The 1,153,433-nt window shown below is 38.8% G+C and overlaps 23 protein-coding genes, 7 long non-coding RNA genes, 3 other non-coding genes and 3 pseudogenes across 74 annotated transcripts; 14 read left to right on the forward strand and 22 right to left on the reverse strand.

Moving 5' to 3' along the window:
* Positions 1-1,200: 1,200 nt before the first annotated feature.
* On the forward strand, positions 1,201-16,968 carry LOC140695657 (uncharacterized). The gene is made up of 3 exons (XR_012071394.1): positions 1,201-1,235; positions 16,546-16,648; positions 16,914-16,968. It is a non-coding gene; the product is annotated as an uncharacterized lncRNA (long non-coding RNA).
* LOC140695656 (uncharacterized) lies at positions 1,237-1,640 on the reverse strand. Its single transcript, XR_012071393.1, has 2 exons — positions 1,490-1,640; positions 1,237-1,397 (listed from the first exon to the last, which is right to left on the reverse strand). It is a non-coding gene; the product is annotated as an uncharacterized lncRNA (long non-coding RNA).
* PTCD2 (pentatricopeptide repeat domain 2) lies at positions 9,440-38,423 on the reverse strand. The gene is made up of 10 exons (XM_006197565.3): positions 38,283-38,423; positions 36,896-36,988; positions 33,517-33,646; positions 29,577-29,694; positions 26,822-26,900; positions 26,319-26,410; positions 24,037-24,150; positions 20,961-21,035; positions 13,842-13,955; positions 9,440-10,434 (listed from the first exon to the last, which is right to left on the reverse strand). Exons 1-10 carry the CDS (start codon positions 38,395-38,397, stop codon positions 10,210-10,212), a joined length of 1,155 nt encoding a protein of 384 aa, XP_006197627.1. The 5' UTR covers positions 38,398-38,423; the 3' UTR covers positions 9,440-10,209.
* Positions 38,424-38,513: 90 nt separating this feature from the next.
* MRPS27 (mitochondrial ribosomal protein S27) lies at positions 38,514-132,470 on the forward strand. Of its 2 annotated transcripts, none has more exons than XM_072958539.1 (11): positions 38,514-38,593; positions 44,535-44,612; positions 53,913-53,983; positions 55,988-56,046; positions 103,087-103,201; positions 106,634-106,712; positions 109,472-109,587; positions 113,178-113,280; positions 115,363-115,505; positions 117,604-117,774; positions 132,381-132,470. In XM_072958539.1, the coding sequence occupies exons 1-11, from the start codon at positions 38,521-38,523 to the stop codon at positions 132,468-132,470; spliced, it is 1,098 nt and encodes a 365-aa protein (XP_072814640.1). In that variant the 5' UTR covers positions 38,514-38,520. The 2 variants fall into 2 exon arrangements, with proteins under 2 accessions (XP_072814640.1, XP_031530977.1); XM_031675117.2 differs by lacking the exon at positions 132,381-132,470 and adding an exon at positions 120,307-121,560.
* Positions 130,119-223,754, reverse strand: MAP1B (microtubule associated protein 1B). Of its 3 annotated transcripts, XM_006197564.3 has the most exons (7): positions 223,342-223,754; positions 215,153-215,254; positions 154,731-154,813; positions 152,181-152,321; positions 138,785-145,280; positions 135,759-135,997; positions 130,119-134,545 (listed from the first exon to the last, which is right to left on the reverse strand). In XM_006197564.3, exons 1-7 carry the CDS (start codon positions 223,523-223,525, stop codon positions 134,390-134,392), a joined length of 7,401 nt encoding a protein of 2,466 aa, XP_006197626.1. In that variant the 5' UTR covers positions 223,526-223,754; the 3' UTR covers positions 130,119-134,389. The 3 variants fall into 3 exon arrangements, with proteins under 3 accessions (XP_006197626.1, XP_072814639.1, XP_015100932.1); XM_072958538.1 differs by lacking the exons at positions 215,153-215,254; positions 223,342-223,754 and adding an exon at positions 158,165-158,360; XM_015245446.3 differs by lacking the exons at positions 215,153-215,254; positions 223,342-223,754 and adding an exon at positions 157,853-158,063.
* An 8,816-nt stretch (positions 223,755-232,570) lies between these two features.
* LOC140689714 (uncharacterized) lies at positions 232,571-306,762 on the reverse strand. The gene is made up of 4 exons (XR_012064779.1): positions 306,690-306,762; positions 248,778-248,888; positions 245,303-245,402; positions 232,571-232,654 (listed from the first exon to the last, which is right to left on the reverse strand). It is a non-coding gene; the product is annotated as an uncharacterized lncRNA (long non-coding RNA).
* Positions 306,763-363,247: 56,485 nt separating this feature from the next.
* LOC140695665 (uncharacterized) lies at positions 363,248-565,944 on the reverse strand. Of its 2 annotated transcripts, none has more exons than XR_012071414.1 (5): positions 565,696-565,944; positions 390,817-390,952; positions 367,353-367,444; positions 366,397-366,554; positions 363,248-363,456 (listed from the first exon to the last, which is right to left on the reverse strand). It is a non-coding gene; the product is annotated as an uncharacterized lncRNA (long non-coding RNA). The 2 variants fall into 2 exon arrangements; XR_012071415.1 differs by lacking the exon at positions 565,696-565,944 and adding an exon at positions 391,987-392,054.
* On the reverse strand, positions 524,076-526,291 carry CARTPT (CART prepropeptide). The gene is made up of 3 exons (XM_006197563.3): positions 526,007-526,291; positions 525,482-525,565; positions 524,076-524,610 (listed from the first exon to the last, which is right to left on the reverse strand). Exons 1-3 carry the CDS (start codon positions 526,163-526,165, stop codon positions 524,503-524,505), a joined length of 351 nt encoding a protein of 116 aa, XP_006197625.1. The 5' UTR covers positions 526,166-526,291; the 3' UTR covers positions 524,076-524,502.
* On the reverse strand, positions 558,852-558,958 carry LOC116280103 (U6 spliceosomal RNA). Its single transcript, XR_004189438.1, has one exon. It is a non-coding gene; the product is annotated as a U6 spliceosomal RNA (small nuclear RNA).
* Positions 565,945-566,178: 234 nt separating the features above from the next.
* Positions 566,179-625,565, reverse strand: MCCC2 (methylcrotonyl-CoA carboxylase subunit 2). 2 transcript variants are annotated; one of them, XM_006197562.4, is made up of 17 exons: positions 625,306-625,565; positions 622,301-622,367; positions 617,243-617,327; positions 615,393-615,494; positions 608,685-608,812; positions 607,117-607,229; positions 596,444-596,557; positions 590,993-591,057; positions 586,519-586,618; positions 586,313-586,408; positions 582,919-582,991; positions 579,518-579,594; positions 577,574-577,640; positions 574,851-575,007; positions 573,836-573,950; positions 571,904-571,989; positions 566,179-569,002 (listed from the first exon to the last, which is right to left on the reverse strand). In XM_006197562.4, the coding sequence occupies exons 1-17, from the start codon at positions 625,432-625,434 to the stop codon at positions 568,885-568,887; spliced, it is 1,692 nt and encodes a 563-aa protein (XP_006197624.1). In that variant the 5' UTR covers positions 625,435-625,565; the 3' UTR covers positions 566,179-568,884. The 2 variants fall into 2 exon arrangements, with proteins under 2 accessions (XP_006197624.1, XP_072814641.1); XM_072958540.1 differs by having other exon boundaries at positions 625,418-625,551.
* A 2,845-nt stretch (positions 625,566-628,410) lies between these two features.
* On the forward strand, positions 628,411-628,871 carry LOC102537507 (small ribosomal subunit protein eS12-like; annotated as a pseudogene).
* A 2,425-nt stretch (positions 628,872-631,296) lies between these two features.
* Positions 631,297-700,412, reverse strand: BDP1 (BDP1 general transcription factor IIIB subunit). 3 transcript variants are annotated; one of them, XM_072958542.1, is made up of 39 exons: positions 699,954-700,412; positions 697,349-697,628; positions 695,685-695,791; positions 694,763-694,822; positions 693,304-693,432; positions 691,860-691,993; positions 690,604-690,698; positions 687,252-687,306; positions 684,693-684,836; positions 682,182-682,463; positions 681,147-681,294; positions 677,606-677,764; positions 675,015-675,174; positions 673,193-673,284; positions 672,191-672,386; positions 671,265-671,395; positions 669,115-670,150; positions 668,039-668,226; positions 666,137-666,359; positions 664,743-664,921; positions 663,819-664,026; positions 662,501-662,640; positions 659,130-659,331; positions 658,405-658,595; positions 657,194-657,581; positions 654,137-654,259; positions 650,142-650,178; positions 649,335-649,427; positions 648,045-648,270; positions 647,416-647,573; positions 645,363-645,513; positions 644,974-645,154; positions 642,729-642,792; positions 642,183-642,369; positions 641,235-641,436; positions 637,856-637,895; positions 636,954-637,218; positions 635,335-635,581; positions 631,297-634,031 (listed from the first exon to the last, which is right to left on the reverse strand). In XM_072958542.1, the coding sequence occupies exons 1-39, from the start codon at positions 700,163-700,165 to the stop codon at positions 633,900-633,902; spliced, it is 7,245 nt and encodes a 2,414-aa protein (XP_072814643.1). In that variant the 5' UTR covers positions 700,166-700,412; the 3' UTR covers positions 631,297-633,899. The 3 variants fall into 3 exon arrangements, with proteins under 3 accessions (XP_072814643.1, XP_072814642.1, XP_072814644.1); XM_072958541.1 differs by having other exon boundaries at positions 695,685-695,794; XM_072958543.1 differs by lacking the exons at positions 691,860-691,993; positions 695,685-695,791; positions 697,349-697,628; positions 699,954-700,412.
* A 3,057-nt stretch (positions 700,413-703,469) lies between these two features.
* On the forward strand, positions 703,470-707,169 carry SERF1B (small EDRK-rich factor 1B). Its single transcript, XM_006197560.4, has 3 exons — positions 703,470-703,674; positions 704,467-704,575; positions 706,899-707,169. Exons 1-3 carry the CDS (start codon positions 703,668-703,670, stop codon positions 706,969-706,971), a joined length of 189 nt encoding a protein of 62 aa, XP_006197622.1. The 5' UTR covers positions 703,470-703,667; the 3' UTR covers positions 706,972-707,169.
* Positions 707,170-711,208: 4,039 nt separating this feature from the next.
* LOC140695664 (uncharacterized) lies at positions 711,209-719,946 on the reverse strand. Its single transcript, XR_012071413.1, has 3 exons — positions 719,809-719,946; positions 719,589-719,683; positions 711,209-712,437 (listed from the first exon to the last, which is right to left on the reverse strand). It is a non-coding gene; the product is annotated as an uncharacterized lncRNA (long non-coding RNA).
* A 54-nt stretch (positions 719,947-720,000) lies between these two features.
* On the forward strand, positions 720,001-748,420 carry LOC102536767 (survival motor neuron protein). Of its 8 annotated transcripts, XR_012071408.1 has the most exons (11): positions 720,001-720,181; positions 726,793-726,864; positions 728,338-728,457; positions 729,333-729,533; positions 729,684-729,839; positions 730,910-730,999; positions 731,812-731,922; positions 736,700-736,776; positions 739,485-739,535; positions 741,620-741,771; positions 742,475-743,511. XR_012071408.1 is itself a non-coding variant. In XM_015245412.3 (10 exons), the coding sequence occupies exons 1-8, from the start codon at positions 720,098-720,100 to the stop codon at positions 739,530-739,532; spliced, it is 882 nt and encodes a 293-aa protein (XP_015100898.2). In that variant the 5' UTR covers positions 720,001-720,097; the 3' UTR covers positions 739,533-739,535; positions 744,094-744,115; positions 748,145-748,420. The 8 variants fall into 8 exon arrangements, 3 of the variants coding, with proteins under 3 accessions (XP_015100898.2, XP_031531080.2, XP_015100879.2); XR_004188588.2 differs by lacking the exon at positions 736,700-736,776; XR_004188589.2 differs by lacking the exon at positions 736,700-736,776 and having other exon boundaries at positions 741,620-741,701.
* Positions 742,980-788,144, reverse strand: NAIP (NLR family apoptosis inhibitory protein). 5 transcript variants are annotated; one of them, XM_072958550.1, is made up of 17 exons: positions 784,863-788,142; positions 783,525-783,731; positions 782,974-783,042; positions 780,594-781,167; positions 779,513-779,612; positions 776,182-776,263; positions 774,978-775,029; positions 773,040-773,159; positions 771,190-771,289; positions 766,401-766,482; positions 765,143-765,200; positions 762,931-765,033; positions 760,676-760,843; positions 758,824-758,976; positions 758,370-758,456; positions 756,462-756,626; positions 748,370-753,675 (listed from the first exon to the last, which is right to left on the reverse strand). In XM_072958550.1, the coding sequence occupies exons 4-17, from the start codon at positions 781,162-781,164 to the stop codon at positions 753,305-753,307; spliced, it is 4,212 nt and encodes a 1,403-aa protein (XP_072814651.1). In that variant the 5' UTR covers positions 781,165-781,167; positions 782,974-783,042; positions 783,525-783,731; positions 784,863-788,142; the 3' UTR covers positions 748,370-753,304. The 5 variants fall into 5 exon arrangements, with proteins under 5 accessions (XP_072814652.1, XP_072814653.1, XP_072814651.1 ...); XM_072958551.1 differs by lacking the exon at positions 748,370-753,675 and adding an exon at positions 742,980-743,109 and having other exon boundaries at positions 782,974-783,731; positions 784,863-788,144; XM_072958552.1 differs by lacking the exon at positions 748,370-753,675 and adding an exon at positions 746,987-747,290 and having other exon boundaries at positions 782,974-783,731; positions 784,863-788,144.
* A 96-nt stretch (positions 788,145-788,240) lies between these two features.
* Positions 788,241-800,198, forward strand: LOC140695663 (uncharacterized). Of its 2 annotated transcripts, XR_012071412.1 has the most exons (3): positions 788,241-788,342; positions 790,181-790,371; positions 799,956-800,198. It is a non-coding gene; the product is annotated as an uncharacterized lncRNA (long non-coding RNA). The 2 variants fall into 2 exon arrangements; XR_012071411.1 differs by lacking the exons at positions 788,241-788,342; positions 790,181-790,371 and adding an exon at positions 796,594-796,661.
* LOC102539200 (FGGY carbohydrate kinase domain-containing protein pseudogene) lies at positions 788,942-789,999 on the forward strand (annotated as a pseudogene).
* Positions 790,594-811,598, reverse strand: LOC102536530 (general transcription factor IIH subunit 2). The gene is made up of 16 exons (XM_006197558.4): positions 811,547-811,598; positions 808,196-808,277; positions 807,493-807,570; positions 807,132-807,168; positions 806,821-806,907; positions 806,141-806,191; positions 805,764-805,818; positions 801,556-801,661; positions 800,248-800,338; positions 799,995-800,082; positions 799,409-799,516; positions 797,890-797,953; positions 796,591-796,694; positions 796,140-796,242; positions 794,024-794,063; positions 790,594-792,676 (listed from the first exon to the last, which is right to left on the reverse strand). The coding sequence occupies exons 2-16, from the start codon at positions 808,249-808,251 to the stop codon at positions 792,557-792,559; spliced, it is 1,188 nt and encodes a 395-aa protein (XP_006197620.1). The 5' UTR covers positions 808,252-808,277; positions 811,547-811,598; the 3' UTR covers positions 790,594-792,556.
* Positions 811,599-815,214: 3,616 nt separating this feature from the next.
* OCLN (occludin) lies at positions 815,215-861,099 on the reverse strand. Of its 4 annotated transcripts, none has more exons than XM_006197555.4 (9): positions 860,870-861,099; positions 851,953-852,069; positions 847,587-848,268; positions 844,312-844,473; positions 826,410-826,555; positions 823,189-823,404; positions 821,376-821,547; positions 819,033-819,074; positions 815,215-817,504 (listed from the first exon to the last, which is right to left on the reverse strand). In XM_006197555.4, the coding sequence occupies exons 2-9, from the start codon at positions 852,000-852,002 to the stop codon at positions 817,403-817,405; spliced, it is 1,572 nt and encodes a 523-aa protein (XP_006197617.1). In that variant the 5' UTR covers positions 852,003-852,069; positions 860,870-861,099; the 3' UTR covers positions 815,215-817,402. The 4 variants fall into 4 exon arrangements, with proteins under 4 accessions (XP_006197617.1, XP_015100837.1, XP_015100844.1 ...); XM_015245351.3 differs by having other exon boundaries at positions 860,817-861,099; XM_015245358.3 differs by lacking the exon at positions 860,870-861,099 and adding an exon at positions 860,631-860,761.
* LOC116280116 (U6 spliceosomal RNA) lies at positions 829,197-829,301 on the forward strand. Its single transcript, XR_004189450.1, has one exon. It is a non-coding gene; the product is annotated as a U6 spliceosomal RNA (small nuclear RNA).
* TRNAA-CGC (transfer RNA alanine (anticodon CGC)) lies at positions 846,100-846,172 on the reverse strand. Its single transcript has one exon. It is a non-coding gene; the product is annotated as a tRNA-Ala (tRNA).
* A 27,403-nt stretch (positions 861,100-888,502) lies between the features above and the next one.
* On the forward strand, positions 888,503-890,421 carry LOC102535697 (apoptosis inhibitor 5-like). Its single transcript, XM_015244888.3, is given in 4 exon segments — positions 888,503-888,672; positions 888,795-889,764; positions 889,767-890,096; positions 890,099-890,421. Coding segments are annotated over 4 exon segments (1,491 nt in total). The 5' UTR covers positions 888,503-888,597; the 3' UTR covers positions 890,215-890,421.
* A 4,680-nt stretch (positions 890,422-895,101) lies between these two features.
* On the reverse strand, positions 895,102-920,403 carry MARVELD2 (MARVEL domain containing 2). Of its 6 annotated transcripts, none has more exons than XM_006197553.4 (8): positions 920,297-920,383; positions 916,703-917,062; positions 915,137-916,303; positions 913,198-913,233; positions 905,177-905,325; positions 900,997-901,168; positions 897,778-897,828; positions 895,102-897,151 (listed from the first exon to the last, which is right to left on the reverse strand). In XM_006197553.4, the coding sequence occupies exons 3-8, from the start codon at positions 916,286-916,288 to the stop codon at positions 897,029-897,031; spliced, it is 1,683 nt and encodes a 560-aa protein (XP_006197615.1). In that variant the 5' UTR covers positions 916,289-916,303; positions 916,703-917,062; positions 920,297-920,383; the 3' UTR covers positions 895,102-897,028. The 6 variants fall into 6 exon arrangements, with proteins under 6 accessions (XP_006197615.1, XP_072814654.1, XP_072814655.1 ...); XM_072958553.1 differs by lacking the exon at positions 920,297-920,383 and adding an exon at positions 920,091-920,259; XM_072958554.1 differs by lacking the exon at positions 920,297-920,383 and adding an exon at positions 920,091-920,239 and having other exon boundaries at positions 915,137-916,315.
* A 266-nt stretch (positions 920,404-920,669) lies between these two features.
* Positions 920,670-949,731, reverse strand: RAD17 (RAD17 checkpoint clamp loader component). Of its 3 annotated transcripts, none has more exons than XM_031675293.2 (18): positions 949,445-949,731; positions 948,952-948,995; positions 947,982-948,085; positions 945,836-946,093; positions 945,240-945,323; positions 941,697-941,853; positions 940,056-940,192; positions 939,511-939,563; positions 939,297-939,422; positions 939,133-939,202; positions 934,242-934,353; positions 932,332-932,517; positions 931,797-931,882; positions 931,539-931,685; positions 930,107-930,256; positions 928,088-928,208; positions 923,182-923,239; positions 920,670-921,443 (listed from the first exon to the last, which is right to left on the reverse strand). In XM_031675293.2, the coding sequence occupies exons 3-18, from the start codon at positions 948,021-948,023 to the stop codon at positions 921,182-921,184; spliced, it is 2,049 nt and encodes a 682-aa protein (XP_031531153.1). In that variant the 5' UTR covers positions 948,024-948,085; positions 948,952-948,995; positions 949,445-949,731; the 3' UTR covers positions 920,670-921,181. The 3 variants fall into 3 exon arrangements, with proteins under 3 accessions (XP_031531153.1, XP_015100746.1, XP_006197613.1); XM_015245260.3 differs by having other exon boundaries at positions 949,307-949,731; XM_006197551.3 differs by lacking the exon at positions 948,952-948,995 and having other exon boundaries at positions 949,307-949,731.
* Positions 949,474-961,371, forward strand: AK6 (adenylate kinase 6). Of its 2 annotated transcripts, none has more exons than XM_015245326.3 (5): positions 949,474-949,599; positions 951,650-951,742; positions 959,706-959,764; positions 959,854-959,999; positions 960,844-961,371. In XM_015245326.3, exons 1-5 carry the CDS (start codon positions 949,575-949,577, stop codon positions 961,034-961,036), a joined length of 516 nt encoding a protein of 171 aa, XP_015100812.1. In that variant the 5' UTR covers positions 949,474-949,574; the 3' UTR covers positions 961,037-961,371. The 2 variants fall into 2 exon arrangements, with proteins under 2 accessions (XP_015100812.1, XP_006197612.1); XM_006197550.4 differs by lacking the exon at positions 949,474-949,599 and adding an exon at positions 949,708-949,794.
* TAF9 (TATA-box binding protein associated factor 9) lies at positions 949,746-953,568 on the forward strand. The gene is made up of 3 exons (XM_006197548.4): positions 949,746-949,794; positions 951,650-951,742; positions 952,525-953,568. Exon 3 carries the CDS (start codon positions 952,542-952,544, stop codon positions 953,337-953,339), a length of 798 nt encoding a protein of 265 aa, XP_006197610.1. The 5' UTR covers positions 949,746-949,794; positions 951,650-951,742; positions 952,525-952,541; the 3' UTR covers positions 953,340-953,568.
* A 5,514-nt stretch (positions 961,372-966,885) lies between the features above and the next one.
* CCDC125 (coiled-coil domain containing 125) lies at positions 966,886-993,129 on the forward strand. 7 transcript variants are annotated; one of them, XM_072958561.1, is made up of 15 exons: positions 966,886-966,968; positions 967,278-967,371; positions 969,711-969,787; positions 973,189-973,538; positions 976,045-976,103; positions 977,717-977,803; positions 977,941-978,018; positions 978,847-978,932; positions 981,029-981,111; positions 982,605-982,720; positions 984,882-984,989; positions 986,085-986,259; positions 988,785-988,912; positions 989,756-990,057; positions 991,267-993,129. In XM_072958561.1, exons 4-15 carry the CDS (start codon positions 973,229-973,231, stop codon positions 991,340-991,342), a joined length of 1,608 nt encoding a protein of 535 aa, XP_072814662.1. In that variant the 5' UTR covers positions 966,886-966,968; positions 967,278-967,371; positions 969,711-969,787; positions 973,189-973,228; the 3' UTR covers positions 991,343-993,129. The 7 variants fall into 7 exon arrangements, with proteins under 7 accessions (XP_072814662.1, XP_072814661.1, XP_072814658.1 ...); XM_072958560.1 differs by lacking the exon at positions 969,711-969,787 and adding an exon at positions 971,537-971,698; XM_072958557.1 differs by lacking the exon at positions 969,711-969,787.
* On the reverse strand, positions 986,252-1,020,366 carry CDK7 (cyclin dependent kinase 7). Of its 4 annotated transcripts, none has more exons than XM_072958565.1 (13): positions 1,020,179-1,020,354; positions 1,019,771-1,019,830; positions 1,018,561-1,018,615; positions 1,015,203-1,015,236; positions 1,014,223-1,014,290; positions 1,013,422-1,013,490; positions 1,011,584-1,011,694; positions 1,010,385-1,010,503; positions 1,008,661-1,008,760; positions 1,001,751-1,001,837; positions 998,771-998,920; positions 996,884-997,031; positions 986,252-988,657 (listed from the first exon to the last, which is right to left on the reverse strand). In XM_072958565.1, the coding sequence occupies exons 1-13, from the start codon at positions 1,020,208-1,020,210 to the stop codon at positions 988,647-988,649; spliced, it is 1,044 nt and encodes a 347-aa protein (XP_072814666.1). In that variant the 5' UTR covers positions 1,020,211-1,020,354; the 3' UTR covers positions 986,252-988,646. The 4 variants fall into 4 exon arrangements, with proteins under 4 accessions (XP_072814666.1, XP_072814665.1, XP_006197609.1 ...); XM_072958564.1 differs by lacking the exon at positions 986,252-988,657 and adding an exon at positions 996,268-996,468; XM_006197547.3 differs by lacking the exons at positions 986,252-988,657; positions 1,018,561-1,018,615 and adding an exon at positions 996,268-996,468 and having other exon boundaries at positions 1,020,179-1,020,366.
* Positions 1,020,367-1,024,303: 3,937 nt separating this feature from the next.
* Positions 1,024,304-1,036,554, reverse strand: KGD4 (alpha-ketoglutarate dehydrogenase subunit 4). 2 transcript variants are annotated; one of them, XM_072958566.1, is made up of 5 exons: positions 1,036,428-1,036,535; positions 1,029,599-1,029,702; positions 1,026,439-1,026,502; positions 1,025,111-1,025,295; positions 1,024,304-1,024,574 (listed from the first exon to the last, which is right to left on the reverse strand). In XM_072958566.1, exons 2-5 carry the CDS (start codon positions 1,029,602-1,029,604, stop codon positions 1,024,557-1,024,559), a joined length of 273 nt encoding a protein of 90 aa, XP_072814667.1. In that variant the 5' UTR covers positions 1,029,605-1,029,702; positions 1,036,428-1,036,535; the 3' UTR covers positions 1,024,304-1,024,556. The 2 variants fall into 2 exon arrangements, with proteins under 2 accessions (XP_072814667.1, XP_006197608.1); XM_006197546.4 differs by lacking the exon at positions 1,029,599-1,029,702 and having other exon boundaries at positions 1,036,428-1,036,554.
* A 5,955-nt stretch (positions 1,036,555-1,042,509) lies between these two features.
* Positions 1,042,510-1,060,068, reverse strand: CENPH (centromere protein H). Its single transcript, XM_006197545.3, has 9 exons — positions 1,059,847-1,060,068; positions 1,056,679-1,056,734; positions 1,052,448-1,052,496; positions 1,052,023-1,052,097; positions 1,050,523-1,050,579; positions 1,048,159-1,048,222; positions 1,047,770-1,047,821; positions 1,045,882-1,046,045; positions 1,042,510-1,043,987 (listed from the first exon to the last, which is right to left on the reverse strand). Exons 1-9 carry the CDS (start codon positions 1,059,969-1,059,971, stop codon positions 1,043,892-1,043,894), a joined length of 738 nt encoding a protein of 245 aa, XP_006197607.1. The 5' UTR covers positions 1,059,972-1,060,068; the 3' UTR covers positions 1,042,510-1,043,891.
* LOC102537925 (mesoderm-specific transcript homolog protein pseudogene) lies at positions 1,058,089-1,059,050 on the reverse strand (annotated as a pseudogene).
* A 4,951-nt stretch (positions 1,060,069-1,065,019) lies between the features above and the next one.
* Positions 1,065,020-1,071,769, reverse strand: CCNB1 (cyclin B1). Its single transcript, XM_006197544.4, has 9 exons — positions 1,071,471-1,071,769; positions 1,070,717-1,070,887; positions 1,070,413-1,070,625; positions 1,068,665-1,068,847; positions 1,067,114-1,067,272; positions 1,066,674-1,066,910; positions 1,066,254-1,066,394; positions 1,065,507-1,065,617; positions 1,065,020-1,065,240 (listed from the first exon to the last, which is right to left on the reverse strand). Exons 1-9 carry the CDS (start codon positions 1,071,489-1,071,491, stop codon positions 1,065,133-1,065,135), a joined length of 1,344 nt encoding a protein of 447 aa, XP_006197606.1. The 5' UTR covers positions 1,071,492-1,071,769; the 3' UTR covers positions 1,065,020-1,065,132.
* LOC140695658 (uncharacterized) lies at positions 1,071,733-1,078,742 on the forward strand. Of its 2 annotated transcripts, XR_012071395.1 has the most exons (3): positions 1,071,733-1,071,853; positions 1,076,560-1,076,587; positions 1,078,477-1,078,742. It is a non-coding gene; the product is annotated as an uncharacterized lncRNA (long non-coding RNA). The 2 variants fall into 2 exon arrangements; XR_012071396.1 differs by lacking the exon at positions 1,078,477-1,078,742 and having other exon boundaries at positions 1,076,560-1,076,772.
* A 3,103-nt stretch (positions 1,078,743-1,081,845) lies between these two features.
* On the reverse strand, positions 1,081,846-1,108,906 carry SLC30A5 (solute carrier family 30 member 5). The gene is made up of 16 exons (XM_006197543.4): positions 1,108,772-1,108,906; positions 1,100,557-1,100,679; positions 1,099,284-1,099,350; positions 1,097,835-1,097,920; positions 1,094,839-1,094,926; positions 1,092,382-1,092,469; positions 1,091,112-1,091,188; positions 1,090,718-1,090,888; positions 1,089,934-1,090,222; positions 1,089,551-1,089,759; positions 1,088,822-1,088,979; positions 1,087,895-1,088,024; positions 1,085,520-1,085,721; positions 1,084,665-1,084,891; positions 1,083,497-1,083,625; positions 1,081,846-1,082,675 (listed from the first exon to the last, which is right to left on the reverse strand). The coding sequence occupies exons 1-16, from the start codon at positions 1,108,855-1,108,857 to the stop codon at positions 1,082,505-1,082,507; spliced, it is 2,301 nt and encodes a 766-aa protein (XP_006197605.2). The 5' UTR covers positions 1,108,858-1,108,906; the 3' UTR covers positions 1,081,846-1,082,504.
* On the forward strand, positions 1,108,559-1,111,757 carry LOC140695741 (uncharacterized). Its single transcript, XM_072958934.1, has 2 exons — positions 1,108,559-1,109,315; positions 1,111,490-1,111,757. Exon 1 carries the CDS (start codon positions 1,108,559-1,108,561, stop codon positions 1,109,201-1,109,203), a length of 645 nt encoding a protein of 214 aa, XP_072815035.1. The 3' UTR covers positions 1,109,204-1,109,315; positions 1,111,490-1,111,757.
* The last annotated feature ends 41,676 nt before the right edge of the window (positions 1,111,758-1,153,433 follow it).

Consider the following 1,153,433-nt stretch of genomic DNA (forward strand, 5'->3'; position numbering starts at 1 on the left):
CTGCCATTCTCCTCCTCCAGGGCTCTGGTCTCTGTTAGTGATATCTTTCACCAGCCCCTGAGAATCCCAACCCCTGAGCCTGTTACAATAATTAGTACTCTGTGAAGTCTCAGTGTACCTTAAAGTTTCGTGATAATGAAAACTTTATCTTTGACCTATTCCTGGAAATGGGCAGTGATAAATCCCAGGATACCAAAGTCCCCCTCACTTAAATGGAGAAAGTTCCAAGACTTAGTACCTTCCTTGATAGTGTTCGAAGAGGTAGTCAGGTTGCTTAAATTTGATGGATTTGAGTAGGGTAGAAAGACAATAGAAATAATTAAAAGCCGAATTCCTTTTCACTTCTCTCACATACCAATGTGATTTTAGTAAATAAAGGCAAACATTTCGTTGTTTTCCTTCTTAAGAGGAAACTCTTTCCTAAGTGAGACTAGGACCTTCTTTTTTCCTTCATGAGGAGCTGTTCTATGTGTTTCTCATGCACACACACATACTTGCATTGGTTTATTATCTGTAGAGGATCATCCTCACTGTTTTCTCTTTTCTAAAATCATCCTTTCTACACTGGATAATTTTTAATCTGAATGAAGGCAATATTCTGTATCTTCTCTAAAGACTATCTACTGCTACGATTCCTGTCCAGCTTGCAATGTGGACCTCTGTTGTCTCTGAATTCCAGAAATGGAAGATGCTTCTAAAAACTAGCACCTCTTAAAAATGGTGACTCTGGGCGCCCTCTGCTGTTTACTCTTAAGTTCTTCAGCTCTATCCTAATAGAGGAAAGCACAAAGCCGGCCAGGGATCACTGGAGAAAAACCCGAGACCTACACACACACACATTTATGTCTGTGTAAGTGTATTTGTGTGTGTATAAAATATGAGTGCATAACATATGCATATATATGTATATATGTGTAGGCATGTATAGTTTAACTTTTTTGCTCAAAGGCCCCTTTGACGTTCTGCTCAATCAACAGTATAAACCACGTCTCCTAAAAGGGTGGACATGCGCATGCGCGCGCACACGCGCACACACACACACGCGCGCTCGCGCACAGCCACCATTTGGGCAGGGATGTAGAGACGGAGTAAGAAACTTGAGTTCTGGCATCAGACTACCTGTGCTCACCGACTGTTTCTTCATCTGTGAAATGGGGTGACAGTACCACGTGAGGTTTTCCTGAGGACTAAGTGAGATACTGTATATAACGTGCTTGCAGAAAGTCTGACAAATGGTGAGTCTTACTATGCTTTTTTATTTCTTTTATGAACTGAATCATGCAGAGCCCTTTTGTTGCTGTTGTTGAATTCCCTGTCACCTGAGCACCAATGTATCCGAAAAACCCCGATTGTATTCCTGTTGAGTTGCCTGGTTCTCTCCTGGCTTCTCCGTGAGCCTGTCGGTGAAGGGCATTCGTGTTGAATTACCTTTGGACGTGCGTATGGTCATCCTGCATCTGCTACAATCAGAACATACTCCTTAAACTACCTGATATTAATCCAGTAATTTCCAGCCATGAAACTGAAGGTCACTCGAATCCTCTTGAACTTGATGGGCATGTAACATGTCCCCCTGGGGTGCAGTAGGATCCAGACCCACCAGGAGGTTCTGCTGCTTGGTTGCCAGGCATGTGACTCGCACTCATGAATTCAAAGTCGAATCCAGTTGTAGAGCTGTCACTTGGTGGGAGGTTACGCCTTCCTTCTTTGTGATGTCACTTGTAATTTGACAGGATGATCTTGCTGCCTGGGGGTGAGGGAGACTTGGGGGATTAAGAGATGTGGTAACACTGGGCTCTTCTAGGTGAGCAGCTTGGCCTGACTTGGGGCAGGAGAAAGGAATCAGGGAATATGAAGGATGTAACCATCACCAATCTGGCCACGTGTTTCCCAGGAAGGCCTGCAGGTGACATACCAGGATTCCCTGACGCCTTCGGGCTGACGCAGGCTCCTGGTGCATTTTCCTCTCAGAGCCTAGTTAAATGAGGCCTTCTCCAGTCCCAACGCACCCAGCTTTGGAGGATTTCAGCTGCAGGGCAGTGATTAGCAGCCAAGCGTGGGGTTCTTTTTTCCCTCTGAGCCTTCTTTCCCCAACCCCACCTGTGATCACTGGTAACTGTGCCTCTGAGGCCCTTGGAGGCAGCAGCCCTCAGAAGAAGGATCACCTGAGCAAGGTGGGCAGCTGGGTGGGGTATGAGGTTGGAAGTTTCACCTGGAAGTTATGACTTCCTCCTACTCCCCCTGCCCCGTGATCACTCCTGCCTCAGATTAGCTGTGCTTGGAAGTCCAGGGGGTACCTACCCCATGGAAGATACAGGCTTGGGCTGGTGTGTTATTGCACTGGTCGGCCCACGCCCCCTTCCCCAGCATTCCCCTTCTCCAAGCCTGGGCTCTGTCATCTATAAAACTGGGATAGAAAGAGTGACCGGTTTGTCAGAAAGTTGTGAAATACTTAGAGCAAGTCATGGCAGACTGTCCATATTAACTAAAACCTGCCATTAATTAGTTCATTCTTTCAAAGATATTAAGGCCCAGTTATATGTACATGTGTTATGCTACATGGGCACTTTGGGGTCATTCAAGATAAATGTAGAATACCTCATCTTTCAGAAGACACCAGATACACTTTAGAAAGTTGCTTAACAACACAGGGCAGCATACTTGTTGACTGAAAAAAAGCACAACCTAAAAGTTGAGAATTATGTTTTATTCAGTGGACTTTCTGAGGATTTAAGTCTGGGAGGCAGCCTCTCAGATAGGCTTGAGGGACTTCTCCGAAGAGGTAAGGGAGGAGTCAGGATATATAGGAGGTTTTGCAACAAAAAAATCAGGTAGTCAGAACATCAAAAGATTACTGTTAATTAAAGAAAACCAGACACCTCAAGTTAATGGATTTAATGCTTTTCTACTTATGGGAAGGTATAGGAGTCTGGGCTCTTTGAAATCATTTCTTTGCTATGCACCTGAACTATCTAGGGCCAGTATCTTGCTTTTTTCATCCTGAATCCTCTCAGGGTGCACAGTCAGAGGCAGCTGCAGTGGCTGATGGCTTGATGGCCCAACATTCTTTGTTTACTGATATTGTGGGCAACAATCTTCGTACGTATACTTTGTGTGTCAAAATGAGTGATGTAGACAATTGTGCTGTGAAAGACCAAAGTCCTCCTCTTTTGTGTGTGTGTGTATGTGTGTGTGCGTGCATGTGTATGGGTGCACACACCACTTATTATCTATGCCACAGGGTGAAATGAGTATCCCCCCCACCCCTAGACTGATCATTTATGTCAGTTGTGGTCATGTGGTCATTTTTGCAGTTATCCATTTAATGTCTGTTCCTCCGGCAGAATGCAAACTCCTTGAGGACAGAGGACATTTTTAATCCCCTTGTTTTTAACTCCACGTTAATGAATAAAAAGTATTTCAATCAGCATTACACCAATGTCATTCAGTTTTTGTTCAGAAGATATTTTTGAAGCAATGCCATTTAATCCAGCTTAATTCCTTGATTAATTTTCTGTGCAATACAGTCAAATAATTTCCTTCTTAAAAATCTTTTTATTTTTCTTTTCTGAACTATTTCCATTGGGATCCATTCACAATGATTTGGTTCACCACATACTTTTCATGCATAATTCATATCAGACTTTACTAATCATAGCTTCTGCCATTGTGATTTTTTTAAATGGCTATTTTATCTACTGAGTTTTAATTTTCCCAAGTAACTTTTTTCCACAGAAGAAATGTTATAATGTAAATTTGAATCTTTGGTTAGTTTTGTCAAGCCCTGTGTCATTTTGCCACGTGTTGTCCTAGTTTATAAGAATAGATGTTTAATTTGAAAACACTAAGTAGGTATGTTTTTCATTGATCTTAAATCAGAATGGTGCCCTGGGACTCCTGATTCAATGAATACCGTGTAGGGCTTGGGTTGGGGTGGGTCGACATCTGAGTAAGGGTCCTTATGAGCAGAGGCAAATGGCGGAGGCACAGAGCTTAGCGGTGGGTGCCAGCCTGGCCTTAGCAGATACCTGCTCAGGAGTCAGGGACAAGGCTGCACTACCCTGCTCTTCCCTCCTCACAGCAGAGAGCAGAGGACCCAGAGAGTGCATCTGAAGTCTGAGCCTCCCGTGTACATAAAGAAACACAGATTCCTCCAACAACAGTAGTTAAAAGCACAGTCCCCAGACTAGCAACAGCTGCACCTGACAGCTTATTAGAAGTGCGCATTCTTGGGCCCTACTCCAGATCTAAGGATTCGAAAACTTTGGAGGTAGGGCCCAGCAGTCTGGGTTTGAACAAGCTCTCCATGTGACTCTCATGCTTGCTTAAAGTTTAACAGCCACTGCCTTCTCTACTGTCCTCTTGGTTATGAAAAGAGGTAAAAGGAAGATATCCAGAAACAGCAAACATTTACCTAAAAAAATTCAAAGCATAAAAAATATCTTTCAAGCAAGATCAAGTCTCCCATGAATTCCTCTCTTGGGTTCTCCATATAACCAGAGACTGAATAAGAAATTTTTGCTCATTTGCAAAGAAATAGAGAAATCTCCAGTTTTGCCTACTTGAATTGTAGCAGATAAATCCTTACCTCCCCATTATAATTTCCCAGTAATATTCATTATGAATTAGTTCAAATTTGTATTAATTTCTTGGGTCATCATCATCAAAATTGTCAGCAAAGATGGCCCAGGATTGGTCTGTTTCACTACTGAGTCTATTCTTTGGTAGGATTTTGATCAGTCTGTAATGAGTACTGTCTGCAGAAGCAAAGAGCAAATGACTAGGCCAAAAGGTCCTTAAGTTCAGTGCAGCAGGATAAAAATGTTCTGCTTTGGGAAAGCAACCTTGTCAGTCTTTTCCCTGTGTCATGTTAAGGGCCTTTCATAGTGCCTTGTCCATTGTAGTTGCTCAGTATGGATTTTGTGAATGAGTGATTGGAGAATCCCTATGGGTTCTACAGCTCGAGAATGGCTTATGGAAGAGGTGACACATGAGTTGGGTAGGAAAGGGTAGAGAGAGAAAGAGTGAGGGCATTTTAGATGAGAGGAGAAAAGGATACACAATGGACTGGGCAAAAACTTGCAGTCAACTCTAAATGTTAAGTGGGACTGAGTGGATAGCCTGGAGAGAATATGCTGATCACAGGGGGATCATGATGTCAGCCAGCATCGTTATGTAATATAAATGAGATTGTAGACACTTGCACCCCAGTGTTCATAGTAGCACTATTTACAATAGCCAAGACATGGAAACAACCTAAATATCTATTGACAGATGACTGGATAAAGAAGTTGTGGTATATTTATACAATGGAATACTATTCAGCTGTAAAAATGACAACATAATGCCATTTGCAGCAACATGGATGTCCCCGGAGAATGTCATTCTAAGTGAAGTAAGCCAGAAAGAGAAGAAAAATACCATGATATCACCCATATGTGGAATCCAAAAAAAAAAAAAAGGCAAATGAACTTATACATAAAACAGAAACAAACTCACAGACATAGAATACGAATTTGTGGTTGCCAGGGGTTGGGGGTGTTAAGGGACAGACTGAGAGTTTGAGATTGGTAGAAACTGATAGGGACATATAGAATAGATGAACAAGTTTATACTGTTAAAGCACAGGGAAATATATTCAAGATCTTGTAGTAGCTCATGGTGAAATAGAATATGAAAATGAATATATGTACATAGATGTATGACTGAAAAACTGTACTGTACACCAGAAATTGACACAGCATTGTAAAATGACTATGGCTCAATAAAAAAATAAAAAAAACATAGTGAGTTAAGTGAGTACTTATCCTCTGATGTGTTCCCTATTGCACTGAGTACTGGCACAGAGTGGAGAACAGGATAGACATGGCACCTAAATCTAGTGAAAAATGAAAACAGGCAATGACAGGAGTGTGACAAGTGTGTTAAGTGAAGTACAGGGCATGTAGGTAGCTCATCTAGTCTGGGTTTAAGGGGGTAGCTGGCTCCAGAAAGCTTCCCAGATGAAAAGATGTCTGAGTTATGGTCTGAAAGATGAATAAGAGGGAAGGGGTGTGGAGTTGGGCAGAGCTGGATGGGCAGACCCCAGGCCAGATTTTGAAGGGCCTGCTAAGCCATGTTAGAATCTGAGATTTATCCAGAGGGATGTGAGGAGCCCTCAGGCTTTAAATGGGGGGAGGATGAATTTCTTCAGAACCTCACTCTGGCTGCAGTAGGGCGAAGAGCAGAAAGACTGATGACTGATAATGATGATGGCTTTAATAAGGGAAGTAGCAATGGGAGAGGAGGAGTTTAAAGAGCTTCCTGGAAAACACTATCTGTGGTAGTTTAAAATATGTCCACAAATTCTTTGATGTTCCCACTGCTGAAAGGTGAAATGTATATTCTCTCCCTTGAATCTGGGTAGGCCTGTAACTTGAGTGGAAGTAATGCTATGTGACTTTTAAAAAAAATGTTTGTTTACTTATTTTTTATTGAAGTATAGTTGATTTACAATGTTGTATTAGTTTCTAGTATACAGCATAGTGACTCAGTGTTTTATATATATATATATATATATATTTCCAGATTCCAGATTCTTTTTTTATAAGTTATTACAAGATTTTTTTTTCTTTTTTTTAATGGAGATACGGGCGATTGAACCCAGGACCTCGTGCATGCTAAGCATGTACTCTACCATTGAGCTATACCCACCCCCACTACAAGATGTTGAATATAGTTCCCTGTGCTATACAGTAGATCCTTGTTGTTTATTTTGCATATAGTAGGAGGTATCAGTTAATCCCAAACTCCCATTTTATCTCTCTTCCCTTCCTTTTCCCCTTTGGTAACCATAAATTTGTTTTCTGTCTGTGAGTCTGTTTCTGTTTTATAAATGCATTCTTTTTTTTTTTTTTTTTTTTTTTAGATTCTACATGTAAGTGATATATGATCTTTGTCTCTCTCTGACTTACTTCAATTAGTATGATAGTCTCTAGGTCCATGTTACTGCAGATGGCATTATTTCATTCTTTTTTATGGCTGAGTAGTGTTCCATTGTGTGTATATATACCACATCTTCTTTATCCGTTCATCTGTTGATGGACACTTAGTTTGCTTTCCTGTCTTGGCTGTTGTAAACAGGGCTGCATGTATCTTTTGGAATTAGAGTTTTTGTCTTTTCTGGATATATGTCCAGGAGTGGGATTGCTGGGTCATATGGTAACTCTATTTTTAGTTTTTTAAGAAAACACCACACTGTTTTCCATAGTGGCTGCACCAACTTACATTCCCACCAACAGTGGAGGAGAGTTCTCTTTGCTCCAGTATTTATTATTCAGACTTTCTGATGATGCTCATTCTGAATGGTGTTAGATGATAACCTTGTTGTATTTTTTAATTTAATTTCAGACTCGGAGAACATATTTGCTAACAATGTGACTTAATTTCCAAAATACACAAATAGCTCATACAGCTTAGTATAAAAAAAAAAAACCAAAAAACCCTATCAAAAAATGAGCTTAAGACTTAAATAGACATTTCTCCAAAGAAGATATGCAGATGGCCAATAGGCACATGAAAAGGTGCTCAACATTGCTGATTATTAGAGAAATGCGTATCAAAGCTATGTGACTTTTGAGGCTAGGTGATAAAAGGTGACAAAGCTTCTGCCTGATCCTCTTGGAACACTCACTCCCTAGTAACTATGCTGTCAGGGAGCCCAGTGTGGATGGTCAGGCCCCAGCCTCAGCTGAGGTCCTGGTATTAATTGCCAGAACCATGACTGATGTTATTTTAAGCCACTAAGTTCTGAAGTGTTTTTGCCACAGCAATAGATAACCAAACCACTACCCTGATATCATCTAACTAAGGAGCTATCTTTTCATCTCTTTCTCATCCTGTTTTATACTCACCATGATTTGTGGCTTCTGTAGCAACTGACATTTACAGTAAGTGAAAACAATCTACAAAGGCACATGACAGAGTTGGGGAATAAGATAGTCTGTCCATCAGATATTCCCATTAACACAGTACGTTCATGCTTTAGGCAAATTACCGACGAGTATGTAGATGCTTTAGGCAAATTATCGATTGCAAGGAAACACCAGTTTTGAAAGAAACTACCAAGTTTTAAAGAATGAAATGCTCCATATATACTGAGCATACTTTTTCTTTGTTGTTGTTTTTGTTTTAGCCTTTGGAATTGTCTATTATTTCAGGGTAAACATTAAGCACATTCGTACTTCTACTAAGTTGCCCCTCAGTCAAAGATCCCAGTTTGCAGTTAGCAGAGAACCACAGCCACCAGCAGAGCTTGGGAAGGTCATGGCTGCTATTTATTGCTCACAAATTTTTCTTTTTTTTTTTTTTTTTTGCTAATGAATAGTTGTTAGGTAACCACCAAGGCCACGTTGACCCAGGGCATAATAGCCTTTGAACGCTCTTTGTGAATGCTAGAGAAGATAAAAGATAAGTTAGGGGACAGGAAATGTGCCCTATTATTCCCTAAGACTTTGAAGGTAGAAAATTCAAATGTTTTTTTCTCTTTTGCAAAACACCAGACACACATGAGATGCAATTAAGATTCTATGATGGCAGTGAATTTTCTTTAAATGAAGCTAATGCTTCACAGAGCATAGGCTAAAGAAGTTCTTTTGATTCTTTATGAACATGAAGAAGAACTCATTTGTTTTTATAATTCAACCAAGTGCAGACACTCTGAATGCTACTGACGCGGTGGTAACAATAGCTAACGTTTATGTAGCACTTACTGTGCCAGGCACTGTTCTGCTTGCTTTGCATTTATTACCTCATTCCATCCTCACAGCAAGTCTGTGAGGTGGATATTACTATTACCCCTGCTTAACTAATGAGGAGACTGAGGGAGCCTGTGGCCTTGGGCATGGAGCCCCACTGCTCTCTCTGTAGATTCTCCTCTTTCTTCTCTGAGGCGACGTGATGTGGTACAGTGGGAAGGGGATGAGACTAGGAATCTGGGTTTTAATCTTAGCCCCACCTCAAACTAGTTATGCCAATTTGGACCAGTCATTTCCCTGACCTGAAAGATGGGGGAGTTTAAGTAGGAGACTTAGAAGATTCCTCCCACTCTAGAATTTCTGGTTCTATGAACAGTTCTTGCCTCAGAATAAGTAGAAAGTCAGAGTTCCCCGGCTCTTGAAGCAGCGCTGAGTCAGGGGTCTGCAGCACTCCAGGAGCAGCTGAGAGGCTCACCGCCACTCAGGCCCTCAAACACAGCTCCCCACGTGCTGGGCTTCAAACCGTCAAGAGACGGAGACGGATCTGTATGAGGAAGCTCTGACCCACTGTCATGACACATTAATTTTTGCAAAAAAATTAAACATCCAAAGGGAGAAAAGAGAATCATTAACAAATGAGGTGAACTATAGGACCAAAAATTTATGACCTACATAGAAAACTAAGCAGTACAGAGAGCATTATGTGGTTTTTATCAGCATTTATTTTGAAAAGCACATGGTTTACCCGTGACCAGAGTGGTAGTCATTTAAATTTGGCTTATTTATCAGTTCTGAGTTAAATTCTGGTTTTGTTTGCTCTGCTGAGAAAACAAAAAGTTTCCTGAGGAACCATTTCATTTCTCTTATTCTTGATCCTACTGAACCCTGAATGAAAATTTCAAACCAGTATGCAGATTCACACAGGTACTATTATTTTACAGATGGAAAAATGAAAGCTCAAGTACCTAGTTTACTGTTACAGGTAAATGATGACAGAAGCAGTGAGAAAATCCTGGGTTCTTTCCCAGGACGGTAGAACAGGGTCTTAGACCTCCTGAATTCAGCAAGGGTATAATCTGCAAGTAACTACTCCCCCGAATATTAGTCTGAGTTGATCACTTATTGTGAAATTCCTTCCTGCTTGTGCTTCTTGGGTTCTGCTCTGGTCCTGGAAGCTGGACTGGTGGCCATGACTATGTTCCTTCAAGGATCCTCAGCAGTTTACATGGGGAAACCCCCTTTCTTCAGGAGCCGAGCTTTCTGCTTGCTGGTGTCTCGATTTTCACAGTGGCACAAGATATTAACTTCTCAAGTCAGCATGCCAGCTACTCAGTGAACATGGAAATTTAAGGAGGAGAGTGTTAGGTAGTAGTATAGTGTCCACAGGAGTACGATGCCTGATTTCTTAGGAAGCCAAAACTCATTAGAAGCAGGGCCCCTCCGACTTAGACCAGTGGGTGGTTTGAACCCAGCGTTACTCAGCCCACAGGGACTGGCTGAGTGGCTGGAAGGTCCGACGGCTGACTGTCCTCTTGTTTAATAGCACCATGTGGGATTTTCTGTCCCTGGGAGTGTGGCAGAGCAGAGCATCCAGAGTGTAAGTAGTGACCTGGCCATTCATGTGCAGTTTCCTGTAGAGCTCATCAAAGTTCACCAGAAGAGCAGGCACATCCTTCACTTTTTCCCTCACTTTGACCAGCTGGAAAAAAGCAAGAGCAAATCATTCTGTCTCTGCAAGATTTCTTCCTACTATTTTTTCTCCTCCAAGAGAGAGAGACAAATGCATAAAAATGTAGAGTGGACATAAAGTGGTGAAAACCAGGGTACTGGGACACTGTAAAGGATTCCACAAGCTGCACACAACATTCAGAATTAGTACTTGAAAATCATACCTGGTATTTTATAAAACGGGGATTCAAGTAGCATATATTATACAATGAAACATACCAGGGAGAGGAGGTCAAATAGCAATGGAATCAAGTGTGTCCAATTTAAGGTTAAGAGCAGGAGGTGGGACCAAATGATGTAAGGCTTTATAGCTCATGGTTTTTTTGAATTTATTCTAAAAGCCATCAGGGGGTCCAAACTGGGACATGATCTGATTTAGATTTTAAAGGCTGTGTAGAGAACTGGAGGGCACAAGAATTTGGAGACTAATCCAGAGGCCCCCATCATAGGCCAGATGAGAATAGGTGATGGTTTAGATTGCAAAATGTATAGAAAAGATGCAGAAGTAGACTATATAAAGTATATTTTGGAGATTAAACTGTAAGGATTTACTGTTGAAGAGGAAAGGGAAGGGGAGGAATAATCTTCCCAACTTGGGCTTTGGTACCTTGGAGATGGAGGATGTCACTGACTGAGATGGGGAAGATGAGGGGATCAGCTTTGGAGAGGGAAAATTAAGAGGCCCATGCTGGACAAGATTAGTGAAACAGCTAAGCGGACATGTCCAGAGGCTGCTGGATACACAAGTTAGAGGGATGGAGGAGATCTAGACCAGAGGTATACATATTAGAGTCACAAGTATATGACTGGTATTTAACACAAATGGGTGAATTCAAAATTAAAATATGAAACTACTTTCTGATTAAAATCAACATTTTACTTAGTTCAGTCCTTATTAATGATACAATCTAACATTTCTTGATGAAATTTAAATTGATCGGGTTCCTGATGAATCCTTTAGTTATCTTCTAAATATATCACAATCCTATCTGCTACCTGCACAACTTCCTTTCTAACAAGGGTCTCCACTGAACCTTCAGATAGTTTAAATACTTCTAACATTCTTTAAAAAAAAAAAAAAAAAAGCTTGCTTAGTCCCCTTGTTCAAGGTGGAGTGACTGAATGTGGAGCAGCACATGGTTTCCAAAGCAGCAAAGCAGGTGTGCCAAGCTAGAAGTAACCCTGCTCTCACTGCAGACGCTAAGTGATTAAGTTCCCTTAAATCACTACAAAAATATTAAGTGGTATCATTAGGACCATTCTACAATTTAAGCGGAAAAGAGGTGATTGTTAATTGTTAATTTAGGCTTAAAAAAAGAAGTTAATAAAGAAACAGCTCACGTTTGAGTGGTTTCAGTCATGGTATTGCAGAAGGTCAGTGGTTCTTTTCAACATTCCTCTGATAGTATATTAGCACCTTACCTCCACACATAAGACTTTTTCAGTAACTGGTGGTATAAACACTACACCGAGCATTTGTAGAATGCAGTTTTACAATGTAGGACTCCACATGCAGTCTCACAAATAGATTTAGAACTGGCTCAGAAGCTGCTGGAGTTTTATGGATCAATTCACTTCTCAACAAGCAATTCCTTGAGTTGGTCTCACAACTACGGGGGCACACTGAACTAGAGGGTGAGCTTTCTAAGTAAATCAGTCTTTATAGGCTTTAGGGGGAAAAATCAGATAAAAATAATTAGTATTTTTCAATGTGAAGTTTGTTTGGATGCTTTAGCCGTAGAACTGGGCCAACGCATTGATGGGCCGGGTCTAAGGAAGGACTGATTGACATGAGTGCTAGTGAGAAAACTGAAATTGTGTCAGTATCGTGTATGTGCACACACACGGCTGTGTACTTTAAAACCGGTTTACATTTCCAGTTCCTCTACTTTCCAAACACGCTCCAAAAAAGTTTGAATGGGTCACAACCTACACAGAGAAATAGAAAGAGGCTTTAAATTTAATTCTATTCAATTTAAATTTAATCATATCCAATTAGTTTTCCTGACAAGCTCCTTTTGTTAGCCTTTGGCTGGGATTGAGGAGGGGGACAGGGCTGGGAAGGCCACCTGCCCTCTGCTGCCAATCCCACCACCTTAGGTGCAGCCGGGACCCTGCTATAAAAGGCAAGGGAAAGGGGAAAAAGCAGGGAGGGAGGGCCAACCACAGGCCCCTCCATTAGTCAAAATGACAATGCCAGTATCTTTACTAACAGTATGATCGCTGCCAATAATTTATGCTTTCTTTACAGTCTTTTTTACCCCGTTAGGTAATATATAACTAGCAATGTGCAAATGACTAAATTTCAAGTGACTTACAATAATTCCTCTTTGTGTGCTTAGGCCATCAGTGTGACACACGGGTCCAACTGTTCCACAGTGTTTTCAGTTTTTAGAAACTCTTTCTCTTCATTTTTGTTTAATTTTATTATTTTGCAAAGCATTCCATTAGTTAGTCCCTTCAGGAGCTAAAACCACAGTTCTAATTAGAGAAGCCTTAATATGGTTTCATATCTGGCAAGTCTAGCACCTCTTCCTGCTCTTCTTTCTCAGGGTTTTCTCAGCTCTTTTTGCTAGTTTGCCTAAACCTTCACTACAGAAAAAACAAAACAAAACAAAAAAACCCCACCTAATGTAACATCTCAATAAAAATACCATTATCACAGTAACTTGGGAAGAAGCGACTTGATGAGGCAGAGTCTTCCTATTTAAACACCTGGTATTTGTTTAAGTAGGGGAGTTTTTTTGTTTTGTTTTGTTTTGTTTTAAAAGATGAGAGATACTACAGCCTATTGTTGGCTAATGGGATGAGCTACAGGGAAGGCGATAGTGATGATGCAAAGTCCCACTTCTGGACTGATGCCCTGGGGTGGGTCACAGGCTGGGCTCCCAGGCACAGCCGGGCAGCTGGCTCTCTCAAGGTGTGTGCAGTCACCATGGCTTCAGGAGGGAAGGCTCAGCAGAGGGGGACAGGCAAGGAAGCTGTCGGGTGAAGCAGTTCTCCTCTGACTGCCCTATTTCCTCCAGGAAACAGGAGGCAGGGTCATCAACTGAGAGTGATGAGTGGGGAGAAGGAACTGGAGGCTTGAGGAGAAAGGAAAAAGAAAAAAAAGAGAGAGAGAGCACTGACATCCATGGAAACAGTGTGGGGAAAAGAATACGTAAAAGAAAAAAGTTTTCCTAGAATTTCAGAGGATATACTGTGTTAGAGGAAAAGAGTCTTTGTACCCAGACAGAGAAGTCTTACAACAGGAACAAGAGGGAGGCTGCCGCCTCTGACAGTCGCTTTAAGGAGGTGGCCTACTGGATGAAGGCATCACTGGACAGTCAGGGGTGCCCTTGCACCTTTACATGATCTCTGCAGCAGTCCCACACTCACCACTTCCTCTGAGAACACAGGTTTCTTCACAAATCTTGATAAATTTCCCTCTGTAGCATCCGTTAGTATCTCTATTAGGGTTTTCAACATATTTGACTCAATATGGATCATAATCTGAATAAAATGAAGAAACAAGCAAACACAAGACTGAGCCAGTAATCATCCCTGAGAAATGCAGCCTGTTAGGTAAGATAAGCCTACAGTTATAGACATCTACCCTGCTGTCATGCTGTTTCCTCATTCATTTGCTTGCACAAGTTCAAAAGTGCTTCGAATGAATGTCTGCTAGCCAAAACTTGTTTTCCAACAGCTATTCAAACACTGAAACTTCAAAACTTGATATAGGGCAGAAAAGGAGAGAACATGGATTTTGCTGTCCTTAGCTGGCCATTACTAGCTAAGTGACTCTAGCCGGTTATTTAATTGCTCTTTCAATTTCTTTATTTGTAAAATGAGGAAATTACCTTATCTCACATTACTTACATTCACATTACTGTGAACATTAAATAAAATACCAGTACACAGGAGGTATTCAATAAACATTACTATTAGTTTCTTCCTCCCTATTTCCTCTAGACTCAGAGAATATGACAATCAGACAATCTCATAAGGTTGGCTCTGGGGCAAATGATACCTTTACCTTTTTAACTTAATTTAATTTTTTTGGTTAGGAAATTGCAGGCATATAGGTTGTTGCAAGCATAAAGTGGAAGTTGGTTAAAGCCTTAAGGAGGCACTCATATTTACACTGTAGCTATTAAAGAACTTTCAAAACTGGGTACTGTACTTGGCTTTAAAAATGAAACCACTAAACTACCTTCCATCAGATAAAATAAACACAAGGAAAAAAGAACACCCCCCCATTACCAACATTCACTGGTAAAATTTGAAAAATATAGAAAAGTTTTTAAAAAAAGGAGAGTAACTCGAATTCACCAACTAATGTTAACCATTATTTATAATTTCATGTATTATCTTCCAAATATATTTATTTTCCCAAATTTGATTCTGCTTTTTGGTGAATTATTATATAATGAACATTTTTTCATAGCATCCAGAAATTTTAGGAAAAAACTCATTTTTAATGATGAATGCATAGCAATCCATCATATAAATAATGCATCAAATAAAGTAATACCATGCTTTATTTTATCAATAAATGTGCATATATTAAAAAAACAAACAAACAAAATCCCAGCTCATTACTTTCTTAGACTTGATTTCCATAAGTGAAATTACAAAGTCAAAGGGTATAAACATTTTTAGGAAACATTTTAGGGAATACAGTTCTTCCGGAAGAGATACTCACTTTTTTATACCAAACCAGCTAAGTTCTCTCAGTAGTCCACTTATAACATTGTGTGTTTGTTGATTAGGATTGAGGGTTATCTTTGGTCCTGAAGAACAGAATGAAATGATCCCAAGTAGCCTAACTCCAAAGGGCCGGATCTAAGTTCAGTGTTGTAGAGCAGAGGCAAAAACCCTTTGTCAGGAGAGAACACTCCATGGGTCTCTCACAGTCAGCCAGAAGCACTGACTGCCTTTAGTCTGGACTATATTTTCAAGGGTGTTTATAAAACTAACAGCCTAGGAAGACAGACAGTGTCTCAACCAAAGAAAGGGCAGGTATGTTTACTGTCCATTATAAGAGATTTGGGTTCCCCAAGTTCACGGTTCCTCTCTTACTATATACCCTCTGTGTGTGCAAGGGGCATATAGACCTCTTCATGTCACTCTGTAGGAACTGGGCTGAAGGAACTGATGCAAAAATGCTAATCCTCTGGCTACTGCTATTGCTGTGAGTAATAAAATGTCCTTCATCTCTCAGTGTCTAGTGTTCTCCACCAGCATCCATGAAACTGTGGAAGGTTAACTCGTTAGCTTGGCAACTGGGGTAAATCTCCAACTCTTAATAGTTCTTAACACTCTTGTTAATAAAAAACAATCCTGATTTGGTTAGCAATGGTCTATCCTATTAAGAGCAAGGACAAGTCTACCTTGTTGATGCCACACCTGCCATTCTGGCACCCTGCTGAGGAGACCCTCAACAACAGTGAATGAGAAGGGGAACGTAGGTCCCCTAACAACTTACAAGGATAAATCTCCTGGAGCTCTATGCTAGAAACTGTTAATGGTGTGCTTCTGGAAGATTTCAACTTTTCTTCTTAAGTTTTCCCAATTTCTCTCCTGCCTCTAGCAACTATCTCTGATTCAGTAGGGATTTCAAGAGCAAGGTTCAATACCTTGAACTATACTGATGAAGGCAACACAGATAAGGCAGTTACTGATGAAAGGCAAACAGAAAATTTAAAGCTAGGAGCTTGTCTCAAACTGAAGTCTCAGGGTACAATTAAAAAAGTTAAATCTTTTTTAAAGCAAAGAGTGACATTGCTTTAATCTTACAGATTTCAAACAAAAGGCTAGGAATGTTGAATTAACAGGAGCAGAGGGAATATTACTTAAGAAAAAATACTCAATAAACACATACTTCCTGCCTCTCTGATTTTCTGAGACCTCAAGAAATGTTAAGTCACTGGACGCCTCTGACCAAAAAAAGGAACAGAACCCCTGAAGTGGAGAAATTTGCATTTCTTTTTTCTTTTCTTTTTAAGCTGCTGTATTTGAAGAAGAGTATCACAGTGTGGTAGAGACACTAGTGTTCTGACCAATATCCATTTTCACCTTCTTTTTTTTTTTATAACAGAGCTCCCTAACTGGTGCTGTCATATATGGAAATCAAAAACTCTATTTCTCAGGTTTGTCTGCAACTAGATGTGGTCATGGGATGAAGCTCTCGCCAACAACATGTAAGTTCACGTTGTTGGGTTAGATACTTGGTAAAACATTCTTAAAAGGGACCAACTTCCTTGTCCTCCTCCATTCTCCTGCTTCTTGCTGGAACAGAGATGTAGTGGATGGAGGTCATGTGCATTAGGATGGTGGTGTGGAAATACAGAAGGAGGCCAGTTCCCTGATGATATCATGGAATGTCACACCAGACCTAGACTGACCACCTCTGGTTTTCTACATGGAAGAAAAAGAAAGCCTCTAACAGACTTTTGTTTTCTTTAGAGCCTACATTGCTTCCAACCAAATACAGTTCTTGGACATATAGGTGAGATGCCGCCACAAAGGTATTTATGAGAAATAGTAAGTCTCATCTCCTTTCTTACCTCTACAGCCTAGGAGAATTCTCAGCGTGAGCTAGAACTTTAGGGTGGCCTTAGTGAGTAGGCGAAAGGAACATTAAAACAGTCACCTGTGTTAACAAATAAATGATAAAAGCAGTGAAACTAAACACTTGTCAGTCCCCCTGCAAGGTAATTCAATTCCAAAATGGATCCAGACCTCTAGAAAAATGATTAGAATACAAGTAAAATCAGTGGAAAACCACTCTCTGTTGGGCTCTGCTACTTTTAGACATGTTTGGAAGCAGAAGTTAGTCCTTTGATTCTGAGCAGCAGTGGAGGGTGCTGTAGTTCTCTTGCGATGGGTGGGTTTAGACTGAAGGGGCAGGATCAGCATGCATGTGCCTTGATGAGATCATGTGCCCAGTCAGTTCAGTATGGAGCATGCATTAGCCAGGAAATGGGGAACCAGGCCCTCTGGGTCTTATCGGCAGCAAGAGCAATTTTGATGAAAATTAAGTTGAGGCGGAAAAATTGGGTAAGTTCAAATTCCAGCTGGCAGCAGGAAAAGATTTTAGTATAAGGCATTAATTTTTAAAGTAAATCAGAAAGAAAACAAACAACTTCATTTATTTCTGCTAATACTGACGGAACAGACTCTCTACTCAGCTTACTTGTCAGGTTTCCGTTTCTGAATAATTAACAAATTGCCCTTACGGGGTCCAAGTAGATGTTTTGGCCTTGGAGAAGCGAGGGCCTAAATTATTTTTTTAAAACCTGCTCTAGTAACAGAGACCCAGAATCTGAAAGATTATTAAACCTGAGAATGGCAACCATCTCTTTTCACCATCCCTGAGGAAGGAAGATGAAACAGGCTTATATTGAAATATGAGAAATTTATATTGAACTTTTGGAAGAATTGCCTGAGTGAGAATTTTTAAACAATAAAGCTCTCTTTAAGTTTCTGGGCAATGGATAATTCTGTGACCCAGTTCATTGAAGGGGTGATTCATATTCAAGATCAACTCAAGGATCCTTACATAGCACTTGCCCAAAACGTGCCCGTCCCACCTCACGGGTACCGGCTATCTTCCCCCTCCCTCCCAGCTCTCCCGGGTAGGAGCTGTCCTGCTGCTCTTGCTCACGAGTGTACTCACCACACTCTGAATTTCTCCTCCTACTGAGAGTGGACTCTTTAGCTCTCAGCAGGCTCATGTTTGATTTCCACCAGAGCACTTTCACATTTGGATAAATAAAAATCATTACTAGATTCTCATAACAACTGTGAGAGATAGCCAGAGGTTTAATCGATGAGGAATCTAAATTCATGGACATGGAATATGTGCGCTATCAGAAGATTCACTTTCTGACATCCAGTCCCATGTTCTCATCAATTTGGGGGAGCAATTAGTCCTAGTCCTAGATAAAAGAGACCCTTAACTCTGTAGGGCTCAAAGGGTTCGTGAAACCCTGGGCTTTGTAGTCAAGCAGCTTTGTTTGTGTTAAAATGCTGACTCTACTATTTAATTAGCTGCAAGAACTTGGGTAATTTGTTTACCCTTTGAATCTTCATTTTCTGCATGTATAATATGGCGAAATATTGTTCTAACAGTGTCATAAATCGACAAATGTAAGTATCTGGCATGGTACCAGCATTCAGCTAAAATAAACTAAAACCCTACTGATCTAACTCTCTTCCATTTCTCACCACCAATCAATCCTTATTGATTTCCCCATGCTCCCTTCAACTCTAGGAAAAGCTACTGATGATCCATATAAAACTTCTCTCACATGCTCTCCTGTGTTTCTCTCCTACCTGATGCTGTGAACGACCTGGAATCCTATCAATTCTACTTCTGTCCAGTCATGAATTGAGTGCACCTGCAGGCTCCTCTCAGAAGCAGGTATACACTTGGAGACCCAGAGCCGTCCTTATCCAGTGGGAAGCAGAAAAGACACAACACATACACGTCTGCTGGAAGACCAGGCTTCCTACTCTCTTTGGCTTACTGGCCCAAATGACTTGGACTTCTGGCCTCTGGACCTTTGCCACCTCCCGGATCTGCCTCATCCTGAGCGCTTTCCAGGCTGACCTGCAGTTTCTGCTTAGGGGCCTGGTTTTGGGACAGGGGCAGCAGCAGGCCATGACCAGGAGGGCTATCAGCATTCTTGGATTTCGATACACTGGTGCTATTCCTTCCCTGGTTTGTTTTGTTTTGTTTTGTTTTTGATGCTCCCTCTGCCTCACCACTGATGCCTTATAAACTCATTTTTGGGTCCTCTTACTTCTCTTTTCTTGTGCCATTCATCAGGTTATATCAGATCCATTACCAGGTTTTACAGATGCATTCTTAACTGACAGCTTTGATGCTCACTCCCTCTCCAGGCTCATGGCCTTTGCAAACTACAAGATCCCTTTTAGGGTATTTTTCTAATATTTAGTCTCTCTTCTTCCAAACTCATCCCACTTGTTTTGCCCCTCCAGCTGCTTGGCTGTCACCCTCTCCATCTTTCTGGTTCCCTAGGCTCATCTTTCCCTCACATGAAAGCATTCTGAAAAGTAAATATGAGGTCAAATAGAAGGCCTTCTTATCTCAGACTTCTCGCTGGACCTTGTTCTCCAGTGTTTACCATAAAGGCTTATCTAGTGCTTTTCTTGAAAGTCATCTGGGTACTGGTGTGGGAGTGACATTTGAGGATAATCACTATGGGCAGAACTGAAAACCACGGACGCTTGGAGTTATTCTAAGACTTGTTACAGATAAATAATCCTTTTCTTTTTCTTTCTTTTTTTTTTTTTTGGTCCTATTTCATTTCAAATACTACTGGTATTAGCAAGTATTCATTGAACACTGATTACATGCCAGGCACTGACTGTGCTGTGCTACTAACTACTTTATATGCGTTATTCCTTCAATTCTCATAATGAAAGAATGGTACTATTAATACTGCTCTTTCAGATAAATGGAAAATGGGGCCCACAGAGGGTGAGTAACTTTGCCTAAGGACTCAGAGCTAGTAAGAGGTGCTTACAATTAACAGTTTACATTCTTTTATACAGCACCCTCAGCAGAACTAATCCCCCAACAAAGAATGCCCTTTCACTTCCATCCCTCCAATCCCACAGCCCTGTCCTCCTTCAGAACACTGCTCAACAGTTTTCTCCCCAGGTCTCCTCCACTTGCTCCCGCTGGCCAGCCCTTCACTCCCTGTCCTGGAATACTACATTGGCTACAACTGGTTATCCCAGTTCATGTCATGCTGGTGTTTACACATTTCTATTCTTTTGAAATAGATGTTTTCCTCATCTTGACCCCTTGATGCTTCAGGAGACTGTAAGTTCTTGGACATAAGGGGCTTTCTTTTCAATTCCCCACAACACAAATATTCAGCATACAAGCTGGGCCTCAACAGGGAGTGATTGAGTTGGGGATATGATGTCCTTAATGACAGAAGAGTCTCTAAGTCTTTTCATTGCTCCGAGAAGGCACACATGACTCACTGCTCACTATAGATGGACCACAGCAGGCTGGCAACATAGTAAGAATGAAGATAGCTAACATTTATTGAGTGCTTACCACGTTAGACACTATTTTATGCACCACAGGTATCCTGACTCCATGAGTTAATTACCACGAAGAGGATGTAATCAGCACGCAGGCTTTTCTCAGGTCTCAGTGAAGAGACTGCAGAGTCTATCTCCTTTCCTTCTACATCAGCAGCCTTCTGCAGTTGTGTGTTATACCTATAGCATTTAGCCACCTCTTATAGCTGAGCATATCTACACTTCCTACCTATTTATAAACTCCTGGAAGCATGTGTTGACTCCTCTCACAGGGGCTATCCTGTAACTCACACAGTGATCAATAAATAAACAGACTGAATGAAGACCTTGGGAGATCGAGTCATCTGTTGTACACAGACAGAAAAATCTAGACATCATTTTATTACATTTTTGAGCCTCACTTTAAACCATAAAGAAGTCACTTACATTTAAATTAGTGCAGATTATACTTTCTGGCTTCATGATCTGAGAAAAAATGGATACAGCTTTTGCCAGCTGGTTCTAGAAGGAAGAAAAACAACTCATGAACATTACTCTTTTCATAATGGTCGCTTAAAGATGTCAGGATATTCCAATTCATGGTGCCCCAGGGTTTTGAAGTCCACAAAGAAAAAGTTTTTTGGTAATCAAAAATGAACATTCTATAAATGTTTCCTACAGTGGCTTATTACTGAATGTTTTAACAACCTGCCTGAGTTCCAGTTTTTAAGATGGAGGCAAACCCATCTTCAACATCATTAGAACACCACAGAAACCTCAAACCACAGAATAGGTTTGCACTGCCAAAAACACTGGAGATGGAGCGTGGGAGAGTTCCAGGCAAAGCAGTAAGACAGTGCTGCAGATCTCAGAAAGAGTGCAGAGCAGTTCTCAGGGGCACAGCCTGAAGGACTAAATTCCTGTGTACAATGATGGTAACAGAGTTTAGGCCCAGGAATGAGGTCTTTGGTCCCTTTTGGTGGCAGAGGTGAGGCTAATCAAGACTTTGCACAGATTAGCTGTATTTGCAGGAAACAGTATGTCACAGCAGCAGCAGCAGAGAAGAGACTTTTCATTGAAAATCACCTCCATGCCTATTCCCCTTGGCCAGGGAGAAGTAGAGTCTGTGCACACTTCTAGACAAAAACTCACACATAACAGAAATCCCTGCCAGCCTCGAACACAGCAGCATGGCTCTGGTCTCTCTCTGACAGGAATCTTCTGCAAATGGCTGATCAAAGAGAAACAATGTTTTCCCATGGTGAACAACCAAAAAAGAACCAGTACATGATCCACAGAAAGACATTATTAGGGGGAAAAAAAAGAGGAAAAAGGACTATGACAAAACAAAACAAGAAAATAACTGGAAGATGATGAAGTCCCAATAGAAAAATGTTTCCATAGATATAAAGGTCAGAAATGAAAAAAATGAACGAGTCAGGCAAAAGTAGAAAAAATTAGGCAGGCCTCAGATTTCTCCATGGCAATATTCCATCCTGGAAGACAGAAGAGCAGTACCTCAGAAAACCTCAGGTAAAGCAAATATCACCTCAAAATGTTGTATCTGGCCAACCGGTAGTTCAAGTGAAAAAAATAACAGGCAAATAATTTTAAATACCAAGAACTGGAAGGATACTGTTCCCTTGAACAATTTACTAGAAGACAAACTTTAGTCAACAGAGATGACTGGAAAAACAAATAGCAAAGTAACTAGCAGTAAACAATGAACCTGTTTAGATACATATAAAACTAAAACAAATGTGGGGAAAATGGTTACAGAACGGAGCACAAATGTTACACACCCAGTGAAGAAATGATAATACTATCAAAAGTTGGGAAGAGAAGGGGAGAAAGATAAGAGGTAGATAAGGTATGTCCATTTCCTTGTCTTTACTACCTGGGTCAAAAAAGTAACATTGTCAACCAAAATTGCATGGTGGAGGAGGAAAATAAGAGGGGAAAAATAGGGAATACACTAATTTCACCATTACTTACAATAGGGAATTAATAGGTACTGCAAAGGAATTAGAGGACTGTGAAAATTAAAGTTACGGTTTTAAAGTAACCACTAGAGCAAAAATACTAAAACAAAGAAAACTACCAAAGGTATAAGTTACTTTAAAAGTTATAAAACAGAAAGCATAAATGAAATCTAAGATTAAATATATGTCAAGTTGACATAGATTGATAATATTAAAAGAAAGACTAGCAGTGTATTACAAAGCAAAGTTCAGTCTATGCAGTGTACCACAGATGCACGTAAAACAAGTAACAAATCAGAAAGATTGCAAATTAAAGGATAAGAAAACCTAATGAAACCAAAAAGATAAACAAAAACAGAGGTGGAGTTATTAATACTAGACAAGCTTAAATTCAGAGCAAAAGCATTAAACAAGACCAAGAAAGGCACTTTATAATGCTACAGTGAGAGACGCTTTAACAGGTACGGTACAACTGATTTAGACATACATGCACCCAATATATATATGCACACCAAATGGTTTAACTTAAACACACATAAAGGAAAAACTACAAGAGTTACAAAAAGAAACAGAAACATATTCCTGAGGAAAGCCTTTCATTTATCTCCCTCAGCCCATGACAGACTAAAGAGGACAAGGCAAGTCCCCGGCCACAGAGGGAAACTTTGGAAGTGAAGCTGCCAGAAGCTGGTAACTGTATCCTCTTAAGTTTTAGTCTTTCAATGACTTTCTCAGCAGTATATGCAAATGGATCACCCTGATATTTTCATTTCTAATGAATGATAAACAAGAGTTCTCCAATTACATTTTACCAGCCAGGTAAACAATCTGGCTTGGTTGTTATTTTTGCTGCCATAACGTCTCCTTTTACTACATATTAAGCATGTAAAGTATTTCATATGTTCTTAGGCTTAGAAGAGAACATCCTGGGAAGGGCTGTTCAAAACAGGAGGTGTTCCAAGGTCCCAGCTCTAACTGTCCTTTACTGAGATGTGATGGGAGGGAGGTCCTCTCTTCTCTTGGGCCTCAGCTGCCTCCATCTGTCCAGTGAGAGGAGGCTAAAAATCACTGAAGCCTCTTCTAAATAAGAGTATAATGGGTTAAATTGTGAACTATATGATGGACCCCACTTCTACAATGGGCTGACCCAGGAGTCCTCATTCATGTGAGGTGAATTCAGCCTTGGAGAGCATTACACTCTTCTCTGAGCAGGTTATACAGTAAACCAATCATCTGAAATTTTCACTTTCATTGCTGGAAAAATTTCTCTGAGTGTAGCTTCCCTCACTGCTTCTCCACAGGATCCTGGCCAGCCCCGTGTAAACAGCAGTGCGGGTTAGGTCCCCAGCTGTAAATGGAAGCGTTCTTTGGAGACAGAGGTATAGGTCGTTGTAGGTTGCCATGGCACTAAAAGCACTGGTCTCTTAATGGGGACTTTTTCTTTATGACAGAGTCAGATGGAAAAAATAAAAGCAAGAACAAATGAAAGTAGTAAAGTCCTTCCCACTCCACACTCACTTACGCGCACCCCAAAGCCTTACCTGGTTCAGCGCTAGTGCCACTGCAAAACAGGACGCCCTCCTGGAGAGGACTACTCCTTTGATCAGGGCTTCTTCTCTTAATGTAGTACAGATTTTAAAAGATTCAGGGCTATTCTGGGAGAAGACAAGATTGCTCAATAAATAAATGTCATGAAACTTCAAGTTCAATAAAGTGGTTAATAGTGCTCACTGTTTCAGATTTCCTTTTGGAAGAACTTCCTGGAGCCTATCTCAAGCCTCTTAAAAGATTAAGCTACATATGGTGACTGTCTGCAGAGAGACCAAGTTATCTATATATTAGCAGCTCAAATCTAAATTAACTTCATTTTTAGCTCTTTGTTGATTTTCTGACTTGGGGCAGCTTTACCAGCAAGTATACAGGTCTCTTTATCCAGGTAGCTGATTCCAGACACAGGTCCTGTGATGTACACGTGTGAAGAGTCAGCCTGCTGCTACCAGATTAAATAATAAGAGTAAAGCTCAGCAACACCACAGAGCTTCCCCTGAGGCGATTTGCAATCTGAAAATGTCCATGTTAAGTCAGATACCTGAAAACATGAACACTAATTTGTAAATACACAAACTAGCAGACAGCAGTGGTAAAACAGAATCCTCTCCCTTTGTCCCTGTTGTGGGTGGATTACACTTATGAGAGCAGCATCAGCTTTGCGTCTGTGTATCTGTCATGATGTGTTTCACAACTCAAATCCTCAAGGAAAACCTGAATTTGATGAGAGGACAGTTCACAGAATTGGCTTGGAATTTGTAACAGATGACCAATCCAAGTTTTCAATTCCAGTTTCCACTGAGTGAAACAAGTTATTCTTGGATACACACTTGGAGAAAAGTCCTCTGCCCTTCCTAAGTGGAGTTATATTTTCTTCACATCAGTATACACTCAGGGAGGCGTTTCTAAAAGGTCGGGAAACTGGGTATCATAATGCGGAAGAACGGATGCTCAAGGGTTGTGTGATTTGTTGGCCTTCTCTTTCACAGAATCATGAAGTGGCAGCATTGGAAAGGATCATCTAATAATCCAATGGTCAGCAGACCACAACCCTAGGACCAAATCCAGCCTGTGGCCAACCATGTTCCTTATACCTTTAAAGGTTTGTAAAAATAAAAACAAAGAATATGTGACAGGGACCATAAATGGCAGAGACTGTATGTGGCCCCTGATGCCTAAAATATTTATAGTCTGGCTTTTCGTAGAAAAAGTTTGCTGGCTCCTGAATCCAAACACTTCATTTCACAAATGAGGTAAGCAACCACTTCAAAGCCAGTTAATGCTAAAAGTGGAGACTAGACTCCAAATTTCTTAATTTCCAGACTGGTATTCTTTCCACCATAACCCAACTGCCCTTCTTGTTTTAGAAAATTGGTATTGCTACACTTTTCGGGGAAATTTTCAAGTGGCCCATGTTTTTACTTTGCTAGGTGTTCCTTCATTTTCAGCATCAAAAGATTTTATTAAGTTTCCAAAGTTAAAATGGCATGAATGTGTATAGTTACTTACGGAACTTTGGTCATTGCACTGTTTTAGTGATCACTCATTCACTAAATAATAAGTAATGAAGAAACAGTTTCTATGTGCAAAAGACAATCCTGATACAGTAATGAGATAGGGATTTATAAATGGTGCTCTCTGCTCAAAGAATTCATTTTCATGTCACATACATTTATTAAAGATCCGTTGTGCACCAGGCACAGGTAGGGGCTGGCTTATAAAGGTGCCTGAAGGGGTTTACCCTCTGGTGGGGAGGATGGATTATGCATCTACTTGGGACAACATCAGGCAGAGCTACCAGTGCTAAGTATGTGAGCGCAAATACAGTACAATCAAGGGATTCTGGAGGAGGGAGATATCACTTCCAACTCAGGTAATCACAGGAAAATTCACAGATGAGGACAAAGTAGCCCCTAAGTTCCCCACTGAAGGGTGGTAAGATTTCCATGGGAGAGGGCCACAGAGGATACTGGTCTGGGGAAGCCCAGCAGGAGCAAGAGGAATCATTCTAAAGCAGAGTTTGAACCCAGCATACCGTCTTGCTCTCATCATCAACACAACTGGAGAAGATTGAAAGATGATAAAATTGCTTTTCCCATGATAAAACTGTCTGACATGGCTAACTTGGGTTTTCTAAAAATGAACATATTTAAAATGGAAATATCTGCACCAGATGGAACACAGACTTCAGAGGAACTGAATTTTATTTGTAGAGAAAAAAAAAATCCTCTCTCAAACCCAAAATGCTCTAAAAGTTAAGGGAAGACAGTCTTACCAGTTTGTAGCAAATTGCAAAAGCAAGGACATAGGTATCTTTGCTGAACTTCACATCTTGGTTTTCCATCTCTATCAGGACTTCCAGTGCACCTGCCAAAAGCCAGGAGTGGGCCGGCAGTGTTAAATGCATTCAGGTAAGTTCAGAGTCCTCTACTGTTGATCCCACAGTTCAAATCTGTTCAGCACCATCTACTGAAAAGTGTACTTCAGCACAATAAAAACTATCTGTCAAAGACACTTAGCAATTAACTAAATTTCATAATAAATCATCAGGTGTTACAGAAAGAACTAATAATTTAAAACTTATAATTTCAGCATAAGTAAAACCTGGGGTGTTTAGTTTAAGGCATGACATGTGATACAGTGTTTTCACAGTTAAAGAATGAGGTCTCCATAATTTAGCCACTCGTCAGGAATATAAGGATCATTTTTGCTCGGCCCTAACTTCTATACCAGCAGAGACAGCAGACTTTTTAAGCAAACATAAAGGGCAATACTTACTTTTATATTTGCCTTTGATAAATAACATATCCATCAAAATATTGAATGATGTGGAATCTGAGAAGAAACCTCGTAAATGCTAATGAAGAAAAACAATACATTTTGGTTAAAAGTTAAGACTATTAAAGGAGTACTTATCCTTACAATACTGTAACTTACCTATCCAGGACTTATTTTTGTACATACTTTATTTGGCCTCCTGATCTCTAATAAGTCTCTATACCAAGGATTTATTTTTCAAAAAAAAAAAATTCAAATGTCCACTCTCTTGGTGTCATGCCTTTGGTAATGAGCAGAGGGAACAAGAGGTAAGAGGTATGACAGGAGATCTTTGGGTTTTAGAAATGCAGTGAAGAGTATCTTCATGCAGTGTGGCTCCACTAAGCTTAGAAAGGAAACAGACAAATGAACCCTAGTGGAGGTGGTCCTGGAACAGGCCTGGCACATATTAACGTGAAATGGCAGCTGTGATTATGCTTGAGGACTAGGGCAGGAGAGGCTACACAACTATGATCCTCTTTAGGCAAACGAATAATACAGAGTTGATTTTTCACTTTTGGAAGCAATTCACTGAAAAAGAGGTTCTTAACATTTTTAATCCCATGATAATGTGACACATGCTATTCAAATTATGCCATTAAATAGCTTGCTCAAATTTGTTCTTTTTTGAGAGCCAGTGAGGCACACCCTGTTCGAGGCGCTAAAGAGTAAAGAAATGATGAACAAGACAAAATCCCTGCCCTAAACTCTGGTAGGGCTTATAATCTAGGGGAGGAGCTAAATTCTGGCAGGGGAGACAATGAACAAGAGAATAAAATAAGCGAAAAATATATATAATTTCATGTATCAATAAGGGCTGTGAAGAACAGTGAAATGGGATGAAGGGACAGAGAAGATGATGGAAGGCAGTCAAGGAAGGAGACCTCAATGAAGTGAAGGAGAAACTTCAGCGATGCAGGTGCAGAGCATTCCAGTCGGAGGCCACGGGCTTGGCGTGTCTGAGGAAGAACAAGAGGGTCCAGAGTGGAGGGAGAAAGGGTGAGAGGGGCAGGAGATGAAATACCCCAAGGGGCCTCTAGGGCGTGGTCTATTCCAAGTGTGATGAGAAGCCACCAGAGTGGTCCTGTCTAGAGAGATGCTGCAAGCCTCAAGTGTGAGCTATGTATGTGACTCTAAATTTTCAAGTAGCTTCATTAAAAAAGGAAAAAAGTAATATATGAAAATATATTTAGTAAAGAAAAAAACTTCAAAAAAAGGGAAAAGGAAATATATGAAATCAGTTTTAATGTTACTTAACCCACTAAATCCAAAACGTAATTTCAACATGTAATCAATATAAAACATTCTCTTTTTATACCGGATATTTGAAATCCATCATGTACTTTACACTAATAGCACATGTAAATTTGAACATCACAGTCCAAGGGCTCCATGGGTACCCATGGCTAGTGGCCACTATACCGCAAGCACCACAGGGTTCTGGGCAGGGGACACACAAGTAAGGTGGAATCAGGATCAGGCTGTATGTCTCGTGACTCTGATTCACTTTATTTTACTACCCCAGGAAACATGCATACATGACTGTTTCTTACTGAGGTAGGTTAAAAAAAACCCCAGAAACTTTACTTTCATTTTTTTTCTGTTTCTTTTTTTTATCATTATACTCACAGCTATGACTTATTACAGTGAAACTTTCATTTCCTTTTAATTACAACATTAATACATGCTTACTATAAAAGTCAAACAATACAAAAATGTATAAAGTAAAAAGTGAGAATTTCCTGTAAGTCTACCCCCTAAAGATAAGCAGTAGCTTAATGTATATCCTTCCAGATTTTTAAAACATACATACTATAATGTAAATATGCATGTATATTTCTTCTTTTAGAAAAAAATAGGTTCCAAATAATCCATACTGCTCTGAAACCACCTTTTATCTTCTTACTAATAAATGATGGTCATCTTTCTAATACCCAGGTGTCCTTGAAAGAGGGGCAGGCTGGGCGTTAGTCCTACCATGGACACAACACTGTATACGAAAAAGAGTAAGAGGCAGAAGGACAACTTGATTATAGAGGTTCCTAAAAACACCAAAATGTCCTGGGTGGCCAGCCTTGGCCTCAAAATCTAATAAAGATTTCTGACCATGGATGAATTTACAATGTCTCTGAGTCCCAGTTTCCTTACCTTAAAAAGAAAATAACAGTGTCTACCTCACCAGGGCTCTTGTGGGAAGCAAACGAAATGAAACATGCATAGTACTTAAACACAATGTTGAGGACATAGAAAATATTCCATAAATAATTACAAAATACTTATTTTGTTTTTAGGAAAAGAAACTCAGAATATGGGAAAATCAGAAATTTTGAAAGCACAAGAGCACTTTACAATGTAACCTTCAACCAGAAGTAAAAATATGAAAACAGGAGAGAAGCACAGGTGAACAGGAAAGGCAGTCTTAAAATGGCAGCCTGCCTTCAACTCTCCCCTGCGAAAGCTCCTCAAGAGACGGTGTCAGTCCCAGGTGGACACACATCCGAGGTAGGTAGATTCCTTGTGATCTGTGTGTATACATCTTCCACACCTGTTCTACACCTCTGTATAAAGAGACCTACACCTCCTTGTAGGCAGTGACTCCAAGGAAACCTTAATTAAAAATGCAGGCAGGAGCTCATGCCTTTCCTAACGTCACTGAAAACACCCCGTCCGCAGCATAAGGAAAACCCACTGGCAGGGAGCAATCGGGAGACAATACCTGGTCTCTGATGAGCTCCACTGCAGATTCCTCAAGATCCAGCTCGTAGCACAACCTCATGAAAAGTGGTCCAAATTTATACTCTCCCAAAGTGATATTCCTGTTCTCTGCATGGTACCTGGTAATCAAAATGATTCAATGAACCAAACAGTGGGACCTGAAGAAGAGGAGAGATAGGCTATGGCATGCACTCCGCTAGGTGCTGGGGACACAGTAAAGAATGAGGTTCTCTCACTGTCTGGAGGGGAACGTGCAGAATTAAAGATGATCAGAAGAATCCTGGGGTACAGAAGTATATGAGGCATTTAAATAAACAAACGAGGTTTGTTAGAGGCCCACATACTCTGTGAAATAAAAGGAAAAAACGCAGATTTAATCATCTTAATTTGCCAGCAACCTGCTAGGACAGTGTGAGCATATGTCAGAGAATAGCAGGGGTCTTGCATTTGTAAGCCCATCAGAATGGAACTGTCTTTCTGTGTTCCTGAAGAGGAACAAGAAAAGGAGCAGGGTGATGTTCTGTCCCCCTCAAGTATGGCTTTGTCCCCCATGTAGGATAGCAGACAACCAACAGATGCACTTTACAATGTAGACCAATCTCTCTGTTTTTCTCGGCTCAGGAAAAGGCATATGTGAACTACAGTCACCTAGCTAAACAAGTTAAATGCAGTTTTGAAGACAATCTGGTGACCAAACAAGTACCTTATGATTATATGTAAATCAGATTTTAGGAAGAGTCATATGTGAATGAATCCCAGATACCAGGGTTGGGAAGCTCTGATTTTAAAAAATGGTATTTTTTTAACCTTCTGCTGAAATCACTGAGGAAAGTCACAGTAGCATTATGGATAGGCTATTCTAAACATATATACTACTAACTAGAATGATGAGTGTACTTTTAAAGAAACATTTCAAAATCCAATTATAGAAGTTATAAAAAAAAGTTCATTACCTCATTTACAACAGTTATAAAGTAAGTTATATCAAAATATCAAGTTATACACCTTAAATATATACAATTTTTATTTGTCAGTTAAACCTCAATAAAACTGGGGAAAAGAAGAAATAAGTTATTAAAAAGCAATCTAGTGTAGTGATTAAGGATTTTTAGACTGAATCCAAAATGACAGTTTAAGTCCCAGCTGTTTTACCTATTAACTGTGTAGACATGAGCAAATTAATTACCCACTCTGTGCCTCAGTTTCCTCATTTGTAAAATGGAAATAATAAAAGAACTCAAAGAGTTTTTATAAGGATTAAATGAGATGACGTGCCTGGCACACGGTACGTGTTCCATATATGTTACCACTTGTAAAATGTAGGGCATGCTGAGGAAAACATCTTTAAAAATCAATATATTTCAGTAAGTAGTCTCATGAGAAATTTTGTATCAGATTAAACACGTAACAAAGCAAAACCAAAGGTTTTCCCAATTTAAATGTCATTCACACTAATAAAAGTGCTAGAAAGTCAGAGAGATGATGTTTCACCTCTTCTGACAAATGCTCGAGTTCGAGGATCTAAAATCTCTCTAAACCAAACAAAATAGCATGACTAGGAGGAGATGAAGTTGCTCCCCCTTTTTGGCTCATTCTTCCCCAACTGTGGGCTGCCTGTCTCAGGAAGAGAGAGAACAGGCTGGTCAGGCCAAGGACCCCCCTCTTCCCATTTGTCCAGCTGTCCACGAACAGAGGGCGAGGACAGCAACCAGGCAGAGTCGTTAGCATCAATAAAGGGATTAAGAGCCAGACTTTGAATGTTTACGACAGAAGTAAGAGTGGAAAAAGTGTTCAGAATGCTATGCTTTGTCACTCTTGTAAACATCTGATAGCTTTGGGAGATAAAAAGAAGACTGAGAGGAAAACAAGTCAGAGGATCTCAAATGATTCAACTTTATGAAACTGAAACAGCAGAATCAGGTTTGCTGATACAATGTGACTGTGAATTGGCATAATCCCTTCTGGAAAATAATCTGGCAGGCTGTATGGACAAGCTTTGAAAGGCTCATACCCTCTGATCTCAGAAAGAAAACACAAATGAGCTTTATGCATAGAGTTTGATCATCATGGCTTTATTCATACTGGTGAAAAATCAGAAAATTGCAGCCATTCCATAGGGGCACAGTTAGTTCAAATACCTAGCATACAATGGAAAAGTGTATAGCCCTTAAAATACGATTCCTAACAAGCGAAAAATTAATATTATAATACGAATTAGAAAACAACTTGGGGGAGGGTATAGCTCAGTGGTAGAGTGCGTGCTTAGCATGCACGAGGTCCTGGGTTCACTCCCCAGTACTTCCATTAAATTAAAAAAAAAATTTTTTAAGACTAAAAAAAAGAAAAGAAAATATCATTTTATTACACAGTAATAACTACAGCTATGTAAAGTAAACCCTACCAAAACCACAAAATCTTTGCATGAAAAAAATCAGAGAAAATATATCAAGATATTAACAGTGGTTTCCTGGATATGGTAGACAGGCCCCCAAGATAGCCACCATTAGTTCCTCCTCTCCCTGCTCCATCCACCCGGAGGTGGAATTCCTTCCCCTCCCAGTGAATCTGGGCTGGCCTGTAACTTGCCCTGACCAAGAAAATGGGGTGGAAGTGAGGATGCCCCAGTCTGGGCAGCTCTGCAAGGCCTGCAGCCTGTGCTGGGTATTAGTGCTGGACTCAGGCACAGTGAGATACTTCAGGGGGAGACAGGGGCCATGTACAGGGGCACTAAGGCATCAGAAATGCAAAGGAAGCCTTCTTGGGCCTTCCAGCTCAGCCCACTCAGCTGACTGCAGATAAGCAGGTAACATCAGCTAAGATCAGCCTCAATTCCTGACCCTCAGCGGTGTGATAAATAATAATCAGTCGTCATTTTAAGTCATTAAGTTCAGGTGTGATCTGTTATGCAGCAAGAGAACCGAAACAGCAGAATCTGTGGTACATTTCTTCTTTCTACAATAGGTATTTTTGGTGTTTTTCAAATTTTCAATGAAATTTGTGTAACTTTTTTCTTTTTCTTTTTAAAAACAACATTAATTTTTTCACATTATAAAATGAATAATGTCCATTATAGACAGTTTTGAGAAATCAGAAGAGTACACATTTAGACAAACAAAAAATAAAATGTGTAATTCCCAGAGAACCACAGTTAACTTTTAGTATTATTCTACATACAAATACTTCATATTTTTCTCTATAAATGTACAGTATAAATACAGGTCCATGTGTAGAAATACCTCTTTAAAGAATGGCAAAAAGAAGCAATTAATTTAATTTTAGAAATGAAGCCCGTTGACTTGGTGTCATGCTTCTCCCAAGTAAGTGAAACCTTTGCTGGGCTTTGCCGTGATTGCATGAGTTCCTTCTGACGGGGGAAACTCTATAATGGATCAGACACAGTGCACATGATAGACATAAGCCTGGAGGAGGGAGACTAGTTAGGAAGGAGTCCACGGAAGTGATTCCAGTGAGACACTGGACTAAGGCACTCGTTATAGGGACAGAGAGAGGAAGGCTGGAGATGAGAGATACCAGAAGTGGACTCAGTAGGATTTCTTACCCCATCAGGGAGGAGGGCAAATGAGATCAGAGGAAAGAATGACTCGTCATTGTGACAGGAAACACAACAAGAAAAAGAAATCTGTGTAAGGTGAGTGTGAAGACTGAGGGAATGTGTTAAGTGGGGTTAGTGAGGGGCTGGTGATTGCCTGGGGCGTGAATTATCTTTTTCTATCTTCAACACCTGGCATGTAGTAGGACCTCAGTGTTTGCTAAATGAGTGAATATGAATGTGTGGAGCTCAAGGCAGGCATCTGGGCAAGAGATCTGGAAGTCATCATCGTGTAGGTGACAGCGGAAATCTTGGAAACAGATGAGATGGGTCAGGAAAAGGAGTGAGTGAGAAGAGACAAGGCTGGCAGGATTCGCAGGAAGGGCCTCACCTGTAAATGACATTTTTAGCCAGCTCCATATCGTCTCGGGACTCACACAAATGAAGCAAGGTTCTCAACTCCTCTTTCAAGATGAGCTTGTTCTGGGTCAGTTTCTCTTCCAAGTTTCTCAAATAGGTTTCTGAAAGAAAGCACAGTGTGGTGGCCATCACTCAGGCTGACTGGGACTGTCAGGAGTCTGACTTCAGGGAGGAGGGAGGCTAGAACCTGGCACATGGCAACCGGCTGCTGAGAGGGGCTCATGGCCACGTAGTTCCCTCACTGGCTGGTCTCGGGAGCAGAGTGCCAGAGAAGCAATGCATCTGTGTCATAGGGCACTGGCCCAGGCCCCACAAGACTTTCCAGCACAATCTCTGGGAGTAGGAGCACAAAAATATACATTTTTGACTACCTGGGTGATGTTTATGCACACCAAATTTTGAGAACTAATGGCCCAGAGGCTTAGCCCAATGAACTGTATCTACAAGTGACCCATGAGAAAAAAGGAAAAAAAAGAAAATGTAACCAAGATATTCAAATAATCAAGTGGCCAGGTACCTAGCAGGAAACTGAAAGGAAAATATGAACTGAAGATGGGTTAATCCACAATGGATGACTCACTTGATTCAGGAATACTTCACGTCTCTCACTTGGTTCAACTCTACCTCTTTTCCGTTCCTTCTGGCCTCTCTCTGCTCAGTTGTAAGAATGTGTGCACGACATAATGCGCTGGGTAAAAACGTTCTCTAAACAGCAGCAAACCCTCTTTCAGTAACAGAATCACTTCAAAGTGATCACAGTCTATGTCCCTTATCTTGTATTGGTCACCTATGGAGACAGTCAAACACCAAAAGGAAACACTGCTGCTTGGCATTAGGAAGGGACTGTATTCTCGCCAGAATGTGGGGTGAGAGGCAAGGCAGGCACCAAGCAAGCATCTGCTTTGCAGAAGGCAGGGCTGTTCGCAGTATCAGAAGCTGCCAAGAAAAGTCTCCAGGATTTGCTCCAAGGCCCAGAGCCTGGGAGGAATGCTGCCTAAAGGAATGGCGTGATATACATTAAAAACATAAGATCAGGAAGCTGAGGCGGATACTGCTCTCAATTTATGAGAAAAGGGCCACTTGGTTTGAATTAATGCAGTGGACCCTCCATTCTTTATCTGCAGATCCAGATAAAGGTTAAAGGTTATAGAGTTAATGGTTAAAGGTTTTAGAGACGGGAAAACATGGACTGAAATTTAAGCCCTGCCACTTGCATGCTATGGGGAGATGCCCGTCCGTGGGACTTGACTGATGTATAAAATGAGGATGATGATACCTGCCTGAGATAACATAAGCAAAGCAATCAGCACAGGGCCAACTGCCAGGAAATCAGACATTATTGTTCTTAGTTTCATTCCTTCTGTCACTTGTCAGATTTAAGAGGATTTTTTTTTATTAAATATTTCTAAAAAATTTTGAATCTAAAAGATTTTAATGGGGTGGAGACACAAGGAAGGATAAGGTATGGTCCCTGCCCTGAAAGAACTTAAAGTCTATTCAAGAGACAAGATGTATTTATACAAAGCCACCTGAAAACAGTGACAGAGTAGGTGATTCGTCACTGAATATAAACTTAACAGGAGAGAAGAGAAAAATCAGGGCAGCAGAAACAGACTAGGCCTGGTGGAACTAGAGAGGTACCAGAAGGGAAGGAAGGGGCCAGACAGCATTTGAGAAACTGAGGGGAGCAGGGTTTTGTTGGTATGGGAATCGGCATGAGAAACAGCAGAGAACTGGGGGGAAAGGTGGTAAGGGGAAGACTGTGACTAGATTAACAGGAAATCACATCAGATTCCAGAACAGGTGAGGTCCACTATGGAAAAGCTAGGAAGCTGGGGAGGGGGGCAGTTTGAACATGATGTGATCTATAACAGAGTACCACTGTGGGTTCTTCTAATGATGGAACGTGGAAAGCATTTTATAAATACCTGACAATGGAGTAGATTGGCACTCATATTAATTGCCTTTCAGAACATATGCACAACAATTACAGCCTTAGAAAGATTGTAACAATTGGATAAACAACTAGTGACATGAAGCCCTAACTGTAAACTTCGCAGATCTCCAGAAGACCTGGGGTAAAAAGAAAAGACTATAAATTGGGAGTTTGGGATTTGCAGATACTGACTACTATACATAGACTAGATGAGCAACAGGATCCTACTGTGTAGCACAGGGAACTATATTCAATACCTTGTAGTAGCCTATAATGAAAAGGAATATATATATGTACAACTGAATCACTGTGCTGTACACTAGAAATTAACACAACATTGTAAATCGACTATACCTCAATTAAAAAAAAAGACTCAAGTGAAATCTAGATTGAGTCCACCAAAGTGGAGATTGTTCTCCCTCTCTCTTATCCTCCTGCTCTGTAGGTGGTTTTATATAACAGCAACAAGCATAGTGGTGAAAGAAGACTGATTTCTGAAGGGCTGAACTGTGAGAGATGGGAAGCCAGAAGGGTTAATTAAGTGCTCATAATATCTGACAGTGAGAAAAAGGAGAGCAGAAAAAGTCAATAGGGACAAACGAAAGAGTTATGAACAAAGGAGAGTCTTGCTGTGTTTATAAAGGAATTTTGAAGTACTGGGAAAATCTCAATGTGCAGGACAGAGGGAATGAGTGCAACAAGATTTCTCAAATGCTGAAAGGCAATACGACCTAGGGTGGCAGTGCTGTGTTTTTAGTTTTTTATAATAAAAATTTTCAAACATACCTAAAAGTAGAACAGTATAATGACTTCCTATGTGCCCATCACCCAGCCACAATTATCAATGTTTTGCTAATTTTTTAAAGAAACTTTTTAGTCTACTGATTGTTCCAGCAGAGTAGAAAATATGAAAATGCATCATACATATCACTGTTTTGCTTCATTTTATTCATTTATATAGATGTGTGTGTCCTGCAGATGCGATGCAAAATTTATTTTGCACTGAGGGTTGCATTAAAAAGTTTGAAAGCCAGTTCATCTGCAGCAGTTCTCGGACTCTATTGTACATATGCATCATGTGGGGCCGAAGGTTTGGCATTTCTATCAATCTCTCAGTTGCTGCTGACTCTTAAACCTTACTTAGAGAGGCACGGATCTCGAAGACTGATAGTGGCACTAGTTTTAGTATTTCTCTGGGATCCTGGGAGAAGGGATAAGAGGAGAGCTGTAGACTCCACAGTATTAGAGAGTCAGGTGAAAAGGTGCATGTGAGGGTAGACTAGGAAGCTAAGAATAAACAATCTCAATTTTTTCTGAGACATAAGGTCATTGAAGGAGAGCCTGAATAGAGAGAAAGACAGAAGAAAGTTGAATGACAGATCACTGAAAGAATTAACAAAATAGATTTGATTACCTTTGGTACCAGGAAGATTACATCCAACAGCCACCTTCTTATGCTGAAATTCTTTTAATTTCACAATATTATCTGTAAGTAGATATCTTTTAGCTAAAAATTAGAGAAAGAAAAAAGGTAAAATCATTTTGACTGGTTTATACTTTGCAAATGAGTAGAGCCTGATTGCCTCTTTCTAATAAATGATCTCCTCTTCACTTAGTATAAATAATCCATCTAGACAGGTACAAGTATAACAAGTGGGTAAAAAACTTTCCAAACTACCGGACAAGTTGTGTGTGTGTGTGTGTGTGTGTGTGTGTGTGTGTGTGTGTGTGTGTGTGTGAAAGGAGCTATTGATTGTTTATGGGGATGGGTAGACAGGAATCTGGGATCTGAAAGACAAATGGATAGTAAAACAGGTATATCTAGTTTGGGTTTATCTAGGTAGAAGCATACAGGGTAGAGGAAAAAGCTATAGTGTGACCACTGGAATTCCCAATCGTGTTATTGGTGAAACGAGGAGTTACCATCTCTTAGATATGGACTTCTGGTATCCTCTAGACATATCGGGAATCAAGTAGAAATGGTGAGCTTGGGAAACATTACTTCTCTAGGATGCTGGGCTGTGCATGAAGAGGAGCTTGGTCAAAGAATTGTCCACTAAAAGAGCTCTGTGTACTGCAATAACGATGTAACAACAAAAAAACCCCAAAAAGCAAACAAACAAAAACTGCTGCTGATTTTCTAGCAAAGCAGTCCAGAGAAGTGGTTATAGCAGGACTCTATTGTTGGGCTGCCTGTTTTCAAATCCTTCCTCTACGCGTTCCTTCCGACCTTGGGCAAATTACTTAGCCTTGCGGTTTCCTCCTCTGTAAAGGAAGAAAAGAGTAGTACCTTTCTCACTGGATGTTGGGAGAAGAAAAGTAATGAATGTATGTAAAATGCATTAAAGCCTGACATACCTGTTAAATATTTTATTTTCACACACCAGAGTTTTCAAGTTTAATCATTTTCATAAAGATATTAAGGGATAATTTTACAAATAAACATGCTCAAGGTCTTGCAAATAGCTGCAGAGCTGGACTCCAAACTCGGAGTCTTAGACCTCCCCTCCCAAGCTCTGCCGCACAGTACACCTAAGGGGGAGGGAGTGTTCCTGGAGAGCAGCATCCCGCAATCCAGGACAATACTACAAGGTCATGACCCAGCACAGCTTTCCTTTGATTCGCAGGCACACAGGCGTCCACGACCGCTGCACCCACGCGCACAGGGCAGGGTATGCCCGGCTGCTCTAGGCCAGGAAGTGACTGCAGCGCTGTTATTTCTCCAAAGAGACACCCGCTGCGGTGTAAAGCTCCCTTCTGTCCCATCCCTCCCTTCCTTCACGGCCCGAGGCCGCAGATACCTCCGACAGGGCAGCGGCAGCATGCGGAGCCTGAGCCTCCCACCCTGGTATACACCAGATTCCGCAGCGCCTGCAGCAGCAGAACTTCCTTCGCAGGCCGAAAGGCAGCCGCCATGCTGTCCCGGGCCGCACCAACTGCGGGAGGCAGGGGAGGGGGCGGAGCGTCGACTTGCCTGTGACCCCTCCCCTTCCTGTGCCCTCAGGCCCCGGACCGGCATTCCGCTTGGTATGCTCCAAGATGGCGGCACCCATAGTGCGGCGCGGGATCCTCCTGGCGCGGAAAGTGTTGCTGCCTCAGCTCTCCCTGGCAGGTTGGTGGCTGCTACCTTTGTGGGGCTGCTTCATTAGGCCCCTGAGAACTCTGTTCCTTGAGAGAAGGGAGCGTTGGGCTTTCAAGGGGAGAGGAAATGCTTCTGGAATCTAGTTGCTAGAGAGACCATTTGAGGTGCTTGGTAGCCAAGAGGGGAGGTAAGTTCTCTGACCCGTCGTCTCCTTCCCTAAAGTGTCGGCCCGTTCAAAGATGTGAAGAGCAGAGGAAGTCGCGGCGGCATTAGGGCTTTGGCGTGTAATTTGCCAGGTTTGTGTGTTAGAGTGGTCATCTTTTTGCTGCCCATGAAAAGCCCAAATGTGACCACCCCTGGGGCTATGAAACTTTCCTCCCTGTTAAGTTTCCTTGAAGGGACATCATAAACGTTCTCCTCACTACCTCACACGTGGCCAGACACTTGGTTTTCACCTGGTGGAGGAATTTCTCAGTACTAACCTCACTTTACCTCATGACCTTGGGCACAACTTTTGATTGACCTTTCTTTGCTAAAGTTTTCCATGCAGACAATAAATGGTAGTAGTTACTTTTAAAGTACTTTGGTATCTGAGTGAATGAGAGCCCACTCAAAACTTGTTTAAAGAATCTGCTGATGAAGACATTGGAAAAGTTTTTTTCAATTTACAAAAGCTAAATCCTGACAGGTGTATCCGATTATATAATTAAACTAGGATAGTCACAGCTGATTTTTCCAATGCTTGTTATCTCTTACCAACATACCTCCTCTACCCCCTGTTTAAAAGCAGCACACACTTGTTCAGGTTCTTTAGGAACAGTCTTTAAATATCAACTGAAACCTCATAGTTGGCCACCAAAAGTTTGCTAAGGATTAACTGGTTGACCTAGCAAATGAAAATATTTAATGCCACACATTAGATAAAGAGGTGTGCACAGTACTTGGCACCTCAGAATTAACTGTTACAACTATTTAACTGTTGTAACTATTTACCAGCATGTTTAATTATGGTTGTTATTGTTGTTAGTAAATGCTTTTCACTTTAAACTAGACCTTGGATTGTCAAACAGGGAGAGTATCGTTGTTGCTTAGGTTGTTTGGGGGCGATCATTCTAACAAGGGAATGGAAATTAGTTACAAGTGAATTGAGAGAATTTCTAGTTAGCATTTTGGTCTTAGTTTGAACTGGTGAATTTGTGGTCGGTTACACCTGTGCTATTGTAGTAGCTACTAGATATGTGTGGCTATTTAAGTTAGTTAAAATTAAGTAAAATTAAAAATTCAGTTCGTTAGTCATATTAGCTATGTTTTAAGTGCTCAGTAGGCACCTGTGGCTAATACCTACTGTATTGGGCAGCTCAGAATTGAACATTTCCTTTATTACAGAAAGTTATATTGCACAAGCACTGGGTTAGACCATAGATGAAAGAAGTCTTGAAATCAGGAACTGGACGCTATAAGGCGAGTGATATAAGTATGTAGGATAGTACATTATGCACCACTAGGGGGTTGAGAATGCTGATAAGGAACTCTTAAGTCATCAAAACATCTTGAACCATTACAGGATAAAAGAGGAAAAATGTTCTAATTTGTATAAATTCATGACAGATCAATATTGGGAACACTTTGGTGCTTCCATTGATTCACCTTACAACATATTGGAAAAGAGCAACTAAACTGATCAAGAGGATGAAAGGAAATTTTATTGAGATAAACCAAAAAAGTGAAGAGGCTAGAGAAGGAAACTTATTGGGCACTTACTACATATTGGACATTAGGCTGGGCACTTAATATATGTCCTCATTTAAATTGTGATGCAGTATTTCCCTGTTTTACATATGAAGAAAGAGGCTCAGAGGCATGGTGTTACTTGCTGACATTTTCATAGTATTAGCACAGCAAAGGTTCACACTTAGATTTTGTGACTCTAAAGCCTATCTGTGTCCACAATCACACTGCTTCCTTTTGGATGTGAAGCTTGTTTGCAGACATTTTAGCAAAGGCCAGAATAACTATAAAATATACATAGAATAACTATGAAATAAACACATTTTTACTGAACTTTCAAATTCTGGTCCTTGGAGATATCTTTTCAAAATTAAATAGAGGAAATATTTCTTTTTATAGTGGATACTTAGAATATTGTTGTTTCAAAAGTTGACTGTCTGAAGGGTAAGCAGGCTCAAGAAAGAGTTGTGTATACTCTTGAGTGGCATAATCAGAGTAGGATTACATGGTCTCAGAACTCAATATGTGAGACTGATTATCCTATCCCCTTGCTACTTCAGTGTTGTCTGAAGGTCAGCATCATTACCTGGGAACTTTTGGAAATGCAGAATCTCTGTCCCCACCTCAGACCTCCTGAATCAGAATCTGCATTTTATCAGGATTCATATGCACATTAAAGTTTGAAGAGCTGATCTAGATTTTACATTTTGCCATTGTCCACTCAATTTAATGTTCTGTCTGACTTTGTAGAAAGTCTTTGGTTCTGATGTTACATGTACAGACCTTCCAACTATTATACAGAGGTGGAAAGAACTTTAAGTGATGCCATTTAAAAGTATCCTAGAAAGATTAACATCCTGCTTTAAAAGATTTACAGAAAATGGAATGTCTTTCTAAGATGTAGTAATTTCCTATTGCTGCTGTAACAAAATTACCACAAATTTGGTGGCTTAAAACAACACAGGTTTATTACTGTTCTGTAGGTCAGAAGTCTGATACTGGTTCTTACTGTGCTAAAATCAAGGTATTAAAAGGGATGTATTCTCTTCAGAAATCTCTAGGGGAGAATCTGTTTCCTTGCCTTTTTCGTCTTCTAGAGACCACCTGCATTCCTTGGCTGATTCAGACATCTTCTAAGTGCACAGTGGCAAGTCAGGTACTTCTCATCTCGTGCTGTTTTTCATACATCACACTAACAACCTGTCTCCCTCTTTCACTTCTTAAGGATTGTGATTACATTGAGCCCACCTGGATAACCCAGGACTGGCGCCTCATTTTAAGATCAGCTGATGTGCTGATCTTAATTCCATCTGTCACCTTAATTCCCCTTTGCTGTTCACAGGTTCTGACATTCACATGTTCTGGAGTTTGGGCCTGGACATCTTTTGGGGGTACATTATTCTGCTTGCCACACTTGGCAACTCATTCTTATGTTTGTCATTGGTTTCTATTAGGAAAACTTTCCACTTGCCAAATTGAAATTCTTCATCCTTGTACCCATTTATACCCATTTCCTTTTGTTCTATTCTTAATGGAGATAAAAAAATGATTACTGGTTACTTACTTATAAGCAAACATTAAAAAGTTCAACTATATCAAAGTTACTGCGCTTATCCTTTGTAAATTTACTAGTCCTAATTTATTTTATTTTCAGTTCATATGATCCCCTTGAACAACTGCACACAGGGCATTCTGGGACCCCTGGCTTTCCGCACCGCATCACCACCCTTGCTTTTTGTCTCCCAATTTAAAATTCATGAACATTGTTGTAGATAACTGTCTTCTCTGGCTCTAGAATGAGGGCTGATCTCTTGTGCTAGAATGAATATACTAGGAAAGAAATAGAGAATAAGTAAGAAAATGTAATAATAACAAGTAGAGAATATGTAAGTCACTGGTGCCCTGGAGTATATAACTTAAGAGTCCCCTCCTCAGCTCATGCTCGCATAGAAAATTTCCCACAGAAAGATTATTTTGTTTCTGTGTCAGATTGTTAGAGCATGCGGGGACCTTAAATATCCCCCAGTCAGCTCCTTCACATAGCTGCAGGGTCTGAAGTTTTCTACCAGCTGGTGAAACTCAACCTGAATCTCGGGTCTGCTCACTCCTGACCTGGTGTACAGCTATGCACCTAATGTAACGCCATTAGATTTCATCCTTCTGGGCAGATCTAGGAATGTAACTGACAATTTATAACATCGTTTCTCTGGACAGTGTAGTCTAAGTTCCAAACATCTAATCATTTAAAAAATAATCCACTTGAAATGTAGGCACTTATTAATAGTTAACTATTTAGAAAGAAAATCTTCGTTCCTCACTGAGCCAGTTTTTGGAAGCTTTTAATATTATTGCATCATTTTAAGCTTCAGACTTCAAATTTAGACAGATTTTTCTAATAAAGGTCTGACCTTACACCTGCTTAAGACGAGGGAGGGACTGGTTTTGTGTATAAACACATACAGGTGTGTTTGTGTTTGTTTTATTTGGGAGATGGATAAAGAATAACAATAACATGCAAATACTGTGTTTAACCAGCTCCCAGGCCTTCTAGTTGTATTTGGCTTTTGGTCTGCTGTGACCTTCAGGTAATTATCTGCCATTCATTCCTTTTTAATTTTTTTTAAACAGCTTTATTATTTATTCACATACAATTTACCCATTTAAAGTATTCAGCTTAATGGGTTTTTTTGTATATACACACAGGTTTGTGCAGCAACCATCACCACAATCAATTTAGGACATTTTCATCACCTCAAAAAAAACCCCATACTTATTAGTAGTCACTCCCCATTTCCCTCCAAGCTTTCCCCATTATTGCCACCACCCCCCAGATCTAAACAACCAATAAGCTGCTTTTTATCTCTGTAGATTTGCCTATTGTGGACATTTCATATAAATGGAATTATATAATATGTAGTCTTTTTGTGACTGGCTTCTTTCAAAAATGATTTTCGAGGTTCATCTATATTGCAGCATTAATCAGTACTTCATTTCTTTTTGCTGAATAATATTCCTTTATAAGAATATACCACATTTTGTTTATCCATTCATAAATTGATGGATATTTGCATTTTCCACTTTCTGGCTGTCATGAATAATATTGCTGTGAACATTTGTGTATAGTTTTTTGTGTGGATACAGTTCATTTCTCTTGGGTATATACCTAGGAGTGGAATTGCTGGGTTATCCACTAACTCCATGTTAACGTTTTGCAAAACTGCCAAACTTTTCCGACGTGGCTGTACCATTTTACATTCTCACCTGCAGTGTGTGAGGTTTCTAGTTTCTCTACATCCTTGTCAACAGCTGATATTATCTGCCTTTTTGATTATAGCCATCCTAAGTGAGTGTGAAGTTGTGGATTTCAGTGTTGCATTTCCTTAATGGGAAATGATATTAAACATCTTTCCATGTACTTGTTGGCTGTGTGTGTGTGTATTTTAGAAATGTCTGTTCAAATCCTTTGCCTGTTTTTCTGTTGGGTTGCTTTTTAAATGTTGAGTTGTGAGAGTTATTTATATATTCTGGGTACAAGTCCCTGATCAGATTAATGATTTGCAAGTATTTCCTTCCATTCAGAGTTATGCTTTCACTTTCTTGATGGTGTTTTTTGAAGCACAAAAGATTTTAATTTTGATTAAGTTGCCATTCTTTCTCATTCGTTCCTTGAGCTCAAGTTTATTGAGCACTGCCATATGCCAGTCATTGTGCCAGGTGTCATCTTGTGGGCTACCTCAAATTTGGCTTATTAGGTTTCTCTTATTTACCAGTAGTGTGCTGGGTGACTGGGTAAGGTATTACTCTTTGCTTTATGTGAAATAAGGGGAAATATGCTGATCTAAGTCTGATGGAAATTTTAGTCTGATGAATCATTGAATGAGTAAAGCCACCGTTCAGCAAGTATTTGAGATTCTAAGAAGAGGTTTTAAGACCCATCTAGGCTCTAAGTTAGTGGAAACAAATGACTCCTAGTCCTTAAGTTATAGACAAAACTAGCAGCATTTTTACTCATAATCTTATGGTAGAAATTTTAACAGATTTTCTCCATCTTCTGCTTGTTAGAGGTTGAATACATGTTGTCATGAACTGAATTATAAACTGTGCAATATAGGTTACAATTTCGTAGTAGATCTTTAAATAATCTTAAATGGAAAATATGACAAAGGTATGTTTAGTAAAACATAAATAAAGTGAACCTGTTGTGAAACCATGCCTGTGTTTACATAATTGTCTTATTCCTCAGGTAAAAGATGCCTGCTTTCTGCAGCCTATGTGGACAGCCACAAATGGGAAGCAAGAGAAAAAGAAGATTGTCACCTTGGTAGGTGGGCTCTTATATGTGTCATTTCCATTCACTCTGTATGTTTGTCATCATATATTCATATGAGATATATGTGAAATGATGCTTTTATGATAATCTGATTCTGATAAGCACATTTTAAGTCTTAAAAATTAGACTATTGTTTCACACATGGCAAAATCATTTTTTCTATCTTGCAAATTTCTTTTTTGCCTTGATGATCAGTCTCCCTGAATTATATAAACAGTTCTTTTTTGTTCATTTTTATCGTATAGTTAGTACCATGCAGCCTGTCTGTGTTTTATCTACAGAATCAGTCTTTAATATAATGGTTGCAAAATGATGGTTTTCCAGCTTCATGAATACCTCCACAGTTACTAATTAGTACTCAATATTTCCCATAAGCAAGAACCTTCTTTTTCTACCTCCACATTTACTAATTAGTACTCAATATTTCCCATAAGCAAGAACCTTCTTTTTCTCCCATTTCTTTCTTTCTCTGTTTATCTATTTATTATCAGTATGATGTTGTGGAGTCCTCTTTTTTTTCTTTTAATGATTCATTAACAGATTTGACTAGTAGAAGCTCTTTCAAGCTGCCTCCCAATGTTGCATCTCGTACCTTTCCTGCTGTAGCCCGGAAATCAATTACAGATGACCCTTGAACAACCAGGGCTAAAGGCACCCACCCTCAGCGCAGTCAAAAATCCACATATAACTTATAGTCAGCCTTCTGTATAAGTGGATTTCTCCCTAGCCAAGGTTTCACATCCATGGATTCAACCAGCTGTGGATCATGTGTGTAGTCCTATAGTACATACTCAGTGAAAGAAATTCACATGTAAGTGGACCTGCGCAGTTCAAACCTGCTTTATCCAAGAGTCAGCTGAATTTCTCCAAGGAACACTGGTTCTTTTTATTAGGGAGTATTATTAGACACCCAAGATCTGTGTGCTAGTTGTCCTCTTGCTGCTGTGGAAGTTTTGCTTCTTTGCCCATTCATTGGGCAGAGCTAAAAATTATACATATACACATAAACATATATATGTACACATGCATACAAGCTTACATGTACATATTTTACAAATAATGAGTTCATAATGAACCCTCCAATTCCATTTCATCCCTATAGGGTTCTTCCTTGCCATCCTCTAGTCCCTATTTGTATCTCCCTTTCATGCTGAAAATGCTGGCTCCCAACTGGGACAGTGTTTTGAAGTGTGGCTCAGTCTTGGCATTGCAGGTTATCTAATTTTGCTGTCTTCTAGTAAGTGCCCTGTAGTCATTGTAACAGTCAAAAAATACCTCTGTGTGTTCTAAAATGCCCTGGAGAGCCAATAGTACTTTTGGGGGGGGGGGCACTGTTCTCGTGATGAAAGCAGTATGAACTCAGTGAATTATATTGCAAAGCTTGTTCTGATGTGCCATATATGAATGATAAGAAAAGTGCTAAGAAAGTGCAGAAAGAGAATGAAGCATTTTGGCAAAGCTCCTGTTAACACTTTCCCAGGTATGAAGGGAAAATTAGGAAATAAGACCGTTATATTTGGTGCCTTGGTATGAGTTACAGTCAGCTCTGTTATTTGGAGACAAACCTAGGGAATATTGTCATGGATTCCTGAGTAAGCAGATGCTGTTGCCAAAGAATGAGCATAATAATCTGCAATGAATAAATATCACGTGGAGGTAATTGTCTCCTTCTCTCTGTTAATATTAGTGTACTTAGAAAAGCAGTACCAGCTACTATTTACTGAATCCTATCCTGCCAAGAATACTCTCTGTACATCCTGAGTCCCTGTGCAGTCAGAATTGATTTTTCCTCACCCTGTGTTCTTACACAGTGTGATGTGGTGAAGAGTATGCCCTTGGAGGGAAGGTCTGAGTATGAGCCTCAGCTCTGCCAGCCTTCAGAAACTGTCATTTAACCTCGGTTCCTGTACCTATATACTAGGGATGATGATAATGCCTACCCCAGATAATAGCCTCACATATAGTAGGGGCTCCAGAAATATGTGGAGGGAACAAGTGCCTAGGCCCCTTGATCTTACCTCTGTATAAAACATGTGATAAGGTTTTGAAACTCGAACTGCTTGGAAGAAAAAGAGGCTGTTAGAAACAATATTTTTTTCCTGCTGTGTAACTGAATGCAGTTAAAATTTTCGTTTGTATGTGACATAACTGCATGTTTTCCCTAATTCATAATTGAGCCTTTGGGCTGGGATACGGGCTGCATGCCGATGATTGGGCAGTAGGTGGCAGTGTGGCCTCTGCGGAGACCGCGCAGCCTGTGGAGCCGGGGCGGTTGGACCCGGGCTTTTGGGGAAGCCTCCTCGTGCGTGCGTGCGCGGAGGGCTGCCCCCGGCATGTGGAGTGCTGTGATTGGCCGCTGTGTTCTGGTGCGAGCTCGTTGATTGGGGGAGGGAGGAGGGGCGATATGAGGCTTTCACTCCGTGCATCCCCATTGGAGGGCGTGAGATGGGGTGGAGTGGATCGCGGCTGGGGAGGGAAGATGCCTGGGTGTTGGTGTGGGTGTGGGGCATCCATACTCTTAAGTGATTTTGCCTCCAGGCGGAATCTGCGGAGACCTGGGTTCTTTCTGATGGTGGTGCAGCTTTGGTGCCTCCGCTCTTCAGTCTCGTTAGTGGCTTTCCATTAGAGCCTTGGGGGAGAGCTGGTAGGGATCTGTCTAGCTCCCCGTGTGAGGGTAATTTATTACTATGGAGAGCTTGATTAACATCAGGAGTGCTATTTAGTGCAGGTATACCTACATTGCATTCTAGGGAGGAATCAGGCCATGAATGCAAGGCAGGCCCTCTGACATAAAAGCCAAAAGGCAGCCTTTGTCACTTCTGTCTGTATTCCGGGTTCTGTGCTAAGCACTTCTCGTGCACTATTCCATTTAATGCTCACAACAGCCAACTGAAGAGCTGCTGTCATTTTCCTTAGAAATGAGGAAACTGAGTCCAGATTCTGATGTTTGCTTAGGGCCATGCAATAGTCTGTTGCCTCTCTGCTCAAAAATAGCATTGTTAGTGATTGCTGTAGTACCTGCAGTTCTACCATAGTGTCTTCCCTTGCATTGAAGCAGTGAGTCTCTTGCTTTTAAAATAATATTTTCTGATTGCCGTGTAATATATACTGAAAAGTGCGCAATTCATAATACATAGATTGATGAATTATCAAAGTGACCAAACGTGTGTAATAGAACATTCCTGCCACTCCAGAAGCCCTTATTGTGGTTCCCATTTTCTTCAAAGGTAACCATTATCCTGACTTCCAACACCATAGGTTATTATTATTTTTAAAACATTTTATATTGGAAAATGTAAAACAAACAAAAGTAGAGTACATAGTATAGGGAATCCCCTTTGCCCAACACCTGGCTTCAACAGTTGTCAGCTCATATAGCCAGTCTTCATCTCTATTTCTGCTTATTCCTCCATCCTGATCCTTTGGATTATTTTGAGGCAGATCCCAGACAGTGTATCATTTTATTCATAGATATTTCAATATAGACCTCTAAAAGATAAGGATGTTTTAAATATCATTAGCATATGTAAAAATATTAATAATATTTAAATATGCAATATTTAGTCCATGGTCAAATTTCTCTGATACTCATAATTTTTTCTAATGGTTATGCACCATTACAGGTCCATACAGTGCAATTGGTAATGTTCCCCTCTTCTCTTGCCTCTTTTTAAGTCTTTTTTGTAGAAACATACAAAGAGAGAACAGTATAATGCACCCCTGTGTACTGTCACCCAGCTTCAACGGTTATCAGTTCCCTGCCAGTCTTAATTCATCAAACCCCTACCCCATCCCCAGGTTACTTTTTAACAAATCCTTGTTATCAGATCATTTTTTATATATTTTGATACATATCTCTATAGATAAGAATTTTTTAAAAAACCCTAACTATAAACCATTCTCATATCTAAAAATTAGTAATTCCTTAATGTCATTAAATATTTCATCAATGTTCACATTTCCTCAGATGTTTTATGAATCTCTTTTTAATTTGCAATTTGTTGAAATGGGATCCAGATAAGGTCCATACATTGTAATATGTTGAGGTGATTTTTATACGTTTCTTTCTCTCTTGCAGTTTATTTGTTAAAGAAAATGGGTCTTTTGTCTTGTAGTGTCTCACATTCTGGATTTGCTGCTTTTATCCTTATGGTGGTGTTTAACATCCTCCTCTACCTTCCATATGTCCTATAATACTGGCAGTTAGGAAAGAAGCCTTGATCAGATTCAGGGTTTGTTGGGTTTTTGTTGTTGTTGTTTTCCCACTTTTGCCATGAATACTTCATAGGGAGTGTTGCTTACTCTTGTCAGGAGGCACACAGCATTAGGTTGTCCCTCTGATGTTAAAGCCATTTGTGATTATTGCTTACACCCATTATTTCAAGAAGAGCTGCAAAATGTTGCTATTTTAATTCTGTCATTTCTTCCTCATTTGTTACCCAGAAGATTTTTGTTAAAGAATTTCCTTTCATCAACAGTTTAGTTATACTGAGATATGGAAAGATGCAATTTTCAAAATAATGAGTTGACTTCCTACCATCCTCCAAAGATGATCAGTGAGGGTTTAAAAAAATACTCATGAATTTAAGTGTTTCAGACATTTTAATCCATTGCAGTTGATGTTTTTATTGAAAAGGCCTCAGTTCTTCAACTAGGCTCTGTAGGGCCCTAGGCATTCTTGAACTTTCCATCGCAAATCAGATTTCAATTTTAGACTCTTTCTGTACTTGGCTTCCTTTTGGTTAAAATAAACCCTGAATTAAAGCATTGTTTCTGAAATCCCTTCATTAACCATGCAGATCTGCTGGGGAGGTTCAGGGTGAAAGTGATCAGTGTTAGCCAGTTAGCAGCTGTTGAATTATAGACTAGGGTCTGCAGTTAATAAGACTCAGGAGAAAACCATTCTGGGGAACTGAGTAAGTAGGGTGCTGATCGGAGGGCAGGCCTGAACCTACCTGGGTTCCATGAGAAGTTTGCTTGGGTCACTCTGCCTGAGGTAAGGGCCTAGGTGACTTGAACTGAATTGGTTCCTGAGCCCTACTGAATTAAATGTTTTATTTTGGATTTTTCACTCTATAAATAGTCATAAAGTAAGGGATACCTTTTAGTTTCAGTTACTGCTTTTCAGTTTTTGTTTTAAGAACTCCCTCACTACAGGTGTAGCCCTAGGCAGTCTTGGCTTTACCTGAGGATATCTGAACCAGCTTCTCACCTTAAAAAGGCCTTGGTTCTACCCTCTGTTCCCTGTAAGTCATTAAAACCACAGCTCTGTGTCACTGGGGACCTGCAGATGCTCTCAGGTGACTGCTACCCTCAGTACTCCCTTAAACACTCAAGGTTTGTACTTCCATCTCTCCTTTAGCCTCTGGCATTACTTCTGTCTTCTTGAATGCTCAGTCATATATTTTAGATGTTTTTAACACTTTATCTAGGTGTTTTGCTTTTATAATGGGGGGAATTTTTTAAAGGGTACTTAGTCCACCTTATTTGGAAATGGAGTTCAGTTTACTATCATCTTTGAATGTAGGAGCAACAGCCAAGACTTGTTTCAAGGTCCCTCCATGGGTAGTTCTCAAACATAACTCACTTGAGTGCTTGCAAGGCTGCATCACAATCTCCTGGGGCTTTTTTTAAAAATTTTGTATTTCCCTAGTCTCACCTCAGCTGTGGAATTAGAATCCCCCCTTGGGTGTGAAGCTTAGGAATCTGAAGTTTTAAAATTTTAAAGCCTCTTTGGGGTTCTAATCCTTAACCAGGATTACACTCCTGTACTTGGGATAGTGTACTAGGGATTTTTTTGAGGACAGGGTCCTCAATAAAATCATTTATGTCCTTAGATTATCAATGGTATTGTTTTCTTCAAATAAAAAGAACACTCTTATGCTAATGTACATTTCATTTTCTGGACATACTTCCACATTGTCTATCCAGCTTTAAATTTTCTTAAATGAAGAATTGGAATTTCAGACTCATTTCCCCCTATAGTCTTCGTTGACCTCAACCATCCGCTGCAATGCACATTCCTGAGGAGGCTGAGTGCTAAGCAAGAAAGCATCTTCTTTGGCACATCCCTTTGAATAAAACCTGGGCGTCTGCTGGCCAGAATGAAACGTGAAGTGTGGTTTTGACTGTTGAAGCCTCAGTCCAGAAGCCTGTGGCGCTGATCCTCTGCAGGCCACAGCTGCCCAGCTTTCCTGGCCATCCCTGCTCGGTGCGGTTTTCTGCCTCATTCATCACACCAGTGTTACCGTGTGAGGTGATTGGTCACATTATATTTAGCATCAAACCTTTCTCTGACTTACAATATGCAAATGTTATTCATCAGATGCTGGCTCTGCAGCTGTTGCCTTTTTTTGAGGCCCTAGCCGATTTTACTTGCCTGAGGATATCCGGGTGTAAAGGATTAAAGTGGAATCTTGATTTACCACACTATAGGAGGCTACTCAGTCTAGTGTTTATTTATACATTGTGCACTGGGTGAAACCCATGAGGAAACAGAGGCCATTTTAATTAGGCCAGTAGATCCAGATCTTGCATTTTTTTAGTTAAAATATGGCATAAAGGGAGTTGATTCTTTATACTGCTTATCATCTGAACACAAGAGCCTCTATTATGAAGTGATCATAAAGATTTGGTGTCATGGGAATGCTGTTTAGTATCATTCTATGAGCAGCTAGATTTAACAATATTAATTTGCCTTAGTATGAAGAGGTTTTAGGGACTTCTTTGTGAGTGTGTGTGTGTGTGTATGTATGTGTGTTTTAAAATTTTTAAATCACATAGTATCAGTCCCTTTAAGATAGTCGTAAGAAAAGTAATTACTTTCACATCATATCAGGTTTTAGTGGTTTTGCAAAGTTCCTTTCCCCTAGTAGCTATTGAGCCATTGAGAGCATTGCCCCAGGGAAATAAAAAAGAGTGGTTAAGTGCACAGCAATAGGTCTTTAACAAATACTTGTCATTAGATTGCCTGTCCCTTTTTTTCTTCCACTGGGAGGTAAAAAAGCTTGGAAGTCCAATCAGAGTTGACCGTTGAATAACATGGGTTTGACCTTCGCAGGTCCACTTATACATGGATTTTTTTTTTCCAACGCAGTACTGCACAATGCAGTTGGTTGAATCTGGGGATATGGACAGCTGACTGGGGGACTTGAGCATCTGTAGATTTTGGGGTCTGCTGTGGGTACTGGAACTGATCCCGTGAGGATACCAAGGGATAACTGTATTTCTTTTTCCTTCCTTCCTCTCTTTTTTCCCTTCCTCTTTCCCTTCCTTATTTTCTTCCTTTTATTTATTTCTTTAGGTATTTATTGGGTGCCTTTTATAAAACTCTTGTAGAAACTGAGAATGTATCAGTGACTTGAGTCCTTACCTTCATGGAGTTTATTTCTAGGTGTAAAAGACAAAAAAAAAAAAATCACCCCCCAGTACAGACCACTTTATGTAGGCATTTGTAGGTCATAGAAAATATTTTGGATTTTATTCCGAGTATGGTAGGAAGCTGATGGCCGATTGAGAAAAGAAAATGACAGGATCTGGTTTATCTTTTAAAATGCTCACTCAGACTGCTGTGTGGGAGTTAGATTGTAGAGGTGGGGACAATAGTTAAGGTGACCAGAAGGGAAGTGAGAGGTTAGGGGGTAGCGGTGAGATATGTGTGTGTGTATATGTATGTATGTTTCAAATCCAGAGCTTGTATGGTTGCAAAGTATTAAAAAGGATAAGATCAAGGATGATGCCTTAGTTTTTGGCCTGAATAAGCCAGTGAATGTAGTGATCATTTACTGAGATGAGAAAGGCCTAGGAAAAGCAAGTTTGGAGTGGAAGTTTGAATTATTAAGAGGACATGTAATATTAAGATACCTATTAGACACCGGAATGGAGATGTCACCTATGCAATTGGAAGTGTAAGTCTGGAGTTACAGGCAGAAGTCAGGATAGGCATTTATGTGTGGAGCCAGTAGTCTGTAGATGATGATTAAAGCTGTGAGGAAGAGAGAATGAGATACCGAGGACTGAGCAGAGGGTGAAGAGTCTGCTCCTCAGACTTGAGGCATGCCAACATAAAGTCAAGAAGAGGAGATCCTGCAAAGGAACCCAAGATGGAGAGGGAAAAAAGAGCATTTCATGAAGGATAGAATAGTCAGTTGTATTAAATGCTAGTGAGAGGTCAAGTAAGATGAGGCTGAGGAGTTAACCACCGGATTTAACAATATGGAGGTGGTCTTTGGTGTTAGTAGAGCAATGGAAACCAAAATCTGATTTAAGTGAGTTCAGGAGAGAATGGAACTAAGGAGGTAATAACAGTTGTACGGGGGATGACTGTTGAGTCTTGCTGCTGACGGGAGCAGAGCCTAGGAGAAGTAGCCAGAGGGAGATAGGAAGTCAAAGGAAGTCTTTGTCTTTTTTGATTTTTGTTTCTTTAATAAAGTTCATCCTTTGTGGGGGAAAAAAATAGGAGGCAGGATATATGGACACAGATGCTGGTAGCCTGGTAGACCTGATGGTAGGAGGACAAAGTTCTCTTGATTGTTTCTGTTTTGTATTCAAGGAAGTAAGACACAAAATCATGAGCTGAGAGCAAGAGTGAGGAGAGAAGGGGAAAGAGCACACATGTTACAAGTTTGAGAGGCAGTGAGAAGGAGTGAAATAATTATTTTGGAGTGTATGTTTTCTATTATTCCACACTTTTGAGACTCTGAGATAACAGTGTAATCTCAGGAATACCAAATATTCGTGTGAATGTTCTAGTAAAGGGAACCAGAATAAGACTAGTTCAGGCTGAAAGTCATTAATTATAGCCAGGATGCCTTGCCCCTCTGATTTGTTCAGGGAATGTATAAAAGTCATTTAATAAGTTCCAACTGAAAATTTTTTTAAATAGCTAATATATGTACCTGGTTCAAAATGCAAAAGGAATAAATGTGTAAGCAATGAAGAGTTTCCTTTTCTTGGCCCCCTACTACCTAATTTCTTTCCCTCAAGTCTGTCAATAATAGCACTTTCTTGCGTTTCTTTCCAGAGATATTTTATTGATCCACTTTTTAAAAGCTAAATATATACTAAGATTTTTTAAAATTATCCTTTCTCCAATTAAGTAAATACTTTAAAAAATTACACTGATATTTCTCTTTCCTCTTTAATTTATATGAAAATAATTCTAGAAAGAGCATCTGTTTTAATGTTGACTTTGTAGTGTTGACAGCCATCTGGCAGGAGTTGTATCTGTTAGATTTTTTTTCTTGAAGATGTATGGTTAACAAGGTTCTTTTTTCTTTTTTGTCTTCACAGCTGATCTAGCATCTTTAATGGATAAAACATATGAGAGAAAGCTGCCTGTTAGTTCTTTGACAATATCACGGGTAAGAAAACTTAAGTAGATACATATTTTCTAAGAGGAAGGAGAAAGAAAGCAAGAAAGGCTCATTATATAGACTATATATAAATCAATAAAGACTGTCTTTCATAGGAAATATTTTTCCAGAACATGGTATGTTTTTGTAGTTACTAATAGATGTTTTTTGATGAAGTAGCAAATTTCTGTGACTGAAATAAGCGGTAATAAATTTACCAGACTGTTGTGTATCTGATTTATTTTAATTTTTCCAGGATATGATATTCTACTATATGATACATAGTTTTTTTAAGTTGGTATACCCTTCAAAGTGATAGTATTCCCTTGTTAATATTGGAAGCAATTTTGACAGTTGAGACAGTTTATAAAAGAGTAGATATTGATGTTAATGTTGAACTCTGCATAGCAATGGATGGGGGAGTAATATGAGGCTAGGACTTAGGAATAGGAATTGATTGTAACCATCACTGATCACCTTCTATACCAGCTACTGTACTAGTTTCTTAACATTGATTATCTTGCACTTCCCATAGCAGCCATACCAGATACGCATTATTAACTCTGTTTTGCATGTAAGATCCAGAATGTTGATGACTTTCCCACATGGAGAAATTGGACTTCAAACCCAGATTGTTGAAGTTCTTTTCTGTTGCCTCCCTCAAATGGATCTGATCTTGTCTTCATGAATTTGATTTGTGACATTGGGCAACTGGGCCCCCCTCAGTTTCCTCATATTCATTGTGGAGACAATAGTATCTTCCTCACAGGGCTGATGGGATGCTAAATTGAGATCTTAGTTGTGAAAGCTTTGTAGAAATCAATGGCACCATAAAATTCAGGGTATTGTTAGATCTAGAAGAGGGAAAAAATAAACCGTCATTCTTTTTGGTCTGAGTCCTTTCTTTCTACTCCTTGATAGTAGGGAAACCATTTAGCTAGGTCAAAACCTGAATTGCATAGGCTTAGAATTTTCATATTGGAGGGGAGCTGAAAGACCACTGGTTCATCCCTTACACGATGGCTGAAATCTCTTTGTGCCCTAGTACCTGGTGTCGGTTGAGGCAGCACTTTAGAGTTTAAAGAGCTTTCCCGTACCTTTTCTTATGGAGCCTCATACCCTTCAGTGCAGGTGCCTGTATTCTATTTATGCACCTGAAGCAACTTATTCCAGAGAGGCTGTACCATCTGTATATGCCACACAACAAACCATCAGGAGAGCTAGTTCTCAGCTTCAAGTCCTGTGTTTGAACTGTATTTTATCTGCCTCTTAAAGAGAGTTCTAAATCAAATCTGTAAATCCTAAAAAAGGGGGGGAAATTTGTAAGTCTCCGCCTCTTTACTCTCCTCTCTTTCTTCACAAGATTTTAACTGTTCACTACGTGCATTCTCTCTTACTTCATCCCTTTCTCCTCTGAGTCTCTATTTTGGAGTAGATTCATCCTTAGAAGAGTCTTTCCTGTTCTTCCTATGGTTTAGAGTTAAGGAACACACTCAGGGATTTTGTGGTTCAAAGGGAGACTTTGTTGGTAGAAGAATCACAGGTGTACTGGTCCATAGTAGAACCGAATCAGAGTAGGAAAAATGGTAATAAGACTTCTCTAAATTTAGATTTTCCTCTCCTTGGGCCATATGTTTTCAGCCATTAGAAGCTTCATCCTTTCAATTGTATGCTCCCATGTATTTGGAGCTAGGAACACGGAAAATATCAGTGTCTAAAGATAAAGGGAAATAGTGGTGACTAATTATGTACTAAGACTAGCTCTCTCTGGTTCTGAGCAAGGTTCACGTTTAGTTTTCACACAGTTCTAACCAAATTTGTTCTACACATAGGAAAAGAAGCCATTCTATGTTCTTTGTTTACACTAGGATAAGGGGGTTTCAAGGATGGAGCCATTAATGTGAACGCCATTCCAATAAAATGAGTGTTTTGTTTTTAAGGTCAAACTGTGAATTAGGCTCAGTATATGGCATAATCTGTATTCATCCAAAGATTTTTCTTTCTGTCTTTTAGTTTGTGGACAACATTTCATCTCGAGAAGAGATAGACCATGCAGAGTATTACCTTTACAAGTAAGTTTTCTGTTTCACTTGATGATATATTCTCTTATTTCATATCCGTTTTTAACATGAAAGGTGATATGTACTGTACATAATGTTCAATGCCTTGTTTTTTAAGTTTCTGCTTTGGAGATCTTCCCATATCCGTGTATAGAGAACTTCTTCATTTTTTATAACTTTACCATATTGCATACTGTGAATGTATTTTTAAACCAGTTCCCTATGATATGGCCTTTAGGTTGTTCTCTCTTTTTGTATGATGTTCAATGCAATCGTTAATAACCTTGTACATAGATCATTTTGCACCTAGTTCTCATATGTGTGTACATTTGTAATTGCAGCTGCTGTTGCCAAATTGCTTTCTATTGAGGTTTCACCAATTTACCTTCTTACCGGCAGGGTATGAGAGAGGCCTGTCTCTACAGCTTGACCAGAAGTATTTTCACACTTTTGGATTTTTGTTTGTCTGATGGGTGAAAAATTCTATATATATTTATCTCTTCTCTTCCTTTTTTATTAGCTGGAAATACACTCTTTAAGCACTGTTTAGCACCTATTTTCAGTTAACACTGCATTTTAAAACTTATTCTTCATTACCACATTTACTTCATTCTTTCTCACAACTGGGAACAATCCCACTGAACTATAGATACAGTCACCCCTGTGTATGAAGGAGCATATTCATTACAGCATTGTCTATAGCAGCAAAAACTGGAATAACCTAAAGCTTATTAAATAAAGGACTTATCAAATAAATCATGATTTATTCTCATAGTTGATTTTTCATCTACCAGGTATCAAAATGATACCTTGCAACTTTTTATTGTGCTTCCTTATTGTGATTTTAAAAATCTGATTTATGATTTGTTCCAATTCCTAGTCTGCAAAAAGAGATTCAGATTGAAATGTTAAATGTTTCCAGTAAGCATTGCATAGAATTTCCCATTTGATCTTACTTTGTGTTGATCAAGAGAGTATTCAGTTATTTCCATCTTTATGTTAGTGAAAACTTACCCCATTTTCTTTTATGTGACTTTGCTAATTAGTAATGACGCTTCTTTTCTTTCTGAATTGGGTAGATTCTACCATCGTTGTGGTGATTTCTGTTTAAATATAAATCTCTACTACTATAACTATAGTTAATCTAATCTACTCTATAACTACTAGTTAATCTAATCTACTTGAGCATCTGCCGTTAAATCAGGTGCACATCTTAAAAATCTTTTATTTTAAATCTAATATTGCCTTTAACAGTGTCCTAAGTTTAAGTTCTAGGTCCTGAAATTATAATCGTAAGTTCCCTCCTGCCCTTCCTTAAGATAAACATAAATGGATCCCTTGATGAGAGCAAACCTTGCCTTCCTTTCGTGGTTCTTTGGCACTGTAGGCCTCCTCTGGTAGTTATTTTTGCCTATGGTGAAAGATGTATTTGGGCTGGCACCTGCCCAGTTCTCATTCTTTTGCTTTGTTTGTGACAAAAATGCAGAAAATAGATCCAATTTATAAATAGAAACTATTTTTTAGAATTCCATCCTGTAGGACACAGTGCTATAGTCTTAGAAGAAATACGTCCCAAATCTGCATGTACCTCTAGTGTATAATTGATTTCAACAATTCAACATTCAGCACGTACTTACTAAGCACATACTGTGTGCCTAGGCTTTGTTTAAGTTGTGGGCATATAGTGATGAGTAAGTTAGACACTGTCCCTGTCTTCATACATTAAAGTTTAACTGAGAAATTTAAGTCCTACCTAAAGACCTTCCGTATCCAGTTTTGAGACTTGGAGTCTTACTGAAAGTTTCATAAAATCTCTACTTCCTGTTTTTATATAGCTCATATAGAAGACTCTTGGCCATCTTAAGTCTGAGCCATTGTTTAATCTGATATTTCATTCTTTACTGGTGTTCTAGTCATGGCTTATCACTCTTTATTTGTATTCTTTCTCTTCCCTTCCATTACCAAGAAAATTAGCTTTTTCTCAGCTTTTTTTTTTTTTTTAAAGAAAGAAACATTTCTATGACTTCATGAGATTCCTGTTGTGTGTGTGTGAGACTAGGTACAATGCCGTAAAGCCGCATCAGGTATAGATAGTGGAGGTTGGCCAGTGTTCACTCATCAGCCGGGTATCAACTGCTTTCCGGCCTTAGAGGACATGGAAAACATATTTTTTGCTTGTAATTTTTTTTACAAACATATTTTTGTAACCTGAAATTTTGCCTCAGCAAAATTACAAGTTACAGTTATGAACTCTTGGGATTTCTCTCCATTAATTGAAATCAGAAATGTTAATAATCCTGAGGACACCAAGGGCATGCGGGGTTTCCACCAGTTAAGTCTTCAGCATGCGTGGTTGCAATGCCTAACATTTCTATGTGGGATGACTCTAGATAGCTCAGAGTAAACTTAGAATTACAGGTCAAGGTTGCAGAAATACAGGAGCAATTTCTTAATCCTACAACTAACAGCTTCTTGCTGGCCTGCCTTGAGGATTTCTTATTCCCTAAGCATGACCATCTTTGAGGGGAAGGCCCACGACAGGACTTTTGGCTGCCACCACTGTTGCTGGCGCAAATCTTCCCCTGCCTCAGCTTGTGGAGACCAGACCCTGCAAGCGGAGCTTAACTGCCGCATCCTCTCATCTTCTAGTGATCAAATTTCCCCAGTGGTTATGTAAAGGCCATTAGAGCCAGAGAAGTTTGGAAGCCTGTAGTGATCAGTGAAGAGCTGATTGGGCATCTGTCATTGAATCAGGTGCACAAATAAACAGTTCCAAGCCCCGGCGGTTCGGGGAGCTTCCGGCACATGCCAGCTTGTTACCATGCTGTCCTCCCAGGAGAGAATTCCAGCCTTTAACTCTCCTGAAGTACATAGGGGCATCAATGTTAAAGAGTCCCAGGGATCTTTTTAGGAGAGTTAGAGACACTGTTGTTCACATAGCAGGAGGGAGGACAGATATCCAGCCGCTCCTGTTCAGACTGTGGGCTGTTCTCCGGGGGCTGACAACCTTGTGATCAGTCTCCACCCTGCCACTTATAAATTAAAAAATGGGAGCACCAAGGAAAGGGAAATGATACTTTAAACAAAGATACCGTGAGCTAAAGATGATTAAGGCAGCCAATACCAGGAACTATATAGGTTGTCAATAAAATTTTTTAAGAAACTTGATTATACTCCACAACAAACCAAGAGTAAAAGTGATTAGAACAGTCAAGAGTCTAAATGGAATAACCAGAATATGGAAGCTAAGAAAGAAGAGAACAAAGCCTGCTAAGAACTGTTGGACAGTAACAAATTAAAACACAATTAAAATAAGAGAATAAAAAAGTAAGAAATAAAATTAAAAATGAAACGAGAAGAGGGCCGCAAGCTAGGAGCTTCACGAGTGTGCGCAGATGCGGCTGGGAGGGTAGGGAAGCAGGCACCGGCCCGCTCCCACGGAGGCTCTCCGCAGGCTCAGAGTAGATCTCTCTCTCAGCGGTTTGCAAACTGTCTTCCCAGAAGCCCTTGGGCTGGTTCCTCACAGAGGCCTCCGGGGTGTGGGTTGAGTGGGGTACGCTGTGAGGGAGGGGCCAGGCAGTGATGCCATCAGCCCTCTGCTTCTGCTCCAGCCAGAAAAGCCATGCCTCCAGCTGCTTCATGTATCAGGTCTAAGGAGAGAATGCAGGAGGGTCTGTGAACTTAGATGAGAATAAAATTACATTTTTATTTTCAGTAACCTCTCAATAATATTCAGCTTTGCCTTCAATTATGAATATAGGCAACAGATCACAGTATTATTAGCAACATCAGTGTCTTTCTCACCAATAAAAATCATTGATTTTTTATATATCTCATTACATATGTTGCAGATATCTTGACATATTATGCTTATCACTGCATAGAAATTGCATTTATAATTAAACAACTGCTAGCTAGTGTTATTTCCTACGTTGAAGAAGCATGTGTTCTCCAGGATTTTTTTTTAATGTTTTGATCATTCTGTTTCTCTATAATTGATTTCCTTTTTAACCCTGTGCATTTAAAACATTGGAGAAGTTTCATCAGACTATGTGAGAGTTCATCCCACAAAAAAATGTTACGAACCTCACTGTGAAATCATGTTTGAAAAAGACCTTTTGCTTAGGCTTATTCCTGCTTCTTCCCCTAGGCATTTTAAAGTTTTCTAGTTTTTTTTTTTCTTACTAAAAAGGCATTCTTATTTTAGGTTAGACCTCATAGAGTAAGACAAACATATGGCTGATATGTGTTCCGTTATCCAAATGAAAACTTAGGTACAGCTCGTCTATTGTTACCTCACTGGAGCAGGAAGAGTGTGGTGAAAAGTGAGATTTGGACAGGCCCTGGGGTGCTGTCTGTCAGGAAACCAGTGCTAGGATGGGGTTGGGCAGGAGCACTTCTGCTCCATTTTGGTGTCATCACCCCCAGCCCCACCCCACCCCACCCTCGGGCTGGCAAGGGGAGAAGCCCCCGCACTGTAGCAGCAGAGGTTTTGTGGCTGGGAGGAGAAAGCTAAGAGAACAGCACGGCTGACGGCAGCTCAGAGAAAGCAATGCTCCGTGATTGGTGAGCATGAAAAGTTGACTGCTGACTTACGCTTTACCTTTGTTAAAAGGAGGCTTGTATGTCCCATGTTAGTTTTAAAAAGAATTGGGCAAACTAGTTTTTGTCCTTGGGCATAGGATTAATTTCTGCTTCCTACCCATATGCCCTTTCGCTAACATTTGAAGAAAAAGGGTTTCCTACCTTTGTTTTACTATAAACTTACAGTCTGATTTGCATCTTTATTTTACTGATGCAAAGACTAAGGCATGGAGATTCACTGAGTGCACCCCACATAGAGGGTGTGATGTAAGCCACTGTCTGTCCTGGTCTGAGAAGGGAAACCAGGAAGATAAAATGTGAACAGTGGGACAGTGCTAGAAAAACCAAGGCAGTGCTTTCCCAGTGCAAGATGGTATCGATAAGGATTTCAAATGGGGCTATAATTTATTCTTAAGAAAACTAAGGCAGAAGGGGTTCCATGGAGACCAGAGTGTAGAACATGGTAAAGCAGAAGAAAATTTAAATTAAGGGATGAGGAAATCCCTTACATTTCTTGTAATCTGGGAGTTGTTGCTTTTTATTTCCTAAGAGCCATGGTCTTAGCTTTTTCTCCACAAGAGATCCCTTTTGGAATCTGTCAGCTTTAGAACAATCTTATCCTGTAGTGAGCTTACCTAGAATTTTCCTTTATCATTTTCTGGAGAGCATCTGTTTCCTGGGCCACCTGGTCAGTAGTTTTGAGCTCAGGACTCTGCAGGTTGATATGTGCTGTCCACATGCAGACAAGCTAGCCCTGTGGCAGGCTGTTTCCCTTTCAGGAGTTAAGTCTGCATATCATCAGAGAAATGTGGCACCAGTAAAGCTGTTATTTTCATGGTTTAAAATAAGCTTTAACAGTGGCTATATTGGTATTTGATTACTGCATTAATAGAATGCAAACTCATGCCATAAAAATTCCTTCTTTCTGCATGGTATCCTCCTCCTCACCGAGGATGTTTGCAAATCACATTTTTAAAGGCTTATTTAAACTTCCAAATCATTTTGGCACCGTGGCAGTTTAGAGATGCATGAAATTAAACTTGTTCCTTTTGCTATCACCGGTAATAATCAAAACTGATTATTTAATCTGCAAAATAAATGGTCATTTTTGAAGGAAAAGATGTAGAAATTTCTAAAATATATAAAACATTCTCCCTATTTTAAGAATACATATTTTTTAAAAGTATCCTTTTGATTTTTAGCAAAAACGTAGGGAATGCTGAATTAATTGTCTTACAGTAAGATAAGACATTGCAGAGCTCCATGGGAAGGCGTGTTTTTCTTAGAATACAGCTCCCTGCATTGTTGTGGAGAGTGGCGTGCCACCCAGTAACGAGAGGAAGTCGAGGTTGCATGGCAGGCCGTGTGCTACTAACACATTCGTCCATGCTGTACCTTGGCCTCAGGCATCTTTCATCCGTGGCTGAACTGACCTGGCAGATACCAGGCGTCCCTGGTTGGAGACGGATGGCGGGTCAGGAACAGCTGGGGTGAGGCAGATGGCAGCCTGCACGTCTCCAGGTCCTTGGTTGGCAGCCAGCCTTAAAAAGGAAGGACCAAAATAGCTTCATTTTTCAATAAGCACAAATATCCCCATGGTTCCTCAAAGGTGAGTGCATCCCAGGCCTCTGTTGTAAGAATCCATTTCTGCCTGTAGGAAGAGGGCAAGGTGAGAGTTTATTAGGATGAACACTGTTCGTGAATTTAAGCTGTAGTGATTTATCTTTGAGGACAGAGAGATCATTTGTGTTTTACAGCACTAAAAGGGAATTAAAATTTTTTTTGTTAGCATACTGCCTGTTCTCATTATGTTTGAACATTATTAAGGAAAGAGTAAAGAGCCCAAGGGACGATAAATGAGTCATAGAGCCTTTTTTAGAAACACCTTCATACTTGAATATTGTCAAGTGCTTTATTTAGTTCTTATTTGCTGATCCCACAGGCCTGGGAGAGAGTTATTGTCAGTGGCTCTGCATGAGAGGATAGCAGATTGTCAGGAACAGCACCCAAGCCTTGCCAAAGACCCAGGGAGCTTTGTGAAGAGAGTTAGGATGAGAACCCTGTGCCTCCACTCCTTCTGACTTTGCACTTCTCTTTCTACTGGTCTTGTTATTTCAGCCTGGAGCCTGGTCAGAGGAGGAGGAGAGGGATAACCTTAAAGCGTGTTTTCTGGTCTTTGGTTCCGACATTCTACCCAACTTGCCCAGTGTCTTCACACCTTAGATGGTTACTCTCTTACTCCTCTGGTGTAATGACTGGGTCCCCTGGAGGCTCTTACCCTAGGCGTCCAAAGCAGTCCATGCTGTTATAAACATCTACGTTAAAGTCTTTGTAGAGACATATGCTTTCATTTCTTTGGAGTAAATATCACAGAGTGAAATGGCTGGAGCCTATGGTAGGTATGTATTTTCCAAAGTGATCATAACCATTTTATATTCCCAACAGCAGTTCTAGTTCCTCCATATTTTTGCCAGCAGAGTTAGCCATGCTCATAATGGTATCTCACTCTCAGTGCGGTTTTAATTTGTATTCTCCTAATGACTAGTGATGTTGAGCATCTTTTCATGTGTTTATCTGTCATCCATGTCACTCCTTGGTGAAGTATCTGATCAAATCTTTTGCCCTTTTTTTCTTTTATTGAGTTGTTTGTTTTCTTATTACTGAGTTTTGAGAACTTTTTTCTTGTAGTTTTGTTTGTCTTTTTATTCATTTAACAGGATTTTTCAAAGAGCAGGTTTTATTTTTGATGGAAGTCTAGTTTGTTAATTTTTTCTGTTATGAATCATGCTTTTGGTGTCAACTAAGAAATCTTTGCTCAACCCAACCTTGCAAAGATTGTTCTCCCATGTTTTGTTTTAGAAGTTTTTTTTTATAGTTTTAAGTTTCACAGTTAGCTCTGTGATCCATTTTGAAGTTTTGGTTTTTTTTTAATATGGTAGAGGTAAGGGTCCAAGTTAATTTTTTGACATACTTAGTCATGTCAGCACTGTTTGTTGAAAAGACTCTTTCTGCATTGAACTACTTTTGAATCTTTGTCGAAAATCAGTTGTTTTTATATAAGTGAGTCTATTTCTGAGCTCTTTTTTTCCATTGATCTCTATTCCATTGATGTCAATTCTACACTGTCTTTATGGCTTTAGTTTTATTATACCTTAAAACTAGGTAGTGTTAGTCTTCCAACTTGGTTCTTCTTTTTCTGAAGTGTTTTACCTAGTCTAGATCATTTGCATTCCACATCAATTTTAGAATCACCATGTGTGTCTGCATATATAGATACACACCTACATGTATACATATTATTAATGTAGAGAAATCAAGAGCAAGATCAATCCCAGAAATGTGCATTGAATACCTTGTATACATCTAGAAATAAGATGATAAGAGGGAAGTTTATAAGGAATATGAAGGGAGATTGATTTTGTGAAAGTCCCTAATCATTCTTTTTCCATCGAAGACATATTTAAACTGCCCTGACAGAATTTCTAATCTCATGTCTGTAAGACAAATGATTCTCAGCTCTGTTTATAAGGGGAAGTTCTGAAGCCAGTAGAAGGTGTAAGAGAAGTTTTTTTTTTTTAATTTTAGTGAGTTATAGTCATTTTACAATGTGGTGTCAAATTCCAGTGTAGAGCACAGTTTTTCAGTTATACGTGAATATACATATATTCATTGTCTCATTCTTTTTCGCTGTGAGCTACCACAAGATCTTGTATATATTTCCCTGTGCTATACAGTATAATCTTGTTCGTCTATTCTACATATGCCCCTCAGTGTCTACAAATTTCGAACTCCCAGTCTGTCCCTTCCCACCTCCCCTCCCCCTTGGCAACCACAAGTTTGTATTCTATGTCTATGAGAAGAGAAGTATTTTTTAATTTGCCAGAACTGTATGTTCAAAGGAAGGATATGAATCACTACAGTCAAAAAAAGATTATAAATTGGTTGGGGATAACTAGATATGTGAAACAATTCAAAATCAATAGAAATCTAGGATAATAAATAGGTCAGTTGACTATATGTAACAAAGTACGTGTTCCAGAGAAAGCATGCTTTGGGCAGGCTAGAAGAGAGGTTGGCGTTATTACCAGCAAACATTCATAAAAGAGGCAGAACTTGAGACAGCCCTGAAGACTGGATAAGTAGAAGAAATAAGAACGAGTGTTCAAGATGCAACAAGCAGTATAGGTAGGGTTAATAGAGTGGGCTGAGAATTGACTTTAGGGGTTGATGGGGGACTGCCCTGAGCGAGACTGAGGCCTACTGGGGAGTAGTGGGAAATAAGTTAGGCAGATTATCGAGGGAATAGAAAGCTGGCACTGTCATACATACATTGCTAGCAGGCATATAAATTGGCACAACTTCTGTAGAGAGAACTTTGGCAATGTCTATCAAAATTATGAGCGCACATAGCTCTAGGAACTCCTGATACACTTGCATACGTGTAAAATAATATCCATTACAAAAATTAATGTCCATTAATAAAGGTCTTTGTATATTGGTTATTTAAAAACTTTTTCTAAAGATTCACAAGATTGTTAGTCATCAGTAGATTCTTGAAATGTATATCATAATAGAAGTATTTCAGGAAGATTAGTGACAGATTTTGGATTGAAAGAGCTACGTGCTGGAGGGAAATTTATTGTCTCCACTTAAGGTAATAAAAGGCCTGTCCTGTAGTAGTTGACAGTGGAAATGAAGAGAGAAATATTTTGCACATAGGGAAAAATCAATCAATAGAATTAGTGACAGTTGAATATAAAGATAGAAAACACAGAGGATCAAAAATGAACTGAATGTTGAATCTCAGTTAATGAGGAAATGGCTAGTCTGTTTATAGAAGTATTGAGTTGAAAGCAGATTTAGAAGACAGTGAGGGGGTGGGTTTTTCCTTTGCCTTTTTATCGTCCACATACATTTTTCTAACTTTGCTGCATCACATCTTACCCTACTGACCACATTTGGACTGACTGTTGGAGAGGAACTGGCCACAGATCTTTGGAGAAAGAACAGCTGCCAAAATACACCTACATTAGAGGCTACCCGGTGTCGTCATGCCAGCTGGGAAGTTTTAAATTAGGTGATCTCTGAAGTCCTGCTAACTTTCAAAATCTGAAATTGAGGCCTGGGAAGACTAAGCAACTTCCTTAGAGCCATGTGACAAGTCCAGGCTCTAGCTGTGGATGAAGGCCTGACTTCAGGTCCAGAGGCTCATCAGGTAGACCAGTGTGTCTCTGCCAGTTCTTTCTCCTCAGGCAGTCTAGGTAATAAACCAGGAGGTACCGATTCAGTGAGTACTTAAGTACCTCATAACAAAGTGATGTGAAATTAATTAAACCCAGAAATAACCTAGCATATACAGAGGTTCAACAGTAAAAAAAAAAAAAAAAAAAAAAAGACCTAGAAAACAAACTTATGGATACCAAAGGGGAAGGGTAGAGGGAGGGATAAATTGGGAATTTGAGATTAACAAATATACACTACTATATATAAAATAGATAAACAATAAGGACCTACTGTATAGCATAGGGAACTATATTCAGTATCTTGTAGTAACCTATAATGAGTTAAAGAACCTGAAAAAGAAAAATGTATATATATGTATGTATAACTGAATCACTTTGCTATACACCTGAAACATTATGAACCAACTATACTTCAATTAAAAAATAAAAACAGTGAAAAAACATAATCATGGGGGAAAAGGTGCTGAAAAAACCCTGAAAGAATCAGGATGGGAGCGAAGAGTCAAGTGACTTGGATTTTAGGGCCAGTTTGGTTCCCACTTTGATCTCTAACTTGGAACCAGTTAATGAACTTATCTGGACGTCAGCTTCCTAGATGAGCAAATGATCCTGGATGCCTCTCAAGGCACCCTGCACATCTGAAATCTATGTCTGTCCGTCTCACTGATACAGGAGCTAGTCTTTATCACCAGGAGCCTCAGACTTTGAATGCATTAGGTTTTGGTCTTTGTTTAGTTTCTTAGTCAGAACTTTATTTATTTAGATAGTGGAATTGAAGTTTCAACTACCTTAACCATGAATATCAAAAGAACGACTATCAGATATAAAATTAAACAACAGAAAGGATAGAGGATCTCTCAGTCTTTTCTGGATTTGGGTGGAAGGCTTCATTTACTATCTTTAGCAAATTTCTTGGTATGAGAAGTAGGGTATTTTATTTTCTAGGGAACTAATTTTTGTGCTGTATATATCTGACATTTTCCTTTCTGTGAAAGGCCCACAAAGCACCTACTTTTGATGCCTTGCATATATACTGGGATTTTGAAGGAGAGGGCTAAAGTTGATTTATTCCAATAGCTGCAGAATCCTATGCAGATTAAACCTTGAAATTCCTATAGTTTCCTGTAAAAAGATAGATCCCAAGTTGTTTTTTCCACAGTATAGAGTCCTTTGATCCAAAATCTTTTTACTGGTTATATTCATAACTGTGAAGTCATAATCAAGGTACAAGGAATTACAGCTGTAGGGCAGAGAAAAAGCATAACTGAATATATTGTCCTAATTTATTAAACATAGAGACTTCAGTAGGGTTTTGAATGCAAGGAAGTTTTATTTGAAGATAATTAGATCTTTTTAGGAGCTAGTGCATTGTTTAAGGTGTATTAATTTTACATCTGTTTAAACAGCTTCAAGAAGGGATTTGTGGGAGCAGAAGTTTCGTTTGATTGCATCATGAGTTTTGAGGACAGTGGCAAATAGATTCCTGAGTATTTCCAGATGCTGTCTCTAGGCAAGAGGACATTTGATGAGTATTTGATGTGAATTCTCTTTACTGGTCTTGGCTGCTATCATTTCCAGTTATGTTTGTTTGTTTGTTTTTTACCAGGCAAGAGGTTATGTTTTGAGATCTGTTCTGTTCTTTTTAAAATGCTGATTTTAAAACAAATGCATCACCAATTTCATAACTAGTGGTGGGCAAGAGTGGGACTTATACGAGGTCTTCCAACTGCAGGCCATTACAGTACCTCAGGACTGTGTTTATTACATACTGACTGTTTCACAGCTCAGTGATGGGTGCTATCAGGAGGGGAAACTCAAATCGGTCATTAGTCTCTATCGATAAAAGTTCAGGCAGAGTTTTGATAGGAAGAGCACTGAAATTGTTAAAATGAGAGCTTTGTGGATCTTGTCCATATAGATTATGTTAATCCTCTATTTGCTAACTTCATAGCAGGTAGTAGCAGTTAACGTGTATGACACACTTACACACTGCTTTCAGACCCCAGCCAAAATGGACTGCTGTTCTCCAGATGTGCCCTGTACTGTATTCTTTTATCTCTTCAGGGATGCTTACTGAGTTTGTCTTTTGACTAATCAAAAGTGTGTGTTTTTTTTTCTTTACTCAAGAAGCAGTATAGTATAGTAGATAAGAGCATGAAACCAATCTGTCTAAATTTGAATATAGCCATCTGTTAGCTGTGTGGTTTAGTTACTTATATTGTCTGTCTCTCAGTTTTCTCATCCATAAAATGGGGATTAAAATAGTGCCTGTAATTTAGGATAATTATGAGACTTAAAGCAACTAACACATTATAGGGTCCTTAGAACAGTCTTGGGATGGAGAAGGTTGGTGTTCAATAAATTTGGCTTTAGTATTGGTTATACTGGCTTATAATATCTTGAAGAACAAGGACTGTTTCTTCCCCATACTTCTCTCCTTAGGGAAAATACTTTGACTCCAGTTTAGGTTTCTAAGACTAACAGTCCTCAACCATCTTCACAGCTCCCACCTGAAAGGCATCAAGACACAAAGATTATCTTGGCTCAAGGATAGGGAGAAATAGATGTTTATGTACACTAGTAGTTAAACAGCCAGATGGAAAGGACACCACAAATTTTGGAAAGCTGTCTGACCTTGAAAAGGAAGGATATATATATATATCCTTATTGCTAAGCTTACAGCAGCCAACAGCCAGAAGGGGGCAGCAGAAAGTCACCTGCTTCCCATCTGTGGAGAAAGGGAGAAGCCTAAAGAAGGTGATTTCCTATCAGAAAAGACCTTCACCAAAACTGATCTCCGATAAGATGTTATTGAATCAGCAATCAATATGCACATTACTCACAAAAAGAGAAGTCTGTTCTCAGGGGCTGGGAGCGTGACAGGAAAACATTTAAGCAGTTGAAATAGAAACTGAGGGACTGCTTCCAGTGATTTTAGCTCTGATACCTGTAGTGCACAAGAGCAGCTCAGAATGAATAAAGATGCTTAATGTTGTCAGCAATCCCCACTATTTATTTAATTTATTTTTCCTAGCTATAGAAACTAAATAAGAGTTTCTGTTTGTGTAGCCTTTTGTGATATAGAAACAGACTGCTGTGGCCCTGCAGATTAGGTTAGAATGTAAACATTTTTCCAGATTTTAAAAATTATTTTTTGCTTCTGAAAAAAGAAATTACATACTTTTTTAATTTATAAAGGAAAAATCACTTGCAAATTAATGTGTTTCCTGCCAGGCTTTTTACTACGTCTTTGCATTTTATTTGTTTAAAACTGTTTAACACTAACTCTCAGATTTCATATAAATTCAATGCAATTCTAACCAAAATCTAAGCAGAATTTTTTGTGGAACCTGAGACGATGATCTTAAAGTTGAAATGAAAAAGTAAAGGGCCAAAAATAACTAAGACACTTTTAAGAAGACTAGGATAAAATGATTGGTCTACCAGATAGACAACAAAAATTAATAGAAAGCTACAATAAATAGAAATGAGATGTTGGATTAGACTTAGACAGACAGGCTAGTGGAACAGAATAGAACCCAGAAATGTATCTGCACACATGGAAACTTGAGATGTTTTATATAGCAAAGGAGAAAAATGGATTAATTAATGGTGCTTGGACAGTTGGACAATTGATTATCTCCATGGGAGAAATTAATTTATAGCTCAAAACACAAGTACATACACATTTTTTTAGATTAAAAACTTAAATGGAAAAAGCAAAGTATAAAGCTTTTATAAAGGAATATAGAATACTAATATTTGTATGACATTCTGAAGGATTTTTTGAATAAGACAAAAAAACTGATAAAAGATTTATAAATTTGAATGCATTAAAATCTTAATTCTGTATCACAAAAGACTGCATTAACAAATTAAAGGACAAGCCAAAGAGAAAGATTTTCAGTGCATGTAACTAGTGAAAATTAGTATCTAGAATATGTCTATAGATAAGATAAGAAAATAATCCAATGGAGAAATGAATAGAGGATATGAACCAGCAATTCACAAAATGAAAAATCAGAATGGTCATAAATATGTGAAAAGATGCTCACTCATTAGTCATATTTAAGTTGCAGATTAAAATGCTATATTTTCACATTCATCAGATGCAAACATGAAGAGTTTTGACAGTAATAATTGTAGCAGAGTATAGGAGCAACAGGAACTGATTCACCACTAGTGAGAGTTGAAAGTTGTATAGCACCTTAAAGAGCAGGTTGACAAGATAAAGTAAAAGGATGGGCATGGTCTTCTACAAAGCATTTGACTCCTAGGAATATACCTTAAAGAAACTCTGGCATGCACAAGAACTAAATAAGAATATTCATTGTAGCATTGTCCATGATAGTAAAAATCTGGAGGCAACTTCTATGTTCATCAACAAGGAAATAGAGTGGGATAGACTTGTATAAAGGAATAGCATAATTCTCTCAAAAACCTAATGAGTTTTTTTTAAAGTATGTGATGAATCATACATATAATATGATACCATTTATGTAGTTTGAAAACATGTAAAGCAGTGCCATATACATAGTGTGTATATGGATACATGTATAAAGTGTATGAGTATAAAAACATGCCTAAGAATGATTAAGAAAAAAATTCAAGATCCTGTTTACCTGTGAAGGAGGACACTGGGGTAGAAATAGGATCAGAAGATGTATAAAGGGGGTCTTCCACTGTATCTGTAATACTTTGTTTCGTAAAAAAGAAGAAAGTCTGAAGTAAGTCTGACGAGATTTTAGAATTTGATGAAGGTAGGTAGTCAGATACATGAATGCTATATTCTCTATACATTTCTTTTTTTTAACATTTTTATTGATTTATAATCATTTTACAATGTTGTGTCAAATTCCAGTGTTCAGCACAATTTTTCAGTCATTCATGGACATATACACACTCATTGTCACATTTTTTTCTCTGTGATTTATCATAACATTTTGTGTATATTTCCCTGTGCTATACAGTGTAATCTTGTTTATCTATTCTACAGTTTTGAAATCCCAGTCTATCCCTTCCCACCCTCCAACCCCCTGGTAACCACAAGTCTGTATTCTCTGTCCATGAGTCTTTAGATTCCACATATGAGCGATCTCATATGGTATTTTTCTTTCTCTTTCTGGCTTACTTCACTTAGAATGACATTCTCCAGGAGCATCCATGTTGCTGCAAATGGCGTTATGTTGTTGGTTTTTATGGCTGAGTAGTATTCCATCCATTGTATAAATATACCACATCTTTATCCAGTCACCTGTTGATGGACATTTAGGCTGTTTCCATGTTTTGGCTATTGTAAATAGTGCTGCTATGAACATTGGGGTGCAGGTGTCATCCTGAAGTAGATTTCCTTCTGGATACAAGCCCAGGAGTGGGATTCCTGGGTCATATGGCAAGTCTATTCCTAGTCTTTTGAGGAATCTCCACACTGTTTTCCATAGTGGCTGCACCAAACTGCATTCCCACCAGCAGTGTAGGAGGGTTCCCCTTTCTCCACAGCCTCTCCAGCATTTGTCATTTTTGGATTTTTGAATGACGGCCATTCTGACTGGTGTGAGGTGATACCTCATTGTAGTTTTGATTTGCATTTCTCTGATAATTAGTGATATTGAGCATTTTTTCATGTGCTTTTTGATCATTTGTACGTCTTCCTTGGAGAATTGCTTGTTTAGGTCTTCTGCCTATTTTTGGATTGGGTTGTTTATTTTTTTCTTATTGAGTCGTATGAGCTGCTTATATATTTTGGAGATCAAGCCTTTGTCGGTTTCACTTGCAAAAATTTTCTCCCATTCCATAGGTTTTCTTCTTGTTTTATTTCTGGTTTCCTTTGCTGTGCAGAAGCTTGTAAGTTTCATTAGGCCCCATTTGCTTATTCTTGCTTATATTTCTTCTAGGAGAAAATTTTTGAAATGTATGTCAGATAATGTTTTGCCTATGTTTTCCTCTAGGAGGTTTATTGTATCTTGTCTTATGTTTAAGTCTTTAATCCATTTTGAGTTGATTTTTGTATATGGTGTAAGGGTGTGTTCTAGCTTCATTGTTTTACATGCTGCTGTCCAGTTTTCCCAACACCATTTGCTGAAGAGACTGTCTTTATTCCATTGTATATTCTTGCCTCCTTTGTCGAAGATTAGTTGACCAAAGGTTTGTGGGTTCATATCTGGGCTCTCTGTTCTGTTCCATTGGTCCATATGTCTGTTTTGGTACCAATACCATGCTGTCTTGATGACTGTAGCTCTATAGTATTGTCTGAAGTCTGGAAGAGTTATTCCTCCAGCCTCTTTCTTTCTCTTCAGGAATGCTTTAGCAATTCTAGGTCTTTGATGGTTCCATATAAATTTTATTATGATTTGTTCTAGTTCTGTGAAATATGTCCTGGGTAATTGGATAGGGATTGCATTAAATCTGTAGATTGCCTTGGGCAGTGTGACCATTTTAACAATATTGATTCTTCCAATCCAAGAGCATGGAATGTCTTTCCATTTTTTAAAGTCTTCTTTAATTTCCTTCATCAATGGTTTATAGTTTTCTGTGTATAATTCTTTCACCTCCTTGGTTAGATTTATTCCCAGATATTTTATTACTTTGGGTGCTATTTTAAAGGGGATTGTTTCTTTACTTTCTTTTTCTGTTGATTTATCGTTAGTGTAAAGAAATGCAACTGATTTTTGAACATTAATTTTGTAACCTGCTACCTTGCTGAATTCTTCAATCAGCTCTAGTAGCTTTTGTGGACCTTTTGGGGTTTTCTATATATAGTAACATGTCATCAGCATATAATGACACTTTTACTTCTTCTTTTCCAATTTGGATCCCTTTTATTTCTTTCTCTTGCCTGATTGCTGTGGCTAGGACTTCCAGGACTATGTTGAATAGGAGTGGTGATAGTGGGCATCCTTGTCTTGTCCCAGATTTTAGTGGGAAGCTTTTGAGTTTTTCACCGTTGAGAACTATGCTGGCTGTAGGTTTGTCATATATAGCTTTTATTATGTTGAGATATGTTCCCTCTATACCCACTTTGGCAAGAGTTTTTATCATAAATGGGTGTTGAATTTTATCAAATGCTTTTTCTGCATCGATTGAGATGATCATGTGGTTTTTGTCCTTTCTCTTGTTGATGTGATATATTACATTGATTGATTTGCATATGTTGAACCAGCCTTGTGTCCCTGGGATGAACCCCACTTGGTCATGATGTATAATCTTTTTTATGTGTTGTTGGATTCTATTTGCTAAAATTTTGGTGAGGATTTTGGCGTCTATGTTCATCAGTGATATTGGCCTATAATTCTCTTTTTTTGTAGTGTCTTTGCCTGGTTTTGGTATCAGGGTGATGGTGGCTTCATAGAATGAGTTTGGGAGTATTCCCTCCTTTTCAATCGTCTGGAAGAGTTTGAGAAGGACTGGTATGAGTTCTTCTTTGTATGTTTGGTAGAATTCCCCGGTGAAGCTGTCCGGTCCTGGACTTTTATTTGTAGGGAGGTTTTTAATTGCTATTTCTATTTCCTTTCTAGTGATCGGATTGTTCAAGTGTTCAGTTTCTTCCTGATTCAGTTTTGGTGGACAGTATGTTTCCAGAAACTTGTCCATCTCCTCTAGGTTATCCAGTTTGGTTCCATACAGTTTTTCATAATATTCTCATATGATATTCTGTATTTCTATTTTGTTTGTTGTGATTTCTCCATTTTCCTTTCTTATTTTGCTAATTTGAGCTCTCTCTTTTTTCTTCTTTGTGAGTTTGGCCAGAGGTTTGTCGATTTTATTTACTTTTTCAAAAAACCAGCTTTTGGTTTGGTTGATTTTTTTCTATGGTCTTGTTAATCTCTATTGTATTTAATTCCTCTCTGATCTTTATTATTTCCTTCCTTCTGCTGCTTTTTGGGGCTTTTTGTTCTTCTTTTTCTAATTGATTTAGGTGGTGGGTTAACTTGTTTATTTGAGATTGTTCTTTTTTGAGGAAGGCCTGTATCGCTATAAACTTCCCTTTTAGCACTGCCTTTGCTGTGTCCTATAGGTTTTGAGTGGTTGTGCTTTCATTATCATTTGTCTCAAGGTATTTTTTAATTTCAGCTTTGATTTCCTCATTGATCCATTGTTTTTTCTATAACATATTGTTTAATCTCCATGCTTTTCTTTTTTTCTCCTTTGTTTCTCTGTTGTTGATTTCCAGTTTCATGGCATTGTGGTCAGTAAAGATGCTTGAGATAATTTCTATCTTCTTAAATTTGTTGAGGTTTCTTTTGTGTCCAAGTACATGATCGATCCTGGAAAATGTTCCATGTGCACTTGAAAAGAATGTATATTCTATTTTTGGGGGGTGTAATGCTCTGAAAATATCCACCAAATCTAGTTTTTCTATTGTAGTATTTAATTTCTCTGTTGCCTTGTTTATTTTCTGTCTGGAAGATCTGTCTAGTGATGTTAATGCAGTGTTAAAATCTCCAACTATGATTGTATTCCCATCAATATCGCCCTTTATCTCTGTTAGTAATTCTTGTATGTACTTAGGTGCTCCTATATTGGGTGCATATATATTAACGAGTGTAATGTCTTCACTTTACCTTTTCATATACTAGAATTAGATTATCTGTTTCTGCTGAACAGGCCTGCTGAGATTTTGATTGGGATTTTGTTTAATCTATATATCAATTTAAGAATTGATATCTTAATTGGGTCTTTAAATGATACCATAAAATATTGAGTCTTTCAACCCATGAATATGGTTTCTCCCTCTACCCCCACCCCACCATTGTCCCCTTCTTCCCCCGTCTCTTTTTTAGGTCATTGTAGGTCCCTTATAAATCTTTTGTTAAACTTATTTCAAAGTATTTTATGGGTTTTGATGTTATCTTTCTAAATTTTATTTTCCAGTTGTTTGCTACTAGAAATACAGTTGATTTTTGTATCTTGACCCTGTATCTCAAGAACTTGATAAAGTCTCTTATTAACTCTAGTAGTTGTTTGTAGATTTAGTGTGTTCTACATATCTGATCATGTTGCCTGTGAATAGAAATACATTTATGTCTTTCTTACAAATTTTAGGCCTTTTAATTTTTTTCTTACCTTACTATATACTAGCCAGGACTTCCAGTACAATGTTAAATAAAGTGGAAGCTGATATCCTTGCTTTGTTCCTAATCTTGGCAGAAAGTGTTTAATATTTCACCACTAGGAATTAGGTTAGCTATAGGTTTTTCATAGATGCCCTTTTATCAGGTTGAGGAAGTTCACTTTTATTACCAATTTCCTGGCTGTTTTTATCATGAATGGATACCAAATTTTGTTAAGTATTTTTTTCTACAAATATAGAGGCTGTGGGCAGAGCTATCTATCCATTCATTTTTCCTCCATTCTAATATTGAATTACTTTGATTCATTTTCAAGTGTTAATCCTTGCATTCTTGGGAGGAGCTCCTAAGAATGTATTGCCCAGTTGTATTCTTAATTTATGAATATTTGTTAGAGGTATTTCTGTCTATGTTGTCAGTAATACTGGTCTCTAAATTTCTTTGCTTGTAGCATCCTCGTATGGTTTTTGGCATCAGGATTATGTGATGTCATAAAATGTATTGGAATGTGTTCTCTCCTTTTATTATCTAAAATTTTGTATCTGATTTGTATTACTTCTTTCACATTTGATATCATTCACCAGTGAAGTTATCCAGGGCTAGAGTTTTCTTCTTAAGAAGATTTTAAATGACAAATTAATATTTTTGAACAGATACGGCTTCTCAGTATAGTTTTTTTTATTATTATTGTTGAGATTGGCATATCCTTACATGCCTAAGAGTCATTTTTTTGTGAACTTTCTTATGTTTTATCTTGTCTTTCTGCTGAGTTGTTGGTCTTTTTTTATTGATTTGTAGGACCTCTTTTAATGTTTGGGGAATAGCCTTGAATTGATGAATATTTTTCTCATTTCTTTTTTTTTTAATTACTTTGTTTTATGGTAGTTTTTGGTATGTAGTCATTTTAATTTTTTATGTAATTGAATTTATCAGTCTTTTATGATTTACGTCAGACTAAGAGTGACACTTTATCCCAAGAAATTTTCCTGTATTTTCTATCAGTGAATGTATGCCGTTGTTTCTAATCTGCAGATACACAATTCATCTGGAGTTTGTTTTGGTTTAATTATGTAAGGTACAGATTCACATGTACACATACCCCCACACATGCCTTAAACAAATGGCTACCCAGCTATCCTAATGCCATTTATTGAAGAATCCATAGTTTGCCTACTGATATGAAATGCTGCCTTACACTAATTTCTTGTTTGGGTTTGAGTCTGTCTCTAAACTTTCTGTGCTGTTCCACTCATCTTCCTTTTCATCCATTAGCATCATATTTGTTTTAATTATTACGGCTTCTTACTATGTTTTAATATCTGAAGGAAAATCCATAGTTCTGTCCACCTCTTTGCTTAACTTCCAATATTTCCCTTTCTCCTATGTTTAACAACCTTGTTAATTGTTAGAACTATGTTCCAGATACTTTATTTGAGTTTATATTCCATTCTCCCTCTCCCTAGTGGAGAGGCTCAAGTGATAGTTGAGCCTCAGTTATGTGACCAGGACCTCAAAGAGTGCTTCTGGCATCCTTGTGCAAATCAGAAAAAGACTGACTCTTTTAGGCAGATAAATTAGAAAAAAAGCATCTTTTTCTGAAAGATGCAGCCTTATACTTGGTTACACAGTTTCTAGAGCTGATTTTAGTCCTTGTTCACACCTTTGGGCCATTTTACGAAGCAAACCTGTACATAATGATCTTGAATTGCACTGCACCATACACATAATGTAGTCAGTGAAAGAATTACAAAAAACAAAAAACAAAAAAACCACCAAAAAAACAGATGTATATTCCTTATTTCTTCCCTTGCCTCCTCCGTCACATCTGAGCTGCTGGCTCCAGGGCTGGTTGGTTACATCATTCAGTAATGTGCTTCCTTAAGTGGGAGTGCAGGTGGCTGTTCACACTGCCTGCCTTCAGGAATGCTCAATCAGATTAGGATGAGAGTGGACAAACCTCTCAGAAGTCCATTTGGCCCCCCGTCAGTTGGAGTGACATTGTGGGTCGTCAAAATAAAGGCCAGATAATAATAATTACTTGTATCTATACAAAAGTACATTGCCAACTCATTTTTGTTTGTCATCCTGATGAGTGGATCCTGCAAAATTGAAAGGGGATATACTGTTTTTGCCCTTCTTTTGTAGATGAAGGATGTAAGCCGGAGGAGAAACTTTCCCAAACAGCTAGTGAGTGACAGCAGAGGGTCTTGATCCTAGATCTTTTGAAGTTCTGGGTCTTCCTCTAAGCCTGAAAGAACATTTATCCCCCATCATCACCCAATCTCATAAAAGCATTATTTGTCAGTTTCACAAGCATCCAGGCAGGTTAAATTTAAAGTATCATGAAATTGTGGTGATAGGTTTCATTCTTCCGTATGTACACTCTCATATTTCTGGCTAGATGCTCACATCACCTTCCCTAATGGTGCCAAAACACTTTCCTTCCTTTTCAGGAACACTCATATTGTGAAGGGAACAATAAAATCTTTTTCAGGACAAAGGCTAAAGTTGCCTGGTATTTATTTTGATTTGCTAGTCTGTAAGGCTCTGGGCTATTAGAAAATTGAAAGAAAGAATGATTTTGAGAGTAAGGTTAAGTTCTGATAAAGTCCTATGATAAATTGTTTGTCATGCTTATGATTCCAAAATTGTATTATATTTTAAGGAGATGACTTTTGGATCTTTTCTAGGGAGATCTTTCCCCACCATAGAAAGAACTTTCAACTCTGGATAGAATACAGGTTTGAAACCAAGCAGGGAAACTGCTGAGGCTAGATTTGGTGCCCATGTTTGTTGAGGTTGGAGTCACTGTGAAAGTAGTTTTTAATGCCTCTGTGTAATTTATTCCTCTCTCTCTCTCTTTATTTCTAAGTATTACTTTTCCTTGCAGATAGTAATCGTTTGGACTCTACTATTGTTTGGACTCTATTACTATTTTTGGCCAAGTACTTTGTAGTGATTCACATAGTTCACCGGGATTTTTATTTGGAAAGCAGTATCTGAGCACACTTTTTTTTTTAAAGATCTTGAAATCTTATTACTGCAAGCTAGTACAGATTCTTTTTAATTTGTTTTGATATCTGCATCTTTGGCAGCAGTAAATTGGATTTTGACTGCAGAAACATTTTTGACTTCGGACATGTATTTTGGAAAACCACCAATACAAGTGAACTTTTTTCAGGATAATGATTATATATTACTTGACTTTGTATTCCTAGCACGTATTGGTGCATGGAACATAATTGAACCTCAATACATATTTATTGAATGAAATCTATAAGCAAATTAATGTCATTTAAAATCCTGACTACGTACACTTTATCCTCACTTCAAACCCATTGTTTGAGCAAGTAAGGACAGATTTGTAGGCAATTTCAAATAAATTTCATTGTGAAACAGAGTATCAGTGTAGGGAAGTGGTGTGGTTAACTGGACTGCAAGTTCCATTTATGATATTTGTAGTCTGATCCTTGTCACTTAGCCTCGCTGATGTTAGTTTCCTCATCTTTAAAATAAAGATAGAAAGTTGCGTAGGAATCACTTAGCTCATACATGTGGAAATGGTCTGGGAATGTTAACGCATTCTATAGGTACAAAGGGGCACCCACTGCTCTCTGGATGGCTTTCCCTAGAGCTTTGGGAAGGTTTGGGGGCCCCCTTGCCCTAAAATTCAGCATGTTTTCTACTGTGAGAAGTTTGTGAACCAAATGGTAACACAAAATACATTTCTGGCTCCTATGTTGCTGCTTCTCCTGTAGTTCAGTAACATTTTCCTTGTCATTTCTTTGCCTAGAGCTAGGACCTGAGTTGGCAGCAGATACGTAAAACATGAAAAAGCATGTGGCGCCACTTTGGGGACTTCACTCAGTTCCAGTCCAGGCTATGGGAAGTTGCTGTTCAATTCCTTCACCCAGATTAGGAGTCAGGGCAGTTGTGTGTATTCTACATCTAGCAATCCTCAGGGGAAGCTGATAGAGACACCCACTTTTCACCGTGTTAGGAGTGGGTCAGAAAAGGAAGGATCTTAGGAGGAGGAGGCAAAGTGGATATCTGATTTTCTAGCCCTAATATCTTTTCAGTTCTCTGAGAATAATAGGTGGATATGTGTCCTCTCTCATATTGTCACTCCTCTCTATTGTTCTTCATGATTTACTATTAATATCCTAGCATCTGTGGTTCACTTTTTATCTCCTCCACCAAAGCCTCCACATTCTAGATTCTTCCCCTTCTGTCTTGTGGAATATCATCCTGGGTCAAGCTCTAGTGTCTATATTTAAACGGTTCATAGCAAACCTCAAAGAAGAGAAAATATCATTAATAAATTTCAAATCAGTATCCTGCTTTCACTTTATTAGTCTCATCATTATTTAAAATATTTGACCTTAGTGAAATTAATGTCATAGATCTACCTGAAGTCATATTCTTGGTTTTTAATCACAGAATCGGGCTTCTTTTTCATTTAAGACAATAGATAACTACTGTGTTTTACAAGTTATATTGATGACTCCTTGGATTTACAATTCCCAATTGTAGAGATGTGAACATCATCATTCACTTATTTTATAACTCTATGAGACATCTGTCCAAGTAAACTTTCTTTATTAAGGTCGTAAAACTGTGTGACTCATATGCTCTCACAGTCATCAGGAGGTCCACTATTATTTAGCAGATTCAAAATCAGAAGAGGAATAAAATGATTATCCAGCCTTTCCACCCCCTAAGATTCATTCCTGTTTTTGATGCCACGTATTTCAGAGATAGCCCAGACTGCTTATGTAATTTGGTTCCAACCTAATATTCCAGTTAGATACTGCTAATCCCTAACATAAACCCTACATTTATGGAATTATCTTTCCTGGCTCATTCAGTTTTGCTTAACGAGTATTAATTGTATTTCATCTGTAAACTGGACCCTGTCTTGCCGGGGGATTCATTCCTTTCCTTTTAAAAGTCTGTCAGATCTTAAGTGTCCAGACTCCATGATACCATTTCAGATCCCTCCAGCCAGCAATAACCCATGACTTGCCCACTGGTAGAACTTAGCCTGTGTCACTGAGGTTATGGTGGTCACATGTGACCTATCTGTTTGATATTAACAAATTGTGAGATTGCCTGCATTTCAAGTAAACCTTGTCTAATAAAACTTGATAATCAGCAAAGAGCCTTAAAAAGTATTCTATATGCAGTAAATGTTCAGTAATTGCCTGTTAAATAAAGTCTTGTTGCCATCTTAAGCTGCAAGATTAAAATCATTTTTTTCCAGTTCTCCCCATAGAAGTACTCTGAATTTCATGTCTGAGTTCTCCTCACCATCTAGCCTCTGTTCCATCTTATACTTATTTCCTTCTCAAAGGCTACCAACTACCTTGTTTTTTTCCATCGTAATTAGTTTCATAGGACTGCTGTAACAAATTACGACAAACTAGGTTGCTTAAAACAGTGGAAATTTATTCTTTCACAATTCTAGCTGGAAGTGTGAAATCAAGCTGTTAGTAGGGCCATGCTCTCTCTAAAGGTTCTAAGGGAGAATCTGTTCCATGCCTTCCTCTTAGCTTCTGGTGTGTTGCCAGCAATCTCTAGTGTTTCTTGGCATGTAGATGTATCATTCCGATCTCTGCCTTTGTCATTGCGTGGCATTCTCCTTCCCTATGTGTGTGCATGTGTGTCTTGTCCTCTTCACCCAAGGACACCCGTTGTATTGGGTTAGAGCTCTTATAATGACGTCATCTTAACTTGATTACATCTGCAAAGACCCTGTTTCCAAATAAGGTCACATTCACAGGTACAGGAGGTTAGAAATCAACATGTCTTTTTGGGGGGATGCAAATCAACTCATCACACTCCTTTTTTTAAAAAATGAAATTCATGTAACATAAAAGTAACCATTTTAAAGTGAACAATTCAGTAGCATTAAGTACATTCACAGTGCTGTACAATAACCACTACCTCTATCTGGTTTCCAAATATTTTCAGCACCCCAAAAGGAAACCCCATACCCATTAAGCAATTATTCCTCATTACCTCCTCTCCCCAGCCCCTGGCAACTGTAGTCTACATTCTGTTTCTATGGATTTATCTGTTTTGGGCAGTTCATATAAATGGAATCATACAATATGTGACCTTTTGTGTCTGATTTCTTTCACTTAGAATAATGTTTTTGAAGTTCATCCATTTGTAGCATGTATCAATACTTCATTTTTAGGGCTAAACAATATTCCACTATATGTACTTCATACATTAAAGTTTAAAAAAATAAAAAGACTGAGTGAGACCCGTCCACATTGGAGAAGCAATCTGTTTTTCTCAGTCTACTGGTTCAAATGTTAATCTCATCCAGAAGCATTCTCCCAGACACACCAGAATATTGTTTAACCAAATATCTGGGTATCCTATGGCCCATCTAGTTGATAAATAAAATTCACCATCACACAGATTATGAAAGGCAGGCATAAAGAACTGTCACTTGTTTCTGGAAGAATTCCTATGAAGCGTTTATTCTTCTTTCCATCAGTAAGGTGGAACTCTCTTCTCCTTCATCTACTTGCTTTTATCACCCCATTCATTATGGAGAATTGGCTCATTACTGGTGTTCATGACTGTAGTGCAGAGGTTTTCATACGACACTCGTTATCCTCTAATGGAGTTCCCGTGGCAGTCCAAAAGTGGCCTAGAATGTTTATTGTTTGCTGCACTGTTGTTGCTGAACTTTGGAATACTTTTTCTGGGTTTGTTTATGGGGATGTGGGTGGGGGTGAAGGATGCTACAAGAGACCACAAAAATGTCATTGAATAGAGATGACAGGGACAGCAATAGCCTTCCTTTGCATGCTGGCCACATGATCGTATGTTGCTTATTGAGTCTCCATATAACCTTTTCATTGGATATGCTTTATTTCCCTCGTTTTATAAATAAGAAAATTGAGGATCAGAAAAAGCTAAGTAGCTTGCCTAAAAACATAGATAGCTAGGAAGTAGCTGGCAATAGAATCAAACCCAGGTCTGAAAGTCAAGGCCCAATTTTTTAACCATTATGCTATACCACTTTTCCCAAATAGAGGTTAGCATTTATCGTGTATGTGGGTATATGTGTTTGAACTGCTGGCTGGAAAGAGTTTACGAGTATTGCAGGTAACTTACATTTGTCCTACCACAACTGATGTCTGCTCTTGGCAGATGTTCCTCTTTGGTCCTGGACTTATTTCAGCTGTCATGACTCAGCCGTAGAATCCTTCCAATGTAGCAGTATAACGACCATCACCAACGAACTGGAATTGGCCTACAGATGAAATCTCTATGTTACACTTGTCTTAAAGCTCCTGGTGGAATCAGGGTAATGGGCAATGGACAGGAAGTTATGGATAATTATGACTACTCTCTCTGGTTTGCTTCATGGTAGAAACATTGCATTGCAGCAGTTTTTTCTTATGAATACTGTATTAGTATCAGAGCTACTGCTTATTTCAGTTTCAATTTTATTTCAATTTTTTTCCCATTCTACTCTCATGATCTAGTACAAAAATGCAGTACAGCAAACATCTGGAGTACACTCTCAGTTTTCTTTTTTCCGTGAGTCTGTAGCAGGTGGGTACTCTTTAAAATCACAGTTTCCTGAACAGCATTATAATTACACCAGTGTAGTAGCCTTCGGAACCATGTGGAAGGTGCCACTTAAATGTAAATGATTTAGTTAATTATTGCAGAAGGTAATATGAAACTTGGCATTTTGTTGCCTTGGAAACACAGCCCAGCATTCCATGTATATTTTAAACCACCTAATTACTTGTAACAACATCTTGACTACTTGACTGTTAAACTAGATTCTTTAATATCTGATACATATTTTATTATGCAGTGATTTCACATTCTCTGTCAGTGGATACTCATCTCTGTACTATTTTCAGCACAAAAAGAAAAACAGATTTTTTAAAATGTAGGTGTAAGGAAGAGAAGCCTTCTTCCCTTTCTGATTATATCGTAGTATATACTTTTCTCTCCATGATGTATGTTGTAAATGAAGCCTTGTTTGACTCAGAATACAGTAGCCAAAAAGTTTGGGTGATTATTGTCAAATTATGAGTCTGCAGATAGAAAGGAGAAATAAAACAGTAGGGAAAACAAAAATCAGTGCCTGAAAGACTAGATATATTACTTAAAGAAATACATAATGGGAAGAGGTTTTTAAGACATTCTTGTATCTTTATATTAGGATAAATTGCGAGTGATCAAAGATTTAAATTTAAAAAGTAAAACCATATAAGCCTGTGAAAATACAATAGGCAAATGTTTTTGTAATCTTGACAAATGGAGACCTTTCTGAATATGATGTAAATGTTGAAAATCACTTAATAAAAGACAACAGATGTGCCCATATAACAACTTTAAAAGTAAAATATAGGTAGAATACCTTAATCTAGGTAAAATGATGTAAAAATGAGAAATGGTCATTACAACATTCGTTTGTTTATTAAGAACCTTAATAAATTATAAGTTATAAACTATCAATAATAGAAAGATAAGCATTCAATAGAAAAAAATTTTAAAGGCTAGGATTACCTTCTAGAACTGAAACAAGGAACGCAAATAGCCAGTAGGCATAAGAAAAGATGTTCAGCCTTACTAGTGAAGAGAATATGAAAATAAGTAACATAATGAAATGCTTTTTGCTTGTCATATTGAAGAAAATTTTAAATTTACCAATACCCATTCTCACGGCAGCAGATATTTTCAGCAAACTGGTAGGAACTTAAATTGGTACTTTTCGGAAAGAATTTTTTCTAAGGAGAAATTTGTACATAGGTAAGAAAATTAACTGTAGTTTTGTTTACACTAGTGAAATGTGCACATCATGATCCAGATGACTGGAGGATAAATTAAAGAAACAATGGAAAACTGATTCTGGGTGGTGAGAATTCAAGTGATTTTTGTTTCTGTGTCCTTTTCTATAATGCTTAATTTTGCATGAAAATTACTAAATCAGAAATGATAGCTTCTTGCAATTTTTTTTAAAAAGTGTTTTCAAATGAAAGCTTGTAAATAAGCTACTAGATGAGTTAGATTTTTAAATTGGGTAGAACAGAGGCTAACATGTTCAGGAGATCTGATAGTGGAAGTCAGAGCGTGGAGTTTTCTGATTGGTGATCTGAGTGATCTTAAGAGGTCTTAGACCATTGAAGAGCAACAATACAGAAAGTTTAAAAACCATGGTTGAGCGAGATGGGAAGACAGAGTAGATATAATATGCTCAGTTCTGAATATGGTGTTTTTGAAGAACCAGTATGAGGTCTAAAAGAGATATCTGGGAGGCAGTTAGATATATAGATCTTCAGCTGGGAGAGATATTTGGTCTGAAGATGGAGGTTCAGTAGTCACCTACAGCTAAGCTCTTTTATTACCTTCATTTTCATGTAAGGTCTTTAGTCATTGAAATCATGATGACAGAATGGTTCATACTCAGCTTCGATCATCAAAAGCACAAAATTTGTTGTTTACCTTTGCCTTTTAAGCCTCTAGAAACAAGAGAACATGTATGTATATCACACCTTAGACATTAGTGCATTTTGAAACAGCAGCTCCATTCACTTAGGTGCATGGGCTTTCCTCACAGCTCCTCTGGCCAGAGTTCTTTGATGTCATCTCTCTTTGTTTTGGACTTTTGATCTTCTAAGTGCTGTGGTGTCAAGGACTGTCCTAGTCTTGGCCTTCTTGTAAACCAAATCCTTGGATGGATAAGCAGTGCATCCTACTACTGTAAATAATCACAAAATTCCATCTCAGCAGAGACAGCCAATTCTAAAATGTCTTCTCTTCAGTACCACCACTCTAATCCACACTGAATAAATAATAACAGTGGTGAAATACTACTAAGTTTGGAGTGTCACAAAAATCCAATTTTTATTTTTTCTTCCTGGAATTCTAAATTTTGGTCTTCTGAAACAGACTACCCATAAAACCCATGTACATGAATCTCTGTGGGAGTAGTGGAGCTACCATTCAGTTGACTCAGTTGATTCAGAATTGTGGGTGAATGCAGCAGGCGCAGTGGTCAGTTTCTCCCTAGTAGCCCATAGTGAAAGAAGACTTACAGCCAAGGCAAGGAAAGTCTGCAGTCATTTTGGTGTAAGGAGAACAAAATAGTCTAAGCATTTGTGGACCTTCAAAGGCAGGGTTACATTCTGGTTTTATAGTCTGTTTGAGCTGTTCAGGATAATCTAATTTACAATACTGGAAACTATATCAAAAGTAATAAAAGACTTTCCCAAATAGAGCTGGGTGGGAGGTGGAGAATCAAAGTTGAAGCTTAGGTTCCTAGGATATCTTATGGGTGATTTTCCTTCCTGTCAGTGGTATATAAATAACACATAATTGGACATCTCCTGTACTTACTCTTACATTTATATTTCCTTAGGAAATTATCTTACAGACTTCCTTAAATCCTAAGCTTACCAAGAGTGGCATATCTGACTGTCCGGTACAGGAACACACCAGAGCATCTTTTAAGAATAATAATGTCCTCTAGTGATCAATAGATGAATGCTTTAGGCTTTAAGGAGTCTCATGTTTTCATCTTATTCCTGAAGTCAGATAGCATAGCGTGAGTCAGCATAGAGACACTGAGTACAGAACTGGTGGACATTTTATGAGAAAATGAGCATTATAACAGACTCTCTATCTGGAGGTCTCTTAGGTGAATGCCTAAAACCGGAGCACATGGAATAATTCCCTCTCCTCAGCAAGGCTTCTTTCTGAACTCCTTCCACTCTGCCTCACCCATGTATTTCTGCAGTTCCGCCCACTGCAGTGCTAAACGACTTAGCACTGGGGTCGCTGGGAGGAAGAGAGGGCAATACATGAAGGCTTAGTTAACATAATTTATGCAATAAAATTGTCAAAGAGCTCTTAGCCAAGTTTGTGTAATCATCCAAGCTCACTTTGTTTATAATGAAAAAAGTGAAAGGGTTGAATGAATACTTTGAGAGTCCAGTTCCAGCTCTACATTATTCTTAGAATAGGACACCTTGCCACTGAGTTAGCATGGGTCCTTTCTCCTACCTACCACCCCCACTGAAGTTTTATTTTACTCATTATTTCATTTATACCCTTAGGTATTTAAACTTTCAGAATGACTGTAGCTCTGCTTCTAAGTTATAAAGTGCATATTATTCCACTTGATAGTATTTTCTTATATGTGAATATATGTATAAACCTATAAGAGAATAAAACACATAATTCCATAATACACATAGTTCCATAATACATGGAATATATCAGGTATACATGGATATAAATGTCTGTGAGATCATTAGATGCATATAGTCATTGAAGGGATATAATTGCAAATGGTGACATTTGATTGTTATTCGTTTGAGTAACGGTGGAGTTGCTAGGGCTGAGGTGCTTGCGGAACATCTATTTATAATGTTGTATGTTCCAGGATCAGGAGAGGAATGACAACAGCTTTCATTCAATACAATTCAAACCGTATGATTTTATCTCTAACTTCTGAGATGACAAAATTTTCAAGCCAAATGCTCCTTCTAGAGAGTCATCTTAATTTGAACAGCACCTCCTGTTCTGTTGTTGATTCCCTGATTGGGACCTTAAGAAACATCAATTATTGGTATCAAGTGAATAAGAACTTTGCCCCTAAATCACCTAATTATGGTACCAGGCAGTATGCTCAGTTGTCAAGAACTCTGGAGTCAGATTATCTGGGCTTAAATCCTGACCTTGTTTCATATTAACTGTGTGACCTTGGGGAAGTTATTTAACCCTTTGATGTTCAGGTTCCTCATCTGTAAAATGGGGATAATAACATATGTACCTTATATAGGGTTGTTCTAATACATAAATGAAGTAATCTGTAGAAAGCAGTTAGCACTGGAATAATGTAAGAGTTCAAAAAAATGTTGGGTACAAGTTTTATTATTGTTGAATACATTCATCATGTATGTGTTGTCGTCTTGAGTGTGTTAGGAGAAAAGATTTGTGAGGTGTGAGCATTGGGCAGCAGTAAAGTAATATTACTTGATGAGTATTTATATCAGGGCCAGGTATGTAGTGACTTGATATGCAGGCTCTCAGCTCTCTGTCCACGTCTGCCATTCTTACTTCAGATGTATATGGGCATATCTAATGTGTATCAAGAAATGTGTTACAGTTCAGATGTGAAAGACAAGCTCTTCCGTTTAGAACTACTAAATCCTGTGAATTTCTTTGATTCAGTGAATAAAAATGACATTCACATTTCTCAGCAGCAGGTACTTCTCTGAAGAAAAGAAATGGTTAACCAGAAAGCAAAAGATCATTAAAGTAAATCAAAGAACAGTCCTGATTTTTGAGTGACCTAAATTCACTAACTCAACCTTTTGAGTCTTTTTTATCCCTTGAATTGGTACAAAATAAAATGTACCTAAAGACATGGCTGTGTGTAATGTCACATCCCATGTGGCATTTACAAGGAATGAAAAGTTTGAACGTATTTTTTGGAGGAGGAGGTGCTATTATGTGCAACCTTGGGCTGTAATGCAAATGGTTCTCCACAGTGTGCAAAGGAAGGAATCTTTGTTCCTTGTTTTAACAGGGTACTGAGTACATTAATTCTGACATTTTTCTGTCTTTGTTAGACTGTGGCTATTCCTCCATGTAAAGCAATGGAGTCCATGTATAGAGTTCCAGGAAGGGGGAAAAGATGTTTAGCTTTGTGTCAGCCTTAAGGATAATAAGTGGGTGTGGTTATTGTATTTCCCAGGAAACTAGGCTGTAGAGTGATGTATGTTCCCAGTTTCCCAGGCTTTGTGCAAATCAGCTAGCAGGACGTTGTCATATAACCTTGGTGCTCTCCTGGGCTTCAACGTAGGTTAGATATTCCTATTGTGTTGGTTTCATAATCTTGTGGGATCCATTCCCTTGACCCTTAAAATATAAATAAAACATTTCATTAAAAAAAAAATCAGAGCAGACAAGGTACTATGAATGTGGCTGAAGTTTTACCCTTTAAGAAGTTATTTTAGTATTATATAATTTCCTACTTTCCTAAGAGAGAATTTTGCCAAGCTTGATTTAACTATCTTTCATTGCTCAGAGTAATCCTGAATAATGCTATTACGTGTGATTTTCCTTTTTTTCTCCAAACACACAAAAAAGTAATATTTAGGGACCATGTCTTAAGAATACTCTTAACACTTAGATTACCATCCATGTGATATGTTCTTAATGTAGATACACAATTGTTTTCAATAAAATATTTTAGGTTGCACAAATAATTCAAAATACAGTACTGTTGATTTCTTTTTGGCCTTTTTGAAGAATAGTAGAGTTGAAAGGGTTATTAAGAAACAGTTGTAGCCTTTTGTTTCATAATTTATTGAAATTAAAACCCAGAAAGGTTAAATGTCTTACTCAAGGTATTTCCTCCTTCTTTTTTAAACAGAAAATATTATTGCTGAAATATAGTGGAATGTTTTAAGTACATTTTCTTTGTCATCATTACTTTTAGATTATATAATCCATTGATTAGCCATAGAGAGATCAAACAGCTTATAAGTCTTCTAATTAAACATGGTAGATTGAACATATGTTCTTAACTCCATTCCCTACCAACACCTCTACAAATATGACAATAAAAGGTAAAAAAAGACAAAAATCCACAAAATAAAGAGAACAAGAAAGTAGACAACAGGAACAAAATTTTGGAAGCTAGAAAACAGGTGAACAAGAGGTAATGAACTTCTTAGCAGAAAGAGAAAGCTACAACTTAAGCTGGGAGGAGAAGAAATCTGGGCAAGGCTGTACCATAGGACCCTAGAAAGGCTCATAATATGAGTAAAAAGCAATAGGTAATTCTCAAAGAAGAGATGTGGGCAGAACTGAAACAAGAAGATTGACTAGAGATTTTCATTAGAAGTAAAGAAATTCCCAGATTGTTTCTCTCCAACCTTAGAATACTGATGGTTTTCTTTCTGCAGAGATTGAAGCATAAGGACTCTGGAATTTTTAGAGGTGCAAGGCTTACTATGCGTCTCAGGAGACTGGGGGAATCCTCTCTGAGGAAACTGACCAATGTAGGAGGAAAGATCTATGCATTCCTGGGGGCCCCCCAACAAAATAATGCTGCCAGACTATCCTGGCAAAAGCATGCGGTGAGAGAGAAGAACGTGTTGTCTTCATTTCTACATTCCTGCTATGCCGAATTCAAGTTTAGTGCTCAGAGTAGCTCATTTTTTTTTAACATTTTTTATTGATTTATAGTCATTTTACAATGTTGTGTCAAATTCCAGTGTTCAGCACAATTTTTCAGTCATTCATGGACATATACACACTCATTGTCACATTTTTTTCTCTGTGATTTATCATAACATTTTGTGTATATTTCCCTGTGCTATACAGTGTAATCTCATTTATCTATTCTACAGTTTTAAAATCCCAGTCTATCCCTTCCCACCCTCCACTCCCCTGGTAACCACAAGTCTATTCTCTGTCTGTGAGTCTATTTCTGTCCTTTATTTATGCTTTGTTTTTGTTTGCTTCTTTGTTTTTGTTTTTGTTTTTTAGATTCCACATATGAGCGATCTCATATGGTATTTTTCTTTCTCTTTCTGGCTTACTTCACTTAGAATGACATTCTCCAGGAGCATCCATGTTGCTGCAAATGGCGTTATGTTGTCGGTTTTTATGGCTGAGTAGTATTCCATCGTATAAATATACCACATCTTTTTTATCCAGTCACCTGTTGATGGACATTTAGGCTGTTTCCATGTTTTGGCTATTGTAAATAGTGCTGCTATGAACATTGGGGTGCAGGTGTCATCCTGAAGTAGATTTCCTTCTGGATATAAGCCCAGGAGTGGGATTCCTGGGTCATATGGTAAGTCTATTCCTAGTCTTTTGAGGAATCTCCACACTGTTTTCCATAGTGGCTGCACCAAACTGCATCCCCACCAGCAGTGTAGGAGGGTTCCCCTTTCTCCACAGCCTCTCCAGCATTTGTCATTTTTGGATTTTTGAATGACGGCCATTCTGACGGGTGTGAGGTGATACCTCATTGTAGTTTTGATTTGCATTTCTCTGATAATTAGTGATATTGAACATTTTTTCATGTGCTTTTTGATCATCTGTATGTCTTCCTTGGAGAATTGCTTGTTTAGGTCTTCTGCCCATTTTTGGATTGGGTTGTTTATTTTTTTCTTATTGAGTTGTATGAGCTGCTTATATGTTTTGGAGATCAAGCCTTTGTCGGTTTCACTTGCAAAAATTTTCTCCCATTCCGTAGGTTTTCTTCTTGTTTTATTTCTGGTTTCCTTTGCTGTGTAGAAGCTTGTAAGTTTCATTAGGTCCCATTTATTTATTCTTGCTTTTATTTCTTCTAGGAGAAAATTTTTGAAATGTATGTCAGATAATGTTTTGCCTATGTTTTCCTCTAGGAGGTTTATTGTATCTTGTCTTATGTTTAAGTCTTTAATCCATTTTGAGTTGATTTTTGTATATGGTGTAAGGGAGTGTTCTGGCTTCATTGTTTTACATGCTGCTGTCCAGTTTTCCCAACACCATTTGCTGAAGAGACTGTCTTTATTCCATTGTATACTCTTGCCTCCTAGAGTAGCTCATTTTTTATAAAGCAGGCTATCTAAATACAAGGTAACTACTTCTGATGCTTAACAACAACTAGCAGTCTGTTTCAACACTTTGGGGAAAACTACCTGTGCTGGATTCATTACGAGCTCTTAGGCAAGATTTTTATCCTCTGTAGTTCCAATTTCCTATTCTGTAAAAAGGAAAAGTGTGTATAAAGTACTTAGGATAATTCTTAGAACATAGTAAGTGTTTGATACTTTATAATTAGTCATACTGTTATTCATTATCATCTTCTCATCATCATTCTCAGTAATAGTTAAAGATTTTGCACAAACTAATTTGGCAAATAGAAGCTTCCCTTCAGTTTGATTTTTTTTAAACATCTAAATACTCAAAAAAAAAAAAAAAGAAACAAGTGCTTTATTATGTTGTACCCTTTTATAAGTATGCATTCATCCCCTGAAATATGGTTCGTTCAAATATTGCTAATAAATTAGGCTTTCCTAAGGTTGCATGGGATTATGGAAAAATCCTAGGAATAATGCTACTGTTACTGTAGCAACAATTCCACCTGTCTTTCTCTCATTTTTTGAGCCTGTCTTAACACAGGATTCTAAAACACAGTCAGTAGTGGTTAGTTGTATCCACAATTTTTTTTCAACATGAGAAAAACTATTGTATTTGTTTTTCATAGATACTCCCATTAATTCAGTGGCTCTTTACTATCATGTGGCTTCTGTCAGCTGCCATGTTCAGGTTTTTCTGAAAGGGCTGATGGCTCCTCTGGGCTGGGGACAGGAATAGTAGCTTTCAGCCTTAAGCTTTTTGGGGGTTACAGATGATGGAAAAGTGATACAGAAGAGGGTTCTTGGCTGCTTGAGGGGGGCGGAGGCAAAGATTGCAGGTTGGGCAGTGGCTTGCTCAGGGGCAGATGCGTTACCTTATTACTCTTTTCCTTACTTCTTAGGCTTAGATGGGTGGCATGTCCTACATAGATACTCCATCCTTCCTGATTCTGCCCTTCGCACAGATCTGAGCCGTGGGCGTGCTTGGCACTTCTCTTCGAGTGGTTCGGTTTATCTTCAGCAGGTGTCTGTATGCCTTAGTTGTTGGTTTCAGTCACTGGCTGCCAGGCACTGAACGGACAGAGCACCCAAAGCATAAGCCCTATTGTGCTGTAACCCTGCCTGGCCAAGCTTGTAAAAACCCATCCAAGGGCCCAAGAGCACTAACTGGTAAATTAACTCCTCTTTAGGTCCTCCCGACTCCTTCTCCCTGCCTGGACCTTTTTCTATAATAAATAAGATCAGAGACCCTGCTCCCAGTCATTGCACTGACTGGCACACCCTGTGCGGGTTGGCCTTGAACCTTTGGGATTGTGAAAAGCCTCTCTGTTGTCCCCTCTGCTTCGCCTTCCAGCTCCTCCTTTGAGTCTGTGTCTAGAGAAATGAGGAGTGAGGGGCTCTTCCCTCTCTTACTGAGATCGTCCTTCCTCCTCTGCTCCATCCTGGTTGGCTAACGGCAGTCGGGTATTTGCTGCAGATGTGTGCCCAGCACTGCGCAAGCCACATCCCATGCAGAGAGTAGTCCTGAGAGCTCCCGTTTAACTTGTGGCCCTCAGCACATGGCTGCTATTGGCTGCCTTGTGCAGGTCATCTGAAAGCGCCGTTGCGCTAAGCAGTTTGTATGTTTTATCTCTTCCAGCCTCATTTCAATCCAAGATTATACCACATCAAGTAGGTACAACTTTTACTCACATTTTACGAATCAGGGTCCTGAGGTTTTGGAGTCAGTTTCCTGGGGTTATAACAGAGGAATGAGGTCTGCCTGTGGCCAAATCTTGTATCTTAACTACTTCTCTGCTAGCAAAGGCAGCTCTGCCACGGACGTTGGCCTTAGGAAGGACACACTGAAGGCAGGTAGTAAACAGTACCAGACAGAATGCCCTCAAGTGCTGTATCAAGTAGGCAGTGACAATTATATTATTTGTGTGCATATTTCTATTCTACTTGATGCCAAAAAGGATTAAAAGTCGGCAACATACTTAATCTAATTCTCCTTTGATTTTCATAGTAACCCAGTGATAAAGGCATTATTACCTTTATTTTACCAACAACAAAACTGATTCTTAAGTTGATTTAATCAGTAAGTGAGATAGGGCTGGGTTCCAGTCAAACGCAGAGCCTCAGTCTCCTTGTCAGGGATTTTCCTGGTGGCAGTGCTGACTAGTTTCCACAGTAAAAGTGACATCCGAGCCTCCCTCATGTCTGAGATAGCAGAAACTTTGTTGTTTCTGTCCCTACCCTCTGCCCCTGGAGACGCCCACATCACTATGGTTTGGCTCAGTTTTCTATCAGACAGGCCCTTGAATACAGAGTTAAAAAACATATGTACCTTAAAGTACTCAACACAGGTAATAAAAGTATAAAATCATGCATGAGAATAATAGACACCAACTTTCCTCCTCTGGAAAGTAGGAGGAGGAAGGTACAACTTTATATCTACAGCATTTTATTTTTTTAAATTTACCCAAAGAATACAAAAAAAGACAGGTTATTTATTGGGAAGAGGAGAGAAAAGTTGAATTCACTTTTCTCTTGAGAGCTGATTTTTAAAAATTTAGTACGAGGGTGGTATAAAATAATCGATGTTGTGTAAATGAGGAATTGCATTATGCTGCTTGTGAATTACCCTTCTGTTTTAGAAGCTCACAGAATACTTGGTTTTTGATCATCCCAATCTAACTAATTGAAGGCAAAAAGTGTGTTTGCTAATCTTTGTCACTTAGTGCCCAGCAGAATACCCCAATTCACAGTTGGCTGATGAATGATCACATGCAGAAGAGAGCAGCTTTGCCCTCGCCAGATGCTCTATTCTGTTGGAATAAGTGATCCCACATAGGTACAGTAGTGGAACTGTTCTCTCTAGTTTAATGTTCAACTTTTCCTTCATGTTATTCTGTTTAATTTTTTTTTCTTTAACTGGCTCCCTTGCTTTTTTGCCTAAAATTAGTGAAGGAAAAATTGTACCTGTTCACGGAAGGCTGCATGCCTTGTAGCAGCCATGTACATGGGGATAGCCTGTAGCTACTGCAGGTGAAATTCCACTTAATGTGCACTCACTCATCAAAGACTGGCTCCCACCCCTTCCAGCTCACTGTAATTGTTCAGCATATAAGCTAATGATGTTTAGGAAGCTATAGAAGCAAAGGTATCTTCATAGCTTGTTTTTGTCTCCTCTCCCACAAAGCACAGCCACGATCTGACACATGATCAATGGGCCCAACCCTTTTTAGGATGCAGGAGACGCTTCCCTGCGTCTGTGGCTCACAATAGCTAACAATAGAGACTTCTGCAATGATATTTTGCCTCCCTGGTGTTCAAACTTCTTCAGTTAAGCCTGTCTGGAGTCCTTTTAACTATTATCCATCAAAGCTGTTTTTGTTTGTTTGTTTGTTTTTTAATAAAAGGGGAAAGGAGGGTGGAACCAGAGAGCAAAGACTGTATCTTTGCCAAGATGCTCTCTCTCTCTCCTCTCTTATGACTCATCCTTAGAAAAGCAGAGGGACTTTGGAAATCTGCCTGCAGTCACATTGAAACAGCTCTCCTGGCACTTTCAGACATTTAAAAAATCTTTCTCAGGCAATAAAAGATGGTTTTCAAATTGTTCATTCCCCCTTTCTGGGCCAGCCTAAGGTTTTGTTTAGCTATAGCATTGTAGTTGTATAGAAGGTTTGCCAGGCAAGACAGATGAACTCAGACCTTTGTATTTGGTTTATTACTAAAGAACCAAGTATTCCCTGAAAAATTCATAATCATTCTTTCTTAAGATTGTTATCATGTTTAAAGGTATTATCTCTAACCCTTAGCCTTCCTACAGTGTGACGTTTGCATTTGGTCATTCTTAAGAATTTTCTTAGTATATGATGTTTGAACAATTTCAGATACTCAGTTTTTTAAAAATCTGGTTTTAGTACAGGGATGCTAGCTTGAGCTAAATAGAGTAGCTGCTTATTAAATGTGGTCACTCTGACTTTTTACCATTTGGCAGCACAAGAAAGAAAAGTCACCTTAATTCTCCTATGTTCATATATAAATAAAGGTGTTTTGGTAATGGATATATTAAAGCTCCCAGAAAACCAGTTGGACTAACAAATCTAAACCTCAATTTTCAAATTTCTTTCCTTTTTAGCTGCAAATAGTGAATATGTCCTTTTATGGTTCCAGAAATTGGCAAGTAATTCCTTAATATCCCTGTGACCATTCCCATATCACTCCCTCTTTTTTAAAGGGTTCAACCTCTGAGAATTGCCACTTAACAGGGGCTTGATATCAAAAATAATTAAGTTATAGTAGTGAACTGTTTGTATGTTTATGACTGCTTTGCAGTAATTTATTTAAGGAGTAAAAGAAAGTAGCAATGTACAAAACAGTTTGTGTTTTATAGGAAAGTTACTTCGGATGGCTGACTCAGTACAAATTGAATTCAACGAAGCATTTATTTGAGTAGAAAATCCTTTAATAAATGAGGGATCAATTGCTAAAATGTTTATTTCCTACAAAACTTGATCTCTGATTAAAATCTATTTTTAAGGACCTTGAGTTTAATTTAGTGATTGTATCATTTCATCTTGAAATTTTAGATGCCAGTTTGTGAGGTCTGCTATCCCCATAATAATCTATGTAGACTGCCCAAACTGGGTAAAATGATATTTAACCAACGTGAGACTGTTGGAATTGAGTGGAATCAGCTGTGGGCTGAATGGTAGCTTTTATCTTTGAGCCTTTGTTCACTTATTTGTATCACTACCATTTTTTTTCTGGTTTAATAGAGACGTGTAAATGTATGATGTTTTAATGAGTGAATTAGGCTTATTATTCTTTAGAGTCATTAAACATGAGAGCTAGAAGGAATTTCGGGGGTCTGGTCTTGTCGAGTTCTGGTATATTTTGTTTGGCCCATACAGTATGTTTTCAAAAACAGTATAACTAGGAAGCTACTTTGCTTGATAATATAAGTGGCATTGTACCTAGTGTCTTACACAGTTCTTCATGCACTTATATTAACTAGCTCCTGTAGACATTTGAGTTCATGATAGAGATAATCCTGCCTCTTCGTTTTACAGTTATGGGAACTGAAACCCCAAGGATCAAGTGGCTTTCCAAAGTCAGACAGCTAAGTTCATGGTATTTCACAGTCTAAGTATTTTTCTCTGGATTCTGCTTCTAAATTTAGAAGAGATGTTAATTTCTTTGTTTCGTAGGTCAGAGACCTTTGTCAGACTGCAGAGGTGCTTCTTAAAGATGTCTTACAAATAAAAGGATTGAAAGGCATTGGTGAAATAGTAAGAGTAAACAGCCTGCTTTAGGTCCAGTAGTTAACTGCTTTTCTTGGGTAAATCATTTCATCTCATTGGACACCAAGATTCCTCATCTGTAAAGTAAAGGAATTAGACCTGACAATTTTACATCACCTAGTACAGGGCTTCGTAAATAGTGACTTCTCAATAAATAGCTCAGTGAATAATGGATATTGAAGGTCCCTACCAGCGTTAAAACAAACTCTCTAATTCTGTATAAACTTTTCTTCTTTCCCCGTCCCCAGTTTATTTGGCCTAGATGCTTTCAAAGTCTCTTCTAATCTTGAGAGGAGTCTAAGTTTTTGATTTACAACTTGTTAGAGGAGGTCTTTGAACCCATGTACTCTTATCTTCTGTCCTCCTATTTTTGGTTTCATGCTCCCATCAGCTTGTCTGTTCCCTGAACTTACTGTATTGCAGACTCCGTGTATCTTTTTATGTGTGAAGGGCAGGAGACAGCAGAGGGAAGAAGTGAGGAGTAGGTGGCTTTCCAGAATGACCACATATGGTTCCACATTCCCCGCCATCTCTGATCACCTCCTGCCTTGCACACAAAAGGTAGTGTTTCCTTCTGGCTTCATCTGTTAATAGGCAGGATAATACTTCAAAACCAGATGTGGATTATCGTTTCAAATATAAATAATACTCATGAATTTCAACGTACATTATTGGTATTTACACAGTCTTAACTGGCCTAGTCATTATTGCCAAATCATCAAACATCTACTGTTGTAGGACACAAAAAGATAGAGAACTTGTCTCCTGCCTTTTAAGAGCTTAAAGTCTTAATAGGAAAATCATTGGAGTTAGAAATAGAAACTAGCTATGAATTTGGGTTATGTAACTAGAAGTAAATCCAAACTTACCTTTTGCTATAAACAGAGAATTCTTAGGAGATTCAGTTTTTCCATGTGTTAGAGAATCAAAATGTTTAAAACACTGAGATGCTTTTCTTCTTTACTAAAAAAAAAAATCTAAAGAAATCCAAATTACTGCTGAGCTTCTTTTCCATCAAAAATACCCCTAAAGAGATCCATAATCTCACACACAAAAACACACAGAAATCTGCTCAACGCTGGCTTAACTCTTCCTGCTTTTATGTGGGTGTGCTTCGCCCCCTGGGCCGACATCTCTGCCTGCTCATTTCTTTTGTAGCCGACTTAATCCGGACAACTTCACTAAGCCTAGAATACTCCAGAAATTCTGATTTCTATTTCTTTGTTTTCCTCCTTTTTCTTTCGCACTTTCCTCTGTCTCAGAACTACTCAGATATACAGCCTACCCATGATTAATTAATATATGTGATTTTCCTGTCTTAGTCATCGTATTCATGATATTGCAGAAGTCATGTCTGAAGTTCTTAGCCAAAACTTTAGAAGACATCAGGAAATGTTAACGTCTTTTTAAAACCGGCTCATTTATTGCTCATAGATTTCCTACTGAAAGCCAAAAATATTTCCCTTATCTCTGCCCAGACTTAGCCAGTTCCCACAACTTTATGTGCTTTTATAAATAGGAATGGTTCCAAGACCCAGTTTTTCTCAGCTTCCTGCTGTTCCCTCTTCCTTTAGCCTCACCTTGCCCTCCACTGTCTCTCAGCATAAAGCTAACCTGTGTGTCCAGCTTTCAAGTGGATAGAGAAGCCCCACCAGGCACTTTTGAGTGCAATTTCACTGACAGGTCAGTTGTTGGCCACAGAGAGGGACATTTTATACTTTAAGGACCATCGCAAGGAGGGCACCTCAGCAATCACACTGTAAATACTTCTGTCTTCTCCACTTCTTTCCACAACTAATCCTCCCCGACAAATGTAGACTTTGACATCTAACAAGTGCCTCTGTTACCCATCTTCACTTCAAAAATGTGTTATGCTGCATTTATTTAGCACTTCCCATTTTCAAAATTCTGTGCCTGTGTTATTCTCTACTAGAAATCCACTTACTTATCGCCCTTTTTAGAATGGCAAACAGCGATACCAAATGTCTAATGACTGTATATAGGACTCAGAGAAAACTGCTTGTAAACTAGGTTTTAATTTTTTCAAATTCTCTTTTGGAAATTAGCAGAATATAAATTACAAACTAACATAAATGATAGTTTTATTACCTTATTTGCTTTTCCTATTATAAAATTAATTACTGGGGTTAGAAAGAGTCCTGAGGAGGTTATCTATATAAAATTTGCTTAAACTGACCAGCAAACCCTGGAGAGGCTGACTCCAAAGGAGGCATTATGGAAATTTTCAGGGTGAAAGAACTGTTCTTATAACTTGGTTGTGGTGGTGGTTACACAACTGGGTTCATTTGTCAAAACTCATGAACCTAGACACTGAAAATTGAATTTTACTGTTTATACATTGTATTTCTGTAAACTTTTTTTTTTAAGCATTAGAAGTTAAAAAAAAAAAAAGACATTTTTGTCTGCCTCAGAGGTAGATAACGAATTCACTGGAAATGTACAAGCCCAAACCAGTTGAGCCTTTGCAAGGGGAATGTTTTGGATGGGATTCTTGCTGTAGTGCTTTACTTAGTGTACACTTGGGACATGTTGGTTAAAAGTTAAAATTACCTGAAGTTCCCTTCAGGAAAAGTAAGAATAAAAGGAAGAATCTGGGCACTTGAGCAGGAAGGTGGTTTTAGTCTACAATACTGATGTTTTTATTATCAATTCTTCTATTAGGCTCCTATATTAGCCCCCTTTTTAAAACACTAGACAAAGATATAATAGGCATTAGAAAATTATCTCATAAAAATATGGTATTATTTGTGGTAGTTGGGGGGCAACTAGTAATTGATGAGAGCAGAATTTCCAGCAAGATGCAAAAGAAAATAATTATCCTTTTAGAATAAGAAAGTGATGGTGGTGATTAAATCAGATTCTGGTTTGAACAGCCACACGACACCCTCTTCTTTGGTTCTAGTTCAGGGAGGTGCTCAGACCTTCAGTAATTACGCACTTTGCGTCGTTGATAAGATTCCCAGTCCCCACGGCAGCAGGCTTTGGAGCCAGCCGGCTGTATCTTCTTGGCCTGCTTCCTGTCTTCCCTTTACCCTGGCCCCCTCCCCATCTCCATGCCTACCAGCTCAGAGGCTGAGGTTTCCATCTGGAGAGCCTGTTGCCACAGGCTACAGAATCCACTCGGGAGGAGGGAAAGCTGCGTGTGTATATTTGAGGATGGTGGCTCTCATAATCAGATAAATGTTGTGGAAAGCTTGCTCATTCATATGGAAGAGTGAGCGCTGAGCTCCAGGCCCTAGCATCTGCGCATTAGCCCTGCTCAGCCAGGAGCGCTTTCATTTGTGATACAGACAGGCTGAGTGAGGAGCATTGCCGCTTGTTGCCTTCAGCAGTAGCCTTTAGTTGAACCCATGGGAGAAAGGCTGTATCGCACTTTTTTTTTTTAACGTAATGATGAAATTGGTCCCAAATAGGAAATCCCATGTGACTTCTACACACAGTAAAGTACTTTCTATATAATCACAGTAAGTCTCTGGTGTTTTTCTTTTCACTCTTGACTTCCTTTATGTAACTGCTCTTCCCTTCTGAGATATCTCAAAGGTATCAAAGATTTTGGCCCCATGTCATACATCCTGTGCTTCCGCTTTCCTTCCTTCCTGGTGACATCAGTCTTAAAGGAGTGATAGTGCTGGCAAATGCCCTGAAGAGTCCTGACTATAGCCTGGTTTTCAAGGAAAGGAAGCTTCTCAGTTCTCAGGAAGCTGTTTGATTGGCCTGGGCGAGTTCTGCCTTCACCTGGAAACTGCACTTTGCACTGTGGACAGAGAGAGATCTCTTCAACCATGGGATACCAGCTTTGGGAACCAGTAGAGGGAAGTCTGAAAGCACACTTCTTCATTCTCTCCTTTTCCTTCTTGTGCCCTTCTTCCTTCCAAGAAAGTACTCATGTCCTTAGAATCGTCGTAGGTTTGCTTCTTTTTTATAAGCGGAAAACTCGGAATGTCTCTCCCCTTGTTGGGGTTATTGGGGTTGCACTTGTTTATCTTTTCCACACTCACACAGTTTGCCTAGCTTTACAGCCTGCTGGCCTAGACAATAATAAAGCTTCTGTCGAGGTGAGCAAACAGCTGATGGCATGGGGCACAGAGGGGACTCCTACAGTGGCTGCCTGTAATCTGCCAGGCTGGAGGTCAGAGCAGGCAAGAACAAAAGCCAGTCTGTCTGTAGGCAGATTGGAAAATCAGTGTGTTGTGTTCTTGTCTCCTTGCCTGTCTCTTGGCCGAAAGGGAGAATGCTGGTCCAGCAGTTCACAGAATCATTCTAGGCAAGTACCAATGCCAGAGACTTACCTGCCTGTCATATAACCTCTGGCGGTTCTGAAAAGGCTCAAGTTTTTTGCTCCAAACTGCTTAAAAAGTGATTGGCAGAAAATTCTTAAACTCACCGTCCAAAGTTGGACCCTACTATCTCAATGTTTTGAGTTGTTTATACTCTAGTTACTCACATAAGTTGTGTGCTTTTTTTTTTTTTTTTTTTAAAGCTGATGAGGGCTTAAAAAGGAGTTTATTTGCTGCCTGGCTAGGAAATACAGGAATCGTACTTTGAGCAGCTTATTTCATTATATATGTGTAAGTGTTTGCTTCTTATTCCTAAGTTTATTTAATGTTGTCACTTTGTTGAAAATGTCCTAGCCATGGTCGTGTATCATGGTTATTAGGTCTTACAGAGCAGAGATCACACCAAGTAACCCTGTTCCAGGATGGGAGAGGGAGTGTGTCTGTTGACAAACCTTTCAAAGGGCTATTGTGCAGAGATGATTATTAGTTGTGTGAAGTCTTGGGTAACTTTCCCTTAAGGCTTCTAAGAAATAAAGTGTGATAAGGAAAGAAGACTTTTCTGTTCTTCCATCAGTTAAAGTTAGCCTCGATAGGCTAGCAAATAGCTTTAAACAAATTTTCGTTTGAGCTTCAGAGGTCTGGAGGTAGATCCTATCAACCTTTTTATTCTTTTCCAAGCCTAAAATGGTCTGCTGATCATGAATAAGAGAGAAGGGTGTTTGGTGGGATATGATCATGGTGCTCTTACTCTGAAGTCCATCAAAAAAAGTAATAACTTCAGTGGTCATTGGAGACATCCTAAAGCAGAAGATTAGATTTAAATGAGATTTAAATTATTTAAATCTTGGATAAAGGAGGTAATTGACTTTTTTGTTCAGTTTTTCTTTGTTTGTTCATTTTTAAAGGAAAAATGGGCTAAGCCTACTATCAGAAACACATCTAGCATCTAGCAGCTTGCCCTTTGCATCTTTAGCATTTATCATGCCCCACTTTGTGTTATTGTTAAACTTGTTTGTATACCTTGTTTTTATAATGAGATTGTAAGTGCCTCAAACAGGGAATTTAAACCATTCTTCATATATACCATAGCAGTTAATAGCATGATTGGATCAGTACATTATGGCATTTAATACATGTATTGATTGAAGTTTTTTTTTTTAACCAAAAACCTACCGTGGGCCATGAATTGTGTCAGTGTTGAGCAGGTCAGTCACTGCTGCTGCTTACTACCAGGGAGCTTACAGGCCAGAAAGTAAGCATCATTTAGGCAATTTACCTGGTATTTCACTTGACTTTTTTTGTTTTAATGAAACTAGCTTTAAATCTCAGATTTTTCAGAGTAACGAGGAGAAAAGCTCAAGTAGCTCAACTATTGATTTTAAAATGTGACAGAAAGCATGAAATACTAAAAGATATATTTTATTTCATTTCTATTCAGAGAATCTCATTAGACCTAGTATCTAGGACACCTATATGATGCCTTTCTCTTGCCAGGTCACTCTCATCCTGAACATAATTTGACATATTTTTATCTTTCTGTTTTTAAAGGGGTTAATTCTGTGGAGAAAGAGTAAAAGAGACATTTTCCACCAAATCTAAAGTATTTGAAAGTCTGGACAGGGCTAGGTGATTCTAGATCCATAAAACATCTTCAGATTTTATTTTAGCCAAGTCTCTCACCAGATCACTAATAAATAGCCTAAATTAAATACTACATCTCGCTTGCTTTCTTTTTCTCAACTTTTACTTTGGCAGAAAACCTGTTCAGCAGGAACCTTCCTAATAGCAGATGGCAGGAAACAGCAGGTGGCAGATTGAATAACCAGCCTCTGAAAAACACAAGTATTAGCCTGTAGCCCCAACTCTCAAATGTGGCACAACATCCTTTCACTTTAAGTTTTTTGTCTTCTTGCCTTTATGTTTTTGAGAAAACTGTTTGATTTCTGTGGGGCCCAGAGATTAACCTGCTTCCTGAATAGTCAAAGGAAACATGGGGTCTTTAGCTGACATGGCATGCTGTTTGAAAATCTCTTCTGGTCAAAACAGATAAACAAATAGAGGACTGCAGAACCCTTTACAGTCTCCTCACTTCCCGCCTCCCCTCTCACTCAGCCTTGCAGCACAGACCCCCAGGTGCAAGAGAGTCTGCTCCAACCCTGGTGTCATCAGTAAGTGCCAACTCAAGGCAGGAGCAGCTTTGAATTCCTTTCCAAGTTCCGTTCCTTTGGAGGGAATGCTGGTACACCTCAGCTGGGACCACTTAAGTCTTTTAAACCCATGTGAGAAGCAGTAGGAAGCAAGAAAAGATAGACTAAAGGGCTTCAATGAAGCTGTGAGAAAGCCAGCGTGGTGGTCATGGATCCTTGAGGACCCGAATGCTAAATTTTGTTCTTTTTTTTTTTCTTTCATGTTTTCTTTCAATTCAGTGAAAAATGTCCCAGTCTCTCTTAAGTGCCACAAAAAATATCAGTGTAACTCAAAGCTGATTTTCCTCTAGAATTTCTGTGCTGTTCTGTTTTTCATTTTTGCTTTGTCTCTTTTGTTTTAAACTTCTGAACTCAGTTTCAGCTCCACATCTCTCTTCTAATGAAAAGTGTATTCATGTAATACCGTAGTAACTAGAGCATTTCCCCAAAATCATTTTTCATAAATCATATTAAAACAAGATATTGAATTAGGGGGTATTAAATAAGGAATAAAATTTTTAGATTTTTGTCAATTGTTATTATTTTATCTTCTCTTTGGCATTTCAGACTTTATAGTTAATGAGTTTTATCCACAAGTTTTTAATCAACTGTTGACCTTTGTGACTTTCATGATCACATTGACTGCACATCTGTAAATATATAAGAGAAGGACCTGCTGATGGAAGATGGGTTTTGGCATTGACATTTAAGAGTTAACACCAGTTTTCTCTCTCGTGCTTTATTTAGATTCCGACACAGCCCTAACTGCCAGTACCTGAGAGATTGGACTATACACACCTGGATTAGGCAGTGTCTAAAATACGGTGCACAAGACAAAGCCTTATATACCGTTGTAAATAAGGTGAGTGGTTTCCTGGCACTTGCAGCTTATTCTCCTGAGTTTAGGTGACATAGTGTTTATATCATTACAGTATAGCAGAGAATAGTACAAAAAATACCTTAAATTTTTTTGCCCTTAGATATCCTTTTTAGAATGGAGCTGAATATAAATGAATCAGTACATAAACAAAAATTCCTGTAGCTGCTGCTTTTCCAAGCATAATGACTTAAAAATGGACAGGTAAAAGCCAAAAGTGATTCAATCACAAAACTCTACTGGTGGTCATTTCATTCTTGATCTCTAAGTCTTGAATTGTTTGCCTAGTTCCCTTTGATGAAGTTTAGGGGAAAACACATGACCATTTTGCTGGCATGTGATCTCCAGAGTATTCTGATCATCTCACACATTTGTAAAAGACAGAATTTGTAGATTATTGAAAACATGTCTTCCTAAGTCCCTGACTCTGCCCTTTAAGCCTCAGCTCCCCAGCCTACCACTGTTAGGGTCTTTCTGAATGTTACTCCACCCAAGCGTTGAGTCTTCATTCCCTTCGTAGTATGAAATAAATACAAAATAAGCAAAAGTTTAGAATGTTATTATTGTGAGTCTGAAGCTACAATCCTAGTTTGAGCCTTAGCAAGACTTTAACAATATTTCTATGGAATTGTATTATTTCTATAGTGTCACTGGACCTTGTATGTTAGAACTCAAAAAGAAATACTGATTTTGTTTTGGGGAGTTTTTGGTCCTGTGGCCCAATTTAACATTAGGTTCCATTGCAAACAGTTTATGTATGAGACGTTGCCTTGGGTATGGCATTGTCCACAAAAATGAGCAGTAGCCTATCCTTGCCCTCAGGAAGCTTACAGTTTAATAAGGCAGATAAGCAGGTTCACTGATAAATCTAATATTAGGCCCCAAGGGAAGGAAGATTAAATTCTGCTCGTCAGTTCAGAGTTTAATGATCCAGATTATACCCAAAGAAGAAGATTCCTGTGAAAACAAAACAAGAAGGGTCTAGGAAGGCAAAAAAATCTCATTTTTTGCTGTGCCTAGTCTTAGTGGAAAGAACACCAGACAAGGAGTCAAGAAAACCCAGGCTATAACCCCATAAATTTCTACCATTTGCCCGTAACTTCAGGCAAATAGTAACTTTATCCTTCTAGATCTTAGTTTTTCCAAGTCTGAGTCAAGCAAGTTGTACTAATCAGTGATTTCCAACCTAGCTGCCCATTAGAATCACACAAGGAGCTTTTAAAAATTACAGATACTTTTCTCCACCCTCAAGATTCTAATTTAATTGCTCTTCCTGGAGCCCAGGCAGTAGTATTTTTTAAGTGGTTTTCTCAATTTTTTTTAACAAATCGATTTTGTTTTTTAGAGCAATTTCAGGTTTACAGCAAAACTGAGCAGAAGGTACTGAGATTTCCCATATGCCCAGTCCCCAAACCTGCACAGCTCCCCGTACCACCCCTACCCCCCCGCCATTATCAGCATTCCACGTCAGAGTGAGCCATTTGTTACAACTGATAAACCTACATTGACATACGATCACCCAACGTCCATAGTTTACATTAAGGTTCACTCTTGATGTTCATTGTGTGGGCTTGCACAATGTATTATGCCATGTATGTTCCTTTATAGTGTCATACAGGCTAGTTTCACTGCCCTGTGCTCTGTGCTCTGCCTATTCATACCTCAGTGGTGTCTTTTTAAATCTCCCTAGTTGCTTCTAATTTGCAGCCAGTGTTGAGAATCTCTGGCCAGTTGATTTCTAAGGTTTCTTCCAGCTTTAATAATTTATCATTCTGAAGTATTTTGTTTTTACCCTGCCTTAAGGATTTGTGCAGATTTGGATGACTGCTTTGATAAATTTAAACACTACCCGTGAGCTATAACCTTTAAAACAATGGCTTCTAAACTTTTTTTCCATTTCATCATATCTGAGTCATTCTGTACAGCCTACTAGTAACAGTGACCCAGTTCAGCAGTGATTTGCAGCTGGGGTTTAGGATTATTATCAGAATTTCTCAAAGGGATGAGTATAACTAGACATAATTTCTCCAATGTTTCTGGTAGTTGATTGGTTAGGAGATGGGAATAATCCTACTGAAGTAAGAATTTAAAACAAACATGTAACTACAGTCTAGATCATCAGTAGTCAAACTTGATTGTGCATGAAAACCACATGGGAAGCCACCAAAACTTCAGGCTTCTTGATCTTTAAAAACCAGTTTAAGAGACGAGATAACAAGATCTGGTGAGAATGTGGCAAAAAGGGATCCCTTATGCACTGTTAGTGGGAATGTAAACTGGTGCAGCCACTATGGGAAACAGTATGGAGAGTCCTCAAGATGGGTATATATCCAAAGGAAATGAAATCACTGTCTCACTGTATCTGTATCTCTGTGTTCATTATTTGTAGCAGTATTGACAGTAGCCAAGCCATGGAAACAACCTGTGTCCATTTACTGATGAATGAATAAAGAAAATGGAGGGAGGGGTGTATGTATATACATACAATGGAATATTTAGCCATAAAAAAAGGAGATCCTGCCATTTGAGACCACATGGATCAACCTCAAGGGCATTTTGCTAAGTAACATAAGTCAAAGAAAGACAAATACCTCATGATCTCACTTACATGTAAAATCTGAAAGGGCTGAACTTGCAGAAACGGTGTAGGATAGTGGATGCCAGGGGCTGGGGAGTGGGAGAAATGGGGAGATGTTGTTGGTCAAAGGATACAGTTATAAGAGGAGTAAGTTCTGCAGATCTAATGTACAGCATGATGACTGTAGTTAAATACTGTATTGTATACTTGAAAGTTGCTAAGAGAGTAGATCTTAAATGTTCTCACCACCATCACAACCAAGAAATGGTAATTAGGTGAGATGATGGATGTATTAACTAACCTTAGTGTAGTAATCATTTCACAGTATTTATGTGTTAAATCATCATGTTGTGCACCTTAAAGTTATACGTTACATGTCAATTGTATCTTAATAAAGTTGAGGGGGGAAAGCAGTCTAAGGACCAGGAAATGAGCATAATGTGATAATGTCTGCTTTCTCATGGAAATCCATTTTTACATTGAGAATCACACCTTATGAAAAGAATCACTGAACCAGTAGAGTATGGTGGTTTCTTATTGTTGTTTTGGTTTGGTTTGGGTTTTTTTTTTTATAGCTGTGATGAGGTGTTAGAATTGAGCTTTATTTTTCACATATCAATTGTCTTATGTGAGACACACACTCACAACTTTCTCACCCTGACCAACAGTTCCAGTTACCAAACTGCGTGAGTCACAGCTTCTATTTCACTGTCACAGATGTGGTAAAATGATAGTCAGGTATTTTAAAGCTAATGGTGGCAAGTTTTGTCCTGAATAGTACATAAGCGTATATTATAAACTGAATTAGATGGATATTTTTTCTTTTATTTTCGTTACAGGTCCAGTATGGCATTTTTCCTGATAACTATACATTTAATTTACTGATGGATTATTTCATAAAGAAAGAAAACTACAAAGGTAAGGAAGCAAACCCAGGTCCATTTATAATGGACCTTCAGCTCCCAAAGGGAGGTAGATGTAGGCACTTCTCCTTTTTTAAAAACTTTCTTAATGACATCTCTTTACAACATTCTTTCAGTCAGAAATAGATGCATAGTTGATTTACCAGACCAGTTGGCCAGAGAGGAGAATCATATCCAGGTTGTTTTTCTTCTGAGTTTTTCAAGTTTATTTGTTCATGTCTCTGTAGGCAAAGGATAGTGACTTTAGTTAAGTAATAAACCCTGCCTGAGCTTTCATGGCTACTTAAGATTATATTAATTCAATTAGTAGCTTGACTTTTTTTTTAGCACCATTTGCTGACTTTGCTTTATTTAAATCCCAGGTGTTGTAGTATATGAGGTGTTTAACTATAAAATCAGTCGGCTTTTCCTGGGAATAGTAGTATGCTCACTTTGAAGAAAGATCATTTCGCCTCCCCATCTCTAAAATAAGTGGATCGGTGATAAGAGATCTGAGATCTCTTAACCCCCAAAATCCCCCAATCCCATGAAATTAGTTTAAAATGACTGTTAGCTTCAGCTACAATAAAGGAGGCCAAGGGAAGCTGGGGATCGCAGCAGAGCCTGCAGAGCGGTCAGGCGGAACCCTGCTGGCGTCCAGTGGACAGAGAACGGCAGCACGTCAGGCTTGTGCTCCCAGCTGTGCAGACAGTGGAGGAGGAAAGAGAGGGCCCTACCATTGTGTAAAGACACACGCTGCCTTTCCTTCCCACCATTTCATCCTCCAGCTCGGTTCTGAAAGCCGTGAGGGAGCCACACCTGTGTTAGGGTGGTCACTACTTCAAGAACACAGATAGGACTGGTGGTCACTTAGGCATTTATGTCACCTGTGCTTCCTGTCCCTGGGTTCCATCCCCTCATCCCTGCACACCAGCGCCCTGGGCCTTTCCCATTGCATCAGTGCTCAGTGAATAGGCTCCTTTCCCCTCTCTGAATCTCTGCTTTGTCTCGTCTCTCATAAAAGGCTTGCGGTTGTAGACTGCCAAGGAATATTTGTTGTGCATTATTTTTTGAAATGTTAATTATCCTTCGTCCATTTTTTCTGTTTTAAACATGTGGTTTCTGAATTCGACTAAAAGATAATTAGCTTTTGCATGTTTTATAATCTGTTCTTAGCATCAGATGTAAGAATCCTTATCACTGTATCTTTGAAAAATTATGTGGCAGCAGTTTTCTCCCCTCACTCTTTATAGGGTATGTCAAAAAGGGAGAAGGAGTTTTTTTCCTTAAATTCAGTGTAATAATTAATATGGAGGATTCTTTAAAATTTTAAAGATTGCCATCATTTATGGCAAAAATTTAGAGAGTATTATATTTGTATTGTCAGAATAGGAAGTAGCAAAGTACATAAAAATTATGGGAGGAAAAGGAAATTACTTTTGCAGGTCAATCTGATTTCACTTCCCAAACTGACTAAAATGAAGAATATGAATTAAAGATAAAGTAAATTTGATTTATTTTTCATATGTAATTTTGGATTTATTAATGAACAGTTGGCAAAGCTGAGTTTTGTTTTTAAACTGGAATTTTAGCTTTATTTGTGTTTAGTTACTGATTTGTTTGGGGTAGTTGTTGTTGTTGTTGTTTGTTTGTTGCTTTTTAAGTCTCTTCCAAGTTCTTATTTTGCTACTGACTTACTAGGTGACTCCCGGTCTGCCTATCTCAGTTTCCCCATTTGCAAAAACAATATAGAAATTTTTGCCTGTGGCCTCATTTAGAACTGTGACAACACACACAAAACCAGTTGGCTAGCAATAGCTGCAAGTCAGTGCTACCTCTTACGAGTATATGCAAAAATTGGTTAATAGAACAACTCAGTCAGTTAGTCAGAAACATTTGTTGTGCCTGTGTTATGTGCAGGCACCATAGATTAAACCAATATTAACATTCCCTAACTTAACAAATACTAAGGGAAGGAAATTGTTTGAATTTGATTTTCTTGGCTTTCACCTTTGTTGTGGAATATCGAGGGAAAATAAATCAGACCGTGCTCAAAGTCTGGTCTGTGATCAGCTTCATGTGGAAACAAGTATCTTATATGTTAACGCTCAAGGACTTAGAATTTACGAATAAGCATTTCCTTCCCATTCTTTCAAGTGTTTTAAACTAAACCTGATTGTCTTTTTTGTAGTCATCAGTTTTCCATCTTTCAAATAATACTTGGGATTTAGAATTTTCTCTAGCATTTTTCCTCTTTGCCCAAACAAAGAGAAGCTTCCAGAACACATAGTGGGGCAGTCAGCCCAGCTCCCGCCCTACTTGCCAGGGTGTCCTGGAAAATATATTTGCCTCCTTTCTGTATGCCTTAGCTCTTCTAGCTGATGGACACAATCCCTTAAATTTGTTTCACAGTTTATGAGGCATTTTCTGTGTATTATTTTGTTGGGCTGTCCAACAATCTTTTGAAGTATATGGGACAAATGGTATTTTATCATTATCAAGATGATTTTGGGAGAAATTAGGTCCCTTATTCAGTGTCCTTGAGGACAGGAGTGCACCTGATTTAGTACAAAATAATATGTACAATAAAAGCTAAAGACTTGGGAAAGACCTAGTTTGGGGAAGAACTAGGGCCAGAGCCCACATTTTTTAACTTCTTACTTCTGTTTATTTTTCTGTCATGCCCCACTTTAAGGGTGTTTATAGTTAAATACAGATTTGATGATGTTGCCTGAAACTAATTTCCTTTCATTTTTGCTTTGATCTTTTTGCCAGATGCTTTATCCGTGGTTTTTGAGATCATGATGCAAGAAGCCTTTGAAGTTCCTTCCACTCAACTCCTCTCTCTATATATTTTATACCATTGCCTGGCAAAGAAGACAGACTTCAGTGTAAGTGATCTACCTTAAAGCAGAACTGAGCACCTTGGAAGAAGAAAGCAGTGGCCACTCAGTAGGGTGTGAGGGGGCCAGAGGAAACCCCTGTCCTCGGCATCTGGACAGATACCTGATGCGTAGTTCTGTGGCCTGTACAACCGGGAAGGAGTATTCATCCTGTACATCCTGTACTGGATTCTAACAGAGTGGGACTGGACATTCCTCCACTTGGTAGAATTTCAAGTGAAAGTCCTTATGTACATTTGAAACTTGAGCTAGGCTGAGTGCACTGCAGGAATCCAGAAATGGGTGATTGATTATCAGTGAGAGCCAAATGTGGCATGTCAACGAAGCAAGAGGCAGTTGCCTTTGACCACAACCTCAGGTGTTAAATACTAACCATTTAATTTGTGTTGGTATTCTCCTAAGGTTGCTCTGGGTTAGTTTGGAATAACAAGTTTTAGTTTCATGTCTTAGATTAGGGTATTTAGTCATTGTTTATTGCTATGCTAAGAATAATAACAACAATAACTAATACTTAAATAGCACTTACTTTACACCAGGCTGTGTTCTTGGTGTTTTAGATTTATTAATTTAACTCCTCACAACTCCATGCAGATGAGAAAACGGGGACAGAGATGTTGTATAATTGCCACCCACCTAGTAGGTGATGAAGCCACCTGGTGAAACCAGGCAGTCTGGCCCCACAGTCTGCCCTTAACCTCAAATGTAACATCAGAAAATACTACTTTGGGTAGGAACTGAAAAGATGGTCTGATCTAGCCCCTGTTCTGAAAAATGTATGGTGTGTTTTGTTTTTCTAAGATGGGTATTATAGCCTATGGCATACCTCACATTCATTAAATACATTCACTAAATATATACTGAGCAACTACTACATTCCATGCAAACACAGAAATATAAAATTATGACCATAATGAGCACTATGAAGACATCTATGAAAAGCCTCTGTGGGTAGGGATTTTTTGCTTGTTTGTATTTTAAACTTAGGTTAGGAAAGGCTTCCTTGAGGAAATATTTCTCGAGTTAATATTTGAAGCATGAATAGGAATTAACTGACTGAAGAGGGGAGAACAATCCAAAAAGAAGAAATAACATATGCAAAAGCCCTGTGGCAGAACAGACATGGTGAGCAGAAAGGGGCCAGAAGGAGGTATGAAGATACTGTAGCTGCCACAGAGAGAATTGGAGGGCGAGGTAAGGCTGGAGAATGTAGATAATGCTAAGCTATTTTGTCTACATCCTGAAAATAGGTAGAAGCTACTGAAAGACTTTAAGCATGATCAGACTTGTGTATCTGGCTATAATATGGGGAAGAGACTGGATCAGGGCCAGGGTGGCTACGGTCAGAGCACTTCGGAGACTTTCCTGATTGTCTGAGCAAGAGGTGATGGCTGCATGGGGACCAGGACGTGGTGGAGTTAGAGAGCAGCCGTATCTGAGAACAGATAACATGATAGTGGGGACGAGATGTGGAGGCCAGAGGCAGAGGTGAAATCTGACCTCCTCAGTTTTCAACTTGTGTTATCTGGACAAAAGGGTCGTCGCCATGTGTTTGCAAAAGACACTCAGGAAAAAAGACTTCATTTGACAAGGAAAAATATTATTTTGTCTCTGAATGTGTTGCATTTTGAGATACCTTTGAGACAGTCAAGAGATTTCACAAGGGAAATTGGCATCTTAATGGAAAAATCTCAACTAGAGATGTAATTTATACATTCACGTGTAAATGTCTGCAGATGAGCACAGGCCACGACACAATCAGAAACATGTGCGAACAGGCACCGTGGAAAGAGGTGGTCTACATAAGGGACACTCCTGAGAGGGTGGGGACGATGAGGACTTCTACACAGGGCATTGGACTTAGTTGCGTGAGGGCCATAGAATGAGGGAGCAGGAAACCAAATTGGAATGAATTGTAGAGTGAGTCAGGTGCAGAAAGGAGACTGAGCATTGGCAGTGTTTGAGATGTCTAGCTGTGAAGGGGAATGGAAGAGGGTAACGAGGGTTTGCTTTGTATAAGGGGAGAAGCAGAAGCACGAAATGAGAAAACCTCAAGGACATTGGTGGAATAGCACCTGATTTAGTCCATGGTAATGCATACAACAGAAATTAAAGGCTTGGAGGAGACCTAATATTCTGTGTTAACACATAAGTAGCCTTTCATATAAGCAGCAGTGATTGTATTATTCCCAGATAATCACCAAAAAAAAATCTCTACAGTACCCATTTGCTTGTTTGTTTTCACTCATTTTTGTAAAAGTCCTTCTGGAAGAATCACCACTGCAGCCACCATCACTGCCCCTGCTCGGTTCTAGCACAGCAAGATGCTGTTCTTTAGGCTTTTATCCTGATACTGTAGGTCGTGTTTTTCCCTAAAAAAAAGAAAAAAATGTTTTTAAAGCTCCTTACTTATTAGTCACTGGGCCCCATTTCATGCAGTTTATGTAGGAGAAAATCAAACCTTTGAGTGATTTGCTTTTGAAAGTGAAATGACCTGGTTCTTTATTACCAGCTCTTTTAACGTATGTGTGCTGCAGAAGCTCCCGGGGAGGCTTTGTTTTTCTCCCAACGCCTTTGCTTATTTCAAGGGTTTGGAAAAACCTTAAGAAATTACACTTGTATTGCAGAAAGGCCCTTCCTATAAAGAGGTTTGGGTGCCCATTAACACGTAGGGCGCCTCACTCACACTTGGCTGCAGTTGTAGTTTGCACACCTCCTTATTCATTCTCTGACCGGTTCAGGGCCACCTGAGCTTTGCTTTCTGTATTTCCAAGCCAGAACAAAGGCTCGTGTGCTTCTGCGGCACTGAGAAAATCACAGCTCTCCTTGTCTGGGGAGTTGCCAAGGTTCTGCTCGGGCCTGCGTTTGCAGGGAGTCCCCCGTCACTGTGTTGCTAGTCTGCAGCAGCCTAAGCTATGCTTGTGTTTTTATCTCTTTCTTTTCCCATGTCTCAAAAAGCTTCAGTTTTATTGAAGTGTAATTTTGCACTCTGGATTGGAAGAAATGAGCACTAAGTGTTTCTGATTGCCTAATTTATTTTTTAAGATGCATAAATCTATCTGGAAAAGCCTAATAGTTATATTTATTTTAACACTGTGAAGTAGGAGTCTTACTGCTGAATTGCTGAAAATTCAAAAGCTTGCTCCGTCCTGTCATAGCACAGTGAGTGGATACGGGGCTGACAGCTTGGGTAATTCTTACTGATTATCTCCCAGCAATTTGATCCAGAGTGTACTCTTCATTTTCGTTGTGTTTTGCTTTTCTGACTGTAAAAGGAACTCGCACTCACTGCCCAAAGTGCGGGAAATTATGAGAACTTCGAAGAAGAAAACCAGAATTGCTCATAATTTCACTGCCCAGAAGTCTGTTGACATGCAGGGCATTTCTCTTTTATATTTTTCATCAAACATAAATATCTTTAACTTACAAGATTGGAGTTACAATGTGCCTTTAGTTTTGCTACTTTGCTTCTTTTACTTAGTGTTATGTTGTTTTTCCCTCTGTGTCATTAACAATCCCGTTTTTGCATGTAGTATGCATTCCTTGGCTGGACCTGGTGTATCTGGTATGTTCTGTTGCAGTGGGAAGACGAGAAGAACTTTGGTGCATCCCTGTTACTCCCGGGCCTAAAGCAGAAGAACCCAGTGGGGTTGAGCTCCCAGTTGTACGGCTATGCGCTTCTTGGTAAGCTGGTGGTCCTTACGAATGTTGTTCTTCGTGGGTAGAACTGATGCATTCTTCTACTTCATAATAAAATTATAGCTTGATTTAAACTTACCAGTGAAATCCCAATACAGCTTTCATTTTTGACATAAAAATAGACCTTGCTACAGCCTTGCAGTTATGCCCTAAGACAGTAAAGAGGATTCTTAAACCTGTCACCACTGGCAAGGTAAGAGCTAGTTTCTATTTAGTAGTAATCAATGTGAGGAAGGGATAAAGAAAGGAAAGTTCTGGCCCTCTTTTGACTGGCAGGATCTTTCCCATTGTTGAAAAGATCTTTCTGTCACTATAAACCTAAAGTCCAGGAGGTAAGAAATAAAGCGTTGAAGTTGAATACATTTCCTTGGTATTGTTTTCAAGGGAGGGAAGAGAAACTCAGAGAGCACATCCAGTAGCACTTGGAGAGCAGAGAGGTGCTCACCGGTGTGGTGTGACTACCACACAGGGGGGCTGCCAGCTTCACTTTAGAGCCCCAATCGCACGAAAACCAGACAGTCAGGAGGGCAAAGCCTTTTGAGGGGAAGCCTCTGCACTTGGGTTATGTGGAATCTGGGCAAATAGCATTCAACCTAAAAGCATGAAGTATGTCCCGGTTTACAGAGGTTTATTAAATGCATGTTGTCTCATTACCCATCCATTCTCTCTCCTAAGTAGATAGGCGTTTGAGAAAGCACCTTCTCTTGATCATACATTGTGTCTGCTTACGTTTGTTTTCTGAAAATTATCTAAGTTGACTACAGTTTGACACTTTTGAAGCACAATGTAATGTGGCATTTGCGGACACTGAATCTGATTGAAACTGACTCAGAGGGAGGCGTTTCAGAGTTTATCAGACAGACTAACAAAAGAGTTGATCACTCTTTTAAAATAATTTTTTCCTTATTTGCCATCTACTTTTGATACCGATTTATAAGATTTTGCCTTTGCCTTCAGACTAGCACTCAGGACTCTACACCGCATGAATTGTCCAGGAAGTTGTCAGAGCTAAGAAAGCATTCTTAGTTGTTAGTTGTTTTTGAGGAAAGGCCCAGGCGCTTCGGGTCTGGCAACATCAGATCCAAAGCTCTGCTCTCACTGTGTCATGTGCTATGCAGCCTCGCTCACCTCCAACAGAAGCAACTTCCAGAACGTGACTGCAGCCAGCCCCAAGCATCTTAAAGGTCTAAAATTAGCTGTCACCTGATGAGCTTTGTCTGTTTATGTCCCACTACAGCTTTCTCAAATCCTCCTTGCCGGGAAAGATAAGTGAAGGTGGATTTAATACCTGGCAGCTCAAGGTGACTTTGGTCGTAGTGCAGAGAGAACTGTTCCCTGGAAATCCAGAGACAGCCTCTGTCCCCACCAGGACCCTGCTGTCTGCCAGCCACTTCTTAAGCTCCAGCTGTGATGGTTTGAGGTACCAAGAGAAACGTTCATGTCCTGAGACCTAAAAGGATTATGAGGACTGTATGATTTAAGTACTGATGAAGTTCAAATAGTGGAAAGAAGAGCAAAGTGATTTTTTTTTTTTCCATAATGAGCAGTCGGCTGTTTTGGAGCATCTTGAAAAATGTCAGCCATTTCCTAGCAGGGAAAGTTGTCAAACATTGACAAGATTTTCACTGTAAGAAAGTTGCAGAATTTCTTTTTCTGAGGAAGATTTTGTTCTTGAAACAAAAATAATGTTTCAGTCATTTGGCTTGTTCTGTAAGGATAGCTCCTCTCAAAGGCAGGTATCACAACCTCTGAGTTTCCCTCAGCCCCACGGCTCATACCTCCTCATGATAATCTCCAACAGTCCAGGTGAAAAAGGAGAAAAATCAGTTCACACAGCTTTATATTGAAAAGTGTATACATTGATACATTGACTTTTCCCAGATTTTTCATCATCCATCTGAAGTGTCTCCATTCACTGGGTGGATGAGGCGCTTGGTCTGGAATTGAAATGATCCTTCTCTGTTTTTAGACCTGCAGGTGAATATTCACTTGTGCCTTTGAGTCCTCCATCTCAGACATAGTGAGAAGCCACGGCTGAGCCTCCTTCATTGTCCTTTCTGGCCACAGGGAAGGTGGAGTTGCAGCAAGGGCTGTGGGCTGTGTACCATAACATGCCTCTGCTGTGGCGACCAGGCTACCTTGACAGAGCCCTTCAAGTGATGGAGAAGGTGGCCTCCTCCCCAGAAGATGGAAAGCTGTGTAGAGAAGCGGTATGTTCCCCGGCCCTGATTCAGTGGGATTTGCCGTCTCCTGTTCCTTCTAAGTCAGGCTTTGAGTTTGTTGTCACTGTTTTCTCCTTCCCTCCCGCCCCTGTTGTGTCTCTGTAGAATCATGTACTTACGTCAGTTGAAAAGGAATGAAAAACCACGAACATTCTCAATGTTACTGACAAAAAGCACTAGAAAATAAGATTAATGTTGATTTTATAGCTCATTATCTGGGAGGAAAACTGAAATTCAAACTGAGTTCAGTAAAATACTGTCTAACCACCCATCCCAACAAAATAATAAAATCTCATTAGGAGCTCAAGAGAATTTAAGATAACATTTTAAATTCTTTTTGTTTTGTTTGGTGGAGAGGAAATTAGGTTTATTTGTGTATTTATCTTTAATGGAGTTACTGGGGATTGAACCCAGGACCTCCTGCATTCTAAGCACATGCTCTACCACCGGGCTATACCCTCCCCCTCATTTTTAATTTTTGGCGTTTCTATATCCTCATGTAGTCCTGGGAGACTACCTACCTGGCAGTTTCCCCTCCATAAGAGCTCTCAAGAAGTGAATTTAGAGACCAGAGGTGTCATCATTTTTTTTCCCTTTCCTTAAGCCATTCTGTGGTGAATGCATGGTGCTGAGATCTGGACCAGATGTTCCTTTCAAAGTTCTAGGCTTTCACTTTGCCTATACTGGGAAACTCCTCTCCCACTAGTTTCAAAGCTCATGCCTCTTGGTCACCTTGGGCTCTTGACATTACATACGAAGTTATTAGACTCAGGCTACAGAAAGTAGCATCTTACAGCCATGGGACAAGCCTTACACTCAATAGGGAGCCACAATGTTCGCTCCTGTTTAATCAGCTTTTGTAGTCAGAGTGAGGCCTAGAAGGACATTAGTTGTTTCATTAACAGGGTGTAAAAGTTAACTCTGAGCTGCTTATTTGTTTTGCCTTGACCCTGATCATTAGGATTCACCCCTTGACTTTCGTTTCAGTCACAGGATACACAAGTCTGGTCTCTATACTGGCTTTGTATACTGATGTCTGGTGAATCATTATGTTCTTTGCCAGACATTTATAACAAAGCATATACATTTTAAAATATATATTCATGTTTTAACCCTGCTGTAGTCAGTACTGGTGATTGAAAACACAAAATTATACATAAATGCTTTGCCAGGGAAATATGCCTTCCACTTTGAGCCAGATTTGCATTCTTTGTGTTCTGACTTAATAGGAATGTGATTCAGATGTCAGGGGAAATGGGTATGTGTCAGGTTTGGTTATAATGTATTAGTGGCATTAAAAAACCTTGGAGTATTTTCAGGATTTTTGTTCTGATGTGACATGGACAGAATTAATCAGTCTCCTTGCAGGAGCTAATGCCGACCATGAGATTGTTTCTGTCCCATCTCTGATGATTAGGCCCTCTGGTTCGAAGGAGGTTGGCCCAAAGTGAAAGTGGTAGAGGAGAGGGGTCAAAACACAAAGAAACCCTGTTTTATAATTTACTTACTTTCTAAGTCATAGAAATCACCTGTTAACAGGAAACTTCACATACGCCTGTCTAGTCTTTGTCAGCAGCTTGTATAGATGGCGCTGATCCCTAATTTATGGGTACCTTTTCTCTAAAGGAGGCCCTGCCTAGATTCAGAGGCCTTACCGTGCATTCAGAATGGCCCATTGTTGGTTGTGGTCTGTAGTGGTTTTTCTTTCCCTTTCTCCTGATTCTAAACCAATTGAGGAAGAAAGACATGAAAGAGGGAGTACTTTAGTGCCCATCAAGCGTAATTCTTGGCTTCCTACCTGGTCGATTAAAAGTGAAATCAGAAGCCACTGTGCTGATTCACTTATACAAATAATTCTGAGCTTGCTTATTTGTTCCATTTGTTTTGTACCAAGTTTTCCATGCTGTGCAACAGGGTGTAATGTAAAATTATATAACCGTGTCTGTTTCCTATGATGTGATAAGAGAACTCTTCTCGTGATTTTTTTAGATCCCAGTGTTCCCTTCCTTTCCCTTCTCCAGCCTCTCTTCACAGTGCTTTTCAGGCCACAGGATGTTTAGTCCCTGCCCCACTTTCTGCTCCGCAGCTCGACGTGCTAGACAGAGCGCTGAAGGCTCTGACCGCTCCATCCCCTGGGTCTTCAGAGGAGCAACCCCAAGAGGGTGAGGAGGGCCAGCGGCCAGAAGAAGTCCTGGAGCAGTTGGATGTGGAGGAGACTGAACAGTCCAAGCTTCCCCAATACCTGGAACGATTTGAGGTGAGTCGGAGCAGAGTTGAGTCCCCACAGCTGTGCGTTAGACGTGCTTCTCTGCTGTGGTGATGGACAAGCAGTCCTTTTAATGCATCAGTGTCCCACACAGACATAAAAACTGACATCAAAAATCACACTTTTATTGTTCACAGAGGAAGTGGTCTTAAAAGAAACAAATGGAATTTTTATGCTCCTTTTTGTGCTTGAGGAAATCGGTCAGCTTTGTTCCCCAAGGCAACATGTCATTACCGACTCATCCCTGACGTGTGCTCGATGAGCGGGTAATAGCTTGGCTTCTCATAGCAAGCATCTGACTCCAGCCCCGGTGCAGAGGATCTAGGCATTTCTCCATATTGCACTGAACCTTCATGATCACTGGAAACCCAGGTGGAAATCACAAAGCCCCATCTGAGTATGATGGAGGTGAGACGCAGGCGTCATCTCTTACTCGGCTTGGTGGTGTGTGCTAGGGCCATGGGAAACGCGCTCTGTACCACACGGACGATGTAGGTGTGTTTCCACTGTTGGTTTTCGGACAGCCCTGAGCATTCAGGCTGCCTTTGGTAGCTTTCAGCTGTATGTCCCAAAGTGCTCTGTGATCAGAGTCAGGGAGGGGAGCCATGTTCAAATTTTAAACCCTTGGCCTGTTCCTTGCTGCATTTCTCATCTGCTTAGCACAAAGCAAAAACAAACAAACAAAAAAAAAAAAAACAAAGTGCTGCCTGAAGGAGAATTCATTGTATGAAGCAGAAAATGGGAAACCGTCCCGGCTGACCCACTGTGTCATTTTGGGACAGAGGGATGTACACTCTGCCAGACTATTACATTTAAGTCTTTGCAGTAATTATATTCAACCAGCTCTGAGAAACCCAGTTCCCTGTATTCTCATGAGGGTTCCAGTACTTTGAGCAGCTGTTTGTCCTGCTACTTCTGTAAGGTCACTGCTCAACTTCCCTCTTTTATAACTTAAAAACTGAGAAAGGAAGGTTAATCAGTGTTTTCAGGGTACACAGAATTAGCATCTAAGTTAAAAATTTACACACCCTTTCTTTCCTCTTAACTTTGCCTAACTTTGCAGATTTAGAAAAGCTGAGAAACAAAAAATCTGCTTGGCCCATAGATTATCATTCACTATATTCGTCTTGACCAAGGCTGCCCCACCTCTCCTAAAAATTACCTAATTTCTTTCTCTAGTTTCTTACATATTTAATCTTGGAGAATAGAAATCAGTGCCTCCATTAAATTCTCAGGCCTCTCTCTTGCACAGTGCATTTTTATTTTTAATTCAAAAAAGAAGAGAGACCAGTATTTCTTGACTGCCAGCTGTGTGTTAGGTGCTACCACATTTCATTTCTCCTCACCATAGCCCTGGGTGCTAGGTACTGCTCCCCCCATGTTACATGACACCGAGGCTGGCGGAACCTCACCCATAAGTGACTGACTTTGAACACAAGTTTGCTGACTCGGAGGTGAGTCCTTGTTTTGGTGTCCCAAGCTTTGACGTCTCTTTGGCCTCAAACCACATGGAAAATGGTATCAGAAATAATTCTCATTTTATACCTTTTCTTCCTGGTACCTGATTTTTATTAGTCCCAGGTAATCTGGGACTCCTTATTATATGTCTGACCCGTCACACTAGGCTTCTGGCCACTCCTTGAAGCCTATGGACCCTTCCCACCTCCCAGCGCCCCTGCCCCACGCCACTGGAACAGGCCTCATCACTTATGCCAGTGAATTGCGTTTGTTTATGGAACATGGGGCACGTGGTATCTGCTACATCTAGGGCCGTAAGGGGGTCTCTGATGACCTACATCTTGAAGCACTTCAGTAGATTAGTGTTTTTAGTACTTTACTTCTCCAGAAATGCAATACTTACCAGATCGAGCTGCCATTTCAGATGCAGCCATAAGCAGTCAGGATGTCAAGGCTGACCCCCAGTGAAGCTCAGTGGGGGGAAGCTTGTAACGGCGCTTCTGGGAGCTGCTTATTAGCATGATGCTGTTAGTAAGGAAGCCTTGACATGGTTTCCATCTGTTGAACGGAATACTAGTTAGGTAAACATTTCTCTGTTCTTCGAAAGGACAAGCTATGGATGGGCTTCCTCCATTTTATCAGCTGCTTCTGCCATTTCGTTTGCATCTTAGGGTTCTTTGTTCATAGAGTTTGCTGCTTGGTTTGGTGCAAGTCAGAGTGGAAATGTAGGTTTGTTTTCTTGTGCAATCTTTGTGGTTTAAAACCAGGAAATTACACAGGGAATCACAGCATACGGAGTTCCATTTACCGTTTGTGAGTGAACGGGGAAGAAATCCCACGTGGTGCATCTGAGCAGAATTGCTGGGCTGAAAGAAAAGGAGCAAAAGCTAACAGTGCCTGCATGAAAGGCAGCGTGACGGGTTCCCAGCAAAGTACCTTTTCCCGTTAGCAGAATGTGTGCAGATTTTGCAAGAGACTTAGTCTCTTTTTTCTTCTTTGTATTCTTCACCTGCCTACCCCTCCCATGTCTCCCTTTTTTTTTCCCCCCTCATTTATTTCCAACAGACCTTACATTCTAAGCTACAGGCTCTGGGCAAAGTCGAGTCAGAAAGCCTTCTGACCCTGACCACCCAGCTTGTCAAGGAACAGCTCCCCACCTGTGAAGCAGAGGACATCACCGCCTACGAGCAGAAGCTGCAGCAGTGGCATCTGGAACGGGTACACCTGATTCAGAAGGAACAGGAGCATAGGGAGAGGGCAAAGCAGGAGTACGAGGCTCGAAGAGCAGCAAAGGCATCTACCTAACAAGCCCCACAGGGGCCTCAGGAACCTCACTGGACCTGGCTCAGGAGTCACAGATTAATGGTCACCACAACAGCAGCCTCAGCTTCGTCCATCCAACCTGCTCCTTTTCTTCAAACAGACTACCTATGATATAAAAGCCACACTGTTCCACATGTCAGGCCACTGTGACCGCCCACCCAGATGCCAGGGAGGCTGTGGAACCATGAAAGTGGCAGGTGGTCAGACTGAAACCACCAGCCAAATACCTTAAATGAGGACTCTCGAGGCTTATAGTTCCTGGGGGACAGAGATCAATTCTGAGCATTGAAAGCCACTGATACCTAGCGATGGTGGTGGGAGAAGCCATGGATGAAGAGTCGAGTCTCAAGCACAAGCTTTTGAATGGTGTCTGTGTCCCCAGCCGATGTCATCTGCGGTCCCGACACCTTGTCTGCTTAGTCTCCTCTTGGGGATGTGCTCTCAGCTTGAGCCAGGTGTGGGATGCCCACACATCCCCACTTTCCCCTTCGCCTGCATCCCACCCTCCCAGGCCTGAACTGGGAGAAGTTCACTAATGGAGCAAACACCAGACCTGCTGGCTTTTGAATTTCAGGGACCCCTCAGTGGAATTTTCAGAATAAAGGCTTTTGAGGAGAGCTGGCCCAAGCTCTGAAGCCTCCTTGGCTTGGCTTCCACGTCATGTTGGAGTGACTTTTTCACGATGTATTGTCTCAGCTCCTCATCATATAGGTGAAGTGAGCCTTCTCTGTACACTCACATGCGCACGTACAACTTGTGAACACGTTTCAGTTAGAAGTTGGAACATAGGAGAGATGGGCTGGGGCTTGCATGTGGTGATACGAATGATTGTAAAACTGTCGGGAGGTGGACAATTCCTCTCTCAAGTTTCCCTCTGAGATGGATCAGGGGCAGCTCTTGCTTGCTGCGTAATTTTGCCCTAAGTGTAGTGATGTACTTCCATGCAAAATTGTGCTCTTTCGTCAAGAACCCGTGGAAATAAATGTTCTGGGATCATTTTGGTGTTTTCTTCATCTTTGTGGGAAGGGAGGGAGAGGTAGGAAATTTTATGATTACTATGATTTTGAGGAACGTATTTTCAATCCTCCTTCTCTGTGAGACTGTGGCGTTTGTAGTAGTAATAATCACCATCACAACCACTAACATTCGTTGAGGATTCACTATGCACCAGCAGTCCTACAAGGGAGGTACTATTATTCCAGTTTTGAATGAGGAAACTGAAACTAACTCACGTGCGGTCTGGCTCGCCCTGCCTGTCACCCTGCGTGTCACCTCCGTGCATACCTGCAGTCAGCATCCCACACAGGGCCTGAGCCTTGCTTAGGCAGAGGGTCATGACCAAAAGTTGGTTCTGGCATTTTGGTTTATCAGGGGCAGGACTTTTTCAGCCACTCCCTTATTATATCACGAGGATGGTTCAAGATAAGTCAGATGGCATCTTTCATTCAGTAAGTTAACAACCACCACACGTGGGGCATCTGGTTGATACTTCAGCTCACAGTTTTGCCTCCGTCTTCCTCCTCATCTATCCCTGTTGCACTTAATGCCCAGTCTTCACCAAGAGAGACCACTTCGCCCCTGTGTTGCTGCTCAGCAGGAGTTTTCATGCTCCCTTCTCCTCAGATTTCTTCTACACGTATGCCTCCACCTCTCGTGAGCTCTCCCTTTTGTGAGTCTTTCCTCAGTCTCTCGTCTCCTGAGCTAGAGGATACCTTCCCACCTTCCTGGATGATCACAAGAGCTGACCACAGTTGTCCTCTGCTCATTTCAGCAATATCACCATTTCTTACACGTGGATGGAGAAACTGCCATCAGTACCCTGGCCTCTAGGCATGACTTTAGCTATAAGAGATCACCTCTCTAGCTGACCTACCAGAGTCATAGACCTCCAGCCTCATATCACTAATTCAAGATCTTAGAGCCTGAAGTCCATTCTCGCAGTCTTCCTTTCTTTCATCATATGACTCCTGCCAAACCAGCCCTTCCCTGTTACTTCCTGCCTGCAAACCGTTAGCCTTTACCCTGTCACTCAAACCCTCGATCTCCAGGATTCAGACCCTACTTGCCTTCCTTCCAGCCTGGGCCCCACAGTTGGCCATCCTGTTGGTATTCTCATTAGCATTTCTTATTTCTTCTCACTCCCTTTATCTAGGCCCACTTGCCATCTGTGGACCTGTATCCTTGGAGCCACCTGTTATGGGTTGAATTTTATTCCCATCCCCACCAAAAAGTGTTGAAACACTGACCCCAGTGCCTTAGAGTCTGACCTTAGTTGGAAATAGGGTCTTTACCAAGATAAAGTATAAAGAGGTCATTAGGGTGAACCCTGATCCATTATAAGTGGACCCATAATGTCATTAAAAGGAGAAATTTGGACACAAAGATAGTTACAGAAGGAAGACAAGGTGAAGACACAAGGAGAAGATGCCAACATGAGTGGTGCATCTGCAAGCCAACACCAGAAGCCAGAAGCAAGGAAGTGTTGTCTCCTGGAGCAAAGAGAGCATGACCCTGCTGGCACCCTGATTTTGGACTTCTGGCCTCCAGGACTGTTCTATTCTTTTAAGCCACTCAGTTTTTGGTATGAACTTCATTACAGTAGCCCTCGGAAACTAGCACATTGCCGTTTGTTTTCTTCCTCCTTGCTTCTGACCCACTACGTGTGGTGTACAAGGTTGTAATGTCAGGCTGGCTGATTCCTCTACAGGTTTACAGCTGTCCTCTTCAACTCAACAGTTCTTTCCTTTCTCTTTTACTGACTCTCATTTTTACCTCAATAGCTTTTCTACTCTGCTTAAGCCCCAGACCCTGGCCCCCAGAACTGTGAGCAGATGTTCTTGCCTCCTACTTTGTCTCAAAAATGTAGGCCACATAGTCCAACCTCAGTCTCCCTCGTTCCTGCCTTAACAGCTCTCTGTCCTTACCCATTCTCTTCATCTTCCCTTCTGTTTCCAAGTGATAGGTGTCCCCACCCTCCTTTCAAGGTTAGGCTCTTCATTTGTGACCTGGCCTATTCCAGAACCATCTTCCCTTTCCACATTGCATCATCTCTACTGATTTCTTCTTTCAAGTCTACAGTCTTACTCAAGCCTTTATCCTGCCATCAGTCAAGTTCTTACCCTGTCATTCTCCTTCCTTTTGTCTCCAAATTTCTTAAAAGGGTGTCTCCACTCACTGGCTAGTTGCTGGTTCATTAGACCCTGAGACTTGGGCTTTCGCACTGCTGCGTATCAACTGCAATGACCGTTTCCCCTCTGCTCTGTTCAGCACCACTGACCACCCCCTTAGAAGCTCGGTGACTACAGCAGACAGTCTGAGTCTGTTCTGGCACTGCTTTCCTGTGCTCACGAGCATTCATGTGGCACATACTGCGTGCTGGGCACTGTGCACAGTGATTTGGAGGTTACACAGGTGAGTAGCCAAAGACCCTACCCTCAAATAACATTCTAGCAAGGGAGAGGGGGCAGGAACATACACACCTATCGGTGCACAACTAAGAAGTAAGTATCATTAGAAACACGAAGTGATGTGCGTGTTCACAGGAAGAGTACTTCAAGCCCAGAGACGGGAAAAGGTTTAATGAAGGGAAATCGTCATCTGCTTTGTGCTTTAATTAGTCACACAGGTCTGCCTCAAGCTGTCCGGGGGCAAAGATGGTCCTCTTCTTCCCCTTGGAGTTGTGTAAAGTAGATGTTCAAGAGAAATTACCTGAAATTGAAGTGAAATGAACAGCCCACACCCACCCTGCACCCCTCCATCTCCTGAAAAAAAAAAAAAAAGGAAGAAGAAATAGAAGAAAAAGAAAGGCAGAGTGGTAGTAAAAGAAGAAAAAACAGTGATGAGGTACAAATAGCTTACTTTCCTCCTCTTGGGGCTGTGTTGTCTTGGCACCGAACTTTACACTTTTGTTTTCATACCTTCTAGCTGGCTGTGGATATCAGATATGTGTGTGGGAAATTTGTCAATTTCACAAGTAGTCAAAGGTCTTGAAAACTAGTTTATCAATGTCGTTTTTTCACTGTAAATGAAATAGCATCTAATGATTCCAGGGAAGCTGCTAAACCTCTTAGAGTGCACAGGACAGCCCTGCAGCAAAGAACTGTCTGGTCTAAACTCTAAGTAGTGCCAAGTTGAGAAACCCTGGCCTACAGTAAACGAGCAGAGCATCCACAGGAACTTTTGTGGTAATGTAGATGAGACCCAAGAATGATGTTTGTGCATACAGCTCATCTGTAAGTGGTGTTTCTAATGAGGGCTAGAAAAATCACTAACGTTAGTTGTTTCTTGTCTTACTGTGTATGAGTATAAAATATGCAGTGATACAGAGTGGGCCATTATCCTTCCTAAACAAAGACCATATAGAAAGCCCATGTGAGTAAACAGTGATTTGTATGATATTTTTTTAATTGAAGTATAGTTAATTTATAGTCATGTTAGTTTCTAGCATACAGCAGAGCAGTTCAGTTTTGCACATATATATATATTCTTTTTCATATTCTTTTCCATTATAGTTTGTTATAAGATATTAAATATAGTTCCCTGTGCTATACAGTAGGACCTTATTGTTTATCTATTATATACATAGTGGTTTGTATCTGCTAATCCCAAACTCCTAATTTATCCCTCCCCTCCCCCTTTCTTCTTTGGTAACCATCAGTTTGTTTTCTATGTCTGTACGTCTGTTTCTGTTTTGTAAATAAGTTCATGTGTGTCATTTTTTTAGATTCCACATATAAGTGATATCATATATTTGTCTTTCTCTGACCTATTTCACTTAAAATGATAATCTCCAGGTTCATCCATCTTGCTGTAAATGGCATAATTTCGTCCTTTTTATGGCTGAGTAGTATTCCTGTGTGTGTGTGTGTGTGTGTGTGTGGTGTGCATGTATCTTTCTAAATTAGAGTTTTTTCTGGATATATGCTTAGGAGTAGAATTGCTGGATCATACTCATAAGTCTATTTTTAGTGTTTTAAGGAACCTCCACACTGTTTTCCTTAGTGGCTGCACCAGTTTGCATTCCCACCAACAGTGTAGAATGATTCCCCTTTCTCCACACCCTCTCCACCATTTATTATGTATATTTTTAATGATGGCCATTCTGACTAGTGTGAGGTGATACCTCATTGTAGTTTTGATTTGCAATAATTCTAATAATTAACAATGTTGAGCATCTTTTTCATGGGCTTATTGGACTTCTATATGTCTTTTTTGGAGAAATGTCTATTTAGATCTTCTATTTTTTGATTAGGTTGTTTTTCTGATACTAAGCTTTTGTATATTTTGGAAACTAAACCCTTGTTAGTTGCATTGTTTGCATATATTTTCTCCCAGTTCGTAGGTTGTCTGTGGTTTATATGATTTTGCCATCTGGGGGTATGTAGCTGGGATGAGGAGTCTTAGGTTCCAAAATGAAGCTGCGGTGATGTGACCTCACCTGAGTCAGCGGAACCCTACACCATTGCGCCCAGTTGCGTGGCTGAGAAGGGATGAAGCTTGAACTGGGCTCAGAGGGCTTTGGCTTTAGTGAATCATAAAAGCAGAAAATGTGGCGTGATTGTATGTTCATTAAAAGGTTGCTGATAACATTCAGAGCTGAACTTTTTAAACTGAAAATGCTAAATTTTAAAATCTTCAGAAAATGGGGAAAGAGGAGTGCTTTTCAACATACAGTTATGTCAGGAAAATTGCCTTTTATTCTAAATAACAGCTTCTTCACTTGTAAATAACTTTTTCTTTCCCCATTGATTTGGCCTTTTGCTGACATTGCATGCTGCTGTGAGGATGTTATTACCTGTCTGGTAACAAGGAAGTCGAAAAAAGGATGGTGGCAGTGCCCCCAAGAGTGTGGTAGTTACCACTGGATCTTTGTTTAAAACAGAACAATGACACTTACACTGTGTGTTTATTATGCATGAATGTGAGGATTCCAGATGTGAGTGGACATGTTCAGAAAATGGTTTATTCTTCCAAAAAGAATCTAAACATAAATTCCATTGAGGGCTTTAAATGCTAGATTAAGGACTCTGGGGAAGATTTATAAAAGGGACATTATATCTTCTGATGTTTCCAGTGGTAAGAGAGTTTGCTTGCTTTTTTGGTTTCCATGATGCTACATCTCTGCAGAGTTCAGCATTTTAATTCTTCCAATGCCCCTTGAGTAAATACATGGAATCGGATAGGCAAGAATGCCCGTGAAAAGTTTCCTCCAGTGACAGAATGCCAGGCCACTGCTGAGTGTCAGTGTCTTCCAGGCTCTGGCTGAGGAGCAATCAGGTACCCATCTTGATTACACAAATTATACTTAACAACTCCTCTCTGTGAATGCCCATTCCTACCGAATTTAATCGTACCTAATTAAATAAATCCTTTCTAATCCTTGCAACAGCCCTGTGGGGCAGGGTTCCTCATTTTGCACAGGAGAAAACTGAGACTTGTGTGACTTGCCCAAGGCCACACGATAAATGGGATAGTGCTTGAACCCAAGTTTGTATGATTCCAAACCTACTTTCAAACAACTACAGCATATAATCACTGTGTTAACCCAAGACTAATTACGTTCATTCGTTCGTTCAGTCATTCAACAGATATTTATTGAGTATCTACTGTGTGTTAGGAATGGTTAAAATAGTCACTGAGGATGCAGAAGGGAACAAAATATAGGCTAAGATCCCTTCCCTCATGGTGTGTCTAGTCTACGGAAGGAGACAGATAATAGTAAGTATATATATGTCATGCAGTGATATGTGATATGGAGTCAAAGCCAGGAAGAGAAAAAGAGAGGCCTAACAGGGTAGTTAGGGAGGCCTTCCTGAGAAGATGACGGTTGGAAAAAGACCCATGAGAATGAGGTGGAGAATCATGGAGTCACCTGGGGAAAAGCGTTGTTGGCACAAGCGCCAGGGCCCGGTAGGGCAGCGGGAGAGGAGCCCAGGGAGACAAGGGGTAAAGGAAAGGATGGGTGGTGAAGGCCCCTGGCCTGTTAGTAAGGACACTGGCTTTTCCTCTGAGAACCCATTTGAAGGTTTTGAGCACAGAACAGCATGATGTAAGCTAACATTTTCTGAGGATTACTCTAGTCTAGCTGCTGTGTGCAGAGTAAACTTGGAGGGCAAAGATGGAAACAGGAGGCTACTGTGTCATCCAGGGGAAAAATGACTGGCTTGGACAAGGGTAGTAACCGTCAATGTGGAGAGAAAGGATTAGATTGGATGTGTCTTGAAGGTAGAGCCAGCAGATATGCCGACGGGCCAAGATTTTTGACGTTAGCAACTTGAGTGGTGTAGTTGCTATTTACTGAGTTAGAAGAGCCTAGTAGGAGAAGAAGTTTGGGGAGATCAGGAATTTATTCGAGGGCATGTTAAATTTGATTTGGAATATTTTAAAGGTCCCTACTGAACATCCAAATGGAGCTTTTAATGGACAGGTGGATATACAAGTTTGGAGATCAGAGAGAGGTAGACTGAAGATAGAATATGTAAAAGTCATCAGTTTACACATGGCATTTAAATCCATGAAACTGCATGAAGTAACATGCACTATTGGTTTGAGTGGCAGATAGTTGAAACCATGAAATAGAACTGTGCCTATTTTTTACGGGGCGATCACCCCATGGACAAGGCCTCATGATGCTCCAGCATCTGTGAAAAGATTACCAGTAACACCTCCCCACCCCCAGCCCACCCCCACCTCTACCCAGAGAATTAGCCAGAAGAACCACTCCTATTAAAGGAGCCGAGTGTGACCATAACTCAGTCTGCATATATGGCTCCAGTGAATTTCAACGATGTACAATATAAGATCAAAGAGGAAACAGTGGGACCCAAGATTATGCAAGAGACCAAGAATTCATGAGTCAAGAGTGTGTTGAAAGATCATTGTAGGGACACAGAAAGGCATCTTAAAATGAGCAATGCATCTAAAAAGAGAAAGAAAATGTAGTCATAGTATCTCAATGGACCTTTGTTGATTTGCCTGCAAGATAGGACAAAAGAAACTGAAGTAGAGCTACCTTGATGCAGAAAAGGAGCAGCTGGGAGGGGATGACCTCCTGGTCTCTCCTGGGCCTCAGTCTGGAGGGAGTGGGATCGAAACACATGGAGGGGTTCAGGTAGGGTGACCATCTGTGAGGGCTTCCCTGGGACATAGGACTCTCCATACTTAAACCAGGGCAGTCCTGGGCAAACCGGGATGGTTGGTCACTGTAGGTTCAGGCCAGAAAGACTTCCTGGAACTGAGTAGTTGGACAGTGAAATAGAAAACAACTTGTTTAAGTTTAGTCTGATAGATGTTTTTAAACTCTTTTGGTGATGATTTTCCCACCTTGAGTTCTCACATGTTGGACCCTTTAATTTCTGGAGGGATTTCAGAATTCAAGCAAATAGTGACTTCTAATGGGACCCGTCAACCAAGCCCCATGGCTTGGAGGCACAGTATAAGATCAAAAGGAGTGTAGGCGACAAAAGGATATCATTATGACTCAGGACAGGCTGCAGTGGCCTTTAGAGGCCAAAGGACCTCTCTGAAGACAGACAGGAGGTCTGTTGATCGAATGATCAAGGAGGCACATCTGTGACCTGAGTGAACTGTGAATTCTGGGATTTGAGGTGCCGAGGCCTCCCACTCCACACTTCGCCATTCTGAGCAGTCTGGGTGTCCCAGTGTATCTTGAGCCTTCATGTCTGCTGCTGCCTCTGCCTGGAATTTGCTTTGTCTAACACACACACACAGACGTGCGTGCACCGGGTCTCAGTTTAGACATCAGTTGTGCTTTTGCTGTGGTACCTAGACTCACCCTTAGATTTGAGGAGCCCCAGTCACCACATTCAGTTAGGGCAGCACTTAAGTTTTGCTCACCTTTAAACCCCCATGCTCTTACCCACTGCTGGGTATAGAGTAAATGTGCAATAATCTTTGAATGATTGAGGGGAATTCTCCTTTTTTATTACTATTTGTCGATTCTTTTCCTAAACTAGGATGTGAGTCAGATTCCTAGATGTGAATCAGATCCACAGCATATTATGTTAGTTATATAGAGTTTATTCTATAACTGAGCAAAAAATCAAGAGGGTGATGGCTTTGTAGAGCCCCAGAAAGTCAGCTTTGGGAGGGACCATCCAGTTTGACCATCTTGTCAAACACTTTAATTTTATAGGTAAGAAAAGGAACTCCTGATGGATTAAGTGACTGAGGTCACACAGCTGGGTGTGGCAGAGCTAGGATTAAACCTAGTTTTTGGTTTATACTGTGATTTAATAGGAAACCCTCCTGATACCTTCCTTCAACTGCACTGCTCTGTGTACTTTTTCTATTTTAAGCAATAATCTTAACTTGTCTCTGTAGATCCCAAGGTCCTCTAGGGCTTGGCTGTAGACAACAGCTGTAGAAACAGTAGCAGGGCCCTCTCAGCTGCCTGCCAAAAGCCAGGGAGCCCTGAATAGTACACGGTCACCCCTTGTGAATGAATGCCTCGACCCCCAGTGGGTAGAAGACCCCCAGTTCCCAGTGAGCCCAGCTCAGTAACACACAACAAAAGACAGCACAGCACACACACCAACTTTTGCCACTTTTGTATTTTATTGTGGAACTGAGTTTTTTTTCTTTTACATCAAATATCCTCAATGGAAGAGGGGATATTGCACACAAATATCATAAAAGCACTACATATTACTTTCACTGGAAACTAATTTTCTACATTAGATATGACTGGATAGGATAGAAGTGATGCAGGATTATAAGACATAATACCATACACAGCTGCAGACTGACACAAACACCATTCAGAACAAGAGAGAGGAGTGGGAGGTGCTTCTCAGCCGGGCTCAAGACCAGGTCCTTCCAGGCCGGAAGGAGGGCTGCACGCAGCACAGTAAGCGTGACTCGAGGGCTGCAGTGTGTTCTCGAAAGGGCAGCCCGGTCTTGGTGCCTCATCTCCACGGCTCCTTTTTGGGGAGCTCCAAATGAGTGCAGAGAAGCTATTTATCTTTTTCCCTTCCTTTTCAGTTTTTGATGCTGCCTTTTAAATTAATAGTGTCACATATTTTTTTCATAGTAAATAGTTTTAATACCAGGTGAATAACCTAATTGCTTTCAAAGAAATGCTCATCCCTAGGCTGCTTTTGGTGTGTTGTTCAGTTGGTTAAAAGATAAAAGCTTATAGTTCCTTTCAAATGGAAACAGGATCTTTTCTTCTAAATCTGTTAAGTGCAAAAAAAGGTACTAATCTAACTCACAATATCATTACTGAGCAAGAACCTCCTGTGACAGGTGACTAAAGAGAGGCAAGAAAAGCAATTTCAGAATTGTAGAGCAGCTCCTGAGAGCTGCAATTTGGGAACAGAGGGAAAATGGAAAGTGGTAAAATTTCCATTAGCAAATGATTAAATCTTATTAAATGAGTATTGGAAAACTCCTAAACTGTGTAAGCTATTGGAGACACTTAAAACATTCATATACACTGGGGAAACCATTCACTATGATATGTAAGGTTAAGAAAAAAAATTTTTTGAACTCCATGGAAAATGGCATTTAAGGGGGGGAAGGGGTGCAGGGAGGGTCAGTCATTGTATCCAGTCCCACAAGACTGAGAAAGCATGCATAGGGCCTGGGGTTTGAGAAAGAGGGTAGAATTAGTTAAAATCGAAAATGGAGGATCATCTCTAACATTTAGTTTCTGTAGAATTTTGTTTAAGAATACTACCAAAAAGGTCACAATTATGAGTGCTGTCTTGATGGAATCCCATCATTTAAACAGAATGTAAAATTCCTTCCACTCACATATTCAATCTATATAATTGGATTAAGTAATCAGTATGAATAAAGCTCCTAGAAGTCTGTGTCAATCTTTAGCTCTCACCATGAATGTACATGGTACATTGTGATGGCTGTTACTAAACTAATCGTGTATTTATGGAACTAGCAAAATTAGGTTAGTCACACAGGTAGGAAAGGTGTCTGGAAGGACAGGAACAACCTGTAATGTAAATGTTGGTCTTCCTGGTATACTCAGGCTCTGTGGCCATCACTGAGAACAATGGATGGAGAAAGGTACTGATCTGTTTCATAGGAAAAAGAGCCAGCTGACCAGTGACAGCTTTTGTATATTTTTCCCATTAAATTCCATAGCAGAAAAAAAAAGAAGGAAAAAAAAAAGAGTGGGATAGAATGGTTATAATTGAAGACTGGCTATAATTCTCCTAAATGTTTGGTTTTTTCCTTAAAGCAAAATAATGTATATGTTAAATAAATTTAATTTGGGGTATTGGAAAATAATTCCATCTTCTATCAAAGAAAAATCAACCAGAGGTCTGGATTTGGCAAGAAGGCTAGAAATTTGTTTCTCTTCTAATGCATAATGTGGACCAACTTAACAACTAATCATTAAATAATTATCTTGAGTATCTTAGGTTGTCTCATAAAATACATTTGAAGTAGATGAGTTTATACTCACTGAAATCCATTTTTGTCACAATGAGTTTTCCATTGTGTGTTCACTTTTTGTACCCTTAATCAATGTGCTGTTCTTAAGGACTTCAAAGAAATAGGGTAATAAATAAAAACTGCATTTCTAGAGAAGCCTAAAAAAAATAGAATATTAATTTTTTAAAAAAATTAAACATTTGAAAATGTAATTCACAGCATTAAGTAGACTGCATAGGTCCTCAGTGACGGGACCCTGAAGAAGCATTGTTTAAACCCTCATAGTAGTTAGCAGTGCAAAACACACACTTATCAGACAAAAATAAACTAAAATGTTAATTTTGAAATAAATAACTAACATAGAAAATAGAACGAGGTGATTGTTGACTACTCCACAGATCTTAAGAGTCTGCAGGAAACGCATCATAACAGAGCCCAGCGCAGCTGTCACTGAGAAGTTTGCCACATCTGAACACCGACAGCATTGACCTGCAACTTGAAACTTGACGTCAGTTTTTAATCATGATCAGGCTTCTCAGGTTCGTAGTTCAAATGATGACAGTGATGGAAATGATCTCTGAACTCTATGTGATGAACCACAGGAGTTGGGAATTCATTTGCTTTCAATGTATTTTTCTTGTATTTTTAAATTATTTCCAGAAAAGAAAATCCCAAAGCAAATTTTTGCTAGGGTTCTTTGAATTTGTCTTGGCTCTTTTACCTCATGGTTGAAGATCTTGAAAGAAGTACGTAGGGTACCACCGGGTGATATACTTGTAAAGGCTGGAAAAGTAGCCATTCTCCCCCACTCTCAAATAGCACAGTCAGATTTTTGTTATGGGAATCAAGGGGTGGGAGGTATCACTCTTCCTGGTAGTGACAGGCTTTTAACAAATATTATTACTGCAATATCAGACTTCAATCTCACCAGAACTTCAAAAAACATTATTCATTGTTTTTGTCTTACAAAACATTTAAAAAAAAAAAAAAAGACTGTCACTTGAAAATTTTCTTTGCATTTGCCTGTAAATGAAAACATTTGTTAAAAAGTTCATCTATGAAAAGTTCTCACATATCTTAAAAAAAAAATTCTTCTGTACACTTGTTCCATAATTATGCTGAAATTAATGGAAAATTAAAAAAAAAAAGCCAATGTAAGACAATTCTGTACACTTGCTGAGAACCTCTTCCACCATTAAGATTCACTGTTTTCCCAGTTGTGATCATAAAAGCCATTTTAATCTTGAATTTGCAGTAGTAAAGAAGCTATGAAAGGCTCAACTTGTTTGGCTGAGGGGCCTGAGGTGGAATTCAACACGCAATGCTCAGCATCAAACTGTTGCACCAATCAGGTAAGCTTCTAGTACCCCTCCCACACGCGTACACATGCTCCTTGAACTGGAGTATCTATAATCCTACACGGATGTTTTATAAACTTGCTGTCTCACATTAAAAAATAAGTGCATCAAGTATCTTTGTACATTCAAGTCACTTTCTAAGGCAAATTGTCTACCGTATGTACTCCCAACTGCTTTGGTATTTGCTTGTTAATTGGGGTGGACTTGGGTGTCTCTGCATGCAGGTTAATTGACTTAGTGAGCTAACGGTGCACAGATGCTGGGAGCATGCCTTAGATCAGTCTACTCGTGTGTCTGAAGAGTCTGAGAGTTCTGAATGGGGTTCAAACCACTTGCATGTCTAGTCTACACTCACTACATTATGTCAGTGTGCAGCCTTCAAACTGAAGGAGCTTAATTAAGGCGTGAAAAATCTCACATACCCTCATAACAAGTTCTGTTCTGTTTTCTTCCAGCCAACTTGTTTTGGTAAATTAAGACCCTTTTTGATGACTAAGACTGACACAATTTGCGAACTCTGCCTGTGCAGACTAAGAATATGCAGACCTAACTTGGTTGTTTTCTCCTCACCCCACCCTGCCCTCTCTTTCTCTCTGGGTGTCTCACCAGCACTCTCTACCATTACATCTCCTTCTCTTGCATTCTGTTTCCTTCTCATTCTCTCTCTCTCTGTCCTGCATTCCCTCTCTTTTATGTGTGCGCGCTCTCTCTCTCTCTCTCTCTCTCTCTCTCTCTAAGACAAATGCCTCTACCTAGCAGAAGTCAGTTGGGTTTGCTAGTGCATGGTTTCCAAATGTTCAGCAGAGATGAACTGGGGTAGGTGATTTTGCAGTAACTCGAACCCTAGTGTGGGAATACTGTTACTTCCCTTAGCAGTCAGCAAAAACTGAGAAATATTAGTGACTTGTATCACCATGACACAGTAGAGCTTTTGGCAGGTAACAGTTCAGCGACTTATTTAGATGAATTGACTTTTTTAGAAAAGGTGGTTTCAAATTGAATTTCTGGAAACAAAAGTTCAGATCCTGTGGTGTGGCTGGTCTTGGTTTTTACAGTTCAATCTTGCATGCAGGGAAGGATTCATCTTGCATAACCACTGTGCTGCTGCTTGCTAAAACCATGATGTTGAGGTCCTGCTGTTTCTCATGGGTCTCCTGGTACCATTCCCTCATCACTTCTGAGTCATGAGTCGGGATAAGGGTCACCTGCAAGGAGAGCGAAGATAGCTGTTCAAGGGCAAAGCCAGAACTCTGATTAAAAAAACAGAAGAATAAAAGTTTTTTTTTTAAGAACAATAAAGTTTTAGACCACTAGAAAAGGGGCAAGAAAGGAAGATCTCTTTTCTTAAGAAATGCAAAGGACTTTTCAACTTACATCTTCTAGGAGCCAGAATAAAGCTGCAAAAAAATTAGTTTTCTGGGGGTGCTGAAGACTGGAACCAAAAGCAACCAAAGACTAGTCAGTTAATTCATCTATATTAATTAATCTTTGGTTTTTCAATTCTTTAATGAAGGGCTTCAGTTCAAGTAGAATTTCTTATATTTCCTTTAACACAACTGACAAGTTTTACATTAAAGATACTGCAATATTTAATCCAAGGAACTTTAGTTATTATTGCAGCTCAAAGCCCTGTAATTGTGTGTAACTAACATTACATCCTGAGAACAGAGATTTGTATCTTTAATTCGTGGGTGTGATTGGGGACAGAGGAGTGGGGTGGGTGGGTGGGTACTGGGTTAAATAGTAAGAATTCCATCTAGTATTCAGTAAGAGGCCACTGGGTGCTTCTCATTAGATTTCATTTGATTAAATAACAAGTATTTAATGTTACGCAAACACAGTTTACTAGATGACTGTGCAAAACCGTAAGTAAAACTCAGATAAGCAAAAATCACAGCTGAAATAATATGAAGTGGTTTGTGGCCAGTTACGACGTTTGGGAGTTGGGAGTGTCCTGTAAGGGCCCACTTCCAGCAGTGGTCCTCCTGCAGAACCTAAGGTAGACAGTCGCTTTTCTAAATGGCCATATTCCTAGCTCTGAAACACAAAGGAGTAAAGATAGTTCCTGATCAGTTCTCACGTGGAAATATAACCACTTGGTTACACATAGATTCTTGGTATATTAGGGTAAAGGGCAAGTAATCTTGGGCCCATTCTGCAGAGAAATGAATTAAGCTTTAGGGTGGTAAAGTGGCTTTTTTCCTCCAAGTCCAGGGTTGTCAATGATAATAAGAATACTTTTAAACCATCTTCTGTGTGTGAGATCCACTTTGTCCTCAGGATATTTCACATGTGGCAGACCCCCTGGGGCACCTCATGTGGATCCACAATCATAATGGTGCCTCATTAAACCTGATTCCTTCCCTCTGCCTCTGGACATGGCTCCGTGTGCGGCCGACACTGTCCTGGAGCTCTTACCTGCATGTTGCTGCCCCATTGAGCCTTCCCTTCCAACAAGGCATCCAGGACAGCCCGGCTGGGTTCCTCAGCAGCGGGGTCATTCCCACTCACCACGTAGTAGGACGACCTCACTCTCTTGAAAAATTCGACATCGACATTCTTACTGTTACTGTGGTTGGGAATATAGCACAGGTCCAAGTACACAGGGGGGCCTGGAGGCACAGCTGAGGGCTTGGACATCTTGGCAGTTCCTGGTCCTTTGGTAAGTAAACAAAAACAAAGAGAAAGCCAGGGTCACAGGAATGTGCAGCAAGCCATCTGTCCAGTATACCTTCCTACTCATTCCCAAAAAAGACTTCTAGGACCCGAAGCGGGAGACTGGGCATTTGCCTCTCACAGAGGGCATTCAACACTGGCCATTTGAGGAAATATCACCTGGTTGTTTATTTACCATTTCAACAGGCGAAATAAAGAAGGGGATGTTTCCCTTTGCGGACAACCCCTTAAGAAGTCAGAAGAGTTTCAAGGCCTTCTCCAAAGATGGAACTAGATATTAACACTCCTCCTAAAAGAGCTACTAATGTGTATTTTAATTTGAAAAGTCATCTAAGAAACAGATTTTAAAGAACAAAAGAATCTGCATTTGGTAAACCATAGTTTAGCAGTCTTAGTAATCCATGTTAACATCTCATTTGAAATCAGTTTTGCCATAGCTGAATATTATTCCCTAACATTCTACCTAGCCAGTGGTTGGGTCGTAGCACCATATGATTTCCAAGACCCTCAGCACCTGAACCTCATTCATAAACTGATGAAACGCTGTAGTCTCTCCTTAGGACAATACTCTAAAATGTGAGCCAGCTCTCAGACAAGACTGGATACCAACCTTTGGCAAGAGGAAGGTTCAAAAAGACTAAGCCAGTCAGGACATACCAGCGAAGGTAAGGGGCATGTGGCAGCCAAAATTCTCAGTCTAAATCACAAAGCCCGGGTAAGGTAAAGATTAACTCGAAAGCTTCTTGGCACCTTGTTGGGTGAGCTGGCTTTCTGATTTGTTCTAATTAGAAGACTTAAACTTTTTGAAACATTAATAGAAGTAGCATTCTAAGGCAGTGTTTCTTCACCCTGGTTGCATGATTAGAATCATTTAGAATGCTTAATACTAATGCCCGGGGCCCAGGCACCAGGCCCCAGAATCTGGCTTAACTGGGCTGGGGCAGGACCTGGGCACCACCATTTTTTAAAACTATTCCAGATGATGCCAATGTGTATGTGGTTCGAGACCACTGCTGTAAAGCCATTTAAAATGCCAGTCAGATCTTACCTTTCTACAGAGGATGTATAAAGACTGTCATCCCAGAGTCAAAACTAGTAATGAATTCCGTCAGTCGTCTCATTTTATTTTCAGGGGGATGGGGGAGTGGTGAGAATCAGCCAAACTAGTATTTAGACAAACTGACTAATTTTATGAGCAGATTAAACAGCCATTTTAATGAACCTAAGCTCAAACCCCTCAACATATCCATGTGTTAGGTCTCCCAAAGAATTCTGATTTGTAGCAGAAGTTTATGAGTTTCATTTCTCCTCATAATTAAAAAATGTCCAGTTTCCTCTTGCACACTGAATCACTGCCATCAACACCAAAGCAACACCAAAGCTCAGAGAAGCCGAAACAGAGGGAACTGCCAGAAGCCAAACCAGGTTTGTTTTCAAAATCAATCAATAGTGCAATTTGTCTTTTTAGAAATCTGTTGGGAAAGTAAATGCAAATTAACTCAGCCTCAAAATTATCTCTAAATGACAAAAAAAAGTTTAAAAAAGATCTGTTATGTGGGCTAGTGTGTATGTTTGGCAAGTTTGGTAACACATTTCAGTGGGGTTTTATCTGTTTGAATGGATTTTCATGTTTTCTCCTGAGTACAGGTCAGCTGTCAAGGCCTTCAGATGAAGGAGTTAATTATCTGGTGGTTTTCTATTAATTCTAAGCACAAATTCAGTTTGTTTCTACATGCAAGTAAAAAGAGGAAATCTGATTAAGACCTGAGTCTTGAAATTGATGCTCCATGTTGTTTAAAAGTAAAAAAATTGTAGTTGTAACTAACAACAGTACATTTAGTGCCTAAAACGTACTGAATTTGAGTGTCCCGATGTTTCATCCATCAGATTTTCCTTAATAAATCAAGGAAGTGTTGCTTAAATTATTTTTTGCTTTACATGTTTGGGTCAAGTTATGTTACTTTGTGAACTGTCATCTAAAAATTCCTGAATAAATTTGTAAAGCAAATAAAATCTATTAATTCAAATCCCTGTGATTGGTTTGAACAAAGAGGAATTTCCATCTGAAACAGAATTCTGAGTCTGTTAGGCTGTGTGGTCAGAGAGGGAGATAAAAGAGAGCCTTCAATGCTTTTCTCTCAATTTGTACTGGGTACCCACTGGTCAGCTGAATTCGCTGGTTGATAAAACAGAGCATTGCCTTTGATGGGGACGTATCTCCAGCCTGGTGTTTTTATTTTTCTAAGATTTTTAATTTTAAGATGTTATAATTTTATTTAAAATATTTTTTATTTAAAAAAAATGGAACCTAAATCTTGGGTCTACAATGGTTATTCCAGGCTTGGCTTAGAACTCTGGTTCTCCCTAGGCCTTTGGGACCTCCTGGTCCACGTCACCTCAGCTTGATTCTGGGGCCAGTGTAGCCGAAGCAGATGCCAAGAGAATCTTCCAGAGGAGCCTAAAACACACATCCTTGGTTCTAAAGATTTAGAACAATGCTGTGGTTGCTGTGTTGCAAAAGGGAGCAAACCCAGGAGTGACATCTGGGAATGGGAGCTGCTCTGGACCCTATGCTGAGCTCTCCTCAGGCCCATGGGCTACACTGGGCTGAGATCTATGCCTTCTGGCAGAAGACAATAGTAGAGGGAAGGGAGAGTACTACAGTGGTAAACTCTCATCTTCCCAGTAAAAAGTCAAATAGAAATGCAGAGGCTGCAATTGAAAGTAGAATTGTGTCCTGGATCAGGATGCCAGCACCTTCCACCTACCAGCAGTTGCGGTCTTCACCGACTTGGATGTGGAAGCGTTGGCAGCATTCTTGGTCTCCTTGTCTTTCTCTTCCCCACGTGGAGCTTTGACCTCAGGATTGGTGGTAGTTTTTGTTGCTTTTTCCACAGAATCCTTCTTCTTAGGAGAAGCCACTCTGGACACCTTATCTGAAGATTCCTTCAAGGCCCCTGGCTTTGGTGAAGCTGCAGAGGGCTTGGACTTCCCATCACCCTTCTTGACAGGTGAAGATGACTTGGTCTTTGTACCTGGCTTTTTGGTTTTGGTCTTTTCCTTCAGGTCTTTCTTCAGAGCTTTGCCCAGGTTCTGCTCAATGGCCAAGGCCTCAGGATCCATCATGGACACATCAGGGTGGCGTGGAGAAGGGCTGCGGTCCTGCATGGGGGCCGGAGGTGGATCCATGTGTTTGTACGTGACAGTTTTGTCTGTGGGGATGGTTTCTGATTCATCTTCGGAGTCGATATTCGCATCAGCTGTGATAGAGGGGCACTCTTCAGTCTCCGGGGGGACATCAGAGTCGGTCTGGGACGGGGCTGACTCGCTCACTGAGGTGGGAGGGGTTTCATCACACTGTCGCCCCTGGGGCTTTCCTCCTGGAGGCGGTGGGACTCCCCCTGATTGGGTGAGGGGCTTCTCTGACTCTTCAGTTGGCTCTTCACTGGCAAACCACTCGAGAGGATTGGGATTAATGAAGGAGGGTGAAAGCTCCGTCTTGGGATGCTTGTATTCACAGGAGGACACAAGGCATAAGTCAACATCCTGGCGAGCCTCGGAAGGGGACTTCTTTTCTGCAGAGTAGCACTGGTCTGAAGTCTCGTAGGAATATGGAGATGCCTGGGGGGTTCTAGCGATTTTCTCTGTGGTCTCATAACAGTATGCGGAAGTATCAGGGGTTCGTGTAGCTGTTGTCGATGTTGCGTACGAGTAACTTTCAGACTCAGGGAAACTGGCAGTCTTCTCAGTGGTCTCGTAAGAGTAACTGGAATCCCCAGGTACGTGGCCACCCTCTTCAGAGTCATCATAGCCATTGCTGATGTCATCCAGGAGCCTTCTAGACCTCTCAGTCTTTTCGTAGCTGTAACCACTCACTTCCGGGGTCCTTATTGTCTTCTCATGTATCTCAAATGAGTACCCTGACTCTTCAGGGGACTGTGTGGTCTTCTCAGTAATTTCATAGGCATACCCACCGTCTTCAGGAGTCTTGGTGGTTTTCTCAATGGTTTCATAGGAGTAGCCACTGTCACACGGGGATTTGGTGGTGCCCTCTGTCTTCTCATAGTAATAGCCACTCACATCTGGGGTCCGGGTAGTTTTCTCATAAGACTCATAGTCATAACCTTCCTCATCTGGGGACCTAATTGTCTTCTCAGGCTTTTGATAGGCATAGCTGAAGTCACCAGGTGTCTTCCCTCCACTGTCCTCAATGCCAGATGTGGTCAAATCTCTATTCAAGGCTAGATGGTGTTGCATCGTATCAAATAACATGGAGGCACGGAAGCCATAGGGCTCTGCGGATGCCGCATCCATTGGTGGAGGAGAGGAAGTGTGGCCAGCTGCTATGCTCTCTTTGACTGCAGAGGTAGAATCTGAAAAACTAGGTGAATATAAAGGGGAGGACTCTCTTGGGGTGAGTGGAGAGATATCAGATTTTGGTGAGAGCTTCTCTCCTTCCAGACTTTGCACTTTTTCAGAGGTGAGTGAGGCATATAAGGATATATCTCTGGGAGGAACAACATCGGACAGAGTATCTTCTTGGAGAGGAGAAGCTATCTGAGACGGGGTGTGTGCAGAAGAGGTGGATGGCGAGGCCTCAACCTGAGATACTGAGATGAGCTCAGAAAGATCATTATCTTGGGTGTAGGAGGGCTCCTCCGTTGGTGGGATCTTATGTGATAAACTAGAGTCCTGCATGTCAGAAGGACTATAGTCCACCTCAGTTGGCCCATTTTCAGTGATGTGAAGCATACTTGCACCCACTGTAGGGTGATCTGGAGACTGTCGGCTGAAGTCCATAGCAAGGGAGTGCTCAGGGGATTCTTGGCCAAATTCAATACTCATCGAGGATTGTTCAGATCTGTGATCTTGAACTGGTGTCCTAGATTTGGCTGTTTTAGGGGAAAAATCTGGTGGAGAAATTGACATTGGTCTTGGGCATTCTTCTTTAGATGGAGACATTTCTGTTTCCTGGAAAGTGGTAGGCGTTTGCACAACAGACACTGAAAGGGAGTCGTCAACTTCTGTGGAATGCGGGGAACCAACTTCAGCATGAAGCGAAGGAGACACGTCATCTGTTGTTGGCTCTGGAAATGAGCTCGTAGCCACAGAAGCTGTGGAGACAGAGGCCACACCCTCCATATGAGAGTAAGTGTCTTCTGCTACACCCTCATCAACAGGGGTAGCTGACTTGTCTGAGACAGTGCCTTCAGAAATGGACATCTTAGTGTCTTCTTTAAAAGATCCAAACTGACTGACATCTATTTGTGTAGGAGAAACATCTCCTAATTTCCTTTCATCTAAAGCCAGTCCTGACTGAGAACTCATAGCTTCAACATCATCAGTTTTCCTTTCTGGACCAAAATCTTCCTTTATTGGTATAAAGTCTGTGCTCTTCCCTTCCTGTTTGTCTTGGAAAACACCAGTGGAAGTCATGTCAGAAACTGGACTTATTTGGTCTGGAAAGCCTTGTTTTCCATTCTTTCCCTCAAAGGGGCTTTCGGTACATCTACCAGGAGCCTGGTCATCAACACTTAGAAAACTTTCATATGCAGACTCAGATCCAATTAGGGGAGGGCTCCGTAAAGGAGACAAAACTTTTTCAATAGGAGACTCCGAGTCAGGCACAGGTTCATCCATGGGGCTTATAGAAGCCCTTTCACTCTCATCTTTGGCATCACTGAATTCAAAGCTCACTGGGGCTGCTGGTGGTTTTTCAGTGACTTCTGTAGGAAGGTGACTAGATTTCTCCTCAGTAGGAGATTGGTAGTAAGGTGTGTGACCAGCACTGCCAGTCACAGACTGGGATGGAGACACCACTTCCAGGGTCTTATCCTCAGGACTGGCACAAGGTTCTTCAACTACTTCTTGGGTCACCTCAGGAGACACTGGAACTACTTCTGCTTCTGCTGAGACTTGAATTTCATTGGGTGTCAGAGAAAAGTTGACGCTTCGTTCACCCAGGGGGGTCTTTTCTATGGGTGATGGCGGAGATGGACTCAGGGAAGGGCTCTTGGGTGGACTGAGTTTTTCATCTGCAACTGCTGAGACCATGTCTTTGATCTCCAACGTGGCACTGGCTCTCACGTCTTTCTCTTCAGAATAGTAGGCATCACGCAGAGCAGATCTGCTAAATTTGTCTTCCTCCATGGATGAGGGTGGTGAGATGGTGGAGGCTGAAGCATTGTAATCCTTCCCATCAGTGGCATCTGTTTTTGACTCTTCAGACAGTCCGTTGAGTGATGTCACGGCAGGTTTGGGGTATTCCTGAGAATACAGTGCAGACTCGTATTTGGTGATGTTGACAAATTCTTGAGATGGGGACTCTGTCTCTTCATTGTTGGTCTCATCACTCATCACATCTCGAGGAGTGGACATCTCATCCATGGGGGTGGGCTCACTGGATATCTCAATGGTAGACTGAGTGTAGCCAGAGGTTGCAGTGAATTCTTCAGGCTGGTCTTCCCGATTCTCCTCATCAGAAGCCGTGGCCTCGCTCTCTGAACCTCCAGGGAGAGTCTCATCATGAATTGAAGATGCAGGTTCTTGGACAGGAGACTGGGCTCCCAATTGCTTGCTGGATGTGGTAAGGAATCCGTACTGATCCTCGGCACCACCAGCTTCTGCAGCCTTGTCAACCACAGCCATCACATAGTCTTCAGCTTCAGCTTTCTCTGGCTCGTAGTCTTCCTCCCTGGCATCCTCGGCTTTGTCTTCCTCATCTCCCTCCTCCTCAGACAGTTCAGCTTCTCCCTTCTCCAGTGCCTCGTCCATGTCTTCTTCTGCGCGGTCATCACCACTGGCCACAGACGCCCGCTTCTCCCTGATGTGCACGTCCGCCTCAGCCTTGGCGCTTTCCTCCTCCTCCACCGGGCTGTGCTTGGAGGTGCTCTCACACACATTTTCTTCCGCGTCCTCTTCAGGCTCCTCAGCCTCCTCAGTTTCTGCCTTCTCTTCATAGTCTCCAGTCTCCGAGGACTCCTCAAAACCTGCTCCTTCGTCCTCAAATTTTTCTGTGTCCTCCACCCCCTGCTTCTCGACTGGCTCCAGCTCCTCTGGGGTTTGCTCGCACTCACCCTCCCCTTCAGTGGTGGTGATTCCCTCATCGGGGGACTCGGCAGGACCTTTGATGACTTCTGTCTCTTTCTGGATGACGTAGGCTTCGACAGGCTCCGTTTCCTTGAGTTTCTCCTCATCTTCAATTAGCTCCAGCTGAGGCTTGATGTCTTTTGATACATCAACCTCTTCAGCCTTCAGCTCTTCAAAGTCCTTAGTCAGATCCTCAGGGGATGACATAAGGGACCTCTCAGCTTCGAGATCTTTGGCAGGGCCAGTGGTGGCCATTCCAGCTGCTGCTGCCACGGCGGCCACACTGGCAACAGCTGCAGCCTCTGCTGCCTTGCCTTCCTTCTTGACGACTTTAATTTTCCCCTTCTCCTTTGGCTTCCCAGCAGCAACAGAATCTTTCTTGACAGACTCTTCCTTCTTGGGTACTTTTGGTTTTAACGCAGCTGGTTTTTTTGCTTCAGGTACAGGAGTAGATGGTTTCTTTGTGTCTTTAGGAAGCTTCTTAATTTCCTTTTTGGGTTCCTTTTCCTCCTTTTTGATTTCCTTCTTTTCCTCCTTCTTAACTTCCTTCTTGGCTTCCTTCAGTGGGGTTTCCTTCTTAACCTCTTTTTTGGCTTCTTTTTTCTCTTCTTTCTTGACTTCTTTTTTGACCTCCTTCTTCACTTCTTCCTTTTTTGGTTTTTCTTCCTTCTTGATGGGTGTCTTGTCCTCCTTTTTAGCCACTTCTTTCTTTGGCTTTTCCTTTTCCTTCTCCTCTTTCTTTTCTTCAGGTTTTGCCTTTGTTTCTTTTTTCACCGTCTTCTCCTTGGCGACTTTGGGTTTGACGTCTGTGCCTTGTTTCTCAGCCCCCTCAGCTTTGACTGAAGGCAGCTCTTCTTTGCTGGGCACCTCCTTTTCGGCCACGGGAGGCTTGGTCTCTGTTTTTACTGGTTTGTCTTTTTTCACTGTTACCTTTTCTTTGCTTTCCACTTTGGGTGGCTTTTCCACATGATTAGCTTTTGTGACTTCAGCGGTTTCTTCTTTTGACTCCTTTCGCACGGATTTGCTGGGAAGTGGTTTTGCAGCTGGCTTTAGACTCTCCCGGCTGTCAGCCCTCTGCTTCAGTTTTACTTGTTTCATGGCAGGAGTGGCCACCTGGCCAGTTAGCTCTTTCTGGGTGGCCAGGGGCTGTTTCAGGAAGTCTAAATGTTTGAGCTTTTCCAGTCCTTCCAGGATACTGTATTGGGTGCTGTTGCCGGGGAACAGGACTCGGATGATCTTCTCTGCAGGGTTTGCTGGATGCCACACAATCAAAGAGGAGACCGAAGTTAAGTAGGAAATTGGGATATCTATTTCTTGCCCATTAGGCAGGATTAGCTCAGCCTTGTCTTTGTTGGTGCCAGTCCACTGCTGCATAAAATACTGCATTTCCTTGCTGCTCTTGACTGGGTTAAGCACATACATCTCGAGTTTACCAACTCCCATTTTTTGGAAGAGAATGACAGGCTCGATGGTGTTGCCTACACTTCTGAATAGAGGCTCTGGCCTCATGGACAATTTGTTTAGGTACTGGAGAGTGAAGCAGGCTTCTTCTATGCTTCTTTTCATCTTGATGTTTGGCTCGGGATTTTTCAGATTTTCAGGTACATTGAGAAAGACAACTCCTAAGTCAGGGGAAATGAGGTTTTTCATCCAGTCACTATTGGTGGTAGAGCCCTGGGACTGTTCTTCCTCCAGCTCGGCAATTTTCCGCTGGAGCATGCTGTTTATCCCCGGCAAATTGTCATCCCCAATGTGGGTGAGCAGGATGGAGTCTACGCGGTCCAAGTGTCGGATGAGCTTCCAGAAGCAGGATTTTCTTTCTGATCCTCCGTTGATGAGCATATTGAATCCATTCACTGCAAACAATGCAGAATCGCCCCTCCCTCCTGGAAAAATGTAACAGCAGGGCTTGGAGAGCTTTAGAAATCCACCTGATGTGGGAGGTTCTAGAATATCAAAGGGTGATGGGACTTCCACTGATTCTGAGAGATACTCAGTAAACTCGGAAAGTCCTTCCATTTCTGGCAATATAGAAGCAGAGTTGAGTTTGATATTGATGAAGTCTTGGAGATTGTGTCTGTCAAGATTGGAGTTCTTCCAGTCCCCTTCTTCGGGACAGAACAGGGTTAAGCTGGCTTTGTTGGCAGGATGGGTGGTACTCAGTAATTCCCCAATCTGGGATGTAAGAAAATAAGAGAAAAAGAAAGGTTTAAGTGACTGTCATCACTGATCCATCCTCACCAGGTGTTATAAGATCACTGGGTGCACTCAGGGCTGATGTCAGAGATGCTAGTTGGTATTTCCATACTGATAAGTTAACAGCCTATCCCAACTGCTTTTACCATCCCCTTCTGCCTCAACTCCCTGCCCCTGCCCCCACCCCAACTCCAAGCACCTCCCCCTGAGACCACCATCTGCTTTTGCCCAGAGGGGAGCTTCAGAACTCTGCTCCAGTTCTAAGACCAGTGACCATCTGGATGATCAGTGCCTGTGCAGTTGTGAAATACTTTGGATACCACCCCTGGGTACTTGCCATGCAAAAATGCCCTTTAAAAAATATTCAGCTATCACAGGGGAAGGCTAGATGAGTCATTTCACCACTGATATAAAACGTTTTCTTTTACTCCACTGGGCTTGGTGATGGCACATTAAAGGAATTTAGATAAAGTGCACATGTTGTCGATTTTTAGAATTTGGTTGGTAGAGAAGAAAAAAGGTTGGTGGGGGTTTCTGCCCCTTGGAGACAGGAAGTTATAGATTGTACACCACTACAAAAAAGTACTGGCATCGGTTCATACTGTTTAAAATATGAGTGGTTCATCCAGCAGATTCTCTGCAAATGCAGACACTTTGAAACCATGATGATTAGAGCAATTGGGTAATTATGTGAGTAAGTGGCCAAGTTTGTCCCCCATTTGCTCACATTTAAGTCCAGGATGAGATATTGTACTCTTCTGCTACTCCTATTCTTTTCAGAGCAAGCTGGGTTTGAGTGGCTAAGATCAAATTTGATGCAAAACTTTTTCTACATATTGTTTAGTACCACAAGATGGGAAAGAAGAGCTAACTGAGACCAAAACAGAGATTGTGGCTTAATGAAAATGTTGTTTTCTTTCTCACTCTATCTTATGGCCCTATGTCTCATGGTCTTAGCCTAGTAGACAGCAAGAGACAATCATGCCATAAGCTCCACTCTTCCTTCAGTTGCATCAAAGCTCAGAGTTTCCAGTGAAAAGAGCTCCGTGTCCTTGATGGTAAATGATGAAAGGGCAAAGATTTCTCTTGGTCCAGGCATCCCTGATCAAGTGGGTCTAAACTTTTCCCTTCCAATATTAGAGTGGTTTTCTCCATCTCATACCGACATTCCTGGGTACCAACATTCTGAGGCTACTAGTGTGAATGTTTAGAAGGGTGAATTTTCCAATGTTGGATTGCAGTAAAAGAGCCATTTTTTTGTTAGCGTATTGGTCCTGTGTTTTATGCAAAGAGTCACAAAATAGCAAAACAAGTCTTTCTTGGACTTTGCTGTTTTCCTCTCAGTTAATGTGACAACTTCCCATAAAAGGGGTAAGAATCAACTATTTTAGATGCTAAGAAAACTGAAAAAGCAAATGGTAGCCATCTGTGGGGGAATCTCTGCTCAAATTATTTGCTGACCAAAGCAAACATGAGCACCAAACATGATTTCTTGTCCAGTCATTAGCGCAGGCCCTCGTCACCTTTACAGATACAGTTATGCTGCTCTCTATCCTAAGTTTCACAGGGAGCACATGCAAACTACTCATGTCCTATAACACATTTTAGAGAAAGACTCTAGGATATAGCAAACCGCTGAGACTTTAATATTGAAATTTAAAAATTAAGTTTACTTAATTTTAATTTTTGAAATTCCACCTTGAGGAGGGTGGTAGCTAAGGGTACGATCCAGCAGTCAGTCATTAGCTCTTTTTATGTGAAATATGTCATCACCATGATCAAAGAAAAAGTCAAAAGACTTGAGGAATACCTCATCTCTACCCAGAGAGTTTCTGTGCAAGGAAGGAGATGAGCCCCAAAGAAAACAAGGCCACACAGAATTCTGAGGAATTCAGGTATCGACAAACAGCAGAGAGGCTGGTGAATGGAAAACTATGATGTACAAGGAAGAGCAGAAAAGAAAGTCGGCACTGCTGGTCAGGTTTCTTTTCAGTGAGAGAAAACCAGTTCCTTTGGAAAAGCAACAGGGTACAGTGCATGAGACGAGAAGGCCGTCTCAGGCTGCAGAGAGCCTGTCATGAAGCAGACAGATGGAAACCGTCAGGGAGGAGGAGGAGGAACAACTGCTAAGACCTGGGAGCTACAGAGCAGAAACAAAACTTCCACTTCCCCCCAGAGCTGGCTTCCAGACCTGTGCACCAGCACACGCTGTGGAGAGTGAGGGCCTCAAGGGCAAAGAATGGGTCTTCTGCGGGCCTGCTCGGTCAGCGCTTATTCATGGAACACAGAACAGTGAGGCAGAGCCACCAATGTGAGTAGCGGCAGGCAAACTGGGGCTTCCGCTAAAAGACTTTGGAAATCATCTAGTAAATGGTAGCTGGTAGAACCCATTATATTAAAAGTTCCTGAATAGGAGGAAACACATCTTCCATATCTCCATACCATTGCTATCTTTGTTTCCCCAGTACATCATCAGGCTCCAGAGGTGTCTGCTGACCCTCGTTGAATTTGGCCAATTCAATACAAGCTATCCTCCTGCACTGGACACTTGGGAAGCGACCAGGGCCTGCTAATACTTCTCAAGCATACCAACTGCTACCCTCCCTTTGTGCTTACAAAGATGGGTGGGAGGGAGACAGGACTGAAAGAAATACTGCTTGGGGCAAAGAGTCTTTTTTGTTAATTACCTTTCCTAATTAAATGCAGGCATGCTGGAAGAGGAAGGAAGATAGAGGAAATAAGTGACTTTACTGCAGATAATATTAATGAAATAAGATCTGAATTTTTAAACCATAGCCTACTAACTACATTTCCTTTTTTGATTAGGTTATTTGCTTGGCTAATGAGGAAATACAGCAGGCGGACTATCTGGGTTTTAGCAAGACATTTAACAGGCTCTCTGAACAGTGTGATAGCAGAATCGGGGAGGCTTTGTAGCCACCCATGCAAATCCTGCTGCTTAGCATCAACCTAGAGGGAGGTCCAGGGCAGGCTGCCTCAGGGCTCCTTTACGTCCTGTTGAGTACTGACTTGGATACAAGTGGTGAAGGCATGCTTATCAAATCTGTGAATGGCATGAAAATGGAAGGCATAGCAGAATGTGGGATGGCAGAATTAAGACATTTAGGGAAGCTCTTGATATTGGGATAATGATGGCTATACCATCTCTAACGCGAGGCATTCTAAAGGGATAAACGTAAGGTCCAATAAACCAGCTGGGAAAGCAGGATTGGGAGATTGCAGCTTATCAACAATATCCATGGAAAAGACTAGGGGATTTTAGTTGACAGTCAAGTGGATTTACCATAAAGCTAAAGAACCTTAAATGTCAAGGCTCCTCACTGGCCTGGGCCCCCTCCCAAAGTCCTGTACTTAATTGTGTATTAATAATTTAGTTTTCTTTTTGTTAAAGGGAACCTCCCCACCAAACTTTGTAGATCAGAGTTCCTCGGAGCCTACATCCCCTCCTTGCTGACATTTAATTGTGGATAGTGACGATCGAAAGTTACTTTTAGACTTATTGAATAGAAGATTATATTGAAAACTATAGAAGTCACTGGCTCTCACAATCCTAGTCAGTGATCTCTGGAGTATGGTGTCCACTGTGAGTCGTAACATTTTAAAGAAACTGGACCAAAAACAAGTTGAAATTGCTGGCTCCTTCTTCTTGGCCTTAACCGCTAAATGCTACCCCTGGGCCCCTTTCTCTTCTAATGCATTTCTCCCCCTAGGTTACATCATCTATTTTCTGGTGTGCTGATGGCTTCCACATTAGTATCTCCAGCCCACTCTTAGCTCCCCGTGCTCTGGACTCCTCCATCTGTTTGATAACACCAAGGCACTGAGACGTGGCCTAGACTGAGCTCCTGCATTTCCCCCACCCTGTGCCTCCTGCCTGCAATGGAACAGGTTTGAAGGACAGTGACCAGAGAATGTAAAGAACTTTTAACATCTTGTTTTATGAAGAACAGTGGGTAGAACTGAAAAGGTTTAATCTGGAGGGGGAAAAAAAGCTGGCAGGCTCGGTGAAGAGTGTCTAAGACACTGTCAGATGGAAAAGTGATCACGTTCGTTTCTGGAAGATACGATGAGACAAGTAAGGAAAAACTTTCTAACAGAGAGACTAAAAAATGTCCCCAGGAGATGGTGATTTCACCATCCTCAGATTTCGGGGAGGGATGGATTTGCCAGATGACTGTTCTAGCAAAGGGTCTGGTTTTGAATTTGACCTCCAATGACTAAGACTCCCCAAACCTGAAGCTTAAAATGCACTGATAATTCTACTTTTCGGTCCATTTACTTTTAGCTGTTCTTGTTTAAAAATGTGTCATTTTTGTTTTTTCCCAAATTGTGTTTCTAGTTTCTCTGGATTGACTAGCATGTATCAAGGACTAAATAAGAGGAACAAAAGGAGACATCAAACGGCCTTTAAGATCCATCCCTTAGTTACCCTTCCAAAGCAACAATAGGCAATTACAGCTCTAAAGGCCTGGTAACTACTGGCCTAGTCCAGGGATTTCCAATCCACTTTGGCTGTGGCATCCTTTCATCAAAGTCCACAATGTCAAAAAGCTAAAGGCCTAGGTGCTCTGGTTGAGACAAGAGGAATAGAGTGAATTCTACCCAATGTCTTCCCCTTCTCTTCTCTTCTCCCACCAGCCCTGACACCGCTGACCTAGTCTGTAAGGGAAAACTCTAGAGAGCCTTCAGCAGGTGTTGTGCATTACTCTCTCCAAAGCATCTGGGTAGGGGTTACAGGGCTGGCAGAGGAGAACAGGACAGAGCCTCTGGCTTTATGACATCTGCCTGGTGTAATGAAAACACATGCCCTTCCAAACCTGCCCCAGTGATTAGAACACTGGAGAATCTGCCCTTGGGTGGAACACCTATTTTCTAGTTAAGGCAATTGCTTTTTCTTCTGTAATTAGTGGTAAATGCTAATACACGCAGTCCACTGTGCTAAAATTCTGCTTTCATGGACTAGTAAAAATGACTTAAGCGGCAATATTCACAACACTATGCCTTATTAAAAGATAGATATTATTTGGGGTCCTGATGGGTGGATTGTGATAACCTCTGTATTTAAAATTCTGGCAATGACAAACCCTTTCCTTTATGTATGTCCTCTGCTCTATTTTACTGCAAACAAACTAGTGACATGGGGGTAAAAACCAACCACTAGGAACTAACTGTGGAAGTACACAGGAATGTAGCAGAAGCACCCGTGTGCATATAAATGAGCTGAAGGTTCAGGCCTAAAGCAAGTCCATGAACCACCTACCCGTGTTACTAGGCCACGGGGCTATTTCCAGCTCTCTGCAGCTCTCTCCCTTGCCCGAGGCAATAGTGTGTGTGACCTCTGAGCTACCAGACAAATGCCCAACTCTCTCTGGGCACAACATGAATAGGGGGACACAATCTTGCAGAAGAGTCTGATGTTGCCAACTTCAGGGCAGCAGGCAGAGTGAGAATCAGAGCACTGGCTTGGGAATCTCAATGCAGCTAAACAAGGTTGTACCCAGCCTTTCCTGCATGTGGGTGCAATGGCTACAAGGCGAATAAGATATGCAGTGTGAACTCTGGCAGCCTTGGAGGGAAACAGACAATAACCCTGCAGAAAGACAGGGCGAAAGCCCTCACTTTGAAGTGGTCAAGATGGCTTTCTTGCTGTGGGGAGCTAGGGCTGTCTGCCTCAGGACCAGATGACATCACACCTTCTGAAAGCTAGGGTTTCAAACGCTAAGTAAAATGTTCCTTTTTAGTCCCCCCAGTGAGTGAAGACTGAAACGTGGTGATGTCATCTGACCCGTCTTTTTACAGAAAGCCTCCAGGTGAGCCTAACGAAGCTGGGTGATTTATTTATAGCTCCTGCCAGTGAGGGAAAGTACACAGAGACCTCTCTGGGAAGTGCAGGGCTAAGGAGGAGTTAAGTGCAGAAAGACAGATGGCCCCTCCCAACACCCACGAGACTGAGAGGCCACCATCTCGGGAAGTTCTCAGGGAGATGGTTTTAAATTGATACGGTGGTAACCCGTCCTTGTCAGCTCATCCCTCAACCTCTGCATGTGGAAAATCTATCAGGCCCAGTCTGCGGAGGTGACAGCTCTGAATTGTGGCTGTCAACTATAAACGAATAAGCAAAATGAAAGAGGCACGTGATTTTGGAAAGATGTTTCCCAACGGGATCAAGTCTCAAGCAGAAATAACCGAATTAAACATCTCTGCTCTGATTCTATCCAAAGACCACTAACATCACAGAATTTTCATTGCTTCACGTGCATCATCCTTGAATAAACTATTCATTAAAAATATTAAAGATCAGGCTTTGGTTCAGCAACTTTAACTATCTTTTTCTTGGGGCATGGCACATCCCATTTTCCTACATGCCTCCCTTTCTTGGGCTGTTCAAGCAGCCCAGTTCAAACACTGGGACCAGGCATTAAAAGTATGAGAAATCAGAAATAATTAGACCAGAAAAAGTAAGCACGTGTACTGAAAGAGATTAAGGCAGTTAAATCCTAACCCAAATCCAAGAGATCTTGGGAGTATTCTTTCAGACAACAGGAAACCTGGGCTTTCTTTTCGACTTCAAGTTTCTCCAGCATCTTTGCCATCTGTAAATTGCTGGCTGTTCCAACCCCTCCTCCATCTGTGTCTCGGGCACATTCAGAATGGTTCCAATTAATTACAGATGAGTGCTTGAAACCCTCCTGGTGCTGAGCCACAGAACCATGGTACGCTGGGTCACGCAGTTGTGCTATTTCAGTGTGACAGACCCTCCCCTTCTCCGGGCTCCCGCGAGCACTTTCAAAGAGGAGCCTAAGGCCACAACAATAACCAAGCAACTGTGAGGCTTGAATACTACCAGACAGAGCTTACCTCTTGATCGGTAAAAATCTCTATGAAGTTCTGGAAGGAGAAAGAACCGGACTGGAGAATGAGCTCTCCGGTATTTTCAAAGCACTGCCCAGTCAGCACGAGCAGCTTGTGTCGGGCGGCGTCTGTGATCATTAAGCGCACCTAAAACAAAGCAAAGGAGCAGGACATGAGCCGTGGGGAGCCCCGACAGCCCGCCTTCAGCATGGAGCTGGCCCTTGGAGCACTTGAAGTTTCTTACCTGCAAAAATCATCCATTCCCCAGTATTCAAATTTCCCCTGGGATGTTGGACAGAGCCAATGACTGTGGTCATCAGCTGCCCATGAATGCTATCTTCCAAGATGGGCTAGAACCACCATAGTAGCAGGAGTTGACTTTCTCCCCTTAGTTTCTTTGTCTTTTTCAAAGCAGTCTCCACAGCTGGTGATCATTTGTTCCACAGCCGTGTCTGCTAGCAGCATGTGGTCTGGGAGCCACGAAAATCTCACAGGCTGACTCACGAAGTATAGTCCAGGTCCCCCAACTGCTGCCTCAGGAAACAGGGTTCCAACTAGGGTCCAAGTCAGCCCCTCCCACCCAGGACCCCTTTCCTTCCAAACCATACACCAAACACACAGCTCCAAGAGCAGCCTCCAGTGGGATCAGCTAGGTGCCTAACATTGAACTTGAACATAAACAAAAGGCTGTCCTGATTGGGAATCTTTTAAATAGAGTTGTAAATGGCTTGCACAAAAGAGCTCTGTTCTTTAAGTGGCAGAGAGCCAGCCTGTCCTTCAGCAGAAACACCACTCCAAGCACCAAGGTGTTCATTTGGGCCCAGCTCAGTTCAGCACAAACTGACTGCCAGGCACCATGCTAGGCACTAAGGGAGGGATGCACGGTAAACAGGACATTGCCCCTGCCCAAGAACGCCACAGTCTGACCAAGGAAACACACGTGTACCAAAGCAACTGTTCCAGCCCCATATGCTCCACAGGCGAGCCTGGGTTCCTTAAAGAAATTCCTTATTTTTTCCTTCTCCATTTCTCACAGCTGTTCGAGGCAATCTGCCTGCACATGTTTCATCCTTCAGCTTTTCTCAAGTTGTATTTACTTCCTGATTCTGTTGGCCAGAGATCGCTAGCCCACCACTTGCTGCAACCTTGTGCCCTCACGGATAGTCTAAGAGGTCCTGCTGATCCGGAGCAGACAAGTGGGATCAAAACAGGCTACATGATGAGAGCCAAGAAGTGGATGCAACCCCAATGTGTACCAAGCGGCAAATGGATAAACAAAAGTGCACACACACAATGGAACAGTATTCTATAAAAGGGAATGAAGTACTGATACAGGCTACAATGTGGATGACCATTGAAAACATTATGTAAAGTGAAATAAATGAAGCCATATATTGTATTATTCTATTATCTGAAAATATTCAGAACAGGAAAATCCACAGAGGCAAAAAGACTAATGGTTGCCAATGGTTGGGGCAGTGGGGAGAGACCAAATGACTGCTAATGGGCTTGGGGTTTTCAGAGGGTGATGGACATGTTCAGGAATTAAATAATGATGATAGTTACATGATACTGTGAATATACCAAAACCCAATGAATTGCATACTTTAAAAAGGTGGATTTTATGGTGTGTGAAGTCCATCTCAATTTTTAAAAACAAGCTATAGCCAGAGATGCTCAGCATGGGCAGAAGAGATGCTGTGGATAATGGAGGCCCCCGGCCACATGGCTATTCTAATGTCTATTATCCTAAGAAGTAGCTCAATCTCAAAGGTACCAAACAGCAATAAAAACAGTGGGAAATGAAGATGCATCAATGCTTCTGGCCTGGGTGACCAGGGATTCTCAGTGTCAGCCTGGTTCCTAAACAGTAGGCTCTGAAATAACCACTCCCTCTGGCAACAATTTCATATGGTGCTAGTGAAATATTAATAAGAAGAACAGCCAACATTTAGGTTTCAGTTGTCGTGCGCCATGCTCTGTTCTAAGCACTTGACACTTCTAGGCACAATGTTAAATGGAGGCGCTATTATGATCTCCATTTCACAGAGGTGGAAACTGAGAGAGAAGAGACAGTAAATTACCTGCCCAAGGCCACCATCTAAGTGGCAGAACCCAGGCCATGCCTCTGACCCTTTGCTATCCTTTTACAGTGATAAGGGGGTGGGCAGGATGGCTCTGAAGGAGGCTTGCATCTGAGAATCCATTTTTCTCCAAATTTGGGTCATGTATGTCTCAGCCTGAGGGCTCACAGTCTATTTCTCCTGCTCCATCCCAGCCAGACGCCATCCCAGCAACACATTATCCATGTCTATCCAACATTCCACACCCCCTTGCCTCTGCAAAACCCTCCAGTTCTGGCCAGCATCCTCCACTCTGTCCTTATTGAAAGGGACAGTCTAGGGTGGTACGGATGCAGAGAAGCAGCCACTGACCAGGAAGCATCCTGGACCCAGAACATCTCTCTCCCTTGTCCCTCGTGCCACCTGCCCCAGCCCCCTGGGTCTCCTTCCACTGTGTGAGGCTCTGCCTGAGCCCATGGAGCCAGGTGCTTACCTCAGTGCTGACTGCTTCATCTGAGGGGTTGATCAGGACCACTGTTTCTAAAACGTCACTTCGGTGATGCAGGATCTTTTGTCCTGCAGGCACAAAAACACAGACAAAAGAGGAGACCTTTAGCTTTTCCGGATTAAAACCGCCCGCCTGCTTCTGGGACAGCAGAGGCGTTGCCGCCCAGGGCACCAGGACTCTCCACACTGTCCTGGGAAACACAACTGGTGTTACTGAACGAGAGTGGCCGGCCCCAGCGGGCTCCTCCCAGAGCTGGGTCTGTGTGGTCCCGGCCCCGCGGGCTCTCACAACCCTTTGGTTGTCACGGTTGATCGCCAGGCTGCCTCTGAGCGTTAAGGGCGGTTTTCATCTGAGACAAGGGGTGGATGCCAGGAAAACTCGACAGGGCTCTCAACACTTCCTTTCTCATGGTAATTGGGGATGTTTCTCCCTATTGGCCTTTCTTCTGGTGAGGCCGGTGCTCAGATTAATTAGGAGCCCTATTGTGAAATGAATGACATCCAGAAACCCCAGCTAACAATTAGCCCAACAACCAGAATGTGTCTGAGGCGGGCTTACAGTCTGTTGGGGTATTCATTCATTCATTCACTTGCTCACAGAAAAGTGCAGGTCCTGTGAGCAAATGAAGAGGGGGGAACAACTCTCCCTCTGGACACAGTGGCCACATTACCCCCTAAAGGCAAGCACAGTTGATGGAGAACAGGAAAGCAAGGTGCTGCGAGGAGGAAGGAGCCTGTCTAAGGACGGCTGACATTCTGCGGGGCTTTTGGCTCCTCATCCCTGGCTCCCTATACCTGAAAGGAACATCTTATGGCTGAAACAACCTCCAGCCAGAGTCGACTGAGGCCCACGGACGACTTTCTACAAGCTCCTCCCCACTCAGACGAGGTGCAAGTGACCAGGCAGATGTGTGGCCAGAGTGGTGATACGTGCTCTGCCAGTGGGTGAGGGACGGGGCAGCAGGGTGCCCCTCAGACAGGCCGGGGGCCGGGGAGAGACACATGGTTGGAAGGACAATGAAACTCTGGTAACAGGAGGAACTGGAATCTGAGGGAGACAGACACCAAAGGAGAGAATACGAGAGAGAATTCCAAAAAGCAACCGCTTGCCAAGAAAATCGTTCTTCATAAAGCTAAAACAGAAGTTCTGTATGGCCTAGCAATTCCACTTTTAGCTGGGCTGAAAGTGGGGACTGGAAATGATACTTGTATGCCGATGTTCACGGCAGCGGTATTCACAATAGTCAAAAGGTGGGGACAACCCAGGTGTCCACTGATGGGTAAACAAAATATGGTATTATCCATACAACAGAATATTATTCGGCCATAAAAAAGGAGTGAATTCTGCTACATGCATCAACATGAACTTTGAAAACACTATGCCAAGTAAAATAAGCCAGGCACTAAAGGACAACTGCTGTATGATTCCACTTCCATGAACTACCTCAAATAGACTAGTTCATAGAGTCAGAGAGCAGATGAGAGATTACCAGAGGCTGAGGGAGAGAGAATGGGGAGTTACTGCTTAATGGGTACTGACTTCCTCTTTGGGGTGACGAAAAAGTTTTGGAAATACTGGTGATGTTGGAAGACACTGTGAATATAATTAATACCACTGAACTGCGTACATCTAGTAATGGTTGAAATGGCAAATTTTATGGTTCTTATACATATTTTACCAGAAATTTTTTTAAATTAATACTGCAATGTATCAAAAACTATTGAATAGCACACTTTAAATGGGTGAATTGTATGGCATGTGAATTATATCTCAACAAAGATGTTAAGAAAAAAAGAAGGCAGCTTCAGTGAGGGCTTTTTTTTTCTTTATATCATCAAGGACCAGACGTACTACAGAAACAGAATATGCTGAAATACTTAACACCATCACATTGACAAGCCCATTTTCCTTCATTGTCTTATCTTTCTTAGTAGTTACTATGTATCAGTAAAGCTATGAAAGAAGTGGAAGAAACCCAAACTAAACAATAATGGTGTCAGGCACTGTTCCAAGCACCTCAGAAGGAATAACTCACTTAACTCCTAGAACAGCTCTGACGCAGGTACCACAAATGTCCCCTTTTACTGTTGAGGACCATAAAGTGTATAGACAAGAACTGACCAGCCCCAAGTCACACAACTGGAAGTGGTCAAGCCAGGACCTTCACCCAGGCTCTCGAGTCCTCCACTTTACTGCTCTGTGGACCCGGATTTGGCAAAACAGACACGGTACAGACGTTGAATGCCAAAGGAGAGCTTGGGAAAAATCCAAAGGAATAAAATCAGAGATATGCTTATAGAAGCAAGAGGCCAGAAAGCATTAAGAGAAGGATATTGGCCAAAAGAAGAAAACAAAAAAAGCAAAAAGCAAAGTTGGCAGAACACCCACATAAAAGAAGGTAAAATTGAGGGAAAGTATATAATATTTTACTCCAAATGCCTGAAAATGAAGAAACTCCAAATAGAACAATGTCATACAGTTTGCACAGCAGAGGACTCAGCCTCAAGAAAAACAATTCCACTAAGCCATGGGAAAGAACGTTAATTTACTGTGAATGCCGAAGTCTGTAATTTACTGGATGTGGCTTTTTGGCTTAGTCGGTTTTGCTTTTGACAAGCATGTGCATTTCAAGCTTAAGCAAAAGAACATCAAACTGAGTAAGCAAATGATAAAAAGACGATCAGCAAAACGTAGAAAACCATTCCTTTTCCAGGTCCCTCCTTCAGTGGCCCCCTTGAAACAAAGACTTAAGAAGCTTCAAAGCCACTGCGCTGAGACAAAATTAAGCAGAAGCATAAGGCTATGGAGAAATGAATGTTCATTGCCTTGATCGTACTTTTGATGTGACTGTTTTCAACCCACAAAGACTCAGGGAGCACAAGGCCAAGGCAAGACTGTGGTCGTGCTTATCCTCTAGGAACCTCAGAAGTAGACCGAGCAAGGTACACAGAAGTGGCTCCCTCCTCAGAGCTCTTTTCTCTCCTAAGTGACCTACACAGCGCCCAGACCCCACAAGCTGCACCCGTTCAAGCACGGCTGCCCAGCACCCCTCCCCCAGACACGCAGCAAGGATGCCTGCTCTCCAGGCCCCGGAAGCGGATTCTTACCATCCTCGAGAACTTCCTTTCCTCTTTGGCTTCATCACTTGCAAACAAAACAAATGCCATGTGACAGCTGCCGTTTACCTCTACTCCTTCCAAGTCAGTTTTTGGACCTGTTTGCTCAGAAATTCAACCAAAGATGTCTTTTCTCTCCATCTTTGGAAATACTGACAGCAGTGACACAGACGTGCACCCAGATACCATGGCTGCTCCTTGAACAAAAGCCTTTTTATAGGATTGGATTTGAATAAAGGAGGGGATTTAAAGAGAGAGAAGCTTCAAGCTCTTGTCACAGCCAACTATTGGCCAGATTCTCACCCCGAACGATGTAACCAGGGGCCGGGCCTTGCTGGCATCTGGCAAAGCCAGGGCTGCAAGAGGGGCTGGTGTGCCCTGCCCCAACCCCCGCCTCCCGGTGGGATGTCAGCTCTCCTGGCGGCAGGCAGCAGGCGGCAGGCGGCTCCGGGCTCAGGCTGCTGGGACGCTCACAAAGTCGCATATTTGGGGAATGTTTCACACTGGGAAACAGGCCAGGCATTATGAAGGAGAGGCCACCACCCTCGCCTGCAAAGGTCTCATTCAGTTGCTTCAGAAAAGAAGTTCCCAGGAAAGAAAGACAACACAGTCGCAGCCTCTCTCTTCACCACTGTAGCCTGCATTCTCCAGAAACAGCTCACAGGGAACCCGTGAGGCGGCCCTGTTGAATAGCCAAGTCTCCTCAGCACTGGTCTGGGGGAAGCAAACGCAGGGGCTTGAGATGGACCGACTGTGCCCCTCACTCCCTTGGCAAGAAAGAGCCTTGAGGGCTTCCCCACAGAACTCGGGGCAGTTGTGAGGCTCGGTCCTGGGCAGCAGGGAGGGCGCTGCTATGTGACAGAAAGGGGTCTGCTCCACCCTGGAATCAAAAGAGGAAGGTCTGGGGACCCCTGGAGCAGCAGGGCCCGTGCACACAATGAGACTTTTGTGCGTGCACTCCAGAAGGCTGTGCCTGAAACTCACACAAGCCTGTGCTTCCCAGTTGTTGTTGGGCTTTTTTCAATTATTGAAAATCTGACAGATTAACTCAATCTATGTGTTTTTTGAGATTGGACTGTTCTACTAGTTTATGTTTTACTATATCCAGGTGACTTTTAAATCTCTGAAAACAATGTTATTTTCTAGGTATACAATTTTTATGATGCTTAAAAGGTCTCTTCTCCACAGAGTTTAATTTATTATTCATCTAAAGACAGACAGACAGACAGACAGACACACACACACACACACACACACACACACACACACACACACACACACACACACCACACAGGCTGTCTCCTGGTTTTGGAAGGGGCTGACCATGGCTAAACTGAAAAACACTCACTCCTGATGAACAGCTATAACCAAGCCCCATACAACTCAGAGCCTTCTAGCCTGCACACAGCTGGCCCTCCGCTCCCACACACGTCAGCCCCAAGACACAGTGGCCCGGGAGGCGGCAGCATCTCTGCTGGGGTCCCAGCAACACCAACAAGGGTCTCAGCCCAGGCAGGTAGCTGCTTAGTCAGACAGGCAAGTGCAAAGGAGAGAATTCTGGGCCCCAGGTGCAGAAGCATCAAGAGACGGGAGAAGACCCGTGATGAAAAGAATAACTAGTAATGCTAAAAGCTTTTAAATCATCTTTAAAAGGCCGATAACTGCATGTCTTGAAGGTGAATGTGTAATTTCCATTTCCATTAATGACCACAGTCCAGAACTTTATCCCTACCCCTTGTTTTTCTTGAAAAACACACACACACTTGCAAACACAATCTAGAAGTGAATATTGAAAAATAAAGGAAGCTTCCATATCTATTCAGTACAGAACGGTGAAGGTGAAGCGGGTCCTGACTCACTGATACGGATGGAGCGGTAACCAGGACAGAGTCAGAGTCAGACGTCTGTGCACAAGCGCCGTCGGCCCACCTGCCCCCTGGTTCCTGCTGCTGCTCCGTCTTCACCCACCAGGTCCTCTGGCCCCTGCCCTGGTGAAAACCAGAGTGTACTCTTTGGAAGAGTAATTTTATACATGATCCAGCACTAGAAAAATATCCAGTGTGAACAAGCAGAAATCTTAGGGTTACAGAAGATTCTAGAGTTAGAAAGGGAAATGCATGGGGTAAAGAAGGCCTAGACGTAGGGTTTGGCAGGCCACAAGCACAGAATGCCTCAAGGTCAAAGTCTGCTTTCCACAGAGGGAAGGGAAGTAGGGAGGAAAGACAGAAAAATGAAAGCAATCAGAGTTCTCCAACTCTAGCTCTTCACCAAAGCGGATTTTTGAGGAGGAAGCCTCTCTCCTCCAACCCCCATGGGCGAAAAACAGCCCCCAGGAGAAGATTTAGCTCTGAAAGCAAGAAGCAGACGGTACTCAGGGCAGGAACTAGAAGTTCGTTACCAACAGGTCTCCCAGCAGCCTTTAATAGCAGCTTTAATTAGGAATAATGTCCAGGCCTCCTTTCTGCAGGAATCCACATAGTAAAGCAAATGTGCTGAGAGAGGTTTGAAGGGAAAGGCAGCTGGTGGGGGGGGTGGGGGGGGGATGCCTGCGTCAGCCGCCTTCTAGTGACTCTTCCTCCCAGCGGCCTCACAGAAGTCCTTCCATCCCTCTTGACTGACACCAGGGCACAGAGCAGGCCGAGGCCCGGCCTGAGTGGCGGGAAGGTGTCGGCCAGGCTGCCTTCTCAGAGGGAGGAAAAGAGGAGCAAGTCCGGGGGCTGCACAAGCAGCACAGGGTGAGTTCCCAGGAGCCTCTGATGGTCCTCCCTGTGCTCCTGTGCTCCCACCTCGTCGCTGCTAAGAGGGGAAACAGAGAGAGAAAGGGTGGATGTGGGTTCCAGGGTCACAGTGCTTCTGCGAGGACGCAGTGAGCAGAGTCCCTCCCAGGTGCCCCAGCATGAGGGCTCAGAGGACGATCCAGGAGGGCTCAGGAGCCCACCTAACAGAGCCAGAGCCTCCCCTGGTTTCTTGGAGTAAGAAGTCACCTCAGCCCAGAGGGAGAAGGTGAACACGGGGCAGGCAAAGAACTCAGCCCCTAGTCCTGCCCACTGAGGCGCCCTTGAAAAAACAAAGGTGCTGGGAGACTGTATCTCCTGATCCCACAGTCCCCAAGACCAACAGCGTCAGCACAGGACAGAGATGACAGATTCCCTCCCCAGGGAAGTAACCTCCCGCCGCTGGAGGGAGCTGGTTCCCCAGGGCCCTCACACATCAAAATCAACTCCTTATCTTTTGTTTATCTATTTTATATATAGTAGTTAGTATCCACAAATCCCAGACTCCTACTGTACAGCACAGGGAACTATATTCAATACCTTGTAATGGCCTATAATGAAAAAGAATATGAAAAGGAATATATATATATATATATATATATATATGAGTCACTATGCTGTATACCAGAAATTAACACAACATTGTAAATCAACTATACTTGAATTTAAAAAAAAATCAACTCTTTATCTCTCAGCTCTTGCAGCTCTCAGCCTGGGGCTGGGAAGTGGGGACCCTTTCTAGGCTGAGTGTCCCAGAGGCAATGGGGAACACAGGTGGGAAGACGGCAGAAGCGTAACCCAGCCCTGCAGGCTGGTTTTCAGGTCACACACGTGCGGAAGCACCTTCCATACGCTTCATGCTGTCCCACCTGGATCAAAAAATACCTAAATATGAGGCAAATACATGGAAGTGAGAACATCCAACTCTGATCATGGGAGAGCCCATCACAAGAATGCAGCGGTAAGCCCTTTGGCACGTAGAGGGCTTCAGAGTTTCTAAAGCATTTTGTTATTTGGGATAGTGCCTTGTTTAATCGTCACAACACTCCTGTGACATAAACAGTCTTTGCCCCTCTTCATGGACCAAAGTTCCAAGGTCTAGTGACTTGCCCAAGGCCACACAGTATAGGAGCGCAGGACTAGGACCCATGTCACACGCCATGCAGCCACTCATGGCCAAGGCTGTGACATTATTATTTTCTCCTAATCCACCTCATCCAAAATAAAGGTTTTCAAGTTGTGATGCCAAGATTCTCCTTTGTATGAGGTAAACATGCAGCCTGGGTCAGCCACTGGTCAGCCAACGCCTACTCAATCATTCACCCTCTAGCCGGCAAGCTGGCCTCTCACACACACCACAAGGCCAATTCCCTCTTTGTTTCTGCTGAACAATCAGAGCCCAGTTCTCTCCCACCTTTCCCCTGCTATTCCTGGAAATGGCATTTCTTTTCTGTTGGAAATATTTTGTTTGTTTGTTTCTGCATTTGTTTCAACTCTGATGTGTGTTCCGGAATGTTATACCGTTCTCTAAATTGTCAGTGTTCATTTGTTTGTTTTAGAGAACTCAAGTTCCATTATAAATAAGTTCAGGAGACTTCATATTTTTTTTTTAATTTAAGTAAGTTGATCATTGCTTGGGATTTTTTAAAAAAAACTTAAATATCTTTTGTTGTTACAGAGAATTTAGTTATTATACAATCTGAATTTATACCTATTTTTCCTCTACATTTCCTGGACTGAACTGTTTCTTTTTTGTTATCATTTGGTTTGGTTTAGTGTTTCATGTGTCTGCTAGTTCTTCCACCCTATCCTTCTCCTAGGTTCTCTGCCATCTTATGCGTTATGTTTCCCTGACCTTTAGATGCCCAGATAAGCAAACAGCCCAAACCAACCAGACTTCCAAGCTCCCTCCTTGTCCCAAATGTGTTCACGGCACACAGATGCAGGCAAACCCAACCTTCGAGTGCCAGGCAGGTCCTCTCATTCCTGGGGGCAGAAGGAGCCGCCTGCATTTCCATCCCATCCTGCTCTGGCTGCTCACACGAGGAGCTCAGGATGTGGGGAAACGGGATGCCAGTGGGCAACCAGCCTGATTCCTTCTGCAGGGTTCTTAGTGTACCCTCTCTCTGCAGGGCTTTGTCCTACCACTCTTCTCCTAGGTTCTCTTCTTCCCTTCTCCCACTCCCCCTTTTTAAAGGTCTCAAGGCAGAGGAACAAGAAACCAGGCTATCAAGGGTTAGAAGTGGGAGACAGTAGAAGAAAGACATCCCTATTTTAAGCCCTGGCTAAAAGAAGTAGAAATAAATCTCACAGATGGTGTTGCTAGAAGCCTGACTTTCTGGAGGACATCTAAAAAGACACTGTAGCGCCCAAAGTTGGCACCAGCTAAGGGTGATAACCTGAAGGTTGTTTCTTTAAAAATGTCCAGGTGCGACAGACTAAAACAAAAAAGTACACCTAGTGAAAGGCAATGTATTAACCTGTCAGGGGAGCCAACTCCAGGTCTCGTGAAAAACAGAGATCAACATCTACCTAGCACTTTACCATCTGCAAAGCACTTTCCTCTGTGTTCATGCATTTACACTTTGATAAAGGTGTTTCAAGTCTATGAACCTGGTCCTCTGGGCTACAGCAAGGTCGGGGGTTTGAGTACCCTGTTCTGAACAAAACCTGCTGCCAACAAAGAAAAATACATTTGCTCCTCATACACATACACAAGACAGGAGTCCCTTCTGCTTCTAAGATGCAAGGAGTCTAACAGCCAAAGAGGAAACCTCCTACCCATGAGCCTCGAGAAGAACTTGCCAGTCCTGTGGTAGAAGGAACCAGAATTTCCTCATCTCACAGAATGGGGGGACCCAAAGGAGCCCTGGTGACACCCCACCCACCCCCCACGTCCGTCCACAGGAGAGAAAGCCGCAGCGGTCAGTCACAGTTGTGTTTGTAACGGATGCAAAAGGCAATTCCTACGCACATTGTGACAATTCTATCTGGGGATATGTGCTAAAATACTAACATTACCTTTCATTTGTGATGTACTTCATGGTTTATAAAATCTTTTTATTTGCATATTAGAGCATCATAAAGATCAACTGTTACAATTATTCCTTTTTTACAGATGGGGAAATTGAAGCTGATGAAGCAGGTTGTTTAGTAAGAGTTAGCTGTCTAATCCAGCATCACAGAGATAAAATAAGCTGTTGAACTCAGTTTTAAATCAAGCCTAGCTGAATCCTGACTCCTACTCTTGTCACTGCCTCACAGTGCTTCTCAGATTGTTTTAGGAGTTCACAAAGCCCAAATCCTTACTTTTTAAAAATAAGGTTTATCTGAGCTATATTTTCTTCCATATATGATAGAGTACGCCCAGAATTTGGAACCTAGGTTTGGGAATTCTTTGTTTTGAGGGGTACCTGCCATGTGCCAAGTACCCTGCCAAGAATTATGTTAAACCATAAGGTTGCCAATATCAGTTACTTTTTAACTCAGAAATAACATTTTCCTATGGTTCAACAATTAGACCTCACTTTCTTGAGATCAGAGTAAGTTTCAGAGAATGTTTTTTAATCTTACTGGTCTTTTCCTGCCTTTGTAAGAAATGTTACATTCCCTGTTTATTAGGACAACGTGGCTTACTTAGAGAACACAGTTTTCTTAAGTTTAACTTGGGCAAATTAGTGCTACCTTCATAAACTAGCACTGAGATTAAAACATGAATGGGATGCTATCCCTACCCCAAAGGGAAGAGAGTTTAATGGGGACACTGGAGTTTTGACAGCATCTAATTTGGAAGATGTAAGTGAGAAGTGTCTGATACACAGTAGGAGCTCAATCAATATTTGATAAAGGAATGAATAATAAAAATGGCTAAGACAGATTGAACAGCTGCCCGGGGTCAGGCACTGATCTAAGTTATTTATGTGCAGTTATCGCATTTAATCTGCACATCAACCCTATGAGAAAGTCATTACTCCCACTTTACAGAAGAGGAGAATGAGGCAGAGGGCAGTTAAGCAACAGCCCAAGGAAGTATTAATGAAGCTAGGATGGAAACCTGGGTGGTTAGTGTCCAAAGCCGAGGCTCTTAGCCATTAAGTCATTTTAAAAGGGAGGAGGGAAAACCAAAGACAGTTTGATTCAGGGCCTGCTGAGCCTGACGTCTCTCCTATGGGAGAGCCAGGTGGCTCTGTCCAGTGGGCAGGCAGAGACGTGGATCTGATGCTTGGGCCATAGGCGGACCAGAAGCCCAGGTCTGGGAGGCACCAGCATATTTTAAGTAATGCTCTTGGAGAACACAGAAAGAGCCTTTTGCTGAGAACAGTTTTGGGAAAATGCCACTATTTCATGTGTGGCCAAAAGCAGAAAAGAGCTTGTGAAGGTGACAGAGAAAAACATGAGAGAAGTGATGGTGCATGGTCTTCTCTGGTCACCTTCTCCCCCGGCCCAAGGTGACCTGTAACTTCAGTGCTGTCCTGATTTACAAACTTAAACCACCTCCACACAGAGGAGAGTCGAGGTAGAATGTTCCAAAGACATTACATAATCCAGTAATAACTACCATCTGCTTTGCAAATTCAACCCAGAGCATACTCACTTTGACCTATGATTTCACTGCCGCGATACACTGCTTAGCCCATGGGCATGGCTTTATTTTCTGTCTGGGAGACATATGCCTGGTGGGGGGGGAAAGACTGTAGGCTGGCAGTTCTTAAGAGTGTAATATTCCCTACTGTCACCTGAGAAGTTAATAAAAATGCAGATGTGCATGGCCCACCCTCACACGGTCTGATTCAGGAGGGGTGGGTGGGGCTTGGGACTCCACGTTTCTGTGATTTCTCAGGTGATTCTGATGGGTCGGTGCTCCCTTCTTTGAGAAACAAGACAGTATAGATGCTGAACATGCTATCCATCAGCTTAATAAGTTACCTTATTTTAAATCATCCTCACATCATTTTTATGTATTACTATCTTAAGGTCTGAACAGACTCTAGAATTATTTCCTCTGAGAGCAAATGTGATCATTAAAGGTTCAAACAACTTTTCCCAGTAAGGATCAATTCTCAGAATCATTTGACAGTTTTATCTGACATTTAATTTGCGATCAAACTCCTGCCATTGATCAAATCCAGGGAAACGGTTGACCTTTCACCCTCATCTGTTACTACTCAAAACCAAATCATCACACTACTCAACCTCTTTAAGCCAGCTGCCTTAAAAACAAAAATTAAATTGGTCCTCTCTGTATTGGCTGTTAAAAAGGAAATTGAAAAAAAGAAAGAAAAATACAAATAGCTGACATAACATACATCACATCTACTATCTAATCATTACCAGTGCCTTGGGATCTTAGCCCTGCACCAGGGAGAAACAGCATGAGTGGGATTTTTCCCAGTAACGTCCCAAGGGGGCAATGCTACCCGCAGTGACAGTGCCAGGCTGGGCACAGCAACCAGCTTGGTGATCTGACAGGAGGGGCTTAAGGTCAAGATCCTGACCTGGAAGTATGAGGCTCAAGGGACCTGAGAGTTGGTCTCAGCTAAAGTGGTACCTCAGCTGCCACCATCTGTAGCAAGTAATAGAAAGGTGGACACTCCGTCTTATGTTCTAGCTGGTGTGAGTAACCCTGGTCATATCCGTTTTTTTTTTAAATTGAAGTATAGTTGATTTGATTTACAATGTTGTGGTAGTTTCTGGTGTACAGCATAGTGATTCAGTTATACATCTATATATAAATATATAGTTACACATCTATATATATATATATATATATATATATATATATATATAGATATATATATATATTCTTTTTCATTGTCGGTTACTACCAGATATTGAATACAGTTACCTGTGCTATACAGTAGGTTCTTGTTATTTATCTGTTTTACACTGAGTAGTTTGTATCTGCAAATTCCGAACTCCCAGTTTATCCCTCCCCACCCCTTCCCTCTTTGGTAACCGTAAGTTTGTTTTCTATGTCTGTGAGTCTCTTTCTGTTTTATAAATAAGTTCATTTGTCATTTTTCTAGATTCCACATATAAATGATATATGATAATTTGTCTTTCTGTCTGACTTAATTCACTTAGTATGACTGTCTGCAGGTCTATCCATGTTGCTGCAAATGGTATTATTTCATCCTTTTTTTAATGGCTGAGCAGTATTCCATTGTGTGTGTGTGTGTGTGTGTGTGTATCTCACAACTTCAACTTTATTTATATGTAAATAAAAAGGAAATGCCGTCTAGCTCTTTTTGTGTGATTAGGGCCAAAAAATATTCAAAAGTGTCAGGTGTTGTTTTTTCCACAAGTGCACTGTTTTTTGCCTCTGGTCATTTAGCCACCCCTTAAGATTCCTTAAATAATTAAAATAGGGCATCATCAGGAAGATTTCATCTTGATTTTATATTCAACTACAAGGTCTTCACAAGGTCACTGTGAACAGGGTGCCCCTGCATGTTCCCATACCACATCTGACCTTCTGTGGGAGATTGTGGCTGGATGACTACATCTGCAGAATTAGGAAATTTTCATGTAGGAAACAAGGAATAAATTCAGGACCATGTAATTCATGTTTACTTAGCAGAGATTTGTTTTTGACATGATTCAATCAAATCTGGCTAAGGGGCATTTTGAGGCACTGGTAAATGTATTCTGTACCAACAGAGGTAGCTCCCCTAAAAAAAAACAAGCCCAAAACCTATGATGCAGAAGTGATTCCAAAAGGTAGTCAGTCAAGCAAATCCTACCCTCTTCGATCATTTCTTAAGAGACTCTGAAATTCCAGTTTAGGAAAGTTCAAGGAGGAGGGTAGGCAAATCAGGGACTTTGGACTACATTGAGGTATCACCTCATACCAGCCAGAATGGCCTTCACTAAAAAGTCTACAAATAATAAATGCTAGAGAGGGTTTGGAGAAAAGGGAACCCACGTACACTGTTGACAGAAATGTAAATCGGTGCAGTGACTATGAAGGACAGTATGGAGGTTCCTTAAAAAACTAAAAACAGACTTACCATATGATCCAGCAATCCCACTCCTGGGCATATATCTGGAGAGAGCTCTAATTGAAAAAGACACCTGCACCCCAACGTTCACAGCAGCACTATTTACACTAGCCAAGACCTGGAAGCAACCTAAATGTCCATCAACAGGTGACTGGATAAAGGAGATGAGGTATACATATATATAATGGAATACTACTAGGCCATAAGAAAGAATGAAATAATGCCACTTTCAGCAACATGGATGGACCTAGAGATTATCATAGTAAGTGAAGTAAGAGAGAAAGGAAATATAGTATGATATCACTTATATGTAGAATCTAAAAAAAGATACAAATTTTATTTACAAACCAGAAATAGACTCACGGACACAGAAAACAAGCCACAGTTACCAAAGGGGAAAGTGGAGGGAGGGATAAATTAGCAGTTCGGGATTAACAGATACACACTACTATATATGAAATAGATAAACAACAAGGACCTACCATATAGCACAGGGAACAATATTCAATTTCTTATAATAAGCTATAATGGAAAAGAATCTGAAAACACACATATTTATGTATTATATGTATAACTGAATTACTTTGCTGTACATCTGAAACTAAGATTGTAAGTCAACTACACTTCAATTAAAAAAATAAAATTAAAAAAATAAATTGGGGACTTTGCAAAAACTTGCTCTTAAGAAAATCTCTAGATTTTAACTTCTGTGAGAAGTAGCAGGTTCTCATAAGAAAATTAGCATGCATACAATCACTCTCTACATTCCTATGTCGTATTACTCTCTTTTGGTTAATTTTTATGTATTTATACACTTAGAATAGATGCAATTTCCGTACATGTGCTAAGCAAAGTTCTTCCAATGCATTACTCTTTGTTTTTTCACAAATAAAATGGTATAAATTTGTCCCAGTGAAAATACCCACAGGTAAGCCGGCTCTGGAGAAGAATGGATGGAATCGTGCTCCAGAGAGTGTCCTCTGCTGGAGGCACAGAGCAGAACTGAAAGAAAGGACATTAGATTCTGTTCGAGAAAGGAACACACTGAACACATGCCCATTCATTTTGGAGTAGAGGCTGTCACTGGAGAAGGGCACAAAGGTTGTAGCAGTCACTACTGACTCGATTTAAACTCAAAAATCAGGAAAATGCAAGATTTCAAAATTAAGGGTTGGAAAGGCAAGAGCGGAGAACACTGGAGCCCTCCCTCCTCAGCTCAGTGCGTTGGCGGAGCAGCGCAAGCTGGACAGGAGTGGGAGCCAAACAGAGTGAGCAGCAGTCCAACAAGAGGAGGACCTAACCTTGTTCCTGCTGGTTCCAGCTCCTTCAATGACAAAACGACTCCAAAGCCCTGGAAATTGTGATGTGGGTCCTGACTAGGATTTGAAGCTTGGGAATTGTTTCTCAAAGAGACCGGAACACTGGGCTACATTCCTGTGAGGCTGGAGTGCAGGTCAGAGCCGGGAGTGTGCCAGTCACGATCAGGGGCTGCACAAGTGCACTCAGAGGTTCCTGGCTCTTCCCCAGCTCTGGTTTTGTACCTTCGTATAAGGTTATCCTCTATGGAGAGCCAAGGACCAGTGGGTTTACTGCAGTACAGTTATTTTGCAAACCACACTGATGAAAAGGGACCATTGTACATCCTGCCCCCAGGCACATCCAGTGGATCTTCCCTTTAAAGCCTGACTTTTTTTTTTTCAGTGAGGAGGTACCAGGACCCCAGAGACCAGCAATGTATGCCCTCTCTCAGAGGACTATTCTGGATCAGGCTCTGGATGTGGTTCTGGAAGCAGCTTCCTAACCGAAATCGGACCAGAACACCAGCTCCAGATGAAGAGAATGCTCTTCCTCTTACAACTTTAGTCTTTGCAAAAGGAATCTGCTCTCAGACAACCAGGACTTGGGGGAAAATGGGCCAGAAGAGGATTTCAGTATATAAAATAGAGGCCTCCCCACACCAGCACTTGACTACGCATCCAGTATGTTTTGTGCAGTGTGACTAAATGTTTAATCTTGGGACAGAAAGCTTTGTAGGAATCTTAAAACATCTGAAAAATCTTTAATTTATGTCACTTTTTTCTTACAATTCTTAAAGGATATAAGCTGATGCTTTAATGTGTTTTCTATACTGTTCTGGAAAACGTCTACATTGCTTTGCTGTCATACCAACCAAGTTCATTATGAAATTTCCTAAATGTCTCATGTCTACAAAATTGTTTTAAAGAATGTATGACACCTTTTTTTAATTATTAAAAAAATTAAGGGTTATGGGGCAAAGATAAGAAGTTAACTTACCAAGACTTCAGCCCTTGGGATTTTAATGTCAGTGAAAGAAAATATATTTCTCTTCCCTAGCCCATTTTTTTTCAATAAAATGGTGGTGCATTGCGATAAGCTTCATTAGAGAAGGCATTATTTTAATATGTTGGTCTGTTTTTTATTTGATTTAAAGAATGACAGTAGCCCAGGGGTATCTAGTGGAACACTAGTTACATGGTTTGACAGGTAAAAAAATACACCGAGTGAGACTTTTCCTATTAATGGATAATTATTTAAATGAGCTCAATTACATGCCCTCCTCAGTTTGCATCTGAGTCTTACAGTCTACAGAGAGGTGCCCTGGCCAGAGAAGTCAGAGAGAGAGGGAGAACCCGCTAACATTTTCTTATTAACATTTACTGGATGCTACAATAAATCTTCTGGGCTTTCATCTTGCTAACTTTATATTCTTTCCACTGTTTAAAAAAAAAATTTCAGACTATAGGAGAGATGCTGCCAAGAGCATCATCCATAGGAAATCATACCCTCCCACTCACTTATTTTCCATAAGGTTGCATGGAAGAGGGAGGTGCTGATGGAGCAGAACGCTAAGCCATTTTGTAAATTTGAATTCTCTGTTTCCCTTTGTTCCTCCTCTTTTTTGTAATGTCTGCATTTTGGCATTTCGGCATCGCCTCTTTGGTTTCAAAGCTTTCCAACTAAACACTTTCCGTGGAAAAAAAAAAGGAAATATAGTAATTAGCATATATTATGTGGCTGAAGCAAACTAGCATACTCACAAACAAGTCTGTGTGACAGACGAGTCGGCCCTGTTTTGTCTCCCTTCCTGGACGGCCCACTCGCTCGGCTCACAGCCTGCCACTTGCCAACGAGAGATGCCCGCCCCTTCCCCTCCTCCGCTCCCAGCTTCCCGGCCACCGCACAGCCCCGCCAGCCCTACTGGCTCGTTAATGAGTTTCTAATTCAGTTTTGGCTCTGGAAGCCGGCCAGCTGCTGCAGCCTGGGTCTTGCATTTCTCTTTCCACGTTATCAGAGAGCAGTCCACAAAGACAAGTCGTGGCACCGCTGGACTTGCGGGGCCTCATGTTGTCACAAGGCCTTGCTGGCTGCAGACAATAAAGGAGCTAAAGGCAGTCACCCCAGGGAGCCCATGTGTTGTGGGGGGAGAAGGAGGGAGACACCTCTGGGTGCTTGGAAGCAATCTGTAGGGCAGGGACACTGCTCTGCTATCACTGGGCTCTAGTCCAGCAGGAGAGGGAGAGGAACCAGACCACATGGAATACTCTTTGGGTCAAAATTACGTGCTCTTTACACACAGGTGCCCTTCATGTGCCAGGACCCTGGAATGCTCTCCACCACGATTCCAGTGGCCAAGTGTCTCCTCTCAGATGCTGGAAGCGGGTCCATAAGCTGCCCCTGTCCCCGGATTCTCATGAGGATCATGAAATAGCAGTGCTGCTCGGAGGGAGGTTCTATACGAGCCAGAGAACCTACAACTCTGGGAGGAAATGTTGAGAAAATGCTGTGAGACTTAAAGTGCTGGGACATACCTCGTTATCATGCAGTTTTCACACCACAGTTACGGAAATCTGTTCTACCCAGTCTTTCTGGGTTTTTACGTATGTTGTTCCCATTGTCTAGAATACTAGCCTCCTCCTGTTTCCTTGGCTGCTTCCTAGGTTCCTTCGGGTCTTGGAGACACAGCACCACCACTGGGAGTCTTCCCTGAATGGCCCAGGCCCAGAGCAGCTGGTGTTCACTCCTACGGTGGCAAACCCCACACTGAGCTTCCCCACATGGTCAGTGCGGATGCCCACGCTGATGTCAGAAATCGAGTTTCAAGATGGAATCCAAGGCTTTCTTACAGACGGATGCTTGGCATTTATTTATTATTCATCAGGAGAGATGACTATGTGGAAAAAAGCCTCCTTAATGGAAACTGTCATTCAAGGTTTTGAAAAGAGTACAGTACTATTGATCAAATAATGGATATAGGATAATTAAAAGGAGACTTTGCACATGCGGCAGCCAGGAATAGAAATTGATCTAGACTGCAAGTTATAGTCAGAAATTTTTAAATCGCTGCATAAAGGTGTCCCAACAAGCTGTGATCCTACCCAGTCATAAATACTGGAGAACAAGTTGTTAAAAACAGGCACTTGATTTAATCTAGTCATTAAATGAATGACTATCTTCTACCAACAAATATGGGTTTGAGATCCAACCAACTGATAATTTCAAGCATATAAGAGTCAAGGCACATTTCCAGAGACTGGCTGAATAGGGTTAGTTATCTTAGGAGGTAGCAAGGCCCCCATTGTAGAGACGAACATAAAAGCAGGGTTAAGGTTCCACCTGTCAGCAGTTCTAGAATGGTGCATCCTGGTCCTGGCTGACCAACAGAGGCAAACGAGGTTCTTGTGAAATTACACATGGCTGAACCCCATCTAGACCTACTAAACCAAATCTCTAGAGTCAGGGTTGAAATCTGTGGTTTAAAAGCAAAGGGTGATGATTTTGATCACGAGGCAGATTTGGGAACCTCAGTTCTAGAGATTGTTCTATTGCTGGGTGGAGGGCTGATCTCCCTAAAAGCTTTTCTAGGGGCCCCTTTACATCCTACGTTTCAGTGGTTTATAACCACATTTGACACTGTAATAAGCAATTAATAAGCAACTCCTCTGAGAAAGTCCTCCTCTTATCAACATATCAAGATAGTCATCTCTAGGGTTTGAAACATGAGATAACAATAAGGGGCTTTCACAAGTTAGAAACAGGAAAAGAAAGAATGAAAGAAAAAGACCTCCAGCCAGGAGAGTGAAGAGTAAAAGAAGAATGGAAGGAGCTAGAAGCCAGCATGAGAACAAGAACAAATGACTGGGCAGAGACCACGTTTTATTTCATTATCAGATGTAATTCACTCCACCAAATCCTGACAGAGAGCTGACCATGGGCATGGCCCTGGAACTGTGGGGTGGTGGTCTGCAAAAAGAGCAGGATGGCCCCTGCCTTCTGGGCACACACTCTGGCAGGGGAAGGGAAGTGCTCAAGGAAACAGGGGTAACTGGAGGGTTCAGGAAGGCTGCCATGTAAAATGGCATCTAGATGGGACCCAAAAGATGGTGGGGAAAATGAAGCAAGATGGTGTGCAGCAGGGAGTTTCAAGCCCTGGAAACAAGATGTCAGGGCTTGTGAATCTGGACTAATCTATTCCAAATCTCTGTCCTACAGATAGATATAGACATTAAGTTTCAGAAGGGCTAAGTGATTTGTCCAGAGTCACACAGCAAGATAATGGGAGCCAGGAGTCAGTATGCATATCCTGACACCCAAGCTTTTTCCTGTCCTCGAAGGACCACTGCAGTGGCTGAGCATGCTCCCACAGGGCTTCTTGACTCCTCAGCTCTGGGATCCAAACACCTTCCTCCTACACCTGCACTCAATCACACAGCAAATGGAAGCATCCCATTAAGTGATATCACTCACGTGACAAAGTGTCTTTGATTCTTAATCTAGATACTGCTCAGATTCCTTAGTAGTAGCCAAAGATGGGAGATGGGCTGCAAGAGAAGCAACTTAAGCTCAATTCTTAGGTTACCCATTTGGATCAGTGATGGATGAATCTCACCCACTTAGGCTAAAACTGTTGGTCACACATCCTTTCTTCTTTAGAAAAATAACAGATTAGGAAACATATTTACAAAATGATGCAGAATGAAGGCAGAGAATTCTATCCAGTAAGTCTCCTCTCCTTAGGCGTCTTTAGGTTTTGCTTTTACTGTCTTGGGAGACCCCTCGTGGCAAATTCTAAAGGATGGATGAAATGAAAATCCTCACACCCTGCACTGGAAGGCTTTAAGCCAGGTGGCATAATCACCCCCGAGCAACACTCACTGTGTTGTAATTAATATTCCCCGCCACGTGCATTCATAAAACAGAAAGGTCTCAGAGTGAAGTGGGAAGTGTTTTTTAATGATAATGATTCAATATTTGTGAAGTCCCTTCTGTGTTGGGTCCTTCACGATTCACGTAAACAGCAGAGCCTCTGGGCTCCACTGAAGCGATAGCATCTCAGGAGGGAAAATTATGTGATCATCCTTATGTTTCTTTAGAAATATTTCATAATCATGACCATAACATAGTGCAAGTAGCTACAGGGAGTAAGATGGTAAGCTGCTGATAAAGAGCTATTTCCTTTTGGTTTTTTAAACTTTTTTTAAAGAGTATTTTCCTTTTCCTTAGAGCCATTTTATTTTCACCTCTCCTCCAAGGAGTAAGATAAAAGGAGAGAAAAAGAAGATGCTCTCCCCATCACGTCCTGACCCTCACATCAAAGATTTTTCAAGTCAGTCCCTTTGAAAAGATCTCAGAGGAAATGAAAAGGTCTTAAAATTGTCTTCCTGACAATGACTTTCATAAGGAGAAAAAAAATTTCTGCCTTTATTTTTGGTTCTTCCTTTTCTTCCCAGCTGAGACATTCACCTTATCAATCATATGAGTTTTGCCATGAAATGCCACATCCTTGATCACAGAATGTTAGGTCTTAAGCACCACAGAGTGGGTTCAGTGCCTGTTACCTCACACGGAGCGATGCTGCCTGCGGTGCCATCTCAGACGCGAAGGCCTGTAAGGTGTCTGAACTGCCTGTCGGTTCTGATTCTTTCAACACCTTTTTTTTTTTTTTTAGCTGCACCATCAGCAAAGCCAAGTGTGATCTGAGGGTGCAGAAACCTCTGGGGTAGGTAAGAAGGGCAGAGGAACTCAGGACCGTCACCAGCTACACCCACTGCAAATTTCCCCATCCATCCGTTGGACTCCTGCTCACTGGGGGACAAGAGGCCCTTTTAGTTGAAAGAATCTCAGAGCGGAGGCATTTCAGTTCATTCATCCCTTACTGTAGCACCAGCACTAGTACTAATTAAGAAATTTCTTGCAAGTCTTTCTGACGCTGCCTATATACCTGTCTCAAGGAATAGGACTAGCCCTGTTCACTCTACAACAGACTTAAAATAATATATTCTAGAATAAAATGACTGCATTATGAGGCTACTGAATTGATATAAAAGAAAGCACCATGGAACAATCAGCCACAGGGCCATTTACGGACCCTTCTCACCCGAAGAGATGGCCAAAAAAGGGATTTATTTCTAAACAGTGTAATCAGCTCGTCTACTCCCAGCCCACGTTCAATTCCTAGACAATAGTCATGGCTGCTGAAATCACTGCAGCTATTTCTAGCCCCGGCAAAATAAATACAGGCTCGAAGAAAAGTATAACTTGTAGTAAAAGACCTAATACTATTGCTCTTGACTTAAGATGTTATTCTCTTTTCAGTCTTTTCAAAAACAGCTGGGAAATGGCTGCAGGAAGTGTATTTGCTTGGGGTGGGGTTTAGTTCCAAACAGACAACTGCCCACCCCCTTTTCCTCTGCCCCTAATCCACAATAATATCTCTCTCCCTCCTGCTTCCCAAGTCTCATTTGTGCTCAAAGTGAGAATGGAAACACAAGGAAGATAAAAAGAGTCAGTAAAACCATCCCTTCCTCGCTTCAAAAAAACACTTTTGCCCTCCTGTACGAAAACTAAAACAGTCATCACAGTTTGGCTCATGAAAAAACTATAAGTAGATAAGGAAGTAGGAAAGGAGCTCGTTGGGTGTGATTCTGATGGAATCCCATCCTACCCGGTGAAAAGCATTATTTCATGCAGACAGAGGCTGCACGTGCCCCACTTTTCAAGTTCAAAACACCATGAGTAAGGCCTGGATCTCATGCTATTTGTGCAAAATTGTTCCCCTTAAAATTGGACTCAGCCTCAGATAGGAATTTGGTATGAAACTCTAGTTTCTAGACTAGGTCCCCTGAAGTCCCTGTTGAATCTTCATAAATGTTTCTTTCTTCATTTCCATCACTCAGTGACTAGAGGGCTCCCTCAAAAATCCATCAGTGCCAACTTTTAATGAACATTAAGAGAGTCTAGAAGGTACTTCTTCCTCCAGGGTGTAAGCTAAATCACTGATATAATGATGTTTATCAACAATATAACACAACATGTCAACTTAAATAATTTCAAATACACAGCCAGACAGAAGATGGCCTATTGTTAATTACTTACCAGCCCTTAAGAAGTAAACACCTACCAATACTCTTCATTGGGGTAACACATCCTGTCTACTCGGGAGATTCCAGACACTGGATATTTTTGCTCCTTTCCAAGACTCAAGAGTTGTTGCTGCTTTTAAGGATTCTTCAGAAATAAGTGCAAATGTAAGCATAATGGAATATCATATATCAATGTGCCTAATTCCTAAACATCTTTCTTCAAGGAAGGATCACCTCTCTACAGCCTTTTACTGAAGGCGGATTTTTTTTCCCAGTCTTGATGGTATAGGGCTCCTTCTCTCAAGAGAGGCAATGAAAGGAGCTGTGGAGAATATACTTGAGTTCAAATCCCAGTGCTGCAACTTGTTAGCTATGACCTTGAGCAGATTAGTGAATGCCTCTGATGCTCAGGTTCCTCATCATTAAATGGGAATAACAGGATCCACACCTCACAGGGCTGTAATAAGAATTAAATGAGATCTAGTTCCTTAGCAGCCTGGCATGTGGGTGCTCACCATATGGGCATAGCTATAATTACCATAATAATTGGAGTTGGATAAACTACCCAAATCCCTAACTTCCTGCATAAATGAGCCCTTTCAAAATCAAAATACAGACATTTATATAAAACCCTTCTGGACCAAATTCCCTCTCCTCCTCTCCAAGATGCCCAGTTGTCTCCGTTCCATGTCCTCCACCCATCAGCATTTACTCCTGACCTGCTCCACCATGAGTCCTGGAACAGGAACAGCACGGGGCTTTGTACACCCTCAATCTCACCTGCCACGTCCTTCTTCATTTCCACCGAGCACAGGTTTTAGATTTATTAGGAAATCACCAAAAGTCCAAGTTGCCATTGCATTACCAAGCTCTACACTGGTGATCCTCTCCAAATCAGTCATCCTAAAAATCACAGGACTAAAACCCCAGTGACCACATCCCCCATTGAGCCACGTGACATTTCCCTTGTGTATCCACCGCTGCTATCGGGAAGGAAGTCTGGTCCTGTTTTCCAAACACTTCTCTTTCTTCTCGCCAACTGCTCTAGTCACCTAAATAGCTGTGTAAAATTAGGACAAGATTTAAGGTTCATTTTGTTTTGCATCATTTTAGAGTTTCCCACTCGTCCTTATTGTTAATCTGACTATAAGGACTGTAATAAAAATAGATGAAAAAAATAATACCAGCTAGCATTTAGTAGGCGCTTTCTATGTGCAAGCCATTGTTGAAAGTGCTCTGCCTGTCATTTCCCATAGTCCAGAGCAGTTCCAGGAAGATCTAGACTTCTCCAGCAATGACGCATTAGGGGATGGCCATGAATCTTCTCAGGTAGGTATGGGCTGTCTAGTCATTTTTTCCACGTTTACGGAATGAGATCAATAATTCCTTTTAGGTTCTGCCTCCCCTCTTCCCTTAATCAAAGCCACCCTCCCCCGTCAGTCCCCTTGGAGTGCGTGGGAGCCCATGCCAGCTGTCCCCAGGATCCCATCTCCAGCTTGTCCCTTGCCTCCCGCTGCCTTCAGCCTGCAGCTGCAGCTGTTGACCTGTGTTTTGCTGCTATTTGCATTTCAAATAAGTTAATAAAAGCAAGAAACTAAATAATAAATTGGAGATTTGTGCTTAAAACAACAATAACAAAGGCCTTTGATTAACCCACAGTGCCACAGAAAAGCAACTCAGTAATAGCACTGATGGTACTTGATATACATACAGGGCCTCTCAGCTGATTGCCTCGGGATCTTTATAAACATCACTCTCTCAATCCAGAGTGAAAAAAAAAATCACATCTTTGGGTAGGAAAACTAAGTCAAAACAGAGATAAAAGAAATATACTGATTTGCATACAGTTACAACTGAAGTCAGTCAATCATTCATACATCTGTACCACACACATGTACTAAGTATTGACCAAGCGCCAGTCATGGGGCTTAGAATCCATTGCCCGGTACCAAGAAGCCTACAGTGAGCAATGAGGAGCCAGCCAGGAAGAAGGAAGATCTGCTCCACGAGATGCTGCTGCTTCTCCATCTGACTCACAAGGTCTCCCTGGCCTCAGTCTCCTCATCTGTAAAGTGGGAGCAGGTAAGGAGGGAGTTTGCACTGGCTGCTCCAGAGAGTCCTTTTCCCCACCGACACTCCAGAGTAACTTTGGCACTTTGATCTTGCTCTGTGTCCCTGTGTATGTCAGAGAAAACAGTTTCCCATATTGTGCACGGAAATGCAGAGCCACAAAAGTTGGAACCAGAAAAGGCAGAAAGTCCCTACATCTTACCAGGTCCTGGTTTCCTGGTATACAAAATGGGAACAATGACAATCTTATCTTGGGTTGTTCCAAGATTTTAAAAAGGTCACATATGAGAACTGCATTGGAAAGCCTGTACAAATGAGCCTTATCACTCACGGCCCTGAAATGCAACAGTCATCTTCAGGACCAGGAATCAATAGCTCATCTTTCTATACTTAAGCATCTCGGTCACATTTTATGTTTTTACTGTTCAGTTAGCACACAGTGACTTTTACTATGTGGCCGTGCTCTATTCCATGATCAGGTTGCCTTTTGTTTTTAATAAGATGAGATTTTAAAAATTTCCTCTCTTCATCTGTTGTCTCCTTTGCCCGTAAGTAAATGTTTGTTTAGCCAAACAGATTTTTGTCTCCTAAGCTGAATGCTTATCCCCACAGGGGGCATAGGAAATTCCATACTGAAGAAAGTTAGTCTCAGGAGCAGGAAGGGGTGGGTGTCGCTGGCATGGTCTGCACCTCCCAGGCTGGTGCCTTCTCCCTGCTGCCTGCAGACAGCCTGCAATAGCAAACGTGATGGTAAACAAATGCCATAAAGAAAAACTGGAAGCAGAGGGAGTGAAAGCAGGGGTTGGGGGGGTGCAGAGATGACAGCCTGAGGAGCTAGATGTGTGTTCAACATGAAAATCCTTTAACTGCCTCCATACTCCTTCTATCGGATGGTCTACCAGAAGACTACTCAAAAGTGAGGGAGAAACTGTCAAGAAACAAAGTGATTTAGGAAATGCTACAGAAACAGCCACCATAGATTACAGAGCATCACTGCTCTCCTAACTCTACTGATGTTAGGAATATAGAGTGGAGACCCTGAACGTAGCTGTGTGTGCCTGGAAATAATGGTTGTGCAATTCCTTGATGAGGGACATTACCCTTTGCAGATTTAAACATTCTGTCCTATTTGCAGAGATTTTCATTTAATCCACAACATTTTGTTGTTGTTGTTAGCATAACTATCAGAAACATCCAAAGACAGGAATGCACAAAACCACAACCTGTTTTCACATTCTCACTCAATCATATTCTCAATCACTACTTTTATTAAGTCAGTGCACAACTTAAGAACCATCAGTGGCTCCCTAGTACCCTCAGGATTAATCCAAGCTTCTCAGCCTAGAATTTAAGCCCTTTCCCAGGCTGGCTCTTTGCTATACTCTGGGGGGAGCAAGTGGGGTTACCACTCTTGAGCACTTTAAACATTCTAGTCAGTGAGGCCAGATTTTTGTATGTAAAATATTTAGAAAATAATATATGCTGGTGTATAATCAAGAGCCAGGACAGTGAAGGGACACAGTGGGTAAGGCCATGGATTTATCTCTAATTCACCAGACTGTCCAGCCCTCCCTTTCTACTCTCTTTAGAAAAATACCTAATCTACTGTCCAACCTGGAGTCTAGAATAATCTAGGCTTTGGAGCACCCTGATGACATTCAAAAATCTGCAGTGTACTTGGATTTGTCAAGGCAAAAGTTCCCCAGATAAAAGATTCCCAGTTTAGAAGACACTCTCAAGATGTGCAGAAGTTGACAAGAGCAGTTAGGATGCCTCTCACAGTGTGAGAAGGAATACACAAAGGGCAGCACTGAGAAAGCTCCACTCCCACTGGAAATGCCCAGAACCAGTGGACCTGGGGAACAGAGGTCCCGTGAACAAGCAGCAGCTCCCCCGTGCCCCAAGCCTGGCCACAGAGGGCGGTACGACTGTTCACCTGCAGCCTGTGATACATGCACCCTTCCAGCTGCGAGGGGCCCTGTGCTTATCTATTCAGGAAACCCCAGCTGGCAAAGTTCACGAGCTCCCTGGACAGGATGCTGGGCACAGCTGAAACCACGAGGCTCACTGCTCCTTCACGTCCCTCTGACTCTCGCCTGCCCGTGGCCATCTGTATCAGCCACATTAACTACAAATTGTCAAACCTCCCTTCATGTTGTAGAGACACTACCTCTGTGTCTGTTTACAAATAGATAAAGTTGTTAACAGCAAACTGGAATGGGACCAAAACTATTCGATCAGTCCAAAAATACGTCAGCCTAACATACACTTTGGAGGAAAGTCATGCAGTCTGTGTGGCATTCATTACACGTGGGCCCTGAGCGGGGCCATCCCTGTTCCTTGGCCCGAAATCCTGTCCCCTCTGCTCATGAGAACACTCCGTGTACACACAGTTTCTCGAGAACTCCACTGTGACAGATACACCAGAGTGAGTGAGGAATAGGAGACAAGTAATAAAGAAAATGAATCCCACGGTGGAAAATACAAGCAAAATAATAAAAGTAATAATAATTCCACACCAATATGCTTGTTTTGTTTTTGCTTTTGCTCAACATATGAGAGATTTGCCAAGTGTTTTAATCAAGAACTGCTTCCAACTATAGTTCCAACTGCAGGTTTTAGTCAGAATTGGTGTTTTGAACGTCAACTAAGGAAGAGATTTTTTTTAATGGACATCGTAAAAGCAATAGCTTTGGGAGGGAGTCTGGGCGGCGCGCTGCCCACAGCTGACAGCTGGAGATGTTCTGGGCATTTCCATTCTCATTTGTTATTCAAAGTCAACCTGTGGTCTCTAAACCCAGGGTAAAGGATGCCCTCGCTCCCCATGTTTAATGACCAGCAGAAGGGAACCCTAGGAATGAAGATGGGAAAGTAAACTGATTCTGACATTTTCAAGGGTTTATATTCTAGTTCCTATCTTATTTATCCTCCACCACCACCACCACCCAAAGCCACATACCACCCCACTGCGTGTGGTCCCGCCCGGATTCAGTGCCAACCCACCCTCAAATCACCACCACATCAGCTCTAAGGCCTCAATTCTACTTGTCTTCGCTTCACTTTTATGTGAGACTATAATGGAAGATTGGTACCCATAGAAATGGCAAAACACTATTGCTTCTAACAAATACTTCCTGATGTTAGCCAATTAAAAAGCCTCAGACCTTCACATGATTAAATTTCAGTGAGTGATTCTTGTCAAGTCAACTGTGCTCCCTGCATCTCTGGGACAGAGTTTCCAGCGGGGATGATGGTGTGGGTTTGGCACACCCATGCTCCCGGCCCCTCCCTCCCGTGAGACTCGGATGGTGGGCAGCACAGCCCGTTGCCACATAACAAAGAGGACATGTGGCTTCATGTGTGTCAACAGGATGGGAAGAAAGACAAATCGATGCGAGAAATACAAGGAAACTGAGCAAACACTGGTCTATCGTCTGGTCAGAGTGCAGAGAACCAGATTCCAACACAGCCACAGCGCAATATCCTGACTGAATTTTGTTTTCTTATACTCACTCTGGGACCCTAGACAGGCTTTCTTCTCAGACTTCAGATGGCCTGGATTTCCCTGTGGCTCCTTTGGTGGAACCACATTGCTACTTCCTGTCACAGCAAGGCCAGCCAGGGCCTGGGGCCACACTGCAGCCTCACTGCTCTCAAAGGACTACCTGTACACTCTTCTCACTTGAAATGGTATTTTTCAACAAAAGCTGTATTTCTTTTTTTAAAGAACCTCATTTATTTTTCAAGAAACGTCTTCAAAAATTACATGGGGTTTTCCAGACACTTTCTTTTTTTCTGCCATTTTTTCCCTCACAGACCAGCAGGGTGGGAAGAGGAGACAACAGGGTTAGACCCCTGGGTTTTGTAGAAAAAATAAATTCTCATTTTAAGAAGTGAGAGACTGATGGCTTAAATGTGTCACTCCACTCCTGGAGGAAAAAAGAAAATCTGGCTTCTATGTACATAAAACAGATAAGAGAATCTACCACAGATAGGATAACCTACATGCACACCTGCTAGAATGCTGTTCTGATTTGTACCTTTAAAAAGAACCACCCTCTAAATGCACTGTGGAGTTCTGCATTGTGAAAGAACATTGATGGAGAAAGTGGGGAGATTCCAGCACAAGCAGTGGCTCCTTTAACAGCACTCTACCAATGCTAATTCGTTAGTTTTGATAAAGTACCATGGTTACACAACTTGTTAACATTAGGAGAAGCTGGGTGATGGGTTTACAGGGACTCTCTGTACTATCTTTGCATAAATCCAAAATTATTTAAAATTCTGTGTATCTAAAATCTAAAAGTTTTCTGTAAAGCTAAAGTTATTCAAAATAAACATCAGAAGTGATTTAAAATATGCTCAGTCCAGACAGAGTGGTTATTTCCTACCCGAAAACAAGGGGAGGAGTTGTGTCAACCACGGAGGGACAGAGCCAGGAAGGGCCCTGGGGTCGGGCCAGCCCAGCACTGCTGGTCAGGGAGCCCACCTACACAAAAAGCAAGACCACACCCCTTTCAGTCTCAGAGAGATGGTTTTTCTAAACCTTTAACCAATCTTTAAAGTAAATGCATGCCCACTGTGGACAGTCCGGATACCACAAATGAAGCTAGCATTCCCCTATGCTCACCTTCCCCAGAAACAATCATTACTGTTCATCCTTACCTATACTTCCTTTCATTTCTACACACAGTTTTTACATAGTTGAAGGCATACTGGAAACAAAGATTTGTGGCCCTGCTTCCTTCACTTTACTTTCTTTCATAATCAACATCCAACATGAATCCAAAGCTTTGCAAACACAGGTTTAATGGCTGCCCACAAACTTCATTGGGCACCAGCTCCACAGTTCACCTAACCACACGCCCACTGCTGCATCGGGGTGCATCAGAGTGCATAAGAGCTGTGGACGTTCGATTAGTACCATAGGGATGGCTCAAGGGAAAAAAATAATCCTGTACAGTTCTCTCTGGGTTTAAGTTACTCCTCACCGGTAAAATAGGCAGCACAAGTTGTTCCAGAATGTTTGGGTCCATTTTGGTTTTGTGGTCAGTTATTGCTGCTTAGAATAAAATGCCAGTGACCACCAGAGAAAAATCTCAGACCACGAGAAAAGAAAATGCAAATTAAGTACCCTGTGCAGTACTGGTATAAAATCGTAAAAGGATTCTGAATGAGTAATTAGTGAATAATAAGATAAAAATAGCAGGCATCAAGACCTAGAAAACTAGTAGTGTTTCAAATGAGCCAGTCTGCTTGTGTTGCACACTAAGTCAACACACTCATTTTTGTAAAAAACAAAACAAAAAACTAAGAATAAATATTAGCCAAATTTTAAGAAAATGGGTGAAAATCTAGGTATGCAAAAGATGCAAATATGGACGAGGCCGAGCTCCTACTGAAGAAAATGGGATCCCATGTGATATATCCTCTCAGACACACACACGTAGACACAGAGCCAAATCCTAAAATAAACTTAATCCTGCCAAGATCTCCCTCCCCATGGTTCACTCAAGCAGCTACATCGATATTCAGGGAAAAGAACAACATACATCAAGAAGTTGGTTTTGAGGAATAAATTTAAATTCTTATTTTTGAATCTCATGTGTCCCACTTCCTCCCTCCTGGCTACAGGGTATATGTAGAACTGTAAGAGAAAAAAATCTTCCTTTTCCTCCCCACCTCCTGCCCCTACCCCAACCCCACTTTCTCTTCCAACCCACTTGTCTCCATGGTTCTCAATAAAAGTTCAGGGGAGTGACAGAAGAGGACAGAACCATCCCATGAAGCAAACCAATGCTGTCCAGAGGGCGTCCTGGGAGACTTTCAACAATCGTTTTGGAAAATCAAGTTCTCCAATCTTAGGAAGCTGGACTAGAGTCACACTACTGAGCTAACAATCTTTTCCAACAAAGGCAACAAATAACCAAAAACTTCTTGTCAAATGCAGTGTTCATTAGATTTATGTTGAGAGTATACAGAGAAATAAATGTCTATTTTGAAAAAATTAGATTTCTCTGACCACCTCTCCTAAGTCTCAACAGGTTTTACTAGTACATTTTTTCCAAGAAGGGATAAATCATTTGGCTGGAAATAGGAAATTTCTTCCTTGTTAGTCAGGAGGAGTGATGCTTAAGACCTCACAAGTCTTGAGATTCTTACTTTCTAAAGTCTAGACAGAGCGGTAAACTGTTGGAATTTACAAGAGAATATGCATTCAAAAAAACACCTAATGAGTACCTACTATGTGCCACGCACTGTGCTGGATGCTGGTGCAGACAGTGGGAAATCAGACACGGTCTCTGCCCGGATGGAGGTTAAGACGTTAAGCAGATGATCACGTACACAATCACAAGGTGCAGGGTGCTGTGAGGATGCATGTTAGGGGAGCCCAAGGTAATGTGTGTGTCAGGGAAGGCTGGGTCCTGAAGAGTGAGCAGGAGTTCTCAGCCAGGGGGAGATGGGCGGAAGAGCTTCAGTAAATTCAAAGACCAGCCTGGACATTCTAATGTTCCAGTTTGGAGATCACAGGACCAAGGACAGGACAAAGGCACTGTCAGCTCCTGACCCTTGGATCTCAGCACAACACTGGCTGCTGCTTTGTACTCGAGAAGCTCCTTTGGAACACAGTCCAAACCCATGAGCTGGCTGATTTTAAAGAGCACTATGCAGTCTTCCCTCCATCGCTACAAACACCCCTCTCCTCTCTTCTCCCGTTTCCTTTCCCACCTCAACAACTCCTGTGTGTGCGCTCAGTGGATCCCATGTCCTGGAGCAACGGTTCTCGGAGCAACAGAACCATCTGGTGAGCTTGTTCAAAATGCAGATTCCTGGGTCCCCCTCCTGCCCTCCAATTCAGCAGCCCTGGGATGAGACTGGGACTCTGGAGATTCAGTACACACATCCGTTCCCCTGCCAAGTGATCCTGATGAAAGTCTTAGCTCTTCAGGTCTTTATACAATTAATCTGAAAATGAGAATACTCAAAACAAGCAGGGTAACATTGAGGGCAGGTGGCCGATTCCTTAAATGGTGCTGGCAGAGACCACCCTGCATGTGTGCCCTTCTTTTCCAAGTCTCCACTGGTCTCCATGAACAGAGGGGCGGAGGGGGTGTCTTTTGAATCCCCTGGGGACTGGAATGAGACAATGCTTTAAGGAGCCCTGTGCAGCTTGTGCGTGAAATGAAAAATTCCACAGAATAAAGTTTCAGAAGTGTCTTAACTAAGCTGGATATGTTCTTTGGTTCCAGAGGAGCATTGGAAAAAATGTTTTAGGAAATAAGCATCTTATAAGATAATTCCTCTTTTAAAAATCTTCATATCACTCATAACTGCTATGAAATTTATTTATAATTAACAAGGATCATTAAAATTGTTCTTATATTTAGGGTAACTTACCATTTCCCTAACTTGGGTGATTGTCCCTACTCTGTACCCAAAAGAGGTTTTGGAATCCACTGTCCTAAACTTCACTTTGCAGAGACTCCTTTTCATTCTCACATTAACTTTTCATTTGGGTCCAGTGACAAGGCTTTGTCTTTCAGTCCATAAATCTGTCAATGTAGACAGCAAACTGGGTCCTCCTCTGGTCCACTTTGTAGTCAGCAAGGTCTCCCAGGCAACAGTCACCAACCCTAGTCCATCCAATAGTCACCAATCTTCTCCCTTGACATCTCTCCCAAGTCCTCCCCTCCCAGCTGGCCACCCCCACCCACCCCACCACTGATCTTCTGACCGTGGTAGGAGAAGATGGGCAGTCCAGAGAGGGGGGCATGTGAACACTGGCCAATTCATCACTCAACGGGGTGTCTGTCCTCTGTGGGCCTCACCCCGGGCTCTGGGCTTCCACAAACTGAGCCTAGCTCTCCCTCCCAGACTTCTCTTTCTTTTTTAAACACTAAAAGGGATTCTTCCAGCAATTCAACTAACCTGGACTATAAATAGCCGTAGGGCAAGTGAAAATGCACAGGTGTTCTTCAAGCCATAGGGCAAGTGAAAATGCACAGGTGTTCTCCCAGTGACAAAAGACAGGCCTTTCTAATACAGCTTTACTAAGAAAGGTGACAGCAGTGTTGATTCTAGACTTTGCTGATTTTTTTAAAGAGGATTTTAATAAAATATATTCTTCCATCAGCTACGTACGAGAGCATCTTTTTGCAAGTCTGATTACCAGTTAGGCTCTGCTTTTAAAAAAAGGTTTTAGGTGCCCAAGAAAGGGATCAATGCTGCATGTCAAAGGCATGTACTTCCTGTACTTGGAATCTATCTGCCCCAGACTTGTAAGGTGCTCAGAGTCACCGCCTTGGGATGCAGGAGTTCTTTACCTAGAGAACTCTTTCCACTGGTATTCAAAGGTTTTCAGAATTGAGGAGTGGGCCCTGGTATTAGTACTGGAGTTTTAGTCCCATCTTCACTACTCACTGGCTGTGTGACCTTGAGCAGGCTATTTAACCACTCTGTGTCTCTGTTTCCCCACAGTTAAATGAGGATAAATAGTATCTCCCTCTTGGGAAATTGTGGGGATTACATCAGTTAATGGATGTAACATGCTTAGAACCGTGCCTGGCACAGGGTGAGAATTCAGCAAATGTTTGCTATTATTATTATTATTACAAACTCATCAAGAACCAGGAGCAGGGAGGGATAAATTAGAAGTACGATATTAACAGATACACACTACCATATACAAAACAGATAGACAGCAAGATCCTGCTTTATAGCACAGGGAACTATATTCAGTATGTTATAAAAATTATAATGGAAAAGAATGCAAAAAAAGTGTATATGTACCGAATCACTTTGCTGTACACCTAAAACTAACACAATATTGTAAATCAACTGTGTTTCAATTTAAAAAAAAGAATGAAGCACAAAGCAGGCTGGTTTCATGGAGGAAGAACAAACACAGACTGAAAGCCACTAGCTCTGTCTGACAAAGGCAAGGATTCTTCCCTAGAATATGATTCACCACAGAAATCCCTAGAAAGGTGGCCTGCCTCAAATTATTTTTAGATTTAATGAAAAAAGCAATCTAGTCCAAATGAGATGAGCCGGATGACTGTGAGATCCAGCCCTGGGGCACTGTTCAGATTTTTGGTTTTGGTGTCACTCGGGGCTGAAATAAATTGATTTAAATGAATTAATGAAAAATTCAGTCTCCCTCTTTGCAACTGGTATAGCAAGGGTTTCTGAAACAGCTCAACTGAACAAGCTCCCTTCATATAAATGAGACTCCTTCAAAAAGAGTGTACATTTCACTTACATAGCTTTTCCCAAATCACTCCCAGTGAGTCCTTGATTTGATCCATCTCTTTATTCAGATTCTGACTCTCTGTCAGGATGCCTAGCAAACTGCCCACATTTCTGGGTTTAGCTTTACTTCCAAATGGAATTTAAGGGATGTGGCTGGTCGTTCCGTACTGGATCCATGTGGAACAAAATATCATGCTTCATGCATAATAAATAAATGAGATTTCTAAAACAATAGGGAAGAATGTATCTGAGATCTAGAGCAAGACCCTCTAAGTGCCCCCTGGGCATTATCATAGTTAGCCAGTGATTTAAGACAACTCAATTTCTCACCATTACTGCCTTGTGCCTTAAGGAAATCCACCAGCACTTCACTGATTCTTGAAGGAGATGCTTGGAGTCTGAATGGAATATCTGCTTGGAGTCTGAATGGAATATCGTAGGTGAAATTAGGCCACTTCTGAGTTGTGCAACATTCCCCTTCAAAATCTTGCTGATTATGCAAACACTGAATAATTACACTGATTCGTGCATTATACTCCATCAGAATGACAAAGCGTTCACACTGGCACCCCATTTCACTTTGCTAATGAAAAACAGCAAGCTTTTAAGACCACCATCCATCAAGAGAAAAAGAACTCATTCAGAGTAATGACAGGTGCACAATGGAAACAGGATTTTTTTTTTAAGTACGTGGGCTGTTGCCAAAGATTAAAATCATTCTGTGATTAATATCACTCTCTTTCTTTGTGTTCCTCTGAGGTTTAGTATTTTCTTTCAGCAGAGAAAATAAAGAAGTTGGTTGCAAGAGTTCCCTAATTCCCCGGAGGACCTTTCCATAATTTCAGACTGTGCTGATGAACATTTTCCACCAGGGTTGCAATCATTTTCTCTAGAGGCCAATGCCCTCCGCTTCAAGAGTCCAGTGGGTAAATCTCCACAAAGGTAGTTCTCAGCAAATACTAATAAATGGAGCTGAGGAGGGAGTTTGTCCCAGACAGGGTCCCCCACAGCTGTACAGAATGTGAGCTGCACCAACACAGACAGTAATTCACAGGCAGCACCAGAGACAGGCAGGGACGGGGCCCTCCCCTAAAATCACGCACAGGGGCCAACAGTCTTCGGCCACTCAGATGGTCAAGAGGAAAGAGGGATCTGTGTTTCAGTTGTAAGAAGGAATGTATTCTAGGACCTCTCCCACACAGCCTCTTCTCGCTAGACAACTTCCCAGAAGCATTACTTGGCTCATCTGCCCCCAGTACCCTCAAAGGCACCGTCTGAAAGATCCAAGCACGTCATGTGTTCATTTGTTTTTTATCCAGCAGTCTCCACTATCAGATATTCAAGCTAGAATCCAGTAAAAAAGGAAAAAAGAAATAAAGCCCCTAAACAGATACCACTAAGTCAAAGCACCAAAGCTCAAAGACTTTATTCCAGGGAAATCCCTCAAGGTTTATCACATCAGATCAAGTCTTCCTCTCTTTTTCCTCCTTTAGCTGTGAGGTCTAACAGGCTTAGCTGCTGGATTTTTAATCTATTGCAGATTCAAAAGAACAAAGTAGAAGGAAGAAGCTGAGGAGTGTTCTCCCAAAATTCATGTCCACCTGGAACCTCAGAATGTGACCTTATCTGGAAATAGGGTCTTTGCAGATAAAATTAGTTATGATGAGACGGTATCAGTTAGGGTGGGTGGGTCCTAATTCAATGACCGACGTCCTTGTAAGAAGAGAAAACAGAGACAGAGACACAGGGAGAACACACCATGTGCTGACAGAGGCAGAGACTGAAGTGACCTGTCCGCAAGCCCAGGAACTCCCAAGGATGGCCAGCAACCACAAGAAGCTACGAGCAAGCGTGGAACAGGCCCTCCCTGAGAGCCTCCGGAAGCAACCAGCCTAGCCGACGCCTCAATTTCAGACTTCTGGCCTACAGAAGTGTGAAAGAGTAAGTTTCCGTCATTAAAAGCCACCTAGTTGTGATCCTTCATTAGGGCAGCCCTAGCAAACCAACATGGATGGGTAATTACAAACAACTGAAGGTGATTTAGAAAGAAGCAACCTCTAGCACGACACCAAGGGAGGGGACCAAGATGGAGATGTTTTCTAACAGACTACGAACTAAAAAACCATAGCCGGGACCGTTTTGTGTGATGGCAAACCAACAAACAGGTCCTCTCCAATAGGATGCTGAAGGCATAGTGACATAATTCAAGTGTGGACATTCATAATGATCACCTTGACTTGGTTTTTAAACGGCTGGATTCCGTTCATGGTGTTCAAACAAGGCCTCACTGCACTGCCTCACCCCACTGTCCTAAAAAGGAAACGTATTTGTTTGCCCTGAACATTCTCTTTTATATATAGCATCTCAACAAGGCAGGGTATTCTATTACTAAATTCTCAGCACTGATAAATTTCATATTTTCTTTTCTGGGAATCCTGGTCAAACTATACAATTTATTGATAGTAAATATAAAGATTTCCTGAACTTAGTTAATAGTTGTGTCTTTCTACAGAAACTGCACACATGCACACCCCACTTAAGAACACAGCAGAAGGATCCTTTATTAGAACTCCAATATACTGACTCCTAGACAAATTTTTCACTATGGATTTTACACAAGAACATGAACATCTTATTTCTGAAGGGTGAACTGTGCAGTTGAACTTAGAATGATTATATCTTTTCTTCAAATCACTTAAAAACTCTATGCCTCAATCTACCCACCCACCTCAATTTATTAACTAAGAAAAAATAAATAAAAATTGGAAGTTAAAAGTATTTAAATATAGATTACAGCCCATATAAAAGTGGCCCATAACAGTTTTGATTTAGGCTGACTTTTTTGCCCAAACACCATGTGCTGAAGTCAGTTTACTGGGGGTGTTCTGCTTGTTGGTCTGTTTTCATTGAACTTTATGCTGGAAATTTTCTCTTGTCCCACTTGGCGAGTACTTTTTTTTTCTATGAGAAATCTCTTTTCCTTATTTCAAGTCTCTTTGACTTGAAAATCCCTGTCTCCTCAAATCAGCTTTGAAAATTAGAAGTGTACAGCTTTCCTTAACTACTTTTTAAATGACACGTTTAAGGTTGGATATTCTATGTTTCTATGTCATTATTTCTCAATTAGCTCCAACATCCTGGCTTAGAAAGGCCTAGGTATAGTTCCCCACTCTAGGTACAGATGACCCGGCCATCACAGGTTCATACCTGTGTTAAAGGACGTGGAGACGTTTTACAGAAAGCCTGGCCCTGCTTCTCACCTAGTGAAAGGAGGTGGATGTGAAAAGGCAGGCCCCACTGGCCAAGCTCCGTATCACAATCCCATCTGCATCCTAAGCAGCGCCCAGACCCCAATCCTGCAGACAGACCTTAATCACTCCTCTTCACCTTGGCTTTAGGAGAGCTCCGACTGGCTCTGCACCCCCAGTCAACCAAGGGGAGGCAGGAGGGCTGGGGGCCCACGGTGGGCACAGGGAGAGTGGCCCAGCCCCTAAACTGGTCCCCCAGTGCTGTCATTCACTCCTCTGGGCACAGAGCCAGAGTGGAGAGGGTCAGCAAATTGTCGCTGGTTAAGGCCCCACATGTCTCCTTTGCTTTTTGCCCTGTCAGCATTTTAAGATTTAGGACCAGGGGCTGCGTTCCAGAAATAATAAAAACCACCCATTTGCACAAACACGTGGCAGGATTTTATGGCCTCACAGCCTCTCTGCAGCCCGCGATGGGAGGCACGGGCAGACAGTGTCTCATGAGGGAGGGCTTCCTTGGTCTAAAGCATTCAAGATGCGGGGAAGGTCGGCCAGAACCAGTGCAAATGATGGATTTGCTGTCGCCCCCACGGTAATCCAGAATTAGGGTGGAACGGATTGGAAAGGGTATTTTTTCTTCTTTTTTAACCGAGCCTCTTAGTAATATGATATCATTGCCTCGCCGTAGGCTTTTCTTTCTTTTCTCTCTTTCTTTTTTAAAGCTGTGATCCTCTTACAAACCAAACATAAAATAGAGTCTCAGAACCTCTCCATATAAGGAATTTCAGACAGACTGATTCTACACAATGTTTCTTGGGCTCAATGGAGAAAGTCATTCTAGGGCACTTTCAAGCTTTCTGAGTCATACGATACGGGGGACTGAGGGGGTGGCTCACACAGGAAAAGAGCTTAACCTTTCCAAGCTCCAGGCTGGCCACGAGTGGGAAAGGTCACACTGACTACTGGTCCCTGTTCTATGTGTTAATGATTTCAAGAGACTCATTCGGCTCGTAGACAGGGTTGCCCGGCACAAAGGCTCTGAATTCAGGTCTTTTCATCTACTTCTAACTGGGCATCAGAGGTCATTAAAAACCTGCTGAAGAAATTAAAGACTACCAAGTCCTGTTCAAGGACCTCCAACCGCTTAAATCCTGGAGCACTGGATGACAACTGTTCAGCCTTGCCGGCCATGCTCTAAGGTATGTCATGGTCACCAGTGCCACTATCAAGTCAAAGTCAGGAAAGAGGGGAAGAGAGAAAAGATGGGAGAAAACAAGGAAAGAAGCTGGAAGGCAGAAGAGCAAAGTGCAGGAATGCAGCTCAAGGAGCTACACGTTGGTAGTGGAGCTCTGGGGTGCAGGGTGCTCCTCCCTATGCTGGCCTGGGTGATGCTCCAGGAGACACAGACACCAGAAAAAGCACATGATGTCCAAGGCATCCCCAGTAAGCGAGTGGTCCAGAAGGTGGGCGGGAGGCAGACAGTACACCCTTCCCACCCCCAGGAGTTGCTGCCTAGAACTGGTTTATTGTGGGGTCATCTTTTCAATCACAAGGACCCATACACTGAGATTGGGATTGAGACAAAAAGAGAGAAAAGAACCAAATGGACACCAGAAACAAAACCAGGTCCACTTAGATCTTGGCCCTGTTATTTTCCCTAGTTTTCTAAAGTTGATGGTGATTCCATTCCCCTGCATAGGTGGAAAGTGATTACTTTCGTAAGCACAATTTCACCTCTCTTCAGGTGCATTCTCCTTATCTGAAAATTACTGGGCATGTGCAAATCTCCTCTTTAACACGTTCTCCCTACATTATTTGTGTCCCTGTTTCTGTCACAAGGAGCTTAATACAGAAAGAATCTATTTTCCTTCTCTGTTTCTCTGCAAAGAAATTTGTAAGTGATGTTTAATAGTTCCCAAGGATATTTAACAGTTTTTCTCTCCAAAAGGTGTACCTCTTCACAAAGCTCTATAACAGGGTTCTTCAAAATGAAGTTTGCAATACTTCAGTGTGGCAGGGTGGAAATCAAATTAGTCACGACCAATATTTTTTAATGGAATAGAATAAAACAGAAGAGAAAATATCCTAACACGTTGCAGACAGGAAGGACAGGTATTGTCTTGTGAGAATTCTGTTTCAATTTTATACATATGCATGGGTCACGTTTTCTTTTTTATACTGTGGGTTTTAAGATAAAAGAACTTTTTAAAACATTCCTATATAATGTATCTCTGAATAGAAGTTGTCTTTGGGTTAAACAATAAAATTCTCTCAACTGGGCCGTCCTTAGGTATCAGTGTTCTGGATACAAACCCCGCTGCCCCTCAAGTCTCGATTCTAAAACCACCTCTACACTGCTGGGATGAAAATTTAACTTGATGATAATTGTAAACTTGAATTATTATATAACAAAAAAATAAATCATTGAAGTACTCCAGATTTGCTCATATTCTGTGATATATCTCTGCTTTCATTTTGTGATCTGAGGGAGAATTAAACTGCCTTTCTTACCCTCAACGGCAGTCCTTCTCAAGGATTTATATCTTGGTAACTGTTTCAAAAATGACAGGACCAGGATTACATCAGACACATCTGATCCAAGGGTGTGACCCCAAAGGGGCCTCGATCTGCCTCAGCACTGGCCAGACACCACAAAAGACTCACCGCTCATCTTATGAGGCTCAAAACTGTATCAGATGCCAAATTGCAAAAAAAAAAAAAAAAAAAGAAAGAAAGAAAAGAAAAAGAATAAACATCCAGCTCTCAAAGAAAAACTCAAAAGTCCAGAAAGCTTGGCGACTTGCCCAAGGTTAAGTACAAAATGTATTAGCAGTGGAGCCAGCCAGATAGAGAACCCAGGCTTCCAGGTCCCAGCCCCAGGGTGATGCACCTTGATAAAGATTAAATATGGAGACACAGGCTGACCCTGGAGGTTAACAGCACTGGAGATTGGCTGTTTTATGTATTTACTCTAACCTCCTTAACTCAAACTGACATCTGTGGCTTTTCGTACCATGTCATTATTCCACTACATACGAGTTTGAGGTTTCCGAGGTTAGTATCCATAAGAGCTTTCCATCCTCTGACTCAAATGAGCTTTATTTTCCCCAGACATATAACTTACTATTGAATCTCATTTCCATGAGAATCACAAAAGCAATAGGGATTCATGTCTCCAATAAGAGGCTTACCACTTTTGAAAATGCTTATATTTTTCCCTGGCTGTAAAATACTATGTGCCTACCGTGTAAAATGTAAAAAATACAGAAAAAGATAAGGAAGAAACTTAAAATAATGTGTTGACCCACTACTCAGTGATAACCCATATTAAAACGTGGGTGTGTTTTGTCTAGGAATATGCAAAAATTATTTTGGAAAAAAATTGTGATCAAACTGAAAAATATTTTCATGTATCCTACCCTTTCCACTCAACATTACACATCAGTAAAGATTCTTTAAATATATGCTTTATAATCTGGGCCAAACATTGCATCCTACTGATGAATTGTTTTTCACTACACTGTCCACTCTCATTGAGAACTTTGGTGCTTGTTTCCAGTTTTTCACATATATATAAATAATGTGACAGTAAGCTCTTTTCGTATGTGTGTATGCATATCTCTGCTTATTTCCACAGAATAAATTCCCTGTAGGGAATTACTGAGTAAAGGGTGTGAGCATTGTTAAGGCGGCTGATATATATTAAAAAATTCCATTCCAGAAAGGTTACTTATATCCAAATAGCAGAATATGAAGTTGCATCTCTTGTCCTCTTTGCCAATCATGAACAGTATAATTTGTTATAAAGCCTTACAATTTATAGGTAAAATTTTGTATCTCATTGTGTTCACTTGTATTTCTTGAGGTTGAGTGTTATTTATGCTATTATTTTATGTTATGGGACCTTTTTTATCTCTCACTTTTTACCCAACCCCCTCCATTCCCCGTTGTGTGTATGTCTCTGTATGTATGTGTAACTGAATGTTCATATCTACCCATTTCTCTATTGAAATGTTAAGACTTCACTTACTAATGTGTAAATGCTCTTTATATAATAAGGATATTAAACTTTTGAGCTGTTACATTTGGAACAAATACTTTGGGGATCACTTTTAAGTATAAAAAGATTTAAAGTAACAAGACGTACTGGGATTTGTATTGTCACCAACATAGCAATAACTCATGCCACCTGCTGGTAAAAAAAACAAATCAGAGGGCAAGTCTTCATGTTCCTAAGACAGAATACAGAGTTAATACTTTTTCCATGCTGATTATATTGAAGTGTTGGAAACAACAAATGGTTGACTAGAGTTATTTATGACATTTCATTGACGTGGATCCTATGACTAAGAATCTTTGTTCACATTTAAATGTTTATAAGGTTACTTCACTTAAATGGACAAAAAAAAGCTTTGATTCATATCAGATATTATTAAGCAAAGTTTAGTTCTGAACCATCTCAAAGCCATCTCTGTTGCCAATTTTAGATATAGGTATATGCGCCTTGTTTGACAGAATCATGGTAACTGAAAACCCAAATTTAACAATCAGACAAATGGGAGAGAGGTGGTGTCATTTTTGTTTTAAAGAGGCATTTTTAGAAAGAGATATCTTCAAACCAGAGTTTCTCCTACACAATGATATGTTCTAGTTATAGGTCATTTAAAATCATTAGAGGCTTAATTTAGCCAGGCAAATTAAGGGAAGATGCTGCCACGCTGCCACTTAATTTTGGATGAAGATGGGTCGTAACAGTTAAAGATCAGGTTTTCATGTAACTAAGCTGGAAAATATGATTTAATGTGTGGCTTACATGAAGCCACAGTTATGGAACACCTTTGTTGCCTGTGTGCCCCGAGTAAGCTGATCTAGAAAATACAATCCACTCCAAGGTTCTACAGAAACAGGCTGTCAAGATGATGAACTACTACAGCAACAGGGCCAACAAGTCACTGATTTTACTCATATCCATGGAGGTCAACAGCCAAGCTACAGGACCCATCACCAAACGGTCTGACGTCCCTAGGAAGATAAATGGAAAACCTGCTTTGTAAAAAGGCATCCTAATGAATGAGCTGAACTGACCTTGTGGAACTGTGAATTATCACCCGGCCCTTGAGAATGCTGATGTAAACAAAAATGCCAGTCACTCTAAGAGCCACACTGACTTGGTGTCCCACAAACGCAGCCTTCAGTGACAGGGAAGGCACTTGGTCCTTTAGGGGGAAGAAGATGCAGAAATCTGAATCTCTCTACAACCTGTAGTGACTGAATGTAAAATACTCAAAACTGAGTTCATAAAATAAATTTTATACTGTCCTTGTCAAAAGAAAAAAAAAACAAAACAAAGATTCACATATCATTCACTCATCTTAGCAACCTCTAGACAAGATTTTCCTTGTAGGCTGAGTCGGATTCAGCAGACAAATTTACAAGCTTGTAGTTTATATAATCAGGGGAGAACACAAAACAATTCAAGAATATACTCTAATTGGAAGGGAAGGGAGTGGCTGGCCAACAATTAAGTAGAGAGAACAAAACATGAGCCCAGGTCTTATTTGGGGCAACTGAGAATGTTTCCCTTTTCCTACCATCTCAGCTATGAGGTCTGGGGAGGGGTGGGGCAGGTGGAGAACAGATTTTAAATTACCCCAGAGAACCAAACCCACAGATGACAAGCCTAGGATGACAGCACCACACTGAGAGACTGGAGAAGACACAACAAGGCACTGGGAAGACGACCCAAGTGCTCCACCAGCCACCCAGGAAAAGAGCTCTGGCCGTCTACAGAGAGCAATTTCAGCTTCCAGAAGCAACTGCCAACCTCCTGTTTATAATCCGTCTCCTACAAATTCCAGTTACATTCAGGTACCGTGTAGGAAGAGAGCTGTCCTGTATTTCAGCTAATCCCAGCAGTGCTGGAGGTGGGTATGAAGGAAACAACAGCAAACTTCCATAAATTCAGGAGAAGAACTGAAGAGAAACTTGGAGAGAGCACACGTACCCAGGTATGTCTAGTGCAGTAACTGGCACTTTTCATCACAGGTAGGTGCTCAGCCCGAGTCAGTGCCTTCTCCTTTCTCATCTCACGGGAGGGCAACGGGAGAGGTGGTTCACAGGGCCTAGTCCTTTCGAGAACATTCACACAGAGCTTGGAACATCCAGGTTTCCTTCCAACCAGATAACCAAATACACTGACTATGAAGAATTGCAACTGAAGACTTTTGGTCAAATCCCACTGTGCTATACCTCAAAACCAAAGATGGTCCAGAATCTTATTTCTAAAATATCCTTCTAATGAGTAACCATCAGCTAGGTAACAGGACCTGAAAAGTCAGATGAGAAAAGAGAAATAGCTTACCAGCTGCCTTTCAAAGCAACACAGAAATGAAAATGGAAAGGCCCCAGGGCAATGCGGATGGAAAAGTATCACTCGGCAAGAGGGCCTGATCTGGACCAGATTCAGCCTTCTTCACAGGACGACTCTGTTCCAAAGAAACTGGATGCTTAGAAAATTCTGGTGTCCAAATATAGAGAACTAAGAAACATTATAAGGGTTTGAAAATCTCCCAAGAAAAATCTGTGGGAACTTTTCAAAATTCTTCCAATGCTTTGGCAAAATTCAAAACGATGGAAATTCCAGAGCCTGTCTAATCCAGGGACCCGCCATCTCCTCAGTGTCACAGCTCCTAGGTCCACGCTCCAGGGAGGGAATCTAGCCTGGCAGGAATCTAGGTCTGTGTCTGCAAGAGGCAGAGAGAAATGGCGAGACAAACGGAAAGGAGAGGTTGCCTCCTTTACACACTCAGAACACTGTTTTCCGAAAGGAAATTATTTTTGCAGATGAAACACAGCAGCCAAAAGGTTCTAGGCACAGCCCTGAGGCGCAGGCACCACTGCTAGTTAACTCCACTGTACAGACGAACAAACTGAGGTTCAGGCAATTCAGCTGCCCAAGATCACATCACTAAGTGAAAACGAGAGCTTTCTGACACCGAGTCATTGGTAGTTTGCTTCAAAGGAGGGCAGGGCTCCCCTTCTTAAGCCTGATCATGATTTTCTTCCTACGTTTATTTTTGTTGGAGCAGTTGGAAATGATTGATGTAAATTATGTTCTTCCATGGACTCAGTTCTGGGAGCAAAGCATCCTTGACATCAGGCCTCTCTCCCTGATTAATTAGTTGATTTTTTTCCATATGGGAAAGGAACTAAGCTTTCCCCTAAGAAGTAAGGAATGAGACTTTAAGACATACTCGATCAATGCCATCGTGAAAAAGGGAAACGTTTGAGAGGTCGATGGGACCAGTTGCCTGCACACCCTTTCTACCCAGCAGCAGCCACAGTCTTTGCTTGCTTTTTTGAACGTTTTCTGCAGGCCCAGGCCATTGTGGGCTTTGAGAAGAATGATATTCTGCTTTTGTAAGAAAAGGAACAGATTTCCCAGGCATGCTTTGTGTCCCAGACCCTTTCACTAATTGATAGAGGACCGCTCCAGAGCACACTGCCATTCACACAGTCAGCACATGGCTGCTTCTACGTTCAAGTTTTTTTTTATTTTTTTTTCCTTTTTAAAAATTTCTCCTATAAAATAAGACAACAGTTCCTGTTAATGAAATGAAGTAAAACCGAATTCTTCTTAAAGAAAACAAAAATGTCAGTAGGATTTCTCTCTTCATGCTAATCCCCTGTTTGAGAGGCAATGACATCATCCCACAGAAGCTGGGGACGAATGTAATGTCTGCCGTAATTACAGGCTTAAAATGCAGACTGAGGGAGGTGGCTTCGAGGTGCAGGCAAGCCCTTCCCACTGGGCCCTCTCTGAGAATACAATCGGACCCACGGATGCAGTGGAGTCTTGCTGGGACGATACTAAAAGAGGCAAAATCAAAGCACTACCTCGGCCATGGATTCAGGCTTGATTTTCTGATGCAAACTTTATAATCCCCAAGTAACCATCTACATAAAATTGCATTTTCTCATTCACCAAATCAAACTGTAGTGTCACAAAAAACAGCATGTACACACATAAAACTGTCACTCACAAACATGTGGAAACTAAAGATAAAAAAGAAAGCTGTATTTCACAAGTTTTCATGTAGTGACAATAAGAAGGAACATGGTACTTTTGGCAGAAGCTAGAAGTTGCGGGAAAGGATCTTCTACAATACCATCAAGAAGAGAGGGATTTATATAAACTTTTGAAATGTGCAAAGCCCTGATTATATAAAGAGAAATGAAAAAAGTTGGCTCTAGGGGACTTCAAATACAGAGAACTGATAATGTTATAAAGAAATCATAAGCCTGAACAAATTATGCTTGAATAAAATTGTAGATTTTATAGAGTAGCAAATGTTACAGGTCACCTGAACATTATATCAAGATGAATCAGCTTTTCCTGCTAACATTTCTAACTCATTTCCTTGATCAGCAGGTTAAAAGCATTAATCATTCACAAAGATTTTCCTCTTTTTTAAAAGCACTGTAATCTGAAAATCTCTTTTAAAAAAGATAACATTTGGTAAACTATTGGTGTATAATACAAAATATCTGCACATAATTTAAAATAAGGATGGTATGCTGTTTACCATGAAACCAAATTTATCAGAGAATGTGTTTTGCACAAGTGACACGTGTAATTATCTCTTTTTTAATTTTTTGTATTTTTTTTAATTTAAGTATAGTCAGTTTACAATGTTGTGTCAATTTCTGGTTCTAATTCTCTCTTAAAAACACAATTTTGAAAGTGTATCCAAGATGCCAAAATGGTACTACACTCTAAGCATTACAGATTTCCACAAATGAAGATTATATCATTTAATTATTATTTCGAGTGGGAATTAGGGAGGCTGGTGGTAGCTGAAATGCCTAATATCACCTTATCCAAATTCATTAATTTTTGAAATACTCACATAAAATCAGAAAAACTGATCACAGTGATTTTAAAGTAAAGAGACGGCCATATGCTGAAAAGTGGTGGGCAGAGAGGTTCAGCAGGGGGAGAAAGAACTGAAATGAAATACACATTTTTTTGAACACTCTTAAACATACACCCCACCCCAGGAAAACGGTACATATATTAACAATAGCTAACGCTGGTAGAGCACCTAGTATGTTCCAGCCAATCTTTAAATGCTTTACGTGTCCTGATGCCACCAAATTTCCGTAAATCCTTTATAAAGTAGATTTACAGATGAGGAACATCACTCCTCTATAAGATAGGTTTATATGAGGAAACCAGTACAAAGAACATAAGCATGAGATGGAGCTTGTATTTGGACTTGGGCACTCTAGTTCCTGAGTCCCGCCCTTCACTATTTTGCTGGACTCAAGAGACGTTGGAAAGGTTTTGAGTTACTCTTTAAACATCTGCCCCTAAGTCTAGGGCGCAAAGACCAAAAAGAGGTCTCAGTTCCTCACTGCAGGGTGATTGACACCTCCATTCCCACTGCCCCCCCCACCTCTCCTCCAGCTACTCACCTGCAGAACCCAGCAGAGACTAGGCGTAGGGGGAAGAAAAAACTGCTGTCCTGCATTACAACTTGGGCCAAATGGTCTCTGAGAAAAAGTGTTTGTAAGTAGAAGCAGAGAGAGGAAGAACCCAGAGAGGAGTCAATGCTGACACGTGGCTTTCTCCCACCTTACTTGAATGAAGAACTGCAGGTGTCATCTCATTCTTGCTCAGAGGCAGAAGCTCTGACAGTGAAGGCAGACCATCTCTTCCCAGGCCTGCATCCCATGCCACACAAACACCTGCTGGACCACAGACACGGGATGGGGGCCATGCACCTGAACCTGACTTCCAGTGAAGCTGCCAGCACCCAAGTGGGCAGTGAGAATCACTAAGGAGCCTCTACAACCCTATCTGTTAGCAAATGCTGTGCCTCGGCAGACCTTTCTCTGTGCATAACAAGGAGAAAACAAATAGAAAAAATGGGACCACTGAAAAGACTCTGCAGCAAAAAAAAAAAAAAGTATTGCCCTGAGGCTTGGTGGAAAACCCTATCTCTAAAAACAGCTTTCTAAAGGGAAAAAAATAAAATTTTAGAAAATGACAGTACAAAAGATGGCAGACATGGTCTCTGTGAAATGAGAATAAAACTAGAGTGGGCTGAATGAATTCTGGGCAGCGATTTAAAAAGAAGTCAGCAGAATTAATAAAAGAATTCTAGGAAAGACAAAACGCAACTGCAGAATTTAAATTGGCAGTAAAGGGCAGAACAAACCCTGCAGAACACTGACAGTGATGTACAAGACAAGCATGAGGTGTTCTCCTAGGACACGTGGAGGATCAAAGAGAAAATGACGAGACAGAGGATGAGTATAAGAACAAGTTCTATTATAAGAATCTTACATACTGTAAAGGCCGAAATCAGAACCACAGGAACAGAAACAATGACAAGGATGTACAGAAAAGAACTTTACACCTGAAGAAAGACCAAAGTCTGCAGATTGAAAGGGTTCAAAAGAGCATTTCAGAAAAAAAAAATATGAAAAATACTTCTATATCGACATTTCTTTACAACATATTTTCATTTCAGGTAGCGTCAGAAGAGTAGTCAAGATTTAGGAGTGAACAAATGACTGAAAAAGTTAACCTGCATGCAACAGAACTTTTAACACCCTCACATATAGACCAAGAAAGCCTGTTTGTTCTATACTAGGTTTAATGGTAAAGTCAGGTTTTATTTTTTCCAATAAAGGACACCAGTATGGGTTATTTGCTATAGTCATATCCTCCAGGCTAAAGAAAAGGTATTTTTAAATGGAAAAGTTGAGTTTTTAGATATATCTTCAAGTAGGGTAAATGACCAATGCCCAGAGATGTGATGCAAGAAAGCTGCTTATAATTGGTCTGAAAAAAAGAAAACATCAGTAAGAGACACCTGGCCTAACAGCCTGGCAGTTACCAGGGGAGCACCCCTCCGGTGGGCTCAGGGAGACACTGGACAGAAGGCACCACACGACGTCTAAGCACCACGTACGTGCGGGGTGTTCCCGAGGGGCTTGGGAATCATCATTATTTCACAACACAAGCCTGCAAATTATGATACAGAAATTTTGGTGGCTTCACTTCCCTATCATCGGGATTTTTGCAGCCCAGCAAATCTGTAATTAAACCCATGCTTTTAAGAAGCTAATGAATATTCAGATAGTTCTCTTTTCTTTTCATTCTTAACTCAGAGCAAAGTAGTGGAATCCTTACAAGAACGCTAGTATCTTCGCAGAAATATTTCAAAATCATGTCTATTTATTTGATTGTTCCTATTTCCTAAGAAATGTGGGACTGTAACCTCACATTGATCCCTGTGAAAGTCAAGAAGTATTTGTATACTCTAGAACCTATAAAACTAGGCCGAATGGCTAATGTTACATTAAAAGGAAAACATAAATACAGTGTCCAATGTTTAAAAAAAAATAAAAAGCATTCGTCACAAATCTCAGCTCTACAGTTCTCTCACTTTTCCCTTAGAGGTCATCTTCCTCTTTTATATCTTTATATAGCACCATATTCACTTCCCTGGTACTTAGCACAGGCTGTGATGTGTATTTATATGACTATGTGATTATTGTCTAACTACTTACCTTGACTAAGAGCTCCATGGGAGAGCATGTAGGGACTGTGGATTTATTTATTTTGCTTATTATTGTTAACCTTAGTATTTGACACAGTACCAGACCCAGTAAGACAAGCAATATGTGTTTGTGAAATGAATACATTGAGTATACATGTTTTCATTTACTATTCAGCCAAGCAAGTTATTGTATAAAGTTCTCTGGAATTCTTAGAATACAAATAACACATCTTGGCTTTACACATTAGCAATGCATATCAATTTTGCATGCAAACCATTTTTTTAAATACTTGAATGACTTTGTTTTTTTTTTTTTTACTATAGGTTGGTATTATGTCACCGAGTATTAAATATAAAAGGGATTTTAAAGATGATGAAACTGGTACATAAATGCTAACACAAATTTGTCCACAACAGCACAAATCTACTCAGCAGTAAAACTGGGATTGGAACATATTTTCTATCCTCCACCTCCATCCTCCAAGGGTTCTGTCCATTGCTTCTCAAGACACTGGCTCTTAACCATAGCTTTTAGGTTGCCAAGTCTCTGAAAGTAATTGATAGTTTGTAAATAAACATTTTCCCACATTTCAATGTTTAAAGGAAATTTGTAATAAAGACATTGTTTGCATATAAACAATCACTGCAAATTTTCAGATTCCTTATGCAGCTTATTTTTCAAACCTAAGAGCAAATTATGGTTTCTCAAACCCACAACATCTCTACATTCACTGTCATACACAAAGTAAGGCAGTACTATGTGCCAGGCACTGCTCTATGGCTCTTTATTAAGGGACATTAGCCTAAGACCTCCTTAGTTCTACGGTTATGACATAATTGCATTCCTTTTCCCTTAACATTCAGTTGCAACTGGGAAAAAGCCATTTCTGAAGTTAGAATTCTAAAAGATTAAAAATCTAGCTCTACGATTATTTGATTCAAGGTCTCTGGTCTCAGCATTTCTCAAAGTAGGTTTTTGTTCGGTTGTTTTTTTCTTTTCCTTCTTTTTAAGTTGTAAGTTGGAGTTTGGTTTTCTTTGAGCAACTAGTTTCATATTTTTTGAGTCTGCTTACCAAGCATAGAAAATCCATTTGTAGACTAAAGGATTCCAGCAACAGAAATTTCTATCTGATGATGGAATCATTTTTCGAGACAACCCCAGAGCGAGTCAATTTGCCAAATTATTTCATTTATATTTATATGCTGGAATGTTATTCCAAAGACTCCAAAGAGTCTCTCTGTTCTATGTATAAAACAAAGCAAAAATAAGACACAGTATAATAGTGTGCATAACAAATACATAATGTGATGCTTTAAAATAACCCAAACCAGCATTATTTTTAGGAAAGAAGGTTGTGACTGGGGAGTGGGGATGGGCATATTAGGAAAAACAGGAAGAAGAAAAGAGAAATGAAATAGATGACAGGGGATGGGGGGAACGGCATGAGTGATACAGATGACAAAACAATGGAAGGAAAAAGGAGGTAAACCTGCAAGAAATGTCACTTTTTCATCAACAGGTATTACCTGGATGTTCTAATGCTTCGTTAAAAGGCAAAGATGTTTTTGAAATAATATAAAAGCAAACTCATTCACACAAACATATTATTACATATATGCATGTAAATGTTCACACAATTTTAGCCACATGCCTGTCTATTCCTAGAATCTAAAGCTATTCTGGACAATCTTGAAGCACGGGTGATACGCCTTTAATCTTGTTTCTTACTTCCTTTACCACTGAGTTGGGTCTGCACGTTTATTAGCTCAGCAGGAGGAAGATGGCATAATGAAGACAATTACCTACTTTAAAAGGCATTTTTTCATATGCAGGAGACATAGGAAGCAGAAAAGAAAAGTGGTTAGGGCTTAGAATTGGGACGCACTGGTTGTATGTACAACAACGTAAATGCAGTGGGCTCACGCATATTTTGCAAACTCACATTTTTTATGCTACCAGGAAGACTACCATCTTGCCTTTCTCCATACTTCCCTTCTTTCTCTACAGCAGTTCTGATTTCCTTTGCAATATTCAGAACCAATGACTCTTTTCGAAGCAGTATGATAGCCAGGGATATTCACTGTTCCATACAGAAATTACAATCACATTAGTGTTGAGGTGGCCATTTGGCCAACTCAATACAAATGGTTTGCTCACTAATGTTTCAGGAATAAGACCTTGCTTCCAGTTAGCACACCCCTGTGTAGACAGTGTAGTTACCAGTGACCAGTGTTTGTAACAGGGACCCAAAGCACAGGGGACTTTCGTCCTGAATCATCCAAGGAAGACTCAGATTGTTCTGAGTTTGGGTTCCAAGCAAGTGGCAAAGTGTGTTCTCCTGTGTGAGTCCATCTCTTTTGGCCTGTGCTTCAATAAAATGCCAACATTTGCCCAGAAAGTACAATAGCTCTTTATTAAAACCTCCCTTCGAAAATATCACTCCAATTGGGAGGACAAAGGAGTAACAGATTTCTAAGTACATGTTTTCTATAAATGGTTTAAATATATTTCTTTTGGGGCTAAAGAAATTTCATTTATGAAGTCTAAGTCAGTTCTACATAAATACAAGGGCATACAACTGGATTCTAAAGCTTTCAAAAAAATTAATAATCTCACAAGGAATGAAGGCAACTCTCTATCACCTAGAACATTTGATTAACCAGATCATCATTCTTCTCCTCCACAGAGGTAATATGAACAATGTTTTTTGTACATAAATTATTTCACTTGGGTTTCAGAACACTGTAAGGTTTGCTGTAAAAATAATACTACATATAGGTCATAGGGAGTGAATTAAACATTTTGTGTGAACATGACCAAATTAGGGATAGGACAAATTGAAACTGTTAGCTCAAAAATATTAGATATCAAGAGTCAATCACATGATGCATTACCACAAAAATCACTTTTCCTTTTAGACAGTCATGGCTTTCTGATAACGATTACCTGCATGCAAGTTGTAAACCGTCAGTAATAATTTGATTTGAGCATTGCTTCCCCAGGGCATTCATATTTGCATGTACTGACTCGTTAAATTGTGCTGTGCTAATTGACGGTTCACGTGAAAAGATATGCATAGCTGATCATGCTTATTAAAATGCAGACCATTCTCAATTATCCAGAACAAACGAGGTCTGGCACTTTTAACACACTCAACCTACAGATGATCCCCAGAACTCAGGAGGTTCAATCTTAAGCCTTCCAAAGATCTGTGAGTAAGTAACTAATCCGAGGCTCAATGCAATACCAGACATCAATGTGGAAATTCTAATTTCAATGGAAAAAAATGCAGTTATTTCCTATTTGGCATTGAGTAGACGAAACACTCATGAATTTGACTTCTGAAACACTTTCCATGCAGGTGTTTGGCATTGTGCAAACACAATTAAGTTTTGTCTTGTTTGGTCTGTCTGCAAGGTAAAGACAGATGGGAAAAGTCAAGGGCCAAGAATTCCCAAACTGGGAAATCAGCCTGAATATCACAAAGCTGTGCATCTTCCCCTAAAATTAATAATCCTAGCAGATGGGACCGGCAGATTTTCTAAACTAAATTCTTTCACTGACATTTTAAAACCTCGATTAGAAGCCATTTTAAGCTAAACAGAGAACAGGACCAGTTCCCTTCCACATTTCAATGACGAGAAAATTTAGTAAAAATTCATGAATCATGGGATACAAAAACTGGAAGGGACTAAGAGATCATTTAGCTCATCCTTTCCCAAATTGTGTTCTAGAAAAATCTAGACCCCAGAGGGGGAGTAGTGGTGGAAGTGACAGGTCAAATAGGTTAAGGACATTTACAGTTATACAAAATTACATGAGTTTATTTACATGCAGTTACATAATTTACGGCTTCTCAAAATATAAAATCTAGTATGCCACAGTTCCTCGACTTATTTCACCATGGAATTCTTTCTGACTTTCTATTAATGTTTTACAGAACTAATGGCTGGCAAAACAAAGCTTCAGATACCCTAGTCTAGTCTAATCTCTTTGCTTTGCAAGAAGAGGAACAGCCTCACAGTAATTTTTCAGGGGCTCTGTGGGTGACAGTAATTTCAGGTGCGGCCCAGGCCACAGCACCAGGTCAGGCTTGGAGGGCTCTCTGGAGAGGGGAGGGTCCTGGGAAGCAGCTCACAACAGAGGTCCCCTCCTTCTTCCCTGATACAGGAACAGCTGAATCAGCGCTCTTCAAAGTGTCCAGTCTAGCCTCAGGGCAGTAAACCAATTACATCAGATTTATTTCCATAAAACCTTTCACTTTAACAATCTCTCCCAAGTGTCTTCAGAGTCTGCCAATGGATAATTTTCCTGCACTCAAAGATGAAGACAATCTTGAAATCATGCCTTTACATTCAGTTCAGCCGTTCTGCTCTCATACGCTTTTTTTTTTGGTGGGGGTGGGAGAGGGGGAGGGAAAGGAATCCTAAAAATATCAATTCAGTCTTTTCATAATTAAACTAAAGGGCTTAACTTAAAATGTAGCTCCAAACTAGGAAATAATTAATTCAGTTTGGATCCAAAATTCTTGATCACCAAGAGAATCCAGTGCATTGGATCTTTTGTATTTATTATGCCTCAACTTCTATAGATAATATGCTTTTTGTGCATATTTTAATGCATGTATATTTTTTAAAAATAGCTTGAATGAAAAGAATTTATAGAAGGATTCTCCAGCAAAATTCTCATCTGACACTTATTATACACTGACTTGTTATGTTAGTTATCTTATTCCCACGCTTGATTGTAAACAACTCTCAGGGACAGGTTTATGGACACCTCTTACGGCGTGCAGAGCTAGGAACTGTGTCTTGCTGCAGGAGCTACAATATAAATATTTAATGGCAGATTGGCTGATACTTCTAAAAAGATATACCATATAATGTGAAAAGATTATCTCCTTTCTGATGGACTAAAATATGATAAGGTACCCTCCCTCCATCTCCCTCTCCCTCTCTCTCTCATGCACACAAACATGAAAAGGGGAGGAGTTCCATTGAGCAGTTTTCATAGCAGTTTTGCTGGTCTTTCACACAGGTCCAAACTTCCAGATGAAAATTTAGATGGCAGAGAACTGCTCAAAATGGCTGAGGAGCTCTGTACCAAGAGAGTGCTGTCATCCTGAGATGCAGAATTTACTCCATCTTTAGTTCTACTGCTATCAAGTTAACTTCCCCAAATGTGACATTTCCCCTGGCCGACATTTCAAGAACAAAAAAATCAACCTCTACATGGAGTAGGACCTTAGGGGCAAAGTACACCAAAACGCAGTTCTCTTTCAGGGGGATCAGCTGTCCCTGCCCCAGACTATCCATGTGAGATGCAGACAGAGAATCTATGAATTTGGTCCAAAATGCTTCACTGTGCCTCCCTTACTCATAGTTTCCGATGAAAACCAGTTTTATTAAAAAAGAAAGGGCCAGCAAAGAGCAGGTTGAGAGGACTTTCCAAATCAAGGCAGTCCCCAGGATATTCCTATTTTATCTCAACCCTTTCGGCAATTAACTTCATAAGACAATTTTTAGAGGCCATTCAGTTTGTATCTTTAAAATAAGCAAAGCTGCAGCCACAGAAAGGAACCACATCCCAGAGAATGCCACCTACCCAAGGCTTTAGTGCTCCTTTTTAATTGATTTTATTTTTCAATCCTATGTATGTAGACTTTTGTATTTTCTGAAAGCAGTCACCACATCAGTCCTGACTGTAGGCAAGTCTTTACCATGGATTGGAAAAGTCTATTAAAACAACATTATTTCTGTCTTGTGTTTATGTTAATTTCTCCAGTCTCCATGGTCCATTTTTAAGGGCACTTCCCCAGGGGCACTTCTTACTTTCTCACATGTCTCTAGGACCAAGGAAATTTGACTTCACAAGCGATAGAAATTACCCCTAGCCCGCAGCCAAGGAAACAAAAGGCGTAAGCCCTGGAGTATGATGTTTGGAGATACTTGATCGTTGCCTGGGTAGCGTTTAATTAGTCTTGGGTTGTGGCTGGGGTGGGGGTGCTGGTACCTGGGTAACCTTTGTCACTGTGACTAAACCCGTGGTTGAACAATCAAAATGCAATGCTTGTTACAATCACCATTCTCACCCCTTGTCTTCTTTACAAATTTGACTAAATCTGCCCCTGTCCCCTTCATATGTGTCTGTCTCTCATACACACAGTTTTTAAATTAAGGAAACACTCTTTGCTAGTGTTTTTTAAAGCTGTGATTGAATGATTTATTTTCCCAACTAAATTATAAGCAGCGAGGATACCGAATTCTTCCACAGATCCCTTTACAATTCCTTGCTTATTAATAAACACTTAAAAATGCTGACTTTTAAAAAATTGAGGGGGTAATTAGGTGTTTTTTTTTTTAATAGAGATACTGGGGATTGAACCCAGGACCCCATGCATGCTAAACATGTGCTTTACCACTGAACTAAATACCCTCCCCTCCTTAACTGACTTTTTTTTTTTAAGAAATCTATTAGCTTCTGCTTTAGTCTTCATCTTTCACCATCGTTTCCAGCATGTTTTGATAGATGCTGAACAAAATACCCTACAGAGAAAACCCAAAAGCAGGCAGTAAAAAGCGAAGGGCCTGTACCAGCTAGCTGGTGCTTGAGGCATGCTTTAAAAACAAACAAATAAATAAACATACATCCACCACAACAACGAATCCAGCAAACACCCTGGGCTCTCTCTGGTCTCTGGAAATGAAGACAAAAGCACTGCCATTCAGCGTAAGATGCTGTCCTGGGTGGGTGACATTAGCAGCTGTTCTGAGATGCACTTAGCTGGATTTAATGGCGGGGTTATGACATTGCCCCGAATGAACACTGGGCCCAGGCAGCCAATTTACTGCTACCTTCCCTTCCTGCCTATGCCCGCCTGTATTGAGTGGTTCCACAGTGCCCATTAGGAACCGCTTGAGAGCCATTACAGCTGGCAGAGGAAAACATCCTTTTTATTCTAAAAAAAAGTAAGATGAATAGGTATTTCTAGGGTGGTCTGAATGAGCCATCATTAACAACCCTGGGGAATGAAGGCGCCTGCACATGGCAATGAAACTCCATTTTATTCCTCTCCAATGGCCACACCTACCCCAGGAAAAAAAAAAATCACAAGAGCTCTAAGAATCTATGGATATAAAGAACCACCAAATTTCAAAGTTGAGCACGTTATAAACCTCACAGGAAATACGCCTTGTACTGCATACACTACAGAATTCTGGTATTTCTCCTTGGAAAGTTTGGACCTCTCACTGTTTCAAAGGAATGCGAGTGCGGACAACCAAGTAGTCTGCTGCAGCCGGTGAAAGGGAGCACTGGGGTGGGAGCAGGAGGGGCCCCAAAGGCTGAGGGCAGGGGGCAAGTGGAGAAAGGCAGGTGATTTGCATTAAAATGGACGTCCCCTTCCCAGGGAGGCGACAGTGATCTCAATGGATGCTAAATAGGGGTCTGGTTACTTCAACAAAAAATAAGGCTCTTTATTTGCCATTTTCTTCTAATATGAGGATTCCTCCCCTAACCTCGGACGATGATGCAATGAGAAAAGATGAACCCGGTCAGCATGTGGACAAGGGTCTGTACCTGTGCATGTGCACATGAGAGAAAACATGAGGAAAAGTGACTGCTTTCCCTCAGAAATCACAGGTTCCCTGAGGATTAAGTCAGCCTCTCCAATGCAAGGGAACATATATTTGAGCGCTTTATTGTTTAAAGGTTGAGAGCAGGGCTGAAAACATTCATTACTCGCTGTCATAGACCAGCTGATGCATTCTAGGCACATACAATTAAGCTATAATTCTGTACAACGACAGACTAAACATACAAGTCTAGACAGAGAAAGAAGACGACTACAAACATTCTTAGACCTTTTCTAAGAGCATTTTAGTATTTTCTTATCATTCTACTGGCAAATGTTGTAAATCCTTGCCTCATTAATGTCAAAGGGAGGAGAGGATTCACATGACTTAAATTCAAAGGGCTTGATTTTAATTCGCCATCAAAAACCAATCCCAAGGCCAGATATTTTTAGCAGTCACTCCACACAAATCTGTGGTTTATTTATCTTCTAAAGAAAAGGCATACATTCCTAACAGAACCACCCATATACACATTACAAAATCAATCACATTGTACGAAGGTTTTTGGAAATGTGATCTCAGAGTTATAACACTAGTGACAAAATGTAAATATGCCATGGTCTTACTATTTATTCAGTTGACTAAGAAAATAAATCATAAGAAATCTGTTTCTTAAAACTGGCAAAGTCGACAGTCACTTGTTTGGAGAGAATAAAAGAGAACCAAGGGACAGGAGGGAGTGGAAGACTATCCACGGACAGACTATCACAGCAAGAAAGCAGGCTAGCACACTTGCCCGCAGTACCAGCATCCCCCCAGAGGCAGCAACAGGACCATTCTGCAAACGGTCTTCAACCTGCCCTAAAGTCCTGCTATCCCAGCACCTTAAGGCATCACCTGTTTTGCTCTCACAGCCAAAGGATCTTCCTAAAAGCTCAGTCATAATGTTGCTGCCCCCTACACATAACCAGCAACTACGTGCCTTCTGATGATGCTGAAGGCAACTGTTTCTCTGAGAAATAGCTTAAAAACAAATTATTTCAAAAAGGAAGCCAGCCAATATCTAAAGCCATCATTTCCCATAAATAATAATCATCACCAAATATACAAGTCTGATAGATTTTCAACAAGAGAGAGAATTTTAATGCTACCGTACGTTTATTTTTACCATGTGACAAGCACTGTTTCAAGATCTTTACGTGAATTAATTCATTTGATCCTCATGAAATCTCTGTGAGGTGGAATTATCATCCCTGTCTTACAAACAACAAAACAGAAGCATCAAATTGTTAAGCAATTTTTCCAAGATCCTACAGCAAATAATTGTTAGAAGGATCCAGAATCTGTACTCTTAATCATTATACCACATGGCTGGTGAGGATTTGAGTTAACAAAAATGTTTAATTACTTTAACTAACAGAAGTGGAAAAATGATGGAAAAAAGAAGATTGAAATTAGTTTTCATTCTGGTGTCCCTTGTCCTGGGAACAGTTTGTATTTGTTTGTTGTTCTGAAATGATGTCTGTCTAACACAGACAATCATGGGCCACTTTCTATAATCCCTGGTGATACCCATCTCTACTGTTATAGGTAGACAGATCTCAAGTTATGTTAGGGAAAGAAACAAACAGGAACAGAGTGAAATAAATTCCATTCAGCACAGTAAATATAGTACCACTCCTGTGGTAAGATTCATTAAAATAATTCTCATCCAACAAACATACTGTAATATATAAACAAAAAATGTATGATAGTATTTGAATTCGTAAGTATCAGGAAACAAAAGACTATTGCTCTATTTTGAAAAGATTCCATTTTTGATCTTTCACTTGAGCAAAAGGCTGGGAAGTGTTCATGAAAGAATACCTAATATTTTCTTTCAGGATAACTGGTCTCACTTGAGCCCAACTTAGATGCAGCCAGGAGTGGTGTTACATCAAAGCTAATCAGCAGAGACCTGCCCTGGGCACACAGCAAATGTCTGCTGAAGGGTCTTTAGGAAGTCCATCTTGTACCAGGTTTGAGAGAGTAAGATGGCCCTAGATGACCGACTATTCCAAGAATCGAAAAGTATGCCAGAGTTGGGCGAGACCTGGCAATCCCAGAACTCAATTCTGAGGAACTGGGGGACCTACCACCTCGCTATTCAGAGTATATGACCCTCACTTTCTGCAGAGAAAGCATTATATTCCAGCTTCCTGCTCAAAGGATATTTGTTCAAGATGACTAAGCCATTCAGAGTGGTCTCAAATGAGACCTACAATCCTGAAGAAACAGGCCAACGGAATCTCAAAACCATATTTAAAAACTAGTGCAAGGGACAAACTAGCACAAGGGAACAAATCTGGTTGTGCTGCACAATCTATTAGCTGCATCTGAGGCTATCCCCAGTCTTTTATAAGGGATGTCCAATTCTTAAAAACAGAAAAAGAGGTATAATAACATTAAGGTAGAATAGACGTAAGAGCAATCCTAGCTCCTAATCTACAGTTGGCCCTCCATATCTGTGGGTTGCACGTTTGCAGATTCAACCAACTGAGGGTCGAAAATACTATTTTAAAAATTCCAGAAAGTTCCAAAAAGCAAAATTTGAATTTGTCACATGCTGGCAACTATTTACATAGCTTTCAGGTATTATACATTGCATTAAGTATTAGAAGTAATTTAGAGATGATTTAAAGTAATGAGAAGATATGTGTAAGGTGATATGCGAATACTATGCCATTTCATATGTATGCCATTTCATATAAGGGACTTGAGCATTTGCTGAATTTGGTATCTGTGGGGGTCCTGGAACCACCTCTGCAGATACCAGGTGCCAACTACACTTCTGTTAGGGAGGACAAAGAGTATTTTATACCTCTGCTACCTAAAACAAACCAAACACTAGACCTATACAGGGAGCTAGAGTTGATGCTAGCCCATATGTGACTGCTAAATGCCTGCTCTTCTTCACCCAGGAAGACAAGAGTAAACAAAGCAGTGACTGTGTTTTTTGTTCATCACTGTGTGTTCACCCTCCCCCACCCCAGAGTGCTTGGCACATTGTAGGTGCTATTTAGGTATTTTTTAACAGACTGAAGGAACAGCTCTATTTTTTTTTTTTTTAAAGAGACTCCAACCTTCGTCCTGTTCCTTGCCTGTAAGTGAACTTAGACTCTTGAAACTACATGTAGAGGTTCAGCTGAGCGCATTTTAGGAGCCTGAGTCTCTACAGAATTCCAGTGAGTGTGGAAGAGACCACTAGACTTGGACCCATATGAAAACAGATATCAAATTTTCCCCTAAAACCCTTCAGTATGCTCAGGAAAAGCTAAAGGCTTCCTTGGGTACAATCCAGAGATCATCCTATGATCTCTACTCACCCCAATTTTGTATCCTTATCCTCCAAAAAACATCTCTTCTCTCTAAAACACACTTACTTACCTGAAACTGAGTCTGAAGTGTGCTTTTATCATCTACTGTAGTCTTGCTTAGAAACCTTCACCCCACTCTGAGTGCTCCCCACACAGGGGCCTCACTCCCATGGCTGCATTCCAGATGCCCGGTTCTCCGCGGGGAGGCTCAGCCCCGTACAGTGTACTTTTAAGCTTAGAGGGGAAGCACGTAACATCTTCCTGGAGTTGGCAAGAATGGGAGGATGTTGCGTGTCCAGAGGCCACTCTCTGAACAGAGCCTAGCATAGTGCTAATACCACTAGGTAGGCATCCAAACCTTCCTGTAGGTGACGGCAGGAAAAGGAGGGAGAATGAGGTATCTTAGGCTAAAGCAGAGGTCTGGGGGGACCTGACCTTCTGAGTCCACAAGAGTAATACTAGGTCTTTGTTTCAATATAGTTAGTTCTTTACCAATTCTTACAGCCTTTCATTTTGCCATACAGCAGCCGTCACGCTATAAAGTCAATCCAAGTATGAATGAACACAATGAGAATCAAAGGATTCACTTACCAAAAATAAGTAAATAAACAGAATCACAGAACAACCTTACAGAAAAAGAATAAAAGCTTGAATTTTACTTTCTGAAACATACTCGTTGGAAGAGGATACATCCCTTATTTTTCTTTCTGTGAGTTACTAAAGCATGAGAGACATAAAAATGTAACACAACGAGAGAAACAACCATGTACTGTACCTTTCCTTCAGCAAATCATGTGCTGTCTGATAGTCTCTGGATCATTCTCTCTTATTTTCAATGCAAAGTTACTTAAAAGCTGATTTTCACATGGCTTTGCAGCATGTTTACCTTTTCATGAACCAGTTCTTGCTAAGTTTTTAACACATTTACTCAATTCCATGCTTGAAAGCTAAAATTGATTTGATAACTAAAATGTATGAGATTTGATTCTAATAATATCAAACTCCAGTCCCATGGGCATATTGCTGTAGCCAAGTGTGACGCATGAAGGCTGACATTCTGTAAGTGGTTTCAAATCTCAGTATGTACAAGGCTAATGGAATATGATGTAATCGGTCAGAAGGGCTGAATCTCATTTCTGATTTTGTATCGATGCCAAAAGATTTGCAATCAGACAACAAATTCATGTAGACAGAAAAGAGTATTCTCTATTTTATATAAAATTTAGGTGCTATTCAAGAAATAAAATGCAATGCGATGTCTATGACAGATCAACGGCAAACCTTTTGAGAAACACATCCCAGGTTTAGCATCTTTATGGGCCACTAACTCTGCTCATGATCCTCAAATGTAACCAAGGGGGAGAAGTATGGGTCATAGCTCACACAGGACAGGGTGAGTGACTCTGACTACATCCCTAGGTCTAGAGGAATGGGCCAGAATACATCCCCAGGGAGGTGGCTGGTTAGCGATGGCATCTTCACATGACCAAGTTTTGTGTCCTTACCTTTAATTATTCTGTAGTATTCTTTTGCATCTGTGAAAGAAAGGCTATTTGAACAACAGTTGGGAATTTCAGACTCTCTTACCCATACTAAGGGAAGTGGGTGATAATGCAATGATGAAATGATGATGCATGTTTCACTGAGACGGAAAAATGCAGAAATGCAGATGCTCCATTTTCTTGGGAGGGAGCAGGGTTGTGGGATTGTGGGGGCATCCAATTTGTAGTCATAACTTCATTTGAGTAAAATTAACATTTAAATAGTTTGCAATCCCTTAGGCTCAGAGAACAGTGAGATAACATACAAAAATTTAAAAATTTACACCAGAATTTAAAAACTTCTAAGACTCCACAAAATAGAAACCCACACAGTAACAATTTAAGAGCTGGATGACTTTCTTAAAATGTGACTTCTTGCCAACCTGGTTGATGATAACAAACATAAATACTTTAGCAATAAGAGGAAGCCTTTTTGATGCCCCAGGCAAAACTTTCTGGCAAACAGCCTGCTTCCCCATCCTTACAAATTCTAGGTTGACTAATACTGCACCAAAAGCCTCACCTGGAACTTCAGGAGAGAATCTTGCAGAGTGTCGAGATACAAAAAGTTTCAGTTCTTGATCCAAGTTGCATTCAATCAGGTTTGTGTCCCATGATCGGATTCCTAAGAAAGGAAAGGAAGACAGACGACAGGCTTCCAGTTAGTCATTTCAAAGTGGTTTGGCAAGCATCACTGTAGCATTTCTCAGGCTTTAAGGAAGGATGTGGAAACTCCTTTTCTGAAGAGCTCGGTGACTAGCCATGGATACCCACAAAATGGGAGGGCCAGGGAGGTCTCTCCAACGGGCCACAAAGGACAGAAAACTAGCAGTGTGGACTGAACTCCTGCCCCTCATAAAATGTAAGTGCAGCTCTTCTGGAGAGTGAAAGAAAACAGTTATTAGGAAAATGACAGGCTTTACTCTAGGGAGGGCGCAGAAAGGACAGGAAGATGGTGAGCCCTGCAGCAGTTAAGGGACCACCAGGCAATCACTAGTTTTCCCCAGGTCCACTTGCAGGTGGCTGCAAAATGTAGAATGAAGGTGGGGCTGGCATTCAAGTCTAGGCCACCGTTTTTTAAGTGATTTTTTATATGGACACATGCATTTTGTGTGTTTATCTGGTTACCTGTCTTTACCCCTCCCATTTTTTACCTTGATTTCTCAACCCCTGGATAGCAATCAAAATTCATGTGATCTGTGCTAAGAAGTCAGGATCTCAGTCTTAAATACATGGCTTGTCTGCCACACCCCCAGGCATTTCTTTTACCTGACTACCTCGGCAGACAGCTTTCACTCACAATTGTTCATTGTACTGAATTTTCTTAATCCAGAGGCAAGGAAATGTGGCAACTTTTTATACTTTGTAAACTTCTACAGAGTTGAAGGCTGTGATCTATTCCCACAAAACTTCAGGCTTCCGCTGACAAGGCTGGAAGCTGGGGTGAGGGGAACACAATGGTTAGGGGTGCTGATGCCTCCCTAGTCTATTCCTCCTCTCTCCGGCCCTTCCAAAGGAGATGGCTAGAGAGGAACCCAGAGGACAGAAGAGAAGGGAGACCTGGGGAACAAGCCGGGCAAAATTGGGGAACCACAGAACTCTGGACTGTATGTTTTTTATGTATTTTTCATCTTCCCAAATAGATAGAAGAGCCATTATACAGAGCCAACCTTGACTGCACCCCTGCATGGGGCATCCTTAGTTGCCAGGACAAACCTCCAGAGCAACAATCATTTATTGCGTATCTACTAAGGGGCAGGGACTTGAACATTTAGGTGTTGCCGCAGCAGGTGAACTATCTTTAAATAAACACTTGGTCATTTAATCATTTTTGCTGGTTGTTAGTCGTGCATACAGACTTGGGAGTATAAATGGCAGCATGTTATTTAAACACATCTCTTAAATCTTTAAAAGTATATCTGCATCTACCTCCATTTATATCTTGTTCAGTTTTCCTATCTTGCAAAGAATCAAGGTAGATACACACATACAAAACAAACAGAAGTTGACTTCTGAAACAGAGTTGACTATACATTTAAAATACCTTCAGATTATACACCAAACAACTTTTCAACAATGACAAATATCTTCAAATAGATGGATGTCCATTAAATAGAGGTAGAAGTTTCTCACGCAAGCCATGGGAATAATTCAGGTGTGCAAGAGTTAACATTCCTAAAGAGAGGCTAAATTATTATAAGGGGAAATTTTACATGTCTCCCTGGAAACATTAACAGCCTCAGTTTGCATTTGTGCTAATGGAGTATTTAAATTTAACAAGAAAGGCATGTTGAGATTTTGCGGACCTTTTTAGTGCAGAAATGACAAATGGGATCTTTTTTGTTTCACAGAAAGCTTGACAGGTCGAGAGGTCTGAATTCATTAGAATATTTTACTTCCCTGTATATACACTATATACTGTTCTAGTGTGAAAAATCATCAAGCTTCTGTCTGAGCCACTTAATTGGAAATTGTTGACTGGAGTCTCTGTGCTCCAGGTCTGAGCTCCACTTTGTCTTCTGGCTTGTCAAGTTGGGTCAATAAGTTAATAATGAGACATATGTATTTAAATTAAATTCATACAATTTTTCTGCCTTTGTGCTAAGTAACATACTATTTGAATGACTTCATTTCGGGTTATACATAGACTTGATCTTAGGTTGTTTGCCGGTTTTTTCCCTTGGCTTCAATTAACTTGTCATGACACCTGCAATTAAACATTTGCTTTTTATTTCAGAAACTCCTGGTTCCAGTAATTTGTAATGTAGCAATGGAAAAAGTACAAACTAGTAGAAAAACGATTCAGTAATTTTGAAGTTACATTAGCCAACAGCTGATAAAAATAATATTGCTCATTTTTATACTCCCAATGAAATTAAAAAGTTAAGAGTTCCCTTTTCAAGGGAGCACTTTCCAGCCAAATTACATCTTAATGCACAATCACTAATGCCACTTATAAAATAAAGGTTACAATGGCTTTACTGGTTATTTTAGTTGGAAAGGAAAATTTTGGAACCAAGCCACTTTCTATACCAATTTTAGAAAGAAAATACTGTATAATTGCTTTGTACCTTCTACTGGATGATGGTAGTAAAGGGAAATAGTATTTCTCAGTGAAGGTTCATATGGCATTTAGTTGGTTTATATATCTCCCTACTTTGTGCCTAAGAGGAAGCCAGCAGTAGGCCCTTTAACTGGAGGAGATCAAACTTCACTTTATAAACTAGGCCGAGACACCCTCTGCCCCCCCCCCGTCCCCACCCCCACCCCTGGGTGTTGACCTATGGCTAGGCCTCCTGAGAACAGCTCCCTAATCTGGGGCTGTCTTCCAGCCCTCGAAGTGGGAAACATCACTGTAGCCTGACGACCACCGGGTAGCAAAAGACCTTTCCATCTCAGTTCTCTGAATCCAGGGGTAGCAGTGCAGAAAAAGGCTAAAGTACACATCAAGTTTACAGATGGAAAAAGGAGAAAATAAAAGGTTGTGGTGTGTGTAGGGGGCGGTTATTACAGGACAAGTCAGGGTGAAAATGGAGGAAGAGCCAGGTCCCCTGACTTTATACAGGTTAGATCTCACCAAGTTTACTGATCATGCAAGCATTTGGCAGGATTATTTAATAAAACCAACAATTAAAAAAAAATCTCCCATTTAAAGACTAAAACATATATCCTGAAAGAAACAATAGACTGAAGAAAACCAAAAATGACCATGCACTGCGTTTTAAAATGATATACGGGTCCCACACGACTGCTATTTCGGCCTTTAACAAGTTGATTTTCTTCCACAAGCTTTAGTCATTCCCTCTCAGAAACAGGCTTTTGAATATTTCTTGCCCAAGTTTCTAAATTATTAACCTAGAACCATAAGATTCTATCTGCAAAATTAAGCCAAAAAGTGATCTGAAGTCAGATTAGAATCATAAACTAAAGAAACAATTAAAACAAAGGAAATGCTAAATTCAATAAGGTTTTCTTTCTCAGAGAAAAGTTTTCCTTTTTTAACCCTTGACCTAACTTTCAATTTGCTTTTTTGCCTTTTGTTTTAAACCAACAACTTGATGTTTATAATTTATATGATATGTGTAATGCAGACAGTATCTTATATACAAAGTTTATCATTATAAAGTATTGATGATAAATAATTAGGTCTTGGATAGTATCTAACATTAGAAACAAACAAAAGTGATTTATAATAATTTATTTATTAACCTAAAAGTTAAAACTTATTTTAAGAAAAGCCTTTAGAGAAGATTAACAATGACTCATCAATTTGATGGAAATGGGCCAATATTTCAGCAAGGATCATAGAATTCTTAGTACATAATACCAATTAAGCAGTGTAAGCAGAAATCCATCTGCCTTTTGACTTTGAAAAGTATAAAGATGAATATAATAAATTAAACATTCTCCAACATTCCTATTAATTCCCACCATGTTGTTGTTGTTTTCCTGTTGAAACAAAATGGAAACTAAATCCAAATCTTCCCTGGGTTAATTCTCTTAACCATTTTAGACTGAAAACATTCAATAAAATGATAATCAGAAAGCAACAGTGTAATTAGCTACACTTATATCTAAAATCCAGGGCAGTAGATGTTACACACATCTATCTTTCCCTGAACAAATTCTGCTGATTCTCAATGTTAACTAGAGGAAAGTTACACTCTTTAACAGTAATTGAAATCATCAAACTGACACTTAGTATTCCTTGAATGTTTTCACTCCTTAAAAAAATTAAATGAAGCAATGAAAACTCCTTTCACAAGGCTCTAGAATTAGTTTTGCAAGGCATGGATGTATGTAGTTATGTCCTAAAATAAACATGGGGAGTGGAGGCTCTGCTAAAATTGGGGATGATTGTTAAGTCCATGTTGGGGACTAATTAGGTAGGGGCAAAGGAGGTACCAAGGAGTGGCAGTCTGAATCGACAATCGTTTGGCATAGAGTCCTACATAACTAAAGCTAGTCCCAGGAAAGACTATTGTTTCAAACTTGAGAAGCAATGAGCAAACCGTGCACTGTGCATTTTGAATACAGCTGAAGAAATGAGTGACTTTCTCTCTTACTTGTGTAACCAAGCAGGACCCCATGGGGCCTTCCTGGGATGGACCTCTCCCCCATATCCTCTGAGTTAGCTCCTCTCTGAAGTAACTAGATAATGATATCTGATGCCTATTTCCTGAGTTGTTTTTCAGATGCTAAAACCACCACCAAATGGAAGAAATTAACTACTTGATGATCAAGAGCGTATAGCCCCCAGACCTTCTGGCACCTAAGGATTGGTAATGTTAACCCCTGTGACACCACCTTGTTACCTCACCATCAAGCAATCACAGAATTGTGCACAGGCTGATCACATAACCTGGGACTCCCCTCCCTCATCTGGCCTTTAAAAATGCTTTGCTGAAACCCTGTAGGGACTTCAGGGTTTTTGAGCACAAGCTACCCATTCTCCTTGTATAGGCGCCTTACAATAAACACTGCACTTCCTTCACCACAATCCAGTGTCAGTATACTGGCTTCACTGCAAGCGGGTGAGCAGATCGAGTTTGGTTCAGTAACATTTGGTTTCAAGAAGCATTTACTAAGCATCCATACTGGGATGTTCTAGGCCTGTTGATTTACTGTCTTACCGCCATCTTCCTACAGATTTATTTTCTAGGCTTCCCAAAGAGCCCTAAGTCATTAAATGGCAAAAATCCAAGTCACCAGGGTCTCCAAACCCACAGAGCCTTAGTTAAGACGGAAGGGGAAATAGGAAGCAAGAGGAACAGATGAACTGCCTTCCCAGCCTGCAGCACACAACCAGAGCTGAACCCCCTGGAGCATCTCCATCTTGCTTCACACTGTGGGGTCTACAGACACCAGCAACTACAGCTATGGTATCAGAGTGACCTCTGGAGGAGGCCTGGATGGGGCCTGAAAGCTGAGGCTGCAGTATGGCAGGCACAGGGAAACAGCCAGCCTACCCTGTTGCTAAGTCACCTTAGAGTGCTGTGAAAGCTACGGAAGCAGTATTTTCACTTAGAACTGGAAGGCCGTGCACCTGGAGCTGCATCCGAGACTTCAGGACCCAAGAGAGTGCTCTCCAGAAGAAAAGCAGCATCTATTACTATGCATAAGGAAATGGCTCTGCTTACTCACTTGGTTGATTCTTAATGGGATCAATACTGCCTGCAAAAATCTGACTAGATCAGGGAATTAAAAATTAGAAAGGCATGTTGACTGAAAAGGAAACATGAGGGTGCTTCTGGGATTCCAAGAATGTCTTGTTTCTTGATCAGGGTAACACAGATATGCTCATTTTGTGAAAATTCACCAAATGCTCCTCATTCATGATTTGTGACTTTTCCTCTCTATGTAATATAAACAAAATTTCTTTTAAATTTTTTGAAAGTTTGGAAGACAAATCTGAACTTTATTACTAAGTGCTAGTAGTGTAAAGAAGAGGAGACAGAGAGCACTTCATAGCGGTACTTGGATGCATCTAGTTTATCCTCAAACAGAAGCAGCTTGAATAAATCCCCTGAGAAATGGGGCACTAAAAGGATGATAAGCAGCATAACAAAGCAGTAAGATAATTAGGTGGAAGGTGATTGCTGAACCACCTCCCTGCAAGGGGCGCTGCCCGCAAGTGGACAACTGTTGTCTTTGTATAAAGGCAAGCTCTGAAAATTGCTGTTTGATCCCTATCTGACGTTAGCCTGTCCTGTCATGACAGGGCCAGACAACCAGGGAGGCTGCAGTGCTGCCACTTCTGTCACTTATGAGTAGTGTGACCTTGGGCTGCTCCCCTTATCATTCCTACCTTTCTGGGCCCCCATCTCGAAAATGGAGATGGTGGTCCCTTGCCTCGCACCACATCGGGTAGTTATGAACATTTTATAGATAGAAAAACACCTCCTGATGTATCATTTCCCAGCAAAGGTGCTGACAATATATATATTTTTAAACCCTAAGTCATTGATTCACACAGTAGCCACACCCAAAGTCAGTATGTGTGAAATTTTCCAAAGAGAAAACATGCAAATGAACTAAATTAGTACAGATAAGACTAAAGGGCTATAGTATGAAAATGAAGGGTTATTGAGATGCTCAAACGAGGCATTTCACTATTGAAATATCTTATTACTTAATTTTTTAAATAAAATAACACGACTGCTTTCTGCTCACATTATTTTTTCTTTCTTCTTTCTTTTTCTTTTTTCTTTTCTTTTTGGCTGAAAGGAAAATCAGTGCTTTAAAGTTAAACAAAAGAACCAGGTCTGCAACTCCAGTCTCCACCCTGCAGCCTTTTGTTCTGAGGACAGGCGACCATTTCCAAATGCAGAGGCAGATGACTAGCATTTATTTTTTTCATCTAAAACAACGTTTTTCTCCTGTCTTTTATAGGAGGTGGGGGGCGGGAGCGGGGAACGAAGGCTGCGTGAACGCCCTTTGTCCGCCTCGGGCTGCCGTAGAGACCGCAGTGCGGACTGCACCACGCCCACCAGCCGGTGTCTCCGGGCAGAACCGCTTCAGCACCACCCCGGGAGAATAGAGCGCGGAGTGGGCTGCGGAGGCACCCGGCGACCTCTGTCAGGGCGAGGGGAGATGTGGGAAGCCGGGGATAAACGGAAAGGCAGAGGGCAGAACTGTCCACCCGGGGACTTCGAGGGCAACAAAGCCGGGAGAGGTGGGGGCATGCAGCACCCCCAAGCCCCGGCGGAGCGCACGCCCGGCCGGCCGCGCCCAGTGGGGGCGCCGCAGTGCGGGGGGCAGGTGCGGAGGGCGGGGACACTGCGGCAGCCCGGGTGGGGCTGCAGGGCGGGTAGGTCCGCGCGCCCGAGGCTGCGCCTGCCGGACCCTCGCGGCCCCGCCCAGGGCTCCCGGCGAACCGCTATTCGGCCTCTGCAGCGCGCGCTCGAAGTGCGCGCACCGGGCGAGGCGCTGGCCCTACCCGCTGGCCCCCCGCCCTCTCCACACTAAGCCGTCTCTCTCGAGGCTGACTTTTAAAAGAAGCCCCACCCCGCAACTTGGGGGTCCCATTGTCCTTTCTGAAAGCTGCAACCAAAGCCCCAGGGGCAGTAGCGAGGCGGACGCCGTCTGGGAACAACGCGCAGGCGGCTCTCCATCTCTGCGTCCCGGGGGCTGAGGGGGGAAGCGGGCGTGGCCCTAGGACTAGCCTAGTCATTCCGAGGAAAGAAAAGACGGGGAGGTTTTAAGCCAGCAAAGGCACTTCTAGGGGGTGAGGTGGTTGTGATTAAAATGATTCCAACGCGGGTCCTGGCACATGGTACTCCAGCCTCAGGTCTGCCAGCGAGGGGCATTCCCAGCATTTTGGAAGTGTGAGAGGGGGGCTGAAAGGAGTGTTTGCATCAGGTCTTCCCCATCCCCCACCAACACCTTCGGTTTCCGCGATTTCGGCTTTATTGTGGCCCCCGCCCCTCTGACACCTGCATTTCATTTAGCTTGATTGGCGGTAGCCAGCTGGGATCTGCATACCTAGCCTGATGACAGATCCCTCAAGGTTAGGTGAGGCTCTCCCACTGGGTCTCAAATCTAATAATTCGCATTATTCTCCAAAATTAGCCCAGAAAGAGTCCAGACCAAGAGTGGGAAGAGGCGTGGGTGCGGGGCGTGCCGGAGGAAAGAGATAGCCCTGGCGCCCTGGGTGGGGTCGTGTTTGCGCGTCTCCCCGAGCGCGTTCCCTGGGAGCCCAGTGCCTCTTACCCAGCTCGATGTTGCCGATGGCGCGTCGCAGGTGCTCCTCGGTCACGATCTCGCCGACGACCACCAGCAGGTAGAACTTGCTGTCGAGGAAGCGATGCGACAGGCTGGGCGAGGTGGTTGCCGCCGGGTTGGCGATGCTGCCGGACGGCTCAGGCTCGGTGGCTTCCACCACCACGGTCGCCATCCTGCCGGCCTGCTATGCCTCGGCGAAGTGCCTGGCTCCGGCCGCTCCTTTCCACTGCGGCAGGAGAAAGGATTATCACCGAAGGTGCTGTCTCCGCTCCGCCCCCTGCGTCTCTCCTCCTCCTGGCGCTGCGCGCCGCCTCCCCCCTCCGCCCACTCCTAGAGTGCGCGGCGGAGAGGAGCGGGGAGTGAGAGAGGGCGGGGAGGCGGCGCCGCTTTTATATGGAGACTAGGCAGGGAGCCGGGGAGGAGGAGGAAGAGGAGGAGGAAAGGACCACCCGGCACATCCTCACGGGGTGGCTGCCTCCGCTCTTGCAGCCGTTGGCCCAGGGCTGATGTCATCTGCAGCAAATCATCTCGCCCGCGGCCCGGAAGCTGGAGGGACGAGGTGTGCGGACAATGGTCAGGGCAGCGCCGCGAGTCAAGGGGCTGGGGGACCCTAAGGCGAAGAACACTCCCAATTTGCACCCCCCCACACACCCACTGCCCTCTGCAAACCCCCACCCAGCTTGTGCTGAAGAATGGGATGGGTTTCCATTTTCAGAGTGGGAATATTTACCTTGTCTGTGGTGCACAAGTCAGGCCTCTGCCTTGTGTCCCATCTGAGATGAAGCCAGGTTCTCAGGAGCTGTGGTAGCACAGTGGTCGTGGGGCTGAGGGTACCCCGCCCAGGAAGATGGAAACAGTCTTTTCTTTAATGTTGTGGATTTAGGAAGACATATTTTCCAGTATTTACCACCTCCATTTAAAGAATACAACAGAAATGCAAAATATTGTTCAGGCTTTGGACCTTACTCTGCAAGACCCACTGATGAAAAAAAGTACTGCCTTTGTGGTGCTCATGGGAAATGAGAATACAGATGCATTATTCCAAATACAGATTTCTTTTCTCAGTAATATGCTGAACAGATAGTATCAGGAATAACAAAGAATAAAGAGAAGATACTGTTTCTACCCAGCAGGATTATAGTGACTATAATGTGCTTTTCAGTTCCTTGAGGGACACACAAGCAAAATTATTTCATATGACAATGATGTCTTTTACAATACATGTAGCATTAGAAATATTTATTGCATTTGTCTATGTTTAAAGGAACTCATAAAAATGTTGTTTAAAGGCATCCCATCTACAACCATTTCTCACAAACATACTGCATATACTGAATACAGCATCTGTCCCAAGAAGGGAGTGGTGGTAGTGAAGAAGGAATGAAATGTGCAAACATGGTACCATCATAAAAGTCTGGGGAATAAGAGGCTTAGGAAAGAGGAATGAGTGGAGTAATGGATGGAAACTAGAGTAGTCAATATAGTTTTAATACTAGAACACATACCAATTTTTTAAAAATTACTTGGATATGCTAAGATTTCCAGAATAGCCCATTGTCTTAGCTGTTAACCACCCTGACTTACTAGTAATGCACTTTTTGCTCTTAACTCCTTCCTGAAACCTTGATGTGGAAAATATGGTGGCCAGCCAAAAGCTCTGCCCCATTCTGTATGCTAGTCTGATCAATGGGGACTAAAGATACCATTTGGCCTACAGCACTTGGGGTCTCTGACAAGCTTTCTGGTGAGCTGCCTTCACCAGTGAACAGTGACAAAGAGTTTCCAAGTGAGATGGTAAAGATCAACAGAAGGCATTTGATAGCTGTTAGAGAGGTGAGGCCAGCACCAAAGCCCATAGTGGGGTGAGGAGATATGATGAGGAATGCTGTTTTCGAGTTTCAGCCATCAGTGTCAGCTAGTGATTGTCTTCCATTTCTCTGAACTGCCATTATTTTTATTTATGTAATAGTTTTCATTAGCTCTATTTCTTTTACTTAAATTTATTTTAAAATGAAATTCTTTATTGTTGTATAGATGAAAACATTAATATCACTTATAAACAGAAGGTATTCCTAAGAATAAACATAATAAAATAAGATAATATGATTAAATTCCTTCTACATACTGTTATTCGCTCAAGACTCTGACCCTGAGGTCTATTCTAGGTTAAAAATGGGAGTGGAGAAAAAAAAAAATGGGAGTGGAGAGGGTATAGCTCAAGTGGCAGAGGTTTAATCCCCAGCACCTCCTCTAAATAAATAAGTAAAAAAATAAACCTAATTACCTCCCCCCAAAAAAAGCTTTTTTAAAAAAATGGAGCTTAGCAAATGTTAGAGAGGAATTAAAGACAAACACCTGAGTTTAGGGGAAACTGACATCAATGCCTGTGTTATCTATTGCCAACTGATATCACCTGGATGTCCCAAAGGCACCTCAGGCTCAACATGCTCCAAATCAAAATTATCTTTGCCTTCCAAACCTGTTCCTCTCTCACTTTTCCTATTTCAAAGAACAGTATCACCATCTACCCCGTGATCAAGGCAGAAACTTCACAGGCATCTTGGACTCCTTCCTGATTCTTAGCCCTGTGTACAATTAAGCACGGAGTCTAGTCAATTTTATCTCTTAAGTATAGCTTCAGTCCATCTACTTCTTTCCACTATCCCCACCCTGGTCCAAGCTACCATCATCATGAGAGTTAGTACTGTAAAAGTTAGAAATAGGGTTCTGGAGTCAGACTGCCTGTTTTTGAATCTCAGCACCATTTACTAGCTGTGTGACCTTGGGCAAGATGCTTAAACACTCTGTGCCTTGGTTTTCTCATTTACATAGTAGAGATGAGTGCCGACCTCACAGACAGGACGGCAGTTTAAATATGTAAAGTGCTTAAGATAGTGCCTTACATGTAATAAGCACTCAGTAGGGGCTAGTTGTTCCTGCTATTATTATTTAACATTTTACTATGGAAATTTTCAAACATATATAAAAGTAAAATGGTATGAGACCTCCTTGTACCCATTATCCTTAATCAAATGATTTTTACAGTTTGTTTAAATCAAGATCAAAATGAGATCGATATATTTCGATTGATTGATATGCCTTAAATCTCCTAATCTGTGTGTTCCTACTCTTTTTTTTCCTTGAATCTTTCTGTTGAATAGTAGGAACATTTACTCTGCAGAGTTTCACGTTCTAAATTTTACTGACTGCATCCCTGTTGTGTTATGTACATATTCTTCCATCTCTTGAATTATCTTATATTGATAGTTAGATCTAAAAGCTTAATCAGATGCAGGTTTGTTTGTTTTTGTTTTTGTTTTTGTTTTTGCAAGTATACTTTTTGGGTGACACTGTGTTCTTCCGTCAGGAACACATAAAGACTGGTTGACCTTGTCCTAAAATCTTGGCAGCCATTGATGATTACTACTCTGATCTCTTATTTCATTACATGCTGGAAAATAATATTCTAATTTTATTATTCTTTCTTCATTTGACAGCTGGAAGATTTCTGTTAGGAGAAATATCACCCTGTCCCTTGGTTAGCCTGAGGTACACTTTATGTAGGAAATGAAGGATAAACACGTGATTCTTTGTCTTTATTTACTAATTTTGAATATAATGAATTTTTTTCATAATATCATCCAAAGGTGATTAATATTTTTTTGTATCACTAAGAATATAACTTGAAGTCATTATTCATATTGATATTTTAATTTTTCCATCTTTGGGCAGTGATATGATAAGATATTCCCAGCTCACCTTGTGTATACCTGGCCTCAGAACCTGGAATTAGCCACTTCTCTAAGGAACCCTGGTTCCTTATGAGAGAAATGATATTTAGAGACCATAATCTGAATACTAGGATTGACTTGTTACTACTATTTTAGTCATTGTTTTTATATATTTCCAGCGGATAGAAATAAAAAATTTTTTTCAAGATGAAATATGTTATCAGTTCATACCGATATTGCCAATTCAGAATCAAGACTTCAGAGACTTTGCTTAACCTTCAGTTTTACATCTGTGTTTCCTTTGTCTTATGCCAATAATTCCAGTTCTCAAAGACACCAAAGGTGAGTGAATTAGAAGCACAGATAATTTCTCATTTTCTTTATCTGGAAATATATACAAATTATACTCATGGTAGTCTCAGGTCAAAATACAACGCTTCTGCTGACAATGATTATTACTAAAAGCAGTTTAAAATATTCGCAATTATTTTTGTTCTTAGAATATATCACACTAGAGAACAAAAATTCCCAGTTGCCAAAAACACCAAAATGGTCACTTTATTTTGCAATTCATACATAGTACTCTCAGAATGACAATTAAAATGCTACTGGTATCAATAGGATTACTGAAAGCAATTTAGGATTTTTTTTTTGCAGTTTTCTTTGTTATTAGATATTCCCCACAAGGATGCAGTTTTAAAGTCACTTGAATTAATTCCTTTTTATATATTATGCCACTAACTCAATAAATAAGTTCCTTTATTACATTTTGTTCTCAGTTTTTATGAATTGATTTAAAATTTTTTCTTATTATAAGTGATATGGACCATCTTTTCACAGGGTCATCTGCATTTCATCTTCTATGGGTTGTCTGCTTATACATTGTCCATTTTTCTGTCAGATGATTAGTGTCTTTCTTATTGATTTACATGTATTCTTTATATATTAGGGGACTTAGCTTTTTTCTGTAATATGATTTACAAATATCATTTCTTTGTTTGGCTTTTGTTTTTTGACTGTATCATAGATTTGCTGTGGGGAATATTTTCATGTGGTTAAATGTAACTTTTTTTTCATTTATAGTTTCTGATATATTTCTAAATATAGTTATATTTAGAAAGGCCTTTGCCATTCTGAGATTATATAAGACAAATTCTCCCAGGGGTTTTCTAGTACCTTTAAGATCTGTATTTTTAATGTTGTGGATTTTTCCAGATAAAGACTGAGATATGGATCCACTCATTTTTTCTCAGCTCCACAGCACTTTGCTGAGAGAAGATCTTGCAGAATTTTGTAATGGCTTGGTAACCTATCTTTCTCCCCAGTTGATTCTGAATGTGTAAGAGCAGAAACTTTGATTTCATGTGTTTATCCCCTCCTTCACCCTGCCCTTTAATTCACTTAAACCCCAGCCCCAAGCTTCACCTAGTGTCTGGCAATTAAACAGCTCTTCCTTCTGCATTTCTTGATGGCTGGGGAAGGAAGATTCTGCCTGTGCTGAAACAAGGCTGACCCAGGGAGCGGCTGAAAATGAGACTGCGACATTCTTGGCCAGTGCCTTTTCATTAAGCTCGGGCTCTCACCAAGTACAAGTGCCAAGTGAGTCATACCAACACATGTAGAGGATGGTATCCTGAGGGGAAGAGAATTATAGTGGAAATAGCCAAGGCTGCTTGGAGACGTGGCTCCTCAGCTAGTACTGCAGACAAACCACCGCTGCCACAGCAAACAGCAAAGCAATAACAAGCCAGGCTTGCACAAGGTGGGAAGCTGCAGACGCAAATGCAGGCTCTCTCCCCAGGCCATGGGCAGCACCCACCTCCCCAAAAGGATGTAGTCTAAACAGGCTTGATTGTGGAGTCCAGCCAGCTCACGGTCAGGGAAGCCATCCCACCCTAGCAGTCTCAGGACTCTGGGGGAAACATTTGGACGGCCCCAGGCTCAGGGAGAAGGGGCTCACATGTCCTCTGCCGAGCACTAGCAGCCAGAGCCAAGTACCTGAAATCTGCTGCACTGTTCTAGGCCCCAGGAGGGCACGGGGAGTTGGCTGCTGGTTCAGGTTAGCCAGGAAAGGAACACATGCATGCACAAATACGGTGGTAGGCAGCAGAAAGGAATGCCTTGAGAGGGCCCAGAGTTGCTCAAAGGAACATGGAAGAAGAAGCAAGTGACATTGAGCTGGGAGGACCAGAAAAACTCAGGAGGAAGTGGCAGCAGGCCTCCAGCAGCCTGTGAATGTGGAGTGTGCTCAGCCTTGGGAGAGGGGAGGACCTGAAGGCCACTCTATGAGGCTGTTGGGAAGAAAGCAGGTGGGGTGGGGTAGTAGGTAGAATAACAGCCCCCCAAACCTTCACGTCTTAATCCCTGGAATCTGTGAATATACTACTTTACTTGGCAAGAGGGACTTTGCAGATATGACTAAGGATTTGGAGATGAGATTATCCTGAATTATCTGGGTGGGCCCAATATAATCCCAAAGGCCTTTATAAGGGGGAGACAAGTGTCTGAGTCAGAGGAGGAGATGTGGTAATGGAAGAGTGACGTGGTGAGGTAAGAGGGAGAGAGACAGAGACCGACAGAGAGATGCAGGTTTGAAAGTACTCTGCTAGGTTTGAAGATGGGGGAAGAGGCCATGAGCTAAGGAACTTGGGATGCCTCTAGAAGCTGGAAAAGGCAAGGAAGTGGATTTCACCTTGAGCCTCCAAAAGGGACAAACCTCAGCTGACACCTTGCTTTTAGGACTTCCAACCCCTCAAACTGTAAAATAATAAATCTGTGTCATTTTAAGCCACTAAATTTGTGGCGATTTGTTAACACAGGTGAGTTAGACACTTTGGGAACCTAATTCCTTGTGCCATGCCTTCTGGGAAGCTCCCATGTCACCTGGCATTCTGGGTGGCTCTGCCCAGTCCCGCCCCACATTGTGGGCTGGGTCACGGGGAGGATCGGGGCTGCTTGTGAAGCTGCCTGACTCAGCATCTCTCATCTTTGTGCTGCTCCTGGAGCACAGTCAGGGGCCATGGTGTTCACTCTCTAAACAGCTTGGAGCTAGGCAACAACATCTGAAAACCACTGGGATTTAAAATACTGAAACAATCAAAGCTGCCCTTTAGGAAACTGGGGGCCATTTCTCTACAATCCCATGGTCAGCAAGTATCCAATTTCCCATTAGATGGTACTCAAGTTTTGTCATTTCTGAAAGGAGCTTGGTTCTGTTTAGAATTCTATAGTTGCTCATGGATTAGTTACTTTAGAGATGGATTCCTTCTGTGTATATGTGTGAGAAGTTTTTTTAAAGTGACAAGAAAAGGGGGGGAATCATATACAGACAACCAGGTAAAAATAAAGTTTTCTAAGTTGTGATACCAGTTCACCAAGAGACAGTTTTTTCTTAAGTCATTCATACATTAATTGAGACAACATATCTTATAAGCATGTAAGCATCCACCACGCACTAGAGATTGTTGTAGTTCCTGAAGATGCTGTGATGAAGCAAGCTTGGTCCCTACCCTCACAGAGCTTACTTTCCAGAAGGGAAGAAGTACAGATACAGGAAACCACGGAAAGGGAAGAAATGGTATTTTAACATTCTTTAGAGGGTAATAAAGGAAGGTTCACTGGACAAAATGTAGTTGAAAGTATTGTGAAGTGGCACAGAATCAATGTGAAATGAGATGGAGTCTTGAACGCCTTTGAAAAGTGGTTTTTCCATCCACACCAGGGAGTGAGAAGCTGGCCACTGGGGGACATGACGTAAGAAATATTCAGGTAACAGTAAAAAGTGCGGAGAATCTGCTGGAACTAAAGAAGTGTGGGAGGGTGACTAGACTCAGAATAGCCCCCGTGGAACTGGCATTTGTCCTGCCTTCACAGTTTGTAGCAGGCTTTGGAAACATTGTCTTTCCAAATGTCCATGCTTCCATTTTCCAGAACAGAAAACCGACACAGGAAGGTTATTATGACTCTCACTGATAGGTATTATTATAACCTGGAGGCACATGACTGTGTTGTCATTTCTCAACCTTTTAAATCATATACCCTCCTGTGGCAATATAAAAATCGACTGACTTTTAAGCATTCGAAACTTCAAAATATATTAATCATCAGGATTAAAAACAAACCAAAACACAGGGTAAGTGTAAAAGAAGGTTGTGATTTGATCTAGAAAAGCATTTTACCTCAACCATGGCAGCCTCATGGAGTGGCACACGTAGGGGACGTGTTCAAGAGGCTGCCACGTGGGTCATTTTAACATGGAGCCACTGTGCTATTTTTTGAGCCACACATGTTGTCCCCTGAGATTTTCATCCACCACTCCCCTCACTGTCACCAATGAGATGAACCCAATAAGTGACTATTGACAGTGAGGAAGTTAGGCCAATATCTGTGAATCTGACTTGTCATCCTAAAAAAAAAATTATTAAATAGTCAATCAAAATATTTGATGGAAAAATGTCACATTACCTAAATATAAATGATCTCCAAAAACTTCACTAACATTATGTCCAAGTGTGCATAGAGGTTAATCAAGTGAGTTTATAGTCCGGTTGCCTGACTTCAAACTGAATCCTACCTTTTATCAGCTGTGTGTATTATACAAGCTACCTCACCTCATTGTGTCTCAATGTCCTCATTTGAAAACTGTGTACATCTATCATTTCTATGTAATAGATCTCAATCATTTACTCATTCAGCATTTACTAAATACACACTGGGTGCCAAGGCAGTGCTAGCTGCTGGGGATACAGTATGTTTAAATGTCTAATGTATTTTTCAATCTTTTGGAAGACATAGGTGGTATCCATAGTTCCACAATCAATCTTAGTTTTGAATGATTTAGTTGTACTGATTTGACATATTTTTGCTGCTTTTTTGGGTTTGTTTCTTACAATGCCTTAAAATATAATAGACTGTAAAAAATGTCACACTATAATCCACCCATGGTTGTATTATTTTGTCCTTTCAGAGTTCTCAGGAGCCACAAAAGATAGAGACAAATCAGCAAAACATGCACCGAATAATGCAGAAGATACACTGATAAAGCAATGTGTGTGCAGGCTTACAAACATAAGTTGACAGATGTGATCCCTGGCAAAATACTCTCCGGAGTGCCCTATAAACGTTTCTAAATTAAACAGAGCCCTTCAGATAAGGGTTGTGAAGTGCAGCAATACTGTGTCAGCCACTGCATTTTCCTGACAGTGAATCCTAATTCTATAACACATAACAGTAGCCTGCCATCCAAAGATTACAGTGACTTGATTGTGGGTGGCTTTCTGCTCCAAGATACCAGTTATACTGGGCCTACCCTCTAAGCCAGAAATATTTGTTTCTGTTTCTTCTGAACTCCTGCCAAAAAGAAAAATCACCCTCAGAAGCTCTGTTCCAGCTCATGAATAACCATGGGATAGACCAGGGGCTTTGAGTATGAACATGCCCCTTAGAGTTGCTGGTTACCTGGCCTGGTCTTCAGGACACATGCTTACCTTGGCCTCTGCCAGCAGTGCACTCCTGATGGAGTTTTCCAGGGTATTTGACTGAAATGTTTTCTTCAGTGTGGTGGGAAGACACTATTAAAAGAGAACAGGCATGAGAAAACAGGAAACCATGACCATACTGTAAATATGACAAAGAAGCCACCAAAATTTAGAGAAGTCGACATTACAATCTGGGACACGTAGAGAAAAACCACTTTGGATATAACCTGAATTCACGAGATAGCTATCACTGATCTGAGTGGAAATAAGAGTATTTATAAAGAATATAAGGCATTAAACTTAAACATGTAATAGTTCAGATTCAAATCAGACTTTAAATATCTCATTAGAATTCTTTAAAACATGAAAAATATTCCTTAAAAGACAGTCTAAATTTTGGCTTATGTTTAGAGATATCAGGGAATGTAGATTATAACTGCTAATTAAATATTTGTACCAACTTATTAAGGTGGTTCTTATAAACTTTCTATAAATATTTACAGTATATCACAGACCATTTCCACCTTCCCCCCTTTATTAGTAGTACATATACTTGAGACAGAGTTTATTTTTACCCCTTCACTGCACATATACTCTTGTTTTACAGAAATAATAATATAATCAGGACAATCTAGGTTATCACAAACTATTCTTTAGCTATACCAAGTAATTTTTATTTTCATAAATGAGACTTTTGCATAAGCTCCTTCTTCTATCTTGAACATCTTTCCCCTCTTACTATGCTAACTTCTCATCATCAAGTCCTAGCATAGATAACTTCCTCCAGGAAGCTTTCCCTGACTCTCTGAGATGAGGCTAGCTCCCCTTGCCTCCCATGTTATCTTGTGCTTCTTTCTATCAAAGCCCTTATAGTAGTACGTTAGAATTAGTGACTTAGAGTCTGTGTCTTCTTCCTAGACCAGTGGTTCTCAAAGTTTTCAGAATCAGCATCTTTTGTACTCTTAAAAATTATTCAAGACCCTGAAGAGCTTTTGTAAATGTGGGTAATCACTGTTGATATTTACTTTACTAGAAATTAAAATTGGGGAATTCTTAAAATATTTTATATTACATATATTTGATTATTTTAAAAATAAAAATAATAATCTTATTACACATTAACATCTAAGAACATATTTTTATGAAAGGAATTATATTTTTCAAAACAAAAATTCACACAGAAAATGGCATTGCACATTTTTGAAACAGACTCTCATATCTGTCTTTGCATTCAATATGCTGCAATAAATTGTTTTGTGTTGAAGTATATGAGGAAAATCTAGTTTAACACAGTGAAAAAGGAGGGATTTTTTAAAATGTTTTTAGGTAATTGTGGATATTCCTTTTTGATACTATGCTAAAACTCAACAAGAGGTAGATTCTTAGAGTTTACTTTCAATGTGTAGTCTGAAAGCAAATCAATGAACTTTTCGTATTTTGTTACATTAAAATCCATTTGGTCTATTCTTCACTTTGAATGAATTTTTTTTATCCATGCATGATTTTGTAATGCCATACACTTTGGTAATTTGGAAAAGACTGGTTCACTGAGTTATATACATCATTCTATTTTGATGATTTCATTATATAATATCAAAAAGCCAATCTGTTATTATCATTCCCATCAGAGAAGTCTTTCATTATTGGGAAGCTGCAAGCTTTTTCCAAATTTCAAAGTTTCATTTGAAAGTTCATGCTATATTATTGACCACAAACGCAATCGGTTGTTTTCCTTGAAGTGACAGGCCCACTTTGCTCATTTTTGACAAAACATCTGCCAGATAGCCAAGTTTGAACACAGTTTGAATGTCAATCATTCTTTCAAGTGAAAATTGTGTTCCATTTAAGAAGCGGCTAGTTCAGCTTGCAACTCGAGCAATCACACAAGTATTTTTCCTCTAGACAAATCATCATACTTCAACATGCAGCAAAAGTGATTCACGCATACCTCCCATTTTATTACATGGAATATTAAAAATATGTATACTTCAGGTTGGCATTTAATAAAAATTAATCATCTCTCTTGCTTTGTCAAGAACGTTCTGCAGTGAAACTAGCAGGTTTTGTTGTTGTTGTTGTTGTTGTTGTTGTTGTTGTTGTTGTTTCTGTGCGTGAGGGTGAGCAATCCAATGATGACCAGTATGTTTGGTGCCACTGCCTTGATACATGCTAAGAAACCATTACTTTTGCACTTGAAGTGCAAATGCCAATACAGTGGGGGGAAAAGCAAATGCCATCCTGGTATGTATTATTAATAAAATAGCTTTGACCTTGAAGATAGTCTGGAAGGAACTTACTGACCTCCAGGAGCTCCCTGACCACACTTTGAAACTTCTGACTTAGAATGTGAGTTTCTGGAGAGCAGGAACTGCTGTCTCAGTATGACCTGAGCACAATACTTGGCACATAAATAAATATATTCAGTAAATGACTCAGAATAGCTTAATTTTCTGTTTGGCTAAACATTTCTCTCCCCTTGTACACGGAGTGTTTTGATCCTAACCTATCTTTCTTTGATGACTCAGGTTTATCATTGTGAACGTTAGCTGAAACACAGTGACAGTTCTTGGGATGTCCCTGCAATAAGTTGTTGAATATCTACTTCATACAGGGGATTTTACTTGCTGGTTCTTGGTTTGTTTGCCTCCTTCATTGCTGATAAGCTGTCAGCCATCACTTATTGATGATTTTAATGTTATAACCTTGAAGAAATATCTCATAGTTTTTAATCTGTAAATTTAATCTGCAAGTAAGTCAAGTAGGCCAAAACAGATTTTGAGTTGCTACATGTATCAAGTGCATGAGCTTCAGTGCATAGATTTTCTAAGATTTATTTGATTAACCAGAGGCCTCTCTTATTTATTTATTTTTTATTTTTATTTTTTGGTCCTGAGACAACCCCATCTCCCTGAAATTTCAGAATAGCTGAGTTTTGTATAGATGAAGTTTTGCTGTATATGTGATTGAAAAAAGAATCCAAAATACACCAACTTATGATTAAAAGTAAATAAAACCGTATGTCTGTTGTTACAGAGATGAAGGTAGACCTTATTTTGAGACATCTTCAAATTGCCATAATTAAAACAAGTTCAAATTATTAGACTAGGAGAAGAGGAGCTACAATGGGAGTATCAGAAGATTCTGCTTAAATAGAATTTGAACTTCATTGCTTCATCTTTATAATTAAAATGTTTTTATTGAGGTATACTTGATTTATAATGTTGTGTTAGTTTCAGGTGTACAGCAAAGTGATTCCATTTTATGTATATATAGAATATAAATATTCTAAAAGAACAAAAATAAAAAGAATATGTATATTCTGTTTTCAGATTCTTTTCCATTATAGGTTATTACAAAATATCGAATATAGTTCCCTATGCTACACAGGTTCTTGTTTATCTATTTCATATATAGATGTGTATGTTAATCCCAAACTCCTAATTTATCTCTCCCTCATTTCCCCACTGGTAACCATAAGTTTGTTTCCTATGTCTGTGAGTTTCATCACTGAACATTTGATTTCAAACTTGTGAACTCAGGTTCTACTGTATTACTAGTCATATTGTTTTGTAAGGTGGTTACAAAGTAATAGCACTTTAAACTCATTTTAAAATACCACCTTTAAAACTGACGTCAATGTTTTGTGCTAATCCTGTTCTAAAAAATATTTTCAAAGAGGAAGTTGTTGTTGTACAAGATGTATCAGGCCCCAAGAATGTGTTCATGGAATACTGACTGTAACTTCTAAATGTCTGCACAGCAAACAGCAAAAAAAAAAATTTTTTTTTAGATAAAATAAATGTATTTAACTACATTTTCATGGTCAGTGATTATATCACTTCTCACAGGTACTGTATTTAGTCCAGAAATAGAGAAAGAAACTTAACCTGTCACACATCTTCCTTCGCAGTGGGAACCCCAGGATATTATGGAAGAGTAGGGAATTATCCAGGTTTCAGGTTTGAATGAAGAGAAAAGCTCTGAGTGAAGGCTGTAATTAGCTAGTCTGATGAAGACTAGAAGGTAGCCGGGCTCCAGCCTTCGCTTTCCTAGGGAAGGGGTTACTCGTCACTGTGAGGGCTCACTGATTTCCATTTCCTCGAGCTCTGAGGTCTTTGGGAGGGTGAAGAAGGTTGTGAACGTCCTGCCCTTTGCCTTGAGGTCTGCAGTGAACCTGGGCCAACCTAGGGATGAAGGAACTGGTAGAATGGGGTGTGTAGTGCCAGCCAATTCGGGGCTCCACGAGGTAAGGGTTCTAGATGTATACTGGTAGATTCCATTCTTCCCCAGACATTTGCTACTGTAGGAACATGATGTTAAAAATAAAGCTCTTGCTCGCCACCGTTTTTCCAAAGCTCTGGAGATGTGGCATGTCTGTTATTTTTAGGAAGCCAATTGCAAGCAATTAGCCTGATCAGAAACTCACCCAGGTTCTCATCTCCTCCCAGCAAGGCTACACCTGGGAGAACAGGATTGTCTAAAGACAATCAGTGAGCCTCAGGGTACAGAATGCACACGCACCTACTGCTGTTGAAATCAGAATACTTAAAATTGGCTGAAAGATGGGTTCTCAAAAGCTTTCGTGCCCACTTTCAGGCCTCAAATAGTGAGATTTACCAGCTCATCAAACTATTCAATTCCTTTCTAGGGAGGATGTGTCTATTGTATCAGAAGAGTCTCCTAAATATGGGACTGAAAACTCAAACATCATGGCTTTCCACTCCTAAAAAATACTCTTCATCATGGAAACTCAGTGTATAGTGGGCCTGGGTCAGAGCTTCTCTCTTCTGAGAAAATCATACACTACGCTAAAGCTGCTGGCCTCTCTGACAGACATCTCCTCTGCTTCAATGGATTTCCACTGGGCGTAGGAAAATACAGCTATTCACTAAAAATCAAACAGCACAGGAGTGCAAACATATGGTAAACTCTGGAAGAAGCAAGATATATCTAACATGGATAGATTCCTTCTAGATTCACTTTGACCTGCAAGTCAATCAGGTTTCCAAGGGGTGGGGGTAGGGGGGCAATTAGCTGGCGTAAAATGCTCAAACCCTGACTTTAATGTAATCTGACAAAGCATTTGTTACTTGAGCCTCAACATTCCAGGCTGACTCAACAAAAATATTTGTTTACCACAACAGAGTAATAAAGAGATAGTTTTCCCTAGACCAAGACATAGTTCTAGGGCCCCATCCTGCCTGGACCTCTGTGAACCAGAAGCAATTGCAAATTCGTAGTGTACAAATATGAGGCACCCCGGTTTCTGTAAACCCAAATCAAGAAAGCACAGAAGTTTCTACCAGTTCCTTGTCAAAAGTTCAATTTTTAATAGTAGTTGCATCTTAATTTTTACTGAACTCTTACTATGTGCATGGCACTTATGTCAAGTTTACAAGGATTATCTCATTTTAATCTTCAAAACCCCTATGAAGTGGCTGCCATTCATGAACTGAACAAATATTTTTGGGTGCCCTCATGGAATTGTTACAGCGAACAGTGGTGATAAAGTGCCTGCTCTTGTAGTGCCTACTTTCCGGTGGAGAGGGACAGACAGCAAATGGATTCTTCCACTCAGTAAACATTACTGATAACCTACTAGGTGCCAAGTGTTGTGCTAGGCACTTAGGGTACAGCAATGACCCAAACAAACAAATCTGCCTTCACAGAGCTATATTCTAGTTGGGAAAAGACAGACAATAAACTAGAGAAATAAGTAAATTAAATAGTATGTTATAAGTGCCAAGAAGAAGAATAAAGCAGAGAAGACAAATAGGGGAGATATGGGGTACAATTTCAGATAAGGAGGTAAGGGGAGTTCTGAGTTGGTGCAAAATCAATGTGTAAACAACATATTTTCAAAGTGTAGCAAATTTTGTGAAGATAATAGAGCAGAATAAAAGAGGGAACTTGAATTTTGGCAAGAAGTGACTTGAGACTGCCTGGCCAAGGAAGGCCTCTTCAAGGCTGATATTTGAGTGAAACCTGCAGGGTGAGAAGGAACCAGCCAGGGGAAGAATTTTGGGGAGAGCCTTCCAGAAGACCTGAGCTGGGACTGAGTTCAAGGTGTTTGAGAAACAGAAAGAAGGGCAGCATAGCTGTGTGTGATGAACACAGGGGAGGGGACATATGTGAAATAAAGGTGAGGTGGCATGCAGAGCATGCCCACATTAGCCCATCTTCCAGATGAATAAAACAAGGCTCAGAGAGGGCATCAAAATCAAGAGTGTTGGGATGCCACTGGCCCCAGGGCTCATGTTTATGACTGTCCACATGTGCCGGCCCCATCCTGGCAGCAGAGAGCTAGTAAAGAGTTATAGGCTACGGATAGATGTGGATGCAAACATTACATGCCAGTCCAGTTGCCCCATGGGGAATCTAGAACAGAAATGCACCCAGGTTAGTGATTTATAGGCAGGCCCACCCAGGGGAGGGCTGAGGGGAGGCCTGGGTGTCTAGTCTCTCCCCTTGAACAGGGTCCTTCATTTTTAGTCTGGCCTTCCCAACACCTGGAACCCCAATCAGAAGGAAAGATCACTGTAAATCTGGTTGTCTCTACTCCTGGCTGGGAGCCCTTCATTCAATGACTCATGCACATGGTATTAACAGCAGGTACAAGCAGGACACCCTGCAGCCCCCGTACCCTATCTGGCTTCCCCAAGTGGAGCTGCCCTGGGGACGTATATGCTAAGAAGGATGAGCTGAAGGAAGCTGGAGAAATCACCTTTTGCATCCCTGTCTCCGCCCCTCTATGTAAAAGGTCTTTCTATAGACACTGAGTAAATTAAAAAAATTTTTTTTCTCGAAATGGAGGTTTTGTTCCTTGTTTTTGCTCATCTCCCTCGGCCTTACGTCTTTCCACTCACCGTGAAACACTCTGTGACTCCTGAGCTTATGCTTCAGGGGCGATCTGGCTACTGCAGGCAGTTTTGAGTCTTGAAGAGAAGATAGAATTTTCTACCCTTTTACCTAAATCCAGCTCCTCCTGGTGACACTAGTTATCTGGAGGGTCCCCACTCTCCCTGAATCAGGCAATGGGAATTGGCAGAGGTATCAGTCCCGTAGGGAGGCTGTCAGGTGCAGCTGCCCCCGGGAAGGCTGGGCTGTCTCCTCCTGGCTGATATATTTCTTTTGGGCACTGGTCATGCCCAGTCCTTCCCCCTTCATCAGCCTTTGTATCCAGAGGGAGTCCCTGAAGTCCTTTTCTACCTCTTTCTTCCCAACCGTGAGCCCTGAGCAGACTTTCTGGAATGACCTCTTTTCTCAACATTCCCCTGTAGTGTGTGACTCTGAAGTGAGACCCTGTCATCTTCCCCTCCGAACTGCCCTTGGGCCCTAGTGCACTGGGAATTAAGCCAACTGGCCATGCCAATCAAACATCGCTGCCTTCTTAATTCCTGATCACCCCTTTTCTGAGGGTTTCTGCCTGTGCCCAGGTTTTTATCCTTATTTTATTTGGCTTCTGATGAAACTTACTCTGACCCTACACTTACCCAGCTCTATTTCTACTTTGGGAGGGAGAATTGATTCATTTTATTTCATACTGTCTTTCAAATACACTGACAACCTGATCACAGAAAAGTTCACCCTCATAGAGTGAACAGCAGGGTAAATGTTGCATGAGTGTCTCCTTTATGCCACCTGGAAAATGCAGTCTTTAGAAGGGAGCAACCACGCCCCTGCAGGTCAGTGATTACAAACAGAGGCTCTGAGTTCACTCTGGTTCTTGGACTCAATAGCTGAAATGGCCATAGACAAGTTGCTAAACCTCTCTGTTCTTTAATTTTCTTATCTCTCAAATGGGATGATAACAGTATTCATTTCAAATGAGTACTGAATGACATTTAAAAACAACTAAAGTGCTCAGCACAGTGTCCGGCACACAGTAGGTACTCAGTAGGTGTCAACCATAGTTCCAGGAGATGCTGAGAGTATCTCTCCTGTTACCAACTCAGCATCTTCTGCAAGTCTTAGGCAGTAGGGCTTACTTCTCTTCACCTCATTTTCCCTGGACTGGGTACATTTCCTGATGTGACTAGGTCCCCACTATGCTTTGATGATGGGGTCATCATGGAAGTATGAGTGTAGCTTTAGAGTTTCCCTGTCATTTAGCCCATAATTGAAAGTTACTTCCAAACTGTGTATCCCAGCCAGCTGCAGAAAAGAGTAAGCAAAGCACACATTTCCAGGCTTCTGTGTTGGTCACAGTTCAGTAGAGCCTGACCTGTTTGACAAATTTCAAGCCACTTCAGATTTCTTGCAGGTTCTACGTTTGGATCTTTCATTAAGCCCAACACATGTGGTCATTTTCTCCCTGAAATAACCCGGACTTATCCATGCCCCATTTTTCTACATCCCCATTTTTGACCTTCAGTGCTTGTTTTTACTTTCTTGGCACGCTATTAAATAGTACAGGAATTCAGTCCAAAGGATTTGCTATTTTTCAGGGACAGTTTGCACCCCGAAGAAAAGCAAAAAGTATCTTTTGCCTCAAGGGTTTATTTGCATTTTAAATACAATCTGAGTTTTAGAAAATGTCTTCTGCTTGAGCCTATTTATTCTGTTTGTCTGAAATAATCTTACCTATTGCTAATTTCTCTATACTCCTGAAAATAATTTAAAAAGGTATTTTAAAGCCTGTCTGCCTCACTAGTGTATAAGCTTCAGGAGGCTTGGGAATCTGGGAACAGTATGTGGCTGATTCAGTTTGTATCCCTGGAGCTTGTGTACAATCTGGCCCACAGGAGGCTCTCAATAAATGTTTGTTGAATGAATATATGGCAATTTTAAAGACTGATTCTTCTATTAAAAAGAATCCCATACTTGAATATTTTGCATTATTTAGTCCTTTGACAACCCTAAGAACTAAGAGTAGACAGGGAGTTTTTTAGAGGAAGTGGCTGTCCTAAGGACCAGGATGGCCAGAGATAGTCAGTGCTTCTGCCGGGGGTTTCATGCTTGTCTGATTTGTTCAATTCCAGATGCATATTCACTAGGGAAATTATTCAGTGCAGAAGTGTTAGAAGCTATAAATACACAGACTGTAATCAAGTCCAGAGGAATTAAAAATCTAACACCGAATAAGTAAGCCCTCACTGGAAAGCCAATAGGTCATTAGGAAAAAATTTATAAGATACAAGAAAAGGTGATTAAATCTGAACTAATAATACATTTGACAGTTATAGAAATAGTCTGTGTCCGTGGCAAAGGAGTTCACTGGTTTTATTAACCTCATTATTCAGTGTGTTAAGTTTACAAAAATCTGGGAAGTTGATAACGGTAATTAAGTGGGGAAACCAGAGCATCTAGGTAAGCTGCGAGGCCCTGGCCAGGTGCTTTTAACCACCTGGTAGAGATATTTGTTTGGAGAAAAAAGGAAGGGAGGAAGGAAGGGAGGAAGGAAGGGAGAAAGAAAATGAGGGGGGATAATTTGATTTGCTCCCAGCCATGGATTATCTCTTTTCACCCATCTTGTCTCCAACCTAGGCCTTGATAACTGGATTAGTGTGTGTTATATTGAAAGACATCTGGGACAGGCCATTTCCTTGGGCTCAGTGATCAGCGTAGGGGGTGGCTGGAGCATGGCTGGAGCCGTCAGCCTGCTCTGGACACTCCTCTTCAGCTTCACTCTCCAGAGGACCCTCTGGCTCCCTCCATTAGAAAGCAAAGCGGACCAGAGTGGTAGGAATGTGGAAGAGCCAACCCTGGGGTCTGGTTCCATACCTTCCTGCTGTGTATCTTGAAGTGTATCCTAAAGAACGCTCATCACAAAAGGGTCTCCATAAAAGGAAAGACTAAAGACAGCCTATGATCTTGTGCCAAGACACAGACTGGTGTACAAGGTAATAAAAGAACCTCAGAGGAAATACAAAGTGGGGGTTCAGAGATGGGAGAAGATGCAACCTATTGGGAATCTAAGAAAAGACTTCACAGAGGAGGCAGCATTGAGAAGAGCTTTGAAAGGTACACAGATTTCAAAAGATGGTGGGGGGATTGTTGAAGGCAATGGGGCATTTGGAATCAAGAGGCTGCATGTGGCTGGATATAGAAGTTATACAGAGGATGATAAAAGAGAACCCCGGAGAGGTTAGCTGCAGCCCTCGCCCAGCAATGCTTGCATGCCACACTGAGACAGTTGGCTGAATTCCATGAACAGTGGGCAGCCACTGAAGGATTTAAAGTAGGAGAGTGATCTAACGGGAGCCTTGTCTTAGGAATGATGGGAAGCTACATCAGCTAAGACCAGGATATGGCAAAAGAGCTAAAGGGGAAGCAGAAATGCCAAGTAATATTTCATTTGAGCAGGGGAATGGTAATGAGAGCCTAACTTAGCCGGGGAAGTAGAAGACACCAAGAACCTATCAGGGGCTCCCTAGGGCCAACCTTCCCCATGGTCTGTCCCCTGTCTATTCAGCCCAATATCTCACTACACTTATGGTGCCCACAAGTTCCTTTAAACTCCTTGAGCATGCCATGCTGTCACTCTTCCCTCCCAACCTTTGCATTTACTTTCCCTTTTGTCTAAAATAATGATGAAGATGAAGATGATAGCTGCCACTTACATAGCACTTACTGTGTGCCTGTCACCATTCAAAGTGTTTTCTTTTCTGGAAAAGCCCTCAATTCTTGGACTAGTGCCATGTCTTTTCTCATCTTCCATCAGGGCTGGTACTACTATGGAGTACTAAATTGAGACAGCAAGGATGGGGTTTCCTGCCCTACTAATATTTTTGAGGCATAGACCTAATGGTAATTGAATTTTATTAGAAAGGTAAAAGATTACTAGCCTGTATTTTTGGGTGTATGTTGCTGTGTCTATTTTTAGAAAAGTTACAACTGTGCTAAAAATGATCAGGAAATGATCTCACCGTATTGTGAATACCTAAATATAATGTCATTATATATTTCATTTCTCTTTGTCTGTATCCACAGCACTTAAAACAGTTTCTGGCACATAGTACCAACATAATATATGTTTGTTGGGCTCTTGAAAAACTGAATGAGTGAGCAAATTAATAAACGAATGAAATTCTATAGACATACGCTGTGGCCCTGTCTCCTAACCCGCAGCTCTGTCTTTTTTCTCTCCTAATCCAACCCCTCAAGACCACAGTGCGGTCTTTTCTCCTGTGGTCTTCTTCAAGGGTCATGGAGAATATGGCAGGACAAGAGTAACGACCCCAGGACAACGTTAATGTCACTGCCTCCTCCCCATTCCTGTTTGCTGGCTCTTTGTTGCCCAGGATGTGGGGACAGGATCAGGCTCTGGGAGCAAGGGGATGGGAGAGGGAGAAAGAGCAATGCTTGACAAGACATGTCACCAGTTCTAGCTGTTGACAGTAATACTAAGATTCTAATTCTCAGACACTCTAAATGGAGGTTTGAACACAGGGGATGCAGCCTCTGCCATCCTGGGTTTTGTGGACAAAGACCTGAAGGCCACACGTCTCCATTATAGCCCCAGAATTTCAGATTTCAAGTTCCTTACCAGGTAATGGTGAGAGAGTGAGTCAGCATGGCTAAAGACACTTGGCGTTGAAGACAGAGTGTGACCGTGTGGGTGAAGGTACGAGAGAAGCTTAGAGACAGAATCAAGGTGGATGGGAAATAGAAGCTCTTGACTCTTTTATCAACTTCCTGCAAAAACCTGCCAAATAGCAATGCGCATCCTTCCGTGGATATGAAGATTTTAACCTACAGGGAGCCAGGTTCACTCATATACTTTCATTTCATTTCCCCAAGTTAGAGTTTATGATTACAGTGAAAAGAAAATTTCATTCCGAGTGCTGGATGAAGAGAAATATGATATTGCTTGACTGGAAGTAAAAGTTTAGGAAAAGGCTAGTCAGTTCAAAGGAATACTCCTTAACATGAGAAAAACTGTAAGTTTTAACAAAGTACTAATTCACTTGATCATTCCAGTAAAACAGAAAATAGCAAATATATAAATAGTCAATTTCAGAGAAAACCAGTTTGAACATTTTTGATATATACCCTCCCTAACTTGTGGAAGTATTTGTGGGTGTGTTGCATATATATTTGTTATTCTATTTGTAAATAGAATTTTCCATTAAGAATGGAAATAAGAATTTTTCATTTTGAAAAATTAAATTATGTTTTTATGCTATGGAATTATGTTTATATGCTATTTTATACCCAGAGAGAATATAGGCTTCGTGGATCTGAAGCTTATGAAATTTGGGATCTTCTCTAAGAAAACATTTCAGAATGATGGGGACAAATATGTGTACAGAGCCTTGGAAGGAGCCGTGCACGTGAGGAGGTCTGACATTTAAGCTTCATTAGCCTCTTAGTAAATCCTCCTCTCTACATCCTGGTTGGTTGGTTGGTTTTTTTCCCCACGTGACAATACATGGCAAACATCCATAAACTTCTTTAGTCTCTCATGCCCACAGGGAGACCGCTGAAAATAGCTCAGTCAATAAGCACACACTGAGCACCAAGTATGTGTGTGGCACTGAAACTATGAGAAGAAGTTGAGTGCGTGGCCTCAGCTCCCATCTAGGAAGGAATCATGGCAGACACAACATTTGGCCTCCTGGCTAGAGTGTCCCAATATCCCATGCACCATTCAATTACTTAACAGGCTCCCAAGAGTGAGCCCTGAGGGGAGAACCACTCACCCTCTTCTCACTGATAGCCTAACCCAACCATTCATCCAAGTAATTTATATCAAGTCACGCTCTCCAAACTAGCTTTCAGGAAGATAAGTTTTCCCACCTGCTGTCTCTTTCCTCAGCCACATTGTCTTCTTCCCTCCAGCACATGTTCCGGGAGCCTTTGTTCTCACAATATGGCTGATGTAGCATGGTCCTGAGATCTATCAAAAATAGATGTTATTATGTCAGTGATTATAAATTAATGTAGCTCCAAAAAATGGGGGAAATGGATTTGAAGACTATAATTAAATGTAGTTCAAATGTTGTTTAAAGTTAATCACTATAGCTTCAGTTTGAATCTTTAAAGATCCAAATTAGAAGGCAATTAATCCTTTTCTGCTGTATTTGAAATGCACACCAGAAGGCAAAGGGAGTCTTACCCCAGTTAAATGCGATGGCAGAACAGAGCAGATGTCAAATGTTTTCTATTTTAATACAGTAGCTATAGTGCTTTAAAAGCAAATGTTAGGATAACCTTCATTTAAGCACACATGGACTTTTATCTAAGTTATTATCAGACACTATTTATTAATGTGTTGCATTCATTTTTTAAAATGCTATAAAAAGTGGGTGAATCCTTCTTAGCAACCACCCAGTACCTTCTGGCGTGCTGTGGAGGATTCTGGAGTCCAAGATCTCAGGAATCCTCAGCTGACACTATTCAAAAGAAACTGTCTCATGGGTATTACTCAAACTGCCATATGATGAGAACTTATCTCATTTTTAAATACCTCCAAGTGGGTAGATTCTTAATACTCTCAGTAACTAGCCTAGACTTTAATGGCCAAACCATAGGAAATTATTGGCCAACATTAGGGGATGGTATTAAGAAAAAAATAGAACATTCACTTAATGGGCTACTATGTGGCCATGAAAAAGAGAAAGCTCTTTATGTACTGATAGTGAAAGATCTCTGAAATACATTATAAAATGGAAAAAAAAACTACCCTAGGGTGCAGTATACAATCTGTGGGGAAAAGTAACCATATATGTATATATATATTATACTTGTACAGTCGACTCTCTGTATTCGTGTGTTCTGCATCTGCAGATTCAACCAATATCCGATTGAAAATATTTGGAAAAAAATTCCAGAGAGTTTCAAAAAGCAAAACTTGAATTTGCCATCCACAGGCAACTATTTAGATAGCATTTACACTGTATTAGGTATTATAAGCAATCCAGAGATAATTTAAGGTAAACAGGAGGATGTGTGTAGGTTATATGCAAGTACTATGCCATTTAATATAAGGGACTTGGACACCCATGGACTTTGGTATTCTTGGGAGTCTGGAACCAATTCCCCATGGATACTGAGGGATGACTGTAATATGCATAAAATACCTCGAGCAGGATACATAGGAAAGGAGAAAACCCAGTGGCCTAAGGCACAGAGTGGGAGAATTTTCACTACATACAATTTTGAGTTTTAATCCATGTGACTATATAACCTATTCAAAAGTTAAAGTAAACATAAAAGTATGATTAATCATCACCGATGGAACACCTACATTTCTTAAACCATAATTCAAATCTGGTCTCTGGGCTGAAAAGTCAGGGGCTTCCCATGCTCTCTGTGCCTTCACTTAGACAGACCACAGAGGCAGTGTTCCATTCTATTTCCCTCTACAAATATGATCTTTGAGAGGTTTCTCTCTGATAGCAAAATTATCGGGAAGAGAAATTAGGGCATGTGGTCTCTTGATCCTTGCTTTCTGGGTGATTCGTTCGGTTTTCCCTGGAGAGGGGAAGATGGTGACTGCAGGCTTCTCAGGCAGCCACTATAAGGTACAATAAGCAAGAAGAGTCCAGCCAGATCCCAATCATCTTTCTGAATTGCTGCAATGATTAGCAGCGCCCGGCAGGCTACCAGGATGGTAGGGGGAAGAGCTGCCCTCAGGAAGTTGCTCTGTGACTTCCTCTGGCAGGGGCTGGACCTGTGAATGTGGCTGGTCAGCCCGTCTGGGCAGACATCTTTGTCCTCTGGAGGAGACAGGGCGGGAGGCCATACAATTGCAGCAGCTCACATGGCCCTGACGCTGAGCGAAATAGTTCCAAAATGTAAATCTCTACGCAGCAGATGCAAATCACAATTTTTTTTTTAATCTGTGATCTTTGATATTGAAAAGTCCCCCCAAAATCAATCAAAATAGGACTGAAACCATCTGTATTAGTTGAGAAGGGTCTCACTGAGGATAAATAAGTCAAAGAGCTTTATAATTGTTACTGTTCTGTTTAGTGGATGTTGGCAGTGGCGTTTTGTTTTCATGACACCTTATCTACCTAAAATAAATAGCAAAAGATAACAGCATCAATGGAAAATAAGACATTTCAGTTCATCAATAACTGGACAGTGATAAAAATAGGCACTTAGGAAGCCGCAGCTAAAATGTGCACTCAAAGTTCTATGCTTGTGGGAGGAAATGGATTCTTTGGCTGATATCTGAAAACTCCTCAGAGGCTGTTGTTCTTTAAAGAAGCCCCCTCAGACCTCAGGCTCTTCTAGATGTCCCCTTATTGCAACATATCTCAGCATTGCTCAGGAGCTCAAACACAATGCTTCCATGCAGCAAACATACAGAAAAGTCCTGCTCCCTCTTCCCAACACCCCAGAATCAGCTGTTGACTAAGAAAACATCTGGCCCCCAGATGTTGACACAAATGCAGAAACCAAAGGTCACGGTGACTAGTTGTTTGTAATTTCTTTTAGTAAGAATTTATGCACCAGCTCTAAGAAGTTGAAATTGAGAGGGCTGAAGAGCAAGGCAAGGGCCTTGGGGGAGAAAAAGAACTCTGAAGAAGAAAGAAAAAGAAAGAGAAGTACCAACATTCTGCTTCACATGAGCATCAAACCTCTATTTGTATCCCGGCCACTTCTTGAGCAAATTATTTAATCTCTATACCTCAGACTTTTCCTTTGTGAAAAAGGAGATTTTTAAAAAATTCACATCACAGGGCAGTTGTGAGGATTAAATGAGATAATCAATGCCTGTAGCACACACAAACATTGCATAGTACAGAGAAAATGCTCAAAAATTGGGAGCTATTATTAACATGGGGAACTGGAGATAGAAGCAAAGGGTAAAATTTCTAGTAGCCTTGTCTTGGGAGAAGCACAGTTGAATCAGGCCTGGGGTCACATTTTGTTTCCCCAAGAGCAAGCCTGGAAACCAAATGGAAAGGTCAGCAAGAGAATGACTGCACTGCTCCCATCCCGTCCCATCGGTTCTTGGGAAGACAGTCTCCATGCACAGGCCATAACTCCCGTACGATCCCCTACCAACCCCCCATCCAATAACTGAAGCTTCCCTGTTTATCTGCAGCTCCCTGCCATACTGTCACCCAGGTTATTCCAGACTTGATTTATAGCCAACACGACTGTAATCGACACAGTTATCACACCATAAACCCCAAGGTGACGTAAAGGTGAAGATGGGCTAAAGAATCTATTAACATTCAATGAAAATAATATGAATAAATCATCTTGATTTAAAAAAAAGCTGTAGGAAAACACATAAACGCAAGCTACCCATCACCTTTTCATGTGATTTGATGACTTGCTTCCCTTCCTTGAGGTACAGCAGCCATCACTCGTCTGAGGCAGCGATCCTCTTTTGTTGCTTCTGTAATAGTGGAGAGAGCAGTTCCTGGAAAATATTTAGGGACTTATTACATGTATAATGAGAACATGGACGGATTTCAGTTAAATAATTTCTTAAAAGGCACTTCAAGGCAGGAGACTGCTGCTATCAATTTTATGGGCTGCAAGCTTCTCCCCCTGAAAAAGGTGAAGACGGAACTCAACAATGTGGTAGAGGATGGATTTCTCGCCCTTGTCCACGTGCACACGGGCACTGGACCAGAAAGAAGAAGGTTCTCTCTGAACTTTTTAAAGGTCCTTAAAACACCTTGGTAGTAGTTTTAGGTTCAGTAGCTCTTCCACAACTACTTTTCCATCTCTCCTGGAGCTGATGTGATTGATATCCTGCAGACAATACAGAACTCAGAAGCACAGGGTGGGGTAAATACTACAGGGCTCTAGGCGGCCTGGACTATAAAAACAGGCAGTTCAGTTCCAACAGGGTTAACTTGCTTCGCGAGTTTCCGAGACAGAATTACCTCAAACAGTCCAGATTAGGTCACAATCAGCCAGGCAGAGGCCTTTTTTTACCTTTCTGTTACATAGGATGAGTCTATTTGTTCCAGAATTCCCTCCAACCCCAATCTCCCTCACAAGGCTGAGCCTAATGATCTCCTATACGTCACAGTCCCTTTCATTTGTAAATAGCAACAATACAGACAATAATATCTTCTTCTTCTTACATCTTATATAAGATATATTATATATAATATAGATAATATATATACTAACATATACATTATACTATATATTATATATATTATTAGACTTTAATTGTGTACCAAGCACTTTCACATGTATTTGTGACTTTAGAAGCAATTTATAGTCTACCTTGTTATTGCCCTAAATATGTATGTGCATAGCCAGTTTAAAGGGTCTTATAGTTTCTTGAAAAAGCTGTTCTAAATTAATACAGCAGAAGGCCAATATAACAAGATGAACAGATCCTAGTCCACCTCTGGTCAGCTGTGCCCCAGGAAGATGCCAGCTGCATAAATAAATGTCTCACATTGGCATGAGTTCTACCCCTTGTTCCAGCATTGCACAGGGTGGCTTCAGAGTTTGGGCTTTACACAGAACTTTTTGTTGAATAGCTCAGCAAGGAGTTCAGATTTGTGGGCTCCGTTTAAGGGCCAGTATCTGTACAGTCCCCTCGACTCCAGCCTTCCAACTTATGGGGCACTTTGGATAAAAGGTTTCTGATCCTGGGGTAGCCAGATAGTTACACCTTTCCAAATGGTTGGGGATCCATCGTTTGTTGGCTTTGAAAGGATGTTCTTTCTTTCTTTTTTTTTCCCCCTGGTAATGTGTTTCAGGTCCTAGGGATGCCTGTGGTAATAGGAACTTATGGTTCCTCTTTTCCTATTAACAATGTAGGTGAGAAAAATGACACGTGGGGCAGTTTTATCTGGACATCTGACAAAATGTCTCTCTGTGCATTTGCATTTGTGCAGGGATTTTCTTGAAGATGGATTGTCCTTTAGGAGAGACAGAATCCATGGCCTATAATATAGCTATTACTTTTGCATGAATGGCCTCAATTAGCCAAATTTGGTGAAATAGCTCTAATTCTGAGGAGAATATTTGGAAATATTCCAGCAGGAAAAAAATGCAGTAGTTCCTTCCTCCATTTTACTGAGCTTGTCTCCTTGTTTTCCTCACAGCTCTTAAAGGGCTACAGAACATTTTAAGCTTGAGCAAAGAATTGTGCCTCCCAACACTGTTTAGAGAAGGAAGGCTCGGTCTGGACGGAAAATGGCATATGTAGTAAGACCTCCACCTCTGCTCACCGCCAGGAAGGGCCCCCCTGCAGGAGGAGGTGGCAGCAACATTAGGAAGGGAATTCAAGTTTGCCTAAGTTATATTATTTAGTGTAATAGTGTTGAGTCTTCATTGAAGAAAAAGGTGACCAAAAAACAAAAACAAAAAATACAAAAACTGTTCTTGCAAAATATGTAAGCAAATAGTACATAACCAATGTATTTATCATTTTTTGCAAAAGAATTTGGCAATTGAGCCCCTTACAGCACAATGAAAACTGCATTCAATTTTTAAAAGTTGTTTCACACACATGTTGACTAAAGCTTTAAAGATATATATGTGTGGGTATGTGTGTTATATATATATATATATATATATATATATATATATATATATATACATTATGTATATCTTGATAGATGGGATTTTTACTCTTTATGCAAACACTGCATACAAAGCATTACTAGAAATATTTAAACAACATGTAGTTTACCTTCTTTAAAGCTATAGGTGAACAAGACAGAAAAATGTTCCATGTTCCAGTAGGATGTACTGCCTGACATTAGACAAAGTCTACTTAACCTCTAGACCACAACTGACATCCGGATGTATCCGCGATGAGCATTAGTACTCTGCTAACGACATCCTCAAGTGCACGTGGTATCGATCTGCTTGGGTTCCAGCTCACTAACCCCAGCTGCTCCTGGCATCAGGGAGAAGATGCTGAATAAGCAAAGGAAAGAAGGGACAGGCTGAGGAGACCAGTCCTTTCCTGCTTGCTTGGGACTGCTTACGTGACCCCTAACCACAGCAACAACAAAAACTGCACTGCAAGCCTGCCTTGCAGTATTGGAACTGCCTTGGTGGCCACACTGTGGGCCCACGGTACCAGAACCTGACCCAGGCCCTACATTTATCTCTGGCCCCTCCTCTTGCCCTGGGATCTCAAGGGGAAGTTTTCTTGCTTTTGTTCTCTCACAGCCAGAAACTGATGGAAGGTGGGCAATCTAGAGACCTCTATGTGTTCGCTACCATATCCCTACTGGTATCTCAATGTCTTCATCTGTAAAATGGATAGTACCCACCTCACCGAGTGTTGTGATGATTAACTGAAATAATGCCTGCGAAGTGTTGAGTATACTGATCAGCACATTCATTTTACCATTCATAAAATGTTAGCTTCTGCTGCTGTTACCACTGGTCTCTGAGCTGACAACATAGGGCTACATCCAGAGCTGATGGGGGTCCTAAAAAATGGAGAAAATAAGAGCTACTCATACACCCCTTCTGATTTGCCTCAGCTTCTCTGCAAAGGGGTGGGAAAAGGTGGAGGCTCCCTTCCAATTAAATTACAAGCCTCCAAGGGCTGGAGTATCAGTTTTTTCAAGGCTCTGCATTTGCAATCTGCCATATTTCCTGTTTTATGTCTCACAATTTTTTAAAAAAATGTTTTGAGCTGCATATTTGTTCTTCGAACAGTTTAGTGTAGGACAGCATTAAGGGAGAAAAAATGCATACATTCATTTTCTCAAGCAATTAACTTGTGAAAATGGATATGAACAAACCCAGAAACACAGCGCATTTTTCCACTTAAAACAAGAAACCAGTTTCTTGATTTAACATTGCAAATACTGCACTGTTGTCCAGTATCCAGAAGCCTAGAGATGAGCATCTAAAAATAGAACCAAGGTTTATTGGATGATTACTATCTATATCCTATGTAAATATGAAAGTTTTCTCTCCCTCCAAGTGGTTAAATATGGAGAAATGCTGAGACAGAAGAGTTTCATGTCTTATTGATGTGACAGGCTCTGTCTCAAGAGGTGTTTAATGCTGTGATAGATTAAGAGCATATTTTTTAAAATGTACACTGCATCTCCAACAACTGGCTGTCTTCATCCTCCTTAAAAAGAGTGCTAAAGTCCTGAAGGCCAAAGGACCCACGTTCATGTCTCGGCAGGAAGCAGGGCTCGTCTCAGGGTCTCCCCTGGAGCTCCTTCCTCTGCTCGGGGTAGGAGACGTTAGCTCTCTCCATCAGAGTTTAGAGTGGGGGATGCTTCTTCTCTACCAGCTGTGCCTCTTGAACCCATGCCTTCTTCCTACTTCTCTTGATACTTAGAACCCTTCCAGTCCACTCCCTTCTCTGTGGCTCAGATACAGTCATTTTGAAGCCACAATTCAACTTCCCTACAGCAAGAGAGAAGTGGGGCATTATAGGCTCCCGCTGCTTCTTTAGTCAGGCACTGGGTCCAGCGTTTTCCAAACAAGTGTGTGTACCAAGGCCATGGAGTTGTTTGGATGTGTGGTGATGCATTTGGTCATCTCTTGACCATGGCACCTTTAGTGAAAGAAGGCTGGGGTGCCCCAACCCCCTGTAACACATGGACAGTCCATGCAGTGGAGGGCTGTCTGAAAGCCCATAGAATCCTCATTGCTTCTAGACCCTTCTAGACTCTAAGTCACTCTTTTTTTGACCATAGACCTTCCTTCCTTTATCTGTGACCGACCTGTAAAACCACTGACATTTCTTTTTAGAAGCTCCCTCCTAGCCTGTCTCCCTCCTAGCCTAGGTCTCTACCAGAGACCTAGGGGGAGCTATCTGTGTGGTAGTGTTAACTTCATATGAATCCCAGCTTCCAGTTTGGGCAAAATCCAACTATAATACCTGATCTCTCGCTGATGACGTTATCATTTCTGGGCACAGAATGAAAACAGGACTGAGGATGAACGTCTGACTCTAGTATGCAAGCCTCCAAGTCCCTCTTGCTGGTGCACTTCTCTCTAATCCCTGAATTCTGACCTCTAGCCCCAGCCCCACTTCCTGACCAACTACTTGCTTCTTCCTGACTTAGCCAATGGCCTCATCTACTCAGACCTTAGCTTGATCTCCAGTACTGGTCTCTTCTCCCCAATCCTATTGGTGAGGCATCCCTTTTCTCTACCAATGGAGACTTTCCACCTGAACTCCAAATGCACTATTCTGGGTTTGGGTGAGAATTGCTCCCTTAGTTAGGTTACCTCCAAATGGCAAACTATAGATGGTTTTTATTTCCTCCTTGTTACATGATTATAATCTTATGTTTTAATGACAGATACGCATAGTCTTATATTCTCTCCCCCTTGTATTTTATTTATTTTTTTTATTAACATAAGGATTATATGAATACATTTTGTTTAAAAAAATCCAACAACATATTTAGAGTAGAAGACAATCATTCCACCTCCCCCAACCCCCATTTAATTTTTCACTCTCCAGAATTTGTTATCAGTTTGGTGTGTATCATTTCAGAACTTTTCTATGGTTTTACCTATAAATATGTGTATACATCAGTCATAAACTGAGGGAAAAGGTGAAAGGTTAACAAATTGTCATTTCTTGGCAGTCATGTGGTCCACCATCTTGGTTAGTCTCCACCATAATCTGTCTATCCTGAGATTCTTTCTCTCTTGGTGCAAGTTCCTACTCTGACTTCTTAGGGCCTGATTGCCCTTCTCTGGATCCATTCTCCTGGCCACCCTCCATTCTTCAAAGCCACTGCTTCTCTCAACCTCACTTTTCTGCCACATCAGCACATTTGATGGATCTTTTCCTGTTCATGTTGCTACCAGATCCCTTTCTAAGGAGGGGATCAGGAGTCAGATGCTCAAGCATTAGGCAATAACACACAAGTAGGTAGCCACCATCTTCCTCTGAGTGTCTCAGAATTATACCTTATGACATACTTCAAACAAATCACATTTCATCATACACTCTCTGTAGGGTGATGCCTCAGTCTTAACAAGTTTTAGGGAAGATGAAAAACATTTTTACTATAACCTTTTATAGTTTACAAATAACAAAACTCTGTGGTCAGTTTTTCAGCCCCAAGGCAGACACTGTCCCCTTAGACACATAGCTGAACATCTGATATGTGGAAAAATCCAACTGAGAAGCAACAGCTAAAAATAAAACTTAGAGAAGCAATGAGTCATGGCCTAAATGAACAAATACATTAAACGATATATTAAATAGAACCAACTTGCCAAAGGAACATTGAGTCTTGCTTAAGGTAATCTTCCTCATCTCAGAATGTAGATGTTAGAGGGGCTCAGGAATACTGGGGATCAACAAACATTTTTGGTAACTTTATTATTTGTATGGGGTTTTTTTTCTTCCCCTTTTAAAGATGTAATCTGTTCTGCCTCACCTCATGCTTCAACACACACACTTATTTTAGTCCTAAAATAAAGATTGGTTCAGATTGATTTTTTTTTTCTCACTGAAATGACTATAAACCTATCTCAGAAATAGATAAACAAACTAGCTCTGTGGGCTTAGCAGGACAGTAACATCTATGCTAATCCCTGATCAGCCAGGTGCCTGCCCCTTGGGTGACCTTGAAGTAAGACCAGCTTCCCTGCTCTTCCAATTCTCCAGTTACTTCCCCAGACAGTAACATTAGCATGCTCTTCTGCCCTTCCTGGCTGCAGGGTAGGCTAACAAATGCAAAAAGGAAGCCCTTAGTGACACAGGCATGATTAAAAGAGACAGGTTAGTTCAGACAGGAAGCTCTAAATCCTAAGTCTAGCTCCTTCCTCATCACAGAACCTAGTCACCCCAAGTTGGATTTCAGGCTCTGTGCTTGCAGTTGTGGGGAAAACAAAGAGTGAAACAGTCGGTCTGGCTGGGCAGACCTGACTAAACCACGTGAAAAATCAGACAATGGTACTAGAAAATAAGTAGTGCCATCGCCAAGTGTCACAGGATGTGATTTCTGTACTTGGAGTTTAAAATATCTCCTCTGCAAGATTTCCCACCTCCCCAGGCTGTGTGCTTTCTCAGGATTGCAGCTCTTGTTTGCCAAAGTAGCATCTGATTCTGGCCCACCTGGTATTGCTTATTATTTTATATACGCTTGTCTTCCCCATTGGCACGATAACTCCTTATGGGAGAGAATCACATTTGGATTATTTTCACTTGTTGGCAATTGTGGATAATGCTGCTATGAACATTGGTGGCAAGTCTTTGTATAGACACATGTTTTCATTTCTTGGCCAGGAGTAAAACTGCTGGTCAAATAGTAACCCTATGTTTAAACTTTTGAGGAACCATTAGATTATTTTTCAAAGTGGCTACACCATTTTACACTCCAATTAGTTGTGTATAAGAGTTCCGATTTCTCCATAGCCTTGCCAACAATTGTTATTATCTGAATTCTTGATTCTCCTATCCCAGTATGTATGAAGAGGTATCTCACTGTGGTTTTGATTTGCATTTTTCTGATGGCTAATGATGTTGAGCATCTCTTCATGTGCTTGATGGCCATTTGTATATCTTCTTTGGAGAAACGTCAGTTAAGATCCTTGGCTGGTTTTTTAATCGGGTTATGTACCTTTTTATTATTGAGCTGTAAGTGTTCTTTATACACTGTATATGCAAGTCCCCTATCAGATACATGATATGCAAGTATTTTCCACATTCTGGGGGTTGCCTTTTCACTTTCTTGATAGTGTCCTTTGAAGCACAAAAGTTTTTAATTTTGATGATATCCAGTTTATCTATTTTTTCTTTTGTTGTGTGGACTTTTGATGTCATATTGTAAGAAAACATTGCCAAATTCAAGGTCATGAAGATTTACCCTTAGGTTTCGTCTTAAGAGTTTTATAGTTTTAACTCTGACATTTATATCTTTGATCCATTTTGAGTTAATTTTTGTATATGGTCATAAGGCCCTCTTAACACATGACTGTTAACTGTCAATTTATTATATAACTGAAAGAAAGTTCAAGCTGAGTTTTATCATTTATTAATCATTTAACAAATATTTATTGAGGGCCTACTATGTGCTAGGTACTTGGGACACAAGGATGGGCCAAAAAGTTGAATCTTTCTCTTAATCAGTCAGTCCTAAATGTAGTGGGAGAGATAGATAGTAGCATTTCTCACAAACAGCACTGACTACTATGAAGGGAAAGTACACAGTGATTTAGAAGAGTTCAGCCAGGGGACCTGATCCAGTCTGGAAGGCCAGGGAAGGCAGTGATCTGAGCAGAGAGATAAGGGAGACCAGCAAGTATGGAGTGAAGGATGGAAAGAATGTTCTAATCAGAAGAAACAGCACTGAGAGCGAGAGAGGTGGATGACAGGAGACAAAATTAGAGAGGTAGGCAGAGGACAGAGCAGGCAAGACCATGTATTAAATACTTTCTATATGCCAAGCGTAGTAAGCTCTTTTATATGCTGCATTCTCTCAAAGAGTTTTCATTCCAACCCTGGGAGATCTAGATGGTCATTAATGCATTTCTTGAATGAGGAAACCATAGGTCAAAGAGGTTAGGTGACTAGTAAGCCCACCCAGCTAGTCAGTGGCAGAGCTGGGACACAAATCCAGGGCTTTGTAAGTCTGCACTCTGCTCCTGCAGGTCGGCTACACTGCTCTGCTCAGGACTGGAGTCATCCTAATTTATCCCTAACTCAGGGAACCTCTGAGGTTTAGTTTTAGGGAAGAGTGGCCTTCACTGAGATGTCTTAGTAAAGAATCTTGGAAGAATTAGTCTGGGAGAAAGAGACTAGAGCACACATGTAAAGGCCCAGAGTCTCTTGGCCTGTGAAAGTGGGAAAATATCAGCTGCTCTACAGGTCCTTAGGGAAAAGCCTAGTCACCCTCATTGTCAGTCACCCAAGCTTAGTTGTCACTCTTATGCACAGAAGGTACATTCTAAGACAAAGCCCACTAGGATTTTATGGCCTCAGCTTGGAGATCACAATGTTTTTCTAGAGGTATTATATGTGAGGTCATTCTCTGCTCACTCCAAGGACTTCAAAAACTGGACCACCACATTGAACCACCTCATGATGTTCTTGCCTTGACCAAAGTGGCTGATTCTTTTGGTTAAAGAAAACCAATAAATTGCTTAATTGTACTCTCTTCTCCAGAAGATACCTCAGCCTCTTAAAGGGCAGGATGACCTGGGTGGATACATGAGTCTGAACTCTGCCGGAGCCTGGGGAAGACTGATACAGCAGGAAACTCTAGACTCAGATGAAATTTCTCACCTGATTACCCAGAAGCAGGCAGGCTGGTATGGCCATACAGCCTTAGTGGCAGCCAAATGCCCTCCTTCTCTGCAAGTTGCAGGCTTTTAGCTTTCGGATTCTGTCCAACTGGAAGATCACACTGGGATGATAAAGCAGAGCTATGGCAAAGCTTTATGAAAAGCAATCTGTTAAAAGCAGACAAGGAAAGTTGCTTGTCTCAGACTACAATGCTTCTGGAGATTTCTGTGCATCTCTCCTCCACCCTGAACCAGCTTTTCTCTCCTCTGTGAGGGTGAAAATGAAACTAGGGACAAATTGGCTTCACTGATGAGCTTTGCTCTTTGAGCGTGTGACTGAGCGTAAGGACACTTGCTTGTGTAATTGGGCCTTACCATCTCCTTCCTCTATTCAAGCTCTTACTCTTATTTGATGTTTTATTCTAGCTCATATTACAGAAGGCAGTGTAACAATCGCAAATTGCTAACAAGGGCCAGGCAAGTTCCATAAATGATTAAAATGGGCTAGGAGTTAGGCAAGAGGTAGCAGTGTAAACTAAAAAAACATCTCCAGGGAAATTAAAGATACCTTCTCTAGAAGGGACAGCATTTACTCAGCCCCAGTTCATTGTTGCCATGCAAAAAATTGGGCCATTGTTGGCAAATCTTATCATTTTTTCCAATAAAATGAGAAATCCTGAATTTTACTGGACATTTCCATATTCTAAAGTAATGTGGGGACCAGACACGTTGAAGAGCATATCCAGCTTCATAGGCTACCAGCTTGCAAACTCTGCAAAATCACATGGGCCTTGAAGGCACAAACTCAGGATTCAATGAACCAAATTTGCATTCTGTGCTAACTGCAGACCTGGAGTAAATTAATCTTTTATGGTCATCATCAATTTAAAATTTCCCCATTAAGATGTTTTGAGAATTAAATGTGCTCAATTAACACAATGTTTGACCTATAGTAAACTCTCAACAAAGGCTATTTCTATTCTGCCTTGATTTCCTTTGAAAAGACAACCCTTGATCCTTGAAGAGCAGGTTTGCAAAGACTCCTGGTGCTGAAAATTGCCCAGCAACAGACCCTGCTGGGAGTGCTGGAGCTGCAAGCTCAGTGGAGCAGACACTTGTTTTCCTGCAGCTCATCCAAGGCCAGATATCTGGCCCCTCCCCCACCAGGCACTTTCAGAAACTATAGATCCTTCTTTAATTACCAGCAATTAAGCCAGCGTCAGCCTGCAATACAGGATAGGCCCCGCACCTTGGCCTCCTGAGGCTCTTATAGGACTATGGCTCAGCCCTTCCAGAGCCTCTGCCACCCACAGCCATTTATTAAGTCCCTGCCTCCCTCCCCCGAACCCATACAAACCTCCCCACTGTCAGAAAGACACTGATGCAGGGAAGTCTGAAGGCCTGGGCAGGGGTCCACCCCTAGTTGCATTCTAAACTTCTGCATCCAGACAGTTCTCAAGGGCAAACCATAGCTCACAAGATCCTTTTCAGATCATATAATGAAAGATAGAGGCCCCTGTCCTTGCCAGGAAGGAACGAATACATTCACTCAGGTAGCAAAGGAAATTGAGAAAAGAAAAATGAAAGTTCTTCTAGTATGGGAGAAGGCAGAGTAGTAATGGTAAACATGTTTCTTTAGAGGAAGACCCTCTCCACAGAAGTTGAATGAGTCAGTTTTGGGAGTGAGGGATGTAGGGAAAGACTAGCCATCCAGACAGTTCTCCAGACACATCCTCCCTGTCTCAGCTGACAACCATGCAGACTTTAAATAGCATATTGGTGAGAACCTCAGGACTCAGGCTTAGAGGTGGACATTTTGGTAAAAGCACCTTCTGGATCCGAAGTGCTCTTAGACACAAGCAGGTAGGAGGTACTTGGTTAAGGTTGATTTTCCCTTCCTCTTTGAGCGCTGCATTTCTGGCTTAAGCTGAAACAGCTAGGAAAAGTCCTCTTTCCTGGCTTTTGTTTGTGGCATGAGTCTCTAAGCTGCTCTTCCTGGCCCCTAGGGAGACTAGTCATGTGGCCCACACCTGCTTTTGGCTCTGGGGCCCTGAGGCCAGATGAAGCTGGTGTTCAGGGCAGCTGAGCCATCACCGTCTGTGACCCAAGGTTACAGTGAGCCTCTGGGAGGGTGAAGCAGGAACTTCCATGCTGTCCACTGCTACAGATGACTTTGTTCTATTTACAGGTCAGGAGTCAATGGCATTTTGCAATTCACTAGTTCAGTAGTTATTAATGTCAGCCCAGTTTAAAACACACACACTTAATTAGAATTGAACAAAGTTTTAAAGTGAAGATTTAATGTAACTTTCTCAGATATATAAATCTTATCTCTCAGGCATGTCTGTGTTTAATTAGATAATTCAGGCAAGGAAACTCCCATCAGCTTAATGGGTGTGATTACCCATCTCAGCAGACTCTAGCCCTTTCTCTTCTTTTGTAAAAGTTAACCAGATAATGGCACAAGTCCTTACTCACTGAAAGTCTGTGTGACTGACTGGTCACTAGGTGTTCTACTCTTCTGTTCTTTTCCCTATCCTTCAATCTCATTAATTGTATTCAAATGGCGATTACAAATGGCAGATCTACAGCCTCAATGAGCACGAAATCAGTCACACAAAGGACAAAAATAACATGTAAATGCATACCAAGCTCTTTGAGTCTCAGAAATCATGACAGACCAGCTAGAAAGCTTGGGAAATTAATTAAAAGTAGTGGTCATTTGCAGAAGCCTAAGAAGTTGGGATGACACCAACCAGCAGTTCCTTTACATTTACAGACATAAAGTTCAGATTGAGGGTGCCAGGTGTAAACTCACTGCACAGGAAAATTCATGCACAAATCAAAGCACATTTCTGAGTAAGCTTTTTCACTGGGATAGTGAATGGGTCACACAATAAGAGAATTCAACTGGTAGAATGCTCTGTCAGAAGTGTTCAGAACAATCCCACAGGACTAACCCTCTCTTGTTTTATCCTGTCTCAGATTACAGTGGATCCTGGATCCCTACTACTTAGGACCAATTGACTTGCTTTCTATCTCTGTTTCCTCAGTTGCCAAATTAAGGTGTTGGACTAGGTACTTCCTAAAGTCCTTTCCTACTGTTATATACTAAATTTTAAGACGTCATCTTCTTATTTGTTCTCAAACCTCCCCAAACTGTCCCCCAAACTATCCCATGTGATTGCACAAGCCCAGCAGCTTCACCTCCTTGGAGGATGTCACCCAGTTGAGAGAACGCTATCCCTTAACCTCAGTGTTTCAGCACCACGGAGAGCAACACATACTCTAAACTAGCCCCACGCATTACCTTCAAACACTTTGAGGTGAAATGCCTATGTCAAAGTATATATATACACATAATTATTGTAAGCTCCCCTCAAGTACCAATATATTATGTTATATATATTATATATGTTATATATATATATATATTACATAACATACACTACATATACTATATTATATCCAATTATAAATATACATCATATAATTTAATGTATTTTTATATATCACAAATTATAGTAATTCAAGAAAAATCTTCAGAAGAAATGAAGTTATTTTAATAGATATATCCAACTCTGTTTGCTTCCTTAGCCTTAATTCAGTTACCATATTGTAACAGAAACATTTTCTTGTGTAACCAAGCCCCTATGTCACTGTAGAATATTAGGGGTCAGTAGGTGTAAGCTTCTCCCAACATAGAAAACTCTTCTATAGTATCTCTGATGGGTGGCTATCAGGTTTCTTCCTGATTATCTCCAGGCACAGAAAGCCTGGTACTTCTTTGGAGATTACAAAATCTCTAATAGGAAGGTCTTTCTTTATTAAACTGAAAGCTGCTTGTTCATAACAATCTACCACATTTGTACCCAGAATATGACCACTTCTTATCTGTCCACCATTAGCCCTCTGGTCCTAGTCACCATCATGTTTCATCTGGATTGTTGCCATAGCCTCTTAATTGGTCTTTCTGTAGCTGTCTTGACCCCTGTTGGCTCCTGGCAGTCTATCTTCATAAAGCACCCCTTTTAAAAGGAGTAAACCTTTAAAAATCTAAGTCATCCTAATGTCACTTTACTGCTTTATATCCTCCAATGGCTCATCATTTTTGTCAAAGTAAAAGTCAAATTCTTTATAATCATCTAAAAGGTCTTTCATGATTTGCCTTTCATCTCTTCATCTATCTCTGATCTCATCCCCTACCACTCTCTGCTTCACTCACTCTGCTCCAGCCACACTATCCTTCTTAGCTGCCCCTTGAACACCAAGCACAACCCTGCATCAGGTGCTTTGTATCTGCTGCTTCCTGTGACAAGAATGCTCTTCCCCCAGATATCTACTTGATTTATTATTACACTTCTTTCTAGTCTTTGCCCAAATGCCCCCTTAATAGAGAAGTCTTTCCTGACCTCCTATTTAAAGCCCCATACACTCCCTATCACTATTTCACTCTTAGGCAGGTAAACTGGTAAATGCTGGTATACGTTTAACAACCCATGGTGGGGGTGGAGTTGGGGGAATCTCTGATTTGTAACATCTGCAATACTATGATGTAATACTCCATCATGGTTAACTTCAAGTATCAATGTGAAGGCAAAGTTGGGAAAGGCTAACAATCAACTCTCATCATCTGGTACTAGCGAGCTCAGCACACTACTGCAGGTAAAGGAGGGAAGGAGGATGCAGCATACTCCTGGGGCTGAGCGCAATAGTGGCTTTTAAGTTGATTCAGGAGAACTCCAAAAGAAGGAAAAACTCATGGAAAAGGAATTTTGCTATAGTAGCAGGGAGCATTCAGTTTTACTTCTCTCTTCCAGCTGCTTTTGGAACACCTGAACCTGGATGTTCTGCCCACCACTTGAATGTCATATGTTGAAAACCAAACCCTGGACTACCCTCCCAAATCAACGTTTTTTTTTTTTTTTTTTTGCTTCTGTCCAGGGGACCACAATTCTCCCCATCTTTGACCTCTTGTTCTTCTTTGCCCTAACATGTACTCCCAGTAGCACTGACTCTCCAGGATGATAGGGCCATCATGGCCTGGAATAATTTACCATCACAGCCCGTGAAGACATGAGAATACTCATAGATAGATAAGTTTATCAGAAACAGTCCACTTCTCCTTTTTCTGGTTTGCTTCCACTTCATACTCCTGCCTTTGAGGGTTCTGGGAGCTACTGAGTCCATGTCACCCTTGGGCAGTGCAGCTGGACTATTCTGCATTTCCAGGACTGTCTAACAGGGTTGCCAAAGCCCAAGTATAATTCTTCTCATTCATCACTTCTATAGCACATTGATTTCTTAATCTTTTGAGGTTATGAGCTCTCACTCCAGAAAAATATACTTATGTACCTTCCCATAACACTTTGCATATAACTTAAGGGGTAGATAGACCTCCCATGAAGCCAACTCATTGATTCCCTAGATATTCATGGCCTCTAGGTTAAGAGTACTGGACCAGATCATCTCTAAGGTCTTCTGCCAGCTCTAATACAGGATGATTATCTTAATTCTTTTATACTTCCCCAAGCTTTGTCAGCCTCTGTCTTTCTGAATAATGGCTCCAAATAATGGCTAATAATTATCAAATTAATAAAGCATCTTTATGTTATTCATAATATGCTCACAAATAAATGGATATGATCTTGTAAACTGTGTTTCACTGAAGGTATTATAACTAATGAGTTAATACACAAAAACTGAAAATGAATTATAATATTGTTGCAACGTTTCTTCCATTGTTGCAACGTTTCTTCCATCATTCAGAATGTTCCCTGGCAATATCTAATGCAAATAAAAAACAGCCCCAAATAAGATGCTCAGTTTCATTTTTAAACAGAGAAGTGAAGCTGTTGCAGTTGTTTTTAAGCACTGATTTTGGATTTATTTTTCATATTGTGATCTTTATAATGTAAATGTATTATAAAATTCAGCAATTTTGTTAAGAGATTACTTAGCTTGACTAGCTCTTTCACAACCTTCATGTAGAGACTTCAATATTTTCTGCTACTAAAGGCAATTCAGGATTTATTTGAAGAAGTAGAAAAAGAACAACAACAATCACAACCATACAAATAGTTATAAACCCAATGACAAGCTGCCACTGTTTATCTACTTTCAGTTATGGGAAACTGAAGAGTAAAAATACTTGATGCTGTCTGCTCCCTGCCTTCCCCTACCCATGTCCATAGGCTAGCAGGAAATATCGCCCAGGACAAAAGAAAGGGCCATGGACACACAGGCTTATTTATTTGGCAAATATTTATTGAGAACACCTAAGGGACAGGAACTTGAAAAGAAATTGAGATATAGAAGCAGAGAAGAGAAATGTAAATACAGGCTCACATCTGATGGATAAGTAAGTGAGCACAGCTGAGACAGAGCAGGTAGGGAAATATTTAAGTCTAGTAAAATCCACTGCTTCACCTCTCCCCTATGGACAGCTCCCAGCCCCTGTGTATCTGTGTAATCTTTGGAGAATTGAGAGAATGCGCTGCATTCCAGAGTAGGGAGGTTCCAGCATCAGCACTGGTGATGGTCTTTTTTTCTCTCCTTTCAATATGGCACATGGCTAATACATGTATTCGCCTATAATATGGTATCAAGTCCTTATCTTACAAACAAGTTATAGGAGACACAAGTATTTTATGACTGGCTAAGGTAGGGGAGGGGGAGAAAAAGCTTTCACTTTTGGCTTGTCTAAGGAATTAGAAATATATTTGGTCTTTCTTCTCATTGTGATCAACACAGCCAATCTCTATGTACGAATTTGTTTTGTTTTTGGAGCAGTAACAATGCTTAGTTGAATGAGCAAAGAAATGCTACACACATTAGTTTGGATTTGCCATAGAGCAGACACCAAGATGGGATTAGATATGCAAGAGATTTCCTGGAGGAGAGAGGCTGAAAGACAAGGAGCACTTTCAGATTGTAGCAGAGGTCTAACACCTGCAGAGGGAGAGAGGGAAGGAAGGAAGATTGGGTAAGAAGAGTCTCAGACTTGAGGAAAGATTCAAGCCTATGGAGAGTCCTTGAGACAAAGTTATCCTTGAAGGAGTCCTGCATCTCACAGAATGAGTGTGACTTAGACTTAATGCCATTGCCATGGTAGCTGGGAGCAGTTGGGGGTAAGTATGGCCTTAACATGAGTGTCATGGTAGGACAGCATCTGGGATTATCAGTCTCCCATAGCAGGAGATCTGGGTGGTCCATTTTCATGACCACTATACTATGTCATTCTGTGGACCTTGAGGAAGTCTCTTGCCAGCTCCAAACTTCCATTTCTATTGCTGCAAACTCTGTCCTAGGCTGTTTCTGGGAAGCAGTCTCCCCTGAACATTTTGCCAGCAGCCCTGTGTCACATTTGATGCCAAGGAGCACAAATCCTCCTCTCTTCTCCCTACTCAGATTAGATATCCAGAACATTTTTGTTCTTTGTTTCTAGTCACATTTCCTGATATTCTGAGTGGAATAGAAATGCCAACTGCAATGAATGGCTACCATGGTCATTTCCAATCACTAATTTAAAGTCAGTTATGTGGGGGTGGGAAGAGATAAATTTGGGAGTTTGAGATTTGCAAATATTAACCACTACATACAAAAATAGATTAAAAACAAATTTCTTCTGCACAGCACAGGGAACCATGTTTGGTATCTTGTAATAACTTTAATGAAAAAGAATATGAAAATGAATATACATATGTATATATATGCCTGGGACATTATGCTGTACACTAGAGATTGACACATTGTAACTGACTATACTTCAATTAAAAAAAAATCTTCAAAATAAAAAATAGTCAGTTCTGTGACAAAGTCCTATGGATGAAGATATCTGGTGACTGTGTAAGCCAAAGAACCATATGGTTCCCAGAATCCACCTTCCAGGTTTGGTAAAGAATTTATTTTAAAAACACTTTCCCCAGAAGAATGAATACAGCTTTTATCTGATATCACTTCAACTACATTAGAGATTTTGGAGACTGGAATTTAAAAAGCTAAAGCAATCCATTATTCTTAGATGAGCTTATATGAATGACCTACTCAGCCCCAGTTATTTCCAAGGTAACTTTATTCGTATCTGGTTTTAGCTTTGCTTAGATAGCTTTACTGAAAGAATGCTGTTCTGTGTTAACCCTCATTGTGGTTAGACATGTTACTTATGTCTGAATCTCCTTCTAAGCATGATAATAGCAAGGAAGAGTGGGGTTGGAGAAGTTTGAGATGGGCTCCAAACAGTGGTGGTGATTTTCACAGTGATTATGGATGTTCTTCTAGAAAATAATTATTAAAGGACAGACATGGGAGCCCATAGAGAAAACAATTAGTTATCATTCAGAGTCAGGTGAGTTCAGTTTATCAGTCTGTCTGTGAGTTAATCGACAATTACTTATTTTGTCTCTAGTATCGTGACCACAACAAACATGCTTCCTATCATATGGGCTCTTACTAATAAGAGAGACAATAGCACAAACAAGCATTCCAAGCTAACTTCAGTGCCTTTGCCGGACTGCTGGTCTAGGTAAATAGGCTACGCAAGGACTTTACAAAGTATTTGATAAAGTGTCTCATGATAATCTTGAAGGCAAAATAGAATAATGTGAGCTGGCTAATTGTATGGTCCCATTTTACACTTGGGTCCAAAAAATTAGCCATTCAAAAACAAAGATGAGGACATGTGGGCCAAGAGAAGATTTCTTGGAAGAGACTTGGAGAGTGTGGGAAAGAAAAGCCAGTATGACTCAGCACTTCTCCAAAGCTGCTGCATCTGGAGCCTACAGCACGGGACATGAAGGGTTAACAGCAAATCAGCGCTCCGCTGCCAGGGACACTGTGGTCCAGGGGGATGGCTGCTGTCACCTAGCAACTCCATTAGGTGTGGTCTGATCCACTGTAGTAGACTTTTAAAGTCACAGTCCAATTAGAAGGTTGTTATCAAAACACACCACAGAATATTTTTTAAACTGTACTTTCTGGGCAGAACACCAACAGGGAGAGGTCAACGATATAATGCATGCCCAGATTAAAGTACACAATAGCAAACAGGGAGCTCACAAATAATTTGTTATCATTAACAATTAACACTAGAACCAAAATGGTTTTATTTAACTCAGGACAAAACCAAGAAAAATATTGAGCTGGGTAAACAGAAGGTTTACTATGTGCCTGGTAATATGCTGTGTTTAATATGCACTGACTCCTTTAAGACTCTCAGCAGTCTGTCAGGGCAGTGCTATTATCCCCAGTTTGCAGGGAGACACTGACCAAGGCTAGCAAGTGCTAAGTCAGAATATGAATCCAGGTCAGCCTGACTCCATAGCTTACTCTTACTGTCACTAAACAATACTGCCTCTTGCAGGTAAAATTTCTCTTTTTATAAATAATGACATGAACAACATCAACTTTTTAAAAATGAGAAGTGTGTTTTGATCAAATATTTGTATATTATAGGAAAAATATTGTTATATATTCCCATCAGGTAAAGCATCAAGCCTATCCTTTTTGTTTGTTGTTAGCATAATAGGAAAAATTCTGTTTTCAAAGCTATATCGCAGAAAAGTAATGGCAAGTGGCAACTCCATGTTTGGACAGTCTGATACTCAACACAATTTTGTCTAAAAATCATTAATTGCTTTATATTGTATACCTCAGTCTCAATTTTGGGGGGGAATCTAAACCCACAGTTATTTATGTTTTCTTTGTAGAATTCTGGTTTTGTGTTGAGTTGATTCAGAAACCGTTTAAGAATAAAAGCTGGCTTTTCATTTAAGACTTTCTTTTCTCAGAATCTGATCCATGGGAAATGAGTCTTTGTGGTAAACACAGTCAACATGCAACAGATCATTTCACTCCAACACTGGTGTTCACCTAGTGGTCTCCATCCCTGCATTTTTTTGCTTGGGAGAGACAATATGCTTAGCTCCCCTCTATGGATCTCGATTTCTTTAAACCAGTTATAATAACCCCATTCCCTTTTGTCAGACACCTACTTTCCTGACCTCCCTTGCAGCCAGCAGTAGCCATGGAATCCAATGTTTACCAATGAAATATATGGGTGAAGTGTACTAGAGGAGGTTTCAGGAAGGAGTTTATTTTCAGATAAAAGATCAGACACAAGAGGAAAAGCTTATTGGAGTCATGCGTGGTCAACTTTCTAGTCTACTTGCTTCTTACGTGAACACGTTGCCTGAAAAGGCAACCTCCTTTGTGACCATGAGGCAACATGCTGAAGACGCCTGAGCAGAAATTAGAAATGCCTGGATCTTTGGTCTGGTTATGGAGTAGTTGAAACAAGCCTGACACTGCCTACCTCCCAACTACTTAGAAGATAAGAAAACCAAAATTTTAATTGTGCAAGCCACTGTTAACCAAGTTTCCTATTTCTTGGTATTAAAACCCTCTTTAACTATTACACATCATAAACATATGTTGAATTTATAAGACAAAGTATCCCAATGACACATGTCAATACACTGTTTGCTTGGACAGTGCTATTGAGATTACGTCACACGCTCTTGCATTGGTGATTTCTTCACATTCTTGGATGTGACAGGTCACTTCCAAAAGGCTTGTTACCACTTTATAACAGGAACAACTATATAAATACACTTAGCCTTTTTTATCTGTGTTCAACACTAAATACATTTTAAAAGAATACCTATTGCTGGCACTGATTTTTCCTCCAAGGATCACCTGTGACTATCTGACGTCCCCTGAATTGGAAAAGGCTGACCCAGTAAGCTCCTCTCTTCCCACTTACAGCCATCCCCCATGCCTACAGCTTAGCTCCTTGGGTGAATAGACTGTAGCTATCTATGGTGGTGTGCTCCTTAAAGGAACCCAAACACACTCAGAAAGCACAATTCCTGAACGTTGCACTTGAGGAATAAAAGTGAAGCAATCACAGATGTGATGCCTGTGAGTTCTCAACACTCAGTTTGAAGCGACCATGACACCTCAGACTGGTGCTCCAGATCCAGAACTGCGTGGCCCAGAAGGGAATGGGTGGGGGGTGCAGACCTAGGATGATGAAAGACTAGGACACAGGCTGCCTCCTAACTCAACCCTGGGGAAGGTGATTCCCCAGTGAAGAAGGATTAGACGTAATTCAGAGCTGAAGGACTAGCTACTTGCTATTAGACATAATCATGCTGAGTAAACTTTCGATCAAAACTAGTCACTTCCTTTTTCATACTATGGTAATTTACAATTAGTCATCTTTTTTGCCTTTGTAAGCTTTCAAGTGAAAGACACCCTTCAGGGTGATGTGGACTGGATGGACCCAGTTGGTGATTTTAGTCAAAATTCTCATCCCTAGAGTGAGCCCCAGTAGGTGCGTAGAAAGCCCCCCATTCTCCACCCCCTACTCCACTTCATGTGCTAATGCTTATAAAACAACTCAGAGTCTGCTCGTGGTAAACACCCACAGATAACAGCCTTCTCTCCCAGCCCAGACAGAGTTCTCTCTCAGCACAACTTACTATTTCCCATGAATAACGGTCATTGTCACTAATGAGGAGGGTGATGGTCATGCCTTGTTCATGTCCAGTCAGATCATACCTTAAAGTGTGCAGCACACTGTAAAAGAGACAATAATAAAATTCCCCCAGCTAAGACTGAAAATTCACATCTTCTGAGAAATGGCGGATATACTGGGAATGTCCAGCCTAGACTAAAGAAGTCTTAGAAGAAATGTGTTTGATGTCTTCAATTCCATGAAGGGCTCTCATGTTCAAGACGACTTTGACTTGTTCTGTTTGGGCCCCAGAGGATGTGAAATAAGATCAATGAGTAAAAGGACTATAGAAATTATTTTTTATGTCTATCTCCTTTAGCAGTGTGGCTCTCAGGAATCCTGAGCTAACTTAAGGGAGTATTGACACTGTTGGCTTGAAAATTTAGTCAACATGGACAGCAAGCATGCCCTTGTTCTAGCCCAAAACAGACCACAGAGATTTCACCAACAAATTGTAAGCTACCAAATTGAACTCTGCTCATAATCCTGCCCCTTCCTCACTGTGATCTGTAACAGAAGGGACAGGAGACATCTTTAATCCTGGCTTGTCTGGGGCCCTGTCTCAGGCCTTGACAACCAAAGATTTGTAACACCAGCATGAGGCTCAGTGTTATGCTTTGAAGAAGGAAAAAACCCAAATATTGCATATGCTTGGACAGGTTGCTGGAAATGACAATGTTATTCTAAAGCAATTTGTTAGGGGTAATAAGAAAAAAAAAACCTAGGAAAGCCATTATGTAAATAGAGGTTATTTGTGGCAATTCAAAACCACCTGTCTTGAAGAAATAATGTCAGTGGAGGGGATGAGAAAGTTTTCCCTGGTCTGAGTTATTATTCCTCCTTGCCATTAATATCAGGCCTGTATGATTACTGATATTATTTCCCTACAAGGCTGCACATCTTCTCTCCTACCAGAAGGTAGGTACTCTTTCTTAGGCATTATTCACCCTTGAAACTCCAAAATCCCCAACATCTATCACCCCACCAATGCCCCTCTGGGCCCAGAGGGATGGTGATAGGCTCACAGTGAGAGAAGAAGAGGTAGCATTTTTCATGAGGATGCGGTGGTGATAGGGGAGGTGATCCCTCTTCCTAACCTCTGGCCCAAGTGTCCTGAGGTTACCAGTAGAACAGTTGTTCCTCTCTGTTAGCAATATCTGAGCCCAACTCTACCTGCCTAAAAAGATAAACCAGGCAAAACTCACCGCAAGAGAAAGTCAAGGAATTTATTTAAAGCTGTGATAAATATAACTTCATACACAGAGTCCCTGAACACTTAATACTACTACTACTACTAATAATAATGATAAGAAGAAAACAATAGTAATAAAGGACACTGTAGTCAGATGGCAGTTTTTTTTTTATTAACAGCTTTATTGAGGTATAATTTTCATGCCATAAAATCACCCATTTAAAATCTATAATTTAATGATTTTCAGTAAGGTTATAGAGTTGTGCAACCAACAGCACAAACTTACTTTTATATTATTTCCATCATCCCCCAAAGAAATCTCATGTCCACTTACAGTTATACCTCACTTCCACCCTCACCCTTAGTCAACCTCTAATCTACTTACTGTGTCTGTGGGTTTGCCTATTTTGGACATTTCGTACAAATGAAAGCATACAATATGTGTTTTTTTGCTCTGACTTCTTTCACTAAGCATACATTTTTTCAGGTTCATCTATGTTGTAGCATGTATCAGCACTTCATTCCTTTTAATTGCCAAATTATATTCCATGGTATGGATAGATCATATTTGTTTATCCATTCATCAGTTGAGGGACATTTGAGCTGTTTCCATATTTAGCCTGTTGTGAATAATGCTGCTATGAATATTCATATACAATAATTTTGAATTTTAAGGGTTTATCTAAAATCTTATCTCTTCTTTCCAATAGGCTAAAAATTGTTATAAATATCTAGATTCTTCCATCTGAGTGCCGATATTTGGACCTGGTTCCTTCACATCTTTCTTTTTGTCTGCCCTTGCCCATTCTTGTGTAACAGCAACCAGTACCTAACTGCTTGCTCATCCTCCAGAAGGCTTTATAGACTCCACCAACACACCTATTTAAAACATCTTATTTCAGTATGTTTTAATCAACTTCCTTTTGTTCTGTCCCAAGGTTTTCAACTGGACTCCATCCATCCTGGTCTCGTGAGGCATAATATAAGGGATGCTTTCAGGACATGGAGACACAAATAAAAGCCTGGTTCTTGGTAATTTTGGAGTGCAAAACTTAGATTCCAGATAGGGCCAGCCATTAGGTAAAACCAGCCATATCTTCTCTAACAGTTTGCTTTTTAACTAACCATGTAACTTGAATTATCCCAGCACTCATGGTTGGGAGCAGAAGATTCAATTCCACTTTAGAAAGAAAAAAACTCCCTCATTTAAACTCGGAATAAGTTTAAAACTGAGCAATGCTTTTATTAAAAAAACATTTTTATGTTTCCCCTTTTATTCAGATCTCAAAAGACAGTACATATTCAACCTGTATCTCCTACAAAGAAAAGTAAGATGTCCATGTATTCTAATGAAGACTTAGTTCATAATATCCAATTGGTAAACTTCGTGACCTTGATACTTTGGGAAACTGGACTCCAATAGCTAAAGGAGGGATGGGATGGATTTTTATTTCATGCCTTGGCATAAACATGTATGCAAACACAAAAACCCCTCAAGATGATTAAAATTCCTCAAGATGAGTACAATTACTGACTTTTTTTTCCGTAAGGAAGGATTCCTCAAAGTTCTCTAACCCTAACCACCAATTCAGCCTATAACCTCAAGGATAATTCTCCAGGTTTCCCACCTACGGGTAAAAGGAAGAGGTTGGACACATTTATAGACAGAGCTCTAAAAGCTGAGGAATAAAAAGCCTGGGCATAAGCCCCAAGCCTGGTCTGAAAATGTCCCAGGTCATTTTCTCCCAGGTTATCCTTGTCCCCTTCAGATTTCCACTTTCAGTAGTGAGCAGGTATGTTCCAGAAGGTAAGTTTTCCAGCAACTCTCCAGAGTCTTGTCCCTCCCATCAAAAAGGGGTAGTATCCCAAAGCCCTTTTTTCTTTAATCAGTTCATTCAAGGGATAAGGCTTGTTTTTAATGGTCAGTTTCTCCTTTCCAAAATTTCTGGGAGTAGAGACTTTTGTGAGTACGGGAAGGAAGGAACAAAGTCTTATTTTTCTATCTAATCCTGCTCCCCCTTTGTGGCAAGAGGGATTTATTTCTTCACTCAAAATCAAAAGATAGTTTACCAGAGGAATTTAACCTTCCTGTATTACAACCTGAAGAGTGCTATGAAGGAGATCAGGATCACCCTAAAATATGCCAATTTGGCATAAGGATTATTTTAAGCTGAAAATGACTATGAATGAACAGATGCAGAGAGAGTTCTTAGCCTTCATCTTTTTTGCCTCAAAGCAGGGCATAAATTTCCCTTTGTGAAGGTGTCCCCCACTCCCTGGGAAAAGGAGAGCTCTCATATCACTGGAGACGGAGTCAACACCAAAAAAGCAAGTTTGTGTAAATAGGTCTTACTAAAATAAGCCCTCCCAAATATTTCCTAGTCACTTCCCCATAATCTAATCTCCCTTGAAGCCCAAATTCCCTTTCATTTAAAGGGTATATAAGCTCCCAAGTCTAGCCACTTCTTTGAGTTTTACTTCTTTTCTGTGAACTATCATGCATGTAAAACATTAATAAAAATTGTATGCTTTTTAAAATTAATCTGTCTTTTGTTAGTTTAATTCACAGGCATCTGATTACAGAACCTAAGAGGGTAGAGCAAAAGTTTTTCCTCCCCAGAAAATCTCCAGTATAGATACTGAGCATTTGTTAGTTAAACCAAATGTAGCACCTGTACAAAGATGTGTTTAACCTATGTGTTTCTTAAAAGGTCTCCCCTAGTGACTTTTTAATGATATGATCCATATAGTGACCAGAACCCCTCCACAGGGCCCTATATAAGTAAGTCCTTTTAAATTTATATTTGAATGCCACTTATACATTCAGATTCTTCTGCCTCAGTCTGAGTTGACTCTGTCATAATTCAGTACAAACTGCATAGTTTTCAAAATACTCCATACCTGTTTTACTAGTTATGGCTCATTAGGGGTCCTATGGAATAACTTAAAGGAATACAGAAATTACTGTCCCTTTGAGACAGAATGGAAGAGAGCAGGGCACAGCCACTCAAGGAGTGACAGCAATTTAACACCAAAATAGTGGCAGATTCAACTATTTGTTGACCTTGAGGATTAAGAGGTTTGACTTCTGGTAGACCTTGAGCTTCATTATCTGCTCATTGTAACAGCCTGATAAATAACATGCCTGTAGGCACCATGACAGTCCCAAGGCTAACCACAAAAGGTCAAAGAATGGGTGGTGGCCCAATCCCTGGTAATCTCAGCCCCTTCCCCAGGGCAATTGGAATGGTCCCACATAGTGGAGGCATGTGAAGCTTCTGAGCCCATAAAAACTGACACCACCACACCTCGCGGCCTTTTTCACTCACTTCTCTTTGGAGATGGCCCGCACTCTGTCTATGGAGTATGTACCTACTTTTACTTTAACCTGAGCACCCAATTCCCACACCTCTTTCCTTGCCTTTCTCTTGCCTTACACTCTATGCAGTATGTATCTCTCTAAATAAATCTGCCTTTACTCAATGGTGGCTCGCACTTGAATTCTTCCCTGTGCAAAGCCAAGGACCCACACTTGGCAGGGCACATTCCAGGGGCTCAGTCGAGACCTGGGACACAGCCCTCCTCATGCCCCAAATCTGTTTTCCTGCATCATCTCATGGCATGGGAGTCAGAAAATTCCCTTCTAAAAATCTTTATAAAGTGTTAAATTATCATATTTTTTCAAGTCTTACATAATTTTTCCTTCATCCCATCACTGTTATTCTACAGCAATTAGTCTGGACAATACAAAAACAAATAAAAACAAAGAGGATACCATTACACTAATGTGCGGCCAACTCTGATGGCTCGATATTTTTTTGATTTGAAAGAGTAAAGTCAGATGATGAGGGAGGATAGAGTATTTGAGAATTTTTTGCTTGGCTGAGTTATTAACCCTCTTGGAAGGATTATTTGGCTTCTTCATGATTATTAATATTATTCCTCAATAGTTTGGGGTCCAGAAAAATGTGAATCACGTATCAATTAGAGCTGCCCTTTTAACAGAATTGGGTCTTAGGGAACTAGTGAATTTCCCACCAGTAGTGTGGCTAACTGAGGGAATAAATGAACCTCTAGCAGCATCCACTTGAGGTGGTTATGAAGGTGGCCTATGCCCATGCTCAGTGGACACAAAACAGAGGGCAGTGGGAATCACTAATGTCACAGGTATTCTGAAACCCCATGCTTCCATGAGCCTCTGGTTAGCCTCAGGTGGCAAAAAGAAGACAGATATAAGCAATCAATATGTTGATTCTACATTCCACTCACTCTTTTAAGTACTTCGGGGAATTTAATGTGTTCTTCCTCCGTTTCATTGATTGTGCAATTCTGGTTCCTTTAGGAAGCCTCACAATTTATCAAAGCCTCTTGGCAATTTCTTATAAATAAACTGCAATCCCAACAAAAAATATTGATGGAACAATTTCTGTCCAAACCCTCTGATCAGGCTCTGATATAAACCCTGTGTTTTATTCTAGCTTGCTTTTTATTGCCTAATGAGTAGAATTTCCTTTGTGGGAAGACACAGGCTGTCATGCTTTGATTTCATTTCAAGAATTCTGAGGCTGTTTCAGTTCTGGCCCAGGGAGTTGTACTACTTTCTGGCTGAATCATGCTTCAGAAAAGGAGCTCTGTGAATTTATTTTGTAAAGTGTTTTTAACGCTTTCAGGCTATAGTCAATGAATAGCTGAAATTCAGAATAATAGAAATTTATCTCTTATCTCATTCCATTGACCAAAGGCCTGTGTGAGGATTGTCATCTGATTGCTGAGATGAAAACATACTAATTGTCCCCAAACTAAGATTGGGACAGCGCGGTGGATCTGGCAGTCGCTTCTGGGAAGAGAGTATGGAGAGTCCCTGCTTTGTGTCTTTCTCAGTCATCATACAGCACATCGGAATGTTATCCTTTCCCTGGGGGCCGCGCTACTATGGGTCTCTTGGACACATCCCTGGGCTGGCTTGGGCCCAGGATCCAGTCCTCCCAAGCAAGACAATTTCAATGAATATCAGCTTGGATGGTAATAGGCCCAAAGGTTTATTTATTTTGCCCTCAGAGGAGAGCATGGGGGCATCCTAATCCATTTTTAAGTCAAGCACTTGGTTTTTTCTTGTTTTCCCAGAAGATCTGACTAAAGAGGGCCTAAAACAGGAGCGATTTAGATGAAGAATAAGGAAGAACTTTCAGCTAGTAGATGTTGAACTGCCTCCCCCTTGAACTGGAGTTTTCCTAGAAGGGAAGATGAACTATATCACCACTTAAGTTTGCTTCTGGCTGAAGAGCTCTAAAATTTCTTCCTGGATATGGTTTCTATTTTTGTTGCAGCAGAAAGATTTGATTTCAAAGACAGATAGGAAAACTGTGTGTGGGTGAACCTCTGGGGCAGGAATTCTTAACACGAGGTCCCTGGCCTCTAACTGATGAGCACCAGAGGCCTATGAACTCCCAAAATTGTATGTGAAATTGTGTCTCCATGGATACTGGAAGGAGAACATTCACAGCTGCCATCAACTTCAAAAGGGAGTTTATGATTAAAAAACAAAAACAAAAACAGAGCCAGTGAAGAATGACTGCTGTAAGAAGAGTTTGCTTAGGGAGGGTGATTAACTCTGATGCCGGCTGTTCGTTTGTGAGCCTTTGCATGTGGTGGGAAGATGAGGTAGAGGCTGGGGAAGGTGGGACAGAGAAGCCTTCACTAATGGAAGGCTGAGGGACAGGGTGCCTCCACCCTTATTTATTCATTCATTTGCTCATCAAATATTTATTGAGTACCAACTATGTGTCAGGCACTATTGCAGGCACTGCAGATATAGCCATGAACAGAACAGATGAAGATTCCTGCCTTTATGAAATACACACTTGAGGAGGTGGCAGGTAATAAATAATAAACACAACATGAGTATATTACATAGTGGAGCCAGATGAGAGGGACTGACTGTGAGGAGGGGACAAGCAGGATGGTGGGCGGTGGTCCATTTGTACTCTAACACAGGGCAAATCTCAAAGAGAGGGTGTTATTCTATCAAAAACTTGGAGGTCAAAGAGTTTACCTGGAAGATGTTTTGTATCTGGGGGCAGACCATTCTAGGAGAAGAAATAGGCAATATGTCCTTGAGATGGAAGGGAGAGGAATATTTCATGGGAGACCAGTAAGAAGTGATCCAGGTGGGACAATGGTGACGTGGACCAGGGTGGCAACAGTGGAAGTGGTGAGAAGAGGGAGGATTCTGGACATATTTTGAAGGCAGAGCCAATAGCATTTCTTTATGGGGTGGGTGTGGAGTGTATATCAGCACTTCTCAGCTCCTCCTCCTCCAGGCCTCCTCATCATTGGATGCTCTGCCCACTCTCCAACCCAGGTTGGCCCATGGCCTACATCTATACAGTCTAGTCCTCGTGTACAAATGTAGCACTTGTACAAAGATGTGTTTAACCTATATGTCTCTTAAAAAGTCTCCTCCAGTGACTTTTTAATGATATGACCCATATGTGGCTAGTCTGAATTGAGATGGGCTTTAAGTGTAAAATACACATAAAATTTGAAGATTTAGTACAAAAAAGTAAAGTATACTGGTAATTTTAAAAATATTGATTATATGTTGAAATGTTTGGATATACTGGGTTAAATAAAACATTAAAATCAATTTTTATCTTTCTTTGTATTTCCTTAATGCAGCTAACAGAAAAATTAAAATTACATACATAGCTCATATTATTTTTATATTTCAATGGGACAGCACAGGTCTAGAAGTTATTTGAGAGAACAGTGGTTACATTTGAATCAAGAGTCCCTCTGGGTTCATTCTTTCAAGAATGGAGAAGATGATTTGAGTGATAAAGGGCAATACATTTCCAAAATACTTGTTCTGTAGAGACTCACATGCTGCTTTCTTTGAAAGAAATGAGCTATTTGTCCATGTGCAGAAACCCCAAGTTGGCCCATCCATACGTTATCAACAACCAATGACTAAACCCAGCTTGTAGACGCCCCTGAGAAGTCACTGCTCCAGACAATCAGAGATTGATTCCCCTCCATCATCTGCAGCAGCACCCCAAGAAGCCCTGTGGTGGCAATTCCTTAGGTCCAAAACTACAACCTCCAACTTGAAATATATTTCATATCGACCCAATGGCCTTAGGTGAATGTCTAAACCCCTGGTGAGCTGGACAGTGTCTGAGCATCTCTGTTGAAGATGGGTACAGCTGGAGCTGTCCATTTCTGAATTCTTTTCCCCATTCTTCCCTGTTTTATAGAAAGGATAATGCTGAATATCCTGATTAGCAAAAATGGCTTTATACCCATGGGTCAGAACCTTGGAGGAGGGGGACTGGGGACTCACATTTTTATCAAGCTTCACAGGTGATTTTGATGCTCCTTGAAGTTAGAGTTGCTATAGAGAAAGGACAACACACACGTCTGTATATATGTATATATGTGTGTGTACGCGCGTGTGTGTTCATGCTATGAGAGAGTGAGAGAGAGCTAGAGAGAGAGAGAGATCTAACAACATAAGATCAATATGAGTGACCACAACAACAAAAACCTCAACCTATTTTCATTGCTTGGGAGGAAAATTCCACCCTGAGTCACAGGCAGGCAGTTCTAGGCAGCTCCCACTGCACAAGCTCAGAGTCTCCAGCCTCCTCCTCCTCCAGCCTGCCTAGAGCTGCCTAGGGCACAGGGAATGGAAGGCTCTGTTACCACTCCCTAGGTGTCTATTAAAGCTCTTGTCTCCTTCTCTGTTCCTACTCTCTCCCAAATCCTGCCAATTTCTTTCCAATTCTTTGTCTCTGTAGTCCAAAACATCACTGGGGGATAGCAAACTGTTCCCTCTCTGAGTGTGGGCACAGGAAATTTAACCCCAAACTCACTGTCCTCCTACTTGGCAGCTAGGGCCGGGGACCACAGACTATATCATCCACAAAATGTCAACAGTGTCCCCTTGGCCACACCCAAACATTCCCTGTTGCTCCACCATCTCTCTGTTTCCTTCAGATTGTAGCCTTTGAGGGAGACATGACTTGACTTTAGGGGTGAAACTGACTCATGGAGCCATGTTTCCCAAATTGGTTTTTTCACCTGGATTGCATTTTTTAAGAAATCTTGTGATACACAGGCAGCCATGAACATCTTTTTAACTCACAGTGGCCTGAATTGGATTACTGTTCTAACTGCACTGTCTCAGTTCTGTCTCCTGAAAATAGTGGTGTTCCTCTGTGGTCTGGGTGTGACATGAGAGCAGGAACACATCTCCCTGGATCCTAGGAGAGGGAAGGATGCTTCCACTAGTGGTGGGTTGTCGGGGCAACGGTCAGGAATAGGTGGGAAGAGGGTGTGGGAAGAGCCAAGAAAATTCTCCTGAGTTCTACTGACAATTATTCTCTGTACTACGGAAGAAGGGCTCACAGCCTGGAGGGCTCTCAGTGGGGAACAAAGGTTCCTCCTATTCTCAGTGGGGAACCCTTATTCACAAGATGAGGGTTTGTACGTGGGACATGGCTCACACTTTATTTACTTCAATTGTAGCCTTTCCACCAAGCATCTCAAGACCAGTCCATGAAATATCGCACATTTTGTGAGATCATCCTGCTTTTTAATATTTCTGACAGGTGTCCTGCAGGTCCTTCTGGAGTGGCAATCTGTCCCTTTCTTCTGTTATGCAAATGTGCTTATCCTATTTTCGCTGTCTGGGAGAGGATCAGAGATGAAAGATATCCCTCCTCACCAAGCTCTTCTCTCACTGGTGTATTAAAAATACTGGAAGCATCTAAACGCCGCAGACAGACTTCAGAGCCTGCTCTTGATTACAAACCATGCCGTTTCTTTCTTGCTTTTACTTGTACTGTTCAGTGTTTGCATTGCTTTTCCTACAGAGTTCACCTCCTGCCTCTGCTGCTGTGGCGTAGATAGGGTTCATTTATATTTCTGAGCTCTCTGACTTTTATTATTTGACCTTTGCTGAGACAGAAAGCATTTGAGAAAGTTGGACTGTCAGGAGAGGATGGATGACATGGGGGCTGGCGTCAGTACAGAGTGGTTTCTTACCCACAGCATCTGTACTGGGTTATCTTTTAAAGACGATACCAAATTTAAATTGTATAAGATTAGAATATTTCTCAGAGCCAAGCCATAATTTTTTTGCCTTTAAAGGCTAAAATAGGATTTTTAAGACTTGTGGAAGAGCTAGAGGGTTGGAAGGAGAGAAAGATGGTTGGCAGATCACCAGAGCATGGAGTTAATTATGTCTCCTGTACAAACCTGTCAATATTTTTCTTCTCACTTTAAAATCACACTCTCCTGCCACTGTATCGATGATATTAACCCATTGTGACCCTTGACAGAAAGAAGGAGGGCTTTCTTCGGAGAGAGTAATACAAATGCATAACAACAGAGCTAGAATGACAAGCTGGGTTTCACAAATCACTTTGAATAATCTGGCAGAATAGGAGGCTAGTGAGAAGGCAGGAAACTTCTGACTCATTGCTGTTTTCTGTCCTTGAATTGTGGTTTATAGAATCTCAGGGTTGAAGGGGAGCCTTAAGAACTCCCAGTGTAATTCCCTCCACTCCAGTCTTTGCCCTCCCTACACTCTCAGCAAGCATTTTCTCGGCCCTTCTTGGCCACATCCAGGCCTAGGAAGCTCTGTGCTATTAGAGCTAGCCTTCATATCAAGAGGAAATTTGCCTTCCTGTAGCTTCCACTCTTTGGCACTGGTATCTTTGGGCTTTGAGGAGATCAGGGATTACTCATCTCTGGCAGCCTGTGATGACCAGACATCACATCAGGCCAGAATGGATAGCTCCCAGGACATGCTGATTCCTTGGCCCTAGCCCCAAACACACTGCTGTTCACAATGAGGTGGCTGATCTAAAGCCAATGTTAGCATCATTCACACCCCCATCCTTTCCAGTGTGTGCCATGCACCAGCAACATCAGCCTCCCCTGGAGCTTATTAGAAATGATGAGACCAAGCTCCAGACCTACTGAATCAGAATCTGGGTTTTAACGAGATCCATCTGCACATTCATATGCTCATCCTCTCTTGCCCACGTGGTGTATGAAGAACACTGGCTGACTCTGATCTGCGTGTCTGACTTGGGGCCCCAGAATGTTGGTGCACAGCATTGCTGGGAACCAGTAACCCCGGCCAGGAAAACTGGACTTCCACAGAGGAGGTGGTGCTTCCAAGGAGGAAGATGACAAAGACATCAGGTGAGTGCCTTGGGGAGGTCCTCCTGGGGAGGTGACCTTGGGGAGGAGACCTGAGATGTTCCCCCAGTGCTGGGAGATCTGAGCTTCAGGAAGCCTTCCTCCCATCCTCTGGGACAGGCCCTCAGGCCTACTTACTGGGAAGAGATCCAGCTCGATGACTCAGAGAACTGTTAGATTCTGGAGCCTTTGTACACTTCCCAAGTTTGTTGTTATTGTTCTAGTCACTAATAATTTTTTTCCAAAAAGATTAATAGTTTAAAACCACTTTAGAGGCCAACTTCCCAGAGACAGCAGGGGGTTAGGAAGTGGCGAGTCCATCTATCACTCACAGCGAAGCTTGCTGAGACAGGATCTTCCAGAGCAGAAAAAAAAAGCAGCATCAGTGTGTTAGAAAGGAAAAGGGGAGTCAGGAGCTGAAGGAAGGGAACCATGGAGGCCTAGAGGTGGCCACTGTCAACCATCACCTCAGGGTTTAAGGGGCAGGAGGACCATGTGGCTGACTAGTGAGTTAGGGTTAAACCTGCACCATAAGTTATCAGAAGGCTGTGCAATACAGTTGTGGAGATCTTGGTGCTTACTAGCCAGGGAACCCTAGTAGACCACTTAACCTCTCATTGATCATTTTCCCATCTATGAAATGTAGATTGTAATAGCATTTACTTCACAGGATTAATGAAAACATACTTGTGGTGGGCAAGGTGCCCTCTTCCACCCCAGCTGTTTATGGCTTTAAAGAGGTTATAGAACCCCAGCTCTTCCACAGTGATTTTTCAGGGATGGGCAGGCCTGAGCCCTTCTGGGTCTCTCTTAAAGTAAGACAAACTGATCCTCAAGCAGTAGGACAGAAAGACAGAAGGAACCTTAGGTCTCAGCTGATATCATTGAGTCCCTGAATAAACCAGTCCTGAAGGCTGTCAATCTCTGGACTCCAAGTTATATGACCTAACACATTTCCTCACTGTTTAACTCTGTTGGAGTAGAGTTTTATGGTCCTTGCAGCTAGAAGGAACCATATAGATACAAAGGTGTATGCAAAGGGCATCATGCCTGCACATAGTAAGCCCTTGAAACTTGTTAGCTCTTGTTATTATTATTACAGACAGCATACAAGACACATAGAGACCTTTGCTGGAAACAACATCAACCAAGAAGCAGTGCAAAGAATGAGACATCTCTTTAAGAAGCTGAAAAACAGCACAGAGTGATCTACTGTAACCAGGCAACAAGAAAGTTTTTTTTTTCTCTTTTCCTCCTGTCCATCCTCCATTTCAACCTCACTTTTCACTTACAAGAAAAACACTAAGAAAATTAGCAGATTGAAAGGATTTAGTGAACTTTCATCAGCAGTGATTCTCAAGCCATGCCCTCCCCTCCCCCTTGATCTCTGTCCTCACACAACAGCAAGAATAGCATCATGCCAGCCAGAGGACAGGGGCTGGACTGAATGCTACCTTTTTGTTTGTTTCTCTTCATTTTGAGAAGCTTTACAAATATAGGAAAAGACAAAGAACAATATAACACGCACCGATGTTGTTGTATTTATTTTAATAAAAATCACAGAAAATAGTTTGAAGACTCTTTGACCAACTCCTTCTTTCAACTGATTAATATGAATATGAATGGATTGGATTTCTATTTTACAGCCTATTTTTATTCATGAATCCATTAATAGAATATATTATTTTAGCTGTGTTTTAAAATTTACATATGTGGTAGAATATAATACAGTCCTAAAACTTGCTCTTTTCATTGATCATTATGGTTTTAGATTTATCTGTGTTGAAACACATAGACTTACTTTATTATTTTTATTCAGAGTAGTGTTTCAACAGATATATAAGAGTTTATATACCCATTACTTTGTTAATGGACACTTCGTGGTTTTTAATTTTTTGCTGTCAGAAGTATGGTAGCAATGAACATCCTTCTATGTGACCCGTATCTTTAGATCTCTTTCACACTGTAATCTATAGCTCAAAGCCTAATGCATAAAACATTTAACTCATCAACATATATTTATTAAGCTTAAGTTGGTATCAGAGTAAAAACCTGGACCAGAGAATCTTAATTAACAGCTCCAGACTTACACAACAGGGAAATGGTTTATAGCTTAAGGAGATGTCAGTGCAGTTAGGAGTAAATACATATACCCAAGAAAATATAGCTAATAATGCAAAGCAGGAGATGCTAAGTATCAAATGAGAAGTACAGCCAGTGCTGATAGAACTTAGAAGATGTGAGTTTGAAGGTGATCAAGAAGCAGAATATTATTCTATGTCTTGAAGGATTTCAAGTAGAATTTCAACAGGCAAATATATTCAAGTCAAAGTCAATGATATGAGCAAAGGTAAAGAGGTGGGAAGCACTATAAAATCAAGGATCTGGGTAAAGGAAGACATTGGAACTCTAGTTCACTCTCTACACCCCAGGAGGAGTTCCAAATCTGACTGGCCAGATTCAGAACAATGATAGGACCATGCTCTGCTGATGGGCAAGAACATTGGAATTGTTAAAAATTGATGCAAAAAAGTTGTGTGTGGCACTCTTTTCTCCTTTTTCTTCCATGTGACTGGATGGGAAGGCCAGGGATCACTTTGGCCTCAGAGAAGCCATCCTGGCTGCTTTCATTTCTCTTTGGCCGTGAGTATTTGGGTTGTCTTCCTCATTCACATTAGGTAGGGGTTGGTGCTAAGCTCTAAATATGAGCCTGGAAGAGGAAGAGTCCAGTCCCCTTATAGCCCCTGGGCCTTAGTCCATTTCCAGCCCAGTTTGCCAGTTAGTGCTATAGATTAGGTAGACAAGTTGACAGAGAAATTTTGTGTAGAAGATAAATGGATTTGAAAGGGTATGTTTTGAGCCAGATGGTGAAGGACATTGAATGTCAAACTGTGTGGTTTTGACTGATTCCCAAGGACAATTGGGTATCAGTAAAGATTTTTGTACAATAGAGTATGGGATCAAGGGATGACCTGGGACACCAGTCTTAATTAGAGGGAAGTGAGTTAAGAGGCTATGAAAGAAATCCAAATGTGTGATAATCTGAAATTCTGTTTCTGAAAGTGACAATGAACTAGAAAAAAGAAGGTATGCCTGTGAGAATTTTTAAGACTTGTTGAATAATTGGAGATGGAAGAAGATGTAAAGAAGTATTAGAAGTAATGTCTTTAGTCTAGGTAACAGATAATTAGCCCCCCAAAAATCAATAAGGGGATCTGGGATTGATTAATGTTGAATTTGAATTACATTTCAATCAGGTGATAACATCCTTTAGGCTATAAGAACTGTGAGCCTGAATCTCAGAAGAGAGGTGGAGATGTGGGGTAATAATGAATGAAGAAATGTTTGCAGGGTCACCTAAGAATGGCTATACTCATTGAGTGCTGACAGTATGTCTGTCAGCCACCTTTTCAAGTCCTTTCATCTAATCCTTATAGTAACCCTAGAGATAGGTACAATTGTTATTCCAGTTTTGCAGATGAAGAAACTGGAGCTCAGAGAGTTTTTATTACATGGGCAAGGTCCCAAAGCTCTAGGAAAGTGATTGATCTGGTATACAAACCCAGGTAGTCTGATCTGAGAATCTGCTCCTAACCATGCTTCACTTTCTCAATACTCAAACAACCTTGCAAATTGCGCACAACAGTGTTATAACCATTGGGCAATTTCTCTGTTACTGAATATCACTGTTTTTTTCTGGATGATATTTAAAAGTAGGAAAGCAATGATGATAGATGTTTACTAAACCTATCGTGGTAATCATTTCATGATGTACATAAGTCAGGTCATTATGTGGTACACCTTAAACTTACACAGAGCTATATGTCAATTATATCACAATAAAATTGGGGCAGGAGAGTAAGACAGGAAGAAAACTCAGTTATTTTAAGGATTACTCAAAGAAAATGATATCTTTTGATCTGTGCAAGTGATAACTGTTTGAAAGAGTTTAAAGAAGTTATTTTGTAGGTATCATAATTCTTCTTGAAATGGGTATTAAAAGCTCTCTTTCTCCCTTCAAGCTTGGGGTGGGGGAGATGGTACTTTAGTATGTACCCCATATACCTGCATTTTCTGCCAAGATCTGTTTACATGCTCATTAGACTGTGAGGGTTTTTAGGGCTAGGTACTTCCTGGCACCTTTTTAGTAGTTTAATACAATGTTTTATTGAATAAAGGAAAAAATAAATAACTGACCAGTTATTCATGTGCTGTGACATATACCAAACCATGGATATATGCCAGGGAAAGCTTCCTATAGTTGATGGTATCCAAGCTGAGTTTTGTAGGATGAAATGGAGCTAGCTGGGAAGAGCTAGGGGAAAGGGTTTCTGGGTTTAGGCACAAGTGAGCGCAGCATATTGAGAGAGCAGCAGTCAGTGTGGCTGATGGAGAGACAGCAAGGAGTGAGGAAGGACAGGAAAACAAAGAGATAACACAGGGGCCACGCTGCAAAAGCTATCTGTACCATCAGAAAGGAGTTTGGACTTCACCCTGAGGGCAATGGAGAACCACTGAAAACATTTTTTTCTTACTGACTTTTTTCTTTCCAAGATTTATAAAAATTGAGAAATAGCATACTTATGGTAAAGTGTACAAATCTAATGTTAGGGACCAACCATTCTGGTTTCCCCAGGACAGGATTTTTAGTTTTAAAACCAGATCACTTTCAGGTAATTGGGGGCAAGTTGGTCATCATATCTATAGTGTCTACACCATGGATCCTCCCAGATCAAGTCCCAGAAGGCTTCCTCATGCCTCTCAATCAGTCCATTCTCCTCTCCTAAAGTAATCACTATTCCAAAATCTCTCATCATAGATTAGTTTTGCCTTATTCTGAACTTCATATAAATGGAATTACACAGTATGTTCCTTTCTGAGCCTAGCTTTTTCATTCAACTTTGGGAGATTCATCCTTGTTACTGCTATAGGTTGTCCCTTTTCATTGCTGCGCTAATTCTATTATAAGAATATATCTCAATTTGTGTATCCATTCACCTGTTAATAGGTATTTACTTTGAGTCCAGATTTTGGTGATTATGAATCAAGCTGTTGCGAATATTCCTGTTCACATCTTTGGTGGACATATGCACTCATTTCTGTTGGGTAAATACCCAGAAGTGGAGTTGTATGCATAAGTTTGGCTTCAGTAGCAACTGCCAAGCTATCTCCCTAAGTAACTGTGTCATTTTACACTCCCAACAACAACTGAAAATTCTTGTTTATCCACATTCTTATCAACACCTGGTACTATTTGTCCAGTGGATGTGAAGTCACACCTCATGGTTTTAATTTGCATTTCCCTAATGACTAATGATGTTGAGAATATTTTTATTGGCCATTCATATATCTTTTGCTAAGTGTCTGATCAAACCTGATCTTTAAAAAACTGGATTGTCCTTAAAAAACTAAAACTAGAATTACTGTATGATCCAGCAATCCCATTCCTGGGCATATATCAGAAGGAAACTCTTAATTCAAAAAGATACACATACCTCAATGTTCATAGCAGTACTATTTACAATAGGCAAGATATGGAAGTAACCTTAGCACAGAGAACTATATTCAATAGTTTGTAATAACCTATAATGAAAACAATATGAAAAGAACACATACACATATATATATAACTGAATCACCATGCTGTACCAGAGACTAGCACATTGTAAAACAACTATACTCCAATTAAAAAACACAAACAAAAAGTGAATTGTTTGGTTTTTATTGTTATTAAGGAGTTATTTATGTATTTTCGACATAAGTCTTTGGTGAGATATATGTATTGCAGATATTTTCTCCTAATTTCTGACTAGCTTTTTCATTTTCTTAACAGAGTCTTTTGAAGAGTAAAAGTCAGAGTTTTAATTTTGAGATACAGCTTATAATTTTTTTCCTGTGGTGAGTGTTTCTTGCGCCTTATTTAAGAAATTATTGCTTGCATTATTTACAATAGCCAAGATATGGAAATAACCCAAGTATTCATTGACAGATAAATGGATAAAGAAAATGTGAGATATATATACATGAATATCATTTAGCCGTTAAAAAAAAGAATGAAATCTTGCCATTTGCAACAACATGGGTGGACCCTCAGGGCATTATGCTAAGTGAAGTAAGTCAGACAGAGAAAGATAAATACCATATGACTTTACTTTTATGTGGAATCAAAACCAAACCAAACAAAAACAGAAAATCAAGCTCATAGATACAGAGAACAGACTGGTAGTTGTCAGAGGCAGGGGATGGAGGGTGGGCAAAGTCAGTGAAGAAGTTAAAAGGGACAAACTTTTAGTTATAAAATAAACAAGTCATAGGGATATAATATATAGCATGGCAACTATAATTAGTAATACTATATTGCATATTTAAAAGTTGCTAAGAGAGTAAATCTTAAAAGTTCTGATCATAAGAAAAAATTCTGTAAGTCTGTATGGTGACAGATTTGATTAGACTTACTGTGGTGATCATTTTGCAATATATCAAATATCAAATTACTATGCTGTACATCTGAAACTAATATAATGTTTTGTGAATTATACATCAATTAAAAAATTATTGCATAACCCATGGAGGGAAAGATATATATTTTCTTCTAGAAGTTTTGTATTTTCTATTTCTCATGTAGATCTATGATCTAGCTGAAACAAATTTTTGTTATGGTATCAATAGGGATGAGAATCATTTTCCTCCATATAAATATCATTTTGCTTCCACACAATTTGTTGAAATTCCCCAATGAATTATCTTGGTGCTTTTGTTAAAAATCAATTGACCATATATGTGTGGATCTATTTATGGACTCTAATATGTTCCATTGATCTATTTGTCTACCCTTATGCCAATACCACACTGAATTGCTGTAATTTTATAGTGAGTCTTAAAATCAAGTAATGTAAGTCTTTCAGGTTTGTTCCTTTTGTTTTCAAAATTGTTAACTATTCTATATTCTGTGCACATCTATGTAAATTTTTAAATTTTGACCATTTCTATTTTTTTTAAAGCCTACTGGGGGTTTGATTGGGATTGCATCTCATCTGTGGATCAATTTGGGGAAAACTGACATCCTAACAATACTGACTTCCAACCCATAAACCTGGTATAGTCATCCACCCATTTATTGAGGACTTTAAAATTTCTCTCAATAATGTTTTGTAGATTTTGGCATAAAGGTCTTGAATAAATCTCAGATTTATTCCTAGACATTTTATTTTTTATGTTACTGTAAAAAGACATTTTAATTTTTAAAAAATTTCTAATTGCTTTTTGCTAGTATATACAAGTGATTGCTCTATAGTGACCTTGCATAGAGTGATACTGTTAAATTATTTATTAATTTTAATAGTTTTTTATTGATTCTTTTGAATTATTTATTTATACAATTATGTAGTCTGTAAATAATGCTAGGTTTATTTCTTCCTTTTCAATCTTTATACCTCCTTTATGCTAAGTTTACTGTACTGGCTTGGACCTCTAGTATAACATTGAATGGTAATGTTGAAAGTGGACATCTTTGTCTTGTTGCTGAACTCAGTGGGGAGCATATAACATTTTCCTATCAAGTATAATGTATGCTGTAGAACATTTCCTTTTAATCCAAGTTGGCTTAGATTTGTTTTTTGAAATCAAGAGTGGGTTCTTTTTAGTTTTGTCAAACTTTTTCCTACATCTATTGAGAGGATTATATGATTTTTCTCCCCTATTCTATTCACATCCTATTCTCCTCTATCCTATTACACTGATCTATCTTTGAATGTTAAATTGAACTTATGTTCCTGGAATATAGCCATTCTGTATTAATGGATTTAATTTTCTAAATTTTGTTTAGATTTTTTGCATCTATGCTCATAAGTGAGATTTGTCTGTGGTTTTTCTTTCTTGAAATGTCATTCTTAGATATTGGTATCACCTCATGAAAGTAATGCTGATTTATAAAGTGAGTTGGGAATTATTCATTATTTTTCTTCTTTTTCCTGGAAGAGTTTATGTAAGATTAGTATTATTTCTTCCATAAATATTTGGAAGAATTCACTAGTGAAGGCATTAGAGCCTGGTGTTTTCCATGTAGGAATATTTTAAATTAGAAATCCAAATTATTTCATAAATATGGGAAGATTCTACTTATCTTTGTGTTAATTTTAGGAAATTGATCTTTTCAACAATTTGTTCATTTCATCCAAATTGTTAAATTTATTGGCATAAAGATGTACACTTAAAACCAAATATATCAGTACTTAACAGTAATTATAAATAGCATAAACACTGAATTAAAGACAAAGATTTTCAACATTTATGAAAAAGTAAAAACAAACGCTATTTCTAAAAGGCAAACTTTACATATAAGGACTGAAAAAGAAGAAACTCACTATTTCCTCTACAAACTGAACACTTCTGGCCACACAATGCAATGTATGATTTTTTCCCCACACCAATCAGTTCCCCAATAGCAGCTGGATGTCCTATAATCCAATTCAATTCTGACTCTATGTACCTGGAGTTAGCATCAGATGCCACAAATTAAGGGCTCAGTTCCACAAGATTGACCCCACTTCAGATGCCAATCACAATTAGTGGGTCTCCAGGTTACTTTTTTTGTACCTAAATTGGCTACAAATTGGGGGTTCCTACAACCCTCTTCTCAGCTTCAGTAATTTGCTGTAATGGCTCACAGAACTCAGGGAAACACTTACTTACATCTACCAGTTTATTGTATAGTATAAAGGATACAGACAAACACTCACATGAAGACAGATGAAGAGGTACATAGGGTGAGTGCAGGAGTTTCTGTTCCCATGAAGTTGGGGTATGCCACCCTCCCAGCACATGGATATATTCATCAACTCCAGAAATTCTCCAAACCCCATACTTTAGGGATTTTTATTGAGGCTTCATCACATAGGCATGATCAATTATTAACTCAATCACCAATCCCTCTCCCCTCTCATGAGGATGGGGAATGGGGCTGAAAGTTCCAAGGCTTGATTTTTCTGGTGACCACTCCCCATCTAGGAGTCCACCAAGAGTCATCTTATTAAAACAAAACTCTCCTCTCACCCAGGAAATTCCAACGGATTTAGGTTTGTGTCATGGTCTGGAATTAAAGACCAAATATTAGAATAAAAGATGCTCCTAGCACCCCTATTACTCAGAACATTACAAGGGAGCAATGTGTCAGAAACTAGGGGCAGATTTCTCTATTTCACAAGGACATAGAAAGATTGAAAGTAAAAAGATGGAAAAAGATACACTATGTAACCAAAGATTGATATGGGTATATTAATTTCAGATAAAAAAGACTTCAGTCAAGAAGTATTACCAGATATAGATTGCTGAAAAGATTAATTAAATTAATCTCTCTCGTTAGATTAATGCAGCAAAAAAGGAGAGAAAACATAAATTTTCATTATGACAAAAGAATCAATTCAACAGAAAGATTCAAAATTACATAATCTTAATTACAGCTTCAAGATACATAAAAGGAGAAATAAACAAATATATAGTCATAACCAAAAAATTTAATGTAACTCAGTAGCTGATAGAGCAAGTAGACAAAAAAATCATTTAGTAAATAGAAGCTTGAAATATGATTAGATAACTTTACCGAACTGAACATTGCAACAAACAACTTCAGAACATATTCTTTTCAATGACATATGAAACATTTACTAAATACTACCATGTATTGGACAATAAGGTAAAGAGATAATACAGCTCTAACAGACATTAAAAGAAAATGAGGGTGTGTTATGAACAATTTTATGCCAGACTATATGACAATTTAGAGGACTGTTTTTTTAGATGATTGATTATTTATTTATTTATTTATTTAAGCACTGTCAGTTACTATGTGTCAACTTCTGGTGTACAGCACAATGTCCCAGTCATGCATATACATACATATGTTCATTTTCATATTTTTTTCATTAAATGTTATTAAAGATATTGAACATAGTTCCCTGTGCTATACAGCAGAAACCTTTTTTTAAAATCTATTTTTATATATAAGGGCTAACACTTGCAAATCTCAAACTCCCAAATTTATCCCTTCCCACCTCCTTTCCCTGGTAACCGTAGATTGTTTACTATGTCTGCAAGTCTGTCTCTGTTCTGTAGATGAGTACATTGTGTAGAAGACTGATTTTTAAATATGGAGTAATGTGGTCAGACTTTCATTCCAGAAAGATTACTCTGCTTGCAGTGTGGAAAATGGATTTGATTGGGGGCAAGACCAGAGGCAGTGAGGACGTTAGAAGACTACTGCAACAAGCTAGGCAAAGATAATGATGGCCTAGAAAAGGAAGTGGTGGTAGGGAGACTGAGAAGGGATCAAATGAAAGGGCAAGTAGGAAGGAAAGCTGAGGGTCAGTGATCATATGACACTGCAAAACACTGATTCAGAAATATTTACTGAAATCAAAACTACAATGAGCTATCACCTCACACTGCTCAGAATGGCCACTATTAAAATTCCACAATGATAAATACTGGAAAGGTTGTGGAAAAAGGGAACACTCCTACACTGTTGGTGGGAATATAATTTGGTGCAGCCACTATGGAATATAGTATGGTGAGATTCCTTAAAAAAATAGAATTATTATATGACCCAGCAATCTCACTCCTGGGCTTATGTCTGGAGAAAACTCTAATTCAAAAAGATACATGCACCCCAATGTTCATAGCAGCACTATTTACAATAGTCAAGACATAGAAGCAACCTAAATGTCCATTGACAGATGAGTGGATAAAGAAGTTGTAGTAAAAAGAAGAAGAAGTCGTGGTGTATATATATGCATACAATAGAATACTACCCAGCCACAAAAAAGAATGAAATATTGCCATTTACAGCAATATGGATGGGCCTAGAGATTATCATACTAAGTGAAGTAAGTCAGATGGAGAAAGACAAATACCTGATATCACTTAAATGTGGAATCTAAAAAAAGTGACCTAAATGAACTTATTTACAAAACAGAAACAGACTCACAGGCATAGAAAACAAATTTATGGTTACCAAAGGGGAAAAGGTGGGGAGGGATGAATTAGGAGTTTGGGATTAGCAGATACACATTACTATATATAAAATAGATAAACAACAAGGTCTTACTGTATAGCACAGGGAACTATATTCAATATCCTGTAATAAACCATAGTTCTGCTGTACACCAGAAACTAATACAACATTATAAATCAACTATACTTCAATAAAAATTGTTTAAAAATTTATTGAGTGCTTATTGTATTCCAAGCAATAGTCAGCAAGACAGATTTGGTCCTTGCCTTTGTAATGTAGCTTACCTATGATTGGTATCAGACCTGGAAGTTGTACCTAAGCATCTTAACTCTAGTTCCAAGTCTTGTATGCTTTCCACCAGATACAACAGCCCAGTCCTCCCCTCCATCACATCACTCACTTTGTCTATTACAAAGTATAACTATCCTTGTATCTACCTTTTTGAGCTACCACAGTGGACAGATTCTTCCAGGCAGCACTTACTGACTTAAAAACTTTATAAGAATCAGCGGAACCCTCATAAATTTCCTCGATTTGGCTCAAAGTTACATTCTCCAGGCGATGGCTGTTTTGAAAATCAATGTGCTTTCCTTTTGAAATGGAGCTGGGCTCTTTGTCATAATGGCATTTTCTATTTGTTAGGCATTAGTACCTACTTTCTGGGATAGAGCAAGCCTAGGTTAGGTGAAAATAGTTACCTCAAGCCATTTCAATCACCCTTGTCCAAAGCAAAGGATGTGGGAAGCCTGGCACCGTGAATTCATCTGGTTTGCTCTTAGTTTCTCCTCTAACTACAGAACTGTAGAAGGCTGGAGCTGGAAGAAACTGCAGAAACCATTTAATCCAACCCACACATTCTAGAGAGAAAGAAATCAAGGCTCAGAGAAGTAGAGTGACTTGCAAAGTCCCACATCTACTTTGACATGGACCCAGGACTAGAATCCTGGATTCTCCAGTGCTCTTTCCTCTAACACCAAGCATCCGTATCATAGCATTGAGATCCAGGGATCTATTCTTACTCGCTTTATATTTGGGAAAACAAAACTTTAGCTTTTGCTGCAAAGGACCATTTCTAATTCAATTCCCTTTCTTTATTTGTGTCCTGTGATGGTTCTTCCCCATTGTGTCTGGCTGAAAGGAGGCCAGAAACTGTAATAGGTAAAGAAGAAAAAGTGGGTACTATTTGGGGTGACCTCAAGAACTCAGGGAAGGCCTCCTCCTTCTCATCCGCTTTTAGGGGTCTAAAATTTCTACAAGACAAAACTTCATTATACACGGAGAGCTAAGGCCCATGGTGCAAATACCACCGGGAAGGAAAATGTGATGCCTTCAGATGACGTGGAGTAACAGCAAATAACTGACAATGAACTCCTTTCTGAAGCACTTTTTGATACTCAGAATGGAAGATAGTGCAAAAGGGCACTAGGATCCCTAAAAAGGATAGAGGGAAGTTCACAGTACTAGAAGAAAGGAATAGAAGGGGTGTGTATGTGTGTGCGTGCATGTGCACACGTGTATGCATGCAGGTGTTGTGGGGTAGAACCAGGAGCTTCCAAAGACAAACTTTGTCTACAATGACAACTCTACATCACAGCCTGGTCCTGCCTTGACAGTATCTGTCAGTCTGAGGTGCCTGCACCCTAATCCTTGGCCTGCATGTCTGAACACTTCTATCCCAGATGCCAGCAACAAGGCATGTGTGGCAGGGGAACGTCGTCAAGTCTTCAAGTCAGTGAGCACCCAGCCAGCTGTGCACCAGAGCTGAATCCCCAGACTGACAGCAACTAAGCCTTGTGATTGGTTCCTTGTTATAGACGAGTTCCTTGTTGTGAAAATTCTCTGAGCAAGGACTTTTAGTATGTACTCTGTATGATGCTGCAATGGTGGATATATGTCACTATACACTTGTCAAACCCATGAATGTGCACCACCAAGAGTGAGCCTTAATGTAATCTATGGACTTTGGGTGACTATGATGTGTCAGTGCAGGTTCCTCAATTGTCACAAATGGACCACTCTGGTGGAGGTTGTTGATAATGGAGGAAGCTGTGTGTGTGTGTGTGTGTGTGTGTGTGTGTGTAGGGGGAATCTCCATAACTTCTATTCAACTTTGTTGTAAACTTAAAACAGCTCTAAAAAATAATGTCTATTAAAAAAGAATTCTCAGCTCACGGTGCCAGGTGGATGGGCTGGAATTCCTACAGGGGGTATGAAGCAGAGGTAGCAGGGCAGGGGGAATGAGGCTCCGATGGCAACCAAGGACTCTACCATCTCTTCGTCTCACTGTGTGGCCTTGACCTCCGTTTCCTCCATTGTAAAATGAGGAGCATAGGCTTGGCCCACAGCTGCATGCTGATTTTATGGTCTTCATTAAAGATATTTTTCCAGTTGTGCCTTGGGGTAAAGGGATAACTAGGCACATAGAGAGGATCACATTTTCTCAAGTGAGACCCTCAGGGCTCCATATGGTTTTGCTGGCCAAGTCCAGAAGTATTGCCATGATCCGGCTAAGGTTTCGTCCTCATCCAAGGAGGCTTCTGAGCTCTGGGCTATATTCAGAGTAGGTGTTGGGACTGCTCACTGGGGGACAGAATCTCTTCTACACCTCTCACAACAAGCTGGCTTCTTACTCAGAAGGATCAGGATCTCCCTGGGAGGAGCTTCAGCCATCAGTCCAAGCCCAGGAACCCAACAGCGGGATGGGTGTTGACATTCAGGCCAGAAGGTTATTTCTCCTAGGGCCTGTTTGGTTGTTCTTCCGTCCTTCCCTTCTCACGAGGCCTACCCAGGATACCATCCCTGGGCCAGCGGGAGCACCAGAGATGTGTTATTTTCTTTTGCAGCTCCCGGCAGACAGTGAGTCCACCCGAAGCAGAATGTTATTTTTAACATCAGCCGGCAGTTTCCAAGTCTCTCACCCTGGGACTGAGGCTTACACTCCATCCCCTCATCAGATTCCAGGGCTTCAGGGTCTTCAAACCAGCAGTGAGCTCCAGCCCTGCTGCCTGCTGGGTTGGGACTTCAGAACCACATCTCTCTACTCCCTTTAAGTTCAGATTAAATGGAATTCAGATAAGCGTTAGCGCAAGTCTCACCTACCATGCCGGTTTGGTAGCAGCAGGAGTTAAAGAATTCTGGCAGCTTCTAAGTCTTTACTCAGCAAAAGCATTTGATATAATCAAGCAAGTTCTCAAGGTTTCCCTCCTGCTTATCTAGCAAAACACCAAACCCCAGCCCTCCATTCCAGACTGTAGGCAGGCTTGGATGTCTCCACCCTGAGTAGCTGCCTGCTGCCTCGCTACAGGGACAAATCCATCCATTTAGTGCCCCTTGTAATTGGAGGAGTCACTTATTTCCCTCTCTCTCTTTCCATTCAACTCACTGCCCACATCTTTGTTTTCCTTCGAAGTGTTTTTGTACTGTCTTCTCTTCGGAGTTTAGCAACCTTCCCCCAACCCTCTCTGCAATGCCCAAAGCCGGTACCCATGGGCTGGTCCTGGGATATGTGAGTGATGTAGACTCGAGGAGTTCAAGTCAGACCTGAGTATTACAACCCCCAATACATGGTGCTTCCATCCTTCTGCGTTAGCCCTGGCGATGGTCTTGGCAGGGTGGGTACTAGGCCAATGACCGAGTCTTCAAATGAAGGGCTACTCAGGTTTTTTCCTCTCCCTTTGGGAGAATCTCCTGCAGAAGCAGGGAGCCAGGCTGAGGATAGGCTACACAATTTTTCCTGGGTCTTTTCTGGAAATCTGTTGGTGGTTGGATGCTGAAAAGGATCGAATTACATATAAAAGAGCAACCGCATCCAAAATTAGGGGCAGTGGTTTGCTGTATACATAAAAGTGAGAAGAGCGATTCCACAGCAAGGAATCCCTTCCAGGGAGCTGACTCGGCCCCAGCCTACTCCCAGTGCTTGCTCTGTGCTGGGAGCAGCTGGGGCCTGGGCCTTGCTGAGAGTGCTAAGCCCTTGGTGGTCTGGCCCAGGGCTTCCATTTGGTCACTTTCCTCCTAGTCTATTCTGTGTCATGGGAAAGACAAAGCCTGTGGCAAAAAGTCCAAGAGATGAAAATCCATTCAAAAAGGACCCCATAAGTGCCTGTGTGTGTGTGTCGGTGTGTGTGTGTGTGTTGTGTGTTCTGTGCTTATGTGTGCCTGATGGGGGATACTTCTAACACTGGTGGCTTTTATTTCAGGTAATGGAATGTAGCAAAAACATTCTCTCTGCTCTCTCCTCCTACACAGACACATTCATGAGTGGTCACTCATATGTATTCTCTGCAAAGGAAAGCATTATTCTTTCTGCTGTGTGTCTATTCAATGAGGTCCTCCAGTGCCTCCAATTCAATATTTTAATTTTTTAAGATTCAGGAAAAGGCTCTGATATACCCTCCAGAGCACAAGAGGATACAGAGGAGCTGACAGCAGCTTCCTCCCCTCCGTGTCTGCTCCCTCAATGGCTTTCAAGGAGCCATGGACGAGAAGAACACAAAGCAGTCTAGGGAGCTGAGAGATGGATGCAAAGTTCATTGCAGGGTCAGGCCTGGCAGGCTAAGCAGCCCAGGAAGGAGAGGCTGAGTTAAAACTCCAGGGTTAAGGTGGGCGGTGGCTGAGAGAAGGATAGCTGTGGCTGTCACATCTCAGGAGAAAGGCCTGTAGGTGGGACATGTCTTCAGAAATGGTTCTCTGTGTTACCATCATCCACTCTCTGCTCCTACAAGACATTATGAATCTCCCTTCCCCGCTCTGCCAGAGTGCGGCAAAATGGCTGTCAGGAAATCAGTCATTTCCAACCTAGTAAAAATTTAAGCCAATGTATTCTGTCTCCCAGGGTCACTTGCATTGTAAGCCTTTGCTCTGATTGCAAAATAAAAGCCATTTTCACTTTTAAAAGGACTGATACACATCAGCCCACTTATAGGAGAGAAATTTCAAGGGCAGGAGTACCTTCTGGACTTTGGAAATTTAGTTCCTTCCAACCCCAGTCCTGCTCTGGAGAAGAGTAGTAGGCTGTTTCCAAGGTTTGATGTATCAAGTTGGAAACCTCTCCTCCACTTGCCTTCAACAATATCTGAAATGTTCACTAATTGTCTCTTAAAGTTCAAGCACTTCCCTGCAAAGCCATGTTTCCTCAACTGTTACCTAGGACAGGGCCATACAGTGATGGAATAATCATATTCATTTCCACATCATAGTTACATCTCAGACCTGGACATGACACAGAACGGTTCAGTTTGACACCCAGAAATGGAAAGAAGCTCTATGTGGTAGAAAGAGACCTAAATTTAAAGTCAGGACACCTGAGTCCTTTAATAGCTATGTAGTCTTGAACAAATAGCTTATCTTTTATATCCTCATCTGAAAAATAAAATGCCAGCTATTTTTCATGGGATGGTTAGGAGAGTTAAATGAGACAATGTATGTGAAAGAAAGTTTAAAGTTGTAAGTCCTATAAAAATGTAAGTTTTCGTAGTATTTGAATTTGTGAGAAATAACTCCTTCCGTCTGCTGAGTCCCTCCAAGGCACTGGGCCTGCAATTCAGGTTCCTGCCACTAGAGGGACAGTTGTCTGTCAGCCTGCAAAAAGCAAGCATTGTATGCTTCCTTAGGCACTCCAAGCTGATGTCCAACAGCAGTTACCTAGAAATTACTGTGTATGCTGAGACCACAGCCCCTTGGATAACAGCCCCTTCACAATAAGTGTAAACTTCATTTGCTTTATATCAGGACCTGGAACTAAGTCTGTACTTCTTTTTGGAGTCTTCCAGTCCCTGAAAGTAGTAAAGGAGCCCAAGAATAATTGTTTTTTAATAAGTCAAGCCATGGGCTCTGCCTGATGTCATTTTGATGAACTGAGTTTCCTCACAGCCTGAAAATGAGACTACTCATTCTATCTTGCTCTTGGTTTCACAAAGCCAGACTTTTCTATCTTAGGTGAGCATGTAATAGATGAGACTTTCTTTAAGCTTTATTGAGTGTAACCCAAATGGTCCAGTCTGCAGTGGTTAGTCCCAAACTGCAGCGTCACAGGTCACTTCATACTCCATCTACTCAGAAACATGTGCGTCTCATTTAGAAAACTTGTTAATGTGGTACAGGCTGTAAACCCTGAAACCCATCCCTCAGGGAATTTGGCTTTAATGGCAGAATGTGAAGAACAGGTTTCAAGCCAATCACTTGGATGTAGAATTCGTAAAACTTGAGGGTGGCCAGAGTCACCAGGTCAGAGCCCAACACAGAGATACATGCAGGAAGACTTCTGGCTTCTCCTGTCTCTGGCTGCGGCACTAGCCATGGGGACTAGATGACTCACTGACCTTTTACCCCACTCTCCATGTTCCTTCTTTACTTGGCCTCTGTGCTATACTGTCTCCAGAGAGTTGGGGGCAGGGGTGTCAGTTTTCCCATAGTCTCATTCATGCCTGAGTGCTGGAGACCGAAGCATTGGGCTTCTGAAGTCTAAGCAAAGGTTTGACTCATGTTAGAATGGCAACCAGAGGTAAATCTCTTAAGACATGCCCTGTGGGTCAGGAGCTATGTGGAAAGCTGGGTTCTGTGGGGATGAGCCCCTAAGCTGGGAAGGTGCTACCATGCTCCCAGATTTCAAATGCACATCAGTAGGGCATAGGTATGGACCCTTTTCAGAGAGGAAAACCGAGGAGTGCTTTGCTCCCAGTTCTTTTTGGAACAGAGAAGACCCCATATGGCTCCAGGCTGTGCATTGCTTCTTAAGGAACTCCTCAAGTCTCTCTCTATAAACTTTCATCCTTGAAGAATCAGATCGAGAGAGGACATAGCGGTAAGGGAAGGCAAACAGTCCCTAGTATAGAAGCCGCAAAATACAGCCCAGCTGCTCCAGGGTCTGTCTTTCCTGCACAGGTAATCAGCACCAACAACAGATGCTGAAAAAAAAAAGCACCAGAGCCACATTGTACCTTTGTATCTTGAAAAAGTCCTGGAACTAAGATGCTTAAAAGAATGTCACCAGTACTGAAGCATAAGTAAAAACAGAACCAGAGGCTGAGATATAAGAGCTTATAGGAGTTGGAGGGCAAAAGCAACAGAAATCATCTATTTATTTATTTATATATAAATACATTTATATATAAATATAAAAAAAAATTTATTTATATATAAATATATATAAATTTCTATATAAATAAATAAATATTTATTTATATAGAAATCATCTATTTATTTATATATAAATATATAAATTTATATATAAATAAATTTATATATAAATAAAGTATATATGTACTTCCTTGTTCCAAACTGAATTGATTCACTTATTCATTCAAGTACTTACTGAGCACCTTCTATGTTCCAGACATTGTGAGCAAAACCAGACATAATTACTACCCCAGGGGAACTTACAGTCTATTAGGGGAACCAAATATTAACCACAAATAGCCAAACAATTATGAACCGTGGTAAGTTCAATGCAGGAAAAGCAGCAGTGTGCTGGCGTCAGAGCACACTGGCTGGAGAGAGTCGATTGTTAATTTTCAGGAATGTTATGAGCCAGTTGTTGAAGGCAGTCACTATTAAGAACTAAATTATACAAACTTATAATTAAATAACTTAGGTTAAAAACAAGACAATCAATATTTAAAACTCATCACTTTCTAATTATTTTACATTTCACTGTTATTCATATTCTCAAGGTTATTCATGTCTTGTATTTTATGATACTATGGAGGGATGTATTGCTGTGTATCTCTTCCCAACTCTGTCCAGTGACATCATGTCAGTAGCTTGAAATTGGCCATGATGGAGGTATTTAAATCACAGAAATTGGCCATGATGGAGGTATTTAAATCACAGAAATTGGCAAGCACTACAAACCAGTGTCCTTTTTTGTCCAAGATAGCTGGTTGTTAAACATTTTCCAGCAAATCACTGCATGAAGCTATCAGGGAAGGCGCAACAGATGCCGCTAGCTGTTTGCCCATCCTTGTTCTTAGCTTTGCCCTGAAAACACAAGCACTGTTTTGTTCATGGTGACAAACTGTTCAGCTGAAGAACTACACATCCCAGCCTCGCTGGGGGTAGAGCCACATGATCCAGTTCTAGCCAACAAGAAGGAACTAGAAACCTTCCGGGAAAGGTCTAGCTTCTTTATATGGGCACTGCCCCTTCCTCAATTTTTGCTTCTTCTTCATCCTGCCTGGAATGATGACTGGAAGTGGTCCCTCTTATACCATGGAGGGACACATTCCAAGAGTGGCCAGGCGGAGAGACAGAGGGAGCTAGGACGTGGATGACACTGCAGAGCCCTGCAGAAGCCCCCTGAACTGCCCACTTTCAGACTTCTTAGGTGAAGAGCACCCCTATTTGGTTAAACTCCTCTGCTGGGTCTCTTTACACACAGCCAAATGCAATTTTTTACTAGGAAAGGAGACTTTCCTTAAGAAGTGATGTTTGCACTGATTCGATGGGAAGAGGCAGGAACCAAACGTCAGTTAAATGGAGCATTTACGTTGTGTCAGGTTCTCTGTGCTGCACAGCTCTCAGATTCGCACCCCCTGAGCTGCCGTCCTCTCCCTGCTTCTAACGCCTGGAATTTGCCAGGTGAAAGGGAAGACCATGAGGAGGTTGCTAAGGCAATCACAGTTTGTTTTGTCCCTAGGGGTATCATTTCGTGGATTAACTGGCATTGATGGGTTCCTATTTAGCAGGCTGAAGATGAATTCAGGCTGTAACTAGCCAATCTGGCACAGCAAACAGCAACCTCTCTCCCTCTCTCTCCCACCCTGGTCCACCAACAGCCTTAAATCTTATTTCCAAATTCTTAGCCTCCAGGCAAACTAGCCCGCCTTTTCCTGCCTGCCACAAAGCTGCTTTCCCAGGGAGGGGCCTTTTGAATTCAAGTACAGAAAAATCCTCAAGTTAAAAAAAAAGCCTTCAACCGGTTGCTAGGGTTTCCTGCTTACCGAGCTTTCCTGGAAAAGCGACTCGTCACTATGGAAACTGCCGTGTCACAGGGGCGCTGTACAGCAGCTCTGAGACAGGCTGCCTCTTCCAGGACAGGTTCCTATAGGAGCCTCTCTCACTGAAGTGTGTGCCTAGGGGCCGGGGACAGAGAGGACCCTGGAGTCAAAAGCGGCTTTAAAATCAATCCCAATTTTTCTCTCTCTCTTCTTTTTTCCTTCCTTTGTATTGCAAACAGATGGAGGGGGCAATTTCAGTAATAAAGAACATTTCTCTCTGTAGTTCCACTTTTCTTCTGATCCATGGAAAAATTAGGTTCCTACCACACCCACTCACACAAGTATACACACACACACAGTTCCAATTAGATAACTGGCAGCTTAGAGGCAGTGCATTTGATGGAACACTCAGGGATCCCATCTTGTTTATGAAGGCTCAAGGGTAATGCAGGCCCAAGTCCCAAAAATCCTTTGAGTCTACCCAGGACCAGGGAGTTTGGGGTATGGGGGGTCCTCTTCCATATCTTAGGGATAAGGTTATCTAGGTAGACCTATTATCCCCCTACACTAAGATGCCTTATAAATAGAGTGATCATATATTATAGTTTATCATCCAAATCAGGACATCTATGAGAGGAGCTCTTAATAATTATATTAAATATGGGATAACGACCATACACCAGGAGTGTCTGAGCAAACTAGGACTTTGACCAGTCACCTTCATATTTGTAAATATGTGCTTTACAAACAAGAAAATGTCTTCCTGAACCCTGTTCTCTCTAGAAGGCCCCACTGCTCCTAAAAATCGAGAAATTTGGAAAATTGGAAACTTTTGAAGACCATATAGTTCAGAAGTGAAGAAGAGAATGACATTATTGAAGGATTAGAAGCTAGATTTTCAAGAAGGACCACTGTATATATGATATTTTACACATGTGTATCTGAGCAATAAATGAGTGTCTGTTTCCACACACCTTCATCAGCATGTGTCTTCTTAAATCTTTTAAGTCACTATCTCTCCAACGTTCTTTAGAACCAGTCATTCTTCTTATGTCTGGCCCCTCTTTCTGTTCACAGCCAAACTCTGTCTCCTCAAAAATTCCATGCTGACTTGATGAAGATAAATGCAGTGATTGTACATCACTCTGGCCTGTGTGTGAAGAAGGCGCCGGAGCAGCCATATGGGAGGAGCTGGCTTCTTCATATTATGTTATAAAACCATGTCAACATCTACTGCCCTCCTTTTTTGGAAAGTCTGGCCTCATACTTGGTAGTCTTTCTAAACAAACATTAGCATCAGTGAATCACTTGCAATTTTTTTTTCCTTGAAGTATTGTTTTGAATCTTAACATACAAGTCAACTTAGAGGAAAATGACATCTTTATGCTGTTAAGTCTTCCTGTTTTCTTATGCAAGAAATTGCTTTACCTTTGTTTTGTCTTCTTTTCTGTTAGTTTTTTTTTTAAAAATACAAATTCTTGGACAACAACTCTGGATAATCTGATTTAGTGTATTTGGAGCTGGGCCAGTGAAAAAAGCATCAGGGGTACAGGGAAAGAGCCCAAGGGCTCAAAAGACAAACTTAGCATAGTTGATTTCACATCATTAGGTTACAGATCATTTCACATCCTAGAATCTGCCTCCAATTCTGAAATTGAGAGGCAAACATTTTTCATAAATTGCAGTGTTAATAATCATGGGTAAAACAGCCTTTCATATTTTGAACCAGAAACCTGACCAACAGCGTTGATGTAGGACACAAGTTAGAGATCTGGTTCTAATGCCCACAAGCTCCATGAACCTGAAAAGCTTGACTTAGTCTCTCTGTCTCTTTTCCCCCCACTATCGGTAGTGTAGACTAATAATACTTTCCACCCAAAATCGTTGTGAGGATCAAATGAAATCACATATCCTTCACACTTGAACACCTGAACAATATCAAAAAGCTATTAAACATGATTAAAAAGTGAGGTGTCATCATTATAATTTTTTTCTAACTGAAAATTATATTTTAAGCTACAAACATCTGACCTGCAGTTTTGGAAATTCAACATGTCCTTGGATTTGAGATACTCATATAGACTGCAAGAATTCACACCTATGCTTCCCACATGCTTCAGGAAAGAAAACCCATCAAGGGGAAATTATCTTTAAGGATCAGCAAACAGAAGATGACTACCTGGGTGCATGGTGGTAACATCCTGGAAATCTCAGAGTAAGAGACTCTCAACTCTCAACTAACTATCATCAATAGCAATACACATGTAGGGTGTTTTTTTATTTAAATGAAAATCACTAGTGGGAAATTAAAGTTCAGATTCTTCCAAAATTGACACTTGTCCCTTCTCCCATTTATTGAAAGGCTCAATATACGAACCCCAGCATTTGGCAATCCAAAGGTCTACATTTACATTCTGCCAGTTGCTAGCCATGTGAGCTCATCTCACAGTCTTCTGATGAGAAAAGTATCTACCTGCCCAACCAAGGACTCATCACAATGGTTAAAAATAAATGGGAAGTATATAAGGACCAAAGTAACAAAAAGTACCATTAGTAAAACTTCATGGCCAATAGGCTAACTTATGGAATAATTCTGTTGGGTGCCCTGGAAGCTAAAGAAAGAGGCAATAGTCTCTTTTATAGATTAGCCTCCTCCATGGAATCTCCTTTTAAAGGTGAAGAGGTATCCTCCTCTCCCATGTCCCTTCTGGACTCACCTCATAGGTTCCAAGACTATTTATGTCCTATTTGTAAAAGGTCCTTAAAGCTATTTTTCACAGTTCTTTCTCTGTTAATATTTGTCCTATCCTGCATTTTCTCCTCTCAAAAATATAAAATTCTATTTTATTTTCTCTTAAAAAGAATCACCTTCACAGCAGTAAGTTTGCTGACATTTTTTGGAAGTCTTAACAATGTTTTATGAACAAAACCACAAAAGCATTCATACTCTTTGAGCTATTAATCCTAACTTAGGGAAAGGGTCCCAAAATAACATCTCAAAAGAAGAAAAAGAAAAAAACCTACAGATAAAAAGATATTTATAGGAAAATATTGGGAAATGTCCAATGATAGGGTCAAATAAACTTTTGCTGATTTATAAGATAAAATATCATATAACTTTGCAGGAGAAAAGGGAAGACTTTGAGAAAACTTTTTTAAATAGTTTATGATCAGTGAAAAACAAGACTACAAAATAGTATTCATATTACGATTATAATCTCATAGCAATTATGTTCATAAGTGGAAGTAATCATATTAAAAGAAGAGAACAGAGAGGGGAGAACGGGCCGGATTCCTATGGAGCTGCTTTAATAATAGGCACCAAAAAGAAAGATGCTCTCATTGGCTCCCACCGAGCTACTCACTCTGCCTTCCAACCTTCCCAGAATATTGTAAGGAAAAGGGAGGATCTTGGATCAAATAACATTAGTACGTTTATTTGCTAAAGACCAAATATGAGTTTCAGCTTCCCAATTGCCACTCTAACTACCCCAGCAGCCACTAGAAGAGGATCATTCTGTGGCTTCCCATAAACATTGCACACGTGGCAGTAAATAAAGGAATTTTTATAATTTTGAAAAGTGGTGAATTGATTTCCCTAAAGCAGGACCTTTCCTCAGGCTTGAGAGAAGGGCTAGGGGTGGGGAAGTGTGGCATAGCCCTGTTTACATATTTAAAACATTTTTTTTACTAAAGTGCCTTTAACACTGATTCCTAATTTTGGCAAACACAGGGACCCGAGTCACACCATGAATCAAAAGCATAGACAGACTATACCAATTTGCTGGCACTCAAACATAAATATTTTTATGTTTAATATTTGCAAAAATTTATTTGTTGAGCCAGAAACCTAACTTTAAAAAAAATAAGTAAACTATTTTAAATTGGAACAAAACTTACTTAATAATAAAATAGGGCAGAAGCATTAAAATAGTCTATGGAAGTCAAGATAAATTAATCTATTCAAGTTTCTACAATCAAGTCATAATTTATTTTCTAAATACCTTAGATTCACATCTTTACTGTTACAGGTTCAGGGCTGGGACGTTGTACTTACTGCCCAACTGGTAAAGATTTGTGTAAGAACTTTATGTGAATTAACTCATTTAATCATCCCAATAACCCTACAATGTAGGTAGGATATTATCCCCATACTACAGATGTGTAAACAGAGGCCTGCGAAGGCCATACTAGAAAGTTGCTGAGCCAGGAGTCAAACCTGGGCTGTCTAACCCCGGAATGTGGATTCTAATCACCACACAGAGAAGTCAACTGTGTCAAATCAGTGTTCTTAGCTTTGACTCCGTAGCACCTGGCCCAGGTCTCCAAAGAAGGGCTCCAAGAAAGGAGGGGTCACTACCAGGCAGGAAACACGCAAGGTGAGGGGCCAAAAGAAACACAGCTTGGCCATACTGAGTAATATATTTAAGCCTATTTGGGTCTCAGTTTTCTTGTTCTTAAGCAAAATGCTTGCCCACCTGGGCTCACAGTCTGCTTGTGAAGACAAGTTTTGTGAATGTGTTTACTAAATTGCAAACTCTGTAGACATCAAGTATTTTGTCCCAAAGTTACAATTTCCAAATACTTAAATTTCAATGGAAATGTTGCTAAAATGCATCAACAAGCTTGCAGCCTTCTCCAAAGAGTTTAAGGCTTTTTCTCGATGACTCAGTTTCAAGTTGTATATAAAGAACTATTTGCTCTATGCTAAAGGCTCTCAGTTTTTACATCTGACACTATTTTTCTCCTTCATGAGCCCGCGAGAGGATAAATACAGGAGAGCAGAGTTGGGGAGTCACAATTCTTCTCTGCCTGCTGCCTTCCCTTGTTAATCTCCCTGCATTAAAATTTCTATCTCTAATCTACTGTGGCCTGGGAGATAATGAAACCAAGCTTGTCAGAATCATGCCTAAAACAAGAGAGTAATTAGTTTCCAGGGGAGGGCCAGGTCATACCCCATCTGATTAAAGTTCATGAATGCCACTTTAGATACTTATTTGACTGTTCTGAGGCATTTTCTGGTGCACTGCCCTGTGCCAGAGGTTGATACAAGGTACCCAGGTAAGTGATGTGGACTATATGCCTGGTCTAAATCTACACAGAGACACGGATTTTTGCAAGATTATTTTAAAAAGCCCTATAATCAACTCCTGACTTATTTACTGCCTGGGCTACGAATTCTGAATATCAGAAGACAATTCAGGGGTATCACTCCACAACCATATCTCCTTCCGTGAGCACTGCCCCCTCCTTTTCACAGGGGTTGGTCATAGCAGCCATATCTGTCCCCTGTGATTTCCCCTCTGGCCACAGTTGATGGAACCAGGCTTTATCCCCAGGAGAACTCTCCCACATGTGTGCTGGGAGGCATGCACAGTGTTCATTGGAACACTATTTGTAGTAGCAGAAGACTTGAAAATGACCTAAATGTCTATCTCCAGGAGAACAGGTAATAAATTGTGGTATGTTTATTCCTACATTAGAATATTACACAGGAGTTAAAGTGAATGAACTAAATCTCCATGTTTCAACACAGTTAATGTTTCAAAAAACATAAACTGAGCACAAACACAAGTTGTAGAAGAATTTTAAAAGCAAACTAGAATAATACCACTTACCTGGAACTTAAGTGCATGTAAGCAATTATCATATTTTGTTTATAGATATATACATTTGCAGTAAAGGATAAAGAAATGCATGGGGACATAAAACACAATAAACACCAAATTTTGGATACTAGTTAGCACTAGGAGCCACATTGGCTAAATTTCTCACTAAGATGTAAATGGTTGATATATGACTTAGAAACAACTGCAAGGAGAGAAGGGAATGATAGGAGCAAGAGAGCATTGAGTACCTGAAAATATCTTGAGTGTGTGTGCATTGCGGGAGGGTGTGTCGGAATGGGAGGAGATAAGAGCTGAAGTGAAAAGGAAAATTAGAAACAACCGTCGCAGTTAAGAGGAAATTGGAAGCCCCAAAACCAAGTGTGCAGGGCTACACGTGACTGGCAAGCTCAGTGGCTCCCACTCGTCAGGCAGGGCCTTGTGTTCTATGTAACCGTAGAGAATACCAGCCAGGTCCCCAGGATGGGGTCACTTTGCAGTGACGAAATAGAAGTCTGAGTGTGCTAGGATGCTGTCTCTTACCTCCCAAGACAGGCTCGTCCACATCTGAGCTCCTCTTGCTGCCCACCCTGCTGAGGCCTGTGACATCTCACCAGGATCTGCTTCTATGTAATTCTTTGGCATAAGCGGCTGTTTTACCCTGATCACTGTAAAAAGAAGCACTTGACTTTTAATTAATGGAAGCGGATGCATTTCTTAATACACAGAAGTAAGACTAATTTATGTCTTTTGCGAACACATAGGGACGGCTTAATTTAATGGAGCTGAAGGGGGAAGGGGGAGGGTCTTAGCAAGACCCATCTGGTCCAGCTCCGATTTAGCACGGATCACTTCCCACTCACGACAGAGATGCTAATTGTGAGCGCTACTTCCAAACACCATAGGATGCGGTGTAATTGCACTGCTCATAAAAGAATTCCAAACAGGGCTGTTTTGAATTTGATGAAACATAATGAGAAATCTCTGTGGCAGATGACAACATTCTTCTTTCAATTAATGGGATACTTGCTCAGAATCATCCCTAAAACCATTAGGAACTGATTAGAGAGATTTATGACCTCTGAAGGGACCAAACACAAACATTTTTCAAACAGAAAGTGCAGTAAAACTATTTCCTTTGAGGACATCAGGGAGGACATTTGTTTAAGTGAAATGTGAGTAGACAGTATAATTTTCTAGAACATCTTCCACCAGATCTGAATGTCAGATTGCCCAAAGGCAAACCACACTAGACCATTTTATGGAAAGTTTCACTTATTCCTTCCCTCCTTCAGTCATTCATTCATAAAAGTGATCCAACAGATATTATCATGAGGAAGGTGTAGGGCTTGGCTCTGTTAAACTGTAGTGATGAGTCAGAAGGGGGAGTTTTCTATAAGAAGACTCTGCATGTTTGAAAGAAAACAGATGTGAAGTTAGAAATCCCTAATTCAATTCACGCCTTCCCCATTGCTAGGTACATGATTTTGGGCAAATCACTTAACCCCTCTGAGCTTCAACGTCTTCAAAATGAGGATAAGAATATTTGCCTTTTAAACCTCATAGACTTACTCTGAATAAAATGATGTACACAAAATCTGACTATAAAGTGCTTTATAAATACAAGGGTCGAATAATATTAAGATACTGATTGCCCAGGACGGGAGATTTAAAGCACACAGAAACTTATAATACAAGGCAAAAAGCCAATGCTATCTTTGTTTTTTTGTTTGTTTGTTTTGTTTTGTTTTCAGTAGAAGTACTAGAGGTTGAACCCAGGACCTCGCTCTACCACTGAGCTGTTCTCCCCACCCCCAATTCTATTTTGATAGAGGTACAAATTTATTTATCATTTCAGAATATCTATTGAGCCCTAAAATGGGCCAGATGACATTCTCAAATGAAGTGCAAAGGCATTCAGAAGAGGAAGAATCACTGGCTTGTTCTTTGAATGCTCCTTGCCTACTTTACTCCACAGATCTTTCAGGATCCCTAAAGTTATCAGCATGGCTCTTAGTCTTTCCAACAATTGTAAATTTCATGGTGCACGGTTTGATTTCCTTTCATTACAAGGATCTGCCATTGGTCTGAAAACTATTTTCCCCCCTAGCCTCTCTCTGCCTGTCCTTGGTCTATCTCTCCTCTGAAGGTGAGAAGGTGAGAGGATGGACTAGCTTCAGAAACACACAGACCTGGCTGGACTCTGCCTAGTCCAAGCTTCGTGACCTGGGAATGCTCCCTGACATCTCTGAGTCTGGTGATCTCCTGTGTGTGGTGGGGGCAATTATACTGCCCCTGTAGTGTCCTCAGAGGTGAGAGCAGCTTATGGAAAGCTCCCGGCATATTGCACACATGCAGCCATTGCAGCTGTTATCATGGGAACAAAGGCCGTTTTCATCCATTCAAGGAATGACTCCGGCTTTGACAGAGGATTTGATTCAACAGAGTCATAGACATTTTCTTTCTTTATTTAATGATTTGGGAGAGGAAAAATGAGCTTGGTTAAATTTTTTTCAGTTGCTTCAAGCCTTTTATCCAAAAAATATAGACCTGAGAAGTTGGCCTGTTGTAAGCAGAGCACCTGCTACTTCTTTTATAATCACAGAGCTAGAGTCTTCTTCTCCTTCTGATCTACTTCTAGCCTCCATTTTTTTCTCAACGATTTCTCATATAGCCTTGTTTATATTTCTTCTACCAAAGGCAGGGGATATTACCTTTTTGTTTTGCCTCTAGTTTCAACAATTCAGTTGACAATTATATCTTACTTTATAGCACATGACAAGGTGGAAGTGGCAAATCACCCAACTGCTTAAAAAAACAAGGTACTAGCAGAGAGTCTCCTTCACCTGGTGGATGCACAACTGGTAACAAGAAGGTAGGTAAGAAGGTGCTCTCAGTACATCAAGACAAGCTTTAAGGTGCAGTGTATTAATGCTTTTCCACCATTTCCTCTTGGAAGTCAAGAGGAGTGTGGCCTTTGGTGATCTCAGGGAGGCTGGGGAGAGATAAGATTTGGGCCAATCCTTTTCCAATCAAGATTCAGGACCACAAGTTCAATTACTGTCCTTTCGCACTCAGCAGGGACATTTCTAAATCACGGCAGAGAACAAGAATTTGACCTGACAAGTATAAGAACTTTTACACAAGTTAATACAACCTGGAATTAGGGAGATGCTCAAAAATAGCTTTGGACCAAAGATTTTCCCTTTGACAGTTATTCTTGTTTCCTCGAACCTCTGAAAATGTCCAGAAAGTGGACATCTAAATACCCTGCCCAATCACTTTTCCATCCTGCCATGGATGGCTTTATTTTTTAACTTTTTTTTCAGTGGAGGAATTTTATTTACCATTTTCTGAGACCTCCTGTGTCTCTTTGGGCCCTCTGAGAAGCAAATGCCAACCAGAATAAAACATACAGAAGCGACATGTTTGTGAGGAACACAGGGGAGAGGGAGCAGGAGGGGGCTGAGAGTCTTCAGAACCCTCTTCAGGGCAGACAGCTGTGTAAGGGGGTGGGAGGGAGGAGGACCGGGGAGAAGGAGGTTTAGACAGTGAAACACTGATAAAGTCTCAGCCAGGCCAATAGAGAGCCCTGGTTCAATGACTACCCATTAGAGAAGTCCCACATTGGGCAGGGATGGCCCAGTTTAAGTCTCCTTACCATGTTCGGCCACTGGGTAGGAGCAACCTATGGAAAGTAAGGCCTCAACACAATGCCAAGTTAGATCCAAACGGGCACAGCTGGAAGCTGCCCACCAACTACTCTCCCTAGAGCAGCTTCTCTTGACAGGAGACCTCTGTGGCTGCTGTGTCCAGTGCTTGGCTACACAGTTCCATTTCTCTACACGTGTTCAGCAAGCAGCATCTCCCCAATTCTCGTCGGTGTCTCTTCTATAGGAGAAAATTAGAAGAGGTTAGTTGGTGAACTACAGCCTCATCTCTGCAGCTGATCATTGCCTCCCTCCTCCACTATCCATTTCTCTCACCCTCAGTGTCACCTGGGCAGGTTTTGATGGTCTGCCTATTGGTAGAGCGCAATCTCTCATTCGTAAAGGGTCTGAGCCCCCAGTACTACTGAGCAAAGACTACTACAAGGTGCCCAACTGGCTCTACTGTGTTTCACTCATATTCCTCTCTGTCCCTATTGAGTCAGAGTAGCCCTCCGCAGGGGGCAATTACCCCTGCCAAAATGATGACTTCTTTTTTCATCTGCTGATCCTTGGATGCTAGACATCCAAAATGCCCAGGTGGAAACTGTAACTTGTAGTTCAGTGGGACACATGATGTATCCTCTGACAAGAGTGTACTCTCTCTGGAAACTAAAACCTTTAACCCTGCAAAGGCCAGAACTATGGGGATGGGAAGCACAAAGCCCCCATGTAGGCTACTGAGAATGATGGTAAGTGGGGCTACTCTTGCTTTCACCCTCTTGGTTTCTAGATGGCTCAGATTTATTCAAATTACATTAATGACAGTGCGTGGGGAAGTTAACACAGTCCTGGGGCAAAACTAAATAAATATTATTGTGTGCTCAATGTAAATGCAAACTGTTTCTGATCTTTTGGTTTTTTGATTGGAGTAGAAAGACTGCAGATGCCAAATTAATCGCCACATACCCAAGACCTTATTAATCAGCTACAGCAAAGGTACTATGTCTGAAATAGCATTTTATTCAGGGCTTCTATTTGGTTGAGGCTTGTGGTAGTCTACAGCCATTCTCCGTGGTCTGTCTTGTATCTGCAGGGTTCAGACTGGTAAAGCAGATGGAAATATGATAAGAACCACTATCCCTGCATACTTTAGACCTTAAATGGTAGCACTAATCTCTACCATACAGCTCCTTTATAAATAAAAAACCCAAAACACAAAATCTTTTGATGTGATATTGTTTTTACTAACTTTAGAGGCTTCCCTTTGACCTTCTCCATGATGCTAGCTCTTACCCACAGGCCAGGGGTTCAATGTAAGGATTATTCCAACTGCCACATATGGGTCCATGGACCTTTGAACCCACTGTAAACCAGGCTAGTAAGGTCTCCATTCATTAGGGGGTTATTATAACATTGTGGGTCTTTGAATGTCAACTTTAACTCAGACTCTGTGTCCAATACTTCTTGAAATGTCTAGGTATTCCTCTTTCCCAGGGCAGTCACCTAAGCAAATGGCCATAGGTCTCTTTGAAGAAGGACTGAGGGAATCATCACAATGTATACTTGCCATGGTGTTGTAGGGCCCTTCCTCCTGGAGATCTGGTCACCTCTTTAGTCAGTGGATCCCAAATCAGAAAATTGGCTAAAGGCTAGTAATTGAACAAGTGATCATGACCTTTTATTAAAGCAACTGCCTTCAGTCACCTTCTCCTCTATTCTTATCTTCTGATTGTTATTAAACAGAACTTTTGGCTTCTCATCTGTTTGGCCGTATTCCACTGACCACCTCCACAATTTCTTGTGGTCAAGCCCTCCTGGCTGCCCATCTGATATTGCCAGTCATTACGGCAATTGCAGCCCCCTAGCTGCTGGTGGTTAAGTGCTGCCACCTGGCCTCTATTACTCCCAGGTTCCATTTCCCCACTGCTATCAATAAGCCCAGCTCACCGCTGCCACCACTGAACTTCACCGAGTATTCCTGATAGCGTGATGAATGGCGTGTCCTCTGGACTCTCCTATGCAATCCCATCCTCAGGTGGCTGTTCTGATGTCGCATACAATATTGATTCTAACATTTTTTCCTCCCTGGGTCTTTTAACTCTCTACCGTCTGCTAGCGAAATTCACTTTGCTCAGTATTAGCCATCAGTATCTTCAGGCTTCTAAGATCCACCTTAGCCATGAATTTTACTCATATCCCAGGGTTCTTGCCTGTGTCCCAAGAAATGGAGTATATATTTTAATAGTAGGGGGTGGGTTGCCTTAGCAAGTTTTAAAGGTTCAAGGGAGTTTATATAGCTAAATTTCTTGGAGGCATCCACTATGTTCTCATGCAATGTTTCAGGGTCCAAGATTTCCCCAGCCAGGGCCCTGACTTTAGCATAATGGCACTGTCTTGCTTGAGCATTTAAATGTCTCTGAAGCTCTGAGAAACTATTAGATTCTGAGTCATCTCTTCAACTATGATCATTATTCCACTGTAGGAGATGAGACTCTTTGTAAGTGTCCAAAAAGGTTGTCCGGCTCTCATACTTAGTCCTGAATTGTTTGTTAATGGCCCTCATTTTCTAATTATCCCTCCATAGGGTATGAATACAATATAGTAATGACTATCCTTATAGTTATCATTCTCTCATATATTTCAAATGCTTGAACCATTGTATTGGCAAAAGCATTCTCCTCCATCGAGACATTCTTCCAGGTCACCGACCATGCAATCTTCAGCAACTGAGCCACACCATCTTATTCTAGGGACTATCCATGCCCCACATTTCACCTGGGCTGGTATTCTCTTTGCTAGCTGTGTGGTGAATGAGCTAGTCTCCAAAGTCCACTCATATACCAACTATGTAAGTTTGTGTCCTCCAAGAGGGGACACCAAGATGGAATTAGATGCACTTGAGATTTGCTGGGAAAATGTTTGTGAAGAAGGAGTAGGAGTAGGTAGGAATTGCCTTCAGAACATGCAGGTAAAAGGAGAGAGCTTCTAAGAAAGTAGGACAGTCAGGAGAACTCCAGCCAGCAGGGCAGATCTGAGAAGGTCTCAGCTAGGCAGACGAGGAGCCCCAGAGCAAAGATTTCCCATCACAGGAGTCTTGTGTCAAGCAGGTATGGTAGGGCTCTGGGGCCCCTGCTATGCTAAGTCCTGGCTGGTGTCAAACAGGGAAAGCCTCAGTGGGAGCTCTGCTAGAGACCCCAGTTTGCAGCATCTAGAAGATATCTTCCAGCTACCATCCTTGCAGCAGGTTCTCTTGAAACGGTATCTGAGCAGCACAGCTCCATGGCTGACACATCTCCCCAAAGAGGTGGGAGGCCAGATATCTGGATGTAAGACCAATGGCCAACCTCCAGTGGGACAGAAATTTGGAGAACTGAATGAGTTCCCCATTGCTTATGTGAAAGAGTTCAAGCCATGTTTGAGGTCTTCCTTGGGCAATTTTGGGAGAGTAAGTTCTATACCCATGGTATCTTCCGATTTCCTTTAGCCCTGTCAGAATTCTTACCCCTATAGGCTGAACTTCTGTATGCAGAACAAGATCTTCCCTTCTTCTATGCAGCTGTGGCTCAGACACCTCCAGGAATGTGGGGCCAAACCAGGTGGTCTTGGAGACTTAAGAAGGTATTTTTCCTCTGTGCTCAAAGAGAGCTGGATTTAAGTGCATAAGAGGGTTGGTTTATTGTGATCAAATCTAACCAGAATATCTCTTTCTAGACACCTGATCTTGGATTTCACATAATTTTTATATTGAACGTATTATATGTCCTCCCTGATAGTCCTGTCTTCAAAGACTAGAGGTCTAACCTGTTTGAATGAGGAAGCAAACAAATGAAGGCTTAGAAATTGGAAGCAAGTAAATCAACTAAATTCTCCCTCACATGAGGCTGATGAAAGAAACTGTCCCAGCAATTAGCTCTAAATCTTGCTCTATGGGACAATGGATATTTGGGAAGCCAATTTCAAGGGAGTTATAAATAAAACCCTCCAAAGACTAGAGCAAGAGAAAACCGCAGTCCTTAGTGAGGAAGCAAGCAAGTGAGGAATGGAAAGTGCGTAGCCAGGCAGTGCATTACCAGGATGTGTGTGGGCTTCCGAGAGCTGGCTTGGCTCTCCTTCCAGCTAGCTGGAGGGCCGTGGGCAAGTTGTTTGATGCCAATGAGACTTCATTTCCTTATTTATAAAATTAAGTGAGAAAAATGCATCTTGTTTATTATGTAGTTAAAGGAATTAAGAAACAAAACAGAATAGCATAGTAAGAATGAGTTCTGGAGTCAGAAGTCCCAACTCTCCATCAGATTCAACCTTGATGAGTCTCAGTTGCCTCTCTTTAAAATGAAGGCCATGATACCAAGTCATAGAGTTGTGAGTGTTAAGTCAAAAATGACTGGGAAGCATGTAGCACAGTGCTGTGTAGCAGATGCTATTGATAACAACACCAGCTCCACTTCCAACTTTCCAACTGCCACCACCTGCATTTCTTTTCTGAGGGATTTTTCTTGCTGCTGGTCCAGATTTGCTGCCCAATAGGTGGGACTAACGGGCCAGGGAATGAATGTCCTCCCAAGGACAACCCTCAAGCAATGTCTACTGGTAGCTGGATAAATAACCCAGTGACCTTCCCTCTCACATCAGGCAACTCAGGGTCTCATCTCCTGTTCTCCCAGTGGTAACTGGCCCCCCAATGCACCTTTGATTGGCTGACTTTTCCTTCCTGTCTTACTTCCTACTCTCCTACTAGTTTTTCCTCCACCTCCCAAATATAAAAATACTTGCACTTTCCAAAAACAGGCAAATGGATAAAGAAGATGTGGCATACTATGGAAAACAGTGTGGCAATTCCTCAAAAGACTAGGAATAGACTTACTGTATGACCCAGGAATCCCGCTCCTGGGCTTATATCCAGAAGGAACCCTACTTCAGGATGACACCTGCACCCCAATGTTCATAGCAGCACTATTTACAACAGCCAAGACATGGAAACAGCCTAAATGTCCATCAATGGATGACTGGATAAAGAAGATGTGGTATATTTATACAATGGAATACTACTCAGCCATAAAAACCGACAACATAACGCCATTTGCAGCAACATGGATGTCCCTGGAGAATGTCATTCTAAGTGAAGTAAGCCAGAAAGAGAAAGAAGAATACCATATGAGATCGCTCATATGTGGAATCTAAAAAACAAAAACAAAACAAAGCATAAATACAAAACAGAAATAGACTCACAGACATAGAATACAAACTTGTGGTTGCCAAGGGGGTGGAGGGTGGGAAGGGATAGACGGGATTTCAAAATTGTAGAACAGATAAACAAGATTATACTGTATAGCACAGGGAATATATATACAAGATCTTGCGGTAGCTCACAGAGAAAAAAATGTGACAATGAATATATATATGTTCATGTATAACTGAAAAATTGTGCTCTACACTGGAATTTGACACATTGTAAAATGATTATAAATCAATAAAAAATGTTAAACAAAGAAGATATGGCATATATATACAACGGAATATTAGTCATAAGAAAAATGACATTCTGCCATTTTCAGCAATGTGGATGGGCCTAGAGAACATTTTGTTTAGTGAAATAAGTCAGAGAGAGAAGGACAAATACTATATGATATCACAAGTATGTGGAGTCTAAAAAATAACATAAATGAATGTATGTGCAAAACAGAAACAGACTCACAGATACAGAAAACAAACTAGTGGTTACCAAAGGCAGGTTGGTATGGGATTAACAGATACAAACTACTATGTATAAAATAGATAAGCAACAAGGATATACTGTATAGCACAAGGAATTATAGCCATTATCTTGTAATAACTTTTAATGGAGTATAATCTGTAATAATACTGAATCACTACACTGTACACCTAAAACTAAAATAATGTAAATCAACTATACTTCCAAAAAAAAAAAAAACCTACGCTTGAATTCTATCTCCGAGTCTGCATTTAGAAGAAATTGTCTAACAGTCTCAGGTACATATACAAAAAACCAATCAATGAAGCTAGGTGTGGTTATTATAAGAAATGTGCTTTATAAAAAATAAATCATTATAAAAATAAATCATGATATAAATATTAGCAGTGATTAAAAAAAACTGTCAAATTCTCAGCAGATATCCAACAACATCATAGTAAAGAGATCAAGAAATAAACTTGAAAGTCACCTTATTTCTCCAGCAACTGCCCACTCATACCCATCTCAGCGACCCCCCAGTTCAATGTGTATATTCACACTACACTTTGCATCCCTACCCTTAGAATAGTATGTGACTGAGTAGCTTTCTGGGGCAGACTAGAACAGAGAAAGAGATGTCTTCACAACCATTTTTTACCTTCTTGGGTTAACTTTCTACCTTCTCAGCCCAAGGCAGGTTTGGACCTAGCTATTCCAAAGGGAAAACAAAGGACCTAACTACCCACAAGAGGCCGGCTGCCCCTAGGATGGCTGGAGTTGCTGGGACGCTGCTTGGGTTTAAACTCCTGTCCTAGCAGGAGGCCTATTCTCATGTACCCCTTCAAGTGTGCCCGATGTGCTTTGAAAAGCCCTCCTTTAATAGATCAGCATAGGGCCCAGCCTCTGCAAATTGATAAGATCACAGGCTCTGCAGCAGCTTCATTGCTGCCTCCCCTGCACCATCTGCCCAAACCAAGCCTGTCCCCATGAATCCCATCCAAAGCATGTAACTGAATGAATCCTGCTTTACCTAGAAATGAAATACGGCCCAGAGGGGTTTTCTTCTAGGGCTCATTTTCAGTTCAGTTAGCACATCTTGGCCTATGGGAAATACCAAATGCCAACCAACATCCCACTTCCCAACCAGGTGGGCTGGCCATCTCGACATCTTGAGAGCACCTACCACCAAAGCAGCAAGATGGCTAATGGGAAAGGGTGAGGAGGTGTGACACCCCAAGCCACTTTCTACAGGCAGGGGGAAACCTGTGATTCCAGAGGTTCAATTTAGCACATCAGCATTTTATTTATACATTTAGATGTATAATCTGGAATTAACCTTCACAAAGGCAGGAACATTTGTGCCAGTTTATGATCCCTAGCACCTGGAACAATGCCTAGTATATTGCAGATACTCAATATTTTCTTGTTCTTTTCTTTTTAAAAATTAAACTATACTTTACATAGAGAAATGCACAGATCTTAAGTGTATGATGAGTTTTGACAAATGTATAACCCCAACTAATCTAAACCCTCATCAGGACTGAGAACATTTCCATCACTCCAAAATGTTCCATAAGGTCCCTTCCCAGTCAAGCCTCCCAGTCCTTCCCAGAGGCAACTGTTGTTTGGATTTATACCATCATAGATTAGATTGGACTTTATATAAATGAAATCGTAATACAGTCTGAACTCTGTGATGTCTGACTTCTTTTGTTCCACTTAAAATTTTTCAGATTCATCCATTTTCTTGCAGGTTTCAGTAACTTATTTCTTTTTATTGCTGAGCAGATTCCATTTATGAATGTTTGTCTCTTCTCCTGTTGGTAGACACTAGAGTTGATTCTGTTAATGTGCTTACTTACTTTAACTGATTGCCTAATAGTAAACCAACCTTGCCTTCCTGGAACAATCTCTCACTTGGTCTTGATGTAAGAATCCTCTTTGTATCTTGCTTGATTTAATTTGCTAATATTTTTAAGGATTTTTGCGTCTAGGTATAGGAGGGATATGGGTCTCTTTATAGTTAAGAGACTATAGTTATATAGTTAAAACTTTTGTTTATATGGTATCTTGTCAGCTTTCAGTATCAGAGTTATACTGATGTCATAAAGTCAGTTGTGAAGTATCTCCTTTTTTGCTCTATTCTGAAAGACTATGTAGGATTGATATTATTTTCTATTTCAAAATGTTGGATAGAACTCACCAGTGAAACTATCTAGGCTGCAGTTTTCTTTGTGTGAAAATATTTTATTATTAATTCAGTTTTCTTAATAGAGAGGTAGCTATTCAGATTTCATATTTCTTGTATTAGTTTTGTTAAGTTATATCTTTCAATATATTTATCTAGTTCATCTAAATTACCAAATTTATTGGCATTAAAATGCATTCATAATGTCTTCTTATTATCTTTCACTGTCTATAGGAGCTGTAATGACATCCTCTCTCATTCCTGGTGTTGTTTATTTGTGTTTTCTCTCTTTTTCTTTGGCCCTTTTTGCTCTGGATTCATAAATTTCAAAAATCTTTTTTTGGGGGGAGGGTATAGCTCAATGGTAGAGTACATGCCTTAGCATGCATGAGGTCCTCGGTTCAATCCCCACTACCTCCATCAAAAGTAACTAAACAAATAAAAATAATTATCTCCCCACCCCCGCAAAATAAAAACAAATGGAATGAAAAAAATATTTTTTAACTTTTTCAATGAAACTGCTTTTGGCTTTCTGATTGTTGCCAATTATTTGTAGTCTTACTGTGTTACTGATTTCCACTCTTATCTTTATGTTTTTATAGTCTACTTATTTTGGTTTAATTTGCTCTTCTTTTCCTAGCTTTTTAGGCAAAATCCTAGATTGCTGACTTTGTGTCTTTCTTGTTCTCCAACATAAGCATTTAATGCCATAAATTTCTCTCTAAGTGTTTCTATAGCTGCATCCCACAAATTTTGACATGTCATGCTCCCATTTACATTCATTTCAAAATATTTTCTAATTTCTCTTATGATTTCCTCTTTGATCCACAGACTATTTAGAAAATCTATGGCTAATTGTCCAAAAAATTGACAGTTTTTATAGATATATCTTTTTTGTTATTGATTTATAACTTAATTATGTTGTGGTGAAAGAATATACATACAATCAACTGTGTACATGTGTCCATTATTCCAGTTCTGGGCTGGCGATGATGAAGGTTAGCTAATGTCAACTAACTGAATCATTTTGTTTCCTTTATTATTTGGTGGCTCTTCTGTTGGATGCTTTCTGGCAGGTATTAAAGTGTGATGCAAAAATATTCACATATTGTTCCCACTCCCATGTGTCCAGGCACAAGCCTCCACTCCACACAGTTTTGTCTCTCATCTTCCTGTTTTCCTTCCTTGAATGTGAATATATTGCAGCACTGTCAGTTTTCAGCTTGCTTCCACATACTGAGTCAACTCAACTGTTCCTCAAGTTCAGGCTTTTTCCTCCTCCGTCAGCTAATCACATAGGATCCTCCCTATAGCCACAGGCATGAGCTGGGAGATAGGTGCTGCTGCAACTACAGTGAGGGACATGGAAGTGTGGGCAACCTGCCCATGCAGTTAACTGTGCTTTCTGTCTTGCTTACACTTGAATCTAGAACATCTCCATGTTATAACAGGCCAATGCTGGGCCTGTCCAACTTTATGACTTGATAGATCTGATAGACCTCAGATCAGAATGTATAGTCCCAGGTACAGGGTCATTTGGTGGTCCAAGTAACCAAGCATTCTATCTCTACCAGGGCCCAATATCATGCCAAGAGCTGTTTTTCAAAAGAGGTATATTTCTCTCCTGCAATTGTCAGAGCCTTGCCCCAGAATCCCAGAGGCCTGCATAGTCATTCTCTCACAGAGGCTTGCCATGAATTCCACACTATCTTTTCCCATCAGTGATACCTCCAATACCATAGGGCCTGTTAGACTGTGTGACTGACACAGCAGGACTGCTGGGACTTGCTGCAGAGCTCTTTCCTACTCTGGGCCCCACTCAAAGCCAGTGGCCTTCTGTGTATGGGCCAGAGCAATATTCCTAGGTGCAGAATGGGTTGTCTCCAGAACCCAAAGCAGCCTCCCAGGCATTGTGCTTCCTTCTTTGTGGTAGAGAATGCAAGATGCTATCATTTTCTTTTACTTTATTTTTCTTGGTGGAGATATCCTAGCACATCCCTGACCATTACACCCTAAAAACTTTACTGAAGTGTCAGGTTTCTGAATTGTCATAGGCTTTTCTTCCACTTTCTAGACCCTGTGGGTTTTAAATGGACTTCAATGCACTAGCTCTGCCTGCTCATTTTTCCTAATCAGTATGATGTAATAAATCAATGTGATATTCCTCAGGATGTCTAGACAGTCCAGATCTCTTTAGAATATATTAGGACAGAGAGTGGGAAAGTTAACAAAGCCCTAGGGCAAAACTGTAAATGAATATTCATTGTCCATTCCATAAAAATACGAACTCTTTCTAATCTTTTCTGATCAGAATGGAAAAGAACACATTCACAAAAGCTATTGACTTTAAGCCATATGTTTGAGGCCTTCTTAATCTGCTCTAGCAAGGATCCCCTAGTAAAGCACAGAAACTACAATTAAGGTTCCTGCAGTCACAGAAGAACAAAAGAGAAATGAGACAAATAGAAAAGAAATAGCAAAGAAGAACATCTAAATCCAAACATATTAATTATTACATTAATGTGAAAGTACTAATAATACTGTAGTCAAAAGACACAGATTGACAGACTGGATAAGAAAGGGAGATCCAAGAATATATTGTCTAAGTTTTTTTCAGGGTGATAGAAATATTTTAAAGCTTGATAATGATGGCTGTAAAATGTATACATTTTCTCAAAACCAATCAAACTGAACACTTAACATTATAATGAATGTTACCACATACAAATTATACCTCAATAAAGATGTAAAAGAAAACATTAAAAAAGAGGACATGCTCCAACACATTCCATGAGTCTAGAATATCTATGATAACATATCTAGACAAGGAAAGAAAAAAGAAGATAGCAAGCCAGGAGAACTGATCAAAGTAGATGCAAAAATCCTAAACAAAATATTAAAGTGAATTCAGCAATGTGTAAAGAAAGATAAAACACTGCGACCAAGTTGGGTGTATCCCAAGACTATAAGGTTGGTTTAACGTTAAAAAGTTGGTTAAGGTAATCCATCATATTAATAAATTATGAGAAAACACATACGATCATCACAGGGGATGCAGAAAGAGCATTTGATGAAACATAACACTCATTCAGCTTTAACAAGAAATATAACTCTTATTAAACTTGGAATAAAAAGAAATTCCCTAGACATAAGTTACAGTAAACAACATATTTAATGGTAGAATGCCCAAGATCATAAAAATCTGCTTTCACTACTCCTTTTCATCATTGGACTAGAGATCCTATCCATACAGATGGAAAAGAAAAAAAAAAGTATAAAGATTTGAAAAGAATGTACAACTGTCACTGTTTGTAGGTGCTATGTTTGCTCACAAAGAAATCCTGAGAATCTGTACATAAATTATTAGAATCAGTAGCAAAGTTGCTATATATAAAATCAACATTCAAAAATCAATGGCATTTCTATGCATTAGCCAAAATTTAAAATGTAGCTTACTTAGAGATGTTATTTACAATAACAACAGCAAAAAAAGAATTCCTAAAAAGAAATTTAAAAACTGATGTACATGCCCTTTTTGGGAAAAAAATTTTACTTTAAAAAATTTACCGAAAGACAGAGAAGACCTAAATAAAGGAAGCAATATTCCATGTTATTGGATAGAAATATTCAGTGTCATAAAGATATCGTGTTGTATTTTGCTTTCAAACAATATATATTTACTCTAGTTTAATAAAGAGGGCTCTTTACATTCTGGATAGTGTGTGGTAAAGTACATAAAACAATGCCCTTTTGCTAAAACTGGTATTATTTTCTTAACTCTCTTTGCAAAAGCTACATCCTTTTTTCTTTCTTATTGAACATCAAAGAACTTATCAAAGGCTCTAAAGTGTGACCAAATCTCAGTTTTCCCAAAGAAAAATTGTACTTTTCCTAAGGAAAAAAAAATCTAGTAAAGATCATATATATATATATGGCTGTCCATTCTCTTGAAAAATTTATCAATAAAACCAATGCAAGTCCAATCAAACACCTAACTGGGTTCTTCATGAAACTTAACAACCTAATTTAAGAGTGTGTGTGTGTGTGTGTGTGCATATTCAAAGAGCAAAGACTAATGCTTCTGAAGAAGAACAAGGTGGAGCCAGGGGACCAGTATTACCCTCTAGAAAGATTTATTATAAAGGTATTGAAATTAAGACAGTATGGTATAGATGTAGGTATAGATGTAGGAATAGACAAACAGATGGCTTGGACAGACCAGAGAGCCTCAAAACAGACTCACGCATATGTGGAATCTGGATTTATAACAGGCACTGCACATCAGCAGGGAAAGGATGAGCTGTTTAATAAATGGAGTTTAGATGGTTTTTCATTTAAAAAAATGGAATCTGATCCCTACCTCATATCATACACAGAAATCAGTTCCACTTAAATGTACATAGTACAATGAAAAGATTTTTCTAAGACAATATTGGAGAAAGTCCTTATGAACTCAGCATAGAGAATTATTTCTTAAATATGATGTGCAGAGTACAAACCAGAAAGGAAAACACATTCCTCTTAGCGCAGGCCTAGCAGTGCTCTGAGTGGCCTCTGGTGTCAAGGCCAACACCTCCTGCCACTTACCATTCATCAGACCCTAGAGCAGGGTGGTCCCGGCTCTGGGGAGGTTCTGAATGAACAACAGAAAGACAGCTGCTTCCTTCTTCACAATCTCATAACAGGAGATTGGCTCCAGCTTCCCACAGGAAGAAAAAGTGCTCAAGAGGCTGGGAAAAACACCAGTTTAATTTAGAAAGCACCTTAGGAGAAACAAGTAATTAAGCTTTGAAATGCTGCTTCCCTGGTGTAACACCTGCCAGTCAGAGAGCACACTGTCTTTGATTCAGAGCTAATGAAAATCAACAACAGTGTGTTTAGGGGAAGGGAAGGATGATGTGATGATGGATAATGCCCAAAGAAGGCATGTGAAATGGGCAGGAGGGAAGGCCGCCTACAAAAAGGATGCATCATAAGTGATCAAATCTCCATAGTGCAAAAAGGAGATGGGCATCTCACTCTGCACTACCCTGATGCTATAACACAACAGTGGATGCCTCTCCAGCCCACCAGCTGGGAGGATCTGACTATCTTGGCCCACATGGGGCCAATCTTCAGGGAAGGCTCTGGTTCTATCTCCTTCCTGCTTCCCTGTGCTGAGGAAAGCAAGAAAGCTGTGTATAGGAACCAACACATTACAAGGAAAAAGGGGATCAGCTCTGAAAAAGAGAACAATCGGTTATCCTACCACTGCTTCTACCAGACTATTATTTGCCCTTGAAAATCCAGATTTCTGCACTTAAGTAACAAAATAAATCTTTGCTGTTGGACAGACACCAAATTCACTGGGATTATTTTCATCAAACCCTCTCAGTAAACTTTAACATTGCATCTGTTGTCTGGTAGACATTCTGAGCCAGTGTTAAGTCTTGTGGCCATTTTATAGTGCTATCAATTTGCCATCTGTCCCTGTTTTAAGACTAGCATATTTTTACCATGGCTCCAGCTCATCGTAATGAAGTTTTTGGAAGATTAGCAAAGCATTTCAGGCATTTAAACCTGCATGTGTGCTGTGGGGCAACGTATGGGACAACAATTCCAGCAGCTACAAGGGCATGTGCAATGATTATACTTATTCAATAGGTTTTATTTTTCACACTGCCTAGGCCACCCCTGGTGATAAGCTAGACACCTCCACAGGCATTATAAATGCTAAACAGTACTTAGCTATTCTCAGTATGGTCCTTAGGCCCTCGTGCCTTTGTCTACACTGTGACTTCATCAGAACACGCCTCTCTCTGTCTGTTCAAGCTGTCATCCATTAGCTGACTGTATATTTTTCACCTGACATTTATAAAAGAGTGTCAGACTCTTTAAGCATTTAGGCTACACAATATAAAACAAATGTTCTTTGTCATGGAGAACCTGAATGCTTAGTGGAGAAGAATGAAAGACAAACATACATACAGAGTGGTTAAGATACGGACTTTGGCATCAGATGTCATGGGATCAAATCCCATCTCTGACATCTCCTAGTTGTTAGTCTTGAATAAGTCACTTAATCTTTCTAAGCTTCAAAATTTTCATTTGTAAAACAGAGGCTCATTTATCTAACAAACATTTATTGAGGATCCGCTCTGTGCCCAGCAAAGGCTAGGGGCTAAGGCTCTAGCTCTGGACCAGGCAGACAAAATTGCTCCAGGGTGAAGCTGGTATTCAGATATTGACAAACGGATATTAAAAACAGATACATAACATGTCAGAAATGATAAGTGGTATGAAGAAAAATAGGGCAGGATGAGTCAACAGTGAGTGGAGGAGGCTGCTATGTTAGATGGTCTGGGAATACCTGTCTGAGGAGATAGCACTGGGCAGAGATCTGGGTGAGTTTGCAGAGGGCTCACATGACAGTCTGGGAGGAGAGAAGCACGAGGCCCTGAGGTGGGAGCACCCCTAGTGTGGCCAAGCAACAGGAAGGGATCAGGGTGGCTGAGGTGTGAGCGAGGGAACGAGGGAGCAGGTAGGAGAGCTGAGGCTGGAGCCATGTCACACTGGGCTAGTAGACCGAGGGAAGAAAAATGTGAATTGGGGTCCATAATAGCAGTTTCCTTTAGGGTTGTTGTTTGGGTAAAGCAAGGTCATGAGCAGGCATGTGGCACTAAATAAGCACTTAGTATGTGCCAGTCATTACACCCATGGGAGGAGAACATCACAGAACCACGAGGGGAGCATCGGGAAAGCACAGCAGAGGGCTCTGAGGAAAGGCACCAAAATGAAACAAATGGTGCCCTCAAAGAGTTTACAATCTAGTAGGAGAAATCAGATGAGATTTCATATACACAACTGTGACAGATAACACATGGCATGGGCTGGGCCACTGAGAAAGCTCAGTCTTCTATATTTCATAAAAAAGCACCATGGTTTTCTTTTTCCCTGAAGATCTAGGAGAGCAGATGTGGACCTTTCTTCACTGCAATGTCCCTGAAGTCTAGCACAGTGCTTGGCACACAGTAGGTACTCAATCAATATCTGTCGAATGGTTATATATGCTGATTTGATAATAGTAACCATACATGCAGAAACATTTTCAACTTATTGGCACTGACAATATTGTTTCTTAAACCTTCAGACACAAATAAAATGATTTTTTTACATATTCACAAGGCCAATTCACTGAATAGTTAACTACGTCACTGGGATTATTAGAAACTGATGACAAAGAATCTCTTTAAGGCAGTAGACTAGTTATGAGGAAGTATCAGTTGCCCTCCAAAAGAGGATGGCCAGGTTTCTTGTGAAATAATCCACAGTATACCCTATGGTCCCTAGCACTGGTGTCCTGATCTGATTTGCTTTGTTTGAGATCAAGATTCATAGAATAAAAGGATAGCAGAGGCCATCAGAGGTCATTCTGACCAGTACGTTTGTATTGAGAGTAATCAATGTGAAATTTTAAAAAACAAAACCAAAAACTCATCCTATACCATTTCCCAGCCCTACCCTGGCTAAGGACCACTGATCATAGATTAGACGCAGAGCAAGGGATTAGTCTAGCTGCAGCTACAGGGCACAAAATGTCACCAAATCATCCAATAGAGATACTATTCATTTCATTCCTCTATTGGTCAGAAGCAGCCACCAGGAGCCTCTTTGAGTATCCAGTAATGAGGGTCAGCGTACAGGGGGGTTGTGGAACTCAGGGTGAGGCATACTGTAAGTTTTCACATAGCTGGTAAAAACAGTTCTTTCCAAGCTAGGGGAGAAATTTCAGAAGCTAGCGAAAGGGGAGAAAACTAACCCAGTAAAGCCAGCATCAAAATGAGTTGCTAGGAAACAAGAAGATACTGATACAGTGGGATCCTGGGAATCAAGGCTAGGTGAAATAGGAGACAGGAAGGAGAGGAAACAAAACATAAATGATGTCAGAAAAACATAAGAGGAATGCTTAAATTGTCAAGATGCCAAGCTCGTTTAAAAATTAATACCAAATAATTAAATGAAATGGGACATCTGGAAAAAGATGAGAAAACTGAGCAACAGAAATGGATGGAAAGTCAAGTTAAGCTAGTAGAGGCGTCTCCCATTGTACAAACATGCCAATTATCCTCACTTTTTCCTGAGCAGCCTGGCCCCTCCCTCACACCCACAACTAGAGGTCCTGATAGTACTGCCATGGGAATTTTTGTGATAAACCTTAAAACCTTATGAATCTCTGAAATTGGTGTTCAGAAAGAAAAGAATATGATATAACTATTTGAGAGAAGCTGAACTCCAAAGCAAAAGACCAGCCTGAACCTGAAATCTTTCCCACAATACTCCCCAAAGTTTTCTACTATGGAAAATAGCTGCTTACACTGCCTGAAATTCTACTGGTTCAAGTTGCATATGTATCACTATATAACCTCTTTTAAAAAGACATTAAAAAAAAACCCTCAGGATATTATTAGAGATATTAGCTAGTCATTCACCCATTAGTATAAATTACTAATAAGTTACTAATGAAGTTTGTCCATTTGTCTTTCTAACTTCTTTTTGAGATCATTTGCCTAAGGAAAAGGAAGTTTCAATTAAGGATGAAAGTCAGTATATAATTCTATATTTCTTCATGTCTTTTGTTCTACTTTATATTACTGCTACTTCTAAAAAGGATTTGAGGTAGTAAATATTATTGGTTTCTAAGAATTTTATGAAATAAGATAGACTGCTTTTGCTCTCCCCTCTCCCTTTCCCTCCCATACACACATAAAACAGTGATGCTGTCTATCGTTGAAGATATAGTTGGAACATGGTTGGGGTGAGTGGGTTAGAAACATTAAATTCAAGTGATCTCTGATAACATTAAATTGTTTCCTGCTAGTTAAACTACAAAAATCTAATTGTTGGATCACAACAGAGAGAGTGATACGACATCAACTTTAAAGAATCAGAGTGGCTCCCAGTACTACCAATTTTGGCTCTAATCTGCAAGAAGAAATCGCCACAGTTAGAGCAAGAATGTATCTAGCAAAAGACCCAGATGCTTAGGAAAGGGGGAGTGAAAAAAGCAAGCCCTGGATCTTGATTACATGTGCTATAACCAGAGGAGAAAACAGCGGGGCCTAAAGATGTCCTGTCCAGTCTTGTGACAGTTGATGCCCTGATCTAAGTGAGGCTCAGCACATAGCTTTCTGATTGTTCTCTAGGTTCTTTTGCAGATTTGATATCAAGGAGGGAACTGGTAGCAACTTGTGGCACTGGTAGCAACATGCTTATCCAGGGACTTGATAACCAGCAATGTTATTCTGGTTGGTACATCAAGCTGGTATAAGTTTGTTTAATGGGGGTCATACCCTGAATTCTAATCCTTTCTGGCTCTAAGGCCACAAGAGACTGCATGTAGAAGAACTGGTTATTATGAACTATGGACCAGGATTAGAAGTATATTAATAACGGAGGGTGAAAAAAATCTCCCCTCTATTCCCATTTCTCCTCCTATCTCCTCCACCCCACTGTATACCCTCTCCAGTACCACACAGATACTCTGTTCCTAGACCCCTAATTTACATTGTACCTAAGCTTCATGGTGGATAAAATGGCTTCAGGTGGATATCTTGAGCTGCCCCCCACCTCCATCCAACACCACCATTGTATCTATGAGAAAAAAACATTAATTCCAATAGCTGATTCTCAAATGAGTTTTGGACCATGACCCAGCAATAACTTGGGTACATACTGTTCCTGTAAATTGGTCTTTCTAGCCATCGTCTGGAAGCTGGCTGGGAAATGCACTTAGTAAATCACTCCCAGTGGTTTGGGGAAGGACAGAGAAGATTCTAGAAGAGATGAGTCAGGCTAGGGGATGGATAGCATGGGGGGGAAAGGAATAAAGAGCCAAGCAATATTCTGAAAATGGAATTTCTATCCAGGCAGAAATAACTGTCTGATCAGGCCTAGCTAGAGACTTTCTGAAATGATAAAGCAAATATTAACAGAGAAATCTTTTAAAGCCTTTCAATGAAGATTACATTCTTGTTGGTGATCAGCCAGTGGGTTTATAAATAACACGCTCTGCCAGGCAATCTTGATCAGGCCTTATTCTCCCCTCCAGAGCTGCAAATTGAAGTTTTATGTCTCACAAGAATGCAGCATCTGATGCAGTGCCCCACCTAACTGCTCTTGCCCAATGGCTTGAGATGAACATGATGACATCACACTGATTCTAAAAAACTCAAAAGGACAATGGTCAGCTTACTTCCAAGTCTCTAAATGGAAGTGGTGGGCTGGGGTGGGAACAGCCCATACTCAGCAGGCTGCCTCTCACCTAGCTAGTGTGTAACTTTAACTGTATGCGCTTCACTTTGGCAGGTGTGGGAGGGGTCTGAGGTGAAGCCAAAGCTATCAAAAGAGACAGAAGTCAGCACAGTGTAGGTGCCACAATCCTTCTATCCTGAAATTAAGCACATGGCTCCTTCCCAAGGGGTTCAGAACAGCAGTTCTATCAGAGTGCCACGATTCCACATACGGAAAGCTGCATTTATTCAACAAACATATATTGGCTATCCACCATGTTCCAGGTACTACTGGTCTAGGAGAGGCAACAGAAGGTCACGTGCAATCTTGTAGGAAAGGGGAATATGCTCAAGGAGCTTCAAAAGTAAAGAGGACAAGAATAGTAGGGGAGTAGAAACAAGACATGTCTCCAAGCAGGTTCAGCCCCGACTGGCCAATCACTTATAGAGAAAGGAAAGTGCCTCCAAAAAAGGGATGGGGCAGAAAGGATGGATCTGATTCTGTCTGGGGAAAAAAGAAACAAAAACACTCAAAACTGAACCCAAACTAGCCACACCAAAGGAATAGACACAGTATGCATGCAATATGTACGTTGTGGGAAACCAGACAATGGCCCAAAGTGACAGGGGGCCAGAGCTTTCACACAGAGAACAAGGATTAGCCTGACGGGGCAGAACGCACTGCAATTTTGACAGTGCCTGTCAACATCGATTTACTCAAAGTGTCCCCTCCACTTGAAAGAGCGGCTGCAGCTTCCCAAATAATCTGACAACTGAGAAGACAGTGGCCGGGCAGTCACAGAGCAGGAGTGACTGGGTTCATCTTGGGGCCAGGGCAAGCCTTCCAGCTCTGGGGTCAGGGGGTAGTTTTTAGCAGAGCTCTACCACTTCCTTTCCATTATAATTCAGTGTCCTCATCTGTAAAATGGAGAGCTCTAAGAACTGTTTCAGGCAAGGAGGAAATAAAATAATCGCTGTTCTGAATTCAGTAAGTCATAAGTAGCCACATATATTAGCCACCATGGTTGCCAACAGTAAGAGGGGTTACTCCTACTTGGTGTCTGGGAAGACAGTGCTTCCCTGGGTGTCAGTGGGATGCAGAGCTGCAGTTTTTGGACAAGACAGAAACAAGCCTTCCCTCCTCTGAGGCTCCTAACCTGGCCAAGCCCCTTCTCATGGGGCCACGCTCATTAAGCAAGGAATGGTGATCGTTCAGTCCTGGGTCTTGCCTGCCAGTTCCCCAAAGACCCACCCACGCACATGCAGACAAGCTTCAAGGCTGCTGTAGATAGAACTAAGGGAAGGAAGAAGGGGGTGGGGAAGCATCCAGGAGAAAAAGGATTCTTCCTAGTATCAGGGAAAGGGAAGAGGCTGGGATTTAGCAAGGAAAATCCACTGTGTGCCTAACAGCTTCTGGTCTCCACCCCATTCCTGGGAACAGACGTATCACCTCCAGAGCATTGCCAAGACCTGCCCAAGCAGATTACATGTGCTGTATGCACATGTACATGCGACTCTCCTGCTTCCTGGCTGTCCAAACCCCCTGAAGGGAAGGAAGATGGTGTTTGGCTTCTCAAGGCCTTACCAGGCATACCTAAGGGTTAGGACTGAAAACTTTTGGCCCCTCCTCTTATATCTTCTGATAATCCAAAGACCCCATTGGAATCAATCAACCCAGCTGCAGCTGACTCAAATGTCAAGAAGCTGGATGCCCAGAGATGATGGTAGGGTTACAAAAAGAAGACAAATAAGTGCTATGGATGACCCCGATTGGAGTTTTTAATCATCTCTCTCAGTTTCCTAGTTCCTTCATTAATCCAAAGGATGTCAATCAAGGTAAGCATGTTGACATAGAGATTTCTAGAGCAGAAACCTCTTTATCAGGAGACAGCAGTCAAAGTGAAATCGAGTTTAACCCTCCTGTTTCCTTCCCCACCAAAATTCTCATCATAGCTGTTCACAAATATTTACGCCCTCCTCATATTTGTGCAGCTTGGTGCCATGAGAACTTTTCAGGTCCCTTCCCATATACATGCAACTGGGCCAGGAGATGTGTAGGTATGACATAGTCATTGGCTAACTTTTATCAACACAATACAGTACCTGGGCATATCTGGACCACTTGGAATTCCAAGGCACCAGGAGTTGATACAAGTAGAAGAAGCAGTAAGATGCATCTGGAAGGTGAAATCTCCCTCCTATTGTTTTTACCATTATATCAAGATTTTCAGAAATGGTAGAGGGTTGATTGTACATTCAGAATCAACATGTTTCTTGGAAACATCTCTTCTATCTCACACATCTTAAAGTCAAAGGTACACTCTGCACCCTGAAAGAAGGTATTCCCCAAAGCAGCATCTTTGTGATAGGGAATTTAAGACACTCTGGTTATTTTAAACGAGTAAGATGCTTCAAGATCTTCCCAGGGAGGTGCATTATCAGGAAATATTCTGGATCTAGAGCACTCTGCAGAACCCCCCAGAATCCCCCATGTCACGTGCCCACAAACTGAGAGCAATAAGATGTAAATAATTTAAAATTCTTTGATATTATCCTGCCTACTCATCACATACATCTTTAATAATTAATTCAACTCAGTCTTTAAAGAAATTCTCTTCACGTAACTTAAATCACTCTCTCTGTTTCGCCTGTTAACAACAGAAGATTATTTCCTGTTTGGGACTTGTCCCTCCCAAGTGAGGTGCATTTATTTGCACAGGAGACATCTTTCTGCTGCTTCAGTTTCCATGGATGTGTTCTGCACATGCTCAGTGAGCATGATGGTTCTGATCAGAATTCTCATTAAGGTATGCACTATTGTCAGGAACTGTTTTAGTGTTTTATGTGTATTGGCGTTATTTCCACAGCAATCCTATTACTTCTCATTATTTCTCTATTTTACAGATGAAGAAAATGGTTAAATAACTTGACTAAAATGCTTCCATCACAACTGCCTTCCCTCAACGGATAAATCATTACCTGACACATTCACCATGAGAGCAAGGCTGTATATAAATGCATATCACAGTGTTAACTGGGCTTAATTCCGTGTAGAAAAACTTGTCTTGTTTCAAAAGAAGCTGGTCCCTTTAAATATCTGATTACGGAGTCTTGCTAAATCATTCACACACAGAAAGCCTTGGGGGATGGGGAAAGAGAAGTGACAGGGTAATTGAAAATAGCTGAGGAACAATGACATCAAATGCTTCCAAATAAAAGACAGAGGGACACCAGCTGCAGGAGAAGATTTAGAGATGTAGGGAAGGGAACTGGAGCATGTTTATATTTTGTAGAATGCAGTTTGCTCCAAAAATGGAAATTATTCCAGGAAGGTCAGAGAGAACATGCTGCTGTAGATGGAAAGGACAGTTGAGCAGAAACCCCAAGATTCAAAAAACAAATCAGCTAAATTTATGACACTGTAATTCTATGTAATTTATTGACAGCAAAGTGGGATTTACGTAATGTTTATGCCCTGAGGCTTTGCCTCTTAAAAATGGCTGAGAAGGTCAAAGCAGAGGTGTTATAAATTAAGAAACTATACAGTATGTCTTTTTTACTACATACTTTTATTTTCTTGTTTCACCTGCATATGCTACTTATTTGTGGGTTTTTTTACATTTGGGTATAAAATACAAAAAAAAAGGTGAAATATATAAAGCACACAAATCTTACGTGCATAGCACACACACATACATATATATGTAACCAACATCCAGGTCAAAATACAAAATATTTTCGCCATCCCAGAAAGTTCCCAGGCAATATCCACCAACCTCTGCCAGAAGTAAAAACTGTTCTTACTTCTAATACCACAAGTTAGTTTTGCCTGTCCTTGATAAATTACAGAAATGAAATTAGACAGTATATACTCTTTGGGTTCTGACTTTTTCACTCAACATAATGTCATTTAGGTGCATCCACATTATTGTACTTATCAGTGGATTGTTTTTATATTGTAGTTTCATGTTCCATTGTATGACGATACTCCTAATTCATTTATCTTTTCTCCTGTTCATGGACATTTGTGTTGTTTCAAGCTTGGGGCTATTATTAATAAAACTGCTGTGAAAATGTTTATATCTTTCTTTGTTGCTGTTGGACAAATGCACTTATTTCTTTTCCATGTATACCTAAGAGTGGAATGTCTGGGTGATAGGGCAGATACATCTTTAGCTGTAGTTGATACTTTTGTTGGACGGTATAATACACCCTTCAAATTCTCCTTCAAGTCATTCCTCTTAGCTGCTGGGACTGGTGCCAGCCGTCCACCCTCTTTGGGAATTACTTCAGCTAAAGAAAACTTCTCCTTCAGCTCATACCTGGCCACATGGCGGATCGCCTATGACCAGATGACAAAGGAGGAAAAAAAGAGTTCAGTTCAGAGATGGATTGGTGTGGATGTGAGTATAAGCCAAAAACAAATGACAGTTCACACTCATGGGTGAACTTGAAGACAGTGGTGAAGGAAAATCCTCTCAATGAACAGAGCTTGGCAGTGAATCTGGTCATCTACTTTATGTGATGAGAGAAGTGGTCGGGGTTAGAACACACATAGACCCAAGGGCAGTGGCAAATGGCATAGCCAGCTGACTGAAGGTTTGGGAGGAACCAGATAGGAAGGTAAGGGACAAAGAAGAGGTAGTGGGTAAAGGGAAGTGGATGGACATACAGGAATGAGCTTGAAATGTGAAGACTTTAGAATTTCATGTTAATACCCACCCTGGGAGAACTTTAAAAATCCAGATAGATACCGTTAAAAATCCAGTTGACATCAGCTAGCCCCCCAACATTGGCCATGCCGGTGTCAGTACAATGGACGTGTAAACAGAGGAATCATGGCAGGGATGGAGACTGTATGGTACCAACAGCATGCCTCCCACTTACAAAGGCTGATCTTGTCCATGCTGCTGTACAATGTCCAACCTGCTGGCCACAGAGACCAGGAGGAAGTCCCTGATATGGCACCATCCCCCATGCAGGTCAACCAGTTACTTGGTGGCGGGTTGGTTACATCGGGCCCCTGCTATCCTGGAAGGGGAACTACTTCACTTTGCAATAATAGATACATATTCAGATATGGGTTTGTCTTTCCTGTCCAGAGTCTAAGCCAGCACTACTACCTGATGTTTACAGAGTGAGCCACTACTTTGAAGCAAAGCATCTGTGTGAGTAGGATCCACTAGTTATATCAAATGCCACACAACCAGAAGCAGCTAGCCTGACAGAATGATGGAATGACATGCTAAAGGAACAGCGAAAGTGCACATTTGGAAGTGATACCTTGCAAGGATGAGGTGCCATTCTTCAGGACACGATGTACACTGTAAATCAGTGACTTTTATATGGTTCTGTGTCCCCAGGAGATTGAATATATTGGTCCAGGAACCAAGGGCTTGAAGAAGGAAAGTCCTCACATAACACAACTCTCAATAACACACTAAGAGACTTCGTGCTTCCCATCCCAGCAACTCTGGGCTTTGCAGGCTTAGAGGCTCTGATTCTGATTCCTAGAAGGGGCACCCTTTCACTAGGGGACACAGCAAGAATACCTTTGAACTATGGCTGCTGCCTGGGCATTGCCTGCTCCTTCTTCCAAGAGACCCAACTGGCAAGAAAATGAATCACTATTCTGGCAGATAACTGACCCAGGCCATCAGGAGGAGGGCAGACATGCAGGTGACCCATTTGGATGGGTCCCCAGTTTCAATGGTAAAAGAACAAATGTGGTAATCCTCACCTGAGAAAGGGAATGGCAGAAACTCAGCCCTCTCAGGAACGACGGTCTGGATCCTACCATCAGATAAGCTACTGAGGCCAGGAGAGGAGGTCATTGAGAGTAAAGGAAATCCAGGCTGGGTTGTAGGATATGAGGAAGATGAGTATCAGTCCCAGCTGAAATAGCAGAGACTATAGTTTGTCCAAAAAGAAGTCTATCAGAGTTCTGGAGGAGCTACTCTCAAAACTTTATCAAGTGAATCCAGGTAGTACAAGGGTTGGACTGTGGTGGAGTTATGATGTGCCACTCAAATCCCCCCTTCACAAATGAAGGACTATTTCCCTAGCTGTTGGGTGTATGGCTGGAGGACAGCCATCAAAAGTCATCCCTCTTTAGGAATTGCCTTGGCTGAGGAAAGGTGCACCTCCTTCCTCCCAAGGTCCCCCAAGATCCCACCTCCTTCCCAGGCCAGCCCACATCCAATGACTGATCAGTCATCAATGACTGACCAGGTGTATAAAACCAAGCTCCCTTGTCCCAACTCAGAATAACTCTGTATGGCCATCCCAGCTTTAGAGCTTCTTGTGAGGTCTTTCCCAAGGCTGCCTTGTAGCCCAGCTTTCTCCTCTGCCCAAACCTTTCTTCTCTTCCTTTTCTTTTCCTTTCCCAGGTGTACTCCCTAATAAACGCCCTAGATGCTAATCTTCATGATAGAGTTTGCTTCCCAGGGAGCTCAATCTCCAGAGTTTTCCAAAGCGGTGTATCCCATTTATATTCCCATCTGCAATATATGAAATTTCTAATTGCTCCATATGCTCCTTGAACTTGGTATTGTCAGTCTTCTAAATTTTAGCCATTCTGATGGGTATGCAGTGGTATCTTATTGTGGTTTTAATTTCTGTTTTCCTCATACATAATGATGTTGAACACATTTTCAAATAGTCATTGGACATTTGGATATCCTCTTTTGTCCATTTTTTTAATTGAGTTGTCTTTTTCTTATTGATTTGTAGGAATTCTTTACATATTTGGGTATGAGTCCTTTGTCTGAAAAGCATATTGCAAAAAAAATTCCCCAGCTTATGACTTAAATTTCACTTTTTTAATCACAGTATGCTAATTATCTTAAAAATACTTTTTATTTTGAAATAATTATATATTCACAGGACATTGCAGAGAGAGGTCATTCAGTTTCCCCCAATTTTACATCTGATATAACTATAGCACAATATCAAAATGAGGAAACTGACATTAGTACAATATATGTATGGTTCTATTGCCATTTTATCACATGTATAGGCTTGTTTAACTACTACTGCAATCAAGATACAGAACGATTCCATCACTACAAAGATCTCCTTCTTGCTACCCCTTTATAGTCACATCCATCCCCTTCCCAATCTGCCAACCCCCCACTATCTGTAACCTCTGGCAATCACTAATTTGCTCTCCATCTCTGTAATTTAATCACTTTAAGAATGTTATATAAATGGTACTGCACAGAATACAACTTGTTGAAACTGGCATTTTTGTTTGTTCAACATTATGCAATTGAGGTCCATCTAAGCCTTTTTCCAGTTAGAAAATTATATTACCCAGGCTACTTTGCATTATTTGAGTTATCTATTTATATTTGAAAAGTGAATTAACCAGCTTTTGTTATTAAAAATAGATTCTCAAATATAAACTGGAGTGATAATTCCTTGGGTTTTTTATGTCCAGCCCTAGTTGCCAGACACAATTTTCATGGAGGGGACCCATCCACCAGCCATATCAGTGGATCAGGGAGAGGGCTCCACATATCCATACTCATGCCCCAAAGTCATGATTAAGGTCCCCATTATTGCCTATGGTCCACAGGGCCCCCAACTTCATATTAGGTGTGTAGGATTAAAGACATACAATGGAACCACTTGAAACTTCTTTTTATTGTTCAGGGATGGTGAGAAAAACAAATGACTCATTTTGCTTTTAAGAATGATGAAATAGTTTTTTAAATGGGGGCATATTAATAATCTCATTTTTTCTTATCATAGCTTTGAGAAGAAATTAGAATATCCTCTCTGAATGCAAAGGTGTTGGTGATGCTCATTTTACCTCAGGAGACAATATTTCTCTGAAGCCTGGCATCCCCCTCTGCCCTCCACCCCGCTGCAGCTTCCTCCCACAGGCCACCATGTCCTCACACCTTCCCTGAGGTGTCTGCCATGAGCACTGAATTCTAAGCTTGGCTCGGTGATTGTGTATGCTCATCAATAGCCTGCAAATCACCTCTGCCCTTCATTTTGAAGGGGACACACTTGGTGGTGTTTTATTTCAACTGATTCTCTTCACATTTCAACTGTATATTACAGCATCACAGAGGTCATCAAAATAATGCAAGAAGCGTCTGCTGCCTTTCATCTTTCAGTCAGAGCCACAGAGGTGAGGAAGGAGGAAGAACTGAGCGGTTTTCCAGGATGGATGGTGTTTGTAAGGAACAGAATATTTCTAGGTTGGCTTGGGTGAGTGTGAGGCTTGGCTGGGAGATTGCACATGGAGCAATAATGGAGAGAGCATCACAGGAACATCTCAGGAAGTGCCTGGGGGCCAAGCGTCATGGACAATGGAGCTGGAGGCCGTTCTGGACCCAAGGCAGTGTGGGCTCCCCTGCAGGAGGGCTTCAGGGATCTTCACTCTGCAGCTGTCTGGTCATGCCTTAGGGAGACTGTGCCTCTCTCCTGCTTCCACTCTGTTTTTCTCTGCGTTTCTACTTTAACAACCTTGTAAGCTTCTGTACTTCCTAGGTCAAATTTTCGATGGACTTGATTGGCTGAGCTAATCTTTTTTTCAGGCCAATCAGCTGTTCTTGGGTCAGGTGTCTGCTGTTGGGCCAATCATATGTAGCTGGGAGAGACTCAGTTACACACATATGATGTAGAATGTGACTGCTTAAGTCTGTCCATCTACCAGTGGCTGTGATGCATTTTGTTCTACATGGGTCTATAGGTGTGGCAGTCATCACGGTTGTCCAGTCTAACGTTAAAGAAAAAAAGTTGGGGTTGTGGGGAGAGGTAGATATGCAGTTGGTTTTCTCTTTCAAAGAGTAATTTCACTTCAAAGTCTAGCCCCTGGGTCGGGGGGGATGGCTGTTAACTGGAGCTGCAGTGGACTGATCGTTCCTAACTCACAGATAGATATCACCTCTCAACTTGTTACTCTAAGACAGCAACTAAAATTTCCAACCACATTTGTGAGTTTTCAGTCTGTGTTTCCTATGTGGATTCATCAGCTACTTCTATAACAATGCTGCATAGCAACTCCAACAACCTCAGAAACTTAGACAACAAATACTTATTTCTCAGTCATGGATCTGAGCTGTGGCTCAGCTGAACTCAAGTGGAGTCAGCTAGGCCTGCCCTCGGCTGCAGGCTGGAGTTAGGTCTGCTCCCTGTGTCTCTCATTCCGGGACAGGTTGAAGAAGCTTCCAGGGACCTGTTCCTCTCATGGTGGATGGAAGAATTGTGAAAGACCAAAGCAAACTCTGCAAGTACAATTAAGAGTCTCTGCTCACATTGTATCTGCCAATATTTTGGTGGCCAAAGCAGGTGACTTAGCCAAGCCCAACACGGGCAGAGAACTCTTCCCATGGGTCAGGAAAAGATGTAGGGGAGGGTGGATATTTACTGAAAAATAATATAATCTATTGGACCATGTATTTCTCCTTACTGCCCTGAATCACAGTACAGTTGCCAAACAAGACAGTTGATGGCACATTTCCTGACACTGTAGCCTCCTCAAATGAAGAAGCCATAACTTAACTTCTTTTGTGCCTAATTTCAAAGTATCTAATGCTATGTGTCACTATCAGAAGGTGCTCAGTAAAATTCCCTTTAGTTGATCAAAATTACCAGAATTCTGAACTAGGATCAGTACCAACCTACATGTGACTATGGCCAAGTCAACTCATATTTTCTCTGCTTGAAGGGCTCTGTATGTAGAAGATGAAATGGCAAAGTGTAGTAGTTAAGAGCCTGCGTTCTAAAGTCAAAATGCCTGGATTCTAATCCTAATTCACAGCTTCCTAGCTCTGCGAATTTGGGCAAGTTGCTTAGCCTCTCAGTTTCCTCATTTATAGAGTAAGGATGAAAATAGTGACTGCCTTATAAGGTTGTTCTGGGGATTACGTGGTATGATCATGGAAAGCTCATCAAGGAGGGCCTGACCCATGGTAATTATTTCCTTGTCATAAGCAAGCTTCAAAAAATTAAAAAGCAATGTCTGCTTTTTAAGAGAGGCAGGATAATAAAGTGGCATGAGCTAGGATATGGAGTTGAAAAACTGTGTTGAGTCCCAGCTCCTCTACTCATATCACCTATGACCTTGATCCTGTCCCAGTTTCCTCACCTGTGAAATAATGGCTCCCTCCTTCACTGGTGTGAGGATCAGGTGACATGTGTGAAGGCACTTTTGCAAAGCAAAAACCAACAGAAAAATGTGAGCTGCTTTTATCAAATCATTCCAATTTTTTGCACTGCTTTTCTGATTACAGCTAATGGACAGTGAAGAGGTTCTCTGCTGGACATGACTAATTCCATCTTTAGAGACATAAGCCTTTCTCTAAAGCTCTCAGTTGGATAAATCATCACCCTCCCTGATCCAGCAGACACCCAATAAGCTGATCTTTACAGATGCCCATAGACAGAAGTGAGTTCCTCTTTCCCGAGGGAATACTGGGACTTTTCATAATTCCACTACGTTGATGATGACTGCCTTGAGATTTTTGCCGAGTGTTTGCTTTGAGCTACTGTTTGCCCTCTACCTCCTGTCTCCCCCTTCTCTCCTCCCATCCCCTCATGAAGCCCCTGCACTTCCAATATTCCACTGCAGCTGTTCTTGTCAAGGTCACTGTTGACTTCAGTACTGCCAAAGCCAATGGTCATTGCTCAGCAACTCTGACTCAACCTATCAGCAGTTTTGATTTGATGGTTGATTACTGCCTCCCTCTTGAAAGACGTTCTTCAACTGACCTCTGGGACTCCAGCCTCTTGGTTCCCCTCCTCCTGCCCTGGCTGCTCCCTCTTGAGTTCCTCTGATGTTGCCCCCAGATCTCCTTTAATCTCAGTGTACACTCACTCCCTTGGTGATCTCATTCAGCCTAGTGGCCTCAAATGCCAGCTCCATGTTGACAACTACAAAATTTAATTCTGTAGCCCAGACATCACCTTGAACTCCAGAGTCATAAATCCAACTGCCCCCTTGCCACCTCCACTTGGATGCCTAAGTGACATCTCAAATGTGATGTGTCCAAAGCTAAGCTCCTGTAGTTCTGATTTAATCTTTTCTTTAGTCTGCCCCTTCTCAGTAAACAGCAACTCCTTCTTGTTGCTCAGGACAAAAACATCGGAACCATCCTCACTCCTCTCTTATCCTCTACGTGCAATTTATCAGTATTTCTTTAGGCTCTGCCTTTGAGTTATATCCATAATCTAACTCTTTTTTGTTTACCTCCTCTACCACTGGCATCCTCATCTGAGCCAGCATCACCTCCTGACTATTTCTACCCTTGTGCTACTCGCCTCCCCTCTCCCAAGAAGACAGATCCTTTTAGAAGATTAGTCATAGCATGCCCCTTCCTTGATGAATACCTTTCAGTGGCTTCCTATCTCACTCAGAATAACACCCCAAATCCTTGCTCTGACTTGCAAGAACCTGTAAGTTCCGGCCCCCATTTATCTCTCTGACCACCTCTTCTGACATTCTCCTTCCTGCTGTTGGCTTACTCTGCTCCAGCCACACCAGCCTCCTTGCTCTGCCTTGAACACACCAACCTGCTCTCACCACAAGGCCTTTCACTTTCTATCAATTATCGTCTCAGGTTTCAAAATGTTGTAGGTATAAACTCATCAGATAAAGGGATATGTTACCAGTGGGAGTCTATATAGAGGTAGGATTTTGAAACTATTTTCTTCTTTATACTTTCAAAAATTGTTCTAGTTATTTTCTTTTTTTTAATTGAAGTATAGTCAGTTACAATGTGTCAACTTCTGATGTACAGCATAATGTTTCATATATATAATCCTTTTCATATTTTTTTATTATAGGATACTACAAGATATTGAATGTTTTAGTTATTTTCAGTGAATACTGTGTATTTATTTTATACTCAGAAAATAAATATGATTTAAATTAAATCCAAAATTATGAAGGACAGTGCTATGTGTTTAAAGGTTGTTGCTTAAATACATCATAGGATGACTGCCTCATGCAGCCCAGGGGGTGGATCCACAGATGGGCACACACAAAGCCCATGGGTCTCCTCTGGGTCTCACCCTCCTTGTCCTCTTTGCCTCTTCCACATTTCCCCCAGTTAATGAGCTTCACTCCAGGATGATGGTAACTGATCTCTAGGTGACTATTCTGCCTCACCAGATTAAACTGCAATGAAATGCTTTTTAATTTGCAATCTAGGATGATAAATAAATTGTTATTTTCCCCTTGTGAGTGGCATTATCTGTCATTCTAAAAATTAATCTTACTTAAGAGATGCTTAAAATATGGAGCAGGTTCTTGAGACCTGTTAATGAGTAATTTAATCAGTATGAGTTATGAATCTGGGTTCTTTCAATGCTATTTTCCTTTAGAGCCATGAGTGACACAGTTGTTACCAAGATTTACATTCCAATTTTACAGAGTTCTCTCTATAAAGTGGAGAAAACACTCCTGGCCTACTTGAATTTAACATAATTAACAAGAATTTCTTTTGGTATAGTGATTGATCAAGGTCAGGTCAGGACAGCATGGCTGAGGGGTCTCCCTAATGTTTGGTTGGTGGATGTCAAGAGTATACAAAAAGATGACTCTTACTTCCTTTGGAAGAAAAATGACTTGATGCACCAGGCAACACAGATAGCTAGAAGTGTTGGGTGCATCTTCACTTTTAAACTTCACATGTTCCCTGAAAGATAACTGGACAAGGAATCGTGGCATGAGATGAGAGATGGAGTAGATAGGTAGATAGGTCTATTTATCATGGATTTTATTATGTGTTCAAATCTTTTCTGTATCTCTTTAAGGCCCTTCAGAAGTATTAAATTGAAATCTGCTTTTGAATATCAATGGGCCTTATACTACTCTGCAGTTTGTTCTGTTTTTTGGAGAGATCTGCAGAGAAGAGATTTTATAGCCTTGGTTCAGCTCCAAGCCCTGTCCTGTGTTTGGACCTGTGGCTGCCACTGTACTTCTCCACCCAAGGTCTGGGAGCCTCTGATGTAAAAGAAAGCAGTGCTCTTGCTGGAGTTAGCATAACTCAGCTGTCTTGTGCTGAGATGTGGTACTAGCCCTGCGGTTTAAAAAAACTCCATCAGACCTCACCAAAATTTATTGATTCTGCTCCAGATAAACATCAATTTTGGATTGTTTGTCTCCCTTTCTGCAAGGAGTTTGACCTGTCACCCACTAAGGTAGCTTAGAACCTCTACTTTTCCTCCTCATAAGTGGTCTGTGCTCCCACCTCCCCTACCATAACACCTGACAACTGTACCGTTAAAGGACTGTCAACACCTCAGGGACCACATCTGCCTTGTGCAGTGGTGTAACCTAGAGCCCACTACAGAGTGTGGCACATGTCAGCTAATATCTGGTGAATAAATGGACAGGTGAATTGACAGATGAATGCTGTCACATTTCCTAGGCAAGTCCTAACAAACACCTTTTACAATCTTCCCTCCAGGTTGCCAGCAGCTCTACACTGTGTTCATACACAATTCACTTGGAGGAGGAGACTGGAGCCTGCCTGACTGCCCACATTGGCTTCTCATCACTCAGGCTGAATCTCCACATTTGCAAAAATAACTGATCCTCTCACCTCTGCCCAAGCCTAGGAAGCTTTTCATTGTCATTCCCAGTGAAAACTAAGCAAAAGCAAGGGTTTTGTAATTGTATAAGCAAAAAGCTAACTGACTAATGACTCAAAATTTAGACATGTACCCCAGCACTGCCATCATGGTTATTTCTTTTAATTACCATAGGTGGTTATGATGGGGAGGTCCCTCGGCTGGCTTGAGGCAGAGCCACCCAAGAAACTCATATCCTAAGCCACTGCTGGGCTCTATTATTATCACATGTTCCTGAATTTTTATTACATCCTGGACACTGGTGTCTTCCCACTGGTGTTCATTTTGCAACCAGGACTTCACTGTGAACACTCTTCAAATGTGATGGATGCTCCAGCTGTCATCACACTACCACAGTGGTACCCAAGAACCGCTCATTTCAGCAATGTCCTTTATTGCCAAGAGTGCCCCTCAGGCACTTAGACCTGACGTTGGTAGCTCATGGATTACTTTGTCAGCCAGACACTCTTGGGTTGGATACTTTATGTTTATAATTTATAACCAGTACAGATTTTTATTTAGTTCTAAGTATATGCACCAAACAACATAATGACATCAATAATAACGTCAGTACCACATAGCACTTATTATGTGCAGGACACTCAGTGTTTTGTGTATTAACTCATTTATTTCTCGGAACAACCCTGAGTGATGGGTATTATTGTAATCATCCCTGTTTACAAATGAGCAAATCCAGGTACAAAGAGGTAAATAACTTGCTGAACACATCTGGTGTGAGGCAGAGTCAAGATATAAACCCAGACTGCCTTAGTCTGAGTCCAAGCTGAAAAACCCTGCACCTTTCAATACTTCTCTAAAATAATAAGCAGTACTACAGTACCCAACTCTCAGATCTCAATGTCTCTAATCTCTGTACACTCTCATGGCCCACCTAGGTCCCTCCCCACCTTCTCAAACTTATCAATGAACACTAAAACTCACTAATAATTACGGAGCACTCAGCACATGTCAGGCGATGTGGCAAATACTTTACATCCAATACCTCATTTGATTTTCACAATTACTTCTCAATATATACCCTATTGTTGTCCCTCATTTCGCAGAAAAGCAAACTGAAGCCAAGCAAGGTGAAGTAACTTCCGCACTGTCTCAAACCTGGTTAACTGGCTGAGCCAGGATTCCAGCCCAGGTCTGAGCAGCCCCAAGATCACTGCCCTGCATCTTCTGGGAAGCTTTCTGAAGCACATCCTCAGCCCTGGTTGCTGACCTGCAGCTCTGTGACAATCTTCCCTTTTCCAACTCTCTACTAAAGCTATTTCTTTGCAGCCCACTGAGGTCTTTTTTCATTTGGATCTCCAACCCCAGCCCCATTCGCCACACCCAGTCTGTGAGCTACTGGAAAGCAAGTCAACTATCTCATTTTATTTCTTTTGCAGTATTTCTCTCTGGACATCATAGACAGAGCATACCCGCCGCATGTACACTGACTCAGTCATCTGGCCCAGCTAGAGAGGGCCAGCTAGAGAGGGCCAGCTCTTCGGGGATGCACCTTCACTAGATAGCACTGTGGTCCTTTCTTTTTCTTTATTAGCTTTTCTTCTCTTGGCTCAAGGTCTGGCTTTACTGCCTGTCTGCATAGATATCCCCCTCCTTTGCTGCCTGCATAGCTCCACCCAATCGGGCAGCGAGCTCTAGTCAAGGGGACTGTCTATCACCCCAGACCTGAAGACTTTACTGAAAGCATCCAGTATTCTCTTCAAATTTAAGTCAAGCACAGTGGTCAGAGCTGCTCTTCTTCAAGAAGGAAAGTCCCAGAGGAAATCAGCTCTAGGCTCCAGATATGCAGAAGAAAAGAAAGCCAAGTTCCACCACTGGTCCCCACTAATAACTACATAACCAACCAATACACCCTCCAAGCAGATGGTGAGAGTGGACCATCCACACGAGACCTCCCTGGCAGAAGCATTTCCAAACACCCCAAACCACCCCCTTTAGGAAACTTCATACTGCAGATGCCCTAGGCTAGAATTACTGCTGAATTTCAAGTACTTCCATGTAAACAAGGTTGATTTCCTTCCATTGATGCCACCATTACTATGCACAAAGCCATTTATATATAAGAGTCAAACTGCTTTTATATTGGACTTTTATCTTCCGCAGTTCATTTAGCCAAATTGATAAACTTGCCAAGTCTTATAGCCTTGTGCTTTCATTCTGGGGCACATCCCATCATCTCCCTGTAAATAAGCCTTTCAATTGATCAGTGGTTTATATTCTCCTATATTGCTTGTTTAGGGATATGTTTCTGCTATCTTCATAAGAGACTCTTCATCAACCTGGGCTATTCTTAGTGACATACCATAAAAATAGTCACACTCCCTGTCCCTCCTCATGACGTCTACCTCATAAAGATTTTGCTGCTTCAGATGAAACAAGGCACATTGGCTGATATTCTGGGTGCCCTGTGTCTGTCATCAGACTGAGGCCTGGGATGTCCAGAGCATTTAGAAGAAGAATCATTACCCTAGCACAGCCTACTTAGCTTATAAAAATAAATATTTGCCCAACAATATGGCAGATTTATAAGCTGCATTTAATACTGTAATGAAAAGGTCTATCACTGCGTGTGCAAGAGAGAGAAGAAGAGTTAAGGTTGCCATGGGAGACTCTGGCACTTCAGAGTCTTTATGATTATGAACAATAATTAGAGGTAATGCTTTATGGTGGTGAAGCACCTCCTGGGCTCCTGATAATTGTAAAGTGTTTGGCAATTAACTCACGCTCCCTGAGATTCAGGTTGGTGTAATTAACCCCACAAGGAGAAGCAGCCCCAGGGAAAGGGAGTCAAGTGGGGAGAGCCACCCCACTTTGCAGTGGCATAGATAAAGAGGCCTCCCTAGTCCTTGCCCCTCACCACCTCCACCACAAATCTCTGCCAGAGACCCCCTTCTTGGCCCAAGGCCGTTTGCTCAGATGGTTGGTTGGGTTGGGTTCATAGGAATGCTTGCCTGCACTCTGGAGGGGTGGGCAGGATAAAAGCCCAGGTGTCAGTCTGCCAGTGTTCCATTTCACTGGGTGTGGACATGCAGTCCTGAGCAGCTGTGGCAAGAGGAATGCAGAAAGCCACCTGGGGAAAGGGAAGTTGGGGAGATGCTGCTCAGCTGTGATCAGCTAAACCTTCATGAAACCAGTTGTTCTGTCCTCTCTTCTCCAAGCAGCTGCAATCTGCGATTGACCCTTAGTCTGCCAACTTCTCTATTTATTGTCCCATGACACAAACATGCTGTTAGGCATCTATAAGGAGCTGGAGAGAAGGGGGATCATCTTAAAGCAAAGTGTTATTGACAATGTCAGTGTCTCTATTATATGTATGTTATAATGTTATTTTTATGTATTATATAAATATATTACATTGTGTGTGTGTGTGAGTGTACACATACATACATACAGGTAAATCCCTAAAATAAGTGAGTCATATGCTTTGGCTTTGTTATGTCAATCAAAAACTAGATCTCCATTTTCTCCAAAGGAAAATGGCATATAACTTTTGAAAATTTCACCCAATATTCCCTTTTGTTTAAACTTAAATTTCCATAGGCTAATTCAAATAGTTCACTTTCTTGGTTGAAAGCTACTGCCTTGTGTGTGCTGACAGACTCCAACCAGGGAAGATGCTGGATTCCTGCCACTGACAAACTTAACCCTATTTCTCAATCCCTGCCTGCATGACCCACACAGCTCTGAGAGGGTTTGGTGATGGATCACAGCCCTGACTAGAGACAAGGGCGATAGATACATGGAGCTGGCACAGAAGACCATCTTTGCCAGCGCTGTGCTGAGTGGGAAGACAACACAAGCATTTTCCCTTGATGCAGTGGTCTCGTTAATCCCTGCTCCCAGCAAGAATAATACCTGACCCCATTAGTGGGTGCAGCTGCACTGGCAGCTAAGCCAGGGATGGAGGGAACAGATGAGGTAAGCCATGTCTTTTACTTCGCTCCAAGGAAGAATCTGTGCAGCACAAGGCCTCTAGTATATTTTGAAAGAATGTTTTGTACCAGAAAAGCTAACTCACTGTGATTAGTTCCATTACATTTGTGAGACTTTCGCTCTATATTTGGAAGGCAGTTTGGAGTCCCCTTTGGTGATTTTCCTCTATGCACTGAAGGCATTTTCCAAAACTTCTAACAATACAAATCCAAATACAACCATGAATAACACCTCCTGGGTCCTGGGAAACAGGAATGCTCGTGTACCAAGAGAAGAAGTCAGTCACTTGCAAGTTACCCTGATGGGAATTCAGAGGGTAGGGGAGGGAACTGGAGGACCACAGAGAGACCAGGTGTAGGACTGGGGTCTAGGAGAGAGGTGGGTGGGATCGTTCACTTTCCACGGTCCACACTTCTGGGCTGGTTGGAACTCATGCAAGTTTCCTTTTGTTGGTGACAACAACAAATGGAGGTTATTTAGGATTCCTAGTGTTTTTGAAGCAGCTCAGAGGGTACACAATTTGCTGAGCCAGGGATGACAGAGAAGATACAAGCTGAAGGAACTGGGCCTGAGCCAAATACCCAGATCAGACAGGAAGACAAAGAGAAGTCCTCCAGAAAGTTCTGGGTAGTTGACAGGACTTAGAGGAGAGTTAGAGGCTTCATACGAAAGAAATGGAGAGAGAGGGAGAGCCTGTCATTGAACACAAAGAAGTAAGACTGGAGAAAGCAAAAGCCTGATGAGGTTTCCTTCCCTCCCTCTGTCCTTCCTTCCTTCTTTCCTTTCTTCCTCTCTCTCTTTCATGAAATTCTCTGTGCGATGCAGTATAGACCTCACTATAAACCATTAGTAAAATCTACATTTCTCATGAATATCTCTTGGAGTTTCCTTTTTAAGAAATGCAAGAAAATGCTAATTCCTGCTTTGGGGATGGCATGAGGGAGAACCAGGGGACAGCCGCACATGTACTCATTTGATTCCTATAGTCCTAAAGGATGATTCGTGTAATTGACGGGGGTGAGGAAAGAAGACACAAATTTGGATTTCGGACCTCACATTCTTTACACCCACTTGGCAGCCCTGGCCTCTGCCCTTCACATTCTGTAGGCTCCCCCCATAACCTCTCCACCTCCCTTCTCCCAAAGAAAGTCCACCCACAAGGTCATTCTCAGGGGCAGTGCCCAGGATTGGAGGCAAACACCAGACCCACCATGCGAGCCCAGGCTGTCAGGGATCCAAGTGGAGGCAGTTCCATCTGGCCGCATGCTCTCTCCCACACCAGGGACAGCCAGCTAGGCCTGGCCCTTCAGATTCTGCACCAACTCGTTAGATCGGGGCTCAGGTGGGAGCTGGAAATAGAGCGCTGTTCCAAGCACAAGCAACAGCGGTCTGGGCCACCTGGGAGCCTGGGACAGGGGACAAAATGCTCTGAAACCCCTCTTGGGGGTGCAGAGGCAGGTGTCAAAGGAAGTGGCACCTCCTGCATATTCTTAGCACGTCTTTGCACATCTACTCATGGTGCTGATCAAAAGAGCTTTTTTTGAGAGACCAGATAAGAAAAGAAAGAAAAGTGTTCATGCATGCAGTCTTCTTAATTAACACTGCAGGCCCAGAGTGAGAGAGAAATCACAGTGGATCTTTTTTGAAGCAGCTGTTCTCCCAACAGCAGTCTCTTCTCAGGGAAGCTTCAGGCTACTGCTCTCGAAGTCTGTGAATTCAGAGAGGCGTCTGCTCCAGATGAAGGGTCGGCAGACGTCTGGGGCAAAGTAATAATTCCGCGTGGGAAGCTCGAATCATGGAACCTGGTATTCTCAGGGGCCAAGCATAACACAAAGCGTGTGATGCCTGTTTACTCTGTGCCAGGTCCTGTGCACTTGTTTCATCCTCCCAACAATTCCATTTGGTCTTCACTGCCCCCTGTCCACCCCACCCCACTCCACCCAACCCCCACCAGTGCGAAAACATCACTGCCTGTGAAATGATGGCAGAGACACAGCAATTGAGTCAGTAATAATGTGAGAATTCTAGTTTTTAAACCTGACATACTTGGGACAAAATGATTTAAATTTGTCTTTAACACGGGTCAAAAAGCCCCCGGAGGCTTATATGCAAAGGGTTTTGTATTGCAGGAATAGGAGGAAGACTTAAGAACTATGGATGCAGAACCTGGAGAAGAAGAGGCCCAAGCAGAGGATGCCAGGCCTTCACACACATGAGGGTGGCATGAGGACAAGGGATCTGTCTGTGCCCTGTTGGGGGACACAGTGGGACAGGGGCTGGAAGATTTCAGCTATCTGTGGGAAGCACTCAGAAACGATTCCAGTTCGGAGGTAGTGAGCTTCCTGTCCCTGTAAATGTTCAAGTTGAGTCTGGATGGCCACATGGCAGGACTATCACAAACAGGTTCCCATCACATGGAGGGGTCCACATCACGTGAACATGAAGCTTCTCTCTGTCCCTGACATCTGACCAGATTTGCTCAGCCTCATAACTGAGAGAGAGCAATGCTGAGTCCACAGGCAGCTGGGGCGCAGGTGTCTGTCATGGGCCCGGGAGACTTGGTTTTTTTAAATTCTTCCCACGTCTTTATTGTTCACGGCAGATACTTTGGTTCCCAATCCCCTGATATTCAGATGCCATATCTGACTGACCAATGTCCATACTCTAGAGATGCTAAAGAAGTTTTGTTTTATATGACCCTGTCCATAAAGAAGTCTCAGAGGGCCTAGTCGGGTGGACTCAATGATTATTGGACAGCTCCATGGGGACTGGAAGGCCAGAAGGCCTGGCCCTTCCAATAGGGAGAATCCCGCTAGTCATAGCCATCTGCCTACAGTTAATTGCTTGTATCCTTTATTCACAGAAAGTGTATTTGTGTTATTGGTACTTTCCTACCAAACACTATACAACTACATAATGTGTACGAAACAATCTTGACCCCAAGCAGCTTAAAATCTGGGGGATATAAAGTAGCATGTGTGCAGGGAAGAATTAGAGGGCATTCAAACATCAAACTTCATGGAAACAGAACCTAAGAGCTATTGAAATGGAAGGCAGGCATTGGTCAGTAGGGGCAGGCAAACCACAGGCCACAGGCAAAGTTCCAATCTGCTGCATAATAACTGAGTAATTTTGGACAGTTACTTAATCTCTCCAAGCCTCCTTTTCTTTATCTGTAAAATGGGAATAAGAATACTTACCTTTCTGGACTGCTTTAAAGATTATAGATATTATGCATAAATTACTGTTACGGATAATATTCTTCTAGTGTTTATTATCTGCCAAGTACTGTTATGTAGATTAACTCTATGAGGTAGGTACTATTACCATCCCCAATATATAAAGCAGGAGACTGAGAGTTGCTAAGATATAAGTAACTTGCCCAAAGTCAGCAGCTGGTAGGTGACAGAACCAGAATTTATTCCCAAACAGGCTGGCTAGAAGCAGTCTTAAGCACTACATCACACTGGGTGATACAGCAGGTGTTTAATAATCTGACATTGTTCCTACCAGGACCACCATCTTTACCACAACCACCATCACTAGTGTGGGCTGGACGATTGGCAGTTTCCATCAAGAGTAGCACCTGAGCCTAAAGACCGGAGTGTTTTACTAGTTAAATGGGAAGAATAGAGGGCATCCCAGGTAAAGGAACAGTGGGAGCAAAGGTAGGAGCAGCCCTGGCCTTGAGAGGGACAGGGCAGACCTGCCTGGTTGAAGCCTGGCATAGGCTGGGAGCCATAAAAAATGCCTTAGTCCATTGAGGCTGGGGCCAGATCTTGGAAGCTCCTGAAATCCATACAGAAGAGTCTGGACTCAGTAACAGCCACAGGAGGCCAGGCCAGGGCTCAGGCCTGGCAATGTCACATGTGGCAATGGAAGCTGAGTTTTTAGAAAATCAGCTGAACAGCAGAGAGAGCAGCCTTGGCAGGAAGGGCAGCAAGGACACTACTGGTAATCATGAGGACTAAAGTGATGAGACCATAAACTGGAGGAAAGGGCAGATGAGAAGGTCCAAATTTGGTGAAGGAGAGAGAGGAGTGAAAGAAAGGGAATGGGAAGGAAACATTAAAAGACGCCCCCAGTTTTACCAGTGACAACCCTTAAAAGAGCTATGGATGCATTCCTCACTCACTTCTCAGGTGGTCTCCCCGCTGCTCCGCACAGTGCAACAAGCACTAAAAAGCAGGCATAGCCCTTCAGGCCTGCGTGTGATGGGCACCCGGGGGACAAACACTGCGTGGTCCTGAGGTCCCTGACACCAGAGTGGGGGATCCTCTCCTCCTCTGGGAAAGCAGATCGGAACCTCGCAACACGTCTGCAGCTCTCTGAAGCCCTTCCAAGAGATCGGCTGCATATCAGCAACGACAGAGGACACAAGATGCTCTCTGAAAACTCTTTGTTCACAATCCTTTTGTTTAGAAATCATGATAGCTTGCTCCTTTGATTCGACCAACATGCCCACACATTTTTCAAAAGAAAGATGAAAGGCGAGCTTGTCTGTTTGCATCCAAATAAGGTGGAAAGTGATGGAGAGTAAATGTCACAAGGCTCTTAATTCCTGCCCTTGGTGAAACAAGAAACAGGTCAGAACACTTTCTACCCTCAGAACCCAATTGCAGGGTCAATTGTTGCCAACTCAGAGCTTATCTGCAGGCCATTTGTTGCAAACCCCTCTGCAGTCTGTCCCTGTCACCAAGGGAAGCACCAGCTCTGGGGTTTTGAGACTGTTCAGAGGGTTGAATGATGCCATCTTTGGGCAAAGAGCTGAAGCAATGTAGAAAATATCTGACATCAAATAAAAGGGAATAAAGAGTAAGTGGAAACCCTTTGTTCAGATTCAGCTTCTTGGAATCTTCTATCTTGTTTCCCTGTGGCCATCTCCCCTTTGGGCTGGACTCTGTTTCTGGGGATGGGAGAGACTAGGGAAGCTCCCTCCAACCTGGTAGCAAACTCCAGAGACACCTGGGCCAACGATGACAAGGGACTCTCCTCCAGCAGAGAGGCCCTGCCTGGTCCAGCCGAACCCCCACAGTAAGTCTTTTTCCTTCTGAACAGCCAGACCCAGTTCCCAGACCAGGAGAAATTAGATTAGTCTGACAAGATTTGTGCTGTCAGAAAGCAAGTTTTATTTTTACCCTCAAGCTTGTGATCTTCTAGGTGTCTGCAAATTGGGGGATTATTTTCACCCAGATGTAGAAATCAAGTTATTCCACTTTGCCTTTCTGCCTGCACTTCCCGCATGGTGTTGGCTCTGCTGGTTGGAGCTGGCTGACCTCTGCAGAGTCTGAACTGAGCTGGAATCTTGCCTGTGCCACTTTCAAGCTATGTTATTCTGGGCAAGTAATTTTTTAACCCTTTCTAGATCTCAGTCTCCTTATCTGTAAAACACACAGGGTTAGATGGCCTCTATGGTGTGAAAGAATAAAAAGAAAAGGGTTTTAAAAATGCATCTATTTTAAAACAATCTTGGCTTTTCACCTTCCCATTTATAAAAAGGGCAACATCTAATTTCTGTATATCTGAGAATATCTGCCACATTTTGGAAATGTATTATCTTTATCTTTACCAAATGGAAGGAATGAGTAATGGAGGAAAAAATATTAAACAGAGAGTGCAAGATATGAAATGGTCTGGTTTGCAGAGACTGAAAACCCAGCCTGTAGCTTCATAGGCTGAGCTTTGCAGACCCCTCATCTTGGCTCTCTCACTTACAGCCACCTGGTGTACCTCTCAGCCATCAGCCTCCATGGGAAGAACCATTTTAAAGCTCCAACTCTCAGACTCTGCGTCCCCAGTGATTTGACATCTTCAAGGTCAAAAGCAAATGAGTGGAGCTGCACAGGACATGAGATGGCTTTGCTGGACTTTCTGAGGAACACAAGGATGGCGGGACAAGAATTCTGCCCTCCTGACGAGCACGCTGGGATCAACGGCATGATAAAGGGACTTGCAATAAGTCCTGACTTTGTAGGACAATCAGCAGCCCTCTAGCAGTTCAGAGGAGGGAGGCCAGGAGGGCTGGAATAGGTGTGGCACAGGGAACACCAACCATGCACATGCTCCAAGGGCCAAGAAAGAAAAAGTATGTTAACTCCAGCAGCCAAACTAGTGGCCCCATCATTCATTCATGCCTTTCTCCTACCAAGACTCTTTGAGTACTACAGAAAGGAGGATAAGGAGATGAATAAAACAGGACTGCACCCTCCAGATACTTCTTCTCACAGAAAAGCTAACAATTTAATATATGACTAAAGTTCAAGTACTTTACTTGAGGGAAAGTACCTCGGCCCCTCAATCAGCACCTAATTACTCTTTTTTAAAAATTAACTTTATTGAGATATAATTTACATATAAAATTCACCCATTTTATACATATAATTCAGTAAGTTCTAGTAAGTTTATAGAGAGAGGTGTAGCCATCACCATAATCCAGTTTTAGAACATTTTTATCATCTCAACAAAACCTCTCAAGCTCATTTGCAGTTAATCCCTGTTTCCATCCCTAGCCAACCACCTATCTACTTTCTATTCCCGTGTTTGCTTTTTCTGGACATTTTGTATAAATGGAATCATAGAATACATAGCCTTTCATGTCTGGTTTCTTTCACTAAGCATAATGATCGTGAGGTTCACCCATGTTGTAGCATGTGTCAGTACTTCTTCCCCTTTTATGTTGAATAAGGTTCCATTGTATGGATATATCACATTTTATTTATCCACTCACCAATTGATGGACACTTGGGTTGCTTCCACTTTTTATCTGTATGAATAGTGCTGCTATGAACATTTGTGTATAAGTCTTTGTGTGGACATATGCTTTCACTTCTTTTGGGTATAAACCTAGGATTAGAACTGCTGTGCTACATGATAAAATTTGTTTAACTTTTTAAGAAGCCATCAAACTGTTTTCCAAAGTGGCTGTACCATTTTCCATGTTCACAACAACATAGGAGGGTTCCCATTTTTCCATATCTTCACCAGTATTTGTTATCTATCTTTTTGATTATAGCCATTCATTCTAGGGGGTGTGAAATGGTACCACATTGTAGCTCAGATTTGCATTTCCTTAATGACTAATGATGTTGAACATCTTTTCATGTCTTTAGTGATCATTCACATATCTTCTTTCTCCACTGAACTATCTTGCATCTTTGTCAAAATCAATTAATTTTAAGTATAGTGGTTTATTTCTAGACTTCAGTTCTGTTCCATTGATCTATATGCTTATTCTTACGCCAGAACTACATGGTCTTGTTCCTTGTAGCTATATAGTAAGTTTTGAAATTTGGAAGTGAAAGTCCTCCAACTTTGTCCTTTCTTTTTTCTTTCTGCAACATTGTTTTGGTTATTCTAGGTTTTACTTTTCCTTACAAATGTTAGAAATAACCTGTCTGTAAAAAAAAAGGTTAAAATTTTTGTATAAATTTTAGATCAATATGGGAAGAACGGCCATCTTAACACTACTGAGCCTTCCAATCCATGAATGTGAAATGCATCTTCATTTATTTGGATTAGATCTTCTCTAATTTCCCTCAGCAGCATTTTGTAATTTTCAGTGTACAATCTTGCACTTCTTTTGTTAAATTTATTCCTAAGTATTTTACTCTTCTTAATGATATCGTGAGTGGGATTGTTTTCTTTCTTTTTTGATTATTCATTGCTTATATGTAGAAATACAATTGATTTTTGTATCATATCAACTTGCTGAACCTGTTTAATAATTTCAATAGTTTTGTGTGTGTGTGTGTATTCCTTAGGATTTATCTAATCATTCTTACTTTAAATACAATATAACAAGTTAATAAATCCAGTTTGCTAGTTCACAACAAACTAAAAGTTGCAAATTAGGGGAATGAGGCACCCAAGAAACAAGTTTACTGGTATCTCTAACAGATTACATAGCCTAACAATCAATAAGACAGAAGGGGAAAAATAGAAAAGAAAAGGAAAGAAAAAAGGAAAGGAAAGAAAAGAAAAGAAAAAGACAGACACAATTCCAGAGACTCAGAGTCTAGGACCTTTCAGGGGAGGGGTGAGCAGAGCCACACATCTCAAAAGACACTGACCACTCCACAGTATTAACAGCTTGAGATAATTAGCCTCCCAAAAAAGAAAAAAATGAAATTAGGTTCAGTGACTGCTAGTCAAGAAAAATAAAGATATGTGTCTGTCTGTCCATCTAAGATGGTAATATTTTCAGTCTCACAATTCGTTAGAACATATTTTTCTCCCTAGAAGGTTCATTCACTCAGAGATGCTCCCTGAGGCATTGCTGTCTTCTCTTTTCCCTAAATCCAGGATCACCCTGGCTACCACCAGGCTATCAGGCCTTTTCCCATTGGTTCCTGGGTCCTCTGTACCATGGAACCTTCTCAAGTTAATTTGCCTTAGAAAATCATCTCCTGCCAGCATTGAGGAGTTTGCTGACTCTGAGTGGAGGTCTGATGCTGCCCATCTGTGTTCTCAGGACAGTAGCCTGTGAGCCAGGCCCGGGGAGAAAATTATGCAAAAGAAATTAATACTGCGGAAAGGCCTCCTAACTGAAGGGAGAAGGAAGCTGGCTGAAGCCATTAAAGTAAGTTAAGTGCTCAAAGACACAGCATTGCTCCCACGCCTGGGGCTGGCTCTCTCTGTCTGCTAGCCTCCCAGCAGCTCAGAGGGAACAGATGGGCAGAGCCTCAGGGACAAAGAGGCCCAGGGTGTGCAAGAAGCAAATTCCGGGCCAGTCCTTTGCAGAGCTCCTAAGAGACCGCCTGAGAAACAGCCCCTGGGGTAGGGATGGAGAGGAGGGCCAGCTGTTCCACAAGGTCCAGGGACCCTGCAGCTGTGTGCCTTAGAAAGGCAGGTGATTATTGAAGGAATCCCTCCTGTTTCATTGATGACATTCAGGGTATGAATAAGGTGCCGTTCTCTCACTCTGTATTTCAGATCCGAGTGGCAGAGAAACAGAGAACAAGAAAGAGAGGGAGAGAGAGACAGAGACAAAGAGAAGACACACGAGCAGCAAAGATGCCACGTCATCGCTGATCCTCCGGGCAAGACTCAGTTCCTGCTGGCCCCGAGGTCCTGGGAAGATGTTCATGCCTCCTCCCATCTCCTAGTCAGTCTGACCCATGTCTCCCCAGGCCCATTCTTACTGTCATTCCCTCTCTTCGGCTTCTCACAGACATCGCTATAGCAAACCGCCAGAACAAACACCAGGTGGCAATTCACAGCAACGCCTGTGAATCTGAGCCAGACTTTCGTCTCCCACCTCCCTGCAAGGAGCCACTCTGCCTGAGTAGCTCCCTGGCAGCTGCTGAGCCAGGTCCAGGGCAGATCAAACAGTGCTGATTCTGGGCTGCAGGTTCTGGTGCCCAACCCGGGGGCTGGTGAACCACATGCTGCTTTGCCTCTTAGCAGGCAGGAAGAAAAAGCTGGAGGGGAAAGCCACTGTCTCCCAGTGCCCTTCTCCCAGCTAGACCCTGCCCCAGTCCCCATAGGCAGCCTTCCCAGGGCACTGGCTGATCATTTGCTTACTGATTGCCTACCCTCCCAACATCAAACCAGGGTCAGGAAAAGGTGAGAGTGGGTACTGGTGCCCAGGAGAGGAATCAGGGTCATCACAACCAGAAACAGAGACAGTCTAGATTCTCACCCAGAAGACCTAAGAGAAAACCAGAAGCTAAAAACTGTTAGGCCTGCAAATAGGAAACCAAGTTGACAGGTAGAGAGACTTCAAGTTATGGCCACAGTCCTTGGATTCGGGAAGCATAGAAGAAGTGGACTGATGAAAGCATAAAAGATTCGTTCTGGGACATTTGAGAGGCCTGCTGGGGGCAGGGCAAATGAAGCACTAGCCTTGGGCATCTGTGGGAGAGCTAAATATGGGAACAGCACACAGAAGCACAGCTTGTCCCCGGCCAGGCCACCAATCAGAGTTCTCCAAACAGCAGCTGTTTCAATAACAATGCAGGAACCTCTCCTGCTTCCAGCATTGTAAAGGACTAAGTTGTTCCACATGAGTGGGATTTCCCTTCAAATGGCAGAACTTTTTTATGTTAGTAATTTTAAATATCACCCTTCAACTCAACACTTGTGGCTCTTATCATTAAAAAAAAAAAAAAAGATAAATCCCAAAGCCTGTGATCCTTACAACTCTTTTATGAAATCAATGAACATGCACCAGACTCCTCTTACATGATGAGCACCAGACAACCACAAAACATGGTAGACAGCGGCACCTCACAGGAGAGTTCTTATAAGAGAGATCTGAAACAAATGCTATAAGTACATATGAGTTGGTAGACACATATGTATTTCCTAGTTCTGTCCACTGAGGAAGCCTAGAAACAGTGACATCCCAGTAGCCACATCATGCCCAGTGCCCAGATCTTAGTTTCTAAACACCTTTCTTCAATAAAAGAACCCAAGGCTACTTGGGAAAATGGCTGCTTCTAAGGGGGAAGAAAAGGATGGAAGCGGCATACGGGAGCCAACCTGAAAAAGCTCTCAACAGCCAAACCTAGAACAATTTGAGTCACTGAATAAATAATGATAATATTGAGTTATAATGTAAAGAGCAAAATAAATATCCATGAGTCCATTCTGAGATGACCAAATAAATAAATAAATAAATAATAAGAAGGGACAGATCTTCCTTACAGAAGAATTCCAATGAATAAATGTAGAAGGAATGAGCAAAATAGATCATCATCTTTAGAATACCACGGTAGTAATTGATGTAGAGAGGATCCATCGATAAATGCTAAAATTAGTGGGATAAACTTTAAGAGGAAACAAAGTATTGTTCCCCAAATTCACTAATTATTGTGGTGGTTCTAACATATGATCACAAATTCTTTGATAGCCTGCCCTTCAGGAAGTGGTGCTTAATTCCCCTCCCCATGGGTGTGGGCTGGATGTAGAGACTCAGGAATATTTGTGGAAGGAGTAATATAGTTACATTACAGTGGAGAAACCTGGCAAATGTCACCTTAACAAACTGCTCAAGGTTAATATCACCAGTGATAAACCACACTGATATCATATGTCCACTGATATCATGGAATGAAAAGAGTACTTCTCCTCTGTGGTATTTTTCAAAAATCCATAACCTTATCCTATTAATAAGAACACAGCAGATAAACTTAAATTGAGGGGCATTGTGTAAAATACCTAGCTATTACTCTTCAAAAGAATCAAGGTCATGAAAGTCAAAGAAAGAGTAAGGAACTTGTCACAGTTTGGGGGAGGTTAAGAAGACATGATGACTAAATGTAATGTGGTACCTTGGGTTGGATCCCGGAACAGAAAAAAGCTGGGGAAATTCAAATAAAGCCTATAGTTTAGTTAACAGTATTATACCATTGTCATTTTCTTAGTTTTGACTAATATACCATGGTTATGTAAGATGTTAGCATAAATGGTAGCTAAGTAACAGTATACATTTCTAAGTGTGAGCTGACACAAATCCTGAGCTCACAGCCAAGTGTGCATGTGCAGAACATACCCCAAGAAGCATGGAAAATACTTTGAGAAATAAGCCATATAAATCACTGCTCAAATCCCAGACTATCCCTGAATGGTTTATAAAAGAGGCAGCCCCCAAAAGCACAGAAAAGGCTTTGAAAATGGTACAGGCACTAGAACCATCACTCTCAGAAAGCAAGACAAAACTTGCAGTGTAAACTTGATATGATTGCCTGCTAAAACAAAAAGGTCCACATTCTCCAGGGGATTTTAACAGCACCAAGAGTCTCATGACTTAATATACAAACTGTCCTGGATATCATATAAAATTACCCAACATATCAGGAACCAGGAAAATCTGACCAATTCTCAAAGGGAAGAAACAATCAACAGATGCCAACCCCAAGATGACCCAGATGTCAGAACTGTCAGATAAAGACCTTAAAGCATTGTACAAGGTGAAAGTTAACATTGTTGAAATGAATGGGAAGTTCTCAACAGAGAAACAGAAACCATGGTAAGAGAACCAAATGGAACTTTAGAGTGAGAATACATCATCCAAAATAAAAAATTTGCTAGAGAGATTCAAATAATTGGAGTCCATCTTCAATAAAGTAGAGATGACAAGAAAAACCTGTCCATTAACTGGAGGATGGATAAATAGAAATTATCTGACCTAAAGAAAATCCATTGAAAAAGTGAACAGAGCCTCAGGACCTGTGGGACAATATAAAAAGTCTAATTTGTATGTGATTGGAGCCCATGAGGAGAGGAGACAGAGACAGGTATAGAAACATTATCTGACATACATCTCAAAAATTTTCTCCTAGAAGAAATAAAAGCAAAAATAAACAAATGGGACCTAATGAAACTTACAAGCTTCTGCACAGCAAAGGAAACCATAAGTAAAACAAAAAGACAACCTACGGAATGGGAGAAAATCTTTGCAAATGAAACAGACAAAGGCTTGATCTCCAGAATATATAAGAAGCTCATACGACTTAGTAAGATACAACCAAACAACCCAATCCAAGCATGGGCAAAAGACCCGAACAAGCAATTCTCCAAGGAAGACATACAAATGATCAATAAGCACACGAAAAAAAATGCTCAATATCACTAATTATCAGAGAAATGCAAATCAAAACTACAATGAGGTATCACCTCACACCAGTCAGAATGGCCATCATTGAAAAAATCCACAAATGACAAATGCTGGAGAGGCTGTGGAGAAAGGGGAACCCTCCTACACTGCTGGTGGGAATGCAGTTTGGTGCAGCCACTGTGGAAAACTGTATGGAGATTTCTCAAAAGAGTAGGAATAGACCTACTGTATGACCCAGGAATCCCGCTCCTGGGCTTATATCCAGAAGGAACCCTACTTCAGGATGACACCTGCACCCCAATGTTCATAGCAGCACTATTTACAATAGCCAAGACATGGAAACAGCCAAAATGTCCATCAACGGATGACTGGATAAAGAAGATGTGGTATATTTATACAATGGGAATACTATTCAGCCATAAAAACCGACAACATAACGCCGTTTGCAGCAACATGGATGCTCCTGGAGGATGTCATTCTAAGTGAAGTAAGCCAGAAAGAGAAAGAAAAATATCATATGAGATCACTCATATGTGGAATCTAAAAAACAAAAACAAAAAAACAAAGCATAAATACAAAACAGAAATAGACTCATAGACATAGAATACAAACTTGTGGTTGCCAAGGGGGTAGAGGGTGGGAAGGGATAGATGGGATTTTAAAATTGTAGAATAGATAAACAAGATTATAATGTAAAGCACAGAAATATACACAAGATCTTATGGTAGCTCACAGAGAAAAGAAATGTGACAATGAATATATATATGTTCATGTATAACTGAAAAATTGTGCTCTACACTGGAATTTGACACAACATTGTAAAATGATTATAAATCAATAAAAAATGTTAAAAAAAAAAGAAAACACAATTTTGAAGAAACAATAACAAAAAAATTTCCCCAATTCAGTGAAACACATAAACTTACAGATGCAAAGGAGTTTAGGGAACATTAAACATGGTATATTCAAATAAAAGTATCATGCTCAAACTGTGAAAATCAAAGGAAATAAAGAAATTCTTAAAGCAGCCAGAGAAAATGACACATTACAAGTAGAATAAAAATTTGACTGACTGTGGACTTCTCACAGCAATCATAGAGGCCAGAAAGAAAAAAGCTGTCAACTCAGAATTCTACATCCCGTGAAAATATCCTTCAGGTATGAAGGTGAAATAAAGACAATCTCAAGTGAAGGAAAATGAAGAGGTTTCATTGCCAACAGACCTGCTCTGAAACAACATTAAAGGAAGTTCTTCAGATGGAAGGGAAATGATCTAAGAGGGAAAATTAGAACTTGAGAAATGAAGGAAGAGCAACAGAAATATAAACATCTGAGTAAATATAATAAATTAATTTTCTCCATTTATATATTTTAAAAATATGTATGACAATCAAAAGTCAAAATTATAACATTGTTCAGTGGTTAGGGGATACAGAGTGTGTAGACTGTGTGTGTGTGTGCGTGTGTGTATATATACATATATACACACACACACACAACATATATAACATAAAGGGAGAAGGGTAAAGGAACATATATGGTTGTAAGGTTTCTACATTCTATTAGAAGTGGTCAAATATTAAATTTAAACAGATTGTGACAAGCTAGGTATGTATATTATAATCCCTAGAGCAGCTACCAGAAATAAATACAAGGAGATACAGCTGTGAGCAGGGCTGCCTGACCCCTCCCCAAGTCTGGCCTGCCACTCTCTGTATCTGAAGCTCTGGGGAGTGATTGGTCCTCTACAGCTCCCCCAAACCTTCCTTCTGGGGCTCAACTGGAGGCCCCTCCCACGGTTACATGTTCTAACCCCACCCCATAGTGGTAGGGACAGATGTGGCTCATGGCTCAATCCACATCCCAATGTCATACGGCAAGGAAGAGTGAGGAAATTCAGACCCTTTCTGTCCAGTCCTTTGATTTCATAGCTGGGGAGACTGATGGCAGAGAAGCAAAGTTACTATTTGCTTAAGCCCCCATAGCAAGCCATTGTTAGAACCAGGCCTGGAACCCAATCTCCCAACACCACACACCATTAGGGAACAAGGACTCTGGGACTCCTGCCCCAGCTCCTCTGCCCTACCTGTGAGCAGGCTTTTGTGTCTGGCTGTCCTCCAGGACTATTAATAACAGACACATACATACACTATGTGCCAGCACTAAGTTTATCTATCTGTCATCTACCCATTCACCTTTCCTTGTTTCTCTCTATCTTCTCTTCTTCATATCTATTTTTCCTTCTATCCATCATCTATCTATCTATATCTATCTATTTGCTATCCATCTGTTTTTCTATCTATCTACCTATCTATTCACACTAAATCCTCATATTGCCTCAGTTGAGATAGGCACTATTATTCTCTCTGTTTTCTAGATGTAAAAACTAAAGTATTGAGAGGTGAAGAAACTTGCCCAAGATTACACATCTATAAGTGTTGGTTCTGGAATACGAGCCAGATCTGGCTCTATACTTGAGTTCGGAACTATCAAGGTCTTCCTCTCAGGAAGACCAATCCAGAGCAGAACTCTCTAAAACATTCCATGGTCCAGAGCAAAATGTGCCCTGGCTGCCCCTGACCCATATCTTGCACTCTCAGGAGCATTTTTAACCAGAGGAAATTTGGCTAAAAGGCATATGAAAGGCAGTTTTGAAGGAAAAAATGAGGAGGTAGGAGCTGACAAGAGGCTCCAGCAGCCTGGAAGGCACTGTTGCTAGGCAACCTACCTTGGGCCTCCCGTCCTCTCAGGACTAGAGTTTCTTCCCAGGCTCCTCTGTTCCTTCTTAACAACAGCTGATGACACCAGCTCCTTCTCCCCTTCCAGGATGCTGCCCCCTTGAGTCACTGCCATCGCCAGTCACGTGGTGAAATCACTTGGCTCAACCCCAAGACCCCGGTGGGGCCAGATAAGGAGCTTCCAGCCATGCTGGAATCCGACTTTCCTTCCTCCCTGGGAAAGTCCAGCTTCTATGGTTGCCAGGGACGCAGGGGGTGGGGGAGGGGGCAGTTGGGCGTGTGGCGGTGGAGCTCCAGCCAAGAAGGGAGTTTAGTAAAGCATCAGCAAACTGTTTCGCAGCTGAGCTCATGCTGACTGTAGTCAGCGGTTAGCAGCTTGCTGGTAGGGAGAATATGGTTCTCCTTGTCCTGCTTCTCTTTCACCTTCCTCAAGTGTATCTGCTCTGCCACCAGTTCTGTCCTGGGATCAACAAAGTATTGCTGCTGGTGGGGCCTCGCAGATGTGCCCCTTGGATTCACTGGGAAGTCCAAAAGAAGGCAGATTAATCCCACTGCTCTCTAAACTCCTTGCCTAGTTTCACTGTGATTCATTGAAGGTGAAAGGCTATTTTCACAGCCTACTCTAAAAGGCTAAAAAGTGAGATCACTGTGACCCAGCAAAGAGAGGCAGACAATACCCCTTTCCCGGGAAGCCATCGAAAGCTGTCAGGCGCTCCAAGCGCCTTCTCTTCCAACAAGCCCACTCATGTTGGAGTGACTCATAGTCCAGTCTTCTCCCCTAGAGGCCACTCCTTTCACCACTGCCCTGTTCAGCTCACCAACCATTTAGCCATCTTCTGAAACATTGACTTATACCACTTTCAGTAAACAGCCTTGCTGGACGCATTGTGTGGGCCAGATTCTTGACTTTTATAACTTATGTGAGTGATAGCCAGCAACACACTAGAAATCACCCTCTATTAAGTTAGTATCATTAGGAAAGTTGCCAATATTTTGCCCAGGAGGAACTAAGAAGGGGAGCCCAGGGAAAGAGCTCCCACCTGAAATGCATCTTGATGACAAATTGCTCAGATACCACTTTGCTGAGATAAAGGTGTTCAGCTGGGTCTTCATACCAGCCAGGCCCAGAAAGGTACTGAGAACCCCATAACTCCTGTCAGTTGAAGGCTGACAGCATCTTTCAGCTACACTAGAATATTTTCTCCCAGGCCATTTCCAAAAGTGGGCTCCAATGACAGGGTCACTGGGGAATACTGAAGGGGTATCAAGCCCATGTCCCATTCACTTCTTTCGGATCCCAGAGGTCTCCTGTGGGTCTTTCAAAGAAGGAGACACAAAGCTAGAGGAGGAAGAGGCCAAGGCACATGAGGCTTTTATAACTGTAAACTTCTCCCATTTGATGCTGCAGGAAATTGTGTTTCTAGCATATTGTCAGTTGTCCAGAAACCAGCAAATAACTGTCTGCCCTTCCTCTAACCTGGGATCCCGCGTTTGGACACCTATTCTGAGAGTCACGGGGTAACTTTCACCAGGGCATCTGTGGAGCTTCCAGGAGAGACCAGATAGCGCAATATTATTCCATCCTTCTAGTAAAACACAAAAAGGGCTAGTTTGTCTTGGTGAATGAAGCACGAAGTTCTCAGTCGGTCCCCACCCGTCAAGAAGGTATCTTGGGTCTATTAGTCCTGAGGCTCTGAGTGGGTCATACTGGTAACTTTCCATTGGGTGAAAGAAAAGAGATTCTGAACAACTCCTGGGCTGAGGAAGAAGAGCAGGGAAATTCTTTAAATTCTAATTTCAATAGCACCCCCCTACACCCTTCCATCATGCACACAAGCATACATACACACCATAATCAGTATAATAAATTAGCTTGCTTTCCTTAGAAGATAAAAATCTTCCTCAGTTCATCATCAGACCCTGTTCTCTAGCCTCAGATCACATCCTTTGAAACCACAAATGAGGCACGGAGGATCGAATAAACCAGGTAGACAAAAGAGGTCATTCCTGTCTCTCATGCCCATGGCAGACAGCAAGGAAGAAGGAGGGAAAGAATAATACTGCAGCATGTGCTCTCAGGGTGCCTCGTCCACAAGCTTCCAGAAGCCTCTAAGGCCCTAGAATTAATCTGTTCCCAAAAGATGTTTGTCGAATTGTGTCCCCAGATAAAGCCTCAGGTTCCTCAATCTCCATATTTCACATTCACAACTGGTGGTGCCGTTTGTTCATCCTCTCCAGATACCCAGAAGAACCACAGGAGATTTGGGGAGAAGCAGCAACATTTCCTACATCTGGTTTTCTTCTTGGTGTTGAGGTTGAGGCTTAGGAGGTGATGGGGCAGGAGGAAAAAACCCTTTTTTGGAGATTAACAAAAATAATATTGTTCCAATTACCATTGCTAAATAGCGAGCCATCCCCAAACTTAGTGGTTTAAATGACAACAATCATTTATTTTGCTCGTGAATCTGCCATTTGGACATGGTTTAGTGGACCCAACACATTTCTCTCCATTTAGCATCAGCTGGGGCACCTTTGCTTGAACTGGAGGTTCCCTTCTGACAAGAGGCTCGTTCACGTGGTTGGCAAGTTTGTGCTGTCAGTTTCTCCTCAAACAGGCCTCTCCAGGGGTGACTTGGGCCTCCTTACAGCATGGAGGCTTGGTTTCTCTCAATGTCTCAAATATGAAGCAAAAAAGAAGCTGTATCACTTTTTTATGACATATCCTCAGAAGTCATGAGTATCACTCCTCCCACAGCCATATGTCCACCCACATACATGAAAATACAGACCCCACCTCTTGGCAGGTGGAAAATTAGTGTTGCATTGTAAGAAGAGCATGTTGGATGAGAGATGCTGTGACAGCCATTTGGGGTAAATATAATCTGCCATAAGAATTAGCTATAACTAATATATAATGATTACTTACTATATTCTGGACTCTCGGCTAAAGAGTTCAACATGAGTTCTCACCTTAAATCTCACATCAAGCCTATACGGCAGGTATTCACATTGTTCCATTTTACAGATAAGGAAACTGAGGCTTAGAGAGAGATGAAATAATTTGTCAGCTTGAAAGTGGCAGAGGTAAACTTTGAATCCAGATCCACTTGGGCCAAGTGCCAGAGCTCACAACCACTGTGCTACAAGCCTCTCAGACCTGATGTCTAGCCCCAGTCCAGGACTCACTAAAGTGACGCAATGGAAAGAGAACAGAACTTGAGGACAGGAGCCAAGATTTCAGCTCCAGCTCTGCTACACATAATTAGAAGTGCCACTGATTATGTGCCACGTGCTATGTTAAGCACTTTACATGTGTTATCTTACATATTCCTTAAAAGTATTCTGCGAGGAAGTTATTACACGATGTCCATTTAACAAGTTTGAGAATTAAGGCTCCAAGAGGTGAAGTAACTCGCCCAAGTTACACAGATGTTAACTAAGTGAACTGGGATTTAACACTAGTTCTGTCTTACTCCAAGGCTCTTAATCACCTTAATCCAATGCCTGGGTCCCTGGACAAGCCCTTCCCTCACTGAACCCTCAAACCCCTCACCTGTAAGAGGGCCAGGCTATGAATTCTACTATAGGTCTCTTGGCTCTGCTGTAGGTGGGAGGCCCTGGGCACCAGGCACTGATGCCTCCGGCGTGAAATCCCTTAAGGCATGGTTTCTCAACCTTAGCACTATGGCTATTTTGGACTGCACAACTCTTTGTTATGGGGGCTGCCCTGTGCATTATAGGAATTTTAGCAGCATCCCTGGTCTCTACCCAGTAGATGCCAGTCATATCCCCCTCCTCAAGTTGTGACAACAAAAAGTGTTTCCCGACATGGCCAATGTCCTCTGGAGGGCAAAATTGCTCCACCCCTCTCCCCACCCACACTGAGAACCTCTCCATTAAGATAATACTCCAGTGGCCCAATTCTATATCTTCACAGAGGTCCTGTGGTCAGCATCTCCTTCTTTAGAGGTCCCTGTCCTCTGACTGGTAACATCACCAGCTGGGAGGATTACGGAGAGATCTGGGTGGTATAACAAACCCGCTCTTTTCCTTTTGCTGGGCTATTTCCCTGCCTTAGACTCTCATTGGTTCAGAAATTGATGGCACTCAGATGCCAGCAGGTACCAAATGCCAGGCCAAAGCACAGAGGCTGGCCCTTTTCCCCTTCCTCCCCAGTTTTTCTCTCCATCCCTCCTGCTCCCCTGACTCTGTTTCTCTCTCCTCTTCTCCTCTCTTCTCCCCATGTCCCTTTCTTATCAGACATTGGCAGAACAGGGGAGATGCTGTTGCCAGGAAATTGCTTGCATTCTCGGGCACACTGCTTCCCAGCAGGCCCTTCCTCTGAGTGGAGCCTGAGGAGAGCCAAGTATGCGTCCCCCAGCACCAGACAGCCGGGCACCAGGGGTCCAAGCTAAAAACGGACCATGCTAGGCTTTGCCTTCAATAGGTACTTGAGCTGTGAAGGGACTTGACTCCTTTACACACACTCCTGTCCCCACCCCCTCAGGCTCCGGTCATAGCAGCACTCCTGCTGTCAACAAGCAGCACCATGGCGGGGGACACACCCGGACAATTTGTGGGACACCTTGAGACCTCTTTCCTCCAAAGCACAGGGCACTAGAGTGGGGAAGATGCAAGAATGAAACCCCCTCACCAGCAGCCTAAGGCTTCTGCCCTCTGATCCTGGAGTCATGTCAAGTTCTCACTACCTCTCAAGGCATCTGGGAATGCAACCACAGGTCAGTGGTGTTTGGTTTAGAGCCTGAATCTGGGGCAGCTTCTACCCTTGGATCCCACACCTGCCCTCGTGAGAACAAGAGTAGTTCTCCTTCTGCACGAGAGCCCATGAAAACATCTGATGTATTACCATATTTCTCAACCCTTCTCTCCCACAGGTTAAACACTCCCGTTCCTCTGAATAACAGTCCTATATGACCTGCAGACAGCACTAGCCTGGATGTGCTGCTGTTTTGCCAGTGCCATCTCAAAAGAAATATACTCAGAATTAAATCCACACATTATTCATTTTTTACCATTTCCCTATTGCTGGTTCCAGCAGCCTGTATAATAAATAACCTAGACATAGCATGTTTTTTGCAAGCTTCACTGCATTCCTAACTGTTCTGACATAATTACTTCAGGTTTGTGTCATCACTGGGACACTGGGATTTCTTCCCATATCCTTAACCAGTGGGATCGTTACTTCTCTTAAAACTGAATCTGTATTTTTATTAACACAGCTGATGAAGGCATTAGCTTCCTGGAAGCCATGTCACATTAACGACCTACAATAATAGGCCTGTAGTTAATAAAAGCTTTAAGGTGATTTTCTACATTAGCCCTATTAATGTGGTCAGTGGTCACCAGTGCCAGGCATGGGCAGTTGATTTTTTTTAACCTAAGGATTGTACTGTACATTTGTCTCCACTCAGTGTTACCTTTATAGCTATCTATATTTTTGAATCTCAGCTTTACCTTCCAACATATTTGTTCCTGTCCAAGGTCTATATGACTAGCATATTTGAAAATCCAACCTTGTGTCTTCATCCAAGTTGTTAAAAAAATATTAGGTAGGGTAGAATTGGGTTTTTAATTATCTACTGGAGAGATTTACCCATAAAACAGTAGTATTGGGCATGGTTGTCTGAGCAGCTATGAATTCTTCGAAGCACAGCACCAGGGAGCCATGGTTTACATCTTTGATACAGGATCACCTTGGAACTTGGCTGAGAACGTGTTTGTTGGAGCACGACATGGGAGTCCAGAGAGTTACTGTGGTAAGAAGTGAGCAGAGAAAGGTGACTAGGGCATCAGAACATGGACTGGATAAGCAGTGGCAGTGCTGTTTGAGAAGGTGGAGTCAAACAGGGAACTGAAGTTAGAGAGACACTGAATGTCCAGCGCAAACCAAGGAGACAGGACCAATCTCAGCCTCAGGATCTGAAGCCAGATAGAATCCTGTCACCATGGCAACGTGTTTGATGGAATACAAAGAACTGGTGTATGAATAGTATAATAGAGGTTTGGGAAGCAAGAGAAGCTGCCTGGTTGAGCAAGAGGCTGATCTAAATGGTCAGGTTTCTGAACAAGCTTTTTTCTAAAGTGACGGGGGTTGGGGGGTCCCCTCTTTCCTTAAAGTAGCTTATTGGGCAGATGCTCAGGATACAGGATCTGACATTGCTAAACCCCCTTGTCTACAATTTCCCCCCAAGTATCTATGGGACAACATTATATTTTAAAAAGACAAAGCAGAGACTTGGACATAACGTGTCTCTGCAGGACCTGCGCTGTGCCCTGGGGATCACCACTTCTTTTCTAAATTCTGCCAGATTATCTGATTTGTCATCTCTTCTGGGATTTTGCAGTGGATGAACATCGGGGTTTCTGGGAAGGAAAAAAAAATTTAGGAAAAACCAGGAGACTTGTTTGCCTCCAGTCATTTGACACCTCTTTCTCTGGAGGGTTTAGAGATAACCAATAATAACAGGTTTATAACTCCAATGCCAGTTTTTGGTGCTGTGTGATGTAAGTCTTCTGGTCTTGAAAGCTGCACTCATTTTGTGCCATTACCTCTTCTTTCTCACCCCTTCTCCTATCTTTGGGTGACGTTTTCGCTAAGCCATGTTTATTCTGCAAATTTTCAGTTTGGAAGATCCTTCTCCCTGATGGAGTAGGGAAGACAAAACAGGAAATGAGCAGAGCTGCATGCCCTGTCATCTGTCAACATTACATCACCTGCTCCTGGCCTTTATTTCTTCATTGTTTTTGATCCCTGTGCAGCTTCTTAAAAGCTCTTGTCTTTGCCCTTAGCATTTTCTGCAAGCCTCAGCTTATTCTGGGATCCCACTTTGCTGGTATAATTCCTTCAGATTTGTGTCACTCCTTTGAGTTTTTCTTTGACTATTTGCCCATTTTGTTTTCAATGGAATATTAACATACCACTAATATTTTATTTAGCAGCCTCTTCCATTCCTCCTGACTAAGGCATCTTCCCTGTAGAGCCTCTGGCTGTAAGATCTTATAGTCAAATCTTTTTCTGGTTTTAGACTTGAGCCCTCGTAAGTTCAGACCATACACTAGTACTGCAGTCCTAGAGGTGCATGGCTTACAAAAGAAATCCCAACTCCAAGAAGATGTGAGATTTTAAAAACAACAACAACAACAACAACAACAAAACAAAATAAAAAAGGAAAATGAGGGCACTTGCAAACTCAAATTCCCCTGATCACCTGGGATGTTTGTGGAAAGTGCAGATTCTTGGCCTCACCTGGGACTTTCTTAATCCCTAGGGTGCAAGCCAAGGCTTTCATTTTTAAACAGTTTCATCAGTTGTTTCTCATGTAAACCAAAGTCTGACAGTCACTCTATTAGAGGCCAGAGAAAGGAGAACAGAGTAAGCTTTGATGGCTAGGATGGATTGGAAAATTTAAGCCTGCTCATTTTTCTGTACTGCCACATCACTGAACTGAAACCCTACTAATTTCAAAGGAATCTTTCAACCTAGGTCAGAAGGGAGCTGAACATTGAGAGAAACAAGACTCTAACTGAAGTATTAAGAGAGAAAGTTCTAGGGCTTAGTTGTAGAACTAGAATTTCATGCTAACATTAGAATAGTCATTCATGCATTATTTGTCTTCTTAAATCATCCCTATTTATGGGCATACCTCGGAGGTATTGTGGGTTCAGTTCCAGACCAACACAATAAAGTAAATATCGCAACAAAATGAGTCACATGAATTTTTTGGTTTCCAAGCACATGTAAAAGTTATGTTTACACTATACTGTAGTCTATTAAGTGTGCAATAGTATTATGCCTAAAAAAAGTATGTATCTTAATTAAAAAATAGTTTATTGCTAGAGAAAAAACGGTCTCTTCAACAAGTGGTGCTGGGAAAACTGGATAGCCACATGTAAAACAATGAGATTAGACCATTCCCTCACACCAAATACAAAAATAAACTCAGTGGTTTAAAGACCTAAATGTAAGAGCAGAAACCATAAAGCTCCTGGTAGAGAACACAGGCAGAAAACTCTTTGACATAAACTGTAGCAATATTTTCTTGGACCAGTCTCCTAAGGTGAAAGAAATAAAAGCAAAAATAAATAAATGGGATCTAATTAAACTTAAAAACTTTTGCATAGCAAAGGAAACTATCGACAAAATGAAAAGACTAGCTACAGAATGGGAGAAAATATTTGCAAATATTGCAACTGACAAGTGGTTAATACACAAAATATTGATACAACTCAATGTTAAAAAACAAACAACCCAATCAAAATATGAGCAGAAGACCTGAATAGACATTTCTCCAAAGAAAACATATAGATGGCTAACAGGCACATTAAAATATGCTCAGTACTACTCATTGTTAGAGAAATGCAAATCAAAATCACAATGAGGTATCATCTCACACCTGTCAGGATGGTTATCATCAAAAAGAACACAAATAACAAATATTGGTGAGGATGTGGTGAAAACGGAACACTCGGACACTGTTGGTGGGAATGTAAATTGGTGTAGCCACTGTGGCAAACAATATTGAGGCTTCCCAAAAAACCAAAAATAGAACTACCATATGATCTAGTAATTCCACTTCTGGGTATATATCTGTAAAAAAACAAAAACACTAATTCAAAAAGATAATGCACCCAATTTTCACAGCAGCACTATTTACAATAGCCAAGACATGGAACAACCCAAGGGCCCATTAACAGATGATTGGTTTATCTGCAGCAATTTGGTGGACCTGGAGATTGTCATTCTAAGTGAAGGAAGCCAGAAAGAGAAAGAAAGATATCGTATGATATCACTTATATGCGGAATCTAAAAAAAAAAAAAAGACAAGAGACAAATTAACTTATTTACAAAACAGAAATGGACTCAGACATAGAAAACAAACTTATGGTTACCAGGGGGCAAAATGGGTGGGAAGAGATAAATTGGGAGTTCAAGATTTGCAGATACTATCTACTACATATAAAATAGATAAACAACAAGTTTCTACTAAATACACAGGGAACTTTATTCAATATCTTGTAGTAACTGATAATGAAAAAGAATATGAAAATGAATATACATATGTATATACATGACTGGACTATTATGCTGTACACCAGAAATTGACAGACACAACATTGTAAACTGACTATACTTCAGTAAAAAAATTAAAAATTAAAATTAAAAAATATGAAGAGGAATATATGTATGTATATATATGACTGAAATATTATGCTATACACCAGAGATTGACACAATATTGTAAACTGACTATATTTTAACTAAAAAAAAAACTGAAATAAAATTTGAAAAAAATAAAACAAATGATTGGCTTAAGGATATGTGTTTTATATATATAAAGATATAGATATAGATATAGATATAAAGGAATATTACTCAACCATAAAAAGAATGAAGTTCTGCCATTTGTAGCAACATGGATGGACCTAAGGGATATTATGCTTAGTGAAATAAGTCAGACAGAGAAAGACAAATACTGTATGATATCATCTATATGTGGAATCTAAAAAATAATGTAAATGAATGTATATGCAAAATGGAAACAGATTCATAGACATAGAGAACAAACTTGTGGTTACTAAAGAGGAGAGGGGAGGGAGAAGGGACGAATTAGGGCATGGGATTAACAGATACAAACTACTACATATAAAATAAATAAGCAACAATGAAATAGTGTAAAGCACAGGGAATTATACCCATTATCTAGTAATAACCTAAAATGGAGTATAATCTGAAAAAATACTGAATCACTATGCTATCACCTGAAACTAACACAATCTTGAAAATCAACTATACTTCAATAATTTCATTACTTAAAAATACTAATCATCATCTGAGCCTTCAGCGAGGCACAGTAGTGACTCAAAGATCACCACATCAAAGATCACCGATCACAGATCACCATAACAAACATACATAATAATGAAAAGGGTTTGAAATAGTGTGAGAATTACCAAAATGTGACAAAGAGACATAAAATGAGTAAATGCATTTGGAAAAATGGCACTGACAGATTTGCTCAATGCAGAGTTGCCACAAATCTTCAATATGTAAAAAATGCAATATTTACAAAGCACAATAAAGAGAAGCACAATAAAACAAGGTTTGTCTGTACCTGGACAAGAACTCGATATGCACACACTCTGTGATAAATATCAAGGCATGGGACATGTAAATACGTCAGTTTGGGAGCCTGGTAGACCTGCATTAGAGTACTGTGTTTTCCACTTAAGAGCTGAATGACCTTTTTCAAGTTGCTTAACTATATGTACAAAATGGGAATAATAATACTTATCTTGAGTTTTTAGAAAATCAATGAGTAAATAATATATTTGTAAAGCACCTATTGCATATTGGTTGTTCAGCCTACATTCCTTTCCCATCTTCCCTAGGAAAGATGTCAGATACTAACCATTTCCCCATTCCACGGAGAGTTCTTAAGGAAAACTTCACATCCAATTTGGTGAAACTGCTTCATATGAAACTGCTACAAGCAGCCAAAAACTCCAGGACAAGAAGGACTGGATCTGTCCTAAGTGGTGTTCTAATTTAAGGCTTGATTTCAATTAATTATTTATTACCTGTTCAAAGTGATTGTTGCGATGCCATAATTTCAGAGTGAGTTTTCCTAATAAGGATCTAAAAATTAGAAACCTCTCTGTTTTGCAGTATATCTTGGAATTCTCTTCATGAGAAAATGCTTTTGGAATAGAAGGCTATGGAATTTGGGAATTCTCCTTCACACAAATTCCTTTCTTCTGAATAATACTTAATCTTTAATAAATACAATGTGGGGTACTCTGGGAGACTGTATCTATGATTATGGTTCTGTTGGGTTTTTTTAAACTAACAATGCTGACACATTGATAATCCAGGGCTTTATCTATCTACACATTTATTTATGTGTTACACAACATCTAGTTTAATTTGATGGGTCACTGCCCCCAAACTTCAACAACTCCTTAGTATCCTTCCTGAGACTTGTTTTCAGATTGCCAGAACTTGTCTCAGATCTCTTAGGGGGAACCCCGTCTGCATTTAGGTGACCTAATAAGGAGTTTAGGTTTGTGGCCACAACTTATATTTACATAATGATTCCTTTGATGATAAGCCCTAGACTAGAATCCAAGAATGTAACTTACTGCCAAACCCTCTGTATGAGAAACAAGGCCTGGAATGTAATTTCTTCAGCCTCTGTTGCTGGAGGGATAGTTAATGAGGTGACACATAGTTAAGGAAGTATCAAGGTGCTGTCCAAGGGTGGAACTTTTTTTCAGACTCCAAGCAAGAAGAGACATTCTCTTCCAAACTGGAATCTTGAAGCTTCATTCTTATCACTATCGCAAAAAGGGGGCAGCCAGAGGGCCCTGGTAAGTGAGTCAACTCCATTAACAGTCAGCCATTTTTATGAACAGGTAACATTCACAGGTAAGATTCAGTAAGGAAGGAAGGAAGGAAGGAAGGAAGGAAGGAAGGAAGGAAGGAAGGAAGGAAGGAAGGAAGGGAGGGAGGGAGGAAGCAAAGAGAGAAAGGGACCGAGGGAAGGAGGGAGGAAGGCAGGCAGGCAGGCTCTGGCAGAATGATCCGGGGACAACAGCAACTGGACACACGGAAGAGGATGCAGATCACCCCAAAGCAGAGACTCCTTCCTCGACCTCATTTGTGAAGGGTGAGTGACTGTTCAGTAGTGAGAAGGAATTGGAGATTGATGTGAAAATCTACTGTATGTTCTTTAAAGTTCTTGCAGTTAACTGTTTATACCAAATTGTATCCAATTTCTATAAATGATTTAAGTCATTCTCAACTATGATTTTCTTCATTCTCATGAACACTTTTGAGTATGCTCAAATGGATATACATGGCTAGGTGAATCCTATTTGCTGAAGGTGAGGCTTTGATGTTAAGAATAGAAAAATCTGGGTAATCTGAGCCCTTCCACATCCACCTTCAAAATTCTGTCTTAATGAGGCTTAATTCCCAAGATTCCTGGATCTCAGAAAATAAGAAGTAGAAGTGCTGCATAGAATCAACAGGAGCTCCCAGATGTTGATTTTGGTTAAATCGACTCAAAAAAACTTCATATTTTAACCCTCTTTTACTTAATTCAGGAATTTTAAATAGGAAATAGGATGCAAGAAAAGAGTATTAGTTAAGGACAGACGTGATCAAGATGGCACTAGGCATTTGGAACTAGTTGTTGTAACAAACAACAAAACACAGAATGGTTTAAACACAATAGAAACTTATTTAGCGCAATTCAAGGTGGATGTTCCTGCTCAGTGGAAGCTGGCTTGTCCCATCACCCAACTATCATTCAAGGACTTAGGCTGGCAGGGGCTCTGCTATCTTTATCAAATGGTTTCTAAGGTCAACATAATCATCTCCATCACAAAGGAAAAAGCACAGAGTAGTATTTATGGGAGATTTCTACGAGTAATAGAACGATGGAAGGCCTTCAAACGGGACACATGACTTCTGTTCACATTCAGTTGGCTAGAACTTAGTCACATGGCATCATTATTGACTGCAAGGAAATGTGGTCTCAGCTGTATGCCCAGGAATGTGAAGAAACAGATTAATCAATAGTTAGCAGTTTCTCATACAGAAGGAATGTATATTTATTCCCCCGACCCCTCTACAAATCTAGAATATGAATGCTCCATTTTGAGGACCACTACAGAAAGTCAAGAGATGGTTATGCTTATTATACTAAAAGCAAGGTAAGAGCTGCTGTTTCTTGAACACTTAATGTGCTCTAGGACCTGTGTTAAATGCACACATTATCTTATTTGATTCTCATATCAACCCTGATTTTACAGACAAGGAAACTGAGAGAGGATAAGTCACATGCCCACTGTCTCAAAGATAGTCAGAGACAGAGCTGGAATTTGAATCCAGGCTGTCTAACTCTGATGGCCGAGCCCTTTACTGCCTCATTATATAACCGTCAACACATTACAGAAGGACCTAAATGTAAATTGCAGTCTGCTCCAAAGTTAAGCCAGAGTTCTTCTATTTTCAACACCAGGAAAAGGAAGGAATGATCTTCAGATTTTGAAAATCTTCATGTGAATGAACTTGAAATAGAAAATCAGGAAAGCCTTTGGCCAAGTTTAGAAATCCCTCAAACTCCTTCAAGTTTGCCATTGGAACCACACTTGAGCCTTCCTGGTTTATTTTTAGTTCTTACCAGGCACCATATCCTGGATCAGTGAAGCAGGTTTAAACATCCTTCTGAGGGTTTTGGATACAAGCAGGATTTTTTTTAACAGAGTGTGAAAGAAATGCAGCTAAACTATGAGACAAGAAGATCTAAAATAAATAAGGGCCCAACACTTCAGCAGGAAGAGGACACATCTACTACAGTCTGTTGGGCTTTGCTGTGGCTGGACCTCCTGAAGGGTTGATATCACCCAGAAACCTGACTTGTTCCTCATGTCTGCTGTCCCCGGCCTGAGGCTGGAACCTGAAGGACCTGTAATTTACTTAGCACCCTTTCCCAACACAGTCTGAAACCCTAGCAAGGACAACTCAGACCCCTAAACTCTACAAACACTTTTTACTCTTTGTGGTTTGACCTTGATTGACTACTTGTATGGAATATAACATCTAGTTGGTCATACAGGCCAAAATCAGAGATGGAAGTGGAGATACATACCATAAATCTCAAGAAAGCTGGGTTAGTGAGTTCTGCTCACCACTACCTGTAGTTAGCAGTTTTTGGTACCTGTGAGCACTTGGGTTTATATTCAATACGTCATCACAGACAGTGGTCCTAATGCAAGGCCATCTGTCCTCCTACTGGCACTCTGCTCACCTTTTGAGGCTGTTTAGGAAAAACAATCATCCTTCACCTCTCCTGTGAATTTTCCAGGCACCGCCTCTCTAGCTACTTGTGTTAATGTGCACCATGTCATACGTCACACCATGAATCATAACCATGAGAAGAAAAGAAGTAAAGATGAACAAACTTATCCTGTTACCTACTGCGACAAGATCATCCTTTTCTTCCACATAACTGTTTCCTCAAGAAAAGAAAGAGCGAAGTGAAAACATTACTGGAATATGGCAAACTGTTTATAAAGCTAGCTGCTGTATAAGAGTGACCATTATTTAATTCTAGACAATCATGTCATGATTTTTTAAATATTTCATAATAAATTGAATATTAAAGGGAAATAATCTGAAGTGAGTTTTTTGTTTTTATCTCCAGCTCCCTGCTCAGAAGGGGTCCTGGGTCATGAGGAACTGAATCCTGCCAACAACCATGTGAGCTTGGAAGTGGATCCTTCCCCATTCAGGCTTTCAGATGAGACCTCAGCTCTGATTGACACACTGATTACAGACTTATGAGAGATCTTCAAGCAGAGCCCCCAGTTAAGTCATGCCTGCATTCCTGACTCACAAAAACTGTGAAATAATAAATATGTGTTATTTAAGCCACTAAGTTTGTGGTAATATTGTTACATAGTGACAGATAACTGATACAGTATTTATACCTAGAAATAGCAAACCTCTTTTCCTTTTAAGTCATCAGTGTTGGGAAGCTTAAAAGAATACTTTTGTCTGAGTGCCACCCTCAGAGATTCTGATTTAATTGGTCTGAGTTGTAGCCTGGATATTAGAATTTCTTGAAACTACCTAGAGGATTCTAATGTGCTGCAAATTTCGAGAACCACTGCGAAGTTAGTTATCTCATGTTTCCCTTATATTTCAACCATCACCTTTTTGCTATTCTCAGATTCTCTCCAAAAAAAACACGTCATACTCACTTCAGACTCTTTGGTTGGCCTGTGTATGCACAATCCTTCCTTTCCTTGTATATGCTCATTCTTTAATACTTTCTTCCAGTCAAACAGCATTGACAAACCCAGACAGTAATAAAGTGACACTCAGAAAAGGGGTAAGTAGGTCTCTGTGACTCCTGCACTTTGACCCAGTGGTAATGGTAATGGCAATGTGAAGATGTAAGATGGCTGTGTCTGCCAGGAGGAAAGGAGGAGTTGGAAATCTGGGATGAGGTATAATTGTTTTGATCCATTAGTGACACATCTTGATACTGTTTAAGAAGTTGCAAGAAAACATCAAATATTTCAGCTTATAAATGTAACAAGTAATAGAGTGAGAGCCACCAGAGAACATACAGTAATAGAGTAAGAGCCGTCAGAGAACATACAGTAAGTGCTGGATCTGTGTCATCATCATCCAGCAAATGCTGAGTCTGAAATTTTTTTAAGAACCCCATGGCCTTGCTCCTTCCCTTGATAAATCACCATATAACGACTATCTCTTCCTTAGTGCCTGTATTTAAGCACACGTGTCTGCGCATGTCTGGGTGTAACATATAAAAATATCAATTGTTAAGTTATTTTTGCTAGTTAGAATGACTGGTGGATGACTTGTTCTGTTTCTGATTTGTCTTTGCAATACGTTACAGAGGACACTGGGCAGAAATCTGCCCAGAGCGATACAATTATTACATTAATGATTTGGAACTTTGAGGCCCCCAAACCACAAGGGCACAATAACCAACTTGGGGGAGAAAATCCTGTCCTGGCTAGAAGCCAGAGGGACAGCTGACAAGGAGCACAGCTTGCCTGTGTGCAACTGGCTTCCTGCTCTGCTCCCTCACCTCAGACTCTGCTGACCCTCCACCCCAAAAGACCAGCCTTACTGCTAAACATTGCTGCTGACTGTGAATGATCATTGTTTCCTCTCCCCGACCGTAGCTGCTAAACTATGCTAGAGGTTAGACATTGATTTATTGCTTGTTTGCTGTTAATATTGGCCTATATAAAAAAGAAAGCAATTTTAACAGTAACTTGCTGTGAGAGTTTTTAATTTCTTTTTAACCCTTCTCCTGGACAAAAGAACCTTGAGGTTAGGGCAACAGTATACCTCATCCCCACAGAGCTAAACTGCTCTATGCCCCACCCAGAGTGCCATCTCTCAGAAGCAGTAAAGCACAGTAGAGGGGAACATGCACTTTGGCATTAATAAAATAAGGTTTCCCAGCTCTGTCATTTACTAGCTTCATGACCCTTGGGCATGATACTTAACCTCTCTAGGCCTCTGCTTTCTCATCTGCTCAGCACAGTACCTGGCATATGTAGTTGCTCAATGGATGGGAGCTATTATCATTGTTATTTACACTGTTTCACCCAGAGGTGTGATTGATCCAGACGAATATTCACAAGCTGGGTTACAGTCCACCCAGATTGGAATTTATTATCTTTTATCCCCCATTTGTTCTCACGAAGAGGGGGTCAAGCCCAGGATAGTGACTTCACTCATTCCTACCTACCCATCCATACATTTCTATTTATGGAAGTCAAAATCCCCCATAAGATCTTAACAGGTAACATTTGCACGTGCAAAGCATAGTGTCAGGTGCTGGAGGAGACAAAAACATGGAAGATTTGGGAGCTTGGAAATGGATCCTTTCCGATTCAAGCTTTCAAGTGAGACCTCAGCTCTGTTGATATACTGATTACAGTCTCATGGGAGAATCTGAAGCAGAGCCCCAGTTTAGTCATGCCTGGATTCCTGGCCCATAGAAACTCTGAGATAATAAATATATGTTGTCTGGAAATGTAAATTGTCATAGCCACTATGGAAAACAGGATAGAGGTTTCGCAAAAAACTAAAAATAGAACTATCATTTGACCCAGAAATTTCCACTCCTGGATAATTATCTGAAAAAACCAAAAACACTAATTCAAAAAGATACGTGCACCCCAATGTTCACAGCAGAATTATATATGATTGCCAAGATATGGAAGCAACCTAAGTGTCCATTAACAGGTGAATGGATAAAGATGTGGGATATATATACAATGGAATACTACTCAGCCATAGAAAAGAATGAAATTTTGCCATTTACAACAACATGGATGGATTGGGAGAGAATTATGCTAAGTGAAATAAGCCAGAGAAAGACAAATTCTATGTGATATCACTTATATGTGGAATCTAAAAAATAAACTAGTGAATATAACAATAAAGAAACAGACTCACAGAGAGAACAAACTAGTGGTAACCAGTAGGGAGAGGGAAGAGGGAAGGGCACGATAGGAGTAGGGGATTAAGAGGTACAAACTACTATGTATAAAATAAACAAGCTATAAGGATATGTAGAGTACAACACAGGGAATATAGCCAATATTTTATAATAACTATAAATGGAATATAATAAAGAATTGTGAATCACTATGTTGTACATTTGAAACTTGTACAATATTATATGTCAGCTATACCTCAATTTTTTAAAAAAAGTGAAAAATAAACATGTGTTATTTAAGCCACAAAGCCTGTGGTAATATTGTTAACTAGAGGCACCTGCCTTAGTAGCTTATACTCTAGTTGGGGAAATACGACATGCCTACTATATGTTAACCAACAGTAGGAGGTAGTATTTGACAAGTGGTAGAAAAATATGTTTAATTCCCAAAGTGCTCTAATCTACACGTGGAATTCTTGTATTTAACGTTCAGTACTAAACCCTAAAATACAGTATTGGGAGCTTAATTGTGTATGTTTAAATTCAGATGGTAACTGTTAAAATTGTTTTATCCTTTAGTTATCCAATAAACATACAAAAGAAACAGATGCACAAGGTAGGGTTTAAAAATCTGTACCTGTACAAACTTTACTACTGTCATACTGTTAGCTTTGGCTTCCCACTATCTGGGGAAGAGTACAGTTTTGATTTGTTTTGACTCATCAACATTTTTTGGACTAAGAATATGCCTGGGTGGAGTCTGATCCATGCTTTGGGGTCCCCGTGGAGGAATGATGAGGGATGAAGCCCTCTAATTCTAAGCAGCTTAGCCTCGATTTGGGCAAAGCCAAGTGTGAGAACTATAAAGTTTCTTCTGGCTTCCCATAATCCTCTGCTAACTGTATTATGGAAATGATGGTAATTTCTTCAAAGCCCTTGGTGATTCCTGTGTCTCTGGTGCCGCTCATTGTCTATTCAGCTTGGCCAACCAGCTGCCTCACAGACTTGCCCTTGTACCAAACTTTTAATGAAACTGGTATTTGTGTCAATAAACTTTAAGCCCATCCTGCTGAGATAATTATCTGGGTCACTCAAATTTCAGCTACTTCGAATAATTATAGCCTTTTAGCCTCGAATATAAGGTGATGATTAAAGGAGAAGGAATCAGGGATCCCCATGCCGTCAATTAGATGAAAATGCTGGCAGTTCTCAGCTCAGTCCTCTGATTTGAATGCACAAGCCTCTGGGCTATATCAGGTCCTCACAAAGAATAAGTCACTCATAAAATACACATTTGTTTGGCTGAACCATGATATAATTTGTGGACACAACCATTTCATCATATTAGCTGTTAAAAGGGAGAACTCTCTCGTGAACGCCATCGTAAAGAAAGCTTTGTGATACAATGACATTGAGCATCAACAACCAGGGTACAATTTCATTTTCCCAAAAAAGAACAAAGATCATAGCAGAAATCACTGTATAGATTTCAAAACTATCCACATCCAGGGACTAAAGATGAATTTAACAGTCTCACTAGATTTCTTTCCCACGATTTGGTAAAACTTCAAGGGACCAACTTTTAGCCATTTCATGTGTTTGTCCCTATGTTCTTAATTTAACAAAATTCACTAATTACAAAAAAACTCATGGTCTCATTTTGGTCAAAAGCTTGAAGTATTCAGGAGAAAAATACATTTGGCAACTAGGAAATTGTGACACATAAATCCCCTACCTTCTGTGGACTAGAAAGACAAAGCCCTTTATTAATCACCCCCACCCCCACTTCCATCTCCACCTGTCAACATTTAAAACTGGAGACTAATGGTAGACAGGCTTCTCCTGCAGATTGTAATTGCCTTTCCAACAGAGAAGCTATCTCCAAAGCAACCAAGATATGAGCTATGAATTCAAGCTGCGACTCTCTATGTAAATTGCTCTGCAGTGAAATTGAAATTTCCCAAAAGAAAGCTGCATCAATTCAGTCTATTAAATGCATTTCTATCTCAGATGCGAGGATGGACTCTAGCAGCTAGGAAACTGTCCATACTCTGTACACTGTACACAGAGATAAGACCCAAGCACTTCATAACCTGACCTTAAATTTAAAAATAAATCTTGTCATTATTCATAATATAATTCAATAATCGTTGTTCATTATTCAAAAGAGCCTGGCTGTCCACAACTGCCCGCATTAGTCCTAAAATGAAATAATGGTGTTTTATATACCATCATCTCACATTAGCTCTTTTTTCCATATTAGCTTTGTCATGCTTTCGTGCAATGTATTTTTGGTCTTTGGCATGCCTTGACTATTCAGTTTTAAATGTTCCCATAAATTTTCCTGTTTTGTTTTGTTTTGCTTGCTTAATGTTTTTTGTGTCATAAACTCCTCTACTCCAGAAACAATCTGGGGTCAGATAACGTTCTATTGCACCAAGGCAACATTATTATTGTTCAATCAATAAACAATCTCCCTAAACAACCCTGCCAGGAGATGAGATATATGAACCCTTGGGGGCACACAATTTGGTGAGCACTTGACATACACTTCCAGATCACTGAACAACTCACACTTCATTTGGCCCATGTCTGCCTCCATCAGCCATCACTAGCCCTTTTCTCTCTCAGGCCCATCTTACTTCCCCCACCTCCCCACCTCTCTACATACTCAACACCTTCAGGATCCCTCAAACTCTGTTTATGAAAACTAAGGAATAGGAAAATAAACATAAGAGACTCATTCTGTGGCATAGGGTCCCTCAATATTCATTCTCTTCTTCTTCCATTGTAATACAACCCTTGACTGTTAGCTGGGCATATTGCTGCCTGGAATATAGTTAGGGATGAAATAGGACTAGTTCAAGCCAATGGTATATAAACAGAAGTTTCTTTTTGGCAATGTTGGGAAATTCCATTAAAATGTGGCTGGCCTGGACCCTTTGCTCCCTTTCCTCTTCATCTTTTTCTCCATCCTGCTGTATATAAATATGGCTAGAGTTCCAGCCACCACATTGGTGCCAGAAGTCAAGGGCCATACATTATGGCAGACAACTACATTGAACAGAGCCACCATACTACCCCTGGACTGTCTACCTCCGTACCTCCAGACCTTAATGTGAAAGAGAAACACACTTTCCTCTTGTTTAAGCCACAATTACTTGCTGTGCCTGACACTTGCAATGGAACTTGATCTTAACTATAGACAATGTCTGATTTTCATTAGCACCAGAGGCCGATTTTGCTTGTGTCTACATTCAGATCATGAATCTTTTAAGCACCTGGTAAGATCAAGTGCTTGACAAATATTTGACAAACTCATTAAACACTAACCCCATTAGTAAAGAAAAGGCTCATTTAATTTACACATTTAATGCCAAAAACAATCAGAATTTTAACAAATGAGAACAAAAAAGCATGTCTTATTTTTTTGGAAGCAACTTATTATGGAATTCCGGAGTCTAGGTTCAGAAGTCCACTCACTATGGTGTGATTTCACTTTCTGGGACTCACTTTGCTTATCTGTAAGATGGGCCCCTTGTTCTCAGGAGGATGGGACGTGGGGAGGGAGCAGGGTAAAAAGAAAGCCTGGTGAGTGAGCCTCTAGCTCTGCCGCAACTGCTTCACCCCACACAGTTCCACCTTTAAAATTCCACATAAGATTCTGTTTTATAAGGAAATGAGAATCTTAAAAATCACTGGACCACATAATCTGTAAGAACTCTTCCAGTTCTGACATCTGATGATTAGAACGACTCCCAATGGCCAGGATGAGGCAGGTGGTAGCAGTGCTCTGAACTGAGTCAAATTAGGAGTGGCACTATCCTGGACATGCTGCCAGAGGCAAAGCCTGCCGTGGAAGGGGCGGTAGGATGTCCGATCCAGTCGGAAGGCTAGAGGACAGGGTTGTTTTTTCTGCTTGGCTCCAGTTATGCGTTAAACACAAGGGCAAGCAAATGGTAAAGAATAGACATTTGCTTAAAGATGCATATTAAAGACTAAATACTGATAAATCATTATCCAGGTTACAAATGAACAGAGCAGATGCCTTCTGGACTCAGCTCATCTCACTAACTCATGAGACGTTTAGACAGAGGAAAGGAGTGGAAGGCTGAGTGGTGCAGCTCCTGGCACACTGTATTCTACTCACTAGGGGTGGCCTGGCTGGAGAGGTTCTGGCTCCTAGAGCAGTGACCTGGGAACAGCTCTGCTGGCTCCACCCCAGATGGGACACATACACAGGTCTAGGAGCCAGGAGACCCTGGTCTGGTCTCATTTCTGCTACTTCATCAAGTCATCCTCCCTTGCTGAGTTTGCTCCCTCGTGTGTAAATGAGTAGGTTGGGGTAAGAAATTCTGGGGTTTAATGTGTAAAATGTGGGGGCTAGGGGTAGGGGGGTGGAATGCTTCTTCTCTGGATAGAGGAAATTGGCTCAGCAGGACACTTCTGTACTTCACCCCTTGACTCTCACTGCATCTGTGGACATGGGGACTATCTGGTCCACAACTTTGGAGAGAATGAGTGGGCAAATTCAACTCCATCCTTCCTGCTTGGCACCAGGGACTAATGGTTGGCCTCCACTGCCACTGTAGGAGCAGCCTCCTTCTGCAGGCAGACTGCCTCCATCCAGCACTGCCTCAGACAAGGTAGCTGTTCCTCCACACTAGCAGCCCTCTTGGCTTGCTCCTAATGACACATCCTTCAACCTGGTCTAACTGTGACTTCACTTCACAGTCTGAATGTTGAGGTGTTCCTCATACCGCTGTCAAAGGGGGTCCCTCTGTCCTGTTGATTCTATTATAAAACAGTCTTGTGAGGGATGTACAATTATCCCCATTTTATAGATGAAGAAAATGAGGCTCAGAGTTTAACTTGTCCAAAATCTCAGAGCTGGAAAGTCTTGTCTACCTCACAGGGTTTGTATATGAATTGCATGAGCTGTTTGTAAATATGGTTTTTAAGGTTTTATCTTTGAGGCCCAGCTGTCTGACATGAAAGGTGATCATATGATGCAGCCTATCTGGAGAGCAGCCCCCCATCAGCAGTGTGATGGGTAAAGGGAGAAGTCTGTCTTCAAAGTCACCACTCCAAGAACCCTTCATCTACTCCTCACCGAGTTCCTGCTCAGTAGCAGCTAACTGAGCAGAGACGAGAGGTGGGGCCATCAGGTTCCCAAGAAAGCGACTTCTCTCAGTGGATGCCCGTTGCCTGGAGGAGAGGGTTGGAGTGGGCAGGCTTGCAGTCTGGCCAAGTTTCTCTTAGGAGATGCAGCTCACCTGGGAGCCCCCCTCCTGAGGGTGACCTCCAATCCTCCCTGTCAGAAAAGAGAAACTTCCACCTGGCAAAGCCGTCAGCTGCAGTTAGAATGAACAGTCTTCAAGCTCCAGCAGCTCCTAGCTTAAATGTTACCCACTTCCAGAGGTGTCCACAACTGTATAGATCAGCAGTTCTCAATCCTGGGGGCCTAGAGAATCCCCTGGGGGTACTTCAAAAAACAATCATGCCTGAGCCCCATCCCTCCTCAGGGGGAAACAGAATTTGTGGGGTTGGCCACAGAGGCCAGGGTTGGGGACTACTGTTCAGGACAAAGCTCAGGCCCTACCACCCCCAGGCCCACATCCCACTTTGATGTAGTCTAACAAACGCCACAGCCATCCTGTTTACTTGGATGGCCGTGTTATCTGCTACCATGAGACCTCCACAACAGAGGGAGTGCACGGGCCTCCTCCACAGTTCTTGACCTTTGGCAGCAACTCAAATAATGTTTGCTGCATAAAACCAAATAGTAATAACTTGGAATTCAGGACTTTTTCCCCAAAGAAATTCAATAGATTTTTACACTGAAAGTTAAAGACAGGTATAGATGTTTGCATATGTGTGTCTCACAGTTTCATTGTTGAAAAACACATTCACAAACAGCTCACGCAATTCTTAAATAAATTGTATGAGGAAGCTTCTATTGCCCAGCTGTGAGATCTGGGCCAAGTTAATTAAACTGAGCCTCAGTTTCTTCACCTTTAAAGTGAGGATACTAGTATCTCCCTCATAGGGTTGTGAAAAGAATTACATGAAATAACCCCAGCATCTAGCACATGGCCTGGCGCCCAGAGAGGGCTCAAGAAAGCTAGCTACTGTTATTGCTGTTATTGTTATCATTCCCTCCATGTCACGGTAGATAAACTGAGGCTCAAATAGGTAAAGTGACTTGCCCAAGATCCTACAGGGTTAGGACTCACACCAATACCTCTGACTTTCCATCTTGTATTCTTTTATATGCCAGGTTGAGAATATTCCTTTGAGACTGGGAGAAGCCGGTAATATCAGCCTATTTTTCCACATGGTCACAAATGACTGAAAGAGGTGATTTGCCATATGACTAATGGATCAGTGCCACACAGAGGGAAGAGCACTCGATCAGAAGTCAGGGGCTTTCTCCCTGCTCCCACAGGCGCCAGCAGTGGACCTGGAGCATCCCAAATCTTCTCCCCGTGCCTCAGTTTCTGCCCCTAGCCTAGGGGACTGACCAGGCGACCACTAGGTCAGTCCAGGGCTGTGTGAGCTGCATCCAGGGGCCTGTCAGCACAGCAGGTGGCAGGTGTGCGTGTGAACTCCGGCCCCGCCCTCCTGCCGAGCAGTGTATCCATGCTGAGCCCAAGCACAGGAGACGGTAAATCAGATCCCCCCACCCCTCACCGCCAGAATGCCTGGCTCCCCAAGGAGCCAAGGAAAGATGAAGTGAGAGGTGGGGCCACCATCCCACCCCTGGGATTCCCCTCCCCGTCCAGGCTGCTGAATTCATTTTGCACTTCCTAAGCTGGGAAGCTCTGGGAAGCCCGCTCCAGGAGATGACGGTCTCTTCCTCTGGAGCATTCTGCAAGGTGGTGAATAGGCATTAACGTGTCTCTGGCTCCTCCAGGATAGGATGTGCCACAGTGTCTCTCTCACAGGTTTTGCCAGTTGCTGAGCACATTCTTCCAGGAAAACTGGCTCTGGCCTTCCTCTTAGCCCAAGAACAAAAGGAAATTAGGCAGAGAGCATAAGGAAAACCAGGAAGAAGAAGAAAAAAAAAAGACCCTAACACCACACCAAAATATTTCCAATAGTTATTTTGAGTGATTTTTTTTTCTTTTGCTGTCCCATCATCTTTTTCTTAAGTGAGTAAGTATCGGTTTTCCAAAGAGAAAAAGTTCACAATTTTCTATGTTTATCCAGGCAGGAGTTCATGAAGCCATGAATGGCCTCAGCTTCTTGCTTTCATCTTTGCCACTGCCAGGAGACTCTAAGCTGTGGGCAGGGAAGGGCAGCCAGAGAATCCTGGCACCTGTGGATAGGCAGCACCGTCCTCGCTGACCCAGGCCACCGACAGCCACCAGCCCTGAGAATCAGGACACAGCCAGATGCCACTCACTCAGAAGAGATGGTTGGGACAGTCTGTCCCTCTGCACCGAGGCCATGTAGATCAACACATTCCTTGTCCTCCCTGTCTGGTGCCTGGATATGACCATCTGTGACCGGCCTCTGTCAAAGCATGAGCTGCTCTTCAGGGCCCCCTCCCTTAGCCACCCACACATGTCAGGAGCTGAGGTTCAGGCCACGACATCCACTCTATGGCTTATTGCTGATCAGAGTCTCTGGCATTTTTCCTGTTAATTCATTATCTCACCTTCCCAAATCCAGTGACAGACTTCCAAAGGCCCCAGAGCAGTGAGGAAGAATGACTACCCTTTATAGAGGAATTCCAATATGCCAGAATCTTTACCTTCCTTCCTTCCTCCTTCTCTCCCTTCCTACCTACCTTCCTTCCTTCCCTCAGTAAATACCTATTGATTTCTGCTTTGGGCCAGGCATTATGCTATGTCTGGGGCTGGGGATGCAATATTGATTAACATACATAAAATGGGGAGTTAATAGACTTTATCTCAAATCCACTCAAGAAATCTTCACTGTTGATATCATTATTTGTATTTTACAGATGAGAAAATGAGGCTGAGAGAGATTAAATAACTTGCCCAAGATCATACAGCCAGAAAGAAACAGAGCCAAGATTTTAACCCAGATCCATCTGAACTCCAAAGTGTACTTTCTACTACACCACATCCTTTCTTAGCAAACACAGCACAGGTCCCTCAGCTCTGCGCTTGTGGGGCTTCACCAGCTAAACTGTACACAATGGAAAGGATGTCTTAGGTTTCTTTGTGCCCTTATGGTGCCTACTATGGCATGATGCCTAGCAAAACATCTACTGCATAATAGATGCCTAGTAAGTAGGTGCATGGATTAATTAAATAAATTAACTAACTTTGAGCCCCTGGACAACTCACCTACACTTTCCATCTTCTTCTCTAGCCACCACTGTCTCTTCTTCATGGCTAAAACTTAAAAATTTGCCTACAATCTCTAAGTCAACTTCCTCACATGTTATTCACTCCTCACCCCTTTCCAGCTCTACCCACAAGCCAGAAATGCTCTCTGCTAGATAGTCAGTCACTTCTTTGTCATTAGATCCAGTGGGCACCTTCCCTTACCCACCTTACTTATCCTTTCAGCAGGCTGTGACTCTGAAATTATGCTGCCTTGGCTGCCAGGACTCTGGTATTTCTCCTGCTCTGGCTGCTCTTTCCCAGTTCCTTTTTCATTACTCGCCCATTGTTCCTCAATAAATCTGTGGGTGTCTCCCAGGGTTCCAGCCTAGTTCCTCTTCTCTCCTCACTCTCTCCATGCTCCCCAGGCAACCACATTCACACTTTTCTCCCTCAAATCTCTATCTCCTGCCCAGACCTCTCACCCAACATGGAGACAGAGGTCTTCTCCTCAAACTCAGACTGTCTGAACCTGAACTCAATACTCCCCTCCCACACAGCTATCCTCCTTCCTGTGCTGCACACAGGAATTAGCGGCCCCCTGTCACCCAAGACTCTGAAGCCTTCTCCTCCTCTCTCGCCTCCACATTCAATCTGGCACCAAACCCTGTTGATTCTACTCCTCAGTGATGTCTTTAATTGTCCACCTCTTTCTCTCAAGACCACCACCTAATTTCAGAGGCTCCTTGTGTCCTACAATCATTTCAATGGCTATCAAATGATCTCATTTTCCTCAGTGAGTCTTGCCTCCTTCAATTCATCCTCCACTCTGAAGCTGGAAGAAACTTTCAAAAACTGCAAACTTGCTCATCACTTCCCTGCCTTAAATTATTTCAGCAATTCCTCCTTGATTCAAACTGATATCATTAGCTTACAGGACTCCTGATGACCTACATTTCTAGCATCACCTAGCACTCTCCATCCCTATCCTGCATTTGATGCTCTGACTATATTAAAATAAATTGGAGTTCCAGTACTATGCCAAAACTTTCACCCCATATTGGTGAAATATGCCTTTGAACTTGCTGTTTCATTTACTTGGAAAGCCCACCCTGAACTCCTTTAGCCTTCAAGATTCAGTGCAGGTGTAATCTCCTCGAGGAAAACTTCCCTCAACTTTCAGTCCTGGGTTAAAAGTTGTCTTCTGGGCTCCCATCCTTCCCTTACATTCCTTTCTCAGATCATCTCGCTATAACACTACAGTGTACTGTCACCCTAGGAGACTTTAAGGTCCTACGGAGTATGGACTGTCTTTTCCATCTTTGTACTTGCAGTCCCTTACATTGCCATGAAACTTGGTATACAAAAGATGCTCAATGGAAGGATGAGTGGGAAGGTGGGTGGGTGGCTGGGTGGATATAAATAAACAGTTGGATTATTAAAACTTAGGTGGAATTATAGTTAAATAAGTTGTCTGTCTTTCAACTGTCTCTCAGCTCCTCATCCCACAGGAATGGAAAGAGTAACCTTGCAAAATGGTTCCAAAGCCCTGTGCTAAGCAAAGATTTAAAAGCTATGTGGGGAAAACATAATGAAACAAAACAGAGTTTAATAATGAGCCACAGTTAGTTAAATGGGGTATGCCTGGGTTGGCATGAAAAGATATTCAGAAAATGCACTTTTTATTTTAAAGTGATATCCACATGTCCATTCTAAAGGGATGCAAAGCAGAGTTCTCACCAAACCAACAGTCTCAATGTTCCATTGGGTATATACCTCATACCACTCCACACCAAGCCACAAAGATCTTTGAAAAACGGGAATCTCCCCCAAAATATCTAAGCACCTGCTTTTTTCAAGAAAAAGCAAACCCATAATTAATTAGTATGTTGGGAAAAGAAAGATTTTTTTCAAAATCAAAACTGATATCTATAGTTAAGGCCTAGAAATTGACAAAACAACTGACTGCTACCCTAACAATACAGATAATGATCCAAGTCCTTACTGGATGTGGGACACTGTGTCTCTCCCAGAACTCAGCATTTCACACCACAGCCACCTCCACACCTCCTCTTTCATCTGATCCTCATGACAACACTGTGAGGAGGGGGAGGCAGGGTAGAATTTTTATCCTGAGTAAACAGACAAGGAAAATGAATGGAAGGGAAGGATAGGACTATGAGCTTGGGAAGAGCTGATGTCAAGTTCTTTTTCTCAGTTCTAGTTTAGGGCAAGTCAATGGAAAGTTGCCAAGAGTAGCAACCACCAGAGAATACCTGATGGAAACAGATGCTCATGCTTTCTCTGTGTGATAAAGTTGTCCCTCCTGTACTAAACTTGAAAGCTGCCTCCCTTTCCCCATATTCTCTTTTCTTTCCTTCTTTCGTATTCACTCTCCTCACTCATGACATTCCAGCTACTCTCAAAAACTTTATTTCTGATATACATCAAGGTTAATCTTATTTCAAGACCTTGCATCTGCTGTTCTCTATGCTGGAATGCATTCCATGAGAAACTCTTTTCAGCCCTTTGGGTCTCCGTTCAAATATTAGTTCCCTAAAGACACCCTCCTTATACACACTTGCTAATAAGGAGCCAGACACCTCCCATCCCAACTTTCTTCCATCCCAGTACCCTATTTTGTTTCTGCAGGATAAGTCCTGGGTCTAGAAGAGATCAATTAGGCTTCCTGAACATGTAATGTGACCCCTCCATTTCTGGATATAATATCTGCTACAGTGTATTCTCTTAGAGGATTTTCTGTCCTGGAAGCATTCACTGCTGTATGTCCTGAAAAATGATGCTGATCTCTCTGCCATGAGTCCTAACAGGGCAGGCTTCCTTCTCTTATCATTAGATAAGTAAATTCTGTTTGACTTATCCAAGAATTGTCAGAGCCTGGTTTTTCCAGTAATGCAATCATACTATTGACATTTTGAGTACAGTAGTTATACAATTTATCATTGTGCTGAGACGGTTAGTTGTCCCTCTATATCTATTCTCTTGTTCCTTCATTAAAAAAATTTTTTAGCTGGGTACATGTTGTTCAGTGTAAAGACTACACTTCCCAGACTTCCTTGTTATTAGGCATGGTCATATGACTAAGTACTGACCAATGGGATGTGAATTAAGTGATGTGTGTACTCTCTAGGTCACATCCTTAAAAGGAAGGGGAGCGTCCTCACTTTCTCTCCCCATCCCTACTCGCCTGAATGTAACCCAGAGAAGGTGGTAAGCCATCTTCAATCTTGTGGGTGACCACATCTAGTGATGGCAAATCAGCAAGACAAAAGGAACCTGGGTCCCTGACACCACAGGGAGGCTAATTGTCCTAGACATCTCACCACCAGATTGTTACATGAGAAAGAAATGAAATTCCCTCTTGCTCAAACCATTTGGGTCTTTCTGTTATAGCAGCCAACCTATACTCTGGCTAACAGAATCTGAAAGCATCATATTTATTTATTGTATATTGTTCTCTACTGCCCCTAGAAAATAAATTCTAAGAAGACAGAAACCTTTATCCATGATCATCAATTTATCCCTAGAACCTGGAACAGTGCCTGGCAGATAATAAGACCACAGTAGACAATAAGTAAATACTTGCTACATGAATGAATAAGCTAAAGTAGAAATAAGTCACTAGCTTTCATTGGCTGACTGCGTTTTTTTCTGTTCAGGTTTTTGCTTTCCCCATTCCTCTCTGGCCCTCTCTTTTAGCTTGTCTGCCCCTGTTAAAACAGACTTCTCAGTACTGGGGAGCCCCCAAGTCTTCCATATACTCACCTGACCTTAATTGGGAGGAGGAAACTTTCTGACTCTGGGGTCTGAACTTTATCACAGTTCTTTGCAGACCCAAATAAGTTTGGAAAGACATTTTGACACAAGATCACATGTCAGAGAAATTCACATGGGATTATCAGAGAGCATCTGGTCCCTCATTGGGTTACCACCTTCATGCTCTTCCTTTTCATGACGAAATATCAAAACATGGAAAACAGAGAGTTAACTACTATGCAATTTGTTTGGTTTTTCTCTCACCTCCTAGGGGTCCTAGGGTGATTTGAGGCTCTGGGTCTGAAAACACATTAGCCTAGAGCAACATTGTCCAATGGAAACATAATGCAGACCACAAATGTAAGCTTTATGTCTAATTTCAAATGTTATAGTAGCCACATCAGATTTAAAAAGTAAAAAGAAACTGATGCAAATAATTCAAAAATATAATTAACATGTTTAAAATATTATCATTTCAACATGTATAAAAATTATTAAAAGTACAAAAATTAACAAAATATTTTATGTTTTTATGCTAAATCTTTGTGTTTTGCTCTTACAGCACATCTCAGTTCAGACTAACCACATTTCAAGTGCTTAACAGTCACATGTGGCTGATAACTATCACACTGGGTGGCATAGGTCTACAGGAAAAGGTACCGAAGTAGAGTGTGTCCAGGTCTGTCATAGGCTGATCCCCAAGGCAATCTGAATTTCAGTGTACTCATCTATAAAATGGGGCTAGTTATACCTGTTTCAGAATGTTTAGGGGAGGAATGATAGAGCTAATATAAGTGAAAATGAGTGTTGAGTAAGTGTGGGACAGTGTGCCTTTTGTGAAAAATAAAAGCAGTTTCCAGCATGCTCTCCCTCTGCTACTCCTCTCTATTAATGTCAATTACCCAGCAAAACAAAGCAGGAAGAAGAAGAAGGACTCACCTTCCTGGTCAGTGGATGAAACCAGTGTGACCCCTTCTACTGCCACTGTCCATCTCATATCCAGGAGGAGTTTGGGTTGGCAACACTGTCAGGGTTCTCAGAGAAACAGACCAATAGTAGGTACTGATTTATATACCTAGAGAAAGAGAGAGAGAGACATTTATTATCCACTGAGGACCTAAATAGAACAAAAAGGCAGAAGCAGGCAAAACTGCTGTCTGCTAAAGCCAAAATATCTATCTACCTTCTCCTGTCCTCAGACATTGGTGCTCAGGCCCTTGGACTTGGACTGGGATTTACACCATCTGCCCAGACATCCACTCTAATCATCCTGGTTCAGACACACTACACTACATTTGTCCTTAGTCCTGCCTTTACACAGAGAAGACAGATGCTATCCCCTAAGTGGAGTGACTTAGGCTCTAGAAAATGCTTCTGTTTCCAAATGTCTTCCCACTGTGCCTGAAACCCTCCATAATGGTCCGTTCCAAATGGGTTTCAATCATTGTCCTCTGCCCACCCCATCTCCAGTCTTAAAATGTACATACTGCTGAGGTTAAGGACACTTGAGAACACAGTGGTTTCCAAACTTCAGTGTGATCAGCAAGTCTCTATATGGAGCCTGGGAGTCAGCACGCCTGACCCGCACCCAGATGAGATTTGTGGAGCATGCTCTGAGCAACATGGCCCTTAAGCCAGAGTGTGACCTTGTATGTCTAAAGCTTTCCTCCTGTGATGGCTGAGAACGCAGATTGCTGGCAGGTCTGCCTTCCCTGACACTCCTGCCACAGACCAGCTCCTTGGAGCACTGAACAGTACGGGCTCTGAATGTCAATGCACACGTGTGGGCGCACACACACACATACACACAGCTGCTGAACGTAGCATTCCTGCAGCGCCAGGTCTGAACCCAGAACGCCAGCCAGCCTGCCTCATGGGCCTCAAACCTTTCAGAAGTGCTGGGTAGGTCACAGCCTTCTTCCTCCCACAGATAAAAACACAGCTCAGAGGCAGACAGCAAATTCCTGCCTGAGGATGCATATCTCTGGGCTGATTAAATAAACACAGCGTAATTAAATTAAAGTAAGATCAGAATCTGCCTAAACTCTGCTGGCAGCCCAGCAGAGTCCCTCATGAATCTTTCATTTTCATAAATGAATGATTGTTTACCTGCTTTGGGGCTTTCCCTGAAGGGAGAGGAGCCTCTGGTAAAAACGGCTCCCTGTGGTCAGAGGAAGGCAAATATGGGGTATTTTTATTTAGGGAAACAGGAGGCTTTTGAACTTCTTTGTGCTTTTTGGCTGGGGAGTAAGCATCATGCCCTGTTACTGGGCACAGGATGAGTGTGACTGAGGTTGCTCTCCTAAAACCAGAGGGTTGTTAAGAGTCTGAAACAGTAGACCAAATGTGTGGTGGAGAGAGAGAGAGACAGAAACAGAGACAGAGGGAAACAGACAGAAACAGAGACAAGAGATTGAGCACTGGTAAAGCTGCAAACTCACCCAGAGGTGAGGCTAGTATGAATATGCTTAGCAAATTCCAAGAGACAGGCTTTGAACGATATTGGTTGCTGCCAGGAATCAGCAAGGAGAATAAAAAGCACCTGTTCCAGAAAATTTTCTCAAAGCAGGAGCCAGAAGAGATAAAGAAAAGCAACTGTGGTATTCCTTAAACTTATGCAGTGCTATATGTCAACTGTGTCTCAGTAAAACTAGAAAAAACAGAAAGACAGAAACTGTGCAAACCTTATGGAGCAGATAGAATTTTTCTGCTTAGCAGGGCAAAACCCACGTCTGCCCACAAGGCCTGACTTGGGGATCCATGAGAAAGAACGTCTCAGCACGGCTGTGGACCAGCAGGTTCAGGGCGCTCCCCAGGAGCCTAGCTGACTATTGCTGTGTGACCCATCTGTACTGGAGGGGACGAGGAGGGAAGGCATGGACATCACTGCCCAAGGATGTCCAAATGGTGGGCCCAATGCCTGGACCTTGCCTGCACCTTATCTAAAACTTAGATCCGGAGAGGCAGCATGCAAAATATCCGGGCCTCCAACCAGCCAACTTCAGAGTGTCCCTCATCTCTTCCTCTCTCTCTGGGGACTTGCCTCCCCAGTCCCATGGGTCTCTTCTAGCAGGCTGGGAAGGGAAGGACAAAGAGGACAAATGCACATTTTGCAAGTTCCAGCCTTTGGGGAAGGAAGTTGAAACTAATGGGAAAGCCGTGGCTTTCATTCATCTACACCGCTGTCACTTCCATTAGCCGGGAAATGTGAGAAGGGGGCTGTGCAGTCTATCATTGTCCTTTGGGTGTGCTGGTGACACTGCTGATGGCGTTGTTTTCTGGCTTCAAACTTGCCCTCATTAGCAGGACTTTTGCTCAAATTTCTCATAGAGCTGATAGCTTATATCACCTTTCAGATTCTGTAAACTCCGCTTCTGGCTTCTCACTTAGCTCAACTCTCATCTCCCTACTACCAACACAGACTCAGCCATAACTAAGCAGACATTGCTGTTCCTATAACCCTACTCACCTGCTTCCACTTCCAACCCTGAATCTGAGACTTCTCCCAGCCTGGAATATCTCTCCACTAGTTTTCTGACCAGCGGAAGTATCTTTTTGCCATTCTGATCAAGTGTTCCCTACCCAGTGAAGACTTTCAGACTACTTTTTCAGTTCCATTTACTCCAGCCTCTCCAGTGATCCCAGAGTTGTGAGGATCAAATAAGAAATGCACTATAAACTATGGGGCATCCAACCAGACTAGTGGACATTGTCATGCATCATGGCTGGCTCTAAACTTTGAGCACATTAAAGAGCCATTTTAAACCCAAAAGACCTAGGGCTGCTAGTTCAAGGTGACACTCAGTCCACGGATTTGTTTATTTCCTTTCTCTATAAGAATCCAAGAGAGATCCACCAGGACACTAAAGATTTTTAAATCTTTCTGCAACATGAAAAGCAGGGAGAGGAATGTTTAGCAGAAGCCAAGCAGAAGAGGTTGTAGAGAAGATAAAGACAATGGAGAGCAAGAGTGAGAAATGAGGATAGAAACAGGGTCACAAACTGAAAGTCTGCATATAGAATAACACTCCTGATATTTCCCTCTAACACTCTGCTTTCACAACATCTGGCATCCAAATATTTACATACAAGACTGGGACAAAAAAAGCCTAAAATTAAGGCTGAAATTGTGTCTCTACAAGAAATGGGAATGGACTTCCTGGGAAGAACTAGGGCATCCAGTGTGGGATTATGGTGCACTGCAGTGAACCCTTTCATTCTGATATGCAGAGACCTTCAGAAGGGAGTAAGTAGCTGCCTCCCCACTCACTGAAGCTCACCACAGTCAGTAAGACTCACCACCGACACAGGGCTCCTGAGCAGCTTTGCTATACTGTCATTTCTTAAACAGTCAAGACCACAAGACTATTGAGAAAAGCCTACAGTGTGAAATAGAAAGACTAAGATGAATAAAAGAGAAAATGACCTTGGAGGAAAAATAAAGAATAGAAGAAAATTTAAGTGAGAAAAAAACTCTAATTAGTATTTTCAGAGAGAGATGAAAAGATGTTGCAGCCATAAAATATAAATGCATCCATAAAATAAAATATAAAAGACCATCAAAAAAAGAAAAATTCTTAGAAATAAGAATATGACTACTAAAATTTTGTTAAAGTTAATAAGAGTTGAAAGATAAATCCTTGAAAATATCTCAGAATGTAAAATATTAAGACAAAGAGACAAAAAGTGAGAGAAAAGAGAAGAGGTACATAGGAGCAATCCAGCTAACAGGTTTCCCAGAAAGAGAGAAGAAATGAAAGGATGGAGATCATTGGTGAAATAACAAGGGAATTTCCCAAAGCTGAAGAAGGATACAAGTATTAGGTTGAAAGGTCTCACAATGTTCAGAACAGTCCATTTTTAAAAGTCCTTCTTTAAATTACATCATTATGACATTCTGGAACAAAAAGAACAAGAGCAAAATTCTTTTTCCAGAGAAAAGAAAAGAGGTCCTTGGTTGCAACAACAACAACAAAAATGATCAACTGGTTACTTATACAGAACAGAAATGTACTGGAAGGATGCTAACTACCTACTGAGAAACAACTGTAGAAAGACTCAGAAACAAAGGCAGAAACAAAGGGTCAAGGTCATGACACAGAAACAGCCTGATTACAACAGAGCTGCCACTCTTGCTGGGTCCTGCACATGACTCCAAAGATCACCACCACTACCACGGTCACTCACTAAACCCTGAATACTTCCTCCACCAGTGAAATAAATTTTTGCACCATCCACTCCAGATTCAAAGTCCCAGATGGGAGCATCTGATTGGCTAAGCTTAGGCACATGCCAGTACCCTAGTTTTCAGATGTCAGATGTCAAAGAGAAAAACTATCTGGCCTTGTGCATGGATACTGGAACTCTATCTCCTACCAAGACTCACACAAAGGTGGACTCTTCAAGCTTCAGAAGAGGTTCAGATGCCATGCAGTCAACACCAAAATAATAAATGTCCACTACAGCTCACCCCCTGACTCTTCCCCATCTTTATATATACCTCTCTCCATACTTCATCTCCATAAAATTCCAAAACATACTTTAAAATGTTTATAACTACCATATGCAACCATCTTCACCCTCATTCCCTTAACAAAGTCAAAGTCCCATAAGTTGGTGCATTCAGCAAGAATTCAAGACTTTCTAGGTGATGTCCATTTTCCCTCTAGCTCTATCACAATCCCCTATTGATTTGTGCAACTTTGGAGCTAATATACCCTACACACAACAGTGTGATAAGGAGAGAGAAAGGGAAAAAATAATAATTTAAATTTAAATATATATGTATCTGATATTTGGGTGACTATTACAGTCTCATTTCTGCAACCACAACAAGGCTATGGGAACTTTAATTCTCCTCAGGTAGTAATGGTAGTAGACATACTGTAGGTAATAAAAAATATATCTAAATTTAAGAATCTATTCCAGTGAGGACAAATTACTGCCCTCCATATAACAGAAACAATCTAAACCAATCAACTTTCCACACGGTGCCCCGCTGCCTCTCTCTGAGCACCATATTGGAGTTCCAGGATTGTACAGCCAAAGTGCACGCTGAACAGTGGAGGTCAGTAGATCAGCCTTTGTGAATGAAAGTGCTTCTTTTCACTGATTATTAAGAATCCCCTGCAGCAAGGAGTCTTTGGTGAGCAGCCTCATGAAACTCAAATAGTCTCACACTCATTCATTCAGAGAAGCCAATGCATATAACTCTTCTCCAACCCTCCTGGTCTCCTGGCCTCCAGTGTCACTCCCTTTGGATCCCTGACCATGGGTCAAATCATTCTGTGCAGCCCAGGAAGCAGTGCACGTTCTTTCCTCGGGTCATGCTCTTTCCATGCAAATGGGCAGTAACATGGGCTGTTCAAAACTCTGCCCACCAGGAGGATTTCTCTTCCCTGGTGTCCTTCAGGGTGATCCTGAGTGAAGCCGCTACTCCAGCCTACTTCTGTTTGATGCCAAAGCATTGAGCTCCGGTTTGGTTTATGCTCAGTTTCCAATACTTACTAAACATCTTTCACTCTCTCTCACAGCCACAGACACCCAGAGAATGACTTCTATCACTTTCTAGTTTCAGGGCTCAGTCCTGAGCATTAGGAGCAAGATTCCCCTTTATAGATACAAATGTATGTGTAGAAGCTCAGAGAAAGACCTTACAGTTCCTCTGGTCCAGCTACATCCTGACCATAGCTTTTCTTCAGGCCTACTCACAGCCCTCAGTTAAGGGTCATTCATGTAATGGACACTCATGAGTTTGCTGACTGGCTGAACTGAAAAGGCAGATATTTAAGACTCCAGATGTTTGAGGTCCCAGAAGCCCCAGGTGTTTATTATATTATTTAAAAATAAATATATTATAGGTGGTTGGGTTTCCAGGAAGGAGAATCTGAGGTGGGTATTGGTGGACAGAGGGTTCATTTTCGACAACTCTCAGATAAACACTTTTGGAAGGGAAGACAAAGATGCAGGATTGGGCCCGAGGAGCACACAAACTGATAAAGCATCAGGGAAGGTTTCAGTGACCCCACTGGGAGGCCCAGAAGCTGAAATGGTCTTTCGGAATTGTCCTCAGTTGGGTAGAGGGTGCCTGGCCTCCAAACACTAAATTTTCATTGGATATACTTGATCGATATTTAGATTTATAAACATACACTTCAAAAAGTAGATTCATATACTCAAATTGTTCCAAACATACTTAAATGTTTTCCAATAACTAAACTGTATATCAGGTTTTAAATTTAAATTGAGAGTAGGTAAAATTAAAAATTCAGTTCCTCAGTTGCACTAGCCCCAGTTCAAGTACTCAATGGTCACATGTGGTGAGTGGCTGCCATATTGACAGTGCAGGCCTATACAATAAAAATCATATGCGTGTACTCCTTGGGCTAAAAAGGATATGGTCTTAATCCCTAAATTCCCTCATCTTCAACGTGGGGCTCTTAATGTAGAGCACATACACAGGTCATTACCAACTCATCAACAGCCAACTTAGAAAAATAAATGTCTACAGGTGACCATGTCTGCCATGAAGCTTCTAAGAGTCTGTTATTCAGAAATGGAAAAAAGAAACTGAAGAGGAAGGCCAGCCAACAGATTACCATGGCAGATTCCAAGCAGTATCCCATGCAAGACTAGATTGTCTGTAGAGCTTTGCCCTGACCAGAGATCTCAACCACTAATTCCAGTAGGTCAGAATGTTCTACTTTCCCTTTTTATGGTGATCACAGTTCTACCAATTAGAGATTCCTCTGTGTCTATTTTAACAATTCAAACAACTCTTACAGATACAAGATCATTAGTCATTCATATCTTATAGACAGCTTGATCAGAGGACTTTCCTCTTAACACCTGAGTATCAACAGTGAATTCAAGATTTTTCAGTAACTGAAAGGAAATCGGCAATTTGGGAGCATAAAGCATCTCCTGTGGGTGAGTGAACCTGGGTGTGGTGCCCCGTTGGGAATCGTAGAGCAACCTGAAAGCACTGGGAAGTCTGGGATGACAGGGCGCCAGGAAATGGAAGAGGGGCAAAAATACAGGAGAAGCTGCCAGGGAAATGTCAGAGAGCACAGTCCTGAAGTGGAAAAGAAACGATGGGACATCTTTTCCTTCTTTACCTCCTTGCTGGCTTTCTTCTTGCGCTTCTCCTTCCTCTTCTACCTCCTCTTTCCCTGTTCTCTTGTTCCTCCATCTTCTTCACTTGTCGTTGCTTTCTCATCTCCTCCTCTTCTTTGTCTTCCTTCTCTCTGCTTCCCCTACTCAACTCCACTAATAGCCTCCAGCTCCTAGAGACCAGCAATCAGGCTAGTATTTGCAAAAACATACGTCTCAGCTATGTACTAAGTTAAATTTTCTTTTGTGGACCATCTTGGGAACCTACCACTGCATATAGTATTATTTTTGTAAGAAAATGAGTTCCTAATTCCAAGCAACTCTAGCTTAGCTGGTAACTCCCTGTATATAGACTCTGCTATGCAGTGCCTTACCTATAGGGAAGCTCAATAAATATTAGTTTATTAGAAATAAACAAAAGTGTTGATGTTCTTGAGTGTAAGTGTATTTCTTCACAAAGACATAAATCAAATACATCTGGTATGTTGAATGGCCAGGCTTAAACCAGACTCGGATTAAAATATTCATTCATCAACTCAGAAGCCACCTTTTGTTATAACACAAACATCTTCCAATAGCTGGAGGCCATATGTTAAATAAACGTGAAGAAATATTTTCATCAGTAAATGTCAGCTTCTTACATCTAAAGCTGTCAAAATGATGATTTCTAAAATTTAATCTACATTCAGTTCATATTTTAAAATGGAAGGTTATTTTTCTGTTTCTAACAAATGAAAATAAGCAACTGTTACACTCAAATTTGACTGAATTCCCTGGTTAAAATTTCAAATTAGTTAAGAAATGTCTCCACGTAATTTGCATAAAATGCAGGTTTAGTATTTTTTTCTTTTGTCTGAATACATATGCAGTAAAGATCATTCTGTTTGGGAGGAAAGTGCTTTGGTTTGGTTTTATTATTGGGTACATGAACAAAAACATGATAACATTATAAGAAAAGAAAAATTTGCTTATAATTTCACCACCTCTGCAAATCAAAATGTTTTTATTTCTTTAACTTTATAACTGAAACTTCCATTTGGATATAGGTAAGACTCACACTGATGTCATTAATGAATTAATTATGCAAATAAGTCCTCCTCAAATACCAACATGTATATTACCATCCTTATAGCTTTATAGCTGAGAAAATAAGTAATGCAGCTAATGGGGAGCCAGAGCATGATTCTCCACGAGTTCAGACTTGACCCTGCCTCTCACCCACTCAAGCATACTAGGGTCGAAGCAAGCTCTTCCTCTAACTCCCTACAAACTGCCACTTACAGGTGGCAGAGTCAGATATCTAAATCAGGGAGTCACTCTAGCTTTGGAGCAGAGGCCTCCTGGCCATCAGCAGCTCAATTATCTCTGGAAATGTAAGTGTGGCTCAGAATCTGGCATGGACTGGGAAATACTTAAGTAGACTCTGCCAATCAAAGTGACTGAACCTCTGGTCTCAGCCTGATTGGGCCCTACTTTCCCTTCTCAGAATGGACTTGCAGAGCCCGGCTGCACTCATTTTCTGTGCTGTCACTGGAGCCAATTAGTGAGAATGGGCTCCCTCCATAGGGGTGATGCTAACAAAGGGTGAAAGGAAGAGAGAACACAGTGCCCAACACAATCTCACAAATAGACATTCGGTGCTTAACAAATGTTCACTTGCTGATTTATACACGAAAAGTCCACAATTAATAAGCTCAATAAATTACTCCAAAGACGTCCTAGGACCCACAATTCAGATCAAGAAGTAGAACATATAATAGAACAAACAGCAACCCAGAAGCCTCCCCAGACCCCCTGTACTCACTACCCTCTTTTCTCCCCAAAGGCAAACACTATTCTAATATCTAACTTCAGTTTTATAGCCAAGGCACCTCACATATGGAAGACAATAAATGTTCATTCTAATACCATAATTTAGATTTGCCTCTTTTTGAATTTTATGTAAATGCAATTGTACAGTATGTAGGTTTGTGAGATTCATCCATGTTGGGGTATATCATTGCAGTTGATTATTTTGCTCCTGTATTAAACTGCATGCACGTATCATAATATATACATGAAACTTTTCTACTGCTGAAAGATATTTGGGGTGTTTCCAGCTTTCGGCTATTAGAAACAATGCAGCAATGAGCATTCTCGTCCATGTTTTTCAGGGTTCATATGTATAAACTTCTGATGGGTGTAAATGCAGGAGTGAATTCCTAGGTACTAGGGTATATGTAAGTTTAACTTTATTAGAAGTTGCCAGACTTTTCCAAGATGGTTGTATCAATCTACATTCCTACCAGGAATATACGAGAGTTGCAGTGGTTCTACATTTTGACAATACTTGGTATTGCCAGTCTTCTTCAGTGTTAGTCATTCTGCAAGTGCATAGGAGTATTTCATTGTGGTTTTCAATTTAAACATGCCTGACCAGTAAAATGACTGAGCAGCTTTTCATATGTTTAGTGGACACTGAATATCATCATTTGCAAAGTTCCTTTTCAGGTCTTTTGCCATTTTTTTTATTGGATTGTCTGTCTTTTTCTTATTGAAGATATCTTTTCATCTTCTGCAAATGATCCCTTTGCTGTATGTACTGCAGATATCTTCTCTCACTCTGTGACTTGAGTTTCCCACTCTTGATGGTGTCTTTTGACGAACAGAAGATCCTAATGTTAAGGTAGTCCACCTTATGAATCTTTATTTTCTGATTAGTGTTTTTGTGTCCTGTTTATCTTTGTCTTCCCAAGATCATGGAGATACTCTCATATGTAATCTTCCAGAAGATTACTGTTTTACTTTTTACATTCAAACTACAGTCTGCCTGAAATTTCTTTCTTTTATGAAGTAGGGGTTAAGACTTATTTTTTTCCAAATGGATATCTAATTGGTCCAACACCATTTATTCTTAACATTATCTTTTTTCTATTGCTCTAGAATCCCACCTTTGTCATAAATCAATTGTCTATTCACATGTAGGTCTATTTCTGAATTCTAGTCTACTCCATGTGCCTTTTTTTTTAAGGGGTAGAGGGGTTATCTTTGCACAAATACACTACTTTTTAAATTACTGCAACTTTAAAATAAGATTTGATATCCATTAAAGCTAAGCCCTCCTACTTTCTTCTTCAAGATTGTGTTGGTTACTCTTGGCCCTTTACAGTTTCATATAAATTTTAAATCAGCCTGTCAATTTCTACCAGAACAGCTGCTGGGATATTAAATGGGACTACCTTGAATTTATAGGTCAATTTGCAACTAACTGATAACTTTATTGAGTTATTTAGTCCATAAACATAGTCCATCCCTCCATTTATTTAGGTTTTAATTAATTTCTCTCAACAATGGTGTATAGTTTTCATTGTGAAGGTCTTATACACAGTTTTTTATTAGATTACTAGGTATTTGATACAATTTGATATTATTATTAATGACATAATTTTTAAAATTATTTTCTAACTTTTTGTTCCTGAAACAGAGAAATATATTTTACTTTTACATGACCTTTAGCCAGTGATCTTGCTAGATTCACTTATTAATGTCAACAGCTTATCTGCAGATTCTTTCTATTTTCTATATGAACAAATATGTCATCTATAAATAATGATACTTCCAATCTATTTACCATTTCAAACAAATTTTATTGCCTTATTGCACTGCTTAGAACTTCAAAACAATGTTGAATAGGAGTGGTAATAGCATAGCACGCTTGTCTTATTTCCAATTCCTGAAGGAAAACAGTCAATATTTCACCTTAAGTATGATGTTTGCTATGAGTTTTTGTACAAACTTTTTGTCTGACTAAAAATATTTTCTTCGATTCTTAGTTTTCTAAGAAGTTACTATTATCGTTATTATAAATGGATGTTGAATTACATAAGATGTTTTTTATGCCTATGAGATAATTGTACAACTTTTCTCGTTTAGTTAGTTTGATATGAATTACAGTGACTTTTGAATGCAAAAATTTATATCACATTAATAGAATAAATCATAGTCATGATATATTATCCTTATATATCACTGAATTTAATTTGCTAATACACTGTTTAGGATTTTTGCATTTCTGTTCATGAGAGAGACTACTTTGTAATTTTTATTTTTTGTAAAGAACTTGTCAGGTTTTTGGTCTCTTAAAATGTGTTGGAAATTTTTTCTTCTTTCTATTCTCTAGAAGAGTTTGTTTACGAGCAGTGTTTTTTTTTCTTTTACAGTAATTTTGACCTCTGATGAAGCCATATGGGCCTTGAATTTATTTTGTGGGAAGTTTTTCTTTATGGATTCGATTTCTTCTAGACCATAGGACTATTCAGATATTTTATATCTTCTGTGTCACTTTCGGTATGTTGGGTTTTTTCTAAAAATTTATGAATTTCAATTAAGTTCTCTAATGTATTGGTATAAAATAGTTTATCATATCATTATCTTTTGAATGTCGGTGATATTTGTAGTTTTGTCCTCTTTTTCACTCCTGAAATTACTACATTATGCCTTCTCTCTTTGTGATTGCTCTTGCCAAGGGTTTATCAATTTTATCAGTCTTTTTACAGAACTAACTGTTGGCTCTTTTCTGCATGGAAACACAAAAGACCCCAAATACCCAAGACAATCTCGAGAAAGAACAACAAAACTGAAGGCATCATGCTCCCTGACTTTGAACCATACTACAAAGCTACAGTAATTAAAACAGTATGGTACTGGCACAAAAACAACACATAGATCAATGGAATAGAATAGAGAGCCCAGAAATAAACCCATGTTCATATGGTCAATTAATCTATGACAAAGGAAGCAAGAATATACAATGGGGGAAAGACAGCCTCTTCAATAAACAGTGTTGGGAAAACTCAACAGCTACATGTAAAAGAATCAAAACTGGACTATTTTCTCACACCATATACAAAAAAACTCAAAATAGATTAAAGACTTAAATACAAAACTCCTAGAAAAAAACAGACAGTACAGAATTTGACATTGGTTTTAGATTTTTTTTTTTTTTGGATGTATCTCCTCAGGCAAGGGAAACAAAAGCAAAAATAAGCAAATGAGACTATATCAAACTAAAAAGTTTTTGTACAGCAAAGGAAACTATCAATACAATGAAAAGGTAGCCTACAGAGAAGATATTTGCAAATGATATATCTGATAAGGGCCAATATCCAACATATACAAAGAACTAATACAACTCAACATAAGAAAACAAACAACCTGATTTTAAAATGGGCAGAGGACCTGAATAGACATGAATAGAAAGCATACAGATGGTGAACAGACACATGAAAATATGCTCAACATCACTAATTATCAGGGAATTGTAAATCAAAGCTACAGTGAGATACCACCCGACACCTGTCAGAATGGTTATCATCAAAAAGACAACAAGCAGCACTATACACAATAGCCAAGACATGGAAACAATCTAAGTGTCCATCGACAGGTGACAAGATAAAGAAGTTGTGGTATTTTTATACAATGGAATACTACTCAGTGATAAAAAGAATAAAATAATGCCATTTGCAGCAACATGGATGGACCTGGAGATAATCATTGTAAGTGAAGTAAACCAAAAAGAGAAAGAAAAATACCATATAATATCACTCAAATGTGGAATCTAAAAAAAAAAAGAAAAGAAAAAAAGGACACTAATGAACTCATCTACAAAACACAAACAGACTTGCAGACATAGTAAATAATTTTATGGTTATCGAGAGAAAGGGGGTGGGAAAGGATAAATTTGAGTTTGAGGTTTGCAAAGGTTAACCACTATATTTATATCTATATAAAAATAGATAAAAAACAAATATCTCCTGTATAGCACAGGAAACTATATTCAATATCTTGTAATAACCTTTGATGAAAAAGAATATGAAAACAAATATATGTGTGTATACACACACACACACACATACACACACACACACACACATGCATGACTAGGACATTATGCTATACACCAGAAAATGACACATTATAACTGACTATACTTCAATAAAATTTTTTAAAAAGACAACAAATAACAAGTGTTGGCAAGGATGTGGAGAAAAGGAAACCCTCATCATGCACTGTTGGTAGGAAAGCAAATTGGTGTACCTACTATAGAAAACCAAATGGAAGTTCCTCAAAAAAATAAAACTAAAACTGCCATATGATCCAGCAATTCCACTTCTGGATATTTAATCAAAGAAAACAAAAACACTAATTGGAAAAAATCTATGTACTCCAGTGTTCATTGTAGCATTATTTACAAAGCCAAGATATGGAAACAAGAAGATACAGAAACAACATCTTGTCCACTGGTAGATGAATGTATAAAGATGTGGTACATATACACAATAGAACATTACTCAGCCATAAAAAAAGAAATATTACCATTTGTGGCAACATGGATGGACCTAGAAAGTATTATTCTATGTGAAATAAGACAGAGACAAATACCACATGATCTCACTTATATGTGGAATCTGAAAAACAAAAAAAAACAAAACAAACAAAACAAAATGAAATAGACTCAAAGACACAGAGAACAGATGGATAGTTGCCAGAAAGGAACAGGTGGCAGGTGGGCAAAATAGGTAAAGGGGATTAAGAGGTACAAATCTTCAGTTATATATAAATACGTCATGGAGATGTAATATACAGCATAAAGAATATGGTCAATAATATTGTAATAATTTTGTATGGGACCAGTTTGCTAAACTTATTGTGGTGATCATTTCATAATGTACATAATGTACACAAATGTGAAATCATTGTCATACATCTGAAACTAATATAATATTGTAAGTCAACTATATTTTAATTTTTTAAAATTTTAAGTCAAAATCTAGAAGCTAGAAGACCATAATAGAGAAAAAGATTTTATTTACATTAGCAAGAATTACAATAATCAGAAAGATAAATTTCTTAGGAATAAATTCAACAACAAATGTACAAAACACAAAATTTTTAAAATTCATTTTTTAAAAATTCCAGAGGACACAGCAGAATGTATAAAACAAACAGGAAAGCAAATCATATTTTTGGACAAGATGAGACTCAGTGTCATTTTTCTCCTCATATCAAGAGTATGCTGATCTTTCTAAGTTGATTTTAAATTCAGCATTATCTCATTAAACCTGAAAATATGGGTTTTTTTAAGTAGACAAAGGAATTCTACAGTTCATATTGGAAAATAAGCAAATGAAATTTGCAAAGGAAGTTTTGATAAAGAAGGGGGATTACCAGATACAAAAAATATTCTCCAAAGCTCAGTAATTAAAGCAACATAATACTCACTCATGAGTAGATGAAACAATAGACTAGGAAGAAAAGTCCAGAAAAAGAACACAAACACCAAATCAGTGAGAAAAACTGAACTATTGAATAATGGTGGAGCACCTAGGTATCCTAATGTGAAATGTTAATATTGTACTCATGTACCTTTCTGTGTTCCATGATATGTACCCAATAGATCAAATCTTTAAATATAAAAGATAAATGAATAAATGTAGTAAATGAATAAATGGGATAATTTTTTTTAATAATCTCAGAGTGTGGAGAGCTTTTTAACTATGATCCCAAATCTAGAAACCATGGAAAAAATATCAATACATTCAACTACACAAAAATAAAAATTTTTAATCTTGGCCTAGCAAAAGTAAACCCCATCATTAAAAAAAGAAAAAAAAAAAAGACAAACTGGGAAACATAATTATAACTCATCACAGACATAGAAAAATCTTCCTAGTATATAAAAAGCTCTAGAAATTAATTTTAAAAGGCCAATAACTCATTAGAAAAAATGGACAAATATTATAAACAGACAATTCAAAGAACATGCAAATTATTTCAAAATGTATTTTTAAATGCTCAATTTTACTCATAGTAAGAAACATGCAAATTAAAACTTCTCTAAGATACCTTTTTTCCCCACCGTAAAATTGGCCAAAATCCAAAATTTGTTAACATGTTCTGTTGCCAAGGCTGTGAGAAACAGGCACTGTCATAAGCTGCTGGTGGGAGGATAAATTTGCACAACCCAGATGGAAGGCAGTTTTGTAATAGCTATCAAAATGCCAAATGTATGTGCTCCTGAATCCAGCCACTCTACTCTGGGGAGTTTACCCTACAGGTATATTTGCATATCTACAAAATGGCATATATACACCTTATTAATTGCAGCCCTACAGTCAACAGAGAAAGATTAGAGAGAATCTGGATACTCACAAGTGAGGAACTGGTTAAACAAATACAATGAAGTGTTCTGTAACAGTAAAATAAATAAATAAGAAAGCTCGCTATATATTGATAATAAACTCGCTGGGATATGTTTAAGTGAAAAAAGCAAAGTACTGAACAATGCATATAGCATGCAAACATCTATATTACAAAAAAGGAAAATGATATACTTGTTTTATTTATGTTTATTTTCAGAATCTCTGGAAGGGTAAATAAAAGACTAAAAACAGTGATTATCTGGTCACTGTGGCATAGGAATTAGAAACATAAATGATCAATGTGGGAAGGTGGGGTTTTTTTTGTTAGAAAAAATATTTATTTCAACATTTAAAAGTTTTTTGGCTGTGTACTCTTTTTTTTAATTGAAATATAGTTGATTTACAACGTTTCAGGTGTATAGAAAAATGATTCAGTAATATGTATATTTGCATGTATGTTTTTTCAGATTCTTTTCCATTATAGGTTATTACAAGATATTGAATATAGTTCCCTGTGCTATACAGTAGGTTCCTGTTGTTCATCTATTTTATATATAGTAATGTGTATCTGTTAATCCCAAATTCCCAATTTATTACTCCACCCCTCAGGTTTTTTTATGGCAAGACTTCTCATATTTTTAATGCTTTTACCATGTGAGTGTATAACTGTTAGAAAATCTAATAATTTAAAGCAAAGAACCATCTCAACAACACTATCAATGTATATTTAACCCCATACATGGCTTAAATGCACTAACTCTAACGAGGTACAGCTATTAATTCTAGGAAGGCCCCTATGCCGTTACTAGTACATCAGTTAGGATGTTTTTGACTGAAAGTGTTGTGAAAGGCTTAAACAATAAGAATTTATTATCCCAAATAACAAAACCAGACTGTCCCAGGGCTAGAACTGCCTCTGCAATTTCAGGCATCACATAAAGATCTGACCACGAGCAGCCGAAATGGACAATGACCAAGACCTCCTGTGCATTGCCCAGAAGTCCCCAGTAGACTTCCTCTAGGGTCCAGTTGGCCAGTAATGTGTATGCAGTAGGTCCAAATTCAAGCTTCAGGAGAAACTGGGGCATAATAGCAATGATAAAAACAATAATCACTAACATTTATTGAACACTTCTTATATGCCAATCACTGTCATAATCACTTCACATGTATTAACTCATTTACTCTTCAAAGCCACCTGTTAGGGAGGTATGATTATTATACCTATTTTACAGATGAGGAAGCAGATGAGGCACACAGAAGTTAAATAAGGTCACAGTGAGTAAGTGATGGAGGTGAGATTCACACTTTGGCAATCTGGCTCCAAAGTCATTGATCCCCAACTATCATGTATTTACTTGAGAATAAATCTTCAAGAGCAGGAGTTTGATTCCACAGCAAGCAAGAGAGGAGAAGAATGGCTACTGGATATATGACCAGCAGTGTTTCTCCCTAGGAACAAATTACCCAAACTGCAGACCTTGACTGGCACACACTAAGCTCTCAGTAACAAATACTGGCCATTTTATTAACACCTCCCATGTTCTCTAGAACTGTGCCTCCAGTTAACAGACAAGAGGAAACCCTGGGATCTTTCTGGAAGGAACAGTAGTGGCAGCTTGACCTACAGAAATCTCCAAACCAAAAAACACCATGCTTACCAGGGGACATTGGAATGAGCTTTGGGGAATAGAACATGCTTCTTCTCAAGGAGAGAATAGCAATAGGAGGCTGGGGACCCCCATGGAAGACTCTGCGGTGCTCTCATGGGCTGTCACATACCCATAGTTCACCTGCAGCCCAAGTTTTTTACCCAGGCAGGAGGGATGCTGGACTGCAAACCCAGCATTTCACTTGTACCAGCAGAGATGCGTCCCAGGGAACAAGTGAGTTTTGGGTTTGTGAGGAGACCAGCCACGCCTGGGCTTCAAACACAAATCCCCCAGCCAGTTTGTTCGCTGTTAATAAGATCATCACGTGGCACTTCCTCACTGCAGTCTTCACTCCTCTCCCACCACCGCCCCCCCATCTCTGTGCCTCACTTAAACACTGGAGAGCTCTCATTGCTAATACCTCTAAAACATTCAATGCGAAGAGCTCTTTTTTCAAGTAAATGCTTCCATCCTCTAGGGCTTTATAGCAACTAACTCTGCCCTCATGTGCTAAAAATACCAATTTTTTTCCCTGTCATTAATCCAGTAGTTTTTTCATATATTTGTCTTTGCAGAGAGTCAGAGATGCAGTGAGTCAGTTTCCTCACTTCCCAGGCATATCGCCCAGGGAAGGGGGTGGATATATTCTTAGCCTGAGAGCACTTTGCTCTGCCTTATGTAAACCCCCAGGAGCTGGATGTCTCTAGACTCAGATAAAAAGGAGCCCAGGGTGAGCAGAAGAGACAAGAGAATGAAGTCCCCGAACAATGAGCCCATCTTCCCAGGGATCCTGCTTGTCGCCTGCAGATCTGAAATAGAGCTGCTGGCCTGTGGGACGCCCACCTCCCCCTCTCCAGGAGCAGAAGGCAGGAGAAGAATTCTGCTCCAGGTTTCCTCCCCACAAGATTTTAGAACAGTTCACACAGAGAGCCTCACATCTTCTCATCGGCCTGAGAGTTGGTGGCTATGCCAAGAAGGGGCAATGGGGTCTGGCCACCAGGGCACCCAGGATCCCCAAGCAGAAACTGTCAGATTATGAGAATAAGATGGAGTGTGTCTCACTGGCCATCATGACCAAGTATCCTCAGGCTGCAGAGAGGCCACAGTCACATTCACATATGCCTCAGCCATCATGTTATTGATTTGAGCTTTCTAGAGCCAAGAAAGCCACAGTCACTTATCTCTTCAAGGCTGTGTAGTCTGTCTGAACAACCTGTATTTGAAGGTTAAATGCAAAAAGGCCAAAGATCTGAGAGACATGTTCAAATTCTGAAAAGCCCCTATCAAGCCCTGTCAAGCTTTATAACACTTGCTTCAGAATTCTTTGTCTCTGATGTAGCCATGACCTTGGCCAAGTCATGTCACCTCTCTGGGTCTCCATGGCCCCATCCTGAGGGAGAAGGCAGGTTCTGATCCCCACCAGGCTCTCCAGCTCAAAAGTTCTGAGCTTCACAAGAGGACTCGGCTTCCCTTTGGAGGGTGCAAGTGCTTACTTCCACCCCTGCTCTAGCTACAGATCCTTCACTCTATTCAGCCCTGCTCAGCGTCTAGTGAAAACTCTGGTCAGATCCCTTGGCAAAGGTTGCAACATTTTCTCACCCTCGCGCAGCCAGGACAATCAATGAATTATTTACAGAGTATGGTAGGCCAAATAATTCCCCCACCAAGGTGTTCATGCCCTAATCCCTGGAACCTGTGAATATATTATATTAATTACAAAAAGGACTTTGAAAGTGGAATGAAGGTTATTAATCAATGACCTTATAATAGGGAGATTATCCTGGATTATCCAGGTATATTCAATCCAATCATATAAGCCTTAATTTAAAAGCAGAGGATTTTCTCTAGCTGGAAGCTGGAGTGATACTGCAAAAAAGGAAAAAATCAGAACCTTCAAAGCACAAGATGGAAAATGGGCAGGCAGCTTTTTAAGAGCAAAATACCAGCCCCCCACTGGCAGCCATCAAGGAAATCTCATTCCAACAATCACAAGGAACTGAATTCAGCCAACCACCTGAATGAGCATGGCAACAGATTCATTCCCAAAACTTCCAGAAAGGAACCAAGCTCTGCCAACACCTTTGAGAATCTAAGCAGAGAAGCCGCTGAGCAATCCTCTACCCAGACTTGTGACTACAGAACTGTGAGAAAATAAACAGGTGTTGTTTTAAGGCACAACATTTGTGATATATTGTTACAGCTGCAATAGAAAACGAATACATAGATGTCCCTGACAATTCTATTATCTTAACATGGAAAGCTTGTCCTTCCAGAACACCTCCTTCTGTATCTGGAGGCAGGATAGCAAAGCCTGACTGGGCTCTGTCTTGCTTCCAGGAAACGACATATCTCAAAAGCTTGAAAGAAGGGAAGAAGAAGGGATGGAAGAAGGGAGAGAGGGAAGGAAAAAACTGGCTCTGATATTATTACTGTAACTCCCACAGGCATCAAAGTCCCAACAATGTTCTCTTCAAAATTAAGAAATGCGAAGTTGGCTGCAGTAACCATATGGAAGAGGAGGGACCGGGAGTACCCTGGGGATGCCTTGGAATCCAGCAACTTAAATATCTGCAGAGAACATCTTGTGAGCAGCCCTTGGGCTGTGAAAATGCAAATGACCCTGGCTGGCTGCCAAGTGTCACCTTGGGGGGCCCAGTTGACATAGGAGTCAGGGCAGAGCTCCATTCTTGACTCTCCCTCCACAGCGCAGAACACTCAGAGCAAGTCACACCCCACGTCTGCCCAGAGATGCTCAGCCAGGGAGGCAGGGCGCCCCTACCCTCAGTGGCTCTGGGGCTGCCCACCTCACATCTGGAAAGGAGTGTGAGAAAGTGAGCTCCCTCTGTCTCTCACTCTCGCTCTCTCCTTCTCTCTCGCCTCCCTTTCAAGTTCCAAAGTAACAACTGAAAGTTAACCCTGCCCTCTCCAGCTCTCCTTTCTCCTGTATCCTCTCAAATTTATGTAGTGAGATTGTACTATTAATTTCTTTCCTCATCAAAAAGAAAAGGATAAAAAGACAAATTTTAAAAGGTCATTCAAAGATCATCTTTCTCTAGCGCTGGAAAGTCATCCCACCCTTACAAAGAGCATACACATACACTCACACTCACCCTGTATCCCTGATCCCCTTCTAGCAAATTCCTGTTGCCAGCCCAGGCTGTAGGGAAGCAGACAGCTGGAGGGGCAGAGGAAAGGTAACCACAGATAATCTACCACAGGCAGAAAACACTTTGAGATCATCAATAGCATTTAGGCACTGAGAGAGTCCGAGGGTTCTTCCTATCTGGTAAAATAATTATAATGACTAAATCCATTCTTCAAACAGCCCAGTGGGGATCTGTGTTCCATTTTAAAGGTCACCAAGATTGGGAATAAAAATCCATGACCTAAGTCAATGTTTCCTGACCTTCCAGTAGATGATTTGTTCATGAACTCTGTTTATGAACACAGAGGAAAGAGAAATGTGGTAATGACTGGGGAGCAGGAGGAGACTCCCTTCCCTGGATGTTCTCTGTGCAGATAAATACCACCTCATCCACTTGTCCTCCCAACCACTCCTATCACCCTTATGTGCATGTCTGTGCACATCCGTGCGCGCTCATGCACACACACACACAGAGTCAGCTCCCTGCTTTATTCCTCCATGCCCAAACTTCATCTTAGCACCAACTCCAGACTCCCTGGAAATGACACATAAAATACAACTGGGTCTGCAGGGCACCCCTTCTTATACAGGAGTGTGCTTGAATAGAAAAGGAGAAAGTTGCCAACCTCAGAGGCAAAAGCACCCGGCTGAGAGCAGAGCTATGGGTAAGAGAAGACATAAGGGGATCAAAGTGGGTCCTGCCAGCCAGTTTCATCTCCAGGAAGGAAATCCCTAAGCTTCAATGTAACTTTAAGATCTACTGGGGCCTCCCTGACCACACAGAGCTGCTGCCACCCAGCCCCACTGAACCCAGGGGCCCAAACTTCAAATGTGATTTTACTCGTGCGACTCAAGGGCAAAATCTGTCCCTGAATTTGCAAAAGCATGTCCTCTGATTTGATCCTTGTTCTTTCTCCAATACCATCTGCTGATGGCTATTATTCCACTGAAACACAAGCTGTGACAGTACTCATTTCTTTTTCTCTCCTTCTTCCAATCCTCATGATACATACAAATAATTCTTCAAAAAGAGACTTCCAGCATTTGAGTCCCTGCCCTTTGCAAAACAACAGAACACAGTCATTATGAAGTGCCAAGCACTATTCAAAGCATTTTATATAAATTAAGTCACTTAACCCTCACAACAGGACTATAAAGTTGGTTCTATTATTACCCCCATCTTACAGCCGAGGACACTGAGGAAAGAGAAGTGAAATGGACTGTTTGCAGTCATAGAGTTAGTAAATAACAAATCAGGACTCAAATCCAGAGAACACAGCCCCAAAGTCCACAGTCTTAAATATTAACCACTGTGTTTTCAAGATTCCCAAACATTGTATCTAAGGACCTGCCTAGCTCCTGGGAAAAAGATAGTAAGGAAACAACACAGATCAATAATAGTTGTCTATAAGAGAAAAGAAATGTGTCCCTGGCAATACATTATCACATTCTCTCTTTCTTTGTCTCCCTCTATCTCTCTCTCTCTCTCTGTCTCTTTCTCTCTGTCTCTGTCTCTCTCTCTCTCTCTCACACACACACACACACAAACACACACACACACACTTACACATACATTCCTACCATATCTGAATCTGGTACTGAAATACAAAGGGATTTAACCTTGACTCAAGAATTACTGAGTCTGCGTGGACAGACACAGACTCTTTTCCTTACCTTATCTTGGTACTATGATGGTTAATTTTACGTGTCAACTTGGCTGTGCCATAGTGCCCAGATATTTGGTCGAAAGTTATTATTGTTGTATCTATGACTGAGTAACAGAGGCACTGACAGCCCTGAGATGCCACATTTTGCTTTCAAACCAGAACTTGCTTCAAATGCAGAAGGAAGGCAATGGCTTTCTAAGGAATACAAATCACCAAGGAACTCTATCACTTTCTTATTCGGGTTGCTTTCTTGTTTATCTGACCGCTTACTCTAAAAATGATGCCAAATAAGGGGGGAGAAGGGGATAAGCCAGTCCATCCATCATTCCTTTACCTTTCAGACCTTCCTTATTCACCAGTAAGCCAAAGTTAGAGAGTGTTGGTAGAATGTGCACGTATCAAGAAGTGATATGAACATGGTTGACTTAGTTTTATGCAGCATTTCCACTGTGCTGGTAGGAATACAATTCATATGCATATAAGAGCTATAAAATACAATTTGTATGATTTCAGTGACTCTGCATGTGAGTTAAATTCCCTTATATTTGCATTTAAAAGTAGGATTGCACCATGTAAAGATGAACTGTGAAATTCACACTTACAATTTAAATTTTTAATCTTGCTTCACTTAGAATGACATTAAATAGCAAATTAAAAAAAAAACTGTGACAAGACAAGAGAGGGGCCGTGGAAGAAAGGAAAGGTTTTATATTTTAGTAGTTAACAACACTTTTTTCCTGTTTTTTGAACAAAGGACCCCACATTTTTATTTTGTACTGGGACCCTCAAATTACATAGTTGAGAAATAAAGTAAATTCTACTATGTTGTAATAATTGCAATACTTATAATTCTTTAAAACAATATACACAATCAAAAATATGTTATAAAAATAGTTGCTTCAGGGCTCCTTCCATTATGTAAGGACACATCTAGAAGACACTGGCTGTGAACCAGGAAAGAGTTCTCACCAGAAGGTGACTATGCTGGTCCCTTGATCTTAGACTTACCAGCCTCCAGATCTATGAGCAATAAATTTGTTGTTTATTTTTTTAAAAATAGTTGCTTCATTGGAAATAAGAGGCTATAGACTAGAGAATTTCAAACTCATCAAAGACATTTTCCTGTAGAATTTTTACAAATAAAGGAAGGTTTTATACCTGTAAGTGTATGGCCAAAATACCTAAGCAATACTTAGAAAATCCAGTGTATGAATATGTCTACCTTTTACTTAAAAATAATGGCCTTTCTTTTTCTATTGCCGCTAGAATTATCAAGAGCTTCTTTCCTGTTCTCATCAGCTTTTCTAACCATTGTCATGTTAAAAAGAAAGCAAGAAGTTCAAACAAAGTAACTATGTCTCCCCATGGCTTGTTTCCTTTCTCTGTGGGTGCTTCTTCCTTGTTGCTAATCATTCCCTCTCATGAGAACTTTCTCATCTGTCTCTGTAACGCAAACCATGTTCTCAAATAACACACAACTTATATCCAATTCTTATCATGACACACTCAGGAAAAATGTCTATAATTATGATGCTTCAAAATCTTGACAGCCTGAAAAGTAAGAAAACAAAAAATTGAGAACCTAGAAATCAAGGTGCTATCTGGAAAACAGCAATCCGAAAACTCAAAGAAAACTGGTTACTTCATGGGATATCTGGAAAGTGGTTTATCAAATCAAGTCCATTCCTTTCATATTGCAGCTGTAGAACTTGAAGCTGGGGCATTAAACAGCTCCTATAAGATCTTAAACATGGTGGCAGAGTTACAATACACATACAAGTCTCTTGACTCCTGACTGAGTACCACTGTACTCCACATCAAGGAAACACTGTTTGCAGAAAGACTTCCTTGGGTTAACCTTGCCAAAGGGGAGCCCAAATCAATGAGATAAAAATTTTAGAGTCTCTTTCTAATTAAATTTAATTTCAATTGAAGCAGACATTTCCACTGGAAAAGGTTAAAACTCTTAAAACTACCCTAAAAAAGCACTCACTCTGTGTTTTCAGTCAGCACTTTGAGAATGAAAGATAACCTTCATTTTGAGTTTCTTAAAATAAATAAAGTGCACCAGGATCAGTAAATGCCTTTCCTTTGTGTCCTCCTGGTGCCTCAAGTTCAGTTGACAAGGCAGCCGTGAACTCAAACACAGACATATATATTCCTTTGAATGGAAAACTGCCATCTTCTGTGAGCCAAGTAAATAATTATCATTTGCAGTCTGGCTAGCCACGTGTTAAACACTATCCAAGCTCTAAGATTACACACTTACAGATGAAAAAGAAGACCCCTGTCTTGTTTATAACCAAGCAGAGAAAATAGGCACTCAAACAGCTAAGCATGATACAATGGGGTGAGCCACACATTCTTCATAAGCTGACTACAGATGAGGCAGCTTTGAGTCTGTTCGAGGGTTCCTGTCTGAGGGCTCCAGGAAGACATGAAGGATATTTGTAATTTACAGGTATGCAATGATGAGAGAAAGAAAAAAAAAAGGTTTATAAGTTATCTTTTTAAATGTGAACATTCCTTATATTCCTTAGAGGTGTGAAAATTAATAGACAGAAACTACATTTAAAATGGAATTGGGAGGCTAGAGGGGGGTACTTTCATACCCTACCACTTGACATCAATTGTAGACCCAATAGGAAGAGATGTACCTTGCATTTCCAATACGAAGTTTACTGCTTTACTACCCAGCAGGAGGCAGGAAGACTTTCTCCTTGTCCAGCAACAGCCCTGCCAATGAAAGACTGTCACAACTTAGCCAATGAAAAGCAACTTCATTTCAAACTTTCATTTCCTCCAATAGACTCTTTGCTGGTAACAGGCCCTACCAACTCCTCCATCTCCTCTATAAAGGAATGTTCCCCTCCTTTGTTCTCTAGACTTGCATGTGGTTTGCCATAGACTGCATGTCCTGAATTGCAGTTCTTTGGTATTCCCCAAAAAAATCCATTTTGCTGGTAAAATAGCTGGCTGTTTTGTACTTTTATGTCAACAGAGGAATAATACTTGTTTAGTTTATTCATGTAGCCTCCAGACATCTCAGCATCAATCTGAGACAAGAGATGCAGAGCCTTGGGGAAAAAGAAGGAAAGGGGAAAATAGCAGAAAAGGGGCAAAGGGAAGTTGGACCAGTTCTGATAAAATATACTGATACTGTCTCTCTAACAAACCCTCCCCCCTTGACCAAACTTTAGTCAGGGTCCTCTGAGTCCTCTTCTCAACTAGGCTTTGATCTTGGCCCCCCACCCTTGCTAGGCCTGCATAGAACTGTCTTAGTAAGGATCCTGTTAAGTCAGTTTAGCAGGAATCCCCTTACTCTTGATGTCTCTTATTAGTAATTTTCCATCCACTGACACCCTCACTCTTCTTTTTGGCTACAAATCCCCAGCTGTCTTTGTTGTATTTGGAGTTGAGCTCAATCTCTCTCCTCTGTTGCAGTAGTCTTGACACTTACTGCAATAGTTCTGAATGAAGCCTTCTTTCTTGCTTTGACAAGTGTCAGAATAATTTTTTCTTTAACATTACTTTCCAAATCATCAACTTCTAGGTATTTTTTAATCTTTTACCAAAAGTTAAAGCACTGATTCTTCAACCAGAGTAACACAACACACTATCTTGATCAGTCATGAAGTGAGAATCAAATAAAAAATGTAGAGTCACAAGAAAATATTAGCTCCTAATATGATTTCCTGAAAAGCCCCTGTGATCAACAGTCTCTCCTGCCTCCCACTCAGGGCCCATATTTCTTAGATAAGACCCTGTTAGGGCTTAATGAAACCCACTCTTTTGGTATGACCAATTGACCAATCTGGCCCTAGTCTGGGAACCCCAAAGCACTCCACCCATGGACCCTAACACAGGCATGTGGCTCAGGTCCTACCTCTCTCTCTCTGTCTGCATTCTGCCTTGACTTTCCCATATGGTCCCTCGAGACATGCCATGTACTTCCTCCAGGACCTGTGCACAATAAACTCAGTTTCTCTGTGGTCTCTTGTTAAATTGCAGCTCACCATTTGGCACTCTGTGCTCCACTTAACAAAGTCATAACAGTAACATATGACAAGCCCACAGATAACATCATACTCAACAGTGAAAAGCTGAAAGCTTTTCCTATGGAGATCAGAAACAAGACAAGGATACTTACTCTTACTAATTCTATTCAACATAGTCCTGGAAGTCCTAGCTAGAGCAACTAGGCAAGAAAAGACAAAAAAATAGAAGGCATCCAAATCAGAAAGGAAGAAGTAAAATTGTCTCTGTCTGCAGATGGCATCATATCCTATGTAGAAAACTTTAAAGACTCCACCAAAAAACTGTTAGAATCAATAAAGGAATACAGTAAAGTTACAGGATATGAACACAAAAATCAATTGTATTTTTACACACTAACAGTCAACTGTCAGAAAAAGAAACTAAGAAAACAATCCCCTTTACAATAGCATCAAAAAAGAATGAAATGCTTATGAATAAATTACACCAAGGAGGTGAAAGATCTGTACACTATAAACTATGAAACATTGATGAGAACAAATGAAAAGACACAAATAAATTAAAAGATATTCCATGTTTACAGATTATTAGAATTAATGCTGCTAAAATGTCCACACTATCCAAAGTAATCTACAGATTCAGTGCAATCCCTATCAAGATTCCAGTGGCACTTTTCATAGAAATAGAAAAAAAAAATCCTATAATTCTTATGGAACCATAAAGGATCCTGAATAGCCAAAGCAGTCTTAAGAAAGAAGAACAAAGCTGGAGGTATTACACTTCTGATTTCAAAATACATTACAAAGCTATAGCAATCAAAAACAGTTTGGTATTGGCATAAAAACAAATACATAAAAATGTTAAAAACAAACAAACACATAAATCAATGGAACAGAACAGAGAACCAGAAATAACCATGTGTCAATTAATTTTTGACAAAATAACCAAGAATATACGATGCAAAAAGGATAGTCTCTTTAATAAATGGCGTTGGAATAACTGAATATCCACAGGCAAAATAATGAAACTAGCCCTCTACCTTACATCACACACAAAAATCAACTCAAAATGGATTAAAGATTTGGTGAAATACTTGAAACCACAAACTCCTAGAAGAAAGTATAAGGGTAAGTTTATTGACATCAGACTTGGCAATGACTTTTTGGATATGACACCAAAAGCAAAGGGAACAAATGCAAATAAAGAGGGACTACGTTAAACTAAAAAGCTTCTGCACAGCAAGTGAAACCATCAACAAAATGAAAAGGCAACCTATGAAATGGGAGGAAATATTCACAAACCACATTTCTGGTAAGGGGTTAATATCCAAAATACAGGTGCTTCACTTCGTTGTGCTTCACAGATACTGCCTTTTTCACAAATTGAAGGTTTTTGGCAACGCTGCATTGTCAGGTGATGGTTAAAGTACTTTTCAATTAAGGTACATACTTTTTTTAGACATAAAACTATTATACACTTAATAGACTACAGTATAGTGTAAATACAACTTTCATATGCACTAGTAAACAACTTCATATGACTCACTTTATTGCAATATTCACTTTATTGCTATGCTCTGGAATTGAACCTATAATATCTCCAAGGTAAGCCTATATACAAGGAACTCATACAACTCAACAGCAAAAAACAAACAACCCAATTTTTAAATGGGCAAAGGACCTAATAGATACTTTTCCCAAAAAAGACATATAAGTGGTCAACAGGTACATGAAAAGGCTTTCAACATCACTAATCATCAGGGAAGTGCCAATCAAAGCCACCAAGACATATCACTTCACACTTGTTAGGGTGTTTATTATCAAAAAAACAAGAGATAACAAATGTTGGTAAAGATATGGAGAAAAGAGAATACTTGAGCACTCCTGATGGGAATGTATAAAGTGTAGAAAGGTACAACCTCTATGAAAAAGAGTAGGGCATTTCCTCAAAAAATTGAAAACAGAACTACCATATGATTCAGCAATTCCACTTCTGGGTACATATTCAAAGCAAATGAAAATAGGATCTCAAAGAGATATCTGCACTCCCATGTTCAATGCAGTGTTATTCACAACAGCCAAGGTATGGAGACAACTCAAGTGTCCATTTACAGTTGAAGGGGTTTTAAAAATGTGGCATATTTATACACAATGGAATATTATTCAGTCTTAAAAAAGAAGGAAATCTTGCCATTTGTGATAACATGGATGAACCTGAAGATCATTATGCTAAGTGAAATAAGTCACACAGTGAAAGACAAATACTGCATGGTATCACTTATATGTAGTATCTAAATTAAAAAAAAAAGTCAAACTCATAAAGAGCAGAATGGTGGTAACCTGGGGCTATGTGGTGGGGGAAACAGAGTCTAGTAAAGGGATACAGACTTTCAGTTATCAGATGAATAATATCTGAGGATTTAATGTATAACATCATGACTCTAGCTGAAGATATTGTATTATACAATTGAACTTTGTTAAGACAGTAGAACTTAAGTGTTCTCTCCAAAAAAAAGTAAAAGGTAAATACACCAGGTGATTATTGTATAGTTCAATGGTGGGAATCTTTTCACAAATGTATGCATATGGCAAATCATCACATTGTACAATTTTATCTGTGAATTATATTTCAATAAAGTTGGGAGGAAAAAAAAACAGAAAATAGCAAGTGTTGACTGAAGGAATATAACAGATTCAGAAATTCCAAATAATTCATCTGAAGTCCTGAAGTTCACAGATGGAGACAGAGCTGGTGCAGGAACACAAGTTTATCTCAGTCCAAACCCAAAACACTGGGTCACCCTTACCACAAGGCAGAGGCATTAAGCCTTAAAGTTTAATAAACAGGACATGAGAAAAGAATACAAAGGCACACACAATAAGACCTCACAAGACTGCCAGGAAGACTAGAAAAGGATTTGGTAAAAAGCTACTGTTGGGACACTGCAGGTGTATGTCAACCAACCCTCTACTCTGCCCAACAAGATTTCAGCCTGGCATCTAAATGGGAAAGTGGAAATTCGTTAAAATTGCCGCCCTTCCCAGGAGGATCTGCATTTTAAGTAAAGGCACAAAATTTCAGGCACGCAGTCAGTTGGATGATAATTTAGGACTCAGGACTCTGTCCAGACCCTCATTTTACGGGAGGAAGCCATATTTGACTCTTCCTACTCAAAAATGCAGCCAAACTCAGCATTACCATCCTCCTTGAGTTTCTTTCTCCTGCAGGTTTTGCTGAGGGAAGGAATTCCTTGCTCTGGTGTCTGGGGAACAATGGCAGATTAGCACTGCTTTCAAGGCTAACTAATGGCTCTTAAATAAGCTCCTCACTAGGGGAAGTCTGGGCCTACATCTGCTCTGAGATCTGTTTCCACAAGCCCGCTTAGGGAGTGTCATTTAAAATCTGTCCATCTCCAAAGACAGCATCTCATCACATGACAGTTGAGCCTGGGGACGCAGGATGTTACAGACAGAAGTGTCCTTTCTAATGACACATGCGGAACAGCAGGAAGAGCTTTCAGGGGAAGAGGCCACGGAAGTGAGCAGTGAATAACACAGGGGCCTGGAAAGCACAGGCTTGGAGACCAAGTTGCTCTGAGGAACGTTCTCTGATGGGTGTTCAAGAGAAACTGCAGATAATAATTTAATTGTGTTGACTCAGACCTTGTTTCTCAGTGGTCTATTCTATAATTTGTTCAAACTTTTTTTTATAAAAGGAAAGTCATTCTGCATTCAGGAAGCACTATCGATCCTAGCTAATCTGGTCTAGAAGGGGCCATTGAAACAGTCAGGTTGCCATGGTAATGTTCCTGTTTTATTTATAGTAACAAGTTCAAGGTATGAGATGTGAGAGGCAGTGCATCTCACTGCAGTGATTTTCGAGCTGTGCTTTGAGTGGTAGTTTAGGGAAAGACACTAAAAGCTGTGAGATGGGTGGGAGTTCTGGCTCCCATCTCCATTACCCCTAGAGCAGCCTCGCTTTGAACTCTTTTACATTTCAGAATTGCACAGCCTAAAAGAAACAGAGAGAATAGAAAACCAGAGAACTGTCATAAAGCCCTTGTATCCCAGACAGGCAGAGCCTGAAGGCCATGGCATTTCCTAGCTCTAATAGCCATCCCTGTTGCCCTCATGCTTTTGGCCGGAAATTCCACCCATTTAGGAGCACCCCTACCCCTTGCGGGTTGGTCACAAAGGTGTTCCTGTGTCTCACCCTTGCCTTCCCATTCCTCCTGTACCTCCCTATTCCCCAGAGTTGGCAGATGGGCAGCCTGTCCCTTTCTTCAACCCTGGTAGAGACCTCTCTCATGCCATGTACTCCTCCATCCTGTGGTGGCCTTCTCCATGCTTGGGGCCAAAATGACAGATAGGATGCAGAGAGAGAAACAACAAAGGGAAGAACCCAAACTATTATCCCCACTACACAGGCCTGAGTGTAGCATGTATCAAATCAGAGTCTAGGCACAGAGGGCTGTGATAACAACCGCAGCTCCTCTTTCATCAGCCTTAGCTGCTGAGGCTTTCTTTTCTCCACTCCCACCTCTCCTTCTCCTCCTTTCCCCTCCTTTTTTGCCATCAGGAACACCTTGATTCACCTGGATAAACAGCTGAAAGGAAGCAAATTTTATAACAGCTTATCCTGCAGTCTCAAGATCTTCATAAACAGAGACGGCAGGAAAATCTAAACCTTTACCCTGGGGTCTGTTCAAAAACAAGTGAGTCTGACCTCGCTAGGTCGTGTGTCCTCCCACTGTGGGGAAGACAAGGGATAGGACTGGGGCAGACCCACAGGCAGACCTGGAAACCAAGCAGAGTGGTTCCAAAGAGCCTAGAACAGAGATTAAGAATGACACACAGGCCTCTGCCTAGGCCTGCATGAGAGCAACAGAGCAAAGGACTCCATTTGTGGTGTTCACCAATTTCTGTGGTGTAAATATCCCTACCACAATCAGTTTCAAGTTACCAATGTGATGCTACCAAACATGGAGTTGGGAAGAAACGGGCAAATAGCACATCATTACCTCTATCATACAGATACAATAGATAGAAATAACTCCAACAGGGCATAGATAGCAGTAAAAACAGTAAAATACGAAGCAGTGTTTTGTATATTTATTATCTCTGTTTTAACATAATTTAATTAATTTTAAGTCTATATAATTTAATTTTTAATAATAGCAAGATTCCTGAAAATTTAACAATTAGCTCTGATGAGCTGGTTTGAGCCTACCTCTCTCTCTGTCTCTCTGTCTGTCTGTCTCTGTCTGTCTGTCTCTCTCTCTCGTAACAAAGCTACAAGTTCTTTCCAAATCTAAAGAGGTAATCTATTAATTTCTGACCCACTATGTATTGTCCTGAGTTTTGCCTACATTTTGGCTCAAGCATCTCCATTAGGTCTCTTTTAGTATTCACCTTAGACCTGGACAATCCATGCTTGTCCTAGACCCTACACTTTGGAAGGCCCTTCTCTGGCCCTCCTTCATCTTTGCTTCTCCTCACTGGGAGAGGAGTTTATGGGGATAAGGGGACATAACCACAAAGACCTCATGCCTCCCTCTCTTGTCCATATCCCAGGTGTGCAAGATCCCAGAATTCCCTGCCCATGGGCCATTAGCCTGAGTCCAGAACTCTGTGAGCCTCTTCCCTGGATCTGTCCTCCTAAGGGCAAACTCCACTACTACTCATGTGCACACACATAGACCTGAGTGGTGATCAAGGGGAGGCACTTTGTGGCAGGGGCCATGGATGGAGGTTAGACGTTCAGGCTGGGATGCACTCAGCTATGTGTGCAATGCTCCTCATAGTACTAGATGGATCTGGGGATGGCACTAGAATGGGGTCTCTGTTTGCACTCTAGCTGTGGGTCCCCACAGGCAGGCATGGACTCCTTGCTTAAGCCCCCAGCTCCACAGGCCCCATCTTTCTTACTTTTTTCCCCTCTTATGACTACTAGGTCATGCTCCACAAACAGCAGGGAAGGCAACACAGCCAAAAGCTGAACTTGATCATTTCTTTGGTATGAGACTCTTATCTCAACCTTACCAGAGCTAACACGATTGTCCTTGAAGAATAGATGACAAGTCTTACCAATGCTATGACAAGCTGTCATAACCAGGTCTGCAACTCTCATGAACCTGAAAAAGCTTCCCTAAAGGCCCCAGGTCCCATAGTGGGGTGGGAAATCTAAAAATCTATTCACTTCAAACAGCATTTGCTGAGTACCTGTTATGGGCAAGGCACTTTTGTCACAGCTTTATGCCTAATCATGTGAGAAAGACATTAGATTTTGCTGTCAGAGAATTTATCATCTAACATAGTGGAAGAGGTAGGGGCTGATGAAACTTGCACATAAAAAAACTGTAATAGCAGGTAAAATATTTTCAGTATGATAAAAGGGTAAACAGTACATAAGAAAATGCCAAAACCCAAGATGCAACCAAGATGTCCTTCCATGGATGAATGAATAAATAAACCATGATATGTCCATAAAATAAAATATTATTCAGCAAAAAAAAAAGAAATGAACTATCAAGCCACCAAAAAAAGTGGAAGAAACTAGAATTGCTAAGTGTGAGGAACCAATGTAAAAAAGGCTTCATACTGAATGATTCCAAGTATATGACATTCTGGACAAAGCAAAATTATAAAGATCAGTGGTTGCCAGGGTTTCAGAGGGAGAGAGATAAACAGGTGGAGCACAGGGAATTTCTAAAGCTGTAATATTCTGTATGATACTGTAATGATGGATACATGACACTATGCATTTTCCAAAACCCATCACAAAAAGTGAATATTTAAACTATGGACTTTAGTTAGTAATAGTGTATCAATATTTGTACATTAATTGTAACAAATGTACCACAGTAATACAAGATGTTAATAATAGTGGAAACAGAAAATAGTAAGTGTTGGTTAGGATATGGAGAAATTGGAGCACTGTGCAATGAATGCAGATAGTAATGTAAAATTGGGCAGCTACTGTGGAAAACAGAATGGAGGTTCCTCAAAAAACTCAACACAGAATTGCCATATGATCTAGCAATCGAATTCTGGATATATGCCTCTAAGACTGAAAACAGAGACGTGAACAGATGTTGGTATACCCATATTCATTACAGCATTATTCACAAAAGCCAAAAGTTGGAAACAACCCAAATGTCCATTGATGTATGAATGGATAAATAAAATGTTATATCTACATATAATGGAATATTATTCAGCCTTTAAAAGGAATGATATCACAATATCATTCTGCCACAACATGCATGAACCTTGAAGACATTATGCTAAGTAAAATAGGCCAGACACAAAAGAAAAAATGTTGTTTGATTCCACTTATATGAGTTACCTAGAATAAGCAAATTCATAGAGACAGAAAGTAGACTAGAGGTTACCAGGAACTAAGGGAAGGGGGAAAAGGGAAGTTGCTGTTTAATGGGTTCAGAATTTCAGTTTTGGAAGATGAGAAAGCTCTGAAGATGGATGGTGATAATGGATGGACAACAATGTGAATGTACTTAAATGGTATAGAAATCCTACACTTAAAAATTATTAAAATGGTAAATTTTGATATGTATATTTTATCACAATAAATAATAATACTAATAATAAGGGAAACTGTGCAGAGGAGGTGAGTATATGGAAACTCTCTGTACTATCTGCTTAATTTTCTGTAAACTTAAAACTGTTCTAAAAAGTAATTTTTTAAGTGCATGAGAGTACACTTAAAACTAATCTAGTGTTGTATGTCAGTTATATCTCAATTTTTTTAAGTGCATGAAAGATCAAAGCAAGGAGAGATCTACACTGGAATTTGACACAACATTGTAAAATGACTATAACTCAATAAAAAAAAGTTAAAAAAAAAAAAGCAAGGAGAGATCCCATCCAATCAAGGGTATAGGCCAGGAAAGATTTTCTGGAGGGGACAGTTTTTGAGCCTTAAAAGATGCTAGGATTTCAACAAAGGAAGAGGTAAGAGAGGGAAGCCATTACAAAATAAAAGGACAGATGATTAGTGTGGATGTTGCATGATTGGATGTGGTCTGACTGCAGCCTACAGGGATGCAAGTGAACAATGACTAAATATTTAGAAACACAAGTATATTCATTTATTAAACACTAATTATTAAAAATTTGCTATGTGCCAGGCACAGCTATAGGTGATGAGAATGAAACAGTAAAAGTCCTGGTCTGCATGGAGTCCATATTCTAGTGGACTATGCTATGGAGGGCTTGAATGTCAGGTCAGGTGTTTGCATTTAATTCATTAGTCAATGGAGAGACACAAAGGTTTTTGAGCAGAAAAACTACTTGATATTCTTTTCTGTGCAGTGTCTATGGTAATCTAAGAGCAGTGGGGTTAGAAATTATTTTGTTTCACTGTAATGTAACCACATGAAGTGTTCTGGCTCCCAAAAACCGTGACCTTCTCCAAGGAAATCTCATTCTATCTCTCTGTTAAGCATAGTATAAAGTCCAAAATCATTATGCACATGATTCTCAACTGTTGGGGAGAGACAAGGTGTTTCTTAACTAGGACTGAATTCTAGTTTCCAAAAAATACTTCCTATTGTGAGTTGATTGTGTCCCCCAAAAAGATATGTTCAAGTCGTAACTCTGGAACCTATCAATGTGATGTTATTTGGAAAAAGGAGTTTTGCAGATGTAATCAAGTTTAAAAGAGGTCATACCAAATTAGAGTGGGTCCTAATTCAGTGATTAATACCTTTATAAGAAGAAGAAAATTCAGACACAGAGACAGGGGAGAATGCCAAGTGAAGACAGAGGCAGAGATTGGAGTGCTGTATGTACACACCAAGAAATATGAAGGACTGCCAGCGACCACCAGAAGAGGCAAGGAAGGATCCTCCCTTAGAGCCTTCAAAGAGAACATGGCCTTGTTGACACCTTGGTTTCAGACTTTGAGCCTCCAGAACTATAAGACAATGTATTTCTGCTGTTTTAAACTATAAGTATGTGAAAATTTGTACAGCAGTCCTAGGACACTAATACACTATCCCTACACACACATACATATACACACACATTATATACAGCACAGCTGCCCTAGTGAGCTACCATTACAGATAGGAGTGTGCCTGGGAGCAGAAATTGGGAGATGAACAACTACTATTTTGAACGGGGTTACCCTACACCTAGAGGACGGGCATCATTGAAGGAAGCAGGAAGATAACAACCATGCTCCAAAGCCACAGCCCAAACTGGATAGAAGTACCTAATAGATGACTGATTTCACCAGATATGGAAAGTTGGTTACTTCTTTACCCTTGATCATTGCTGAAGGAGCTATATATCTTTGGCACAAATTGGCACACAAAGTATTTTTCATTGATTTACATGGTATACAGCTATACTGATTTTAAAGCAGTTAGAAAATCCATTTCTAAAGTAGGAGGGTTGTCTTCTAAAAGTGTATCTAGCTACCAAGTTCATGATGTTCTTGGACCAAAGTGGTTTAGGAGGGAAAGAAGAGCCTGCCTCTGTTTTTCCGTCTTTCCTTCAAGCTACAGATCCATGAGTCCTTCTGGCCCACTTCTCAGATGACTCCTACCCAAGATATTTCAGCCTATTATTTGCTTCAAGAGTCAACCTTTTCTAAGGCAAGTTTCCCAGAATTAGATGGAAAAATCCTGGTAGTGGGCCGGTTGGCAGAAGGAAGAATGAAGACCTATTTGGCTGTGTCACGTAGGTGGAGGTAAGAAATAAGATGATGCCACAAACCTACAAATACTGTGAGATTTTAAAACCATGTTCTTAAGAAACTCATTTTCCTGGACTTGTATCAAAGAGACAATTTCCTCCACATTTCCCAGGGAAATATTTCTCCAATAGCATAAATCTCAGAAATTACAAAATACAAATAAATAGCAACAACAATCCTAGTCTCGGGAAGTCTGGACTGAGCACTCACTTTTATTTGGCTATCAGGAAAGGTGATTAAGAAATAGAATTGAACTTTGGCCTATATTTGGCCTCATTTGAAAGCAGATTTGCCTAAAGGCAGGACACTGAAGCTACTGACCCCTGGGTTAACTTTCCAGCTGACCAGTGATGTGTGTTGGATAATACTAGTGGTTTCTTCTTTGTCTCTAGCAACAGTTTATACATTTGCTCAGACCGCCTCCTAAGTCACATGGTTAGTCATGTTCAGGGTGTTCCAGGGTAAGCAATCTTATGGCTTTTTCCAATTACATGATGCTTCATGTCACAAAACTCTCGGAGGTGGGGCTTTTAGTGACAAAATTTTCCTACTAAAACCTGGCAAGGCCAAGCACATGCTTTTTTTTTCTTTTTTCCATTCTGACCTATTTCTGGAGGGCTAGCAGGAAAAAGCAGCTCAGCAATGAGCTCTACGACACTGACATGTTCTGCCCTAAGCCACATGTGCTGATACTATAACTCCAGGGTCCATCTTCGCGTGACATTTATCCAGGTCTAAGTCTTGAGTCTCTTCTTTGACACCAGCCCAGGAAAATGTAGAGGCAATAACCAGGCGATGACTGCACATTTGCAGGTTTTGCCCAAAGGTGATTTTTCTTCCTTCATCAGAGTTCATTACCATCAAGACGGTAGGTTTCCTCATTAATAACTATGACAGTGACCAGCCTCCCTCATTTATCAACTTATTGCTCATCCAAAAATGTCAAGTGATCTAGTATGATTAGGTAGCTGTATGCAAGTGTTTCCTATCTCAGTCCCCTTCTAAACACTCTAGAAGACAACTTGGCTTTTTCTCTGTATAAAACTAAATCATTAAATTAAAATCTTTTAAGAGCCTACACAAGACTATGGAATCATAGGGCTCAAAGGAATCTCAAGATGTTAGTCAATTCATTCTCCCTGTCTTTAGACAGAAGTGTATATAAACCATTAAGAAAAGCAGTCGTATCTAATCATTACCCAAAACTATGGAGAATATGTTTTTAAAAATATATATATGTCTTTAGATAGAAGTGTATATAAGCCATTAAGATAGCAGTCGTATCTAATCATCACCCAAAACTATGGAGAATGTGTTTTTAAATATATATATATGTATAGTATATAAAGGTGCATGAGGCACCTGTAAGTACTGTATTAAGTACTTTACATACATTTTAACTACTCTATGAGGTATTATTATTTCTAGTTCATAAGTATATAAATAAAGGTTCAGAGAGATTAAATAACTCATTCAAATCGGTGGCAGAGGTGAGATTTAAACACAGGCACGGGGGGTGGGCAGGTATAGCTCAGTACAGTGCATACACAAGGTCCTAGGTTCAATCCCCAGCACTTCCATTAAAATAAATAAATACATACATACATACATACATATATACATACATACATACATATATACATACATACATACATACATACAAACCTACCTACCCCCCCAAAAAGAACAAAAATAAATTTTAAATTTTAAATTTAAAAAAAAGGAAACTAATGGGGGGAATACTATTTAAAAAAAAATACACAGGCATCATTTTCCCAGAAGGTCCTTATGACCAAAAAAAATGTATTCTTACTGTTGTGGTTGCTCTTTTCACATGAATTCATAGAAAAAGGGAAAAAAAATGTTTCCCTCTACTCCCTTAGGTTTAGTGCCTGGAGCCCTACAGATTAGACTGACAAAAAACAGATTAATGGGAGAAAAGTTTATTGTTACATATGCACATGGAGGACTTCAGAGAAAAGCAAAAAACTAAAAAAAAAACAAAAACAAAAAACAACAGATAGGCCTGAGAGCTGATATACCTTTTTAACAAAGAATGATAAATTGTGGAGACATGACAAGACAAAGGTTAAAGGGGTTTGGTCTGGGGTAGCAAACTGGGGGAAAGTGACTAGGAAATATATGGGCGACACTGGAAGAGAAAGTTTATTTTAACAAGGTTTGTTTGCAGACCCATATCAGTGCCGACTTTCTGTCTTCTTCCTGGCAATAAAACCCTGGGAGAGGGGATTTACGACAGTCCTCATTTCTCAGGAATTTCTGCTTTTAGTCAGATACAGAAAGATCTGAGAAGGTTTCTTTCTGCATCTGTTGTTTCTTACTTGCCTCAAGCCCAAAATAATCATGCCAAAGTGGCATATTTTGGGGAGGAATATTCTAATCCCCTTCAAATCCATGCTGTCTTTCTTTGAATACAATTTAGCAAATATTTAGAGTGTCTACAAGATGCACATTCTTTTCTTCATTTCTTTAATCAACTAGATGCTACAAACTCTCCTCATGTATCCTCTGGTGCTTCTCAATACATCCTATGAGGAAGTTCTTTATAAAGTTTAATTTTCATACTTCCTATTGCAGTGCAAGCCCACCCTCCCTTATTTTGTCTTGAAGGAAAGCAGAACAGATGCTTCTTCTTTTTTTTTTTTTAACATGGTTGACTATTGATGACCGCGTGTGCGTGTGCACGTGCATGTGTGAGTATGATATTTCTAACTACAGAGAGAAATGATTTTTCCATCAGTAATTTGGCAGGGACCTGCCATTTGGCAGATAATCTCCAGCTTCTTTACATATTCAGATTGCTTCAGTTGCATTGTCAACTGTCACAGTCAAAATGGAAGATTTTAGTGTGACATTTATACCACCACCACCACTCTAGTAATCCTCCTCGGAGATTCATAAAAGTGCCAACGACATGCTTGACTTATGAATAAACAATTTCTACTCCTCATGGTCAGCAACCATGGTCCAAACTGACAAAAGTGAAAAAATTTAATGCAACATCCAAGTTTTGAGTAATGAAGACGTAAAGGAATCTCAGAGAAACAATTTGTCTGTGAAAAAGTCTTCCAAACAGTGTGGCGATTCCTCAAAAGACTAGGAATAGACTTACCATATGACCCAGGAATCCCACTCCTGGGCTTGTACCCAGAAGGAAATCTACTTCAGGATGACACCTGCACCCCAATGTTCATAGCAGCACTATTTACAATAGCCAAAACATGGAAACAACCTAAATGTCCATCAACAGGTGACTGGATAAAGAAGATGTGGTATATTTATACAATGGAATACTACTCAGCCATAAAAACCGACAACATAATGCCATTTGCAGCAACATGGATGCTCCTGGAGAACGTCATTCTAAGTGAAGTAAGCCAGAAAGAGAAAGAAAAATACCATATGAGATCGCTCATATGTGGAATCTAAAAAACAAAAACAAACAAACAAACAAATACAAAGCATAAATACAGGACAGAAATAGACTCATGGACAGAGAATACAGACTTGTGGTTACGGGGGGGGCGGGGTAGAGGGTGGGAAGGGATAGACTGGGATTTCAAAATTGTAGAACAGATAAACAAGATTACACTGTATAGCACAGGGAAATATACACAAAATGTTATGATAAATCACAGAGAAAAAAATGTGACAATGAGTGTGTATATGTCCATGTATGACTGAAAAATTGTACTGAACACTGGAATTTGACACAACACTGTAAAATGATTATGAATCAATAAAAATGTAAAATAAATAAATAAATAAATAAATAAATAAATAAATAAATAAATAAAAGAAAAAGTCTTCCAGGAATTAGCAGAATTAATTTTATCAGAAGCAGCAGCAAACCTGGCTTTGTGGGCAGATGCATTATGTTAAAACAGGATGCATTTTTGAACTTCTTTATTTTAAAGTTAGAGACATTTATACCAAGGCAATAGAAACAAAAACAAAAATAAACAAATGGGACCTAATTAAACTTCTAAGCTCTTGCACAGCAAAGGAAACTATAAATAAAATGAAATGACAACCTACAGAATTGGAGAAAATATTTGCAAATGATATGACTGACAAGGGCTTAATTTCTAGAATATATAAACAGCTCATACAACTCATTAACAAAAAAATAAATAAATAAACAACCTAATTTAAAGATGGGTAGAACACCTAAAGAGACATTTTTTTCTCCAATGAAGACATAAAGATGACTAATAGGCACATGAAAAAAAATGCTCAATATCGTTATTAGACAAATGCAAATCAAAACTACAATGAGGTATCAACTCACACCAGTCAGAATGGCCATCATTCAAAAGTCCACAAATGATAAATGATGGAGAGGGTGTGGAGAAAAGGAAACCCCCCTACACTTTGGTGGGAATGTAATTTGGTGCAACCACTATGGAAAACAGTATGGAGATTCCGTAAAAAACTAAAAATAGACTTAGGATATGAGCCAGCAACCCCACTCCTGGGTATATATTCAGAAGAATCTCTAATTCAAAAAGATACATGCACCCCAATGTTCACAGTGGCACTATTTACAATAGCCAAGACATGGAAGCAACCTAAGTGTCCATCAATAGATGACTGGATAAAGAAGACATGGTATACATATACAATGAAATACTACTCATTCATAAAAAAGAATAAAATAATGCCATTTGCAGCAACATGGATGGACCTGGATATTGTCATACTAAGTGAAGTAAGCCAGAAAAAGAAAGAAAAATATCATATGATGTCACTTATAATATGGAATCTTAAAAAATGACACAAATGAACTTACTTACAAAACAGAAACAGACTCATAGACATAGAAAACAAACTTGTGATTATCGGGGGTGAGAGGAAGGGGGTGTGGAGAGATAAATTGGGAGTTCAGGATTTGCAGATACTCACTACTATACACAAAATAGATAAACAACAAAGTCCCACTATATACCACAGGGAAATATACCCAATATCTTATAATGACCTATAATGAAAAAGAATACAGAATATATATATCTGAATCACTATGCTGTACACTAGAAATTAACACAACACTGTAAACTGACTATATGTCAATTTAAAAAATAGCAACATTTGGGGGGAGGTTATAGCTCAGTGGTAAAGTGTATGCCTAGCATGTACAAGGCCCTGGGTTCAATCCCCAGTACTGCCATTAATCAATCAATCAATCAATCAATCTGATTACCACCCCCAAAAAAATAACATTAGAGATATTTAAAAGGGGGAAACATTACCTTAATGACTCTGATTTTTTAAAACTGCTTAAATTGTTTACTTAATTACCTACTTCTATAAAGGCTTCTGAAGGACTCGCTAAATATTATAATTTCTGACAGCTCTGCACCATTTACTGTAGCTATTCACTAAGTACCACCACCAGTTTCAAGTCTCTTTCAAAACGCAAGTATATCATGGAAGGTTTCCCAGACCAAGAACACATTCATTTCAAATACCCAAACGTAAGCCAGGATGGGGTTTTTCAGGTGTCATGGCACTAAAGTACTAAAGTGAACCCTTTGGAACACATGGAAGCAGAAACACAGCTATTCTCTAAGCCAAGAGACCAGTGCTACAGGTCAGTATTTATCTTCAGGGGACCAGATGAACTAAATTCAGTCAGGTTTTAATTTTTTCACTCCCTCCACAACCAGGACTATGACCATTGTGTACTATGATATTTGTTCTCAAACTGCATGAACATCGGCATTACCTGAAGAACTACTAATGCATCTCAAATTGTTAGACTAAGAGTTTGCATTTTGAGAGGAAGTTCATCTAGTAATTTTGATGATCAACCAGGTTTGGGAACCATTGGTCAAGACCAGGGAGTTCCTAAACAGAATTGAGACCTGGGTCAAGGGAGACATGGGGACCAGCAAGGTTGTCTCAAGGAGTTACGAAGGAGTGAGAGAGATGGGTAGGGGGAGGCAAGAGTGGGCTGAAAAGGAAAGGCAGAAAGCCAGTCTTGGCCCAGGTCTCAGTTTAGGAACTGCTCAGCCTAGGAGCAGGCTCAGTGCTTATGGGGATGAATCCACCCACATAGATTCACAGTCTATGGCTCTGTGTGGTGTGGGCAGAGCATGTACTCTGGTGTCAGACAGACTGGCTGTGAACCCAGCTCTGCCACTTGCAAGCTGTGGGACCTCAGGCAAGTTACATAACCTCTCTATGTCTCAGTTTCCTTATTTCCAGAACAGGGATAATACAGTAGCTACCTCATAGGAAATATGAAAGGATTAAAAGAGCTTTTAGTGCTTAGCACAGTGCCTGGTTCCTAGTACTCAGAGGCTACTGTTATTTCTCCCCATTGTGACCAACGTCCCCAGCTGTCGATATTAAGGCTGGATATATGTGTATATAAACTACTTTTAAAGACTAACGAATGTGTGTGGATGGTCACATGCATGGCCTGGACTTCACAAACACCTCCCCCTAATCCATATGTGAAGCAGGTAGATCAAAGTTTGAAAACTGCAGTATTGCCCACATGGCCATTCAGAGATTCCTGAAACATGAGTTTAAAGTTACCAATAAGCAGGCTGTATATCTCCAGCACTTAGTAATCAACACCAGAAAGTAACCAGGAAAGCTTTGTTTTACTTACTTTCGTGTTTGAGGATTTTATTTGTGTTTTGTTTTGTTTTTCAGAAAGGGAAGGGAAGGAGGTGGGAGGTGGGGGAGGAGGGAGACAGGAGAGATCAACTATTCATTGACAGACAACAGGCTTTTCCCAAGAAAGCTATGATGACCAGGGAAGCAGCAAGATAAATGCCCAGATTCCATTTCTGCCTCATTCCTCCTGAGTCTCAGTCCCCTGGGAAGAGTTTAGGCCTTGGGCCAACCTGAGCTACAAGCCAGGCTCACTCAGGACTATTTATAGTGCGAGGCTGTTGGGCAGATCTCTCCCAAAGTGGATATTTCCAGCTCTTCCTAATTCAAAACAGCTCTTAACAGCTCTGGACCATAACAGTGCATATTTAAGTGCTTTTACATGTCAATACCTTGGGTCTTACTGGATGCATGGATTAAAACAATATTAGTCATCCTAGTTTGCCCAGTGAGTGAAATAAATTAATCAGTAGTAGCCATGCACTGTTCTCCTTTGTATTGTAAGAGAAAAATCTAGCTCTTGTTGTCATGGATTTTGTCTCTCCTATTCCTTGGAAAGATAAAACCTAACTGTAACAATGGCTTCAGCTGCACTTGTTTTAAGCAGGTTCATTCCTCTTCCCCCTTAATATTCTGAGATGCAGTGTGTCCTCTCTCCAATTTAGATGGCATTATGAATTATGGATACACCATCCACTATGAGGCCCACCAGTCACTGATATTGAACAGTTCTGATGAAGTACTACAGCCAGCTTAAACTGTTTTTGAGAGACTCAGATTATTGATAAAACAGCTCCAACTGCCAAAGGCAGCCCCAGGTAAGAAGTATGTCTTTATTTGGTGAGAAAGTAGGAGTTTGGTAAGGTAGCCTCATATTATCACCAAAAATAAAGAGGGAATTGGAAGCAGAAAGAAAATGGGACCAAGAATGGGAGGCCCTTAAATCCTATTTCTTGGGATTTAGCTTGCCCTAGAATAAATGGGAGAGGGGTGGCATAGAATGAGAGTTGCCCTCATTTTTCCCCTCTTGACTTCATAATATAAAAATATGCATTAATATCCACTTCGGTGGGTAACTAGTCATCCAATTGACAGCAAAATGAATTTCTGAAGAGTAAGATGTTATATTGAAGAACAACTTTTCGAAAGAGTGACCTAGAATCTCCTGGGGCTTTAAACTCTTCTTTGTTATAGTATCAGATGTTGCCACAGTGTTGGACTACACCAAATACTTGCTATTTTCTTAGTTTTTCTAGAATTTCAGTGTAAACTTGAGACCCAGAACCTGAGGACAGAAGTCTGCTGAATCATGAAGCCCTTAGATTTTTTTTCCCTCATTTTTTCCCTTTCCAATCACAAAACTGATAAAGGTTCAATACAGAACACTTATAAAACATAAAAATTACCATGGAAAAAACTGCCCATTATTGCACTTCCAGAGGTAACTGTTGTTAATGTTAATATGTCCTTCTAGTCTTTTCTCTTTGCACATATATATGTATATGTGCACATTTTTTACAAAACTGATGATATACTACAAACTTATTTTATACATTACTTTTGTCACTTAGCAAATTATTGTAAACATTTTTCTGAGATGGTAACTTTGATTTTTAATGGTTGTATAGTTTTCTTATCACAATCACATGGCTGTACCACAACTTAATAAACCAACTGCATTTGTATATTAGGTTGCTTCACTTCTATAAAAATTCTATGAGGGGCATTTTTTGCATATATATTTGGCTATAACTGCTGATTTCTTCAGGATGGATTCTGTAAGGCATAGTTTTAAAGCTTTTAGTCACAGTATTAAAATTAGCTTCAGAAATGATGCAGCTGTTAACCCTCTCCCAATTAGGTACTGAAAGTGCCTGTTTTGCCAACACCTTCACCATCATTGGATATTATAATTTTTAAGTGATAATTTTTTGATGTAATACCAAAAAGAAGAAAAATGGAAATAGCATCTTATGGCTTTCACTTCCATTTCTTGATTCTTAAACACATTTTCTTGTATGTACTATTAATATTTTTTCCTTTGTGACTTGTTCATTTGTGCTATTCATCATTTTTATACTGAATTCTTTATACCTTTCCCATAAATTTGTAAAAGCTCTTCTTTTTAAAATAAAATCATTGTTTTGTCTATCATTTATTTTATAAATATATTTCCCAAATTTCCATTTTGTCCATGATGTTTTATGACACCAGCAGTTTTTTGTGTATTAGTTTATTTTCTGTATATATATATTTTTTTTTATTGAAGTATAATCAGTTTACAATGTTCTGTCTTTTTGTATATTAAATCTATTATTCTGGTCTGTCCTTTCTTTTCCATGGTACACAGTTCTTTCCCTTCTCCACCCCAACATGATGTAATATTTATATCATTTTATTTTTCTTACGGTTTTGTTTCCATGCTTAATTTTTTACCAGTTAAGAATTTATTTTGGAACTAATGCAATGTTGTAAATCAACTATACTTCAATAAAAAAAATTTTTTTAAGAATTTATTTTGGAGTAAGTCATGAGTTAGGGAAGCTAACTTGATTTTTTCGCAGGTGATTAGCCAGCTGCTGACAAGTCACCTACAGGATAATCTACCTTTTCCTCTCAAATATGAAATGGGAGATTTGTTACACGTGAACTTTGAAATATACGCATAAGATCTATTTACAGACTTTTAGAGCCTATTTTTTTCTTTTTATTTACCTACAGTTAAAATATTTAAAAAATTTAACTTTATAGATATGTTTTGACATCTGGTGGTGATAGATATCCCATTATTCTTATTTTAACACATGTTTTTACTATTCCCATTGCTTATTCTCCCAAACAAATTGGAGAATCATTTTTAAAATAGTCAAAAAATAATTGGAAAAAAATTAGAATTTGATTGGAATTGTGTAATCAATTTATACTTAATTTGGGAAGAATTGACATCTCTACAATAGCTGGAATTATCACCCAGAAACACAGGTCCCTATTTTTCTAGCTGCTTTTAAGGATTTTCAGCTTCCTTTACATAAGTACTGTGACCTCTGTAAGGATCTACTCCCTAATTTTTTCATATTTTGAATGGTTGTTTTGAATGTTTAAAAAAAAAACTATTGATTTGGACCATTTTACTATGCTCTCTCGTTAATTCTGAGAAATTTTTCATTGGTATTCTTGGATTTTTCCTTGTGGTCGAATTTATAACCCATAAATAATAGTAATTTTGTCTCTTTTTCTCCAATATTTGATCTCACTCAATTTTTTGTCTAATTGTTTCTTATCATTTCCAGAATGATGCTGAACAAAAATGGTTAGCATTCTCATGAGTTTTTTTTACTTTAATAAGAATGATAATAGCAAATATTCTGTAAAGGCTTATGATATGTAAGACACTGTTCTAAGCAATATACATGTTAACCCATGATTGAATCCAACCAACAGCCCAAAGGTAAGTACTATTTTATTCCCATTTTACAGGGAGAAAAACTGAGACACAGAGACATCAAGTAATTTGCCCAAGGGTATATACTACAAGAAACTAGCAGAACCAAAATCTGAATCCAGGCATTCTGATGAGTGGGGTTGTGATGACCTACAATGTGCCATAGTATAACATTTAATAGACTCTCTCTTGCCATGAACTTGGATAGGATATAGGATGAAGGGGCTCTACTGGCCTCTGGAGTACCTCTAGCATCTCATAGCCAAAAGAGGACAGTCACCATTGGATTTTCTAGTGTCAGTGAGGATGATGAGATTCCAGAAGAGTAGAGGCTAGGCAATAGAACTTAGACATCAGAGGCAAGCATGGGCCATCATTATCTTTATGGAGACAAGGTCACAGTGGCAGCCAGGGCTGCCATGGTGTTCCCGAGGACAAGACAGATGGCCAGACAACAAGTGTACTGAACTTTCATTCAATTTCCAGACCTGAGCCAATTCTCAGAAGATCTAGAACCAATCAATCAAAGGAATGGCTGGGTCCCCTTGTGGGGAACTCTGTAATGCCACAGCTAGTGTTCACAGAGTGATTCCACCATAACATCCCGTACGGTTGACACTAACATTTAGGGACCCAAAATATCATCAGGGCCCCATGTCATGGAAGGGGCATAGGAGGCCAGGTGATAATTGGGGTCTGGGGTCAAGTCTACCTTATAGTACCAGTGTATTTGTAGACATTTCTTGTGGTCATTTCCCTAGTTTCTGAGTGCATAATCTAGATGAATATTCATTGGTGGGCTCTCATATTGGTGACCTGACCTCTGGAATAAGTGTCCCCTGCTAGTTATTAAGCTGTTGTTGCTCAACTTCAACCCTAATCCGCTTCCTATGTCATGTTCTATGATACTGGGTCTGGGCCTCTGCAAATTACATTTCTGCTTTGCCAGTTGGCTCTATATTCAACTCTACCAAGAGGGGATGCTAGCAGGATAAGGAGACTTGTACTTCCTATTTGCTTCATGTTCCTATCAGCATCACCTTAGTCTCATTCCTCACCCTGGCGTGGGCAGTTTGTTGCAGTTATAGCAACTGAATCCAGTTTGTGGTTTTTCCATCACTTGCAGGACTAGCCTCATAGTGGTCCTCAGAACATCAGCTGGTCAGGCATGCTCAGAGTTCTGACCCACAGCCCCATGAGCCCTTCCTTTGAGCTCAGAGCCATCAGCACCGGCTGAGAAGTGGCCTCTTTCAAAGATCTGAGTTTCAGCTCCTATTTCAAGCTTCTAAGTAACTAATTCCAACTTCCTCCCCTTGCTTGCCTGGCCATAAGAATGGTAGCTGCTACCTGCAGTTTCTGGGATATCTTAATGTTCTCTCTTTGCCTTTCCAGTTTTTCAGTAACTACTTAATCATTCTTCACATTAAATTCTCTTTATAAAATAAGTTGTTTAGTATCCATCTCCTGACTGGACCTCAACTGATACACTGTGATACACTGTGGGAAAAACAGATGAGAACCCTGAAATTGTTCCCGTCTACAAGACAGAAGCAATGCTCCATTATTAGGCAAAATGGCAGAGATCAGGCCTACCCTCACAGACCCTCAAAGACTTCAGGAGGCTAGGAATGGTAGCCATCATATTCCCATTTAGTTTCCTGATCTGTGCCCTAGAAAAAGCCAATAGGATCATGTTGCTGGTGGTAGACTACCATAAACTTAACCAAGCCCTAACCCCAAGCACAGCTGCTACTCCAGATGCTATATCTTTATTTACTACAACAGATCCACATGGCCTCTGGCACTTGGTATAAGGCTACTGAATTGGAAAATGTGTTCTTTTCAACCGCCACTAGAGAGGAGGATCAAAAGCAGTTGCTGTCACTAGGAACAGACAGAAACATACTTTCATTGCCATGTCCTCAGGGCTATGTTAACCTCTCTGCTCTATGTCACAAAAGAACTTAACAGGATCTTGATCACGTGAGCACTCTGTACAAGTCTGGGTGTTTCACTATACCTATAACGTCATTTAATCATGCCTGGGGAGGAGGATGTGCTAAGTACTTTGGATGCAACGTTCAGGCATATGTGGATCGGAAAGATGAGACGAACCTTATAAACATTCAAGGGCTTTGCCTTGATCAGTAAAGTTTTCAGGGATCCAGTGGTCTGGGACCTGCCAGGTCACTCCAAGGAGGAGCAAATTAATGTACTTTGCACCTCCTACCACTCACAAAGTGGCACACTACTTGGTAGAACTTTTCAAATTTTGCAGATTGTATCCCTCACACTCTGGATACTGCTCCAACCCATTTATTACTGAGTCAGAAGGCTGTCAGCTTTGAGTGGGTGTTACGGGCTGCAATGTGTCCCCCCAAATTGATATATAGAAGCCTTAACTTCCAGGACTTCAGAATATGACTGTATTTGCAGATAGGGCCTTTAAAAGGGAGTTGGAGTGAGATCACTAGGGGGGGCTCTAATGCAATCTGAATGATGTCCTTATAAAAAGAGGAAATTTGAACATACAGAGACACCAAGGGTGCATACATACACAGGGGAAAGGCTGTGTGAGGACACAGCAAAAAGGCGGCCATTAGCAAGACGAGGAAAGAGACCCGAGAAGAAACTAAACTTGCCAATACCTTGATCTAGACTTCTTGCCTCCAGAACTATGAGACAATAAATTTCTGTTGCTTTAGCCACTCAGCCTGTGGTATTTGGTTATAGCAGCCCAAGCAAATGAATACAGTGGGCCTGGAGCAAGAGAGAACTCTGCAGCTGGTCCAGGTGTGGTACAAGCAGCCCAAGTGCTTAGGCTTTATGAGCAGAGGATCCTATGGTGCTCAAGTCTATAGAATCTTTGACAAGCCTCAATAGGAGTATCACAACACAGACACCCCAGAGGGCCGTGCCATCCGCAGCATACAGAGCTATTTACTACTCAGAAAGCAGCTGCTGAATGCTTCTGGGCCCATGGGATGACTGAGCACCTGAACATGGGACATCAAGGGACTGTGTAACCAGAACTGCCTTTTATGAGTTGGGTATTATGAGACCCACTAGGTCACAAGGGTTGCACAGAAGAAATCCATCATAACCTGGGACTTAGACCTCTCAGAGATGAAGGTTTGGGTTACTCCACCAGGCAAGCAACCTAAACATGCAGAAATGCTGGTGGAGGAGGGGGGGCCTCTACAAAGAGTGGAAGAGAAGGGAAATGATGGATGAACATCTTGGGACAAACTGTAGAAGCAGACAGTGAGACCTCAGCCATCAATCTTTCTGTTGTAGGTTCTTTTTCTTTTTCTTTGTGACCATGAAGAATCAGTGACGGGGCACAGGGATTGTGAGTGGTACAAAGTCTGGACTGTAGTAGGTGCTGTCGATGACCCGTCCAGACCTCCTCATCCTTGGCACATCAGAGCACATCAACCATCTACCTGTCAGCATCCAGATTTTTTTGCCTAGGGCTTTTCTCTGGCCTACAGAGAAACTCTGCTCCTGTACACAGCACCCAGATATACTAGGGAAATTACACCATGCCCCCAGGAGCCACCTTTAACTAATAACTGATAAGAAAGTGTGCAAAAATATCCCAACTCCCTCATCTCTTAGGTGGGATGACTCTGTGTTCCTTACAGAGATTAAACACCAGACACCTGCAGTGCTAACTTGCTTGATAAGAACTTTTATTTACTGCCGTCTCTTTCCTGTGTCACTAACTCCCCTAACACACTTTCCTATGATCATTTCCAAAGTAAATATTTTGCTTTATTCTCTCAATGTTGGCTTTTGGAGGACCTCAAACTAAAATAAGACAACACACCTATCAAAATATAGACAACCTCTAATCAACAGCACATTCCTAATTCCTTCTCATTGTTGTCCAGGATTGCTTTCTCTTATGTGTGCAGAAAAACAGGACAGTGAGCTGGGAAAGTGATAGGAAAAGAGTACTTTGGGCATTTAATGAATCAACACCAGCAAGGTCAGGGAACTACACTATTTTCTGATGGGTACAATCCCTGGGTCTCTGTCTAAGGCAGTAGAGAATATATTGTCTCCTTATACATACACACACACACAAAATTTTAATGGAGGTACTGAGAATTAAACCTAGGACCTTGTGCATGCTAAGCATGTGCCCTACCACTGAGCTATTTCCCTCCCCGCTCCTTATATATTTTAGTTGTCACTCTTGTATGACCTAAAACCTGGGTGTGCCATAAGGCATCCTTAAATCCATTCCATTTGCCTTTTATATAAAGAGGAGGGATTCCTCCAAGATTCTGGCATTTGTTGTCCATCAGTGTTCCTTTTAGTCATCATTGTAAATTTCCACATTTTCCTTGTCTTTGTTTTCTGTGCTGTCATAGGTATTTTAATGAAAGTTGAATGAGACTGCACAGTGCAGGCTGCTGGCCATATGATATTTTGATCTGAACATCTATAGTATTCTGTGTTAAGAAGCAGTGAAGTGATAAAATGGAAGATGGACTTCCAAAGGTTCATGGATGCCATCTTGTTGGAATAAAACATATAAAACCAAAGTGGAGATATACTGTCACCAACAGTAAACAGCATTAGGTATAGAACTGAAAATTTAAGTCTTCATTAGCATGGTTCCTCAAATGACTCCTAAGAAAATTATTCATGAGCTTAGACAGATAGAGAGAGAAGGGGAAAGAGAGAGAGGTGGGTCTACATGTCAAAGAGGCCTTAAGTCATAATTATTTCTCCAGAGACTTAAACTGGTCATTCAATAATGCTTGGAATATTTAGAGAGGAATTAAAAAACTATTTGATTCTGATATCAGCATTCTCAATTATTTCAGCCTGCAAGTGACATTTTAATGGCCAAACAATCACAATGCTGCAATAAATTCTGGAAGTGTAAAAGTTATTTTCCTTTTGGGCTAGGTCATGATTTGAGTGATTTTTCATTGGTTAAGTTCCTATATTATCTGAGTGACACTTCTTGTAATAATAACCTTGCTTTGTTCCCATCTTGTCATATTTATCTTTCTTGACCAGCTGCTATCCACACTCTGACCCTGTGATAGTAGCTAGTCTGCCCTGACCTTTGCAGCTATTAAACCCAAGGGAGCTAATAAGCTATGAACCCATACCAACCCTAATTAGCTATTTCAACAGCTGTGGAAAGGGGCAGTTCTTAGAGATCTTTCCATCAAAAAAACTGACAGAAAGTTAACCTAAGCTAGAAAGGAAAAAGCAAAAGGAAAGCACCTTGGAATAATCTAAGAACCATCTCAATCATACTGAAATCCATTTTAGCACCTCCAAGCCCTTCCAGTGTGACTCTGAACACTTACTCTGGGGATGATGATATTGGTTTAAAGATTCCAAACACATATACAGTGTGATGAACCCAGAAGGTGCTAGGAGCTGAAGAATCATGAGACCATATAAATGAGCTGGGCTAGCAAATAAGATGCATTACACATTTCAATATAAAACATCTGGATCACCTAGATAATGTATCTTTCTGAACCCTCCATTTACTATTGCCTGGGAATATGCTTGGAAATCATGTCATAATTATACCTTTTATTCAGCAATAAAAATCCTATAGAGCAGTGTTTATTTAGCTTAAATGTGCAGTAAGTCTACCTGGAAAGGTCATCTCAAGCCTCAGATAGACTGAGATAGAACCTAAGAATCTGTATTTTAAACAAATATGGACAAAGTTTATTCTGAATTCTGATTTTAAAAGTTCCAATGAGAGAAAGAAAAATACCATATGAGATCGCTCATATGTGGAATCTAAAAAAACAGAAACAAACAAACAAACAAAAACAAAGCATAAATACAGGACAGAAATGGACTCATGGACAGAGAATACAGACTTGTGGTTACCGGGGGGGGGGGCGGGGTAGAGGGTGGGAAGGGATAGACTGGGATTTCAAAATTGTAGAACAGATAAACAAGATTACACTGTATAGCACAGGGAAATATACACAAAATGTTATGATAAATCACAGAGAAAAAAATGTGACAATGAGTGTGTATATGTCCATGTATGACTGAAAAATTGTACTGAACACTGGAATTTGACACAACACTGTAAAATGATTATGAATCAATAAAAATGTAAAAAATAAATAAATAAATAAATAAAAAACCTAAAAAAAAATAAAAATAAAAATAAAAGTTCCAATGAATAAATATCAAAACAGAATTGTGGTAAAACCCGTATCTTCAGTGTGATTTAATATCTCGCCAGTGGGGAAGAGAAATGCAAACAGAGCATCGGGGATGTCAGAATGAGTCAGATTACTCCAGCCCAGAAGCCCTATGGCTGTTGAAGTTTTTATCACATTTTCAACTGGACTTTTTTCAACCAAACTGTTCTCAAAGTAAAAATTATACCCAGGACAAAAAAAATGCAGACTTACTCATTGAGCACCTAATTTGTCTAGAAGGGTTCTAGTTACTACAGGAAAGTCAGAGGAAGACATGATCCCTGTCCTCAAGGAAATAAGAGAAATTACATCATTCCAATAAAACCAGAAAAGAGCAATGTAATTCTAAATGGGTCCCTGACCTTAAGAATCAAGAGACTGATGCAGGTTATAGTGCCTGGAGAAGGCTTCATGAGGGGAGGTGGGAGTTATACAGGAACTAGACTTGGAAAAAAACTTGGATCGGAAAAAAAAAAGAGCAAAAGAAATTATTCGATATCTGGAATGAACATGCATGTCACAAGCCTAAGCTAAATAAATGCTTCAGATCCCACCAGCTGATTAGATTTATCCATCGGCCTCAGGTCCCATATAGCTTTAGAAGAGAATTCATAGGAGATGGGAGTTCAACCAAAATTACAAGTACTTCAGAGTGATCTCAGAGAAGAAAACACAAGTAAATGTTTGTGATGAACTGAGCTAGCCCCTTGCCTGGGTCTGTTACTGCCTGCTGTGTCACCTGGATCTTACATCTCACCTCTCTGTGGCCTGGCCTCTTGTCTCCCTGTTCCTCCAAGGTAAGCCAACACTGCTTATCTTATCAAGATCTCCTTGAGTTCTGAATAAATGAGAGGCACCTACAAAGACAAAGGGCTGAGGAGTCACTCAGTAAAAGGAAGTTTGAGAGTTTACAAAAACAGAGGAAAATAGACTAACCAGTAATCAGAGGGAAGAGGTCCCTTAGGCAGCGCTGCTGCTGTAGCTGAAAGAGCCTGGGGCAGCCTAAGGGCTGGGATCAGAAGAGAAAGTGCCCTACTCCCTGGGATCAGCTACCTGAGAGGAAGGAGGCCCCTCTAAGAACCGGGAGCACAAGCCCCAGATGTGAGCAGGGCAGTACAAAAGCAACACTTTGTAAACATCTTAAGAAGGGGCCTCATGACAACCGTACAAGTCAAATGGAGAAAAGACAAGCTGTGTTTGATAGCCGGTGGTTAAAGAGACTTCAGGGTTTGCTGCCAGCCTCCAGCAGTCCATGGAGAGATCTTTTCTCCTCCCCTTGTGCATGTATCATTTCCATCAATGGCAAATCAGACTTAATCTCACCCCCAACTCCACTCTTGAATGGGAAAACAGATCCAAAGGTATTTAAGAAGCTAGGACAAAATAGATCACACAAATGTATTTAAAAGAGAAAAGCTTTGTCTCCCAATGTAAATCTCAAAAAGGATGTTTCAGGCCAGAAGCTCTCAGATTTTTCTTTTAATCTTAAACTCATAACATTTTAAATGCTATTTTTCAAAAACAAATCTGAAGGAGAAAGTCACAGGCAGTAACATAGTGACATCTACCATCATTTTAGAGGTTGTTTACTTCCTTTGAGTTGCTATGCTTGCAACTGGTTACTTTAACCAGGTAAGTGGTGGTTAAATACTATATTAAATACTTTGTGGTTTATCCTGAGGGCAATGGGAAATCATTAAAGGATTTCAGGCTGAGGAGTACATTTCTAAGGTCTGCATTTTAGAATTTCATCTGACTGCAGTGTGAACAATAGATGGTGAGAGAGGACTGTCATCTCCCTCCATACTTGAAGAACACGTGGGCAATCCTGGAAGCCTTTTCGGGTGGGGGGAATACCTCCCTCACACAGGTGAGGCCTACATTCCTAATGGGTTCAGATGGTTTCCACACACTGCTATACTTTCCTGTCCTCCTCAGTGTCCTCACATTACACACAGCATCCAAATCCACTAAAGTGGCAGAAGACAAGCAACCTAATTATTGAATGTTGGTTACTCAAATTAGCTCTGTTACAGACTGAATTCTGTCCTCCCAAAATTCGTACGTTGAAGTCCTAACCCCAAAGTGATTCTTTGGAGATTGTGAAAATGAGTCCCCCAAAAACCGAGTTCCCTTATCAAGTTTATGATTAATCTTTCTACCCAAAACTTTATTCTCTTTCTTGTCCCCTTTTACCTCAATCCTGTGCTAACTGAACACTCATCAGAGGCAGATGACTAAAACTGCTGCTGTAGATATCATCACTAAGGTACAAACTCACACTGTTTCTCCAGAGCAAGATGAGCTAACAGGCCCCCAAGCTATGGACCACCTGGCCAGAGAATCGTAAACTGGAGATCTCCTGATTCTCTGAAACTACGAAACTAAGATTAAGAAATGTCACAAAATTAGTATCAACCCAGCTTCTTTGTTCTTCCCCTTTAAAAATGCTCCTAACTCAAAGACCAAGTTGGAGTGGATGTGAGATGTCTCTGCCTCCCTTGCTTGGCGGCCTGCAATAAGCCCTTACTTTGCTGTGAACGCTTTGCTGCCAAGTGCCTGCTGCTATTTCTGTGCCGTGGGCACACAAACCCTTGCTTGGTTACAAGTGGGCCTATCAGGAAGTTATAAAATTAAATGAGGTCCTGAGGGTGCAGCCTCACCCGACAGGGCTGGTGTTCTTGTAAGAACAGACACCAGAGATAACCCTCTCCACACCTGCAAAGAGGAAAGGCCTGGTGAAGACACAGCAAGAAGGCAGTACCTACAAGCCTCACCAGACACCAACCCTGATAGCACCTTGATCTTGGACTTATGGTCTCCAGAACTGTGAGAAAATAAATTTCTATTCTTTAAGCCACCTAGTCTGTGGTATCTTAATATGTAACCATAGCAGACTAATAAAGTTTTAAGCTGAGAACATTATGAAAGCTTTCCATTTCCATTTTCTGTGTTTATAAATACTTCCCCCCAAGTTTCCCTTACGATGAAAGAGAGTGGAAGGGTTGGAGAATGATTTATTTTTCAAGAGCAGTGGGGCTTTTTCTAAACTAGTGAGGAAAGAGGGCGGGAAGGATTTCAAGCTATTACACTGCTAGATGCAGTTGTTTCGATCATTAAAATCTCTTTAATAAGATTACCCATGACTCCACAGAAGCTAAACCCTCTGACGGGAAAGCTTCAGGTATTTGTCGCATCCAGTCAGAGTGAAGAAAATTCAACCATCTACAGAGAATTAAGTAGATGTGCCTGAAATATATTCTCTTTTCTTTTTTTTTTTTTTTGTTTTAAAGTAAGGCCTAGCAGTAGAATATTTACCATCTTCCATTTAGTTCCTGAAAACCCAGGCTTAAATGGAATCAGCAGTGAGCAGTCAGGAATTGGTTATGAGATATCCTAACTTTCAGCTGGAGAAGTCCTAGCTGTGGAAAAGAGTGGGTGCCACAGGGCCAGGAAAGTAGTAGAAGTAAATTAGCAAGTAAGTAGACTGCTGTGTCTGACAGAATAGGCAAGATTCTGGGGCAGTAACAAAAATCTCAGTGATTTCACTGGTCAGATGGCCATCATCAAAAAGTCTACAAATAATAAATGCTGGAGAGAGTGTGGAGGAAAGGGAACCCTCCTACAGTGTTAGTGGGAATGTAAATTGGTACAGTCACTAAGGAGAACAGTATGGAGAGTCCTTAAAAAACTAGAAATAGACTTACCATATGATCCAGCAACTCCACTCCTGGGCATATATCCAGAAAAGATGAAAACTCTAATTTAAAAAGATACATCACCCCAATGTTCACAGTGGCACTATATACAATAGCCAAGACATAGAAGCAACGTAAATGTCCATCGACAGATGAATGGATTAAGATATGGTATCTAGCTAGCTAGCTAGCTAGCTACAATGGAATATTACTCCACCATGAAAAAGAATGAAATAATGCCTTTTGCAGCAACATGGATGGACCTAGAGATTATCATACTAAGTGAAGTAAGTCAGATAGAGAAAGACAAAAATCATATATCGCTTACATGTGAAATCTAAAAAAATGATACAAATAAATTTATTTATAAAACAGAAAAAGACTCAGACATAGAAAACAAACTTATGGTTACCAAAAAGGAAAAGAGAGGGGAGGGATAAATTAGGAGTTTGAGATTAACAGATACACACTACTGTATATAAAATAAATAACAAGATCCTACTGTATAACACAGGGAACTAACTATATTCAGTATCTTGTAATAACCTATAATGGAAAGGACTTGGAAAAGAATACACACACACACACACACACACACACACACACACACATGTATAAGTGAATCACTTTGCTGTACATCTGAACTAACAAAGCATTGTAAATCAACAATACTTCAATTAAAAAAAAATCCCAGTGAGTTAACCCACGGTTTACTTCTCACTCACACAAAGCCCTCTGTGGGTGTCTGTCAGCTCTCGAGAGCAGCTCCCTTCCAAGGCATGACTTGGGGTACTAGACAGATAGAATCCACACTATTTTGTAGCTGCATCATCTGGAATATGAGGCCTCCATAGTCACTATGGCAGAGAAAGAGAAGCTAGAATATCATAAAGGAGTTTTCCACTGCCTCAGCCAGAAGTGACATGTCACATTTCACTGGCCAGAACTAGTTTCAAGGCCCCCTCCAAACTTTAAGGGGGTTGGGAAGTATAATTTCCCATGTGCCTAGAGGAGGCACATGAAAATGGATTTGATGAACACATAGCTTTTTCTCTGCCACAGCTGCCAAACAGTGAAAACTACCAGATGGAAAGAAGCATTCCTGATTATCAGATGCCAGATTGAGGTTTTTTTTTTAACATTTTTTATTGATTTATAATCATTTTACAATGTTGTGTCAAATTCCAGTGTTCAGCACAATTTTTCAGTCATTCATGGACATATACACACTCATTGTCACATTTTTTTCTCTGTGATTTATCATAACATTTTGTGTATATTTCCCTGTGCTATACAGTGTAATCTTGTTTATCTATTCTACAATTTTGAAATCCCAGTCTATCCCTTCCCACCCTCTACCCCTCTGGTAACCACAAGTCTGTATTCTCTGTCCATGAGTCTTTAGATTCCACATATGAGCGATCTCATATGGTATTTTTCTTTCTCTTTCTGGCTTACGTCACTTAGAATGACATTCTCTAGGAGCATCCATGTTGCTGCAAATGGCGTTATGTTGTCAGTTTTTATGGCTGAGTAGTATTCCATTGTATAAATATACCACATCTTCTTTATCCAGTCACCTATTGATGGACATTTAGGCTGTTTCCATGTTTTGGCTATTGTAAATAGTGTTGCTATGAACATTGGAGTGCAGGTGTCATCCTGTAGTAGATTTCCTTCTGGATACAAGCCCAGGAGTGGGATTCCTGGGTCATATGGCAAGTCTATTCCTAGTCTTTTGAGGAATCTCCACACTGTTTTCCATAGTGGCTGCACCAAACTGCATTCTCACCAGCAGTGTAGGAGGGTTCCCCTTTCTCCACAGCCTCTCCAGCATTTGTCATTTGTGGATTTTTGAATGACAGCCATTCTGACTGGTGTGAGGTGATACCTCATTGTAGTTTTGATTTGCATTTCTCTGATAATTAGTGATATTGAACATTTTTTCATGTGCTTTTTGATCATTTGTATGTCTTCCTTGGAGAATTGCTTGTTTAGGTCTTCTGCCCATTTTTGGATTGGGTTGTTTATTTTTTTCTTATTGAGTCGTATGAGCTGCTTATATATTTTGGAGATCAAGCCTTTATCGGTTTCACTTGCAAAAATTTTCTCCCATTCCGTAGGTTTTCTTCTTGTTTTATTTCTGGTTTCCTTTGCTGTGCAGAAGCTTGTAAGTTTCATTAGGTCCCATTTGTTTATTCTTGCTTTTATTTCGTCTAGGAGAAAATTTTTGAAATGTATGTCAGATAATGTTTTGCCTATGTTTTCCTCTAGGAGGTTTATTGTATCTTGTCTTATGTTTAAGTCTTTAATCCATTTTGAGTTGATTTTTGTATATGGTGTAAGGGTGTGTTCTAGCTTCATTGTTTTACATGCTGCTGTCCAGTTTTCCCAACACCATTTGCTGAAGAGACTGTCTTTATTCCATTGTATATTCTTGCCTCCTTTGTCGAAGATGAGTTGACCAAAAGTTTGTGGGTTCATTTCTGGGCTCTCTATTCTGTTCCATTGGTCCATATGTCTGTTTTGGTACCAATACCATGCTGTCTTGATGACTGTAGCTCTATAGTATTGTCTGAAGTCTGGGAGAGTTATTCCTCCAGCCTCTTTCTTTCTCTTCAGGAATGCTTTAGCAATTCTAGGTCTTTGATGGTTCCATATACATTTTATTATGATTTGTTCTAGTTCTGTGAAATATGTCCTGGGTAATTGGATAGGGATTGCATTAAATCTGTAGATTGCCTTGGGCAGTATGACCATTTTAACAATATTGATTCTTCCAATCCAAGAGCATGGAATGTCTTTCCATTTTTTAAAGTCTTCTTTAATTTCCTTCATCAATGGTTTATCGTTTTCTGTGTATAATTCTTTCACCTCCTTGGTTAGATTTATTCCCAGATATTTTATTACTTTGGGTGCTATTTTAAAGGGGATTGTTTCTTTACTTTCTTTTTCTGTTGATTTATCGTTAGTGTAAAGAAAGGCAACTGATTTTTGAACATTAATTTTGTAACCTGCTACCTTGCTGAATTCTTCGATCAGCTCTAGTAGCTTTTTTGTGGACCTTTTAGGGTTTTCTATATATAGTAACATGTCGTCAGCATATAATGACACTTTTACCTCTTCTTTTCCAATTTGGATCCCTTTTATTTCTTTCTCTTGCCTGATTGCTGTGGCTAGGACTTCCAGGACTATGTTGAATAGGAGTGGTGATAGTGGGCATCCTTGTCTTGTCCCAGATTTTAGTGGGAAGCTTTTGAGTTTTTCACCGTTGAGAACTATGCTGGCTATAGGTTTGTCATATATAGCTTTTATTATGTTGAGATATGTTCCCTCTATACCCACTTTGGCGAGAGTTTTTATCATAAATGGGTGTTGAATTTTATCAAATGCTTTTTCTGCATCGATTGAGATGATCATGTGGTTTTTGTCCTTTCTCTTGTTGATGTGATATATTACATTGATTGATTTGCATATGTTGAACCAGCCTTGTGTCCCTGGGATGAACCCCACTTGGTCATGATGTATAATCTTTTTTATGTGTTGTTGGATTCTATTTGCTAAAATTTTGGTGAGGATTTTGGCGTCTATGTTCATCAGTGATATTGGCCTATAATTCTCTTTTTTTGTAGTGTCTTTGCCTAGTTTTGGTATCAGGGTGATGGTGGCTTCATAGAATGAGTTTGGGAGTATTCCCTCCTTTTCAATCATCTGGAAGAGTTTGAGAAGGACTGGTATGATTTCTTCTTTGTATGTTTGGTAGAATTCCCCGGTGAAGCTGTCCGGTCCTGGACTTTTATTTGTAGGGAGGTTTTTTTTAAATTGCTATTTCTATTTCCTTTCTAGTGATCTGACTGTTCAAGTGTTCAGTTCTTCTTGATTCAGTTTTGGTGGACAGTATGTTTCCAGAAACTTGTCCATCTCCTCTAGGTTATCCAGTTTGGTTCCATATAGTTTTTCATAATATTCTTGTATGATATTCTGTATTTCTATTTTGTTTGTTGTAATTTCTCCATTTTCCTTTCTTATTTTGCTAATTTGTGCTTTCTCTTTTTTCTTCTTTGTGAGTTTGGCCAGAGGTTTGTTGATTTTATTTACTTTTTCAAAAAACCAGCTTTTGGTTTGGTTGATTTTTTTCAATGGTCTTGTTAATCTCTATTGTATTTAATTCCTCTCTGATCTTTATTATTTCCTTCCTTCTGCTGCTTTTTGGGGCTTTTTGTTGTTCTTTTTCTAATTGATTTAGGTGGTGGGTTAACTTGTTTATTTGAGATTGTTCTTCTTTTTTGAGGAAGGCCTGTATCACTATAAACTTCCCTCTTAGCACTGCCTTTGCTGTGTCCCATAGGTTTTGAGTGGTTGTGCTTTCATTATCATTTGTCTCAAGGTATTTTTTAATTTCAGCTTTGATTTCCTCATTGATCCATTGTTTTTTCAATAACATATTGTTTAATCTCCATGCTTTTCTTTTTTTCTCCTTTGTTTCTCTGTTGTTGATTTCCAGTTTCATGGCATTGTGGTCAGTAAAGATGCTTGAGATAATTTCTATCTTCTTAAATTTGTTGAGGTTTCTTTTGTGTCCAAGTACATGATCGATCCTGGAAAATGTTCCATGTGCACTTGAAAAGAATGTATATTCTATTTTTGGGGGGTGTAATGCTCTGAAAATATCCACCAAATCTAGTTTTTCTATTGTAGTATTTAATTTCTCTGTTGCCTTGTTTATTTTCTGTCTGGAAGATCTGTCTAGTGATGTTAATGCAGTGTTAAAATCTCCAACTATGATTGTATTCCCATCAATATCGCCCTTTATCTCTGTTAGTAATTCTTGTATGTACTTAGGTGCTCCTATATTGGGTGCATATATATTAACGAGTGTAATGTCTTCATCTTGTATCACTCCTTTAATCATTATAAAATGTCCAGATTGAGTTTTGAATGGAATAGTTCTTAAATGTGTGGTTATAGAACTGGAACTTAGGATGCCACTCACCCTCCTCACCTCTGGGGACTTGGCCGATGAGTTGCCTACACAAATCCCACTAGACAAACAAAAATGGTTATCATTTGGGCAAGCTGTAATACCCCAGCATAAAACTTAGTCATAGCTGCATAGAGAACTCATCTTAAGCTGGAGGCTGAAATGGGCTTCCTTTCTTCTGATCCTTCCTCTCTGAATCTAAATATTGAGAGAGAAAGAGAGAGAATGACCCAACACAACCAGCAGCATGGACAATGGTAGCAGGCCTGGCTCACCCAGCTGGATGAAGGCCCAACAGAAGGCACTGAGAGGATGGCCAGGCACTACACTAGTGGGATATGGTAAGTCCACATGGATAGGAATGGAGCAGAACTTAGAGAGAGAAAAAGAAAGTGTAGAATCTGAACCATGCCTCTAAGGCACAGGAACACCGCCTACAGATAAATATGGCCTGTTGAATATCGCAGACACTGACCAATCAGACTAGTGGCAAGGAAGGAGCATCTAAAGGAAGGGAGTGTTAACTGCATACAGGCACAAGAAAAAGTACATTTATTATATCACTTGACGCTCAAAACAAAGTAATTGCCACTATCCCTATTTTATAGACAAGGAAACAGAGTTAAAACAGTAACTTGTCTAAGTCTATAGTTAGATAGTTAGGGTGAAGCTAAGATTTGAACCCCTAACTGTCTGACTCCAGAGCTCACACTCCTAGCCACTCCACAAATGGAAGGAAACGGAGGTAAGGAAAGATTTCCTGCCCGAAATATTCTTATGTGGTTTTCTCCAATTACAAGGTAGAAAATCAGTTCTCCCAGTTCCATAAGTCAGAGGGAGATGTCCACAAATTTGTGATGGTGAGCCCATGCTGAGTGATGACTATTGATACAGCCTCTTGGCTTAATTTAGCATAAACCTAATCCAGCACCCAGACCACTCAAAAATCAGCCTGAGCCACAGCAACCCACAGAGGGGTGGGTTTCTCATTTCCCCATCTAGCCATCAAGGAAAGTTATGTTTAAAGTCTCAAATCTTTACGGTCAACAGAACTATTATCTGATAGAAACTATGAGGCAAAATATTATTCAGAAAAATAAACAAAAACAGATACCTTGTGTTATTCCCCTGGGTTAATGACTGCTGCTGAGTTCAAAAAAGCCATGGTTTTATCTCCCTTCATATGTATGATTAGCCTGTTTCCTGCTCTTTGATTCACTTGGCCAACATCTCCCATAGTTCATTGGCTGAGAGGCTGAGATGCCAGAGAATGAAGTCGCTGTGGCCCACATCTCTGCTGCAGGGACAAGCACACACTTGTGGGTGATGGATCTAACCCTCCAGTGGGCAGAGCTGCATTTCAGGAGAGCAATTCAATCCAGATGGGAAATAACCATTTCCAGCTGAGGGAGCTGGCTGCCCTGCCTGATCACTTGCACAGCAGAAGCAGGGATGAGACTGACATCACCCTGGGCCACCCCATGGGCCTTGCTAGCCTCCATCACAAACAGGAATGTGAGCTTCCGCCAACTGAATTCAGCCTTTTTTACCCTCCAGAGGCTCCTTCTTGGTGAAACACACAACTGTTTCTACACAACAATGAATATTTGCATGGAGGCTCATTTTCATAACTTACCCACCTGACCCAAAATCAACCAGGCCCAAAACTGCACACGATAATCTGCAGTCACAGGAGGAGAGCCCCGAGTCGCCTCCTGGATTCATTCACACAAGCTGGCCTCTGACCTGCCTTCCAAACGGTTTCCTGGCAAAACCCAATTAGCCCAATATGCATCACGCATCTGGCTAGAAACGTCTATTCAAATAAATCTCAGCCTAAAAATAAAGCTGCTTCTTTTTAAACAAGGTAATAGGGCTGAATTGTCTTGGTTTCCTGAACAATTATCTTTGAAACAGCAAAATCTTCATCTGTATGCTAAAATATAATGGACTTAACCAGTGTGGGCCTGGCGATGACTCAGCCCGTCCAGTCAGATGGGAGACCAGCAGATGAAGCTCACAATTTGTCTTTAGAGGAACTGAGCTCTGAACTGCAGAAAATTCAGTTGTGATTTCATCACAAAGCAAAACGTAATTAGAGGACTTTCATTATCTACTTGTATGCCTAAAGCTGAGAACACCAAGTTATTAATTTTTTCTTCCTTTGGATGTAGCTTTTGGCAGAGTTTCTACCATTATAGCACCTTTCGTTTCAGAACCCAAATGGCTGCTCAGCTTTTCATTAATTATGGGACAGGGGCTATTTATCATGATAGGGAGCTAGGGTCAGACTTTCATTTTTCAAATTAAAAAAAAACCCTAAAACACAATCAAATTCAGTTGCATAGCCAAGGTCACAAAGAATTGCTCTCTGGAAACACTGGAGAAACTCTTCAAGTTTCTCAAATTCCTTGTCTGCAATGTCCTTTTCACCCTCCCTTCCCATCTTCTACCCCCAGCAATTTTCACCTGGTTAACTCCTATCTATTCTTCAGATCTCAGTTTAAACATCTCTTTCCTTATTATATGTTTTTGTACAACTATGCCCCTATTTTTCATAGCACTTGATATAATTTGAAACCATACATTTATTTCTTTTCAAAAAACATACATTTATTTTTGTGTTTCTTTGACTAACGTCTGTTTCCCCAACTGAAGGTAAGCCTGTCAAAGGCTGGGACCAGATCTGTGCTTGCCCATCACTGCATCTCAAAAGCCCAGCACTGTACCCAGTGTAATCCACTCACTGTGTATGGGTTGACTACTTGGATGGATTTGCTGTCCATGCATCATACAGTTTTGCACAGCAGAACTACATATTTAAATGCTACTGTGATACTAATCAAAAGTTATGCACTATTTTCTAACCTTGATGTAAAAATGAAAACAATGATTTCAAAATAAAAGCCAAGGTTGCCTTCCTCAAACAACACCTACTGATTGCTTGTCACTGTGTCATCACTGCCATGAAAGAGCCCTTTGTTAAAGGGAAAAGATCATTCTCTCTCCAAACATGAGTACATGGTATTTATACACCTGGAATAACACTGTAATGTCAAATCTTAGAAAATAATTGGCTAAATTTTCAGTGCCTCAGCGATATCTACAACTGTAATCCTTAGTTACAGAGCAGGTGAGCTGCACCAAGATGTGACAGAATCACCCACGTGACTTCTCAAATAACTGAGCATCTCTAAGATTGCACTATGCCTCTAGAATATTAAATGTGTCTGTTCTTGCATGCAGTTTCTAATTACTTCAAGACCAAAGATCTCTAATGATGATACAGTAAGTCAGCCAGGTAAACAAATGTTCCTGTAGGAAATCTCAATGAAGAATCAGCAATAGAGGCAGCAACTGTCAAAGCACATATTAAGCTTTTGCCTTCCCCTTTTGATGCAGATTTTCCTATGCTAAATACTGAGCAGGCTTAGTCCCTGACAATATTGGGAAGCAGGAATAATTTGCCTTAGATCCTGTCCCACCTCTTTCCAGCAACCCTCCCCCATCTCCTTTTCATGTTCTCTGTATACTCTGTTTCTCTCCCAGCTCAAAACTCAGCATCCCACCCCACAGTTCAGAATTCCCTGTCCGGCCTATTCATCCTCCCACCTAACTTGCACTCTGGCCACTAACTAGGGCTTGCTCTCTCCATCTGTCCATACTGCCCATGTGCTAGGTCTTATCCTCTTCTGTACTGTACCCACTTAACTGGGTCCTAAGGAAACTAAGCCTTAACCAAATATTGATCTTTGACAGCAGGCTTATATGGTATCCATGACTGTATTTTAATTAGGAGCAGTATCACCACCCCCACACACAAAGAGTGGTATTGCTAATGGTGGGATAGCAGGCATCAGTTTTGAGACAGTAATATACCCCAAAATTAGAATAAGCTGAGACCTAATTTTTCTATACATAAGATAACCTCATCAACCCCAGAGGAAGTTCTCTCTGGTGTAGCAAAGGACCCAATAAGCTGGATTTATATCACTTTTTTTTTAATTATATCACTGTTTTACTTCTGAAACTTCCAAGATTCTTTTTTGTAGCTGTAAGATTTCCTAAAAAGATCTATCCCCCCAAAATCAAAAAACAAAAAAACCTGCCTGTGTCTTCAGCAACTCCTTCCATTGCCCCTGACCCTGGTATTTACCAGCTCAAACTATTTAACAGCAAAGTGAGGGCTTTTCATTTTTATCACCTTAATACACCTCTGAGCTGAGAGTACAGCACAACAAAACAAACGTAGTCAATAAGTCACTTTGCAATAAGAATTTCCAGTCAGCACTACGCCCTCTGGAGAAACAGAAGCTCCTCCTGCTATTTTGCCTGAGTGTGGTTCTTTATCTGCTTCTGACATCTTTGAAGATGAAGCCCATTTCACACAATAAAGAACAGAGATCATGCAAGGTCAGATGCACAGTTCTTCTCTAAGCCTGCCAGCAGTGGCAGGACAGGCCGTCCTAATTGTCTCTGTGAGAGAGATATCCAGAGAGTCATCACTCTACTCCTCCATCTGTCTGCTCCCAGTCCAGACTCTCATCTGCAGCAACCTCTTAGCCCGATGCCCTGCCACCAAGCTAGGGACTCTCCCAGCAATCCGCCTCACTCATGACCTAAACAGCAAATGGGCTGAAACAGAAGTTCTACTTGTTGGTTGAATAAATGTCAATACATGTGAATGGATAAAATCTTGCACCAAACTCTCAGAGCTTTCTTTATCTGGGGAGCAATTTAGTTCTATTTTCACATCTCTGAGCTGGTGGGGAAAAGAGTTAGCATTTTGAACTAAATATTCCTAACAACTGCACATTGTTTTTAATCACCAAAATAGTATGCAAAACAGAGTTCCCTCCAGTAAAGGAAGGGCAAGGTTCAGAAAAGCTATTCCGTCTGGAGTAGTATTAGGCATGAGGTAGGCGGACTGAGATGGGATGAAGATATCTGTTGTGCATATTACCTGGACATGTCTTTAACTTAAATAAGCAGTGCATTCTTATGGTTCAAATATATTTTTAAAAAGTTTAAACTCTATAGTGAAAAGTCTCCTCACCACTCCTGACTTCTTTTCTCCTGTTTTCTATTATCTAGGCAACTATTATTGTTTCCTTGTGAATTCCTAGTTTCTCTCTGCATATACCATGAATAAATATTATGTCCCCTCAACCTTTTAAAATCAAAAGTATCATACTACGTACACTGTTCTGCTTATTCTTTTTTATAATTGTAAAGTATTTAGTTGTATGGATATACTATGATTAACTAGACCTCTATTGATGAACATGTGTTGCTTCTAATCTTTTGTTATTACAAATGGTGCTGCAATAAATAAGCTGGTACAAAATTCATCTGGCATCTGTGCAACTATATCTGCAGAATGAATTCACAGAAGCGGAACGGACATGTCCTTTTTCCATCTGCTTTTGGTGGACATCACAATATCCCTGGGTCAAGATGTCTCCATCAAAACAACCACATCAGTGTTGACACAAGATGGGAAAACCATTTGAATAGCACTGGCCAGTGCTGGAAAAGAAGTTGGTCAAATTTCAGCTTCTGCCAATGCCTCTCTTAAAAGTTGTGAGCATTTGTTATTTTCTTGGCCACTCAGAATCAAAATTCTTAAAAAATGGCCTGGTACCAAACTTTAAATAGTGCATCTCCTGTTTACATTTCCCAGAAATAGCGATGACCTTAGGCAAAAATCTACACTGAATCACAGCAAGTGTTTAATGGTTCCTTTAGATTGTCAGAGACTTGGCAGGAGTAACATAAGAGAAGCGGTAAAAAAAGAAGGATGTTGGAGGAAACCTATACAGATGAATACTTCAGACTTAGGCCCAGAGGATGAGACCATTTATGCCCCACGTGCACACGTTTTCACCAATGGGCATCGGTGTACAAGCAGACTTTGATCAACAGGTTGCTCTATAGATATGATAAAACCAAGGGAAGCATATAGAAGAAATCTTCAATAAATGCAGAAACAAATGTCATTATTAGATAAAAAGACTCAATATTGTAACCAGTAACTCAGCCCAGCCTCCCTCTTGAACTACAGATCTATATTCCCAACTACTTACTTAATATCTTCATTTGAATGTCTCATTTGAATCTCTCAAACTTAACACGTCCAAAGCTGAACTACCGAAGTGCCCCTCAAAACTCTGCTCCATGTGCAGTCTTCCCCATCACAATTGAAGGTAATTGCTCAAGCCAAAAAACTTAGAGTCACCTTTTGACTCTTCTTTCTCTTATATACCCCACAACTAGTCCATCAAAAAGCATGTTGGCACTAATGCCAAGAATATTCAGAATCCTCACAGTTCTCACCATCTCTATTGCTACCAGCCTAGTCCAAACCACCATCCTCTCCCACCTAGATTACCATATGAGTCTCCTACTTGGTCTCCCTGATTTTACTCTTGCCCCTCTCAGTCTATTCCTTATACAGCTACTAGAGTAAAGCTTTTAAAATATGAAGTGAGGTTATCTTATGTCTCTAATCAAAACCCTCCAGTGGTCTCTCATTTCACTTGCAATCTGGTCCCCATCTCTGCTCTAATCTCACCATTATCTACTCTCCCCCTACTCACTCTCCCCTAGGCACAGGGGACTTCTGCACTGCCACTGCCTCTGCCAAAACGTCCTACTCATCAATGCCCCAAAAGCTTACTCTCTCACCTCCTCTAAATCTCTGCTCAATTGTCACCTTTTCAAAGGAGACCTATTCCCACCATCCTTTCAGATGAGAACTCTGCCCCTCCCTGCCCCAACTCTATTTCCTCCTTTCCTTGTTCTGATTTTTTCCGTCGCATTTATCACCTTCTAACACAATAGTTGTATACTTTACCTAATGGTTACATTTACTATCTGCCTCCCTTGCTGGAATGTAAGCTCCTCAAGGGCAGCTGGTTTTATCTCTTTTGCTTACTGCTGTATTCCAGGTGCCTAAAACATCGCTGGCATATAGGAAATACTTTTTAAAAAATGTTTGTAGAATAAATGAAGGAATTTCTTTTTTGGAAACGGGATTAGCATGTACCACTCTAATAATTGAAAGATTTTGGGCAGATATATGATTATGTTTCTCACCAATCAACTCTTTTCAATGACTGATTGATCCAAAGGGGGTTCTCTCCTTGAACTTGAACAGAATTAAACCCATGAACCTCCAAACTTAACATTACCCTCTTAAAGCTTATCTGCAGTTCCAGGTCTGCCAGCGATCCTAATAACAAAAGCTGTTTAGCTGATCATTTTTTTAGCCATTGGTGACTTCTCTCCAGCACTAGTCACAAATATTCTCTTCACTCTGCTAAAACTATTAAAGCAATGACAGGGGCAACTTTAATTGGCTTCTTGATTGCCCCCGAACAAGGTACCTGTGTGGTCCCCTCAAAATACTTTGCATATCTTACTCTGTGACAGACACAGAAAATTATTTATATAACAGGAGACAACACCACTGTATGAACTCATTCTCTTGCTTTCCTCTACAACCAGGTTCCCTACTAGCTAGCTCTGATCACCAGTGGACAGCACCTATGCTATTAGCTCATTTCTAGGCAACAGGATTTAAGCTCTTCTCCCTGTTTTCACCACCAGTAGCTCCAGCAGATTCTCAATTTATCGGCAGAGCTGCTTTGGATTCATCTTGCTTTCAGCTATAGACAAAGCTCTCCAGAATAAATATTTGCATCTTGAAACATTCATACAAGTGGCTTGAGAGAAAGAAATTTCCCATGCCCATAATCTCCATCAGCCACCTCAACAAGGGTATTATCTAAGTGGTGGACAGTATCCTTGCAAATGAAAGGCAGGTGGAAATTCTGGAGTAACTTGAGTCCTTTCTTCACCACTTGTCTTTGACCTTGGGTAAGTTAACAGTGTTCCAAATAGAAATCAGAACAGTGAGATTAATAATAGAATATCTGCCATAGGATTGTTTGAAGGTTAAATGAATCATGCCCACTACAAAGTAAGTTTCCAATAAATAACTAGTTTAAATTATTATGCAAGCTCTGCTGCAGAACAGCTCCCCAGCTGCCCACCCAGAACCAGACTGATACTCCTAAGCCTCTTTCATTTAGAAAGTTTGCAGGAACCCCTGATTTAGACAGGATTTGTCAAACCAAGTTCTTGGTTTTTCCATGGTCACCACTCTATCAGCTCTTAAAAGGAGATGTCTATTTGCCCATGTTGTAAGGTTGTCTGCACAGAAACACCCTCCCCCCAATACCTGAACTCAGTAAGCATTCAGCAGAGAACCAAATAACAGAAGAGCACAGGCCACTGAAGGAACACTTATTCTCTTGTCTGGGAGCAATGGTAAGGTTAGCATTTTCAGATGGAATCTGGTACTAAGTAGAAATCAGCCATCCTAGAGTCTAGATTTCCGTGACCACCTCAATCCCACATTTCTGCAACCCCAAATACGGTTCTTCACTGTTGTTGCTAGATGAGACTCACCAATCAAAGTACACAAATGCAATTAAGACTTGAGGCATCTCCCATTTTCCATTTTAGTCAGAGATCTCAATGCCAAGCAAATTCTTGAAAGGTTAGGGTTTCCAGAATTCTATGCCCAAATTTCAAACCAAGAGGTGGGAAATGATGGAAACCACATATAATCCTAACCCCGTACAACCTGTTCAGGTTTCTAACATTTAACTCAAGTGATCTCATCTGAATGAAAAGAAAATTTTATTAACTGCAGAACTGCATTATGTTCTAAATGGATTAAGATAATTTGTTTTATTTGCCATTTAGTCTGGGCTATGAGAGGCCTCCTTGTCTTCCAAGAAGGCATCTCAGGAAGAGAAAGTGGATTGTGAGGCTGAGGTTTTGAGTGTTCTGCTCAAATCCATGAGATAGGGAGGGGCCCTGCAGGCACAAAGAAGCAGTTCTGCTTAGAAATGTCATACTGCAGGATGCCAGTGAAAAGCCTTTATTGAGATGCAGTCAGGCATGGAAGATGTCACGTGTTGTGAGAAGATTCAGAGGCACCTGTGCTGATGGTGGGTGGATTGCTCCCATCGGCTTGGGCGTAGGGTGGTATCCCGGCATCCCCTACAAAGTGAGGGAGGGCGTCCCTGCCAATTACTCTAGGACTGAAAGAAAGAGTGTCCAGAGAATGCAGAACGCCAGCCTAAAACTCGGATTACTATCCTACTACTGATCTGAGCCTCAGTTATCTTCTGCATAGTGAGGGTTTTGAGATGGAGGACCTCCAGGGTCTCTTAACTCTAGCTACAAGAAATGGAAGGCTGATTCTTTTCACAAAGGCTCTTTGTTGTGGAATTCCTTGCTGCTGACCCTCCAGACCCCATGCAAGCACAATCTTTAGAAATTAGCATTTTATTGACTTTGACATGTGCTGTCACTGACGCTTCTGTTTTATGTGTTTTAATTAAATGTTATTATTTGCCACTGTGTCCCGAGGCCATGTGGTGGGAATGGGTGAGATTTCATAAATCAGACCTGGACTTCTACGTTGGGAGTTCATTGATCATTCTTGTGATGTCACTGTAATTATTTCTCTAAGTTCAGTAGAGAAGCTTTGATGTTCTCTTTGTAGCTGAGCAAAGGCTTCTTTCCATTTATCTCCCACCTTGTTGAAAATGCACAAAGCCCTCTTCCAAAACTCACCCTCCTCTGATAAAAAAAAACGAGCATATTGTTTTGCTTTCAAGGTGGTTGCTATTTTTAGATGCTACTATCTCTCTCGGAGGGGCCTCCAAGCCCACTTTACTCTGTGGCCAGACCTGCAACTGTGGCTTCTGTCTGTTCCTCTCTCTGTCCTTATTTTGGTGCCCCCTTTGTTCCCTACACACTGCACTGCAGGCTCTGGACAAACTTTAGTTTGAAACTCCTTCTAGATGCCCATCTTGTCAGGGATGTCATTTTTATTACCTTCTCTACACCCTGCATGCCTGCCTTGCACGACGTTAGGGCTCAATGCACATCGACTGAATTTAATTGAGGGGAGAGAGTGAGGAATCTACATTTCTTCCAAGCAGAATCATCATACCGGCAGCTGAGATTCATTCCACAGCCTGTACCTCAGCTGGGACAAGAAAGACCTTGGCTAGACAGGGAAGAGACTACGGGTCTTTTCCTTAGAGCATCACTGTGTGTGTTAAATCCAAACAATATTACTGTTCTTCCCCCAAGATCCCATTATACATAGTGAATTCCTAAAATATTTGGGAGGACCTAGAAAGGTGGGAGAGATTGTTTATCAACCATTTTTTGCTCATGCTTAACAAATATTTCTTGAATAAACATCTACATAGAAATTAGAGACCTAAGGAAATGTAAGCATCCCCTCAGGCTTCCCTGTCTCCCTCAATCCAATGCAGTCTCCTACAAGAAGCAGGGCTTTCCCCAACACTAGCATTTTCACTTTCCCAAATTTCTAAAGCCACAGGTTTTTATTTGATTACAATTTTATTTATTTAACAAATATTTATAGAGCAGTGTATGCCAGGTACCCTTCTAAGCACACCACATATATTAACTCATTTAGTCCTCATAACAATCTCATGAGGTGTTATTATTATTAATAATGGTATTATTAATCTTCAACTTACTGATGAGGAAAATGAGGCACAAAGGAGCTAAATAACTTGGCCAAGGTTGCACAGCTAGTAGGTACCAGTCAGGATTTAAACCCAGGCAGTTAAGCCCCAGAGTCCATTTTTCTAACCCCTATTCCAGGCTGCCTCCAGCGATGCCATGGACAGATCATTGGTAGTTTGGTGTCAGCCCAGACTCTCTAGCTATACTGCCAGCTTCATGACGTGTGGCACCACAGCTCCTACTACCTTGATTACATCCTACTGCCATGTTCATTTGATAAATATTTATTAAGTACCTCTTCTGTATCTGGAACATTCTAGGTTCTAGGAATATAGCAATGAACCAGACTGTCAGGAACCCTGCCTCACAGAGCTTACATTCTAATGAGAGAAACACACAATATCAGGTAAACAAACCAACCAATTGAGAAGATAATTAGAGATCATCACAAGTGCAACAAAGGGAATGAAAGAAAGCAGTGGGACAAGGAGGACTTGAGGCAAAGAGACTTCATGATATTGTGAAAGAGACTCGCAGAAGAGGTCATGTCTGAATTGATTCCTGAGGGGAAACAGGCAGCTCTGTGAGGATCTGAGGAAAGAGAGCTCCAGTCAGAGGGTCAGCAGGTGCAAAGGCCCTGAGTTAGAAATAGGCTTGCAAGTTCCAGAAAGAGAAAGGTACCTGGAGAAAAACAATCAATGAGGAGATAGAAATAAAGCAGAGCTCAGATAGTGAGGCCTCAGAATTTGGATTATGTTATGTTGCAAGAAACCATGGGAAATGTCCCAGTGCTGAGTCCCCAGAGGACTTTAAATAACTCCCACATCTCTAAGGCTGTGTGCTCTCAGCATAGTGATCTACCTGGGACCACTGAGCACTACCTCCAGGGCACCCAGTTATTCCCTGCAGTTACCATTTCAGTGGGTGCCATGGACAACCGTGTGGACCTGGAGTCAGATTTCCTGGGTTTCAATCCCTGCTCTCCCATTCACTAGCTGAATGACTTTGGGCGAATTATTGGACCCAAGCTTCGGTTTTCTGGCCTGAAAAGTGAGGTCGTAAAGTACATATCCCAGAAAATTACTGAGAAAATTAAATGAGATAATGAGTATCACTTGCTCAGCAAAGCACTAAGATGTAGGAAGCAAACACAAAGGCAGTTTTTATACTGTGGCAGTTATTTTTATAATAATATTGGTAGAAGATCAGCCCTGAAGTTTAACACTGCCTAGTAGAAAGTGCTGGAATCTCTTGGCGTCAGCTCTGTTGGTTACTGGGCTGACAGCAGCAGATCAGTGAAAAGGGTCTGAGAAGAAAAGAAAAAAAACAGAAAAACCACACACACACACACACACACACACAACCAGTATAATCCAAAACATCTACTATTTTTCCAAATATCATGATCTCTACTATTTTTTTTCATGCAACATACTGGAAAGTTCCAATCTGATTCATTCAGCATCCCTCCCCGAGCTCCATTCTGTTTCACATTAGTGTACAGAGACATCAGAAGTGGTGTAAGCCTCTAATGGAGAATTGCTAGCTGACAATGTAGAGCACCATAATAAGAAATACACTTCTTAGCCAGATGAAAAAAGGAAAGAATTTAACCTGAGGAATGCCAAGGTAGGATTCTGTTCAGATTTCCTGAGAAATAGAGTTTCATCAAAAAGCTAAGACTGGAGTTACTCTAAGCACTTTCTTTCCTTTGGTGCTCCAAGTGTCCGTTGAGAACCAAGCCCTGGCGCCATCTCCTGGCAGTCTCCAGATCAGACGTTTAACACAAGGAACCCCTCCCCCTTCCTGACAGAAATTAAGTTCAGGGAAAAAAAACGGTAATTTCACAGTAACTTCTGTGTTTTCAACCTCCTGTTAAATATTTGAATCGAGAAGAGCAGATGGTAATAGTCTCAGCCACTTACAGTCCCCACAAGGGACAGTCCCTGCTATGCCACCACTTCCTTTGTTTCTATAAGCACTTGTCACCAAATAGAGGTACCCAGAGATCAGAGACAGCATATTTATCTTCAATGGGCCAATGCTTGGCCCCACTCCCACCAATGCATTCTTACAAAAGGATAGTCCTCTCTGCCCAATTTACATCCGCAAATACTTCCACTTACAGAAGACAATTTACACAAAGAAATTAGGCATGCAATCTGCCTTCAAAGAGTTGGGCTCCCAGCTCACTACAGAACTGCAAGCCTAAATTCACCTCTGTTCCCAGAATCTCATGATAAGGATCAGTATGGGGTCCGTTCTCCCTGGGGAAAGAAAATATGGCCACCCTTGTCACCATGGCCACTTTCATTTTCCAAGGCTTTGGTGAGAACAGGTGGCTTCCTGGCCTGGGGAACTTCAGTAGTTTGTATCTAGCTCCATATTCACCTTAAAACCGAGTAACTTGGCATCAGCAGACGTACAGCCTGAAATAGCTAGGAAAAATAAATCTACAGGGTTGCTGACCAAAGAGTAAACCAATATCCCAAAGAATTCTAGCTCATTCTTCCAGGGGGGAAAGGCAGGACCATTTTGAAGACAGGAAAGTCACTGGCTGGGCTGGTTCCTCCCTTTTTTACTCAAGGATATATATTTACTTATTTAAAATGCATTATGCCTTTTCTGCTTGCCGGATAAGCACTTCATCTGTAGCTCTTCACTTAATCTCAACAACAATACATGTAACTGGTACCATTTTCATTTCCACTTAACAGAAGAAAACAGGCTTAGAAGAGAGAGTTTAAATAACTTGCCCAGAATCTTAGAATAATCAAGTAGTAGACGCAGTATTCAAACTCATACATCCTCATTCCTCTTAATCACTCACTTCAAGTGTCTCTCAGAGACCCAGGATTTAGAATTTTCACAGGCATTGCTGAAAACACAGTCGCCACTCCTTACATCTGCAGGATGAATGAAATGGGATACTTCTCCATAGATAAAGAAGGTGCTCTCCAAAACCCTGTCGATGTCCGTGTTGTGGGGAGAGGAAGAGGTGCATCAGCCCCAGGAATCACCTAATCTTACCTCTTGAGCAGCACATACTCAGTATAAATCCTTCCCCTTCATCTTCATACACTGATGCAGTTACTGAATTGTAGTCCTCATCCCCAGCCAGTTTCCTAGGATCCTGACAGTAATTTTCTCACACTGTCCATGCCTGATTATTGATTTCTCATGGTTATTTGCAAAGCACAAATACAAATGCTATTAACTGGTAATAAAACTAGCCAGCCGTTTCTAAAACCCAGCACTGGCAACTGCTCTGTGGTCTTTGGGGACCCTTCCTTTGCCAGATTCTGCTAAAGCAAATATTTCTTTTTGATGCAAAAATGCCAAGGGAGGCATTGTCTTTTCTTTTGCTCTTTCTAAAATTTATAGAATGATGAGGTCCGGTTGGGTCCGGAGTAGGGAAATAGTCTTTTAAGAATTACAGAAAGCTTTCAGGATTCCTAATTCCAGAAACTACCCACCAGTTTCAATATACAGATATCATACTTTTTCCCCATATATCATTACTTTTTTTTTTGAAGTAGGAATTTAATAAGCATTCATTAACCATCTGTTGGGTTCCAGGCACTATGCTAGCCACTGCAGATACCAAAGAAACATTACCATACCTGCCCTCAAGGTGCTTATAATCTAGTTATGGAGACATGACCCATACATGAAGCAACTCAAGAATAAGTCTAGGCGGTGCTCAGTCAGGTGTCAGATGGCAAGATACAGGTAATAGGGACTGTTATGCTCAGAAACAGAAATGGTCAGCCTGGTCCAAGCAGTCAAGATGTGAAGCCCCCAGTTCTGCTCCTCACTAGACCCTAATTTCAGGAACTTAATTGGACCTTGGTTATGGGATCTGTAAAATGACAGAGCTCAGCCATTCATACAACACATTTGTTTGGAGTGCTGACCATAAACCAGACTCTATTGTGGTTCTGGTGATACAGTTTTGAACAAGACAATGACCTGCCATATACTCTGGTGAGGGGAAAGGGAAAGGCAGACGATAAACAGATATATGGATAAATATATTACTTGGCAGTAGTGACAAGTAAATCAAAACAAGGAGATAGTGGGTGGCAGGAGACTGTGTCAGGAAGGGTGAGCAGGGGGAATCTCACCAATCAAAGAATATTAGAGTGTGGATGTGGATGACCTGAGCGAGGGACCCAAACTGATGTCTGGGGGATGAGCATTCCTGGAAGAAGAAACAGCAAGGCAAAGGCCCTGAGACAGGAATGGCTTGAAATGTTTGAGGAACAACACAGATGTCACTGTGGCTGGATCACCATGAGTGTGTGGGGACTGGTGGGAAGTGAAGAGCAGCCAGGAGGCAGATCATGAAGAACCCAGTGGATCAAGGTGAGGAGTTTGATGGGAAGCTAGGAAGGCTTAATATGTGCCGGAGTATCCAAACCATCTCTGATTCTAAGAGGGAGGACTTGAGCAAGACAGTCCTGAATGAGTATGATCTCGAATGGAGAAGTCCAAATGCTAAGGAGCCACATGTAAGACGGTCTGGGTTCTCTTTTGCAGTTGGGCAGTAATTTAGAGAAGTAACCAAATGAAAGAAAAAAAAATTAGGGGTAGAATCCTAAAGACCAAGGAGAGTCTCAGGCATTTCATGAGAAAATTGAGAATTACATGGTGCCTTTGATACTCATAGGCAGCCAGTGCCCTGATGCCATTCTCCTTCTGTCCAAAGACTCCCAATGTGGTGCCCTATTAGAGTCATCCAAGATCCCATCCTCCTAGACAACAACTCTCTCCTCAGTGCCTCATGGCCACTGTCATCTCTATAATAGATAACAGGTGGGTGTTAACACTGAATAAATCCAAGCTAATTGGTTGGTGTTCCTCAAATTTCCTACTCTCCGCCATTTCTTCCTCAGAGAGAAGACAGAAAGTACATGGCCCCAGAATGCCTGAATGATGTGCCATGAAACAGTCCAAGCAGGAAATTAATTCAGGATTGATGTTTCACCTTAAAACTCATGTGAATGTTGTATTTTATTCCAGATCTACTTATAAGAACTTAACAGCAATGTTTTATAGTAGTCAAGGAGCAAATATGACTCTCCCTGAAGATATGCCACACTTATCCTGAGACTGATCACACACCTAGCACATTATACCATGTCCCAAGGGCTGGACAAACTCCATTGGAAAAGCATGAAGTTGAAAATTAAACTTAACCCAATTAAAACACTCTTCTCTCCAGAAGGGCCCTACATAGTTGCTGATACTTGGGATTTCAAGGATCATGGACCACCACTGGGGGCAATGTATGAGGCAGAGGGACTCTAAAGCAGATCTGGGAGTTCCTTAAATAAAGCCCCTAATGCTAGGCCTGATCCCACAATTGTTTATTTATGAAAGCACAAGTGATTTCAAATGTGACTTGTGTTACTAGCACAAGTTGGAAGTATTCTGCATCTTAACTATCTCTGAGCATCAGCAGGCAATAATGTGAATAGCACGTGCAATCTCGCAGCTCCACAGCCATTACATAAAATCTCAGTAAATTCTTTCAGTATCACATGCTCTTAGGAAGTGATACTGTGGCCATGAATAAGAAAGCATTCACAAAGAAACTGACACTTCTTCTTGTTTCCTAAATGGTAGCTTACAGCATCTCTAAGGGGCTACGTTGCTCATATTGTGTTTGTTTAATATTTGACAATATCTTGGCTCATACTGTAGTGCATCTGAGATTAAATGATTACTTGTATATGCACAATTGCCCACACAGATGGGAAAATGTGTTTATTTGGGAAAGAAAAATAAATTAGAAGGAAAAAATCCTCCGTGATACATGCATCAGTACTACTATGATTACACAATATTATATTAGCAATATTTTGAGGGACTTACTCTAAATAACAGTCCTTCCTTCCAACTCAGAATCCACATAATTACAGCTTTCTGGCTACCAGGAAAGGAGAGGCTGCCATGTTCAAAGCGACGCATGCTAGGGATTGAGCAGGCTGCTGCTGCCACACCGTGGGCATTGCTGAGATGGCACCCACAGGAAGTTTCACCGGCTCCCAGCCAAAGAAAAAGATATAAAATATTTACTTTCTATGCAATTCCTATTTTCAGTTCTCTCACATTAATGACAATTATCATAAATAATAAACACAGAATGCTTTATGTAATTCCAGCTGCATCGTGCAGCAGAAAATGTACTGAATATATAAATATATATACATTTAATATACATTAAATATATAAGTATATATTTAAATATAAATATATTTCTTGTTATCATTTTATCTTATTCCCTAAATATCTAGTTTATGTTATCATTATACAAAGATGACTTTTTAAAATTTAGGTCTGATATATGATTTTTATGCTTAATAAAAAATGAATATCCCAAATCCAAAAAATTAGCATTTTTGCTTTAGGGTACAAAAATATTTCAGTCTGTTCTCCCTTTTTGATTAAGCTAAGCATTGATTTTATGTAGAACTCTCCTACCTAAAGATTCTAAGAATTCTGATAAATTAAATGGAAACTTTGATGTAACACAGAAATTAGCTATTAAACTGGATATTTAAGCAATATTCTAATGAGGACTTCACAAACAGGAAGAGGCAGATCAGGGGTGGGTTAGCTGGGCAGCTCTCCAGGAAATCAATCAACAAGGAGCACTGAAACTTTAAGGAAATTAATGAAATGGGAAAAACTAAATTTACGAAATCTCTATTTCAGATAGGGTACAGTATCTAATCTTAAGGAATGCTTTATGGGATTTTGGGGGGGCAGGGGGTGGTAATTAGGTTTATTTATTTATTTTTTAATGGAGGTACTGGGAATTGAACCCACATGCTAAGCATGTGTTCTACCACTGAGCCCTACCCTCCCCCTTAAGTAATGCTTTTGATAAGCCTCTTGGATTTGGGAGAAGGACCCCCCAAGTAGAACGATAAAACTGCCTTTAAGACAGCTTAAAATACCTAGTAAACTGGGATTAGAAGGTTACTTTCTTAATTTGATAAAGGGCCAAATTTGTATTGTATTGTATCCATCAATCAGAAAATGGATCAATAAATTATGGTGTTATTTTACAACAGAATACTACATAGCAGTTTAATTAGCCATTTGGATCTACATGGACAGTGCTTGAAAATACAAAATCTCATGGGAAAAAAAGCCTTTTTCAGAATGTTGAGTGCAGTATACTACCATTTACATAAATTTCAAAAATAGATAGATAGCATCATTACATATTGTTCACAGATTCATACAAGTATAAATATATGGACTAGATTCACAACCTAAGTCATGATAGCTTTGCCTCTGGGGAGACTGCAGACTATATAGGTCTTCACCTTTATGTGGAATATTTTATTTCACTTTTTTAAAAAGAGAGAGAGAGAAAAGGAGGAAAAGATATGAAGAAAATATGACCAAAGATAAACTTTTTTTACTTGGCAATGTGGTTACATAAGTGTTTTCATATTATCCTTTCCTTATTTCATTAAAAAGCAAAAGAGGCTAATCTAATTCATGGCCAGATCTTTGTTATACTGAGCATGATGTGCAAGTCCAGGGCCAGGGCTAAACAAACAAGAGGTCTCAAGTGTCCTCTTTCCTCCAGAGAGTACTCAGCCTTCCCTCTCAATAACGTCAGATTATTTCAAAGATTTCAAGAATACTGGTTTGAAGGTTTGTCAGATCATTATTCTGCCCATGGTGCCTTCATGTCTCCTCCAGTCCTTACATTAAAACATTAAGTCTCAAAACTGCAGAGAGCCTTAACCATCAGCTTTTTTGGTCCAGAGTAGCCCTGCTGGTATCCTGTATTCCTGGATTAACAACTGAAAAAATCCCAATGATAAATTTTCAGAGATAAAATAGAGAATAAAATAGAAGGGCAAATGTTTTTAACTAACGTTTATACTACACACACACATACGTGCACATGTATACTCATACATAATCATCCTAGGTAAATAAAAAAGATACCATGAGAATTTGGAGGGGAAAAAAATGTTACTTTCTCTTCCATAGGCATATAAACATTGTCTGAAATTTACTAAATTCCTAAACTCTCACTCTGCCCTCAATGTCTGGTCATAGGGAAAAAACTAGGAAAAAAATCATTGAAAATCTTAAGAGCAGCAAGAGAATGAAGCCAGATGGGATCCCATCGATTTTTATTTTTATTTGAACTACCATTTTAGTAAATAGGAAAATTCCTAATTTGTGCTCTTGTTCTAACTCAATAGAGATGCAACAAAAACAGTTTTATAAACTCCTATCACCCCCAAACACAGCAAATTTATTCGGAATAGGAAATTGGCAGGCACTGATAGAGGAAATTTTAATTAAATTCACTACCATAAATTGCAGAAATGTGTCCATGCATTAGAAGCTCCCTGGAGGGAATATTTCTTTGGAAATAAAAAGAAAATGTGATCTGGAAGAAATATATTTTAGGCTATTATTTCTCTGTGTAAGGAAGCTAAAGCTTGCCCCAAAATAAATTTTGTCGTCTAGACTGCAGTCTAGAAGGAAATGAGACTGTAATCTACTCATTTCTCTTGCTTTCACAATAGAACTACTCATAGTTGTGATGAGAATCATCCCAAATTATAAGGCATAAAAACTGGCATTGCCTCACATGTTATTAGTCTATTTGCAGATGGCACCATAATTTACAACCCAGTCGTATTACAAGAAATGCTGATTCCACAAATACTCTGCTTGTGATCAAGAATAAAACACTCTATGCCATACTCTGTTTAAGCTTTCCAAAATTTACACTAAAGCAGTGCTTAAAAGTTATGGGAAATAACTCTATCCTCTTCAAGCCATTGCAGATCTTTTTGGATCAAATGTGGATATAAACCAATAAATATCTTTGTTGCTCTCTAATTTAATCACAAACAATTACACATATTTCATAGAGTGGGAATTTATAAGGACCTACTATGTTGAACAATTAGCAAACATAGCCAATAAAACTTTAGTTAATTAAGGTCTTCTAACCTAAAATAAAAGATATTGATTATAGAGCTGCCAAATCCAAAATCAAGCAATCTTACTGACAACAGCAAAAATGCTATTGGCAGGTACTACAAAATTCATCTCAAATAAAGACCTATGGTTCCAATTCTTAGGTCTTTTTTCTGACATCCCCTTACATTTATGAACTGCCCTCAGTCTACAGGTTTAATGTAAAAGCCAAAGTAACCAGTCAATTCCTTATATTCATATTTAACATTTGGACAGATGGAAATCCAAATCACCCTCGTGAGGCTGTCATTTTTGATTCAACAAACAGCTACTGAAGATCTGCTGTTTGTACAATGCTCTGTGGTAAGAAATACATCTAGATAGTGGAGAAAGGGGAACCCTCCTACACTGCTGGTGGGAATGCAGTTTGGTGCAGCCACTATGGAAAACAGTGTGGAGATTCCTCAAAAGACTAGGAATAGACTTACTATATGACCCAGGAATCCCACTCCTGGGCTTGTATCCAGAAGGAAATCTACTTCAGGATGACACCTGCACTCCAATGTTCATAGCAGCACTATTTACAATAACCAAAAATGGAAACAGCCTAAATGTCCATCAACAGGTGACTGGATAAAGAAGATGTGGTATATTTATACAATGGAATACTACTCATCCATAAAAACCGACAACGTAACGCCATTTGCAGCAACATGGATGCTCCTAGAGAATGTCATTCTAAGTGAAGTAAGCCAGAAAGAGAAAGAAAAATACCATATAAGATCGCTCATATGTGGAATCTAAAGACTCATGGACAGAGAATACAGATTTGTGGTTACCAGGGGGGTAGAGGGTGGGAAGGGATAGACTGGGATTTCAAAATTGTAGAATAGATAAACAAGATTACACTGTATAGCACAGGGAAATATACACAAAATGTTATGATAAATCACAGAGAAAAAAATGTGACAATGAGTGTGTATATGTCCATGAATGACTGAAAAATTGTGCTGAACACTGGAATTTGACACATTGTAAAATGATTATAAATCAATAAAAAATGTTAAAAAAAATAATAAGGCTAATAAAAAAAAGAAATACATCTAGATAAATCTTATCATAGTTTCATCACCTCCCCCAGGAAGCTTTTGCAGCTGTATTCTTCCATTTTGTCTGATGTTTTAAAATTTATGTTATCATTATTAAATAACATATGCTTATCACAAGAAACTTGAGAAACAGCGTAAGAGGCAAAAGCCATCATTAGTACCACTGGGTAGAAGTAAATATTAAAATCTTCTATGGATTCCCTCACAATATTTCGATGAGAATTTTTATCTGATTTCAGTTATGTATTATGTCTGACTGTACAAGTTAACTTTACAATGTAATATGCAACATTATAAAATAACTAGACCTAACAGAACACTTTACCCAACAACAGCAAATATATAACCTAAAGTACACATGGAACATTTTCCACAACAGACCATATGTTAAGTCATAAAATGAGCCTCAATAATTTGACAAAATTGAAAATAGACAGAGTATACTCTCCAGCCACAGTGGAATAAAATTAGAAGCCAATGACAGAAAGAAATTTGGGGAATTCACAAGTGTGGAAATTAAACGACACACCCTTAAAGAACCAGTAAGTTAAAGAAAAAATTACCACAAAGGAAATTAGAAAATGTTTTAATATGTCTAAAAATAAAAACACAGCATATTAAAACTTCAGGAATAGAACTAAAGCAGTGCTTAGAGAAAAATTTATAGCAACATAAGCCTATATTAAATTTTTTAAAATCTTCTATCAGTAACTTAAACCTCCATCTTAGGAAATGAAAAAAGAAGACCAAACCTAAAACAAGAAAATAAGGAGATAATAACATTAAAGCAGAAATTAATTAAATAGAAAACAGACAATAAAGAAAACCAACAAAACCAAAAACTGCTTCTTTTAAAAGGTCAACAAAATTAACAAATATTTAGCTAGGCTGACTAAGAAAAAAACAAAAAGAAGTTCAAATTACTAAAATCAGGAATGAAACAAGCGACATAAATATCGACCTTACAAAATGAAATGGTTATAAACAAACACAATGAACAATGTACGGAACAAATTACATAACCCAGATGAAATGGACAAATTCCTAGAAAGATACAAATTGCAGAAACTGAATCACAAAATAAAAGACAACTAAAAAGATTGAATTAGTAATTCAAACTACCCACAAAGTAAAGCCCAGGACCAGACGGCTTCAGTGGTAAATCCTACCAACTGTGTTTAAAGAAGAATTAGCATCAATTTTTACAAAAGTTTGCAAAGGAAAGATGTCCCCCAACTCATTTTATGGGGCATCTTAACCCTGATACCAAAACTAGACAAAGACATCCCAAGAAAAAACAAAAAACCAATCTTTTATAAATTTAGATGCAAAAATCTTCAGCAAAATACTAACAAACTGAATCCAGCAACATATAAAAAGGGTTATACACCATGACCAAGTGAGACAACCTAAGAGTGAAAGATTGACTTACTTCTAATAAGCAATCAATGTAATGCACCAAGTTAAAAGAATACAGGATTAAAACCAGATGATTATCTCAAAAGATGCAGGAAAAAACCATTTGACAATGGAAATAATGGATATGTTTATGGCATAGATAGTGGTGATGGTTTCATTGATATATATTTATCTCCAAGTTCATCAAATGATGTGTACATTAAGTATACACAGCTTTTTGTGTGTCCCATCATACCTCAATGGAGTGGCTTTTTTGTTCTTGTTAGTTAACAAAATCCAATACCCTTTCCTGATTTTTAAAAAAAAAACAGTTCACAAACTAGGAATAGAAGGGGATTTTCCCAATAAAAATTATAAAATAAAGAGCATTTTAAAAAACCCTCACTAACATCACACTCAATAGTGAAAGATTGCTTTCCCCCTACAACTGAGAACAAGGCAGATGTCTGCTCTCATCATTTCTATTCAATGTTGTACTAGGTGCAAATAAGCCTAGGCAAAAGAAATAAATGAATGAAGAACATAAAGGAAGAAGTAAAACTACCTCTATTCAGAGATGACATAATCTCATATATAGATAATCCTAAGAAATGCCAAAAAATAAAAGCTGTTAGAATTAAAGCATTCAGTAAGGTTCAGAATACAAGATCAACACACAAAAAACAGTTGTATCTCTACACACTAGCAGTTAACAATCTGAAAATAAAACTAAGAAACAATTCTAGTCACAAAAGCATGAAGAATAATAAAATTTTTAGAAACAATTTATCAGAAAATTATAAGAATTGTACACTGAAAACTACAAAAAAGTCACTGAAAGAAATGTAAGAAGATCTAAATGAGTAGAAAGACACCCCATGTTTATGGATTGGAAGACTTAATATTGTTAAGACGGCAATACTCCCAAAACCGATCTACAGATTCAATGCAATTCCTATCAAAATCCACCAGGTTTCCTTGTAGAAATTGACAAGCTGATTCTAAAATTCTTATGGAGAAGCAAGGGACCCAGAAGAGCCAAATAATCTTGCAAAAGAAAAAGGAAGTTTGAGGACTCACACTTCCCAATTGCAAAACTTACTTCTAAGCTACATTAATAAAGAAAGTGTGATACTAGAATAAGGACAGACAGATAGATCTATGGGGTCTTACTAAAAGTCCAGAAATAAGTTCTTACGTCTATGGCAAACTAACTTTTTAAAAAAATCTTTTAAACTGACTTTTGACAAAGGTGTTAAGATAACTGAATGAAAAAGAATAGCCTTTTCAACAACGGTGCTGGGACAACAGGATACACACGTGCAAAAAACAACAGCTAAACAAAAAACAAACCCAAGTCTGACCCCAATCTCATACCATATACAAAAATTAACTCAAAATAATCATAGACCAAAATGTATGAGCTAAAACAATAAAACTTTTAAAAGAAATACAGGAATAAATCTTTACAACCCTGGATTAGGTGACAGTTTCTTAAATACAATTCAATATCACAAACATAAAAAAGAAAAAAATAGATACATGGATTGCATCAAAATTTAAAACTTTCAAGTGATAACATCAAGAAAATTAAAACAACCCACTTTGAATTTACTGAATGAGAGAAAATATCTGTAAATCACATATTTGCTAAAAGACATCTATCTACAATGTACAAAGAGCTCTTACAACCCAACAATAAAAAGACAAATAACCCAATTTGTTTTAAGGGCAAAGGATCTGGAAAGATATTTATTCAAAAAAGAAATACAAGTGGTCAAAAGACCATTAAAAATACTCAACACCACAAGTCACTAAGGAAAAGTAAATCAAAACCATTTCATACACACAAGGATGGCTAAAATAAACAACAGATAATAATAAGTGGTGTCAAGGGTGTGGAGAAACTAGAATCCTCGTGCACTTCTTATGGTATCATAAAATTGTGCAACTGCTTTGGCAGTTTCCAAAAATGTTAAACATTGAGTTATCATATGACTCAGCAATTCTACCTTAAGTATATACTAAAAAGAGTTGAAAACTATGTTCACACAAAAACTTGTCCATGAGTGTTCAAAGCAGCATTATTCAAAATAGACAAAAAGTGGAAACAATTCAAATATCAACTCATGAAGGGATAAGCAAAAGTGATATGTCCATATAATGAAATACTATTTATCTATAAATGGAATTAAATACTGACATGCTACAACATTAACAAAACTTGAGAACATCACACTAGTTGAAAGAAGCCACATACAAAGTATGTATGATAATTGATATGACATTCCATAATAGGCAAATTCATAAACTGAAGTAGATTAGTCATTACCAGGGGCTGGGAGAGAAGAGAATGGAGAATTACTGCCAACAGGTATGGGGTTTTTTTCTGGAGTAATGAAAATAGTCTATAATTGGATAGTAGTAATGGTTGCACCACTACTTGCAGGCTTTTAAAGGGTGAATTTTGTGGTATGTGAATTATTAAGTTGAAAATCTTCAAGATACAGTAATTTTTAAGAAGAGTTAGCACTGGAAGAGTCATAGATCATATATAGAAAATGATACACAAAGGCATTTTATATCATATCTTTCCCTGGAACCTATATTCATCTTTCCCAATTCAAAAGAAGTCATTCTGGATGAGTTATCTTTAGTATTTAATTTATTGGCTTTTTTTTTTCAAACTAAAAAGCAATACATACTTTACTGTCTTTTATTATAAGCCCACTCCAAAAAACTCCTAAAGGTATCAAAGAGAGATCCAACATATTCCCTTTTCCTATGGCCCTCATTCCCACCACCTCTCCCTGAAGATGATAAATGTTAATAGCTTAACATCCACATTCTTCTCTATGTTCATAGCAATGCACACAAATAAAAATCTTTACACCAATAAAATGTTTTTCTCTGATTTTACAAAAATGGATCATTCCACATACATTTCTCTGCAACTTGCTTTGTTGTGGCCTTTCCCATAGGTCAATGCATATAAATCAAACACTTCCTTTTTAATTGTCATGTAATATTCTAGGTATATGGACATACCATGGCTTATTCACTCTCTATGGATAGCATTCAAGTTGTTTCCTTTGTTTTTTACTTAGTGTATATCTTTATATATACACTTATATTTATTTCTGTAGGATAAAATTGTTCTATCCAAGTTTTAATTCTGATAAAGAAAGTCATTACTTAGCATGGCAATAAAAAAGTCTTTATGTTGCATTAAACAACCTGCTTGGTGAAAATGAGAAAATATATTTATTTCTCAGCTCTTAGTCACAGCCATGGGGCTAGATTAGGCGTTGTTTGCAAATACATAAACAAAATACAAATCACAAGTGCTCACCAAACAAGGTATTAGATTCTACGTGTACAAGGAGGCAAAGGATGTGTCATGACAGACACATTTCCTGGTACAGGAAAATGAGCCACTGAGGAAGGAAGCAGATTAGGGAAGCAGCGCGGAACCCAGCCTCCCTCTTTGACTACAAAATTCCCCTGACAACAAAGACTCCAATGGGATTTCCAGGTTCACAGTTTGGATTAGGTTTGGGGTTAGGCTTAGGTTAGAACCAAGGTTTCTTTCAGATCATGTGTCCCCTTATTTAGCTCTCTACTTTGCTTATTCTCTTGGTTGGCTGGAGCAGTTTTTTCAAGATGGGAATGTGGATGTTATGATCCCTGCGCCCTTACATATCTAAGAAACGCATTCTATTGTGGTCATACCCAAAAAACAACTAGACTTATTTTAAATGCTTGAGTTACAGCCTGTTCTTACTCCAAATTCCACAGATACTGCAATTTTATAAGACTTCTAGCTAGTAGTGATTCTCAAGACAACCCAATTTTGGTTTCTTGGCTGGTGACCTGTGTGTATGCATGTGCATAGAATATAAATAGAGTAAACTGTAAATGCACTCTCTGTCATTAAAATGGCCAACAGCTACACTGTCTGCTCTAATATATTCTCAGCGTATCCAAAACGGTAAGACAAGAAAGGAACTCCACATGAACTATGCCTATGGCAATATAACCATTACATCAGTAATTGTGAGTTTTGAAGGCCTCAAATAGTAAGGCCACAGCAAATTAGCCTGAGGCAATAATTTAGAGATTTAATTTTGTTCTTTTCTTGCTTTTTGTTATTCAATGCCATCCGAAGGAGCCATCTTCCCCTAACGTTCTGGAATGCCTCATACCATTTATTTTAGGGCCTCAGCTATTCAGTTAGTCATAGCACCTCCCTCCAGTGTACCTAGGGAGATCAGAGTACATAGTTTTGCTGGTATACACTGTGGGCAGCTGGGACCTGACATATGAAGGGGAATGTAACGGCTGTCTTCCTCATTCTGGCCAGTTCCCCAGCCCCCTATAATCTGCCTTTCTCTTAGGGTCTCTGGACAACTGAAGCAAAAGTGAAATTTATTGAAAGGATGCAAAGAAATAACCTCAAAATCTAAAAGAAGGACCAACAAGCTTGAAAAGACAGAAACAGAGCCACTCCTGGAATTTCGGCTGCAGAAACTGACAATGGCCATGGTGACACTGTAACTAGGGTAAATGAGCAGAAACAAGTATATTCTGTCTTATTGTTAACTCTGTTAAAATTCTGTTTCCAGAGAGAGACTGTTCGATGAGTCTCAGGTCACATTCCCACTTCGTGGCAGGAAAGGATAAAGTATCTGACAATTCCATTGTACTGACTCAAGTGGGAAGGAAGCAGTTCCCCAAGATAGTATCAGAGTGCTTTTAGCATTAACAACAACAACAAAGCTCAATTTGTCCTTCCAATTTATAGGTAAATTGCCTTTCCCAGTTCATATTTGTAGTTTTTAAACTCATGTAATTCAAAATGTTTTCTTTGGGTTTGTTGAGATGTGGTTCTCTCTCTCTCTATTTATTTATTTTCTTTTTTCTCTGTAATGCAGAGCCCCTTCAGCCTATGTACTTAGTTTTTGTTTCATCCTTTATTATTGTTTCCATTTCATATGTTTTGCTACCTTCCCCAGGAACACAAAATACTCATATGTTAGACCTTTGCTGTGGCTTTTGTTTTCTGTTTCCTTCTGCTTGTGCTTTTTTTCTTCCTGCACCCTGAAAAAGATTTCCAAATTTGTTCTCCAACTGATTTTGATTTACATGCAAACAATCATATACCAATTATGTCATTATGCTCTTATCTTACTTGAAAGTCTTCCATTATCTCAACCTACTGTCTTTTCTCTTCATTCTAATTTCTCCTTGTGGCCTTGTGTTCCTGTTTCACAACATTTGAATTCTATTATTGTGGATTCTAAACTATACCCTACAGTTTTCTTCTGGATCCTTTAGGCTCTTCAGAGATAGGAAATTTCTATGAGGTTCCAGGATACTGATCCCTATCCTCTGTTCTGCAGTCTTTTCAACTGGACCCATACTTTGTTTTGTTTATGTTTACTCATTCTCAAATAAGGCAGCATCTATTCATACTCACTGATAGCTATCAGGAAGGCATCTGCCCTTGACCCTACCCTCTGTCTACTTGGATATGAATCAAAAAATCTACTTAAATCTACAACTAGAAGATAGATCAACATGCCCAGTTCAAAGCTTATTTCCCAAATAGTCATCTTGAGCAACAGCCTGCTGGTGAGATAGCCTCTCTCCCTAACCCTACAGTCCAGTTCTCTGAGAAGCTTCATTGTGATATAAAATCACACTAGGTACCACCCAGTACTTGGGCCCTATGTTTCAGAGAACCCACTCTGGCATTTTTTGGTTATGTACTCTCCACCAAGGAGGAATCTGCAAGACCAAGAGGATGGGCCCACCTAGAGCCCTTCTAGACAACATTGGGGTCAGGACTATGGACTTCTCTGCCCAAACAGCCCAAGCCTGTTTGCAGAGTCTGCACAGGTCATATCCACAGGCCCCCTCTTGAGGGTAACCTGTGCCACAAGTATGCTCACTCCCAGGCCCAACAAATGACCAAGGGCAGCTGCTTGCAGAGGCTCTGGATGCTGTGCCTGGGGTACCATCTATCTGTGCTCAAGGCTGCTTGCAATGCAGGAGACAGTGGTGAGAGAGCAGGGGACCAAGCTGGGAGCTAATGGACTTGGGGCTAGCATTATTCAAATCACCCATATTTCAGCACAGAACTCCAAGGAACTGGAAATTCTAAATTTGAACTTGGCTATCCAGATTACTTTAAGGGTATATTTGTTGAGATAAAATGATAGAATTTATTTTCTTTTATCTTGACATATAATTTTTAATAATTTAGACAGAGGGTGCAAGGGCCTGTATTTCCACTCCTTGTCCCAGTCCTTCAAATATTAGGGGGGCCTAATAAAAAGCTTCCAAGGCTCTTCCTGCCTTCCGGCCATCCACACAGAAACAGCTCTATTTAGAAATAGGTTAGTTCCAGAAGCTCTTCATAAGTCTAGCAGAAAGTCATAAGTAACCAAGAAGGATACAAGATTGCAGCCACTGGATAGACTGCTCTTAAATTAGCATGAGAGTTGGCTCTTAGAAGCTTTAAAACTGACTATACTCTTCATACTTTACCAACATTCTATCAGGTATCTTTTTCTAAAATGGAACTGTTGCATCTACATGGAAAATCTCTTTAGGCAAACGCCACCCTCTCCTCCCAACTCCCTCACTCCTTTGATGGTCTCCAACAGTAATCTAAGGAGTTTTTAGCAACCACAGTTTGCTGCTCCGACCAGAACTCTTTGGATCTCTTTTATCATTTCTGTGCACTCCTCCAGTTTCTGTGTGCTTTTGCCTCTAACAGCTCATATCTGAGACACTTTCAGGGGACTGTCATCAGGCTACTAAAGCCACTTTGCCCCAGTAGGCAGAGAACTGGAAACATTTGGGAATTTACGTGTTTCCAGAGTGATCCTTAGACAATGACCAACTTGTAACAAAATATGAAACCCAGCTTCCCAGCCTGAGTCTGGAAAAACTCTAACGGTAACTTTCTGAAGCTACCCTCCATGAGACCATACCTGAAACTGCATTGCTTCCCCTCATATTCACATGTAGTACTTGTCATTTTCTCACCATTTTGAATTTGTAAAATTATCTTGATTTTCACTTTCATCATAATCACATGCCTCTCCTTACCAGGAAATTTAACACTTTCTTTGCTTTTTGCACTTTCAGACATCATTGTATTAAAAAATTTTTTTTTAATTTATAAAACAACTCCACAATCAGCAAACATGGCCCATGTTACAGGTAATTACATGTCATATATTACCAAAATGTCTGCTCAGGACTTCCTTCTTCTGTTAGAGACTCACAGAATTAAAATGGTTTTCTTTGTGTCTATAAATATTTGTAATATAGCAGAGTAGCAGTCAGTTCCCAGTGCAACTTGGATTTAATGCCACAAAAATCTGATTTCTTTATTTTTGTCAATAATTAACCTGGTCTAAACTTACAAGCTTCTGCACAGCAAAGGAAACCAGAAGTAAAACAAGAAGAAAACCTACGGAATGGGAGAAAATTTTTGCAAGTGAAACCAATAAAGGCTTGATCTCCAAAATATATAAGCAGCTCATACGACTCAATAAGAAAAAAATAAACAACCCAATCCAAAAATGGGCAGAAGACCTAAACAAGCAATTCTCCAAGGAAGACATACAAATGATCAAAAAACACATGAAAAAATGTTCAATATCACTAATTATCAGAGAAATGCAAATCAAAACTACAATGAGGTATCACCTCACACCAGTCAGAATGGCCGTCATTCAAAAATCCACAAATGACAAATGCTGGAGAGGCTGTGGAGAAAGGGGAACCCTCCTACACTGCTGGTGGGAATGCAGTTTGGTGCAGCCACTATGGAAAACAGTGTGGAGATTCCTCAAAAGACTAGGAATAGACTTGCCATATGACCCAGGAATCCCACTCCTGGACTTGTACCCAGAAGGAAATCTACTTCAGGATGACACCTGCACCCCAATGTTCATAGCAGCACTATTTACAATAGCCAAAACATGGAAACAACCTAAATGTCCATCAACAGGTGACTGGATAAAGAAGATGTGGTATATTTATACAATGGAATACTACTCAGCCATAAAAACCGACAACATAATGCCATTTGCAGCAACATGGATGCTCCTAGAGAATGTCATTCTAAGTGAAGTAAGCCAGAAAGAGAAAGAAAAAAACCATATGAGATCACTCATATGTGGAATCTAAAAAACAAAAACAAACAAACAAACAAAAACAAAGCATAAATACAGGACAGAAATAGACTCATGGACAGAGAATACAGACTTGTGGTTACTGGGGGGAGGGGGTGGGGTAGAGGGTGGGAAGGGATAGACTGGGATTTCAAAATTGTAGAATAGATAAACAAGATTACACTGTATAGCACAGGGAAATGTTATGATAAATCACAGAGAAAAAAACATGACAATGAGTGTGTATATGTCCATGAATGACTGAAAAATTGTGCTGAACACTGGAATTTGACACAACATTGTAAAATGATTATAAATCAATAAAAATGTTAAAAAAAAATAATTAATCTGGTCTTCCTATCATAATTTTCCATCACTGGTTAGCAAAGGAAAACTAACTAAATGTCTAATACAATTTAAAGTTTAGTCCAATCCATGACATGATACTATACACAGAAAACCCTAAAGGCTCCACACAAAAACTACTAGAACTGATAAAAGAATTCAGCAAAGGTAACAGGATACAAGATTAATATACAGAGATCAGTTGCATTTTTATTCATTAACAATGAAATATCAGAAAAGGAAAGTAAAGAAACAATCCCTTTTAAAATTGCATCCAAAAAAAATAAAATACTTAGGAATAAATCTGACCAAGGAAGTGAAAGACTTATATGCAGAGGACTACAAAACACTGACTAAGGAAATTAAAGATGACAAAGAAATGGAAAGATATCCCATGTTCTTGGATTGGAAGTATTAATATTGTTAAAATGGCCATACTACCTAAAGCAATCTACAGATTTAATGTGATTCCTATCAAATTAAAAAGGACATTTTTCACAGAACAAGAACAAATAATCCTAAAATTTATATGGAATCACAAAAGACCCAGAATTGCCAAAGCAATACTGAATAAAAAGGATGAAGCTAGAGAAACAACTCTCCCAGACTTCAGACAATACTATCAATCTAAAGTAATGAAAATAGCATGGCTTTGTTACAAAAACAGACATATGGATCAACGGAAGAGAATAGAGAGCCCAGAAATAAGTCCACAAACTTTTGGTCAATTACTCTTTGACAAAGGAGGCAAGAATATACAATGGAGCAAAGATAGTCTCTTCAGTAAGTGGTGTTGGGATAACTGGACAGCAGCATGTAAATCAATGAACTTAGAATACTCCCTCACACGATACACAAAAATAAACTCAAAATGGCTTAAAGACTTAAACATAAGACAAGACATTATAAACCTCTTAGAAGAAAACATAGACAAAACATTTTCTGACATAAATCTTAGCAGTGTTCTCCTAGGGCAGTCTACCCAGGCAATAGGTATAAAAGCAAAAATAAACAAATGAAACCTAATTAAACTTATAAACTTTTGCACAGCAAAGGAAACCATAAGCAAAACAAAAAGACAACCTATGGAATTGGAGAAAATATTTGCAAAAGATGAGACTGATATGGGCTTAATTTTCAGAATATATAAACAGCTCATACAACTTAATAATAAAAAACAAACAACCCGATACAAAAATGGGCAGAAGACCTAAACAAGCAATTCTCCAATGAAGACATATGAATGGCCAACGGGTACATGAAAAAATGCTCAACATTGCTAATTATCAGAGAAATACAAATCAAAACTACAATGAGATATCACATCATACCAGTCAGAATGGCCAAAATTCAAAAGTCCACAAACAATAAATGCTGGAGAGAGTGTGGAGAAAAGGGAACTCTTCTACATTATTGGTGGGAATGTAGTTTGGTGCAGCCATTATGGAAAACAGTATGGAGATTCCTCAAAAGACTAAAAACAGACTTACCTATAACCTAGCAATCCCACTTCTGGGCATATATCCAGAAGGAACCCTAATTCAAAAAGACACCTGCACCCCAATGTTCATAGCAGCACTATTCACAATAGCCAAGACATGGAAACAACCTAAGTGTCCATCGACAGGTGACTGGATAAAGTTGTGGTATATTTATACAATGGAATACTACTCAGCCATAAAAAAGAATAAAATGATGTCATTTGCAGCAACATGGTTGGACCTGGAGATCGTCATTCTAGGTGAAGTAAGCCAGAAAGAGAAAGAAAAATACCATATGGTATCACTTATATGTGGAATCTTAAAAAAAAAAAAGACAATCGAACTTATTTACAAAACAGAAACAGACTCACAGACATAGAAAACAAACTTATGTTTACTAGGGGGAGAAGTGGGTAGGAAGGGATAAATTAAGAGTTTGAGATTTGCAGATACTAACTAATATATATATATATAATATATATATAAAATAGATAAACAATAAGTTCATATTGTATATAGCACAGGGAACTATATTCAATATCTTATAGTAACTTATGGTGAAAAAGAATATGAAAACGAATATATGTGTGTTCGTGTATGACTGAAGCATTATGTTGTACACCAGAAACTGACACAACATTGGTAAACTGACTACACTTCAATTAAAAATATATATATATATACAAAAAAAAGTTTAGTCCAATCCAATAACTTATGTTGTCACTTTAGATCCTCAAATAAAACACTTGGTCTCAGTGGGGTTCATCCCAGGGACACAAGGCTGGTTCAACATACGCAAATCAATCAATGTAATACATCACATCAACAAGAGAAAGGACAAAAACCACATGATCATCTCAATTGATGCAGAAAAAGCATTTGATAAAATTCAACACCCATTTATGATAAAAACTCTCACCAAAGTGGGTATAGAGGGAACATATCTCAACATAATAAAAGCTATATATGACAAACCTATAGCCAGCATAGTTCTCAACGGTGAAAAACTCAAAAGCTTCCCACTAAAATCTGGGACAAGACAAGGATGCCCACTATCACCACTCCTATTCAACATAGTCCTGGAAGTCCTAGCCACAGCAATCAGGCAAGAGAAAGAAATAAAAGGGATCCAAATTGGAAAAGAAGAGGTAAAAGTGTCATTATATGCTGACGACATGTTACTATATATAGAAAACCCTAAAAGGTCCACAAAAAAGCTACTAGAGCTGATCGAAGAATTCAGCAAGGTAGCAGGTTACAAAATTAATGTTCAAAAATCAGTTGCCTTTCTTTACACTAACGATAAATCAACAGAAAAAGAAAGTAAAGAAACAATCCCCTTTAAAATAGCACCCAAAGTAATAAAATATCTGGGAATAAATCTAACCAAGGAGGTGAAAGAATTATACACAGAAAACGATAAACCATTGATGAAGGAAATTAAAGAAGACTTTAAAAAATGGAAAGACATTCCATGCTCTTGGATTGGAAGAATCAATATTGTTAAAATGGTCATACTGCCCAAGGCAATCTACAGATTTAATGCAATCCCTATCCAATTACCCAGGACATATTTCACAGAACTAGAACAAATCATAATAAAATGTATATGGAACCATCAAAGACCTAGAATTGCTAAAGCATTCCTGAAGAGAAAGAAAGAGGCTGGAGGAATAACTCTCCCAGACTTCAGACAATACTATAGAGCTACAGTCATCAAGACAGCATGGTATTGGTACCAAAACAGACATATGGACCAATGGAACAGAATAGAGAGCCCAGAAATGAACCCACAAACTTTTGGTCAACTCATCTTCGACAAAGGAGGCAAGAATATACAATGGAATAAAGACAGTCTCTTCAGCAAATGGTGTTGGGAAAACTGGACAGCAGCATGTAAAACAATGAAGCTAGAACACACCCTTACACCATATACAAAAATCAACTCAAAATGGATTAAAGACTTAAACATAAGACAAGATACAATAAACCTCCTAGAGGAAAACATAGGCAAAACATTATCTGACATACATTTCAAAAATTTTCTCCTAGACGAAATAAAAGCAAGAATAAACAAATGGGACCTAATGAAACTTACAAGCTTCTGCACAGCAAAGGAAACCAGAAATAAAACAAGAAGAAAACCTACGGAATGGGAGAAAATTTTTGCAAGTGAAACCGATAAAGGCTTGATCTCCAAAATATATAAGCAGCTCATACGACTCAATAAGAAAAAAATAAACAACCCAATCCAAAAATGGGCAGAAGACCTAAACAAGCAATTCTCCAAGGAAGACATACAAATGATCAAAAAACACATGAAAAAATGTTCAATATCACTAATTATCAGAGAAATGCAAATCAAAACTACAATGAGGTATCACCTCACACCAGTCAGAATGGCCGTCATTCAAAAATCCACAAATGACAAATGCTGGAGAGGCTGTGGAGAAAGGGGAACCCTCCTACACTGCTGGTGGGAATGCAGTTTGGTGCAGCCACTATGGAAAACAGTGTGGAGATTCCTCAAAAGACTAGGAATAGACTTGCCATATGACCCAGGAATCCCACTCCTGGACTTGTACCCAGAAGGAAATCTACTTCAGGATGACACCTGCACCCCAATGTTCATAGCAGCACTATTTACAATAGCCAAAACATGGAAACAACCTAAATGTCCATCAACAGGTGACTGGATAAAGAAGATGTGGTATATTTATACAATGGAATACTACTCAGCCATAAAAACCGACAACATAATGCCATTTGCAGCAACATGGATGCTCCTAGAGAATGTCATTCTAAGTGAAGTAAGCCAGAAAGAGAAAGAAAAAAACCATATGAGATCACTCATATGTGGAATCTAAAAAACAAAAACAAACAAACAAACAAAAACAAAGCATAAATACAGGACAGAAATAGACTCATGGACAGAGAATACAGACTTGTGGTTACTGGGGGGAGGGGGTGGGGTAGAGGGTGGGAAGGGATAGACTGGGATTTCAAAATTGTAGAATAGATAAACAAGATTACACTGTATAGCACAGGGAAATATACACAAAATGTTATGATAAATCACAGAGAAAAAAATGTGACAATGTGTATATGTCCATGAATGACTGAAAAATTGTGCTGAACACTGGATTTTGACACAACACTGTAAAATGATTATGAATCAATAAAAAAAAAAGTAAAAAAAAAAAACTTGGTCTCTCAAATGGCTTTCCCTCTCCTTGGTTCTCTCTAAGCTGTCATCCAGATATATAGGGAAAGGGATGGGTGGCTTATGGGTCCCCTGAAGTTGGGACAAGTAGGGCTCCCACTCGTGCTGGCCCTTGAATGTGCCCTGTCCAATGTTGGGTGGTCTCAGGTGGTGTTCTTGCCCACTTGAAAGCTGGCACCCTTCCATTTGCTGATGCTGCAGTCAGCAGCTGCTGATCCCTAGACCATTCTTTTGATTCAGACATTCTCCAAGGAAAACTGTCCATCTCCCCTTTGCTGACTCTCCCTTGGCCTCTTGTGAGCCACGTGTTCCTGAGTTTCTGCTTCACCCTCCACCTGCCACCTCCAGTCCCTCCCCCAGTCTGCTATTAGATCACCCCACATCATTGCAGTAGGACCCATGGCAGGCCCATCAGTCCTCACCGAAGCTTGGCAAGCTGAACTTAGAGGATGCCCTCTGCCAAACTGTACTGTGCCACCAAGTTTATTTATTTTGATGTGACTGTATTTAAAATAAGTAGGGGTAGTCTAAGAGGCAGCCCCTCCTGGGGCCCAAACAGGTACAGTCAGGAGCCCCCTACCCTGACTTTCTCTGAATTTATACAAAATACCTCCCCATTTATGGGTCAAAACCCCAAGGGGGCACTTCTGAAAACAAAAATCTCACAGCTTTGTTCTTTGGCTTCACTCAACCTGATCCTACTTTTCAGGGAAAGAACCTACTTTATGTAAAACTCTCTGGTCACACCAAGCACGGGCCTTCTACAAAGAAAATGAAACAATCTTTTCTCAAGATAAATAACTTGCAAGGCAATTACCTTGCTGAAAATTCATGTTTAATGTTAAAAAAAAATAAATGTGACACTGATTTTCTTTCTATATTCTTTCTGCAATATTTCTCACCTTCACCTGGGCACATGGATGCCTTGGGCAATGAGAGTGAAGATATGTACTTCACAAGGTAAAGAGAAGCAGATTGTTTTCAAAACACTATCTGTTGAAATTTCTTACGTGGAGGAGCTCTGTGTGGTTTCATTCATGAGGACTACATCTTGGAAAGGAAATTCACCAACTCTATCTCCCCATCTCCATCACGCCCCCTTCCTATAGTACATGCATGCATGCTTGTGTGTGTGTGTGTGTGTGTGTGTGTGTGTGTGTGTGTGTGTGTTGCTGTCACTGAGAATGAACAGAAATACTATGGAGGGGGAAGGGAAGAAAAGGACTGCCTCAGAAATCAGTACTGTGTAGCAGAGAGATGAATGCTTTATTGTGACAGGCTCTGAGTACCTGATTTGGTACCAAAAAGTGAGGGAAACATCAAACATCTTTCTACTTTTGGGAGTGATTTCTGTTATAATACTTACTGACAATTCTTCTCCAGGTTTTGGTGTTAAGTTTTCCCTTTTAGGTTTCAGTGTTCTTGGGAGCATTCTTCTTTTCCTGTGTCTATACAGGGGTTTTAAATTTAGAGCTTCTACCCAGGAGGCAGCTACAAAATGCCATTTTCATCCAGAAGTCCTAGACCATCACCCATCCTCTGACACATCTACATTGGATGCCTCTTCTCTCTGCTCCCTGAATACTCTTTACATTCCTCTTTCATTGCAGTCATAGGTATAGGTACAAGGATATATTACACAGCTAGTTATTTACTTTTCAGTCTTCTCGGGAAAACTGTAAGCTCCTTTAAAAGAATAGCCATGCTCTACTTTATTTTGAATCTCCAGCCACTAACACAGTGCCTAACACATAGTGGGCATGAAGATAAACACTCTTACAAGCTAGGGGCTTTCACATTCCTCACACAGAAACGCTTCCAACCAGGCACAAATCCATACTCTTTCAGAATTTTCAGAATGAATTAATTTAGCCTCACAAAAGAGAAATGAGGCAACGCTCAAAGGAAAGTAAAGGGGAAAAGAGAAAGAATGTTTTTATGCCTTAGTTTGCTTATTTGCTTACTTAGAATTTAGATACTTATTTTTAATTAATCCAAATTTTCACTAAAACACAAAAAAAATTGCTTTGGGAATTTGAAAGATCTGTGTTTCAACACCCATTAGGCATTGTGCCAGAGCTATCCAAACATCTACACTTGATAATAAAAATCATGGAAGACATTCAAGCTAGGCACCTCCATTACTGGATGGATTTTACATCCCAGTGATGTAAAAATGTTTTGCCTTTAAATGTTTCCTACCATCTTTCTTACCTCGCAGTATACAGTTCCAGCACTGCAAATGTTGACCTTCAGGTTATAAATACTTCCACTGTTATAGTAACAAAAATCCTTGTGATACACAAAGTATCCTGATGCCAGACCAGGAGTGCTTGTTACACCTTGTCCTGATTTCCCATAAAATACCTAACAAAAAGAAAAGGACTGTATTGGTAATAATATAATAACTAATGATAAGAAAAGACTCACAATACTCCATCTGTGTCATCTGTAGGGATGGACTGAGGAATAAAATGCTGGGCTTCAGCAGAGCGACACAGTCTCTCACAGAAAGCAGAAGAGGCTCTGGCTTGCTCTCACTGTCAAGCGTAGAAAGACTCTATTGACCATGAAATAAACAGCCATGCCACCGCTGCACACAAACTGCCCTTTGAGCCAGTAGGTGCCAGGTCCTTCCACTCCTCCTTCAGACATTTACACTGTTACACCTGTTAAACAACTGTAGCTACTACCAAAATGCAAGGAAGGTAGCACTTGTACCCATGCTAAGCCAAGCCAGGTGAATCCATATCAGCACCAGTCCACAACACCAAAACACATCATATACCCTGTATGTACTCAGATGGTCCTAAAATACTTCCCCATGTGTGTAATCAGAGATGAAGAAGATGGAAAATAACCACAGAGATCCAGCTGTCACAGGCATGATACTTATCCTTTCAGAGTCTTTAATGAAGTGATTGTTTTAATTCAGTCTGCCACAACATGTTATCATAGACTGGGTGGCTTATAAACAATAGAAATTTATTTCTCAGAGTTGTGGAGGCTGGAAGTCCGAGATCAGGGTGCCAGCCCACTTCCAGGTTGCAGACTGCCAACTTCTAGTTGTATCCTCACACGGCAAAACGGGGCAAAAGAGCTCACAGGGGCCTCTTTTACAAGGGCACTACTCCCCTTCAAGAGGGCTCTGTGCTCATGACCTAGTTATCTCTCCAAGGCCCCACCTCCTAATACCATCACATTGAGATCAGAGTTTCAATATGTGTATTCTGAGGGATACATTCAGTCCATTGCAACAATCGTGCATTACATACAAAAGAAATCAGAATACCAGAACTAGAGAAAGTAAAGAAGTTTCCAGTAACAAAAATCACCAGCCAAAACATCTGTATGAAAAATTACAAACCACCAAAACCACGTGGCTTTGGTAAATTCTGTTCCTCAGAGCACAGTTGCTGCCTCTTGAAAAGATAAGGCCCCAGACAACTTGCAGGGTCCTCTTTCTGCAGCAGAGGGCAGCAGAGGACTGGTCTGTTCAGTGCCAGCCACAGGGTTTTAAGAGTACATGACTACGCAAACCACACCATTATTTCAGGGCCATAGTCCAACGTGATGAACAGATCCATGGTGAGGTTAAAGACTCCTATGACCCCAAAGAGTGAGTCTGTTTCCCTGTCCTTCCTATATGAGACAGACTTTAAAGAACCACAGCTGGTGAAATAAAGATAATCAAGCTCTGCTAAACTCTGTAATTCTGGAAATGGTAAACTATGAAGGCTCTTGGGGATAGGGGTTGTGGGGATAAATCTGAGAGGATGTTTTTCTGCTGCGTGTCTGTAGCACAACCTTCTTCACATATGAGAGTGATACCTTTATTCATCTCTACACGCAAGATTTTAACTGTAGTCTCTTTCCTTAGAAGATCTCTGAAGGGGTTCCGAGTATGCCACCCAAAATATGCCACTGTGATGTAAGGATTCTTTTGAGCTGAAGGAAATTGAGAAGCAGCAGACACAAGAAAAACTCTCTGCCCCCCCCACTCCCCTTTACCAGAAAAGGCAGGACGATTCTTAATCACCTAAGACAATCCCAGACTCTTATCAGTCCAGAGAATACACCAGAGCCCTCTACATAACAAACCTCATTAAAACAACCCTTATCTTTCATTAGTTTCCCCTATATATTTACCTTCCCTCAATAGGCTGTACCTAAAAGTGCAAAGTCCATTTCCTTTATTTGTCACTTCTATAGAAATTTATTGTTCTTCTGTTAAGATGCTATATAAGCTCAAGTTCTAACTACCAATTTGAGTTGCTCATCACTGAGTTTTTCCCCTGTGCATATTCAGATGCACATATTAATAAACTTCTGATTGTTTTTCTCCTGTTAATCTGTCTTTTGATAGTCTAATTTGCAGAGCCCCAGACAATCAACCTAAGATAGGTAGAGGGAAAGGTTTTTTCCCTCCCTGCATCTTCATGTCCCTCATGCTAAACAAGTTGATTATTATCATCATCTCTCTTAACCTCCCAGGCAAGGAACTGGCAGCCCTGCATCAGGGCAGGCATGTGGCTCCTGAACAGGCCTGGAGGATGTGAGTGGAGGGTGTTGGGGCAGCTGGGTGATCTGTCTAGAGCTGTTTGCACATGTGGAAGCCAGAGTGGAGACCACAGGACTGCCAATTTCTCAAAGTTGGATTTTTTTTAATCCATCTCTCTCATTTTATTTATGTTCCTTTTAAAAACTGTTATTCATTTTTAATTTTACAGGTAAGCACAAATACATTCCCATAGTAAAAATATTAAATGTTACTTACAGTTAACTTTCCCAGAACCCCCAAACCCCAATCTCTCCACAGAGAAAACCATCACTACCAGATTGGCTTGAATACTTACAGGCACATATCTATGCTTGGATTTCATATGGTTAGACTTATGAAAATAGTTTCATTTGGTTGTCTTTGGTAACTATTATTTTATAGAAGTGACATCAAATTATACCTACTGATCTGTGACTTTCCTTTTGTTCACTCATCAATAGATTTCTGACACTGTTCACGCAACTTTATAGACCCACAGATCTACCTCATACTCGGCACCTGCCGTGTAACATTCCCTCTATGTTCACATTTTTCATTAAAGTACTCCCATAATGATGGATATTTAGATTATTTCTAATTTTTAATAAATAATGATACACTGAATAGCTATGTATTTATAAATGTTTTGTTACAATAAATCTGGGAAGTAAAATTGCTGGGCAAAAGATATATACAATTAAAAGTCTTCACGTGGTTTTAAACCTCTCTCAGACTGACCTTGAGAATGATGAGCAAGGGGCAGGAGGAGTGAGATGTCCAAGAAGCCCAGAAGTGACAGGTCTACAACCACTCAGACTGCCTTGAGAATGTCTGAAGTGGGCTACACAATGGGTCTTTGAAAACCCTCAGTGGACAAAGGCTACTCAAACTGATTTGAGGGAGCTATGTATGGTCATGGATCTCATTAGTAAAGCAGCTGCTAGTCAGTGACAACAAAAACACCTCCACTCTGGGATCCATTCTGGCCCCATAACACAGCTCCTTCTCTGAATGATAAAGGCCATCCTCAGGAAGTAGATGTGAAAACCACCTAAGTCCTGCAGAAAAGGGAATAAGGATTTTCTCAGTTTTTCCTTCAAGAAGTAGCTGATTGATGGACAACATGCAATAACCCAAGCTCAGTGAATACAAGCAGCTAAACTCCTTGACCTCACGTACACAGCTTGATGCAGCTCATCCAGTCAATGTCCAGGGCCTGGCTGAATTATTAAAGGTTATGGAACATGCCTTGTAAAACTAATTAAATTATCAAGATGATGCATAGGAAATCAGCTGCATACACAATGGAATGGTAGTTGGTCCCTGATTATGACTCAGATGTGGACATTTTGAGACAGGATGGAAAGGGCTCATGCACCTGTAACTATTTCTTCCAGATACGTGCCCTCCACAACTACTGCTATGTTCTATCCATGGAAGTATGACAACTAGCAAGTGTCATCCAGTCACAAAAAATTATGCAATACCATTCTATTCACACAAAAGCACACGATTTGGACCAAAGGCAAGATTTCATACTAGCCCAGCATGGCCTCTGTCAGAGATCAGTGAGATGGTGAGAGTTGAACCATGACTGAAAGTCCATAGTTAAGGTAAAGAGCATTCAGGGCCATATCTGCCTTTTAGTGTTAGCTGGTCATATTATAAATATTATAGAGTGGACTCAGGAATGTCCTCCAAGTCACCAACAAGAAGGCCATGACACGCAAAAGGCTCTTGGGTCCTCTATTCCTACTTGGCATACCATCATATGTTTTTGAATTATTGCAAATGATATGTGAAAGGATTCCAGCTTCCCAAATTGACCACATATAAACTCAGAAACTTAACACTAGTCCCATGAAGATCTTCTGCCCACCCATTCCTTCCTGTTTAACTGCACCATATAAAAGATCACACAAAGTTCAGAAATCATTGTAAAGAAGACTTTGGTTTGGGTTCCTCAGGTACAATCCTAAAGCTTGCATTCCACCACTTTTCATAATACTATTATTCAGTTTATGATTAAAGGAGAGAGATAGCATCTTCAGGACCCTGGCTATGGTCCGCAGCGTTTCTTGTAAATGTAGATCCTCAGTGTATTTATTAGATCCTGGAGCCCACCACTAGCCAGAATCATCAGCTTGTTATCTTGGCTGCCATAAGAAAAAAACTTAGAGGAAGCCTATGTAACAGGTTGAGAAAGACAACCTCTCTAACCTCTCTTGCTTAGGACAAGGAAGTTGCTCAAGTTATTGAAATTAAAGAAGCTATACTTCTTTTGCCAGAATTCCTTCACTCTACAAATAAGGATGTGGCAGCATGAAGCTATGTTTTTTTCTAAATGTCTGAGAATAAGCCAACTTTCAGTTGAGTTGACTAGCTCCTTCTTTCTTCAGAACTGAGCCAGTAGCTTAGAATGAACCCACTGGTCTTGGACTTCACTGGATATTTTCAAAATGATCCTGGCTAGATGGATTTGGGGACTAACACCAGGAAAAGAATGCACAAGAATGGATCATAAGAGAATTTTTAAAAACTTAGCCTTTGTTCAACAAAATAAAAAATTTTAAATATTTGTAATAGAATTGATTTTGTTTGCTTTGAAGTAGCTCTTTAAATTTTTGTTTTGAATAATGGTTCATTTCTAAAGTTATAGTAAATAGTGTTATAGTAATTTCTAATTTTTAAGAAACAAATAAAAATGTAAGACAAAAACTGGCAAACTAAAGCCCACAGGCCAAATCCAGGCCCCTGCCTGTTTTTGTACAGCCCCTGAGATAAGAATGGTTTTTACTTTTTTTTAATGCTTGCCAGGTGGAGTAGGGAATCAAATGAAGAATGATATATAATGATATGTGAGAATTAAACGAAATTCAGTTTTTCGTGTCCATAAATAAAGTTTTACTGGAACACTACTTCTCACATTAGCCAACAAGTGTTCTAGCCTGCTCTGATAAGATGCTTCAGGAGAAAATGAAATTACAAAAACAGTTCTGAATCAAAATAAAATTTTAATTGACAAAAATGTTAACATATACTGACAAAACTTTCGATACGTATTGATAAATTGCCCTCCAGAATATATTATAATCTACAATCCCACCTGCAGTATATGATATGTCCTCGTATATCTGTTTCCCCACATCCTTGCCAACAGAAATTTTTACCAACCTGGTAAGAAATAATGTCTTTATACTTATAGTTTCTTGCTTACTACTGACAAAGAACATCTTTTTTATGTTTCAGTGTACATATCTTATTCTATTAATTGTCTATTAATATCTTTGGCTTGTTGAAAAATCTATCTTTCTATCTTCTAATTTGTATTTCCCTGACTACTAGAGTGGTTAACTGTTCTTTAGTGTTTACTGGTCATGTTTTATTTTCTATTCTGTGAATTCCCTGTTTATATCTTTGCCAGTTTTTCTAGTGTGCTGCTTGCCTTGTCCTTACTAATTTTGAATTTTTAAGATTTACCATTGTTTAGGGGACCTCAAAGTATAGTCAGTTTTCAGAAAGCAAACATAATCTGATGCAATAATCTAAATTAAACTCTTGTCCCAGTCCAGTCCCAGTTGGCATATTGCCCCTTGTCTCTGTTGTACACCTACAATAAGGCACAGAAAACTGCCAGATGATAAATTCGTTATCTTTTCCAGCAAATGCCACATGCCTCTTCCTTCCTCTTCTAATAAGCTGTTCAAAGAAAGAAGGAAACTGATCATTAAAAATAGTTGCTGGTTTTGCCAGAAGCACTCAGTAATAGTCAATGAGTTTTGGGCTCAGACAGCAACAGCATGTATTGAACATCCTCTGTGTGTGCAGCAATGATGCTGATCCTTAGGAAGATAACAATAGACTTTCTAGACCCTCTTGGTGGAAAGGGGGGTAGGATGGGGAAGGTAGTGCTAAGCAAGAACCAGACCAGCCCAAGGGGGAAGAAGGTCCAAGATGAAGCCCTTAGAGCCTTGTAATGGTCAATCTAGGAAACAAAGATGAGTTGTCAAGACAAGAGGGGAGGAAAGGGGCCAAAGGAAGGACACAAGCTAAAGTTTAGGGCATTGATGACCTGGAAATGAAGGTGAGGAGGGAGTGAAGCAAGGCAAGCCCTGGGAGCTTGCTGTTCAAGCTTGCTGTTCAAGGTCCCCAACCTGCTGCTGTATCAGCCAAGAGACATCTTACAGGAGTCCTCAGGCAGAGTGGCTTAAAGCAAGTTCTCCACTCTCACTGTACAACCCAGACAATCCTTGGCCCCCTCCCCAGAGGTATGGATTCAATGGACTGGAGTGAAGCCCAAGCACCTGCATTTCTTAAAACATGAAGCTAGGGTTGAGAACCACAGGCTTACAGAGTAAATCAGCTGAAGTGGAAGTAAGAGATGTGGCACAGTCTTGTGTTATAGCTGTCCTTCAGTATCCAGGGGGGACTGGTCCCATGACCCTCACAGATACCAAAATTCAAGGATGCTCAAGTCTCATATAAAATTGCATAGCCTTTGCGTATAACCTAACCACATCCTCCTGTATACTTTACGTCATCTCTAGATTACTTATAGTACCCAATGCAATGTGAATGTTATGAAAATAGTTACTGGCATCTGGCAAATTCAAGTTTTGCTCTTTGGAAATTTCTGTAATTTTTTTCTCTATTTTCGATTCATGGTTGGTTGAAGCCATAGATGTGGAAGCTGTGGATGTGGGGGGCTGACTGTATTAACTGCTGTCACAGAAGCCCAGCCCTGGGTGGACAGCTGCTCTGACCCAAAATCAGATCTGAGACAGAAATCGAACCCCAGTACCACAAAGGAAGAATTTATGCCTAGAAGAACTGTGGTGTCATTAGTTAACCTAGGTAATGTGGCAGAAGTGGCTGGTTAGAGCAGAAGATAATGTGTTTTGTGAGATCCCCACAAGTCTGTCAGTTAACTACATCAATTTGTTTCAGTTAAAAACATAGATGAATTGCTTAGGAGAGAACTCTGGGCTAAAAATGTGTGTTAGGAAATCACTAAGAGCTGCTAAGGACTGAATTGTGTTCTCCTCTAAATTCATATGTTGAAGACTTAGCCCACAATGTGATAGTATTTGGAGATGGGGACTTCAGGAGATAAGTAGGTTTAGATGAAGTAACAAGGCTGGGTCCCCCATGATGGGATTAGTGCCCTTATAAGAAGAGACAGCTGAGAGCTTGCTCTCTTTCTCCCTTCCCTCCATGTGAGGGCACATCAAAAAGGCAGCTGTCTACAAGCATGGAAGAGAACCCTTGCCAGAAAATGACCATGCTGGCACCTTGATCTTGGATTTCCAGCCTCAAGGACTGTGAGAATATAAATTTCTACTGTTTAAACCAAATATTTTGCCATGGTAATTTGTTATGGCAGCCCAAGCTGACTAATACAAGAATCATGGAAATGGACCAGATTATACAAAGAGAGATCAGAGAGTGAGATGAGAAATGCATCAAAAATAGAACCTTGGGGAGTCTAATATTTAAGGCAGAGAAGAGTAAAGAGATCCAGAGAAAATTCAATCAAGACACCAGAGAGACAGAAGGAAAAGGAGTCATGGGCTGAGAAAGAAGAGATTTGAAGAGGGCAGGGGTACTGTGTGGAGTTGCTGGAGAGAAGGGCACAGTGTTGGGAAAGCAGAGAAACCCTTCAAAACTTCTGCAGTGAGGTTATTGGTAGCCATCAAGAGAGACAATTTTCAGCAAAGGAGAGAGTTTTTCTCTTCTTCCTCTTGCAGGGCTTGCTGCCTGCTCTGCTCAGCCCAGCTATCGGTCCTGAGGCTTGTGGGCTGTTAAGTACATTAGGAGATCCTTCCACACCAGCTGCTTCATCAGGATGGTGTGCTGCCTGTATCTGGAGTCCACATAAGATGCAAACACTGCTCACCTCATCCCCAAACTGTATGGTCAGACTACTTGATAGGCCTTATGCTCATGTCCCAAGTTACCAGATGAAATCCCACTGAGGCTGGAGCCAACCCCCCTGCCTCATCCTAATGAAATAGGAGCCTTGACTCCCTCAGTTGTCTCCTGCCCAGTCCCTTACTTGGGGCTGGTTCCTGCTTTCCTGTATTAGCTTTGGTAAATCTCTGATTTATACTTTAGACACTTAGGTGCAACCAAGAGCCACAGTCATCTGGAAACTCTGATTTCATGCTACCTTAGCCATGGCTGAGGGCAAGATCAGACATGTCAGTATGCCCCAGTGCTTTGGGGATTTGGTGCCGCCATCCCATTGGTCCTTCTGGTCCCCTTCCTCATTGTACTACTGCCTCATGTCAGTTTAGTCTTCTCACTGCCCCCCTTTTTCTCTGCCCTGGGAGCCCAATCATGCCATGGGGTTAGGGCCAAAGCACTGATAAGCATGCACTCATACTTTGCTTTGAGGCTCGGTCTTAACTGGCCTTTCTGAATGCCTCGATGCCTCTGCCAATATGGGAATACTTTCATCACTTTTTTTAAAATAATGCAAACAGACAATATCAACACATTTGTCTCAATCACAGGTCAACAGAGAAAATTCAAACATTTAACAGAGTAAATATGACAGCTGTCTCCGGGCTGCAATAATCTTCTTGCTGGAACACAGGCAGACATAACAAACCTCCTCTCATCTCCCTCCCACTACATCCTTCACACCAAGCCCATCGCCCATCATTTCTGGACCCTGATGATCCCCACCAATGAATAAGCAATTAGGCTTGAAGCAAGTTTCCGGACCAAAATGAGCCCACGCTGCCTGTGGCCTGATTTGTGATGAATGATCGGGGATCTTGGAAAATGCTGTGCATCATTTATTACCCAGGAAATAATTTCTTTGTGTTAACTTTTTAAAAAGTGATTTCTAAGAGGGCTTTTAAAAAAGCCTACAAGACATCACAATACTCCTTCAGTTTTGCAGAATCCTTTGATATGCTCAGATGAAAGAAACAGTCCTGTGTGATTAATTTAAGCCTGTGGACAGTCCCCTAAAGTCTGATGGGTATTGGACCAAGCCTGATGGATGCAAGGGAGGCAGCATGGAGTATCCTAGCCCTGTTTGCAGCTAGCCCCAAGGATAGTTAGATGAGCCCTGTGTCTCTTGTCACCTTTCTCCCATAAACAGGGCATAAATGAAATTAAACAGGGCCTCTGCTGATGATCTGAACACACAGAAAGGATCTGATTACCTCTGGCCATGGCAAAACTACTAAACTGTCTCAGTTTCTCCACTGGGATTGAGGGTAAATACAACTTGGAGCAGACGTAGGGTTTGTGTGTACTAATATTATTCTGTGCAGAGTGCAACTTTGCTATACCCCAGCCCCTCCCTCCTGTCCTTAGCCACTTCATTTCAGGAGAATAGCTAGAACAGTCAGCCCATCAATCCAAGTATCAGTATCTCCAAGAAATGATGTGGACCTCCTTCCTCAAAACCTGGATGCTGCTAAGTTCCTACAGTGATCAGATTCTATCTGCTTTAGGCCCTAGGTATTGATCTTTTATGGTCTTGTCCATTTTTTCTTGGCCTATTCCATAATCCTTAGGTGGGTAAAGCATATAATATTATACAGAAATATAGATAACATGGCCGAGATGGTCTGCCTTACTAAACCATACAAAACTGTACACATCTCAATGAGTCCAACATTGGGACCAAAGACATGCCAATTACTTTCTGAGTTGCCTGGGCCAAAGGCTCATTAGTGGAGAAATTGATGGAGTAATGGCAGAGAACATGCCGCCCACTGCTCACAGGTACCAGCTGCCAAGCGTCAGAATGGGCGGTAGGAGGCAGTGGGAACATCACGTCCCAGTCCTGATTTTGTCCCAGGGTCACTCTAGGACTTTGTTCTCTCTCTGCCTCACCTCCCTCCTCTGCAGTGTGAGAACACTGGCTGCTGCCCAGGGAGGGCCAGGTTGAGAAGTCCCTAATGAGGGACTTGGCAACAGCTGAGAGCTGGCCTGTGTAGAACAGCACATCCTTGTTAGCCCACGCCCACCCACCCCACTCCCCCACCTCCCCTCAGCGATATCAGCGACTCTCAGCAGGTGGCTCAGAGAATACAGACACCCACAGACCTGTCAGCTCCCTGAGGCCCCCCGGGTGGTCTTATGCTTATGCTTCTACTTCCTCCAATGATAACTCACATAGGATACCTAATAAAAGCCAAACATCATCTTCTCATTGCCAGCTCACCACAGTGGTGTTCATTCCATTCAGACTGCGGAGGTTTTACATGGAATCTGTTTTTGATTTGGGGGCTACAGAGAGGCTCACAGCCAAGGGAAGTGTGTGAAGTGACTGGTCAGTGAAGACTTTTGCCTGCCCAAATGGTGGCCAAAGTACAGCTCTAGGCCAATCTTGTAACTCACTTCTTTCCACTTGTCATCTTGTATTTTGTCACTTAAAATAAACTGTCCCTCTCTTGAGTGAAATTGGACCTTGGATCACAAATAATACTCTTGGGGGTAATCTAAGGAACCTGAATCAAGCATTTAGTAATGGACAGCGTTCTCATCACAAGAGCCTCTCCTCTGGCAGCCCACCAGCTCTCTCCTCCCGGCCCCTGCTCCTTCTCCTTCACAAGCAGCAGTGGCAACAGCTCAGTGCCAGAGACCATAACTGTATGATGAGTTCTTCCCTCAGAATGATTATTAGGAGGAAGGGTGATGTTGTTTTCACTTTATTCGTGGTCATATGGTCAGAGACCCAGGAATGACAAATTCTGCCCTGCAATCACATCTACTCCCTACAGCAAGATTCTAGGAAGGTATACACAAGGTGCAATGTCAGAATGAAAAATTTTAAACAAATGTTAATAGCTCTCAAATGCCTGACATTCTAAAAAGAACTCTGTTAAAAATACTGAGTACATTCAACTTGAGATCGTCACTGGACTTACTTCTTTCCCCTAAACTTGAATCTAGGAACTCACAAGCTCAGATGTGCTATGGAGAAGAACAAAGAGATGGATGACCCTCAAAGCCTCCCAGGGTTCAACCATTCAACTCTGGTCTCAATATGAAAGAGAAAGAAGTGACAGTTTACCAATTTTACAGAATAAGATGAATGAAAAAGACCAAGAAAGAGGCAGGGAACCCAAGAAAGCATCTTTCAAGGCACAACACCCCCAGCCACCAGTAATTTTCTGGGACTCTGTTCCATCATCAGATTAGCACATCTTCAGTCCTTGAGGTGGTGGACAGAGGTCAGTGTTCTTGAGAGAGGTGAAGAGGAAGCAGTGCTCCCTCCCTTACAATTGACATCATCCTTGTTGTTATCATTAGCCTAGACAAACACCCCCATGTCTATGCAGCCATTCTGGGGAATGACTGCTTATTTACCATGCTCCTCTCATGGATTGTGCATGATGCAAGGCCCTCTGCAATCTGAGAAGAGCTCTCTTTAGTGATTATAGCGAAGAAACACTATTAACTTAGATACTACATTTCAGGATGCAACTGAAATTGTAAGGGTATGCTGAAACTGGCTAAAGATGCCCCAAAGACAGACCTAGGGGTTAGGAATAGAGCTCCTCACATAATAGGGCAAGCACTCAGTTTCAGGTTGTGGGGGAAACTCTAGCTAAGAAATTAATTCTGATACTTATAGAGTGAATAGCTTAAAGTCCAGCCAAAAGTAACAGGGGTGTCCTGCCAAGCAGACAGGCAAGCAAAGCCCACCAGGGTTGAAAGAAGGTGGTGAAAAGAGAGGAAAGAAGGCAGAAAGAGTGAGAAAATTTTAAGATAAAAATTTGAGGGTGACTAAGAATCGTTTTTTTTCCAAGTTGTGGATGGGTGGGGAGTTGACCAGGGAAAGACTGTCACAGGAAGATGGAACAGCATATGTGAAAGATGGGAGCTGGCCAGTTGTACATACCAGAAACTAGGGAAAGTAACAGGCATCTGGGGAGGGAAAAAAAGATAAATTTATTTCTCTCTTCAGTAAGACTCCAAAAGTGTACATTCCCGAGTTGATATATCAACCCCACAGAGTCTTCACAGACCTGGACTTCTGTCTTACTATTGCACGTATTATTACCACTGGATCATTGCCTCACAATCCAAGACAGTTACTCGAGCTCCAGGCTTGGTGTCCACATTGAAGGAGAGTGACATGATCAGATCTCCCATTTAGGACAGATGCTATACCTGCGATGTGAAGAATGATTTGGAGGAGATAATGTAATGTTAAGTAGGCCACTGAAGTATTTTAGACAAAAGCGTAGCTCAGGTTGCAATTATCTTTTGCCAGAATCACTTCAATAGAGGACAACACTGATGACATATTAAGTGACAACATGGAATATAAAACTAAATACAGAATTAGGACTTTTACTTTCCCCCATTTGGTAGATTAAGTGTCCTGAGGACCCTCCTAATGGAGAACATCTAGATCCTGGCTTGAACAACTTTTTGATGTTGGTATGAAAAGAAATGTAGAAGGCCCCCAAGGACAGATGGACGGACATACACACACACACACACACACACACACACACACACACACACCATAAATATGAGATCTCTGTGCAGACCTGGGAGTGGTTAGCAGTGACCACCCAGGAGGAGGGCAGCACTGAGGGCTGTTTCCTACAGCAGTGCAGTCATAAGGATTCTGAGCCTTGGGCCAGGACTGAGGTGGGGAAACTGGAAAGTGTTTGAAAATGTATCTGGGATTTGTCTTAGTCAGGTGTGGTAAGAAACATAGACATGGAAATGACTGTCAGGAAGGAAGAGCTGTTATACCCACAGACCTCTAGAAACAGGAGACAGAGAATGCCACACAGGACCACACAGGGAAGCCCTGTGTTGGTTAGAAGGCAGAGGGAGTGAGGGGAAAACATGGGCAAGAGCTTTTATTGTGGTTTCCATGGGAAGGAATGGGCGAGGCAGGGCAAGCAGGCTTAGGACTGGCTACTTTGAGTTATTTCAGCAGGCTCTGGGGTGCAGGAGTTGTCTCTGCTTGTCTGGTACCTGGCTTTGGGGTGACTAGGGCAAGGGGACATTGGTTTCAAGTATGAGAGCTCAATAGAGGAGGTAGTAGGGTGTGTGGGCTCTGGATTGATTAGTTTGCTCATCAAACACATGCTCCTACATGAGTCATTTACGATCTCTAGGAATTGGCTGTCCCTGGCAGGGGCAGTCTCTCCAGGGTCAGCAAATCCCCAAGACATTAAAGCATTAGGAAATAAAAAATAACAAACATGATCAATACACTAACATACATCTAATATGAAATGAGAAGGAAAAAAAAAAGAATACCAAAGATGGAAATGAGACAGAGCTTGAAAAGATAATGACTGGAAAATTTCCAGAACTGATGATAATCATGAATCCACAAATCTAGACAAAGCGTATCCCAAAAAGGAAAAAAAAAAAAAAGAGAAAGAAAGAAATCCACACCTAGATACAATGCAGTGAAACAGAACCTGAAAGACAGGAGAAGATTTGAAAAGTAGCGAGAGAGAACTGATAGATACATTCAAAGTGACAGCAGTTTGAGAGTAAATCTCCCAATGGCAACAATGAGTAGTTAGAAGAGAAAGAAAAATAACTAATAATTAGAGCTGTATTCCCAACAAAATTATCATTCAAAAATGAGAATGGGGTCCTGATTCCAGACAAGATGGAATAAACACATTTGACTCTGTCTGTCATGAAATGCAACTATCAACCATGGACAGGATACATGGAGCAGCTACCTACCTGAGGAATCTAAAAAGTAAGTGATAGACAGCATGAAGATTGGGGAAGGGGGCCAAAATTATAAGAACTGGCAGTGAGTTTCCCACTTTTTTTCCTTTCCAGTTTTAACCAGCCTGGACCCAAACACTGGGTGAAAAGAAAGAATGCCAAGAGAAGCCCTCTTTTTCTGGTCTGAAGAGGAATTCTAAGAGTCATAGAGAGAGTAAGGGGAAAATCTATGTTCTTTTTTTCCTAGGAAATTTCTTCCAACTGAGCCCTCAGGGGTGGCACAGCAGCAGCAAAATGATGGCATCAGTGGCCAGACAGGCACTTACAGTTTCCAGGAAGAAGAATCCTTCTCTCTGACCAGAAGAACATGGAGTAAATTCCTCTGTGTTTTTTTCTTTCTTTTTTTCTTTTTCTTTTTTTTCTTTCTCTCTCTCCTCTTATTCCTTGGACTTACATGGAGGTGTAGGAAAGGGAAAGACACAGAAAAGAGGGGAAACTAAGAACCCAGATTCTGTTTAGAAGACTCAGAATGGGTACTCCAATCAACTGGAATGTGTTAGATCATGGAGAAGAAAGAGCTCGAGAGAGATTCCACCAAGTTGTGTATAAAACCCTAGACACAACTAAACTTAAGGCAAGTAGGAATAATATCAAATGGTTAAATACTGATGCCTTTGTGATCAACACTAGATTCTAAGTACTTTGCAGGGGTCAACTCACTTTCACAACAAACCCTAGGAAGTAGATTTTGTTATTAACTCTACTTTATAAATTAGAAAATGGAGTTACAGAGAGGTTGGTGAGGCCACACAGCTCGTAAGTGGTAGAGTCTAGATTAAACCTAGAGAGCTTAGTCTCAGAGCCCTCTTCCTTAACCACTGTGCGGTAGCCCCTCTAAGGCAGAATGAGTGATTTTGAAAAGAGGGTTGCTTTTATTAAAACAGAAATCCTACAGATTAAATTTAAGTAGTTAGGTTAGCAAAGAGGACATCCACAGGCATAGGACTGAAAAAAATAAAATAAAATAAAACTCTAGACTCAACTCAAAGCTGTACATGCACAGATCTGACTCTAAAGAATATATGAAAAGTTTTGAGAATGCTACCAGAAGGTAGACTGCTGTCAGGGTCCTGGACTGGCTGGGGCACATGAAGGACAGATCCAAGCAAAATTCCATAAGCTTTGCAAACTGACTAACATTGGAAACAGAGTCCACAGAAAATACGTCAAAATCTGAGGCCCAAACCTAACAAGGTCAACTGTCTGCTTTAAAACAAATCAATATTCTTCTTAGGATTTAAATAAGACCCAAAATCTCATAATGGAAAAATTTTACCACAAACAAATCACCACTTTAAAAAATTCTAAAGAATAAACCTTAGCAAGAATGAAAATTTCCATCAAAATGGACTAGGATGCAAGAAGGAAAGATGAAAAAATAAAATGACAAAATATTTGTAAATCTTTTTTTAATTGTATTATGTAGTGGAAGTATTCTGATGGAAACATATAGCTATGACATCTCCATGCATATGTCATGTTTCTGCACAGTCTGGGTCCTCTGAGAGGAGACATTTATGGCTAGTACTTATATAAGTGAGACATTCCAGAATAGTGAAGCTCAGAGACATCTCTCCCCAGAGGCAACCCAGAGTAATAAAGATAAAGACGACTTCTTCCCTGCCTGCAGGATATTTGCTTACATTCCAAGATAAGAGTAATTTCTTTCTGAAGAGGGGGAGATCCCAGCAGCTCTTTATAGGGTCAGAGTTTCTTAATCCAGAGTTCTTCTGAAATGCTCTCCATTGAATATACATACATGTACCATCAGATTCTCATCATTTCACCTGCTTAGAGATTTGTACTTAAGGAATCAGAACTGTGAAGTTACCCTGGATGCTGCTTTTGCCCCTGAATAGTAAATGATGCTTGTCTCTAACCCAGGGGTCTTAAGTCTCCCGTAGGGTGTGTGTGTGTGTGTGTGTGTGTGTGTGTGATATTGTGATTTATAATAAGAAATATACATTTGGTCTCCTCACTGTTTCCAAAACCCTTGGAAATTCCTAAGCAAGAAAAGCAATGGAAGCATATTTAGTTATAATATTTGGTCTTTTGTCCTCAGTTCCTGAAATCACTTTAGAACCATAAAGGTGAAATGGGTGTCTTGTTATTCATAACAAGCCAAGTTTATATTAATGAGGTGACTTACAGCCCCCCTCTAAAGATGGGGCAGGTTAGGGAGCTGGTTGCAGGGGAACCAACCATGAACAGAGGGTTGGAACTTTTAGCCCCACCCTTTAACCTCCAGGAATGTTGAGTTTGATCACCAATGGCCAACAATATAATCAATCACACCTGTATAATGAAGCCTCCATAAAAACCTGGAAGGACAGGTTTCAGAGAGCTTCCAGGTTGGGGAATCAGAATGCTTCCATGTGCCACTGTGCTGGGCCCCAAACTCCATGGGGACAGAAACTCCTTTGTTTAGCATCTCACCCTTTGTATCTGCATGATGAACCAGGAACCTATGAGTAAACTGGCTTCCTGAGTTCTGTGAGCCACTCTAGCAAGTTAATCAAACACAAAAAAGGGATCATGGGAACCTCTGATTTATAGCCAGTAAGCCAGAACCCCAAGTAACAACTTGGCTTGCAATTGGCATCTGAGGTATGGGCAGTCTTGTGGGACTAAGGCCTTAACCTGTGGAATCTGACGCCATGTCCAGGTAGATGCTGTCAGAGTTGAGTTGAATTGGAGGACACCCAGCTGGTGTTGGGAGAATTGTTTGGTGGTGTAACAAAATCACAGACACATTCAAACTGAGAGCAGAATCACAGTGTATCACATTCTTCACCACTTCTGATTTAACAACTGTCTTTAGTGTTTACATTAGAAAATAAAAAGACTAAAAATTTATGAGCTAATAAGCATTCAACACAAGAAGCTAGAAAAGAACAGCAAAATGAATCCAAGCAGAAGAAAGGAAATATTTCATTTAATTTGAGGTGCTATTCATTGTATGCATTGTTATATTATATGTTTATTCTTAGATACAGTTTTTCCACATATCATTCAATTATTTTTCAACTCCAGGTTATCAGTGTCTGTAATTTTCCTGCATAATATTGTTTTCTGTGCTACCAAGAACATAAGTGATGTAGCATTTCTTAGGAGAGTATGCCACTATTGTCTCGGGGGTTTTGTTCCTTTCTGTAAGTTTTGGTGTATATGCAGAGAAATGACAAGTATGTCACAATTGCTACCTGGCAACAACAAATAAAAGCCATATCTACATTTCAGATATGTTATAATTTTTAAAAACTATATATCTTAGAATAAATAAAATATGGAAATAAAGATAAGATGAGAAATTAGTGAAAATTTTTAAATGGTACAATACAAAGCATAAGCAAAGCCAAAATTAGCTCTTTGAAAAGACTCATAACAAACCTCTGGAGAAATGAATTTAAAATAAAGTTAAGGCTCAATGTTAGTAATGAAAAGGTAAATAAACATAACTGCATATACAGCAGAGGTGAAAAAGATAATACTATGAATAACTTTTTAACAATATATTTGAAATTTTAGATGAAATAAACAACTCATAAAAAGAAAACTTTGAACATTGAATCAACAGGAAATGTAAACCCTGAGTATTTCCACAAATACTAAAGCTTTTAAATCAGTAATTAAAATTTATCCCACAAAGAAATCACCAAATTCAGATAATTTATTAAAAAATCCTATCAAATTTCCAAGAAACATTACTGTAATATTTTACAAACTCTTCCAGATACTAAAAAAAGAAAGAATACTCCTCAATTTAAGTTGGCTGGTATAATCCTCATATCAAAACTAGACAAGAATAGTACAAGAAAGGAAATTTTTAAGCCAATTACTCTCATGAACATAAGTGCAAAAATGCCAATCAAAATGTTAGCAAATGGGATCTAGAATTTAAAAAGAGATAATACATCAAACCTAAGCTGTACATAGCCCAGAAGGCAAGAATGTATTAATCATGTTAACAGATTAAATTCAAAAAAAATGTAGGTTCAAGGAAAAAATTCGTCAAAATTCTACATGTATTGATAGTCTTTAAAAAAAAATCCCAACAAACTAGGAATAAAAGAGAACCTTTGAACCTGCTAAAAGATACCTTCATAAAATCTATCACAAGCATCATTTCTAAATTTATTTATTTATTTATTTTGTGGGGGAGGTAATTAGGTTTATTTATTTATGTTTTTTAATGGAGGTACTGGGGATTGAACCCAGGACCTCGTGCATGTTAAGCATGCACTCTGCCACTGAGCTATACCCTCCCCCAGCATCATTTTTAATAGGGAAATATAAGAGGCATTACCGTATTGAAAGGAACAAGACAAGAATGCGCATTATTATCATTTTAATTCAGCATTGTGCAGGTTTTAACCAGCACAGTTAGATAATAAAAACAAATTAAAGGCAAACTACTGAAAAGAAAAAAAGAAAACCATTATTACTTAGAGTAAAATAATTATATCTACATAGAAAACTCAAAGACTCTACAGAAAATATTAGATATAGTAAAATAATTTAGCAAGGAGGCTGGTTAAAAGATCAACCTACAAAAATTAAATACATTTATATACACCAGAAATCAATAACAAAACATAACATTTAAAAAGATACTACCAGCAGCTCATACAACTTAATAAGAAACAACCAAACAACCCAATACAAAAATGGGCAAAAGACCTAAACTAGCAATTCTCCTAGGAAGACATACAAATGATCAATAGGCACATGAAAAAATGCTCAATATCACTAATTATTAGAGAAATGCAAATCAAAACTACAATGAGGTATCACCTCACATCAGTCAGAATGGCCATCATTCAAAAATCCACAAATGACAAATGCTGGAGAGGCTGTGGAGAAAGGGGAACCCTCCTACACTGCTGGTGGGAATGCAGTTTGGTGCAGCCACTGTGGAAAACAGTATGCAGATTCCTCAAAAGACTAGGAATAGACTGACCATATGACCCAGGAATCCCGCTCCTGGGCATATATCCAGAAGGAACCCTACTTCAGGATGACACCTGCACCCCAATATTCATAGCAGCACTATTTACAATAGCCAAGACATGGAGACAGCCTAAATGTCCATCAACAGATGACTGGATAAAGAAGATGTAGTATATTTATACAATGGAATACTACTCAGCCATAAAAACCGACAATAATGCCATTTGCAGCAACGTGGATGCTCCTAGAGAATGTCATTCTAAGTGAAGTAAGCCAGAAAGAGAAAGAAAAATACCATATGAGATTGCTCATTTGTGGAATCTAAAAACAAAAACAAAAACAAAGTATAAATACAAAACAGAAATAGACTCATAGACATAGAATACAAACTTGTGGTTTCCAAGGGGGTGGAGGGTGGGAAGGGATAGATGGGATTTCAAAATTGTAGAATAGATAAACAAGATTACACTGTATAGCACAGGGAAATATACACAAGATCTTATGGTAGCTCACAGAGAAAAAAATGTGACAATGAATATGTGTATGACTGAAAAATTGTGCTCTACACTGGAATTTGACATAACATTGTAAAATGATTATAAATCAATAAAAAATAAAAATAATAATAATAAAATAAAAAGATACCACCCACAAGAGTTACAAACAACAAGATACTGAGAAATAAATCTGAAAGTGATATATGAGACCTATATGAGAAAATTTTTTTATTTCATTGGAAGGCTTTAAAGAAAGCCTAAATAATCAGCGAGATATACCACGTTTAATATATAACTAAATGTCATAAAGATGTCAGTATACTCCAAACTGACTTATAGATTTAATTTAATTGATCAAAATCCCAGGAGAGTATTTTTTTTTCCAGAGAACTTAAAAGGCCAATTTTAAAATGTATCTGAAAGAACAAAGGGTCAAGAACAAGCAAGACACTCATAAAGACAGTAAGACTAGGGGGATCAGACCTGGCCGACACTAAGATTTATTATAAAACTTTAGTTATTGAAACAGCGTGATACTGGCACAGAAATAAATAAACTGACCAACGAAACAAAACAAAGACCACAGAAACAGGTCCATGTCCGTGTACATGTGGAATCTTAAGTAGATTACTAAGGCGGCATTGTAGATCATGAGGAATACCTTCCCTTTGTCTAAAAGGAAGTGAAATAATTGCTTAACCATGAGGGATAAAATGGAATAGCATTTCTACCACTGGAATCTAGCAATTCCACATAGATTATGGACTCAATCTGAAAAGCCAAACTTCAAAACTATTTGAAGAAAATGCAGGCATTTATCTTTCTGACCTGGAGGTATAGAAAATTTTCTCAAATAAGATATAAAAAGCAGTAACAAAAGCAAGAGTGATAAATTTGGCTACATTCAAATTAAGATCTCAATAGCTACATATGGCTATCCTAGTGAACAATCATAGTCTTGTACAGGTGAACACTGGTATATTCTTTGACCCAGTAAATCCACATTCCTAAACAAGTTCCCTACAGCAGTGGTTCTCAATCTTCAAGCATCAGAATATGTTAAAGGTTGGTTAAAACACAGATTGTTGGGCCTCATGCCAGAGTTTCTGATACCGTGGGTCTGAAACAAAGTTCAAGAATTTGCATTTCTAACCATTTTTCAGGCAATAACTTACACTGTCATACATGACATATACACAAAAGCTCACTGCAGCTCTGTAATAGCAGAAAACTAGAAACAACCTACATATTCATCATCAGAAGAATGGATTTTTGTGAAGTATGGTATAAACACACAAGAGAATACTACACAAAACTGAAAATGATGTGTTGTCAAATGAAGCAATATGGACCAAACTACATTGATTTATGGAAAAAGAATGTTGATTTTTAAAAATAAATCAATTCCAAGAAGATTATAGACAATATGATACTTTTTTAATAAAACTCAAAAGCAAACAATATATTACTTGGACATAAATGATAAAACTATTTTTATTTTAAAAGCAAGGAAATGAAAAACACAAAATTTGGGATAGTCATTATCTTGGGAGTGGAAAAAAGGAATAAACATTAGAATTTTTATAGGTGTTCAAATATTATTATGCTTCATAATTACATATATGTCATATTATTTTGATGTATCACATATGTAAAACAATAAAGAAAATAAGATATAAAAATAAAATATTACTATACAGCACATACTCCCAAATATGTTAAAAATATCTGTCTTTATAAATGCAGAGAAAAAATTTGGAAGAAAAAATATCAGAATTTTAAAAATGGTTATTTCAGGATTATGGAGTTTGGATATGTCTTTTATTTTTGTATAATTGGCTGTTTTCCACAATAAATATGCAATGCTTTATAATTAGGCAAGCTTGTTTCTTTTTATTTTCAACGCAACGCTGTATCAGTTAATCCCTAAATCCTCTGTTCAGTTCTTTATCACCTCAGTACACATCTTAAACAAGACCCTTCTATTCTCTGTGTGTCTCAGATGCCTTTTCATGTGATCAGGGATAAAAGCGGCAATGATGGCTGGTATTTATTAAGCACCTACCATATGTTCTTGTGTTCTAAGTATTTAGTGAATAAATTTGGTTAATCTTTACAAAGACCCAAGAACTAGGTACAAATATTTTTCTCACTACAAATGTAGGAAAAGAGATACACTGTATCTTAAGTAGACTGGTTAAATTGCTTTCCCAAGGTCACACCACTGAGAAGGTGGTTTCCCATTAATATCAGCAAAGAAGAATGCAACAGTTTGCATTTCATATTTAAGTACTGTTTTAGGGCCCATTTTCTTGGAAATAACTTGGTGAGATTATTCTACATACCAACAAAAAGTGGGGAGAGGACTCGTGGAAAATGTATTAGATTTCCTGATCTAATAAATTAAAAAAGCAATTGTAATTACTGCAGATGGCAGAACTTCCTGGCCAAAATCAATATCTGTTTCAATGAGCAGTGTTTGGCTAATCTCAGTCTAATCAAGACAAGCAGAAACCTGGATGACATCAGCAGTGGTCAGAGTCAAAGAGCCCTCCGCTTCATCAGGCCCTGGGGACTCCTGCAGTTTAGCTCACCTTCCAAAGAGGTGAGAAGAGCCTAAAAATTCATGAGCTGTGCTACTGACTGCTAAAGAAAGTTTTGGTAACTGTGTCCCTCACTGTCCTTGTACATGAGTTTCATCTTTCATGCTGAGATAATCACTCACCTTACTTGCCAAATAAAATGGAAAACATCATGTTGGAATACTGAGGGCATATCAGTCCACAGATGTTTCCTTTCTACCAAAAGTGGCCTGACTCATCAATAACCAAGCCGCTTATTTAATTTTGTTCTAATAAAATCTCTAAATACATCACTTACTCTACCCAAGCCTAGTACCAAGGCCTCTTGGGAGCTTCATATTTCTGTCTTCTTTTTTCTGTTGCTATCTTCCTCATACCTCAGTGATAACTTAGAGTAACTGAAAGCCCCAATTTCTTCCCTTTTACAAATGTCTATTCAGATTTATTTTAAGAAAATAAGCATGTTGTTGGACAACCCATGATCTCAAATCTATGATGGCAGCAAAATGTGGGGGCCAGGCTAAGCATTCCTGGGTCTGACCAGGCCAAGCATGACTGTGGAGGCTGATGGCTTAGATCAGCTGCCAGATTGGCAGAGCCATACCCAATCTAGCACCTGAGAACAGAGAATAGTCTAGGCAGAGAAAATAACACCCAACGAGCCCAAAGTAAACACAGAGGCCCTTAAAAGTAGAAGGGAACATTGGAAGAGGGCACCAGAGAGATGGCAGCCTCTAGAAGCTGGAAAAGGTGAGGAAATATGTTTTCTGAATTGATTGTTAGACTCTACCCAACAATATTATCCACAACCTCTTCTGAGCCATGCACACAGCCCTTCATACCAAGCATTCCCCACAATTCCATTTCCTGTAATTTTCTTAGTTTCTGTATTTCTCTAAATAGAGCAGAGCACAAAGGCCTTGGTGCATCTGTTGGTACAGGCCATGCCATCCCTCAGGGACCCAGGAAACAAACCATATCCTTGGCTATATGCTTAACTCTAAACCCAGTGCTTCTTCAACTATTTTATTTCTCTGACTTTGAAGAACCTTAAGCCATTTAAAAATATTCTCTCATACAACAAGAATGTGTTGCACGGCTATCACGTTCTGGGCAGCATACTTATCTCTAGGGATCTAATAGTGAGCAAAACAGACATTGTCCTTATCCTTGGGAAGCTATTGACAGAGAGAAGTAGTAAACAATCACATTTAGAAAAATAAAATACTTAAATAAGCACTGTTAGTGCTGAATCCCACTAACATCAGAACTCTCTACCATTAGCAATGGCCTTGACCCAGAGAAGTGTGACTGATCTGCAGACTACAGTTCTGGATGAGCCTGCTCTCGTCTCAAAATGGATCCCTGACTTTAACAAAACCAGAATCCAACTATTACATTATTCTCTCCTAACACAAGAGCCTGGATGTCAGCCTGAGACTTTGCCTACAAGGGAATGCAAATACATTAACTGGATGAGATGGCTAATAAACCTCCCCTCAGCCAAAAACAACTTCCTCTCCTCTCAGAAGTCAAATATGACCATCTCCATGGTGGGCAATGCCCAGCAACATCCAGCTGCAAGTGAGGCTTGAGTGTCCCTGGGAGAGTTAGGCAGGAGGAGCCCCATTATTTGTGTAGGACTTTCCCCCTGAGAATATACCCAGCTTAGTCTGCAGAATATAATAATTTGTGTCTAAGAAGGAAAGAAAGAGAAAACAGTTAATGAGACCCCTAAACTCTCCAGGTATGCCTCTTAAGGCCAAAGAGATCCCAATTAGATCCTTGTAAAAGAAGTGAACATAGAGGAGAAAGCCGAACAGAGCTTTGCCCCCAACCTTCCCTAGGGAACCCTGGTCAGGTAAATTGGACCATATTTTTAAAGGTCTTATTTTTCCTGGTCTAGATTGACCTGAGAAGTCTGATTCAAAAAGCACTTGAGTGGCTCCCTTGTTCCACCGTCTCTAGGCCCACATCCTCTCTTAGTCTTGGAGATCTCACCAGAGTTAGAAGAGACAAGGAAAGGTAAACTTGTGGGAAAACACACCCAAAAAGGGGAGTCTTTCCCCTAAGTTTGCCAGTAGTGGTCTAAAGCTACCTACCTAGGGCAGAGAGGAGGAAAATTTGTTTCATAACAATTTTACTTAATTGCTATGAAAAATAGTAATAAACATAAAAATGAGAAACTAAAAAAAATAATTTTAGAACACAGGACAGCACTTATTATTCACATATTTGCTGGATGAATGCAAACTCCTTTCTCCCCACCCAGAAAAACTGTCAGACTTCCAAAACAGGTTCAGGATCCTGTAACTACACACTGGTTCCAAAAGGCTAGTAAAATTTTGGCACTTTTAACCTCAAGCTTTCCCGCCTGTTTTGATATGGGACAGCCCATCTGGGAGTCTACCTCCAGACAGCTACTGCTCCTTCTTGCCAAGAGGGCAGGAATGCCCTGGCAGCTGCTCAGATGCAATAGTGAAGCTCCTCTGTTATGTCCCACAGTGTCTGAAACAAATCCTATGGAAGACAGTCACAAGTTCAGAGCACAGAAAATGATGTAATTTTCCTTTATTATTTGGAGCACTGAATACTTATTGTGTTCAGATACTATTCATACATTTTAACTCATTTAGTCCCCATTGGATCAACAAGCTTGGATCAAATAGGGGAAAAAAATCTGCCTTCTTAGAGAGCAGGAGTCACAATCTGAACAGGGCATCAGTGACTTTATAAGACTATCTCGTTTTAGAGCGCCATGTCCAGCTCCTGGTGTTACACTGTAAGAAAATTTGCACCTATACTAAGAGGACATCCAGTAAAGGTGACACCAACTACTAGCTGAGAGAATACACAGACTAAGTAACAGCTGTGTTAACAGCACATTGACACTGATATTCAAGCAGAATCTTTACCTGCTTCATTTTATCCTATTATGTCTACTTCCACCTCCTCTATCTCTGCGAAGGAAGAGTTCAAAGGAATTCAAGGCAAAATGCCTAACCCTGACTTATTTATGAAATATGGCCTATCTTCACTGAGTCTGCATTGGAGGGAGAATTATTTTGCCCTTTTCCTGAGGGACATCATTAGCGTAGTGATAATTAATGAAAGGCAGCAGCCAGGGTTTTGGTAAATTATTAAATGGTTTCAGTCATCCAGGGAGCAGACAGCCCCTGTGTGCAGTTGTCCTTGGCGACAGTGTGGAAGTGCTTTAGGGAAACAGGGATGATAGATGGAGAATCAGAACCATGGGTATATAGCTCTGCCTTCCACCGTCTGCACACACAGGTGCAGCCTTTCTCATCTAAACAGGCTGGGTTTTCATGCAGAAGCATTCATGGATTAAGACTGGGAGCAGGTCCCTCTGGCAGATGGTGGATGCTACAGATTATCCTATAGAATGGCTAAGTGAGAACTAGGCTTGGTCCCAGGGACCTGCTGGAATGTTGTGGGGAGGAGGTTGTGGGTCTTCTACAGAAACCGCAGAGATTAGGGGCCAGAGGGTAAAAGTAAGAACTGCATTAGGAAATCAATGCCAAAGTGTAGCTGGAGAGTGTTTCTGACTTGGTTATCAGAGCCAAAGGGTTGGAAACAAATGTCAGGAGCTGAGATACACAGACAAAAGGAATCACAGACAACTTGCAAAAATTAGAAGAGCATAATTTAGAAAAGAAGAGAAGATCTGGACAAACTCCCGGGGAAGAGGGATTCATGGCCATACCAGGACTCTTTCTTCCTCCCTAGGTCCACCTACATGGGTCCCATTTAAACAGAGCCTTCTTGTTACACAAAATCATAAGCTCCTTGAGGGTAGCAATTTGATTGTTTTCTTCTCTGCTCTATCCCTGGAGCCTAGCACAGTGTCTGACAGAGACTAGGTGCTTTAAAATGTTTATTGAAACAGACTCACAGATATAGAGAACAAACTAGTGGTTACCAGTGGGGAGAGGGAGGGGCAAGATAGGGGTAGGGGATTAAGAGATAAAAACTACTACCTATAAAGTAAATGAGCAACAAGGATACATTGTACAGCTCAGGAAAATATAACTAATATTTTGTAATAACTTTAAATGGAGTATAATCTATAAAATATTGAATCACTATGCTGTATAACTGAAACTAATATTATAAATCAACTATACTATAATAAAAATGTTTATTGAATAATGAATAAAGGGATGAATGGATGGATACAGCTATCTTACTATGCTGGATACTGGCTAAAGGAAAGAAAGACTGATAAGCATTTTTTCAACAATATCACATTAACTGTTAGTTTGAGTAACAAAGAATCTACTGAAGAATTCATTGGAGAGCAGGAAGAGAAGTTTCCAATACACACCATCATACAGCAAGTAACAGGGTAAATGCTCATGAGGTATTTATGTTCTTCCCCTAAATTCCTTTTCCAAATGTCTTCTTCAAGCCTTCCCCAACGCAGCACACAAGCATGTGCTCACTCACTCTCTTTCTCTCTCTCTCCCCTTTACTAAGTACAAAATAAAAACAAAAAGTTCTTTCCATATTGCAAGCATTTAAAAAAAAAAACACTCCTCTAATTATGGTGTGATTTGAAGCATGAGAGGTGCCACTCCCACACGCATCTCAGAGCCTTTGGCATTCTTTTCCCTTTGTGGGTGTGTGCTGAGCCTTTGAGATCTCCAGTCAGAGACAGGCTATAGCGAAATATGAAGTAAAGAAAGCTGGTCCCAGTGCCTTCCTACAGGGCACTGATACTTCAGCCTTTCTTTTTCTTTAGTCACCAAAAAGGAGGCTGTGGAAAACCCACCCTAACATAAGCATGAGTAAATGAGTGGTCTGGGAGTATTTGCTTTCAGGAGTATTTGCTTTTTACAAACATCAGAACAACAAGAAAAGGGAGTTGGGGGAAATTGCCTTTGTGGGGACTGATCTAGTGAACAGAAGATTAGTTACTAAATAAAACCAAATCTATGAATTAGAGCAGTCATTATGGAAAACAGTATGGAGATTCCTTTAAAAATTGATAATAGACTAACCCTATGATCCAGCAATCCAACTCCTGGGCATGAATCTGGAGGAAACCCTAATTTGAAAAAATACTTGCACCCCAATGTTCATAGCAGCACTATCTGCAATAGCCAAGACATGGAAGCAACCTAAGTTCCCAACAACAGATGACTGGATAAAGAAATCTTAGTGTCTATATATATATATATATATACACACATACACACACACACACATACATACATACACACACACACACACACACACAATGGAATACTACTCAGCCATAAAAATGAATAAAATAGTGCCATTAACAGCAACATAGTTGGACCTGGAGATTGTCATACTAAGTGAAGTAAGCCAGAAAAAGAAAGAAAAATACCATATGATTTTATTTATATGTGGAATCTAAAAAGTGACACAAGTGAACTTATTTATAAAACAGGAACAGATTCACAGACATAGAAAACAAACTTACAATTACCAGGGAGGGAAAGGGGAGGGTGGAAGTATAAACTGGGAGTTTGGGATTTGCAGATACTAACTACTATATATAAAACAGATAAACAAAAGATCCTACTCTTTAGCACATACAGGGAATTATATTCAATATCTTGTATTAGCCTATAGTGAAAAAGAATATGAAAAGGACTATATATATATATACATATATATATACACACATTATATATATGTATATACACAACTGAATCACAATGCTATACATCAGAAATGAACATAACACTGTAAACCAACTATAATTCAATTTTTAAAAATCTATGAATTAGAGAACCACCTCAAGATTTTTCCCCAGGACTCAGAGGGAAAAGATCAAGATGCAAATAAGAAAAGATACAGTTCACATAAACATAGATATGAGAGATTCTGTATTTATAGAAAAACAATCCCAGAAAGAGAACTAAACATACAGCATAGAAATAATAATCAAAGAAATTAGAAAAATATCTTTCACTTAACAAAAGAAAATCTTGAACCTTTCCATTGAAGGGGCTCAACAAGATTCAGGCAAGATTATGGAGACAGATCTACTCCATTTCTGAAGTTCAAGTACAGGAAATAATCTCTACTCAGAGATTAAGGGAGAGACAAGACTCCTGCAAAAAAAAAAAAAAATTACAGTGAAAGATTTCCCTTACCCCAATGCCAGAAACAAAAGACTAACAACATGAGAGAAAGCTTCTACATCAATGTCTAAAAACTATGTTCCTTGAAAAAGCAAAATAAACACAAATTCGAGTATGCAAGGATTCAGAAACATAATACCCAAGTACCAGTCCCCAAGAAGTCACTTGAAGAAACATTCCTATGACTTGAAATAAATAACTCAAGAATTGAGACAATGTCATAGAAGAACCAATGATAAGCAATACCAATAAAACTTAGAATTACGTCAAGAAAGGTGTTGTTATTGGTTGATAAGTTTAATGCAGATGTTAACATATTACTCCTAACCTGAAAATATAGAAAAATGTAAGTGTTAAAAACCTGGATCTAAAATACCAGATTACTTTAAAAGAGACTAGAAAGTATGGGGGAAGTAATGAGTTTAAGATTCTACTACATATTCCAATAGAGCTGCCATGAGGAGCCAGGAAAATGAGTAGTAGTTAGTAGCAGTGACAGAGGAGGAAAACCTGGAGATGGAGGTAAAGCAAAAGAAGAAAATCTATCAGTAATTAGAAAAGCTATCAATAAATTCACCATGCCAAGCAGACAAGGTGCAGGATCAGGCAGCACAAACAGCAGGTCTAGAACAGCACTGTGGAGGGAAATTCGTGATGAGACAAGAGCAGAAACAGGCATGTGGTTTTCCACCGCATGCTGAGGGTATAGAAGAATCTATACTTAGCCTCTCAGAAAGGGACCTAGGCCCCTGGGCTATGGGAAGCTCACCTGGCAGGATCAGGGACTACGGCTATAGGACATGGCGGAATCTTGGACTCCAGCCCTCATGTCCACCTCGGGACTCCACCAAGATTGACTGCTCAACCACTAGTATGTACCCATGGAGTCTGCTGGAGGCTGACTACCTCTCTAGGATGTAGATTAAGTTAAAAAATATATTAAGTCAGATTATTAATAGATTAAGTAAAATATTGAATTAAGAAATAATGATTGTTTCAATAAATGCAGAAAATAGTTCTATGAAATTCAATACTCATTTTTGTTTGGAAGAAAAAACAACTTACCAAACAAGAGATAGAAGTAAAATTCCTCAATTAAGAAAGGGTACTTATTTTTTAAATCCACACACACAAAAGCAAATTTTCTGTTAAACTTTAGAAGCATTGTCATTGAAGTCAAGCATAAATCAAAATGTCTGCCACCACCTCTATACCACTGACATTAAATGACAGACCTAGTCAATGTAATAAGATAGTAAGTGAAAAAAAAAAAGAATTAGAAAGGAAAACTATCCTTATTTTCAGATAACATGATTGTCTATATAGAAAATCCAAGAGAATATATTTAAAAACTTAAAACTAACTAATAGGAAAGTTCAGGAACATTACAGGATCTCATTAGTATATAAACATGGTATGTAATACAACATTTCTATATACCAATAAGCCAATTATGAAATATGATCAAATTAAAAAGCATACGTATTAGCAACAAAAAATAGATACCAAATAATAAAACTAAAACTTGAAAGAATTCCAAAATCTAATAAATAAAACCTATGGAGAGAAAATTATTAAAGTTATTTTAAAATCCAAACTTAAACTGAGGTGATTTTATGCTTATTCCTTCTTGTTAAAGCCTTGCAGTTCAAGTAAAGTCAAAACCAATTTGGACTGGAGCATATTTGTTTTATTTCCCAGTTGCTCAAACATAAAATATTAGATATGGTCAAATAAAGTAGAATTTAGTCTCAAAGTATCTCAGCTAGAAGCAGAATCTTAGATGTCTGCCTGTCTGAGGCCCTGCAAGGTTACACTGCTAATGAGTGCAGAGCCACGATTGAAAACCAGGCTTCCTGCTTCCACTGCAGTACTGTCCTACGCTTACCTCCCTTCCGGTGAAACCACATATGGATTGGAATCTAGAGCAAATCTAGAGAAGCTCCAGGTCCCTTACATATTCAGAACTTCAGTCCTCTCCCCTTGCAAGCATCTCTCCTGTGTATCCTTCCTCTGGCGTCTACCATCCTCCGAGCCTTTCAGATTCATCATTTCATAATTCTCCATGAGTTCAGTGGTTTCCAGATTTCCAGATTTTCTAAACCAGTCAAATTTTCACTCAAATTCTGGCATCTGAAAACAGAGATGCCAGATTTTATTTTGTTAATGGAAACATTAGAAAAACAACCACCACGTATTTCCATTATCATTTCATAAAAGAAAGAACATTTTAACATGGAAAATGTAGGGAATGTACATCTCAAAAGAATGAGTTTTATTATATATAAATTATACCCAAATAAACCTGACATTTTAAATGCAAGTATGCTAAACTTTGAATTAAAACAATTAGAAATTGGACAGGAGGAGGGGATCGCTCAGTGGTAGGGTGCCTGTCTAGCATGCACATGGTACTAGGTTAAATTCCCAGTACTTCCACTTAAAAAAATAAATAAACAAACCTAATTACTTCCTCCTGAAAGAAAGAAAGAAATAGGACATATCTAGCTTTAGTGTCCCCACCTCCACACCATTTCACAATAGATAAGGGAAAACACATCATCATAGACAGAAGAGTTTCAGGAAACTACTGCTTCAGACTTTTCTTGAGCTATGTCTTCTTTGTTACTCCTGTCCATCCTTACTGCCTTATCCATCCAGAGCCTCATCACTTCTTTTCTGGACTACTGCAATATCCTCTTGCTTTCCCTTTCTGTGCCCATGTCTCCCTCTCTGGTCCCTCCTTTAGTGTACTATCAGAATGAGCTTCCTAAAACACATTTCTCATCATATTCTTCTAAAAGGTATAAAGCTTTGGCTCCTTATCCCACAATCTGAACCACCCTTGTCTCTCTCCTTCACTATTCTACACCACATGGACTCAGCACTCAAGTTATTTCTAACTGCATTCTCCTTTCGCCATGCACTTTCATTCACACTATTTCCCACACCATAAACAAGTTTTCCCAGTCTTCATCTTTGAAATATTACACATTCTTCAAAGAATATTCAAATACCACTTTGTCTACAAGCCTTGATAATTCAACTCTTGTGCCTTCTAAGTTCATTTTTCTGTCTACTACTAGACACATCATGTCTTACGGTGAATCTCTCACCTTATGGTAGAGACGTGGTTATAATCAATTTCTATATTGTGTATATATAATTATTGAATGGATAATTTGCTTCATCTCCTCCTCAATAGATGACTTTATATTCCTACTTCTCTTGGAAAACAGAAGCCATTAAATAACTGCTCTAAATTCCTGCCAACACACATACAAAATTGCCATATCTGTATACATCATATTCTCCCACACTCCCACTCCTCCCCCAAACTAATCTCTTTCCTGGCTTTCAATCCCATCCCCTCATCCCTGACAAGAGTCTTGCTTCATCAATTATCTTCTCTTTCTCCTAAATTTTTAACTTCTTCCTTTCTGCTGATTCTTCTTCTTGGTAGTGCAGGGAACACCAGCTAGAAATATTTACATAAACTATTTTCAAGTGAAAAGAGTTGTGCTGATAGGCCCTCAAGACTTCAGACTCTGGAAAGCACACTCACATTTAGGAAGGTAAAGGAAATAAACCATAAACACATATTAGCCAGGCAAAAGAGAATTATATTCATTCATCGATGAGACAAGGAAGACTGAATGTTGATGCCAAGACAATCACTCTCAGCCCTACTTTTCCATGAGATATTTCTGATCTATGAGCATCTGTTAATTCCACCTGGTACCTGATCAAGGCAACAGTGTACAACCAAGGGGGCCCAAAGAACTATTTACAGGAGTAGCTGCTTGTGCCTCTCCTCATCTGACATTCATTTTCTAAGCATTCTTAGGTCTTCTTTCAATTGTTCAAGCATGTCAACATCTATACTGTCTTTGAACATGCCACACCCTCTGCCTGAAGCCCTCATCCTTTCTTCTCCCTATACCAATCCCATCTTTGACATGACTGGCTCCTCATCCTTTAACTCAGCTCAAATATCTCATTTCCTGAACACCCATTTGATATCACAGTGTCCTTCATAGATTTTATCATGACATAATTTTTATTTAATTGTTTCTTATTATTTTTCTCACCACTAGACTATAAACTCTATGAGAAAAGGAATTGTCTATCTTGTTTACCATTATGTTCTCAGTATCTAGCACATGGAAAGCACTCAAAAAAGTGTGGGACGAGTGAATTATATTGAAAACTAGCTCAGTATTGCAGTGGCTCTAGGATAGGAAACTTAGCAGAATCACCTCAGGATATTATTTAAGCCAAAAATCCCAAACCCCTTCCCTAAATACACTTCACTGTCAAAGAAAAAGACATGGCTGAATAGTAGTTTAAGCCATAAAAACAGATTTTATTCAGGACTACTGCAATATAGGAAAAGAGACCTCAAAGGAGAATGGGGCTCATTTCCCAATATAGCATGGGCAAGTGGGAATTTATGGCCAAGGATCAGGGTGGGGGTCTATAAGTGAAAAATTACTAAGCAGTAAGGGGAAACCCTGGCTAAACTGCCCTAAAAGGATCTTTGCTGAAGACAGGCCTGGGTGGTCAGACAAAACCTGGCGGGGGAGGGTGTGGAGGATGGGGGACCTGATCATATATGGAGGGTGATCAGATGTCCAGGGTGTGTAATTCCTGATAAATTGACTTAGCTGGGTTCTTGCTAAAACTAGATTTTACAAGGAAGTACACAAACAGATCTAGGACAAGGTTCAGGAGCTCAACTAAAGTTTGGTCAAGCAAAAAAATCTTTGCAATACCTGGAGTCAGATGTGCCATTTTCAGGATTGGGAGAGGCTGTAGGTACACAGGTAGACTATGTGTCCCTTGTTGCCCTCCAGATTCTGGAATAGGGTGAGGAGTGTAATATAAATAATCACCATGGGAAGACCAGTGGTTGTGTGTAATTGAGAAAAGTCCTCTAGTAATTTTGATACATCATCTCCAGGCCCTTGTGAAAACCACTGCTCCAGGCATCATTCCTATGCCTTGTAATGTTACTCCCCAAATCTTTAGATGGAGCTGCTTGTCAACTCTCAGACCCCTGGATCTTTCAGCCAATCTCAGAGGGTCTCTAGGGCTCATATATGGGACACTACATATGGGCAACTATTTTTCTCACTTAAGTTTTCTTAATCTTTACATTCTTGTCCTCTACCACAGAGACATTTAATTGTTAAACATACTAAGACATTCTATTTGAAGAGGAGCTCTAATATTGATATAATGAGGAGACAAAGTTACTTTTAACAAGCCACTTAAGATTAAATGCCATCATTAATGTATAATGTCATTAGCACTATGAACCTATAATCTGGGCCCCCAAGCAAATTTTTTTTGAAAAAGCCTTTTCAAACCCAGCCCACAGATTCCCCATCACCAATCCTACATAAGTCTATACTTTTTAGTTACATTAAACAAGAAAGGAGGGATTATATAGTAGGGGTGGGGTGAGGGGGACAAGTTAAAGGGGTTTAGAGTGATGTCCTTATTCTTTTCTTTGAACTACAAATTCCTCCAATAACATTTCTTGCTTTCAGGGGAAACACCCCAGAGTGAAACGGGAAGTAGTTCTAAATGTTATCCCTAAGGGTCCTGTCTATGTAACAATTGATGATTAATGCAACTCCCTGATCTTATTTATTTAGGATTGACATGATTGGGAAGTTAAGGTACTCAAGAAGGTTAGGATTTCAACTGAAATGCTTTCTGGAAATGTGTTGGACTATGAAACTATTAAATAACTCTTTTCAGTTTTTAAAGATTAAAATGCAACACATTCAATCACAACAAAGCCTGCCATAGAAGAATTCAAATGGAAATGTGCCCCCCCCCCCAAAAATACAGTGGCACCCCAATGAGCTTATTAAAGAAAGAAGTGCTTTCTGGGAAATTTGGGAGTCCATAGAGCCTTTTCAGTTGCCCAGAGTGACATGGAGAGGAAAGACAAATCTTTGGAGTCAGAGAGATCAGAGCTGAAATCATGATCTAGGATTCGGTGACTTTAGCTAGTTCTGTTTCCTCCTAAAAAAAAAAAAAAAAGATAATAATATCTTGAAGGATTATTAGGGAGATTAGCCATGCTAACAGTAACAAGAAAAACACTGCAAAAGGCAATGTGTATGAGAATATTTTCTAACAGAATACTCTAGCTTCCCAGGAATCAGTGGAAGGACTTTATTTTTAAATTCTACTACCATGCAGATGCCTCCTCAATTTGCATTAGGAAAAAGCATCAGTTCCTCTCCTGATGCTGCTTCCTAACTGTTACTTAGTTCTGTTTAAAGCCTCAGAAAAGTGACCTCAGTTAAGCACTCAGAAACATTTAAAGGCTACTAAACTTACATTTAAGTTCTTTTATTTCTTGAGTTGAATCTGCCCCCGTTGATTTTCACTTGTTCCCCTCGAAACTATTTACTGAAATGACTATTTTTCCTTTAACTGAGAATATTTCCAAGATTATGTATTAAATAGGGGGAATAATTGGGTCTCACACCTGAAATAGCTATTTCCTTTCCTTTGGACAAATAACCCCTAAAGAGTCCTTTTTTTTTAATCAATGTGTATCTTCTAATAAAGGAGTTGTCAAAACAAAAGTCCTATTTTTTTCTAATTGCTTTTAATGTGGCTAAAGTCTGAAACAATTTATCTAGTATTGGTCTCTCTGTCAGAATTAAGGGTTCTAGCTAAAGGTTTTAATAAACAAAATGTATCAACTCCAGCCATCTTTTTATCACACACACACACACACACACACACGCACACTGCATCACTGCAATCAAAAGAAAATAGTGTACCAAAGCTTGTGTGGCAAACTCCTAATTAATGATGAAAACTCCTTGGAGCCAGGGTGCTGTTCTCCCAATAGACTGCTATTTTTAAAATATTTCTCTTTGAAAACAACAGCATGATTAATCCCACCATTCCTACTTAAATTACTTATGTAGAAACAACAGTGCACTATAAGCAATTATGAAAAACACTTTATTATGTATAATTTGTACATGCTTCAATTTGTGATGCTTGGGGTGATTTACTTTCCAGGTTGTGATGTCATCTACCAAGATTCACCAGATCTAATTTTCACCCTGCCTTGCCACCTACAAAAATACAATTATCAAAGCAAAGTTCTCCTTCTTTACTCTAAATATACACAAAGCTTTTTCAGACAGATAAAATACGAAGAGAATACTTTGCACACATATCAACACCATACAAGGCATTACCCTTCACACTAACATCTAATGTGTTCTTTTATTTGGAAACAGCAGGAAAAGAGACCCCTTTTCCTCAGAGGGAAATGCAAACTTGCTACTAAAGCCAAACTCCAGGGATGAAGGTGTGATCCTCTGGGGAACGAAGCGGGGTGAGCACTTATGGTGAAGGATGGGTGCCTCATAAGCATTTCAGAAGGAAGGAATTGCAGGAGGTTCCTCGGGGACAGTCACACAGCTTCCCAATCCTAGCTCCTTTTCGCACCGCGCACTGCTCTCCCGCGTCACACTGCAAACAACACAATGTGTAGTCACCCTGCAAGAGCATACCCATGCCCCCAACAAACACATCTCCCCATTAACACAATGTCGACCTTGTGGGAGAGGTGGATGGACCCTATTACCATTACCATGGGTCTAAGTGTAGTCAGGCCTGAAAGGCAGGAAGTCTTGTGCTTATAATTTCAATGAGAGAACATAAAAAGAAAGAAGTTTAAATTACTGAACCCCTCCTACTTTCTTTTACCTTTTGTGGAGAAGTACATTTCCTGGCTTCTTTAAATGTTCATCCAAAAGAAAAAAAAAAATCAACCAGGCCTTTTATCTAAGAAGTAAACAATGAACCTATATATTCTCACAACTCCTGCTTCCTGTGTCCACCTCCTCATCCCAAGAAGAACGGTTTAGGTGTGTGTGGGTGTGTGTGGGTGTGTGTGTTCTTCAGGGAAGGTGACCAGACCTGAATCAAGATTTTTGACCCTAGAACTTAAGATTTTAAAAACTGGCAGTGCTCTGGAAAACCAGAAGAAAGCTGGAGGAAAAAGAACTGACTGGATTTAAAGGCTCTTCCAACTCAGAGAATTTTGAGAGGTTAAAAACAAAACAAAATAAACAAACAAACCCCACCACATTTTCGGGAAATACTCCACACAGATCCAAGAGCTGATTCCTGGCACAAACTGTTCAATCCTCCAGTATGGCCAATCTACTCTTTAACCTTAGAGACCAAGGGGCAAGGGAAACAAAGGGGAGCCCACAAAATTCTGCAAACACATTATCTGAATTATTAGCGAAATTCTGGGGAGAAGGTTGTGTATAAGACTCGGGGTGGTATATTTCCTCTTTGAAAAGCATAAGGAGGGGTGACCACAAAGTCTTACCATGGGGACTTGGCCATACTTCTTTTCATAAATCGGAATACGTTTACTCTTGAGCTTCTTCAGGACTTCCTGCAGCGCTTCGATCTGCAACACACCACCCCCGGAGCCCCGAATTGCCACCTTGGCTGCGAGCCCAGCCCAGGTGCTCACTTCCAGCCCTAGTTATAAGGAACCCCGGAACCACACACTCCTCCCCGGACTCCACAAAGAGCGACATTCAAGGGATGGAAACTTGGTGAGTGCTGTCCCACGTAGTGAGCGCTGTCCCACGTACTGACCGCAGGTCCAGGAGCCGCGGAGACTCCTATTGCTCCAAAGAGTCGGGATGAGGGATTCGCTCTAAAGACTGTCTGGAGCCCGTGGGCTCGAGACGTTCTTCAGGTGACAGGGGAAGCCGGGACTTCGCGCCCATCACCCCGAGCCCTGACTCTGGGAACAGTGGTGGGGAGGCGGGTAGAGAAGGACCCGTACAAAAGAAAGGAACTCGCGGCAGCCCAGGGGAGTCTGGGGCGAGGGGATACCGACCAGCTCCTTCTCATGGGAGGCATCCTCCACTGTGGAGTAGATGTCCAGGGCTCGCGGCTGGAGCTCGGCGTCCTCCTGGGCAAGGGCGCCCAGCAGAGGTAGCAGCAGCAGCAGGGTGGCACCCAGGAAGGGAAGAAGCCGCAAGCGGGGGCTCTCCATGGTGCTGAAAAACGGCGCTGCTGGGGCACTCCGCGCTCCCGCCTTTTATAGCGAGCCAGAGTCGGGGCTCAGGAGGAAGGAGGGGGCGCGGAAGGAAGAGGGTGTGGAGGAGGGTCCGGGTCAACCGTCTGTAGGCAGCGCTTCGCCACCGCTTGACGTCAATGCCCGCCGGGCTGCAGGCGCCCCGGAACGAGGCTCTGCGCACAGATGGGCAAGAGCACGGAGAACAGGGACCCCGCGCCCCCAAGTGCTGTCAGCCCCGCGGCAAGGGACGCTCCCAAGAGGCCTGAGCTGAAGCCAAGGGGCGAGAGGTGAGGGATGGAGAGCGGGCGGGGACTCGGAAATGGAAAATGCCTTCGAGTCAAGCCACAGATAGAAGAGTCTCACCACTACCTAGCAGCGGCGGCAGCAGCAAAATCCACCTCACCACCCCTGCACTGCTTCTTATCCCAGCCCCATATGTGGCAGCAAGAAGAGGGTGTTGCCTCCAGGCAGGTATATTTGCTGAACACCTTACTGGGCACTCTGTTGGGGAGGAGAGGCACAGTACATGAAAGAAAGAAAGAAATGGCCTTCCTCACCCTGGGTTCTTTGATGGAGTCTGTGTGGTAACAAGAAAAGAAGTAAAACAGACTAATCCCAATTCAGCAGCAGTGTAGAGAGTGCAGAGAGCCAGATTCTTATTTCAGTCCTGGCTCCACCACTTACAAGCTGTGTGACTTTGGGCAAAATAAAGGATACAGCCTCGTCTTTTGTAAAACCGAAAATTTTAAATGTACCTCACAATGTTATCAGGAAAGTGGAATGAGAGATGAGGTATGTAGAACCCGTGGCCCTTAGCACAATTAGCACCAAACCTCCCTGTCCCTCTCCACTGAACTTTAATGCTACCCAGACAAGTGGCTGTGTGCAGTATCTCAGCTTTTCCTCAGGGCAAATTCAACAATTCTCAGAACCCCTCCTACCCACTACCCCTCCTGATATCTAAGAAGCCTGTCTAGAAAGAAAGTAAAAAGGGTGGAAAAATGCAATTTTCTGGTCATGGAAGTATCTCCAGAGGGCAAAAGTCAACAGTGAGCCAGGTCCTCAGTGACTTGTGAAGACACTGTGTTGTTGTTGTTTTTTTAAAGACTGGAGTTCTTAGAGCCTGAATGCAAATGAAAGTCCCTGTAGGAGAGGCAATGTTTTCCCACTTTGACCCAGAAGCTTATACCACCTGCCTGCCCACCTGGTTTCTTCCTTTACCACAGCCTCTTTCTCTCAACTGCTCCTGGATCCATCCACTCTTGTCTATCCCTGTTACTCCCACCCCATTCCTGGACAGCTGCCCAACCTACTTCATGCCTACTCCCAATCCCCACCAATCTTTTCTTGCTTTCCTCTAATCTATGTCACCTCTAGTCAGAGTGTTTTTCCCCTTAAAATACACTAATGGCTTCCCATTCTAATAAACACTGAATCTAAATTCCTTATCCTGACATACGTGATCTGTACCCCTCTTCAACCTAATGTTCTACCATTCTGCCCCAGGCCTCTCCATTCCAGGCTCAGGAGCCTTCTTTTTGGTCTTCTAAGAGGCCAAGCTCATTCCTACTGCGAGGGCTTTACACCTACCTTGCCTGGAAAGGTCTTACTTCATCTCCAAAAGATTGACTGTTTCCTGTCACTTAAATCTGAGTTTAAATGTCCTTGACCACTCCATCTAAAGTATCCACTGATTTATTCTCCCACAGATTTATTGCTTAGTAGACGATTTGGGTTATTGGGACCGTTAATACATAATATGTGTCTGGTATTTCAATTATCAAGTATTTAACAGTTACTCAAATGCACACTGGGAAGCAATTCAAGAAGTAATTCTTCCTCTAACAAATAGCACACATATTAACAGCATCAAAATATTTTCCTTTGGGGTAAATGCAACTTGAAAATTAATCTAGCACCTCCCCTAGCTCTGCCTTTCACACATACCTTTCAATTCCATACAACAAAACTTCAGTAGCAACACATATCACCATTTAAACCTTACAGACACACATTGGCACTCACTGCAGAAACCATTTCCAGGGATAAAAGTGTACTAAGCTTTAGAAGAAAAATAGTCCCAAATAAAATTTTAGCCCATCCTTCTGTAAAGATTGGGATATTCCCAATGTAATACTTTCTCTCAAACTGTGTTCTATCCAGATACAAGCAACAGCTTTTCCTTGGTGCCACTCCTATTGGAAAAATAGCTCAAAAGTTCAAGTCCTGCTGATGTTAGGTTGATGTTATCGTCTTCATGTGAGGAGGACACCACATTTAGTTGGGTTGGGAAAGGGACCCTTGGACAATCCTGTGAAGCAAGCCAAGGATATCTTGGTAATTTACATGCTGCAATACTTTTTTCACCTATGAACAGAATGACTTGATAAACTGTCTTTAGGAATCACGTGGTACAGAAAGACTCAGGCCATTTTCCAATCAAAGACAACTTAAGTAAGTTATAACAAGGAAGGGCATAAAAGTATGAGATATTCTACAGTCTTTACACCATGCCCTGTCAGGAGAATTTACATATTCTTGCTACTTTATAATGACTGCATTAGGGGAAAAAAGCCCGTCTTTTTAAAAATTGTTTTTATTTGCATTCTTTTTTATTGAAGTATAGTCAATTTATAATGTTGTGTCAATTTCTGGTGTATAGCACAATGTTTCAGTCATACATATACATATATATATTCGTTTTCATATTCTTTTTCATTAGAGGTTACTACAAGTAATTGAATACAGTTCACTGTGCTATACAGTATAAACTTGTTGTTTATCTGTTTTATATATAGTAGCTAGTATCTACAAATCTGGGACCCCCAATTCATCCCTTCCCACCCCCATCCCCCCTGGTAACCACAAGTTTGTTCTCTCTGTCTGTGAGTCTGTTTCTGTTTTGTAAATAAGGTCATTTTTGTCTTTTTTTTTTTCAGATTCCACATATAACCAATATCACATGGTATTTTTCTTTCTCCTTCTGGCTTACTTCACTTAGAATAACAATCTCCAGGTCCATCCACGTTACTGAAAAGGGCATTATTATATTTTTTATGGCTGAGTAGTATTCTAGTGGGTGTGTGTGCACGCACGCACTCATGTATACTACAACTTCTTTATCCATTCATCTGTCGATGGATATTAGCTGTGGCCTTGTCATAAATGGCCTAAAAAAGCACATCTTTCATGCCCCCCAGCAAGGAAAGTCATAATTGGATTTAATCACTATTTCTCATCTTAGAGATAGAAATGGGAGTCATGTTGCCTCGCAAAGAGAAGCAGTGACCAGTATGCGTCTGTGGAGATTTACTACAGACAAATCTGTCTTAAACACTCCTTCTAAGATAGGGTAGGAGTTCTGCTCTTTGGAACAGCTGAATAAAGGAAATCTCATCAGCAGAGAGCTGAGAAACTAGTGCCAGTAACATCTACTTTTAATGCACTGTTATCTGAGAGAAAAATTTAAAAGACTGGAAAAACTTCTTCTGACTGATGTCTATCTCTTGGAGTTCTAGAACTTTCACTATGAAAATTAAACCATTAATTGATTTGTGACTTGGCAAGAGAACAGAGTCTACACTGGTTTTGGCCTTAAAACCCTTAAAATATAGAGGCTGGTCAATATCACTAAATAATAACTCTAGAAGCCCTAAAATTGTTAAATAATGAGAAGACCACAGAGAATCAGATGCAAAAATGATGTTTTTCCCAAACGCCAGTTCCTCTCTCCCTCCTTCTTCAAATTTTGAATAATTTCGTTTCCTATATGGCCCACAATAGCACTGACCTTTTGAATTATCCTATTGCTCAAATGTCAGACTGCTTTGTTGTCCATAATCCCTTCTCATTCCTTACCCAGCCAAGTCTTGTTCAACAGTAAAAACTTCCTCAGTTTCAATTGATTTCTTAAATTCTCAAATATTTGTATTTAAGATTGTTTCTTTTTACATGTATTTGCTGCACTTTCCCCCAAGTTAAACATCACTCTGTTCTCTTTGGTACACATTTGTAATCTCTTAGATGGCACACTTTCATTTCTACATTGTCTGCTCTCCACCCTCCCTGCCTCCAGAAGACAGATTACTTTCCATTGACACTCATCTTCTGTTTACTGACTTTCAGTCCATTGCCTTTCAAAGGAACTGGTGTTCACTCTGTTCTGACTAAACATCTTTACCACTATCTAAAAGAAAATAATCTTTTAGGGAAGGACATTTGGTGTTGGTGCTAAATTGGGAGGTGTTGAAGATGCAGTAGGGAAGAATATGTGCTTTACAGACAGCCTCTGAAGGAGTAAAACAGGGGAAATTAGACAAAGCCTTCCATTATTTTTTTATGCTCTTAATTTAAAGGCTTTCAATTTCAAGGTTTTTGATTTTTAAAAATATGAATACCCAATATGTTGACAGCACTACTAAGTGACAGGAGGACTGCTAAGATAATCGAGACACAGTTTTTGCCATTGATCTTTGGGTCTCGTCATGCCCACAAATACCCATAATACAACAGCTCAGTGAAATGAGGGTCTTAATAGAGAAAAAGAAGCCCAGAGAATCAGAGATTAATTCCCTCTAAAGATAGGAAGCTTCATGAAAAAATGGCGTATGAGCTGCTGGGTCTTAGCAGGTGGTTAGAATTTCAATGATAACAAACATCCCACTCTGGGGCCTTGGGTGCAAGCAGGCTGTGTAAATGAAGTCACAGAGCAAGGACATCTGGGGCAATACTAGCTGCTCTGGGTTGCTGGTAAGTAAGCTACATGGAGAATGAGAGGTGGCAATGTGTAAAGGGAAACAAGACTGAAAAACAACAGTAGAGCAGAAATAAGCAAATCCAGAGCAGCAATAAATAGTTCTAAATTTATAGAATAGATAAATAAGATTATACTGTATAGCACAGGGAAATATATACAAGATCTTGTGGTAGCTCACAGCGAAAAAAAAAAGTGACAATGAATATATGTATGTTCATGTATAACTGAAAAATTGTGCTCTACACTGGAATCTGACACAACATTGTAAAATGACTATAACTCGATAAAAAATGAAAAAAAATAAACAAGGACCTACTTTATAGCACAGGGAACATGTTCAATTTCTCATAATGAGATGTAATGGATATATATATATGTATGTATACGTGTAACTGAATCACTTCACTGTCCACCTGAAACTAACATTGTAAACTGACTACACTTCAATAAAAAATAAGAATTAAAATTTTTAAAAAAGAAATTAATAAGAAAAAAAAAGTTCCAAATTTGAATCCCATGAACAGGAAGCAGGAGAATAGGTGAACCCAATTAATAAAATTTTCCAGTACTAACACTAAAAGCAAGTTTTTTAACCTGAAAGGTCTACCCTAAGAAAACTAGCCCACGTGAGGATATAGAGAAGAATCACTAATGAAGACATAATTGTCTCAGGACAAAGAAATCTTTCTCTGGCTTCTTTTGCACAGCATACCTGGAGTGTAGTAGATGGAGTGCCACACCTAGCCCACACTCCCTATGCCACCTTCATCCCATCTTCTCCTCTAACTTTTCTGGGTCCAGGTCTCCTAAGCTTATAGGAAGTATAGGATTAGCACTAAGGCAGCAGACTAGAGTGCACCAAGAGATGAACTAGATTACTGATACTGAGCAACATGAATCCTTCAATGGCCGCTCATTGCCTATAGTTTCTAGTTAATTTTCACAGCATGGTGTCAACGTTTCGGATAATTTGTTCCTAGCCCATATTTCCAATTTCATTTTCCTCCATTCCCAACAAGTCCTATCAGATATCTCATATTTTATTTTGCAGGCACACCATACTTATTTCTTGATTTTGCACTGAACTAGAGAAATAGACTAGGTTATACTAATAAGCAATCCAAAATCTCAGTGACTTGAAAAAAAAACAGATATATTTCTCACTCATGTCATATGTGCATCAAGGGCAGACAGAGTGGTAAGTTCATCACAGATGCTCAGGGACGCAGGCTGACACAATAGTCACCATGTCTGATGTTACCGGTTGTGTTCCAGAGGGAAAAAAGAGCTCTGGACAGTCTTGAACATACTATTTAAAGCTCTGGGCCAGAAGTGATTTTCATTTTTGTTTCCAACTCACTAGTTTGAACTAGTCACACATCTCTATCAAAGTAAGAAGGACAAAATAAGAAGTGCAGTGTTGACATGTACCTAGAATACATTAATGACTACCATGTGCTTTTTGCACCTATACCTCTGCCTCTGTCCATATCCTTCCCGTGAACCACACCTTGAACATCTAAAAAGCTCATGCTTCAAGATACATCCTACCTGGAGCCTTCCTCATTCACTGCTCCATCACACCACCAGGTTTGCCTTGTTTTGTTTCCACAGATTTTTGTACATACACTTATTAAAACACTTCACCTGCATTATACCATAGTACCCAATGTCTACCTCACTTGCTAGACAAGATCTTTGAGTACAGAGAATATATCTAATCACCTATGTATTCCCTCATCTGACAAATAGACGAGGAGAACATTAGTTGCTATGAAATGAACAATTACCTTTAGACATTAACAAGATGACCATTCAATAAAGTACACAATCTATTACAGAATGGATTCATCCAAGCAGCTCAAAAGCACTAACAATTTACTATCCATAAACACTGTTATTGCCCTTGTACGAGGGGAAAAACTGTGCCAGAGGGGGTAAACTTGTTTCATAGTAGTCAGTTTCAGAAGTAGGATTTCTGGGGTTCGGATTATGGCCTCGCTTAACATTTTTTCCAACAAGGGCATTTCAGTTGCAAAATGGAAAAATTTTCCCTAATGCAAAACTTGCTGTGTCACTAGGAAAAAGGATATTGTCTCCATGCTCTTGTTATAGACTTCCACTTCTTTGCTTTCCCCTCACATTCTCCATGGTGCAATATGGAAAGAAAATTGGAAAAGGATCACATCCTAAAAAAAATCTTGGGAAGTTTAAAACCTGTCCCTAATCACCAATCTCCACATTATAGACATAAAGAAGTGATTCCTGCGCTGGGCAGGGGTTTGGCTTAAATGGCATCTAAGGTCACTTTAAAAACCACTATTCTGAGACTCTTTTTTGCCTCCTTCAAAACTCATCGAAGTGAAGTCTATTTCTTTTGACATAAACTATAACCTCAGGAGAAACAGAATACCATCTGGCATGATCCAAAGAGGCAGGGCCTGAGGGCAAAAGTATATTTTATAGGAAGAAAGATTTTCAGCAAGTTTCTTCTTTACTTTTTAGAAGATCTCTGGCCCTGACATTACTGTGCATCAACAAAAGTTTCATCTGGTTCTAGTTTTAAGAGTACATTCATCATGTTGGCTTGGCTTACCAGCTAAGTTAGACCCCACTTCTCCTGCTCTGCAAGCTAGATGGATTGACATTCAGATCTGTTCTTCCCATCAAAATGCCTCACTAAAGCCGGCCTGGCAAGCCCTCTGAGATAGGCTAGCAATCATTCCTTAAGCTTCTCCAACATTTGTAGGAAGTCCACAGGGAACTGTGCTTACTATACAGGAAGGGGAGATTAGAGTGGGACTTAGAACAGACTGAAATCTAGAGAATGGCATGCTTGCCCAAGGTTATATGTCACGTTTTCCTCTCCTATTAAGTGATTGCTGGAAGACAGTTGTTTGAAAACCCAGTTTAACCTCAATAACAGGATTATGGACAAAGAAGGTTCTTATATTTCTATACAAAAGAAGCTTAGGGAGTTTAAGGAAGGCAATTCAATTAGAAGAGTGGTGCCAGAGGGGCATGCCTTAAAGCTGCATTTGCCAGAGTTCACTTTTTTAGGGGGAATCTTAGGGAGGTGACAATGGCGGTTATGGAGATGATAAAAAAAATCCTCAGCTTTCTTCAGTGCCCCATATTCTCTTAACTTTCCACCCTTCTCAGGAAAAGATAGTTCTTTAACAGTTCTCTCCTCTCTTAGGCTCTGGGGACCCTACACCCATTCATCTGAGGGTGTAAATGTAAGTCACTGAGCTTTGGGGGTCATTTGTTACTGAAGCATAACCTAATACTTCAGGTAGATAGACTACTGTATCCATCAACATATCTCATAGATTGTATTCATTATTTATTGCTGCATAACAAATTACCACAAAACTTAGTGGCTTAAAACAACCTATTCTTTGTTTTAAATTTTTAAAAATTTTTATTTTTCTGAGGGGGAAGGTAATTAGATTTGTTTATTTTTGGTACTGGGGATTGAACCCAGGACCTCATGCTAAACATGCACTCTACCACTTGACCTATACCTGCACCCTAAAACAACCTGTTCTTATTATGTCACCATTTCTGTGAGTCAGGAATGCGGTGTGGATTAGCTAGGTTCTCGGCTTCAGGGTCTGTCATGGGACTATAATCAAGGTATCAGCCCAGGGTCTCTCAAAAGGCTGCAATCACAAGATGTTGTCTAGGGCTGCATTTATCTCCAGGCTCAACCAGGGCAGGATCCACTTCCAAGATAACTCAGTGGTTGTTGGTAAGATTCAGTTCCTCATAGGCTGTTGGACTGAGGCTTCAGTTACTTGCTGGCTCTTGCTCAGAGGACACTGTCAGTTCTATTCAAACAGCCCTCTCCATCCAGAGCAAGCATGAGAGAAGAGCCTGAGAGAGAATGCCAGCAAAACAGCAGTCCTCGGAAAAGGCAAGAAACAGAGTCTCCTTGAGAGTATGCAGAAAGAACACAGTCTTCATTTTAGCCCAGTAAGACCCATCGTGGAATTATGATCCCCAGAACAGTAAGATATTAAATTTGTGTTATTAAAAAAAAAAAGAGCATTCATCTCTCCTAACTTAATCACCAAAGTGACATTCCATCATTTTTGCCAAATTCTATTCACTAGGTCCTGCCCACACTCAAGGGCAGGGAACTGCATAAAGCCGTGACTATCAAGAGGCAGGGATCATTGGGAACCACATTAGATACTGTCTACCACAATGACTTTGTCCAAAAAAAAATTGAATTAACAAGAATCGTGCAAGAGCCTAAGCTTGAGCGGTGAGGTGAAAAAGAGAATTGCAGTTTATAACTGGGTTCTGAAATCCAAACAGTCTAACTAAATACACTGCTTAACATATAGAAGATATAGAAGTCAAGCCAGAACTAAAATTCAAATCAGTATTATTTCCACTAGACAGAGATAAGTAAAGAATTATATAGCAATATAAGACAAATTGCATTCAACTGGAACAGAAGCTAGGTTTTCAACTGCTAATTGAATTGTCAAATAAATCATTTAGACAATGAGTGAATAAGAAGTGTAGGGAAGGCAAGCTTTTTAGGCTGGGGAAATTGAAAAGGTAGGTCATGGTACAAGCCAGGCTTTGAATGATGGAATTGTTGGAGCAGACTAGGGGAAAGTGTTCTTGGCAAGGGACTGGCCAAGCTGAGGCTTCTTCAAGGAATGCTAGTGTCATTGGGAAAAATTGCCCCAAATGATTCTGATATAACCTGACTGACAGATCCTCCCTGGTTGATGAGAACTGCTCAGGGGATCCTTGCATCATCTAGTGAGGGGTCAGGGAGTATGCTTTGCCCTACAAAGATCTCCAAGGCCAAGTCTTTTCAGGATTCCAATACACTGTCCTTATAAAACATGAACAGCTCAATAGCTGAGCCATGAGACTATACCCATTATAGATGGGTAGATTCAAGTTACTTCCATCCAGTTCAGCAGAAACTACCATGACCCCCTCATCTAAGAGGTCATGAGCACACCCCAAGGGGCTTTCCAAGAGTGGCTGATGTGCAGAGATAAACCTCCAAAACATAATAAGTAATTAAACCTTGAAGAAATACTTATTTATATTCATCTTGAGCAAACACTGTGTTCCCAATTCTGTAGGCAATAAAACTGGTAACTTAAGTAACTGGATTCAGGTCCCCAGACAAGTGGGAAGGAAGCTGGACTTAAATCCTCTGAAGAAAACTACTGTTTTCTTTCTTACACCTTCCTTCCATTTTAATATTATCAATTTGATCATTTTTTAAGGAGGTGAAAAAAAGAGGGAGCAAAAAAGAAGGAGAAAATGAAACTCAAATTCTAAAATAATTTTTAAATATGGTAAAAGACATTCCCTAATGACCAAGATCTCCCTTGCTGCCTGAAAACCAAAATTATTTTCCGTGGGAAGCTGCAAAAATGGCATGTTGAGGATCCAAGTGCAAGCTGTGACTTTCCAAATGTGAAATGGGACTGGCTCTGTTATGATGGAGACATTAATGCTGGGTAGATGGGAGAAGCCTTACAGCAAAGACCTCAGAGCAAAGATCTCAGCCTATGCCTGCCTGATGAGGAGGGTCCCTGAAGAGCCACAGTGACAAGCATTTGTAATGCTTTATACCCAAGTGCAAATGTCATTTTCTGCCATTTGCTCTCTTGGCCAGGGCAGCCTTGAATGAAGACATCGCTGATGGATATGGCCTTTGCCTAGCACCCTGCAGCAGGGGTTGGAATGGATGGAAGCTGTAGCTTTGCCCACGGCAGCCACCAGATACGCCCAGAGACCAATGTCCTTCAGTGCTTGCTAATAAAATTTCTCCTGAGGGGATAAAAAAAAGACTTCAAAAAAACCTGTCAAGTTTATTTTTTATTATTATGTTTTATTTCTGAAGCAAAGATGGTCATAAAAGATCAAGTAGCTTCTAACTATCATTATCTGTTTCCTAAGAATCTTAAGATTTGACATAAGATAGTCTTGTTGTTTGAGCATTTCAAGGAAAAACTTTGAAATAATTCTCTCTTCCTTTCTCATCTACTCTCTCCAGAATTTTATGAAATATTAGCTCTGGAGGTGGGAAGATAAAAGTCATAAAGGCCCAATTACATGTGAGTAAGTCAGGATGAGGTGAATGGGGCTAGCCCAGAGGGCTGGGAGACAAAAAATGCGGTGATCTTGATGCAAGACTTCATAAGCCCATTTCTCTGACACAGAGACCTGAAGCTGGAGTGTTACTTATGGGCAAACCTTAAGCAGAGGTTCCTAACTTGGCTGCAGGTTAGAATCACCTGGGGAGTTTTTTAAGCAATTCATCCTCAGAGACTCTGATTCAATCAGCATGGGACAGTATCCAGGTGAAGGCCATTTAAAAGTTCTGCAGGTAGAAGCCAGACTTTTCTCACTCTTTCAATGATCAGATGGCCTTCTTGGTGCCTACACACTGAACTGGCCTTTGGGTCAGTTAGCTTTGTTCTAGCCTTGGGATTGCAAACTCAGATATCTACAGGGGCCAGGAAGTAAGGTAAGGCATGAAGAGGGCCAGATACAAGGCAACAGAGAGTGGCAAAACTTCTGATTTTTTCAAAAGGAGATGGAAATTTGGATTTTTACATGAAACTTTCTGATTTTAAAATGTTGACAACTGATTTAACATGAAACTTTTTGAAGCTGCACAAGGCAGCATCCTTGGTTCCCACTCACAGCACTTCCTAAGGTGGGTCCTCAGGTGACCTGGCTATCTCTTTCTCTCCAGGATAAACTAGCAAAATTAAGGAAAGAGAGAGCAGCTTTACAAAGCTTGATTGTATGACCTGGTAAACAATGGCCCCCATCAGTATGGGGAAGAGAGGCAGGTTCTCATTTATACCCTTGTGTCTTGACATTTAATAAGACGGTGGTTACAGGGAGGGCACAGGAATATCCCCATAACCAAGATGGGGAACTCTGAGCCCAAGAGGCTTCACCAGACCTTAGAGAAGGATGTGCCACTGGGTGGCACAGGACTTCAGAAGAAACCCAACAAAAATAAGAAGGGGAATAACCGAAAGCCAAAAGATCATTGTTGAATCTTTTTGTTAAGATCACTAATCAGAAGGTATGGGATATAGGAAATAGCACAGGCACTGAAGCCAGACACTCACCCACTGCATAGCACTGGACAAACCAAACCATCCTCCAAGCCTCAGATTCCACATCCATAAAATGGGTATAAAAATATCTCCCCCATAGAGTTGCAGTGATGACATAAAATGAATATGGAGCACCCAGCACAGTGCCTGGCATACAGAATTCAGCCCATAAATTCTCAATCAGAAAAGGCAAACATTGTCATTCCTTTGGGACAGAATTAAAGCATCTCAGAACACTCACAGTTGGAGAGCTCTCCCAAACACCTAATTCTATCGAACTCCTTTTGTTTATCTGCAACAGCTGATGAATACAGGTTCCTTCCACATAACTGAACACAGGTAACAAATGCCTTCTCCCTTCGTAGCTCTCTCTTCCTTCCAGCATTTAATTAAGGGTCTAGTGATTCCTGTTGCCCTCTGAATTCCACCTGCCTTTACACGTAGCTCAGGTATATTATGTATTACTATATTACTATATCACCTGCCACTCAGCTCACCAGGGTGTGAAAATGCCAGACCTTAACAGTCTGCATATGGCCACCCGACAGAATTACCCTTAGGAAGAGAACTTTTCATCCTCTTCAGATACAGAAACATCACCCAGGAGACCAAAACGTCACCCAAGGCATTTTCTCCCAAACTCTTTCTGCAAAGCCCTATCTTGCCTCTAGCTTCCACAGCCAGTTCTGAAATCACATTTTCCATCTTGGTGGGCTCTGCATTCCACAAAGCAGCTACAGTCATGGCTCACCATCTTCCACGACATCTGTTTACATTCAATTTAATTTAAAAACATGTAGTGACTTCTATCTCCAGCCACTCTAAGGCCTTGAGGAGGTCAAGCTGAACAATACACAGCCCTTTGCCCGAGCTCCCGCAGTACTAAAATTACAGACCAAATTTGCTTAAGGGGAAGACATCTCATCAGTGGTTAGGCAGCTTTTTATTAATATTTCTCTGCTCTGTATCTCTTCACCAAGACATCCATCTCTGATTCAGATTCCCTGACCCAGAAGTGGAGTGGCTATGACTATTAACTAATATAACTGGTTCTCTTGGTAATTTTTTATTCAGGTAACATTGGTTTATAATATTATATAAGTTTCATGTGTACAACATTATATTTCCACTTCTCTGTACACTGCAGCATGTTCACCACCAAAAATTTAGTTTCCATCCATTACCATACAATTGAAACCCTTTACCTATTCTGCCCCCGTCTCCAACTCCTTCCCCTATGGTGACCACTACTCTGTTTTCCATATCTACACATTTGTTTTTGCTTGGTTTGGCTTACTCATTTATTTTGTTTTTCATATTCCATATATGAGTGAAATCAAATGGTATTTGTCTTTTTCCATCTGACTAATTCCACTAAGCATAATGCCCTCAAGGTCCATCCATGTTGTCACAGATGGCAAGATTTCATCTTTTTATGGCTGAGTAGTATTCTGTTTATAAATATATACCATATCTTCTTTATCCATTCATTCACTGATGGGAATTTAGGTTGTTTCTGTATCTTGTCTATTGTAAATAATGCTGCAATGAACATAGGGGTGCATATACCTTTTTGAATTAGCTGTTACTGATTATTTAAAATTAAGAGCTTTTATGTGCAAATAGATCTTGAAGACAATCATGATATGATACCCCAAATATGCCACTTTATCATAATGATAATTTTGGTAAGAATTGGAGCTGAAGGCAAGTAAGAATCAACAGATGCAGAAAGAGTTCTCTCCCCTCCCCTTATCTGCCTAAAAGCAGAAAATAAATTTTCCTTTGTGAAAGTGTCCCCCTCCCCCATACCAGAAGAGGAGAGTGACCCTTATTAGCGAAGATGGAGAGACAGCACCAAGGTGAGTCTACAGAAACAAAACTTACTAAAATCGCCCTTATCTTTCATTAGTTTCCTGCATATACTTCCTAGTTGCTTCCTCACAATTTACTGTCCCTTGAAGTCCAAACCCTCTTTCTTTTGTTAAGAAAGGTATATAAGCTCCAGAGACTAACTGCTTCATTGAGTTTCACTTCCTTTCTGTGAACTCCTGTGCACATAAATGTTAATTAAAATTGTGTATTTTTTCCTGTTAATCTGTCTAATTACAGTCAAATTTGCAGGCCCCCCAATCATTGAATCTAAGAGGTAGAAGAACAGATTTTCCTCCATAACAATTTCCTTCAAAGCAGATGTTCTTCGAGACAGCATACTTATACTCCAAACCTAAGCCGTGCACCCCCTTCTTGGAAGATTCATTGTAGTTTATTTAATTAACAAACAATTATTAAGCCTGTATGCATGTAGGGCTGCTGGTGGAGAATTACAAACACTTACTTGCCCTTAAGCCATGGCTAGGCTGCTGGGGGTGGGATGAGGGGACATCAAACAATTCCAGCACAGTGTGAGATGAGCTCTAAAAGAGGAAAGCACAGAATGCTCCAAACTGGAACTCGCAAGCTGTGCTTCTCGCTCCTTCAAATCCCATGCTCCAACACAGCAGCCATAGTGATCTTTTTTAAATATAAACTGAGTCTTGTTCTTCCCCTGCTTATTTTCTTTGAAGGCTTACCACTACACTTAGAAGGAATTTCTAAGTCCTTTCATGGCCTACAATATGTATAGTGATCTGGCTCCTGCTGCCCTCTCCGCCCACATTCACTGGTTCTTTGAGCATCTACTAGACTGTTGGCCTCCACTCATGTCATTTCACTCCACTCCCTTCAACCCTCACCTACTCCTGAGTGGTTTCTTCTCATCTCTGTCTTTTGCTCTGTTGTCACCTCAAAGAGTCCTTCTCCAGCCTCTTAAAATAGCTGCCCTGTGTTTTTCTTAATTACAGAATTCTATTTCCTCCAGAGCACTTATCACTATCTGAAACGGATTAACTGTTCCCTTGTTAAATGTTTATCTTCCTCCACAGACTGCAAACTCAATGAGGACGAGGATCTGGTCTGAGTGGAACAGTGCCAGGCACAGAGCATCTCGGGAATGAACAGTCCTGAATGAGGAAACGAGCGGAAGTCCGTCTTCTGGGCCGCCCCCCACCCTCCTCCCCTAACACACAGTCAGCCACCCCTCACCTGGCCATGGCCAGGCAGGTGCAGATGCTACCACACACCTGGTACATCCAGCAATATCTCAGGGCCCCTTTGCAGCTGTGTTCCTGGTTTCCTGCCCCCACACCCACCCCCAGCCCCAGCCCCAGGAAAGTGGACTAAATGAAAACAGAAGCCCTTGTCTCCACCTCCCTCCTCATCCCGCCTCCACCTCCCTCCTCATCCCACTTCCACCTCCCATGCAGATAGTTTCTCTCTCTCTCTCTCTCTCTCACTCTCTCTCCCTCTCTCCGCCTCAGTTTCTCAATCTCTCTCATGCACACACACACACAAACACACACACACACACACACACACACACACACCAGAGAAGCACACGTGCAAAGGGAGACACAAACTGCTCAACAGCATTTCCTGTGAGGTACAATTTTGGCTTTATTCTGAGATCTTAAACTCCTTGTCCCTCACTCCCAAGGTATATCCCAAAGGAGTCTATGCTGTGCCTTTGCTCTGGGGCTCCTGCAGAAACCCACCAAAAGTCAGCCTCAGGGAAGACATTGCCATTGCCACCCAGGATATCTGGTGTGACCAGAGTTTTCAATGGTGCCAGCGAGTGACTGTGAGTGCTGGGTGACATCATATATAACCTGGCACTGGACTTTGAATGTGGTACAGCACAAACTTCATCATAAGAATCAGAAAATATAGATTTGATGCCTCCAGAACAAAATGGCTAAGATCTCTTTTCCTAGGGATCAGACAGACTGAGCTGAAATGGGTGTTGATAATACCCACTGATTGCATCTCAAGGACCTAAACTAAGCCTGGGTCTTGTCGTCAGAAAGCTTATTCCTTTATAGCTGCATCTACTGGGAAAATTTTAGTTCTAAAATATATAGCATTAGAGAAATGGAAAAAACCTTTTACAATTGTATAGTGAAGAGGTGGGGGGATAATAACAATTTTTAGGATAGCATAGAGCTTACTGAAGAGCTCTGAAGAAAAGACACATTAGTGTCTTAAGGGATACACTCAATAGACTGTGACATCAGAACCCCGCCATATATGCTAATAACATGCTAACAGAGCCCTTACTCTGGGCCAGGCACTGAGCAAAGCACCTGACAGGGATTTCTCATGTAAACTGAGGATAAGGAATTATTCTACCATTTCCACAGGAGGAAACTAAGGCTCTGAGAGATTAAATAGTCACACAGCTTGTGAGCAATGAGTCTGAGCCCCTTACCACATGGCTCCACCAGTTCTCTCTGCCACTACCTCTGTGCTTTTGAACTAAGGGTCAGTGAGAAAGCCAGGGGAGGTAACCAGCTTAAAATCCACCATCCATTGCCATGTTGTCCTCTTCGTGCCCCCACCTAGGTGGCCTCATCACCAGCCACCCTAGGCAGATGGCTCTCAAGGCTGCCACTTCACTGAGGAGAGCAAAGGGCCAGAGTGCAAAAGCCTCCAGACCCTCACCTGCCACCTGCTCACACAGCCCCCAACCACCCAGATCCAACGCCCCCGCCACACAAGACACAGATGACGTGGCTTTCAGACAGTAATAGTACTCAGCATTAGTCACCACATTGCTACTGAAACTGAAAGCAATGTGCTTTTAAAAAGCTGCTCTTTCAGTCCCTATAGACAGAGCTGAACCTAATGAGTGCCCCTTAAATATAATCTAGCATATGTTTCTTCCCTGATAATTATATTATAGAATCATGATAATTCTATAATAATAATAAAATAATAATAATAATAATAAATGGCTACTGTTTACTGAGTATCTACTACGACTCATATGCTTCACATAGATATTTCTCTTAAATAACTGTATCAGGAATAATGTACACTATACTAACATTTTAACAGTTATTAATTTAATAGTTAATAGTATCTTAATAGTATAAATATACTAAAGTATTTTATTCATCCATTTTAATTCATTTGTAAAATTAACAATTTCATTCTTTCGGACTTTTTTAGCAATTACAGTTTAGAATATGGCCAGGCTCTGTAAAGATTAACTCAGTTAGTCCTCTTAACAACAGCATATTATTATCCCATTTTTTGAAGATGAGGAAACTGAGGCCCAGAGAGGGTAAGTAATTCACCCAAGGCCACACAGCAAGTAGGTAGCAGAACTGAGATTTGAACCCGAGCAATCTGATTTCAGAGTCAAAGCTTATTGCCTCTATGCTTTGCTGCTACAAATGATCCCAATGGCTAAATTCTTGAGAAAGCAAATGATAACTATGTAAGATTAAAGATTGTGAAAAAAAAAAAAAGATTAGCAGATTCAGGCAAGACTCCATCTTGTGACAGTCAGAATCACATACAATTCATAGAAACACTTTACACACTGAGTTGAGATCAAAATAAACAGTAAGTGCTTAATGTTACATACTTTAGAGATTCTAATTTTTTAAGATTAAGTAAATAAAGACTTAGAAATGCTTACAATAGTTATAAGCATTCCTAACTGTAATTTGTTAGTGTCACCATTTATAAATCACCAGGAATGGTATGTAAGGTGTTCACTGAATACTCATGCTGTCACTGGATGCTCAGCTAAAACCCACATGCAGATGAACGTTGGAGAAATTTACTTGATTAGTTAACAAACAGCAACCTGCAAGGTTTACTGGTGGGAAATAGGTCACTCAGGTAGAATACATAATACGGCCACCATCATATAGCTGGATGAGTGGTGGAGCCAGGATTTGAAGCAGATATGATGCAAAGCCCACATCCTTTCTACTCACTACACTGCCTTTCTGAAAGAATAGGATAAGAAGGGATTTCAGTTATGTTTTCCTATAAAACCTTGAATTTATGTTAAAAGCTATTCATCAAGAGGGGATAAACAAACCTAGCACTCATAAAGTATAATTTCTCTGCCATTCTCTGATCTATTTTCTATCCTCCATAAATTCTGTATCCCCAGGGTCTTTCATAAATCATATTGGTTATCATTAAAAACTATCTATTTAATTGATTGTTTTTAGTTTGAAATTCTGTGAAATAAGTTTGCTATAAGCTTGGAATCCATGTTTTACAGTATTTCCTTTTAGTTTATCATAGACTAATTAATCCTTTCTTCCTTTTTCTAAATGACTTATTTTAACCCAAAATATATAGCAACTGAAACCAAGGAAACATATCTGTGGATTCTGTTATTAATTTGTTGTCTATTGTTACTCATTGAAATCATGATCCTTATCCCAAGGGTGACAGAATAATTCCGGACAAGACACCGTCTACAGAGCAGGTAAGAGAGAAACGAGGGAAATGGTTAGACCTCAACACATTTGGGTCACACTCAAAGAACAAAATGCCTGTAAGCTGTTTTTTCTTTAAACTGTTATATTAAAAAGCACAATTTGGTTTGTTTTTGTTTGTTCGGTTTTAACTTCATCTCTGAGGCAAGTTTCTCCCCTTTCTTTGCTTCAAATAGCTAGCTAAGCCGCAGGTCATTCAAGATAACTTCCCAAATGTCAGGCACACATAGAAAAGGATAATGGCTGTAAGGTTTAAGACTCAGGCTGCTACTGACCAGGACTGACCTTCCTGGAATTGGAAGTCCAGCTGTCCCAAGCCCCCAACAACTCAAAGAAGTAAGCTTCTAGACACACCTTCAGAACTGTCATCATGGTACTCAGAGACCTGAAGAGGAAATGTAGCTAAACCTGAATTTTCAACTTTCTTTTTGAGCCTACTAAAGGCTAAGAAAGGTCTGCTTGAGGGAGAGTGTAGAGCATATCCCTGAAAATGGACTTTACAAGAGAGAATGGACAGTCTTCTCTCCTGGGTATTGAACTTCTTTCCATCAAAGCAGGATGTTCTGCTGTTGCCTCACCCCCACCCCCACAGTGAAGTTCTTTTTTCTTTTCTTCTATCTGCTCCTTTTTTCTCCTTCTCTACAATTCTTCACTAATATGACATTTTGAAATACTCCACTTCTTGTCCAAAACTTAGTCACATCATCCAGTAATTATGTGACCTCCTTGATACACAGACAACTAAATAGTTTTTGGTTCAGTGATAAGGCTTACTATGTCAGACAAAAGAAATAATGTTTTAAAACATCTTGTCCTCACAAATCATCACTCTTTCATGTCTGCAACAAATGTCTACAAAATTAAGTATTGTGTGAATAAATAAAATTAAAATTTAGTTTTCTAATAAACCCTAATTCTTGGAGCAATAAAAACTGTTTATGTTGACAACATCCCTTGAAGACTTTTTTTTTCTGTTGGTCTCATGCGTTCACATTCAGTTAAATGCTCAAATGTGGATTCATTTATGGAACGTGGACACTTGTATATCTCCTTGGCCAAAGGTCCCTCTGGATGACTCCTGCCTCTGCCTCTAGGAGACAGCGTTCAACTCTGGAGAGTTTTTACATTAGACATGGGTCATCACCATCCTCAAAATGCATTAAGTTTGTCTCTACATACAACTCTGTAAGTGAGAGAAACATAACACAGTGCTTTGGCATTAAACAGGCCTGGATTCAATCCCAACCCAACAATTCTGTACTCCCACATGTGTATAACGAGACTTGGACGTGGATAAATATCGCAGCACTGTGTTTAATGGAGAAACATAGGAAACAACCTAAATGTCCATCCCTGAAGAAATGTACTGCTAAGCTAGAATACTACATAAGAGTTAAAAGAAGTAACCTAGATGTTTACAATTGTGTACAATTATCAAGTGCTTACAATGGGTAAGTTTCTGTTCTATGGCTAATGCTTTCAAGTCCACCCCCATGCAGCAATGTTGGCAATGCTTGCTTAGAACACGAGTAGGATTTAGTGGAAATATACCATAGCAACAGAAATAAACAAGTCAACATCTTTGTCTTCGTGATGGACAGCCAGGGGCATCTTTAATAACAGTTACAACGAACAGCAGTTACTGAGCACCTTCTGTGTCAGCCACTGTTCTACATGCTTTCCATGTTTAACTCAATTTATCCTCCAACAACCCAATAAGGTAAAGACTATTAGAATCCACATGTCCCAGATAAAGAAATTAAGGCACATAGAAGACAGGGAATTTGCCCAAGGTCACACACTAGTAATGGTAGGACTGGAATTCAACCCACACAGTCTAACTCCAGATCCTGTGATCCTAACCACTTTGCTGTCTGTGTCTCTATTGGAATCAAAATGGATAGATGTCAAAATAAAATGTGAATCAGGGAAAAAGGAGGCAGAATTTTGTATAAGACATCACTTATGGAAACTTTAAGAGCACATATACATTATAATAATACCGTGTATCAGCAATTAATATATAAACGTATTATGCAAAAGTGTTTTTTATAGGTTTTTTTTTAATTTGAGAGGATGGTAATTAGATTTTTTTTTTTGATGGAGGTACAGGGATTGAACCTAGGACCTTGTGCATGCTAAGCACATGCTCTACCACTGAGCTGTACCTTCCCCTCCTATGTAAAAGTATTTTCATGTGGACTGGAAGAAGATCCACCCAGCTCCTGAGAGAGGTTCATTATGGAAAGAGAGGAAATAAGACATCAGGAGGGGGAGATAAGAAAAGAGACTGAACTGAACTGTATTGCTAATATTTTATCTAATATTTTATCTCCTTAAAAAGATTTCTTTAACTTCAATGAATATATGAAGTCAATGCACTACCCTTTTAGTTTTCCCAATAGTCTTATAAAATGTCTCATTTTCCCCCTAGCATTCATATTTGCAAAGCCCAGAATTCATAAACAGGCTTTACATTTAACCCTATCAATTAGCATTTGTATTATTAGGAGATAGTTTAAATGACATTTACTTAAAAAATTTTTTATTGATTTATGAATTTTAATAGCATGAAAAGATTTTACATAAAAATCAAATAGGTTAAACAAATTTTACTTTCTAAAGATAAAAGTCATGCAGATTCATTTTAGAAACTTTAAAAATTCCAATATGCAAAAAGTTACTTCACTGAAATACCACTGTTTCCAGTCCCATGCATATTGTTCCAGGGTTCTTCTATGATTAAATATACATATATACTTTTTTAATATAAAAATATCATTATACTATATATCCATCTCCATAAACTGCTATTTTCCATTTAATACACAGCAAATGTCTTTAAATATTTCTGCATTAATCTGTTGCATATATTTCATTCCATGGGTGTACGTATTTAACCAATTGTTAGTCCCCTCCCTGAAAAAAAGGTTAAATAAAGACATTTTTGGAAAAATTAAAGCTGAAAGAATTTGTTGCTAGCAAATCTACACTACAAACAAGTGTAAAAAGAAGTTCCTATGGCTGAAGGAAAATTATTCTGGATGGAAACTCAGATCTACACAAAGGAATGAAGAGCATCAGAGAGTAAATATGTGAGTCAACAAACTTTTTTGGGTTTTTTTTACATTTCTATAAAAGATAATTTAAAGTTTAAAGCAAAAAGGTATAAAAGTGCATAATAGGTTTTATAACAGATGTAAAATTAAATGGTATGACAATAATAGCACAAAACATGGCAGAAGAAAATGGAAGCAATCTCTTGTAAGGCTCTTATATTATTCAGGAAGTAATATAATATTATTTGAAGGAAAATGGGATAAGATGCACATTGTAAACCCTAGAGCAACCACTAAATAATTAAAACAAAAAATACAAAATAAGACAGTAATTATATGATTCAAAGCAACAACTGATATTTAAAGAAAGGAAGGACTCACCTAAACTTAAAAGGTTTTGCACAGCAATGAAACCATCAACAAAATGAAAAGACAATCTACTGAATGGGAGAAAATATTTGAAAATAATGTGACTGATAATGGATTAATATCCAATATATATAAACAGCTCATACAACATCAAAAAATCAAACAACTCAATTTAAAAATGGGCAAAAAAACTGAATAGACATTTTTCCAAAGAGGAAATGCAGATGGCCAGCAGGCACATAAGAAGATGCTCAACATCGCTAAAATCAAGGGAATGCAAATCAAAACCACAGTGAGATCTCACCTCATACCTGTCAAAATTGCTATCATCAAAAAGAACACAAATAACCAATGTTGGTGAGGATGTGAAGAAAAGGGGAACCCTCGTACACTGTTGGTGGGAATGTAAATTGGTGCAGCCACCATGAAAAACAATACAGAGGTTTCTCAAAAAACTAAAAATAGAACTACCATGTGACCCAGAAATTCTACTCCTGGGCATATATCCAAAAAAAACCCCAAAACACTAATTCAAAAAGATACATGCACCTCAATATTCACAGAAGCATTATTTACTATTGCCAAGATATGAAAGCAATCTAAGTGTTCATCCCAGATGAATGAATAAAGAAGATGTGGTATATGTATACAATGGAATACTACTCAGTCATAAAAAGAATGAAATTTTGCCATTTACATGCATTTACAGCAACATGGTTGGAAGAGGAGGGCATTATGCTAAGCAAAATAAGATAAAGACAAACAATGTATGTTATCACTTATATGTGGAATCTAAAAAAACCACAACAAACTAGTGAATACAACTACAACAAAAAAGAAGCAGACTAATAGATACAGAGAATAAAAGAGCAGTTACCAGTGGAGAATGTGGAGGGAAGCAATACAGGGGTTGAGGTGAGAGGTACAAACTATTGGGTGTAAGACAGGCTACAAGGATGTATTGTACAACATGGGAAATACAGCCAGTATTTTGTAGTAACTGTAAATGGAGTGTAAACTTTAAAAACTGTAAAAAAAATTAAAATAATTATAAATAAATAAATAATACAAAATAAAAAAAGGAAAGACTCATCATTGAGAGATGCAGGCTGGCTTCACTATTGTCACCTGCTGCTCTTCCAGGAATAAAAATATCCTTTAACAATTTAACTCTGGTCTACTTCCTTAGTCCCACCTTCCAACTCAAAGTATGGAGGCAACAAACTCCTCCAAGCAAACTTTTAAAGACCCACAGTCCAGAGGGGTCCACAGGGAGAACTGAACTAGATGAGATCCAGGTATCTTCGTCATGAGTCCATGACCTCACCAGAGAAGCCTGGGTCCTGAAGCTTTGACATTAATCACCTTTATCTCAATTTTAACAATGTTTATCACTACTGAAGAAATATTTTTAGATTCATTTTTAATACAGTTTGGTATATAATAACCAAAGTGAAACTATGCTGGCATTTTCAATATCAAAGGACCAATTTCTCTGAGGTTCAGTTCCTCTTTGCATCCACATGCCCACAGAGACAAAACACAGTGACTTGGACTTGAATGAGCCCTTCAGGGAACAGCCAGCTGTTGATGCCAAATACGTAGGAGTTTGAATGATGGAAATCAAACAGACTTCTGAATCATCCTGTTTTGTTGCCTGGATCCATGCACAGCTCTAAGTGTCTCTGACAAATCCTTTTGCTCACTGAGGTGCAGCCAGTGCCTGTAGGCTGCTAGCAGCTGGGATTTTTTTTTAATGGTTCATGACTCTCAAAATATAGTTATCACTCTAGACCCATCCCAAACATCTTTGTGGCTATGGGCAAACCACCTGACCCCCTAAAATCTTGCATTAGTCACCTGGTAATTGTTACATTAATAATATCTAACAGTATGTGCTCTGCTTGGGCTCTAAGTGACTATATAATACATATGTATAATAATATAATAAATAACACATTATAAATAAATGATATTCACTTGAACCTTGGAACAGATAATTAAACTGGGACAGAGAGAATTTTAATAACTTGCCCTCAAATTATAAAATGAGGAAGTGACAGAGCTGGGGATTTAAACCCAAGACTCAGCTCCAGCTCCTCACCTCTGGACTACACAGCCTCTGGTAAAGGAATAGTGAAAGACCGAGCATCACAAATTCAACTCATTTTTAGCACCAATTTCAAGGTGACTGTAGACAAACACTGGGACAAAACACAGCAACTTCACTTCTTACTCATGTCCCTGCCACCAAACTGCTGCTCTCCAGCCTTCCCTTGTCTACCCCAAATGTTCACCCTATAAGCACTTCCCCCAAAGGGTAGTTGGAGATAGCTCCCCTGCAGTCACTATGGAGAGCTGATCTTCGTACGAGATCCCATTCTAGGTGCTAACATGTCAAGCCAAGTTGGCCTTCTTACCCATGAGGAATGCATTCACTTGTTCATTCAAGTATTTATCAACCACTTATTATGAGCCAGCCTGGGCACTGTGCCAGGTACTGGGAATACAGTGCTAAAAAAATAGGTACAGCCTTTGCCCTTAAAGAACACATAACCACATAAAGGAGACAGATTGTGAGCTCATAATTACTAACTGCTTAGAGAAGGAAGGAAAACTTAGGGGGAATGAAACAGAAGAGCTGACATTTGAGCAGAAATCTGAGGGTTCAGTGGGAGTGTACCAGTCAAACAAGAATAAAATTCCAAGCAAGGGGAGAGCACGTGCAAAGGCATGAAAGAGGGACACAGATTTGAGGGCTCCATGACCATGGGACTGTGGGCAAATGATGGAAGAATAGGAAATCATGTTAAAGAGATGAGGCAGGCTTTGACTGAAGAAGGCCACAGAAGCAAGGATGTATGTCGCCTCACCCCCTTTACACACTAATAAAATGACAGAAAGGAGCACAAAAGGAATAAGACGACAACAGAGATATAGGAAGGAGGTCGTCAGTGGATGCACAAAAGAATTTACCACGGTGGAAAGCACTAGAAACGGTGTGGACTCATGAAGCAGAGAAGAGGAAGCCACAGTCTATGCACAGAGTGGGTGCAACCAAGGACAGAGCTCTTGACAGACATCCAAACTTGGGTATGCCAAAAGCAGATCCCGAGACAAAGACTTGTATACTGGTAGTTTATTTGGGAGGTGATGCAAAAAAAGCATAATAAAGGAGATGGGGGAGAAAAGGGGAGAAAAAACCAATTAAGTGCATGTAAATTTGAAGGTGACAGTTGTGGGCAATTAGGCCTTGATCTCAGTGGGGATGTAATGCACCTCAGAGCTGGAGTATTTATTCAACAAATTCCATCCCTCAATGGGTGAGGGTTGTCCCTGGAGGCTTAGACCTCCAGCACTTTCAGGCCACTCTGCATGCTGAGCCAAGCTGTCCTGGCCACGGAGAAAGCCTCCAAGTAGAAAAAGGCAGGTACTTGAGGTAGAAAATTGTCAGTATCTACAGGAACTGGGACTTCAGGCCAACTCAGAGGTGGGCAGCAGGGAGGTGGTGCTAGGCATCAACAGTTTCTGCTACGTACAACGGCTCCAAACTCAGAGTGTGTGAAGGACAACAGGAATAGGGCAGGAATTAACTGGAACTTAGCTGAAATTCAGTTCACCAAGCAAATGTTCTCTTACAACACCATGCATGGTAGACTCTGCAACCAGATCATTACCCTTCCCTTGATGTATTATCCATCCAACACTGAAAGGTTACAAACGGTGGAAATACCATACTCAAATGTGTTTCCTCCAAAATCCAAAAAGGCATCCCAGTGTTGTGCCTCGTTTTGGGGGCAGACGATGAAAGATACAGCAACCTGTTTTTCACCTTGCAGGAACTGTCTCAACTGGACCCCTGGAAACTTCACTAAGGAGACAGACTCCTGAATGCTCATAAGCTTTATCTCCCACCCTGTGGTTCATATATGTCTCAATAGGCATCCTAAGTACCTTTTACTTTCTGCTCATCAGATCTAATTAACACAGGCATCAAAATAGTGGTCCATTATAAATGTTGCACAAAATGTCAAAATGTCCAAGGCTTTGGTGGACTATATTATGACAGAGTGCAGGGCAGGACAGGTGGTGTAGACCTGAGGCAAGACTGGGAAAATATACTGTTGTTTCTTTCAGGTAAAAATAAATTGCTTCTAGTGATACCTACAAATTGGAAAGAGAAAAAAGAATTTTCTGGATCACTATCTGAGTACTAGGTGCCCAAGGCTGTATTAATTTGCTCCAGTATATACACCATACCTGCAAGAGCAGATAAAATTGGAATTAAGTATACAATCATCCATGGTCATTCTCCAAGATTCTTCTGATTACTTCAAAGGCCAAACAGACAAGTTAAACAAGGATGCAGTAAGTAGTAGAAGCTCACGTCTTTTACGTATTCAACAGCAGCAAGCACTTCAGTTCTTCTACTATATTAGATATTTCCTCCCACATCAGACTTTGTGCTTGTCTCCCTAATTATGGATGTAATGACAACAAGGAGAGATCTGAGTGGGTCTTGAGGACAACAGGCATCCTCTTCTAAAGCAACTGCCCCAAGTAGAATTATTACAATTGTCAGCCTAGAGAAGGCTAGTCTTCTTGGATGCAGAAGGGTAGCCTGCTTCCACCACCAACAGAAGCTTGCTATGACTTGGGGATCCAAGATTCTAAGCTCTACCTGAGTCCGTAAGATGTCCCCCTTCCAAGTCTTAAGGTCTCATTCCTTCTCAATGTCCTAACTCTTATGAAAAAGACATGGCAAAGCTGTGAATTCAGTTAAATTTTGTGTTTCATTTTCAGCAATACTGGCTCTGTGGCTGTAAGAAATGAGGTTATTTTTAGGGCTGCCTTAGAAGCTCTCTGGTTCTCTATAACTAGAGCTGAGAATTTAAGCTTCTAAGCTTCTCAAGTATCCCAGGCTATATTCTTTGTGGTCATCATTACTGCCACAATGGTCAAGGGCAACAGCCACTTGTTCCCCAGAGATATTTGCTTCTGTAGATGCTTCATCACAATTTACCACACGTGAGATACTTTAGAGACTGGACTTGTCAGCAAACAGGCTTTAACACCAAGCTTTCAAAAAAAAAAAGCTTTCAATTTCATAGCTTTTTGAATTTTAAAACTGTACATAAAAGATTATGAACCTATGATGATATAACAGTACTGAGGAGAGGTGAAAGAGATGGGACAACTGTGTAAGCTAGGCAAAATTTTACTTATTATAGCAAGAATGAAATGGATGATTTCTAAAGTTGAAAAGCAAATAAGAATTAATATAAGCTTTTAGATAGGTATATCACCAAAAGAACAAACTAGAAATGATTAAAAGTGATTGCTTTTCATCCCACTCCTGGGCATATATACATGGAAACAGCCTAGATGTCCATCAACAGATGACTGAATAAAGAAGATGTGGTATATTTATACGATGGAATACTATTCAGCCACAAAAACCGACAACATAACGCCATTTGCAGCAACATGGATGTTCCTGGAGAATGTCACTCTAAGTGAAGTAAGCCCAAAAGAGAAAGAAAAATACCATATAAGATCACTCATATGTGGAATCTAAAAAAAAAAAAAACATAAATACAAAATAGAAACAGACTCACAGACAGAGAGTACAAACTTGTGGTTGCCAAGGGGGCGGGATATGGGAAGGGACAGACTGGGATCTTAAAATGCAGAATAGATAAACAAGATTATACTGTATAGCACAGGAAAATATATACAAGATCTTGTGGTAGCTCATAGCAAAAACAAAATGTGACAATGAATATATGGACGTTCATGTATAACTGAAAAATTGTGCTCTACACTAGAATTTGACACAATATTGTAAAATGACTATTACTCAATAAAAAAAATGTAAAAAAAAAAGAAGACAAATGAACTTAAATATAAAACAGAAACAGACTCAGAGACATAGAATAAAAACTTGTGGTTCCCAGGGTGGAGGGGGTTGGGTAGGGGCAGACTGGGAGTTTGAGATTTATAGATGCTGACAGGTATATACAGAATAGATAAACAAGTTTATATTGTACAGCACAGGAAAATAAAGCCAAGATCTTGTAGTAGCTCACGGTAAAAAAGAATATAAAAATGTATATATGTATATTCATATATGACTGAAAAACTGTGCTGTACACCAGAAATTGACACAACATTGTAAACTGACTATAACTCAATAAAAAAAACTGAAAAAAAGTGGTTGCTTTTCTGAATAAAGGACGGATGAGAAAGGTGGATCAGGGCACTCTTATGAGCCTGCTTGTTCTATTCATTTTTAATCATGTATAAGTATTACCTGATTTTTTTTTTATCTTAAAGAATTTACACCAGGCCCAGGACACTGAGGGACGGTAAGGAAAGACATTTAAATTTTATTCCTAAGTGATAGGGAACCAACAGAAGTATTTAAGCAAGAGAATGGCATGATCAAAAAATGTTCTTAAGAAAGGTCAGAAGGGTCTGCAATGTGAAGAGTGTACTAAATGATCTCACTCACATGTGAAATCTAAAAAAGTCAGACTCACAGAAACAGAAAGTAGAATGGTGGTGGCCAGGGGCTGAGGGGTGGGGGAAATGGGGAGATGTTAGTCAAAGGGCCCACACTTTCAGTTAGAAACAAATGCACTCTGGAGACCTAATGTACAACATTGTGACCGTAGTTAATAATAATGTATTCCTGAAATCAGCTAAGATAGTAGATCTTAAGTGGTAGCTATGTGAGGTGACAGGTATGTTAACTTGATTGTGGTAATTAATTATTTAAACCATGCAAATGTGTATCACAACATCATACTGTACACCTTAAATGTACATAATTTTTATTTGTAACTTGTACTCAATAAAACTGGGGAAAAATAAAGATTTTTTAATGTAAAAAAATTAGTATAAAGAGTATATCAGAAGGCTACAGGAGGGTGGGGCCCAGGATTGTATCAAGACTAGTTAGAGGAGAATCTTTCACACCCAAGGTTCTCATAGTTGAATAGTTCAGGATCTGTTTCACTTGCAATTCCAAGTTCCAGCACTGAGAATACATAAGCTAAATCCTTCATATAGCAGTCGAGTAGTAGGACAGCACAGTAACACAGACTTTTTCCTTTATTCATTATTCTATCAGTTATCATTATTGCCTTGGGGTGTAAAGAGTTATGTGGCCCCCTATTGTACTAAGGCCTGATCTGGATGTTTAGAAGAAAAAAATCTTCCCTAAAAACCAACAAGTCAAGGTGGATGCCTGGGTTTAATGGCCATGGGATAAAGGAGTGGACAGAATGAGGATATGAATGGCACCCTTCTACATGCCTCAGGTACTTCCATGCCCACTTCCCTGCTGGCATGTGTGGATGAAACTTGGAGAGGGAGATAATCAAGAGTTAACATCCTCAGTCTTTGAACTGATCCTGAATTTGCAAATCATATCCGAAAATATTTCCAAACATCAAAAATATCCAATTTTATCCAAATGTTTATGTAGTATGGATGGATGAAGAGAGGAGAGAAGAGCTTCTGTGGCCTGGTGATATAATCAAGGACTCAGATCCTTTAATCCTTCTCTGCCACACTCAGAGTCATGCTTCATCCTCAGATGGGCAGCAAGAAGTCTCCATAGATGCCAGTCACTTCCCCACACGACAAAATCCAAAAGAAGTAAAAGATCAAATTTCTGGCTTTTCCTTGGAGCAAAGAAATATTTCCTAGAACCACCCCTCTACAGACTTCTTCCCATTCCAACTCCTGAACCAATCACTGGGAAAGAGAATGGGGAAACCCTTAAATCAGGCAGGCCCACCTGGAGCTGAAGGCTGACTGGCTTCCATGAGGCACAGGAATGCTTTTATAGGTATGAATAACTGAAGGAAAAAAGAGTTCTATAGGAGAGAAAATAGAGGATTGGACACCAGACAGACATCCACTAGCATCTATTATAACATCTAAATGGAAAAGCTGGCTTATGGGGTCAGGAAATCAAATATTAACTGGTAATTTTGTTCAAAATCTAGTAGATAAAATATCCTGATTTCAGAAGGTGAAGGTAAGAAAATGCCAACAGTAAGGACATGAGACACACAGAAAAGTATTTCCAGTAATCTCACAGAAATCTGAGAGAATGCCCGGCCTCTGAGATTCCTCTGGCACACTCTAAGTGCAGAGCTCTCAAGAATCTGCCAAGAACACAGGAGGAGTAGGAAGGGTAACAATGCAAAGCTGATGCATGTTTAAATGAATAATTAATATAGTAACAGATAGCACCTATCAAGCACTTGCTGTACACTGAGCACCGTACATACATTAACACATGAAATGCTCATAAAAACCCAGTGAGAGATTATCAGAGGTGAAGAAAATGAGGCTCAGATAGGTTGTTACTTGCCCAGCTTCATAATCCTAGTAATGAGGAAGACAAGACACAAACTGAAGTTTACTTGATTCTGAAGCTCATGTTCTTGGGTCACTCATCTACAATACCAAGTTTCTAGAGAAATGGAAAAATTAAACTAAACAAATTAAAATATGGGCCACACCAAAAGTTCTGAAGGACTCCAGTTTTTCCTAAAAACCCATTCTGCCCTGAGACATCATCTAAGTCATCTGGCCAACCAGTAGGCATTCACTACAGCCTTCTGATAAAATGTGGTCCACAGATCAGAAGTACTGGCATCAGGAAACTCTCGTTAGAAATGTAGAATTACAGGCCCTACTCCAAACCTACTAGATTAGAATCTACATTTTAATAAGATCCCTAGGCAATCCATATGCACATTAAAGTTTGAATTATTGCCCTACAGCATCCCTGACATCTGAGCTCCTCTTTAGTCTTTCCTGGGACAGCTTAGTTCATAACCTCACAGCTCTCATTATTAGTAAATTCTTCCCTGATCATTCTATACCTTCCTCTCAGTCTGCTATCTAAAGTTTCAAATGGCAATCCTTCAGATTTTGGAAACACCTATTACATCTCCCCATAGAGCTCTCTCTAAGTTAAGTATCTACTTCCTTCAATATTTTCCAGATCACAGTGTTCACATCCTCCATTTCTGTGGTACCTAACTTAAGATATGCATTAGGATCAATTGCAGGAAACTGTGTTTTTCATATACTCCCCCAAGTTCAATTAAGGCCCAGTTCTACACCTCAGAACCACTGTCCTGCACGTCTTCTATTTGTTAATATTCTTTCTAGAATACAGCTTATAGTTCTGAAGACAATGAACTGCCCAAATTTGAGCAGGCATTATTATGACCCATAATTAATGCAGCCTAAAATGTGACTAGCTCTTGTAAAGGGTCTCTTCACACTATTAACCCATATCAAATTTGCTGATAACCAAACTTTCAAGGTCTTTTTTTCCCATATGAGCTGCTGCAAAGTCAGGTTTCCCCATTTCTATACATAAGCTCTTGATTTTCCTTTCGAATTAGATGTAGGACTCTGTAATTATTACTCTTAAATTTCCTCTTCTTATTTTGACCCCTTGATTTCACCTACCAAGAGCCCTGAATTTTCATCCCATCTTTTACTGAAAAGCAGTAAGTGGACTGGGAAAAGCTGGGCTCTAGAATCATACATGCTTGGGTATAACCAGATTTATTTTATTGAGACAAATGGCTCAAATGGCTATACACAAGACTCTGTAACTTAAGAGGCCAGCTCAGTGCCTGATAAGAAATGTTTGTACAATACTCATTGACTGAATTAATGATGTGATGACGTATGGCAGTGATAACCAGGGAGACCACTTAGAAAGCTCTGGTACTGATCCTAGTGAGAACAGATGGATGTCTGAATTGAGGTTAGTTCAGTGATAAACGAGGATTTAGGGAGCTATTGAGGGGTAGAATCAGTAATATTTATTGGGCAAGAATAAGAATGTCAGGGTAAGGAAGAGGGGAGAATCATGATGACATTCAGGTGTCTGGACTGAGCAACTAGGAGGGCAGGACTAAATGTATACTGCCTCACTCCAACCCAATGGACTGCCTAAAGGCTCCAGGGAAATAGGAGTGTTCTCTATCCTGTGTGTGTTTTTAATTGAAATGAGGCTGATACCTTTAAGGACCTAATTCAATTGTGACATGAGTATAATTGATCAAAAATAATCTCTGGATGAACCTCGAAGACATTATGCTAAGTGAAATAAGCCAGACACAAAAGAACAAGTAGTCTATCATTCCACTTACATAAGGTATATAAAGCAGGCAAATTCACAGAGACAGAAAATAGAATAGCTATTACCAGGGCCTGGGGGAAAGGGAAGAATAGGCAGTTATTTTTTAATGAATACAAAGCTTCAGTCTGGGATGATGAAAAATTTCTGGAGATAGATGGTGGTGATGGTTGCTTAACAATATGAATATACCTAATACCACTGAATCACACACTTAAGAATAGTTAAAATAGAAAAATTTTATGTATCTTTTGCCACAATAAAAATGTTTCAAATGTATTTCAAGTTATCAATCATCCATGTTGATGAATATTCCCCTTTTTATCTAGCTACGGTTGGTTGGGAGAGAGGAACTAACAGAAGTCCTCAGAGACTTAAACCCTCTGCTTAACTCACTAAGATGTTACAACAAGGGCACCGGGGCATAAAGAATTGACTCAGAAAACAATTCTGTGGAAGCAAAATGTCAGCTGCTTTAAGGCCCATTATGTAGACTACTTCTCCTGTTTTGACTTGTTTGTTTTTGCTCTGATCTTATTTCTTTCCATCACCTTGAATAAATCTCACTAGAAACTTTTAGCTATCAGCAACCACTTTCAGCAATTAGCCTAAAATGAGGTACATACAGAAGTCAAAATAAGGCAAATTTTTATCTGGGTTGTGAGTTATACCTTTAAAAAATGTATATACAGTCTAAAATTTAAGATTTATGTCTTGACATGAAGGGCTGCTCCATTTTAAAATCTCCCAATCTAACCTTTTACCCTGTGAAGTGACTCTCAGCCTTGGTTGTACACTGGCGTCACTTGAGGGACCTTTTTTTTTTAAAAAATATGGAACACTTTACGAATTTGCGTGTCATCCTTGTGCAGGGGCCATGCTAATCTTTTCTGTATCATTCCAATTTTACTATATGTGCTGCTGAAGCGAGCACTTGAGGGAGCTTTAAAAAAGCATGAATTAGTTATCTGGAGTCCAGTCTGGGCATCAGAATTTTTTGTAAGCCGAGTTCATCAGGTGATTCTAATGTTCAGCCCAGGCTGTGAATCACTAGCTTAGAAGTTAAGACAAATTCACCCTACCCTGAAAATTTGAGAGGGAGAGAAATGTATCTAACCAAAAACATACAAGAGTGATAATATCACCAAAGCAGAAATTGACCTTAGAATCCTAAAACTTAAGAAGGAACTTCAAGATAATCTTAGAGTGATCAGTGCTTCTCAATCGAGCGAGATCCCCAGAACAGCAGCATCCACATCAGCAGGAAACGTGTTAGAAAGCAGATTCTGGGGCCCAGTCCAGACCTATGGAATCAGAATTTGAGGTGAAACACAGCAATCTGTGTTCTAAGAAGCTCTCCAGGCCATTCTGATATCAGCTGAATTTGAGAACCATAGTTCTAGGCAGTTACGGGGAGCTTTAAAAAGCATTCCATCACTCCCCAGAGGTTCTGATTCAAGGATTTTTTTTAAAAAACCTCCTCACCTGATTGTAGTGTGAAATCAGAGTTGAAACCCACTAATCTAGTCCCACCCCTGCATTAGGAGATAAAGAAAGACCATCCCAGCTAGTTAGTACCACCAGCTAGAAAGAACCCAAATCCCTTGATTCCAAATTGAGCTCTCTGACCAGCAAGCAATTCTAGGTCTCCTACTCAAAATGCTAACTCCATTCTAGTATAGATTTAAATTGTGACCCAGTTTGAAGACTCCATTGTTTCTTTACTTACAGTGCTCAGTTCTAGGAACTTGATCCTCTAGTTACCTTTCCTATGTCCCTTGTGGTAGAAAGAGAAGGTTAGAAGACAGGCCACATTAAAGTCAAGACAAAGTAGGAATAAAATTAAATTAAAATACCAATAGCTCCAAAATAAAAACAGGAGCCTCACAAATACTTGCAAACATCCATATAATAAATGCAAAGTATATAGCATAGGAAACTATATTCAATCTTACAGTAACTGTGAAAAAAATATGAAAATGAATATATGTATGTTCACATGTGACTGAAGCATTATACTGTACACCAGAAATTAACACAACATTGTAAACTGACTACACTTCAATAAAAAAAATATATATATAAGTCAAAAATAAATAAATGCAAAAAAGTTACATTTCAAGAAGAATTATGGACAATCCATTTACCTTTCATATAATACCAGCACTAGTAGTCTTAAGGCTACCCCAAAGGTCACTTAAGGCACCTTAGGAAGTCACTTAGTTCTACCTTCTGTCTCTTGGTATGGTTGTTTTTAAACTATCCCCAATGGAAGACTGTCAGATTCTTAAACCAGATTGCCAATTAAAAGTAACTTAAAATCTTGCTTAGTGATGTATTTCAGTAATCAAAAAGTTGCAATAAATTGAGTTTCCATTGTGGTAATTTGAACACATGATCCAGTCTCACTATTGATTGTGGTGGGAAGTTACATCCCTCCTTTGAATGCTGTGACTTTAAGGGTCAATACCCTCAGTTTACTATTCTGTCTACATTATCTTTTTAACATTTTTTATTGATTTATAATCATTTTACAATGTTGTGTCAAATTCCAGTGTAGAGCACAATTTTTCAGTTATACATGAACATATATATATTCATTGTCACATTTTTTCTCTGTGAGCTACCATAAGATCTTGTGTATATTTCCCTGTGCTTTACAGTATAATCTTGTTTATCTATTCTACGATTTTAAAATCCCATCTATCTCTTTCCACCCTCCGCCCCCTTGACAACCACAAGTTTGTATTCTATGTCTATGAGTCTATTTCTGTTTTGTATTTATGCTTTGTTTTTTTTATTTTGTTTTTTAGATTCCACACATGAGCGATCTCATATGGTATTTTTCTTTCTCTTTCTGGCTTACTTCACTTAGAATGATATTCTCTAGGAGCATCCATGTTGCTGCAAATGGCGTTATGTTGTCGGTTTTTATGGCTGAGTAGTATTCCATTGTATAAATATACCACATCTTCTTTATCCAGTCATCCGTTGATGGACATTTAGGCTGTTTCCATGTCCTGGCTATTGTAAATAGTGCTGCTATGAACATTGGGGTGCAGGTATCATCCTGAAGTAGGGTTCCTTCTGGATATAAGCCTAGGAGCGGGATTCCTGGGTCATACAGTAAGTCTATTCCTACTCTTTCGAGGAATCTTCATACTGTTTTCCATAATGGCTGCACCAAACTGCATTTCCAACAGCAGTGTAGGAGGATTCCCCTTTCTCCACAGCCTCTCCAGCACTTGTCATTTGTGGATTTTTGAATGACGGCCATTCTGACTGGTGTGAGGTGATACCTCATTGTAGTTTTGATTTGCATTTCTCTGATATGTAGTGATATCGAGCATTTTTTCATGTGCTTATTAATCATTTGTATGTCTTCCTTGGAGAATTGCTTGTTCAGGTCTTTTGCCCATCTTTGGATTGGGTTGTTTGGTTGTTTCTTATTAAGTCGTATGAGCTGCTTATATATTCTGGAGATCAAGCCTTTGTCGGTTTCATTTGCAAAGATTTTCTCCCATTCCATAGGCTGTCTTTTTTTTTACTTATGATTTCCTTTGCTGTGCAGAAGCTTGTAAGTTTCATTAGGTCCCATTTGTTTATTCTTGCTTTTATTTCTTCTAGGAGAAAATTTTTGAGATGTATGTCAGATAATGTTTTCCCTATATTTTCTTCTAGGAGCTTTATTGTATCTTGTCTTATGTTTAAGTCTTTGATCCATTCTACATTATTGTTTTGACTTAGTTTCAATGTTACAGTGGTTTCATTTCTGAAAAGTTTTTGTTTGTTTTTTGTTTTTTGTTTTTTACTGTAGGCAGTTAATCTTCCACCAAGCTTGAAAATACAGAGGAATTTATTTTAACCTTTGACTTGCAGAACATGCTACCAATTAGTGCTTGCAGAGCACTGGAGCCTGGCTGGCAAATTTTCTTAAAAGATTGCTGCAAGAATACAGGATGCCCAGATACCCAAGGCTTGCAATGTCCAGTAATCAGGGTAGCACCAGGGAGCCCAGAGCAAGAATGAGCAAGCAGCCTCTTCAAGTCCCCTAGAACAACTCAGGGCCAGTCATCTTCTATCTTTGTCCTCCACTTGACAGTCAGAACACTGGAGAGTCAGTCTCTCCAGCCAAGCCTCGATCATGTGCCCAGATCTCAGCTAGGGACCATGGCTCTTTGCTCAACACACTCACCAAGATCACACAGGAGAGGGGTAGTTCCCAAATGAGAATGTAGGTTGCAGTTAGCAAGAGGACCTGGAGAGGTACTGAACAGGTGTACTGAACTGTACTGTACAGGTGAAAAGACCCTCTCAAGTCACTGACTCACTGCTGCACGAGGACAGGGGCCATGCTGGGCTTATCTTTGTATCCCATCCCAAAGCCAGACACACAGTAAATGTTTGTTCATTTGGATAAAATAAACTGACAAAGCTGAAGAATGCATCATCATCCAGCTAAATGTTTTTCCACCATCACTCTCACCAAGCCATCTAGTGAATACTTATGTGTAGAATTTCAAAAGCTCTTAGCATGCCTTTTTTTAATCTTTTGCTCCAGCTTACTTCTAATAAGTAGTTCTGGTTATGTTTTCTCTTCAAGAAGTTTGCCAGTTAAATCCCCACCTTCTAAGACCTCCCTTCCCTCAAATCCTTGCCCCCTCAGCCCAGTGGCAACTAGGGCAGAAAAAGGGGACATAAGCAGGTGGAAAGAAAACTTGAGCATCTGGAAAAAGAAAGAAAACAACTAGTCCCAGGTCAGAGAGACTGACTTTGGTCCCCTCCCAACTTCCTCAGATACAACTTTTTAGTAGTAGAACTAGGACTAAGCTGGTCTTCTCCCAGTTCTCAGTCTAGTGCTCTTTCCAATCTAGGGTTCTTTCCATGATCATGTTGCCTCCCATGCATTTATTCTGAGCCTTCACAACTTGTGACTGATGTGACACTGTTACCTAGACATAACTTTTAAAAAATTAAAGGAAACATTAGTCTTATAAACAGTTTAATTCTACTGGAAGCTATTTCAGTATCCAAAAGCATCAGGGTCATCATTATATCCAGGAATATTTGTACCATTGTACATTAATAAGGCAGAATTTAGCAACACACCTTAAAATTCTACAAACACTTTGACCCAACAATACCACTTTGAGAAATTTGTACTAACAAAATAATTAGTCACGTAAAGAAACTACAAGGTATGTATTGCAGCATTATCTATTCTAATGGGAAACCAGAAACAAATTGTGTCTAACAATTTAAGGAGTGGTTAAATCAAATAGCACTATACAATGTAATATCATGTAACATCAAAATTATTAGAGGAAATATTAAATAACATGAAAACATGTCAACACATTTACAATATATAAGTGAAAATGTAGATTTCAGAATAACTTTTTGTGTGAAAAAAATTTCCTACAGATAGAAAAAAGAGAACAGTATACAAGAGAATAGTAACAGCAGCAGTTATCTCAAGGTGATGGAATTATGGAGAATTTTCACTTTATTTTCTTCACTGTCTTTCTAAATTTTCTACAAATAATGTTGCTGGATTTTTTTTAGTACAAATAAGTTTTAAACAAAAGCTACTTTTAATTATCCTAAGCTATAGGAATGTGATGAATAGAGCTATGGTTGAAAATGTCAAATACATTTCCTACAGAAACCTCTTAGTATTAGTCTGAGTTCTCCAAAATTCTACTTGTTCACTTCTTACAATTAACTCTTGCAGAATTACACATCAATTTTTTTCCCTAGTTTACTTCTAATAAGCAGTGCTTGTCATGTTTTCCCCACAGTAAGTTCTCTTTTAAGCCTCTACCTTCTAAGCCTCTACCCTGTTTTCCCTGAGTCATTGCTCTACCTTAACATAAGGAGAAGCACACACCTGCGACCTGGGTCCTCTTTGTCAAAGAAAAAGCTGCCAAACATACGAAAATGCTGGCTGCCACAGAAAATCAAATTGCCCCCAGCCTATGGTAAACTCTCTTCATGAGTCAATTAAATGGCTCTTTAGAATGCTAATGCATATCATGTGTTTATCATACTAAAACCTCTATTAAAATTTACAAAGCAGGCAGACGGCCTGTAGAAGCTGAAACAGGCAAGAAATCGGATTTTCTCCTCAAATCCTCAGAAGGAATGCAGCCCTGCCATCTTGGTTTTAGATTTCTGACCTGCAGAACTACAGGTGAACAATTCTGTGTTGTTTTAAGTCACTAAAAAGCCACAAAGTAGCTATCTGGAATATTGGCTTGTAAGAATTATCAACATCTGACATGTAGCATCAGCATTCAGTCCACGATAGCGAGCTACAGACAGAGCAACCACACGTCCCAATCAGCCAGGTCAGTCCTGGCTCACACCCATATCCAGTGTAATTATGAGTAGGACCCTTTCAAAAGCACCCCAGAATGGACAGTCAATTGTAAGTTACCTTGATTATAAGCCTCCTCATTTGGAATGTACGTCTGCCTAGAAAAATCAAAGGCAGACAGAAATTTCACTGAGCTCCGAGAACAATCATGTCTTTAGCCTCCTGATTCCAGATACAAGAGAATTTGAGGCACATTAAATAAAAAATTATTTTTAAGTGTTTTGTGGAAAGGTGTTTTTGTCAAAATAATAAAAGCCTATGACTTCATTAAATATTAGTTGTATCTAATTTGTAACATTTAGAGAGAAATGTTATAAATGACAGGAGGCCATGAGTATCTAGTTCATTTTCTTGCCATTTTTCTAAATACTGAATTTCAGAACCAATCATTAAAAGATCAGTAAAAACCAGCTTTGGCCAAAGCAGTCAACAACCATCCTTCCAGAACACCGTTATCAATACATTTCAGAACAGGAACAATGTGACCTCCTCGCCAAAAAAGTCTTATTAATGAAATCATTCAAAAACATGCTTCTGCCCCTGTAAAGGTAATAAACAGCTTCTCTCTAGTTTTGCCTTGCATGTAAGCATGCACATTTGGTAAGTAATCAATTTTTCACTTGCACATTCAACAGTACCTTTTGCTAGTGCAGAAAAAAATATTTTGACAAATTCTCATTTGAAAACATTTTTCTTGAAAACTAAGAAACAGAAGTAATTTTGTCTATTTTTTATTAAGTGTCCAAAAAGGCTAATAAAGAATTTTAAGAAATATAGTTAGTCTTTAAGTTACTCATATACCCTGACTGAAATTCACATTTATAATAACCAAAATGTTAAAAAAAATTCTCATTACAAAAAAATCAGTTAAGTGATGTGATGGTTGTGTTAAGTAACCATATTGTGGTAACCACTTCACAATATGTAAGTGTATCAAATCATCACATTTTACATCTTAAACTTACACAATGTATGACAATTATATGTAAATAAAGCTGGGAGGGCAGGCAGACAAAAAACGCTGCCTATTTTGGTAGAGCATTATAAATGTTTTTTTATTGGATAAACTATACAAAATAACTTTAATTATTTTAAGTGTGGTGTTATTAATAACCATGACCTTCCTAAACGGAGAAAGGTAAAAATACTCGTAAAATATCCATGAGTCTTTGACGTGTTGATGGCTCCCATCAACGGAAAGCCATCTAGTCTTAATTTTTTTAAAAGTTTTCTGACATGGATGTAAATTTTAACTGAAAATGTAACATAATTTACTATTTTAAAATACTTACTGTCTTCCTTTGTGGGCTGGCAAACTAGCCCCACACACGGAGGACCAGAAGAGACGGAGGAGAGGCGGCCGCTCCAGGTTGTGAGGTGGCAGGTGTAATAAGCGGCAAACTCACATTGGAGGTTAGACGCAGCCGAGAGACGAGGAGGTCACCACATTTGCCCACCAGGCTCTTAAAAGTTTACAGAGAGGCCTTAGTGGGGTTCAGTGACGTATTCAGTCCAGACGGTCCCAACACCTTCCTCCCTCAAGGCGGCGTTCTTCAAGCTACAGCAATAGCCGGCGGTCGGGGAGGGGGAGGAACCAACGACCAGCCGGTTCCGGGTCAGGGGTCAACGGGTGGTCACATCCTCCCCGTGACCTCCTCAAACATTCTTCTCAAAACGCCTCCCCCCTGAACTGTGGTCATCTATCTGTGAACAGCTCAAAAAACTAAACTGACTTTTGATACACAATGCAGCCTAAATTGAACATCACACACACAAATGTTTGAATTATTAATTTTATTAGGAAAGCATTTGATAGTTATATTAAATCATATATCACTTAATTTTAAAATGATGTGGCCTGACGACACAATTAAGACAGGGACTTTTCATTCATTCAACAAATAACTGAGCACCTATAAGTGCCAGGAATTGGAAATTTAGGCCAAACAGGAGGATCCCTGCTCTCACAGAGCTCACATTCTATAGAGCAGGACGACACTATTAAAAAAATGTTTATATTTCTTATAACACAAAAGACAGAGGGAGTGACAGGAAGTAGATGGTGCTCTACAGGAGCACATAGTAAGTGTCTAACCCAGCCCAGGCAAATCACAAAGACAAAGAGATAAGTATTTTAAGAAGGGAGAAAAGAACAGTTCAGGCAGAGGGAAACTGATAGACGCTTGGGTGGGTGGGTGGGACTTTGTAGGTTCAAGGAACTGGAAAAAGTCTCGAACGGGTGCAGTACCAAGTGTGAAAAGAGGAGTCAAGGAGATGAGACTGAAAAGATGATGACCAAGATCCAGGGAGGGCATTAGGGGTTTGCACTTCTACAAGGAACCAAGGAAAGATGTCAGTAAGGGAGCAGCAGGACAGATGTGCACTTCAGAAGGCCATCCTCATTCCAGAGTGATGGAGAGACTGGAATAGGTTAAGACTGGTTGCAGGTAGACCACTTCTAAGGCCTGTGTAAAAGATAAAAATAGAGGGGGAATTTAAGAGATAGCAGGCAAAATCGATAGAACTTGATAACTGAATCTGAGGTTCCTCAGACCTGTTCAATTATGCCGGTCTGATGCTCAGGGGAGAACTATATTAACAACAGTCAATACAGGGATCATCTCCATTTAGATGGCAACTGAAGCCGTAAGAAGGGCTAAATTCAACCAGTGAGAATAAATCAAGCAATGAAAAACACATACATTTAAGAATGAGGAGGCACAGGGAAATATATACAAGATCTTGTGGTAGCTCACAGCGAAAAAGAATGTGACAATGAACATATGTATGTTCACGTATAACTGAAAAATTTTACTCTACACTGGAAATTGACACAACGCTGTAAACTGACTCTAACTCAATTTTTAAAAAGTTTAAAAAAAAAGAATGAGGAGGAATAACATTCAGCCATAAAAAAGAACAGAATCTTGCCATTTGCAACAACAATGGATGGACCTTGAGGTCACTATGCTAAATGAAGTAAGTTAGACAGAGAAAGACAAATATCATAAGATCTCACTTATATTTGGAAACCAAAAAACAAAACAAAGCAAAACAAAAAAAACCAAGCTCATAGACAGATTGGTGATTACCAGAGAAGAGAGGGGTAGGAATGGACAAAATAAGTGAAGGGGGTCAAAAGGTACAAACTTCCAGTTATAAAATAAATAAGTCCTGGGGATGTAATATACAGCATGGTAACTGCAATTAATAATACTGTAGTGCATATTTGAAATTTGCTAGGCAAGAAGACTTTAAGTCTCATCAGAAGAAAAAAAGAAAAAAAAAACTTTGTAACTCTGTATGATGATGGATGGTAACCAGACTTATTTTGGTGATCATTTTGCAGTATATACAAATATTGAATCATTATGTTTATACCTGAAACTAATATTGTGTGATGTTCAATTATATCTCAATTTAAAAAAAAAGGAAGAAAGAAAAAGGAGATGTGCCAGAGCCAGGGAGAGGAGGGAATGAGGAGTTAACTGTTTAATAACAGAGTTTCAGTTTCAGATGATGAAAAGTTCTGGAGATGGATGGTGGTGATGGTTACACAACAATGTTCCGTGTACTTAATGTCACAGAACAGCACAGTTAAAAACGGTTAAAATGGTAAACTTTATGTTATATATATTTTACCACAGTTAAAAGACAATGAATGTGTCTTTTAGAATAAGAAAGTATTCACATACTACCAGTGAAAAATCAAGACAAATGGTGAAGGGAAGGAGGATTCAGCAGAGGATGTGGGGCCTGCAAAGAAAACTGGGAGAGAATGACCAAGGAGGTTGGTAGGAAACCTAGAGCGTTAGTCATGGACGCTAATGACAGCATTTCTAGGAGGAAGTGTCTGATGTGAATGCCCCAGAGAATTAAATCAGATAAAAGTCGGAAAGAAGCCCCCTGGTTTCAGCAACATAGAGGTTAATAGTGACCCTGGAGAGGGCTGTTAGCAGAGGAAGCCAGAAAGCAAGAGGGTGAGGAGAGGACAGGTAGGAAATAGAGCCCACAGTGCAGACAGCAAGAAGTCTGCCAATTATGGAAGCGGAGGACAGTGGCTGGAGGGAAAAGTAACTGATTTTTTTAAAGTACATTTAAAAAATCACCATGCATAATCAGCAAAGCAATCTCTTCAGTGGAAACACAACTTTATGTTAATAATCTCAACAATGCCTGGAATTTACAGATTACAGAACTTTTCATACTACTTATGGTTTTAAAAGGATAACTGTCAAGTTAGTCTCTTTTATGGGTGGTAAAGCTAAGCCACAGAAAAGTTTCTCTGAGAAAATTTACAAGGAATTGAAGGTCATGAAATAAATATCTTCACTGACATTTTTTAAGGTAGAAAAGTACAATGCACTGTGTTAAGAAAACAAGTTTACTGTAATAGCCACATGTTGAAAAAGTTGAAAATTTTAAGGCTACTAATTATTAATTTTTAGTACATGTCCAGCGGAAGATGCTTTACATTCCAATTACATCCTGAAGGTGCCAAAGCTAGTCTTCTGGATTGGTGCGTTGAGGGCTGCGCTAAGACTGAGACCCAGCACCAGTCTGGTGTCCACTGGATCAATAATCCCATCATCCCACAGCCTGATAAAAAAACAAAAAGTGAGTCATTAGGAATTCACCACGAAACCACCAATTACACACGCTATGCCTGAAAGTACCTAGGATGTTTTTCTTCCGGTAATATATGGACCTACTGATTAGCTTCCGTGTACTACAGTCTCACAACAGAGACCATGCTCAAGAGAGGGGTGGGAGAAAGAAAAATAACATGACTTTTGTCTCAGGATCCCACAAAATGTCAAATCAAGTTTATGGCTTTAGGAACAGCTTACTACAAGAAGCCTCAAAATAATCCCTGGTTTTAAAATATTTTTATTTATTTCAGCAAAAACTTTCCAGTCCTTCCTTTGCCCACACAAGCATACAAATCAACTTGATACATTACTGCTGTTATTATGAAGAGCCACATAAACCCAGGTAATACTCTCCCACCAAAGTCCCTACTGGAAAAGGTATATTCCCCCAAACTCCTAAACTCTTAAGAAATTATGAAAATCATTAAATAGATTTCAGTACATTTTATTAATAAAATAAACACCTTCAGAAAACAAATAATAGCTTTAAACTACTTTGAGAAGAAACTTTTAAGTAAAAATCTTTGTTTTTCAAGGACAGCCTCAAATTTATAAAGAAAAATGAGAAGGAAATAATTGTTTTTTAAAGGTCATTAGTAGGTGGCAGTTTTGCTTTCTTTAAACAAACTGCCTTCAGTATCTGGACATAGCATCAATTATTAAACCATACTTGTATCAACAGACCATGAATCAAACCTTTGCTCATAAAACATTCATAATAGGGATCCTGAAGTATCAACAGCCAATAAAAAAAATTACTCTTGTAATTTGTAACCAGGTCAAATGATTACACTCCCTTCTGAAGCCTACAGCAGAGTAATACAGCAAGCATGATGGTGCCGGGGCTGCTCCAGGTAAGAGGCCCTAATCAAACGTCAGATCAAGTTTGGCTATATAAACAACTGGGCAGAAGAAAATTGGCATACTGTAAATGTAACATGAGAATTAAGAAAAACATAGGAGGTTACAGCAGCAGATGATGACAGTGCTCTCTGAAAAGACAGAAAAGTCTAAACAGCCATGTTAAAGCTTAAACAGACCACAGAATTTTATTGGGCTTTTTTATTTATTTTTTGTTTGTTTGTTTATTTGGCTTTTGGGGGGGGGTAATTAGGTCTATTTATTTGATGGAGCTATTGAGGATTGAACCCAGGACCTCATGCATGCTAACAAGCATGTGCTCTACCACTGAGCTATGCCCTCCCCAATCATTGTTAAGCTGAGATTTATTAAACCCAAGGACAGTGCCATAAACTGGCATAAAAATCCTTTCATCTTTGAAAGAAAGCTGGTGTGTCCGTGCTACCAACTGTTTACATAGAAGGGTTAAACATCTCCAAATTAACAGAAAAACCTTACTGTTTTTCGATATTAATTTCCAAAGATAAGTCCATCTGGGTCATTTGCTCTCCTGTCTTGAGTATAATCCATTAAAAAGAATAATAATGTAAGTATGGAAATAATGAAAGATTCAGTCTTAAGCAATGACTTAGCCAGGGCTGAAAAACAAATCAATGGCTCACATAAAATAAGCTATTTTTCAAAGTTTAATATTTCGACTGTCCTTGTGAATTTCAGTCAAAGTCTTACATAAAAACAAACGAAAAACTATCGGTGAAGCTTAAGATGTGTATTTTCTCTTTGACCTTTTATATGGTTTTCTATTTCCCCTTTGCATCTACTGGCTACTATATAAGCCTATCTAAGTGATAGTAAAAACAACATATATTTCTCAAATCAAAGACTATGAAATATTTTGTTCTTAATTTAATAAATCAATGACCAAACACAACAAAATATACCTGTACATTTGCTTGCAAAAGCACATACTAACAAAAAGCAAAACAGGCTTTTTAAAACTCCCAAGTGGTATTATTTGAATTTTGAACCTAATTATGCTCTGGAAAATAAGTATGCTCCATCTTTGCACCCACTTCCACCCCCAACATCAGGAGCAGTGCCTGCCACAAAAGATGCCTTCAAAATGACTGAAATGGATTTTAACTTTTGATTTTCTTTTCTCCCTCCTCTCCAGTTTGCCTTCACCAGTAAATAGCATAAATCACAGCATAACCTAACGTTAAAAGACACAGTTTTTATCTTTTTACCAATCTGCCTGAGGGATAAAAGGAAGACATGAAGTTTAAATCATTCTTCAGAGTGAAGAACATTAAAGTTGTTGAAAAAAGGGGTCTGAAAGCACACATAAGTCTCCAGCAGGAACAGCTGTGATAATTTATCACCTCATTTAAGTGGTGTAAGAAACAGACAGAACAAGAGCTGCAATGGTGTATGAGGTAATCGGGTGGTGTTAACACATGGACCCTGGCTATGACTAATCACCTTCTGAATGCACAAGCACACTTGTTAACAAGTGTCAGTAAGTGTTCAACCAATCTCATGCTTAAAATGGGGTGAAAACAAAATATTCAGAGAGAGGTATGACAGGAATCCATATGTTAAACAAAAATCACTGCAGAATTAATTCCTGAAAGTAACACAGCCTGGATTATAATTCTTAACTTCCCAGCCCCAGCCCCAGTGTGGTCCATCTCTGGCTACAGTGCTCCTCCAGGCCTCGGATACTTCAACTAGGAAGGGAAGGGGTGGAGAGGGGCAGAATCAGACCAATGGTGGTGGATCCGCAGCCCCACCTGGGAGAAGTGGCAGCATTTCAGCAGCACGCATTTCCATTAAAGAGACAAAAGTACAAAATTAAGTGTATCCAAACATTACTCTTTCTTTCTCAGGAAGGCTGGACCATTCCAATTGCTCAGGTCTCTGAAAAGCTGCTGCCCTGACTTCCAGGATGTGCCCATTAAGGAGTTAATTATTCTCTGGCTCCCACCTTGCACTGGAATAGTAAGGGTTTCCTTCCTCTTCAAACTTCTTAATGATGGGCTCTTTTAAAGCTGCTTCATCATCACTGGAGAACTGAAAGAAAAGGGACCATGAGTTAAGTCCACTGCAGTGGAAAAACAGACCCACTCAAGAGAATCTCAAGGAAAGGGGGCAACAGATTTCATGAATGATAATATTACAACCAACATCTGCATAGTGATGTATAGATTACAAGTGATGCTTTAACAAACATCATCTCCCCTGAGACACGAGTTTCAAATTAGTGCACTGTTATATCTCCCTTATCAGAATCAACATCCTGTGGCTGTTTAATGTAAGGTCAAAACCAAGGTTATCACATATCCCAGCAGGGTACAGCAATGGATATGAATTATATGATATAACAAAAGAGCATTAATACATTTAGCAGCTTCTGTCTAAGAAGGTGAAAAAGTAGAGGATTTTCATTCCAAATAGCCAAAATTTTAAACATTTCAAGCTTAAAGCAATAAGCATAAAACACATCAACCACATCTTAAATAACCTCTTCAATTTCCCAGATAGCTGAGAGATATTTTTCCCTAATTAAAAATTAAATGGCTTGCCCATCAGTATTGCCAGAAACAAGCAATAATTAATTCAGACATAAAAATCTTTATGCAAACAAATTTTGAAACCCAGAAAAGCATTTTCAACTTAAAAAATATTCCACAACAAAAATAAATGATTTATTTCAAATAAACCCAACTTTTTTAATGTACTTCCAAGGTTTAATATCATTTATAGATCAAGAATTTGGAAGGAGAACAATTAAAATTTTATACTTCCATATATAAAAATACATGAATTCACGTATCTGTGTAACAAATTAATCAATAAGAGATCACCATGCTGGGCTAGAGTTCAAGACGTATCTTCAAAATACTAGGTAGAATTTCATATCCCCTACTCCCTCACTCCTCCCTATATACACATAAAAGTAAAGCTCTCCTTTTGCTTGGATAGTAGTCAGTACTAAAGTGAATCTGAAACCTCGATTAAAGTCTACAGAGTTACTACTGCTTGAAGAAGATAGCTGGGATGTGAGGCATGGGTGGGATGCATTCAACATTCAAGGAGGCAGGAACCATGCTCTGGCTTTATATTAGCCCGACTCCACCAGATGATCAATCACTAAATGACAGGACTGAGAGCTTGCAAAGGTAGGGCCTCCTCTGTGTTATGCCTTGTTATGATGAGACAGTGCACCTAAGCAACTTCAGGGACATACATCAATCATTTTAAGGCTTGGTGCTTACAAAATAGTTACAAGTTATAATAAAATTTAATGCAAAATTCCAGACAAATATCTAACAGAAACACAAACAAAAGAATTCATTTTAAAAGCAGCCACTTGCAGATTTGCTTTTCACTAAGCTTCCAGTACCCTGTCCACCTTTCTTCATTTTATTTTCACACAGTGTAATATAATAATGGTATTCCATGCTCATTAGATGTCTGGGCCCTCCCACTCAAGGTATCCTTAACAACAATCTAAAAGTAAAATAGAAAACAGAATTCTGCCACTTTAGGGCATAAAATCAAAGATGTAAGTCAGATTTATTTAAATCTCACTAAATGCAAATGACTAAGAATCAAACATCTTTATGCCTCAGGCACCCAAAGACAGTGTTTTGGAAGTGTTTTCTTGGAGAATCTGAAAAATTTGTAAATTACCACGAGAAGGTACTTCAAATGAAATGACTCTAAAAAGAGAGAGGGAGAATGTCTAAGCCTAGGTTGCTAAACAACTTCCAGGTCACCATCTTCTAGGCAAAGCCAAGCTCTGCCTGTTGGAACTCTACCCACAAACCTGGAGGGGTCCTGACTGTGCTGCTCCCTGGCTCCACGGTATTCTGGGCAAAGCCAAACCCAGGGACCAAGGAGAAATGGCATTTACCTGTTTCCCTTCCCGTGCTCTTTGGTCCTTTGCTACTGTCACCAGCACGTTAGCTGCCTGCTCTCCTCCCATCACTGAGACACGAGCATTTGGCCACAGGTAGAGAAATCTTGGGCTATAGCGGGGGAGAAAAAGAATGACCAAATGAATTCACTGTATAGCACAGAAATATTCAGAGGCCCATATTTACCTTTTAAATTAGTGGTTCTTCATTCTAGCTGCACATTACAATTATCTGAAGGTTAAAAAGCAACAACAACAATGCCTAGAACTCAACCTAGACTAATCTCCAGCAGTGGGGCCTGAGCATGGTAGGATTTTTAAGTTCTCCAGGTGATTCTGCTATTCATTTTGATAGACTGTATTTTTCCATTTCACCTAAATTTACTGGGCAAAAAAGTATTCAAAATACCTCTTATTATCTGCAGTCAAGCCCTGTATTTCATTCTTAATATTAGTTACATGCACCTTCTCCTTTTATATTTTTCGTTTTACTGGGGGATTATCAAGTTTGTTAACATTTTTAAACAAAGCAACTTTGGACTTTTCTGATTCTTCTATCTTTATAGTGTTTGCTCTTTATTATGTTCTGTTTCTATTTTTCTTGTGTTTAATATGCCAATCTTCTTTGAACTTCTTGAGGTGGCTACTTGGCTTATTGATTTTCAGCCTTACTTCTTTTCCAGGATATTTAGTTAAGTCCACACACCTTTCTCAAAGCAAGACTTCAGCTGCATCACACAAGTCATGATATGTAGTATTTTCATTATTGGCTATTCCAAAATATTTTCTGATTCCCACTGTGGATTTCTTCCAAGTGGTACCTTTAGCATTAGATTTCATTTCACCCCTCCAAATGATACAAATTATGGTATAATTAAAAAATTATGGTATAATTAATCAAGATTTGTGAATGTCACTCTATATTTCAGATAAACTTGAAATAAACTGAGCATTCATAATTATATTTGAAGTATGATTCATTCTTTCAGAGACAACCATGACAACCACCTACCTATATGCTCTGCCACACATCCCATAGTTTCCAGCCCCATATGATCCCCCAATGATGACAGTTATCTTAGGCACATTGGCACAGGCCACGGCAGTCACCAACTTGGCGCCATCCTTGGCAATTCCTTCAGCTTCATAGTCTCTACCAATCATAAATCCTATGAGAAAGAACAGAAAGAGAGCCTCTGGGTGATGGGATTAATGTGCAGAAGTCATCTTCACCAAGGTACGAGAAGGACATCTTGTCAAACTACATTTTACTACAGACCTCTCACGCTAACAAAATATTTATATGTGAAGTATACCCCCAAGAAAGTTTACCTTCAAGGTAAAATAAAATTTTCCCTAATCATTTTTAAAATGTTTTAAATGATTCATCTGGACACACACAGAAATCCTCAAACAAGCTAAGAATGCAGCTTATCTTTAAGAAATTATCTTAAAACAGCAGCTTGGTGATAAAAGAACATGACACTGTAAGCTAAGAAAAAGTTCTGTACAAGCCCAGCTATGAGGGCTTCGGGATTCACTGACCTGGTTTAAAATACAGACTGTTCCTTCTGAAGTGCTGCTTTAAAACTTTGACAAAATAAAATTAATGTTTCATAGAGACGCTCAGAGTCCCTGTTGGTGACTTGATAGTAAGGTAAAAGAATTCTTATTATAATTAAGGGATCTTTCTACTTCTTCAAGCTCCAGGCTCTGTTGAAACTGGTCTGCAGCTGCACTGGACCTTCCAGGCCTTGGAGTCCCTCTTCTTCACTTTCTAAGCTAAGTCAGGCTTCATCTGTCCCCCTCCCCACCTGCAGACTCATGCCCACTTGATTATTGTTGTTTTTGCTTTGCAATCCCTACCACCAGGTCATCCAACTCAACTCAGCCATTTCTTATGAATCACCTGTACTTGCTAAGGATGCGATAGTACTGACATAAGAGCCTTGCCCTCACCAGACACCATCTGCTTCCTCTGTTTACCTGCACCTCCCCTCACCCAGGCCCTCTGAGCTGGGCCCTCAGAATAGCTCAAAAACCGCTTTATCTATTTTATCTTGATTCCTGTAACATTTCCACAGCAGCTATCTCAAATATCTACTCTCTTTAAGCTCTCACTCCCTACCCACCATCCCACCAACCCACAACCTCACTGCCCCGCTAGACCATGTGAATGATTTTACCTTCAAAAAGAAGTCTGAAGCTATCTCACTTTGCTTTCTCCAACCCTTCTTTTTCCTACTGTAAACAGCAACATATCATGCTGCCTTTCTCCCTTTACTCTCATCTCTGTGGAGGAAATTACAGTTACTCAAAGATTGTCCCTGAGTCCTTTCTCTTCTATCTGGGTGTTGCCTATTTCCACAGCTTTAAATAGCACCTCCATATCCTGATGATGCCTACATTTTCACTTCCAGCTAACATTCCTCTTCTGTGCTCAAGACTTTCCAGCTGCCTACCATTTATCTCCACATGGATGTCACACAGTTCCCTCAAATGCAATGTTACAAAACAAAACTCAAACCCTGCTCTCTGTCTCCAACCCACCTAAAAAATAAAACAAAACAAATATGTAGGAATCTTCCAAGCACACAGTTTGACTTAATGCTGGTTAATAAATCATGAATCATTATTAGAAACCAGGTCTCTGGACTAGTGAAGTTTCACCTGTCCTTTTACAAGGTCTTTGTTACATAGAGCCCTCTCTGGGTGCCATCTTGATATAATTCCTCTCAAAAGTCATCTGACCAAATATCTTAAACTTACGAACAGCACCAGATGAAGATGTTTTAGCACCAGTATTATTTAAAGCCGTGATGATTATCAAGAGCCAAACTGCTTCTCATAAAGGCATGCCTGATCCCAACTACAAATTAAGCATCTCTCTTTCCTCTGAACCTGAGATAACCATGCTTGACTTAGAAGACTGGGGGAACAAAAGTTTTCAGCTAACCAACATATCTGAGGGCCTCATATATGTCAGGTACCATGCAACATACAAAAAAGTATAATATGAGAATCATACAATTCTAGGAAAAAGAGCTGTACAACCATAAAATACCTTAAAAATCATTTCAAACTCCATGTTAAGATCATCTGTGGAACATAAACTCAGAGAGTTGACATTGGTCATACCACTCTCTGGAGTCAAAGCTCAAATCCCAAACTTTGGTTCAGGATGTGCATGTCCATTTTAAAAAGATATTGCTTCAGGTAGAATTAACTACACAATAAAAGATGAGGAAAAGGGAGGAGGGGGTGGGTATAGCTTAATGGTAGACTGCAGGCTTAGCATGCACGAGGTCCCCAGTAGCTTCATTAAAAAAAAAAAGGAAGAAAATGGAAGACCATAGCATGTGCCTGAAATCCTTTAAGGGAAACAAAGGACTAGGAAAGAGACGATAGGTCAGACAACACCTTTCTGCAGCAATCAGAGAGTGTTACCGGCAGAGAACAGCTCTGTTGCTTTCTGGGTGAGTAGGAAGAAAGGGAGGCAACTTAAATGTGATGCACAAAACTCAGAAACTGCTTCACTTAAAAATATGGATAAATTCCCCCAAATGTTTAAAATTATGAAGCATTAACCCTTAAAGGTAATCTAAAAAAAGCATGTCCAATAAAACATTCTGCTATAATGAAAGTGTTCTATAACTGCACTGTCCACTACATGAGCCATACTGGACAATGCAACTTTAGAATAAATGCAACCAACTGGTTAAGCTATTTTCTTACCTGTAATGTTTTGAAGGAACAGCAGAGGGATATTCCTTTGGCAGCATAACTGGATAAAATGAGCCCCCTATAAGCAAATGAGATAAAAATCTTTTTAGAGGGAGGTTAACAAATCTGTAATCGCCATGCATCCTGCAAACACCACACTTGGGTCAAAGACAAGAAAGAGTACCCTTTGCTTGGCTAGTCTGACCTGATAGTAACAGTAACGATACGACACTGCAGACCCATCAATAATGGAACACGTGACTGTGGCTTGCACTGTACTTGTTTTGCACAGTCATCTGTGTGATCACTGGCACATGGCTGTAGGAAAGCTCCTGTGTTCAGGATGAAGTCAATCACTAACATTCCAAACAGCAAGTGAAACTTTAGTAACAGAGAAGACAGAATTGCTTGTCAATGAGAATTTCTAAGCCTCACCGTAAGATAATTCTCTAGCTTTCCACTTAAAAATAGACAATATAAATTCTTCTGGGATATCTACATTTTGATGATCATCTAGAATTCTTTCATGTAGCAAGAGTATGATAAAATATGTCTTTCTTATCAACATACTCCAAATAAATGGGATTTTAGATGACTGCTAGACACCTTTTAGCCTTGAATTTGGAAATTAGGTCTTTAATGACACAAAAATATGACTACTCCTCTCCCTATCTTCTAAACATTATGTGAGTAAGAAAACATTTCAAACTGTTTCCTTTATATTTTACACTCTATTTGCAGATCCCTTTAACTTACGATGAAATGCCTTGGGAAGTACAAGATTGTCAAGCAATTGCTCAACCCTGAATACGAGAATGAGGAAATCACATAGACTTTGAGGGCTTACTTCAATAAATGAAATGTCAGACAGGCCAAACATAACTCTCCTCCCGGGTTTATTCATGCCAAGCCAACAAATAAAACTAGGCAGAGTTTTTTGGCCTCCATGTGATATATCCTCTATTGAAATAAGTGTATTATAGTCATTAAAAGTCATTGTATTAGGAATATTTAATATTTTAAAAAACACTCACAATATGTTATTAAATGAAAACAAGCAAAACCTCTCTGTATAATAACATCAATTTTGTTTATAAAAGGGTGGGTAGCAAAAACTAAAGAACCATAATAACATCTTACTCAAGCTTATTTCTTGTATGAGTGTAGGTGACTTATCTTTTCTTTCTTATTTTCATCTTATAATTGCAACAGGGGAACAACAACGAGTAACAAAATACAGAAACTAACTTTACTGGTAAAACATTCCACCAAAGACAAATTCTTCCTCACTTAGGGTAGGAAAGTGCTCAACTTCCTGATACCTGTATCAGTAAGAAGCCCTTTACCTTGTTACGTACTCTATCATTGGAAGAAGAAAAACAAGGCTAAACATTTTTTATTTTCTTAAGAAAATATTTTATCAAATAAGTACATGAATTACATTTATCAAAGTTTAGGTAAACCTGAGACAATGTCATATGAAACTGAATATTAAGCCAAAAGATATTCATTAACTCCCTCTTTTAAAACCAGAGCTTCTGTAACAAGACATACTCTCTTTCCATTTCCAAAAAGTGAAAACAGATGATAGGATAGAATAGAGTATATCATGTCTCAGAACCATGTGAACAGTATCTTTAAATCCCTCGAGTGCATGAAACACTTTAAAGACAAATATTCCTATATCCTTAGAATATGTACATATCATCCATCAATTATAGTTCAAGTATTAAGAACTTTCCTAAAACATCTGTATTTTTAATAGTGCTCAAGATAGTTCATCATGTTCATGTAATCCTCCCCAAAGCTGTTTCAAACATTAACACACACAGTGTTCTGCTTGCTAAGACATCTACCTAAATATTTTAAAGCTTCTATGCAATAGATTTTCATTCATTGTTTTATAATGTTTAGGTTAAAACAGAAAAATCCTGAAGTATGTTTATCAGTACTTGCCTTTTTTGCAGATTCAGAAAAGAGAACTCCATTGTTTCCAATAATACCAACTGGGTATCCAAATATTCTAGCAAATCCTCAGAAGAAAATTGAAAAAAGATGTTTATGTTTCAGAGGGCTTTTAATTTACAACAAACAGACATATTTATACATTCTTTAATATCAAATCAATGCTTAAAATGTAGACATTTTGTCTATGGTACAAAACAGCTCATGGTACAATTTATTTCTAAGATACTGGAGATTGGGTTCTTTACCTTCTAGAAAGGGGTGGGTTATGTGTAAAGTTATCCACTTGTCTGACCAATTGTTTGGTTAGACGATTGGGTGAGTGTGTCATCCATTAATTCATGTAATATATATGTGAATGCCTATTATGTACCAGCTATGGAGGGTATTCTGAAATAGAACAATCAGAGACATAAATTTAAAGGTCAATGTTCAAGGAGGGATGGAGGGGAGGATAAATTGGGACTTCTAGATTTGCAGATAGTAACTAATATATATAAAATAGATAAACAAGTTCATACTGTATAGCACAGGGAACTATATTCAATATCTTGTAATGAACTATAATGAAAAAATATGCTGTACACCAGAAACTAACACAACATTGTAAATACTTTAATAAAATAAATAAATAAATAAAATGGTCCAATGATAAATAAAGGTCAACACTCAGAGCCATTGGCCAGTTTCAGGTGACCAGCTTGCCTTAAAAAACCTGTGGTAATAACAGGCCCTTGACATAAAGGGGATAAACAAAGGCAAACTTTTTTTTTAAAGTTTTAAAAAGCAGGCACCCAGTCAAGCCTTATGGTAACTGAGTTTAAGGTAAGAAATCCAATTAAGCTTAGAAGAAGAATGAATCATGCCCCTTTCACTTTCTGTGTTAGCATCTTTTTCTTTCTTCTTTCTACAAGTTTTCGTTTCTGTCTCACCATCACTTCCACTACCATTCTAAATACCCACTCTCTGTACACACACACACACACACACACACACACACATACGGGAGAAATAAGGGAGAAGAAAAGGAGGGAAGAAAACCCTGTTATTTTGTGGAGTAAACACTTTAGGTGATTTCAGGAGGCCAATTATTTTGTAAACATTAAAAAATGTGAGACCTTCTCAAGGATGATTTTCAACAAACCTACTTCACTATAAGTAGGTGTCAAATACTTGGAAGCAAGGGTCAACAAACTGTGCTTGTGAGAGTGGGTTAAAGGAAACATCCTACCAAAGTTCCTGGATCAGGATTTGTCTTCAAGATCAAGCTGGACAGACTGCCTCTAAGACACCCAGCATGTGGCACTTAACACAAAACAGGTGCTCAATAAATAAATGGATGAGAATGTTAACCTATTGATAAGCTAGAACACTGAATTATTTTTTATTGAGGTATAGCCGGTTTACAACGTTGTGTCAATTTCTGGTGTACAGAACAATTCTTCAATCACACGTGAATATACATATATTCATTTTCATATTCTTTCTTTTATTTTTCACCATAAGCTACTATAAGATATTGAATATATTTCCCTGTGCTATACACTATAAATTTCAGAACACTGAATTTTTTAAAGACTTGTTTTTGTCCTTTACTCTGGTTTTGTCTTGATTTATGTTTTTTAATCCTTATGTTTATTTCATGTAATGAAACATTCAGATTTGATGATCACCTAGATTTCTCTTGGTCTTTCAGACCTCAAATCCCAGCCAAAAGCCTATGCTGCACACCCTAAAGGGCACTGCCACTTACAAAGGCAATTCAGAGGGGCCAACTTCCCAAAGGTCTAGCAATCCACTCTGAGTCCCCCCTGCCCCACGAAAAGAGCGGGGAATCTGGCATATGTCTCAGCAGTAAAGGTGCTCCCCCTGACGGTATACTGCTCTGTTAGCTACTTGGACTTTCCATCTGTCCTTAGTCCTGCCTGGGATTTCCAGGCACAGAACCTACTGAGTGGGGCATACGTCCCACTACATTGGGTCGCGCGTGGAAGGAACACCTTCTCCAACTTCCTAGGGGCCAAACAAGAAAGCGAGATATCCAAGAAACTACTAGGGCCTACATATGGCAAGTGCAGGGGCAGGAGGAAAGCTGTAAGAACTGCCAGAGATACCTGAGCCTTAGAAAAACTTGTCCTTCTCCCTCCTCACTCCCTCTTATGGCCCCATCCTCTCATGGCCTGCTCCCCATCATTCTCCCTCCTCCCCACCTCATCCCCTCCTTTTACCCTCATCCCCCCATCACCCTCTCGTTCTTCTCTTTTCCTTCTCATCCCTTCCCCTCTCCTCAGTCTTATTTGAATTCCAGTACAGACAAGAGGAGATGGAAGGAAGTGGATCTCTCCCTGGTATTTTGGGGGCAAAGGTAACAAGTCTTTGAGCAAGTCCAGGGCCAATACATAAAAGAGATGACAAAGGCAGCCCATCAATCTTTAAGAAAGCAGCAGAAACAGCTTCAACTGGTTTTAAATTGCTGTACAATGAGGGTTACATCCTGAACTATTTGGTGACAAATCCTGTCTATATATCAGACAAAAAACTCTTAATCACTTAAACACCTAAATACAAACACATAAATTCCACTCCCACTGTGAACCCTTCTCTTGTTCATAAATCAGACCGGGAGAAAGTGTTGTGACTTATCCTTAAGCCTCAATGTATATTTGCAATTTGGATTTCTGCAGCTACTTGTTTTTTTTTCTACTCTGGTATGTTGTCTTTGGTTGTAAGACCAAATAAAATGCCCCAAATTGTTTTGCCATTTGTTCAAGATAATCATTATAGATCCAGTATCTACATTTCAAGTTTTTTCTTCAAAGTCCTACAAACTAAACACTTTAGGTAAATGAATTCACTTTATAAACTTTTTTTTTTTTTTGCAGTCTTGGTACTCTGTCCTGTATTCTCTATCTAGTATTTGTGTGAGTCAACATTAGACCTATACAGAGGCTGTGAGGTTTGACTCAGTCTGCAGCCTTCTGGGAAACTTAAATATCATAGAAAACTTTCTAGTTGAACTGGAGACTAAAGAATGAAGGAGACAGTGTTGAAATTTTTAAAATAATTATAGTTATCCAGAGAAATACAGAACTACAAGTATTTCTGTTAATTTTACTATGATAAGAAACTTTTCATATAGGTAATGTCACAAAGTCACAGCATAAAGGCCCACACCACAGAATCAGGCCATCGTCATTTTAAACTCTGGATCCATGAAGCCGTTCAGCTACACATAAAATTTATAAAACAGCTCCTTCTGAATATTGACTCACACATTTGTACTGCTCTAAATAACAAAGCTCTTGCCAAGTGCATCAGAGATTTGAGACAAGAGATCACTTATTTTCAAAGCATCAGAAAATATTCACATTTTCAATTCTTCATCTTCATACCTGTGACTAATGTGTCTCCATATAAGGCTTTGAATTCATCGAATCTGCTTCCATCCACGATTCTAGCAATGACCTAAGAGTAAAAATAACAACGTCCCTTAACAATTATATTACAGAAGAATTTCTGTATTAAAATTATGTATAAGGAAAAGAAATTTGTAGTGAAGTTGTCACTTTCACAAAATTCCACCCTACTCAGAAAATCTCATTAGAATTTCACTTGACATGCATGGTTAATGCCCTGAAGTCATTCTAGCCCCTGATTTTACACTTCACTATAAAAGCAACAGCACCATGTTGCAAACCAGAGAGGCACAGAGAATACATGGGCTGGCCGTGAGACTCAGATCTTCGGGGGCTGTTCACATGTACTGGCCGAGGGTCAGGGATTCAATCAGAAAGCAAGGTCCAGGCTTAGAGTCAGAAGACTTAGACTCCAACCTAAGCTATCACATCTATCACACAGATATACGTGTCCTGGAGTAAGGCATCTATTTAACTCCTCTGAGTCTGGTTGTCTCTTCTACAAAGATGGGACAAAGTTGTAAAGATGTGATGAACTAGTAGGAAAGGAACCTAAGAAAATAATGCTGAGATGAAGGATCAGCTCTGACTCCAAGCTTCTCTCAGCTCTACCACTGAGAAACTAGAGTCACAGGCTGGTTACCTAAAATCATCAAAGCCTCAGTTTCTTCATCTGCTATAAAAAAAAAAAAAGATAATACGTAAGTGCTAATAACAAAGCCTGGCTCTCATCAAAAGATAGCTATTATTATTAAGACTTCCATAAAGGCCCACTGATTCTGAATTTTTACATATATATATAATTAATCGTAATATATATATATTAATATATAATTAATCTTAACTGAGTAGAGATTACTAAATAGTTTATCCTCAGGCTGGACAGCTGCATGTTAATCAATGAAATTAAAACACTCCCTCACACCATACACAAATATAAACTCAAAATGGCTTAAAGACTCAATCATAAGACACTATAACCTCCTAGAAGAAAACTCAGGCAAAACATTCTCTAACATAAATCTTAATTAGCAATGTTCTCCTAGGGCAGTCTACCAAGGCAAGAGAAATAAAAGCAAAAATAAATAAATGGGACCTAATGGGACCTAATTTCCTTTGCAAAGCAAAGGAAACTGTAAACAAAACAAAAAGACAACCTACAGAATGGGAAAAAATAATTGCAAACAATGCGACTGACAAAGGTTTATCGTCAGGGCTCATCATTCTACATCAGGACTATTTCAAAGCGTTCAAAACATGAAGCATAATTCAAATTTTTTCAGAAACTATTTCAAATAACATGTATCATTTTTTCTACCTAGTTCAAACTTCCTTTTCCTCTTTACCATATCAAAGGCTTCTTTTGTAAGATGCAAAGACTGAAAAAAATAAGTGAACGCTTCCTAATATCTCTTTCCAAAAAGTAAAAGCTTACTTTGAAATGTTTTCGGTTTTTTTCCTAAAAGGTCTAAAAGTGGGGGTATAACAGTTATCTAAGTGCTATGTACCTCCAAAATTGTACCTTTTGAAAACCAATAAACACATGACCGTTCTCCCACATGAAGAGAAAACCATTCAAAAGGGCAGAGCAATCTTGGGCCATTTAATGTGAAGCCCCTTTCTATTTGCTTTATGATGAAGTCCACTCAGCCACATAAAATATACTAACTGATCTTCACAAAGACTCAAACTTCAGGAAGCAGGCATATCATATGGTATTTCCTAGGAGCAGAAATCAATGCTCAGAGAGGTTCAATCCCAGTAACACTGACTAGGGAAACAAGGACTAGAACCTGGGTTTTCCAGTTAATATCCCAAGGCTGCCCCATAGCTCCATATTCTAGTAAGACCCCCAAACAAGAATTATTTGCTATTACGGAAAAATGTAGTAAATTATCATCATAATGATGAACATGAATCAGCAAAATGCAGAAGTCCAGGATATAATTTAATAAGGCAGAAGTCTATCTTTATAAATAGATCTCCATTAAAATGAAATTGAACTACTGTGAAGGCAAGGATTTGCACCTGTTTTGCTCATTTCTCTGCCCCTGGTGCCTGAAACAATACCTTCATGGAACAAGTACTCAATAAATGAAAAAGTGAATATGCTTAAAAGAATGAATTCTTAGCCATCCAGAAAATCTGACTATCCAGAACAAGTCATTTTTCAGGTACATCAGACTGTAAATACTTGAATTTTCTATGCCTATAATTAATTGAAAAGTCAAACTAAAAACCTAATTCTAAAGCTCACAGTTAACTAAGTTACCATGCTAAAGTGAAGTACCCATTGAAGCCCCATTAAAATCCAGGTCTTAAGACTCTCTAAAAATAATAAGAGTATTGCCTAAATAAATAATTGTACACATCCGTAAGTGGGATATCACATTCATCAGTTCATTCAAAAAAATATTTACTGAGTGCCTACTATACTGCCAGGTACTATTATAAGAATTAGGACCTAGCCATGGAAAATGTTTCATAAAGAACTTTTAAATAATGGGAAAATGTTTATAATTTAAACTGGAAAAAGTAGAGTTTAAACAAATACACACACACACACACACACACACACACACACACACACTATCCCCACTACATAAAAATGTGTACAGACACATTAAGCCAAAACACCAAAATACTCTCTGGATAGTGGAATTACAAGTAATTTTATGTTTTCCTGTATTTTTTACATTTTTCACAATTAGTACATAATAGTTGTATAGTCAAGGGGAAACGTAACAAAATATTAAGGCACAGAATCTGGTATTAAGACAACCTTCTAATTTATAAAGTATTCTGCCAGATATGGATACTGAATAAAATAAAAGTCTACATGCTACGTGCAAGCACTAAAAACTGTCAACCTAGACTACAGGAGACTATGTCGACAATCTGTAACCATAGCAACGCACCTTCAACTTTAATCAAGATTCTATCTTTGCTCATATCATATTGATCTAAAAGGGTGCACTTTTCCTGTCAACAACTTACTGACATTTTATCCATTTCCCAAAATAAGAACACTAAAAAACAGCTGGAAATTGTGAAACTGTCCTACATCACTCCTAATGTCCACAGGAATACAGAATCCTAATTATGAACAAAGCAAGCTTTGTCATCATCCAGTGAAAACTTCCCAATAATTAAGAGGGATTTTATTCCCCTCTCTGTCTTTTAGCAAGATATCTTTGTCTCATATGTCACTTCTTACTGAGATCCACAAAAGTCCCTTAGTTTAGGGATGAACATAACTGAAACACCCTTCAGCTATGAAAATACACATAAGCTTATAGTTTACATGAAGTTTAAACACACGTCACAAACTGACAGCACAGCTTGCACCTCACAGTTCCAGTTTACACACCTCTCGGACGTCAAAGCTCCTCTTAAGATTAGTACCAACTATTCCATACAATTCATCAGAAGGAAATAAAGGGTCCTCAGAAGGTTCAACAGTAACCTGCAGAAATATAGAACAATCACATTAGCCTGTTTAAAGACATCATTTCAAGGTGACATAAGCCAAAATGCTTTTCAGGAAAATAAAACATAAAAGAACATTCAACTTACATCCAATTTCTTCTGATAATTTAGATTCCTCACAATCTTCCTAGCTAAGTGAAGGGCATGATTGTCATCCAAAGCGTAGTAGTCACTTACTCCAGACTTTCTACAGAGTAAAGCACACTAAAACAATCAGAACAGGGAAAAGGAAAATAATTAAATATCTTAAACCCCAAAGATCTTCTTCTCATCTAAGGATGACATCTCCTCACTTCCAAAACACTTTAATAAATACTATCTAATTTGATCTTCATAATGTCCCTGACAAAACAGTGCTAACCTTGTTTTACACAGGAAAAACTGAGGTACACATAAGTTAAGTACCTTGCCCTAAGACCACCAGTGGCTGCATAAGAACCCACATCTTCTACTTCTCAATCTTGACCTTCTTCTACTAAACCACAAGGTCCTACTGATGAAGAATTCTATTTAATGCTTATTCCATACACCGCAAAAGAAATTGTAATATGATAAAGTTCAACCACAGATGGCACACTTTCATGATGTAGTCAGTAACAGCAAATGAACTTATTTACCAAACACAAAAAGACTCAGACATAGAAAACAAACTTGTGGTTACCAAAGGGGAAAGAGTGGGAAAGATCAGTAGACACAAACTACTATAAATAAAACATTTAAACAACAAGGTCCTAATATGTAGCATAGGGAACTACATTCAATATATTGCAATAACCTATAATGGAAAAGAATATGAATCACAAATCACTATGCTGCACACCAGAAACTACTGTAACATTGTAAATCAACTATACTTCAATTTAAAAAAAAAAAGTTTGCACCTAACCAAGACCCCAGTGAAGATGCCAGCTGTGGTCTCTCATTTCTGAGAGACTGCTCAGGCCTCCCTTACCACATTACACCCCAAGAGTATACTGTTACAGGTAGCACACACAAAGGCTTGAAGGCATTGTCCTTCAGATTAATGGTAAAAATGGGTATTAATAAAATGGAACTATGATAAGGAAGTTCCTGCTCAATTTCAAGTTCAATGTGAATGAAGCACAGTTGTGTTCTGGTTATTAGCTCCATTCCAATTAGATGGCTTGTTATTTCACTTGTAGGTATACATGACTTTCTAATAAAGTATTTTTAAAAATTGTAAAGTCAGGCAAAAATATATACCTGAAAAAAATGAATTTTAGTTCATTTTATGAGCAAGGACTAAGCTTCCACAATCTAAACTTTGACATCTTGTCTAGGGAAAACACCAAATCCTTGGGAGACATTTCTTAGAATTGGGCTCTCACAGTGGTTTCATGTAACTGTCCAACTCTGGGTTGGGTGTTCCTCAGTAAGAGCAGAGAGCGTGTGTACTCCTCTTTATAGTCCTCCAATACCTTTGTAAATGGTAGATTCTTCAGTTTCTTCAATTTAACATGACATTTTATAACTGACCATATCTTTCAAATGCTTCACACATAATACCAGCTATAATTGCTGACTTCCAGCTATACTGCAGTAATTCAGTAAGCAAAGAGAAGGTGAAGGAACTGCTTCCAAATCAGTAAATATTTAAAATAAAATGTTTTTTAAAAAAAAACTGCCTAGTATTTACAAAAACAGCAGGAAAGGGAAACTTCCGATGAGACACTGTATTACATAAAGCTTTGTGTCAAATAAACTATTAAGGATGACGAATCAGAGAGGTATAAAGATGTATTCATAACGACAGAGAGAAGCCAAAGCAACCTGTGCCGGTAAATTTTATGACACTGTTCCCAAAAAAGCCATCACCATCTAATCACTGTCCCATGATTCTAAGAAGGTTATTATTAACGGTAACAGCTAGCAGTCACAGGGCTCGGTGTGCACCAAACACTCTGCTATGAGACAGGAACGATTCATATCTTCATTTACACATGAGGAAGTGAGGCTCAGGGAAGTTAAGTGGTCTGTCTACTCACAAGGGTAATAAGTGAGGCAAACGGAAGATGAATTCTAGAACCTATGCCTCTAACTTAATATACTGCCTACAGCTTTTATGAGCACCAGATGACTTTTTTAAACAGTCAAAAAAATCTTTTTAAAATTAATGCTCCACAAATACTATCTTCATCTCCATTCCCTGATTAAGTGGCAGCCCACTTTGTCCTGTTCCTATTCTACCTGCTTCCCCTCTCTCTCTCTCCAGGTTGAAACATCTACTCCACTGTCTCCCTGTACAGTCAGCAAACGGCCAGATAAGAGGAATGCTGCATCTGTGCTCACACCGTGGTGTTCGCCTAAATAAACAAGTATTCTGCTCAAACCCGGGCAGAAACTCAAGCTCTCTAAGCTTTTCTCTGACTACCTCAACTCTGCTCCAGCTCTTCCCTTAATTATTCTTCCTTTTGCTTCTAGTTCTAACACTGGAAGCATGCTAGCATCATTTGTTTTGTAATTGTTTTTCAGTTCATTCATTTGTTTCTCTTATCTGCCTAATTAAATTATAAGTCCTTGAGGGCAGGGACAAGGCCTGAAATTCTTCTGTATTACTCGCAAAACTTAGCACAATCAATCTACCCACAAGTAAGTGCTCAATGACAAAGAAATGAATGAAAAACTGAGGCAAGGGTGGGTCCTTCTACCAACTCTTCAAAAGGACGGCACTGTTCTTTGATAGGAGAGTGGAAATGTTGTACCTGTTTTCCTTCTCCCACCTGCTAGACTGTCCCCATAGCCACCTGCCTCCCTGGGCCTGCGATCTGGCAGAGCAAAGAAAGGATTACTGCACCGGCCAGGCCATTGAGCTCAATGATTAGCTCGACCTGCCGTTTTATGGCTGGGTTCTTTAGGGGATAGTCCTGGGCCCTCTTCCTTGTCCATACTCACCTTGAGGCGAGCTCATCAGTCCCATGGTTTAACTGCCATCAGTATGCTGATGGCTCTCCAGCACTGATCTGGGTTCCAGACTCACAGTTAACTGCCTACTCAGCATCTCTATTTGGATGTCTGGAGCATCTCCAAGACAGGGTACAAAAGGAACACTTGATCCCCCTGCCCCATCCACAACTCTGCCTTGCTTCCCATTTTCCCAGTCTCAGGAAATGAAACCTATTCATGTCATCAACTTTGTCACCTCACTTTTCCCTTATATGAAATTCATCAACAAGTCCCTCAATTCCACCTCTAAAACAAAGCTCAAATCTAGTCACTCTCCACCTTCACTGCCACCATAACCACCTAAGCCACCAACATCTCTCACCTATGATACTGACACAACCACCCAATCGGTCCCTCACATAGACTTTTGCCAACTCTAAGCATTCTTCATTTAGCAGCCAGAAAGATTTTCTTTTAATGAAATATCTGATAATGGCACAACTCTCTTTAAAACTCTTCAATGGTTTCCTAATTGCTCATGAAAAAAGAAGAGACCAAAATATTTAACGACTGATTATGATGATAAACAATAATAATGGCAGTTAACATTTATAAGTATTTATTTACAGCAGGTATTGTTCCAAGAAATTTGTGATATCATTTCATTTAATCCTCACAAAATTCTAGAAGGTAAATTGTCTTCTTACCCCTGACCTCTAAACTGAAATGATTAGACCAGCAAGGCGATGGAGCCGGCTCATGCCTAAGAGCTAACTGTGTGCATCTCTTCCTGATTCCATGCTCCATGGTGTCTTGTCCATAGCTTGAAATCAGCCATGGTGGAATGGGTCATATCACAGAAATTAGCAAATGCCACAAGCAGGGTTTTTTCCTCCCCAGAGAACCAGCTGTTAGGCATTCACCTGCTATTGAGAGTTTAGCTGAGCTACTCCGTGACATTGCTGCCTCAGCATCCATTTTGTTGGGCCAAGTGGCCTGCGGGGACCTTAAATTGACACTAGTCCCACACGCTAGCCCTAGAGAGCAGCTCAGTCACAAGCAAATGTAAGTCCTGATACGACTTCCCCAACAGCCGTTATGATCACGTCTCCCCCACCTCCCAGCACCTGTTCACTTAGATAAGATCCCTGTGGGGGATCCAACACTTAAAAAGTGTTAGTTAAACAAAGTCATAACACCTGGACACCACTGGGTTTGCTCCACCTTCTGTATGCTCTCTCTATACTTCTTTTTCTGTAAGCCTTACCATATATACATATTTATGTAATTTCTTGGTGATTATTTATTGCCTACCTCCTTGATTAAGAATATAAGCTTCTTGAGATCAAAAACAATGTCTTTCTTATTATCTCAAACATCTAAACAGTGTCTGTCTGGCACATAACAGGTGCTCAATGGGTGTTTGTTAAACAAATAAGAAATTCATCTCTTCAGACTTCCCAGGCTATAGTGAAAAAGCTGATGTTCTTGCTTAGAAATGCAACTCCAAATAATTGAATCCTAAAACAGCAGATTGGGAACAAATAAACTAGTTTGATCTGGCAATTTTTAACACTTGGAAAAATATAATTTAAAACTTCTTCTAAACAAACAAGTGACAATCAGTCCTAGAAAGAAACAACCACTTCTCTTTCACCTGCAGTGAAGATCAGCACCTCCAAGATCCTCAGCTGACACCTCTTCTCCAGTTGCTGCTTTAACCTACAACAAGGATAAAAGCCGATGGTGAGTTTTGCCCATTGGAGAAAGGAAAATGCTTCCCTACACATCTCCTAACCTGACTATACCTACCATTTTTTCTTCCATAGAGCTAAAGAACATTTTGTTTTTTCATTCTACCCACCTGGCAAACCTAATTAATATTGTCTCTAGTCCACAGATGAAAAATCTGAACCCAGATTCACTAGGGAACTTGCCCACAGCCCCTGAGCAGGAGACAACCCGGAGGAGGGTATAGCTCAGTGGTAGAGCACATGCTTAGCATGCACAAGGTCCTAGGTTCAATCCCCAGTATCTCCATTTAAAAAAAAAGAAAAAAGAAAAAAAAGTCAGTGTCATGAAAGACCAAACAAAAACCAAGGGACAATAAAGGAGACTAAAGAGATAATTTAAAAAAAAAAGAGAGAGAGATGGAACCTGATTTGAAACCAGGCATTCCTGACCTGAAAGCCTGCTCTCTTTGCCTTATGTGATGCTGCTTCACACACATTAAAGTCTTAGATCTGTGCACACGCTGTTCCCACTGTGTGGGTTCCCACCTCCTTCTCAGTCACCTGTTAAGCCCTGCTTATCCAAGCCCTGCCTGCTGTATGTGGCTTTCCCTGACCTGCTTAGGCCTTTTCATTATTAATGACACTTACTGGTATTAATAGAGCAATGCTTGCTCATCTGTGGTCCAAGAGTATTCCACCTACCCTTCCAACATGGCACCTGACAGACTCTATTTCAGTAATTTATACATGACTGTCATCTCCTCTATACTGTTGAGTTTCTTGATGGCATAAACTGTGATTTATGCATCTTTCACCACTCAATAAATGTACTGAAGTAATGCCTTTTTTTCACTGTTGCTGAAAAATTCCAGTAACTATCAAAAACAAACTCTTAAAGGTACAATACCTTTAAGATGGGGGAAAAAAAACACGATTATCTACATCTAAGATTTAGCAGACTATGACCAAAAAGAAAGAAACCTCTCGTAATAAATTAAGAAGGACTTAATTATAGCCTGAGAAATTCTAACAAGAAAAAGAAAGAAAAATCATTTAGTGCTAAATGCCAACCTGATGATCCCTTAGGAATCACTTATTGATCCTACTTCTTTGGGTTGATTTTGTTTTTCTTCAAGTAATAAAAAAAAAGCTTTTATTAGAATAATGAACATTAATCTAAAACACAGCATAGAAATGACTTATTCATTACATCAAAGCTCTGCCTTAAATAAAATATTATTCCACAGAAAGTGGTAATTAAATTTTTCACCTCCAATTATTCCACCCCCAGAGTTAGATTCTTGGTTCTCTTCTTCCCAAAAAATTCAATGTAAAATAGCATTCAGTCCAGGCAATAACTAGTCATAAGAGGTGTCTGGATATTTAAAGTTGTAAAAAGGAATAAACAACCAATATCCTATGTTCATTTTCAGGGAACTGACTGATACCAACTGAAAAAGTAAAGATTTGTCATTCGTTAATATTTATTCAACACTCAAAAATGCGTTTGAAACTGTGATATGTATAATGATGATAAAAGCCCAAGAGAAAATGGAAACAGCTCATTCTATTAATAACAAGTTCAGAAGATAAACAAAAGATAGCACAAAAAGCTCCTTTAAAAACTTGTCTTATTACTATGCATTTTTTTTTCAACCACTTTAAGCTAATGAAAGCTATGGCACCTCAATCCCACATTATGTGTGAAACCTACAAAGCCTTTTCTCAATTTTCCGTAAAACGAGCAACAGAATTTAGAATTCTCAAGCAAATGAAGCTGCTACTGCTTCTTCTACCCGTAAACACGGCCTTTTAAAGGCAGGCTCCTGAACAAGATTCAGTTCTCTAGGAGAACTGCCGACTTCTCCGGCTGCTGTGGTGCTCCTCTCTAAGGTACAGGGTAAATCTGAATCCCCTGAACACTGTCATGCTGATCTTTAGACAAAATCTTCTCTCAAAAAGTTAGCATCATTTTGCTATTATGATACTGCCTATACTCCCAAAAAGATGCTTTAAATTTTTAATCATATCTTTACTCATTCTTTGAAGAAAAATAAACAAGAACTACCCAGGAAAGTTTACACCCTATGATAGCTATCACATGTTGCTAGAGAAATGTTAAAGAATAATAAACCTTTTGAATAATGCCTCGAGACTGATTATGTTTGAAATGGCAGCTCTTCGGGCAGCTCTAAGCCTCAATAAAAGTTATCAAAAATTAACACAGTTGTTTGGAAAATAAATTTATTTAACATCAAAGTATAAGTTCCTTTTAAACATACTCTGTTTAATAAATTTGCGTTACTATTCTAAAACTAAAGATTCTTTGACAGACTTCTGAAGCAATAAACTTACTTTTTAAGATATAATTCATATACCATAAAATTTCACCATTTAAAAGCATACAATTCAGTCTTTTTTATTATAGCGACATGGTTGTGTGACCATTACCACCACTTAATTCCAGAACATTTCACAGCTCTCAAAAGAAACCCCATACTCATTAGCAGTCACTCTCCATTCAATCTGCTTCCTGGTCCTTTGCAACAACTAATCTACTTTCTGTCTGTATGAATTTGCCTACTGTATATATTTCATAGACATGGGACTGTACAGTATTTGTCCTTTTGTGTCTACCACAATGTTTTCAAGGTCCATCCATGTTGAAGGATGTGTCAGAACTTCATTCCTTTTATGGCTGAATAATACTCCACTGTATATATATAACAGTTCTAGAATTTCCTTGACATTCTTCTTTTTACCTAGTTAATATTCTTGGACTTTACTTATGTAATGGAACATTTTGTTGTAAGGTGTGCTAATTACCCATGTCTTTATCCACTCTTTCTCGCTTTGAGGTCTAGGGTCATGTTGTGACATAAGCACTGGAAACTGATGACTGCACTACTGAAAATCACTGAAATGGAGCTGACCAAAGGGGAGGTGAGGAAGACCCAAGGACGACATAATCAACTCCTCAGTGCCTGCATCACGGGAAGGTGGCCAGTGAGGTTGCAAGGGTCTCACTCTCAGAAGTGCCCTGTGCTTGGGAGTTTAATGCTCAGTGGTCACCCTACTGAAATTCTACCTAATTTTATCCTTGAATTTGTGTTCCATAAGTGAAGTTTGATGGGACAGTGGAGGGTGTGTGTTGAGGTTTAGAGCCTCAGCTCTTGCCCGGTCTACTTCCCACCAGCTCCCTGGGATGGGTTCTTGGTTCCCTGCTTCCGAACCAACTAATGCCTGGGTCCTGGGTCCTGCCCTACCTCCCTGTCCAGTGACTGTTACATCTGCTTACGGTGGGGGCCTGGCACAGGCAAAGGGTCAGAGGTCAGCTGTGCACCCTGTGGTGTCTCAGGGAGAAGCGCAGCAGCACCATCCCTGTCCTGGGCTGGCAGCGCTGAGGTGCTTCTCCAATAGGCGGCTCGGTGGGGCCAGAGGGAGCTAAAGCCTAGCCTGCCACCCACTCCCCATCCAGGTACCAAGCACATTCTTGCATGGAGCTGCCCACCCTCTGGGGTCGTGGTGGGCCCACTGGAAGCTGGGACGCATGAGGGGGGAGCATGTCGTTAAATAAATAAAAACACCATGACAGGTAAATGAACCACAGAAGAAAGGAAAATGTTTTGTATTTTAGTACTTTAACAGTACTTTCCTCCTCCTTTCTGAACAAAGGGTCCCATATTTTCATTTTGTACTGGGGTGTGCATATCATGTAGCTGCCATACCAGTGATTCATAAAGCTTGCTAGTATTAAAAATTTAGAGCACCACTCATAGCTATTCTAATTTAGGAAATGGTGAATGTAACCTTTTTTAAAAGATAATGTTTTCACTAGACTCAGAAAGTCAAAAGTCTCTCTTTCATCCTGTCTCATCTCCTCTGCATTTAAATACTTACTGTATCTTTTCCAGAGTTTTTTTCTGCATATACAAATTTACAAACGTATAATTACCTCCATTTTACACAAAAGTTAACACACTATGTGTAAGCACCTTGCTGTTTTCACTAAACAATTTATTGACTTATTACAGACCTTGAGTCAAACAATAATACAGCTGAGGTAGAAGAAAAGATATGTTAAGAGCTAAAACTACAAAACTATTAGAACAAAACAAAGGATTAAATCTTTGTGACCTTGGAATAGGCAATGCCTTCAGATATGACACCAAAAGCACAAGCAAAAAGAGAAAAAATATATAAAAACTGGACTTTATCAAAATTTAAAACTTTCATGCTTCAAAGGAAAATACCATCAAGAGGATGAAAAGACAAACGAATGAACAAAAGTGAATCATTTATCTGATAAGAAAATTCTATCCAGAACATATAAAGAATTCTTAAAACTCAATAAAAAGACAATAAACCAATTAAAAAGTGGGCAAGTATCTGAATAGACAGTTTTTCAGTTGACCAGTTATACAAATGGCCAACAAGCACATGAAAGATGCTCAGTGTAATTAGGAAAATGCAAATCAAAATCATAACAAGGTACCACATCACACCCCACAGGGATGGCTAACATCAAACAGACACCCAATAGCAAGTGTTGGCAAGGATGCAGAGAAATCAGAACCCTCACACACTGCTGGCAAGAATGTAAAATATGTTCTGGACAGCTTGGCTGTTCCTCCAAATGTTAACCTTAGAGTTACCCTAAGACCCAGCAATTATACTCATGGGTTTACATCCAATAGAAATGAAAATATATCCACATAAAAACTTGTACATAAACCTTCATAGCAGCATTATTCATAATACCCAAATAGTGGAATAAACCCCAAATGTCTGTCATCAACCAGTAAATGGATAAATAAAATGCAGCCTATCCATACAATGAAATATTATTCAGCCATAAAAAGGAATGAAGTTACTCCTCAAAAAATTAAACAGAATTACCACATGATTCAGCAATTCCACTTCTGAGTGTAACCAAAAGAAATGAAGCAGGGACTCACATAGATATTTGTATATACTCATGTTCACAGCAGCATTATTCCAAATAGCCGCAAAGTGGAAGCAACCCAAAAGTCCACCTATGGACAAAAAGACAACATGTGGAATGTACACCTCCACTGCCCTGGCAACCACGCTTCATAGACAAAGTAGAACCATGGCTGCCAGGGAAGTGGAGGTGGCGGGGGGTGGGGGGAGGGATAGGGAGTTAGTGTTCAATGGTACAGTTTCAGTTGGGGATGATGAGAAAGTTCTGGAGATGAGTGGTGGTGATGGTTGCACAACAAGCTGAATTTACTTAATGCCAGAGTACTGTATGCTTAAAAGTGGTTAGAATGGTAAATTTTGTGTTATGTAAATTTTACTTCAAGCAAGACTATGTTCTTACATAAAAGAAGGAAAAAAAATTATGATCTTACCAAGGGGGGTCCTCCCAAGAAAATGGTACCTTGCTTGCGTACAATGATGTTTTCATCAGCCATTGCAGGCAAGTAAGCTCCTCCTGCTGTACAGAAGCCCATGACCACTGCTATCTGGAATCCAAGCACACAGGAAACTCATGCAGCACAGCTCAAACAGTGAATTACAGCCTCTGGCTCTATACAGTCCACAAGCACTGCAATACCAGGGGCAACTGCTGGCTTGCCCCTGGATTTCATTTAAAAAATGGAGTCCTCTGAGTGTTTAGAATAACTTCCCAATTCTATATGAAAGCATTTTGAAGGGTTTCTGCTCAATTCTGCTGTGAACCAGAAACTGCTCTAAAAGAATAAAGTCTATTAAAAAAAAAAGCATTTTGAAGAGCTTATGTAACACTTTATAAAGTTTGTGGACAATCTCCCTGTCAAGGAGAAGACTGGTCAGACAGACCATTAGTCCGAGCAACTAATGGAGAGAAGAAACTCAAAATCCCACCACAAATTAGCAAAACTATATTAAAAAGGTAACTTTTAGAAGGGATAGACGGGATTTCAAAATTGTAGAATAGATAAATAAGATTATACTGTATAGCACAGGGAAATATACACAAGATCTTGTGGTAGCTCACAGAGAAAAAAATGTGACAATGAATATATATATGTTCATGTATAACTAGAAAATTGTGCTCTACACTGGAATTTGACACAATATTGTAAAGTGATTATAAATCAATAAAAAATGTTAAAAAAAAAGATACCTTTTAAATCTAATAATGAGTCCTCTAAATAACTGCCACTTAGCTCATAGGAATACTGAAATAATTCTCCAAATGAATGTTGTTAATTTTGTGTTACACTGAATATGATACTTTCTAAATATAAAACTAATGTTAGCATTGCAGCTAAAAATCCTGCTCAAAAGAAAGTAAACTGTGTAGAAATTGGGTGACGTATATATACATGAGGGTTCACAGTACTATTTTCTCTACTTTTGTGTGTGTTTGAAGTTTTCCATAATATAAGCTAAAAAAAATCTTGCTTAGAAATTGGTACGACGCAAAGAATAAATATGGATTTGCCAATTACCCCTTGATAGGAACAAATATCACAAACAAAAATAAGAAAAGTATATACTGAATATTTTCTTAAATTATCATATGAAAGCAGTTTTTGCTACAAATTCCAATATTCTACCAGTTTTCCTTCTAGTCATACAAATAGTTGTTTTGGAAAAAAAAAAAAAACTCACAGTAGTATTCATCCAGGAATGAAAGGCAACATGAGTAAACCTTTTTCCATCTAAATGGCTGTCAGTCACAAAAGCATTTTTCCCTCTTTCATGTAATGTTATTTAAAATGGCTGTAACATTTCTTTTCAATATATTACAGAAATGTTTGTTACTTACTGTTTTACTTATCAATCACCCAGAAGTTTTTTTCTTCCAGTTTTATTGGGATATAATCGCTATACAGCACAATATAAGGTTAAGGTGTACAGCATAATGATGTGACCTACACACATGGTGAAATGATTATCTCAGTAAGTTTAGTTAATATCCATTATCTCATATAGATATAAAATTTTAAAAATAGAAAAAACATATTCTTCTTATGATTAAAAAAAACCTCTTAGGACTTACTCCTAATGACTTTCATATATAACACAGAGCAGTGTTAATTATCATACTAAACATTATATCTCTAGTACTTATTTATCTTACAAATCAAAGTTTGTACCTTTTGACTGCCTTCATCCAATTCTCTTTCCACCCATCCCCTGCCTCTGGTAAGTACAAATTTTATTTCTTTTTCTGTGAGTTTGTTTGTTTGATTGTTTGAAATATAATCAACCTACAACATGATGATAGTTACTATTCTACAACACAGGGGTTTGATATTTCTATACATTTCAAAATGATCACCAGGATAAGTCTAGTTACAGTACGTCACCAAATAAAGATATCACATAGTTACTGACTATATTCCCCACACTGTTCACTTCACACCGTGACTCATTTATTTTGCAAATAGAAGTTTGTACCTCTTAATCTCCCTAACCTATTTCTTCTCCCCTCCTTGTCCTGCCTCCCTGCAGAAGTTTATTTTAAAGATATCTATGGCTAGAAAAACTCTAGCCCATAAGCCAAGGATACACTCACCATAGCAGTCTTTATAATTGCAAAAATATGCAAATAACCAACATGTCCATCAATACAACATTTTGAAATGATAAATGAATTGTGATAAATGAATTTAAAAATTTGAGGCAAAAACATAACAAATGAAAGATTAGTACTTCATAAATCCAAGTGGAGGGTACCTGAGTGTTCTGTTCTATTATTCTCTGTACTTTCTACAAGTTGGAAATATTTTATGGACTTTTCTTTAAATTTCTATTAGGAGCAAAGGGCACAGTTTCACCTTATCACCTTGTTCTCTGTACTAGAACACTAGAAACCACTCTAACTATTTCAGTATCCAAAAAAAGTCAAGGAACTAAAGAAGAGTCACAATGACATGTGTATAAAGGTGGATAATTTTCAAAAATAATCTCTAAAGACCTAAACACACAGAGCAAGGGTCCATGAAAATGACAGTTAAGCAATAGGAGAGAAAAGAATTAGCAACGGCCATCAAGTAGTGTTCCGAGACCAAGGATGGGGGCAGGGATGGGAATGGAGGGGACAAAGAGGAGGAATTATTTTGTCAAGATGTCTTAAGACAAAATGAGGAAAATAAAACTAAACGCCATCACGCCATCCCGCCATCTCAGGGTGGAGAAAAGATGTGCCAATTTCATAGAAAAGGCTCTCAAAATGAACAGCTGACAAATGATTAGCACATCTACATCAGGGAATTTTACTGTATTCCCTAGAACACTACAAATGCAGAACACATTTCTCCACAGAACCTCTGCAGTCAAGGAAATCAGCAATCCACTTCTCTGACACCAGCTAATACATCACAAATGGACAAGACTTTTGCTCAGTAAGGGGTAGGAGACTGTGGCAAGCAGCTTCTAAAACGGCCCTCTTGTAATCCTAGACTCTTGGTATTCACGTCCTGTGTGATCCCGTCCCCTGGAGTGTGAGGTGGACCTGATGACATGCTTCTAATGAACAGAATATGGCAAGAGATAGGATGTAACTGCTGTGCTCAGTTAACTGGCCCCCTCTCTTGCCTACTTGCTTGCTGGCTTCGATACAGCCAGGTGACACGCTGTGACATGCTGTATGGAGAGGCCCACATAGCAGAGAACCCACAACAGCTTGTAAGGAACTGAGGGAAGCCTGCAAAGGACTGAATCCTGCCAATAGCCAAGTGAATGAAGTGTGGGGACGGTGCTGGAGAGGATGACAGCCACGTGACCCAGCTAAGGGCAAAGCTCAAGATCCCTCTAAGCTGTGCTCACAGAAACTGCAAGATAATAAGCGCTATTGTTTTAAACTCTGAAGTTTGGGGGTAATTAGTTCTGCCGCAATGGATAACCAACAGAGATCCAAAACCACCTCCCTTAAGTGACTGCAGCTGAAGCACATCTGAAGCCCTGGGACAGTCCTTGTTCACCAGTACTTTGCTGTTGCTGTTCTTCAATGTATCTACCTGTGAACTGTTCCTCTACCCCAGAGATGGGAGACAGACTATATTAGCATTCCATACCACCCCAGAGAGTGAGGGAAAACCAAGATTAAGACATGGATAAACCATAAAAACCCTCTGCTAAGTGAAAGAAGCCAGACACCAAAGAGCACTTATTGTATGATTCCATTTAAATGAAATGTCCGAAAGAGCAAATCGACAGAGACAGAAATTAGACTAGTGGTTACCAGGGGCTGGAGGGATTGGGTAAATATGAGTAACTGCCAATAGGTAGGGCATTTCCTTCTGGGGTGACAAAAGTGTTCTAAAATTGATTTAACCCTGTAAATATTCTAAAAACCACTGATTTGTACATATTAAGTGAGTAGATTGTATGGTAGGGGAATTATATCTCAATAAATTACATCTCAATAAAACTGTTAAAAATCGTTTAAAAATACACAGGAGCTAAGTAGAGTTACTAAGTACACAGGAATCAAAATCCTCAAATTTTTCATCAGTAAGAGAGGCTATTCGAGTCACAAGTAGCTGACAGACAGAAGACTTAATACTGCTAATATAAATTCTGACAACAGAAATAAAAACTAAATAAAAGAACACAGTTATTAAGTCACCAGTCACACAATCTCCTCTTTATTTAATTCTGAGCCCTTCGCTCACTCACAAAATAGAGTGAATGTGTACCAAGAAGAGATCTGCCACTGTGTCTGCTGCTGCGGCTCACAAAGCACGGGGCTCCCAGGGCCAAAACAGCACCGAGGACTTACCATGTCCCGAAGCAACCGTCTGTGGTACAATGAAGACCTTACATGGGGCCATGCTGGACAAATGATCTGGAGTCCAGAAAGAAAATTCTGCTGCTTTCTCAGGACATAAGGAAGATGTGTGACCCTCAACTGTTCTGACCATTCTCAGGGTATACATTTGGCTGCGCTGGAGGCACAGCCCAGGCACCAGGTCAGAAGAAACATCACGCAGCCCCTCAGTGGCATCAGAATCAAAGAGAATTCACACAAGCTCCACTGAGAGGCCACGGTCCACCCCGTCATCGGTGAGGTTAGCTTGTTCTGGGACATGGACAAACCAAGAGATCCCTCTTGCAGGGTGACAAGACCCATGACGACTCACAGACTTGGATTAAGAGCAAGAAAGCAGCAGATGTGTAACTGACAGCATCAATTTTGTCATCACCACCACGGAAGGCACAGCAGAAGTTTTGAGGAAGAAGAAATGAGAGGCTATAAAATAGAAGTAATAGCCTGAGAAAACTTTGAACAAAATTTCATTACCCTCCAAGTCTTGCCTGCACAAATAGAGACTGGTTCTCATTGCTCCAAAAACAAATTAATACTGCAGGTCAGCAGCCTGCCCTACAGAAAGGGTCTCTGAGACGGAGTCAAGAGGTTTTATACCAAATTCTGAGAAACTATGTGAACTCTCGACCTCCATCTTCCCACTGAAAAATTGCAGAAGACTATCCAGTTCAAAGGTTCACTGTGATAAATGTAACGGAACCTGGCGGAGGTGGGGGTGGTGTTTAGTTGCCTGATGGAAAAGCCACTGAAACTATAATAATACATTTTTAAATCTCTCATTTTACTTCTTTTTTAATTCAAAATAGGGAAAGCAAATACTACCTGTATCATAATTTTTTCTTGTTCTACCTTAGAAGCCACCATTAAAACATAAAAACACACACATATCAATTCAATTGCTGGAGTTCAGAATTTAAGAACATTATCAACCATACCAGCTGATCACATGGCTGATCCTAGAATACTCATGCATATCTGTGCTCACTCGATAGGATGAAATGTACACAGAAAACAAAAAGTCTGTCTTATCCAGAACATTCTATTTCTTCCTCAGTCTTTTCATCAGAGAGCCTCAAAGTAATCAGAGTGGTTTCTTCTAACTTCTGGCCCCAAATGGCTTCATGAGCAGGTTGAAACACATTTTAAATAATAATTTATAGTGTTTATCCTAACTGAGGCCCTCAAAACAATTACCAAGGTCTGAGGCAAAAAAAAAAAAATTTCAAAAATAATAAGCTATGTATAGCACAGGGAACCATATTCAATATCTTATAGTAACCTATAATGAAAAACAATATGAAAACAAATATATATATGTATACGTATGACTGAAACATTACACTGTACACCAGAAATTGACACAACATTGTAAACTGACTATACTTCAATTAAATAAATAGATAAACAAACAAACAGGGAAAAACAAATGAGCTAAGCCAAGGGAGGAAGAGGGAGAAAGTTAGAAAAGAGGAAAAGAGGGACACGAGAATAATCTTAAGTACATCCCCAAAAAGAAGAACAAACAGGCAGAAACACAAAATAGAAAAAAAGAGAAAGGCCTGAGAAGCTGCAACTAAGCATGGCTGGATGAACAGCATTTATTTCAGAACAAATAAACTGTTAGTAAAAGCAAAAACATCTGTTGCTGGTATAGTAAGGGTAACAGTAAAGCAAAAAAGATTTAAAGCATCAGAGCCAAGATCAGTCTAGACTAGACTCTCACTAGACTATAAAAATTAACACAAAGCAACATACTTATCTGTCCTTCTTTCTGATTCTTTCTTATTTAAAATAAAGCTATTCACATTCCTGGGGGGGAAATGCATAGTAATGGAAGACTCAAAGAAAAGAAGCACGAAGATCCCACTTGTGAAGAGAATTTTAAGTCTCACAGTTAAAAAGGTAGCAACGTGGGAACCACATCAGGAAAATAAAAGCAGCACCTCTCCAAGACATCCCGGTATTGGGCAAGGATTTAGAGAAGGAACAGAGAAGGTATCCTCAGCACATGGGCTCAAAGAAAGACCACTGGACACCAATACACCAAGTCTTTAAACTTGAAAAACAAACAAGGGGTCCTAAAATCTACCAGAAAGTAAGGAAACATGAAACAGAAGAGAATACAAAGATAAGTACCTAGTTGACTGTCTTTTCTCAAGTGCAAAAACGAAATCATTTAACCTGGAAGGTCTGTAGGAAGCTAGACACATCTTTACAGCTACACAAATATAGGAAGGAACAGAGATATGACTGTCAAGAGACATACTTCTTAGAAATCAGTGGATAAAGGGATTTACAATGGGCAAGGTTAATAATATTAAATAGAAACCAATCTTGGGGAGGAAAACAGGAACTGAACAAGTAAGGGAACAAGCAGTGCTCACTATCAAAATGCACACACAACATAAATGCTGTTTTAACAGTGACTGCCTATGTAGTAAAATACAAAAAAATTATTTTTAACAGTCCATCTAAGCCAAAATCTTAAATAAATAATAAAATGTACATTATAATAGAGGAAATAGAACTATTCAGCATGTTAGGTATCACTTTAATACTTACAGGGAGTTTCATTCTTAATAAATTATTAAGTAAGTAAATGTGTTAAGACATAAACATTAATTGCTATTGTCTCTAATCTCAAGTAGCTTAGACTCTATTAAGGGAAGTTCGTCAGGATATGTCTAGATGAAAGGGATAAATGCCATTAGTAAGGTATAGCCCCAAAATTATGGGAGTTGGGAGGAGGAAAAGATTACTTCCGGTAAGGGATTCTAGGAAGCTTTCCTGAAAAAGCTGGCCCCAGAGATGTGCCTTGGAAAATAGAGACTTTGACCAACCCGTTTGAATTGCGGAAACTTATAAAGGCATGGTGCATATGAACAGTGAGTGATTCAGACTGACAGCAGTTTACAGTGCACGAGCAATACGGCTAGAAAGTTAGGTTGGAACCAGATCACATGAGGTCTTAAGTACCAGGCTACCAGAAGTCTGAAGTTTGTTTTATTGAAAATATGGTTTGGAATGAGGGAACTAGATAAAGAATAACCTACTAAGTGTGTAGTAATGTGTACAATGGACAGAAAAGGCCTGAACTACCTATGGGGATGGCAGTAGGAAAGGAGGGGAGAGGACCAATCCAAAGGTAAAAACCAGTATGACTTCATTCATCAAAGGGTTCTTAGTGTTTACTACTGCCCAGCATCAAAGGAGCTCCTGGAAATAACAAAAATCAGGAAGAGATATCTTTCTGACCGAAAAGGATTAATTAGAGGAAAAAGCATAAGAGTTGAGGGTAACATCAAAGCTTCAATCCTAGGGAAAAGAACAAGAAGCACCATCAACAGCCAGCAGGAGTGCAGATGAATGAACAAACAAGCAGGATCAGCTAAGTGTGCAATGTCTGATCCAAACCTATGGTACCAGCCGAAAACCCACACAAACAACAGAACCTCTAAGGGTAAGCGAGGTGCGGAGGGAGGCCAGGACCAGAGAAAGATCCTGGAAATGACAGGGATGTCATGAGATTTCAGTGAACCATTAAGGACAAGTTCTTGGGTACAGTTGGGAGGATTAAATAAAGCGAGTAGAAGAACGAAACTAGTGGCATGAAGCCTAAGGTAGAACTTCAGGAAAAGGAAAAAATGACAAAACCAACAGGCTGTGCAAGTGAGAACCTGGTTGGTCTCCAGGAGGTATGTGGGACCCTCTGGGGGAAGCAAGGTTCTAAGGAGAGTGAGTGGTCAGGAAGGAAGGACCTGGTAATTCAGGGAGGAAGAAAACCATCAAGGAGTAGCAGAAGCTAGAAAAGGTCCTTTTCTTTGGGCATCATTTTTGGTACTTTTCCCTTTAAAAAAAAAAAAAAAAGAGGAAGTCAACATGATTATTAGCTCTGAGGAAACACAATTAAGTGGATGCAAAAATATTAAAGTAAAAGAGAGAAAGGGGATAAATGATGAAGCACAAAGGAGGCACCAGTATTAAGATTGTAAGTGACAAGTTCAGCCTTGGAGAAGAGGCACAATTCTTTCCAGGATGAAAAAGACAGAGTAAGCAGTAGTGTTTTCAAGAGAACAGCGCTCACACATATTCTGACTTTTCCAGTAATGTACGAAGCAATCGCTTCAGTGTAGTTAGCAGGTTCAGAGTTCACATACTGGGGAAAAGATGAAAAGAGGCACCACAGAGGACAGAATACAGTAACAATTAGATTTCTTTTTTAAATTCCACAAGGTTCATAAGAATATAGGATGGCAAACCTTAACTATAAACTTATTAGAGTGAAATATAAAAGATAAATGCTAAGAGAAGTGGCTCAGTTAAAGAAATACTGATGTTAAAATCTTTAGTAAATAATAATTAAAGAGGCAAAAGCAAAGGCATTCAGTCAAATGCCCTTTAGACATTTTAGATTTTTTTATCATAAGCATGTACTGCTTATTCAACAATACAAGGACACTTTTAATTTTAAAAAGACCTCATTTTTAAAGCCCTTCAAGCTTCAGGTTGACAGGAGCAGAAACCCTACCTGGTTTTATTCACCAGTACAGTGCCTGGCTTACAGTAGTTCTCCATAATAAATGGGTGATGTTCTATACAGTTTCCATATAAGTTACATGAACAGAAAGAGCAAAGAACAAGCGTGCAAGGTGGCAGAGGTCTACTGTGGACTGAGTGCCCCACCCACTCAAAAAATACGTGCACACCTGAATTTCCAGAATGTGTGAATGTGACCTTATTCAAAAAGTCTTTGCAGATATAATTAAGTTAAGGACCTAGAGATAAGACTGTTCTAGATTACCCAGGTGCATTACCCTAAATCCAGCAGCAAGTGTCCTTAGAAGGGAGAGAAGAGGAGATGACACTGGCACACAGAGGAGAAGGCCATAGGAAGCCTGAGGCAGAGACTGGAGCCACACAGCACAAGCCAACAGGATGTGGGAGCATCAAAAACTCAAAGAGGCAAGGAATGGAACCCTCCTTTGAGCCTTCTGAGGGAGCACGGCCCTGCTGCCGCCTTGATTTCAGACATCTAACCTCCAGAACTTGAGAGAACACATTTCTGTTATTTTAAGCCACAACATTTGCAGTCATTTGTTATGGCAGCCGTGGGAAACTAATGCAAGGTTAGTATAGCCATATAAATTACACTACCAGCTAAAAAGGGCTAATTTTCCCTGTAAAACAAAAGATAATAAGAACTTCCTGCCAGATAACGAATGGAAGGGCCATCTATGCAAAACTGAGCAAAGCTGGCTTCTGTTTACAGAAATAAAGCCCAGAGATAGGCAAGGTCACCACATCACAGTAAAAAAAAAAAATGCAGTAAATAATAACGACTTACTGCACTGATAGAAAATAAAGAAGAGAGATGTAGTAATTGCAAGTGATGACTAATTAATTAGACTAGCAACAAAAATACTACAAATTTAAGAAATTCAATTAACAAAACAAAACCGAAGGATTTGCAACAATATTATGAAGTATTTCAAGCATACAAAAAAGATTACAATAGTAAAATAACTATCCTTTACTTAATACCCAGTCTTAATAAATCTTGACATTTGGCCAAATTTCCTTCAGAATTTTTTTAAAGGAATAAAATGTTTCAGTACAGCTGACACTTCTGTATACCTCCTACCTTGTCTTTTTCTCCTCCCTCTCACCTCAAAGGTAACCACTGATCTAAAGCTGAGTGTATCATTCCCATGAACATGTTTAGACATAAATAATAGATTATTTGATATATTTAACATTTGCATAATAGCAATGGGCTATACATTTATTCTACTATATTTTTTTACTCAACATATTTTTGAGACTTATCTATGTTAATGCATACAATTCTAGTTCATTCATTCTAACAGCTAAATATTGTCTTATAACTCTCCCAGTTAATGGTCATTTAGTTTGTTCCTTAACTTTCACTATAACAAGCAATACTACAACAAACTTTCTTGTACACGTCTCCTCATACATATACTAGGGTTTCTTCAGAGTATAGTCCTAAAAAAGCAATTATTCAAGTGTCCTTTCTTTTTAAAAACTCTTTTTCCTTTGGTAAATAATCTTTATTACAAATGACAGTATTCCCCTAATTAACAGAAGTATCAGACTGGAGATAACCTTAAGACAGAAAGGTTTTTTTTGTGGAAAAAGACTAAATTCTGTATTAAATTCTGTTTTAAATCAACTGAGAGTACCTAGATCAAAGACATTTGAAGCAAAAAGTAACACATCTCATTAACAAGAAATTACCTGCATAATACTTTTAGAAGACATAACTGCCTGATTATAGAATATGCGGCCAAAGTGATCTCGATCTGGAAATACACCTGCTTGTCGAGGTAAGTTTGCCCCTCCTGAGTCAACTGAAGACAAGGAGAATAACAGAAATAAGCACCTTTCTATGAACAAAACAGCTACACACAGGAAGACTTGTCTCAATGACAGAATCAGTTCATAACCACATTCGCAAAAAATTGGCCCCATCCTTCTGAACTATTCTCCAGCCTCTTTCTCCAATCCCCCAATGCAGCCAAAAGAATTTATTGTTTTCCTCAAACACCTGAGGCTCCCCTACCCACTGCAAAATTCCACTTGAAAAGTTTAGGACTTTCTCTCCTTTGAGGATTAGCTAAAGCCTCAGAAGCCCCCAAAATCCTTAACCAGTTCAGCTAATGATGGATCTTTCTCTCTTTTAAAACAATACAAAAATCATCTACAGAGTTCATGTGACCATTTCACCACACACTGCCTTCTGGTGCTATCTTTACTGCAGATTAGAGTGGTGGATAAGAACGTCAGCTGAGTTCAAAACAGAGCTTCATTGCTTCAAGGCTGTGTGATTACAGGTGTGTTTCTTACCCATTCTATGCCTCGGTTTCCCCACCTGTGAAGAGAAGATAATAGTGCCTATCCCACAGAATTACTGAGATGAAACAAAGTAATCTATGTGGAGCACTCAGTTCAGCACATGCTGTGAAAGCACACAGTGAATGTGACAAAGGTAGCTAGTCTTACACCTACCACTCTTGCCTGCAACCGTTAAGTCTTGTATTGTTATTTAATACATTATATTCTGTCTCCAATTCACTACGAGGAAGACAGGGACAAGAACACACCCTTCACTGTACCCCCTACAGTTTGGGCACAGAGCCTGCAAGCAGGAGGGCCTCATTTGCTGTTTTCAATACATGCAAAGCAGTTCACAGGCTGAGTCAGTCAGGTAAATTCACTTTCACAGAAAAAAATATCACATCAGTACCTATTCAAATATCCACATAAATGAACAATATATACTGGCATCTTCACAAATTAAACTAAAATACAGGAAATGCCAATTTTAAACTGCCTTGCTTTTATGTTCTTTTTGAAATGTCTTTAGATTTAAATATAAATGTACTTTCATTGAAAACTAAATTCCTTTAAAGTACATCTGCTCAAATTATGTACATACTCAAGCATTTAACACAGTACCTGGCACTCAGGAGATCCATCAATACTAGCTATTATTTTTCATAGTTTGAACTCATTATGGTGAACAGAAAAACAAAACATATAAGAAGAAAAAACCACACATGTAGAGGAAAAAATGGCAAACAACAAAATATTGTCAGAATTCCCCCTTAGGGATGCTATTATGCGTAGTTCTTGCTTATTTTTTCTCCCAGAGTTTTCAGCAAAGAATATGCATTTCTTTTATAATTATGGGTAAAACCAACAGTTTTTAAAGATACCCACGATGATGTCAAATATATAGCCTTCCAAACAATCTTGTATTTTTCTAGCTAATTATAGTTTATTTTACAATTCTTGTGACTTGCCCAAGTAAATGCAGGGGAGCCTGTTTTGCATCGCAATTTCTTGTGCTCGTAAATGCTTTTTCACAGTCACTGGGTAGTAGGTACCTCCTTTGACGGTGGCATCATTGGCAACAATCATGCATTCTACTCTGAAAGGCAGAAATTTGATTGGAAAGACAGTATGAGAGATTTCTTCAAAGTAAAGAGCAATTTACATCTCATTACAAGACACTCCAATACAACGTGCAACTTCTAGTGACTGCCATTAGTAGACAATCTTATGATATAAAAACTTCAATCACAGTTCACATTTCATTGATATAATATGATATAAAATGAATCACTTTTAACAAGTTTACAAACTCATGTTTATTTTTAAAGAATCATTAGCCCATCTAAGTAGTGAAAAACTAACAACCTAAGCTACATTTCATAATGGCTCTTGAATGAAAGGGTCCTAACAAGGTAATAATACAAAACAAAACAAAATAAAAATCTAAGACTCAGGGACAGAAAAATCCCTCATGATAAACCTTAAAAATTTCCTTTCAGGAATGTAATTTTCAAAAATAAAAACTGATCCATGTATTTATTTTTCATATTTTCAGAAGTTCTTCATGTTACCACCATTCGCTTTTCTATAAAACAAAAAGAAGTTTAAAGTATAACATCCTTCTTGCTTAAAGTAATAATAGGTGTAAACTTCAGAACGGTATACTGAAAACGTATACTATAATGAGTCATCAGTGGTGTCCTTTCTCACCAAAACCACGGCCCACCAGTAACACACAAGGAGCGGGGAAGTGAATGATGAGGATCCTGGGGGCCGATAAGGGAGGCTGCTTCATACTGCCAGGAAACCGAAAGATTAGAGGCTCACTTGAAACTTGAGAGAACAACAGTGTGGTCTTTACACAATTTAATCTTATATTTATGAGGTTTTTGTTACCTCACTTTATATTCTCTGGATATCTAAAAAGTACCTCACTGAATCCTCGCTGAGAATGAAGTAGGGAACAGTATCTGAGCCTGCGGCCACAGGAAGTGCCGTACATTTTATTAGGTATGTAGCCAGCAGCAGTGCTCACCATGAGACACCAGGGCTCCTCTCCTTGGAGCATCAGTTTTATTCACCAGGTCATTTAAAGCCTTTCTCTATATTATAATTAACATTTTACGGAGTGGGATGAAAATTTTTAATGACTTTAACATTAAACAAACTAGGACTTCGAAAGGAATTTAGGCTTACGGCGGGCTGCCAGGCCATAAGCCCACACCTCCAGAGTACGGTCGCACCTCCCTGTCCTGGGGGGGCTGCACCAGAACAGCTCAGGAACCGCCGGTACAGGGAAGAGCCCAGGCTATGAAGCCAGACAAAGCGAGGCTGAAATTCTGGCTCTGTCACTTGCTACATATGTGACCTTCGACCAGAGACACAACCACTTTTATGTGTCTTATTAAAATGTCACAGACATGTTACAGAATGAGAAGTAAAACTAGCCCACAAAAATACTGTATTGAGCTTCTGCTGGTTTTGCCTGCCTAGGATCTATTCTTTTGGCAACAAAACTAAACTTTCTTTCAGAAGATGCCTCTTCTCTATTTTTAATCCATGTGGTTCTAGTGGGACTGTCCCCAAAGCCCATCTTCAAAGGTTAGCACGAGAAGCAGGCCTGTCCACTCCGACCCCAAATGCGGCTCAGCAATGGGCTTCGGTCCCCGTCCGTTCTCTTAGGGGCTCTCCCTCTGCTGCAGAAGCTGAGCCTACAGAACAGAAGCCCAGGATGCCTGGCCAGCTCTGCACTGGGGCTTGAACAGCCCGTCTAGGAACAAAACCAAAACCAGCCAGTGACCCAATAACCCTGTTTGAGCTCCTAGATCCAGCTATGCCCTAACTTACCAGTTAAGAGAGTCAATAAATTCTTTTTTTGTTTAAACTAGTTTTAGTATCAATCATTTGCCAGAGAAGGAGTGCTGGCAGTATTCAATCATACGAATTATGTAAGAAAGGTCCATTTAAATTACAATGAAGGACTACTCTGTACCTTTTAAATGACTGAAGTCTTGTTCAGTCATAATATTCAACACTAGAGCAGCTCTAGTGAAAAGGCAAAATCGGTCTTGCCTTGGCCCTTGCCAAGGAAGGGAGTCTCATGAGCTAAAATGCACATGCAGTACGGAACCCTGGCAACTGATGTTCACGGAGAACAACCTCAGAGAGCGGGTGTCTGTGAGAAGATTTCTAATTACAAAGTTTAAAATTTGCAGTGGAACTACACAAGGCGGTGCTCTGGCCCCTATCTCTCTGTCTCTTCAATATCTCTGTGGAATAAGGAGGACTCCACTCCTACCCCCAGCTAGAGAAAACAACAACACAGCATTGTCCTGTACGTATGATACAATTTCACTATGTCATTCTGAAAATAACCACAACAGATAATTTGGCCTCTAAGTTAATTCCTGTCATCCATTCTTTCACCCAACAAATACTTTTTTTCAGAGCCTTCTATGTGCCACGTCCCATTCTAGGTACTAAGGACACAGGTGAACAAGGAGGGCAAGCTCCCTGATTTCACAGAGTTTCCATTCTACTGGGGAGGATCAGTTAGGGGAAGTAAATAATGAACAACAAATACACAAAGATAATCTGACTGCAAGGGCTATGAAGGAATAATAAAACAAGGTAATACAATTTCTACAATTATTATTATTACTAGTCATAAAATAAGATATAATAAAGCAAGGTGAAAGGAATAATAAAACAAGGTAATTGTGGTGGTGGCTATGTTCGGGTAGCACAGTCAAAGAATAACAACAACAGCAGCAGCAGCCCATACTTGTATGACAGTCTCTAGGTACCAGTCTCTAGGTCTTAGGCTTTCCATAAACCCTCCTTTACAGATGGGAAAACAGGCCGAGAGAAATTAAGCAACCGGCCCACGGTCACCAACTACCAAGCAATATAGCCAGGAGTTGAGTCCATGCAGTCTGGCCTTAGAGTGCATGTTCCAAAGCACTGGGCACGGGAAATCTGAGGGGATAAGAAGCAGCCAGGCACTCCAAGAATCAAATGAAGAACATTTCATGCAGAGAAAGAGCTTGAATACAGTTCCTAGGGTAAAAATGAGTTTAGCACAGGCAAGAAACAGCAAGACCAGGGTGGCTGACAGGTTACACATAAAACGGTAAGGCAAGGAAAGAAGGCAGGGATCAGATCTTATAGGACCTCATAAGCCATGGTGAGGAATCTGAATTTGCCAGAAGGGCTACAGCTCAATTCCTCTTCAGCTAGCTACTACTGGAGGCAAAACTGGTCCCTTGATGCTAAACTGGTCTATAAATAAATTCCATATGACAGGTTTTCTTGGTGTCAATTTCAGAACTTATCATGGAGCCTAAATCAGTATCTCTAACACTACCCAAAAATGTATAAAAGAGCATTAAAGGTATAAAAGAGTTAAATGACTTTTTTAATGGCCTTAGCTGAAAAGTTCCAGGCTGACACTGCCAATGATCATGATCATGCAGTAAAGAACAGGGACTCACCTGCTCATTCACTCACCACTGCCTGTCTACTCTCAATATCAAGAGTACAACTGTACTCTTAGGAATGGATGTTTCTGTGTAGTTGACTCATGATCCTAAAGCAAGAGCAGGGAGGGTAGGGAACATCTAACCTTCTCCAGCCTAGAATAGTCTGACAGGATATTACTCATGTCAAGTCAAGTGAATGACTTGAGAATTGCCAGCAAAATTCTTAGATCTCCAACAGATGTCTTAGATTAATGTTAGTCATCTTAGGAAGAATTATATTATTCCTAGGTTTTGACTCCAGCCTCATTTTTTCTCCTAACTTCAGTCTTATTTTTTATTTATGCCATCTTCTGCTATTTTATGACATTTTGTCAACAGTTGTAACTATTCTTTGGAATTAGGTGGTGTACAAATAAAGCAAAAACAAACAACAACACAAAAAATACCTAGTACACTTACATAAGGTGAATACCAGCAGCAATTAAAACAGCCCATATTTTCAAAAGATTTGTATCAACTACATTAAAATTATTAGTCCATTTAAATATTTCCATTTCTTGGAACTAAAGAAATAATTAAAAGAGGAAAATATTATATGCACCAAGACATCCATTTACTATACTGTGTTTTAAAATAGCAAAAATTGGGGGAAAACAGAAGAGTCTAACAATGTTTCTATGGTTACAAATTGATAGCACAAGACAAACCAATGAAAGTTATAAATGTCAAAAAAACACTTGGTTAATATAGCAAAGCACTAAATTCTCTCTGTGCTGTGATCATAAAATGTACACTGATTTAAGAAATATCTATTGAATGCCTACTACATGCCAGGTATTGGTCTAGACACCAGAGTTGAAAAATACAAAGTCCTGCCCTTCATGAAGTTTGTATTCCATGGAGAGGGAAGATAGTGAAAAAAAAAAATCATACAAATTAAACAAGATCATTAGAGGACAATGAGTACTTCAGGAAATAAATAGGATGTTGTGACAGACTAGTGAACTAGGAGCTTGCTCAGACAGAAACATCTGAGAAAGACTCTGCGAAGGGGATATTTGAGCTGAGAGGTAAAAGAAAAGAAGAAGTCAGCCATTTCACAAGGGAAAGGAAAAGTACAAAAGTCCTGGGCAATATAGAAAGTTGACAAGTTCAAAGAACTATCAGAAACGCAATGAGACTATGAAAAGTGGTAGGAAATAAAGTGAGCTGAAGAGAGAGCAAAAAGCCAGATCATGTAGGGCCTTGGAACCAAAATAACACATAAGATAACTTCAAGAGCAACAAGAAGCAGCTGGAAGGTTTTAAGCAGGGCAGTACTTAAATGATCAGAGCTGCAATTTTTTTTTAAGATCACTTTGGATGCTATGTGGAAAACTGATCACAGGGAAGCAGCAGAAGGAAGCTGGTAGACCAGTTACTCAGTCTAGTCACCATGGTAGACCAGGTGAGAGACAGGATAGCCTGGACTGAAGTAGTAGCAGTGGAAATGAGGAAAGTGGAGGGACCTGAGAGATATTTCTGAGTAGGACCAACAAGATTTCCAGAAGGACTGGAGGATATGGTCAATAAGTTGAGAGAAACAGAAAATAAGATGTTTGATATGTTAGATGATAGGATTTGGGGTGAATGTTTCTCCCCTCTGATTCTGGCTTTTTGTATAACTCTCATCACTCTCTCATCCAATAATTCCTACTATATGCTGGAAATGGTAGTTTTTAACAGGCATCATTTATTAACTTGTTACTACATGCCAGCACTATCCTAAAGATTTCACTTGACTCATTTAATCTTCTCATCTAATCTCAAATCCTCTCCAATAGCTACTATTATTATTCCATTTTACAAAGAATCGTATTTTACAGATGAGGTACTGAGAGGTCAAAGCAATCTGCTAAAGGTCAAAGTGCTACAAAATGCTGGAGCCACGATTCTGAGGATGATGACTCCTGAACCTGTACCATTTTCAAGTGTAATTCAATCTCCTTCCAAATCAAGAACTTGATAACTGAGAATAAAGCATGAAGCCAGAAAATAATAAAAGGTATAAAAGCATAAACAATACTAAAAAATTAGTATATCATAGGAAAAGTAGAAGAGCATGTTCCAACATGTTGACAGTCATTATGCCTGGAGGTATAATTAAGCGTAACTTCCTTCATTATGATCTATAAATTTAGTTTAATTCTGCATTATCATTTTTTTAAAGTTTATTTGTAAGTGTCCTCTAAGATTCCAAGGACAGAAACGTCTCCACACTGGGTGAACGTTACGCAAAGTACACGTGGCAAAGAGCCATGGGGTAGGTTTGGGCGTTAAGGAAGGAAGCAAGCAAGAAGCAACCATGGTGAATGGCTAGAAGTCGTACCTCCTCTGAGGGCACAGACCATGGGGAGAAGGTGGAGGAACATGCATCATAAACTAGACTCTGACTCAAATGCAACTGCATCAGGCTCAGGGTCCACCTGCTTAACCTCAAAGCCGAGTTTTGCCAGTGGTTTGACCTTGGGCAAGTTATTTAACTCTCTAAGCCAGTTTCCTTGTCTGCAGAATGGAGGTGACTATAACAATACCCCTTCTCACAGACCTGTGGAGACGACTGAGACAAGCAGTCAGTGGGAAGTGTTTACTACAGTACCTGGCATGGTAACTGAAAGGTCATACGTACATATATACAAATAAATGCCACATCTAGCAATCTAGAGTCCCTAAGTCTACAGTGGTTCTCGAACATAAGCTTTCGAGAACTTAGAGAGCTTGTTAAAACACTGATTTCGGGGCCCCACACCCAGAATTTGATTCAGTACTTCTTGGGAAGACCTGATAATCGACACTTCTAACAAGTTCTCAGGCGATGCTGATGCTCCCTAGGGACCACATGTAGAAACTACTCCTCTAGCACAATGGTTTTCACTCTAGATGTACAACAGATCACCTGCACAATCTTGGAAAACTACACATACTGATTAAGCATGTCGGTCTGGATTGGGTCCCCCAATCACTGCTGGGGGTTTTCCCTTTAATGTTTGCCCCTAAATCTCCACGGATTAATGTAACACCTGCCTGGTTAGGAAGCCTCAGTCCTAAATAATACCACTAGCATGCTCACACACAAAGCAGTGGGTGCTGGCTGCTCGTGCCTCATCGCCGGCCCTCTTCCTGACCCATGTGGTTGGCCGTAGGCAGAATACTCACCCTGACACTCTCCCAATGCCTGTAATAATGCCACCTGCTGGGACCTCCTCATCACCATACAACTGATAACCTGCAAACTGGGATAATTCCAGGAATGGAGACCTGAAGGGAAGAAACGATGCTGCCTGAATTAATGTCATTTTTAAAAAATCATATTTCAACAGTTACACAAGGATTCAGTGGAACGAATAAAACCTAGTTTATGTGCTTGCGGCAAAAAAAAAAAAAACAGTTACACAAGGAAAAGACACTTTTTCTTTAATGGGGTAAGATTTCAAATACACATGTTGTACATAAAGTCTACAAAAAGAAAAGGATCTAAAACAAAATCCAGCATGACCACTTTGGGGATTTATACAGGATAGCCATACAAAGGCACACTAGGGACTTATTTTTAAAGCTGTTGTACAGATGTGTTTATTAAGATAGAAAGAGAATAGCACCTAACACTTACATGGCACTTATCGCATGTCAGCCCCTATCCTAGGAGCTTCAGAAACACTAACTCAGTTACTCCTCAGAACTACCTTCTGAAATGGATCCTATTATGATCCCCACTGACTGATGAGGAAACTGAAACACAGAGATTAGGTCAGTCGTCTAAGGTCCCACAACTACTAGTAAATGGCAGAACTGGGTTTTAATAAGCTCTTTAATAAGGGACCAGGCTCTTAACCACTTATTCTCTCTCTCTTACTTGAATGTTCAAGATAAATTAAGTGGGGAAAAAGGGGGTTATAAAACACCACATAAGGAGGGGAGGGTATAGCTCAAGGGTAGAGTGAGTGCAGGCTTAGCATGCACGAGGTCCTGGGTTCAATCCCCAGTACCTCCATTTAAATCAATCAATAAACCTAATTACTTCCCCCCTCAACAACAACAACAAAATAAATAAGTCAAAAAAAAACACCACATGTAGTATGACTCCATTTTTCTTTAAAAAAAAATGTGTCTGACACACAGGTGCATAACAAAAGTGTAGAAGGATACACACTTGGTGTTAACAGTGTTTATCTCCAGGCTGGGAGTGTGTGCGCATGTCTTAAGAAACAATGCTTTTGAGTCTTCATTTCTTTCTCTCTGACTGGTCTTGGTGCTTCCACCCTTGCTGCCCACAGTCTACTCACAAGACAGCAGCCAGAATAACTCTTCTAAAACATAAGTCAGATAGATTGTTAACAGTCTCCTGTTTCAAATCCTACAAGGTCTTCCCATTTCTTTCAAAGTAAATGCCAAAACTCTTACACTGGCCCATGAGGCCCTACGAAATTTGCCCCCTTCTTCTGCGACTTCTTCACTCCCTCCTGGCTCCTTGAGCTTATCAGCACGTGTGACACTCTCCCACCTCAGAACCTGTGCACTGGTCACTCCCTCTGCCTGCAACACTCTCTCCCCAGGCACTGACAGGGCCAACGCTCTTCACTCCTTCCAATCACAGCTCAAATGTCACCCCCTCAATGAGGCTGCCTATTCTAACCACTCATTTAAAACTGCAACTTGACCTTCACCTTTCTCTCTCATACCCAGGTCTACCTTCTTTCTCCCCTCATGACATTTATCACCTTTTAACACATATTATGTAACATAAAATTTATGACACTTATCATTTATTTTCTGTCTCCTCTTGCTACAATGTAAACTCCAGCAGGGCAAGGATCTTTGTCTATTTTGTTTGCTGAAGTCTCACTACCACCTAAAACCTCACCTGACACATAGTCGCCTCGCAATAAACATTTGTGGTTGAATTTTACAATACAAACCGGAATTTAAAATCATTTATTTACAAAACTATCTAAGAAAGTACCATGGACTATGGAACACCCTGAGCCAGCACTTAGGTATGTACCAACCCTGGGTCTAGAAGACAGTCGACTCTTTCTCTAGGTAACAGTTTTCCTCTTGATACGTGACGTGCCCGGGCTTTCTCACCACCTCCTGAGAGAAAAAACGTTATTAGATTAAATGGATACACTACAAGGTCTCCATTAACTTGACCCCAGAAAAACATATAACACTTAGTCCAAAATAGACTACTTTGTAAAAGTTAAACACATCCTTGAAAAACAGCTAATTTTTCAGATCATCCAAACCAGCATTTTTTAAAATCAATCTTTCCCTGATCCCATAGTATATCACACATTCTCTAAGTTCAGCAGTAATTACTTAAGGAAATAGTATAGTATTTTCTCTGCATCTCATGCATTGCAAATACATGCCTTGCCACATCTCTACCACGTTTACTGAAGACCTATAAAAATCTAGCACTGTACCATATGCTATGTGAAACTTTAAAAAATTCCTAACTTCATTTGTACCAGGCAACAACATTATTTTAGAAATAACTTCCATGATAATCACAGCAAAACTTAGCTAAAGGTTCCATTTAGCGACCCATAACATTTTAGGCCCTCAAACAGGCAAGAGCTCAACACCTTGCACAGCAATTTAAAAGGCCCTTTTTGTTAGTATCCTGACTCACAGACCGTCTTCAGCGTTTCCTCATGTTGCTCCAGACAATTACAGTAATTGAAAGTCTGCTGAGGAGGCCCGAGGAGGCTGCTTGAGGTGAGAGGTGCACCAAACCTCACCCAGTCTGAGAGCAGCCGGCTCAGTACCTGGAGACTATAACCTGCTCTCAGCAAACCAAGGTAACAGATCAGAAAAGAGGATCAGATTGTACCTTAATACCTTCATCTTCACTGTTGCCCAAGAATTTCACCTTAGTGGACTCCTTACCTACCAAAACGTTCAGCTATTTGAGAAAGCTATTTCTTTGTTTTCTTAGTAAGTTCATACTGATTTCAAACCAGTTACCAAGTGGCACGACCTTATTTTCAAATCAGTACTCTCTCCTGTTATCTAAGGGGATTTTGTTTTTTTTTTCTAAAGAGGTGAAAAGCATATTTTTAAGATTAAATCTGCCTTAAAGTAACCAAGAAAATCATATCATAATCCAATCTTTTAAAATGAAAATAATCCTGGGAGGGAAAGACTTACAAGACAGTGTGAATTAAATCAAACAGCTTTTCTCTTTTCTCCTAACCACAGGGAATTCAGAGTTCCCTACTGAGGTTGCTTAGGGGTTGGAGAGAGGAGAGAGAGGGAGGACGGGAGGGTGACACAGGAGCAGAAGAAACTTCCGAGAGTGACACGTTCATTATCTTGACTGTGGCAACAGTTTCATGGAGGTATACATATGTCAAAGCTCATCAAATTGTACACTTTAAATAATGCAGTTTACTGTATGTCATTTAAACCTTATTAAAGTTGTTTAAATATAACTATTACAGAAAAATGAATGAGGCTTGAATGAAGATCTCTGGAGAATCAGGTGAAATGTGTCCACTAAGGGGCTAGCAGGGAAAAGAGCGGCAGGGGAGGGTGGGATGAAAAAGAAGTGATAAAATATATTTATTTTCTTTTAAGTACTTAGAACAACATTTTTCTTAAATCTGACTAGAGCTTGCTATTTAGAGCACCTGGAAAATTCTGGTTTTATTAGGAAAAATATGATGCAGATTCTCAGATCATGAATTCAGCTCCTCGGCATTTAAACTTGGCCTAGGATATGTGGACCACCACGAAAAGACAGCATGACATGGTGCCTTAGTTTTCCAAGGATTACTCTTAAAGATTTTGCATTAATTTTTTCAACTCCCAGACTCAGAGTCAGACAAGCCTGATGTTTTCCTTCAGTCTCATCTATCATATTGCACTGATTCTGAGACACACACATTTTGTTCACATTTTAACATTCCTGAAAATCAGGGGGCATTTTACAGTTTATAGCGTCTTTCCATTACTGTCGCCAGGGGGCAGTCGAACAACACGGCTGTCTGCCTCGGCATGCACAGCACAAGTGTCCAGCCGTGGTCACTTCAATGGTGCTATATGCATTGCTAGAACTATATGCATGGAGTTTAACATCCATTTTAAAATGCTTTCAAAAACCACATAAGCCTTATCTTAAGGTCATTAAAAGACCCCTGTTCCAACCACCAAAACAATTTGCTTTTCTGTATCAATAAAGTTATTACCCAGTTTTAGAAAAACTGCTGTATCTATCAGCACTGCTGAATCTATCAAAACACTAACAGCCCTTCAATTAACTTGTGTTAAAGTACTCGGTTCTGGCTACCATGAGCAACACAGCTGGGATCATCCTTGTCCAACCTACAGAAATGACTAAACCACTCCTCAAGCAATCTTATATGCTCTAACAGGAACCAGAAGGGAGAGCAAAGACAGTGCCCTCAGAAGAAACCTGAAACAAAAGTAGCAGTGAGGCAGGAAGGAAGGAAAAGACAAAAAGGAGGACAAGCAAGATTCCATCCATCGTCAGTCTTTCTATTTATTGCAAGTTCTCTCAAATGAAAACGACAAGGGTTAACTTCCAAAGCAATCTGAAACAATGCCCCTTCCTCTTTCTGAAAATTACCAGCTCCTGATCAACACAATTACTGAGCTAACCTTACAGGCATTCACAAAATCGAAGAAAATACTCAGGGCGAAGTGCACAAAATCCTCCAAACAAAAACCACACAAACACACATACACACATTTTGTTGTTAATGTTTTTATGAGACTCACTAGAACTGCATCAGAAGTGTATATTTAGAGAGATTACTGATGGGTGATTTTTTTGTTTGTTTCTTCTTTATACTTTACTTTCCAAAATTTCTGTTATTTATATACATATATATTATACAAGTTTATATTACTTTTAAATTACATGTGCTTGTGTAACACCCATTTTCCTGGCATAACAGGACCAATTCTAGGCAACACTGCCAAGAAGGCTGTCCTTTCCTGGTTTCACTCCCCAAGGAGCCCTGCTCAGTCCACTCTTTTCCTTTACCAAACTGTCATCTGAGCAGAACCCACCATCCCCACAGGTGCTCAGTGCTGGAGGACTCTACCACCTCTCTTATTCAAACCCAGTCATCTTAATATCCGAAGGGAATAATCATTTCATCAATACCACTCCCTAACAAAATATACTTTCATTTCAGCAAGGCTTTTGGTTCTTTTTCAGGAGACAATGCCTTATTACAGAATGGCTGCAAGAGTATGATTCTAGTCAACTTTCTGAAAAGACTACCAGCAGAATATTTTGCCTCTCAAATCATACCTAATAGACAAAAACTCATGTCATTTTTTACCACTTCCTCACACTAGAACAGAGCTTCAAGAGGTACCTGGTTGGGGGGAGGAAATAGCTCTAGTGTTAGAGCACATGCATGAGGTCCTGGATTCAACCCCCAGCGCCTCCATAATAAATAAACAAACAAACAAACCTAACAACCTACCCGTTCCCCACCCCGCAAAAAGGTAACTGCTCAAAAAGAATGACAAATTGCCACCACCACTGTTTTCACAAGACATCCTCCTACTTACACAGCCCCTCTCACTAGAGAGAAAACAGGGTGGTCTGGGGACAGCATAATTGACATTCTTTGCCTTTTGACTGCTTGCTTTCCTTTCTTCTTTTCCTGAAAACAGTACTGCCACCATCACGAAGTTCCAGGAGCTGCCAGCCACAGGATCCTCGAGCCCTAGTGCGCATGGGTCAGGTTAAGTACCACACCCTGGACACAGTGACTGGGCCAAGGAGTGAACATGGGACCCAAGTGAGCACATCAAAGTTTTCCAAATTGGAGATGAAAGAATAACTAGATCTTTCCTTCAGATCGTAAACTGTAAGAGTGTATAATCCCTGGACTGTCAACAACCTACTTCCCCACCTCAGAGAAGCCAGAAGAGAATGCGGTCCACACACAGAGGCACATCCTGAGATGAGAGAAGGTGGGCAAAGACAGTGAGTCCTGGAAGGATCGGGGCCCTCGGGTCCAGTAAGCACTGTCTTTCTATGGTTTGGTTACAAAAAGCACCAAATGTCACCTTATGGATTAAACAAGTTTGATACAGATTACTGTGACTTGAAACCATAGAGACCAAATACAGCTATTTTCAAAATAATATTCTTCATTTATTACAAATATCTAAGCTAGAAGGAGCTATATAAAGTGATGGAGGCTTCATTTTTTTTTTCTTTTTTCTCCGTTACACCCTCATAAAACAGGAGCAGTTACTGCCATCTGAATGAGATCTCTGCTTCAACTGGTCCCACACTGAGTTCTATGTTTGTTCAGGTCATGGTAGCTTTCAGAGGATTTAATTGATTTTGACACTAACCAGCTATAGTAAAAAAAAAAAAAAAAAAAGAGAGAGAGATCAAGATACTCCAAACAGGTTTATTTGGGGGTCTTATCAATTAATTTTGATTAATCTATTAAGTCAGAAGAAGACAGAAATGTGCGCTTGATGTAAATAATGCCTATAATTCACAGACCCACTCCTAAGTCTCAAGTTATGAATGAGGTACTGAAAATTTACAAGAAGGATTAAGTAACTAGACCCAAGTTATTTAACTATTAGAGGAACAAATCAGTCCACTCTCAAAATTCTACAAAGCTCAAAATACCAAGCTTACTTCTTCCCTTCTACCTATACAAATGAACAGACAACTTTAGATGCTCTCTCTGTCCATCTGCCATTCTTAAACCAATCGTCCATGGTTGGGCATATGAGTTGTTTCCATGTGTTGGCAATTATAAATAGTGTTATTATGAACATCGGGGTGCATGGTTTTGAATTAGAGCTTTCATCTTTTCTAGATATATGCCAAGGAGTGGGATTGCTGGATCATATGGAAACTCTATTTTTAGTTTTTTAAGGAACTTCCATACCGTTTTCCACAGTGGCTGAGCCAATTTACATTTCCACCAATACTAAATGCACAGTCTTGAAGAGTGAAAAGCTTAATGCTACTGGTTTTTTCTAAAACCAATAATTATAAAGGAACATCTTAACTAAAAGCATAAACTGAAGAATAAATGAGTGCTTACCTAGTCTTATTTTCTGTGCTCGCTCATGGAGTTGATTTACTAGTGCTTTCATCTGTTTGTAGTTTTCCTAAAAGTAAAGAAAGAAAAAAAGAGGGAGATGGTTATTGGAAAGCAATTATCTTTTTACCAAAATAAGGGTTAAGAAGAACATCATTATACGCCAATTCCATGTGGCCTCCACACTGGGCCAACTCCGTTATGTAAAAAAGATTAACTAATTCCTGCCTCTCTATCTCTGCTCAAGCTCTCCCTCATTACCACCATCCCTGTCTGGTCCACCTAGTCAAATCTTACCCCTCTTCTAAAACCTAATTCTTGGTCCAGCTCAACTCTAACACCATGTCTGGCTACTCCTACTCATTTTACAATGTCCTTCCTTACACATCTACTGAACCGAACTGATCTCTGTTCTCCTCTGCAAAGAAAGGTAAGTTCTCTGAGGGTTAGAATGCCACCTTCTGTCCCATCAGTCACTTTCCTGAGAGGATTCCAACCAATGCCAAAATACTAGCTTTTACTTACTGACAAATTACACTTAACAACAAAGCCCAGGGAGAAAATGGATCCTACTTTATGTTTAAAAAGGAACAAAACCCTGTTTGCATATGTTTACAAATCTTCTAGAGAAGTATATAAGCAAATATAAACACTGAGAAGTGGAAAAAGGGTAGAGGGACTAACTTTTCACCTTTGTACTTTAAATTTTATCTGATCAGCACACTGATTTAGAACAATACAGAAGTAGGTAGTTATTTTTGAAAATTCAGAGTTTATCCCACAAACACACTTTCTTCCCCATATGTTACAAACATCTCAGGTGACTTAATTCCTTTTATGTGACATAATGTTAAGCAGCTTTCCAGCTGTTCAAAATTAGATGAATTAACACTCTTTACAGTATAGCTCCATTATTTCCTATTTTCTCCAACTCTGAGCACTCCTGAGGTCATGGTTTCTGCTACACTTTTTTGCTCTGCAAAGTCCAGAAAAAAAAAAAAAAGAAGAGATAAGCAACATACTGTTAGGGAGAGAATCTCTGTCCTGGAATAGGGGGATCCCAACCCCTGGACAACACCTGCCAGCCCTGTGATTATTGCCGTTCTAAGCTCACCAAGCCCTGCATCCTAAGGCAGAGAACCTGCTGGGCACATGGTCAAGAATTTGCTAAGAATAGTGTTTCCCAACCTTGCTAGACATTGGAATCACTGGGAAGCTTTTAAAAATAAAAATAAATACTGATGACTGGTCCTTCCCACCCCACCTCCCCCCGCCCCAGAGAGTCTGATGTCATTGGTTGTGTGTGTAGCCTGGGCATTAAACACACTACAAGCTCCCCAAGTAAACTGGAAGAAATATTGTTAAAATGACCATATTACCCAAGGCAATCTACAGAGTCAATGAAATCCCTATCAAAATACCAATAGCATTTTTCACAGAACAAGGACAAATAATTCTAAAATTTTTATGGGAACACAAAAGACTCCAAATAGCCAAAATAATCTTAAGAAAGAAGAACAAAGCTGGAGGTATCATGCTCCCTAATTTCAAACCATGCTACAAAGCCACAGCCATCAAAATAGTATGGTACTGGCACAAAAACAGACTCATAGATCAGTAAACTCAAAATGGATTAAAGACTTAAACGTAAGACCTGAAACCATACCTTCTAGAAGAAAACATACACAGAATTCTTTCTGACATCAATCTTAGTAATATTTCTCACATGGCTCCTCAGGCAAGGGAAACCAAAGCAAAAATAAACAAATGGGACTACATCAAACTAAAAAGCTTTTGCACAGCAAAGGAAACTATCAACAAAACGAAAGGGCTTCCACTTCTCTATTTAAATGTCTTAGCTGACAGCCTGCAAAATGAAGTCTACATGTGGCTTCTCTCCTCTGCCTGGCCACATTTAGCAATCCATCTAGTCCATGATTTCCACACCCTGGCCATGACTTCCAAGTCCTTCCTAAGTTCTCATAACTCTTTAAGTTTGTGTAGTCTTGTCTCCCATCCTCTTTCCTGAACCTGGCCAGTTCTTACCCAACACAAGATCCAACTCACTTGTTACTTTCTAACTGCAGTTTTCTACAACCACTTTTTTAAGCTTTGGACACCACTTACTACAGTGCACTGCTTTCTTGTCCATCTCCCCGACAAAATTCTGATTCCATTCCTACACATCTATAACAAATACCTAAAATAGTGCCTAGACCACAGTAACCACTCAGTGTTTCTGAATTAAACATTCTCTTCTGATCCCAGAAAATCTATAGACTTTTGGAAGCCTCTCACTGGATATTGTTTCTGCTTCAGCCTGCTGATTTTCTTTCAATCTCCTGTTTTCCCAAAGGCAGGAATTATATAAAATGTTTTTTCTCTGAAAGTCATTTTCACAATTTAAATGTTATTTGCACAAGCTTAGAAACCATGGAACAGACTGAAAATTTCCAGCTCTGATATTTCTCAAACCAGGAGTTGTTCCTTTGACTTTGTGATACTTCACAATTGCAAGAAAGTCCATTTAAAGATAAGTATTTTCTATTAACATTACCAACTATTTAAAGTCTGGTAAGCACAACCCAGGGTTAGCTGTGCTAGGCCAGTGGTTCCCAAAGTTGGCGGCCACCAAGATCCTCCTCTCCTTCCAACTTCATTAACAATGCAAACACCAGGACCCCACCCGAGACTGAAAAGGTGAGGCTGCTAGGCCAGGTTTTGAGAACCAGAGATTTTAAACATACAAAGTAGAGCGCCAGTGCTAAAAGTGAACTAAAATGTATCTGATTTCTAATTGTTTTCTTTTTCAAACCCTCTAGTGCGTCCCAGAATCGTGACTGGGGATCCAGAGAAGAGAGCAGCTGCTGTAAAAGTGTGCCCACCCTCCACCTGCTCCCCAGTCCGGCCAGCGCCTTGTCGCGTCGGTCCGGCACTGGTGGATAGGCGGAAGAGAAATCACTGACTCAGGCTGGGTCCTCCAGGCCCAGGCCGCTCACCCAGCCTACCTGGTAGACGGCAGAGCTCGAGTCCGCCTGGGTGCCCAGCGTGGCCACGGAGTCCCCATGATAGGCGCGCAGCGCGGGGATGGCGGCGCGGGCACACGGACGCAGCGCTAACCTCAGAGCGGCCAACATGGCAGCGGGCACAGAGGGAGGAAGGAGTGCGAGAGAGCGGCCTGTCCCGGTCCCCTCCGACTCCCACGCTTCGGGCTACAACTCAGCAGCTACCGTCCTTGCAGCCCTAACCCGCCCGAAACCTCCCGGATTCTCACGCCAGCCTCGGCACGTGCCTGCTCACGCCGCCCGTGATTGGTCGACCAGCACTACGTCCCTCTGAACTCAGCCAATAAGGGGCAGAGGCGCAGCCCCGCGAGGCCTGTCCCATCGCGAGCCCAGGAAGGTTGCAGGGTCCCCGAGGCGGGGCGACCCTGTGGTCGCCCCGCCTCCCGCGACGCAGCGCAGCGGAGCTGAGGCTAAGTTCCTTTGGGGTCGGTCTTAGTTCTTTTTCTATGTGCTGTTTTCTTCTTCCCCAGCTGATAGAAAGGGTATTCTGGGACTTGAAAAGCTTATCCTCATATGAGAGCTGGACACTGAACAGGCTTATTAAGCTTCCCTAAGAAATTAAACTCTTAAAGGAGATATTTATTCATTCTTTCAACAAATAATTAGTGTTTCATGTCAGGTGCTATTCTGGCTCTGGGGATACAGTGGACAACAGGCAAAGTGCCTTCTTTTGTAACAGATTATAAGCAAGTAAACAAAAACATTCTAATAGTGATAAATTACAATTTAAATGTACTTTTAAAACTTTGCCTATAACAAATCTGAGCTTCCTCATAATCTCTCATCCTCTGGACAATGAGAAAAAAATTAATCTTATTTAGTCCATTCAAGTTTCAGGTTTATTTTGAGTTAATTTTTCGTATATGGTGTTAGATAAAGGTCTGGCTTCATTCTTTTCTATGTAGATATCCAGTTTTCCCAAGGCCATTTGTTGATAAGACTGTCCTTTCCCCACTGAATAGTCTTGACACCCTTGTCAAAAATTATTTCGTATACAATGGTTTATTTCTGGACTTTTTATTCTGTTCTATTGGTCTGTATGTCTCCTTACGCCAGTAGCACAAAGTCTTGGTTACTGTAGCTTTGTCCTAAGCTTTGAAGTCATAAAGTGTGAATTTTCCAGCCATGTTCTTCTTTTTCAAGATTTTCTTGGCTATGTAGGGCCCCTTGAGATTCCATATTAATTTTAAGGCGGGCTTTTTCTATTTCTGCAAAAAGTGTCAGGATTTTAGTAGGGGCTGCACTGAATCTGTTGATCACGTTGGGTACTAGTGATATCTTGACACTATTAAGTCTTCCAATCCATGAACATAGGGTATGTTTCCATTTATTTATATCTTTAATTCCTTTCAGCAATAATTTTTTAGTTTTAATTGTGCAAATCTTTCACCTCCTTGGTTAATTCCTATTTTATTCTTTTTGATGCTATTTAAATGGAATAGTTTTTGTAATTTCCTTTTCAGCTTGTTCATTATTAGTGTGTAGAAATACAACTGATTTTTGTGTGTGAACTTTGTATACTGCTACTTTGCTGAATTCATTTATTAATTCTAAAAAATTGTGTGTGTGTATGTGTGTGTGTGTGTAATCTTTAGGACTTTCTACATGTAATAAATCATCTGTGAACAGAGATAATTTTACTTCTTCCATCCCAATTTAAATGCCTTCTATTTCTCATTCTTACTTAATTGCTCCAGTTAGAACTTGAAGTATTATATTGAATTGAAGTGGTGAAAGTGGAAACTTGTGTTGTTCCTGATCTTACAGGAAAATCTTTCAGTCTTTCAGTAGTGAGTATGACATCTGCTGTGGGTTCTTCATATGTGGCTTTTATGATGTTAAGCCTTCTCTTCGTAGTTTGTTGAGTGTTTTTATCAGGAAAGAGTGTTAAATTTTGTCATCTGCTTTTCTGCATCAGTTGAGATGATCATGCGGGGTTTTCTCCCTTCATTCTATTAATGTTGTGCACTACATTGATCAATTTCATTTTATACCTATTTAATGTTAGACGTACTTAAAATTTTACTTGTCTATATTTATCGTGTTTATCTTATTATAACTGAGTTTCTAAGTCTGTTTGCTTAGAACAAATAGCATTCCTATAGTATTAAAATCTTGCTTTAATAGCTCCAAGGGCTAGTTTGAAAACTTAAGACTGAATGGATGTTATAGAAAATACATTTGTTAAAATCTTTAAAAATGTTTTTTCTTTTAATTTTTTTTGGGGGGGAGGTAATTAGGTTGTTTTGTGTGTGTATACACACATACATAAATATAGATATAGATATACACACATACATATATAAATATATATATATATATATATATTTCTTTTTATTGGCAGTAGTAGGGCTTGAACCCAGGACCTCATGTGTGCTAAGCACATACCCTACCACTGAGCTACACCCTCCCCCTAAAATCTTAATTACAATACGAAAATCAACTGTTTTTCTGTTCCAACAGTAAATATACATGTAAAAATAAGCATTTAAAAACATCCTTTATAAAGATATCAGAGACTATCTTAGAAATAAATCTTAGAAAAGATGTGCCTCTCCTAGGTATTGACACTAGAGAAATAAAAGCATGTCTACAAAAAGATTTATACAAGAATATTTATAGTAGCTTTATTCCAAAGAGCCAAAATTTGGAAACAACCAGTAGAAAAATGGATGGGTAATTATGGTATATTTATATAATGTGGTATACACATAAAATGGAGTACAACTCAGCAACAACTGGAAACTACTAAAATGCTAAAAAAGTGGATGAATCCCCAAAATATGTTGAGCAAAAGTAACCAGATACAAAAGAATATGTAATATAAAGTGTGTCTATATATACACACACACAAACACACACATAGTTCAGGATCAGGCAAAACTAATCTCTGTGGATGACAGTGGGGAAGGGTCTAAAGGAATTTCCAGAGATGCTGGGAATGTATATTTGTTTTGTGGGGTGGTTACACAGGTGTGTGCATTGTCAGTATCCAAACTGAACACTTCAGATCAGTGTACTTTACTCTTTCCCTGCCACCGCGGAGTCCCGCAGAGGCGGAGGCTGGGGTGCATTCAAGATTCTGCTCCATCCGTGACCCACCACCATGGCCGAGGTAGGCACTGCTGCTGCAGGTGTAATGGATGTCATTAGTGCTCTGCAAAGAGCTGCTGAAGACCGCCTTCATCCACGATGGCCTAATACATAGAATTCATGAAGCTCCCAAAGCCTTAGACAAGCGCCAAGCCCATCTTTGTATGCTTGCATCCAACTGTGATGAGCCTTTGTATGTAAAGTTGGTGGAGGCCCTTTGTGCTGAGCAGCAAACCAACCTAATTAAGGTTGATGACAACAAGAAACTATGGGAATGGGTAGGCCTCTGTAAAATTGACAGAGCGGGAAAAAAAAAAACCCATAAAGTGGTTGATTGCAGTTGTGTGGTGGTTAAGGACTATGACAAAGATTCTCAGGCCAAGGATGTCATCAAGTACTTCAAATGTAAGAAATGATCAAATAAAGAAACTTCGCTCTTGAAAAAAAAATATTAGTGTACTTTATTAAATGGAAATTATGCTTTAAAAATGTTCATTGTAGAAAACTGTTGACTCAAGATTATGAATTTAGTCAAAGAATGACATATTCTGTAACTTGATTCTGCAAATTTGTTGTAATTTTCTTCTATGAATTTTGTGACTAACAAAGTCATTTCTAAAAAGGAACGGACATTTGAATTTTCTCCAATAGAAGTAAAAATTGAGACACTCTCTCCCCCTCCCCCCAAAAAAGGGGAACAAAACAAAAAATGAGAATGTAGACAGGAAGGGAAGGAAGAAGTGGAAAAGAGCAAAGATAACTTAGGGAACCAGTAAAGTAGGTTGAAAAATCTGATTAATAGGAATTCCAGATATGAGAACGGTGAAAATGAAAGAGAGGAATTATCAAAGCAATAATGCAAGAACATTTCCCAAAAGTAAATGTTCATACTAAAGGCCCATAAATGCCCGGCAGCGTGAATAGGGGCAGGAAAGTGTGGGGGCACGTTATTATGCAGAATACCACTGATACAGGAAAATGGGCAAGAGAGGATGGTTGTGTCCCAGGTCTTGGTGGAGATCCTAGGATGTGCCTCGCCAAGTCAAGGTCCTTAGCTTCACGAGTTCAAGAACAAGAGTGCAGGTAGATTTATTCAGAGAGATACATACTCCACAGAGTGCAGGCCGTCTCAGAAGGCCAGAGATGTCACGAGGCATGGTGGTGTTTAGTTTAAGGTAAAAGTAGATACACTACATAGAGTGCAGGTCATCTCCAAAGGAAAGAGAGTGACCACGAGGTGTGAGGTGCAGGGGTTAGTTTTTATGGGCTTGGTAACTTCATATGCTAACAGGTGGGAGGATTAGCCCAACTACTTTGGGGAAGAGGATGGGAGTCCCAGGAACTCGGCCATCACCCACCCTTTGAACTTTTATGGTCAGCCTTGAAACTGTTCCGGCACCTGTGAAACTGTTATGGCACCATTTAGCATGCTATTGTATTTTAATGAGTGTGTATTGAAGCTTAAGGTATACTGGGAGTTGAATCTTCCACCATCTTGGTGCTAACTGTTGTCATTCTTTTAATGGTTGTGCCCTGCCACCTTCCCTCCTGTCTCATTTAGTACACAAAATGTGAGATTTAAATAACTTGACCTCGCTACAAGTTGGCAGATTTAACTTTGCATTGCAAGAGAAAACACAAAGACTGACACAGCTCATGTAAAGAAAGTCAGACCATTTAAACAGAAGTCCAATTATTCCTGGCACTGAGGCCAAAGAGAAATATCTCCTGTAGATTTTTGTAAGTAGGATACTGGATGATATAATAAAGTCTACAACATCATTATAGTAAAAACAACTATTTTTTTAGGACTTTGGGACTATTTCACTTAATGTCCCTAAACGTAAGCAGACTAAATAATGTACCCCACATACTAGGCTCTTGGATGAGCTGACAAAATCCAAGACCAAAATTTTTTCTATCCGGAGAAATGGCTAGACTACCATTTAGAAAAATTTCCACAAATATTTCTCTCAGCTGAATTTTTTTATTGAGATTTTGCCAATATCCACTTGAGAAGTCCAGGATCATAGTATATCCGTAACTAAAGTTTCCCATCTGTCTTTCTGTACAGAGAAAACAAAGTGGGAAAAAGAGTGAAAGATTAACTTCTTATGTCTAAAAATTCATTGTATAAGGAGTTAATAAACAAACAAAAAAATAAGCAACTCTACATATGTCCCAAATGTGGGGGAAAGTGTATTCTTTATTCTTGCAAAATCAAAAAATACCCTTCACAGCATGCATATGAGAAAAAAGATTAATTCTTCCAGTTATACAGTATTTTCATTGAAGTGAGACAGGAGGAGAGGGGGCAGGGCACAACCACTGAAGGAATGGCACAGCAACTTAGGACGGGACAAACTGGCTAGAACAAAGACTGTGGAAGATTCAACTTCCAGTAGACCTTGAGCCTTATGGCACACCCACATGACAGGTGCCATGACAGTTCCTAGGCTGATTATAAAAGGTCAGAAAGTGGGTGTGTGGTGGGGAGCTCATTTCTGGATATCCCTGCCCTTTCCCCAAAGTAGCTGGAATAATCCTACTTGTTAGCACATGAAATTACCAAGCCCATAAAAACTAACAACTCTGCACCTCATGGTCGCTCTCCCTCTCCCCTTTAGAGATGGTCTGCACTCTGTCTATGGAATGTCTATCTCCCTGAATAAACTTACTTTCATTTTACTACGCCTCGCTCTTGAATTCTTTCCTGAACGAGACAAGAACCTATTCTCTGGCAACAGAAGGAAGTGTAAGCTGTACTTGTGAAACTATTTTTCATTAACTAAATATTAATATCTTTATTAAGTCATTTGAAAAGAAAAAGGACACAACAGGAAAAATATAAAATAACTTTTATTTACATAATATATATCTATAGAACGTAACTGTTTTCTTTAGAACAAGAAAATTTACAATGACAGATATTGCTTTTTTGTCAAAGACTTCTTCAAGCAAGACAGTATACATGGTCATCCTATTTCAAAGAACATGGTGGTAAACAGTGGATATTCATATTTTCATCTGTGCCTCAACCATTTACCAACAATTAGGCTTTTAAACAAACCATAATGTTGATCACTTGCTAAAATGTAACTGTTCAGGAGGAAAAGTCAAAAAAAAAGTAATAAAGGCCTTTAATTATATCTTCTTTAAGATTTATAAAATACTAATTCTTCACAACATCATCTTTACATGAATTCAATTAAACACAAGTGTGAACAAGTCCATCTTGTAAGGAAAATACATTGATTAAGTTTCTTTTTCCAAGAGTAGTTGTAAGGATGTAATAGTAGAATAACCGAGCTATCTGACTTGATTCTCTAATACAATGAATGTCCAAAGATAAAACTATCCTTTTTACAGTAAGTAACATCTTCCATAAAGTTAACTCATTGTGGATGAACAAGAGACAGATATTAACAGAGTTAATAAGTAATATAATACAGGGAATAAAATAGTTTAATTGTGACAACTTAACACCCAAACTAACATTAACTGAGAGAAGCTTCTCAGAAATTTTTAAAATTTATAAAAACAGGGCATTAAAATAGCAATGAATAATTTATTCCATGATTCTTGTGACATGTTAATCACATGAAATAAATAAATGCACACCTATAGAGAATTTCCACTCAGATTTATAGATCCTCCTTTATGACAAAAAAAGTTAAACTATAAATTTCACTATAAAGCAATGAATAAGAAATGCTCTAATATCAATTGTTTTAATAAATTAGAATTACTGTTATACTTGCCAAACCATATCCTGTTTTACTAATGAACCTGAAAACTGACCATTTTTTTCAATTTACAAACATAATTATCTAAACACTAAAATAGTTTCCCAATTGAAATACTGATTTCATAATGCAATCAACATGGTTTTTAACTGTTAGGCACAACTCACAACTTCAGTACAAATATCTCATAGGTAATGACACCAGCACCTTAAGGTAAGAAAACCGTCTAATGTAGAGGTCAAACTAAAAACCCAATCCATCCATGTGCATCATATTATCTGTAGCCATTTTCATACTGAAATGGCAGAGTTGAGTAGTTGCCACAGAGGGCATCTGGCCTATAAACTTGAAAATATTTTGCAGAAAATGTTTCTGACTCCTGATCCAATGTATTATCAACCCAGGAAGCTTTTTAAATAAGAGGATAAATCTGCTCTTAGAGAAGTTTAATTTAAACCACCAAATGGGTAGATAACAGAATTACCTAAGTAATCACAAAATCTTAAAATTAAAACCAACCCTTAAATTCATACTGATGATATTCACTGACTTAATAAAGTCTTACTGTTATCTTTTTTTCTGTTTTTAACATCACAATTATGTTCAATGCAAAAAGGCCTAGGTGTTCCTTAAGCAGAATTTAATGGGGAAAAAAACTACCAAGAAATTGTTTTTTAAAAAAGGAATGTGTGTGTTTGAGTGTATGTGTGTGTAAAAGAGATTGAGTTTTGTATGGAAATTCGCCTCATAAAGTCAAGGGTTTTTTTTCCCATACAAATCCTGAGATTGTCCAAGAAATAAGAAAAACAAAATTCACAGTACAAAGTCAATATGCTAAACTACAAGGAAAAAATGTATTCAAAACATATACACTATCCAAACACTTTTTGTTATATCACTTTAAATATCTTAAAAATTAAAGAGGGAAAGGAGACAAACAAATTTATTAATGCCTTCTTTACCCATAATCTGAGGGGTAAAAATAAAAATGAATATTCTTTAAAATAAAAAATTTAAAAATAAATAAGCTTTTTGATGTTTTATCTTTATAAATAATAAGTTTAAGTTTAAATACTAGTTCTTCAATTAGGACTAATATTACATCAACATGAATTAGAAAAATACACATTTTTCGGTCAAATAGCTGATAATAGAAAAGCTTTTAACATTTACCATACTAAAGTGAGTTTCACAATTTGCTTTCATATACTTAGAGGCAACTGAAAAGGCTTTCACCATCCAGAACAAACCCAAAAAACAAAAAAACAAAAACAAAAACCCAAAACAAAAAACCCTAAACAAAGAGGAAAAAAACCTTCACAAAAGAAGCCCACCAAATGTTAAATACAATCCACCTCCAAATACATCGGTACTGTGATTTATACAGAGACGTTTATCCATGACATTTCAAGATGTCCATGTATGTTCAGCACAAGAAGAGTCAACATGTAAACAAGAGTTGTTATTTCTGTCTGGGAAAGCAGTCTTAATTGCTTGGTACTTCCAAAATGCTGAATTAATCAGAATGAAAGGAACCTCAGCAATGTCTTTCACTGATTATAAAAGCTTCAAATCAAGCCCATTAAATATCAAAAACAACCTAAAGATAAACAGCCAGTGATGCTTTTTTCTAAATACTGCTTTGTTGATTCTGGAAATCCTAGACTTAAAAAAAAAGGGGGGAAAAAAAAAAGACTTTCATTCTGTTTCATCCACTTCAATAAAGATATCACTAAAGAAATATTCAGAGACTGTGGTTGGCTCCTCTTCAGGTATCCGGTTTTGGCTACTTTTACATTCTTCTTTCGGTAAGGGACTATTACAAGAAACCTGAAAAGGTAAAAAATAAATAAATATGCAATATAACATTTATATATTGATAATGGTATCCCAAATTGATATTTGTTTGAAAAGCAATATAGCAATCAATATTAAGAGCTTTAAATATGTTTATACTCACTGACCCAGTAATTTCATTTCTATGCTGTTAAATAAATAATCCTAAACAGGTAAGTTTTAATAAGTAAGATAAACATTTGTAGCATTGGTTATAATAAAATTAGAATCAACAAACATACTAGACATGATTAGGTTAACTACAGTATACACATGATTACCCTAATTTCCATGAAAAATACATATATAAAAAAATAAGATTATTAAATCTATAATAGAAACATTTTAATGACCAGTATAAGAATACACGGATCCATGAAACAGACCAGTACATAAGGAAACATCACAAATCATATCAATCCTATAAAAAATTAGCATACTTAGGAATACACATACGTATCAACGGAACAGAAGACTAGAAATATCCCCAACACATGCAGATGGAAATTTAGTATCTGATAAAAGCAGTATTTCCGAAAAAAAAAAAAAGTTGGATTAGCCAATAAGCAATGTTGGATAACTGTATAACCATCTCACACACACAAAACAGACCTATTCTTCACCAAAATAAATTCTAGATGGATCAGTCAACTTAGATGTAAAAACATTTTTAAAACTCTACTACAAAATACCATGGGAAAATGGTTTTATAATCCTAGAGTGGAGGAGAGAGTATCTTTTTAAATGACAAGAGAGCCAGAAGGCATAAAAGAAAAGGTCTGCATGGCGAAAACCACCATATACAAAAATTAAAAGATAAATGCTACAGGGAAAAAAAAAAAACTGCAACCTATATCACAAAAGGTTTTCTTTATAAGAGTTTCTAAAAATCAATAATGGAAAAAAACTAATTTTTAAAAAAATCAAATGATATGAACAAATGGTTCACAGAAAAAGCATAAATGACTGAAATACATAAAGAGATGTTCAACCTCACTCATATGTGTCCATTAAATCTATGAAGAATGTCAAACATGAACAAGATCGATAATATGCTAGTGTGAGGATAAAAGTCCCCTCATACACTGCTGATAAGAACAGAAACTGGTATCATCTCTGTGGAGGACAATCAGGCCCTGTCTGTCAAAAGAATAATTATTCCTTTTGACCAGTAATTCTGTTCCTAGGTACTTAACCTATGAATGTGAAAAATGGCCCATTTTTGCCGTATTTCTCCTAGTTGAGTCTAATATCCAACCCATTCTATACAAATAAACAAACAGTAGTTATCACATACCTGAGTTGCTGTACTATCAATATTCATAGATTGAGTATTAACAACACTTGGAGATGGAAGCAGTTCAGAGGATTCTTGAGTTTTTTTCTGGCTTTCATTGAGTGGATTAGATCTTTTCAAATTCTGTCTTGATACAGGTATAAGAGGTTTTAGGCGTTTTTTACTATGAACCTGAGTAGGTTCATCAGACTCCAAACTATTCTTTGAACATATTAAAGACAAAAATCCGAGGGGTCTTCTGCCAGGTCTAGAAACACAAATGTAAAGATATTCAAGACTATCCAGGAAAACATTCTTAATACAAACTTCTTTCCATTAATGCTAAAACGGCACATGTGATAACACTATGCCATGACATATACTTGTGACAAAGATCAAAGCTTACTCTAGAGCATTACTTTCTCAAGCTTAAAAGTACATACAAATCACCTGAGGATCTTATTAAAATGAAGATTCCGAATGAACTGGTCAGGGAGTGGGGCCTGAGTTTCTATATTTCTAGTGAGTTCTCAAATGATGTCCCTTCTGCTGGTCCCAGGACCACACTTTGAGTAGGAAGGCCTTAGAGCAGGGGCAAGCTAGGCTCCATAGGCCAAATGCAAAAACTGATTCTGTAAGTAAGTTTTACTAGAACACAGCATACTTATCTGTTTACATATATGATTGCTTTTGTGCTACAAATGCAGAAAGTAGTTGCAACAGAGACATATGGTCCACATAAGCCTAAAATATTTACTACATGATTTTTAAAAAAAAAAATTTGCTGAACTTGTTCTGGAACACTGTTTCTCAATGTTTAACCCAAACCCCCATGATGCTGCCCTCTATTTTCTATTCTATTTCAGCACATCTCTAAAGTCAGAAAAGATACTGCTGAGCTTTACTCTGTGGTTTATATGGCCTTTTCAAGCTACACATGACTTTCCCCACTTCCCTTTTGTGGAGGCTAGTACATATCCTCCCCTCTCCAACTCACCAACTCCATGTTAATGATCTGCATGCTGCTAATAAGCCACTAATTATCCATAACCTAGAAGACTCACTTGTAGATTATAAGGAAAATAATGTGGGAGAAGCTGACTTTGGGCTTAAATTTCACACTTAATTCTTGCAGGGAGAAAGCCAGGGTTTACCTCCCTGCTATGCCACGAGAGAGAAAAATGCACACATTATTTGGGACTTCAATAAAACAATGTCCAGAGCTACTTCTGATGTCAGATCTATGTTTCAGACCATCTACATCTGAATTGGCAGCTACTGTATGGTAGAATAAATAATTATCAAAATAATAACCATGAACAATCTGGAAAAGAAAGTGTGCAATACCAAATTCTAAACATTTTCTATCTAAAAGTCAAAGATTCAGCACTTAAAGTTAAGTGTCACATAGAACGTATATTTATCTGGAACAGTCCTATGAAAGTGTACGACATTACTGTATTTCCTTTGATGACACTCCATTCCTTCACATTACTGACAGAGGGACACTACTATAAAACACCATCCTTACTACTGGACTTACTCTTTATTCATATATTACACCTGTTCTGTGTAGGTTATATTTATCCACTGAGAGAAATATCGGGAGAGAACATTCAATAAAGATTTTCTTATGATACCTGGATAGTGGGGTTTTGGAAGACGATGTAATGTTATTCATTTGCTCAGACTTAGAAGCAGCACAAGTTCTTTCTTTTTTATCAGACACAATTCTCTCATCCTGAGGTAACTGAGATGTATTCTTTTCTTGTGTATCTGTTATTTTATCAAAAGCTCTAGATCCAGTACTCTGAAAAGTTGGTTCAAGTTGCTCTTTCTGAGGTTCTGGAGTTACGTGTGTACTTCCAGAGGTAGGGAAGTTATCTTGTCCCTTGCAAGCCTCCCCTTCAAAAAAACAAAACAAATGGTAAGCACGCATATTGAAATTAATATATCCAATTAAATTGTAATATTTAAAGAATAAAACCCATAATATTCTATCATAAACCTTACCCTAATAAGGGTAAGCTAAATTATAAATTAGTGGAGTTACCTAGACTATTAGGAATATTATAATGGGTAAAAGCTATAGTAACAGCTTCTGCATTCAGACACAAAATAGTTGTACCAATGTATTTTTTTGTACTAATATATTCTGACTTAGAAAATCTTTCTCCATAAATATTTCTTGAAATAGCAAAATGAAAAAGTGATCACCTTCAAATCTTGGGCTAAAGCTAAGGCCGTATTAAAACTCCTTTATATCCACTTTTCTAATCCCTAAAATGTAGTTGTTGAGTTTTCACAGGAAATTCTATAGCCATGTGGTTTTCTATTAATTACAGGATAACAGTAGCTTTTTCAGGCTACTGAAGTGCCAAATCCAAGATCTCAGCGGGGAAGCAAAATTTCCAACAATAAAAGCATAATTCTTAGAGAAAAGTGAACAAGGCTGCTTCAACCCCAAATTCAAAGAAGATGCATCAAAAATAATTGGGAGTATTTAGCAAAATGCAGTCACATTAAAATTTATTTCACTCACCTGCTTCTTCCAGAACATTTATTGATTCCTTTGAACACATCTGTTAAAAGAAAATTTACAAAAGAAAAAAAAATTAGAACTCTATTTGTCAAATAAAATTGATTTTATGTCCTTCTTTCTTTTTTAAGTAAAGAAAACCTGACTCTTCCAGAAAGCACTAGGGTCAGACATGTTTTATTGGAATTCTACTAAACATTTAGGAAAATACATTGTAACTATTATTTAAGCTATTCCAGAGCACAGCAGAAGAGGGAACGCTTCAAAATGCCTTTTATAAATCAAAATAATATTGATATTAACTAACCAGTTCCACAACAACACAAAAATGCCAAATGAAGTATTTCAAGCATAATTCAGCAGCACATCAAAAGACTAAAACATCACAATCAAATAGAGTTTCTTTCAGGAATGCAAAGATGATTCAATATTATAAAACCTATTAATATAAATCAATAGCTATAAGGAGAAAAATAATATTATCATCTCTCAATTTACACGAAAAGTGTCTCAAAATATACATTCTTGGAAAAAACTTAAGATTTAATAGACAGGCGTTTTCTTTTTGTTTTAATTTGGGGGGGGGGGTGCAGGGAGGATTAGGTTACTTATTTTATTTATTTAGGAAGTACTGGAGATTAAACCCAGGATGTCATGCATGTTAAGCATGCACTCTACCACTTGAACTATACCTTCCCCCAAGATTTATGTTTTCTTAACACCATAAAATATAACTATTGCAATCCAAAAGCCAGCATCCAACTTCATAAACACTGAAAGTATTCCCATTAAAGTCAGGAATAAGAAAAATATTTCACTATCAGGACTACTTTGACTTTTTTTGAGTTATATTAGCCAAAATAACTAGAAATGAGAAAGAAATTAAAGGTATAAACAGTAGAAGAGAAGAATTAAAATTATATTTGCAGATGATATGACTGTTTATGCGGAAAACTCAAGAGAACCAACTGAAAAATTACTATATTCAGGGAGGGGAATTCAATAAAACTCTCTACATTACGAAGAACTCAGTGATAACAACAACAAAGATAAAATTCTTAGGGGTAACCTAACAAGAAATGTACCAGATTTATATGAGGAAGAGATTAAAATGCCACTGAGAGACACAAAATACTGAAACAAAGAGAAAGACATACTGTGTTTCTGGATAGGAAGACTCAACATCATAATTTTTATGTTAATTTTCTCTACGTTAATCTGTCAAGTTAATATGTTCCTAATACAAGTAACAATAGGGTTTTTATTTTTTAAAAAGCTCTGAATAAGCTAATTCTAAAATTTATATATACTTCAGAAGATATAAGCAACTAGGAAAAACCTGAAAAAGAAAGAAAATTCTTAATTTTCTTAAGCCAGGGAGTGGGAGAGACTATTCCTTTAAGCAATTAAAGCACTTAAAAGCTAAAATAATTAAAACAGTATGAAACTGGCCCTAGAACAAATAGGTGAATTGATGCAGAAGAAAGTTCAGGGACACACCCAAATATATGTGGGAATTTAATATCTAACAAAAGTGGGATTTTAAATCAGTGGAGAAAAGATGAATTATTCAATAAATGGTGCTGGGATACATGAATAGGCATCTGTGGAAAATTAAGTTGGTCACACTGCTCTTGAAACCAAAATAAATTCTAAACAAATAGATAATATTCACTATAACAATTTATATTAAATTGAAGGAAGCCTTTCAATGTGTTAACATAATCTCTATAAGCCATACATAAACAGACTGATTAATCTGATTACAGAAAAATAATGTTTGTGTGTCTATCTGAATGAAGTATGTGCACATCCTAGAACTTAAAATTACAACATTGGCTTTTCATAAGCAATTTTTTATTATAAATTGCTGAAAACAAAGTTTAGAAAATAAAAATCACACATAAGCCCGAGACATTATACATATTTCTCATATTTTTAGTCACACTAATGTACATCTATCATTTTTTAAATGGCATATTATAAACTGGTGACCTTGTTTTGAATGTAGTAATTTACTGTGATCTTTTTCCCATATTATTAAATCCTTTCAAAACAAAACAAAACAATCTGCATCAAATGCTGATAAAATGTTGAAACTGGATGCCTGGTACATACGGATACACTCTAATAGCCCGTCTACCTTTTTAAATGTTTGAAAATTTTCGTATTAAAAAAGTTAACCAAGGAGGGAGGGTATAGCAGAGTGGTAGAGTGCGTGCTTAGCATGCACAAGGTCCTGGGTTCTATCCCCAATGCCTCCATTACATAAATGAATAAACCTAGTTACCTCTGCCCCTCCCCCTGCAAAAAAAAAAAAATTACCCCAAAAAATCTGCATGGGAAAGCCACAAAAAGTAGAGTCTAAAGACAACTGAGAAAAAACAGTTGCAATTCATATCAGACATACAAAACAGAGAGTTCCCCCAAATCTGTGAGAAAAAGATCCACAACTCAATTGAAAAATGGGTAAAGAACACAGAGTCCCTTTGCAGGAAAGGAAATACAATTGGCTCTTAACCATATGAAAAAATATTCAACCTTACTCGTAATAAGAGAAATTAATAACTACTCTGGGATACCATTTTTTACCTATCAGATATAGAATACACCACCTCTGTTGTCTGCTATCATCTAAGGACTACTGGTCTTCAGCTGTCACTTTGAGAATACAGATTCTAAATTAACTTCCTCATAGCGTAGTACATTATGATGAGCACCAGAAACAAAAACCTACAACAGTAGCTTGTGGTAGTCTGTCAGGCTTCCCTGAGGTACTAATGATTGAGCTAAAAAAGTCTATGTTTTGCAAGGTAATGTTTCATAAAGGAGAGACAGCAAAAGAAACACTGGGACATGAAGGAATACAGTGCATTCATGAAACTGATAGATGGGCCATATGGCTAGAGAGTGAGGCAGAGATCAGCATAAGATGAGATGAGACAGAGAAAATAGCCTGATAAATACAGGGCCTTACAAGTTCTGGTTTTATTCCTAAGAGCAAGAGGAAGCTTTAAGCATTATGATAATGGTAGTGATGATATCACTATTACCATCGTACACAACAGGGAACTCGTTCAGAAAGGTAAAGTATCTTGCCTAAGATCCCACAGCTGTTAAATGGTACAGCCAAGATCCAGATCCTTATGGTGCTTTCAGCCTTATTTTCAGCCAATGACACTGAGCTGGGAATGCGTTTCCTGGTTAATATTCACCAATTTTCACCTGGAACTGGTTGCAAGTGAAAATTCAAAACCGATTTTATCTGGAATACTCATGGTGAGAAGTATTAGAACTATCTTTATATAAAGAGTCTAAAGGAAAAAAACAGAAATAGATTGGTTGTAATACGGCCATCTCACCTGCTTAACAATTCTCTTACCTCAGAGGTGTATTTCTGACGATCGTCTCTTGAACTGAGCAAACTTTTTTTGGCAGGAGGAACATGGTCACTTTCACCAAGTCTACTATACAATCTCTTCCTAGATACAAGGTCCAAATTAACAGGCTTTTCAGAATCATCTCTTTCGGAATTAGATAAACAAACGGCATTCTGACCAACTGAAGTTACCGGAAAACTCACACTGCAAAGAAAACACAAACATATTGAACCAGTTACTTAATGAGGTTAAAAGGCTGAACTATTCCAATTAAAACTGCTAAAAAACTTCAAAGTGACTTAAAACTAATATATACATAGCCACGGCCCCAAAAATGCTAGTTTTGAGCTCCATTCATATTTAAAGGCTTGTAACTTGCATTCTGTAATCCTGAATTAAATCTGAAGTATAAAAAGTGTTTTCCTTATCAGTAAAGTTAAATTTTAGTCTAAAATGTCTTTTCTTAATATAAAAGGCTTCAATTTCTGACGTTACTCGATAGACAAACATCTTAAACAATGACTATTAAAATACAACTTAAGAATTCTATGGCAAAGAATTAAAATGAGTATCAAAAATATTCAAAAATGTATCCTCTTAGTACTCTTTCCAACTTTCTGCAAATGTATATTTATTTCACAATTTAACATATATACGTTTACAAAGTAATTACACCTTTAATAGATGCCACTTAATGATCCAGACTGCTAAATTTTTGTTAGCTTTCAAAATACTTAAAATACCAAAAAGAGTTCCATATGAAAGTATTATACATTTAAGTGGCATCTATATCAGATATAAAATGAATGATTTCTTCTCTAACTTATCACGTAATTACTAAAAAAATCTCCAAGATAATTACAAATAATGTTGGTGAAGTTTGCTCAATCAATACTATTCAATTCATAAAGCATCTTTATCCCTAGCAAAAAGTTAAGCTCATTCATTACCTCATGTCCTCCTTTTCCTCTGTATTCACTGATTTGACCAATATGGGTGCTGGCAGTAAAGGGTTTGGCATTAACTGCGTAGTGGTATCAGCAAATTCTTCCACTGCATTGGTTGGGATTTCCACCAGAGTTAAAATGAATGCTTGTTCATCCTCACCATCTTGATTTACGTTAGCAACTAGATTCACTATCAAAGTTTAAAAGTTAATAATGAAAACTGAACTATGAAACAACAGAAAATCATTAATTTATTTCATTTCTAAAAAGTCTCATGACAACTCATCCACAAGAATAAAAAACTAAATTATATCCCCCCTCAAGAAATAAATAAAAAGTAATAAAGGATAAAGATGATTCACTATGGAGAAGACTTACAATTCTGAACAACAAAACTTTTACACAAAGTATTTCAAATTTTGGGGTTTTTTTGCGTTTTTTTAAAGGCTATCATGGACCAACAAGAACTGCTTTGTTTTTCCACAGTTAAATGGGGATTACAAACCATACTACTAGGTTCTATGATACTACTGAAGCAGATTATCCTACCTGTTAGGTCTTGAGGATTATTTACATTCTTTTGTTGGACTTCTGGAATACTAGTTGGTGTACACTGCCATAACAAATTAAAATAAAAGAGTGAGGTTGACCAAATCTGTTTTACGAAGTTTTCCTGACAATATATGATGAACAGTTACTGTTTCAAAACTCAAAATCTTACCTAACTATATACAATTTTTCAAGTATTTTAAAACCTTTAGTTGTACCAATAAACTTTTGATTCATAAAATTCATAATAAACATATATATATATACATATCAGAAAAAAATTTAGACTAAATTGTGGAAAATGTGCAGGCTATGAAATACTTCTGAAGTAACAGGAGAGGGAGATGCAAAGCCCTCAACCTTCTCTATCCTCATCACAGCAGCCACTGCACTACTAGCAGGATCATGTGTATGAAAGCAAACTGGTCTCCTTGCCTCCAGCATGGCTCCCTCCAGTCTGTTTTCCACAAAATAGCAAACACTGTTTTCTCTAAAATGCAATTCTGATTGTAATTCTCTACTGCTTAATATCATAAAACTTTGATTTTGCAACCAACAATGTCAGTAATTGATTCACGCAAGAATCATCAATGCATGCTAAATTACTAAGTAGAAAAGATAGTGTTATAATGGAGAAAAATCTGGTAGGCACCATTCTAGCCAAGTGATCAGCCAGGATCATCAATAATGGGACAAAGTGATATTATGTGTCCCTGATATGATGCAAAAGGAAGAACAAAACATCACTTACGTAGTATTCTTGCCCAAAAACGTTTAACCTGCATCTAATAATGAAGAAGCAACAAAAAAAGAAAACCTGGACTGTAAGACTACCTTGGACTCTTCTAAAATGTCAAGTACACAAAAGAGGAAAAAAGGCAGGAGGACTACTCTAGATTAAAAGAGTAAGAATAAATGACAACTAAATGCAATATAAGAGGCTTGACTGGAACTGTATGTTAGGTAATGCGATTACATCAATGGTGGGTAGTATGCAAATATCTAGTACGTAATAGTATTGCTATTTCTTTGTAAGAGAATGTCCTTATACTTATCAAAGACAAGCTGGAGTATTTGTGGGTGAAGGCTCGCATCTGCATCTTAATTTTAAAAAACTGAACCATTGAAGGTTCAGTTTTTTAAAATTATCTATCAGGATTAAGAGCAACACAGAGAAAGAGAATAATGCTTTAGCTAGGTACCCATGCAAATGAAGCAAAATGTTAACATTTGAGAGTTCTATGTAAGATTCTTACAACTTTTCTCTAAATCTGAAATTACTTCAAAATAAAATGTAAACATGAGAAAGCTGGGGGTCAGGGGAAAATCCCCTAAGTCTGGATGTAACCCAAATTCCTTAGCAAGTCATAAATTCCTTTTAAGATCTGTCCTCAGGCTACCTATCTAACTTCATCTCTAACCACTTTCTTCATTTACATTCCATTCATAACTACTTATATAGTCCCTGAGCATGTCATGCTGTTTCACACTTATTCTTTTGTACATCTTCCTCTCCCTTTAACCGGTTAATTCATATTTGTTCTTCCAGATCAAGGATTCTCTCTCTGCTGGGTACACAACAGAATAATCTGGGGTACTTTTTTTTAAAAAAAAAAAAGATGCTAATGCCTGGGCCTTAGTCCCCCCAGAGATTGATTTCATTGGATTGGGTTGACGTCCACTCCTATCGAGTCTTACACAACTCTCTTTCATAGAACCTTCCAGACTGAGATTAACCATTCATTTACTTGTCTGTTTCTCACAACTTTGTATATCCAGTATCTCACAGAGTGCTGGACATGTAACATCTCAATACATGCTCTGAAAACGAACTTCTCTGATCTACGAGCTAAGAAGCAAGAGTTCTCTGTGTACAAAACACTTCCTTTTTCAAAGCTTTTACAACAAAGCTAGGTACTGGTTATTTTATCTCTACGTTTCAGAGACCAAAAACACAATAAAAATTCTATCACAATACATTCTTACAAAGGCAACACTATAAGGAAAGAAAATAGATCAGTGGTTGTCAGGAGCTAGGGGTGGAGAGGAGTGACTGAAAAAGGGCACTGGAAAACTTTGGGAGTTATGGAATTGCTCATGTATTGGTTATATGACTATATATGTTTATCAAAACTTGAAGAACTGTACACTAAAAGGGGTGAAGTTTATTGTGTGTAAATTACAACTTAACTTTTTTAATGAGGAATAAACAGTGAGCCACCCCCTATTATATTTTATATAATACCTCTGGCACATGAAGCATAAGCACACTGTCTCCATTATAGTCCTTTCTCAGGGGCTCTTCAATAGAACTCTCACCAGGACCTGTACCCGAACCAAGCATGTGGGGCGCTGTCTCAGAAGAAACAACTGGAGCAACAGACGATATCTGAACCTCTCCAGATTCCTCTTCTTGACCTTTATTTCTGCAAGACAGATTAGTATGTATCTGAAATTAAGCTGACAACCACAGAATAATGTTTAGAGTTGGGTATGTCAAAGTTTACCTAATTCAATGGTTTTTAAATTTTTAAGATATATTTAATGCAATAGAACAAATTCTTACAGTTATAGCTTATGGCTACAGTTGAAAGAGAACATAAACCAAATCCCAGGACCTCTTTCCTCTTTTACCTTTCAGTTAGGCTTGCTTCTTGTGAAATACTGATTTCTTCAATACTATGTACACATGCCAATTTGCTCTGCTCCTTACTCTCCGCTGTTGTAACTGATTCAAGGTTTTTATCTTCTAATTCAGTTCCTTTAGAAGCATTTTTCTCAGTTTCTTAAATAAAAAACACATTTAAAATATAGCCCAAAACAGTACAATTATAATCGCCATATTAGAAACATAATTCTTTCTTTAAAGATCACTAGGTAGTGGCTCTTCCAAACTCTTAATCTAAAAACCAAGCTTATTCACATGGCAGAAAGGTGGTCTGGGGCACTTACACTTTTTAACATACATGAGGTGATTAATGATTCTGCACTGCACATATTTCACTCCTGATAGCCACAGCAATTCTATCTATACTTTATCATAATAGCAGTATAATCAAAAATCTATACACAAGAGAGATTCAGAGGCAGGAACATATGAGGTCTGGTTGGTTCTGCTTTATGAGAAGTGTTGGGGAGAGAACTCTTCTGCAAAGAATAATATCACAAAGGGGAAGAAAATGACTTCTGTGTAACAGAGATAAAACCTGAGCCTGCACATTAAGAAAGCTTCTCGGTACTGTTCAAGCCAAAGTAATGAATTAACGAACTGAACCACCAGCATTACTGGCTGAAAGGAAATCCCGAAACAGGGAAAAGATGATGCTAACTATCCAGATCTTCTATATATGGGGCTGAAGAGAACCTAGGCAGCCTACTACTTGCACTGCTTTTCCTGTTCTCACTAGTACCCTAAAGGCTGGGCCCTTGGCAGGGAGGGGAGGTAGAAAAGGAAGTGGGACGGGGTTTCAACATGTCCATCACAATACAGTGAGGCCACTGAAAAATAAATTAAGAGCACTCTGCAATCATACAGAAAAATTTTTTCAATATATTAATCTTTAAAAACAGAAAGCACTAATATATATACAGAACTCAAAATAAGAAAAAGACAGATACCCAATTCTAAAATGAGCATAGATCTGAAGATACATTTCTCTAAAGAAGATAAAGAAACACATGAAAAGAGACTCAACATTAGTCAACAGGAAAATGCAAATCAAAACCGCCATGAGATAGCACTTCATACCCTCTAAGAGACCTATAAGCAAAGAGACAAATAATAACAAGTGTCTGGGAAGATGTAGAGAAACTGAAACCCTTACAGATTGTTGGTGAAAATATAAAATGCTGCAGACACTTTTTCAAAAGTCTGGCAGTTCCTCAAAAGGTTAAACACAGAATTACCATTGACCCAGCAATTCCACTTGTAGGTATAAACCCAGAGAAATGAAAACATACGTCCACACAATAACTTACACATCAAGTGTTCTTAACAGCATTATTTATAATACACTAAAGGCAAATATACTAACCATTAAACTGTACACTTTAAATGGGCAAATTCTATGGTGAATTATCTCAACAGAACTGTTATTTTAAAAAGCATTGAACAATATTTATGGTATAGTATGCATATATTTTTGTTCTTTTGAAAGCAATATATATGCGTACACGTGTGTGTGTGTATGTGTGTGCGTGTATGTATATCTGTCTATGTATATACACACACCTTGTTTAGATGCTTACATGTATGAAACATTTCTGGAAGTCTACAACAAAAACTGTTAACAGTAGTTTGCCATCAGAAATGGGATTGGGGGACTGGGAATCAAAGAAGGAGGGAATTTCTAAAATTTCTGCCTTTTCGGTACTGTCTTATTTTTTGCCACATGCATGTACACTTAAAAGAAATATTTGCTTGAGTATTCATGTATAAACACAGACACACAGAAAAAAATATATACAAAGAGAAAATTTCATCAAGTAAATAAAACAAAATGGTAATAATTACTGAAACTAGATGGTGGATTTATGGGTATTTATTTTATAGCTCATTCTACTTTTTGTATGTTTTAACTTTTTAATAGTTAAAATAACTTTAACGACTGAATATTTCATTTGAAATGCTTATGAAATTTCTTGTGTCAAGTAGCTGCGTAACTTTCAAGGGAACAATAAAATTTACCTCTTTGAATTTCCACTTCTTCTCCTTTGGCTATAAACAAACTAGGAAACTCCTGATGAGTACCAAAACTGCTGGTCTCAAAAATCTTCTTCATATTTGGCTTAGGCTTGGCAAATATACTCGTTCTCAAATTATCAGTCACTTCAGAAGTTGTAGTCCTAGAAAGAGATGGGAAGAGAGAGAAATTGATCAACTGTGTAAGAACTCTCTCACACTGAGACATTCTACCTTGAATTGACACAGTTACATGCCACCTTCTCAGGTGCCACGTAAGTGTCATTTCTCAAAGCTAAAATTATGCGGTAGTAACTTACCCAAAACTCTTGAGAAGGGAAAAGAATTTGGACTATGTCTGTCAAACAGGAACTATATTTACATAAAACTATTTCATTAAAGCTCCAAACATGCATTGTGGTAATTTTAATATGCAAACCATTAAACTAAAATCAAAATCACCAATCCTTACTTTAAAGAATAAAAAATTACCACTGCTCACTTTATATTTATACAAATGTTACTCAAAGCTGTTAGCCAAACTGATGGCTGGTTTATGTATATTTATTAATTGAACACTATAATTCTTTTGTAAAATTCAAAAAATAATAGTAGTTTGATAAAGCAAAATAAACCTGGATGACACAGCATTCTCCTTTACTTCCTCCATTAAACCAACTTCTTCTTTAGTACTTTGTTCCTCCAATACAATCTTGTTTTCTTCTAATGATGGAGATGTACTATGGACAGGTGAAGAAGGTTCCTGACATTCCTGAACAGTTTTGTAGTTTATATTATCTGGGCTAAAAGGAATATGACTTTGATCCTCTGAATGAATATCAGGAAGTACACATACTCCTACTGCAAAAAAAAAGCAGAAAATTAAAATTGACCCAATACAAATAAATGTCCAAGTAAAATAAACCCTTCAACGTTCAGTAATTATTAAATACTATATTATTTTTAAAGTTTGCTCTTCTAGTCTCCAAGTTTAAATTTATGATCTCATATTTCATGTCAGAGATTTGACCTAAGTTTAATAATTCTTACAGACTGAAATTTTTTTGTTATAAGTAAAAATAAATATTTTTGTTGCTTTCAGTAACTATATAACCTCAGCTGAATTTCAAGATAGGATTATCTTGATTTACAATTTCTTAAAACCTGTATTTTATGTTCTAGACATTTGTGACAGGCTCCAATGCAATACTCTGCCATTGAAAAAGGAGCCCTTCAGGGAACACAAATCAGAGACTTTTCTGATAAATATATAGTTACGGGTCTAAAATTCTGACACCTAATATAAATGGCAGGCTACTCATTAGCAATTAAAATAATTAACAGGATCATAATTAACATAATTATTCATTTAATGTACTTAAAGTAGAAGATATTTAAAGAGAAGAAGACAGTAAAGTCTTCTCTATATCAATCTAAAATACTAAAAATCTGGGTTGACGTATTTTTTGGCTCAATCCAAACTAACAGAATAGTCTAAAGCATCTCAGTGACTGCAACTGTCCCTTCACACTACATGTGACTGTCAAGTAACTGTGAAGACTATCCAAAGCAGCAGCTCCTTTACTAAAGAAACACGTAGAAAGTGATCAGTGATCAATGAGCTCAGTTAACCAATGATGTTTATGATGATAAAGGTAAAGGATTCACTAGATTAATTATTCCACGAATACAAATTCTTAATAAACCAAGTGCACTATCTGGAAATGGTGGCCATGACATTTAGAGGCCAAGTAAGTAGGATAGATCAATGCACACATATTACCTTTTCTGGAAAAACAACAAAGTGATGCCAATTTCAAATATAAAAGGCAGGTATTCACTTATTACTCAAATATGGACATAATTACTTAAAAGTTGGATTTCAAAGGTTTCTCTTTTTTGTAGGACTTATATTTTATTCTTACCATGACTCTGTTCTGTATTTATCTCTGACTGCAACACCAGATCTCCCATTGTCAGTAAAGTTATGGCAGCTTCGGTGCTTCCATCATTGGTACCTTGTGAGAAAATACCAATATTAAAATAGAAGAATGAACCTAGAAATTTAACTTTGTCTGCTTAGAAAATAATTCTGAAACTAACACAACATTATAAATCAACTATACCTCAGTTTAAAAAAAATTAAAATGGGGGTGTATAGCTCAGTGGCAGAGTGCAGTGCTTAGCAAGCACAGGTCCTGGATTCAATTCCTGTACCTCCATTAAAAAAAACAATAATAACAAAAAATAAATAAACCTAATTACCTCAAAAATTTTTAATTAATTAATTTTAAAAATTAAAATTAAAAAATAATTTTAATTCAGATGTTTGTCCTCTAGTAACAAATTTCAAAACACTCAGTGCCATTAATCCCTTCCTAGGGTATTATTTTGTTCAACTTATATACTACAAACAAAGAAAGCATCAAGTGTTGACATTTACTCATTAAAATGCCTCCCAACCCTTAAATAATTTAGTTTCTTCAAAGGAAATATCACACCTCTGCATACCAGAGGAAAATGAATACTCCTTTATCAAACATTTAATCACTCTCTACAGTAGCCTTGCAAGAACCCAAATTTCCCCTCAAGATAACATTCAGCTGCTGGATCTTTCCATTCAACTCTCCAGCAAACCAACTCATTTACTACCACCACTACTAAATTAAATCACTGTGCTAGTTGTTGTTAACCAAGTATTTTTAGCAGTCTTCTTATTAACAGTTAGTTACCTGTTTCATCTTGGATATGTTCACCTGTGGTCATATCCTAAAAGAGGAAAAGAAAAGTAATATCTTCATGTATTTTCCCAAATAGATGTTCTGAATCTCAAGAAGCCCTGCATTTTACAGGTCTTTCAATGCTTTTGATTACAATGGACTAGAAACTTTTTCTTCCCTAACTTGTATTTATTCATAAAATTTATATAATTATTCATAAAATTTCATAAACAAGAACAGATACAATTTAAAAGCTAAATTCTTTCATCTCTCGCTCTTTATTTTACCTTTTCCTTGTATTTCAGGAAAATTTTAACTGATCATATTGCAGAGTGCATCTGCCTTTCTTTTTCGTGATCCTTCAACTTTAGTCATATCTGCTACTAATTTTGACACAATGGAAACTAAGATCTGAAGAATATCACAAAATTTTTATGCTACTAGGTGGCTTAAAACTTAAACGAATTTTAATTAAGAAGTTACAAGATCTATATCCAGTATGACAGCATGCGGAGCTCTGCTGACCCTCTCCCCAGTGAAACTGGTAAAGTTTATTTTAAAATAACCATTTAAAGCCTCTGGAGATGGTCCAAAGGGCATAAGATGAATATCTATTCAATCAAACTGAAGAAAATTTGGTGACAAAGGCAAAAAGTCTATGATATTTAAGCTAAAACTGCTTCCTCCGTGCTTTCAGCTCAGGGAGGTAGAGACTCCACCTCAGACTGCTGCAGCCAAGAAAACAGGGCCCCTTCTCTCCCTGCAGGGCCTAGCTGGAGGGCTTTCTTCGTAGGAGGAGCATGACTTCAGCTCCTGATAACACAAGAATCTAGTGTCAGATTCATAATAGATAACAGCCCACTATCTATTATAAATACGGACAAAAATCCTCAATAAATAATAGCACACTGAATCTAACAACATATAAAAACTATATGCCATTACCAAGTAGAATTTATCCCAGGGATGCAATTTTTGGTTTAACATTCAAAATCCAATCGATGAAATAAATACATCATATCAACACAATAAAAAACAAATATCACACAATCATCTCAAGAGATACAGAAAAAGCATACAACAAATTCCAATACTCTTTCATGATGAAAACACTCAAACAAACTAGGAATAGAATGAAACTTCTTCAATTTGAAAAAAGGTGTCTGTGAAAAAACCACATTAAACTTAATGGTGAAAGATTGGATGCTTTCTGCTATTTTTATTCAACATTGTGCTGAAAAGTTCTAGCCAGGGTAATTAGGTAAGCAAAAGAAATAAAAGACATCCAGACTAAAAGTGTGGTAAATTGAATTGTGTCCTCTAGAAATATACGTTGAAGTCTTAACCCCTGATACCATGAATGTGGCCTTATTTGGAAATAGGGTCTTCCTAGATGTAATCAAGTTAAGATGAGGTCACAAGGATTAGGGTTAGCCCTAATCCAGTAAGACTTCTTATAAGTGTCCTTATAAGAAGAGAAGAAACACACACACAAACAGGGAGAACATCATGTGGCAATGGAGGCAGAGACTGGAATCGTGCTGCCACAAGCCAAGGAATGACAGACTGCCAGCAAATGCCAGAAGGTAGGAGAAAGGCCTAGGATGATTTCTACCTCAGAGCTACCAAAAGGAACCAGCAGCAGAAGCACTTTCATTTTGGAATTCTAGCCTCTAGGACTATGAGAGAATAACTTTCTGTGGTTTTAAGCTACCCAGTTCATGGTACTTTGTTACAGCAGCCCTGGGGAAGAAAAATAGATGAAAAACTACTCATGTATGCCATGATCTTGTATGTAGAAAAAAATCCTAAGGATTCCACTAAAAACTATTAGAATTAATAATTGAACTCAGCCAAGTAGTAGAATACAAGGCCAATATACAAAAACCAGCTGTATTTTCATACACTTGCAATAAACAATTCAAAAACCAAATTAAGGACCAACTCCATTCGCAACAGCATCAAAGATAACAACATACTTGAAAATGAAGATAAGAAAGTGCAAAGCTCAAACTCTGAAAACTACAAAACATTGCTGAAAGAAATCAAAGAAGAGCTAAGTAAATGGAAGTATGTTCATGGACTAGAAGACAACACTGTTAAGATAGCAACACCTGCTCCTCTAACTGATCTACAGATTCAATGCATCCCAACCAGAATTAAAGCTGATGTCTTCTCTGTAAAAACTGACAAGCTGATTCTAAAATTCATATGAATTGCAAGGGACCCACGATAGCCAAAACAATCTTGAAAACAGAATAAGGCAGGATGACTTACACTTCCCAATTCCAAAACTTATTACAAAGTAACAGTAATCAACAGAGCCTCACCAGCATAAAGATAGACAAATAAATCGAGAAGAGAGTCCAAACATCTACAGCTAACTAATTTTCAACAAGAATACAAGACCATTCAATAGGGAAAGAATAGTTTTTTCAAAGAAATGGTGCAACAACTGGATAGTCATATGCAAAAGAATGAAGAAGGACTCTAACCTTACACCATACAAAAAAATTTACTCAAAATGGAATAGAGGCAAATGTAAAACAGGAGTAAATCTTCAGGACTTAGCTTTGGGAAGGAATTCTTAGATATGACAACAAAAGCATGAGCAACAAAAGAAAAAAATAAATGAAGTCCAATTTACCTACTTTGTGCTCTAAATGAAATCAAGAAAGTGAAAAGACAACTCACAGAATGAAAGAAAACATCTGAAGATCATATATCTGATTCCAAACTTGTATCCAGAATATATAAAAAATTCTTCCAACGTAATAAAAAATAGACAAATAGATCGCATTTTTTTTAAATGGGCTAAGGCTCTGAAGAGGCTTTTTTCCAAAGGTGATATAAAAATGGCCAATAAAAGCACAAGAAAAGATGGTCAACATCACTATTCATTAGTAATGCAAATTAAAACCATAGTAAGGTACCATAGTGAGCCATACATACTAGGATGGCTAGATCCAAGAAGTCAAATAACACATGTTGGTAAGGATGTGAAGAAATTAGAACCCTCATACACTGCTGGTGGGAATATAAAATGGTGCAGCAGCTTTGGAAAACAGTTTGCTAGTTCCTCATATGATTAAACATAGTGTTACCATATGACACAGCAATTCACTCCTAGGAATGTACCCAAGAGAAATGAAAACATATGTCCATAAAGAAACTTGTACACGAATATTTACAGCAGTATTATTTATAATGGTCAAAAGATGGAAACAACCTAAATGTCCATGAAAAGATCAATGAACAAAATGTAGTACATGGCATATTATTTGACTTGACCACAAAAAGGAATGAAATACTGACACATGCTACCACATGAATGAACCTTGAAAACACTAGACTAAGTGAAAGAAACCAGACATAAAAGACCATACTGCACATAAATGTCCAGTTGAGACAAATCTATAGAGATAGAAAGTTGATCACTGGTTGTCTAGACCTGAGAAAGTTGGAAGGAACTGCAACTACCAATGGGCATAAGATTTCTTTCTGAGGTGATAAAAATGTACTAGAATTGACTCTGATGTTTGCATATGTCTGTAAAAAATACTAAAAAACACTGAATTATACACTTTAAGTGGTTGAAGTGAATGGTATGTGAACTGTATCTTAATAAAGTTGTTTAAGAAATTATAAGTCTTCATTTATAAAATCAAAGTAAATACCAACCAAATAAGGAAGAGTCCCAAACAGAATGCAACTAAATATATTTTAAGTAATTTATATTTAGTATATATTTAGTGCATCAGAATTTTAACATAAGTCTATGAGGATATTAACAGCTATCCTGACACGCAAAAAAAATCTATGCTTTTCAAGTCAAATATAAAATCTATGGGTTGTTCACTAATTTCTACTATTCATACTTACAGCTTCTAGAAATTTATCATACTAGCTATGAGCTGCTTGTAAACCTAAAGCTTTCAAAATAAACTTTAAGTCTTTTGAACATAAACAAAAAATTGAAGACAAAATATATTAAAATGGATGCTTACAACTGATAATGCATTCACATTTTCTTCTTGTTTCATTTCCTGAGTAGTCACATCTGTGTTTGAAAGCTGATGTTCAACAACAGCTATGCATGCTACATCTGGGACATTCACGGTTATTTCAAGCTGTCAAAACAAAAAGTTTCATTATTTCACTTTGGCATAATACCAGAGCAAAACAAAAACCAATCATAAACTGAAATATTAAACTGAAGAAATAATTCATATTTATACACAATTAAAAGATAATCTCCTCGATTATAAACAAGGCAGTGTGGCTCCTATTCCCTTCCTAACAGAGACAACTAAGTATAAAAGACTGTGATTCAGTAGTAGCTGAGTAAAGTTTGAAAATCCATCTTTGAGACATTTATTATAGTAACACCTCTGTGCTCTGTGCCTATTTTATCTCTTTTGGGGGAGAGGGGGCATGTAATTAGGTTTTATTTATTTACTTATTTTGACGGAGGTACTGGGGATTGAACCCAGGACCTTGTACATGCTAAGCACGCATTCTACCGCTGAGTTATACCCTCCTGTTCTGTGTCTGTTTTCTCAGATGCAATTAGAGAAAAAGCTCTGCTAATATCCTATAAGCCTGGGATGAATTTAAACGTTTAAATGATTTAAAAAGACAAAATATTTTCTGAAAAGCTGGGATTAGGTGGATAATGGGAATATTCTAGGTAATTGAAAGGTGGTTCTGTAAGTACTACACAGCTTCAAAGCTTTAATTTTTTAAACTTGTATCGAGATTTAATTTACATCCCATACAATTCATCCATTAAAATTGTATAACTCAATGTTTTTTGGAATAAGCACAGATATACACAACCATCACCACAGTTACTTTTATAACATTTTCATCACTTCAGAAAAGAAACCCCATACCCACTTCTTTAATCCCTCATCTCCAAATTCCTAAGCAACCACTAATGTACTTTCTGCCTCTATAGATTTTCCTATTTTAGACATTTCATATGAATGGAATCACATACTAGTGATTTTTTGGTTTCTTTCACTTAGCATAATGTTTTCAAGGTTTCAAGGTTCATAGTGAAGTATATATCAATATTTTAGACCCCTGGATGATTTAACAATATGCCATTGTATTTCAATGCTTTTTAAACGAACATTTCCTAACATATAAACAAATTTCCCTGCCTTAGTAAATTGGCTATTAGGAATATAATTTAACCTTTCCTTGCTCAATTATTATGATTAATGCTATTTAAGAAAGCATTTGGTATTAATTCAGGGATACATCCTGGAACCTGATTTTCAGAACTTAATTTCTGACATTTGTTTTTCCTAGCAGTCTGCCTTTTATCCAAAGAAATTTTTAAAATACAAAATACATAACTAAATTAATTTTCATGTAGTAATCAGCTGTCCTTGAACAAAATTAACTGTCCTTTTACATTCTTTTGGTTTCAACTAAAATTTAAATTCACTATCTTTACTTTAAATTTTAATTATAAGAAACAACCTCATTTTGTGTCACTATAATTTAGCTTCAACCATTCCAACTTAACTGTATAACATCCAGTATATTATTAACAATAAATAAATATAGGTTTGGAATTCCATTCATAAATGTGAACTTACAGACTCTACAATCCATTAATTCTGGGTTAACTTAATATTACTTGAAATGTTTCATATTTCTTACTTCTTTCTGATTCTGTTTCAAATGATTCAGACAGATACTATCATGAATACAAAACAGATGCAGATATAACTCTATCAGCCAATTAAGTTACTGAAAACGGAGGCAGAACAGAGAACTTTGAAGTTAAAAAGCTAGAAAACTAGACCAAGAGGCAAAAGAGTAAGGAGCTTTCACAATAAAGTAAGTTGAAGTAATATAATACGGTCCTCTACTTCATATCCATTAGGATGGCTCTTAACAAAAAAAAACAGAAAACAGAAAAAACAAGTGTTGGTGAGGTTGTGGAAAAATCAGAATCCTTGTACACTATTGATGAGAATGTAAAATGATGCAGCTGCTATGGAAAACAGCATGGTAGTTGCTCAAAAAATTAAAAATAGATTTACAATTTACCATATGACCCAGCAATACCACTTCTACAACTGACAGACAGCAGGGATTAGAAGAGATATTTGTACATCCATGTTCATAGCAGCATTCTAATAGCCAAAAGGCAGAAGCAATTCAACTGTCCAATGACAGATGAATAAATAAAAAGTGGTACTATATATACAGAATGGAATACTATTTGGCCTTTAAAAAGAACATCCTGACATATGCTACAATATATATGAACTTTGAAAACATTATGCTAAGTGAAACAAGCCAGTTACAAAAAAGACAAATACTGTATGATTCTACTTATATGAGGTACCTAGAGTAAGTGGCTGCCATAGGCTAGAGAGGAGGGAATAATGTGGAATTATTATTTAACAGATACAGAGTTTTAGTTTCTAAGATGGAAAAAGTTCTATAGATAGATGCACTTAATGCCACTGAACTGCGTGCTTAAAAATAGCTAAGATGGTAAATTTTATGTTATATATATTTTACCACAATTAAAAAAAAAAAAGATCCAGCCTCAGCTGTAAAGGACATTTGTATCATAATTCATTTGTATCACTTAAAATGATGTCATAATTTTAAAGTAATACATTAAAAAAAAAAGAAATACGTTCCTTTACCTTATCTACCAACCAGAGCTCACTCAGCCTGAGCCTATCACAAAGGCTATTATTAATAGAAAACATCTGCCAAGTTGTGTGTGTGTGCATTTTTTTTTAAATTAACCAGAAAGTAGACTAAGCAGCCTCCAGATACAAGTGAAATCAGATTTCTATCAGTATTGTTATGAACACCTTGTGCTGGGCCCTGGGCTGTAGGAGCTGAGGAAACACAAGAGATAACACAAGCCTACTTCTACTGATTCCTTAGGCTATCCATCAAGCCTCAATCAAATCACTTTAATAATATTCAAATCCTAATAATCACTAAGAGAAGAAATAACAATCCCCTAAAAGAAAAGAACAAATACGATAAAAGTTCTAAGGATTCAAAACTCACACTACCTCTTCCATGGTTTCCTCAATTTGAGCAGAAACAGGTTCAGGAGATCTGAGACCAACAGGAACAAACACTGGAGCTTTGTTTAATTCTTCTGGAGCAAGATGATAGTTTTCTTCTTCATAGTCAGACTCAAAGTCTTCAGCATCATCTTCGTCTTCTTCCTGGGAAGCCCGAAGAGTCACCAGCACAGCCTTGGAAGCTCTAGGTTCCTTCTTAGAGGTCTTACTCCAAATTCGTTTTGACCCACGCCCTTTGGGGACATTTGGTTTCATTTTTCGACGCACTCTCCTTTCACTACGCTCTATCTCACATTCAGAGGCAGAAGAGAGAGCTGTTCTTCGATTTGAAGCAATTTTAGAGTAATTTGATTCTTTGAACTGCTGTGGACAGCTGGATGTTTAATCAAAATAATAATATAATCATTACATGCACAAGGATAATTTTAATGAAAACCCAACTTTTAGAGTGAGATCCCAATTCAAAACATAAATATAAAATGCCCACCACCCATAATGTCAAAAACTTATGCTGTGAAAAGAAGAAAGGAATTTACTGTTAATACTATTGTTTTTCATTCAGAGGTCTTAGTTATCTACTTACAAATTTTTCTAAGTTTTCAACTCTGGGCCATTTTTTCCCTTGCTATTTAAATGGCGATGAAATATGAGACTGGAAATTATTAGAAGAAAAAGCGATAAAGAACACTGGACCAGTGAGTTCAGAATATGAGATCAAAAAGTGATAGCAGTTTATCCTATTGGGTAAACCAATCAGGTTAAAAGAAAAAAGAAGTGGGAAATCTATTAGAACAATGTTTTTAGCACTTAGGCTCCCTTCCACTTTCCCTGAAAACTGTTTAGTAAAAGAGTACCCTTCACCCGTGTTTGCAACTCCATTCGAAATAGTGCCCTAGTTACTTAGGCAATACATACTACTTTTTGGTCAGACTTCTGTTCATGTCTAATATACTCAACACCCAGAAATTTAAAACATAGGAAAGAAGAATCTTCCTGAGAAGATTAGGGAAAAATGTAAATTTTAGTAAATAAAAATCAAAAATCTGGGAAAGAAACAGATGTGTCAATTTAAAAAAATCTACACTTCTGTTAACAAACCAGCTTTTTACTCCATCAATAAGTTAGAGTAGGACATCCATAAAGAACAAGTTATTTTTATTTCCTATTCTGAAAGTATTTGGTAAGTAAAACTTTACCTTGTTGGTTTACTGAAACACTGCTCTTCAACAACTGAACACACAGAATTATCCCCTACAGTTTTTTTTGCAACACTTCCTGATGGTCCAACTTCTGATTGAGCATCTTTTTTTGCCAAACCAGTCTCCTTGGAACCTACACAATCTTTTCTTGCTGAAACCTCCAGAGATGTCAGAAATTCAGCCTTTTCCTTAAATTTAAGAAGAAACAGCTAATATTACCATGGAAACAATCTGTATGGTAATTTGGTTTGGTAGCTTGGCCTAAAGCTCTGAGCTTACATACATATACACAACTGACTGGTTTCTAAATTTTTATAATATTGGGAAGTCAATCAATTTTCATGAAAGTAGTTATTGTACAAATGGCAAAACTGTATTTTTTTAATGTTCTCCTTTATGATACTGATAAACAGAGCGCACTGACAGAAATTACTTTTTGTCAGGGGTAAGGGTGTAGCTCAGTGGTAGAGTGCATGCAAAGCATACGCGAGGTCCTGGGTTTAAGCTCCAGTACCTCTGTTATTTTTTTAATTTTTTAAAAAATTAATTGAATTAAAATTTTTTTTTAAGTTGGGGGGTGGGTATAGCTCAGTGGTAGAGCTCATGCTCAGCATGCATGAGGTCCTGGGTTCAATCCACAGTACCACCATTAAAAAACAAACAAAAAGCCAAACAACTCCCCTCTTCCAAAAAAAGGAGAAATTACTTTTTTTCTAACTTACTTTTTGAAGGAGATGTGTGTCAGATTCTCTATGCTGCAGCAAATTATCTTCTGGCTTTCTTGCCTGAATCTGATCTTCTCTGTCTTTTTCTATGCCTGGTTCCTCTTTCTTACCATGTGCTCTTCCCAAATTTGGCTTAGCCTTTTGGAATTGCCTTCTTATCATTTGTGGTGGACTAGGAACACATGTTTTATGTTCATGTCTAGAATGAAATACAAATCATGTTGAAGAACCAAAATCAGAATTCCTGTTGATATAACTTGTTAAACAATTCTGGGCACAAACCAATTCTATGTTCAAAGGACTATATATAGATAGGTAATAAAACTAAGCATATAAAATGAAACCACACATGCTGATATGAAAGAAAGAACATAAAAGCGTTTATAACTTCCCTTTTCTATATAGCCTGGGGAATAGTTTCACAATAATATTAATCTTTTTTCTTTCACTCATTGATTTTGATGTGTGGTTTGCTACTTTGAGTACATTTTAGATAAATAACTAGATACAAAACAAAAATGCAGTTGAAGATAGACCTCATAATGGCACTTTAAACAAATGCCTTCAACTGGGCTCTGAAGCGTGAACAAATATACAATGGTCACAACAACCTTGGTCCTTCTGGTTCAAGAGCAGGCTTGAAAGCCAGAGTCTATTCTCCCACCACATGCCTGTCAGCTCATAGAAAAGGGTATACCGACAGCCCGTGTCATAAAGATCTCAACATAACCCATTTGTATCTGCAAAATCAGAGAAAAACAAGGTTTTAACATTCAATACAGTAGCCATAGCTCCCAAGGCAACTCAAGCAGCTGTCTCAAGGTTTTCTGGGAAATACTGAGTAACTGGCAAGGATCTGAATTAGGAAGTTTAAAACTAATATAAATCTAGATATTTATATATAACTGAGTATGTAAGTATCTATCATGAGTTCTCTGAAAGATTTGTGTTAAAGACTAATCATAAGTAATTTTTCTAATAAATTACCTAGAAGAGAATGTAATTAGTTACATTTCCAAATGTTTCAACCCCGCTAAGTTCTTCCAGAGTGAAACATCAAGGAAGTTCACAGGAAGTTATAACAAGGTGATGATGCTGGTTAATACATTCCAGTGTAGGCTAATGTACTTGGGAAAACAAGTTATATTTAACTTCAATATAAGCTACTTACAAACAAGTGTGATTCTACAAAGGTACTTAAGAATAAAACATACTGGGTGGTAGAGTGCATGCTTAGCATGCACAAGCTCCTGGGTTCAATCCCCAGTACCCTCATTAAATAAATAAAATTTTAAAAAAAAGCAGGGACCCCCTCCCAAAAAATAAAAAATTAAAAAAATGGAAAAGAATACTATATTAAAAAAAAGAATAAAATAATACTATATATATATATATAAGCTCAATGTACTACTGAGGTTTCTATATAGGAAATCTTGAAAGTTAAATCTCGCTTATTAAAAAATAAAATTGCTTGGAACAACTGTAAGAATTTGCTAGTCTGAAAGTCGTAAAATCCTGAAAATTTCAGTTTAAAAGCTAAATTGCCAATGTTACTTTGAGCAAGCTATTTATGTCCCCTAGATCTATTTAGACAATTATAAATGAGGGCCTTAGAAAGGCTGACCTCAAAGGTCATCAGTCTTAAAGGCTCGTTTAGAGTAAAAATCAAAATCCTTACAATGGTGCTACATAATCTGCACTTCTGCCTACTCAGCCTTTTCTTTTCATGTATCAACACTTTTCCTCTTTCTGTTTCACACTGGTCCCCTCTGCTGTTCCTCAAACATGCCAGACATGCTTTTGCCTTAAGTCCTTTTCAGCTGCTGTTCCCTCTTCCCCTAGACATCCCTTGACTTGCTCCTTCACTTCTTTTAGGTATTCTCTCCAATGAGACCCTTTCAAGGAAGCATTCTCTGATCTCTCTGCTAATTAAAATTAAATTTAAAGACTGATATTTGTCTTAAAATAAAAACAATATGAAAAGACTTTTTCAAGACACCTATACATACACAAAGGGAAACAAAAGAAACAACAGAAGTTCATGCTAAAATAATAAACTTCATAAATAAACGCAGACTGTTTAAAGTTATGCAAAATCAATAGCACCACTTGTTCAGATAGATGACATAATGCCCAAATTCTATTCACAGAGGATGAAAAAAGGATACAATTAACATCTCTTTTGCATTTCCCCACAACCAAATTAATTCTATGTAATTAAAGGAAGGTGGAATATTCAAAGTCAACTTGTAAATGCTAAAGACATTCTAGAGGAAAATCAATAAATACTTCACTGAAACATGTCCTAGTTACAAAGACAGTGTAGTAAATTAAAATTAGATGGACCACAGACTGTATCCAGAAAGGGAAAGATTTTTAAAATTTTCCTTACACACTAAAAAGAAGAAACTAACACATTCTAATTTAGTATCAGTAATAATAAAGCAGATTGTAAGCTTAATAAATAAAAGTTGTGCTAAAATATCTTCAAGCTTCCAGCGTCCCATTTAAAAGATACTATTCTTACAATTTAGCATGGGACACAACTCTAAAATACAGCACATAGGAAGTACTTTACATCACTTCCCATTTATGAATTTTATCAATAGGTTATACATTTCTAAAGATACAAAGAACTTAAGAAGCTCTACTATACTAGTTTTAAAAGAATAATGAGGATGCTTGCCAAACTTCTCAGAGAAATTATAAATTAAGAGAACATCAGTCAAAAAATTATAACAATAATAATAATGACACAAATGAACTAATTATTATTTTGATTTCTTGAGTACCTGTAAGCACATTTGACTGCCCTTTATGATTAGATTACCGTATTCTGTTGATTCTTATTTTGTAGTTGGCTTTATTCCTTCGATAACTATGTAAGTTTAAAAAGCTAAAGATCTAATCAGTTATTAGAAACAATAGTTAGTACATATATGTAAACTAAAAAAAGTGCAGTATACTGTATATATGAATTTACATGCAATATAATCTGTATGAACAGTCGAACTGTAGTAATTCTACCTAATAAAACTGGAAAAGAGGGAAAAAAAAGAGAATATCAGTCATGCAATTATTACAGTATAAGAAGAAACAGATTTAAAATATTCCACATTCATATTTTATCCTTTCATAAAACTTATTAAATGTGAAATTATATAAAATCAATTATTCAAATATCCAAACTTTATCTTTGAAAAGTTTTATACTTTTCTTATTAAAAGCAAACAAACTCACCTCTGACAATGAGTGTGTATATGTCCATGAATGACTGAAAAATTGTGCTGAACACTGGAATTTGACACAACATTGTAAAATGATTATAAATCAATAAAAAATGTTAAAAAAAAAAAAAGCAAACTCACCTCATCTTTTCATCTAAAACTTTTATTCTGTCAACAGGAAGGTTTTCTAAAGGAACCACGTGACTCTGGTTTTCATACATTCTGCCTTCTGAAACTTCGGAGGATAAAATTTCAATTTCAGTTGCAATTTGAGAATTTGGCTGAAACGACAAACCTATATTAGTCTTTTTGTTTTGTTTTGTTTTGTTTTGTTTTGTTTTGTTTTTTACAATGGAACATACCTCTTAAAATATATCAATCATTAAGAAAGGTATTTAGTTTTTTTAAAATGAAGTCTCAAATTTGAGTTATGTAATGTTCAAGTTTTGCTGCCCAAAACAAAATTGCCTAATTCAGAGAGAAAGTTTCAAAGATTATTGCAGCAATATGTTTTTATAATGATTTAAAAACTGTAACAGCTATCTGTTGTGAATCCCCTCAAAAAAGTTCAATGCTTGTAGAACGGATAAACAAGATTACACTGTATAGCACAGGGAAATATACACAAAATGTTATGATAAATCACAGAGAAAAAAATGTGACAATGAGTGTGTATATGTCCATGAATGACTGAAAAATTGTGCTGAACACTGGAATTTGACACAACACTGTAAAATGGTTATAAATCAATAAAAAATGTTAAAAAAAAAAAGTTCAATGCGTTTTTTTTTAAAAAGAATACTTGGGAGGAGGATTTCAAATAAAGATTACAATCATTTTAATTTAAATATAGATTTTCCCTTGGTAAAGAAAGAGAGAAAAATAAGAGCTGTTAAAACAGGCATTAAACTACTTAGATTTGCTTCTAATATCAAAAGATTCATCAATAAGAGATTGGTTAAACTGTCATTCAGAACAGCAGAATGTTATGTAGCAGTTAAAAATGATGTAACTCCAAAAATACTTCTTTACGTGGAAAGCCTCTTAATATAATAAGTTAAAAACAGTTAAATCATAAAGTAATATGTATACAATGATTTTATTATTTAAATTTACACAGGTACACACACATACATGCATGGAGATGTATCCAGTAGGATATGTCAAAAATTTCTCAGTAGTTATCTCAGAGTGATGAGACTCGGGATAGTTATTATATTATTTTGAATTGACTGAACATTTTCACAATGAATAGTCAGTTCATTAGTTAGGGGGAGAAAAACAGTCTATCTTCATTAAAAAGAAAAAATCCACAATGGTAAATCTGAAACAAAACTGGACATGTTATGTACTCATTGAGTAAATATTAGATGCCTATATTCTAAGTCAAGTCTGAGCTACCATTTGATATTTTAATTTGCATTTAAAGGCTTGATTTAATTACACAGCAGTAACTCACCAGAGTTAGAAATTTCTTTTTAGTTTCATCTTTTTGTAATGTTCTTTCTTCTTTAATTGTGTCTTTGGCTTCACATTTTTCTATTATTTGCTTCTGTCCAACCTTTCTTAAGTTTGGTCTTGGTCTCTGAAGTCGGCCCCTTACTGGTCGAGCAGTTTGGATAACACTTTCCTTCATTTCTTGTTGGAAAGTGTTTTTATTCTGAGTCCTAGAAAAGGGGACAGGAAGAAAGAGAGAAAGCTTGACTGTAAAAAAATGAAAACTACTGTAAAAATATAAAATTTGAATCTAATAAACTCTATGTAAAAATATTTTGCACATTAAAGGAAAATTAAGTTACTTTCTGATTATAAGTCTATCTTACATTAAAAAAGTTATTTCCATTCTCAAAAGGTAATGAACTTATATGAGGCACCTACATGTTCAAATTCATAGCAAGAGAAAGCACAATGGTGGCTGCCAGGGACTGGAGGAAGAGGAGAATGGGAAATTATTGTTTAATGAATACAGAGTTTCAGTTTGGGAAGATAAAAATGTTCTAGAGATGGTTGGTGGATTGTGCACAACAATGTGTATGTACTTAATGCCATGGGACTGTACACTTAAAAATGGTTTAAATGGTAAATTTTATGTTTTACATATCTTACTATAATTTTTCAAAGGTAATGAATACATACCTTACATACATATATGCTTAAATATATTGTTCTGTATAAGATCTTAAGCAGTTAACATTGGACATAAGCAGGCAAGTATTAAAATCAATCTGATTTTCTATTTTAGGCAGTCTGCCATAGGAATAAAAGTAAACCAAGTATTCTTGATACTCACTTTTAAAATATGTTAACACATTTTTTTCAAAAATGAAGAAATATTTGAAAGAATTTCCTTATTTAAGATTTTTAAAAAACTACCACTGTTTACCCCATGGAGATAACTAATTTCTTTTCCTGGGCGTGTGTAGACTGAGATTCCTCTTTACGTTCACAAGAACTTGAAGGTGAAAAGTCCTTTTCAGTCTGTAGACATGGTAGTATCACAGCTTCCTCCTGCCTGCAAACTGATTCGTCACTTTCTCTTGATGTCATTAGGGAAGCCACATCCTAGAAGGCAGATAAAAAAAAAATTCATCAAGTTATTTAAAGTATAAGGGAATAGGAACTTTAATAAATTGTTAGAAGAATAAATATAGTCTTTGTAGAGACAACAGGGCAGTATCTATCAAAAATTTTAATTCCCAGCAATTCTACTTCTAGAAATATATCACAAAAACACTCAAATAAATATCTAGAAAATTATATATAAGGATATTTATTATAGCAATAGGCCCCCCCAAAAACTTAAAGAAAAAGAAAAGAAAAACAAAAAATTGAAAACAAGACCAATCAGTAGGGAACTGAATAAATTATAGTATCTGTACTCTTAACAGTACAGTCATTTAAAAGATTAATTTCTATATATTGATCCAAAAAAATGTTCACAATATTGTATTAAGTGAAAAAAATCAGAAGGCAAGCTATGATGCCATTTTTGTAAAGCAATGAAAATACCTGCACACTGTTTCTATAAATAAGTATCTGTACAGAAAAGGTTAGACAGATATATGTAAAACTGCTACAGGATCAACCTGGGAGGGAGAGATGGGCCATTATAAAGGACTCTCATTTTTTAGATGACTTATTTTTTGCAATTTGAAATTTTTATAATCAGTTAAAATAATCAATAAAAAGTTATTTATCTTCTTTAAATATAAGATTAAGAGGAAAAAGTACAAATGTTCAAGCATAGTAAGAACTAAGCTAAGATGTAAAAGAAGAATTTTAATTCAAAAAATACATCTCAAGTTTAGAATACTCAACTTATGAGCATTAACGTTTCATTTCGAGGTTTCTGATGCTGTATCACACATCTTAATCTGTTATAGATCAAGTTAATGTAAGTAAAATAATTTCCTTTAACTCATATCAAGCTTTTAACTTTTTGCCTTCACAACAGAGTGAAATAAAGACGGACTATCATTCTCATTTTCCAGTGAAGAAACTGGTTGCATCACTTGGCTATGGTCAACTATTGAATAAAGGTCAGAACTTGAACTTGAGCCCAGGCCTCTTAAAATCTTTCCCATGACACACTTGCCCATCATCAGAGATCAAGGTTCTCACACAAACCATGTGGAACAATGAGGCACATTAAGTACAGCAATAAAAATATCACACACAGTAAAAATTATATGAGAAAATATTTGCATTATTTCAATTCCAAGTGTTTATTTTAGTAACTATAATAACTAAAACAAATATTCTCGATCTTAAACTCACATGTTGAGAAGGGAGAATATGCGTTTGTTCACTTTTCTGCTGTATCACAACAGTCTCTGTTTTATCAGCTTCAACTTTCTTCCCAGGTGCATATTTTTCTGCTTCTGTAGTCTCTCTCTTTGAAGCTGCTCTTGCTAAGTTTGGTTTTGGTCTTTTGAATCTACTTCTCACAAATGGTCCTGGTTTAACTTCAAATGGCTTCTGTTCTTGAGGAAGAGATTTGCTGTTGGAACAAGGATTATCAAACTTTAGGATGAAACGAAGGGGCAGTGGGAGTGGAATCTTAGGAGAACCTTAGAGACTTGGCAGTAAATATTTAATTCTAATTCTTAACAGGAAAACAAACTGGACTATTTGGTAGATTCTAAAAAACGTGAGTTGTAGAATCCAGGTATAAACCTAGGAATTATAACATCTTTGCACAAAGAAAATACAGGTTTGTCATACTTGTACTGATTTAGGAATATGTGTTACATATAATTTTGTATGTTAGTAATTCTCACAATCTACTGTAGAATGACCTTAAAACTCTCCCAGTCTTGATTTCAAAATTGTAGAATAGATAAACAAGATTACACTGTATAGCACAGGGAAATATACACAAAATGTTATGATAAATCACAGAGAAAAAAATGTGACAATGAGTGTGTATATGTCCATGAATGACTGAAAAATTGTGCTGAACACTGGAATTTGACACAACACTGTAAAATGATTATGAATCAATAAAAAATGTAAAAAAAAAAAAAAAACTATGGACCCCAAGTACAGAAAACAGAACACAGTAGTTATTCCAGGACTCTGGAAGTTCAAGATCAAAGAGTAGAATGGCTAAAACCACAGTGATAGACATAACCATTTGTTCAAGATACCAGGGGACTTCTGGAGTTGATTTCTGGAAGTAGATGTCCACTAAGCATCAGCAAACTTTTGCTTTTCTCCTACTCATTCTTTCAAACAAAAACAAAATCCTGCCTCCTGTCTGAGCAATTTCACAATATTTGATTAATATGAATGTGCGGGTAAACAGTAGTATTGAGCTGTTCAATGAAATTTCTGATCAGTGTAAAACACGGATGCTATTTATTGTCCTTGCTTTATAAGCTAACTTAATACTTTTCAGATTTTACATTTTTTGTCTTAACAATAAGACAAAACTTTTACTAATCATTTGGTATGTTTCTGCCTTTTTTTAATTGAAGTATAGTCAGTTACAATGTGTCAGTTTCTGGTGTACAGCGCAATGTCCCAGTCATGCATGTACATACATATATTCATATTCATAAAAAAAAAATGCTGTTTGTAACCCAAGCTAATGGAAACAAGGAAACGTATAGGCAAGGCCGACTTCCAATACCTGCCCGCACCGGGGTGCCTTCTGAAGCACTGCCCCCGGCGCCCCGCTGAGTTCGTGGCGGGGAGACAGGCTGCAACTGCGAATTTCCTTGATAGCTTCTGTCGTGACCTTAATGCACTTTGAGCAACTTTCTGGTTAGTACATTTAATTTCCTCTCTTTCACAACATAGGTCTGACCCTGACAGGATAAGCTACCACAACTGAGATTCAATTATCGCCAAATGGAGAGATTGCCCCCATCTGAGTCCCAAATGCGGTGGTTTTCCATTACTACCCACTCCCACTGATCACCATACAGGGTCTTTTTTGAAAACTATAACCTCGTAAATTCTTTGGCTAATATTAAAAATTTCTTTTATGAAGTTAATAAAATCTTATACTTAAAAAAAAAAAAAAAACTCTCCCAGTCTTCCCCAAACCCGCTTAAAATCTCTAACACTATGCTACAGGTGATGTGTCTTAAAATGTCATTTAGTTTAACAAAATCTGCAAATATAACTATATGCTTTCTCTTTGAAAGCACACAGATCTATATACACTTTTACCTTAAATTAATATCTGAAAACTGCTCTGGAACATCTGGACTTTGCATCCTCTGTTCTTCTATTTTACCAAGATCAGAAGCCTGCGAAGAAGTCTCCAAATGACTCAGCTGACTTTGTACTTCCTTTTCAGAATTTTTCTTCTCTTCTACAAATGTATGCACCACGGACAGTATTTCACTGCTAATGTCCTGAAAGTAAATCAACACATATACAAGATTCCTTAAGCATTTCACAAATTTCAAACAAAATTGTCTTTTATATGCACACATATATTCTACACATTGTCTTTAAAAAAGCAGAAGTTTGAGGTTTTTTATTTTTACATAAAAATGTTAAAACACAGGAAACTTCTGTTTATATTGCATATTATGATTTTTCCAAACTACAAATGGCATTACTTACTCAAAAAAACTTAGAAAACTAGAAAATGTCAGAATAGCTTGACCTTCAATTAACAAGAAACTTTTAATAGAAGGAACTTTTAAAAGTGGAGTGAAGTGGGGTAGAGCAGAAAATAGGAAAACTGACACAGGTACAGTCAAAAGAAATAATTCCAATGTATGTTCTTATTAGAATTAACACAAATTCAGTCCAATTTCCTATATTCCTTTTATCTATGAGTAACTTTAAAATGACATTAAGAATAGTAACTTTGGGGAAGGGTATAGCTCAGTGGTCCAGTGCTTGTTTAGAATGCATGAGGTCCTGGGTTCAACCCTCAGTATCTCCATTAAAATAAATAAATAAATAAATAGATAGATAAATAAATAAATAAATAAATAAACCTAATTACCCTCCCAAAATTTTAAAAATAAAACAGATTTATTTTTAAAAAAAAGAATGGTAACTTTTCCACAATTAAAAGAAATTTTTAATTATTTTTCAAAATGATTATATAATTTTTTAAAGTCCTGAAACAGAACTGAGGATTGGGAAAGACTTTACATTTTAAGAGACTTTAAATGTTGTTGGATATAAGGGCAATAATCCTAGAATTATTTTGATAATGTTTCTCTGGAAAAGAAATTTTCAAAAATATTCAAAACAATATTTTTAAAGAACAGAAAAATACGTACTTTAGTATTTAGTGAAGGCACAGCACTGCAGTCACCGCTATGGCTCTGCAATGAACATGTCTCAGTTTGTCTTGAGGTCCCAGTCTCCTCTGATTCACTTTTCCTTAGAGAAATGTCTATTCCAGTTTTTTCCAAATCTGTCACCTTTTCCTCAGTAGCACTGATCTCTTCTGCTCTGCTTTTCCTTAAGGAATTTTCTATTTCAGTTTCTTTCAAATTTGCTTCTGCTTTCTCAATGGCAGGTATCTTTTCTGATACTTCTTCCATTAGAGAAATGTCTCTATTTCCAGGTTCTTCCAAATCAGTCTTCCTTTCCCCTGTGGCACAGATCCCCACTTGTACCTTTTCCCTTGGGAAAATTTCTACCCCAGTTTCTTTCAAATCTATTTCCATTTCATCACCTATAGTTTTGACCACTGAGGCCTTTGCTTGTGTAGATACTTCTCTTCTTTCAGTTTCTTCCAAATCTGTCTCCATTTCCTCCGCAGCACCAATCATCTCCAGTGTGTTCTCCCTTGCAGAAATTTCTTTTTCAGTTTCTTTCAAACCTGTCTCCATGTCACCTATAGCACTGACCTCCTCTGCAGCATTTTCCTGTAGGGGTATTTCCCTTCTTTCAGTCTCTTCCAAATCTGCCTCTCTTTCCTCAGTGGCATCAGTCACCTCTGGTACCTCCTCCCTTAGGAAAATCTCTCTTCCTGTTTCTTTTAAATCTGTCTCCATTTCCACAGTGATATCATTCATTTCTGATATTTTCTCCCTGGGAGAGATGGCTTTTCTTATGGTTTCTTTTAAGTCTGACTCCATTTCTTGAGTAGTATTAGTCTCCTCAGGAACCTTCTCCCTTGGTGAGGTTTCTAGTCTTACAGTTTCTCGCAAAGCTGCTGTCATCTCCTTAGGAGCAAGAATTTCCCCTGGTAACTCTTCCTTTGAGAAAATTTCTCTTCTTCCAGCTCTTCCTATATTTGGCTTCGGTTTCTGAAATCGAGTCTTTAGAATTGGGACTTGTTTATTTGCTTTACTATCTTCTTCAACACTATTTTAAAAAAAAAAAAAAGGCATAATCAAGTTTTAAACCAGACTGCCAACTGAAGAGATGATGGTTGAGAAATCACTACTGAAAAGCCAGGAACTCTCAAATAAAAAATTTTTTTTAAATAAAAAAATTAAAAGTAAGGAAGTGTCAGGAATCTCTGAACTAAATTTAAAAACTAAAGGAGAGAAAATTCCATCCTTTGAACTTAGAGTAAATTTAAAAAAACACATTTATTATATACATAGAAATCTTATCAATAAGGTCTTAATTAAAGTAGCAGCTAAGAAAGACTCTCCAGTCCTCTACATTGGAGCTAGGCCAGTTTGTGCCTGCTATTCCTACCTCTTCACCCCTACTATCCTTTACCCAGACACATGTCTTGCTGTTAAGAGTTGAAGAACTCATTTATATGGCCAGATCTGACCAGGATCTTAAATAGCTGGATGGAAGTATAATTTAAAGAAGGTGCAGAATACTTAAACAGGCTCATTCAGCTGTAAGAAGGTACACGACACGCCAGACTTCAAATGTAAAGACTGTAAAATAATAAAAATTACTGTAACTAGACAGTACATACATGGAAGTCCATTATTCTGTTCTCACTACTTTTGTGCCCTGACTATTCCCAAGAGGAAAAAGGTTTTCAAAGCATATTAATTCTGTCAATTTGGTTCAGTATCCTCTGGTGGGGAAGTAACAAACAGAGCTTTGGCTATGTGAAGTATGAGTTTCTACATAAGAGTTTCACATAAAATTTATGTAAACCTTAAACAAAGGTAATATGTGATCAATCTAATCCCAAAGAAACAAATATTAAGAAAATAAGCAGCATTTTCATATTTGGATAGAGACATCTAATTTAATGTCTATGTTAAGTGACAGTACCATCCACATTAGGTCTAATTTGTGATGAGTAAATCAACTCATCAAACCACCAACAACTGAGAAATCATGAAGGCAATGACACAAACTGCCTTGAAAGGTGAATTTATACTTGTAAATATTATGTAACTTGATATACAGATAACAAATTAGTCTGATTTGCTATTGTTTTCTAAAAAATTATTAATAATTTCTAAAATTTTACATATAATCCAAATATGATGAAGCTTACCTTAGACATTCATTAAGAGCCGTGGGCTCATCTGATTGCACATTTTGAAAAGAAGTATCCTTTTCTTCAGATTGTGATGTGATGTCTTCACACTCAAACTTTTCACATGACTGATCTATCTGTTCAGGAGTCTTAATAGCAAATAACATTTTAAAAAATGTTTCCCATGTCACAATGAAACACCCATTTATAAAAGATTTCATCAAAAACTACATACAATTTGAGTTCAAGGAAAACAGTAAACATTTCAAAATATAAAATGATATTCAAGAGGTGCTTTTTAATGTTTTTTCTTTAGATATAGAAAATGTCATAAGCCACACCTTTTACCTCATCTCAAAGCCCCCATTCTTTTTCTCCCAGTCAGAAAATAAGCAACTGCTTCAGTCTCATCTGTTAGAATTATCCCTTGGGTTCTATCTTACTAAGTCCTTTTGATTATTATAATCACATTCTAGACCTTGGGAATTACAACAAAAGAGAATTAAATCTCAAAATATGCTAACTCTTTCGCTTTTCACAAAGACCTGTTATTATGTAAATAATCCAAAATTTTTCATCTTTGTTGTTGGGATTATATTTTAGTAGGGAGCTTTTAATGTTTTATTTTGTTTAAGTTAGTATTAAAATTCATGTACTTAGCTATGTTTTCAGAAGAGAAATGTAATTCAAACACCTGCTGAGTGATGGGGGAAAAGCAAATCCAAACACAAGTAAGGTGAAAGCAGACAATTCATCATGTAAATGCTTCAAATCTAGAAAGCTGAGAGCTAAGTAGCTTTACAATTATCAAAGCTGCTGGCTATGAGACTTAGGCCTTAAATTTAATGAACAGTGTACATAAATGTATAATATTGTTGATTAAAAAGAGGGGTGAAAGTAGGCTTATGTTAAACTAAAACACTAGACGATATCAAAGTACTTACATCTCTGTCAATACAGGATTCAGTTTCATTCTTCTCTACACTGGCCTCAGTTATTTCCCGTGACGTAAGAACTTCTTTTCTTTCAGCAGCTTTACCCACATTCGGTTTGGGCCTTTGCAATAAGCCCCTCATTAGTCGTGAAGGTCTGAAAGCCTTTGGCTGATTATCTTCCTGAAGACAAATTTTTTCACTCAAACTACAACAGTTACAAAGGAATAAAATTAATGGTCATTCTGAAGTCACATAATTAGTTGTATGTCACATAGTTGCTTGTTTTCAGTATTCCACTCTCCCAGGTATAAATAAGTAAATCATCTGAAATACAAAATAATTAAACAGTGGCCTCAAGAACAACCTCAAAGGTATTCATACCTTAACTCACTAGAACACAGTCCTAGAAGCCTGACTATAAAAAAGCATTTTAAAATCAAATTTACATCACAATATTGGAAAAATTTGTATCTGACAAGCATGGAATACTATTCCCCACTGAGAAATAGTATTACCAATATTAGTAATATTATTACTATTAGTAATAGTATTACCACTGTGTATTGTGTATCTCCAGGGCTGGGGCTGGGACACACATTATGGCACAAACATATAGTCCAGAATCCACTGGTTCAGATTTATATTGGAGCAAAGTCTATTCTAGATCTCCATTCCAAGTTCATTATTCCCTTTTAAAATCCCCTGCTATAAGAATACCCAGAAACACCATTAATTTATCTAATAAGACTTTGTTAAAATCTTGTTTTAATAAGCTGGAGAAGGGTAATTGTTAATTCACCAGATCCATACCATAATTTACTTCTACAGTACCAAGCATAAAGAACATTATCCAAATGTTTCAACAATACCTACGGTTAAAAATAGACTTAAAAAAAAAAACAGCCTTATGTACACTAGCTGAAAATAAAATTCAACATTATCAAGTAGAAAACAAGTCATTACAGTCATTCCTAAGAGTTATTATTTTTATTCTACTTCCTAAATACTTACTTAGATACAGTGTCAGCTTCTGGGTTCTCTCTCTCTGAATTCTCCATTCCAGGAATATCAAATGTATTCATTTTATCCTTTTCCATGTGATTCTACAAATATAATTTTTTATATTTAATCTACTTAGTATAAAAAGCACAAATTTTCTAACAAACAAATAAATAGATGGAAATTAAAACAATGAAATTTCACTTTTTTGTACTTCTATTAGAAGGAAGTTTTTAAAATCATAAATGCAAATTCAAATATTTTACACATATTATCTCATACATTACTGATAGAAGCACAAATTGGTAAATCCTTTCTGGAAAGTCTCTGGCAATATGAATCAAGAGCTTTAACAATGTTCATATTCTTTGACACAGTAATAGCATTTCTAAGACTCTATTCTAAAAAAATATTTAGACAAAGATTTAAGTACGAGGATGTTCACTGAAACATTATGCAAAATAGCAAACACTGTAAACAGACAAAATATCCAATAATGAATAAACGGTTAAACAAATCCAGTTACACCCACTGGCAGGATATGATCAAGTCACTTAAAACTATGTCTTCAAAAGACATTTAATGATATGGAAAAATATTTATGGAAAGTGAGAAAACCGAAGAAGGATAAAAAACTGAATAGCACTACTCAATCTTGTAAAAGAAAAGCTGGAAGGATATATTCCAAAAGACTGGTTGCATGTGGATAGTAAAATTAAGTAATTTTTGTTTTAATGTTTACATAAGTCTGTATTTCCCAATTTTCTAGAATTTAAAAACACCTTATAAGATTAAAATAATAGATTATAAAAAGTATGATAAAAAAGAGATCACATAAGAGGAAAAAAGTAGACTAAAATTTTAGAAATTATTTTAGCAAAAATAAGACATTTTTAACAACATAACACTGGCAGGGACATAAGGCAACAGGAACATTCATTTAATGCTTGTAGCAATGTAAATAGACTGATTTTTCTTTTTGACTGACAGTTTGACAATGCATAACAAGAACCATAAAAATATTTAATTTGGCTTATTAATCCCATCACCTCTGGATATGGATTCCTTACCTAGTAACAAAATTGTCTGCTTTTATTTACAAGAGTTAAAAAAATGGAGACAACCTAAACATTAGAAATGGTTAGGTAAACTAATAATATGTTAATAGCTGATGCAGCTATTAAAAAGATCAATTAACCTCAAGAAAGTGTACATGAACAGTTTCAGAGAAGTTTTAAATGCTATATATGTTATGATTAAAACTATAGAAACGTTTACTTACATAAAAAGAGATAAAGTTTATAAAGGACAAACACAGAAATGTATCTATGTTTAGACAAAGGGGTTGTGGATATAATTTTATTATAGCTGGTTTAAGAAATATTTTGAATAAAAATTTTATATATTTATACAAAAGACAAATCTGTCACTACTAAGGATGTTTGAAATGATATGTCCTAGATTCTAAAGAAAATGCATAAACATGAGACTAATAAGACATATTTAATATTAATGTACAAAGTTCTTATATTTTGGTTTTACTATCAGTAACATTTCCTTGTAATTAAAAGCTAAATATTTTTATTCCCAACTGTTCAGAAAAAAATTTTATAATTTTAGTTTTCATCAAGTCTCCAACTCCAGAGGGGAAGGTACAGCCCACTGCCTGGGTTCAACCCGTGTCTCCACTAAAAATAAATTAAAAAATAAATAAACCTAATTACCTATCCCCTTCAATTAAAAAAAAAAAAGATTCCATTCTGACAGAAGTATAAGTTACCAAATGGATGATTCTCTTTAAAAAACAAACAAACAAAAGTCTCTCATTCCATACCTTTTCAACTGAAGTTTCTAGATGCAAACTCTTGCTCTCTGCATCTGTTTTACCTTGTGAAAGAACTGATTTCTTCCCAACTGCCCTTGATAAATTGGGTTTAGGTCTCTGTAATCGTCCTCTCGTCATTGGTTTAATATTTTCTGTTTGATCAGTTTCCCTAGAAAATTAACATTATTTAAACTGCACCAACACGCAGGCATATTCAAAAGGAAAATTTTTTAAAAATCCAGAGACAGAAAAAAACTCCTTTAAGCTTACAACAAAAGTAGCAAAGAAAACTGAACAAGAAGAGCAATGAAGGGGTAACTAATTTGTTTTATCCAATGTTAAAAATATACTATTCAGCATCAATAATCAAAATTCTGTGGTACTGACAGGAATAAACAGATAAATGGAACACAAAAGAAAACTGAGAAAATGACTCCAAAACACATACGATTATAGTATATAATAAAGTTAGCATTTCAAAACAGTTGAGGATAAGATGAAATACAAAATAATGTATTTTAAAAATAAATACTAAATTAAATTAATTATGATGGGGAAACTGATAATACTGTGGAATAAAATAAAATTACCTCCATTCTTTGTACTGTACTCACAATATATTCTAAATGGATCCAAGATTTAAATGAAACCATAGAGAAAACATGAATGCGTTCATAACCCCGAGATAGGATAAGCCTTTTTCAAACTTAATTAAAAGTTCAGGAGCCATAAAACAAAAAAAAGAGAGAAACTTGGTAACATAAAAATCAAAAAATTTACATAGCCAAAACATGACTAAATCAAATGATAAACCAGAAAAGTATGTTTTACAACTCGTACAACAGGCTAACCTCTCTAAAATATAAAGAGCTCCTACAAAACAGTACCAAAAACTCATTAGGGGGAGGGTATAGCTCAGTTGGTAGAGTGCCTGCTTAGTATGCACAAGGTCCTGGGTTCGATCACCAGTACCTTCATTAAAAAATAAACCTAATTACTCCTACCAAAAGGGAAAGAAAAAACTCATTAAAAAACTGGACAAAGGATGCAAACAACTCACAAAAAGAAAACAAAATAAAAATAGATTTTAAATGTGAAAAGATGCTCAACTTCACTTCAAAGTAAAAGCTGATAGAGCAAGTGAGCACAAATGTGACAAAACGTTAAGAATCAGAGAATCTATGGGAAATCATATATAAATGTTCATTGTTCTATTCTTTTGACTTTTCTTAAGGTTAGAAAATTTTTAAATAAGCAACTGAAAAAAAAGAATGAAAGAATTACATTATCACTGTCAAAAAAAGGTGTGGGGTAGAGATATCATACTGAGAGATTATTTTATAATCTATCAAGACCAACAAAAATCCAAGTTTTATAACACTGTTGATAAGGGAGACATTTCTCACGTTGTTGGTGGGAATATAAACTAGAATAATTCCTAGGGAGAGCATTTTTGAAATACCTATCAGAATCATAAATGTATAAATGTACACAAACACATATATATCCTCTGGGCTAGCAATCCCATTTTAAGGAACTTATCCTACAAATACACTTACACAAAGATGAAAGGACAGAGGTGTACGTTTCTAAGCATTTTGTAAAAACAACATATATAGCCATCAACAGGGCCTGATAATAAATACTGTGATTCATCAATACAACAGAACACTATGCAAGTATAAAAAGAATAAGGAAGGTCTTTACATAAAAATATGAAGATATAAGACCAAACAATTGCAAAATGGTATGTATAATATTACCATTAGGTTTTTTAAAAGAGTAAAAAAATATGTGTGTGTGTGTGTGTGTGTGTGTGAGTATTTCTAGTAGCTTTAATGTTGTTTTAAAAAAAAAATCTCTGAAAGAATATAAGAAATAAATAACAGTGGTTACTTGTTAGAGTGAGTTGGGGACATAGTAGGAGGGACACTCCACTCTATACCTTCTCATACTTTTGGATGTTTGAAAGATAGGAATATATTGCTTATTCCAAAGACCAGTTTAAATTTTTATTTAAAAGTTAAGTTCGCTTCTCAATGTACTATGCTTTACTGAAAATAAGAATTCATAAACTAAATAGCTTTTAAGCCCATATGAGGAGCTAGGAAGGAGATAAAAAGGAAGTCTGAATTTTTGAGATACATTTTCAAAGGGAGATCCTTGTGGTGCTTTTATTCTGTTTGTAGTGAAGATAGTCATTTAACCAGTATTTTCCTACTAGAAAATGTAATACATAATCTCTTTAAACACATCAATATCAAAATCTACTACTTTGACAATAGGCATGAAAAATAAACCAAGTAAAAGTTAAATCTCATAGCAAATATTTAGGTTTCCAAATTACTTTAGAATTTTATCATAAGGTATCACTTTGCTATAACTCATATCACTATTATACATCAGATATAAAAGACAATCTTTCTGTAGTGAAACATAAAGTGAAAAACCTTGATATCACTAGGACCACAAAACAATTATATAAAGTGGTCTGCAGTCCCTTCCTAATTCCTAAAGGAAGCAACATTATCATGTCTTAAATAAGAAATTATCAAAATTTTGAAAATAAACTTTAAAATCCTACCATGTAAAATACTTACAGTGATTTATTTTTTAGGTCAACATTTCTTTCTTCTGTGTAACTGTCCTCAGCATTATTCACCTTACACAGTGCTCTCATGCCAACTTCTGAGGAAGGCAAATCTGAAGTACTTGATTCTGAAGTCTCAGTTGCTATTGATAAAGCATCTTGTTGGCTACTAAGGAAATGAAAACATATCAGAGGAAAACAATTCTTAGTAATACATATTTCATCCTAATTATTTAAAAGATTTTTTAAAATATACAAAGCCAAAACTTTGGAAGATGATCCTTCATATCATGGAATAATCAAAATGGATATGGCAAGAAGCACCATGTTATTGAAAAACACTGTACCTCTGAAGATAGTAACAGCCACAAATTTACAGGGAAAGTGCTCAAGAAGTCACAAAATAAAGAACTCTTAATTATATGGGGTTCACAAATCAAACATATGTGTGAAATCATAATAATGTTTAGGAATTAACTTTCATTAAAATGTTATATAGATAATCCTTGCTTTGCATGGTACTGTGTTAACCAAAATGTCATATAAATCTAGGACACAGTTCCAACACACACAAGTTACAGTTAACACTGTATTATGAAAACAGAGGATCACTGTATTATGAAATACTTCAATTAACAATAATATAGGGGGAGGATATAGCTCAAGTGGTAGAGCACATGCCTAGCATGCCTGAGGTCCTGGGTTCAATTCTCAATACCTCCACTGAAAAATCAAATAAATAAATAAACCTAATTACCTCCTCCCTGCAAAAGGAAAAAAATTAAAAAAAAAAAATAACCGATGGCACGTACTAACTAGCACTCAGTATTCAGCACAAATTCATATTTAGTCATGCTTCCTTTTTTTTTTTTTTTGGCAATTTTTTTCTACTAGGTGTTTGTCTTTTCCCAACCGACCTGTCAGAGCTCCTTATATATTTTTTCTTGGTTAGATGTTACACATAAAACCTCCCAAACAGCAGCCTGCCTTTCACTTTCTTCACAGAGCCTTTTGTCAACAGAAGTATTTAATTTTACTGCAGTTGAATTTATCAGTTTTATCCATTAAATGGTTGTGCTTTTTATGTCTTAAGAAATTCTTGGCATCACAAAGATATTTTTTCTACATTTTCTTCAAAAAGTTATAAAGATGTGCTTTATACATGTAGTCTTTATTAAATAGTTCAGAAAGTTAGTGTATAGGGTAAAATAGGGATCTAATATTATCTTTTTCATATCTAAGCACCATTTAATGAATAGTTAGTCCAACCCTTAGCCACTAATTTCTAATGCTACCTCTGCCATATCAGATTCCTAAATTTCTCTTCTTAGATTCTACACCTATTTCCTCTCTACATCCAGTTCCTTTCAATTTGTCCCTCACCAGTACCACACTGCTTTAATCACTCTAGCTTTAGAATAAGTCTCAGTACATTTCTTCTCTACAGTTGTTTTTCAAAATTGTCTTTACCATTCATGACCCTTTACTCTTGTCTACATAACAATTTTAGAATCAGCATACTGTTTTACAAAACCAGCTGGGACTTTTAACAGTCATTACAGGGTTGTTTTTCTCCTAAAAAAAGTCATCAGTATTATTTTGTGCATAATTTAAGAAATTAGTTGTGTTGCTGAGGTTACAATTTAGATGTCTGTCACCCAACAAGTTCAGGACCCGAGGTCTGTGGCATGGCTTCAGAGAAACTATTAATCTTCTGAATTGTATGAATAAATTGGCACATGTCCATATATGTGTATTTTTTCTATATGAGAATAAACGGCTTTCAAATTTTTCAGAAGAGGGACATATAGACCAAGGGAACAGAAGAGACAGACCAGAAATAAACCCACACATATATAGTCAAATGATCTTTGACAAAGTGCCAAAACTACACAATAGGAAATGGATAGTCTCTTCAATAAGTGATGTTGGGAAAGCTGGATATCCAAATGCAAAAAAAAAAAAGAAACTGGACCTTTATTTCATACCATACACAAAAATCAGCTCAAAATAGATTAAAGACTTAAAGATAATACTTAAACTACTAAACTGCTAGAAGAAAACATGGCGGGAAGCTTCACAACACTGGTATTGGCAATGATTTCTTGGATATGACATAAAAGGCACAGGCAACAAAAGCAAAAATAGACAAGTGGGATAGTAACAAACTAAAAAACTTCTGCACAGCAAAATAAACAATCAACAGAGTCAAAAGGCAACCTATGGAATGGAGAAAAGAATCTGCAAACCACATATCTGATAAGGGCTAATAACCAAAATATAAAAGGAACTCCTACAATTCAACAGCAAAAAACCCCAAGTAACTCAATTAAAAAATCGGAAAAGGAATTGAACACACATTTCTCCAAAGAAGACATACAAATGGCCAACAATAACATTTAAACAAACTCAGCATCACAATTATCAGGAAAATGCAAAACAATTTCACCATAGGGTATCACCTCACACCTGTCAGGTCATTATATATTAATTCAAAAAAACAAAACAAAACAGAAAGTAACAAATGCTGGCAATGATATGGAAAAACTGGAATCCTTACGCATGGTGCATAGGAATGTAAAATGCAGCCACGATGAAAAACAGTATGGAAGCCCTTCAAAAATTAAAAACAGAGTTATCTTATCATCTACCAATTCCCCTTCTGGCCATTTATTCCAGAAGAATTGAAAACAAGATCTCAAAGAAATACCTTCACTTCCATGTTTATTGCAGCATTATCCACAATAGCCAAAAGATGAAAACAACCTAAATGTCCCAAAAAAATGAATACAGAAAATGTAATATATACACACAATGGAGTATTATTTGACCAAAGAAAAGGAAATCCTGTCATATGCTAATAACACGGATGACCCTTGAAAACATTATGCTAGATGAAATAAGCCAGTTATAGAAGAACAAATATTACATGATTCCACTTACATGAGGTATCTAAGGTAACCAAACTCATAGAAACAGAAAGTAGAATTGTGGTTGCCAGGGACTGGGGTAAAAAGGAAATATTGAGTTCAATGAAGAGATTTTCAGTCACGCAAGATGGAAATGCTCTAGAGATCTGCTGTACAACACTGTGCTTATAGTTAACAATACTATACATTTTAAAAACTTGTTAGGTGAGTAGGTTTCATGTTATGTGTTTTTTACCGCAAGTAAAAACAAACCAAAAAAATTCAAACAAATAAAAAAAACCCCTCAGCAGGATACATCACAAACTGCTGAAAATCAAAGAGAAAATGATAAACCCATGCAAACACCAACCACAAGAAAGCTGCAGTGGCAAAGTCGGCATCAGAACAAAGAGCAATACTAGAATAATATCACACAAATGATAAAACGGTGATTTCACCAAGAAGACAGAACAATCCTAGGTATGTATGCACTTAACAAGAAAGTTTCAAAAGACATGAAGAAAAACAAACAGAACGATATAGAGAAATAAGCAAATTCACAATTACAGTTGGAGATGTCACACTCCTCCTTCAGTAACTTATAAAAGATGTAGACAAAATCAGTAAAGATATAGAAAATACCTTGATGAAAGAATAGGGTCAATTCTTTTCTCAACATTTTCACTGGAGGATAAACCCACAATGTCGTCTATGTTCTGTACAGACGGAAGTGTCTGCTCCGTATTGCCTTCATCTTCATTTATCTCAGGACTTAAAGATAGGCATTTATCTATTAACATAAAATGCACATTATTATAAAAATGATAGCAAAAACATTTTTTAAAGCACAAAGGAATTTACATATAACACTGGAATGTAATGCAGTGATTAAGAAATTGTCCCAAAGTCCAAAGTCTTAATCACTGAGCTATTCTGCTTTATATGTAATGTTTTTAATAGTAAGCCACAAAAGAGCATTATGATACCTATAAATCACACTATGTTACCTATCAGGACTCACTTATTAAAATCTTACTGGTGAAGCTGAACTACATAAAATTTAAATTCTACAGAAAGGTTGTTCTGGTCTGCTACTACCTTTTCTCCTCTCTTTTCTTGGTTATCTGCTTAAAATAATATACATCAACTCATAAAGAAAGAGACTAAGATTTCTCTAAACTCTAAGCCCTCATTCACTAGTAACTCTTTAGTGTCAAAAATGCCTGCATTCTAGGGAGTTTAAAGAAAGACAAATGAGAGGAATACTTATTCTAGTAGCTCTTTTATAGAAATTAAACAACTTATTGTGGGTTCATAAAGGTGCTCTATAGAGGTAGATCATGAAACCCTGTGCTTTATTAACAGACATAATATATATTTACTACACATATATGTGACTTAGAATCATCATTAATGGGAGTAAATAGGAGGTAACATATCTTAAAGACAAACTTTAGAGAAAAATCTCCCCATTTCACTTTTGTTTTTTAACAATAAATTTTTTTTTCCTTTAAACGAAAAATAAAAGGGTTTAACACAGGACCAAGAATACAGAATCAACTAATAAGCATTATTAGTTGCTACCATCCAGGAGGAAAATATTTCAGTTATACATCGTATTAGTGTACATGTCTTCACAAGTAATATAGGGGCTATTAAAATACATAATAAACTTACTTTTGTGTTTTTCTCCTTTAGAAGAGCCTGGCTGAATAGTGGCATTTCCTGAAAGATGTTTTACTTGTTTACCACCTTCATCCTGATTCTTTCTCCTCTTTTTCTTTTGATTTAGGTCTTGTTCTAATGTCATCTGTTCTGAATTCTGTCCTGATAAAGTCAGAGACTGTTGTTCTTCTTCAACTGTCTGAGTATCCTTTTGAGATCCTCCTGTGTCTGAAACTTTAGTGCTCACAGACTCATCCGGATCATTGTTCACTCTTTCACTGGCAACTTTTTTCACTGAAAATAAGAGAAATTGTTATAAAAACAACCTGCAGAAAAATTCTTAAAGGTGGGCAAGACAAATATTTAGCAATGTCTGAGCAAAGATTTGAAGACAACCTAAAGTGTGCAATAGAGGATGACTGAATAAGTTATAATAAATTTATACTATAAAAATCCATGCAGTAAATAATAATGAGGTTATATGTAACAGTGTAAAAGATCTCAGAAAATACTGTTGCATAAAAAAATCAAGTTGCAGAACAATGTGCATAGTATGATCTCTTTTTTATTTAAGAAAAACAATTACATGTACTTTAAGACACATACATAGGCACAGAAGAGTTTACCAATAATTATACCTAAGAAATCTAAAGAATTTGATTTGAGGGCAGGGTAGGAAAGAGAGTTTGAAAATTTTCTGTATCATTTGTTTTTTAATGAACAATCTTATTAACAAATATTTTTAAGCAATTTCTAGTGCCTTTCCTTGAAGGGATACTAACAGTTAAGTGTATCAAAAGATGAAAGTAATAAATTACTTCTAGAAAAACAAAAAAGAGTATCCAAACCAAAAACAAACTTTACAACAACAGTACATCAGACATGGTCTCTAAAATTAACTAACCTTAAAAAATAATAAAATTCAATGTTATTTACTTTTATTCAAGAAAAGTCAAAATTTTAAAACTAAAAAACAAATACTGGATTTATTCTTTATCAGAATAATAATCAGCAATTTTTAAACTCTGAAACTTATAATAAAATACCTGAAAGGTTCTCACATTAAATAAGATACAGTGACTTACTTATGCTATTACCCATTAACATAATAATCATACAATTACTGACAGATTAATATAATTTAAATTTCTTAGGGTTACATATAGCAAGCAAAAAAAAAATTTCTACACAGAAATAACTTTGAAGTTAGTACTACTTTTAAAAAGATAGAGGCACTGTGCTCTAGAAGAAGTTCTAGACTGGCTCTGTACAGAAAGGACTTAACATAGCAGGCCTCACTGCTCTCCTTTGAAGTGCCTGCTTAAAAGGTTGGCTCTTGGACTGTGTCTGAGAACTTGGGTTTGGGGAGAGTTCCCACTAGCCTGACAAAAGTGGCTCACTAAACCTAAACTGTTAGCACAACTACTGAACAACTGCTTTTCTTCTGGGAATTTTTAATTCTGGTACACACCAGGCAGAAGGTGTCTACATATGTTACCAGCCTCCAACAAAAACCCTGGGTGATGAGTTTCTAACAAGTTTCCTTGGTAGACAGTTTTTTACATATCTCATCACTACTTGTTGCTGGAGAACTAAGCACAACCTGTATGACTCTACTGGGACAGGATTCTTAGAAGCTTGCAACTGTTTTCCCTAGACTTTGACCTATGCGCCTTTTCCCTTTGCTGATTTTGCTCTGTATCCTCTCCTTACAATAAATCTCAGCTGTTAGTACAACTATATGCTGAATCCTGTGAATCTTAGCAAATAATCGAACCTGGGGGTGGTCTTGGGGTCCTCCAACACAGGCTCTCACAGTCCTAGGCTGAGTCCTGCCTCTGTCACCACTAACACTGTGAGACTTTGGGGAAAAAAATGACTTAGGATCTCTGAGGCTATTTCTGAGTCATTAAAACAAAAGGAAAGGGGCTGGGATGTATAACTAATACATAAGGTTTCCTGTAGTTTCAAGATTCTTTAAATTATGTGGTTATAGCTAAACATTACCCTCATAGGTCAGAGTTCAAATAGTTAAGAAAATAAAAGCCTAAAAATAGGAACACCCACATATAAGAATTTCCTACCTGGTACAAGTCAATATTAACCCTCAGAAATAAGCTGTGCTCGCTCAAACAATACAGTTTAGTTACAGGCCTGAAATATTAGAGTTCAATCTTTTTTTTAATATCAGACTTTTGTCTCAGATTTGTTTTATAGAGGAAAATGACAGTAAGTAACCACACATGACATCCCAAAATTCTGATGCTCCTTTATTAGCTACAACTATGTCCTAGATGCAAGAAAGATGTCAAATAGCCCAGTCATGCCAATTACAAAATTTAAAAGGGAGTTGCTGTTTGGGGCCAGATGACTGGGAGACCGAAGAAACATGAATTCCCTCCAGTTGGATGCCCTGATGATCTCAACTACCTGAACTAGATATGAATGCTCTACGATTTGAGGGACAATATTGCAAGTCTATTACTATTAAGTAAAATAAAACACTTTCTTTTAAATAAATACCTTTTACATTTTTCCGTGATTTAGAGGACTTTTTCTCCTTTAAACTCTGATTTTTAACAGATTTTTGTTTTCTTTTCTCTTCTTCAGCAAGAACTTTCTGAAGCAAATGAGCAAAAAAATCGAAGTCAAAAGGGCGCTTTTCCTCTGTTTAAAAAAAAGAGAGAACCTTCAAGTTTTCATTTAAAAAAAGAAAAATAACTTAAATTTTTTTTCCTTAGGTATCATAACATCAAAAGCAAAAGGGCTTATTAGCAGAATAGATAAACAACGCTAATCACTGTAGTATAGTCATAACAGAATACCACTGAGCAATAAAAAGTAATACATTAGTTAAAAAAAAGCAACTACTGATATAAGCAATAATACAGGTGAATCTCACAAATAAGCTGAATGAAAGAAGCTAAACACTAAAAAGCACATACTATTTGATTCTATGAGTAAGATGTTCTAGAACAAGCTAAACTAATCTATCTATGATGACTCAAATGAAAACAGTGGTTGTCTGGGTCGGGATTAGCGGTGGAGACTGATGAGAAAGGGAAACAAGTGGCCATTCTGGAGTGATGAAAATGTCCCCCCCAAAAAAAACTTTAATGAAAAAGAATAAGAAAATGAATATATGTATATATATGCATGATTGGGACACTGTGCTGTACACCAGAAATTGACACTTTGTAACTGACTGTACTTCAATAAAAAATTAAATTAAAATAAAAAAAAAAGTCCCATGTCTTGTTTTATGTGGTGGTTACACAGGCGTATTCTTCACCAAAATTCAAACTACAAATTACACTGTGCATAAATTGTAAATACACTTTTTTAAAAAGCTAGGATGACTAAGAAGTCCTCAAAAACCTATCCATCACTTTATGTCCTCACTTAATTACAACCCTTTCACTATTAACTATGCTCTTTCAAATATTAGCAAAGAGGGAAGTTAATGAGTATTGATCAGGCCCACTCTCACTAAATACCCACTAACAGTATTATATCAGAAAGAGTAATCCATGAACAAACCAGAATGAATCCACTCCAGAAGTCAGATCCTTGCCTAAGCTCTACGTATACAAACAGTGAATGCAGACAAAGTGGTGCTCTATATATGTAAGCCCCAAGATTGTTTGGATTACAAGATAAGACAGCCTTAGAAAACGAGGTATATACCAGATTCAGAAAACTAAGCCCAAACCTGAAATTCTTGAAAGCCCTGTTTTATCATGGACCCAGCTTTTATCTGTTCTGACCGTCCACAAGAATGATTCTGAAAAACAGCACTCAATCCATAAAGATTCTCAGAAAAATTCAAGATATAAATTCCAAGAAACATCATTAGGGTTTTTTTTTTCTTAACAACTTCCACTATAAAACACTGAACAGTGAATTTTAAAGATTCTATTATAATGGTCTTAACAATGGCTCCACACCCCATAAAGACTGTTTATAGATTTATGGATTCTTTTCTTATTATAATGCATTAAACATAATGAAAAGTTTCAGGACCACTTCTCCAAAATGGAAAGGGTTCAGGACTACAGTATTTCAGAGCTTCCAGGAGCCATTCCTGGAAATGGTTTTTCTGAGAACACAATACCACATTGATATGGGATGGGGTCCACTTATCTACCTTTGTGTCTACGCATAAAATAAATGTACCTGCTACACAATCTAAGTACCTCTCTTTAGAATTTTTTTCTAAGATCAGGACTGACTACAGCAAATGAAAAGTGAATATATTTATTAATCATAAAATGTTAGTAATTATCTTCCAAACAAAGAACACAGGAACTACTTTAAACAGTACATTTAATTCTGTTTTTCTTTACAGATCCCTTGATGTCCTTCTCTGGACTTTAAAAAAAAAAAAGCAATGTTAATTTGAATGAGGCTATTAGTTAAAGGTGAAAAGCTATACTTCATTACTTCAATCCATAAATTCCTTCAGATCTAAATTCAAATGTCATCTCTTCAGACAGAACTTCCCTGAACACACAATCTAAATATCCACACACCAACTCCTACTTTCTGCTTCTTCTTAGAAATTAACCACTATTTGAAATTATCCTGAAATTATATTCTTTCTCCACCCAATTAGACTTAAGGCTCTAAAAGCAGTATTCTCATCTGCACTGTTCCCCATTATATCCTCAATGCCCGCAACAGTGACTAGCACATAGCAGGTGGTCTGTATTATTGACTGAGTGACAGACTGACCACGGTAAGGAATCATCTATAGTATAATATCTTCCAGAAATAATTAACTTTTTCAAAACAGTTCTCCCAGAACAAAGAGAGCTTAGAAGTGGTATCTTCAGTCCCTCTATAATTTCCTGGACTCAGACCTCTGCTTACTTCCTTCTTGATGTTTCAGCTACTTCTTTACCTACAGATCTGTATCAAGTGCCAGATTTGAACTGATAAAGAGAAAAACTTCCAGTCCTACTCATCCCATGACAATATAAGGATAAAACAAATCTAAAACACACTGGAACCAAAGACAAAACATTGGTCATTTTGGGGGCTCTCCAAATGATATGTTATAAAAGAAGTCTTAATACTTACGGAATGCTTTGTCTATTCTCCATCCATTTGTTTTCTCCTCTCGTTTAAATTTATTCTGTTAACAAAAGAAAACAAAAAACCTATGGTAATCTTCTCCCATGTAACAAGTGAAAATTATGTTAAAAAAAATATCAAAATGAAATTCTTTTAATAACATATGATTCTCTAATAAATAACATATCTTTGCTAACAGGTGAGTTACTTAAACCTTAAGCTTTTTAAAAATAGAGATGAAAGATTTATATGAGCTCTCTGATTCTCCTTATGATCAACAGCATGAATCAGCAATGGAAGCTAGATTTACAGGACAGGAAAAAAAATAAAGTCAACTAGTGTAGAAACAGATCAAATTGTAATCAATTAAACTAAGCAGTATTAACTCTTTAAAAACTAGTATATTTGTATCATATTAAACCTCTTACACTATGATTTTAATATGTTTTTAATGGCATGGAGGGGAGACGGTAAAGAAACAAGCAAAATTTTGAAGCAGGCCAAGTTAATCTTAAGAATCTTCTTGATATTAAGGAACACCTTCTTATGCTTTTCTGAGGACCAAAGAGTCCATTTCACTCCAGATTATCTCCTTTAAGATAGAAATGGTAAAGGTTTAAGGCTCAATGCATTCTAAGGACATTAGAAAGTCTGAGGGAATATACATACACATACACATCCTAGGAGACGGAACAATCAACCAGTCTCTCCTTTCTTATCAGTTGCCTAAAAGCTTTCATTAAAAATACAAAAATCAAACATTTTATTGAGAAAAAAAGAGTGACATCACACAAAGTAACTGCTTCATGGCCCCCCTCTTCCTTCCAAAAGAACCTAAGCACTAAACTGACTTTTAAAGCAATAACTTTCTTGCATCCTCTTACTGCTTGTCATTCAAGGGTAACTCCTTAAGCTCTGTAGTTTAGCCTTGCTTATTATTTTAAAGCTTCATATGACTAACATCTTTCAATTTACAGATTACCCCTCTTTTTCACTCCTAAGTTCTTTTTTTGTTCGTTTTGTATTGGGGGGAGGGGGCATGGAGATAATTAGATTTATTTATTTTTACAGGAGGTACTGGGGATTAAACCCAAGACCTTGTGTATGCTGAGCATGCACTTTGCCATCTGAGCTATACCCTCCCCCTCCTCTTTTTCTTTCCTTATCTTTCTTCATAATACTTGTTACCAAGTAATACAGAAGTTTTCAAGGATGATCATCTTTCTCCCTTAAGAAATCATATTATTCTTTAAACAGTTGCTCAAAAGTTAACAAAAGTCACCTCCAAAAAAGTGATAGGCTACAATCACTAAATTAAACATCCTAAGAGAAATGCCAATAGGCTTTAGGCATTATTCAATTCTAAAACATGGCTACATCATATTTTACCTAATTGGGAATAGAATTTAGAAAATGTAAAACTTTTATGAAGAATGTATTGGTATTAGTTATTGAATTCATGGACAGGAACCACTGTAGGCCAAATTCCACGATCATAAAATAAATCAAATAATTTCAACCTCTGGTCCTGACAAAGTATCTGGTTATGGGCTTATTCCACACATCCAATCTACCATAAATAACTTTAACACTGAACAAAATAAATGCATCAATTATTTTCAAGCATTGGACAATAGGCAGAGCAAGACTACAATCCTAAAACCCCAGATAGAAAGGAAACAAAAGATGTACCAATGTTCACCCTTCTTTCTGCTTGGGGTAAATTTCCTAACCAATGAAGGAGAGATAAAGACCAGTTAGAGCACAGAGATCCCACTGAGCTGAGGAAGTCGAGAATCTTTAGGGGCAGGGTTCCACAGAGAAGAGAGCTATTTAAAGAAAAGCCTCACAAGCCTGGCAGAAGTATCCCATAGGTTATTGGTCTACATCTGGGTTGCATATGCCCAGAGCATAAGGCGTGGAGAATTACTACTACAGGGACGGGAACAGAAAGAAGATACTAGAAGTCACATAACATAGTGAGATGACAGGGTTCTAGTCCACATGAATGGAAAAACTTTGATAACACTGAGACATTCACTTCAGACCAGAACCACCACCACTTAAAGACAGGGATGACAGCCTAAAGCAGCCTTTCTCAATCGAAGTTCTAGCATGAGAATTAAGCCCTAATGCCCTAAGGCATCTACTCCATGTAATAAATTACCTTCTTTTCCTATGCACCTACAGTGGGACTAATATGACCATCCTTGGAGAAATTAGAAAACAGTAACTGAAATTATTTTCTATAGTTCAGATGAGAAACCTAGAGTAAAGATCAATCTTAATAAAGAGTAAAACTAAGCCTTGACACGAATAAGGAGAGTTGACAATATATCAGCTGCCTTCTAGAACTAAACTCAACCCTCTTTAAGGGAAAAACAAGCAAGCAAACATAATCTAGATATTGTGCAACATATCAGCCACAATGTCCAGCATGCAATAAAAAAAAAAAAAACACCACCACAAGACATGAGAAAAGGTAGGAAAATGAGACACACAATCAGGGAAATGAAATAAAAATATAATATCAGAAATGTAACAATCACTGAACGGGCTTAACAGCAGACTGAAGATAGCAGAAGACAGGGTAGTGAACTTGTAAACACGGTAACAGAAACTAACCAAATTGAAACGAAGAAAAAAGACTTGAGGGAGAAGAAAGACAGAGCTTTAATAATATTTAGTACAATGTCATGCAGACTGACACATGTAAGTGAGGCACCAGAAGTAGAGAACAAAGCAGACAAAAAATATTTTAAAAACCCTTAAGCAAATCATAAACATACTGCTGAACACCAAAGTTAAAAAGAAAAATCTTGAAAACAGTCACAGAAAAACAATTTCACCAAATATGTGACTACATATTAAAGACTACAGTTACAGTTGACTCTTGAACAACATGAGTTTGAACTGTGTGGTTCCACTTACGCATAGGTTTTTTTCAATAATAAATACTATAGTACTACACAATCCGAGGTTGGTTGAATCTGTTTTAGAAGTGGGTAGATATAAACCAGAAAATGTAATACTGAGGGTTAAAGAGATTATACTCAATTTAGAATTGAGAAATATTACATTACTTTTGGAGGGGGTGTAATTAGATAGATTTATTTACTTACCTACTTACTTATTTATAAGAGGTACTAGGGATTGAAACCAGGACCTTGTGCATGCTAAGCACACACTCTACCACTGAGCTATACCCTCCCCTCCTTACACTACTTTATGAGCTGTAAAGGATAGTTGTACCAAAAACACAGTAGTGGAAAAGGATGGAATGAGATTTCAATCAAAGGTTAAAAAGTAATACATTTTGGTCTCTTTTCAGTTAACAAATGTGATGGGTTTACTTTACCTTAATTTCTATCCTGGCTCTATGAGGAAAAAGTTGTCCGATCATAGAAAAGTCAGTTCCCACCATGCTGATGGCTAAAAAAAACATATCTGTTTCTGTAAAAATAAACATTCAGAAAGATTGAGAATTAATCTCCTAAATATTTCAGAGGAAAAAGAAATCTTACATAAGTATATCTTTTGAGGTAAAAATAAATTTGACAGTTAAGTTTTGTTTTTTGTTGTTGTTGTTATTATTTTGGTGGGATGAGGGAATTAGGTTTACTTATTTATTTATTCTTAGAGGAAGTACTGGGAATTGAACCCAGGATCTCATACATGCTAAGCATGTACTCTACCACTTCAGCTATTTCCTCCCCTCTGACAGTAGTTAAGTTTTTTACTAAAGTCCAGTAAACCTTTAGACATAGAAATTTATCTATGTACATGCACACAGACATATTTCAGTTTTCCTGCAAGGAACCTCATGGATATAAAAACATTTTTTTAAACTTATATACAGAAACATGGCTTAAGAAATTTGAATGTTCATACCAAAGTAGCAGGGATTTTTAAAAAGACATTCTGCCTATTTGGTCTTAAAGTGCCTTGAAGAAAACTGTCAGTCATGACGAGTATAATATTACTGCTAATGTAAGCAACTAAGACGTGCTAAGCAGTATGTGAAAGAAAGTAGCTAGAAAACACATAAGAAACTGCTAACAGAAGTAACCTCAAGAGAACAGGACTGGGGAAGTCAGAGAAGGGAATCTTCCTTTTTGTTCTACATTATTCTGTTGTGTTTAAATTTTTCCTTAAAACAAACTATATTATTTTTATAATAAAAAATAAGCAGTAAGCAACAGCATGCAATAAGTAATATATATTTTTTAAACTGTGTACTTACTACCATTAAAAGCTGTATTATACAATACTGAGGTAGAACATTTTTGTGAGCATTAAAAATATTGTTAATTTTTCATTAAAATACTTATTGTACAAAGATTACAAACATGTAAAGTACCTGTTGTACAGAGATTTGACAGAGAGGAATATTTCAGCTAAAATGACCATAATGCTAACTCCTAAAAAGACTTCTAAGATAAAGTCAGACGTGTGGTAGGGAGGATGGGAAAGGTGCCCAAAAAATTAGCTAGAGAGAAACAACACGGCAGTTTGCTAGGGTTTTTTTTAACCTGATTTAATTCAGAAACAGAGAAAATAATTTATTTCATTTCAAATAAATAATACACAAAATTTAAAATGAAAAGCAGTTACCTTTATTTGACCACGGTTTAGAGTAGTAATTTTTCCTAAAACTGGAATATGTAGTTGTAGAACCACGCTCAAATATGGGGTCATTTTCCTCAACAACACAGGGGCCTTTTGTCCTTAAAACTTCTACAGTTAAACTGAAAGAAACATATTTTTAAACAGATCTACACTAAAAACAAGCAAGGAAACAAACAGTAAATGAGATTTTAGTAGTTATATTTTGAAATTTACCATAGCAAAGTCGTATCAAAACCATAATACACATCTGAGGTATGCATATTTTCCAAGAATCTGCTAATTTTCACTTAAACTATGATTTCCATGGAATAAAAATAAATGCCAACTTTCTTTCCCCCAAAATCCTTAATAGCAATATAAAATTTACGAAATGTCTTTGGGCCAGCCACCTAAAACATTCTTTGTTTTTTAACTGATTTCTGCATGTCTCCTATATTTAATATACATTATTTTATCATGCAAAACCCCTGAACACAAAACAGTTAAATAAGCTTTCAACAATTTAATGACCAGTAAAATCATCATCACAAAATAGTGGAACACAATATGCAAAAACAATTATTATTAATAGTATTAAATTTTTGTTTATCATAAAACTTATATGCTATGATTTGTAATTAAACTGTCAGACTTTCCACCCTTCCTTTTTATCTCCTTATTAATTTATTTTCTGTTTTAAAATATACTCATTGGAAAGACAACTAAATTTCACAATGTCAAATTTGAGAAATTTAATGTTATACTAAGAAATTAAGCCAGAAAGGCAATAAAATCTCACCATTAAAACAATCATAAAATATGTTAAAACTACGTTTCATTATATCTTCAATAGTTATCATCACATGCCAGAATACAGTATTAGTTCATAATGTGAAGGTTGAATACCGACATCAAGACTGAGTCAATCTTTGGCGGAGGAGGGTATATAGCTCAGTGGTAGAGTGCCTGCTTAATGTGCCCAAGAGTCCTGGGTTCAATCCCAGTATGTCCACTAAAAAATAAATAAACCTAATTACCTCCTCCCACTAAAAACAAAACAAAAAAAAAGAACAGGAAATAATCTCAAAATTCAGGATGCTTATTAAAGAGAAAAAAGTCTGAGTCAATCTTGAAAATCTATCCGCAGTGGAGGACAACATGTGATTAGGTCAACAGCTCATTTTAATTACCAACAAAGACAGTAAAACAACAGTAGTAGGTTAGTGGGTGGCAGATCAGCAGTACCATCTTCTCATATAAAGGACAGCATTATAAAAATTGCAAAAAAATTATAAATGAATCTAACCTATCTATTTACAACACACATTATACAAATATAAACATCAGAGTCTAAGTGACAATGACAAATACAGAAACTTAATCTCCCTCAGTAGACAGAGCACATTTGTTCTCATAAAACCACAATCTCCCTCTCTTTTTTCAAACTTACCTTTCTTCATCCAAAATAATTGAACCATCTTCTGCCACTTTTACTCGAGGAACCAGCAACGGCCCATCATCCATCTCTTCTTCTACTTCGACATTATCTTCACCATCAGGAGTACTCTTACCTTCCTGCCTACCAAATGTAAAGACAGGTTAGTTCATATAAAAATGTTCCCTCAGGATCATGGACTTGTAAAATAAATTATTGCAAATTCAACCTACTAGCTATTTCTTACCTTCCCTATAACCTAACTGAAAATTTCTGTGTTGTTAAGGACGTAGTTATAAGATTTTCTCTAATTTAATCTAGCAGCATTTAGTAAGAGGCTTTACTCTCTCTGAAAATAAAGAGAAATAAATGTTCATCTTTTCTATCTTAGTAAGGTTATGAGTAAATCATCCAGATATTATGGAATTAACAAAAATAACCCTTATAGTTATACAGCATTAGTTTTCAGATCATTTTATAATCTCTTCAGAATAACCCTTAGGGGTTAGTTTTTCATATCCATTTGAGGCTTGGAGAAGATAAATTAGTCTTGCTCTAGATTACACAACAGCAAAGATAGATTAAGCAGCCAAATACAGTTTTCCAAATATTGACTCCAAATTCCCTACACTTTCCATTCAATTACAGTCTCCTTAAGGTCTTATTTAAGGAAACATAACCTATAAATCTATAAAAACATAACTTACTTCTAAATCTTGAGAGTTCTACTTTAAAACAATGTGGATTCTAAGCAAAACAGTAATCATTAACGATTGTTACTTGTGACAACCAGAAATATCAGATGTGATAAGCAGAAAATTCCAATGTTTCTGCTAATTTTCCACAATTCCCTACTTTGAATTACAAAGCTACAATAACTTCTTAAGAGGTCTCTTGGAGGGATTTCTTGGGAACAGAATAATATATATAAGTGAAGGTTTGCACACAAAAAGACACTCTCTAATGGGATCAAAACTATACCTCTTGCAGGACAGTGTATACAGAATGCTTTAAAAGGGAAAAAAAAGGAATGAAAGAAGAAAGGTAAAAGGGGAAAGGAAAGAAAATGAAAGGGAAAAGAAAAAACGTTTGCTTGGATAGACATAGACTAGAACTAAAACAATACATTAAAAATTTGGTAACATTTGTTGCCTCCAGGGAGAGGTACTAGACAGAATTGGAAGACTTTTCTCAGTACACTTTTGTTCCTTTGTATTTTGTATTTATTCTAAAACAAAACTCTTTCATTCTAAAAGCTTTAACTTAAAATCATAATACTGACTTACATATGTAAGACACAAATAGTGTGGGGCTTTCATATTGACTCAAATCAGGCAGTAACTTCCATTCTTGTCATGATTCTATTTAAAAATTCTATCACATGTAATCTAACTAAAACAGGAAGCATCATTTGATTCCATTAAAAAAAAATGTACCCGTAACAGAATATATTCAAAACAGATGAGATGCTTACTCTCTGGTCTGGACTGGTGTCAATGATTTTTCAGTTTTCTTTTCTTGCTCCAGTGAAGAACTATTAAACACAAGTAACAAAATACTTCTTAATAAATAAGTCATCTACATTTTGTCAATTTTATCTCAGACAATTCTATCTGATGCAAGCAGCAAATAGTTTTAATTTGTAATTTTTTTTTATAACATACTACTACTATTAATGATGTTGGGTCCAACAGTCAATTTTTCATTTAAAAACTTTGGTCATCATTAATAATTTGTTAGGCCCTAAGTAGAGAACACTCTTACTCTCTAATCCCAAGGCATGAAGCAACCTAGGGGGCCTGTTTCCAACTCCTAGATGTCAAACAACTCAAAACCTAAGTTTCTGGTCCTTCCCTCAACTAGGCCAAAGATCTGGTACACCTGATAAAGGCTACCTTGAAAATATGTCACTACTCCTACATTCACTTGCTAAACCACCAACAATACAACAATGAGGAGATTTATTATAAACTCTCTGCCTCCCCAGGCTAAGTCTGATTAAAGAAACTTGAGAGTAGGGGTATAGCTCATTGCTAGAGTGTGTACTTAGCACCACAAGGTCCTGGGTTCAATCCCCAGTACCTCTGTAAAAAAAAATTTTTTAGAGGATTTGTTATTCAAATGCCACCGTATTTAATTAAGAGGTAGGGTATAAAAATTAAATCATCCCTTTAGATCATAATATAGCATGTAAGAAATAAAAATTGCCATCTTGATTTTTAATCTTATTTTTAATCTCAGAGGTAAAGGGCATCACTTACCATCCCAAGAAAGTAGTTACTTGAAACAGCCCTAATTTTTAAAAGGACATCACATGAGCTGTAACTGCACTCTAAAAGTGATACTTAAGTCACTACATACTCAAAGAAAGTAAAATAGAAATAAAGTTTACTTACGTCATTGGATTGTTATCTGGCAAGTAATATATGAAGTCTCTCATAGTCATTTTTGAACGATCTGGTGGCCCCTGACTTTCATTTATGGCGTATTTGTTTTTCCACTGCTTCTAGATACACAAGCACACACAGATACATTTAAATTTTATAACTATAGAAGAATTTTAGATGTATATATTTAAGTATACAGCCCACTGCTGCATTCATTGCAAGTGCTTGAAAATTATTCCTACTACACTTATGTCTAATTTTAGGAAAAATTTTATATACTGAATATTTAAAAATTATAGCACATTAATGAATTTTAAAAACTAAAATGACTGAGACTGCCTAAAAGCTCAATGTATAAAATCAAGCTTGCTGATACTAACTACAATAATTCAGTGAGAATTTATACGTACATAGTTTTTATTTGCCCTGTAGTAAACTGGAATTCCATGTATTTAATTAAATTCTTGAAGCAAATGTTTAATTTTTAATTCCCAAAAATAAATCTAATTAAGCAGATTATATAGAACACTTTTAGAGGCAGATTTTAGGGGCTATGGATTCAAATCCCATATCCTCAACTGCTGTTTGACACAAAGCAAATAACCTCTCTGAGCTTATTTCCTCCTGTGTAAAATAGTGATACCCACTTCACACAGTTCAGATATTTAAATAAGATAATTAATATAAAGCACCAAGTGCCCTCTTCTTAATTAAAAAAGGGGGCATTTTATAATTAATAAGAGCTGACATTTGTTGAGTTCTTATTATTTGCTATACACTAACCTAAATACACTTTACACAAATGAACTCACTCTTCACAATCTTCCAATGAAGTGAATGCTATCATCAGTCTATTTTAGAGACGAGGGAATAGACATAGATGATTAACTAAATTGTTCAAAGTCACATAGTAAGTAAGAGATGAATCTAGAATCCCTTAGTCTAAGATAAAGTATCAAATTCCAGAGCTTGCATGTTTAACTACTGCTACAATACCCTCTTCAGAAAAACAATCTTCAAGATTAAAAAGAATGTAGTGTGGAGGGTATAGCTCAACTGGTAGAGCACATGCTTTAGCATGCATGAGGTCCTGGATTCAATCCCTAATACCTCCTTTAAGAATAAATAAACCTAATTACCTCCCCCCAACGAAAAAAAAGACTAAAAAGAACATAGACTGCACTGTAAGTATACACACATTTTCCCCATTTATTACACTCTATATTGACAATTCAGAAAACATTAGCAATTCATTTTGCACAACTACATTTATGTTAATTCAAATGACTATAACTCATGTCAACAAGATAGCCTCAAAAAAAATCTGAAGGCTAAGTTTATAAATATGCTTGTATGTGTATCCATCCGTGTGTGTGTGAGCAAGCACATAAGATGTCCCTTTTGTGGCTTCCGTCAAAAACAATGAAAGACATTGATGAATCAAATGTATAAAAATTAATACTGTGGAAAAAATAAGGTTATCAACTCCACAGTGCTTCTTAATCATTCTGTTAACAAAAGGTGATATTCTTACTAACATGAGGAATGTTATTTGGTTTTGTTTCCCTCATCAAAATGCTACAGATGCTTATTTTTCCTCCAAATGATCCCTGACTAACATAAAAACAAAAATCTACCAGGCAACAGTCAAAATTCTGAATTTTCTACTGTACCTTCTCTTTTCTCAATTCTTCTTTTAACATTTCTCTCAGTTTCTGGGCTTTATATATTCGGTATCTGTCTGAGCATGGCTGTTTCTCTTTTGTTGGAACAGGGTTTGGCTGTGGAGCTTCTTGATTAACTGTAGATAAAGGATGAGGTTCTGAAGGAACACTGATACCAGGCTTAACCAAACTAGAAGTACTTGATACTCGCTTTCTTCTCTGTGAGACAGTAGAGGAAGATTTACTGGATTCTTCAACATCATTTCCACCATCAGTCTTTTCATCACTGCTGAAATTTTAAAAGGAAAAATAAAAGGACAAGTGGATCTCCTTTTCGATATTCTAGTTTTAAAAACTAGTCTGGCAAAAGTGGATCGATGACTTGAACAGAGGCTACAATAAAATGTTTGTTTAGTAAATTAAAAAATGGAAATTCTAATGAAGACTGATGACCCTTTTCAAACTTTAAATCCTTAAGACATTATATATAGCACATAATTTTATGCTCATGCTAGTTCCTTAAAAAAAAAAAACCCAGAGGGAAATACCCCTAAGTTTCAAAACAAACCTTAATTAGCCTAATTTGAATTACTAGATAACTAACAGGCTTTTTCTTCTGATAGCTTAAAAAAATTTTTTTTATTGACGTATAGTTGATTTACAATATTATATTAGTTTTGGGTGTACAGCCCAGTGATTCAGTATTTTTAAAGGTTGAAAGCCATTAAATGAGAGTTGTTTCTTAAAATTAAGTTTATATTCCACATTGACACCCCCTAAACTGATCTGAATTATTGGCATTATACTTTAATTATCAACTTGGGATCAAACCAAACATACAAAATTTTAAATCTCTGAAATACTTGTATTGCAGTATTTGAAGATAATTCATATGGCTGCATTAATCAAACAAAATTCTGTTTGAGGCAGAAGTCACTTAACTTTTGTCAGATATAACTGTTTATTCACTATCAAAATAAAGTCTTCACTCAAAACAAGTACTCAGTCACTCCAATTACATTTTAGAGATACAGGATTGGATATAAATATTTCAGTAATGGCCTCAAGGCAAATGAAGAAGTTATAAGTCAAGAATTAAAAGTAGTCAAATTTTTTCATGTTGTGATAATTTTACATAAAAGTGGAAAATGCCTAAATCTACAGAATAACCTTTCCAAAAAGTATCCAATTTAAATTCTTATCTCAGCTCTTATATGTGATACATGTGCTATTTACATTTCACCCAATTAATGTGAATGCACAAGGTCAGAATACATACCCTACATTTTTACAATTAACAAAGACCCACCAAAAAAAAAAAAGATAAACAAATGTCAACTATAAAAAAGCCATATCCTTAAGCTTAAATGTCTCAAAACTACAGGCTAATTTATTAATATCAATAATCATGGACTCTTATGTAGTTAACAGGATCTCTGTGAACTTTATTAACAGTAACTGGTATTTGAATCTCCACTGTTGGGAGAAATTTTGAAACAAATTCATGTAACAAACTTAGAAATCACCAAGCATCACTAAGCTATCAAAATACTACTCTAAACCCAGCACTAGTTGAGCCCAACAGGAGAAGTTAAACTAAAAAATAAAGGAATAAGGGGGAGAGGGTATAGCTCAAGGGGTAGAGCGCAAGCTCAGCATGAAGAAGACCGTGAGTTCAATCCCCAGCACCTCAATTAAAAATAAATAAATAAACCTAATTACCTCCCCACCCAAAAAACAAACAAAAACAGAAAGGGATAAAATCCTGTCACAGTGTATGAAGAATTTATGCCATCTCACTGTCATTTAATAGGGTTGGTTTTTCACTGGTTTCCTACATTTATAGTATAAAAACAGAAGTCATTATTAGCTTAACATGTCTTAACTTTCATTACTTTGCTCCATAACCTTTAAACATAAAGGTAATTATTCTGCCCTGTCCTGTACAAGGAGGTTTATATCAGTTATCTCTAACCTTCACAGTAACTCTCCGAAGTAGGTAATATTATCCTCATTTTGCAGATGAGTAAACTCTGCCTGGGCAAAGCCCATAATTGTTAAATTAAGCAAGAGAATCCTGAATCCAAATGTGGAACATGACACATGCTTTTCGGTTCAGAAAACATGGTCACCATACTTAAAGGGGCAAACTCTCAAGTCAAAATAAGTAACCAGACCTCCTTTCCATTGACATAACTCAGCAGAATCCAAGTAACACTGCTCTTCTTTTAAAATTAAACGTTTTTAAGATAAAAAAAAAAACTACTTACCCTCCAAAGTACTCCAAAAGAATGAAAACTGCGGTAATCAAAATTGTCTAATGAATAGTACCACGTGTGGATATTCTTCACTTTCTGACTGTTATACCTGGATTCCTCCCACTACCGCTTGAAGACCCCCTCCCCGAGAATCTACACACTGTAACACATCCACACTTGTCACAACCTGTGGTCAGCGAGACCAACTGTAGTTTGCAACGTGTTCCTCGGCCTCAACTGTCAGGCTTAGTGCAAGCGAGGGAGTACTTCCACGGAAAAGTTCATTTGCTCAGCTTCCAGGTGACATGCCGGGAGAGGCGGGACAGATGAAAATGCTCCCCTCTGCAAACACTTACCTGCTCTTGGGAGTCTTTTCTTGGGGCTCCGCTTCCCCGAAACCCACTGGGGGCACATCTGAGGACTCCGCTGGCTTCGGGGCAGAGGCCGCTGTAGGCTCTGGCGGCCTGGGAGCCTCCTGTTCACGCTGGGGATTGGAGGCGGTGGAGCCTCTGGCGCCAGCTCCAGGCCTGACATTCGGCTTCACGCTTAGGCGTGCCCTGCGGAACATGGCGGAGCCAGGGGGCCCGGGGAGGCGGCCCCACGGCCGCTTTCAGCCCCGAGCCCCGGCCGCTGCCTGGAGAGGGGTTTAGGAACTACGCCCTTTCCACAAAGCCCACACCACCAGCCCAGCCGGCAGCTACCGCAGTTTCACGCCCCCGCCACCACCACCTGCGTCGTCCCGCCGCCGCCTCTTCTTCATGACCCTGCTACAGTAATAGCTAAGTTTCTCGCTATACCTTGCTCCCCCGCCGTCAGAGGGCGCCGGAACTGGTTGCGTCATCCTCCAGCGCCACGGAATGACGTAAGACGCACAGCGCCCGGAGCCATGGTAACTGTAAGCCACGGAGCCTGGGTTACCTGGGAACCGGAAATTGAGATGCAAGGCTGTGTGTTTTCCCTCTCCAGGGGTCCCTAGAAGTTATTCAAAAAAGGAGATAGTCCATTTGCCCAAACTTTTACGAGAACTATTAAAATCGCTTTTGTTTTTAGAGGGTCCTGTAGAGCAGTGCCTGTTTATCAGCACATCCCCAAGACTTACTTAAAAATTCTAAATTGAGTAGAACATAGATTTGAAATTCAGATGTGAAGAAACTGATAATAGTTAACTTCTAAAAGGGGAACTGGGCTTCTGGTAAATATGTCTTAGGAAGAGGAACATTTACTGTATATCCTTGTGTACTTTTTAATGTGAATGTAACACCTGTTCAAAAATTATTGTAGTTAAAATTTTGTGAATTAATTTGAGCATTCTTAATCTGCTTCAGGAGGGAGCAATAGAGCAATAAACAAGGCATTCTGGGTGGGCGAGGAAAAATTCAACAAATGAATTTAATAATTTAAGAATTATTAAATGCCATGAAAGAAATGTAAAGGATAATATAACAGAGATTAATGGGAGGCTGGTTTACTTTATGCAGGATAATTAGGTAAGGCCTCTATGATGAGAGGGAAAATGTCCAGAGATGCAGTTGGCTCTACAGATTATGAGCAAGTGTTTGAACCGGCAATACACGTCCCCTGACTCATGGAAAACAAAGGCCTGACTTCTTCTTGAAAGGGGAAGAAAATTCTACAAGAACATCCTGCTATATTAATAACAAAATGTCAAAGGAATAAAACACTGAATTGATTGAAGAGATTGCTAGGTCATCCAGAAGGAGAAAGAAGAGGAATAGGTATTTTTGAGAGTAGGAAAGCAAGGCTGAAAGCACAGAGGAGAGAAGAGATTCTGTTAAAACTGGGAAGGAAATAGAGGTCTGTGGGCTCCTAGTACTATGGAGAAGCAACAGGACCTCAAAACAAATCTAAAGAAGCTTAAGAACTTGACAAAAATAACCCCTGCTGAAACTATCTCAGAAAACTTGGAGCTACTGCCAGAACCCTGTATCTCTGGACAGCATATTCTGGTATAGACTGAAGACACAAGGCCTTTCCCAAAATGTTTTGTTCCACCTATGAGTCTATGGTGTTCCCACAATTTTGCAGGTAAAGAAGTAAATAATGACTAAGATTTAATTTCCTATTAGTAAAGGGATGAGAACAGAATCAGATTTAATTTTATTATTAAATATAAAATCATGAGATTTTTTTACACGCTCAAGTTTTTAAAGTCTTGATGGTATCATAATTTTTTAAAATTGTTTCTTATGGGGGGAGGTAATTAGATTTGTTTATTCACTTTTAGAGGAGGTACTGTAGATTGAACCCAGGGCCTCATGCATGCTAAGCATGTGCTCTACCTCTTGAGCTATACCCTCCCCTGGCATCATAGTAATTTAAAAAAGTCTCTAGTTTTCTCTGGCAGACACACCCAACATTTCTTGTATACATGGTATACGTCATGTGAATCCCTATAACTTAGAAAGTATATTTTCAGCCATAAAGAAAAAGCTCAATTAGACTCATAAGACCACACATAGAAACAACTCTACCACTTACCTTCAACCCCAAATTGCTTTTCTCCCTTCCTTAGATGGTCTCTTTATAAAGAGCCTGGCCAGAAAGTCAATCTTTTCCCCTGCTCAAGTTACTCCAGAAGAGATTCACTAAGTGGAAACAGACCTGGGCTACAAGTAGTGTTGAGGAATAGGGGTAGGGCATACGGAAAACATGTTGAGTGCTATCCTATTCAGGATACTTAGCACTTCAAATATATTAATTCAGTTAATGAAAGAGGTACAATTACCTCCCCATTTTACTGGTCAGGAAGATTTAATGCAATGAAATAACACTCCCAAGTTCACACACCTACTCATTGGTAGAGCTGGGCTTTCAACCCAGGCATGTCACCTCCAGAACCCTCAAGTAATTTTTATTAGGTAAAAGAATTGTTGAAGGTTGGTTGTATATACTTGGGGATTCATTATAGTATTTTTTACACTTCTGAGTATGTTTGAAATCTTCCAAAGCACAGCCTTAAAAAAATAGGATAATTTTAGGGTGTCCAGACTAACTCTACACATTTCTCAGTTTGTAATATTTAACAGAACAGATGAAGGAAACAAGTACCATGCATCTTCATGCTTCTGTTTCTAGCAATGGTTGATGTTCCACAGCTGTTAAGGTTCTTCTGGGCTATTCTTAGTTTGTGGTAAGACTGCATTCCCTACCCTTCTCTCCCCATCACACAATCCAAACACAGAGCCACAAAACTCGAGTACCTCAAGTACTGTCAACTGTGACAAGGGCACTGGGATGAAATGGGAGTCCACTTTATTTTTTTATTTTTAGTGGAGGAGACAAGTAGGTTTATTTATTTATTTTTAATAAAGATAGTGGGGATTGAACCCAAGACCTCATGCATGCTAAGCATACACTCTACCACTTGAGCTATATCATCCACTCAAGAGTCTGTCTTAAGTGTGAATCTCAGTTCTTATAGTCCCTACTAGTAGTTGCTTCTGGTCTGAGTCTCAGTCGCCTCTTTCGTACAATGAGAACAGTGAAGCCTACCTTGCAGGCCTGGTACGTGAATAAAGGAAAACATGTAAAGGGCCAACGCTGCCTTTCAGAGATAACCCTTAATCTGTTCTGTCCGCCTCCTTCCCTTCCCGCCTCTACAACAGGATGAAAGAAAGCTAACGTTCTTTGTCGAAAAGTTAGATATTGTAGAGTTTAATGTCGTTACCAAAATATGGGGGCTGATCAAGCCCCAGTGCCCTGAACACGGGAGGAAAATCCACACACGCCTACCCCTCTAAGACACGGGACCTGCTTTCTAGACTCTACGCGTGGCAGAAGGACCCCCTGCGCGGGTTAGCTGCAAAGCGAGGGCTAGCAACTGAGGACCGCCCCGCCTCCCAGCCGCACACGCGCAGTTGCTCTCCGGCCACGCCGGCGGCTGTTGTCGGGTCTCCGGGGGCGGGGCCGTCCACCAAGCCCAGAAGTATCTTGCTGGAGGGCCCCACCGGCTCAACCTTCCAGACCTGCGTTAGGGGCGGCCGCTGACCCCTGAAGGAATTCATTGCTTTTCCGAGTCGCTCTCTTCCAGGCTTGGTCAGGTGGTCAGCATGGCCCGTGAGTGTGCGGACCCGGGGGGAAAGCGGCGGGGAGCGCTGGGCGAGGAAGTCTAGCTCCGAGGCGCGGCGGCCGGGGAGGCGGGGGTGCTGGTTGGTGAAACCCCTTCGGTCGGGCGCGGCGGGGACCCGATTTGCAGGCAGCGGAGGGAGAGGGACCGTTGGCTCCGGTCCAGCCTGAAAGGTCGGGCAGGTGCCTGTCCCTCGGGTGCGAGTTTACACCGTAAAAAACACCTCCCCGGGGGTGAGGTTTGTGGAGATGGAAGCCCTGGAAGGGGTCGTGTTCTGGAGGTAGTTTATAGCTGGTAGTTAATACTCAAAGTCCTGAGGCCTAAAGACGGGGAGCTCTAAGTCTCCTCCCTTGTTCTTTTGGCCCTCACAGGTAATGTTTTACGAGCATATGTATTTGCTCGCTTAACAGTTGAATTATGATGGGCCAACTTGTGCAAGGTGTGATCTGCAATTTATCTGTCTTTCTCTCTCCACCCACACCCCTCAAAAGGCAAAACTTGTTTTGGAATATTGGCCCATATAGACAGACAATTGGAATGCCTGTGTTAAAGGACCTGGTATTTACAGCCAGTGAACCCCTTGACTGGTATAATACTCTTAAGACCTTAAGTGTTTACCTTCAAGCTTCCTCCTTGTCATCAGATCAGGGAACACTACTCAGTGCAGCATTCTGCTAGCTTCTCTCTTAAAAAGCAAACTTCAGATGCATTTAAATGTGAGCCTTATAATGGAGTTATCAACTTGGGGGATGGGAAAATAGCATGACTGTTTCTTTTTGTAGGTGGAAATCAACGAGAACTTGCCCGCCGGAAAAACATGAAGAAATCACAGGAAATTAGTAAGGGAAAAAGAAAAGAAGATAGCTTGACTACCTCTCAGAGAAAACAGAGGTAAGTGATACTAAAGAAATTCCCGAGTCACAGAAGTTTTCACTTTGGAAAATAGAAACCATTTTTAAATCCTTAGTAGAACTAGGCCTAACCTACAGAAAGGGGTAACAACTGAGTATCTGTTGTGTGCCTCGCATAGTAAAACTTTGTGACATAGTCGTTATCCCAACTCATGGATGAAGAATTTAAAGCCCTTAAGCTATAATTGGTGTTGCAGAAAATCTCATACCTCTCCACCATAACCATAAGCACTTCATTAACTTCCATGTGCAAAGAAAGCATTGTTAGGTGCAAAGGATAAATATTTTCAAAGCAGATATCCTACCCATTCTAGTCTGGATGACAGGCCACCAATTACATTGATAACTGTCTGAAAGAGACACAAAAAAACATGTATAACTATTGACTTCTGAAGATCCATTTGGTTGGAGGGAATATAGGTGCACAGCCTTGATACATGAGTATATGTGACAAATAATACAAACCTGCTACACAAATACTTTGAGACTGAAGCTCAAGTTAAAAAAAAAAACATTCAGGGGTGGAGGGTTTAGCTCAGTGGTAGAGTGTGCGCTTAGCATGCACGAGGTCCTGGGTTCAATCCCCAGTACCTCTATTAAAATAAATAAATAAACCTAATTACCACCACCCACAAAAAAATTCATGTTTCTAAAAAACAAAGCTAGCCAAATTTAATTTTATTCTAAAATCAAGTTTTGTTGTCACTATAAAAGTTGGTCAGGTAAATAACTGACTGCACGTGCTTCAGTATGGCTTCTCCGTGGCCCTCAAGCCTGGCTGCACATTAGAACCACCTGGGAAACCTTGACATCTGCTCAAGCCTGGGCCCTACACCCAGTCCAGATTTAATTGGTCTAGGGTAGGGGATTAAAAGGTGCACTAAGTAAATTTTATTGCACCTAAGTTAAACCTGACTTAAAAAGCTCCCCAGGTGATTCTGATGTTCAGTCAGAGTTTAATGAGGTTGAAGCCCTTATCACTTCACACTTTTTATGACGTTTATTTTTAAAGTAATAAGCTTTGCTTTGAATTAGTTTACTTTCATTGGAGTAGAAGTGAACAGATCAGTAACCATGAAACAGTATTTTTTACTGGGAAACCTACCGTAGCTTGCCTCAGTAATCATTGTTTAATGAATACCTACTCCTTATAAAGCTCTGTGGTAGATACTGTGTATATATTATCTCTATTCATCACAATCCTAAAAAGTGGTATTAGCCCCAGTGCATACAATAAGAGACTAAGGCTCTGAATTTGAGTAACATTGCTAAGGTCATACAGCAAGCACAGCAGAGTTTGGTTACAAACAGAAAAGTAACTATCACTGTTTTTTTCCGGGATACCTCATTTCTTGGTAGCTGTCGTCTTCTTCCTTTCTTCTCATTCCTTGTTTTTACTGTCAGCTTTGCATAAATGTCTTACTGATACAGACAGAGCTGCTCATCCTGAATTAAAATCTAATACCAAATATACACAATAACAGCATAGGAAAGAGCCTCGACTTTGAAATTAGACAGACCTTGCTTTTTATGTGATGTGTGGCAAATTACTTAGCTCTAAGCCTTTAACTTTTTTTTTTCTAAACTCTTAAACATAGGGACAATAACTCAAAATTATTGTGGGACTTAATCCAGAGCCAGTAAAGTGCCTGGCACATAGAGGGGGTTGAACACATAACCATTTAATTTATTTTTTAATATGGGCTCATGGACCGTCCGGCCCAGGTAGTCTGGTTTGTAGCTCACAGTAAGTGGAGGTTCAGCCAGAGACACAAAAGGTTAAGAAAATGCCCCAAAGATCCTGCTTTTCTTTGGTATAATCCATTTTTCATCACTAAATATTGGGGTTTTGGCTTGTAAGAAACTGAATTGCTTCACAACATCTATGTCCTAATCCTAGGTACCAGTTAGGAGATCTAGACTTCTTAAATGCCCCTTCTTCCAGCAAAAAATTTATAATGAATTAACTTTGTTGACAACCAAGAGTAATTACCATTATTCCAGCATGTATCTACCTAGTGTCAGAACAGCCCTGATACATATTACTCTAATTTTGAAAGGACTTGGAGGTTATTTGCCCAAAGTCATAACAACAGTAGAGCTGGTATTCAAAATAAGATCCGACTTCAAAGCCATTTCATTCTTTGCCTTCCCATTCTATCTCCATCCATGAAAATGAAAAGACATAAAAGTTATATCTTTTCAGTTGTCTTCTGATATACTGAATGGGTTATTATAGAAATCAAGTGGCAACATAAAATCAGTTTTTCTGTAACAACTTACAGCCTTTTCCCCCCTTATAGGGATTCTGAGATCATGCAACAAAAGCAGAAGGCAGCCAATGAGAAGAAGTCTATGCAGACAAGCCAAAAATGATGACTGACTATTTGGAAAACCTGGGTGCTACTGCTAACTAGGTGTATAATAAGCTCTATGATCAAGATTTTGTACAGTGAACAGTCAGTACATATGTTATATCCTTACAAAACTATTTTAAACTTTACCTTTCAGCCTGACTTAGTATGATGTTTCAGAACCATTCTTCAAAGAATAAAACACAAACCATGCATGTGACGTTGGTGAACATTTTCTTTTATCAGCAGTGAGCATTTATATAATTAGGTAATATGATCAGATAACAAGATCTATATAAATCTAGAATCTTTGTCATAAACTTTGTTGAAGTATATCTTTAAATTTAACTTTATTGTATCATTGAATTTAAGACACATTTCTCTAATTTTGCTTTGCAATCAACTGGTTTGCTTGAAGAATTTGCGAAAGGTAGTACAAACCATCTGGAATAGCAACTAAATGAACATAAACTAAATAAGGTCTCAGTAAGAGTTCTACTTACAGCTTTAAAATTTTCTGGAATAAGTGCCTTTTAAAAATAGACTTAATTTTTTTTAGACCATATTAGGGTCACAAAAAAATTTAGATTTCTCAGGTACCCCTGGCCCTACTCATGCATAGCTTCCCCATAATGAAAATGCCCAACCAGAGTGGTACTTTTGTTGTAATTGATGAACCGACATTAACACATCATCACCCCAAAGTACTTAGTTTACATTAGGATTCACTCTATGGGTTCTGAGTGCCTTTTTTCAGATATGTCAATGTTTGGTTTTTTTAATTGAAGTATAATTGACTTACAATATTAGTTTCAGGTGTACCATATAGTGATTTTTTTTTTGATTTGATGTTTTTATACATTACAAAGTGATCACCACAATGTCTAATTACTATGTGTCACCATAAAAAGCTACTGTGATAATATTGACTGATTCCCTTTGCTGTACATTATATGCCTGTGACTTATTACCTTATAGCTAAATTTGTACCTCTTAATCCCATTCCCCTATCTCACCCATTTCCCCACGTCCATCTGGTGACACCAGTGTGTTCTCTGTACCTGTGAGTTTGTTTCTATTTTGTTATGTATGTTCATTTTTTTTTTAGATTCATAGAAGTGTAACTATATAGTATTTGTCCTTCTCTGTCTGGCTTATTTCACTTAGCATAATACCCTCTAGGTCCATTCGTGTTATAACAAATGGTAAGATTTCATTCTTTTTTATTAGTGAGTAATATTCTATTATATATGTGTATATGTACAGCACATTTTCTTTATCCAGTCATCTCTCAAGTGACAGTTAGGTTGCTTCCATATTTTGGCAAGTGATGCAGTGAACATAGGGGTGCATATATATTTTCAAATTAGCGTGTTTTCTTTAGATATTTTTCATTTTTGAGGAGCCTCTATACTGTTTTGCATTGTGACTATACCAATTTACATTCCCACCAACAGTACACAAGGGTTCTCTTTTCAACACATCCTTACCAACACGTGTTACATCATGTCTTTTTCCTAATAGTCATTCTCACAAGTATGCAGTGATATCTCATTGTGGTTTTGATTTGCATTTCCCTGATGATTAGTGATGTTGGGTATCTTCTCTTGTACTTTTTGGCAATCTATATGTCTTCTTTGAGAAAATATCTACTCAGGTCCTCTGCCCATTTTTAATCACATTTTTTTATATTGAGTTGTATAAGTTATTTATATATTTTGTATATTAACTCCTTATTGGACATATCATTTGCAAATTTCTCCCATTCTGGATGCTGTGTTTTAGTTTCATTGATGGTTTCCTTCACCATGCAAAGACTTTTTGGTTTGATGTAGTTCCTTTAAGTTTAGTTTTGCTTTTGTTACCTCTGCCTGTAGTGACAGATCTAAAAAAATATTGCTAAGACCAATATCAAAGAGCATGTGTACTGCCTATGTTTTCTTTTAGGAGTTTTGTGGTTTTAGGTTTTACATTTAAGTCTTTAATCCATTTTGAGTTTATTTTTGTACATGATGGAATAAGGTTGTCAGATTTCATTCTTTAGCATGTAACTGTCCAGTTTTCCCACCACCATTTATTAAAGAGACTGTCTTTTCTCCATTTTATATTCTTGCCTCCTTTGTTGTAGATTAATTGACCATATAAGTGTGAGTTCATTTCTGGGCTCTCTTTTCTGTTTAGTTGATCAATGTGTCTTTTTTTGCCAGTACTGTACTATTTTGATCATTGTAGCTTTTTAGTATAGTTTGAAATCAAGGAGCATGCTACTTTAGCTTTGTTCTTCTTTCTCAAGATTGCTTTGCTATTTGAGGTGTTTTGTGTTTCCATATAAATTTTAAGATTGGTTCTGGTTCTGTGAAAAATGCAGTGGGTATTTTAATAGGGATTGCATTGAATCTGTAGATTGCTTTGGGTAGTATGGAGATTTTGACTATTAATACTTCCAGTCCATGAGCACAGAGTATCTTTCCATTTATTTGAGTTTTCTTCAATTTTGTTCATTAGTATTTTAGAGTTTTCAACGCACCGGTCTTTCACCTCCTTGAACAAATTAATTGCTAGGTATTGAATAAAAGTGGCAACAGTGGGCATCCTTTTCTTGTTTTCTATATTCGAGAAAAAGTTGTCAGCTTTTCACTACTGAGTATGTTTCAGCTATAGGTTTATCACATATGGCCTTAATTATTTTGAGGTATGTTCCCTGTATAACCACTTTGTTGAGAGTTTTTTTTTATCATAAATGGATGTTGAATTTTGTCAAGAGCTTTTTCTGCATTTATTTATATGATATGATTTTTATTCTTTAATTTGTGAATGCAGTGTATCACATTGATGGATTTGTAGATATTGAACCACCCTTGCATCCCTGGAGTAAATCCTACTTGGTTATAGTGTATGATTCTTTTAATATATTGTTGACTTTGGTTTGCTAATATTTTGTTGAGGATTTTTGCATTTTTGTTCATCAGTAATATTGGCCCATAGTTTTTTTGTAGTGTCTTATGTTTGGTTTTGATATCAGGGTAATGCTGGCTTCATGAAATGAGTTTGGAAGTTTTCCCACCTCTTCCATTTTTTGGAAGAGTTTGAAAGGGTAGGTATTACTTAATTATTGTTGAAGTGTTTGGTAGTATTCACCTGTGAAGCTGTCTGATCCTGGACTTTTGTTTGTTAGCAGTTTTTTGGCTACTGATTGAATTTCAATACTAGTAATCAGTCTGTTCAGATTTTCTATTTCTTCCTGATTCATTCTTGGAGGATTGTATGTTTTAGGAATTGATCCATTTCTTCTATGTTATCCAATCTGTTGGCATATAATTGTTTGTGGTGGTCTCATGATTCTTTGTATTTCTGTGATATTGGATGTAAGTTCTCTTCTTTCATTTCTGACTTTATTTGGGCCCTCTCTTTTTTTCTTGAGTCTGGCTAAAGGTTTATCAATTTTGTTTATTGTTTCAGTGAAGCAACTCTTAGTTTCATGGATCTTTTCTGTTGGTTTTTTACTCTCTATTTTATTTATTTCTACTCTGATCTTTTATTATTTCCTTCCTTCTACTAATTTTGGGCTTTGTTCTTACTTTTATAGTTTCTTGGATATAAAGTTACATTGTTGATTTGATGTTTTGCTTTTTTCTTGAGGTAGGCCTGTATTGCTAGAAACTACCCTCTTAGAACTGCTATTTCTGCATTCCATAGATTTTGGAAAATTGTGTTTCCATTTCCATTTGTCTCAAGATATTTTTAAATTTTCTTTTTGATTTCTTCATTGAGCTATTGGTGGTTTAATAACATGCTGTATAGTCTCTGTGTTTTCCAGTTTTCTTCTTAGTGTTGATTTCTGGTTTCATACTGTTGTGGTCAGAAAAGATGCTTAATATGATTTCAGTCTTCTTATATTTATTGAAACTTGTTTTGTGGCCTAACGTGATCTCTCCTAAAGAATGTTCTATGTGCACTTAAGGCATGCTTGCAGTTTTTGCATGGAATGCTCTATATGTATCTTTTAAGTATATTTGATTTAATGTGTCATTTAAGGCCAATGTTTCCTTATTGATTTTCTGTCTGGATAATATATAAGTAGAGTAAGAAAGTTCCTGGCTATTATTGTCTCCCTTTTATGCTTTATGTATTTAGGTGCTCCTATGTTGGGTGCATAAATATTTATGAATGTTATATCCTCTTTATAGATTGACTCCTTTATCATTATGTAATGCCCTTCTTAGTCTCTTATTATAGTTTTATTTAAATTCTGTTTTGTCTTACACAAGCATTGCTACCTTAGCTTTCTTTTTCTTTCCATTTGCATAGAATATCTTTCCCTATACCTTCACTTTCAGTCTATGTGTCTTTAGATCTGAAGTGACCCTCCTGTTGGCAGCATATAGATCAGTGTTTTTGTGTATTTTATTTTTTTTATTGGGGGGGTATAATTGGATTTATTTATTTATTTATTTTTAACATTTTTTATTGATTTATAATCATTTTACAATGTTGTGTCAAATTCCAGTGTTCAGCACAATTTTTCAGTCATTCATGGACATATACACACTCATTGTCACATTTTTTTCTCTGTGATTTATCATAACATTTTGTGTATATTTCCCTGTGCTATACAGTGTAATCTTGTTTATCTGTTCTACAATTTTGAAATCCCAGTCTATCCCTTCCCACCCTCTACCCCCCTGGTAACCACAAGTCTGTATTCTCTGTCCATGAGTCTTTAGATTCCACATATGAGTGATCTCATATGGTATTTTTCTTTCTCTTTCTGGCTTACTTCACTTAGAATGACATTCTCTAGGAGCATCCATGTTGCTGCAAATGGCGTTATGTTGTCGGTTTTTATGGCTGAGTAGTATTCCATTGTATAAATATACCACATCTTCTTTATCCAGTCACCTATTGATGGACATTTAGGCTTTTTCCATGTTTTGGCTATTGTAAATAGTGCTGCTATGAACATTGGAGTGCAGGTGTCATCCTGAAGTAGATTTCCTTCTGGATACAAGCCCAGGAGTGGGATTCCTGGGTCATATGGTAAGTCTATTCCTAGTCTTTTGAGGAATCTCCACACTGTTTTCCATAGTGGCTGCACCAAACTGCATTCCCACCAGCAGTGGGATTTTTGAATATTTGGCCATTCTGACTGGTGTGAGGTGATACCTCATTGTAGTTTTGATTTGCATTTCTCTGATAATTAGTGATATTGAGCATTTTTTCATGTGCTTTTTGATCATTTGTATGTCTTCCTTGGAGAGTTGCTTGTTTAGGTCTTCTGCCCATTTTTGGATTGGGTTGTTTATTTTTTTCTTATTGAGTCGTATGAGCTGCTTATATATTTTGGAGATCAAGCCTTTGTCGGTTTCACTTGCAAAAATTTTCTCCCATTCCGTAGGTTTTCTTCTTGTTTTATTTCTGGTTTCCTTTGCTCTGCAGAAGCTTGTAAGTTTCATTAGGTCCCATTTGTTTCTTCTGGCTTTTATTTCTTCTAGGAGAAAATTTTTGAAATGTATGTCAGATAATGTTTTGCCTATGTTTTCCTCTAGGAGGTTTATTGTATCTTGTCTTATGTTTAAGTCTTTAATCCATTTTGAGTTGATTTTTGTATATAGTGTAAGGGTGTGTTCTAGCTTCATTGTTTTACATGCTGCTGTCCAGTTTTCTAATTGGGTTTATTTATTTATTTATATTTGGAGGAGGTACTGGGGATTGAACCCAGGATCTCATGCATGCCAGACATATGCTCTACCACTTGAGCTATACCCTCCCCCCATGTCAGTGTTCTTTTTTTTTTTAATCCATTCAGCCACCTATATCTTTCAATTGGAGCATTTAGTCCATTTACATTTTAAAAATTTATTTATTTTAATTTGGGGGGGTAATTAGGTTTACTTATTTATTTTTAGAGGAGATTCTGGAGATTGAACCCAGGACTTTATGTATGCTAAGCATGCACTCTACCACTTGAGCTATACCTTCCCCCCTAGTCCATTTACATTTAAAGTAATAATAATAGGTATGTGCTTATTGCCATTTTGTTCTGGTTGTTTCGTAGGTCTTCTCTGTTCCCTTCTTTTTCTCTTGGTCTCTTCCCTTGTGGTGTGATGATTTTCTTCAGTATTATGTTTGGGTTCCTTTTTTTAATTGTTTGTGTATCTATTGTAACTTTTTGGTTTGTGATTAAGTTCAAATCCTTTCTAAAAGCATTACATTTTTACTCCCCCTCTCGTGTTTTATGTTTTTTTTTAATTGTGGTATTGGTGACATACAATATTATATAAGTTTTAGGTATACAACATAGTGAGTCACAATTTTTAAAGATTATGCTCCATTTATAGTTATTATAAAATATTGGCTATATTCCCTGTGCTGTACAATATATCCTTGTCGCTTGTTTGTTTTATACATAGTAGTTTGTACCTCGTAATCACCTACCCTTATCTTGCCCCTCCCTCCTTCCCTCTCCCTGTTGGTTTATTCTTTATATCTGTGAGTCTGTTTCTCTTTTGTTATATTCACTAGTTTACTTTACTTTACTTTTTTTCCACATATAAATGATAACATACAGTATTTGTCTTTCTCTGACTTATTTCAGTAAGCATAATACCCTCCACGCCTATCCATGTTGCAAATGGCAAAATTTTATTCTTTTTTAAGATTGGATATTTCATTGTGTGTGTGTATATGTGTTTGTATCACATTTTCTTTACCCATTCATCTATTGATGGACACTTAGATTGCTTCCATATCTTGGCTTTTGTAAATAATGCTGCTATGACTTTTAGGGTGCATGCATCATTTCAAATTAGTGTTTTTGTTTTCCTCAGATACCCAAGAGTTGAATTGCTGGATCATATGGTAGTTCTATTTTTAGTTTTTTTGAGGACCATCCATGATGTTTTCTGCAGTGGCTACACCAATTTACATACACATCAACAATGTAGAAGTGTTCCCTTTTCTCCACATCCTATGTTTTATGTTTTTGACATTATATTTTACGTTTTTTATTTTGTGTATTTTTTAACTACTAATTGTAGTGATAGTTGATTTTACTACTTTTGTCTTTAACCTTCATACTAGCCTTTTTCTGGTTGATCCACTGCCTTTACTATGTATATTTGCCAATTTTAGTCAGTTCTGAGACTCTTCAAAAACCTAAATAAAGCTGGGAGGAAAAAACATAACCCTAAAGTGAAAACCTAATATAAAATTGACTTCCACAGTCAGATTATGAAATCTGTATATTTTGCCATCTGTGTCAGGCTTTAAGCAGTGATATAAACTAAGCAGACTGTATGTCAACTTCTTTGGTAAATTCTTAGTTGACTTTGCTGATGGATACCTATTAAAAAATACAACTGGAAGAATTATTTCTATAGAATTGTCAATCATGGTTTTCCATTAGATCAAATTGAGTAAAACCATTTATTAAACTGTGTCCTAAAACTTTATCTACTGAAGTACTCCTTGCTATATAGTAATCACACTTCGGAATATATTATCTTTACAGATGGCCAAGTCATGAAAATATCACTGAGAAAAGAAGTGCTCCAGTGCACTTCCCTATAAATTCCAGAAAGATTTAAAACCTACTACAGTCTTTTCCTTATAACCGAACAAAAACCTTTTTAGCCCTAGTGAGCCAATACACATCAAAAGGTCATAGGTAGCCTGCAGTTGGCCCATTTGCCTGGGAAAATTGAGATTTTAAAATTTTACTCTAACTTTTATAGAAATATGTTCTATACCACATACTACTGTTGGTACTTTATCAATTGGATGTGACTTTGTTTACTGGTATATCAGCATAGAAACATTTCTTTACACTATGTTTTGGTGGAGCCTTTCTCTACACTTGTGAGTTTGCAAGAAATTGCCTCCCAATCTGGCTATAATCAAGACACAATCCTACTGAATACTTGTCTTTTATAAACTTGTATTACGTTACAAAGGCTTTTGTCAAGGACTTTCTGAGGGGATAGCATCAAGGCTCATTTGGCCTCATACCACTCAAGGTGACTGATGGGGTGGCTTATGAACGGACATTTAATACAGAGTCAGGTACATTAATGTATGCTTGAAGAAGTGCAACCATGTCTAACCTGTGATTTCATGGTATATTGAAATTTTTGTTTGCAAATAGAATCATTAATTAACTTATTAGTAACTACAGCAGTTATTTGAAAGGATGAGATGCTCCAGGGTCCAAGGAAAAGTTGAAGACTCAAGATCGCAGACTTTCAGAAGATCAAGAGTTAGAACAGTTCCAGGTACTATGAGACAGTTCTTTCCCACAGTGCTGGTAACAGATTGAAATTCTGATGGCCATTTTTAGTATTTAATGTCACTCAGAGTGCCTCCAAATGGACTTGTTTGGGTTACATGCATACTCCTCAGCAAGAGGAGGGCAGGTCACCTAAGCTGACGGTGTAACCAAGTATCCAGTGAGGAATAGGTGGTACCCCAAACAAATCTGGAGTTCTGTTGCAAGAAGGAGGGGGGAATGGATGCTGGGCAGACTAAATAAGAGTCCAATATTCTTACTGCAAGGTTACAACTAAAGTTAGGCTTAAAAATACAGATAAGTGATATGGCAAATCATGAAAGTAGTATGGGAAACAATGATGAAGCTTAAACCATTCTTATCTCTACCAACTTTTAAACCCCCAAAATGCAATGCCTGCTTATTGTAGAAAATTTGAGAAAATATAACAAACGGGCTAAAAAAAATAGCAATAAATTAGGCAGTTTCTTAGAAAATTAAACATACTCTTACTATATGCCAGTAATTTCTCTCCTGGGCATTCATCCAAATGAAACGATAATAAGGAGCATACATCTTAGACGTATATTTTGATTGACCTTTACGTATAAATATTCCACCCAGACGAAGATAGACATTTCCAGCACCCTCACAGGCTCTCTGTGGCCAGTTTAGATAATACCTGCTATCTGACTATCACCATAGACTAGTTTTGCCTGTTTTTGAATTTCGTACAATTGGACCCATCCAGTACGTACTCTTGTGAGTTTGGCTTCATTTGTTCAACAGTTTGTCTATAAGAATCCTTTGTCTTATAGCAGTAATTCAGTCTTTCATTGCTGTGTAGCATTCTGTTATATGAATATACCGTAATTTAGTTATTCGCTCTACTTTCCTTGGACATTCGGATCACTCTTAGTTTGAGGCTATTATGAATAATTCTGCCATAACCTTTATATATATATAAATATATACATATATATATATATCTTTTGGTGGTCGTAAGTACTTACTTCTATCAAGTATATACCTAGGAATCGAATTCTTGGTCATATATAGGATATATAAAATATATTGTATATTTCTCTCAATGCTAATGTAAACATGTATAAATATACATATAATTAAGGAAGTAGGGAGTTTCCTAGGGCTGTCATAGCAAACTGCCACAAACTTGGTGACTTAACGACAACAGAAATTTATTCTCTCACAGTTCTAGAGACCAGAAGTCTAAAGGCCAGGTGTCAGCAGGACTATATACTTCCTCTGAAGATTCTGGGGGAAAATCCTAGCTAGCTTCTTCAATCTTTTAGAGGCTCCAGGCACTACTTGGCTTGTGGCAGTGTAACTCCTGTCTCTGCCTTTGTCTTTATGTGGCCACATTTTCTCTGTCTTCTTCCTGTCTTATCTCTTCTAAGGACATTTGTCATTGGATTTAGGGCCCACTCTAATCTAGGATGACCTCATCTCAAGATCCTTATTACATCAGCAAAACCCTTTTCCCAAATACGGTCACATTCACAGATGTCTGGAAGACATACCATTTGGGACACCACCATTCAACCCAGTACAGGGGAGTTTTTTTAAACAAAAATGGGAAATTTAATTGTAACTTGATCCTTTTTTTTTTTAAATAGCCATGGCTACGGTACATGTATATCTAACCATGGTATGGATGTACAGTACTTTATTATTTTCAAATAGGACACTCAGGATATTTGTAAGCTTCTATCATTATGAACAGTTCTGTAATATACATCATCCTTATCCCCATGTACTTGTGCTTTTATTTCTGTAAGAATAAATTCTTAAAGGTAGGATCCTTAGGGCGAAGGCATACTTGTTTGCAATTTTAAACAGATATTTTTCCAACAAGCAGGTAATACTTCATATCCCCATGTGCGTGATATTAGATATTATTAATTTCTAATAATTTTGCCAACCTGAGTAACAAATGGTATCTTAGTTTTTAATTTGCAATTCCCTGACCACAGAGGTTGAACATCTTTTCATATGTCTATTGGAAATATGGATTTGTGTGTGTGTGTGAAATGTCCATGTTTTCTCTCTGCTTTATGCTTTTTGTTTCACTTAGTCTTCATATGTAGGTATGACTGTTATGCCCATTTTTAAAGATTTTATAAAAATTGAGATTTTGGTTAAGGAATTTCCCCAAGGTCACACAGCTACTAAGTGGCAGGTTAAGGATATGAATCTAAGCAGGCTGAAATGCAGAGCTTCCAGAGTTTAGACATAGTTTCATATTTATTCGCCCTTTGTGTTTTTTTCTATGAACAGCTTATTTTGCTGTTTTTACTTTTGACAAAGCTATTTTAAATTTGTGTAACATAAATCACTATTGTTTGTCCTTTCATTTTATTTATGTTGCTTTTGTCAGACTTCTTAATTACATTATCAAATGTCTAGTTTCTTTGTAAGTGAAGATGCAGACTGACAGCCAGCAGACTTGTCCTGACTCGTTAAAAAAAATTTTTTTTTCCATTGAAGTGTAGTTGGTTTACAATGGTGTATTAGTTTCTGGTGTACAGCATGGTGATTGAGTTATACATTTATGTATTCCTTTTCATATTCTTTATCTTTATAGATTATAAGATACTGCATATAGTTCCTTGTGCTATACAATAGGACATTGTTGTTCATCTATGTTATATATAGTAGTTTGTATTTGCTAGCCCCAAATTCCTAATTTATCTCTCCTCCCCCTAAAAATTAACATGTACTTGAATGCCTTTGGGTGGGGAGTGGGTGGGGTAAGTGTGTGTGGAGAGAGTCTCGAATTAACTTATGGTACCCACCACCCCCTATTTATTCCTCCTTAACTCATTTCCATTACCTGCCTGATCCCCAAATGTATTTAAGTTTTCAATCCTTGTGTGGTTTCTTGTTTCTGTCTTAAGATCTCCCCCATCCCAAATTTATAAAAATCATCTATAATGTATTCTAGTATATGATGTGACAGTAGAGTCCAAACCTCACATACTGGATGACTATGTCATTTATGAATTATACTACCATTTGTCCATTATGTGATTCAAATATTCTTCTAAAACATCTTTTGGAATTTTCCACTGCTACTGTAACAGTTTTGGTGAGCATTTTTGTACACAAATCACTGACTCATCTCTGATCTCCTGACCCTAGGCCTTGAAGGTAAGGTAATACTAAAGAACTAATCGGTTTTGACATTCTCTTTTGTTTATTCAGTATTCTACATGATATTGCCAATATATACTATCCTAATTGGAAACCTGATCACTAGTCATTTGAATACTTATGTGATCATGAGCAAGTTTCAGGAGTCACTGAATGTAAGCTTTTGTTGTGAAAACTTTATATGCACAAAGACTGGTTCAAATTCATGAAGTTAAATTTAATGTTTACATAAATGCCTTCAAATCTGATGAAATGGTTTCCTTTGGAAATTCAGTACATTATGCTTTGAGTGCTTTGTCTATCATACGGATTTGTATGCAGTATAAAATTTGTAGGTACACGTAGTGATTCAAATTTGGATGTCACCATCAGGGGAAAAAAGGGCTTTTTTTTTTTGAGGACAAAAATGCCATAGGTTCATTTTTGTTGAGGAATGAGGTCCTAATAAATAGAAATACCTTTTCAACAAAGAACTTCCCATTTAAAATTCATTAAAACTAATTCCTCCTTGAAAACTATGCTAAGTGAAAAAAGCTAGACACAAAAGGTCACATATGATTCCATTTGTATGAACTATCCAGAGTAAGTAAATCTGTAGAAACAAAGTAGACTAGTGGTTGTGAGGAACTGGAAGGAAGACAGAATGTGGAGTAACCTATAATGGATACAAGGTTTCTTTTAGGGGTGATGAAAATGTTTTGGAATTAGATGGTGGTAGCTGCACAATCTTCTCTGACTATACTAAAACCCACTGAATTGCATGCTTTAAAATGGTGAATTTTATGGTATGTAAACTCCATCTCAAAAAAAAACCTGGTTCCAAATTCTGTTTAAATTTTTGCATCATATGCCATTGTGAGAATCTTTATGATTGAAAAAAAAAATCTTAAGTGAGCTTTTAAACAATACACCTATTTCTGATATCTATAGAAGCCAAAGAGGGCCTTAAACTTCCCTACTAGGCCTTTTTTAAAAAAAGATGTAATAGGTACATGGAAGCCATTTAGCAATCCTAAATGATTAATAAAGAATACTGGAAAAGTAAAGGGTAAGCTCCTACTAAGAACTAAAAACCTGTTTGATCTATGTAAAGACAAACAAGGCTTAAAAAAAAAGCACATCTTTAAACAATACAACAATTGATGCCATTGTTTTTAAGTTGGAAAAGTTACTAGAGAAGATTTGGGAGAAGAGATACTAACCTTAAAGTTAAGGTTGGGAAGTTTTATAGGTGTGCTGGATTCCAAGCAGCTTGTAAACGCTCTGTGCCTCAGTTTCCTCATCTTTAAATGGGCCTCTAATTCATAGGGTCGTTGTGAAAATAAAATATAAGTAAATACATAAAACTCTTAAAAAGAATTTTTTAAATGGTAGCTATATTACAATCGGTTAACAACGGACTGATTTTTACTATTTGCTTACCTATATTTTCTAAACGACCTTCAATGAACTCTTTTTCTAAGAAAATTTATTGTTTAAAACAAAAACACCCTGGCCGAACCACTCTACGAACAGATGAAAAATTGAAATCAAAGAACTGAGAGAATACGGAGAAGAACCACCAAGGCGGCCGCTGCCTGTCAGCTCACGGAGCCCGCCCCGCGGCCGGCAGTCAGGCCGCCATGCTCTTCCGCTCCCAGACGCCCGGCGGCGGAAGTCGTCACTCGTGGAGGGACAGAATCCACGCTGCGCACCAGGCAGCAGGCTCGTCATGGCGATGGGTGGTGGCAGCGGCGGCGGCGGCGGCGTTCCCGAGCCGGAGGACTCGGTGCTGTTCCGGCGTGGCACAGGCCAGGTGAGTTCGCGGCCGGCGCGGTCTCCGACCACCGCACCCTCCCAGCCCCCGCGCTCCTTCCCCAGCCAGTTCGCTAACTGCGGGGCCGTGGTCCGCATGCTTCCGTATCTTTCCTTGCTTGGGAGCCTCAGCCGCGAGCTCCTTCCTTGTGCAGTTTGGGCTCCCCAATGACTGGGACGAGGCCCTTTTGTCACTTGATGGTGCCTAGGCTTGTCCACTGCTCTCTGACTGGGGTTGGGGTGTGTGACAGGGCAGTGAAGCAGGGAAACCAGTTAGGAATCTATTGAAATGATCCAAATGTTAGTGGAGAGCAAAGTACTTGGATTACAGATATATTTTGAAGTCACAGGCAACAGGTTTTGCACATGGATTCGGTATTAGCGGTTTGAGAGAGGAAAGGCAAGGATAACTCCAAGATTGTTCTGAATAGCTGAAGAGATGAAGTTGCCTTTTACTGAAATAGGGAAGACTGAAAGTAGAGCAGGTTTATAAGGGGGAAGATTAGAACTCATTCTTGGGTGAAATGTGATTGAGGCGAGTTCGAGAGTCAGAGGAGAAAAGGCAACATTTGTAAGTAGGTATTTCAAAGAGTTTTATTGTAAGTACTGGAAAATAGAGAATTGGCCAATAAGTGGAGAGGTAAGTGAGGTAAAGAGGATTCTTAATTGTGTTTTTGTTTGTTTTTAAGATGGAGAGATGTTTCATCATGTTTGTGGGCTGATAGAAAAAATCTAGTAAGGACAGAAAAAATGATGATGCAGGCGAGAGAAGAGAATTGCTGAAGCAATGTTCTAGAGTAGGTGGATTTGGCCTTTGTTAGAAATATTGCCAGTAGTGACAGTAATATGGGTACTGATTTGTGTGGATGGGCAGTTATAGTGGCAGGAAATTATGAAAATTTTGTTTTGATTGTTGCTGTTCTCTCAGTAAAAGCAACAAGGTCATCAGCTAGTAGGGGGCAGGGGGCAGGTGCTGGAGGTTAGAGAAGAGAGAAGGTAGGAAGCCTCTAAGAGAGTGGATGAGTGTTGGGCCAGGCCAGAGAAATGTTGCTAGGCAACATTAAAGGCCTACTTCAGACTTGTGGTTATGAGTTTAAAGGGGACTAGATAGTGTGACTGGATTTTTCTCTAGCTAAATTCAAATTCAGATGTGTGAGGGCAGACACAGAGTAAACCAAGAGTTGAAATTAATAGGGTTGTAGTTTTACCAAGTGAGTATCAAGCGACGGGGAGAGGTACAGGGAGTTATCATAATGATAGACCATGGAATTTAAGCTGGCTAAGAAAGGAAGTGAGGACATTAGGACGGTGAGTTTAAAAAGTGGAAGGATCAATATTTTACCAGTCCCAGTGAAGTGGAATGATTGTCATCATCAAACTGCTAGAAAGAGTAAGTTGCAGAGCCTCAAAGGTGGTGTTTGGAGAATAGGATTCTTGCAGTGGAATTTGTGGAGAGGTTGTAGTTAATGTTTATAATAAGTAAAGACCATAGAAATGAGTAGCTGAGATTGGGTGCTATAAGTAAGTAAGATCATTGGTAATGAAGAGTTTAAAGCCCTAACAAGGTATTGGAGTGATCATCTACATGGGTTTTTAAATAACCGAAAGTTATGACAGTAGTACTAGTGGATAGAGGACTAGGAAACAAACCTCATGGAAATGAGGAGGCGTGACCCAGGAGGCTGTAGATGATTGCAATAAGGAGGGATAGTGGACAGAGGAGTATGGTGACAGGACTTTGAAACCTAGGCGTGTTTAGGTAGGAAGGAGGAAAAATAATCTGGTAGTGGAAGTGAGAAGCAAGGAAGATTCCTTCCCCATCTCTGGTACAGTGATTTGAGGAATATGGAGGAGAAAACATTTCATTTTGAAATGTCTACAAGGAAAGAGATGTCCTCAGGGAAAGCTAGATTTTAGTTAGAGCAAGAAGATGAAGGGAATATTCAGAGAAGAGGTTAAAGATATTGTGGGGCAGGGGTTGCTGATTACTCTAGAGAGCACAGCGGAACTATCAGGAGTGAGAAGTGGTAAAAGAAGATAGAACATGAAGACTAACTTGAGAAACCTGGGCTACTATTGGTGACTGAGAAATACATATAATGACAGTCCGGATGGTCTATTTTGGTTGCTGTTGCTTTGTAGCAAAACACTCAAAACTTACTGGCTTGAAACAATAATCATTTTATTATCTCTCCTAGTTTTTGTGGGTCAGGAATCTGTAAAGGCCTTGCTGGGCAGTTCTTCAGACCTTTCATGTGGTTGCATCCACATAGCAGTTGGAGCTGCAATAGCTGGGGACTATGCAGCTAGGGATTGACAGGCCATCTCTTTTCTTCATGTTGTTTCAGGCCTCCTCCACATAGTCCCAATGTGTGGGCTGGTTTGGATTTCCTTATACCTCTTTGTAATCCTTCCCTTTCATCCCTCCTCATTTTCTGTCCCCAGACAACTGCTGCTCCACTTTTTGTCTCCGTAGATTAGTCTGCATCTCCTAGAATTTTATAAACATGGAATCCTTTTTATCTGGCTTTTTACTCATCATAGTTTTTTGAGTTTCATCCATTTTGTTGTGTTTGTTCCTTTTTATTGCTATAGGATCCTGTTGCATGAATATACTACAGGTTGTTTATCCGTTCACTTGTTCAAGAACATTTGGGTTGCTTTCAGTTTGTTATAATTAAATAGCCATGAGTATTAGTGTAGGACACTTCGTATGGACATACACTTTCATTTCTCTTTGAAAACATCTAAATCATGGAGTAAATACATTTGAGATTTATATTTTCATTTGTTTTCTTTTTACGAATCAGTGCCCCATTTTTCAGCTTAAAGAAGTCCCTTTAACATTTTTTGTAGGGCTGGTTTAATGGTGAGGAACTCCTTTAGCTTTTGCTTGTCTGGAAAAACCCTGTCTCTCCCTTAATTGAAAAACAACCTTGCCAGGTTGGATATTCTTGGTTGGAGGTTTTTGTTTGTTTGTTTTTATTTTAGCACTTTAAATATATCAGTCCCTCTGACCTGCAAAAGTTCTGCTGAAAAATCTGCTTATAGTCTTATAGAGGTTCCCTTGTAGTTAAGTTGTTTTTCTCTTACTGCTTTTAAGATTCTCCCTTTGTCTTTAACTTTTGACATTTTAATTATTATGGGTCTTGCTGTGGGCCTCTCTGGGTTCATCTTATTTGTAACCCTGGGCTTTTTGGATTTGGATGTCTGTTTACTTCCCCAGGATGGGAAAATTTTCAGCCATTATTTTTCAGATAAATTTTCTGCCCTTTTCTCTCTTCCTCTGGGACCCCTATAATGCAAATATCGGTCTGCTTGAAGTTCTCCCATAAGTTCTTTAAGCTTTCTTCACTTTTTTTTTTTTGCTGCTCTGTTTGGGTAAATTCCACTGCTCTGTCTTTGAGTTGACTGATCCTTTCTTTGCTTCATCTAGTCTGTTTTTGAATTCCTCTAGTGTATTTTTCTGTTGAGTTATTGTATTCTTCAACTCTGTGATTTTTCCTTGGATTTCCTTGTATTTTTCTTGAAGTTCTCACTGTTCATGTACTCTTCTGAGTTTGGTAAGTGTCTTTATGACTATTTTAACTCTTTGTCAGATAAATTACTTATCTCTGTCACCATTAATTTTTTTTTTGAGGTTTTATCTCATTCTTTCCCTTGAAACATATTTCTCTGTTTCTTCTTTTTGTTTTTGTCTTTTTCACTCTCTCTGTTGGTTTCTATGCATTAGATAAAACAGTCACTTCTCCCAGACTTCAAGGAGTGTCTTTGTGTACAAGATGAATCTTGTTCAACCTTTATTGAACTCCCAAGCCTTTGTGATTGTCAAAGCAGCCTGTTTAAATTTTTAGTGGCTCCCAGTAATTGAGAGTGTGCAAAAACCTGTTAGTGTCCCAAGGGGTGGATCTCAATTCAGCATCTAGATTCAGGCAGATTAGAAGACCCTCAGGCAGCAGGTTTTAAAGTATGCAAATATATACAATTTTGTAGAAACGTAAGTGTAAGCCCCACTGACCAGCAGAGTTAAGCAGTCTGGAGGTGTCCCCTGGGTGCCATTTGCAATAATTGGGTCATCAGAGAAGTGTATATAGTTTTTTATTGGGAGATACCAGTGAGCTGGAGTGAGGCAGAGGAAGAGTGCAGAGTGCCAACCCATGTTCCCCAAGACCACCACCATAGGCTTCTACTTTTTTTTTAATTAATTTTTTTTGCAAGGGGAGGTAATTAGTTTTTACTTATTTATTTATTTTATTGATGGAGGTGCTGGGGATTGAACCCAGGACTTGTGCATGCTAGGCATGTACTCTACTACTGAGCTATACCCTCACCCTTACCATAGGCTTCTAGATGTATGTCAAACATGAAGCCTGCCTCTGAAGTCAAAGCTCCAGACCAAGCAAGTAGGCCTCTTTCCCAGAAAGAATGGGGATGTGTTTCAGTCGGCTGTCTGAGCAGTGTCCTGGGGATGGTAGCCTGCTAAGAACAGTCTCTCTGGGTGTTACAGTTCCATAGGACCCAGGAACATAAAACCCCTTGACCACCAGAGCCATGCAATCAAGGAGCATCTCCTGGGTGGCAGCTGCACAAACTAGGGCACCAGATGCATGCAAAAACTCCCTGCCTGGAGGTACTTGCACTCTGGAGGGCAGCAGAGGTGAAGTTGGAAAATAGCACCCACCCTCTTAAGTCTCTGGAAGGGATTACAATCAGTACATACTTGGATGTATGGCTAATGAGGAGCTTGTCCCTCAGGCTGCATTCCTCCTTCATTGAAGACCTGAACTCCTGGGTCTGCTACCGACTGCTGTGCCCTGGGGGTGGAAGCCATTCAAGAACTCTGTCTTGATTACAGTCTAGTGGGACCTGCAGATGTAAGCCCTGCTGTCCACCAGAACCAGCCAATTTAGAGGTGCCCCCTGGTGGTAGCCACAAACATTGGGGTGCCAGACAAATGTATAAGCTTCTTTCTGGGAAGCACAGGTGAGCTTGAGCCAGGCAGAGAGAGTGCAAGTACTATATCCACCAGCCTCTTGTTCCCTGAGAGCATTTCCATAGGTCCCTAGATAAAACCTGCTTCTCAAGCCTAAGTTCCTAGACAGGCAGACAGGCCTTTTTCGCAGAAAAACTGGGGTATGTTTCAGTCCGCTCTGTGTGCAGTTCCCTAGGTATGATAGCCTACCAAGAACTGTCTCTCTGTTTATTACAGTCCTATGGGACCCAAGAACACAAGCCCTTCCCACCCCTCCCTTTAGTTGCAGCTGTGAAAACCAGGACAGCAGACATTAAAAACTGGGACACTAGGTGCGTGTAAAAGCTCTCCTCTGGGAGACACTAGTCCTGTGGAGCGCAGTAGAGGGAGAGTGCAAAGATGGCCCTTGCGGCTGGAGTAAGGCGGATAGCATAAAGATGTGTTGCTATCCTCTGTCCTTAGGGAGTATCCTGGCAGGCTCCTGGATGTGGGTTAAGTTCGATGCCTGCCCTGAAGGCCAACACTTTAAGATAAGCAAATGAGCCTCTTTGACAGAAAATCTGGCCACCCTCAATCAGCTGCTTCTGCACTAGGTCCTGAGGTGGACCATGCCAAGCATGTGAACCCTTTCAGAGCCATTTTTCAATTCCTGTTCCCCTGTGGGTCTCGTGGACGTGAACCCCCTTGGCTTTCAAAGTTAGATGTTTTGTGGCCTCATCTCTTAGGTATTGGTGTTAAAACCAGGGTGCCCAATGTGGGGTGCAAGCCCTTCACACTCCTCAGGGAGAAGCTTCAGGTTGTGAGTTCCCTTCCAGCTGTGAATCGCCACACAAGGTGTGGGGTTTGTGGCAAGATTGTTTCTAAGCCTCTCCTACCCACTTTTGCATTAAAACACTTTCTATTTGTACTTCACATTTTAATGTTTTATTGTATTTCTTGTATATTATTCTTTTGTGTGACAGTATGCCTTAAATCCCTGATTAGACAATCTCTCTTTTGAACATGATTTCATATACCTCTCAGTGATAAATGTTTAGTAGATAGTGGGTGCTCAAAATTTTTCTTTTTGAGTTGAATTAAACTTAAATTAAAAAAAGTAACAATGATTTTAACTCTTTTGTCAATTATGTAATATCACTCCGATTTAAAATTAAGCTTGATTAATCACTATTAACAGTTTACATTCTTAAATATTTTGAGATTTCTTCTTTGAATAATCTAGACACATTGTAAGGTCAAGAGTGTCTGTGGTCAGAATAGCATTACTGTAGTCTGGATGCAGTCAAGCTTACGGCCAAATGTTTTCCCATTCTGCCAAACTAAACCCTTTATCCACTCTTCGAAGATTGAAACGTGGTTACCCTTGAACAGGTCCACTTATGGTTGGTAGGTGGAAATTAAATTGTGGAGTATTTACTTCATGGCATACCTTTTAGAGCATTTACATATATCTAGCTTTGGGAGTAATGTCATGTAATTGCTAAGTAGGTAGGCTTCTTGTGGTGTTATTTAGGATTTAAAATACCCATTTTTAGTGTAATTTCATTATGTCTGGGTTAAGATGGCTCTTGTTACTATCTAACACATTTTTGATAAAGCCCATCCAGATGTGAATTGGTTTTATTCTTTACCCTTTCCAGAGTGATGATTCTGACATTTGGGATGATACAGCACTGATAAAAGCTTATGATAAAGCTGTGGCTTCATTTAAGGTATGAAATGTTTATTCTTTTCCTTATTTCCTCATGTTACTTATTCAGGAAAAAATGGATAACGTATGTATAGTTAAGTGTTAAAGTACGTATTATTCAGTTCTAATTTTGAAGATTAAAAGATAACAGGTTAGATAAGTTAGTTATCTTCTTGTAGAAGTTGGTAGCCTGTCTATCTTATCCCTTAACAAAGATAATTTAAGCAGAGTTTTAAGCGTTTATTGTTTTTAATATGTTTATACTATATCAAACTATAGAAGTTATTTAATTCAGATTAATGAAAGGACAGTCTGAATTAGAGGTTTTAAACATTTAACAAGCCTTTATTGAAATAATATTGATGATAAATAGCTGTAGTATGGTAATTAATACTTGCAGAGTGTTTATGAAGTTCTAGGCACTGTTCCATGTGCTTTACATACATTACCTTAATTTAATCCTCTTCAAATTTAATACCGTGAGTTAGGTTTCAAGTCAAATGTTCCTGATGGTGATGAATATCAAGGAATATACATTTCTTTTGTGGGATGAAGTCTGGTTTCGTGCCCCAATCTGTACAGTTGCCTTGTATCACTTGCCCTACTGTCTGAGGTATTTAGTCTTATTGAGCACCATGCATGGCCATCAGTAGTCCGGGCACAGAGCATACACTCATACAGAGCACTAAACATGGAGTCTGCTTCCTTCCATAGTCACTCCTGTAGCATGAGGTAAAGAATGAATCAGATTTGTATGTTATCCTTGAAGTTGCAGTCTAAATTTGTCAATAACATGCTTTTCAACATATGTTTAGACTAGAAGTACACTAATGCAGAGTTACCAAGAGAGTTCTGTAAAATGCAGGTTAAAATGAAACTCAGTGGGGGATGGGGTTGGTGATATTTCAGGGAAAGTAGACTGCATAGTGGAACAGAACTGATTTGGGCAAGAGGTGGTTTACTTTTGGTTGTGTTGCATTTCAGGTAAATGTGAAGGTATGAAATTGGTAATTGGAAGTGTTGAACTAAGGAGAGAAGTCAGAGCTGAATAACAGCTTTGGAAGTTTGTTTGCATACAGATTGTAATTGAAATAATAGAAATGGGTCATCACAAGCATGTAAAGAAGGATGGCCAGTTCTTGTTGGGAATGCCCAAGTTTAAAAGTTGATGAGAGAATTAATAAAAGCATTAGGGCCCTACATTGCTATGTCAACAAAAATACCCTAACTATCAAGAAGAAAAATGATAGAGTCTAATGTGGAAAGGTTGAAAGTGAGGAGACTGATTAAAAGGGTCCTTAGAGCTGATAATCAGTTATTTGATATCTTCGAGAGCAGTTTCTATAGCAATGTGAGATGGTGAAAAGAGGAATTAGAGGCTGTCTAAGGTGGTGGAGATGGTTGGTCCTGGAGACCAGTTTGTAGTGACTGAGTTATATTGTGACTTTTTAATATATCACTCTGTAACATGTACATTTCTATTCATGTTTTATAGCACGCGCTAAAGAATGGTGACATTTCTGAAGCTTCAGATAAACCAAAAGGCACACCTAAAAGAAAACCTGCTAAGAAGAATAAAAGCCAAAAAAAGAATAACACAACTCCCTTGAAACAGGTTGTTTTGAAACATTGAGATTTAACTGCAAAGAATTTTTGTTCCTGTCATTATTAAATAGTATAAAATACCTTTAACTTAAATGATTAGTACAGTATTTTCTTCCATTGACATGTAATCATAAAATTTCTAAAGCAACTATTAAACTTTCTATTGTTTGGGAACATGCATGTTAATAAAGTGTAAGGAATTAGGTAGAAACAATAAATACTAAATTCAGGACAGTGTTTATTTTCTGTCAAGGGTGGAGGGGAGGAAGGCAGTGCTATTTGGGAGGAGCACCAGACAGCCTTAAACTGAATTGGCAGTGTTTTACTTTTCTAAAGCTGAGAAGGGTATCTTTTTTTCTTCAAAAATCCTAAAACTATTAATACTGGGGGGCCAGAAGTTCTGGGTAGAGTCATTTCTGCTATTTAGAACAGTCGACCTGGAAGCTAATCATATTGGTGTCTCATTAGTTGCTTTAGTTTTATCATTACCAATGAAGAGAGCTGATGTTTGATAAGCAGTTGCTATATGCTGGATCAGAGTGCTAGACACTTTACACACTTTCCCTCCTTTTCTTCACAAGAAATATGTGAGGCAGATTGTACTATACCCACTTAACAGATGAGGAAAATAAGACTGAAGGAGATTAAGACACTTGCCCATGATTGTATAAATGGTAGAATTATGTTATATTTCTATTATGACTCAGATTTCTGTTTTTTTGTCTCTAAGTGTTTTTCACTGTAACATTCTGTCTCTCAGAACAGTTAACTGGAGACTCTCCCGTTCAGCCCCAACCCCAGTCCACCCAGACAAGAGTATATATAATTTACCCTCTCTTAAAGAAGTACATGTGTGCATGTGTGTATCTTTGGTTTCTTTTATAGTGGAAAGTTGGTGACAAATGTTCTGCCATTTGGTCAGAAGACGGCTGCGTTTATCCAGCTACCATTGCTTCAATTGATTATAAGAGAGAAACCTGTTTTGTGGTTTATACTGGATATGGAAATAGAGAGGAGCAAAATCTGTCTGATATACTTTCCCCAACGTCTGAAGTAATTAATAACACAGAACAGAATGCTCAAGAGGTAAGGACAAAAAAATAGAATTCTTGGAAGGAGAGACTAGATGAGAAACTAAACAGTGTAACTAGTGGTCAGTTTGATCCACTGAGGCATTAAAATTATTTTTGATGACATCTTTGTAAGAAAAATACATTTATTTCTTTCTCTTAAAAGAATGAAAATGAAAGTCAAATTTCAACAGATGAAAGTGAGAACTCCTCCAGGTCTCCTGGAAATAAACCAAATAACATCAAGTCAAAAACTGCTCCATGGAATTCTTTTCTCCCTCCACCACCTCCCATGCCAGGATCAGGTCTGGGACCAGGAAAGGTAAACTTCTACCCAGAAAGGTTTTCCCAGGAAACAGTTAATAGTATTGGAACATTCATCCTCTCCATTAAATGACTCGTAGCTAGCTGTTCTCATGAAACTTTTGTAGCTTTCTATAGGTGTTGTAAATACATACCTGAAAATTTTTTGAAAAGGAAGTTAAGATAATAATATAAAATAGTTCATAGTGAAAGACTTTCTCAATGACTTCTATGGAGTATTAGATATTAGAGTAATAATTCAGCAATCTGACATTTGAAAGTATAATGATATTTTATCATCAGCTGGGTGTTATGGTATAGTTTCTTATGTCACTTGTGTAAGGTATGTAAAAATTGGAATTTTTTTTGGAGCAAAATGTAAATACTGTTTTCACTTAATGATTTTTTTGGTTATCAGTAACAAATCAACTTAAGCAAAAAAGATTTTTACTTTAGGTTATATCATGGAACCCAAGTCCCTGTCCAGTTGTTTTGTATAGTGGTGATTTCTTCAGGCAGTAATAATAATGATATTTTAAAATCAAGCATGACATTAAAACTTTTTCTTAGTATTTTCTGTGAGAGCTTTATTGAGGTTTGTATTATATTACATTTTTCAGAATAATTAAACCTCTTAATTCATATACATAAGGTGCTTCATTGGTCTCAGGGGGCTAGTTTTCTTGTTAAGTGAAAGGTTTACTGATTTTACAATATGTGCTCTAAGTTAGCACATGTAACTAAAAGGACATTGTATAGATTATACAATTTAGTTAATGAAATTGTAAGAGGTATAGTCTTTCATGATTGAAATATGTTGCTAAATATACTACCTGATTAAATTAAGAATCGTTCTCACTTTGGTTTTCCCTGAATAGTATAGATATTATGCTGGGCAATTATTTTGATTCTTCTTTTTTTTAATGGAGGTACCGGGGATAGAAACCAGAACCTCATGCATCCTAAGCACAGGCTCTACCATTGAGCTCTTACCCTCCCTGCTATTTTGGTTCTTTTGACATTGAATCTCTTTTCCTTTTTATGTATTGAAACTGGTAAATTAATCCTCCTTTGAAATATTCTTTATAGCCAGGTCTAAAATTCAGTGGCCCACCACCACCACCACCGCCACCACCCTTCTTGTCATGCTGGCTGCCTCCATTTCCTTCTGGACCACCAGTAAGTGCAAAAGAATTCAGATTAAACCTAGCTTTCATACCTAGTTTGGAATTGAGCAGAGCATAGGTGGTTAGGAAATGTCATTTTACACCATTCCTTGGGTGAGATTTTAATGGGTAAAAATTCAAACTCAACTTCTGGGTTTTTGTTTTTAATGACCTTCTGCCACACAGACTCAATTCTCTTTAACCCCATCTCTGAGTCCTGTTTTTCATGCTTTCTGGCAGAAGTTGTATCTCATTCTAAGGGAGTAGCTTGTATCCAAAAAGATTTAATTACACCATCTATAAGGATTAATGTTTTGCCCTTCCAGATATGCTTCGATGTTACCTTCTGGTCACGTAGACTATCCAGATACCTAATGGGAGACTTTTAGGTATCAACAGTAGGCAAGACACAAAGACATTTTTTGGCAAACTATGTGTTGGTGGGGGACAGTGCAGATGTGCTACCCAAAACCTTTACTTGGAATGCTCTGTGGGTGTTTTTTAAGGAAAACCATGAAAGTATTTATCCTTGGTCTTTTACCAATAGCTTCATAATGAAATAGAAAAATAAGTCTAATCAAAGCAAAATGTTTAAAATACTTTATGTGACCTATTGTCTTTTGAGTCTGTTCAATTTATTGGTCATTTGTTGTTGTTCCTGGCTGGCTTTCTCCAAATGACAGATTTAAAAAATTTTTTAACTAGGAGATGACATGGAATGTAGGGAAAGATACAACTAACATCCAGTATTCTGTATGTAAAATGGATTTCCAGACTTTACATTTTTATCTGTTGCCTTTAAAGTATATCTTTCTCTATTTCCAGATAATTCCCCCACCGCCTCCCATATGTCCAGATTCTTTGGATGATGCTGATGCTTTGGGAAGTATGTTAATCTCTTGGTATATGAGTGGCTATCATACTGGTTACTATATGGTAAGTGATCACTCAGCATTTTTTCTGACACTTACTTTGTGGTTTCGTGACTTTGTTTTGTTTGTGACCAAAAAGTTGCTTGTTACGTAGATCCTAAGGGTTGAAAACTATAGGCATACCTCAGAAATATTGCAGATTTGGTTCCAGACCACTGCAGTAAAGTAAATATCACAATAAAGTGAGTTACATGAATTTTTTGGTTTCCTAGTACATATAAAAGTTATGTTTACACTATACTATATTTCTATTATGTATGTAATAGCATTATATCTAAAAAAAAGTACATACTTTAAAAATACTTTATTGCTCAGAAACGTTATCATCTGACAACACAGGGTTGCCACAAACCTTCAGTTTGTAAAAAAAAAAAAGCAGTATCTGTGAGGTGTAATAAAGCACAAAAAAAATGAGGTATGCCTGTACCCTGTAGTTTAAAAAAATAACATCTGTCTGTCTATGGCTAAAATTACTCTTGTGTTGTCCCCCTAAGTATAGCTGTAGTGCAGTTTAAGTTGGATTATTTTGATTTCAGTTGGCTCTCTGTATCCATGAGTTCTGCATCCACAGATTCAACCAACTGTGAATTGAAGATATTCAAAGAAGAAAATTCCAGAAAGTTTCAAAGAAGCAAAACTTGAATTTGCTATGCATCGACAACTATTTACATAGCAGTTACATAGTATTAGATATTATAAGTAATCTGGAGATGATATAAAGTATATGGGAGGATGTGCATAGGTTAAATGCAAGTACTGTGCCATTTTATATAAGGGACTGGAGCATCCACAAATTTTGGATTTGAAATAAAATGGGTTGTAGGAGATGGAAAAAGAAAGGATAATACTTTGGAAAAAAGAAAAAATGAAGACGAAAGAAAAAAAGTTATTTTTGTGTACAGAGGAAAGTCTGGGGTGATAAATGGCTAAACTAAATCTTAGGGACTGAGGCTTCAAGTTTGTCGTTTTATGTGTCAGTCTTTTGGAGACATGTTCAATTGTAATTTAGTAGGAAATTTTAAAGTTTAAAAAATGAAAACTGGTATGCCATGCCAAGATTACAATATGATATTGTAGGCACTTGAATTTTTAGTTAATTAATATATAGAAAAAATAAACAACTGACTTGAAGGTGTAATTTTATAAGTATATCATCTGTACGTGCCTCCACCAATATTCTTACTTAAAAGTTACTCTTCATCTGTTGTGTAACCCTAGTATATTTGTATGAAGTTCCCCTTTTAATGACTGAAAAGATAATGGAAAGTAAAAGTTCATAGTTTGTAATTTTTTTGAGACTAATCATTTGACTTCCTAAGCTTCCCTCTTCTGCACTTCAATTTCTCCATATTTTTTTAAAAATTATGAAATAAAGTCATTCCTTGGTATCTACAGGGGATTGGTTCCAGGACCCTCATGGGTACCAAAATTCAGGGATGCTCTAATCCCTTATAGACAGTGGCATAGTACTTGCATATAACCTACACACGTCTTAACTTTAAATTATCTTTAGATTGCTTATACTACGTAATAGGATGTAAATGCTATATAAATAGTTGCCAGAGTTTGGCAAATTCAAGTTTTGCTTTTTGGGACTTTCTGGAATTCCTTTTTTCTAATATTTTTGATCTGTAGTTGGTTGAAACTGTAAATATGGAATCCATGAACACAGAGGGCCAACTGTATTTTGAAAAATAATGTATATATAAAGTATTAGCATAATTTATGTTTATTTTTAAATTTCTTAGGGAAAGATAGAGGGGGCAGAATTCATCCATAACTCTGTTACCCAGATGTTTTCAGGTTCACATTACGCATAGGTTCATAGCTTTGGTTGGTTGTTGTTGTTAATGTAAGCTTTTTATTGAAATGTGCATGCAGGAAAGTGCTTATATTAGAAGTCCACAGTTTGATGAATTTTCCCAAAGTGATCACATCTGTATAACTAGCACCAATATCAAAAAAAAAAAAACCACAATCCTACAGTCTACTTTTATCTCCTTTTAGTCATTACCAATCCCTTTCCTCAGGGTGACCTTTTCCCTAACTTTTAATGTCATAGATTAATTTTGCTCTCTTTTGATTTTTATGGATAGAATCACACATATACTCCTTTGTGGCTGGCTTATTTTGCTCAGTATTTTGTGAAATTAATCTACCTTGTTGTGTGAAGTTGTAGCTGTATTTCATTCCATTGTATGCCTATACCATAATCTATTTATTCATTTTAATCATTGTTGGACATTTGATTTGTTTCCAGTTTGGGGCTATTAAAAATAGTGTTACTATGAATCTTTTTTAATAATTAAGTTTTATTAACATATAATCTACATGGAATACAAGTTACCCTTTTAAGTCTGCAAGTCATGGTTTTGGCTTTTATTATATTTACAGTTATGTAGCCATCACAGCAATCAGTTTTCCAGTAATTTCATTATCTACCTCAACCCTAATAAAAACACATACCCTCATTTTCCCCAATCTCACAGTACTGGTCAATGACTAAACTACTTTCTTTCTTTATGGACTTGCCTATTCTGGACATTTTGAATAAATAGGATCATATTATATGTGGACTTTTGTGTCTGGCTTTTTTTACTTAGTATAATGTTTTCTAGATATATGTGTGTCACAGCATGTATCATCAGTACTTCATTTTTTATTGCAGAATAATACTCCACTGTGTATACCACACTTTATCCATTTGGGTTGTTTCCACTTTGGGGCTATAATGAGTAATGCTGCTGTGTATGTTCATGTACAAGTTTTTATGTGGATGTATGTTTTCATTTCTCCTGGGTATATACCTACGAATGGAATTGATAAGTCATAGTTTGTGAAGGTTTGGCTTTGGTAGGTAACCAAACCAAAGTACAAGTGTTTTGTTACTGTTTTTAAAATAATTTCAGACTTCCAGAAAAGTGAAAATAGTTCAAGAGTTTCCATGTACAGGTTCCCCACATGTCAACTTTCTACCACTTCAAGTTTCTTATTCTCATTCATTTCATTTTTCCTTCTCTCTCCCTCTCCTCTTTCTGTCCCTTGTTTTCTCTCTCGCTCTATGTATGTAAATCCCTATTTTCCCCCTGAAACAATTTAGAATCAGTTGCATGTATGATGATGCTTTACATTTAAATACAATATGCATTTCCTAAAAGCAAGAACATACAATTATCAAGTAAGGAATTTAAATCAATATAATACTGTGATCTAATCTACTGGCCTCATTCAGATTTTACCAGTTGTCTTAGGAGTGTCCTTTACAACAAAAGAAAAAGTTGGCTTTTAGACCTGGAATTCAATCCAGGGCCACATGTTACACTTTGCTGTCATATCTCTTTAGTCTTACATGGCTGATTTTTTATATTGTTGTCCTCATACCATTTATATTGCTTTGTATCCTTTAAAAATACCTATTTCCTAACTACAAATAAATAAACACATTACCTGAAAGTTTCAAAAATTAAAGATGAGACAAAAATCCTGGTGGTGATCAATCAAAGCCAGGCCCAGTTTCCACGTTTCTCCAGAAGTCACCATGGATACTAGCCTGCTATATAGCCTATCAGATCTATTTCTCTGTGTTCAGGTACATATGAGCACTCACAAGAAATGTGTTGTTTTTATGTTCATCTTTCTTTATATAAAGACAAACTATAAGAATTTAGGTGAAGTTTGCTTTTCTTATCAGTCTGTTGGTGACCTATTCTGCTAAATTTGGTGACCATTTACTTCAACTACATTCTTTCTGATTTCTCTATTTATCACATGATTTTTCTCCTCCTCTTCACAAACTCCTTAAAAGAGTTACCTCTAGTTTCCTTACCTCACCTTGTCTCTTCAGGCCTATCAGGTAGACTTCTGTCTTCCCTGCTTTGTGATTTTTACCTCCAGATTGCTAACTCAGTGGTCAATACACTGCTTTATCTCTCTTATCTCTCAGCAACATTTTAATATATTTGACTGCACTTTTGAAACACTTTTTTCTCCCGCCTTCAGTAACACCTTGTAATCTGCTGATCTGATATCTTCCTCCTTGGCTGCTCCTTCTAGACTCCTTTAATAGCTTGTCCTAGTATCTAAGGTCTAATACCTCTTCCTAATATCTAAATGGAATTCCTTATGGCCAGCCCACAGCCCCCTCTCTTCTCTAACTATAAACTCTAGGTGACCTCAGCTACTCCAGGACTTAAAATGGCAGGTTAGTACTGGTAGTTCTCAGATACCTAGCTCTGGATTTCAGACTTGTTTATCTAACTGCCTGTTTTCCCTTCACCACATGGATGTCTGTTAGGTAGATCTCAAACCAAATATAGCCAAAACAAAACTGTTAGTGTCATCTCACACTCCTCTGTTCCCACAGTCTTTACATCTCAGTAAGCAGTACATTGGTGCACTAGCAGCAATGGTTTCTCAAACCACAAACAGGGAGTTGACATTGATTCCTCACTTACCTTCACTTTCTATATCCAATTTGTAAGAAAGTTCTGTTGACTATCTCCATACAGATCTTGAGTCAAGACACTTTGCTTTCTCTCCACTGCTATTGCCCCATTTAAGATATTATCTCTTTTTAAATTGAAATATATATAATCACCCTTTTAAAGTGTACTGTTCATTGGTTTTTAAATTATATTCACAGAGTTGTGCAACCACCATCATTATCTAATTCCAGAACATTTTCATCACCCATTAAAAAACCCTATACCCAGTAGCAGTCACTTTGTAATATCCCCTCCTCCCAGCCCATGGAGGCCACTAATCTGCTTTCTCTTTCTAAGGATTGCCTATACTGGATATTTCATATAAATGGAATCATACAATAATGGCTTTTTGTGCTTGGCTTCTTTCACATAGCGTAAGTTTCTCAAGGTTCCTCTATGTTTTAGCATATATTAATACTTCATTTCTTTTAATTGCTGAATAATATTCCATTGTATGGGGTACCACATTTTGTTTGTCCATTCATCAGTTGATGGACATTTGGGTTGTTTCCTCTTTTTGGCTATAATGAGTAATTCTGTTGTAAACGTTTGTATAAAATTTTGTATGGACATATATTTTCCATTTTCTTCGGTCTACATCTGGGATTAGAATTGCTGGCTCAAAAGTTTGCTCTAGTGGAACCACCATACTATTTTCTAAAGTGACTGCACCATTTTACATATACATCAGCAATGTTTGAGGGTCCCTATTTCTCCACATCCTCACCAACGCTTACTGTTGTCTCCTTCTTTGATTTTAGCTATCCTAGTGTGTGCAAAGTGATACTTTATTGTGACTTTGATTTGTATTTCCCTAATGACTAAATGATGTTGAGCATCTTTTCGTGTGATTGTTGGCCGTTTATGTATCTTTTTTGGAGAAATGTCTATTCACACCCTTTGCATAATTTTTTAATTGGGTTGTTTGTCTTTTTGTTGATGAGTTGTAATAGCTCTTTATATATTCTGGGTAAGACATCATTATCTCTTACCTTGCTGTAGTAGATCCCAACTGTTCTTTCTGATTATGAAATCTCACTTCCCACCCTGCCAAATCCATTCTTTCCCTTTAAGACCCTCCAATAGCTTCCAGTCACATTTAGGTTAAAATCCAAAACTCTACTGTGATTTGCAAAGTATCATGTGATGTTTATCTTGTCAAGTTCTTTATCCGCATCATATTCCACACTCTTCCTTACTCACTGCACTCCTGCCACACTGGCCTCTTTTCTTCCTCATATCCAGGTTTATACCTTCTTCTGGGCCTATACATGCATTATTCTTTAGTCTGGAATGTTGTTACCCTATATTTCACTTGCCTGGCTTGTCATTCAGATCTCAACTGAAATTTCGCCTTCCCTGTTTAAGATAGAAGTAATCTGCCATTATTCTCTATTATGTCACTCCACTTAGATTCTTTTTGTGGCATTTATCATTCCTCGTATGATTTTCCTTACCTGTTTATATCTGTCTCCTTCCAGTAGAATGTAAGTTCCATGAGAGCAGGGACCTTGTCTGTGTTGTAACCCTTGGATCTCTAGCTTCTGGAGTAATGCCTGGTTCATAGTAAATCTGGTTCAGAATCAGTTCTTCATTTGCTAAATGTTGAACATCAGCAAGCTTTTCCTTTGATAATTAGATAACCATTTTTATATATAAAGCTTCTTGCAGATTATTTCCTTATGATATCTGGAAATACAGTTATTAGGTCCAAAAATACAAACATTTTAATAGCTTTTGATACTGTTGACTAGTTTTCCACAATTCTTCATGTGTGTATTGCTGCCAGTGCAACTGGAAAATGTCTGCTTTACCACAGCCTTAAACAGTAATGCCCCTTATTGCTTTCTTCTTTTTGATAGTTCTAGCAACAGTTAAAAAATACTAATCTGCTAACATGTTAGAATATATTTGATTTTAAGGGTGACATGGATGAAAATTAGAGTTGGTTAATTGTATTCATAAACATTCATATTTCACAAACTTGATTGTTCTATTACTAAAACCTAGCAGATTTTCAACAAACTTTGAACTCTGGTCCTGACCAACAAAATGCAGGTGTTCCTGTTTCTTTTGTGTGTTCAAGCAGCAGTTCTTGGGAAACCAGCCTTGTCCAATATATTTGCCACAAATTCAGGGTTAACCTATTACTGACTTGTTCCAAAGAAATGATTTTTACTTTTAGCAGTATTATTTGTAGATCTGCATAAATTAAAATACAAACCTATGTTCACATTCAGAAGTGTAAAGAAATTGCCATTTCCTAGCTCTTGCATTTTTGTCTCTCTGAAATTTTTACCATTAAAAAGAAAGCACTTCTTATTGTCACATTTTTCAAAAGCTTATGTGTGTTTTAGACACCGTTGCCTTCAGCTAGCAATTCTTAACCATTGTTCCACAGAAGCATACATGATTGACAGCTTTTCCAATAGTAACCAGTTCCCGTTAAGAGCAGCCAGATAGGATTTGGGTCCAGCTCTTAACCTATACCTTTTTCTTTTTCTAGAACTCCAAGCAGAATGCAAATGAATAAGAGTGGTGTTTACTGAAATAACAGCACAGGTTCTAACTTTGGTGCTTATTAGTAACAAATCACTTTTAATACATCTGTGACCTCTGAAGATTAGTAGTGAAGTGGAAAGCTTGTATATATGTAGGGAAAGATAAAAGACATTGAGGCCAGAAGAGAGGAATAGGACATTTGGGTGAGGTCTGACCAGGAAAAACAGTAAATATTTGAGGATTGATTTTTTTTTTTTTAGTTTAAAAATATTTTTGTCTAGTGAATACTGGTCTTTAATGGTTTTATTTTAATAAATAAGTATGGCATTGTATATTTTATTTGACAGAAATAAGGTGTAATTTGGCTTAGGAGCATCAGACAGTAAAAGAAAAAATTTCTTAATCACAGCATATTTTTTACTTTGGGATCACTTTTAAAGCACATTTGAAGGTTGTAAACTTATTTTCTGGTATTTTGTTGAAGAGAATTAGTGAAATATCTTAATTGAAACAAAATATTTGTTCACCTCTGTATAAAATGTGTATTCAGTTCTTTTAAATTCCTTTATTTTCCTTGCAGGGTTTCAGACAAAATCAAAAAGAAGGAAGGTGCTCACATTTCAATTAAGGAGTAAGTTTGCCATCATTATAAAAGTAAATCTTACTTTTGCATACATTTTATATTTGTGGAAAACATATTTAAAAATTGAAGTATTGAAAAGTAGAAAAGTTAATATAAAATAATATTAAAAACATTTTGATGCCAAATCTGTTTGATATGTTGATCTACATCCTTTCTAGAATTCTCATGATGTCGAAGTATCATCTCAGCAAGTACTTTTTGTTTGATAGTGTGGAAAGGAAAACATACCTTTACAATAAAGAATAGATCCTTAGAATCAGAGATGAAACTTTGCATCACTGTAGTCAGACAGCCAGACTTGCTTTTTGATTTGTGATGCAGTAGGAAATACACTGTGTTACCTGTGAAGTGTTCCGTTCAAAAAAGTTGAACTGGAATGTAAACAAACCTTTAAGATCTACTTTCCAATTTACTGGAAATAACTGGGGTTAGAGCGGTAAATTAAATGACACTACAAAATGACTTCTAAATTTGCATGCGAAAGTATTTAGAAGTGAAATGTTATGGTGTCTCTAATGTATTTTTTTCATGATTTAGCAAAATGCATATATATATGTGTGTGAAGCACATGGCTATTATTGAATCTAAGTGGTGTTCATATGGATGCTCATTGTACTTTTTTTCTATGTTCTGTGTGTATGAAAAGCATATAAGAAAAATGTTCAGCATTTTTAAACTAAATTAGTAAAAGCTAAGTGTCTATTGTATTCTCTTTTCACATATTTTATTACACTTTTGGTTCATATTCATCTATATTTTGATGTTTCAGCATTTTGTGCTTGCGTGTTGCATGCATCCCCACTTAATATCACATTTTAAAATTTTTCTTTGTTCTGTCAGATTGTTTTCATGTATGTTATACCACTTTTCCTTTAGTTCAATAGCTTTCGGCATTCTCAGTAACATTAGTAAATACCTTTTTATATGTGGTACTTGATTCTGTTCTAGCCTTAGGGTAACGTTGTGTTGTGACTATTTGATAAATGGTTGTGGACATTATGATTCTTGGTATATGTTTCCATGTTGCTTTGAAAAGCAAATTTCGAAAAGCATCTTTTTGATTTTCAAAATCAGTGCATTCTTGGGAGGGATATTTTTAAAATTATATAAATCATCATATTTAAAAACATAATTACCTGTATTTCATTCTTTGCTTAAAGTCTTTTTTTTCTTTTTTTTTTTCCTTTTTAAAAAAAAATCTCCATTACGGTATGATTCCTGTATAGTAAATTACATGTATTTCAGATGAACAGTTTGATGAGTTTTGATAGATCTATACACCAAAGAAATCACCACCACAATCAAGATAGCTAACATGATTAAAGTCATTTTTATTCAACTGAAGTTCTTCAGCTAGGTTATTTAGCTAAGTCTAAAAAGGTGAAAAGGAAAAGTAAGCAGGGTTGCTGTTCCAGGCAGAGAATGTATAAGCTGGAAACATTAGGGCAGTGTGTTTCAAGGCCTAAGGTAGCCCAAATGTCATATCACTGTTTCTAATGCCACTCAGCCTTCTTACCCACCCCCATCCATGTAGGTTCCCTTCTTTGAATCTGTTCTCTGCTTATTTCTATTACATAGCTTTTCACAGTATATTCTCTTCATTCTTTATGTACCTGGCTTTCCTCTGTCGTTAGAGTCAAGGCACTGCATCTTGTTCATCATGTCCACAGTATCTGGCACAGTCTCTTGACCTCTAAGATAGGCTTAGAGCATAGACTGGAGGGAATGTCAGAGAAGAGAGAAAACGGTAAATAGAAGAGAGATTTCAGAGTTGTTTTCAGATCAAATCTTTCACCCATCATGAAAGGTTAGGCCTCAGTTGTATGTCTTGCTAGAAGACTTTTCTTCATAAAAAATATTACATTAGGTGAATGGTTTGAAAGTTGAGTTACTTGTAGTGGTGTTTGACATAGGGTAATTTTTAGACACTGTTTTCCTTAACTTAAATATTGAATAATGAAGCCTCTTCCCCCTTCAGTACAGACAAGTACTGCAAAATCAACACATTAAATGTCTAGACTAACCTTAGTAATAAAGTCAAAACAGATCTTGTTTTCTGGCTTTCACTGTAGTAATTGTCCTTGTGGTTGTGAGGAATCCTAGATGGAAAGTTCCATCATCTGTACCTGCATTCAGAAGAGAGGCAAACAGAAGGTGAGGTGCCATATTTGAAGAGTGCCTTCACTAAGGGATCAGCCAGAGATGACTTTATCTCAGTCATGTTGTAAGTTTAGCTTTCTGTATGGTTGCCATTAACAGAAATAAACTACAGGATTAATGGTTTAAGTTATGTGTTGTTTGAAGTTCTTGGTGAATGAAAAAACAGTGAATTCAATTCAGAAATCACATTCTAAAAGTTTAACCAGAGCAACTCCTGCTTCTCCGGAAATCATGTTTATATACAGTAGTCAGCAGAAGAGATTCAGTATTCAGTTATTTCACTAAATACTTGGCGCGTTGTGCCATTTTTATGTATGAAGTGTGGCCTTTCAAGAGGATTCATGAACATTTTTTACACGGCCCTCGTTTTTTCCCCTGGTATTTTTTTGAGGTATAATTTCTGTATAAGTGAAGAGTTTGATCAGTTTTGAGAAGTTACATTGTTACTACATCAAGATGTAGAACATTTCCCTTAATCCAGCAGATTTCTTTGTACCCCTTTCTAGTCATTCACCACACTTTGTACCCCTTTCTAGTCATTCACATTACCTATCCTGGCAGTCACCATCCTTGATTTCTGTGAGCAAAGAGTAGTTTTACTTATTTTAGGACTCCATGTAATGGAATCCTAATGACACGAAAATTTTCTTCCCTTTATATAATAATAGCCATATTTTTTGAGTGATTACTGAGTGTCCTAGACATAGTTATTTCATTTAATCTTTATACCACTCAAGTTAGATACTGTTGTTATTCTCATTTTGCAGATGAGAAAGCAGGCTCACCGAGGTGAAATGACTTGCCTTGGACCATATAGCAAATGGTGGAACTCTATATGACTCCAGAACTCTCTCTCCAGCTCTCAGCCTCCCAGCAGCTGTTTCTTCCAGGCTCCAAGGAGTCTTGTGCTACACGTGCATAATTTAGGATTTGGGCAAGGACCTAAGTAGAAATCCTACACAGATTTCTGGGGCTCCTCGTCAAATCCCTCCTCTCTAGACCTTACCTCTTCAAATTCCAGCTGCCTTATCCCAGGGCCCAGAGTCCAGTGTCTGTTTCTTCCACCCACCCAGGAAGAACAGCACTCTCTGCTCAGGCTCTGCCTTCCATACTGCAGTTTGGAAACTGTGTCCAGCCAAGAGGGTGTAATGCGAAGCTCACCTTAAGTATCTGCCTTTTCCAAGGATCTTGGTCCTGTGCTGTCTGTTGCCCAGTGCCTGGAAACAGTTGTATCGTAAATTGTGCCCAGATTTATAACTTATCACAGGAAAGCAAGTATACTACCAGCTATTCCTCCTACTTTTAAACAAACATCTCATCATTTTCTTCTTGAATACTTGGTTGTTTGACACAATTCATTGCATCACTTTTTCCATTTTGGTTTTCATTTGTTGGATGATTTCTGAAAGATTAATTAGTTGTGAAGATTAGAACATAATGTGCTAAACAATGATGATATATTCTCCATCTCTCAAGTACATAAGATTAACATGTCAAATTTGGAGTTGTTGATGTACATATTTCTACATGACAGTAATACATCTATTTTGGGCTGTTTTGTTAAACATAGTTGCATAGAGTTATTTTTGTGAATTGTTGATTAGTTTCATATATTGGCTCTCAGAATCTAAATAGATCATCAAACGTTGTCATATTGCTTCCCCAGAGTAAGTAGTTAATAATACCCTCGTTCTTTACATTTATCTAATTGTTAGAGTATCTGCTTGTTAAAGTTTATTTTAAAATTATTTCTCCATTGTTATTCATGTTTATAAAATAAAAGCTCTAAAATAATTTGAATCCATTTTTGAACATCATTCAGTTTATTCTTTTTTAAATTAAATTCTTTTTAAAAATATTTTATTTATTTATTATTATTTTATTTTGGTATGGAGGGTAATTAGGTTTATTTGTTTTTAAAGGTGGTACTAGGGATTGAACCTAGGACCTCATGCATGCTAAGCATGCACTTTACCACTGAGCTATACCCTCCCCCTCGGTTTATTCTTTTAATTCTTTTTTGTGGATTTTTTTTAAATGACAGTGCTGCTTGTTACATATAGCAATCTGATGGGAAAATACATTTAAATGAAAAAAGTAAGATGCAGAGCTGTGTGTATTATGCTACCTGCCATTTGTGTAAATACACATTTACATACGTGTGTATGTGCACTGATTCTCCTTTCAGGGTGATACTCATGTTACCTGTGAAGAAGGACTATAAGACAAAGGGTTGTGAGGGAGACTTCACAGTATACCCTTTAGTATTTTTTCTGTTTGTGCTCTGTACATTTACTAACAATAACAATATGTAATTAAAATAAACCTGGTAAGATGTATCTATCATCTTACTCCTTTAAACTTTAAAAAATTTTCATTTCTGTAGGTTATTCAGTGTTCTTTAATAGGTAAGTACTTTTCCCTCATTATTTAAATGTGTGCCATACTTAATTAAGTGAGCTCTTGTGGATGGACGTTTAGGTTGCTTCCAATTGTTTACTATTTAATACCGTAGTTAGCGTTCTTTTACATAATTCTTTTTGTAGATTTATGAATACATCTTTAGGATTATCTAATTCGATTGAATTAGAATCTAGAATTAGATTCTAGAATTAGAACTCCTGGACTGAAGAAGATACACGTTTTTAACTTTAATAGATTTTTGCCAAATTGCTCTCAGTAGAGATTACATTAATTTGTACTTCCACTGACGTTGTTAAAGAGTTCCTGTTTCCCAGTCTAGCCAATAATTTCTCAGACCTTTGAATCTTTGTCACTCTAATAGTTGAAAATGCTTATCATTGTATTTATAATTTTTTATTTATCTTATTGTGAAGTTCAGCACCTCTTCATGTGTTTAAGGGCTATGTATGTTTTCTGAAAACTTTATGAACATCACTTTTTCCCACCTGTCAAGTGGGCTGTATGTTTTTCCCTTTTGATTTGTAAGAGTTCTTTGTGATGAGAGTTGCAAATACTTTTTCCTTGGTTTATCATTTCTTTTGACCTTGCTTATGGTAATAGTGGTTGTTGTCATGTTGACAGAAATATTTGCTTTTCATTTAGGCATACTGCTTAATTTTCATATCCTCAGAATCATCCCCCTTTTTTTTGCTTTTCTTCTAATTCTTCTACTGTTTTAATTTTTTTCAGTATCTATATGGTAATTTTCTCATTATCATTTTAGATATTTGTGTTTACTTGCTCTTAAACTTTTGCTTATAAAATTTTATCTACAGTTTATCTTCATTATTCACAGATTCTGTATTTGCAGATTTGCCAGCTTATTAAAATTTATCTATAATCCCTAAATCAGTATTTGTGGAGCTTTCACCATCATTCATGGACACATGCAGAATGTTGAAAAAATTTGAGTCACCTGATAGGCATTCCCAGATTGAGCAATGCTCTGTTTTCTTGTTTCAGCTCTCATACTATAAACAATAAACAAATGTCCTTTTCGCAATCTATTTAGTGTTACAGTTTTCATAATTTTGTGCCTTTTGATTTCACCCATTAAGATAATGCCCAAGCATTGTGCTGAAGTGATATCTAGTATTCCCAAGTATAAGAAGGCTGTGATGTGCCTAACAGAGAGAATATACGTGTTAGATATGTTCACGCATAAGTTGCAGTGCTGTTGGCTATGAGTTCAGTGTTAATCAATCAACAATATATATGAAATAATGTGTCTTTGAACAGAAATGCACATAAAACAAGGTTATATATCAATCAGTTGATAATGTGACCAGAGGCTTGCAGGAACCTAGCCTTGTATTTCTTCTAAGAGCAGTGGCTCAGTGTTTGTGGCAACTTTTAAAAACATAACTGCCATGAATAATGAGAATTGATTCTATGTATTTCTCTTCAAGGTATTTTACAAACAGTTTACAAAATAAAGAGATAGTGAAAATAACTTTGTTAGCAATTGTAGTGAGAATTAAAATACTGCAAACCCAAATTTTTATTCTGTATTTTTCCAGTTTTGAATGTTTATATATATATCTCCAAATTGGATAACATTCTTTGAATGCAGCTAACTGTTCACTGGCTATTATGTACAGACTTGGAATACATTTATCTTCAAAATATTGATTCTAAATTTCAAATGCATCGCTAGTATGTTCTAGCTTATCATTACTTTGATTCTTTATGCACTTGCTTTATCAAAACATAATACTTTTGAAAGCTTCTGTTTATTGCATAAACAAATGATAGCTATCCTCTTTGTTGCCTAAAAGCATAACATTGCGTTTTTAATAGTACCAGTTAGGATGATCTTATTGTTTCTGCATTATCTGTTACCTTCCAGTTACTTTCTATACACATCTGTCTTCTGTATCTGTTCACACACTGTTATCAAGTAAATTTTGGTGCACAGGCATTAAAAAAGATGAAAGGACACTGTCACATGTCCTTTTTGCAAAATGGAATGGTTCAGGCTTTTATCACAAAATATTATTATATTATACTATGAAATCCTTTCTGTTGAAGGACTAACTGAATATTACCGTATTTCCTTTGTCCTCAGAAATATATCAGATCTTGAGTTTGAGAAAATTCACCTAAGTAGAATATGTCATCTGAAGATTCATCATCTGAGACTTTGCTTATGTGAACAGTCTCACTATTATTGGTCTAGAATAAGGATCAAAAATTTTTTCTTAAAAGGTTAGATTGTAAATATTTTAGGCCATAGTTTTGTAGCCTCTGGTCTAAATGTTACCATCTGTTCCCTTTACATTCATCTAATTGCTTTAATAATTATGGAATGACTTTCTCTGTAGATTTTGTTCTCTTTGCCTTTATGGACAGAAAATGAAAAAATCTGAATTGTGTTCAAGGAAAACTTAAAAAAAAAAAGGAAAAAAGACTACAAGGATGTTGTTTCCAGTCTTCCATTAAAATTTCTTGAAAGATAATCCAATACTTTGGGCAACAGAATAAGAAGACTGAAGGAAGGTGTAATAGTGATACATTAGTTCACTACTGATGATTTATTCCATCATCCTTTTAGGTGATTCTGTACTTCCGTGTTCTTATTTTATTTTAGTTTTTTTTTTTAACATAGCTAGAGGTCATTGGTGTGAGTATATTATCTGTTGCTATATAACAGACTGCCTTAAAATTTAGCACCTTAAAACAGCAAATATTTATTATCTCTAGTTTCTGTGGGTCAGGAATCCAGGAGCAGCTGAGCTGGGTTGTTCTCATAAGGCTTCGAAGCAAGCTGCCAGCCTCAAGTGTTGGTCATCTCAGGGTTCTACTGGGGCTGGAGGGTCTGCTTCCAAGCTCACTAACGTGGTTGTTGTCAAGAGGCTCTCTTGCTACCTTGGCCTTTCCAGAAGTAGCCTGAGAGTTCTATGACATGACAGTTGGCTTCTCCAGAGTGTGTGATCCAGTAGAAAGTGAGCAGCACCACACACACACTTTCATAATTTAGTCTCTGAGTCACACACCATCACCTCCACCTTTTTCTATTCTTTTGAAGTAAGTCCAGGCCACATCCAACTGGAGGGGTCTACACAAGGGCAGGAATCATTGGAGACCATCTTGAAGGCTGGCTACCACAATGAGTTCATCCTAGGATGAAGAATAACTAAATATTTCAATATAAGGGATAATAAAATCACTAAGATTCTGCATTTTGGATTTATAAAAGAGTCCAGTAGAGTTAGTATAATTGTTAAGATAGGAGTTTTGGTTTTTTTAAACAGTAAATTTTCTTTTTGTTCATCAGACCTCTAAGACTGAGTCATGAATCCTTACAAATAGTTAGAACTGCTGAAATAAGAAACTCAAACTGAAATTGAGTCCATTGGACTGAGATAATATAGTAGGAATTAATTTCCACTTTCTGCTTTCCTTATAAGCTTTTTAAATTCCTTCTTATCTGTTGTGCATTAAAATAGATACTTCAGGACCATAAATTTTCCTCTCAACAGTACTTTGGTTGTATTCTGTAGAATTCTTATTTTCTAGGTATTCCAAATTTTTAAATTGTTTTCAACTCTAGATATGTCTAATAAATGTTTAATTTCCATGTAGTTAGGTTTAATTTCTAGTTTTATTGTAGTTATAGGATGTTGTTTGTATTGTTCTAATTATTTTTTTTACATATGATTTTGATCATTGTTTTTAATGTTTTAAATTGTATTGGGACAGATCAAATACCAGTGCTCCTGAAGAATTTTTTTAACTGTTCTTGCTCATTTACTTCTCCAAACGAATTTTGCAATTAATTTGTCTAATTGTTTAACTGTCCCATAAAGATTGAAACTGGTATTATATTTAGTCTTTATATTAGCATATTTTTATTCTAGTTTTATTTACCATGATGAGTGTATTGCTTTCCGTTTTCTCTCTTTATGACTTTATAAGAAAATAGGTGTTTAAATGTCATCATTGTATTTAGACTTTTTATCTTTCAAATTCAGGTGCAGCTGTCTCCCAAGGAGAATGTATTTTGATGTGCTCTGGTCGATGTGAACAAAAGTTTCATCATTTTCTTCATGAATACTTGGATAGGTGCATGTCATCTACATTTCCCCTTGTTGGATGTGTCTCATGCCTAAATAACCAGTTAGGTATTTGGAGAGAATAATTCATTTGAATAATTGAACAATGGAAATGTGAGTGATTGAAAGAAACTCAAGGTCACATATAGTGCAGAAAATTTATTCTGTCAAAATCACAATTAAGCACATTTGTATATTGTAACTTTCTTAGTAAATATGTTAAGCTTTTTATTAATACTTTAAAAATAAATGATCAATCTTTTTTTTTTTTTTAACCATGACCATCTGATTTTTTGGGGTGGGGGTGCAGAACATACATGGTTAAGTTGGAGTCTAATGATGTAGAAAAGCACTCCTCAAGCTTATTTGGTAAAGGATAGTATTGAAAGATGCAAGCACTTGTAAAACAATGTTGCTGATAATTCAAAATTAGGGAACAAAGCCTTGCTGAAGCTGAATGTCATAGTCATGGGACTGGACTGGGCCAATCAGGAACCAAGGCTGTGTCCTGTTGCTTGGAAGTTACACTGTCAGTCTCCTCCTTCACCTTTTCTTATCTGTCTACCTCTTTTCTAGCTTTCTCCACATCCTTGTCATGCACACTACCTTGCAGTTCCATCTGCCATCCCTTTGACTATATGTCTCTCAGTTCAAATTCTATGGAGAGGTAAAAGTCACACTGTTTAGTCTAAGGATTAATGTCCATGTACCAGAGATTCTCCCTAGTCCATTTAGCCATAGGAGAATATGTTAATATGTTAAGTGCTTTCTTTCAGAGGTTTTTGCTTGGACAAACTAAATGTGCCTAACATATTAGTAGCTGCCCAGTATTTGCTGAATAAGTGAATGAATATTCAAGTGCCTGGTAAGTAAGCTTTGCAGAATGGGATGTTCTATGGCTAAAGCTTTTTTGTACAGGGTAAGTGGAATTTTATCTTTTTTCATGACAATCAGCTAATATTTTATACATCTAGTGTATATTAATTGCCTAAGTATGTGCTGGGATAAATTTAGTTATGAACGTAGCTTACTTGCCTTGTAAGATTTTTGAATGTTACCCCCCTTAATACCTAATACAGTTGAAGAGTAGTTGTAGGTTCCTGAAAGTCATTCATTTCAGCAAATATTTAACTTTGTGTTGGACACTCTTCTAGGTGCTTGGGAGACAGTAATGAACATAACAGAGGAAAGTTCTTGCTTAAAATGGTTAAGAACTAACTAGTAAACAAGTATAATTTATAAGGTGGCAGCTAGTGATACATGTCAGAGAGAAAAGTGAAAACAGGAAAGGAGGTTAGGCAGAGTGGGACTGGAAGCAGGGATGCTTTTTAAAAAATGGTCAGGGAACTCCTCATTGAGGTGACATTTGAGCAGAGATTCAAAGGAAATGAGAGACATTCACATAAGTAGAGGGAACCTCCCAGGGAAAGGCGTGAAGGGAATAGCAAATCAGCTTGGCTTGGAGTGGAAGTGAGCAAGGAGGAAAGACTGAAGGAAAGGAGGTAAGAGAGGTAGCCAAGGGTCAGGTCATATGTAGGCCATTGCAAGGTCTTCACCATTTACTTGGAGCTAGGAATCCATTGGAAGATTTTGAACCAAAGGTGTAGCATGATCAGATATATAGAAAGAGCCTTCTGACAGCTATGTTGAAAATACACCATAAGTTTCAAGAGAGAAAGCAGGCTGACTTACTTAGGACCAGTGAGCTTGGATCTGAGTGTATTTTGCAGCTGGAGCTCAGGATTTGCCAATAGAAAGAAAGTAATCCAGACTGACTCCCAAGGTTTTTGGCCTGAGCAAGTGAAAAAATAATGAGATGGAGAAGTCTGCCTCAAGGGTACTTCTGTGGAAAGGAAGGATAGGAGTTGGGTTTGGACATGTGTAATCTGAAATGCCCATTAATAGGACTTGGATATGAAAAAAAAGTTCAAAGGAGAGATCTGGGATAAAGATGAAAATTTAGAAGTTAGCATAGACCTGGAATTTAAAGCCATTCAAATAGGATGAGACAGCCCAGGAAGTGCATTTAAATAGGGAAGTTAGAGGAGAACTCTGGGATATTCCCCATGTTCAGAGATGAGGTATGAGGAGAAGCAGTAAAAGAGACAGCTCTCAATGAGTAAGGAATCCCAAAGGGATGCCCTGGAAGCCAAATGAAGAAAGCGTTTTGAGGAGTAATGGGCGGTATCAAAGGGGCCGATAGGTCAGATGCTGCTAATGAGTCACGTAGGATGAGGACTGAGAAGTATTCACTGAATTTAGCAAGGTGGAGATCATTGGTGACCCTCATAAGAGCTGTTTTGGTGAAACAGGAGGTGGGAGAGAATGTAACAGTTGAAGACAGCACATAAAAACAACTCTTGCAAGGAACTTTGTATTTCTGAATTTTTGTTACATTTGGGTTATTAGTAAAAATCCTATTAGATATAACTTTGAAGTTTTGGTGAAGCTTGTTTAAGTTGTGTGTGTAGTATACTGTATGTGTGTAAATTTTATATAAGAGTTCTTACTGTGGGTCATGGTTTAAAAAAGTTTTGAAAAATACGCAATTAGAACAAGAAAATGCAGGGAATGTTAAGAAAAGATGGAGGATATAGGAGACATTACTTGTGTGAGCACTGGTGAAGGATTTAAGGAGCTGGAGAGGATTAGAATACGTATAAGAAAGGGAGAAGTTTAGAAACATAAGGGTAAGTAAGTGTCCGGGCAATGAGGGATGACCTAGGAGTTCTGTGGAAATTGATGTATACTGGAATAAAGGGCATGGTGACCTTATGATCCAAAAATACTTTTTTGTGGAAATAACTCATTCTCTGTGAAGGGCCAGGGCACATTAGCTTCATAGGCCTCTAAAAATGTAAAGACATTCTTAACTCACAGGCCGTACAGGCTGCAGCTACACTTTGCTGCCCCCTGCTTTATACTGGAAGCCCTTAGCAGATGCTCTGGACAATTAATTTGCCCAGAGTCGTGTTAGTGTTTTTAAAGTATCATTTTTAATAACATATGCAAGTGATATAGAATTCAGGTAATTATATGCAGGTAAAAAAATGTAAACCTCCTGCCCCTGTCCGCTAGCTATCTTGATCCTCTCTGTGGAGTCTGTCATCACCATTTTCTCATGTATTAAAGAATTTTTCTATGAAGGTATGAACATGCATCTAATAGTATGTTAATCTTAAGAAATTTAACTAGGTTCTTTTTTGTTTAGGTCTGAACAATTTAATAAGTAATACTTGTACCATTTATCAGGTTACTGCCTGTCCTGCAGTAATGCATCTGGACCCTGTAAATGCCTCTCCCCTGTCAGCAGGCACAGTGTAAAGCTTTCTCAGTAGAGGTTACTGGTGAGACACTGGATGGGAAAGAGACTTCTTTTCCTGAGTCCAGTGTGCCTCTCTGGCACATGGTTTCCGCAGCCTTGTGCAGTGCCTGGCTTCAGCAGTACCCAGTGGCCAGCAGCACCCCCACATGAATGGTTTCCTGTGACACCCCCAAAAAACTTTCTAAGCAAAGTGTCCCAAGCTTACACTGTCTTGGGCTGTAACTCGCCACCCTCTCTGTTGTCCATGGCTGTACCTTCTCCACCAAGGTCTGGATCTCAGTCCTGGGTTTCTTTTTTTGGTGCTCTGTCTCAGCCTAGGGTGAAGAGCCAGTAGGCTGTTCCCTATACCTGCTTCGAGTTCTCCATTTCATACTACAGTCTCCTGTCACAGTTAATAACTTTTTATAGTAAACTTCCCCCAAATTACTATGTGGTGTCTCTCCTGATCAGACTAATACAATGCTTAAAACCTTTCTGATTACAAAAGAATTAGATATAGAATCAGACCAGCAAGAAGGTAACTCATCTCACCTTCTAATAATCTCATCCTCCAGAGCAATTATTAATGTTGTAATAATGCTAAACTAGTTTTATACTTTATTATTTAAATAAAACAGGTACTTGTAAAACAAAGCAGTACAAAAAGTAAAAAGAATGCCTTCCAGTCCCACTGTTTAACAACTTAGACTAGTTATCCACTGTTAATTACCATTTTGTATATTCTTCCAGAAATTCTTAATGCATCTAGAAACATGAATATATATATATATATATATATATGTATATTTAAACAAATAGAATCATAACATATACACTGTCCCTATGTTTCATTGTAAAAATAAAAAGGCAAAATAAGTTTTCCAACTTATACTAGCATCATGAATTTGCAGTGGCCTCCTAGCCATTCAGAAAACTCTGCTACTTGGTAGGAGTGAAATTCTGGACACAAAGATGTAAACATCCACATCAAATGTAATACCTTGAATCCTATGACGTCACTGACAGTATGTTCTCCCTGAGCAGAGTGGAGTCATAAGAAAATTCTAACACCATTTTAAATGCATATGTTGAACTCTCAAACATGTTATCTAAAAAAGCATTGATACTCAATATTCTTGAAAACAGATTTAGCTCATTTCCAATAAAGCTCAATTCTAAACTGCATTTTTTGCTTAATCAATAAACATTGAATCAAAAGCTTCCAGAATACAAGCATTTTCCCTAAATCTTATTTCTTCACATTGGCAGTAGATAAAGGGAAGGTACAAATAAACCCTACTATACCAAAGTTAATTAAATATGCAAAACAGACCCTACAAGATATACAAGATTAATACCTGTTGTTTCACCTTTGTGTAAAACTGATTTAGTTCTTAAGTTAGCCATTTCGTAATAACTTGAATATTCTTTTGTATTAAGACTTTAAGGTAGATTGGTGCACTTCTTCCCAGCCCCATCCTGTGGCTTTGTGTTCCTGTTTATCGTAGCGAGCCTGATGTTTTCCCAGGGTTATGAAGAGTTAGATGTGTAAACTTGATTGAAGGACTCATCTTTAATTGGGGAGGATCACTTAGGAACTTCAGAGTTACTGGCAATATCTATTTCTAAACTCAGTAATGGGTAAGCAGGATGTTTGGTTTTTTTTTTTATTACATGCCTTAACATTATATTCTTTTGTGTGTAATATTTAATAGTTTTTGGATAATTAGGCTTTTAGAATTATTGATGAAAATTCCCGATATATCATTTTTTAGCTAATTCTGTTTCTGAATGACTGGCAAGAATGGCAGTACCCATTTCCAGAAAAAGGTTAAGTGTTTAGATTGAGGATGCCTTTCTTTCATGGCAGTAAGCAGTGTGATGTCTTCTGCATCCAGGAGCCAACTTAACATGTTAAGTCTGGTGAGGCTTGGCAGTCGTAGCACACACTGACTCAAAGACTTGACTGTTCTGGCCTGAGCTCTTATACATTCTGTGAAATGCCTGTTAATAGTTAGCTCTCGCAAGTTTGGCAGGTTGTCCAGTGCTCGAAAGAAGTTTCTATATCCTTCTTCTGTCATCTTGTGATTAATTGAAAGATCTAGCTTCTCAAGTTTCTGGAAACCTCCATCGACTGCTCCCTTGGCTGTAAAAGCAAAACTATTTACGTAAGTGGAATCATATGGACTTCTTTTCCAGTGCTTAGACTAGGTTATTTGAACCAACCTCCTCTCTCACCATCACTGAAAGTAGAAAATGCCCAATTAAAAAAACAGCTCCTTAAAAATTCCAAAGACCTGACAAGTTAATAAAGAATAAATAAATAGCCAAAACCAAAGGAAAAAGCAGAAACCAGAGAACTAAAGCTAAGCTCTAGAGCACTGAAACCACTTTTACTATGAGTGTATTGCCATTCCAGATAAACAAGAAGTGAGGAAATTAGTTACCAGCCCAGCCACATGGAAGGAAGTACTAAAGAAGTTCTTCAGGCAGAAAGAATATGGTCCCTGACAGATGACTAGAAATCCAGGAGACACAAAGGAGCAATAGAGACAGTAAACATATGGAAACTCTAAATAATGTTTAAAACAGTAATGTTTCATGGAGTTTCCATTTATGCAGAATTAAAATAAATGACAACAACCATGCAGAAGATTTGAGGGAGGTAAATAGAATTAGATGTCCTGGAGTTCCTACCTTGCTCATGACATGGTAAAAATACTAAATTATATTAGCGTCTAATAACTCAGGGATGTAAATTTTAATATATATGATACCACTAAGAGGGTAGGAATGTATAATAAGCCAGAAGATGGGGGAAATGGAATAATAAATGAAGAAAAAAAAGAAAAAATGAATATATCTTATGGGACAAATTTTTTAAATAGCAAATAAAGCATATATATAAATTCAGATATAGTAAGTATATTAAATGGATTAATACTCCAATGAGAAGTAAAAGATTAAGAAATTACATTTTAAAAAACCTAATTGTAGACATCCAGTTATACAGACATAACAAGAGCCATACCTTAAATATAAAGATAGATACAGAAAGATTAAAAGTAAAAGGAAGGAAAAAGACGTGAGACACAATTACCCAAAGAATGCTGGGGTAGCTATATTAATATATGATGAAGTAACTGACTTCAAGGTAAGAAGCATTACTAGAGATGAAGAGGGTTGATCTGCCAAGAAGATTTAACAACTTTCTATGTACCTAGGTTTAAAATACATCAAGCAAAAACAGAACTAGAAGGAAAAGAAGACATCCACGATCATGATGGGTGATTTTAATATACCTTTTCCAGTTACTGATAGAATAAGCAAACAAAACTAAAAACAAGGATTTGAGTACTTTTCACACTTAATATTAACTGTGGAAAGCTCATTTTTTTTCCAAGAGAAAATGGAACATTTACTAAAATTAACCACTTTAGTATGTATTTTGTATTATGCTGGCCCATAATACAAGTCTCGACAAATTTCAAAATTGAAATCATACAATGAATATTCTATGATAACAGGGAAATTAAGCTCAGAAATAGGAACAAAAAGGTTATTAGACAATCCCCAAATATCTAGAAATTAAGCAACACATTTGTAAAAAACTGGTGTGGCATGAAAAAAATGACAACTGAAATTAGTATTCTGAACTGAAGAATGAAAATATGACACTAAAATTTGAGAGGGAGCTAAAGCCAAAGTTAGTGCTATAACTATCCATCTCAAGAAAACTGGACAAAACAAATTATACCCAAAGAAAGCAGAAAGGAATAATAGAGGTGAGAGGAGAACTATTAAAGAAAAGCATATGTAGACAAAAAACTTAAAAATGATCAATCAGGTTAAAAAATAGAGAATGTATAAATTAATATCAGAAATAAAAAGGTGAATATCATCCCAGATCATATATTTTTAATGATTATAAATAAGTATTATGAGCAATTTTAGAAAATTAAAATTCTTAGAAAAATGTAACTTACCCAAACTTGCCAATGATAACATGTAAATGTATACCAATAGAAACTGCACAGTGAGGTGAAACAACTATCGGTAGGACTGTAAGTCGGTACGACTATGGAAAACTAAATATATACCATATGACTCAAAGCCTATCCCTAGAAATATCTCTGTATATATACACATCAAAGGTCATGTATCAGAATGTTCATAGCAGCATTGTTCACAGTAGGCAACTATTGTAAACAACTCAGATAGCCAGTTGAATGGATAAATAAGTTGGGCTATGTACAGTCATACAACGGGATAATATATAACAATGAAAATCAGTCACATGCATCAATGTACATTAATATCACAAGTATAATGTTGAGCCCAAAGAGTCAGACACAAGAGTACACACTGTGTAGGATTCATGAAGTGAATTTTAAAACAGGTAAAACGAATCTATGGTAAAAGAAAGTAGTATAATGGTCACCTTTGGGAAGGAGGGGAACGCAGTATCAGAAGGGACAGAGAGGAGGCTTCTGGGATGTAATACTCTATGTTATAATCTATATTGCTACCCAAGTATGAATAACAGTTTTCAAGTACATTCACTTGAAAATTCGTTGAGCTGTACACGTAGGATTTTGTACTTTTCTGAATGTGTATTAATCTTCAATCAAAAAAAAAACCTATAAAAAGGAGTACATGGAAGGTTTGTGACCAGGTGTCTGAAACACTAGGTGTCAAGAGCATAGACTTGAGAGCTTGAATAGTCTCAAATGGGAGGCTATCGTTTACTTGAGATCTGACCAAAATGAACCTAAACACAGAAAATTAGAGGGAACGATATGATGGTAGAAATGAAGTGGGTTGAACATTTTTAGAGGGGCAAATGTTTCTGAAGATACTTTGCAGCAGAAAGCTTGAGTAATACCACTGGCTTTCATGTGATCTGAAACAGTTTAAGTGAGGGTAGCTCACCAATTTCTATCACGCTGTCGTCATCCAAAGTGTTGAAAAATGAGAAAACTCGGAGATGTTGAAGATGCTGACACTGCTGGATGATTAGTATGGCCACTTGATGAATACCATCCCCAGAAGGAAGCAGCAATTCTTCCAGGTTATTAAAAGAACCTAAAGTATAGGCTATCAGGAGAGACAAAGAAGTTATTTTCTGTACCGTGTTCCCAAACAATGGTAATATTCAAATTCGTGCACATTCCAGGAGGCCCCATCCGGCTAGCATAGAGGCTATTCCTCTTCCTCTCCCATGGCTGAAGAAAGGGGTCGGCCTACACCTTCATTGCTGCCTCTAGACAACCATTCCTCCACCCTTCCCCAACCACTCTCTCCTACACTCAAGACCAGAGTGCCTATCTTGTCTCCATTTCCTCTTAGACTGAAGCTTCTACTGGCTTCCAGGTTACTCTTCTAGCCCCTCAGTGCCTTCAGCCCCCTTTCTTACCATCCTGCTGTCATCCTCAGTGTCTTCTACCTCTGCCTCCTAGCACTAAAGCCTCACCATCCACTGGTCATCATCACTTTCCTTTTCACTCTGATTGCTCCTTAGCATGATACATTATGGATCACTCGATCCCTAGAAAGTTATGTACTTCTGGGGCCTCACACTTGCAACTATTTTGAACACTTCCTAGCATAAAACAATGTTCCAGGCTTATCTTTTCCTTTTCTTGTCCCAGTTATTTTATCAGCCATTTCTCCAAGCACCCCGGTTCCCTTTAGGGAGGCTAGTATTTAGAAGTCAAGATCTGAGGAGTTGGTGTGCTCATTGCTACTAGGATTCTTTATAGTCTCTCAGGGGACTGAGTTGAGAAATATGTATATATGTGTGTGTGTGGTGGGATATAAATAGATCAATACAGATATCCCCATTATCTATGTATATAGGTTAAAAACCACAAGTCCACACCAGTATTTCCAGTTCTAATACCTCAGGTTCTAGCCTCTGCTTTCAGTATTTATAAACTCCTTCTCCAGCTCATTATATTCATTGTACTACTTGGCGTAATCAACCTGTTGTACATGCTAGCCACCATCCTTGGCCCCCAATCCTGCCTCTGTCGCCTCAGCCCTCATGCCCCTCCTCTACCCACACAGCTGCCTCCAAAAGAGGGAAAGAGGAGATCCAGGTGGTCCTTGAGCATGTTCAAGTTTGAAAAACACTACTACTCAACACTGCCTGTCTCCACTGACTCCCCTTTTATTTTCCTGTGTTAAAAACAAGATAAGCTCCATGTCACGAAACCATGATGTAATTATAGTTTTGGGTCTCCCAGAAATGGAATCTTAAACTAGTCCATCAGGAATTGCCTGATCAGCACTAGTTAGGCAGTCTGCCTGATAGCCCTGCCATCCTCTAAAGGAAGGTAACCTTGCAATAACAGCTCGCATCTTTGCCTAGTATAACTTCCTTGTCACTGCTCCCCACTGCCTATAAAAGTCCTTCATTTTGTACAGCTCCTCGGAGCTCTTTTCCATCGCTAGACTGGATGCTGTTGGATTCAAAATCATTTTTGTTCACATAAACTCTTAATTTTTGAGTTTTCGTAACCTTAAAAATAGTTTTACCTATATCGTAGAAACATTTGAAACAATAGGTATTTAACATATTTGGAATGGTAGCTGGCAATGAAATTGCATAGTGCTATAACAGATATGTATTCTAAGAAATGAGTCACTGAGAACATCGTTTTGAATGACATCAAGTGCGATCAACGCATTTGAAGGGTAAAAGTTGAGCAGCACTGTCCCTTCTAATGAGCAAGGGCAGGTAATACATATTATAATTTGCGATATCATGCAAAATAGAAGAATTTTGTAGGGAAAGAGAATAAAGAGTGAGTAAAAGGCACTGTTCTGTAAACATACCAAAAATTTCAGCCGTTTCCTTATCAGAAAATTCTTGGTGCTGAAGATTTAATATCTTCAGAGAAATAAAATTTGGCAGTACAGTGACTATAAAAGGGAAAATAAAAATTTAGTTATGTCAGCTACAGTTCTTATACCAACAAGTAATGTGTTTAAAGAGTATTTTAAAAGTGATAGAAATTAATATAATAATTCATATTGAATTTATTAGTATGACAAGTAGATAAAACAGATCTTTGCTCAGGGAACAATTCTGATAACTAGAAATGTTTAAACTTCCAGAAACAAATATACTACCTTATTTGAATATTTAAGATCAGGTATCTATTGTAATAGCTTTTGTTCTTTGACATCAATTTCATATTTAAAATTTGGCTGTTTTTAAAAAGTGCTTAAAATGACTCTGTGTTCATAGAAGTATCTTAAGCCAAAATTTTACAATTATATCTCTTACCAAATGGGAGGGCATTAAAAAATGGTCCAGAAAATTTAATTTCTTCAAGTTTCTTGCAGGAAGCAAGTACAGTCATGAGAGACTCAAAATCCGAAAAGACATTACATTTCAGATGGAAAACACGAAGGTCTAGAGAATTCTGAATTAATTTGACTGTAAAATATCAAAGATTTCAGAAATCAGAGAAGATTGCAAATTTCTATCAGAATTAGCCATATAATTTAGCATTTTGTTTCAACAGTACGGAATTAAAGCATCATGATGTCATGAATCAGGCTTAGATTCAGGTTCTGCAACTGATTAGTGAGCTATGTAAACACATAGTTACTGACCCTTCTCTGGGAGTTCAGTTTTATCTTCTGTATAATAATGGCATTGAATGAATGGCATCAGTTAAAACCTTCAGCTTTAACATCCTAATGTCTCTTAAGTTTGCACATAACATTTACCCTATAGAAATACTATGCAAAGAAACATAAAGGCAGTGACAACTCTGAAGCAAAATCTAAATTTGATGCAAAAATTTCTGACCAATGTAAGAAAACTACCAGCTTCAATGAATTTTTTTGCATGGAATTCTGCACATCAGTTTGGTAGAGATTAACCTTTTTTTTTAAATTGAAGTATAGTTGATTTACAATGTTGTGTTAGTTTCAGGTGTACAGCAAAGTGTTTCATACACACACACACACACACACACATTCTTTTTCAGATCCTTTTGCATTATAGGTTTTTATGACAAGATACTGAACATAGTTCCCTGTGCTATATAGTAGGTGAGATCAACCTTTCTTCAGTCTGTAGTGTTTAGCCTTCACTAAACTAAGGAATTGATGATATCTAAGTCATTTTGCTAAATGATATATTTAAGAAAGATGGCTGTATAGGTTGTTCATCAACCATGAGAACAGGCTGATGAGAAGCTGGGAAATGCTTCTGACTGCTGCCAGTCTGCAGATTTCTCCATTTCCCCAGCTGTAAAATGAGAATGGTAATAGTACTCTACCTTGTAGAATGGGTATGAAGATTAAGTGAGTTAATATTTATAAAGTGCTTAGAACAGTTCCTAGCATTTAGTAAAAGCTCAATAATTACCAGTAGCTCTCTGTTTTTTTTTAGCAAGAAAGAGTGCTATTCCCACAATTTAACATGGATACAGGCTAAAGCTTCCATAGAACCTTTAACCTTAAATAAATTATTAGCCTTATATCCAGAAGGAACACTACTTCAGGATGATACCTGCACCTCAATGTTCATAGCAGCATTATTTACAATAGCCAAGACATGGAAACAGCCTAAATGTCCATCAACAGCTGACTGGATAAAGAAGATGTGGCATATTTATACAATGGAATACTACTCAGCCATAAAAACCGACAACATAATGCCATTTGCAGCAACATGGATGCTCCTGGAGAATGTCATTCTAAGTGAAGTAAGCCAGAAAGAGAAAGAAAAATACCATATGAGATCACTCATATGTGGAATCTTAAAAAAAAAAAAGCATAAATACAGAACAGAAGTAGACTGACTCATAGACATAGAATACAGACTTGTGGTTGCCAAGAGGGTGAGGGGTGGGAAGAGATAGACTGGGATTTCAAAATTGTAGAACAGATAAACAAGATTATACTGTATAGCACAGGGAAATATATACAAGATCTTATGGTAGCTCACAGAGAAAGGAATGTGATAATGAATATATATATGTTCATGTATAATTGAAAAATTGTGCTCTACACTGAAACTTGACACAACATTGTAAAATGATTATAAATCAATAACAAAAATTATTAGCCAAGTAACTTTTCCAAGTGATGTAAAAACTAGTAAGTCAAAGTGCCATTCTTACCTAGTTTGGAAGGACCATTCTCAGCTAAAATTCGGATAAATAATTTCTCCATATGGTGAAGATTTAGGAATTCTTCAGGAATGACTGAAAAAACATTTTGTTGATCATCCAGATTCACAGACAGTTCTTTCAGGCACAAGAACTTGTCCAAATTAGGAAAGAGTTGATCTAGAAAGCAACACAGTTTCCCATTATTAATCTAAAGAGTTCCAAGAGGAAATTTTGAAACTGTCATTTTGATTCATCAGATTATTTTATTTTCAAATGAAAACCTTTCACATAGCATAAGACATCCTTTTTTAGAAAGGATATATATATGTAGATAAAGCTTTTTGCGTCATTGGTCCTGTATTACACTCTGGATTCACAAAGATGAGACATACTCTCAACAAACGGGGCTAGGATAACTGAATTTCCACATGCAAAAGAAGTTGGACCCCTACCTCCCACCACCATATACAGAATTACCTCAAAATGGAGCAACAATTTAATGTAAGAAGTAAAACCATACCACTCTTAGAAGAAAAACAAGGGTAAATTTTCATGACCTTGGATTTAACAGTGGACTCTTAGATACACTACCAAGAGCAGTAGCAAAAAAGTAAAAAATAGACAAATTGGACCCCATTAAAATTTAAAACTTGTGGACCAAAGGACATTATCTATACAGTGAAAAAGGCAATCTACAAAATAGGACAGAATATTTTAAAACCACATATCCAATAAAAATTTAATTATACAAAGAATTCCTATAACAAAAAGACAGCACAGTTTAAAAACAGGCAAAGAGGATTTAATAGACATGTGTCAAAAAAAGACGCACAGACAGCTAAAAAGTACATGAAAAAGATGCTCAACAGCATTAGTCATCAGGAAAATGCAGATCAAAATCACAGTGAGTTACCATTTCACACCTAGTAGGATAACTGATTTTTACAAAAAAAGCCTCAAGGATGTGAAGAAACTGGAGCCCTTTTACATTGCTGCTAGGAATATAAAATGCTGCAGCCAATGTGGAAAACAGTTTGGAGGTTCCTTGAAAATTAAAACAGGATTACTATCACTAATATGATCCAGCAATTCCACTTCTGGGCACATATCCAAAAGAATTTAAAGTAGGGTCTCAAAGTAATATTTGTACACCCATATTCACAGCAGTGTTAGCCAGAAGAAACAATCCAAGTGTCCATCAAAAGATGAACTGATAAAATATGACATATACATGCAATGGAGTATTACTCAGCTATAAAAGTAGTGAAGTTTTGACACATGCTACAACACGGATGAACCTTAAAAATGTTATGCTAAGTGAAAGAGGCCAGACACAAAAGGACAAAATATTGTATGCTTTCACTTATATGAAATACCTAGAATGGACAAATTAATAGAGACAGAAAGTAGACTAGATACCAGCAGCTGGGGAGAGGAAGGAGTTATTGCTGAATAGGTAGAGTTTGGCATGATGAAAAGGTTCTGGAAGTGGATAGTGATGATGGTTGCACATTATTGTAATTGTACTTAATGCTACTGAGTAGTATACTTCAAAATGGTTTAAAAGCTTTATGTATATTTTACCATAATAAAAAAGTATTTGAAAGAAAATGAGCAAAGTTTTTCTAAATTTGATGATTAAATATCAACCCACAGATCCAAAAAATGTTTAGTGACCCTCAAGGAAGATAGATACAAAGCAAAGCACACCTAGGCATTCAACAGACTGGTGAAAACCAAAGCCACATTAGCAACAACAGGAAATGAAAAAAATTAAAATACCATTCACAGAAGTATCAAAAACAGAAGTACCTAGGAATAAATTTAATGAAAGATAATAAACTTTCAGTCTACACTGAAGACCCTCAAACACTGCTTACAGAAGTGAAAGGAGACACAGGTAACTGGGAGATATTTCCCATGTATTTATTTCCCAAAGAGTACAAGCCCTTTCTTCCGCGAAGCAGGTGGGGTAAGGGTAATTCTCAAGCATCATTTACATATAGAGCATTCTTTCCTAATAACGAGTCATTTGTTTGCTAAAAGCCTTCATTAGTTAACATTGTATTAACTTTATCAGAGTTTGAAAGCCATTCTGTTATTTGGAGGCCTTTCACTAGTTCATATCACTGGCAGAAATAAGTTAGTAAAGGTTTATCTTTATCTGTTCAATCAGCAAGCATTTATGGTCTCATGCTTTCAAAAGTTTTCATCCATCTAAGAGTGAGAAAATACAACTACACATGAAATAGGCTGATGTTTACCTTGTAGCTGGGTTACCTCTGAGACTTCAAGAGACTCCAGGGAAGGCAGAGTGAGAAGTAATTCCTGTTCCGCTGCACTCAGCTCAAATTTGCTTATGGAGCACTTGGTGAAAGAGGCCTTAAACTGCTCAAGAGCCGGGCGGATGCGTTCAATAAAGCCTCTGCTGCCCATTAAGTGGAGTTCGATGTGCTCTGAAGCTGAAAAAACTTCCATTAGAATCCTGAGCATCTCCTGGTCCACAGCATCTGTACCAGTCACATGAACTTCCAGAAGAGGAATCTTGTACTGCTTTGGAGAAAGTTGCCAATAGCCAGTGCTGATGTCTGGTGGTGTACTGAGTCGCATGTTCAGAAAACTCTCAATGTTTTCCTCTTTTTCAGCTAAATTCTGCTCCCATTCATTCATTGGTTCAAAGGCAGAAGCACAGTCTTGATCTACAGTTGGTACCTGAGATTTGTCCAGAATTGTTGCCAGGACTGAGAAATCTGGTCTGAGTAACCTGTCATTTCCTCTTATGGAGAACTGGATGCTCTTCAACAGTAACAGGCTTTCGGGGTGGTCAAAAAAATACGGTAACTGAAGTACATCCAAAGTGAGGGTTCTCCCCTGAAGGAATTGCAAAATAAATGGGGAGCATGTAGCAACAGTGTTGCTTTGATAAGCAATTTTTACAGCCAGAATGAATAAATGTTTTGAAACCAATGAAAAGTAATCTTGTGGACGTAACTGCCACAGCTGCCTAATAATTTGCATCTTCTCGGAAATTTCTGGACGGTGCTTCAGGTAGTCATCATTTTCAGATATATTCTCCAATGACTCTTTATTATCCACCAAAAGAAGCAAATGAGATACAATTTTTGGCCCTGCCTTTGTTGAAGTGTGGCAGGAGATGTAGTTCAAAAAGTTTTCATAGGGACATAGAGCCATCAAGGATGAGTTAATTTGTTTCAAATAATAAAGTCCCAAATCCTGATCTTGCTTATCTGAATCCAGGAGTTCAGTCAGCCTCATCCCAGCAAGAAATTCTTGAAATGCAGGATTTAAAAACTGATAGATTGGCCTTAGTCTCTGGGCTGTGAATTTGCTCATCAGGAACATGGCTAGATCTTCATCAATCCCTGCATCTATGAGATCATCATCACTGAACTCAGAGCAAGATGAAAAAAACCCTCTCAAGGCAAGCTCACCACAGGAGGACACAGTTGCTCTCAGAAGTTCAGCTTCAGTTTTGTTCTTTAAGAAAAGGCATTTCATATAGGACTTGAAAACAGTCACATCATCAAAGGACTCATCAAAAGGATACTGAAGCCAGTTAGCACAGACTGCTGCCACAAAGAGGGGAGTTTTCTGAATTCCCTGCAAATTTTCATTCTTTCTAAAGTGAATCATAAAATTTTGCAGGCGGGTCATGTTGTGTGAAAAGAGTTTCCGTAATACATAGATAGTATTATAGAAGGGGAACACTTTGATCTCTAGAACTGTGTCTAGGTAGCGGCGAATGTTCTTGGCCCTGTTTGTATGGACAGCAATCAATAAACAGGTTCTTGACAAGTGGTTTTTTTGAATCAGTCTCTCTATGACTTGGGGGACTGAGCACATTTCTTTGTAGTCATCCAAAAGGAGTAACACCTGATTCTTCAGCTGCTGGATAGTATTCCTCAGGCCCATTTCAGTAACAGAGCCTTCTGTCTCTGGGAGTTGGTCACTAATGATGTCAGCCAGGCCCTGGTCCAGTCTGGTAGAGCTAAGGGAGAGATAGAAGACCAGCTGGAACCTGTTTAACAAGGGACAGCATCCTGATGCCCAGAGGAGAGCTATTTCCTTCAGGAGGACTGTCTTTCCACTACCAACTTCACCCTCCACACACATGACAGAGTTCAAGGTAGCGAAGACTTCAGGCAACACCACAGGCTCTTGCATAGGACTGCTGATATGTTTTGAAGCCAGAGACAGATCACAACCCAGCAACTGGTCAGTGGCTGGACAGGAAGAGACCTCCAGCAAAGCCATGTGGCAGAAACGAGCATTGGTGTAGGCTTTTCTCAGTCGCTCACTCAGACTCTTTGCTTCCCGAAACCACTGGGCTTCACCCTGAGCCATCTCTGTGGAGAGAGGCAAGGAGGCACAGTTACAAATACTCTTCTAAAATCCCCTGCATACAGATGTATGTACGCATTCATATAACCCCATGTGCTACTTCCAAATCCTTACCTGGCACTACGGAGCTAACTGCTGCTGAATCTTCAAGATTACTTTCACTTGTGGTTTCCTTTGAAAATAAAATCTTCTATTAAATCAAAATTTGTATAGCAGGTGAGACATGTTATAGTTGGTGATCAAACATCTAAACACAGCCCACCCTCAAATATTTATGTCAATTTAAGGGAGGAGTGCTACAAATATGAAACAGCAAGTGATCTACAAATACATGCAAGTGTGTGGTCTCGTGTGGTTCCCAGACAGCACATTCCATGGGCAACTCGAGCAGCGATCACTGTTCAAATGATCAGAATCACAACGTCTAGAGCAAGATGAACCCTCCACAAATCATCAGGTGCAGCTTCTGGCCTTAGTTATCAACATAGTTTTAATTTTACATACCTGGGATGTAGGAAGATTATGTTTCTTCCTTTAAAAATGAGCTATTTAAGGGAGGTGAGGGGATGAGCAAAATAGATGAAAGGGATTAAGAGGTACTCAGTTATAAAATGAGTAAGTCACAGGGATAGGGATTTGTGGTAGTAACTTTGTATGGTGACAAACGGAAACTAGACTTAAGATGGTGATCATTTTGTAATTTATAGAAATAAATCACTGTTATATACCTGAAACTTACTGTAAGTCAGTTATGCATCAACAAAATAAAAATAAGTTGTTTCTCCATCCCCAAGCATTTTTTTCTTCAGTTTCATTTTCAGTTCACAAATATGAAAGATGAATCAAGTGAACATCAATTTACCCTTTTTTCTTTTTGTGGTACAACAAACCAAATATACCTAACATACAGCCTCAAATAAGGGGTATGTGTATACTGAAGTGACAATGGCTGTTATCCTAGATAATTATGTAAGATTTCTCAACCTAAAGGGGTCAGTCTATTATCCTGGTTTATGATCTAGTTGATAATTTGCTTTTGTAAAAGAAACATTTCTTTCCAGCTTTAAGAAAAGCTGGCTAGCAAATCAGACCTTACTGTCCTCCAAATGAAGATCATAGATGGAATCCAGGTAGCCTGCATGCTGATCAACTGTAAGTCTAAAAGAATCTGGGCCCCAAAGTAGAAGGGATTGACGCTACATTTCATGAAACTAGGTATTATGTCTTGTTTATTGTAGTATCGCAATCTGCAAGTAGCATATAGTAGGTGCTAGATAGATATTTGTAGAACTTATTTGTGATATCCTGTTCAAAAACAGTTTTTAATGACATGATTGTGCAGTCTGAAAATAAACAAGGTGGTGTTCAATACCATTAATTCAGAAAGTTCACCATGGCTCTGAAGGTCTGGAATCACTTCTGCAGAGGACTTCATATTTTGGAGAAACTGACAACTAAATACAAAAGTTAAAAGTTATAAAAATAGTTGTATGCAATTAAGCACTTGCATTAGGTCTTAAAAACACTGTTAGAGTTTTAATGGCGAAAATTAAGTATAAAATTAACATTCCCAGTGATTCTTTCTGTGTCATTAACAAGACATGTAGACTCTTGCTCTCAACAATAGAAATATAAATGATTTATAAATTAATGTGGGGATAACCAGCAAATCTAGTGGAATGAGTGCATATTTAACACTCATCCATGAAACCAACTAAAATGAACCTAAAAAAAAATAGAGAAGACAATTCCATCTATGGATTCTGGAGCAATCACAAAAAGGACATTCATTAATAGAAAAATTGATGAAATCCAAATAAAGTCTGGTGTTGATAGTAATGTACCAATGTTGGTTTCTTAATTGTAACAAATGTACTGAGGTACTATAAGATGTTACTACTAGCAGAAAACAGAGTAGGAATATATGAACTGTCTGTATGATCTTTGCACCTTTTCTCTAAACCTAAAATTATTCCCAAATAAAAAAATTTATTTTAAAAAAGTCCATTAATATGAAGACAAGGATGGCTACAAACATACTCTCTAAAAACTATTTGCCAGACATCATGAACCTGGAACATAAATACTCTTTAAATTCAGGTATGATGTCCTCCCGAAGAACCAAGGGAGAACATTCTAAAGAGCTCTACCCACAATCATTAACTTGGATAGATGAGAACTATAAATGTCAGCAGGTAAATGAGAAAACTAGGAACAACTATCTTGGCTCATATTCATGCTGCTGAATTACAGGAAAGCAGAAGATAAAGCAAGAAGACACTTCATTTTTATTTTCCTAGAAGATTGGGAGATGAGACCAGAAAGAGAAGGGTAGCTATGGGAAAAGAGCTAGTAGGACTTTCAATGCTTCTGTCCAAAGTTGCTATGTAGAGAGATCCATCAAGGAAAAGGACTCTGAAGGAAGGTGAAAATAAAGACTTTTCCATACAAATAAAGCCAATACAGTTATTTGCCAGCAGACCTGCACTACAAAAATTGTTCAAGGAAGTTCTTCAGTTAAAAAGAAAATCACAGATGGAAACTTGGTTGCACCCAAAGGAATGAAGAGTGCGAGGGATGGTGACTAAATGGGTAAATATGAAATTATTTTTTCACTTTAAAAAACTATTTAAAAGATAGTTGTTTAAAGCAAATTTATAACACTATATTGTGAGATTTAGAATGTATGTGGACGTAAAGTGCATGACAACAATAGCACAAAGGATAGGAGAGGGAAATAGAAGAAAAATGTTACAGTATTATCTGAAGATGACTGTGATATGTTAAACATGCATTATGTAAATTGTAGAGCAGGCACTAAGAAGACAAAGATGTATAGCTGATAAGCCAACAATAGAGATCCAATGGAATACTAAAAGATGCCCAAATGCAAGTGAGAAAAAAAAGAAACATAAGAATAGATCAGATGAATGGAAAACAAATAGCAAAACAGTTTATTTAAGTCCAGTCATATCAATAATTACATCAAATGTAAATGTTCTAAACACTCCCACTAGAAAGCAGATACTGTTGGACTGTTAAAAAAACAAGACCCAACTGTATTGCCTACAAGAAACTCACTTTAAATATAAAGTCATAGATAAAAGTAAAATGATTTCAAAAAAGATAGTACCATGTAAAACTATTCATAGAAAAGTAGAGTGATATATTAATGTCAAATAAAGACTTAAGAATAAGGAGCACTATGAAGAATAAATGGGGACATTTCATATATTCTCTGCATATGAAAGAGAAAAGGGCAAAGAATAGCCAAGATCTGCTCCTGAAGAAAAAGAACAAAGGAATTTTATGATAAAGTATGAAAATATGCTTAACATTATTAGTAATTAGATTGATAAAATTTCGGCAATGTTAAGTTAGTGAGGAAGCAGGTAGAATGGAAATATCTATGCTAGTGGAAATATAAATTAGTATAATCACTTTGAAGAAAGTTTTGCAAAATCTAGTAAAGTTAAATATGTGTAAACCCTATTACTCTGAAAGTCCATCGTTGGTTATGTATCCTAGAGGAACACACATGAGCACTGGGAATCATGTATAACAGTGTCCACGTGGTATTAATTGAATTGCAACCCTCTGAAAACAATGTAGATGTTGAATCAAGAATAGAATGGATAAATTATATACTCATAAAGTAATATACAATATAGCAGTGAAAAAAGTGAACTACAGCTTTACACATAATTATGAATGAGTCTCAAAAACATTGTGGAGTAAAATAAGCCAATCACAGAAGAACCATGTAGTATGCTTCCATTTATTTGAACTTCAAGAATAGACAAAGTTAAATATGTTTATATATGTAGATGGTAAAACCACTAAGAGAGGAAGGAACAATTAACCCAAAATTCAGGATCATGTTTACCTCTGGATTGGAGGAACAAGGATATAATTAGAATTGGGGATGCTAAGGCCTTGGTAATATTCAATTTCTTTTTTTAAAACAACTTTATTGTGGTATAATTTCTGTACAGTAAACTACACGTATTTCAGATATACAATTTGATGAATTTTGATAGATGTATACACACATGAAACCACCACTATAATCAAGATACCTAGCATTTCCATCACTCCCCAAGAGGTGCAAATTTTTAACTCCAAATTTATCTCTTCCCATTTCCTATACCCCCTGGTAACCATAAGTTTGTTGTCTATTCAATTTCTTAATTTTAGTGGTGGGTTCATTGGTTTCTTTTGTTGATTGTTCTTTAAATCATACCATAAATATTTTAGGTACTCCTTTAACAGCATCCTACTTTGCAGTTTTAAAAAAGGGGCAGAAGAATAAAAAGCCACACAAAAAAGGAGTTTATCAATTCCAGAAAAGGTTCTAAATAAAATAAGACTGCATCCTAGCTTATTTTTCCAAGAATTAAGAATACTCTCTCCACTGTTTAACAATTTACTAAGTATTAAATCCAAGTAAGAAAGAAAAAAAGCAACTACTTTTGTCAAAACCCCTTTAAAACTGTATCCTCTTTAGAATCTTAGAATTAGATAGAAGTATTTAAGATCCATTTGTATTAATATTTATTTTTATAAAGACTCCTACTGCTTACAAAGTGAAAAGAACAAATTTCTTCTTACAGTTGAACATTTCTGAAGAGTTTGGTCATGAAAAATAAGCAAAAAAGAAAGAAAGAAAGAAAAACGATTGAAGTTCCACAGAAAAGAAACATTAAAAAATAACCATTTCTTCATGAAACTTTAGAACACTAGAAACAAACAAAATCCTAAATGTTCCCAAGATGGGAAAAAGTAGTTTGCAATCAAAGAATTAAAAATCAGAAAGGCATGGAACTTCAACAGCAACTTTGGAAGCTATTAGAAAATGTAGCAATGTCTCTACAATTTAGAATTAGAATGACTTCCTAGTTAGAATTCTATACCTAGCTAAACTATCAAAGAATTGTGAGGGGGAAATATACACACACACACACACACACACACATTCAGATATATGCATTAAATGGAAGCTAAAAACATGTATGTCTTTTGCAGTCTTTCCCAGGGAACTGTGGAGGAATGTTCTACCAAGGTGAGTCAATAAACCAAGAAGAGGATGACAATAGAACCAGGAAAGAGAAGCTACAACACAGGAGAGAGGCGATAGAAATCCCTATTGACCATGAAGAATGTTCCCAGGCTTCTAGGTTGACTGTAGGACAAGTAGTTCATATTGAAACAAGTCAGAGACTTCAGGACAGACTCCTTCAAGAAAATAAAAGTACTGGGATATGTTACATGTCTGAATGACTGGAGAGGAGATTTAAACATTTGGGAGAGTTTGAAAATGACATGGTGCTAAATAGATTTTTAAAACTAAGCAAATGGCTGTATTTTTAAAACAGGAAAATAATGTCAAGGAGATGGAGAAACTGACATACATATGTACATACATATATACACATACATATATACATGTATCTCAGCCATAAAAAAAGGATGAAGTACTGATACATGCTACAACATGGATGAACCTCAAAACATTGTGCTAAGTGACGTCAGATATAAATGGAAGCATACAGTATGACCTTTTGTATGAAATATCCAGAAAAGGTAAACCTGTAGAGACAGAAAGATGATGGTTCTAAAAAGCTAGGGTGCAGTGGGGAGATAAGGAGTGAGTGCTTAATGGGTACAGTTTTCTTTTGGGGTCATGAAAATATTTTGTAATTAGATAGAGGGAGTGGTTGAAGAACACTGTGCATGTACTAAATGCCACTGGACTGTGCACTTTAAAATAGTTTATATGTGTGAATTTCACCTCAAAAACCAAAAAACTAAGCAAACATGCTAATAAGCAAGACAATTATTCCTACAAAATACTGGAAGTTGCACAGGGATGGATGATAAATCATAATTTACTACTGAGCTCAGCATTTATGAAGTCATAATAATGTAAACATGTAATGTGAAAATAATGATCTCACCAAAACTGTGCTGTAACTACAGTGAGAGCAAGGTTAGATGGGAAGGGTATCATGAGAGCAAGAGATAAAAGGGATGACAGAGATAAAGAGTCATCCTTCATCACAGGAATCTGAGGGGTGGGTGCAAACTTAGGAAGATAAAATGAGGGGGAAATTGTTCAAGTACATCCAAATTTATAGACACTAAACATTCATTCTACTCACTTGGGAAAACATCTGGTGTGTTGTTCTAATAGGTCATCACCTTCCTCCCACTTCTTCAAACATCCTCCACAGGAAAAACACTGGACAGTGTCCTTTATACCTAAAAGTAAGGAAATTTTATCAGTGCCACTGGCAAGTGTATTTGTCAAATGACACAGATAATAACCACCAGGCCTTTATTAGCAAAACCCTACTTGCTGTTTCAATCAGATTTTGTGACTAAGTCACAAACTGGGTCCCCAGTGAGGCAGTATTCTATACAGGACTCCTCTCACCAATGGGGTAATGAACAAATATCAGTGAATACCCTTATGTACCATGCACATCGATGAACACCCTCTGCCTGTCCCATCCTCATTCTATAGAGCCAGAGACTTGCAAGTCAGAATGTGGTACTGAAGCTCCATGAAGGAAGAGATTTTTGCCTGTTTTGCTCCTAATGACTCTCATGGGCCTAGAAGAGTGCCTAGCACTAATTAGGCACTCAGTAAGTATTTGTTTAATGAACAAATCAGAAATATACTTGGAGCTCAGGAAAATATATATGAGCAAATGTAGCAGCCCTCCTAAGTAAGTTCATGAAGAATCAAATGCCTCTTACTACATTATTGCCAGGTCTCTTCCACTAGAAGTAGGATCAAGTCTTCTCATGAGACTGTTTCTTTGGAAGGAAATTAGCATTTGGATCTACTGAAGGATTGAACTAGAAATGGAAAATCCATCATCTTCCTTCTACCCTTGGACCTCTGTAGACATTGTAAAGCCAGAGCAGAGGAAAACTTCCCTTTGTGTCTGGACAAAAATAGGAGGTCCTGGAGCTTGCAAGACCCCAAAAGCGTCAGATGATCAGGATTTGTGGGGAGAAGTGGAAGTTCAAAAAGAAAGAGGGTGAGGACACTGGACAGAGGGTCCTTGAGGAAGGCTGACAAAAGGAAGACAGAATAGAATGAGTAGGAAGAAAGGGTGGAACAGTGAATTTCCAAATGCTTAAGACTGTGAGGCATTAAGGTTTTTTTGTACCAATGGAATATACCTGTTGGTTAAAGTGAACACTCTGATATCTGTGACTTGACCTCTCAGTAAAAGGTCCACATGGACTTCCACTGTAACTCAGTGTGTTTGGTCTGAAGGCGGCCTGCAGCGTACCCAGGAAGGACATACTTGCTTTATTGTACCTCAGGCAGAGATTTAGCTGAGGCGAACCAGCCCTCCGCTGAATCCACTCTTTGTGGATTACAGAGTGGAACTCCTTGAGGACCAGCAGCTAAAGAGAATACTAGGAACTGACCAAAGATTCTACATGCTTAGGAATCATAAAAAGGAATCTCCTTATTTTCTCTTCCAAGGAGAATGTGGCAAAGACTGTTATCCACAGTCCTGGTATCTCTCATTCTTCCAAAGTAACAGAAACCCCGATTTTTTTCTGGGTACATTGCCACCCAGACAGATTAAACTCCCAGCTCCTCTTATAGTTAGGCATGGCATCTGACTACTAAGTTCCGGTTAGAGATAGAAACCGAAGAATCATGTGACAGTTTCCAGAGGCGTGGGGTGGGAAGAGGTGGTGGAGACTTAAGTGTAGAAACTAAAAGACCTGATAATTACCCCAAACAGAACTCTTGTATTTGTTAGCCCAGATCTTAAGTTTTCAAGTTTGGAGCTTCACTACCTAAGGGAGGTGTGGAAAACTGGGAGAAGATTTATGGAACAGAGAGGAAAAGGGATAGATAAGGAATAATGAAAGGAGTGAAGATTGTTGAGTCCAGCTAAATACAAGTCCGGGATCATGAAGTGCCTGTAGGGTTTGAGTGAGCAGCAAGGCAAAAGCGTGAGGCAAACTGCTGACTCACCTGTGTAGAAAAAACCTGCTTTGGTCAGAGCTGCAGCTCCCACAGGGGATGCCTGGGGCCAGTTCTTAAAAGAGTCCAGTCGGAGTTCTTCATTAGCAAAGATGCTGCCATTGCAATAAGCTTGAATAAAAGGCATATGGTGAAACCAGCAAGCTTTGATATTACAAGTATCAGTGTTCAAGTTATCCCTTCATATTTACAGATAGGATGACAGATGACTTACGGAGTTTACGTCAATATAATTGGAGGAGGGGGTTCAAAAAGAAAGGGGTATAGATGAAGCCAGATTAACCATGTGTTAAATTGCTGAAGCAGAATGGAGGCTACATGGTGGGTATTTACTATTGTCTTATTTCTGTGTGTATTCAAAATTTTCCCTAATATTTTAAAATTATCTTTCCATTATATAGCATCAGAATAAAGCAAGAAAAAGCTAGCTAGAGGAGCTTCCCCTCGTCCCCAAGTTAGTATCAAGATTTGAGAAAGACAAATTTTTCTTGTAGTTCCCTTAAAAGCAGGAAGATTTATTTCTTGCCCTTTGGGTGTCCACTCTTTGGGGGTGGTCTCCATTAGACATTCCATGTTAGGCTGGCTCTGGGGTTTGGTTCCTGTCTTCTGTACCCCATGAGAATTTGAAAATTAAACTGGTATTAATTAAATGTTAATAAATTTATGTACTGCAAATTTCCTAAGATGAAAGCTTGCTTCAATATTCCACTTAACCTCAGCTTCTTTTTAATGTCACTTCATTTAAATGTCACTTCATTTTTAATTTGAGTATTACTTCATGTACTGGAAAAATCTCAGTCTTTTCCTCCTGTGTGTCTACTTTACTCTCACTCACACTGCGATCACATTCACAATACTTGTGGTACCAGATGTGAGGGGGGTTCCCCCACCTAAGCAATTCTCTGTGACACCAGCTGGATGTCCTACAATTTAACTCAATTCTGACACTATCTCCCTGGAGATAGCATCAGATCCTACAGGTTAAGGGTCCAATCCTACAAGACTGCTCCACCCTCCACTTCATTTGTTAAAGTGGCTCGGAGAACTCAGGGAAACACTTACGTTTACCATGATAAAGGGTAGAAATGAACAGCCAGATGAACTGGCTAATAGGGGGAGGTCTGAGGGAAGGTCCAGAGCACAGGGCTTTTGTCCCTATGGAGCTGGGGTGCATCACACTCCAGGTGTCAGTATGTTCACTCACCTGGAGGCTCCTGGAACCCTGTTTCATTGGGATTTGTATGGAAGTCTCCTCACGTAGGCATGATCAATCATTAACTCCACTTACAGCCCCTCTTCTTTCTCTGGAGAATGAGGGTGGGGCTGAAAATTCCAAGCTTCTAATCATGGCTTGGACTCTCTGGTGACCAGCCCCCATCCAGGAGCCCACCCAGAGTCACCTCATTAGGAACCAAAGATGCTCCTAGTGCTTTTATCACTTAGGAGTTTACAAGGACTTTAAGAGCCCTGTGTCAGGGACAGGGTCAAAGACCAAATATTAGAACAGGAGACTCTCCTAGTTTTCTTATCACATAGGATTTACATGGGTTTTATGAGCTCTGTGCCTGGAACCGGGGGCAGAGACCAGTGTATATTTTCTATTATCTCATATTTAATTTCTTAACAGACACTGATCTATTTGTTTTCAAAACCATTTTATCCAGAAACTTTAATTGTTTTAAGAGAAATATCAGTCAAGGACCCAACCCTGCCCTATTTCCTTCTGCTCATTTATGTTAAAAAACTAAGTCACTCCAGGAGACCAGAAATCTCTAATGAAATGTTGTGTTGTTGTTGTTTTGTTTTGTTTTTTTAATTCTGAGGCACGAGGAGGAAAATGGAAGGGTTAAAAAAAAGATTAGGACAAAAAAAAAAAGCAAAAGAAGAAATAAATAAGCAAAGCCTTTTAAAATATTTCTGAGTCTCTACCTGATGCCATTGGTAAAGCTCTCTTGATCCAGGAATTCACAAAATGTTCTCCCTGAAGAAAATTAAAATTCAAGTTACCATACAAACTATTGTATATAAAATAAATAAACTACAAGGATAAATTGTGCAGATAGGGAACATAGCCAATTCTTTATAATAACTAGAAATGGAGTATAACCTTTAAAAATTGTGAATCACTGTGTTATACACCTGAAACTGATATAATATTGTACATCAGCTATATCTCAATTAAAAAAAAAACTCAACTTATCAACTGTTTGACTTGGAGAATACAACTACCTACGTATAAAAATTAAAAGAACTTCCTCCTTCACCCCCTGCCCCAAAATGAAGAGCTTCATTGGATTGAGTGGCAGGGTTGTTAGAGAATCCTTCAATTACTATTTATATCCATGTCGGAATTTTTAAAATGCAGATTAAATGAAAAAAATTATGAATAATTATTTATACTCAACAGGAAGATTTCTTGGGGTCAAGTCACTTTTTCTAGAGATGTAGCTCAAAAGCTGAGTTATATTTAGATATCACAGAGGTACTTTGACTAGTGAGGAAGACAAGATACAGGAAGGAAACTGGATTCAGAGGGTGGTTAGATATTGAGCAATTGTTCCTTCTCTGATAACTGTACCCAGATTTCTTTCTGAGGTAACACTCCTCCCCCACTTTCAAGCAGCCGTATTCTCTGCAGGGTTCTCATCTGAGTCATGTTACCCAACAAATGCCCTTACACCCCGTTTATTTTTTTGTTTTTGTTTTTTTGCATAAACCAATTTAAGTTGGGTTTTCCATCACCTGCCACGAGGGGAGCCTTACTGATGGAGCATAGAGTAACCAGCTCTGAGGCCCGTAGTGGGCAGTCATGCAGTGTTCCGAACGTCTCAGGCAGGCACTCAGATGGGGGCAGCCAAGGGAACTCAAGGGAGGTGGCCTCGGTCAAAGAGGGGAAGACACTCAGGAAGGCAGACAGATAATCAAAGGCAGCCCTGGAAAAAATTCCAAGGGCTCTAGTTTAGCAAGAGAATCTAAATTTCTTCACTCTGCCTCATGAGAGGCAGGGGAAGAAAATAGGGAAAGAAGAAAGAAAAAGAGCCCATGACAAAAGAGGAATGCCACCCCCTTCTCATTCAGATATTAATAGGTAATCAAAAGCCAAATTAAAAAAAAATCTCTTGTTATAAATTACCGTGACGCCAACAAATCCCTTGTAGCTTTGAATATACTGGATGATTTCCTCTGAGGTTTTCTTACATTGAAGAAATTCACATCTATAATTAATAAACAGAATTAAAATTTACCCCAATACTGTGAGAGAAATAGCCTATATTTCCTAATTGCAGTGATGGTTACACCATGAACATTTGTTAAAACTTACTGCATTGTATACTTTAAACTGCTCAATTTTATTTTGATAAAACTGTCAAAAATTTACCCCCAAACTTATGAGAATTATCATTATTCTCATTATTATTTCCATGAATGACAACATGTGTAATAATGTAAAATTAAATCTTCAGATTATCTTTTCTCTTGAAATAAAATATAATACAATCAAAGAGACTGATTTACAATAATATATAGAATGGAGCTTTTTTGTTTGTTAAACTATGGTGACTAAATCTAGTTCCTCTGGTTATATGAAAGTTATTGGCAGTAAGAACAAATAATAGTAAATTTCATCTACTGAACACAATACATCACTACTCCTTAAAAAGAAAATGGAAATTAATAAGTTGAATTTTTTAAAAAGAGCATATTGAATACATTAAAGAAACACAATCCTTTCCTCAAAAGAGAAGCAAGTTTTAAGTTAACTTTTAAAAAATCCCTCTCATTCAAATTTAAGTTTCCTCTCTAGCGGTGTTATATTAACAAGGGGCTGGGAGTCAAGTCCAGAATGTCAGTTCCAGTTCTGCCACTAATGGGGAAGTGATCCATCTTGCCTCTGTTCTCTCGTAGTCCCATGAAAAAATGGGACTCCATCAGATGATTCATACATTTCTCCAGGGCCACCATTCTCAGCAGCTGAGGTCCCGTTTTTGGGTATACAGAGCCCTCCAAAGAGTGCCCTAAATCTGTACATAACCTACCAAGCACATGAGGGATGGGCCTGTGCCCTCCCCACATGCTTCATGTGGACTGAGAAAGCACTCAACATGTACTACTTACTTTCTTTAAAAATTACAACAAAATCAGCATATTTTATTAATTTACAGTTATTTAGTACCTTAGTTGAGTACTACATTTTAGAAAGTATAGGTGTATACAGTTTATAAAAACAGCAACAAAGCCATACTATCAAATTGACATCCAAACAGCTAAGGTTAGATTCTGAGTTCTAATGCCAGCTCTGAAATGTATTGGCTAACCATGCGCTTATGATGACAGACAGACGAAAGGTGGAACAGGCATCTTCTGAGACAGGTGCCCAAGAGCCATGACTATGGAGCCAAGGCTGGTACTCACGTGGTACATACCCATGTGGTACACTGTCAACACTAAGTATACTGGTGTCTATTCTGATTGGTCGAAGAACCAGAATGACATTCAAACTATATAACAAGCTGGCTTCACGCATCCCTAAAATTGTCTCATCTGCTTGTCAGGAAGGACTCCCCTCCTTTTTTTCCTTCCCTCTCCTCCTCTTCCTTCTCTCCTCCTCTGTTCCCTTCCTTTCCCACTCCCCCCCTTTTTTTTTCAACAAGCAAAAGTAAAACTCATTTATTTCTTAAAATTTAAAAAGATAGAAATGAACAAAGTAAAATGTGGAAATCCTTCTCCACCTCATCTCCTGACAGACCCAAATCCAACCCAAAGACATCTATTGTTTGGTTTATATCTTTTCATAACTTTTTCTGTATGTATTTCAAACAAGTCCATATATAGGTTGAGTCATTTTAAACATTTTTCAAGGCTCACACTACACATTATTTTACATATTGCTTTCTTCCCTTATCATAGACATCCTTTCATTTCTGTAGGCATGGCTATCTCTGTGCAAGGTGATTTATAAACATAAATAACAGCCCAGTTGTTTTATGGTTGACCTATGATCCAACCAACAACTTCTTTGCATGTAATAGATGTATGATAAATATTTGTTAAAGAAATAGAACATGAGCCAAAGAACACTGCTAGATCCAAGTATTATTAGGTTATAGGAAATACAGCAAGTAGAAAACATGTTAAATGACACCACAGGAACAATTCAGCCAAACCTAGAGTGTAGGGAATTTTACAAGACAAACTACATGTCTCCTTTAACAACTAAGCGACAAGAAAAAGACAGGGGAGAAGGAAATCTGTAAGTTAAAAATCTTAAGCTATATCAACTAAATTCAAGGTATGGACCTTGTTTGGAACCTGATTCAGATCAACCAATGGTAAAGAGAGAGGGAGGGAGGTGGAGAGATAAGAACGTTTGAACACTGACTCAGATATTTGATGTTATGAGGAATTACTGTTAATCCTTTTTAGGAGAGAGAATGATACTGTGGTTGTTTTTTAAAAAATATTCTGTCTTAAAGTTATATACTAAAGTATCAACCAGTGACATTATATGATATCTGAGATTTGCTTTAAAATTATCTGGTTATTATTCTTTCTGGGGAAAAGTTGGGCGAGTGATGAATGAAATAAGATTTGGCCTTATAAGTGCTTATATACCGTTCTCTATTTTAGTAGGACATTTTCCATAATGAAAGTTTTAAAAATGGCTAAAAGAAGGAATCTGTACTTGGTAGATATGTAGAAAATACTAGTAAATAGAACAATAAAAATAATTAAAATACACTTTATTTTCTAAGCAGGGAACTCAAGGCCATTGCAATAATCAAAACTCTTACTGACCTTTTTTTAAGCAGGATTTCTCAGAGAAACTTAAAAAAATTTTAATTGAAGTATAGTTGATTTACAATGTTGTGTTTGCAAAGAAGATGTGGTATGTATATACAATGGAATATTACTCAGCCATAAAAACAATGAAATAATGCCATTTACAGCAATATGGATGGACCCAGAGATTATCATACCAAGTGAAGTAAGTCAGACAGATAGACATTGTGTGGTATCTCTTATTTGTGATTTAAAATGATACAAATGAACTTATTTACAAGACAGAAATGGTCTGAGTTTTTGAAATAAAATATTTTCATTTGCTATATATTCAGCAGTACATGAAACCATTTGTAATGTTTTAAACATTGTTTTACCTTCCAACTTCCTTTCTATACCATATTACATTATTCCTATGCAAATTATTTATAATGGCAGATTCTGAAACTTCTACTTGGCAAAACAAGTATTTTGGATGATAAAACAACATTCAGGAAACTGTTTTAAAACTATGTAATTAAAAATTTCCACAATGTAAATCAGGGTTTTCTTGCTTGAATAAATTCTGGAGTGTTCCAGTTTAGGATAGGGAAAAGATCAAAACTGAAGTTTCTGCTCTGGCAAGGTGACTTTTGTTTGTCTTAAAAAAAATAACTACAAGCAAAAAATATTTATCTACTTACTTGGGGAACCACTTGGCATGTTCCTTCCAGGGATCATCATCTTCTTCCCAGTTTCCCAAACATCCACCACAGGAAAAGCACCGTACAGTGTCACGCTTACCTACGCATGAAGGAAAACACTTAGCTTGCCCAGTAACAGCACCACAGGATGGTCCAGATCTCCGGAAGCTAGCTGCTCTGGGCATGAATGAGACATGCTCCATCACTTCTGTCCACTCACACTGTCATCCGGCTGAATCCCCATCCACAGCCCCACTGCCCTAAGTGACCATTTTCCAAAACTAAGACTCCACCCCTCAGCCGTAGCCACCCTTCACACTCAGAACTCAAAGCTGTTTAACTCAATATGCTCTCCCTAAGGAGTGAGGAAGCAGAGAGACCCCCACACTCATGAAGTGAAGCACAGTTAGAAGACCTACGCTGTAGTTTTGTTATGAAATTTCTGGAAACTTAGGCACATTTCTTAAACTCTGAGGCTCAATGAACTCAACTGTGAAACAGGGGGAAAGGGCAAGTTTGTTGATTTAGTATTAGTGCTTAATCCATGCCTAGCATCAGGTAGTACTCAGTAAATGATAGCTGTTATTCGATCTGTCGTAACATTTAAGGCATGGCTAGGACAATTCAAAGAATGTGCAATGTTCTGAAATGCAATTTGCCCTATACATTAGAGTCAGCCTTAAGGTTAAAAAAACAAAAAAACCTTTTCAATATTGCAGCAATTAAAAGAATCAAACAATCATTTAAGAGCAGCAAAAGGAAGATGGGAAAGAAGGAGACTGGGGTCAGGCTGACCTCCCAGTTTATTTTCAGGGCCTTAAGAACCCAGTCAGTATTATTTTAGGTCCAGATTTTTTTAAAGTCACTTTCTTAATTTATATATTTGGGGCAAATTAACACACTGTGCTAAACAAAATAAAACTCAAGTAAAAATACTGAAGTTGAATTTTAATAAAATAGACCTTATACCTAATATAGCACATTGACCAAGAGAGGAAAGATTTACAAAATATTCCAACTGAAATATGGACCCTAAAGTTAAAACTCCAGTGCAATACTTCAGAAAATGATTTCACATCACCTGTAAAGACAAAGCCAGCAGCTGAGAGCTCCCTTGGGGATGTCCCTTGGGCATAAAATGGCCAGTTCTTGAAGGATTCCAGTCTGGTCTTCTCTTCTTGGTACCTTGCTTTGTCGTCCCCCCTCAGCTTGTTCTCTGGATTCTTTACTCTTATATCATACTTGGCAATGTTACCAACATCTTTGCCCAAAAGAAATTCACAATCTGGACGTAATTTCTTGTGGTCTTCCATGGGGAGTCTCCGGAGGCTAGTACCAAAGAGGATTAAGCTGCAGCAGAAGCACTGAACCCCAGATTTTACACCAGTGAAATAAAACCCAGCCGCTGCCATCTCCTGGGGTGTCCACGAGCTGTAGGACTCATAGGTCACAAAAGTCTTTAACCTTTTTGCTTCACTGCGCATTTGTGAATTAAAGCCTTTCTGCATTTTTTCTCGGTCTTTCTGCTCCCCTTTTTCTATTTCCTTGGCAAGCTGAAACGCATCTATGCCTAGAAGAGCAGAGAGCTCCTGCAGCAAAGCATAATCAAACTGGGAAATCCTCTCATCGGACGCTTTCTCCTGGGCTGCCATTTTCTGAAAAGGGAAAGATAAGGTTGATGAACATTGCCACCTGGTTTACTGGTCCTGAGATTTGTTTCAACCCTTTTACTCTTCCTGGTTTCTTTCTTCTGAATAATCCTGATCTTCTGCTATCACTTAGCCCAATTCAGAGCAAATAAGCTAGTAGGTCTGTGACAACCTCTCTCTCTCTCTCTCCATCCCATCCTCCCAACAGGTCACACACGGAGTCCAAGCAGTTGGAGGCCCCCTTATCACAGCATCAATCATCATTTAATTTAAAGGCATAAAATAGGGGATACCTATCTCATCATATAACACCCTCAACATTTCAGGAATCTCCAAGGTATTCCATTTAATACCTACAGGAGGAGTTGGATAGTTCCACTATAGGTTTGTTTTCTGTGTCCCACCTTGATCTAGCTCAGCTGATTTGGAATTTTCCCATCTACCCACATTTCTGCAAAGGTTGCAGCTAATTGAAGATCTTGATTAAGCCCAAGCATGACCTTCCTCTGGCAATGCCTAAAACAAGACAGAGCTCCTTTGTCGCTCCTGTGTTGAGCCCACTTCAGTTGCTTGGGAAGCTCTTTCAAGTCACAAGGTTACTGAACTTTTTGACTGCAAAGCTCCTTCCTTTCCGTTGTCTCTGGATGCCCTCTCCCTGTAGAGTCTCGCTAGTGGTTATCTGTCCAATGTGGGTCACTTTCCAACCCAAAGAAGTATCTGCCCAACTCTCCCTCTGGCATAATGTTCCTTCCCTTTACGGAAGGACGTAGTGGGCTTGGCAGCCCAGAGCTCTTTCTGAATTACTTTCATTTTTGCCAAAGCAGCCAAAACCATGAGATGTGGGAGAAAGATTTAGAACCACTGATACTAGGCTGAGTGCTGAGGCCTTCCTGGTTTGCCTCCCTATTCTTTACTGACATACCCCTCCCCATCCGAATTTCTGTTTTAATCCATTCAGCTGTTTCCTCTGGCTCTCCATCTACACCTGTCAATTCCATGGCTGTGCTTTTCCTCCCATAAATAATTATAGTCCTTGAGGATATTCAAACCAGGAAGGCCACAGCAGCCAGCCTGGCATCAGTGGTTCTAGACCTTTCTCCCAAGCAAAGTCTTAGCCGGTATTTAAATTATAAAGTCCAAATTGTTTCAGTGATCCCATTCAAAGTACCACCTTCACTCATTACCCAGGGATGCATCATTGAAAACTCACAGGGCTCTACCTAGTGTACTTACTTCAGACTTTCATGAAGGTAAAGGATATGAAACAAAAAATAAAAACAAAAACCAGGCCAATGTCAGAGAGGTCTCAGAGTCCAGGCCCAGATGCACAGGATGTGCTCCACTGAAGTGGGAAAGCACACTCTCATCTGAGGAGGGGTCTTGTAGGCCCCTCTGGTCACATGCCCAAACTAGGATGCAAGACCAGTCTCAAAAACAGCAACAAGTTGGTACCACCATGACAGCAGGCCTCCCTGGAGAGAAAAATAAGCACAGGGTAGCCACAGACCAGCTGGAATCAATCTGCACTTCTACAGCCAAGTTCAGGGGTCACTTTTGCTGGTCCCAAGGCCATTTCTGGGGAGGAGAGAAGACCTCCAAGGCCCTCTCCAGGCTTCCCGCTCTGTCAGTAAGTGCTAAGAGCAGCAGTGAGGCTGCTGTCTTGGGGACAGGATTTACACCCAAGTCTCTGTGACCCCAGGGCCTGTCCTCTTGCCTCCGAAGAGAGAAAAGCAGCAAGAGTAAGATGAATAAGAGAGCCAAAGTCTAGGTGTGGAAGAAAAACTGCTTTGCCAGAGACGGTAATTTACTCACCTAGAGGTTTATCCTGAGTTCCAGTCAAATGGAAGGAGAAGATGTAGCGTTAAGTACAAATGCTCTGTCCTTGAACAGGAAGCAGTGAGAACATACCTAAGGAACTAATACTCAAAACAAGTTGCAGTCTATTGAGAAATCACCAGTAAAGGCTCTCGGGTGCTGAGTCAGTAGGGCCTAATCAGGAACCGAAAGGACTAACAAGATGGACCAAGTCCCACAACAAGTATTTTATTCTAAACAGTTTAAGCTGGGTGAATGTTCAGGGTGCTAAGTCTGATTTCTTTGGTGGCAGTTACTATCCTTCTGGTTTCTTTTAGGATTTTGTCTTTTATCCTTGGCTTATAAAATTTCGAAGTTACTGCATCTTGGTGTGGGTCTTTCTGCTGTCATTGGATTCAGAGGACTTTTTCAAGCTGAACACGTGACCCTCCCATCAGCCCTGGGAGATGACCACCTACGATTTCTCTGGTGATTTCCTACTGCCGGGTATTGTCACTCTTCCTGACATTCCCATTATTCAGATGGGAACTGACCACCGAAGTCCTTACCTTCTTTTTCCTCACATATTCTGTCAGGGCCTTTGCTCTACTTCCTGGGAGACTTCCTCTTTACCTTCCAACTTTCCGACTGTCATTCTCAATTTTAGCAGTTATACCTGCAGTTTCCCACAGCTCTTTCTTGTTCTCTGTTTCTTGTTTTCATGGGATCTATTTTTTTTTTAACCAATGCAATCTTCTTGAATCTCTCCGAGGATACTGTCAAATGACAAAACTACAACAACTTAATAATGAGCTTGCTATCCTTCAGTCAAGGGAATATGACCCATAGATGGAGGGAACACAGTGCCTCCGGGCATGGGGGTGGGAGGGTGGGCAAGAGCTGGTTTTATAGAGAAGAGGCAATGGGGAACTGGGCGTGATTGGCTAGGAGGCCAGGGATTTCATTGTTAGGCCAGCAGGTCCTGTTTTCCAGGGTCGGGCAAACTAGCCAAAGCTGAGTTGGGGGATCGTGACTGCTGTGTTAGGTTTCTTTGACAGGTGTTGCTCCTAAGTGTAGGCTAACTTGGGTTTAGATTTGTGACTTGGGCCAGGCCACCGAGGTGGCCCCCTGATATCTGGTGGGGCCCAATATACAAATTAGCTTTATCAGTACTCATACTGTCGCCTGAATTATGTTTCCTCCAAAGCTAATGACCATTTACTTTTGTGTTTATTTTTCACATTATCAGCTTTCCTCAAATGTATGTGAGCCTTGGTTTTCAACTCATATTTGAGAACTAGGCAATTTAAAAACTGATTGATCAAAATTATGGTTCAAAAATCTGATTAAAAACCACATGAGTGGGTGAAGGGAGACAGCTCGGTGGTAGAGTGCACGCTTAGCATGCACGAGGTCCTGGGCTCAGTACTTCCACTACAAAATAAATAAAAGAACTTAAAAAAAGTAAAAAAGAAACAAACAAAAGGAGCCACATGAGGGTCACTTAAACCTAAGCCCTTAATTTATGGAGAACAGGTTGGGGAGCCAAGATTCACCCGGGAGAAGCCCTGAATGTCAGAGAAACATCTCAGAAAATGATTTTAAGTTAGCGGTAAAGAAAGAGCTAGCAGTTGAACGCTCACTTGGGATGTCCCTTAAGCATGAAATGGTCAGTTCTTGAAAGATTCTTTGTTTGGGGGTGCCCAGGGCCCACACTAGCTCCTCTAAATCAGTTGAAAAGCTTATTCCTTTTTTTAAAAAAAAAACTGACTCCACCAATTTTTTTTGCCCTAGGGTTAACACCTGAGTTAAATAATCTGGCAGTGAGGCTGGGGGAGCCCACTGTCTCATACAGAGACTTCAGCCCCTTGATTGTCAGTCCTTCCCATCATTCCTGCCCTCCTTACCTGGCCTTGAGTCCCTGGCTGCTCCAGCTTCTGTTATCAGGTACATGGTCCCCCAGGGATTAGATGTGTATTCAGGTTGTGGGTCCTCTGGCCTGCTTCATTGGTTCCTGCTATTCCATTTGAGTTTCCACCTTCCAAAAATTTGTTAAAATATTCTGTATGCTCATGGTCCCCTCGTGCTTTCTTAATATTTCTAGTTTAAAAATCACTTCAATAACCATATGTAATGATTACCAATAATAAGAACTAACATTTGTTCAGAGCCTACTACTTGCCAGGCACAGTTCTAAGCACTTGAGACATTTCCATTTAGTCCCTTTAACAGTCCCAACGAAGTAGGTATTATCTCCACTTTACAGTTGAGGAAACTCAGGCACATAGGGGTTCAGATTAACCAGACAGTGTGGTGACAGAATCTGCACTTGTAACCACTGTGTTAGGCAGCCGTAAAGTCTAGGTTTTAAGGAAAGGAAAACCCAGGTGTCCCAGAAAGTTCATGCCCTCCTCCTTTTGGTAGTTTGGCCAGTTGCTGAGTTAGCAAGCTGCTGTTACCAGCAGCGTCAGCATGTGAACTCCTCTGGACAAGCTCTGGTCCAGTAAGGCCATTTACGCAGCTAAGAAGCAATTATTGTTAATTAGTTGACCAGTTATTCACTGGCCCCTCCTAGCATTTGTATGAACACATACAACATTGCAGGGGCAGTGTGGTTTTGAAGCACTGTCCACGGTACATCCAGCTGCTCATGGACCTAAAAAAATTCTTTTTATAGGAGGTCAGGGAAACTCCTCTACACTGTCGACCCTCTTGCCTGTAAATTTTTCCCCAATCAACCTTACTTTTCACCTATGGTATTGTTATGCACATGTGTCCAATACACATTACATTTTAGTAGCACCTTGTAGATTTTGTTGCCCTTCTGAATTGGATTTTTAAAAATATTCTATTTTCTAAATGTTTATTGATGATGTGTAGAACTCTCCTGGTCTATTTTTTTTCTTTTTTTTTTTTCCCATCCCCATCTCCTAAGAACTAGTTCTCTGCCAGGAAGCCTTCATAGACCCCCTCTGGCACTCAGTTGGTCTTGCTTCAAAAGACCAAGGGAGAGAGTGGTATAATCAATGCCCAACAAATGTTTATTGAATTAATTTCTCTCAAAACACTGCGCCAGATTCCCCAAATATGATAGAACAAAATGTGAAACCTCTCTACCTCAGTTACATCCATCATTATGCAAAAATTCACTGGTCTCACACATCCACGTCCGAAGAATAAACTCACTTAAAACTGGTGGGGAGGGTATAGCTCACGGGTAGAGGGCGTGCTCAGCATGCACAAAGTCCTGGGTTTCAATCCCCAGTACCTCCATTAGAAAATATAATTAATTAATTAATTAATTAATTACTCCCCCCAGGAAAAAAAACAAAAAAATTATTTAAAAAGAATAAAACAACCTAAAAAAAAATTGAACACACACTGAATCACACTCATGTCTACCTCAGCAGTTCACAGAGCTATCAACTACTCACTCCTGATTCTACCAAACTCCTTGTCTAGAAATCTCTCCACACTTAACTCCAAAGCCTGTTTTCATTATGTGTATAACTCTTTCCTGGTCTGTTCTTCACTTTTCTAAGCCCAATCAACTGCTCTGCCTGATGCCTGTTTCCTTCCCTTTTCCCCCACTAAGTTCCAGAAGCCATTTTGTCCAAACTACACAGAAGTGAGTATGAAATGAGATCTTCTTGGGACTTGAAGTGCAATTTCTCTAAGAGAAAACTGAAAACAAATCCAGTAGGAGCCAATCTTCTGTGGAAATAGACAATCTGGCTGCAAAGTAACTCAAACCTAACAAAAGCTACTTACTGTCACTCCTTCAGAAGAGGACTATCCTTATCCCACCACCAGTCTCCAAGCCCATCCCCAAAATCCAAGTAGAGCATCCCCTGTACCATGCTGCTGGTTCTCAAGTCTGAAAGTCCCCTGAGGGCAGGGACTGGGTCTGTCTGGTCCACCACAGCATCCCTAGAGGCTGGTACTATGGGTGGCAGATAAGCGACCCCAAATAACTACCTGCTGAATGAACAAACAAGGAATGTAAGAGTCAGGTTACTCAAAAAACAAACAAACAAACAAACAAAACAAACAAAACAAAACAAAAACAAAAACAAGTCCAGAGATTTATCAGGGTGTACTGGAGCTGGATGAGAGAAAGTACAAAAAAACCTTGCAGCTTAGAAGACCGGGAGTCTCTGGTGATTATAAAGGCTGCAGCGCCTTTTTTTCCCAGATTCTGTCCATGCTGGGATCTGGGTTTGGGGATTTTCAGAACTCCTCTCCTTAAAGTTTTCAAGACCTTGGCTATAAGGAGGAAGTCCACTCCAGGGCAACTGATCACTCTAGCAGATAAAGCAAGGGTGCTCCCAGGTCTGAACACCGCACTCTGCCAACAAATTTAACAATAAAGCAATAGAACCGAACACAATTCCTGAATCTCAGCCAGAAAGTGAGGAAGAACAAAGCGCAGGGAAGAGAAATGAAAGTAGAGTATGTGGGTAAGGAGGGCAGAGGCCAGGCTTTATTGAAATCTAGCCAGGCACCTAGTCAGCAGTTCACACGCAATCCTCCCACCAAGCCAGAGGTGTAAAGTATTACCATCCCTATTTGATGACTAAACTGAATCGCAGTGAGATGCAACCTGCCCCGAGCACACAGCTAGGAAGGGGCAGCGCTGGGACCGATCTGACTCCAGGCTACCCAACTCTTGTAAGCTGCACCAACTATTCTGCTCTGAGGTCTTAAAGCAGGACCGAGGGGGTGTCGTTCATTTATCCAAATAACGAACACTTACTGAGCACCTACTGGGTACATGTCAAGGCCTGGTGCCAGGCGCTGTTGCGCGGATGAAGGGCAGAGGACTGAGGGGTCGGGGGACAGAACGCAACGTCAACCACGAGACTACGGAGCCCGGAGCCTCGGCGCCCGCCGGGCAGAAGGGAAGATAGGGTGCGGCAGAGGAAGGGAAGGGAAGGCGCGGCACGGGAGGAGAGAGCGGAGCCGGGGCGCGCGAGGCGCAGGGCCCGCGGGAGGTGTCGGCGGAGCCCAGGAGTGGTGGGCGGCAACTGCTTCCCTGCGGACGGACGGCTTCTGCCAGGCAGCCAGCCTGGCGCTTCGTGTGTTGAGGCATCCGGCCTCGGCCACCGGCACGGGCGAGACAGGGGCCGGGAAGTGGGCGAGACGAGGAGCGCAACCCTGAGGAGCCGGAAGAGCTGCCCGGAGGAGGCGAGAGCGGCGGCGGGGAGGCCGAGGGCGGGGCGTCGGCCCGACGGGGCTGGAGGAGGCGGGGATGGACTCCGGGCCGCGGGGGCTGCCGGGAGCCCGTTCCCTGGGCGACGGGGCCCGCGCCGCCGGGCCAGAGCGGCAGAGCCTCAAGAGCCCGATTATTTTTAATATACGACTGTAAATCCTCGTGGATTTTCACGGTAGATATTTGTATTATCTGAATATTATAATACTTTTGTCTTTTATGTCATTTCATTTTGTTGTTGAATTGATTATATTAATAGAATGTTGCTTAATAGCAGTGAATAGATATCCTATCTTATTCTTGATTTTAGTCATTTGCAGATGTTTAGTGGATCTCTTTATCAGTTGAAAGAGCTTCCCTTTTACCCCTAGTGACATGGAAAACTTCTGCATGGCCTTAATTGGAAAAAGGTACAAGTATCACCTTTGTATAGCAAGAAGGGGAAAAAAATCCCCAAAGGAAGAGAAAACTTGGGTAGCCAAAACAAACACAAATGTCCACCACACAATCTGAACAGAGGATTTGACGTTTTGAGTCAAATTTTCAATGACTTATCAACCAAAACATACATACACATAGAGAACAGTATTTAAAATTTAAGCCATTCTAGGTCATAGGTATGTATCTTGTGGCTTTAATTTAATGGCCTATTGGCTATTCGTGTATCTTCTTTGGTAAAGAGATCAAATCTTTAGCCCATTTTTAAACTGGGTTGTTTAGTAGGAGGATTCTGGGATGGTGCTCGCCAACACCAGTGTCCTCGGGGTGGAATGAGCTCCCCCAAATGGCTGCCAGCAGCATCTCTGTCCCCAGGGAGTGATTGCAGCAGATTTGAGGGGTCATGGCCACATCTGTGAGGGACAGCCAGTGACATCATGGCTGGCTGTTATCTGTGGAATATCTTTTTGTCACATGGGGATCAGCACAAAACCCTATTTTTCTACCAGGCGTCTGGGACCCTTATTTCTCAGCCATGGTCCCTACTTCTGACTGCATGAATGTGGTCAGAGCATTACCAGAAAACTGATAAGCCCACATGGGACAGAGCCATGCTTCCTTCCCTGAGCTACAAGCCAAGGCCACAGCCAGATGCCAGAGTGTGTATGTATATTTGAACAGTCACCTGGATCTGATAAAGAAACCTCAGCCTGCAGGCTTCCTCAGTGTTGATTTACGTGTTTGGCCAGATTTCCATGGCAACCGGTCTCCTTTAGCAGATCTGATACTAAACAGCATGGTCACTGGATTGAACATTGTCTCAGGACCTTGATGATCCTGCCGTTCTCCACCTGACCACAGCTGCAGCCTTTGCATTCAGGACTCGCTTCAGTACAGAGGCCTTGGAGGCCGGGTGCTCTGTCAGCACTCTTCCTGTGTGGGGACCTGAGCAAGAATCCCCCTTCTGTGCAAACGTGTGCAGATGTTATTGGCAGGCCCGTGGTCCTGTCACAAGAAGTGAAGTCTGTCCTTGTGGGTGCTGCTCATCTCAGAGCCTATGCCTCAAGGGATGTCACTTCTGTACAGGAGGCCATGCAACAATGAGTGAAGCTGGGAAAATTGTTTCCCAGATGTAAGGATAAAAGATACTATATGACAAGAAATATAAAATATTCCTGAAGTTGGCTGAACACAAGAAAGAGTATGCAGCAATCAAGAAAGGGGACCTAACAGAGTATGCAGGTGCTGATGCCAGGTTTCATGTCATTGCATCAGGGACCTCTGTCATTTCACCATATATTCAGGACCCTTAGGCATCATTTCATCATTTCTGTATTGTCTTTTAATAAAAGAAAACTGAGACATGTGCAAATAGGAGAATAAAAATAAGATTAATTGGGTTGTTTACCTTTTTATTATTGAATTGCAAGAATTTTTATATATTTTGTTAGATGATTGCATTGAAACATATTCTCTCAGTCTGTGAACTGTCTTTTTGTTTCTTATTGGTATCTTCTGAAGCTAGATGTTTTAAATTTTGACAAAGTCTGATTTTAATTTTTTCTTTTATGATAGGTGCTTTTTGTGTCCTAAGAAATCACTGTCTACTCGTAAAGTTATGAAGATGTTCTAAAAATTAATATTTGGATTGTGTAATACCAACTGTTGGTTAAGGATGTATGGAGCAGCTGAACTCTCATATATGGCTTGTGAGAGTGTAAAATGGTATAATTCTTTGGAAAAACAGCCTGGCAGTGTCATGTAAAGTTAAGTATACATTTACCATCCAACCTAGCAATCCCATTCCTATGTATTTACCCAAAAAAATGAAAACATATGAATACGTCAAGTCTTATACAGGAATGTTCACAGTAGCTTTATTCATAATAACCAAAAAAACCAGAAACAACCTCAATTTCCAAATGGTGAATAAAGTATCCATGTAATAGAATACTGGTAGATAGTAAAAAGGAACACATTTTTAAAAATTAAATTAAATCAATTTATTTATTTTTATTTGGGGGGAGATAATTAGGTTTTAAAAATTTATCTTTAATGGAGGTACTAGGGATTGAACCCAGGACCTTGTGCATGTTAGGCATGCGCTCTACCACTGAGTTATGCTCTCACCCCTCAGGAACAAATTATTTATATACACAACATGAATGAATCTTAAAAATATGCTAAGCAAAAGAAAAATTATATATATGTACATATATACTACATAACTCAATTTGTAAGAAATTGTATGACAGGAAAAACTAATCTACAGTGATAGAAAACAGATCGGTGGTACCTGGCGCTAGAAGTCTTAGGGAGTACTGATGGTAAAGGCGCCTACTGGGCAAGATGAAAATGCTCTCTCGATTATGGTTGTTGTTGCATGTATTTATTTGTCAAAAGGCTTCAAACTGCCCACTTAAAATGTGAACATTTTATTGTATGTTAATAACTCAAATTTGATTTTTAAAAATTTCTAACTACATAGACAAATACACTATGTTTAAAGAGACTCTAAAGAACTGAATAAGCCATTCTATATCTGGGATCTGTTTTCTGCAAAGCTACCTGAGTTAATTTTTTTTTTTTAAGTTCTGTAGAACTTTATTACCAGGACCTGTTTTAAAGTAACCTATGTACCTCTGTCATATGATTAGAGGCAGTGGTTCTCGTACTTTAGCATTCATCACAGTCACTTAGAGGACTTGTTAAAACAGATTACTAGGCCCATCCCGAGTTTCTGATTCAATAGGTCTGTGACGGGGCCCAAGAATTTGCATTTCTGATGAGTTCCCGGGTGCTACTGATGCTACTGGTCCAGATACCATCCTTAGAATCACTGATCACAGAGATCCTTAAAAGATCCCTCTTCCTCCAAAGAGTCAAAAATCTAAAATCTAAAATGAATTAAATCTAAAATGAATTATCCCCTAAAAGGATTAAATTCCAGGAAAGCCTGACACCTAAAAGTGAAAGATTATCTGTCCTGATAAGGGATAGAGAAGAAACAGTTCAGGCCAATTAGAAGAATAAAAATAAGATTAATTGGGTTATTTACCTTTTCATTATTGAATTGCAAGAATTCTTTATATATTTTAGATATAAAGTCAGGTAGGGGGAGACACAATACTCTGATTATGTTAAAGGCATCTCCTATAAGCCACAGATACCTCTTGCTGACTGAGCAGAAGGAAGGAAGACAGCAGTTAACCTGGTTACCTAGGGCTGAAATCTGTTTACTCACAAAGAACCATTTGAGTCTAGGTGCAGAAAGTATGACTCCTGGGAGAAAGATCTGTACTTTGGTCAAATTATATCTTAGTGTATGTGTGCACACATGTGCTGTTAAAAATGCATATTCCTGGGCTCCCTCCAAGATTAGTGAATAGACTCTCTGGGGTGGGATTACATTCTTTACTGATAGTGTTCTTCACTAAGAATTGTTATTTATAAAATCATGAATATCATAGTGAAACTCAATCTAGTGATTAAAGTTTGTAGATTGAAAATAAACATACCTTTGCTATGGAAAACAAATTTACTCCCAAAAGGGTTTACCCTAAAAAAAGTTCTGCCTATAATGGTACATCTTCATTGAATCTGAAACACAGAACTCATCATACATTCTCACATTTTTCCGATTACCCAGGGTAGGAAAGTTGAAGACGATTAAGTTAAATAGTCCCAGGGTATGAACTTGAGTGAGACTAACAGAGATAGTTCATTAACCTGAACTATAATGTAAGTCAGACACCAAACCACCAAAATGGCAGTATTAGATAGACCCCATTAAATCAATACTTTACCAGTCATTACAAAGGAAGCTTTAAAGCAAGAGGGCTCTTATATCAGACTTTCCTTTCAAATTGTTCTTCATATTTTAATTGGAGTTTCTTCTAAAGAATCATTGTATTTATAGTTGCAAACTTCTGTGTGTACTATATGCTGGAATCAAATACCTGAAGGAGTTGGAATCTTATGAATACAGCCAGGACAACAATGGAGAGAGTCATGAACAAAAACGTCACAGTCCACACAGAAAACATTTTGGCACACAGTGCAAACATAGACCTGTAGTGAAAAGAAGAAAAGTAAATTTAAAAAGTAGTTTCCAAAAGTTAAGTACAGCATAGCTAGATGATATTCAAGTTGCTTTGCTCTTTTATATCTCTATCACTGTTTCCCCTACTTTATTAGTTCCAATGTACTAAATATTCTCAAATTTAAGGCAATTAATTTTTTTCCAAAAAAGTATTCCTTAGAAATGAGGGAATGACTTTGTTTTTGAGTCCTTAAATTCCCTCGAATTATAGAACACCCTCAATTACTTCATTTTAAGTAACTCTTTGGGGAGGACACTTGAGCTTGAAATTAGTGCTTAGTTTTGAATGCTTACAGAGGTCAAGGAAGGATTCAATTAAAAAGAGAAGCACAAAAATTTAACACAAATTCCTAGGGAATAACCTCACAATTGCAAAAGTTATATTCCCCTTTTAAATAATTTAACCAGTAAAGAATAAGGCAAAAGACATATATAAGATAATAAGAATAATCAAATCAAATGAAAGAAAAATAATATCTTTATTTATATCTACATAGATATCAAATAATATCTGTATCTGTAACTATAGTACAGTATAATATCTATCAGTGTTACATATATAAATACTTGTGCTTTGGGGTAAAATTTCCAGGGCAACATCACATACAGTTTCAAAAATCATTAAATCTCAAACAGCACAGAAGAAAAGACGATGTGTTCTTAAAAATTGTCACGATTCAAAAAGTGGTTGTCATGAGAATGCAGCTACTGATGTCAAAGAGATATGGAAAACTTAATAAAATTGTTTTATGAAATGTGATAGAATAAACAAGCAATCCTTCCAACTTAAGATTTTATATAGTTTGTATAGTTTTAGATACGGACATGTAACTAAATTAATAAAAAATTAAAACTAGATGGCGATCTATCTTATTTGCAACTTTACATAAGTTTATTTATTCAAATTTGCCACCTTCAAAATTTTAAAAAATATTTTCTCAGTGGCACAATGGGGGAATAAACTTTTATCTGTGGATGCCTTAAATGGTAACTTCAAAATGAGTTACAACACAACCTAAAGTACAATATGGAGAAAAAAACTTAGTATTTCCAAGCTAAATGCAGTTTAGCTTGCAAACTGAAGACAGTTTAAAGTACTAAAATATCTTTATAACAAAATTAGAATGCAGAATTATAAAACAACTGTCTGTAATAGCTCCCATTTTCTCTCTCCCTTCTGCTATATGAGACTTGTCTTCAACAATCTGTTGAAAACTATAATGCTATTTCTCATACAACATTTAATATTTAGAAAGTACATGAGGGGGTATAGCTCAGGGGTAGAGCATTTGACTGCAGAAAGTACATGAACTTACATGTTGGTCTTTCAATTCCCCCTGACAGCTGTAACAAAATCTGAAAAAGAAAGTTTAGAAATTATTTTGTTAATAATTCACTCATTAAAGTAGCTCAGAAAAAAACCCAATAAGAAGAATCCTTTAATTAATAAGTACAGTTAACCCTTGAACAAGAGGTTAGGTGTGGCGATTCCTGCAGTCGAAAATTTGAGTATAACTTTACAGTTGGCCCTCTGGTCCTCCAACCCTCCGACTCTCCATATCTGTGGTTCCACATCTGAGGATTCAACCAACTGTGGATCACGTAGTACTGTAGTTATGTGTTTACTGAAAAAATCTGCACATAAGTGGACCCTCACCATTCAAACCCATGTTGTTCAAGGGTCAACTGTAGTTATCTTTACACATAACTTAGGAGAAAGACTTAAGAATATCAGTAATTTAAGAAAATTCCACAGTATATCCCAAAGTCATCTGACAGCTTAAAATACTACTTAAATTTTATTTTCATCAAGGTTAAATACAAGTATGAGTATGCTTTCTTAAGTGGGATTCTGCAAGGGGATTAAGCCCTACAGAAAATGATTTAAATGACTATTTTTCAGCTTTCCCAAAGACAGAAGACAGCTGGTACAAATCTAGATGGATAGGAGAGAAGTTAATTTATCACAAGAATGGATGCCTAAGGGCTTAATTTTCAAGTGTTTTAAAGAGTTGAAAGTTCTCAAAACTTATTACAAAAAAGCAGTTCCCTTCCTACCTACACCACTTCATTTCCAGAGGAAACACTAAAATTTTTACTGTCCAACAGCTCCCTATGCTCATAGTGCTACCTTTTTCATAGGCACTGGCTGTGAACTTCCTACTATGCAAGATGAGATTTTAACCCTCTTTCAAACCTCCTGAACCAACAGCACATATAACAAATGTCATTCTCAATTCTTTCTATGTAGTTGAATCATTTTGGATAGAACAATATTAAATGTTTAGCTTATTATGACTATATAGACATATTTGGCTGAGTCATGCCATACAACTTTTCCTCTCTGTAAAACATTTTTTTCCTGGAGTTGATGACTGTATTGTTATTCACGAGCTTAGTTTTCTATGTAATTACCGTTAACTTAGCCCCAACTGTTCTCTGAAAAATCCAAATATCCTCTTGTTATGTTCAGCAACAGCAGGAATTCTATAGTTTCCATGCTCTGGTGACATCTCTCTTAGAGCATTCTGACCTTCTCCAAGCTGGACTGACTTTCTCTGTATCTGACACGCAAGTGTCATTCTGGGATGTCCCCTTACCATCATCCTACAGACTTTTTTAGCCATTTCTGAATTAGGTAAATGTTCCTATTCTCCTTCATTCATTTCTTCTCAGTTCTTTTGAACCATCTCTTCCACAGCTTCCCCAGGAAGTCTCTTTTTGAGATCTCACAAGTCTTGAAAGTATCTTTATTCTAACTACATTTAATTGATAGCTTGGCTGGGTATATAATTTAGGTTGGTGATAATTTTTACTCCAAATTTTGAAGGAAATTGCTTCTTGTCACCAGTCAGTGTTGTTAATGAGAAGCCAAACACTTTTAATTCCAGGTCACATGACCTAATTCTCCTGCTCCAGAAATGCTGAAAGTTAGTATTTTGCTGCATATTCTGAAATTTCACAATGATACACTCTACTGCAGGTTTGTCTGCCTTCAATGTCAGGCACTTGACAGTCCCTTTCAATCTGGAAAGTTCTTTCCTTCAAATATCCTTGAATATTTCTTTTTCACTCTTCATTTAATCTTTTATCTTTCATATTATTTTGATATTAGGCCTTCTGGATAAATCTTCCAGTTTTATATCATGGAAATCAGCAAATGCTATAAATGAGGGCTTTTTTTTTTTTGAGAGCTGAGTTATCAGTATACCAGCAATCTTAACTATATATAGATGGGTTTAGGGAGATTAACAGATTCCTAGAGATCAAGATCTATTTAATGAGTCATTTCAATCATAACCAAGGCATTCTACATCTCTTCTATATTAGCAATAATTGTGCCCCATTGAATATGACTCTTTTCTAATGTAGTAACAATATATTCAAACATTACTACTTATAACAGATATAAATTAGTCAAAATTCATATACCTCTCTCCATTATGTTCTTCTAAGGGAATTTCTTGAAAGGCATCCAAAGGAAATAAATGATGGTAAGACCGTGCCAAATGGGGTGCAGACACCAACGTAAGACCTAACACATAAAGCAGAGAGACATGTTTAAAAGTCCAAACCTCAAAGATGATGGCTAAAATGTCAAATGATATAACTTAGGCTAAGTATTTTCAAGATTTTTTTTTAGGATTGCAGGCATTCATCTCTTTAGTTTGTATGTGGCCATGAAAGGAGATTCCAGGATGGAGTCTAAGTTCTCTCACTATGTGACCTCTCTTGGCCTATTTGCTTACTTATAAATGAAATAAAATTCTACAACAGAAGCTTAAGCAGAGCTTAACGTTTACATTTATTTTAATAGCTATATAGGTTAGAAGTTATTCAAAATCAATTTACTGGATCAGTAAATGAACAGTTGATTTCTTACCACAGATTTTACATTCAACAGGAAGCTCACAGTACTTTGCCCGACATTGTGGGCAGAAATAGCCTCCTAAGGTAAGTCCTGGCTCAGTGTTGCTATCCAGATGCCTGTGGGGGGAAATATTAACTTTTAAAAAGTGATACATAAAGATGTGAACAGTTAAAGCAAAAGAAAGTATGCTACTCTGTTTTGGGTGCTGGATTTTTTTGTATTGTCTTAAATATGTTGGGGCTTTTTCTGGAATATACTTTTAAGTCTGGCAGGCTGTCCAGAACAGCTGCTAGTCTTGGGTTAATCTGGTTTCATTACTGTGGACTCTATTCAATGCCCGTGGCCTTTCCCCACTAACTGGAGGGAACACGAACTATTCCCTGCCCTGTGTGGGCTCTTGGGATAGTTCTTCTGCTCCTCTCCAGTGCTTCTTTCCCCGGCCTCCAGTAGTTTCCTGACAGAAACGTGCAGATCAGTACTGCGCTGATGACTCATGGGGAAGTCTCTGAAGCTCTCGAGAGCTCTCTGTGCGGCTCTTTTTACTCTGTACTCTGTCCTGCAAAACAGTAGCCACCGCCACCCATCCCTACCCAAACTCTGAACTTTGTTTCTGAACTGAGCAAAACCTCCAGGCTCTGTGTGAGTTTTCCCTCCTTGCATAGCAGCCTGGAAATTCTCTCCAGGCAGCAAGCTGCAATCATCTGTTTCCCTTCTTGCAGGGATCATTATGTGCAATTTTCTTGTCCAATGTCTGAAAACTATTGTTTTGTATATTTTGTCTGGTTTTCTGCAAGGAGGCAGAAGTCACTATTACACCTTTATAGCTGGAAACAGTAGTCTTATTTATGAGTTTCAATAATTACTTTCTTAAATTTAATTTTGTTTTATAATTATGTAAAATGTAAAGCTCCAAAGTTAAAACAAGGTATATTCAGAATAGTCTAGAGTCTATCTCTTTGCCTTTCTCCACACACTAAGTAAACATTTTTTTAATTTTTACTTTTTGTTTCCATTACTATTTTTCTTATTATTATAAACAAGTATGTATATCTATTCAAATCTCCACCCTCTTCTTAGATGATCGGTAGCATACTATACACTTTTCCCCACCTTGCTGTTTTACTTAGTAATATTATCCTGAAGATTACTCCACAGGAGTATATAGTCTTCACTCCTTTCTACAGCTACATAGAAAGTAATCTTGTACAAAAGCCATTACATTTAAAGCCCATCTTTTAAATTTATAATTTATAGGAAGGAATTAACAATGTAAAAACATTTATCACTGACAGTTTCAGGGTTTTTACTTACGCCATGCTGAAAGAGGGTTTTGCATCTTGATCAGACAGAGAAGCAATGGTATGCTGAGGAAATCCTTCATGGAAGAAAATGTATTACTTTCTTTTTCTAAGGAAATAGCAAAATTCTAGGACTAGAAACCTAAAAATGTTCCTACCAGAAAGCCCACAAAGTTGTGCAAAAGTTCTCTTTCCTGTCTTTTAGATATGTTTATTACAGCATAGTCAAACTGACAGCAATTCCAGGTCAGAAGAAAAACGAACAGTGGAGGAAACGGGGGGAAGATGCGTCCACACATGGTGGCCCCAGATTCTAAAGTTCATACCTATATTTTCTAATTTAACAACACTTAGCACATATTGCTTTTTAAAAAGAAAATGTGTATAATTTTTAAATAGTTTGACACAACAGAGGAGTCTATTACATAGTGTACTTTCACTTTATATAAGAATATATTTCTATGTTCAAAATTTGAGAATGCCCAAAATCCATGTAGTTTGTATTCCATATATATTTTTAAATTCTGAAAACAAGTCTAAGAAAAGCAGAAACCATTAAAAATAGAAATTTCAATATATAAAAATTTATAATCTACCTACATATCAAAATAAATAAAAGTAAAGGTAAATGACCAGCTGAAAAAATATTTGCATCAGGTGATAGAAAATGGGTTGATACTCCTAAATGGTTCTAACAAGTCAATTTAGAGAATAAATTACTATAAGTTTAAATAATAACTTTAAAATGAGCTAAGGAAATATATCAGTAAATCAAAAAAGATTAGCCAACATAATATCGAAAATGTATTGAGTGTTTATGTCAATTATGTATTCTAAATACTTTGTATTAACTCAATCCTTGCAACACACAATGAGACAGATACTAATATCATTCGAGATGAAGAAACAGGAAGATGTTGACCAGTACTACAAATTGCCAAAAACCATCTCACTGAGCTTAAAAATGCGTATTAAACAAGGAGATGCTTTTTGTGTTGACAAAGTTGGGCTTTTTCAATTATAAATGCAATAAATGTTTACTATAAAATAATTTTTGGAAACTAGAGGAAAATTTAAAAAAATTTAAAATCATGCAAAACCCATCAATTTCCCTCTCCTCCAAAAAATCACTGTGAGCAATCTGATGTACCTCCTTTCAACCTTCTGTCTTTGCACAGTTTGTATCACACAGCTTTGATCAAATAGTACAATGGAATTTCTAAAATTTCTTAATATAAGAATTTTTCTATAAACACAGTATCTTTATATCTTTCTAGCCTTAACAATAAAAGAAAAAACCAGTAGTGTTCTCTGATAGAACTACAAGTAGTTTTAATTTTTTTACTTGTCTGTATTTACCAAAGTTGCTTCAACAGCATAATTTTCTCTAATTATAAAACATTTAAGTTAAATACAAGAAATTCTTAAATGTTAAAATGATAACTTGTGCAAACAAAAACAAAAAGTCTAGTTTGAGTCAAAATACATTTTTTTAAATGTCTATTTTAAAACAACACAAAATAAATACTTACCCATACGAATAAGTGAGCATTCAGAACTTGAGCTAGCAGGAGGGGGACTAACATGGTGTGTTAGCAATTCTTTGTAATGGCTTTCATCTAAAATAACATGGTATGTGCCTAATAAGACAAGAAGTAAAAGAAAAGCAACATCAGCTTTCCACACATAAGAATGATTATAATTTCTATATCATTCTGTAAAAGCTTTACCATCTCCAGGTGTTCATTTTCAGAATAAATATTTAAGTTAAACTATTTAAAAAACCTTATCTGACTTCTCTAGAAATAAGTATAATTACAATTTAATTAAATCCAAGTTATAAGATCTTTACTAAATATTACCTATAGTGAAATTTCTAGCTTTTCAAGGTATAATGCTTCCTCTAAACAATGACGTAAGTACTGAAAATTCCTTGCATTTTGAGACCCATTTTATAGCATTAATGATACATTTAATGTGACTAGCCATATTTTAGACTTCAGGACATGAACTGATTTAAGTTTAGCAGCTTAAAAACAAATGAAAACTTCTTTATTAATAAACTGTTACTTTTTACAGATTAACTATGAGGAAACATTGACGATTCTAGACACATACCACCAGTTTCACGAGCAAGTATGGTGCAAACCCGAACCTCTGCAGACAATCCAATAACAGACACTCTAATTTTAGCCGCCTTTAGGGTCTTTGTAAAATCCAAGTAAATGGAGGGTTTTGAGGGAAGAAAAAAAATCAAATAATTAATGTGTTTGAAAAATAGAATGCTTTGAAGACTAGTAATAAATTCACTACATAACTCTTCTCAGAGTTGTAACTTTGATTTTAAGTATGAAGAAATTATTGGTTCCACCTTGATTAGATCATAGATATTAGATGGATCGCAAGTTGTGAGGCTGCTGAAGATGATTAGGACTTCTCTACTTGTATGTCCAGGCATGTGTCTGAAGAAAGATAAAATACATTCCAATTAGGTATAACAATTACACTAATAAAAAATTTATCCAGAAAGAAGAGCACACATGGTTTACACATTTAGACCACAGAATACCTTATTTGTTTCAAGACTGCAAAGGAATGGATTGTGAGTATACTCTAAACGCCTTAAGGTAAATTTTTCTAAAATTAGTTACACACTTAAAAAAAATTCATCGATTCACTTATTCATTCAATAAATGTTTATTGAATACTCTAAGTTTCAGGGGTAGAGTAATAAACAAGACTAACAAGGTTCCTGACATGAAGCTTATGTTCTAATAGATTTGTTCCACACAAAATCTAAAGTGTACATTGGAGAGTATGACAATACCACACAAATCAGCTTTAGAGTGCACACATGTGCCTTAAAGATAGTAACATACTTCTTTTTTAAACACTATTAATTTAACCTCATGGTGATTCAGAGTCATAGTACTCATAAACATGAAGGTTTATGTACCATTTAATTAAATGATGGCTTATGGGATTTTAAGGTGTGATGAGCTGTTCTCCTCTATACCAAATAAAAGATTTCTATGCTTTTTGGAACAATTTTATCAATGATTTATAGTTATCCTGCTTACACTTTCGTAGGCTCACCTTTCACTTGTGAATTCTGCTAGTGTGGCTACTTTTATTATGTGTGTTACTTCTAATCTACTTCAAAACTAGAAAAATATCTATTATATAAAGGTATAAAAATCTGAGTCAAGACAGACTATCCAGGGATAACATATATAAGCTCTAACTATATTGAATACTTTCCACACAGCTAAACTTGCTGGAAAAGTGTGCTATTAATTTAGACATGTGTTACAAACTAAGCTAATAAAAACCAATAAATGTACAACAAACTCACAGTTATTATACCACATGAAATTCCACACACAATCAGTTTTCAATAGAATATGTTTGTCATCATATTTCTTTTGTACTGCTAATATTGCTACAGTTTTAATTATATTTTTCTAAAACCTTTAAGGATATACCTCAGTAACTAAAATGTAAAATAAAAATTCCTAACCAACACCATACTATACATTATAAATGACACTACATATTTCTCTTAATAACAATTTCATTGTAGCTGGGTTTATGGAGATGCAAATTAACATATTATTGTTTCAACTTAACTCATTCAAAACACTTTGAAATAAATTATAAACAAATGTAAAATACAAACTTTAGAGTTTGCATAGCCATGTTTAAGGAGTTATAAAGAGATGGTTCTCCATGGCAAGTCATGTCTACAGCTTTCTTCAGAGATGTTGTATGTTTCCTCGGGTTTCCTAAAATAGACATGGAATAATCTACTTTTAATAAAAATCTATATATACATTATGGAAATTTGCCTTTCTCCCAAATTTACGTATCTGTGATGTTACACAAAAGAATTCCCTCAATTTATATTTTTAGCAAGTTGCACTTTTATCAGAAATGTTTTGCTATATAGTTCCACTCATACTGATAAACAGAATACAAATAACCTCTTTTTGTCTATTAGCACACATTTTAAATAATATTAACCAAGAGTGCATAACTTTTTACTTTGCGTATTTCCCACTTCATCATTTTTTATATGTTTACATTTTAGCATGTGTGAAATCATGACGTGTGTTACAATCCCTGGCCGCCAGAAGCATGAGTGACACAGCTCTCACTGCTTGCTCATGTACAAACCTGTGAACGCTACTGATGTGCTGCTGCTTCAACTACCTAATGTACATTGTTTGTGCTACTCACGTTGAGTTTAACTGCAATTTAAAGTGTTTTTAGAGCTTTTTTTTTTCCAGTAAGCAGCCTGAAGTGACCTTTGAAAATAGTTCACTGTTCTCTTGACCCAGAAAACCCCACAACATCATACAAATCAAGAGGTTCAAATCTTCATGTTTACTTTAAGAACACTCGTGAAACTGCCCAGGCTGTTAAGGGTATGCATATCCAAAAAGCCACCAGGTATCTGAAGGATGTCACTTGACAGAAGCAATGGGAGCCATTCTGTCATCACAATGGTGGAGCAGGCAGGTATGCCCAGGCAAAACAGGGGGGCTGGGCGCAGGGTGGATGACCCAAAAAGAGAGCTGAATGTTTTTCTGCATATGCTCAAAAATGCAGACAGTAATGCTGAACTTAAGGGCTTAGATGTAGATTCTCTGGTCATTGAGCACATCCAGGTGAACAAAGCCCCCAAGATGCAGCGCAGGACGTTAAGAGCTCAACCCTTATGTGAGCCCTCCCTGCCGCACTGAGATGATCCTTACTGAAAAACAGTTGCTAAACCGGAAGAGAAGGTTGCACAGAAGAAACAGATTTTCCAAAAGAAACTGAAGAAACAAAAATTTACTGCTAAGGAATAAATTCAGCAAAAAAATAAACACAAACCAAAGTAAAAGCAGAGTGTTGGCTGTCTTAATTAGTTTATTTCTAATGTCACCATACACACAAAAAAAGTGTTTTTAGAAAGATTAATACAAAAGGTTATATTTTTATATAGAAAAGAATGGAACAGAACAATGAGGCATAAAATTGCTATCAGTGAAGCTAAATTCATTGATAGAAGAATGCCTGCAATTCAATACTTTCCTTCAGGGGGGAAATAATGAGCTTTATATGAACTAAGGAGGATTTCCACAAATAAGCAAAACTGTGTTATCTTCTGTTACTGAAATAGCATCTGAAAAGACTGTCTATCTCATGTTAAGCAATACAAATGAAAGGAAGAGAAACTGCCAAATTCTTTAGAATAGTTGGCAGCCATGCCAAATCACCAAGAAGCTGGTACGAACAACTCACACATCATTTGACATTGTGTCAGAGGTTAACTGCTAGAGTGTTTCCTTCTTGATGGCTCATAAAATAAAGATACCTTACAAATGGCAGAATCTGAGAGTCAATGAAATATGGTATTCTTCAGATATTTCCTATTTTAACATCGTCCTCTTATTAATTAACAATAATGAAAACATCATTGATTTTATCATATAGCATAATTCATCAAACTATTACACACTGTTGCAAACAGTGTATTTGTACAGTGAGGCTTCTTCTTCTTTCATAACAATTCCTAAGTATAATTCCAAGGAACATTTTCATGGCTCTTTCCCAGAAAATGTTAAATTAACCAGACTATCAGCACTATTAGTGCCAGTTTCTCCATGGTTCAGTGAGGCATATACTATTGAAACTTCATTTTGCTCACTTAAATATATATAAAATAATAAAATGTCATTGAGTGGACTGTTTTTTTTTCTGCTCACTAGTTTGGCTAAATATTCTTTTTAATTACTTAGTTTCTCTTTTTATTCTGGTATATGAATTAGCTGTTGTCTTTGCCCATTCATCTACTTGGAGCTTCTTAGTGTTCTTATTTATCTGCATACATTTTAAAATATTAACCATTTGCCATATTTAATATACAGTGGACCCCTGGACAACAAGAGTTTGAACTATGCAGGTCTACTTATATGCAGGTTTTTTTTTCACTAAGTACATACTACAGTGGTAAACGATCTGTAGCTGGTAATTCACAGATGTGGAAACACAGTCAAGTTATACAGAGATTTTCAAGTGCACAGAGGGTCAGCTGTATATTGCAAGTATTTATTCTTGGAATTACAAAATTTTGCAAATGAAAAGTACCTCAGTAAGTCCAAATCCTTCATTTCATAAGTGAGAAACAAATCTAACAAGTTAAATGACTTGCCCAAAGACATAATATGCCTACCCACAGGCAGGACCAGCACTCAAACCTCGATCTTCTGGTCCTCTGTCCACTTTTCTTTCTACCATATGACACAAAAATTTTTTTCATCTCCTATTGGGTTGTGAGTATAGGGAAAAAGCATACTTATATTACTGTCAGTGTGGTTTATAACTGATTCTAACCAGAGGGAGAGAGGGTACCTTCAAGATGCCTACAAGAATCTCCAGAGGATTTTTCATCTCTGTGCAAATGGCTTCCCTGATACCCACAGAACACTACTATTAATTCGGAGAGGTGGGTGCAAGAGGGTTGGCCCTACATTGTTTCCTTAGGGGAACCATCCTTCCCTCATTGTATAATAATCCAGTTACACCATGTGGTTCTGTGGAACTCACCCTGCTTCCATCCTGCTCCAGGCACATGTAATCCAGGCCTACCAACTAAACACCTTATTCCCTTGCCACTTTGACTGCTCATGGAGGGGTAGATCATTATCAGGGTTAATAAGAGTCCTCTCTGGAACTTGTGCCGAAGCCACAGACTAGGAAGGCTATGTAGATTTGGGGCTATTAATAGACATCTTTTCACCTCTCAGAAAACCTATCAGAGAATAGGAAGCCAGACAGAGCCAGGACCCCTGGAAACAACGATTTGTGAAGTCAGCCCACCTTTCAACATGAGTCAGTAATTTCTCCTTGGCTTTTAAGCTAGCTTGTGATTTTTTTTATTACTCCTAACTGAGTTTGTTGGATCAGCCCAGACTAACACATATTTCCTTACTGCCATAGTGAAATACTACTAATGATGAAAGTAAATCTCCTGTAAGGTGAGGATGAAAGGTTGAGAACCACATTTAAGGAATAGAGTATTTCACAGAAAATAAAATAGAATTAGTGATGTAAACTTGTAACAGCACATATACCAACGCAAATGAAATCCACATTATTATCTTTTATGAGACTAAAATTCAGTTAGCCATGTCATGCAAGCAGAAAATCTAATCATTAACAACAACTACAATTCAATATTTATACTTTGCTCTTTAGAGGTTCAGTTTAGAAAAAATTAATTTTAAGACTAAGTGGATCTTCTGAATGGTTACAATAATTTTATCTTGATACTTTCAGGATAAGAATAAACACATTTACATTCATGTAATATTAGTCACCACAGTGCAAAACTCAATTTAACTCACAGACATAGAAAACAAACTTATGGTTACTGGGGGGGGAGGGAGTGGGAAGGGATTAAACTGGGAGTTCCAGATTTGCAGATACTAACTATTATATATAAAATAGGTAAACAACAAGTTTATACTGTATAGCACCGGTAACTATATTCAATATCTTGTAGCAACCTCTAATGAAAAAATATGAAAACAAATATATATATATGTATGACTGAACTACTGTGCTGTACATCAGAAATTGACACAACATGGTAAACTGACTATACTTCAATTAAAAAAAAAAGCTGAAGAATAGTATTACTGTGAAAAAAAAAAACCCTTAGTTTAAAACAGGTTATCTTAGAGACCAAGAGTTTAATGGGGTTTTTTTTAAGTGTTTTACCTAGAGAGCACGCAGGAAGGCTTCATTTTACTTATTAGGCAACCTTATGAACAGGGTTACAAGCTTGGGTAAATAAAGCCAAGTCCTTGACTGCTATAAAGGTAATTTGATGCATACCTGAGAGTTCCGTCAGTTTTTCAGCTCTTTTACCCTTTGTTACAATGATTCCAATCTCAAAATAAAAGCAAAAATGATTATTACTTTAACAAATTATTTCTTCTTGATAAGAATGTACATAATAAATTAGTAATTACAAAAGGAATAAATAATGTGAGAAATTTTTTTTTTACTGTGAGAAACTTTTGACGTAAATTTAGCAATGGATTCATTGTACTTTAACTTTAGAGTTGTCTTTCTTTTTATTGATAAGTAAACTTGTACACAATTGGATCACTTAATAATTCACAGAATATATGCCCAATGTTTTAAAAATAAATTATACTTGGCAATAACATCAGGATTTGAATTCTAAATTCCATCACTTATCTACATACCTGACTAATAGGATTTTGATCAAAATATTCCTCTACGAAGTATTCCAGCAACTGTTTAAAAAAAAACAATAAGGAAATACTAGATAAGGGCAAAATAACAACTTGTGAAAGTTACTTACGAACCACTGCTTCTCATGATTTTCAAGCTTACCAATTTTTTAAAAATGTTCAGTAGTAAAAATATTAAATAAATAAAAAGGAGAATATTAAATAAACCAGCATTTAAGATGGTAAGTGATGAGATAGGTTTGAGCTAAGCCTTCAAATATGGAACCATTCTGACATGCAAGACAGAAACAATCCAAACAAGGAACAGATCCAATAAAGACAAACAGGAGAATGAGCAGTATTGAGGATGAGTATTAATAAATTAGGAATACTCTGAATGTGTTTGTAAGCTGAGGAGATCGATTCAAGTAAGTCAAAGGAGAATGGAGATTCAATAAAGGAAAAGGATAATTGACAAAGCAAGATCCTAACATAGAGCATAAGGGTAGAAATTCAGGGGATAAATAATGAGCTATTTTGGTATATCATTTCTGTAAATGATTTGGTAGCACATCTACTTGGTTATACTTTGTATTAAGTTAAAAAAAAGATTGCATTCTTTAAAAAAAATTCCTTTTATAATTCAGCATCCTTCCTCACATTTAGCATAAATTAGAATGATTTTAGTATACCTTTAAAGTACATGTCAGTCTATTCGGCTTTAAATCTTGGTCTTCCATTGTTCTTGATCCATCTACTACCACATAAAGATGGCGCATCTACCAAAAAACAAACCAAAAAACCCACACAAATAAGACCAATTTTCAGATACATTGTTGACCAAGAAGTAAAAATAGCATTTAGTATTCATAGTGTACACATGTATTTTTAATATATTCTCTTAAAAACTTTGTTGTTTTACTGTTGTTTATTCCATCAAGCCAGAATGTCTCTCTAATCCAAACTAGTTCTGTACCAGTAAAGGAAGAAAAGAATAACTTACCATTCCAAGTCGAACTTGTCCATGGTGCTCAAATACCCTGTTGAAATTACGCAAACATTTTAATGCAATACCATATACTACCTGAAAAATCATTACAATTTATCAATTACCCTGTATTTTTCTTAGTGAAGTAAATTATTAACTTATGGGATGCACATAATTATAGGCAGTTTGGATAGTCCCTGAAGACCAATTTCCCTGCTGAGACACAGGTTGCTGGTTCCTGCCCCCTGTTTTAGAAAGCTACAGATCAGTTTCCCTGAAACACAGCTAAAATGAAGTACTGAGGAGTGGGCACAGGTGGACAGAAAGGCTGAAAGGAAAATATTTTACCCCTTGTAACAAACAAAAGTTTACATACCTTTTTCTCTTTGCTTTGAAGAGAATGTCTTCTATTGTAGCTTTAAGTGATCCTGATTCATCTTCTTTAAGAATCTCCCTATAAGTAACAATTACTTGTTTGAAAAGATAAGCTAAGAATTCATTAACCCAAGAGAAACAAAAACATGTCCACACAAAGATTTGCACCTGAATGTTCACAGCTGCGTTATTCATAACAGCTAAAAACTGTATACAATCTAAATGTCCATCAACTGGTGAATGGATGAATAAAAACATGGTACAGCCATATAACAGAATACTATTCAGCAGTAAAAAGGAATGAATTACATGTTACAACAGGGATGAACTTGAAAATAGTATGTTTCGTTAAAAAAGTCAGACACAACTGACCACACACTATATGATTACATTTACATGAACCGTCCAGAAAGGGAAAGCCTAGAAACAGTAAGTACATAGATTAATGGTTGCCTAGGGCTGGAGGTGGGAATGGAATTAACGTAAATGGGCATGGGGGATCCTACTGGGGTGCTGAAAATGTTCTAAAACTAATTTATGTTGATGAGTGCACAACTGAGTAAATTTTCTAAAAATCACTGAATTATACATAGGAAACAGGTAAATTTTAACATGTGTAAAACATACTTCAATAAAGTTGTAAAAAAAAATAAAGTTGTAAAAAAATGTCTAAAAGAGAAGGGAGAGTAAAATGCCCTATTTACCATGTTCTTTCATAGCCTCCTTCCCATCGCTTAGTTCTTTCAGGCTCTTCATCCATTTTTTCTTACTGTGTTACTCAATATTCTGCAAAAAATCATTAGATTATGAGTTTACTGAAGATGTTTGTCACCAAATGCATATAACTAAAATTTAAAAGTAAAGAGAAGTAAACATGCAAAGTAAAAAAACCCAGAATGCAGTTATCTTATTCTTTGCAATTTTTTCAATAATTGTAGTTAAATGAAAATACTTTAAAATCCTCAGAAGTTTGAGATTTGCAAATATTAACTAGTATATATAAAATAGATACACAATAAGTTTCTTCTGTATAGCACAGGGACCTATATTCAATATCTTGCAGTAACCTATAATGAAAACGAATGTGAAAACAAATATATGTATGGATATGTATGACTGAAACATTATGCTGTACACCAGAAATTGACACACTGTAAGCTGACTATACTTCAATTAAAATAAATAAATAAAATAAAACCACAATGAGATACTGCTGCTCATCTATTAGGACAGCCAAAATTAAAAAGGCTGACCATATCAAGTGCTTCAGGGATATGGAGCAACTGAACTCTCATACCCTGCTGGTGGGAATGTAAACGGGCACAAGTTTGGAAAACAATTCAGCAGTTTTTCTTAAAACTTTAAACATGTGGCTAGTATATGATCTAGCTATTCTTCTTTTAGGTATTTACTCTAGAAAAATGAAAGTCTATGTCCATACATTTGCCTATGAATATTCTTAGCAACTTTATCTGTAATAGCCCCAAGCTTCAAACAACTCAAATGCCCATCAAGAGTGAATGAATAAAATACTGTGGCATATAATCTATATAATGGAATAACATTCCACAATAAAAGGACTGAGCCTCCGATACATGCAACAATGTGGATGACTCTCAAAAGTTATACTAAGTGAAAGAAGCCGATTTTAAAGAGTACACACTGTGCAAATCTATATATGTAAAATTCTAGAAAATTCAAAATAATCTACAGAGCTAGAAATTAGATTCTTGGTTGCCTGGGGATGGGCATATGGGGACAGAAACACAAGGTGGAGCTGGAGGCCGGCATTAAAAAGGGTCCTGAGCAAACACTGTAAACTAGCTATACTTCAGTTAAAAAAAAAAAAAAAAGAAAGAATGAAAAAGGAAACAGGAGCAAGATAAAATTTTTAAAAAAAGTCCTCATGGAACTCTTTCCCATCCCCAAGAAAGAATATGAATATTTATGCTCAAATTGGGCGCCAAATGAAATAAGCATCTCTTTACAATATTAAAAAAAGCAAAAATGTATTAAGGATGTGTCATAGGACAGGACCATAGAATTATGGGAAGCGGGTACAGGTGCAGATGATGAGATTCAGCACAATTGATTATTATAGTTGAGTGACAGACACAAAGTGACTCATTGTTTTACCTCTCCACCTTTGAGTATGTGTGAATTTTCTCATAATCAAGTTTTTAAATGAAATTTATTATACTCATAAATGACAATGCTTATGACTCATGATTCAAAAAGATAACACAATATTAAACCTACATTATACCCTCAACTATTAAAAGAAAAACGAAATATTTAGTAATTCAATAAATAGGACAAATAGTTTCAACTGGAGAACAGGATTAAGGATGATCGGTTTTTTGCTTCTTTATTCTTTTCTGTATTTTCATATTTTCAATACGAATATGTATTCCTTTAATAGCTGGAGATAAAATTGGGAAGAATCTATTAATCATAACCAAGTAATAAACATCTCCATCACAACCACATTTCCACCCTCTCCAATGGAATCTCTCTCCCCATCCCACATTCTCACTCTCAACTTCTTCCATAAACGAAGGAATCCTAAGTGCCAAAACGTTAAGGACAAAACAAATCCTATCATTGGCAGGGGCAATGATTAATTTTTGTGTTGAGGACTATAACGAAGACTTCAGCCACCACTTATTTCACTGTTTCTATAGAAAAATATATTTAAAAATCCAAATAACCGGCCTATAAATGAACTTCTGGAATTAAAATCTACTGAGAAGTTGGAGACTGCTTTTATGGCATCACAGCTTTCTCTGGCACCTGCGAGAATCAGATATTATTTGCTGAAGTTCTGTGTGTCTCTCACTGAATTAACAAACCACTCCCTGGTGCTGGGAGAGATTCACTTGTTTCAGGAGATCTGGGGACCCATTTTAGTATTCTGAAATAACAAAAACTGATTTAATTCTGAGCTACATCAGCACACTATGTTGGTGCCTTGTAAGTTTAATGATGAGTGCAGCAACATAGCATATAGTCACTAAATTGAATATTTTGATGTTCCTGTGAGTGTTTTTGTATTTATTGTGAATGTCAAGAATCAGAAGCTTACATTATGTTCTCAATGTTTTTAAACTCAAATTCTTAAAAACGTGGCTACTGCTATCCTTCACATCAGTACTTAAGCCATACTGTATGTTTAGTTTATTATTTTTAATTCTCTGAAAGTTCAGAAATAAAGTGAGAACTAATTTGGGCAGAAACTACAAGGGAGAACGCCTCTGGTTCATTGCATATAAGGACTTCTTAATTAGAGCTGCTTGCAGTGGGAAATTACAGAGACAGAGGTATTAAGATTCCCGTAACTGCAGGTGTTCAAAGGGAAGCTGGATGTTTACAATGCAGGCTGTTAACAGAGAAGGGATTTATGTAGCCTGGAGGAAGATGTATTTGGTGACCTCTTTGGTCAGCATCTTCAACTGCCTATGGCTGCCCAATATTCCATCTTCTTACAAATATCACTGATTCGTTTCCTGGGAATCCAACTCCAGAAAAGCCTCTTCCCCCAGGTGAAGCCTGGTGGTGTGATTCCTTCCCCTGAGTTCATACTGCTACATGCAAACAAATGAGATCTGCACCAAACATTGCAATTTACGAAGCTTTCCCTCGCAGCTCATCCTGCCAAGCGCTGTGGACAAGCAAAGGTGATAACAGCCCTGCTTTTCAGGTGTGGCACTCAAGGTCCAAAGGCTGGTAACTCTCTTGAGGCCACAAAGCTGGAGGCTGGTCACAAACTATAATCCAGGACCACAATTCCCCAAACCCGCGCTCTGCTTAGGGAAGGAGAACCACTCGCCAGACTGCAGCCCCAGATGCTTCTATGCAGCTCCCTAAACGGAAATTGTCTTCCTCCCCCTCCACACGTTCCATCACATCCTCGTTCCATCACATTCTCATTCCCTACGACGCCGATCGGGGCCATTCGGCCTCCGATCCTGGCCGCGACAACCCCTCCCGCCGCCATGCTTCCCAGGCAGTGGGTCCCCGTCTTGGCTCCGAGCAGAACTCTACCGCGGACTCACCGGTCCTGCCTGACGCCGCTCTGCCGGAAGTCCCGCTCAAGCTGCTCTTAGAGCTCCGCCGAAGTCCTTCCGCCGCGCGCGGCGGAGACGCAGAAAGGTTCCGGCTGCTGTGCGCAGCAGCTCCGGGAGCCCCCTACCCGGAGGCCGTGGCAACATTGGAACTGATTTAGGGTGCAGGGAAGGACCTCCTGCTGCCTTCCAGCTGTTCACAGAGAGGCGGGAAGAGTGGTAGCCATTCGGTCTTGGAAAGTGAGAGGCCGTCCCTCCGGGATCTGAGGACTTGATTTTATTTTTTCTCAAAGGTTGGCATTAAGGAGTGACCACAGCTGCGGCGTCCTCTGACCCAACTTGCTGTGTTAACAGTTTTCCGAGACTCTTCTGAGGCTCCTGCCATTCATGCGACAAATATTTATTGAGCATCTACTTTGGACTGATACAGTTCTAAGAACTGAGGAAATAGTAATGCAAAACTGACAAAACCCTTGCTCTCATGACAATTATCAAGGAAAAAATACTGTATCAAATGATCGTGCCATAGAGAAAAATTAAGCACCGCAGGGGAGAAGAGTTGCAGTTTAAAATAGCGTGGTCGGAGGAGCCCTCATCTAGGAGACAGGTAAACCCTGACCAGAGTGAGGGAGGGAGTTCATCTTGCTGACAACTATGTAAAGATCTCTCCAGGGATAGGGAGCTGCAAGTGCAAAGGCCCTGGGGTAGAAGCACGTTGGTGTGAGGGATGGCATAGGGAAGCAGGGGATGAGTAGCGGCTGCTGAAATCAGAAGTGGTGGGCTCTAAGCATTGTAAGAACTTTAGAGGCATGATGATAGCTTGGACTAGTGAAGTATGGCAGTGCAGCTAGTGAGAAGTGGTTGAATTCTCAATCTTGTAAATATGCTGCATGTATTTTATGAAAAAAAGTCCAATGACTCCAAAGTTTTTAGCTGAGCAACTGAAAGGTTGAAGTTGCAATTACTGAGAGGATGGGAGGGGGTGGTAAGATCAGTTCAATTTTAGACAAGTTGTTTGAGATGCCTGCTAATACATATGGAATGAGAAATGGAGAGGCAAGTTACCCCCAGATCATCAGAACAGGGTTATGCCCAGGAAAGGAAAAGGAAAAAGGAATTGCAGGAGCTGGCGTCTCTTTGCTTCCCCATCACCATATGTTGTCTATATTACTTTGCTGGTACCAAAATCTTTGCATGTATTCTGCCCCCTTGAAAGCATAAACAGAAACCATTCTACATAGTAGTAGAAAGAGCAGGCTTGAAAGAAAAATCAGGCTCAGCCACACTAGCTTGGTGACCTCAAGCAAGTCACAACCCAAGTCTGATCTATAAAATGAAGATATTCCCACCTATCCTATAGGGCTTACATATTAACTAGTGGCAACTGCATAACCAGCTCTTTTTATTTCCTCCCAGAAGACAAGGTCTTATTGTTTAGTTCTGGTATTGTCTTTAAAAAGAGGCTGGAAAATTAGCATTGCTTATGTCCAGTACTGGTTGGCTTCTGTCTTTGCCACTCCTCCTCGATCTTTGACTGCTTTACCAGGACTCATACACAAACTCCACTTTTTCCTTCTTTCCAAAAACTCCACAATTTTCTCTCCTTCTGTCGTAACTGGCCATACTATTCCAAGATGGGATACATACCTTTAGGACAAATAACCAAAACCCCAAGCCCCACGTTTCTCATTTATATTTACTATACATCTGTCCAGGAAGGCTTTATGAAAAACCAGGAAAAGGACAGAGGACTCTCCAATAAATTTAAATTAAAGCATATTTGTGCTTCAGGAGGCTGAATCATTCAAGCTTTTCCCACCTGTAAAGTTTACTCTCCCTTGAATTTACTTCAGTCACAGATCTTGACTGAAGTAGGAATGGTACTAAGGCAAAACAAAACATGCATAAATCCATGGTAATCTTTTGCCATAATTATGACACAGTATTTTAATTGTGTACAATGATCTAACCTAGCCAAATGTTTCAACTTGTAAAACTAAGGAACAACTATAAAAGAACGGAACAATCTGTTCTCTGCCCATGGGTGGCTGGACACAATCCATGGAGTTCGGAAGTTCATGAACAGCTCAGCCAGTGGAATCAAGCTGAAATTCAAAGTGTACAACTCCAGAGACTGTGTAAGGTGAACCTGCCAATTGTGATAACATTCTCAATCATTCGAGAGACTCATTAAAACCTCCAGAATTGCTTATAACAGTATCTGATAATCTTTATTTTGATATATAAACTCTGTACTATCTCTTAAAGTCCTTGCTCATCATCTCTAAAAAAATCACAATGCCAAGCCTAATGCAGTTATCTGCCTAAAATTCAAAAGAATTTACACAGTAAAGCTGCACCCAGCATACACCGAGCATATAGGATTAGGACACTACATGTACTTTTAGAACCCAATTTGCTTTCTAAAAACTTGTTTAAAGTCTCACTGTTTGGCTCTGGGAAATAGGTGTCACTGGCCAGTTACTGCTTTCTGACAAAACTACCTTCATCACGACCATGAGACGAGGTACAAATATCTTTCTTACATATAAGCAAACTGAGGTACAGGAAGGCTAAGTAATTTGTCCAAGGTCACACAGCAAGTAATTGCTGGAGGGCAAATCAATGGGACAACATGTGCAGGAAAAGCAAGTGGGTCCTGTGGCAGCAACCAGAATTTTGGGGACCTGGTTCCACATTTTGTTGCTGTCACAAAAAAACATGGTTGTGTGTCCATGTTATTTTTCTAACTCCCAAGTCACATTATTTTAACACATTTTCTAAATACTGCCCAAGTTACTTCGGCATTTTTGTGATAACTATCACCACTAGAAGAAATGTTAACATGAAACACGTGAGGGATGATGTAGTCCTCCATTTAACTTACTCGTCTTTTCACATAAGAAGAGACATGGTATAGTGTAGTAGAACCATGAGCTGCCAAGAGACTGAATTCTGATTCTCCCAGATGAGCCTTTGAAAATGTCAGGAGGGGAGACACTTCCATCCCAGTGCTGAAGCTGGGAGAATGTCTGCTTCTACCCCAACTGAAGCTAAGGGCCCTGGAGCCATGATTAAAGTACTCTTCAGCCCTGACCCTTCTTTACACCTGCATACCCATTCAGGCCTTCACAGATACTTCATATATTCCATATGAAGCACTTTATGTTAACCAAAAGTAGTTAGCCCTTGAACAAGGAGAGGGTTAGTGGCACTGACTCTCCTAGCAGTCAAAAATCCACATACAACATTACAGAGGGCACGCTGCACCTGTGGGTCATGTAGTATTATAGTACAAGTTAAGTGAAAAAAAATCCACATCTAAGTAGACTTATGCAGTTTAAACCTAAATTTTTCAAGGGCCCACTGTACTTAAAATGCACTAAAAATTATAATAGGATTATTTTGTTAACAGCAGACAGAGCAATCCCACTTTGTCCAACTCATTAATTTATTAACAAAGTCAGCCTAGAATGGGAGTAGAGACACCGATATTGCAACAGACCATTCCAACCCTAGTTTAGTCACTTGCTAATAAGACAATGGACTAATTAATCTATCAAATCATTAGGTTTCTCATCTGCAAAATGAAAATGAGAAAGTTATGTCAATAGATTGTTGTAGGGATTAAATGAGATTTCATGTACGTGTATGCAATGTAACTTTTACTATACTTACAGACTTAAATTTATTTCAAAAAAATACAAAGCATATATGACAAAATATTAACACCTGTTATTTCTGGGTGGTGAGTTTACATGTTTATAGTTTTTTGTATTTCTTTAAATTTTCAAAATAAGACAAATTAAAATATTGATCTTTCTTACTTTTAATACAGAAATACACGTGTAAGGGAATCACTTTATGCGGCGAACCTTCATCAGATCGACCGCATGCTCTCACAACAAAATCTTTGGAATAATGGTTTATAGCAGAAAGCAGAAAGCAAACATGAGCACAAAAGGTCAGAGATGGGAAGACCTCCCAAATTTAATCTAAACCTTGATTTTCCAGATTAGAAAACTGCCCGAGTGGTTTTTCAAAGTTATATCCTGCTGCTTAACGCCAATCCTAACAAAAACACCCTGATCCTGGTTTCTGCAGTGGTCTTTAGTGTATCATATTTGAAAAATGATTTTTAAAAAAATTTCCAAGTCCAATTTTATGGCACAATTTTACAATGAAAACGTGTGCTATTTGATTTTCTACATTCAGGTGAATGGTTTTACTTTTTTTGGAACACTGGCAAACTTGCCTTCGTAAACTAAGCATGTTGACTTCCAAGAACAAAGAGTTTAAATTTTAACACATATAAAAATCACTTAGGTTGTTCAATAGAATCCTTACCATTTCCTGTGAATCCGAAAGGCATGAAAAGTATAAACTATTTACTACTTTTGTAGTAAGTATGTACAGCCATAGAAAATTAAGAATTTCTTCAACCTAAAGAAATGAATCAGTGTTATAATGGAAACCTGATTTAAGCATTTATCTTTGGAAAATGATTCAGACTTGTATATTAAAAATTATATACTTAAACGTCTGAATTGCATACTAAAGATTAATTTAAAACTTTTTCTTAAAAAATTTTTCAGAAAAAGAGTTCTAAACTGAGGGGATAATCACAATCAACTTGGTTAGCTATATTCCCAGTATTATCAGCTAATTTTACTTGACCAGTAAAAATCTGAATTGAAAAAAATGTGCTCAGATTTAAGGGCACCCTTTGAAATAATTTGGTGTTTTATGATATTGCATTACATTTCCAGACAAATCAGTCTTCTGTTAGCCAAAGGATTTAGGAAACTACCAACCAGCACAGCACCCAAAATAGTTTAAAACAATAACAGATACAACTTCTGAATGTAGTTTTCCACAGCTTAATATTAACAGCACTAATGACGTCAAGAAGGTACATTATGGAAAGAAAACAACAGGTTTAATAATTATAAAATATGTACAGAACTTGAACATTCCCGTAAGATATAATTCAAGTCACAATTGAATTATAAATGTAATGGGATACTTTGACATAATGGAAAAGACTAGTTGGTTTAAAAAAAAAGTATGTAAACCATAAAAGATAAAAAGCATTAAAAAATATACAACAAAATTCTAACCCAGTAGGTTTAAACTTTGATTTTTAAAAAGTAAACATATATTTACAGTCTTCAAATTTCACACATTTGTTACTTTTACATGATCTTTATTACCAGGATAACGTGAAATAAAAAGCTCTTAAGCACTTACACACAGAAAAAAAAAATCACCAAGGAGGCTGGCAGAATGCAGTATCCATAGAAACTAAAATATGAAAAGGCCAAGGACTTTATCCTTGGAGTCATAAAACAGACTTAACCAAAACTGCAAGCCCGGAAACAAGCAGTTTCACTGCAGAGACTTAATTGCAGGGGCCCAGTTTCCTTATCTGAAAAGAAATGATTATAAATAACAGTTATCTAAAGGGGGAATTCTGGGAGGATTAAACTATTGAGACCCAATAAGCACACTTAGGTATTAAGACCTGATTGGCTGGGGTGTGAAAGTTCACAGCACGGTTCACTCTGGGACCTTCCTGAAAGGGTTAAAGACCTCAACATTTTTGTTCTTAATACAAGAACCAATGTTTAAAGTATAAAAATCCTTATTTGGAGTATGCAGCCCAGTTGATTACCAAAAGCTATTTATAGAATGCTTTAATACTGATGATATTAAAGCTACCAAAACTCTGTAATGATCACAAAGGCTTGGCCTCCTGGGTTAGAGTCCAAAGTCACTTGATTCCTGACAACACAGCATAGATGTCAGTTACATACTTCATCTCTCAAACCATGTGGCGTCTGCCTTCTATGTTTTCTGTCGGTCGTAATCTCCAACCATCTTCTTAATGTGTGACAATTTGCTCTTCAGTTGCTTGCAATAATTTCTCTTACTTTTGTAATCCGCAGACTAAAAAGAGAAAAAAAACATTGGGTAAATTTGAAAGTAAAAATGAGTTATGTATTAGCTGCTGGGAAGGCAGAGGTGAACAAAAACACAGGGAGTAATAGTCATAGAGAATTGCTGGGAGTGTTGGATGAAATAACATAATAGGCCTCTGGCAGTATCTCTAACTACATGGGCAGCTGATTCTCTTTGCTCCATCTCACCTCTAACCTGAGTTTTACAAACAATAAACTCAATTTTAATGATGTGTAAAATCACCAAGAAAATTTATTGGCCTTTTTGCTAACACATGACCTAAAAAAAAAAAAATCAGTAAAACAAGAAACTGGTGATCTGGGCTGACTCAAGAAAACTGGGTAAATGGGGAATGAGACAGGAAATTTTACTGTATATGCTTTTAAACTCTTGAACTCAAAATCTTGATGTTTTGCAATTAAAAAAATTAATATAAAATCTTTTAAAAACAAAAATGTTTTAAGTCAACAAAGACTGATGCCCAGTGTTGGCAAGGATATGGAGCAACAGGCATCTACACTGCTTGGTGAAAATGTAAACTGGCACAAACCAGCAATGCTGCTGACAGTCCATACCCAGCGCTGGATCCCTACTCGCTCAACAGCCCTGCGATTTCACTCTTACGTATATACCTAACAAATATGTGCCCATGTGCACAGACACTTAAGAAATGAACCACTGCTTCATGCTAATACATGAATGGATCTCACAAACAGTACTGAGCTAAAGAAATTACACACAAAATACATACTGTATGGTTCTATTTACATAAAGTTCAAAATAGGCAATACTAATCTATGGTGTTAGAACTTAAGGTGGTGGTCACCCCTGGGATGAGGGTAAAAACCGGACAAGCACACAAGGGGTACTAGGAAATGTATTTCTTTAGTGGAGTGTCAGGCACAAAGGGGTTTGGTTGCTTTGTGAAAATTTACCAAGCTGTACACTTCCGATTGGTGCATTTTTCTGTACGTATACTTCAACCTAAAAAAAATTTTTTTTTTTACAATAGTGATAAATAGAATTTATTTTGTACAACTGTTACTGACATACACACGGCCACGGGGGACTTCCAAAATAGGTGTTGGGGCCAGAGGGCTGGCCTTTGGCATGGCGCCTAAAAAGTGTGGACAGACACACACGAGGATGTGGACTCACAGCAGCTGTGCCCGGCAGCCCCTTCCATGGAGGGTGGGGGTGGCGCAAAGGTGAGGCCCGTAACTCTAGGCCAACTGAGATCCCTCGGCCTGGAGTGCCCAGGAGCATGGGATGGCAGGGGTTAAGCTAGGTGCTGAAAAAAAATTTTTTTTTTTTAAATCAGGGTTGGTTGTATCTGCAAACAACTGAATTTAAGGTTCCAACTTCTTACAGTTTTCATCTTGCAATTATAGGGCCTTTTGTCTCTAATCAGTGCATGTACAACAAGGTATTCCTAGGTATTCATTCTAAAGGTTAAATGAAAAACACATTATAGGAAAGTTCTCCCTAAAAGCATCTTACAACCCAGGACACTTACTCCCTTCACTTGCTTCAGTCTATTGTATTCATCAGCAGCAGCCTGTTAATGAGAAACAAAGGAATACGTTTAGTGGGCATTTTCTCTTTCAAAAACAACACTCCTGATGTTATATTTTGGAGTTAAAAATGCCAGCTTATGACAAAAATACAGGGGATTAAAATAATGAATTCTTAAAAGTTCTCAAAACTATTACAGTCAGCAGAAGGGCCTGAAGGAAGCCAGTTCTGGGAAATTTATGACATTAACATACTTCTCACGTCCCATTCACACAGGTAGGTACCTATTTGTTCTGCTGCCTCTCATCTCTCCCCACACCAGTCCACATGCCACATGGACCCCAGAGGGGTTTCTCGTAAAGCACGGCTCTGATCAGGTTACATCCCATTGTAAAACTGGTCTGAGCGCCCCATCAACTTCTCTGCTAATCTAGTCTCCTACCTTTCCAGTCTCAGTGTCCATTATTGGCAATTCCTTAAAAAAATTAAACACATTAATGCCTCCAGATTTCCAACATGTTCCCCATATATCTGTATTTATGATCTCCCCTACTATCTGGAGAATTTCTGATGGTTACCTTTCAATGAAGCTGCCCCTAAACTCTCCAGACCTCCAGCAGACTTTACTCCTTTTCTGAACAGTTACAGGACTTTCTTTACATAATGTAATTATAGCTTTAGTCACATTGTCTAAGTTGCTTAGGTGTCAGTTTCTCTCTGAACAGGAGTTCTTCACGGGCAGAAATGTAATCTGTCGTTCTAATCACAGCATTTCCACATCAAGGACACAGTAACAATGAATAAACATTCACTGAATTGAGAAAGGTTTATGATACCATTCAGAAGCCATAAAAGAAAAAAACAAATCAATCAAACTATGTGAGAAGCAAATACTTCAAAGCTGAAAAGCAGGTCACCCCAATTAAAAATGGCAAAGGTCTTTCATGAAATGAGTATGAAATTCAAATAAATATATAATGTGGTTTTTTTAAAAGTTTAAATACTAGTATCTAAAACATGAGGCAATAATTTTTCAGGCACGAAAATGTTAGTGAGATGTGGTTCAAAGGAGCCCTCTAGAGCATTACTGGTGGGAATACAGCTGATATAATCTTTCTGGAGGGCAGTTTTGCAACAAAAGTTTAAGTGTACATAACCTCTGACTCAGCACCTTCTAATTCTGGATTTTGTTCTATCAGCTAAGCAGGTAAGCGTGCAAGGATGGAGACATTCACCAGTGTATTACCAGCAGGGGCAGAGTGTATGTGTGGTATAAAGGAGACATACCTAAATGTCTATTCATAGAGGATGACCCTTGAGTAAATTATGGTACAACCACAATATTGCAAATTGTGGAGTTATTTTTTTAACACATAAAATATTTTCTCAGTGAGTATATCTTTATTATTGATATGAAACAATTACCATAAACTACTGTTGAATAGAAAAGCAGGCTATAAGCAGTGCCAGGAAGTATTTAAAAAATCCTTCACAAAAATGGGGCTATGTCACAGAAACAAAGGAGGCAACAGAAAGAGTTCCCAACAGTTCAAGCTAAAGCACCTGAAGCAACAAAACTTAAGTAGTGTTGGATTATAACCCAAAGTATAAAACAGACATCCATGGGTCTATACTGATATAAATGATTAAATACATGGGAGGAACTAACAAGTTTCCCATGCAGATGAATGCCGAATAATCTGTGTAAGGTATACTGCCTTTAAAGAGCTGGTGCATAATTCCCAATTCCCTAAGTGTAATCTATGCATAGTGACTTCTTTCCAGAGAGTATAATATAGAAAGGGGGAATACAAAGGAAAAGAGTAACTTTACATGGACCAACACTACCCCAGCCAAAAGATCAAGAAAAACAACAACAAACCATAAACTACTACTGAGTAGAAAAACAGGAAGGATATAAGTAAAACATATAAGATGATTCTTCATCCAAGATTTTGTGTGCCTAGGTGCATGTCTGCATGGAGGGGATATTTTAACAACAATATTTTGATAACAAAACTTAAGGCAATTGATTTTTCTGTATTGTTTGAATTTTTTCTAGAAAGAATGAATTGTGTTTATAAGTAGAAAAAGTAATGTAGCTATTTTCTTTTAAATAGGAAGGGATTTATTTATGTACATAGACTACTGCTTTGTAATTCTTAAGTACATACATTAATACACTCTTCAATTTGAAAAGACTGTAAGACGATTTCAATTGCTCAGTGAACTTAGTTTGATAATAACTAGCAAAATTTGTATCAACATTAGTATAAAGGATACTGTGTCTCCATAGATTAGAATAAAATTCTAAGTCACATAGAATTATCAGGCTTGAATTTACCATGTACTCTTCACTTTCTTCTCTATAGTCATCCAGTTCTTTGTCTAGACGGGAGAGTTCTTTATTGACCTCATCAAGCTCTGCTTGTAAGCTCTTGTACTCCTGCAGGCCAGTGTCAAAATTTCTCTTGTAGAGTTGTCTTTGTTGATCTGAAGTGATAGGTGGATATTCCCTAACAATTGAGTAAGAAAATGATTACTTATGTATCCCCAGCAGACATAAGAGCCAGTGCTTCCTCCTCAGAGATAATAAAGCTGGTAGGATATGCAGAACCACATTCTCTTGGTTTTGTTTTTGTTGTTGCTGCTTACGGGCAGGAGGTGGGATGGAAATAAGTTCTCTTAAGAATGATTATGCTTTTTCCATCACTGCTCAAGTTAAAAAAAAAAAACTATGCCCACTGATTTTAGAAATAAGTTGAAAATCACTTACGAAATTCAAGGGTTGACATAGGAACTCATTTATTTGAATATATACCACCACATGATAATGGATATTTATGTTGAGAGTCTTAAAACTGGAATTTTGGAACACAAGGATGATTTCATCACTGCAATGGCAGAGCAGCAGGCTGACAGCTGGCTGTTTTCTGCTACCACCTATGGTTTTCAGACTGTTTTGAGCATTTTTGTGGGTAGGGGGCATATCTTGTTTTTCCTAAGTGGAAATTTCTTACTTTAAGTCCTTTGATTATAAAAGACATTAAAAGGTATATGTATAACAATGCATGCTAACTGTATAAATAATCTGGCAATGCATTACACTCTGAAAAAAAATTCTATCACTTGTATCTCTCACTATACCAGCTATTCTTTACATATGATGGTGATTACTCTATAATCCACTGAGGAAATATGCTTAAATTGCTTCACAGGACTAAGGGACTTCATAGCAATATGGAATTTCAAAAGTTAGATCTAAGTCAGTCTCAATAGCTTCATTTTACAGAGCAGAGAAATTAAATGATTTGCTCAAAAGGGAAACAAGAATTCAGGATTCCTAATAGTTTTCATTTAAATCTTGCATGATACAAGAGAGGCAAATATTTTCTAGGTACATGGCGGAACTAGGGGGAAGGGGAGAGACGAAGTATGAGACCAGCCAGTGGGGTGGGAACTTCTACCTATACCTGCCCCACCTACCCCTCCTTTGCCTTTAGAAGCAATGCTCTGACTAACCACCATTCACACTGCAAATGTTTCTGATTTATGCCCCATTCATCAGAATCCTTAGGCGAAAAAAAGTCTGCAGGTCATACACAAGTACCGTTGGGGGTGATGGACTAAAATAAAACCACTGAATGCACAACACTAAATTGTTAACTCGGTTGTTTACAAAACACTCTGCCAAAGTCCTTGGATTAAACTTTTAAAGAATCTCTGGTCTCATCGTGAAAGCTTACCTTAAAAGTAAACACCAAAGGAGAGCCATGGCACTGGTCCGGGAATTTTATAATTAGGAAAACAAAATTCCTCTATATTTGTGTTTTATTTATTTGAAAGACTATCTTTGAGTGACCACTGGTAAAAGTAAGAGCACTGGCGACATTTATTAGCCATTTTGTGAGGGGTGTTGCAAGTGTTTTTAAGACATGTTTTTAAGCCAAAGGGTTTTTAAGTCAAATACATCCCCTTTCCTGTCCATCTTTATTACAAAAGAAAAAAATATAACAGAAAACTGTCTCCTGTCCTAGTTGGCAAAGAATGAAGTTATATCACCCACCGCAGTTTAGAAGGCTACATGCCAAAATCTGGTTGGCCCAGGCCAACCATTGTATGTGCACGTGGTTTTACCAAGAAAGGCAACCCAGTACCTGATCCAGTCCTCTTCCAGCTCATCGCAGGACTCGCCACCCGTCGTGTAGTCTGTCTCATAGTGGTCTTGCTCTGATCGCTTAGACTTTCCTGCTCTGCCCTTCATGGGAGCCCTTTTGGAAAGTGTCTCCAAGTTACCACTGCTGCTGTAATGAGGCTGCCTGAAGTCATCCACAGGTGAAGTCACTGGAAGCTCCTGAACCACTTCAGGTACCCTAATAAAACAGCAATCATTTGTCAGTGAGCCCTAGGACTCTTTGCCAGCGGTCTCGGAGGGCAGGGACAGTAAGCACTCACACATCTACACGTGGGAGCATTCACTCAAGCAGCTCACATGCCCTCTGCTGAGCAGATCCCGAGCTTCCTGTGCTCAATTCAGCGCCAGCTCAGCTCCTCTAATACACACGGGCAGCTTTAAGTCTCCCATGTAAGAGGAGCTGATTAGTAACCCTTCTAAGTAAAATGGGTGTAAGATTTCACTTTAGGAAACTCATGCTGATCTGAAAGGTGTTTACCTGACCTATGTCAGGGACTTACTCCACAAAGGCTCTTAGGAAAATAACAATCATGACTCTCTCCTACAGGTTTTTCCAGTTCCATGGAATGCTGAGTGGGGAGAGGAAGGCACACACTAATCTACCTCTGCAGGCGGACTCTCAGACATAAGCTGTAGGTAATATTAATTTTAGACTCATATATATCAAAACTCTTTTCCAGACACAACATTGAAAAACTGAAAATAGTAAAAATTTAAACTAAAAAACTTTATATTATAATAGATTCAAGAGCTCATTGAAACTTTTTAAATTGCAAGTTAAATAATCCTGAAGCTGTGCAGAATGAATGGTTACCATTACACTTATTTTCCTAATGCAATTATTTAATATTGCATCATATTTTTAATTGCACATAATGTTTCTACCCCAAGCAGGAAAACAAAGCTTAACACAGAATAAAAGACCAAGAGCTGTGGCAATTGTAGACTGCTTCTGAATAACAGAAATGCAAAGCTTCACGTTCCCCTGTAGTTGAGCGGGAGAAGGGCAAGAAGAGAAATGGGAGACAAGGTGCCTGAGACTTTCCAACATCAGCCCTGCTATTCAGATCAACTATTAGAAAGTCTGAAGTATTTTTTTCTTATTGCTTTCAACTTACAGAAACTGTCATCTTGAGCTTTGTCTATGAGGTAGACTCTGTTTTCTCGGTGATTCAAAACTGCTTGACTGGGAGGGACTGAGCGGAGGTAGTATAGCTGAGTGGTAGAGTGCACGCTTAGCATGCACAAGGTCCTGGGTTCAATCCCTGTACCTCCATTTAAAAATAGGTAAATAAACAAATAAACCTAATTACCCCCCACAGAAGAAACCCCCCAAATAAGGGGAAAAACCCCCAGAACTGCTTAGTTCTAACTGTTGTCAAAGTCTGAGATTTTTAAGCATACTTATTCATTTCTTGTAGACTCCTAAAGCTTGGGGGGGGGGTGTAGTTGAGGGTGGTGGCGGTATTTATTTCTTCTTTCTAAATTTATCCAGGGTGGCATGGCTTTGTGTGCTTTGTTAATGCTACTTCTAAAGGGAGGAAAATGTGACTTTCTCCATGGGTCAATGATTAACGAGTTCCTAGACACTCTGCCAAAAGTGCCAGGTACTCTGCTTCTAGCTGCAAGGTGGCAAACCAAACATTTAGAATTCAGTGGGTTTGTCTGAGGGGTCAGGGGTCAGAGGCCAGAGGGGGAGGATGTTAAAGGGCAAAAGAAATCAGAAAAACAAACAAACAAACCCCAAAAATAAAACATTAAAGCAGGCCTCCTGGTGGGGAGGGTATGGCTCAGTGGTAGAATACGTGCTTAGCACAAGGTCCCAGTTCAATCCCCAGTACGTCAACTAAAAATAATAAACAAATAAACCTAATTAAAAAAAAAAGCAGGCCTTCTCTTATAATTTTATATTAGATATTAACTCTATAAGTCTTTACCTTAGAAATTTTCCATCTGCCCTCTCCCCACACCCTTTTAAATCCTAAACAGTAACCTGATATAACATGAAAGCTTAAAAACAAAATGCTCGGCAAGAAATATATACATAAATTTCAGAGTTAGGGGATGTGGGCACTCTCAGTAATCTTCAAGCCTACTTTTAGACACAAGTCCAATTAGACCAAAAATCTGCACCGCCCAGAAGTAAACCAGCTGTATACTTTCCTTAGTACCCAACTCCATCTCCTAGGTGCAGAACTTCACCCTTTGGAGCTTTTGACTTCCTTCTTTTATACTCACTTGTTTTATTCTCACACAAGGCACCCCCTCACATACCTTTGCTGCTCCTTGCTCGCCCTGGCAGTGTAGTTACTGTGTACTCTCTTCCACCCCTGATAGATTGCAACCTCCATGGGAAGGCAGACTTTGCATTCTCAGGGGCACTGGGCCTGGTACTGTGACCATGGCAGGGGTTCAAGGTAATTACTGAACTGAAAACACATCCGCAAGAATCCTCTTTCTTAGGACACCCAGTATCGGTGAGGAAAGAGAAACACCACACCATTCCTCCCAGTGTCATGACTGTCAGAATGACATCCACTATGTACCTGTTTTAAAGCTGCCACCATTACTGAGGGGAATTCCTAAGCCTTGCCAATCAGAGACCTCCATCTTCCTGGACTCAAAAAGGGCCAATCAGAATCTTTCCAATAGATATGATATGTAAGTGTGGGGAAAGGAAATTGCATTTTCTGAACCCGGGGCTAGAATATCTGGGCAGCCTGGAGAATATGACCAGGCTGCTACAACAGAAGCTGAACTGAGAGTAAAACCAGTGTAGCAACAAGAGCCCTGGTATCTTTCGAGTCCCTGGTTCATGCTATGCCTGAAGTTAACCCTATCTTTGGGCCTACTGGAAAGATTCTGATCCATGAGCCATCTCTCCCTTCTACGAATGAGACCTAGTATTAGAGGCAGAAGGAGAGACTGAGAACCTCACTTAGCTCTGCTATCAGTCAGTAACACCATTCCACCCTCACCTAAACCTCAAAATCAGAAACAGGAAAGAGGGCCACGTTCCGCCTCCACTTGCAAGGCAAAGATCAGTCTCCAGCCTTGGAGAAAACAGTTGGCTTTTTTTTTTCCCCTAAGGCGAATGACACAAAACAGCAACTGATTTATAAACACGGGCAAATATTCATTCTTTCAGACTCATTCTACCAAAAGAAGGAAGATGCTACTTACGGTGTTGACTTATGGGAAGACTCTGGATACCACCGCTTCTCATTCACTTTACCGTTGGAAGAGTAGGCCACGGGGCTGTCCACTCTCTCCACATAGTCAGAAAGGGGAGGCGGCATGTCTTGTGTGCCAGCAGAAACGTTTTTAACCTAAAGGAACAGTCCCAAGAGACATGGATATTATTATTTAGCTTGTAACTTAAAAAGGGAAGAAATGGAAGGAAATATCATATATAAAGTTATCTAATGTTTAATGGGCTCATTAAATACCATTAATCCATCTGGCTGCCTTGTTGTTACTAGTGTTAACAGTCAAATGAGTCTTTTTACAAACATGGAAATGGTGCTATTATTAGTCTAACAAATCGAGAATGAATGACAAAGTAGAGGGAAAAAAAAAATCTCCATTACCTGATTCTCATCCTGATGTGATTAGGTGGAATAACTCCCCATGGTAATTACTCCACTCCATCTTAGCAAGATCAAGCTCATTTTATCTAGCCTAGGTCTGGGTTAGAGGGAGAATTTTCATTTCTAACAAATTCTCAGGTAATGCTTATGCTGCTGTCTGGGCACCACTCTGGGAAAAACCACTAATCTAGGACAAAGAGCAATGGCTTTTCTTAATCCAGTCACCCTAAATACGGAATGTTAAAACCCCATTAAGAAGCTCAAACTGATTTCTGCTATAGTTCTTTAACAAGTCTTGTTTATTCTCCCTTTACATTCTCAGTGGCTCTGCTGTTACCAGGCTATACAGCACAGTCACAGCCCTCCTCCTCTACCTTCTTTCTCCTTCCATTCTGATGTGTGAATGAGTTTGTTCTAAAAGTAATATGCACTGGAGACTACAACTTGTTAACATGAAAGGTTTCCCAGAGAACCCTGGGGAGAAAAGTTTATAGCCAGTTAGATTCCCTACACTGTCTGTTAGATTTCATGTAGTATATCCAACACCTTTAAGTCTTTACATTGTTAGGTATTATCCTGCAATTGATAAAAAAAATAACTGCTAAGCCCAGACAAGTCATTGAATTGTTTTCAAGTAAAGGAATAGAAATGAGGTATGCGGGGGGGGGGGGGGGCGGGCACTTAGGGGCTTAACTCCAAAAATTGTTTTCTGAAAAAGAGCAACTTTTCAAAAAATAGGGAAGGTGGTACTGCTTTAGCTTGATGTTGAGAATAGTGGCATCCAGTTACCTGGGCTCACTCTAGACCTGCCAACTGCAAGTTCTAGAAAGCCCCAATCTCTTCATCTGCAAGAAATGGGGAAGCTACTTACTTTATAAAGTTGTTTTGGGAATTAAATGAGATTACAAGGTATCAAACTTAGCACAGGGCCTTTTATGAACATAGTAAATACTCAGAAGATGCTGGGTTCTGGAAATTAAAGCTATTGGATCTAAACCAAGAATTTGAAAGTGACAGCAGACTTTTAATTGGATTATTTTGCTATTATAAATCTTCACAGTTAGATTCCAGCATCAATATAGTGTATTTCCCTGCAATACACACACTTTACCATCTTGTTTTCCGTCAGGCATAGCACTAGAACATGACCTGCTCCTTTCCTATCACTGCACTATCACATACCAGAAGATATTTATTTACCCACCTCTCCAAGTACATAGAGGTTATTTATTCTTGATTGTTTAATATTCCCGTGAGTCAGAAAGGAATGGAATCATTTCCTTCTGAAAGTGGAATTTGGCAGCATCTGGGAAAGCAGTGGGTGGTTGCCAGGGAGCGTGCTCAGATCCCACCACAGGGGGGAATGGGTGGGAACCATTCGTGGCGCCCACTGAATTCCTGAGGGCTTGACACCATCACCAAGCTTCACAGGCAAATGCCCTGCCAAGCCAAAGGCCTATTTTTTATTCTTGAGACTTCAGATTTTAAAAGACTTCCTTTTCTTAAGAACCCATTTAACACTTCTCCAGGTTTTCCTCCTTGGCAAAGTTAACAGGAGTTGCAAAGTTCATGGATTTCCTACTGACCCTGGCAAACCGGAAACCAAAACCTTACAAAAGAGGTGTCTGGGTGTCTCTGTAGAGACTTCTTACTGCCCGGAATGGAATGTTCTTCCCCCTTTCTTTGCCAGCTAATCCTTAATTGGACTTCAAGTCTTGGCTCACTTCCAAGGAGTGGTAGTGCCACCAGCTCCCAGGGGCCATCCATACACGTTCCTGCTGGGAGAGGCACCTACCTGTCCCCCTATGTCCCCAGCACCTGTGCACACAAGCTTCCCACAGCTCTCAGTGCAGTAGGCAGAGGACTGCGACTGCCTGCCTGCTTACAACATGCCACATACTGAGCTGAGAGATCATTTAGTAGGAACAACCTTACAGGTAAATAAATACTAGCATTCCCTGTTCAGAGGACACGACGGCTCGGGGCACTAGACAACTTTCCCAAGGACCTGCACCTAGTCGACGGTAACGGGGGATTTATACACAGGGCTCACTCGAAAGCCTTGGCTCCAATCCGCTGCCTCTCTCTGGGCTATCTCCTACCTTCCTTCCTCTTTGGGTTTCCAAAGCCCAGCACAGCACCTGGCACAGTGCAGGAGCCCAGAGTCTGCTGCACAAAGGTCACCTCATTTATTACTGCTCCGCCTCTACACTGTGTCAGTCCAACTGCCTTATCAGGAGAGCTGCTCTGAGCTGACCTTTATCTCTCAGAGTCAGCACAACTGGACTAGCCTGACCTCTGACTTCACCCTCCAGCACAGGGGCACAGGTTTTCCTTATTTGAACCTTTTTCATACACGTGCACAAAAAATTCCAAGGCAGTGCTCGCTTTGGCAGAACATATACTAAAATGAGAACATTACAGAGAAGATTAATGGCTTCTGCACAAGGATGACATGCAAATTTGTGATGTGTTCCATATTTCTGAAAAAAAAAATGCCCAGCCAGACTCAAAGATAAATAGGAAGCAGCCTTTATTCTTGACAGGAGCTTAAGACTTTAAAGGCATAGGCAAAATATACTTGTAAAACAAGGAATAAGGTCATTTTTTCCCTTTAAGCCTTCACTTTTTCCAAAAGAAACTACAATATTACTTTTTCACACAGTATTGATGCAAGTGAGAATAAACCTGCTGCTTTCAAAGGAGAGTGGGAGGAAGCGGGGAAGCTCCAGTGTGGAGGAACTGGTATTAGTAACTTATGTGCATCCTCAACCTGTGTCTCTTACAGTGAGAAAAGGGATTTCTGCGCCTCGCTGTTGCTATCCATACGCTGCCTAGCCAGCCCACAATGCTCGATGATGTAGCTGAAGTCATTATAAAAAACAAAACAAAACACCAAACCTACCATTTTAATAACTACAGTAAATTTTAAAAGATTTAGAACCTGAGAAATACTAGGCTTAATTCTAAGCACCAAATGGTGAACAGGTTCCCTTGGGTAACTTGAGAATAGCTCAAGAAATTAGGGGTAAAAGAAAGCAGAGTGAAAATACAAATTCAGGAAGATGTGTCTTCTACAAAGTACTGAGGGGAAAGAAAAGTTTGAGAGTCAATCATTCCCAAAACCGAAAGTTGGAATTGCTGTTATGAAACAAGAGGAGCCTCGGGTGGCGGGGGCTGGTGCAGCGCCCCCACATCTGCCCCCAGGCCCTCCCCTGGGGAGGGGCCCCGAGAGGGGAGGGCACTGCAGGCAGCAGAGATAACTTGTAGTGCCCACCCAGAGGGCGGCTCTTAACTGGGATCTGCCGGAGGAGTTCCTGGTCCCAGAGGCACCCCTATGGCACACGCAGACTTTATAAAAGGGAAGACCAGACAGCAGAAGGAAAGACAGACATGCTGAGGCTGAGGAGGAAAAAACACCCCTAACCAATCAAAGAATGACTCAGACTCACTCCTGAGACTAAATTCTAAAAGGACAAGCACTCACACAGATCGTGTTTAAGAAATATGAATTATTAATTTAAGGGGATACACAGGAAAGTTTTACTAAGATTCATATTCCAATCAAGAAAGAACTAAAGTGCTTCTGAAATGTCAAAATGAAATAAATTCAAGTGAAATAATTTCGAAAGATCTTCACGAGGGGCACTTATAATGAGGACAAATTTTAATTCAAAATTTAGTTACACTCATTACATGTGTTCTGATTATGTTACTTTGCGGGGGGGGGGGAACTTCGCAACAAATAACATCTAACACAGCTTGGAGAATTAATGAAAATATTCTAAATCCCAGGGGGTGCGAACAGGAAAACAAAGAGGGTGGATGGGCGCAGCCCTCCTCTCAACACCTGTCAGGGCTGAGCCTCCCTCCCTTGGGACCAGGACACCCATGCATATCAGTGCTACTGACCCAGGAGCAGCCGCCCCACCTGGACTCCTTGAGGTCAGAGATGGAATAAAGAAGGTTAAGAACATTTTAAGTCACTTCTCCAAAACAAAGTCTGGGGGAAAAAAACCTTCTCTCAACTGCATACATCATCTGGAATTAGTACAAGCAAAAAGGAGCAATGACAGCCGTGCCCTGTTTTGCTCTCCATCCTGTCTTCATTCCTAGTTCACACAACACAGAAAAGGGTCAGACTAGATCTGCATCCAACCGGTGTAACACTCTGGCAAAAGGCATCTACCTCTAGGAATAAGATGGACTTCATGTGTTGAATATCTAGCACTCCCCAGGCAAAACCTGGCCCTCTTTATTCCTCACCACAGCCTGTGAGTATAGTTATCTCCACTTTCAGATGAGCAAACTGAACCTCTAAGGTTCAATTAATTTGCTCAAGGTCACACAGAAGGTGACATGGTAGAGGGGGGATGTGAAGCCGGTCGACCTGACTCCCAGGCCCACCTGTTTCCGGCGTAACAAACTGCCACCTCAGGAGTCTAACCATGGCTGAGGTACCCGTCTCCTCTGGGCACTGACTAGTCCCTGTAAGAAAAGGAATCCTTCTTCTTGCCTTAACTCCTCAACACACCCGAATGAGACATGATGTGAACCCATTTTGAAGAGTTTTATATGCCTAATGTTCTAGAGTTCTAAGAACAGCTTTTGACACAAAATTACTTCCAGTATGTGCTTCAGTTACCAGATGCCTTCTTTTAGGTCAGAGTGTAGGAACACCATTCTCAAAAGGGAAACAGAAGGGCTTATCTTCTGTTTTTGGTAATTAAAGTGGAGAAATACACTGGATGTTAGTGGGAGGAGTGCCTTAATCTCAAAGTATCATCTCCAGTTTTACAACCTGAGGTCCACCTTCCGGGCCATGTGCCCTTGCATGACAAGTTTTCAAAACACTAAGTGGTCCAACTCGTTTTTCCTGTTTTCTGATATTTTACACTCACAGATGCTCCTCCAACAAGAGCCTCAAAACTGCCTCTGGAAAGTTCCCTCAGACTTTTCTCCACCCTTGGTGGCTTGAAGGCAGATGCTCCAAAGGTACTAATGTCACAAATGAAGAGATCGTGGACCAGGCTTGAGCAAATCTGATTAATTTATGCTGATCAGGTGGCTCTGGGGATGTAGTGAACACAACGTTCCCTATCCAAATGCATGCTGCCCATAGGGAACTACTAACCTAAATCAGCCAAGGTGAATTCTGAAGCTCCTAACAGTCAATGAGTTGTCAGAGCTTTGGGAGGGGTGAGGCGGAGAAGCTTACACTCAGTGAGCGATCCCATTCCAGGCCCCTTGCCCTAGAAGGGGAAACCCTGATGTAGACTGTATTTTAACACTTGTGTGTCTTATGCCAGCCTCCTCAATGGGTGTGCCACAGGCACGGAACATCTTAGTCCTCAGAGCCTACAGCCAGTCACACCTAGGGTTCCAAATCCCCTTCAGTTTACTACAGCGCTCCATACGCCCTCAGCATTTTCTCAGTATGCCATGCCTGGAAGAGGCCTAACTCAAACCTCATTGGGCTTGCAGTATCACAGCTGCAGCCTGGCTCTACAGAACAGTGGTTCTCAAAGTGTCGTCCTCAGACCAGCCAATCAACACTACCTGGGAACGCTGGGAACTCAGAAATGCAAGTTCTCAGGCCTCACTCCAGATCCTCTGCACAAGAACTCTGGGAGTGAGGCCCAGCAAGCTTTTAAACTAGCTTTCCAGGTGATTCTAAAGGTTTGAGAACCACTGATGGAAAACAGTTTTCCTCTGTCACAGACAACTGCCTATTTGGACCACAATACCTATAATTAGAATTAACCCGATTTAGTGCCAAAATATAGGAATCCCTGTTTTCAAAGAGCCACACAGACACTCACCAGCTCTAGCACACATCCTACCTCACTTTTTATTATAACTCTCTACACCAGCTCACCAGGATGCCCTGGCTTCCCCCCACCCCCACCCCCCTTTCCATTCACAGTGGGGTTGGGACAGATAGAGCCTTCTGTACTCCATGCTGCTGGGCTCTGAAAGTCAGTCCACAGATAGGGCACTTTCCCTTTCATTCCATTTCATCCCATCTGAGGCCACAGCTAACAGCAAAACCTTTCCCAGGGCACGAGCCCCATGTACCAATTGTTGGCAGCCCACAGAACTGTTTTCACATTAAAGAATGCTTGTACTTACTGGGTGAAAATAAAAAGCTATGTAAGTTTCTTCAGTTGTCTATGCTGATTACCACCACTGCCCTGTCCCAGTCACCTGCCACACCCGTACCTGTTCCCTCCTGTGTACAAGGAGATGATATGCAGAGTCTGCCTACACCTTTCAGTGAAACATTTGTTCTGATCTGGTGGCAGCCTAAAAGAGGAAGATTAACAGTTTAACAACTCCAACCTACATTAAACGTGTTTATATTTTGGGTACTCTTACCCAAGCTCCCTTATTCAATGTCATCATTGAAAATACTAGCAGCTATTACTCTATCTAAAATTTATCTGACGTAGTAAGTTACATGCTGGCCCTGAACTAAGCTCTTTGTTACAGGATCAGCATATTCTGTAGATGGAACTTTTATTTTCCCCATCTACACATGAGAAACCTATTAAATTAACAAGTAAAGTGATTCTCTTCATCAGAGTCCAAGGAAACCAATAGCTACCCAAGGCTGACCCCAAAGGACGGGGTCCAGGACCCTGCCCTTTCTCTACTCCCAGGCCAGAACCTCACTAGCTCCTACCTTGACAGGTAAACACTGGGAACAATGCTGTATCAATACTATATCACAACGTCAAAGCCTTAGAAACTTCCAGAAATAAGGCTACCTAAATAACAAACTTAGCTTTTAGATCTAAGTATTTCCTACTTAAAAATAGGATCTTGTTTAACCAATTTCATTTACTACTTGGTTACAATGGAGAAACGAGTTTATGGCATGTTCTCTCCAAACTCAGTATATTCTTGTTTCTGACATAAGCCATGTAGTGTAACAAGAAAAGGTGCAAATTAGGAGACAGGCAGAAAGTACTGTTGAGAACTGGCATGCTGATCTGTAGGAGAGACAGGCACTTCACACACGTTATCTCATCTTAATCTTAATATAAACTAAGCACTATTGCCCACAATTCTACCAGCAAAGAAAACTAAGGCTCAGAGTATCTCAGAAGGAAAAACAAACCACACCAAAAAATACAAGTTATAAAAGCAAATATAATTCCTGTCTGGCAGGGATCAGAAAGACTAGTGATTAGTATGTCAGGCTTGAGACAGGTTACTGGAGCCCTCTGCAAACCTCAGTGCTCCCTTCTCTAAGAAGAGGATCCACACTGTGAAGACTGCAGTTAGGGTGATAATATGGATAGAGTGCCAGCCTGTAAGGGCTCCTTAGGAATAATAGTTCCTATTTTTCCTTTATTGTGATTTTTTTTTTAGCTTTGTTGCAAAAATTAAGGCTTAAAGCTCAATCCCAAGTCAGCCTGATGTACTGAAAACAGCACTGAGAACGCAGAGTGGAAACGTGTAGCCCCCACTCATCAAGTCACCACCTACAAGCCTCCTCTTGCTTCTTCTTATTAGTGTCCACCCCACAGGCCTTCAGCTCCCTCCACATCAATTCTCTGAGACAGACTGGGGGACCTCACCCTAAGGTGCCTCCGTACTGCTCTCAGATTCTGTTTTCTTTTACTTACCAGAGCCAAATCGAAAGTTATTCACAGGAGCATGGGATACTGAAGTTCTTAACTTTCTGTTAACTACTTCACCAAAATCCTGCAGGTATCAACAAAAACTAATCTCAAGTACACACATTTGACAATCAGCTCTAATATTTACCATAGGTGTGTGCTTCTCCAAAGCCAGACCTCAGTTATAAGGATTTACTCCAGAGAAAATGGCAATGTGTGTCTTGATATTTTTATTTATGACCTTCTGAAAATGCAGGTGGGGGAAGAGAGATGTTAAGACAATGATTAACATGAAATACTCAAGTTCATGGGCGTTGGGGTATTAGCCCCTTTTAACTCAGCTCTGAACATGGCTGAACAGCCCCTACCAGCATTCTCAGTGTGCTGGCCGGACACAGCTCCTTAGACCACAGTCCCCTGCTCTTGTGTGAGGCCAAGCTCAAAGGGGCAGAGCAGCATGACACTCTCCTGAGAGGAGCCAGCAGAGTACTGGGGTGCACTGGGGTGAGAAGGAGCCAGCAGAGAACTGAGGGGCACTGGGGTGAAGCAGGTACATTCAAAGCTGCTCAGAAACTCAGTCTAAGCTATTGATTCAATAAATTCAAACTGCACCTGAATTTAAACCTGGTCAGATGGCCACCAAAACATAAAAAATAAAAGGGCAATTACGATTAATCCACATAGCGCATATTCATGTAGTACGTATTATACACAGAGCACTGTTTCTCTGGAAACCATCTCCCCACCCCACACAGTAACTGTGCGGATATGCCAGACTCTGTGAGGAGGGCACTGCCCTTGAGCACAATGGGTGAGTGTGAGGATGGTCACCTGACCCCAACCCACCCGGCCAGGCTTAGAAGAAGCACTAATACAAAGGCCTCAAGAGCTCTAAGTGGCTGCTTTCTGCTCGCCTTCTCTGTGAGGAAAGGAAGCCTACATAGGCAGGAGGAAGTCAAGATGGGAAAGCAAATCCCCATGGCCTGTAAGTCCTGATCTTAGATGTTCCTGATACACAGCCACATCCTGCCCTCGGTGGCTAAGTTGTCTCAACTCTTTCCAGGATTTCATAAATCAATAGCCAAAATCTTGCAGACAAGTTTCTCTTTTTACCTACGCTAATTTAACTTCTGTGTCTGTCGACTGTAACTGGATTCATGCAACATCAGAATTCCTTCTTTCCTGCACAGTAAGCTGTTCTCCTTTCACTATCCCTTAAGGCAGACGGCCATACTTCTACCGGTCTTCATTTTCTCATATGCATGCACATTAGTCACGAGAGGGAGACCAAGTAATTCAGTTTGGTTTTATAGATAAGGAAACCGAGGTTCAGAAGGGTTAATCTGTTTACCAAAGCATGCTGGAATCAGGACTCAAATCCAGAGCTTTAGGGTCCTGGGCTGTTGCCCGTCTACCAGGCATTCTCTCCAAACTAGACCTCCCTGACATACTTGTGGGTTAAAAATAACAGAACTGATCTGCCTAAATTCCCAGCAAAAGCAGGGAAGCTAGAATTCAAACCCTGGTATTTCACCTTCTTGATATACTGCTTCTATTAGACAGAAGCAGAAAAGCCAGCACTGTTCATCAAGAGTGGAAGAAAGGGGAAGGCTGCCTACCAGCCCCACTGGGCTGTTCAACTGAGACTGAACCTACAAGAGAAGGTCTCCTCTGGAGCATGCACAAACCCTGCAGAGCCTGGTTTTCCAGGCTGTGCGTAGTAACGTTACTCAGAGCAACGGCGAGGAGGTCTGCTCACATGAGAGCATCCGAGGGCATCTACTCTGATCACAATGGAACCATTAGTTCCATTCCCAGCACTGGGAAGCCCTTCAGTCATGCAATCAAGACAAGGGAAAAGGGAAGGAACACATCATGGTCTTTTCTAATTGAAGTGGGGAAGGCACTTTGGAGACAGGTCACCTCTGGGAGCAGGGAGACGCAGGCGGATGGGACAGTAAAAGACACATGTGGTAACTTAGATCTAGTATTGTAATTCTTGGGTGGGGATGGTAGGTGTTCATTATGGAACAAATCAGTCAATAAAACAAGACTATGAATAGACCAAAGATGACAATGTCATGAACCAAGAATTGGGATTAACCTATTTTTGATTCCAATTAAAGAAAAGAGAGAATCATTAAGGCTTTCCCTAACAGCACGTTGGCACGGAAATGCTCGATTAGGGTTCTAGTTCCGGCTTTGCCTATATGAGAATGTGAATCAAAAATGCTTTTCCATTTACACAACAGCAAAGATACTGCCAACATCAATGTTCTCCATTTAAAAAAAAATTCCCATATGCTTACTGTAAGAAAATGACTTAATAACTTTTTACATAATTATTCTGGCCAAAATGGGTTTGTAAAAGTAAGAATAATCAAAAGGCTTGATTTTCATTAAAAATGTAAAATCTTAAGAGGATAAAACTTCAGGATGACTGGCTGGATATTTGGGAAGGAAATTAAATTAGCTCTTATCCCACACTCTAACAAAAGACAAGTTTCTCAATCTGAATGAAGTATGGGCTTTCATCATTATGTATTGATCCTGGTCCTTAGCTGTGACAAACACACCAAACTAACATGCAGCTTGACTTAATCACAGGGAAAACCAAGTGCAAGGTGTGTGGGAATTCTTCGAGCCATCTCTGCAACTTCTGTGTAAATCTAAAACTATTGTAAAAGAAAATGTTCTTTTAAAAAGCTGGAATGGGGTGATGGCTGCACACCCCACTCCATTTAATCATTTAATTGTACACATTTTAAAAAATGAGTGAATCTTACGTCATACAAATTATACCTCACTGAAGTTGTTTTAAAAGGTTCCAGGGGTCTGAAGATCTAATTTTAAAAATTATAAAGTTAAGAATCATGAGAGGATGGGAGGGTATAACTCAGTGATAGAGTGCCTGCTTAGCATGCACAAGGTCCTGGGTTCAATTCCCAGTATTACCGTTAAATTAAAAAAAAAAAAAAAAGAATCATGAGAGAGGAAATTTACTCCAGTGAAGAACCAGAAAAAGTATTGTGAACTGACAGACACGTTTAACTCAACCCTCTGCACCCAAGTCCAGAGAAGGGAAAAAATGAAATAAAACTTTAAAATACAGAAGTACAGAAGACTATTATTTAAGCCTTGAAGGAGGTGAGTGGAAGGCTTTACATAAATGCAAAGAAATAAAGAAGTCATAAAGAAACAGATGGAAAAATGTCAGTACATAAAAAATGAAAACATTGTAATCAAAGGTAAAAGACCAACAACAATGTGGGAAGAAATGTTAGCAACATATAAGACAAAGTGTTAATATTCATAATATGAAAAACTCGAATAAGAGAGAATAATCCAAAAGAAAACTAAGCCATGCTGCAATAAAGTGACTTAAGAATACAAACAGCAGATACAGATATGCTTAATCACAAAAAATTTAAAGTTAAAATGAAACTCTTCTAAGTGAAGTAAGCCAGAAAGAAAAATACCATATGAGATCACTCATATGTGGAATCTAAAAAATAAATAAATAAATAAATAAATACAAAACAGGAACAGACTCATAGACATAGAATACAAACTTGTGGTTGCCAAAGGGGGGGGGGGGTGGAAAGGGACAGACTGCGATTTTAAAATGTAGAATAGATAAACAAGATTATACTGTATAGCACAGGGAAATATATACAAGATCTTGTGGAAGCTTACAGTGAAAAAAAAAGTGACAATGAATATATGTATGTTCATGTATAACTGAAAAATTGTGCTCTACACTGGAATTTGACACAACATTGTAAGATGACTATAATTCAATAAAAAAAAGTTAAAAAAAAAAAAGAAACTCAATTTTCACTTACCAAATTGACAGAAATTAAAGACTGATAATATCCAGAGTAGGGAAAAGATGCTGGGAAATGTGCACCCTCATATACCATCAGAGAACAGAACCACCTCTAAAAACAAGGCAATTTGGCCATACCTAACAAAATTTTAAATGTGTAAGCTCATGTTGACCACCTGTAGAAATCTATCTTACACAAATACTAACGAGAGTGCATAAAGACATGTACAACAGTGATCACTGCAGTGTTATCTGTAATTGCAAAAAACTGGAAGCAATGAAAATGTCCACACGTAGAAGAAGGAATCATGGTGCAGTTGCACTATGTTATACCATACAGCTGCTAAAAGCAATCAGGTCAATGTCTGTGTGCTCACAGACTTCACAAGGTCAGTTTTTCAAAAAAAGCAAACTACAATATGTACATTTTGATGCCTTTTCTTGGTTAAAAAAAAAATCCCAACACATTCTTAAAAATAATATTATTTACCATGTGCAGGCATTATTCTAAATATTTTACAAATATTAACTTGTAACAACCCTATCAGGTAGGTACAATTATCATACCTACTTTAGAGATAGGGAAGCTGAGGCAGAGTCATGAAAGGCTGGTCTCACAGAAGCAACTGGTGGATTAAACCCTAGGCAGTGAGGCTCTGCTCTGCACTCTTGCATCCTCTCTGCTGTACTGTATGGAATCTGTGTCTCTGACTATACACATGGATGGAGTATAAGATGGAGGGTTTGGAGGTAGGGAGGGTAGTGCCACCCTACACCAATAAGAAGTACCTAATTTCAGAAAAGTTAAACTGGAGTGAAGAGGGAGTGTGTCTTAGAATGTATGAAGTCAATCACTGTATAAGAATAGAAAAAGCCTGGAAGGATATAAACCTGTCTGTTAAAAGTTATTAAGTGGCCCCAATGGGAAACTGAGGGAGAAGAGAGGGAACTTTTGTGTTTCGTTTTTCTATAGTATTTGCATTTTGTCATAATGCACTTGTATTACTTTTATATTAAGAACTTCTTTCAAACCACCACAAACAAAAGCCATTATTTAAAACAGTCAGAAATTCTATAAAACCTAATATGCAACAAAAGGCATCAGCCATATACATTTCTACAACAGAATGTTACTAGAAAAGGTGTGCAGAACCAGAATTTCACACATCGCTGATGGCTGTATAAATTGGTACAACTCCTTGGAAGGCAATTTCTCAATATCTATCACAGTTACAGATGTATGTATATGCCCTTTGACTCAGTAATACTCCTCTGAGAAATTTAGCCTATAGAAGTATATACAGCTGACTGTACTTCAATAAAAAACAGAAGTATATACATGCACAGATGTATATGCAAGGCATACACAGTTTTCTTTTTTAATCCTGCCATAGTAATATTAAACAGTAAATATATCCATCAATGAGAGACTGCTTACATAAACCAGGGATGGCCATACCACCAAAAGGCTATGGCGTGGTGAGGAAAGATCACCAAGACACACTGTAGAGTTAAAGGGCAAGGTACAGACAGAACGGTGTGATCAATTCGCTCACTTTCGTTTAAAAAAGGCAGGAAGTGTATTTTTCCTTGGTTTTATTTTCACAAAATTAAACAATGAAAGGAATCATTAGAAACTAAGAAGAAAATGTACAGAAGTGGAAGAGGGTGGGGGAGGATACCCAGAAGTGGGATGGCAAGATTTCCCTAAAAATCTGTGAGTTTTTTAAAAAAAATTATTGTAATTCTGACTATGGGCTTTTTAAAAAGGGTAATTAGGAAAGCTTTTCCCTTGCCAAAAAAATACAAAAAAAAAAAAAATACCCAAAAAACAAACAAAAAAAGCCACACAACTGTATCACACCAACCAATGCAACAACATAAGTGAATCTCACAGACATCATGCTGAGTGATACAAAGCACACAGTACATAATTCCATTTAAGAACAGGCAAAACTAACCGATGTGATAGAAAGAAAGAGGAATCACCACCCTCTGGGGGTACTGACTGAGAAGAGGCATGAGGGAACCTGGGACACTGGAATGCTCTGTATCTTCATCTGGGTGCTGGTTACAAATCGGCATATATGTGCAAAACTTCACCAAGCCATACCATTAGTGTACTGAATGTACTCTGTGTGTGGAGAAATACATATCACATGTCAGTAACATTTTTTTTTAACAGTATCAAAGGTATTTTTAAGGAATATTTAAGGATGTGATTAAAAAGCCCACAATATCATGTTAAACCAAGAGGTAGAATTTTACACTCATAGAGAATATAATCGTACTTCTGAATTAGAATAGGTAGGAAGTGGAAAGGATTAAAGAAAATACACCAAGAAGGTAACTCAAGATGGCAGAATTTTCTTTATACTTCATTGTATTTTCAAAATTCTTTACAGGTATCAATCAGCCAAAATAATTATATATATATTTATTTTTTAATTCAGAAAAGAACCAATTAGATCTGGGGTTTGAGGACATAATTGAAAAAAAAAAGATACACAAATTTACTTAACAGAGCCTTTAAACATTTAAAACATAATGTTAGTACAAACTTAAGTGAGTGACTGACTACAGAGGACCAAGTTAACATCAAAACAGTGTGCAAACATGGCTTGTTTATTTTACAAAGTACAAGATATCCAAAAAGGGGAGGAAAAACCAACCCTACAAATCCCTAAGAAGGCAGAGAAACCACTGTACTGGAGATTCAGAGACAGGAAACTAGAAAGTTGCATGTTTTCTCACTCCTAATACAAAAGTGCTGAAACTTGCTTAAAACTCTGAAGGTTCAGCTGTTGAGGTGTCTTTGCTCTCTGGGTTCTGATTCTAAAGATTTTAAGCGCCAAGAAAGGCAATAAAATTTACTAATCAATGTGTAGACCTACCCTAATGTGGAGAGGAGTAAGCAAATATTCAGTTGGTAATTGTTCCTTTAGTAAGTTTAGTGAGATTCGTGCCCCCAGCCCCGGTAAACAATCCACGGTTAGCTATATGAGGAGTATCTTGTCTTACTTCTCCACATTAGAATTCAAAGTCTAATTCTCACTTAGTACAATTAATTCTAGATTCTCTTCCGTTATTTCAAGGGAATAATTTTATGATATTAATTTCTAATGGCCAAAAGGAAGAAAAATCACAAAGCCACTCCACTGTCGGACACTTGGATGCAGTGTCAAACATGTCCACTCAGGCAGCTACGTTATCAGAGTGAAACCCACTCAAGCAGAAAAGTGCTTAAGAGCATAGAAAGGGGACCAACCAACTGTATCGGGTTATGGAAGAAAACTGAGACAAGAATGAGAATGTGGGATTGAGTTCAGCAAAGCAAACCTGGGTAGGTGAGGCGAGAATGGAAGGAAAAGCACAATGCCTGTGACTAAAAGCACCTCCCAAGAGCTTATTTCAAATTGCCTTTCTTAGGCATTTCTGTTGGGCAAACAAGGGAAAAGGAAATGAGGAATTTTCAAGTAATTAAGTATTGCATGAAAACTTAGTGTGCTCAAAATCATACGTCTGCCATTCAATCGGTGTTTATTTAGTTTCATATGATGAAACATTTATTACTACAGAGAAACTATGAAGCACGCCTGAAACAACCTATATGCTGGCTACCAAATTTCCAGGGATTCAGTGAGAAAGCATTATAAAAATAATGCCTTTTTAAAAGTTAAGTCCCAGAATCTAAAAAAATAATTCAAATGAACTTATTTACAAAACAGACTCACAGACACAGAAAACAAACTTATGTTTACCAAAGGGGAAAGGCAAGGGGGAGGGGATAAATTAGGAGTGAAGGATTAAGGATACACATTACTATATACAAAATAGATAAATAACAAGGACCTACTGTACAGCACAGGGAACTATCTTCAGTATCTCATAATAACCTATAATGGAAAGGAATCTGAAAAAATATGTATATAACTGAATTACTTCGCTGTACACCTGAAACTAACACAATACTGTAAATCAACTATACTTCAATTTTAAAAAAAGATTACATTGTAGGAAATGGGGGAAAAAAGTCCTTTCAGCTTCACCGTCATCACCTTTGTATGTTATTATGGCTAACATTTGTCAGGTTATCAAAAGCACCTAGAACTGACTAAGCTTTCTTGACGGAAAAATCAGATGAGAAGCCGAAGTTCACTGGGACTCTAATATTACTGGCACTGTCTCTCTTGAGTCGGCTTTTTAGGCTCTTGAAACCTTAAGTAAACAAAACCAACAGCTAATGAAAACTGACACACCCAGAAACTCTCAGTGAAACATTGACTTCATAGGTCACAACAGACTGTCCTATTCCTCTACAGGTGGCCTTGCCTGGAGCAAAAGGTTGGAAAGAAAAAAAAAATCCCCAACCTTCACACTTCATGGGGGAGAAAAATGAGGAGGAAAAAAAGAATAAGCAAGCTTCAAGGAGAGGTCAGGAACACAGGAACTCACATCTCAGTGGTACTCACACCACCTGAGTTTCCTAAGACTGCTTTGTTTTAGCACCTTAACTAGAAAAAAATTTCATCTACCTTTCTAGATGTCTTCAAACATCATATGGATAGGATAGAATGCTGGAGCTAGGAGCCTTCAAGAGGATCAGTATCTTCACCCTTTCCTCACCAGCGGTGCCCATCGTCAGCCCACTCCACTTCCTTCCCAATGGCCAAATCCAACCCACCCTGGAACCAGTGTCCAGGATCCTCAGCTAACCTTCATGGCAAGAAACCAATCTGCTCAAAGACACCTATGAAGGCAATTTCTGAGGGTGCTCTCAACATCATTCTAGCAGAGTGTTTCCAAGAAACAAAATCTCACTCCAAACATCTCTAAAGACAGGGTAGCTACCAGTAAATCCCATCTGGGAGATACTTTTGGTGAGAGGGTCCTTCTGCACTTTCAGCAACTCACACCATTTAGGAAGCTACCTACTGGTAGGATTAACAGTATGTGCAAAAAAGAAAATTGCTCTCACCTCTCTCTGCCTTTACTGTATAGCTCAATGTTAGTGCAGAATCAGTCCCTGTGATTTGCCAGGCTGCCCTCAATGTAAAAAGTTTAAAGACCTGCCACCTGCCACCACCCCAAAAACCCCCTTCCCAGTCTTGACCCAAGACAGCAGGCACCCTGAGCAATGCCATTTCCCTTGAAAAAAAAAAAAATAAGCAGGAAAATAAAAAGGGAGGGGGAAGGAGTTGTTTTCGTCTTGCAAAGACCAAATTTCAAATCACCCCCTGCCCACCCCCGATTCCTTTAGAAACCATTTCTTTTCAGTGCCTAGATTTACTTCTTTTTTTTTTCTTTCATTTTTTTCTTTTTTGGGAGGGGAGAGATAATTACATTTACTTATTTATTTATTTTAGAACAGTTACTGGGGATTGAACCCAGGACCTCGTGCATGCTAAGCATGTGCTCTACCACTTAAGCTATACCCTCCCTGCTCTAGATCTACTTTTTTTTTTTAATTTTATAATTGACTTTATTTGCAATATGGTAAGCATGCACTTTATTTTTTTAATTTTTTTCATTTTTTATTGAGTTATAGTCATTTTACAATGTATCAAATTCCAGTGTACAGCACAATCTTTCAGTTATACATAAACATACATATATTCATTGTCACTTTTTTTTTTTTTTGCTGTGAGCTACCATAAGATCTTGTATATATTTCCCTGTGCTATACAGTATGATCTTGTTTATCTATTCTACATTTTGAAATCCCAGTCTGTCCCTTCCCACCCCCTGCCCCCTTGGCAACCACAATTTTGTATTCTATGTCTTTGAGTCTGTTTCGTTTTGTTTGTTTGTTTAGATCTACTTCTTGAAAATGGACATCTTTTACCTTGTAGTAAAACCATTTCCACTTATCCCACCTTCCTAACATTTTGAGTAAAACTTGAGACCACAACTTTTGCAACATACAGAAGCGATAACTCTAATAAAGTTTCACAAAGCACTAACATGCAAATTTAGAGACAGAAATTTGGAGTTTAATTTAAAAATTGAATGTCTGCTGATTTTTCTAAAACACTTACCCACTCTTCGACATTGGGGGGCTGCTCATCATAAATACGTTCCTTGTCCCACAAAATATTCGACTTGTCATACCGGTCCATCTTTCTTCGGGTTTTCACAGCAAAGAAAATTATTAAAGCAAAAGCCACAATAACCATGAACCCCAGTACAATGGCAATGGCCTAAAAAGAGATTAAAGATATTAACATATTTAGCTTTTAATTGCTTTATTCCAACCCACACTCTACAAATACCTGAGGCCCTACTAAATTATCTGTGGTTTAACTGATATAAAGCTGATACAAATGGTTACATTTTAGAAATCTAAAACCTAGCCCACACCAGTTGGACTAAGGCTAGCAAAACACACACACACACACACACACACACACACACACACCCCTCACTTGACTCAGTCCTCAGAACATGCTTAAATTTAGTTATTATCATTATCCCTGTTAGAATTATAGAAAACTAATTCCAAAGCCTGAGCACCAAGGAAGCGGCCATATTTTTTATAAACAGATGAGAATGGCCGATAAATTAACTGAATCACTGGTATACTTCTAAAGGGCTTGGAAAATGTTAGTCTCAGAAGTAGCTTTAAATATCCAATCATGCTTATAATCTTGTTTATAACACATGCTTGGCAAATTTTTTTACAACTGAAGGTAAATTTTAGTCCACAGAGAATCTGCCTTACTTACCGTAAATTATGCAGACATGATCTAACCAAACTATAAATTAGAGAAAATGGGCTAATGATTCATTTAGTCTGGCAGGATCCTCTGTTGTCGGAGTCTTCTGTGTACTTACTAGAAAGGGGCCTATGACAAGGAAACCCTGCCCCCAGCAGTTTTCCTGGTGTCTGATAGCTAGGTTAAGTGGTACCTGGCCTGGAGGCACTTGGAGTTGAGGCAGGTACCAGGGCTCTGGCCTGAATGTCTGCTAATGGGTAATAGGAGGCTCTCTTTGCAGCTGTCTATGTAACAGTGGTATCATTTTTCAAAGAATCCAGGTTTTGGGCAGTCAGAGGATGAAGAGGGATGGCAGTACGGTAAGATATGGGTACCAACGCTCATCCCTGTTTACCACAGACACATCTGAATGTCAGTGACAAACACTCTGAAACCTACACTTGCAGGGAAAACATTTCAGACTTCAAAATAATGGTGGTTATGGGAGAAGGTCTCACCCCCAAAAAATGACTCACTCAAGTAAGAGAATGAAAATTCCTGGGTCAGTGTAAGGAGAAACAAAAAACAAGGAAAAAAAGATTAGTAACCTAGAAACATTTTCTTAATAAAATTAGGGTGACTCACAGTTACTGAAAGCAGGGTTCTCAACCTCACCTGTACATCCGAATCACCTGATAGATTTTAAAATACTGATTTACACTCTGAAAATTACAAACCACTTTTGAAAAAAATTAAAGACCTTCAAGTAAATGGAAAGACATCCTACATTCTGTGGATCAGAAGACTTGTTGCAAAGATGACAATTTTTCCTAAATTGATGTACGAATTCAATGTAATCCTTCAAAATCCTAGCTGGCTTTTTTGCAGATATTGACAAGCTGATTCTAAAATTTATATGAAAATGCAACAGGTCTAGAATCTAGTCAAAACAATCTTAAAAAGGAAGAACAAAGTTGGAGGATTCCCACTTCCAAATTTCAAAATTTACTACAAATCTATAGCAGTCAAAAGAGTGTGGTACTGACCTAATGACAGAAATACAAATTAATGGAAACAAACTGAGAGTCTAGAAATAAATCCTCACATTTATGGTCAATTCATTTTTTTAAATAGAGGTACTGGGGATTGAACCCAGGACCTCGTGCATGCGAAGCATGTGCTCTCCCACTGAGCTATACCCACCCTTCTCTGGTCAATTCATTTTTGACAAGGCTATGAAAATAACTTAATGGAGAAATAGTCTTTTCAACAAATAATACTAAGAAAGCAGGTTATCCACATGCAATGAATGTAGGACCCCCTTCCTTCCAAAATTAACTCAAAATGGATCATAGACCTAACCATAAAAGCTAAAATTATAAAACTCTCAGAAAAAAACTAGGAGTAAATCTCTGTAATCTTGAATTAGACAAAGTGTTTTTTTAGATATGACACCAAAAGCACAAGAAACAAAGAAAAATTAAATTCAATCTCATCAAAATTAAAAAATTTGGTGCAAAGAACATCATTCAGAAAGTGAAGGAAATGACAAAATAGAGAGAAAATATTTGCAAATCATATAAGGGACTTACATCCAGATATAGAAAAATTCTTACAACTCAATAATAAAAACCCAAGTAGCCCAACTAAAAAATGGGCAAAGAGTTGGAATGACCATTTTGCCAAAGAAGATATACTAATGGACAATAATCACAGGAAAATATCATTAGCTATCAGGGAAATGCAAATCAAACCAAAATGAGATAGCACTTCACACCCATTAGCATGGCTAGAATCAGACAAAAATAATGCTGGTGAAGATGTGGAGAAACTGGAATCCTCATACATTTCTGATAAATGTACAACAGTGCAACCTCTTTGGAGAACAGTCAGACAGTTCCTCAAAAGGTTAAACAAAGTCTCCATAAGATCCAGCAATTCTGCCCCTGGGTATATATTGAACTCCAGAGAAATTCAAACAAAGGTTTCACCAAAAACTTATACACAAATATTCAGGGTATTATTCATAACAGCCAATGTGGAAATAACCCAATGTCTATCAACTGATGAGTATATAAAATGTGGTATATCCACACAATGGAGTACTATTCAGCAATAAAAAGGAATGGAGTACTGGTACATACTACAACATGGATGAATCTCAAAAACATGAATGCTAAATGAAAGAAGCCAATCATTAAAAAAAAAACACACACATATTGTATGATTCCACTTATATGAAATATCCAGAATAGGCAAATTTACAGAATAATTAGCAGCTTCTCAGTCTGGGGATGGTTAGGAAAATGAGGAGTGATCGCTAGTGAGGATGTGGTTTCTTTTTGTGGTAGTGAAAATATTCTAAGATCAACTGTGGTGATGGCTGTGCACTAAAAACAACTGAACTATACTTTAAATGGATGAATTAAATGATGGGTTAATTATACTTTTATGGTGACACCCAGCCCTTCTCCCAGATTCTGATTTAAACAGAAGTGGGGCCTTGACATCGGTATTTTTAAAAATGTTTCCAAAGTGATTCTATTAAGCATCCCAAGATGAGAGCCTCTGACCTAAGGAAAGTGGGAGAGAAAAAAAGACAACAAAACTACCCATACCTCCTGGGGATCCACCACACAGAAGTGATATAAATACTGATCCACGTAGAGTCCCGTAGCTGCAGGTGTATAAAACTGATTGCAGAGGGCATATATTTGTGAACCGTACAGAGACCCAGATGACTGGGCGGTTGGGTTGACTCCCATTATGTAGACAATTGTGGCAATAAACACCATAATGCCCAGGACAGCACTCACTATTATCACAGTCAAATAATATCTTCTTGTTCTGGATATTTCAGATCTTATAACGCTGGTAACAAATATCACCAATGCAGCAATGAAACAAAAGGCAGCCATGGCCAGTAGGAATCCCTTTGCTGCTCTTGGATCTGTATAGCCCGCTCCATAGCCATAACCATAGCCGTAACCATAGCCATAGCCGCTTCCATAGCCACCAAAGCTACTTCCTCCAAAAGGGTAGCCAACACTACCTCCTAGCAAACCAGTTCCATAGGTTCTGTCCCAGGCAAGTGTGGAGGCAACACAGGCAAAAATGGCAATGCACATCACAATAATGAGCATAGACAGAATGCGAATCACTCCTGGCGGAGAGGTCCATTTGTAGAAGTGGAGAATTTCGTCTTCCGGGTAGAAAGAATACGCCGGCTGAGACAGCATTGGTCGAACGTGCATCTCTCCACCATATACGTCATTGCTTGGTGCATAATGATTAGGTTTGCTGAAATGCACATGAAAACAACTTTAAGTTAGCACTTTTTTGGTGGTGAGCAGAAAGAACATATATAGTACTTGGAACAACTGTAACAAACCACTGGAAAATAAAACTATTAATGGTACTGCCCCACTGCACTGGGGCAACCTGTGTCCTCCTCCCCCAGATTCAAATGTCAAAATCCTAGCCCCTAGCGTGATGGTGTTAGGAGGTGAGGCCTTTGGGAAGTAATTAGGTCCTAAGGGTGGAGCCCCCTGAGTGGGCCTAGTGCCCTTATAAAAGAGGCCCCAGAGAGCTCTCTCACCCCTTCCATCATGTGAGGACACAAGGAGTTGGCCGTCTGCAACCCAGAAGGGGGCTTCCGGCCTCCACCAGAACCTGAGCACCCTGATCTCAGACTTACAGCCACTAGAGCAGTGAAAAGTAAATTTCTGTTGGTTATAAGCCACCCAGTCTCCGGTACTTTATTACAGTAGCCTGAACTGGCTCAGACACCCACTGAACAGTAAAGGTATCTGAGCCTCATGCATCAGAATCACCTGGAGGGTTTGTTAAAACCTAGATTGTTGGGCACCCCCAGAGTGGCTGAGCCTGTAGGTCTGGGGTAGGACAAGTTTTTAGATGCCACTGATGCTGCAGCTGGGGAACCATGCACTGAGAATGACTGCTTAGTTTCCATGGAGCAGAGGTTCTCAAAGTTTGCTGCATACTAGAATCAGCTGGGGAGTGTGTAAAATCCCCAGATGCAGCACTCCATACCAGGTAAATCATAATCCCTGGGATGGGACCCAGGCAGTTTAGAACAATGGTGTCAACCCTTCTGCCTTTGCGACCTGAGGCGATTCCTTCAGACATGACACCTGCAGTGGCCTACACAGAGTCAGGTGCAATTCCTGGCAGCCTCACTCTCTTACCTAAGAAAGCAATTTGTTCAGCTATTCATTTGGCGACTATTTACTGGAGCTGCCCGGCTGACGTGTGTGGGGCACTGTGCTAGGCACCAGGCATACAATGAACGGGACAGTCTCAGGCCAGGCCCCTCACAGAGTTAATCTGTCAGTGCAGTAAGACATTAAACAAATCACTACATGAACCATAGTCAGTTATGGCCGGAGCTACAAAGTAGATCAAATATTAATGAGAGCTCATCAGGAAAATGCCTAATTTGATCTTGAATCTCCTTGAGAAAAATACCTTGCAAACCCCAGTAATTTAATTATACACACACAGCTTATAAATGACACACTGATGTGTGGACACACTGAATCTAAACACTGTGGGCCCTGAGGAGGTAAAATTCAATTCCTAAACTAAGCCTCTTTTGTTTTCGACATTATTTCCGGAGAACACCTTCCTTACTCTAAAGGAGACATCTTACTACTGGGTGTCGCTAACCACAGGAATTAGGAGAATTATCTGAGTATATGAGAATGAAAAGGAAATGGAGAAACTGGAGAGAACACTGAAAAATGTCAAGTAAGGAAATTCACGAACACATTCTACTTAGATATTTGGGGTGTCTCCATTTGGGGCTGTCATGAATAGCACAGCTCTGACAACCTCCAACATACATCCGGGTACACACAGGCATTATTTTTCTAGGGTATACATCCAGGAGTAGAAGTTCTCAATTTTTTTTTTTTAATCTTCAGCTCTACTAGACAATGTCAAACTGTTTTCCACAATGACGATATCACTTAAACTCCCATTGACAGTGTAATGTTCACAGACACATTGCTTGTGATAACTCCAAACTGGAAACAGCCCAAATGCCTGCCTACAGTGCAGTGGGGAACTGTGATACAGCCTGATGATGCAATGCTACAGAGCTGTGCTGTCTGATACAGCAGCCACTAGCCACACGTATCAACTGAGCACTGGAAATGTGGCTACTCCAAACTAAGATGCACTGTCAAGTGTAAAATAACAAAGTGGTCATAGTATGAAAAAAAAATGTATCACCAGCAAGATAGAACCCTAATATTAACCATGTGCTCTGGGTGATAATGATGTGTGTCAATGTAGGTTCATCAGCTGTAACCAGTGCACCACTCTGGTGGGAGATATTGTTAAAGGGGGAGGCTATGCAGGAGAAGGGGCAGGTGTACACAGGAAATTTCTATATCTTCCTCTCAATTTTGCTGTGATCCTAGAAATACTCTAAAAAAAAGGCCATATTTAAAAAAGAATATAAACTAATCATATGAATCTGTGTTTTTATCAATCACATGTTTAAAAGATATTATTTTGGATATACTGGGTTAAGTGAAATATTAAAGTTAATTTCTTCTCTTATGTGGTTACAAGAAAACATGAAACTACATACATGGCTTGAGTTATATTTGTTTAGCACTGCTCTGAAGCAAAAAATGAACTACAAATGCACGCAGACATCTTATAATCAAAGCTGAAAGAAGCAAGGCAGAAAAGAATACACACAGTATATTATATTCATAAAAAGTTTAAAAATAAGAAAAACTAAACCATATTGTTTAGGATGTATAAAGTGACGAAATAATAGAGAAAAGCAACGTCCGTATGTCAGAACAAAGATGTCCATGGAAAGAGGGGGACACAGGGAAAGACTCTGCAGTGTTCTGTCTCTTGACTTAGGTGGTGATTTTACTTTGTCTTTATTCATCACCTCATATGCATGTTCTCAGCCCTTTTCTACATGTATATTTAATCATATACAAAATAAGTGTACAAAACTAAGTATGAGGTTAATGGAACACTACTCTGTTACTACTATATCTGCCAGCATGTTTTAAGGATCTCACTTTCATAAACAACCATGTCCCAAGTTCAGGAATTAGTCAGGAGGCTATGTAACAGGAACACACTCCTTACTACGGTTATCAGAGTAAAAGCTACAAATTATTTAAAGAAGGAAATCCCTTTCAATATTTGATAGCAAATTTAAAATTTAAGAATTCATTGTTAAATCTCCAAATGACTAAGGACACCAAGAACCTTCAACTTTGCTTGTTGTTTTAACATAATTAAGGAATTTACAATGTGAAAAACATTACGCTACATGAAAGAAGTCAGTCACAAAAGACCAAATGTTGTATGATTCCATTTATCTGAAATGTCCAGAACAGGCAAATCTAGAAACAGAAAGTGGATTGGTGGGTGCCTAGTACTGGGGAAATGAGGAGTGACTGCCAATGGTTAGTGTTTCATTGGGGAGGAGATGATGAAAATGTTCTAAACTGACTGTGGTGACAGCTGCACGACTGTGAATATACTAAAACCACTGAGATGTCTATTCTAAATGGGTGCTTTGTATGGTGTAGGAATTTTATCTCAATAAAGGTGCTCTTTTAAAAACTGACAATCTTTTGCCACCAGTCATCTAAATAAGGCATTAATATGGAAGCTTCACACCCTTTGTGAGAATCAAAAAGGAATAAATATACACACAAATATAAGCCTAGACTATGTTGAAGCAAACATTAAAAACAAGTGATGGCAGCTCCCACTGCAGGAAAAACTGTCATCCTGGAAGTTAAGGGTAGGAGGGAAACTCACCCTTCACTGTATACAGTTGGTTCAATTTGATTTTGCAAATGCACATAGTATTTTATTTTTAAAAACAAACATAAAATAGATGGAAGTTTCAACTACACATATTTTTACATGTAATAGAGTTGTTAAAAAAAAAAAAAGAATAACATGTTTACTTACAATTCATCAGGTCTGTAAGGAGGTGGACTTTCAAGAGGCCTGGATGACATGGCTGGTGTCAGTGGTCACCTGATCTTCAGGATGAGCGATGCCCGGTAGCTCCCAAGATGAGAAAGTCTAAGCAACGTAAGCAGGGTAATGGCATTACTACTGAGCTCAGAGCTTCCTTGCATCACTAAGAAAACCAATGATACCAATCTCAAGTAGCTTTCACTCCATGGTTATTTCCCTTGTTCTTCTCACCGTCATTTTTACACGATGGACCATTAATTCTCTGAGCATAAGAAATCACCGAGCGAAGGACTCATCCGGCCTGGTAGTTCTCAGAGCACCGAGCACTGTGCTCTGCACATCCCCAGCACAGTAGATTCTTTAAACTTGAAATTCTAAGTTGTAGTCATGAAAATTTCACAAAGATTTACAGCACAAGTAAAAATGGTGTTTTTAAAAATACTCACTTCAAAGAACACAAAGGATGATGTATAAAAGATAAAATTCCTTAAAACATATTTATTCTGCCTCATATTACTTTCAAAAGTTCATATAAAATGAGAATGCACACGAAACTGCGTACACAGCTGTGTCCAGCACATGCCAGCCCCTCATTGTTAACTAAATCATAATCTGGTGAAAAACTAAGCATTTATCATTTTACTTATGAACGATAAGGGTTGTGGACATTTTCCCCTTATCGCCCAGTCTTCAAAATTGAGCCAAATTTTCACAAAAAAAAGGAAAATCATCAAACACATATTGTATTAAAGAGTCCTCTTCACTAAGAGAAAAGGCAGATTGATTTTGTTCTAAAATTCCTCAACGCAAGAATCCCCAAACATCTGAGAGGTAATTTCACTCAATCAACAAGCATCGACACTGAACCATGGAGCCCATGGAAGTTAAGTATGAGACAAAGTTCTCCTGAAGGTCATGCACAAAGGAAACAGCAAGTACAACAGGCATTATTTAAGACCAAACTACATGAGAATGTGCAGCTTGGAGATAACAGGAGACTTAACAAGGAGCTGAAAACTTGAGGGTGGATGAACGGATGGACACAAGCAAGATCTATAATCTGAGTATATTAAAGTGTTCAATATTTTTCCCTTTTTAAATAACGTCTGAGCAATCATATATTACTATGTTATGTTAGGAACAGTAAATAAATTCAAACTCTTTAAACTTTGTTCTTTAAAATCAATAGCAACTACCCTTCTCATCCTTAAGAACAGTCAATTACAAATTTCTCAGAATAGAGCTGCAAGTCAGGCTCCCCAGCCTGCAGGTTGGGCACTGGGAAGAGGAGCCCCCAGAGCATTAGGCTTTGAAGGTCAGCGGGACTTAATTGCAGGAGCTCCACAGGACTGGGGGAAACAGAGACCTCACTCTTAAAAGATGCTCACAAATTCTCCCACTCACAGGGACCAAGGGCAAAAGTAGTAACTTCATAGGAGTCTGGGCCAGACCATCCTGAAGGGTCTCCTGGGGAGGCAGGGGAAACAGGGCAGGGGCATTGTGGCTCACCCTGGGGACATAAAAACTGGCAGCAGACATACTGGGGAGTATTCATCTGCATGAACTCTTCTGGAGGCTGACACTTACTTGGGTCATTAGCACCAAGACCTGGCCCCACCTAATAGCCTGTAGGCCCCACTACGGGGATGTCTTAGGCCAAACAACTAACTGGGCAGGAATACATCCCCATCCATCAGGAAACAGCCTGTCTAAAGACTTCTTGAGCCCACAGCTGCCCCTAGACAGGCTCCTAGACACAGCTCTGCCCACCAGAGAGCAAGGACCCAGCTCCACACACCAATGGACAGGCACCAGAAGCAAGAAAACTAAGATCTCGCAGCCTGTGGGACTGAATCTGCAAATGCAGGCCAGATCCTACCCTGGGACCAGCTGGCCCTGGCCCTTGGGTGACGAGAGGGGAGTGCACTGCTGGGACACATAGGGAGTCTAAAACGAGAGCCACTTCTCCAAAGTTGAGAAAGGTAACTAACCTACCACATACATAAAAATACAAATACAAATTTAGACAAAATGAGGTGGCAAAGGAGTATGTTCCAGACAGAAGAAAAAGGTAAAACCCCAGAAGAACAACTAAGTGAAGAGGAGATAGGCAATCTACCTGAGACAGAGTTCAGAGTAATGATTGTAAAGATGATCAGAGAACTCTAGAGAAGAATGGATGCACAGAGTGAGAAGTTAGACGTTTTTAACAAAGAGTTAGAAAATATATAGAACAACCAAACAGAGCTGAAGAAAACAACTGAAATGAAAAACACACTAGAAGGAATCAATAGTAGAAAAAGTGAGGCAAAAGAACGGATCAGTGAGCTGGAAGACAGTAAAGGACATCACTGCAGCAGAACAGAAGAAAAAAGAATGAAAAGAAATGAGGACAGTTTAAGACAACACCAAGTGTACTAACATTTGCATTACAGAGGTACCAAAAGGAGGAGAGAGAGAGAAAGAGTATGAGAAAGTGTGTGAAGAGATAGTAGCTAAAAACTTCCCTAACCTGAGGAGGGAAACAGTCACCCAAGTACAGGAAGCGCAGAGGCCCATACAGGATTAATCCAACAAGGAACACACCAAGACACATTGTAATCAAAATGACAAAAATTAAAGAGAAAGAAAAATATGAAAAGCAACAAGGGAAAAGCAATAAACAACATACAAGAGAACTCCCGTAATGTATCAGCTTATTTTCAGAGAAATTCTGCAGGCCAGCTGGGAGTGGCATGATCTATCTAGAACGATAAAAGGGAAAAACCTACAACCAAGAATACTCTACCCAGCAAGGCTCACATTCAGATCTGATGGAGAAATGAAAAGCTTTACAGACAAATTTCTCAGAATAAAATATTGCCCAAATGTATGTTAGGTAAAAACTCAAAGATGGAAATGTATTAAATATTAGTAACACCAACACAATTAGCATAATTTTCCAAACACAGTGAGGGAAGACAACTTTCTCCACATTCTTTTATTTCTAAAAACTGCTTTATTGAAGTATAACATACAGAAGATTACACAAATCAAATGTGTATACAGCTCTATAACTGGCACCCAAACACACACACAGATGAGTTATTTAGGCCAAAATGTTATGGTGCTATGATAGAGTAAAAGTCCAGATTAATTGTCATCTTTATTGATGCTCAATAAAAGAACATTAATAAAAACTGAATTGATAAAAAAACAAGGACCTACTGTACAGCACAGAGAACTATATTCAGTATCTTATAATAGCCTATAAGAATCTGAAAAAGAATATATATATAAAAATATAACTGAATCACTTTGCTGTACACCTGAAACCAACACAACATTGTAAATAACCTATACTTCAAAAAATTAATTAATTAAAAAAACTGAATTTAAACCCTAATAAATGCAGGACCCTATTTCTGAAGCTGAATGTCAAATACTGACACACTGACCTTAGAGGAATCTTATTCCTTCTATAGCTAGGTCTCACTCATTCAAGACTATGCCAAAAAATTCCAGGCTCACTGGGAGTTTTTGAAAATTCTAAATTAATCCAGACTCAGGCTGAAGTTTAAGTTTTGTCAAAAATCCAGATAACAAAATCCCTTTCCAAACTTCTATTTTCTGGATTCAGTTTAGTTGTCATGTCTCCTCTAAGAGCTGCGATTTTAAATTGTGAAGCAAATAAATTTAGGAAATTCATTAAGAACAAGTCATGCCATATCAACTTCATATCTCTTTTTGAGAAGGTCATCAGACTGGCAGATGAAGGGAATGCAGAGAGAATCCTGAGAGTGTCGGGCACATCCTTGTGCACAGAGGGCAGGTAGGCAGATTCCAATGGGGCTGAATAATGGAATCTAATTAGGATGAATGAATGAATGGACCATTTATGCCCACCTGGAGGGAGGTTTCTAGTGGTGACCGCAGATAACACAGGCAGGCTTGTCCAGATTTGCAGCTGACAAAACACTGGAAAGGAAACTAACCCACTGACTACGAGTACGTCAACATTGATCAAGGTCTCTGTAAGGCTAGAATGATGGGCTAAAACAAACCTAGTCGTTTTAAAAGCTCACATTCTGAGAAGACAAATTCCTCTTCTCTTTTGAGATCATCGCTACCCTCCTGTGTCAGAGGGGGATAAGCCTGATCTTTGGGCTGCGATAATCAAGTATGATAACGTATTGAGAAAATGAGCAAAAAACATTCACAGCAAGGTGGTTATTCTGAAGGTGAGAAATTTCAGTGTTCATGCATTTAAGTACCTTGTATCCGTTTTCAAATATCAGTGGCAGGAATAAATCATTTCAAATATGTAAAACTCAATTTTTAAAAATTCATAGTATAAATACTAGATAAGGGAAATCTGGCTTAATAACTGTTCGTTTTTAAAAGTACATTTCCTTGGACAGAATTTCAACAAAATCTAACAAGCTATCGCAAACCCTGGCAGTATTTACAGAGATAGTGCTTAGATCATGGAATGATACAGTTATTAAAAAGTAACCCCTGCATAACCTTGAAATTTGAACTAGGTACCTCTCCAGGAGGGAGACTAAAATTGTTAAAAGACCTAGAAAAACCCCTTTTGCAGACAAATGACTGGAAAAACAGGAAATGTTTGGCTTGGGGAACTCAACGTTACAAGGACCATTAAGGCAGCCTTCACACTGAAGAGTTGTCTTTGTAGTCCTAGAAATGGTTCTTTGAAAAAAAACACAAACACTCCACAGGGTCACATTTCATCTCAATGTTAGGAAGTCTCTCCCTTTAGACTCTACACACCCTCCCCAAAATAACAAATAACAATTTGATCTCATGCCATTTGTGCAAAGCTTAACTTGTTTGATATTTGGGGGCTGGGGGTGGGGGAATGGACTGGACTGCAGGACTTCTAAGGTCTCCTTCAAGGCAGCCTGTGATTGTGCTTTAAGGCCACAGCACAAGGAGAGAGAGGACCACTGCCCAATGTCCAGCACAAAAACATTAACAATATCTGGTCAATATGTTGAGAGAAGAGAAAAATAAAAAAGGAGTGAAAAGGCCACGGGGTCTAGCTTAAAGGGCTCCCAGGTCACCTTCACAGAACCTATGTCATAAGAATGATAGGGACTTCAGTCAAACAGCTGAATCAGAATCAGGGCCAAAAGGGAAGCACAGATCCTTACTGAGTATGTTAAGCTGAAAGCCAGCTAATGTTAAAAAAAAAAAAAAAAAAGAAAAAGAAAATATTTACTGGCCAAAAGTTATCTTAATAGAAAACTAACCTAACATGGAAAAGATAAGCCTGAAAATGCTATGCTTCAAAATTATTCTTTAAAGCAAACTGTCAATAAGTAAATAAGGAAGTAAATAAATAAATAAATAAATGTTATTATGTTAAAGGGCAATCTGTTCCTTTCTGATCATATGCCTTTAATTAATTTGCCTAATTTCAACATTTTAGGCAATTTACTAATGATGTGCCTATAATCTAAATAGAATCATTTAATAACCACCACCATTCCTGGGCTCTCAGATGTCTGACATTCTTTACTAGGAGAGTTTCCCCTAACAAACTAATAGCCCCAGATAACACGCATCTTATCAGAGTCAAACCCCACTACTTTCACGGACCCTAAACCTCTTACCTCACCTACAACCAATCAGAGCCTTGTGCACAAGATGATCAGACACCTTGTGACCCGACCTTATAAACTTATAAAACACCCCAACAACCAGCCCTCAGGGCTCATGCAGGCACCACTCGTCTGTGTGGCCCGCTGTTGTCTGTGACAGCGTACCCTGGTAAACTCCTTTCTATTCCCATACTCTGTCTCTAGTAAATTCTTTTACCAACCTGCATGTCACCATGCCACCGACCGGCCGCCCCATTGTGCCCACAACAAGACACTGCACTTTTAATAAGCTCTCCAGATGATTTTTAAGCACACCATGTATTTTGAGAAGCATTGCCTAGAATAAAAGCATCAGTCCAGGGAGGGCCTTGATCTTGAGGGTTTACTGTTTAGAAGGCCCAGAACTTTACATGGCAGGCATCTCCCGTTCTGGTTTCAGCTCAAATGTCACCTCCTCAGAGATGCCCTCACTGTCACTCACTCCAACCACCAAATCTATTTTCAGAGCAAACCTCCCCCAACTAAATTATTATTTCTTTCTTTCTGTTTTTCAACTGCTACATCTCCACTCCAACAGGAATACCAGCTTGCCAAGTGCATAGATTTCTGTCTTGATCATCACTTATTCCCAACCCCTAGAACTAATCCCTGGTACAAAGCAATGCTCAATCAGTATTTGATTTATAAAACCAACAGCCCATATTAGAGTTGGGATTTCAAACCAATAGTGAATGCCTTGAAGTTCTTCACATAACTAACACCCAGGAAAAACAACCCTTCAACTTAAGTTCAACAGAAGTGGTTAAGTGCTTACAGCCTAAATGAAAGAGAAGAGAGTCAAACTCACATCCATATGGGCATCACCTGGGAGCTTGTTAGAAAAGCAGACTCTTAGGCCCCACCTCTGACTATGAATCAGAATCTGTATTTGAATAAGATCCCCAGGTGACTCATTCCACATTCAAGACTGGAAAGCACAAAGTTACAGAACAGCTGCAAGTCTGGAGGCTAAAAAAAAAAGTACAACAAAAATTCACATGGTCTTTTTACTACAGTATTTCCATAAATAGTAACATGGATGAAAAAAGCCCACTAAATAGTCTAATCAAGTAAGTCTTGAAATGCAACTGAAGAAAACTTCCCTCTGGAAGGTTCCTGGGAAGATGAGACATTATATCAGTTAATTTATATGGTTGAAAAAGTAACCTATCATTTTGAAAGAACAGCAGCAATTCCAACATTACCTTTAGAAGAAAACGGGAGAATTTTACCTTTACATCAAGCAAGATGGGGTACACTTACATGAGGCCATCGGGACTAGTCAAAGGTAGAGAATTCCAGAAAATCTCCCCCAAGCTGGTTTTTGTGCTGAATTATCAAGGACCTGCTTTTCTAATATACCTTCCCTGATGAACTAGTTTTCAAGCCAGCCCATTTGTAACATGTTTCCCCTTCCTGGTGTTTATTCACTTTTAAAATGGAGTTCTGCAACACAACATTGTAAACCGACTATACTTCAACTTTTTAAAATGGATCTCTAATAAGATCTAGCTTTTGGAGGTGCTGACGTGATTAAATGGTATATAGTACAAAAGGCTTCTAGCGCGGTGCCTTACACATAGGAAGCAATGCTCATCATCTCCCTGAATTGCCTGGGAAGTTGTGGAAACCTCGCTCTCTTCCTCTCCATCGCCCAGCAAAGGAAGCTCCTAATAAGTAAGTAAACGCAAAACTACAAAAACCAGAAGTGTTGCTTTGTCTGGGGAGATATTACTGTGACGTCACCATTTAAAATGCCTATTTAAAAACACCTGGAAGAGAAAGTAAAGATTCAACATGTATAGTGCAAAAGAAACACTGTTACACATGGGAATGCTTAGTTTGAGAAATCTGTCTCTGTCTAGAAAGAACTAGTTTCAATCACAAAAAGCACACGTGCCTTAATAGGAAGGGTTTCTCTTTTCCAAGGATTTCAGTAATACACCTGTTGTGCGTGAGGGCCACACACTAACCTGGAAGGCTGCCTCCTCCCAGCCCTTGGTCATTTCCCAGGTGGGCAGCCCGGCCAGCCACAAGGCCGACCCAAGGATGCCGTGACTTCTCTTCCGGCTCAGCCGCTTCACCTGGGACACGAGGGGCTCGGAGCTGGTCCCGCAGCCCTAAAGTGCTATGGCCATTTTGGCCCCTTATCCCACCTGGCCCCGCACACTTCCTCCCACGCAGGCAACAGGTGCGCTGCGCGCTGGGCCAGCCCTTCCGCGGGTCGCAATTGCCGGCGGCTCCGCCCGTAGCCGGTCCCGGCGGCCGTGAGGACCCCACGGCGCCAAGAGCACCCCAGGTAGTGCGCGCTAGCGCTGGCCGAGCAGGGACGGCCCCGAGGCAGTTCCGCCCACCTGGCGGCGACCTTTCGGTCACGGGTGAGAATCCGAAGCGTGAGCAGCTTCCTCGAAGTAGTTTCACTCGAAATGAAATCCCCGCCCCCCAGCTTAAATCAAAGCGGGCTCATACAACCCCCACCAATGGGATTTAAACCAGCCTATCAGCCCACCTAGGAATACTGCAGGGTGTAAACCCGACCACTCCCTCTCTCCCTGGGATACGCAAAGTGGAAGGGCGGAGATAAGGTCTCCCCGGGGTCCGAGCCGCCCCGCCCCAGCCAGCACGCGGCCCCCTTCGCTCCAGCCCTCAAGCTCAGGGGCCCTCTCCTCCAGGACCCCTAGAATTGCATCTGGGAGAGGTGGGCACAGGATTCTCGCTGTTCACCAACCTCCCACCGGCCCCCATAAAAGCAAAAAGTTGTCTGCCCCGCCTGGACCCTGGTGGCTTTAAGCGTTTCCGCTGAAGGACTTGATGGGCGGCTGCAAGCCGCCCCTCGCCAGGAGAAGCAGCCTCCAAGTTCGCCCCGCATGGCTGTCTCCGCGGCCCCGTGCCTCTCCGGTTCCCACGAGCCCGGGCCAAGAGGCGAAACCGCCACCGAAACCAGCGCCGAGCGTCCTCTCCCCGCGCCAGCACTCCAGACAGAGGCGTCGCGGTCCCCCCGGCGCCGCGCCCAACTCTCACCTCCTCAGGGCAGCCAGGCCCGACCCTCCAAGGACCGCGAGAGCCAAGAAGCGCGCTCACCCGGAGGGCACACCTGGTGTCGTGCAGACTCCCGCAAGCAGCCCGGGACTGAGCTAGGGACCCACCCCTCCTCCTCCCCCTTTGCCCCCGCCGCCACCCAGCCATTCTGCCCCCGGGCATGCGCACCAACGCCAGGCCTGGGTGCTGGAGGTCCTCTCCCCCGCGGCGCGGAGCCCCACCTGCTTCGCCCTGCGCGGGCTCTTTGACGTCCGGTCTAGTTCTCCTGGGAGTCCGGCCGCCTCCTCCAGAGGAAGGAGAAAGGGGGAGGTGGACGCTGACAAGGAGGTGTGGTGTGGTAGCCTCCTCCCTCGGTGACCCATTCACCTGAAACTCCGATAGGAGGGGGAAGGGAGCGGTGGAGAAGCAGGCGGGAGGAACCCGCCGGTCTCCGCACCCCCTTGCAGCGCGCGGAATTAAAGGAACAGCGGCTCGTTTCAGCTCGAGGGGGCGGGGACCGGGCGCGGAGGGGTGGCGTAAGGTGGGGATTCAGGCTTCCGGAGGGTGTCGGGGGCGGGGGAGTCCTGGACCCCCGGGGACCGCTCGGAGCTTCGCGAGTTTCAGGTAGAACAATGGAGTGTTTGACGAGTGAGGTCTGGAGGGGACTGTTTTCCTTCTGCAGACTGTCCAAGGGCGCTCAGCACTTTGGCAAGAAAGGCACGTCCTCACACAAAACTTTCCTGCTCCAAAAACTTGGTTAAAGTTTTGTTGGAAAGAAGCATCCGGATGTGAGAGATTTTCAAAGTCATGCGTAAATTTAGAAACTGTTTCTGAGTCTCTGGATCCAGATAAAGACCATTCATTATGCAGGGTGGTTCAATGAAGGTGAAGCACTGTGTAAATACCAGTGTCGGTAAATTTGCCATCAAAATTAAATGCATACTACAATATACATTATTACCATTTCAAGGTCCTCTACCCTTCCTCCCTAAATCTAACTATGGTATGATTGAAGTCGGCTGGCTCTTGAGGAGATTTAAACTATTTTAATATTCTCTTTGGCTTTAAAAACAAACAAACCAACCCCAGTTCTGTGTGCTGTGTTCTATTTCTTGATCTGGAGGCTGTTTCTTAAGGAGCGTACAATTAAGAACAGTAGTCTACACTTAACGATGTGTACACTTTTAAGTATGTATGTTGTATTTCGATATTTTTTCATTGTACTCCTGAGTGTGGTAATTCTGGTTATCGCTATTTAACTATTGCATTGAAGGCTAAAATTGAGGTTTCTTAAATCCTGCTTTACTTTTGTATTCCAGTCTGGAATGTCAGCATTGCTGATACATTTCTGTTCAATTCCACCCACACTTCACTCCTCTGATTAAGTGGTTAGAGATGTGACTCTCCCATGCATTACGATCTTTTAACGCACCATTCAATACTTAAGGAAGTAGAAGCATTATGTAAATATAAGGTATTTTAAATGATGACAGCCTGAAATCGGTAATTAATGTAATTGGTATTCCTTTCGTGGAAGTCATTGCTAGAATTACTTTAATATGACTATGTAGTTTTTGAATGATGCCGTTTAAATTGGTTTTGTTAACACTGGGGAAGTCAATTTAATCCTCTTAATGTTCCCTGTCAGATTACTGAAATCTCCAAACATTCCAGTCGGTTTATAATTAGACAAGGGAACATTTCCTAATACTCTCAGAGTTATAAACACATGTCTATTATTTTATAGTGTACTTGGACATCTGGAGAGGAGAACTTTAAGTTCTTTAAAACTGAAATATATTTCACATAACATAAAACTCACCCTTAATTTTGTTTTTTTTTTTTAACACTTTTGTTGTGGTATGGTTCTTGCACAGTAAACTGCACATACTTCAGATGTACACTTTGATGAATTTTGATAGATGTATACACCAAAGAAACCACTACCACAATCATGATAGCTAACAAAATCCATCCTTAATTTAAAAATGTGTATACAATTCAGTGGGTTTTGGTATATTCACAAGGTTCTATAACTACCACCACTATCTAATTCTAGAACAATTTCAACACCCAAAAAGAGACCCTATGTGCATAGCAGTCACTTCTTGATTCCTCTTGCTTCTAGACCCTGGCAATCATTAATCTACTTTCTATTTCTACTGATTTGCCCATTCTGGACATTTTATATGAATTGTTAATACAATATGTGGCTTTTTGTCTGGATTCTTTCCCTTAGGATAATGCTTTCAAGTTTCATTCATGTTGTACTACCCACTGGCACTCCATTCCTTTTTATGGCTTAATAATATTCCATTGCATGGATGTACCACTTTTGTTTAAACCTTCATTGGAAGCACATATGTGTTGTCTCCACTTTTTGGCTGTTATGAATAATGCTGCTGTGAACATTCATGTACAGGTTTTTGTGTGAATATATTTTTTAATTCTCTTAGGCAAATTAGTTAAGTTAAACTTTTTATCATTTCAAGAGACTAACTTATGCATATCATGTTACTTTTCTTATTTCCACTTTACACCTAAATCCAAAGACATGTTAGGATGGAAAGTTAGTGACCATATTTTATTTGCTTCCCTAATTCATTCATTCAACAACCATTAAGTAGTCAACAAAACACCCAAATCCCTGTCTTAGCAAAAATTACACTCTAGGTACTGCTGTATTCATGCATATGGAATAAAGGAATTTTTAACTTAAGCTTAAACTGGTAATAGTTTCAGATCATTTTAAACTGCAAAATGGCAGTTTCATTTGGTTCAGCTTTATACTAAGCTAAATTTCTGTTGGAGTGTTGTCTATCATTTTTGTTCCATCCAGATTAATTTTCCAAACAATGCTAACATTGAGAAATCTAGAAACTGTTCTTTTAACAACTACCTAATAGCATGCATATTAGATAGTAACTGAAAATGTTGAAAAAGAAGATCCAACCTTAAAACCTACACCCATCAGTAGCAAAACAATATTTTTTGGATAAAAGATGATGCCATGCTGAATGTAATCATGTTACATAATCATAACCTTTATCAAAATTTTAATTAGTCAAATATTCCTTCTTGGCAACTTTTAATAGTATTATCCACTATTATCCACTAATGAACATTATTTGATGAAAATCCTCACCAGTCAGAAACAAAGTAAATATTATTCTCAGAGGACCCATGGTTAGAAATTTGTTGACTTTACCTGCAGTCAAATGAGTAAGATTAAAAAAGCAATTCTTTTATTCCTTTTTATATGTAAAGGAGAAAGTTAAGAGCTCAGACTATGGTGTCAGAAATTTGGATTCAAAATCTCAGTGTTGCCACTTATTAGCTGGATGGGAAATTAAACTCCTAAGCTTCATTTTTCTCCACTGTAAATTTAGGATGCTATTACACAGCACTCTCTTCATAAGAGTGTTGGGACTCATGTGGACCATTCACCAAGTCAGACCACATGCTAGCATGAAAACAAGTCTTAATACATTTAATAAGTCATTGCTGTATCCCGTCTGCCTGAGACACTCCCTGTAATGTCACACAGTTATTCTATAAATATTTGTTGAATGAAAGAATGAATATACTCCTGATTCCTGAATCTGACACGCCTGTGGCATCGTGTCCATTGCTCACATAGCCTGCTGCACTGTGAAAACAGCACATTCCTTAATAGCATATCAAGGCTTATAGCTCTAGTACTAGCACTTAGAAGAGAAAAGACAAGGGATGAGAATGTTTCTACTCAGTCTCACCTGCTTAGTGGATGAATTCAATGACCAGTATCTGTGCAAGAGCAACTCAATTTGGAGTTGCTGCGGGCCTGGCCCAAAGGGCGTCCGGGTTCCCCTCCCAGGCATGAGGTGGGAGGCTCCCAGCCCACAGAGGACAGTTTCCTAGGACAGATTTATGGAGGAATTTAAGGGGAAGTCACCAAGAAGGCAATTTCTGAGAGGATGATGACATTTGATGAGTAAAGCTCTATCTCCCCAATTCCTGTGTATTAGGCAAGAGCCTCCCGGAAGAATCTAAGATTAAACAGAGTCAGCATCTGAACTGGAACTTTAAGAGTAGAATAATAATAGTAATCACCATCATTTACTCAGGGTATCCATGTGCCAGGCACTGTACTGTGTGCTTTATGGACTTTTTCCTTTATAGCAGTTTTGTGATGTAGTGTTATTTTCCCTGTTTGTGAAAACCTAAAGATTAGAAAGTTTTGATCATTTACTCAAGATATCTACTAAGCTGTAGAGTCAGGATTCAAAAACAGATTATTTAATTCCAGCACTAATTTTTTTTAACAGTTTTACTATACTTTAGGGCTGCTTTTTGTCTTTAAAAAAAAAAAAAAACACTCCACACTTTTAAAAACTACCAATAGGAAGATTTCAGAATGCAGCTATAGAAAAAAAAATCCTAAAAAAACCCCACAAAAAACTGAGCACAACAGAGTGTTAAGGTTGAGAATGAACCAATCAGAGCTACTCCCAACAGGATGAATCATTCAAACATAAATTTGAATAAAGAAGCTCCTCCCCAGTACAGTATGATTCTATAGATATAATTTCAAAAACAGGCAAAACTGAAGTACATCATTTGGAGATTCATAAATACAAAGAAAAGCAAAAGAATTGTTATCATAAAAGTCAAGAGAGTGGTTCCGTAGGAGAAAGGAGAGGGTAAGCATGGGAAGACAGGGTGCCGGCAACATCTGTTTCTTCGCCTGTGTGCAGTTACACAGCTCTGAGCCTTACAACAATTTATTTAACTATATACATATGCTTGGTGCACTTTTTGGTAGGAATTTTATATTTTATAATTTAAAAAATGTATTTAAAAGAATAGAGTTTAGAAACATTGTTAAAAGGTGGTTGGATACCCACGTGCAGGTGTTCTGTTTTGTGAGTAACATTCCTCAAATAACAGCAGAAGATCACCTTGTAGGATTGGAGGAAATTGAGATTATCATCTGAAGAGGGGGAGGGAAGGTTTCGATCCGGACAGAATATTTCTATAATTATATGGATGATGCAGACAGAGATTTGGAACTGATTTTTTGGTTTTTTAATTGCATCAGTCATCCATTGCAGTGGAAAATTGGCCTTACAGGCTTTTCAGAAACCAGTCGTCCTGAAAATTTTAAGGTCAAAAAAGGAAAGAGGAAAAAGTAAACGTTAACCAAATACTGCGAATGCTGTGTTCTTGTATCTAATTTTAATTTCTCGGGGCTCTTTACCTCTTGTGTCCACAAATGTTAAAAAGTACTAATAGTAAGCTTGTAGCTTAGCACAAGGACTCCTAATCCTAGAAATACCACTTGGATTGGTTTGGTATGAAACTGATATACTCTAAGCAGACTACCTACTTCCTGTGACAGTCTGTGGGTTATAAGACACGGTTTCTTATCCACTACAGGGGCGTCCACATGCCAGCTTTTCTGATGTTATTTGGAATTTCTTCAGGAGAAATTTTAGGAGCCTGTAAAGAGGAACTCACTACAGCTCCTGAAAGGTTGATACTTCACGCATAGGGTGTGGTCTACATGATGCATTCGTCAATTGTATACCTAAAGAAATATTTACTCAGTCAAAAAATATTTATTTAATATCTTCTATGTACTGGATCCTGTTCTACGCCCTAGAAATACAGCAGACTCAAGACAGAGAGGGTCCCCACGGGACCCATGCTCTACGTGGGAGAAAACATGCAACGGTGATGACTCAACTGAAAATGAACAAGATAATGTCAGATAGTAATGAGTGATTTGAGGAAACAAAACAGGCTAAGGGGCTGGGAGAGACAGTGGGGAGGAGCTGCCTCGGGTAGAGTGATCACGGGTCGCTGATCTGAAGGGCTGACATTTGAGCTGAGACTTTAATGATGAGAAGGAACCAGCCATGCAAAGATCTTGGCCAAGAACATCCTAGGGCAAAATCTAGGACCACTTTGGTGATTCAAAGTACAGGAGGCCAGAAGAAGGGGAAAGGGTGGGAGGTGCAATCTGAGGAAGGCAGAGGTCAGATCTTGGCTGCCATGCCATCTGAGTGTGCGTTTTCTCTAACTGTAATGGGAAGACTGGGGGAGATTTTAGGCATTTCATAGTGATGAATCTATGTTTTGTATTTTGTGGGATTTTAAGTGTCAACCTCAGCAGTTTCCTGTTTTTTTTTTAAATAATTTTTTGTAACACTTGAGTACTTCTTTTTAAAGTCTGTATCTTCTAAATAGAAAGGATTAAACCTGAGAGAGCCAGGGTGATCTGAAACCCAACTGATAGGATCTTTGAGAAATGTAAACCACTCCTCTTCATCTTCCTACATGAATCTTAATTAGAACGGTTGGCCTCCGTGCCTGAGAGGTACCAGATGCAGAGGGATAATCACATAATTATTTATTTTTCAGACTTTTTCCATATTTTCTAAAATTTCTCATTGAACAAGTAGGAATTACTTTTGACAATTAGGAAAAAGATATTTCATTTTTTCCTAATTTACTATGTTGGAAAATTTAAACCTATAGAAAAGTTGAGAAAATAACACAATGAATTATATTCTTCACTGAAATTCGCCAGTTGTTAACACTGTCCATGTTTGCTTGCTCTCTCTCTCATACACATATGAAATGTATATATAGTATACATTTTTTGCTCAACCATTTATACTCAAACATTTATACTTTTATTTGCTTCAAAAGTAATTTACAGATATGATGACACTTCACCCTGATGTAGTTCAGCATGTATCTCCTAAGAACCAAGACATTCTCCTGTACAACCACTGTCAGTTTGTGCTGCTTTAACAGAATACCATAGAGTAGGTGGTTTGTCAACAACAGAAATGTAGTTCTCACAGATCTGAAGGATAGAAATCTGAGACCAGGGTGCCAGCGTGGTCAGGTTCTGGTGAGAATCCTCTTCAGACTTGCAGATGGCAGTTTTCTCCTCATATGAAGAGGGCAAGTGAGCTCTCTGGGGTCTGTCTTACAAGATCTTACAAGGGTGCTATTCCTGCTCATATGGGCTCCACCCTCATGACCTTATCACCTCCTCAAAGGCTCCACCTCCTAATACTATCACACTGGGGGTTAGAATTTTAACATATGAATTGGGGTGGGGGTGACACAAACATTCAGTCCATAACATACCCTCCCAAAATGAACATTAATACGTAATCTTATCTAATACATAGGACATATTTTTTTCTAACACTATCAAATATTAGTATCAATGCTATCTAGTACTATGAAGGGGAAAAAAAAGAATTTTTAAGTGTGAGAAAAAGAAGGTAGAAAACATCCTAATTCATTAAAATATTGACCTTACATGAAAAAAAAATTTTTTTGGTGATGCAGTTTCTGTTTTGCCTTTAAGGAGTCAACCCAAACCCTTATCTGCATAATATATGTGTTGCTTGTTTATTTACTAAGGAGGGTAGGTCATGTTAGGCATACTATTGTACAGCACTCTTCCCTCACGTAGTCTAGGAGATGAGGTGTACACTTAAACAAATAAGAAATTATAAAAAGACAGATAACACTGGACGAGTGGTAGAGATAAGAATACTTTCTTTTCTCAGTGGAACTGCTCACCTGGCTGCCCATATGCTCCTCCCACCACTGTCTCTGTGACTTGCCCTTTGCTCACACTAACTCCTCTACCTGGAATGTTCCTGGTCCACCTTTGTGTCTGCAGGTGCAAAATATTGCCAGTACTTCAAGACGGAGCTACCACCTCCTCTTCAAAAAACAAGAACAACAAAACCTACTTTAACTTCTCTTCTTAATTAATGGCTTCTCCCAATTATGCACATATTCCAAATACAATGTGTCTCAATCTATTGCCGATCCAGTGTTAAATCACTGTCTAAGTTGGATTATGTAAGTGTGGGGGCCCTTCTCTTAGACTGTACACTCTATGAGGGTGAGCTCTCCCTGTGATTTACCTGGACTCCCTGGGGCCTCTCCTTCTGGTATTTTGTACTTCTGTTACTTTAATTGAGTCAATGAGCAACAATCAATGCTTCAATGAACTATCCCTAAGTATACTGGAGTTAAATTGTGCTGGTAATAATCTTGATGAGAAACTCCTCTTGCCCTCTGTGCTGATTTTTCTCAAACATGTTCCTTATAGTAGTAGGTTAATAAGGAAGTTTCCTTTACTCCCTTCCTCTAGACAGAGGGAAAAAAATAACAGGAAACCAACCCACAGCAAACAATGAAGATGAATATCAAATATTTGTTCCTTTCTGTACAAGAAGAGCTGTACACGACATTAGGTCATCATAGCAGCACTTGAAAGAATCAAAGTTGCTTTGAGCTTTAAGAATTTCCAGTATAGCAACTTAGCTATTTTGACCTCAATGAAGTAAAGTTAACATGTAGCCTTTTAACATAAATACATAGATATTATTCCAAATACTGCAATCATCATCTGGAAGCTGTACTTGTTATCAAATCTGTGATCCAGAAACCTGGTCTGATGCTATAGGCAGGTAACTTCCTTCCCTCCTGTGCTCCTTTACACTCTCTACATGGTTAAAAGAGAAAGAAAAGAAAGAAAGAAAGGGAACATGCTATTTGTTAAGTAACTTCTTTGTGTCACTAAAACATCACATGTTAAAGATTACCTACATGTTATAGATAAGAAAACTGAGTTTCAAAGATGATAAAAAAAACTTGCTTCAAATTACACAGCTAGAAAAGGATAAAGCTGGGATTTTAAAACATACATCTCTCTGACCCCAGAGGAGGCAGAGCCAAATGAACTAAGGAAAACCAGGAATTGGAGCCCACCCTGGACTCCCAGTTACCTGAGATAATACGTTGCTTTATTATTTAAGCTACATTAAAACTTAGGGTTTTTTCTGCATTGTGCTAAAATCATCCTAATATAAAAAGTATAGTTATTTAGTAAATGTCCACTGAATAATATTTCTTCAGTACCAGGAATAAGGCTAGTCACTTTATATACAACCCTCCAAGTGGGTATGATCATCACCACCATTTTATAGGTAAGGAAATTAAGCCTCAGCTGGTTAAGTGATTTGCTTAAAGCCACAGAATTTTGGAATCAAACTAGAATCTTCTGACACAATGGCTCCCTTACCTCCCATACTAATGAAAGGATGAAGGTCCTCATTTTTGCTTAAGGGAGAACTCACTCACAGAACACTCACCTTATAAAATCATTACTTGGTAAGATTAATTTAGTCTTCCTCTTTTATTAAACACACATTGCCATAAACCTTCACTGACAAAAACCAAAACATCCGTGTCCAAAATGGCGGAGCCAATCATGGCGATTCAGCTGAGAGAGATTAGGTCATGCCGAGGTAACCGAAACCTCAGAAATGTTTGGTGTCTTTAGAACAACAAAGGTTTGTTTTTGCTCATGCTTCATTTCTAAAGAGAGTTGGCCAGGGGCTCTGCTTCACAACTTTCTTACGCTGGGACCCAGGGTGTCAGAGAAACCACCATTTCTCATATTACCAGACATAGTAAAGGAAAAGAAAGTTCTGGAGGGTCTCACATTAGCAATTAAATGCTCTGACTCAGAAGTGATGCAAGTCACTTCCATTAATAACGTACTGCCAGAACTAGACATATGGCTTCACCCAGCCACATTCTTCCATGTGCCTAAAAGGGGAAGAAAACTGGGTATCTTTTCTGTGACCACATGTTAGTTATACAGATAGTAGAGTATACCTGTATTAATGTATGTTCTTAAAATATATAATAATGTAAAATTTATAGCTTACAAATTTCACAGAGCACTTTAGAACACTTTACAAGGGGGAAGGTATAGCTCAATGGTAGACTGCATGCCTGGCATGCATGAATGAGGTCCTGGGTTCAATCCCCAGTACCTCCAATCAAAAAATAAATAAACAAATAAACCTAATTACCTGCCCCCCCCAAAACCAAACAAAAACACTTTACAAAGGTACTTCTACAAACATGACCTTATTTTACCTTCACCAGAACCCTGTGAAGCAGGCATAGTAGACAGATGTTAATAGCACCCTATTTTATAGGAGACTGAGGCTCATGGAGGTTACCTAGCTTGCCCAAGGGTACAAGTAACAGAGCTGGGATTCAAACCTAGCTTGACTCTACATTTTAGAATACTTCCACTACACTACACTACTTTTAAGAACCATCTTAATGACTGAGTGTTAGCACATTAAAGTATTGTCAAACACACAGGCAAATATTAGCCTTAGAAACAAAACAATATGTGAGATTTCCCTTGGCAGATTCCACAACTCAGTGAACTAGTAGTCCAAACGGCGATGACATATACCTATAATTAGTCTGAAAGATAAAGGTAGCCTATTAGTCACCTGCCACCATCATAGCCTTCTAGGGACAAAACCTTAGCAAGCCTTCTGAGAAGTAGTACAAGCATGACCAAAAGCCACTCTCCTCTTTCCTTCCCCTTTGACATCATTCCTGGCAGCAAGAGAGAAGAAAAGAAGGCTACCCAAGGGAAGTGGACTGGAAGCCAGGAGACCCAGTTATGAACTCAGCTCTATCAGAAATCAGCTGTGTAACTTGAGGCAAGTCATTTAATCTGTTGCTACCACTGACAATAAAATGATGTCTGTGGAAATGCTTTGGAAGTATAAAGTGCCATCACGAGTTATTCATTCAATATTTAAAGCTAAGCTGCTTCTGTGTGCTTGGTCTTAGGGAGAATACAAGAATAATTAAGGCATGTTCTGTGCCATGGGTATCTGTCGCTCTTGCATGTCTAGCTGCTGTTAAGAGCACACAGCTCTTCCTTTGAATACTTGTCCCTTCCCCGACTTCATGAGGTCTGACGGGGGGTGGGGGGTGGTTATCAGTCACAATGCCCCCACGGCAGTGGGTACGAGATCCAGGCTGGATGATTAGATGTAATGACCAGTCCAGCAATGGACACATGACTCAAATCAAGTCCTGCCAGAGGCCTCTCAGACATGTGACAGAGGGCTGCTGGGAGGGAGTCTCCTCCTGTGTTCCCTAGATATAATCATGCTGCGTGCGGGAGCTGAGCCATCTTTCTAGTTACCCGGAGGAAGTGCAAATATGAGAACATGAGACTTCCATGCTGTGAGAAGTGGAGGAGAGATGGGCTGAGAGGAAGTCCTGAAGCCAAGGCAATTCCCGGACTTTTCAGTTCTCTAAGTCACTAGATTTCCTCTTATGCATAAATTGGTTTGAGTTCAGTTTCTTTCACTTGCAACCACAGGAGTTCTGACTAACACAGTCTCAGTCCTCAAATAATTCAGACCATATCATCACGTACTTAATAAAGAATAGAGACCATCTAAAAAAATCTAGCTGATTCTGTAACATGCCAGCTCAGTTTAAGCACCTTGGAATGCCTTCAGCACTCTGGAATCTCACAGCTGGAAGGCAGGTTTCCAGTGACCTGTCCTACTTCTCCTCTCAACAGTGGAAAGGGTGGTAGCAACCTTTGTGTTATACCCAGGTCTGTTATTGCCACTTGAACTTGTTATTATATGTATGTGTATGTATATATAATTTAATGAAATATTATACAAACTGATGAAATACAATGGATGCCCTCCCAAAAGAGAGATGTTCCTACGAAAAGCAAGTTAATTATTAAAAGACTCAATAAAGATGTTGCTTAAAATCATTTGTCGTCAAGTTAGACATGGTAGAGACAACTGTAAAAGATTGGAAGGAAAAAAGCACAAAACTCAGAAGGCTTCTATACTCAGATTGCTTCCCAGTTACCTTTATTTTCTCACTCAACTTTAAAGAAACTGAAACTAGAAATCATAGTTTATGAAAATGATGAGATAATATTTGAAAATGATGAGAAACTTGAAAATGGGAAAATGATGAAACTCCATATGCAAAGGAAATGTCTTAATCTTACATCAAACTACTGGCAAATGAATGCACATTATATAGTTCAAACTGAAAGGAATTGTTTAGAAATAGAGTCACAGACATAGAAAACAAACTTATGGTTATCAAAGGGGGGAAGGGGGAGGGGTAATTTAGGAGTTTGGGATTGACAGATACACACTGCTATATATAAAACAGATAAACAACAAGGATCTACTGTATAGCACAGGGAACTATATTCAATATCTTGTAATAACCTATAATGGAAAAGAATCTGAAAAAGAATATATGTATAACTGAATCACTTTGCTGTACACCTGAAACTTAACATTGTAGAGCAACCATCCTTCAACTTCAAATTTTTTAAATTGAAAATAAAAATAAAAGGAACTGTTTAAGGTAACTATATGACACTTTTTGATCCTCTTCTTTAATCTACTTTTTGCAGTTGACACTCGTTACTAGTCCCAACGATGTCAGGTAAGAGAGCAACAGTCTGTTGACTCTGAAACTGTCCTACCTGAATAAGAGGTGGTACAAACTTACTTAGGGGTTGGAGTGTTCATTTCAATCATTATAAATCCATGTAAACTGAAATTTAAAAAATTTTTTTTCAGACAACAAAATTTCAAGATTACTAATACACTAGGTGACAGGGTCCACTTAATACGAAACGTTATTACCTTTATGTTTCATATGTAAGTCATAATTTTGATGTTGTGGACATCTTTGTATTGCTGTGGTTGAGCAGAATGCCTGGCAACTAAGAGGTGAGTGCATTAGCATAAATCTAGCTAGGGTCTAAAAGAGGCATTCTAGAAATGAGTAAGAGCATGTAGAAAAGCCTGCCTCCCCAAAGCGACAGCCCCTCACACCTCCCCACCCTATGCCACTGAGATGAGGTGCAAAGTAGATCATGGAGAGTCCTGTATATGCTGGAATTTCATGGTGTAGGCATGGATGGGGAGCTTTTGAAGGAAGTTACACAAGGGAAACTGTGTTAGGACAAAAGACCCCTAGTGACTGCGGAGAGAAGGAATGGAAGGACACTGAGGTTTGAGACTGATGATGGCTAATGTATATGGTCTTTCCAAAACTTGGCACTTTCCTGACCTCCAAACCCCTCAAGGGGTCTGAGTTCTGAGTAACCTAGAATGTAACTTGCCCCACTCTCTTCCACTTGCATCTGAGCCATCTTTGGAACTCACCTCCAGTTCAGTCAATCTCATCTTCTCAGAGCTTCTAAACACACCCAGTTTCGTAAACCCAGTTTAGGGCTCAATGCCAACCTAACTTCTTTATCCAAACACTTTCTGGCCATGCCAGCCTATTTTGATATCTCCTCAACTCCCTCTCTCCAGAATTCCTGACGCTCTTGGGGTCTGTCAGTGCTGAGATGAGCTCTGTAAAAGGGCTTAAGAAAGAATAAAGGCTGTATAAATGTAAAAGTATAGTATCACTTGAATTGCTACCTAAACATAAACATATCCTCTCATCCTCAGGTTGGCGGAAAATTCCTAAAGGGCCAAAAATGCTTTTCAGACTTCTCTGAAATGTTTACTACCACAGCGCGCTTTGTAATTCTCAGCCGCGCCTTCACATTCTTTTAAGCTTAGCTCAAGAGAGCTCGGCTTTTACTGAGAAAACCTAGGCCACTTTTATCTTTCTCCAAGGGTCTCTGAAGTCAACTCCCTCCCTTCTCCCCATATCACACACCCTTCTCAGGGTTAGCTTTGTTCTCCAAGGGCACCTCCTTAGGGGCTGCTCACTAATCCAAAAAATTGAAAATCTTTTCCTAGGTTTCTACATACAAAATTAAAAAAAAGCAGGAATTCTTTTCTTCTTTTTATGGGCTAAATTTTTATATAACACAAAGGACCATTAATAATTTTCTATAGAAGTTATTAAGGGTAACTCATCTTTGCTATTCATAAACCAGAGTATTGACCCTTAACTCAAGTGTACACAGGAATTAATTCAGCATTGTACTGAGAAGTTGAGTTGCCAGCAACTTTGCAAAGGTCGCACTATGCAAATACCCAGATAGCTGGAATTCCTCGGTTTCTCAGCTAGAAGGCTTTGTCAAGGGTGTGTTATCAATGTTGACTCAGGTTGGTCTTTAGGTATTAGGTTGGCTTAGCCTTTCCTTTAAATGTCAATTATTGTTAGTTTAGGTGCACTAGTATCAATTTAGTGTTTGGCTTTGCTAATCATATGGTTTTTGTGATTCTTGTTTGCATCAGTAGGATTTGTGGACTGTAATTTTCGAGGAACTAGGCTTTAAGATATGTATGGGTTGATATTCTAATAGGAGTCTTTTATAGTCCTATCATGAAATCGGATATTTTTATAATTCCCTAGAAATTTCCTTGCACTGGCACTTCATTGCTTATGTGCTCATGAATCTGTGCTATTTATGTAGCTTGTAACATGGAATCCAGGTTAAATGTAATGAAACAACTGGGTTATTTTAAAATTTATAAAGCATTGTTTCATAATATAAAATCCTATGGGTAAGCTCATATTCTTCCAGATATTGTTTTTTTTTTTGATGGTTTGAAATATTTATTAAAGTTGAAATTTATTTTCTCTTCTATCCCATGAGCATGCACCCAGCTGCCTGTAAACTGGGAAGCTGCGTGACTGCTGCTGTCATAAATGCCCTTGAAATCTTCAGGGTACCAGCATGTCTGTCTCTGCTTAAAACTTCTTGTTCAACGCCTTGAAGCCAACCCATCTCTTCACACCTTTATAGAAAAGGTCTCCAAAATCTGCACCGCAACAAGCCATTCAAAGATTAAAAACGTATACCCAGTGCAAAAAAAAGTTGGTTCGGACCCATCAAAGACTCAAGTCCCCCCCTACAACTTCCAGTTAATTCTGCTTAGTGCCTGTTTGCCCACGGATACAGTGTTAAGCTTGCACTTTAGGATGTGGGAAGAAACAGTTTCCTGTAAACGTAGGTGCAATCTCCATGTTCTCTAAATCACCATTTTGTGTGCCTCAGAATAACGGTGGTAATAACTCTCATCACTATATTCTTCTGTTGTCAAGTAAATATCAAGTGGTTTTATATTATATATCCAGCAATGTATCTATCTCAGTTTGTTTATGAGGAAAAACATATTAATGATATCCCTAGTCTATATTGTGGTATCACATTATGATATATTGACAAATCATGTTTTTTTTTTAATATATTGTTTTTTTAAACAAAAGTGCCAAGACCATTCAATGAGGAAAGGAGTCCTTTTAAAAAATGGTGCAGGGAAAACTAGATATCCATATGCAAGAAAATGAAGGTGGAATCTTTTCTTATACCACATAAAAAAAATGGACTCAAGTGGATCAAAGACCCAAAATAAGAGCTAGAACAATAAAACACTTAGAAGAAACACAAAGGAAAGTTTTCACCACATTGCTTTGGCAGTGATTTCTTGGATATGACATCAAAGGTGCAGGCAACAAAAGGAAAAATAGGTAAGTTGGACTTCATCAAAATTAAAAACTTTTGTGCATTAAAGGATATTGTCAGTAGAGTGAAAAGGCAACCATGGAATAGGAGAAAATATTTGCAAATCATATATCTGATAAGAATTGATACCCAGAATATATAGAGAGAACTCCTAAAATTCAACAACAAAAAAACAAGCAACCCAATTTAAAAATGGGCAAAGGATCTGAATGGACATTTCTCCAAAGATGAGATATAAATGACAATTTAGCACCTGAAAAGATGCTCAGTATCACTAATTGCTAGGTAAATGCAAATCAAATCTATTATGAGACACCTCTTTACACTTATTAGTATGGCTACAATCAAAAAATAGAAAATAAGCATTGGTGATGATGTGGAGAAATCGAACTGCTGTGCAATATTGGTGGGAATGTAAAACGATGCATAAAAAAATTTAAACATAGAATTACCAAATGATTCGGCCTAGGGGAAGAAAAACTTCATCTACCCTCTTAGACTCTGTTTTGGGGGCCTGTGAACTGCAATGACAAATGACATTAACAGGAGAAAAGCATACAACTTTTATTTGGTGTTAATATTTTTATGTGGCATATGGGGCTTAATGGAAAAGAAGTAAAAACCCCAAAGAAGTGATTAGATCTGGGGCTTATATACCATTTTAACAAAGGGCAAAAAATTGTAGAGAAATGACCAGGCAGAAAAAAGGTGGGGGGACTGGGCTTTCAGGGGTTGCAAATTGTGGGAAAATGACTAAGAAATATATGGGGGGAAATAATGGAAGACGAGTTATTTTAGTACGGTTTGTTTGTGCAGACTCACCTTGGTGTCACTTCCCCATCTCCAGTACTGAAAATGTTCTCTCCTTTCTGGTACCAGGAAGATGTCTCTCTCCTCGAAGTGAGAATACTCCAAAGAATGTGTTCATTTTAAATTTTCATGGATACTGATAAATTGCCCTCCACAGACGATGCACCAATTTACACTCCTACTCGTAATATATGTAAGTGATAGTTTCCTAAACTCTGCTCATCAGTGAGTTATCAAATCTTTGGCACTTTGATAGATGATAAAAGAAATGATATTTTGAAATGACTTTAGTTTGCACTAGTGAGATGAGCATCTTTTCAGATGTTTAAGAGCCATTTGTATTCCTTTCAGTGAACGGTCTTAATCCTGTGACATTTTGCTATTGGATTATTCATCCTTTTATTGATTTACAGGGACTCTTCGTATATTAATGAAATTGGCCCTTTGCACTATGAATAACAGATTTTTTTTTTCTTGCTAGTTTGTCACTTGTCTTTTGCTTTTCTGTTTGGTTGTTTTGTAGGGGGGGACATAGGGCATTGTCATGAAGACATATGTTGAAGTACTGTACACTAAAATAAATTTCAGATGGATCGAGTAATTACTTACAAATAGCAAAACCACAAGCATCTAGAAGAAATTATGGAAGAATGTTTTTCATCTCAGAGTAGGGAAGGACTTTCTAAGGATGACTTAAAAACCCCCAAAAGACTGATAAGTTTGACTACACAAAAATTAAAATACCTTCATGCGACTTAGGAAGTACTAACCCTCAGTGTCTCAGAATGTGACTTCATATGGAAATAGGGTCCTTGCAGATATAATTAGTTAAAATGAGGTCATACTGGAGTAGGGCTGGCTCTTAATCCAACATGGTTGGTGTCCTTATAAGAAGAGGTGACAAAGATGTGGGGAAACCGCCGTGTGACGAGGGAGGCAGAGATTACAGCTGTAAGCTAAGTGCCACCAAGAATGGCCACAAACCACCAGAAGCTAGGAGAGGGGAAGGAAAAGATTCTCCCCTCAGGTTTCAGAGGGAACATGGCCCTGCTTACAGGTGAATTTCAGACTTCTAGCCTCCAGAACCCTGAGACATAAATTTCAGTTGTTTGAAGCCACTCAAAGTGTGGTACATTGTTACCACAGGAGTCCCAAGAAAGGAATACACCCAGCTTCCTCTCTTCCCTATTCTCCTAAAAACTAGTGCGACCCGCCTAAAGATTTTGGACAAAGGTATAAACCATGAGATTGTTACCCACTAAAAAGGAAAAGGTTCCAGTCCTTGTCTTACCTGAAAGACAAGATTACAAACAGGAGATGGAGTGCATTGTGCAGCAAAAGATTTTAAAGGATTTATTTTGGAAAAGAAAAGTACACCTCCAAGAACGGGAGGTGGGCTCATCCAAGGGAGGAAAAGCAGTGGTCTCTGTGTACTCCTTCTCTTATACTCTCGCGTAGAGGAGGGCTTTTGATTGATGGACGACTCTTGCCCCTGGAGGGCTTAGTCATATTTGTTTCCTTTGCACATGTCCTTACCTGTGGTATACACAGAAAAACCCATGGCGGGGATTGCTAAACCACAATGTTAATTATATTACAATGAGTACTGGGTCCTTTCGGTCTCTACTGAGCTGTTGTAGCTGTCGGGTTCTAACCAGTTTCTTGGGGCACTCATTGAGAAGTAAAATCACTTTGGTTGGAGGCGGGCATAATGTCATCTTCCAGACCACTCTAGCTCTCCTCCACCTATCTGCCCGGTGCCCCCACTTTTCTAACTACCTAACAAGATAAATTTGTAGAGGTTACAGAGACTTAGAAAGTTGCCCTCCCTGACTACCCAGAGTTATGTAGCCATCCAGCTGCTCTTTGACATAATTCCTATCTGGTGTTTTCTTATTTACTATTTGCCCCTGTCATTAGACTATAAGCTGCATGACAGCAGGGACCTATTCTTTTCTTCTCACCACTATATCCTGAGGACATGCCTGACAGATGGTGGACAACCACCTTTTTGATGATGAATGATTAAAATTCTTAGAGAATTTCAGCTGATCGCCGAATCTGTGACCTAGAGTGTGTTACATAATTGTCCCACCCAGATGAACTGTTTCCATCTATAAAAGGGGAGAAGTGTATGTGCTGAGAGTTAGGAGGGAAAAGTGACAAGTGCTACGGGCGCTGACTTGGTGGTTTGTTTTTTTTTTTGGTTTCGCTTAACTGGGGAGGAATCAAGCAGACTGCAAGCTCCACTGGGTTTTCCATTACAGTTTGGTTTACTGTTATATCCCCAGTAGCTAGCAGAGCCTGCCACATAGTAGATGGTCAGCAAGTTTGTTGAGTAAATGAACGGAAGGCAAGAGTTTTGAGAGATGTTTCGGATGTAAAACCTGGTAACGAACTGGATGTTGGGGAAAGTAAAGGATGTGTACAGGTTTCTGAGAGGAAAACAAATGTTTTATTCACGTGAGTGGGGCTCTCTTGACCTGGTCTTCATACTTTAAAACCTTTTCACTAAGAGGATAATTCTGAAGTCTAGAAGCAAGGTTCTAGAAGAAGAACAATAAATCCGACCCCAGTCCAGTTTTTTCACTTAAGGGAGCAATTAGCTTCTCTGAGACCAATGCAAGTTCCTCTTTCAGGATTCCTTTGCGATTAAGACTGAGTCATTTCCTGGTAAGGGGCATCTCAGAGTGGGCAGGGAAGAGAGAAGGTGAAGTCAGTTACTATAAGCCAGCTGAAAATAAAGCAAAGATTTCATGATGGAGTGTGGTGTCTGGGTTGGCAGGTCATGTCCTTAGAGGTTGAGAGACCTGAATCAGAGCCACAGATTCTTCTCCTTCCCCTCTCTGGGATTAAAAATCATAATGGATTAAAAGTAATAATGAACTTATCTAGGACTTCCAACTGATCTGGTCCTGCCCCCAAAGTTACCAAGAGTAGTGACGCCACATCCTACCCTCACCCTTGGGGACTGGTCTTAGCCGTCCACGGCTTTTAAACTTGTGAGGAAAAGGAAGTAACACCCCTCCGGGTCTTTTGAACTGGTGGACCATCCCCTCCGATTTGCACCCCCTGCCAGCCCCTCAGAAAAGAAAAGGCAGGCTTTCAAAGCTGGCAAAAATAACAGTTTGGTTTTTTAAATGGATACAAAAACAAACATTTACAACCCCTTTTCCACTTCTCAGCCTCCTCCAGGTGAAGATTTAATAAGAAAAGATTTACCTTCTGTTCGCTCCCATTTTTCAACAAAAGAAATCCACACCACTTTTCTTCTCAATTAAATTATATACTTAAATTAAATGTATATTTTATATACACACAAATACATGATTTTTAAATATATGATATGATTTAGGTCTTCCTTTAAAGCTTTTTTTATAGATTAATAAAACCCAGAAATTTAAAAGTTATTTATTTATTCATATTATTTAAAGGGCATATTAATTGGTTTGGTAGTATTTTTAAATAGTTTCCCCCTGTCTTGTTTGGAATATATGTTGAATAATTATAATGAAATGACTAGATAAAAATAATGTTCTATAAATTAGATACAACCAATTTTTGTGATGCTATTCGAAAAGGTCAACTTTTGTTAGCATGGTGCTTCAATTATTTGTAATATTCATGTAATTAACTCAAAAAAACTTCAATCCTTTTGTTTTCGGTCTAAAGGCTTAAACCAAACTACAAACAAGGCAAAGGTTACAGCATGAAAGTAAATATTTAGATTGACTCCTAAAATAACTCTCGTCAGCTACCTGTTAAAATAACTTTATTCCCATAAAATGTTTCTAAAACCACTTCTAGGAGTGAAAAGCTATATAATTTGGTGCTTTGTTTTAATTTTAAAATCTTGGCCCCAGATATTTACTTCTGAACAACTACTTTCACAGTCTCTTATTCAATATATATATCTAAATGGCCATTCTATCAATATCTCTGAAATTGTTTCCCTGTAATGCACTCTTAATTTCATTCCTATGTCTCATAATATTATCAGCAAGTATGTACTCCATTTTCTTCAGAATCTTTTGACCTAAAAGATAACCGAATGATTCATTGGAGCACTTCTTCCTCCACTACAAGCCAGAAACACCTCAGAAAACTGTCCCCTCCATTTCCCACCCAGGCTGGAGTAGAAGGTGGCAGTAGGCTTGGGTACCAAGGGACACAGAAAACACAGGTCTGAAAGGAGTTTTGGCTTTTGTTACTTGATGTTCATTTTTTTTTTTGTGACCTTCCATCCTGAACTAATCTGGTCAGCCCAGACTAGCCAGCACTTTAGTAGTAATGTTTGACCAATTTTTGTGTTGCTAAGTACCATCCACCACTATTAAGCCCCCGTCAGAAATTATTTTATGTATTTTTGCTTCTGAAGATAATCTAGTTGAGAATATTTTCTAAAGTCTATAGTTATAAGTCTTCTGATGAACAGATGATTTAGTACAGTTCAAAATTAAAATCTATAGTATGTAAAGAACTCTTACAACTCAACATCAAAAAACCCACCCAATTGGATATGAGGGTGATCTGGCTGCAACATCTGTCACCCCACTGATCGCCAGGGTTGATTCGGCTGATCTGGCTGGCTAGGCGGGTGTCCCCTTCCTCCCTCACCGCTCCATGTGCGTCCTTCCCGAAGCTGTGCACTCGGTCAAAGAGGACGACCATCCCTGATAGAGGAGGATCATTCTTCTCGGTCAAGGGTATATGGGTAGCTGCGCTCCCCTGCTAGAACCTCCAAACAAGTTCTCAAGGTCCAAAAAACCCACCCAATTAAAAAAGTGGGCAAAGGACTTGAAGAGATATTTCTCCACAGAAGATACACACATGAGCAACATGACCAATAAGCACATGAAAAGATGTTGAATATCCTAATCATTAGAGAACAAATCAAAATCATAATGGGATAATACTTCACATCCATTAGGATGATTATTCTAACAAAGAGAGAAAAAACAACAAGAGATAGTGAGAAAGTGGAGAAATTGGAACCCTCATGTATTGCTGGTGGGAATGTAAAATAGTGTAGCCTCTGGGAAAAATAGTGAGGTGGTTCCTCAAGAAGTTAAATATAGAATCACCATATGATCCAACAATTTCACTCCTAGCTATACAACCCAAATGACTGAAAGTGGGGCTTCAAACAAACATCAGTATTCAAAGAGGCATTATTCACCACAACCAAAAGGTAGAAACAATTCATGTCCATCAACAGATGAATGGATAAGCCAAATGTAATATATATACACAGTGGAATATTATTCAGCCATAAAAAGGCATGAGGTTCTGATACTACAATATGGGTAAATCTTCAAGTATTATGCTAAGAGAACTATAAGCCAGACTCACAAGGACAAATATTGTATGATCCCATTTATATTGGGTATCTAAAACAGGCAAATTCATATATATAATACAGAAAGTAGAATAGAGGCTACCAGGACCTGGGGGAGAGGCAGGAATGAGGAGTTACAGTTTAATGGGTACAGAGTTTCTGTTTTGGATGATGAAAAAATTCTGTAAATGGATAGTTGTGGCAGTTACACAACATATGGCTGTACTTAGTGACACTGAACTGTACATTTAAAAATGGTTAATATTGAGGGAGGGTATAGCTCAGTGGTAGAGTGCCTGCTTAGCATGCACGAGATCCTGGGTTCAATTCCCAGTACCTCCATAAATAAATAAGTAAACTTAATTACCTCCCCCTCTAAAATTTTTTTAAAATAGTAAATTTTAGGTCTGTTTTGCCACAACCAAAAGAAAAAAAAAAAAGAACCAGATGAGACCTATTAGTCATCTCTCCAGATGCCTTAATACATTTCAGATGTGACAGATCCAGTCTCAGACTGATTCTTCACACCAGGGCAGAGCCACAGTTTGTCATTCAACATCACGTCTTTTAGTCTTACTTGAGAAGGTGAAATAACGTGACTGACTTGATTGGTAGGAGAAAATCTGAAACCCCATTTGCAATCTGGTTTTCTGAAGAAATATAAAATTTCTATGATTGGGGAACTGATAAGGGAAGGACAGGAAGATGTCAGGTACCTAGTTTGTAATAGCCAATTCTTGTTAAAACTAAAGGTCATTTTTAAGTTAATTTTTTTCTATTACAAAATAAATGCATATTCAATGTAGAAAAATTGGAAATTATAGAGAAACATAAAGAAGAAAAAGAAAATAATACAGTGTCATCAACTCAAAACAACTGTTATTTTGGTGATTTCCTTAAAATTGTTTTTTCTCTGGTGTGCACATAGATATGTATGTGTATGTACTTAAAATGCATACGTATGTAAACAAGGTATAATCGTATATAGGTCATGCTGCATCTGTAAATATGCTTCCCCTTTTCACTCAATATTATTTCAGGAGCATTTACCAATTGACTTGTCTTTAAAAAAACTTGATTTTTACTCACTTTATAATATTCCACCATTTAGATATGCCATTTTCTATTGTCAGACCCTTCAGGTTGTTTCCAGTTGTAAAAATAAAGGAAGACCACCCAAATGAAAACAAACAGGCTATTTATTCAGAGCTTTCTGTAGCAAGAAAGTCAGCCACCATCACATGCATTTGGCAGAGACTCAAAGGCAGGCAGGCATGCAGGCAGAGGAGTTGAAAGGCTTTACTGAAAGAAAAGAAAAGCTTCAGGTGTGCCCTGATTGGAGGTTGCTGGTCAGGGGGAGCTGGGGGCGGGTTAAGGAGAAACAGGCATCATGCGATTGGTTAGGGGAGCACATTAGGTGTTTTCTAATTGATGCTAAATTGGAAGGAGGGGGAAGGGCAAAAAGTAGGGAAGCTGGCAATTACTGACCAAGTCCTTGCTCTTTGGGGCTGACACAGAGGTTGTGGTTTATATTCCTGGACTCCTTGCTGCCAGGGTGTGGGCCAGAATTCTCTTTTTTATATATGGTCTGACCATTGTTGGTATTAGTCTCTCACAATCAATGTGCATTTGTATGTGTACAATTATAAACAACACCAACATGAACATATATGTCCATAAAGTTGCACATAGCTATGAATTTGTCTTTGGGCTGAACACCTAGAAGTGTGACTGCCAAGTCAGAAGGCATAGCTTTTTCAAAGGATTGTATAAGTTTTTGACATTTTGGCAATGAACATTTGGATGGTTTAACAATTTCTACCCTCAATAGCTGTGAATGAGGATGTTTGTTTTGCTTGCACCTTCAGGCTAGGTGATTTCAATGCTAAAATAGCCCATTTGTTATTCAAGTAATAATAATTAACCAACCAAAACAATTAATATAGATTTGTTGAATATCAGCAATGTGTTCCACTCTGATGGGGAGAGGGTGGTGAAAGAGAAGATGTTAAAGACTTGAGTTCTGCCCTCCTGCAGCTTATAGCCTAGACAGGGAATGAAAAATGAATACCAGGAATAGATCTTAGGCTGCCAGTGATTGTAGAAAATAAGAGAGTTGGAAGAAGGAAAAAAAAAAAAGCAAAGAAACAAATCAAAAAATAATTTAAAAAAGAAAAAGAGAGTTGGATGACACCTCCTTAAACTCTCTGACTCTGACATTCTATATATTTATGAAACCAGGACAATAATGAATTCTGGCCTCTGCAGCTTTGACTATAAATGGTGCAGGAGAGGAAAGGAAGATGAGAAGGGGGAGGTGTGAAACAAGCTGGGCATTTGATGGGAGGCATCCAGGCCATGTGAGCTTCAATGCAGATCCTGTTAAGACTAATGCCTTGCACACAGAATTGAACATGGCTTGTGTGGGAAACTTGAGGGTCTGCCTCTGGGCCTCAGTTTCCTCAACTGTAAAATAGGATAATAGCAATTGTATCATGGAGCTGGTATTGGCTGGGATTCAGTGAGTTAACACGGATGCTGGATGTCTTCCACCACATCCACTTTCCATCCTTCTCCACCCTGACCCAAGGGGCTGACCTGGGCAGCCTACATCATCAGACTCCTTGTCTCTACCTTCTGGTTGGGTCCAGTCAATGGGAGGTACAAGCAGGACACGGGAGGAAGAGAATAGGTTGGAGGTTGTTTCCTGGGTCCCTTCCCTGGGTGTCTCTAATAATACATAATAAACACAAATACGTAACAAATATAAATCCTCGACCTCACTCCGAACTGCTCAGATAATCCCACGGAGGGAACTATAATCTAAATTAATAACAGCATCCTAGATGATTCACTTCAAGGGCCCAAGCAGAGGCACAAAAATGATGGAGTCATGGTCCCGTCTCTCTGGTGGTTTAGAACTCAAGGCAGGGAACTTTGGAGAAAATTAAATAATCCTATTCTGACTTACATCGCTATTGTATTGTTATGCCTGTTTGGAGCTTAACATAAATGGAACTGTGTAGTACATACTCTTGGCTCGCTTTTGTTCAATATTGTGTCATGTTTTGCAGGTAGCAGTGAGTCATTCCTTTTTATTGCTCTGTATTATTCTGTTATATACAATACCACAAAACAGGGAAGGGCTGGTGACTTTCCCACATTACTAACAAACAACATTTTTCTCATCTGTTGTATCCTTCCACCTCCTAGCCTATCACAAGTAACGAGAATTCACTGGCATAAATACCGCAAAGAATAAAGATATATTTTGAGTAACTGCTAATAGTTTGTGAATGTTTGCTATGATATTGTGTGTTATGATACTGTTCAAAGTGCTTTACATGTTTTAGCTCACTTATTCGCCACAAACGGAGGTGATCCATGTATTATTATTCCCATTATACAAGAAGGAACCTGAGGCACAGAGAGGTGAAGTAACTCGCCTAAGGTTACACAGCTAGTAAGTAGCATTGCCAGGATTTGGACCCAGGCAGTCTGGTTTCAGAGCCAGCACTCTTAACACTCTACTATACAGCTTCTAACATAGTTCATGGGCCACCAATGACTTCTATGAAAGAAAAAACCATGGTTAAATCTCATGAGTAGCACTATAAGCAAAGCATCTGCTTTGTACGTGGGAGAAGCTCAATTCATGTTCAACTAACAAAATGGTGATGGGAAGACCAGGTAGGTGGCTATTCCAGCCTAGATGTGAGTTGCTGTGGATCTGAATGTCACAAAGATGAAGAAGAATTTCTATAGTCCCATTGCTGAGTACCAATTTCTAGTCATGAGATTAGGGGAAAATCAAGGAGCAACCTGCAGAAAAACAGTGAAACTAAGAAAGTGACTCATGAAAGTTACTCACTGACACATGGCATGCTGACATTAGACACTTACAATAACACTCCTGCAGCATGTAATCGATCCATATTCTCTGATTTCAAATGCTTCATCACAAGGGTTTCTAAGAAAATCCTGGATATCACCACTAATTATATGAACAGCAACAGGCCGTTTCCACCATCCTGTTGCATCTGGGCGGCTGAACCTCCTGGCAGGCACCTTCCAAATACTTGGATGGTAGTTGGGCATAGCTTTTTCCCACAGTTTAACTTGACTTTGCCCTTCGGCAAAAACAATCTCCAGAATACCCTTGAATATAACAACATTGGCCGGCTTCCTGATCACAAGCAAGTTTAAATAGGGAAGGGCTGCTGTTTTTCACACATTACTAACAAACCATATTTTCCTTACCTGTCACATCTGTCAGCTGCCTGCCCTATGGACAAAGAGAATTAATAGGCAAAATTCAACAATGTTGGAATAAAAGCATTTAAAAAGGTATAAATAATATTCAGGCTTATTCATATGTAGACTATCTGTTTTTGGACTGCTCATAGAGGAAAAGAGAAAGAAAATGGTTATAATCTACCATCTCTGATGTGTGTTTCAAAGTCACAAATACACAATCTTGGGTTTCAAGTGTGACTCATTCAACCAACAGTTGTTGAGACTGTTGTGTTGCCCCAGCCATAACTTTGCAGACATTCTCCAAAGACCACTAGAACACTAGGCAGTTCTCAACTTATGAAAGGACTGTGTTCCAAAATTTACATTGATTGTTTTAAACTGGGAACATACTTCTCTTCAAACATACATATTATTGCTAAAAATTGAGGTATTACATGTGTGTAGTAAAAGGTACTAATTTTAAGTGTTTAGCTTGCTAAATTTTTATGTATGTATATCCCCAGGTAACCAACCACATCAAGGTATAGCACCCGAAGTCTCCCTCATGCCCCATCTCAGCCAACAACTGTCTCTTGGGGGTCATCTCTACTCTGAATTCTACTACCAGGGATTAGATTTTTATAATACAATTGCTTTTTCATTGCTATAGAACAGACATATGTTTAGGATATAAGAATGAACTCAAGGGCAGAGTGAAATAAATATTTAAATACATATACGGCCATGAAACTGTCATCCGGAGCAGTATTTGGGACGTTTTCATACCCTAGAAGATTCCCTCATACTCCTTCCCAGTTAATAACTGGCTCTTCAGAAGTAACCCCTATTCTTAGATTACCACCGCTTAACCTTGCCTGTTTTGGGGCTTTGTATAAATAGAATTGTGCAGTATGCACTCTGGTCTGGCTTTTGTTCAACACTGTGTCTTGTTTTGCATATAACAGCAGTTCATTATTTTTTGAAAATTGCTCTGTAGTATCTACGACTGTACACAATTTCTCATTTCTACTACTCTTCTGTTGATGGACATCTAGATTATTGCCATCCGGGGCTATGAGGAGTAAAGCTGCTATGAACATTCTTGTCGACGTATTTCTTGTCGACGTCTTTTGGTAAATCCTTGTACTCATTTCAGTAAGAGGTACAGGTGTAGAAGAGCATGTAATACGAGGATTTGACCTAATCTGGGAAGGCCAGGAAATTACTGCACTGCAGTGCTTTCTGGGTGATAATGTTTTCTTAATCCCAAACCTGGAGGCCAGGAACACATCTCCTACGTCTAGGACATTTGTGGGGACCCTTCCCGCCTTTTCTCCGCTCTGGAAACGTTAAGGTTAAGGACGTTCTGGCGTTGGCTGTCACGTGTATACTTGGCCTATTCATAAATAAATAAAATAAATCCCTGACTCCACTCACAATTCGCAGAATTACTATTCTGTAGGCGGTGCTGGTTTTCTCCTTGGCGGTCAGCATCCACGTCCCGCCATCCCTTTGGGGAATTCCCCAAGTGACGTAGCTCAGGAGGAGGCTCGGCCCGCCTACGGAAGCTCAAAAGGTCCTTCCTGCCTCTCCCAGTCTTGTTTGCAATCAGAGCATGGCAAGGGATCTAGCTTCTACCGATCCATCTCTCACTGTGAATCATCTGAATCTGAGTCATGAGGGCTTCCAGCCTCCAAGGACGGCACGGTGGGTGGTGCACTTGGCACACTGAGGGCAGCAGGAGCAGGAGAGCTGTTATCACTAGATCGGATTTTGAGGTGTGATTTTGGGCATTGTTCCCGTTGCAGAGCCTCCAACTCAGTACTCCATCTCTGCCAGCAATTCTGTAAGCTAGACAATGGATGGTAATAAATCCCTCTTCTTCAACCAAACACCTTTGGCTTCTAAGAGCACTGACTGCTAAATCCTCCTACCAAAATTCCCCCATAAATAATGATGACAAATATTTACTGTTTTAATTGGTAGCACAAAATGGTGTTTTGTGTGAAAAGAGCAACCTGGTATGCTACTTACAAGTCAAACTGTCTTGATAAACGCCTATTATGGGTCTAACATCTTGCAATAACTTTTGTTCCTCCAAAGCAATTCAATGGTATGGTTATCCATTAAACAAATTATAAGGCGGGCGTAATAGTGCGGGTCGCAGGCTTGGAGAACTTCCGAGGCGGCGGTGGCGCCGGCGACGACGAGGACAGCAGGAGCGGGCCCTGGGCTTTTCGCTCACCATGCCGACCGTGGAGGAGCTTTACCGCAACTATGGCATCTTAGCCGATGCCACGGAGCAAGTGGGCCAAATGAAAGTTCTTGAGAGGTCAAAAATGTCTTTCTCGAGGCGAAAATCTGCAGTTAATTTAGGAAGAGTGCTTGGGAGACGGAAGTTTGTGAAAATGAAGAAAGGCTCTTTCGTCCAGACTTTAGTGAGGACTTACGGTTTCATTATTCACATAAAGATGCCTATCAAGTGATATTGGATGGTGTCAAAGGTGGTACCAAGGAAAAAAGATTAGCAGCTCAGTTTATTCCGAAATTCTTTAAGCATTTTCCAGAATTGGCTGATTCTGCTATCAATGCACAGTTAGACCTCTGTGAGGATGAAGATGTATCAATCCGACGGCAAGCAATTAAAGAGCTGCCTCAATTTGCCACTGGAGAAAATCTTCCCCGAGTGGCAGATATACTAACCCAACTCTTGCAGACAGATGACTCTGCAGAATTTAATTTAGTGAACAACGCCCTATTAAGTATATTTAAGATGGATGCAAAAGGGACTTTAGGTGGCTTGTTCAGCCAAATACTTCAAGGAGAGGACATTGTTAGAGAAAGGGCAATCAAATTTCTTTCCACAAAACTTAAGACTTTACCAGATGAAGTCTTAACAAAGGAAGTAGAGGAACTTATACTAACTGAATCCAAAAAGGTTCTAGAAGATGTGACTGGAGAAGAATTTGTCCTGTTCATGAAGATACTTTCTGGGTTAAAAAGCTTACAGACAGTGAGTGGAAGACAGCAACTTGTAGAGTTGGTGGCTGAGCAGGCTGACCTGGAACAAACCTTCAATCCCTCGGATCCTGACTGTGTGGACAGGCTCTTACAGTGCACTCGGCAGGCATTTCCCCTCTTCTCTAAAAACGTGCATTCCACAAGGTTTGTGACTTACTTCTGTGAGCAAGTTCTCCCTAACCTTGGTTCCTTGACTACCCCAGTGGAGGGTCTTGATATACAGTTGGAGGTATTGAAACTGTTGGCCGAAATGAGTTCATTTTGCGGTGACATGGAAAAGCTAGAAACAAATTTAAGGAAACTGTTTGATAAGTTATTGGAGTACATGCCTCTCCCTCCAGAAGAAGCAGAAAATGGAGAGAATGCTGGTAATGAAGAGCCTAAGCTGCAGTTCAGCTGCAGTACTTTGCACGGGGCCTGCAGGTTTATATCAGACAACTTCGCTTGGCTCTCCAGGGTAAAACGGGTGAGGCTTTAAAAACAGACGAGAACAAGATTAAAGTTGTTGCATTGAAAATAACAAATAATATCAATGTTTTAATCAAGGATCTCTTCCACATTCCTCCTCCTTACAAGAGCACAGTAACATTATCCTGGAAACCTGTACAGAAGGTTGAACTTGGGCAAAAGAGAGCCAGTGAAGATACAACTTCAGGTTCACCACCCAAGAAATCTTCAGCAGGACCAAAAAGGGATGCCAGGCAGATTTATAATCCTCCTAGTGGAAATATAGCAGCAATTTGGGCAACTTTAATTATGAGCAGAGAGGAGCCTTCAGGGGAAGTAGAGGTGGCCGAGGTTGGGGAGCACGAGGAAATCGTAGTCGGGGAAGACTCTACTGAACAAGATGTCACATTCTTCAGCATTGCCATGAGCTTAATATACTAAAATTGTACTTCTCATTGGATTGCCGGGGATATCCCTTTAAAAAGACTGCTGCCTTCAGCTAAAAATTTAATGTTCTTTATACCTTTGTATGTATGATCTACTTTTGTAACAGACCATGGTTGTGTCCAAGGTAAAAACCACAATGATATTTTTGGATGCTTTGTCCGCAGTCTTGACTTGTTTTTGCAGTATCATTATTCAGAGTTCATATTGTGAATCTTTTAAACATCTTGATGATTTGTTATTGAGAGGTATTCAAATCTTAAATGTAATGAAATTCAGTCCGTTTCTGATAACTGGTAAAGTTATCAGTTTTGAAAGATTACTGACTTTCCTGTCCCCTCTTGTCTTTTTTTTTCCCCTCAACATATGGAGAAGAGTAATGGTCAATCATACATTTTATTTTCATTGTTATTTAATAAAGCTAGGCAGTGGTACAGCATTCCTACATTGTGTCAGAAAAGCAAAATACTGATCAGCTTTCTTAAAATGTGGAAATGACATTACATTTTTAGAAGTAAGTAAGTTGCTTTGCACTGCTTACTTAACTCTTCTCCATATGTGTGACACAAACTTTCAGATATGGGATCTTACTATTTGAAATAGAAATGTGTATGTATAATATATATACATACATAAGCATATATGTATGTGTGTGTGTGTATATATATATATGCATGCTGTGAAACTTGACTACACAACATAAATCATTTTTTAAAATTCCAGGAACGGGTAGTCTTTGACACAGTGATTATCCTTTTGAGGCTAAATCCGTTATTCACTTGTTATCTAGGTTTTCCTCCCGGTAGTGAGGGCTTTTGAGTCAGTTGCACTTACATGATTATTGTTATTTAAAGCTAAAAATAAACAAAGGCTGCATTTTCAAAGATAAATATGGAGATCCCTGTTGGAGAAATACAGAATCTGATGTATATATAGGTTTCTACAGGATGAGATAGAATAATTTAGAATTTGGGGATTTAATAACCAGGGCAGCCCAGGAAAAGTGACTTGGTAACATGGTATACCAATAAATAAGGGATGCTCTCTCAGTTTGCTTTTGCCACTTTCAAGATTTTAACTTCTCAGGTTATTAATCAAAGTTATTGTCTAAGTTAGCCAATAGAATCTTTTAGTTAAAACAACAGATGGGGGGTTTGTGGAGTGTTTAATGTCATGGGCATTTTTAGTAGCATAGGCCCTTTGCTCTGCATTTGAATGTTTCATGTATTTTTGTTCCACAGTTAATCTTCCCTCCCCAAGTTTGCTATTCAAATCCAATGCCTGAGTGACAGTTTCTAGCAGTTTGACATATTTTTTGAGGAAGAGTTTGTGATTCCAATGCAGGTGTCTTCATTACTGTTACCTCTACGTTGAGGGGAAAAAGCAAAACCCCTTGTTAGAATTACTGCACATGTTTATGGAAAAAATATTTTTTAAAGACTAGAATGATACAAGTGAGCAAAAGAAGTTGGTCAGCTTGACTATGGAGTGGTGGCAATAATCTCTAAACATTCCAAAAGACTATGAGCTGAACCCAAGCTCCTTGGAATTTGAACAGACATAGGAACATGGAATTGCCATTTGAAAACTGTGACCAGGTAGTCTGGACCTCAGAGGCAGATCAGCCAGTGGCCTAAAGCCATTTCAAGTACAGAAGTTGCATTGGGACTACAGTTATATAAATCTGAACATTAAGTGTAATTTTTCCTCTTGTTCTTTTTAATATTTGTAAACTCAAAGCTGAGCAGAAGTGACTTTACTTTCTCAAGTTTGATATTAAGTTGACTGTGTTCCTTTACCACCTCACTGTTCCCCGTCCCTTTCCTAAGGCAATAGTGCACAACTTGGGTTATTTTTACTTTGAAAATTTGAACGGAAAACTTCATGCCATGGATTTTTTTTTCTTTTGCAAGACACCTGTTTATCACCTTGTTTAAAAGTAAATGTTCCCTTATGCTTTTGAAATAAATTTCCTTTTGTAATTAAAAAAAAATTATAAGGCAAACAGAATTGAGTCTTTAAATAGATACCTGGAGGCGGGGTGCCTGATAAGCTCCTTATATCTGGGGGCATTTGTTCCCTCATTACAGAATAAAGGAAGGTGCCAAATCTGTATCCTATTAATGGGAAAAATACTTCCCCTATTCCCCAACTGCCTCCTCTTTCCTCCTTTCACATTGCCACATGACCTGTGTTAACTGAATGTGTCAAGGCCACTGTGGAGTTTGCCAGCTGGACCAGAACATACAGACCTTAGAAGAAGCCCTGGTTATATAATAAATATACTCAATAATAGCTTGTTATTAATAATGAACTATACTTCTACTAATGGAAAAGTTCTTGTTGATAACATCAGAATAAAAAATGTAAAAATAAATGTTAGGATTTTCAGAGATTTATGGTTTACAAAATTACTTCAGGTACTTTTATCTCATCTGATCCCACTGCTCAGAGGAGTTAAGTGACTTGCCTAAGACCACACAGCTTGAAGCTAGACCTAATTCCCTTTCCTCGCTTTTTCGACCATACAATATGAACATCAATAGCTATAAAACAATGATTAATAACTGCATTGCATTAAAATGAAATAAATAAATAAATAAGTCTAAATTCAGAAAAATTACATGATCTAGTTTTGGTTTTTTCTTTTTTTTTTTGGTGGAGGTACGGGGAATTGAACCCAGGACCTTATGCATGCTAAGCATGTGCTCTACCACTGAGCTATATTCACCCCCTACATGATCTAGTTTTAGTAACTAAAACATAAAACATCACATACTATATAATAAACTGACTTCGTAAATACCAAAACTATTTGCTTATGCATACACCTGCCTATGATGAGAATAGAAGGATATGCTCCAAAGTGTTAACACAATTCTGATCTGACCTCTGGGGATCAGAATTATGGGCAATTTTATTGGTGTGAGCTTGGGAGGAAGAGTATAGCTTATTTTCATTTTCTAAATTTTCTACAATAAAGGCATTATCAATACACTTTCTGAAAAAGCCGTTTTTCATGGTTATTATTAAATAGTCATTTTGATATTCTACTTTTAAAACAGCCAACTCATGATCTAACTCAGTGAAAAGTCCAATTTGAGCATCCAGCCACCACTAATGAGCAACTTCCTGGTATTGTACAAACATCTTTCCACTTAATTTTCACAACAATTTCATATGGTAGTAATGTTATCCCCACATCACTGATAAGGAGGCTGATGCTTAGAGGGGTTCATGGGTCAAGATCACACAGGAAGTAACGGAGTCTTGGCTGTGGCAAGATCAAAGTCCACCTTCCTCTCTGGCTGGGCTCCTCCTAACTTCCTTCCTTCTAAGCCCAGCTTCTCTAACACAGGAGAGCTGCTCTATCACGTGCAGCCTCTCAGATACCTGTCTTTAAAACACACTTATGAGGCGGAGGGTATATAGCTCAATCGGTAGAGCACATGCTTAGCATGCACAAGGTCCTGGCTTCAATTTCCAGTACCTCCTCTAAACATAAATAAATAAACCTAATCCCCCCCCCCCCAAAAAAACAAAACCACGTTTCATCTTTAAATGCACATGAATAAAAAAAATCAATGAAGAAATATTAAAAAATAAATAAAAATAAAGACATACTTACAGTATTCAAGTAGACCATTTTAAAATGATTACATGTATCATAAAAAGACTGGAAGGATATGCTCCGGACAGTATGTATCACCAGAGGGATGGGACTTCCATTTTCCAAGTTTTTATACCTATTAATTTTTTTCTTTTAAAAATTTTTCTATAATTAAAAAAAAGTCAGAAAAGATATAGATTTTTCCCGTATTGTCTATCTCTTGAACATCAGTGCATCTCAGTACCAGGCTAACCACACAAACCATTTCTAGAAACACGCATAACAAAAATGTGTACAGGATCACCAGTCCCTTGTCTTCTCACTCAGCTCTCCTGCTAGACCGTGACCTCAGGGTCTCTACCTGTCTTACTGACCACCGTGCCTTCAGGGCTAGAACATCTGGCCAATGAGGAAGCATTTGGCACATAACTGGCAAATGACTGACTGAATATATACTTTTCTTTTTCCAAGTTTTAAATATGCTGATATATTCTTATATTAAGTTTCAAAACAGAATACATGTTAAAAGTCAGGTAAGAGAAAGAAAATGGACAAGGAACTATCTTTCTGAATCTCAAAACTTGCCAAAGGTGGCTGTTATGGGTTAAACTGTGTCCCTCCCTTCCCAACCCCTCCACCCCCAAAAAAGGATACATTGAAGTCCTAACCTCTGGGACCTCAGAATGTGACATTATTTGGACACAGGGTCTTTGCAGGTGTAATTAGTTCAGATGAGGTCATATTAGAGAGAGTGGGTCCCTGATACAATAGGACTAGTGTCCTTTTAAGAACACAGCTGTGTGAAGACAGAGGCCTGGGGAGACAGCCATGGGAAGACGGAGGATTGGGGTGAGACATATAGAAGCCGAGGAATGTCAAAAATTGCCAACAAAACCCACCAGAAGCTGGGAAGGATTCCTCTACAGGTTTCAAGGGAGCCTGGCCCTGCTGACACCTCAATTCAGACTTCTAGCCTGCAGAACTGTGAGACAATAAATTTGTTGTTTTAAGCTTCTGGTACTTGGTTACGGCAACCTGAGGAAACCAGCAGTGGCCTTGACTTTGAATTCTTGCAAATAATGGGGGAGGAGGAAATAGTCACCTGAACATCATGACCTGTTTTCAATGACTTTCCAGTTTATTTTCTGATAATGGAAAATATTTTCAAGAACGTGTCCAGTCAACTCAGGAATGCCAAAAAAGCAAACAACAAAGGACACACACAAAACAAGAGGTAACTGACATTTTAATATGCCTGGGTATTGGCATAAAAACTGTAAAAATCAGCAGTACAACATTGGTTTTCAAAGATTAACATTTACAACTGTAGTAAAATAAAGTTTCACAAAGTTAAATTTCCTTAACACTTCATTTCAATATTAATCTAACTCTTTACAGTCTACCAAAATGGTATTATTTCATCATTTCTTTAAAGCACTGGAGCTCTTCTTAAGTGAAATGTTAATATGGGGCCCCGATAGGTAAAACAGAAAGTGAAGCTGTCCTAGTCTGGGGGGGGGCGTTCCTAGAGGGGATCTCACACATCCCTAGGTATCACCTCTTAAGACTCGTAGTCTGAGAACTATGCATAGTCTAAGAACCATGGAATTAAAATATTCACAATAAACACTAATAAGATTTCACTGACAAAGAAAAATTAGGAAGTTTGTTCAGTAACCGATACGTTTTATGCCTTTGCTTTTCCACATGCTTTTCTTTGGTTTCATCTCCTTAGAAAGTCTTTTGACCATTAATTGTTTGAATGGCAGCTATATTCAGCAGAAATTTCATCTCTACACCTAGGAAATTATCTCCAAGTCAGATGCTGCTGAATAGGATCCAAAAACAATAATTTATTATTATTATTATTATTATTTTATTTCAAAAGAATATTTCATTCCAATGTTCACATAACAAATAATAAACAAATAATAGTGTTGACATAAGCAAATACGATTTTTCCTTTGAAAGAGGCCTTAAAAGCCACAGGAATGAATTAATGTAAGTTCTTAGAATGTATAATAGAGTCATGGATAATGTGCACAAAAGCAATGATTTTTTAAAAAACTTTTTAAAGGCAGTCAGTCCATTGATCATATTAGTTAAAATAAAACATTTCTCATGAAAAAAGCCCCCAAACCAAGATAATTCTTGGGACAATGAAACATCCCAATAAATCAAAGGGAGATTTTTAAGTAGCTATAACATCACAGGGTCTTAGAATGGATGTTTAAACAGGACAGAAACGGCAACAATATTCACACAAGCCTTCTACTTGAGGTATACAGAAATGGCTGGGCTATGGGGATGTGCAGATCTGTGGTTGGTGATGCCAATTAAAGAGGAGAAAGCGTGCTGGACCCCGGTGGGCACAGGACCACAGGGAATCATCTACTTAAGACTATGTGTGTATAAGAGTTACTTATAGCACAAAAGAAGAAAGTCCTGAGGCACGTGACCTTGGGTTAGCTGCTGGACTTGCTCATTAAGGACCCTTCCTTGTTCTAGGTAGTTTATTCATTCCACACAGATGTCTATATAGTTCACAAACACTAATGCAGTGCTGATAATATGCCAGGCTCTCTTCTAAGTGCTCTGCGAATACTAGCTCATTTCATCCTCAGAACGACCCTATGAGGTAGGTACTATGATTAGCCCCATTTTACAGATGAGGAAATAGGCACAGACAGATTAAGCAACTTGCCCAAGATCATAAGGCTTGAAAATGTTGATTTCTGATTCCAACCCCTTTGCAGGGAAGAAATGACATCTTTGGCTAAAAAGAGAAATTGCTCCTAGAAAAGTCCCAGGAACCAGCCTAAGTGAGAAAGGAAAAGGCAGCACCAGAACTGATACTTCACTGGTTCATCCCGCCACACGGATACAATCTCCAAATCAATTTTAACTTTAACGACATAAATATAAATTGTGCACAGATGCATACAAAATTCCTTCCACTCCTAGTAAAGGCCCTTAGTCAACTTCAATTTGTTTTGAAATGTCTGAAATCACATGCTGTTTTAACGTGGCATACCAGCTAAACCAACTAGAAGCTGATTCAGGAGGCCTCTGCTTCTCTAGCACAGAGACCAGCATAAAAAAGACAGGAAATAAATATGAAGTTTGATATAAAAAATAGTGGTCTCAAATAAGTTTTAAGGATAACCTTGGACATCCCAATTCATTACTTTGTCATATTCTTGAATCCTTTGTTTTATGTGAGAAAGTTTATTTTTCAGATAATCACAGCGTTCTTTTTTTTCCAGAAACGTAGGATCCTGGAAAAGAAACCAAGCTATTATTTCAGCCTCTGGTTTCCTCAGCGAAAAACAGAAACATACATCATCACTCAGAAAATGACCCTTCATAGCAGATTTTCCTGTAGCAGATTTCAACATCTGCCTAACAAGAACAACAGGTAAGTGCTCTACACTTTTTTTAGTGGACTTCATTTTTTTTTTAACCGTTTTTAATTCATAGCACAGTTGAGTTGGAAGTAGAGAGCTGAGTTTAAAATACAGTAAAAAGTAAATAGTGAGTATTGAAAGGATTAATAAAAGCTCTCTCCAGCCTCTCCAGATTTGTGCAATGAAGTTACGGATGGAGTTATGAACATGTAAAACAACTTAATGGTTCTGAATGAAGTGTGGGTGAGCAGCTCTATGTGGGCGCTCATTTCCCTGGGCTCCTGCATCAGGACACAGCACCATGTATTCAGGACAGAGAGAAAAGGCACTCAGCAGCCACCCACGTCCCCTAACAAGTAGCATCTTAAGAAATACAAAAACAAAACAAAACAAAACAAAAACCCCACGACTTTAGCTAAAAGAACCTAAAGTCTATCAGTTGTCACCATTGTACCTGGGCAAGAATATATTCTGAAGAAGAAAATGCTTTTACTCACATTCTTTTTTTTCTTAAACTCTTCATGGATTCTTGAAATTCTCTCACGCTCCTAAAAATAATACATTGAATAAGTGAATGAAAATACATGCAGTTACTCAAATCATATCTCAGGAATGTCTCAGGGTACATTGGGCATGAGAATAGAAAACAATGGTTACCTAAGACTATCATGAAAATGTTCACACACACACACAAATTCAATTCACTGGATAAATATTTGAGGGCTTACTATCAGCCAGGCCTTGGGACCCGGTGGTGAACAAGAAAGGAAGGGCCCTGCCTGCATGAAACCAGGACCGAGACCCAGTGCCACTGCTTGCTGGTGGTATGATCCTGAGCAAGCTCTTTATCTTAAGACTCGGTTTCCCTATCAGTAAATTGGAAATAATAACTAAAACTACCTCCTAACACTGTGAGAAGGCTCACTTACTTGAAACAATTCTTCTAAAGTGCCTGGTACATAATAACCACGTTAGCCATTATCAAGTAGAATTTTCATCCCCTCTGGGAAGTTCTTTGTCAAGTTACTAGGTACTGGGATCAAAAGGTTGAGACTATTTAACTTTTGAAAATAGCTAATACAAGGTTCCTTCTAAATTTATACTGAGTTTCATAATAAATATGAAATTTGTTAAGGGGCTAGAGCAATGCCCTCATTTATCCAAGTAAATTTATGTTTTAGAGATCACTAAACACTGTAAAGCTAATAAATAAATAAATAACAAAATGTAATGATTTATAGTTCTAAAAGCTTCCCCTGAGAACATTTTCTATCACAAACTACATCCTTTTCCTAATATATTTTAACTCTTCAATGTCTTACATACTAAGACGATAAGTATTGTTTGTGATGTGATTGCTTGCCAGCAGCAAGATGAACCTGGTAATTTAGCCGTCATCTATATTAACAGGTCCTGTAAACTGGGACTGGGAGTAAAACTGGTTGTCTAGGGACAGGGATGCTGTGCTGGAGATGGAGGCAGAGATGAGAGCTGTAGGATCTGTCCTAGGGTCAGTCAGAGAAGCTGAATTAAGAGGATGAGGACCAGAGGGATTATCTTGAGCAGCCAGACTCCTATTTTATGGGCTTAGAAAAGTCATGTGATAGTTTAATTTTTCAAGGGTGCACCAGCAGGTCTGTGTGAGACCTGTGCCTCCCAGCAGGCCCCCTGGGCTCAGAAACATCTCCCTGGGGACACGCTGGGAAATGAATGACCCTTGCTAGCAGACTCCCGCTCATGGTAAAGCTCAGCCTGTGGCCGTGCGAAGTTAACTTTAGTGACACAATTAATATCTCTACTTTAGATAAGGACTGCAGGAGACACTGAGACGAAAGGTGTCATTTGGCTACTTACTTGCCATGCCATGCTAAAACCCAGAGGAAATGACTACTGTTGAGACTGTGTGGAAAAACCATGAGAGGACTCAAGTCTCTCGGCACCTGCTGTAATCAGGACCCTCCCATGCCAACTGCAGACCGACATGCCTGAGCCCTTGCCCACTCCCACTCGTACAAAGCCTACAAACCCGAGACCACTAGGCCTAGGCTCAAGGACTACACGTCACAGTCAGGTTTCTTGGCATCATGCCCATCAACCAGCTCGCTCTTCCCAACCTATCCAGATGCCAGAAGCCTGCTCCTTCCTTCCTGCACTCCTTTGAGGGCATCTAAATGTGGTCACCCCTCCTGGACCTGCGGGCCTTGCTTGTTTTCCAAATGGTACTAAATGACCCTGGACCTGCATGCAGTATTTGCTGGATTTCGCCTGCTTCCTGGTACTGGTGTTTCTTAGCCAACACCTTTCCATCACTCCAGGATTGGGAAAATGTCACTACTCTACACATTTGGCTTACAGAACCTGTAATTATAACTCATTTAAATGTACACTTAAAAGTCTGGGCAAAACAAAGATGCCCAACTAACACAGGTCTCAGGAGAAGAATATATATATAAAATATGTACATATATTATATATATATATAGCATGTACATTATATATACATACATTAATTTGATATTTATTTAAAAATGCTGTATGAGTTTTAACAATTTCAAGTACACAACAGTAGATTAGATTACTATATTCTCTTTCAGAAGAATAGGATATTGCACACAAATGTTCATAGCAGCATTATTCATAACAGCCCCGAAGTGGAAACAAACCAAATGTCCATTATCTGATAAACAGATAAAGAAAGTGTGGTATATTCATACAGTGGAATATTATTATTCCACCACAAAAAAGAATGAAGTATTGATTCCCGACACAATATAGACTAACCCTGAAAACGTTCTGCTGAGCCAAAGAAGCCACACACAAAAGCCCACATATTATATCATCGCATTTATATGAAGTGTTCAAAATAAGCAAATCCACACTGACACAAAGTACATTTGTAGCTGTTAGTGGCTGGAGAGAGCGGGAATGGGGAGTAAGTGCTAACGGGTATGGGGATTTTTTGAGGGGTGGATGGTGATGAAAATGTTCTAGAATTAGACAGTGGAAACGGTTATACAACTCTGTGAATATACTAAAACCCAATGAATTGTACACTTAAAAATAGTGAATTTTACGTATGTGAATTATATCTCAATGAAAAAATGTATGTCAGGTAAAAATTGCCCTTGATTATGAGGGCACCCTGATTTCCCAGATATTAAAATGTGGGGGGAAAAAAAGACAGAACGCTACAGAAAACGCTTAGGCCCCCTAGGACTGCCATCTCCACCCTGGTTTTCCTCTCTGCCACAAACCTGGTCATTGGTCTGAAGCATGTGCCCCGCAGCTCACATCTGCAGCTTCAGATCCACTCTCCATCCTTATCCACCATGCTCTCTGCGCCTGGGGTCCTAAGTGCTTGGCTGTGACTGCAGAACGCATGGCCACTGGTGGCTGCTCTACACCCCGTCCACCCCGTTGTGAATAAACCATTCTCAAATTATTTTAGTTCAAGTGTGCTGTCTCCTTTGGGACCCTGACCAACTTAGTATGTATCTTAGGCAAATCTATACTTTCTTTCAATAATAAAATAAAATACTACTTAATAATTGAAGGCAAAAGACAATAAATTATATAATTTGAATTGTCACCCTAAAGATCTCAAATGGCTTTCCTAGACAGCAGATGCAGATGGTTGTGCCTTCTCTACATTTCAGACCAGGTCAGAGTTATCCCTCCTCTGTCAGTGCTCCTCCCCCGCAGCTGCAGACACTGACCTGCTGGTTTTCTGAACGATGTGGCAATCTGCTCATCACTGCATCCAGCTCATCCAACTTCTTCAGGACAGCCTGAACTTCGGCAGAGAGTTCTTTGTACTCTGAAAACTGGTCTTGGAACACAGCTTTATAGCGTTCTCGTTCATCATTTGTCTGAATCATAGGGTATTTCCTGAGAGAAAAAAATAAAGATGAGGTTTGACTCAGATGGTGGAGTAGGAAGACCTTGAACTCACCTCCTCCCACAGGCACACCAAAGCTACAACTATTTACAGAGCAGCTGCTGATGAGAACGACCATAAGACTAGCAGAAGAGATCTTCCACAACTAAAGATATAAAGAAGGAACCACAACAAGATGGAGGGCAGAAACACGGTATAGTTAAGATTCATACGCTAGGGTGGGTGACCCCAAAACAGGAGGATAATTACCATTACAGAGGGTCTCCTCAAGGAGTGAGGTATCTGAGTGCCACATTGGGCTCCCCAGCACCAGGAAGACAAGCTCCCAGAATGTCTGGCTTTGAAGACCAGTGGGGCTTACTTTTGGGAGAGCCAGAGAGCTGTGGGAAATAGAAACTCCACCTTTAAAGGGCACACACAAAATCTCACACACTCCAGGACGTGGGGCAGAAGCAGTAATTTGAAAGGAGCCTGGGTCAGACCCCTCTGCTGATCCTGGAGATCCTCCCCAAGAGGGAGAAGGCTAGGATCTCACCCTGGGGACACTGGCCCTGGCAAGTGCCATTTTGGGGAGCTCGTTCTACCACGAGACACTGGTGCTGGCAAGCCAGAGGGAGGATTCTATTTTGGAACCAGGCCCTGCCCATCACCCTGCCAGCACCAGTCCTGGGATATCTCAGGCCAAGCAGCGAGCCAGGTGGGGACACAGCTCCACCCACCAGCAGGCCAGATGCCTTAAGACCCCCTGACCCCCAGCAGCCGGCCCTGTCCACCAGAGGACCAATACCAGCTCTGGGATTCCTGGGCCCTGAAGCCAGAGACCCCAGGACCTGACTCCATGTACTAGTGGGCAGGGTACGAGCTCCAGGATGCCCTGGGCCCCAGCCCTGCCCACCAGCAGGCTGAAGTCCTGAGAGCCTGGGCCCTGGCACCACCCACCAGAAGGCCAATATCAGCTCCAAGACACTTTGGGTCCCTCAGCCAGCTGCCCTGGGATCTGACCCCACTCACCACAGGACTGACACCAGCTTTGGGACATCTCAGATCCCACAGCCAGCCATATCACAAATTGGTCTCACTCAGCAGGCTGACACTAGATGTGGGATCCCTAGGCCTGCAACTACCAACCCTGGAAACCAGCTCTGCCCATTAGGGGGCCAGCACTAGCTCCAGGAATCCCCTGGGTTCTATGGCCAGCAACCCTGTGACCCGGCTCCACCCAACAGCGGCTGGCAGCCTTCATACAAGGCAGGGCCTAGCAACCAACAGGACTTGGGGCCAGTCACGCCTCCCAGGCCACCCACAGTAGTCAGCCTGCCACAAAAGAAAGACCCACACAGCCCTCACAGGGGGCACCCCTAGAGCACATAGCTCTGGTGACAAGAGGGGAGTGTGCTGCTGGGACCCACAGGATGTCTCCTACAAAAGGCCACTTCTCTAAGGTGGAGAAACAAAATCAACCTACCAAATACATAGAAATAAAAACAGCAAATTAGGCAAAATGAGGTTATAGGCAAATACGTTTCAAACGAAGGAACAAGAGAAAATCCCAGAAGAATCAAGTGAAGTGGAGGCAGGCAATCTATCCGATAATGATCATAAAGATGTACAAAGAACCCGGGGTGAGGGAGTGTGAGGAGGGTATGGCTCAGTGGTAGAGCACATGCTTAGCATGCACGAGGTCTTGGGTTCAATCTCCAGTATCTCCATTAAAACAAACAAACCTAATTACTTCTACCCATCTCCACAAAAAGATGTTCAAAGAACCCTAGATGAGAATGAACTGAGTGAGAAGTTAGAAGTTTTAAACAAAGAGTGAGAAAATAAAAAGAAGAACAAACACAGTTTAAGAATATAATAACGGAAAGGAAAAATATACTAGAAGGAATCAACAGTCGAGTAGATGATACAGAACCAAGAGACAGAGCAGTGGAAGTCACTCAAGCTGAAAAGAAAAAAGAATTAAAAATAAAAATGAGGACAGTTTAAGAGTCCTCTGGGACAATATCAAGCACACTAATGTTCACATTATAGGGATCCCAGAAGGAGAAGAAGGAGAGGAAGGGGGAAGAGAACATATTTGAAGACATAATAGCTGAAAACCTCCCTAACCTGGGCAGCAAAGGAAAACAAGTTATGTACAAAGGAACTCCCATGAGGCTATCTTATGACTTTTCAGCAGAAACTCGGCAGGCCAGAAGGGAATGATATAATATATTTAAAGTGATGAAAAGGAAATATCTACAGCCAAGAATACTTTACCTTACAAGGCTTTCATTCAGATTTGATGGAGAGATCAAAAGTTTAACAGAGAAGAAAAAGCTAAAAGAGTTAGTACCACCAAACCAGCTTTGTAAGAAATGTTAAAGGAACTCCTCTAAGTAGAAAAGGCCACAATTAGAAATATGAAAATTATATTAAAAAAATCTTATTGGTAAAGGAAAATATACAGTAAAGGTAGTCAGCCAGCCCTGTATAAAGCTAGTAGGAAAGTTAAAGGACAAAAGTCATAAAATCATCTATATCAACAGTAAGTAGTGAAGGGATACACAAAACAAAAAGATGTAAAATTTGATGTCAGAAACAGTAAACGTTGGGGATGGACAGCAAAAATGTAAAGCTGTTAAAACATATTCAAATTTAAGAGATCAGCAACTTGAAATAATCACATATATACATAGTTTGCTCATGTATAAGAACCTCATGGTAACCACAAACCAAAAATCTGTAACAGATACACATACAAAAAAGAGAAAGAAACCCAGACATAACACTAATGATAGTCATCAAATCACAAGGGAAGAGAGCGAAAGAAGAATGAAACAAAAAACAACCCAAGGGTAATTAACAAAATGGCAATAAGTACATACCTATCAATAATTAGTTTAAATGTAAATGGAATAAATGTTTGAGATACAGTGACTGAATGGAATACTATTCAGCCATAAAAAGAACAACACCTTGCCATCTGCAGCAACATGGATGAACCTAGAAGGTATTATGCTTAGTGAAATAAGTCAAACAGAGAAAGACAAATACTGTATGGTTTCACTTATATGTGGAGTCTAAAATACAAAACAATTGAACAAACGTTAACAGAACAGAAACAGACTCATAGGTACAGAGAACAAATAGGTGGTTGCCAGAGGGGAAGTAAAGAAATAGGTAAGGGAGATTAAGAGGTACAAACTTACAGTTGCAAAATAAATGAATTCACAGGTACAAAATGTACAGAGTGGGAAATACAGTGTGTAATATCTTGGTATGGTGACATATCATAACTAGACTTTCATGGTGATGATTTTGAAATGTATAGAAATATCAAATCACTGTGTTGTGTACCAGGAACTAACACAGTGTAGTAGGTCAACTATACTTTAAAAACAAACAAACAAACCCACAGAAAAAGAGATCAGATCTAGAGGGTTGGGGGAGAGGGAGTTGGATGAAGGTGGTCAAAAGGTATAAACTTCCAGTTAAAAGATAAATAAGTACTAGGGATGTAATGTACAACATGATGAATATAATTAACAATGCTAATGTTACATATGAAAGTTGCTAAGAGAGTAAATCCGAAGAGTTCTCATCACAAGGAAAAAAATCTTTTTCTGTTTCTTCAATTTTGTATCTGTATGAGATGATGGATGTTCACTAAACCTACTGTGATAATCATTTCGTGATGCATGGAAGTCAAATCATTACGCTTGTACACCTTAAACTTATACAGTGCTGTAGGCCAATTATATCTCAATAAAACTGGAAGGGAAAAAAATAAATCGAAGTTATAACTTTTTCACGAAAACAAGAGGAATGGAAACTCGGCTTATTAGCATTTTCCTTAGTGACCGTATTGTAACTTCAACATACTACCTCTCAGGAAACAAACCATTGTTAAAATATAAATGACTTTAAGCAGAGTATTAACTTGGAGACAAACAGAAAAATGAAAAGCCCGAATGGGACCTATTTTTCCCTTGAAGAAGGATTCAGACACTCACGCCACGTAGTCCGGCATCACGATGGGTTTAGGGATGTGGCCTGGGGGAATGTGTCCACTCAGTAGCTCAGGTTTCATTTTTGTGGCTCTCAGTTCTTTACAATTAACTTCTTGGTCTCTCTGTCTGTCACCACAGGTGGGCATTTCACACTACAGTTAGGGAAGAAAAGAAGAGTTTATTTATAAACAAAGGCAGAAGGAAAAGAAAACAACAACCTAATCTATTCTTAGGAGACAACTGAGGAGTAGGGGCAGGAGGAAGAAAAATGGAGACAGCAATCAACATTTCCCTTCAGAATTACGTATTTAAAGTTGCAAAGTCCTTCTGAATGCTTTTGTGATAGTTAAGGGAACCACACTGAGATGTGAGAATACATAATGGATGAGACACCCTCCAATCTCAATCATGGGATCATCAAAGGTGGATGACAAAATGGTAAATGTGTCTTTAAGTACTTTAAGATTTATACCTCAACAAACTGTAAAAGAATAGAAAATGTAGCTCAAAATAAGAAACGCAGGGATAAAAATGCAACATGGCTACTTAAATGGAAAGAGAAAAACTGATACCAGGAATTTGGGATGAAGCCACTAAGTAGGTCAGAAAGGGAAATGAGTCATGCTGTTTCATCATCTGAAAGGGAGAGCAAGCAAATCCAAGGCAAGGGTGGTGGGTGTCTTTACTCCCCCAGTGCTCTTAACCTGTGCATCCCTGAAGAGGTCCAGGAGAATGCTGGAGGTGGTGGTTTAAGTCACCTGGCTCCTAAACTGGAAAGCTCCTAGAGGTCTCCGTAGTGGGGGGAAAAATGGTGCATTTAAAGGATGGGAAAAGAACACAAGACAAAAAGGCCCAGAGAGGAAGCACTGGAAGACGAGCCTTAAGAGCTGAAATAACCAACAGAAGGGCCGCACGAGAGGAAGACACAGGGGAGTCCACTCCAGAAGGGGCAGGCTGAGATGGATGCTCGGCTTTGAGGCTGGGAAAAGACTGACTGGGGACTCCTCTGGGCAGCACCTAGAACACCAGCCAAGTTGGTGAGGCTGGTGGATGCTGGGGAGAGGGATTTCCATACTACACACAAAGGAGCAAAGTTCAGAGAGGTTAAGTAAATTCTCCAAGGTCTCACAGCTATGAAGTGGAAAAGCCACGACTAAAACCCAGAACTTTTTGGCTTGATAATTCTTTACAAGAGCAACAGGAGGAAACTGGTTTACTTAAATGTATATCGCTCAACCCTAAAGATCTCTGAAGCCCTGTTAGCATGATGGAAATGAGTTTGTGATGGCAGGGTGGACAGCGCCATACTGCTTGGGCCTGTCAATCACATGACGTGGAGGGAAGCTCCCTCCACTCAGCCTGTGGGCCTTCAATCCCTGCTAGCTGAAGTAAACTTGCTGACTAAACTGAGTGGCTTGGGAGGGCCCCCACTTCACTGAAAACAAAATATCAAAAAGGATTTTATTTTTTATTTTTATTTATTTATTTTATTGAGGTATAGTTGATCTACATTGTTCTGTTAGTTTCTGGTGTAAAGCATAGTGATTCAGATATATATATATATATATATATGTATATGTATATATATACACACACACATATATTATTTTTTTTAAATCAGAGATTATTACAAGATATTGAAAGTAGTTTCCTACTTTTAGAACCTTGCTCTTTACCTTGGCAGGCAGCTTTTAAAATCCTGTTTCCTGATTTCTCTATCTCTGAGGCTGCCTCAGAGGTTTGGTTTAACATTAGCTCATTCTAGAAACCACCAGCTGTTAACTCACCACACAGCACAGCTGCGGGTTAGACAGATGAGACAGGGAGGCTGTGGACCCGCCCTGGGGAGGGTTACCAAGAGGAGAAGCCTGTGCCCACCGAACTAGGTGGAAGGGAAACCAGACCATCTGGGAACAGAAAGGACGGCTCTCCATGGGCCCCCAGTGGCAAGAATGTGAGGGGGGAAGCAGAAAATGCAGAGGAAAGCAGATCAAACAAGAGTATTTCAGGAAACTTTGAGGTTACTATCCTATTCTGCTTTGTTCCCTGCTGCTCATGCCATTTCTTCATCCTAATGAGATGTTATGTTTAATCTTGAAAATGAATGATGGCATTAAAATTAGGGGAATCTTTTTTGGCTTAACTAAGTGGATTTCTATTTCACGGCATCCTTTTTTAGCTTCTGAATATTTAACAAGCTGTTTCTCATGCGGCTGCCTGCAGAGCGGCAGGGAGGACCCTGACCCTGCAGAGCAGCAGCCCTGGACGTCCAGCTGGAGTTCCTGGTCTAAACCAGGACCCTCTCCAGGTAGTCACCATGGGCAGAGAGTCCATATGTGACTTTTCCCCGCTAGGTAAAGTTTTTTTTTCCCTCGAGGCAAAGGTTTTTCAAGGAGAAACTCTTCATTTTCCTTACCCGTCCCTAATTTCAAGATTTACCTTTTCATATTAAAAAGGGAGTTACTCTAAGACGTCAAAATATTTCCACAGACTGTTTCATCTGCTTTACATTTTTTATTGTTGTTTTATTTTCTTTTCATGCTCTTAACATTTTCTTTCACTTTTTTTGGGTGAACCTCACTGATCATCAGTTCAGAAAACTCTATTAAGAGAAAAAAAAATCAAGAACTAGATGAGAGAAAAAATTAAAACCTCCTAGGCTTGCAGTTGGCCCGCCTTGGATCACACCACTCTCAAACAGTATTCCTCATTACAAACACACCCAGAATTCACATGACCTCTCTGCATCTAGAAAAACTACCCTGGTCAGCAAATGTCAGAAAAGCTTTACTGTGAGGCAAGAAAAAGTAATTAAGCCATGGGGTAAGTAATGCTATGGATATAATTACTAAGCTTTTCAAATTAAAAATGAGCTGAATGAATATGCTGTCAAGGTAGAAAAATGGGGAGAGCCAGTCCTGTGTTTCCAGTGTGCATTTGTCCAGTTTCTGACTCTCCCCCTTTGAGCATATGCTGTAACGATGCTCAGGCCCCTGATCCCCAACCCACACCATCACCTTTGATGCCCAGATTAGATGCTGACTTTTCAAACTGAGAAAAGAAATTTGCTCAACACTTAGGGACTTATTAGAATGTGTTTCTGTCTCTGATCTTACTTTGTGTCTGTATATTACTTCTTTTTAAAATGATCTTATTTGCTTTTTAAAAATTATATTCATGAATATACAAAACAAGAAGGGACAGCCTAGCAGAGAGTCCCAAACAGGGGACAGGAAACAAGTTCAAAGAGTGTAAGTAACCTCCCCAGACTCACAAAGCCAGTAGCACTCAAGTTCAGATTTGCCTGATTCCAAAGTTTACTTTCTCTTCACCACACCGCACTGCCTCACCTGTGGCAGCCGGCCAATTCCTCCCTTCTGAGAACTGGGAAGGAAGCAGGAGAAAATCATACCCAACGAGAAGCTGGAAAGTCAGTCTCTCCCGTAAGGTTTCTCATTGATAAGTGCAACACGGATTCCTCAATTCAGTCATGAGATGCCCTCTGCCTCTGAATACACCCACATATGTTGGTCCACAGGGACCCCCTTCCCAGGAAAAGAAGGCGTTGAAAGGATGCTCTTTGCATTCAGCTCCCTTATCTTGAAAGAGTAGAAATTAACTGGACTAATATGATTTCAAAGGAGTCTTTGGAATGGGACTGTAACTCCACTAAGGATATTCCTGATTATTCCAGGACCTCTCAGGAGCCGACACCCTGTAACAGTCCCTGGACATATGGGGCACCAGCCTTTTAGGGCAGCCTGAAAGGCGTACCTGGAACTCTCCAGATCTTCCTAATCCCATTCCACCTGTGGAGGCTGCACCAGCCACATTCTCATCAAACAATGTCGCAGACCACCCTATCATTTGGGGCAACCTTCTTTAATTCAGCCAAGTCTTTCAGGTTGATTTTACTCAGCACTTGATCCCATCGGTAAATCCCACTGCCTCAGGGACTGACCAGGAAGCCCAGAAATTCCATCCTGGCCAAGAATGGTCCCATGGCCGTGTCACTGCCACACTGCAGCTCAGTAAGACAGCCCCGTCCAGCTGGTGCTGCGCAGTCAACATCTGCAGTGTGCACAACACCCTTAACCCCCACAAGGCACAGTCTTCCCCTAAGCCCCAGGGATGTTCTGAAACATAGTTCCTGACGTTAACACCTGACTTCAGATTTTGATATCACGTGCTAACAAGAGTGTCAACTTTCAGGAAGTGGATTTCCTTATATGCGAGTTTGTAGGCCTCTTTTCCATTATGAACAATGAACAATCTTTCTAATCCAGATCCATCCTCTAAACCAAAGTTCCATTAAGTTCAATGTTTTCCAAGAAGTGAGTGCTATTTTAGGACTCCTGCAGGGCTATGATGTAGCAATGGCTGTTATTACTGGCCAGGCCAAAATTTAGGAGTTTCCTAGTCAGTCTCTCTGAGGGAGTGGGATTTACTAGTGGGTCATAGCAGTATGGCAATCTTGAATGAGTATCTGCTATGATCTGTCAAAGCCAATGCTATGACGGCTCCCAGAATGGAAGACCACTTCCTCCATTTGGTCAAACTCACATATCCGTACTGACACTGGAAGGCAGCCACAGGGTGAGTTAGGGAATTTGCACTTATATTTCAAACAAAGGGCCAATGTTATTAATTATTTAAACATTAGCCTTATATTGCTAATCTCAGTATTTGAAATGAATATTGACTTTTTTAAAAAATTAAAAAATTTTGAATAGGTAACATAGAGACATGACATATAATTCAAAAGATCCAAAATGGTTCATAATGAAAAATAAGTCTCCTTCTTCACCTGTCCACCTACTATTAGCCAGTTGCCCTCCTAAAGGCAGCTACTTTTTATCAGTTTCAGGGATATTTGATATGTATATTTTAGATAGCTTAAAAGTGAGCATACATTTTGCTTACTCTGGTAATTAGTACCACTGAGTTAGAACAAGTCTAGCTGAAATGTCTATCCTGATGCAATAAATGTTGAATAAATAAATGAACAGTTAAAGCAAACTAAAATATATGGTAATTAGGAATTTAAAACAAAGTACAGGGGGTGGGGTTATAGCTCAGTAGTAGATTATGTGCTTAGCATGCATGAGGTCCTGGGTTTAATCCTCAGTACCTTTATTTAAAAAAAATTAAAAACTAAATAAAACAAAGTACAATAAAAGCAAACAAACAAAAAGCCACACACACACACAAACCAAACCAGTATCATTCTAATTGTATGAACAATGTTTAAAGTGTACAGGTTTGCAGCACTAGGTCTACACTGCCTTGTGAGAGAGACACACCTCAGGATTCTGCAGGGGAGCTAATATCAGCCTCACTTGTTCCATGCCTGGTCAGTCAGGACTGGTCAGATATCTCTTGATTTCTAAAGACTTGTGGATATCCAAGAAAACCACAGCAAAGCTCAGCTGTAATTCAGATGATTTCATATACGGGTCAGAAATCAATGCAACTGACCCTTCAAAAACCGTGGCTCATTACAGATCCCAAGAGATGCTTTGACCAATTAGCAATGATGACTTTGAGACAGTATCACCCATAAATTGATTTCCCAGGAGGTGTCAGGGAAACATAAATCCCTAAGCAAGTTACTTAGTTTAGCTTTGTAGTTCTTGCTCACTTCTCTCTCTCTCACACTCACACACAGTCACACTCTACTCATCTTTTGTCTATGTTTTTCTTTTTCACTGCATTTGTAAGCCCCTGGAAAATGGAGATGATGCTCCTAGTTGTATTCCTATCACTGGCCCACAGCCTAACTGGCACGTTTGTTCAATGATGAATTAATGATGACACCGACGTATTAATCATGATCCCTTAGACAGACTGTTGTTCATCTACTTCATAAATCCCTTACTTCAACAAAACATTTTCAAATAGTATTTGTATGTTACAACATAGAGAATAAAGTTAAAAAGAACCTCATCAAAAGTATTTTCAAAACAAATGCACTTAAAAAAAAGATCTTATACAAATTAGCAATCCAATAAAAAAACTGGGCGGAATCCCACTCCTGGGCTTGTATCCAGAAGGAAATCTACTTCAGGATGACACCTGCACTCCAATGTTCATAGCAGCACTATTTACAATAGCCAAAACATGGAAACAGCCTAAATGTCCATCAACAGGTGACTGGATAAAGAAGATGTGGTATATTTTTACAATGGAATACTACTCAGCCATAAAAACCGACAACATAATGCCATTTGCAGCAACATGGATGCTCCTGGAGAATGTCATTCTAAGTGAAGTAAGCCAGAAAGAGAAAGAAAAATACCATATGAGATCGCTCATATGTGGAATCTAAAAAACAAAAACAAACAAACAAACAAAAACAAAGCATAAATACAGGACAGAAATAGACTCATGGACAGAGAATACAGACTTGTGGTTACCAGGGGGGTAGAGGGTGGAAAGGGATAGACTGGGATTTCAAAATTGTAAAATAGATAAACAAGATTACACTGTATAGCACAGGGAAATGTTATGATAAATCACAGAGAAAAAAACATGACAGTGAGTGTGTATATGTCCATGAATGACTGAAAAATTGTGCTGAACACTGGAATTTGACACAACATTGTAAAATGATTATAAATCAATAAAAAATGTTAAAAAAAAAACTGGGCAAGATGTGAACAGACAGTAGGGAAAGAAATGCAAACATATGAAACATGCTCAACTTCACTCCTGATAAGAGAAATGCAAATTCTAACTACATTAGTACTATTTTTCACATCTCAGGTAGATGTCAACAAATTTCCTAACACTGTGTTGGTCAGGGTGTGAGGAAGCTGATAGTGCTGCTGGGGGTGGAAATTGGTAGAACTTCTACTGGGCAATCTGCAGTCAAAACAGAAATGTACAGCCCTTTGGACCCAGAAATCCACTTCTTGGAATTTATCTTTCAGGTGTACTTGTACATATATGGAAGCAAATACGTTCAAGTATGTACCAGCTTATTCACTGTAGCGTTGTTTTTAATAGTGAGGGACTGAAAACATCCTTCATGTTAATATACGGTTAAATAAATTATGGTACATTCATAAAGTGCAATACTATGTAGTTGTAAACAGAGAGGGCAGTTTTTCATATTCTAGTAAGGAAGCATCTTAGAAACATACTGTTATGTGAAAAAAATAAGGGACATAACAGTATGTATGGTATGCTACTGTTTGTGTAAATGGGGGAATAAAGCAAATATACACTTCTGAGAGGAAACACAAGATACTGGTAACACTGGTCGCCCTCCGGGAGAGAACTGGGAAGCCAAGGGACAGGAGTGAGAGGAGAGTTTGTAACAGAGACCCATTAGAATTGGGAACCAGGGGAATATATTACCTTTTCAAAGAAACAAACAAACACAAAGGGTGTACTCTTAACCTCTTGTTAGAAATAATGCTCAAATCTTAAAAAAGAACTTTTCAGTGAGGTAAAAATTATGATGAAGATATATAAAATATTACATATATGTAAATAATTACAGTAACAGCATCTCATCTAATCCTCTCAAGTAAACTCATGAGGTAGAATTTATTATTCTTCCAACTTTACAGATGAAGAAACCAAAGTGTAGGAAGGTTAAATATCTGCATACTGTCATGCAGCTAGTAAATCTGGAATAGGGATTTCTTCCTGACACAGCAAAATTCATCATCTGAAAGCAAGGTGACAAGGATAGGAAAGAATGGTGAAGAACTTTAAAGAGACTGAAGAAAATTTGGGAGAATCACCTTCATTAAAAAAAAATTTAATTTACATACATAAGGAGAACCAACTATGTTCCCTTGCATAAGCTTCCATCTAACAAAGATAAAAGAAGCTACAAATAGCCTTGTCTAATTTGGTCCTTTCAGCATTAGGAAAAAGCTGATAGTTCTATCAGGAACTCAATGTAATAGATACACATTTATAGACAGATGAGCTACTCTATATTTTACAGACAAGCAGGAAAATCACTTAACAAATCTAGAGACAAAATATAACATGAACTTTATTCTTACCATTTTCCTTTTCAATGGCAACGATGGCTCACTTATCTGGAACAAAAAGAGTTAAAATGATTTTTTCAAAGGTGTGAAGCTACTTTGTAAATTATTTTCGTCCAACTGCATTTATAGCTCAATCTCAATTTTATAGTTGATTCTCTGCTTCACAGATGCTCCTCCTACTCTTTTGGCCACGTTTTGATGGGATGACTGTGATTCCCTGTGAACCAGGAGCAGAGGGCAGAGCTGGCAATAAGGAGATGGTGGCGACTCTTACGTGAGTTACTCTGAATTTCCTAGAGATCGTATTTATTCTCAGCTCTCACTACCTTGCACAATTAAAGAGTTTGGGATGCTAACATTGTAAAATTAATAGAAAAAAGCCACATGCCATCACATCTTATAGTATCTAGGAAGTTACAGAAACACATGAACAGGCATCAGAAGTGATTCAAGTCTAAACAACCATTATGCAAAGTCTTATAGAAACATATTTTTGTTGAGAAAGGGAAAGGAAATAAAAGTATTACGTTGATAATTATAGTCACATTCATGTAGAATTTGAAATGACATTAAGAGCTCTGAGATTAAATTTACATAAAATTCTGAGGAAGTATGTGTTCCACTATTTGGATTTCACACTGATTGGAATTTAAAGTTTCTTACTTTGTATACACAGATGTAAATTTAAGAAATATGCTTACAGTGATGAGATAAATTTTTAGAAACCACTTGAATTTATGTCAAGTTCTAGTAAGATAAATATATTTTATATCACTAGAGCATGGACCCCATTGAAACATGTTAAGGTTCTCTGTAGAACACATAAGTTACCTGTTATAAAATTAGTCAAGTTTTGCTGTTGTTATGCATAAGATTAAAAACAAAATACACAGGTTAGTGAGTAAATACACAGGTTACTGAGTAAATAAGGACTGGATTTCATCCTTAGCTAAAGTTTTGCCCAATATATACCATGTGCTAATGTATTGTATCTAGGAAGTCTTTGGAAAAGTGTGTATGTGTGGGATGGGTAATTTGTATGGTATAGCTGACTTAAGAAAAAATTTAAGGTAATAAATTTTCTGAGGCATAGGAAATTCTAGTACACACTCCTCCTTTGAAGAAGAAAGCAAAATATTGACTTATTTCAGGGTATAATGAAGCTAGCAGAATTTATCCTAACATTTTTGCTAACATTCAAAAATTTTTTTTAAAATAGAACTTTAAATAACTTTATCCTCCAGGTATTATGATCATCATCATTATTATTATTATTAACTTTCCTCCTCCTCCTTTTTATATTTAATTAGTTAAATCCTAGAAATAAAAATAACTGCAAGGCTCCCATTCTAATTTTGGCATATTCATCTCCCCAAAATAAGGCTGAAAAATCAAAATGCCTGGGCAAGTTTTCATGGAGGATGTTCATTATAACTCAACCTCTGAATACTTAAAAAAAAAATCAAATGTGGTTCATTATACTGTTATTCAACTCACTGGAAGAAAGTGGGACGAACTCATAACAGATTTAAACGATCGCTTTCTTCCTGTAACTGAACAATTCTGTTCTGTATTAAGTCTTGCCATACTAAAGCATCAAGATTGTTCTCAAACTTACTTTAATGATGAGACGTTTATTTTACTGAATATGTCATCATTTTTCTTTGTAGAAATTCAGGAGTTGTATTTTCCCCTGAAGTACAGACAACAACACAACCAACAAACTACACATTACATTACACATCTGGTGTCTACTTGCAACGTTATACACCAGTGACACACCAGAGCAGGTTATCCCAGTCAAAGCATGTCTGATACTAAGCGAGGCCGTTTGAACTTCAGATCATTAAAAAAAAAAAAAACAAAAAACAAACTTTGTTTTGAGAACTCTACCTATTTAAGGAGGGAGTAAACAGCAGAAGAAAAGAACTAAGACTGTGACATCCCTTACCTCCTGTTGTTCCAGGTATTCCCTGTGTCTCCGAGCTGCCTCGTGCCTCCATAGCTTTAGGCAGACCAGAGCTCCGATGAGATAAACAATCATGGTGACAAAGAGAAAGATCACGGCTGCTATCTGCCCCCCTTCTACCCTGCAGAACACTGCATTCACAGGCGTGTTAAACAACGGGTAGTAGCACAGGCCACCTCGGTTGGTATCGTTCACGTAGACTATGGCTGCAGCCATATACAAAATAAACAAGGAGACGTTAAGTCCAAACTCAGTGAGGGGCCACCAGTTTGAGTCCAAAAGAATGGTCCGGTAGTACATGGACATGCCAAGAACCAGAATAATAATGGTGGTGATCCAAGCTAATCCGGCGACCACGAGTACAAAAGGGGTCTTGGGGCCACTGTAGTAGTAGCCCCCATACACACTGCCCAGGCCACCGACGCCGCCCATGCCGTAGGGCTGTGAATAGCCAAACATGTTATACCACTCGCTGTCCTTGTGAATGTAAGCCGTGACACAGGCGAAGACGCCGGCCCCCAGGAGCAGCTCCGCCACGCCCAGGATTCTCAGCAGGCCTGCCCACGACTTCATGTAGGAATACTTGAGCTTGTACACCTCCACCTGCTCACTGTATGTCCGGGCTGTCTGTGTGTGTCGGCCCAGAGATCCGCAGGGATCATGGGGAAACATGGCATCAGCCTCCTTCCGGGAATTACAGGTGCCTTCTGACCCTCTTTGAGGATCTTCGTAGGAGCTGGCGGCTGAACGGTGGTTTGGTCTCACAGGAGAGGCTGGAGGTGAACACTCCACTCCATCCGAGATGTATCTGATGTCTGCCACCGGCTTCTCCCATTCGGGGTCCTTTTTCTTCCCTTTGAAGAAGTTCTTCCAGGACTCGGGGACAAAGCGCCTTACCGGCTTGAGATCCGGAGCTATGGCCGGTTCCTCTGTGTCACTTGAGTAGAAGTCTGGACCGAATGGTGGCTGTAATGGGAGAGGGGGTGGTGGCAATGGATCAGCGCTCACGGCCAGCTCGCTGTCGTGAAGAGTCTGCAAGGTTCTTATGGTGTCATCTTGATAGTCCAAGTCCCCTGGGACCTCATCGTAGCGCCTGTCCCGATTCCTGGATCTTCCTCCGTCATTTGAAGACATTTGTGATGTTCACACCTGGGGCCAAGACTAAAGTTATCACTTATGCTTAGTTATTTATCTTTCAATGATGCTGATTTTATGCACTTAGTAGCAAATGATCATATTCAGAAAACCAATATAATTTCGAATTATTATGACATATAAAAATGGTAACATAAATGTGTAGATTTTAAACATAGGTAACAATGTTAGCAAGGGATATAGTCATCAGTCTATGAGATTTTAAGGGCAATCAAAATCTTAGCTCTGGGTGAAAACATTTGTTAAGTCTAATTTATCTATGAGCCCTTTAAACAACAAAATGTAAAAAACCAAAAATGAGACTAAATGTTAACAATACAGGATGCTAACACATTCCAAGTACAGTTCTTTCCTCAAACATCTAAATCAAAATATTTAAGAGTCTGAGCATACCAAAATTTGATGGGTCAGCAAATACTCTTCACTTTCATTAACTCAAGTCTGCTCCGGGATGGCTCAGGAGAAGCAGTCTGATAAACACAGGGAGTGGAGAGCCCGTTTCCTTCCTAACTCGGGAAATCTCTTTAGAGGAGTTGCTTCTTCCACTTTAAAACGGTAACACTTGATACTAGATTTTAAAAATTGAATTCTCAGAAAAAAAAAAATCACCAAAGGTTAAGATTCCCTGAAAGTACAACACAGAGCCACAGCAATGGCCATGGATGCATCACTCTTTCCAGAGCAATTATGTAAAGGTGACTTGCTGTTGCCACAGAGTGACTCAGAAAGTATCTTAGAGGGTATTCAATCCACCTGAAAAATAAAGCATAGGAAAAAAAAACACTTTTTATTAAACCTGTCGATTTCCTTCATGAAATCAATGACCTGAACACCTATACAAAAAGAGGGAATATATTTGCTAATGAACTGCTAGGTTTAAGGTACAATGAATTTCTCTCTCAGACTCCTTTATTTCTGAAAATTATTTACTAGGGGGGAGGTAAGTAGGTTTATTTATTTATTTTTAGTGGAGGTACTGGGGATCGAACCCCGGATGTCGTGCATGCTAAGCATGCACTCTACCACTGAGCTATATCCTCCCCCTTAAGCTGCTTTTAAGTATTTACTGAAGACTTCCTGGGCACATGGCACTGTACCTGGCACTGTGCATGTCTCAAAATTAAAATTGGTAATCCCAACTATATGGTGTTGAACAATTTAGAAATTCCTAAGGAACTTTTCCTTTGTAAAACGGCTAAGTATTTACTGAGTACAGTAAACAAGTATTTACTGATCACCTGCTCTGCACCAGGCTTGCTGAAGATGTGTCAGTGAAAAAAGCTGACTGAAATCCTTGCCTTCATGGAGCTTAAATTCCAGTGGGGGGTGACAGATGACAGATAAGGCAAGTGAAGTATACTGGATGCCAAGGAACAAAGTTAAGAAGGAGGATAAGAAGTGCAGCGTGGACAGGGTATTATACTTTTAAATAGAGTGACCAGGGAAGTCTTCATAGAGAACATGACATCTGAACACAGAATTGGAGATGAAGGAGGGAGCCGGGCAGGTATCAGGGGAAGTGTTCCAGGCAGATGGAACAGCTAGTGCAAAAGCCTTAAGGCAGGAGTGCCTGGCATATTCCAGGACTATTAAGGCATGGAGGCCAGTGTGGCAGCAGCAGAGTGCGTGAGAGGGCGAGTAGTAGAACTGAGGCCATCTGAATCCTGAGGGCTTGAAAATCATTAAAAGGATTTAGGCTTCCATTGGGAGTGAGGGTTCTGAGTGGAGGGCTGACACCATCTGACCTCTTTTAACAGGATCACTCTGGATGTTGTGTTCAGAGTACATTTCAGGAGAAAAGGGCAAAAATAGGGAGACTGGGTAGGAGGCCACCAAAATACAGCTGACCCTTGACTAGTGTGAGAGTTAGGGGCACCAATGCTCCTCGCAGTCAAAAACCCAAGTATAACTTTACAGTCGGTACTCTTCAGTGGCTCCGAATCCACGGATTCAACTAACTGCGGGCTATGTAATACTGTACTGCATATTTACTGAAAAGAACTGCTGATATGTGGACCCCCATAGTTCAAACTTGTGTTGTTCAAGGGTCAATTGTAATCCAATGGACCATGATGGTAGCAATGGAGACAGTGAGGTCAAAGTATAGAAAATTAAAATTTTTTATTATAGAAAATTTCAAACATAATAAAAGTAGAAAGAATAGTATTTTCGGCCCTTATGTACCCATCAACCACCTTCAATAATTATCAACTTATGACCAGTCTTGTTTCAACTATACCCCTGACCTTATTCCTTCTGTCAATAGATAACTTTAAGGCAAATCCCAGACATCAGATCATTTGATTTGCAACATTTCTCCATCCCTCCAGAGCAGACCTGGGAGAAGCAGCCTGAAGAGACTTTGAGATACCTGTTAGAAGTCCAGGTGGAGATATCAAGTAGGCAGTCTACCCACAGATGAGTATATCCTATCACAGACTAGATACAATCACCTGGGTGGAACTGGAGAGGGGGTCAAAATTCTCGGTTCTTCTAATGGGGCACCCCAATTTTACAGAATTAACTGTGAGTGACAGCAGGGTGCCCAATGCAAACTAAGAGGAAAAAAACGAGTATAAAAATTTTCTATAAATGATAACAATTAGCAATTATTTTCATCTTTTCTCTCTTTACCTGTTGATTAAAAAAATTTAAGTTCTAGGAATGCTTAGCATTATTATAGCTCTTGAAATACACTTCCCTAAAAAAAAAGTAGAGGCAAAAGCACAACAAATAACTTCAGCAAGTTTTACATAGCTTTGAATATCTTTTGTATACATGCATTTAAAGGATACCAGTTGCTTACTATAACACATTGGCAAAAGCGCACTTCACTGTAACGGGCTTAATTCATTCTCAACTGTGAAAAGTGGCTTACTTGAATTAGATCTCCTTATCAATGTTTACATGATGGGGGGTATAAGCTCAGTGGCAGAGTGCATGCATGCACGAGGTCCTGGGTTCAATCCCCAGTACTCCATTAAAAATAAACAAACTTATTTACCTCCCCCCCAAAATGAAAAAATGTTTAAATAAAAAGCCAAAATTACGAATTTGAAGAATAGCAAATTATGTGATTTTAGAAGGGAATGGTCAGTGGTATTTTATCACACTTTAGTATCTGAATACCCCTAGTATCTCTCAGGGTATCATTGAGAGTCCACTTAGAATCAGTACGCTGAGGTCGAGCGAGCCTTTGTTCTGTTCACACCCTCGAGTCCTGACTCCATTCTACTGGCACACAATTCTCGGGAAGCCAGAGAGGTGGGAGAAGAAACGGTTCTCCCCAGCCAAGTGTTACAGGAATCCAACTCGGTCACCTTTACACCCACAGAATCACTGCTGAGCGGGCTTTAAAGTTTTTCAGGGCCCGAGCAAGGGGCAGATTTTAGACGTTTCTGGGGTTCCAGGGGATGGGAAAGCCCCTGAGGTTTTAACTTGACCCTCGAGCGAGGACCCCCCGATACCGAACATCTCTCCCGGGGCCTCTCCCGAGGCCGCCGCTCGGGCTTCACCCTCCGCGCCACCTATCTCGTCCAGTCCTCTGCTCTGCCCACCCAGGTGAGTCTTCCGACTGACTGAAAAACCACTCTTCGTCTTTCAAGATTCCGCCCCAAAGTGGCCGGAACTAAGTCGGGCCCGACGTGCCCAGGTCGGGACAACCCGGACCCCAGCGCCCGGAAGGACCGCGGCTTCGCGGCCGGCACCTGTGAACGCGGGATGAAGCCAGGCGGGCCGAGGGGCCCCCCTGCCCCCTCTCTCCCCGGGCCCGCACCCTTACCGCGCCGGCGTCCGGCCTCGGCCGCAGGTAATGGCGGGGCTGAGCGGCGAGCGCGCGGCGCCGGGAGGCTCCGAGGGCCCGGCCGCGCAGAGAGGGGCCAAGAGAGCCCGAGGGCCCCCTCCCCATCGCGCACCAGCCCGGGGTCCTCCCGCCCCTCCCCGCCCGCGTCCCGGTCACGTGGGCCCCACCCCTCGCGCTCCACTCACCTGCGCGGCCGCCGGGAAGAGCGCGCATGCCGCCCGCGACTCTGAAACCCGGCTCCCGCTCCCGGGGCGGGGCCGGGCCGGGCCGAGCTTCGCCCCGCCTGGCTTTGTCAGGCCCCGACTCCTGCCTGGGGCCCGGGCGGGTGGGTTTCCCCTGCCCCAGCTTATAGCTACAGACCAGGCTCTACACAGAGAGCAATGGAAAGGTCCTGGAGGGTGTGATTAACCCCTCTGGGGAGTTCTTTCCCAAGGTTGCCAGCCCCTTCCTTCCCTATTTTTGAAAAAGTTTGGCACTGTATGAAGGTTTGTGTACTATGCCCAGTGACATGGCAGGCCGTGCGTGTTAGGAAATGTTAAAAAATGGGAGAAACAAAAAGAAATTCAATATTTTAATTTTTATATAAATTATGTAAATAGCTTCCAAAAAGTATCTAAAATATTCCACTGTACAACATATAAAAATGGTATCTGAAAAGCTAGAGACCAGAGGAAAACTCCGAATAAGGCACAGTTTATTTACACTCATAATTGCATCCTAAACTGTTTTATAATTCATATTTACAACCTGTAGAGTTTCTGTATTCTGAATTATTCCTTCACATTTTCTGATACTTGGCGTAATGTTCAAACACACTTCATACACACTGACCTCCTCTCCCAGGACCACTCACAAGACTAAATAAATACTACGGAAAAAAATTAAGAGATTATTTGAAGGTTTGATCTATTTACTTCAACATGACAGAAGAGTCAGTCCTTTGTGCTGAAATACAAGAGTGAAGAATTAACAAACTAATTCACCTGAAAAGTGTATTATCTCTGTTCAAGTACCAATGAATAACATGAACATCAGTCTGTCAAGTAGCAGTCTCACGGGTGGGCTGCGTTCTATGTGCTGTCGCTCTCATAGTCTTCTATTATCATATCTTCTTCTATGTCTTCCTGGGCTGAAAATGGGCGAGGCTGGCTGGCTGGGAGTTCACTCCCACTATTTTGACTTAAAGGAAGAGACCAGGTTTCAGGTTCAGCCGTCTGAGTGGGTTCACCCAGTGCTTCCTCTACAGGCTGTCCTCCATTAAGCTGGGCTTCATCTCCACTGTCGGGGTCTATCATTCCATGTTCCCTGTCAGTCAGGGCTTCCATTTTCAATCTGCCAGATTCATAATACAGACATTAATGATAATCAAAGGAGGAGATTCCTTTTAATTACACCATGAGTGTGATGATTAGGAAGCCATCACCTATAGCCTCTCATTTACCTTCCTTGTTCTCACTGTTTAGCCAGGTGCTCTGGATTATTTAACAATATAAACTACAAGGTAAATGACAAGCTGAATAAATTATTACAACTTTACAATTAACAAGTTAATTAACTTAATCTTTAGTAAAGAGTTCTTACAGAAAGAAAAAATTAAATAGAACAGAAAAATAGGCATAAAACATGAAGAGCTTCCAGAAGAATGGTTACTAAATTGTTCAACCTAATTTATAATTTTAAAATGGAAATTAAAATAATACTGTCGTCTTTTGAACTGGCAAAGACCTTTTAAAATAATAAAAGCCAGTGGTGGGAAGAGTTAGGAGAAAACAACATGCTGAAACACTGTAAGTGGGCATAAGATGGCAAAATATTCTTCGACACAACCTGGCAATATAAAGGAAAGTCCCCAAAAGGTATATATCCATTGATGCAGCAATTTTATTTCTAGGAATTCATCCTACATAAATAGTATTTGATGTGCATGATGATTTAGCTTCAAGAAAGGCTGTGATAATAAAACCTGAAAACAAGCTAAATGTATGAAAATAAGGTGTACAAGAAATGTTTGATTACAGGAAACTATGCAGCTATTAAATATTAAGTTAAATATTAACATTTAATATCAATATGTTTCAAAGATAATGTTAAATATGGTCATTATAAATGAACAATAACAGTACTAGTCATTTTAGTAAGTAGCGCTGACAAATCCTGCTTCCCCATTCAGATCAAGTAGTTGAACCAATAATAAAATAGACTCCCATTCTTTTAATTACATCTTTGTAGGAAAAAGACAATAGAAGACAATTGTCTTCCCTTGATTTTGATGTCATACTCTTACAGGGAAAGGAGCCAGTGACCTTCTTTGATTCAGAGGGAGGTCAGGGGAAAAGGAAAGTTTATAAGGTCTGAGCCCTAATGACGTCCCAGTGGGATGATGCTTTAAGACCCATCCATCACTGTCTTTCTGTAAGAGGAAGGATGGGCTCACCATTACCATAGCTAAGTCATTATGCAGAAGAAGCCATTAACAGTACAAGGGCCTTTACTGAGTCTATGAAGGTAGAGAAAAAAAAAAGCCCAGATAAGTTTTCCACTTGGGACAGGAATAGGAGAACTCGTAGGAGTGATATTCACCCAGAAGCCATTTTGCAATAAAAGGAATATTGTATGTAGATTTATCCCTCTATATCTATATATTTTTTCACTAGTCTGAATTTTCTATGATACAGAAATAAAAAAGACAGTGCTATCTTTTGAGGTAGTTCCTGATCATTGTAGTCTACAAATATAAGCTAAGAACACCTCTTGGCAAGAAAGCTGAAAAGGGGTTTTCAGACATGCAAGATTTGTTGAACTTAAGGATTTTAAAGATTCTTCTGCCTCTGTGATTCAATGATTCTATTTAACCTAATATTCCATTCTGAGCTGGTGAAAATACGCTGTTACATGTAATAAATGCAATAGATGGGTCTGCAATGCAATCATACGGTCTTTAATCACCGGTACAGCATGTATGTCTTGGATTTTACAGATGACATTTATTGACTGTATAATGAATAAACAGATAACGTATTCAGTGGACATTTCAATAACAGCTCTTTGAAAATAAAAATGATGAGCTTACCTTCCAAAGTGTTGCTTCAGAGGAAGCCTTCCAATATCTTGGATAAAAGAAATCTGAGCTAAAACAGATTTTTAAAAAGCTTTAAATAGACATTTCTCCGAAGAATGTCCAAAAAGCACATGAAAGGATACTTAAAATCACAAATTGTTAGGAAAATGCAAACTAAAACCATAAGATACTATTTCACACCCCTTAGGATGGCTATTATCAAAAAACAAGGGTGGCAAGGATGTGGAGAAAGCTGAACCCTTGTGTATTGCCAGTGGGAATATAAAGTGTATATCTGCTATGGAAAATGGTAAGGCAGTTCCTCTAAAAATTAAAAATAAAATTAAAAAATTAAAAATTACTGTATGATCTAGCAATTCCACTTCGGAGTATACACTCAAAAGAATTGAAAGCAAGGTCTTGAAAAATTTGCATATCTGTGTTCATAGCAGCATTATTCACGATAGTCAAAAAGTGGAAGCAACTTAAGTGTCCATCAACAAATAGATAAACGTAATGTGGTAAATATATACAATGTATTATTTATGCTATAACGTAGATGAACCCCGATGACACTCTTGAAATAAGCCAGTCACAAAAAGACAAATACTGTATGAGTGCACTTAAGTGGTACCTAGAGAGGTCAAACTCAAAGAGACAGAAAGTAGGTAGTGTTTTCGGGGGGGGGGGGGGAGGGAGGGAGGGAGGTAGTGTTTAATGTGTGTAGTTTAAGTTTTGCAAGATGAAAAGTTCTGGAGATGGGTTGCACAATAGTGAATATGCTTAGCACCACTGAACTGTATACTTAAAAATAATTTAAGATGGTAAATTTTATGTTAAAAGGCAACATTTATTCAAGAAAATCTAGCAGCAAAAGTCTGTGGCATTTGAATCAGGACCTGCTCCTTCCCTTCCTCAGCTTGAGAGACTTCACTCCAGGTGACTGCAGCCAAGAACACAGGGCTTCCCACTACTGAGTGTGGCCAGCTGAGAGTTTGGGGCTCCCTTTCTCCACTCAGCCCCACCTGTAGGATGGAGGCTCTACCCTAGGGCACAGCAGGCTAAGAATACTGCCTCCTCCTTGAAGTGCAATCATCGTTGCCCCAACTCATCTGTAGGGCAGAATTTCCAAACTGGGAGAGGTAAACCAAGGTGATCATAGGCTGCCTCCAGCTGAGCACCTACCCAGAAGAGGGGCTCAGACAATTTGCCAAGGGGAAAGAGGCATTCCATAGGAAGAGAGAGCTCTGAAGCTCTATCCAAAGGAACTGACTTTATTTGAAACAATGTTGGGAAGCTCAAGCCTACAGCTCTCTTGAAACCAGCAGCTCCTCTTAATTAAAGAGCAACAAGCTAAACATAAGCCAGCTAGTTCAACAGAAAGAACTAGAGAAAGAGACAACTAAGAAGAGCTCTCCTGGGGTCAGAACAAACCTCAGAGACTGGACTCACAGTCTACACCTGCCCAAATTTAACTGGATCAGATTGTGGGATAATTTATGCCTCATGGCACTATAAAAAATAATGGAGCAATCCACCAGTAATTAGTGGAGCAGAACAGGCGGGTGTGACACCAAGGGAGTCACAGTCTAACAGAAATAAGGGAAAGAGACCGCTAAAACCACTGTCATCCCAAAATGACAGTGGGCATGCCCAAGACTGAGTTCTCTGAAGAGTGACAGAGGCTTCACATTACAGGGGAAAACAGACTTCATTAAAATAGTTTAGCCAAGTCACTAAACAAACAAAACATAACCCAGGGAGGGTGGAGATGAATCAGTATCAAAAGGTTCTACAATGTATTACCTAAATTGGTACAGTTTTCAACAAAACATTATGAAATTATGCGAAGGAACAAAAAAGTGTGATCCATACACAGAAGAAGGGTATGGAACAGAAACTACCTATGAGAGGGCCCAGATATTAAATTTAACAGAAAAAAGACTTCAAAAGAGCCATTATAAATGTTTTCAAGGAATAAAAGAAAACCATGCTTAAACAAGTAAAGGGAGTTATAATGACAATGTCTCATCATATAGGGAATATCAATAAAGAGACAGAAAATGCAAAAAGAACCAAATGGAAATTCTGGACTTGACAACGTCCAATAACCAAAGTGAAAAATTCACCAGAGGGGCTCAATAGTAGATTTCAACTGGGAGAAGGAATAATCAGTAAGCTTGAACATAGACTGATAGAGATTATGCAATAGAAAACAGAATGATATGTGAGATACCATTAAGCATTCCAACAAACACTAATGGAAGACCAGAAAAGAGAACAGAGAGAAAGGAGTAGAAAAAACATAAAGAGATAATGTCTGAAATGACATAGTGAATAAACTGAAAGAAATGGGATAAAAACTGATAAATAAAAAGAAAAGCCAAAACATCCTATTTTTGCCTAAATTTTACAAATCTTTTAAAGTTCACAAATCCAACAGTATGAGGGCTCTTGCACACTTACCTTTTTAAAAATCCACTACACGATACAATCAGGATTTTTATAAAACAGCTTTTTGATAGGGAAAACGTAAAGAGTTTTGATCCTGGAATCTGAATTTTTAACTAGTGGATACAATGATTCTGATGATTTTTGATAATTACCGTGTAAGTAATCTAAACCAGTACTTCTCAAACACCTCAACCATCTCCTGCATGAGAATCACCTGGAGATTTTGTTAAAATGCAGATTTATTCAGTAGGTCTTGGTTGAGACCTGAGATTCTGCATTTTTCTCAGGCTTCCAGGTGATGTTGATGATTCTGGTCCAAGCAGACTCTTGCTAATCAAACTGACTTACACAGAATTCTTAATAACTTTCCATTGGAGAAACTGAGAGAGATCATCCTACCAAATAAAAGTTAACTGCACCAGCAACATTTGAATGGAGTCTAGTAATTAAATTATAAATTAGTAGTAATGTATCAATGTTAATGTCCTGATTCTGATGTGTATACTATGGTCATGTAAGAGAATGTCCCTGTTTTCAGGAAGTACATGCTGAAGTGTTTAAGAATAATGGGCATCATGTCTGCACTGTATTCAAACATGATTCAGGAAAAAATACATGTCTTTGTGTACATATGTGCATAAAGAAAGAATAAAAGGCAAATATGGTAAAAATGAAATACTGACAAATCTTACTAAAGGATATACAAGAATTTCTTTTGCACCATCCTCATTATCTACGTTGGAAATTATTTCAAGATAAAGTTTAAAAACTAGTATAATCTAAAAATAATAGGCAAGGATAGGGAAATCCATGAATTCTGATGCACAGATTAATTATGCCTATTGCCCAGAAGTCATCCCACTTCTACCTATAAATGTGGAATATTTTAAATCTTTTAAGTATCACTGTTCTTAAGCGATGAGATTTATTGTACGAAGGTAGATATTTACTCTATAATCCTCTCTTCTGATCATTCGTAAGGCAAACCCTATCTTTAAAATTTGTGGGAGCTTTAGTGAGTTATATGGTAGATAATTAATAATTTCAATAATACACAAATTCTCTGTTCTATCTTGAAGATGAGCACTACAGACATGTGACCTAAGACTGTTAATGAAATATGGCCCTTAAGACACACATTAAAAAAGAGAAACAACGACTGTATAGCACAGGGAAACATCCACAAGACCTTGTGGTAGCTCACAGCAAAAAAAATGTGACAATGAATTACATGTTCATGTATAACTGAAAAATTGTGCTCTACACTGGAATTTGACACAATATTGTAAAAAGATTATAAATCAATAAAAAATGTTTAAAAAAGTTAAAAAAATAAAAAAGAAACAACTGATGGAAAATTTGGTAAAGTTCAAAAAAAGACAAACCTCAGTAGATACAAATTGGCAAGTGTGTACTGCCATCGGCACATTAATGATTTTCAACCATTATTTATTATTGGCATAATTTCAAAACTTGGGAAGATAATGTAAATATACTATTAATGGACATTGTTTGTAATACTGAAATCAACTAAAATACCTATCAATGAGGCTGAATAAAATTATAAACTTTGAAAAAGTATGAGTTAAGATTTGAATATACTTTAGCAATGCTGCTGTTATGGACTAAATGTTTCTGTCACATCAAATTCGTATTTTGAAATCCTAACCCCTAAAGTGATGTTTAGGAGATGGAGACTTGGGAGGTGCTTAGGTCCTGATGGTTAAGCCCTCATGAATGGGACTAGTGCCCTTATATAAGAGACCCCCAGAGAGCTCTCTCTTGCTCTGCCGTCCACCACGTGAGAATACAATGAGAAGATGGTCACGTGCAACCTAGGAAGCAGGCCCTCACCAGACACTGGATCTGCTAGCATCTTGATTTTGGACTTCCTAGCCTCCAGAGCCACTTTGCACTAATTTATACAATATTGAGTGCTATCAAGGTAAGTGACAAAAGCAAATTAAAGCTTATATCTAATATTTGTATATGCACAGAAAAAGTCTAGAAGAGTTTACACCAACCTGTCAAAAGGAATTACCTGTGGTTACAAGGGACTTACAATTTTTATTTTATACACTTCTATATTACTTGATTTCTTTCTTTCTTTCTTTTTTACTAAAAAGAAATTCCCTGAGTTAAGAGTAATGAAAGAAAAATATAATTAGAGGGAAATTTCCTTGAAAAAGAACGAGACTTCAGAGAGAAAAATGCCACTGAACATTAGAATTAGATTTGGAAGGAAAAGAGCTGGAATATATAAACCTCCTAGAAATTAATCATAGGAAGGAGGCTGTGTGGGCAGGATGTCTTTTTTTTAATAAATCAAAAACCATTTATTAATTCTGATTCAAAAAATAAAGGGGAAAAAACTTACTCTCACTAGTATATAGTAATGAGCTGACCCACAGAAAGATGTTATAAGATATTACTTCTTGGGGATAATAAAAACTCATGTTATTACCTTGATTTCTCATTGGAATGGTTAACAAAGCAAGGTATGGCAAAAGCTGAGTTTGGAGGCATAAAGCTGGTAAGCAGAAGTCAGAAAAAAGTGCTTTTGCTGCCAGGCAATTTTCCCGATACTGTACAGAAGAAAAAAAAAAAGATATAATGAAAAATAAAATTCTAAATGTGGATATTTATTCCTAGACAAAGTTTGTTATATCACAAAGTATATGGGTTTATATACTACAAATGTACTTTGTTTATCTAATTAATCCTTTATAACTGTCCTAGCATTATCTAATAAAGCATTTTACCTACATAGCTACTTCACATTTAATATAACAGCAATAAGAAGTTTTTAAGAGACTTAAGGTAGAAGAAGAACAAACTTAAAAATTAAAGGAATTCTGTTTATAAGCATACATATACATATCACAAACTATGTGAGGATACTGCTTCTCAATGAAAGACTGTATTTCTTCAGTCTACACAGACACAATGTCAGGGTAATGGGAAGAGAAGCACTATCTCTGCCTTCTAGGAGCTCACGGTCTTAAAAAGATCATTTATAAGTAACAAATGCAAAAATCAATATACATGCTATAAAAAGCAAAGCAAGTCAATAAGGGACATAAATTACTTAAAAGTCATGAAATTCTCCAAGAAATCAATTGAAAAAATGTTCTTAGGTAATGAATGAGAGGCTTATATTTAGCCATATGATTTTAGAACTGGAAGACATCTTAGAGATAACCTAGTCAGAGGCCATAAATCCAGATGCTACAGGAGTCAGGCAGGTAACAGAAATCACTGCACTGGAACAGCTGAAGACAGTGGTACCAGCCACTCCCATCTCCAAGAGGCAGATGCTACTCAGCTTGAACAGATTGCTGGCATGTAAAATATGGACCAGTGTTGCCTTACTTTCCCCGTTTTATCAGGAGATTCCAGAAATTCTGAAGCCAAATATCCTTATCCAAGTTTTAATTATTATACTAGTTTTTAAAGACTGGCAATTCATTAAAAAAAATCTTTTGTGTATGTTTTATTCAACTTGTGGGCCATCTGTTTTTGATCTCTAAATAATTCAATCCTCTACATTCATAGCTGTGGAAACAAAGGACATATTAGGTGAAGTAACTTGTCCAGATGGTTAGAGGTAAAGTCAGGATTTATTTTCAATTAAAACTAAAATATATCTACAGGCATACCTCAACATATTGTGGGTTCAATTCCAGACCACTGCAATAAGGTAAATATTACACAAATTTTGTGGTTTCCCAGTGCATATAAAAGTTACACTTACACTATACTATAGTCTGTTAAGTGTGCAATAGCATCATGTCTAAAAAAGAAAAACAATGTACATACTTTAATTTAAAAATACTTAATTGCTAAAAAATGCTAACCATCACCTGAGCCTGCGTTGAGTCATAATCTTGCTGATGGAGAGTTTGAAATATTGAGAGAGTTATCAAAATGTGACACAGAGTGGGGAAGGATATAGCTCGAGAGTCAGAACACATGCTTAGCATGTACGAGGTCCTAGGTTCCCCAGTACCTCCTCTCAAAAGAAATAGACCTAATTACCCCCTCCACCAAACAACTTAAAAAAGTAAAAATAAAAAATGCGACACAGAAACGTGAAGTGAGCAAATGTTGGTGAGAAAAATGGTGCTGACAGACTCATTTGACACAGGATTGCGACAAAACTTCAATTTGTAAAAACAAAAAAAAGCATCTGTAAAGCACTTTAATAAAGTGCAATAAAATGAGGTAAGCCTCTATACTTGAATCCAATTAAAATCGGTATATGCTTTTTAAATTTTGAGTGTTTTCCTTAAAAAAATGATTGAGCATTTAATAAGACTGTCTTTATGTTTTATCATAATTTAAAGAAAATTGTGGTCCACAGCAACTATCTTATTAAAAATAAAAGATTATTTTTCTTTTTTAACTAAAAAAAAAAAGCTTTATTGAGGTATACCGTAAAAGGTTTACTTATTGAAAATGTATAGTTTTGTTTTTTTTTTACCTTTTTATTTATTAGAAACCACTGGGGTTTGTGCAAGGGTCGAAAACTTGATCCTCCTCCTTGGCAATGAGCAAATCCTCGGGCTTTGTTGGAATGTATTACACCTCTTGTAGCTATAGATGTACTATACTCCCTGAGTAAAGACCGTGTCTAAAAAGGAGACAAGATGTGAAATAAAGAAAATAAGAGATTTACAAAATAGTACTTATTGGTACTACTGACACCAAGAAAAGGCTAACCATATTTAGTTACTGTATGTTCACTTTTTTCAACCTTACTACATTCCTAAAATTAATAGTGCTACAAAATTATTTAAAGCAAATCCAACAGACATAATAATCAAATGCTATGGGTGAATTTTAACTGGATCTTGCATGGGGGTGGTGGAAGCAATTTTAAATACATTTTTGAGACAGCTAGGGAAAACAGAAATAAGGACAGTATGTTACAGAATTAATATTAATTTTCTTAGGTGTGATAATGATATGGTTGTAATAGATCAATGTCCTTAGGCATCCTTAAATATTAAGATGTGATGCTACAATTACTTTTCAATTATTCAGCCAAAACAAGTATACAAATACATAAACATTAAGCAAATGTGGCAAAATGTGAAAAACTAGTGAACAAAAGTTAAAGGTATATAGGTATTCATTGTACTATTCTTTCAATTTGTCAATAGGTTGGAAAATTTCAAGATAAAAAAGCAATATAAAAAATTAAGCAAATGCAACTGCTGAATAATAAAACTCTAAATACAGAAACTATATTATAAATGTTTTTATTGTATTTTTCCTAATTTTAATTATTAATGCTATTTCAATATTTGTAACACAGAAACATTAAAACATCAAAATAGTGTTGTCCAATAGAAATTCCCATTATGAGAATGTTTTGTGTCTGGGCTGCTCAATACAGTAATTATTAGCCACATTTGATTTATCTATCAAATGCTGGTACTGTGGCTAGTGATGGGGAAGTGAATTTTTAACTTAACTTAAGCAGCCACATGTGCCTGGTGACTACTATACCAGTCAGAGCAGTATTAAAATGTTAAGAAAATATACAAACTTTATAGTGAATAATTACAAATTCGTAAAAAAATAAGTAAAAATTTAAATAAACTAGCAGAAAGTACAGGAAAAGGCAGTTCTTTCCCTTCTATCTTCTTTTCAATGCTTGTCAAATTTTCTAACTATACATTAGTTTTGTAATCAGAAAATACCTGTAGAAAAAATTACAACTATATTAATCACAGAAAAATCAGACTCACTACTGAAGCTTCATTACAAACACTGGGTTGGATGAATTAATTCTGTCATAGTTACTAAGAAGTTACTTAAAATAATGTCAAATAATTATGAATAAAAGTAAACTTTCTCAATCCTGAGGAAATATTCATAAACAAAAACATTTAATCAAATGGTCTTACATTCCAGTCACCACTGAGGGTATCTGCAAAACTGAGAAATTCACTGGCTCTCACAAGATCATCCATTTCCATGAAGAAGTCTACGTAGTTTTGGTGAAGATATAAATTAAATAACTCTCCTGGCATGTGTGACATTTCTACGACTTCCTATAAAAAGAAGTATATACAATTTTGGTAAAAATTGAGTGGTCAAATGTATATGGACACAAATGTAAATAATACATATCCAGTAAATAGTACTGTTATTAAAGACTTTACCTCAGGTTGAACAAGCAGCATATCCCGTTCATATTCTGATAAATGAGAAGGCAATCGAGGTAACTCTAATTCTGTTAAAGATGCTCCTACCAAAAAAAGGTCTGCAATTATTAAAAATAACACTATCTTTACAATTATGTAGCACCTTTCATTTGAATATTTTTCAAGTTGGTTTTTATGTTTAATCCCACTCAGAGTCCAAAGATATTCTATCTTAAATACATTTTCCTGCTATGGCTGTAAGCTTTGCCAAACAGTATCCGACCTAGTCAGAGTTCTTTCTTGTAACTGAACCAAATACATGACATCTTTTAAAATGTGGTATTTTGGGAGGGACGGTATAGCTCAGTGGCAGAGTGCCTGCTTAGCATGCACAAGGTCCTAGGTTCAATCCCCGGTACCTCCAATAAAATAAATAAACATAATTACATCCCCACCAAAAAAAAAAAATATATATATGAAAAAAATCAGTATTTTATTTCAATTATAAGACTAATAACATACTTTTTTAAAATGTATAATAAGGTTTTCTTACTTTTACAATATAGTATTTTCCCCAAAGCTCTGAAGAGAAAGAGAGAAACATCTTTGCCACCAATAGCTTGGACTTCTTGATTTTCAAAAATCCTATCAGGTTTTTGTCTTCGTTTTGATTTTGACAGCGCAGCATCTGATTTTAATGAAGACATTCCTTTTTTCCTTGGGCATAAATTGTTCTTTCCTAAATAACATATACCCAAGCAACAATGATTAAAATAAAATTAAAATATGAAAATTAAAACTGAGAGCACTTCAGATATAGCTATACTAAGTATTCTAATTAAAATGTTTTTCCAATAAATAATTACAAAGTATGTGAACTAAGTAAGAGTCCTTTTTCAGTTACTAAACCATTAAAACAAAATAAAATGTCACCTAAAAGTATGTCATGACACAGATTTCAAATTTTCATGTACACAATGACACACTCTCTAATATAGTCACATCACCTTGATTTCTCACAGTGTTATGCACAAGGTACTGTTCTTCGTGCACAGTATGTACTAACTAATTCAGTCCTCATAACAAGTCTTTTAGGGGAGAACTATTACACGGAGTAAAGAAATGAGATATAAGGAGGTTAAGTAACCAGCTAAAGATCATCAGCTAGTAAGTGATTTGAATCCAGGCCGTATGGTTCTGCAATCCATGCTTTAACAACTATGCTATAGTACCTCTTTACTGATTTGGGCAGTCTCCAATTTATGAATATGCCCGTGTTCAAATTTCACTGGGAATCTACTGTTTAAAACTCAGAATGTATGACTTCAGAAAAGCAGCCTGAAATAGCAGAAAAACACAGATCTGGATTTGAATCCTAGCACTATCTATCTCATTAGGCTAGTCTGAGAATTAAATGTAAAAATATATAACTGCTAATACAGTTCCTGACCCACTCAAAAATTATTTTCTTCCCTTTAAAATTTCGGAGCTCAGAGCAATAATGTTATAAATGGTAGTTAGCATCCCAAACTGACCTACTTCAGCCTTCTCGACCCTTAATTTCTGTAGTGAACTGAAGCACCATTTACATTTATGTTTCTGGTTTCAGTTGTGTTATGCTGCCTATCTCTGTACAGTTATTTTGAAAAACAAAGATGTAACTAAAAGAACAGGTTATACTTGTGGGTAGAAACTAGAATTTCAGGTGGATTTTGAGAGCTCCAAAGAGCTTTTAATTTTTAAAAATCAATTTCTCAATGTTAAGCATCAAGTAGGTCACTTGTTAAATGTTCTCTGATGAAGACTGTGTGCAGTAAACTACGATCACTAACAGTAAAAATTAACTCGTTGCCATTAGTGGGGCTCTTTACTGCAGCATGATTGGGCACCCTTTTTACATATTAATAGGTAGAAATGAGTTTTTTAAACATATCATATATAAACAATTATGAAATAAGTTCAAAAGTAAACCTACCCAGCACAATACTATTAAATTCATTAACAACTGGCTGTTTGAGCACTTAATATGTGTCAAGCACTGGAATAAACCCTCTACAAGTATAACCTCACTTAATCTTGACACAACTCGATGAGACAGGTTCTCATATAAAACAACAGAAAATAAAGGCATGGAAAGATTAAGTCACTTGCAAGATTAAGTCACTGAAAAATGGCAGAGAGGGATTTTTTTCCCAGGAAGTCTCATTCCAAATTAACTCTGAAACGTAAAGTGGCAAACTATGAAAATGAATCAGCTGTTGTCTACAGATATATATGGTAACACATTCACAGGGGTGTGTGTACATACATTTTATTACACTGTCTCAATAAAAAAATAGTAAGTGGATATACGTATATATCAATTTTAAGTTAAAGTACGTTTACTTTGATTTCATTTCACGAACAATAAAGAAAAAGTCAGTCACCTATATAATACTGTAAGAGTGTACCTTTCAGAATTACCTGTTGAGGAAGAAAACTGGAGGCTGTTTATTGCACTTCTGATATCACCAGAACATCCTTGACAGAGCAACTCTAGAGCAGCTTTATCAGGGACAATAATTTTTCTTCCATTCTAAAATGAGAAAATATTAAAAAAAAACCATGCCCTAAAACAGAAAACAAACAAAAGCTCCTACTTTCTAAACTTATTGGAAGTACATTAGAATCTTTCAAATTTGAATGCTAAAAAGTCTCCATGTGGTGGGGGAGGGTATAGGTCCAGTGGTAAAGTGCATGCACAAGGTCCCAGGTTTAATCCCCAGTACTTCCGTGAAAGTAAAAATAAATAAATAAACCTAATTACCAACCCCTCCAAAAAAAACTGTGTTAAACACCAGTCTGCTTATGAAGGGCCAAGTGTCGATGACATCACAGGTTAAGGTAAAATTTGAACAGTATGAAATAGTGGACTAGGACTACTGTTTTTTATTTGGACTAGGTTATATTTTCTCTCACTATATGTACATACGTATATACAAATACACACACACACACACAAAGACCTCAAAACACTCTATAATAAAAGCAATAAAATGAAGTACACAAAAAAATTGACAAACATTTGAAATTTACATGAAAATCCATATACTGGATTTTTCAACGTATTAATACAGTCTGCTGAGTATTAAAAAGTGCATCAACTCATATTTAAAGCCTGTTTCATATAGTTATTTAAGGTACATAAACTGTATATTTTTTGGGGGGGTGGATATACCAAGTGGTAGAGCACATGCTTAGTATGCATGAGGTCCTGAGTTCAATCCCCAGTACCTCCATTAAAAACAAACAAATAGATAAGTTTTAAAATGTATGTATATTTTAAAAGATATATATGCAAAATAAACATAATATATACATACATGCATATATATGTAAATATATCACATATCACTCTTGGTAGTTCAAAGGCAAGAAAAATTTATCCTCTCTTCCCCTTTAGAAACGCCTTTATTTAAAAAAATTTTTTTAAATTCATGTATAGTCAGTTTACAATGTTATGTTAATTTCTGGTGTACGGCAGAAACTCCTAATAGTTTACTGACAACATGACTTAAGTTTAATTCATGTGATGGTTCACAGATGACCTCATTTCAGATCTCATAAAAACTGATTCAAACAGAAAAACAGTACTTGTTACAATCCTTCAATATATTTTTAACTTTATTAACAAAAGCTGTTTCAAAAGTTCTTTATGAAAGTTATTGTCTTTTTAGTTTCCACAAATTCCAAACTTCATCACAACTGCTAACATTTTAGTAGAAACCTTTCCGGACCACTATTTGTGCACATATATGTGTAAGTATATACAGTTATCTGTAATTATAGAGTTAACTTTTTAAACATAAGTGGCATCATATTGTATGTATTATTCTATGACTTAATACCATTCTTGTGATCTTCCTATGTTAGTATCTTTAAATCTGTATCATTAAAAAAATGTTATAGGTATACCATAATTTAACTAATACTTCCTTTAATGAAGGGACATTTACATTGTTACCAATTTTTCACCATTACAGACCTGTATACATCATTATACACAGTGGACCCTTGAATAATGTGGGGTTAAGGGCAATAGCTCTCCTCATGGTCAAAAATCCGAGTCTAATTTATAGTTGGTGCTCTGGGATCATGGTTCTGCATCCTCAGATTCAATTAATCATGGATCAAGTAGTACTGTAGTATTCATTACTGAAAAAAGGCATATATAAGTGGACCCATGCAGTTGTTGTTCAAGGGTAGACTGTGTATCTTTGTCAACATGCATGAGTATTTCTGTAGAAGCAGAGTGTCCTTCCTTCAAAGTGTCTATAACATTTACCAATTTTATTTTTCCTAGCAGTAGTAGGTGACTGTTCACTTTTCCGTATCTTTGGTAAACCTGTGTATCAATCTTTTAAATTTTCTGTAATCTGAAATGTGAAAAATGCCATCCGGTTTAAGTATGACTTTCTGTGATTATAGTGGGGCTGAACACCTCTCCCGTTTACTAGTCATTTGTATTTCTTTGTCTACTGGCTTGTTTTTAGCCTTTTTTTCACAGGCACATTTTTACATATTCAGGTGTTAGTACTTTTCTGTTATAAAACTGCAAATATTTCCTTTCATTCTCATGCTTGTCTTTTAACTTCATCATGCCTTTTGTCATTTCCTAAGCTTTCCTTTTTTTTGAAGTAAATCCATGGCCTTCAGGCTTTCATTTCTTGCTTAGGACAACTTTCCAACCCAAAGTCAGTATTTTACTAATATTCTTCTAATTTTTGTATTTAAACCTTTACTCCACCTATAAATTATTTTTGTGCATAGTATGAAGAGGCAACATTATGTTTTGCCATATGGATATCCAATTGTTCCAACAGTCCCTATTAACCATAATAGTCTACTCCCTCCCCACTGATCTGAAATGCTATTTCTGTGAAATGAAAAAAATTCCTATATACACATTATCTATCTATTTCTATGCTGTCTTCTCATTTTATTCTTCTATTTGTCTATTACTGTGCTAATACCACAGTATTTTCTATGGCTTTATTATATTATGTTCCAATATCTAAATAGCAAGTCTCTATCACTCTTCTACAAAATTGTCTTATCATGCCTTCTCTTTCAGACTAACTTAATTTTCATTGTGGCTACATTTACTTTAAAAGTTGTTTTGAGAGGTATACTTGTTTTTGAAAAATCTCAGATACGGATCACTTGCCAGTAAGGAAATATAACTTGAAATCATGATCCTTGGTAGCTAAAGAAAATACCATAGATGTTAAGTACTACGAACACAGCAAATGTGGCTGAAATGTTTGATCAGCAGTTCCTTCCACACTTTGATACCTAATGATAACAGAAAAGACTAAAGATCTTTTTTCCTATCAATTGAGAGAAACATCTATTTAAACTTAAAAAAAAAACACTTAAGATATTCAACATTCTTTCCTATTATAACTAGTTCACTTAAGATGTCAACATTCTTTCTTAATATAATTAACTAAGCTACAGAATACCAGAGTAAACTCTTCTTTAAATCTTCCTTTGCTATCATTATCTTCCTTGGGGACTCCAGACAATATTGTAACATTTGATCTTATAAAAGCTAGTAGGGACTTAAATAGCATGCTTGTTGTTGCTCCTGTGATGTAACACCAACGACAGTATCAAAAGTATATTAGTTCTAACATTCTTGGTCAACTACTTAAGGTATAGCACATTAACTATATAAAAAAGCAGTTATGGTATTTCTTTTTACTGTAAAACACAATCTGCTGGAGTAAATGCCATTTGCAATTTAATGACTCAGTGTTAAAAATTTTATGTAAGTGATATAGTATGATGCTATTTTTGTTATTTCTTTAATGACTGTTTAATATTTAAAACTATAATTTGTAGTTTTCACGTTCACAGAGAATATAAAGTTTTTTCAAAAAGACAAAAAATTACAAGTAATCCTATCATTCAGAACTAATCACACTTAACATTTTAATGTATTTCTTCTAGTTTGTATAGGTTCATGTTTGTATGTGCATTGTGTTGTCGACAATTGTTTGTTTTGTTGTAGCACAGTGAACTGGAACCAGAACAATACTTCAAACTCATCTGATACTTAATAGTTGAGGAATATTATGCAAGTTACTTCCCCTCAAAGCTCAGTTTCCTTACCTGTAAAATGGGGATAATTCTGTATGGTTGTTGTGAGGATTTAATAAGATGAGGTATGTAAAAATACTCTACATAGGTCCTGACACACACCAAGGTATGAAAACATCATTTCTACTGTTAGTATTATATAACTTCGCATCTTATTATTTTTAACATTAAATTGTATTTCCCCATGTCACTAAATATTTTCAAAACACAAATTAATGACACAATAGTTCACCATAGTAACTGCTCTATGATTGGACTTTGTTTATTTCTAAGTTTTCATTATTAATAATTTTATCTATTCAGCTAAGTATTCTACATATATACATAATTTTGTTTAATTCTCCAAACAACCTCTCCCTTGGAGATTTCCCTCAGATACTATGATCCAGCATTGCTAAAAAAGTAATGTTCATGTAAGAGCCAGTTGACTTATAGCAGTAGGGCCCCCTACAACCATGCTGCTGGGAGTAGAAGTTCCACCAATTTATTTTAACATCATCTTGACTTGAAAGATAGGAAAAAATGATGTGTTAAACACTATTAAACAGTACAATTAAAAATAGTTAAGATGGTATAGTTAATAATACCATATTATATATTTGAAAGCTGGTAAGAGAATAAATCTTAGATGTTCCCATGACAGAAAAAAATTGTAATTACATGACATGATGGAGGTGTTAGATAACAATAATTATAGTGGTAATCATTTTGCATTATGTAAGTTTATCAAATCAGTGTCATACACCTTAAACTTACATCATGTTATGTGTCAATTATATCTCAATAAAGCTGGGAAAAAATGGTTAAGATGGTAAATTTTATGATGTGTTTTTTACCACAATGAAAAAAAAAACATTAAATTTTTAAAGAGTTGACAGCAGAACAAAAGTAGAGTTGGACTGTAGAGGACTTGGACCTAGATGCTAGGAAATAGTTTCTTGATAATAGACACAATTCAGAGCACTAAACCAAGAAATTTACTTCAATGTGAAAGAGAAAGTTTAAAAGTAGGAAAAGGTTAAGGATTTTTTAAAATCAGTATTTCCCACATTTTCTAAAATGAAAAGCCTTATGAGTATAATTAAAAATTTTTAATTCTAAAAACAAATAATCCGTGCTTCTAACTCTTCAAGTTTACATAATACCACCTCAGTTTGCTTTCTATAGTTACAGTGTAAGATTCAAGTTAATCAGTTCTTAAGAGACTTACCTTATTAGCTTCTGTTGTCACTATTCTATTAAGAAACTTCATCATTATTGTTGGTGCCACAGGGTTGAAACTGTCAATATTTTTAAAAGAAAGATAGCAGTTATGTAATTAATTTAAATATACAATACATATGTGAACATTTTAAGCAGAAATTTCATTCTTACCTAATATTTGATATAGCACATTCTTCCTGAATTTCTTTGGGAAACAGTAATCTTAGATTATTATCCCCACTCAGACTGTCAGAAATTATAAATATTAGAGGACATCGACCAATCTGCACATACTTCCTAAAATAACAAAAGATAGCAAGCAATGTTGGAATTTAAGCCATTTGACATTTAATTTGGAGTTTCAGAAAACTTCACTGAAACTCACCTCAGAACTTCATGTAAAGTATGAGAATCTCGATAAAACTGGTTAGGTAAATCCTATCAAAAACACAGGATAAACATTAGCTCAGTTTTTGTTCCCACGTAAATTTATTTTCAGATTTATATTTACCAGGACAGGAAAAAATGTTACCCATTCAATGTACTGCAACCAGAACTTTTACAGAAATTAAAGGAAACATCAAATAGCTGATGCCCTAAACAGTAATATGCATCAATGGGATTTTCAGATCAAATTTCTTAGGGTTACTACAAGTGATAATATTTTCACTAAGATATCATTTTCCAAATATTTTTTGCCTTCCTATACATAAGCTATTAAATTTTTTAAGTTCATTAATCTATAGCTACTCTATTCAAGTTTATTGAATGAATACTCTAGGTTTCTGCTATCACAAAAAGCCTTTCCATGTATTTCACCACTATTAATACTATTAATATTATGGACAGAGGTAATGTTATTATCACATAAGATATATCTTGCAATTGTTTACTCAATAGTTACAGCAGAATTACAAAAGTTGTCCTTACTTCAACCAGAATTATCTTCTTATCAGTTCTCAGATCATCTCCAAGCATTTGTAGTTTGTTATATTTTGTTGCTCTTAGTAGAAACTCTTTAAAAACTGTTATCTGAGACTGATATGGAAATATATGGAAGCTTGATTCTGAAAGGAAACATATTTAACACTTATTTTCAACAAATTACATACAGATCAATATTACACATATGTATATAATATACATATATATAAACGAATATATTTACATATACATGAAGGAGATCCTAATATTGTATCCTGTTTTCTAATTAGGCAAAGTTCAAAGTTAAAATAGAATATTCATTTCAAGGTGTTGAGGGTATAGCTCAGTGGTACAGTGTGCACCTAGCATGCATGTTTCTGGATTCTAATAAATCCTTAATTACCTCACCCCCAAAATAAATAAACAAACAAACAAACAAATAAATAAAAGAATATTCATTTCAAAAGATAAAAGTCACTATGGGCAACAGTAACTTTTCTCTAACAATGAATGTAATATGGAGCTAACTGACTTCAGAACACAGCTGTTAGTATAACAGTCATACTACTTGTAAAAATATTTATGACTGCCTACACAAGGAAGACTCTCCAAATGAGTGCTTGACTACAAATGAGTTGGTCTCAATAATGAAGTTTTAATGACAAAAATAGAATGGTTGATTAGTGACTTGGGAATAAGGGAAGGAATATTTGATACAGAAGACTGTAAATAACAACTTACTAGATTGTCAAAAGTAATTTTACTGATAGAAAGCAGGAGGAATTCCAGGAGTATGGGATATTAGCAGCATAAGGGTGTGCATACTAAAGATACAGCACATATGAAGCATACTAAAGAAGAGCCCAGAGAAAGGATTTTGAGGAATACTCCATGATAAAATATGATTGTCTTTTATAGAACTCTTTTCACTCCAAAGTGGCCTAGGAGATTTGGATACCCCAGCTTAGTTACCTGAAGAAGCAATAAGAAAACTATGAAAGTTAAAAATGATCGCGCTGGAGTTTATGAGCATATATATGAAGTTATATCGTACTACTAGATTATTTTTGGATTGTCATTATTCTGGGTTGTTTGTGTTAAAGTCCCCTTCCAAATTCCAAAGACAGTCTTTAACATATAATTGGATTTGATTTGATTCTAACAGGTTTGTTCTAAACTCTCTTGTTTGGAGGTAAGTTACTTTAACACATTTTAAGGCTCGATTTATATTTAAACAAAAAGAGTTTATTTACACTAATTTCCCAGCCACAGCCTAGGAAAAAAGTACATAAATAATGTAAACTGATTAGCTTGTTATCTAATAAAACAGTTAAGACTTCATCCTTAAAAAATCCTACTCTTCTCTACTGGAGGGTCCCTTCCCTTCCTTTTCCTAAAATTACTCCCCTCTGAAACTGGAAGTAAGTGAGAAAATGTACCCATATAGTTTCATCTGATTGCTACTCAGACATTGTGAAGCAGTTGGTAGTGGGCAGATGCCAATCTACTATAGGAGTGGCAATATATACCTTCATCTCAAACATATATACTCAACATGGTTTTAGAAATCTTAGATATAGATGGGGGGACTTGTTTCAAAGCATAGATTTTCCTCCACTATTTCCATTACCTTCACAGCAAACTTACCAGGATTAAGTACCTCCTTGAAATCATCTTTTTGGAATTCCGGTAAAACTGGATTAATCCACTCTTGTACTTGAACACCATGCTCCTTTGACAGTATTTTTATAGTTGCTGTTTTTCCACATCCAGGAGGACCTGTTATTAATAAAATAGATCCACCCTAAAAGCAAATATAAACATCAATTAAAAATCAAAATCATTGGAATGCTAGAATATTATGTTTGAATATTCTTTCTAGATATTAATTACTTCTACAAATATTTACTGAATGTCTGGTATAAGCAGACTAAATTTCAGAATGCTAGCTGGAATAAATCAGTTTTAGATAAGAAAATCTTATTTCATGAACTTCTAAGCATAGCTTCTGGTAATGCTTCAATTCTTACATTATGTCCCTCCCAAGGACTATTCAAATTAAAACTCAACTTCAGCTAGATTAAAGAGGTAATGTCTGAAACAAGTATTTTTAGGTTATCTGAACTCATAAAATTCAATCAATATAGACCTATCCTTGGATTATATACCTTAATATTATACATGTATAATATTCTTATGGGAAGACCTCAGTTTGGATTTCAAATTCTTTAAGAAATGTACATTAAGAAACATATTTACCAGAGATAGGACTCTAAAAAGAGACTAGAGGTTGTGGGTCCCAGTAACATTCCCTCATATAGTGAATCTGATTTAAAAAAAAGTTAAAACTAAAAAATTATCAGGGGAAGATGTCCTATAGACAATGGTGGGCTATAATCCTTGCTCCTTTGTTTACCTTTATGAACTAGGGTAACCAAGAGCCTGTGTACTTGGACCCAGAGGAGAGCCAGTCCCACTTTTTAAAATGGATAAATATATGAGTTATAGTGCTACTGGCCATGAGTTTAATGTTTATGATTTAATAACATATATTAAATAAGGTATCTGTATACAGAAACATATTTAAAATAAGGTTATATATTGACAGGGTGATGAAAATATGACCAAAGGAACATTAGGTTTTGAAGGAACCAACCCTATAATTCTCTTAGGAACCATGGTTCAGTACTTGCTAATTCTGTTTGCAGTGACTTTAGCAGAACATAACTAATGCAAATAATGACAGCTGACTACTTCCAAACAGATGACTTTTTTAAAAAAAGAGGAAGGTCAAACACGGGCAGCCATGTATTTTTCTCATGTAATACAGCTGTGTCTGTTTTTTGATACAGTGACACAGCCACATAGCAAAAGTTTTGCTTCCAGTATGAATGAACTGGGAGGTAGTCTCCTATCAGAACACTAAAACAGAAATACTTCTGTTAATCCCCTCACTGCCTACACTGTAATAGAGATTTACTATATTTTGAAGAAAAGAAGTTGCCCTCAAAAATTAAGCTCAACAAATATTTGGAGTGCTTACAATCAACTAAAAAAATTTTTTTTAGCTTGCCTAAAGAGAAATCTAGAAGTTACCAAAATTTTTCATACAGATGTCTTATAATTACTGACTCTGACACTTCTATATAATAAAGAGTACATTGGTGGTTAAACTACAACCTCTTGGAAGCTTTTAAAACTGTACAGGAAATACTTTACCAACACCTAAACATGTGCACCCATATCTAAGTTCATCCAACTGGTAAAATGATAATAATACTACATGTGTAGGTTTAAGACATGATAATGTTTATACTAAAAAAAAAAAAAAAAACAACAGCGGACACTGAAAAATAACTATTAGCTGAGTTGACCAAATAATAAGAAAAAACTGTGATGTAAAAGGTGCATCAGAGAAACTGCCCAAGAACTGGTACTCAAAGAGAGATGAGATTTCGACAAGAAGAGGAATACCAATGCTGACAATGAAAATCCATCTTGAGTCTTGAGTACACTATCTTAACCCTATACCAAAGGTTAGATCCACAAGTCACAGGAAGGACTTTGATTCCAGTTTACCAGTGGAAGCAATTAAAATACCAATTCTTCATTCAAAGTTGAAAGTTAAAGAAAATGACTGAAAATTTACCCTGTCTTTCCAGTTGGAAATGTATTTAAATGTAACTAAACAGCCCCAGCTAGTGATGGCAAACTTTTCTTTATGGAAAAATGCCAGCTAACAATTATAGAAATAATAATAATAATACAATTGGAAAATCACCAGTTCACAATAACAAAATGATCAGGCAAGGACTGAAAATGGATGCTAAAGCTCTTAGGTGAAAGACTGCTGGGAAACTGGACACCTACATGCTGCCAAAGCATCTCTCCATAAATTCATGTGCCAATCACAAGGGAAAATTACAATGAAGAGTTCTATCATCTCCTTAATCTAGTCATCAAACTTAACATCAAAGATAGCAGGAGAACGAGACATATTTACAGATATAATACAATGTAAAATATACACCATGACTATAAAGTATTCTTGCAAAAATGTTCAACTGAAGTCTAATCAAGCCCTTGATTCAAAATTCCAGGTTATAGAAAATGCAGGTTAGAAGAACAAGTTACTCATCACCAGGAGGAAACAACCTGACATATTCAGGATATAAGACTTCTACAAGTCAATTGGCCTGGTCTCTTTAATAAGTCAATGTTGGGGGGAGGGTATAGCTCAGTGGCAGAGTGCTAAGCATGCCCAAGGTCATGGGTTGGATCCTCAGTATGTTCATTAAATTAAAAAGTAAAATAAAATAATAAAAATTAAATAAAATAAACATAATTACTCCCCTCCCCCAAAATACAAAAACAAAGTCAATGCCTTGGAGAGAAAGAGAGGGTAAAGGCGGACTGTTCTAGATTTTAAAAGACCTAAGAGATGTAACAACTAAATGTAATGAGTGGTCCTTTATTAGATCCTGATTGTGACAAATCAGAAATAAAAGACATCTGGGGGACAACTGGACACATGTGAATGCGAACTGACCATTAGATAACATTAGGGATTTACAGTTAATTTTGTTAGAATAATGGTACATATGGTTAATAAGAAAAATGCTTCTTTATTGTTACTGTTGTTAAAGAGGTATACTTAAGTTTCTAAAAGTCAGACATTTATAATTTACGTTAAAATACCTACGGGGGAAAATGATGGGTATATTATAGGTACATGAGTATTTGTTTACTACTCTATCCTTCTTTATGTTTGAAGAATCTCAAAATCAAAAAAATTTAAAAAGAGAGAGAATATTCTAGCTTGGGGGTCAAGAGTAATTATGGAATTAGGAAGTGAAAAGAGAAAACAGCGCAAGAAGAATTATGACTGTTTTAGGCTATATTTAGTACAAAAACTAATATGTAATTTGCCTGCTTGCTTTAGTGTGAGATAATCTATAATAGTAAATATATTAGCACCCTAACTGGTTTACTGTGCTTTCATACGTAAGAGGGAAAAAGAAGTACAAGTCAAGGGGAAAACGCCAAGTCTCTGAGTCTTTTGGTGAGGCAGAAGTAGATGATCTTATGTGAACAAAGTCATTGGAGCAGTTTTCAACTTCTTATAACCAACTATAAGTCAGAGAAAAATTTGAGGTCAAATATTTTTAAACATATTTCTTCTTTAGTTACCTGTTTGGGTTGCCTTTCTAAGACTTCAGCTTTTAACCAGGTTTCAACTTCTTCAATTTTCTTTTTATGTACAGCAAGTTCATGCTAAAATTTTCAAGTTTAAAATACAACATATTAACTCAAAAATTTTTGAAGTATCAGCACAGATTAATATAAAGACTTTTAGTGAAAAAATTAGCAAACAAATAAATGATACAGTAGTAAAAACGTCCTTTTGATTATACTTAATTCTTTATATTGGTACAGAAAAATTCTGTTCTTAAGCTGACACCAGTGTATGAAAATCTGAGGCACGTCTGTAATCATAAAATTTTCTATAATCCTGAAATACATTTTGGGAAAGAAATAAATAGGGTGGGGTACTGCATTTAGTGAAAATTAAAAGGATCAAGTCTTTGTTAGGGTTAAATTAAATCAAAGACAAATAACTAGTGGTATGACTTCAGAATAATCTAAGGCTTGGAACATAAAAAACTTTAAAATTATTATTTTTTTCTAATTCATTTAGACAGATTTTTATGAATAATAAATGACAAGGCACATCCCTCTCCTTTCTGAAATTAAATTACAGAGACTTGTTTTATGCTATTTGTTACCTGTGTTTCTGGTTTATATTTATCCACCCATGGTTCATCATCTGACAGATATTCTTTTGAATTTTCTAGACCATAAGTCTGTTTTGAGGAAGATAGGTTTCCTCTTTTTCTAGCTGGAAATTTGCTACTTTCTAATGCGGAAGGCGCCTTTTTTCTTCTACTACTTGAGTTATTCACACCTAATGATGTGGCAGTAATAGTAGAGATGCCTCTAGTCTCTGAAAAATCATCAAATGATGGGTCTACCCAGTCTGTTACCTGAAAAAAAGAAACCATGTAAACACTGTCACTTTTTTTTGCATCTATTCCCTATATAACTAAACTACCCTGTTAAAAAAAAAATCATAGATTTGCAACATTTAAAATAAAAATCTCACAAATTATCTCTTTAAAACTGACTCTATATGTATTGTTTTTCCACTTTACAATAGGTATAAATGCATACTTATCTACTTGACTATAGTAATGATGAATGCCATATAAATACACATCGAATATAAACTTAATTCTTTATTAATTATAATCTTCCCAGGAAAAAGATTCAGCTGATTCTTTTAAAACTCATTTGTAGCACTGAAACATAAATATTAAAATTACCTACCAGAAAAGTCAAACAATAAAGAAAAAAAGGTATTATTTTAATCACACAGAAACATAAGAAAAGTAACACTTCTGCCTTGATGAAGTTAATGCATTCACCAACTAAGAACAACTTTATACATTCAAATAATCCCTACCAGCTTTAAGATTTGTGAAGGTCTAAGAATCCTGATGCTATGAATAATTTGTAATTATGATTTTATTACACTTTTCTTCAGCTCTTGAAACAACTAATATATTTATGAAAGGGAGGCAGGCTTTCTAGTGAGGGTAATTTGTCAGGTTTGTTTAGAAAAAAAGAGTACTAGGTCAATAAAGCAGGAAAATCAGTGAGTTCTATGTCATGGTCTTCTGCTCTATAGAAATGACTGACCCCTCTATGTTTCTCTCCATCATTTCCTTTTCTTTAAAATTCTTTCTAAGTATATATACAAAAAGAAAGATGCTAAATTAAGCAAATTTAACCTAAAAACATTTAGGAGTGCTACAAAGTTTTATTTAATAATTAGAAGTGGATTTTCTTGACATTCCAATAGAATAAATCCAGAAAAATCCAGCTTAGTATCTGACTTTAGGAATTCCCTGCCTGGTTAATAAGGGGAACCAAGATTATATTTCCCTTGAAGAATACTCAGCCACACTTGTGAACCATTTATTAGACAACAGTCCTTTTTAGGAGAAAAAGAACCAGAAGTTGGAGGTGAAAGAAGGCTCAGAAGAAGCAAGTGAGGGATTATACAAATTTTATAAACGCAAAATCACATTTCACATCTCTTTTAAAGACAAAAGGTTAGGATTATTATCAGCAGTGGGTAAAGAAATGAAGACCTTTGGGGAAAAATTTCAGACACAGCTACCCAGTTCATTTCCTCCTCTTTAAAAGACTGTCACCAGTACTACACTCTGGTCCCTTTCTTCTATTTTTAAGAGTACAGAAAAATAGTAGTAGTAGTAGTAGTAAAACTCTTGATAGCAATTCTGATCTAACAATTTCAATCTGCATTTTAGTTACACGTTTTATAGTTTTATTTCTTACATAAATTTACTTACAGAGAGAGAGAGACAAAGAGAAATAGCAAAGTTAAATAACTTACTTAAGATCAGGGAACAAGTAGATCCACCAGTAGGAAAGCAGCTAACTTTCATCAGTGTGATACTGTCTGACACCTATCCTACCCACCCACTAGCCTTGTTGAGAACTGGCACACCAAACCACTTAATTTCTAAGAGACAGAGCCTGTTTGTTAAGCTATAACACCAATTACAATGCATGTATTTCTTTTTCTTCTACTGCTTTTTCATTCAAGAGTTTTCAGCTTTTTCTTTATGACTGCGATCATAAAAAAGAAACACTTTTTTTTTCAAAATTTAGGTTGTGTTTTCAGTGTACAGTTGTTTCACAATTGATTATTAGACTTTTTAGATCACTGATTACAACAGATACTGGACACGATTACTTTGATAGCAGCAATAAGTCTTAGGAACACAAACAAAAACTAATATTCTTTCTGGGCAATCATCACAAGGTCATTTTAGTGTTTCATACCTTTGTGGAAGATACCTTTGGTCTAAGAAAAGTTTTTGACATTATAAACTTTAATAGTTTCCATCCGTAGTATACAACCTGTAGTACACTGAAGTATAGTTCACCTAGGGGAAAAAAGAAAAAAAATCCCTCAAATTATGAAAAACTGTAAAACAGAAGTATAGTAACTAATATATACTGACAAAATCAACAACATAATAGAGGTTCAAGAACTAATGAAAGAGAACATACTAAAAATAGCTGAAGCAAGAAATCAAAATGCTAAATTGAATTTTACTTTTAACGACTATAGCTGTGTCAAACAGTCTGTGTTAAATAAAGTTTTTCATATAAACTCAACAATGTAGTAGAGAAAACAGAAAAACCACATATTTGTGTACCTACCTTTTGTCATTAAGAAAAATTAGACAACACTATTTGTGCAGTTTTTACACTGAAAATTAAAATTTCCTTCACTTCAAAATTTTTTCCAAAATTACAAACATTCAAAAATTTTTTTAAAAAAGCACTATATTGAATTCATACTTAGCACTTATTTTGGGCAAAGACTTTATATTTTTAAGTGTTTGTCTTTATTTGAACGTGTTATTATGAATTTTTTTGGCAAGACTGTGTCTTCCGACTTTCATAATTCTTCAGTGTTTATACAAGCTAGTGAACTCACCAATTTTAAGTTTACAAAATGCAAGGTGTTTACAATCTACAAACCTGTAAACTGTGCATTTTTTAATCGTTTAGAAACACATAATTTATAACGTGTAAATACTTCCACACACTAGAAAACAAACCGTACACACACACAGAAATTGTTCATGACTAGAGAGGTTTTTCTTCGCAGTTTGAAAGAGGTACACAGGTGGGGGGAAAAACCACGTATTTCAGTTAATTTAGTTGGCAGGTCGAAATAAAAGATGCAGACTTGTCACGGTCAGAATTTTAGTCGCTCTTTGAAAACAAGACTGACCGTTACCTCCTTTTAAAGAGCAGGCAACTGTCCGTGATGATACCAGGTTCCTGAAATGAGACGTCAGAGATAGAGAAGACTTCACAAAATACTTCCAGCAGACCCACCACCACCCTACACGCTGCACAGGGAATACTAAGCTCACATATTCGTCCAACATAATGCTGTTAGTCAGAGAGCGAAGACGAGCTCGCATACCCTGGCTCCAGGCCAGAACTCTGCACCTCCACCCCTCTCACCCCCAGATGGGATGGGCAGGTCAGGAGGAGGAGCGATGAGAGCCGAGAAAGGCGTGAAGGCACAGATGGACTCACGTCTCTAGGACAGACATATACCACAGCCGCAACTGCGGCAGCCTTACTTTCCGGGAGCTGCATCCCCTTGTGGGTGGAAAGGAACGGGGGAACCCAGTCTCTGCTCCAGGCGGAAGGGTAGCCACCCGGCCCTACCCAGGCTCAGCGGCGAGCCGTCTTGGAGGGCCCACCTCCCGGGGTCCTACCAGACCGGTCGGCGCTTCCGCGACACAGACGGAAAGGCGGGGCCGCCAAATCAGCGACTGTCTTAGGCATCCAGCGCACTGCCTGACTCGAAGCTCCGAGCCGACCTGTGCCCGTAATTCGGACCCTGCGATGGAAGCGTGTCATAGAAGGCCAGGTAACCAATGGTCGGCGACGAGGCGGCAGAGGTGGTTCGCTACCGCCACAGGAGACCTCCAGTACTCCGGCGCCACTGGCGCTTACCGCCTCCCGCCCCTTCCGGCCCCTCCCTGTTGCGTGTAGGGCGCGTGTGCAGAGGCGTCCCGAGCCGGCGCGGTGAGGACCATGTTGCTTCCGAACATCTTGCTCACGGGTCAGGGCGCGCGCCGGGGGTGGTGCTGGACGGCGGGGCTAGCCAGGGACGCCGAGTGCTCCGGGCCCTCGGACTCCCGAAGGGGGTGCCACTCAGTGTTCTGTTTCGAGACTCGGCGAGGGCCGCGTGGCGTGGCAGTTGTCACGGCCTCGAGACCCGGCCCTCGCGACGGTTGCGGGAGACGGGGGGAGGGGACGGCGAACGTTAATTCTATTGGTGGAGGTTGGCTACTCGGTGAGGTGCAGAGAGGTAGATATATCCAGTTCCTTTTTTTCGGCAAGCTGCCTAATCTTTATTAATCAGGCTTTTGTTTGTAAAATGGCTGTTGTTTCTTTACCTGCAGGGTTCTCTTTAGGTTTTTAGCGAAATAACGTAAGGCAGTATCCGGCCCTTAATAGATCTGTTAATGGTGGATGCCTTTGGCCTCCTGGGCTGTCTCTTTTTTCTTCTGTATCTGAGAGTCAGATTTTTATGAAAGGATTCTAATGTCTGGAGTGATCAGTTTGCTGCATACGGCTTGTGGAGAGGCTTTCTCTCTTTTTTTTTTTATATTAAGAAGGAAAAGCATCTACTGAGCAGCTCTGGTCGTGTTTCTCTTGTAGAGATGCTGAAAAGTTCCCTAGCTAATTGTGGGGGTTCTGGGTATTTGGATCCATACTCAGGGCGCCTGTGATAGTAAAATGCCGCATAACGCCTTTAAAGGAAAATATTTATGGTCGTTTTTAACTCTGAAAATGTCTGTTAAGTTTTAGCAGTTAATAGCATTGTAAGTCATTCATGAAAGAATCTAATGGGTGTGGATGCTACTGCAGCATCTAAAAATTGAGGCGCTCTTTGTGGAAACAGCAGTCAAGTTTTATCCTTTAGCAGAACATAAGCTTATTGGCGACGCATAAGTCCTATCTATTTCTGAGAGCTGCAGATTAACCTCAAATTAATGCTTAGCCTTTAAGATTTCTTGAGGGGACCATTTTACAACGTCTCATTTGTTTGGATCAGACTGTGTTTGTTTTTTAATATTAAACAATATCAAAAATCTAAATGTGAGGATTTTATTGAGAACATGGTGCGTTCAGGGTTCAAACTTGATGTATTATTATGGACTGGAGGTAAATGTTATCTTTATGAAGACTTGATTTATTCCCGTTATCTCTGATTATAATGATCAAGTTTCATAATTTTAGTGGCATTAAACCCGAACAGCAGAAAATTGTGGGTTTAATTATCTTGAAACATATAGCTATAAAAAAGGGAAGGTGAAGGTACAATATTGCCATTTATGTAAAAGGAAATCTGTAGTGTGTGTATGTATATATACATGCAGTGTATGTATATGTACACATGTAGTATGCTACCGTATGTATACATATACGTTGATGTATACACAAATGCATATGTATACGACTTATTTGGAGACATGTTTAAGAAACTGGCTTACACTGATTGCCCCAGGGAAGAGTGTAGTGGGTCAGTAGAAATGAGATTTTGTCTTTCATACTGCCAAACTTTTCCCATGAACAATTTAATTTTTTTTTTCAGTTAAAGCAAATAAATGATAGTAATTTATTTGCAATGGCTAGTTTTATTCTGGGAATTTCTATGGTGGTAGCAGACAATCTGTGATTGACAGAATCTCCTAAGACCCACTCCTAGTAGAATCAGATACACTGGCTAAGATCCTGATATCCAACAGGCTTTGGGTAGTTTTTATTAGGTTATGGTGTGTATTAATTCATAGAGGATTGCTGAATAGGAAACTTCATTTCAGTTATTTAGAACCTTAAGAAGGGCAGATCAGTAGCTAAAGTCTAATAAGTATTTCTTGAACAGTATATTTCTGTGGCTTGTCTTACAGGTACACCAGGGGTTGGAAAAACCACGCTAGGCAAAGAACTTGCATCAAGATCAGGACTGAAATACATTAATGTGGGTGATTTAGCTCGCGAAGGTAAGGGACACTTTGGTGTTAGATTTATGTTATTTTATTTATTTATTTTTTTAAGTGAGAGAAATGATGGAGTATTAGGACTATATTTGTGAGGGTACAAAAAGGAGAGAAGGATTGCCATTAAGGAATTTGTGCTCTGATGAGGACCCATAGAAATAGAACATATTGTCTAATGTTGTGTCTTGGTTGTTTTGACCATTACATCCCCTCTGCCATTGGTTAGCAGGTCTTGTGGACAGTTATAATTGGGACAGCTTCTGTGAAGATTGACCTTATGGTAGATAGAATCGAACATGAGGAAGAGGGAGAGTATTTTGATTTGGGCAAACACATAAAGGTTGGGGTGGTGCTGAGCATATCTGTGGAGACAGTATATTGAGCTCCCTATAAGGACACTATTTTGAACTCTGACAGTAGCACATGGAATTTTCTGTCCTTTGGTATTTTCTTAGATTAATTTCATAGGTGCATGCCTGCAAGCAGCTACACACATTCTAAAGTGATACATGTTTACTTATTTGACCCTCTTTTTCCCCAATCTTTTATCACCCCCTTATTTGTGTCTTCATCTTTTTATATACCATAATGGATAGAAACTCAATAAATTTAAAGAGAACTTTAAATGTGCCTCATTAAAATTAAAAAGATTTAATATATTTTAAAAACTTATATTTTTAAAAATTTAACATGTATTTAAACATTTTAAAGTTCCTGACAGTTGCTACCAAAGTAACTATTTCAGGTTTGATCTAATGTACATATTTTTTTCAAATGATCTAAAGTCTGATCACCGGATATCATGGAGTCTGGCAAGATGGCTTCTCCCAAGAGCATGCCGAAAGATGCACAGATGATGGCACAAATCCTGAAGGATATGGGGATTACAGAATATGAGCCAAGAGTTATAAATCAGATGTTGGAGTTTGCCTTCCGATATGTCACCACAATTCTAGATGATGCAAAAATTTATTCAAGTCATGCTAAGAAAGCTACTGTTGATGCAGATGATGTGCGATTGGCAATCCAGTGTCGTGCTGACCAGTCTTTTACCTCTCCTCCCCCAAGAGATTTTTTATTAGATATTGCAAGGCAAAGAAATCAAACCCCTCTGCCATTGATCAAGCCATATTCAGGCCCTAGATTGCCACCTGATAGATATTGTTTGACTGCTCCAAATTACAGACTTAAGTCTTTACAAAAAAAGGCATCTACTTCTGCGGGAAGAATAACGGTTCCACGGTTAAGTGTTGGTTCAGTTACTAGCAGACCAAGTACTCCCACACTTGGCACACCAACCCCACAAACCATGTCTGTTTCAACGAAAGTAGGGACTCCAGTGTCCCTAACAGGGCAAAGGTTTACAGTACAGATGCCCACTTCACAGTCCCCAGCTGTAAAAGCATCAATTCCTGCAACATCAACAGTTCAGAATGTTCTAATTAATCCATCATTAATTGGGTCAAAAAACATTCTTATTACCACTAACATGGTGTCATCACAAAATACTGCCAGTGAATCATCAAGTGCATTGAAAAGAAAACGTGAAGATGATGATGATGACGATGACGATGATGACGATGACTATGATAATTTGTAACCTAGCCTTGATGCATGTAACATGTATACTTGGTTTTGAATCCATTGTACTGAGATTAAACATGCATGCTGGATGTTTCCAAGTTGTTTTAGAAAAATAGTATTTAATGAGTAAATATGGCTATCATTTTTCAATTGAGATGTTGTATTGGACTTTCTTTAGTAGGACTAGTAATGGTTTTTTGTCAGCCTTTAAGTGTAAAAAATAAAGTTGTAATTCATCAGTTTGATTGTTGGTACTTTGGCAATTATGTTTTTAGAAGCAGTTTTCTGCCTCATTATGACCAACAGTTAACAAAAACTTGAAGTTGTTACAGTCTATTCATTACCCACTAGAGTGTCATTTCTAGTGTCTTCAGATCATAGTATGATTCCTGCTGTATAAGTCACTCTTAAGGGCCATGCTTTCAGATTGCTGAAGTGTAACTATGCCTGCTTTTTGGAGGGATCACTTGGTCATGATTTTTATTCATAGTGGGTCCTTATCTGTTTAGATTTATCTTCCTCAATTGCCAGACTTCTTCTTAGGTCCCATTTTTCTATCCCTTTGGTTATATTTAAGGACCCTTGGTGTATTTCCCAGTGTCAAAAATTCAAAAAAATTTTTTTTCCAGTATCCCTTTTGCAGGTCGATTTTGTGCCTCTTTGCTTGTCAGTCTTAATACTATATGCCAGTATCATGCTTACACTTTTAATCCAGGTTTAGCATTTAAGTTATTGTTAATAAAACTTACAACTGTGCATAGCTTGTCATTCTCCATTTTATACCTACGTGAAATCTGCTTTTGTTCCTTTGCCTGTTGAATTTTACTGTTTTTGACAGGTGATTTCACAGTCACGTTGTAGTCAATTTCAGCCATGTCTTCCAGTTCTAATTTTACCCACTCAATGTAACACTTCTAAGCTTAATGAAGCTGCTGTAAAATCTATCATGGATAGCATTGAGAGCAACAGTAACACCAAAGTATAATCCACTGTGAGACACTTGTCTTCTTCACTGAGTCTTCTGTTTGTTCTCAAACTGTTTTAGTCAGTTGTGTGCCCACCTAATGGTGCATAGTCTTGACCATTCTCTTTGTATTTTATTGGTGAGATTATTTCATGAGATGGAATCTACCTTAAAGGAAAAGTGCGAGTTTTTTCCCCTCCTGTTTTGCCAGAAAAGGATTTCTGGTCTGATTTGACAAGTGTTAGATGAGGTACTTTATTGAAAAACCTAATGTACCAGGTTTTTTTTCCCAGGTGCCATTTGAATATATCTGAAAACCTTACTAGGAAATAGTCTGAGACATTCAGCTTCCTCATTTTTTTTCCAAATGGTGATACATTTTAAGGGAAACCATGCAATTATCTGTAAAGCAGTGGTTCTCAACTCGGGGTGATTTTACCCCTCAGGGGACATTTGGCAACTTCTGAGACATTTTTGGTAATCACAACTGGGGTGAGGAGTGTTGCTACTGACCTCTAATGGTACAGGCCAGGGATTCTGCTGAACATTCTCCAATTCACAGGACAACCCTCCATCTCCATAACAGAATTATCAAGCTCAAAATGTCAGTAGTAATTCAGGTTGAGAAACCCTGCTTTAAGAAATGAGGCTTAAAAAAAACAAAAACTGGTTCTAAACAGATGTGTCTAAATGGAGTTTATTGCCATCCTAGTCATATTAAATTGTATTTTTCGTAAGAGACCATCCTTATGCCATTTAAAACCAAAGCAGAAAAAATTAGGTGGGGAATTAAGCTTAGTAAAACTTTGAAGCGTCCTCAGTGTGCAGTAAGAATGCTTTTATCACTGTTCTTCCAGTCTCACGTTCCTCAGTTGATGTCCTTTCCCGTATCCAGTCATTTAATTACACATTTACCAGCATCCTTAATTTTCCTGCCACAAGCTTATCAGTCTTTAGCCTTTGTCCCTAAACCCAGGATACTCATAGGTCTAGACAAAAGTAGTATGATTATATTGACATTGGATACATTTCAAATACCTGGCCTTCAATACTTAAAATCTTGGTGTGTTTCTAACCCAGGGGTTGGCAAGCTGCTGCTGTTTTTGTAGTACACTAAAGACTAGACTGCAAATCCTTAAGTATTTACTGTGTGGCCTTTTACAGGAAAAGTTTGCCATCCCTGCTCTAACCTCTGTGTATCCCATTTTTTTCCTTCACCTTAATCAGCTACCACGGAAAGCCTTTGAAACTAACTTCTCCATTGGCCTCTCCAACACTGCTGTCCCAATCTGCATCTGATTCTTTTCCTTCCCACCGTATACCTCATTCCCCTGTGATTTCACTACAGCCATTTTGTAATCCTGCCCCTCCCTCTAGTAATGTCATTCACTCAGGACTAGTTAGTAACTCCCTTTTGTTGATGACTCTTAAATTTATAATTAAAACTTAGCCCGGTTTCTAGATGCCTACTAGGCGTAACCATCTAGATAGTTCCCAAACATTTCCAAATTAATGTTTAAAAAGCACATGCTCTGAAGTCATTCCTGACCCTGCTTGGCTGCTCCTGATTCCTATTCCCCCCACACACAAACTAGTCACACACTGCACAGATGCACTTGGCTCCTAATCTTGATGGTTTGAAAAATCACTTTGATAGCCCTATCCCATTCCTAAGACCACCGGTGCTGTGTCCCTTTGGCACTGCTGTACCATTCTCAAGACCGTCCATGCTGAATCTTCTATTCTTCAGTACCTCTTCCCTCCCTCTTCAATACCCCATCATTATATCCTTTAAAAGAGGGAACAGAGAGGATGACATGAACTTTTTACTGATAAAGTCCATCCTCCTTAATGAAGTATAGGAGATTACGAACTGGCCACAGTTTACCTTCAGCCTGCTCTGCAGCCGCTATCTCCTAAGTCCCTTTCAGTCTACCCATAGTGCACTGTTGTTCTTCAGCAGTGGAAAAAGTGGGGCGTCTTGCATCTCCATGTCTTTATTTCCTTTGTCTATAGATGCCCTTCCTAACCTACCTTACAAACAGCACCTTAAAAGGCCCAACTTAAATTCCACATCTTTGGTACTCTAATAACTTCTCTAAGGAGAATTCATTGCTTTCTTTGCATAAAATGCCAGATATCAAAGCTCCCAATCCTTAAACCAATTAATTTCTTGTACTAATTGCATTATAATTAAAAGCCTCTTGTTGGGTTGAGGTAAATGTATTTCCAAAGGATGAAATCTGAAACTGTATTATTGGCAGCAGCATCAAAATAGATAACTAGCATCCCTCTATCATTAACTTTAAAGAACAGCTTTCATATGAGTATATAAATTCTAGGATGGCAGTAAAGAAAATGTCATGCTTTTACGGTTTGACTAACAAGTGGGAAAGTCTTTTAAGGTAAGAAGGTCTTTAAAGCCTTTTAACTGGCTTCACAATCGATTTTTTTTTCTGCAAGTAATTTTTAAGTAAATCATAAAACTTTGGGAAATTAATTTTCAAAATGTTTGGTAGTTTAATCAAATCAGACTTCCCCCCCCCAATCTTTGTCATATGAAGACCCTCTGTACAGACAATTATAAATTTGACTTCCAATTGAAACTTTCTAAAGTAGCAAACATTTTTACTCTTTTTGGAAATTTGAAATGAAGTTTAGAATCCATCTATTTCTCTGTTCCCTATAACGCAGATTGTAATTATCACTTACCTAAAATTCTGCAGTAGCCTTTATATGGTATCCGTGCTTCTGGATTTGCTTTCTTCCAACTGCACACAGAAACCGAAATGATTTTTAAAAATTTGAAATTGATCATGCCATTTCATGCTTAAAATGCAGTAATGATTTTCCTTTGCCTTGGGATTAAAGTCTAAACTCAGTGAAGCCTTCAAGGTCCTTTTTAATCTGGCCTCAATTCACCTGACCCCTTTATCACCTACTTTCTAACTATTCTGAAAGACTTTCCCTCCTTTGAAAGGCCTGCCCTCTCTAGTCTCTCTGCCTTTGAATATCTTGTTTTCTCTGTTAAGAGTCATCTTACCTTTTTTTCCCTAGCTAACTGCTTCAAGTCTTCACTTAGAAGTTACCTCCTCTAGGAAGCCTCCCCTAATATACCACCCAACTTTATGTTTCTAACCTAAATGGTGCCCATCCTATTGCTCCCGTAGTACCGTAACATTAAAATACTGTAATTTCCAAGTTACTTGTCTGTCATCACCCCATTTTATTGTAAAGTCTTCAAAATGGAAGGACTGAGTTTGTCTTCTTATTCAATTTGTTCACTAATATATCTTCATTACTCCTGTAATTACTGGTACATGGTGTTTGATAAATGCTTTTTGAAGTGAATGTTTGAAAGCTTGGATTACACTATTTTATTAAAATATATTAAAGTGATTTAAGAAATCCTGCATTTCAGCATTGTAGTATAAAGACTTTAATTCTTAAAGTTAATATTGCCATAGTTGTCTGTATTTTAGACAGCATATATTTTTAAAGATTTTACTAGTCTGGATTTAAAATATGAAGGAACATTGATCTATTCCAGATTCCCACATGGTACAGAATCAGCTGTTAGTATTAGATTTTGTGGCATTGTAAAAAATATATAGAGTATTGTAAAAATAGTACACAGAAAAATAAAACGACCTAATATTATTTACCTAAGTAAAAATACATTTCTAGAGTCAATTTACTAAATACGTATGTAATTAATAAAATAGGTATAAAAAGGCTCATTTTAATTTGCATGTCTAATCACTGAGAAAGTCCAACATTTTTTTCAGTTACTATTTACTAATTATCTTTTCTATTCTGTGTGAATCTTATTATTCTTTGTTAAGCTACTTACTGTTATTTTGATCTTTAAGATATTTCAGTCCATTGTCCTACTACAAATACTTCTCCCTGCTGTTTTTCTTTTTTAAAAAACTATATTTTTCATTGAACAGAGATTTAACATTTTATATGTTCAAATCAGTCATTTTATTTTTTCACAAACTCTAATGAATTATTCCTTTGTAGGTTAAATTTTCTATTTATCTTTGGAATTAAGAAATTTGCTCTTCATATAGAAAGCAAACTTATGGTTACCAAAGGGGGAGGGGGAGGGATAAATTAGGAGTTTGAGGTTAACAGATACACACTACTTTAATAAATAAACAAGGGTCTACTCTATGGCACAGAGAACTATATTCAATATCTTGTAATAACATAATGGAAAATATCTGAAATATATATATGTATAACTGACTCACTATGCTGTACACTTGAAACTAGCACAACATTGTAAATCACCTATAAATTAAAAAAAAATTAGTTCTTTAATCCACCTATTTGTGGTATAAAGTAAGGATTTAGATTATTTTCTAAATTGTTAACCAGTTTTCCCCACACCAATACAGTTTAACCTTTTAGCTGGTAAGTTTCTGGTAACTGAACAGCAACACAAGAAGGCAGAGGCCACACTAATGTGCTAGAGCAGTGGCTCACATGGCCAATATCTGTCCAGAGTTAAAACTGCCTCTGTGCCTTCCACTTAACTCTCAGGACTATTGTCACTTTAGAACTCATGCTCATTTTTTAACCTCATTTCAACCTGTGCCAAAATAGTAAGGGGAAGGGGACGTGGGAAGACTATAGCCATCTTCGAGATGGCTAAGAGGATGACCTAAGCCTGCCTTAGAGATTGTACCTCCTAGGGATTCAGAGTGAGGCTGAGATTGGTTAAGTCTCACCTTAAGACAAACTTCCTTGGAAAGGAAGCTTTAATTTGCTGGAAAGTTACATTTAAATCTGCCTTTTTTATATCTGTCCATCATTCTTCTACCTTCTGAAATAAGGTATTTAACCCTTGGCTTTTGGGGATGCTGGAAATCTAGACGTAAAGGAGCATCTGGGTACTGACTCCTTCCCCAAACCCCATGAAGATATGCCCTCAGTGACAAAGGGTTCATTTTTGGAATCAAGAACATGTTGTTGCTTTTAATAAGTTTCATATCTTTGGCCTCATAAATTTGGAACTTAACCTGCTGTTAACGTGTAGGGAGTATTTCCATCCATGTGTCCCCTTTTCCCACCAATCTGTGGCTCAACAAAAATAATGCAGTTCTCCTCTACTAATAGCTCCACAAATTCTGAAGTTGGCTATTATTCTGTCTTTTTAGTTGTTTTAGTTTTGATAGCTAAAATGGTTTCAGGTATATTGCTATCCAAGCTTCTAGACAAAATTCTAATTTATCAGTATAGCTCTTTATATTTGGTGTCTATGTGACATCTCTTGTGTTAATGCCCTCCCTTGTCTCTAAAAGAGTAACTGATGATATATTTCCTTTCCCAAAGTCTAGAATTAATTGAAAATTACTGAAAGTTACTTAGAAAATACTACTTTAACACACCAGTGTATATCTCTTTTAGGGCAGTTATATGATGGCTATGATGAAGAGTATGACTGTCCCATTTTAGATGAAGATAGAGTAAGTACAATTTTTTAAAATAAATATACATTAAAAAAAATTTAATAGGAAAGTTGACCTGTGTTCTTCCTTCTTTTCCTTTTTCACAGGTAGTTGATGAGTTAGAAAACCAAATGAGTGAAGGTGGAGTTATTGTTGATTACCATGGTTGTGATTTCTTCCCTGAACGCTGGTTTCATATAGTTTTTGTGCTGAAAACAGATAACAGTGTTTTGTACAAAAGGCTTGAAACAAGGTAAGAAAGGAAAAGCACTGAGTTCTTAAAGTATAATATAAATTTTTATTCAGATTCCTGAGGTTGGCCAGTACTACCATCATAAAGGGTTCTACTTGAAAATGTGACTATTTTGTCTTACTATAAAGCAAATCTGTATGGTATGAACTTTCTGAACCTAAGAGAAAAAGATGCATTTGTAAAACACAAGCAGTACTTTGAGTAAATGAATACCTCAACTGACAGTTTGATTCAGTAAAATGTACTATATAGCAATTCTGTTTAGTCATGCTTTTTCCTTTGTTGTTGTTTTTGTAGGGGGAGGTAATTAGGTTTGTTTTTTTATTTTTAGAGAAGGTACTGGGGATTGAACCCAGGACCTCACGTATGCTAAGCATGTGCTCTACCACTTAAGCTATACACTCCCACATGCTTTTTCCTTAATGTAAAACTTTGCTAGGAAAACAACCAAGCCAATAACATTCTTTGCTATGGAATGAACATTACCCACTCAAATTATCCTCACAACAGGAATGGGAAAACTTATGAAAAACTAACAAGGTAAATTAATATCTCACAATCTTTAAAATATATTTGAGTTTATTCCTCTAAGAAAGCATCACCAGAAAAACCAAAAAAGAAAAATTTTATGGAAGACATTTTCCCACTGTCTTCTGAGTCATACTGTGGGAAATTGTGTGATCAAGTACCCAACTACTGTACGATAATTCCTTTTATGCATTTTATTATATACAAGTATTGTTGCTTGATTTTTCATGTGTTCAAAAGTGCATAGTTACAAAAGTGTCCAGTTTCTGGTGTGTTCCTAAAACTCCAGCTAAGTAATCATCTCTTTGCCTTCTAGGGGTTATAATGAGAAGAAACTAAAAGACAATATTCAGTGTGAAATTTTTCAAATTCTTTATGAAGAAGCCTTAGCATCCTACAAGGAGGAAATAGTGCATCAGCTGCCCAGCAATAATCCAGAAGATCTTGAGGATAATATCGATCAGATATTGAAATGGATTGAGCAATGGGTCAAAGATCATAGCTCTTGACTTACAAGAATGGCCACCTTACAATCACTCTTGATATCTCTCTGCCCACATTATATAAATTGTTCAATTATCAGTAAAACTTCCTTATTGAAACTGTGTTGTTGGAGTAGTAGGTGGATAGTATAAAGGTTTATGTTTAGGGTTTTTTTCTCCATGAGAAAACTAATCTCAATTATCATGAATAATATTATTAAGGATTGAGAATTAAAACTGTCATTGTTTAGTGCTTCAATTGCTAAAGGATAAATAAATCTCACCAAATGGGTGGATATATTTTAAGTTTATTACAGAATAAAATGAAAGTGATTTCTTAAAATAAAACTTAAGACAAAACATCAGAGTTTTCCATGTTTATTTTTCTTTTAAAAAAAAAAAAGTGTAAATGGTAATACTTGCACTCTGTATAAAACCCAAAAGCCACAAAAGGTATATAGACAGTGTCCCGCTTATAATGGGTCAACTTAGGAATTTCTGACTTTACAATGATGCAAAAGCAATAGGCATTCAGTAGAAATCACACTTTGAGTTTTTATCTTTTCCCAGGCTAGTGGCATGCAGCACTGTGATGCTGGGCGGGGCAGAGGGCTGCAGCTCCAGTCAGCCACACGATCTTGAGGGTGAACAACTGAGCCGCTTACAACCATCCTGCACCCACACAGCCATTCTGTTTTTCACTTTCAGTACAGTACTCAATAAGTTACATGAGATATCCAATACTATTATAAAATAGGCTTTCTGTTAAGATGATTTTGCCTAACTGTAAGTTAATGTAAGTATTCTAAGCCTGTTTAATACAGGCTAAGCTAAGCTGTGATGTTTCATAGGTTTGGTGTATTAAATGCATTTTCAACTTAGGATATTTTCAACTTATGATGTGTTTATTGGGGTGTAACCCCTTCATAAATCAAGGAAGATCTGTACTGGAAAGGAAGTTTCCCTTCAGGCCACTGTGTTCTTCAGTCATGCTAGATTCTCTCCCTTTAGGAAATGATGTTACTGGTTCCTTGTGTATCTTTTCAGAGATTTTATGCCTGCAAAGCATGTGTGTGCTTGTGAACATTATTATTATTTTTTAAGCCTATGGTAGCACACTATGCAAAATGTTCTCTATTTTTTTCATTTAATGTATTTTGGATATTATACCATCTCAGAACATACAGACCTTACTGTTCTTTATTTAAGATATAATTTATATATATAAAGCACACCATTGTAAGGTGTACAACCCATTGGTTTTTATCATATTCACAAGATTGTGCAACTATCCAATTCTGTAACATTTTCATCACCCCACTCAAAAGCAGCTCCATACCTGTTACCAGTCACTTCCCATTCTTCCCTTCTCCAATCTCTTGCTATCACTTAGTCTACTTACTGTCTCTATGGATTTGCATATTCTAGACAATTCATATAAATGAAATCGTATGGGGTCTTTTCTATCTGGCTTCTTTCACTTAGCATAGTGTTTTCGAGATCATCCACGTTTTAGCCTTTAGCCTTAGGAGTACTTCGTTCTTTTACATGGTCGGATAATGTTCCACTGAATGGCTATCCCACATTTTGTTTATCCATTCCATCAGTGACACAGATGGGTTGCATCCACTTTGGGTATTATTAATTATGTTATGAACGTTTGTGTACAAGTTTTTGTGTAGCTGTGTCTTTTCAATTCTCTTGGAAACAGCTGAAAGGGAAATTGCTGGGTCATACTGCAATTGAATTTAACATTTTGAGGAAATGCCAAATTTTTCCAAAGTGACTGCTTTACTTTACATTCTCACCATACATGTATAAGGGATCTACTTTCTCCACATCCTTGCCAGCACTTGCTACTGCCATCCTTTAGATGTACAGTCATATTTCATTTTGGTTTTGATTTATATTTTCCTAATGTCTAATGATGTTGAGTATCTCTCCATGTGCCTGTTAGTCATTTGTATACCTTCTTTGGATCACTAATTCTTGTATGTTTGCACAGAGCTCCATTAAGGTTGTGGCTTAATGAGTCCCCTATTGATAGACATTTACATTGTTTCCAGCTTTTTACTGAACAATGATACAAGAATGGTAAGAAAGAATAACACATAAAATGAACTCTCTTAATTCACATGACTACTATCTGAGGTATAGGTATTATTTCCATTACAGGTGATAGAACCAAGGCACAAAAGGGTTAGGTGACTTACTCAAGATCACAGCTAGGGACTGACAAGGGCTTAATTTCCAGAATATATAAACAGCTCATACAACTTAATAAAAAAAAACAAACAACCCAATCCAAAAATTGGCAGAAGACCTAAACAAGCATTTCTCCAATGAAGACATACAAATGGCCAATTGGCACATGAAAAAAATGCTCAATATCAGTATCAGAGAAATGCAAATCAAAACTACAATGAGGTATCATCTCACACCAGTCAGAATGGCCATCATTAAAAATTCCACAAAAACAGAAACAGACTCATAGACATAGAAAACAAACTTATGGTTATTAGGGGGGAACAGGGGTGGGAGGGGATAAAATGGGAGTTTGAGATTTGCAGATATTAACTACTATGTATAAAATAAACAGTAAGTTTATACTGCATAGCACAGGGAACTATATTCAATATCTTGTAACCTGTAATGAAAAAGAATATGAAAAGGAATATATATGTATATGTATGACTGAAGTATGCTGTATACCAGAAATTGATGCAACATTTTAAACTGATTATACTTCAATTGAAAAAAAAGATCACAGCTAGGAAGTATCAGAGACAGGATTCCATCTAAGCAGGGTCTTCCTCATTAAGTTGTGCTACCAAATGCATATGTAACTTTCGCACATGAGCAAGTTTATCTGTTGAGTAAATTCCTGGAAGAAATAGTATGCGAGCACATTTAGAAGGTTCGTTTTAATAAATACAGATTGCCTATAATGTATGTGCAAGGCTCCATGCCAATCACTGTGGTGGGGAAGGCCTCTGAAGGTAATCCTAATGGATGTGAAGTGAAGTGGTCTCGTAGAGGTTTTAATTTGTATTTCCCTAATGAACTGAGCATCTTTTCATGTGTTTACTGGCCATGTACATATTTTCTTCAAAGAAATGGCTATTCAAATCAGTTGTCCATTTTGCAATTTGGTTATTTGTCTTTTTGTGATTTAGTTGTAAGAATTCTTTGTATTTTGGGGGTACTAGATCCTTATCAGATATTTAATTTGCTAGCTAGGATGGCTAGTATCAAAAAAAAAAAAACAGAGAACAAGTGTTGATAAGGATATAGAGAAACTGGACTCCTCATACATAGCAAATGTTAATATGAAATGGTGCAGTTGCTTTGGAAAACCATTTGGTAGCTCCTCAAAATGCGAAACAGAGAGTAACATATGGCTCAACAATTGCATTCCTAGGAATAGAGATGAAAACAGACATCCACACAAAAACTTGTCCATGAATGCTCACAGCAGTGTTATTCCAAACAGCCAAAAACCGGAAACCACCCAAATGTTCTTCAATTGATAAATGGCTAAATAAGGGTGGTACCTCCATAAGATGGAATATTATACAGCCATAAAAAGAATGAATTACTGATACATGCTACGACATTCATAAACCTTGAAAGCATTATGCTAAGAAAAAGGCCAGTCACAAAAGCCCATATATTATAAGATTTCATTTATAAGAAATTTCCAGTCCAGGCAAATATAGAGACAGACATTAGAGTAGCAGTTATTTAGGGCTGGGCAGTAGAGAAGAAATGAGGAATGATTACTAACGGACAGAGGGTTTCTTCTGGGGGTGATGCAAATGTTCTAAAATTGTGGTGGTGGTGGGAGGATATAGCTCAAATGGTAGAGCACATGCCTAGTATGCACAAGGTCCTGGGTTCAATCCAGTACCTCCTCTAAAAAAATAAGAAAACCTAATTATGTCCCCCCACAACAAAAAATTAAAATTGTGGTGGTGATGGTTGCATTACTCTGAACTACCAAAAACCATTGAGTAGTATACTTTAAACTGTATGCTGTGTGTGGATACGTAAGGTGTTAAATGCCTATCAGATTTGAAATGTAATCAAATTGGTAGTTACTAGTCTTTAAAGACATTGAGCAAATACTTTTATGCAGTAGTTCAACATTGCACAAGAGTGATGTAAACCAACTCATGTCTTTCTAATAATAAATTTTATATGCATGCAACCAAAGTTTTGCATTAAATAGAGTTATTTAAATTTTTTTAGGAGGAGAGGCTTGGATATTTTTAGGGTAAAGACCACTATTTTAAATGTTAAGTCAAAGTTTTAAGTGAAGAAAAATTATCTGGGGTTTGAAAAGCTACTGAATATGCTCACCATACTAAAGGAGATAGTAGGCAAATTAGCTTTAAAATTACAAACATATTGATCTTTTATGATAATCTAAATCTCTGAGCATCTACTATGCTCATCAGGAGGAATTAGAGCCTCAATTCTAAGTCTGGGGTTCCACATATCTAGGTATATATATTTCCTCTGGGGAAATGGGTGGTTATGGGAAATGTGAACTGGATGTGGAGGAACGGAGGATTGAGAAGCTTGATACTGAGAGAACAGGGTTTATTAATGATGAAGTAAAATTAACATTTTAAGGCAGGACAAGAAAAGTTAATCACTAACTTCTCTCTGTCCATTTGGGCCTCCTCCCTCCCTCCCTCCATAATGTGCAGGCTGCATCTGCAGGACACATTAACCAGAGCTCCACAAAGATGGGAACGCCTGCTCCACCGTAAAGACAAATTTTTCCCTTTCTTCTGATGCTAGTCATGTAATTTCTTAAAATAATAGCATTCTTTCCCAACTCTGTACAGTCATGGTGACTCGATGCTCACTCTGTACGCGCATACCTGGACTGTGTAACGTTGGTGAACTTAATGTAAAACATCAGTATGTCGTTTTTGATGTTTGATCCTTAGCCTCAAAAGTTTATATGACTGTGCCTTGGACTTCTAAGAGAACCGCTCTCAGAGCTTTTTGAGAGCCTGTCTTTCAAGTCATAATCCTGTTTGGGTCGAATACAATTCCCTTTTTTCCTTTTTCTTTTTAATTAAAAAAACCTTGTTTTTAATGTGGAGAGATAATTGGATTTATTTATTTAACAGAGGTACTGAGAATTGAACCCGCTTACCACTTAGCTATACCCTTCCCTCCCTTTATTCCTTCTTAACTGTTAATTGAATTTTCTTTGATATTAGTTTATTTCTAGACCAGAGTAATCATTGAATCCGGCCAAGTTTTTCTGACCACTATGAAATTCCTTCAGCTATTTCAAGGATGTTGAGAATTAGGGAATGATATCAAAATCACTGCACCAAGGTGAAAAAGCTAATGACCCAGCACGTTTTTACTGGGGTTAGAGGGAGGTAGGGCCCTTCTCAGCAAATCCGCAACAATGGGTTGCGTGAGTAGCAGCTTTCTAGACCCAGAGGGCCTGCCCTCTCGTCCTTCCCACGGCCTCGCCTTTGCCCCGGCAGTTCGCTTGGCCTACAAGGCCCCCTCCTTTCTCAGCACTGAGAGTCCGCTCTGCAAGGTCCACCGCCACCGCCGAGCTACAGCTCAGCTCCATCCTTCTCTTACGCGACTCCTAGACGCCTGTTTCAACCAGGTAATTTTACCTTCATTGACGCACACCCGGTCTCTTCGTGTTTTTCTACGTCTCGAACTATTATTTATAAGTCGGTTGCGCGTAGCTGGCTCAGTTAAGGGCCTCGGAGTCGGGCAGAGACAGCAACCCCGCAGGCTAACGGGGTGAGCTGGAGCGGCGGCGCAGAAGCCGGGTGCGGGGCCGGGACCGGAACCGGAACCCAGGCTGCTCTGCTCACCTTTCCGGTCGGGGCCGCGCCGCGCGGTCACGTGGCTGGAGTAGCGGCGGCGCGCGCGGCGCGGAGGCTGGGGGCCCGGTGAGCGCGCTAAGGTAGCGGGGGAGGGGAGCGGCGCGAGGCGGCGGGGTCCTGCTGGCGGAGACGGGGGTCCGGTTTCCCCCACCAGCTGCGGCTACCCGGGAGGGTGCGGGGGACAGACCCCGGGGCGGAGCTGCGCAGATTCGAGAAACTCGGCAGGCTGTGGACGAGCTGGCAAACTGGCTCCTTCCTTCGTAGTTTAATGGCCCCGTCTGATATTGCAGAAATAAGGAATAGAATTGAAAGACTGTTTATGCCTCTTTCCGCTACTAATTATTGTTTTGTTAACTTTTATTTTTTTTAATTAATTTTGAACCGTAAAGCAACAGCCGCTAAATGCAATGTGGTGTCCTGGATTGGATTTTGGAACAGAAAAAGGACTTCAGTAGAAAAACTGGGGAAATCTTGATAAAGGAGGTAATTTAGTTATGTATGTTGGTTATGTAGTTAGGTGCATGCATCAATGTTAATTTCTTATTTTTGATAAGTATACCTTAATGTTACATTAGAGGAATTTGAGTTAAGGGTATACATGAGCTCACTGTACTATCTTTGCAAATTACTGTAAATCTAAAATTATTTTAACATAAAAATTTAAACAGAATCCTACAGCGATATGCAGCAGACCAATGTTTACCGAAAGAGCTGAAGTTAGTTCCTTTTTGCCAAGCCTGACAGGAATTAGCTGTCTGTTTGATCAACTTGTTTGCTAAGGAAGGTCCGGCTAGTGGGTGTGGCTGCTTCTAGTTCAAGTTTTATGGGCAGGAAATCTGTTTTGTCTTTCAGTTCCATCCAGTGGATGTCTTTGGAACACCTGTTATACACAAGTAAATGAGACACACGTGTTCCCTGCCCCCAGTGCAATAAAAATGCAAGTTAGGTAGGAAGTAAGGACTATTTGAAAGGTGCAACACAGAGCTGGAAGGGTTCAGAGGTAGGAGAAATCACCTCTGGCCCAGAGGAGTCAGGCTACTGGAGAGAGTGGCTGTCGTGAACTGAGGGGGCCTGAGAGGAGAATACATTCCTGGAGAATGGCTCCAGCAGAGGCTTTTAGGAGAGGAGGCTGAGGGAGCCTGGGAGCAGGTACAAAAGTGGGAGCACAGCACATGCCCAGGGGCTACTGACGCAGATGGCACAGGAAGTGAAGACTGGAGTTTTCTTATAGAAAACAAGGTGACACTTAATTTTAATTGTATATGCCATGGGAGCTGTGGAATGTTTTGGGGCAAGAGGGGGGCATCATTATGTCTGTGCTTGGAGATGATTGACTAGGCAGCAGTGTGTAGGATGGCCTACAGTAGATCACTTAGGGAAGCATTGGTTTAGCCCAGGGAAGTCACAGAAATTCAACCATGGCTCTGAAGTTGATATACACAGAATAACATGGTTTGGGGAGATTTTGTGGACCTAGAGAACATCAAAAAGAAAAGAAAAAAAAAAACCAAAATCCCAAAGTTTTGGCCCTGGGTGTTTTGGAGCATGGTGGATGGATTTGCAGAAATAGAGGACTCAGGAGAACCCTGGAGTGGGGATGGAGAGGGCAAGCAATTTGTTTTTTGAACAAGCTGCGTTTGAACTGCTGGCAGAATACCCAGCTGGAGATGTGTATTTTAAAGTGTTGAGGAGTGGAAGCCAAACATACAGAGGGGACAAGAAGAGGAAAGGGAGCCCCAGCGGACAGATAGGAGGTAGCTGGGGATTCTTGTTGGGTTAGGAGCCAAGATGGCCCTTTGGCCTGGACATGGAAAGTCTGTGGTATCACGGCTTCTGCAGAGGTGGAGGACCCTGAGGAATGAGGCTAGATCTTGGATTTAGCAAATTAGGAAAACACACATCACTTTTCAGAGTTGCTTTAGTGGAAAAGTCAATTATCTGCTCTTAGCCTGTAGTCTGTTCATCCCATGGCCTTTCCCAAGTGGGCCAGGAGCCAGAGAGATGGCTTCTAGTTCTGGCTCTGCCACTACCTGTGTAATTTTGAGCAAGTCATGTATGCCTGGACTGGCATAGGAAGACATTTGCCTTAATAAAACCAAAAGGACCCTTTTATTCCTAGCAACACCTAAAAGTCCACAGAGCCCAGGTTCCATGGGGCACACTTTAGAAAATGCTGATACAGAACCAGAATTTTAGAGCTCTGAAGAACCAAAGAATTTTATCCAATTCCCTCACTTAACAAATGAGTAAACTAATACTCAGTGAATATTGATTTCAAACATATCATATTGATGGGACCCAAAATACCCCTATAAAGTAGTTATGCTTAAACCTGTTTTGGAGATTCAAAAACAGGCTCTGAGAAGTTAAATGACTTGCCCAGGATCACAGAGCAGCCAGTGGTGGTGTGAGATTTGAACCCAGGCCCCTAAGTCAGGGCCTTCTCTGTCCCACTTCCTGTTGCCCCACTGGTTGTCAGCACTGAATGCGTTTAAAACTGGTTGAATGGAATGCTAGTAACTTCAAACATTTTCCCTTTCTTAGAAGGAATGTGTTCCAAAAGTCAGGTTCAGTTTGACTGCATTACATATATATGTTACTATTAGTACATAAAAGCGGGAGAGTACACAGCCAACAGTTCCCGAAGTTACATTTTAAGAAACAGTGCCTTAGACCATGTGAAAGCTCATTATGTTTCATCAGCTCTGAGGAGTGGGAAGACAGAGGCCTGAATAGATGCGGCCTGTTGAAAAATACTCTGAGCTGATCCTGTGATTGCTTACTCTTTCCTCTTACTGCTGTTTTCCTTTGCTTTGACCAAGTCCATTGTCTTCACTGCTGGCCTCCTGACCCTGACCACACCCTTCTTAACAGACGCATGAGGCTGCATTTACTAGAGGTAAAACACTGCCTCTTTGGGATTATTCTTTGATTCAATAAGTAATTTCTTACCTACCTTGACAAATAAAAATAGACTCACTTATTTAGGAAATAAACCTGTAAAGGAACCAAGATGATTTTATAAAAAAAATTGGAGGGATAAAATGGCTCCAATATACTGTGTGGAGTGTTGCCCAAACTAGCAATTTTAGACTTTTACTCTCAGTTCTAATTGATGTCATAAATAATGGAAACTTGGTTTACTTTGATGTTAATCTCACTGGAATTCTCTGAAAGATATAAAGCAGTGGCTGAGAGAGTCTGAGAGTATGTGACATCAAGGGCCTGGATTCAGAATCTGCTTCTACCTCTTGTTAGCTGTGTTACTTAACCTCTCTGTGCTTCAGTTTAATTGTCTATACTTAAACAATAATGGTATTATCTTGCAAAGTGTTTGTGAAGATTAAATAGAATAATCTAAGTAGAGCACTTAGAATACTGCCCAGCATACAGAAAGCAAGCAACCAATGCCAGCTATTATTATATCTTGTTTTTAAAACTGTTGCCAGTTTAAGGCATCCAGTTTAATAATTTTCTTATCTAGGAGGGCACACCCAGTTAACATCTCATCTTTCCTCCTAATCCAGTTAAAATGTCCCTTATTTTTTTCTGTGTTTAAAAGAATTTTTTAAACATTATTTAAGAGGTATAATTTACATATAATAAAATGTACCATTGTAAGTATGTAGTTTGATGAGTTTTGACTACAAACCATCATTTCAGTCAATATATAAGGCTTTTTCATCACCTTGGAAAAATTCCCCCATGCCCTTTGAAGTCAACCTCCCCACCCCAGGCAACCACTGATTTGTTGTCTGTCATGTACATTAGTTTTGTCAGGATTTCATACAGTATGTGGTTCTTCTGTTAGCATAATGTAAGATTCATCCATATTATTGCATATATCAGAAATTTATTATTTATTACTGAATATATTCTGTTGTATGGATGTACCACAGTTTGTCCACTTTCCTGTTGATGGACATTTGGGTTGTTTTTAGTTTTTTGGCTAATTTGAGTAATGCTATGAACATCTATGCAGACATTTCTGTGTGAACATATGTCTTCGTTTCTCTTGAATAGATACTAAGAATGCAATTGTTGGGTCACTTGTTTGAAAGAAACGGTCAAGCTTTTTCACAGTGGTTGTACCATTTAATACTCCTGCCAGCAGTGGATGTGGATGCCCACATCCTTGGCAACACCCGGAACTGGCAGTGGTGTGTGGGGGAATCGCATTGTGCTTTAAATCTGCAGTTCCCTCATGACTAGTGACATGAGCCTCTTTCCATCTACGTGTCTTCTTTTATGATGTATCTCTTCAAGTCTTTTAAGGGCCTTTGTTTTTAAATGTTGAAAATGTTGACCCTAAAAACAACAGACCCTTCAAACATGATAGGTTTATTTGGCATCTATATGTGGTTTTAATAGTGGGAGACTAAGAGAGAGAATTCAGCAAAAATACAAGGCTGAGATTTAATTATTTTTGAACGTCCTGGTAAGCAACTACTTACACAGCAGAATATTTAGAAAGGATGTCAGATGTGTTTGTTTTCCTTTTGTGTGTGTGTTTTGAGGGGGAAGTAATTAGATTTAGTTAATTTTTTGGAGGAGGTACTGGGGATTGAACCCAGGACCTTGTGCATGCTAAGCATGCTCTCTACCACTTGAACTATACCCTCCCCTCTATTTTCCTTTTTTTCAAAAGTGAGTCTTGAGACAAGGATGAAATATTTCTAAACCACTTCAGCAAAGCAGCTATTTTGAAATGACTGGTGGCAAAAGTCCCTCTTAACTGCACTCTGGACTGGAGGGACAAGGCTGAGCATTTCACGGGCTCTCCAGCCACCAGGTGGGCCAGTGTCACCAGGTAGGTGCCCACTGCTGTCTCTGCACAGGAGGGCTCAGTGATGGGGTTGTCTCTGCAGGGCATTTTTACCTGGAGTTAGCCCCAGTTATCCAACGAAAAGCCTTATTGAGGTGACTGTTTTGTTTTTCTTCCCCAGAGGCAAGTATTTCAGTTTGTTGATTCCTACCTTCCTTCGTTAACTTATTTAAAAGTGTGTATTGAGCATGGATCATGTCTCAGATACTGTTTAGGCATTGGGAATGCAGTGTGACCCAAAAAGATAAAAATCTCTACCTTGTAGAGCCTGCAGTCCACTTGGGGCCCTGGGGGTGGGTTTGGGCTCTGGCAGAGGAACTGTCCCGGTCGCCCTACCTTTTGAGAAGCATCACAGGCAGGCCAGAGCCACCTCCTGCTTCCCTGGGCTCCCTTTTGTACTATGTTAGAAGGTCCTAAGGGATAAGGAGAAAAATTGAGGTGAGAAGTGGGATAGGGAGGAGGAGTTTGTAGTTTTAGATGCGGTGCCAGGAAAAGCCCCACTGAGAAGGTAACACTGAAGGAAGGACCCAGAGGAGGTGAGAGACCAGCTGTGCATCTGTCTGGGGGAAGAGCGGTCCAGGCATTGGGGCAGGAATGTCTGGCTCAGTCATTCTGACCCAGGGTGAGGGCACGAGGCCGAGATGAGCAGGGAGGCCCCTCACCATTGGAAGGGTTTTGGCTTCTACTCTGTGTTGTGCAACAGTGGAGGGTTTTGCACACAGGTGTGGCATGATTTGAGAAAGGGAGGGAGGGACAATGGCAGGGACAATCCCACCTATCGCTGTCCCAACAAAACCTCTCCTAATTGTGTTGTGCACAGAAATAGAAAATGAACCAAGTAGAGCTGTAGGAGAGTGCGTCAGAGCCTCGAGCACCTGAAGTCCGTCAAGGGCCTGAGGGACTGAGGCAGGATGGTCCTAGTCATTGGAAGCTGGTTTTTCAGAGGCTTTTCTGAATTTTGTACAGATCTTAAGCATATGAAAACTGAACCCTTTCCTTCGCAAGCTTGTGTGTCAAGAATGTTCTGTTTCCTTGGCAAAGGCTGCCCTGCTGTATTCTGATCAGTAGATTATTGGATTCAGTAAAAGCCTTTCCTGCTTCCTTGGAAATAAGGAACTGGATCTTTTCTTACCTAAAAAGTCCTGGAATGTTAAATACCTTGAATTGGATTACAAGGGGCATTTGTGGGCTATGCCTGCATAGTATAGAAAAGGACTTTTCTAAGGACCTACTGTAGAGCACAGAGAACTGTATTCAATTTCTTATAACATATAATGGAAAAGAATCTAAAAAGAAAAAAAAATATGTATGTATATGTAGAACTGAATCACTTTGCTCTACACCTGAAACTAACATTGTAAATCAACTATACTTCAATACAAATTTTTTTTTTTTAAAAAGAGACTTTTCCTCCCTGGCAAACCCAACTTTTATTATACTGATGGCTTTTTAACTACTATTTTTCTTAACTGCAGATAACCTGTTTATCCTGATGGTAAAGAAGGCACGTGGCTGATGAGCAGGGTGGCGAGGCCGCCGAGTGAGGCAGAGGGTCCAGCCTGGGAGACAGAGGACGAAGACACGGCAGAAGGCGATTTAGGGTATGGCCTTGGAAGAAGACCCGGCGGGATTTATGAAGCTCAAGTTTCACATTTATTTACGTCTAGAAAAAGTTCAGATGGGAAGAATTTTAGTCCTCCCCCATTTTCAAGAAACAAGGAAGAAAGAAATGGAGCCACTTTTCAGTATTCCAAGCATAAGAGCGTGCCGGATACGTACCTGGAAGGGACCCGAATTTCCCATCGCAGACGACAGAGTAGCACTGGTAAGAATGCCCGGTGTCCTCTTCCTCCTCCTCCTTTCTGCCCCGTGTCACCCCTCCGACACATGAAGGTGAGTCTCCATCGTGGATTTTAGACATTTATCTTAATTCACCTCTACGGACTGGTGATGATACGAAAGTAATCAGTGTTTCTATTTCCAAGTATTATGCAAATTGGGGAGTACAGTAGTTACTCTGCGTCAGTACATGTATGTTATATCAGTAAGTGATCGCCTTCCTTGCTTTTTTTTTAAAGTAGTGGTGTACTTCATTTGGGTTTTTTTTTTTTTTTTTTGGTCTTATTTAACATTTATTGGTTACCTAGTAGGTGTCTGGGACAGTTCTAGTCTCTGAGAACAGCATCAGTGAACAAAATAGTCAAAGGACCTAATGTCATGGAGTTCACATTCTAGTAGAGGAAACAGAATAAACCAGCAAATCAACCACTGTAGAACATCAAGCAGTGGTAGGTGAAAAGCTAGTGATTGGAGGGGCTGGGTGCTGCCATCGCAGGCAAGGGTCAAGGGTGGCCTCTCTAAGGAGGTGGCATTTGAGCACTGCAGGTCTGGTGTTTATCTGGGGAAGGAGAGTTACAGGCAGAGCACATTGACTTCGGGTTACTTTAGGGATGTCATAAAATTCCACCAAAATATCAAAACAAAATTAATCTTAATCTATCCTAACTAAAAATAAATTATGCTCTATGCTAAAGAGAGAATAAAAATTCAGACCCATACTGTGAGAAAATGTTACACCTCCGAAGTGAAGTGATCGGGACCTGGTGGGCAAGTCCCAGCCTGCACTGCATGTGGCGCAGCTCCTATGTGATTGAATCTTCTGTAATCTGCATTGTGAAACTTCCCCACCAAAGTGGAACAGACACAAATTAGAACAACATGAAAATAATTTAAGGAACATGGGTTCAGATTTACAAAAAACATGTTGCAGCCGAGGATCTATCTCCATCCTTCAAAATTCTTCTTGAAATTAGGATGGGATTATTTATATATTTTTCTTCCAATTCCTTATCATGCATAGAGGATAGATACTGTTTTACAAGCAAGATGTTGAAAACTGAACATCATGATATGATGTCTTTACATGAGGAAATACCACTGCGTTGTAAACAAGATGTAATAGCAGTGGTGTGAGTGCGTATTTTGTTAGGTTATGGACTTTTATCTTTTTATCAGAGTTGACTTATCCCAAGTAAGTATATTGTATTAGTTTCCTATTGCCAATAGGCAATTTCCAAATTACCAGAAATTTAATGGTTTAAAATAACATAGATTTTTGTTATTTTACAGTTATTATGTGTCTCAAAAGTCCAAAAAGGTTTTACTGGGCTAGAATCAAGGTATCAGCAGGGCTGCCTTCCTTCTGGGGGCTCTAGGGGAAAATCCATTCCCTTGCCTTTTCCACCTTCTAGAGCCTGTGACCCCTGGCCTGTGGTCCTCTTCCTCCATCTTCAAAGCCAGCAATGGCTGGTCAAGTCTTTCTCACACTGAATCACTCTTGACATTGACTCCCCTGTCTCCCTCTTTCACTTATAAAAACCCTTGTGATTACATTGGGGCCCCCTGGGTAATCCGGAATAATCCCCTATCTCCAAGTACTTAATTTATTCACACCTGCAAAGCCCCTCTGGCTACGTATTCATAGGTTGTGGGATTAAGAAGTGGAGGGAGATCTTTGGGGGCCATTATTCTGCCTACCACAAGTATGAACAGAACAGAACTTGTCATTGTCAAGCCAGTGTCACTTCTGTCCCTCCTTGTAGCCCTGAATCATCAAAGTAAAAACAGAATTTAGGTTTTCCCTTGGATACTATCATGTTGATGAAAGTTCAGAATAACAAAGAAAAAAATTGTTTCAAGAAACTTTTAATGTCCCTCAAAATATTCTCAGAAAAATTTTTTTGCTACTTTTTACCTCTTATCCTCTTGCTGTAATTTACCACTTTAATGTTTTTCTGTTGCCAGTGAGAACACCATGAAAATGAAGCACCCAGGAAGTTCAGTTTAATGTCTCAATTGACCACATTAAGGAGATAATAATTCAAGTTACAGGAGCTTCTAGTCATTCTTCTTGGAAAGAAGTTAAATTCAGGTTATTGTTTAGATATTCATATCATGATATTGATCAGGCTTAAGCCAAATGCCAAAATTGTTTTATTTCACTCACCAACATTCATGGGGTTTTTTTGGGCGGGGGTGGTAATTAGGTTTATTTATTCATTTAACAGAGGTACTGGGGATTGAACCCAGGACCTCGTGCATGCTAAGCATGCACTCTGCCACTGAGCTATACCCTCCCCTCTCACCTTCCTCATTCCTGTGTCTTTTCATTTGTGAAATGTCTTAAGCTATCCATTTTTATCATCATTTGGTTTGTTACAGTTATTTTCTCTTTTCAATTTAAGTGGAGCCTGTTTTTCATATTTTGTAAACAAATATCCTGTATTTAACCAGTTAAAGAAAATACTAAAAAAAATTTTTTTCCCTAATAGATTCTAATTCAGAGTTGTCAAATGTGGAATTAAGGCAACATCTTCATGAAACTTTAGAGGTAGGTGCTCTGGCTAATATACAAATTCTCATGGGAATAAAGTCCACTGATAGATATTTTGTGTAAGTAGTACTAATATGGTTTGGAAGGCAGATGTTGGCTTTCCAGATAGTCTCATGAGCCACAGTGTCAAGCTCATAGCTTCTAACTGGCCTCCTCTGTTTCTTAGTCTTCTCATCTCTCAAAAAAGCTGTTTATATAAACGTGCCCTCCAGTTCTCTTTTCTACCTTCTAATTTTTTTTTTAAGTATACTTGATTTACAGTGTTTCAGGTATACAGCAAAATGATTCAGTTATGCATATATATGTATATACTCTTTTTCAAATTCTTTTCCATTAAAGTTTATTACAAAATATTGAAGGTAGTTCCCTGTGCTACATAGTAGGTCCTTGCTGTTTATCTATTTTATATTTAATAGTTTATATCTGTTAATCCCAAATGCCTAATTTATCCCTCCTCCAGCCCTTCCCCTTTGGTAACTGTAAGTTTGTTTTCTATGTGTTCTATTTGTTTTGTAAATAAGTTACTTTGGTATCATTTTTTAGAGTCCATATATAAGTGATATCATATGATATTTGTCTTTCTCTTCACTTCTTTAGTCGACCTTCTTTCTCTAATCTCCTCCTGGAGAAAATAGTTATCACTCCTTTCCATCTGTCTTCCCTGTATATGTTGAAATAACCTGACTTAATTTAACCTCCTTAAGGTCAGAGGCTCAGAAAGTACCCCAGATGGCCTGAGGAGGCCATCCGTCTTGCTGGGAGGAGGAGTTTCTGTGAGATGCCTACCCTTTGGGGAACAGGAAGCCCAACTTAGTGATTCTAAGCATTTGTGATTCTTCTGGTGAAAGCTATTCTAGTAGTTTCCTAGGGCTGCCCTGACAAAGTACCACAAACCGGTGGCTTAGAGACAGCAGATTGATTCTCCCAGTTTTGGAGGCTAGAGGTCTGACATCAGGGTGTCGGTGGGCCATGTTCCCTCTGAAGGGTCTAGAGGAGAATCCTTCTTTGCCTCTTCCTAGCTTCTGGTGGTTGCCGCCGACAGTCCTTGGCTTACAGCTGCATCACTCGGGTCTCTGTCTTTCTGAAATGTCACAGGGCCTTCTGCCCTGTGTGTCTGTGTCCAAATTTCCCTTGTCTTATAAGGCCACCAGTCATTGTGTTGAGGCCCACCTTAATCCAGGATGACACTGATTATATGTGCAAAGACTCTATTTCCAAATAAGGTCACATTCACAGTACCGGGGTTAGGACTTGAACATATCTTTCTCGGGGAATACAGTTCAACCCATACTAGCTACTGTAACTGTGTGGATGATCATGTGCTTGTTTTATGTGGTCCAAAGATTTTTCTCCAATTTATTAGCTACATGGCCTAAATGGGTAAAAGCAAAAATTTGGACTTTCTGTCATAACTGGCACCTGATAGTGAGGGTCTCAATTTTGGCCTCTTCTGGTCCACTTATAAAGCCTGGAAGAATTTCCAGCCTCATTTGTAAGGTCAAAGTGCTTCGAGTCAAAGTGCATGTTGAGTTTAAATGTAAACTATCCAAATTGATCACTTAGGGTTGCATATTTGCAGAGAGGAAGACTAATTTTATTTTTCTCCTTAGGAGGTAGAAATCTTGAAAACTGAACTTGAGGCATCTCAAAGACAACTTGAAGGTAAAGAGGAAGCATTGAAAATTCTTCAAAGCATGGTAAGAAGTTACTTTTAAACTTTCATGGTGTACACATTCCAATAATAAGTAGCATGGTTTTAGCTTTAGAAAAAAGGTGCACATAGGAATAATTAGAAATTTAATTTCTACTGATAAATGATCTTTATTTTTCTTAGGCAATATTTGGCAAAGCCACAAGTCATACCCAGGCAGTGCTTCAAAAAACTGTGGAACAAAAGAGATCCTTGGAGAAGGTATTTGCCACTTGTAGTGTAGACTTGTTCAATACAGTAAGCTTTCAAATACAGTTTCCTTAAAGACCACTGTACCAAAGGATATGTCATTTGTGCATACTTTCTGCTGGGTGTGCTTCAACTTCATACGGTCCCTTCTATTTTGGAGCTTATAATCCAAAACACATGGGCAGAGCCCGCCAAGTTGACACTTTCTATTTTTCTTCTTTTCCTATTTTCCTTCCTCTGCTTGCCCGAAAGCCTGCCTCTTTCTGACAATCTCATCTTCACCCTAGATGGTCACATTCCTGTGCCTGTTGTACCCTCCCTTGATGGGAGTGTCCTGGGCTTAGACTCCTAGTAGTGTACTTTGGGGTCTACATGTGTTGAAGGTGATGAGAAATCTTGGTTCAGGCCAGCAATTTTTTTTTTTTAATTATAGTTGATTTATAATGTTGTGCTAGTTTCTGGTATATAGCATAGCGATTCAGTTATATACATATATATATATATGTATTTTTCATACTCTTTTTCATGATAAGTTATTACAAGCTTTTGAATATAGTTCCCTGTGCTATACAGTAGGACCTCATTATTAGGCCAGCTAATTTTGAAGCTAAACAGTTTGAAATTTTCCTCCTAATAAGCAAGCTTCAGAAAAGCTTTTTTGAGTGCTAAAGAGGTGTGTTATATGTGTTTACAAATGTCACTCTTTTTGAGCAATAATTAGTTTTTTTCTCTTAACCTATTTCTATGAAATGATTAAATGATTTATTTCAGCTATTCATGTATCCTGAAATGATTTATTTGTAGTAATTTTTTCACAAAAGTGCTCTTTTCTTTCTATAGGAAATAAATGCCTTGCAGTGGGAAATAGAATTTGATCAGAATAGATTTAAAAATATAGAGGAATCTTGGATCCAAAAATATGACAGGTTTGTATGTTATTATTCTATAATTTTTCTTTGTAAGTCTTTTAAAATGTGTGTAATTCAAATGTAGCTTAAGGTTTTCTCTTCTTTGAGCTAACTGTAAATGTAAAATTCACTTTGCTTACCCATTTACCAGTTCCTATTTTTCTGTTACTGTTAATTTTCTTTTTAAAAAAATAGTATAAACTGTATATTAAAATAACAGTTTAAGACCATATTTCCCAAGTTACTTTATTATTGGCACTGTTTTTTCTAACAAAATCTTTTGAGCAACTCTCTTATTAGTGCAAATTTATTTAGTAACTTTAAATTACAGCAGACTTATAAGGTCATTCATTGAGAAATCGATTTGATACCTGGGATTATAGATGGCTTTAGTGTGTAATTTTTTAACTTATTATTTCTTAATTTTTAATTTGAGATAATTGAAGACTTACAGAAAAGTTGTAAGAACAGTACAAATAATAATAATATATATTTTTCACCGATTCTCCAAATTTTAACTCTTTATCACATTTACTATATCATTCTCTCTTTCTTTGTAGTTAAATGCATGAATATAGAGGTAGTATTTTTCTAAACCCTTTTAGAGTACGTTGCATATGTAAGGCCCCATTACTCTAAATACTTCAGTTTGTATGTATTTTTTTAAAAGGGGGCATTCTCACTTGTAACCATAGTATACTTATAAAAATCAAGACATTAAATCCTTGAGCCTTCCCCAAAGCAGTTGGAATAATCCTCCTACTCATTACTCACACACACACACACACACACACACACACCCCACCCCAACCCCCTGTCTCTCTCTCTCTCCTTCTGTGGAGTGTGTATCTATTTTTACTTTAAACTAAACACCCCACACCTCTTGGCTTCTCTCCCTGTCATCTTTCTGAGATGGCCCACATTCTGCCTATGGAGTATGTATCTTCTAAGACATTTTCCCTTCTGAGTGAGACAGACCACACTCTCTGTGAAGAGTGTATCTCTCTAAATAAACTTGCTTTCACTTAAATAAAAAAAACCCAAGAGTATTATTTTTAAATTTTTTTAATTAAGAAACTAACTTTATGACCACTGTTTTAATGAATTGTAGCCAATCCTGAGCACGGAATATAACATTCCCCACAAATATCACAAAATGTCTTGATGGATATTTTATTTAAAGTTATAAACTAAACCAGATGACCAGGCTACTATTTTTATTTTTATTTTTTTATTAAAAATAATTTTTTTTTTAATGGAGGTTCCAGAGATTGAACCCAGGACCTCATGCACACTAAGCATGTGCTCTGGCCCTGAGCTATTTCCCTCCCCTCCGGCTACTGTTTTTAATTTCGAGATTTTTTTTAATAAGCCTCTAATGCTGGGTGATTTAGGAACTCTTGTAAGTAATTATAAGTTTTATTCAGCAGATAAAGCTCCCTATGTACCTTTTTTTAAATTGAGGTATAATTGACATGTACCATTGTATTAGTTTCAGGTGTTCAATGTAATGACTTAGTATTTGTATATATTGCAAAATGATCATCACAGTAAGTCTGGGTAACATTCATTGCCATACATCGTTACAACTTTTTTTCTTACGGTGAGAACTTTTAAGATCTACTTTCCTAGCAATTTAAAAATATATGGTATAAAAAAAAAGAAATAAAAATATATGGTATAGTATTGTTAACTATATTTTCCATTTTGTACATAACATCTCCAGGACTTATTTAATAACTGGAAGTTTGTACCTCCTATGTATCTTTTTAATGCAAATTTTGGAAGGTAGCCTAAGCATTTAGTTGGTGGTCAGATGGTTATTAAGTTGACTGAAACTTTAATAAAGAGAATTAGTGTTCAAAATAGATGCCTTAGAGATATTTCTGGTCCTGATTCTTTCTCAGCTAAGCATACAGAAGGGTTAATAGTAGGTTTAAAACCTTACCACACTCCTTTAAATTGTTTTCATTTTGTTACATGTATAATCCTAGACTGTTTTGAAATAGAAAAAATTATATTTGGGTTTTCCTGTTCTAATTACGGAATAAAAATATTCTAATTCGATTACAAAGTGTTACTATATTAGTTATTTGGAGAGTACTTTTTTCCAGGCTAAACTGTGAAAATGCAGTCCTCAAAGAAACTCTGAAACTGAAAACAGAAGAAATTAAAATGCTCAAGTCTGAAAATGCAAGTAAGTAAAGAGTGGTACTTTGATAATTCTTCAAAAATATTATGTTAAAAGATCAGTTTTATATAGTATGTCCTATGTCCAGAACACACATATCAATAGACAAAGTGGTAACATTTTGAAGTAATCTATAATTAAGGATGAAAGAGAAAAGATATGCATCAGTGCAGTTTTTTAATTTTAAAAAAATTGAGGTGAAATTCACATAAAATTAACCATTTAAAAGTGAAAAATTCATAATACATACAATGTTGTACAAACATCTAGTTCTAAAATGCTTCATCAGTCCAAAATAAAGCCTCACAGCCATTAAGCAATCCCCCCAGTTCCCCATCTATCCTTCAGTTTTTATACTCAGTGTAAAACAAAATGGTAGAGCACCTGATGTTTGAGGAGCCTGAGTAAATGTATGTTTTAATGGAACAGTATAGGAAAAGTATAAAATTGTATTAACTGTACATTAAAATAGTATTAAATATACACATATAACTATACAAAGCAGCATTATTTTTCTTATAAAAGTGTCTTCTGCGAATATCCCTAATACAAATATTTTTAATTTTTCAAAACATTTTTGGACTCCTTAAGAATTCGAAGTTTTTTACATATATTATGTGTATACAAACACACACAATATATCTTTTGTATAATAAGCCACTGTACGACAAAAGTTAGTGAAAGGCTATTAAAGTGTTTTAAGAAAATTAAAGTGGTACCAACTCTTCGGGAAATTTTAAGAGACGATGTTGATTGCCCCTTCTTTGTAGAAACTGTTTTAACGTGGAGGCTTGGAAGGGATAAAATAAGTGCTAAATCAGGTCATGGGCCTGAGAGAAGCACTTTACATAGTGTAGTAAGTGAACTGTGGCAAAACCTCTGGGTGAGAACTACACACATAGATGGTGCTTCTCCACACCAGTGATTTGACCCAGAGATTTCTCCCAGTTATGTTAGCTCCAGGACAGGAGCTGCTGATAACCACTACCCTTGCTCCTTCCACCCTGCAACAGGAGAAGAAAAGTTACTGATTTCTGCTCTCCAGGAAATAGCAGGGAACCCTCTGGTTCTAAATGTTTGCGTTGAGAGCCTTTTGTGAAAACTCTTAATAGAAAAGTCTGCTAGAGTTTGGAGAGCTGATACAGTTGACATTAATACAATATGTGAAATCTCATCACCTGGGCCTCACTGTCCATAAACGGTGAAAAATTAGCCCTTGTTTGTTCTCTTTTTGAAAATTCTACAAATTTTCTTTGAGCAAATGAAGACCAGACTTTGGTTCCATAGTTGATACTTCCACATTAAAAATAGTAACATTTTATCTAGTGTTAACGTGTATATTATCTCACTTGATACCCACTGTTCTATCAAACAGATAGGGCCAGAGTTTGTGGGTAGTTATTGTACATGCCTTGCTTAGAAGATGAGTATATGATGTTGGTGTAACTAGATGGGGTTAGACTTCATAACCGAACACTTCTTCATATGGCCCCTCCTAGTTTTGAATCAGCAGTATTTGGAGGCCCTCGCCATGCTTGATATCAAACAGCAGAAGATGGCTCAGGAAAACACGTGTCGGGGTAAAAGTGGCTTTACAGAGGTTTCAGGTCTTGAGGTAGGTAAGCAGGTACAAAAATTTAGCAGGGGGTAAATTTTCCTCTTTCATTTTCTTTCTGCCATCGCCATCAGCTCCATTTTTAGGACAGCACCATACTTAGCAATTTGAGAGAGGCCCAGGTCCATTCTCCAGCCTTGCTGGTACCATACCTTTCAGGCATGACATTCTTGGACATGAGGGGATGTGCTAGCCACTTCTCGCCCCTCGTATTTCCTTTTTCCACAGTTTTAGCCGAAACTATTGTTACCAATGTCTCTCCTGAATAGGGGCTTACAGCCTCAGAGTACTTTCCCACAGTTTTTAATCTGATCATCATGGTAATCTTGTGAAGACTGCAAAGCAGGTACCATCCCCATTTTACAGAGGAAACCCTGGCTCAGATAGTTTCAGTTACTTTCCTGAAGTGACAAGGTCAATCTGGGGTTGAGCCAGGTTCAGAAGAAAGGTCTGCTGCTGATGGATTACTAATTGCTTGTTGAGGTGTGCAATGTCTTACAGTGTGGAAGTTTGGCTGGTAAGATAAAAAGTGTCCTGGGGACTCATGAGAAATGAGCAATGTAACAGTGGAGTGAGGGGGGTTGGCCATTCACATTATAGAACTTCAAATAAAGAAACTATTAATAATAATAGCAAATACATAGTCCTTGGTAAGCGCCAGATTCTAAGTGCTTTAAGTAGATGAACACATTTAATTCTCACAACTACCAGATAAGCTGAGTACTATTAAATCCTCATTTTGCAAATGAGGTAAGAGGCACAAAAGGATTAAGTAATTTGCCCAAAGTCACAAAGCTACTAAGTGGTAGAGCTGGAAGTACATCCAGGTAAAGTTTAGAGTCTGTAATTTTGATCATCATGCTCTACTGCCTGGGTGGAAAACTAGTGTAATAACAAAACAGGAAAATAAACTGAACTGAGAGAAAATTCTGGAAAAGAAGGCTTTCTTATAATCTTGAGTGGGCCAGGGCCTAGGCAGGAACAAGGACCCTGAACCAGCTGATGAAGGAGCACTAAGGTAAAGAAGTACAATTAGGATTCAGAGCTCCTTGCAGAAACCTTGCATTTTCACATTGGTCCTACTCAGGTCGAAAGTTACTTTTGGCTGCAGCTTTTGCAGGGACAGTTATCAGGAGCCAGAAGTTGAGAAGGGAAAATACCAATCTACCACACAGCCACCATTTGTACACTCCAGTCAACTATAAGGTGAATATGTGCTTCATAGTCATCTTTGATGTGAGGAAGAATTTTCTGTAATAGCCTTTACACTAAGAGAGAGAGTGGAATCTTCCTCTCTAAACAGTTCTAAATTAGGATTCAATTTTCAGCTAATCCATTCCTGTGAAATTTTATAGCAACAGGAAGTTTAGACAATAATTCCATAGTAAGCTCCACATGAAACTTTAAAAGATATGGCACAATATGTTACATAGACTGCCCCCATTAAATTGGTAGTTGCTGGGATATGTTGGGAAAGCAACCTGTGGCTAGTTGCCAAATGGGTTTTTTAAAAAGTACAACAGTTCTTAATTTTCTTCTAGCTACAAGGGTCAACCAGAAGTGACCCATATGGACTCTTTTCTTCATTGTGATCAATAGACAGGCTTTGAGTGATCAGGCCCCTGTGCAATTCCAGAACAGTGGATGAGCCAAGAAATATTTAAGAACACATTACATGATCACAGAGCAGTTTTTTAGGCGTGGAGGGATGATTGTTTTCCTCACTGACATTAAAATGCACTCATCATTTCTGAGCATGCATCTTTTCCCAGCAGGACCTGACGGTAATGAATGCTGGGCAGCAGGGCCAAGTCCAGTCACAGGAAATCCATATTGTAGATGTTAATATTTACTTTGCTAGGTCAAGTTCCTGCCAAGGACTCAGAACTGAGGGAAACCAGTGCCAGGTTAAAGGTTTTTGAGAGTGAAAAGAAGGTAGAATTTATATTTTTGTTCCAAGTAGTAACATTCTCTCAAAATTTGTAGTTAATTTCCACTTGGGTCCTGAAATCAGCCTCATCTTCCTACTATTTTTGTTTTCCTTTCATTTCTTTGAATCAAGATGCTTGAATAAAATGTGCATGGATATGTGTGTGTGCCCCTCTGTGTGTGGCTAAGCAGTATGACACTTAGTAATGGGATAATGCTTTTGGATTTAAAGCTTGCAGTCCTGGGAGCCTGTGTTTGTCATGGTCCCAGAGGGAGCCCCTGTGCCTGTGCCAAAATGGCAGCATCCACTCGGAAAATGGTTCTTCAGCTCAAACAGGAGGTACTGTACTATCAAAACAGTAAAAGCTTGGGTTTTGTTTCTCGACTAACAGTTGAATAAGTGAAATATCTGCAATAATCAGCTTCATTTTGGTAGTCATTGGCTATGGAACTTATCCTTAAGTTTATGATAACATTAACTTATAAACTGTATTTTGTTTACACAGTTCCAACAAGTTGTTTGCGTATGTTTTAGTTAGTATTTTCTGAGTTCATATTTCTTTTGTCTATACATGGCCCTGAAATTACTAGATATTAGAGGAAAAGGCACACATGCCTAAAATCACTAGGATCTGCAACACTGATTAACGGAGAGATAAACATGAAGCTTATTAGAAAAGTTGCAAAGTACCTTTGTACCAGCCAGACCTAACTTTGAATCATAGCTCCATCATTTTCCAGCTCTGTGGCTTCTGGACACATACTTTAAACTATAATAACATTTGGAGGGTTGCTGTGAGAAATAAAAGACAGTAGACATACAATGTTTAGCACAGGGACATGTCTGGCATTTAATCAAATGACAGCTGCCATTGTAATTAAGCTTTAATAATAAATAGTGTGGACCATAATTTTAAAAATATTTCATGTTTATTGAAAGTATGGAATTTAAAGTCTTCAGAGTATATAGGAAAGCAAATAGCTAAACATTAAGCAATATATTATGAAAAGCATACGATTACAAAGATCAGAGTCAGCCATGGGACGTATGTGAAAGATACTATTCATAACTGTTTCCAGTGTTATTGTCTGGAGTGGCCCAAGGCAGAACTGAGATGCAGCCTTTGGCATCCTCCCTTTTTCCTCATTGGCCAGGACACACGCAGGGCCTGTCTAGGATAATGAAGTCTAAGAGGTGGATTAACAGGGAATTGATAGGTACACAAGGGGAACTTCTGGTAATCTAGTTCAGAGTGGGCAGCTACTGCAGAAGAGAATGACAAATGCCAATTAGCTTAAGCAGATGAAAGAGCTCAAAGGCAGGCAGGAGACTCATGCTGGCACAGAGACTGCATTTGCTAATCTGATTCAGCATTCAGGCAACAATTGTTCTGGTTTTGTCTCTGATACCTCTCAAACTTTCTTTCAAAACCAGTTGGGACTTTTGCAGAAGAGTAAAGAAGAAGCCTACATAATGGCAGATGCATTCAGAATTGCATTTGAGCAACAATTAATGAGGAAAAATGACCAGGCACTAAGATTTACACAAATGGATAAAATGTGTAAGAAACCAACAAAATGGATAAATTGGAAGCACCTTAAAGAGGATGGTAAATATGAATTATAATGGCAGTAACTGGGTGTAATTTCAGTTGTTTTTGTTTATAACTATAGTTGAATAAGCACAGTTAACATGGAGAATATAACTGAAATTTCACAGAGTTGTGATTTATGTAAAAATTTAGCAACTGTGGGAAAAAGGGGGTCACTGGGGTGTTAACCTGTGCAGGTAAGACCATAAAATGACAGGACAATCTCTTTTTAGTACTCTTCTATTTCATTTAAACAAGATCATGTTTAGTGGAAAAAAATTGTAAGAGCACTAGATGATTAAAGTGAAGCTGCCAAAAGGAAATTAATATGGAAAATGGCAGTGAAACTCAACATTAAATGTATCTAGTTAAACTTTACTGAAATGTGATTCTGGGTAAGACACTGAGTGGTAGAGGAGAAATCTTAAGTTCGACAAATTAATAAAGTATTCTTATAAAAAGTGAAACAAGTTAAGGTTTTGGTTCACAAACCTATCAAAAATTCATGGCCATTTTTGAGTCATTGTGGTATTAAACAAAATGTATAAAAATGGCGTAAGAGAATAAAATTACAATTGGAATAGGTAGACTGTCCAATATAAAGGTGTTATTTTTAAAGATCTAGTTTCTCTAAATGCTCAATCTCAATTTTCAATTATCAGTATTATTCAGAATTCAAATTGCTTCAGTTTAAAATTCCAATTTGAAACCATTTCTCAGTCAAAGATTACAGTGAAGTTTATTAAGTGTAAATGTTTTCATATTAAAATTCTGACATGACCCCATTTCTAAATCTTTATCAAAATCCATAATCCTAATTCCAATATCTCTCATTTTCAGATGAGTTCAGGACCAGTAAGAATCTTACAGTATCAAAATTGAAACTTAACAGTAGATACCTATTTTGTTTGAAGTATTTCCTTTCAACAGTGCATATTAGTATTAGTATATGGGTCAAGTGCTGGGAATTTTAGCTTCATTAAACTTTACCCATCTCATGGTAAATTGCTTATAGGGATAATAAAAAATAGAAGTAGTAAACAAGAACTGTGAAAGTGGGTAAAAGCAGATTCTATGTATTCAGAGTCAGCTGCAAGTCAGGGCAAAAGGGGGGAAATAATTTTCCTGAACTCTCATCCTTAAAGAGGAATTCCACATTGTCCTGAAATTAACTTCTAAAAGAGTTTTCTGACATGAGACGGGCCACTGAGCAAATATAATAGCTAAGTCCTCAACAGTCATTTGTAAGAAATACAAAATCACCATTTACATGGCTGTTTTCTATAATAATTCCTTAATGTTGAACTTGAGGTAAGTGATTTGCCAGGGGAATCAGCAAACTTAGTCCAATGTATTTAGCGTTTTAGGACTCAGTGGACAACATGACGGGTATCTAGTTCTACCATGAACAGATGTGTAGGTGATCTTCCTCAGACACCTCTTCTCTCAGTGGGGCCCTTAATAGGAGCTGGATTGCAAAATTTTTAAAGGTATACTCTTTGAGGGCAGCCCTGGTGTTCTGTGTTGTTAACTGAAGTCAAATCCTTTTAGAAATCTGATCTTAATTGTTTTGATGGAAGGTAGGGAGAAGAGCCAGGAGACAGAAGAAAAGAAGAGGTAGATTCATATTCATTTCAGCACTTGTACTTATTTTATATTCCCGAATTCCTACTTCCTTAGCTATTTACAAAATTCAGGAACTTTTGCATGGAAAACATGATTTGAGAGGCATAGCTCCCAATCTTTGCCTTCCATTAAGGTACTGAGACTGGAAGCAAAATTGAAAATAATTGATTCATCTCTGAAGTCTTTACAAGTATATACAAGTTTAGTAGCTCTTTTCGTCTTCCCAAACAGAAACTCCATACCCTTTCTATACTAACTGCCTGCTCCCTCCTCCAGCCCATGCTTTATTATTATTTAATGGCACAGCAACCCAACAATAGAGCATAGGTACTATTATTCTCATTCTGGAGGGGAAGAAATGAAGCTCAGAGAACTTGTCCAACGTCAGACAGGAAGTGGCTAAATGGGGATTCAAGTCCAGGTCTTGCTGTCTCTAAGGCAGAGCCTGCATGGTTCAGAGGCTACCTGTCTGCAGACTTGTTTTTTGGGGAGTGAAGTGGTTTCTCAAATAATGTGGGTAAGTGGCTGACATTTAAATTGGGAGATTTCACATACAAATCTGGATTGCTGGCTCCTCTGGAAGACTGAGATGATCTGGTAGCACGGGCTGCATTCTCTCCCACGGGGCAGCCACTGTGGGGAGCTGAGCAGCGGCTGTGCGATGAGACAGTGGCAGGACGGGCGTTGCTGTTTCTCACTGCGGCCCTCTCACCTGTGTCTGCCGTCCTGGCTCTAAAGTCTGCTCTTCCCACTGCACTGTGCTGCCTGACTCAGTCGTGCTAGAGGTCTCCTGAAGAGGACAAGGTCCTGACTGATTTAGGAATGAATCAGCCTTGGTTCACACTTACCTGTTTTCCTGGAAGTACATCAGTGAGTGTCTTGTTATGTCTCAGCTGGATTTTCATGTTCCACTTTAGGGTTACCATCACAAAGTAAGAAGACCTTAGGGCAGAAACTGCTGAGTATGCTCCCTTCAGAAAACAGTTCTAAGAGCACTGATGATCAGGATGATCCTCAGGAAGTCTTTCAGATGCTAACAGATTTGGTTAGTACCTTTACTTTTTGTTAGAGGTTGTAGAGAAGGTAATCCTTTTGCTTCCTATTAAATTCAACTCTTTACCACAGTCAAGTATGTGACTTTTATGCTCTTTTCCCAGTTTAGGCACCATTTTCGAGAATTATGGTCTCAATCTATTTAAACACCCCACACACACTACCCATGTCTCCCATCCATTGCATTCCTTGTGCAAGTTTAAACCTCCACCTCTGAAAAGAGGAGGCTTCCTGTAATTAAGTCCAGGCATCTCTGTCATCTGCATTAATGTATACAGTTCGTGACAAGACTTTGTTTATTCAGGAATTTTTAAAGTGTTCAAGGAACTTCCTCATGCATGTCCTTTAATCATTACAACCTTGAAATCAGCCCTCTTATCCTCAATTTCACAGATGACTAAACTAAGAAACCCAGGTTATATGAACATACTTATCTATAGAAGAGTATTAAAGTTATTTATTTGCATATAAATATATAAAAACAACTTTATATATAAATAACTTCAACATTCTTTCACAGAGATAAGTACATGTTGATATTATATATACATACATACACACACACACACCATGTAAATATATACTTTTTTCTCCTTTCTCTTCAGTTGACTTAAACAATTTTCAACAGAAAATGCTGTTTTCTATTCTTTCTAAAAAAAAAATATCCTCAGTAACTTGTAGCATGATGCTAAGGAATCAGTGGACACTTAATTCATTTATTCACTCTGATTGACTTGACAGAATGAAGATTGAATACTTTCATAAAATACTTCTGACTACAGCTCTGTATTCTGTGATTTACTAATTGGTCCATTTTAAATTTCTGTGCATGCAGCTGAATGATAAAGAAGAAGCTTTGGCTCATCAAAGAAAAGTTAGTTACATGCTTGCTCGGGCTTTGGAAGACAAAGATAACACGTCAAAAGAGAATAAAGAAAAAAGTCCTATGAAAGACAATTCTCCATTAAGAAATCGCTGGCAGAAAACTTCAGAATTCCCCATTTTGTGTGACTGTGTCCATTCAAGCGTTCAGATTTTTAATTCTGTGAACTGCATTTGTTCAGTTCAGCACTTTCATACAGATCAAAACTACACAAGAACTCTTAAAAGATCCCATTCTTTGCCATCAAATATCAGGTACTGAAGACAAACCAGTTGAAATTAGAACTGAGAGCTGTTTATATCGAGACTGAAGAAGGACTGTAAATGCTACTACATCTTCAGAAGTTGTATGTTTCCAGGAATTTCTAAATTTTAGGAGGCAGCTTAAATAAATATTTTCTATAAGAAATTATTAATATATTGTTGACATATTTTATTTATAAATTCTATTACTATATTTTGTGAAGTTTTCAATAATTGCCAATATCTTAAAAGCAAAAAACTGATTTTTGAGAAAAAAATTTAATTATTTAGATTGACTATAGGCATCTTTGGCTCAAGCAACAATAGGAATGACTGAATGTTCATTTTTGAAATACATTTATCTTATTTTTGTTTTTCAGGATTTTTTATTTGCCATATCAAGTTATTTAAAAATTAAAAATAATTTCCTTAAGTTAACTTCAATAAAAAGGTTTTAATGGTGGGATTTTAGCAGAAGTGTATTCAAAGTCATTGCTAGTTACCTTTATAGCTTCTTTTTTGTCAGAGCGGTGACATTTTGTAGCCAGATGTACACAGAATTCTGGCACTTAGGCCACTGAGTTAACTTCTTGGTTTTGATGCTGAGTTTTAGACCATTTAAAGTTATTTTCTCTTTCTATAAATATTACATAGTAATAATCTTTAATACCTTTTGGGAATATTGCTATATTAACAGCATCACAGTGATGCATTACATCGTTAGCAGTTATAATAAAACTTTTATCTAATTATGATCTCTAGTGAAAAGAAAAGGTATTACTACTTAGATGAGAAAACAATAGGGTGATAACATATAAACCACTTATAGTTTTGTTAAAGGAACACCATTGATTGACATTAATAATAAAGGCTGAAAATTTGGCAAATAAATTTTTAAGAAAGGAGGAATGATGAGGATCTACTGTTACCAGATATTAAAATGTATTGTCCTGATAGTAATATAAAGCTACATTATTTAAAGCAGTGTGGTAACAGCAGGTCAATGGAATAGGATAAAGACCATACACAGATGTAGTATATATAATAATTTAGTATGAAACAAGAGGTAGGAAAAGGAAGGATTAGGGATATCTAATAATACCAAAGTGGGAAGTGTAAAAGAAAATCAAATTACAAAAGTTGAAAAGGTTCTTTTAGTGTGTGTGTGTGTAAAAAAAAAAAAACTCAAATTAATAAAATCTATAATATTCCAATTGACAGATACACAAAGAATCTAAATCACTATCCTAAAGGAAATAAAAGCAAAAAGAAACAAATGGGGCCTAATGAAACTTAAAAGGTTTTGCACAGCAAAGGAAACCATCAATGAAAGAACCTACTGAATGGGAGGAACTATTTGCAAATGATACGACCAAAAAGGGGTTAATATCCAACATACATTAACAGCTCATACAACTCAAAAAAATAAACAACCTAACTGAAAAATGGGCAGAAGAACTGAATATACATTGTTTCCCCAAGAGGAAATGCAGATTACCAACAGGCACATGAAAAGATGCATCACTAATCATCAGGGAAATGCAAATCAAAACCACAGTAAGATATCACCTCACACCTGTCAAAACAGCCATTGTCAAAAAGAGCACAACAAATGTTGGTGAGGATATGGAGAAAATGGAACCCTCATACACTGCTGATGGGAATGTAAATTGGTGCAGCCACTGTGGAAAACAGTATGGAGGTGTCTCAAAATAAAAAACTGAACTACCTTATGATTCAGCAGTTCCACTCCTGGTTGTATATCTGAACAAAATAAAAGCCCTAATTCAAAAAGATAACATGCACCCCAATGTTCACAACAGCATTATTTACAATTGCCAAGATATGGAAGCAACCTAAGTGTCCATCAACAGATGACTGAACAAATGGGACCTAATGAAACTTACAAGCTTCTGCAGAGCAAAGGAAACCAGAAATAAAACAAGAAGAAAACCTACGGAATGGGAGAAAATTTTTGCAAGTGAAACCGACAAAGGCTTGATCTCCAAAATATATAAGCAGCTCATACGACTCAATAAGGAAAAAATAAACAACCCAATCCAAAAATGGGCAGAAGACCTAAACAAGCAACTCTCCAAGGAAGACATACAAATGATCAAAAAGCGCATGAAAAAATGTTCAATATCACTAATTATCAGAGAAATGCAAATCAAAACTACAATGAGGTATCACCTCACACCAGTCAGAATGGCCGTCATTCAAAAATCCAAAAATGACAAATGCTGGAGAGGCTGTGGAGAAAGGGGAACCCTCCTACACTGCTGGTGGGAATGCAGTTTGGTGCAGCCACTATGGAAAACAGTGTGGCGATTCCTCAAAAGACTAGGAATAGACTTACCATATGACCCAGGAATCCCACTCCTGGGCTTGTACCCAGAAGGAAATCTACTTCAGGACGACACTTGCACCCCAATGTTCATAGCAGCACTATTTACAATAGCCAAAACATGGAAACAACCTAAATGTCCATCAACAGGTGACTGGATAAAGAAGATGTGGTATATTTATACAATGGAATACTACTCAGCCATAAAAACCAACAACATAATGCCATTTGCAGCAACATGGATGCTCCTAGAGAATGTCATTCTAAGTGAAGTAAGCCAGAAAGAGAAAAAAAAATACCATATGAGATCACTCATATGTGGAATCTAAAAAACAAAAACAAACAAACAAAAACAAAGCATAAATACAGGACAGAAATAGACTCATGGACAGAGAATACAGACTTGTGGTTACCGGGGTGGGGGGCGGGGTAGAGGGTGGGAAGGGATAGACTGGGGTTTCAAAATTGTAGAATAGATAAACAAGATTACACTGTATAGGACAGGGAAATATACACAAAATGTTATGATAAATCACAGAGAAAAAAATGGGACAATGAGTGTGTATATGTCCATGAATGACTGAAAAATTGTGCTGAACACTGGAATTTGACACAACACTGTAAAATGATTATGAATCAATAAAAAATGTTAAAAAAAAACAAAACAGATGACTGGATAAAGAAAATGCAGTATGTGTATACAATGGAATACTACTCAGCCATAAAAAAGAATGAAATGTTGCCATCTGCAACAACACAGGTAGACTTGGAGGGCATTATGCTAAGTGAAATAAGTCAGATAAAGACAAAACAGTGTACATTATCACTTATATATGGAATCTAAAAAACACAACAAAATAGTGAATATAACAAAAAAAAAAAGAAGCCAACTCTTAGAGAACAAAATAGTGGTTACCACTGGGGAGAATGGGGAAGGAAGCAATATAAAGGCTGGGAGGTGAGAGGTAAAAATACTGGGAGTAAGACAGGCTATAAGAATGTATTGTACCACAGGGAATATAGCTAATATTTTGTAGTAACTGTAAATGGAGCATAATCTTTAAAAACTGTATAAAAATTAAAATAATTACACATAAGTAAATAATACAAAATAAAGAAAGGAAGGACTCATCATTGAGAGATGCAGGCTGACTTCACTATTGTCACCTGCTGCTCTTCCAGGAATAAAAGTATCTTTTAACAATTTAACTCTGGTCTACTTCCTTAGTCCCACCTTTCAACTCAAAATATGAAGGCAACCAAACCACCCTGAGCAAACTTTTAAAGAAACAGTCCAGAGGGGTCCATAGAGAGAAATGAACTAGATGAGATCCAGATATCCTCATCATGAGTCCATGGCCTCACCAGAGCAGCTCAGGTCCTGAAGCTTTGACATTAATTACCTTTATCTCAATTTTAACAATGTTAATCACCAATGAAGAAAGATTTTTAGATAGCCAATATTTTGTAATAACTGTAAATGGAAAGTAACCTTTAAAAATTGTATAAAAAATTTAGGGTTTGGGGTGCAAGTATAGCTCAGTTGTAGAGGGCATGTTTAGCATGCACGAGGTCCTGCGTTCAATCCACAGTACCTCCAATCAGAAAAAAAAATTGTATTAAACATTTTTTTAATTAAAAAAACTGAATTAACACTTCACAAAGGAAGGATTATGCATGATTAGCAAACATGAAGAAACCACATGAGACATGAAAGTAAGTTAGAATGAGATACCAAATTTACAAAGACCCCCCAGAGATTATGTGACTGCTAGAGATGACGAAGTGAAATGAATTCTGACAGGTTAATGAATGTATAGATTTGAGATCCTGAATTGAATTTTTGGGGGAATTTACTCATAAGTGAAACTGCTGAATCATATGGTAATTCCATTTTACATTTTTTGAGGAAACACCACAGTTTCCCACTGCTGCTGCACTGTTTGACATTCCCACCAAGGGTCCCAATTTCTCCACATGCTCATTAAGACTTATTTTTCTGGGTTTTTTTTTTTTTTTTTTTTGATGGCAGCCATCCTAGTAAGTATGAAGTATTATTTCATTGTGGTTTTGATTTGCATTTCCCTAATGATCAGTGATGCTGGGCATCTTTTCATGTGATTTTTGGCCATTTCTATATTATCTTTGGTGACATGTCTATTCAAGTATTTTTCCCATTTTTTTAATTGGATTTTTAAAATTGCTGAGCTGTAACAATATATATTCTTTACATATTCTGGATATTAACCCCTTATCCGATATATGATTTGAAAATATTTTCTCTCATTCAATAGGTTGCATTTTCACTCTGTTGATTATGTTCTTTTGATGCATACAAGCTTTTGATTTTGATATAGTCCCAACTATTTTTCACTTTTGTTGCCTGTGCTTTTGGGGTCATATCCAGGAAGTCCTTGCCAAATCAGATGTCATGAAGCTTTCCCCCTATGTTATTCTCTAAGGATTTTTATAGTTTTACGTCTTATGTTTAGGTCTTTGATCCATTTTGAATTAATTTTTGCATATGGTGTAAGGTAAGAGGCTTCTTTATTTTTAAGAACTATGGAACAGCTACTGGGAGTGTAAATTGATACAACTACTTGAAATAGACTATCGGCACTAACTGGAAATATATACTTTATGACCTCACAATTACAATTCTAATTATGTACATTAGAGAAACTCTTGCATGTGCGTATTAACATTCCGTTTTTTTAATAACTGTGAAAAATGTTAAATAACCTAAATGTCCATGTGGCTGAATTCTAAAGATGGCCCTCTCAAGATTTCTGTCCTGATTATTCCAAGCACTAACCTAGGAACTTCTATGAAGGGATTTTTGAGATGTATAATTAAGCCCTGAGTGAGCTGACAGTATATCTGGTGAGTTTGTTAAAAAAAGAAAAAAGATGAAGCAGAATTTTCTCTCTTGGTAGCAGATGAGGAATCCAGACAGATTTGACACTTGCTGGCTGACAGATGGAGAGTGCCATGCAACAAGGCAAGTGGACTGCCTTAAGAAGCTGAGAGAGGCCCCTGGCTGACAACTAGCCAGGACAGGATGCATGTGCATTAAAATGGCATGAACTGTATGATCTTGGAAGCAGATTCTTTCCTAGAGCCTCAGAGAGGTGCTCAGAGTCCAAATGACACCTCAATACTGGCCCATGCAAAAAAAAATATAGTTGAGCTCTGACATGTATCTGACCTACAGGACTGGGAGCTAATCAATTTGTATTACTTTAAGCTGCTACATCTATGATAATTTTTATGCAGCAAAAGAAAAATAACTCAGTCTGTAAATGGAGCATGTGTAAGTAGTGTTGTATACGTAAGATATTATGCATTATTATATATTATATGGCAGTTAAAACAAAAACTAGATATATATATTAACATAGAAGAAATTTTAAAGTTTTGAATAAAAAAAAACGCAGTATGAGATGTACAGTCTACACTCAAGATTTTGAGACACAAAACAGTGCTGTATATTGCTACATGCGTTCTTATAAAATAGCAGTATAATATCATGGAAGAACACACGCATTTCCTGAGAGTCATTCTCCTTTGGGGAGGATGAAAAGAAAAACAAAATGGAATGACATATTAAGGAGACCTCAATTTTATCTGTAATGTTATTTTTTTCTTTTTTTTCCTATTTAGTACATGAACATTTGTTAAGTCAGGGTAGTAGATATTTGCTGTATTACTACTATTTTTCTATTTTTACATACTACCCTTTTTACTACAAATTTCTAATGCTATATGAGTTAGATTATTAAAATAACTGATAATTATTTTCATTAAAAATTCTACATTTCAGAGAATTGAACTCTTCTTACTACTGCACTCTAATCAGAAAAATCAGAATTAAGTTTGTTTTAAAATTCATTTAATAAAAATAACCCAGTTTTACATATTTTACATGTGTAGAATATTTACAAGTTTCTTTTAAACCATTTACTTAATGTTTACTATTTTCCACTAATTTGCCTGAAATTTCACTATTTCCTTCAGTAGTAGAATATTGTCCAGTGTTCTCTGTAACTAAAAAATTAGCTTCTTGGGTAATCCTCCTGGGGGGGGAAAAATGAGGTTGTTTACATGTAATCTTATAGCAATTTTAACCAGTAACTGCATTCCAACTACATTTATTTTTACTTGCTTTGATTTTCCAATAGTACCTGTTAAACCTTAAGCATACAGTGTACCAGTAGGAATTATGAAAAGAACAGGGTACATATGAATAGTTCTTGTAACTCTGAGGTATACGCAAAAGTGCCCATGTCCTTTTAAAAGGCATGATGTAAAATATTCTTAATGGAAGCACATATAGCTAAAATATCACATTCCACTTTATACAATTTAAATTTCAAACAAGTAAACAGCTCACAGTCTATATTTCTTAGCTGCCCTTCAGTTACTAGCTATATATTAGCTCTGTGGAGTTTTCTGAGTTTGTTTAATTTCTTATGAAAATGAGAGTTTTACCTTGTTCCAAAGCCTCTGTTCTCTTCCGTTTTGTTGCCATGGCTGGATTAGACTGTTCCTTTAAAGCATCCACTGGACAGTTTGGTCTTGGCAGCTGACATCCAGGGGTTGGCCCTGGCCGATTACTGAAATACTTGGTTTTCAATGCCTTGCAAAAGAAAATACACCAAAGAAAGTAAGGTTTTAAGTGAATATCTGAACTGTGTTCAAGAAAATCTAGCTTCCAAAATTGTCAGGAACATTAAAAACACTATGTGAACACCCCCTCCCCAAATAAATTGAGTATTTGGACATGCAAATTATTACAAATAAACATCTAGCAGCCTAAGATTGAATATTCCATTACTATAAGAAAAAGACACTACCTTCAAATTTTTCCACAACAGCCTATATTAAATATGAAATATCCTTAGTAAGGTATTGTATAATTCAGCTCTCTATACAAGATAGGCTCTATAGTTCAAAACTTAGGTCCCAAATTCCAATCAGCAGTTTTCTTCTGAATGAAAGCTGTCAAGTTCATGCTTTATTTGTATCTATAGTACTGTTCAAGAGCCACAATAATTTAAGATATTTCCTCTTGGATAATTCTCTTATCCAAGAAGTCATATAAACTTTTTGAGCATACCTCCCCCAACTCTCCAACATAATATTATTTGCAGTAATAATTTAGAGATTTATTACTTCAGGAATTGCATTTATAAAGTATTACTTCCAAATCATAGCAGTTACATAAGTAAACTGAGCAAACTTTGAGCTACACAGAGATCTAAGAAAGGAAGAGTATCTCATTCCAACTGTAATTTTGAGTTTTACACTATTAATGACAACATCTTTCCAATGTGACCTGCTCTCAAGTTTCTTATGATGGAGACTATGCATATATGCATGGGTAAAAAGGTAAAAATGAGTTACTTGTTTGAAATTGGAAGACTAATTCCAATGGTAAAATATGTAGTACATATGTGTTAATGTAGCTAAGAAGATAGGGCTTATAGAAGGTAAATGCATTAAACAATGATTTGGTAGTCTGTAATAACCTTAAGTGAAAAAAAATCCACTTTGTGTCCCTAACATGTTGTGCACTAACATGTTTTGTCAGATTTGAAGATCTGTAACATTTCAATCAGCCTCTCCCTTTATGAAGCCAAATCAACTGTGCTGTGTTGTATTTTTGCATTGTATTTCCCTGCCCCAATTTTAAACATCTGTGACTCGACCCATTTTTGTGTGCTTGATTTTAAAACAAAGAAAAAAATTTTTTTTCAAACCTGTAGGTCTTATATTTTTGCTTGGATAACATTTCTCTCTTCTTTCAAAAGAGCAGATATTCTTGGTCCTCCACATTTTTCTTGAGTTTGATTCTTATTTCCCTTAATAACTATCAGTTTCAGTTTTCTGTTTAGAATATCTTTCAATCTCTTGTAAGCATACAGTTGTATGAGACTATACCATTTCCTCCCCATTAATCACTTTCTAACTGTGACAATGACCAGCATGCCTATCTGAACTGTATTTTATGGAGAAAAAAACAAAACAAAACAATTTTGGCACTAGTTTTGGCACAAGATTTAAGTGAATACATAAGAGTTTAATTGAAATATACCACTGTCTTAACAAATACAAAAACCTTGTTATTTTTTCCTCTCTAGGTGAACTACTTGAAAGCAAATTAATTATGAAACAGAAATCTATATTCTTCTAAGCAAGCGTAAACTCTCCTGCACTTGTGTGTGGATCATATAATTTAATACCAGTCTGAACAGTGCTTGCAGCTTAGTGAAAAGATAAAATTTGTTATTCCTTAAAACAAAACAGAAACACATCTTTTCAGTATTTAAAGAATATTATAAAATCTTAAGAAATTCGAAAGATATGCTAAAATACCTGTGTGGCTGTAATTCGAGTGCACGGATTAAATAAGAATAAGCCTTGTATGAGATCTAGCAAGTCATCTCCAGCTGCAATGAAGATATGTTGTAACGGGATTCCAGGGAAACTCTTAAATGTCACGAAATCTGGAAGACTGCACATATCCTGTAAAAATATTTTTATAATTCAAACTTAAGTAAAGGATTGAAAGGCATACAGATCTCAAATGAAGAAATAAAACTGTCATATGGATGATATGATGATCTATGTAGAAAATCCCAGGAAATCTATTTATAAACTCTAGAACTAGTGAGCAGGAAAGGTTACAGGAAGATAAACATACAAAATCAACTGTAGTTCTACACACTAGCAATGAACATGTGGACACTGAAATTAAAAACAATGCTATCTGGAATCACTCAAAAAGTACAATGAAATACTCTGGTGAAAATCTAACAAAACGTGTTAAGACTCATATACTGAAAACTATATACTGAAAACTTTGATGAAATAAATCAAAGCTCTAAATAAATGAGACCGATCATGTTCATGGATTGGAAGATTAAATGTTATAAGGATGTCTATTCTCCTCAAATTGTTAGACAGGTTTAACGCAATTCTTACCAAAATTCTGGCAAGGGAACTAAAATAGCTAAAATAACTTTGAATAAGAACAAAAGCGGGAGGAATCACTCTACCTGATTTCAAGACTTAACATATGGCTACTTTAAGACTATGGTATTGACAGAGGGATTGGTATTATAAACAGACCAAAAAAAAGACCCTTAATTTTCATACCTCATATGAAAATTAACTGAAAACGAATCAAACTTAAATGTTAAATGTAGAACTATGAAACTATTAGAAACTCTTTGTTTTAAGCAGAGTTTTTTGACTTTACGTCAAAAGCATTATTCATAAGAAGAAAAACTGATGAAACAGACTTAACCAAAATTAAAAAACTTCCCAGAGTAAACTGGGAAGACTCTGTGAGATGAAAAGACAACTTACAGTGTAAGAGAAAATATTTGCAAACCACATACAAAATCAAAGGACGAGTATCTAGAGTATTATAAAGTGCTCAATAGTCAGCCAAAGCACAATCTAATTAAAAAGTGAGGAAAAGACATGAAGAGACATTTCATTAAAGCTATACAGATGACAAATAAGCACAAGAAAAGATATTCAACACCATTAGTCATTACGAAATTGAAAATTGAAGTCACAATGAGTTATCACTATGCACCCCTCAGAATGCTTAAAAAAGTGACACCACCAAATGCTGGAGAGGATGCAGAGAAAGTAGATTACTCACGTATTGCTGGTGAGAATATAAAATGGTACAGCTCCTCTGGAAAGCAGTTCGGCAGTTTCTTAAGCTAAATATGCAACTATCATGTGAGTCAGCAACTGTACTCCTGGGCATTTATCCCAGAGAAATAAAGACTTACACTTATACAAAAACCTGCACGTGAATGCTTAAAGTATTTTTATTTCTAATAGCCCCAAACTAGAAACAATGCATATATCCTTCAATGAGTGAATAGTTAGACAAACTGGCACATTCATATCACTCAGCAATAAAAAGGAACTAATCATTCATACACACAACCTGAATCAATCTCTGGAGAATTATGCTGAATGTGAAAAAAAGTCAATCCCAAACGCTTACATATTATGTGACTCCATTTATAACATTCTTGATATGACGAAGTTATAGAAATGGAGAACATATTAGTGACAGCCAGGGATTAAAGAAGGGGTGGGAGTGGAAGGAAAGTGGGCGTGACTGAAAAAGGGCAACATGAGGGCTCTTTGTGGTGATGTCCTGTATATTAACTGAATCAATGTTGCATGCTGGTTGTGATTTACACTAATTTTGCAAGATGTTACCACTGTGGGAAGCTGGGTAAAGGGTACAAGGGATATATATCTGTATTATTCCTTTCTGCATGTAAATCAAAATAAGAATTTTTAAAAATCCAAGGAAAACATCAATAAGCAATTACTATTTAGAAAATCATAACAAAGAGAAAAGTAAAGAATAAATATTATGAACATGGCTCTGGAATCAGACAGACCCAGACTGCAGTCCTAACTCTGACACTGAGTGGCTACGGGTGTTACTTAACCTCACTAAACCTCAGTTGTCTCATCTGTAAATGGGAATAACAGTATCTACTTTAATAGGATTGCTGGGAGAATTAAATATAATCTATGAAAATCCTACCATTAATGGCACACACTAAGTATACTTAAAATTTCTCTTTTCCATTATTTTCTAGTATTCATTTTTTTCCCCAGGAGATGAAGCTATAATAGGAAGGAAAACCAAAAGGTCTACAATTTTTAGAATGAGTAAGAATTTTACTGAACTCGAATAATATAAAATTCTGCAACTTAAATTGTTGTAAAGTTTATCACAGACTTAGTATTTCTTTTTTGTAGACAATGTAATGGGTTAAAAATATATCATATTAAAAAATACTGTGTTAATGAAAATTCAATAAATGTACCCAAATACATCAAGATATTAATAAACATGAAACATTCATAAAATGAAGTATTATACAGCTTAAAAAGGAAAAGGTCAATAATAAATATTAAGTAAAAAAAGAGCAAGTGGTTGCAAAAAAAAAAATTATATGTTGGTCCCATTTTTGTTAAAGAACAAAAGAAATCACAAGTCTACATGTAATTATGTGTTTGTGTGTGTATCCTTATAGCAAAGCTTTATAGCAAAGTAATACTGATTAACCCTAGGAATTACTAGGATTGGGAAGAGCTACATGTATACAGGAGGCTAGATGGTATATTACAATTTTAACTCTTTACTTTTAAAAATTTGCCCATTGGATATATATTACTAGTAAATTAAGACAATTAGTACATTGCTAAAAAAAAAGACAATTAGTACATTTCTTTAAGTAATATTCACATGACAGCACTATAAAGAATTCTAACTAAATTTCAAAGAAAACGTGTGAAGGCTTACAGGCCACTGTTCTTCAGTTGGTGTGCCCAAAGTTTCAAATATTCTTGTTAGCTGGTCAAGGTCTGAATCTCCTGGCAAAAAAGGAACCTGAAAAAGTGAGAGGCAAATACTTCAACATGGTTTGTGATGGCTGTTATACAAATATTATAAATTTAATAAGAAGAAGTAAACTGAAACAAAAATTAAAATGTAGTCTGAGGTATACTGGATGTGGCATTAGATCCTGCCACTGATAACCAAGTAGAGTACCACACTGCCCATTTATTCTAGAGGGAAGCTGCTGGCCTCTGTGCACTGTTGGAGCTGGGCCCTGGAGGAACTGACCACACTGTAGGAACCTGGTACTGGTTCTAGAAACTGAGAGGGCTGCAGGAGTCTGCCAGTCAAGCAAACTGCAAACAGGAAGCAAAATTGTTCCCTCTAGAATCCCCTGTAGAAGCGTCCTGTAGCAGAGTGTCACCAGAGAAATGCTTTCCTCAGCACCTGAAATGCCCTGAACAGCCTTCCTCAGCATCCTAGAGGACGGATCTCCAACATGTTCTAGAGAGCAGATTGCCAGCAAGTTCTGCTACCATAGCTCTACAGCAGCTTCTCTGTCATCCAGGGAGCCACACTGTGCCCTCTTCAAGAGGTCTAGATGTCAGCCCCGGGGGTCCTCTTCCTTAGGTGCTCTGTCTTCAGTCCTAGGGTCACCCCAGGTATAAGGGTGGTGGCTCCTTATATCTGCTATTCCTATATTCTTCAGAGTTCTCTTTACTTTTATTAGCCAATCCCTCATTATTTCAACCTATTGTTACAGTTAATAATTCTTTATATTAAATTTCCCTCCTCAAATTAATGTATGGTTTCTATATTCTGATTGGACCCAGACTTAATACAAACCCTATTTAAATTATATATTTATAATGGTATGCTATTATGTATATTAAATGTGCACAAAAATTGAAACTACAAGGAATATTAAATAACAGTTCATAAATAATTTTAGACACATTTTCGTCTTATACCTCAAAGGATTATCTTCCACTTTGCAGACCACCAGTGTAAACTGATTATCAGTTATGAAGAAAGGGACAGTCATCATCATAACCTTTGTTTTGTGGGCAAGCTTGCAATTGAAGCAGATTTTAAGAATGGGTCTTTTTGTCGGATGTAAGAAATGTAAATTCAAATGAGCTGCCTAATGTGTAGACTTTGGATTCCAATTTGAATAAATCAATTATAAAAGACATTTATGAGAAAAATTGGGGAAATCTGAACAGACTGGGTACTCAACATTTATTCAAGGATTTATTCATTTCTATCAGATGATAATGGTATTGTGATTATGATTTAAAAATCCTTATCTTTTAGAGAAACAGCAATATATGAACAAAATTATATGAATGTCTGGGGTTTGTGGCCAAAAAAAAAAAATGTGGTGTGGGAGAATACTGATAAAACTGGCCATGTGTTAAAAACTGTTGAAAGTGGTTGGTGGCTACACAGAGGTTCATTTAACTACTCTCTGTGCTTTTGCATGTTTGAAAATACTAAATACTCAAAAAAAGATTTTTTTTTTCCCTAAAAGAGCTGCTTTGGAAATGGAACTTTTTTTAAAAAAAGTTTTATTTGTATTAAATTAATACATGCTTTGTGTTCAAACAATGAATAGACTCATGCATAAAATTGGTCCTTTGGCCCATCACACCTCTCCATTTGTAACTATGTAACTTTTGTTCACTGAAGATCTAATATCAAGTTTCCTTTCTCATACAATAATTTGGTTTTTCTTAACATAATGACTTTCTAGCTCTTCTTCCTCAACTCCTCCCATCACCCCCCTTTGGCAATTTAGTTTGTACCTAAGATTTCACGTATTCAGTATCATATTCTAAATGATCAAACGTATCAAAATCCATCAGCTCCATTTTTTTCCTGGAGACCTCCCCTGTTGAAGCCCTCATCCCACCTGCTATAATCTGGACTAGTTGTTCTCTAGGCCTGATGCATACCTGTTTTTCTCAGAACTTTCCTGTACTACCAAATGGGGAATTCTATTCAGCTCCTTCCTGTGTTGAATCTCATGTTCCCTTGATCCCATGTCTTTCTCTTGATTTAGTCTCATGTTATAGTAGAGCACATCTTCCAATAACTTCCTAAGAAAGGAAGTGGATGTCAAATTTTTAGTGTAATAAATTCTATTTATTCTCATAGCTATCTAAAAATATGAATGTGCACAGAATTCTAGGTTGAAAATAATTTTCCTTCACAATGTGTTCTGCTGTCTTCCAGGTTCCAATGTTGCTGCTGAGAAGTCCGGTGCCATCTTTTCCCTAATCCTTTTGATTTCTGTGTGAGCTTTTCATATTCTTCCTCTCTGTGGAAATAAAAGCTTTTTCTTAAGAATCTCCTGGTCCTGTGAAATTTCACAAGGTGCCTGGGCAGGGGTCTTTACTATGTAAAATCTCATCGTATTTTCAATCTATTCACATCCATCAATGCTGGACTATGTTTTTATGAATTTCCTATCCTCCATGTTCTTTGTTCTCCTTTGCAATATATTCTAAGATCACTCCTGGATCAATCTGCTAAATTTTTTTATCTTTTCTCTATTACATACAGTCCATCTCTTTTACCTTTTGGTTCTAGTTAATGAAAGAGTTCTTTAGCTTACTTTTCCACTGTTTTTTGTTTGCTTTTAGCTTTCCTATTTGAAAAATTTCAAGTATCCTTTATTCTTTGATCGTTCCTTTAGTAAAAGAGCATCATGTTCTTGTTTTACATATGCAGTATATTCACTCAGTTCTCTGAAAATGTGACGGGGGTAGAGGGGAATGAATTTTCTACTGCTACCTGATAGTTTCTATTTTTTCTAAGTTCCTTTTCTGGTTTGTTTCAGTCCATCTTTCATGTTTGATGCTTTCATCAAATATCTGATGATCCTTACCAATTATCTGGTGATCCTTATGGGTTGGAAGCATTCACTGAATGTCTGAAAATCTTTGATAACTATCTGGTGATCACTGGCTAACCATTCATATTTAAGGCTAAGGTACTTAAGAAGCTGATTAGAAGCATTACATCTCTGAGGAAATCTTGTTAACTAATGGGCTTTACTCCAGAAAGATTAGACAGGGAGATTAATACCAGTTACCTGTGGGTCTGTTTTCTGGGACCATTCAGTTTTCCAGTGAAGGATCCTTTTATCTTTTACCTGGGTTAAAAGGAGTTATTACACTGGCTGCCAGGGTTCTAGGAGCTGAGCAGGGAATAAGCTGGAGGTTTCACTGTTTAGTGTGCATGTTTTCATTTCAGCATCTCACCCCAAACCTCCACTGTGTCTAAGGATGGCTATGTCTAGAGATTCCTAATTCAGTTTCCTTGGAGAATAAACCCTTCTCAGATGGAGGAACAAGGTGAGGGGGAAGTATAGCTGAGGGAAGGGAAGTAATCTGGCTATGTTGTAGACCTTGGTATTAACTGCTCCATATACAGGTTTTTCAACCAACCCTTCTGTTTTTAGTCCTGCACCTCCTTATTGCCATCAATGATCACTGGTGCCTCTCATTACTAAGCAACTTGAGGATTCTGAGTGCCAAACCAAATGTGCCTCTAGTTGGCATCCTTTTCTGAAGACTTTCGGTCTTCTTCATTTCTTCCTATCTTCTGGCATAGTGTTATAGGCCCCTCCTGGTTTCAAAATGATGTTTGTTTCTTTTTAGAGATTATTTTCCAGGAGGGCAGATTTTTGCCCTGTGATCTTAAAAAAATCCTAACCTGATTACCTTCCCCAGGCAAAAAAAAAAATCCTTAAGATATAATTATCACCTTACTTCAAAATGTCTTCATTGTATTAAGTAACAATGCAATATTGACTAAAAAAATCCACTGTCATGAGTAGGTACTGGGTCCAGTAGGCAACCCAAGATAGTGTTCCCCCATCTCCAGGGATGAAAAATAAGCTCATATGGTAGCTCTTCTACAACCTCATTCTTAACAGCTAATAGTTTCACTGATTTTCATTTTTTCTGAATATAGGCGAGTGGGCCATCCATACTTAATATAACTGCGCAATATTCAAATAACATTCAAATATTGTTGCAAACACAAAGCTTAACCAGAGGAACAGCCTGTGGTTTTTATTGTTCTCTTTTTCCTGTTCTATAACAACTTCTTAAAAGGTATCAGAATTTTACCAATATATAATTGTGACTAAGCCTGTGAATGAAAACTTTCTAGTTCTGAGGAAAAGAATCCAATTAATCCTAAAAGGAAGAGAGGTTCTGGGTTCAACAGTACTAAGAAAAATGAACCCAAGAGAAACCTCTCTGGTTCTTTTCAATATGACTCCACTCATGAATTCTCTTTTAAAACTGTGTTGAGATTCATCTTTTTAAGAAAACTAACATTGTAGAAATTTATTTTTCCCTTCTCATGTCTTTACAGGGAGGCAGGGATCACAAATCAAATAGTACAAAATTGGCAAATATTTATGTAACAGGCATGACCAAGTTCTTGAATAACTGAAATGCTTCAGTCTCTAGTGCCCCTGTAAAGCCTATGCAAAAACTGATCGAAGCTCTGTTCTGAGCTGATACAGCTAAACTGAAGCACTGGTCTGTCAGAAGGCTGAAGATCAAGCGCAGGCCAAGCCATTAGCTCTAGATCCTCACCATGTGGATGAAGTTAGAGTAGGGCAGGCAGCTGCTGGCTGAGCAAACCTTTGTACCACACATCATCTCCAGGGAATGCTGTAATGCAGGCCTACAGGATGCCCAGTGACCTTATTATAAAGCATAAAACATCTCCTTCAAACTATAGACTTTTTATTTATGAACAAAAATGGTTATCTTTAAAACTATCTAGACCAGATAATGGCATTTGCTCAGTAGGTAATATCCAAGGTTAGATTTTCTATTAATCACTACCTGTCTCAAATCATGATTTAAAAAAGAAGAACATAAACAGATCACAAATTTAAAAAGTACATTCGTGTTACATAACACAGTACTGGACTTAAGTACTCCACTAGTATAAATATTTCTTAATTCCTTTTCATTTAACAATATAGAAGATACTCAGAATGCAGATCAATTTGCTTCTAAAATGATTTATGCTATACTGACTGCTTTGGTTGGATACAGGCTTATTTACTGTTACTCCTGTTTTCTACCTTAAGTAGTTATTAAACCTTTAATAAAATTTATCTAAAAGAAAAATAATACTTTAAAAAGACTGTATGCTTATTAGCAAATCTTTTCAATTACCCTGCTTTCAATTATTATCCATTTGGGCTGTAGGATCTCACCACAGATTCAGAACTATGTGGACAGCATTTCCATGGATTATATTTTCAAATCAGTGAAGGGACATTTTAAAACAGGAAATATTTTTCTTCAATTGTACAGGACAAATATATGGCAAAATAGTACAATTCTTCACCAATTAGGGCTGCCTGTCATTTTCTTCACAACCTTAATGATGCCAACAATGTCAACAGTTAATAAAGACTCCAACTATGGTTTCAATTAGGTCCACAATTTCTAATCCATCTATTCTCAACTGCTGTCCCTCTCCACTTAGTTTTTTTTTAAATTGAAGTATAGTTGATTTACAATGTTGTGTTGGCTTCTGGTGTCGAGCACAGTGATTCAGTTACACATATATTCTTTTTCATTACAGGTATGACAAGAAACTGAACATAGTTCCCTGCGCTATACAGTGGGGACCTTGTTGTTCATCTATTTTATACATAATAGTTTATATCGGCCAATCCCAAACTCCTGATTTATCCCTCCCCACCTCTTTCCTCTTTGGTAACCATAAGTTTGCTTTCTATGTCTGAGTCTCTCCACTTACTTTCTAAATGAAATGATCAGTCATAACATTATGGGCTACAGAATTCTGTTTCTGTCTTGGTCATGAATGAAATGTGCTTTTGATTCTCAAATGTAAACTTCTAGTAAACTCTATGTTCTTGCGAGTAGCAGAGCTGTCATGTCAGGTGATTCAGAGGACCCATTACTAGCAAGGGATCACCTATATCATCTTCAAATTTAAATGCAAGGGTTTCTTCCACAAGCATCCACAGGGGTGAGCTTCTCAAAATGATGTATAAACTCACAATGAACTAAAATATAAAAGACATTTAAGAAGGTAACTTTTCTCCCTAGTGTACAGAAGCTATTTTCTATGCTTAAGGAAATTAAACAGCTGTATTTTTGTTTTGGGTTCACATTTCTTTAAATACACAGGGCTTAAGGAAAGGGAGAGTTCGGGCTCAAATCCAGCATATAGGGAGAGAAAACTCAGCTTCAGTAGGATTCCCCAATATTCTTTTACTTTCATCATTGAGAAGGACTGAACTAAACTATAGCTTGAGAAAACTTTCCATTTTGGTATTTTTCTCTCCAATGAGGAAAGGGAGAGGTGGTTCCATTGTAAAATGGTCTCAATCAAGGAAATGCTATAGGATCATTATGTCTGCTCTGCCTGAACAGAACTAAAATACTTCTCTCCCATTATGCAGAGCTGTAGCTGCAGTGGTTGGTATTACATAGCTCTAAAAGTGTACATTTAAACAGCCTAAACAAAAAAGTCCCCAGAGTACAGAAGTTTATCCTAACACATTCAGTTACTGTAGAAATAATACCGTATTACAATCCAATGAGGGTTTTATTATAAGTATACTTCAGAACACAGAAATGATCTATAATAAAAACTTCACTATCCTAAATGGGAGGTCTTCTCATCTCACATTAGCATTAATAAAAAGGTTGCACTTAGGAAGGGTTTTTTTTTAAAATGGTCTGTTTGTTGGCTTTTGTTTTGAGGATGGTGCTCCTCTCTGGGAACTATCTCTGGGAAGATAATTCTTACACAAATTATAAGAACAAATACCTATAACAATACTGAAGTGTGTACTTACCCTTAGAAGCAACTCTGCTAATATACAGCCAACAGCCCACATGTCCACACCTACACCATACATTCTAGCTCCAAACAGCAGCTCAGGGGCCCGATACCACCTGAAGAACAAAAAGAAATAGTCATTTTAGAATAAAGTTTCTTAGAGAACACTCTTCAGTGAAACGTCATCTACTAATGATATTCACTTTTATGGATGTATCAACTTAAGAAAAACTGACTATAAAACCAAGTAGTTCCACATTGCTGCCCGGAAACTACATACACCATTGGTCCATTCACTCTTCCACTCTTACAGATGATTAACATCATCTTTCTCCTGAAAGCCTCAATATTGTCCTTCCTCTCAGCTGATGACCTTAATTTCTACTTCACTGAAAAATGCGAGTCCTGAAAAGAAAATTTCTACAGACTCACCTATAGTCATTTGTACTCACACAATCTGCCTTCCCATCTGTGACTACATATGAACCATCCTTGACTGTTTTTAAAGCCAGTCCCTCAACTTGGGCGCTCAATACCATGCTCTCTCGCCGATTTTCAAGGATATTGCTCCTGCAATTCTCTCCTTTCTCCTACATCAACTTTTTGTCTCTTACTGAACTTTTCACCATCAAAAGACAACCATATCATTATTTCTCTAGCCTTACAGAATAAACTAAAAAACTAAAAAAGAAACAATAACAAAAAGAAACACCCTACTTCCCCTAACAGTTACCTTCTCATTCTCTGGTTGTCTGTTCTTACTGTCTCCACTTCCTCTTCCCTCATCCTCTTAAACTCTTTTCTGTCAGTCTTTCATCTCACCACTCCAGCAAATCTGCTTTTGTCTAGGTTAAAAGATGGCCACATCACTAATCTAAATTATTAATTCTCAGTTCTCATTTTAATTTGACCTATTAGAAGTATTTTATTTACAAGAAAAGAAAACACCAGAAATTGGTAGATGAAAACCACTGGTAGACAATTCTCATGAATGTAGCTCCCTATTTTCCTGAGTTCCCAGAGTTCCTGAATGATGGGCTTATAATCTTCCCAGAAATTACATCAACAACTACTTATATCCTTTACTTCTAATTCAGGGCTCAGGTGACTGACACTCAATGAGATCTATTTGGAAGAAGGTCACAAAGTAATTTAAAAGGATAGAGGGAATCTGGAGATCTTCTCAGATCCTTAGGAAAGTCTGGGAAACTAACAAATCCCATCCTGACAATAACTATAGAATCTACCATTTCTACCTATTTAATATGACTTTTAGTTTTTATATATAAAAAGTATACACAGAAAATACAATAATGTGAAAAATCCAAATATAAACGCACTGCTTTGTTTAGAGAATCTTCATTCACATTGAATGATATAAAATATAAAATCAGGACTGGCCAATAAGATAAACACAAGCCCCCAAATGAGGTAATTATGTAAAAGAATAGCCACCGAAGTTCCAACTTATCTAACTAAACTGTAAAAGAAGTATAAACTAGTCCCAAAAGTTACCAGGTAAATATCTGAGAACTGAGGTAATTCAACTCTGAAAGAAGGGCTGTATATTTTTTTCATTGTTAAGATACGTAAAATATAAAAAGGGCTGTATTTTTAATAAAATAAGAACAATAATCCTTGAACTCTGCCAAAATTTCAGAGAAGCCAAATAGCCAAATGAGGTTCATTTGTGATTAATATCCTGCACAATAAGCTATCAGTTATTTAAGGAATTCTTACCTGGTTACAACCTGATGTGTGTAAGCTCTATTGGGGCTCCCAAATGATTTGGCCAGGCCAAAATCTGCCAGTTTCAGAACTCCATTTTCATCTAGCAACAAGTTGTTTGGTTTTAGATCCTGCATTATGGAGGTTTTAAACAAACACGTAAGCAAGGTGGAAGAGAATATCATAATGACACATTTAGTTGGCTTAACTTTAAACTTAGCAGAAACAGACTAACACCCCAAATTTAAACAACAACCAGTATTTTTTCATTGATGTAAAATCCTATCAAAGTGAAATAAGATTGGTCATATTACTTAGTGAGATTTTTGGTCAAGGTACTGAATTTCACTGAACTTCAATTTACATACTTCACAGCGTTCCTATGAAGATTAAATTTAATATTTCCTGTAAAAAGCTTAGTGTAAGGACTGGTTCATAGTAAGAATTCAATAAACAGTTGCTGCCACTAACTTAAAACAATATATATGAACTTTAGTAAATAAAGCATCACACATTTAGAATGAATGAGGAACACAGTCTTCAAAATCAATGCTAAAAAGATACTAGCAATAACCTAAAAGGGATTCCAAGCTTAAGTTTGAGAAATACTAACTACAAATTATATATATTTTCAGCTATTTATCTAATAGGGTGTCTAAGAACATCTACCTATCTAAATTACCAGCTTTGTTCTAATAGCTGAATGTTCCTAACAATGATTCAGGCATTTCAGAAATTTTATTTCATTACTTCACAGAATCTTAGAGCTACTAGAAATACTTTTGCAAAGGCATTTTTGCATTGTATAATTTAATCCAGACTCACTGCCCCCTCCTCCCGCCCCCCATTACAAAAGTGTAGCAGAAGGAACACTGGACTTAAAGCCAAAATATTTAGGTTCTAATATTCTTGTCAGTTATCAGCAACTAACCTTGAAAAAAATACATAATTTTGGTCAGGAACTTAGATATTAATCTATGAAAAAAAATGAAGGACCCGTCTCTTCCATTTCTAAATTTCACATAGTAATTTAGAGTTCTCACAATACCACCTGGTGGAACTGAAAGAAGCACACAGAGGAAGAAGGTGGGATAAAATGGCCCAGCTCTCTCTCTAACAATTTACCTACTCAGTCCATTTACATAGTAAATTGGTTACATAAAACTTGACTACATCACAAAGAAGCAATCATACTTGGTTAAAAACCTTACCCTATGTAGAATCCAATGTTGATGTAAATATTCTAATCCTTGAAGAGTCATCAACATGTAGGCTTTGATGTGTGATGGTGTCAGTACAAGACTGTTATCCTTTATTATAACCTGTAAAGCAGGTATACATTATACAAATATGCTTTATTATTCCACATAAACTTCACTATATAAAACCTTTATAGACATAAAATGGATTTAGTCATTGAGGATAATCTCAAGAGAGGCTGCCTAACTCTCCTTAAGAAGCTCTGACAGAATTTCCAGTTACGTGGTTAGGGAAAGTACCTTTGGTTTAGAAAGAAAGTAGCGCTTTGTCTCCTACTGCTTTGTTTTTAGGCAGCCACATAAGTTTTCACTTGTCCCAGTATATACAGCCCCTTCTGATAATAATATTCAACATTCCTTTGGGAAACCACCTGTTCCCAGACTAGTACACATGGTTAAACAGGACTGACCACTACCTGTGGCCTCCAGAGGTAGACAAATGACCCAGGCAGAGTCAGTCACCACACTGCAGCCTGCTTTCCAGAAAACTGGTTCAAGGATGGTTATGTGAGCCAAGCATGCCAAATACTTGTGCTAGACTCAAAGGGAACAAAGCACTTTCCTTCCTCAGGGATTACTAAACTCTAAGGATAAAAGCCTGCAAGTGCGTGAGCCACTATACTGAGAAACAGCTCATGAATGAAGGCAACAGAGAAGAAAATAGTGAACTTAAGTGCAAGACCGAGTTCTGTTGGCATTATTTGTGAGCTGGCACTCAAGTCAACCTATTCCTAGACTCATCAGTTAAATGAGTTAAAAATTCATATTTTCTTTTAAAAAAATATTTAGGTAAAATTTACCCTTTTTAGCACACAGTTTTTTAAGTTTTATCAAACACATCCAGTTGTGTAATCACTACCATAATCAAGACACAGTTTTATAACCCCCCAAATTCCCTCAGGCCTCTCTCTACTCAATCCTCCCCTCTACTCCCACTCCAGCAACCACTGATCTCATTTCTGTTCCTTTAGTTTTGCCTTTTCCAGAAAATCATATACATGGAATCATACAATATAAATAGTTTTTTGAGCCTGTTTTCTTTCATTTAGTATAATGTATTTGAGACTCACCTATACTGTTGCATATGTTATTAGTTCATTTCTTTTTCTTCTCAAATAGTATTTATTCCATTGTATGAATGTACCAGTTTGTATGTTTGTTTGAATGCTGTTTGGGTTATTTATAGTTTGGGCAATTATGAATAAAGCTAAACATCTGTGTTGACATGTTTCTCTTGGATAAATACCTAGCAGTGGTATTTGCTAGATCAAATCTTTAAGTGTATGTTTAACTGTATAGGAATAAGAAACTGCCAAACCGTTTTCCAAAGTGGCTGTATCATTTTGCACTCTCATCAGCAGTGTATGAGAATTCCAGATGTTCCACATCCTTGGATTGTCAGTTTTTGAGATTCAATTAATATTAATGAAAAGCATAAGATCTATTTTTTCTCAAATAGGAACTTGGCTTTCAAAAGGATGATACTCTGTGATAATATCACAAAGAAGTTCCAAGTTCCCAAAAACCAAACACTCATTTTTCTAAAAATAATGCCAATAAGGTTTAGGGAATTTGGTAGGCAGAAATGTTATTGAAATCCAACTCTTTGTATTTAACACTGGGAATATGGCTACATAATTCAGAAGGGCCTAGAATTAAAAGTACATCCTGTATTTCAATAAAATTAAACATTCTTTGACTACCACTGTCTTCAAAGGTAGAAAATAAACATTCATTCAGATTCTCTTTTGATAAACAGAAAAAAATTCCTACAGGAATCTTAATCTTACCTCTAGATCAGTTTCCATAAAATCAAAGACAAGGCTAATGTTAGATTTATGTCCAAAAGCATCAAGGAGCTGCAAAGCAAAATAAAAAAAAAAATCAAAATGTGATTCTCTATTAAATACTTGACAGTGTCATACAATTGAAGTAATTTTTAAAAATTCAAATAAGCATTTGGACTGTGGAAAATTTCCCATAAAGCTGAAATAATTTAATATTTATCCTTTTTTGGCTAGGAATTTATACTTTTAAACACAAATTATTAAACTTCCCTATAAAAAAAAAATCACTAAATAAGCTCTCCCCCACATTTTGGGAGTTACAATTAAGAAATGAATTAAAGAATATCTCACCTAAGTAAGAAAAATTCCCAACCTTAGTACTTAAGAAAATCTTACAAATAGTATTGGCAGCTATCAGTCACTGAATGAATGTGTTCTCTATGCCAGGCACTATCCCAGGTACTTCACATGTATTCAGTGAGCTAGTCTCACAACAACCCTATGAGGTAAGGACTATGGCACAGAGTTCAAGGGAACTTGCTTAAGGTGTTACACATGCTAGAGCTCTCTCTTGGCTTCAAAGTGATTTCTGACAAAATTAGCCTGTATGCCAATATTTAGTTTATTTCATCAACTGTATAGTTTTAAAGTCACTGCCTACAGGAACTATTAGGATAGAAAATATGTTTCAGCCTTTTTGAAACTTAGCTAAAAAATCTCATCTTGCTGAGTCTTCAGTCAACATCTACCATATTCAGAAAAGGCAGGGTCTCAAATCCCAGAAACAACTTAGGTTATACTTACCCCAATTATATTTGGATGACTTAGCTCCTGTAATAACTTTATTTCTCTTAAGGCTGTTCTATTTATACCTACATAAAAAGGCAAAGAAACAATGAGAAATAATTCTGAAATCTCAAACGTTCTTACAAACGTTATGTTTTGGGAAAGGTCAATCCCTGAGGAAAGAGCAATGAATATTCTTCAGAAAAATAAGGGCTAGTTTAACAATTCTCATGTTAAAAACACCTGTTTCCATTTTATACTGCTTTATTTTTAAAGTAGCTTAACACAGACTATGATAAATGGTGAAGAAAGTATTCACTTTATCTGTAAGATATCAGATCTGAAAATTGCTGGAGTAATATGAATAAGTGGGTAGCACACAGCTGTTAAGTCAATAGCTTCCCTTTTCTTGCCCTATGAATATTAGTGGCACGGTATTTATGCTAACAGCAAACTAGTGATTAGATAGCACCTTTCCCAATGGGAAGGATAGAACCCAAAATTTAAAATAAGATCTAGTACTAGTTGTTACAGAGATGATGGGTCCTTTTTATAGGAACTATTTCTTGATGACTAAATAGGACTTAGCACTCTAGCAAACAAGGCTTTGGAAGGAGGGATAAAGGAATCTTTCCCCTCAATATATCTATTCCATGGTAAGCTTTGTGTTCTTCTGTGCATCCTGAATTTTCAAAGTAATCAGAAGCTCAGAAAAAGAATAAACAATGGCTTATTATAACACCTCAAACAGTAATGAAGGTATCAAGGCAAGTCACTAAGAACTGTGCTGTCTTCAATCTACTTAGGTGTCTCAAATGTTTCTCTGAATACCCAAATGATGGAAATCACAAATATCCTCTCTATCCTGAGGCTATCTTTACTCTTCTGGGACCAATAACTGTATTCAAAACCACTGTTAACTTAAATTAATACTTTGTTCTTTTGCTCAGTGGGAATAAAAGCCTATCCCATTCTGTCAGATTACATGAAATACTTACCATCTTTAGCTTCTGATCTATGTCCAAGTTTGATCTGGTTGAGGAAAAAACAAAGAAACACATTAAAAAAGTATTAAATTATTTAGACTTAATACATAATACATAAACACTTTAAAAACTCTGTCATAGCAAAAACATGTAGCAACTCACATGTAGCTAGTATTAGCAGGCAAGAAGGGAGTGGGAATAATGAATTAGAAAGCACGAAATTAAAAGTATAAGAAAGTATCAAGTACCTATCATTCCCTGGCTCTTAAGTTTTGAATTACACATTCCAATAATGGAATTAAGAAAATAAACATCTCCTTTTATCTCTGTAAGATTAAATGTGGAACAAAGAATTAAAGGCATAGTGACTAATACACAAAAAAAGCACTTCAAAAAAAAAAAAGAGCACTTCAAGTTAGCCTGTTTGGGAGGAAATATGAAACATATTAAATAATATGCTCAATATGCCCAATAATATGCTCCCACAGATCACATTTTTCAAAAAGAAAAATTACAAATTGTGATGGATATAAATAGTTTTAAACTGTTGTTACTGTGAATAAGAATATAAAATTGCATTAATAGGTTCAGTCTTACACAAAACAGACTACTAGGTTAGAGAACATTCTCTTACTACTTTATTCAATGACTAAATGTAATCAAGAATACAAAAAAAAAAAAAAAAAAACCCACCCAAACCCAAAAACTCCTACTCCAGAAAAACACAGCTATTCTACCTTAACAATATTCTTCACCAATATACTACAAACACAACGTTTTATTTAAAGATAAGCTATTTATTATAGCACCAAAAAATATAAGGCACTTAGGAATAAAGCCAACAAGAGATGTATAAAGCTATCCAAGAAGAACACTTAAAACATGGTTAAAAATGCAATGAAAATAAACACAGATAGCATGTTCATAGTTAGGAAGACTCTATCATAAATATGTCAAATATGCCAATTCTCTTTGAATTTAATGCAACTAAATGTAAAAGTACAATAGCACTTTTCACGGACATTGACAAACAAATTCTAAACTCTACACAGAATAGTAAGGAGCTAAGAACACATAATTTAAAACGTTACAACATTTTCTAAACATAATATAGACTAATTTCATGAAGCCATCTACTTCATCACCCAGATTCAACAATTACCAATATTTTGCCACACTTATTTCGTTCATTCACCCTCTCCTTTTTGCTGGCTGATTTTTTTTTTTTAATTCCAGACTTCATGACATTTCACCCCTATATACTTAAGTAAGCATCTCTAAAACATGGACATTTTCTTACATAACCATAATGCCATTCTCATACCTAACTAAGAGCGATAAACGTCTCCCTTCCTGGGACCTCAATAGTAGTAATCCTTTGATGATAAGGCTCCCTTCCTGGGAACCAAGGCCATGCTGACTCACTGTGTTCATGATGATCTCTCTGTTGCTTATCTGTCTTCTTCTTTTTTGAAACTTTGAAGGAATGTTCCCCCCTCATGCCTGATGACCTTTCATCTGACAAGATATAAAGCTATGCTGAAAACCATACTTCTTCCAAACAGTTCCTCAGAGCCACCTGAACGACTGTCTCCCAGGCTACAATTCTCAGTTTGGCTCAAATAACACTCTCTTCTATTCTTAATACAGATTAGTTATTATTTCCATCAACAACGATATCTGCCAAGCCTATTTCTGACAAGGATCAATATCTAGAATATTTAAAGAATTTCACAAAGTCAATAGGAAAGAAAAAAATACAAACAACCTAACAGAAAAACACGTAGGAGAAAGTCTAATAAATCTAAGAAAAGATGACCAATCTCATAGAAAAATATTACTTGAAAAAATATATATACCATTTTTGATCCATCTAACTGACAAATGTTGCAAAGTCTGACAATACAAAGATGGTGAGAGTGTGGTGGCAGTTAAAATGATCCAACCATTTTTAGCAAGCAATTTGACAATATCTGGTAATGCTGATGTTGTGTATTCTCTATGCAGCAACAATTTATAACTGGTTTCAACTATAGACACATTCTCTCGAGAAACTCATAAATGTATAGGGCTGTATTAGAAGAAAATATTAAAAAAAAAAACAGCATAAATGTTTATCAGCCAGAGTTTGGACAGACTAACTTTAGTGTGGTCACATAACAGAATCTAATCATCAATGAACATAAATAAACCAGATCTACATGTGTCAATGTGGAAGATTTCAGAAATAACTGATTTAGAAAAACAAGTTGCAGAATATCATATACACACACACACACATATATATGTGTTTATATAAAGAGTTTAAAAGTATACAATACTATACACTGTTGAGATACATAAAACAAATACTGAAAAATGAGAAATGCTTCAAAAGGACACCAATAGGGGATGGGTTAAATAAACTGGGAAACATAAATTCAATACAATCTTCTTAAAAGGATAAGATAGATCCTTTAAAAGATAGGTATTTTAAAAGTCCAAGATACAACAGGTGAAAGAATACAGAACACACACACACAAAAAGAAAGAATACAGAACACATAGCTTATTATTCCTTCTTTGTAAAATTAAACATGTCAGTAAATAAGTGGGAGTAGAAGTTAAGTGTTGGGAGGTGAAGTTGCACAAGTACCAAATCCTCAATGTTTACAGTAGGAAGTATAGATAATGTCTAAATCTGGGGAGGGAGACCACGCAAGAAAAAAATGACATAAGCATATTATCTTAAGAAATGGAGGTAAATACCAGAGAAAATAGTTTTAGAGTTGAAAATGATTGCAGGACTGCTCCAAGGATGACAACTAGGAGTGAGGAGACATGAATGGTTGGCCTATTAATTGACTTTAAAAAAAAAAACTATTTTGAGAAATAATTTAATTAGTTTGGTAGAAGAACTATTTCTGGGTTTTTTTGAGGTAGAATTGATGTAGAACATGTAAGTTTCAGGTGTACCAGACAGCAATTCACAATTTTCAAAGGTTATATTCCATAAAACCACAAAGATGTACTATTTGAAATAAAAATGAAATGTAAAAGAATATTCCACTATGAGTCCCTTTCAAAGAGTAAAAGTCTATCACAGACAAATAGGATGGATTCTAAATCCCAGTTTACAATAAAAGCAAGTAAATCTATTAGGATTTTTAGAAGACTACAGAACTCTATACACCAACAGTTTGAAGAGATAGTATTAGTCAATACATTTTTAATGAGTGTTTCCAAATGTACAAGCCACAGTCCTAAATACAATTTGAGTGGTAGTGAACAGAAAATAAACTCATAGATAAGAGGATTTTACATTTTGATATATGCTATGAGGATAATAGAGAAAAACAACAAAGAATGCTAGGGAAGGAGAGAGGCATACCTGTTTTAGCATGACCAGCAAAAGCCTCAATGTGCAGGAGACATCTGAATGAGATCTAAATGATAAATAATCAGCCATACCAAGTTTTAGAGTAAAAATATATGCAGAAGGCAAAGCAAATGCAGTGATCTTGGGAATGGAATGAATTTAATGTATTCAAGGGACAGAAAGGTCAGTGTGGCTAGAATAAAGTGAACCAGTAGAAGAATCAAAAAGATAACTTTAGAAAGGATTAGAACAGTTAAGGGAGTTACCTATGGCCTTGGATTACAGAACATAAAGTGGAAAATGGTATGAGAGAAGCAAGAGAAAGTAAAAAAAAGATAAAAACAGCAGGAATAATTGTGAGGAAGAGAGGGTGTTAAGTAAATGAGGGGGATATGCTTCAAAAGAGTTAGGGATTTTGAAGGAGAAACAGATTCAAAGCAGCACCACGAACAATAGGAAGGTGGAGGTCACCTATGCCACCAACAGGACTCGAAAGGTGAGAACAGCCTCTCCTGGAAACGTTATTGATTTCAGTAGTGTGGGAAAGGGCAATCAACCTGGCAGCAGGACACCTGGATCTAAATCCTGGCTCTACCAATTACTATGTCATCTTGACAAGTCATCTAACCTCTCTTAGCCTCAGGCATCTCAAGTGTAAACAGGGATCCTTTACCTACTTCACAAGGCTTTTATGACGGTTAAACGAAAAAATGTAGGTGAAAGTGCCTGGCATAAATAAAGTTACCTAAATATGACCGAAGTTTCTTGAATGAATGCAAGTAGAAAAGCTACCTAAATCATTTTTTTAAAACGCACCAAATCATTGTCATTAACGCTGGCAAAAGCCTTTCATAATAAATCTGTACTCAGAAAACACAGATATACAGAGAGTGGATGCAGGTGAGGCAGAAGTAGAGCCCTGGAAAGATCATGATATTAAGTAGTTCTGAGGACCCGACAAATGAGCAGTACTGGTCCTCTTCGCCAAGGTCTGCGTTGATACAGCTTCCTCTTCATTTCAATGAATGGCACAAAACACTAGCTCAACCCGAGTTCCATCTTAGAACACGAGACACTAATAATAAATTCTATTTTCTTTGAAAATGACATAAGTAATTCCTCACAAGCAGAGCACGGTCAAGACTAGTAAAACCGCCAGCCATTAAGCTCACACGTACAGACATCTTCAAGGAGACTCAAGAAAAAACAAACTGTAACTCACTTTCTTAATAGCGACAATTTGATTGGTGTTCTTGTCTCTGGCCTTGTAAACCGTGGCAAACTAGAGAGAAAAACAGAAATAACAAGTTTGTGAGAAGTTTTTGTATTGTGTTTGTCTTGCTTTTTTTTAGATTTGAGGAAACAAGGAACCCAGGGTTCTTGGAGCAAACTTGCGGCGGCTTCAAACGTGGTGGGGCCGTCCACGTCCCGTTCCAGACTATTCTTCGGACAGGGCCGCTCAGGCCTCTGTCCTATAGAAGGGCAGGGCAGCAGAGGCGTCTGGGCAGCCTCGCCCAAAGAGAACGAGTAGCGTGGCCCGTCGTCCACTGGTTCCACGAGAAAACCTGAGAGTGTGAGGCGGCCCGGCGCCCCCAGCTCAGGGCCCTCCAAGCCCCAACCCGAGCCTCACCTGTCCCTCCCCGAGGAAGTCCAGTTTTTCATAACGCTTTGCTCGCGACTTCACGTCCACAGCCATCCGTCGCGCGGAGCCCGACTCCAGCTGAAAGGGGCGACCTCCCAAGGAAGCAGGAATTTAAAGCTACCTTAAAGCCTCCAACAGCTACTTCCGTCCACTGAGGGCCGACGCTTCAGAAGCTCCGCCCCACTTCCGGGATAGGCGGGGACGCTGTTACGTCTGTCGGGCCAGAGCCCGCCCCAGGGAAGCTGCGCAAGGCAGGGCTCGCGGGCTGGTTGGCGCCGCGCCCCGCCCTATCACGTGACCTCTGGCTGATACCGGAAGCGGGGTTTTCTCAGTGGTGGCTGTGTCACCTTGTGTTACTTTTTTAACTTTCATATTTTCTTCATCGCCAAGGACGGGTCGTCGTTCTGAAGCGATGTTCTCAGTTCGGTGTTTAATGGGTGTGTATTAGTGTGGAAAGCTTCGCCTTGTCTGTCATCTCGCTTTCTGGTTGTTGTTCAGGGCGTCCTGTCACCAGGGTTACTTTGGACGCCTAATCCGACAAGTTCAGGTCACTTAAACGAGTGCCCAGTTATTAACGTCTGGTCAAGAGGCATTCTTAGTACTTTATGAAGAAACACGCCCAGGGAAACAAGTTCCAAGTCAAGTAGACAATTCTGTGCTGTGGAACAGATAGCTTGCCATCAGTTTTCTACTCTGAAAAGTGGCAGACAGACCACATCATAGGTGGTTGCGAGGAGTAAATGAAACTTGCACAAATTTTAGACAGATTTCACACAAAACAAATTAAACACATTAAATCATTTATTTAACGAATATATATTGGGTGTTTACCATGTACCAGGCTCTGTCAAGACTGATAAATCAATCAGCAGGGAAAAAAACAAAGATCCCTACCTTCCAATGGGAGGCAATAAACAAGTAACATATGCTATGATACATAGTGATAATTGCTACAGAGATAATAAAGCAGAGAAAGGGGAGACAGTAGGGTTTGTGGTTTTAAATAGGGTGGTACTATAAGGAAATTACTGAAAAGCCACTGCAGAGTTTTGAGCAGACAAGTGATACGATCTGACTTAATGTTTTAAAAAGGTTCCCTCTGGCTGTTGTGAGAGGCTACACTATAGACTTACATGGCAAGGAAAATCAAGAAGGCCAGTTTAAGAATTATTGCAGCAATCCAAATGTATTAGGTAGTATCAGTTTGGCTTCTAGTCAATACAATTTGCTGACAGACTGGATATGGGTTGGGGTGGGGGAAAGAGAATTCTCTAAGGTTTTGAGCTGGAGCATTTGATGTTCCTAAAAGCTGAGAATCCTGATTTTCAGTTATGTTAAAGAAGGCAGCAGAATACAAGAGCTCATAAGTTAGCCAAGGTAATACAGTGTAAATGTTGAGTCCTAACTCTGGATCTAGAATACCTGCCTATGAATACTGGTCCCATAAGTATTCACTCATAGACTTATGATTTGAGAGTATTATTTAATCTTTCTGTTCCTAGTTTCCTCCTCTGTAATAAGGCCTACTCACTGGATTGCTGCAAGGCTTAAATGACTTCACACTTCAAAACCCCTTAGGATAGTGTCTGACAGTGTTCAGTTTATGTTAGCTATCACATAAAGCACTATTATTGGTCACCTTCCAGCTGTCACTACTTGGGTCTTTATTGAATTCTGATGCCTTCATTGAGCAAAATTCTCATACACTGCATTAAACACACCATCTACATACCACTTACACCTCTTAATTGTGGCAAGTCATACCTAATGATACAATGTCACATGACATAGGTGAACGTTCCTTCTAAAAGACATCACTGTAACAATAATCTAGCCTCACTTGTAGTGGCAATAAGCTAAATAGCGCTCTAAATTTGATAGTAAACCTGTGAGGCTTCAAGTTCTGAAGTGTGCCATGGTATATGAAGTGATAATCACATTATACCATGTTGCTGACAAGTAAATTCCTATTTTAGAACACTTTAAATAGGGTAACAAAAGCAATGTTTGAGTGATATTCGGGGTTTATTAGGTCATTGTATATATAAAATACCATTCAGCACCTGTATAGCATTTTACAACTTACAGAGCACTTTCCCACATCAGTAATGAGTAGGCAGCTTCCAAGATGGCCCCAGTGATTCTTGCCTTCTGGTATTAATGTACTTGTATAGTTTTCTCACCCAATGAGAAAGCCTATTCGGCGTGACCAGTAGAATACAGCAGAAGTGAATGTGTGTAACTTCCGAGTCTAGATCGTAAAGAGACATTGCTGCTGCTGCTTGTATGCTGGGACCATTTGCTCTGAGGGAAGTCAGCCATTATGCTATGAATTCACTCAGGCAGCCCACTGGAGAGGCCTATGTGGAGGGGAACTGAGGCCTCTGTCCTACAGCCAGCATCAACCTGGTGGATTGTCCAGCCCCAGGGAAGCCTTCAGATAACTGCAACCTGAAGTGGCATCCGATTGCAGCCTCATGAGAAACACTGAGCACAAGTGCCCAGCTGAGCTGCTCCAGAATTCCTGGCCCAGAGAAAACATGAGCTATTAAGTGATTATGGTTGTTTTTAGCCACTAAGTTTTGCGGTGATTTGTTACAAAGTAATAGACAATACACTAATTTGATCCTGCCTACCACACTGCATAGCACTGGAAAGAAAACTGCAACTTGGACAAACTCAGCAATTTGCTGACAGTTACAGACGTACCTGTTTAATCCCTAAATAAAAATACAAGCTATTTACTCTAAGCCAAGCCCAAATTCCATGACACCATCTTCCTTAGGAACTCATCCAAGGATAGCAATTCCCACTAACATCCTTCTGCCATACTTATACCTCACAAATTCCATACAAGTGATATATATTTTCACTGTAATACTTTCATGGCAGCAGCTGTAGTAAAGGTGTCCCTCAGACAGTTCCAGTATTGGGGTTTCTAACTGCTGGCCTGCAGTATTACTCAAGCCACTCTTCATTACCTGAACCTCCTGTTTCTGAAAGCAAAAACCTGGCCTTGGGCTTCCTTTTACTGAAATGAGAAAGCTAAAGATAAAAAAGAGAATAGTACTAGCTTGTAAGAAAATTTTCCAGATATTTTTAAATAATAAAAAAGAAATCACAAGTCCTGTATTTCTCATGAGTCACCAAAACAGCTTATTGCTAGCACCAAACTCCTATCTCACATTTGAGTTGGGGCAACATCTATAGTAGGCCACAATACACAATTTACATGAAAAGCAGATCAACTCTGAATAGTTTAAAAAAAAAAGTATAAAGATTAGCCCACTGGAAACTGTACTGTATATATAAAAATGTACTCAACAATTCTTCTCTATTGCTCATGAGTTAACCTTACTATTAGGGATGATTTCCTTAAGGCATATTCTAGAAATCATTAAAGGTATGGAAGAGAATTCATTTCACTTTGTGAGGCTTTACTTTCACAATAATACATACCCTTGGCACAGGAAGACCCTATTAAAAGTTCATTAACTGCCTTAAGAAGGTAAATGGTTAGGTTGATTTTATGAGGCTTTTAGACAATAAGTTTGAGAAAGTTTATGATTATCAGGATGTGTATACACAATCACAAAACAGTAAAATAAACCAAAGAACATGACTTTCTTAGCATCCCTAAAAACATAATAAATTGCCATTTCTGGTCAAACGTTATTCCTATGCTGTATTCATTTTGATCTCTTATTTTCCACTTTATATTCTGACACTTTTTTGTGAACAATAAACTCAACGTAGGGAGGTTGTGTTAACCCCCTAGTCTTAATACCACAGTCACCCATTTTACCATGGCTATACTTTTATCATTTAGAGCAGGATATGCTTATTAAGCCAGTTATACTCCAGTAACTTTGTGAATGGATGTATGTTAAGAGGATTAAGAACAAATAATGGAGTCATTATTTCACTGATCCTCATCCAATTTCAGGAAAATCACTTCCAGAAAGCAGCAATTCTGCCTGATATACTCCTTCCATGTCTGAATAGAAACCTGAAGAAAAGTAGAGGTTATAGGAAACCTATGATAGTTCACTAGACATCGTGTGCTTTTAATAGTTCAACACTGGTAATACTTGATAATCAAGAGTAAATTAATAACATTTTAAAATGTATACTTTAATAAGTATAAAGTATATAAACAATCAGGCAAGCTTGTGCAGAAGCTGACCAAGATACATAAATTAGGAGATACAAGAGTCCATCTAAATCTTCTATACTTCTTTTTTTTTTTTACACGATATTTATTAAAGTTGTTTAATTTATAATTTCTCATTTGTCATTTTGGAAGTCCTTTATTGTAAAGACTATTCTGTTGTCTGATGACAAACAGCAGCCACAGTCTCGGTGATTATTCTGGACCTCCACGCTGAAAAGGGAAAAATAAACAGTAAGATTAGGTGTTACATTTCTAAAGAAACGTCTTCATGGCCACTATACAAATTTACAACAGTTTCAGCAAAATGATTGGTAGTTTTTAAAAACAATTTTAGATTTTTCATAGCTTTGGGGCACTCATGTCATTTTATAAAGAATTTCAGATCTGAAAGGGATTCAAGGTTGACCTAGATCAATGGTCCTCAAATTTCTTGGTCTTAGAAGTCCTTTACACTCAAACAAATTATTGAGGACTCTAAAGAGCTTTTTTCCCATGGGGTATATATATTTTGCTGTTTATTACCATAGTATACATCTACAGATATATACCTTCATGTACATTTATTTAGGGTTCAAACATGGTTTATTTCTCATAGTCCTATCCTATCCACCTGACCGTCTCTGTCTTAGCTTTGGACACATTTTGATAAGACAGTGGGAAGAACATGTTAAATCAGCATGTGAAGCTCAAAAGCCAATAATGTTAAGGTGTTTTCCACAGCATTGTGATAAAGAGCAACAACATACTTGGATAAATTCCATTTCTTCTTGAGACACAAGTTTCCTTCTGTACTTCTGAGGTAATGTTTTTATCATCTCTGCACTGTCTGGTGGGCCCTGATTCATCAGCCAGTCTGGTGACTTACTTCCCTTAGAATGCTGTGAAATTGCAGAATGAGATGGTAGTCCTGCTGATCTTAAAACTTCTGATACTGAAATGAAAAATTTAAAAAAAGTTATTAAAGGAATTGTTCAGTGTCTTAAAATACTATGTTGAGTTACCTATTATTGAATAATCAAGTTATTCTTAAAATGATCAGTATTATAATTCCAAGAGATAAGTACTATAGAATAACTTAGCTGGGAAGCTATATATAACTTCATAAAGTTCTTTCTAAAACAAATGAGGTAGTTTTAAGTGAGTGAATTACTAAATTGAAGAACAGGTTTCTAAAATAATGAAATTGCTAGGTAGTGGAGTTCAATCCATACAGATAACCTACATTACTTAAATTGTGTTATTTGGTAGAGTTTATGGTGATATCTTACAATGGAAAATACGAAAGTTGGTAAATGTAGATGAGATTCATTTTCTCATTGCCTTTATACTTGTTTGTCACCTCTATCTTAATTCTTCAAGAGCTATAAGTTAAAAATATCCACATAAAATTTGTCAAAATTCTCCCTGAATTAAAGGTCAAGTATTTCATAATAAAGATAGTGACAGAGGATCTGCTAAAAAGGAAAGCTCAGAGAAAAACAAAACTTGTTCAGTCTTCGACTACTTTATAAGCAATGATTGCTAATGTCTAAGGCAATCTGAGAAATGAATGAATAGATAAACGAGTAAATAAAAGAAAAGGTTAACTGGGAGAGAAATAGAGGAATGGTTATTATTCCTCATAATCTCTGCAAATGTGAGCATGCAAAATTCTTCCAGCAGATAGAAGAAAAGTAGAATAAAAATTCCCCTATATAAACTCAGTATCATTAAAAATTCAGAAATATCTACTGTTGAGTTTCTTCCTTTTTATTTTGTGTTTTGTGTGTGTGTAAGGGGAGTTAATGAGGTTTATTTATTCATTTATTTTAATGGAGGTACTGGAGACTGAACCCAGGACCTGGTGCATGCTAAGCACATGCTCTACCACTGAGCTATACCCTTCCCTGAGTTATTTCCTTTTTAAATGGAGGTAGTAAAAAGTTAGTTTCTACTTGCATGCAACCTAAAGTTTCATTTTGATCTAAGCTACAACAGTCTACCTGATTTTAAAATGAGAAATATTGTCTATAATATATTCATGTATAAATCTATATGCACATTTTTTTTCTAATCTAAATAAAGTATAACTTACCATTGGGTTTAGGATTGTCCCTTCTGTCAGGGAACCTTATTAATGGAGTATGTGGCTTGACTACCTAAAGGAAAAATAAAATGCATGAAAAAGAAATGAAGCTCTAAAATCACCTCACTAATTACATAAGAAATAAATAAAATAAATAAAAAAATCTACTGAAGTTCACAAGCAGACACCTTTGTTAAAATAACTTCGTACTTGACAACAACTTAAAGTTTTACTATTTTACTATTCCCAACCAGGAAAGTTAGTCTATGAACTGCCCTATTTATCTTATTTGCTATTCGTAATAACTTCATACCTATACATCACAAGACATTTTACTGTACTGCCAACTGACCTCCAAACAACCCTATGAGGGAACATTTCTGCACTGTTGGTGGAAATACAGTTTGGTGCAGCCATTATGGAAAACAGTATGGAGATTCCTCAAAAAACTAAAAACAGACTTAACATATAATCCAGCAATCCTACTCCTGGGCATATATCCAGAGGGAACTCTAATTTGAAAAGATACATGCACCCCAATGTTCACAATAGCACTATATACAACAGCCAAGACATGGAAACAAACTAAATGTCCATTGATAGATGACTGGATAAAGAAGTTGTGGTATATTTATACAGTGGACTATTACTCAGCCATAAAAAAGAATGAAATAATGCCATTTGCATCAACATGGATGGACCTGTTGAAGATTATCATTCTAAGTGAAGTAAGCCAGAAGGAGAAAGAAAAAATACCATGATATTATTCATATGTGTAATCTAAAAAAAAGAAAAAAGAAGACACTAATGAACTTATGTACAAAACAGAAACAGAATTTTAGACGTAGTATACAATCTTATGATTACCTGGGGGAAAGGGAGTGGGGATAAATTGGGAGTTAGAGGTTTACAAATATTAACTAGTATATACAAAATAGATAAATAACAAGTTTCTTCTGTATAGCACAGGGAAGTATATTCAATATCTTATAGTAACTATAATGGAAAAGAATATGAAAATGAATATATGTATGCATATATATGACTGAAACATTATGCTGTACACCAGAAACTGACACATTGTCAACTGACTATACTTCAATTAAAAAACAAAAACAAAAACAAACAAAAAAATCTGTTATGAATATGACATGGACTTTATGTTGCAAAACTTCTTAATTGCCCTGCTGATTGATAAGAATTGGAAGTTTCCTGACTTGTACTGAGTGTTGTTTCACTACTATGTTAATACCTGGCAGTTTAGAATAGGTTAAAAAGTGTACTGAAAATTAGGTAATGAAAAAAATACTTTTTCTGACAGAAAATGACACATGTTCTCTGTAAAAAATCTGGGAAAAAACCAAAAAGCACAAAGAAGAAAAGACTATCTGTAAGCCCCAAACCCCCAGATGTTTTAGATTTAAAAATCTGATAGCCCTTTAGTCTCTTTCCTATACCTATGGAAATACATGATTTTAGAATACTGCTTTTAAGAACAGGTATTTGAGGAGTATTAATGTTTTATCTCTAAAATTCCAGATTTATGCTATAGAGGATCTTAAGTGGAACTTTCAGTAGGAAATCTTTCGAATGTACAATGTTGAGACCAATAAACAGAGCACTATTTTCAACGAAAGTAATCTGTAAGTGGCTGTGTCTAGTGAGATTGAAGCTTGTGTTTATCTGCAATATATCTGTATATCTGTACTACATATTATACATTTTACATGAGTACAGAAGTACACAGGCTTGTGAGGACTGGCCTGAAAACTAACCACTATGATTCTGCTGCTGTGAGAAAATGCTGGAAGATAGTTGTCTCCCTAAACAGAAAAGCATGGCCAAGTCTTTCACGTTAAAAAACAAAACTTCTCTCTCCCTCTAGTAACTGGTTCCACAGCCAAACTTTCTGAAAGAGTGTTCTATCCATCCTACAGTCCTAAGTTTTTCAGATGTTCAGCTTCCAGCTCGCATTTGGCACTCAAGAGGAACATGATGATCTGGGCTCTCCGGACCTCTCAAGCCTCATTCCCCACCACTGTACCATTTACTCCAGCTATTCTGAAGTACTTCTCATTTTCCTATCTCATCCTGCCAGTTCCATCTACATTTAATCTACAGCTTGTGCACTCTGCCAGGGGACCTCTCCTGAGTCCTACCCCATTTCCATGTCTCTGCTTTCACCTGATTGCTTATCTTTTAAAACAGCTAAAATGTCGGTCCTCTCTAAGAAGCTCCCGATTCCTAACTCTGATTTTAAAACTCCTCCTGTGTTTCCACAGCATCCTTAACACCTTAAGAATACTGTGTAAGAGAACAGATAAATGAGCCAATGATTACAGGAGGGCAAAGCTTCTAGAAAGGCAGAGTTGGAGAATTAAGCACTTCTGTAGCAGTGCCTAGTACATAGTAAATGCTCAGTAAACATCTGCCAAATAAGTGAATGACCTTTTCTGAGTTAGGACTAACTATATAGGCATGTAAGTATATATACATACACTTAGACAAATGTACATACACCAGAGAGAAAGAACTCATTTCAACATTGCTTTTGTACCCTTCAAAATATTGTGTAATGTGCCCATATACATTCCCACAGTTTGGTGTCCCCCCTTTTTTAACAGAAAATTTTAAAAATACATAAAAGAAGAGAGTACTAAAATAAACCCTGATAAACACATTACACAACTTCAACAGTAATATAATCAATCTTACTTGATCAACCGCTCCATTAGGCAAATCCAATCATCTCATCTCACCTATTAATACCATCTACATATATCACTAACAGAAAAGGATTTCTGTTAAGCCATAATCAAAGTAATTTTTCACACTTAACAAGATAAAAATAATTCTTGAATATATTTAATACTTAGCTTATGCTCAAATGTTCCTGTCCCAAAACTGTCTTTTTAAAATTCTAAATATAAATATAAAGAAAGTGAGTAGCAGTCCACCAGCTGAGTGGCTTATAACTAAGGAGAAAAAAGGAGCTAATCCAAATAACATTCATAGTGCTTGGACTATATACTTTCAGTCTAAAGGCAAAAAAATAAAAAGTGAAATACAAAGAAATCTTGAACTTTTTACTTAGTAGGCTGGTTTTATAGATACAGCTATTCTGAAATCATTTTGTATATACTGTAGGACTGAGCAGATGATTACATACATGCATTGATGATTGGTGGAGCCAGGGATTTCCCTGTGAGAAAGAACGTACAAATGTGGGATGGGGGAAGGCAAGGAAAAATGCTGCAGTGTTAAGACTGGAATCTGAGGGAAAAAAAAAAAAAGATTGGAATGTGAGGGAATTCATGATAAATGCCAAGTTTATTCAATCAGCCCCTGTTAATTTGGGTTGTTAATTTGTTTCCAGTCTTTCTTCTATTAAAATAATACAGAGTCAATATCCTTGTACTATTCTTATCTTTGCCAGTGTATCTCTGAGAGATCTCCAGAAAAAATAGCGCTAGGTCAAAAAAGAAAAACATAATTTTGAGGGGTATTGCCAGATTTTCCCTTCATAGGGGTTATACTATTTTGTATTCCTCTAGCAACCAAGCCTAGTCCTCCACGGCCTTCCCAAACACATGTGATCCAACCTGTACATTTTAAATAAAATCAAATTGATGAAATATGTTACCTCTACGTAGTTTAATTTTCCTTTCTCTTATTATAAGTAACACTGCCTATCTTTTCATATGGTTAAGAGACATTTTTATTTCTTTACCTGTGAATAATATGTTTACAACTCTTACTCATTTTTCTGTGCTTACAAGTTTTTGTATATAATGGCTATTAACCCTTTGTCTGCTGCATTTTTTTATCCATTTAAAAAATTTGGATATATTATTTTTTGATGAGTAAGTTTTTTTTTTCCTTTTTAGTGCAGTCCAAATTATCAAGCTTCCCCCTTATTGCTCCTATGTCATAGTTGTGAAAAGTTTTCCCCACTCTCAGGTTATAGAGAAATTTATGTTTTCATTTGGTAGTTGTATGGTTTCATTTCTTTTAACTTTTTATTTTGAAATAATCATGGATTCACAGGACCTTGCAAAAAACCTACAGGGAGGTCTGTGTGCCCTTCATTCAGTTTCCCACTATGGTACCATCTTGCATAACTATAATACAGTAACAAAACCAGGAAACTAACAATAGTACAGTCTACACAAAGCATTTAGATTTGATCAGTTTTATATGCACTCATTTGTACATGTATAAAGTTCTTTGCAATTTTGGTTTTATTTTTTCCAGTAAGATATTAGATCCATTTGAAATTTACCCTTGTATAAGATGTGAGCAGTGGGTCTTATTTAATCTTTTTCCAAAAGGCTATCCAGTTGTACTTATTAAAAAGTTCATTTCCTCTAATTTAAGATGCTACCTTTTATCATACGCTCAATTTCCATAGCTGCATTTGCTAACACTTCCAATACCATGTTAAACAATAATGGAAATATTGGGCATCCTTATATTGTTCTCGGTTTTACTAAGGGAGTCATGTCAAAGAATTTTCTATCAATTCCTATTTGACTGTTTTTTAACAAGAATGGGTTATAGGCTTTTGTCAGATGTCCCTTCTGCTTTCTTTTGGTTTTCTTTGTTCTTTTTCTCACTTATATAGAGTTGGATATTTATTTATTTAGAGTTGGATACTTACATTAAATTAATTTATTTTAACTTTTATTAAGATAGGTATTTGATATGAATTTTCCTCTGATTACTGCTTTAGCTGTAGTGTTTTTATTATTATTTTTGGTACATTTTACAGTTTCATTTTGTATTTACCCTTTAACCCAAGCATTAACAGAATTTTAAAAAATATACAGAGACAGAAGGGCCAGTTTATTTTTTACTTTTGTTATTAATTTTTATTGCATGTTAAGAGGGAGGGTATAGCTCAAGTGGTAGAATGCATGCTTAGCATGCCCAGGGTCCTGGGTTCAATCCCCAGTACCACTTCTAAAAATAAATAAATGAATAAACCTGATTACACCTCCCCACACCAAATTTTTCCATTGCATCTTAGTGAATGTTGTTTTATTTGTATTTTTTTTAATGTACTGATGTTTTCTTTGGAGCCTAATATGTGATTAATTTTCACAAATGTTTCATATGCATTTGAAAAGTGGATAATTATTATAAAGGTGCAAGTACCTAGTGATTATCTGCAAGATCATTCTTATTATGTTCTTTAGGTCTTCTAAATCCTTAACAATTTTTCATCTACTAACTTATTGTCAAAAGGTATATTGACTTCTCTAAGAATTTTTTTTTCTATTTCTCCTTGCATCTCCTATAGTTTGTTTTATGAAATAAGTTGCTGAGTAATTCAGTACAAAATTAATAATTATTATATCTTAACTGTGAAATGTAGCTTTTAATATTGTAAAGTGTCCTCTGTCTTTTTAAGAGCTTTTCGATTTGAATTCTACCTTATTTGATAACAAGATTGTAACTCCTTTTATATTTGCATTGGTCTGACATATCTTCACCTATCCTTTTACCATTGTTTAATACTTTTTTTTTTGAGCAGTTTTAGGTTGACAGCAAAATTGAGCAGAAAGCACAGAGTTCTCATATACCCACTGGGCACCCTCCCCATTTACCGCCCTCTCCCCCTCCAGACTTCCTCACTATTAGCATCTCCTCCTATCAGGATTATCTATATGTTACAATTAATGAAACTATATTGACATGTCATTATCAAAGTTTTACATTAGAGTTCATTCTTGGTGTTGTACATTCTATCAGTTTTGACAAATGTACAATGATGTATCCACTATTACAGCATCTTCTGTGCTCTGCCTACTCATCCCTTCTTTCCCCTAGTCTCTGGCAACCACTGGTTTGTTCACTGTCTCCGAAGTTTTGCTTTTTCTAGAATGTCATTACAGATGGAACCATACAGTATGTAGCCTTTTCAGATTGGCTTCTATCATTTAGTAACATGCACGTACACTTCCTCCATGTCTTCTCATGGCTTGGAGCTCATTTCTTTTTAGTGTTGAATAATATTACATTGCCTGATGTACCATAGTTTATTTATTCATTCACCTACTAAAACACATCTTGGCTGCTTCCAAGTTTTGGCAGTTATAAATAAAGCTGCTATAAACATCCATGTGCAGGTTTTTGTTTGGATATCAGTTTTCAACTCAGTTGGTTAATACCAAAGAGTGCAATTATTCAACCACATGGTAAAAAGTATGTTTAGTTTTGTAACAAACTGCTAAACTGCCCTCCAAAGTGGCTATACCATTTTGCACTCCCACCAGCAGTGAATGAGTTCCTGTTGCTCCACATCTTTGTTGGCATTTGGTGGTGTCAGTATTTCAGCCATTCTAATAAGTATGTAGAGATGTCTGACTTTTGTCTTAATTTGCAATTCCCTAATGACTATGATGTTGAACATCTTTTCATGTGCTTCTTTGTTATCTATACATCTTCTTTGTTGAGGTGTTTGTTCAGCTCTTTTGCTCATTTTTTAAATCAGGCTGTTTTCCTATTGTTTACTTTTAAGAGTTCTTTGTATATCTTGACTTTCCTTTATTAGGAATGTTTTTTGCAAATATTTTCTCCCATTCTGTGGCTTCTCTCCTCATTCTCTTGACACTGTCTTTTGCAGACCAAATGTTTTCAATTTTAATGACACCCAGTTTATCAATTATTTCTTTCATGGATTGTGCCACTGGTGTTATATTTAAAAAGTCACTGCCAACCCCAAGATCATCTAAATTTTCTTCTATGTTACCTGCTGGAAATTTTATAGTTCTCCATTTTACATATAGTTCTATGATCTATTTTGAGTTAATTTTTTGTGACAAGTATAAGGTCTGTGTCTAGATTCATTTTTTGCAAGTGGATGTCCAATTGTTCCAGCATCATTTTTGAATGCTAAAAATTTTTTAAATATTTTTCATTGGCTTAATATGCAAATATCTGTATCCTTTGTTTTTCTACAGGATACACAGTTAAAATGTCAAACTACTGGAATCTGGAGATTATTTTATTTTTATTGATGTATAGTCAGTTTACAATGTTTTGTTAATTTCTGGTGTACAGCATAGTGTTTCAATCCAGCACCATTTATTGAAAAGACTATCTTTTTTACATTGTATTGCCTTTGCTCCTTTGTCAAAGATCAGTTGACCACCCTTTTATTTCTACCTTTCTAAGTCTCTTAGACAGTTTTAGCTGTGCCTCTTATATATAACACAACACTGACTAGTCATTTTTTGGCCAATATGAGAATAATTTTTAAAAGAGGGTTAGGTGATTTACATTTATAGATATAACTCACAGGTTTGGTATATTTCTGTCATATTATTTAAATATAAATTCCCTTGTCATATGATCTTTTCCTTTGCTTTCATTTGTGGGGTTTTTTTGTTGTTGTTGTTGTTGTTGTTGTTTTATTTAGAAAGATTTGTACTTTTGTGTAATATTTATGTTCATGTTCAGAGCTGTAACATCCCTAGATTTTTTTTTTTTAATTTTACTGAGGTGGAGGTAATTAGGTTTACTTATTTATTTTTAGAGTCAGTACTGGGGATTGAACCCAGGACCTTATGCATGCTAGGCATGTGCTCTAGCACTTAAGCTATATCCTCCCCTCTATGTACCATTCCTAAATCTTAACCTAACATCTAATCTCAACTATAACCAACCTGTACCTCTCTTCTATTATTTCCCACAGTTTCATCAAGTTCTTCATTTCCTTGATCATTCTCTTTTCCCCTAGTCATTGGTTCCATCCTGACTTGACTTCCTTTCTTATCTAGCCTAGAACCCATAGTCCATTCAACATCCTCTTAGGACTCTCAACTTCCTTACTGGTTATTTTCACCTCACCTGCAAATCTCAAACCCTGAATTAATCCAACCACCCTTCTTCTTCCCCTGCGTCTTCTGCAGCTAAATGATTTCCTAAATGGCTATCTCCTTTCTACTTTTGCATCGTCCCAAACATATCAAATATATACTGCTTGGCATTCAGCAGGCATTTAATGAATACTTATAACTTATTCTTCTAAAATTTTGAATACCCTATAGTCCAGCCAAATTTCTCTACTTAATGGTGACACCATGTTTTGTGAATTGCCATCAGTTTGTGTCAGTCTATTGAAATACTCTTTCTTCAAGGTATGGATCCACAGCTAAGTTCTAAACTTTGTGGAGGTACCATGTCTTGTCATTTTGGCACTGCAGTCCCAGCCCTGATATAGGCCTGGCACAGAAGTACTCAGTTTGCTAATGGTAATGTGTAATTATTATATAATATCAGCACATACTGCTTTGTATTATGAATTTGTATACAAATCTTTGTAGCTCTGTTAGGAGACAGACCATTTCTTATTGTATACCTCACAGTATTATTTTTAACATCAGTAGTTAGTTCTTTACTGTTGCTGTGTACTATTCCATTTTAACAAATCAACCACGATTTGTTTATCCTGCTAATGGATATTTAGTTATTTTCTGGTTTGGGGTTATTATGAATAAAGCAACTATGAATGTTTTTATACAGTGTTTTTATAGGTATATGCACTTACTTCTCTGGGGTACAAGCCTATTAGCAGAACTGCTGGGATGTGGGGCAGGTATGTTTAACCAGTACTGGAGATCAACAAAAGTTTTCCAAAGTGGCGGTACCATTTTACACATCTACTAGCAATACATGAGAGTTTTAGGTGCTTCATGTTCTCATCATCACTTGGTACTGTCAGTCTTTTTCATTTTAATAATGTTGGTGGGTACAGTAGTACTTCTTGGTTTTAATTTGTATTTTCCTGGCAAGTAATAATGCTGAGCATCTTTTCACAAGCTTATTGCTCATGTGGACCTCTTCCTTTGTGCAATATAAAGTTTTTTTTTTTTTTTTACTGATTTTAAAAGTTGGGCTATACACTGCAGATATATATGACTATTTATTATGGATACCAGTCCTTTGACAGATGTTCTCCTGTCCTTACAGTGTCTTTAATTAAGTTAACACTGAATAACTGCCCACTGAATAAGTGAGGATTATTCGATGCAATGGGAGCAAAGACTGGGATGTAGGATTAGCCTTCAGAGTGAAACAACTTTAAGAATACAACTTTAAGAACTTTTAAAAGATGTACTTGTGCAAAGGGAAATGCAGTTCTCATATCAAAGGCAGAAGCTAATCATACAATAACATACTTTTAGAGTTGAAAAAGATCATGTAAAGCACACACAAAAAGTGGAGGTTGTGGCCCTCTGTATACCAATTTTACCTCTCCTATTTAAGCTACAGACCACAGCTGGAGAAGCAAATACAAAAGCTATCAGGAGTTGTAACCGATGTGTGGACTAACAATAAAGTTCCTCTAGCACGAATCTAAACTCAGGGGGTAAAGCTTAGGAAACCAACACTAAGACACATATTACAGATAAACTTAAAATATATCTTTTTTCTATTCCCCACCCCCAAGCCTGTAACCAGACGCTTGGATTAGTGGGGGAGAACCCGCCCTGGGCGAGGACGCAGCCCGCGGGGGCCAGTTCTCCGGCCGTTCCCAAGACCTTGAAGGGACACTGGGTCAGATGCAGGGTTCCCTTCCTTTCACTCACCGCTACCGCCTTCCTTCCGATTGGCTGATCCGCGACAACACAGCCACTACTAGTCGCCGATTGGCCAGGCTATTGCCTGGGGAGCCTAACCCACAGACGCCTAAGAGGGCTTAACAAGGTGCTGGTGGAGGGCAGTCCAGAGACTTCGAAGCACCTGCGTGCCTAACTCCTGAGATGCACTGCCGCGGCCTGGCTCGAACCCTCAGCTCCGGTCCCCGGCTCACTGCCCGACCCAACCAGCTCAGGTCCAATTCTCACGTACACCCCCAGGCGCCGCTGCTGGCCCTACCCAGGGCCGCGGTCACAGCGCAGCCTCCGCCACCGCCTTTCCTCCCCAGCGCCGTTGGTATAGTCAGCACCATCCCTACCGCCCACGCCGCGTAAGAGACCGAATTTCCTTACCTGAACGACCCTGCTAGCAGACGCCATCTTGCTGCCCATCATGACCCTCGAGAAGGCGCAGCTTCCGGGGCGCTAGCGGGCAGCGGCTATAACAGGAGTCCTTGGGCGGCTGGGGGCGGGCCTGGCCTGTGACGTCACGGGGAGGCGCGAGCGGTCGGGAGGGACCCGCCTCCACAGTGGAGCTAACCCCACCCACTAGAGCCTGACCCCGCCCCGCCCCTCTTCTGCCTAGGAACGACCCACGTGTTTCCCATTGTTTCATTTTGCAGACGAAGGTTTGTGATAACTGGATTTATTTTTGCTCTTCAGCCTATGCGTGATCTAGGAACATTTCCTCTCCGGATAGTTTTTAATTTCAGTGTAGTCCAAAATGTAGTCTGAAACCAAATAGGTAATATAAACTCTTGGAGCTTCCTAAAACAAGCAAGCTTGTTAAAATTTAGGAGTAAACATCAAGCTCAGAAAGAATGGTAAATTTTGGTTCTATACAAGACCACCTCGTATTCCCTTGCTTATTAGCATTGCTTGATTTGGTATTCTGATTGCTTTCTCTGCCACTAGTCCTGATATGAAACTGCTGCCTGCTTCAAGTTTGAGAGAACTCAAAAATTGAAGTGTTTTTGTTTTTTAAACACAAGTCATCTATATCATTACCCCAAGTTAAATTAAATTCTATAGTAAATATTAATGTTTACAGTGTTAAAAACTTTACTACACAATATGTTGCAGCCACTAAACTTTGTAGGTAATGTAGACTTACGCTGTTGTAAATAGAGTGACAAATTTGTTTTGATGCTCTAGCTCAGTGGTTTCTAAATCTAGGAGAGTTACTGAGCCTAAAAATGGGCCCTGCTAATTCAGAATGTCTGTGGAGGACATCAGAAATCTATTTTTCTCAAAAGCTTTCAAAGCTTGTTTTAGCAGCAAATATTCTAAAATCAGATTGATAAAGTGTTACGGAAATGACAGACCAGCAAGAAACAAGCACCACTCAGAGGGTTGGAGTACTCAGATTTATTACGTCGGCAGGCTCAGAGGGGCTTCTGCTCCAAAGCTCTGAGCACCTCCAAGACATGTGCATGAGGTTTTATAAGGTTAATTACAAGCTTGGGGTATTCGGCCAATAGGCATGGAACAGCTTTAGCAGCATCATTATCACAAAAGTAGAGGCAGGGAGGCAGCAAACCAACATTTCAAGGCCAGATATGTCTCTTTGAAAATCCAGCTGGCTAGCCAAAAATAGACAGGGAATCAGCAAACCAACACTAATTAACTTAGATTTACGAGTTAGCCCAGCAGAATTTAGATCAGTAATCCGACACTTGTTACACTTAGATTTGTGAGTTAGCTTGTTAGCCCAGCCAGGCTTTTCCTTCACAAAAGTGGTTAGATGGGCAAAGCATATGAACAGGAAGATTACAGAAAAGAAACACAACTGGCCCTTGAAACTTAAAAGACAGCCAACTTCCCTTATTCTAAGAAAAATCTACACTACACTGAAACACAATTTTTAATCCATCAAACTGGCCAACTGACATAATTTGGACAGTATGCTCTGGGGAAGCTGTAGGGAACGAGGCACCAAATGGATATCGTCGGTAGAAGTAAAAGATGGTACTCAAAAAAGTTATATACTGAATGATTCCAACAATATAACATTCTTGTAAAGGCAAACCTATAAATCCAGTAAAAATATCAGTGGTTGCCAGGGAGAGAGAGACAAATAGACAGAGCACAGGGGATTTTTAGGACAGTGAAACTGTTCTGTATGATACTGTAATGGTGCACACATGTCATACATTTGTCAAAATCCATAGAATATACAACCTTTGGGTGATAACAAATGTACCACTCTAGTGGAGGATGGTGATAGTGGGGGAGGTTGTGCATGTGTGGGGACAGTAGGTATATGAGAACTCTGTACTTGGTGCTCAATTTTGCTGTGAACCTAAAATTGCTCTAAAAAATAAAGTGTATTAATTTTTTTTAAAATCACCATTGCTGAAACCAGGTAGACTAATGTATTCTTACAAGTTCAAAAGTGGTGACCTATAGTTGATAACACTGTATTGTATAATTGAAATTTGCTGAGAGTAGAACTTAAACGTTCTCACCAAAAAAAAAAAAAAAGGTAAATATGTATGATGTTGGATGTGTTAACTGGATTGTGGGAATATTTTCATAATGTACATATGTATCAAATTATCATTATAAACTTTAAATATTTTACAATTTTATTTGCCAATGACCTCAGTAAAGCTGGGGAGGGGTTCAATCCCCAGTACCTCCATTAAAATAATTTAATAAATAAACTTTCCAAGTCCTCTAATACTGAGAAGTCTCCTGGGAATAACTGATGATAAATTCAGAAAATGTCAAATGCAGTACAAATCATTGGTCATGTTGGCATGAAGTTTGTTTTGGGGAGCCCTACAGGAAAATGCTCTTTTCTCTACTTGTGAATTTATTTGTAAGTGTTGGCATTCATACTCCTTCACAGAATTCTCATCCAGGTTTCTTGTGGATTAGTTCTCTCTAGGATGAAGACAATAAAAGTAGCTAAAACTGGGGCAGCAAACTGCCTCAATCCCTAAATCTTATCTTCCTGCTGCTCAGTTTCAGTCAGCCTCCTGTCATTAGATCATTTGATTACCCATCTCATGTTGATCTCATGATTTTTGTCTCATGAACCAAAAAATGTTGTCCACCATCCAGTCCTACAAAGATCAAGTCATTAGCCACTGCAGTTGCTGACCTACAGTACATCCTCAGAGGCAGGATGAAGAACAGGAGGAGGCACTCTGTGTTTTGGGAGAACAGGCAAAACAGGCCCTTAGATAGGTAGATATAGTTCAGGAAGAATTTTTACGAACCTAGAATCTTGCATCTTCTCTATCTTAGGAAAGCACTAAAATTGTTTTGTTTTGTTTTTAATCATTTTTTTGAGTTATAGTCATTTTACAATGTTGTGTCAAATTCCAGTGTAGAGCACAAGTTTTCAGTTGTACATGAACATACATTCATTGTCACATTTTTTTTCGCTGTGAGCTACCACAAGATCTTGTATATATTTCCCTGTGCTATACAGTATAATTTTGTTTATCTATTCTACATATGCCTGTCAATATTTACAAAGTTTGAACTCCCAGTCTATCCCTTCCCACTCCTCTCCCCCTTGGCAACCACAAGTTTGTATTCTCTCTGAGTCTGCTTCTGTTTGTATTTATGTTTTTTTTTTTTTAGATTCCACATATGAGCAATCTCATATGGTATTTTTCTTTCTCTTTCTGGCTTACTTCACTTAGAATGACATTCTCCAGGAGCATCCATGTTGCTGCAAATGGCATTATGTTGTCGGTTTTTATGGCTGAGTAGTATTCCATTGTAAAAATATACCACATCTTCTTTATCCAGTCACCTGTTGATGGACATTTAGGCTGTTTCCATGTCTTGGCTATTGTAACTAGTGCTGCTGTGAACACTGGGGTGCAGGTATCATCCTGAAGTAGGGTTCCTTCTGGATATATGCCCAGAAACGGGATTCCAGGGTCATATAGTAAGTCTACTCCTAGTCTTTTGAGGAATCTGCATACTTTTTTCCACAGTGGCTACACCAAACTGCATTCCCACCAGCAGTGTAGGAGGGTTCCCTTTTCTCCACAGCCTCTCCAGCATTTGTCATTTGTGGACTTTTGAATGATGGTCATTCTGAATTGGTGTGAGGTGACACCACATTGTAGTTTTGACTTGCATTTCTCGGATAATTAGTGATACTGAGCATTTTTTCATGAGGAAAGCACTAAAATTGTTAACTAACATATCTGTTCTTCTTGACTAGCAGTAACCTTCTACAGAGACATATGCTGGATTGCACATACTTCTTAGTCAAAATCACATGTATACTGGCCTATCCCCCTACCTGTTTGGAGCAGTTCCTCTGCTGAGTTGCTGTCTCCTGGGATAGTCCTCAATTAAGACACTGAATAAAACTCAAATCACAGCTCTTATGTGGTGCATTTTTCTTTCAGTCAATAGTCTATATGCTGAATGCTATTATTTGGCTATTTTAATGGAACCGTGTAGCACATCATCTGATTCTACCTCTTATGTTGTGCCTCTTAATGTCCCTATCTTACCTAGCCTTTAATTTCTTTCTTTTCCCACGTACCTTGTTCTTGACACTGGCTGTAGATCTGTTAGGCAAAACTCAGCATGCTTGACAGCCTCCTGATCCGATGCAGTACAAAGTATCTAGCACAACTTGTGGATTTTCTTGATAAAAAAATTTAAAACTACATTTAGTAAGGCAGTTAGACATAAATTCTACTTTACAGGAGTACATAGGTGAAACAAACTACATAAAATACTAAGAAACAACCAGACAATTCTACAGGGCAACTGGTTTCTTCAAGTCAATGACTGTAAGAAGAGGTTGGGGTGGTGGACATATAATCTGTTGCAGATACTCAATTCAGTTCCACTATAGATCTTCCTCAATTTATGATGGGGTTATGTCCCAATAAACTGATCCTAAGTTGAAAATGTCCTTCCTAAATTGAAATGCATCCTACCAAACATCACAGCTTAGGCTAGCCTACCTTAAATATGCTCAGAACAATTACATTAGCCTACAGTTTGACAAAATCATCTAACATACAGCCTATTTTATAATAAAGTGTTGAATATCTCATGTAACTTATTGAATACTGTACTGAAAGTGAAAAAGAGAATGGCTGTTAAGCATATTGGTTGTTTGCCCCTGTGATCATGAGGCTGACAGATGTAGCTCATTGCTGCAGCCCAGCATCACGAGAGTAATGGTACCCCAGGAAAAGATCAAAATTCAAAACTTGAAGAATGGTTCATTGAATGTATATAGTTTTCACACCATAGAGTTGAAAAATCCCAAGTTGAACCATCATAAGCAGGGGACCATAAGCAGGCAGAAAGCAGCCGTAGATGATAGGTAAACCTATGGGTGTGGCTTTGTTTCAATAAAACTTTATTTAAAAAAACAGACACCTGGTAACACATAATTTGATGTGATGAAATAACCAACTAAAGAGCCATCACCAAGACCACCATCATTTTGGAGAAAAATATATTAACTAAAGCACCACTAGCCTGGGTTTTAAAAGACTGACTGGTTGAGATGTTAAAAGATCTCTGGGTCCTCAACTGAGAAAGCTGCTCAAGTGGGCATACTCTGTAATGCCCTCTTCAGATATGGCCAGAGTTAGTAACGGACAGGGAGAACCTCCCAAAGGGCAGTGAAGAACCACAGATGAAAAAGGGCTTCCAGAGAGCAGTAAAAGAGCCTACTCCAAAGGTGTTCCCTGTCTCTTAGGAAGGGGCACCTCCTATCATTTGCCAAGCAATATTTCAGAACTGCTACAGTCCTTGGCCACTATTGTTTGCTGGCTGTGTAAAGCAACATAACTTGTGTTTTCAGTTCATAGTTCTCCAGATCAGGAAGAGCCACAACTGGATTAGTGTTAAGACTATTTAAAACTGCTGTGATTGGATGACATTGTTAGTTTATCTTCCTTGGGGAGAGGTACATCTTTTACATGCAGAAAGGAAGTTTATATTTAAGACCAAGGTAGGAGGCTGCGGCAGACTATATTCTTTTCAGCAAATATCCATTTTCCTTCCCCTACTCTGAAACTCAACACTTCCCTGCTGTAGAAGTATACTTTCCTGTCTCAGTGATGTTGAGCTTGGTCAGTGGAACCTGGGTGGAAATAACGTACACCTCTTCCAAGTAGAAACTTTAAATGTGCTTGTATAATTTGACTTGGCCTCATAAGCCATGAGCATGGGTTTCAGATAGTGGCTGCTCCCTCAGCCTGGGTCCTAGAATGATCAACCAAACCAGGAATCCAACAGAGAAATGTTTTTTTTACAAGCCACAGAGATTTGGGGTTGTTATTCAGCATGATTTCCAAGAAAGCTAACGAATACAATTTCTCTCTCAGAGCTAGGCTATAAGAGGGAACACACAACAGAACAGTAAGATCTCAGGAAAACGCAAAAAGTTTTTCTGAGGATGGTGACAACACATTGAATTGAGATACACTAATCAAGTATGCATCTATGATTTATTTAATGCTGTACTTTGGATCAGGAAGGTATTTTCCAGAATTTTTTTTGTAAGAAAAATATAGCTTGTTTTACAATTTATGTAGACAATTTCCAAGAATATAGTGTGGCAAAAAGAATAACTATACATAAAACAAAAAACTACACATAAATTATAGTTTATCAAAACAAATGAAACAAAACTATAAATATTCCAAAGAAAGATGCTTAGAATTAAAATTCAGGCAAATCTCTGTATTTCTGTTTTTGATCTAAAGAACAGATTTCAAATGCTTATCCACTGCGGTGCATCTTTTCAAGTTTAAAGTCCTTCTTAAAAGAATGTTGAAAATATTACATTGTCTATGAAAATGATCAATAGCACCAAATTAATAGAGCTCAAATTAGAGTTTTCCAAAAATGGAACTGGATCCTATAAAAGGTGGCAAGTTCTATTTTTTCAATAAGACAATAACATTCTTTTTTATTTTTAAACTTATAAAAAGTAATGCATGATAAACATGGAAATATAGAAGAAAAAAGTCATAACTCCTCTACAATAACCACACTGTTAACGTTTTGAATATGTTTTTCTTTTTCCTTCTTTTTCATGGTTGATTTGGGTCATGTTTTATTTGGGTCTCTGTTTGAAGATGTGGATGGGGAGTGGAAGAACTAGGGAAATGGTGGTCAAAGGGTACAAACTTACAGTTAGAAGATGAATAAATGTTGGAGATTTAATGCACAGCATTGTGATTCTAGTTAACAATATTGCATTACATACTTCAAAGTTACTAAAAGACTAATCTTAAATGCTTTCATCAGGATAAATAAATGATAATTATGTGACATGTGGAGATGTTAGCTAATACCATGGTGGTCAAATCAACATGTTGTACATCTTAACTTTACACATGTTATGTATCAATTATGTCTCAAAAAAAGGCAAAAAAAAATCTGTGGTTAGAACTAAAATGAAATTTATCTGATAAAATACAATGACAGTGGAAAAGAAGTAAATATGTGGATAGGCTTTTCTAACTTTCCAATATTTTGGTTAACAAACAAATACATAGAAGAATTCCAAATGAGAGTTAGGACTTCCAGGAATATTATAGAAGAAATGTCCACATTCAGTGGAAAGCTGGAGTAGATATCTTTTGGAGCCCTTCCAAGGCTGAGATTTCTGGATTCTTTTAGAATATGCCAGTCTCTGTAGTAAAATTTAAAGCAATATATTCCATGTTGCAATACAATGTTAACTCAAGCTAAAATAAAATTGCAGTATTAGAGCAGTTCCAAACTGAAGACTGAAAAAACATGTCACTTGAAATTTGCAATTTAAATGACATCAGAGACAGAAAAAATGCCCGAACAGAATTGTTATTGGATCATGGTGAGATTCTTCTCAAGCTGCAGAACCATTTCCTTAAGGGCAGAATCCTCTGCCCAGTTGACTTTACTCCCCAAAATGAGGTTCTGTAATTTAAAAAAATATTTTTAAAAAATTAAAGTTCTAAGTACTTTAACAAGATTATTTTTAATCCTCTTTCACTGATCTTATCAAACATTTACCGAACTAGGTGTGAACATTTACTCTGTAACATGAGAAAAAATAGTAATACTTTCTTGTATCATCAGTTCCTCCTTCACTAAGGCTTCAGCCTTGATCTCCGTAATGCTGGGGAATATTTACAATGGTTACAACAATTTTTTATGTTTCACCAATTTTTGCGGACAGTTTTTACCTATTAAGGATACTTACAGTAGTACCTAGATTAAAGGAAAAAGACTGCAGCTGTGGTTCAGAGTTTATTTTGCATGTCTAGGTGAAAAATAATTCAAGTGTAATTAATATGCATTATTTTTAAAAGAAATAAAAGAAGAGCTTAGTTCTTAGCCTTCAGCAAAGTTTCAAGACCCTGACAAAGGTGAAGCATATTTTTGTGGTACACAATGGAGGAATGCTTCATGAAGTTCAAAATTAATGAAACTTCTGGGCATTCTTTGAAAAACTACAGTTCAATTATACTGAATTACTAATTGCAATGCTGTTAAAAGAGATTTTAGAATATAAGTGTTATATTGCTATATGTATTACGTAAAAGTATGAAAAACTTTGGCCTATATAAGGCACATTCTTGCTGTAAGTGAATGAAAGGGCTAATGTATATAAATCCAGTCAAATTTACAAAGGCAGGTGGAGATAAGCATTCAAACATGACTGAACCCCTAAGGGCTGATCTTCTTTTAGCAACAAAGAGAGCTTCTAAGATGGGCAAAGCTGTATCTGTTTAACAAAGCAACAGGTTCATTAAATCAAAAGTAACACTACTTTAGGGGATGTGAATAAAAATTAAGAAACACAGAATAATAGAAATCTCAAACAGCAGTAAGGAACCTGTGCCAAAGAAAATTAAAATGATTTTAAGTTATTTTGTACTTATGTACTGCATTTATGATGCAATAATCCACTTGATTGATTCCTAATCAAATCACTCAAAGCTACTAAAAAAAAATAGGTGTAAGACCCGGGAAAGAATTTCTTATGGTGAGATATAAGACCTCATGTTCTACAAGGATATGCTTTATGCATAATAGGCAGTTTTAACTGTGTATCTTCATAATTGAAAACTGGTAATTTAAGTACTTCATCTCAACAGTTCCAGAGACATCTTATAATTCAAGTAAAGGAAAACCTCCAGAATAAAAGAACATATAAAATTTAAAAACTGACATGATGATAAACACCAATATTTACTGAGAACCTGCTTTGGACTAGATACTATATTAAACAGATTAACATTAATTATCACCTTTAGTTTTCACAACGATTCTTTCTACCCAAGGAAACTAATGCTTAGAAAAGTTAAATACTTTCCTCAAGGTCAGCAACTGTTAAGCAGCCACGAAGATCTTAACTCTAGACTCCCATCATCCCCAACCATGTTTTCCCCACCTACCAACTTGGAGTCTAATGTTCTCCACCATTATACCATTCTGCCTCCACAGAGCTGCTAAAATCACTCCATTTATAAATGCCTAAGGGTGGAGGGAGGGTATAGCTCAGTGGTGAAGTGCTGTGCTTAGCATGCACGAGGTCCTTGGATCATTCCCCAGTACCTCCATTAAAATAAATACCAAATTACCTACCCCCCAAAACAAACAAACATAACCAAGATATAACTGTAATGTAAAAACAAAGCCATTAATATTAAATAGACACGAATTCCAGATATATGTAAACAGACCAATATTCAGTACTAAATTGTTTTGTAAGATCAAAGACAAAGTGAAAGTAAGCCTGAACGTTATAGAATCAATCATTTAAAAAAAATTCTTTACCTCCCTTTCTATCTTATATAAATGTTACCTGGAACACATGTTGAATAACTGTAGTAATCTGTATCTCCTTCTGCAGGTTTTGTTGTATGTTCTTTATCTTGTCTGAATTTTCCATACTGTCCAAATCACCTTTCTGTTTGTTCTTTTCAGTCTGTATTTCCAAAAGCTTACTTTCTGAAGCTTGTTTTAACTCTATTAGGTTAAAAATAAAACAGTATACTGTATATGACAACTCCTATAAACAAGAATCTTAAAAACTTATGAAGCAGAACAGTTTCTGGTTATTTCAGTCAAGAGAAAACTTTTAATTAGCAGCTTTCTGGGCTGCAGTTTCATTTTGACCTGGAAATGATTTCCCTGGTGCAAAACACCAATATTTTAACTTTACACTTGGCAATGCCCTCTGTGAAATGTTCAAGGTATGTATGCATGACAATGATACTGCCTACAAATGTTTGCCATGGCATCATGTCAAGGAAGACTTACTCTGGGTTGCCAAAAAAACAAGCACGAGTTATATGCTTTATTCCCCTTTGTTTATAAAAATGACATATCAACAAGATAAATTTTCAGTGAAAGGTAAAAGTCCCTTCTCCAGGGATAAATATCAACCATTTTTGGTTGTTCTGGAAAAGTTCTGAGAAATAAACTACAAATCGTCCTCCACTTACAATGGAGTATGTCCTGATAAATCCATGTTAATCTAAAAATATCGTAAGTCAAAACTGCATTTAGTACACCTAATCTACCAAACATCACAGCCTAGCACAGCCTACCTTAAATGTGCTCCAAACACTTACAACAGCCTGAAATTGGGCAAAATCATCTAACACAAAGCTTGTTTTATAAGTGTTAAATATCTCATGTAATCTGTTGAATAAAAGTGAAAACATAACTGTAAGTGTACTGGTTGTTCACCCTCATGACTGCATAGCTGACTGTGAGCTGGGGCTCCCTGCTGCGGTCCTACATAAGCAGAGTATATCACTAGCCCAGGAAGAGAACAAAATTCAAAATCTGAAGAATGGTTTCTACGGAATTCATATCCTTGGGAAGTCAAAAAATCCTAAGTCAAACCATCCTATGTTGGGGACAGACTGTATGTGAAACATAAATGGGTCTATCTCAGGAGCTTGGTTCCTTGATACTGATGTATCAAAAGTAGGCTGGAATGCAATGGAAAAAAAATTAAAACATTCAAAGGGTGATTAGATCATATAACCAAGACGACTTTGGACCCTGCAATTACTTAACAAACAGGCAGATCTATATAATATTTTAAAATAAATCATGTCTACACTGTTAAATGAAAAAAGCAGTTTACAATACAGAATAAAATGATGCCAATTTTATTGTATAAGAAATAAACATTGAAGATCGATTATCTTTTGACTGTAAAATAAAATTTTTTAAAAATTGACTTTTCTTGTGTATATTTGTTTCCAAATTCTCTATAGAGAATGTGTATTACTTGTGAAATACATTTCAATAAAACATTTCAATAATATCAATGCAAAATGTCGTGTCATGTTCGTTAAGTTAAAAAGAGGTAGAACCCTACGTATCAAGTGATCATCTAAAAATTATGTATACATAAATATGTTTACATGGGTATGGAAAAGGGCTTGGAATGATGTAGGCCTAACTGTGGTCACACAGGAAGGAGGCATGACTTTCACATTATACTTTTGTATCATTTGATTGTTTTCCCCCTACTGAGAATGTATTAATTTTTGTGAGTTAAAGTGCTAAAACAACAAATCAAGCAAAATCCATTTTGTATACTACTTTTTAAATTGCCTTGTCCAAAGTTTTAAGAAAATTTGAAAATTAAAAAAGTTTTTAGTGACTGAGAGATCTGGCCTTTTCAATATCCCTAAGTGAAAACATGTTCTCAAAAAAAAAGTTCTACATACGCAATCTCTTCTTTCTAACATCAAGCAATTTTTCCTCCAAATCCCAAGTTTCCTGTTATTAGAAATAAAAAGATTAAAGGACATAATCTAAGAACACACCTATAAAACTTAAATCACTAAAATTTATCTATTAGTTCATACTTTCTAGGGCTCTAGTTTTTAATTCCCCTATTTCCACACAATAAAAGGGAGAGTACAGTAGCTTAAATAAGTAGATAATTAACTATATTAGTCAGAAATAATGGAGTTACAAAAAACACTTAAGGACAGTGAATTCCAACCATACCAGTCTCTTTACAAAATCCTATTTAGTCACAGACAATAGTTATCAGCAAGAAGTAGTTGCTCAAATCATGAGAATGCATAAACAGCTTAATGGCACAAGTTACCTGCTGTAATTTCATTATTAATTTATTGAGATTTAATATCTGTTTCATGTTATCCATGAGTGCACTGTAAAGGAATAAAAATATGATTTATTAAGTGTTAAAATTAACAAATCTCAATGAAGAAATCAGTATACATTTACTTTCATTATATCCACTGTATATGTCAATAGAAAGTCATTGTTTAACAAAATAAAAAAAGCTGGATGTAAACTAAGTCTTCACTTAAAATTAGTGATACATTTCTTTAGAAAAATTTTTGCTCACAGACAACACAGAATATCATATCTATGCATGCAGGAGCATTTCTAAAAATCTCGTATTTAGAGAGAAAAAAATCTTAATAACTTCCCTAACACATTGTTTTTTTTGTTTTTTTTTGTGGGGGGGGGGACAGACTTTATTTTTTAGACCAGTTTTAGGCTCACAGCAAAACTGAGTAGAAGGTGAGCCTATATTCCCTCTGCCCTACACTAGCACAGCCTTCCAGACCAGAGGGGTCCATTTGTTACAAATGATGAACCTACACTAACATATCATTATCACCCAGTCCATAGTTTACATTAGGGTTTACTCTTGGTGTTGTACATTCTATGAGTTTTGAGAAATGTATAATTTTTATGTATCTACCATTATAGTATCAAACACAATAGTTTCACTGAATAAACTGTTTTTTATCCCCAATTCTTCAACAAATATTTCTGAGTAACTACTACATGCCAAGAACTGTGCCCGGCACCAAGAATATAAAATAGAGTAAAACACAGTACCTGTTTTCAAAGAGGAAAGAATCTTATCAGGGAGAAAAATTCACAACCATAGTATGGTTTCATCACAGTCAGTAATGGATACGAATCATTGTTAAGAGTCATGCAAAGGGTGGAACAAGGGAAACCCTTGAGTCTTAAGGGATGTAAAGTACAGTTGACCCTTGAACAATGTGGGTGGGATGGTGGTTAGCGGTACAGACCACCCCACAGTCAAGAGTACTGCTACCTCTGCCACAAAGACAAAGGCAGCAAGCTGAAACGTTTTGGATCAAACCCTAGTGCCCCACATACTGTGATCTCTAACTGGATACAAACTTTCCCCACACTTAATCCAGAGATCTGTAAAGTGAAAATACAGGTACCATATTTGTTGGAAGAAAAAAAACTGCATGTAAGTGGACTTGTACAGTTCAAACCCATCGTTCAAGAGTCAAGTGTAATTATATAGGTTACCTAGATCAAGCAGTTTGCCCTGACTGCAGTAAAAGGGTATGAAATAAGACTGGGCAGGAACAGTGGTTCTCATACTTCAGACTGCCACAGTCCCCTGGGAGCCTTGTTAAATGTGGAGTGCCAGCCCACCATCTTCAGAGATGCTAAGTCAGTAGGTTTGGGATGGGACCAGCAATGTGATCACTGTGATAATACTAATTACTCTGATAGTCAGCCAGCTGTGACAAACACTGTAGAAACAGTTTACTGGGGAGGCTGAAAAAGGGGAATCTTTGCACAGACCTGACAGAGCTGAACTCATTTTCTACAAGTTATAGCTATACATGGTTGTAAACTCTTAAGACATGCTAAAGGAACTGCCTCCGGCTACTCAGCCTTTCTGCTGTCTTTGGATGTTAAGGTGATGAATCTGTCCTGTACCCCTTAAACTAAAGAATATTTTAAGCTCTCCTTTTCTGGGGGAACACTATTTGGAGAGTCCAAATTCAGATTTTACGATTTATGTAATCCTGGAGTTGAATGCAATATAGGGGAAATGGGTATCAATCTGGGTTAAGATGTCCAGACAGAGAAAGGGCCAGATTCATCTTGGTACTTATCCCATGCTAATGGGATGGTGGTGGTATTTATCATAAGATTAGAGCTTTGGAAGATAAAATCACAGGTAAGGCCCCTGAGGTTAAGCACTTAAGACCAGATTATAAATGACCTTGATCATCAGAGTCTTTATTTTATATTCCTTTGGCAAATTATTTAACCTATATAAGCTCATTTCTGCCAATGAAAAATGAGTATACCTCCTATCTCATTGGGTTGTTATTGGCTAAGTGAGATAGCATTGTTCCTGTTTTACAGTAAACCCTGAACAAAAATTAACCTTCAAAACCTTCCTTCAAAATTTTCAGATGGTCTAGCTAAAACCTCCATTACTTCTTAGGGTCCCACTATGGAACAAGATGTCAATGGGACTATAAAAGTTGTAATGATGAGGAGACCCCCAAAACAGTCACTTGTCTTACTCCCCAGAAAAAAGTGTTCAGCAGTGGCAGTTAATTTAAAAAAAAATTTTGTGGAGATAGTCATTATGCTGATCTTTCTTATTCCCATCCTTAACCAAATCCAGAAAGAAAAAAAAAACCCATACCTAGTCTTGATGTCCATTTTCTCCAGGTTTTTTTTAAGTGCAGTTGAAAGTTGCATCCTATGAGAGTAAAAAAGCTTCCATTATAAAAAATGGATAACATTTATGGTAGATTCAAAAGAAAATTTAAAAACACAACAAGGTAAAGATTGATTTCTCTTTAAATATAACAAAACAAAAGTAGGTTCTTAAACAGTACTGTATGGAAATACTATGATAAGTAAGTCACAGAAATATGAAATAACTCCAAGAGGGATGGGGCTGCTGCACGTGGTTGTGCACTGCCAGGCAGAGGGGCTGAGCAGACCTCACATCCAGCCTGAGCTTTGCTCTCCAAGCTGTCCACCTTGGTGCAGGGCTAGGAGGAGGCATTAAGGTACTACAGAATGTAATGCACAACATGATAAATAAATTAACACTGCTGTAAGTTATACATGAAAGTTATTGAGAGTAAATCCTAAGAGTTCTCATCACAAGAAAAAAATTCTTTTCTATTTCTTTAATTTTGTTTCTATATGAGATGATGGATGTCCTCTAAATTTACTGTGATAATCATTTCAGATGTATGTTAGTTGAATCGTTACGCTGTATACCTTAAACTTAAACAGTAACGTATGTCAATCACTCATCAATAAAACTGGAAGGAAAAAAAGGCACTGCAGAGATCAGCTAGGGCCTGAAATGAGTCAGGGAATACAAAGCCATACTTGACTATAAACTTTAAAATATGTCTATGTGCAAACAACCACTATAATTTATTTTTAAATTCTAATAGTTAATAAATAAGTAATAATCAACTCAGCAACATTAGTCATTTCATTGAAGGGGTTATCTTAATAGCTCTGAAGTCACCTGAGTTAAAAAATATGATCTACATGATGAGCTAGCATACAAGATGAGGGGAAAAAGTTCACTACTAGAAGCAATTAAAAGGGCTTTAACTGGTTTTCAATTAAATACATGAAGAAATTAATCTGGAAAGGCCAGAAATATTAAGAAAAAAACTGTAAGTCAGTCACTTTAGATTATTAATTCAGATCACAAGCTTATATAGAGACCATGTAGGTCTTATTAACATCTCTATACCAGCACCTAGCACAAAGTTTAGGACACAGTAAGCACTCAAATATTTATAGAATAAATTAAAAAATACAGATGCAAAACCTATCATTAAAAATATAATTAAATTCAGTGATAATTCTTTTACTCCTTAAGAGTTACTAGAATAAATGAATCCATGTAATCCTTTCAAACGCAACTGGGATTAAACCTCACACATCTGTTGTCTTGTTTGACATTTCCTTATTAACCCTCTCTTATGTAAGTTCTTCAGATGAAGATGCTAATGAGTGATGAAACTTTTCTCTCAGGGCTCAAAATTTGTGATCATTAGCTAATCATCATTTTGATTAATTCAAACTAGCTAAAACATTCCCTCCACCTCGAGACATACCCATTTTGCACCGCAGTTCACAACGCTTATACTTAAAATGTAGTAATTACCTGTCTAATGCAAGCTTTTTCATTTCAAAAGCAACTTTCACCTCTTCAATTTCCTTTTCCAGTTCTTCAATTTTACTGCCAAAGAAGCATGAACAAAAAAATTTCAGCATTATCAGAAAAAGTAACTATTGGGAAAGAGGTATACAGTAAATCTTTGAAGAACGTAAAATGTCAGTATCTAAATATTCTACAGGATCCCCACACCAACACATTTACAGATTTGGTAAACTGATGCCTCCTGAGATACCTTCCTAAGTATCTTGTTAAGGGGGGGAAATGCCAAAAGTGATCACTCATGTACAACTTCTCAATATGAGCATGACGAATTACTTGGAAAAATAAAGGAAGAAGACAGTGTTACATGATGAAAAGTATTATTAAATCTTAGTAAAAAACCACAAATAAAAATTTTAAATATGACATACGCTTCAATTTGCTTTTCTTGTATGATTTGTTCTGGAGTTCTTTCTTCATCTACAAACAAATAATTGAAGTTAGTAACATTTTACAAAAGTATTGTCCAACAGAAATAAATGGAAGCCACAAATATGAAATTTTTTATTTCTAGTTTCCCCAAATTACAAAAGTAGAGAAACAAGTGAAAATAACTTTAATATAGCTTATTTAACCCAATATATCCAAAACATTATCATTTAAACATGTAGTCAACTTAGAATTATTATTGAAATATTTCACAAACTTTTTCTGTGCATATTGTACATTTACAGTCCTCAGCGAAGACTAATCACATTTCAATTGTTCAATGGTTACATGGAGCTAGTGGCTAACATATCGAACAGCATAATTTTAGAATGATAGAAAATAAAGGGGAGTAAAAAACAAACAAGATCAATGTAAAAAAACTGTATGTCTATATATTAGCAACAAATGATTGGAAATTAAAATTTAAAAATACATGTAAACTTGCATATAAAACCACAAAATACTTAAAGATAAATTTAACAAATTATGTATATGAACTCTACACTGGACACTATCAAATATTGAAATGAAAAGATACACCATCTGCATTTATTGGGAGAATCATTATTGCTAATGTAACAACTTCACCCATACTGCTCTATAGATCCCAATCAAATTCCAGTCTAACAGGCTTTTTTTTCTGTACAAATTAACAGGCTGATTTTAAAATGCATATAGAAACACAGAGGACCTAGAATAGTCAAAACAATTTTGACAAAGAACAAAACTGGAGGACTTACAGTAGCTAATAATCAATATTTACTATAAAGCTACAGTAATTGAGGCAGTGAAGTACCACTGTAAAGACAGTCAAATACCTCAAGAGGACAGATGAAAAAGTCCAGAAATAGACCTACACATGTACAATAAAGGAAAGATAAAGGAAAGTCTTTTCAACAAATAGTGCTAGAAAAACTGGATTTCCAAATGGAAAAGAAATGAACCTTGACTCACACTATACTCACAATTAACTCAAAAAGGATCAGTCCTGAATGTTAAATCTAAAATCATATAAAAGTTCTAGAACAAAACACAGGAGAAAATCTTTGCAAACCTGGGGTAGTCAAAGATTTCTTAGAACTCAAAAATCACAAACCACAAAAGAAAAAATGAGTGCAAAATAGTACTTTATCAAAATTAATGCCTTCTGCTCCTCAAAAGACATGTTAAAAAAAATTAAAAACACAAGCAACAAACTAGGAGAAAATATCTGCCATATACACATATATATATCTGAAAAAGAACTGTATTCATTTATAATTAAAGATTCAAACTCAGACTAACAATTCAATTAAAAAATGGGCAAAGAAAAAAAGGGCAAAGATTTGAACACTTCATAAAAGTAACTATGTAAGTTGCCAGTAAGGTATGAAAAGAAACATCATTAGTTATTAGGGAAATGTAAATTAAAACCACATGAAATACCACTACATACTTATTAAAATGGCTAAAATTTAAAAAGGCTGACAGTGCCAAGTTTTGGAAAGGTTATTGAGAAAGTGGAAATCTCGTAACACCACCGGGGGAAATCTGCCCTAATGGTATAATCGTTTTAGCTGTTTGGCAGTTTCTTAAGAAGTTAAACATACACTTACCATATGACCCCATAATTTCACTGTTAGGTATTTAATCAAGAGAAATGAAAACAAATGTCCACAAAAATATGTACAAATGATAACTGCATTTAACAACAGTTTTATTCATAATGGGCAAAAAACTGGAAACAGTTCAGATGTTCATCAATGGGTAGCTAGATTAACAAACTGTGGTAGTTATCAGGAGATATACTCTACAATAAAAACGAATGAATACTGAAACACACAGCATGGATAGATCACAAAAATACTATGCAAATAGGCAGACACACTGGGAGTGACTACTAACAGGTACCAGATTTCTTTTTAGGGTGATGGAAATGTTCTGGAATTAGATAGCGGTAATGGTTGCACAACATTGTAAATAACACAAAAAACTACTGAATTGTACATTTTAATATAGTGAATTTTGTTACATGAATTGTCATAAAAGAAAGTTGTCAGTAACAAAAAAATACATGCTATATAACTCCATTTACACCAACTTCTAGAACAGCACTGTGCTGTTCTGTGACGAATGAAATGCTTAACACCTGCATTGTCCAATGTGGTAGCCACCAAACACAACTACCTATTGAGCATTTGTTACGTGACTAGTACAACTAAATGTTTAATTTTAACATTTAAAGGCCACATGTAGCTAGTGGCTACTGTATTGGACAGCACAACTCTAGACAACAAATCTACAGTAACAGAAACCAAATTGGTGGTTGCTGGGGGTGAGGGTGGGGACTGAGTGTGGTGGCACAAGGGAGGTGTGACAAAAATGTTCTATATCTTGATTGTGGTGGTAGTTACACTGAGGTATACATCTGTTAAAACTCATCAAACTGTACCCTTAAAATGAATGCACTTATAGTAAAAAAAAATTCAAGGAATAAAGTCTCAGTAATATATTTTTTAATGGTAAAATACTAATCAATTTTAGATAAACATCTTCTTTCAAAGGTTACATACAACCTAATGTCTCATGGCTTGCTTCAAATCTGTCCTCTCTTTCAGCTGCAGAAATTCTAGAGGGTGGATTATTAAATGTACTCAAGTTTTCAGGTATCACAACCCTTTAAAAATGGAATTATCTACACAGGGAAAACAAGAACTGTACAAGGAGGTAGACTCTCTTACCACCTGAATTTTAGCTCCAATGCCATCTTCTTGAAGAAGTCATCTATCTAAAGTAGCACCCCCTCTCATCACACTGTTATTTCCTTCTTACTTACTATATCTCATAATCACCCCACGTGTTTCTTTGCTTACCCATTTTGCTACATGGAATTTTAACTCTATGAGGGCAAAATCTGTCTTGTTCGACACCATATCTCCATCCCTAGCATGGATTCATTCAATGGAGTCCAGAAATACCTATAGGGACAATTCCTCAATGGTCCAAATTTTTAATAGCTTGTCCCCTACACCCTGTCATCTAAGCTAGACTATGCTTTTTTTATTATGTGGGCTCTCATGCCAGCAAAAGCTTTAGGCATGTCCTACCTCTCTTCTCTCAGGTAAACATAATTTGTTTAATACAAGGAACATGGGCTTTGGAAACAAGAAGACCACTAATTTCCCCAGGGGAAGGACAGTGACCTACTGGTCATCTTTGGGGTAAGCATTATTGATGTAACAAAAGGGACAAGGCTTTGGAGGCAAGAAAGCCTGGCTCATATCCCAGTTTAGTAATTTACTAGCTATAGTGAGCAGGAAAGAGGCCGAGGGCCTAATTTTTGGAAAAAAACAAAAACAAAAAACACACACACATAAGATGACTTCAGAAACCCTGGAATGCAGATGCAAAACACACCAGAACTGCGCTCAGGTCTATGGCCTTAAACAAGAGATTAAGCAGAGTCCCCAAATTACCTAAATTCAAACATGGATTCAGGGAAGTGACTAAGACATCGATGAGGTCCTGTGGTTTTTCCATAATTCTTGATTCAACCTAGTGTACAACATGGTTTATTTTTAAGCTTATTTCATAGAGAAAAACTCATCAAAATCTATCTTTGTGACTCAAGGGCTTATAAATCAGGTGGTAATAATAGGTGGTTATTACTTTATGAAGGCTAAACCACCTTTTTACTACTCTCTAGGCTCCTGAAATTTCGGGATTAATAATTTTAAAAGATAAATGTAAAGTTTTTCTGTGTTTAGAATTGAAATTGTCACTCATGCCTCTAAGCTGCTCTCCCTTCTGTTCTCATGCCTATATTCCAGTGTTTCTCAAAGCATAGGTCTCAGGTCACTTGTTTAACAATTATCTAATCTGCTAATTTAATCTACAAATTGTTGGTAGTAATAAGTATTATTCCTTCAGCAAACAGGGATTTCCCAATTCTTTGATCAGTAGAACTTAACTGTCTGGCTTTGTTATTTAGTTGTTTTATATACATACCCTGAATTCTTAACTAGTTCCTGAGGGCCAGGGCAAGCCTGCTTTTTGCCTTCTTACATACTGCTGCATCATGCTGCCCCTCCCATTCCTTAAATAAATAGCTTTTTGTAAAACTGACTTTCTTTTCCCTGGAGTACTGTTCATGCATAAAGTCACAAAACCTGATTAGAAAATGAAAATACTTACTTGCATCAACCATTGAATTATATTCTAAGAGCTGTTGTTTTGTCTGTGCTCTTAGTCTGAAAACAGATAAAAAGAACAGAGTCATATATTTATTGACTGAGGTTTTACTCATTACTATAGAATAAACCAACTCATCTATTTTTGGAAGCTGATGTAACAAAAAGAGTATAAATAAACAGCATTAATCTAGTTTGGCCTCATTTTATTTAAAATGAGCATAAAGAATTTTAAGGCCTGAGAAAAAGACACAAAATGAAATACTGTAGGAAAACAGAACCTGTGAGGAAAAGTTAAAAATTTGATTTTTAAATTTATTTCTAATGGGCCACACTGAAATGAGACTTAAAGAAAACTGCTACACAAAGAAATAGATGTTGGGGAGGGTGTAGCTCAGTGCTGGCATGCGTGCTTAGCACACATGAGGTCCTGGAAACGATCACCAGTACCTCCACATCTAATTACCTCCTCTCCACCACAACACACACACACAAATTTTTTTCAATCACACAAAAACCTCCCCCTAAGAAACAAAGAAACACTATAATGGTGAAACCCCAAACACTATAATGATTTACAAACAGATTAAAACATTCTCAGGAGATACAGAAAAATAACATAGATACTAATCCTACGATAGATAAGTAACTCTAAGTTTTTTAGTTGTCCTATGATTCTACTTACTTAAGAATCAGACATAAAATAGGCAGAAGAGCTATGGGTAAAATAATAACTTACTAAGTTGTACTTACAAGATGTTTCACATTTAGTTGGTGGTCATAATTCTGAAACTGTTTGTGACTTTGAGACTTAAGTAGCTAAGAAATATTGGACAAGTTTCTAAAGCTCCATGAAATACGTTCCTTATGTTTCAAAATTCCAATTGAAAAGGACAATTTCTTAGAGTTTAAGTACACTAACATTTTATGACACACTGAAAGAATAATCCTTTTTAGCTGAGATGGAAAAGATGCTGTATCTTTAATATTTTAGTACTTCATATTGTAGATTGAAGGGAAGGGAATTTTTATTTACTTATTTTTAGAAGTTTTTCAAAGATGTTTATGCAAAAGAAAAACAAACAAAAAAGAAAACAAAGACGTTTATGCAAAAGAATGTCTGTCTTTCTGCATCAGTGAATAGTAGTGCTCACTGGAATTTCCTAAAAACACAAAGACGAAGGCAAGTCCATATAGTAGGTCAGATGTCAAAGGAATGGGATACAGGCTATTAGGTCACTCAGAGTTTTTGCTGCCTTTTTACTATACACTGTTCACCAGTGTTGGTCAGGTGGACTTTTGTGAGAGAACAGGGTTTGGTGGCCAGGACCTCTTTTGGGCATTTCTTCCTAAGTGGAATACACAATGGATTAAAGGAACAGGGGAGTAATACAGGGAAGCTACTCTTTCCAGCTCAGGAGTTGATGAAGTCTGTATATGGATTCAAGAAACCCATGGGATCCTCCAGCTGTGGATAGTGGCTAATGTGGTCATCCAGAATGGCTACTGGACTGTGGCAGCATTTTCCTATACAGCTTCAAAAACTCTGGATAGGGATTCCCCAGACCCAATGGCCCACAGATAAAATGAATGGGGATAGATAGAGGTAAGAGCTTGCATTCAGCTTCTTCTAAACTTCTTCCTCTGATTGATATACTGTAAGAGATTGCCCATGACCAAGTTCTCATCAGTGTTGCCATATAACTCCATTGACAGAGACACTTTATGGTAAGCAGACCAGGTCAATTCTGCTTGAACCTACAGAGCAACTCCTGAGCAACAATATCTCCATAATCATGAGACAAAACGTTGATCCCGCAGTTCTGGAGCCCCAGATGCCACCAAAGCTCCCCCATGATGCTGGCCTGCTCAAATACGGAATAGTGGTGTGGTCTCGAGTTATCACTGAAATCAAAGCCAAAGAAATCAAGGGCAATCACTTGATGAAACCTGAGGGTCAGACCTACCTATATCTTGTACCAGTCATAGCCAGATGTTGGAAAGCCAGGTAAAAGCCTGACTATCTCCAGACTTCCAACCATACCCAGAGTCTTGGTATAAGATGTGCAATCCCTTGTAGGTGAAAAACTTGCCTAACAAATTCCACGAGTTGAAGAGTAGGAGAAAGCTGGGGGTGAGGGGAAGGCGGAATGTGCAGACAGGCCACAAGCAGGGGCATGGCCAATAGCGCCACCTGGACCCACCACTCCCTCATCCTGATTCAAAAAAGACCTGGACCACAAGACTCCATGTTTGGGGGAACCTGTTGTGCATTGATCGGTAGGATGGAATTTTTAAAGTGAGGTTGTGAGGTTTATTATTAGCCAAGGTCTTCCAAATCAATGGCAATACTGTAATACAGTTACAAAGCTTATTTTAAAAAAAAAAATCCCTGTTATGATTAAGCAGTCTGCAAATTTTGTTTTTCTGTCAAGGGCCAGACACCAAATATTTTAGACTTTGTGAGTCATATGGTATCTGCTGTAACTACTCAACTCAGCCCTTGCAGCACAAAGTTGTGTTCCAGTAAAACTTTACTTAACGGCACTAAAACTTAATTTCATATAACTTTCACCTGTTATTCTTGTGATTTTTTCCCCTCAACCATTTTAACACAAGAAACTATTCTCAGCTTGGGTGGTGGGGAGCACCCAAAAACAAAGTGTAGAATGGATATGGCCCAGGACCCTAGTTGCCCACAGGTGTATAAGATTGATGTCCTTTTCATCAAATCTTCCTTTAGCAACAGCTTAGTTTAAGTATAAGCATTGCCTCCAGGTAGAAAATACAACAAATGAAGCCTCTGGATTGTAGGACCGTAGCTATAAAAGAAAAGGGAGTAACTCAGATGAACCCCTCAAAACGGCTGGAAAATTGGGACCCTAGGACATGAGGGGATAAGAAAGGAGGCATTAATTACAGCTCCATGGGATCTAAGGATCCCCTGCTAAAGGCTTGGCCCAGACTATCTCATTTAACCCCACAGCAACTCTGCTAGGAGGATCTCATTTTTCTCTTTTTCCAAGATGAAGAAAGGGGTTAAAGAGCGTAAGCGAATGAGGTAGTCACGCAGCCATTAGGTGGCCGAGACTAAATTCGAACCCTGGACCTTCTGAGCAAAGTGGGGGAGCTCTCTAGCTTGGATCCGGCCCAGCCGGCCAGAGGGAACAACCTGAGCAACAGGGTCATGCGGTCCTCGGGACGCGCCGCCTGGGCGCCGGCGACCTGCGGCGGCCCGCCTTCCCCTCCGGAGTCCGCGGGCTCGGCGGCGGCTTGCTCTTCGGATTGCTTCTCCATCCTCGGCTCGAAGGGCCACCAGACAGCACTGGCAGCCGCTACCCAAGAAGGAGCCGCTTTTCCCGCCACTGAATCAACGCCCGGAAGGCGCCGGAGGGCCGTCGCGCCCCGCCCCACCCCTTCCGCCCCGCGGTCCCGCCCTCTCCGCGCCGGTCTCTGGTTGCCATGGTTGCTGCTGTCCCTCCTTTCGCCCGGGCTCTACTAGTTAAAACCGTTACAGACCGCTAGTAAAAAAAGATTGGAAGAACTTTAAGCGTCAGTTCTGTCGCGTGCTGGGCTAAGGGCTTGGCTGCAGTCTTTTGGGGGCCCTCTCCAGCTCTTGGCAATCGCGGCCCGGAGGGGAGAACCTCGACATCGGTGGGCTTTCAGCCTTGGCGCCTAGATAGCCGTTTTTGACCCATCTTACACCCCACTTCCATCCGCGCCCTTGGAAGATGGGTGTGCCAGGCAGGCTGGGAGAGATCAACATTGGAGGGTTAAGTAGACTTCTTACTCTGAGCTCATTAAGTCCAGGACCCTCATTTGGCAGAGAAAGGAGTGGCCCAAGTTCAGATACGTACAGCCCCCTTACGAGGAGGCGGTGCAGGTACTTGAACCCCCGGCTTCTAGTGTAAAATTCAGCTGTCAGAAAGATTCGCATTCTTAATATTGGGTGCCCTCAAGTGTCAGCTTGTTGACCTGGCTAACTACAGTTGAGCTTTCTTAGCTGAGCAATGACAGGGTAATAGAGAAAATGCAGGACATATAAACGCCTGATTGGTTTGTAGTTTTTCATTATGATCAGTTATGTAAAGGACACAATTTTTGTGGCACAAGCACAGCAACTCAGAGCTCTGAACAAGAGAGCCAAGTATTCCCTCCTACAGTTAGTTTCCCCTCGGTTATTCTTGATCACACAGTGCTCCCCTTTCTTCCTCTCCATTGTCAAAGTAATACAGCTCTTAGTCAAAGATTCAAAAGTCATGGTAGGATGTAAAATTAAGATGTTAGGTTCACCACTCCTACTTTCAGGGTCCTGGAAGAACATTTTGCTTCACTTTTTTCTTCTACACAAGTGATCCTCACCTGCGCCCCCCCACCACTTGTTTAATCTGGCATGTCTTCCTAAATCTCACATTAATCTCATCCTTTTAAGCAGTTGCCTATCAGGTGTCCACTGGCCTAATTTGGGACAAAGACTATGTAGTGATTCTCCAATCTAAGCATGCACCAGTCATGGGAAGGGCTGGTTAAAACAGATTGCTGAGTGCCTCTCCAAGTTACTGATTCCAATGTGCACTTCTAACAACTTCCAAAGTGATGTTTATGTTGCTGGTTGCAGATGACACTTTGAGAATCACTGTTGAAGTGGATTATAACAATTTTTTAAAAACCCAGAGTAAAACAAAAAAAGGTAGGTCTGTGGGTGGGAGCTCATCTTTACTGGATGTCCAATAATATAGAAAGGATGACAGAATTAAATTATTACCTTCATGTCACTTCCAGTGAGATAAATTATTTAAAGCATGTGTCATTAATGGATGCTAAATTGAAAACAAAAAACAAAACAGCACCTTTACTGCAAGCTTATCTGGTATGATCAAACGTGGTATTACCAATAGTGTAACAATCTGATCGGTGACTGTAATATGATGTATAAGTTGTACAAATTCCTAATATAGTTGGCACAATGCATACCTGAACTTAACTGTGAAGAAACAATCAGACAAGAAATCTAGAATGGAGGACATTCTACAAGACAAATGACCTAGGCAATGCATGTTAAAAAGCAGGGCAGTTATTCTATATGCAAAAATATATGAAACTTGATTTGACTGTGGATTGGAAAAAAGTTCCTAAGACATTTTTGGAACAATTGAGGAAATTGGAATATGTATTACATGTTACACATGGAGTTAATTTTCTTTGTGTGATAAAAAGATTGTGATTATTTAGGACCTTAATTCTTAGGAGATAGATGTATATTTTAAGGTGACATCTTGACACCTGAAATTTACTTTCAAATGGCTCTGAAAAAAAGCATTTATGTGCATGGGTGCACACACGTGTGTATATAACCCCCATACACACTTTCTCAACAGCTATATTTATTTGCCTACATAAATTACTAAAACTGTCTATTTTAAAATTCTTTCTTATATCCACGGGATATTTATAAAAGTCAATCAAGAACTTATCTACATTGAAAACAGTTTCAAAAGGCTTTTTACAGACCACATCTCCACTGAAATAGAAATCACCAACATAAAGATGTCTGACAAAAATAAACTTAAAAAATAAGCAGTAAAATAATCTCCAGATCAAAGAGGACCACAAAAGAAATAAACAGCAATTGATAAAGAGGACTTTAGAAGCCAGCTATCTCAGAGGAAAATGTGCATATAAAGGCTTTTAGTACTAAAATACATCAAGTATTTAACCTAAACTAGAAAATAAAGAAACCTAAAGAAAAACAGATGAGAATTAACATGAAAGCTAAAACACCAAAACCTGGTTCTTTCAAAACACCAGTAAAAGACCCCACCCCCTCCCCAACCAGGCAAGCCTGAAAAGTATTTAACATCAGGAACAAGATATAACTATAATACAGAAGGGATTCAATAATAATATACCTCTACAGCTTTGATTTTAAAAATTTAGAATGGATAATTTTCTATTAATGGGAGGGGAGGCCTAAAAAACACCCCAAAAACCATGGAAAGCTACCATTATAAGCAGCACCAGGCCAGGTGACGTTACAGATTAATTTAGCTAATTTTTAATGAGTGGATAAAGATTATAAAACTTGAAGACAAAAATCTCTTTAATCCACCTTAAAGCTGGTAAAATACAAAAATCAGAAAATAGCAACTACAAAAACTGAGCCAATTACTTATGAGATGGAAAACTTTCTAAATGAAACATTAGCAGACTATAAAACATGAGCAAGAATTCATTAACCTCAAATGTGGTAATAGTCAAGTAAAGTATCAAAAAAAGGAGGAAACCGTAATGATATGAGCTGAAATAGTAATGATATGAGCTGAAATAGAAATCCCTGACTGTTAACAACTATCAACAGAAATAGAAAAATATCTAAAATATAAAGACCACTTAGAGATGAACAGCAAAAATATTAGTTGGTCAAAATACTGAAGAGATGTCCAGGGACAAGACAGGGATTACTTATCATCCATGGTTGTTTTGGAGATTCCAATACAATAAATACCATGGATATTGAAAATAAAATCTTGGTATTTAAGGCTTAGAAAACCACTAAAATCAAGTAAGAAAATTGATATCAAATGTATAAGAAAAATACAATTAGCAATAAAAACAGAACTGAGAAGTAGATCCTACTAACAACAGTGACAAAAAAGCATAAACCCAGCAATAAATTTGACAAGAAAAGTGTAGCAATTATATAATTAAATTTTAATATTGCATTGAAGGGCATCCAACAAGAGATGAGAAAAATGCTTCTGGATGGGAAGACAATGCCAGTCCATCTAGAACTAATACATAACATACTACATACATGTATATAATAAACAGTCAAAATCTCAAAGGAGTTTTTCAATAACTAGACATAAATTTAAAGTTCACGTATTTGAAACTGCCCCCAAATGTTTGGAAAATAGTGTTAGCCTCATCTTACCAGAAAAACTTAATTAAAACTATACTACTCACAGGCAAGAACAAGATCAGGAAACACATTTATGTTTCAATTGTACAAGGATTTTAAACACATGGCATTGGCACAAATGGGCATCCATCTGCAAGAATCCTACCTCATAACACATATAAAAAATTTTGCTGAGGGATGGATTATAGATCTAAACAGGAAAAACTTAGAAATTTAGATGTTAATGGTTTTCGGATGGAGTTGACCTTAAGACTGAAAATCCAAAAGCAACTACAGGAAAAATAGACTTGATACTATGAAAATTTAAACTGTCTACATGGCAAAAGACCATATAAACAGATAGAGGGTATTTGAAGAACTAGGAAAGCCTTACATATTGATGAGTGGACATCAAACATTTATTCAACTAGTCATCAGAAGCATTAATTAAAACTGCAAACAAATAAGATATTTCTTGCAAAAAATCCCAGAAATTAGACAATGATTACTCTCAGTTCTAGGAAGGATGTAGAGAAAACCAGCACTTTTGTACATTTATTGCTGATGACATTGAGAAAGTCAGCTGGGAATACCTGTGAGAACTCAGAACACAGTTTGGAGAATCCAGTATACATAAGAGAAAAGCATGGGACACAATGACATTTAAACAGGAGGAGCAGAGGAAAAGCAACCTGAATGTAAACAGGGGAATGGTGAAACACATTATAGTATATCCATACTAAGGACTTTAATGCCCAAAGATGAGGAAGGCCCATCCATGTTGAAAGAAATTGCTAAGTACATAGAATGACCCCATTTTTAACTCCCCTACTCCTCGTAACAGTTTATATGCATGTCTGTTTTTACAGAATGTGTGGATGGATAGATACATCCTCAACTGTTGATTTTCTTCAGGTGGATAGGACTGAGACGTAGGTAAGGGTGAGGTGGGTAAATAAGTTTTTTAAGATATTTTCATATCTGTTATGAGGATTCTGTTTTATTTTAACCAAAAAAAAAAAATAAACTAGGTTTAGAATATAAATTAAAATTCTTATTTTTCTAAGTGAAAAAGTTGATTCTAGTTGATAATTTAAGAAAGTGGTACAAGCAGATTACTTAGAATTATGGGGAAATTGAAAACAGGGGGACTAGGGACAAGGTGGTAGACTTTTCCTTAAGTAGAACTAGGCAGCAGATTCTCTTAGGACCATGCTTACATACAGTATGACTTGTAAAGTGAGGATCTAAGAGCTTAGTAATTCTTACTGATAAAGTAAAACCAAGGAACATAAAACAAGAACCAAGTGTATATATTAGTTGGGTCCCCAGGCAAACTGAAAGCAGTATTTTTTTCTTAATTTCCTACCATACCTTTAAGGCAACTTTTAGATTATCCTACAGTGAAAAGTAGCCACATTCAAATGAGTTAAGGGATAAGAAGTAAAAGGGACTACAAACTTTATTAAAAGTAAATAAATGTAACATATAATATGTACAGATGGCACATGGTGCCAATTTTATTTGTAGATATTATAGTATTCCAAAGTTCACAAGTTACACCTTTGCCACGGCCTTGGCTAAATCTTGAACTAGTGCAGAATTCAGCTGTGCTAGAGTGCTGATCTTAGCATGCTTAGATGTGGCATACTTGTTCTTGATAGTCTGGAGGAGAAAAGCATAGACATTAATGAAGGAAAAGAGGAAAACATTGTGGAACCAATGGTAAAGATATTCACCAGCTCCTTAAAAATGAGCTACGCACAGCTCTCCCTTCCACGTGTGACAGACCACACTCTATCTAGGGAATGTATATCTCTCTAAATAAACTTGATTTCACTTAAAAAAAAAAAGAGCTATGCATTTGCAGGCATAGTCTTAATGATTTTCATATTTTCCACAACACCCTACAGTGCCACCAAATGACTTACCATGTGCTTTGTAAGCCCACGATTCACCATGATGACATTCTTAGCCAGGTGTTGCATAACAACAAGAAGGGATTCTTCAGTGTATGACAGGTAATGCTGTAGAGTTGGTGTCTAAGACAACAAAAAATGTTGAAAATGCTCATCAAAAGTGGTTTTCATAAATAAGTGTTATTTAAAAGAAGGGTAGGGAGGTAGATACTGTGTAACTGATTATAATTGAAATTTAAGACAAGCTTAAGACCCTTCTTCCCCAGGAACTCTTCCTTTATGCTTCTCTAGGATCCTGTGCTCCAACCTAATTACACTACTGGAGTTGCTGACTTGTCCGTCCCAAAGCTAAACTCCAAGTCCCTTGGAGCCAACTTTCTCATTCATAGTTCTGCTTCTAGGGCCTAAAGTAGCATATGGCACTCCAGGAGAATTATCTGTTGAATCAATGAACTTCTAGTTTGTCACTTGACCTGCTTGAGCTTCTCCATCTGTAAGGAGCAGCAGCTTCTCTGCCTTTCTCAAAAGGTTATAGGAAGATGAAATTAGATCATGAAATGGAAGCATTCTGTGATGATGTCACAAGCAAGATATCATTTTTAATCATTCCCTCAGTAGAAGCCATATTTAGGAACCAATGGAATTGTCCTTTAGTGGAAACAGTTTATATTCAGTAAATACTATAATTTAAAAGCTTATATAATAAATACAATAAAATAGTATTAATTTAAAAGCCTAGGTTTGTGGGACAGAGCTTACCCATTCACCATTATCAAGAATTTTCAGTGCTAAGCAAAAAGCTCCCGCTGCAATCTGAGAAGGAGGAAAGTGCACCATATCATAGTCCAACATAGTTAGTTCCATCAGATATTTGGCCAAAGTATGTAGCTCAACATCCACCTGAAACAGAACTCACAGGTCACTGAGTTGACAGAGAATTCTGCATTGGCAATAACTTGTATGCCCATAACTATGACTATGGATGTTTGTCTATAAACTCTCAAATGCAACTGCCCATGAAAGGCTTTAATGATATTAACATACAGACTGATGGGAAATAAAGACCATCTTTATCCCTTCTTCATGTAGTTAGGTACATAACACAAGGCAGTTGAACTAGATCTCATTGGTCAGCAGTATTCCTTAATATACCATACAAAGGTTTCAAGAAATCTGTACCTCTCCAATTTTAGATGCTCTCCGAAGGAAATGCAGGGGTAGAGGGCGACCCAGACCAAAATTTAAAGCTCTTAGAATCTTCATTTCCATCTGTCTGATTTGGTACTTAGTGTAAGTGTTGTCAGTCACAAAGGCAAAGTCCCCGATTTCTGGAGGGTACATTTCTTCATATTTGCTTGCAATAAACATGGCAGTGACACCAACCAGCTGCAGCATCTTCTTGGGCACACAATTATCCTGCAGAGAGAATTTCAACTGGATGAGTAAGTAATATGCCTTTGAAAAAGGAGGCACAGAGCTATGAAGGAGAGGTGGGAAAGACACTTCCACAACAAAATTTTGACACCCCACCCCCCAGGACAGATTTTAGCTGAGTCTATTTCTTACGACTCAGCCAGGACACTGGAAGGGCAAACCCTCAATTGCTCAGTTATGCTCACCTGCATGAACCGATCAATAATGGCAACAGTCATGTACATGGTCTCCTGCAGTAACCTGAATTTCATCTGAACCTGCACTAGCCAGTCAATTAGGATGGCTCTCATGTTTCCAGTGACTTCACGACCCAGTAGGTATTTTGGTCTGACTGCTTGCTCTTCCTGCAAAAGAATTGCTGATTATCCTTAGAAGCAAGACTCCATGTGATATTTCTGACCAGAAATAATCAGTCACCTCAGAACAGCTCTGGGACATTTAGGTCTTAACTCAGTTATTCATATGGTCACTGCAAACAGCTCTATCACTGAGGAAGAAAGCAAGCAAACACTAAATAGGAGAGTGTGACAGGTTTTCCTGTTGGCAGATCTTATTCTGTTCAATTCACCATCGCTACTACTGAGCCATACTCTATGTCCCCACTTCTTCCCAAACTACCTTATCATACTATCACCTCAGATCTTTCCACTTAAGACTCTAAACCCAGAACCTGAGCTTTACAAAGTAGAGAAAATAGTAGAAGTTCCAGATCAGCTGCTATCAATATGCTATCACTCCTGTTCCAGGGTTTAAACCCCCAAAGCACCATAGATAAGAACGTAAACAAGGTCCCACTGCACAACACAGGGAACTATATATTCAGTACCTTGTAATAACCTGTAATGAAAAGGAATGGATATATATCTATATGAATCACTGTGCTGTATACCAGAAATTAATGCATTATAAGTTGACTATATTTCAATAAAAAGAAAAAAAAAGAATGAATCATCAAAACCTAGCACACACATCTGCTAAACCCACCCCTCCAAAGTTAGAACACAAACTTTAAAAACAAGGGAGAAGAAATCTGGAGCAGAGGGCTGGTTTTGGCAAGAAAGTCTTGCAGGACAATGCTGTGGAAAATGGAGATGCCCAAAAGAGCCAGGAAAGAGCCTGAAGATGTCGATGATGTCACTAGAATAGAATGCATTACAAACAAGCAATTGGGTAAATTTGGTAGCTGTAGAGCTTATGTTGTTAATATACAGAATGCCTCCTCATTTTGGGGGGAAAGGGCAAAGGACACTAATAGAAAGTTTCAGAAGTGGAATGAAATGGAAGAAAACCAAAAACTTAAATTTTTGAGTATATTCCTCTTAGACAAAAAGAACAATTTCTGATATCACATGCATGTAAGGAACATGGACCCAAAATGCCTTGTTTTGGCTATAGTTTTCCAGCATCGTCTCCTTTACTACAAATCCAGATTTTGGGACTCACCCACTCCTAACCCACTCCTGATGGTTATAAATGTATCAGACTTTCCTTCGGAAAGAGCCATGGTAGTATCCACTCCCACTTTGAACTTTCCCTGTTCAAAATGGCAAATACAGACTTCACTGGCTTTAGTGCCTTTTTATTTTTGGTATTCCACAAAGAATTTTAAATTGGAACCTATGGTTAAGAAATGCTACTTACATCCTGCTTAAATTATTGTGACCTGTTAATGGAAAATTCCTTTAATAAAGCTAGATGCAGTTTAGAAAAAACAAAGATTTTATCCTACTACTGACCTCAAGTTGTCTCAGATAAGCATAGATATCTTTCACATATTCACTACAAAGGTTGGGATCCGCTCCGTCTTCTGCATCCACATCATTCACTGCAAGAATTACATCAGAGAAAGCCTGACACAGGTATTCTTCTGCAGGGGCACAGCCAGATGTTTCCATGGGGCTTGGTGAGGGAGTATCAACCTTGAAACAGAGAGACCTTTTGAAATAATAGCAAAGAGGAGCAAACAATCTTGGAATGAACGTCAGATTATTGGTACTAACTCACGAGACTTATCTGCTGAATAGACATAGAATCCACTTATCTTTTCAAATTTATTCAACTTCTTTTTAGGAAGTGGCTAATATAAAAAGTGAAATGCCAGCTTAGACTGAGCCAGCAGAATTGTTAATAGGTAAAACAGAGAAGAAGCAAATTCATATGCTAGACTTTCCTCTGAAGGAAACTGGTAAGTAATGCATTTGTTTAGCAATGTCCTGATAAGTTAAACCAAATGAATGACAAGTTAGCCTTTAGTCTTTATTTCAAAACATGGACTGCTTCCCACTGAGAGGGAGACTACAAGGTCTGTCTGGACTACTAAGGATTAACGACTTTGTTTGATTTTAGGAACAAGAGTGGAGGTGGGGGCAGCTAGGGTGGGGATGGAGAAAGTTAGGGAAAGCTTTAGGTGTTGATGCTTGAGCTACTTAAAAGAGGGTGGGAAAGGCATTTTTATTAAGTGGGAAAGCAAAGGCAAGAATCAGTATGGGACTTTCAAGGAAACCTCAGGTCGTTTGGTATGGTCAATGAAAGACTGTGCAGGCTACAGTTTTCTCTGCTATGCCCAGAAGGTCTATACTAAAGACATAGCCTCATAGCTCCTACTCTTAGATAGAAAGAGCTGGGCCCAATGACTTTGATAGATCATTTCCCCAGTGGCTTTAACGAAGTTTAAAAATTAGAGCTTAAGAATGTAGTTTGTTTCAACAAATAAGCCTCTTCTAGATGGCGTATTTTTCCTTCACAGGAGTAGACACATCTACATACCTGATATTTAATAAATTCTTGGTTTTGAGCCTGTGTTAACTCATCTTACCTACTCTCTGAAGAGGTACATTTTCTGCTTTATACCCTCATATATTCCAGTGGTACAGACTTATTAAGGATTTGGTGGCCATATTAGGGAGTAAAAAAAAAAAGCTCAAGAAAACAGTGGGGGAGGGTATAACTCGGCGGTAGAGTGCCTGCTTAGCATGCAAGAAGTCCTGGGTTCAATCCCCAGCACCACCATTAATAAATAAACCAACCTAATCTTTACCCTCCCCTCCCCCACAAAAGAAAACAATCGGTGTTTTAGTCAATAAATTCTGGTCAGATGGCTTGTACCCAAAGACAGCAAAATCTTTGGCCCAGGCATCTACTACTCAATACCTTAAATAAAGGAGGGGTAGTATATAACAAAGCAATTGAAAGCAGACTCTGCAGCCAGACAGCCTGAGTTCCAGTTATGTGCCGCTTAGATGTGGCTCTATAAAAGATACTTAATACTTCTCTGCCGTGATCTAAAAGGTAGAGGTAATAAACAGTACCAGTGCTAAGCGAGAATAATAAGATCATGTGAGCTAATGCACGTGAAGCGCTTAGCAGAGCCTACCTCCCGCTAAGCACTCTATGTTACTATTATTATTTATTCAAAAGATCTATCATGCATTAGTCAAATGAAGGAAAAGAAACAATCGACAGGCTCTAAAATAGTATGGTTTACCAAAATAGGCTCAGGGGAAAGTTTCTCTTCTTTAACAGGCTCAGGTTCCGGCTCTGGCTCCAGCTCCGGCTCCGGCTCCGGCTCCAGCTCCGGCTCCAGCTCCGGCTCGGGCTCGGGCTCGGGCTCTCGCTCCAACACGGGTACAGGAGCCTTTTCCAGAGGTTTTGGTAGTTTTCTAGCAATAACTTTTCCAGCAGCTAAAGTTTTTGCTTCCTGTGGATGAAAAGGAGAGAATGGAATGTTTCTCCATCAAGGATCACAGCTGGAAGGCAGACTAGAGAAGCTGAATCAGGAAGACAGTTACCTTTTTCAGGGGCAGTTTGGCCTGTGGCTGTTCACTGACTTTGTTACCGATGTCTCCAAGAGCTGTTCTTGGCCTCAGCCCGGGCTTAGAAGCTCCAACAGTGGCCATAGGCACGCGTTTTGCGCCTGCCATACTGAGCTTCGCCTTATTTTCAGCATTAATTTTCGTGTTCTGTAAGAAGCAAGACCACTCTGAAAGCTAGCCCAGCCAAGTTAGGGTAAGTCAAGGGTTAAAGTGGGGGCAAAAGAGAGGCTCTCAGGAAAGCCGACTGTAAATGGGTTCCTGGGGGAAACCTGGGTTCCAGGGTCTACGCTAGGTTATGACAAGTCAGCTTCCTCCCAAACCGCTTCCTTCACCAATTGAAGGATTGCCTCCTCAGTCTCCACCGGGCCTGAAGTACCATAAATTTACATTTGAAAGGGAATCGAAAAAGCCTTCAATTGCAAGCACCTTCTTCTCTGGGGAGAGGGTCACGCAGTTGGTGGTAGCTCACTCCGGGGGCCTCCATCACCTTTTACAAAAGGTTTCCAGTCTACCCTCCATCTGCTCCCCCACCCCCAGCATTTATCTAAGGCCCATCCACTTTTCTTCTCTCCGCCCGTCCTTCTCCCATACTCTCCCACCGACCGCTATCCTCCTCCTCAAATCTCTGCCCCGGCCCGCTCCCGCCCGGGGGACTCCCGCAGGAGAGCCAGGGAAGGGAGGCGCGGCGAGCCGGCAGAGACGCGTTTGTTCACCGTCCGCAGGAGCTCACCCTGGTGATCCGGAGCGCCATGGCTTCCTCTGCACCAGGCAGTAGCTCAGTGGGGAGAAGCAGAGCACGGGAGTCCCCGACCAGCCGGGGACCTGAACCCAGCACACGCCAACAGCCGTTCCTCCGCAGCACGCCGGGAAGAATCGGGCCCTGCCTCAGGTTTAAACCCCGCACCGCTCCCTCCTTATTGGCCTGTTCGTGGCACTCGCTCGCTTCTCATTGGCGGCGGCCGGTTCCTCCGAGAATGCGTTTCCAGGGCGATCCCGCGAAGACATTCGGGTGGGACGGGACCAGGCCGTCACGTGGTCTGGCCCCGCGCCTGCGCCCTTGGCAGTGACTGCCGCCACCTGGAGAGGGGATGCGTCCGCTGCTCACCTGGAGAGGTGAGCCTGTGCTGTGCTGGGGCAGTCTTGTGGCCTTAAAAAAGTGCTGGTGGAGCCACCGCAGTTGGACCTCAAAGACAGTTATGACTTTAGTTCTACTTACTGTTAAACACTGACCTCTTTTACAGTGGCATGTAGCCGAAAAGGCTTTTATATATACATTCTTTCATTTGATCATTCCAACAGCACTCTGGTGGAGGCACTGAAGCTCGGAGAGGCTTTGGGTGATTTTCCCAGAATCACAAATTAGTAACACGGGACTAAACTTAGATTTCTTTAGACCCATGATGTTTCCACAACAGTAATTGCCGCTTAAGAATATTGCCAGCCTCTTAACCTGCCAGATTACTTAAATCAAATTATTTCGAAAGCCAATTTTTTTATTTTTGCTTTTTATTTGAAAATAATTTCAAACTTAGGAAACTTGTAAACAAAAATCTTACTGGGAACACACAGGTAGGTACCCTTTACTCAGATTCAAATATCCTTTTACCCCATTTGCTTTATTATTCACTTAATCTCTTTCTTATATAAAGCTCTATCTATGGACACATAACCCTATAAAATTTTCTTCCTGGAACATTTGAGAGTAAGTTATATATATAATGGCCCTTTATCCCTCAATTCTTTAGTGTGTATTTCTAAGAAAAAGGGATATTCCCTTACATATTCACAATACAGTCATAAATTTACTTTATTACAATATTGTATTCAACCTAGTTTATATTCCAATTTTGTCAGTTGACCTAGTAATGTTCTTTCCTCCAGCTAGAGTCAATGTTGCATTTAGTTCCTTTAGTCTGAAACACTTCTCACAGCTTTTCTTAGTCTTTCAAACACTGATGGTTTTGAAGAATACAGTACGCCCTGCCGCTTTTTAGAAAATAGAAATTTCTTATTCTTGTGTTTGTTTAATGGTTCCTTGTGACTTACATCAAGGTTATGCATTCTTGGCTGTTACGCATAGGTTTCACGTAGGCGACATCAGATTCTTCTCAGGGGATCAACTCTGCAGACATATGCTGTTTGCTTGTTCCCCATAAATGATATTAATTTTGATCACTTGGTTAAGCTATTACCTGGTTTCTCCACTGTACTTTTAGTTGTTTGAACCCGTTCCTGACCATTGCACAGTAGAATTTCATTTAACACAGTAGTTCTCAATGGAGGAACATTTTGTCCTATGGGGAGCATTTGGCATTTCTGGTTGTCACAACCGGGAAGATGCTACTGGCTTCTAGTGGGTAGAGACCAGAGATGCTTCTAAACATCCTATAATACACAAGACAGCCTGCACCCCATAAACACAGACACAAATGATTATCCAGCCCCACAATTCTGGTGGAGTCTCAGACTGCCAAGTTTGAGAGAGCTTGTCTACTACATACATACCTATGACTCATTTCTATTCAGAATGCTGATTTTGATGCTTAATAAACACAAGTTCCATGGATTATATCTTTTTAAAATAACATTAAAAATTTTGACTTTTCTCAGATACATGCACTCCAGTGTTCATAGCACCACAGTTTACAATAGCCAAGACACGGAAGCAACCTAAATGTCCATCTACAGATGAATGGATAAAGAAGATGTGGTATATATACACAGTGGAATATTTGCCATAGAAATGAGTGAAATAATGCCATTTGCAACAACATGGATGGACCTCGAGATTATCATACTAAACGAAAGACAAATGACAAATATCATGTGATATCACTTATATGTGGACTCTAAAATATGATACAAATGAACTTATTTACAAAACAGAAACAGGCTCACAGAGATAGAAAACAAATGATTACCAAAGAGGGAAGGGGTAGGGAGGGAAAAGTGAAGAATTTGGGATTAACATATACACACTATTATATAAAAGAGATAAATAATAAGCACCTAGTGTAAAGTACAGGGAACTATATTCAGTATCTTGTAATAAACTATAATGGAAAAGAATCTAAAAATTATATATATATATACAGACACACACATACCAGAAACAAACACAACATTATAAGTCACTATATGTCAATTAAAAAAAGACAAAAACAAAAAACAAAAAACAAAAAACAAAAAACTTGACTTTTCTCCTCAGTGAACTACACAGTATTCTCTCCCCTGGCCCTGTCAGTAGTGCCAACTACATACCAGGCAATGTTCTAGGTGCTAGGAATATAGCTCTGAACAAAACAGATGAGCTCCCTGCTGTTATAAAGTATAGAGTCCAGTAGGAGAGAGGCTAAATAAGTAAATAAGTAAAATGGAAAAAACGATCAGGTAGTACTAAATGGTAGGCAGAAAATAAAGATAGTGAAGCAGGTAGAGTGATTTGGTAGCTAGCTGAGACTTGGTGGTCACGGACAGTCTGAGAAGTTGACATTTAAATTAAGGTTTAAATGACAAAAAGGAAAACATTTTAGGTAGAGGAAACAGCCTGTGAAAACCCAAAGATAGTGTTGGCTTAAACAAATAGACTGCCAGATATTTCTCCTGCAAAAATAGGCTTATTCAGGATCAACGAAGAATTACAATTTGGGGTCTACCACCACGGCAAGCCATGAAAGTCCCCATGCCACAGGGAGAGGACTCTCGTATACAGGGAAAAGGAAGTCAAGAGAGCTATGTAGTAAGCAGAGTCCACTGGTGGAATTGAGAGTTTGAAGTATAGTGGCTTTTTATTGGCTGAGCTTTTATCAAGGAAGAAGAGGAATTCTCTCTTTTGCTGGGCTATTGTAGTCACAGAACCTGCAAGCTCCCCTTTCTGACGACACTCTATTTTAATGTGCTTATTAATTTTTACAATGGGAAAAAGCTTGTCATGTTCAGAAAAGCCAGTGTGGCTAGAGTATGGGAGGAGGAGGGGAGTAGAGATGAGATTAAGAAATTGGAAAGGGTAAAGCTACACAAGGCCTCCCTCGTAAACCAAGGTAAAGGGTTTGGGCTATACTAAGTGCAGTAGAAGGCTTTGGAGGGTTTTAAGCCACAGTGTGGCAGAATCTATTTTTTCAAGAGATTTCTGTTGTCATGGTGGAGAGAATGTGTGTAGCTTGGGTGGAGGAGGGGAAGAAGGAGGAGGAGAGAAGCAGGGGAGCCATTCAAAGGCTGTTGTAGGAGGCCAGCAAAAGATGATGGTTGGATGGTACTAGCAGCACTAGATGGAAAGGGATGGGTTCTGGATATATTTTGGAGATAGACTTGCTGAGTCTTGATTTACATGCCTGGAGTGAGAGAAAAGGGGTCAAGGGTGACTCATAGGTTTTGACTTGAGTGACTGAAACAGAAAAGACTAAGAGATGAGCAGCTTTTTGTGGTGGTAGGGTATAGCTCAGTGGTAGAGCACATGCTCAGCATGCATGAGGTCCTGGGTTCAATCTCCAGTACTTCCATTAAGCCTATGGCCATACCATCCTGAATACGCCCAATCTCGTCCAGTACCTCCATTAAAAACTAAAAAAATAAACAAACCTCATTACCCACCCCAAATAGATAAATAAAAATAAATTATACAAAAAAAAATTTTTAAAGGGTACAAACTTCCAATCATAAGATAATTTACTAGGGATGTAATATATAACATGATAAATGTAATAAACACCGCTATATGTTATAATGAAGGTTGTTAAGAGTAAATCCCTAGAGTTCTCATCACACGCAAAAAAATAAAAAAACAAACAGAAGAGCAGCTTTTAGAAAGTAGTAGTTTGGGGTAGATCAAGAATTCTGTCACATTTGGAATGCTTAGAGAAATACAACAGGGGAGATCTAGGCAAAGATCAGGGTGGGAGCAGAATTCTCCTTAGCTTTAGATAGTATTTAAACTCTGAGACAGATGAGGTCATCTAGAGAAGGAATGTAAAGGCGGGTAGATGCCCAGGAGCAAGCCCCAGGGCCCTCCGTTTTAAAGATTGAACAGAGGGAGAGAACACTGTGTAAGTCTACTGTTGTTTTGATCCCACATCTAACACTGTGGGTGTGTGGGTGTGTGGATGTGGAGAACACACAAATTGGTCTACAGAGGGAAGGGTGTTAAAGAATTGGTACTTGAGAAGGTAGTGAAAAATTGTTTTTGTTATATTTAGAATGTAGTCTGTACTTATTTTTTGGCCCTCATGTAAAAACATCTTATCACTGAGGCTCCATTTATTGTAATGAAATAAATTTACATTTTAAGGTAGGACAAGAAAAAATTTAAATTCTCCTTTCTGTTTGGGCCTCTTCCCTCCCTCCCTAATATGCAGTATGCCTCAGCATTACACATTCACCAGACCTTCTTAAAGATGGGAATGTCTGCTCGACTATAAAGACAAATTTTTCCCCTTTCTTCTGATGCTAGCCACGTAACTTCTTTAAAGAGCAGCGTTCTTTCCCAACTCTGCAGGGGGTCATGGTGACTTGCTGCTTGCCTTGCATGAGCTTACCTGGACTATGTGTCTTTGGTGAACTTTATGTAAAATGTCATTATGACATTTTGATGTAAGACCTTTTGAAAGTGTGACTTGACTTGGACTTCTAACAGCAGAACAGCTCTTAGAGCTTTCTGAGAGTCTGTCTCCTGGGTTATAATCCTGTTTGGCTTGAATAAAATTCTCTTTTTTCTTCTTAACTTGATTGTTAATTGCATTTTTATGGACAGTTGTGATTGAGTATAGGAGTCAAGCAAGGGAAACACATTTTTGTTTTTGTTTTTTTCCCTTCAAACCTCATAGGAACTTCAGTTTGCTGAGTTAAGTGATGGTAAGAAGACGGAGACAGATGAAAAGGAATGTAGAAGAGGAAGGGCAAGTAGTAAAGAAGGCCTGGGAGAAAAGCAATGGAGAATGAGAGGTCCTGGAAACTGAAGAAAGGATTCTCTCCCACACACCACTCCTGCTATACCAGTCCTTACTTGGTTGTACAGTAAAGAGTCTTTGCATAGTGAATAGTCTTTCTAGAAGGCTGAGTAGCCTGCAACTCTAAGACTGGGGCTGAGTAACGTGGGGTAGGGTACAGAGCGAAATTGAAAGCACAACTTAATAGCCTTGGGTTGGCACCCAGCTGTACTTTACAGTTAGCTGTTTGGTGGGGTCAGAAGTGGGAGTGGATGAAAGCGGCCGCTGATCACCAGCAAACTCCATGATGCTCCTAGCTGAGAAACATGAAGCTCGGAGTTTAAGCATAGTTAATTTTTCACATAGCCAGGATGTGGACAAGTCACACTTCAGTATCATAGTTAAGTGCACAGATTTTTCCTGGTTATTGAAAACGTATGCCCCACCCTCTGTAAAGATTTTTGTAATCTTCCAGGAGAAAGAGTTCCCTTCCTCCTCTGAACTCAGAACAGTATCACATCTACCTTTCTTCCAGTGTGTATCACCATGCTCTTTTACATATTTTTATATGCTCAGTAACTACAGCCTTCCTGTGAGGGCAGAGACCATATCAGACCTCTTTATATAACTCACTCTGCTTTATACATGTTAGGCATTTAATGCATCAGTAAACTTAATAGGTGCTTTAACAAATGGTTCCCATAGATTAATTTGGGACTATTGCCTTGATTGGATAGGACTGCAAGGGATCGATCACCTTATAGTCACGGGATCCAGACCCTATCATTTTAAGTCAAGAGAACAAGCGACTGGCCCTGAGATCACAGCTATGGTGGCGAGTCTGATTCCTAGACCAGTCAGCGTCCCGCCTACTATATTGATTTGCAGTCTTTCACATTAGGCATCCCTATCCCGCTCCTATGGCAAATGAAGGCAACCAACAATGGGAAACCCTATCTGAAGTAAGGCATTGGAAAAGTATGTCACTGTAACTTACCTGATGCTTTTTAAGAGCTAAACACTTAACCTCCATATGATTACCTAACAGGTCTGTGGTTAACTTGTAACCTGGTATTCAAATACCCTCAATGGCTTGCTGCTAACCTTCCTTTCTAATCATAGGCCTACAAATTCCACACCCAAAAAGCATGATTGGGCAAAACTGAACTACTAAAGGGTTTACTCCAGAGGGAATTAATCCCCTTGCCTTCTATTTCTGACCCCACTGGTCTCTTCCATCTATCAAGCACCACCTCCTTTGTGAAGCCTTCTCCTCCCTTCAGCTAAAAGTAACGTCTCCATTTTCTGAACTTTGCCTCTTCCTTTTGGCACCAGATCTCTCTAAATCTTGAATTACAGTTATTTACACCTTATTTTTCCCTACTGTAATAAGCACTGTGAAGGCAGAGTTTGTGTCTGATTTATTTTTTACTTTAAACAGAAAGCTTGTAAGTAAGAGGCAGTGAACATGCTGCTTAGTCCAAGTCGCCATCCTCTCTCATTTGGGCTTCCGCGGGCCGGCTAACTCTCCCCTGGGTTCCACTCACTCTCCTACCCTGATCGCTTTGAGACATGACAGCCCTGTGACTCAAAGCCCTCCACAGACTTTGCACATCCACACCACACCTTCTGCCTAATTTTGCTATCATGTTGGCTTTCTTGCTTTGCTTCTATCATGGTAACCATCTCCTGCCTCAGACGTCTTTGCATTTGATGTTCTTTCAGGGACGAATAGTGGGTATTAGTAGAATATGGGTAGGATACTCGGTACTGGTTGTTTCTTTACTCAGATCAGGTTCTTGTCTTCCTCCGCAGACACCCTCTTTGGCCAATCTCTAGCACCCCTGTTAAGAATGTCAATCCCTGCCTCTCCCATCTGCCTGTCTGGCTGGCAGGGAAGGAAAAGAACTTGTATGTTGGTGAAGGAGGAAGCTGTGTGGGTCGACAGTGAAATCTAGAGTAAAAAGCAAGCTGATCCAAGGTGACCTGCAGGCTGTAAAATGCAGTTTAATCCAAGTGTGATTTTTAAAACTGTTCAAATGATTTTAATTATTGGAATGCACAATTTAAAAAATATGCAAATAAAGTTTTAAAACCTAAAAAAAAAAAAAAAAAGTGTCAATCCTGAAACCAGAGTGGCTGGTTTGGAAAGCTGGCTTTACCACTTACTAGCTGTAGGATTTAGGACAAGTTAATTAACATTTTTCTTCCTCAGTTTCCTCATCAGTAAAATGGGGATAATAATTTTACATATTTATTGCTTAGAACAGTGCCCACCTGGTACAGAGCAAGGGTTCAATAGCTACTGTTTTTCCTCACAGTGCTGATCACAATCTGACATTTTCACATACTAGTCTGTCTCCTCCACTGGAAACTAAGCTCCTTCACAGCAGGACTTTATTAGTGACTTTATTCCTAGCTCCTAGAGCCGTGTCTTCACACAAAGAACTTCAGTGAATTCTGTTGAGTATGGATGGATGTATTCAACATTTTAAAAAACCATAAATAAACCACTGAATTGTATTATTTTCTTATACTGGCTTTCCGTAACTGTGAATCTTAATACCGACAGGTCTATGTACTATATTTTGTTGCAGGGGAAACCTCCTTGGCCTTTAAATTCAAGCAGAAAATAGCCACAAAGAGGAACAATATGTACCTAAAAAAATTCAGTCCACTACATTGTATTATTGTGCTAGATCAGTTAAAGCAAACGCATTATGTGATAACACCAAAACTAGGAGGATAAAATGGATGAGATTAATTATGTGCCTTGCACATAATAGCTTTGAAATAAATACTTACTAGCAAATTATGAAAACACTTGAAAAAGAAAATGCAATACAGAAGTTAAGTTATAACTTAAAACATTTTGACAATTGTATACACCTCTGTAACACACCCTGATCTAGATATAGAACACTCCCAGCATTCCAAAAAGATCTCCCTGCCCTCTTCCAACAAACTCCCTGTCTTCCCAAGACAACCATGTGGCAAGCAGAATAACAACTGCCCCCACGCCCAAGAAGTCCTTGCCCTAATGCCCGGAACCTGTGAATATGAACATACCTGTGAATGTTACATGGCAGAAGAGACTTTGAGATAGGGGATTATCCTGGACTACTGGGTGGGCCCAGGGTGACCACAAGCGTCCTTAAAAGCAGAAGAGGATGACGGAAGAGTGGGTCAGAGAAAGATGCCACAGTGGAAGAAGAGACAGAAGAGATTTGGAGGGTAAGAAGCACATGTCCTATTGTTGCTGGCTTTGAAGATGGAGGAAGGAAGCCACAGGCCAAGAAATGCAGGTGGCTTCTAGAAGCTGGGAACACCAGCAAAGAAACAGGCACCTCAGTCCTACAACCACAAGGGCTGAATTCAGCCAACCACCTGAATGAGCAAAGAAATGGATTCTGAGAGCCTCCAAAAAGAACTGCAGCATTGCAGCAATTTGATTTTAAACCAATGAGTCCCATACTGAACTTCTGACCTACAGAACTGTGAGATAATAAGTGTGCATTAAGCCCTAAGTTTGTGGTAATTTGTTATGACAGCAATTAAAAATTAATATAAACCACTCTCTGTGCTCTATCACTATAGATTAGTCTTGTTTTTGGACTTTATATACATGGAATCATAGTATGAACTCTTTTGTGGCCAACTTCTTTCACTTATGTTTTTGAGACTCACCTGGTACTGTTTGTAACATTAATTTTAATTTTTTTCTTTAGTAACAGTAATTTTTTTAAAACTGCTGACTAGTAGTCCATTATGAATACACCACAATTTATTCATTCTTTTGTTGATGGACATGTTGTCTAATTCTTGGCTATCATGAACACGTAAATTCTTGTACAAGCCTTTCTGTAGACATGTTTCCATTTTTCTTGGGTAGATACCCAGGAGTAGAACTGCTAGGTCACAGGGTGGATGTATGTTTAACATTAAAAAAATTGCCAAATGGTTCTCCAAAGTGGCTGTATCATTTCATACTCCCACTAGCAGTGAGTTCCAGTTGCTCCATATCTGTAAATTTGAACAGATTTTATTCTGATTTTATGTATGGGGGGGGGGGGGAAGAAGATACCCAGAGAGGCTGATTTGCCTAAAGTCATGTGGTTTGTATGAGCTGGAACCAGTACCCTGGTGCTCTCAATACTGGAGTTTCCCTACTTTCCACCTGTACCTCCTACTTTTCAGCACTGCCTTCTCTCTCATCTTGATAGCTCTCAATTACTTAATTTAATTTTCCTGCTATTTGTATGCCTTCTAAGGGAAATGACAATTTTTATAATTCTGTAATATGTATTGTACCTATCTACTTAAATTTTTTAAAATGTATAAACATTACATTAAAACATCAATATGCAATTATTTTCCCACCACTTAAATTTTTTAATATGTATTGAAGATTCTGGACCAGAAAATGTGTAAAGAGAAGACAGGAATATCAAAATAACTTATAACAAATTTCTAAAACCTCTCACATATTAAAATTGGTAAGACAAAAATATGATTTACAATACAGGTTTTTCATTATGGTATAGATAAGAAAATAGTACCCATACTAAAATTAATTCATCCTACTTATCAAAATTCCTAGGTATAAGAATGAAAATATTTAGATGCTTATAAATAGGTATTCAAAAGTTTCTTTCGGACAACATTCTTTGGTGTTCATAAAACTGCATATATGACTATATATCTATTTATCAGTCTTTTCAGGCTTTACATTCACTTTAAATTGGAAATCAAAAAACATAAATTAGATATCACTAGAAATTAGAAAGTAGTTATAGGGTATTTTGATTTCATAGTGCCCAAAGGTTTGTGAACAAGATTTACTTACCAAGCTTTAAAAGAACCACCTGTTCTTTGATATTTCTTATATATCTACATGTTCCAGAAATTTAAAAAAAAAAGATACATTTATAGGCAAAATTTCAACTCTGAGTTGACAATCATTTATGACTCTTTCAACTGGCTGTTCCACATATTATGGAGCTAAATGAAAAGATGAAAAGCCTAGCGTTGCTTGGATACCAGCTTAACAAGCAACCTGGAATGCCAGATGCATAGTAAGAAATGGAATATCCTACTTGAGTGGAAGAAGACAAGTGAGTGTGTGATGGACACAACTTAGTCTAAGTTCTTTACCCTAATAAAGTAATTATTCATTTGCAGATATTACCAAAAGTAAAAAATTTATTTTACAGAGTGGTTGGCTTTTGTAATACATCAAAATTGTACTGCTATCCTCTATTCTCACTGCTGCCTCATGTCAGTGGTAGAAGTTTCTCTCAAATAATTTAGTGTACATTTAAAGTGGCAATACAGATTTTACTTAATGGACTTAAGTTATACTTAGAAACCAGTTTTATATACAGAAAATCCATAAATATAGAACTTTTAACCTATTTTATCCTAGGGCTATGCAAAAAATTGACTAGAAATTTTTCATTTGGGTCTTTGTAATAAACATGTAAATACATTATTTACAATGGAGGTGCTTTCTGACAAAGTAAACACACAGAAGTAATTTTGGTCTTCATCAGGATCCATCATTATACGTTCATTTTCAAAGATGTGATATATCATGTTCACTCAAATTTTAAGATTCCTGTTTTATACATAATTTAAATAATTATTTTACTTGTACAATTAATGCTTCATTCTGTATTTAAATTTCATTTAAGAAAGATTCCTTGATCCAACAGTAGGCAGCTTTAAAATCTGTTCCAAATACGGCAAAATGTCTCTGTACAATTTTCTTCCTTCTGGCGATACTGTAAATAGAGTCATTTACTCTTCATTGTTCATACCCCAGGGGTAATTCTCAAGTTATCTCACATGATGTAAGTACCATCTTTGTAGTATTTCATGGATTCCATTTGTTTTGTCATAGCCAGAACATCATGAAATCCAGTACTCAGGCCAGACATGTGTTGAAAGTATGCTTCTTTTTCCACTTGAATTGTTAAATTGTTTACTCCAGCATCTTTAAGTATTCCCGTAACCTGTTATAAAAATCCACACATTTAAAGCTTTTAGATTAATGCATTTAGTGCGTATGTGCTAAGTAATTGATACCACTTTTTTTTAAATAGCCACAGATAGTCAATGATATGTCCTCAAAGTAATGTTTATTATTCAGCTGGTCAAATATTACACAGAATCTTTCAGAAGGCCAGTAAACCACTGACCTGACATTTAAAGTAGAAAAGGAAAACAGCTATTGTTTCCTATTCAGTGGGTCTAGAGTAGGGATACAGGCACTCTTCTGATCTTTATCTCCAACCATGACATGTACCCTGCCAAATTTTTATTATTATTATTATTATTAATTTAGGGCTACATTTATAACTTGCTTCTCGACAATCTATTGAGAACCAAGGTGGATCATAAATGAAATTTTTTTTACGTTAACTTAAGCTTGTCCTCTAAATACTAAAACTTGATTTTTAGTGGGGAGGGTATAGCTCAGTGGTAGAGCTCATGCTTAGCATGCCCGATGTCCTGGGTTTAATCCCTAGTACCTCCATTAAAAATAAATAAATAACCCAATCCGCCACCCCAAACAAACCAAAAACACCCCCCTACAAAAAAAAAAACCAAAACCAAAACCAAACCAAACAAAACCCCTAAAACACTTAACTTTAATTTTTACCATTTTCGGATATAAAACACATCTAGATATAAAAAATAACATACTTGGACAGTTGAAAGATTGGTATTTTTGAACAATTAAATGACTGTTGAGCTGTATAACTTACAATGTGTGTAATTTTATGAATGAATTACCTCAACTGAAATTACTTTAAAAACATAAGATTGTTACCTGCTGTACTATTCTTTGTTCCAGCACATCAGATGTCACCTGTATATGAATTGTTCCTGCCACAACACTGGCAGAATGGCGCCAAAAATGTGGGTCTCGGTATGATATTAATCCTTCAATTTTCTGTATCTGTCAAATAAAAGGAGATGTGACTAATGAATGGACTTAGAAACTAATTTATTTAACATAAAGCAATCTTTTTGGTCCAGGAACCATTATTAAACTGATTTATAAAAACAAGTAATAGGAGAGCCCAGAAATGAGAAATGAATAGGAGGAATAACTAACTTGAGGTAAAAGTATCTAAAATATTTTGACCTGGCAGTGACGCCACAGAAGGAAGTCTGGAATAGAAAGTGAATAGGGTTACACAGGTGCCTTTACACCCAACTGCTGTACTCATTTTCACCTGTGTAAGATGTACTTTGTTCTAAACATCGGATACATTCAGTGATCTATGAGGTTCCCTTTACACTGATAAAAACATTTAAGTATTATTTGTTATATTCGAGATAACATGTTCTAAGTTATCCTCCATGTTCAACCACAGAGGACTGGTTAAATAAGTTACAGATTACCCATACATGTAACACTACACTGTCATTAAAAAAGTATTAGATTATTTAGACATAGTTAAGTGGGGCAAAATTTATAAAGCAGTACAAAACATTTACGGCCATTTTATTTTCAAAATATCTTTATATAGAAAAACAACTTTTAAAAGTGTTTCTTTCCAGGTGGTAGAATTATATGTGATCTTTTTCTTTTTTTGTGCTTTTCTGTACTTTGAAGTTTTCTGTAAAGGACATATATTATTTTTGAAGTAAAAAATTTTTTTTTGGTAGGATGTAGTATTTCACAAATTATGAGGTGAGAAAACTTTACTAATTTTATTAATGAAACGAGTGGGTTGTGATGCTATACCTTAAATATTCAAGATGCCGACTTTTCACCAGCAAATCCTAATTACTTTAAAATGATATGGCAAACCACAAGCTGAATACATTCTATTTTGTATTTGTTTTTTCCATGAACTGCCTACTTATACTCTCAGTCCATTTTTCTACAAGACTGTCATTTTCATTTTCATTTCTTGTTAGGTCAACTTACTCAATTTCAAATACTATTATAAAAGGAAGAAAAATAGTGAAGAAATTATATACAGTACCTTTTCTAAGGCAGTATGTAGTTCTTTTTCATATTCTGGGGGCAGTCTCAGAAGTAGAACCTGACAGGCGTCTTTAATCAGTGGGACTACACTGAGAAATATTAATACAGCAATAAAAAGAGAACAGAGGGGATCAGCAATGAACCATCCAAACTGCTCTATAAGAACGGTGGATACGATCACACCAATACTGCCAAGTGTGTCTGCCAAAACATGTAGAAATACACCTACAAATAAGATACATAAAATATTAAAAATTAAAGCACATGTAATTTAGTTCTTTTATTCACTCCACGAATATTACTGTGTACCTACTATCTACCAGGTACTCTCCTAGGGGCTAGTACTTCAAAATAACTAAAAATGATCACTTCCATCAAGGACTTCACAGTGTAGTGGTGAAGGTAAGGATGTGGGCAACTATAACAATGTGATGAGTCTTATGATGGTGTGGTTTGTCTGAGGTGGCTTCCTAGAAATCATACATAAGCCAAGTTTTGACATTACCTGAATTACTTATATTAAAATATCAGAAAAAACAGCTCAACATAAATGGCAATAAAAATTTCCTAGTTCTTTTGTAGTGAAAATACATAACAGCACACACTCAGTTTTCCTTGCAACTAATATTTAATCAACTGTCACCATGAAAAGGACTCTATAATTACAACTATTTATTTAAAAATGGATTTATGAACAATCGTGATCATTTTCTATAGCAGATGGCTTCAGACTTTTTAGCTACAGATTGCTTTTTTAAAATAAAATTGTACCAGAAGACCAGTACTTAATACAAATTAACAGTGTCAATTCAGAACACAGTTGAAAGTAGGACAATATTTGGCAAGGACTCACCCCTCATGTTAGCATTCATGCCTCCGCCTATAGATCCGTGGCTGTGACCATGCCCATGGTCACTGTGTCCATGTGCATGGTGTGAATGGCTGTGATCAGATGAGTGACAGCTTCCTTGAGAAGCTCCATGGCTGTGGTTATGGCCATGGCTAAAGGCACAGATACCAATAAGGTTTACTATCAGCCCTCCAACTGAGACTGGCTAGCAAAAAGAGAAAAGAAAACCTTTAAATTTGTAATTTAAAAAATAAATTTGCCTTTTAAAAGTTACTACATAGCTATATATGTTTTTGATTTACAGTTCTGAAAGTACTTATAATAAAACCTCACTAAGTTCAATATGTAAATTTAAAAAGCGTGAATTTTACAATATTTTAGAATAAGTTAATTTACAAATACCAAAGTACTGACAAGTAGGACTTAGATTGCTTTAATTAAATGACTACGAATAAAAAATGTACTTGATTCATGGCTTATGAATAAATAAATGATACCAAAGTTTTATTTTGTTTATTTAAATAAAGTTTGAAAGTATTGCTTGCTAGAGCAAATAAACACATAGCTGAAATCTCATTTATATTACTTGGTAAACTTTAACAGTTTAAAAGGCAATGATTGTAATTTACTAACTAATGGATTCCAAATATACTCTTATTGTGTCTTAAATAGAGTAAAATTTCCCGAAGTAAAAAAAGTACAATGGAAAAGCAAATATATAATAGTAATCTTTCATTTTTTAAAAACAGAGTAAATGGAATTATCTTGATTTAATGTTACCACAATAACACCCCAAACAATAAATAAAGTTAGTTACCCTTGATTATTCCCTTACAAAACGACTTTGAAAAGTAGTTCAGGATGCTATTTAATTTATATATGTCTACAATTTCTCCTTTAGAGAAATCCATTGTTTTATAAAAAGAACATATAAAAATAAGGGGACAGATCATTTTAATTACTTTTAATTAAAAGTAAAGGTAGTGAGAAGAGATTTACAACAGTAAACATGTACAGAACTTATTCATTTCTTCCTGTGACTCAGACCATCTGTCTGTCAGATTATAAAATTTCAGTCAGCTTTATGATCCTGAAGATTGTTCATGAATTGTGAATGAAATGAAATACTGCTTATGGAGATCTTATCACTTCATAAACACACCTTCTCTTCTCCTGAGAAATGCTGCATTTTTCTACATTTCATCAGAATAAAAAAAAAACACAAAAAGTGAAAGTCCCTTGTAATTTTACCAAGGGTTAGTCACTCCTAAGAAAATGGTGTATTTTCTATGCACATACTAATATAGATAGACACATACTTTTTTTAAACTAATAAGATCACATTAATACTGTTTTGTAATTTTTTTCACTTAGTATCTCTTGTAAATTTTTTCATGCCAGTATATATTGATAAACCTCATTTTTTATAATGGCCACATAATATCCTATCATATGAATGCCAAATTTAACTAGTCCTTTCACTGGTGAACACTGTTTTTTTCCCCCACCATTATAAACAATGGTAAAATGAATGATGGCCCTCTATACCCTTCTGTGAATATTTCTGTAATAAATATTAAAGGTCAAAGGATATGAGTATTTAAAATCCAAGATATATTTCTAAACTATAAACCAAAAACATTTTATTAATATAGACTTCCACCAAGAAGACTCATAACTGCTTTTAGTCATTCAACAATTAATAGCTGACTTCCTACTACCAGCCAGGTGCTAGAATTTAAGAGTTAATATATACAGTTCAGGTCCTGAAGATACTTACATCTTAACTGTGAAAGAATGACAAATTAAACAACGGTTTTAAGTCAATGTTGCTAAAAGAAGAAAGTTCAAGATACAATTGAAATTTCAGAAAGGGAAATGTACAAATTTTGAGGTGGGAAGAGAAGGATTAAGGCAAAGTATCCCACCAGCGGCAACACTAGAAGCAAAGTCTTGAGGAAGGTGGAAAGGGCAGAAGTGAGGGAAAGGCATGAGAACTACAAGGAACAGCACGTGTAAAGGTTTGGAGGTATAGGGAGAAGAACATTAAGTTTCCTTAGCAGTAATTTAATCTGGAGTAAAGCCTCTGCAAATTTCCTCAGGTATTCAGAAACAAATCTTCAAACAAAAACATCTAGTAAGTCAGAAAAAACATCTGTATGTTATGGAATGTCATCTATTATTTTGACGTGTTAGAGAAAAGGATTAATTAATTTCCAAGAGTCAGCAGTGTAAATGTAAACAGCAAGATAGGAAGTTAACTGATTTAAATCAAAAATAAAAATAAAACCTTCCTAGGTCAAGCTACAAGTAGTTAAACTTTAGCAGGGAAAGAGCTGTATGAGTAGAAATTCAAATAGGAAAATGAAAAGACTTACTGTTAACATGTGTGTGTCTAATTCTGGAGGATCAATTAATCTAGCCACCGACTCCATAAACACAAAAAAAGCTATTACCATTAGAAAAAGCCCATTAATAAATCCAGAGAGAATTTCTATTCGTCCATACCTAAAAATGCAGAATATATTTTTAGAAAAGGAAAATGACAAATATTTAAAAAATACAAACATTGCTATGTTACAAATGAGGAAATAAGTCTAGATTTTCAACTATACAATAGCAAGATAGAAAATTACCAAGGTTTTAAATATAATAGTAATGCTGGGCGGTTCTTTCCATATGCGTATCTGTTGAAATTGTATATATTTATCAAAGTTGTTCTTCAGTGTTTCCTCTTACACAAAGCCTGTCCTAATTTCTTAGCAAGAAGTTATTTGTCACTCCTTTAAGCCCTTGATAGTCTCTGTATCTCTGTTACAGCACACAGATTCAGCTTTGTATCAAAATTATTTGTATTTTTGGTTCATCCATCTTTCAAAATATACACAATTGAAAATAAGAGCTGAATTTATTAATCTATCTACAACAGGTCTTATCAAAATACCTTGGACAAATAGGGATTCTACTATTGGTTGAACTGAATGATTCACTTAATGAAAGGACACTGCATGCATAGCCACTTCAAATTTTGAATGCCCTAACAGCAAAGACGTGAATGACCACACAAATTCCTCTGCCTCAAAGAACATGTTGGGCATTTTTGCTTCCTACCTATGAGAGGGATTTGTCAGGGAGTGTAATCTTAAGCTATTGCCATGCAGTATTTATCAACTGCTTGGCTTATTTCCTCTTACCTACTTCAAATTGAAAAATGAAGCTCTGAAAAATTATTTGTATTAAAAGTAGTAAAATTTTATTCCCTGAGATGGAATTCGCTGTATCACCTTGAGAGTCAGTGTACCTACCCATAGGAGAAAATCCGAGTTGCTTTCCATCTACTCATCAAGGCAGCAAAAAGTCCCATGACCAAAGCAGAGCAGTCGAAGAGCATGTGGAAGCCATCTGAGATCAGACCCAGACTATTGGTCAACACGCCATAGAATAATTCCACAAAGGTAAAAAGCTAAAACATGTTTAAGAAAAAATAGGGGAGGAGTGTGTTGGGAAATACTGTTTCAAGAGAGATTTATCAGAATTTAATCATAAGGATTTTAACCCTTAATTACCCAAACCTTACTTAAAGGTTATTCTTACTCTTTATTTAACTGACACTCATACAGGAATCCTCATTTCATATAGTGTAAGAAACAAAGCTAAATCAGATATGTCCATCTTATAAATTATTTAAAAGGAGTTAGTTTTATTTACATGCCTGTTGAACTCAATACACTAGATTATAAAATGTTAGCAATCCGGTTGGCAGTGAGATCCTATCAGGAATAGATAAAAACCTTTAGAAGCTACATTTTCTACTGATTTGAAATAGCACACTAAACTAACATTTCTAAAATACCTCAAAAATCATTTCTTTAAGCAGTGTGACTATGATCCTGTAATCTTTCTACTACTCAGAGAAAATATAATTTTAGCCCATCTCTAATTACTAGAAATTTGAGAATTACTAAAATTGTATCAGAACTGTCAAAATTAAAATATTACGCTTTTAAGATAATTCTGATATTTAAAACTCTTACCAGATTCAAGCACAAGAAGTAAAAGATCTGCCTAGAGTCATTCTCCTCAAGAATTTGTTTTAGTGATTCCTTAATAAACCTAGGGATCGAATGGGAGCTATGCTGAAAAGCATCACCCATGAAGTTATAAAGTGGTGTTCCTTCAGGAGAATATCCAATTAGGGTACCTTTCTGTCCTCTCTTAGAAGGAGATGATAAGATGTTGGCAGCTAAAAAAAGAAAAAATAAAGAATATTACAAAAAGTTTTAAAAGTTTAAGCTACCAAAACCCAACATAGTATCTGTCAGTACTAAATGTAAGCACTGAACAAATTCCCAAATTAAGTAAATGACTGAACATCAGAATCCATAAGAATAAATTTGCTAAGGGGAAAAATGCTTACACAAAATGAAGAATACAGCACTCACTACCACTCCTCCAGAAAGGACGTGTTCAGTGCTCTCCTGGTGTGCTGCTTTATTCATAGCTCGAAGCTGGTCTGTTATTGGATGAGTCCAAAAATTTCCAAAAAGTAGAGCACTAATAAAAATGGGAAAGGATCCATAGCGGGCACACTTGGAAACTTCCATTTTGACTGAACACATGGAATCGACATAGAAATCCAGGATCATGACAAAAAAGATAACCGTTGTGAAAGGCATAATGAGAGAAAACCAAGACTCGACTTTACTCTAGAAATTGAAAAAAAAAACTGTCAATACTATATGGGTAAAAGTTCATATCTTATGCTTTAGTTAATCCCTTTACGTATAAACAAATATTCCCATGATTCAGTATGATTTATAAAATGCCAACATATAAGAGCTATAAGATATTGGCACTTTTCCCATTGTTCCCTAAAGTATTAAAAAACAAAAATATTATTGTTTAATAATTTTATAAATATTTGGTGACACCCAATCCTTGGGTTTGTGGGTATTAAATTGCTTCTATAACTAATTCCTTTGGGTCATAGGAATGGAAGGAATATATAAATGTAATAGTGCTTGATTTGTATTTTCTATCAACAATAAAGTTAACTCTAAAAAAATTTCAAAAACTACAAAGAAAATGCAAAGATAATTTAAGCCATTTGCAACATCAAACTGAAACAAAATACGGTATACTGAACTAAAATTTATAATAGCAATTCACTTTACTCATTACAAGTAAATTCCTGCTCTCACCTCAGTTGTCACAGAAAGAACTATGACCCATGGGCATAGGAGAAGCACAGAAACAAGATGGGATAAAGCTTGAAGACGTTTGGCTCCACCAACATCTATGGAGAGTTTTCTGGAAGCTGTATGAAAACCAACTTTACAACACAAAGCCAGTACTAGCAACAATACTCCACCCTATGAATAAAAGCAGGTAAGTCTCATTAGAAACACACAGTCCACTACCCAACCCTTAAATACACAGTATTTAAAGAAATGGACCTAGTATGTTTTTTCTATAACCCAAATTACTGAACTACATAAATGGCTGGCAGTATTATAAATTACTGATAACTTATTTTAAATGAACTTTTAAAGTTATAGTTGCTGTAACTTTTTAGAAACAAAGGTAAGAACATACCTTGTGATCTGCCACACCTAAGAAGCCAATGGCTGTGTAAAGCATGTGAGTTAGAGCACTGTCATGATGTCCTTCAGCTAAGTAAGTTGGAGTAAAGGAAAAGAATTCCAAATATTAATCCTGAAGTTCTTCTGAAATTTTAGTTACATTATTTTGGCTTGACTATACACTAGTCTGAGGGCCTCAAACCTGACTACCCTCAATAATGTTTCTGTTAAAAAAAGGAAATAATTTAAAATTTAATTTTGGGACATAATTTATAAATTGGAATGGCCTATACTTCTTCTGTTGTCTCCAAAACAATTACAATAGCACTTAAGACACAGTTGTTAAATTTTAGTACATAACCTCCAAAAGACACAGGCACAAATACTATAAGTAGGACAAGGGACAAGAGCAAAGAACCTCCTTAGACCACTCCTATCCAATGGAATTAAGGATGACCTTTTGGAATGGTGTGTCAAAGCAGTCCTAAATCTATTTCTAAGTCACTGACCACATAAGCCTCAGCAAAGCAAACAGCAAGCAAAAGAGGATAGTGTGGCAACAGTTGTCTAACAATCAACCTGGAGTTCTGCAAAGTCATGCCATCCTTTTTCACTGTAACAAAGTAAACTGGGCAGTTTTAGGGCAGTGTCACAAAGCAGAAGAATCAAAACTGATGCTCTCAGTTCTGCTAAATGGAGTGGGCAAAGGTATGCAGATAGGAAAGAACAAGGTATGTCTGTAGAGGAAAATGAGTAGACATATTTGATTGGAAAACTGGGGTTACCTAAGAGAAGAGTGGTGGCTGAGGTGGAATTTAGAGCAAGAGAGTGAATACCAGATTAAGGAATTAGAACTTTTTCTTTCAGGCAAGAAGATGCCAAGGTTTTTCATTTAATCTCAAAAGTTTGTATTTAATAGTTCCCACTGACTTCTAAAGGGAGCATTTAAACTGTTAAATCAGAAGGGAGCAAAGAGACTGATTTTGTTTGAGTGGTAAGTCTTTTTTTTTTTTTTAAAGCACAAGGACATTCCAAAATACTCTTTCATTATCCCTAAATTTCTGAAAACTTAGGGTGCTGAAAAGACATTGAGATGCCATAAGATACTTAATTTAGAATGGATTTATTCATTATTTGAATCCTTGTTCAGAATACCTACATTAATCTATGAGAGTTTCATTCATGATCGATCGGTTTAATTCAGTCACACCTTCATTTCCCATTCTGCCAGTCTTCTATTTTTCTGCAAGACTGAAAAACTCAGATCTTTTGCAAAAGGATACGATGTTCAGCCATTTTAGCCATGAGATCATCATTGTCGAAAAGCAATAGGCAGATCACAGCAATTATGAAAAAAGCAGCCCCCCTTGTCTGAAAATGAAGAGAATAATACGAAGTGGCTATTTCAAAAGTTAATTTTTAAGACTACAACTATACAAATGCTAAAGAAAATTTTTTTCAAATAAATATTTAAAGAAAAAAATAACATGACATTAAAGGCCTTATACTATATAATACAAATTTACAGTATTAACAGTTAAGATAAGTAAAGAGCTCCAACAAATTTTGCAGGATATTTTAAGGGCACTTAAAACATATATTAATGACAACTTCCAACTGTCTCCTTGCTAATATGGCTAGGCATGTTACCATACACAAACCGTTAAATGCCCACAGAACTAATCTTAAATGTTACTTTGCTTTTGTTTGAAAAACCCAATTAGCTAAGGAATAATTAGTAGTGACTTATTTTATTCTACAACATGCAAGTGATAGAGAAGACAGTTGATTTACAATAATATCAATATTCTAGTTACCACTCTTCTAGGATAAAAGAACTAAGAAGGCATGTTAAGAAAATCAACAAAGTCATTTCTAATATCCAGTAAAGGTATAAGGCACTTAAAAGCTGATAAACTTACGTTCTCATTTCAGGGAAAGGAGTGTGACAAAAGAAAATTATAGAAAGGACATACTAGCAAGGTTTATGCAAATATTTCAGAATTTGGGGTACAGAAGCAATCTAAAAAGCATTATTTACACAGTCCCTATTTACAAATTTACAGGTGTAACACCAGATACTTACATAAAGTAAATATTTTAAATGAAAAACGATTAATCTGTTTTATTCATTACATGATTACTACACTTGATAAATTCTCTATTAATGTGGTAGGTATTCTGACTAAAGTCAGTATACATAAACCACACAATTTAAAATTTCATCATTTTCATTGGATCAGGATACGGTAACATTGACAATACCCAAATATGGAGAATATAATTTAATCTTTTGATAACAAAGAGGGCAACTGAGAATTCTGCAGTGCTTCAGAGTCAGAACTGAGGAAAAAATAAAAATTACAGACCTTGTCAGATGCCTAGATTCATTACTGACACTAATGAGAAGAGATGCAAGGTCTGTACTCTCCTTTCTGATTATTAGTGCAGCAAAATTTTTGTTTAATGTTTTAAAGTCATTTGTATTTCTCTTGTGAGTTGTCTTTCCCTGTCCTTTGCTTATTTCTGTTGAGGATCTTAAACATTTTGTTAACTGATTTGAGTGATTATATTTTAAAAGAAATGTAAAACTTTTATTTGTGGCAATTTGTTACTGTTGTTAGTTTGTTGTTAGCACAATAATTTCTGTTACATGGAAGTTTGTAATCATTATGAAGTCAAATGTACTGGGTTTTCCCTTTGTGATTTTTTTTCCCCACGGCTTGTCTGCTCGGAAAGTTCTCTGCCCATAGATTAATCATCTATCTATATATTACTCTATGTTTTTACAAATATCTTTTTTTTTTTACCCACAAAAATCTTTAATCCACTTGACATTTATTTTGGAGCACTCAGTGAGTAAGGGGGAAAGATTAAATAGTAGCATATACTTGAATATCCATGATCCAATTTGAAATCTACAGGCTGCCTTAGATACACTCTGCTCTATTTGGCATGTTACTTTACTTTATTCATCTGCCTCCATCACTTAGCCTGAAAGACCCTTTCAGAATGAGACTATTTTACCTTATTTACCTTTATTTCTCCTTTTCTCTATAACTAGGACAGTGCATCACACACAGGAAGCATTTAATTTGGTAAATAAAATTACTGTAGCTGTAAGAATTTATAATTGCAGACTGGTGATGCACTTACCAAAAAGAAACTAATGTTTAAATTATGTAGGATGAACAGAGTTTCCAAGCTGGCAAAATATTCATCAGACTTTAAATATAATCAGTTCTTAGGTATGTATTTTCCAAAAACGATGTACAGGAGTTAAGAATGAGGTAGGGGAGGGAATCTGGTATACCATGAAGATGTTTGTGGTGATTAGTCAGTTATGTATCTTGATTGTGGTGATGGTTACACAAATCTATACACATAAACAAATACACACATAAGAGTGGATGTAAAACTGGTGAAATCTGAATAAGGGCTATGGATTGTACCAATGTCAATTTCTTGGTTTTGACAGCATACTTGAGTTGGGTTAAGAAGTTACTTTTGAAACTAAGGGAAGTGCACAAGGACCTCTCTGTACTGTATGTGCAGCTTCCTGGGAATGTATAATGATTTCAAAATAAAAAGTAAAAATAAAACGTTTGTGAGAAAAATTTATAATTAGCAGAAAAAGCCCCTGTATTCTTTTAAATGGTAAAGGATACTATTTATTGCCTTGGATGATATTTTACATTTATACTTTCAATTTTCAAGTAACTAATAATGGAAAATTCTACCTTTGCTGGTCCTCCTCCAGAACTAGTGAACAAAACACTGAGCAGTGAGATGACAACAATATCACTGTGTTCGAATAGCAGCAAAGTCCTACAAAAATAAAACATTATCATTCATGAAATATATCTGATCTTTATCAGGAAGCATGAATTTAACTAAAGGAAGAGAAAATAAATTTTTCCCCTTGATTTCATAGAACATTACAGGAAAAGTAGATAGTTACAACTGTTTTGGAAAACATTTTGGCATTATCTACCTTAGAAAGGTTGAAGCTACAAATATCCAATGATATGATTTGTAGGATACTACTTATACTACTTATATCATACAGATTTCTTGTATATTTGTACCAGGACACACTTATAAGACATCAGCATTGTCTGCAGTAGCCCCAAACTGGAAACAATCTAAATGCCCACTGAAGAGAGAATGGATAATATAACAAGAGTATATTCACTCGACTCCTACACAGTGGTAAAAATGAATGCAGTTCTATGAATATACTAAGAAATATAGAACTGTACACTTTATAGACAATGTTTGGGTCCTCTTCTCCCTCCGATTCATACATTGAACCTAGTCCACACAGTGATGGTATTAGAGGTACGGAGCACCTTTGGGAGGTGCTTAGGTCATGAGGGTGAAGCCCTCACCTCATGATGGGATTAGTGCCTTAAGAGACCACAGAGAGCTCCCTTGCCCCTTCTGCCACGTGAGGTTACAGTGAAGAGACAAGATAGCTGTCTATGAACCAAAAAAAGATCAGTCACAGACACTGAATCTGCTTCACCTTGGTCTTCCTAGCCTCCAGAACTATGAGAAATAAATTTGTATTTTTTATAAGTCACCAAGTCCACAGTATTTCTGTTATAGCAGTCCAAACGGATTAAGACAAAAGTGAATTTTAATGGTATGTGAATTATATTTTATGGTATGTGAATGAACTACATATATACTACACACATTAAAATGGGCAAATCTCAAACATAATACTGAATGGACTGAGGAGCCCAGCGACGTCCCTCGGGGAGGGTCAGCCCCCATGCTCAGCAGGTGACTCAGGGGCCCGAGCCCCAGGCCAGGTCGATGGGAGGCTGCAGTGTGCACACCATGATCTCAATAAAAGCTGTTCTGACATGGGAAAAAAAAATTACTGAATAGAAAAAGTATGCTGCAGATAAATACCTGCAAATAAATAACTTGCAAAGTTAAACATTAAAAAAGAAACATGTACATATATGGTAAAGAAAACCAAGAGAATGAAAAACAAAACTAAGATGCTGGTTACATCCAATGGTAGAGGGAGAGGGGGTACAATCAGGAAGGGGATACACAGAGCTTCAAAGGTATTGGTAAGGCTTTATCTGGGGGACTGCGTGTTAATACATGAATAGTCATCTTATTATTTAAACATATTTATTTATATTTATTCTTTTATATATGTAACATTAAAAAAATTTAAAAACATAATCACCAGCCAAAGGGAGCTTATAGGATCTACATGGCAACAGATTTTTCAGCTGCTCATTAAAAAATTTTTCATTTTTCCTCATTACTCAATAGTCTGTAATGAGAAAACAGCAATGATAACTTTAGTTCTATTAGTATGTGGGAGATTACAATTTTAAAAAATAAATATATCAGCAGAATGTTACTAACCTAAAATAAGACAGGCTATGAAACACCAAAGGAGTCTAATTAAGAAACTGAATGATGATTTTAGTAAAGGAATGAGTGGGGCCCTGTTGGCAGAGGAGCTGGTGGTATGAGGGGTTATGAGGGCAGAAGCAGATGATGAAAGAGCCAAGTAAGAATTCAACAATTTTCCCTCTCCTTCCTTATCCTAACACGTAGGGACAGTGATTTAGTAACACACACATAGACCAAAACAACACTTCATGAATAAGAAATTAAAAATATTAGAGATGATAAGCAATACTACCTCTCAGTCATACTCAAGCATAAGCTGAAAGAGCTTTTCCCAAGCTGAGACATTCCAGCCAGCTTTCCCACCACTCCAGGATGCTGTTGCTGTCACAGACAGGGATGTGACACTGGAATCATACATACTTCGCATTTGACAAAGTACAGGGTAAACAAGCAACAGGGACCAAACCCAGAGCTATTCTATTGGTTGAGAGAGGGGAAAGGGCTTTACACAAAGCACTTCCCAATGATGACTTTCTCCTCTGTCCACCCTACTATTTGGAGTGAGATTCTTTAGAACATCCTCCATCTTACTCATTACTTCTTGTCCCCATATTCCCCCTTCATCAATGGCAATGTACTTTTTCTTACACATTTACTCAGTAAGTATAATCATTTAGAGACAGAGAAATATTACAAGAATGCGTATGCACAGTTGCACATGTTATAATTCCTATTAAATAACCCTAAAGCACTCCCCACCCCACAAATGAACCATTTACATAAAAAGATCACTCTTAAAAAAAGAAAAGATCATTCTATATAGATTTACGGAAATATGAAATGAGAGTTAATCTGATGATAGGCACACTATTCCCAAGACATTTGTTTATAATCCTATCTTTCAAATAGTTTCTGTGGGTAGTAGAGGATTTTCCGAGTAGTAGGTGGGGAATAAAAGCATTTCAAAATGTTTTTGCTCTTCTCCTTATTGTTTGATTTTATTTGCCATTTCAGATTTTTCGTTTCTAAAATCAGCCACTAAAAGAGATCACCAATGAATAATAAAAAAGCCACTGAAGCTAAAATTTTTCTGAAACTGTTTGGACCCTAGTAAAGTATCTATGATAGTCATGACCAATATATTAATTGCATTCACCAAAGAATTAGTCCACAAACTAAACAGGCTCTCAGTACAAATATACTTGTTGAGTTGTACCCAATGTTACAGAAGTGAAAGAAGCATTTGTACATAATAAACACAAATATTTGACATAAAACATAATGGCACAAACTAATATCCAAAGTGAAGAAATACAAACAAACATTCAAAATATGCATTTTTACTTACCTTAATGGTCCACAAAGAGTGAGGCCAAAAAACCACAAGAGTGAAATGATACATCCAGCAACCGCATGTTTAAATATTTTGATCCACTAAAAATGGAAACAAAAAAATAAAAAATTTCAGTCATACGTTTTGCTAAATATCTCAAAATGTTAAATAAAACACCTAGGGAAAGATGATAGTAACAGATATTTTAAAGGCTAAATAACTACATATTTTGAAATGAAAAATAGTATTAAGACCCCTTAACTAAATCTAGATTTGCAAGATAGTATTGTTTTCCATTTTCTATATTCTTGTCTGATGTTAGATCTTGAAGTATTTTTCTACAGAGTACAATTTTCTCTGTTTTGTATACTAGTTCTCACAAGTTTGCTAGGAACACAATGTTTTAGTCTTTAAATTCTTCTCAGCAGGAATATTCAATTTTTCAATTACTTGAAAAGAGGGGGAAAAAAACTAAGACGGGGTTTAAAATATTAATCTCATTTGATTTTTTGGGAGGGAAGGTAACTAGGTTTATTTATTTATGTATTTTTATTTACTTTTAGAGGAGGTACTGGGGTTTGAACCCAGGACCTTGTGAATGCTAAGCATGTGCTCTACCACTTGAGTTATATCCTCCCCCTCTTCATTTGAAAAAAAATTTTTGGTCTCTGAAACAGAGGTACTTAAATTTGTCATTCTAATAAAAAAAAAAATCATGGCACAGGTTTCTAAGTTGTGGCATAAAGCAAACATGTAGTAGGGTAAAACTACTGTCCAAAGAGGTGGTACTGTGAGATGATTATGCAGAATGCAGGACACTTCTGATATGCAGGTTCAAGCTCAGATACTTAAAGGGAATAATGATGATCAGGGTGACAGCTAATACGTATTGCATATTCTCTGTATGCCAGGCACTATTTTACTATTTTAAGAACTTTACATGTTTTAATTCATTTATTCCTCACAGCTTCATTAGGAAGGTGTTATCTCCATTTTACAGGTGAGAAAAGGAAGGTAGAGGAATTAAGTAAATTGCTCAAAGTAAGTGTTAGTAAGGAGAACAAACATGAATTTGTCTGACTCCAGAGGCCTCATTCTTAACCTCTATGTTTTATCTGCTTCTCAGTGACATTTATACTAGGCTCTTGGGCATGTCTACATGTGGGATTTGTAACTCTTCCAGAGTATGGATCCTGTATTAAAGAAAATAATTATATGCATGCTTTAAAAATGTTCTACCCTCCTCTACATTCCATTTTAAACATTCCATCATCTTAGGACTTGATAGTTTACTCTTGAAGCCTCAGTTCTGAAACGATTAAGCCAAGAGCAAGCTAACTTTGGAAGCGTTCTGCTGTGCACCTAAAATCATTCATTAAGTAACCCTGATCAAGGAAAGAGCATTGTCTCCCGGCCCACCGGGTAAGAAGCTACTAGGACAAAAGAATTCTGCAAAAAACTCACCTGGTGTTTGGTAATAGTTTTCCCAGAAGAAAAAGGCTTTTGAAACAAAACCATAAAAAACGCAGTCCTGTGAATAATGAAACATTAATATATCAATATTAATCAATCTTATATACAAGGTGTGGCTTTAAGTAAAGACATCTAAACAAATATACTAGAACTTGAAGGGTATGTCAGACTCTAAAGAAATAGTATCAGAGAACAACACTTATTTTAATAAGGCTTCCACTGCAACACCTTGGAAATTCTTCTTTCTTTGCTAACTGCCTCCAGAATTGGTTTACAAGCCACAAGAGAAAAGAATTCTCCATATTTTTTCACACTTTGAAATACCAAAGAAAATAATTTCTATATTCTCCAAAATTTAGTAATAACAAATTTTGAAATAGGAATGAATAAAGTTCTAATCATATATCCCTATCTTTCACATTCCCAAAATAGTTATATAAAAATATGTACAACTGGTACTTAAAATCTCCTTGTCAAGAATCACTCCCCATAATTACTACAATTAAACCTCCAGGAGTCTAACAGATTCTTACTAATACAGAAGGTGGTCACTATCAATCTCAAGGTCCAGAGAAGCTTTATTTAGAGAGAATTTCTTAAGATATACAGAATGTAAAATTTATACCATATGAGGACCCTGTACTGTGAAAGGAACCTGTGGTGAACACAGCCCAGCATGTTTGAACTTGGAAAATAAGAGACATTTGTGCCAAGATAAGTCTCAGGTAATAGTCTATGCCTGCTGGAAGACCAGACTGCACCAATAATATGGTCTGCGAATCCAGAGGGCCCCTGAGACCCTTTCAGGGAGCTGTGAGGTCCAACTATTTTTATAGACATATTAAGATATTATTTGCCCTTTTCACTCTTATTCTCTCAGGAGTACAGAGTGGAGCTTTTCAGAGGCTGGTTCATGTGAAATACTGTAACAGACTGAATGCTGATGCAGATATGAGAGTCCAGCTGCCTGTTATTAAGCCAGATGTTATCAGAGTCTGAAAAAAAAGCCTCATTAACACAAACGAAAGTAAAAGTCTATATTTTGGCAAGCTAACAGAGTATGACAATCCTTTTTTTTTTTCCAGTCTCTTTGTACCTCTACTGTAACCTTAGATATTCTTTTAAAAAATATTTTATGATGTATCTGTCAGGAGGAATAAATTGCAGAAAATATTCTATGTAACATTTCCTAAAGATATTCAGCTTAAAGAGGATTTTCAAAGAAGTTAAAAAGCATTAAGGAAAAGAAGAACCACATACTCACCCAAGTTTTAACATAAAAATGAACTGAACAATGTGAACCACTTTTAGGAGATCATATGATTCAAAAAGTCCCACAGCCTTCAAAAGTTTAGTGAAACACAGTAACACAATATATTTCGTTAATCTGAAAAGTAAAAACAGAAACAAGTTTCAGTATCATTGGAATCACAAGGAATTCTGTAATCTTTGTTTTTTTCTTACTATACAATAGGGGTAAAACCATAAATATAAACAAAAAATGAAGCAAAAACTCAAACAACTCACCATCCATCCATGTGATAACTACTATTAACACTATGATATATACTTCTAGATTCTTTTCAATGTATGTCTATGAACATATTATGTATAGACACAGCCTGTTAAAAAAAGGTCAAACTAAAATAAAAATGTTCTTGGTTAACTGAGTTGCCTCAACTATTTTATAATGTACTTCTTAAACAATTAATCCAAACGAAGAGAATGAAAACAGAAACCAAACTCTATCTGCCATGAAATAAGAAGACCACAGTACTGAAAGGTAAGGAGGAATGGTAAATGCCTTAGGTTTGCCTCTTTTTCCTAAGTGACTGCAGTGAGACTCACAGATTAAGTCAATGACCTGACCTAGAAGTCCTGAAAAGGCTCAGGAATCTGAGCAGCTCAGAAAGGGTGTGGAGAGCTGAAAAGAGAAGGACCATTAGGAAGTCTTCCAGGTAGTTAGGTCCCCAGATTCCCATCCAGCACAGCCAGGCAACCATCCCTCCTCAATCATGACAGGACATGTGAAGCTTAGCCTCTGGAGAGGTCTAGACATAAGACAAAGGGGAAAGGAGGGACGAGGTGTTGGATGAAAATAATGGAGATTAAAAGGAAGTTTCTCTTCTTAACCACATCCTACTTGCGTTCCCTCATTTACCTCTAACATCCTAAGAGCCAAGCTTCAATCTCCCAGCAGGAGATCCCTTCTTTGGAGAAGCCCACTAGGGGATAAGCCCCATACAGGTTTTCTAACCAGCTTTTTAGGGCTCACTCAAATATGAATGGCCAAATATGGATAACCAATCCCTTAAGATAAGCCTATAATATAAGAGACCAAACAAAAACAACCCTAGAAATGTAAAAGATATAGAGATCATAGAAAATAGCAGAAAACAACAAAAACCATAATATTCTTTGATAAGAAAGAATAGTGCATCCATGAAAAAATTAGGCTGCCATAAAAAGAAAGGAAAAAGGAGCTCCTGAAAAAGTAGCTAGAAAACAGAGAAGAAATCATCTCAGTTTTCTAGACTGGTAGTCATCTTTAATCATATATGTCGAGTAATAAAAACAATTCTGCAGGTAAAACCCATTATTTATTTGTAAATAAAAAACATGTACTACTGTACTGATATTATTATATATTATAAAACATACACAAATTAGAAATGAAAAAGAATGAGATAAAAAGTTGAGAAATTCTAATATTTCTTCCCCTACCCTAACAGATTATCTTTGCAAGTCATTCAGGAGACTGCTTTTTAAGTTTTCCTCTAACAGTTGTTAATAAATTAAAAAGGAGATACAAGGGATGTCCAAGATCAGCACACTGGCAGGAATTTCTCTACCAATGGGAGGAAAATTCAAAAAAATAAACATGGATGTTTAAAGGAAACCTGTCATTCAAACAGTAGAGTTAAAACAATTTGGTACACAGTGGTATCAGTGTATGCAGAATGATATAAAAATTGATGAATGTGAATCATTGAGTACCATGGCACTGAATCAACAAACAGTAACCTGATTAGGAAGTCACAAAAATATATATTTTAGGGAGATTTTGATGCAACTATTAAAATAAATTTCAGTCCCTGAAAGAATGAATTTCAGCAGTTCCAACATCTTCACCATCTGAATGGCTCCTTTCTGTTTTAGTCCAAGTAATATCATACTAAATTAAATAAAGTCAGATTTGGAACAAAGTGGATTTTTTTTATCATGAACATAATCTGGTGGTTTTAACATTGTGATCATTAATCACCAAGAAGCTAATAAAAATGTTATTGTGGAATAATGAAAGTCAAATCCTAAAGCACAGAAGTTCCTACTTAATTCACTTGTAGAACAGTATAAACTTCACTGAAATTTCTGTTAAAAAGATCAACTAGATTTTCTGGGGTGATAAAAATGTTTTATAGCTTGATTGTGCTGAAAGTCATATGGGTATACATTTGTGAAAAATGCAAATTAGTACCTTTAAAATCTATGCATTTTACTGTGAGTATATGTCAATGAAAAAGGGAGTAATGGAGAAAATAATAAAATTTATGAGACCAAGTGTATTTTGTTTCTGGATTGTCTGTAGACTGGCTGAAAACACAAAGGACAATATGGAAAATCTACCAAATCTCTAGCAATTTTCTAGGTATGAAAGTAAATGTATGTGTGCTAGAAAAAATAGAACACTAACATTAAGAGCTGAAAAACACCTTAGAGATCATCTAGCCCAATTCCTCTCATGTCATAGGCTTGGAAGTTGAAGCCCACAGAGTTAGCTAGCATCAAGCCCACATCTCTTAAGCATGCTCTTTTAATATGTCACACAGAAAATCAAAGTTCAACCAAAAGGCTTTGAGGGTTCCCATCTTCTAAACTGTTCCCAATTATACATTCACACTGGCTCACACGAACAGTAAAATCATCTTTAAATATGAAAGACAAAATGCGTATTAAAACCTAAGATTAATTTAGATTTTGGCCCATTTAAGCGAGAGAAAAAAGTCACTTAAACTAAAGCAAATTTAACTATATCAATGCTAATTAAACACTCTAGTCATGGCAGTAATTCATAACTAGCCAATAAAAGTACTACTTGAGCTAGAAACATTTTGTTTATTCAGTTCTTAACACAGGGACTTGCATAATACGTGCTCAGCAAATGTTTACTAAATGAAAGAGCGCTAACTCTGCAATTACACTGAGTGATGCAGTAATACCTAGCACAGCAATACAGGTAGTACAGTAACACAGCACACAGCTGGCACGCGAGCTGCTGGCAATTTAAACTATCATCAACCCAGCCATGCATGTAGAATGAAGGAAAAGAAAGACATCAAGCAGAGAGAGGGAAGTTCAAAACTTTAAGTGCTTTACTCCTTAAGTTCTTTACTAGGTGGGAAAAGAAGGCAGCAGGATAGAAGCAAGGACACAAAGAACACTGTCAACAAGACAGAGAGGGAAAAAGCAAAGACCAGGAAAACAGACAGAGGTACATTAAAAATCACAGCAGTCTAGAAATTCCTGATGTCAGCGAAGAGCCTAGTACATTCCTCATAGGGCTATGAAGCCATTCTTCAAATACTCTCTGCTCACTTAGAGAGTCAGGGGCCATTTGTGGCTCAAGAGGCCCTCAGGTAAAACAGCCTTCCCTCTTCCTGATAAAAGGGCTCGAGGCAGCTGGAACTAGTTGTGCGTTCTCTCTGACTTCAAAGGAGGACTTTTATCTTAAAAATGTTATCTAAGTGTTCACATTCTCTAAAAGGGTTACCATTTTATAATTAGCCTGACTATTAGAGCTATACTTGGGATGACAGAGAGCAAAGACCAAGAATGTGGTACAGAGCGAAACCACTGAAGGGCTGAACAAATACAAGCAACCTCTGGTCTCTTTTATGTGAGAATATATCCGTAGTTGTTTAAAGTTCTCTTAGTTTGGTTACTTACAACTAAATGCATTTCTGGGTGCCATCCGAGAAACTAAATGCTTAATAGAGGCCCTGCCCTCAATGAGTTTGAGGTCTCAGAAAGATAAGCAAGAAACAACTATTTATGAGACCTAGGTAAGCAACAGAGTCCTAAAGAAATAGATGTGGAAGCAAGTATTTTAACTAGGGAAGCAAAGGTCTTCAGAGTCTGAGATGCATACATGTATATTAAAGACTAAGTAGGAAAAACCCAATAAAAAATGGGCATAAGACCTTAACAGACATTTCTCCAAAAAACACATACAGATGGCCAACAGGCACGTGAAAAGATGCTCAACATCCACTAATTATTAGAGAAATGCAAATCAAAACTGTAATGAGTTATCACCTCACACTAGTCAGGCCACCATTAAAAAGTCTTCAAATAATAAATGCTGGAGAGGATGTGGAGAAAAGGGGACCCCCCCTTTCACTGTTGGCTGGAATGTAAATTGGTGCAGCCACTATGGAGAACACTATGGAGGTTCTTTAAAAAACTAAAAATAGACTTACCCTATGATCTAGCAATCCTACTCCTGGGCATATATCGTAAGGGAACTCTAATTCAAAAAGACAAACACACCCCAATGTTCAAAGTGGCACTACTTACAATAGCCAAGACATGGAAACAACCTAAGTGTCCATCGACAGACGACTGCATAAAGATGTATGTGTATATGGTGGAGTATTACTCAGCTATAAAAAAGAATGGAATAATGCCATGTTTAGCAACATGGATGAACTTAGAGATTATCATACTAAGTGAAGTAAGTCAGACAAAGACAAATATCATATGATATCATTTATATGTGGAATTAAAAAAAATGATACAAATGAATTTATTTACAAAACCGAAACAGACTCAATAGACATAAAAAACAAATCTGTGGTTACCAAAGGGGCAAGAGGGGTGGGAAGGATCAATTAGAAGTTTGGGATTAACAGATACACACTACTATATATACTGTAAAAAAAAAATAGATAAACAACAAAGTCCTACTGTTCAGCACAGGGAACTATATTCAATACCTCGTAATAAACTATAATGGAAAAGAACCTGAAAAGAACATATATATGTTTTAACTAAATCACTTTGCTGTACACCTGAAATTAACACAACACTGTAAATCAACTATACTTCAATTTTTAAAAAAAGACCAAGCAGGAATTATGAAGCAAGGAAAGGGAGGGAGAATTTAAAAATACAGAGAGCAGCATATGCACTAGACACTAGAACTAGGAAGAACTTTTGAAGAAAGCTCAGTTCACAAGATTATGCTCATAATGATCAGAAGTCATCAAGAAAAAGGTAAATTATATTTAATATACTTGTTTTAAGGAGATGGAGCAATATGTAAAATTATTTCTAGATAATTTTTATTTAAAGTATTAACAAAACTCAAAAATTTGGCGCTTCAAAGGCAAGATTCAGTCATATGGAACATTGCGAAAAATACTTCTTGATGATATATTACTATTATGACCTTTCTGACACTATTCTCTTTCTGCTAAGAAACAGATTATAAAAGTAATTCTTGAATAGCTGGTTGTTAAAAAAGTTTTAAATAAAATCTTTCCCAATTTCCTCTTCATAGGTGACCAACTGGGGACATCGAAACCTTTTCCTTTGCATCACCATGTATGGACACACCTGTATTTTAGATACATTCATGTATTCACAATTGTACACATATTTTGATATTGGTATGACTTTTCATATAATACATATTGAAGCTCTTGTTATTATTATTATTAAATTAGGAAAATTATTTTAACATTAAGCTAAAAGATGAATACTTTGATTTTTAAAGTCTCAGTTAATGAAGTCTTCCTGTTGTGCCAAAGACAAAACACTAGCTAGTTCAAGTAACCATATACTAAGAAGTACACATTCCAAGTTCATGCTGTGGAGGGAAATATACTATTGGAAGAAAGCTAGGGGGTGATGAAAGGAGGCTCTTAAATGTGGGCAGTGGCTTCTGACCTACTCACTGACCCTTTGGGCAATTTAGGGGGATCCAATCCACCTCCCCAACTTATAAATCATTACTTGCCATTAGTTAGTCTCATCAAAGGTATCACTGGTCTTTTCTTTGAAGGGTCAGAAAAATCTCCGGTTCTTTAAACGTGGAATTACTGAAATTTGGTTTTGGGTTCAAACTACTTCTTGGGCTTTGCCCACTGCAGTATCTCACAGTTATCCAGTTAAAAAACAAAATCAGTGCGTGTGTGTTAAGTCAAGTTTGATTCATTCTATAAATATTTAAGAGTCTACTGAGTAGAAGGACCTATGCATGGGGCTTAGGGTAACTGAATCCCAGTTCAGTTATTAGGTGTGTGACCTTGGGAAAATTATTTAACCTTTCTATGACTCAGTTTCCTGGTTTGTAAGTAAGGGACGCAACTACTGAGTCTGTGGCACTGTTTTAAGGATTAAGCGAGATGCTGCACTCAGAGTACCTGGAACACAGGAAGTGCTCAACCAATGTCTGCCGTCACCCTCTGGCCTGTCCTGCAGAGAGGACTTATTGAAACCAACATAGAAACACTTAAAACAATTCATATTTGTGAATTCAGGCATAAAAACATCCATAACTAAAGGATTTGTCAATTAATTTTTGTGGCACATTATAACCACTATTTGATTTTTAATCTACATAAAGGAAAACTCTTGCAACCTGGAATCTATTCAAAATTCAACCAATCCTGGGTTGAATTTGATTCTGTAATGAACTACAATAGGAGGGCAGCTCTGCTAAGCAAGTACGAAAATAACATGGCAAAGGACGGTTTACCACATAAGATCATAAGCTCTTGAGTAAATAACAACTTTGAACTATTTATTTAAAAATAATTACAAGCTTACAGAAAAGGTGCAAGAATAGAATACCCTGCACCTAGATTCTCTAATTGTTAACATATTATCATGCTGGCCTTATTATCTCTCTCTAAATACACACAGACTTTTCCCCCACAAGTATTTTTTTTTTAATTTAAGTACAGTCAATCATAATGTGTCAGTTTCTGATGTACAGCAGAATGTCCCATTCATGCATATACATCCATATATTCATTTTCCTATTTTCTTCATTAAAGGTTATTACAAGATACTGAACATAGTTCCCTGTGCTATACAGAAGAAACTTTTTAAAATCTATTTTTATATATAGTGGCTAACATTTGTCCTCCTCAACTATTTAAGAGTAAGTCACATACATCATGCTTCTTTACCCCTAAACACTTGTATTTCTTAAAACATGGACATTTTCTTATAAAAATCAATAGGGTTAACTACAGGAAATTTAACATGAATATACTCAAATCTATTGCCCGCAGTTCTGCAGTCTGCATTTTATCATCTGACATGGTACTGTCCTTTATAGCATTTTCCCCTCCATTAAATATACAAAAGAATTGCCTATTGCATTTAATTGTCATGTCTCAGTAAATAATACCTGATTGCTGATTCTTACAAAACCGAGTTGCTCAAAATAGATTATAAAATTCAACTTGTACTACAGAAATGCAGCTGACTTAAATTCTGTTTTAGCATTTTATGTGTTCTTTCCTTTTCACACACAAAAAATTGTTAGTAATGCTATTTCTACAGTTCCAAAGAATTCATCAAAAGGATCTCTAAGTCTCAAAGGAGGTATTCAAGAGTAAGGAAAAAAAAAAAAAACAGAAAAATTTAACCTCATTTAAAAAAAAGTCAGTGAAAACCAGTCCCAACCAAACTGTTGAGCCATATTTTACGCATCTTTGACACTACTTCAGAAGCTAGGACAGGTCAAGAAGGACACATTGGAAAGTGGTCACTGTACTTACCTCTTGGGAGTTAGTGGGAGCACTGCGGGGAAAGTTAAGGGGAATTTTTCCTTTTTACTCTGTGAATTTCCGTACTGTTTGAACTTTTGACAGTGAACAGACATTTATTTAGTAAAAAATAAAATATGCCAAGAAAGGAAAAGAAAACTAAATGACAGGCTGAATTCTCTATGTGCAGGGTAAACCTGAACATCAAAGTTCATCTGTTTGTACTTTGGTTTCTTCGGCTGAAGAGATGATGGTGACCCTTCCTCTAACTTATGCAGGCAGACGTCAGAAAGGTTAAGTATCATCAAACTACTATCTCAGGGAGAAAGAGCCAACAGAAATGCTCCTCATAGGTTAGAAAAACCTCTCACGTGAATTGGCTGGCGGTTCTAAGGTTAACGGTCTGCCCCGAAAACCAGAAACTCTAGCAGAACCTTCCTGGATTTCAGAGCATTCATTCTGCAGCGGGTAACCGCGGAGCCAATGAAAGCTAGCGGCGGCCTGGGAGCCGCGGGAGAGAGGACGGAGGGCTCCGCGGAGCGTGCTGAACCCACGAGCGCGTTCCGGACTGTCAGCGGGACCGGAGGGACGCCGGTCCCCGCGCGCAACCGGGGCGATCCGGGCAACGGCCGCGGAAGGTGCGTCCGGGCGGCCGAGGAGCGAGATCCGAAGGCGGGAGCCCGATCCGTCCCTTACCGAGCGCTGGGCACGTCCACCGGCCCGAGGCCGCCGCCGCCGCCGCCGGGGCCGGCTAGCACGTCCCCGCCGTATTTCTCCTCCATCTCGGGGATCAGGAGCCGCCGCCGCTGCCCCCGCCGCGGGGTCTCCTCATGTCTCTCCGCGGCCGCGGAAGAGCGGGCGCAGGCGCGTCACTCCCCCATGGCAGCGGCCCCGTCGGGTCCCCTCATGCCGGGCCGCCGCTGCCGCTGTCCCCGGCTCCGGCTCACAAGCACACGCGCGTCGGGACTAGGCCGCGGACAGTTCCGGCGGCGCCGGGTTCCCTGGAGTCTCACCAGAGCGGACGCCGCCAGGCCACGTCATCAGGCCCAGCAGCCCTCACTCTCCCGGGAGTGCCTGACCCTGCGCATGCGCACAACACAACACTGGCCGTCTCTTCCCCTTCCTTAGGCTCCTCCTACCACGGGGCTACGGATCGAACATTCGCCCTCTATCAGCCCCTTCCACTGACCCGGCTTGAGCACTAGCCTGACCCTGCAGCGCCACCTATAGGCCATCAAGGGTACGGGGGGTTCTACTGGCGCCGAGAAGGGGAGCGTAGAAAATGCACAACGTGTGATAAAATTGAATAGAATTTCTTTTAACTTCTGGCTCCCAACTGTGCTAACTTAATCCTGGCACATCAGTAAATCTAGGCAGGTAGGGCTAGGTCTTATTAGGTTTTGTTTTTTGTCTCCTGTTGCTTAATTGTTCGGAATGTGGGCTCCAGTGTTTGTTTTGGATTGAATCCCAATTCTGCTTCTTACTAATTGTGTCACTTGGCCTTTTTGTACCTCAATTTTCTTATCAGCAAAGTAAGAATAGTAATATCTATATCATAGGGTTCTTGGGGGGGATTATATGTATTAATACGTGGGAAGTGTCCATGACAGTGAATGGTGTATAGTAATCAGTAAATGTTAGCTATTATTATTACAGGGAAATTTGAGGACTGGGATTTGGAGATAAAAATGGGGTTATGAGAAGTGTATAGATTTGTTTACAATACTCCATTTAATTTGAATTCATAGAGAGTCTTAGTAACATATAAGAGTATGGGGAATCACGGGGGGCTAGATACTTCATAATCTATTGAGGAAAATATTTAAGCAATTTGAGAGCAAGACCTGGTTAGCGACATTACAAGTTAAAGGCACAAATGCTAAGGTTTCCTGAATAAGGCATGATATGGGTATCTCACTGATAGAACCTGACTTGGAACTTGGATAAGGTTTTGGATATAGGAGAAAAGCATTGTGGGAAGATGTATCCCATGTGCAGAACACGGAGGAAGGCATGAACTTTAGAAGCTGAAGATGCATATTTTCCTGTTTGAGGCAAATAAGACAGCGAAGATAACAATATTCCATCAGTGTTTTGGGGTTTTAATTTCAGGATATTTCATAGTGTTATGTTTATTAGTAAATTTGTACAAAAATGTCCACATCTTTTGCCTGCATTAGGTGATAATTGTTGACTCAAGTGTTGGGGAGATCAGGTAAAGCCCAGCAAAAAATGACATTCTGGCTTCACTTTCTTGAAGTTGCCTTTTTTGTAGCATTTTTTTGGGTAGCAATTTCTTTGCAGAATTATTATTTTGTAATCCGAATGGCAGCAGTAACAATTATTGTGTTTTTCTAGAGCTAACTCATTCCTTTGAAATTCAGAGGACTAAGTAAAATGACATGCATTCATGGAGGTTAAGTTTTATTCCAAGTGGAGCCTGAATTCAGTTGATATTTCTTATTTGATTAGAATTACAACACTTTTAGGCTAATATGTTTCCTGTTTTTTTGTGGTGGAAGGAAAAGTGTCTGTTTTCTTTCCTCCTACTCACTTCTCAACTCATTGCAACCTGGCTTCTACGTTCATCATTCCTCTGAAGCAGCTCTCTCATGGATGTTTTTGAGCCATGTATTATCTGACCTCTCTAGAGCATTCAATGTACTTGATCTCTTCCTCCTCCTTTAAACCTCTCTCCTTGGTTTCCAGAACCCCACATTTACTGTTAAAGGAAACTCGCATTCCTTATGTCCAAAACTCATGATCTTTCCCCTAAACCTGATCCTCTTCCAATGTTTGTTACCTCCTTGGTTGGCACCATTTATTCAGTTTAGCAAACCAAAAACTCAGGTAGCATCCTTAACACCTCCCCTTCTTTATGATCTATATACAGTCGATCACCAAGTCATGACATTTTTTACCTTCTTAGTATTTCTTGAATCTATCCAAAGCTTCCCCTCTTTATCACCACCATCTAGTCTAGGTGACCGTCATCTTTTGTTTAGACCACTACAGTAATCTCCTTACTAGTCCTTCCAAGTTCACTCTTTCCCTTTTCTACAAACTTTTTTCCACATTCTGCGATAATAGTAATCTATTCCAGTTGCAAATCTTATCATGCACTGCCTGCCCCACTGCACTCTACTCTTAGCCCTCCAGTGGCTTTCCATTCCTCTTAAGACAAGCTCAAATCATTAAAACGGCTAACAACATCCTTTGTGGGCTTTCCCTAATGTATCTTTTCAGCTTCATCTCACATTAAACTGTCTTCTGCTCTCTGAGTTCGTCATTCATTTTGCTCCTCAATTATGCTATTTATTGTCGAATACAAGACTTTTCTGAGACTAGTTTCCATGTGTAGAATACATCCCATCTCAACCTTGCTTAAGATCCTACTCACTCTTCTTGTTACAGGTTGAGTTCTCTAGGAAGCAGACTCTGAGATGGAGTTTGGTGTGCAGGATATTCATTAAGGAGTGCTTCGGGGACCAGCAACAGTAAAAGGGAAGGAAAGGAAACATAACTGGGCAGAAGAAGTTGAGAAATGGTGCAGTCCAACAAAAGCCACAATAAACCTCATGGAGACATCTGGAGCTAAAATGGTCCTTGAGAAATAACTTACATTTTTTTCCTAATAAAGACTTTTATAGGTCCAGGATTCAATCCAAGATCATGTATTGCATTTAATTGTCATGTCTCATTAGTTTTCTTTTATTTGAAACAGTTGGTCTCTCCTTTTTTTCATGACCTTGACATTTTTGAAGTGAATTGTACAGTCACTTTGCAGAATGTCTGTCAGTTTGTGTTTGTCTGATGTTTCCTCATGATTGGATTCTAGGTATGCATTTTTGGCAGGAATGCCACAGAAGTGATTCTGTATTCCTCTCGGTGCATCACATCAGAAAGCACATGATGATGATTTGTCTTGTAACTGGTAAAGTTAACTTTTATCATTTGGTAAGAAGAAGACATCTGCTAGATTTTGCAATGTAATGTTAATGAATAAGTATTTTGTCTGGAGATGCTTTGAGACCATGTCAAGATTCTGATTCTGATCATGCTGTCACTCATTGGTATTAATATCCATTTTTGCTCTTTGACCCAAACAATTATTACTATAAAGTTTTCCAAATGCATATCATCCCTTCTATCATCTCTTGTACATGTTTTGGCTGACCTACTGCTGTCTCTCAACTTTATCTATCTATCTATCTATCTATCTATCTATCTATCTATCTATCTAAGCTCATGGGTTCCTATTTTATTCAATGGAATATAATCAATTAGCATCACTCTTTTGAAGCTAAAATTGTCCCAAATTTAGCCAGTGGGAATCCTTTGGCTGAGTCCTATGCCATTTTGACATATTCCTTTCATCCTTTCAGAATTTCCATAGTTTCTGGTACAAAGTGTTCCAGATTTATTATACACTTCCCCTGCCTTAGCTCTGGAATTAGCCATTTCTCCAAGGAGCTCTGGTTTCTTTTGAGGAGAATGGTATTTAGAAACCAAGGTCTAGGTGTTGGGTATCACATTGCTGCTGGGGTACTCATAGCTTCTTTGACCTCTCAGTGGACAAAGTTGGGAATTATATATGCACATATGCACATAGCTAGCTATGTGTGTGTGTGTACATACATAGATACGTCTTTCTACTTCTCTATCAGAAACCAAGAATTCATGCTGATACCTCCAACTACAATCCAACCTTAGATGTTTTATCCTAGCCTTTCCCCTTTCTGTGTTTGTACCTGTCTTCCCTGAGGGTGAAAAACCTGGCTCCCAAAAAAGGTTAAGTAAATTGTCCAAAATTATATAATCAGTAAGGCAAGACTCCCCACTAACTGGGCAAAATGCTCCTCAGGGACAGCTGTTTTGCTGCTCTCTCACTGATTACATGAATGATGACTGTTCCAAGGATGTAAGAGAACCAGATGGGGAGGGCCTGTTTTGTAAGCCACCTCCAGGAATCTGGATCAGAGAGTATGGTGGGCATTGTCATGAGTAGCCACTTAGTGTTTGCTTTCCTTCTAATAAATATTTGTTGTGCTTATCATGTGCTACATTCATGTCTAGGTACTTGAATTTCCTGGCAACAAATTCCGAGATGAGGATTTGTGCGAAAGTAAGAGTTCCCAGGAAAAACTGGTAGGAGTGTAGGAAAGTGGGACAGGAAAGAAAGGTATCAGCGTGGGTGTGATATCCCGGAACGTCCCACTGGGGAGCTTGGATACTGTAAATGTCACATGTCAGAGGGTCCTGATCCAGCATATGATGTTTTAGTCCATCTAGGCTGCTGTAACAAAAATACTAAACTCAATGGATTATAGACAACAGACATTTATTTCTCACAGTCCAAGATCAAGGTGCTGGCAGATTTGGTGTCTGGTGAGAGCCTACTTCCGAGTTTACAGACAGTGCCTTTCTGCTCTGTGTCCCCCCATGGTAGAAGGGGCGAGTAACAATCTGGGGTCTTTTCTATAAGGGTACTGATCCCAGGGATGACCTAATAACCTCCCTAAGTCCGACCTCTTAATACCATCATGTTGGGGTTTAGGATTTCAGCATATGAATTTTGGCAGAGACCCAAACATTCAGACCATAGCATAAGGGAATTAGACTATTTTGAGAGTAGTTCTCCGACAAAGAGACAAAGATGTTGGCTGTTAGGAGTGCTCCAGGCATGTGTAAAAATGGGAAAGGGAAGGAAGGAGAGGATATGGGCAAAGGACTTACCAATGATAATGTCCGCTACAAGACTACATATATTTTGGTCACTTCCCACATTATATGTTCTAACTTCCCAAGGCTGAAACCAGAAAGCTCCCATTCCCAGACTTCCTTGCAGCTGGGGTTTCGGGCATGTGACCTGGATTTCACCAATGAGATGTATCCAGGCATGACCTGACTTCAGCTGAGGAGGCGGCAAGAGGGGACACTGATTTTTCTACTCTGGAAAAGGCATCCAGTCCTTTGAAATAGCAGTGGCAGAGCTTCTGGTGTCTATTTCTGGGGATCATTGGTACTAAGTGACAGTGGCAGCAGTGTTTTTGGCAGAGTGGCCTGCATGGCACAGTTGGACCTTGTTTTTGGCTGCCCAGCTTCCAGAGCCTGATTGCTCGTCCTCCAAGAGGTTCTGTGATTTACCCAGTATCCTTCAATTAATCTTGCAAGAACTAGTCGGAGTGGAAGTTGTTGCTTGTAATTAAATCTCTGAATAGTACAGATGATATGGCAGAAAAACTTCCGTAACAATAAGCGGCTCATAGATTTTGTAAGCGCATTTTATTTCAGATTGAGGAACAGTATGATGCTCATAAAATCAACTCCTAAAATGCTACACTTTAGTGGAGAAAGCTACCCCAAACTCATCAGATGACTTCACTTAATGCCAACTATATATTCTTATACTCTCTTTGAAAGCAGAAAAGTAAAATGAGACGATGCTCAATAATTTGATATCCATCCTGACCAGGTAGGAAGAAGACTGAATGTGTGTGTGCTCTGGAATTCTCCGGGAGATGCTGGCTCCACAGTACAACAGCAAAACTATAAAGGGAAGCGCTGAATAGTTTTAAGGGTTTGCACTCTTAGCAGTTACGGACTATAATGTGTGTAATCTCTTTCGCAGACATTAAACATGGGCAGTTAAAACATTAAAAGCGCTAGTTAGCTACAGGAATGACCAGGAGGATGCAAATGAGGAGATGAAGGGAAATAGTTCATGTTTAGACTTTTTCAACTAGCAGATCAGAATTTGTGATGGAACTGATTAGAAATTCAGCTGGTAGCAACATACTGTGGAGAATAAACTGAAAAGAAGAAACTTGTTCAATGACAATTCTTTCTGGGTCTCTTGAGTTTCTGCATGTCTTCCAAGCAGAAGCACTGACAGTTTTTGCTCCAGACTGTATTTTCAAAAATGTTTGTACAGCAAACAGCCTTGGAAGATAGAGATAATACCTCCCTTTGGAACAGAGGGAAGATTTGTTTGCTGATCAGGGTAATAAAGATAATGCCTCCCTCTAGGACAAAGGTTGGGCGGATTTGCTAGCTTCCCCTTTAAAAGACTGGGGTTTTCTAAACCCTTAGTTGCATGCTTAGCATCTACCTAGGCTGCCATGCATCACCTCCATGGGGTTTGGGGGTGGAGGAGGTAAGGCAAAGTGATGCAAACATGAGGTTCATGCTGCCTGCATGAGTAACAGAGTCTTCTGTTTCTAACCCAGGAGTCTTGTACCTTCTGCCAGCTTCCAGGAGACTGTCAGGCTTATTGTGAGCTTGCCAGCAAGGTAAAATCCTAGTCCCCTTCACCATTCTTGACACATCTTTCTCACAAAAGTAATATTATTTATAATTTAATTTAAAAAATTCATGATACACTGTTGTAAAGGGTATGAAAAAATGGGAGTTCATGCCTTGTTGGTAGAATTGTAAGTTCATATAACTTCCCTCAAGGGCAATTTTGCAATATCAAAATTTAAAAGGTACTTGATCTAGGAATTTAACTTATAGCTACATTGTGCAAATGTCCAAAGACACAAAAATAGGGATGTTAATTGCAGCAATAATTGTTAGCAAAAGACTATAATATGTGCTAATAATAAATAATATTTCTTTAGCTTTTATAAGATCTAAAGCACTCTTTTAAGTAACTTTATATGTAATGCTTAATTGAATCCTCACAACAACTCTATGAGATAGTACTATTAGTAAGGAAACTGAGGCACAGAAAGCTTAAGTAACATGCCCAATGCTAAACAGCTAGTGAAATTATTCCTAATACTGGTCTGTTAATTCAGGGGAATATTATGCAGTTAAGTGAAGTAGGTGTATTTGTAGTTAATAGAAAAACAAGAAGCAGAACAGTGGGTTGTCTTACGCTTTTATTTTTGTTAAAAAAATAAGGATTTATTCATTTATGTGAATACAGAGAACATGTCTGGAGGGATAAAAGGAAAGAAGTAACTGTGAGAGAAAGTCAAAGTGAAGGAGGTTTGATTTTCACTGTCCATGTTTCTGTACTATTTACATTTGGGGGCCATATTCTGGATATCCATATGCAAAAGAATGAGGATGGAACTCCAGCTCAAACCACAGGCAAAAATTAACCCCTAATGTAGACTTAAATTTAGGAGCTGAAGTTATAAAACTGCTAGAATAAAACATAGGTATAAATCTTTGTGAGCTTGGATTAGGCAACGATTTCTTAGATGTAACATTACAAGCACAAGCAACAAAAGAAAAAGATAAATTAGACTTCACCAAAATTAAAAACGTCTGTGCTTCAAAGGATACCATCAAGAAAGCGAAAAGACAATGCAGAGAACGGGAGAGAATATTTACAAAACATATATCTGGTAAGAGACTTGTATACACCTACAACATGGATGAACCTTGAAAACATGCGAAGTAAAAGAAGTCAATCACAAAAAAGAATGTCTTGTATGATTCCATTTATACGTAATGTCCACAACAGGCAAATCTCTACCTAAAATAGGTCAGTGACTGCCTAAGGTAGTGGGGCTGGGGAGGAGAGGGAAGGGAGAGGAGTTGGAAAAAGGGGAGTGACTGTTAATGGGGGAATAAAAATGTTCTAAAATTGATTGTGGGGGGAGGGTATATAGCTCAGTGATAGACTGCATGCTTAGTATGCACGAGGTCCTAGATTCAGTCCTCAGTACCTCCATTGAAAAACCAACCAACCAGCCAACCAACCAAAAAACACGGAATTACCTCCCCCAATGAAAAAGATCTTTTAATTAAAAAAAAATTGATTGTGGTAATGGTTGCACAATTCTGTGAATAGACTTGAAACTACTGAGCTGTATCCTTTAGGTGAATTGAATGGTATGTGAATTACATTCAATAAAGCTATTATATAAAAGTGAGGAATGCATTTTTGATACCCCAAAGTAAAATAAAATAAAAGGACAAAGATTTTGGACAATTTTACGGGCTAAGAAATTGTATATCATTGCTATTTTAATTAAAACAATCTTTTTAAACCATTGAGTTTGAATATCTGTTGACATATTTCTTGGTTTTCCTGCCTCATTTTCAAGTGTTTGGAAATTGTTTTCTGATCTTTCTCGTTTTTTTCTTAAGGGAATTATCTTTTACTGATAATAAAAATAAATTTGTGAACTAACAATATTAAGGAAATTCCTTTGACTTTGATTCCACCTTTGGGTTACTTGCCTGGACTGTGTTCAGGTACAGTTTTTACACTGTCTCTGTATCTTCTGGTCCATCACTTGCTGCTGCCCTCATTGGTCTTTCACCTTGATTTACTCATGATGGCTGTGTGGTTGGTGAAAACTAGGTAAGGAAGAAGTCAGCAAAGTCAGACTCTCCCAAGTGTGGCTGAAGGAGGGTCATGTGGTGTCAGTTAGGGCTGGACTGTTGTGCTGACACGTTCTGGCAGAATCACTGTGGCAGATCTCCATTTCATCACACCATCCCCCTAATCAGGGACATTTGGTGGCTAATTCCCTTGGGTTTCCTTGCCAACCTGTATCAGTTTCAATCCCTCTCTTCTCTCCTTAATTTGGTCTTATCCTTCCCTTTCTATCCAGCCTCATCATTATCTGTTCTATTCCACTGCACCTGGGCTCTAAGGCACTCCAAGCCGCCAAATCCTTCAGTGGCTCCTTATTTGGAGACTAGATTGCACATTAGACTGGAAATGTGTTAAAGCACGGTTCGATTTTCATTTTAATCCATTTTTGAAGTTTCACTAATTGTGAAGGAAATGCAAATTAAAACAGAAAATATACCGGGGTGGGCACAGACGTGCATGTCCCAGATCCCATTTTGAGGTGGGACTTGTCCAGTTGTCAGCTCACAATCCTCAGCTGTCAACTCCTTCTGGATGTGACTCAGCTTCCCAGGACGGCCTGCAATGGGCTGAAGGAACCGAGGTTGCAGGGTCTGGCCTTTTTGCCTCAATGCTCTGCGACTCTGATAGGTTGTATATGCTCCAGGGAGCCTTCTGAGGGTGAGGCTCTGTGGAGCCTGTATGGAAGTCCCACTTTTCTCTCTGCCCAGACCTACCTCCCTTCCACTCCCTTCCATAGGTATCCATTCCTCATAAATATCTTGTGTGCAAATTTCAAATCGGTGCCTGCACCTGGAGAACACACCTGTGTCAGAACCTTTTTTAAATGTTCAAATTGGCACATTAAAAAGAATGGATCAATCTGAATTAGAACGAAATATGCTGGAATGTTGACAATGATAATCTTTGGATAGAAGGGATCAGGGATGATTTCAATTTTTTCGTTTGACCTTTTAAACATTTCCTTAATTTTCCATAATGAATAATATTTAATTCATTCAATGTTAATTACTTTGTAACTTGGAAAGTAATACTCAAATTATTTTCCTAATGGTATTATACATAGTAAAGGAAACATGAGAAAACTCCCTTATCAAAGCACAAAGTGCACAGCAGGCCAACACTGCAGGGTTCTTTTAGTCTCGGTACCTGGGTTAACACAGGAGAAGACAGGGAACAGGTGAGATGGGTAGCCTGCCCACACAGGGTCATATAAAGAGTAACCAGCAGAGATGGGATGTGAAGGATTGGGATGACCAGATCCCATTCTAGGGCTCTACTGTCTTATCTGCCATAAATGTCTATCATAAGTGAACATTTAAGTTAATTTTTGCATAGTAATTTTGGTCCATTACTCCACAGTCATTTAAACAAAGATAAATATGCATATAATAAAGAAATATGGAACAGTGTGAAATACTGACAGATTTTTAAAAGGTAGACTATAATGGTACAAATCCTGACTATAACTGTATTTTAAAAATATTTACATCAATACAGTTCTCCTAAATACTTTAGCATGTTTATTATTAATTAAAGTTCAATATTTGTTTACAGATTTTTTCTTTTGATATAAAACTTATGAACAATGCAATGCACACATATTAACCTACATTTGCTGAGTTTTGACAAATACATATATATTTGTAACCCAAAACCCTATCACAATATGGACATCACCCCACAAATTTCCTTTATGTCCCTTCTCAGTCAGTCTGCATCCCCATTCAACAGAGGAAACAACTCCTATCAATCATGAGCAAGGTTACAGTGTTCCGAATAACTGATAACGAAAACCCAGACCACCACAGAGTCTCTGTACTATGATCAGAAATCGTCTAAGCATGCGAAGCAGCCCAGCTGTTCCCAGCTAAGGACTAAGTCACAGTCTTCTGTGAGCAAGAGCAGCCTACACCATCCACTTACACCTGATAAGCGAAGCATGTCCTGCCGGTTGGGGCAGGGGACGAGTTATGGTTTTCCATAAGCACAAGCCACCCTGAATCTATGACCTCGAACTAAGCAAAGCGAGCAAAGCATGTCTTTTCTTTTTACAGCAAGGAGACAGTTTGTAGCAGTTTTCTGCTAGCAAAGCAGCTTCAAGTCAACTAATCCAAGTTCCCTAGATCAGGTGGTGACTAGTACTGGGAGTTCAGTCTTTTATGCTCTAGCACTTTTTGCTTTGTAGTAGCAGTATAATGACATATATAGAAAGCACTGGTTTTGATCATGCATTTCTTATGTGTTTACATAAAGCTGAGAATATGATTTGGTAAAACAATCATTACAACATCAAAGTTTGTTAACCCAAGTTTGTGCTCCCACAACACAGTTTATTCATTCTTTTACTGATGGATACCTGGGTTGTTTCAGTTTTGAGGTAGGATGAATTAAATTGCTTTGAACATTCTTGTACAGATTTTTGTGCAGACGGTGTTTTCTTTTTTTTTTTGTACCAATCTTTGGATTATAAGCCATTCTGATATATGTGTAGTCATATCTCATTTAATTTACAGTTCCCTGATGACTAATAACAAGTTGAGCACTTTTTCATCTGCTTATTGGCCATTTCCCTGTCTTCTTTTGAGAAGTATCTATTGGAGTATTTCACCCAATTTTTGAATAGGTGATTTTTATTTTTATTTGTATTTTATAATTTTATTTTAATTGAAGTATAGTTGATTTACATTTCAGGTGTACAGAAAAGTGATTCAGCTCTCTCTCTCTCTCTATATATATATATATTCTTTTTCAGATTCTTTTTCATTATAGGTTTTACAAGATTTCGAATATAGTTCCCTGTACTTTATAGTAGGTCCTTGTTTATCTGTTTTATATATAGTAGTGTGTATCTGTTAAACCCAAATTCTCAATTTATCCCCCCTTTCCACTTTGATAACCATAAGTTTTTCTGTCTATGTCTGTTTCTGTTCTGTAAATAAGTTCATTTGCACCATATTTTAGATTCTATATATAAATGGTATCATGTGATATTTGTCTTTGTCTGACTTACTTCACTTAGCATGATAATCTGTAGGTCCATCCATGTTGCTGCAAATGGCATTATTTCATTCTTTTTTATGGTTGAATAGTATTCTGCTGCATATATACCACATCTTTATCCAGTCATCTGTTAATGGACATTTAGGTTGTTTCCATGACTTGGCTGTTGTAAACAGTGCTGCTGTGACCATTAGGGTGCAGTATCTTTTCGAATTAGAGCTTCCTCCAGATATATGCCCAGGAGTGGTATTGCTGGATCATATAACCCTATTTTTAGTTTTTTAAGGAACCTCCCTACTGATCTCCACAGTGGCTGCACCAATTTACATTCTCACCAACAGTGTAGGAGGGGTCCCTTTTCTCCACACCCTCTCCAAAATTTATTATTTGTAAAATTCTTGATGATGGCCATTCTGACTGGTGTGAGGTAATACCTTATTGTGATTTTGATTTGCATTTCTCTGATAATTAGTGATGTTGAGTGGTGACTTGTATTTTTAAACTGAGTTGTAGGAATTCTTTTTTTCTGCACATACTATTCTTTTGTCAACAAATATTTTGCAGTATTTTCTTCAGGAAAAAAGATAAGACTTAAAAACAAAACCCAATCCCAATACTAATAGCTGGATATTTATAAATTATTTTGATAAAACAATGACAACAAAAAGCTGAGCTTCAATTGCAGCATCATTCAGAGGACCTCGGCTCTGATACATCACGTGATTGCTAATCCTAGGCACATTTCCCCACTATATGATAAATCCTCTCTGGACAAAGTCAGTATCTTAGCTATTTTTTCTTTCCCTTTGGTATCTGGTAAGGTATCTTAAAACTGGTAATTACTAGGTGAATATTTTTTTCCTGGGTTGAAAACTTGTAGTATTTTTATTATCTGAAAAAAAGGAGTGGGGTCTTTTGTCCTTAGTCACAGTTTCAGTATATATCACAGTTTCTATATGATGTCAGACTCTTGGTCATTATTGATTTGCTGTGGTTTATTTGCTGTTGTGTGGTCTTCAATCAGGATTGAAAGACAGATGCCGTCCATTCAAAGTGAATTGTTTCCAAGGAGACCTCATCCTTTGAACTCCTAAAACTCCCTTTCTCTCTCTGTGTATACTCCACTTTCTCCCTACATGGTAAGCACTTTGAAAGCAAAAGTGTGTTCCATTTGCATCTCCATCTCCTCCCCAAACTCACATCAGGATGCCTGGCATATAGCAGAACAATAAACACCTGTTGAATGGATACATAAAGTAAAAAGCAAAACAAAACAAAACAAAACCCAAACACACAGTACACCAAGATGACACAAAAGAAAGATTAAGGAGGGACTTGTCTACGATCTGCACAGTCCAAACTGCAATTCCTTGCTATTTTTAAATACAATCATTTTGCTGGTTAAGAAAAAAAAGAATGATTAATGAGCCATAAGCTCCTCCCATAGTTTCCTTGTTCAGTAAGTGACATGACTTACTTAGGGATGTGACTGAGATGAGAAGGCTCACTCTGAAATGCCTTGCTATCACAATATTCTGGAATAGAGACCAGCCTCAAACCCTTGCACTTGTATTTGTTCTTCTCAATATAGAACTTGTAGCTATCATTTTTGGAATTTTGCACTCACAGGCTATCATATATTGGATTTTCGTGAAACTGTGCAAGAGGCAATGGCAGACTATATTGCCTTATCGACTTTCAAGAAAAGTCAGTGATTGCAGCATAAGTAATCTGAACCTAAAGTACTTCTACCTGGGAGAAAACTCATTCTCCCAGGGAAGCTGAGATGGGTCATCTTACCTGGTCCCCGTCCTCCAGTCAATTTGCAGGATCTCTGTCATTCATTTCAGTCCATTTAGCAGACAGTTGTTGAGCGCCATGTGCTTGTGTGGCTTGAATAATGCCCTTAAAAAAGGGAGATGAGAAATTTTTTTTTATTTTTATTTTTTTACATTTTTATTGATTCATAATCATTTTACAGTGTTGTGTCAAATTCCAGTGTTCAGTACAATTTTTCAGTCATACATGGACATATACACACTCATTGTCACATTTTTTTCTCTGTGATTTATCATAACATTTTGTGTATATTTCCCTGTGCTATACAGTGTAATCTTGTTTATCTGTTCTACAATTTTGAAATCCCAGTCTATCCCTTCCCACCCTCTACCCCGCCCCCCCCCCGGTAACCACAAGTCTGTATTCTCTGTCCATGAGTCCATTTCTGTCCTGTATTTATGCTTTGTTTTTGTTTGTTTGTTTGTTTTTGTTTTTTAGATTCCACATATGAGCGATCTCATATGGTGTTTTTGTTTCTCTTTCTGGCTTACTTCACTTAGAATGACATTCTCTAGGAGCATCCATGTTGCTGCAAATGGCATTATGTTGTCGGTTTTTATGGCTGAGTAGTATTCCATTGTATAAATATACCACATCTTCTTTATCCAGTCACCTGTTGATGGACATTTAGGTTGTTTCCATGTTTTGGCTATTGTAAATAGTGCTGCTATGAACATTGGGGTGCAGGTGTCGTCCTGAAGTAGATTTCCTTCTGGGTACAAGTCCAGGAGTGGGATTCCTGGGTCATATGGTAAGTCTATTCCTAGTCTTTTGAGGAATCTCCACACTGTTTTCCATAGTGGCTGCACCAAACTGCATTCCCACCAGCAGTGTAGGAGGATTCCCCTTTCTCCACAGCCTCTCCAGCATTTGTCATTTTTGGATTTTTGAATGACGGCCATTCTGACTGGTGTGAGGTGATACCTCATTGTAGTTTTGATTTGCATTTCTCTGATAATTAGTGATATTGAACATTTTTTCATGTGTTTTTTGATCATTTGTATGTCTTCCTTGGAGAGTTGCTTGTTTAGGTCTTCTGCCCATTTTTGGAGATGAGAAATTTTTGAAACCACTAGAGGACGATATAATACAACACAAGCCGCGGTGAATTAAGTCAGCGAATACTGCAAAAAGGCTAAAGAGAGGGGAAGGGAGAGCCTGCAACCCAGAATGAGTGGGGAAGGGTGCAGGCTTGTATCCTGATCTTCTAGGCTCCTCCTGTCAAGGAAAAAGAGTGCAAACTATTCTTCACAGCACCTGTTGTACAGGCTGGTTACATATGACCTTTTCTAAAATCTGTGTATGTTTGTCTTTTTCCTGTCTCCAGCAGACCTGCCCGACACCTCCTCCCTTTCGGATGTGCTTACTTGACTCCTTTGCGTGCCGGTGGGTTTTGAGAACACAGAGCCTAGTTTGTTTTTATCATAATATACTTTGGTTTACTCAGAGTTAGAAATGTGAGTTCTTCGTAACTAATTCTTTTATCTTAATTTAAAAAAATACGCTTCTCTTGCTTAAGCACCTCTTACTCTTCTGTTTCTATCACAGTATGATTTGAATGAAAACTTGAGAATTTCTGTGGCTTTCTTTTGATGTATCTTCATATTCAAAAGGGAACACAAACACTTTTCTTGATTTTTACATTATTAAAATGATTCAGCTGAGTCCTTGGTTGTTACAAGTTAAAATGACCTGGTTTTATATCTCCAGGGTAATACAGTGAAGGCGTGGAACGTAGTAGGTACTCAATGAATGCGGTAGACCCTCGCTTGGAAAAAGAGTAGACAGGGAAAATGTCAGAGTGTGTTTGTCCATCCACAGACTATATTAAAAGTTTTCTTTTCAGAGCCTCTTGCTGAGGAAACTGGCACTTGAAAGTTCCTTGTTTATAGGTAGCCAAATGCTAAATCATATTACTTCTCCCTACAGCTGACAGGCATCTTATTCCAGGACCAGCAACCTATAGCTACACCACCTGTTTTCCAGTGGTGATCGCAGTATCAGAAGCATCAGCATCATCTGGGGATTTGTTAGAAATGCAAACTATGGGACCACATGAGCAATCTAGAGGTCTACTGATTCAGAAACTCTTGGGGGTGGCGTGGGGCAATTTGTGTTTTAATAAACCTTCCTGGTAATTTCATGCCCACATTTGAGAACCACTGGACTGGAGGCTTATGAGGTGGTTTATAATCCGTCACGAAATCAATCAGGTTTTCTCTCTCAAGAATTTGTGCTGGCAATAAAGGGAAAAAGACAAGCGATTGATAATGGAAGCAGATCTGGGTTCCCCAGATGGAGGGCAGTACATAGACGCCAAGAGGTTGTAGAACCATAAACTAGCAGAAGCCATGAGTAATGTAAGCCAGGAGGCAGAGAAGAGATATGGTTGACTGGTTTGACTGATAGCAATTGAGCTGGTCTAGGGGAGCGAGAGAGAGAGAAAAAGAGAGACAGAGAGCTGCTGAGTCATCATGAGGATGGAGAGTCCGTGAACGCAGCTGCTGAGGAGTCTGCCTGGCGGCCTGGGTCCCTCCTCCCGGCTGCTGCCTCGTTGTCTTTTAGTTCTGGGAACTGTCCCCCAGGCTCCGTAGTGCCTGCTGTCCTGCTAGACTCTGCCTATGACTCCTGGCTGTGTAGCCCAGATTCCCCTATTTTTGGTAATCCCCTGTGTAACATACAATAAATCCCTCAGTAATCGAGGTAAACTGAAGTTGCCTTGACACCAAAAACCCTAACACACACACAGACGTTCTGGTACACTTCTCAAGTTTTACCTTTGTGTGCAGTTCATGAGTGAAATCCTTCCTGTGGTAAGTGTGAACTGGGAAAAGTTTCTGTAAATTGACATGAAACAAGCTGAATCTTAGCTTCTCGTAGAAACAAAAGTAAAATAGGGAGGTGATAGTCTTGCTTTGGGGCTTGATTCCTTTTTTAGAGAAGTGACCCAAAGAACTACATTTGTACAGTATTAAGCTTTCCAAATTGTTTATAAATTGACCAAGCAGACAAACATAGTAAACTACTATACAAAAGAATACTTCACATGGTATCTCATAGAACCCTAGTCAAAGTGCTTATGTTTTTATTTCTGGCCTTGTTTTTTACTGTCAACATCAGAGATGAACACCAGAACAGTCACAGATTGGGGAACTCTTTGTAGGTCTTTTGGAGTGGACTTTTGGAGAGACCTAGCATCCCTCCACGTACTCTAATAAGAAACTAATTCTGGAGCAGCTGTTACGCTATTTGTGTTTGTTATTTGTTTTAATTTTCACTGCAGATTTCCTTGAAGCAAGTATAGGCTCAAGTTGTTGATTTTTTTTCCCCTTTGAAACCAAGAACTTTTGTGTTTTCTCGAGCAGCTTTAGAAGTTTCTTCCTTGTCCTGGTGTGATGGAAGCCACGACTGTATTTGAAATGCGTGAATTACACACAGAGACGCTGGTTGGCTTCATTGTTAGGTCCCGGCACACGGTTTCAACACAGCATTAATGAGCTAAATTTGAATGTGAATCGACAGAGTTTAAATTCTTCTCTTTTCAACATGCTCTGTAATCTGCCTGGTAGCAGTAGATTACAAGGATCACTAGAGCACTACACCCCCTCTTTCATAAGCCACTTAAGGATTTAAATGTGTACTATGACTATGATGAGAAATTTAAAACAAGCATGTATGTCCCAATACATAGTATTCCTTTGAACATTTTCCATTTTTGATATGGAGGTGCACTGGGTATTCACTCGCACAAATTATGTTGGCAATGCTAACAACGTTTTTTTTGAAACCAGAGAAATGATAGTTGGAGGACTAACTAGCCAGGTGCTACCCTTCCTTCTCTGAGACAAACAACTCAACAGTGTTTCTGTAAGTGCTTATTAATTGCTCTAAATATGAAATGAATTATTGCTCTAAGTATCAAATTAATTATTTTGATCTTTCCAGGGAAGGACAGAAAGATCAAGTCTAGAAAGTTGGTATAAGAATTAGGACAGATGAAAAATGTTGTGAGCTACTGCATAATATTTTTTGGTTCAGATCAAGTTAGGACACTTCAGAAAACAAAACAATCCAGAGTCAATCAGGTGTTGGGGGCCTGAGCCTATAAAGGACCAAGGCATTTAGGACACATACTCAGAATAAGATTCAAAGATGCCATTACTTTTGAAAATTTAGTCACTAAATCCACTATACTTCAATACAAAAAGAGAAAGCTTAAAAAAAAAGAATAAATCTTAAATTCAAAAGGGAGGGAAAAAATTAAAGGGTAGAAGACAGCACATAGGCTGATTTGGAAACAGTTCTGTTTTGAAATTAAGATTTGAATAAAAAAGAAAAAAAATGGGGAGAGATTTATGTTCTGCTTCTTAAAATCCAATTACTTACCATCTAGCTCCTCCTGACAAATTTTGCCACTCATCGAAACTGTAAAATTTGATTTCTTTATGTCTCTTATCTGCTTCAGATTTACAAGGTCCATGGGGAAATTTTGCTCCTTACCAAGGAATGTCTCCATCAATTCCACAGATTCAGACAACGCTGCTCCTACATTCAGGTCTCAATTCCAGGAAAACTTCTTAAGTCTGGATTCTATAAAACTGTCAAATCCACTCACTTTTGGTCTAACTTGCCTCTTCCAACCCACTGAATTGAGGGTGGGGGAGGGGCAGGGGTACTAAATGCCATTAGTCCAACTAAAAACCCAGGCTGCTTATTTATTTATTTATTTTAAACATTTTTTTAAACTTTTTTTTTTTATTGAGTTATAGTCATTTTACAATGTTGTGTCAACAGACTGTTTTTTAAAATGTTGGATCTAGTCTAGCTGACAAAAAAAAAAGATATAGTTGAATGGGAAAAGAAATCCCACACTCCTTTTTTTTGTTATCTTCACTAGTTGTATTTTTTAGATTCCATGTGCAAGTGATAGAGGTAGGGGACTAAGAGGTACAAATTATTATGTATAAAATAAGCTACAAGGATATATTGTGCAACACAGGAAATAGAGCTGATATTTTATAATGACTGTAAATAGAGTATAACTTTAAAAAATTGTGAATCTCCTTTAGCTGTGGAAAAGGGAAGAGACACAGAGACAGTCATATTTAAGATACTGGCTTAAACTTGTACTTAAAAAAAGTGTTTTGTTCTGTTCTTTTTTTTTTTCTTTCTTTCTGTTTTTGTTACCTCTCTCTCTCTTTTTTTTTTTTTAAATTGAAGTATAGTCAGTTTACAGTGACCAGTCAATTTCTGATGTACAGCATAAACAGTTCAGTCATACATATACATACATATATTCCTTTTCATGTTCTTTTTCATTATAGGTTGTTGCAAGATATTGAATACAGTTTTCTGTGCTATACAGGAAACTTGTATTTCTTCTTTTTTAAATCAAGAGAGACAAAGCCCTACATTCCTAGAAGTCCTGAGGTAAAGGGTACACATAATGAGGCAGGACACTTGGGATGTGAAGGAACAGTTGCTTTGGCATAAAACTTATTTTGCTGTCAGAGAATGACAAATACAGGGAAGAGAAGTGTCACAGATGAGATATGAATGAGGCAGAAGGCCAGAGCTGAGAAGGATGACAAACTGATGCTCACAACAGCTCGTGTGTCGCTAGAACTACTGTGCCTAGGTGTTCCGAAGCTCTGAGTTCAGGTTTCTGATTTTTTAGAATTCAGAAACACCCTAGTTATTACTTGTTACGATAGACAATAGAACAGCCCAGGAGAGTCAGGTAGGAGTAGCTGAGTTACTGTCTCATCTTATACCACAGTGCCACCTCTAGGGCATTTAAGGAACTACACTCAGAAGTTAACCAAAAAATCTGCTGGAGTACTGTCTACATTGGATTAGAATCACAGGATTTCAGAGGTCATGGGACTTAAAAAGTCATTGGAGCCAAGTTTCCACGCAAAACTTGAATCACTTTTATAATATATTTGATTGGCGATTGTCTAACTTCTGCTTGAACCTTCTCAGTGAATGGAAACACACTCTTGCCAAGCACCTCATTCTATGTTCACGTACATCTGTGTCTCACTCTGTGTCACCACTCTCTTCTGCAGCACTAGACCTCCTGGTCCTCAGCCTTTACAGGGTTCTTAGAGGTGAACAGGCTTCATTCTCATTGGTATCTGTCTTAGCAGGCACTCTGGTGGTGGGTTCTGCTGAATGAGTTACTATTTGCTTTCCATCTTTCAAATGATTGCTCACATCTCTTGTCTTCTATTTCTCCTCTCTCATTCTCTTTGTTCTTGTGATTTGTACTTTAATTTAAAAAATTGTCTACTGTCATTTTGGTAGATTTTAGAAGAGTGAAGAAATAAAAAACAAGAGAGAAAACCCATCGTGTTTAATTGGAAGCCTGGTCATGTTTTTCTGATTCTATTCTTATGCATTAAAAAATGCAAGTGTAGGGTTTTACATTTATTCCAATAGAATTTTTTTCTTTTTTTAATTAAGATTTTTATTGTTAAAATTCTTTTATGGCCTTTGGATCCTCACTCTGCCATTCAATATATTTGGCTACCTCTCCAGCCATCAAAGGAGAGGAAAAGGAAACCTGCTGTATACTCAGCTATTAACTCGAAGAGCAGAAAAAGGTTTAAGACAGAATCCCATGGCATTACAGATTCCAGGCCGACACCAATTCATCGTTAGCATCTGTCTTTGTGATCATCTAGGCTACTTTCTTCCCTCTTGTTCGCCAGGTGAAGGTCTCTGTCAAATGCAGAGCTCAAATGCTGAAGCAGGTGTCGTTACTAGTCTGGCAGAGTATGGACCAGGAGGGAAGTGCTGTGAATTCATTAAATCCTGACTTGTCCTTCCTGACTCCTAGGCATGTTTACGTGCTCCCCATTCCTCTCTCTATGCTCAAAGTGATGTTTGACAACCTGTCTGAGAATTGTGTTGTCCATCTCTGCCCCGGTTTCTAAGATTCTTTTGTGATAACAAAACAGCAGCTCATTGTATCCCCAAGTTCTTCCAGGAGTAAGCTGGGATGTAGTTTGTCAGGACCAGAGGTTTGCACGGATGTAGTGAATCCAGGTACTCTCTTAGAGTCTCTCCACCAGTTTGGATTTTTAGGTTTCTCATCCGAATGCTTGTTCTACTATTTTCTGTCCAATTATCTTTCTCCTTGGCAGAGGTGAAAGATGGAAAACAGAAGAAACGTTCCATGAACCATGTATCTGTCCCTATTATTATTATTCTTTCACTTTTCTTGTTCTTATGATGCCTATATAATCTCAAGAAGTCATCTGTAACATTTGCGTGTTTATAGTAGGGCACTTTGGTTTACAAGGAACTGTGAGTTATTCAACATTTCTGATCTTTATTAAATGGCATTTTATTGGGTTGGTATATTGTGGTCTATGCTTTGTAGAGTTTAGAGTGGAGCTTTTGGCTTAGCAGCTCATGATTTAAACTCACATTCAGGAAGAAGAAAAATGTTTCAAAATTCCTTATAAATTTTTATTAAATTATCTGTCTTGCCTACACCTGGGGTGAAGCCAAAGTTGTCTGGCTGGGCAAAGGGGTTGGATTTCTTCACTGTGCCGTCTAGATCTGTTCTCCACCTTTCTCCATTCCCTTCTCTGTCCTGTGAGGCTGTCCTGAGTGAATAACATCAAAGGCACCTATGTTCTCTGGGTTTCTGCAGGAGGTGGGAAGGAGGGAGAGAGGAACGTGGGGTCAGGGCATTTATCTTCCTGGTTTCTTCCTGTGAGGTTGCCAGGGTCTTCTATGTCCCTCAGCAGAAGGTCACTGCTCTCTTCTGGGTGGCCCACTGTCTACTACTTTTTCTCTTTCTGAAACAGAGCAGGGCCCTGTGGGGCCCTTCCAGGTACAAGTCCTTTCTGTGTTCCCTGTTTCTTGTTTGTAGGAAGTAGGCTTCATTCAGCCTCCTTGACCTTCCTTGAGTTCCAAAGGGCAGATTCAACAGTTGCTAATCAGGGAAGGGAGGGGATGCAGAAACAAAGAAGGAGCTGTCCATAAGCAATAGTGCAACAATGGGTCAGGGTCCTGGTTCCTCCTCGAGAGGTGTAACCTTTGAGTTCTTCTGCAGGAACTAAGGGCCCCCCCCCCAAGTGGAGGATGGTGACTTCAGGTTGAGCACAAGACTCCTGGAACACCATCCTCTTAGTTCACCATCAACCAATCAGAAGAAAGTCTAAACACAGTGGAAGATGACCAACGTTCTGACCCCTCCCCAAGTGATTCTCCTTTTAAAAACTTCCACTGTCCAGCAGAGTCTTCGAAATTGGTTTTTGGACACAAGTTCGCCATCTCTCCAGGTTGCCGGCCTCCTGAGTAAAGCAACCTTTTCTTTCCAACCAATACTTGAGTGTTGGCTTTTGAGCATCTTGCAATCTAGCAGTGACATCTCTAGCTTTAGGTAAGCTGTCCTTCCGCTTACCTCTTTGGGGATGGTGGCGGCAAAATTGCTACTGTTTCTCATGGCTCCCCTATACCCACACACCCTTTTGTAATTAATCCCTCTGTTAGTAAAGCCTCTTCCAATTTTCCTAATTGGAATGTACTACCTGTTTCTGTTTTGGGGGGGGGCAAGGGGACCTTGGCTGATACAGAATGCTTAAAACAAGCCTGAGGGGAGCTTCTTCTATTGTGTTAGGTTTTATTGGACCATGTGATGAAATATTCTTAGACTTTCTAGAAACTGGTCCTGGGGTCAGGGAGGGTATAGCTCAAGTGGAAGAGGTCTGTGGTTCAATCCCCAGTGCTGCCTCTAAAAATAAACCTAATTGCCTCCCCAGCAACCCCTACCCCCAAAGAATTAATTAGAAACTGGTCCTTTGTAGAATTGATCTCAATTCCTGACACAGGGCTCTTGAAACCCTTGAAATTTTCTCTAATGAGGCTCCTGGACAGAGGTGGGCTGGGAGGGGATTAGTCACCAGAAAGACCACTCCTGATTAAAGCTTGGAATTTTCAGCCCCACCCCCATTCTTCAGAGATGGGAGATGGGAGATGGGCTGGAAATGGAGTTAATGATTGACCATGCCTACGTGAGGAGACCTTACAAACCCCAAGAGTGTGGGGTTTGGGGAGCTCCTAGGTGGGTAAATACATCCACATACCAGGAGGGTAAGGCACCCCAGCTCTTGTGCTCAGGACCCTCCCAGACCTCACCCTGTGTAACTTTTCATCAGGCTGTTCATCTGTATCCTTTATCATATCCTTTAATACACTGGTAAACATGAGTGTTTCTGAGTTTGATGAGCTGTTCTTGCAAGTACTTGAATTCAAGGAGGAGGAGGTTGTGGGAACCCCTAATGTGTAGCCAAGTCAGACAGATGTTGTGGGGATCTGGGGATCCATTACTTCTGTTTGGCATGGGGGTGGTGTAATCTTGTGGGACTGAGCCTTTAACCTGTGGAACCTGAAGCTTTCTCCAGGTAGATAGTGTCCAAACTGAGTTGAATTGTAGGGCACCCATCTGGTGTCATAGAGAATTTGCTGGTTGTCAGGAAACCCCCACATGTGTGGCATCAGAAGTGTGAGTGTGGTAGTCCTGGAGAGTAAAGGAGAAACACAGAAGGAAAACTGGGGTGTTCCCCCTAAAACTGAGCTGCTCTGCCGAGTTTGTGATTAACCTCTGTATCCAAATCTTTATTCCCTTTCTTGTCTTGCCTCTGTTCCCCTCAGGATTGAGGAGTATATAAGAAAAGGGGGAACAGAAACTGAGCAGAACCCTGTGGGGCCTTCTCAGGGAGAAAAGCTTCTCCGTGTCCCCCATTTCTTGTTTGTAGGAGAAAAGTGCCTTTAGTCTCCTGGGCCTGCCTCTGGTTCCAGAGAGCAGACTCCAGCTGTTGATGATTAGGGCTGCAGTCGCAGGACTCCTGGTTCCTCCTGAAGGGATACAGATAAAAATCTGATGTGTATCTTTGAGTTGTTCAGGAGAGATTAGGGCCCCCACCCCCCAGGTGTAGGATGGTGACTGCGTGCTGACCACAAGCACGGAGATCCCAGCCTGGGTGGAACTGGAAGGTTGAGATTCTGGAAATATCACCCTGTTACCTCACCACCGAACAATCAGAAGAAGGTCCACGAGCTGACCAAGCATCCTTCTACCCTCTGCCCTCACACTGTCTCTAAAAACCCTTGCCCGGAAGCCCCTGGGGAGTTCAGGTCTTTGGAGCAGGAGCCGCCCGTTCTCCTTGCTTGGCTTTTATAAACTTTCTCTGCTCTGAGCTCTCATGATTTGGTTCGTTTGGCCTCACTGTGCATCAGGCACATGAACTTGGGTTTGACAACATAGCTACTTGTTTGTCATAGGGAAGTGCATAAATAAGCATGGTACATTCATATGGTGGGATGATATGGAGGGATTCAAATGAATAAACTAGATCAACATATATCAGGAAATGGTATGTTTTTTAAAAAAGCAAGTTGCAGAAAGATGTATACTGGATGCTACCATTGTTTCCAATGATGAGCAAAAACCACACAAACAACGGTATCTGCTGTTTAGAGATGCATGTATGCGTAGCAAAACACAGGCTGAAAGACTTAACCTAATTTATGGCAATGACTCTTTCTGGGGAGCTTGGGGAAGGACTGGGACTGGTGAGGGAATGAAGGGGACTCACCATTCAGGCTGATCCTGAATGGTCTTCCTCAGCACCCCCACCCCCAGGCAGGGCTTGCCGGTTCTTCTCCAGCACAAAGTCCCCCAGCAGGAGCTTTCTCCCCAGTCGGCAGCCCACAGAGTAGGTACATGGCAAGTTCTTATATTGAACTCACTCTTTCTATTTTTCTTCCCTTTCTCTTTTCCATCCTATTTCTACTTGCCCCATAGTCCACCACAATTTTTACCAAACCTTTATGTCCTGTGTCTTCCTCCCACTTCTCACAGAGAAAATGCACTTCTATAGTTCCCACTTGGAAGCCCACCCCCATTTCCCTCTGTTGCCTTAAGGCCCACATCCCGCTCTCTTGTGTCAGCCCATAACCTGGGGGAGTATCCACACCAGGCTCTCTCCATGTCCAGGGAGAGGCTGGGACTTGCTGAAATGTCTTAGATTTGATTGGCTGCCTCGGTTCTAAGCTTGAGAAGGTGAACGTGGTTTATTCAAGAGTAAAATGTTCTTTGAAACCAAGGACATGAAGAGTCTTTGCAACATTCTTTTCAGAGTGGCTGGGTCGTTGCTCCCAAGCCCACGGAAATGCAGAAGGAAGCGAAGGGGTTTTCCACTAGCTGAGATGGTGCTGAATGCTGTTGGTTTTCACATCAGCACCCTCTCATCCAGTTGAACTTTTCTGAAAAGATTTCACAATGTTTGCCACCTGGTAACACAACACAGGTACTCTTTCCTGTCAGTTTAACGTCTCCAAACATTTGTTTAACAATAACCAGAAATTCTCAGAAATAGGAAGATAGCGCAATGCTTCCTTGTCATCACTCTGTCATCTGCCTGGAGTTCCTGAAACAATACAAATGATAGCTCTTAGCAGAGGCTGGAAGTCAGGATGGGGCAGGGAGCCCTTCCTGTTTGGCCCCCTAGACCACAATCCCTCCATTTCTTTGTCCTGCCAGCCCTCATGGGTCTATTGTTTGACATTATGAATATATCCATCTTTCTAAGTGACATTTCTGAATTTTTCCCCAGTAGAGCTTGTTCTGTACCTAGTGGCAGCTAAAAAAAAAAAAAAAAAAAGTTGCCTGGCGACAACTGCTGGGTGGGCTGGGCCAAGGAAGGGAGAGGTGGTGTCCTTAGAGAAGGCAGCCCTTTCCCATCTCCAGGTTGGACTGGATCTTTAAGTGCAAACATATTTCTTATTTTCTATTTGGACCTGGAAGTCACTCTCTTGAGATAAGTAAAAAGAGATCCTTACTGGCTTGCCAAGTTCACAATTCTGCCTGAATTCTTGTAAATGACAACTTTGTTTATTAAAGGAAGAATGTATCTGAGAGTTAAAGGCTCATTTTGTCCCCTTTCAAATTTTGCGGGTCAAGAAAGAGGCCCAGAGACATTAAGAGATTTCTCCAATAACAGTGATATTATTTTATATCCCATAGCTTAATAGCACTACTGCCTCCATTTTACAGAGGAGGAAAGGGATGATCAGAGACACGAGGTGACTGGTCCAGCACAGCACAGAGTCAGTAACAGAGGTCGGACTTGGAGCCAGGTCTCCTGATCCCTGATGTGATGCTCTTTGATGGACGACTTGCAGCCTCTGGGCACGAGAGGGGACTTTGGAAATAGCTAGATCTGCTGTCTGGAGCCCTGCTTTGTTTCCCTGTTTGTACTTGGCGATTCAAAACTAAATACTAAAAAAGCAGATGCATTAAAAAACTAAATCATATATATTTGTTCTTCATTGGTAAAGCACATGGTATAAAATCCAAAGGGTATAAAAGGGCACATGGTGAAAAAAGTCTCCCTAAGGCTCCTATCCTCCAGCCACCCAATTCCCCTTTCCAGTCTCTTTTGTGTCCATCAGTTATCTGCTATGCTTAGCTAAGCGAATATATATATATATATGTATATAAACTTTTTATAAAACATGGAAGTATATTCTACCCAGCTCTTCAGCTTGCTTTTTAAAAATTTGATAAATTTTGGATATTAATCCTTATCAGTGCTCATAGAGCTGTCCCCTTCTTTTTAGTGGCTGCAAGTATTCTATTGAATGGATGTGTTGTAATTTACTTATCCAGTCCTCTCTTGATGGACATCAAAGTAGTTTCCATTCTTAGGCTATTGTTGTGAAGAGTACAGTATACATGTTTTTGTTTTTTATGCAAGGGTACCTAGAGGGGTTAGCGGGTCTACAGCCTGTGGGCCAAATTCGAGGTGCCTCTTTTCTATTTTTATTTTTTTTGGTGGGGGGAGGGGGTAATTAGATTTATTTATTTGATGGAGGTACTGAGGATTGAACCCAGGACCTCATGCATGCTAGGCATGCACTCTGCTGCTGAGCTATACCCTCCCCCTTGATGTGCCATTTGTTTTTGTAAACAAAGTGTTGTTGGAACACAGCCCTGCCCACCTGTTTCCTTAAGGTCTGTGGCTGCTTTCATGCTACAGTAGCACGGTTGAGTAACTGGAGCAGTGATATCTGGCCTGGATGCCTAAACTGTTTACTACCTGGTCCTTTAAAGAAAAAAGTTTGCTCACCTCTGATCTATAAGATAAATCCCTGTTAGTGAAATTGCTGGGTCAAGGGTTTTGTGTTTCACACTTGATAGTTCATAGCCCAGTTCTCTTTGTAAGGATAGTACTGGTTTATTCTCCCACCAGCAGTACATTTTCTTGTGTTCACACCAATGTAGTTCATGTAACTTTTTAACCTTTGCCAGTCTGGTAGGTAGAAAACAATGTTTCTCTTGATTTGTTTTGCATTTCTCTGATTTTGAGTGAAATCAAGAATCTCTTTATGGTTGGAGGAGTGGGGAGCCTGTGAGGGAAAGAGAAAAGAGAAAGTGTAAAGTAAATGATCAGTCTTCATTCTTAGATGTGAGCAACAGAATTTACCCTGCTAAATGAATCCAGCGGAGACCCTGCTGCCACTCCCAGGCTGGGGATCTCCAGGGTTCTCAGCCACTCTCTTCCATTCTGACCAGAAAGAGCGTTTTGAGCAGCATGTGCTTCCTTGTGTTGCTGTGTTCTTGGTTTATTACGATGCACACTGTGAGCAGCTGCTAGGCGGGAAAAGTGAGTTCTGGTTTTCGTGCCAGGAAGTGGAACTTACACTGCGGGAAAACACACAGGAAGGCTCTTCAATGGGTGAGGGTCAGCCTCAAATAATCGCTCTCAAGTACTACCCTGGGGGGCGAACCACCTTTCAATTGGAGAAACAGAGAGGAAACGCCTCTCTTACCCCTAGGGGTTTAGGCTGTTCTGTCCTTGGGAAGGAATATTCCTGGATGGGAGCGGTGTGTGAGAGCTTGAGACCCAGGGCCTTCCTACCAGACTCCCCGGAGCACCTACTCCTCTTGCTGGCGGTGAGGCATGTGGTGAGGCCCAACGATTCTCGGGTCCAAGGGAAGCATTTGCAGGTCCTAGTTGTTTTCCTGTTTAGAATGGAGATTGCTCCTTGATCTGGTGCTACAGACGCTGGCGCTGTGGGGACTGATTGGTGCAAGGGCTAGGAGCCTGCTGAGTCCTTACAGTTTGTCAAATTTAAATATAAATTGCTTTGAGAACAAAGCTTTAGTCCAAAAAGATAGCAAGGTTCTAAAGTTTTGTAGCTAATGGAGTTGAAGAAAGGCTCCTCAGCAACTATTAAAAGGTCTTCCTCAACTTACGATAGGGTTTCGTCCTCATAAACCCATCATAAATTGAAAATATCATTTGTTGAAAATGCATTTAAAACACCTAACCTACAAAAACAAAACACCTAACCTATGGGACATCACAGCTTAGCCAAGCCTACCTTAAACGTGCTCAGAACACTTACATTAGCTTGCTGATGGGCAAAATCTTCTGACCTATTTTATTGTAAAGCATTGAATATTTCATGTAATTTACGGAATACTGTACTGAAAGTGGAAAACAGAGTGGTTGCGTGGGCAGAGAATGTTGTAAGTGTGCTGATTGTTTACCCTTGGGCTCGGGTGGCTGGCTGGGTGCTGAGCTTGCAGCCCAGCATTAGGAGAGAGTATCTGGCCATGTATCGCTAGCCCAAGAAAAGATCAAAATTCGAAACTCCAAGTATGGTTTCTACTGAATGGTGTATCTCTTTTGCACCACTGTGAAGTTGAAAAATCCTAAATCGGGGACCGTCTGTGCTTAAAATGTGGTAAGCCAGTAATTACATTTAAGTGTGTAAAAATTAGATTTTTAAGTTCCCAGAGAGGAACTATTGGAAATGACTGTGCTGGAAGTGTGCTAAATTAATTATGGTAAATCCATTTAATGGATTAGTTTGTGGCTGTTAAGGGACTGCGACAGATCCTTATGTACAGATACGGAATCTCTTCCAAGAAATCAATAAATGGAAAAGCCAAGGTAAAGGGATGGTAGGTAAGTGCCTTGAGTAGGGGTTTCTGAAAGCAAAGACTGAAACAGGGATTTTTGTGCTTTTAGAGGGGATGGCTCCCAGGAGAAAGGGAGGGGGGTTGGGGTAGGGCAGGGGAAAAAGCTAAGCAGGGGGAGGGTATAGCTCAAGTGGTAGAGCGCATGCTTAGCATGCACAAGGTCCTGGGTTCAATCTCCTGTACCTCCTCTAAAAGAAAATAAACCTAATGACCTCCCCCACCCCTGCCAAAATAAAGTAATTAAAAAAAAAAAGACTAAGCCTGTGGACATCAACTTTAGCCTGATCCCGTATGGAGCACTGGAGTGGGCATTGCACCAGAGAGCGATCCCACCATTTGTACCCCTGCATTGGTGTGCCACAGGGTCGGGGGTGGGGTGAAGGAGACTCTGTGGAAGGGGCAACTGTGAACCATCAGCTGCCAACACTCACAGCCCTTGGGGCATGGAGGCCCTGGCTGTACAGGGGATCTGGGCAGAGCTCCAGCAGCACCCGCTCCAGAAGGCACGCTGCCATTTGTGGGAAAGGATAGATAGGCACATAGGTATGACTGCACATGCATGGGAACTCTAAGAGCAAAGGCTCTTAGCCTGGAGTCCGTGGATCCCTAAGGATGTCATGGTCGAACCGTATTTCCTTGTAATTGGTTCCCTTTGTAATCCTCTGTTCTTCATTTTACATATTTTATTTTTTCTCTCTCATTTTTTTTTGATAGGAAGTACATATTTTCAAACATTATTCTGAGAGGGGTGTCCACAGGTTCATCAGATAGCTGAGGGGTCCATGGTACACACACAAAAATAAAGACATTCAGGAAGGAGGTGAGGGAGAGGCAGGTACTCAGGAGCTGGGGCCAGGAGTGGGAGAGAGATTTCGTCTCTTTGTATACATTTGTGTACTATTGGAATTTCTGGTACGTGCATAGGTTATATTATAATAAGATAAAACAAAGGAGAAAATATATTTTAAAAAGTTACCTACTGCTCCTGAGAAACAGGGAAGAACAGAGGAAGAGTGGTATGGGGGAAAGCATCCCTGAAATGAACCTGAGTTTTCCTCTCTCTTTTTACACTCATTTCCTGGGTTGCTTTTTCTTTTATACCATTTCTCTCATTACTTGCTTTCCTGATTCACAATTCCTTCCTTTATGTCTAATGTCTGCATTTTATTTTGAAGTTGTTTTTGTGCGCTTAATGGAAACCTGCCTATTTGTCTTTTACTAATTTTCACCCAACTCCAAATCAAATGACAACTAAAGTGTAAAGTCAATTCTTAGCATATATGCATTTACCTACAAAAGAGACTAGTCTGCACAATAATTTTGTGGGTCAAAAGCATGCTTTTTAGATGAAAATATGTCTGTAATGAGAATAAATTTGGGGGTTGTTTTATGCTCAAGAGTCTTTGAGGTTTTTAATCAGAACAGGTTTGAGGCCATTAGATGTCTCCTTTATTCAGAATATATTTCTAAAATGTCAAGATTTACTAAATTCTACCTCTCAGGATTTTAAAATGAATGTGCATTCTCCACCACTTTTGTTGCCTGGGGAGCTCACATCTGCCCGGAAAACCTTCCCGGGGAGCGATGTCGGCAGAGATAAATGAATGAGAGTACAAGCAGTTCTGTAATAATAGTGCAATTTGGCTAAAGGGTGACATCATCTTTTTGCTGTCGCATCTGCCATTCTAAGTAGCAGTAAGTTCAGCCTAGCTAGAGAATGAATTACAAAGAGAGTACACCGGCAAAGTGGGATAAAACATAACTAATGGAAAATAAAATTTAAAAAGAAGGTAGCTCTGAATATATCCAGTCCATATATATTTTTTTCTTTTGTAAGGTTTTGATTTGATTACCACATCATAATTTGCCATCATTTTGGATTACGTGGAAAGATGCAAAGCTCCTTTCTTAATGGTTGGTTGGCTATATGTACACGTATGTACTACCAGAGTAGAATTAGGGACATTGGAATTGATTTTAGTCTTTAAAGGGCACATTTAAATGCTGGTAGATAAAATGTCTTTATCAGTTCACTGTGATTCCATGTGCCTCACTTGTAGCACTTGAAAGAGAGTTTGCTGCATTTTATTTGGATACCAAGGGAAGGATGTCACCATCTTTCATGCTAATGAACCCTGGACACTGTTTCTGGGGAGGAGCAGTATGTGACTCTGTGTCAGTTCTTTAGGAAGCTGAGTCAGTATTAATTCATTGCTTTTCTTTTTTTTCCTTTTTAAGGAACTGATTTATTGAGATAGAATTCACATACCAAAATATTGTCTCTGTTTGCTAATTTTTTATCTCCCTGTCCTCTGACATCTCCCTGTCTTCTAACGTCTGTCTTCTAATGTTCACAGGCATCAGATGAATTTCAGCAAAGGCATTGATAATGGCTTTGAGGAATAAATACTGCAGATGGATCAAATCAAAGAATCATATTTCAAAGCTGGATTAAGAGTCATGAAAAGGAAGGAGAAGCAGAAATGAAGGAAAAGAAGAATTACAGAAGTAAAATGAGCGGTTGATTATAGACAAGAAAATCTGCTGTTTGAATAAAGACCAAAGGGCTCTCATTGTTGGTTGCCCACGTGACTCTGTCTTTTCTGAGCAGCACATCCCAAGATCAAGAAGCCAGAAGGAACTCCGACTTTAACTAATTAGCAGTAATGAAAATTTACTAAACGTCAACAACAAATTTACTAGGCAATTTCATTTCCAAGGGACGTTGGCATATATCATAGGTAAAACATTTTCACAAACATCATTTTTAACATAGAATCTTATTTGCAGAAGCTATTTTCGTGGCCTGGGGAACAAACGGTTCATTGAAACAGAACTTTGCTGATCTGGTTTCAAAGAATTCTATAATATGAAAAATACTGTGGAACAGATGGGATCAGAAGTCCCTGAACACAGAACAGGCATATCTAGTAATGAAAATGTTCTTTTGGTATTGTATTATGTTTTATGTTTTATGTTTCAGAGTATTAGTATGGAAGGAACTCAGGCAGGGGCAGAAAAGGGGAAGTTAGTAGGAATAACACTTTACGTGTGAATAGGCTCTATGCTTTCCAAAATACTCAGACCCCACCAAAGCCCGATAGCAAGTACCATCCTCATTTTATTGGTGAAAAACATGCTTCTAAGAAAAAATGTGTTATAAGTAACAGAAAGTCCAACTTAAATAATAAAAAGTATATGTCTTTCTCTGAGTGTGTGTGTCTGTGAATGGTGTGTTTTGGCTCATAGAATTGAAAAGTTCATAACAGAAACTAGCTTTCAGTGTGTCTTGGAAGAGATGTTCAGTTGATACCATCAGGGTCCAATTTCTCTTGACAGCTCCCAGTTCTTTTTCCTGAGTACATTGTTTTCTTCTACGACAGGGTTTCCCTGTTAGGTGACACAATGGTTGTTAATAGCTCTAAGTTTGCATTCTGAGCTCTAAATCCAGTCGGACAAAGGAGAATATCTTTCCTACAGTTCCAGCAAAAGTTTAGACATTTGTGTCTCCTTGGCTCAGAATGCATCACATGTTCATCCCCGAGCCAGTCACTGTGGCCAGAAGGATGTGGTCCTCTGATTATCCAGCCTGGAGGCAATAACTCAGGGACTGAATGCATGGGGTGGGGGTAGGGATGGCCCTCCACAGGTGAAGGGGGCATTCCCTCCCCTCCCCACATTTTATTGAGACATAATTGATATGTAACAATAACTGAGTTTTGTATCTCCAGTGCAATCTGTTAAACAGCTCCAAGGAGACACTGTTCACATTATTTTCTATGTGAATGGTGCCCCCTAGAATTGTGCAACTTGGAGAGCAGGTTGATTGAATGTTAAGTCATACTAGCATATTCATAATCGCATTGACATGAGTTTTTTTTTGGCAACCAGATTCTAAAGTTTTCAAGGGTAAGGGTTATAGTTTGATAGTTTTTGTGTCCTTATACACAGGGTTTGACACACTGATTTTCCTTTAATCAAAATTCAGGAAATGCTTAATTGAGTTATTGAAACAGCTTTCCTGTTGAGATTATTTAATTAACTTGTACACTGTTATGGGAGCAGCTGGATACTGATGCCTTATCCATCACGGTGTGGGAGTGGAGAGGAGGATGGAGAATCCATTTTTATAAAGCTCTCCAGGTGTTTCTCTTCAGAGCATTTAAAAAAATTTGCTTCAGTATTTCAGCGTATGAATATTAGGAAGCAGGTTGACTGACATAAAACTCTTCAATGTACCACAAATAGCCAAGGAAGTGATGTTAAAGTTAAGACTCATGAGAAATCTCTGTAGAATACAACTGTGAAAACTCGAAAAGAACGAAATCAACAAGAATTAAAGTGGAAGAGTGGGGAAGGTATAGCTCAGTGGTAGAGTATGTGCCTAGCATGTACAAGGTCTGGGGTTCAGTCCTTAGTACTTCCACTAAAAATCAAAAAATAAAAACTGAATGACCCCCCCCAAAAAAAAATGGAAGAGAAAGACTTTCGTTAAATCACAACATTTCAGTTACCTACTGCTGCATAACAAATTGCCTCAAAACTCCATGGCTTAAAATGACAATCATTTGTTATTTCTCATGGTATGGGTTGCCTGGGCTAAGCTGGGTGTTTTCTCTGCTCCATGTTGTGCAACTGCAGTCACTCAAGCATCTGTGTTCACCTGGGAGCTTGGCTGGCACTGGAACATCTGAAATGGCCTCAGATTGTTGAGAGCCTCTCTCTGCAATGTCTCATCATTCAATAGTTTAGCCTTAACTACTTCTTCTTTGTCTTTTTTAACGGAGGTACTGGGGATTGAACCCAGGACCTCGTGCGTGCTAAGCACACAACACACCCTACCACTGAACTTTACCCCCTCCCCAGCCCTAACTTCTTTACAGCCTGATGGCTGGCTTCTCAGAGAAGGAAGCAGAAGCTGTCAGTTCTCCTAACTGGGCTTAGACATCCCATGATGTCCTTCCTGCTACATCTATTGGACAAGACAATTGACAGGCCAGCCCAGATTCTAGGGAGAGGAGTTGAGGAAACAGACTCCACCTCTCAATGTGAGGAGTGTTCACCGGGAGGGGAGATGGTGGTGGCCGTATTTGCGTACTGTCTCCCACATATACTCATAATCACATTTGGCACACACAGTAAGATGTGGCTATACCTTTGGGACATCTAAACTTGAGCCAAAAAGCAGCTACAGGATCCATACAATGGAATGTTATTCAGCAATAAAGAGGAACAGAGTACTGACAAATGCTGTCACGTGGATGCACCCCCAAAACACCATGCTTAGTGAAAGAAGCCAGACACAATGACCACATATTGTACGATTCCATTTGTATGAAATGTCCAGAAAAGGCAACTCTAAGGAGATAAATAGTAGATCTGTGGTTGCCTGGGGCTGGAGGTAGGAATGGGGATTCATTGTAAATGGGCATGAGAAATCTTACTGGGATGATAAAAATGCTCCAAAACTAGGTTATGATGATGGTTATAATTCAGAAAATTTACTAAAAATCATTGAATCGTACACTTAGGAGGAGTGAATTTCATGTTATATAAATTATATTTCAATAAAATTATTAGAAAAATACAGGGTAGTGGCCTTTAATTCAAGAGACATATTCCTGAAGGCTTTGACGAATTCTTCACATTTTAGGGCTAACTTTCCCATTGGGATAAGTATAAAGTGGAGGGGATGTATTTTCAAAGGGTAGACCACCACACTGATTGTGACCTATTTTTGCTTGAACTGCTTATTGTTTTCTTAATCTTCCATCTTTCACACAGTCCTCACCTCTAATTTCACAATAGGGTATATTGAGGTTGGTATCTGGACTGCTTCCATAGCTTTTTATCACATCTAACTGCAAGTCCAGAGCTACTGATTTTCCAGTGTATTTTTTAGAAATAGGGCCATCCCTTAAATGAACCCCTGGATGGCACTGTTATTCAAAGAATTTTAATTCTTAGCAACTGTCAAATTTAGAGTGAGAGCACAATGGCTTACTAAAACCCCTGGTAGAACTTTGGATGTACATGTGTGATAGTGTCTGCTGGTTAAAGGTTGTAGGTATTTCAGTTAACCAGTTAAAGTGACACTTCCTGTGCTGTTAATAAAAACTCAGTTTGCAAGTCACTCAGCCTGTGCATCTTGAAATTTTGCAAGTTTTGACAAATTTTCATCTTGAAGCAGACTCATATTGTTTTAAATTTTGCTCACAAAGTAAGACTTTATTATTGTTTCGGTGTCCGCACTATTTGAAATCATTCAAATTCACACAAGACACAAATACTGTTATAGAGCTGGTGATGGTGAGACCTTGACAGCTTGGCTTTTCCCTTCCCCCCATGTTGTTGAGATGGAAAACCTCACTATTCAGCACACATAGTCCAGATGGCTCCATGAGTCCTTCGTATTGGCTTCTATTCAATTTGTAAGGAGTTTGTGTTCCATGAAGTTGCCTTAAGTTTCAGGTTAGACTCAATAATCCTAAATACCAAGTGAAATTCTGTCTGATCCATTCAGCCTCTGGAGCTTGTCGGAAACTTCCAAATTGGCTTGGGTTTTCTACAAGGATTTATGAATCTGGACTGAATTTGAGGTTCATAAAAAGACCCACCCAGAGCTGCTTTAGTCTGGAATTTCAGAAGAAGGATTTTGCACATTTCTTTGTATACACATCAAGCAAATTCTCACCATTTGCTGGATTTAAGTCCTGCTCTTTTAAAAGGACCAAACTATCCATTTTGGGTCTTCATTTCTTCATTGATGTTAGGGGTTGAATTGTGTCCCCCACCAAATGTATGTGTTGGAATTCTGGCCCCCAGAACCTCAGAATGAGACCAGCCCTGTGAAGTGAGGACTGCAATTATACCCCCATTTTACAGATGAGGGGACCGAGGTACAAAGAAGTGAAGCAGGCAAAGTCATTTGAAGCCATGATGTGTAACGACAGAAGCCTCACCTTTAACTACTACTCTGTTCTATGTTATTGATAGCTCTGTATGGTCCTTCCCACTTTTGGGCTAAGAAATTCTCAGACGAATTGTTTTAAGGAAGGAAGAGTTGAATGTACTCTATAATCTTCAGGAGTCTTTTTCACCTTTTAGGAGAGATGCCTGTATGCCCCTCTCTTAAGAAATTGGTGCTCTCCCAATGTTGCCTTTTCAAAGTGCTTTTTGTATACTTCCTTAAAAATATTTTAATAGAGAAATCACCAATGTCTAACAGTTGTAAATGAATCAATATACCATAAAAGATGTTCATTAGGAAGATAAGACCTCCCTAGTTTTTTTTGGCAATTATTTTATGATATTCCTGATTAATGATTTCATTTGGGCCGTTTCAGTGTTCAGTGGTCTTCATTTGTTAGTGTTGATTATAGGATGCCACACCTCGTTGGAATCTGACTCTTTTTGACCAACAAATGTGTATTAAAATCAGTAGAAATGTCATTAACATCCCAATATCATGAAAGATAATATAACCATTTCTCATGCATGCCGTTTATTAAAATTTGCTTAAGTGTGAAATATGTAGGACAAGTAATGATGTTTTAATCTTTCACTAAGGTAACAATTGAAAGCTGATTGATTCCATTCAGTAATTATAAAATCAGAATGATGGAAGATTGTAATCAAGTAGGATTCATTCTCCCACTTTGTCACTCTTCCATGCAAGACAAAATTCTCATTTCCATCATCTCTTTTATCTGAAAAGAAATCAAACTTCTATTTGCTTCACTAAATCCAGGAGACGGATAATAGCCTTTCCTGATTCTGGAGGGGATGCAAGTTGGCTGCTGACTACTAATAGCAGAGAAGGGACAGTCCTTCTTTAAGACTAGACTGTCTCAATGAAAAGGGCCAACACTGATGGGATCTAAATATTCAAACCATTAGATCTCTCCAGTTTTTGAATGACCTACCGAATGAGGATTTTCTATTATGGTCCTGCTCTTCCTCGCTTCCTCAAGACATCCCTGAGTGAATGAGTGTAGCTGGTCAAACATTTTAGGACCTCAGTCAATTCACTTGGCTTGTAGAGTGCTGGGGGTGGGGAGTGAGATCTTTGTTCTAAAAAGGTTGGCAAAAATTCTAATTTCCTTGTCTTTGAAGATATGGGAGAATTACCATTAGCCCATGGGTCTGTGTTATTAGGCTGGATGTAAAAGAGTGGGGATGAGAAGAAGAGTGGGGAGGAAGAGGAAGGTGATTGGGTCCATGCTGTGAGGACTAAAACCTAGAAATCTAAACCCTAGTAGAGAAGATGACCAGGAGAGTCAGCAGGTACCTACAATTTTCACGGATCATGTCCATGATCTATGGGCTTGGTTGGTGGCTTTATGATGGAATTTGCAGAGTAGACCACACCTAGCTGTCATTGATTCAAAACCTGGGAACGGTAAATTCATACTAGAAAAAGAAAAATTTTCAGTGAAGTCTTTCTTCGCTGTACATGGCTTCCTCCTGCTCCCCAATTAGATCAGGCCCCTAACATATATGTTGTCACCGAACCCTGTGCTTTTCCTTCATGGTACTTTTCACACGACCATGTTTGTGGGATTATTTAATCAGTCCCTCTCTCCCAGCGTTAGACTGAAGGCTGTGCGAGGGCAGGGGCTGAGTGTGTCTGGGCCTTTCCTTTACTATCGTGCTTTGAATGTGGTTAACTAAGTGTTCCTAGTGTCTGCCCAAAGTTCCCTTTCCCTCTCAAGGAGCCCAATCTGCATAAGAACTTGCATCCTTGTTAGGAAATCTTTTCCCCCATTGACTCAAACAGATGTTCATCTGTCTCTTGGACCTTCCAGTTGCCACTCTACCAACCACACTGATTAAACGTCTATAGCACCTGATTATACATGGTTTAGAAGTGACTTTATAAAGTATCTTGCAAATTAATCCGGAAGTATTTCCATTCTCAAAGGACTTGGAGGCTCTAAACTTTACTGAGGTTGAGGTTGGGAAATCTGGGACTTAAGAGAACATTGGAGGTAATCCTGTTCTTTGTTATGCAAATACCTTCTTACATTGTTTTCTTACAATTACTGATCCTCCAACAGATTTTCTGTGGGCAGTAGAGCATTGTGAGAAGACTCTTATTTTGGAGCCAGACAGATCTGATTTTGAATCCCAGGTCTAACAGTTACTAGCCACGAGACCTCTTGTCTGTACACATGGGAAAACAGTGTTTGTTTGGAAGGTTGTCTTGTGGATTAGCTATACCATATTTTAGTGCCTAACATGGTGCTTGAAATACTGTATGGGCTAAATATATGGTACATTATAGGGAGAATTATTGTTGCTGAATTTCAAAAAGTGAACATTGTTGGCCTAGAAGCCAGATAATTTACTTTACTTATTTATTTATTTTTATTGAAGTATAGTCCGTTTACAATGTTGTGTCAATTTCTGGTGTACAGCATAAAGTTTCAGTCACACATATACAGACATATATTCCTTTTCATAGTCCTTTTCACTGTAGGTTACTACAAGATATTGAATATAGTTCCCTGTGCTATATAGTAGGACCTTGTTGTTTATCTATTTTATATATAGTAGTGTGTATCTGCAAATCTCAAACTCCCAATTTATCCCTTCCCACCTCCTCCCCACCTGGTAACCATAAGTTTGTTTTCTATGTCTGTGAGTCTTTTTCTGTTTTGTAAATACGTTTATTTGTGTCTTTTTCTTAGATTCCACATGTAAGTGATCTTTTATGGTATTTTTCTTTCTCTTTCTGGCTTACCTCACTTAGGATGACAATCTCTAGGTCCATCCATGTTGTTGCAAATGGTATTATTTTATTCTTTTTTATGGCTGAGTAGTATTCCATTGTATAAATATACCACAACTTCTTTATCCATTCATCTATTGATGGACATTTAGGTTCTATGTCTTTGCTATTGTAAATAGTGCTGCTGTGAATATTGGGGTGCATGTATCTTGTCAAATTATGGTTCCCTCTGGATATATGCCCAGGAGTGGGATTGCTGGATCATATTGTAAGTCTATTTTTAGTTTTTTAATGGAATCTCCATACTGGCTGCACCAAATTAGATCCCCACCAATGACTTACTTTAAAAATCCACAACAAATTGTGAGATAGTGCTCAAACTGTGGATATAGCTCTTTTAAACTCCATGGAGAGACAGATTTTTCAGAATACTGGAGAAAGTTTAAGATTTAGGAACAGACAGACATTGATTCTACTTTCTCCAGTCCCCAAGATGTGGCTTTGATGATGGATATATTATAGCCCCAGAACTGCTTGGCATTGGAACTCACTCCCTTAGACGGAGGTATATAGATCATTAGTGTAAGTTCTGAAATGGCGATGTCAGCCCCAAGTTTAGAAAGGCACTTGTTTGGCAAAAATTTGCTGGTCTTCTTACCCTTGGTAGGACCTTTGCTTTCTTGGGGATTGTCTGTACGCCCTGCAAGCTCTATGGAGGCAAGAGGCAAGCCAGACCAAAACATACAGCCTCTACAGCTGTTGTGGGAGGAATTTCCCTTCTGCTACGAATTCTTGGCTAAAAAATGGAAAAGGTAAAGCACGTGTATGTGAGGTGTTCTCTGCTGCTCTGAACCCTCTGGAAACATTGCAGCCTCTTAGCCCCTTAGTTCTCATCCTGGCCTCACATTAGAATCACTTGGGCAGTGTTTAAAAAAGATTGGTGTCTGGATTCCCCCGATAGGCCAATTAAATGAAAAATTTTAGGAAAGGGGGCCAAACATCTATATTAAAAAAAATACATCTCTAGGTGATTTGAATGTCCTAGGGTTGAAGATCACCGCTGGCCCAGATCTCTCAGTACTAATTGCACTGTAAAATCTCATCTGCTTACATGTAGGGCAGCAGCAAACAGAAAGGCAAATAAGACCTAAAAGAGCATATATCTTTGCTTTGGTGATTGGTTGAGGGCATTGGTCTGGGGAATAGGTCTTTTGCTAACATCACCTAGAATAGCAAGCTTATTGTTTTTTCAACCGTTAAAATCCCATAGGAGGTGAAATAATAGGTTCTGGGAATGGGATGTCAAGATGTGTCATTTTAAATGCTGCATTTTTAGGAAATGCTCTTCCAAGAGCGCCTCCCTTGGGCCTGATGGTTTGGCAGCTTTACATCCAGCACTTAGCTGCCCATCCCGCTGGGATCTTCCCTCTGATTTCAGAAATCGGAAAACGACTTTATTGGCAAAGGCTGTATTTAAAACTGTCCCTATAATGAGATGCTTGTCATCTTCATCCAGGGAGGACTCTGCCAAGTAGGCACCCATCATGTGAGTGTTGACTGAGTGGGTGGTCCCCATGGAGGAATCACAGTGGCAGAGTGCTAGAACTGAAGGGACTCAAGAGATGTGTCAGGTCACTCCTCTTAGTGGGGAGACTGGAGTCCCAGGAGATAACCCCCAGACAGGTGCACAGGGCTAGGCAGTGAGTTATGGAGCAGCCGGTCCATAGAGCAAGTCCTCATACCCAGGGCAGGGCTTTTCCCAGCTTATATTATTTGCCCCATTTTCTTTGTTCTGTTGTTTTCCTGGCCTTCTCTTTTTCTTTTCCTTCTTTTTCTTGTTTGTTTTTTTTTTTTTCTGACTCTATCTGTATTAGTCAGGGTTCTCCAGAGAAAGAGAATCAAAAGGATATATAAGAGGAGATAATACATAAATTGATGTCCCACTTCAAGCATTCAGGCAGAGAGAGGATTCAACCTTCCTCTGCTTTTTGGTACTATGAATGCCCTCAGTGGGTTCGGTGGTGCTCACCCACGGTGGGGCAGGCCGTCCGCTTTACTCAGCCCACCAGTTCAAATGCTAATCTCTTCCTGAAATACCTTCGCAGGCACACCCAGAAATAATGCCTACCCAGACATCTGGGCGTCCTGTGACCCAGGCAAGTCGACATGTAAAACTAACCACAGCACCACCTTTTCCTATTTGCTCCATTTTTTTTTCTTTTTGATTTTGTTGTCTTACTGATACAGGAAAAAAAAAATGTGGAGCATGAGAGGATGGCCATATCCCAGGTCTTGGTTGAGTCCCTGGGTCGTTGGCATCGTGCAGGAAAGAATTCAAGAGGGAGCCACAGTTGAGTAAAATTAGATTTATTTAGAGAGATGTACGCATTGGGGGTGGCTACAGTAAAGGTAGATACACACTCCACAGACAGAGTGCAGGCATCTCAGACGGCGACAGAGAGAGAGAGAGAGAAAGGGGGGAGAGAGAGGGGAGAGAGAGAAAGACAGACACAGAAAGCCAGAGAGAAGGGGAGAGAAAGAGAGAGAGAGAGGGAGAGGGGAGGCAGGAGAGAGGGAGACAGAGAGAGAGAGAGAGAGAGGGAGAGACCTTGAGGTGCAGTGTTGCTAGTTTTTATATGCTAACAAGTGAGGGGATTATTCCAACTGCTTTGGGGAAAGGGCAGGGATTCCCAGGAACTGGGCCACTGCCCTCTCTTTGACCTTTCATGGTCAGCCTCAGAACTACCTGCGGGTGTGTCATTCACCAGGCTAGTACACTACAGGGTGTATAATGTAGCTCCAAGTCCACTGGAGGTGGAATCTCCTGCCATCGTGGGCTTCCAGGTCTCTTGAGAGTTGACTTTTCCACCATCTTGCTGCTCATTACTGTGTCATTCCTTTAATGGCTGTGTCCTGCCCACCTGCCTTCTTGTCTCATTATGTCTTATGTCTTTAAGCCTGTGTTTGCCGTGACTGAGGCACTCAGACTGGAAAAGATTAATTCTAAGGCTCAAACAATCCATTTCAGTGAATAAAATGACTGCTAAAGTTTGTGATCTGTAGTTCAAAAGTACAGAAAATTTGGTCAAAGGTAGAACAAATTAATAAGGAGACGAATAAAAAGGAAACCCAAAGTTAAATATTTCTGAACTCCTTCGCAGAGGCAGATGTTGTAAGGTGGAGGGGGAATGAGGCCGGTGTACTCAAAACTCTTCAGAGATGGGAACGGATGATTTTGGACAACTAGAGTGTAGTGTGAAAACGCATCTGAAGAAAGCTTCTTGTGGCATCTCAGCAGGAGAACATTTTTATCAACAGGATGGTTATTGCTTGCCTGGTTGGAATTTTTATTTTCTGCATCATTCTGCTTGAAATCATGAGGACTTGACCAGAGGATATTTCTTTCCATTTGTAGGACATTTTGTATTTGGAATAATACTTTCTCCCCAAACATTTTAGCATGTCAAAATGTATTAAAGTGACATGCATTTTTCCCTTAGATATTACCAAACCAATTCCTATAAAAGCAGAAAAAGAATAAACTGTAGATCTGAATGTATTTTTGTTCAATTTCTTTTCTGTTTTCTTAACCTTCCTGGAGTGAGTAGAGATAATAAAATTCCCTAGACGGCCAAGGTCTGCGTTCTGGCTTGGGGAAAATGACACCTCTTACAGTGCTTGTTAACACACTATAGTGGACATTGGTTTATTTTTGGTGGCCAGCATCTATTCACCCTTTGTGGAACCACCTCTTCCCCATGCTCAGATCATGTAGTTAAATTAAGCTGACCCTACTCCCAGCTCCAGGGCTGGAGCATCTGACCCAGGCTTAAGCCACTGTGCACATAGCATTCTCCTGCCTGCAACTGTTGGTTTGAGATGGGCGTGTGACTCTGTAGAGCCAGTGAGGCTGTTGAGAGAGGAACATGCACTGTTTCTGCACTTGAACCTCAAGTTATAGTCAGTCACAGAGGGAAAGCCCATTTGACTGTGAATCAAAGCAGAAGATGAAACCTGAAAGGAAATAGAAAATGTTTATATACTCAGAGGAGAGTTAGACCATCGGACAAAGTTTGGAGATACATTCGTGTAGATAAATGCGGGTAGAATAGTTCCCGCCAAAAGATACATTAAGGTTCCAACACTTGGTTCCTGAGAATGTGACCTTATTTAGAAATAAGTCTTTGCAGATGTAATGAAGGGGTAAGTTAAGGTGAGGTCATACAGAAATTGAGTAGGTTCTTAATCCTAGATGATTGATGTCCTGATAACAGAGGAGAAGCGATAGAGAGAGACTTACAGAGCAAGGAGAATGCCATGTGAAAATACAGACATGCACAGAAAAAAAGGCCATGTGACCATCAAGGTAGAGATGTTCTTACAAGCCAAGGAATGCCAAGGATGGCTGGCAAACACCAAAAGCTGGAAAGGGGCAAAGAAGAATCCTCCCCTAGAGCCTTCTGAGAAAGCATGGCCTTACTGAAGGATTTCAGACTTGCAGCCTCCAGAACTGTGAGACAATACACTTCTCTTGTTTATAAGCACTGAGGGTGTGGCACTTTGTTGTGGCAGCTCTGTGAAGCATACAATAAATGTATAGAAAACTTAGCATGTGAAGAAAAGCCCCCCTTTTTTTTTTCCCGAAACTCCAAGGAAAATAAGAACTTGTTCAGGAAAGGGAAGGTAAATATAACACACCACATGACTTAGCAGTCAAGAATTTAATAGCCATAGTACTGTAAATATTGAATTTTAACCTTACAAAAATTATAATATACTGGGTGGGGTGTGTGTGTTTGTGTGTATGAAATCATCTTCCATAGTGCAGAGTCAACATAAAATGCCTAAACTGAAATATCAAGGAGAAGCAAACTAAACACATTGTTTAGTAACATGGAGGTAAATAGTAAATGATTGAGTTAAAACTGCTGAAAGCAGCTGTCTCTTGGGAGCAGGAAACAGGAGGTAGGGACTGTGGGGACTGCTGTTTTTGATTTTGTTTTGTTTTGTTTGTTTGGTGGGGAGGTACTTAGGTTTATTTATTTATTTAACAAAGGTATTGGGAATCACACAGAGGACCTCGTGCATGCTAAGCATATGCTCTACCACTGAGCTATACCCTCCCCACTACTGCTGTTGTTTTGGAATGAGACTTGCAGAATTTTTTGCCTCTTTATACTATGTGCATGAATAAACTTCACATAAAGAAAAATTACTTAAAAAAGGAAATGAAAATTTGGATTTATGAAGCAAATTATTTGTAGAGCTCAGGAATGTGCTGACCTTGAGCAAAAGCAGAAAACAGAATAAATTTATCTTGGGGGCTACTTATCCATAGATCCATATCTGTTTCCTGGGCAGTGGGGGAGGAGGACACAGAGGAGGGTCAGAGTTCTTCTATAAAACCTTCACGTCTCTCTTTGTCCCATATTCAAATCCTGCTCTTAGAAAGAAATAAGAACCTCTGTCACCCCAAGTTTGTAATTACAGTTTAAAACCATAAAGTTCATTTTAAATTTATAATTAAAGTCTTTCTTTAAAACTGAAAGAGCTTCTCAAGATGAATAGCATTAGTATATGTTTCCTTGGAGTGGGAATCATGGGCACTTTCTTATTCCACTGGAATCCTGAATCAGGTACGTTCACTTCCGACTAGCTGAGAGCTGTGTGTAATCTTGGTCTCTTACACTGATCTTAAGGCAGAGGCCCTCTGGGCCCTTCACTCCAGCAAGCCCTTAATTCTCCTGGAAGAAGTGTCCAGCCTGCACTGCTGCTTTTCACCATCAGAGGGCAGTGGGGCGCCGAGTGCCTGGGGAATGAGGGGAAAGATGCTTAGCACCTGGGGAGTGGGCGGAAGTGTTTCGCAGTGTTTGCACTTAAAGCATCTCAGTAGCTAGATATTGCATTGGTACAAGTGATACGTTTTCTTCCAAATTTTGTGCCAATCCAAAAAGGAAGGAAGTTTGATCATAATGCATTTGCTATGGCTATCTGTTTCACTAGGAACCAGGAATTTATTAGGAAAAGGAAGACAGTTGCAAGTTTAAGATTAGATTGGCATTTCCCCATTTTCCTACTTGAAGAATAGATTTTGTACCTGTTCTGAAAGAACACGGTGTCAGCTGGAACGATGCTCTGCTTTCTTCCCTATTATTCTAAAATAGATGTGCTGCTCACACGCATGAATAGACCATTTACCTCTGATTTGTATCTCAGGGACAAATCTGGCTTATTAGCACCATTATTTGTAAACGGCTAACCTGGTTCCCTGTGCTGTTGTAATGCTATCTTGATGGGTTGCTGTGAAAATGTGAAGATGTCTGTCAGGCAGGAAAAATTATGTAAAAATGATGTGGGTATAGAAAATGGGATCGACAAAATGTAATAAACTCCTCCTGGGCTGAAGAGCAGAGCTGCATATGTAATGAAG

This window comes from Vicugna pacos, chromosome 3, assembly GCF_048564905.1.
Source record: "Vicugna pacos chromosome 3, VicPac4, whole genome shotgun sequence".
In the NCBI taxonomy this organism is placed as follows: Eukaryota; Metazoa; Chordata; class Mammalia; order Artiodactyla; family Camelidae; genus Vicugna; species Vicugna pacos.

Coding starts and splice junctions, on each gene's coding strand:
- CCNB1 (XM_006197544.4), bottom strand. CDS start 1,071,491: ATGGCGCTCCGGATCACCAGG. Junction 1,070,888..1,071,470: donor TGGCGCTCCGGATCACCAGG/GTGAGCTCCTGC, acceptor TGCTTCTTACAG/AACACGAAAATTAATGCTGA. Junction 1,070,626..1,070,716: donor CCAAACTGCCCCTGAAAAAG/GTAACTGTCTTC, acceptor TTTCATCCACAG/GAAGCAAAAACTTTAGCTGC.
- BDP1 (XM_072958541.1), bottom strand. CDS start 700,165: ATGTTCCGCAGGGCACGCCTAAGCGTGAAGCCGAATGTCAGGCCTGGA. Junction 673,285..675,014: donor TAGAAACTTCAGTTGAAAAG/GTATGGAATGAG, acceptor TTATATTTGTAG/AATCACATGGAAAAGGATAA. Junction 670,151..671,264: donor GCTCTTAATGAATGTCTAAG/GTAAGCTTCATC, acceptor TTTTTAAAATAG/TGTTGAAGAAGATAGTAAAG.
- MCCC2 (XM_006197562.4), bottom strand. CDS start 625,434: ATGTTGGCCGCTCTGAGGTTAGCGCTGCGTCCGTGTGCCCGCGCCGCC. Junction 577,641..579,517: donor TTTCTGAATCTGCAAAAAAG/GCAAGTACTGAT, acceptor ATTTGCTTATAG/GGGGCTCATTTTATCCAGTT. Junction 575,008..577,573: donor GTTCCTTCAAAACATTACAG/GTAAGAAAATAG, acceptor TCTTTCTCATAG/GATTTATGATTGGTAGAGAC.
- KGD4 (XM_006197546.4), bottom strand. CDS start 1,036,469: ATGATGGGCAGCAAGATGGCGTCTGCTAGCAGGGTCGTTCAG. Junction 1,026,503..1,036,427: donor CTGCTAGCAGGGTCGTTCAG/GTAAGGAAATTC, acceptor TTTTTCCTTTAG/GTAGTCAAGCCACATACTCC. Junction 1,025,296..1,026,438: donor GGACAATCCTAAACCCAATG/GTAAGTTATACT, acceptor TTTTCATTTCAG/TATCAGAAGTTTTAAGATCA.
- LOC140695741 (XM_072958934.1), top strand. CDS start 1,108,559: ATGAAAGCTAGCGGCGGCCTGGGAGCCGCGGGAGAGAGGACGGAGGGC.
- LOC102536530 (XM_006197558.4), bottom strand. CDS start 808,251: ATGGATGAAGAGCCTGAAAGAACTAAGCGATGGGAAGGAGGCTATGAA. Junction 807,571..808,195: donor GGAGGCTATGAAAGAACATG/GTAAATAGGGCA, acceptor TGTTACTTATAG/GGAGATTCTTAAAGAAGATG. Junction 797,954..799,408: donor ATGCTCACTTATTCGTATGG/GTAAGTATTTAT, acceptor TCTTCCATGAAG/GATTTCCTCAGCATACCATT.
- SERF1B (XM_006197560.4), top strand. Junction 704,576..706,898: donor ACCTCTCAGAGAAAACAGAG/GTAAGTGATACT, acceptor CCCCCCTTATAG/GGATTCTGAGATCATGCAAC.
- CARTPT (XM_006197563.3), bottom strand. CDS start 526,165: ATGGAGAGCCCCCGCTTGCGGCTTCTTCCCTTCCTGGGTGCCACCCTG. Junction 525,566..526,006: donor CCTCCCATGAGAAGGAGCTG/GTCGGTATCCCC, acceptor GGTGTGTTGCAG/ATCGAAGCGCTGCAGGAAGT. Junction 524,611..525,481: donor AGTATGGCCAAGTCCCCATG/GTAAGACTTTGT, acceptor TGTTGTTTGCAG/TGTGACGCGGGAGAGCAGTG.
- LOC102536767 (XM_015245412.3), top strand. CDS start 720,098: ATGGCGATGGGTGGTGGCAGCGGCGGCGGCGGCGGCGTTCCCGAGCCG. Junction 731,000..731,811: donor CATTTCCTTCTGGACCACCA/GTAAGTGCAAAA, acceptor CTCTATTTCCAG/ATAATTCCCCCACCGCCTCC. Junction 731,923..739,484: donor ATCATACTGGTTACTATATG/GTAAGTGATCAC, acceptor TTTTCCTTGCAG/GGTTTCAGACAAAATCAAAA.
- CENPH (XM_006197545.3), bottom strand. CDS start 1,059,971: ATGGAGAAGCAATCCGAAGAGCAAGCCGCCGCCGAGCCCGCGGACTCC. Junction 1,056,735..1,059,846: donor CGCATGACCCTGTTGCTCAG/GTTGTTCCCTCT, acceptor ATCTGTTTTCAG/ACTAAGAGCACAGACAAAAC. Junction 1,047,822..1,048,158: donor TAATAATGAAATTACAGCAG/GTAACTTGTGCC, acceptor TTCTAATAACAG/GAAACTTGGGATTTGGAGGA.
- SLC30A5 (XM_006197543.4), bottom strand. CDS start 1,108,857: ATGGAGGAGAAATACGGCGGGGACGTGCTAGCCGGCCCCGGCGGCGGC. Junction 1,097,921..1,099,283: donor AAACTATTACCAAACACCAG/GTGAGTTTTTTG, acceptor TTCCATTTTTAG/TGGATCAAAATATTTAAACA. Junction 1,088,025..1,088,821: donor ACTCGGATTTTCTCCTATGG/GTAGGTACACTG, acceptor CTGCATTTTTAG/GTATGGACGAATAGAAATTC.
- OCLN (XM_006197555.4), bottom strand. CDS start 852,002: ATGTCATCCAGGCCTCTTGAAAGTCCACCTCCTTACAGACCTGATGAA. Junction 826,556..844,311: donor CCCCCAATGTCGAAGAGTGG/GTAAGTGTTTTA, acceptor CTGTTCCTTTAG/GTTAAAAACGTTTCTGCTGG. Junction 823,405..826,409: donor TCTTCCCATAAGTCAACACC/GTAAGTAGCATC, acceptor CTGTTTTATTAG/GGTACCTGAAGTGGTTCAGG.
- PTCD2 (XM_006197565.3), bottom strand. CDS start 38,397: ATGGCGGCTGCCTTTCGGCCTGCGAAGGAAGTTCTGCTGCTGCAGGCG. Junction 29,695..33,516: donor GCTAAAAATGTCATTTACAG/GTGAGGCCCTTC, acceptor TTTGATTACCAG/GTACCATGCAGAGAACAGGA. Junction 24,151..26,318: donor TTGCAATTTGCTACAAACTG/GTAAGACTGTCT, acceptor GTCTTCTCCCAG/AATAGCCCTGAATCTTTTAA.
- RAD17 (XM_006197551.3), bottom strand. Junction 939,564..940,055: donor AGAAGATAATTCTGGTTGAA/GTAAGGACAACT, acceptor TGTTTTTGATAG/GATTTACCTAACCAGTTTTA. Junction 932,518..934,241: donor CCAGTTTTCTTCCTCAACAG/GTAATTCTGAAA, acceptor TATGTTATTTAG/GAAAGAACAATTTATGCCCA.
- MARVELD2 (XM_031675272.2), bottom strand. CDS start 916,288: ATGTCTTCAAATGACGGAGGAAGATCCAGGAATCGGGACAGGCGCTAC. Junction 905,326..913,197: donor TGCCATTGAAAAGGAAAATG/GTAAGAATAAAG, acceptor CCCTAACTGTAG/TGTGAAATGCCCACCTGTGG. Junction 897,152..897,777: donor AGTTTAAGAAAAAAAAGAAT/GTGAGTAAAAGC, acceptor TTTCTTTTCCAG/GATCCTACGTTTCTGGAAAA.
- AK6 (XM_006197550.4), top strand. CDS start 949,767: ATGTTGCTTCCGAACATCTTGCTCACGG. Junction 951,743..959,705: donor GGGTGATTTAGCTCGCGAAG/GTAAGGGACACT, acceptor TATCTCTTTTAG/GGCAGTTATATGATGGCTAT. Junction 960,000..960,843: donor TACAAAAGGCTTGAAACAAG/GTAAGAAAGGAA, acceptor TTTGCCTTCTAG/GGGTTATAATGAGAAGAAAC.
- MRPS27 (XM_031675117.2), top strand. CDS start 38,521: ATGGCGGCACCCATAGTGCGGCGCGGGATCCTCCTGGCGCGGAAAGTG. Junction 106,713..109,471: donor AAAGAAAGAAAACTACAAAG/GTAAGGAAGCAA, acceptor TCTTTTTGCCAG/ATGCTTTATCCGTGGTTTTT. Junction 109,588..113,177: donor CAAAGAAGACAGACTTCAGT/GTAAGTGATCTA, acceptor GTTCTGTTGCAG/TGGGAAGACGAGAAGAACTT.
- MAP1B (XM_006197564.3), bottom strand. CDS start 223,525: ATGGCGACCGTGGTGGTGGAAGCCACCGAGCCTGAGCCGTCCGGCAGC. Junction 145,281..152,180: donor AGATTTTTACCGATCAAGAG/GTAAGCTCTGTC, acceptor CTTACATCCCAG/ATTGGGGAATTACTGAGTAC. Junction 135,998..138,784: donor GGTGAAGACCGCAACTGCTG/GTAGGTGGAAGG, acceptor TACTTACCAAAG/GACCAGGAACTGCCAAGATG.
- CCDC125 (XM_072958561.1), top strand. CDS start 973,229: ATGAGCAGGGTGGCGAGGCCGCCGAGTGAGGCAGAGGGTCCAGCCTGG. Junction 976,104..977,716: donor ATCTTCATGAAACTTTAGAG/GTAGGTGCTCTG, acceptor TTTTCTCCTTAG/GAGGTAGAAATCTTGAAAAC. Junction 977,804..977,940: donor TGAAAATTCTTCAAAGCATG/GTAAGAAGTTAC, acceptor TATTTTTCTTAG/GCAATATTTGGCAAAGCCAC.
- TAF9 (XM_006197548.4), top strand. CDS start 952,542: ATGGAGTCTGGCAAGATGGCTTCTCCCAAGAGCATGCCGAAAGATGCA.
- CDK7 (XM_072958564.1), bottom strand. CDS start 1,020,210: ATGAAAAACTGGACTTCCTCGGGGAGGGACAG. Junction 1,011,695..1,013,421: donor TTATGGAAACTGATCTAGAG/GTAAGATTAAGA, acceptor CCTGCTTTACAG/GTTATAATAAAGGATAACAG. Junction 1,001,838..1,008,660: donor TAGCAGAGTTGCTTCTAAGG/GTAAGTACACAC, acceptor TCACTTTTTCAG/GTTCCTTTTTTGCCAGGAGA.
- NAIP (XM_072958550.1), bottom strand. CDS start 781,164: ATGGCAGCCCAGGAGAAAGCGTCCGATGAGAGGATTTCCCAGTTTGAT. Junction 765,034..765,142: donor AGTTAGCTCCGTAGTGCCAG/GTAAGGATTTGG, acceptor CTCTCTCCACAG/AGATGGCTCAGGGTGAAGCC. Junction 760,844..762,930: donor AGAGGTAACCCAGCTACAAG/GTAAACATCAGC, acceptor GTTGCTTTCTAG/ATCAACTCTTTCCTAATTTG.